General features: G+C 45.3%; 1 protein-coding gene across 3 annotated transcripts; it reads left to right on the forward strand.

Annotated features, from left to right (window-relative positions):
• The first annotated feature begins 233,789 nt into the window (after positions 1-233,789).
• CBLC (Cbl proto-oncogene C) lies at positions 233,790-933,108 on the forward strand. Of its 3 annotated transcripts, XM_069640994.1 has the most exons (13): positions 233,793-234,175; positions 491,500-491,646; positions 514,449-514,605; positions 552,860-552,981; positions 562,453-562,590; positions 565,116-565,203; positions 612,471-612,602; positions 636,862-637,074; positions 655,658-655,783; positions 691,424-691,735; positions 795,542-795,639; positions 888,309-888,367; positions 932,113-933,108. In XM_069640994.1, exons 1-13 carry the CDS (start codon positions 233,850-233,852, stop codon positions 932,283-932,285), a joined length of 2,091 nt encoding a protein of 696 aa, XP_069497095.1. In that variant the 5' UTR covers positions 233,793-233,849; the 3' UTR covers positions 932,286-933,108. The 3 variants fall into 3 exon arrangements, with proteins under 3 accessions (XP_069497097.1, XP_069497096.1, XP_069497095.1); XM_069640995.1 differs by lacking the exon at positions 888,309-888,367 and having other exon boundaries at positions 233,792-234,175; positions 932,113-932,234; XM_069640996.1 differs by lacking the exons at positions 552,860-552,981; positions 562,453-562,590; positions 565,116-565,203 and having other exon boundaries at positions 233,790-234,175; positions 932,113-932,435.
• The last annotated feature ends 220,325 nt before the right edge of the window (positions 933,109-1,153,433 follow it).

Raw genomic sequence — 1,153,433 nt, forward strand, 5'->3', positions numbered from 1 at the left:
ATTCTGGACCTGTCTTTGGATCGAACTGCCCAGCCGGGCAGTCCCACTGCATTTCTGGCACACCAATCACCATACGTCCCCAGTCTCTCCAGCTGAGGATGCCCTGGCTGCTTCGTACCTCTGAGCGTCAGCAGCTCTTGCTCCATGGTTTTCCCAATCCTGGCGGGGGACTGTGGGAGCACTACATGGCACAGACCCGGCCCTGCAGGTCCCTGAAAATGCCATAAACCGACCAAACATGAGGTGTTCAGGTACTGGGTCATATTAATACCAGGGGGGGGTGGAGAAGTAGCAAGAAAAACATGCAATATGAGATTTATGTGAAGGCCGACTCTTTCACAGAATTATGGACTGAGACGAGAAAGAAGAGGACGTGGTGGCAATGCATCATTGTGTGGAAATATGTTTCTGATATGTATATAATCTGGCAAGGGACCGAGTAGGGGCCTCTTTGACTCTACCCCAACTTTACAGGCAAAGTATAAAGGCACTTAGTTATATAACCAATGTTGACAGAAGGCCCTGCAAGGCACACTAGTGCACCATTCTTCATATCAGGGACCCATACACTACCAATTTAGCATTATTTTTAAAGCTTACTGCTCATCAAAAGTGCATAGCTTCCAAGTTTCCTATGGCTATGCATGAGAAGGATGTCCAGTCCTGTGTTACTTTGAATTCTGGAACTTGTAGGTTTCCTTAATTGCTAATGTAAAAACCTACATGTCTCAGGAAGCAGATGAAATGGGACTGCAAGGCCTGCTCACGCATGGCCAGGGGGATCTTGTAATCTCAGGGTGGTGGTGTATGTATTTTTGATCCTGCTTTTTTCACTACTCTAAATTATCTGTGGAATGAGGAGGCTTTGAGGATTGGACTTGCAGAAATACTTGCCTCTTATCTGGAGCATGAACAAAGGACCTGTATTTTAACAAGAACTTCCAAAGTCTGAAGACTCTGGCCTACAGTTAATAAAGCAACTATCACCAGCTGCTGAATGGTGCTATAGTGCTACAGTGATGCTAATATCACGCTTTGGCTCGAGCGGCTGAGATTTGGCCTCACGGCGTGTGCTTGCTTTCTTTTTGTATACATTAGCTCCCTGTACATACACCCAGTCCAGACTTCAGTGATTCTTTTAGGGCGCTCTTCTCACTGATGCACTGAGGTACATTCACGCCTGCCTTTGTTGTGCCCCTACCTCCCTTTGCACCCCAGGCAGCCACCCAATCGGCCCGGCCCTAGAAATGGGCCTGGATCTGTCTGTGGATCTGGGCGCTGGAGCCACAGATCCCTTTGAGCAGGAATGCACAACTTTAAATTAAGGCTGGAACCTAGAAAAGAGACAACAATGGGAGGCCTATAACTTTGGCCCCTGTGAATGGAGCTGCCTGATAAATATATATTGAAAGTTGTGATATCATTCATGGGTTGATACCTTACACATTTCCAGTTCTATGAACGTCGCTCACAGAAGAGCGAGGTTTTGGAAGACAGACATAGGAAGGCCACTTTCCTGCAAGGTTGAACTCCGGGTTCCTTTGCCATTTTCAGGGGTGGGAGGGTCGGTCTCCCACCCGTACACCCTGTTTCCAGGGTGTGGTGCTCATGCTCTTAAATAAAGAAGAAAGTCACATGGAAGAGCCCTCGCCATCCCAGGCCAGTCCACATTCTTTGGACTCGCAGCTACAGCTGTCCAGGACTCAGGAACAGTGTGCGCAGTCTCTTGCTAAAAATGAACACATATTCATTTAATAGAAGCAGGCTGCCCTAAAGCACGGTCGACATCAGCACATCTGTGGGAGACCTGTAATATAATAGGGAAAGATCATTTGTCTAGCCAATAATCCCAGGTCGAGGTGCCAGAACACTCTTCCAAAAAAAGAAAAAACAAACTCTGCCGCTGTCGAACCTACACCTTTCCGAACAGAAGAGCTCTATGCTGCGCCCGCCAGCACTCGTGTGCTAAAGGAATGAAGACATGTGTCCCTCAGGACAGCATGCGCTTCCCCTCAGGAGGGGACTAATGGCCCATATTTGGGAATGTCATTTGTTTATTTATTTACTATTTCTACATACATTTCACTATGAGACTCAGGATTGGCTCATATTTACTTGTAGGTGGCTCTCTCACTGCCTGTCACACCTGGGCCCCTTCTTTCTAGCAGCCTCTCTCTGGAGCAAGGGAACTCATGTGTGAGACCCCAGGCACCACTAGAATCGCTTCAAGTGCTGATGTGTGGCTCTGGTCTGGCTAGTCCATCCTCACAGTTTGTCCTCACTATGGTTGTCTCGCCCTAACTGTACCCCCGATGTAGAATTCATTAGCCTACCTGCTCTTGACCTAATGGGAGTGGAGGCATTATGACGTTGATGGCTGGCCAAGAGTGTTCCCCCATAATTGAGGTCCCTCCCTTTCTCTCTGTAGATTTAATCCGGATTCAAATCTCCGCAGTAGGCAGCGGATCAGACAGACACTGACAGTCCTTCAGGACTATCATTCCTTGCTTCCCTTAAAAGAGCAGCATCTCCAAAGGCCCCCGCTTCAGTGGAAGTGATAGACTGTATTTTGGTGTTGGTGAGAGCCTGGTTTCCCCAATCCATGTGGTCTCGGCACCCCAGATATAAGGGCTATTTACTTTAAAGGGGCCTCCCAAGTTGGCACCATGTAAGTGTACCATGCTTTGAGATGGGGCCTAAGTGGGGGTCACCAAAGGATCCTCCTCGTACCACCCAAGGCCCATCATCTCTTAGTTTGGGAGGCCCCACTAGATTTCCCCAGAACAAGGCATCCAACTTTTTCAGAGTAATGAGATCCCTAGCCAATTTTCTGTCTGAGACATGCATGAATCCTTGTGTTTGTCATAGTCATTATCTTCTTGTGTGTTTGGCAATAAAGCATTTTACCTGGATGTGGATGGGGGGGGGCAAAGATGAAGAACTGGTCCACTCCTCCTGGTTAAAAATTATGTAGTCATCAGCCAGGTAGGGTCTATGCAGGAGGAGAGGGAGGTGAAAAAATTAAGCTCACTGGAGGGTGAGGGGGGGCATGTGAGGGAAGGGAATACTCCTTGGCCAGGGATTATGGAAGATGGTGATTATTTGGTGCATGCAGAGGTTTGTATTTATTTGAGTATTTGTAAGGTGCCTATACATCACATTCCAAGTGCCACAAAGCCAAAAGGGGGAAGGGAACAGGGGAATAATACAACAATACACGGTCGTATTAGGCCTTGTGACATTCAGAATGTGCAAGTGCAGTAGAGGGCATTACAAAGAGAAAAAGGAGGGGTCAGGTGGTGCCGGAACTTCACACTATACAGAGGGGAGGGAAAGGGGGCACAGGGGCTGGGAAGTGCTGCGGAGAGCTTAGGGGGGGGGTAAGTGCCAGGAATGCCGGAGATGTGCTCACTGACTAAGTGCGAGGACGGGGAGGACCAGACTCCAGAGGGAAGCTGGTCAGGGAGGGGGCCCGGGAGGGCAGTGCTTGAGGGGGAGGGGTTTCTGGTAATGACTGGTCAGAGAGGGCCTGGTAGCCTATAAGACTACTAAGGGACCAGGCCTGCAGTCGCTGAGGCAGAAATAGAATTAGCAGGGAAGGGAGAGGGGCAAAGAGGTAGAGAAGAGCAGGGCCTTGAGAAGTTTCCAGAACTTAAGGAGGTCCGGCTCAAGTCAGAGTGGGGCCAGGAAGCTATTCAAGAGGGAGGCACCTGACAAAGAGAGGGATCTACCCCACTCTCTGTTTGGAGAAATGTCTGACTTGCAGAGATTTGGAGCTATAGGACCGAAGGGCTATAGCAGGGAGGTATTTAGGGAGAGAGAGTTGGATAAAGTGGGGTCGCAGGCACCAGAACGCTTTGTGGTTGATGCAGACGGTCTTGAATTTGATCTTTGCAGCAACCGGGACCCAGTGGAGAGATTTTAGGGCTGGAGAGATGCGGTCCTGGACTTGAGGTGAAGGATAAGTCTTGCAGTCCTGTTCTGGATTCGTTGAAGGGGGCGAAGAGAGGAAAGAGGCAGATTGAGAAAGAGGCTGTTGCAGTAGTCCAGCCTAGAGAGGGGTATTGGAAAAATGGTGACCCACACACTGCCAAAAATAATGTTGATGGAAGGATTGACATTTTGAAAATTCAGATACTAAATTACAGGTCAGTTTTTATTCTGTCTCCGATCAGCCGACACATGTTTCGACCACACATTTCAATCCTCTCATCAACATTCTTTTTGGCACTGCGTGAGTCACAATTTTTCCAATACAATTGGATCATATTACTAAATCAGGGCCCTGTTAGGGTGGGCTTTGTGGAAGGGTGAACGCTGTAGGCCACCACTTCAACTACTCCATAGGTGGATAATTAAGTGCACAGGTATACTTGTCGAACCCTCTACCCAAATAACGCCAACCTAGAGAGGACCAGAGTACTAGAGACATTGAGCTGTGGCTGTCATGGAATATAAGGAGGAGGAGGATGTGGTAGATGTACCCACAGTCCAAAGGTTTCTGTATATATGTAGCAGTTTGTAGAGTTTCAAAGGAGGTGGTGGTGGTGGTGGTATCCCACCAGCAGGGACAGTCATCAACAGAGGGGCAGAGAGGCACTGGGGAAAGGGAGCACGTAGTTGTAGTGGTACAGCAGGACATTGAAGAGCTCCAGGTGGAGGGCCTCATACAAGCCTGGCGGTACAGAAATAAGGGTGCCAGTAGCAGCATACCAGCACCCTTTGCGGACTGCAAGTATGCCTGCAGGGGCTGTTGGTCCCAGCACATCTGACCTGCCGTGGGCACCGGCCCCTGCAGCCATGGTTTCCACAGAAGAACCGGCACCATTAGCAACGGTGCCAGTGCTTCTTTGCTCTTATTGCAGTGGAGTCTTATGGGACTCCACAGGAATGGGGACTTGCACTTTCCGCTATCTGACATCCTGGTCAACCTGTGGCACTGGGATGTCAGGCGGCGGAATGGTGTTACAAGTTCGGGTTTACCACCAAACATGTAATAAGGACCATAGACTACCAGCAGGTACATTAGGAGGAAACCGGGGCTACTGAATCATTGCCTGCCCATGCAGATGGATCAACGGAAGCCCTGTCTTGCCTAGATACATTTTACTCCAGTCAGTAGTCTACCCCAGCTTTTGGGCAGCCCATCTAGCCATGGGCCTAGGATTTCTTCAGCTTGCCCGAGTAAAAGACTGTCGGAAGATGGGGTGCATCGTATAATAGTATGCAACCTCTTTCAAAAGTCAGTCAAGAGTGGCAACCCAAATAAAAGTGCCTTGGGCTTTACAGCAACGAATACGCACTGTAATATGTGGCACAAGAGAGCACAAGTCACCTTTCTCTGACCCCACTTCTTCAGCACCTTGAGGCAATGATGGTGTGTAAATATCAGATAATTCACCAGTCAGTTCCAAGCAACCCTCATCCTCCAACACTCTGTGTCAGAAAAAAGCATCCCAACCCTCCATGCCTGGCCACGCTCTGTTTTCAACAGTGGCATTATCCATTATCAGGGCTATTCGGTCACTACCAGCATGCCAGTATCCTGGTGGTGGTAGTGGAGTTGAAGATGTGATGCCATCTGTGCAGGCGAGTAGTGTATGGGTACAGGAGTAGATGCGGGACACAAAGGAGGCATGCTTGTTGGTACGCTTGTTGTTGGCACAAACCTTTATTTAATAGAACATGAGGAAGAACCCTATTTGTTCCTATAAATAAGAAGGGTTTCCCTGCCTCAAACAAAACTAAGGATGGTGTCAGAATGTCAGTCAAAGCCAAATAGTCCACTGTCCTATGTCCCAAACGTATTTCCGTCCCTTACACTTCAAAAGGAAACTATAAAGTAGGCTGTACCCTGACTCCAAAAGGTTGGCTCCCTCCTTTGGGATGATTTTTAGGCAGTTTGTGAATGTCCTTCTTCCCCTGGACATCACTAGGCTTTTCTGTATTGTTCCACACAGATGAGGAGGAGGTTTCTCCTCCCCAGACCTTCTAAGGCGGTTCGCTTATTGTTCCAAAAACATGTTTGGGAAGGTGTCTCCCTTCCCCAAGCTTCCTCTGGTCTTCTCACAACGTGTGCCAAATAATCTCTTTCTATTCCCCTGGTCTTCTCCTGACAGTGGGTAGATAATCTTTCTCTCCTCATTTGTTCTTCTTTTCACTTTTGCCAAAGGATACCTTTCTTACCCCTCGCTCTTCTCTTATCGGTTTGTGGGTCAGAGGTCTCCTTCTCAGCTGTGTAATGTCTCTTACTTAAGCCCGGTTCACTATCCTGAGAGGCATTATCTCGCGAGGCAGCAAAAATGGAAAAGCAGTCTGACACTGGAAAAGAGAGTGCTTCCAATACCACCTCTGCAGATGGGCGGGGATGGATTTACTGTTCTTTCTTCCTAAAGCCTCCTCTTGGGACAGAAGGTAGAAAATTAGGACATGTTTTTGCTTGCTACTCTAGATAAATACCCTGTGCTAGAGACTTTCCATTTACTTAAGGTGGAATAAATGAATGTGTAAAAATGTCTACATTTATTTATTTATTCTGTGTTTATAATTCTCTATACACAATGAGGCGTAACCTCAAACTTCGATGAGATAAAGTAAGGTAGAAGAAAAATCAAGAAGTCCCAAATTGAGTTGGCTAAAATGTTGTATCTAGTTTCGGCATGTTTCATTCTGCCATTCTCCTCAAACGCCCTCAAACCGGAGATGTAATTACCTTCCAGAATGGGTGTTCAGTAACCTAATCTCTCTATTCCCTATTTTACATAAGCGAAGTGCAAAAATATTACCCTGGAAGCAACTGGGATTGGTGCATTTCTTTTTTTTGGGGGGGCAGAGTGGGCAGGGTGAAATGTGAGCATTAGAGGGTACTGTGAAACTTGAGATACGGTAAGAAAATACACTGCTGTGAAATAAGTCTTCCTAATTAATCAGCCTTCTGCATGCATGAATGAAAGGTTATTTCCTTTCTAATGTGTTTTTTAAAATGTATTTACACATTTTACCCCTGACCGCTGACTACAATTTAAGATGAAATCCCTTTTTATTCTGGTTGTTTGCAACTAGAAGTGCACTTGAAAGCAGAACCTGGCCACAGTGGGTTGCTTTCCTTATGGCGACACTGGGTGTACATACTGCAGATCTATGATGTTTTACTTGCAGCCCTTTTTAATCAAATTCCATATCCAGGCATTTTGTTTTTTGAATACTGCAAAAATCCATGTGGTGTCGATGACCCCCAAACCCTACCTCACCTTTCCACCCAGGCCAACCCCCATTTACATTGTTGCAGTAAAATGTAAAAATAATGGTGGGAACATGGAATTCATGGAAAATGCCAAGCGAGAAAATAAGGAAATATCCATATTCCAAGGACGACCTTTTACAGTGGTCAGGAAAGACACTGAAGTCCACCCATTCAAGATCGGTAGCAGAGAAGTAAGACTCAGGAAGGGTGTGATGGTGGTCTAGAGCTACAATAACAAACATCTCTAATAATTCTTAATAAATAAAATATACAATGATTTATTAGGCCTTTAAAATACACACAAAGCATTTAAACCTTCAGCTAAGTATTATCACACAACTTCAATGGAATTCTTATATACACACACACACACATCCACAATTGTTGGTATGGACAAGACTTTCAATAACTGCATGCAGTAAAGTGTGTGAAGGGAGAAAACCTGTTGATTCAAAATCAGGTAAGTAATCAGATTAGGAAAATGGAGATAAAAGCACATGAGCAACCTAGAATTAGCTCCCTAACTGTTACGAAGTCCAGCCCTGAGAGCCAATGGGAGCCTAATGCCCTAGAGTCACCTGTTAACCAAATGATGTACTGTTCAGGTTGATTTTAATAGTGAATTGAGCAATCCCAGTGGTTTTGATGGTGTGCCAAAATATTAGGAAATTTAGGTAAGTATATTTCTCAAACCCACCCCATTTGGGAAGGTACGGGGAGGATCCTTGACAAGACAACCACTGATCTACGTCAGGAAAACTTCAGATGAGGACAAGACTTATGGTGGCGGGGATGAGAGGGAGCTGGAATGGGCTGCGTGTGACCCCAGCCCTCCAATAAGAACACTTTGCAACATTAAAACCTGCAGGTGGCTGTCTAATAGTGGACAGACAACTTCCTAGAAACTGCCCAGCAACATCCAAGGCCCAAGGCCCTGGACTAATGTGGATTGAGGGCAGACTGCTGCCTTCCCCATTAGAACACAAAACGGGGAGCCCTTTCGGTTTCTTGCAAGAAGCCCGCCAAGCTGCATGAAGAAAGGGGGCCCTTCCACACTTGGCAAGGTGGAAAGCCAGTGAAGGACAGGCAATCTTGAACAGGACTTAAAACGAGAGGAGAAGCCCTTTTGAGTATATGGTCCCCTTAAGTAAATCATCAAGCTTGGCATTATGCATCCAGAAAAAGGCTACTAGGAAGAAAGGGAAGTGGTAACAGTGTCTTTGCAGCCGTCCATGTAAGGTGGCTTGTGCTACAAACAGTAAAACACCCCTCTCGTACTGTTTAGGGACAAACCAGTGAACCCAAAATGGCACTGCAAAAGAGAACCTATCAGCACACTGTTAGAATGGATTTTTAAACTCTAGCTTGATGGACAGATGTTTAGGCGACCATCCTTGTTAGATGAAGAGGGGACACTTCTGGGAAGATAGCCCAACCAATTCATGGTAGCATGGAGAGCATCCTAGGCTAAATCTCAGGAGGAGTGAGGGTGATCAGAAGTCTCCATTGAGCACACAGTGAAACTCCAATAATTAAAATTAGACAGTATCATACATATACTATTTATTATATGCCCAATAACAAGACAAATGAATACTGAAATGCAATAGCAAACACAACACAAGCAACACACTATGTAATATGGATAGACTCACTGAAGTCAGTGTGAGAAAATTAGTAACTCCACCAATACCTGCAAAGGAAAAGGGTGAATGACTTTCATAGCCCCAGCAGTCTTTAGAGATGGCAACCCTAACTGCATAAGCCCAGCCCTAAGATGAATGGAACCTTGTGCTCAATGTTCTGTCAAAGAGGCAGATGAATACTTAATTCATAGTGTCATCCCCTCCCCACCTATATACCATAGGAATTAAAGGATAATTTGTGGTGTCTGTCCCCTCTCTGCCGCCATACTGCAAGTATGAAAAATGGTACTCACTAAGACAACCCTACCAACCTTTTCCCAGAGCGAGCAAAGAAGATATTAATCTGAAAATCTAGCAGACATGAACATGCTGTAACCGAAGTTGACGAGAGTAAGTGACATCATTGCCGAAAACTGACACACGTAGACGCATTAGAAACAAAGCAGATATGCACTCACCATTAAGTTACGCAGACACTAGGTTAAACTGCATTTAAACATGAAGAATATTAAATGCATTCAATATTATTATTGTATTTATATATTATTGTTATTATGGTATTTATTAAACCTGGACCTAGCTTCGAGAAACAACGGTGTGCTTTACAGAGGTATACACCACTACAGATACTTAACAGATTGCTTTACAGAGGTGTACAACATTACAAATACATAACGAAGCGCTTTTCAGTGGGAAAAATAGAACAGAAATAGAGTGGGGGTAGAATAGGGAAGGGCACAGAGGAGGGGTACAGCAGTACCGGGTGGCAGGCAGGAGAGCAGCGAGCAGTGTCAGGTGGCATGAGGGGCGACATGATGGCAGTGGTGTTGAGGAAGAGAGACTCCTTGAAGAGGTGGGTCTTGAGTCCTCTACTGAATTGTAGGAGCGTGGGGCCAAATCCGATTCCAACAGGGAGAAGGTTCCATAGTCTTGGGGCATAGCGTCAATAGACATAGAAGACATATACTCAGTGTATACGTTGAAACGCAAGATGCATAAGAATACAAACAAAGTTTGCTTAACGTGGAAATGCAACAGTAACAAGCAGACATTTTGTATATAATGGACGGCTCAGCCATGTTTCAGTGAATGTGAAGCATCAACAAAGCCTCAAAGCTGGAGGAAGAGTAAACTTGCTGAATCAGCTGAAAATACAGATTCGAGCAGACCAGACAGTAGCTGCACAACTGCCAAAATTACCGTAGAAAAGGGAGGTTTGGACTAGCAGTGAGGAGAACAGAAGAAAACAAGTCCCAATCATAAAGGCACATTTCTCTTAGACTAGGCAAAAAAACAGCCCTTGAAGACCAGGTGCTCATTAATTAAGGCTTAATATTGGAAGAAAAGTAGCTCAAACAAGTCTCCAATGGCCAGGAAGGGTAAAGACACCCATATTAAAATGAGCTAAAACCATAGTCAAAGCCGAGTAGAATTTAAACGTGGTCTCCTCACACGTAACTTGTAGTTGGAATACAGTCGCAATTCATTAACTCCAGATACAGATAGACAAAGGCCTTCACTGCCCTCTAATTCTCAGAACAAGGATACAAGAGAAAGCCAAGTTCAAAGCTAAACGTCCTGGCTCGTGGTCGAGGAAATCAGAGATGGTGTGTTATAATTGGGAAAAGCAGCACCTTGATGCTGCTCGCCCTACCAGTATTGTTGCTTATGTGCTGATCACCTGCCAAGCAGTCATGGTTAGTGAAACTGTTGCCAACCAATTACTGTTCTCAAATAACACCCATTTGCAACTGTTGCCTTAACCAATCAAGCAGCGAAGAGACGACATGTATTCACCATTATCAATTTAGAGGCAATCTCAGTTGAAGCCACCAGATTAAGCCTAACCAGGGAGAGAACTAACCCTTATAGACTCTATATGTAAGGAAATCTCTCATCAAATGCCACCGTCCCATAGGTTTTTGTAATCAAGTGTGTAATGTCAGATCAGTTGTGACGTATCTCTTGCTTTTAAACTGTTGTCAAGCTCGAGGATGTTGAGAGCATCAAGATGTTTGTATGTTCATTGCTGTCCCTGTTTTATCATGATTGTTACTAAAACTGGCCTTCCATTTTTTATGCGCAGAAATCTCCAGCCTTTCTGTTCCGCTCAGTGCTGGGACTTTCCACCCCACCATTACAGTTAAATGCACACATAAAAGCAGCCGGTTGTGGGTAAAGTTCACAAAGTACTTGTTAAGGAGCAGGAAAAGTGTTAGGGAAAGGATTCTGAAGGGGTGAAACTGGTTCCAAGAGTCAGGAGAGGATCTGCTATGATGAACAAATCTCTTCCTGTCCTTTGGAAGGCTTTAGGAAACAAATACTACCCAAGCCAGAGAGAAGGCCAAAATAACCTTCAATACGTAAATGCGTTTAGATGAACAAAGGCCCACAAGTAAGTGACTTCACTACTCACCGCCCTTAGCTCGGTTATGGTCCTGACTTGGCGGGTCTAGAAGGGGTCATTAGAGGTTCAATTTTATGCCCTCAGTACGGCTTCCAGATGCAGAGGCACTGTGGATGCAGATACAGGTCCGGTTTGGGACAGAAGATGTAACTCTTGATTTGGATGAAGAACGAAGAAGACACTGACGCAGCAGGTCTTGGGGTACAGGATGGAATGCAGGAAAAGTGCTGTCAGTGACTGTCACAGTTGCACAGTGCCACAGGGACACCCAAATATCGCAGTGTGATGCAGCCTCTCATTTCTCAACCCAAAGGTACTGGTTTCATGAAATTCAGAAAAAGAATACTTTGTTGAAAAAGCTGGAATTACCCAATGTCTCAGGTAGAAACTCAAAATGGCAACGCTTCTGCATGGCAACCAAGAATTAAGCTGGACATTTCACTGGATGGTCCAGGGACACTTCTGGAAACGCTGCAAGTGAGCCTGTTCAGGAGACATTGAGAGTGATTGTTCCCACCATCCAACAGTACGAAGCATGCACACTAGCAGTGCTCCAATGAGGGGCTACTGGTGTTCACGTGCTCTCATGCACACCAGACACTGTCGTCTGGATTGGGACAAGACAGTCCCAGCCCACTTCCTGAGTACCTACAAATGTGACCTGCAGGGACTGTGAAAGATGCAGCTTTTTCAGGCAACTGGAAGGGCAGGGGGAAGACCAAGGGACAAAATAGCCAAAGGAACAGACAAAAGACCTTGTGGCATGGCCATGCTAGACACTAGCCACAGTCATGAGCCAAATGTGATAAAAGGGGTATGGATAAGTACAAAGTTACACCAATACTAGAAAAAGCTACTGCTAACTCCAGTCTGTTCCAAGGTTTATTGCACAATCACCAAAAATTCCTTAGAAGGTGTCTAGGGCAATAAAACACAAAGAACACATTGGCCCTCATTACGACCCTGGCGGAAATCGAAAAACGATGGCGGAAATGCAATACCGCCATCGAATAGCGCTCGGTGCGACTATGACCCGTCACCGCAAAGTACGAAGCCATTAGCGACACCGTAGTGAACGCCAACGCTAACTGCACCAAGCACGCGCGCGCGCGCCATGCCAAACCGCAAACACCACCATGGTGCAACGGTACGCCAATTCCGACCCTAGCGGACATGTACCTAACGCCATCAGGCATGGCGTAATGTACCATTCCGCCATGGCGAGAAGTACGGCATCGCGAATCAACCGTAAACGACCCCACTGAGTGCCTGTACACCGCTCCCTGCCCACAAAGTACAACTCCCCGTAGGTGCAATGAAGCCACAATGCAACCATTGAAATGTACAAGTCACCCATGCATGCCAACGAACAAAAGAAACACAACAGGGGCCAATGGGAGCTGCAGGGCACAGATGGCACGAATACAGAAGCCATCCCAATGGACATGACCACAGTCCCCCACCAAGAAACGCACGCAAACACAGGCACCTGTGACCAGCAATATTCCGAAAATCACATCATTCCACCAGTCCACCTGGCTGACCGGCATCTGTCACACAAAACCCAATCCCCCGCCCCTGAGCATGACAACATTCAAACTGTCATATTGCCAGCCCCCATCCCTGACCTCACTGGGCTTCGTAGGCAAACGCGGCCAGTACAGTACCACGCAACTAAACCCCGAAGCCGGAACCCGATGCAGATCTCCTCACAATACATCGCCCCCCAAATTGGCATATGCCACATCACTTGCAAAGAAAAACGCTACACGGGCCAAATCCGAATAGAAATTTAATGCACATCAAAATGACCAAGCCCATACAGCCATCAGGCCATGAACTCCAAAACACCAATCACCATTGTGGGCTGCTTCTGCAAGAAATGACCAGCCACTACCTGTGTGTCGCCCTGTTCCCCCATGGTACACAGAGCCACAATCACGTACGAAAAGGCAACATGGAAGCGCACAGAACCGCATGCCCGTCCCAATGGGGAGGCACTAGTCCAGCTGAAAGGCCGAAATGTTGCTCCGAGCCACCAGTACTGCGTAAGGGCATGTGGGCCATTGGCGATCGTCCCATAAGATCATAATGCTGCTCCACTGATTAACACGAAGCAGCAGGTGTCGGGAGTAAAATCCATCAGCAGGAGTGGCATACAGATGGCAGTGGCAAAAGGGGAGGAGATACCTGTCAACCAAAAGAAAAGAAAAAGAACAGAATGGCCATCAGAACTACATTCCAACTACTCACTTCAATGATCACACGAAATCCACAGCCATATGCATGCTAGCCCAACCAAAAGGATCATCACCACCCCAAAACCACTTGCGACTCATAGCCATCTATATCGAGGTGCAAACACCATCACAAACGAGTGTACCTGTGCATGCGTCTGTCAAAACAGATTCCATCAGATGGGAATGTTAACGTGCATGGACACAAGTGTCTGAGGGCGCCTCGAGACAGGGAGGGCTCAACAAGGCCAGATGGACGATGGTCCCACAATGGCAGCCCTGCATCACATAGCGTAGGGGAGGCGGATAGATCCCAAGAAGCCCTGTACATGGCAAACTCTGTATCAAATCACCTGCCCATGCATCCATCCATCATTCCCTCATCCCGGGATCAAAATGCCTGAATAATTACTCACATAACATTAGAAACATCCATTGAGTCCGTGCGTTATGCAGCCTGCTAAATCCACAGTGCCCCAGCCCGTAATTCCAGTGTTGTGAAGTAACATGTTTTTGGGAACGGACGGCCTCATCGCCCACGTAGCTATTGCGCATCCCAAACTATTCATATCAATCATTGCTCCCTTGCCATGGGCCCTGTCTCAAGGACATAGAACAATAGAACGTTACATTTGCAGTCAGACCTGTGGGCATCTCCTCGCCGCTAGCTGGAAACCGAAAGCGCCGCCCCTCGAATTCCTCATTTGCAACATCACGTCGAAAAGGCAACTGTGGCCGTTTGAAATCACTAATTATTCCATCGAGTGCGGCTGTGTGTGAAAATGGACACTGCCTTCACCCACGAATGGGACGCCCCGCCCGTCGTTGAACCTCGGTGCAGTGATGCATGAGGGTCCACCGTTACTCGAGTACTACGTTCCACTGACCCCTCACAAGTCAGTTCGCGACTGCACAGATAGTATGGGAAACAATGGGACCACAGCAGAATGAACATATCAACCAATCTTACACGGCCATCGGGTACAAATACATGGTTGCAATAGCAAGATACAATTCCCCGATTTGCAGCGTTGTGCGCGGGACGTGCTCGGCCAAAGGGGAGAGCAGTTTGCACAGGTGGAATCAATCACCACAGGTGGAGGCCATACAGCCTGAAAACACATAAATTGCACAGCCAGTCTCCTCCCACAACCACACCGAAATGCTACCGGCAGGACTCGCGATGTTGGCCCTGGGGGACCTGATAGCACTGCAAGCGCTCCGACTCCAAGAAGAAGACGAACACCAACTACAACCAGCCGCACGGAGGAGACGCAGGAGGAGGAGGAGGCCAAGGCAGGGCCAGCAAGGGCTGCCAGCACAGCCACTACCACCACGCAGGCAGCCCGCAATCCCACGCCTCCGAGCACATCCGTTCAACCTCACTGATGAGCAGATCCACACCCTCTACCGTCTGGACCGGGACACCATAACCGCCATTGTGGACATGACACAGGCTGACCTTGTCAGCATGATAGATAGCCCAACCGCCATCCCACCCCTACTGAAGGTGGTGTCTGTACTCCACTTCCTGGCCACAGGCACCTACCAGCACACAGTCGGACAGTTGCATGGCATTTCTCAGCCACTGTTCTCACGGACACTATTGCAAGTGCTCGATGCCCTCCTGAAGCACGCAGACGACTACATCTCTCTACCACGCTCGGAGCAGGAAATAACCAACACAAAAGTGGGATTCCATGCACTTGCCGGCATACCGGGTTGCATTGGTGCCATCGACTGCACCCATGTTGAATTGGTCGTCCCACATGCCATGGAGGCCCAGTACCGCAACCGAAAACAATTTCATTCCCTGAATGTACAGATGGTGTGTGACTCCAACAGGATCATTACACATTGTTGTGCCCGATTCCCTGGATCAACCCATGATTCGATGGTCTTGAGGAACTCTACAATACCACGCTACATGGAGCGACACGCAGGGAACAGATCCTGGCTACTCGGTGAGTCTCATTACATGCATGATGATGTGGGGTATGTGAATTGGCATTGACCTGCCAGGAAGGGGGGGGGGGGTGTGCGTACGTATCAATGGCATTCCACATCATACGTTTCTCGTCCACATACAGGTGATGCTGGATATCCACTGAAGAGATGGCTCCTCACACCAGTCCGGAACCCACGGGACCAGCATGAGGAGGACTACAACCATGCCCACTCACGTACCCGTGTAGTCATTGAACAGGCATTCGGCCTACTGAAGACCCGTTTCCGCTGCCTCAGCAGGTCTGGCGGGGCACTCCTGTACCGCCATGAGAAGGTTGCAAAGATGGTGATGGCATGTGTCATGCTCCACAACATGTGCGTACGTAGAAATGTGCCCATGCCCCCTGACGCAGAACTGCAAGCACCTGATGATGGTCATGATGAGGGTGGGGATGTGGCAGCACCTCATGGAGTCTGCGAGGCACCGGAGGCCCGTGACATTCGTCAGCATCTCATTGATGTATGCTTCTAGCACTCACGCCTGGTGGCTGATACATGGACACGGGACTCGTGGCACTGCGTGTGTCTGGGACATGCACAATATGGACTGTACGCCTATGATGGCCTAGTACACAAAGATCAATGTCCACACTTCTCATTGGTTGATCGTGCACTTTTTATGGCATATGTGATATCATGTTAAACACCCTATCGACCCGCCACCCAAGTGAGCCCAACACACCCCCTCCACCCTCCTACCTCCCCCCCGAACACCAGTGTCCAAAGATGCTCATTGTAAGTGGGCTGTCGCTATTGCATGCCCCCTCTGCGGGTATCAGGGGCACCCCTGCCTGTGGAGCGCAGGTTCCTCCCAGATCTACGTTGGGGGCTGCCCTGGACGGAACTTGCAACGGATGATGTGTCTGCCTGCTCACGTCCATGCATGTCCCTAAGGGTTTGCGAGAGCTCAGTGAGCACACGGCGCACTGCGGCAAGTTCGGCACATACGTCTTTGGACGTCGCATGCAGTTCCCCCCTCAGGCTCTCGGTGCTTCTCTCAATTTGTGCCCTTAGCGTCTCTGTACCTCTCGCCATTTCTGCCCTAAGTGTCTCAGTTGATGTTTCTATGTCTGCCTTAGTGCCCCCACATTCATCGGCATGGTCCTTGAGGAGTGTGGCCAGTTGCTGCTGTTGTTCGATCAACTGGTCGAGGGACTGTTGCCTCTGCTGGGCCATGGCCATTTGCGGGGGTGTCACAGAGGGGCTGTTGTCCTCATGTTGCCTTGCCACAGGGCTTGTGGGGGATGGCCAGTCGTCGTCTGGTGGGTGCCCCTGCGTGGTATCCTCATGTTGTACGGGATGGAACAGACAGGGGGATTGGGACAGGTCATGGATGGATCTGACTTCGGCATCCCCGTTTTCTGTGTCCGAGCATGCTGCCATCAATGGGGTGTCACCTATGGTGCTGCTGCCACCAGAGGCAGTGCCTTCTGTGGCATCCATTGGGGGGACCTGTGGTGGTGGTGTTGTGGGCATGCTGGCTGCTGGGGTGCCTGTTGATGTTCCCTCCTCTGTGCTGCCACCTGATTTGTGCTGCTGCCGTGTCTTGATGCGTGCAGCTGAGGTGGAGGATCTCTGGCCGTTGGTCTTGGCCCTCTTTGCAGGTGTGCTGGTAGGGGTGTCCTGTAGCTCGTCGTTTGGATCGGACCCTGTGGTGGAGTAAAGGAGGGCGAGGGTTATTGATGGGTCTGTGGGAATTGGAATGGCATTGTATCACATGCATTGGGGTGGTACCTGAGGGTGATTTGGGTCGGGGCCTTGGAGGTGCTTTGATTTGTGTGTGGAGTGAGGGTGCAGTTGTCTGGCAGCCTGCAGTTAGGGTGTGCCTGCTGCACGTGTAGTGCGTGTATTAGGGGTTTTTAATTATTTATGTATTTATTGTGGGTTTTAACGTGCGCTTGCAGGCCGATGTGTGTGGACGTTCTCCTGGACATGTGTTTCTGTTGCACTATGTGGACGCATGGTACTTCACATGGATGGACTGTGTGGATTTGGCATTGTTTTATCTGGCCCACCTACCTGAATCTTCGGATGTCTGCACTCCTTTCTCCATCCCTCCGACTCCCTCTATGCTCTCCATTCCGATGGTGGAGGCACAGATTTCTTCCCAAGGGGTCAACTTGATGGGTGATTCAGGACCTCCCCCGGTGGCTGTGGCAATGTTGCGGTTGGCAGAGAGTATGCTGCGGACGCGTATCCGCAGGTCGTCCCATCGCTTGCGGCATTGCTGTGGGGTGCGGGGTGCGGTCCCCACCGCACTTACCCGCTGTGCCACCGGAGCCCATATGGCCTTCTTGTTTGCAAGTGCCGTCCTGGTCATTTGCGTGCAGAAGACGACGGCAGCATTCTCCTGGAGGGTCTCTGTTAGCACGGTGAGTTCCTCACGGGAGAAGTGGACCTGCCGCTTGCGGTCGCACGCTTTCTTCGCTACTTTTCCCATTTTTCTTGGTTTCGCTAGGGTGGTTGACGGGTTGGGGTGTGTTTCAGGGTAGTGATTTTAGTGGTTGTGTGGTTTTAGTGTATTTATAGGTGTACGCCGGGATGTTTCCCGTTCCGGGCCCATGTTTTCACTTCCGTTTCCGTATATTTCCGGCCACCGTACTTTCCGGTAGGCGCACACTGCGGTGACCGCTAAGAGGGGTGGCGGTATTGCACCTAGGGCGCCGTACGGCGGCGGTGTGGGCCGTTTTGGGGTCATTTCCGCCATCGCGGACTTTGCACTTCCGCCATGCCGTGGTGCTCGTGCCCGATGGGTCTGAATGGGCCGCACTTTGCTCCTTCGTGCAATGGCGGAAACGCTATTTACGCTGTGGCGCTCCGGTCAGTCGCTTTCCGCCAGGGTCGTAATGAGGGCCATTGTGTGGTACTATAAGGTAATGATAAGATGTTACCAACAACTGGCAAAAAAGACTAAAGACTAAGAGAAACAACGTTTATCAGTACTGACTGCCTGAAGGACTTGTCAGTTTCCCCCTAACAATGATGGAAAGCCCAGCAGAGTGCAGCTGAAAGCTGTACTCCACTGTAAAAAGTCAGGTTAGGACGCAGAAACAAATGTAAAACGTTTGGGGGGAGTCTATGGACTGGAGGAAAAGTTGTTTTTAGAGAAATCGTTTCTAACACACCCCATAAGGTGGGGGTGCTGACATTGGAAGGCATGGAAGCCAAAACAAAGGGGGAAGTTCTCCCCACACTGGAAGCTTAAAAGAGGGGTCCAGTGTTCCCAAAACAAAGGTAAATACCAGAGTTGAGAGATGTCTCACTCAATCAAAAGTGTATTTTGGATTGCAATCCATACAATAGCATACAATGATATAAACAGCAAGAACAGTATTTAAAAAACTGAGAGAACACACCATATCTCAATTAACACAAAAAGATGCTTGACAAGTAAAAAATTAAGTGAGCTAAGGATCCAAACCAAAGCTCTACCCCGGCCACTGCATTCCGCCTATATGGCCAGATAAGGGTCTAAAAATGCAGCAATGGCAGGATATGGCTGAAAATCCTTGGGCAGGTAAGCATAACTGCTTATCCTCCACAAATCCAGCAGCTCTGAGCTAAAGAACAGGGTTTCCCATATATATTCCTTCACTCACAAGGGGCTCCGCTAGCACACGAATCCAAATAGGGGATTTAAAACAAAGAAATTGGCGGCTAGCCAATCAGGTTGACCTCAAAATCAAGCAAACACTCAGGGCCAATGCTCACCACTGAACCCATTTGGCAAAAACTGCAATTTTAATGCATGCCTCACGGTTGCCCGAACAAAGGTAGCCTCCCAAACAAAAGTCGGACTCAAAAAGACCCATTAGTACCCCCATACCTACCATAAAGGAACATTAGGCTACAAATGTGGTAAATCGACTTCAACCCTGGTGAAACCACAACTAAATATTGGCTGCAACCAGCCTACCACCTAAAACCAATGTTGGTAGATAAAATAACCCTATGGCAGAGATAGGGTGCCTGGGAGGCAACCATGCTACTGGGCACTTTATGGGCAACCTAATACCATATACCAAGTATAGGACAAAGGGATGTAGTGGCAGGGGGACTATGACCACCAAAGTAAAAAAAGAGGGGAAAAAGCACAAAAAAAGAAAGAGTAGGGGCCCCATAAAGTGAGACTGCAGAACCCCAAAAATTGAATTCTGCCCTAACATCATATCTCAATTAACAATAAAACCGGTTTGACAAGTAAAAATATAATGCCTCCTAAAATGGAATGTGCAAATAGAACTTGCTGGCTCAACCCTTACTCTCCAGTAGTCTGCCTTTTCTTGGCCATTGACGCATTGGTTGACGCTAATAAAAACATAGCCGGTTGCGAACGTCTCAAACCTGATTCCGTAGTTATGCCCACTAGAAACATTTTCCTGAAGTCAATTTACAGAAGGCAGAATGAAACAAGATGTATAAGAACATCTACTTCCCCACAAAGACAACTACTATTAAGAGCATCAAGTGACCGCTTTTCACAGGCAGAATCTTGCCCTTGTAAGAAAGAATCTGTGTTGGCTAAAATACTTGTCAAAGATATACTGCAGGTCCCCTCACAGAGGATAGCTTGGGATACTCTCTCTAGTGAGGTTTCAGGAGCATATCTTCTCTAATGACCTCCAGGGAGTGCAGAGCCTTCAGTTTTAACTCTGTTTTGGAAATGCTCCTCATCCTCTCAGGATTCTTAAAAAGAGGGGCCATGTCAAAATTGTTTAAAAATATCTTTATTTGTGAAAGCCAGCCCACTTTGAGACCCATCTAGAGAGATGATGTTCTCTATCTGCTCTTAGGAAGGACAACAATGTACCCTTACTAAAGAGGCTTTCCAATCTAACAAGGGTATCTAGTAGCTGTTTCTACATGCATCAAGTAAACTGAGGTTGAGGAGGGTACCATTAGTAGGCGTGACAACAAATAATTTCCCACTTTCTGGAAGGCCCTGCTAAGGCTTCTCATACCCCTACATTTCACACCTGTAGCTCCCTGTGCAAATTGCTTTGGCCTTGTAAATCATGAGCATATGTTCCACTGTGCGATGATTGAGTATCCTGGCAAATCTAAACATGCCACTGATGGCACTTTAATTGTTGGATGGCACGCGTCTTCGTTCCTGAAAACAAGGAAAAGTGTGATTTTTGATGTCAACAACACAGAGGTGTGCCTCTGTGAAATCACAATGAAAGTTTTTATTTTGCTCATTTCTTGGAAGTCTTGTCTTTTATTACTGGGCCGGGGCAGATACAAGTGTGAAATGGAGAATGCGAACGGCCCCTTTGCCTGAGCAGCTCACTGAGAAAGAGCCAACAGCATTCCAAAGCCCCTCAATTCTCTGTATACTCCACAGTAAACGCCTGCACCACATAAGCCTGATCTTTTTCTAGCTAGTCTGTGATATGCCTAAATTGACATGAACACAGTGAGGTAATCATGCATACACACTGCTACATTTTATTCAGAAGATGCTTGTGTGAAACAATCATGTGACGGAAGACAAGTAGGGCAGTACACAGAGATGTCTGGTTCTCTTGTGCAGGTTATAAAATTTCAAGCATCAGGGTGTTGTAATTGTTCTACGAACTCCTTGATTTCGGAAGTAAGGGGTGTTAGAAATGAATGTTGAAAACAAGGAAAGGGGGTGTTTTGGTGTTTTAAAAAATTGGAGACGAGCATGGGTACAACTTTAGACAGAGTGCCACCACCGGGTGAGCGCCCCTCTATCCACCATAGTCAACTGGGAGCGTGAATTTGAAAAATGGGCACCTGACATGCATGTGGTTACCTTTGTGGGAGACAAGGACATCATAGCCATCATCCAAGAGAACGAGTATTCCTTCGAAGATAAAGCCGTCTGTGGCTGAAAGAAGGTCTCCCGGATGAGGTGAAACTGAAGATTGCATGTGTGTGCACATTGTTCCGGGAAACCTCTTCTTGCACAGCAGGGTCAGACACTAGACGGGAGCTGGAACAAGCGGGGGTTAAGGGGCAATCTAAACGGATGAGTGGGCATGAAATAATATCCTGTTTGTATAAAGGTGTTCAATGCAATGGATCGGCTATTGTGCAGTCACTAACCTTTCAGCGGTTACCGCTATCGTTTGACGCCATCTGCTTGGCCGTGAAGTACTAAGGATGGATTCCCGACGCTTATTGTTTGTTTCGCTGTTATTTCATGTGGGGTTGGGAGAAAACTGGGGTTTGGCAGGAGTATGTTTGTGGGAGGAACAATGAAGGGTGTGGGACATCAGTCTTGAGAAAGGTGCTATGCCTGGGTGGGTCCTTCTCAATGAAACTGAGTTGTACCATTTACCACAGTACTCGTCGTTGGTGCGTCATTCTCAGATGTCGTGTTCATCTCCCCAGTGTCCCCTTAAACTGATTAGATCTCTGTTAACCTCTTTGGCCTGTGGCTCACTTGAAGACTCTTAATTCTGCAGCCCAGGTCGGCAGTTTATGGGTGATATATACATAGGGCCTGATATAATGGTGCAATCCCATTGGAAAACGTTCAGTGAAATCGGCCCATAGTGCTAACAGGTTTCCTTGCTTTGAGAAATGCCAGGAAAAGGAAGGAAAAATTGGCACAAGCGCTCTATGGTCAACTCCCTTTTGGAAATGGCTACTTGTAGTGTTCGGTCAAGCAGGAGCACACCTGCCCTCTTGCTGTTTTTAACATTAAGGTCACTGTTATCAGAGATGTTTCTTTTTGTAATTTTCCTTCCATTGACTTCAATTGAAGCCTCAGTTAACAACCATGTATGGGACCCTTTGGGTCTCATTGTATAAATAGCAACTACATTATTTCTTTTTATATTTCATAATTGTTAGGTAGTTCTACACAAGTTTCTGTCTATGACTGAACTTTGGAAGAGCCCACCTTAGGTGACAGGGTTGTAACCACTTACGTTTAACCTGAACTAACCAAAGGTTTGGTAGCCAGGCTTAGTCTAGGAGGAATAAGCGCTGGCGTGAGGCACACAGTTCTTAACGCATACAATTGGTTCAAGAAAACACTGACACGCTTGCACTTATATGAAAATAGTCATTTTAAATACACTAAGGTTTTAGAACTGTCACACCGTAATATCACAGTAGAATAAAAGGTAGCACACTTTACATCAAATCTAAAGCAACACAAAGGTTAGAGAAAACCACTGATACCGATAAGCAAATTTAGATCCACTCTTGTAACTTTGGTTAGCCCCCACTTAACCTCTTCAAAAGTCCAACCCTATTCTAAATGAGTCCCATCACGTGGGCACTGGGGCCCAGTGACCATAGGCGTAGGAGGAAAGAGGTAGGTAGACATAAAAAAGAGCAGAGTCTATGAAGATTTCTTCAGGCTTGCAGTTAAGTAATAGTTTTGACAATTTAGAGCCCAATGGGTTGTTCATCGCAATGGGACTCAGGGTGCTCTGAGGGAGGCTGTAGGCAAGTAACAGCTTAACCGCAGCCCTCCAAGAACACCTGAGCAACACAGCAGGACTAAGGTAGGTACCTAGGCTTAACAGTACCTTTTCAACTAAGAACCTGGTGCAGCAGGTTGGTTCCCCAATGAGAAGAGACAGTGTTCCCCGGTTTAGATTATTTGGTGTGGATGGCTGAAGAAGGAACTTTGCTGTGAGCAGATGGATCCATTGAGCAGTGGGATGCCCAGCATGAGATCTTCATGGAATTGGTGCGTTGGAGCCCTTAACAGGCTTTGGGTCAGTGATGGTTGTCGTCAGGGAGACTTTTCTTCAGTTCTCGGTCCACGACTCAGCTGAGGGGATGTCGAGAAGCAGAAAAGTGTCACTGCAGGTCCAGAAGGATGCCCACAAGGTTTTAGTTGGATCTTCACTTCGCATTATGTTGCACCGTAAAATGGCACAGGTCTGAGGGTATTGGTAGTTTGCAGCCCGAAGGGTCACAGCTCTTTGTGGGATGGCACAAAATGCAGGTGGTCTTGAGACTGGCTCGGTCCAGCAGTCCAGGGGAGGAAGCCATCTTCAAGATACCTTCCCCGTCAATTGCAATTTGGTGTCGGATCTTCAGCGGCCACTCAACTGTTCTGGTGGTCACTTGCCTACAAATTCTTGTCCTGCCTACAAATTCCTCCTCAGATCTTCAGTGCAGTGGTCGCCTGAGGTTCAGCTCCAAGACCCTCACCTTTTATGCAAGACGAACTGGCTGAGACCACCAATCACCATTCAAGCCTTTCATGCAAATCTGGAGGGGTGGCTATCCAGGGGGACAGCCAGCCTCGCAGTTCCAACTGATTCCAGGCAGGCACACTGTAGGACAAAGACCAGGGGAGTTATGGTTATCTTGCCAACTTCCTGTCCTTTCACTCATACAAAGAGCCTTAGAAGGCTTTCCAAAAGAAGCACACCAAAAGACCCATCAAGACCTCCCCCACCTTGTAGAACAAGGCTCAAGTAAGAACAAGTCATCATGAACAGGGCTTCCCTTCTGCACATGCAAAGACAGCTTGCAGTAGAAGTCCGGAAAAAGTTGTGCAAAAATGTACACTACCACCAGCCTGTCAGATGAACTTGTAACAGTAAATACAAATTACTGGAATAGTGGGAAAAGGGAGACAATGGTTTCCCCTCAGCACTCCACATAATATGTACATTCCTTTGCACCTGGAAGCTACAAGCCCCAAATAGCAGGTGGGAGGTGGCCTAACACAGCATTGCTTGAAGTACTTGGCCCGGGAAGGTAAGGCCATGTTTTGAAGCTAGCGCTGAGTTCATATGAGACTTAAAGGTTCCTGACTCACCAGATGCCTTTAAAGGGGAGCATAGTTAATTTGGTAGGCACAGGAAGGCAATCAGGGAGATGCAGGCCTTTCCAACCCCATGGATACTCAGACATACCTCCCATTACCCTGACTCACCACCTACAATACTAAAATGAAGCTATCCCCGACAATCAGTTTGGTCTAGCTGCACACATAATTATATACCACTTCGCACACTGCAACAACCTTTAGACTGCAACTATCCCCCACGATAAATTCAGGCTAGCTGCACACAATCTCACATACTAGCACCACCTCCACTAAAATGCAGCTACCCCCACAACAATCGGGCCTAGCTGCATATATACTACCTGTCTCACATTCCCTGCAGATTATTTCCAGCATTAGAATGCAACTATCCACCCTGATCAATTCAGTCTAGCTGCACAAACACAGTTATATACAGAGGGGTAGGATACCCTTAATGTTCATGGTTTGTATTCCATTTAGACGAACAAAATCTAGTTTTAGTCATATATTGTACATATTAGCAACTGCTTAATTGTACCGTGTGTATAATTTTCGCAATCAAAGAGCAAAAATACAGGTACAACATTCAAAATCCTACAGCATTTATTAATTTGCTGTTCTTTTTTTACTTTGTTTTTTGTCTTATGGCATTTTTTCATTTTCTTAATATTTTTCAAAACAATAGATTTCTGCAATACTTTATTATAATGTTTCCTTTTAGACTTGAGTCTTTTCAACCAGATTCATAGACTTGTTAGTGAGCAGTGGTATTTGTGTTGCACCTGCACCTTCAGTGACTTGTGGATGTAAACACTTAAGCATAATCCAATAAGAATCACAATTAAGCAAACTATACAGCTATAGGTGCAATGCCTGGCACAAAAGAAAAGGGTGGCCTAATGCTATGTCAACGTCTGGAATTCAATCAACAGTTCTAGTAAGGGGGACAGTCTATGTACAGACAGTGTTAGGTCCCTGGACGTTTCAGCATTTGAGTTGGTGAGCCTTCTTCTGTGGACAGGAATAGGTCTCCCTAAAGGAGGAACATATAAAAGACTAACATTAGTCGTGTTGTAAGTGTATTTGCATAACATTTTCTATATACATGACAAAAAGATAAAAAAAAGATTAAATCTAAAGACACCTAGGAGTAGTATTTCAACGTAAAGAGTAATAAGGTACTAACCTTAAATGTGTTTCACTAGAACCACTCTCTGTGTTGTTCTAATGGGTTCAGGGCATGGTCCTCTGGATGAAACTCTCCTCTGCGTGTGCACTGTAGGGATGCATGAGGAGGAGTAACTTAGTTGAATTTGAAAACTCAATATGCAGTCAATGGTAGAATGTTATAAGACGGAAGGAAAATTATCTCATTTTGTAATGTTTTAAGCATGAGGTGTGCATTCTGGTCTGGTAGTGTTGGGAAGCGAGAGGTAGGCTCCGTCGGCGCCTAAATCATGCCACCTCTGGGTTAAGCTCTGTTGCTCTGCAATTAGTCAGCACAAGCGTAGTGCTACAAACAAAGGATCGCATGTGAAAAGGTAATTGGATGTGGTACTATATCAAGTTATCTGAACCGATCTCCTGCAAGGGTGTGGGCTTCCCTTAATAGGCAGTATGCAATGTCTGTATGTGTAGAGTCTCTACCTCGGGCACGGGACAGTACGCAGCTTGTTGAGAAGGAGCTGTGTCATTATGTTCCAGTGCACGCACGTCGAAGTAGATAGTGTTCCTCGTGAGCGCATGCGCACTGTAATAGCTTTTCGTTGTCATGGCAATATGAGGAGAAAAGAGCCATGAACGGTCCTCTCGCCTTCTTCAAAGGGGTATTTCACTTGGATATGATGAAATGTGTATACATGGCATAGTACTTAGATGGCTAAAGACTATGTCTATCTAATGCTATTAGAGCCAAGTTGTGGGTTGCTCATAGGGCTAATAATATGTATGGATCTCGAGGTGCTACGTGGTAGTCAAAATTAATAATGTGTATCGAGCTCAAGGAAGTAAAAAGTAGTCCTGTATGAAGCCTAGGTTTTAGCCTCCAAAAACTAGCGTCAAGGATGTAAGAAACAGTGTTTAGGATGTTCTTAAATAAGCATACCTAAAGTGGCTAGAATCATCATGTGGATAGCTAGCAGGGGGCTCAATACATTATGTGTATATAGGCTGGGAGGAGGTACATAGTAGTATTGTGTACATTTATTATTCATCCCATGGTGCCTGTAGTATGCCTGATGTATTAGGTGGTTCAGAAAGTGCTAGATACCTTGTGATCGTGGTGCAGTGTAGGAGGTTAGAGCAGGGGGGTTTCATGGCATGGTGTTTATACATATGGTTCACTGGGCTGAGCCTCATTTATTCCATTCATTATGGAGTTGAGCTTAAACACCCACCATGCCTCCTTATGGTTTAGGGCACTGGTGGTGTTAAATGAGGAGTGCACAGTGTCAACCACCCACCACAGTAAAGCATCCGGGCCGTGTTATAGTTCCACAAAGTGTGGCAGAAGGGGGGCGGTGTGGGTTCTGCACCTGATTCTAGATCTGTGCTCCCCTATTCTTTTATGGACCTTTATTTTTATTTGTCCTACATATCTTAGCACGCACTGGCATTCTATGACTAAATCACATTGGTGGTTTTACAATTTGAGAAATGTCTTAGATGCCAAACCTTATCCTCAATCAAGAATGAGCTCATTTTTTTTGGTGAATCTACAGCAAGTACATGTCCCGCACGGGTGGTGGCGCATGATCTCTCTCATATTCCAGGTAGTAGATCTTGTATTCTTATTGCTCATTCTAGCATTAGTCAGCATGTCCTTCAGGTTCTTCGATCGTTTTAGTGCCATTCTTGGAAATTTCTCCTCTGGAAGACTTAGTTGGACCAAGGGCCAGAATTTTCACACACGCCCTATTTACTGCCCTGACTATCTCACTGACTTGCACTCTGGTCCCCGAGGGCTTTCAATCTACAGCACGTAGAGACCATACCAGTGATGAAAGGCGCTATACAAATGGCCGTTAATATAAAATGTACAACTCTCTCAGTGTTTGGGGGGCATGGGAAAAAGGTAGATCACTGCGCTTGATCTTCTGTCTTTGTGGGGTTCTCCTGCAGCTGGTGATTGGGTTTGAAGTGGGAGAATGGAACAAAAGGCTCCCACCAATCCACTCACACCCCTGGCCTAGAGGATCACGGCCCAGGCACCCGCCACGAGAGGAGTTTGCCCATCTACCAGACGACCAAATACCCTGGTACAGGAACATACGGATGTGCCCACCCGCCTGCCCACCAGCCTGCCCTGCCCATGTCGACACCTGCGGCATGGATGAACTCGACTGAACCATCCAACACTAAATCAACACATCGTTAGAGATGCCATGACGACCTAGCCAACGGTCAGCACACCCGTGCAAACATGCACACTGGACACTCCCACACCAATCCACACGAAGAACATATTCAGTGCTATGACGTAGGTGATGGACACACCCACTGACGCGCATCTTTATTATTTTTCACATAGGCTTTTCAAAATGCAGAAACGCAAGACGCACAATGAACTCATCTAAAATGCTTGCTCACGCTTCTCCTAAACCCATGCATTACAATGAGAAATATAACGAAGACATGATACTGGGGATAAAGCAATATGATACCATAACCCAAAGCGCTGTGTATCAAACGTTTCCACCTATGCACCAGGCCCAAGTAGGCCGCAAGCAAGAGCTTCCATGAACATTGAATGAGCAAGAGTACAGTTGCTGACCCTGCAGAATGAGCCCGGCGAGAGCAGACAGTCAAGGGCACAATGTTGCAAACTCGCATGCCGCAAGCCGACGCCAAGGTCACCTGCAAATTAAGCCAGGCACACAGTGGAAAATGCAATATTAATTGTGCAGAATTCTGCCTCAACCACGGTCTCACCTCACGTGACCAAGCGGAACCTGACAGGGTGCGAGGCCCAGGAGGAGGGAGGCGCCTGGATCCCACGTTTCAAGACACAGGCAGATACAATTAAGCGACTCACTGGACATCTGCGACGGTGGGAGTAGTCTGCCTTCCAGCATATGAATAAATCCTCACATTGTCTGCACATACCCATAGTGATACATTGTTGCAAATGACAGGTGCACCGCGATGGTCCCAGACTGGGGGGCTCGCGAGTGGACCAATCAGAACATGGGGCTCTTATCACTGACGCCATTAACATTAGCCAATCCTCAGGGGCCTTCATGTAACAATTTTCATGTATCAAATTGAAGGGACAACCCAAGTATACCACCTGACTGACCCTCAACCACTAATAACGCTCTCTGTACGTATGCTATACTAACCCTACCACTCGAGGAACCAATCCAGAGTGGCGATTGGTTTTTTGCTAACTTTCCCAGGTGACGCAAGTAGCGCGTCATACTAAGGTAAAAAGGGCCTGCGAGCCCCACGATTGGAGAGAGAGTGTCAGGACGGACGCGTACGATCCTTGACCCATCCCTGCCGGTTTGTTTAATAAACAGCAGAATCACCTTGCTTCTTGCGTGTGTCTCATACTCATTTTTTGGGATATACAGGAGGAGTTGGGGCCTCCCTGCCCGGGTGTCCGCGGACGGCCCAGCCGACCCCGGGAGAATTTCCTCCCGACAAGTTGGAGGCACCGCTGAGATCTGTTTGAGGTCTGCTTTTATTTTATTTTTCCGAGTACTCCCGTTGCGAGGAGGCCCGGCGGCGCGGCCCCCCCTGCCGCTGCCCCCTTTTGAGGACTACAGGACCATCGCGGAACTGCGAGAAGACCGGACAGTGCAATCCGGATATTGGCCTTCGGGAGCCGGTTGAGAAGTATCCCGCCCGCGGTTGGCGAGTGTCCAGACGTGGTCCAGACGAGGGGAGGTGGCGAGCCGCTTGGAGGGGTGCACGCAGTCGAGCGGCCCCGCATCAAGAGAACTTGGTGAGTATGCCACGCACAACAAGCAATGTGAAATTGTGAGGGAGGGGGGAGGAATTGAATTAGGGAGGCGGGAGGTGTTACACAGGTGTGCGGCAAAGGTTTGATAAATTAGTGTTGACGGTGCAATGAATGGTAGCTGGACAAGTGCGAGAGCAGTCCACTACGTTACGGAAGAGAAGGGGGCGGAGCACGAAAACATCACGTGCGGCCGCTCGTAGACACTGATTGGCCTAGGTCGCGACCACGTGTAAGAGTGTGTGTGTGTGTGCGGTTTCCTACGATTTGGTAATTATTGATCAATGAGTAGATGAGGATCCCTATTGATCGAGCAGGAAACTCGATAGATAGATGACGTTTCCCTGTAGGCGGTAGCAAGCTGGTTGCCTAATACGGAAGATAATTGGCTGGTTAAGCCCTCCTGTCGAGGGGCGTATCACACGCGAGGCGACGCAGCGTGCGCAGTCCGATTATATTGTTGATTACCTTGTTCCAGGCGTGACAGGAAGACAGCTGTGGGGTTAACGGGGGTAGATTGCAAGCGTATTTTGAACTTTTAAAAACATATGAAGAACTTACCAGTAGTTTGAAGAGATAGGTGACGTCACCAGTAGGGCTTTCATAGGATATCTCGAACACAAGGCATTTTTCTTTCTGAGAGTGATGGGGAAGAGAATTATGGTAAGGGAGTGGAGACGGAGGTAAACAGTAACGAGTTGATCGGGGGGAAGGTGAAAAGGGGGACGTGGCTGCGCACGGAGAATGCCGGCCATGGCAAGTGAAGAAAGAGGAGGAGGGGTAAGAGAAAGTGGGACGGCTGTATAAGAACGTCACACGGGGCACACAGCCGCAGGGGGCTACGTGCGCCTCGGCCGCAGGGGGCCGTAAAGGTGTTCGGTAAAGGAAGAAGAGCAAGAAAAGAATATATAGATGCAAATGCCATATTTTACTATTTTTCCTTAGCGGACAATCGCAAGTCCCCAAAATTACGGGGCCAGGTAAAGATCTAAGACTGTATAGTGTACACTGTTAGCAAGATAACCACTACCAAATAGGGGAAGGATAACAAGTGAAGCGCTACTATGTCATACGGGACAGGATCGGGAGGGTGGGGGAACACCCTCACTACCCCGCAACAGTACATATGTAAAACACTGTCACCCCATAGGGAGAAACTGATCAAGTATAGCATAGAATGGACACAGGGGACGGACAACAAAATGACGACACCATGGCCGCCTAATGGCAGTTTCGACCCATATACCCAACACTCGCTATTAACCCATCTGCATAACACATACAAGGGGAAGAAGTTGATAAACCACGTGGAGGTGTTTAACTTATGGAGGATGTTCCAAGGGCCCCGACCAGGACCAAACGGAATGTTCACTATGGGGGAAACAACGGAAGAGGAGAAGATTAAGGAGGAAGGAAAGAATGGGGAAAAAGAGATTGAAGGCACACAGAACACGGGGAACGGAGAAGAGGGAGGAGAGAGGAGTAACAACATAAACGAAAAGGAAATAAAGAAGGAACAGAGCGACGATATACCCCTAGCGAAGGTAGTGAAAAAGGAGGAAGGGGGGTTATATCCTTTAACAGAACTACGAGACATGGTTCAATTAAGGGCGGCCGAGGGGTACTCGAACCCGGCATACAGCCCGCCACCATATACAGCCACAGGTAGCCACACAGGAAGGGAGCAAAGTAGCACGACGGGATCAGCTCGCACGAAAATGCCCGCAGGGGAAGGGGGGATTGGCGAAGAGCAGATCGCAGGAATAGGACAGGATGAGTGGGTAGCTGCGCAGGTATTATTAAAATTACGAGGTTCATTAACAGAAGAAGAGGAGGAGGTAGTAAGGAAAATGGACGAGGACAACACCAGGAAGAGTGAAAGGAAAGGGGAAAAGAAAGGGGGAAGAGCTGTTACAACAGAAGGAAGAGATTTTGGAAGAACGATTAGCAGAATTAAGGGATGAGCAGAATGCACTGATCAAGCAGCTCGAGAGAGAGGAAAGAGAGAGAGCACGGGAAAGGAAAGAAAGCAAGAATGAGTTGGACAAAATGAGGGAAGGAACTGAGGAGCAAAAGAGAGAAGCAGAAAGGGTGAAGGCATTAGCAGAAAGGGTATCCAGGGCAGCACTGCGTGACAAGAAAAGGGAGGAAGAAGAGAAAGAAAAGGAAATGGAAATATGGAGAAGGAGATTACTATCAGAAACGACAAGGAAATACGAAGAAGGGAGGATGATAGAGGGTATATTAGAGCGGGAAAGAGCCAGATGGGAAAGGAAGAAAGAAGAAGAAAGGATAATGGAAAAGATGAGTATTGAAGTAATGGGGGAATTTAAAAAGAAAAGAGAGGAAATTGGTAGAGAAATAGCGGAGAAAAAGGGGAAAGAGAAGATAGGAGAGGGGGGAGTGAAGTAAGGAGGTATTTATACAGAGACACAGAAGTAGCAACAACATCAGCACAAAGGGGAGCAATTGGCAAAGAAGACAAGGGAGGAACAGATCTAATAGACTTAAAAACAGTAAAGATTAGGGGGAAAAGGACAGATTGGGGGTTGCCATTAATGGAGGACTTTTGCAGTGAGGAAGGAGAAGGAATGGAGAAGGAAGGGAGAGACAGTGAAAGGGAAGCTTAGATATATTATACATCACCCGGACAAATGGAGAATCACCATGGATCTGCAGGAGAAAGGGAGAACTGGAGGGAAGTGAGGAGGAAGAGCAAGGAATAGCGGAAAGGCAGACACGTGCAGCCACACCCTCACCATCCTGTCCCACATGCTCCACTACCTCACGCTCATTACGTGCAACATGCCCATCTAAACTCGCGCCCTTCCCCCACAAACTGACACCCTATGCAGGCAGGCTTAGAGACCTCCCTGGACGCAGGCAGGGAGAACAAATACACACGCCCACATTAAATATAGGAAATGATAAAAGAAAGGGTAGAGATGGAGGAGAAACAGTTACGAGCAGGGGAAATATGGACCCCATTGACGATGTAGAAGACAGGGAAGAAGAGGAGGGGTGTACGGATTCGATTGTGTGGGACCCAAGGGGCCAACCAGGACACAACTTAATGCCACTTCTGGAGAGGGGAGGGGTTAGACCACAATACGTCCCCTGGAAGCATGCAGACAAGGAAAATATAAAGTGCAGGCTCCCATCATTAAGTGGAGGTGCAGGAAAATGGATATACGAAATGGAAAAACACACCGCAGGACAGAAACTGGCAGTGGGGGATGTAAAGGGCCTTCTAATATCAATATTGGGGGATGCAGCAGATGACATCTGGAAGAGAGCAGGCTTCCCCGGGGTCACAATAACAAACACATCACACGACGGGGCACCCTTCGCAAACTGCAGACATGCATTATGGCAAGCGCTGAGGGTACAGTACCCAGACACATCAGACATAGGAGCAATTACCTCACGCAAGATGCGTGAGAACGAAGATCCTGTTGATTATATCCAGGAAATTCAAGAGAAGTGGCGTATGGAAACTAGAGAACAATGGGACAAGACACCAGCAATATTCTATCATATACTAGTACAAGGGCTCCCAGAAGCAGTTCAGAAACAACTGAAGAAAGTAGTGGGGATGGAAGCAAAAGCATGGCCAGAAATACAACTGACGATAGTGCATCATTGTAGGACATGGCAAGAAAAAATGAAACAAAAGGAAGAGGATAGAAAAACGGAAGAGGCTAAATTAGTACAGAAAAAACGTACTAAATACATGATGGAAGGGGCACTAATAACTACACCTGCAACAATGACTCAAAGCCCCACACAAGTAGTGGCTGCACAAGATCCCTCCCAAATACAATCATCACAGACTGTAACACAACAGCTGCCGCCACTCCAACCATACACGACTAACATGGGAGGAGGATAGTCAATGCCAGGAGCTGGGTATTATAATTACAACAGGGGAAGGGGAGGAATGATGAGGGGAGAGGATACGGATATAACACACAACAGTAGGGGGGAGGATTTAGAAATTTCTACCCCACCGGGCAACCAGTATACTAGGACAACCCAGGAAGCTTTCCATGGCAGAACAGGGAACCACCGGTGTGTTGGATTTGTGGATTAGTAGGGCACATGTCACGCACGTGTAGAGTGAGACCAGGCACACCATCATGGGGTGAACAGGGACAACAAGGGCCCACACAGGAACAGCAGGGCATCCAGCAACAGCAGGCATTGCAACAGGGAAATGGGAAGCAACAACTAGTAACACAACAACAGCCACAGACATATTCACTGCCACAACAACAGGTAGCGATAACACAACAACCCCAAGTACAGCAAGTACAGCAACCTGCCCAAATCCAAGACCATAACATAACCTCTACCAATACACAACTACAGCAAACACAACTGGGAAGGGTGACGGTCCTGGGACACAACCCTTACACAGGAAGTGGTCAATCATTATACCCTCAATAGGACAGCCCACAGACGGCCTTGGTGTGTCCCATCCTGTCGGTAACACCTAATAGTGCGGAGGAACCACGCATAGAGGTAACGATAGGTGACAAAAAATTATCATTCCTTGTTGACACCGGGGCGACCCGGTCTTGCATAAGGGAAGGTAAATTTAAGATGTCAGGTGAAGCCATGAACACCCAAGGATTCTCTGGGGCTAGGGGGTTGGTTCCCTTTACTGATAACATTCCCTTATCAATAGGGGATTATGACATGTCAGTCCCGCTTTTATATTCTAGGGCCTCACCAGTAAATATACTGGGGAGAGACATAATGAGCAGGTTGAATATGACGATCTCCTTTACGGAGGACGGCATAATTTGCTCCACTCCAGGAATTAACATGCTCACTGCACGACAAATTATGCAAGCATACTGTGGACAGACAGTGATTAGGGCTGAGCCAGTAGATGGTGAACTGTTCCAGTTGGGGACAGACATGGCATTTGCATGGATGCCAGGAATAGAAGGAAAGATCTGGAGGAGGCCAGCAGCCTATTTGTTTAGACCAGAAACACCAGCCAATGAACCAGAAGGAAAGGTGATTTCAGTGAACATAGAGAGCATTATAGCAACTGCTGATTACATCGCAGTACATGCCCAAGACAGAGAAGGAAGAGCATGGAGGGCAGTGATAGCACTAGCAGAGGGATGTAGACTCACCCAGGTGTCAGATGAGGAGTTCTTCTCAGAAGAAAAGGAAGAAGGTGAAATGGTGTTTATGATGAGTGTAGAAATATGGCTAAGAGTGACGTACAAACAAGTGGCACAGAAAATTGCAATGGCACTTGAAGCACCCACATCCACCCCAGTTCCCTTCTTTGAGGAGGATATGGCAAAGGTACCAACATCATTATGGACTACTAGTCCTTATAATGTGGGGTGCATAAAAAGTATAGGGGGAGTAAGAATAAAATTGAAAAAAGGTGCAATACTCCCCAGAGTGAAGCAGTACCCACTATCAAAAGAGGCAGATGAGGGCATATATGAAACAATAACGGCCCTTATAAATAATGGCATATTGGCACCATCAGAATCACCATGTAACACAGCTGTATACCCAGTGCGCAAAGCTAAAGGGGGGTCTTGGCGCTTCATACAGGACCTCAGGCCCTTGAACAACATAGTGGAAGCAAAATATCCCATAGCAGCAAACCCGGCCACAATATTGTGCGGCATTCCAACAGAGGCATCACGATTTACAGTGATAGACCTCAAAAATGCCTTTTTCTCAATACCCCTGCACCCAGACTCACAAGATCTGACAAGCTTCACGTACAGAAACACAAAATGGAAACACACCAGATTGCCACAAGGGTACTGCAAGTCACCCTCAATCTTCAACAGAGTAATACAGATGGACTTGGGTAACATTGAAGTGGAAAGCACAGTGTTGCAGTATGTTGATGACATAATAATTTGCAGCACAAATGAAAGAAGATGCAGAGAGGACTCATTGAAGATGCTGACAATATTGGCTGAAAAGGGTTACAAGGTAGACAAGGAAAGGTTACAGTACTGTCAGGAACAGGTACTTTACATTGGTCAGCTCATATCCCAATACGGAAGAAAGATTGCACCACAAAGAGCACATGCCATTTCAAAAACGCAGCTGCCCCAAACAGTGAGGGAACTGCAGCAGTTCCTGGGACTGTGCAACTACTGTAGAGCCTGGGCATTTGATTACAGCTCATACATAGGACCCCTACTCAAGGCGTTAAAAGAAGCTAACAAGGGGGAGAAAAAGTTGGGTTGGACAATGGAAATGAAAGAGGCCTTTGATGAACTGAAAGATGCGATATCAACTGCTCCGGTACTGGCTACCCCAGATTATGAACGTCAATTCTTTATATTTTCACATTGCGACTCAGCAGTAATGAAAGCAGTGTTGGCTCAAAAAACAAGCATGGGTTACAAACCAGTAGCATTTTACAGCGGCCACTTGGATCCTGTGATGTTAGGTCATTTCCCTTGCGAACAAGGTCTCGCCGCAGCTGCCTTTGCGGTAGAGAAAGCATCATCAATAACAATGGGGTGTCCAACCACACTATTTGTGGAACATGCACTATTTGCAATATTGAACAAGCCTAAGTCCACACTAACCACGCAGAGGGCGTCAGGTTATGAGATCATCTTATCTAGACTAGAACTATCAATTGTTAGATGCAGCACGGTTAACCCTGCAAGGTTTATAGCAGAAGTAATTGAGGAAGGAGACTATGCACACGATTGTACGCAGACTACCGAAATGTACTCATGTACTAGAAAAGTTGAAGAGAACGCACTAGATGGAGGTGAGCTCTTGTTCATTGATGGGTCATCAACAATAGACCAAAGTGATGGGATAAGGAAAACTGGGGCAGCAGTGGTAAAAATGACAGAGGAACCGGTGTGTGTGGCGATGAAATGCGTACAATTACCACAGCATTACTCTGCTCAAGCAGCTGAATTGGTTGCACTGATCTTGGCATTGAAGGAAAGCTTTGACAAAAGAGTGACTATATATTCTGACAGCGCATATGTCACGTCTACTGTCCACTCAGGATTGTCCAAATGGAGGAGAAGAGGGTTTAGGAGAGCTGACGGCACCCCAGTACAACATGCTCTCTTGTTAGCTGAACTAATTGAAGTAATAAATTACCCCCAAGAATTAGCTTTGGTCAAATGTACCGCACACACTAATGGAGAAGATCATATCTCAAAAGGGAATTCAGCAGCAGACGCACATGCGAAGTATGCTGCATATTTTGGTGAGATATGGAACCCCCCAGAGTTAGAGAGAGGGAGAGGGAGGGGGATAGCTAAGGAGATGTTGATAAGAGAAGGGTACACCCATCTCCCAGCCACACAGATAATGGAGCTACAAGCAGCTGCACCAATGGCAGAAAAAGAAATATGGGTAAAAAGAGGATGTGCAATGTCACCAACTGATGCACTATGGCGCCAGGGTAACACTGGAAAGATGGTAATGCCATTGGCACTATTGAACACCGCCCTGAGCCAACTCCACCACCCAGCCCACACAGGCAAGGAAGTTATTGCAGCGCGAATTAGGGAAGATTGGTTCTGTCCCGAGTTAAATTCCCATGTGACAAATTTTATCAGCAATTGTCTCACATGTCAACAGTTCACGGCCGGTCACACGCTGAAGGTGATAAAAGGTACTATACCCCAGCCAGAGGGACCCTTCCTGCACATCCATATTGACTATGTTGATATGATCAACGTATGTCAAGGAAATAGGTATATGATTGTGGTAGTATGCCCATTCTCCAGGTGGATTGAGGCAGGACCCTGCTCACACCCAGATGCATTCAGAGCAGCTAAATTTCTAGTGAGGGAGGTTTTCCCCAGGTGGGGAGTGTGCGAGGTACTGCGGTCAGATAATGGCCCGCATTTCGCTAATGAAATGTTCCAGCACATCACATCCTTACTGAACATCAAGCATACATTTCCATGTGCATATCACCCGCAGGCCAACAGTGTATGCGAACGCCTGAATGGCCTACTGAAGGAGGCAATTGCAAAGATACAGCAAACAACAAAGAAGAGTTGGTTGTATTGCCTTCCGCTAGCCCTATTTGAGCTAAGGAATAGACCAGGCTCCGATCACCACCTCACCCCTCACGAGGTGGTGACCGGACGTCAAATGCACCTTCCTCTAACGCCAACATCAAGAGCATTTACAGATTATGAAAACACTGCAACTGTTCTTGGTGATGAAATGTACCAATATGTGTCTTCTTTGATCACTAGTGTAGTGTTTGTGTCTCAACAGCTCGAGCGCACGCGGGGCAGGTCTAAGAGTGATCAAGAAGAAGATGCGGATAAAGAATTGGAAAAGGGAAAACTGTGCAAAATTGCTAAAGGTGACCACGTACTACTCCGCAATTTCAACAGAAAGTGGAACAGCCCACGCTTCACTGGCCCCACCTGGTAGAGGAAGTATCCACGAGAGCAGTAAAGTTACAGGACAAACGTGCTTGGAATCACCTACACGACATAAAGATCTGCAAACTTCAGACCCGCCCTAGCGTCACCGACAGGGCCATTGGAAGAACAGCAACAGCGTCACCCACGGAGGAAGAGACTTCTACCACAGCTGACGACCTAAGTGTCTCCATACCCTACCACCCCCCAGATTCCCCAGAGACAGCTACTGAAATAGAGAAGGGTAATTCCCATACCGCCCACCCCATGGTCACACGATCAAAGAGTAAAGAGACTTCCGCCAGTTGAGCTCTAAACCCTCTGCCTATCGATCTCCTACCCACTGCAGTAATCACCCAACTGAACATTATCTTGCACATATACACATGTGCACACTTGAATGTTCTCTTTTTTTCTTTCTCGCACATGCAGGTGCCGCGTATTATTGTACTGCTAAGAAAACAGATAACTAACAAAGTTCATTGCCCAGGAGTAGATGCTACCCTCAGACGATAACTACCCTGAAGAGCTATCACACCAATTTGTCTATCACATAAAAAGGCCAAAGTACCTGAAAAGAAGGAGGGTACGTGTCTACTACACAGCATTTCTCTTGGCCATAGAACAATCAATGCCCCATCTTCACCAATACTTGCCTGTCCTAAGAGATAGATCGCTTAGATTGGTGTGGGAACAGCTCTTCGCCTGGGCACTGAACGACTACTTGATAGGGAGAGCTTGAAAACAACAACTAACACTAATAACAACCATATTGAGAATTTTCAGGCGGGCAACTTTAACGTCGCAAGAATTAGCTGCCGGATTGCAGCAAGGTAAGAGCAAAATGCCGGTAAGACTAGCCTCTGTAATAAAGATGATAGGGATTTTGATGATCACCGGGTTCTTGGCTGCCTCTGTATGGCAGAAAGGTTATGCTATCAATATTTTGGTTGTACCCAAACCTAATATACCCCCACCCACGGCTGCAACAGGTGTTACGTCAGGTGGTACTAGCAAAATTCCACACAAGGGAAATAGAGTTAAACGCAGCACATACTCAGATAATAAAGGTATTGACAACTACATACAAGATTCAGCTCACGTCTCGAACAACATGTAGTACCAACACATGACCCAAGCAGACAACAGAAGACAGCTGCTACGTTTGCTCATTGATCCCATACGCCATGAGCACTTCTCGAACTTTCGTTGCCACGGAAATAGATGAAAAGACAGCACGATGTATAGTATACTTGGCACTGTTCTAAACGAAAGGGAGATTTCAAGGGACGACGGTGCACCTGGTATGGAAAACACGAGACACATATCCATACGAAAACAACTTCCTCAAGACTTATTTGAGTTACCAGAAGACAAGTTTGCATGCTGAAGCATTCAGATACATGACAAGTGGCCCTGAAAAAGGATAAACAAAGAAAGTAACACTACAATACCTACCATGTGACTGGTACGCCACTGAAGTTCCTGGTAAACAAGGATGTTGGGAAAGACCACTGATAATAATAACAGGGAAGGTGTACGTGGACAACAAATGGGACATAGGAGTGGTTGGCAGCAACATGGTAACGAGAGAGGATACTAGAACTATTGCTGAACACAACGACAGATGTTGGACGACTTGGGTCAAGTACGTACCCATGCTAGCGTGGATAGAGAAGGATGAAGACCCAATAAGCATACTGCCGCTGTCTGCACCTAAGATATGCTACCAACATAGAGGAGAAGTGGACGTGGGATACAACACCAACTGTGCAAGCGTGATGGAGTTACCTGAGGGGGGAGCAGAAACAGCAGTATTAATGGACCATTACTGGGCCTGCGGAGACAAGGCATACCACACACTGCCCCCTCTGTGGAATGGTATATGCACAATGGTACACGTTAATGTACCATCACTAGTGGTGCCCCAGGAACATGTGAACGTGGCGAACTTCCCTAAAATGGATGAAGGAAACAAGATGAAGAAGAGATCTGTACAACCTCAGAAGGGGCCAGAGAACCAAAACAACGACAACAACACTGTCCTGAATAGAAAGAAAAGACAAGGAGAACCTCTGACAGGAAATTACCTATGGGGAAGGTCGGAAACAGCACTCACTTCAATCCCACCAGAACACAGACTATTCAGCAGAGCGGCAATGTTCTTCTCCTCAATAATACATCCGGGACTACAAGCTTACGTAAACGCAAAATGGCTCCAGATAACTCGATGGGAACTAATGATGACAATTAATTCTACAGTAAATGGATTCAATGCAATAAAAGAGGAACTGCGAGCAGTGAGGATGGTAGCACTACAGAACAGATATGTACTGGACCTCCTCACAGCAATGGAAGGAGGAGTTTGCGCAAAGATAGGACAATCATGCTGCACTTTCATTCCTGCTAACGATGCTGACAATGGTACACTGACAGAAGCAGTATCACAATTGGCCCAGATGCACTCCAATGGATGATGGATGAAAGTAAAGGTGTGAAAAGGGATGACAGCTGGTTTTCGCTATTATGGTCATGGATGCCATCTTGGCTGTCGGACGGACTGAAGATTATAGTTGGATGCATTATTTTGGCTGGAGCTGCACTGATCATAATAAGATTTTGGAAGGCCCGGAAGGCACGCACCACAGACGAAATGATCGAAATGGTTGGTATGCACCCCTTGATGCCGGCAGATGATGGCCAACACACAGGCACAATAATAAAAGAGAGAGAGAAATTGCGCAACCAGCTCATCACCAACCACCTGGACCCACCATCTGTGAAGCTCGAAAACCCAAGAAACCCAAGGAGCTACATAGGGAAATGGGTATACTGCACACCTGGAGGAACCTGTGTATATATGTATTGGTCATTTGAAGACCATGTCAACCACTATGGACATTTGGGAGGAGAAACTAAAATATGGAGAGTGAGAGGAGATAAGGAAAAGGATATGTTTGTGGTCGACAAGTCGACCAGAGGGGGGACTGAAGTGGGAGAATGGAACAAAAGGCTCCCACCAATCCCCTCACACCCCTGGCCTAGAGGATCACGGCCCAGGCACCCGCCACGAGAGGAGTTTGCCCATCTACCAGACGACCAAATACCCTGGTACAGGAACATACGGATGTGCCCACCCACCTGCCCACCAGCCTGCCCTGCCCATGCCGACACCTGCGGCATGGATGAACTCGACTGAACCATCCAACACTAAATCAACACATCGTTAGAGATGCCATGACGACCCAGCCAACGGTCAGCATACCCGTGCAAACATGCACACTGGACACTCCCACACCAATCCACACGAAGAACATATTCAGTGCTATGACGTAGGTGACGGACACACCCACTGACGCGCATCTTTATTATTTTTCACATTGGCTTTTCAAAATGCAGAAACGCAAGACGCACAATGAACTCATCTAAAATGCTTGCTCACGCTTCTCCTAAACCCATGCATTACAATGAGAAATATAACGAAGACATGATACTTGGGATAAAGCAATATGATACCATAACCCAAAGCGCTGTGTATCAAACGTTTCCACCTATGCACCATGCCCAAGTAGGCCGCAAGCAAGAGCTTCCATGAACATTGAATGAGCAAGAGTACAGTTGCTGACCCTGCAGAATGAGCCCGGCGAGAGCAGACAGTCAAGGGCACAATGTTGCAAACTCGCATGCCGCAAGCCGACGCCAAGGTCACACCTGCAAATTAAGCCTGAGAATAAATATAGCACCAAAATTGGTTTTTCAAGACTGATTTATGATAACAATTACATATTGATCAAACCCAGCGCTAAGGTGAACAGGGTTCATTCTCACATTCTACAACTCTCTCAGCTTGTCAGTATTCGGGTCCCAGACCTCCTTCTTAGGTTTATAGTTTCTTAAGATCAAGCCCAGTTCACTATCCTGCCAGACATTCCCTTGAATATACATTCACCACGTTTCTCAATATTCAGGTCCCATACCTCCTCTTAGGTTTATAGTCTCTTTTAATCAGGCCCGGTTCACCATCCTGCTAGGCCTCTGTCTGGGTCTCTCTGGAGTGTTCTCTCACCCAATATGTCCTTATTTCATCTCTCTGCTTCGTCCCACTGGAACGAGGAAGATGGTTATGCACTCCCTCCCAACCACAGCATGTAGGATCTGCTAGTGCCTTCCTGGTCCCCCTTTCTGTACCTTCCTGCTTGGTCCACAAGGGTTCTGGTCCTCAGCAACACTGGTGGGTTTCACTGGCTTCCCCATGGCTCTCGTGGTCTGCTCTCAGTGGCTCTACCACGCTGGTTTCTCCCCACACGTCAGTTCCCTCCTGGACCACTCGGATGGCTACCTTTCTGCCACTGGACATCGGGTTCCGCAGCCTTCAGGTATGTTTTGGCTCTTCTCTGCCTTCTTGGTCCCCCATTCCACTCTAGGCATACAGATCTGCATGGCATGCTGTCTGTGCGGCTTCACTTCCCAGCTTGATGATCGACTGGGCAGGATTGACACTGAGGAGAGTCCTTCACCAGTTTTGTGCTATGTTATGTTAAAGGTTCTTATACAGCACACTGTTGCCACCTACATGGTGTCTTGGCACTTTGGCAGATCTGTAAAGCAAGGGGGGTGAGTTAGTAGGATTGAGTGGGAGAAAATAGCAAGAGAACTGTGATGTGTGGTTGGATGTTTCAGTTCAGTTGACACCATTCAATGAGCGTAGGGGTGTTTTTCAGTTGGTAGCCACCATGTGCTGTTGGGTGAGACTATTTATGGTTTATTTTGTTGTTGGGGTGTAGTGAAGTGCATGTGGTGTGTTGTGCTGTAGAGGTATGGTTGTGTTTAGGTCAGAGTTTGAGAGGTGTATGCAGAAGTATGAGTTCTTTAGTATGGTTGGTTAGTGGCAATACCCTTTCCTACCCCGCTGTTTTGATTAACTACGGCCCATATCCCTTCCCCTGTTGAACATTCTGGTGTGCTACAATTACCACTCCTATGTTGGGTGCAGAGGAGTGTGTTTTCATTACGGTTATTTAGTGCTGCTCATATCCCTTCCCCTTTAGTATATGTTGATGTGCAGTAAATATCACCCCCACTGGTTCTTCCAGGGGGTTGTGTTCACTGTGCCCTTTGGTCCATCTGTTCCAAAATTGGGAAACCTCTCTCTCCCCTTTTTCTATGTAAGGTCCTCCATCAGTGGTCCAATTAAGTCAGACCCATCTCACTCCCCCATTTCTCCTTTGTCCCCTATAGGGAAGGGTACACCTATCTCCCAGATCCACCCCTCCCATTAAGACGCCTCTCTCCTTCCCTGCACTCCACTACGGTCCGGCATTCTCCCCAGATTGAGTCTTGGATAGCTAGCATGGTTGTCTTGGTTCTGTACAGGGCTGTTCATTGCCTGCTCTTCCTAATATCAGTACCTTGGGAGCCATCCATACTCACTCTTCTCTCATTCTTCTCTCATTCTTCCTCATCACAGTATTGTCTGTCTGATAGACAGGGTTGCTATGTCTGAGGTAATTAGCAGAAGAAAGAGAAAACAGTGGGTGGGGGTGTGTGGGCCCTATCCATGTAATTTGGTGAGCAGTGACTGGCAGCATGGTGGTTAACATACCACATTGTCCCCTAATAGTCTTCCATTATCCCCAGGATGGGGTCTGCTCCCATGGGATCCTTCTGCTGAGTGCCAACCTAGGAGGGCGATTGGGTAGCAGCCTCACCTTCCTGGCCCCATGGGAAGTGTCCCCCTCGTAGGGAGAAGTGACGACACCAAAGTATTCATCACAGAAGAGGCAGAGGGTTTATGCATGTAGGCATATTTTGCCTGCTGTCTGGAAATTGGGGGAGTTGGATCACATGGCAGTGGTTGAAGCCATGGAGAGGTACATGCTTCATTATGCTCCGACACTATTTTGGGTGATTTGACAAGAGGGTTCAAAAAGGGGAGAAATAGGCAACTTGGAGACCTGAGAAATGCAGGAGTAATAGAACCAAAATAAACTGAGGCAGACCCTTCAGTTTGCAAGTGTGATACAAGGAAAATTATAGTTGCTCAGCTGGTTAGGAAAGCCAATCGAGAAAGGACCTGCAGTTTGTTAGTATAATGCTAGGTGGAGGAGAGTGGCTGTGCTAGCTGGTAGAGCCATACAAATTGAGGCAGAAAATCAAGTTTTTGTGTGTGTTTCAGGAGTATGAGAGTGGATCCACCGTTTGGTAGAGCCAAATAAATGAGGATCATAGAACACCTAAACATTTACTTTTGCAATGCACTCAACACTACTCTTGGATGATTCAAAGTCAACACAACCTTTACCCATGCTGCACATTCCAGTGACTGTTGGTGGCTTATCCACAAAAAGGCATTAACCTCCCTCTGATTAGCTGGCAAGACTGAGCTTTGCATGATCAAGGACGATTGCAAGGAACGGTTATGCAAGGCTGCTCCTACTGGTTGGTAGATGTCAGTGTTTGCATGGAGATAAATTGTGGTGATATAGCAAATGTGGAATAGAACAATGAATTAATATTTGCAAATGTGTGTTTCTAAATGAATCTGATGCTCTGATTGTGACAGGAATTCAGATGATCTTTCTATGAATAATTCCATATCAAGTCATCAAGTGTCATTTGGGCAGCTGCGGTATTTTCAAATGGTTTCTTGACACAAGTCTTGCTAGAATTATTCCATAGTTCTAGTTATTTGAGACACTGAAACATTGTTGATTCTTACATTTGCAGATTCGCAGTAGAAACCAGCATTCAATTATGTAACTACTGTGACAAAGTCATGGAGCCAATACTGCATCCAGGACCTAGTCTGACTTGGAGTAGCACTGACAGTGCCAGCTCTCAACGAATCGCAACCTCCCTGATAGAGAAATTCTTTAGGAACTACCAGGTCCCAAAGAAACAGGGTATTCTTTACTGCATATTCCAAGATGCATCAGGTTTAGAAATCCAGATTCAGGAATGTATTCAAAGGATTCAGAAAAAGATATACGTGGAGAAATGTGAGCATATCAACAAAGACCCCTTAGTCTTCATGTGCGATCCTTGAAGGAAAAAAAAACGTTTTTTACACCTTCTTTGCTTGTGAAAGAGAACGTTTTTGTGCTCTAGCACCTTGAAGCGTCTTTTGTGTTAGATGGAATTACAAATAAAGATATCAGACCAAATAACTGGACAGACTTAAGGAATATGGCAATGTACTACTTTATTCTCATTTAATAAAGCAGGGAGAACTGACAGGCATCGGAATGATGCATGCACACTCACACCTCAACTTGATTACACAGAGGTTGTATACCTCAATATGTGTCATCTATGACATCATCCTACATGGCAAATCATAAACCTATCAAAGGAAGGGATTGGTTAAGGGAACATATCTACATATAGAATACATATGGGTTAGTACACAGTTATTACATAGTTATTTGTGGTGCCAGAGAATCGCTCTGAGCCTGTATGTAATATATGCTAGTCAATAAGTTATATGACAGAAATTATCTATACAAAATGTGATTAGACAATTGTGAAAATATCAGAAATTCATTCTTCATTGATCACTCTGTTTCAGATTTATTCTCATGTCTCAGCCGGCACGTGTTTCGACACTGGGTCGTTTTCAAGGCTGATAGACTGTAAATCAAAATCATACATATTAGTACATTTGCAAAATTAAAATATTTTCAAGACAACACAAAATAAAGTAAAGTTACATACCCAATTCATAATAAGTGGGCAGGAAAGTGTATCATGAAGAAAGACAAACAATAACACATGTCATTCATAACTTGGTCTTATTGATAATGGCACTTTGTGCAGTAGTATATTAGTATTAGGGTTGTGTGGTGCACCACGCTTCCCGTGGTCGATTCAGAACTACATGCTAGCTGTTAGGTGCTCGTAATTGTCAAATTCACATGTGTGTACCTTTTATTTCCATTAAAGAGATTGTGTGCACCTTACTGTGTGTCAGTATTGGTAAAGGGGTCACCTGATTAGTGGATTCTGCATTAACCCGTTGTCGTGTATCATGTGGGGTTTTAAATAAAAACTCACCAATAATTTTCCTTTTTTACTGATTTTTAAGAATTAAGATGGAATAATGCAGGTTAACTCCCTGAGCTCTGTCCATTGCTGTACTTATCTGGATGTACCACTTTCTCTATTTTGGACTCTTACCCGTTAGTCTCATACTCTCTTTTCCTTTTATGGTTCACATCCTGGTTATTCTTCCAATTAATACACCTCCATGAGGTTGCTAGAAGTAAATAATGTGCATTGAGCTAAGTGTCAGCAGGGCCGCTGTAACTAAATGGTATGGATATACAATGGATTTATCCCATGGCTTACCTTCTTAATGCCTTCGATCTGTAAGTTCTCCTAATGTTCTGTAAATTCTATAGTTTGGTCTTATTCCTATTGGATTGGTCCTATGAGAAGCAAAGACATTTTTTTGTATATAAAAAACAGTAGGTTTAGCAATGCCATGTGATTGGCATTAAATTATATCTCTAATAGTGAGGCTTAATCACAGTGCTACATGTGCACCAGTGCCAAGTCAAAGCAATCATTATCAGAATAGGGGTTATGCAAATATCGAGCAGTCATTGCCCCCCCCCCCTTTCTCCTTCATAAAATATGTCACTTTCAGCGTTCCCCGTGAGACCGCAGAGCTCCTTTCACCTCCAGGGTATAGCTCTAATATTATAAATGAATGCAGGCACTCTGCCCGATCTGTCACCTTTAAGTAGTAGTTCCTTAGTAATCGTGCTCTATCCTGGGTGCTGTGTGCGTGTATTGCACGCCCGCACAATGTTGGTTCTATGCTTATAGTTAGTTGTGTGCATGTGACGTCATACGTCTAGTGCGCATGATGTCACTGCCACGTTCCCACTGTCATCACAATGTATTCTGGAGTGCCTGTGGCGGCTCCCCCAAGCAGTATAAATGAATGCGGTCTCTGCCCAATCTCTCGCCATTAGATAATAGTTCCTCAGTAATCTGGCTCTATCCCATGTGCCGTGCGCATGTAACGCACGCCTGCTCCATGTCAGTTCTTTGTTAATAGTTGCGTACAGTGTCATACGCCTAGTGCACGTGACGTCACTGCTACGTTTGCACTGTCATTACAATGTAATCTGGAGTGCCTACGACGGCTCCTCCAAAAAAGGGCATTGATGAAGTTAACATTAGATAACCACTTTCTTCTTGTCACAAGCAGTGTAGACATATTCCGAAATGAATGAATCCGGCCACGTTAATATGCATGCTTCGCCCAACCCTTCTGGTTATACCAATCATGTATCCACATGCATTGCTGATATGAGAGTTCATAATCACAGAGTGTCGGGTGGTGGTTAGGATTTCCATGGGTCTGATATGGTCACCATTGTTGGTTGTTTAAACTCAGATTGTTACAATATGCCATAGGGCCTTCACTATGCACTTCCACATATATAATCCTTCTCGTAATTTAAAATTAAAAACATTTGCTGTGATTTGTGATAATAATATTTCTTTCATCACATGTTGTGAACTAGTTATGTTATGTTATGTTATGTTAAATGTTCTTATAAAGCGCACGTACCCCCTAGGGCATCTTGGCGCTGAGCAGAGGCGGATGGCCCAGAACAACAGATCAAGGAGAACCACAGAAGCAAAGGGTCTTCAGGGCCCACCCGAAGGCCAGATGGTTGGAGGTCGCACGCAGTGCCCAGGGCAGTTGGTTCAATGCAGTGGCGCCAGCCACAGAGAAGGCACGGCTGCCAGTCCTGGTCCATCTGATACGGGGGATAATAGGCAGCCTGGGACTGGAGGGGGCGAGCAGGAACATAGTGGACACATTTCTCTTGAAGGTATTCAGCTCCTAACCTGTAAAAAGGCACGATGCACCAGGCACATGGATTTGAACAATATTCGTTTTTCAATTGGAAGCCAGTGCAGTTGTTTCAGGAGCGGTGACATATGCGTACGTGCCGGGGGCAAAGAATTGTTCTGGATGCCGCATTCTGAAGCATTTGGATACGGTTAATCAGGTAGCATGGTTGGCCAAGGTATAGTGAGTTGCAGTAGTCAGCGGTGCTAAGAACCAATGCTGCTACCACCGTAGGGTGCGCAACTTAAAGGAATGGTTCGGTCAAAATGTTTTATTGCCCCAATGGGTCGGCCATGTGTTTTTAAGCCTAAGTCGCTCGATTTTAGAAAAATTTCCTATGGACCTTACCTGAGTTTTCGTCCATTAAACGCACGCGAAAGCAGGCACCAGGGAGCTGCCATTTTGTGATAATCCTATCATTTCCCCCATCGCCCTGGCTGACCTGTTTTTGCGGCACTAAATCATATCCCCCGCCCCTGAGCCTGACATTATCAAAACATTCATATTCCCCGCCTCTCTCCGTGACGTTACTGTGCTGCGTAGGCAAACGCGCCCAGTCGTCTTCTACGCGACTTCACACAGAACACGGAAACCAACGCAGATCAGCTCACAACACAGCGCGCCACAATTCGGAATATGAAACTGTACTTTAAAATCAAACAGCAACACGGTAAATTTGGTAAAGTACATTTATTTGACAGTAAATGTTTATAGAATATTCAGCAATTGCCATATGAACTCCGAAAGTCATTTATTTTCTTTTATCTCTATCCGTAAATCTGTAAAATTTTATCGTGAGTCACGCGCTGTTCCTTTATGGTACACAGGGTGTTGGTTTTCGTTCAAAGAAGCACTTTTGTCGCACGTTGAACCCCAAGGCTGTTCCATCAAGTAGGCACTAGGCCAGCGTAAAGGTTGATATGTTGCTTCTAGCCGCTAATACCGCGTAAGCGCATATGGGCCCTTGGCGATCGTCCCATAAGATCATCAGAATGGTGCAGTTGTTTACATTAAGCTGCAGCTGGCGGCTGAAGAAACCGTCTGCCGGTGTCTGAAACTGGTGGCAGTGGCAAAAGGGGAGTATATACCTGTTTTAAAAACATAAAATCTATAATTAGTCTCGCCAGCCGATCTTTATTAATATTATTCATTTTATTTATTACGGCCGAGTTGAAGCTATTTGCTTTCAAGGATAGTGCAATGGAGTATGTTCGGCTCTAAAATCAATGCGAAAACTAACGAAATAAATCAAGGTTAGTACACAATGAGAAACGACTTTTTGTCTACATGCGTGTCGAATGTGGACCTGCATGCCCATGTGCCCGCTACAAGGACGATCCCACAAACTTTTTCAATGCTCTTCATTCATTCATTTATTCATGCATACATTCATTAATTATTCATTCCGGTATAAAAGCGTCTAAAGAGTTACTTACATTATATTTGCAATTTCCATTGTGTCTCTGCGTAATGCAGTTCGTAAATCCCACTGTGCTCTTGACAACAATTTTTCGTATACTGAACTAACATGAAACTCGGTCTAGTTTAAGAATTTTCTGCCTTATCGTCTCTTACGTTATTGCACCCCAAACCCCTCTTCAAATGAAGTTCTTTCTGCATGGTCCCTGTCTCTCAAGGTCAAAAAACAATAGAACCTTATACTGCCAGTGCGAGTTGTGGGCCTCTTCAGGGCGCGAGTTGAAAATGAAAGCCGCTGACCTTCACTAGAAATGAGCATACATTCTTACTTTGCAACATCCCATAGTAAAGCCATCTGTGAGAACTTGAAGTTTCGAATCCATCTATGTAGTGCGCCTCAATGTGCAAATGGGAACTGGCTTCTCTCCCATCTGCAACAGCTTGCTTGGCGCGTTCTAAGGCCCCCAATTTTGTCCTCGTTGTCTGCAAGCTTTGAAGCCCCAAAGAACATAACTATTGAGACTTTTAATTTTTTGGGGAAGGTCAGGGAAAGTATAAAGTACCCAAGGAGTTGAGTTGAAAGTGAGATTTATTGTTTGTTTGTTTTATTATTTGCAATACGCAAGCCTCCCCTCGGTTAACAGTGCCCAGCATTTATAAGAGATTGCGAAAATTAGTTACATCAACAAAAATATATACATACACATATAGAAAATTTCAGCAATATGAGGTGAATAGAGAGAGAATTCAAAGATGACACCCAGGTAGTTCGGCACCCAGGGTGGTGAAGGTAGGGGTTAGGGTTAGCGTACTTTGTATGCACACTATACAATAACATTTATTTACAAAAAGACAATTGTATTACAATTATTTAAACCGGGATTTGTACTTCACAACCAGCTCTCCTTTTGGTGGACATGGCACAGTGGCAATGTTGGGTGGCAATGGATCAGTGCTCTGCACAGAAACGTTCAAAATTCCATATCTGTGCTTCTCTAATACAGCAACAATAAGGCTTTTGACAAAGTCGAACTCCATTTCCTCATAGATTGGTTTGATCACCCATTGCTTACTTCTTTTTGAAAAGGCCTTAGTGTAGCGAGTCATCCTTACATTACCCTTAGTCCTAGATTGTTCACGGCCGAGATTCTCGTTATGGGCCAAGACGGCAAGTAGAGTCCTATGTCTCATGCCCTGTTTGCTGAAATGCAAGCGCTTTGGCCTGTACTTTAGGCACATATTGTGGAACACCTCCAAACCTCCTGTGTGACAGAATTCTGTCAGTCCCCACAAATCTCTTGATAGAGTTTTATCGAAAACAATCTTCTCAATGGCTTTGTGTGTCGGTGAAGATGGATTCAACCACTTCTTCTTCCGTGCCTCCACTGGGGATAAAGGGCCATGTTCACATTGGTTGAAATGTAGGTTTTCTGACCAGCGGTGCACGTTGGTACAGTGGTGCATCAGTGACCGCCATTTTTCAAGTAGTATTTCCACTGACCCTTCCCAAGTTTTGGAGCTTCACCAAAGATGGTTGCTGATAGACTGGGACCACTCTGAAATACTTTCCAAACCTTTTTTTTCCCTGTAGCCGAGATTTTCTTATTGATTGATTTAGCAAGATGCCATACGTCAAACTGATGTTTAATATGTGGGAACTGCTCTCTCATTGTCTTGGCAATTGAAATGTGTCTGTCCGTGACTATGAGGTCGATGTGCATTCCCCTCAATTGTAGATAGTCCACTGATTTTATAAATCCTAGTTTCTCCATGGCCACTGAGGATGTACATTGTGTTACCTGCACGACCACCAAACTCACAATTTCCTTACTATCCATGTCCTGAAAGTGGTAGGTGCAGTACTTGGCAGAAAATCCAGGGCTGTCGCACTGTCCATCGCCGGCTAGTCTGAATCGTTTGCCTTCGAATGTACTTGCTAGAGACAATTGTTCAATTTTCCAAGCATCACTAATGGCCGGAAACAGATAATCACGTTGGTATTTGTAGTACTGCGTTTTTTAAATGAAATGGAGTCCCAAAAACTGAAAGAAAGACTCTAACTTTCTAAAACTGGAGCCACTAAAAAGTGATGCAGCTGCACACAGTAGATTGCCTGCTGGCAGTTTCCCCAGCATCGGTTGTGCAGACCATGAGAATGTATGATGTAATATACAGGCGGGATGTATTGTGACGTTACTGCCTTGTTTTTGACGAGTCACATGAATCAATGGCTTCCCACATACTTTCCCTCTGACGGAATGCCCACATTTCAGCATACTTATAATATCCATCAAACAACTGTCGAATACTATATATTTGCCCTCTTTCATTAGACTGTCTTCCTGCGTCAAAGTTGTTTCGGCCTGTGACGTTGAGGACATATCACCACATTTGAAAGAAATATCACTGCTATCAAGTTCTGATGCGTCGGTGAATGCTGCTGCTGGTTCATTCTCTGTCATTTCAACATCTGCTACCTCAACATTGATGGGAGAACACAACAATGTCGACAGCTTTTTTGGTGGCAATTTTTTGGCGGGTGTAGATTGTGTGAATTGATCTGCGACTACTTCAGAGCTGTCTTCAATACATCCAGTATCATGTTGTTGCGGCAGTGCGGTCGTACTGTAGCAATGGTCCAATACAACTTTGCTGGATTCTCCGGACACATTCATTTCATGTTCTGGCCATTGGACATGAGCATCCCGAGTCTCAATATGCCGCGTCTGAATTAATAGTTCCTCCATAGTGTAAATGGTCTGGCAAGCAACATCTCTCATTCGCTTCACTGTCTGTGTATGTATAGTTCGTAGACCCACGGGTAACTAGAGGACAGATTGGAAAAGGGATGTTCAATTTAAACACAAGATAAAGTATAGTACAATTCACTGAAAAAAACATAAATAGTCCCCAGCACAAAAAAATGTCTAAAGTTATGAACTGTTTGTAACTAAGCTTATTTTTGTTTCTTTTCTTTGCAACTTTTTTGACTCGACCTTCAACATCTGCACGTTGTTGCTCCAATAGGTATCCGCATGTCTCCCCTTCCTCTTGCGCTGCAACGACTATATTTTCTGTATCCGCATAGACAGCACGGAATGAGGCTCCATCGACTCCCTGAAACATAGTATTTTCATTACTGTGTAGAAAAATATTGTTAGCATAAAACGCACGTGACGACGAACACACATGCACATCTCGATAGCCAAACACGATTTAAACATTGTGTGGAACAATCAACCGACAAGTATTCGAGCTCTGATGACCTAGTTCGATGGAGCTGTCAGTATCCATACCTCTGGCTCTACATGGACTGCCATGAATGATTGTATTGAAGAGGAGGCATCAGCAACTCCCTGAAACACAGTACTTGCGTTAGTATGGTTTTCAATATCGTAAACATAACACACACTTGCAGTCGACGGCACAGGTACATATATAGAAATAACCACAAATGTTGCATTGTCTAAAAGAATCAAGGAATATTTAAAAATGATCAGATTTAATTGACTTATTTCTTCTATTTCTTTACATCTGCATCATCTAAATGGGATTTTGTGATTGTAGTAGAAGCTCCATCATCTCCCTGAAACACAGTACTTGCGTTAATAGGGTAGAAAGTATAGCAAATGGAATCACGTTATATGATCACGCTCGATGGAGCTGTCGGTATCCATACCTCATGCTGCTGAAGAATATCTAGGGCTGTTGTCAATGTGGTGCGCACTTCCGAAAGCTGTTGCGCCGATTCGTATCCGCATGGTCCCACTTCCACCGGAATTACTTGAATGTCAGGCTCTGCATCAAGTGCGTGGGTTGACGATTCAACAACTGCCTGAAACATAGTATTTGCATTAGTAAGGATTAAAATATTGAAAACACAACACATGCTAGGGGTCGACCGCACAGGTATATATCAACAGCTAACCACAAATGACACATGGTGTAGAACAATCAAACGACAAGTGTTCCAGTCCTGATGATCACGGTCAGTTGAGCTGTCAGTATCCATACCTCGGGCTGCTGAAGAACATCTAGGGCTGTTGTCAATGTGGTGGACGCTTCAGCATCTCCCTGAAAGACAGTACTTGCATTAGTATGGATAACACTAATTATAACTGAAAACAAACACCAGAGGACGACAACTAAGGTGTATATCAATTGGAAAGCACTAACCAAACAATTGGTAAAATAATCACACGATACATACAAACTATTACTTGACATGCATAAAACAAGTCTGTAGCGGAATAGCCAAGTATAATTACCTGATACGCGCTAGAAGTGGTTGATAACTGCGAGCACGTGACAGAAGTAGAATATTCTTGCTACAGATTCAAGGGATAGTCAAGAAGTTGTAAAGGTAAATTATTGTTTGATAATGAAATGCCAATATTTAAAATTGCCATGTAAGGAGACAGAATACTTGAGTAATGCGCAATATAGCACAGTTCCCTGTGCCCATATATAGATTTTGTTTGTGGGTTATGAAATCTAAAAATAGTATATTGATAAATGTCATTATTCAAAAAGCTATAAACTCATATCAATGTCGAAAGTATTACAAATTGGAAGCAACACCTAAAATATCAATGAATCCATTCGGCTACCTACACACTTCCGCAAGGCCTAAAGCTAAAAACGGACACTTGCCTCACCAGTGGCGGATTGTGGACGAATAGAGTGGGAATAGCGTTTGCGAGCAATTTTCGTGTCAATCGCCGTTTATTCTTCTTTGTTACCCAAGATGTGGTGGACTTGTTCGAGGGAAAGTGCTGGCTGTAGATGCGGTATCGATCACCCCTCTTGTCCTCAAAGACTTGTTGGACTCTACTTTCCAGCTCATCCAGTGGATATCCACAATGTCTGACCCATTCTCTTATTCGATCAACAGTTTTCGGGAATAACTGCATTGTAGTGCCTTCAGATTTAGCATGGGTCTTCGAAGGGCAACCGCTAATCGAACAGGCAGGCATTGTTGAAATTTCTGAAAAGTAATTATTAAGATTATTATAAAACCCTGATGAATAAAAATTTCATAAAAAAAGTAAATGAACCATACCATGCTCAATGCAAGGTTTGTTTTGGTCGCCGGAGCTATACCAGTTCATCATGTGCGGCTTAGTATTTGCATAAGTTACAGAAATGTTTTAAATTATGTGACTAAACTCTGAACATGTGACTCGTCCCTTGGATGTTCTGTCTTGCACGAAAAGGAACCATGCTTACATTATAGACTGGACCCCCAAAGGATGCAATTCGATGACAATTGACAAAGATGAAAATAAATAGATCAATTGATAGCATAACAATTGAAACTCAAGTCAATAGCAATGAGACCAATGACCATAGCTCTATTGGGTACTGTAATAGCAAATAGATTGAAATGTTAAAATGACCGAAATATGACTAGGATACATGGCCTTAGTTGGATTCAGCAGGCCGAGCAGTATGTTGCAGGAGAACAGGTAGATGGCCACAGGTAGCACACTGGCGAGTTTGCCTGAAGCGGCCACAGATAGCACGGCGACGAGCAGATTAGCATAGATCTCAGTGCTTCTTCTCAGGTAGAAGGTTCAGGAGTTGACTTGCAAAGCACAAAGATGTTCTCATGAGACATATCAAGTTGTTTATAAAGTATTAGAAACAGGGGTGTGTTTGTGAATGAATGACGTGTGTATGTCGTGGTATTATGTTTATTGAAGGGGGCGGCCTGCCTCAGGGGAGGCCTGCCTGGAGACACGGGGTCTGAGGAGGCCATGTGAGCGATAGCCCCTGGGCGTGGGATACTTTTTGAAGTTTACATGCTGTTTGGCGCCTTGGCCATTTGCGCCCGTCACAGCCCGCCATGCCAGCGCTCATCCCCGGGTGCGAACCGCCTTTTGGAGTGCAGGCAAGTGTGTGGGAGCGAGGAGCCATCAGGCCCCTCTCATCCTTTACTTCTCAGTAGAAACTCGTACCAAGTGTCTCCAGTAGTGGGTTCGCCCCTTGCCCTTATGTGATGTTAACTTTGCATGACATTCGCGTAGATGGGAACACTGAGCAGGACACGGGGCATCCATTTTTGTACCCCCTTTCCACTCCATTTTGGTGACCAGTCCTCACTGCGATAGTACAGCGTGCAGAGCACATGGCCCACAGCCTCGTTCCCACTCTGACTGGAAAACTCCAGAGGTATTTGCAACAGCTAATAAATGTAACACATCACTCTCTGAGATCACGGTCCTGCATGTGAACCGGCCTGAACCAAGCACATGGCTCGTTCATCTCCACAAACGTGTCCTTGCCCACGCACCCTCACAAGTGGAAAGTTACTGCCATTCTGACCCTGTGTCCCTGCAAGATATTCTCTTCATGTGCCAGACCACTGACCACGCCATGATGCCCACCTAGCAGATCCCCAACTAACATTGGACCCCTACTGCAGTATATCGTTGCCTATCAATAACAAATGCCACATATCGGAGATTCTTGTGAGCACAGACCCACACTTCAAACAGTGTATTATAGTGGTCAAGAACCTTGACCTAAGGCCTGTATAATCCAATGTTAATTGATAGTATTGATATATCTGCCACTTTTATACAGACATAACCGACTGAAAGACTTTGAACAAGTGTTATTTAGTGCATGCATTATTGATAATATATTATGTTAGCTTAGATAGTGACCACCCCGCTTCCCAGCGACCTGAACTTCACCCATTCCGAGCACAGATGTCTGACGTCCATCCTTGAATGGAGACACACTTGATTGATTTAAAAAATCGAAACAACCGTTGTTAAAATATATGTGGTGTTTTATTTTGTAGCTTATTTTGATGACACAAAAATACAAAACTTTACACATTGTACAGTTCAGGTTGCAGCACAGCGAGAGAAAATCCCCTGTACTGACCGCTGTCACTCGGGAACGTTTCTCTTATGGCACGAAAGGCACAGGGGAGTATCACTCTTCGAACGCGGTGTCCAAGCCTCCCGTGAAGCCACCATGTAAAGGAACGATAGGCCACCAGCCTGTACCACCTGTGAAAAGGAATGAAACAAACTGTTTTTAAATGACCAAGATAAGTTTAATAAACGTTTGTTGTCAATGACAATTCTTGTAACTAATGGCATTCTGCTCGGACAAATGCTATCTAGACACTGCACACTATTGAAAGACTTTGTGCGCTACAATGATATGTATAGGTAATTTTGGATATAGTAGAAGACCATGAAATGGGAGTGGCATGACAAGCAGAGTATACTTACTTGTTACTCGGATTACGAGGACGAACATTTGCGCGAAGTTCGTGCATAAGCACCATCGTTATCCTCAACACGGACCATGTGAGGCAGGCTGCCCTGAAGTCTGGCAGCTTGGTGATGCATTGCGGTCATGGCTCGCCTTCCGAAATGTAGGCCACGCATCCCGAGTTTTCACAGCAGCAGCAGTTCTCGTCCTCGGTTGGCATTAGCTCGCAACGATTGCATGTGCACCAGGTGGAAATACCGTCCATGCGACTTACACAAACTAAAATAATTGAAAGCGGTGGTACTGGTATATGTTCACATGGGCTACAAGCAACGAAGGTAGCTGACCAGAGCACAGAAACGAGTCACAGAATACTCAAAGTAGCACAGAGAGAGGAATGGAATCGGAAATCTGCTGCTGTGTGTGTTGTGAAACGGTCTGTTTATACTTATTGAGGAAAGAGGCGTCCTGGCATTTTCAAGGCGACACGTCATTAGCTGAAGCGCAGCGAATGTTGACACGAGACGTGCTTTGGCGTTGTGAAATGGGCGGTACGTGTCTGATGATGACAGGCTCAGGGGCGGGGGATATGATTTAGTGCCGCAAAAGCAGGTCAGCCAGGGCGATGGGGGAAATGATAGGATTATCACAAAATGGCAGCTCCCTGGTGCCTGTTTTCACGCGCGTTTAATGGACGAAAACCCGGGTTAGGTCCATAGGAAGTTTTTCTAAAATTGAGCGATTTAGGCTTAAAAACACATGGCCGACCCATAGGGGCAATAAAAAAATTTGACCGAACCATTCCTTTAAAGATACCGGATTTGGAGACTGCTCCCACCTGCTCGGTCATGGTCAGGGAGGATGAAAACTTTACCCCCAGATCTCTCACCACAGGGGACTGAGAGGGGAACGGGCCAAAGGAAGTAGGCCAGAAGTCAGGGGTTCAGTAGGTAAGTGGACTGGTTGTTCGTACTGCAAAGACCTTGGTTTTGCTGACATTAAGTTTAAGAGAGTTATTTGCCATCCAGGCCCCCAGATCCTCAAGGCATCTCCTGAGCCGAGTTGCCATCTCAGGGAGAACCAAGATCTGTGTATCGTCCGCATAGGGGTAAAAGCGGAAGCCATGAGACATGATAAGAAGAAGAAGAGTGTGGATGTAGATGTTAAATAGAATAGGTGAAAGAGCAGAGACTTGTGGAGCTCCCACCCCGCCTTGATCAACTAGGCAGGTGAGGTTGTCGGATACAGAGTTCAGAACTGATTCAGTTCCTCTCCCTGGTCTGAAACCAAACTGAAAGGTATCAAAATACCAAGTTGGTTCCATAAAGGATGACAGGAGGGGGGAGACCAGAGCTTCAAGCACCTTCATCAAAGATGGGAGAAGAGAGATGGGACAGAAGTTAGCCAGCACAGCTGGGACCAGAGAAGGCTTCTTCAAGTGCAGAAGCACACAAGCATGCTTCCAGGAGCTGGGAATCAACCCCCCCTTTAAAGGACAAATTAACTGCTGAGGTGATATGAGTAATCAGATCTGTTGAGATGTCTTTGAGCACATCCATTGGAATAGCATCTGCCAGCGACGCAGATTTGAGATCAAAGATTGCTTGGAAAAGACAGGAAAGGAGAGCCATGGGGTTATAGCAATAGGAGGCACAGAGGTGGTCTGCTCGGAGGAGCCCAGGCAGAGTTATCCCTGATGTCCTTACATATCTCAACAATCTTGGAGTGAAAAAAAGATGACAGGGAGTTGCAAAGATCTTATGAGGGCTCAATAGAGACATGTTTCTTAGTCAGTGTGGAAAGAGACTGCACTGACTCAAAGAGTGCTTTAGGACTATTAACCGCGTGCTTGATCTTTTCATTGAAAAAAGATTTTTTGGCCGTCAAAATTGCTTTTTGATAGATTGTTAGGGCATGGCGAAAAGCAGTTCTATAACTAGGTTCCAGCCGGCAACAGTGAGATGTGAACTCCACAAAAAACCCTTACTGGTACAATTACTTATTCTTCTCCATGCATTGTTGATATGAGGATCCATAATCGTAAACATAAAAAGTCATTAATCTCATGGTCAGTAGTAAGTCCTTCCTTAATACAACGTAGCTAACATACATTTAGACTTTTAGTTTCAGCTCTCCTCCTCTCTTGACGCTTTTGACTCTCATGAGTCCTATAAACCTTAAATCATTCTTCTCTGCCAATTGGTGGCATTCATGCCAGTGTACTGCAAGCGGCAGTTTCTGATCTTGGCTCTTAAGACTGGTCAAGTGCTCCCTGATTCTAACTTGTAACTGTCTGATGGTTGCAGTGACAACTCTGTGCGTGTAGTGTGGAATTGACCTCTGTTGTTTTCCGAAATGTCTTAGATTCAATTTTGCCATCCATGACACAAATATGAAGGTTGAGGAAGTTTATATTAGAATGGTCACAGTGCCTTGTTAGTGTGATACCAAAAGTGTTGTCATTCACATATTCCATGTATCTCTCAAAAGCTTGTGGTGAGCCGTGTCTTATGATGAAGATGTCATCAATATAAGGTCTCCATATAATGATCTTATCTACAAAATCTTTATTGTTCAAGGCATGTGTCTGCTCATATTGGGCCATAAAAAGGTTGGCCAGTGACGGCCCATACTTTGCCCCCATAGCCACCCCCTTAGTCTGAACATAATATGTGTTGGCAAACATGAACATTGTTGACAAGAGTAAATCTTAGAAACATTTTTGAGCATCTCAATGTGCAATCGGTAGGATACTGAGAAGTTGCGATAGGTATAATCCACTGCTTCAAGCACCAATTTTTGATCAACACTTGTGTATAGGGCTGTTACATCTGTCGTGGCTAAATAATAGCCCTTCCGCCATTTTATATCTGATAGAAAATGCAAGACTTGAGTATTTTCCCTGATGTAAAATAGCAGTGTTAGTACATGCTCTTTAAGTGCATTGTCAATGTACTGCAATATACTTTTGGTTGCCCAACCTATGCCACTCATAATCGGGCAGACCTCTGGAAGAGTCTGGAATTTCTTGTGTATTTTGGGTAGAAAGTATTTCGTCAACATAGTTGGATCTGTTATGCTTAAGAAATGTTTTTCATCATCTGTCAGATGCCCCATACCATACCACTCTTGTATTAGAGCTTGCAGATCTTGGACAATCTTTTTGGTTGGATTCATATTGAGTGTTCTGTAACAATCTGTTGTTTCTGGTGGTCTGATACACATATTGATATAATCTAGTGTATTGATAACTACAGCATCGCCCCCCCTTGTCTGTCCCTTAAATCACTATGTTTTCATCTCCAACAAGATTCTCTAGTGCCTGTTGCCCTTCCCTACTCAGATTGGCCCTCGTTCTGTTTCTCTTATAGCTGCTCTTGTCTAGGTGTTGATATATTTCATTTGTGACAGATTGATGGAATGTTTCACTCACACTTTCATTTGAAAATTGGAGTAAATTTAGATTTTGGTTTCAATTCCTGTAGCTCCAAATATCTGACATAAACCCCAAGGTCGGAGCATATAGTCTCGTTGTCTCGACCCATCTCTGATTCATGAGAGATCAATAAATGGGTATTCTCAATATCGCCTATGGTGAATGAGCTCAATGGGTCTTGTTGTGACTGCAGAATATATATTTTAACCTGCGTAGCAAAATATTTTATTTACTTCGTTTTTTGACAAACTTGTAAATATCAATCTGAAAATCAAAGGAATTAGTCCCTGAAGTTGGTGCAAATGATAATCCTTTATTCAAGACCTCCTCTTCTACCTTTGTAAGTAGTCTATCTGATAGGTTGACCACCAGATTGCTTTTGGTCATTTCCCTACTTGTTTCTTCGAGCTGAATCTGGTTAATATACCTATGGGTCTCGTGCCCTCATTCAAGCTTCTTCCTGCCCCCCCTCCTGCCCCTAATGTGGTGCTCTGCATTGTGGTATTTTGCAAAAGTGGGTTTTGGAATCTTACTTGCTTGGTATTTTGTTGTATTCCTTTTCTGTATCTTCGTATCTGTTCTAAATAAAAACTGCCCTGTGATTGATGGTGCCTGCTCATATCGATCAGCGTGGTATATTTAATCAAATAAAAAGAAGAATAAAAGGTGGAGTAAGTATAGACAGTTGAAATTGCCTTGTCATTATGGGGGACACACCTCTTTTACACTTATGCAGGACATTGATAAGATAAACAGCACAGCTAAAATAAGGAAATACCATGCAATGTGGGTTCAAGGCACTACCAATAAGACGCTGTGGCCTCAAGAGGGGTTTTTGTCAAAAACAGTATTGCGACATATGATGATGTATTTGCATGCTAAATTTAAGGGAAAGAAGTTAGAGCGAGAAAGAAGATCCATTGTAGAAGGAATGGATGCATAATCAGCATAAAGGGGAGGATGTAACGCCTTTGGCTCTTATTTTCCCTTCTGAAAATAAGAGCGCAAACAATGAAAACAGGGATTTTATCCATTAAAGAAACAGAAAGCAGCAGCCGGGATATAAGACATATTAGTCCCCCGCTTAAAACAGTAAGGACAATATAGAAGAGAGTAAAAACAGAGAACGCAAATATATTACGACACGTGATGAAAGTAAATAGCGTGATGAGACAAAGGACAGGCAGGATAGATAGATGGAGATAGAGGAAGAGGCAAGGAAACAGAAATAAAGGACAACACTACGAGAATAACAATAGTACAGAAATGAAAGGACAAATATCACTTTAGTTGGACAGTAAGGGCATTGATGGGGTTTGAGAAAGAAGAAAGAGAAGAGCAGGAAAAGAAGAAAAAGGAAGAAGAGAGGGCACATAAGGAAGAGAAGGAAAGAGAAAGCAAGTGAAGGGAAGAACGGACAAGGTGCGAGGCAAGGAAAGAAAAAGAGAGACTAGAAGAGAAGAGATTAGAAGAGGTAGAAGCACAAAGAATGAAAGTACGTAGGTTGCAAAGAAGGCGAGAGGAAGATGACTTAAGGGAAATGAGGAGAAGGGGAAGAAATTAACAGAAGTAGGGAACTAATAGATGACAGAGTATCTATATCATAGAAGCATAGTGCCGACTGAAGCACAAGAACGATTTGAGGCAGAGGGATGGTCACAACAGCCCCACAGAGAGTTACAGGAGATGCCAAGAAAATAGACATGGGCGGATGAATAAGACACAGAAGACTTAGGGAAGAGAACTGGAGATGTATATAGTCAAATAAGGGATAAAGAAGGGTATAGAACCCAAGAGAATATAGAAGGATCTATATCGAGGGAAAAGAGAGGAAGGTTGTATGATGTCATAACAGACGAGCGCAGAGCGCTGTCCTTAAGTAGATTAGATCTTGATGATGTGGAAAAGGATAATAGTCCTACAAGCTGGGGCATATTAATATCAGACAAAGAAAGGGATGGAAAAACGAGAGAACATGAAGTAGAGGGCTTGCAGATATTCAAAAGAATTGAATGTAGAGAACTGGGTAAAATGGTCAGATTTAGAGGACCCCAAAGAAAGAACACCAGAACCGGCACCATACAATGAGCGACCACAAGCACGATCGTGCAGTGCATGGGATGAAGCCCTGCCTTATGTATACAGATTAAGGCCACTACCAGGACGGCAACAAACTGACGAGTCTAGCCCACCTAGAAAACAAGAAGTGTGGGCAGGTATGATTTCGGACCAGGATTTTCACCATTTCCATTATTAGAGAAAGGGGGAGGCCGACCACAATAAATACCGTGGCCACAAATGGTTTAAGACAATTTAAAATGTAAATCACTGAGTTTAACTTGCGGTCTGGTAAAATGGATGGCAGCCATTCTAGTGGGGAAGGTTGATGACATTTAGAAGCAAGCAGGATGCACAGGTGCACCTGTACAAAATACGACACATGATGGAGAGCCATTTAATAATTGCAGAGCAGATGTACGCCGGGCGCTCAGAGTACAATATCCCGACACATCAGATATGGGCTTGATTATGACTAGGAAAATAGGGGGAGGATGTTGCTTTTATTCAAGATATTCAAGAGAGATGGCATCTCGAGACTTGTGAGCCATGGGATAAAACAGTGGCATTATTCTACTACATTGTGTGTCAGGCACTGCCCGAGCCAGTGCAACAGCAAATGAAGAAACAGGTGGGAATGGAAGCGAAACCATGGCCAGAAATACAATTGACAATCGTGTATCACTGCTGATTGTTACAGGAGAAGAATAAGAAGAAAGCCAAGAGTGGGAAGCAGGAAGAGAAAAAGTTATCAAAAGTAGCCATAAAGGGAGCAGTATTGACGTATAGTGAAGGTTGGGTGATACAGCAAATGCAACCACTACAGCAAAATAACATAGTAAAGCCCACAGATCAGGGTGGGTATCATTTATGGCCTAGAGGGAGTGGGAATGGGTCAAGAGGAGGAGGAAGAGGTGGATTTCAGACCCTCATGGAGGAAGAAGATTTAATGGCGGACAATCGCAACAATGTTGGAATTGCGGGAGAATAGGGCACATAGCCTGAACATGTAGAAGCATAGGAGGCAGGCAGCAAAATTGGCAAACTCCAAGGATGGGGATGGGCTATGTTCCACAAATAATACAGAACCATAGGACTATTATGCCAAATATCACATGCAGGCTCAGTCACATGCACCGCAATTACAGCAGACACAGAAAGCGCCATTGCAAATGCTATCACCATGAGGGCAACCTCAGCAAGTACCCATGCAATCACAAAAGTTACAAACTCGGTAAGCACAGACACAACAGGCCATGGTACCACAGTGGAATATCAATACAGGAACCCAGCAAACACCTGCACGCAAATTAGGGAGTGTGCCTGTGGTAGAAGGGAATCCTTTCACAGGTATCGGGATTCATTTATATCCACAATAGGACAGCCCACAGAGTGACCTGATGTGTTCAGTACTATCTGTGACACCAGATTCCCAAGAGGAACCAAGGGTCAAGGTGATGACAAGAGGCAAGACATTTTCATTTCTTGTAGATACTAGAGCAACTCATTCCTGTGTCCATGAGGGAAAATATCCAATTGTCATGCATTGCCATGACAGGGATTTATTGGGGCAATGAGTTGAGTTCCTTTTACAGACGAATTACCAATCTCTATAGGAGAAGATGATATGTCAATGCCATTAGCATATTCTAGGCAGACACCAGTTAACAAATTTGGGCGTGACTTGATGACAAACTTAACACGACAATATCTTTTACTGATGAAAAAATAGTGCGAGAGAGTTTATATTAGCCTTTATAGGCCAGAAATTTACCCATGGATGATGAAGAAGGGCAGACTACCCTCTTGGAGTTAGAAGCAGCAGTGGTCAGAGAGCAAAGGGTGGTTCTTCATGGGACAAATGAGTGAGGGAAGAGGATGGAGAATAGTGATAGCTCTCAGTGAAGGGCAAAAGTTTACAGATGAAGAGCTTTTATGGGATGATTATTCCGATGATGAATTAGTTTTTTCATAAGTCTCACTTATTGTCTTAAAGTAGAGAATAGAGAAATGCCACAGAGAATGGCGCTGGTAAAAAAGAAACTGTAATTTTTGCAGGAAGATTTAGAGAAAGTGCCAAATATTTTATGGCCCACAAGTCCATATGATGTGGGTATATTGAGAGGAGTAGGATCAGTTAAAATCAAACTTAAACCAGGAGCCCTTTTGTCACGGTTAAAGCAATACCCCATGTCTAGGGAAGCAGATGAAAGTATATCAGAGACCATTTCCACTTTAATGAAGCAAGGAATATTGGTGCCATACAATTCTTTAAGTAACAGCTTTGTATCTAGTGAAAGAATCAACGGGGGGGTTGGGCAGGGCCATGGAGATTCATACAGGACCTTTGCCACCAAAAACAATATAGTTGAAGCTTAGCTTCCTTTAGTTCCAAAACCTGCAACAATATTGTGGAACATCACATCTAAGGTCAAATATTTCACAGTTATAGATTTGAAAAATGCATTATTTTCAATTCCCCTCCGTGAAGACTCACAAGATTTGACTTCCTTTTTGTATAGAAATATTTGCCTGAAACATACTAGTTTGCCCTACGGATACTGTGAGTCCCCTACAATATCCAAAAGAGTTCACCATTTGGACTGAGGTAATGTTCAGCTTTAAAGTGCAATAATTCAATGGATGGATGACATTCTGGAGTGCAGTGAAACAGAAGAAAGATGCAGAGAATATTCAGTTAAACTTAGGGCTATACTCTCAAGGGGTATAAAGTGGAAAAAAAGTTACAATACTGTCAGAAAGAGGTCTTGTATATAGGACAGTTGATTTCTCATGAAGGAAAGACAGTGACACCTGAGAGAGCAGAAACAAATTATGAAGACTTTAGAACCTAAAACCATTAGAGAAATGCAACAATGTTTAGGCCATGTAACTATTTTAAGGCCTGGCTTTTTGATTATAGTACATATATTCAATACATTTTAAAAGGACTTCTAGAAGCAGAGGTGGATAAGAGTAAAATAACATGGACAGATGAGATGACTGAAGGATTTGAAGAATTTAAAAAGGCAATCATTCCAACTCCTGTGTTAGGAATTCCAGATTATAATGAAGAATTGTATTTATTTTCTCATTCAAATGGAGAAGTTATGACAGCAGTCCTTACACAGAAAACAACGTTAGGACATGGACATAAACCATTAGCTTACTATAGTGGAATTATAGATAAAGTTATGAAAGGGCATTACCCTTGTGAGCAATATTTAGCTTCTGCTGCATTCACGATTGAAAAAGCTTCAAATATAATGATAGGATGTTCATTAACATTATTTGTGGAGCACACATTATTTGCGATTTTAGAGAGACCCATAAGTACATTCACTACACAAAGAGCATCAAGATACAAGGTCATTATTTTGAAAGCTGCAATTAACCAGTAGGGGAGGATGATTGATTACACAACGTATACTGAACATTATGATTATATTCGACAAGCAAGAGAAAATGCTCTTGGGAGGGATGATGGGGGGTTCTCATTATTGACGGTTTACAAAAATTGACCAAACAACTGGTGAAAGGCATACTGAATAAGCAGTAGTGAAGCTGAGCCAAGAGGGTACATTTGAGGCAGTGACAAGCATGAGATTGCCTTCGCATTACTCAGCACAGGCTGTAGAATTAGTGGCCCTTATCACAGTACTTCAGAAATTTGAAGATGAGGAAGTTGTGGTGTACTCTGACTCTGCCCATGTGACGTCAACGGTACACACAGGTTTGTCACGCTAGAAAAGGAGGGGCTTCCTCCGTGCAGACGGCACTCCAGTACAACATGCAGCTCTATCAGATAAGCTTTTTTCAAGCATTAGGACTCCCGTTAATGCTTGCAGTCGTAAAATGTGCAGCACATACTAAAAGGGAAGATGGGAATTCTCACGGAAACAAAGTCAAAGATTTAGAAGCCAAAAAGGCAGCCTACTTCCCAACCATTTTTAATTTTGAAATAGAAGGTGGTAAACAGATGGCAAAGGAGGGCTTTAACATGCTGCCTATTGGCCAGTTAATTGAGATGCAAACTAAGCCCAACAATAAGAAAAGGATTTATGGAGGAAACAGGGATGTTCCTTATCCCCCAAAAAGGGAATTTGGAGGTAGGATAGCACAGGAAAGCCAGTCATGCCTCTAATATTTTGGAGTGTTTTGCTGGAGCAACTGCACTACCCCCTGCATACAACTTGAGAGAGTCTTGCTGCTACAATTGCACAAGATTGATTTTTACCAAACTCACTAGAGCATGTGGCACAGATTATTGTAAATTGCATTGTGTGCTGGAAATGTACTGCAGGGCACACTTTGCGAACAGTGAGAGGAGCAATCCTAGACCCAATAGCCCATTGCAGCACCTACATATAGATTATGTGGATATGTTGTAGACATGAAACAGGTACAGATATCTGCTGGTCAGGGTATGTCCCATTTTCTAGATGGATCGAGGCAGGTGCATGCACCCACCCTGACACCACATGCACCACCAAGTTCCTTGTGTGTGAGGTGTTCCCAAGAAGGGGTGTGTGCATGGTTGTGCAGTCTGACAATGGAACACATTTTGTAAATTAATTGTTTGAACAAACAGTTCTTCTAGTTGGCATTAAGCTTATGTTTTCCTCAGCATATCATCCACAGTCGAATGGCATCTGTGAGAGGTTAAATGAATTGCTAAAATAAAGGATTGCAAAGAGAAAAATTACTTTAAAGCATGGATGGCTATGTTGTCTACGCCTTGTATGCCCTAAGAAACCAGCCAGGCTCAGATCACCGTCTAACTCCTTATTAGTTGGTGACTAGAGGTCACATTAGAATCCCTCTTGCTCCTCCAACTAGGTTAAAAACTAATGTCCATAGTGTATGAAAGGTATTAGGAGATGAGATGCATGATTATCTAACAACAATGACTGCAGGTGTTTCTTTCATGTCTCAACAGGTCAAGCACCAGAGGGAGGGGTCAAAGAGAAGTGACAAAGGTCGCCAATCCACTGAAGATGAAGATTACAGCAACCCATTCTGTATCAAGGGGACCAGGTGCTGGTGAAAAGGTTTGTACATACCTGGAATACGACCCACTTTGAAGGACCCTATGAGGTGGAGAAATCACCCCCACAGTGGGATAAATTAACAAGCAGACCGGCCTGGCTGCACTTGTACTATATCAAACCATATGAAGGAGAAACCCTGCCCCCTTCTACAGCTACTGATCGTGAAGCAAGAGAGGTTCCGCCCATGTAGACTCAAACAATGGCAAAGACAAAGAAAATGAAGAGCACAGAAACACTTTAAAGAGGACCAATATCTGCCAAATTTGATAAGGGAATACATAAACTTGGAGTTATCCTGGAACTTTATTTAGATAGGCCAAAAGGGACAATGTTTTGAAAATACGAGAGCTGAAAGAAGAGAAGCACACTTCCTCTCTTATGCTACCCATTGAAATAACAATGCCCACATTCTTGTATGCTGTGTTTACATATATATTACAGTCTTATCCTGCTTTAGTAAGAAGGCACATGAACAAAAAATGTTTGGCAATCCTAAGAATAATTACATTACCTTCAGAATAATTATAGCAATCATTTTGCAGTTTTGATATAAAGGTGGGATACATAAGTGAATTACAGAGTTATGTATTAAAATGTCTGAGCAAATATGAGGATGTTTCAGAATAAAAGAAGCTCATTGCCATCAAGAAAATCAATGAGTTTCCATGATATAATAATTGCGATATCATTCTGTATTATGATTTGTGTTTTCTTCCTGATTATCACAGTGTTTAGACATGTCATGAAAGGAATACAGATATGGTGGGTGACAATGAAACAATTACCATTGTCCCCAATGAAAGTACAAACAGTGTTCTTTATAATCTTACAAGGTACCTATTTCCATTTAAAAGGGATGTTGAGGAAGATCACGAAGATATAAATACATATCTTGATAATTCAACTCCTTTAAAAATAATTTATGGTATCAGAACATGAAGGAGGTGGGAGAGAGACATCAGATAAAAGCTGCTTTTTCTGTTCCTTCATAATATATATGCCATCAACGCAGCAAGAACATTTATTTCCAAAGAAATGCCTGCACAGGATACAATGGTCTCAGTCACCTATCAGCGTGAACTACCAAACAGCAATTCGAAGGTAAATGGGCAACCTTATGATGGCGATCAAGAGGAACATTTCCATATGAAGACACCCCTGTGAAAACAAGGAGGGTGGAAAGTGGAATGGGGTGGACAAGCAAAAAATGTTGTTTTCTTCCCAGATTGGAGAACAAATAAAACTTCTTGATGAAGAGGATGAAATGCTCAGATATGACTGAAAGGTCAGGAGAACCAAGATGCTGTGAGAGACCTCAGCTATTGGTGTATGGGCGTGTTGCCAGAAGTACAGGATGGGAAGAAGGGCAATTATCTTGCCCTGCAGACTTACTGAAGAAGGAACCACTAAGTATAATGCAAATAGTGAATGACAGATGCCTACAATCATGGGCCAAGTATTCTAAGCTACTAACACGGGTCGACAACGAAGCAGGACCAGTATCTAGAATACCACTAGAGAAGGCAACAACATGCTCAAGAATGAAGGCCTGACTCAAGGTGGAGAAAACAAAGGATGTGGACAGATAATCAAGGTCCCAGGAATGAATGTAGGAACTGTACTAATGGACTGATATCGGTCCAGAGCTTACATGATGTTGCCTAAAAATTTGGGAGGAGTATGCTATATTGTAGCAATACAAGTTCCAGCATTAGTGATTTCTCAATGTAACCTCCATAATGATGAATTTCCGAAAAGGAATGAACACTAGAGGAGAAAGAGTTCGCTCAACCTCCAACGGCTAAAGAGAGTGAACTATTTCTCAAAGGCACATGAAGATATTCCAGATGAGCATAAACTATTCAGCAAGAAAGCAATGATAATGACATGTCTATTTATGCCAGGAATCCAGACTGAAGTAAAAGCCAAATGGCTGCAGATTACAGGATTGGAGCTTTTACATGTGATATATGCAACAATAAAAGGATTTAATGCAATCAGAGAATAATTGAGAGCCATCAGAGTGATGACTCACCAGAACAGGTATGTCCTGGACTTTAATTACAGCAATGGAAGGAGGCCTGTGCACCAAGATTGGGCGTTCTTGCTGTACATTCTCACCACCTCATGATGGAGAAAATTGAACCCTGACAGAAGCAATAACTATGCTTATGATAATCATAGGAATATGGAAGATGACGCTGATGTGACAGCAGAAGATGCCTGGTTATCCTTCACATTATCTTGGATGCCAACCTGGCTGGTGAATGCCTTCAAAATACTTGGAGCAATACTAGTGTTGGTATTGCTAGACAGCCAAGAAAGCTATTGGGTTGAAGATAATGATTGATATAGATGCTGTAACTGGTGGGAAAATACAAAATGAGGAACCTACCTGTGAGAATATAAAGAAAAACTCCCTGCCACCTCCAGGGACAAAGTTCTACTACCCTAAGGATCCTAAAAAATATGTAGGACTTTGGATATTCTGTCCACCATCAGGAAATTATGGTGTGTGGATGAACATATAAAGAATGCAGGTCACCTGACAGGGGTGAAAAAGATATGGATTCCTAAGAAACGGCAGTATGAAGAGAAGATGAAGGAGATTGAAAATTAAGATATGGTTGAGGACTCGACAGGAGAAGAAATGTCGTTGGATGTGTTTATCCTAGCTCTGACCCACTTCCCCGCCATCATGTTTGAACAGCAGGAGAAGAGCCCAAAATGGGACCCCATCTATTGTCCCCATACCGCAACAAGTGTATGAGAGACTATATGCACTCAGACAAGCGTACCAAATGTATCCTCACACTGAAAGAGTGGATGGATGGCATCACGCACCAGTGAACATCATGGAGCACTGAATAAAATCTGATGAGGGCAGAGTGATGTTATGTAAGCAGATATACAAAGACATACTGAAACAATATGAAAATACTTAAGAGTGATAATGTAATTGAAGCAATAAGAGAACATGTATGAAATGATAAAGTAATCATATATGCAAAGAAGCCACAGTAAATTTCTGACCAATAAGTGTAAATATGCAGTAACGCAAGGTAGATGAGAAATATAGAAGCTTGCTATAGAGGAAAACATGACGTGGCTAGGACAGCCATGATAGGAAGATGGATGACGGCTTGTGTCAAATTCAATCCAGCAACCTCAGAGACAGACCAGGACTGCAGAGTCAGGAGACGTAATAAAGAGGAGTCTATGTTGGCCTGGGATCAAGGATGCTATTTTAAGGAATAATTGCAAGGCACAAGGGGAGGCAGATGGACATGCCTTGTACGTAAGACATATTTCTCTCAGATTAAAGAAGACAAAAACATCTGCAAGAGCCAAGTATTGGACAGTTAAACGTGTTTAAAGTCTTTACAAGATGGAGTGAGCAAGTCTCTAGAGGAGGCCAAAAAGAGCAAGATAACCCAGTATAATTAAATCAAATAGCAGTAAATAAGAGGTTGAAATGGACAAATTTGCTGTCTCCTAACACATGATTCAGAAGTTGAAAACAAGGGCTATTCATTAAGCTTTGGATGAAGATAGTGATATGCTTACACTCCCAGGCTACAAGGTCAACTACAGTTGAGAAACCTTGGCTTGTGTTCAGACTGATGAGAGAAGATGGTATAATTGGGAAAGTGGGGAGTAATCTCGAAACCCAGTCATGATATTGCCTCAGTGTTACACTCACTTGGTATCCACGGGGGTACCACACGATACTGGATGGACGTCTAAGTGCTATCCTAGACCCCTCTCTGTTTGGTTACGTACCAGACCTTGGGTAGCGCCTATAATAGGAGAATGGATGGTTAGGATACTGGTTCTGTGATGGGTGGACTCCCACCTCCCTCTGGTCCAAATCCCCGCCCTTGGGGTTATTACTCACCTTAGGTTTTTGTGTGTTGAACTTTCCGTCTTGCATATCTGTGCAGGGGCGCGTGGTCGATGCGGGCGTTCCGTTGACCTAGTTGCTTCACTGGTCCGTATGCCCTTATGTCGGGACCAGGCCGGCTGTGACTCTGACTCTGCTTGCTGTGTTCCAGGTGAGTTATGTCTTTTCAGTCTTTATTCTGTCTCTTCCTTTCCCTTTGTTTTCTCTGTCTTCTTAGTGTCTTTGCTCCACTACGCTGTTCCCAAAAAATGTCTTTTTTTGTTTTCCCAGGGATGATTGCGTTTTTTGGAGTTGCCATGCCAGATGTCAAAAACCACAGTGAGTTATGGATGAGCGGAGTGCTGCGCTGTTTGTTAGTGTTAATTGCTAACCTGTGTTCTCTTCCCTTCTTCGTACAGGTTGCGGCCATGTTTCAGAGTGATGAGCGATCGAAGCGCTGCTTGCGCAGATAAGAATTGTTGTTTATGCTGTCCTTGTTCTTTTACCTTTGCAGGCTGCGGTGAAATCCAGAGATGGACGAGGTAAGCAAAGCGCAGGATGGTTTCAGGACCGGTTACTCACAGGTAAGTGTTCTTGCTCGCTAATGCAGTTCTTGTTCCTTCAGGTTAGAAATGGAATCCGGATCGAGGACTCAAGATCGGGCCACCGGAGAAGCAGATGAGCAGGAGCTGAACATGGTGAGTGTTACGCTGCAGGAGTGCAGAATAACGCCAAGCGTGTTCTGCTGTTTGGGTGTGGTTTAAATAGCCCAGGTAAAGTAGTTCCCGGCCAAGTAGTTCCAGGCCCACCCACACCCAAAACACTAGACCGCATGGCTTGGTTCTAAAGAACTGAGAAGTGTAATAGGCCTCCATGTTGGATTAAGGTCCAAAACTGGTGTTGCTTTATCCCTGATAATGAGCCTGGTGCCAAAGGCTCCAGGACTGACTCCATGTATGTTTCTGATGGAGTTTTAAGGCCCTTGAGGCCAGTGTGAAGGGCCTTAGCCCCACTGCTGCCAGGGGTCTGCTATACCTGAGGGGGTCAGGGCCATGGATCGTGACACTCGGTGAGGGAAGGAGCCCCACTACCAACACTCCAGCTGCAGGAGCAGCACTGCATAAACAACGCTCAGCTACATAGAAGAACGAGTCGGCATTCTGCATCCATGTTCGAATACCAGCCAACATCATATCTGCTGATGCAGGTATCTACAAAGTATCCAGTGTTAACTCCCCTCACAGGCACTTCTCCCTCCCATGGAAACCAAGTGGAGGATCCCGCAAAATCTCCAACAGTTAGTATATTTCAAAATATACCTCCAAATTGGCTGGGGCATCGATGACTCAGCAAACCACGGCCCCATTGTTGATCGGCGTTGCCTAGCAACACATCCCTGAGCTCCATTTCAGCCTATCATGGTCTGCCGGCAGGCGAAAGCTGGCCCCTGTTGTAAGGCCCGTGTTAGAAGGTCACCTGTCTGTGCCCAGTCACAATATCGCCTCGGTGAGGGCAGGTACCGCACTACCAACACTTAAGCTGCAGAAGCAGCGCTGCATACACAACACTCAGCTACATCGAAGAACGAGCCTGCATTCTGCATCAACGTTCGATGACCAGCCAACATCATATCTGCTAATGCATGGATCTACAAACTATCCAGCATTAGACCCCTCTGAGGCACTTCTCCCTGCCAGGGAAGGAACATGCAAAATCTCCACCAGTTAGTTCATTTCAAAATATACCTCCAAAATGTCAGGTGAACAACTGCCCCACTGTTTATCGGCGTTGCCTGGCAATCCATCCCTGAGATCCTTTTCAGCCTATCGTGGTCCGCCGGTAGGCGGAATCGGCCTCTGTTCTAAGGCCCATGTTAGAAGGCCCCCTGTCTGTGCCTGTCTGTACCAGAAGTGCAGAAGGCACAACTCCACTGCGAAACATCATTTGCACCGCACTAAAACCGCTGTGCACGCCACACTCCTAGAACGCTGCGGAGCACTTTAACATTAAACTGTACCACCCGGACACTCATCCGCACGAGCCACTCATCTACCAACTACTCTTCCTGAAAACACAGAGAATTCATGTTCATGAATAAGTCTTTTACCATGTTTGTGCTGATTTGTACGCATTTGATCGTTGATGTTGGAATGTATTTGCTACAATGCCCTCCACTTGCATATTACTCCTCTAGCTGTCAATTTTTTAATGCGTAGGCCTGGGCCTCCACAGCGCCCTAACCGTATTCCTACTTTAGTTTCCCTGTATATGCATATCACTGTGTCCCTTTCTATCTTATATCCGGTGGTTTCCACCTTTAGGCACGGCACTGGGGAATACCTGCTTGTCCATAGGAGCTTGCGTCAAATAATTCTGCCAGCCTCCACCGAGCTTGGATACGCTAACGTCCCCTCCGATTGCATTAACCTTTCCAATCCTCGTCATCTTGCACCAACCGTGACTGCCCTATTCACAACAGCCTGCCCGGCCACACCGACTTGCACCTGCAAGGATAACAGCATTGTTAAAGCACCCACAAGCACAAATTCAACTGTGTGTTAAGTTGTGCATCCCGTGGATGATGCGTACCTGTTTCTCCAGGAGTCTTGCGTACTGGGGTAGCCAGGTCGTGATAGGCATTGGCAGATAGCAGGCGATGAAATCCACTTAGCGAAGAAATGTGGTGCAAAGAACCGACCCCAGATCCGTCCTGACAACACAGGATTGAACAGGGACCTGCTCCTGACACCACGGATGACTCTTCCCTTATATTAATGTAGCGCCAGAACAGTGCAAGCACTGATAGGGAAGGTCATAGATGTTAACTGGCAGATGGTGGTAAAGTGTTCCAAGACAGCAATGCAGGTAAGTAGAAGGTCCAGGTTAGCAAGGCAGGCAGATGGTAAGGGGTTCTTCACAGCAGCAGGTGGGTGAGAACCAGGACCACAGGTACCCAAGCAGAAATCTGGCAAGCACAGACAAGACTTTAAGGGAACTAGGGCAGAGGAAGCAACTGGAAAGGGAACCAAGGGAACACAGACTGAGCAGGAACAAGGGCAAGGAATAGAGGAAGGAAGGCAGGGAGGAAAGGAATGGAACAGGACCCAGCACAAGGTAAGGCAAGCAAGAACCTAACCACAGGACCAGGCACCCAACAGGGAACTAAGGCAACAAGGTAGTGGGTGAGCGCAGCGGAAGGGAACCAAACCGCGTTGAAATGTGGTGAGTAACAGAACTGGATCACTTAAATAGTGATCCGGCAAAAAGCAAGGCTTAGAACGCAATGCGGAAGCACATGCACGAACGGGTGCCGTCGCAAGAACGAGGCTTGGAACACAAGCTTGTTCAACCTGGTTGCACGGATAGCACCCGTGCACGGGTCTGGACAGAAGAACTCTGCCAAGAAAGTGAGCCCAGAAAGGTGCGCCGTCTCCACAACCTAAGGCGGGGGTACAACCGCCATGGACGAGCCCGCCCCCTTGAACCCCACTGTCCTGCACAGGTAGGTGTATTAACACTATGCTCCCCTCCAGAAAGAAAATTGTGTACAAAAAATGGGGGTGTCCTGACTGGAAAGGTCTAAGCCGACTGCCACTTATTGTTTGCAGCCTAGGTTTATCGACAATGTGTTATCCTTGGGTATCACCATTTGTGTATTTACCAAGGATAACTGTACATAAGAGAACCATATTAATCCACTTGTGCTTTTATTAAGTGGCTGTCCTTGTTCTTTTACATATTTTTTGTAAAGAAATTATAAGTATAAAATATACAAGTGTACATTTTTTCACCAAAAGTCACACATACAAAATATAAACAAATGTAAAACATAGAAAAGAAAGAAAAAAGACATGTAGCGAAAGATAGGACAAAGTCATACATGTGCATGCTGACAGAAGTATAACGTCATTCTGTTGCTGCTACTACATTTCATTTTTCTAGTTGTAGAAAGTTATCCTCGAAGGTAAAAGTCCTTGGATAGGTCTAACTAAGCCAGGCTAAAGGGTGACCAAGAATTATAATTGATCGACGTCCCTGAAGTGAATCTCTACTTGGATCTAGGGGGGACCCCACCGCACCGCAAGGGTAAGGGAGTCCCAGGACGTTTCGGCCTTAATGGGTCACAGCCTTCTTCATGGAACCAAGGAATCGAGTCCCCTATGGAAAATTAAGGGAACTTGGGTTACTTGAAACAAGTAACAAAACATTTTTTGAAGGACACATAATGGTAAAAACGGGAAATATGTACATAAAAATTGTCATTGTCACAAGAAAACAAGACCCTATAATTTAAACTTGAAAAATACATGTCTAGTAATACTCGACATGGTGTACCAGAGCTGGCCTCACATCGGCCTTGATTTCTAAAATGATGGTCAAAGCTAAATTGGAAAATATAATAAAATACAACAAATCCTCCTTTGGAAAGTGAAATCAAAATTTGAAGGGGCCTACTGCCCTAGTGCATTAGATAGAGGGGATGTGCAATGGAGAGGTTATAGTACCGCATTGTTTCAACCACCCCAATCCAAAATATGTAAAGAGAGTACCAAATGGAAAGGAGAGGAAGTACCTTTAGATGGTGCTGCGGCGCAGACACATGGAATTCTGTGGCTGCTAAGCAGTACAATGGCCACAAGACAAGGATATGGCGTGCTGGACGCTGCTACTGAAGTTGAAACGAGCAGCAAGCGGCTGTCTAAGCAAAGAAAAAGGTAGAAGTTTAGACAGGAGGAAAAGGGGGGGCAAGACTAGTGCCTGGTATGGAAGATAGAAGGTCAGACACTAACAGACCATCAAGGCACTAATTTACCTTACAGGCGAGAGCCAGTCACCAATACGGAGCTTCGACTGTCTGTATCAATTTGGAAGGAAGCTGTGCAACATTGCAGGGCTGAGCAATGCTGCGCATGCTCCTTATTACGTACACTGCTCCTGCGCACATGCGTTGAGGGGCTTAGCCAGGTCGGCGTCTCGGTAGCCAGGGTTGAACAGTGCTGAGCATGCACCTAATATCGTACACTAATCCTGCGCGCATGCGCTCTGGGGTATTGCCAGGTCGGCGTCTAAGTAGCCTGGCAACCTGTTATGCGGAAATATACCGTTATTCGCCCGAGTTCTAAACTCGGCTGCTTATATAGTGAACAATTCCACAAATGCAGCTCCAAAATTTAATAGTGAACTACAAATAACAGTCCTAATCAAAGGAGTTTAAGCCCAACCTTCGTTTGATTGTAGCGCAGGGCTAAGCGCCTATGAATCATGGTGGACGGAGCAGTGGCGGGTAAGGAGCGGGAAGGGGGGGGGGGAGAAAGGGGGGGTTTGCGGGGGTATAAAATTCCTCACAAATAGGCTATGCTGTGAACATGCCTGTATTGGAATGACTGTCAACTATCCTCCATAAGTAACAGATGAAATTGAGAATGTGTAAACTCCTATGAATGGACGGGAAGGAGACTGAATAAATGCCCACATTGAATACTGGGCGTAGTGGTTTGATGTTTTATAATTGACTCTGGGGCTGTGCTTCATTCAGGCCTTTTGTAATGGCCTGAAGTTTATACATCCACCACGATTCTTTAAAGTTCAGGGAGTTGGTGATGTTGCTGGTGTTGTATACTTTGTCTGCAACCCACCATGTAAAGCTGTCCGGGTTGTGTTGGTATTCAAGGAAGTGTGGTACCAGGGGTGCTGTGATATTTTTGCACCCTCCAGAAAGACCCAGGGCACCCGGTTTCCAGGGATTCCTAAGAAAAAACACCCCTATCAGATGAGGAGCATGTACATTCCCACAGGGTTCCCAAGTACGATCACAAGTGGGGTAACCCTTCCAGTCTAACAAAAACTGGAGTCTACCCTGAAAGAAACGGGAGTCACAGATCTCTTGCACCTCGAATTCCGGAGTACCCCCAACATCAATAGCCGCAGGTCGGGAATGCGAACGACCATACGGATCGGACCGGAATGGTTTAAATAGGGATACATGAAAAACGGGGTGAATCCGCCAAGACTGAGGTAGATCCAATTTGAATGCCACAGCAGTAATTCGTCTGATCACCCGGAAAGGCCCAAGAAAACGAGGTGCAAGCTTAGTAGGGAGATTGTGTACCAGCAAATTCTTGGAGGAAAGCGATACCATATCCCCAAGCTGGAATGTAGGCTCACGACTCCTTCTCTTATCAGCCTGTGATTTCATACTCTCACATGCTTTAGCAAGGGCACCAGTGATCTGGACCCTATTCTTCTGGATGTCTGCAACCATCTGATCCACAGAAGGAACTGTGCTGGAAGGAACCGGATGAAATGGAATCAACTTGGGATGAAGGCTTGAGGAACAAAAGAAAGGACTCTTTCCGGTGGCAGAGTGTACTGAGTTGTTATAGGCCACCTCCGCTAGGTCCAAATGTTCCGCCCAGTTGGACTGAGAAGCATTGGAAAAGCACCGTAAATATTGTTCCAAAGTCTGATTAGTTTGTTATGTCAGGCCGTTGGATTGTGGATGATAGCCAGAACTGAGAGCACGCTGAATTCCCAAGTGACGCAAAGTTGCTATCAAAAGGCAGAAATGAACTGGGATCCGCGGTCAGAAATGTTCTTCTCAGGAAATCCATGTAAGCGATAAATTGAATGTAGATAAGCATGGGCCATGCAACCAGCTGAGGGAATTTTCTGGAATGGAATGAAGTGGGCCAACTTAGAAAAACAGTCAATGACCACCATGATGCAAGTATATCCTTCAGAAGGAGGAAGCTCCACTATAAAATCAGTGGCAATAGTATGCCAAGGATAGGGTGGTGTCTCGGTGGGTTGTAGGAGCCCAAGAGGTTTTCTTCATGGAATCTTGATCTGGGCACACACAGGGCAACATTCCACATACTCCCTCTTCTGCTTCGCCCATCCTGGCCACCAAAACTGTCGAGAAATCAGTTCCTGGGTAGATCAAATGCCACGATGTTCCCCAATCTTCGAATCATGTAGACCTTGCAGGACAGCAGTTCGAAGTACCTCAGTAGGAAGGTACACCCGGTCGTGAAAAAAGAGCAGGCCGCCGTTCTCCCTTATTTGAGGACGTTGCAGTAACAAGGAATGGTTGGGATCTTCTAAAGTGTCCTGTAAAATGGTATCCAGGCACTGAGATGTAACCAACAGGAAATGTTTAGAAGAAAGTAAAGGCTGGTCTTGGCGATCCTGTTCAATGTTGTTCTCTAAAGAGCGAAAAAGAGCATCAGCCTTTAAGTTACGTGATTGAGGAATGTAGGAAATGGTGAAATCATACTGGGAGAAAAACAAAGCCCAGCGAGCCAAACGAGAAGTACAACACTGTAAAGAACGCAGATATTGTAAGTTCCGGTGATCAGTGCGTACCTCCACAGAAAAACTTCCTCCCAGTAGATGGTGGCGCCATTCCTCGAATGCAGCCTTTATGGCCAAGAGCTCCTTTTCAATGATGGCATAGTTTCATTCACTGGATGTTAGCTTCAGAGAGTAATAGGCAACAGGAAATTCCAACTTAGACTGCGGATCTTCTTGAAGTAGAACACCCCCAATGGCGAAGTCGGACGCATCTACATCCACAATAAATGGCCTGTTCTCATCAGGATGATGTAAAATCGGGGAAGTGCTGTAAACCTCCTTGAGTTGTTTGAAAGCATTGGTCGCTGCTGGGTTCCATAGAAATGGGGTCTTACTGCTAGTGGTTGGACAAAGGAGTAGTTAACTCTGAAAAGCTGGGTATGAAGCGTCGGTAAAAGTTAGCGAATCCTAAGAAACGCTGAAGAGACTTCAAATCATGTGGCTGTCTCCACTCCTGGATGGCCCGTATCTTGGCTGGATCCATGTGTATTCCGGACTCACTGATGACATACCCAAGAAATTCAATGCTCCCCTGATGAAAAAGACATTTTTCGGCCTTGGCATATAAATGGTTTTGATGTAATCGACCAAGAACCTCCTTCACATGACGTATATGCTCCTCTCTCTCCTTGGAAATTATCAATATATCATCAAGATATACCCATACAAATACTCCAATCACATCCGAGAAAATGTCGTCCATGAAGCGTTGGAAAATGGACGGGGCATTGCACAGCCCAAACGGCATTATACGGTATTCAAAGTGCCCTGCTGGAGTCTTAAAGGCTGTCTTCCATTCGTCACCGGTTTTAATCCATACCAAATGGTATGCCCCTCGTAGATCCAATTTCAAAAATATACGGGCATTACACAAAGATTCCATGATGTTACGTATCAAGGGCAGCGGATATCAATCCTTCCGTGTGATGTCATTCAGTTGCCTATAATCCACACAAGGCCGTAAGGTGCCCTCCTTCCTTTTCACGAAGAATAATGTGAATCCCGCAGGTGACTTGGAGGGTGTTATATATCCTTTACGGTGACAGTCGTCCAGTTATTCCTGCAAAACCTCTCTTTCGTGAGGAGATAAAGAATACAATTTGCCATGAAAAATTACTGCATCCGGTTATTCCTGCAAAACCTCTCTTTCGTGAGGAGATAAAGAATACAATTTGCCATGAAAAGTTTCTGCATCCGGCAGTAGTTCTATGGCACAATCGAAGGCTCTGTGAGGTGGCAAGGGGATGGTACCAGGTTCAGAAAAGACCTCATGGTAATCGTCGTAGTCGGAAGGCACAGAAGACAAAGAACATACTCGGAGAGTACAGATTAGTGTTTTGGGATATTTGTCGGTACAACCTCTCCTGTTGGCGACCTAGATTGGTTTAATTCAGCTTTTCAGCCGTGTCGCATCCTATGTGGCACTTGTTGGAGGAACCAGTCCCCTACCTCCTTGGTTACTCATATGAATGAATAATCTGCCACTCAAGAATTGCGCCAGAACTGTTCGAGGCCGACGCAAGGAGACGGATTGTTACTAAGAAGAAGGGAATTACCCGGGACTTATGGAATAAGACGGAATATGATGTGTACCCTATCAAGCCCTGTTTTGTTTTGAGAAAGGCTCTTGAGTAGCCGAAGCACGTGTTAACAAGAATTAAAGGGCAAATAAGGAATAAAGGATGTTCTTTTGAGTTTTTGAACTGACAAGTGTGGCGCAATTCTTGAGTGGCAGATTATTCATTCATACTCAGAGAGTACCCACTCCTTCCGTCTGAGTAGCAATGGTAGAGAATCTAGTACTAGTCCGGAGGCACAACACTCCTGACCACAACGATCAGAAGTGAAAGTCAGGGTACGGGACGCCCAATTGACAATGGAATTGTGATGTAACAGCCATGGTAACCCCAAGATTATTGGGTATGAAGGTGATTTAATCACATCAAGAGAAATCACTTCATGGTGTCCTGCAATCAGAAGCTGTAGGATCCCAGTATGTTGACGAACCTGACCGGAGGCGAAAGGAGTTCCATCGATTACTTACACCAGAGTAGCACTACCCTTATCAAACAAGGGTATCCCATTCCTACTGGTAAATTCGAAGTCTACATACTTACCTGAGGCTCCACAATCCAAAAGACCCAACACAGTAACTGATTTGCCTTGCCAGGTAACCACGATCTGTAGGGCCATGAGGGCTACCGGTTGCATGGGTGGATGAGTCGTCACAGGACCTGGAAGGACTGAAAAGGATGAAGGGCATGTCACTGCCTTCCCCAAACATGACAGGCCTATTAGTTTTCTGACTTCCTGAGTGGTCGCAAAGGACTGGTACCGAGAAAATGTCCAGCGGCACCACAATGCAAACAAACACGAAGATCTCTCCTGCGTTTCTTCTCGGCCTCCGATAATGGTCCTCTAAGTGCCCCTAACTGCATAGGTTCAGGACCCACCTCCGGGCTGCTTGATACTCCACCTGTCTGAGGAAGAGATCTGGGAAAGACCCTCTCCAGCCGATGTCTCTCGCCTCTTCGTTCAGCCAAACGATGATCAATGCGTAATGAACAAAATCTTTTGAGTTACTTTGGGCCATTGTGAATCAGTTGCCAATTGACGGTATCGGCTGATATAAGTGATAATATCACTATATCCTTGTTTTAAGTCCACCTACTGATTTTGTGCAGTGGCCGCCAAATTGGGGGACTGAAACACCTCCAAAAATTACTTTTCAAAGGCCACAAAATCACTTAGAATGGGACTGTTAGCAGATACCAAAGGAGCAGCCCATGCCAGAGCGTTCCCAGTTAAGTTTCCTAAGATGTAGCCAATCTTAGCCTTTTCTTGAGTGAAATGCAATGACCGGAACAAGAAATGTATCCTACAATGGTTACAAAATTCAGCCACTCGTCTAGGATCTCCATCAAACTTCATGGGTACAGTATGTGACATGGGTGTCTCACCTTGTGGATTGGTAGTGGTCCCTTGCACAACCATCTGACGGAGATTAAGATTCTCCTGCCGTAATGTCGCCGTCTCAGCTCTTAATGCTCTGATCTCTAAACGGAGATCCTGAGATTCCTCCATCTCAGTATCGGAACTGGAAGTAAGGCGTCTCAATCTGTTAAATTGTGCGTCCCCTGGACGATGCGTACCTGTTTCTCCAGGAGTCTTGCGTACTGGGGTAGCCAGGTCATGATAGGCATTGGCAGATAGCAGGCGATGAAATCCACTTAGCGAAGAAATGTGGTGCAAATAACCGATCCCGGATCCATCCTGAAAACACAGGATTGAACAGGGGCCTGCTCCTGATGCCACGGATGACTCTTCCCTTATATTAACGTGGCGCCAGAACAGTGCAAGCACTGATAGGGAAGGTCGTAGATGTTAACTGGCAGACAGTGGGAAAGTGTTCCAAGGCAGCAATGCAGGTAAGTAGAAGGTCCAAGGTAGCAAGGCAGGCAGATGATAAGGGGTTATTCACAGCAGCAGGCGGGTGAGAACCAGGACCACACGTACCCAAGCAGAAAGCAGGCAAGCAGAGTCAAGACTGGAAGGGAACTAGGGCAGAGGAAGCAACTGGAAAGGGAACCAAGGGAACACAGACTGAGCAGGAACAAGGGCAAGGAACAGAGGAAGGAAGGCAGGGAGGAAGGGAATGGAACATGACCCAGCACAAGGTAAGGCAAGCAAGAACCTAACCCCAGGACCAGGCACCCAACAGGGAACTAAGGCAACAAGGTAGTGGGTGAGCGCAGCGAAAGGGAACAAACAGTGTTGAGACGCGGTGAGTAACAGAACTGGATCGCTTAAATAGCGATCCGGCATGAAAGCGAGGCTTGGAACACAATGCGGAAGGGCATGCACGAATGGGTGCTGTCGGGAGAACGAGGCTTGGAACACAAGCTCGGTCACCCTGGTTGCGTGGATGGCACCCGTGCCCTGCACGGGTCTGGACAGAAGAACTCCGCCGAGAAAGTGAGCCCAGAAAGTGAGCAGTCTCCACAACCTAAGGCGGGGGTACAACCGCAGGGTTCAAGGGGGCGGATGAGCCCGCCCCCTTGGTCCCTGCTGTCCTGCACAGGTAGGCGTATTAACACTGTGTTGCACACCTGCATATTCTGCCCATATCCTGGTCTCTGCTAACCCTTCACCATGCCCCACTCCAAATCAGCAATACCGTCCACTGGCAAATGACACACTAACATGCTTACCATGTCCTCCCAACTTGGCTGACATCCACCTACACGCTTTCTTCCCACCTTCATTAGTCCCCGCACTAATACACACTTTCAGCTACCAACCTCTGACGCTCCCCACTATGAACATCTAGCCCGCAGACTAGCCATGCTTCGGTGCTGCACAAAACCATTGTATTACCCAGTATACCCAAAGCCCACAGATCACAGAAACAATCTCCTCGGCTGCCGATCCTCTCGGACCACAGTCTCACTGAACACAAATAGCTCTACCACCAAACATACGTCGCACAACGCCTCTCATACGGACTCCCCCGTCTGTCAGCTCTACCCAGTTCTCCAACCTCCCCATCCCTGCCACACTGCCCATATTGGCTAAGCAGCCACTCTCCACCCGCCGATCCAGGCCCACATGGACTACAAACAGCCTCACACTAAGTCACCTTCGCCCATTATCCCCAGCCACGAAGTCGCCACCACACCAACGGAGGCTAACATCACCAGAACCAGGTCACATCAAGGCACACCTTCTACTAACAGCCTGCCCTCTATCCCCCTCCATTGTGCCCTTATCAACGCTCGTTCCCTCCCAGCTCATGCCACTGAGATACGGGACCTACTCACCAACCACAACTTAGACCTCCTAGTCATTAGAGAAAGCTGGCTTCACGAGGTGGTGGGCCCCTCTATCACTATAGCCCTCCCGGAAGGACACAGCATCTACAGGCAAGACCACCTGCATATGAAAGGGGGGGTGTAGCTCTTATAGCCAATGACTCCTTTGCCCTCAGACGAACAAACTCCTCATTGCAAGGCAACATGGATTCCATCGCCCTCAAACTCTCCCGGTCAACTAATTGCACTATCGCTATTCATGTAATTTACCGGCCCCAGGCCCATCCTCAGACTTCCAGGAAAACCTACTCCACCTACTGGGAGAGAACCTAAAATCAACTACCAAAACAATAGTACTCAGCGACCTAAACCTAGACCTTAATGATTCAAAAGACAAACAGCCAAATCGCTTGCTAAATCCCTAAACAACATGGGATTCCTCAACGAATAACAGAACTGACCCACTCAAAAACTTGCATCCTCGACAGGATTGCAGACCTCAACTGCTCTGTCTCAGTCAGTGACAATACCCCTCACACATAGATAGACCACCATCTCATTTTCTTCTCGATACCTACTTCTAACAAAGACATAAAGTCAACTATTCCTCTACCACCAGCCCTGGCCAGGAGCTCCCAGTAACAAACCAAGGAAAGGGAGAGCAATGTGGGTTTTCTCAGAACAGGCAAGCGCAGCACCTACCACCATTCACTGCAGAGTTCCAAGGGCTCCTGCACCTCACCCGCCGTTTACAATATATTTTCATCATCAAACAAGTTTATTCGGAAATATAAAAACTTCCATTAAACGACACAAGAAAAAATATCGGTTACACAATTCCAACAATACAGAAGCGCCGTTTATATAAAAGACAGATAAAAATAGATGCCAGAAATTACGAGACACAATCAACAATGATAAAAATAACTTGCACTTGCTTGCCAGTCAGGAGGGCATATTTTAAAATTATACATTATGATCAGACATAAAACAGGACTCAACCACTTTTCCCCAAACATAATTCATTATTAAAATTGGTGGCACTAACTGCCCCTGCCTATAATATATTTTACAAACGTCTCTTTGACAAACTGGACACATTCGGTGTCAGGGCTGGGCAGGTTAGCAGCACTTCTTGTAGTAAACATATGTTCTCCAATCATCAAAACCCTGTGAATCATGTGGTAAAACCTTATACGCAGTATGTCAGCAGGATTTTCCATCCATGTTGCAGGCTAAGTATGCAGGGACTCAGAATCCTAAAGAGACGACTACATTTCCCAGCAGGCCATGTGCTTCACAGGCCTGCCGGGAGAAGAAGAACCAGATGCGAGCCGCGCCCAATGAACTGCGCATGCGCGAACCGCGCCCACGCTTCTTCGCTTGCTATCCCGGCTTCGTCGGAGATCGGACGTGTTTCCCAGTGCTCCGCCCAGGGCCAGTCTATGCGGGGCATTCTGCCCGCCTGAACTCATCACAGGCCCCGCACCAGCATACAGATAAGTGCTTTGGATAATATTGTGTGCGTAGAGAAAGACTAAACTAACGAAGCGATTGAGGTCGCAGACCTGATAGACATATTTGGCGGCTCAGTCCGCAACGCATGCTAGAACATTAACCCGCATGCAGAGTGCATAGAGGAGATTGTGTGTGTGCTCAAGTACATTTCCAGGTGAGGCAACCTGGAACGTGAACTTCTGGTGATCCAGTGGGGCAGGGCAGGAGGCGCGGGGTGCAGAGCTTCAGGTGAAGACAACTCGACTCTAGCACACAAGCGGGTCATGTTGGCCCATTGTTTTGGGGGCACAAACATAGTTTAAGAAGGTATAGTAGACCCAGCACACGCTTATTGTGTTTTTTGGTATTTTCAGCGGAGCTTCCTACGTATCCCTTGGGACATCCTTGTGTCGAAGCTAAGGAGAACAAGACTATACACCTCAGCTAAGTACATTTCTGGTCCTTTGCTAATGTGCTCTGTAATGTCACAAGGTGCTATTTAATGACAAGGATGCAGTGTAGCAGTGCACGTTAGCACGAGTCCTTAAACTGCATGAAGCTAATGCAGTGGGGTAAAAAGGCTCATGCTAACGCATTGTTTAGGTGCAATGTATCATGGTTGAGGGCTCCAAGCAAAAGCTCTAGTAGTGGTTTCAGGCTCCACAACAAAGTCCCCCAGTTACTGATCAACGGTGTGAATGAGTGTAGCATGAGTGGGCGGAGAACTCACCACAAGAATAACCAGTGGATGGGGCGGCAGGAGCGGAGGAGCATCTTTCCCTGGTTTCCCCCATTCCCTTCCTAAACCACTCCCTAATCCTTTTCCCGGTGACCCTACTACCCAGTACCCATCCACTCAACAGACCCTAACCCTCTTTCCCCGACGGGTTGCGGTATCCTGAGTTTGCCATCGGGTCCAGGTGCCAAGACCTTACAGGGAGGCAGGTGTTCGTGCTGCCTCTGTGCCAGACAAAACTGAAGCTTCCCCGACAGAATAGCAAGCCCACGTATATTTAGGCACCCGGGCAGCATGACCAACCATGGCTGAGATGGTAGTCTTTTTACAGGAGCTCAAGCAGGAGCTTGCAGCAACCAGGCAAGAGTACCAGACTCTAGCAGGGTAGGTCCATGCCCTAACAGTTCAAAGTTAAGCCCAGGCAACCCCATTACCCCGAGAACCCCCAACCCCCATCCAAGTACAGGTGTCAATCGTACTTGAGCGGGGATGCGGCTTCATGGGTGACACCATTGGTTCATAAGGATGATGCCCTTTTGTATTCTTGGGAAGACTTCCTAGTGGAATTTGGTCAGATTTTCAATCGATGTTCAGCCGCCCTGCAAAAAGACAGGGAGTTGTTGACCCTATACCAAGGAAGCAAGGAACTGGTCACCTATGTAACTTCATTCAATAGATTGGCCGTAGAAACGGACTGGCCCCAAGAGAATAGAATGGTGCTCTTCTATCAAGGCCTACGAGAAGACCTCAAAGACCTGATTGCACAAGTAGATCCGCAGCCAACTACCTGCTCAGGGATGATCGACCTAGCATTACGCCTAGATCAACGCCAAAGCGATCGGCGCCAAGACAGAAGGAAGTGGGATGCAAAGACAATGGTACGTTTAGATCAGCAAAGACCCAGTAAACCCTCTGAAAAAGGTACAGGCTCAGTGGAGCCTATGCAAATCGGGATGGTCCGGGGACCGTTGTCCAAAGAGGAGAAGGACAAGAGAAGGCGAGACAAGCTTTGTTTATACTGCGGAAAAGCAGGGCATTTTGTGAGAGAGTGTCCCACAAAACCGAAAGGCAGTTCACCGGGAAACGCCACCGCTTGCCAGTGAGGGTGGCCCAGGCAAGCTTAGTAGAAGACACCCCGAAGAGCTTGGCTAACACTTATCGCAGCCAGGGAGCCCATGTGCTGCTGAAAGGGCAGTTGCGTTGGCAGGACAATCAGGTGCCAATAATGCTCATGGTCGATTCAGGTGCTAGGGGCAATTTTGTTGATGCGCAATTAGCACAGAAACTTGGACTTCGTCTAGTAAAGAAAAGACTGAATGAAGAAGTGAAGGCAGTGGATGGATCTCCGTTGTCCTCAGGGTTTATAATGCACCAGACACAAGATCTGCAATTGACATGCAGGCATCATCAGTAAGAGCAGTTACAGTTCGACGTCATAGCAGCTCCATATTTTGGATTCATACTAGGTTTACCTTGGTTACGAATGCATAATCCTGGAATAAACTGGAAGGTAAGTTCAGTCCAGTTTGCATCAAGCTATTGTGGGGAACACTGTTTGGAACCACGTAACACACAAATCATTGGAAGTACGAACATGGCGCTACCCGAAGAATATGCTGAGTATAGGGATATCTTCAGTAGGGCCGCGGCAGAGACTCTACCACCTCATAGACCATTCGACTGCCACATTGATTTGGAAGCAGGAGCCGTGCTCCCATGCAGCAGAATTTAGGCACTCACAGAGGCAGAAAATGAGCACCTCAAGGCTTATATAGAGACCAACCTAGAAAACGGATTTATCAGACATTCAACATCACCAGTCTCTCCCCCTTTATTCTTCGTCCCTAAAAAGACAGGAGATTTACACACTTGCATCGACTATAGAGCAATAAATCGGATAACTGTCAAAAACCGTTACCCGTTACCGCTGATACCAGTGTTGTTAGATCAAGTGAGAGGATCCACAATATATACAAAATTGGACTTACGTGGAGCATACCATCTAGTCCGCGTAAGAGAAGGAGACAAGTGGAAGACGGCATTTAGGACCAAATTCGGTCTATACGAATATCAAGTAATGCCGTTTGGACTCTGCAACGCCCCGGCAGCGTTCCAACACTTTCTGGATGAAGTCCTACAGGGTTACCTAGATGTTTTTGCAGTTGTGTATATAGACGATAAATTAATATATTCGCAAAATGTGGAGGAACATCGAAAGCATGTACGAGCTGTTTTGCAAAGGTTAAGAGAACACCAACTATATGCAAAGCTTGAGAAATGCGAATTCCATCGGTCAACTGTAGAATTCGTAGGATTTATCCTATCGCCGCAGGGAGTCACCATGGACTAGAGAAAGGTACAAGCCATAGCAGATTGGCCATCTCCCAGCTCTGTTAAGGAAGTCCAAACCATATTAGGATTCGCCAACTTTTATAGGCGTTTTATAGATGGATTTGCTCAAAAGGTGCTTCCAATCACCTGTCTGCTCAAGAAGGGAGTGTTGTTCCGTTGTGATTCGGCAGCCGAGGAAAGTTTCCAGGCACTAAAGAAGGCTTTCATCACAGCTCCAGTGCTTTTGCACCCAGATCCTGCTAAACCCTTTGTCGTAGAAACCGACGCATCAAGTTATGCTATCGGGGCTGTTTTGTCGCAGCGTGATGATCATGGACAACTACATCCCGTAGCGTATTATTCAAGAACCTTGCTACCAGCTGAACAAAACTACGTAATAGCTAACCGGGAACTATTGGCCATCAAGGCTGCATTCAGTGAATGGCGACACTATTTGATGGGAGCCAGGCATACCATCACAATCTATACAGATCACCGGAAATTGCAATTTCTAAAGTCAGCGAAAGCATAAGTCCAAGACAATTAAGATGGGCAATGTATTTTGCTGAATTCGACTTCGTAGTCACATATCGGCCTGGCGCAGAAAATAAAAAGGCTGACATCATGTCCAGATATCTAGACTCCTCATCGGCCCTGGCAGAAAATCCAATTGAAACAAAACCCATAGTGGATCCAGTACGGGTAATCGGGAGCGTTACTGTGGATGATATGTTCCAAGATATCAGAAGGGCGATGACCGCTCAAGAACTAGCACAATGGAAAATACAGGATGCAGACCGAACTGTAAAAGAAGGATTACCATTCTACAAAGGCTGTCTTTACCTACCCACTAATCAACTACGAAAAAAGGCTCTTCAGTGGTGTCATGATTCGCCATTCGTGGGACATCCAGGGGTGACCAAAATGCTCAAACTACTCTGCAGGGACTTCTGGTGGCCTCACATGATCCGAGATGTTCAAATATATTTGAATCAGTGTGAACATTTTCTACGTAATAAGGCTGATCATCAATGACCCGCAGGCTTGCTCCAACCTTTACCAACACCACCGAGGCCTTGGCATACGATTTCAATGGACCTCATTTTTGAACTACCTAAAAGTTTGGGCTTCACATCTATTTTGGTGGTTACAGACTACTTAACTAAAATGGGACGCTTTATACCATGTGCAGGGACGCCCTCTGCTAGCAACCTCGCCGAGTTATTTTTGAAGAACATAGTATGATTTCATGGTATACCTTAGGGAATTGTTTCAGACAGAGGCCCGCAATTCACCTCCCATTTCTGGAATGCCTTCCGTAAAGCAATAGGTATAGAAATGCGTATGTCTACAAGTTATCATCCCGAGACGGACGGTCAGACCGAATGCCTAAATCAGACATTAGAGCAGTATTTAAGATGTATGATTCACAGTCAAGGAAAATCTTGGGCGGAGGTAATTTGGCTAGCTGAATTTGCCTATAATAATGCTGTCCACACATCCACTAAAGTGACTCAATTTTTTGGCACAAACGGGTTTCACCTGAGATTTCAACCAGTACCCGACCTCGCGCCTTTGGCACCAGCTGTGGAAGAACACAGGAAAGAACTTGTAGGCACTTGGCAAGCCATGCAAAACAATCTGTCCTCAGCAAAGCAAAACTATGAAAAATATGCTGACAAAAAGCGCAGACCAAGCCCACCTTACCACATTGGGGACATAGTCTAGCTATCCACGCGGAATTTACAGCTCCAAGGTCCAAGGAAACTCCAACCAAGATTCATTGGCCCATACCCGATAGAAAAGGTGATAAGCCCGGTGGCAGTACGGTTGACACTACCAAAGCACATGCAAATACATCCAGTCTTTCACGTATCCCTGCTAAAAGCAGCACTCCTGTTCCTAAAACCCAAGAAACTCCCGCCCCTTATTATCAATGACAATCCCAAGTTTGAGATCAAAGCTATTTTGGACTCACGTGTTAAGCACAATAAGCTTTAGTACCTAATAGATTGGAAAGGGTATGGCCCGGAAGAACAATCCTGGGAACCGACTTCTAACCTGCATGCTCCTCGGCTCCTCCGTCAGTTTCATCATAAGAACCCTTCTAAACCCGGGCCTGTAAGAGGGAGGGGGAGTACTGTCAGGGCTGGGCAGGTTAGCAGCACTTCTTGTAGTAAACATAGGTTCTTCAATCATCAAAACCCTGTGAATCATGTGGTAAAACCTTATACGCAGTATGTCAGCAGGATTTTCCATCCATGTTGCAGGTTAAGGGACTCAGAATCCTAAAGAGACTACATTTCCCAGCAGGCCGTGTGCTTCACAGGTCTGCCAGGAGAAGAAGAACCACACGTGAGCCGCGCCCAAAGAACTGCGCATGCGTGAACCGCGCCCACGCTTCTTCGCTTGCTATTCCGGCTTCTGAGGAGATCGGACGTGTTTCCCAGCGCTCCGCCCAGGGCCAGTCTACGCGGGGCATTCCGCCCACCTGAACTCATCACAGGCCCCGCACCAGCATGCAGATAAGTGCTTTGGATAATATCGTGTGCGGAGAGAAAGACTAAACTAACGAAGCGATCGAGGTTGCAGACCTGGTAGACATATTTGGCGACTCAGTCCGCAACGCATGCTAGAACATTAACCTGCATGCAGAATGCATAGAGGAGACTCTGTGTGTGCTCAAGTACATTTCCAGGTGAGGCAACCTGGAACATGCACTTCTGGTGATCCAGCAGGGCAGTGTAGGAGGCGCGGGGTGCGGAGCTTCGGGTGAAGACAACCCGACTCTAGCACACAAGCGGGTCATGTTGGCCCATTGTTTTGGGGGCACAAACATAGTGTAAGAACGTACAGTAGACCCAGCACACGCTTATTGTGTTTTTTGGTATTTTCAGCTGAGCTTCCTATGTATCCCTTGGGACATCCGTGTGTCGAAGCCAAGGAGAACAAGACTATGAACCGCAGCTAAGTACATTTCTGGTCCTTTGCTAATGTGCTCTGTAATGTCACAAGGTGCTCTGTAATGACAAGGATGCAGTGTAGCAGTGCACGTTAGCACGAGTCCTTAAACTGCATGAAGCTAATGCAGTGGGGTAAAAAGGCTCATGCTAACGCAGTGTTTGGGTGCAATGTATTATGGTTGAGGGCTCCAAGCAAAAGCTCTAGTAGTGGTTTCAGGCTCCACAACAAAGGCCCCCAGTTACTGGTCAACGGTGTGAATGAGTGTAGCATGAGTGGGTGGAGAACTCACCAGAAGAATAACCAGTGGATGGGGCGGCAGGAGCCGAGGAGCATCTTTCCCTGATTTCCCCCATTCCCATCCTAAACCACTCCCTAATCCTTTTCCCGGTGACCCTACTACCCCATACCCATCCACTCAACGGACCCTAACCCTCTTTCCCCGACGGGTTGCGGTATCCTGAGTTTCCCATCGGGTCCAGGTGCTAAGACCTTATGGGGAGGCAGGTGTTCGTGCTCCCTCTGCGCCAGACAAAACTGAAGATTCCCCGACATTCGGCACAGCATACACAAACTATGCCAATGACACTCAGGTCCTCCTCCCTCTCTCGGGCTCTTATGAAAAGGAGGCCAAAACACTTCACAATACTTTTGCCACCATACAAGCGCTTTGCCTTAATGTGGAGAAAACTGAAATCCTCTTAGTTAGCCCCAAGGAATCTCTCAACAAACTCGATAAGCAATACAGCTTCTTCACCATTGACAACGCAAAGATACCGGTCTCAACTTCTGTAAAAACACTGGGGGTGCATCTGCACCCAACTCAATCCATGTCTCGCCAAGTTAGCGCCACTGCCTCCTCAGCCTCACACACTACTAAGCTTATTAATGCAGTCAAACCTTACCTATCCACCCAAAATGTTCTCTCAATACCAGAGCCACTATAGGGGCTAAACTAGACTACTGCAACGTACTCTTTGCCGGCACCTCAGCAAAAAATATAAACAGACTACAAACAATTCAAAATAACACGCTCAGAGCAGCCCTTAACATACCGAAGAAGGAGCACATATCCATGCTAGACGCATTGCAAACTGGCTCCCATTCAAAGAACGCATCCTCTTTAACCCCTTAGCCATCACCCACAAATGTCTTGCCCTCACAGCCCCCTCTTATCTCTCTGGGAAACTGGTCAGTCAGCTCCTCCAGGACTACTAGATCACACTACTCCAACCTGCTGAACATCCCCTATGTCAAACAGGCCATAGCTGGCGGCGCCAGCTTCCAATTAATAGCTCCAAGACAATGGAATGCTCTCTCTACTGCCCTAAGGAATAACACCTCACACCTTGCCTTCCGCAAAGCCCTTAAAACGAGGCTCTTCACCTAGACCACACATCACCCATGGTGGTCCCCCTTGGCCACTGCAGTCTTCCTGAATGTAATATTCACCTGTATCCCTCTGAACCATAGATTCTCCCTATCCTCTGTTACAGTATACTTTGTACCACTATCTATTCTGTCTTATTAGGTTCTCTGTAACCCACAAACCTCAAACAGACTGTCACTCATTTGTAAACAAGCAAGTCTTCATGTAAAAGAACCAAGATGTCCAAGGGCTGGTTTGTTGCTTTATAAATGTAAGAAAATAATAATAATAATCTGACATGACTCAAACACTTAGGTTTCGTTTCACTTACATGCTAATTGCGAGCCGGAACGTCCAAGGTTGGGTGAGAATGCCAACCAATTCAGAGGGTGTATGGGGTAACCTGCTATACAATGTTGCATAGACCAACCAGCTGCCATTTTCTTTGCAATAATCAGTATAATACGTATTTAGGGGTAGTTGGAGGTGTGCCTTACAGAAAAGAAGCAGCCAATGAATTACTAAGCCTTATACATACTATAGCTACATATGTTCCCTTAACCAATCCCTCCCTTCAATAGGTTTGATGGTTTGCCACGTAGCATGATGTCATAGATTACACATATTGAGATATAAAGACCCTGTATAATCACGTTTGTGTGTGAGTGTGAGAGCATCAGTCCGATGTCTGCCAGTTTGCCCTGCTTTATTAGATGAGAATAAAGTAGCATTTTGCCATATTCCTGGAGTCTGTCCAGTTATTTGGTCTGTGATCTTTATTGGTAATCCCATCTAGCACAAGAGACACTTCAAGGTGCTGGAGACAAAATGGACATCTTGGCAGCAAAAGAACCTTCGAGTTAATCCTGTGACGCATCTGTACTATTCATCCATCTTTGAAGCTCCCTTTGAAGCTACGGAGGGGAGCCAGGTGTCTGCAAAAGTGGGACTTTACTGGGTGGGACTACCCTTTAAGGGACAAGGACTCCCATTCCTATGAGGATCTCCCTATCAAGAATACATGGTCTGCATATATGGGAACCGAAAAGACTGATGTTACTTCTGTTTTGGATTAAAAGAATAGTGACATTACTTCAGTCTCTTTGGCTCGAGGTAATGCCGTTTTCCCCCTGAGCTCAACAGTCAAAGGAGGAACGACACACCCCTTTCATTTGAAGTGGCAAACAAAAAAAGATGAGGAACCTTGAGTGGAGAAGAGGGATTCCTACAGAGAGGCGAGCATCTTGCGGGCAGACGTCCTGAAGGGGCGGAGCCATGTGAGACCACGGAGACAACGGTAGCGTGGGGAGTGAGCTGATCATATGGGAGATGGCAGAAGGCTGGTGTCCCAAGAGGCCACAAAGCCTATGCAGAAAACTGTTTGGGACGCTAGAACGACCAATGCCTGGTGGCATGACCACACATTGTGCCTAGGGCCCGTTAAAGGATGCTGAGACAAGATCGTAGTGGAGAGATCGGATCACCTACATCCGCATGAGAAGTGAGACAGCTGCCAAACAGGGCGGGTAAAGGGAAGCAAACACACCTGAGAAGGTAACAGCAGGAAAGGTGCAATCTGTTCTGTCCCTGAGTGCCAGAGAAGCAAAGAGTGTTATGGGAGCCTGGAGAATTTGAGCACTGGATACAGGCAGAAGCCCCAGACAAATCCTGCTGATGTAAGCACATCATAATATCGGAGGGCTTTGGGGAGCCCTAGAACACAACTCAATATTATTATAACCAGCTGGGGAAGCCAAAAGGGTTACAGGAGCCAAAAATAAAAACCTGAGCATTGGATACAGGCGGATGGCAGTGAGAGACTCTTAAGTTAAACACATCAGAGGGCCAGAGGGATTTGGGGAGCCCTAGAAATACAAATAGTAGTGATCAAAACTGGGAACAGAGAGAACCTAGAGGGTTTCATTGATCAAACTAGCCCTAAGAACAATATCAAAGACCAAGTTTAAAGTCCTGAAATTAGAGTAAGAAAATCCTTTTTCTCATTAAAGAACAGAAAATAATGGGTGTGTGTGAAGACTTAAGACTTGTCATTCAGAACCTGAAAAGAGGAGGGAAAAGTGTATTGTGAACAAATGACAAACCTTGACCCTTTTTAATGAACATTATCCAGGAGGAGTCCAACAATTTTGGCCAGGTGAAGTCCAAGTGGAAAGGCTACTGCTTTGGTCTATTTTTGTTATGGTTTTACTGAAGTGGTAGCGGTAGATAGCAAGTAGGTTTTGGAGTGAGGACTATTTTGTTTTGGGCATTTGACAAGCACCCTTAGTTTAATTTTGTAGGTAGGGGATTACCCTCATAGTAAAAGGGTTAGATAGGCATGTTCTCTTTAATTAAATTAATTCACATTGAACATGCTAAATCCTAGTCGGACTCCTTATTCTGGTTCACCACAGTACGTTTTAAGTTTTTCTGGCCTAGACAATCAGCTCAGCCAACATAGCCAGGTGTGTCACTATGAAGAGTGTGGCTCGTACTGCAGAATATATTCATCACCTGCAGAGTACTGAGCCCATGGACATCCTCTGCATAGACTTCCTCAGAGTTGGGCAAGCAAGATGTGCAGAACATCCTGGTCATGAGAGTCCCTATTACTTGGTACGAGTAGGCGTTCCCCCACAAGGATCAGTGTGCCAATACAGATGCCGGCGTCCTGTGGGAGAAGTATCTTGTGCACTACGGTTGGCTGGCGAGGATTCATTCGGACCAGGAAACAGACTATTAGTTGACACTCACTGATTGATATGTTATTCATAATGCACCTATACACAATGTGTTTCAAGCCACAAACAGGCATGGGTGGGGGAACAAGGGAGGATAAGACAAACGATCTTACTAGGCCTAGTATCATTTAAACTGTGCAAGTGCACAGAAAGGAAGTGCAGGGGAGAGGGGGCAGGGCAAAGTACACCCAGAGCAGCAGGCCCTGAGTTAAGTTAAAGGAAGGCTGGGACTCAAGTGGAATCCCAACCTGGAAGTGCAAGGGAGGCCAGTCGGCAGTGCACGAAGGCCAGCAGGCAAGTGAAGGGGGACTGTACATGGAGGTGGGATTGTGGGGGGTAGGGGGTCACTGGAGTCCTGCAAGACTCAGAAGAACACCAAGCAGCCAGTCAGCGGAAAGGTACAGGCACAATGGGGAGAAAGAGAGAAAGAAGAGGAGAAAGGAAGGTCTTGAGGAGCTTTCAAAACTTAAGGAGATCCAGCTGAAGGCGGAGAGAGGCAGGGAGGTTGTTCCAGAGGGATGCACCTGCAAAAGAGAGATATCTACCCCCAACCACCAATCTCTTCTTGGAGTAGCGACTCACACTGAGAGAATTAGAAGTAGACGAGCAGAGGTTTCTAGTGGGAAGGCACTTAGGAAGAGAGAGTTGCAGATAGCATGGGTCCCAGCCCCAGAAAGCCTTGTGGACAATGCAGAGGGTCTGGAACATGATTTATGCAGCCACAGGGAGCCAGTGGACAGATTTCATGGCCTTGAGGCCAAGGATAAGTCTTGCGGCCCTGTTCCGGATGAGTTGTAGAGGGCGAAGAGAAGAGTTAGGCAGATTGAGAAAAGAGGCTGTTGCAGTAGTCCAGCCTAGAGAGAACCAGTACGCTGGAGACAGTGAGCTTCTGTGGGTAGGTGAGAAAAGGGAGAATACCTCTAAGGAGGTGCAGCTGGACATTGGCCATTTGGGAAAGGTACATAATGTGAGAAGAGAAGGAGGGAGTGGAGTCGAAGATGACCCCAAGGTTATTTGCCACACAAGAGGGTGAGGACAGAGGGCCCAGGGAGGCTTGGCAGAGTGAGAGAGGGAAAGCAGGTGCAGGGGCCCCAATGAGAATGATCTCAGTCTTACTAGCATTAAGGCAGAGATCATTAGAAGTTCAGCATGCCTGAATAGTGGATAGACAGTCAGGGATGAGCGAGGAGGAGGAGGCAGAGGGTAGCCTGGAAGTGAGCTTCATGTCATCTGCATAACACTGAAAGTTAGAGGAAAAGGTATAGATCAGGTGGGCCAAAGGAGCCAGGTATACCTTGAAAAACCTGGTGAGAGGACGGAGCCCTGGGGAACAATACATGTGGAGAGAGATGTGGTGGAGAGGAAGGACCCAAGTTGAACCTGGGAAGGTCTGTCAAAGAGGACAACCACACCAGACCATGATCCGTAATGCCCAGGGTATCACGGAAATAGGTGATCTGGATGTTGTGGTTGACCGTGTCAAAAGCGGAGGATAAGTCAAGGAGAATGAGGACAGAGGGAGAGCTAGAGTCAAGGATAGAAAGCAGATCTTCTTGGGTGTTCAGGAGAGCAATTTATGTGCCTCTGGCTGCTCTGAAGCCAGATTGATTGTCATCTAGACTACCAACAGCTTTGGTGTGGTGGGTTAGCTGAGAGATAGCCAACTTCTCCAGGAGTTGGCTCAGGAAAGGAATGATCGAGATCGGGTGATAGTTTTCCAGAATGGGGGGTGGCAGAAGGCTTATTTTCTAGGGGATGCACAAGGGAATGCTTGAAAGGGGAAAACTCCAGTGTTGAAAGTGTGATTACAGAAATCGTCGAATGCTGGATCAATAGAATCCATGTTGTCCTTAATGGTTCTGGAGGAGCAGGGGGTCACCTGTTTGGATGAGACTTTCATAAACTGGACATATCTGGAAACTTCATCAGGTGGGACAGGTGAGAGGGAAGAGAGACGGAGAGGAGTGGGAGGCGGACAAGGAGGGCCTGAGAGAGATAGAGGGTGAGAGAGGAGAAGAGGCAGGGGTGTGGACAAGATATCCTGGGTTTTAGTGGTGAAATGAGAGGCCAGGGGTGTGCAGAGCGCCTGGGTAGGTGTAGAAGAGAAAATACTAGAGTATGATTGGCCAGCTCCTTGCAGATTTTGAATAGTTTGGCCGTGTTGTTGGATGCCAGAGAGAGGCAGGCTTAAATATGGAACCTCTTTTTAGAGAACTTGGAAACTCTGTATTGCCTTTGGAGAAGGCGGCAGGCCAGTTTGTCAGAGGGTTCACCCGAAGCTACCCATTTCCATTCAGCTACTCTGAACTTGCGTTTTAGAGCTGCCATATCAGAGTCGTACCAAGAGTTATACCTTTTGGCAGGCTTCATGCAGATCCTCATGACAGGGGCAAGGATGTCCAGAATTTTAGAGCTAGAAAGGAGAAGTTTGGAAAGGGCTGTTTCAGGATGTGAGTCAGACGCATGGAGCAGAGTCATCTACTGACACTCGCGTCATAGGACGAATGACCGCAAAGGAACAGAATTAAACAGATGCTGGAGCTGGTTTGCATCAAGAAGACCTGTATGACTCTGTACATACTTCAGAGGAATGCGCAAGTGGAGATATTCAATTGCAATCTACTACCGATGCTGGGGCGCTGTACCTCTTTTTCTATGTATATTTCTTATGACCTCATGTTTCTTCTTAGGGGTTTGGGAATCTGTATACATATTCAGAGGTGTAGCCAGAATTGACTAAAAAGTGGGGCCTGAAACTAACGTAGTTGGGCCCACCGCAGTGGCATTAACGCCTGTAAATGCCCGCACAGCTCTGCTGAGTGGGCATTTACAGATGTTTGGTCGGTCTTCGCTGCTCAGGCCCTGCCCTGTCTATGCATCTGTATATATTGCCTTTCCTGAACACATCCTTTCCCTACAGCGGCATACCCAGCGTGATTCAGAAAGTCAGGTAAGCTGGGGTTGCCTGAGACCGTAAGTGTCAGGGTAAGCATTTTAAAGTAAGAGAAAGGGTATTGTAGTGCCCAACTACACATTTCTCGTTGGATCCATCCCCCTCTACAGAAGACTGGGAGACTGAGTGTAGAAGGAGGGAAGAGACCAGGAGAGAACTGGAGGGAAGATACAGGAGAAGGCAGAGATAGCAACAAGACCAGGAGACAGAGTGGGAAGCCATAGAGAGAGAGAGAGAGAGAGAGAGAGAGAGAGAGAGAGAGAGAGAGTACAGTGTAGAAGAAAGGAGAAAGAGAAGAGAGAAAAAGGTGGAGAGATTCTCATCTAAAAGGTAAAAAGGCACCAGGACAATCAATTGCCCTAATAGGCCATGCAGAAAGTTCCTGGGTGAGTCAGAGAGATAAGGCCACAGCCTTAGGCCCTGTAAGGAACTCATGATGGCAACAGTAAAGACAGACACAAGTGATCACAGTTCAAGGGTGTTTATTAAACTAAATGTAGGGTGGAAGAACACCTAATCTAAATCTAAGATGGGAGCCAGTGTCGACCATCAAATGAAAATTAAGGCAGTCCTTGTGATGTTGTGTCAAAGTAAAAAGGCCTACACTAAAAAAAGAAAAAAAAGAAAGGATTGCCAAATCCTTACAATTAATTACAGAAAGCGTGTGGGATAGGGTTTTGAATAAAGGATATTTTTTTCACAAATAATAAGTCAGGATGTGATTGCCAGGGGTCTCCCTTCACAGCAATTTGAGCACGGGACAAGGTGGATCTCCTGAGCACAGCACACACTCGAGCTTTCCCAGCACGAGTCGACAGTTCTGTTCCAGCTATCAGGTTCTTTGATGGTTAAGTCTCTTTTAACAAAAGTCGTGTGCCTTCGAGGGCTTGATATTTTCAACAAAGTTCGGTTCCATATATGGCTTTGGGTGATGGCTTCACACCTTGGTCCCCCTCTTCTGGAAGTTGTATTCAACAAATCAATTCAACAGTTCCTTTCTCAATTAACTTTGGGTGATGACTTTCCCCCACTGGATCTCCCTCTTTCGGTTTTGAACCCCTTTTCAAACCCAAGCCTTCCTCCTTCGGGGTCAGAATGGCTTTTCTTGCATTGACAAGTCTTAATGTCTTTTCAAACAATTCACTGTGGACACACAATCACCTTTCGGTCAAAGACGTTTGGTGGTACATAGGATTTTACAAGACCCCGTATTACTACTTTGACCTCTCTTTGAATCTTCCCAAGGCCTTCTGTTTAGGTACTTTCTACCAATCGATAATCGCCCAGAGTTTCCTGTGTGAGCACCCACAGGGTGCCAGACGTCTCTGTTGCTGGTTTTCCCCCTCTTTCATCAATAGTTTCTTTGAACCTTTCAAAGTTCAAATTAGCCGTTTGCTACTTTTTGTTCACAGTTTGGTTTCTTATCCGGTCACTGGCTGCGATGAACCACTTGGCTTTCCTTTTCTTTGGAGTCAAGGTTGTTACCACTGAGACAAGAGACTCTCTCTGGCTTGGTAATCAGTGGAGGAGGGTCTTGCGTACCATGCACATCTGCTGCAACACACACTGTTTTTTGTTCACAGCCTTATGTTTACATCTGCAGAGGTTTCACAGACCTTAATCAAAGAGGGCAAGGTCATTTCTCTACCTGTCACTCTCTCAGCATTCGCGGTTTTACGCCTCCTCTTGAACTGCTGTGCTGAGTTAGCTTTCACATTGTGCGGTCTGCCTTGCTCGTCCTGTGCTCTCATGCTCCATGTTTTATCCAAGTGGCGAAGGGAAAGGGCCATCAGGTATGTGTGATTCTGGTTAATTGCCTAACTTTGCATGACCCTTGTGTTCGGACACGTCAGGTAAGCGGCTATGGTGTAAGTCTGATGTCTTTCATGTTGTGCGAAAGAGTTTGTGTTGGAAAAGGGGGGGGCAGTGTCTTGGAATATCCTACGTGGTAGTATGGAGAAAAGGTGTTGAAATAAGGGGGATACAGTGCTCACCAGTCAGTGTCCCAATCCCTAAGGACCCCCTCTCCCCCTCCAGGTGATCGTCCCTCACTGTCCACCCACTGGAACCGGATCCAATAGCGATGACCGTGTCCTGACCACCTGGATGACAGATCAAAAGGGACTAGCTAGGGAGACACCTTCAGGTTTCTCTCAGCCCCCTTTAGGACCGGGATATACTAGACAGCAGGTGTACCCTGTCCTTTATTGAACTGGCACTGCATTACAACCTGCTTGAGTAGGGGTGAAGGGCTATGGAGGTGGGAGCCCCACATATGTGTATGGGAATGTAAACAGTGATCCCACCTAGACTGAAAACCCTAATTGACTATTTCTGTTACATTATTTTAATAATAAAAACTGAAAATGTTCTGATTAACTTGACTCATTAGGCATCTTGTCATATAGCCCACTCTCTTCCTGTATCCAACTGTTCCACTTTGGATTCTTCCTGATCATTCTCTCTTGCTCATAATTTAATTTTTTGTATCACTATTTTATGCCGCCTTTTTTCTCACTCATTTGTTTTACTTCCTTGCTCTCCTTTCTTGATTCAATCAAATCCAATGATGCTCAGTTGGCACAACTTGTAAATAGACTCGTATTGCCAAACCGTTCAACAAAACTCACTTTGTCAAACAGATATACTGCTGCTTTTTCTGCCAGAATTTGAATATTTTTTTCTAATCTTCGATGAAGAGAGCTTCCTCCTGTCTCACACAAGGTATGAGGAAGTGGTTTACATTTTCCACGAGGCACAAAAAAAGCACGCCTGGCACAGATCCAGGATTGCTCTACTTTTGAAGTCTACTGCTGCCTGGGAACCAGCCTAAGAGCGCAGAGACAGTGCTTAGGGCATCATTACGCGTTTGGGAGTCATTTTGCAGTATTTATTTGAAATTACCACCAAACCCATTTACAGTTATCATCACTCGGTGCATCAAAAATACTGCTGTATATAACTTGTGCTATGGTACTTTAAATCCCCAAATTGGGAGTCAATAGGACTCCATGGAAATGTTTTTTTAAGATTTATTGCGAGCAGTAATCCCACCACTGAAAATCCTTCGATGTTTGGCCTTAAAGTGGAGGATTGACTGCCTGTATCTTGCGAGGGGTAAACACACTTCAAAATGAACATTTGGGATTCGACGTTGTGGTAAATGTGGCTGCAATTCCCATACCATCAAAAAGTGGCAGCAACAGAATTACCATAATTCTTAGATTGCACCACCAAGCTTGTAATGAGGCCCTTAAAGATTACCTGAATAAATATGTTGGCGGCTTATGCGCTTACTTCCCATAAGAGGCATGCCTGCATTTTTAAAGTTCAAATACTGCCAGGGCTGATTTAGTCTTCGAGAAGCACAGCACCAATGACTCCAGGACAACTGATTCATGGTATGATAAAAGGTTGCTTAATTTCAAGTCTCATCCATTTACATATTGTCTTATAGCATGAGAATTTTCTTTCCTCATTTCAATATGTCATTTCCTATCCCTTATCTAAGAGTGCAGAAGGAAAAGACCGTTATAAAGGTGGCATGGTGATTGATATAAACTTGTTTTGTTCCAGAAAACAAAGAGAAAACCAAACTTAACCCATCTCTAAGAGAGGCTTCCCAGCCTCAACTAAAATACTAAGTATGTCATCAGAATGTCTATGTAAATCAATAGTCCACATACTGTGTCAAAACTCTACTTGTGTCCCTAAACGAGAAATAAAGTAGCCCTTCTTCGTCCAGAAGAATGACTTCCTTGCTTTGGACTGGGAATACAAGTTCACTTGCAGGTTTTGGTTTCTTCTTGGGGAAATGGCTCCCTCCCAGAGTCAAAACTGTGTGCCAACAGTAAAAGCAAAGTTCAAACACGTCTCCTGTGGAGACACACTGCTTATTACTTGAATGCTCTGTATCAGCAGAAAGTCTTTACAAATGTTGTTTACCAGGAGAATGACTCCCTTCTCCTGGTATATAGGCATCAGCGTTCGATTCAAATGGTGGAATGACTCCATTTCCCTGGTCACTTTCCACTTAGTTACACAGTTTAACAACACCAGGGGGATTGACTCCCTTCCCCTGCCCTTGCCATTGATTCACAGTTCAGCAATACCAGGGGGAATAACTCCCTTCCCCAGGCAACTCTCTTCCCCTAGCTTTTCCTGTGCCATTAGGCTTCTCAGGAATGCAGTTCGTACAAGGTAAGACACTTGACCCATGATTCCCCATTGTGGCCCACTTGGTTCACTACCCTGCCAAGTACTGCCAGTGGGTCTATTTTCGTTACTGTAATGAGGGACTCTCCCTCTCAGGATTACAGCTTGTTGATTGGGGCCCTTGACCCTTCCCTGGTTGTCAGTTGCTTTGATCTGACCACTGTGACGAGGAACTCTCCATCTGTGAATCTCTTGTTGCTGGTAGGGGTCCTTCACCCTTTTACTGGTGGCCAGTGAATTTGGCCTGGCAACTGTGATGAGGAGGAGGGAATAGTCTTTCCATCCCTGGGGTGACACCCTAGCAACTGCACTGCATAGGATTCCAGGGAGAGCAGCCTGTGCCAGCTCAAAGGGACCTTCCGCTTCCCCTCCCGATCTACCTTGCCACCCTTTACCTCTCCCAGGGGATTTGGCATGTCCCCAGGGCTTATAGGTACGGCAAACTATCAGCTGGGATTCCCCAGCATCTGGTTTCTGCAGCATGGGTGGCACAGCATTCCTTACTGTAGTCTGCATCTGCTCCCCTCTTCACCAACCCTCTGTGCAAGTCCACACCTGTGAAACCTCTGGTACGGACGCGTGGCCGAATGCCAGCGTCTTCTGAGCTCCTTCACTTGTCACGAATGCAAGTTTGCAACTCACATGTTTGGTGCACCATGCACCTGCAATCACTTGCAGCTGCCTCCCTCGTTGTCAGTAGTCCATTATTGTTTTTTTATATATTGTTGCCAGCCGTGTCTGGTCTGGCTGTGCAAGTTCTTTGTCAGTTTCTTAAGTTCTCCAGGAAACCGCAGGGCCTACTCGTCCCAATATCTGAGTGGTTAACACTCCTGTTGCTCTTCCTCATCTCACTGACGCCTCCTTGGCAAGAATACATAGAGGTAGAAGGAGAGGAGAAAGACGGGGATACAGACTGCATAGATGTATTGAGGTGTACATGGTAGGGAAGGCCAAGAGGTGTTGGATGGAGTGGTCATACCATGTTCTCCCGAGATGTTCTCCCTGATCCCAAGAAGGGCATTCTCTCCCCACAAGATCCTCCCACTGAGCACCATCCCCAGGGGGACTATCGGGTAGCAGCCTCACCTCCCTGGACTCATGGGCACGGGTACCCCCTCAGGGAGAAGTGACGACATCTCATGATTCGTCACACCTCCCACCTCACCTACAAAACACTCCCTAATTGCATGTTCTTCTGTTTGCCAGTTGTTATATCCCAGCCTAATTAGTTTCTCCCTGTACTTGTCCCATTCCACCCTTCCCTTGGCCAATCCATATTCCCTTTGCTCCATTCCTTGTGTAGCTTACCTTCCAGCTTCTTTCGCAGTTTTACCACAATTTAACAACCACCAAGCTGTCCATAACTCTTTGTTAATTCCTTCCTAGCCCTGCTAATAAAAGAGCCGCTGGTTTATTTGCCCCCTTGACACTTTTGGTGGAAGTAACCCGGTCCATGTGCCTTTTGAGACTTTGGCCATAAACATATTATCACAGTCCTTCTTCATGAATGTTATTATTTCTTGACCTGTCTATTGAACCAGATAATTCTCTCGCAGGTGAAGTATAATGCCGGCTTCCTTTCGCTCCGACCCCAAGATCCAATAGCATCTGTAGTAGTTGACCTCATGTCATGTCTCTGATCAACCACCATCCCAATTCCACCTTGCTGTACAGATGCTCCAGCTGGTGTCCAGTCAACTCGTCGAAAAAAAACTGGTCGACTGCAATTTGGTCGACGCAATTTGGTCGAAAACCATTTCGTCGAAATTTTTTTTTTATTTATATATTTATTTTTTGGGTTTTCGTTTTGTTAAAAAATGGGTTTTTAGAGAAAAAAAGGGGGTTGGGGGGGGACCCCCCCAAAAAAAAAAAAAAAAGGGTTAAAATAGAAAGAAAAAAAATTCGACTAAATGGTTTTCGACCAATTTGATTCGACCATTTGTCTGGTCGACCAATTTTTTTCGACGAATTGACTGGCAACCCTCCAGCTGACTCCTGTACATCTTCTTTCCTGCATGTTTTCCAGACCATTTCACATTATAGTGGTTGCATATCCATATCCCTTTCAAACGGTGCAATCCTAAAACCAGCAACATCGGGTTAGCCATTGCCATCTGAAGTGGGAGAATGGAAGAACAGGCTCCCGCCCTTCCCCTCTCGCGCTTGGCCTAGAGGATCACGGCCTAGACACCCGCCACGAGAGGAGTTTGCCTATCTACCAGACGACCAAATACCCTGGTACAAGAACATACGGATGTGCCCACCTACCTGCTCAGCAGCCCGCCCTCTCCATGCCGACACCTGCGGCATGGATCAACTCGACTAAACCTACATGTCGTTAGAGATGCCATGACGACCTGGCCAACGGTCAGCACACCTGTGCACACATGCACACCGGACACTCCCACACCAATCCACACGAAGAACATACTCAGTGCTATGACGTAGGCGACAGACATACCCACGGACGTGCATCTTTATTATTTTCCACATAGGCTCTCAAAATGCAGAAACGCAAGACACATAATGAACTTATCTAAAAAGGCTTGCTCACGCTTCTTCTAAGAACCATGTACCATAATGAAGAATATAACGGAGACACGATACTGAGGATAGAGCAATATGATACCATTACCTAAAGCGCTCTGCATCAAACGGTTCCACCTATGCACCAGGCCCAAGTAGGCCGCAAGCAAAAGCTTCCATGAACATTGAATGAGCAAGAGCTCGGTTGCTGACCCTGCAGAATGAGCCCGGCGAAAGCACACCGCCAAGGGCACGATGTTGCAATCTCGCACGCTGCAAGCCGACGCCAAGGTCGCACCTGCAAGATAAACCAGGCACACAGTGGGAAAAACAATATTAATTGTGCTGAATTTTGCCTCAAACACAGTCCCACCTCACGTGAAAAAGCCAAACCTGACAGGATGCCAAGCCCAGGAGGAAGGAGACGCCTGAATCCCACGTTTTAAGACACAGTCAGATACAATTAAAAGACTCACTGGACATCTGCAGCAGTGGGAGTAGTCGACCTCCCAACATATGAATAAATCCTCACATTGTTTACAGCTACCCATAGTAAAACATTGTTGCAAATGACAGGTGCACCACGAGCTTGGAACAGCGATAGTCCCAGACTGGGAGGCTCACGAGCGGACCAATCAGAACATGGGGCTCTTATCACTGACGCCATTAACATTGACCAATCCTCAGAGGTCTTCATGTAACAATTTTCATGTATCAAATTGAAGGGACAGCCCAAGTATACCACCTGACTAACCCTCAACCACTAACACCGTTCTCTATATGTATGCTATACTAACCCTACCACTCGAGTAACCAATCCAGAGTGGAAATAGGTTCTTTGCTAAACTTTCTAAGGTGACGCAAGTAGCGCGTCATACTAAGGTAAAAAGGGCCTGCGAGCCCCACGATTGTGTGTGTGTCAGGACGGACGCGTACGATCCTTGACCCATCCCTGCCGTTTTGTCTAATAAACAGCAGAGTCACCTTGCTTCTTGCGTGTGTCTCATACTGTATCTCTTTTGGGATATACGGAAGGAGTTGGGGCCTCCCTGCCCGGAGGTCTATGGACGGCCCGGCCGACCCCGGCAGAATTTCCCCCCGACAAGTTGGAGGCACTGCTGAGATCTGTTTAAGATCTGCTTTTTTATTTTTATTTTTTCCAGGTACTACTGTTGCGAGGAGGCCCGGCGGCGCGGCCCCCTCTGCCGTTGCCCCCTTCTGAGGACTACAGGACCATCGCGGAACTGCGAGAAGACCGGACAGCGCAATCCGGATATTGGCCTTCGGGAGCCGGTTGAGAAGTATCCCACCCGCGGTTGGCGAGTGTCCAGACGTGGTCCAGACGAGGGGAGGTGGCGAGCCGCTTGGAGGGGTGCACGCAGTCGAGCGGCCCCGCATCAAGAGAATTTGGTGAGCATGCCACGCACAACAAGCAATGTGAAATTGTGAGGGGGGGGGAGGAATTAAATACGGGAGGTGGGAGGTGTTGCACAGGTGCGCTGCGAAGGTTTGACAATTTAGTGTTGGCAATGAAATTAATGGTAGCCGAACGAGTGCGAGAGCAGTCGGCTACTTTACGCGATAGAGGGAGGTGGAGCACGAAAACATCACGTGCGGCCGCTCGTAGACACTGATTGGCCTAGGTCGCGTGTAAGGGTGTGTGTGTGGTTTCCTACGATTTGGCATTTATTGATCAATGAGTAGATGAGGATCCCTATTATTCGAGCAAGAAACTCGATAGGTAGATGACGTTTCCCTGTAGGCGGTAGCTAGTTAGTTGCCCAATACGGAAGATAATTGGTTGGTTAAGCCCTCCTGTCAAGGGGCGTATCACACGCGAGGCGACCCAGTGGGCGCAGTCCGATTATATTATTGATTACCTTGTTCCAGGAGTGACAGGAAGACAGCTGTGAGGTTAACGGGGGTAGATTGCAAGTGTATTTTGGACTTTAAGAATATATGAAGAACTTACCAGTAGCTCGAAGAGATCGGTGACGTCACCAGTAGGGCTTTCATAGGATATCCCGAGCACAAGGCATCTTTCTTTCTGAGAGTGGTGGGGAAGAGAACTGTGGTAAGGGAGTGGAAATGGAGATAAACGGTAATGAGTTGATCGGGGAAAGGCGAAACGGGGGATGTGGCTGCGCACGGAGAACGCCGGCCACGGCAAGTGTAGAAGAAGGAGGAGGAGCAAAGGAAAATAGGACGACTGTATAAGAACGTCACAAGGGGTACGCAGCCGCAGGGGGCTACGTGCGCCTCGGCCGCAGGGGGCCGTAAGGGTGTTGTGTAAAGGAAGAAAGAAAGAAGAAAGTATACAAATGTAAATACTATATTTTAATAATTTTCCTTAGCGGACTATCGCAAGTCCCCAAATTTACGGGGCCAGGTAAAGGTATAAGGCTGTGTATTGTAAGTGTTAGTAAGATAATAGCTACCAAATAGGGGAAGGATAACAAGTGAAGCGCTACTATGTCATACGGGACAGGATCGGGAGGGTGGGGGAACACCCTCACTACCCCACTACAACACATATGTACAACACTGTCACCCCATAGGGAGAAACTGATCAAGTATAGCATAGAATGGACACAGGGGACGGACAACAAAATGATAACACCATGGTAGCTTCGATCCATATACCCAACATTCACTATTAAACCATCTGCATAATACATACAAAGGGAAGAAGTTGATACACCACGTGGAGGTGTTTAACTTATGGAGGATGTTCCAAGGGTCCTGACCAGGACCAAATGGAATGTTCACTGTGGGGGAAATACCGGAAGAAAAAGAGATTAAGGAGGAAGGAGAGAATGGGAAAAAGGGGAGTGAAGACCCAAAGAACACAGGGAACGGACAAGAGGGAGGAGAAAAGAATAATAATTCAAAAGAAAGTGAAATAAAAAAGGAACAGAGCAACGATATACCCCTAGCAAAGGTAGTGAAAACAGAGGGAGGGGGGTTGTACCCTTTAAGAGAATTAGGAGAAATAGAAAGAGGACAGTTAAGGGCGGCTGAGGGGTACTCGAACCCGGCATACAGCCCGCCACCATATGTGGCTCATAGGAAGATGCCAGCAGGGGAGGGGAGGACTGGAGAAGAACAAACTGTGGAAATAGGACATGATGAGCGGGTAGCTGCGCAGATACTATTAAAATTACGAGGTTCATTAACAGGAGAAGAGAAGGAGGTAGTAAGGAAAATAGACAAGGATAATACCAGGGAGAGTGGAATGAGAGGGGAAGAGCTGTTACGACAAAAGGAAGAGATTTTGGAGGAACGACTAGCAGAGTTAAGGGATGAGCAGAATGAACTGATCAAACAGCTCGAGAGGGAGGAAAGAGAGAGAGCGAGGGAAAGGAAAGAAGGTAAGAACGAATTGGAAAAAATAAGGGAACGAACTGAGGAGCAAAGGAGAGAAGATGAAAGGGTAAAAGCAGCAGCAGAAAGGGTATCAAGAGCAGTGCTATGAGAGAGGAAAAGGGAAGAAGAAGAGAAAGAAAAAGAAATGGCAATGTGGAAGAAGAGATTACTATCAGAAACGACTAAGAAATACGAAGAAGGGAGGGTGATAGAGAGTATATTAGAAAGGGAGAGGGTGAGATGGGAAAGGAAGAAAGAGGATGAAAGGATATTGGAAAAGGTGAGTAGCGAAGTAATGGAGGAATTAAAAAGGAAGAGGGAGGAAATTGGTAGAGAGATGGAGGAGAGAAATGAAGGGGAAAGAGAAGATAGGAGAAGGGAGAGTGAAGTAAGGGGGTATGTGTATAGAGACGCAGAAGTAGCAACAACATCAGCGCAAAGGGGAGCGGTTGGTAAAGGAGAAAAGGGAGAACCGGACCTAATAGACTTAAAAACAGTAACAATCAAGGGGAAAAAGACAGAGTGGGGGCTGCCGTTTGTGAATGACTTTTGTAGTGAGGAAGAAGAAGGAATGGAGAAGGAAGGAAGAAACAGTGAAAGGGAAAGTCTAGATAAACTATACACCACCCGGACCAATACAGACTCACCATGGATCTGTAGGGGAAAGGATGAACTGGAGAGAAGTGAGGAGGAAGAGCAAGGGATAGCGGAAAGACAGACACATGAAGCCACACCGTCACCATCACACCCTCTCCCATCCCACCCCACATGCTCAACCCCCTCACGCTCATTACGCACAATCAAACTTGCGCCCTTCACAAACGAATTGACACCCTATGCAGGTCGGCTTAGAGACCTCCCTAGACGCAGGCAGGAAGGACGAATACACACGCCCACATTAAATACAGGAAATGATGGAAGAAGGGGAAAAGATGGAGAAGAAAGAGTTATGAGTAGGGGAAATACAGACGAAATTGACGATGTAGGAGAGAGGGAAGAAGAGGAGGGGTGTGAGGACTCGATTTTATGGAACCCAAGGGGTAAAACGAGACACAACTTAATGCCACTTCTGGAGAGGGGAGGGGTTAGACCACAGTACGTCCCTTGGAAGCATACAGACAAAGAAAATATAAAGTGCAGGCTCCCATCATTAAGTGGAGGTGCGGGTAAATGGATATATGAAATGGAAAAACACTCCGCAGGACAGAAACTGGCAGTGGGAGATGTAAAGGGCCTTCTAATATCGATATTAGGGGATGCAGCGGATGACATTTGGAAGAGAGCGGGATTCCCTGGGGTAACAATAGCAAACACATCGCACGATGGGGCACCATTCGCAAACTGCAGACATGCACTATGGCAGGCACTGAGGGTACAGTACCCAGACACATCAGACATAGGAGCAATTACCTCACGCAAGATGCGTGAGAACGAAGATTCTGTTGATTATATCCAGGAAATCCAAGAGAAGTGGCGCATGGAAACTAGAGAACAATGGGACAAAACACCAGCAATATTTTATCATATACTAGTACAAGGGCTCCCAGAAGGAGTTCAGAAACAACTGAAGAAAGTAGTGGGAATGGAAGCAAAAGCATGGCCAGAAATACAACTGACAATAGTGCATCATTGCAGGACATGGCAAGGAAAAATGAAACAAAAGGAAGAGGACAGGAAAACGGAAGAGGCTAAACTAGTACAGAAAAAACGTACTAAATACACAATGGAAGGGGCACTAATAACTACACCTACAACAATGACCCAAAGCCCCACACAAGTAGTGGCTGCACAAGATCCCTCCCAAATACCACCCTCACAGACTATAACACAACAGGTGCCGCCACTCCAACCATACACGACCAACATGGGAGGAGGATACTCAATGCCAGGAGCTGGGTATTATAATTACAACAGGGGAAGAGGAGGAATTATGAGAGGGAGAGGATACGGATATAACACACAACAGCAGGTGGGAGGACTTAGAAATTCCTACCCCACCGGGCAACCAGTATACCAGGACAACACTGGAAGCTTTCCATGGCAGAATAGGGAACCACCGGTGTGTTGGAGTTGTGGATTGATAGGGCACATGTCACGCACGTGTAGAGTAAGACCAGGAACACCATCATGGAGCAAACAAGGACAACCAAGGCCCACACAGGAACGGCAGGGCATACAGCAACAGCAGACGTTGCAACAGGGAAATGAACAGCAACAACTAATAACACAACAACAGCCACAGACATATTCACTGCCACAACAACAGGTAGCGATAACACAGCAACCCCTACCACAACAAACACAACTGGGCAGGGTGACGGTCCTGGGACACAACCCTTACACAGGAAATGGTCAATCGTTGTACCCTCAATAGGACAGCCCACAGACGGCCTTGGTGTGTCCCATCCTGTCGGTAACACCTAATAGTGCGGAGGAACCACGCATAGAGGTAACGATAGGTGACAACAAATTATCATTCCTTGTTGACACCGGGGCGACCCGGTCTTGCATAAGGGAAGGTAAATTTAAGATGTCGGGCGAAGCCATGAACACCCAAGGATTCTCTGGGGCTAGAGGGTTGGTTCCTTTTACTGATAACATTCCCTTATCTATAGGAGATTATGACATGTCAGTCCCACTTTTATATTATAGTGCCTCACCAGTAAATATACTGGGGAGAGACATCATGAACAGGTTGAATATGACAATCTCCTTTACAGAGGACGGCATAATTTGCTCTACTCCAGGAATTAACATGCTCACAGCACGACAGATTATGCAAGCATACTGCGGACAGACAGCGATTAGGGCTGAGCCAGTAGATGGCGAATTATTCCAGTACGGGACAGACATGGCATTTGCATGGATGCCAGGGATAGAGGGAAAGATCTGGAGGAGGCCAGCAGCCTATTTGTTCAGACCAGAAACACCAGTCAATGAACCAGAAGGAAAGGTGGTTCCAGTGGACATTGAGAGCATTATAGCAACAGCTGATTACATTGCTGTACAGGCCCAAGACAGAGAAGGAAGAGCATGGAGGGCAGTGATAGCACTAGCAGAAGGATGTAGACTCACCCAGGTGTCAGATGAGGAGCTGTTCTCAGAAGAAAAGGAGGAAGGTGAAATGGTGTTTATGATGAGTGTGGAAATATGGCTAAGAGTGGCGTACAAACAAGTGGCGCAGAAAATTGCAATGGCACTTGAGGCACCCACATCCACCCCAGTTCCCTTCTTTGAGGAGGATATGACAAAAGTACCCACATCATTATGGACTACTAGCCCCTATAACGTGGGGTGCATAAAAAGTATAGGGGGAGTAAGGATACAATTGAAAAAAGGTGCAATACTCCCCAGAGTGAAACAGTACCCACTATCAAAAGTGGCAGATGAGGGCATATATGAAACCATAACGGCCCTTATAGATAATGGCATATTGGTCCCCTCAGAATCACCATGTAACACGGCTGTATACCCAATGCGCAAGGCTAGAGGGGGGTCTTGGCGCTTCATGCAAGATCTCAGGCCCTTGAACAACATAGTAGAAGCAGAATACCCCATAGCCGCAAACCCGGCCACAATATTGTGTGGCATTCCAGCAGAAGCATCACGATTTACAGTGATCGATCTTAAAAATGCTTTTTTCTCAATACCATTGCACCCAGACTCACAAGATCTGACAAGCTTCACTTACAGAAACACAAAGTGGAAACACACCAGATTGCCACAAGGGTACTGCGAATCACCCTCAATTTTCAACAGAGTAATACAGATGGATTTGGGTAACATTGAAGTGGAAAGCACAGTGTTACAGTATGTCGACGACATAATAATTTGCAGTACAAACGAAAGAACATGCAGGGAGGACTCATTAAAAATGCTGACAATATTGGCTGAAAAAGGTTACAAGGTAGACATGGAAAAGTTACAGTACTGTCAAGAACAGGTACTTTACATTGGTCAGCTGATATCCCAACATGGAAGAAAGATTGCACCACAAAGAGCACAGGCCATTTCAAAAACGCAACTGCCACAAACAGTGAGGGAACTGCAGCAGTTCCTGGGTCTGTGCAACTACTGTAGAGCATGGGTATTTGATTACAGCTCATACATAGGACCCCTGCTTTAGGCATTAAAGGAAGCTAATAAAGGGGAGAAAAAGTTGGGGTGGACAATGGAAATGAAAGAGGCTTTTGATGAACTGAAAGATGCGATATCAACTGCTCCGGTACTGGCAACCCCAGACTATGAGCGACAATTCTTTATATTTTCACATTGCGACTCAGCAGTAATGAAAGCGGTGTTGACTCAAAAAACAAGCATGGGCTACAAACCAGTAGCATTTTACAGCGGCCACTTAGATCCTGTGATGTTAGGTCATTTCCCTTGCGAACAAGGTCTCGCCGCAGCTGCTTTTGCGGTAGAGAAAGCATCAGCAATCACCATGGGGTGCCCAACTACACTGTTTGTGGAACATGCACTATTTGCAATATTGAATAAACCTAAGTCCACCCTAACCACGCAAAGGGCATCAGGTTATGAGATCATCTTATCCAGAGCTGAACTATCAATTGTTAGATGTAGCACGGTCAACCCTGCAAGGTTCCTAGCAGAAGTAATTGAGGAAGGAGATTATGCCCACGACTGTACTCAAATAACTGAAATGTACTCATGTACTAGAAAGATTGAAGAGAACGCACTAGAAGGAGGTGAGCTCCTGTTCATTGATGGGTCATCAACTATCGACCAAAGGGATGGTATACGGAGGACTGGGGCAGCAGTGGTAAAAATGATGGAGGTACCGGTGTGTGTGGCGATGAAATGTGTACAACTACCACAGCATTATTCCGCTCAAGCAGCAGAATTAATTGCACTAATCTTGGCGTTGAAGGAAAGCTTTGACAAACGAGTGACCATATATTCCGACAGCGCATATGTTACGTCCACTGTCCACTCACGGCTGTCGAAATGGAGAAGAAGAGGGTCTAGGAGAGCTGATGGCACTCCAGTGCAACATGCCCTCCTATTGGCTGAACTAATTGAAGCAATAAATGACCCCCAAGAATTAGCTTTGGTCAAATGCACCGCACACACCAATGGTGAAGACCACATTTCAAAAGGGAATGCAGCAGCAGACGCACATGCGAAGTATGCTGCATATTTTGGTGAGATATGGAACCCCCCAGAGTCAGAGAGAGAGGGAGAGGGAGGGGAATGGCTAAGGAGATGTTGATAAGAGAAGGGTACACCCATCTCCCAGCCACACAGATAATGGAGCTACAAGCTGCTGCACCAATGGCAGAAAAAGAAATATGGGTAAAATGAGGATGCACAATGTCACCAACTGACGCACTATGGCACCAGGGTGACACTGGGAAGGTTGTAATGCCACTGGCACTATTGAACACAGCCCTGAGTCAACTACACCACCCAGCCCACACAGGCAAGGAAGTAATTGCAGCACGAATTAGGGAAGACTGGTTCTGCCCCGAGTTAAATTCTCATGTGTCAAATTTTATCAGCAATTGTCTCACATGTCAACAGTTTACGGCCGGTCACACTCTGAAGGTGATAAGAGGTACTATACCGCAGCCAGAGGGACCCTTCTGACATCTCCATATTGACTATGTTGATATGATCAACGTATGTCAAGGAAATAGATATATGATTGTAGTAGTATGCCCATTCTCGAGGTGGATTGAAGCAGGGCCCTGTTCACACCCAGATGCATTCAGAGCAGCTAAATTCCTAGTGAGGGAGGTCTTCCCCAAGTGGGGAGTGTGCGAGGTACTGCGGTCAGATAATGGCCCACATTTCGCAAACGAAATGTTCCAGCACATCACATGCTTACTGAACATCAAGCATAAATTTGCATGTGCATACCACCCACAGGCCAACGGTATAAGTGAACGCCTGAATGGCCTATTAAAGGAGGCAATTGCAAAAATAAAGCAAACAACAAAGAAGAGTTGGTTGTATTGCCTTCCACTAGCCCTATTTGAGCTAAGGAATAGACCAGGTTCCGACCACCACCTCACCCCTCACGAGGTGGTTACCGGACGTCAAATGCGCCTTCCCCTAACGCCAACATCAAGAGCATTTACCGACCACGAGAGTACTGCAAATGTCCTTGGCGATGAAATGTACCAATATGTGTCTTCTTTGATTACTAGTGTAGTGTTTGCGTCTCAACAGCTCGAGCGCACGCGGGGCGGGTCTAACAGCGATCAACAAGAAGACGCGGATAAAGAATTGGAAAAGGAAAGACTGTGCAAAGTTGCTAAAGGTGACCACGTACTACTTCGCAATTTCAACAGAAAGTGGAACAGCCCACGCTTCACTGGCCCCCATCTGGTAGAGGAGGTATCAACGAGAGCAGTAAAGCTACAGGACAAACGTGCCTGGAACCACCTACACGACGTAAAGATCTACAAACTCCAGACCCGCCCCAGCGCCACCGACAGGGCCACTGGAAGAACAACAACAGCGTCACCAACGGAGGAAGGGAATTCTACCACAACTAACGGCCTAAGTGTCCCCATACCCTGCCACCCCTTAGATTGTCCAGAGACAACTACTAGAAAAGAAAGGGGTGATCCCCATACCGCCCACCCCATGGTTACACGATTAAAGAGTAAAGAGACTTCCGCCAGTTGAGCCCCCAAACCCTCTGCCCGTTGACCCCCTACCCATTGTAGTAATAACTGAACTGAAGGACATTGTCTCGCACATATACACATGTAAACACCTGAATGTTCTCTTTCTTTTCTCTCGCACATGCAGGTACAGCGTATTATTGTACTACTAAGAAAGTAGATAACTAACCAATTCACTGCCCAGGAGTAGATGGTACCCTCAGACGATAATTACCTGGAAGAATTGTCACACCAATTTGTATATGAAATAAAAAGGCCAACGTACCTGAAAAGAAGGAGGGTACGTGTCTATTACACAGCATTCCTCTTGGCCATAGAACATTTAATGCCCCACATCCAACCATACTTGCCTGCCCTAAGAGATAGATCGCTTAGATTGGCGTGGGAACAGCTCTTCGCCTGGGCACTGAATGACTACTTGATAGGGAGAGCTTAAAAAACGATAACTAACACTAATAACAAGCATATTAAGAATTTTCAGGCGGGCAACTGTAACGTCGCAAGAATAAGCTGCCGGACTGCAGCAAGGTAAGAGCAAAATGCCGGTGAAATTAGCATTTGTAATAAAATTGATAGGGATTTTAATGATCACCGGATTCTTGGCTGCCTCTGTATGGCAGTACAGCTATGCTATCAATATTATTGCTGTACCCAAACCTAATACACCCCCACCCCCAGCTGCAACAGGTGTTACGTCAGGTGGTACTAGTAAAATCCCACGCAAGGAAAATAGAGTTAAACGCAGCACATACTCAGATAATAAAGGTATTGACAACTACATACAAGATTCAGCACACATCTCAAACAACATATGGTACCAACACATGACCCACATAGGTAAGCAGACAACAGAAGACAGCTGCTACGTTTGCTCATTAATCCCATACGCTATGAGCGCTTCTCGAACATTTGTTGCCACGGAGATAGATGAAAAAATAGCACGATGTATAATATACCTGGCACTGTTCCAGACGAAAGGTAGATTTCAAGGGACAGTGGTGCAACTGGTGTGGAAAACACGAGATACATATCCATATGAAAACAACTTCCTCAAGACTTATTTGAGTTACCACAAGAGCAGTTTACATGCTGAAGCATTCAGATACATAACAAATGGCCCTGAAAAAGGAGAAACAAAGAAAGTAACACTACAGTACCTACCATGTGATTGGTACGCCACTGAAGTCCCTGGTAAAAACGGATGTTGGGAAACACCACTGGTGATAATAACAAGAGAAAATATTTCAACTATTGATGGACACAACCATAGATGTTGGACGACTTGGGTCAAGTACGTACCCATGCTCACGTGGATGGAGAAGGATGAAGACCCAATAACAATACTGCCGCTAACTGCGCCTAAGGTATGCTACCAACATAAAGGGGAAGTGGACGTAGGATACAACACCAACTGTGAAAGCGTGATGGAGTTACCTGAGGGGGGAGCAGGAACAGCAGTAGTAATGGACCATTACTGGGCCTGTGGAGAAAAAGCATACCACACACTGCCCCCTCTGTGGAATGGTATATGCACAATGGTGCACGTTAATGTACCATCACTAGTGGTACCCCAGAAACATGTCAAGATGGCGAACTTCCCCAAAATGGATGAAGGGAACAAGAGGAAGAAGAGATCTGTACAACCTCAGAAGGGGCCAGAGAGCAAAACCGACGGCAATAATACTGTCCTGAATAGAAAGAAAAGACCTCTGACAGGAAATTACCTATGGGGAAGGTCGGAAACAGCACTCACTTCAATTCCACCAGAACACAGACTATTCAGCAGAGCAGCAATGTTCTTCTCCTCGATAATACATCCAGGACTACAGTCTTACGCAAACGCAAAATGGCTCCAGATAACTCGATGGGAACTAATGATGACTATTAATTCTACGGTAAATGGATTCAACGCAATAAAAGAGGAACTGCGAGCTGTGAGGATGGTAGCACTTCAGAACAGATATGTACTGGACCTCCTCACAGCAATGGAAGGAGGAGTTTGCGCTAAGATAGGACAATCATGCTGCACATTCATCCCTGCCAACGATGCTGACAATGGTACACTGACAAAAGCAGTTTTACAATTGGCCCAGATGCACTCAAAAATGATGGATGAAAGTAAAGGTGTGAAAAAGGATGAGAGCTGGTTTTCAATATTATGGTCATGGATGCCATCTTGGCTGTCAGATGGACTGAAGATTATAGTTGGATGTACTATTTTGGCTGGAGCTACACTGATCATAATAAGATTTTGGAAGGCCCGGAAGGCACGCACCACAGACGAGATGATCGAAATGGTTGGTATGCACCTCTTGATGCCAACAGATGACGGCAAACACACAGGCACAATCATAAAAGAGAGAGAGAAGTTGCGCAACCAGATCATCACCAACCACCTGGACCCACCATCTGTGAAGCTCGAGAACCCAAGAAACCCAAGGAGCTACATAGGGAAATGGGTATACTGCACTCCTGGAGGAACCTGTGCATATATGTATTGGTCATTTGAAGACCATGTTAACCACTATGGACATTTGGGAGGAATAACTAAAATATGGAGAGTAAGAGGAGATAAAGAAAAGGATTTGTTTGTGGTCGACAAGTCGACCAGAGGGGGGACTGAAGTGGGAGAATGGAAGAACATGCTCCCGCCCTTCCCCTCTCGCGCTTGGCCTAGAGGATCACGGCTTAGACACCCGCCACGAGAGGAGTTTGCCTATCTACCAGACGACCAAATACCCTGGTACAGGAACATACGGATGTGCCCACCTACCTGCCCAGCAGCCCGCCCTGTCCATGCCGACACCTGCGGCATGGATCAACTCGACTAAACCTACATGTCGTTAGAGATGCCATGACGACCTGGCCAACGGTCAGCACACCTGTGCACACATGCACACCGGACACTCCCACACCAATCCACACGAAGAACATGCTCAGTGCTATGACGTAGGCGACAGACATACCCACGGACGTGCATCTTTATTATTTTCCACATACGCTCTCAAAATGCAGAAACGCAAGACGCATAATGAACTTATCTAAAAAGGCTTGCTCAAGCTTCTTCTAAGAACCATGTACCATAATGAAGAATATAACGGAGACACGATACTGAGGATAGAGCAATATGATACCGTAACCTAAAGCGCTCTGCATCAAACGGTTCCACCTATGCACCAGGCCCAAGTAGGCCGCAAGCAAAAGCTTCCATGAACATTGAATGAGCAAGAGCTCGGTTGCTGACCCTGCAGAATGAGCCCAGCGAAAGCACACCGCCAAGGGAACGATGTTGCAATCTCGCACGCTGCAAGCCGACGCCAAGGTCGCACCTGCAAGATAAACCAGGCACACAGTGGGAAAAACAATATTAATTGTGCTGAATTTTGCCTCAAACACGGTCCCACCTCACGTGACAAAGCCAAACCTGACAGGATGCCAAGCCCAGGAGGAAGGAGACGCCTGAATCCCACGCTTTAAGACACAGGCAGATACAATTAAAAGACTCACTGGACATCTGCAGCAGTGGGAGTAGTCAACCTCCCAACATATGAATAAATCCTCACATTGTTTACACCTACCCATAGTAAAACATTGTTGCAAATGACAGGTGCACTGCGAGCTGGGAACCAGACTGGGAGGCTCGCGAGCGGACCAATCAGAACATGGGACTCTTATCACTGACGCCATTAACATTGACCAATCCTCAGAGGTCTTCATGTAACAATTTTCATGTATCAAATTGAAGGGACAGCCCAAGTATACCACCTGACTAACCCTCAACCACTAACACCGTTCTCTATATGTATGCTATACTAACCCTACCACTCGAGTAACCAATCCAGAGTGGAAATAGGTTTTTTGCTAAACTTTCTAAGGTGACGCAAGTAGCGCGTCATACTAAGGTAAAAAGGGTCTGCGAGCCCCACGATTGTGTGTGTGTCAGGACGGACGCGTATGATCCTTGACCCATCCCTGCCGTTTTGTCTAATAAACAGCAGAGTCACCTTGCTTCTTGCGTGTGTCTCATACTGTATCTCTTTTGGGATATACGGAAGGAGTTGGGGCCTCCCTGCCCGGAGGTCTATGGACGGCCCGGCCGACCCCGGCAGAATTTCCCCCCGACACATCTATTCCTCTTCATACCAGCTTCCCCACAGATCACCAATACATTGCTATCCTCCATCTGGAGAGTGCCTTCAATTCTACCCCAGACCAGTCTAATGAAGAATGGGTGCACGCCAAATTATGTAGGGTTCTTCTCGATTGCCCATAGACATTTCTGGAATGTTGCATGCACCACTTTTCCACTCAGCCCTGTCCAATCTCCATGCACAAAATATTGCCCTTTCACCTCCTTTTTTCAGATCTCCCAATAGCTCTCCACAACATTAACTTGGTACTTTTGACCTAACCAAAATCACCACTGCAGCGGCGGCTGGTGCATTTTTTTTATTGGATGGGCTTAATTATTTGCTGCCAATATGCACTGAGCCCAAACCATCCAAGCAGGTTGCAAGACGAATCTTCCTCCCCAACCCCAAGAACGTTTTTTGAATAATGGCTTATAATGGGGCATTAGATGGCACACTTTCTGTGAAAAACTGGGTACAAATTCAGACAGTTTGCAATCGGTTTTGTTGGCCAACTCATGAAAAAATCCAATAGTTGCAAGTCACCAAGGGGTGTTTCCCAATGCATTTTCATGATGCGCTTCCCCACAATATATGCCAGTATAAAATCTCTTTCACAGAGTCTCTGCCCATACATTTCCATATTGATTGCACCAATATATTCCTGGATCATAAGAAAATATTCATGTATGCTTTGTGCATAGTGCCAGCAATGATACTATAAGAAAACACGCCTAAACTGACTCTTCCAATATATACCGGAATGCCCGTATATACTCTGGTTGGCTTTGCCACTAAAAATGTCATGCCACAATAAGGAAGCATGTCCAAACTGGCAGCAGCAGTCTATGCAAGTTTAGACAAATAATATCACTTACCATGTTTACTTTATCATATATGTCCAATGACAAATGTCAGGCCACAGTAAGAAAAGGCTAGACTGGCAGCACAAATATGCCAATCTAGCCACGCAATATCACTTATCAGGCTTGCCCAGAAAAGAAATGTGGCGCCAAAATCAGTGTCCCGGACCAGCAAACACCAGCGCACACAGACATACCCACACAAAAGTCACTTGCTCATTCTCATATCCATTCATCAAACAAACATTCACTCTGATTAAAACAAAAACTCACTTGCAAGCATTCCCCATGTATACACTTGCACAATCAGCAGCATTCATTCACTCTCACCCTTACCAGAATGGATGCTGGGGTGTAGGAGTGAATGAATGCACTCACACCTTTCCCATTCGTACACTCACGTAATCAGCATCATTAATTCACTTGCACATTTAGAAATCACCTGCACTATCTCATTCACACATTCAAAATGATTATCCCTTCACTCACACATATATGCAAACACGTACATACATGCATAGATACACACCTTTTTAAAAATGTTTATCTGTCCGTCAGCTCAGCTCCAGGCTTCTGCTCACTACACAACTGCTCTGGAGGCCCTCCCCACAAACCATGAAGGCAGGAAGCAGGGAGAGCAGTCACTCAAGCACCCTCCCACTGCTTCCTGGGGCATGCAGAGCAAGGTGGAATGGTATGGACTGGTCACATCATGTCTTGCTAATCCACAGGGAGGCACTGGTCAATGGGCTACGGAAGGCTGGGGACGCAAAACACCAGCCTTTCATAGCTCATTGCCATGCATAGCTGGCTTACTGCAGCCAAGGGGGAAACTGTGTTTGCCTACAACATAGCCAACACAGGATCACTCGCTCCACTGCATTATGTAGCTGATAGAGCACTCAGTTTTTCACTGGGCTCTGGCTTCAGCTCCTCCTGCCAAAGCCCCAAAAATCATAACAGAGAACAATGCCTGGGGCATCACCTCATTCTCTTAGGTGACTTTAACCTTCCCTCTCCAAGCACTTCTCGGATATCTGTACTTCAACCTTTTCTCAGTGACCATGCTCTTCACTCTAACCATAGCCTGTTTACCCACACCGGGAGTACCTCTTTGAATCTCTTATTCATCTCCGCCCATCTCTCAGTCTCCAACACTTCTGTCACACAATCCCTATCTGATCACTCAATTTATTTCCATGAACATCTACTTTCCACCCCCAACTTTCCTCACCCCTTGCCTCACACATTACTAATATAAATGTAAACCGTCTGCCATTCCTCCCTTTCTCTCGGACCTACAGTTCTCACTCATCTTTCACACCTGATGCCTCCTCCTCTAACACTTCCTTCTTCAGATTCCAATCCTTACTATAGGACGCATTCTCCTCTCACTTCCCACTCCTAATTTTCAGCCCTAAGTTTCAGCATCCTCAACCAGGGGTCACCACATTCAATTGCTGTCTCTGCACAGGCATACATGGGCTGCAGCCTACATGGAGGCACACCCACTTGCATTAGGACCTGCAACTCTATCTCTCTTCCCTGAACTCTCTCAATCCCTCACTTCATATAGCAAAAACTGAAATCTACCTCACCCTAATTGACTTTCACTCCAACCATCCTGGACGGATACCAGGGCCCTAATTCCGGGTTTGGAGGCATCGTCTACCGCAACAGGCTATTCTGACCAACCAGACCGCTATTAACGGCATCGTAAGTTACGATGCTGTAAATAGCGGTCTGGGCGCGTGCACTTGACACACCATGCCGGCATTAGCGGCATGCCGTAAACCAGAGAAGATCACAAGTGAGGCGGACATGCAAATAACGGCCTCATGAAAGCAGAAAAAGTGCATACCGGCATGGCGTAAATACCGGCATTGCCGACCAGGCGTAAAGAGCCCTGAGCAGTGTTTCCAAGTGCCACAGGTGCACACAATCAGCACAGGTGGAGCCAATGGAGTCAGGGCCAATACAAAAGGAGCACATCCACACACCACACCCCCTCCCACACATGATACCAATAGTAGAAGCATTACTGAAGATGGAGGCCCTGCTTGCAATGCCTCAACATCAATAACAACCGCCGCCACCACAGAGGAGACACAGGAGGAGAAGGAGGGTGAGACAGGCCCAGCATGCCCCACCAGTGCAGCCACCATTACCACCCTGGCAGCCCACAATCCCTCGCATCAGAGCCAGTCCATTCAATCTAACCCCTGAGCAGATCCACACCCTGTACCGGCTTGACCGGGACACCATCACCAGCATAGTGGACCTAATACACGACGACATAGTGAGCCTCATAGAAATATGCACCGGCATCCCCCTCTACTGAAGGTAGTGTCTGTGCTCCACTTCCTAGCCACAGGCACCTACCAGCACACAGTGGGGCACATGCATGGCATATCACAACCCTTATTTTCCCGGATTCTGAACCAAGTGCTGGATGCCCTCCTCAAGCACACAATGGACTATATACATATGGACTCCCAAGGAGATATATGATAGAAAAGTTGCCTTCCATGCACTTGCAGGCATGCCAAATTGTGTAGGTGCCCTCGACTGCTCCCACGTGGAATTGTTGGTCCCGCATGCCATGGAGGTGGTGTATCGCAACCGCAAGCAATACCACTCCATCAATGTGCAGATGGTATGCGACGCCAGCAAGATCATCTCACATTGCTGTGCCCGATATCCCTATTCAACTTATGACTCATTGGTCCTGTGGAACTCCATGCTACCACGCTTCATGGAGCGACATGCTGAATGTCGTGCCTGGCTGCTTGGTGTGTTGCCTGACTGGGCCATGGCAGTGCATCGGAGTTGTGAGGTGGGTGAATGAATACTCCACCTGGGTGGTAAGGGGGGATGCATACTCCACCTGGGTGGGAAGGGGGGCTGCATACTCCACCTGGGTGGGAAGCGGGGGATGCATACTCCACCTGGGTGGGAATGTTGATGTCAGTGCACACCATGAATCATCTTGAAGATGCAACCCACACCATTAGTCCATTGCACAGGACACATAGCGGGACCTGAAATGGGGTCAATGCATCCAGGGACATGTGCATGTGGGCACAAATTACCTGCAGCCATGTGAGACTAGTACAGTTGTCCAACATGAATGTGTGAACATTTACCTTCATTCCCCTCTCATGCAGGTGATGTGGCAATCCCTTGAAGCTGTGGCTCCTGACCCTGTCCGAAACCCACCGAACAGGCACGAGGAGGACTACAATCGTTCCCATACCCGTACATGTGTGGTAATTGAGCAGACCTTTGGCCTGTTGAAGGCATGATTTTGCTGCCTCACGCGGTCGGGTGGGGCACTCCTCTACAGCCATGAGAAGGTGGGCAAGATCACCATGGCATGTGTAATGCTGCACAATATGTGCATCCGCCGGAACGTGCCCCTGCCCACTGACATGGAACTGCTACCACCTGATGATGAAGGGGAGGAGGAAGATGTGGCAGGTCATCATCACAGTGCCGATGCACAGGAGGGACATGCTGTGCGGCAGTCAGTGATCGCACAATATTTCTGACACACATGTCAGCAGAGGGTGACATAATGTTTGGACATAGGGCACTGGGTTGGGGATACATGTACACTATGGAGTGTGCAAGATTAAATGACACATGCGCAATTATGAATGTCCACTCTGGTTCTTTTTTTTGTAACACAACCAGTGTATTGAAAGTAATAATATTAACGTGAATAACAAACCCTCCACCACCCTTACCCCCTTTCCCTCCCCCCACAACTCCCCAACACAACATCCCCCCCACAGCTCCCCCACACACCCTCACCCCCATCCCTTTCGCCCCACAACTCCCCCACACACCCTCACCACCCTCCACCTCTCCCCACAACTCCCCCACACAAGTCCCATAGGGTTCACGGAGCCACATGAGGCTGCCAGTACAGTCACTCAGTGCTTCTGGAGCCAGGGGGAGGCATGTCCCGTCGGCGCAGCACACGGAGCGACTGGCGGAGCGGGCTGGTGTCATGATCTCTGCTTCCAAAAGGTCAGGGTTTTCCCAACTCCCTTGGAAGCAGATCCATAACCCAGGTACCGAGTGCCAACCAGTCCCAATTGTGACCTTTTGGACCCAGTCCTGGCGCCAGTGGCACCAGGCTCATAAATATGCCCAGTCCCAGCGCTGGAAGCGCCGGGCTCATAATGCTTGGGTGGATTTACCTGCAGCAGACCATGCTGCTTACTTGCCTGCCAGTTGAGCCTCTGATCCTCTTCTGTTTGGAACTACTTTTCCTGTTGGGTGGGGCTGGAGCCACTCCCTAGAATTAGAACACTGGAACTCTTCTGGAAGGCAGGAACTCTTTTCTTACCAGGAACTCTTTTCTTACTTAGGCGTGGCTGTGGAAGGAGACACCTAAGCACTACAGGAGGCTATTTAAAGCACACCCGGTGGATGAATCTTGCTTTGCCTTATTCTGCACCCTCTGCAGCAGGACGCTCATCGTGTCTTCTGCATCCAGTCCTGGGCCTAAGGAAAAAGGCTTACCATCCTGAATCCAGTCTTCAGCAACACCTATAAAGACAAGAAAGAACAGGTTAGCATTCCGGCATCTGAAAGGCAAAGGCTTACCTACTCTTCGTGCGCTCCGGAGGTCTTCACACTGCATTCCGGCATCTGAAAGGCAAAGGCTTACCTACTCTTCGTGCGCTCCGGAGGTCTTCATACTGCATTCCGGCATCTGAAAGACAAAAGCCTACCAACTCTTCGCACACTCCGGAGGCCTTCGGCGCTGCATCCGCATCTGAAAGACAAAACAAGGTGCGTTTAAAGACATTGGGGAACTTTAATACTCACGTGCCATTACTCCTTTCCACCTCTAATCCAGTGGGTATTCCGGCACCCTGCAGCTGCTCCGGACTCGTACCTGCAAAATAAAAAGACAGTTATAGCGCATCGTGAAGCAGGCAACAAGCGCTTACTCACGTGCTTCCAGGCGCTTCTATTCATCACACGGGCTCCATCTTCAACTCACTTCAGCCCGTCATCCGCCATCGCCGGAACCCTGCAAAACAAGAGACATCATTACTAAAGACTTTAAAAAGACATTTGAATGACTCGAAACTTACCGTTCGTGCAGTAAACGACGGACAGCAGTCCTCTGAAGTCAAGAGGCCTGCGCTACCTATCCAGTGCAGAAACTGGCTACAGCACCCTGCCCCGAGGCAGATGGAGAGCTCGGCATTCACTTACCTAAGGTGAGAGCGTTAACCTTTGGGGGTCTACAGGAGAGGAGAAGAGGAAAGAGATAGGGACACCCCAATAACCCCAGTTCATTAACCCCATATTTTCTATCTGCAGACATCTTACTCTACACGTCAGGCATACAGTGCACAGAGGTCCAGCCCAAAGAGCCAACCGGGTGCTACACATCACCTTTGAAGATACGGTAGTCGCCCAGTCAAGACCGGCGCCTCTGCGAGAATCAGGTGAGCGTTACAGAACGCAAATCCTACGGCAAAACTCTCGCCCAGGCGCTATGGAAACCTCGGATACTGACCCCCTAGCCCGGTTACTTGGGGAACTAAGGGCAGAAGTGCATGCAACTCGTCAGGAAACGAATGCTCTAAGAAGGGAACTAATTATTTCCAAGGAGAGAACAGACAATCTTGCTAGACAAGTGCTACAGTCACAAGCCGGACAGACCCCGTTACCCGCATCAGGGGCAAATCTTCCTTCAACATCCTCTATGAATCCAGTGCAGATCAACCTACCTGGGAAGGTACCTCTGGCTCCGCCCGAGCGATTTTCTGGTGACCCAAAGAGGTTTGCAGTATTTATCAATCAGTGCCGGTTGCACTTCTTATGCCGGCCAGCAGCCTTTCCAACTGATCAAGCTAAAGTAGCTTTTGTACTTTCGTACCTTAGTGGCAATGCGGCAGACTGGTCGATCCCTCTAGTTCATCAAGATGATCCGGTTCTCCATGATTTTCAAGCCTTTCAGCTTAGTATGGAAAAACTGCTCGCAAGACATTCACAGGGGCAGGCCTTGGACAATGAGCTTCTTTCGTTGCGACAGGGTAATCAAGACCTTTTGGCTTATATTGCATCTTTCAATAGACTAATAGTGGAAACTCAATGGCCTGAGGACAAAAGGATTACGCTGTTTTATAGAGGTCTACGTGGAGAGCTCAAAGACGTTTTAGCCCAAGTAGTGAATCCCCCACAAGACTGTTCGGATTACATAGACTTGGTCGTTCAAATAGATCACAGGCTGCAGAACAGGAAGGCCGATCGTTCCAAGTTTGATGCTCGAGTATTTTCCAAACCGCCAACTCCTTCCAAAGGAGTAGACTCCGGGGAACCCATGCAAATAGGGGGTCTGAAAGGTCCTCTAACACAATGGGAGCGGGAAAGGAGGAAACAGTTGCAATTATGCGTATATTGCGGAAACTCAGGGCACTTTCTTCGAGACTGTCCGGTGAAACCTGCCAAGAAGGCAGTAGGAGCTGCAGTTACCAAAGTTACAAACTCTGAGCAGGGAAACGACCTCGCCCGACAAGAATAGAGGTCCTCTTGCCGAGCGTAAAAACCAGTTCAGTGACCTCGCATTTCGTGATACCTATGGTCCTCATTAGCCCTGATAATCCGGATCGATTACATGCAATTGAAGCTTACGTCGACAGCGGTGCCATCGGCAATTATGTGGATCATGAAATGGTTTTGAGGATGAATCTAACTCTTTGTCCCAAGGCTGTAAAGGACGTCATTACTACGGTGGATGGTACGGAGATAGCCTCCGGGCCAGTAACGCATACCACTCAAGAAGTGACGCTAGTAAGTCAAGATGGACACCATGAGAAGATCGTGTTCGATGTGATCAAGGCCCCTCAGTTTCAGATTATTCTAGGAATACCTTGGTTAGAGAAACACAATCCTCTGATTGATTGGCGAGCAAGAACGGTCCAGTTTCCAGAATGTGTCTCTACTTGTCACCCTCCACCTGGTGTTGCACTGGCCGCAATTTCTTCAGAGACTCCCCAGTTACCTCCCGAATACCTAGAATACCAAGATGTTTTCCGGAAGGATCGGGCTAACTCTCTACCTCCTCATAGGTCTTATGACTGCCAGATAGACCTGATACCTGGATCTACTCCTCCTTGTAGTAGAATTTATGCCCTCACCGAGCCTGAGAACCTTCACCTTCGACAATACCTGGATCAATACCTGGCAAATGGGTTTATTCGTCCTTCCAAGTCCCCTGCTTCTTCAGCTTTGTTCTTCGTTCCAAAAAAGGAAGGAGACCTTAGAACTTGTATCGATTATCGCTCCCTGAACCAGATCACCGTTAAGAATAGATATCCGTTACCTTTGATCCCTGAACTCCTGGACCAAGTCAGAAAAGCATGCATATATACAAAGCTGGATCTTAGAGGAGCTTACCACTTGGTACGAGTAAAAGAGGGCGATGAATGGAAGACGGCCTTCCGCACCAAGTATGGGCTATTTGAATATCAGGTCATGCCCTCGGACTTTGCAATGCCCCGGCCGCCTTTCAATATTTTATGAACGATGTCCTCAGAGAGCTCATAGATGTATGTGTTGTTGTTTACATTGACGACATCCTCGTTTATTCTTCATCGGAATCTGAACATCGGAAACACGTGAAAATGGTCCTCGAAAGATTGCGTCAACACAAACTTTTCGCTAAGTTGGAAAAATGTGTTTTCAACGTGACTGAAGTTGAATTCTTGGGATTCATATTATCACCTGGCGGAGTGCGTATGGATTCAAAGAAAGTCGATGCAGTTCTCAAATGGCCATCACCATCCTCCGTAAAAGGTGTGCAAAGCATGTTAGGCTTCGCTAACTTTTACCGCAGGTTTATCCCCGAGTTCTCTCGAATAGTCCAGCCCATCACTGCCTTGTTAAAGAAAAACAAACGTTTTGAATGGTCTACCGAGGCAGAACAAGCTTTCCAGGATTTGAAGACTAAATTTATCTCTGCACCAATCTTAAAACACCCTCGCCCCGAACTCCCCTACATCGTGGAAACTGATGCTTCAAGCCTTGCCATGGGGGCAGTTCTATCACAAAAGGACCCGGTAACCAATCAGTTGCATCCCGTGGCATTTTGGTCCCGCAAATTCTCGCCTCCTGAAGTCAATTACACGATTACTGACAAGGAACTTCTAGCTATCAAGTCTGCCTTTAAGGCTTGGCGGCATTATCTGCTGGGGGCCCGACACACCGTTACTGTGATTACGGATCACCGAAACCTGCAATATTTGAAAACCGCAAAAGCTCAATCCTCTAGACAACTCCGTTGGGCATTATTCTTTGCCGAGTTTGACTTCATAATTACCTATCGACCTGGTACAAAGAGGGTAAAGCCGATGCCCTTTCTCGGATGGGAGTGGAAGAACACTTGATCAACCCTAAACCTGTACCAATCATTCCCGAACAAAGAATTCTGGGTGTAATCGCCACAGAATCCATAGAGGAAGTTAAGGATAAAGCCAGGCAACTTGTTACTCCAGCAGATATACAGAATTGGCATCTGCAGGGAAAGGACTTTGCAGCAAAGGACAACTTATTGTATTTCCAAGAACGATTATACCTACCCAGCACTGATTTACAGAAAAAAGTAATCTCTTGTTATCACGACTCTTTAATGGAAGGTCATCCCGGTATAGCCAAGACCTCAGAAAAGATCAAGCGCTACTTCTGGTGGCCGTCTTGGAAAAAAGATATCAGAGACTTTATAATGTCCTGTGGAGTATGCGCCCAAAACAAGAGTCAAAAGGAAAGACCAGCAGGCCTCTTACGCCCTATTGACATCCCACCTCGCCCTTGGCATACGCTTTCTATGGACTTCATCACCGATCTACCTCCATGCTCCGGATACAATACGATTCTAGTAATCGTGGACTTATTCTCCAAGATGGCGCATTTCATTCCACTCAAAGGCTTGCCAACAGCAGCAACTCTGGCCCGAGAATTTCTCGAAAACATCGTCCGACTGCACAGTTTTCCTTCAGTTCTAATTTCGGATCGAGGTTGTCAATTTATTTCTCATTTTTGGCGAAGTTGCTGTCGGTCGGCTCAAATTGATGTGAGACTATCGACCAGTCACCACCCTCAGACCGACGGACAAACCGAGAGGACCAATCAAACTCTGGAACAGTATTTACGCTGCATGCTGCAACAAACTGAAAAAACTTGGAAAGATATCCTTTGGATAGCCGAGTATGCCTACAATAACTCTGTCCATTCGGGAACTGGGAAAACCCCGTTTTTTCTTTTGTACGGCAGTCACCCTCGAACCTCGGAGTTGGATCCCCTCCAAGATCTTGAAACACCAGCAGTAGACTACCTGCATTCTACAATCACCCAAGCCTTTAAGGAAGCTGTTTCTCACCTTCAAAGGGCTAAAGAACAATACAAGAAAGGAGCAGATCAACATCGGAAGGAAGCCCCTCACTATCAAGTAGGGGATCAAGTCTGGTTATCCACCAAATATCTATCTCTAAAAGGGCCACGCACATTCAACCCAAGATACCTTGGTCCCTATTCCATCACTACCATAGTAAACCCAGTAGCAGTCAAGTTGGACTTGCCCCCGCACATGAAGATACATCCGGTCTTCCACGTCTCCCTATTAAAACCCGTGCAACCTCAAACCCGACTAACCAAATCTCCAAAACCTATCCTAGTGGATGGAGAACTCGAGTTTGAAGTCAAAAGCATTCTGGACTCCAAGATCTCCAAATCTAAACTATTCTACCTAATTGACTGGAAAGGCTACGGCCCCCAAGAGAGATCCTGGGAACCTGCTGAATATGTCCAGGCTCCTCGCCTAATCAAAAGATTTCACCGAACATTTCCTGACAAGCCAAAACCCCCGGAGAAGCCCGGTTTGGGAGGGGCCTTGAGGGGGGGTACTGTCATGATCTCTGCTTCCAAAAGGTCAGGGTTTTCCCAACTCCCTTGGAAGCAGATCCATAACCCAGGTTCCGAGTGCCAACCAGTCCCAATTGGGACCTTTTGGACCCAGTCCTGGCGCCAGTGGCACCAGGCTCATAAATATGCCCAGTCCCAGCACTGGAAGCGCCGGGCTAATAATGCTTGGGTGGACTTACCTGCAGCAGACCATGCTGCTTACTTGCCTGCCAGTTGAGCCTCTGATCCTCTTCTGTTTGGAACTACTTTTCCTGTTGGGTGGGGCTGGAGCCACTCCCTAGAATTAGAACACTGGAACTCTTCTGGAAGGCAGGAACTCTTTTCTTAACAGGAACTCTTTTCTTACTTAGGCGTGGCTGTGGAAGGAGACACCTAAGCACTACAGGAGGCTATTTAAACCACACCCGGTGGATGAATCTTGCTTTGCCTTATTCTGCACCCTCTGCAGCAGGACGCTCATCGTGTCTTCTGCATCCAGTCCTGGGCCTAAGGAAAAAGGCTTACCATCCTGAATCCAGTCTTCAGCAACACCTATAAAGACAAGAAAGAACAGGTTAGCATTCCGGCATCTGAAAGGCAAAGGCTTACCTACTCTTCGTGCGCTCCGGAGGTCTTCACACTGCATTCCGGCATCTGAAAGGCAAAGGCTTACCTACTCTTCGTGCGCTCCGGAGGTCTTCATACTGCATTCCGGCATCTGAAAGACAAAAGCCTACCAACTCTTCGCACGCTCCGGAGGCCTTCGGCGCTGCATCCGCATCTGAAAGACAAAACAAGGTGCGTTTAAAGACATTGGGGAACTTTAATACTCACGTGCCATTACTCCTTTCCACATCTAATCCAGTGGGTATTCCGGCACCCTGCAGCCGCTCCGGACTCGTACCTGCAAAATAAAAAGACAGTTAGAGCGCATCGTGAAGCAGGCAACAAGCGCTTACTCACGTGCTTCCAGGCGCTTCTATTCATCACACGGGCTCCATCTTCAACTCACTTCAGCCCGTCATCCGCCATCGCCGGAACCCTGCAAAACAAGAGACATCATTACTAAAGACTTTAAAAAGACATTTGAATGACTCGAAACTTACCGTTCGTGCAGTAAACGACGGACAGCAGTCCTCTGAAGTCAAGAGGCCTGCGCTACCTATCCAGTGCAGAAACTGGCTACAGCACCCTGCCCCGAGGCAGATGTAGAGCTCGGCATTCACTTACCTAAGGTGAGAGCGTTAACCTTTGGGGGTCTACAGGAGAGGAGAAGAGGAAAGAGATAGGGACACCCAAATAACACCATCTGCAGACATCTTACTCTACACGTCACGCATACAGTGCACAGAGGTCCAGCCCAAAGAGCCAACCGGGTGCTACACATCACCTTTGAAGATACGGTAGTCGCCCAGTCAAGACCGGCGCCTCTGCGAGAATCAGGTGAGCGTTACAGCTGGTCTGTGTAGAATTGCTTGTGGATGGTGTGTCCTCATGCTGAGGTTGTTGGTCGGGAAGAGCTGCCTCCAAAGCATCAGCTATGCAGCCGAGCACCTCGCAGAGGCGGTTTGTGTTTTCAGTGATGGACTGGCCCAGTGCCCTCAAATCCACGCGCCACTCCTCCCTGACCTGCCGATTGTCCTGCACAAATTCCAATATTAGGGCAGAGAGCTGGTCAGCCCACTGTGCTCCTGCGGCTGCACCAATGGCCCTGCTGGGAATCTGGCTGGCATGCCCAGCCTGCTCATCCTCGCCGGGACTGTTTACGGGACTGATATGTCCCTGGGTCTGTTCTTGCCCAGACTGCTCTGGTGTGTTGGTATTTACAGTGTCACTCATGGATACCTGGGGGGATGCCAATTGTGCTGGGGTGTGTACAACATCCACTAAGTTGTCCTCAATGGTTCCCCGGATGTCATCGGGGCTGTCTTCAACTGCCAGGGGGGCCGTGGCTGCCACCTCCCCAGCCACACTGGACTCCTCCGAATGTGGCGTTGGACAGGTGTCTGCAGGTGGTGCAGTGAGGGGTGGGGGTGGTGGGCCCTCCACGGGCCTTGTTGTTGCTGGTGGCATGTGTCCCTGTGTTGGCTTCCTTGCTGTGACCCGGCGCCCCCTGGCTTGGCCCCTGGATGTGGAAGGACGGTTGCTGTCCTGTGCAGGGGTGGTGTCCTCCTCCTCACTGTCATGCTCACTGCCTGTGGGGGTGAAAGAGAGGGACGGCATGAGTAATGTTTAGATAGGCATCATACATACATTGGTACAATTGCACATCCACACATTTGTGGGTAATAGGCATTTGGGTTGGGAACGGCACGTCATTCCATACATGGGTGGTAAATGCAGCCATATGTCGGTCTCACTCATGTTGGCCAGGTACTGTACTGTCTGAACATGCTCACAATTTAGGTCATGCACGGTGTGTGCCTCATGGGATTTCCTAGTTTGTGTGGTATGTGTCATGTGCGTTACGGCCTTGCACCAGGCATCGGCATGCGTCTCACTTGCTTCGGCATACTTTACAGGGAGTGTGTGTGTGGCCGACCATGGCATCACTCTTAGGACAGACATTTGCATTGACCTTGATCACATTTGGCTTAGTAGTTTTTACTTTGGACACTCACCTCCATCAGCAGAAGATGTGGCGCCACACTCCATCTCTCCTACGCCTTCTATGGATTCTGGGCTATCATGCTCGCACATGTTTCCTCCCATGGTGTGAGCATAATTGGAGAACTTGGTCCTACTGTGGTCTCCAAGGCCTGGGCACGGTTTGCCGAAAGAATGTTCCGCACCCTCAACCGCAGGACATCCCACCTTTTGCGGCAATCCTTGACCGTGCGGGGGGTGTTGCCCACTGCACTGACCTTCTGCCCGACTAGTGGCCAAATTTCCTTTTTCCGCAACACTGCCTCCTCCTCATGTTGCTATTGAACACTGTCCCTGTGTGCTCATGCAGGGTGTCTACGAGCATTTGTAGCTCATCCGGGCTGAAGCGCTCCTTTCGGTGGCGGACAGATCCCTTCTTGGGTGCTTTAGGCATTGTTGGAAGGTAGGATGCGCTTTTTGGAAGTTCACCAGAGTCCCAGGGGTCTTGTGTGGTGAGGATGGCAATGGATTGTGTTTTTAAAGATGGCCGCCGTGCTCCTTCCCGTTCCTCTGCGATGACACTATTTCCGTTTCCGCTATTTAACGGTGACCGTAAATATCGGTGACCGCTAATTACAGTCACTGCTATTTATGGTCACCGCTAATGCCACTTTGGACTATGGTGGTAGTGTTATCTACAGTGCGCTTCATGTGGTAAGGGCTTTTTGGGGCCCTTTTGCGGCATGGCGCTGGGTACCTTACTAGCATGGCACAAAGCTGGTGCCCGCAAAGTCGTAATAGCCCGCTATTAGCGGGTTGCTGCCAGCTTGGACACGCTATTTGTGCCATGCTGGTAAGGGACGGTACTTACCTCCAAACTCGGAATGAGGGCCCAGGTGTCGTAAACTCATGCCTCACTCCTCCTAAATCCAGGACCATCTACTACATCTAATGACCTAGCTGAATAACTTGCTGCAAAATTACCAAAATTAGAGTTGCTCTACTGACTTTCCTCACATTACCTCCTCCTCCTACATTTTACATTACACCTACTCTACCATCATCCTCTGCCTCTATCTCCCACTTTACTCACACTAATACTGAAGAAGTCCTGTTTCTACTGATGAAGGCTAACCCCTTCTGTGCCCCATCAGACCCACTTGCTCCTCCTCAGCTAGTCAAACCATTTGCACCTTTAGGATCCTCTCCCCTTGTTAGACTTTTCAACATGTGCTTCAACTTCATTTGCTTTCCCTCCATTTTCAAAATGGCCGCGGTCATCCCTCTCCTAAAAAAAGCAAGGGTCTGACCTGAAACTACCTGCAAACTTTCGCCCTCTCTCTCCTTCTACACTACTTTAAAGGGCTCGAAATGTTCTGTTCAAATGTCTTACAAATTTCTTAACCCCCCACAACATTCGAAATATCATACAAGCAGGTTTCCACTCCAGTCACTCCACATAAACCATTTTCATGCATTTCTCCAAATTGATCACCCAACCTATCATCTATCCTAATTCTCCTCAAGTTGTCCTCTGGCTTTGACACTGTCGATTACTCGGATAACCTTGATACTCTTTTATTGGGGATTTGCAACCAAGCTCTTGACTGGATTGAATCCTACCTGGAAACGCACCAATTCTCTCTATCCTGGAGCAACAAAATCTTTCAACTCACTCCTATAACTGTTTGTGTTCCACAAGGCTCTGTCTTGGGTACCGTCCTCTTACACCTCTGTCTTAGGGCACTAATTTCATCCTTTGGGTTCTCATACCAACTCTTCACAGACAACACCCAAATCTCCTTCTTTTTTCCTGAACTATCCTCTGATCTCTTTATCACAATTTCCAACCGTCTCTCTGCTATTAAATAAGGATCATAGTATCTGATGTTAAACTCTTCCAAAACTGAAGTGCTCGTCTTTCCTGACAATACTCTCTTTCATCTCCCCTGCCTATCCAGTTCCCACCTGAAACTCTCCCCTTCTCTTCATCAACTGGGAACCTCAACTTCAATTATGACCCTTCCCACATCTTCTCTATTTTCATCTCCAAAACTGCAAAGGTGGCTCGCCTGAACGTCCTAAATACTAGGCAAATCATGCACTTTGTTTCTTTCAACACAGCCAAGCATCTCTTAACCACTCTTGTCTTCTCAAAACTGAACTACTGTTCCAGCATCCTCATTGGTCCCCCCAACTATGTTTTCTGTCCTCTCGACAAGATCATTGACTTTGCAACTAGGACTCTATTTGAACTCCCTCACTTCACACCTACTTCCTTGTACTGTCACAAGGCTAGATGCCGACGATGAAAAACAGAGCCTGATCTAAATGTCTTCTACCAGATCACAAATCTATCCACAGTAAGACACCACTGTATGTATCCTTCTCTATCCAACTCGACAAGCCTTCTCGTAATAACTGCTCCGCCTCCATGACTATCCTTGTGGCACTTTGCCCTCCCTGTGCTTCCTCTCGCTTCTGCTCTGTCCCTCTTCTTTCTCGACTTACATGGCACTCTCTTATCCCGGAACTCCGAGAAACAGTCCACACCATTTTATTCAAAAGCACACTAAAAGCCTACCTCTGAGATCCCCTCTTCTCTCCTCTGCCTTCTAACTAACTTTTTTCCCCTCGCCTCTAACCTTCCTCTGTCCCGCTCTTTGTCAGCCTGCACAGTAGCACTTCATCCATCATGGTCACATCCCTAACACAGCCGAGTGTACCACCTACCTGCACTTAGAAATGTGTAATGTCGGTTTTCCTTAATATATGTATGTCCACCCATGTATTGTGCCCGATGACCATTCCATTTACTCCCCTTCACAACCTGGTCAGAATGTCACTCAAACGCAACCCATTGTATGAACCTCACTGCTTCCCGTCAAACCGGATTTCTTTTCTAGTGTTTGTTCTTTTGTGATCAAAATAGCATTGCTCCTTCCTGTATGGAAATACAATCTGACAGCACTCCTCGCCTGAATAGTACATGACTCGTCCCAATCGTTCCCTAAGGATCCCACCCCCTCGAAGTCGACTGCACAAGTGCTTCAGTGATCCCCACTGCCTGCCCCAACCTTTCATCATCTCCTTCCCCATTTTCTTGCCAGCAGCTCATAGCTCCAATGCCACATCCTTTAGAACACTATCTCAGCCAATTTCGCAGTTATCATCACTGGTGATCTACTTCTCACATAAAATGAAAAAATGTATTTCACAACATTGTCACTTCTCAATTCCCAAACCCTCTACCCCAATCCAAAGGTAGCCCATGTACCACTTTCCTAAAAATCTGTGGATGCTGTGCTGTTGGACAGCAGTGTGGCATAGGCCAGTGACTCCTCTACCAGCGTCAGCACTTTCACATTGCTAGTGCCCACATCTCCAGCGGTACCTACATTGGCCACCATTCTGCCACCAGAGCCAGCCCACTGAATCGTGTAAACTGTCAATGCTACAACGTGCTCATCAATGCTTTTATCATCCCCAGCTGGAATATTTCTAGCTCTAAGAACAACATTCCATTGTAAGCATAGAAGCACCATCCACCGCATTAATATCAAAGCCCATTTGTCTCGGCTAGATTGCCTGTTCAAGATGGCAACCACACAACTACACTTCACGTCCCTGTTTTCCCATTTCTTAACCCACAGCTGAAGGCCATCAGAACTGGAAAGAATTCAGAAAGGTGATGCTGTGTCATCACGCTTGCCATTGCTGTAGCACCTCACAGCACACTACCTGCCAGTCCAATAGATCCCCAGCTCTACAGACCCTGCAGTATCCATGAATATCTCCACTGCCCAGAGCACTGCATCCACTGGAATCCACAATGATGCTACATTCTAATCTTCCAAAAAGCCCCGACAAACTACCAGGTCATCCTTGATTTGCCCCATCAGCCTGATCACGTGGTGCAGCATCTTACCCTCAAGGACTGCCAATGCCAGCTGCCTGCAGAAAACTCTGTGTGCACAGCCAAGGTTCCCCAACAGCAGTTGTCTCACCCAACAATCCCTTCTGCTCCCTTCTACCCCAACTTTTCTGCTGTGAGCTATGATTCCATGTTTGTGGAATCCACTTCCATTCCCAGGAATGTGAACGCCACTGCGAGGCACTCCATCGTTTCATGAGCCCGGGGTGTGCCAAGTCACCTGCCAATCGCTGAAAAGCCTACAGCTACCTCGTCCATTCCCTTGCTCTGTGCACCTGCCCACCATGAGAAAGCCATCCAAAGAATGTAGTGTCCAGTTCGAGGCCGCCTATTTTCTAAAATACCATCAGACAGAAAAATGTACTAAAGCATTCTAAAAGGGCACAGGCCACGGAGCAGCCTATGGGCAATGCCTTATGTAGATAAGAGAAGCCTTAAAGTTGTATCCCTGCAATGGTAAATCATCCAGGCGCACTGGTAGGAGTGTGAGGGCCGAATTGATGTCGCACTTAGCCATTCCAGCCCCCCTCTCTGCAGCTCCTTAACAGTGAAAGTGCCTCATCTACATTGCAATATGGCACTTCAGAGAGCTTTGGGTCGATGTTATCATTGACCAATTCCCCCTCCACCCATAACAAATGATGGATCAAGCTGAACTCCCCATTTCTTTCTTGGGCACTAACCCATTTTGTGAGATCAGTAAATCAGATATCAAGATCTGTGTGCGCTGCCCTGCCCTGCCATCCTACCCTCGGCCACTACCTTCCCCACATCTTCTCATTAGTAGCCCACAGTAAGTGGTCCCCCAGTGGCTTTGTCGTCCTCATGGTAGATAATTGACATATTTGGGTAACGCTTATCATCCCCGGCACCTTTGTTCACCTGCATTGCATGTGGGATGTTCACACATTTTAACTCCTTGTCCCCAGCGTGGGTTTCCTTTGACACCCTTATTGTGTAAATTGACGAATTGCCTCCCCACTAAAACAATGCCTTCTGTTACTCCGCTTTACCCTCCTGCCTGGTCATGTACCCAACTCTTCATTTCCCTCCTTACCTTTCCATTCGTCCCCTGCTTCCTTCTTCCTTCCTCGTTCACAAACATATCCCACAATGTCTCCATGCCTTTCTGTCCCATTGCCACATTTACGCATGCTCGTTTCCCAAACCAGTTTTCCATGCCATGTCCATTCATCATCACACTCCAATTACTATAGCTCCCTTCACGCTTCCCTCAAAACACATTGTTACTCGCTGTCCTATGTCCAATGGGGGCTCCTTTGGGGAACCTCGGCAGAGAACAACTATCCTTCCCCCCTCACAAATGTGCTCCCGGTGGCAAAATACTAACTTGTTTTGGCTGAGACCTCCCTTTGGACCCAGTACCATTTCCCAGAGCATCCCGCCATGCCCTCTTCACCCACTGGACTTCCGGCGGCTGCACCGGGGAACCTATGCGCCTCCATTCTCTGTCCCGCCTCACCTCACCCACTGCACTGTTGCATAGCACCTTTAATCCCGTTAAACTAAACATGTCACTCTCCTCATCCGAGTACTCTCGGAAATGTTCCTTTGGAGTTTCTCCCACCAGACACTCATTGGCTCCCAGTCACATGCCAGGGCTCCTTTGGAGTGCCCTGCACTCCTCCTGCCCCTACACCTCCTCAATGTTTCCTTGTAGTTCTAGCACACAAGGCCCCTGTTTTTGGCCATTCTGAACACATTGTTGTACAGGGCATTGACTTTCTGGACACCCACTGCCTTTGCAGTCTGTGTGTTTCTCCCCCCAAGCCCCACCTCACCATCCGTTGATGGCTAAACCAAATGCAGGCCTACCACACTTGCCCTAAGCAACCTTTTTGTCATCCCTTCCACCATCAACATCACTTGCTCTCGCTCTTCTTCTGCTGCACCACCCTCTTCCTTGCCCCCTCCCCATCTACACTCCCTTGTGTCCTTCTGCCCCTCCCAACAACCAGCTCTTGCACCAGTCTCTTAATCTTCCTTGCATAACTGCACCCTCCCCGCTATCACCCCTCTCTCCCCCAAACATTGCAGGGGGGTGGGTGCTGGGACCTCCTCCCTCGTACCCCCCTCGGAATTCATGCCCTTACCCCACTGAGCTTAACCCCAGATCCTGCCAAGCAGGCACAAGTGCTGGCTCTTCAGACACCCCTCACTAGTCCTTCATTGCCCCAAAACTCCACCTCTCGACCCTTCTGCTACTCTCCACCCAGAAGCATCTTTCTCCCTAAATTTCAGCCCCTTCATTCCTGTGCCCCCCCTGGCTAACCAACGAGCAATCACTACTGCCTGTACCTCAACTTCAAGGATTACTATATCTCATGGCGTTCTCAATTGTGCAAGGGCAGCTCCTTCCCAAAAATAGCGTTGCAGTGCATGCCACCATCTCTATTGGTGGTGCCGGTGGGAAGAGATCATCTCCACTCTTGCGCACTTTGACAGAGGCGCTGGCCCCACTGACCAAACCGGCCAGGCCAGGCCAGACTCTCTTGGTCCTTACCTTTTGTCCTGCCATCACCCTCACAGCATCCCAGTGAGAGGAAGCAGAGGCCTCTCCCTCTATATTAGGGGGAGCACCATCTGGCCCTGGGCCCCCAAGGGCCCATTCCTGCTTAGGGTTCAAGAACTGTTTGGGGTGAGCTAACCGCTAGCTGATCCCTTTATTATGAGATGCGCTTCAATCACATCTGCAATCATGCCACATTCATGACTGGACATCAAGGAGAGGATGCACGTGATTATTTCGAATATGAACATTTTGAAGACGAAAAGGTTGTGTTCAAAATAAGCACCCCATAGCTAAATCCCCTTTGTAAACCCCGCTCCCCCCACCCCTGCTTACCTTTTGGCTGCACACTTCGCTGTATGGGAACTGGTGCAGAAGGGTTCTTTTAAAAAAAATAAAAACCTTTGTTTTAGATGCAGGGGACACTCTTGCCACCCCCGATTCCGTTATAGCGAACAAGGGTGCGGGGGACACCCTCGCAACCCCTGCTTCCCTTGTTCGCTATAATGAAAACCAAATGGTTAAAATGTTCAGCATTTTTAGCTGTATGTAATTTTGGGACAGCTGAAATCCGATCATTTCAACCACTCGATTTTTTATATACTGTATTTTCTTGTAATACCCAAGGAGACACATTTACAGCCCTGAGGTGTTGCAGCACGTGACAATGTATTCAATAAGAATAAAGAAGCATCAGCAACTAGAAGAAGCACCAAGGAATGCTCTCCACACCACTGACCAATACACCAATTGCATCGACATAGCAAGTCCATTGTCCACCCACAAATTAACCAAGCTATCAATTCTCAAGTACTGGGGACGGTGTGCCAGAGTACCTTCACAGCATATCTCCAAGGCTAAAATCAGGGTTGTGGACTGTGACGAATCATGGGATCATGTCACTTCTCCCCATGGGGAGTCCTTCCCTGTGAGGCTAGACTGCTACCCGATATTGCCCCTAGGGGTGGTAAAAAGCTTGAGGACCTCACAGCAAAGGACTTACCTCATGGGGATGGTGACTCACGTTCCACAGTGTAACTCCCTAACCATCCTATCTTTGAGTCCCCCAGGATCTGGAAGAAAAGCTGCACATAGTACCAAAGTATGTTAATGTGGCACTCCTCCCTTTCTTCCTATAACACCTAATTCATTGTCTTATGGCAATTCTCTGAAGAAGATAATAGGAGTTCTACAAACTACTCTTTCACATGACTGCCAAAGTACTGAGAAGAGATGGCCCATAGGAGGCCTGAAGAGTATATTGTGGCTACAGACAAGGGACTATGACATTGCGTTAGGGAGGGCCCAGCTACTGACAATAAAAACTGGCAATGGACTGCCCTAAAGTGAACCAGGGAAACCAGAGAAAAGGCTGCGTGAAGACGCACCTGCCTGAGAAGTTCAAACCCATCAATTAAGATGTGAGACAGAGAAGCAAGTCCTTGGGCGAGAGGACATGGTTCTAAGGTCAGAGGAAGCCTCTGGTACTAGAAGGAGGCCCGACCAATGCATAAGAGAGGATATGGCTAATGGTGGTGTGACCTCAGCAATGTGGACGGGTTGGTCCCTTTACAAAGTCGATACTGGTGAAACGAAGGCCCTGCAGAACCGAAGCATGGTAGAGCGATGTGAGGAAAGAGTGGCAATAAATGCAGAAGAGCAGCCTCAACATACCAAGAAGAACCAGCGATCCAAGAATCAGGAGTAATCTCCATCATGTCAGTAACTGCTGCAAAGCTAGCCAAAGCATCAGGAGTAATCGCCCTCATGTCAGTAACTGCTGCAAAGCTAGCCAAAGCATCAGGAGTAATGGCCCTCATGTCAGTAACTGCTGCAAAGCTAGCCAAAGCATCAGGAGTAATCGCCCTCATGTCAGTAACTGCTGCAAAGCTAGCCAAAGCATCAGGAGTAATCGCCCTCATGTCAGTAACTGCTGCAAAGCTAGCCAAAGCATCAGGAGTAATCGCCCTCATGTCAGTAACTGCTGCAAAGCTAGCCAAAGCATCAGGAGTAATCGCCCTCATGTCAGTAACTGCTGCAAAGCTAGCCAAAGCATCAGGAGTAATCGCCCTCATGTCAGTAACTGCTGCAAAGCTAGCCAAAGCATCAGGAGTAATCGCCCTCATGTCAGTAACTGCTGCAAAGCTAGCCAAAGCATCAGGAGTAATCGCCCTCATGTCAGTAACTGCTGCAAAGCTAGCCAAAGCATCAGGAGTAATCGCCCTCATGTCAGTAACTGCTGCAAAGCTAGCCAAAGCATCAGGAGTAATCGCCCTCATGTCAGTAACTGCTGCAAAGCTAGCCAAAGCATCAGGAGTAATCGCCCTCATGTCAGTAACTGCTGCAAAGCTAGCCAAAGCATCAGGAGTAATCGCCCTCATGTCAGTAACTGCTGCAAAGCTAGCCAAAGCATCAGGAGTAATCGCCCTCATGTCAGTAACTGCTGCAAAGCTAGCCAAAGCATCAGGAGTAATCGCCCTCATGTCAGTAACTGCTGCAAAGCTAGCCAAAGCATCAGGAGTAATGGCCCTCATGTCAGTAACTGCTGCAAAGCTAGCCAAAGCATCAGGAGTAATGGCCCTCATGTCAGTAACTGCTGCAAAGCTAGCCAAAGCATCAGGAGTAATGGCCCTCATGTCAGTAACTGCTGCAAAGCTAGCCAAAGCATCAGGAGTAATCGCCCTCATGTCAGTAACTGCTGCAAAGCTAGCCAAAGCATCAGGAGTAATCGCCCTCATGTCAGTAACTGCTGCAAAGCTAGCCAAAGCATCAGGAGTAATCGCCCTCATGTCAGTAACTGCTGCAAAGCTAGCCAAAGCATCAGGAGTAATGGCCCTCATGTCAGTCATTTTTGTGAAGTTGACCAAAGCAGAGGGAATGATCTCACATGTCACAGAATTTATTGTAAGAGGAAGAAAAACGGAATAAGCATCAGAATGATTCCCTTTGCCTCGAAAAGTGTTACAAAGCTGACCAATGCCTCAGGAGCGATCTCAGTAATTGGTACAAAGACTACCAAAGCCTCAGGAGTGACCTCCCTCATCTCAGTGATTCTGGTAAAGATAACCAAGGCCTCAGGAGTAGTCTCCCCCCAATGATACTTAAGGTTACAGTAAACAAAATAAGAACACTTAAATCAACTCTGGAGAAAACCTGGAGAGATGTACAAAGCTTAAAGGGAACAGTTAAGAAATATTGTCATCAAAAGTCAAGTGAACCAGGAGAAGGGAGTCAATCTTCTGGTATTCTGTGTCTTTGGGGAACATTGCTTCTTAGTTTTGTTGATTCGGATACTAGGACAAAGGTTGCCAAAGATATTGTCAAATACACTGATTTATTGGACCAGGAGGAGGGAATCATTCGCCTGGAATTCTGCATCTTTGTGGAACATTAATTCTTAGTTAAGCTTTTGCTTAAAGCGGCTGTTAACTTAAACAATAAAATAACTGCATGGGATATGGACAATAGGTTCACTTACTTGGCTAGTAAGAAGATGTACATTATGTACTGCCTGCAAAGTTGAGGAGTCACCGGCCTTGCTCCTATTTAATGAAACTAACCTCTATTACACTCAAAGGGTCATCAAACACCTACATTCTGGTATTCTGCCTAGTCAGGAGCATATTGGAAGATGGGCTAAGAAACCACACACTGATAAATGATGTTGGTTATGTGCTCTGTCAGTAGAGTCTTCCTGACATATAGTAGCTAGCTGCTCTAAACTAAAAATAATGTAGTGGAAGGGTAATAAAGAGGTCACCTCTAATGTTGATCTTATTGAGACAGAACGGTTCTGTAGTAATTTGTATGGTGCAGAATAAGTCGCTTTTACTGCTGCTTCCTTTTTTGTTTGGAAGGATGCCCAACAACCTTTGTTACAATGACTTACAGAATGTTTTATATATGAAATTGTAAAGTGTGGATTTTATGTATGTATTTCTATGAGCTATATTTTTTGTAGACATTTAGCTATACATTGGCTGTTTAAATTAGTTTTACTGTCAAGATTGTTGGTGTTTTAATGTGTGCTGAAAGGTTTTTCATTTAACCAAATGCACAATAAAAAGGAAATAAAAAGTTCTTAGTTAAGACTTTTACACACAATCCTCAAGGTGGATACCAATGAACTAGGAGAAAGGAGCCATCTCCTGGTGTTCTTTATGTTGTTTGAATATGTTGTGGTAGGGCTAGAGTTAGGTAGTTTTGGACAGAGGACAGAGCTTTTTTATTTGGACAACCATCCTGAAAAAGAGCACCCGAGTTTCCCTAAGTTAGGTAGGGAATACCCTTTAGAATAGGCAGGGTTAGGCCTTTTTGCATATTGTTTAATAAAGAAGCGTTCATACCATGCCACCCCTTTGTCTGACTCCTTCCTCCAGCATGCCACAGGACCAATACCAGCACAGCTCTCCAGAGTTGGTTGGCACAACCCCTTGCCATCAAGCGAGGGAGAGTTCCTTTCAGCACAGCCCCTAATCCCCCATCCATGCATTCTGTACAGAACGGCTCCGGGTGCCAACCAAGTACCTTGGAGGAAGTTATGTCCCTCCCATTGGAGCATACTGTAGGAGCCAAACAGACCAAGCTTTGGTGACATTACACAAATTGAAGGGATTGGGGGGGCTCATGGTTAGATCGACCTGGAAATACGTGTTGACTCAATCCTCCTGGACGCTGTGTTCGGAAGTAGCAGATAAGAACCATAACCAAACAAAACCGGGTCTATTACATTACTCTTGATCATGAGGTAGCACAGGCTTGGGCTTCAGAAGTGCAAGATGGCAATAGGTGGCAGCGAAAACCCTTAAAAACTTCAGACTACATGCTGCACGACGATTTTCATTAGTACTACTAAAAGAAGCGTACATGCATGACATTGGTTAAACATACTTCCTCGTATAGTTATCTTAACAGTTTTGTTAAAGCGTTTTATAAGTCATCTCAAAACTGTGATTCGAGTATATGACAGAACCAGAGGTTCTTTGGCTCAGGTACCTTAGCAACTTGAGAACTATCAAAATACAATGAATTAGAAAGGCCGCGCTCAAACATTCGATATTGATTACACAAGACAGTACCATTAGTCACTTGTTCCCAGAGACTGCAACTTTATTTATTTTCACATTTATAAAGCGCACTAAGCCAAAGGTATCAAGGCACTGTTACATACATTTTACTCTCATGGCTTTAAAGGGAGAGAAGGGAGGGGGACATCAGCAGTATACAAGAAAAAAAAGTTACACTGACAGCCAAGTTTTAAGGGCTCTCCAGATTATTATCTCATGTGGAGTAAAACTGATTTTGTTACTAAAGCATTTCTGACACTGACTGACAAGCTTTTTCTCTTTTGTGCGTTTTCTTTCATTTTGAGTTTGGTTGACTTTCTGATATACAAAGCACCGAAGGTTTTTCTGCTGCTTGGATCCTCATGGTTAGTTGCTTCATTTCTGGTTGATGCTTCTCTGACATGCAGTGGATTTCTCCGACAGGTTCTATTCTCTTTAGTTTCTCACAGAGTGAATTAAATATAATTTATGACTGATTTTGTTTCTAACAATCAGCGTACTGGTACGGTTCTTTTACTGCATGAGTTATTCTTGTTAAATCAAGGTTGTCTTCTTGGCTAAACACTTTTCTGTCATTCGGTGCACGAGGTAGTGTCTTCTGTGTGGGTTTTCACATGTAGCATTAAATAACGTGTACAAGATAAGCTTTTCACATTCGGTGCACTGAGGAGGTGTTGATCTTTTGTGCATTTTCTCTCGTGGTGAACGAGGCGGGCTATCTGAATGAAACTATTCTGACATGCAGTGCAGTGGTGTAGATCTGCTCCTGTATGTTTTTTTTTGTTTTTTTTTATCATGTTGAGATCAGTTGCTTTTCCAAATAAGGCTATTTTCTGATATTCAGATCAGTGTGTGGCTTCCAACTTAGCCAGGTTGCTTTTCTGGCTGAAGCTTTCCGGACATCCAGGGCACTGATAAAGACTTTCTAATATGTGGGACTCCACATGTAGAACTGAAGAGAATCTAAAATGTATACTATAAATGGAGTCATAATCTGTGACAATTCTTGGTAGTAGCTGAACGGAATGACCTATAACCACACCAAAAAGAAGGTGTAATTCCCATGTTGAATTGCAGGAATATTAATTCCATCCTTACAAAATCCATATATACATCATCCCTGTAAGGATCATAATATTTTCTTACTTATTTAACCACCTGTGATTGACAGTAATTCATCTATGGGAGAACATGTCCATGTGGAACATTCTATGTCGGTGAGACCAATAGAAAAGTGAAAACAAGATGGAACGAGCATCATTCATGCATAAGATTAAGAAACCTTGTCTCTCCTGTAGCACATTTTGTCAAAAACAAACATAATTTATCACAATTTCACATATTTGACCTCCGTGTCCCTATCACAATTTCAAGTGTGTATTTTAGAGGTGGTACTGAAGAGAAAGAGAGGAGGTGATTATGACAACTGTTATCCCAGAGGGAGGCCTTTTGGATTTATTATTTAGACATGCTCACTCCTAACGGTCTTAATGATCATAACAAACTGCAACACTTCTTATGATCAAATCGAAGTGCCATCCTATGTTTCCACAAGACATGCAGATATAACTATTTAAAGTTATGACACCATAGAGGTTTCTACACTGATAATAATTGGAGTGGTACCGACTTTGGGTTATTTGTAGGTATGTATTTTCACAACCATCATTCATCCAAAACGTTTAATAATGTGAGGACTTTAATATGGTCAATGAATTGAAATTGAGAAGTTTACGAGAAATTGATTTTAAAAAATGGGCATGGTTAGCCATGTCCATACCCATTTCAATATGTTGTAACATCCTCCAATGTGGATACTGTATCTGATGAGATAACAGTTTGTTTATTTATTTGTATGGCGCACCCGACCGAAGGGTATCTGGGCGCCTTTACATGGAGGTGAGATAAAGAATACTTTCAACTTAGTTACAGCATACACATGGAATGGAATGACAGTGATATACAAAGCGAAGGTAGAAAAATACAGTGAACACATGGAGCATAATATGATGTGACAGTGATATACAGAAGTGTAGGTGGACGAGTACAATAGACAAATATGAATGAGTACACATATCTATAGGATGCGATATGAGACTTCCTAGGCAACTTGTGGATTGATTAGATAGTAGGAGTGTTTTCTTTTATGTGCCCCCGTTTGAGTTATTCAATTTACTAGGTTTGTACTGCATATCATCCTGCCTTACAATTGTATATTAGAAGACTGCATTACATAGACATACGTGTTTATTACTAGGAGATGATATCTTTGTTTTTTTAGGGCTATTCCATGTCAGAAACATCTTGACTTCATTATTTAAACATTTCGCTTAACATACTATCGCAATAGGTGTATTCTTAAACATTTTAACATATGACGGTACCGCTTTAGATGCTATGACATCACACACCATGATTCCTCCACTGTTTAGGTTGCAGCTCCCCGCAAGGATTTTTCACGCACAGGAATCATTCCGATCATCATGATGGTCCTGACAGTGAATTAGCAGGAATGCATTAATAGATCAGGCACATGTAAGAGTTGACAAGCGATGTTAACCCATATTCTTCAGTGACTTTGGTCAAATCAATTACTAAGATGTTCTAGTTATTGGACAATGATACAGGTTATTAAGACTGGAAGTCCCTTGCTGGTAAAAGACTTGTCAATGCGGTAAACCTTAATTTATATCACATGGTGTGTAAATATGAGATGGCTGATCACAATTTGGCTGCTCAATTCTCTTGTCTCCTTTTCCAGCAGGGTACCGCACAGATTTTCTAACAGATTTGTTAATTCTTGAAAACAGAATTTTGAAATATTAGCAATGTAGGGGTGTTGTTTTATGACCAAATACTATATACATTGTTTTCTTCATTACATTAAGAATATCCTTCACTTTCTAACAGATTTGTTAATTCTTGAAAACAGAATTTTGAAATATTAGCAATCTAGGGTGTTGTTTTATGACCAAATACTATATACATTGTTTTCTTCATTACATTAAGAATATCCTTCACTTTCATACTTTGGTCCATCGACCAAAACATGTCAAGTGCAAGCACCCTCACAGGTAGCTCATTAGAGGAAACTTGGAATATTGTGTAATATGACAAATTTGCTTTAAATGCTATTTGTTTGGACAACACTTCATTTGTAATATATGTTTAAACTCCTTATAGAATGGCACAATCTTTCTAATGATGTGATAATTTCGATATTACAATTGAATATTAAATGTTGAATCCAAAGTTGATATTATATAAATATTGAGAATTGAGCATCAATGGTCTCTAAAACGATCTACGAGCCAATGTAAGATAAGCTATAAAAATACACCACATTGCACCACACTGAGCTGCGACACTCAGCTGATCTTTGGCCAGCCTGTAAAATATGCTTCCTCTAGTTGACTGCATGGACAGATTATTTGGGAGATTCCAGCTAGAAAGGAATGAGATGCATATCAAAATCGAAAGATGAAAACAAATGCAGATCACAGGGGTCAAGCCAATCCTTCACAATTGGACATTATTGACACTCCCTTGAAAAAACAAACTACTTCTCAAACAGCTGTTCTGATGTTCAACCATCGAACTTTAGCTGTTGTAGGAATATGATATGATATTTTATTTATATCACGCTCATACACAGGTGTGTCAGAGTGCAACCAGAAGAAGGGAGGGGAACAGGGGAAAATAAAAACAAGGATTTTACGTCAATGATCATGGTTAAGAGAAGAGACAAGAATATGTTGCAGGCCAACAGAAAACACGTAATGGAAAAGAAACATTTTATGGATTAACATGATTGAGATAATTCCCACAAGACTGTATCCCCTCTCAGTAATTATCTTTGTTTCTGTCTCTTGCTTTGGTTGTGTTGTGGGATTGTACTCCTACTCACAGCATTTCACTCATGTTCCTTCTCTAACTTTAGTTAGTCTTTGAGATTGTACTTGGTTGCCCAAGGGGCAGCATCTTCTCAGTTTCCTACTTTTCCTGTGACAAAAGGCTGGGATTGTTCCACATTTCCCCACTGTGGCTGATTGGTGTTCAAAATACAAGGGCATCTTAATGGCATTCTCTATTATTTTCAAGACAAGGTTTTTTGCATATAGTTATGTTTCTCCTTACACTGTCAGGAATACTCATTTTTTAACTGAGTCTGCTCCTTCACCTCTTCACTCTCTTTGATACTGCCATCCTCTAGTTGGTTTCTCAATATCTTTCTCCTGATCTAGGCATCTTTCAGCATTCTCAGCACTCTACTAAGGCCCTAGTCTCTTTTTTACAGCTCATCATCCCTCTCATGCTCTGACCACTTTCAAAATGTTAATCACCCTCTCTATTCCTAGTCATATTTCAGGGTTAACAGTACCTTCTTCCTGCATTGCCTTCTCCAGTTGGCAAGGGAGACAGTTACTGTTGGCTTTGGTAGATTTAGGATGGTTGCAGGACCTTTCTGGAGCCTGGGAAGCAATACCCTCCAAACCCAAAAGGAAAGTTCTCACTGGCTGGGGGTGCTACCTAGTGGGATAGATCCCCAAGGGGGTAGTTTTATGGGACACACATCCTCAGATCCGATGAGATGGATTTAGGAGCTATAGCAGGAAAAGGAATAACAAGGATTTTAAGGTGTCAACAGAGTCTATAGAATCATGAGGGTCAGGAGAGTACATTGAGAAAGACAAGCCTCTAGCATGAGAGGGTCTGCTCCAGATGTCCACTACTGAGCTCAAGGAGGATTAGTAAGTAGTAGAATGGGCATGTTATGTAGCAGCATGAAAGAAGTACAGGTCAGGGATTCATACTAATTACCTAATAGAGACAATAAAGGGGTGCCCTGAAGTAAAGGTTCCCCAAAATGGTGAAAGCAACATAGTCCATTACAAGAACATCTTCTGGACTCACCTCACCTTATATTGTAGGGTGAAGGGGGGGTCCGAACAGCGGCAATGCAGTCAAGGAATGGACCTCTCCACATGGTTACATATAACTTGACACCGTAACACAGAGGAAATTATCTAATCCATGTATAATCTTCAGGTTCGGCATGGATTCTTCCTTCTCCCTCTTAACCAGTGGGAATGAAGGGAACCCAGTCTTAAGGGGCTGCAGCAGGTTTGCAAAAAAGACCCTGACCATGGGGTAGGTCTGTAAAGACCAGGGAGGGAGAGCCTAAGAGAGCGCACCCTCCTAACACCCCGCCCCCTGGGAAAATCTGATAGGCCCAAAGGACCAGGTTTCAATAGAAGGAACCCAAGAACCCTCCTCGATGCCATAACTTTTCCAATAAATCAGATTTGCAAAACCTGTCTATGATATCGATAATCAATAATGATTTGGATCTCATATTCTTCTTGCGGTCTCATTGCCGGGAGAGATTGGATCAGAGTTCTTGGACAAGCCACCGACCTTAGAACTGTTTTCGAGAGGGATAAATGGAATACTTGGTGGATGTTAAAGTGGGCCAGTAGTTTCAACTTCATGGCTGCAGGTTTGTTGATGCACGATGTTAGGAAAGATTTCATGATTGTAGGTAATTTTCCTTCCATGTGGCAACCCCCAAACTTTTTGCTGTTGTTTTACACCCTGATCTAGACTTTGCCGGAGAAGCGCAGCCTTCCGCCGCACTCCTCTGGGCTTTCCCTCCATTCTTACGGGGAAACTGACATGCCCTTAAGACAGTCGGTACCGGGAGACTTTGTTTCTCTTAGTCCTTTCCTCATGTTGCAGCTTTTGAGCAACATGAAACAAGAGTGCACCTTAACTTACATTACCGTGCTCTTGGCTCTCTAGTCATTCCAATGACCCTAGAAAGTCTCGCTGGACTTATCATGAAATGTGCAAGTGTGTCACGGACGGGACTGGTGGCAGCTATCATTTCTTTGTATTTTGAACCCCTTTTTGCCATGTTAACCCCGCTTCACGCATTTGGCCCAAATGGGTGGCCTGGCCTCCAAAATGGCCATGCCACGAGGTTCTTTGTCCTGTCTGCTGACCGTTTTGCCCCTTCACCTTCCCCCAGATTGAGCCAACCTGGGGAAGTCCTTATTTGGTCATGCACTTTCCCTCAAAACACAACGCTTTTGCGGGCTTCTGCATTCCTTGTGTGTGCCTCAAGGATGTGGGCTGGGATGTCTGTTCCCAATACACATCCTGGGTGCCAGAGAGTCTAGAGTGTCTTGAATGCCTGGGACCACGGTTGTCCGTGATAGGTCCACGTATGATGTGAGTGTTTTGTGAGCAGATCTCCCATTGGGGCTCTCTGTTTTGGCGCGAAGGGAACTCTGGATGAGAGGAGGCTGAAAACATCACTACCATGTCGATCTCCTGAGTTCACACGAACAAAGGATAAGGAGCCAAGTATCCTGCAACTTAGAAGCTGAGTCGAGGAGTTGCTGGTGACCCGCTGAAGGTTTGGCACCCTGCACTGCTGTCGTCCTGTGAGACCCCTCTGCCTCTGATCGAACGAGAAGGCCTGTACTGGCGCTTCGACCCTTTAGAATAGTGGGAACAACTATTCTCAGCATCTTCACCAAATCCTGTACCTAAGCCTTCGGAAGCGTCCCTGGGCAATCCAGTGGACTGACCAGCCTACACAGGAACCTTGCTCTGTCACCACTGTCTGGCTTACTGCTAATCCCGTGTCCTCGGCACTCTCATACCATTCGTACACTTGGCATTCCCAGGTCTGAAGTGAGACGTGTGCTTTGGGACCGGAATACATGCGGTTGCCGAGTTGCCCTGCTGTGGTAACAAACCTGTGCATGTTCGCTGCATTTGGGACGCCCTCGACCCTGACTCCTGCTGTCGCGGAATCTACACGGCGTTGAGACATCCTGCTGATCGCATCTGAACCTGCCAGTACCGAAACGTAACCGGAGAAGCCTGGGTCTGCCTGTATCGGGGACCGGTGAGTAGTCAATACCCTAACCGGTCGCCCTCCGGCAGGAGCCTGTAGCTCTCCACCGCTGTCGTAAACAGCAACCCTTTACCGCACTTGCGCCCTGTTTCTGCCCACAAGTGGAGGCTGCGCTTTAGTAGCAGGGAGCTGTTCATCATCATTTTGTTCACCTCTCTGAACTGCCTGATCTCCCTGAAGAGACTCTCCTTTGCCCGTTGGCACCCGCGTGTGCAGGTACTTTTGAGCACAAGGCTCCACTCTTTGTATGGCTCGGACTTCCTTCTAGTTAGGTGGCCTCTGATGTCGAACTGGGTCTAACGATTACTTGCACTGCCTGTTTTCCTCCTCATCTAGGTGGTCTGCATATTTCGTGCTTCTAACTCTTTAGACCCCTTGGTCTTGTATATATATTGTATTGCTTGTGATGTGTTGGTTTATTGGAGTTTTACCGTGATTCTTTACTATGGTCGATGTTACAAAGGCCTTGTAATAAATGTGTCTATATTTTTAATATAAAACCTGTCTGGAGTAATTTGTAAGCGTCCTTGCTTTGTGTGCTCATTGCAGGCTTTCAGTCACCCTCACCTCTCTTGAGACCCAGGGCCTCATTACACGGATGGCGGAGGACCAAGGTGCTACTAGCACCTTGGTCCATGCCGGTAAAATACCGGCACCGCCTTGGTGGAAATGGGAATTACAGCCCTATTCCAAGGTTGGTGGGGCGATAATTCCCCCTTCCCCCATTGCCCTTCCCCATTCCCATTTTTGCCCCATATGGCTCTATGGGAATGGGGAATGCGCTAATTACGGTACCGCAAATTGCGGTACCGTAATTAGCTCCCTGGTCCCTTTGCAGGTTGGTTTTTAACGCCTGCAAAAAGCAGGCGTTAAATTCCCCAACCCGCAAAGGGACCTGTAGTAAAATACCGGTACCGGTAAACCCTTACCGCCTACCGTGTAATGAGGCCCCTAGTCTTGACCGCCGCCATCGCTACCCTGATTGGTCTGGCTTGTCCAGAGGTTACCCTGTTCCAAGAAACTAGGCTGGCCTTCCAAACCTCTACCCCTCCAGGACAGAGTTCACAAATCCATCTTAACAAATTGGTGTACAGCGGTGGGATACGACTGAGGGTATCCAGTGTTGTGCACGAGCGAGGGCATTTCAAGTTATTCCTAACAGGACATGTAGTGAATTGTCGTAGTATAACTCTTTAAAGGCCATAGTCCTATCAAACAGTATGGAAACAGGTACCTTGTTAACTTTAAATGGTTCTAAATCCGAAACATTGAAAAAGATATGTGCTGAAAGATGTGTCTCCTCGCAAGGCACAAAAATGGAAATGATCCAAATAATCATGGCGTCGCAAGAAGCTCAGCTTGACGCTATAGCTTCTGAGGACAATGCAGAAGGAGGTGGGGCTGCTCTCACTGGTAGAACTGACAGTTCTGCCGCTGCACTGGTCCAACGCGACCATGAAGACAGAGAGGATGAAATGTCCAATGTTTCCTCTGCCAGTGCTGATGGGGAGGCCATGCTTGAATTCAAGAAGCAAGAGCTGCTGTTTAGGCAGAAGGAGCTTGAGTTCAATATGGCCAATCTCCAGGAAGAGCTTGAGTTCAATAGGGCCAAGCTAAAGATCGAACAGGCAGAAAAACAGAAGGACAGGGATCACCAGTTGGAACTGGCCAAGCTTCAAGTTGCCAATGGATCCAAGGGTCCTGGACATGGGTCTGGGGCCTCCTCTCATCCACGGTTTCCAAAAGATCTACTCAGTGTGTATGAGGAAAATAATGACATTATGGACTGGCTGAATACATTTGAGTATGCATGTGGAGTTCAACAAGTTGACAATGCTATTAAAATTGCCTGGTTACTCAACAGACTGCCCCATTCTGGCTGCAGTGCCATTATGGAAATATCGAAGGCTGAGCGAGCAGATTTTGCAATGTTGAAGCAAACTCTCATTTTAAAGTTTGGAAAGACTCCTGCCCAATATTTAAAACGATTCCGAGAGTATAAGAAAAAAGAAGGTGATACTTGGGTATCTTATGTAACCGAATCCTTAAAAAACTTAACTGGCTAGGTCGAAGGTTATAAGGTTTCTACCTTTGAAGGTATGATACGTCTTGTCATGCTGGAACGTATTTTTGCATCTTCTTCCCCCGAGCTTAAGCCGCATTTGGCAGATTCTAAGGAGATAGATCCAAAGAAGCTCGCCATTGCAGCAGATTTGTGGGTGTCACATCGAGTGTCCCATAAGGACAAGACTCAGACTGGTAAGCAGGCGGAAGGGAAAAACTCCAAAGATAAGGAGGGTGGAGAAACTGATAAATCTTCTTCTCAAAAGGGCCACAAAAAGAAAAATAAGGGTAAGACACAAGAGAACTCACAGGGTAGTGGAGGTCAGCCTCCGAAACAGAACTCTGGTTATAATAAGTCTCCATATGTAAACAGACCCAATGGATTGTGTTTTGCTTGTGGAGCAACTGACCACGTGAAGGGGGATCCCCGGTGTAAGGTTAAACCTTTGGGAGTCCACTCTGCTAATCTGGCCTTCTCCTCCTACGAGGAAGAAGAGATTACAGGAGCATCCTTCTCCTCAGACTCCTTCCCCAGTAGGAAAGAAGCTGAGGTAGTTTTAGTTTCCCTGGGTTCCTGGGAGCCTAAAGTCACAGCGGCTTATGCTAGGATTCCAGATAATTCCAAGCACTACTTTAAAGACAGTGTGCTGATCAATGGAGTAGATACTCCAGCTCTTAGGGATAGTGGGTGCAGTCAAACTGTAGTGGATTCTACCTTGGTAGACTCAGAGGAAGTTGCAAGAGCTACTCTGATGCCCACTAAGTTGGCTGACGGCCCACCTTGCATGTTTCCAGTAATACCTGTAAATCTTACTATCAATGGTACAGCAGTCAGGATTCCAGTGAGCATTCAGAGGAACGTCCCAGGAAAGGTCTTGTTGGGCAACGATCTCCGAGCGTTAGGGCTCGTGGGAGACACTGCCGACAGACCCTGTACAATGTCTCAAACCAGTGCAGCACTGACCAAGCTCAGTGAGCTGCCCCAGCCAAAGGGGAAACCCAAGGCTAAAGGAGTCAGAAAACCAAAACGAGGGAAAGAAAATATTCCCCCAAACTCACCTACCACTGCAGTGGAGGAAGTTGGTCAATCGCCCGGACCTGACGAGGAGGCGGCGATACCTGAAGTATTCAACCCTAATGACCATCCTGAACTAAACGACTTGTTAGTAGAAGGTAGTCCTGACAGGGAAGAATTCAGTAAAGGCCAACCTGAGTGCCCATCTCTGGAAGGCCTAAGGAGACAGGCCTGCTCCCAGCTTGAGGGTGAACCTCCTGGGAAGCATCAGATTTATTGGGAAGGTGGACTCCTGTATAGTGAGCCCACAGAGTCTCCCGAAGGAGACCATGGGAGGTTGGTGGTCCCCTTGCTGTAAGACCCTTCCTCCTGCAGTTGGCGCATGAAGTGCCCCTTGCTGGTCACCTTGGTATGAAGAGGACCAAGCAAAGTTTATCCATGCACTTCTACTGGCCCAAGATGGGCTGCAGGAGTTGTGCCTCTTGCCAGTTATCTGGTAAGAGTGGCTCAACAATCCAAGCTCCATTGGTACCACTCCCAGTTGTGGGAATAGCATTCGAAAGGGTAGGGATCGACATTGTTGGTCCCCTTGACCCGCAAACATCCTCAGGCAATAGGTTTATCCTGGTGCTGGTCGACCATGCTAACAGGTATCCTGAGGCCATCCCATTAAAAACTGTAACTGCCAAGTCAGTTGCAAAAGCGTTACTTGGCATCTTTACTAGGTTTGGCTTCCCTAAAGAAGTTGTGTCTGACCAAGGTAGCAACTTTATGTCGAAGTATATGCAGGCTATGTGGAAAGAATGTGGGGTCACCTACAAGTTCTCGGCATCTTCACCAAATCCTGTACGTAAGCCTTTCGAAGCGTCCCTGGGCCATCCAGTGGACTTACCAGCCTACACAGGAACCTTGCTCTGTCACCGCCGTCTGGCTTACTGCTAATCCCGTGTCCTCGGCACTCTCACACGATTCGTACACTTGGCATTCCCAGGCCTGAAGTGAGACGTGTGCTTTGGGACCAGAATACATGCGGTTGCCGAGTTGCCCTGCTGTGGTAACAAACCTGTGCGTGTTCGCTGCATTTGGGACGCCCTTGACCCTGACTCTTGCTGTCGCAGAATCTACATGGCATCGAGACATCCTGCTGATCGCATCTGAACCTGCCAGTATCGAAACAGAACTGGAGAAGCCTGGGTCTGCCTGCATCGGGGACTGGTGAGTAGTCAATACCCGAACCGGTCGCCCTCCCACCTTTGGCTCTCCGCCGCTGTCGTAAACAGCAACCCTTTTCCGCACTCGTGCCCTGCTTCTGCCCACAAGTGGAGGCCGCGCTTGAGTAGCGGGGGACTCTTCATCATCATTTTGTTCACCTCTCTGAACTGCCTGATCTCCCTGAAGAGACTCTCCTTTGCCCGTTGGCACCCGCGTGTGCAGGTACTTTTGAGCACAAGGCTCCACTCTTTGTATGGCTCGGACTTCTTTCTAGTTAGGTGGCCTCTGATGTCGAACTGGGTCTAACGATTACTTGCACTGCCTGTTTTCCTCCCCATCTAGGTGGTCTGCATATTTCGTGCTTCTAACTCTGTAGACCCCTTGGTCTTGTATATATATTGTATTGCTTGTGATGTGTTGGTTTATTGGAGTTTTACTGTGATTCTTTACTATGGTCGTTGTTACAAAGGCCTTGTAATAAATGTGTCTATATTTTTAATATAAGACCTGTCTGGAGTAATTTGTAAGCGTCCTTGCTTTGTGTGCTCATTGCGGGCTTTCAGTCACCCTCACCCCTCTTGAGACCTAGTCTTGACCGCTGCCATTGCTACCCTGATTGGTCTGGCTTGTCCAGAGGTTACCCTGTTCCAAGAAACTAGGCTGGCCTTCTGAACCTCTGCCCCTCCAGGACAGAGTTCAGAAATCCATCTTAACACATGAATTCAGAACATTTCCTATATAACAGGTTTCAGCTTCTTGCGGCACAATGGGATCTTAATACTGGCTTTGTATAACCAAACAGAGTCCCGGACCATGTAAAAGGGAGCTGGTGATCTCTTCCAATTCACAAAGCTGCATGCCTGGTCTTGTGCCTTCTGGGGTTGCTTTTTGGCAACAATGAGACAATTCCCATCGTGCCACACATTCTGTTGCAGCAGGCACCAGAATTCCTAATGTTGTAAACGCCAGAATGGAACAGGGATGTACCCCATGAGGAAGGTGAAAGAGTATTCCTTGTGGAATAATGATCTGAATCATTAAATGAAAATTCAGCGAGAGGCAGTAAGGGGATCCTGACCTGGCGGGTTTAACACCGCCCGCCTGCAGGCGGCCGAGGAAACACCGGCAGCATTACGAGATGCTGCCGGTGTTTCCATGATCCCCATTCCCATCGAGTCCCATTGGACTCGATGGGAATGGGGATTAACACCATTCCGCCTCCGTGATTCCCGGAAAACCGGGGTTATAATGCCACGGTAATTCCGGGAATCACGGAGGCGGAATGGTAATATGAGTCCGGCGGTAACCAGGCGGTATTACCACCGCAGTTACCACCGGACTCGTAATGAGGCCCATTGTTTCCCCTTGCTCCATGTTTATGGTCTTGGGAATCCTATGGAGTTGAAATCAAGCTAAAACTGGTGCCAAGGGTACGTCTTTTAACGCAGTACAATGTGTAATTTTGGTGAAAGAATCAATGATGGTTAGAATAGCTGTGTGCCCATCATCATTGGAAGATACGTGATGAACTCCACGGAGCACAGTTGTGAAGTCTTTCAGGGATGGGCAGAGGATGAGGAACCCCAATTGGTTTCCATCTAATGAAATTGGATCAGGCACAAACTTCACATCCTTGGAAATAAGCTGCTGTGTTCTTTCTAATAGGTGTCGGGCAGGTGTACTGTTGCATCTTTTCCAAGGTCTTCTTAATTCTAAAGTAGCCAGATTCAGGAAGATCATGACGCCAATTACAAAGAGTATGTTACCTCTCCTTTGAAGGTAACCACAATCACTTTCATGGAATAACAAGCCGTGTTCTTCTTTGTTGGCTGTATCCATTTATAGAAAGGACTGTCTCATCAGCTACACGCAGGGTCTTTCTCATGAGGTCTTCATAGGAACAGATTGCATGAAAAACAGCATAAGTAACTTCTCAGAGGGTACAAAGGGGATTCCTTAGTCTTCTTCTTCCTCGCAGTTGTAAGCTCCTAATACAGCATCCACTTTGGTGTTCAGATTCCTGGGTTTAAATTTGAGTAGGAAGTCAAACTTGCAAAATAAGTGCATCCATCGGTTTTGTCTTTGATTCATGGCTTGAGGAAGCCCAAAATCACGATGGGCCGTACAAAAGGTAATGAGGTGTTGTGCCCCCTTGAGTAGATGTCTTGAATTGATAAGAGTCAATGATACCTAAAAGTACCTTATAAAACATGCTGCAATTTTCAATAGGCTTTTGGGAGCGAGTCTTTGTAGTAAGGAACCCTTTGGTGCAGTAGAGCCCCTCGAGCATGATTGGAAGCATCTGTCTGTAGAACGTATGGTAAGTTGAAGTCTAGTAGCCGGAGAAGAGAAGCCGAAGTAAACCATGTTTTCTGGTAGAAAAGGCTTTTTCTGTTGCAGGGATCCATTCAAAAATAATTCCTTTAATCAAAGACCTACTTAAAGGCAAAGGCAGCATGATCCTAGAGTAATCAGGAATACATTGCCTATAAAAATGAGAAAACACTAAGAAATGTTGTATTTCCTTGAAGCATTGGGATTTGGCCATACAGAATGGCAGGGGTTTTACTGGGATATTTCAATGCCCACAGGTGTTAAAATATATCCCAAATTATGACATGTGTTTACTGTAAAACTCCCATTTGGAGATTTTGGTATGAAGACAAGTTCTTCTGAGTGATTGTAGGACTTCTTGGAATAAAAGGAGGAAAACATGAGTGTATCATCTAGACAGATGACCGCAAAGATATTCAATATGTCCCAGAACATATTGTTGAAAAAGTGATGGAAGACAGCAGGGGTATTGTGTGTCTATTTTGACAGGTGTTGCCTTATTCAATAAAGACAGGTGTGCTGTCAATTTTTAACAAAATACAGGATACCTTGGCTTGGTCTGATGCATACAGCTGAGGCTTGTTTGGATAACAAATGTAGCATTGTGTCATAAAAGTTTTTAATTCTTGAGGATCCCCTCCATGTTTCAAAGGCATTGAAAGGGGGTGGGGGGCATAGCTATAACAGGAATTTTTCCTGTAATTTGGAGGGTAGCGTGGGGTCAGGATGGAACAAGAGTCTCATCAGGAGGTAGTTCCTTTGGCACTTGCATCTGAACGAGTGCCTGTCCCAGTGTCCCAAGGATTACCATGTAGGGAAGGCTTTTTGGCCTATTGATCTACAGCCCAATGTAAAGCGGACATAACTCCCGGGGAGGGTGAGCTACGTGAACACACCTCGTTAGAACAAGACGAGTTGGTTTCAGGAGCTGCATCAGGAAAATTAACAATAAGTATTATAAGGCGGCAACAAAGAGTCTGTACAATAGGATGGCCAGGAGAGATGGTCTTCCTTTGAGAAATATAATCACGTAGCATGTTATAATCTGCTACAGATGTCCACTACTGAAGTTGTGGAGTATTAGTAAGTAGTAGAATGGTGTAGTTTGCAGGAAGCGCAGGCCAAAGGCTCAGACTGCTTACCTAATAGAGGCAAGGAAGTGTTGATCTCAAGTACAGTTTTCCTGAAATGGTGAAAGCAACATAGACATCTTCCTCTGGACTTGCCTCTCTTTATATTGTGGGATAAAAGAGGACATTCTGGCTGCGGCAATGCAGTATGTGCTTGACGGTTTAGTGGAATGGACCTCCCCATGTGGTTGCTTACAGTGTGTCTCTGTAACAGAGGAAAGGGTCTGGCCCATGTACTATCTCTGGTTTCGGCATGGATTCTGTGTTCTCCCTCCGTACCGGCAAGTATAAAGGGAACCCAATGTCTAGGAGCTGTGGTAAGTTTGCAAAAAAGACCCCAAACACAGAGTAGGTCTGCATGGACCAGGGATCATAGGTCTAACAGGTACAGGAAGTAAGAGGCTGTCTCCATCAACATCTGAATACAGCAGCTTAATGTTTCTTCCCCCTATTCCAAAAGACCATTCACTCTCCTTAGCAATCCTACTCTTTTTATACCCATCCCCTTGCACACCGATTGGGAGGGAGCTTTCTCCCCATATATTTCAAATTCCATTTGCTCTGGGAGTTTTAGCTCTGTTCCATTTCCCATTAGAGTCTGCTTTGTGCCTCCTATTACAGGAGAGGTTCTTGTCAGGTGATATAAAAACTCATCAACCATCAAAGATTGTGTGAGTAAATATTTCTGCGTGCTTTCATGCACCAGCACATGGAAAAAAAATGTGTGGGATGAAATGGTTGCATAAATGCTGAAACTCAGTATTTGCTCTGTGGATATGGGGGGTTTGTCAAACATGAATACATTGTTGTACTCCTGTTGCTGTTTTTCTCTTAACTCCTGGAGTCTCTTCCTGGACTACACCTTTCTTTGGTATTGCCTTCTCACAGGATTTGGTTTCAGTTACTGGTTTCATACTCTCAAGCAGTCTCATCGGCTCTTCACCATATGTAATGCCTGCTACAAGCTACTAACTGTCAGATCTCCTCACCGACTCTGCGTCCTCAGTGTTTGGTCTCTCACACATGCCTCACATTCATGGAGCTTCACACTGGCTCAGTTTCTTTTGAATGTCTGATGCCTGGAACGCTTCTGTGTCCCAATATCTGGCCTCCTTATGGACTCCATGTTCGTCCATTGTTCCAGTCCATTGCGGAAGCCTCTTGCTCTGTGCTCTTCTTCTGGGCTCTCTTCCATGCCAGTGTCTGGCAATTGTGCTGATTCCCTCCTACTCACTTGCTACCTCCAGGTTGGGCACCCATCAACAGGCAGTTTTGACATTCCTGTTTTGGAAGTCCTGTGCCTCACACTCTTACTGACTCTCTGACAAACCACTTTTCTCTGGCTGGCTCTATTGCTGTAGTAGGACTCCTAGGTGTTCAAAGACTGGTACCTCACAATTCCTCACATGGAGTTATCTTTTGTCATTTTGACACCACTCCAGTTAATTGCAGCCTCTACACAAAGACCATTACAAGAACGTCCACACATTTGAGAAAGTAGCCTCCTTTTCCTGTTCGATGTACAAAACCGATGCAAATGTTATTAATTTATCTTCTGAACAGACTGTCGATTCAGTGTCAGAAATGGACAATTCTGGAGCTTCCCTTTTGGACTTTCAGACAATAAGTCAGATATGTTCTCAGGGTAGTAGTCCTAGACCTGAGAGATTGAGAACATTGATTTTATAGTAATACTTTCAATTATGGTGCAATGTTAAGACTACTCAAGATATTTTATGGTCTGTGATGCTGTGCAACATGAAGTGGAGGGGGATATGTTTTGTCAGAAACGGAAAAAAAAATCATGTTGAACAGGCATGCACTAACTGTGATGATGTGAGAAAATACAAATTATTTAAATACTGAAACCGTGTCTTGGTTTAATTTAAATATAGAAGAAAATGCCACAAAAACGGCTACCCACCTACACACGTGCTAGGTGTGTCTAGTTGCAACAAGTGCTATCTTTCATGTCGATTGTTTGATAACGACAGAAACAATAGAGATATACATCTTTTAATTTATGAATACATAACACTAAAAAAAGTATATTAAAAAAGACGAAAAATGCATTTTGTTTACACATAACATCACATAAAAGACATTTAATGAAAGTCAATATTTTCAACCAACCAAAACTATTTCTTTGAACTTGACACAATCATCATATATTAGCGATGTTGTGAGGTTAGTAAGGATGTGAGGTGAACATCGTGTTATTTCATAGAACCTCAAATTGTAATTAACTTGACCTTGACTCTGTCGACACCGAGAAGTGTGTTTCTGGGTACTAGCAATAATTATTAAAAGAAAAAACACTCTGTAGCCAGCTAAAGATGCAATAAATTGTGTGCTGGACCCGTCTTCAGGACTGTGTATAATAACACCCAAAGTTGGATGTCAAAGATAGTTCATTGGTTGATGCCCTTCACTTATGGCAATCTAAAAACCAAAACGAAAAAAGCCGTGTTGGTGACATGATAAAAACCAAATAGGAGTGTTGTATCTCTATTAGTGTGCAAATGCAACAGTTTCCACTAACCTTTCAATTACTTGGTTGACGTGTGTGGCCTCAAATTAAGTGAAAATGTGGACGAAATTCAGTTGTCCGGACTGTGAATCTTCACAACTATTAGAACTAGAAGAGAATTTGAATAATAAATGAACTTTACATGTTCATGTTTGCAATTTCTTTAAGCTTTTAACACGACTTAGTTCGTTGTATACAAAAATTCAATCCTCAATCTGTGACATCATAACAGAGGAAACCCTCTGTATATTTTTTAAAAACCGAGGGGTTCTTTGTCAACATTTTTGAATGTCACAGTGAAACTGTTTTAATGCTGCCCAAGATACATTTTGCCTAAAGCTGCACACCTGCTGTTCGGGACTAGAAGTAATGTTTATATAAGAAGCATTCAATCTACAATGTTTTAAATAAATTAGTACCTTCAGATGAAAGGAAGGATGTTCTTTCATTGACTTCGACAGCCGCAAGTGTATTTTTCGCGTCTCTTGTCCGATGGTACCGTAATCTGGTACTCGCCCAATATGTCGGTGTAAATGCTGAAGTTTAGCGGCCAGTGATTATCAAAAAAGCCTGTGTGTAAATATTTCTTGGGCGCAATAGTTTGTGCATTTACCTTTGTAACGTGTTTTTAATTGTAGCTCTCTCGCTTCAACGCTGCCGATTCCTCACGGCGACCTCAACCTGTGGCTGCCGTATGTTGCCACACTTGCATGCAAAAAGCTGAACCTTAACTGCAATTGCAACCTGGTTAATTGCATTCGCCATCTTGGAATAAAAAATGGCTGACGCAGCTAGTAAATGGCATGTTGAAAACACAGGGAAACCAACGTTTTAACGGTTTTCAACAATTCATGTTACCATCTGCAATTTGTTTTATTTTTATTTTAACATATTTGTATTTTTCATATATACAAATGTTTTGGTATACATGATGAAAAAATGGAAAGAATTCAGAACAATGGTAATTGGATACGTTTTTTCCTTACTGGGATAAAAATCAGGTCGCCTGTTTGAAATAATATGGCGAAATTTGAATGTGGCAGAGGAAACACATTTGGAAAACAGCAGATAAGGAGTGACTTCAAACAGATACACCAAGTTTTCATTTTGTAACGCTGGACATGTAATAACCGAATTTACATATTTTTCATTTTGGACATGCATCTTTTGTTTATGCCACGAATGTTTGGTATACGGTTTTTCTGTCATCTTTGGGCAGTATAGTGAGATGAATAATTTGGTTCCAACAACAAGAGACCAGAGTATGGTAACATGTAGAAAGTCATTTATGACTCACTTATGCAAAAACAAACTCCATTCAATTCCAGTATTGAGACCAGGTAGGACAGTATTGAGATTATAAATCCATTTCTGTTCGAGTTGTCTCAGCTTGCGATCTCGATCCCCTCCTCGGGGGTGAGCTGGCACTGTTTGAATGATGAACCGTTCAATATCTCCAGCAGTGTGTTTTGCTTTGGCAAAATGGGCTACTAATGGTTTATCAGGCACTAAGTTTTTGACACACGAGCGGTGTTCACAGATCCTCTGCTTAATGGGTCTCTTTGTCTTGCCGATATATATTAGCCCACATGGACATATGATGGCATAAATTGCCCATGGTGTATTGCAATTAGTGAAGCCCTTTAGATGCCAAGATAAGCCTTTGAGGTTGACGGTTTTCACATTCTTTGTCAAATGACATACTGAACAGTTCCTGCATTTAAAATGACCACTAACTGGTGGGAGATGACACAATGTTGTTTGTTGCAAAGCAGAAGGTGTTTTCAACACTTTGTAAGTGTGTACCAATTTGTCGCGTAAGTTTGGCATACGCTTGAATGCGAAATGCGGTTTTTGCAAGGCAAAATCCTCAGTTTGAATCAGGGGCCAGTTCTTCAGAATACAATTCCGAAAGTCGTTGCTAATCGGGGAATAAGTAGAAACACATGTGATTTTATCCTCTTGGACTCTGCATCGTTTCTCCAAGCATTGGTCTCTATTGGTGTTACGTGCCCTTTTCATTGATCGTTGAAGGATATGTGGTGGATATCCCCGTTCTTTAAGTCTTTGTGACAAATTTTTGCTGTGAATGTCGAAATCTTCCTTTGTTGAACAATTGCGTCGAATATGCAAAAATTGACCAAAGTGAAGATCTTTGCACAATGATTGAGGATGGAAACTTTTAAACGACAGCAATGTGTTTTTGTCCATTGGCTTCTTATATAGATTAGTGCTTAATGTGCCTGAAGATGTTTTATGAATCTCTAGATCTAAGAAGGCTATTTTTTAATGGTCTTGATTCATAGTAAACTTTATGCATGGATCTTGTAAGTTTAACCACGCAAGAAATTCTGTCAGAGTTGTTTCACTGCCATGCCATAAAAGGACCACATCATCTATATAATGATGGCAGGCTTTGATTTGCATTTTGAAGAGATTATTTTCATGGTACACAGATTTTAATTCTAAATTGTCCATGAATAAATTTGCTAGTAATGCAGGTGGGGCAAGACTGCAGAGGAAGAGTCTGCAGTGCACAGCCAAGCACTTGTCAAGTACAATGCATGTGAAAGACACAGTGGAATGCGGGGCAGAAGGGCATCAGAATGAGGAGTGGCGGGAACCTAGGGCACATCCTGCAGCATTAGGTGGCCTGCTCTTGCTCTGATCGCCAGGACAGTAGGAAGAAGAGGGGGTTCTTTGGTGGCAACAAATGTTGTAGAAAACAAATCAATGTGCGTTTGGCACTAATACCATTTCTTGCCACAGGCATCTGTGCCATCTGCTCCAGAACAACGCTTTCTCTCTCTTTAAGCTGTAGCAATGTTTTGGTCATATGGATGTGCTAGCACCATGAAATATACAAAACCCCAAACTAATGCATCAATACTCTGCAGATCCGGCTTACATTACCATGGGCGAAGTGAAACATGTGAATTTTGTAAAACAATTTGCTTTGCCTTTTTGCTGAAAAATATTGATTCTCCCCACTTAAATATAGACTTTTCACCAATGCCTTTGCCTAAAACTCAGCATTCTATCCAAATCTCTTGGGCACAGAGCAACAAAACCATGCGTGGTGTGTATACACTCTATAAATAGTCTTATTAATGTATATGCATGGCAGGCTACCCACTAATTCCACCATCAGCTTTTTTGGGCAATTTTACCCATCCCTAGTACTCCAGCCTTGGCGAAGAGGTGCGGGTTAATGGGTGGGGCTCAAAAAGGTCTCTTTGGCATTGTTCAATGGCCAGAACACATAAATCCCTAGAAATGGCTAATTGGAGGGAATTACATCTGTCAAAGATGCTCAATAGATGCAAATTATCTAAGGTTTCATTGATTCAGACCAATGTAAGGCAAACTTATCCTTCAGAGCATACTCCATTATTATCTCCCTTCAGCAAGCCAGATGAAATGACATTTACAGTTTGTCTCATTCTCAAAAAACAAAAAGGTGGAGAAGCAAAGGACTGCAAAGCTGCAGGATCTAAACAGCCTACACTTTAATAGATAAAGGAACACGTGGTATGGTTCTTGAATAAGATGGGAAGTTATAGTACGACATCCCAAATTCCTATATTTCACTTCAAATTATGCATGAGATACATCTACCTGGAGAGCTGCAAGAGGCAGGGAATTGCTTGGAGGGAGAGTCAGTGCAGTCCCCATCATTTTATTAGGAATATTGGGCAGAGAAAGACATTAGGGTTTAACTAAGATCACCATCCTACCATGCCAAGAGACAGGCATGGACAATCCCCTGTAGAAATTATCTGACTATATATAGCCGTTTTTATTAAACAATGTGCATATTGAATGCCTTAACATCTTTAGATTATGTTAAGTCATGTTTGCATAAAACAAGTAGCATTAGACAGGGCAGAAATGAATAGTCCAAAATACACTCTACCTTAGTTCACAATAGCAAATTTATAAGCTGCATGAATCTCACGTGAGACTTATAGGCTGATTCATGGAATTAATGTGTGCCGAAAAAACGGCGCACGCGTGCGAAAACGTGCGATTCGCAGTGAAATAGCGCAAATCGCAGTGCAAGTGCGATTATCGCACAGAAAACATCTCACATCAATTCATGGAAGTCCGTCCTCGCGCAAAATGTGGGATGTGCGCTGAAAAAGTGCGCGGCGCACGCTGGCGCACAGGTCATCGAACGCCGTGCGATAAGGCCACAGCGAATTCGCACATAGCGCGGCGCACATAACAAAAGTAGGCGTAACACGGGGCGTCACACGCAGAATGGGGAACAACTCGTGAAAATGTGGGCGTCACGGGGGAAGTACAGGAGGCAAGGGCGCAGAACGCCCACACGCTCGCCTGCAACACGTATTCATGGAATCGAATAGGGAAAAACAGCGCACGGCCAAAGACGCGCACAGGCCCATACATGTCCGCCACACGAAAGCAGGCGGTAGCATCCCTGCGCAGGAAAAAAATGTGCACCAGAGAAGGCCCACACGCGATCGGGCCTGGGGGAGCGTGTGCGTGTATTCCAGAGGTGCGCGAGAAGTTTCTCACACGCGATTGGCCTGGGCGCGTGTATTTCAGGGGTGCGCGAGAAGTACCACACGCGATTGGCCTGGGCGCATGTATTTCAGAGGTGCGCGAGAAGTTCCACACGCGATTGGCCTGGGCGCGTGTCTTTCAGAGGTGCGCGAGAAGTTCCACACGCGATTTGCCTGGGCGCGTGTATTTCAGGGGTGCGCGAGAAGTTTCACACGTGATTGGCCTGGGCGCGTGTATTTCAGAGGTGCGCGAGAAGTCCCACACGCGATTGGCCTGGGCGCGTGTATTTCAGAGGTGCGCGAGAAGTTTCACACGCGAATGGCCTGGGCGCGTGTATTTCAGGGGCTCGCGGGGGTTTACACATGCGATCGTGCCTGGGGGAGCGTGTGCGTGTATCTCAGAGGTGCGCGAGAAATTTCACACACGATTGGCCTGGGCGCGTGTATTCCAGGGGTGTGCGAGAAGTTCCACACGCGATTGGCCTGGGCGCGTGTATTTCAGAGGTGCGCGAGAAGTTCCACACGCGATTTGCCTGGGCGCGTGTATTCCAGGGGTGCGCGAGAAGTTTCACACGCGAATGGCCTGGGCGCGTGTATTTCAGGGGCTCGCGGGTGTTTACACACGCGATCGTGCCTGGGGGAGCGTGTGCGTGTATCTCAGAGGTGCGTAAGAACTTTCACACGCGATCGGGCCTGGGCGAGCGTGTGCGTGTATTCCAGAGGTGCGCGAGAAGTTCCACACGCGATTGGCCTGTGTACGCGATTCCATTGGACCAAAGGCCCTGACAGCGCAGGCGCGTCTGTGACGTGACACGCACGGGCGTGTCCCTGTACCCGGGGGAATGTTACAAGACCAAAAACTGCACGTCCGAGTGTCAGCCCGCGTAATTGGAGGATAGTCAGTGCGTATACGCGGAAGTGACGTTGGACGTGTGTTGCGGTTTAAAAGGTTTGTGTAGTACGTCATTTCCTTGTACGTGCTTCCCGTGGAGAGCGAGTGGGTGAAATCTGTACTTCTTGTCGGTTCACACGCGATTTACTTCACAGCGTTTCTAGTTCGTACTCCCTGTTACCTCTGTCAGTATTTTTCTGATTTTCTCTTCGACCTGTTTCCTCAAACAGCGTTGACTTCTCCTTTTGTCCTGTCTCCTCAGACAGTGTACAATTCTTCTTTTGGCGGGGGTGTTGCCGACACGCACACGCGCGTATTTTTCACGCTCTTTTCCCAGGCAGACGGTGAGTCGCGCACGTATTTACCAACTGTGCTAGCCCCGTGTGTAGCGTACCCCTTCAGAGGTCATTGTAGGCTGCGTGTGACACGCATACGTTCATTTTTGTGTTTCTGGGTGCTACAGCGTAGTGCAGGTTCCTTTTCCCACGCACGTGGTCTACGAGGGGTCGCTTGCACGTCATTTTCTGTTTTAGGGGTGCCTGTGCGTTGCGTGACCCGTCATCTTTCCCCAGGGGTTCCATACAGCCTTGCTAGAGCACTTGGGTACGAATTCCATCTAGTACCCTACCCCTTTGACCCCCAATTGCCCAGGACAATTGTCCACTGCAACTCCCATACGCACAACTCCATCAGTGCCATGGCTGGGAGGCGAGCAAGTGGTAAGGGTGGCAAAGGTGGCTGAGCCTCAAGAGGTGGGCGTGGTGGGCGCGGTAGGGGACGTGGCCAGGATTTGCAGACTCCCCCTAGCCCCCCACGTGTGGAGGACCAGTCAGGGACACACATCCCCTCTCACCCCCCATGGTTGAGGGAAACATGGCTGACACCATCCCTGCTCAGTCCTTGTTGGACCGGCCCGTTGTGGCACCTGACCTAGCACAGGGTGACTCCCAGGCTGACTTCCAGGTCGCCAAGTCTAGGCCACGGGTGGCGGCGCAAGCCAGTGTCACCAGGCCACGTGGTACAGGGGCAGCCATGTCATCTGCTGCCCCGAGTAGGCGGGGTGGGGAGGCTGCAGGGGCAGCTGCAGCTCCGTCCACCCCAGCTCTGACACTCCCAGCAAGGACAGTGTTGGTCCCGGTACATCAGACTGAGGTTCCCCCTGCCATCATCACACTTCAGCTAATGCCTGCAGAAAGTCATGTGGTCAGTGTGCCAACACACACTACTACTACACAGTCCACCGGTGCTCCTGCCTCTAGTGTCCAGAGCGGCGTAGGGCACTCCGGATCCCCACCACCCACAAAAAGAAAGAGGAAGAGTGCTCGTCCAGTACAGGCTGATGACCCCGACACGGCTACACGGTCCGGCACGCCAAGGAAGCCTAGATTCAATGATGCCGAACTGGATGCACTTGTGCAGTATGTGTCCGAACATGACGCTGAAATTTTGGTCACTTCAGGGTGTAGGATTACACCTGCTCGACGTCAGGCACACTGGCAGTCCATCACGGACAGCATAAGTGCCCTTGGGTTTATGAGGCGCACAGCTGGTGAGTGCTACAAGCGCTGGAACGACCTTAAGCTTTAAGAAAAAGCTGGCCTCAAGTCATGCACAACTCTGGTGAATGGAGGTGGGTCTCCACAAGAGGACATAGAACTCACTCTGCATGAGCATGTTGCTGGGACCTACATCACAGAGGAGCAGATCCAAGGTGTGGGAGAACTGCCAGATTACAAGGCATTGTCCGGTGAGTGCACATGCATGTGTGTGTGATCGATGTGTATGTTGTTTGTGGGAGGGGTTCTGGTTGAGTGCCAGGTCAGGGTGTGTGTGCCTGAGTGTTTTGGCCCACCCATGTGCTTCATCCAATGCATTCGGTGCCCCGGGATTTGGGTATTACAGTATCCCTTCTGGCCACAGTAGGCGTTTTGCACTACATCGCGCCAGTTGCCCTTGAAGTGGCATCTTGCTACAACATTGTTCCGTATTTAGCTGTGTTCATTCAGGATGATTGTAGGAATTCACCTGGTTCTACTGCGCATCACTCTGCCCTATTGTCACATATATGACATGCCTATGGTACATGCCATCTGTGTGATGGCATGTGTCATGTATGTGTATTGGACATGCCACTCACAGGCCAATGTGTGATGGCACTGCTAGCCAGCATGCAGCTGATGTGTTGCTCTCCCATCTTGGTGTCATCAGTGTCTGATATGTTCCTCCCCTTCCAACTCATGGACAGTGCATGCATGGGAGGGTTCTAGTCATGTGGGACATGTGTAAATCAAGTACTGGTACTGTAGCTTGTCTGGCCTAATAGCGTGCCATGGTGCTAATGCCTGTTTCCATTTTTTGTCTTTCATGTTTTTGCAGAGGATGACGCACCTGATGCTGTTCAGGGAGAGGAGATGGTGCAGGCCCAGGAGGGATCTGAAGCACGACCAGGCACCAGTGGGGGACGTGGTTTGGTGGTGGGGGAGAACCCTCTCTTGCTGCAGGCCATACTGTACAGGGGTGTCCCTGGCTGCACCTCCCCAGAACTCTTTTCAGGTGTTGATTCGGATGAGGCCTATGTGGATTCGCAGGTATGTGTTCATGGAACGGATACTGTTCTGTCCGACCCACCTGCACCAGGGGTAGAGCCCACTATGGGGATGTCAGTGTTGGTAGGTGCGCCTGTGGTGGTTACGGATGCAGGGCCACACTCCACAACATCTGATCCTGTTCCTGGGCCAGCAGTTCAGAGGGGAAATGCAGTCCTGCAGCCTAAGGCAGTGCCGACACAGCAAGGCGCAGTTCGCCTTGCCCCAGACAGGTGTGGTGCCCACCAACGTGGTGGCCGTCCCCCACCAGGCAATACCGCATGGGAGCAATACATTTACGGTATGGCCAACCAACAGGCAGCATCATCAGAAATGATTGCTCAAGCCATGGAGAGGGTGGCCACTTCCATTGTCCCCGCAGAAAAGCAGATGGAACTACTACAGCAGGCAACAGACTCCATTTGCCAATCAGTCAGGGAGGACATGTTGGCGTCCAACAGGGACAGGCAGGCGGCCTTGGACAATCTGAGGGAATCAATTTCTATAGATGCCCAGGGGCAGAGGGAAGCCCTGAGGGGAGAGGTCCGGCACCTCAGGCAGACTCTTGTGGACCTTGAGGCTTCCACTGTCACCAGGACGGAACAGCTGCTGGAGCGCGTCACCCGTACGCTCTCAGCAGAGATGCAGGCAACTCGGGCGGAGGTCCGGGCAACACGTCGGGTGTTGCATGGGGATCTCCGCACCATATCCCTCCAGAAAGAGGCCTTCCAGACCCGCATGCTTGCTGCCATGGAGGACCAAACTAGGGCTTCGCGTGGGCTGCCTCCCATAGCACCACCACCTCCTGTGGCAGCAGCAGCAGAGGTTGAGGAGAGCGAATCCAGCAGTGCATCTCCCACTATTTAGTAGCCTTGCAGGCCATGAGCCCATGGAGGTGTTTTTTTTTTGCAACATTCACGCAGGTTGCTGTTGGTGGGCACCCTGTCCTCGTACCTCCTGGGTGGCCTCCCCCATCCTCCCTCGCCCACACATGGCCATTTTTGATTTTTGATTTTTTGTTGCAGTGTGTTGCCTTGTGTGGCTGCCGTGGGCATCCACTGTATTCCGGCTGGGCACATGCAGGCTTGTCCTGAGTTTGGGTTAGATGCTTGGGTTTGTGAGACACACACCCCTCCTGCTTCCCGTTTCCATGGGCTTGCAAAGGGGGTGACCAAGTGACAGTGAATTACACAGTGACGTTGGAATCCCATGAGCTGTGTGGGCAGTCGTAGTCAATACTGTGTATACATTCCTAGTGCATATTGTTGTTGTATTGTGCACTGCATGGTGTATTGATGTGTGCTTGTGCATCAATGTCTTCCTCCTAATTTGCAGGTTCATTCCTCATGTCTTCACAAGGCCGTCCACTTTGGAGATGGAGCTCATGTTGTGAGCAGTGGACTTCCAGATGTGCGTGGCAACAACACTGTACAGTTGGAGGTGGTGGATGTGCTGGCATTCTCATGTTGTAAGACTATGTATCCTTTGCCTTAGTACTGTCATGTTTATGCTATGTCGATTGTATTGTGGTAAGTATTTGGTCATGTGTGTTGATGTTTCTACATTTATGTGGGCATATTGTGTGTGGCCAGTTTCCATTAGGGACACTGTACTTTGTGACACGTGTCATGTTTGGGGGATGACTTTGTTTGCTCTCACATGGCATGTCATGCCATGGTGTGTTGGGTGGAGGTGCCGGGGAGGGGTTGGTTGACATGGCACTGTTGTCATGTTGTGTCTTGCAAGGGGGTAATGATTTTAGCAGCATAGAAGTGTGTCTTTTGAACACAGCATTGGTGGTGTTTGTGTAGGTAGGGAAGCACACAATGGAACACTTCCAGATGTACAATCTCAGGCTGGTATGGTTGTGACAGTTGACTGTCCATTGACACATCATAATTGTCAGTTACAATCATCATTGATTGTCAGCTGGTATGTGCCAGGGCTGTGTGCACTCCACAGGGGTGTGATTTTATGTGAAGTAATTAGCCACGAGCTGCGTACGGGCTGCCTCACCCCGTGCCCTTTCCCCTCCCATGCGCAGTGGGCATGCATGTGGTTGGGGATGTGGGGGCACCACCATGTCCACGGCCAGGCCCCGGCGTGTTGCAACGTTGTGCAGGACACATGCTGCCACTATGATCCTGCACACTACTGGGGGAGCGTATAACAGCTGCCCGCCAGAACGGTCAAGGGAGCGGAAGCGTGACTTGAGCACTCCGAATGTGCGCTCCACGATGCCCCGGGTTGCAATGTGGGCTGTGTTGTATCTTACCTGGGGTGGCGTGGTGGGGTTCCGAATTGGCGTCATCATGTGGGTGCTGAGAGGGTAGGCACTGTCCCCTGGGGAGGTGGTGATGGGTATCATCAGTGGGGTTGTGACATTACTCAGTATCTGACATGCATGCATGCATGCGCAGTGGCATTTATACTCACCGAGCAGCCATGTGTCGCCATGCCGCCCAGCTTCTATGTCCCGGTTGGGTGGAGCCCGGATAGTTGGCGTATACTGAGGTGATGTTTCCCTTGGCATCACATACTACCTGGGCGTTGATGGAATGCCAGTGCTTGCGGTTTCTATAGATGTGCTCAGTTGCCCTCGGGGGACGTAGAGCCACATGGGTGCAATCAATGGCACCTAGCACTTTGGGGAATTGTGCCACCCTGTAGAAATCCTGGGCAACAGCCTGCCTTTTTGCAGGTGTTCTGGGCAGGTATATGTGCCTGCGGACTGATGGGCGTGCAGTGATGATGGCCAAGACCTGATGTAGGCAGCGTGACTGCGTGGCCTGTGACACCCCCCCCCCACTATGGCACTTGTCCGCTGAAATGATCCAGTGGCCAGGAAGTGCAGTACATTGAGGACCTTCTCCAGGGGGCTGAGTCCTTGGGAGCACAGGGTGGTTGATGTGAGGTCATGCTCCCACTCACTGACCAGGTCGAGTATTATGTGAGGTGGAAACCTGTACCTCCCATACACATGGTCATCAGGCATCCCAAAAAGGCTGGTTCTGGGTGTAAAAATTCTGGCCCGGACTATCCCCCTCCTCCTCCTGCGGTATCCCACGGCCACTGCTGCTAGGAACGGTATGTTCATCCTGGCGTCTGAGCTTGTTTGTTGTTTGCGTGCACTTTTATGCTGTGCGGGTGGACGTACGCCTACTTCCTGCTGGCGTACGTGTTTCTGGATTGGCCACGTTCGTTTCCATGAATACGTGTTGTAGGCGAGCGTGTAAAACTTCCCGCGCAGCCCTGGAATACCCGCACCCAGCCCAATCGCGTGTGGAACTTCTCAAACACCCCTGAAATACACATACCCCGCTCCCCCAGGCCCGATCGCGTGTAAAACCACCCGCGAGCCCCTGAAATACACGTACCCCGCTCCCCCAGGCCCGATCGCGTGTGGAACTTCTAGCGCACCTCTGAAATACACGCGCCCAGGCCAATCGCGTGTGGAACTTCTCGCGCACCCCTGAAATACACGCACACGCTCCCCCAGGCCCGATCGCGTGTGGAACTTCTCGCGCACCCCTGAAATACACGCACACGCTCCCCCAGGCCCGATTGTGTGTGGAACTTCTCGCGCACCCCTGAAATACACGTACCCCGCTCCCCCAGGCCCGATCGCGTGTAAAACCACCCGCGAGCCCCTGAAATACACGTACCCCGCTCCCCCAGGCTCGATCGCGTGTGGAACTTCTCGCGCACCCCTGAAATACACGCACATGCTCCCCCAGGCCCGATCGCGTGTGGAACTTCTCGCGCCCCCCTGAAATACACGTACCCGCTCCCCCAGGCCCGATCGCATGTAAAACCACCCGCGAGCCCCTGAAATACACGTACCCCGCTCCCCCAGGCCCGATCGCGTGTGGAACTTCTCGCGCACCTCTGAAATACACGCACACGCTCCCCCAGGCCCGATCGCGTGTGGAACTTCTCGCGCACCCCTGAAATACACGCACACGTTCCCCCAGGCCAGATCGCGTATGAAACTTCTAGCGCACGCGTGTTCCCGAAACCCATAATACGCGTTCCCCGCTTTGCGTTTGCTGTTTGCCAGTCCGGTAAACTGGTACAGGGTTGGCACGGCCCTTTGCGATGGTTTTGCGATCTTGATGGCTTTTCCTTGCGCAAGGGCGTTCTTGGGGGCGTAACTGGCGCTGCTGCAGGGTCGCTGCGCCACTCTGTGCCACGTCTGCTTTTGGAGGCGAGAATCCATGAATACGCTGTGCGTAGAAATTGATTTTATCGCACGATGCTGGCGCAGACATTCGCACGGGCACGCTGTGCGCCAGCCGCGTGCGACACTTTTGTGAGGAATTCCATGAATCGGCCTGTAAGTTTCCATTAACAATATAATACAATTTGGAAATGCTATTTGCGCTTACCAGTCAACTATTTTACATTGACACAAATGATATTTTACATTTTTCATTCAAATGTACAAAACAATTCATAAAAATGTTTTGATAGCGTGTCCAAAAATATTTCGGACATGAAGTTTTGAAAAAACAGGTGTTGCCTTATTCAATAAAGATTTCTGTTGAGTTAATGTATCTGTGTTTCATTCTTTAGCTAAAATTCTAAACATTATGAGTTCCACTTCCATATAGGTTTCATGTTTGATTGATCCAATCATCTGCTGAATCCCTACACATGTTCATTAAATGATCTTATTCAGTATTAAGACATAACCAGGTTTGTGGGCAGGTGGACAGACTGAAAGTAAGTGCATATTTGGCAGATATGCCTTGAGCTGATGCTTGTACCTGTACTGCGCGTTTACAAGACAAACCAAAAGGGACTAAAATAACCCCAGAGCATTGAGGTAAATGTCCCATGAATTAATAAAATCCCAGGTAGCAATTGAAATTATTCTGGAGCAAACCTGTTTGCAAGATTTATCACCATATTGGAGGAAAAGCCTTTAAATTACACTTGGTGGAGGTATAGTTAAAGTATATGGTCCTAGAATCACAAATTGCTCTGGAGACATTTTTGTCTCTGACAGTAAAAACATTATCAATTAATTAATTTCCTGGGTTTCGCTGGAGCAAACTAAATCAGGGTCTGTGACCACGGTGTGAAACATGACTCACATATTTTGAATGATTGATACACTTCTTGGCCAGTGAAAACTGTAGTTTACATAAAATAAACATCCTCGGTAGAGTTTTCTACGCCTCAATCTGCAACAGGGAGTAGGTCACATCCTCTCCTATATCCCCAAGAAAATAATGAAATTGAAAAAGAAATTGAAAAAATCAACATCATTTTTCCAAATAACATTGGGCAGACGTAGAATGATTCTGCTTTAAGTGAGGCTATTGATTACGTTTCTATTTCAAGTTTATAATATCAAGCTTGTGGGTCCCTTTACAACATCAAGATATTTGTACCTTCAAATAAAAGTGCCCACCCCAAAAACCAAGTCTTTAGAATAAGTGTATCAAAGTCAAGCTTAGCAATCATTTGTGAACCGATATTCAAGCTAGAATCAGGTGTCTAATATTTTATAGTTGAATCAGCCCTAGAAAAATATTTTTTTCTGATGCCCCAAAAAGTTGGTTTCAGAGAAAAATAAGTTAATTGTATTGTTTAAAATTATTTCTAATAAATGTGTTTGTCCTTTTGAATTGGACAACCAATGACAATTGGCCTCATTACAATCAATTTTGGCGGCTTCCTGCCGGTGCTACCATCAGGTTGCCGCCAATCTCAAAACAATCTGCTGCCTGAATTCCCATTGTCACCGGGACATTACAAGTCCCGGCAGGCAAGGGATTCGGTAAGATCTCATTCCCGGAATGGGGACTCAGAAGCACTGGTACTAACGGTGCCAGTGCTTCCAAGACAACTCTGACTACCGGGGCTGCTGTGCCTGGCAGGGACAGTCCTGCCGAGCGTGACTGCCCCGACAGACAGACTTGTTGTGTGGCAGTCCAGAAACAAGGCTGCTGGTAAGCTTAATGGCACCCTTGTTTCTTGTATTTTGATCTCGGTAAATAGCACATTGCATCACTAGGCATTGTATTAGAATGGAATCTTTCGTGGTCTATGTTTGCAAGCATGTTTCCTTTTGATGCTTGAAAGTTCATTCAATGGACAAGTAACATGTTACGATTTGCGGTATATCAATCAATTGTGTTAGAAAGTGATTGCTGTTTTCATTTGTCTGGGTTACACAGGTATTCTTTAAGTAAAATATATATTGCAGACAAAGCCCTCTTATAATTCCTTCAATCACATGCGTACAGGATTTTTTATGATTTATATATTTTTATACATATCTTACAGACTTTTCAAGAATGCCTTCATTTATCATTTTCGGTTGCCCTTTTGTGAGCCATGCCAAAAGTCTGGCGACAGTCCTGCATACATTCCCGAAGGGTATTGATTTAATAAGAAGATGGATTATAAATTGCGGTTTTCCAGTGGATGAGATTGAAAATAGAGCACAGGCTGTCTTGGAAGATGTGAGGGCCAATTGATTCCGTCTCTGCAGCCTGCACTTTACAGACTACATGTACTAACAATCAAAGTACACAAAAAAGTGTTGACCCAGAATTCTTTGTAAATTGCTTCCAAATGCAATTCCAACTCAATTTCGACACATGCTGGCTCAGTGAGTCCTGGACAATGAATTAGTTATGTTTGTTGGTATGTAGGATGATGGTCTGCAAAAATAAGTATTCTCTATATCATCTCGATTTAATTAAGGTGGTTTATTGAAAAGGTAACTTCATGACCGTGTTAGAGCTTTCGTTGTATATTTACTTAAAATTTGTCTGACTAAAGTTTCTATAGTTACCAGATTCTATTGAATTTTAAAATGTTTTACTATACTATACTACATCTGTCCCTGCTTTCTGTAGCCTCTAATATATCAGTGATTTGTGACCATTAGTAAACAATGCAATAGTGCCCTTTAAAAGTCGCACAATGTTTTCAAAATCTGTTGCTTGACATATCCCTTTTTTTCGTAGAGCACACTGAGGGAAGCTCAGACCTGCACAAGTGACAACACCACCGACACGTCTAGTATCCCAATGGTGAGCCCTACCAACATGCACAAAGGGATATTTTCGAGCACTGCATGTGCCTACATATCTAATACTACTTTACCTTTTCCCTTGTACTACTTTCTAACAATGTACTGAAAATGAAGTAGCAAGATTTGCATCAATTATTTTTCCGGAGTCAACATCAAGCTCACTCGCCTATCAAGTAATTATATTGTACTGCTCCTTTACGAGAATGTGTTATGCTTGGAATTTTAACAAAATTGAAAATGTTTATGTATAGTATTGGTTATTTACACTAGGTGGCATGTATGGATGTCTCTCTATATATACCATCATCTGCATCTTATTTTTTCAGTTCCATTACGCTGTTTTCATCCGTACTAAAACAAGTACTGTGTTATAGGGGGATGCTGGAACTTCTACAACAATCACTTCCTCCTTTGCAACAGGTCCAGAGTATGAGGTATGCATACTTACAGTTCCTTTAGGCTATTATTTGAGACTGATAGGCATTTAACCTTGCACCATTTCCAACTTTTCTGATTTTGGTTCTAATGTTATATTAAAAAAACAAACATTGCAAAGCAAACTACTTTTGAAGCTGACATTACAATCAGTATGTTTTGCATGGTGATCTCAGATCAAGTACATGTGTTATCTCGGAAGGTTATCAGGTGAAATCGGAAATATATATTATGACCAAATCACATACACTGTTGTTGAACGTATATTCATGAGAATATTCTATTTGTGCTGCGACAACAAACCTTAGAGTATATGGTTAGTGATCATTTCATACTACATTGTCTGTAGATGTTCTGTGCAATGAAATATTTTAATTTCCAGTACGATTGACTTTTTTTAATGAATATTCTATTCAATGAATGTACCCAAGGTGCGGAATTAGAAGCTGAGTGTTATGACACAAAAGCTCAGTATAGTAGTGGTGGCTTGACACGTCGTGCTGCAATTTAGTCTTTCTGACAATATACCCCTCAAGAGTACAAAAGGAAAGATTGAGGTGAGTATTGCCCGAAAATATGGTACACCCTGGATCTCCAAAAGCTGGCTGCAAGACAAATTAACCAGATATTAACATGTGGGTTAAGGCAATGGACTCTCCAAAGCAAGATACTGAACTGATACTCACAAACAAGAAAATCAGACTGCGACTGAATAGTTTCAAGTTAGACTGGTGAGTACCTTGAAAACAAGGAAAATCACTGTTACCAAGAATACAGAAATAACAAGAAAGTAAGAAACAAATAGTCTTGGGCTTACCAAATGAGTGCCCTGGATAGGTGTTGCAGAAGAGTTGGAAATGGAGCGACAGTCCGGGAAACACAATGTTTTGTTTTCGTATACATTACAAGTCCCGGCAGGCAAGGGATTCGGTAAGATCTCATTCCCGGAATGGGGACTCAGAAGCACTGGTACTAACGGTGCCAGTGCTTCCAAGACAACTCTGACTACCGGGGCTGCTGTGCCTGGCAGGGACAGTCCTGCCGAGCGTGACTGCCCCGACAGACAGACTTGTTGTGTGGCAGTCCAGAAACAAGGCTGCTGGTAAGCTTAATGGCACCCTTGTTTCTTGTATTTTGATCTCGGTAAATAGCACATTGCATCACTAGGCATTGTATTAGAATGGAATCTTTCGTGGTCTATGTTTGCAAGCATGTTTCCTTTTGATGCTTGAAAGTTCATTCAATGGACAAGTAACATGTTACGATTTGCGGTATATCAATCAATTGTGTTAGAAAGTGATTGCTGTTTTCATTTGTCTGGGTTACACAGGTATTCTTTAAGTAAAATATATATTGCAGACAAAGCCCTCTTATAATTCCTTCAATCACATGCGTACAGGATTTTTTATGATTTATATATTTTTATACATATCTTACAGACTTTTCAAGAATGCCTTCATTTATCATTTTCGGTTGCCCTTTTGTGAGCCATGCCAAAAGTCTGGCGACAGTCCTGCATACATTCCCGAAGGGTATTGATTTAATAAGAAGATGGATTATAAATTGCGGTTTTCCAGTGGATGAGATTGAAAATAGAGCACAGGCTGTCTTGGAAGATGTGAGGGCCAATTGATTCCGTCTCTGCAGCCTGCACTTTACCGACTACATGTACTAACAATCAAAGTACACAAAAAAGTGTTGACCCAGAATTCTTTGTAAATTGCTTCCAAATGCAATTCCAACTCAATTTCGACACATGCTGGCTCAGTGAGTCCTGGACAATGAATTAGTTATGTTTGTTGGTATGTAGGATGATGGTCTGCAAAAATAAGTATTCTCTATATCATCTCGATTTAATTAAGGTGGTTTATTGAAAAGGTAACTTCATGACCGTGTTAGAGCTTTCGTTGTATATTTACTTAAAATTTGTCTGACTAAAGTTTCTATAGTTACCAGATTCTATTGAATTTTAAAATGTTTTACTATACTATACTACATCTGTCCCTGCTTTCTGTAGCCTCTAATATATCAGTGAATTGTGACCATTAGTAAACAATGCAATAGTGCCCTTTAAAAGTCGCACAATGTTTTCAAAATCTGTTGCTTGACATATCCCTTTTTTTCGTAGAGCACACTGAGGGAAGCTCAGACCTGCACAAGTGACAACACCACCGACACGTCTAGTATCCCAATGGTGACCCCTACCAACATGCACAAAGGGATATTTTCGAGCACTGCATGTGCCTACATATCTAATACTACTTTACCTTTTCCCTTGTACTACTTTCTAACAATGTACTGAAAATGAAGTAGCAAGATTTGCATCAATTACTTTTCCGGAGTCAACATCAAGCTCACTCGCCTATCAAGTAATTATATTGTACTGCTCCTTTACGAGAATGTGTTATGCTTGGAATTTTAACAAAATTGAAAATGTTTATGTATAGTATTGGTTATTTACACTAGGTGGCATGTATGGATGTCTCTCTATATATACCATCATCTGCATCTTATTTTTTCAGTTCCATTATGCTGTTTTCATCCGTACTAAAACAAGTACTGTGTTATAGGGGGATGCTGGAACTTCTACAACAATCACTTCCTCCTTTGCAACAGGTCCAGAGTATGAGGTATGCATACTTACCGTTCCTTTAGGCTATTATTTGAGACTGATAGGCATTTAACCTTGCACCATTTCCAACTTTTCTGATTTTGGTTCTAATGTTATATTAAAAAAACAACTGTTTTGTTTTCGTATACCCGCCAGCACGAGGATGCCTAAAGAGTTAATTGTTCCGGGTGCCATTGCGCTGGTGTCCTTTGATCCTTGCGCTGATGCGCCAATGTCCTTTGGTCCTTGCGCCGATGTGCAACAGTCCTGAATGCTCCAAAAGTGTCTTTGACAGTTCTAGAAAGAAGATATGACACAGGCGAGACTCACAAGATGAGATGTATGCCATCCGTGGGTTTTCCGATTGTAACGACGAGCAGGTAAGACTTGTGAAATGAGATAACTGCAGTTCGTGGACGTTCTGGTTCTGGTATGAGCAGGTAAGACTTGAGGGATTAGACGAATGCAGTCCATGGGCGTTCCAGGTCTGGTATGAGCAGGTAAGACTTGAGGGATTAGACGAATATAGTTCGTGGATGTTCCGGGTCTGATATGAGCAGGTAAAACATGACGGATTAGACGAGAGCAGTCCGTGGACATTCCGGGTCTGATACGAGCAGGTAAGACGTGAGAGATTAGACGAGAGCAGTCTGTGGATGTTCCGGGTCAGGTTTGAGCAGTTAAGACTTGAGAGCAATGAAAAGAGGGAAGCAAGGATGGTCACAAGACGGGCCGGGGATTCAAGGAGCCAAGAAGAGAAGGTACAAGGTACGTAGCTTTGAAAACAGACAAATTCAGAAGCGCCGCCATGCGTGGGGGCGCGGCTTATGTACTGGTCACCTGACTGTACGCACAAGACGGTGCCGTAGGCCTGAGTACCTACACGAATACCATGGCCGCCAGCGTTTCCATGGCAACCCATAGCGTTCTGTAAAAGGACGTGCCAGAAATGATGCAGCACGGTTCTGAGGCTTAGCAGACCACCTCGATTTGGAACCAAAAACGTTTGCTCCCCTGGGTTTACTAGGTAGATTGTTATTGCGCAAGCTCCATCTATGTTTATCCAACAAGGCATTCAATGGAACCCTAACACTGAGGGGTTGTCACGACCCTCGCCCAAAAACCCTCTGGCAAACCCATTGGCCAGGTGGAGTCAGGACTCGGGCCTCTAGAGCCTGGCATCCTCTTCAAAAGACCTCATGGGGCCAGTCCTGGGAACTACTTTATTGTATTGTCAGCTAACATGGAGGCATCCACATAGCTTGGTTCCTAAGAACCAAGCTATGCCATCTAGTGTTTTGGGTGTGGTAGCCTAGGGACTACTTTACCTGGACTATTTTGTTGGGGCTATTTAAACCACACCCGAGCAAGACAACACGCTTTGCGTTACTTTGCAGCTTGCAACGTGATGCTCACCGTGTCCAGCTATTCCCTCGAACCTCGGAGAAGCAGAACCTGCAAGGAGACAAAAGGAACATCATTAGCAGCAGCATCTTACCTGCAGTGTCATCTTTAGACACTCGCAGCTACTGAGAACAGCTTCCTCGAATCTGCACGCCTCCCGGACAGAACAACCTGAAAGAAGAAGATAGAGGCAACATTAAAGAAAGCAGTAGAGACATTTACACATTACGAACTGCTCAAAAGGCTTACCTGGCTGGTCGCCTCTCGGCTGGCACCACTCCAGACATTCCACTCACGCTGAAGAACACCGCGACCTGCAAGGAAGGAAAACACAGTTTAGCAAAGGCAAGACTTCGCAGAGCTGCGCATAGCGCTTACTTACCGCATCATTGCGCTCTTAATGCGCCATCATTTACAAGCGCAGCGCAACCAAGCCAGTGCGCCGCGCTGAAGCTCTGCATACCTAAGGGAGAAAAAATAGACATTTTAAACAAGAAAGGCCTTCAGGATAGCAACAAAACTAAAGAACAGCAATAAGACCTACCTGAACAATATCAAACGGGCCGGCGTCAGTGAAGTCACTGGACCGCACTCGCCCATGAAAGACAACGCGTCCCTGCAAAGAAGGCAGGACGGAGAGCACGCCTAATTCTACCACAAGGTGAGGAGAGGGCGTCAGAGGGACTGAATCATATGGGGGTGGAGGGAGGATACTTACACCAGTCGGTCAGTCTTGAACACAGTCCTCCTGTATTTTCAGGCAGAACCTTCCCCGCAGACCACATTAGGGCAAAGCTGAGAAGCATACCAGAGAGTAACCCATCTGGGTGGCGTCCCCGTGGATACCAGGTGAGTGTAACAGGCACATGAACCAGAGGTGAACATAACCTAATATTGAATACAATTGGACATCACATTGCATTTGGAATACATTTTTATGTTGTAATGTTTGCAAGTCACTGAAGTTGGTTTTGTTTGTAGATATGTACATATGTTTGTTTGCATGCAAATGCAATTTGCTTTATTTAAACCTTATAAAACACTATTATTTTCAGCTTGATGGTGTGGTGGGCAAAGAGAAGCCCATGGCTTAGAAGCAAATTAAGAAAACAAGTGCAAAGAATGAACAAGTTTGTTTTGGAGAAGTTTTTAAGCAGATGTTTTATTCATATTTGTTTTTTAGTTTTAACATGGTATCTGCTGTATGTGTGCTATACATTGAGCATGCTTTTCTACACATCTGTTAGATGTCCAGAAGGAAGAGAAGTATAAAGACTCAGACAACAAATGAAACCAAAGATGTCACTTGCCAAACAGATTTCACAATGGATCAACTACTATTTGAGGCGAAGCGTGGTACAGTCAATAAGCAGACTCATGAGGCATATGTCCAGTGGCCGAAAAATGAATGGAATCTCACCTGCGAACCGTACAAAGTTACCATAGACCATTGCTACTATGTGCCAACTCAACAAGAATGAAGACGCATCGCAAATGCTCCCAGACCCCTTGATACAATCTACACCCTCTAAAATATTTCCACCCAAGAAGCATTTAATGTTGCTTGTTCCTGAAATTCATGTGCAAATATCACAACCTGAGCTAACAGAGGCTGAAGCCTCAATGCAATTGACTGAGGAATTTGCGCAAGATCTCGACTTCAGTTTGCCTACTTTGGGGGAATCGTCCACCACTGTCGTGTCACAAAACACATTCATGCCAGACGATTGGCTATTAAATGAGCAAAAATACATTGTATTTGATGGCTGCCTGCTAGAGATTGCACATGCTGAAATGTGTCTATACATTAAGAGGGAACATATGCGGGGATCCATTGGTGAATGTGTCTCATGTATTACAAGGCACTAACCTGAAAATCCATGCCAACTGTGTCCACCTCCATAATACATTTTCATTGACCGCTCAACCGATTCTGGACAAAGTGCCTTCTGGAAATATGCTATGTTCGGCAGCCTTACTTTTCAGTGGGTCGACTTTTGGTAAGATCTCCAGTTTCTGTCAATTTGTGGGAGTTGAGTTCCTTTCTAAAAACCAGTACTACAAATTTCAAAGGGAAATATTATTCCCTGCTATTAGTCAAGCCTGACAAATCAAACAGATGTTAATGGAAAGTACATTCTCTGGCAAACGTTTCAGGCTAGCTGGCGACAGACAGTGTGACAGTCTTGGATTTTCCACAAAGTACTGCACATACCACTTTCAAGACATGGAAAGTAAAACAATTGTGAGTCCGGTGATCACATGCAGGTGTCTGAATGTACATCTTCTGTGGCCATGGAGAAACATGGTTTCATCAAATCCGTCAAACATCTTGAAATCAAGGGGAATGCAAATAGATCTGATAGCCACTGAAAGGCACGTTTCAATAGCCAATGCCTTGCAAGAGCAGTTTCCACACATTTGGCATCAATTTGATGTATGGCACATTGCCATATCAGTCAATAAGAAAATGACAGCTGCTAGTAAATAAAAAAAAAGGTTTGGAAAATATTTCAAAGTGGTGTCAGTCTATCAACAACCATCTTTGGTGGAGCTCCAAAACTTGTGATGGATCTGAAAGGCGTTCATTGATGCACCATTGTTCCAATGTACGCTCATGGACAGAAAAGCCACTATTCCACAAATGTACACATGGACCTTTATCGAAGGAACAAGAATGCAAGAAGAAGTGGTTGGTGCCATATTCCCCTCCACACAAAGCACTTGAGAAGATCATGTATGATAAAATGCTTTCAAGAGACCTGAAGGAACTCACAGAATTCTGTCATACCAGAGATTTGGAGGTGTTCCATAATATGTGCCTGAAGTACAGGCCGAAAAATGTTGCATTTTGGCATAGACGGTATGGAGGCCAGAACAAGATTAGCTGTACTCGCGCACAACAAGAACATTGGGGGGAACAAGTGAAAACTTCAGGAACCTTCGGGATGCTTCATTACCTCATGGCCTTTACAAAACGAGGCAAACAATGGGTGGCCAAGCCAATATACCAGGAAATGGAATTCGAATTTATGAAAAGAACTGACATTGACTGTGTTGGCCATGCATACTCATGGAACCGATCCGGATTTTGTTCCTAGGACACATACAATGCCACAAAACATTGCTAACAAGACCTGTACACCTAAAGTGGAACTTGCTGAAAGGTTGACTTCCAGATTTAAATGATTGGTAGTTGTCTTCATAATCTGGTCACAATGACATTTTCAATATATTCCCCAAAGTTTGGACATTGTACGGAAACAATTGAATCCTATTGCACTCACAATTTCAATGCTATAAAAAGTATTAAAAAGTATTTAATTATGCAGATTTAATCGGGTCTATGATTCATTAATGTATATCTTTGACCTTCCCTTCATTTACATTACTGGTCATCTATCGAGAAGACACATGTCTGTGGTTGCTATTAGTACTATATTTCAGAAGAGAATTGCCCTAGCACATCAGTGCTGCACTGCCCATTTGGGTGGCAGAAATACTGATATGCAAATGGATATTTGACCTTAAGTCAAAAGGTACACTGAGGCTTGGTGTCTGTCATACCCTCTGCTAGACCCAAAACACATACACACATGCAGTGCATGGGACTGGCGTTTATGCCCTATGGTAGGTATGATTTTCATAGTAATGATAAATCGCCTGACCTGTGTCAACCCCATAACTTCCAGAACGTTTTGCTTTACTGGTGCACCTATGTGAGTGGGCACCCTTTTACACACTCACACAGTATTTTAGTCTTTTGATGGGTGTGAGTTGTTGGGCTCTCCATAGCGTCCATATTGTCTTTTCAAATGTATCCTCTTTGGCAATTTTTGGGCAATAAGAGCTTGTTGTTGATACGTTGCTCTAGATGCACCACTTTTAATTTTCAATGGCTAACCTTGACAGAACTACAGTTCATGAAGGGTAGAACGCATATTTTGATCCCTTTTGGTGATAGTTAGTAACCCCTTTCTCATTTTAAATAAATGTAACCTTTAAGTTACACGCACAAACCTACCATTAATGGCAGGTGGGAGTAATTTGTTGAACAATCCAAATGATGTGAAAGGCCCACCAAGTCTTCAGTAGAGGATTCAAACTGTCCTCACATCACAAGAAATCATGATCCCACCTTTCTGCTAAGTATATGCAGGTTTAGTTTAGTTACCTTTGAAATGTTATGCTATTCTTGAAAGTATATAACATGTTTTATTTTGCTCAACTGTGAATTTATTGTGCCTCTTCCACAAATGTAATGTTGTTGGTTTGAGTTTATTACTCCATTAAGAATAATTGAATAACAGGGTTTTGCTTCACCACACATGCTGTTAGCCTGTAAAGATAAAGTCTACCTTGGGTTTTGCAGACATAACTTTGGGTCATTCATACAGTGTACTACTGGGTTTTGCTTTGCATGGTCTGTTTTAGACAGACACAAAAAGAATCTTATGTTGCACCTGCCTTTCAGTTGCTTATTTTATTGGTTTTGCTTACTTTGAGTGTAACTGTGTTATCCTATAATAAGCTGGAGTAATTGTGTCCCCTAGTCTGTGAACCAAAAAGCAACTGGAATTGATTATTACACCCCAAGGTCCAACTCCCCTAGAATGACTGTTATCCAGATTAAAAGTTATAGGTTTAAACTGTGCCTTGTATAGGAGCATCACTAGCTCAGAAAAATGTATTGTCCAGTTCATTACACTATGTGATTTCTTGAGCGTCACGGTACAAAAGATATAGTCTACTATCCATGTTATTACTCAAATTATATGATAGAGGCAGGGAGGCTGTTCCAGAGAGAGTCCCCAGCTAAAGAAAGATCATCCACCAACTTGTTGCTTGGAGAAGTGACTGACCCTGAGGGAGTTGTGGGGGAGGAGCGAAGAGCTTAAGTAAGAAGATTAAAAAAAACTGTCCTCCCTCAGCAGATGCAATAAGTCGTTACAGTAAAGATCTGTTTTATATATGTACGAGGTGGTGGTACCAACAGTCGACAATAATTGTGATTAAAAAGTAATTGAAAGGGGTAAAAAGCATGTTCTCGCAGACAAAAAATCTATCCCATGGCTCCATTCGGCTCCATGGATCAAGACCTTGCATCACTTGACCGTTTTGGACCAGCACAACTGATACCTTTGATGCATGGATATCCCATAAAGGTATTCGATGTTGGCTGGATTAGCCTGCGCTCCCCAGCTATTCTCACCTTTTGAAAACTAATCTGCTGCCGAGGGCACATCCTACTCGAATAGTGGGAACCAATTATTCATCACCTCAGGCCCCTTCCTGACTTGCTATGGGCTTCCCCAACTGCTTTTTGCGTCACCAGCGCGATTGTGCGCTATCACGCACTACTGCAATGTTGAGCACAAGGCTACCCACTTCTCATGGCCGCACTAGAAAGTTTGGGAACGACTTCGAAAAATTGTCTAATGTCTATTGTCTAAAAATTGTCTAATGCTCCACCTTGCTTACCCTATGCACTTGCACGGCCGATTGGCACAAGGCCTAGTCAGAGGATTAATGCAGCTTACATGGTATGAGCACGCAATGTCACCTGTCTCGCATGAAGGTAGAGATGGCTGCATCAGGTGCGATAGATAGTCTGAACGGACATGCATGAATTATAGTAGGCGGCGTGCAATTGAAGACTGTCCCCTATTACGCCCATTTTCAGAGGCCACAGCATCAGTAATGACATCACATGTAGGGTCATAACCCGCAATAGTGATTGGTAAGACATGATCAGGATTCATTGGTGGATGCCAGCCTACAATTAATTTATTTATCAGGCGTATTATGAATTCCACATGGGTCAGCTGGGCTCATCTCTCCATGGAGTGATGGTCAGGTCGTGGGAATGGAAGAAATTAATCAAGTCACACTGACGTGTCTGGTCCGGTCTGTTTTATTATTGTGGCATTCATTCACAAAATTGAAACCTACCAGTCTCTGGCGTCAATCACTGAAAACAAACTGCTGTTGTTATTTGGTGAAAGTCAGCAACCGTTAGGCTAGAAGGACACAAGGTGTTGAATACCCTCGAAAATGAACGTGGACATTGGAAAATTTAGTTTCAATTTCTGCAATCTGTTGTTCGGAGCGGCTACTCTGCATGAGACCAAGAAAATTGAACTTCCTAACATTCTGTAAGTTCAACTATACATAGTATCTTTGCAATTAAAAATGGCATGTGTGCTGTTTGCATATTGGATAATTCAGCTACATGCAAATGTGTGATTTGCCGAAAAAAATGGACACAATAGGTTATGTTGATTTATATTTATACTGTGCCATATTTAAAAAACCGAGTGCGTAACTTGTGGTTTATTTATAAGTCTAGGAATAATTGTTATTTGTGTATAGTTTAAAGAGGAATGAATAGAGGTTTGATTTTTTGGGCAGTATTGCTTACTGGCCTTCTTATGGGTTGTTATCTGGAGCATATTGTGACGATTATTCATCTATGACCCGCAACCACAACCTGTATGCAGGCTAGAGATATCTAAACCAATTTGTCCGGTGGAATATCCGAGTGTGCTGTCAACGTTGCATTATTGTGCACCATAAAGTAGGTGTGGGGTGGAAGTGCCAGAGGCTGAACATTTTCTGAGGGAACTTGGTTCATTTTTCCACCAATAATATTCCCAGGTCCGTTATAATGCCAACTGTCTGTGGTTCTCCATATCCATATGGTACTCTATCCCATTGGGAGCTATACCTACTTCACAGCGCTAAACTTTCATGCACGTCGTGGTCTCAAATACTCCCTCATGTTCTCATGAGGGTGTTCATTATGTGTGGTTTGTGTTCATGATTAGGTTTCATCCAGTGCAGAATTATACTGTAAATGGTTATATTTGATTAAAGAACGGCTACTAAAATCTATTTGTATTCTGTTATCTGCACAGATATATTGTACCGTTATGCGAATGCCATAGTTTCCAGCTACCGTCAGATGGATTCTTCAATCATCAATGGCAGATTAGCCTAAACAGAGCTTATTGCATTACCGTGATTTGGGACGACAGACAGGGACCGATCTGCCCTTTGGTGGTAACAGAGACAAGGAACAATGTCACGTCCACCCGGGTGCACACTGATGCAAGGAACAACCCGCAGTCACTCGCAACCCAACAGAACCTCAAACACTCACATGCTCACACACGATTCCACAGGCAAAGGCAACGGTTCCCTACCAGTACGTTTGGTAGTTCAGGCGTTTACCGACCTTCCCTCCTCTGGCAACTGAAATGGAGGTACCCTTTCCTCTGGCGCTGCTATCGGCGCAATCGTCACGGCAAGACGGACTAGTTGTCACGTGATCAGCAGCCAGTATCACGTGACTCTCCTGCACGTCGACTGTGGCTTTGTGGATCTGTCATGTGACTGCTGCTGTTTTGCTTAAAGCCCGCTGAGAACTTGGAAACGGTGCTTCTCAGCTGCTTATTCAAGTACTGTGTGGCGCTTTGACTTCTACTGGATTTTCGGAACCTACGACTACGGACCTCTTTTGGATTTGTTTCTGGACTCTGCCCCCTGAACTGTTACGTTGCCTTGGACTTTTCGATTGCCTTCCTCCTACTGACCTCGGACTTTGCTTTATGGTTTTCCCTATGGATTTTGCTTCAACAGATACCACGTGGATTGACTCCCGTTGATCCTGGTGTGTGTGTTTCCCATGGTTCGCCAATTTATTGGCTCCTACCAGACTGCAACATAACACCTGTCCGCTGGTTGTCATTTAAGACCCCCTTCCATATTTTCCTACCTGGTGCCAAGTCCCCTCTACTCCTTCATTGCCAGTTCATACGCATCCTTAGGTAAGCAGTGTTTATATCACCTGTATATTCAGTTTGCCATTTTTTGCACTGCTTGATTACTTGCCTATTGCCTTTCAGCGTTCAAGGGGTCTCTTCGGCAGTTCCTGGTTCCACCTTGTTGACCTACCACTCACCTGTGGCCGCAAAGACTTCACAGGCAGTGATTACATTCTGCCTGTGAGGTACTTGGGGACGGAGGTATCACATAATCTGCACGACCATCAAGGTTTCAGAACAAGCAACCTGTCATTGTTTCCTATGTAGCAAGATGCTGATTCGAAAGCGTTGTGATTGAAAGTGCATAGAATCCATATCTTCTGATGAAAGGAACACCATTTGTGTCATTAGAAAGTGTTGCTGGTGTAACATAAGGACACACAACAATTCGAGCACTGGGATTAATCTATCGTTGATAGCAATCAGTGTATCATGAGGAAGTTATAAAAAACATTCGAAGCATGCAATGTTCGCTAGATATAACGTGTATGGCAAAAACATATAGCTCATTTTGTGGACTTAATATAGTTTTGGGAGCTTTCTTTGATAAATAAAAGCACTTGCTAGATTTCAGACTAATGATGTTTTCTTTAAAAATATTGCTTTCCTATCCGATTTGGGACACACTGTGAGAAGATGTGTGTGTTTATCTTCCTGGTTCTGCATTAACTGACGTTATGGCGTGGGTGATGACTGGGCACATTTGGCTAATCTGGACACTAATGTCATGAAACTAGGTGGAGCATATGATTTGGAATAGTGATGTCAGCTTCAAGGGTGGGTGATCTGTGTTCTTGCTGCGGGCACACTTTGTGCGATGCCTCGAGGGATAAGATTAGCACACGATGGCTGCACCCAACCCTGTTGTTTTTTCGCATGTGTAAAAGTGAGGAAAAATAAGGCAAGATGCATAAGAAATCTTTTTAAGATCAATTACAGCGGCTTAAAAATATATGCCCAAACGATCGGGACAATACACATTTTGAGCGCACTTAACCTTGTCATTTTCGTCGAGCGTAAAGGGGAACGGTTTTCTTCTCATCTTTGAGGAAGGAAAGGTTAAGGCAGTGATCTGAAAGGGCGGGACTCTTGGCAGAATCTTGTGTTAACCGATCAGCAGAGGGTAATATTGGTGCTGACAGAAGATGAATGGGGTTTGGCTCGATGAACCAGCCATAGATTCTAGGGTGTGTAGAGTAATTCTCTCCTTAGGCAGGGGTTTTCCCGGCTATTCGATGTTTGGATAGAGAAGAAGATCATAAACTATCCCGGTGCGCCAACCCTTTTTTGGCCCCACTCTTGTACTTTTCGGGGTCAATAAGATAACCCCCTTGTATGGAATTTCAGGGATTTGGGACCTCGGCTTTACAGAAAATGCATCTTCTCAATTGCTGAGGTAGGTGTTCTCAGTTCATGCTATTCGCTGTTCTCCCTTGTTGCCTTAAGTTTCATGGAATATTTTAAGAGTCTCCTAAACAGCTTTGAACTTTTGGCACTTTATAGGTAGCATATCATGCAGTAGGTGGGATTCAGAGTAACTCTTCCACCAAATAATCAAGCCAACTCAGGAAGACAGCAAAGTGTGTTTACTGTTTTATTATCAATTATCTAAAACAGGTACTTATAACGGACATCAACGGACCTCACACAGCATTTCATAAAAAATGATACCTTTATAGCAAAAACCCATCATACGTGACGTCATACTACGTGGCAAATAGGAAAAACCTACGGGGAGTTGTGGTTGGCTCAAGGGGAATATCTAAGTATATTTTCTGTAAGGGATCAGGTTGTAATTGGGTCTCTACAGTCAGGTGGACAAATCATGCCCACCCCTAGTGCAAGTCATCTTCATTAGTAATTAGATACACAGTTCATCATTGTCTATCAAACTATAAGGCTCTTCGAAATAGGACCTTCTACAATTGGTTGGCACATTCATGCCCTTCTGGAACATTCGGCTCACTAGCAGCATGTAGGCTTATACACCAGGTGTCAGGGGGTGGGCTTGACCATGTCTCCCCACACAATTAGCCCAACATCTCTCTTCATCCATGCTTTCTGCCATGCAGATTGTCTTTGAACTTGACCTTGTAAAGTATCCCTGTTCCTGAGAATATATGGGAGTTTAGCACATGCTATCTTGGTTCTGGACTGCATGCCAAACTTATATTTCCATCTTTAGCTCACGTGACAGGAGACCGTAATTTGGCCCTTTTCCTAGCATTTAATTGGATTAAATGAATAAACTTGGCATGCATGCCATTCTTCCTTTGCCCCTTAACAAGGGATGATTCAGCGTCTCACGCTCACTGTTCTTCAAGGATAGATAACCAGTTCTTGGCTGCTTCAGTCTTGACACCAGGCCAGGCAGCTCTTCCAGGCCTTTCCTCGATCTCAACTACTTGTCTGCTGCAACACAGCTTCAGCCTTTATCCATGGCTTTGAACTTACTAAATTGTGACACCAATGTCCAGCTTCTATATAATGGGGGTACCGCCTGCAGTCTATTCACTATGTATAGGTCGCCTTTAAGATTTCTTAGTCTACTTGCGCTGCTGCAGCTATACATTTATTAACAATTTGCATTTTATGCAGTGCTCTTCACACGTGCGAACCTTGTCTCGTATACAAATGTTTACGTGATTCTTTACTCCGTCATTAGGTTCTATAAGGTCCATACATTCTCTTCATCAGCCAATCTTCTTAGTACATCACGCTTGTTTTTTGTGACATCATCAACTTCTCTTTCTCTCAATGTCATATTCCTTCGTGGACCTCTTCCAAGAGACTGTCATCTCTACGAGGATATATCTGATAGGGATTTCTTAGTAGATACCTTTTCTCAAAGGCTCTCCGCAGAATAGTCATAATCACTGGTGTCGTGCATGACGTGTTTTCTGGCTTCCAGCATATAGGAAAGAGGGGGGCAGGACTTCTTGCAGAGTCATTTGGCTGCTCCTCTACACTCCCACCTCTGGTTGATTCAATCGGCCACACCTTCATTAATCTCCACATTTTGATTTCTTTTCTTGATTCATTAATCTCCACATTTTTATTTCTTTTCCTGAAGAAGTGCTTCTTCGGGGTCCAAATCTTCACTACTCCCTTCAGGGATCCTGCTGATTTGACATGGTCATCTACGCTCCAGGTCATGTAGCAGCACTGTCCATTTGGATTACAATATACCCATTGTCCTACATACTTCCTATGATTTTTCGAATGCAGGAACTTCATTCCTTCAGGCGCTATGATGCTGACCTCTATATATTTTCTGATATCTTCATCTGTCGACTCCTTGTGTCCAAACCCTGATTCGACATCAATCATGAATTTCATTCCAACTGCCTTCTTCGCTGTCTTCTTACACTGTGTGATTATTATCTTGATCACACAGAATCCAAACATCGCCATGACCAATACTGCTCCAAGAAACTTGAAAATGTTCGCCATCCATTGTGGAACTCATGTGAAAACAGACGTAAACCAACTGTCATCTGCAATGGCCTCTGTCTGGTCTTCCATCTGGTTGTGAAGTTTTGTTAGCAACGTTATGGCCTCTGTCAAGCTCCCATTCTTGCCATTTTGAGAAGGTAATAATGTGCAACACGATGGCCCGATATTGACATAACTCCTCCATCCATTGCTGTGATTATGTCAAGGACATATCTATTCTGTAGGGTCATCAGTTTTATGTCCCTCAATTCTTCTTTGATAGCATTGAATCCTTTGATGGTGGTGTTGATCGTCTGAAGGAGCTCCCCTATGGTTATTTGTAACCATTTAGCACTCGCCATTGTCTGGATACCTGGTATAATTACAGTCATGATACTGCAGCAGTCTGGCTAAACATACCTGTGCTCATATGGAATAGCATCAAAAGCTTCTATTGATTTTGCTGAGAAATAGTTTTCACTCTTTGTTCGGTTGAGAAATTTGAGTGCTCTTCTTCTTAAATGGGCATCTGCTTTTGGAAATTCATCAATGTTCAAGTCACTCTGCGGAATCACTAATGCTGGAATATGGATGAGCACTAAAGAACACATCCCTTCCCAGTCCTTGGACAACTTCATGTAGGCTCTGGACCCACAAGCCCATTAATGATCCATCAAGACAGCTGTCCCTTCCTTCATTCCTGGTACATCGAAAATTTGGCCACACTGTTGATTCTCTCCAACTTTCCTCATGCCATTATGTCTGAAACGTAAGGAACACTCTTTAGAGGTAGTATCTGCAATAGTCCTCCCTCCTTGTCGACCCATGTCAACAATTTTGCAATATTCGGCCATCGACACTTGCATTATTTTTCTGAATTTAACACATCTTCCCACTGACCGGTTAATGCTGCTGATTTGCACACAACCAATCTTTCAGCCTATCATTCGTCAGTCAACACTGTTCCTTTAATTAATTGTTCTCTTTCCCAACACATCCATATCTCTTCTTCATTCTTGCCTCGGCAATTCAACATCTTGTTTTCTTCGATCCCGATTCCTGTTCTGTTTATTCTAGGCCGTTCATATTTTATTATGTGATGCCTTGTTTCTGGCTTCTCTCTTGTCTTTAAATCTTGTACATAATTATCTTCTCTTTCAGATGTTGCATTATTCATCCACACTATGGATACTGTTCGGCTCTGGAACTGTCCACTTCTCAGAGAAAGTGCAAGATGCGTCAGGCAATGGGCTTTTGTCACTGGTAATTCTATAGCTATGAATATTATGGAGGTTCCCGCGGCATAAGATATTAGAGAACACATGTAGCAACTCTCCTTAGATATTCTCTCTTCACCTTTCTCACATGCTGATACCAAATATTATTTATTGTCCAAGTGTACTGAATTATCTAGATAAGTGTTTATCCCTCCATTATCTTCTTCTGCATTTCTCTTGTATCTCCTCTATGCACGGTTTGTGTATTACTCATAAAGCCGATCAAAAAGAGTTCTCATTGAGGGGAGAACCATACCTCTACCTCAGTTGAAGTCAGAAAATCAAAATCGGTCCCTGTAGTAGGGGAAATCATTATGGACTCCATCAACAGGATATTGCTCCACGAAATCAATTTAATTTTCACCATGTAACAGTTGAGGAGGTTTGTGTATTGATGAAGAATTTGAATCCAACTAATGATTGCCTATTTCCCTTGCCAGCGGCAGTAGACAGATGCATGGCAGTGGAAATTTCCCCTTTTGTTACGTTATTTGTTAATAAATCATTAGATCAAGGAGCAATACCATCAATGCTTAAATACACCACACTGACACCTCTTTTGAAAAATCGAGTTTGGATCCTGATGTCCTTCAAAATTATCGCCCCATTGCGGGTATCTCTTGGCTGGGGAAAATACTGGAAAAGGTGGTGACTACTCAACTACAGGTATTTGTTGAAGAGGAATCACTCCTGGATCCCTTGCAGTCAGGGTTCCACTCTAAATTTGGCATGGAGACAGCGCTGCTGTTAGTTTATGATGAGCTGTTGATGGTGGCTGAGCAGGTGTTATGGACTTGATGGTCGTGCAGAGTATAAATACCTCCGTCCCCAAGTACCCCACAGACAACACCAGAAATACTGCCTGTGCGGTCTTTGAGGCCACAGGTGGAAGTCCGTCGAGCCGATTTGGGAACAGCCGGAAGAACCCCTTGAACGCTGTAAAGCAAAAGGTTAGGCAGTTATGCACAGAACAGGAAGGACAACTAAAGACACAGGTAAGTTGGTGCTGCTTACCTAGGTGGCCCAGAGATGTGAGAAAGGGCTGAACCCCGGAGCAGGAGTTGCTGGAGGCTAGGAAGGCGGATAGGTAAACACCTAGAGTGGAGGCCGGAGGCCAGGTTACCAAGCAGACAGACGTGATCCGTAGAGTATCCAGAGACGAAGCCGAGGTCAAGTAAACAAGAGGACCAAAGTTCGAACAGGAGGGCGAGGCAGAAGCAGTCCGTGGAGCAAAGCGTGGTTCGGTAACTGAAGATCCAAAGTAGAAGGGCAATGCGAGGCAGTCCGTGAAACAAAGCGTGGTCGAGGAAAGAACAATCCGTAAGTTCAAAAGCGTCACGTGATCCAGGAGGAAAACAGCTGTGAAGCAACGCTCCTTGTTTCCGGAAGTCTTTTATATCCTTTCAGGGGTCACGTGATACGTGACACGGGAGCGTTGCTGCGTGAAGGGCAATCACGTGATCCGTGCCGCGCGGGTCTCCGTGGGCAACGCTTTGCGTTGTAGCGAGATGTCAATCTCCAGTTCAGTTGCCAAGAACGGGAGGGGCGATAAACGCCGGGTCTGCCATACAGTGTTCTAACAGGATGGTTGAGGGTCGATGGGTTACGTGGACCCAGGTAAGTGTGTGGGGTAGTGGGAGACGTAACAGAGTCCCCCCTCAAAGGCCCACGACCCCGTGGGCAGGCAGGGCAGTCCCTATGAAAACGGGCGACAAGAAGCGGGGCATGGACATCATTGGAGGAAACCCAAGAGCGGTCCTCGGGACCGTAACCCACCCAGTCGACGAGATATTGAAGGCGACCCCTGTGAAAACGGGAACCCAAGATAGCACTGACCTCGAAAACATCCGGAGAGGACACCGAGACAGAGGGTGGCGGAGCAGTGACACGGGTAGGGGCCAGACAAGGCTTGAGGAGAGAGGTATGAAAAACCGGGTGGACTCGCCAAGAAGGAGGGACAGCAAGGCGGAAGGCCACAGGGTTCAAGATCCCAGTGATTTTATAGGGACCCACAAAGCGGGGCAACAGTTTGCGACACCCAGGTATACGCAAGTGTCGGGTTGACAACCACACCCGATCCCCTACGCGATAAGCAGGGGCCACCGACCGTCTCCGGTCAGCCTTTGATTTCATCAAGGTTTTGGCCTCACAGAGATGGACAAGTGTCTGAGCATGGACGTCCGCAAGGTCGCGAACACAGGCGTTGGCAGCAGGGGTGTCGGAGGAGAGATCCGGAAGCGGAAGGGTGCGTGGATGTTGACCATACATAGAATAGAAAGGAGAGAAACCAGTAGCTGAGTGTTGTGAGTTGTTATAGGCGAATTCAGCGAGGTGGAGCAGATCGTACCAGGAGTCTTGGTATTGAAGGGTCAGGCACCGCAAATATTGTTCCATGGCTTGATTTACCCTCTCAGTCTGCCCATCGCTTTCTGGGTGATAGGCAGAGGAGAAACGAGCATCAATTCCCAGTAGCTTGGTAAGGGCACGCCAGAAACAGGAAGTAAACTGCGACCCGCGGTCCGATATGATGACCTGTGGAAGACCAAAGAGACAAAAGACTGTCCTGAAGAACAAGCGGGCTAGCGTTGGGGCCGAAGGTATGCCGGTGCAGGGAATGAAGCGTGCCATCTTAGTGTAGGAGTCCACGATAACCCAGATGGCATCATAACCTTGTCGGCGTGGCAGATCCGTGACAAGGTCCATGGAGATAGTATGCCACGGTCGGAGGGGTATGGGCAATGGATGGAGTAGGCCTAGGGGGCGTCCTCTACGTGACTTGCATTGGGCACATATTGAACAGGTGTTCACGTAGTTCTCTACATCCCTTCTCATGGACGGCCACCAGCACCACCGGTGTAACAGATCCAGGGTGCGTTGCTGCCCGGGGTGACCGTTTATGGCAGCATCGTGAGACCAGGCCAGCGCTTGGTTGCGCACATCGCATGTGGGAAGGAACAACTTGCCCTGAACAAACGGCAACCCCTCTCGTAGTACAATATCCCATTCTGTGAGTGTATGCGGATGTTCGGAGACCCATTGTCTAATAGAGGTAAGCAGTGGCTGGGATGGGGTACACAAACAAACAACATGACCCTTCCCCAACAATGTGTCTGGAAATGAAGACAGTGGTTCCCCCCCAGGTGAACGGGATAGGGCATCAGCCTTACCATGAACAAGACCTGGCCTGTGCTTAACCACGAAATCAAAAGCAGCGAAGAACAAATGCCAACGCACTTGTCTGCTGTTCACGCATTTAAGAGAGGCCAGATCCTGTAGATTCTTGTGATCTGTGTATACTATGGTTTGGTGTTTCGCCCCCATGAGGTGGTGACGCCATGATTGGAGGGCGTCCTTGATGGCCAACAGCTCTTTCTCGGTCACTGTATAGTGTGACTCGGCTACAGTGAACTTCCGTGAGTGATAAGCTACCGGATGCAAACTACCCGTGGTTGGACATGGTTGTGACAGTATGGCACCCAGAGCAAACGAGGAAGCATCAGCCTCTATTACAAACGCAAGGTCCGGGTCAGGGTGCTGCAAAACGGGGGCAGAAAAAAATCTGGATTTAAGTGCCTCAAAAGCCTCCTGGTGTACGGAGGACCAGACGAAAGGGACGAGAGGGCTGGTCAGCGCAGTCAGGGGAGATACAATGGAAGAAAAACCGGCAATGAAACGCCGATAAAAATTAGCAAAGCCGAGAAAAGACTGGAGCTGTTTGAGGCTGACCGGGACTGGCCATTCCGTGACAGCACGGACTTTTGACTCATTCATAGACAACCCTCCAGGGGTGATGTGAAACCCCAGAAACTCCACCTCCCTTGTATGAAACAGACATTTCTCGGGTTTGGCAAACAGGGCGTTCTTCTTGAGACGGGAGAGTACCTCTCTAACATGAGCAATATGTTCTTTCAAGGAGGATGAATAGATCAAAATGTCGTCCAGATAGACCACCACGTACGTATCCAAGATGTCCGAGAATACATCGTTGACGAAACGCTGGAACGTTGCAGGTGCATTACAGAGTCCGAAAGGCATCACTGTATATTCAAATAAACCCTGTCTGGAGCAAAATGCCGTTTTCCATTCGTCCCCACGCCGCATGCGGATTAGGTTGTATGCCCCTCTCAGGTCTAATTTGGTAAACAGGGACGCCTTTGTCAACCTGTCCAGTAGCGTGGAGATGAGCGGAATGGGGTACCTGTTCTTCACGGTGATAGCGTTTAACCGTCTATAGTCTACGCATGGGCGCAGATCACCTTCCTTTTTCGGGACAAAAAAAATAGGGCTGGCAGCTGGAGAACAGGAAGGACGGATATGACCCAAACGCAAGGCTTGCTGAATGTATTCTTTCAAAGCCCGTTCTTCCGACTGTGATAACGAGTAGATCCTACCCCTTGGTATAGGAGCATCCGGGAGAAGATCAATAGGACAGTCATAAGGTCTGTGTGGAGGTAGACCTTCCGCTGTGACTTTGTCAAAGACCATATGATAATCATGGTAGTCCACGGGAATACCTGCCATAACGGCTCCCACCGTGTGTGTTGACGTGGCGTCAGTGGCTATTACCCTGATACTGGAGGAAGCCAAGGCGCCGAGGATTCTGGCGGGAGAGGAGAGTGATTCTGGTTCTGTTAGGCAGAAGTGCTGGCATTCTTCTGACTCGAACGTTACCTGTCCCGTTCCCCAATTAATCAAAGGGTTGTGGTGCCTTAACCAGGGGATACCCAAAATAACCCCGAATTGTGGCGTGGTGATGAGGTCAAATGACAGGCTCTCCTTATGAGTGCTCTGTATCACCACTTCCAAAGGAGCAGTTTGGTGCTTAATCGGACCAGAGGCCAAGGACGTGCCATCGACCGCTTGCACTGGTTCCGGGTGTTCTTTTTTGATCAAAGGCAGATTGAGACGATGGGCTAATGTGATGTCTATAAAACAACCCGTGGCCCCGGAGTCGATCACGATCTGAACGGCATGGACGATCTCCTGGGTAGGTTTCAACAGGGCCTGGACCACAACCGGTCTGATAGGACCGAAGGTGGGTTCAGCGGGGGTCGTGGATAGGCTCGCCGGTGCCCCCTGTATCATGGGCGAGCCTTCTGAAAACCCGGTGCCTTGTTCTTTGGTCGTCGGGGGCATTCCCTTACGTAGTGTCCATTTAACCCGCAGTAAAAACAGGCGTTGTCGGTTCTCCGACGTTCCCGTTCAGACTGCGTTATTGGGCTTCGGATCCCACCTATTTGCATGGGTTCAGTACTGGCGGGGGAAGGAACAGGGGTTGACTGGCCAGCAAACGTGGTTTCTGCCTTCCGTTCGGACCTCCGGGCGTCCACCTGTAGTGCAAGGTCTACAAGATCCGTAAACACAGAGGGAAGAGCAGGAACCACTGATAGAGCGTCCTTCAAGGAGTTGCATAACCCACGGTAGAACACGATCGCCTTTTTCTCCTCTGGCCAGGAGGTCTCAGCGGCGAGTTGATTATAACGGGTGATGTACTCGATAAGTGATTGCTTTCCCTGTGAGAGATCTAGTAATTCCAGGTCCCTTGACTAGGCCTTGTAGCGGGTGTCAAACACTTTAGCCATTTCCGTTATGAGGAGCTCAAAGTCATATAAAGCAGGATGGTCGTTTTCTAACATTGGGTTTGCCCAGGTAGCCGCTACACCAGAAAGATGGGACAAAAGGAATGAAGCTTTTGTGATAGAATCGGGGAAGGCTTGGGGTCTGCACAAGAAGTGGAGTTTGCATTGGTTTATGAAGGTGCGGTATTTCCGCGGGTCACCCTGATAGCGTTCTGGGGCGGCAAGCGGGAAAGAGGTTGGAAGCAAAACAGGTGTGGGTGCGGAGGCCGGGGCCGGGACAGGCAGTACTGGAGGGGCAGGGTCTCCAAACTCGGCGTCTGCAGGCAAAGGATAACGTGTGCTTTGCAAGGCGTCTAAGCGATGGTGAATGGCGGTCATAGCTGCCGCCATGTCGGTCCTAAGGGCCGCTACGGCCTGCATTAGAGCGGTCACTGGGTCCCCGGCGGAGGGATTCATACTCTGAACGGCCAGAGGCTTCACAGTCTGTTATGGACTTGATGGTCGTGCAGAGTATAAATACCTCCGTCCCCAAGTACCCCACAGACAACACCAGAAATACTGCCTGTGCGGTCTTTGAGGCCACAGGTGGAAGTCCGTCGAGCCGATTTGGGAACAGCCGGAAGAACCCCTTGAACGCTGTAAAGCAAAAGGTTAGGCAGTTATGCACAGAACAGGAAGGACAACTAAAGACACAGGTAAGTTGGTGCTGCTTACCTAGGTGGCCCAGAGATGTGAGAAAGGGCTGAACCCCGGAGCAGGAGTTGCTGGAGGCTAGGAAGGCGGATAGGTAAACACCTAGAGTGGAGGCCGGAGGCCAGGTTACCAAGCAGACAGACGTGATCCGTAGAGTATCCAGAGACGAAGCCGAGGTCAAGTAAACAAGAGGACCAAAGTTCGAACAGGAGGGCGAGGCAGAAGCAGTCCGTGGAGCAAAGCGTGGTTCGGTAACTGAAGATCCAAAGTAGAAGGGCAATGCGAGGCAGTCCGTGAAACAAAGCGTGGTCGAGGAAAGAACAATCCGTAAGTTCAAAAGCGTCACGTGATCCAGGAGGAAAACAGCTGTGAAGCAACGCTCCTTGTTTCCGGAAGTCTTTTATATCCTTTCAGGGGTCACGTGATACGTGACACGGGAGCGTTGCTGCGTGAAGGGCAATCACGTGATCCGTGCCGCGCGGGTCTCCGTGGGCAACGCTTTGCGTTGTAGCGAGATGTCAATCTCCAGTTCAGTTGCCAAGAACGGGAGGGGCGATAAACGCCGGGTCTGCCATACAGTGTTCTAACAGGATGGTTGAGGGTGGATGGGTTACGTGGACCCAGGTAAGTGTGTGGGGTAGTGGGAGACGTAACAGCAGGGCAAGCTTTCACTTTTAGTGATGCTTGACCTGTCAGTCGCCCTTGACACGGTCATCCACGAGATCCTCTTGGAAAGATCAAGGACGATTGGAAAAGTTTCAGAGCAGGCCATTCAGTGGTTTAGGTCTTTTTTGGAGTGACGTTAACAGTGTGTTAAACTGGGTGCCTTCACCTAGGTTCCTAGTATGGTGGATTGTGGGGTCCCACAGGGTTCTTCACTGTCGCCACTTTTGTTTAACTTGTATCTTCGATTAGTTATGGAAATCTTGAGACGTCATGGAATTAGCTTCCAGTCTTACGCCGACGATACTCAGATTTTCATTACAATCGATAAGGTTAAAGAAACCATTATTAAAATCAGTGAATGCCTTCATGAAATCAGTGAATGGATGGCTTCTAATCAACTGCAACTGAATGCTTCCAAGACAGAAGTGATTCTGTTCGGTCCGGAACACCTCATGACCACAATAAAAACTCAACCTCTTCCCAAGCTGTTAGGATTCCAACTTACATTCTCCACAAAGGTGAAAAACCTTAGCTATATCTGGCAAGATAATTTGGGTAGCGAAAGCCAGGTTGGAGCCAAAGTGAAAGCCATTTTTTATTCGCTGCAGCTTCTACGGCAAAGACTTCCCTATATTCCATAGGAAGATTATGCACAGGTAGTGGGAGCACTTACGAATGCTTACCTAGACTACTGCAATAGTCAACTGGCTGGCATTCCAAAAAACAGATCAGCAGACTGCAAAGAGCGCAGAATGCAGTGGTCAGGTTGATCTATGGGCTTAAGAAAACGGCTCATGTTTCATCTGTTCACCATCAACTCCATTGGCGATCAGTTGAAGACCGCATAAAATTCAAAATACCCTGCTTGAATTTTAAATGTTTGAATATATGGCACCGGATTATCTTAAGGATATGCTTAGACACTATCAACCATCACGATGCCTATGCTCAAGTGACGAAGAACTGTTAACTATCCCCCATCTACATTTATTTCTGGAGGGGAATAGAAGATTCTCGGTGTATGGTCCCAGACTTTGGAACAGTCTACCTAGGGAAATGCGGAATTTAGACTCTCTGCTTAATTTTCGGAAGGCCCTAAAGACCTTTTTTGTCCAAACAAATTCTGGTCATTGGGTCATAATTAGAGTTCCATCTCATTCGAATATACTTATGAATACATTTTGTGCTAGCTTCCTTGAGCAAGAAATACCATCTGTGCCAATATATGGTTAGGTCCGTTCTGAGCGCGTTATAAATTCCTCAAAAATCAAATCAAATCAGGAGCATTAATATAATAGGGGATGCTAACCTGGAGAAACAGAAAAACATACGTATATCAAGAACCAACATATTAACCCATACCATTTGTGGCATTCTGGAATTGTTTGGGCTTGGTCATTCCCTAAAAAGGACTAGCTTCAACATTCCTCATATTTACTTCGATCATTTAAGGAAAAAACCCTTTAACTCCTGCAACTCTAATGTCTCCTCTATTATTGCTAGGAGCAGTCTTCTGATTACAAGGCCATTCTTAGGATCCTGTAAAAAAGTGTGAATATCAACATTTCTTCTGACAAGAGCAAGATAAGCTTGAAGGATAAATACAAAAACAACAAGTATAAGTCGGTGGACATCCACGTCTGTTAAGACCATAGAGCTATCTAAATAGATACTCATTGAGAAAAGAGTCAGGATATTGTACTCACTTCCAGTCTTCAAGTTCGAAGTCTAGCTCAGGCATATTTGTGACACATCTATACTTCGCTAAAGTTCATTTTTCAAGATTCCTGTGACTCTCTACAAGGGTTGCACGGCTGCTATAATATTTATAAGGAGTGTCGTCCAAACGAGTCACTGTCCAAATGCAAATTCTGCATCCATTAACCGGTTGCCTTATCGAGCTTCATCTTTAATTGAGTCCGCACACACTGAAATTCTTCTTCTTGCTTTGCTTCTGGATCAGCAGCTGTGGGTGGTGCGGGCTTGCTGGTGTACAATTTCACACAGTTCAAATGAAGCCAAGCTTGTCTGCCTTGGACTTTTATTGCTGAGGGAGTGACATTTTCAACACAAAAGGGGCCTTTACATTGTGGCTCATGCCACTTTCTGGTAAAATCTGTGATTAATACTGTCTCACCAACAAATCATTTAGGTGCCCAATAATAGTTCAGGAGATCCGGTTGCTGAATGGTTTTCATCTGTGTTCTGAGACCGAGCCCCCTGGGGCATGAGTTGATCTGAAATGAGAGAGATGCTAGAGGTCGTACATGTCAAATAATTATGCAGCTCATCACCTAGCAGTTTTGCAGCACTCTGGGAATCACTTCTACTCCTTGATGGAGGTGTGAAAGGCGTTCTCATTCGCTTCCCTGTTACTAGATCGTGCAGGGTGAGATGGTGGTCCGAACCAGGCGGATTCCTTAGAGCATATAAAGCTAAGGGCAGGCAATATAGTCATCCCTTTTTCAACATTAGCTTGAGCTTGGTAAAACTTTCTTGAAGGTGGCTGTTGAGTCTTTCACACATTCGGTTGACTTGCGGGTGATAAGCAGAAGAAAACGTATGTTTAATGCTCAACAATAGTCCTATTTGTTCAAATGCTTAATTGACAAAATATGGCCCATTATTGGATCTCAGCACTTCACACACAGCCCATCTTGGAAAGACTTCTTGTATTAAAAACTATGCTGCACCAGTGGCATCATGGTGTGTACACGGACCTGCTTCAATCCACCTAGGGAAGGGACACAACACCACAATCAGATACCTGTGTCCACTACACACCTGCAGCATATCAGCATTGTCAATATGTAAATGCTGAAAAGGACAATTTGGTTGAGGAATAACTCCTCTAATCATTCTTAGTGTATGCCCAGCGGTAGACTTTTGACACACGATGAAATTCACTACAAATAATGCAACATGTTCTAACAAATTTGGAACAAAGCAGTCCTCCACAATCATTACAGCAAGACTTTCCCTAGTCAATTGTGCGGGTTAATGCAGCTGTTCTAGCACGACATTGAATAATGTAAGAGTAAGAAGATAAAAAACTGTCCTAACAGCCTCCCCATAGCATAAGCAATAAGTCGTTTCATGAAGGTATCCGTTTTATATATGTACGAGGTGGTGGTGCGACCCGTCGACAATAAGTGTGATCAAAGGGTAATTGAAAGGGGTAAAAAGCATGTCCTCACAGACATAAATATATCCCATGACACCATTTGGCTACATGGATGAAGACCATGCATGATTTGACAGTTTTGGACTGGCATTACTGGCTTTCCAGTGCTATCCTGTAGTCATAATGCTTCTGTGTGGGATAAAGAACACATCCTTCATGTCCATAACTCTTGTTCTTCCTGTGGTGCACTGCCTTGGATCTCCATTAATTGGGTTTTTGGCAAATGATTAAACCCTTCTCGTATTACCATAATCGTGACTACCTTCTCTTTGACATTTGGAGTATCAAAACTATCCGGTGAATACACAATGCTTTTAGCTTCTATGTGTCAGGGTTCCCTGGGTCTTATTATGTGATGGTGGTTGATTTAGGGTGTGATTAGTTAAGGATTGCTATGCATTCTTTCATTATGTGCTGGTTGGGCCTTAACTCTATCATTTAGAGTGTTGATAGAATCCCAAGTCAAGATGGAGGGTCACAGCAGTGATCTGATTGGCTGAGAATTCCTTGTGTTCAGCAATGATCTGATTGGCTGAGAATTCCTTTTGTTCAGCTGGAAGAAGTGCTAAACTGCCTTTCATTGTCTACCATCAGCTGAGCAAGTCAAGTGCTTTAGAAGATCCAGTGGAGGGCCCTGTTTGCCTGGGCCTGCCCTAGCTTGAGAGAGCTAAGAAGAATGTTTTGGTGTTTTACTGGAGAAAACAGGAATGAACTGTGAGCTGTGGACGCTTGAAGTTAAAGAGATAAGTGCCTGGCTGACTTTTACCTCATCAGTTAATGAACCGTTGTTCTGAATCATAAAACTGACTGATACAAGTAAATAAGTGTTTATAATCAGATATTATAATCTGTGAGACTCTATGCAGTAAAGCAGGTTTTCTTTTTTGTCACGTGCGCACATGACTTTCTTTTATCTGAGCCAGCGCTATGAAGAAAGTTAATTATTTCCTAAAAAGAATCGTGATTTAATTTAAATATTCTTTAAGAAATATACGCAGTGTTTTAGGCTAGCGTAATGTTAAATACTTCAGCATGCCCATGAATTACAACCCCGGCGGCCGCTGAGGGAATTACATTTTAAAAGTTGATAAGTGATAACATGACAAAAGCGTTAGTTTATAGTTATTAAACAGGTATGCAGCTTAGGTGGAGTTAGTAAATAATTAAACAGTGGTTAAGGTTATAGAGGCAGAGTTAAAGGATGTGTGATAATTTAAAGACTTTGAAGATCGCGGTGACTTTTTATCCATCAGTGGAGACAGGAGCGCAGAAGACTTAGTATTCTGTTTGCATCCAGGTCCATAAAAGCAATTTGTTTGAACAAGAAGTTTAAAGGAAAGAGGTTGAAAAGACAGAGCTTAAAGAGCAACCATTTTTCTGTGCATATCTTTATTTTTTGGAGTAAAGACAGACTGATGTTTTTGTGAACACAGTTTTTCAGCCACTCTAGGGAAAGCTGTATTACCTTTATTTTGGTGAAGCTTTAATATTTCCATCCTCTGGTTAGGTAGCAGAGGATTAACAGGTACAAGAGTTATTCAGCAGCTCATTATACCTTGAAGCCAAAGTTAAAGTTGATTTTGTTTGTTGACTAAATAATCTTTGCTTCCTTCCTTGCTGCAGATATCCTGAAAGTCCAGAGGTCTGGAAGGAGTCTGTTTGTTGTTTTTTCCACATCCCCCCCCCGAGGTGTGGATAATTTAGCTGTGGAAATTATTGGCTGAGTGTTTCACACCTTAGAGGGTCTGTTGGGGTTCAGTAGCTTCCGCAGATCATCAGACAAGACTCAGCCTGACACTATGTCTGAGGCTTTGCTCCCACAAGAAATACAATGTGTTTGCTATGGCTACTGGCAGTTGTAGTGCCTTAATAGGCCTGTTCAATAAGGATGCGTGATGCACTGGAGTGAAGTCAGCTCAGAGGTAGCCATCACATTTTCCAATGTGTTAACACTGCGTGTATTGTTGACATCACATAGGCGTGGTCACTGTACACCTTCACTTCCGGTCCTTCGTGTTTCTGAAGCACTTAAATAACCGCTACCAATTCTGGCACTTGTGCTGAAAAGTGAGACAGTAGTCTAGCATTTGCTACAATTTCAATTTTGCCTCACTACAGCTCCTCCACTTGTTTGATCAATTTTCAAAGAACCATCAATAAAGAGAATGTATTTGTTTATTTATTTGTAAAGCACAAATCAGCCCCTTAGGCATCGTGGTGCTGTTACAGTAAACATGTGTGGTTACATCGGGCATAACAATTACAGGGGGCATAAAAGTTACAGAGGTGTACAATGACATTATTTAGTACAAAGCAGTCTGTCGTGTTACAAGCTTAGTTACAGAGAATCCGTGTGTAGGTGTATGTGATATGGGTGAAGTGTCAGTTGAATAGTGCAGTTTTGATGCTTTCGTGGAATGTAGTGAGGGTGGTCTCAAAGCTGGCGTGCAGGGTGCTATAGAGGCTTTCATTGTGAAGAAGGTTGTGGATCTGTTACACATATCAAGCTGTGTCGCGGGCTCAGTGGGGTAGATAGTGCTTATAGGTAGAATGGGATTAAAAGCGACAGAGTACAGTGCGCTTAACCCTGGTTCAGGGAGAGTGGGCTAGGGGTGATCTGTGGTGAGGATTGCAGCGTGGGCTAACAGCAGATTACAATAGATAAAGCAACATGGGCTAACTGCGGTTTTACTAAAACATTGCAGAAAAGCCTAAAAACAAATTGTATAGAGCAATGCTGCGTGGGCTATGAACAGTTTATATTGAGTAGGGTTCTGCTCAGTGCGGAGTGCACGTAACTTGCTATGCAGCATGGAGGTGCGAGTTGTAGTCCTTAGGGACGTTTGTCTGGTAGCGGAAGCAGTTTGTCGCCTCTGGTGATCACAGGGGCAACAGGCTAGAAAAGGGTGATGGGAGGTGAACCTGCTGACTTTGATGTAGGCGAGGTGGCCACAGACAAACTTGGACAGACTCAGACAGACACACAGCCTTGAATACCAGGCCTTGGAAGCACCAGACCGGCCAGCGCCATCCGACGATACCGGAAACACAGATATGTTGCGAGTGGGCCAATCAGGGCCTACCAGTCACCGTGGCCTGTAGCTAGGCAACGGGTAAACAAGCTGTTGTAGCAGTCATTTTAGGGTCAGCTGAGTGAAGACGAAAAACAGCGCAGGCACATCAATGAATATTATTGTATGCAGATTTTCTCCTCCTGACAAAGCATTCTCTTTTATGCAAGGTTTATCATCATAAAATTCAACATAATTTGCAGTTATGCACATAGTCGCCCTCTGCAACTGGCTCAGCTACAAATGGCAAGATTCACTATTTTACATCTGACAATTTTGATTGTTGGATTTGAAATCATACTTCGTAAACAGAAGCTCTCTGGGATGTCAGTGTGCCCTTAGGTTTCTCTTAAATTTGAAACAAAGCCATGTTCCACAAAACGTGTCATAGAGCATCCAATTATACTTGTAGATTTCTCAATTGTGAACGTGTCGGCTGCCAATGACGGTTTGCAAGGAAAGTGTCCTCTTGTAACTGGGTCCAAAATCCCTTTTTAATATGCTAGTAGTTTCTAACCTAATGTAGTCATCTGTGTAAGCACTGCTGTCATGATTGTCCCATGTGTGTGCGAAAATAAAAAATACGCCTCAGAATAATTGGGGAATTCCCAAAACACAAGCTGTGCAAATCGCTATTTTCAACTCCTCAAACCCTTCCTCCATCTCCTCAGCCCATTCTTTGTAACTTCATTCACCTGTGCTTTCTTTAACAGCTGCAATAGGGGTTTTGTGCACGGTCTTGTGTACGAACGGTAATCAAATACCCAGGCTCTAACATAATTGCATAGTCCCAAAATTGTTACATCTGTGTCATTGTGTGCGGTTTTGAAGTTTTCATGATCACCTCAACCCTTTCAAGTGTCACCTTTTTTCCCTCATGTGAAATCAACTGTTCTATGCATTAACACCTCTTCTTGACAATACTGTAGCTTCTCTTTGTCTACTTTGTATCCCTTGTCTTCTAGGGTAGTCATTAAATAAAATTGAGTCTTGCCTGCGCTCATCTTCTGTAGTGCTACAAACTAAAATGTCATCTACGTATTTTATCACCACACTTTTCAAAACAACATTGCCCAAGTCCATCTGGAGGACTCTGTTAAAGATAGATGAAGACATACAGTACCCTTAAGGCAGCTTAGTGTGCTTCAGATGAGTCTGGCGGAAAGTAAATTAAGTCAAGTCTTGCGAGTCCTTGTGCAACGGGATTGAGAAAAATGCATTTTTCAAAATCAATCACTGTGGCACCAAAATACCTTGTTTCATCAGTGCTGAGATGGTCTTAAATATACCCTCATTGGGCTCTCGAGACATGGGGTATTGTCTTGCTCGAGGTACAAATACCCCCTGGCTTCAGTTATATTTTGATTTCCCCTAATCCCTTCAACAAGCCTATTTCATAAGGGCCTGTAGTCCATAGGATGCTGAGCACCTTCTCCAAGTCTTCCTCAAAGAATTCTGGACGTTGCCATATTATTGCCATTCACGGTGGGATTTCCCTCTTCTCTATTCTTATCCAGTATGTGATTCACATAAAGAAGACTACTTCATCATCTGTTGGGTTGTCGCTAAACATATCATCATCAGTATGTCAGTCAACCTGTATCCTTCTTTGAGAGCTATTACTGTTCTCCATGGTCTACCCTCATCATCTGTTCCTTCAACCATTGCCATTTCCCCATCGTACTATGGCTGCTTCTAATTCTAGGGGATAGTCTGCCCCCCCTCTTCAACTATTGATATCTGCTGTCTAAGAAATAATTTGTCAGGTATCCTCATAGTTCATCCCACTAAGCTAGGCAGCCATGTCAATAGAATGCTCACCCCATAAAGATAAATGTCTGGTTCTACTGGAACACCTTGCAGAGCCACTTGCCCTGTGAACGCCAGTATAAACTCGTCCACATTTAAGTAGTGTAACACACTATCCTTTCGTCTGTCAATGAAATTGTCATGCTAAGTTTTTTCATCATTTCTCATCCCAAAATGTTAACTGGCATCTGTCGTGAATACAACAATGGAACAGACATGTCACACTCTCCTATAGAGACTGGTAATTCATCAACAAAAGGGACTTGACTCGTAGCTCCAGAAAATCCTTGAGCATTCATGGCAGTTCCCGACATAGGATATTTTCCCTCTCATATACATGAACGAGTAGCCCCAGTGTCTACTAGAAAAGAAAAAGATTTGCCTTCTATCGTCACATCAACCCTTGGTTCCTCTTGGGGTTCTGGTATCACCGATAGTACTGAACACAAGTCATTCTGTGAGCTGTGCTATTGTGGAGACATGCTGTACAAGTGAAAGGATTTCCTCCACCACAGTGACACACCCCTATTCTAGCTGTCAGTAATTGTCCTGTGTTTGCATACTACTGTGTCTGCATGGGGGCGTGCTGTGACTGCCCTTGAAGTGGATTCATTTGCCCTTGCTGTGCATATTGCATTTGTGATGCTTGTGTCCGATACACTGTCTGATCTTGGGCAAACCCTTCCATAGTTTGTGGGCTATATAGTGGAAGATAATCTGTCCCCCCGCTGTCATCCTACAAATCCAACATACAGGAGGAGCCTGTCTGACTAGTCCCCCTTGGTTGAATCCTTCTTGCACATTCTGATTTTCATATTGTGCATTTCATTTTGAAACCCACCTTGATTGTTAAGGAATCCACCCCTTCCTCTATATCCCATGCCTCGTGGCATGAACTCATTCACTCCTTGGTCCATCGAGCACCGATTATTCGCCTGCAATGTACCCACTGTTTGCTGCATTCCCAATCTTTCTCCGCTTGTCAATACTGCCCTTCTATGGAAAATTTTGAAAAAATGTTCTGAATTAACTTGTCGTGCACTGTCGTCAGCTGTCTTTCAGCCCATGGTTTTTCTCCCACTTGCTTTGTCATCTGCCTATGTACTTGCTCGGGTAATCCTGGGCATAAAATGAGGTCAAATAATGCCACCGTTTTTTTCCCACGGCTCCCTTGTTTCAAGAGGACAACGCTCTTGAATATCCTGAATGTAAGCAATAGGGTCTTCATCTTCCTTCATCTTGCGTGTTATAATTGCACCCATATCTGATGTGTCAGGATACTGCACCCTAAGAGCCCTCCAAAGGTCTGCTCTGCAATTATTAAATGGTGCTCCATTGTGCCCTGTCTTCTGTGCTGTCACACTTGAATAGCCTGCTCTCCTCCATATATCATCAGCTCTTTCCCCAAGAATGGCTGCCAAGAGACACTTAATGTCTTCTATGTCCAGGTTTTTTCCTCCTGTAATTTTTTTCTAATTCATATATCCATTTTCCCATACTTGACATCAAACTCGGGAGTTTGCATCTTAACTTATCCTTATCCATCTGTGGCCATGGAATATACTGCGGCCTTGCTCCCCCTTTTTCTAATAAGGGAAACTGCGTAAAACCTAACCCACAGTCAGCTCCCATCATCTGCCTATCCATGGCAGGGACAATTGCCCCTGTCAGTATCTTTGTCGGTAATAACCTTAACCTGCTCACATATGGCAGTGATTATCCCTCCTCACTATACAATCGTCCTCTGGGATGTGCTGGATATGCCATAGGATCTGGTGTGCTATCCTTAGGTTGTGCTAGATCGGACCATCTTACTCCTTTGTCCGTCTGTAGGCTTCCCTCAGGTGCACACACACCTCCACCCTCTTCCCCACGGGAGGATTCTCACTCTTCATTTGACATGGCTAGTCCCCAACTAGTGTGACTTTCATCTCCTTCTCCTTTGTCTAAGTTCAATCTGCTTAAGGATAAGGCTCTGTGTTCGAGGCTGAACGGATTTTCTCCTTCATCTCATAATTGAAACACTAGGGATTAATCGCCCCTTCCTCATTTGCTACTTTCCTTTAATTCTTGATAGGCTTTATCGATTCTGTCTCCGATACTTCCTATATCAAAGTCTTCTTCATCAGATGCCCCTGATGTTGCTCCCTTTAATGGAAGGAACTCTTCCATTCTATCTCATTGTATTGCTGAGGTAAGTCCTATTGGCTCCTTTCGAATTAGGCTAATATCAGGTTCCCGTTGTCTCCTATTATGTTCTAACTCTTCATCTAATTCTCTTTGTTTTCTCGCCTCTCTCCTAATTCTTTCCTCCTCTTGTCTTTGTTCTTCTCTCCTTGCTCCCACTCTCCTTGCTTCCTCTTCTTTTCATCTATGTATTCTTTTATCCCTTAATTTCTGCACTTCCTCCTCATCTGTATTCCTTTCTTGTTTGTCTCCATCATCTATTGCTCTCTGTCTGTTGTCATACATTCTTTGCTCCTCTGCCGGTTCTACTTTTTTCTCGTGCTCCTACTCATACATCTATTCTCATAGCTTCCTGCTCTTTCTTTTATGCTCATCTTCCTTCAGTCTCTTTTCTCGTTACCTGTCTTTCCTATCCTGTTTGTCCTGATCTTCTCTTTACCTTACTTCCTCGATGCTTTTCCCATCTATCTTGAGTAATATGTGTAGCTTGAGTCATATCTGTCCTCCCATCGATTCGTTGTACATGAGTGTTACTTCATCAACTTTTTCCTTCCTCCCTTTCCATCCCTTAATCTCTCGTTCTATTTCTCACTTTTCTCTTCCTTGTTTTGTATGATTTTAAAGATCTCCTCTTTTCTCTTACTCTCCCCTGGACTATCGTCACTGCTATACACGGGCGGTTGGTATATTGGATTACTATACGTTGTTGCCGCTTTCAGTTCCTTTAAAGGATACAACCCTGCTTCTTCCATACTAGCACCTTTTACTTCGGGGAGGTAAGAGGAACTGAGTGCTCAATTCCTTCCTCCTTATGCTGACTAAGCATCCACTCCTCAGGTGGCGGATCTTCCCTCTCCTTCTCCACCTGGTACATTTTCCAGAGCTCTAGAATCACAAATCTTTTCTCAAATTTCTTCCCCGTATACGCAGCGTGCAACTAAGTGGTCATGTGTTGCAATACCGCTTTTGACAATGATCCCCCTTGTGGCCATGGCATGAACATATTATCTGCTGTGCCTTTCAGCCATTCCGCACTATACAGTTTGCACTTAGGTATTTGCTTTGGCAATGTCTTACATAAATGCATCAGAGGATGGTCACCCATTGTGACGAGTCTCAATTGACTGTCAATACTTACCAAACTTTATAAAAATGCCTTCACTAAAAACAACAAATGTAAGCGAGCTACCACAATTGCCGCTCAACCATCTTTTTATTTCTGGATTGGTACCAACCCGTTCCTTAGATACTCCCTTTAGCTCCTAAATTTTGTTTCAATTCTTTCACAATTTGTGTCACTTTTTGACACCTTAACTTAACACACAACACAGACAAACTAGTTGACTTTTCATATTTACTTTATAAAAAAAAAATCTGTGATCTGGTTTTTTCTCGGCCCTTAATCAATACCCTGTCACAGGATTTTTGACTCCTTATGTAAACCTGTTTATAAGTAGCCTAGAGACTCCGATTGGAGTACGAGATCATGTCTTCTGTACCCCCTTCGGTCCGGATTCTCATGCGCAATCTCTCTCTCTATACAACATTTCCTGTTATTCCCATTACTTTATAATTACTACAATCCCATTCCCTTTTTTTGCCATTCTGCCAGTCTACTCACAATTTAGTCATTTGACTCAAGGCCCTCAGTATCGTCTCTTCCTCCAACCAACCACTTTCGTCCTTCCATCAGCAAAGTGCCTGTGGAAACCAGGTAGGGATTTCGGCAAAGAGGGACCCTGCCCACCTTCTTGGTTTTCTTGCAAGTTTTCTATTTGGCCGCTCTCCACAGGAAACCCTGCAATCATCCGGCTGGAGGCAGAGGATGTCTGATCGTCTGAAATACTGGAACTAACTTAATCGATGGGTCAGAACCATCCTACCACTGCTACCAAGTGAACCTATGGCCTTTTATAGGTAGCATATCGTGCAGTAGGTGGGATCCAGAATAACTTTTACACCAAATTATCAAACCAACTCAGTAAGACAGCAAAGTGAGTTTACTGTTTTAATATCAATTATCTAAAACAGGGAGTTACAACGGACATAAATAGATGTCGCACAGCATATCTCTCAAAGCATTTCATAATAATTATACCTTTATAGCAAAAACTCATCATAGGTGATGTCATACTACGTGGCAAATAAGAAAAACCTATGGGGAGTTGTGGTTGGCTCAAGGGGAACATCTAAGTATACTTTCTATAGGGATCAGGTTGTGATTGGGTCTCTACAGTCAGGTGGGCAACTCATGCCCACCCCTAGTGCAAGTCATCTTCATTAGTAAATAGATACACAGTTCATCACTGGCTATCAAACTATAAGGCTCTTTGCTATATGGCCTTCTACAATTGGTTGGCACAGTCGTGCCCTTCTGGAACATTTGGCCCACTAGCAGCACATACGCTTGTACACCAGGTTTCATAGGGTGGACTTGACCATGTTTCCCCACCCAATTAGCCCAACATCTCTCATCATCGATGCCTTCTGCCATGCAGATTGTCTTTGAACTTGGCCTTGCAAAGAATTCCTGTTCCTGAAAATATATGGGAGTGTGAGCACGTGCTATCTGGTTCTGGATTGATTGCCCAACTTTTATTTCAATTCTTAGCTCACGTGACAGGAGACCACAATTCAGCCCTTTTCCTAGCATTTAATTGTATTAAATTAATAAACTTGGCATGCACTGCGTTCTTCCTTTGCACCTTAACAAGGGATGATTGAGCATCTCACGCTCACTGTTCTTCAAGGATAGATTTCTTGGCTGCTTCTGTTTTGACTAATACAAAGAAGGTAGTACTGCTACTGCGGAAGGCTCAATTTGATTACTTGTCAATGAATAAAGCAAGACTAATTTATGAAGTCAAGGAACCTTAGCTGGTTTTACTAATGGAATATATCCTAAACAATTAATTAACCCAAAGAAAACGTCCAGAAGGAAAAACCCACATACACACGAGGGGCTTGAAAAATTGATTACCTTGTATTGAAAACATATATTTACAGATATATACAAAGCAATTTCTTCATTAATTACAAACAAAAACGAATCATAATGTTTTCAAAAGAACCAAAAAACACAATAATACAACTTAGACAAGGTGTTGTGTGAAGAAATTCAAAAGTTTAAACATACAACAAGAAAAAAAGCAAGAAAGTGTTTGGAATGTGCAAGTCATGTAACACATATCTATATTAACAACAAGAAAAAAAGCAAGAAAGTGTTTGGAATGTGCAAGTCATGTAACACATATCTATATTAAACAGCAACTTGTGTTCTTGGGAATATTGGTGTGAAAAAGAATTCCTCAGTGGTTCCCGTAATCTTGGAACTGTCTAATAAAGTGGGTTCTATCTAATTCCCAACGTTTGAATGTCTATTCTGGTCAGTTTTATTGGGACAAGATGATCCCAATTTGTTGTGTGCCAACGTCGCTGGGGGAATCTTGGTGGAAGTTCCACATCAAAGGGAAACAATCCACATGCAGTATTGTCTCACTTAACCACAATAATTTGGTTCATAGGTCCCCCTTGCTTGGAAAAATGACGTTTCGGCATCCATGGCGTCCATCTTGTAACCAAATTAGAGGGACGTGGGAGCCACCTTCTTCAGGGCAATTGAGAGACCCCTGTAGAGGAAAGACCAAGAGAAAAACATGGGTCAGTTGTTCTCTTGGTGTAGTGGTGTTTCCCTGCTGGACTTTTCAGGGTAGATTAGTAAAAAAATAGGTGAATAAATCAGAACCTAAAGGAAAAATGGTTGCCTATTATTAAATGCTAAAAAAAGGAAAGCGTGGAGGACTTGATATAAGAGACAGAGTAAACATATCAACTCCTATCTGTAATAGGCTGTGGTGGGCGTATAGAAAAAATGTCTCACCACAGGTACCTTGTGGCCACTCTCTTGGTCGTGCAGGCTTTCCCGACAAGGCGTAGCAGGAAACAGGACTGGTTGCTGTGCTTGTCGGGAGGGGGAGGGGAGAACAATGTGGACCCTGTTAGGCTGGAGTGTGCTGTTTGCACTCCAGCGGTTGGTAATGGAACTCGGTTAATGGAACGTGAAATAACAGAGATACTAATGAGGTTGAGATGCATGAATTGTTTGGAACTGTTGGCAACTGTGCCTGTTATGAATTTGTATTGGATGTTATCTATAGGTAAATGAATAAATAAATAAAAACATGGTACCTCGGTGTGGAAATTAGTGAAGGAATCTGTGTGTTCCTCTATGTTGCAGAGCCTGAAATGGCGAGGTTCATTTAGAATCCTGCGTCATGCGGTACTATGACGAGAAAGGGCTGCAGAATAAAGAAAAGAAATGCCAAATGTATTTAAAAGAACTGGCAACTTGTGTGTCTGTTAGAGGTTAAGTCATACTGTGGTGTGGAGAGCGCAAATTCCAATGGCCCCTTCTGCAAAGAGGTTGTGTGGTGATTTGTATTTCAGATTACCTTGGTTCCTTCTTCGCCGTGTGCAGAGTTAATTCTGTACTTGCAGCTAGCTGCCTGAAGACGTGCGTTTCAGCGTCTGTGGAGCTGCTGAAGTGAATGTAGGCGAGGGCAGGGGCGGTGGGGGGTGTGTGAGTCTGGCAGCCAATCAGAATGCTGAAAGACTTCAGAATCCTGATTCGCTGAGTTGTGTGCAATGCGGAAGTCGTGCCTCCATACTCAGCAGAGTATGAAGAATTAAGTCGGACGTGCAGCCACAAACATTTTGAAGGAGGCAATGCGGAGGTAATGTGAGGACTAGAGGGAAGTATGTGCGCGACTGCTTCCGTTTTGACACCAGGCCAGGCAGCTCTTCCAGGTTTTTCCTCGATCTCAACTACTTGTTTGCTGTGACGCAGCTTCGGCCTTTTATCCATCGGTTTGAACTTACTAAATTGTGACGCCAATATCCAGCTTCTATATAATGGCTGCATCGCCTACAGTCTATTCACTACGTATAGCTAGCCTCTAAGATTACTTAGTCTACTTGCGTTGCTGCATCTGTACAGTTATTGAACAATTTGCATTTTCTGCAGTGCTTTCACACGGGCAATCCTTGCCTCATATACGAAGGTTTACTTGATTCTTTACTCCGTCATCAGGTTCTATAAGGTCCATACATTCTCTTTGTCAGCCAGTCTTCTTAGTGCCTCACACTTGCTTTTTGTGACATCATCAACTTCTCTTTCTCTCATGGTCATATTCCTTTTGCGGACCCCTTCCAAGAGACTCATCTCTATGACGATGCATCAGATAGGGTTTTCTTAGTGGATACCTTGTCTCAAAGGCTCTCCATGGGATAGTCTTAACCACTGGTGTTGTGATATGATATGATCGTTTATTTATATAGCGCTTATACACAATGTGTTTCAAAGCGCTTCAAGGCAAGGATGGGAACAAGGGAAAATACAACAACATTCTTACAGGCCATGAACAGTAAGGATGTGAAAATAACTATCGTACTCGGCCTGACGACATTTCAGACAGTGCAAGTGCTAAGACAAAGATAAGGAAAGGAGGGGGAGAGTGGGAAGGAAATGGAAACAGACAGGCGACTACCGTACTAGGCCTGACAACATTTCTGGTAGAGCCGGAGGAAAACAAAAGGTGAGGGAGAGGGGTGCAGAAAGGGAGGGGAGGAACAAAACAAGTGACTATCGTACTAGGCCTGACAACGTTTCAGATAGTGCTGGAGGGAGGGGGGGGGCAACAGTAAGGGGATAGGGGAGCGACAGACGAGTTTGCTATCATTGTAGGTCCAGGGACAATTCTGATAGAGTAAGTGCATAGAAGAAAGTAAGGGGAGGAGGGGAGGAGATGGGAAAAGGGAGACGGGAGGGGAGGAGAGAACAGAGAGTAAGCAGTCAAAAAGAGTGGAGAAGCAAGAGAGGAGAGCAAATACAATAGCAGAGGTCAGTAGTAACACATAATGTTGCAAGCCAGGATACAAGATGAAGATGGAACAGCATGATTCAGGGCCACCTCGAGTACAAGATGCAAAGGAAGTCCAGCATGAGAGTGAGTTCAGAAAGGGTGACACAACGTTAATTAATGAAGTCCATAAAAGTAAAATCCAGCATTGGCCACAAGACAGTGATGGTGAAACCAGATTGTATCAGGACAGACTCCACAAGGGAACAACACGGGGGGACCAGAGAGGGTGAGGGTGTAAACACATGTTGGTGCATGGTGCATTTTATGGCTTCCAACATAAAGGAAGGAGGGGGGTGAGGCTTCCTGAAGAGGCATTCAGCTGCTCCTCTACAGCATGTCCTTTGCCTCCCAGACTTTCATTAACTACTGTTACCTGTATTGGGGTTGATATTGCTTCAACTGGTAGATAGGGTTTCAGACGATGGTCAATCACCTTCTCCCAGCTCATGTCAGGGTTTGCTTTCTTGGGCCCTGTAGAGCTGGCTGTCAGCAAGTGAACCATGGACTCAACCTTCCATCCCTCTAGAGAAAGTCCATTCACCACCTCGCTGGATACCGTTCAGGTTTGTGTATGCAGCTCTGCGAACAGACAAGGTTAGCGGTTTCAGCGAAGTTGTAGGACCACCGGTCCACCCACTACAGGACACGCCATCACAACTCAATCTCTGTCATTCTGTAGGGCCGACTGGTACGATGATTTCCCTGCTTCTTACGAACAATGTACTTCTGGTCAACCGGGGCATTCTGCCACTCCTTCTCATGTTTGGCTTGCCTCTCACCCACAGCCCACCAGCTTTCAGTGGTATAACGTTTGGCGTTCTGCCTTGATGTGGGACGCCTATTCCAATCTTCATTTCTGCTTTCTCCATGGCCAACACTCCACCGGCCTGCGAGACATCCTTGTGCCTTCGCTTGAACACCACCCTCCAGGTCTCTTACTCAAGCTGCTTTGGCCTGCCTTTGGGTGTTTGCTCAGCTTCAATACCTCTCTGATTTTTGATTTCTCTCTCCACCTCGACTGCTCTCTCTGGTTCCCTTTCTCTAGCACTTTCTCCGGGATTCCTCCGACTTCATTTTCTGATGTCCTGATATAGTAGGGTCCGCCCTGGCGTAATGCCCTTTCCCTTGACTACAGTCATTCTGGTATTCTTCCCGCTCACTTGTAGTGTTCTCTGGAATTTGTCCATCTCAGTACCTAAACCATCAGGGAAGTTTGATGTCTCAAAGTAACACATGGTTTTAAACAGGAGTTTAGACCTATTTGGTTCAGGGACTACCGTCAGCCTAACAGGTTCGGGTTTAAAGGTGCTGTGCCTCCCAATTGCATCTTTATCCCCAGGAGAGGAGTCCCTCGCTATGAGATCCCCCACATATTACCACCCCTAGAAGAACTATTGGTTAGCTGCCTCATCTCCCTAGCATAATGGAGAAGGGTTCCCTGTTGGGAGAAGTGGCACCATCTGAAGGATAATCACACTTCCCAGCATTGGAAGGTAGAGGACCGCCTGTAATGTTGAGTTATTATTCTAGTAAAGCAGAATTTTCAGATTAAAATCAGTCTGTTTCTTGTACCAGATTGTAGGGTACGATTGATGTGGTGGGGGTATATGATCAGTGATATTTATCTGTAAAAAGAATCAAATGTGAGTCATGTAGATATATCCCATAGACAGAAGTCACTACACTCTTAACACAGGTCAGCCACGTCAACGCTCTATAGCCCAGGACCGGACCATAGGTGGCTAAAGTGTCTGCACCCTAAGAGTTCCCTTGAAAGGGGCCCGCTGAGGAATGTGGTCATGTCTGAGAACACTAGGGTTGAACCGAATGGGAGTTACAGAATGCATGGAATTTCTAGAGGAGCTGAAGTTTTTTCTCAAATAAGTGTATTCAGTAATATGTTATTTTTTTGCCATTATGCTTAAGCTGAGTAATCATTCTTACTCACTCTGCATTGTTTAGTTTCAGGCACTATAAGTTGCAGTGGATCTCAAATGTGTTTAGCAATTGCAGCCAGTTTTTTGGACAAGTAAATCGGACCTCCAGAAAAAGTAGGCAGCTCCTCAGTATCTTGATTGGGAGGGAATGGGTGAGCTACAGCGGGAGATTTAAGGCAAAGCACCTTAAAGGAAAGTCTGACAGTGGTCATGAAGTCAGAGCTTAAGGTGGTTTAAATGAATGGTGTTCATGAGTGGGACAATGATGAATTTTAAGGACGCATTTTTCATGTGTTTTAAGTTGTTCTTTCTAGTTTTGGCTAAATCACCACCTATAGGCCAAATCTAATGCATTGGAGGAGAGCTAGGGAGAGATTGCATGTGAGGAGGTACACAATGCTCTTAGGAGTTGTTTGGTTATTTAGCCACCCATTGACTGTCCATTGCCATGCTAATCCCTATGGCAATTCACACACTGTTCCTGCCCCTCCCTGCCCAAAACACACCCTCCTCGGCTCTCTTTTTATCTTTTTAGCTAATTTTGTCAAGCCTCAAAATCAAACTTTGCACTCAATGTTCCTGCCAGGGTTTTCCCAAAGCAGTAAACATGCTACTTACACAATAAACATGTCTTAACCAGGCCTAGCTTTAGACACTTGACTTATAAGCACTATGTGTGTCCTTCACGGAAGTCCTGTTTAAAACAAGCATTAGCAAAGCCAATAGTTTTGGCTTGTGTACAGATACTACATAGACATCTGCCAGGCACTGCTATCATATCACCATTTTCCAGTTGCAACCATTAATGGCAAATACCTTTCGGATAGCTACACAAAAGCCAAACCTGTTGCCATTGCCAATGCCCATTTACTATTGGTGTTTGAGGGGTTTATTTCCTGGTGGAACAGCTTGAGCCTATCACAAGGTATTGCTGACAAAGTGGTTTTTCAAGGATCACTCAATGTGTTCAAGTGGGAAGCCCACTCTCCCCTTCCATCCACTCATTCCTTATTGTTCCAGCAGCTCTTGCCACCCAGGCTCACACGCTCACACCTTTTATTTCCAACATCTTTCACTCTCCCCTCTACCTTCCTTCACCCTACATCAGCAATCTCGAAACATAGGGAAGGGATAGAGTTTACCAGGTGGTAAACGGGGGGCAGGGCTAGACTTGCTGGCTCAATCTGCATTTGCCCCTTTATCACTATATACATCTGCCTCTAGTGAGATGGCCGTTATGTACTGAAAGTGACCCAACACTTCTCTAATCCCTCACAGAATTCACACATTTTCCCTCACAACTCCCATAGATCCCAGATGCCATAGCAACAGGTACATAGATACATTATTGAATTGGCTCATGGTAAGCAAGCACTTTTAACTTCATATCAAAGAGAAATAGTAAAAGACTATGAACTTAGGCAGGTTTCTTGGCATCCTTTGCGAACAATTCCAATGACCAATGAAAGGAAAGAGGAAATGGGGCGTGAAGGGGAGAGTGATTTGGAATTTGTAAAAGCGGGATCAGAAGAGCAGGATGCAAGGGGTCACAGAAAACAAAGTAAGGAGTGGCAGGGGGAAGAGTGTGTGAAAAGAATCAAGAGGGAGAAGTGAATTAAGTGATGGAGAAAATAAAGGAAGATGTGGGAAGGAAACCATTCAGTTATGCAACATTCTGGACATCAAACATTAATCTTTACTGAAAAACTGTGATCAGTGCACACACGCTACGTGGAACAGAAATCCATGCAAGGGGTGCAGATTACTTTAAAAAGGGCCATCACTGCTTTGCAAGCCAGGACTAGCCAAGGCTTTTACTAGTCCATAAACTAGAGATACATAAGAAAAGGGCAAACCTGATAAATATTATGAACTTCCAATCAACAGTGAGGATGGGGTAGCTACTGCACCATTCCAAGCAATCTAGATGCCTGGTGGGGAGTTGGTGGGCTGGGGAACAGGGGACCTTGTGGGACAACCAGCAATACAATGGGCAAAGAAGAACCAATGGGGTAAAACTCTACCAAATGAAAACCATTCATAATAAAGCAAGGTAACAGGTGACAATGTGCAGGGGATATTCTCTATAAAGAAGCAACTAACTGTACAAATGAAATACTGTACACTTTAATTTCAACAGGAACACACAATCACCTTTGGTTGGTAAAACCACACAGGATGAGCAATGGTCACAAAGTGCCACTGTTTATAATAAACTGCTTTGTTTATTTAAAATGAGGAAATCACAGCTTCAAAATACATGTACTCATGAAAAGTTATGATGGGAATGTGATTAACTTCATACTCATTTTTCAAAACGAACAGGGATCAAGTTATCCCCCCTGAATAACCTCTTATTATTCACCTACAACTTGAATGTTGATGCTCAGCAACTGGAGAATATGTCTAACAACTTAACCTATTTGCACTCCAAGGCATGACATAAACAGTGTCACATAGCAATTTGCTATGCACTTTTGTAGGTTTGCTAATTAAATTAACACTTGTGTAGCCAAGCTAGCTATTTAAGTTACCATGTTCAATGCAAGCACAGCTTGCCCTGCATTCCACTCTTGCCCTTAGGGCTCTCTCCACCTTTTTTTCTCTGGTCACTGCCAGTTCCATAGGGCTAATGGAGAGAGAGAGTGCAGCAGTAATCATCTCTTCCACTCTAACTGCCAAAGGCCTGTGTGGGAGTGCTAGGCAAGAATTTCTTTTTTCAAATAATTGAAAACCAGAAGTAACCAGATGATACTTTTATTAAGCTGACTATATCATATCTGGCAAAGACCAGTATGTGCTAACTTCATTTTTTTTCTTTTTTAAACAGTTCTGCAATTCTATTCCTAAAATTTGAAGTTGTTAAATAATGCACAATTACAGCATTGCTACTGTACAACATTGCATTGTCTCCATGCTTTACAGTAAAGTTTAGGTAAAGTCACATATCTTCTCAGTTGCTCCTCTCTGGTTTTCGGGCTTTGGACAGTGGTCGAAGTGGGCTGGAGCAGTGCTCCTCTACTTTTTATTATTAAGTTTGACGGTTGCAATACTTTTCTTTTTTTTATAAAACCGTTCTGGAATGGTTTCATTTTTTAAAAAACATTGTAGGAAGAAGTTAAAACTTGTACTTTCAGTGCATTGCACTGAAAGTTCCCTTAAACAGCAGGTGCATGTGTTTGAGGGTTTGGATTGCATGTGGGTGTGGAAATGGGGTTTGTGGGGAGCGGGGGCAGGTAATCTAGTTCCACTACTTTTTTTCATACACTTTGACCACGGGCTTGGAGCTCGAGTAGCTCACAGGTGTACTAAAGCACAACAGGGGACAAAGCTATCTCAGCTCAGTCCCTACAACAATCATCAGGGCTGGGTGCATGCTAGGACAGGGCACAGGCAGAGCTACAAGGCCTCCAGGCAAGGCCTCATTAGGAACAACTGGATTCAAACCAGGCTGCCTGGAAAAGGGTCTGTTTTTTGCTAAAATTAAGTAAAGCAAGTAAAACAGCCACACATCAGGTGCACCTAAAGGACTGTATGAAGTCAGAGCGGTGGGCAACCTGCTTCAGGTGCCAGGATGTCTGAGAAACAACTTAATGTAAAGCATATGAGAACTACAAGTGGCAGGAAGAATTTTGCAGCATGAGGGTTCCATATGTGTTGATAAACAAGCAAACTCAGGGCAAAGGTGAAAGCCATGGAGACTTGGTGACTCCAAAATGCTTCAGAGTTCTGAGCTGGGGAAAGTTCCAGCTCTGCCGAGTCATTGTCCAAAGATTCACTTTGCTGCCCATTCCTATACATGGCTGCCTACATAGTGCAATGTAAATTTAAAGCAGATGACTTCTCAAGATTCCGCAAATGTGAAAACACAGCCGTTGCTACCCACATAAATGGTTTCTTTGTCACAGGCTATTTAAGGCATGCCTTGACTGAGTTTTAGAATATCCATACAGGCACACCATAGTATGACCAGCTTGTCTGAGTCTATGGGTCACAGACCACTGCCTCTCTTCTGCAGAGGTACTCTTCGCACCACCTGTATTTTGCAGGGGGATACAAATGCATAGCACACATCCATATCAAAATCATTCAGCTTGGTGCACCTCTTAAGCCAACCAGGGTCACAAATAATTTGAAATGGGTACTGTTGACTTGGTTAGTTTTTTTAGATGTCTTTGCCCCTAGCAAATGTCTGGAGTTCACTAGTTTTTCTGCTTTAGAATACGTGCATGAGTGACATTACTGTATAATGGTTTGGATTATTTTAGGACTATGTTTATATGTGACACTTTCCCCAACACAGAGGGGAGGAAAATGGCAATAGTGTGTAAATGTTCGATAGACAGGTGACCTTACTACACAATTTCTTGTATTGTGTGATTTAAAGTGTTAAAAGTAGAGTGGTGTAAAATAGGACACATTTGACTTGCATTATTTTACATTCTGGGACTTGATTTTTTTCTATTCAGGATGTGCAAATAAAACCACAATTATATTTTTGGCTTAACATGTTAAATAGGGAATTACACTTTTATGGGTTGCTTTACTATGTGATTTGTGTGTTTTGCAAGTAATCACTAGACAACATTATTTCTTTAGTCCTTGGCCTCAATGGCCATTCAGCAAGTCAAAGACTGCAATATAGCAGAATGACTATGGTGGAACCAAAGTTAATTTCCTGCCCTGTTGCTGCCAATCACTGATGTTGCTTGGGCCGTTGCCGTCCAGAGTACTGTCCCACAGGTGAATGAGTGAAACTCTTTGATATGCTCAGTTATGTTATCAATCAGTTCTTGGAGCTTCATGATTTGCAAGAGGTGGGGTAGGGGACTAACACAGAAATGGGGGCGCAGGGCACGTTTGTCTTGTTGGAAAATTCCTATGAGCAGATTTGAAAATATAGGGATTTCTATGGTGTATAAGCTTAAGATATTGTTTGAGATGTATGGAACAGTGGTTAATATATGTTCCAGTTTGCCAACATACATTGTTTCTATGGTTGTCTGTGGTGTGTGTCAGAGTTTGGAAAGTTGTGTTGGTCTACCTGTAGTGATTTAGTGTGGTGTATGGAGACGTTTATTGTCAATGTGCATCTTCGGGTGGTGTATATTCCATTGTGTAACCTTAGTTGCTTTGGTGCTTGGGTGGTGTGACTAGATGTGTGGTCTGTTAGGGTAGGAATTTGATGTTTTGAGGTGGGTATTGTTATCATGTATTCCCCAAAAACTGGGGATAACTTCTTTCACTTCAGAAACATCACAATTGGCATCATTTATTTGTTTATAACCATGTAAAACATTTCCCTCTGGCCTGTATGCCTTACGCAGTCTTATTATTATGCTATATAATAGGAGGTTAGGCTAAGTGATACTACGTCAGATTACCCTTTCATGTCACACATTCAGGGCCAACAGTTTCAATTTATTTGGCCGGACCTCCTTTCTGACTGCTCACTGACAGTTTAAAGAGGTATTGTACAAAAATGTCGCCCTCGTCTGTGCGCTGCCGCAGTCACTGCGACTTTGGAGGGGCACAAAAGGAGAGTGACATTTATTGCGCTGAAGCAGAGTGGGGGTTGCGGGGGTGTCCCCCGCTTACCATTTCGGAAAGCGGGGGACACTTAAGAAAAAAAAAGCAAAAAAAAAAAAGCACCCTGCAGCGTCAGCTCTATCCCACGTTAGTAGGAAGAGCTGATGCTGCAGGGATCGCAGGGGGCAGGTGGCACACTTCTGCATGTGCTGCCCTAAAGGTGAGTGGAGTGGGGGGGTTGGGAGGGGTAATGTAGGCCGGGTGAAGCAAGCACAGTGATCCATGTGATCACTGCGCCGCGCCGTAACTGGTGTCGGCATTTTCGGCCGTCGCAGTTACGGGGGCGCAGTGATCACATAGATCCCTTAAAGACTTATGGATATGGACCATGACCTAGCAATTCACAAAGCCACCATTTGAAGAGTTAGTCCACCCTGATCCCCAAGCGTCAGTGTAGTTGGGTTTCTGACAGAAAACATGGGAAACAATTCAAAGGTTGTCTTTTCTGCTCAGGAATCTCAGAACTCATTAAGTGTTACGGAAGATTGTTTGATGTACAAATGTTGTGCACATGATTCATAGCTTTGTCAAATGATAAATGGTTTCTAATTCTTGAACCCACTCAGAAGTACTGGATAGTTTAAGGAGACCTCCAATTTTACAATGTCAGGTTTGGAATAATTATGCATTTTGGGCTTTTAGGGTTAAACTAAAAAGTGTAGGTTTAATTTGGGTGTTTGAATACGTGTTTGCATGAATGTGTTAATGTATATGTGTCCGGGGCAAAGGCACAGTTTGTGAGTACATCAGAGCGACATGATGCAGAACTGGGGTCAGTGTGGGCATATACTGAGACAGAATGCAGAATTTAGTTTGGGCACTAGTAGCATGAAAGATGGATTGTTGAGAGAGGCCTTTTTGGAGGGTGTCACTGGTAGCATGGAAACATGCTTTATAGGGGCACTGCTTGCATGCATTGTGGAGACAGCCTCATTACCTTCCTTGGACAAAAAAAAAGCATAAATGGGGGACAGACCTCATGATCAAATTTGAGGAAATACTGACATATTGTTGTGCGACGCCCCTGTTTTTTTTCTTTGCGGACAGTCAGCATCACCATCTATAACTAAATGTTCCCATTTGCTTTGGTCAGCTGGCATTTTTTACCAATTATTATTATTTTTTTGTACATTCTTTTTATTGATTTACAACAAGCTTGGATGGGCATTCCCATCCCTCAAACAACAACCATTGAATAATTGGATAACACTGAAAAGGGAAGTAGGTCGATCAAAGAGGAAGCGAGGAGCAGTTGGGTGCAACCTTCTACAGTTCAGGTCATCATAGAGTGCATGTGTTCCACCATTGGGTTACACAGTTCCTGATAGGAAAGAGCAGGAGTGGTTCCCCGAGGGGGTGTGGAGGAGGGCAATGGGGTTAGTGCTTATGCCCAAGTAGTGCTCTGGGTGTAACCAGGTTATGTGGTGCCAGTCCATTTACCCCATACCTTCAACAAGAATTTACCAGGGCAGCCCTGGGCAGAGTATGTACGTTTCTCCAGGGATGCACATCTGTCCTTCTCATTAGTCCATCTAATCAGTGTGGGTCCATCAGGCGCATCCTAGTGGTGGCTATGAGTCTTTTAGTGAGGCCCAGCGTGTTGGCAAGGAATGTTTTTTTCCGCTCGTGTGCTCACCACCCTCCCCAAGCCCCCAGCAGCGGGGCCTTAGGTTCCAGCTGTGCTGGCGTATCGAGGACCGTAATTAATTTCATGAATACATTCACCCCAGCATCCGTGTACAACCTCGCATTCCCACAGCATGTGGTAAAAAGGTGCCCGTCACCCTACGGCATTTAGGACAATCAGCGTCTTCCACTAGCCCCCATTTAGTCATCGCCGCCCGTGAGTGATAGACCTAGTGAAGTATTTTGTTTTGTATGAGCCTTAGTTGGCATCTATGTCTATTTCGTGAGGGAACATTAGTTCCTCCACCCACTCCTCCAACAGGGGACCTACCAACATTTCCCATCTCTCCTGCAAACAGGTTAAGTCCTGCGCCCGAAATGAAGTGATCACTTGGTACAGCGTGGATGTAGGTTTCACCAGAATTCTTGCGTGTAGGATGTTCACCAACAGGGGAGAGCTTTTGGGGATGTTTGAGAGTACAGGGAATTGGGTGTGTAGGGCGTGTCTGAGTTGTATATATCTGTAAATGTCACCCGGCAAGAGGCCGAACTCATCTCGTAGGGCCTCAAATGGCTTCAAATGTCCATCCAGTAGGACCTCTGTTAAGGTCAGTATCCCTCGGTCCTCCCAGCTAGGAAAGCGGCCCATTGTCATGACCTCTGGGATATACTCATTTACCCCCAAAGGTTGGCCCATTGTCGCCCGCCTCCCCATCCGATGTGTTGGAGGGCCTCGTTCCACACATACTGTATTTGTAGTATCATCACTGGAAGGTCAGCTAGCGCTGTGTCTGTTCCATATATAACCCTGAGGGGCTTTCTCTCGCCCATGCATCTGATCTCGTTCCCGACGAGTGGAAGAGCCGAGTCTGCATGGAGCCAATCATTCAAGATGCTCATCTGTGATCTGTGAATCCCAGTAGTAAGCTTTAAGACAGGGTATGCCCAGCCCCCCCTCCCAAACTGACCACTGCAGCATGGTCAAGGCGATACAGGATTGTTTCACCACCCCCATAGTAGTTTCCAGAAAGTAGGGTCTATGGAAGCGAAGGTCTTGCGTGGAATGTGAACAGTCGTGTTCTGCAAGACATAGAGCAATCTCGGGAGGGAAAGCATTTTGAAAAGGGCGGCCCTCCCCAGCATGCACAGACAGGGGAAGGGATCGCCAGTAGTTGACATCCGTTTCAAGCCGGCTCACCACTGGTTGAAGATTAAGCCCAAGAAAATGGTCAGGATGTGGGGTCACCCGAATGCCGAGGTAGATGAAACTCTGGATAGAGACTGAGTAAGGACAGTGCAGCAGAATTGCATCGGCCCCACCCTGAAACGGGAAAAAGATTGTCTTCTGCTTGTTAACTTTAAGCTCACAAAACTCCGGCTATTCGTAGAGGATTCTGGTGATCTCGGGCACGAGACCCTGGGGTTGCTAATGTAAATGAGCAGGTTGTCCGCATAGAGGGAAACCCGGTCCTCCCCACCCCAGGGCCATGCAAACCCCTACCAACCCGGGGACGTACTGAGCCAAATTGCGAAGGGCTACCTGGCCAGTATAAAAAGAAGGGGGCAGAAGGGGCAGCTCTGCCTGGTTCCCCTACCCAAAAGGTAAGGGTCTAGAGGATATCCCGTTCACCCGCACCACTGCCTCAGGGGCCGTACGTATATAGTAGTTTGACCCACGCCATGAACTTCGGCACAAACCTCATGCGGCACACAATATCCGATAGGGCGGTCCATCCAAACGAATCAAAGGCTTTTTCGAAGTCTACTGCGAGTAGAGCCAGAGGGTCCTTGATGGTGGAACCTTGGCTAATTGTGAAGTGGACCCTTTGCAGATTCATCCTAGTGGATTTAGCCAACATGAACCCACATTGGCCCAGGTGGACTAGGAAGCGGATGTCCCCTAACATTCTGTTGGCCAGGACCCGGGTTAGGATTTTAGCCTAGTGGTTAATGAGTGAAATGGGTCTATACGAAGTGCAGAGGTCTGGGGGTTTCCCAGGTTTGGGAATTAATATGGTGGTCTGCCTGAGGTTGTGTGGGAGCATTCCGTCGGTGTGGGAGCGTAGCAGCATACGGTGCATATGACCCATCACCGAGTCCCCAACTCGCTGCCAAGTGTCAGCTGGGAAGCCATTCGGGCCTGTGGTCTTCCCAGCTTGGAGCTGGGCCAAAGCCGCAGCGACCTCCTCTTCGTTGACCTCCACTTCCATCTTTGCAGTCTGAGCCGCGGAGAGGATGGGGAGCTCGATGGATTCCAGGCAGTGCGGGGTTGCCCCTGCAGGTGTGGTTTCCCTGGAGGCATAGAGGCTTTCATAAAAGGTTACAAAGGCATAGGTAATGTCTACGTCCTCAAGGAGCAGGTCCCCTTCAGCCCCTTCGATGGCCCTGACATGCCCACGTGTATTCCCCTGCTGTTCCAGCCAGGCCAAGGCCTTGCCGGCTTTGTCCCCAGTGGCGTAAATCTGTCTGTGCATGGTCGAATGAGCAGTCCTAGCATTGTCTAATGACAGGTTCTTAAAGATTTCTTGGGCCGTGATCATCGCCTCTTTGGACTCCGGTGTGCCGGAAGTTAGGAAGTCTTCCTCAGCCCTAGCATCGACCTGCTCCTTTTCAGAGATTTCTAGGGTTTGACGCCGACAATGTGTTGTAACCAGAGAAAGGGCCTCGCCCCGGAGCACCGCCTTATATCCCTCCCAGAGTGTTATGTGGATGGCTACCGAGCCTTTGTTGAGGGAGAAGTTGAGGGAGAAGTATTCAGTGTTTTTTTTTGCACGAGGCCCCGACACACCTCGGGAACACCTAGGTAGTATGCATTAGGTCTCCAGGAGGATTGGAGTTTATTTTGAACTTGTTTCATAGTAAGCATAAGGGGGGAGTGGTCAGAGATGCCCCTGGCTAGATAGGTGGTGGTTTGCAGAGTATGTGACATGTCCTGGGGGTCAAAGATATAATCATAACATGGAGTAATGGGTGTTGGAAAAGAAGGAGTACCCAGGTTCTGTGGGGTGAAGATTGCACCACGCATCCACCCACTCTAGTGCAGTGGCAAAGGAGTGCAGCTTGGTGTGTGTATTGGGATTCCTATTACCCAAGTGTGTTCTATCCTTATGCACGTCCATCACTTCATTAAAGTTGCCGCCCAGTAACCAGTTGTCTGCCCATTGCCCCATCATTACCTCCTGGAGGTCGCTAAGGAATTTGTGCGTTAGTGGCAGGGGGGGATATAAGCTGCCAGAATACCACAGGAGGCCTTCCCAATATCACCAGGGACCACCACAAAGCGCCCCCTCCGGTATGCATGGAGCCCTTTCAGTTGGAATTGGACCCTCTTGTGAAAAAAAATCATGGTGCCCCGGGAACCAGTGGAGAACCCAGTGTGAAAGGTGGTTGCATAGTTGGACTTCCTAAAGCATTCTGTGCCCATAAACTCTGTCTCGGTCAGGAGGGCTATATCCGGCGAGTGTCTGTTTAGTTGTTGGAGAACTAACCGCCTCTTCACCCCAGAGCCCAGCCCATTTACATTCCACGTGAGGAGTGTCACGTGGTTATCATGCGCCATTAGTGTGTGTGTGGTGGTTGCATTCGCCAAGGGGGAAGTCCCCTTCTTAGAGCCTGTTTGTGGCCCCATGTTGCCCAGAGGGCCAAGATCACCCACATCAGCCCCCTCCCAGTCCTCACAACATTGTGACATGACCCCAATGGTCCTGGCCTCTGCCCTTCCTTGAGCAAAGAAAGTAATTGCTTCGGAAAAAAACATCTCCTCCCATCCCGTAACCCCCCCCCCAACCAGAAGCACCTGTAACCCAAATATTTTCCGGCCTTGGCTTCTGTCAACTTGTTCCCTGAGGTGCCATGCACGATTCACACTCCAAGCGCCATTTTGAAGTACCAGGAACATAAAAGCCGAAATATGTGACATTTGATGAGCAAATCAACCAGCAGAGAGTCACAGTTGGGCTCTGTCCAGTACCTATCAGACCAACAGCACATATTGAAGTATCGACACCTAAGAAAACCTGGACAGTAAGATATCCATTGAGAAAACTATATCGACAAGTGAGACAGAATGACGATTGTCAGAATGTAATACCTGAAGAAGCAAAAAAGATGCTGAAGGAAGACGAATGGTGACTCACATATGGAAGGTATAATGACCTGAGAATAATGATAAAAAGAGACGAAATACCATGGATAAGTGACATCCTGAGCCTAAAGTGATTGTCAAGGTGTCAGAAAACTTATGCTATATGCTCGATGAAGATATTCTGTTAGTTTACACGTGTACATATGCAAAGTAACCCCAAGAAGCACAAAAATTGTAAGGCTTGCTTATGCTTAAGTAGTAATATAAATTGCAGCAAGTGCAAAAAGTGTAGTACATATCTACCTAAAAAAAACACTTTATATAAGTATACTTCCACTACGCAGAATCACCCAAAGGTTATTGAAGGTCTCAAGAGGAGAGTTTTGCAGCAAACAATCGAGAATTAAAGACGGAGAGAAACTCAGACGAGGGTAACCATGCCAAGAAGCCAAGGTCGTATCGGCTGGAATAGGCCGACAGTGGATACAATTAAGCAAAAGAAGAACAGAGTATCCTGTTCAGAAAGTTCACGATAAGCCACAGATGGCAGACGACTAGCAGAATTAAATCAAATACATGAAATTGCATGAAGGAAAGGCCGATTTCACGGTGTTGGAATCACGTGACCAGGCAAGCTGAAGGGATGAAACTGTCACACCTACGCATGGACCTTAGCTATACTCATGCGCCTTAACTCTCCCAGACCAAGAAGCAGACTCGAGGTCAACTACAAAGAAATAATTGACACATGACTACTGAAGTGATGATTGATTGTAACAATTATTGGAAGGAAGCTGGGGGTGCAGGCAAACTCCCTCCACCTGGCCGACCATTCTGCACGCTGCTAAGAGCAAGTGGAAAAGCATGAGTGGGGTTGATGCCAACCCAATCATAGTGGACCTTGTAATCTAGGGTCCTATAGTTAGTATAACCAATGAGACGTCGTACTTTTTGTGACGTTTACAGTAGCCATTTTGAAGGCAGGGCTTAGTTGCCCCACTTGACATTGATTATCCAATTCCCTCTCCCCATTACCATATACAGATATAGTACCTATAGTCAAGTTACCTTCCTAGAACCAATCAAGTTGCATGCTAATTTTTAAGAGTTATACATCAGTATGACGAGTTTTTGGTATAAATGTTATGTTTTTTCTTAAATTAATTGGATTTGAAGCGAGAATGAAGATCGAGTGACTGCTGATATTCATTGAACTACCTGTTTTTTGTACTTGTCATTAAACGGACTCCCTTTGCCAAACCATTGAGTTGTCGTTATTGATTTGATGCAAGAGTATGAATCTGCATCCCCATTTATCTCGAGGGTGCTGCTAATCATGTTAAAGTGCCGTTTGGAAACCCCCAGCTCTAATGGGCCGGGTGGGGTCCATCGTGCACAAGGTGTATAAAACAGGTGGGTCGTCCCATCATGGTGAACATTCAAAAGTGCTGGGAAAAAGAGTGTGTATTTGATAGACAGTGATTGCAGTTTTTTCTTCACAGAATCAAAGGACTGGCAGGGCTTCTGGACCGCCTTGGTATAGTCTGGGTAAAACCCAATGCAGTATTGATTATAGGTGACGGAGCCAGTGGCGCAGGCCATCTGGAGGATGGCGTCCCTGTCCCAGAGGTTTAGGAGACGTGCAATGACGGTCTGTGGTGGGGCTCCCGGGACAGGACGTCCGGTGTGGGCCCTTTGCACCTTTTCAATAGATAAGAACTTAGAGAGCTTTTTGGGGACAAAAAAATGGGTGGCCACTCCTCAAGGAGGAGTTCAACACTAGGGTTCCTCGTCTTTCTCCGGTATCCCGAGGATCCTCAGGTTGTTTCGTCACACCCTTCCTTCACTGTCTTCTGCACGGTATTCAAGTTGGTTAACCTTTTTGGAGATTGCAGCTAGTTGCTTTTCCATTTGTCGGAGCGTGTCCTCCATGTCTGATATTCTTTGCTCTGACTCCCCTACTCTAGAAGCTAAGTTGTGGAGGTCCTGGTTCTAGAGATGCCCTCAAGTCTCCAATCGCCTTCATGACGTCCGTGAGGGAGATAGAGTCTTGAGTTCCATCACTTGGTCCTTCACTACCAAGGGTTTGCAGTGTGGATCTAGTGGAAACGCCAACCGTGAAGAAGTCCATTTTGCTTTGCAGGGCCTGTCTTTTAGTCTTGTCCTTAACCATTGTGTTTGTTGCGCAGTCGGGAAGGGTGTTGGGCTCGGGTGCCTGTTTTAGTCCCTAGCTCCGTGCCGAGTGATGCCCTCTCACTGTGGTATGGGACGCTAGTAAGAGGTGGCACTGGTCCTTCCTGTCTGTCCGGTCCAGGACCGTGTGAGATACCAAGTATTGGGGAGATGCTATTGGTGTCGTGGAGAGTTGCACCACTAGTTGTAGAGTGATGCGTAGGCCAATCCTTTGTCCCAAAAGCTTCCAAAGCTTCCTGGGCGTCCCTTGGGGTCCGCATTGTCAAGACAACTGGTGTCTCTTATGTGGGCCCCTTCTCCTTTGGTGGGCGTGAGCCAGAGGCGAGTTATTCAGGTTAATATGGAGTGATGGCACCCCTGACTTAGGTGCTGCCACCAACAGGGGGGGCGCAGTTGTAGCTGGAGGTCCCTTACCGCCTCCGAGTGTGCTGCGGTGCGTTGTGCACTGGGGAATTATGTATTACCAGGGGTCCAGCAGATGAGGCCTCTTCAGATAAAGTAGGGCGGGTGCCCAGGAGATTAGTGACGTGGGCATGGGTGGCAGCAAGGTGGCAGAGTGGAAATGCCTGGGGGGAGAGAAGGATACCTAGTAGGCTGTCGGCTCCTTGAGTTTATGTTGTGGGAGCACCACGGGTTCCTTGGCAGCACAAGTTAGCACTGGACAGTTCGTGAAGCTGGCTGGGCAATGGTCGGTGTTCCACCTGGATTGATGGGGTGAGGGAGGCCGGCCTCTTGGGCGAGTAGGTACTGGGGGCGAGCCCCTCTCCCTGGCCCTCGGCAGTGTCTTTTATGTCTGGGGTCTGACTGCTATGACGGCCCGTTGTTCCTCATGCTGGGTGAAGGGAGGGGTAGAGCAGTCCTGAGGCCTGGTCCATGAGTCTTTTGTTCACCCCCTTGTTGCCCGCTTCGTTTGTTGCTCTTTATACAGGAGTCTTCAGTATGGGGGCACCTGCCGGCCTGATGAGCTTGAGGCCCGGGGCACTGGAGGTCTGGGGGTCCACTGTGTGTGCTTGGGGGGCACTGTCTGTCTCTTTGGCTTTGCAGGTGTCTGGGGGAGGGTTCTAGGCATGCAGGGTGCCTCACCTCTGGTCTGACGTTGCTATGTGCTCGGGGGGGCGCCCCAATTGTGGGCTAGTGTGTGGGCTAGTGCTGCCGGTGTTGCATGCTGCGCAGGCTCTGCAAGGCGCTTCAGGGCGAGTGTGTCACCCCTGAAGCCGGTCTGTGAGCCTTTTGTTCATCCCCTGTTGCCCGCTACAGTTTATTGCAGTTTGTGCAGGAGTCTTCAGAGTGGGGGTCGGGGGGGGGGGGCGCCTGCTGGCCGCCGAGCCTGGAGCCGTGGAGACCTGGTGGTCCGCTGTGTGTGCTTGGGGAGCACTGTATGTCTCCTTGGCGTTGAGGGTGTCCAGGAGAGGTATCTGGGCATGCGGAGTGCCTCACCTTTGGTCTGGCATTGCTCTCTGCTTGGGGTCAGCGCGGTGAGTGGCCTCCAGGGCTTAAAGGCTACTGTAGCCGCTGTTGCATGCCGCGTAGGCTTCAGAAGGCGCTTCTGTTTGGTTTAGAGGAGGGGTTACAGACGGTTCCCAGAGCCGCCACGAGCACCGTATGCAGGTGCCTCCACCTACCGTGTCTGATCCCTCAGCAGTTTGTTTCTCCTGGTCCATGGCACCCGGTTCCTGGGTCTCGTCTTATAGGATCTGCGGGCGCTTGGAGCATATATGCAGGCAGGATGCCTATCGCCTTAAGTGCTGCACCAAGATGGTGTCGTCCTCTACACCAACGGTCGTCAGCCCAATTTTCACTTTCCGTGCCCCGATTTCAATCGGGTTTGAAGCAGGCGATGCCCAAGGAGTTCCGCCACAATATCATATTGTTTCCCTTCCGAAACAAACGCCGGGGATGAGGATATGTAAGGATGTTTTCCGCGGCCACCGAGAGCAAGCTCTTCTAGTCGTGGCTCGCGCATGCGCAGTCTCTTGTTAACCAATTATTTTTAACAATTGTTAAGGGAAGTACCCGTCAAAACCTTACTGGATTACTTTGGGTGCACACTCAGTTCAGGGAAAACAATGAATTCCCTCCATTTTACAAATTCATCAGATGCAACAGCTTTAAGACTGTAGTGCCATTGTCCGAGTTGCTGCGTTCTTTGATCAGGACTTTTTCCATGGTTCACACCCACCACTGCTGTTGGATACCCCCCATGGTATGTGAAGGCATTATTGGGGCTTTCGAGGATTCAGTTAGCATACGGTGGCAGCCCAGACACAGTTGCATTTTACCCTGGTTCTTTTATGTTGCTTTTTTCACGTCCCAATCGTTTCGAGATTCTCTAGACCACTCACCTGTCCCTCTCCGTCTTCCTCACCCAGAAGACTCAGCTCAGTGAGCTTAGACCGCAGTGCGGAGGTCGCTGTATAACTCGTCACGCCGACTTTCACGCTTTATAGGTGAAAAAAAAAATAATTATTTGCACTTGAATGCCCAACTATTTTAGAAACACCGCGAGTTTCATTTTGTGCTGTATAAAAGTATGCCATAATGCCTATTATTTCTTCTTCGCCCCAGTGGCCGCTCCTGTCATTAGACGCGCTCTGCCCTGTCCGCCTTCTCTTCTATTTCACCCGTGGCTTTTGTTATCCTCTCTTACCCCCCCCTTTCTACGTTCCTTCTCCTTCATGTCTTTCGCTGATCCCTCGCCACTTTTCTTTCATGTACCACGCTCGTCTCCCGACTCTTTCCAGCTGGTTCCCTTGTCTCGCTTTTACTCCACGCCCTCTCCTCCTCCCCCTGCGTGGAATGGCCTCACCCACCTGTTTGTGAGCTGCCTTTGTAATCAGGAAGTCCCTGCTCCGTGTCGGCTCTTGGAGTTGCGATGGCTTCGGCGGGGCCTCACCTATTCACTGCAGTCACCTTGGACAGGAAAACGCTGGACAAGGCTCTGAAGGAGGTCGAGAGGCTGACCAGGCTTTGCGGCAGCCCCCGCCTGCAGCTCAAGAACAGCCCGCCCTACCTTTTGGAGATCCTGCCGGAAACATTTCAGGTGCTGCGACAACTGCAAAAAGTAAACCACTTCATCTGTCTTTGGGAGAACGCCTACATCAGGGTCTACCTGGGCAACCTGCTGAGCAAGCTCAAGCAGGCCACTGGACTCTTCAAGGAGGCCAAGGACAAGATCTACGATGAAACCTCCATCTACAGGTGAGAGCACCAGACCGTCACGTGATCATCCATTTAAATGGCCAGGGGGCAGCAAGAGATCGTGGAGTCTGCAGCACGTGATGGTGTCAAAGGGGCAGAGATGAGTTAAATAGGGTCAGGTAATGGAAAGTGGTGAAGCAGGACAGCACCTACCCCACTTAAGTTGAGCCTTCCACCATCAAATAATATGAAGACTAGCTATGGAGAGAAACCACGGGTTGAGCAGAAACCTAGGGTTCTATGGCAAGTGAAGGTGGCCGAGAGCTGGAAGCTAGGTGTGAATTATAGAAGCAGTATAGGGGCAAGATACAAGAAGACCATGCACAGGTGGGACTTCCACAACACCTACAAGTGAGGCTACCACCTAGAAACAGTGGCATCCAACTCTGGTACCAGGGAGCGGATAGACTCTGGGGAGGGGCGCTGTGTCAGGTGGGAGTACCTGGGGATACACAGGAGGTAAATGGGGGGTATGTCAAGGTAGGAGGAAGTCTCAAGACTTCCTATAGTTCATCACTATTAGGAGAAGGCAACCTCCATCCACAGATAAAGAGGATCCCCCACCTTCAGATACCATGAACCATCAACGACAGATATACTTTTAGGGGAACCCCTTATTGAGAGGGCCTCCATGCAACACACATACCAACATTATCCATTCCATTCGCAAGACAGAAGTCCAGTCATGGTTTTAAGTTTGCATTCTGGGAGTTGTATTCCTGGATTTACAATAGGGACATTCAGCACTACAAGTCCCAGAATGCAAAGTTAAAACCAGAACTGATCTAGCATCTCCCGTATGGAATGTATAATGTTGACATGTATGAGGTACACTGAGAGTCCGCTTCATGTACAGTGGGAAATACACTTTAGGTGCAGGGAGGTCTTCAGCCTGAAAGCAGACCATGGAGCCTGTAGAACAATGACACAGAGGACAGGAATTGATAATGTAAGTGACTGGAGTGAAGTGAAGAGATAAGCGCATCCACAGTGAGGCCTCCACTTTCATGTAAAGGGATCCGCCATCACCACCTTGCTTTTTATACCCAGGGCTCAAGTCGAGGGTACATGCAGCCCCCCCAGGGTATTTTAGAGCTTGAGTGTAAAATGAGCAAATGTGACTGTCTTCTTTGAATGTGTGCTGCCCTGGACCACAGTCGCCAGGTTCAGAGGCCAGACACTTCACCACTGCACCATATAACCTGATGAAACTATAGTAAAAAATAAAGTTGAAATGACATATTTTGGGACTGAATATTCCAGGACAAACATTGGTATTAATTTTTGCAGGTTAAAACATACACACCTTTTAACATGTTGAATACTCTGTTCGTTTTTGGTGGGTGTTGATTTTATGAAAGGCAAATGACATTCATAATGTGCATTTTGTATGATTATGGAAAGCCAGTTGAATGAAATTTGCATATGGCACCTTGATATGCTAATTTCCGATGATGTCACATCCCAGTACATATGTTAAAGAGTCCTCCAAATTACATTTTTAGGACTTGATCCCTGCATATACCCTTTACTTGCAGGTGGAGGGGAGATGTAGGAACCTGAGGCCCTAAGACGATGTTGAGGGATTGAACTCGGGTGACAAGGCGCCTGAGAGGGCCTGTAGGGAATCGAACATAAGACCTCCATGCTTTAAAACCCCTATGTTAACCTGAAGGCAATGGGACTTCTTTAAACCATTTCACCCTGAATGTCAATTGGGAACAGAAAAATAATAAGTGCTTTATGCCAAACTCTACTAGCTACTAAGCGCTGTAATAACAAGTTATTAATTAATTAATATCAACACATTGATAATTTTCCTTGATTTAGCAACCTCCAAAAGATGAAAGGCTAAGTAGGCTTTGCCGGGGATTCGAACTTGTGAAGTGCAGGCTTCTTTCATGTCAAGAGATCAATGCCTTACTTGTGTAACTATCCTACCTTAGGAGGGTGCAGCACATGAATGGGACAGGATGGGACATGGCCAGGGGCACCGAGAGTGCAGGTGCTCCGGTGGCCGGGCACCCCCTGCTAAAAGCAATCTGATTAAATGTTCCTATCCTTTCAATGGAAAGTCTCTCAAATCTGGCCAGGGGCACCCACTGGGAAATTTGCATATTGCGAAGTAGCCCAGAAAAAGTATATCTCTGTGTTTGAAGGTGACAACATCAACAGACTAAACCATTAAAAACTATTAAGCTGTTACCTTTATGGGAAGTTTGATCATATTGCCAGACGAGAGCCAAAAGTAAACCAGGACCCTGTTTTACCGATAGCTTCAAAAATCAATGAAGGGGGAGCTTTGGGAAGCCCCCCCCCCACTCCCTTCCAGCACTATCTGAAATGTCATCGGCCTAGTACGATGGTCGCTTGTTTTGCTCCTCCCCTCCCTTTCTTCACCCCTCTCCCTCACCTTTTGTTTTCTCCGGCTCTACCAGAAATGTCGTCAGGCCTAGTACTGTAGTCACCTGCCTGTTTCCATTTCCTTCCCACTCTCCACCTCCCTTCGTTATCTATGTCTTAACTCTTGCACTATCTGAAATGTCGTCAGGCCGAGTACAATAGTTAATTTCACATCCTTACTGTTCATGGCCTCTGAGAATGTCATTGTATTTTCCCTTGTTCCCTCCCTTGTCTTGAAGCGCTTTGAAACACATTGTGTCTAGGTGCTATATAAATAAACTATCATATCATATAATAACATGTGGGCTCTGTTAAGAGAACTTACCTGGACTGAGTTAATGGGGTATTTCCGCTCCTCCACTCCCAGAACCTCTGGTCCAATGGTAGCAGGACTGCCTAATGATCAAACGCACTAACCCACCGTTCCATCGGTATGAAGATTTAAGTTCCCCTATGCGCATATGCGACGAGTACACGGGGCAAATGGGGTAGCTGCCCCCGTTCTCTTTGAACAGCAGGGGCGGGTTTGTCATTTTGCCACTGTGTACATTATGCATGTATTTGCATGGGGGATCTGTGTAAGTACAACCAAAACCGAAAATAACAAAACATCCAGATCAAGCGAAGGCAGTCACAAAAGACAAGCGAGTTGTGACTGTCTACAGCCTCACTGGGCACGGCACGGCTTCTGGCTCCCCTCCTGATGTACTCAGTGTTGGGGAAGTGTTAGCACGCATCGCTTCTGGCTCCTCCTGATGTTCTCAGTGTTGGTGAAGTGTTGGCACGCATCGCTTCTGGCTCCTCTCCTGATGTGCCCAGTGTTGGGGAAGTGTTGGCACGCATCGCTTCTGGCTCCTCTCCTGATGTGCCCAGTGTTGGGGAAGTGTTAGCACGCATCGCTTCTGGCTCCCCTCCTGATGTGCTCAGTGTTGGGGAAGTGTTAGCACGCATCGCTTCTGGCTCCTCTTCTGATGTGCCCAGTGTTGGGGAAGTGTTAGCACGCATCGCTTCTGGCTCCTCTCCTGATGTGCCCAGTGTTGGGGAAGTGTTAGCACGCATCGCTTCTTGCTCCCCTCCTGATGTGCTCAGTGTTGGTGAAGTGTTAGCACGCATCGCTTCTGGCTCCTCTCCTGATGTGCTCAGTGTTGGTGAAGTGTTAGCATGCATCGCTTCTGGCTCCCCTCCTGATGTGGTGAAGTGTTAGCATGCATCGCTTCTGGCTCCCCTCCTGATGTGCCCAGTGTTGGGGAAGTGTTAGCACGCATCGCTTCTGGCTCCTCTCCTGATGTGCCCAGTGTTGGGGAAGTGTTAGCACGCATCGCTTCTGGCTCCCCTCCTGATGTGCTCAGTGTTGGTGAAGTGTTAGCACGCATCGCTTCTGGCTCCCCTCCTGATGTGCTCAGTGTTGGCGAAGTGTTAGCACGCATCGCTTCTGGCTTCTCTCCTGATGTGCTCAGTGTTGGTGAAGTGTTAGCATGCATCGCTTCTGGCTCCCCTCCTGATGTGGTGAAGTGTTAGCATGCATCGCTTCTGGCTCCCCTCCTGATGTGCCCAGTGTTGGGGAAGTGTTAGCACGCATCGCTTCTGGCTCCTCTCCTGATGTGCCCAGTGTTGGGGAAGTGTTAGCACGCATCGCTTCTGGCTCCCCTCCTGATGTGCGCAGTGTTGGTGAAGTGTTAGCATGCATCACTTCTGGCTCCTCTGCTGATGTGCTCAGTGTTGGTGAAGTGTTAGCATGCATCGCTTCTGGCTCCCCTCCTGATGTGGTGAAGTGTTAGCATGCATCGCTTCTGGCTCCCCTCCTGATGTGCCCAGTGTTTGGGAAGTGTTAGCACGCATCGCTTATGGCTCCTCTCCTGATGTGCTCAGTCTTGGTGAAGTGTTGGCACGCATTGCTTCTGGCTCCTCTCCTGATGTGCCCAGTGTTGGGGAAGTGTTAGCACGCATCGCTTCTGGCTCCTCTCCTGATGTGCCCAGTGTTGGGGAAGTGTTAGCACACATCGCTTCTGGCTCCCCTCCTGATGTGCTCAGTTTTGGTGAAGTGTTAGCATGCATCGTTCTGGCTTCTCTCCTGATGTGCTCAGTCTTGGTGAAGTGTTAGCACGCATCGCTTCTGGCTCCTGTCCTGATGTGCCCAGTGTTGGGGAAGTGTTAGCACGCATCGCTTCTGGCTCCACTCCTGATCTGCTCAGTATTGGTGAAGTGTTAGCACACATCGCTTCTGGCTCCTCTCCCGATGTGCCCAGTGTTGGGGAAGTGTTAGCACGCATTGCTTCTGGCTCCTCTCCTGATGTGCCCAGTGTTGGGGAAGTGTTAGCACGTATCGCTTCTGGCTCCACTCCTGATTTGCTCAGTGTTGGTGAAGTGTTAGCACACATTGCTTCTGGCTCCTCTCCTGATGTGCTCAGTGTTGGTGAAGTGTTAGAACCCATCTTGCAAAATTATCCAGTGCTGCAACTGCAAAGTGGGAAGGCCGCCTCATCATCACCTTAACACTGATTATGGGGGCAGTGGACACACCTCACTCGTTGTTGTCCTTTTGCTATTCCTTACTTTTTTCTCTTTCATTTACTTAATTTTTCTTGCCTAGATTTAGCATTTACCTTTATTTCCATTTTTTCTTTCCTGACTTTCTCCTTCGTTCTAAGTTTTTTCCCCATGTATCTCACCTGTCAACCCCACCCCTTTCCTCTGCAACTCATCCCCTCACCCAATTATTTTGTTTCTGTCTCCCTCTCTCTCGTAAGTGGTGAATCAGTCACAACCCACTCTCGGGTCGCATGTCCATGGCTGTTTTAAACCGGAGGCCACCGATTCACACTAAATAAGATAGCTCAGCATGTTAATGCACCTGCTGAGGAACGCTGTGTGCAGCCAGTGTGTCCAGCTGTTAAGAGACTAGCAGAGAGGAATGGAAAAGGGAGCACTAAGGAAAGAAGGAGGGGAAGAAAGGTAAGAGGGAGGAAGGAAGTTGAAGACATGGAAGGAAAGAGGAAGGGCGAGAAAGGCAGGGAGTGAACTAGAGATTGAAATGTGGAGCGTTAAGGAGGGAGGGTAGTGTGGCAGATGAGGAAGTGCATAGGTAACTGGGTTTGGGAAGGGGCGAGCAAAGACGAAAGAACGAGGGAGGGATCAGGGAGTAAAATGAGTGAAGTGGGGATGGGAGGGAGACTTGGGGAGTGTGAGTTGGAGAGATGGAAGGAACAAAGGGAAAAAAGCATTTGAGGATGGAGTAAGAGAGGGGCAGAAGATGAAGTGACCAATGGGAAAAGATAAAGGGAGAGTGGGTAGAGGGTAGGCGGTGGGAGGATGAAGGGATATTGGAAGGATGAGTGAGATGCGAGAGGGTATGGGAATGCAAGTGTGGAGGGACAGATAGAGGGATTGTGTAGCTACACAAAGTGGCCCTTCATGGTACAGGATCCTCCACACGCACCCAGGCATCTACACACAGACACAAACCCGGAGAAACAAAAGGTACAACACAGAAAAATAATCAATAGGCTTTGCATCACACACGCCACAGGTTGCCTTTGCTGGTGCCTTTAGGCCATCACCTCTCTCAGGCCTCTTGCAGTATCCAGCAATCTTCTTATCACCTTGCTGCATTTACTCTGGTTTCCACTACATTAGCACCCTGCTGTCAAACAGTGATTAATAGCTTTTCAATGGACTTTAAGTATTTCAACTCACTGCTGGCCGCCTGTCCATGATAATCTGCAGCTATTAAACTCCTTGCTTTATTCTTTTGACTGCAATAAAATTTAAGTGGACTGCTTTTTCCATCTGTAGGTAAGGGGCCTCCAAAACATCTTTTTGAAATGGGGCCCCCACCATCCCTAATACATTTTCAGACTCCCAGCAGTTTCTTATTGCTTTGTATTCACTTCTCCTAAACGTCCGGCTCTTACACCCCATGGCCACTGGTTTTACTCTAATTTATGCAGGTATCGATCAGAATTCAGGAATGGCTCCCATTCGTGACACAAGTTTCCATTGTCAGCGGGTAGGCCCGTGCTTTATATTGTATCCCAGCACATTTGTGGAGAGTGGAACCTCATTGTTTGCTGTCTTAGCTGGGAGGCCCTGGTCTGAATGGCCACACAGTATGGCCTAACTCACTCCTCTCTTTTGGGCAGATTTTGGGTTGTTAGCATTTCTTGATTTAAAATTGTCTTTGTGATATACTAGACCTTTAGGAGATGGTAACCATTATGGATGAATTTATGAGACGGCAACTGTACTTGAAAACACATTTGCATGGAAAGATTGCCTGTAATAGTGCTAACTTCAATAACCTGTGTTTTATATTCAGAATGCTTTGGTTGTACTAGTCCCTTGAATGAAACGCAATGCATTATGACATGTGCGTTTAGACACCTTACAACAGAATCCCATGTTTTAACCAACTTTTTTAAGCTGCCAACAGCTTGTTGGTGCACATTCTGATAGCAGCATTAGAGGTGGATTCGGTAATTGCAAAGTAAAAAAAAATGTCGTCCCTGTAATGAAAATCTACAGTCGCCACCCAGGCCTATGCGGGCTGCTCAAACCCCTTTTGCCTTCACTGGTTTTTCATACGAAGAACTCTGCTTCTAGAGAATCCCTTTTGGGACCCGCGCCTGCTCATGCCGTCCTGCTTACCAGGGCAGCTTCCTTCCCCTGGCTGACCTGCAGTGAGAGGGTGCATGCATTTACCCTAGAGTCTGTCCAACATCCGGTGGTGAGAGACTTGCCCTGAGCCCCTGCACTGCATTTACCATTCTGCCTGACGTCAAAATGGCCGACAGGCAATTTAAGCCTTCTGTGTTTGCTCACAGAGGGCAAATTAATCTCCTTTGCAGGCATTAGAAAAATGATCAGGCACAACAGGTGAACCTCAGGGGGAGGCGGGGAAAAGAGGGAACAGCCAGTCCGACTCTTTTTATCCAGTGTTTTGCACGTTTCTCAATCAGGTTTATTAGTGAATAATCCCAGTCATCAAGAGCACTGTAATGGTGTCCAGAGCTTGCTGTCAGTGTGGCAGGCCAGAGCAGAGCCTGGGGAATTAAGGATTACTCATTGCAGTAGGAAGCGCTGGCTAAGAACGGACTTTTCATCTGCCCAGTTTCCCACGCTTGCATGGGGTTGTAAGAGGGTGCAGGAAAGACATTTTATGGCCAGATAGAGATGAGAAAGAGATTGCCGAGAGATATACCAAAGACACTGTAAAAAACAAGGGGGTGGGGAGTGGAGACTGTGGAAGTGTGGCACTGATTGACTGAAGGATTTGCTCAGAGCTAGCCCTGAGAGAGTGGGAGGGAGCAGGCGAAAAGACTGCCCCAAGAGGGTGAGATTATCTGATGCATGGAAGAGAAGATCAAGAGGCTTAGGACTCCAGCCTGTCGTTGATGAGTAACCTCATCATAGTCGGACAAAAGCCATAAGGAAGGGGACAGAAGTAGTTGGTGGTCAGAAGGGGTTGATGAATTTTCTGTGGCCTCTGGCTAGAGGACTGAATATCCTTGCTAGTAGGGATGATCAAGAAGCAACTTTATCCCTGGGCTCACAGTTCCCAAAAAAGGAGTAGGGGTCTATAGCACTAGGCCCGGGATGGCAAGAAACGACTGGCTGCTATATCCCGACACTGTAAAATGGACGAAATAAGCTTACTTCTGAGAAAAGGCTATTGCCCTCCTTAGGACCCTGTGACACTTTGGGATAATCCCTGAGAGGGATATCCTGTTCTGGGGTACAAAACTTCTTTAACCTAGTAGGCCTTTATCGCAAACCCATTCTGACACAGTTACTAAACCTGGTTTGAGCTTCCCATCTGACTCGTGTGCTCTCTGTCGATCCTACTTCAAAGTTGCACAGTCATTTTCAATGCATTCCTTCCTGTTAGGCAGGCATGCACGGTATTTACTCCGCTTGTAACATGGCGTCAAAATCCCAGAAGTGAAAATGTAACCTGCACATTTACCTTTTTTCTTTCTGATAACCCTTTCCCCGAGCATTTTTGGAACATCAAGCAAACAGAGTGTGTAATTTCTGTATGTTCAGCGTGGCTGACCGCATCCTTGCTGAAGTGAAGGGCGGAAGGGGAAGAGTGGGGTGTAGTGGCGTGCCTGCAGGCTCTCTGTGTGATTATCTGCACATTGGCGTCTTGCTGTGATGTTCAAATATACCAGCACTTAGTTTGAAATAATTGAAACAGGAATGTGGAACAGCAGATTTCCTGTCCTTACTGTCCATTCACCTTTTCCAGTTACTGTCTGTATCCTTGCCCCTGTTCTGTGAGAGCTCTTTACCCGTTTTACTGAGAAAGCGTCTGCAGTGAGCATCTTCACAGAGATCATGCTAACATGTATTCTAAAATAAGGCAAATACTTAAAATAGGTGAAAAACTACACGATCATTTCCCTAGTAAACTCCTGTTGTAAGATTTGTGTAGCGACCTTGGTGTCCCGAATGGATGATGTGAGTCCGTTATTAGTCAGTCCAGACCAGGCTGGGTTTGTCAGAGAAAGGTAGGAACCCCCCAATACAAGATCGGTTTTCGGACATCCTGTGGGTGATTGAGTATGCCTTGGAGAGATGCTCTTGATTGACTTTGGATGCAGGGAAAGCCTTTGGCATGGTTAATTGTCAGTTTCTGGAGGAGGCCTTAAAATGACCTGCATGAGGTCCAATGCTTCTATCTTTGTTTCATCGCCTGTACTCTGAAAGGTGTGACAAATCGACTTCTGGGGCGCCTGTGGTGCAGGGATGAATATCAGTTTCTAAACCATCCATCAGTCCCACACCTCTAGTACACACCTGAACTGATCCGAACAGATTGGAAACACAAGCAAATTATAAACTTCCCTGTTCAATTTTGTTAACGTGGATGGAACAGCAGGTTTATCTTCGAAGAGTTGTGGATCATTGGTTAGTTGCAACGCAGTGAAAATAAAATGAATACCCAACGATAAAAGGGACTGTCCAGTCAAGGTTGTACAAACATATCTACTTTATTATTATCATAACAGACAGTTCTAGCACACTACAAAATGCAACCCACCCTGTAAAGGAATGCAGAGGACAGACCGTTTCAAAGAAGGAAAAGGGATGCACTCTAGATACTAACAGGGAGGGTGGTCGGTATAGTAATTAATCGCAATAGTTCAAGGATACTTGGTTTCAACACAAAGGGAGTAATGGATCATAAAATGACACTAGGACCTTCAGAGTTCTTGGTGCTCAACGGAGTCGAGTCGGTTTCAGGGTGCTTTGCAGCTTCTGCAACAGAGTTCAAGAAGGCAGATTGCTGTGGGTTTCAGGCGACAGGCAGTTCGGCGAGCGAAGCTGGATGGGCGGATGCAGGTTGGCCTACACGGTGGCTCATGGTCAGCAATCGTCTCAGTGCTGGTCGGTGGTTCTGAAGCACTGATCGAGGTGTCTCAGGTGGCTTTAGCTATTGCAGCATTACATCAGTCAGCGGAGCAGTCGGTTGCAGCTCAAGGCGCTTGACTGCCTCGAAAATGTCCTTTAAGGCAGATGTCGGAAGATGCTTGTCGATGCACTCCTAACTTCTTCACTGGGCTTGTGTCGTCCTTTAAGGTGGACAGCCCAAAGCTGAGGAGAGTGTTGTAGGCAGATGCATTGTCCTTGGTTTGGTTCAGAGACTCTTTGGCACTTCCCACCTAGGAAGCTTGCTGCAGAGCCTAGCAGGGCACGCTGTGTGCTGGCTGGGCACTGGTTCTGGAACTGCTGGGGGGGTGGTCCTCTGGATTCAGTATCTCTCTCTGTTCCCTGGAAGATGTTTAGGCGAGGGATCTCGCTTTCTTTTTGGAGGTCCTGGCCTTCCTTCACGGGTGGAAGATGTAAGGGAGACTGTTCTTCCTTCTGCTTCTGGTGAAGCCTTCTGATGATCTGCCAAAAGAAGGCCTCTTTTATAGCCAAATGGACCACAGGGATTTGTCTAGGCTAAGCCTACCTTAATGAACCAATCCTGGGTTAGCACCAACAATTTCCTGTATGCATGAGTTCATAACCAGAGTGTTGTGCAACAGGCAATGTAAAGGGGTGAAACCATGTACTACTAAGTCCGACCTATCTTCCTGTCTGTTGTGGATCAAAGGGTCTCTCTGGTTAATGGAGCTCTCTGTGGTTCCTGATTAAAGTGACAGGTCTCCCTTGAAGCTGCAGAGCGACCAGACCTTCTGGCCCCGCAAAACCACATACTAGTACCTTTTGAATGGGGGCCCCCTGCGGGGATGACTACTGTAAACCTGCAGTCTCAGGCATGATATTTCACTGTCAATCGATTCTGAGGGCAGGAGTTGGCATCAGGTTGACAAAGTTGCATATGAAAGATTGTTGGGGTTTCCTTTCTCCTTTGTTAGTCTCTGCAGCCAGGCCCCGTGTATGCCTGTCTGAATTAAACTCTGATTAGTATGTGCATGCTGCCACCAGCTACAGGGCTCAACAAAAGGACATGATAGATCAAAGGAGCCTTTGTTATTTAATTAGGGTGGCCATTCTGGTCCTCGACCAGGCCTTCTGGAGATGCATTGTGTACTCCACCTGTCAGATTATAACTAAATATGACAGGGAGGACTGCTCCTGTAGGCTGTCCATCCAGAGTACATGGGTTTATGCGTATGTTATGTGGTGAGCATAGGAAAATGTGTGCAGATTAGCCCCACCCATTTTCCGGAGGCTGGTCTACCATCATTCAATTTCATTTGAAATTTAAGAAATTTAGCTTTCTGTAAGGCAATCAAAACTAGGCTTTTTGTCTGATACATTTGCTTAAACCTGTTTTGACTACCACAGCACCTGTAACCATACAACGGTGTCACCTGTATGTTGTATCTAATCCTCTGTGGGCAGTATTCATGTAACCCAGAATCAAGCCCATCTGAGTACGTTGTAACTAACATTTACCATGTCTAAGAATTTTCCATGGGCGGCATTCATGTAACCCAGAATTAAGCCTTCCTATTCTCATTTTAGCGCCTCGATGCCCATGGGCTGCAGTGCGCTTTACAAATCTAAATAAATAAATATAATAAAAGCCCAGGCGAGTGCACACCCACCATGCGTATGGTCGAATTCCTCACAAAAGGCACTCCTTTTCTTAGATGCTGAATTGTACCTTGTTTATTCTTTGCAGAGTTGCACGGTATGGGAAGGTCTGCTCCCAACACTCCCTTTATTTTTGGTTCGGAATCCTGTTTAGGACATTTCATCACTTGTGGACATCTCTGGCATCTGAGTTGGGGGTTTGAAAGGTAAAGTTTCAGCATGTGCTGATTATATAATGTTGCATTTGCAGAATCCCAAATCAGTGATAGTGCATCCACTGGACCGAACTGAAAATTACTCCAGAATGTCTTGTTACAAGCTATACATGGATGAATCTAAGTTTAAGCCACTTGTACCGAATTGTGCGTAGTGTGTCAGTGCAGTTTGGCAGGAGAGGGCAAGTTGCTTGTGTCACTTTAGAAGCCTGTATACAGTCTCTATCACAGAGGCGTGGCTTTGGACTGCAGGCCTTGAAATACAACTTATAGGCGTATAGCACGCGCAGTGGTGTGCGTAGTGTCACATCACCAGTGCAGTTTGGCAGTTTCGGTAAGTGAGGTGTTGCGGAGACCTGATTCTCTTTAGCTTTCTTCCTGTGAGGGACTGGTGCTGTCCTGTTGGACTCTCAGAGCATAAGGTTAGAGGGTACCCTTGTCATTGTTGGGGGTCCACACTCACGATCTGATAAGTAGGAAGAAAGCACACACATCGCTGGAGTTGGAACTCTGGAACTAATTTACAACTAGCAATTGGCTTACCCTTGCCCACCTCCTTCTATCATCGGGGAAGGACCCCTCCACCATAGGGGTCATTGAGGAAAATGAGATGAGCCATCAGTCAGAGCTGATGGTAATAAAGCACTTTACCTGTACAGGGAAAAATAAATAAGAATAATACAATTCTAGAAAGCTGTCAGCCATGCTAAGGCAGGTAGACAACCAGGAACAGGTTTAGCCTTGGACGGGCAACCAAGTTCTTTGTGCTCTTGTGAACCTTTATGAAGGTCTTAAAATGGAATCAATAAATCACACGTCCTTACTTGAAACTTTATTGTTTCAATTTAACCACGTGGGAGTGCATAACAAGTTAAAATACTTTTTGAGTAATAATACTATCACAAATCTTGTTAAATCTAATGAGGGAAAAAACGACACATTTGGATGCAAGAAATGAAACTGGTGGCTTGGACGGGCTTACAGAAGCGGGATACTACAGTGGCACAAGCGGTGATTGCAGAAATATCAGGGGGGGGTGGGTGACGTTACTTTGCTAGGTCGAATGAAGCTTAACAAGACGCAAAAGAGGTTGTCTGCACCAATGATGGGCATAAGGCAATCGAGATCTTGAGTGTGCAGAATCCCTATTTGGGGAATCCCTCTTTGGCGAGAGCTTGGATAATTCAGATGCAGAGCAGAGAGGCAAGCTGGTTGTGGAAGGCTCTGGAAAGGCTGTAAATGTCGCTGTGGAAAAAGAGCCCCAAGTCGTGGCGCTGCCTCAGAAGAACCACACGGGGGTAAAACAGACTGGGAAAGCAAAACTAAATGGGGCAAGGAGAAAAGGCACACCAAAAAGCCAAAGGGCAAGCAATTTCATTACTCAACTCGCAAGTTTTTGTGCACCTGGATGAGCCAGCCTACAGTCATTACTGCGTTTAGAAATGTTCCACCAAAAAATGCAGTCAGAGGAAGTCTGGTATAGCAACATTAAAAGAGGATAATGGGGAGGAGGTTCTGAGTGGCCCTCTGCGTCATCCGCAGACGGATAAGGTAACTGTCTGACTCGGTCCAAACAGAGGACTCGTGACCTGCCCTGCCGGTGTTGAGGCAAGTGGCTGTTATCTATCAAAAGTGAGAGAAGGAGGCCTAGGTGAAACGTCCAGATTAATCAGATTCGAGTTACTGACAGATCAAGAAGTGGGTACGTCTTCCAAGTCTCGGGATCGGGATGCAGAACCAATGGAGCTCTTTTACGGGCTTGGTGTTTAATACACTCAAGGAGAACCAGTCAGCAGGGTCCCAAAAATGGCTCCTTCGTGAAGATGGCCAGTAACAGCCAATCAAAGGTCTATAGTAAATTAAAGAGCCTAAAAGGCCCAGGATATGTCAACGGAAGGGGGCATGGTCGATGCAGCAGAACCTCATTGGAGATTTTACAAATGGGAGAAAGGAAATCCTGATGCAACTCCTACCCAGCGTACCATTCACAAGTCTAGCTTGACAGTTTATTATCGGAGAAGAGAGACTTTGTTCTAAATTGTTCTAATATCTAGTGTTTGCTGAGAGAAATTCCGTACTTAAGCCCTGTCCTCTAGAGATCTGAAAGTGGATTTGATTGACTTACACAGAACAGACCGCTCTGTTATGTTTTCCATTTTGTACCAAGGGGTACAGCCCATTTTACGCCAGAAGGCAACTTGGCGCTACAAAGACTTACAGAACAGACCGCAGTAGCCCGACACAAACTATCAAAAAAGCAGGGTTTGTAAGGTACGGTGGAACTGCAGTGAAACCACAGTGGACCGCAGAGCAATAGGTAGGGCATTCCATAAGTTGTACACCACCAGTGAAAAGGATTGGCCACCCATTTTAACATATCGAAATCTAGGAACAGACATAAGAAATCGGTCTCTAGAGCAAAGAAAATGGTACGGTACATAGGGGAAGAACTTTAGCTGTAAATATTCTGGCCCCACAGCATGGAAAGCCCTGTGTACCAGGCACAAACATTTAAAGTGCACCCTCTTGGCTAATTGCAAATCTATGCGACTCAAGACTGAAGCTGCAACAACCGGGGCACGTAGGTGTTGAGGAATAAACTGCAAAACCTTTCTAAGAATCTTCAGCTGGAAGTGGCCCCCCTGACAGACTGAACCAATCTGAGCGGCCATGGAAACGGATGCAGAAAGTTAACACCTAGATTTAACAGTTGACACAGGTGCAGACAAAGGGCTAATAGACGGATGCCAGAACGAGGGAGTCCACAGAGAGGTTGATGGGGAGTGACCCACCACCATCACCTCTGACTTGCCACCTTCAATTTGAGCCATAGCTCCTCTCATGCCTCCTGCATGGGAGAGATGGAGCAGATCAAGGTGAACTATGATCGGAGTGTCATCCGTGTACGAATAACAGCAGAAGCCGTGGAAGCGGATGAGAACAAGAGGCTGAATGTAAATATTGAACACGGTAGGGGAGAGATCAGATCCTTGTGGAACACCACAGACTAAAGAAGAGAGTGCAGAGCAGAAAGGCTGAACAGATCGAGACTGAGAGCGATTTGAGCGAATAGAACGAAAACAAGACAAGATCACACCAGAAATCCCAGCTGCAGCGAGTCGACTGAGCAGGATGGAGTGGTCCACAGTGTCAAAAGCAGCTGAAATATCTAAAAGAATCATAGCTGCCACTCCACCCTCATCAGAAATAAGTGCCAGAACAGACACCCGTACAGTTTCAGTGCCCCGCCCTGTTTGAAACCCTGATTGAAATGCATCAAAAAGACCTGTATCTTCACAGAACCTACTAAGCAGAAGAGCACCCAGCGACTCCAACCACTTCATAAAAGGAGCGATAGCGGGTGAAAATGTGCTGTAGTTAAGGGCTCAAGAGATGGCCTGTTAAGTAAAGGAATGACCAGGGTGTGTTTCAGGCCAGAGGGAATCTCGCCCATAGAGCAGGCACGACATGGGTAACAATGGGCAGCAACTTTCTTTCACAATGTTCAAAGAAATAACATCAATTGGCGAGGCAGATTTCATTTTATCCATGGCCGAGACAATCTCCATAGGTGAGAAGGAAGGGAAGGAATCCCAAAAGGATTCCGAAGCAGCTTAAGGCAAGGAGTTTAACAGAGGAACCGAGATGGGTGGTGGAACCACACACTCTATAGTCCCAGACTGACCAATATGCTTATGAATACCCACAGGTCTTGGGAGGGAGGAATGGAGTCAGATGAGGACACATTTGAAGATAGCGGACCTCATTAAACAATTCTATACGTTGATTTATTGCATTCACAATGTGAAAGGTAAAAAAAAATTGCATTTGGCCTCACTAATGGCTCGGTGATAGCTGACAGTAATAGCACACACAAATGCCATATCACAGGGGGCATAAGCTCCTCATTAAACCAGGGCTCCAGGGCCAACCACAGAAGCAGGGTTTACACATCAGCTGTGGTGGAAAATATCTGGATTAAAGAACAGAGATCAAGAGTTTGATATGAGAGGGAATCAAAGAGTGGTCAATGGACCGCCAGTTGGGCTTCCACATATTTTGATTACAAGAGATAGTTCTATATTCAATAAACTTATACGTACAATGATCGTTGCAAGGATTGCTGCAGTCTTTCCACAGTGGAGTAGGAGCCCAATACAAAACCCCTTGCCTCTCGCGGAGCCAGCATGGAGTGAGGCAGGAGTGTTTTTGGTCAAAGGAGTCTGGAGGAGAAAGGAGGCTATTAAAAGGTAAGCTTTGAATTGTGAATGACGTAGCCCAATCTCATTACGATCACTAGGTGAGACTGTGGCATATGAGTGCACTTCCGCTCCCAAACTGATACACCTGCCATAAATTGCTTGGATACAGGGTCAGGGAGTTGGCACACATTGTCTTGAATTTAAGCCACCATGCCAGGTAAAAGCAGAGCACCTGCCAATAACTACAACCTGAGGAAACCCGCATACCCCCAGCAAAAGTGCAGGCTGCCACTAACACACGGGTGAGGGCAAAGGAAAACAAGAACGCACAAATAACTAGCTCGCCATGTAAAGCACGAGGGGAGCAGGGAGAGGGGCAGCATTGCTGGCTACTTCCTGAAGGGCCCTGTTAGGCGCTATGAAGATGCCCCACAGACCATAAACACTATCAGTTCGCAAAATGAAGGGGGAGCGAATACAAACAAGATCAATTTGTCAGACCACTCTTTTTCTGCGATAGAGAACAATAATTCATTACTTGCCCTATGCTATACCCTGAGAGACACTTTGAAAGCAGGACATTCTAGGAACAAAGATGCTACTATCGAACGCAGGAGCAGGGAGCAAGACATCATGGACACAAATGAAACAGGACCCCTACAACTGCTCCCAGCAAGAAAGAAGGTAGACAGAGGCTATCTCTAACTTCTAATTTATGCCGCGCGACAAACATGGAATCGGACACTGCGAGTGGCATAACCCACAGCCGAAACGACGGAAGCAATTTATGCAGACGTCCAGACACAGTTATCAGAATTACAGTTTGCAATGAAAGTTCTCCTGCGTATGAATGGAAAAATCTTGGAGGAAGTGGGACGGGAGGCTAAGAACAGAATCATACACCCGGGAACAGGTAGCGATGAAGACCTGGATGCCCTCATCTCAGTGATGGAACAAGATCGGGCTAACGCACTGATGCAACAAGCAACCTCGCCCCCCAACCCCCAAAGATGAGGACATGGAAGAAGGAGACTGGTTAACTGAGGGGCTTGAGAATGCCATCGAGGAAACCTCCATCATACACTTAACCAGGAAAAAGCGCAGGCAGAAAAGGTGCAAAAAAGCTACATAAGGCAAGAAAAGCCCCTACAATAAATCAGCAGCGGAACAAAGGGAGACATGGGGCCCAAAACCCAGATCCACAAGCAAAGGGAATTAAAAGGGAAGTTAACAAAAAAAGAAAGAAAAAATGAGCCCCCTTGGGAACTCTTACAAGCTGGCTTCTTAATGAACAAAGCATGAATGATGACGCTGCGAACGATTCTGTCAATTCCTGCATGTCATTTGTGGAAGATATTTCAACAGTGAGGGTGCAAGTTGTATCACCGGTAAGAACGACAACTGGAGAAAGGTGTGGGCACAGCATGCCCACAGTGACGATACAGGAGCCTAGCAAAGAACCCTTGATCGTCATAAAGGGCATCGACCGGATAGCCACAAAAACTCACGCATTAACAAATCAGAATTTTTAAAATTGACAAACATCCTCCCATTAAGAATCCTGGACACATCTGACTTTGAGTTCATTGAGCCCATAAAAAACACGAGGGAGCAGTGCAGCAGAGTACACTGCCCTTCCATTGAAACGGTGGATCCAGTAAGACGGTTCAAACCTCAATACTTGGAACTGGGTTATAATCTGGATGCTGAAATTGAATCTATGCAAACCTTCACGACGAAGAAGTCAGCGGAGGAAAACTATTGGAAATGTTAAAGAAGATCCCGGATAACAAGACCAAACAGAATGGCATGAACACTTTGCAAGAAAACCTAATGAATGCGTTGACCTGGGTGGTTCAGAAAAGCACAACAAAGCCTGTGGAAGCGAATTGAAATGGGGTCATCAGGACTTGGAACACTAGAGGTTTTACTAATATGTTATCTGACACGGGCTCACGTGTCTTACTGGAAAAGCATGACATATTTGTATTGCAGCAATGGAGTCAGGAATACTTATCGATGAGCACATATTACACCCAAAAATGATATGCCCAATGTGCTAGCTGTAAGAATTAAACTCCCTAACGAGGGAACCCATATGACCGTTATCAATGTTTCTGACCCCCAACCCCTGGGTATGACTTATACCCTTGAGATTATTGAGTTAGTAGAAGATATTATATGTAACTCAACAATGCCCAATGGAAAGGGCAAGATCTTTCTATGTGGGGACATAAAGGCCTGTTGCACTTGTAACATGGCCTTGATTGAAACGCATTTTGTGCCCAGCAGGGCAGACATGGGGAAATAGGAAATGCAATCCGAAGGGGAAATCATGGGTAGATTCTTTGGGGGACTCGGAATGCTCCATGCTGAATGGCTGTGTGGCTGGTGACAAACCCACTCAAGATACATGGAAAAGCAGACGAAAGACCGCCAGGCTTGACTATTTCTTCTGTAATGAAGAATGATACATCCAGGCACATCATAGGGAAGTCACAGCGAACGAATTTAGTGACCCTGCTTTTGTTACTTTGGTTCTAAGGGGTGCCCCTAGAAAGGAAGAGGTCGGCATGCTTAAAGACCTGGGGATAAATAGGAGGGATAATAGGATCTAGTGAAAGTAAAACAGTTCTGCACCAGACACTTCTCCTCCATCTCCTGCTCACTAGAACACCTCACGGCAGATGAGATCGAGAACTGAATTAGAGATTACATGAGGTAATTAGCTACCCAGAAGGGCTCTTAGGCCATGTTAACTAAACCTAGTTCACACTACCACCATGATAAAACCCATCAGGCCAAAGAAAATTGTCACGAGGAAAGAAATAAGAGACATAGGGAAACTGGGCTTGCCCTCTCTGGCCAGCATTAAAAAGACAAGAAAAAAATAAGTACAGAAACTGGGTCAGGAGGTGGTTGCAGGGGGGACGGAATTCCCAATGGCAATATCTGCTGATGGTGATTAAGAGCAACAATGCCAGAAAAATGTGCCAGCTGATGAGGTCTTTTAATCCCTCAAAGGCTAACAAAAAGTCATATGTGGCATAGGGGAGATAGTTTGGCAAGAATACATCGCTGAGAAATTCAGTGTCCCTGAGTCATCGTCTAAACAGATAATGCAGTCTCCCACAAAATATAACCTAGACGTTGATCTCGGAGATATTAAAACAAAAATAGGAAGGCTAAAAGAATCCAGGGCTCTCAGCCCTAGCAAACTCTCTAATGCAGTCCTAAAGGTGGCGGCCTGAATTCTGGTTAAATCTAATGAATATTCTGTTCACAAAAGTATGCTAGGAAGCTATAATACCCCAATCTGGCGTAAAGCAATATTAGTACCCATCTACAAGAAGGGTTGCAGATCAGTACCGGCCAACCACCCACTACTGGCAATGTTGAATTTCTCGGGCAAGATTTTCGCTTCTCTTATCTTAGATGAGCTGGAAAAATTTAGCAATTCCAGAAATCCGCCTGGCACATTCCAAATGGGCTTTAGAAGGGGATTGTGCACAGTGCAATGCTTACGTCTCATGGATCCCATGACAGGAAAGCAAAGACAAAAGGTAATCCCTGCCTCTATGCGGCCATGATTGACTTTGAAGCAGCCTTTGATACTGTAGACAGGGGGAAGCTTTGGGCAAAGAAGGAAGATTGCGGCTGTCCGGAACCACTATTATCCACGGTGCATGGGCTGTATGAGGGAATCACCGTCCAAGTAAAATTGGGAAGCAGAGGTACGGCTACACAGCCCAGTAAAACACACAGGGCCCTATTCTCATCCAGTCGTTAAGTACCGAATAGGACGTTAAAAGGCTTAACGACCTAAGACCTATTCTGAAGGTGGCCCATTCTTCCGAAGTCAGAAGGAATGTGCCACTTTCGGAACACATGTGGTGGTTGCTTGGATGGTTTGGAAACCAACCTAGCAACCACCACATTCGTTAACTGGCTTTTTGGAAGCCTATTCTTGTGGCACTCCTCCAGTTTAATATGTGCGCTAAACTAGCGCATATATATGGTACCGTTTTGGTGCCGGTAAACTGGAGGAGTGCCACAAGAAGCCTTGTGTGGTGTAATTGGAAGTGTCCATACACCCGTGTTGTATATGTACACTTTCATGTACACCAAAACAAGCAGCTTCTACGTTGCTGCAACGTTGAAGCTGATTGCTTTGGTGAATAGGAACTGTGTTCTCGGCAGCATTTTTGTAAAATAACAAATATGTCGGTATTTTACAAAAATGCTTCTGAGATTGGATTGCGCCGTAACACCTTAGAACAGGCGCAATCCACACAGAGCACTGCCGTGCTCTACGAGGACGCATAGGCCCACTTGAGAATAGGAGTGGAGCCTGGGCATCCTCTTTTGGCGCAGTGAATCGTGCTATTTGGCACCTTCACTGTGCCAAGTTGAGAATGGGCCCCACAGAGTGGTAAAACAAGGCTGCGTGTTATCCCATTAGAGCATGTACTTCGCTGACCTACCAATCTGTCTGAGCAAACTGAACACCTGTCCCCCTAGAGTGGGCAGTGAAAAAGTCAATTGCGTAGCATATGCAGATGACTTGGTTGTCTGTGATCGCACACATGCAGGCTTTAAAAAAATCATTGAATTTGGTAGAGGAGTATGTTAAAACAAATGTCTTAAATATAAACAATGAGAAAACGAAATTGATGCTTTTCATAAGCAAAAAGGTAGCTAAACTACCTATGGTAATTGCAACTCGAATATGTAGAGCAGTTCACATATTTGGGATGCGAATTATCCCGTAATTTAATTACGAGGCAGCCATTCTGGATAAAAAATGGAAAGCTGTCGCCTGCACACTTATTTATTTATTTTTTTCAATTTATAAAGCGCACTGAACCCGTAGGCATCTGGGCGCTGTTCTTGACAGTGGTTAATACAGTAGTTGGAAAGTAACACATTGGCAAGTTCACAAATTAATACAAAGTTATATAGTTCCATGTATGCGAGCCAGATAGTACACTAATGCGATCTAGATTGTAACGCAATCTTGGAGGTTACAAATATAGCAAAGGTTACTACCTAGTGATCATGAGTTAGATCTGTCATTCTTGAGTAGAAGCCAAGATTTCAGTTGTTTTCGGGAGGTCCAGAAGGAATCTTTGGACCTTAGTTTGACTGGTAGTGAGTTCCAGAGTCTGGCTGCTATTGCAGGGAATCTACTGCCTCCTGCTTTCTGTAATCGGAATCTCGGTGTGGAAAGTAGGTGCATATGTGCTGAGCGCATGTACCTGTTGGATTGCGATCTAGAGACTTTGTCTACTAAGTAAGTAGGAGCTGAATTGTGGAGACATTTGTGTGTCATGGTGAGTGTTTTGAAGGATATACGCTCTTACAGTGGGCATTCCTTCTTGACGCAGAGATATGGGATTTTTTAGGTATGTTAAGCGCTGCTCTGAGTGCATTATTTTGTACACCTGTAGTTTGTTGACATTGTGGTTGCTGGTGCCTGCGTAGACAGTGTTACAGTAGTCCAGTCTGGACAGAATGAGAGCTCTGGCTAATGTGATGCAGCTGTCAGAGGAAACGATCTACAGGTGTATATCAGCTTGGATTTGTAAACTGTTGCTGAAGCTGTGACATTGACTTGCTTAGTTAATGCGAGGGCTGAGACAAGGTGGGTTTTTACTTCTTTAGACACCTTTTATGATGTTACTGTCAATATTGAAGGTCTTGAAACTGCGTCAAAGTTGTTGAGGCACAGTGGTGACCCTAAGAGGAGAAGTTCCGTCTTTTCATCGTTCAAGCATAAACCATGGTGGGCCATCCAGGTTTGGATAGTTTGGTAGATGGGTGACATTGAGAGAGGCCGAGATGTCATGAGAGCCAGTGATATCGGAATGAGGATTTGGGTGTCATCTGCATAGTTAGTGTAGGTGATACCGAAGACATCCAGGCGGTCGAATAATGGTTTTCCAAATATATTTTAGAGTCGGTAAGACACAGGAGCCTTGTGGTAAACCGCAGGTGACCGGGCTTTGCTGTGCTGCTTCTGTTGTTGAGAAAACTCATTGATCTCTCTGAGCGGAAGGATTGTATCCATTGAATGGCTTTCGGTGAGAAGTGGTCCGCTGAGGAAAGATGTTTGCAGAGTATGATATGATTGACCAGATCAAATTCTGCGGAAAGGTCGAGTAGGAGGAGCAGAGATAGTTTATCTTTGTCTTTGAGCTTATCCATTTGAATTTTCAGATCCAGAAGGGCTGTTACTGTCCCCTATCATGATCCGGAAATGTGTCAACCAAGACGCTGGACATAGCTTACATGGAATACTGACACTATACAAACAAAGCTTTTGCCCAACCATCCTTAATGGACTCAAGGTTTTATGTATGGTGTATTTAAACTAGCTGAAAATAGTAGAAGGTACAATTTGGAGAAGCATCCTATCCCTGAGCATGAGTACTCCTGTAGAAATAATAAGACTGGGGCTAGGCCTTAAGTCTCTATCATCTATGCTAATAAGAAGGCGATGCTTATTATACATCAAGTCGCTAACCAACCCAGTATGCCTGCTATTAAAACCTCAGGCTAAGGAGATGTAGCACGCTCGGATGGGGAAAACGAGGTCGCACAGGACTCATGATGCCTTTTTCACCTCCGAACAAAGTTCTATATATGCAAACTGCTTCCTTTCTGTACACAGGATAGTGTATATTCTACTGAATAGTAATGTAACTCCGCGACTGCAACCATTCTTGTGTGCAACATATAAACCTAAAATTAAGTATGTATTATTGTAACTCTGTGACTGTAATTGTTCTTTTGGACAACATGTACGTGCCCAGATACCTACCGGTTTTGTGCGCTTTATAATTAAACAAACAAACTTGTTCATAATTCATTCAACGAAATCGATTGGAAGCCCGATTGGAAGGATGATCAACATGAAATAATAAAAGCAATTCTGTGTAAAAATGAAAGGTGGGATTGGTGTGAAAACTTTACCCACATGTCCAAACTAAAAAGCTCCAGAATTGTGATGCCTCATCTGACCGACACATACAAAGCCCCTCAAAGTTATCTAAAAATATGTCCTTCCCCTGCCCTTTGGCGATTCCTTTTACTATTGAAAATAAATACATTCCCAGTTGTTGAAGTCATCTCCCTCGCATTAAAGATCACAAAGGAAAACCGAGGGTGTTGATTATGTAGCATTTGGGGAAAAAGAGAAACTGCACTGCATGTTTTAAATGAATGCAGAGCTTATTGAGCACTCTATGGGCCTCATTACGAAGTTGGCAGTAAGGGGTTAACGGCGCCGGTAAGGATGCCGGTGCCGTTAACCCCTTACCGGCACATTACAAGGTCCTTTAGCGGGTCCCGCTAAGGGCGGCTGGTTTTACCAGGCGCCCTTAGTGGGAGTCGCTTAAGCCTCAGGGAGCTAATAACCGGCCCGTTATTAACGGGCCCGTTATTTGCTCCCTCCCCATTCCCATTAAGCCCTATGGGGGCTCGAATGGGAATGGGGAAGGGTACTTTGAATGAGGAATTACCGGGTCCTCATTCAAGGAACCCGGACCTGGTATGCGGTATGGGGGTAACCATGGCGCTAATAGCACCATGGCTACCTCCATACTCGTAATGAGGCCCTATATGTGTTGGTAGATTTGTTACTAACATTGACAGCATAAAACAGCTACCTTTTGCCGCTACTGCCTGAATACAAACAATGAACAATTGCAAATAGTGGTGTACAGGGTCTGAAAAGAAGTGAATGAATTCTGGAAACTGAACAGAACATAGCCTAGCTAAGAATGGGTGACAGTGAAAGAACCTCCCACTGGTATTACAACGTAACAAAATGAAAAACTGGAAATTCATGAGTCTAATGAAGGCAAATTGACACTGAAATACTAGCGGAATGTACGTATAAATGGAATAATGGCACACGTTTTGTGATTGATTGATTGATTGCAATGAATTCTACTTTAACATTTTTTATAGCTATGGTAGCATTAATTAATTCACTGAATCAAATTAAGTTAATATTTTTCCTACTTTTTTATTTCTTATTTGATTGTTTTAACTTTACTAAATAGCTATGCAAAAGTTCTTATGAGCTGTATACATAATGCATACAATAAATACATGATCGGACCAAGTAACTCTCTGTCATGTTCTTAAGCTCACAGATTGTCTTGGACAAACATTTTATGGAATTACAATCACTGAGACTATTGGGCTTTGACTTGACAATGTATGAGTCTAGGAAACCTTTGAAGAACCTGGCAAGCTTGGACAATGTCCCCGGATTACTACCTAGTGAAATACGTGTATCCCTTGATGCTAGAGATGCGGAAAGAAGAGTGATTCACATGGCTAAGAAAACCACTAGGTGTGAAACAAACCTAAAGGACAGGGCATGGCTGTCTGGGGACCTCCATCAGGGATTGAAAAAGAATACGTAGCTTGCCTGTAAACATAGTATCACTTATTTCGTGGAATACTAGGGGCCACTACAATCTTTTTCTAACGTGAGTTAGGTAAATTCTTAAAAGCATATAATTTTACTTTCTTGATGGAAACGTGATTGCGGGAGTGCCCTTTCTTTGATAGGTATACCTGGCACTATCAGTCGGCTTGGAAAGGTCCACTCGGTCACCCCTCGCATGGTTTAGTGACCCTTCTTAGGTTGGTAGTCGGCCTGGTATGGTGTCCTCCTACAATGTGTGTAAGGGGATTTTAGCCGTACATGTTAAATTGGCTGTAGAGTGGTGTAAGATGGATCTGCTACTTGTCAATGTGTATTTACATGGTGGAGTCTGTGAGCAGGGGTGGCCATAGACTCCCTTTGGACGTACACAAATGATTGGTGCAGTAGAGTAAGATGGGGGCAGCCGATCATTGCTGCGGCCCTAAATGGAGCCTGCATTGAAATGGAAATGAAGACCTCTATAACTGCTTGCGGGCTGGCACCGGCTGAAGAACTTCCAGGGCATGGGCATCATGATGTTAAATGGGGCGGTGAAAGGAAATGTGCCCAGTCACACTGCATGGCAGAACTGAAACTTGGTCTCCACCCTGGACTACATTTTTGTAGGGGATTGGCTGCTTAACCAATGTGTTTTCTTGGAGATAAAACACACAGTACTATGCGATCATTGCATGTTCATTTCTGTATTCAGGTTGAAAATGGGCTTGGGTGTTGCTGAGGGTCCTGCGGATGTATCAGGAAACCAGGTCCGTAACAGAATTATGAATTTAGTAAATGATGTCTTAGTAGACTGTGGCAACTTGACACATTCACAGTAAATTCGTTTTAACCTTTTGTGGATGACTTATTAAAGTCATCTCTCCAACGTCAGAGGGTTGTTCCTCCCAACAAGATACGAAACACATGCATATTTATGATCACACCCTTGTGCAGAAGAAAAGCTTTATGAGATCCCAGATTAAAGTACTAAAAGTAAGGGAGGATCTGAGCTCGGAAGCCGGAGTCACCCACATTAAGAAGATTATAAACATTGGGAGAGGGGAACCAAATTGTGTATGTGTCAAAGAGATGCTGGGGCTATTTTAGGAGTCTTAAAACATAAACATGCTCAGCAATTTTGACAACCTATTCATGAAAATGGAATGCCCATGGTTTCTGACCATATTAATGCAGTGCCGGAGGTAGAGTGGGCAAGGCATTATGAAGCGGCCTTTGCTGAAAAACCACTTGTTGACTTAGAATGGTCCTTAGATACGAGTATGGATGACATGGGCTGTAGTTTATGCATTGATCAAGAGGTGATTGAGGGAACACTGAAGGGGGTCAGTTCCTCAAGGGCTCTGGGTCCAAACAAACATTCCAGTGCCTTCTTTAAGAGTAGTCCAGAAATGTGGTCCCTTGTGCTAAAAAGTAGCTGCGACTAACTCCTTCCCAGAGTCATGGAGAGTCGCATATCATCCCCATTTACAAAAAAAGGCGAGACATCTGAGCCACAACATAACAGACCAATTGCTATATTAGATGCGGATAGAAAAGTTTTTGCATCCTTTTTGCTGAGCATTTGGAGAAATGGGCCAATGAAACCAGAGTTTTAAAGAAATTGTATGCCGGGTTTAGGAAACGCATGTCGACCACACTGAATGACTTAAGGCTGAAAAGCGTTCAGTCCCTAGCCTGGTCTAAAAAATATGAGTCAGTTTATATTACCACAATAGGCCTTACTGCATCATTCGATGCAGTCAATCGAAATCTTCTGTGGTTGAAGTTGCAGCATTGGGGAATTCTGCAGGGACTGACCCCCTGAACGCATTACCACATCACTTTGCTGCATTTGTGCAAGACACAGCAAAATAGCTGCGCTGGCTCCTGTGTGCACCAGGACCTCAAAACTGTATTTTGGCAGCAACAGATAAATGGCTGCACCATCTTGCCTCACACACTTCAGGCAAAACGGAACAAGGGTACACACTGAAAAAGTATGCCAGTGTGTTCTGAGACATATATGTGGAATCAAGGGAACCTGCAGCACTGCATTGCTGCAAAGGCCAAAAATTCCCCTTCAGAATGAAACTTTTATTCACCCTTTCAAAATGCTGTGTTATGCTATTTCCTTTTGTGCATTCTGAAACCACTGTGAGGAAAAAAGCCCAGTCAAACCAACTCTCAGAGAAATCAAAAGCAACTTCATTTTTCCCTCGCACAGGAACATGCATTTATTTCTTGACAAAATGTATCCAGGCGCAGCAGTTCAAAGAAACTTTTTACTCTCTGAGCCAGGTAAGAGTCCTGCTGCAAGGACAATGACTACAGCTGCCAAGACAGTGGCAATCTGAGGAGCTGCAAACCGAATGAAAGATAGAACTGATAGCAGTTTTTAACACATGTGGAAAAATGGGCTGTGCTGACTGAAGAGAAACAAATGACCTGTTTTAAACTCAATTGTTAAGGAAAGCCTGCTTACTTAGCAATGTAAAGGAATTATGTTGGGGTGACAATACACACATAGGATATCTTCGGTTATAGGTTGGTTTAATTCAAGACCCAAAGTAAGATATTAAACAGTTTAAAACACATAGGCTGGAGTTACAAGCTCTCAGAAAAAACCTGTTATTCCAGTTGCCAGCTATGGAATCTCTCCAAGGAAGGGAGATACACCTTAAATCCAGGACACGTATGTGCGAAGTGCCAGCTTGAAAAACTTTAAATGGGATAGGACAATGAAAGTTCACATGCTCATCAGACATTGGTCTATGCTTCTGGCTGGGACAATAGCAGTCCTGGGACACTCACCTGTGAAGTGTGAAAGGGCCATTAAACCTTCAATTAAGATTGGAAACCCCCCTGCCTGGAAGGAAATGACAGCTGCTTGCAGTTGAAGGAAGAAAAAAAAACAGGATCAAGTAACAAAGGGACTGCCCTTTGGTGCCAGAGACTATGTTATAAAGAAACTTTAGAGACTCTTATATCTGTAGCAAGAATTAGCAGACATTTAAAGGTTTGCAGTGTTAGATCTAATTTTGTGGGCCATCTTTTAAAACTCATTGCTGCATGAGGAACCAAAGTTACGAAATATGACAGATTCCCAGGGAAGTATTAATGTGGCAAACATAAGATTTTGTACATACATCCCTGGGGACAATTCGCATTTGTGTATAAAATGGTGGAATTTTAGGCCAAATCTTTAATGTGTAAAATTACCAAAATCTGTCGGAAAGGCGAAACAAGGTCAGACAGACTGGAGGGTTGGACTAATATGTGCTGCACATCATATGTAACCTGCAGGTATAATTTACCAAGAGATTGCAAGTGTATAAATGTATGTTTTTGGCAAAATCAGATTTTCAGTAAATTAGAAATGGGAGGACATTGTAAACCTCACCTCATAAACCTGACATCATTCCCTTAGAAATCCAACCAGCAGAGAGCAAGGCAGAGATTACTACCCTTGCCCAATCCTAGTGTTACGGGCATGTGTAGTAAAGCCTGCCCCTGTCATATACTGTGATGATGTCACCTGGCTTGGCATTATAAATAAGAGTCCCTGACAACACACAGGGACACACTGATTCCTGATTGCTATGCCAGCGTCCTGTTCCTGTCTGTTCCTGTCTCCATCTTGCATTTATCCATCTAAACTCAAGATCCCAACCAAAAGGCCAAGCACTGCTAATTGTGCTTCAGCTAGGCCTCAATTCTAAAATAATCCCCATAACCAAGGGAAACACTGTGGTGTTTTGGGAAGCATCCTGAATTAGCCTGGGTTGCCACCCACGATATGCTGCTGCCATCCTGCTCTCCTGATGCCCGATAGTATCCAATAACCAGAATTGCCAGTCCAGAAGAACTATCCTTTGGTATCCAGTCCCTGTTCAGCTGACCCTGTCCCGCTGATTTTGTCTGGCTGCCCTGTGTTAGACCAGATCCGTGTGGTGACCAGAACCACTGACTGTCCAAAATCCAAACTAAAAGTTGACTGTGAGTATCAATAGAAACCAGAGAACTATAGTATACCTTGTCTTGCCTTGTCCTTAGTTCCACTCTCTAAGTCTTCCTATCATTATCCTGATAACTGTAATATTTTCAAAATCATTCTTGCTACCCTGCTTTGATTCCTTGTGCTAGCACCAACATCTTTTATAATTTTGTCTTGTAAAATCCTGAGCTATTAATCCTGTTTGGAGTGATCATACTGGGTCCGCCAGGGCGGGTGCGGAGGTGCTATGGTTGAACTTGCGAGTCAACCCCGGAGCTTACTGTTTCTCATACTGGTAGCCTAGCCTGAATGCCCTAGTGTAGAGTAAAACTGTCTTGTCAAAATTGATTTCTGCCTTTTTCGTGCCTTCATTTTCTCAAAAACATACCTCACTAGATTTTAACAGCTAGAAACCTCATTTCACTTTCATATTGTACCTAGGATCCATAGCTACACCTCAACACATATTTCACCCGTTTTTATTCAAAACCGTTTTTTGGGAAATTCAGGCGTGAATTGCAAAAGTGTGATAATTTTACAACATTTCATTTTGATTATAAACTGTTTTCAATCTTCCATTCCATTTTGAATTGTATGCTTTTGCTCAATCCATTACTTGTGATTGCTAGTATCTTTCCACTGTTGCTCCAGTAAAGAATATTTTTGTTTCAAGAGTTATACACATTCATTCATTTTATTCATCCATTTCCGAGTGTCATTTTAGCATTGCCAGGGGTAAATCTGTTTGTCTCTCTTGTTTGGGAGGGAAAGTTGGATTTCTATTCTGTTTCTTATTTGTCTTTCCTGATTACCTGCTGATTCTGTTTATCCACTTAAAATTGATTAATTGTGGGTTGAGGGAACACTGCAGGGAGAAATTCTAACTCAAGTGCTAAATTACCGAAAATCAAAAAATGCTCCTATTCCCTGGCGTTTTGTAGTTGTATCAATAGAAGGTTAAACTAAGTGTATTGCTTACATTCATATTTTTATTATCCCCCCATTGGTGATTGCAGCCCCATATATTAAGTGTGTGATTTTCTTGAATTTCTAAATAAATAAATATTACATTTTATCAACCGGTCTGGTTCATGGTCCATTGGGATTTTTAAGAGAATTTGCAACTATTTCACATCCTTGTTGAATCGTATGGGGTTGCGGGAAGATTACCTCATTAGAAATCATTTGGGGTTTATGAAAATAATATATGATGAGGATTGGATTCAGATTCTAGAGAGAATTTCATGGTTATGAGTCACTGGTGCACCTTAGGAATTAACAGAAAAGACTGTGTACTGTAGCAGCTTTTCTACAATCTATTTGAAAAGAATAATAAGAAGGAAGTTCGTGAAATGTAGGCAGAATCTGCTTCCAACCAATCAAATCAAGCAGAGGTATGGTCTCATTCAAAGTGAGAGTATTCAGTGTAGATTCTGTGTGACTTCAGGTTCTGTGGAATCCCTAAAACATTTACTGATTTCATGTCCCACCTTTGGCGTAAAACAACTGTGTTAATTGAGCAAATGTGCACATTTCGATTACCCAAAGTGGGAGGCACATTTCTGGAATTATTGTTTAGCTTGTAGAACTTCCTCATGTATGTCAGCAATGGTGGCTTTTGTAAAAAGCTTGCACCTTGAACATGCTGTTATTCCCGAATCAAAGCCTGTCTTGAATAGACATTGTGATGAAAGGGGAGTGTAATATGATATGACTACTTGTTGGACGTATTTTTCATTTTTTAATATTGACTTGTTTAAAGTATTTTTCTCTTTTTAATATTGACTGGTTTTATAATGGTATGAATTAAATTTGCAAAGAGATAAATCTAAAGAATCTTGTTTTAACTGTTTACATGAATGGTATGAAATGTATTTTAATGTGTATGATTGCAATTTTATTTTGTTAAAGGTTACTTGATTAACCATAAAAAAAAGGTTGAGACATCCATGAAGAGGTTTGGTCTAGACTAGGCCCTGACACACATCAAATAGTTGGGCATACCTTTACTATGCAGCCGTTGTCTATACCGGAGGCCTTTTTTAAGTCATCAGATGTGATGTTGTGGACATTCTTCTGGTAGTGTAGGGTCCCTGGGATTTAGCAGACGTAATTACAGTGTGGCAAACAAAAGAGGTGTCAACTTCCCCAATGCTCAGCTGCACCACAGTGAATGACGAGCCAAACTCACTCTCAAATGATTTGCTCAGGTTGCAAATCGTAAAAACCTCCTTTCGGCCATTGTGGATGAACAATTGGCATTCCATTCCACATTTCTGATCCTGTGAGCTGGGATACCTGGTGTTCTTGTTGTAGGTGTCCTACTAATACATTTGTAAAGGAAGTCCTGGGGTATCTATTCCAAAGTCTGGGAATCCCCCATCCACTGCCCCACCTCTACCTTCGGTGCATGACCGGTGCTCAATTCGTCATAATGTACTTATTAAGATTGGTAGGTCCTCTGTATGTTGGCAGAGATGGTTTGGCCAGGGGATACAAAATGTTGAGGCATCATTAAATTGGGTCTGTCATTTCCATTCTCCACAATAGCGAATAGCGAATAGGGTTGGCTTGGAATCTGGGGATTTTCTAAGGTGTATTCAAGTCCCTAGTAAGGTAGTGGTGGTCCCTTCTTCTACAAGCTATACCCCTACTATATGACCCCCACTCGTATGGAGGAACTAAAGCGTTGCAGAGCTGTGAATTTGTACAAGGAGTTCTGAGAGGATGATTTGATTTCCATCCTATAAAATGTAGATATGAAGCTGCCTGGAAGAGGACTGGGGGTCCTCTCTGAAAATCGAAAAGTAGGAAAGGATTTGGTCTAGCGTGCATGGTGCAACCATGCCTGCTAGTGGGGGGGCAGTGTTGGTTCGTATTCTTCATAGAGCTCCTCTAGTGCCTGTAAAATGTGCTAAAATTGACCCTGAAGAGGGAGTGTGTGGCCATTGATTGCTGGACCTGCAGATTGGAGAATCTTGTCTTTGAATGCACGGATGTCAGGAAGCTCTAGTCGAGAATAATGGCTATTATAAAGGGTATTTTTGTTTTGTAAAGAAGCACCACCTCCCCAGGATCTATGATTGATTCACAGTGTGGATGATTTTCGCTGTTGGTAACTTTGGTATTTCAGGTTGATTTATGGCACTGGTTGAATGCAGCATTTAAAATGCACTGTTTGTGAAAGCGTGTTGCAGAAGATCTCTTGAGTTGCGACCAACATAATGACAAATGGTCGCTATTTGTAAGCCATCTATCTAACAAGGCCATCAAAGTATAGAAGCCACCTTAGACAATACCAATGTTCATCCTGTGTTGAAGCTGGAATAACCTAATCAGCTTTATGATAAAAGGTAACACAGCTCACGTTTGCGCTTACCCCAATCTCCTTTCTTCCTTTTTTATAATATTTGCAGGGTTTTGTAAACTAAGAAAATTATCCTTTGCATCAGTTTGGTTCTCATGTCACGAGGATTGTGAGCCTGAGTCACACATCATTTTTCAATTCGAAAAGCCTATTGAAAAACTCTTTATGAATCAGGTGTGTACCGTCATATAAAGGGTATTTTTCAATGTTTTTATACAGGTTGATGCAGATGCTTTAGGTATTTAGAAACACAACCAGAGTGTGAATAGTGATATTTGGTATATTTTTGGTTGAACTGTTTGATAATGCATTTATAAAATTGGTTCTGAATTTGTCTCCAGTAGTGGATTGTTAAAGCAATAGAACATGAGGGGGGATTAATACACAGGGGCATCAGTTATAACTTAAGCCCTTGGGCAGTATCAGACCGGTAATGCCCGCCCTCCGAGGGTTCTTTTGCTATTAGTACCCTGGCATGTTGTACCGGGGTAATAATAGTATTTTTTCTCGAGTTGCAAAACGGTGTGAAAGCCGTTCAATTTAAGGGAGAAAAAAGCAAAGAAAATGTCCACCATGAATCGGTGAGAAGGGACTACACATAGTCCTTTCTCTCTTTCCACAGAAGCCATTAAAAAATGCTTTAAAAAAAAGTAAACAAAGAAAATGGCCACCAGGGCACGGGTAGAAGGGATTACACATGGCCGCAAATCACACGGCAGATATTTGCCGGGAACAGTATTGTTTCCAGCACAAGCGAGGGATAGAGCAGCTCAGATAAGTGGGGTTGAGGTGGGGTAGGGATGGGAGTGGATATGTGAAAAAGGGGTTTGGGGGAAGGTGCGCGGGATGTGGGGAGCGCAATTACCTTTGTTCCTGCCACAGCAAATGGCAGCCTGTTACTCTGCGGAAGCTCAGAGCAAGGTCTTTCCTTCTGTCGTAAAGACCCCGTTCCTAGCATCCTCATTGTTTGGGGCGCCGTGATTTCCCCCTTGCCGGGTACTCATTTCCATTAATACACCTGCAGTTTTCAATGGGATCTGGGTTTGATTGACTGACTGGATATTTTGTCTGTCATCATAGGACTTGTCACTTATAACTCAATACGCAAAGCTATCCTCTCTTGTTCTACCAAAACCTGTCTAATTGTTATTTTTTATAATTGACAAACTCTTTAGAACAATGGATATGTTTTTAATCCTAATAAAAGTACTCCATATCTGCCAAGGGGCTCCCTATCGTTTGCGAAATCTTATGCCAGTCCCAACTTGCCAGACAACCGCAATGTGCATTCTGGGGCTTGTATTTTATTATTTCTTTTTTTTTTGCCCTAACACATATGGGACTACAAGTCGGGCATGCAATGTGATGTTGCTGTTGGCATTGAGGACATGAATACATGAAGGTGACATGCATGACATGGAGCTCTTGGCAACAATGGGGCTCATCTTGATAAAAGTGAGTGATAGGTTTTGTAGTGAACACAATAATTCACAGGAGGCAGCAGCTTAATGTCAAGAGTTCTTTTGTACACTCTTCTGTGATGCTCTCTCCCCTACCTTTCCTCTTCAAGTCTCCTGCTGCCTTATTATCATCATGGGGTACAGTGCTGGCTGATGTTTGCTTTTTCCTGAGAGTTTGGATTTAATAATCTTCCTCAAATATGTGACAGCAACCGAGCGTTTTGAGGGAATCCAATATGAACCTAGAGGGTACTCCCATGAGAAAAAGTAAATAATTGTGTTGTTTGTAGCAAATATTTAGATACAATTGTGTCAAAGCTGTAAAATTCACAGTTGGATTTTATAGGGTAACACGTGAGAAAAGTCAGTAGATGCCAAGTCCCCAACAGTACATCTGAGCGTATTACAAAATATTTTTTATGATGGCTGCGCACATAATAAATGCCAGTAATGCCACTGTAATTCACCCAAGTAGACACAGATATTCTGGGCTTTCTCGATGGTGGCAATCCAGTCGTTCAATTCCATATTTTTTTTTACTCTCTGTGGATTGTGTCTAAGATCCTCCTCTGAACATGTCACCTCGTTCAGTATGTCTTTTTGACGTGCGACCCATGCTTGCAGGCCCTTATATTTTTCGCTCCTCAGTTCTTCTGCGATGATGATTTAGATAGGTAAAGAATCTGCTACTAGAATTTTCTGATACAGTAGTATCGCATTCTGTTCAACTAGGCTTGCCAAGGAAACTAGCCCTAGTTCCCGTCTGATTGCTGCCATTTGTGTAGATTTTGGTAGTCCCAAAACAGCCTTCCAGATGTACCCCTCGCGTTTGTTCCAAATAGTTCGAGGCATGTTAACAGAAGCGTCCATCCCATAGATTAATGCTGGTACAACTTTTGTTCTGTAAAATTGGATTGCTGGTAGAAGTGAAAATTTACCATATTTGTTGTTGACTAACTTGGTCTGAGATGTCAGCCGCATCGTTTTCTCCCACAGCGAGTCTTGCATTTAACTTTCTTTGGCCGAACTGTCGAATGTTACTCCTAAGTATTTTAAGTTTCTTACTACTTCCACTTTTTATTTTGTCCAGATACTAGTTTTGTTTTTTTTGTACTTTTTTGCCCTGTTTGGCTAATGCAAGGATTTTCGTTTTTGTTTTGTTCATTTCTAGATTATTTTCTTCCATGTATCTGGACAGGTTGTCCAATTTTCTTTAGAGCCCAATTTGAGTTTGATCTATCAATATCAAGTCGTCAGCGTACATCAATCTTGAGATGGGTGTTAGCCCTATTTTCGGGGGGAACACCCTTGCTTTAGTTTCCCATTGTTGGTAATCGCCAAAAAAGGAGATAAAAAGCACTGGCGCCAAGGGGCATCCCTGTTTGACTCCCTGTACACCGGGATTTCATCTGAAAGGGTACCTTGTCTGTTAAGTTTCACCCTGATTTGCGTGTCCACATGGAGGGCGATGATTGGTTCCAAGATCTCTTTTTAAAGTCTATGTTCAATAGATCTGAAATGGTTACACACGCCACCTTCTCTGTGGCACAAAACAAATCTTCCCCACAAAATGAACTTTTCCTTTTCGTAATAAACAAGCAAATATGACTTGTTAAAATTTAGAGTGAAAATAAAGCACAGTTTTGATTCTAAAACAAGTTACACATCGTACATTCGGTCTTTTGTTTGATTTCCTGCACACTTGAAAATGCTTGCAGTTTTGAAAACACAGATTTGTAAAAAAAAATGTGGCAAATAGCACCCCATTTCCTTTTCACCCAAAAGCAATGCAAAATCGTTCTGCTCTCAGGGTTACTTACTCACTCTCAGGACAGAGTCTACATTGTTCGATGGAATTTACACTAGTTTCACTTTGCAAAGTAACTCTCCCTGCAGCACCAAACACCCAGGCATCAGTGATACGCAGCATCACCCTCTGTAAAGGCCAGGTCTAGATAGCGGAGGCAGTTTAGGAATTTTGTCTGTGTCCACGGGCACTCCTTTGTTTAAATACAGTGTTTAAGTAGTGCTGACAATTGGGAATTTTGTTTTGTGGCGAAAAAAACCTTTCATTGAAAGGCAGGGATTTGGGAAGTGGTATCAGTTGGGAATTTTGCTTTGTGACCAGCACTTTTCTGTTTCAAAGGCAAGCTTTGGGAAGGATGTCAGTTGGGAATTTCACTTTGTAGCTAGGACACCCGTGTTCATTAGAGAAATCTAGGGTGGGCAGGAAAAATTAAGACGCCAACTTACATTACGTAACTATAACATAAGTCCTGCTAAGAAACAGGGTGGACGTTTCAAACTCATGCAAGCTCCCCCCTGCAGCAATCTATTTGTGAGATAATTAAATATAATACTCAGTCAAATATGCTAAAGGTCTACACAATGTGCCCCCTACCCACAATGAAGGGAAGATAGTAAGGCAGACGGATCCCCCGCACACTTGGTTTCAAATGGTTCAATTCTACTTACATTGGACCTCTGTTTGGGGTGCTCAAGTAAGACAGCTAGGCTCCTCTGGGGAATCGGCTCATGTCTGGTCACAGGCTACTGACAAGGATAGTCCCAGCATCCATCCCATAGTTGGTTCTCCTTAAGGGCCGGGGCCCTGTCAGCTGTTGGTTTCCCAGTTTCTCTTCCAGGCAAGGTTTAAGTCCTCTCAGTGTTAAGGCCTCTTCACCCAAGATTGTTTTAGGTAGCTGTCACTGGATTCACCGAAGTGGATTATAGGCATGTCCTCGAAGATGTTTAGCAGCTCTCCCATTTCATTTCTCCTTCTCTCAATTTTCTTGTCTGTCTTTGTCCATAGACGAAGTCCTTTTTAGCCCTAAGTCCCTCTAACAAAATATTCAGATCAGGATGTGTCAATTTATTAGCCTTGAATTCTCAATGGACCTGTGCAGTTATCTACCCTTCCCAAGGTTCCACGCCTGTCTGCCTATAGGCTCTGGCAGTTCAATGATTGAGGTGAAAGGGAGAGGTACATACCTTCTCCCATTGAAATTTTTTAAGCTCTCAGCTTTTCCACTCATAAAATCACAACATGGCAAATGTTTACAATCTACACATACACATTATAAAATAGATATATTTGTGTCCACCTAATCATGATGAATTGGTAGAGCTTGCTTTCAATTCGGCACGTTATTGCACAGGTGCACTATGGTTTTGTAGCTTTTTATTTGAAAACGAACATAGTTGGGAATATGAAACTTAAATAATAAAATAACTTACATGCCATTAGCTCCCCAACTTTCAGATTTCTAATATTTTGGGGGATGTCAGGAACACCTTTTGTGTTGTAACTAAAATTCCCCAAATCGCAATTGAAAGAAATTCACATTACAACATTGCCTGAAAATTAGCTTTAAAATGAAATCTGCCACAACTCTGTAAGCATTAAGATCTCAAAGTTATTGAATAAGTGACATTGTAATGTAAGTTAATGACCATATACACTTGAAACACTTTTGTATAGGCGCATTATAAATTACATATATCATATCATATGTTTATACAGATAAGTAACAATTTTGTTTTTGGTTCTGGGTCTCATTTGCCTGAAAACACATAGTTTGAAGCCTCTCCCATCTCTGGGCTGAATGCTGATTTAAGGCTAGGGTAAAAGCATTAGCCTTTTGTTCTTTGAGAGCTGATGGGCATAGGAGATTATTATCCTGTCTGCCATTTTTTCCTTGTAATCTTGACTTGACCCCAATTCAGATCTAGTATATATTTTTAAACATGTTCACTCACCCAGGACTGCCCTGTGTGAAGATGGCCCATTGTAAATACCTAGCATGCAAGAGCTTCAAAGAGATCTCCCTTCCAGATAAGGATCACACCAGATCTGCCATGGGGGAAGATGCTTGTGAATTCTGCCCAGTAACTATAAACATTTGTATGTCTTGGGCTCATAAGAGATTTAAATGTGCATTTACAAGAAAAGAGACCTTTCACTTGGTTACTTTAATTTTTCAGGTGAAACAATAACTTGCATCTCGCCATCATTGTTCACATTATCATCCTGATATGTCCATTCTTAACAACATTTGTCCTTTTTTTGTGAAATGGACATGGGTCTGGACATTGCAGTTTCATTGTTAGATAACTCTGCTTTTCAGGTAACATCAATTTCTTTATTTTTTCTTTGGCCTTTTAAGTACATGCAAGGCCCTTTTGAATCAATGTCTTCCTTTTTGTACAGCAGTAGTTTATCAATGGGACAGCAGAAATGAAACCCTGCTGTTCATTTTTATCATCTATCATGTGTTTTTTCATTTAAAATGAAGTCAATATCTGTGTTGAAAAGTGGGCCTTGTACGCTTATTCCTCATGATGCGCAGCATTTTTTGGTGTAATAATTTCTATCAAAAATGCAGCTTTATGTCTCTCAGCCAGCACTGTGATGTGCCTTTCCCTTCCGCAATTTGATTTTACTTTTCAGCATATGTTGTGTTTCAACTGCAGAAATGCTAGTATTTGGATTTTCTATGCACATTTAGCAGTTCTTAAGGTTTAAGGCAGGCTTTTCATTCACCAGGGTGCCTTGTCATACAAACTATGCATAAAGTAAAAACAAAGGGTTGATGGCTGGAAGGTTTAGAATTAATCTTAACCTCTGGCATTGCTCCCGGCAACCCACCAGACCATCGTTCCTCACCTGACAAACCATTACAGAAGCAAAGACCAATTGCAAATCAGGCTTGGTCCGATCCCAAAAGCGGCAGTCCAGTCCGAACTGCTAGGTCACATCCCTTCTGCACAATACCGCAGGCAGCCCCAACATGTTTCAGCCTTGTTGGGCTTCATCAGTGAGGAGTAGCTTGGGCCCCTAGGTTCAGCAAGCACGGGGCCCACGTCTGGGCATACACTTCCCACTCAGGGTGACAAAGCAAAAACAAAGAGGTGATGGGTGGAAGGTTTAGCATGAATTGTAACCTCTGGCATTGCTCTGGGCAACCACCTAGACCATCATTCTGCACCTACTGAGCCATTAGAGAAGGGGAAAGACAATATGCAAAGCTGGTTTGGTCCCACCCCAAAAGGGGCAATCCAGCCCAAACTGCTAGGTCAGATCCCTTCTGCACAAGACCACAAGCAGCCCCAACATGTTTCAGCCTTGTTAGGCTTCATCAGTGAGGAGTAGCTTGGGCCCCTAGGTTCAGCAGGCACGGGACACACATCTGGGCATACACTTCCCACTCAGGGTGACAAAGCAAAAACAAAGAGGTGATGGCTGGAAGGTTTAGAATGAATCATAACCTCTGGCATTGCTCTGGGCAACCACCCAGACCATCATTCTGCACCTACTGAGCCATTAGAGAAGGGGAAAGACAATATGCAAAGCTAGTTTGGTCCCACCCCAAAAGGGGCAATCCAGCCCAAACTGCTAGGTCAGATCCCTTCTGCACAAGACCACAAGCACCCTCAAACAAGTTTCAGCCTTGTTGGGCCTCATCGGTGAAGAGTAGCTTGGTCCTCTAGGCCCAGCAGGCAAGGGACCCACGTCTGGACATACCCATCAACCTCGGGGTGACAAAGCAAAAACAAAGAGGTGATATATTTCAGCTTAGAGGCCTAACCTGGCCTTTTATTTCAGGTGCTGGGGCTATCACTAAACCCCACACATATGACGCTCGTACATAGGCATATACAACTTTGACTATCAGGCCAATCAGGACACAATAGCAAATAATAGATCCAGTGAATCCTTTGACAGATGAGCTTCCCTCCATAGGGCAGCAACCAAAGCAGTGCTTCTGTTTGGATTCCTACCTGGTGTGGCTAGGAACGGATACAAGTAATGCAATGGGGACACCCTCCTTCCTCCAACATAGGAACCCAACACCAGAGAGTAAGACTTTCACCAGTGCCTGGGGAGATGTCCACCAAAAAAGTCAATTTCCCCATCTAGAGGATAATTTCTCCATTGCAAATGTGTTCACTGGGGTAAGAGCCAGAACTATGTCTTGGGTGCAGAACAGTCATGTGCTTTCTTCTGGACTTGCCTGTAAACGGTGGAAATGCACTAGACTGTCCACAGTTAGTCATCCTCGACACAAACTGAATGACATGCCAGGATGTGGAATGATGTGCCTATGAACGGAAACCGCAGGGTTCCAGGCCTGCATACCTGCCTTTGCTCCTAATCATTCCTTGAGTCTTCATAGTTCATACACCAAAGATAAATTGAACAGCAAGCAAGCATGCACGACAAAGGGACCATCAAATAGAGAAGATTCTTCCAGTGCAGGTCTAACATGGCACCTCCCCCAGATTGGTGGTAGCTGGTAAGAGATCAATCAAAATGCTGGACTAACAGCATTTTCATTCTTTTACCCATGGCACAGGTCTAGCTTGAACGTGCACTCTTGCAAAGTTTAAGACCTCTGGCACAGTTTCCCACTTGGTTCTCCAAGATATTGTAAGAACGTCAGCGCGTTGTGGTCCATCTGCATGATGAAGAATATTGTATACAGGTGCAAGAGCAACATACTTAGTACCCAGACATTTCCCAGGCATTCACTTTTATCGACTGACTGTTTGTGCTCGAGAGGCTGAAGCATCCCAGAAGGATACACTATGGGTACATCTGTATCCAACCTTCATTTTTGTGGCTGTGTATCCCTCCTCTTTCAACATCAAATCATCTTTCTAACAATGAAGGGATTACCTGAATCCGGACTGTCTAGTACAGGGGCACATCTCAGAGCCCTCTCCGGAGAGTTAAATTGGCTTGGCAATCCGCAATCTTCAACAACTTCTTGGGCATTGTCCCCTTCATCAGCCTTGTGAATGAAGCTGACACTTTGCCAACATTAGAAATTAAGCCATAGTATTATCCTGAAAGGCCCATAACAGCTTCCTTCTATTTTTGGTGTTATTGGCACCAGCCATGCAGGAACGCCCCCACCTTAGTTTGAACCAGCTCCAGGTGGCTTCTCTGCAACCTTTCTGCGCAAGGCACTCCATAGCACTCGAGGCAAATGTGCACTTCTATGCTTTCACATTTATCACTGTGACTTTGAGTCACACAATGACAATCTGACATTGCTTCAGAAGATGGCAATATCATCCATATATGCTGGTGTAAATGGCTCCAGCCTGACCAGCACTTGATTCATCTGGTATTTGAAAGTGTCCTGAACATTCTCCTTCCAAGAAATCATGGCATTGTACTCAGTCCCATGGGACAGGTGAAAGCTGACGAGACCTGTGCTCAGTCTCAACATTTTGCCTGCCATGAACTTGCATCCATGTGTTAAGTGTATGCTACTGGTGGTGATTTACTGAGGTGTCCCAGTGTCCAGGATCTCATCGATCTGGAGCATCAGGAATGCACGGGTGTCTCTGCGCATGGTTAGACCCCAATAGTTCAACTAATACTGATTACATGCATCCTGTTTTGGTAGCAGAGCTACTGGGCTTGCCAGTCATCACTACATGACTTGATGAATCCCAATTTCAACATCTTCTCTACTTCCTTCTTAATGTCTAAAAGGCCAGATGTTGAGGCCCTGTAGAGACCTGAGAACAGCTGTACAGCATCACCTGTGTTCCAGGGCATTCACCATTCCAGGCTTTCTATCACTTTTTGCAACTCCTCTGTCTGGATGTTGCCTAACTCCCAGCGTTTCAGAACAACACAGGTGGAGGCACTCTTGGAGCTCTCCCAGAGGTGTGAGCATTTCTCTCCTGCTCCTTCGGATCTTCCTGAGTACTACAAAAAGCCACACCAGCATGCCAGTGGTACAGTTTGACCATGGCCTTGTGACATTTGACGTGACTCTTTGATTTGGATCTCACTGCACCACCTAACCGATGTTGCTGGCCTTCCCGATTGACATGCTTGGTGGCATCCATGCAGCAGGACCTGATCATGAGGAACTGGAAGTGGAGCAAATGGAAGTGCCTGCCCCTCTTCCTAGGAGCTGACACAGGTCTTACACTCTTAGCACCTCTTTGGGGCTTCTTTCCACAATAGAGAGAAGCTCTTGGAGGTGTTCAATCATATTCAGGAGACCATGGCCTCTGCCCCAATCATGTGTCCTCCCTCACAAAACTCTCCTCCAACCTTGAAGAGGAACACACACAAGCCACTGCTTGAGGTGACTGGGCCTCAGTTACCCTGTTCCGAGTACCTTGTGGTGTGGTCTACAGCAACAGGGAAAAACTTTTGCCACTGCTTTTGGAAGAATCCAGGGAACCAACAATGTTCATTTCCACCCCTTACCCCCATCATATTTATTGGCACTCCATTGACGAGAGCACAAATGAAAAAAGCAGAATAATTCACACTGTGTCCTGATTTGCGTAGCTTGACCTACACATTTTCTCCTGGCCAGCTTTGCTTATGGGCCAAATGAAGCTGTTGATGTCCCCAACACACGTTTTAGAAAAGCTCAGAAGTCTGGCTGATGGGAGCTCATGTCTGCTCTGAGGACATTTTATCTAACGAGAGGAACCACCACCGTGCACTGTAATCCAATCAAGGACTGACCCATGGCTCAGTGTAAAGCAGACAGAAATGGCTCAATGTAAAGCAACACTTCTTCCCAGTAAAACATGCACTTTGGAGAAAGGTCTCCCTGCACACATGCCAGCTGCCTCTGCACTACTTACATCATCTGCTGCTTCTCCTGCTTCATGGCCAGCTGAATTTCAGGGAGTTGTGTAATGGATCCAGCCATATATGTGCATGCAGAGGTGGGAGCATTTGCCTCCTGCTTGTTGGTGGGTCCAGGACAAAGGCCCAAATTAGTAGTTCCTTCCTCTGGGCTCCTGGGTTGAAGTGGGGCCTCTTTCATCTTTGGTCTCCGTGTTGGGAGCCAATCACCATGGCAGGCTTTGCAGTGGGCCGTCCTTTCCTGGACTTCACAGCAGCTTGCTGGGCCTGCTAGGGCATGGTGCTTGGAAGGTCTTCCCAAGATCCAGGTGCAACCGGCTTCACTGTGGGTCTTGGTAACTGTTCTGGGAAGAAGCTGTGTGCCATGACATCTCACTATCATGTTCTGGCTCTGTGTCCACTGCACTGTAGTGCCAGGGTAACACTAGCCAGTTTGTGATTCACCCCTAGTCCTTATTGGTGTCCCCAACATTTCCTTAGATCAATGGGGGACTGTAGAGGCCAAACCCTGACCCAAGGCTGTGCTGGAAAGATTGCAGATTGCTTGGATAATGTTTTCTATCATGCTCTGTCTCTGCCAACCTCCTCCACTGTGCTATCCATTATGCTCAGACATAGAGGTCCATCTTAGAGAGATAAGCCTTGATCGCAGCAGACCCTTGAAAGTATGGGAAGACAAGTTTGCCACCCAGATGGGTTCCTCTGTTCCACTGCACTGTTGCCGGCTGTGATGCAATGCCCGTTAGAAATGGCTTGATGACCACCAACACCCCTTCACCAGGCTTTCCGGGGATGATCTTTCCAGGACTGCCTCCAAACAAAAGTCCCATGCCCGCTCTGTGAGGATTGTACTGTGGCACATTTTGAAAAGTATTAGTATTTTAAAATGTGTATACAGTGCCAGTTCAACAGGATAGCAGTCTCAAAGCATGCAGCTTTGTCTGAGTCAAGAGGAATTGTGTCCCACCTACGGATTGCAAAGCCTTTAGACTGTGGCAAAGAATTGACCGGGAATAGTGTGATATAAAAGAGAAGATCTGAAGGCGGTGTAGGAGGGACTAGTGGGGGTTTGAAGGGGGAGTAGAGAGTGAAAGAAGAGTTGGAGTTGAAGTATAGTAAATGTATATGCATAGTCTGGGTGTGCAAGGAGCCTTGAGATGGGCTCAGGCTTGCCGAAGTATTCTGCAGGCAAGGGTGACCGATTAAGGAGGCAGCACCTAGGCATACAAGGCTCTTGGTTGCATAGGGTGGCTGTATCTCAGACCATGAGCGTGTGCTTATGCATCAGCCAATACCTGGAAGCACCTGGCATATGAGGTTGCACACGCCATAAAATGGCAATATATGGACATGCGTAACTATATCTGGGATACAATGTGTGTACCTTGGAATTTAATATTGGGTTTTTATACAAAATGTGTTACACTTAACATTTCTGTATCCAATTTGTGTTCCCCAGCGATTACTTTTTTTTTTTTTAAACGATTTTGTTATTAACCATAGAAGGATGGAATGCACAGCCAATGCTGCTTGGGTGCAAACCTACGACCTCCAGATAATAACACACGATGCACCTCTGCATAGGAACGCCAGAGCTGGGCCGACTGTATCGGGCATTTCATGGCCCAGCATAAGAAGCTGAATTTGGGGCATGTGAGCTTTTACTAACCATGTGATACTCCGTAATGCCAAAATGCTTGGAAGCATAGTGTTACGCATAAAGGAAGGAACACCGAAGAAGAACTCTTTGTTCACATCCTCGGTGGAGAGCACTCCAAGGGAAATGCAGCAGCTACACGAATGACGATTTATTTGCTTTCTGATAGTGCTCTTAAACGTTGGATAAGAAAATTACTATCCACGCGGAGCCAACAAATGACACAAGCTTTTAATGTTCAAGCCACTATTACACGGTTTGGATTAGAAACATACCATCTGAGCCTGCCTAGAATAACAATAACTAGGGGCAGATATTTCACGGTCATTAGAGCCCATCTAAGGAGTATAGCTGAGTCCAGATCCGAGCACGGCTTTCAGTACAAGAGATGCAATGTGATATCATTGGCATGTATACTGCAGGCGCTACCTTCATAGTGGCGAATCCTAAACTCAGTGCATTAATTATCCCAGGCGCTTGATGGCTGAAACTGGCATAGGATAGTTGCATCTGGCGTATGATCCCTAGCACGATGCCTCTGGGCACATCAGTCTGTACCTAGGTGTATGTGTCTGCATCCGGTGCATAGCTTTTTACCTGAAACTATGATGGCTCTACTATGGAGGTGCCTGGGACTATTAGCATGTACCCACAGTCTGATGGTGTTCCTGGTCATGTGATGGCAGTTTTTCACTGTCAAGTACAGCCTCGCATGCACGTGTGTTGAAACCACGGGCCACCTGTAGCATAGTTCGGTGATTTACTGCCACCATATGACCCGGAACACCATCAGACTGTGGGTACATGCTAATATTTCCAGGCTCCTCCATAGTAGAGCCATCATACTTTCAGAAATCTTTGAAAATAAAATGTGTTCAAATTTGTTTTAATTATGCGGGCGGTGGGGAGGCTCGTGCCTCCCCCTAACTTATCTTATAAGTTAGGGGAAAGCGGGGGTGGGGGGGTCACTGCCTTATCCTACCCCCTTACTCCACGCGATCCATGTTTTACAATGTACCCACTTACCCAACCAAATTCGAAGAATTTTTTTTCTCCAAAGGTTTCACATTAGGTTGACATGGATTCGGTGGAAGGCATGGATACGGTACTTGACCGATTGTTTAACTGGCTATCTGAGGAATCCTCTTTTATATGATGGAAGTACCTAGGCTTATGAGGGTATGTCTGGCGTTTGAAAGTATAACCTAGGAATGTGAGGCTGTGCCTAGCACATGCCATCACTGCAAAATGATGTCTGTCATTGGCGTATGTTATGTTAGATTCAAATATTGTCAGAACCTCAAAGATCTTGCGCTTAGGATAAATGTAAGCTTGTGCTGTTGAAACCTCTGATTGTTGTGACTGCTGCTTGGGGATACTAGACATTCTACTCCGTATCCACTAAGTCTATGAAAAATGTGTAACAATATATCAAATGGCGCTCTCACAACTGGAATGTGTTCTATGCCATTCAAAGATGGACTTTGCCAAATTCATGAAATCATTAAATTCAGTAATTGAGGTATATGCAACACGAGGTCTATTACAAACCACGTAAACATATAGTAAGTCGTTGCAAAGCATGAATTTATTCATTTTGCCAAACATTTGATTGAGGTTGACATGCTATGTTACTTGATATTTGTATAGTGCCTCACTGCCATTGAAGCACTGTGCAATGTGTGCCTGTTTAGCAGACCGTAGTTTGAGCATAAATGGAATGCTGCTTGCATTCAGGCATATAATCCATAACTACATGTGACTGTTCAGTTTATTAGCAGAGATGCGTAGCATAGTGGCATAGTATCCAAAATATGTTGAGTGTTCATGCACATTGTGAAATGCTATGCCAATGAACATGTGAGAACTGAACCAAATTTTCCATGGACCTCAGCCATATTCTATGGGGTGCAGCACTAATGTGGAGAGGTGGTAATTAAAAGTGAAACTTTCACTCCCAAGAGCAACTGACTACAGTTGAGGGCTCTGCAATACTTTGCATTCACACCACATGCACACACAAATTACATGTGATCACAGTTACATTGGATGAATATTTGGTAGAAATGTCAATGATACATTGCAATGAATGGCGACTTGACAAATGGCCAGTCCCAACAAACTGTCCAAAACCTTCAGATGAATTCAGTAGACATGATACACTTTCATATGAATGCCATTTTTACAAGACCACAGATTCATGTGCACACCATGCTTTGTCATATGATGATGGACCATGGTATGCAAAAATAACAGGAAACTTGCGAGTGCAGTCTGGAATGATCAGAACATTGTGTGAAAGTGTCCATTACAGTGTGATAGCTGAACTAAGTGCGTGCTAGCCCTACTTATGTGTATGAGGCTCTACGTGGGTTTACGCATCTCTGTTTGGTCATACTAGGTTGTATCTTGATATGCAAAGCTGTGCCCAGGGATTCAAGTGTGTACCGAATCAGAAGAATCTGTACCCATGTTGTGAAGGATCTAGCCTGGTACAGGAAGCTACACTTAGCATATGATATCAGGACCTGGGTATTTGCGGCTTCCAGTGGTATATGGCATATATATGGGGATGTGAGGAATATTCTTGCATATAATGGCTGAACCCGGGAATATCATGCCATTACATTGGTGTATGATGGCTCTACCTAGCAGATGATGCCAGTAACTACCTATATGGGGCAACAATGGTAGTAAGTGAGTATGAGAGGGTTTATGTGGACATACAGTGGCTATAATTAATAATCATGTGGCACTAGACACATGATGGTTAGAGGTGGGCAAATGGTGGTTGTATTATGAATATGTGTCTGTTCTTCTGCATATGAGGTCCACCCACATGCCACAATAGAAACTAGGCTGTGCAAAGCTGTACATGGCCGTGCAGGCGGGAGTTTGTCATGTCGGCCTGTACTCAACATATGCTTGCTATGTTTTTGAATATATATAGGTGTATTTTTCATGTGATGGCTACACCTGTAAATAGGAGTCTTTAGCTGGAAACAGAGTGTATACCTTATTATATGAGGTGGTATTTAGCATATAAGGCTGCTGATGGCATTTGGTGGCTGTGTGCCTTGGTCTCTGAGGTTGCACCTTGCGGTTGATGTCTTTGTATCCTCTTATGATGCTATAGGCGGCATGTGGAGGATTTGAAGGTGCTTATGAGGCTTTGTGGCATGCTATGAACACACCTGAGCATTGTATACCTCAACTATTGTCTTGTGGCTGCATGTGCCACTAAATATTTGTACCTCCTGCGTTTGAGGCTGTACTCTGGGTTCTGAGGCTGTACTTTGTATACAAAGACTGTCATTCTGTATGTTCATCGATACATAGTTTTTGTAATCTGCCTGCACATCAACCTTTGGTCAGCTCTGGGAATGCAAAGGTACAGAGGTTAAATCTATGAACAATTAATGAGAACAGTTGTAGCCACAAATGATACGAGAAGGCATCCCTTATCCATGGTGATAGATCACCCACCATGGAGACCGATCCTTAATCAAAGACCAAAGTGAAAAACTCAGTCTCTTGAAGGTCCCTGAGAAGAAGCTATTTTTTGCTGTATCCCTGATGTGGGTTCCACACACTGCATAGGTCGAGCTCACAGAAGATTTCCACATGTGTTCTCTGGCACATGACAGTGGAATGAATGATCATTCTTGGCTGGATGGTTGTCGGGAGAGCGGTTCTGCAAATGCCAGATCTTTCCATCTTCAGCCTTTGTGCATTATGCTAAGGGTCTTAAATGTGATCCTGAGAGCAAGGAAAGAATGTTACATGCTGAGTGCACATGTTTTGAGGACTGCAAAATGAGCCATGTTCTCGTGGTCTGGTATGTAAGGCTGTGCATAGCCTACAATGGCTGTAGCCGGGCTTCCCATGGGTGAAACGAGGTTAAATGTGGTATCAAATATCAGTACAGGTACTTGGCATCGGAGACTACACTTTGCATATAAAGTGTATGCCGTCTCATCTTAGGATGCAGCGGTCATGTGATAGTTAGAAATTGAGAAGCAAAGCAGCGCCTGTGCATGCAAGGCTATTGAGCATATGAAGCTGTACCCGTCATATGATGGCCTTGGTTGTGCCAACTGCCATATGGGCGCAGTACCAAGTGAGGCAATGCCGTTCCTGGCATATGATAGTTATGCTATGATATGATGAGTCATTTTATAATGCGCCTGTACACAAGTGTTCCTAGGCATGTTACTGGGCACAGATGGCTATGATGGCTGCACCTGGGCATAGAGGGGCTATGCATTAGGCTGTCCCTGTATTCATAGGATTGTGCTTTTGCAGGTACAATCGTGAGTTCACATTTGATATGATGTATGCAAAGGCTTTATTTCGTGCTACTTGCATAACACGTTGAATTAGGTGGCCAAGAGTGGAAGAGTGGTGGGAGGCAAAGGGAAAGGTAACGATACAGGAGGAAGAGTAGGAGCAAAGATGTTCAATTGTGTTGATCTTGGCATATGAATGCATCATCTGGCCATATAAGGCTGCAGCAGGCATAACATGGCTGTGTCTGGCCTGGGGGTTCACTTTAGGCTAGTGGCAGGTTCTGGGGGAGTCTGGCTGTGTGCGATAGCTCATCTGCAAAACTGCCATGACATTGTCCGCGGGAACTTGATCAGAGCCTGTTGCTCTCCTCTGAGTTACATTAGCTGAAAGTGTCCGCGGAAAACAGATCAGAGCCTGTTGCTCTCCTCTGAGTTACATTAGCTGCCATGACTGTGTCCGCGGGAAACCGATCAGAGCCTGTTGCTCTCCTCTGAGATACATTAGCTGAAAGTGTCCGCGGAAACCCGATCAGAGCCTGTTGCTCTCCTCTGAGTTACATTAGCTGCCATAACAGTGTCTGCGGGAGCTTGATCAGAGCCTGTTGCTCTCCTCTGAGTTACATTAGCTGCCATGACGGTGTCCGCGGGAAACCTGATCAGAGCCTGTTGCTCTCCTCTGAGTTACATTAGCTGTCATGACGGTGTCCGCGGGAAAACCGATCGGAGCCTGTTGCTCTCCTCTGAGTTACATTAGCTGCATGACAGTGTCCGCAGGAGCCTGATCATAGGCAGGGACGTCATTTAGGGGTCGCCAGAGGTCGCAACTGCAACCTCTGACGTCTCCCTTCCTACCCCTGTGGTATCCCTTGCTACCCCTAAAATAAAGGGGAAAAAAAGGTCTTTTTTTTTTTAAATGCAAGCTCCTGGGCTGTGGCCAGCACCATGTGGCTCTTTACTTCTGGAGTGTCTGACTTTATTGTTCAGGTCTCTTTAAAAAAAACTAAAAAAAACAGGGACCCCACACGTCTAACACTTTCAGCACTGACCCTAAATAGGAAAGAATCGGAATACCAAATAAGGTGTCTTTGCGGAATTCTATGCAATAATTGATAGACTCATTAAAGGTTTATTTCAGTCACACTGAAGCGGTGAGTCACTGATTAAGTCTGTTCCTTAGCACCTCAACTCAGCCTTTCATCCTTCTGAGGTCGATAAATTAGTACCAACACAGGTTGGGTGATATTGGTTGTATTTTTTCTATATAAAGTGCTTAAGCGTAAGTGCTATATAATAACACATCATTATCATTTGGCCATGGGTGTCTGCTTGCATTCACAGTAATTTGGTAATATGGCTCTATACACACTCATCCTAACCATATATATGGTGATCCATTCTTGTATGAAATGTACATCACATTATAGTGATATCATAGCCATATTTTTCGTAGTGTACTTAGAAACAATGCTATGTGATTCCACTTCCTGGTTTGTCAAGGGGAGAAAGGTCCTGTTCCATCGCTTCCTGCGATATAACTTCAGGGTGGAGTCAAATGACATCACCACTTCCTGTGATGTCATCAGAGGTCAAGGGTCGTGTGATGTCACTTCCGCTACCCCTGGCATTTTAGTGAAATGACGTCCCTGATCAGAGCCTGTTGCTCTCCTCTGAGTTACATTGGTTTCTATCTGTTTTGGTTCTGATGCAATTAGCAGCTTTGTATGCCAGTCGTTGTCTGCCAAACGGACTTCTATTAATGGAACATTTATCTTTAGTAACTTTTTTTTAGGTAAAAAATGCTAAACGTTCCCGAAGTGCTAACGTTCCGGTTGTCAACACAGATTTTCAAAGCCCACTCCTACGAGAGCCTGGAGTTAATGATATAAAATATGAACTAACTACGTTTAAATCTTAACAAAGAGAAGGTAATTCTTTTGCAGAACCGATCCTATTAGTAACCTTTCTGGCTATATCGCCCACAGGAGAGTTTACAGACTTAGCAGGTTGTCCAAGGTGCACTGTGAGAAGCACCTCCTGCCATGGCTTCTGTTCTTGCAGTCTGCCCCTTGCAGCCCCACGTGGTTAATGGAATAGAAACACAAGAAGTTTAAGAATGCAGAGAAGCACGCAGGGTGCACCAATCCGGAATGACACGGCGCACAGTTTGATCTCTTGGCCTATCACATTGCTGCACGTGGAGCGGCGCTCTGCCTTACTAACGAATACTACACGGTGTCCAGGTTCTCCAGTGTCCCCTGTGTGCAGCCAATTGCAGTCCAATGTTTCTTTTTTCTTTGCAACCCGGAACCTACACTTCTCAATGTGCAATGGAAAAAAAAAACATAACGTACGGGTACAAGAATGCAGAGAAACACGCAAGACCGGAGTAACCACTTATGTCTGACAGGTTGTGAGAGAATATCTATCCAGCTTTCTTGGTCATCAGTTAGAGGTAGGAAAACAGCTGCCAAATGACCCATCTAAGCCTTTTAGCCAATAGCGCTTTGTTTTTAGGGATTGTGTTTCCAAATGTACGGGAAAAGGAAGCCAACATGTCCCAGAACTCAGACTGCTCCTGACTGAACACCCAGGGCTTGATGATGTATAATGGCGTGTCGTGGGATCACTTTGCTCATACAAGGCTTTCCGTATTGCTATAGATCTCTCAGCCTATGTCAGGTCAGGTGTTGATCGCCCGCCAGTACTGATCCCCACTCCCGTATCCCACTGGATATCTGCTGTTGGAGTCCACGGTTCTTCTATGAAACTTATGTATTGGACAAGGAGAGAACACAACAACTTGGAACCAACATGGGCGAACACAGGTGCGCTATTCGTGAATAGGTTTTGAGACGTTTAGGGAGTGACGTTAGATAGGATACGTGGGCTCAAGCTGGTCAGAATTACTTGCTTTATTGGCCTTAAAAAGCGATTAACCCAGAAGTCACTTTGCTCCCTGAATGCTATTATGTTAATACAAGTTTCAAGTTACACTATTGCCTTGCCTTACTTGTTGGGAATCTCATAATTGCAACCCCTTTTCTTTCTGGATTTAGGGCTAATTCCTCTCCAGCTCTGTGTGTCTTCCCTGGCAGACTTGTGACCACTTCAATGTGCATGTCTCTGCATTGTGTGTAAGGTCTCCACCTTCCAAATCTGTACGCACTTTCATCAGCATGTTTTTGTGCTCCGATTCTGACGAACCAAAGACCAGTTTGTCCTGGCTGTAATTCAAAGTTGGGTATGTTCCTTATTATGCTGCCGAGAGACCTCTGCAGCAGAGGCTCGCCCACCAGGGAGACTTTTGTAGGGAAATAGATGATTGTGAGCGTAAGAATGTGCAATGTACCTGGAGGCTTCTTCTAGTTCCAGCTCATGGTACTAAGGCCCAACTTGGAGACTACGATCGCCCCGTTGAGTAGGTGAATCAGGTTGTCTATATTCAGGCTCTGTGCTTCTCTTTCAAAATCAATGTGCATGTAAGGACTTTATATGCCAAGTGCTTTTTTGATTGGTATACCCTGGAGTGCGGCCACTAAACAGCTCTGAGATCCTGGTTGAGGAGTGCTTGACTTTCTTCCTCCGCTTGTTTCTGTATGTTAAAAGGATTTAATTTGTACTGGTGTTTGACCTGACCTGTTGGATTGCTACATTGATGTGAACAGAGATAGGACTTCAATGTTTATGGCACGTTGCAGTCAGCACTGAGCAAAGATATCAGTGACCGGTTAAGTACATGAATGATTCTCAGTTGAAAAGCTAACTTGAAACTCGGGGTACATTCACTATAAGGTTGACTGCTGATGATGTCAAATTCAAATGTTCTTGATTTGCTTTGTTTGGTACTTGCACGAAAACGTCCTTTACAAGGCAGAGGCTTGTCCGACCCAAAGGATAGATCAGTCTACTTCCCAGTGTCACATGGAAGTTATATCGTGTTTTTTTGTTCTTCATCATCATGTTGACAGTTGCCCGGGTGTCGTTCATGAAGTTGATATTGCGACGTGTGAGTTGCAAGTACATTCATGTTTGTTAATGGTCTAAACATATCCATCATGGGACAGTGAGTGGACGGTGACTTTTCATACTGCTTGCACCCCTTGTAACATCCAAATTGTGGATTATCTTTCTGTTTTTACCAATCTCGTTCTGGAATGACAGTCCTTGAACTGGCCCTTGACTCGAGCAAGCATGAAGTGCTGGTCTTCCTTACCAGATCTTATCACTGCTTTGAAATGATTTGCACAACCACATTTGTGGTGTGATCTACTAACGAACATTCATTGTAAGGAGGGTACACGTGTCCCCATCTGTAACACTTTTTACCCACAGTTTTGGTCAAAGCTAAATCCTTCACTCTGTTTGCTTTGTCAATGAGGATGGCTTGCATGTCAGTGGTAAGTCCTGATCTGGCAAGTCCAGAATCTCATCAAGGGTGCAGGGCTTCTGGACCAATTTATATCGGAATGAGGATGACTCACAACTAGTTATTGCTTGCAATTTGAGCACCTTTTCATTGAAGCAGCTGTCAACATCAGCCATCTTTGCAGATTTTCGGTGGTGTCACAGAATTGTTCATTTTCTCACCAGGCTTTTGAATTGTGGAGTGAACAAGTAGCTCTCATACGCCTGTTTTGTTATTGGGAATAACGAACATGTTCCAATTGGGTATAAGGGTTCCAAACGGGTCTCTGTGATCAGCTTGAAATTCAAAAATAATATCCCTTTTGTCTGGCTCCAAATGATGGATGAGGACTCTCTCATCTTCAGGCTCTTCCATTTGATGCAAATGTCAAGTTCTTTCATTCATCTAGGTCCTATATACCTTAACTATGACACATCAAAGTGAAGCGTTGTGTCACGATTTATTGGGCGGTCACTCTCAACTCCGGGAGTTACTTTCCCCGCAGGCCAGGTGGCGAACAACGAAATGCTTTGCAGATTCAACTTTATTGCCGACTCCAACCTATATAATACCACCAATAAGCTCGGAGCCAGGCCGGTGTATGGTAAAAATAGATATTTGTTTAAGTTTTTACAAAGAATAATAGAACAGTCACCAAAACATCAACCACCAATGCCGTAGCACTACACAATGTCACAATTTAAAATTGCTTGCACCAATTGACTGAATTTTATCTCTTATGGACTTTCATATACTACAGCACACAGGTGAGGTGGGCAGTCATCACTTTACGTCAGATTTCTTGCAATTGAACCCATAGAGACATGTAAAACACAGTGATTGCTTAGTTTGCTACCATGCTCTCTTCTCCCAGCAACCCCCACCCTCTAGGCATCAAGCGGATATGACTCCTTTGTTGTGAAGGCAAGGTACAGGTAGTGGGAGTGCAATGGGAAAATCGTTTTGACTTTATTTGAAAGGCAAGGTTGGGAATGAACTCTCTGAAGAAAGATCGTTTTTTAAGACACAATAAAGTAAAAGCAAGGTTTTGGAGATTCTGGTTTGAGGCTGAATGGGAAATTTCATTTTACACAACTTATCCAAGGGAAATGTAATGCTTTGGGATTCTTGTTTCAAATGAATGGGAGCATTTGTTTTAACACACTCTACATTCACTTGAAAGGAATAGTGTTAGGATTACTTATTTTTGGGATTGAGGAACACCCCCTTCTGTACAGAAGTCAGCGGTTTCAGAAAAATAGCCACCCAAGTACTTATTGTCTATACCGGCTCTAACACACTGGGCATGAACATTGTTCGTTTCAAACTCTAACAACACTCATGCCGTGATTTAACTATATGCGAATTAATTGATGTAACTTTAATTATATATGCTAAGGGTCTACACAGTTTCACCACCTCCCCCACAATTTAATGGAATGTATTAAGGCAGGAAGTTCCCAACAAAATTCAATTTAAATGGATAGGTTGGTTTTCTATGGGGAAATGAATTTGAGTTATATTTAATAACATGTGCCAAGGGTCTACCCAGTTCCACCCCACTGCCTACTATGTGAGATGGATCCCAAGGCTGTCAGATTCTCACCACACATTTGTTGGCATTTTGATCTACTTACATGTGAGACCTCGGTTATGGGGCATCCAGGGAAGTAGCAGGGCTCTGAGGACAGCACAGATCTGGTCAAAAACCTCAGTCAAGGATAGTCCCCAGCACCCAGTCCTCCTCTGGCTCCTCCTATGGCAGGCCCAGATAGCTTCTAGATTTCCCAGTCTGTCTCCCATGCAAGGCTCCAGGCCTTTCCAGGTAAACAATTTTCCTCCTGGCACGGTTTACCCTGATGGCCTTGGTAGCTCTCCTTGCCTCTCTGCAAGATTCCAGAAGTAGACTACCTCCAGGAATAGAGTGGACAATCTCCAGGTAAAGTCCCTGTCAGATTGAAAATTGATCTCTTATAGTGCAGATGACACTCAGATAATTCCCACAATACGGATTGGCTAGGTCTCTCCTTCTCCCTCCCACCATATACCCCCACTGCCTGCTGATTTGACATGGAGTTGGGAGGTGTGGATGATGGAGGCTGAGGGAGGAGAAAGATTCATGGAGGAGAAAGATTCATTGTCACGAAAAGACAAATGGGTTTACCTTTTCAGTGTTCTTAAAATCTCACAACATGGCAGCTACCTTAATTATTTAGATAAATACAGGCACATCTATATTTTGGAGTTCTATATGTTATGGCGAGTTGGAAAATACTAATCTTATTTCGGCACGCCCTTCCTGGGAGGAGCTATCATTTTTTATGATTTGTGCCTGAGCTGAAATTAAAAATCTGACGCCTCAAGAGTCAAACATTTTGTTTCACAACCTAGCACCCCACCAACTTTCCATTTCCTCAGAATTATGAGCAGGCTGGAATCATAGTGTTCTTCAAATTGTATAGATCACACTGAATTCATTATTACATGGTATGGACAGGATTGTTATTCCCTTTAATGTGAGTCTGGGATGAGCTCACTGGAACATACAGTGCTCTTTTTATTAATACTATGTTAATCGGCTAGTGCTTCTCATATGAGTTCATAGTTACATATGTAGGCCCACCTATTTTTAAAGTTACATTTCTCTTCCGTGATGTGACACAAACCTCTGTTTATCAGCAGGGTCTGTTCCTACACAGTGTTTGAAGATCCATTAGTGGCTCTGAAGGCCATTTCTTGAGCTCGAGACGGCCCTAAAAGGTCATTTCTGTGGCCCACCAATGCACAGTTAATAGGGAGGCCTGGCCTTGAAGGTAATTTCTGCTGACCGGATTATCTGAACCTTAAATCTTCTATTTCTTTTACATTTAACTGAACCCAGGCCTGTTTTCTTCTAGAGGGCCTCAGCCCAAAGGCCTTAAGGCCACAGTTTCATTTCAAAGGAAGGCACAAGTTGCATCCATAATTCTGAAAGTAAAGCTTTTAAATTGAAAAGATGTGTTTACATGTCACATTTAGTATTGCATCTGGGCATGTTGTTTACAATTCAATCTTTCTTTACATGCTGTTTGAACAGATATAAGTTCCCTTTTGATATTATTCACATATAGGCCACAGTTACATAGAAACCAGTGTTCATTCTTACACAAAACGAAATAGGCCTTTCCCTTTACAGGTTTTCCTTTTATATGATGGAAAAAAGTATTTTTATTATTAACAAATGCAAAAATGCTTGGCTTCAATTTGAATTTCTGGATCACCGTCATTTGCTGTAAAGAAGTCAATGTCCCATGCTGATATCTGTCTCTTTAAGTTGCAATGGTAACTTTTCATATTTTAGTCAAAAACAGCATTTCCACCCACACATTCCTTTTCCCATATCCAGCAGTTTTAAGCTCTTAGGTAGATTCCCTTTCACTTGAGCACCTGTCCATTTTAGTAGAGTTGAAATAGGCCCATTTCTTTTCATTTCATTAGGTAGGCCTTATGTCAGATATTACTGTTAAGTACTGGCTGTTATATTTCAATGGGGCGCTGCATTAGCCAGCTTCACTCTCACAATAGGGGCCTAGCATGGCCTCTGAATCTCTGTGAATCTGGGGCTCTATTTTCACCCCACAGTTGGGTTTAGTGAGAGTGCATCAGCCCTGTGACTGGTTTGGGGACATGATTTTGAGGTAGCCATTTTGTCTGTCTGCATCTCAAATTCCTCTTGCTCTCATCAACTGAAGATGGCATGAGCTGCTGAAAGTAACAATGACCAGCCTGGCTCGAGTTCAAGAAAGATGGCAGTTGGTTGCCTTATGGCACGGAACCCAGCAATTACACACTGATAAATACGATGTCAAACGTAATGGGCCAAATTTCTAAATCGATAAACTGGATACAGTGTCTTCTGGGCATGCTCCATTACTCCTATGGCATCATGCAACATGATGTAAACACAGCATCATGTCCTTTTTACCTGGTACACTGAAATGAAGGAAGTGACAATACTACATCCAGTTTCGCTGAGCTCTCCAAAGCATCTATCCGATGGCATGTTAGTGCTATATGACACGCTGGAGCAAAGATAGCCTGGAGAGTAATAGCCTGGAGGGTAATTCTCTCCTATCCCATTAATGACATTGCAAAGATTTGTCTTACTTTCCACAATATCTGCATCACTGATTACAACATTATGGATTTGCAGTCCAGTTGGATCGGGATGGTGGACAACATAAAATGAACAAACTAGCAGCCAAATACAGTAAGCAGGGAATATCGGAGTGAAGTGAGTGAAGTGCTCAAAATCCCAAGTCATACTAATGATGTCATCAAAGCCATAAACTCAGATGAAAGGGTGAACGAAGCGCTCTGAGAAATCCTCGGGTCAGAAATGTGACATACGTTCTAAATTGTCCTCAGCATATGATTTGATAAAACAGTAATCAAACTCCATCACATTTGAAATGTACCCCATTTTCTCTGCATGTGTTGCAAAGTTAGTTTGCCCGCTAGTGTTGTGATTACGCCATGCTCTTGCTGTAGACGAGAGCCAGTAGCAGATATAAACTAAAGGGCCCGTAGCTAAGAATGGCAAAGGCCCATCAAGATGGTTTGGGTGTGGAGGTTGCAGAGATAATTGGGGTGAGGACTTCGGCGTTGCCCGAGTTTGGCAGAGTCGTTCTTGCAGCAATAGTGCACTTTAGGGGTATAGATCTAAACTTGTTTTTTCTGACAAGTACTTCTTTTTTGTTTACTCGTGGAGTTGGAGTTTTGACAAGTTTGTTTGAAAACGACTTGGCATGGCTGGAACTGCGTGCCCATTAGCCCTAAACGTTCCACAAATAATAATATAATAATAGCAAAATAGGTTCCAGGGTTCATAATGTAAGCATGTTAATGAAACTTTGGGCAACAATCCAATCCTGAGTACAAACATGCCAAAATGCAAACAATTCACTTGATTCGGCATAGATGGGTGACTGATAAATCTTACTCGTTGAAGATATAAACATGTGACCCTATTTATTTCACTCTTTCATTGATCACATTGAAGTGTGCAGTTGAAAATGCCCCTCCTTCTGGAACTATAAAGGCTATTTTTAATCCAAATATGCCCCTTTTTGCAACCCGTAGCTGGCAATGCGAAAACATCAACATCGACTCTTTCAGCCATGCATTGGCAGAGATACCAGGCCGGTGCCCTGAATCGCTGAAAGACCAAGCCATGGGGGAGGAGGGCCACATCCCTTTGCTTCACTGGCCCAATTTATCCTCCTGGTGATTTTCAGTGTGTGGTGTCTTTTGCATTTCACATTGCATATATCCAAAACAATATGATTGGCAAGCTCTGGTCCTGAAATACCGCCCATGGGCCAAAACTCTGCAGCCACAATAGGCGGCACTAATGTGTCATCTTTGAACCAAAATTAAATCTGGTGCTAAAAAACTTTATTTTAGTTTATTTGTGAAGCGCAACCATAAACCCTTGGGCGTGAGGGCGCAGACAGAGACGAACAAGCCAAGCAACGGAGAAAATAGAGCCAAGACGCAGGATCAGTAAGAGGAAAATCAGTGTTCTATGGAAGGAAAGGCCAAGGCCCTCCTTCCTAATAACACCAATAGCAGTGCCAAACACCCTTTATTGGCCATAACTATCTAACTTTTTAAATGGCCCAAAACGAATTGTGAGATTATATCACCACCTATGATCAGAAACTAATTGTGATACTAATAATAATGTATTTCTTATATAGCGTTACACACACATAGTTCTCAGAGCACTGAAACAACAGAAGACAACATTATTATCCCACTGAGTGGTACTCAATATATCGACCTCGGAATGATGAAAGGCTGAGTTGACCCTGTCGGTATTCGCACCTGCCATAGCTGGCTGGGCACAAATATCAGGGATGAGCGCTTAGCTCACTATGCTATTGGACCAGCCAACAACATACAACAATGAGCCCCAACTAACTGCTTCACAAAAAAGTCAGCTGTGACCTACAACTGATTTTGTCACAAAACCCCAATTATGAGCCAAAACGTATTTGACGCTAAAGCACCATCTGTATAAATCAACACTAATTGTGTCTATAAAGTGCCAACTAGGAGTCCAAACAAATTGCTAAAGGGCCATGTGTGAATCAAAGCTAATGGTCCTGCTAAAGGACCATATATTATCAAAACACCACCTCGGAGTTAAACATATTGTGGCTCTATCACCTATGATCAAAACATATTGGGGCACTAAAGCCATCTATGATCCAAAATAATGTCTCTAAAGTGCCACCTACGAGTCCAAACTAGGTACCCACTCTGTAGGTCAAAACTAACTAATGTTTTACAAAAAGCAACTCCTGTGAGGCAAAACTAAATGTGTCTCTAAAGTGATGTCTATGAACCAAAATGTAATCGTGCTGCTAAGGTTCTACTGACAGCCAGATTTGTTGGCAGCTGGGAGCAAAGTAATGGTGCCAGCATGTACAGAAATTATTTGTGGTGCTAAGGCACCACATACTGGGCTTTGTGCTTGTCCTAAAGGGGCCAGGAACAGTCCTTTATTGCATGTAAATGATGACGCCTGGCACTGTGTCATTTCCACTGGCAACTCAAACAGTGCCCAGTCGTACAACACCGCTCTAGCGCTCATTCTGTAGCCGACTATGTCGCGGCAGACACATCACGGGATCAGTACAATACATATCACCCGTACTAAATACAAACCCAAATATTTGATACAGAAGGACACCTGATGCCCCAGCATATGGTCATTCCATTTTCTGCACGTGGGTCTCCTTGTTTAGATTTTTGGATGTTGCAACATTTTCTCGCCGATATTTTTCAATTCTAATGGGTCACCCAACATATCAATTCCAACAATTTCTCCCTCATTTCATCCATTCATTTGCAGAATATTCCAATCTACCATTCTAAATTTGAATCCAGATCTAAACCTCTCTTTAGCCCATCCTCCACTCTCACAATTCCGTTGGAATTCCATATATTTCCATCTTATAACGTTCCAGAAACGGTAAGGTTGTGCGTAAATGTGCAGGACTTTCGTCACAAAATAGCAAGCGTGTCCAGTTTTGGATGTCCGGGACTGAGGATTTTATTTCTTACATTTGCTTTGCTTGGGACACACTTTAGTCATCAAAGTCTTCATGTCCACCTGACAAATCGCATTATTTTCTAGTCAGGAAGGCATCACTTCTATATAATGCCCTCGCATCAAGACAAAATGTATTGCACTCTCCTTTGGCGAATGGCACAAACTAAATTTGGGGACTCTTCAAAAACACTTTTTACTCTGTTGTGTAAACTGTTCGTGTTGTGGATTAATTTTTCGGGCTTGCATTGTAACACGGAGTCTGAACGCATATAGAGCATGCTTGCAAAGATGTTTGTGTCTCTTGAACAAAACTGCACACAGTTGTCGGTCACCCATTGTTTTGAAATGCGCTCTCTCACTCCCTAAATATGAGCCTAAAAAATGGAAACACCCTTTTCAATGTTGTCAAACTCCAAATACGGCCCCCTTTTCATTGAGATGGTAAATGGGCCAAAACGGTTAATACGCATGAAGATACACTCTTTGCAAGTTGATCTGCCTTTCGGGGCACCTTTGGTTAGTTTCCCTAGAGAGAGGGGGCACAGAACGGCAAATTCACACAACAAATTCCCCTACTCCATGTAGGTAATCTGACGGTGCATCTGCCTGCAACAGATTTTGATGCGGGCAAGCGGCTGCAATCCTTATGGTCTCCTCTCTACATTTTGCATCTGAAAAAAGGGGGTGCAACCCATATCGATCCGTCTGAAAATGCCCTGCTTTTTTTACGTTATAAAAAAGATCCTTGATTGAAGTCCATTTTCCACCTCAGGTCCATTTGTGCACAAAATGGACAATTAAATCCATCTGAGCAGAACACTGACATGGGGACACACTACAGTCACCTCAGCAGGGATCACCAGCGACAACACTGCCAGATAATCAGGTCTTCGGTTAACATATTAAAACGACCTATAATGTCCATTGGCAGCTTGCTCTGCACGTGTTCTGGAATCTTTACAGGAATTTAAAACTGTTAATGCATCTTCCTAGTCTTACCATCCATGATACACTGCAAGCAAATATTCATAGTATGGGATGTCTTAACCCACTCATCCAAGCCCTGCAACATCACTAGGCATTGCTGGCAGCAGAAACATCAGAATGGTCACGGGAAAGCATGCTGCGTGCCAGAAATCACCAGAAAATGCACAGTGAAAACCTGAAAAATAGGCTGCCATCCACTTTTGCCTATATTAGTGAGCACAGGAGATCAATGCCTAAAACCACCATTGGGCCTTCTACAAAGCAGCCTGAAACCACTTGGAAAAAGCAATGCTGATTGCCAAAAGCAACACAGAGCTGTTTGGGAATTCATTTTCTTGATTGTCAAAATGTGCTAAAATCATGGCTCACAAATCACCAAAAAGATCCAATCTTCTTGTTGGGTGTTCCACATTATTCTACTGCAAGAATAAACATCAACTCAATGTCAGCAAGAATCATATGCTATCAAGCTAAATCCCATTTTAAAGATACTGATGTAAAGACAGCTGTCAAAAAATGGGTTCAATACCGGTACTCACCACTACCAGAAGCCAGCATTTTAAAACCATATTATTTGAAAAACTGAACAACTGAACCCAAACTATGCCAAAGAAGAGTATTCTATCAAAATGCCATATAGAGTGCCACACAGTGATTTCATTGTTGAAAAAGACTTGATTTAAAGATATGTTGCTTATTGTGAGTTTATAAATGTATTTTTTTTTACAAGGAACTAAGTTGCAATTGATCAGAAAGTAACCTGATGCAGTCAAAAGTTCAAAAGGCTTGCTGTCCCTGGGAACCCTTCACACCTTGTCCTTCCTACCAACAGGAGAGGATATCGCATGGACATGTTGATTAGAACTGTTATGAGAGGAGGAGATTTGCCCTGCTGGCAGGAAAAAGAGACCATAGATTCCTTGACTGAATAGAATATGCTAAATTTGGGTGTGACTGGCCAACAACTGCTCTGGGAGAGACAGACCATGTGACCTCTGAGGCAGGCAAACTTCTGGGGGCGGAGACAAACCGTAGTGTGTATTGAATTGAAAGCAAATGTATGTTTTATGAAATTGCTTATAACAAATTTTACCAAGCTGACAGAAATGTCAAACTTTGAGATTCTTAAAATAACAAATTCACTCACAGTTCAAGACTAAACTGGACGCCGTGTGATGTTCTGAGACCAAACTCTGGGATTTATTAATAATGCAGCTGTAGTGTTTTTGCTATGAACATAAGAACTTACAGTCATATGCCCAGGGAGGATCTGCATGCATGTATCAAATTTGGTGCAGAACCAATATTGTGAAACCCACCAAAAGCGAATAAGTTGTAATTTCTGAACCCAAGCACGTAGGAACATGGGACTTGAACAGAGACATGCCTTGAGTAATCTGTGATGTGTGTATGTATTATGAACAAGTTGTGCACCTTGGAAATATGTTTGTTATGAAAAAATGATTTTCTATGAAAAAGCAGAGAGGAGGGATTTCAGCTAAGCCATATACACAGCATCATGATGACACCTCATGACATGCTGATCATTTTCTCCAGACTGGGGACAGGAGATTCTCTGACCTATCATATCCTTAGGGGGTTGGGCATAGAAAGTCAGCCTTCACACCCACTTTGAAAACACATAAAAAGAGACTGCTTAGGACAGATAGGACATTCTTTCCACTCTTCAACCGATTTCTTGGCACAGCACCCTGACGGAAGACTCCAGAATCCAGATAGATCCAGAGACCAGAACTTGGAATCCAGACTCCAGAACTTTGAAGCAGAGGCCTATTTCACAAGCTGGACCCTTCTCAGCAGGCCTTCAGAATCTTTTGCAACCTGATTCTAACCCCTAAACTCTCCAAGGGCTCTCACCTTTAACAGCCGGGCTGAGCTGTTCTACTCTAGCTAAGAACCCTGTGCTAGAACCCAGATCCAGACCCAGAAAGCAGTGCTGTAATCCAAGACCCGTCAGATCCAGTTCAAGAGGCCGCAGACCGCCGTGCAGTGCTGAACGCAGAACCCAGAGGGCCTGACCTGTCCGGTGGCGAGAGAACCGCAGCCCAATCCCTTGACCAGATCTTTATGGGGCCCATTTCTGTTCCATTCCAAAACTAGGAGTGGGTATCTAGTCTAGAACTGTACAGACCAATCTCTTAGTTTAAAGTAATCCTCTTCCATTCATTTCGACCTATCCAGAATTGCATTATAGAATCCTGTGTCCATCCTGTTGATTTCAAATCTGTAATACGCATCTGTCATTTCTGAAATCTTTATTTCTGAAAATCTACCATCACAAAAACATCTGTATCTTTTGAACCGCACGTCAATGTCATTTTAAGGCTAAGATCATAAGCTTTCCAACAAACCCAAAACGACATTCCAATTCAATATAGTTTTTCCGTAATCGGGATTTACCCACGCGGAAAAAATGGCCGTGAATTGCAATTTAGCACCATTTCAACACTTGTAAAAATAGCTGCTTCTTGCTTTCCACTGCTATATTTCGTTTTCAATTTGATAATCATTCATGAATCATTGCTAGTGTTGACCTGAACCAATCTAAAGTAACTATCACTCATCCTGAATCTCTTTAGTGAATTAAAATCAATTCAGCATATTTTCCCATCCATTGCAATCACATTCAAAAGCATTTTGACCTGTGTTTTAAAATCATTCCTGTGTCTCTCTAAGCTTGCCTGGGAAACTGGAATTGAACTGCATTCTTGTTTGTATTCCTGAAACCTGTGTGCCCTCATTTCCATCTCTTCATATTGCATAGGGGGGAGTGAGCAGTCACAGGAGGAAAGTGACCATATTATCTTTTGATTGAAATCATATCAAGTCTATTTCTGTGTCATTCTTTCCCATTATTGCATTTCCTTGAATCTCATAAAGTATTCTCTGCTATAGTATCCTTCATATCCACACTCCATAAGTGATTAAAGAGATTGTTACTTTTGTTATATTATCCATTGTTGATTACCGTCCATATTCATAAGTGTGCTATTTAAATATTATTTAATTCAAAAAAGTGTAATCTATATATTTTTTAATTCTTCAAATACATCTTTTTATTTGCAAAACAAACCTACTTCTTGGCTCAGTGAGTTCAGGGGGATTCAAAGAGAGGAGCGTTATGCAAGGGTTCATCATCCAGATTTAAAGAACTTTGACATAGCAATATATAAAAAAGGGCTTCCATTGGGCATCCCATCCTAAGCATTGACTTAGTTGGATTGCTGGATTGAAGTCACTTACAATAGTAGTTTCCACATCTGACCACACCCGGCCACAATAGTGTTCCCATAGCTGTCTCATGCTTAAGCTGCAGCCAAGTTCCCTCTTCAAAGTTCCATGTTGAGTAATCTTAATCTTAGTCCAACATATGGGACTGCCCTGTCCCCTCACAATTCCCCAGTTACTCGGACTGCCCTGACTCCTCACGATTCCCCAGTTACTCTTTGATAGTGTATGCTTTTCATATAGATAGTTGAGCAATGGATCAATCACGTCCTTCTATCCTAGAAACTTGTGTACAGGCGCATTATAACCAACATGTTATATCATATTGTATCATATAATTCTGCAACCCCTATCTAACTTGGCTAACCTCATTGTCTTTAACTGCACAACAGCCATTCTTCCACGTCCAGAGTCACCAAAGCCAATGCTTCCCTTTTTTTATTTCTTCAGTGTATTTCAACACTTTGATGCCAAAAGTGACAGAAACTTACTGGCCATTCTGCATCCATGCCCTCCTCACTTGCATTGATTGTAAACATGGTCTTCGGCCAGTGGCAAATGCCCCTGAGGTGGGCGCTTTATCGACTGCTCTATTTCGGATCACATATACACTCTGGCCCTAACCAGAACACTAGGAACTCCCCTTTTTGCATATAGAGTATTGTTTTTGGCAAAAGAAAATGGTGCAAACTTTGTGTTACATACTATTAGAACACAAAACAATATCAGTTGGCCTTTGCTGCTCACCACCTCTGTTTTGTGCATTATGTCCACCAGTTCTTGCTGGGGTCCAATGCGATCAGCACACACAGTATAACCTACGCACGCCACTAATCTGCCATCACCCGATACGTCGTTTTTAAAGGCGTTTAAAACGTCATGCACACTCTTGTTGTGTTATTTACTCTGTTGGGCTTCAAGATCTTCAAGATTTTTATTTGCATTCGGCTATTGGCCTTTGTGAGAAAAGGGAATCTGGGAATCTGGCAACTTAAAGACAGGGCATGAGCTTATGCAGTTAAGGTAACGTTCAATAGACGTCAACATGTGCAATTAAATTCCGAATGGACAATGGTATTCAGCAGGTAACAGAAAGTTCATGATAAATAACACATCTCTGCATGAGCCTCAACAATGAGTGTTGGGGAATAGAATGTGTGATGGGGACAAGGGTTAACACTGTGAGCGCATTTTGGCATGGGAAAGCATTTAGCATCAGGATGGTTCTACTTGGAGAAATGTCAGCATAAAAATTAGTTTCAAAGTAGGCAACAGTCCCAGGCATAGAGAATCTCCTTCTGCACCAACCGCGAAGCTGCTGACCCTTGGATGTTCATGCAAACTCTGCACGCGGATGTTGAAACCTCCTAGCCGTAGGATTCAATGTCCCCTTTGCAGAAGGGATTCCATTTGTGAGGCGATGCAGCACCAGCTGGGGTGGAAATGTAGGAGCTGCGGCAAGCCCTGCATATGGATGGAGACGCCAGTAAGGGGTATGGATAGTGAGGCGGTGCATACAAGTTAGGGTTTGAACACTATCACACTAGGCAGTCCTAGTGAAAAGAATTCCATTCATTGTGGTGAACGGAAGTCATTATACTATGTTTTTGCTTAAAGTTATATTGTGCAAGCACTAACCTGTACTTATTTTTTTAGCATTCAAAGGTATTACTTGGTATATGGTCTTGAGGATTTCCATCTGGCAAGGATGCAATGCCCTGGCTTTGTTTGATTTGTATTAGTACATACAATGATGCGGGTGATTTCCTCCAAAGAGTTAATTGACAAACCAGATCCCTCTTTGTCCCAACTCCATGCTAAAAGCCTTGCGTACTTGTGCCCTGCTACATCAGTTGCATGATCCACTGCACCCACTTTGCTCGTGGCGCAGAACAGGTTAAAAGGTCACAAGATGCCCACTTGACCACTGCAGCGACCGCAAATTCACTGCATCCCAGGGATGACATTTAAGATATGCCTCCTGTACACACACTTTGATATTCATGAGTAGATCATGCTGGTGGCAGGCAATCTCTAAGATTAAGCTATGTCTGAGTTTAGGTATAGTGCATGGCACTACGTATGATCATGGCTGCCATATCCTCATTGATATTGCACATGTGTCCACTTCTGTGAGTCAGCTCTGCTTCAGAAGGGAACGTGTATTAGGGTGAGATCACCTGACACTGCCATGTGACAGGACAGGTAGCAAGAGGACATAGCCTCTCTTTGATTCTTTTTTAGAGGGCCGGTAACTCTCTCCCCCAGAGACAGCCGCACAGCAGACAGCTGTCCTGGGCCCAGGTATCAAAAGAGCACATCCATTCAGGAGGAGTAGCCTCACACTGGGATGCTGCATCTTCAGAGGCCTTTGCTGTCAGAAGGTGGGAAGTGGTGGGAGTAGGATAAGCAGGAGGGCTCTCGACACTGGAAGAAGTCTTCTACCATCTTGTTTCTCACCATCTTTCCCTTTCCCGTCTCCTCCACTTGCTCTGGAGGAAGCTATTTTAGGTGTGATATCAAAATGGCAAAGCCCACTTCAGACAGGCTCAGGGATTAGTCCCCTAAAGCAGACTAGCTTTAGAGCAATCACTTGAGGACTTGTGCCTTTAAAGGAAGAGGTTTTGCACCCCTTCAGCAGAATTCCCAAAGTTTCTGAAGGATCATTTAAGGCCAAGGACATGTTCTGAATATTCTCATTGGACTTCATTTGGCACAGTTGCACTCTCCAAAGCCTTTAGCCTGAGTTGAAGGGGCCATCCAAGACAGAAGGAACATCTGTCCCCTAAACACTCCCAGGGCACATCGGGAGTGACCAGTGCTGTGGACCAGGACCAACCATTCTGCACCGAATCTCCTAAGCTGGAAGAGCAGACTCTGAATGGAAGTATGCTGTCCTGGAGTCCTTTGCGGGGCCACACACAGCAACCACAGGGCCAGACAGCTGAAGTTCCCTGTTCTCTCGCACCGAACCAGTCGCTCCATGTTCCCTACATCCTGAACAATAGGGAAGGTGCTGGCACTGGTGTCTGTGTTCCAACCAGCCAAACTATTTGCCTGCATCTAAACCCGCTCGACACTGCATCGGGTCCTAGCGAAGCATGTCACCTGCTAGGCCTGAAGCGACTGCTCAGTGCAGGAACCCATACAGAACCTTTGGAGAGTCACTTGCTGCCTCTAGTAGACCCACGGCTCGGCCCAGCTAACCCAAGTACTGGCACCTCATTGATGCACCCTGCATCACCACTTCGATGGCTGTCGCCTGACGACTCGAACCGCTGGAGTGCACTCACTGACCCCTCCCAGCATCTAAAGCCCGACTTGGCCTGGCCAACTGCGAAGCGTTCTTGGGACTGCCCCGACCTGCATCTTTGCAGAACTGCGCTTCTACCACACAGAGAACCTGCATTCACCCTGACTCGATGCCCGCCTGCTGCCAGGGCCTCCACGATCCTAAGTGGGTGAATTTAGCATGACTAGCTTGCATCATCATTCAAACTCTGGTCTGATGTGTCAGCCCACCAAGAACTGAATCTAGGTACTGTGATAATGAACTGCCCCCATGGTCCACTTGGACCCTAGGGACTGGCTAGGTCACGATCACTCCTGTTTTCAATACAATATCCTTTTCATGATAGTACATTACCTACCCCTGGAAATATGAGTTCTTCTTTCTCCAGTCTATTGCCACTTCTCTGTTCTTACCTTTGTGGTGGGTTTTTGTATAGTAATCTCTTTTCGTTTTATGTGCAGATGGTGTGTTTTATTAAAGTGTTTATATTTTCATAGAACCTTGATTGGACTTTCCCTTTATTTTGGACTGTGATACTGTGTTGTTTGGGTCATTACTGGTTCACCTTCACACCCTCTTCAGAGTATAGCCTTACCTTGGCCCACATTACCACAGTAGGTGAAGGAGGTTTATCTCTTGATTGTCCCAGTTTTACCTTTATGATTGCATTGTGTTTTGGTGTATAGAAGTGTGAAGACTGGTGGCAGTGGTGGGATTTGAAACAGACTGTGCCTAAACTCAGCATGCCAGAATAAGTATTTGCAGTTAACATTAGTTTTTACTGCCAGGGTATTTTTACGACCTTGGAACTTAACATGAGTACATACCTTGAAAGAAAGTGTCTTACTCCACCGTTGTCGAGAGAGGGCTCTCTCTCATGGAGGTATGGTTAAGCGAACTGCTAAAAAGCTTCCAAGCTTTCAAGGAAGCTAGGTGGTTGGAGTTCTACCCGGGAACCAGCAGCAAGATGGATCCCCTAGCCCCATTGCCCAGACATCTGGGGGTGCAGAAACTGATTAGGAGAGCGACACTGATAGCACTTCACAGCATTCTTCCCATGTGGCTGGCAATCCGGTATCCCATGCGTCGCAAACCTCCCGCGGTCGCACTCATCGGGTAGATCCGGAACTTCAGCCAGGCCATGACAGACTGTCGCAGAACTTTATGCTGACATACTCTACCTGTTAGAGGAGAGGAGGATGGCCCCGGAAAAACAGAAACAATCAGTAAGGCTATTGCCCTCATTACAAGTGTGGCAGTCTGGAAACAACGTGCTTGTAATTCGGATTACCAACACTAATTCTGGACCGCAGCACCAAGAGATAGAATGGCAGCATCAACAGTGCCGGTAACAGCATACACTGCTACCATTGGCGGTAGCACAGGTAACTGAAACTGCGGGACCCTCGTGAATCAGTGCCGGTATACAGGAGGGCGGAGTGACCTCTGACAGGCCCATAGGATCAGAGCTCACCCTCGAGTACTTTAAGACGAGATAGCTGCACCTTGAGGTGGATGGGGTGTGGGATTCTCTTACTACAACAACAATCAATAAGGACAACTCAATTTGTTTGGCAAAGGGAAGTCAGTTTAATGACAAGTACAAAAAACCGGGAAACATGGAAATCAACAGTGATGCGATCGCCCGTCTCACTTCAACTTCCAACAATTTTCAATTAACAACAATAGTTATAGCAAAAATTCATCATCATTGACATGTAACACTCATAAGTTTGTCATGCACTTCTATTGGTTGGAAAAGGTAACTTAAGTATAGGTGCTATATCTGTATAGTCTAACAGAGTGTGAGGATTGGATAACTCTTATTGGGTAGGCGTCTACGCCCTTCCCTCTACATTACTCATGGAAAATGTCACTAAAAGTATGACGTCTCATTGTTTCTACTATCTATAGGACCCTAGATTATTTGGTCCATTGTGATTGGGTCAGTTACACCCCTAGGCATAAATCTCCACTTTAATTAGCAGCATGCAGAATGTTCACCCAGTTTCAGTGTGCCCCAAGATACACCCTGCCTCCCTTCCATCAATCAGTACTTTACTTTTAGGGCTATATGTCAATTAGTTGGCTCAGGTTGGCCTCGATGTAAACAAATAAATGGACCCTTACTAGTGAACAATCCTCAAGGCAATTGTTTGGTTGGATAGACACAGGGGCTTAAGCCTGTCCACAAGTTTAATACAAAGGTTGGTCTGCTAAGTAGCAGATCCAAGCATGGGGTCAAAATGTACAAAACTGCTCACTGTGTTAGAGAATACAAGGATTAGAAAGCAATGATTTATTTGCTAATAATACAAACAAACATATAGTGCATAACATTTGAGAAAATGCTGGGAACATACATATGCGAAAATAATAACCATAAACAATAACATCAAATAACAAAAGAGAGGTGTAGTATATACAACAGAATGAACATAGAATACTGTATGATTGATATACAGATACATCTCAATAGTTATTTCATTATTCTATGACAATATACATGCTAATGTGAACACATGGGTATTTCGTAATAAATCCAAAGAAAAAATGGAAGCAAGGGGGGCTATAAAATCGCCCATATTTCAAAGGTGTCCTAATTAGTGGATGATTTCCTATTTATGTTTAGTATTCCTTCTAATTATAACAATAAATGTTATAGGTAAAACAAGATATCTTTTTAGCCAACGTGACAGAGACTGAATGAACAGAGTCTGGTACAACAGGGAACCGTTAAAAATGGGTGTTCCCAGTTCGTATCACGTTTCGGCGGATTTTCAATAAATTGCATCCGCCTTCATCAGGGCTCAGTGGGGGCAACCATGCCTGTGCTATGTATCCAAAGTTCTCGGTTTTCATTCACTAAGAGGCCAGTGGCTGAGCATAGGAGGTCCTCAGGTTGGGTCCTGCTGAAATATGTGCGAACCCGGACAGTAGTAGTGATCTACACGATGGTTCTGCTGGTCGTGTGGTTATGATTCACTGGGTGGTGGGTGGGTTTAAATTACAGTGTTTTTCTTCTAATCAGCTGACTATTTGCTGAAGCGGATCCTGGAGAGGTCAGGATCACTGGTCGGAAGGCTGAAATGGTCCGTCTTGTGCACAGAGAACGTGCTGGCCGACTGGCATTGAACGCATCTAAGGTTGGCCTCGAAACTGTAGCTTCTTGTCAGGAAAAGTTATGGTATCTTCTGCTTTTGGGTGACATCAGACGTTGGTACCTCTTCGTGCTCGGCTGGTCACGTGTTAGTACACCGTGAATCTGCTTCTTTTCCTTCTATTTGTGCATTTAATTCTCATTTTCGGCCGCCACCTGCCTGGGCCTCCTTATCTCGACCTTCACGGGGCAGGCTGTTCTTCTTTCAAGTTTCGATTCCCCGAGGTTACTGTCTGCCTCCCTCACTTGGTTTGACCTCGACTTCCCAGGCACAAGCTGCATCTTGCTGAGTTTTGATTCCGCTCTTTCTTCTGGCTTTCTGCTAGTATATGAATCCTGGCCTGTTTGACCCCTAGCAAGCTGGGTTAATTCTGCTTTTGTATAAAGTGGATTTGAACTTATATAATGTGCTTCATTGAGGTAGTATATAGTTGGCGCTTGCCGCTCTATTTTCCTACTAAGCATAGCAAGCCGCACTGCTTTCATAGCTTCTTGCGTTCCAAGCCTATTTACAGGCATTAGCTAGTTGCATATTTCCATCCTGCTTTATGGTTACGTTTCTTTATATTTCAACATCGTCTCTTCTTCTAAGTCCATTACATCATTATTCATAACATTTCGCCTTGGTTTATCACAATTTTGGTTGTCGTTTCTTTCATCTGTGAGTCTGTCCGGGCCCTTATATCATCACCATTCGCCTTCAAGTAAAGCCCTTTGGGTCTCTTCTGGGACAGTTTGTAAGTAGTCTCCATTTCTTGTCAGCTGCTGATACGGTTGTCTCAATGGATATCTCACTGCCTATGGTTTTCTGGTTATTGGCACTTCAATAGGCATTGCTCTTCTGATGGGCACTGAGCAGAGCCCAAGTGGGGCTCTCTGCTGGTTTATTTGCTCATCATATGTCACACATCTCGGTGTGTACTTTCCTGGTACTTCAAAATGGGTGGCTGGAGTGCAGGTCATATCTGGGACCTCCTCTACGCTCCCCCCTCCTGTCGGTTCATGGACCACTTCTGCTTCCTCCTTTGGATTCGTCCTACTTGGTTCTTCTTTATCCATTTCTTCGTCTTCTGGGTTTGTACATGATGGTGTGAAGGAGTGTGTCTTTGGAGTCCATATTTTTATCACTCCTTTCAAACTTTCTGCTGTTTTTACATGTTTGTCTTTGTTCCAGGTCATTAGCTGACATTGTCCATTTGGGCTGTAATAGATCCATTTTCCTTCATACTTTCTTCGATTCCTGGGATACACCAGCTTTGTTCCTTCTGGCGCATATTTGCTGGCCTTCACAAAGTCTCTTATTTCATCATGAGTCAGGTCTCTGGTCTTGTATCCTGGCTTGACATCGATCATGATCTTCATCCCTATGGCTTTTTTTTGCAGTTTTCTGGCATTGCGAGGTGATTATCTTAATGACACAAAATCCTAGTAGTATCATCAATAGCAGGGTTCCCAGAAACTTGAATATGTCTGCCATCCATTGTGGAACCCATGAGAATAGTGTTCCAAACCAGCTGTCATCATCTACTTCATCAGTTTCATGGATCATCTGGTTCTGTAGGTATTTCCGCATACCTATGGCTTCTGTTAAAGTTCTATTTTCTTCGTCATGTGAAGGTATAAATGTACAACATGATTCTCCAAATTTTGCATAAACTCCTCCATCCATCGCTGTGATCATGTCAAGTATATATCTGTTCTGGAGAGTCATCAGTCGGATGGCTCTTAACTCTTCCTTGATTGCATTGAATCCTTTAATGGTTGTGTTGATGGTCTGCAATAATTCCCATCTGGATATTTGCAACCATTTGATATTTACTCCAACTTGGATTCTTGGCATGAAGATTGTTGTGAATACTGATGAGGTGAGGCTGAACAGCCTGTGTTCATATGGAATTGGATGGAATGCTTCTTCTGATTTGGCAGAGAAATAATTCTCTCTCTTTATTCGGAATACCAGCTCCACAGATCTACTTTTCCTCAGGTGAGCATCTGCTTTCGGGAAACTGTCAATATTCAGGTCGCTCTTCGGGATCACTAATGCTGGAATGTGGACGTTCACTATTGTGCATATGCCTCCCCAGTTTCTCGGCAGTCTTATGTATGCCTTGGATCCACACACCCAATAATGATCCATAATTACTGCAGTTCCTTGAGTCATTCCTAGAGCTTCAAAAATTCATCCGCAGTTCTGATTCTCTCCCATCTTCCTTGTGCCATTGTTCCTGAAGCACAATTTTGAGTTTTCCAGTGGCACTATCTGTAAGGGCCCTCCTCTGTCTTCGACCCATGTCAGTAATTTTGTGAGTTTTGGCCATAGAGGTTTGCACAACCTCTGTGAGTTTTCTATTGCTTCTTTTCAGTTTCCAAGGACCATACATGCTCGGCAGATCACCAATCCTTCATCCGTCTGGCGAGAGTACTGTTCCCCAAATCTGCATTTGGCCTCTGTTCTTCCAAATTTGAGCCTCTTCTGGAGTTTTTCCTTGGACGTTCATTTTCAGGTTTCTTTCCCATCTTATTCCTGCCCCTTTAACTTCATGCTTCTCATACCTGATCACGTGATTCCTAGTATGAGCTCTATTTCTCGTCTTAATGGCCTGAACATAGTCACCTTCATCGGGGTAATCTGTTTCAGTTGCCCATATCAATGAGGCATCCCTCCCCATGAACTGGCCTCTGGTGTTGCACATTGCTACGTGTGACAGACAGTGTGCCGTTGGGACATCAATTTCCACAGCCACAAAGATCTTACATTTCCCCATGCTGTATGGTAGAAGTGCACAAACGAAACATTCTCCTTCTGAAGTGCGCCTTCCAACTTCTTTAATGTGTTGGTACCAGATGTTGTTCCCTAGATGCGCTGTACTGTCCAGGTAATCGTTCAGCTCATTGTTCTCTTCATGTGGGCTTCTCTTGAGCCTTAGTGTCTTCCTGTAGTTTGCTATAACTACATCCCTAAAAGCGTCTGTATGGATTTTCACTGCTGGAGGACTCTCGGGCATTCTGGTCCAAGGTGAAGGTTTCTTTATCTGTATCGATGGGGTAGATGGAGGTTTTGCTGTTCACTTCTTCTCATCTTGCATCCTTTTCCTGCCATCGGTATGTGTCTTTATCAACCACCAGCTTGTCACTGGCCCAGTGTATGGCGGTATCGTGGGTCTGGTACTTGTCCCTTGTGTTGGAACTTGTGTGCTTGACAATACAGTCTCTGTGGCTTTATTTTTCAGTTCCTCATGCCGTTTCTTCGCTCTAGCTATAAACGGGAATAAATTACCTATTAACATGTGTGTCTTTGCAGTGAATTCTCCTGCAGCCGCTTCTGTCTTCTTAAGGGCTTTTGTTATGTCTGCTTTTGTTGGCCTTTCTCTTGATTCTTCTCGGTCTCTCTCATTATTTTATGGGACTGGTTGTTCGGTAGGCAGTCTCGTGCTCTTTGTTGCCTTTGCTTGAGGTTCTGTGGCCGTTGACACTTGTCCTGGTTCGTGTGCATTCAGTGTGTGTGTGCGTGTAGTTCTCAGTGCTATGTTTTCATTCATTCCGTGCTGATCCTGTCTCCAGCTTTTCTCTTCATTTGTTACCTCAAGTGTGTATGTACCATTGCTGATTACATTAATTTTCAGTTCATTTACTTTACCATCAGATTTTCTCGGGACTGGAATAACTATATATGGTCTGGGTGCTTTTGTTGGTTTCATGAGTACATCATCAGGTGGGTGTACTGAAATTGGAATGCTTTGTGCACCAATAAAAATAATGATAAAACACAATCCATAAATACATAATAGTGCAGTAAGTAAGAAGGCAGCATTTCCTTCTAGAGAAGCAAGGGCGCCCCTCTGCTTGTGGGAGGACCAGGTTACTGTTCTGGGCCCCCATCTCGATCATTTACACAATGTCAATGTTATTGTTTTCCCTCACTTAATATCGTTCTTTGTACAGTTTGTGCCATAAACTGTCTGCTGCTTCACAAGTGTCCGCCCTCTTGCGGGTGACGATTGTCTCTAGATACAGGATACAGTCCTCTTGCTAGAATATGGAAAAAATAGATTAGACTAACACTTCGGTGAGTCACTTTTACTGTGCATGCTCAAAGTAGGTGAGTTCCTAGTCCACCCCCCGAATCTGCGTCAGTCCTGAGGACATGCTGGATACTGGTCACTGTGAAGAAATGGGAAAATTGTCAACAATTACAACAAAAAGGTTTTTGGTTCTGCTTCCTCGATCTGTCCCTCAGCAGAGAGTTTCTCTAGAACCTCCTTAGATACTCTCTCTGAAAGTTAGAAAGCTGCACTTACAGCATTATTCCATGGAGGAGCATTCCCATATGTGCGATATTAGTTCGATCTCTGATGAAGGTGACGACGTCAACCTCGATAGGTCTCCCCACCATCTCTTGGAAGTCAGTGACTAGGCGAAAAAGGACATGATGTGCCAGCCTGCTGTCTTCGGGTGACAGTGATATTTGCCCTGTCTTGCTGGGTTCACGATTGTAGGTTCTTCTCTTGATGGGAACAATGCTTGCACTGTCCGGCTGTGTGGAGTACGACTAAATAGCTAATTTTGTTCAGCAATTGGGTCAAATGTTCAACGTTTGCTGGATCTCGAATGAAGGTCAGAGTGTCAGTTGTTCTCCCGGCAATAGCTGGACAGTCTTCGATTATGCGAAAGAAAAGCGTATTGATGAGTTCATCTAGTATCGTCTGTGGTGGAAGCATTTGTGTTCTTTTCACTGTACTCCGGGAGTAAAACAAAGGCTTCCGAGATGACAGTAAGCAGTTGCCATATTACTTTCTTGTTGGCAGGATCGTGTATAAAGTCTGTGACACTGGTGACCCTCCCTACCAGCGACGGATATGATACCAATACTAAATCGAAGTAGTTAAGCACGTCCTTTGTGATGTCTCTACTGGGGGACACCATGAGTGCTGCCGAACAAAGTCTTGGTACTGGATGATTCAGGATACTGTATTTTGCTCTCAATGTAAACGTCCTAGATCAATGTTTGTTATAGTCTTTTCCTCACAAGGCTTAAGTGTGACTTGGTTCAAAAGTTTGTGTCAACAACCGTGCTGTGGCTTACATGCGCAATTTTCTTCTTCACCCTGCAACTAGGATGCACAGAGTATCTGCTTTTATGTCCTTATCCTCTTTTTCTTGCTCAGAGGAAATGTCAATTTAAGCCACAATTTGCAAAATAGTTTTCGAAGGGATTGGTTCCTCCAACGTATTCCACATCTATGACAGGTAATCACCACAGCTGGTGACAAGCGCACCGGATGTTATAAGTAGGATGCACGATGCCCGTAGCCTCAGTTCCGTTTTTTCTGTGAAAGTGTTCGCTTCGGAGATCTCGGTGCACCTCGGTTCTTCTGTTACTTCTATCGGTTCTTTGAACTTGGTGTTTTGTGAAAAGATATCCTGTCTTCGGCTTCTTCTACCCCGCGGTCAGGATTCATGAAGTGTCGGGACTGTGGTTCCAAGGTGCCACTTACGGACCCGCACGACGTCCGCCTCTGGTGCCTCGGCGAGGACCACGCCACCGATGACTGTGACGATTGCCAGTCGTTAACGTGAAAGGCCTTGTGGGAGCGGAAGAAGGAGCTGACTGTAGGTAGGGATTCCAAACCCCAAAAGTCGAAACTGCTGGGCTTTCGACCGACGACTCTCTGAGACGTCGGCGTAAGTCCAGGGGGTCTCGGTCCCAGAGTGGGTCCCGCTATTCCTCTGCCTCTTCGAGGCACTCGTGGAAGCACTGTCACCGGTCGCCTTCCCCGTCCTCGTCCGAGGACTCCGCCAGACGGCGGGTTGCATGTCCCAACAAGCATTCCTCTCCTGTGGAATGGGATGTATTTCGTACAGAGATGATGGCAATTTTCCAATCGCAGGGCTCCGTTCCGTCCACGCCTTTGATAGAAGCCAGCAGGGAACGAGCTAGGGCCATTGCTCGCACTCCTTCAGGCTCGTGCGGTTGGCGCGACCACGGGAGCCTTCTAGGTCCTGATCGGAAAAAGGTGGATCGCTCTAGCCATGCCCGCTCCAGGTCCCGGTCCTCGACGCCCTCGAGACCAGCGGAACCTGTGAGGTCTTTTAAGAAGACATCGACGCCATCGGCGCCATGTCTGTCGAAGGACACTCTCTAGGCTCCGCCTCTGAGGAAGTCATCGACGCCATCGGCGCCGAGGCTGTCAAAGGACATGCTCGGGGCACCGCCCTCAACGCCTGTGTCAAAGCCATCGCCACCACGCTCGACGTTGACGCCAATTCTGTCGAAGCCCTCAACGCCTTTTATGGAGGCTTTACCGGAGGTACCCCGTGCATCGGTGGAAACTCTGAGGAAGGCCCTGAAGAAATCAGTGAGGCCTGTATTTGAACCTTTTTCTGTGCCTTCATCCAGGGATTTATTCTAGCCTCTGGATTACATCTCTGAGGTGGATGAAGGGTCTGATGAAGGTTTGGTTCTGTCATGATCACTGCTTCCAAGGAGCCAGGACCAGCCCAACGTCCTTGGAAGCAGGCCCCTAACCCTAATCCTAGGCACCAGCCGGTCCCCACTGGGACCTTTTGGACCTTGTCCTGGCGCCGGTGGCACCAGGCTCATCAAAACCATTGGTCCCGGCACTGGAAGCGCCGGGCTCATAATAGGTGTGAGGATGCTTGGGTGGACTTACCTGCAGCAGACCATGCTGCTTACTTACCAGCCACTTAGAAGCTATCTAAGAACAGGAACTACTTTCTTACCTGGGTGGGGCAGCTCCACTCCCTGGATACAGCACTGGAACTCTTCTGGAAACTGGAACTCTTTTCTTACCTAGGCGGGGCCGTGGAAGAAGACGCCTCATCACTCCAAGGCTATTTAAACCACACCCGATAGATGAAGCGTGCTTCGCGTTATTCTGCATCTGCAGCAGAACACTCACCGAGTCTGCTCCGGCTTTTCTTCTTCTGATCCTGGACCTGCAAGAATCCTACTTACCATTTCAGTATCCAGACATCATCAGCACCTGCAAAGAACAGAAACAACAGGTTAGCAAGGCGAACTTTACACGCAGTACTTACTCACCTGATCCATCGGCTGCGGCCGCTTCTTCACGCCACATCTCCACCTGCAAAGGCAAAAGCATTGCCATACTTACCGGCACGCTGTGAATTCCGGATTTCTTTGTTCTGCATCGCCGCCTGTAAAGACAAAGTATCGTTAACAACTTACTGGCATTCCGCGGACTCCGGCGTTGCAAACCAACATCTGAAAGGCAAAAGAAAAGACATTAAGCAGGTATTTACTTACGTCCATCACGCTCGTCGCAATAAAACGCCTGCAAATACTCCGGCGTCTCTTTAACACGAACTAAGCTGCAAGGAAAGAGACAGTTAGAGCGCTTGCCATACTTACGAACTTCCAGGCGCTTCACTTCATCTTCCATCTCAAGAGCCCTGCAATACATAAGGGAAAAGCATTATATAGAGTCTGCATATAAACGTGCCACGCATTTAAAGACTATAAAGACAAAAGGTGCCCAGAAACTCACCGCTCGTGCAGATAACGACGGTAACCATCCTCTGAATTCAAGAGGCCTATGTTTCACCAGTGAAGGAACTGGCAACGGCACCCTGCACCAGACGCAGATGGAGAGCCCAGCATTCACCTATATAAGGTGAGCACGTTGACCTGGGGGCTCTACGAAAAAGCTGGGAAGAGAGAGAGAGAGAGGGACATTCAACTACCCAGACCATTAACCCCCATATTCTTTCACCTGCAGAAACCTCACTCTTCGAGTCCGACACACAGTGCGAAGAGGTTCGACCCCAGAAGCCAATCGAGTCCTGCACATCACTTTTCGAGTCACAGACAGCTTCCTGCCAAGACCCGCGCCTCCGTGGGAATCAGGTGAGCGTTACAGGTTCCTGATGAGGTTCCTGACAAACTCTTGTCTGGTCATAGCCAGTTGGAAGACCTGTGTCAGTCTTTGCACAACGCGAGTGGTCTGGACACCTCTCCGGAAGTTGAGTTTGTTAGGCCAGAGCCTGGCACGCACGCTGAGTCTTGATACCGGCGTCTCATGTCGAGGGTGACGGAGTACTTGGGGTGGTCTGCGCCACCAGTGGATTTTCTGCAGGATGACCTGACGGATATCCTTGACCAAGTTCCACCCACTGACCCAGTGCTGCCATTTCATATGGCTTTACAGAGAAGGGTGGCGGCGGCTTGAACTGCTCCGGAGAGTCTCCCGGCAGTGAGCAAGTCATTGCTGAAAAATACTGTCCAGCCAGTAGCGACCCCTGCTACTTGACGACGCACCCCACTCCGGAGAGTTTGGTGGTGCAGGCGGCAACGGCCCCGGCAAAGCAGGAGTTGTACCCTACCAGTCCTCCTGATAGGGATGACAAATGTTTTGATGGCTGGGCGAAGAAAGTGTTTTCTTCAGTGGGTATGGCTTTACAGGCAGCCAACTGTGTGTGTGCCTTAGCACGTTTCACTCACACTCTGTGGAATTGTGTGTCTTTGGCAGCTGAACATATTCCCCAAGGGGAGGAACGGGATGGTTTTCTTTCCCTCATTCAGGATGGCAAGGATGCCATGTGTGAATCAGTTCAGTCAGGTCTGGACATGTCAGACTGTGTCAGCAGGTCCATGGCGGCGAGCACCGTGATGTGCAGATTTGCGTGGTTGTGGAAGTCAGGGTTTGCTTCTCAACATGTACATCTTTTTGGCAGCAAGGCTGACGAGAGCCTTGAGAGGTTGCCAACCTCAAAGGCTTCAGCGAAGTCGTTGAGCGCTGCAGTCCACCAACCTCCGCCTTTTCATCCTAGGGGACAGCAATGGAGGGGAGGTTCCTTTCGATACTACTAGTCTTTTGATAGATCGAGGGGTGCGGCCAGTCAAAGGGGCCAACGTAGGAGTACCAGAGGTGGAAAACAGGGTACTCGAGGTGCCAAGGCCGCTCGAGCAGTTGCTTCTTTGCCCTCAGGCACTGCCGCAGCCGCTTCAGCTCAGTCATGAGGCCATGTCCCATGGTTCGCCGGTTGGGTGAAGGCTGGCGCAGCATCTTGTAGAATGACGTGCCATTACTTCAGATGTGTGGGTTCTGGATATCATAGCCCACGGCTACTGTCTTCCTTTCCGGCAGAGGCCTCAAGACAATCCAGCAGGGAATCTCTCTTTGAAGAGTCCGGATCCGCTCCTAGCGCAGGAAATCAAATCCTTGCTGGAGAAAGGCGCCATACAACTGGTGCCTGTAGCGGAGAGGAAAAAGGTATGGTATTCCCCATATTGTTTGATCCCGAAAAAAGACGGGGGATTGAGACCCATCATGGACTTGCGTGGTTTGAACAAGCTCAAGGTGGTTACTCTCTCTCAAGTCCTCCAGGCACTTATACTTCAGGACTGGTTGATTTCTATCGACCTCAAGGACGCTTACTTTCATATACCGATTCATCCCAAGCACAAGAAGTATCGCACTTTCAGTTTTGGTTCCTGCCGTTGGGATTGACCTCCGCCCCGAGGGTCTTCGCCAAGCTCATGATGGTGGTGGCAGCGTATCTCAGGAAAGGGGGGATTCACGTCTACCCCTACCTGGACGATTGGTTGATCAGGTAGCGCTCTCCCGAGCAAGTCCTGGATCATTTGTCAGTCACCTGCCACTCCCTTCACAAGCTCGGCTTCTCCCTCAACTTAAAGAAGTCCCACTTTACACCTACCTAGCGGCTCCAGTACATCAGCGCAGTGCTCGACACATCCCTGGGGCTGTGTTTTCCTCCCCAGGTGAGGGCTCATCACATTCTGCAGATGGTGAACAAGTTTCAACATGCCCAGAGTCTCCCAGTGTTCAAGTTCTTGAGGTTTCTCGGCCTCATGGCGTCCTGCATTCTCTTGGTGCCAGAGGCCAGGCTGTGGATGAGATCTCTGCAGTGGGCTCTAAAGATGCAGTGGTCACAGTCTTCCGGCAGGATGTCGGATCCCGTTCAGGTGCCCCCCTCAGTTGCCCAGGTCTTCTGTGGTGGGCCGTCAAAGGCAATCTGATGAAGGGGGTTTATTTTGGCTACCCTGGCTGGAGGTGACGATCGTGACGGGCGCTTCCCTCACGGGATGGGGAGCTCATGCCAACAAGTTGACAGTCAAAGGTCGTTGGTTTCCGTCGGAGTCCAGACTCCATATCAATCTGTTGGAGCTGAGGGCCGTCAATATAGCCCTGAAGGATTTCCTGCCGTCTGTGCGGGGGAAGAATGTCCTGATTCTGACGGACAATACGGTGGCCATGCACTACCTCAACAAAAAGGGGGGCAGGGTCTCTCCCTCTGTGCAGAGAGGCGATGCAGCTCTGGTTCTGGGCCATCCAGCAGGAAATTTCGATCTCGGCAGTTCATCTGGCCAGAGACGAAAATGCGGCAGCGGACGCTCTGAGCAGGCAGAGCACGGTCTCTCACGAGTGGGAGCTGGCTCAGGAGATTCTCCTGGAGATCTTCGCCCTTTAAGGGACCCCACAAGTGGATCTCTTCACCAGCAGTGTCAACCGGAACTGCGAAAGATTCTGCTCGCAGGAATTTCCTCCAAGGGGAGCCTTAGGGGATGCTTTCATGGTGGAGTGGTCCTTCCCACTACTGTACGCGTTTCCTCCAGGCCCCGTCATTCCGCAAGTGCCGCAGAGGTTACGGAGGTTCGGTTCCCGAATGATCCTCATTGCTCCGGCATGGGCCGGGAGAGCGTGGTACCCGGACCTTCTCGACATGTCCATCTGTCCTCCATGCAGTCTTCCCTACCGAGACGATCTGCTCTCATGGGAGGGGGGTCAGGTTCTCTATCCAGAGGTCAAATCCCTCAACCTTCATGCTTGGCTTCGGAAAGGTTGAGGTATAAGGATTGGGACCTCCCTGAAGACGTGATGGAGGTGTTGCTTTCGGCCAGAAGGCCTGCAACGAAGTCCCTGTAACGTTGCCGTTGGAGAAAGTTCTGCGACTGGTGCAGGGTTAACAATGTGGATCCTTTTTCATGTGCCATTCCTGTGGTTCTGTCTTTTTTGCTTTTGTTAGCCTACAAGGGCCTACAAGTGTGTACCATTAAAGGTTACCTGGCGGCACTGTCCATCTTTAAGCGCTCGTCTGAGGAGTATTCTTATTTTAAAATTCCTTTGATTTCTCAGTTTCTGAAAGGGCTCACTAATGTGTTCCCACCGTCACCTTTCCAGATGCCCGGTTGGGATTTTAACCTGGATCTAAAATTCCTAATGGGAGCTCTGTTTAAGCCTTTACATTCTTGTTCTTTGAGACTGTTGACCTTGAAAACTGTATTTTTAGTTGCGGTCACTTCCGCTTGCAGAGTGAGTGAGTTGCAGGCACTTTCCATTAAGCCACCCTTCATGGTGTTCCATAAGGACAGGGTTGTCCTTAGGGTTTGTCCTTCTTTTCTTCCGAAAGTTGTGTTGAAATTTCATTTAAGCCAGAAGGTCATTCTTCTGGCGTTCTATCCTCCTCCGCATCCTGGTAAGGAAGAGGAGAGGCCCCATAAATTGGATCCTCAGTGAGCTTTAAGTTTCTACATCTCACACATGTCCCGGGTCAGAGTGGATGATCAGCTCTTTGTTGGATACGATGGAAGGTGTTTGGGACAAGCTGTTACTAAACAGACTTTGTCTAGATGGATAATCTTGACAATTTCAGAATGTTACCACTTGGCGGGTAAGGACCCTCTGGTAGGTTTACGGGCCCATTCTACTAGGGGTGTGGCTTCCTCTACTGCCCTGCAGAGGGGTGTTCCCATTCGTAACATTTGTGAAACAGCCACATGGGCCGCTGTCCATACTTTTGTCAAACGTTACTCCTTGGATTCTATCCATGGGCAAGATTTGGCCTTTGGCAAGTTGGTCCTCTATTCTGCAATTTAACTGGGCATTCTAAAATTCTAAATTCTTTTCCCACCTCCTTACATTGGTACTGCTTTGGGAGTCTGTCATAGATGTGGAATACATCAGAGGAACCAATCCCTTCGAAGAACAAGTTACTTTCTTACCTGGTAACATTCTTTCGATGGGATGTTCCGATGACATATTCCACATCGAACCCTCCCAACCTGCCCCTCTACAGAATTTCATATGCGATTGCAGCTTCCGTTTCTGTAAGGCTTTCTGTAGTCATACTGGCAGAAGATTGGTGCCACACGTTCTGGGAAAAAACTACAACTGAGGCTACGGGCATCGCGCGTCCTACTTACAGAATGCGGTGATGTTGGCTCGACGGAGGCCCTCGAGGACAGCATATCGAGGTCATTGACGCAAGACGCACGCAGACGCCAAAAATTTTCCGAAGCAGCACAGCTGTGGTGATTACCTGTCATAGATATGGAATACGTCGTCGGAACATCCCATCGAAAGACGTTACCAGGTAAGAAAGTAACTTGTTCTTCTGTCTTGCTTTACTGCTCATGTGTCCTTTTTCCTCGTTATGGATCTCGTCTGCACGTGCTGTGGTTCTTCCCCGTCGTCTGTAGTTTCTTCGTGGTGTGGTGCAGCTAGAGGGCATTCTACGATATAGGGCTTAATGTCATTGAGAAAAATCCATGCTCTCCTGCCCTGCAGCTTCAAGGCTGATGGCGTGCAGTCCTCCATGATGAAAGGACCATTGAATCTTGGCTCATCCCACCTCTTCCTTGTGTGGTTTTTTACCAGCACAGCATCTCCAGGGAAGATGAGTGGAACACGTAGACCTTGAACTGGTTCTGTTGCAGTGTCTCCTGCTGTGTTTTGTGCTGCGCTGCACCCTTTTCGTCATCGTTGCAGTTGGTCTGAAATTACAGTGAGACTGGATGTCATGCAGTTCAGGTACTTTTGCATTTCAGATCCCAGGACCTCTTAGATTGACTGGGCATTACATCTAGCTCTGTCTCGAGGGCTTAGGGGAGTATTCATTCTCCTACTCTGACTATCTCGTGCAGCGTTGATGGTCGGAGCCTGGTTGGTTTCGAAGAGCATACAATGCCAATGGAAGGCAGTGCAACCATCCCTTCTTTAGAGTAAGCTTCAACTTGGCTATCCTTTCCTTTAACAAGCCGTTGAGCCTCTCACAAACCCCATTACCTTCCGGGTGATACGCCGACGAGAACTTGTGCCTTATACAGAGCAACAAGCTAATCTGCTCAAAGACTGCATTTACAAAATGAGCCCCATTATCTGATGTCCTTACTTCACACACCCCCCAGGAACCCTTCCCTTACTAGGAATTTGGCCGCACAGGTAGAGTCTGGGTGTGTACATGGACCTGCTTCTATCCATCTAGAGAATGGACACACCACGACAATTAAGTATCTGTACCCGTTACACACTTGAATCATGTCGACATAGTCGATATGTAAGTGCTGAAAAGGCCCATTTGGCCGGGGGATGACTCCTCTCACTATTTTAATGTGTGCCCAGTGGTGAATTGCTGGCAGATTATGCAGTTCACCATAAAGAATGCAACATGCATATCTAGATTCAGTATAAACCAGTCTTCCGCGAGCGTTGCTGCTAGATTTTCTTTTGACATCGGGTAGTGTAGCTGTTCTAACGCTATTTTTACTAGGGCTACAGGCATTACTGGTTTACAAGTGCTGTCTTGCTGCCACAATCCGTCAGATTGGTTTAAGGAACACCCTCGACGTTTCCAAAGGTTTTTCTCATCCTGTGGTGTCTCCGCTTGAAGCTCCATTAGTTGTGTCTGCCCCAGATTGCTAATGGCTTCAGGTATGGTTCGTGCCACCATCATTCTCTCATGGGTGCACTCCACTTCCACTTCCATAATCGTCTCACTTTTGGATGCCATACGCTTGGCTTCTGTGTCTGCTGAGTGGTTTCCGCGTGACAGAAAATCTGTCCCCTTTGTGTGGGCAGCACATTTCACTACCGCAATGCCCACTGGTAGGTGCAGTGCCTTAATCAGCCTGTCCAATAAGGCTGGGTGCTGCACTGGCGTGCCGTCCGCTCAGAGGTAACCCCTCCTTTTCCTTTTGCGCTAGTCCTGCATGCACTGTGGACGTCACATAGGCAGAGTCACTGTACACCGTTACTTCCTGGTCTGCGTGATTCTCAATGGCGAGTACCAACACCAATAATTCTGCAGCCTGAATAATGAGTTGGTATTCGTGCACTCACGAGTACTTGAAATTCTCCATTTGCTATGTGTTTCATCACAGCGATGCCTGTATATCTTTGTCCGTCTTCTTGATCGATTCATGAAGAACCGTCAATAAAAACAATCTCCCCTCCCGCCAGGGCATTTTCTTTCACCCTGGGGATTTCATCATAGAATTATTCATAGTTTGCACAGTCATCTATCGGCTCTCCTTCAGTGACTGGCTCAGCTATGAACGTGGCTGGGTTCACTGTTTTACATCAAACTATTTTGATCGATGAATTAGATATGATCACCTCATAAGCAGAAGCTCTCTGAGATGTCAATGTGCCTTTTGGTTTCTCTAAAATGGCAAATAATGAGTGCTCGACGTATATCATCATGGAACATCCCATTACAATGGTTGTCGCCTTCTCTATGGCAAACGCTACGGCAGCTAAGCTTTGCTCCCATGGAAAGTGGCCCTTCATCACTGGGTCCAGGTTCCCACTGTAATATGCCAGGGGCTTGTACCTCAATGAGGTTTTTTAACCGAGTACTGCCGTCATAAAGCTGCCGTCTGTGTGCAAAAACAGGTAGAATTCCTCTGTATAATTAGGAATTCTGAGAACTGGAGACTTACAAATCACTCTCTTGAGTTCGGCAAACCCTTTTCCCATTGCCTCAGTCCATTCAATCTTTTCCTTTGTCACCTGGGCCTTCTTTAGGGTTGGGAGCAATGCCTTGGTATACGAGCTATAATCGAAAACCCATGCTCTAACATATTTGCACAGGCCTAGAAAGCTCTGCATTTGCTTTATCGTGTGTGGCTTAGCCGTGTTCAAGATGGCTTCAGCTCTTTCTGGGGTTACCTTCTTACCTTCATGTGAGATTAGTTGGTCTATGTATAGCACCTCTTGTTGACAATATTGTAACTTTTCCTTGTCAACCTTATATCCTTTCTCAGCCAGCATAGTCAATGGCTGAACAGAATCGCGCCTACATTGCTCCTCTGTGGTGTTCCAGATTAAGATGTCGTCCACATACTGCAAGACAACACTTTCTAATGCAATGTTGCTTGGGTCCATCTGTAGGACTCTGTTGAAAATAGATGGGGACTCACAGTACCCCTGTGGCAGCCTTGTGCTTTTCAGACGCATTTGTCTGAACGTGAATGACATCAGATCTTGTGAGTCACGCTGCACCGGGATTGAGAAAAAGGCATTTTTCAAGTCAATCACCGTGAAGTATTTTGGCTTGATGGGTATATTACATAGGATTGAATTGGGGACGAGAGGGAACTCGGCATCAACAATATCGTTTAATGCTCATAAATCCTGGATTAAACGCCAAGACCCTCCCTTTGATTTTTTTGTCCGGATAAATCACCATATTACATGGTGACTCTGATGTCACTAAGATGCCCTGATCCATCATGGCGGAAATTGTCTTCGTGATCCCTTCATCCGCCTCTCTGGACATGGGATATTGTCGGGCTCTCGGTAAAATTGCTCCTGGCTTCAGTTTAATTTTCACTTTTCCCACCCCCTTCAGGATACCTACGACATAGCGTCCTGTAGTCCATACGGAGACAGGCACCTGGGCCATGTCGTCCTCAAAATATTCTGTACGTATCAGTGCCAACAACATTCTCTGAGGCACTTCTCTCCTGATCATTTTTCCACAAAATATGAGACTCACTTCCACCCTCGTCTCTTCTGAGTCTGGTTGCTCTTCAAACAGATCATCAGCGGTGACATCAGTCACTCGATATCCTTCTTCAATGGCGATAATCGCGCACCATTGCCTGCCTTCATCATCGTACCCTTCAACCAATGCTACTTTCCCCCGTACTGCGGCTGCGTGCATCATCAAGGGAAATACTTGTCCCTCATCCTCATGCATAGGTATCCTTGGTCTGAATAGGAACTCATCAGTGGTTCTCATGGTTTTGTTTGCAAGGCCTGGCAATCCCGCCATAAGTACACGCATGCCATATGTGAAAACCTCTGGCTCTAATGGTGCGGCTCTCATGGAAATGTGTCCTACGTTTGCTCTGAATCATTTCACATACGTTTGAGTATTGCATTCCCGGAGAGGAGCATATTATGCTCTCTTCCGTGAAGAAAACCGTCATGTTCAATTTTGTCATTAAGTCTCAACCCAAGATATTCACTGGAGTCTGACGTGAATACAACAAAGGTAGATTCATTTTTCACTCTCCTAAGGAGACTGGGAGTGCGTCTGTAAAGGGAACTCGACTGTGAGCTCCTGTAAAACTCTGAGTATCTATGGCCTCGCCGGACAAGGAAAACTTTCCTTCTCATATGCACGAGTGTGTCGCATCGGTGTCAACTAGGAAGGAATATTCTTTACCCCCTATAACGACATTCACCCTACGTTCCCTATTAGGGTCTGGTGTCACTGATAGGATAGAGCACATCAGAGTCTCCCGTGAGCTGTCCTAATTTATATATAAGTTTGGCCCACTGTACACTTGTGGATTTTCTCCATTCCCAGGATTGCCCCCCCTTCTGGAGTTTGTGCCATGAAAAGTTTGCGGCAGTGCCAGTTGGGAATGCCCTTGTGGCAAATTTACCATGTTCGGTGGTTGAACCCCTTGTTCGCACCTTGCTGCATGCCTGGCGCTTGCTGCTGCACCGTGTGATTCTGTGCACTGCCCTGTTGTGAGACTGCAGGTGTATGCGCTGTGCCTGCTCCCATTCCTTAGCTATTTTGACACGCGCCTTGACCTCTGCATGTGCGCGCCAAATGCCCTGTCATCCCACACAGCCAACATACTGGCAGTGGTCGGATTATTTGTCCATTTAACATATCTGGGTTGCCCATTTGCACATTTTGAAAGCCTCCTCGATTACTGTGGAAACCTCCTTGATTGTGCTGCCATCCTCTTCCTCTAAATCCTCTTCCCCTCGGGTAAAGTCGTACATTACCCTCGTTGTTCTGCTGTGGATTAGCCACTTGTTGCATGTTCTGTTCGGCTGGGTTAGTTAGCATGGCTCCTTCAAGAGCATACTTTGAAAATTTCTTTTGCACCAGCTTCGCTTCCTCACCCTTTCGAGTTGCCTCCTTTTTTTGATTCTTTTCTTGCAATAATCTGCAATAATCTGCGATAGTTAACCGGATTTTCAGTCCAGGGTTTAGCCTCAACTGCTTCCAATTTCTTGAGCTGTTTCTGCACTGGTTCTGGCAACCCTTGGCACAATATGTGGTAACACACTGGTATAGATTTCGTCCAAGATTCATGCGTTTCGAGCACCCACGCGTCTTGGAAATTATGGATATAAATCAACGGATCTTCTGACTCCTTCATTTTTTGAGTCATTGTAGCTCCCATATCGGAAGTGTCTGGGTAAAGCATTCGTAGTGCTTTCCATACTGCTGCTCTGCAATTGTTAAATGGTGCTCCGTCGTGTGCAGTGTTAATTGTGGTTACACCATGGTACCCTGTCCGTGTCCACACATAGACTGCCCTCTCACCAAGTATGGCGATCAGGAGACCTTTAATGTCCCCTATAGCTAGTGTAACTCCCCCCGTCATTTTTTTCTAACTCATGTATTCAATGCCCGGCTCCCAATCATTGGAAGCTTGTTTTTTAGGTTTTCTCGATCCATGTGTGGCCATGGAATATATTGCGTTCTTGCTCCCCCTTTTCTAGTAGCGGAAATTGGAATATGCAGCCTTCTTTCTCTTCTCTCATAGCTCCCCTGTCTATCGCCGGGGTGATATTCCCACCTCGCTGTTTTCCTAGCAATGTCCTCCATCTGTCTACATTGGCGAGTGCTGACACCACCCTCTGACCATGGGGTGATCCTTCATGCCGGTCAGACTGTGCGGCAGACTCTGATGTTCCCAAGGCATACTCGCTAGCATCTGACTATCATACCCCTTTGTCCCATGGGAGCCGCTTTTTGCGCTGTTTCCTTCTTCATTTGCCTCGAGCTCCGTCTCCTCTCCGGAGTCAGACATTGATTGTTCCCAATTTTCATAACTCCTTGTGTCATCACCGTTTTTACTGATTTCTAATCTGTCTAAGGACAGCTTCCTACTCCCACTACTTCGGGTGACATCCTCAGTGTCGTACAGCTGAGTGCTTTCCAAGCTCTCGTCTTCCCCCTCTACTTGGGATATTTGTTCTAGCCCCATTTCATCATATATTTTATCGATCGTTTCCCTGATGCTTCTAGTGTCGAAGTCATCTTGAATATTTGCCCTAGCCATTCCTGGTACTGAGTCATACGCAGGAAAGAATTCTTCATTGTCTTCCCAGTCTACAACTGGATCAAAGGTTTTTAACTTCCCTCTCCAAACATTCGAGATCGCGTGTCCTCTGTCTACGCTTACGTTCAATATGATCATCAAGTTCTTTGCATTTCCTCGCCTCTTCTCTGACCTTATCTTCTTTCCGTCTCCTTTCATTTCTACATTCATCTGCCCTTTGAACTTCCTCATCTCTTCGTCTCCTTACCCTTTTTTCACGTACCCTTTGCTCTTCTTCCAACCTTTGATGTTTCTGTCTGTCTTGGTCTTAGGCTGCTCTCTGTTTGCGATTGAGCTTCTTTTCTTGCTCTTCGCGATATAACTGTTCTCGCCTCAGCCTATCTTTCCTTCTTATCCTTTCATCCCTTAACTCCTTCTCTTTCTCTCTTCTCTGTGTCTCATCTAACCTCTCTTTAGGTCTCACACCATCACTTCCTTTTCCATCGAGTTTCAATAATATTTGTCCTTCCATCCATTCATCTTTTGTGAATGCTATCTCATCAGTTATGCTTTCACTTCCTTTCCACTTCTTTCCCTCTGTCTCCTTATCGAGAGATGCACGTGTCTGTGCCTGATCCTTTCTTTCATCATCGCGTCTCTACTTGTCCTTCGGGACTGCGGAGATGAGATTCTTGTCCTTATCCTTCCCTTGATTTTCTTCACTACTGTAAGTAGGTGACTCATATGCAGGGTTGCTATACCCTATGGCTGCTTTAAGCTCTCTCAATGGGTAAAGTCCCTCAGGCTTACTTCCCTTGGATTCTGTTTCAGCCGGGGCAGGTGGCACGGTAGGCGTCTCACCACCCTCTGTGCATACATTTAATATCCAGTCTGCAGGTAGCTCTTCCTCCTTCGACTGTTCGAACATTTTCAAATGTTCTAGAACACTGAGGCGTCTTTCTAGCTTCTTGCCTGTATATGTGGCATGTAACTAAGTTGTCATATGTTGTAAGATGGCTTAAGATAAGGACCCATTTTGTGGCCACGGCATAAACATCTTGTGGGCGGTTCACTTAACCCACTCGGTGCTTTATTTCTTAAGCTTGGGTGCATGTTTCGGCAGTTGCTTACATAAGTGTGCCAATGGAGTAATTTCTTCCATGCTTAAATCTGTTCTAGTTTCCTCTTATACAACACTTTTCAATGCTTTCATGCAACTTTAACACTGTCAACAATATGAGCGAGCACCAAACCCTGCAAGCTCCAATTCGATTTTTCCCGCCAAAACTTATTTGTAACACCAATTTACTCACAAACATCAATTTGTGTGTGATTCCCTCTCAACTATATAATCACGTGAAATCCCAATCAGTTCTAAACAACAAACAACAAAAAATCCTTACATGTGACACACAACAGAACATGTACGACAGACACTTGACAGACTAGACAGACACCAGCTGGACACAAATATCTCTGCCTCTAATTTGTACCCCGACATGGAGTTTAAACAAACCCTGTTCATGACATCTTTAAAAGTGATGGTAGCCTAGTTGTCCCCTAGTATTTGGGGCTCTGAGTTCACGTTTCTTCTGGCCGCTATATTAAAGCGCAGGAATAAGGCGTATCCTCTCTCTTTCTTAGGTGTCCACCCTGGTATCCTCTCTCTTCTCTGGTGTCTGCCCCGGTATCCTCTCTCTTCTCGGGTGTCTACCCCAGTAACCGCTATTTATTCAATTATTCTCGAGTCATTATCCCCTTATATATATATATATATATACAGTCTTCTCTACTTCTGATTATTTTGTTTTTCCACCTCCCTCGGTTACCTTTTCCCTTACTTGTTCTAAAGCCTATGACATTTGCCAAAACATTCAATTTTTGTTTCACTCACCATTCGCATCGCTCCTCTCTGGACCCTCAGGGTCACTGCCTCCGTTACCACCTCCTTCAGTCTTTTGCCTGATCCGCTGCCCGTAGGAATGGGGAGGGTTATGTTTTTAAAACGGGTCCCTTCGGGCCCACTGCAGTTGTGGATCAATTTATACTACCATTGTCCATGGGAAGCTTCACAGTCTACTCAGCCGAACGGCGAAGGACTCGTGATATTGCCAAAGACCTAGAGTTACTTCGTGTTGACGGTCAATAGCTGTCTTTATTTTAATCAATAATTGATGTTCATAACCATCCTCTCCGCTACCAAGTGTACAGCAGGGTGAAGTGACCTCTGACGGGCCCATAGGATCAGAGCTCACCCTCGAATACTTTATGACGAAACAGCTGTACCTTGAGGTGGATGGGGTGCGGGATTCTCTTACTCCAACACCAATCAATAAGGACAAATCAATGGTTTGGCAAAGGGAAGTCCGTTTAGTGACTGTTAGGGAGAAGTCTCTGTTAAAGCTAATTTCCCAAACCTAGTGAGTCCCCCAGAAGCTTTGCTGGATTTTGGGGGTTTATTATTTTCTACTGCTAAGAGTGAGACTCTTTTTCTCCCACTCATAGGCATGATTTGAGAATGTCCTTTGACTGTGAATGTGTTTTATGGGCTATGGGGCCTTTTACTCCATAGGGCTTCATGTGTTTTTGGTATGTGTGTTACACAGCACCCTCAGTGCAGTAACACAGGGGTGTCATAGTGACCCCCAAATATAGACTCCATACCCTGGCACTGACTACTGTCTCCCAGGGCATGTAAAGTCACCATTGGCTTTACTAGTCTCAAATTGTGAACAGAACCAGTACAAACCATCATATTGTGGAAGTACTGGTAGGGGTAATTTGATTGCCCCTGGGTCTGTTTTCCAAGGGGGCACTGTCCAGTCCCCCCTTGTCGAGTTTCTGGCTGGTGGCAGTGGATACCACGCAAACTATTCCACCGGAATATTTCTTATGGGATTTTCCCATTGATTTTAAACGCACCACTTTTTGGTGCAATGTTAAAGATACCGCTGGGTTACTTATTTAATACTAATTCCCCGGTTGGGTCTTTTTGCCAGGACTCAGCTTTAAAATGGCGTTTGTGTTCGCCTCTGAAACGCTAACCCAAGTTGAGCCCTTTGTTCCACTTTTTGGCGGGCTTCTGCACAGAAGCCCTCCGAATGGTGCCACTCTGTCTGGGGTCTACAGGATGTGTGGGAGGGGGGATTAGGCACCCTGGACTGAGTTTCCTTGGCAACTCAAGTCGCACTCTTGTGTGATTGGCCCAGTGGTGAGCCGCCTCACCACTTAGCATGTTTGAGTGACAGCTAGGCTGTTGAATGGGGGTTTTTCTGCATAAAAGCAGGGCTTTGGGGACTGGAACTTCAGAAGTTGCCACAGGACCTAAAGAATCCGAAGAGGGGAGAAGCTGAGCCATCTACAACGACGACACCACTGGTGGAGCCCTGCTGTATGAACTCACCACTTCCCCGACGACAGAGGAGATCTTCCAGGAGAGTCTTCTTCCTTTTGAGCTGGTGGGACCAACCAGCTCGCCTTTTTCGCCTTCCTGGATGTCTCGTGGTCGAATCGCCCGTGCCAAGCACCCCGGTGGCCGGATAGCCACGCTTCACCACTGACCATGAATAAAAGGGTTGTACCTTTTAATCAGGAACTCCGCGGCTGGTCTCATCCCTGGCAGTACAACGACCTCCAGCTTTCTTCCTCATCGAGATCATCTCTTCCTCTGGTCGAAGCCATGACTTGCACCCGCTGCCAGGAACAACTGCCACCGCTGGAGCTTTCTCACCATTTCAGGTACTGAGTCCTGCCTGGTCTCCCTTGCGACGGATTGTCCAAGGTGTCCCGTAAATCCTTGACTTTCCAACTGGGTTGACCTCAGACCCGCTAACTTTGCCTTTCTGAACTGATCCAACCTCTTTTGACATTTTTCTGCAAAGACTTTGAGTGCATTTTCACTGTGTGATCTTGGGCACATTCTGCCTTGCTCTCTCCAAGAGTGGGCCTGGCCTATGAACTTTGGCTCTACAGTAGACCCTGCCTTTCTTGACTTGCTGTGGTTTCTTAAAAGTGTTGGTACTGTGTTATTTCCATAATCTGCCTTTTCTCTCCCTTTTTTAACGAATTATTGGAATGCCATCTAAGGTTACATGCTCACCTCTGTTTTGCTAATAAGTGGTGTCTTAACCTAGACTTGTCGAATAATTAACTAGGGAGGTGTATATACTTATAGTGACTGTGTTTGAACTTGCTTGATATATTAGTGCCAGTGTATTTTCATAAGTATGTTTTTAAATAAATAATGATATACTTTTAATACCAAAGCTCTGGTCAGTGTTTGTTTGTTCCACTATATTTTTAGCCCTATTGTGTATACTCTATATACTGACTATCTCTTCTTGAGAGAAGTCTGACTACTCAGCCACAGCTACCAGGTAAATCTGGGTGGTGCAGACTGCTACCAATTGGGTTTACTGCTTACTCCTGTGGTCTTAAACTTTTTGCAGTGGTCCCTAAAGGAACTGCACAGGTTTCTGCCTAACACTTGTGTACGGCGGTGGGATTTGTATGGAGTATACATTTTAGTGTGCTGTTAAATACCTTAGGGCAACTAACCACAAAGCTTAGCACTAAAAAGTTTATTTTCTAAACCTGTCAACTATGGAAAGTTATAGTCAAGAGTCCCTTGCTACAAAAACGGTTGATTGTTTAATAGTTCTCTGTAAGCATAAGACTCTCCTGACTAAAGGCAAGAAAATGGAGCTAATAGAAAGATTGTTAGCAAACAAAGTCTGGGTAGTGGTTCAGAGGAGCCTATTCTCCCAGCAAATGTAGATAACAGTGATGATATTGATCAAAGTATTGATAATCTTGAGGCAGAGTCAGAAGAGGAGAGTGAGGCTGTTGTAGTTGTCCCCCCTGGGCCTCTGTCTGCTCTACCAGCTGTACCTACTGGACCATTGCCAGGTCCCACATTTAGTCCTTAATGTATTGAACTAGAGAAAATGAAGCTTGAATTGGAGTTTAAAAGACTTAATGCTCAAACAGAACAACAGCACCAAGAACTAAGGCTCAGAGAAATGGAGCTCAAGCATGAGCTACAGATGAAGAAATTGTCTGTTGAAAATGCTTCTCTCTCCGGATCCTCTAGGAGTTCCAGTCCCAAAAGACCCTGGATGCCTAAACAGATTGTGGGTATGTATGAGCCTAAGTTGGATGTGTTAGATTGGTTGGGTATGTTTGAGTATAATCATGGGCTCCATGACATCACTGGGAATGAGTTACTTCCTTGGTTGTTCTCTAGGCCCCCCCTGTTGCATCTGATGTGGTAATGGAGTTGGGGGAGGTGGATAGAAGGGATTATGAATGTGTGAAGCTAGCTTTAATAGCTAGATTTGGGAAGACCCCTTCCCAGTACCTTAAGAGGTTTAGGACCCTCAAAAAGAATGATGGTACCCCTTGGGCTACCTGGGTGAATGAGTGTTGGAAAAACTTAGAGGGATGGATTAAGGGTTACAGGGTGAACACCTAAGAGGGAATGCAGAATCTTGTTATGTTGGAGTCAATTTATTTATGATGCCTGCTCTCCTGAGCTCAGACAGCACTTGGCTGATTCAAAGGAATTAGATTCCAGGAAGCTAGCTAAGGCTGCTGACTTGTGGGTTGCCAACAGGGCTACTCACAAGGACTCCAGGGCAACTCAGAAAAAGGATGAGGGGAAGCAGCCACCAAAAGGGAACCCAGAGACTTCTAATACCTCCCAACCCAAAGAGGGCCCCAAACAACAAAATAACCAGGGTAAGCCCCAAGGTAAACCTAATAGGGCTAGTGAGTCCTCTGGTGTCCAACCAGAAAGAGGTCAGCAGAAGCCCCCATTCCAGAGAGCATTTGGAACATGCTATCTCAGTGGAGCAACTGACCATATCAAAGGAGATCCAAAATGTAAGGGTAAACCTACAGTCTCCTTAGCCTTCACTCCTGAGGAGGAAGTCCAAATGGCTAGTGCTCACTTTGAAGTCTTTGCTGAAGAACCTTTGGGTCTTGAAGCAAGTGTATCATTAGGGTCCATGGGTCTGGTTAGTAATCCGAATAGGAGTGTGTATGACTCATACCAGAAAACTCACATGGACAGTGTTCCTGTCAATGGCCAGGATACTCCTGCCAGGTGAGACTCTGGGGCCAGCAGAACAGTAGTGGATGAAAGCTTTTTCAGGGCTAAGGATGTTGCTAAGGCACCCAAAGGTTCCACAACATTTTCTGGAGGTCCTGTCCAAATGGTTCCAATTCTGCCAGCCCTCATACAGTGTAACAACATGACAGTTATGATCCCTGTCAGTGTTCAGACTGAGGTGCCTGGGAGAGTCCTGTTGGGGAATGATCTAAGAACTCTGGGAGTAGTATCCAGTACCCCCAGGCCTCCCAGTAAGGATACCCAGAACCAAACCAAATTGGCTAGAGAGGCCACCTTAAGGAACCACTCTAAGCCTGTGGAAACCTCTACAGAGAACCCAACTACAAGCCATGGTGTTGGTAAGTTGACCTATGACCCAGGCAAATTTCAGGCTCAAATGTTAGGGAAATGGGAGCCTGAACCAAGCTCCATCATTATTACCCCAGTTTTAGAGTCTCTGACTCCCCCTGCTTCTGAGGAAGAGGATGATAGACCAACTGGACCCCTACCTAGGCCTAAGAGAACTGGTAATTCTCAGTGCTGGTGGAAAACCAGAAAAGAGAAGTCTAAGGCCAAAAACCTTCAGACTGTTAGATCGTCTACTGAAGACTCCAACTCCATTCCTAGTCTTGGGAGTGAAGCTCCTAAAGTAGGTAAGGTTAGATCTAAGAGGAAGGAGAAACATGTACCTTGCTTATCTCCGCCCCTCCATCCAAGAGGCCTAAGACCCAACCTTCTCCCAACAGAGAGGTGGTGAGGACTTCTGGAGGCCGCTCTAGATTTAAGGGAATCCTTTATAAGGGCCCCTTGAAAAAGCCTAACACAGGTTCAGAAGTTGTACCAACTTCTGAGGGACTGGTCAACCAGATCCCCTATAGTTTTAAAAAGACTGTTGTTCCTCAAAGGGTTTGTAGGTCATATAGCTTGCAAAGAAAAACGTTTCACTCTACCATTGAACACAGGTCAGGGTGCCACCACCAAAATTCTGATGGTCTCTCTAGGATGTATGTCATCGACTAGAGGTATGAGATTCATCCAGGAGTGGATTAAATCCTCCTGTCCCTTAGTCTGGAGGGGGGGGTGGGAGGGGTGAGTGTTAGGGAGAATTCTCTGTTAAGGCTAATTTCCCAAACCTAGTGAGTTCCCCAGCAGCTTTGATGGATTTTTGGGGTTTATTTTTTTCTCCTGCTAAGAGTGAGACTCTTTTTCTCCCACTCATAGGCATGATTTGAGAATGTCCTTTGACTGTGAATGTGTTTTATGGGCTATGGGGTCTTTTACTCCATAGGGCTTCATGTGTTTTTGGTATGTGTGCTACACAGCACCCTCAGTGCAGTAACAAAGGGGTGTCATAGTGACCCCCAAACATAGACTCCATACCCTTGGACTGACTACTGTCTCCCAGGGCATGTAAAGTCACCATTGGCTTTACTAGTCTCAAATTGTGAACAGAACCAGTACAAACCATCATATTGTGGAAGTACTGGTAGGGGTAATTCAATTGCCCCTTGGTCTGTTTTCCAAGGGGGCACTTTCCAGTCCCCCCTTGTCGAGTTTCTGGCTGGTGGCAGTGGATACCATGCAAAATATTCCACCGGAATATTTCTTGTGGGATTTTCCCATTGATTTTAAACGCACCACTTTTTGGTGCAATGTTAAAGATACCGCTGGGTTATTTATTTAATATTAATTCCCGGTTGGGTCTTTTTGCCAGGACTCGGTTTTAAAATGGCGTTTGTGTTCGCCTCTGAAACTCTAACCCAAGTTGAGCCCTTTGTTCCACTTTTTGGCGGGCGTCTGCACAGAAGCCCTCCAAATGGTGCCACTCTGTCTGGGGTCTACAGGATGTGTGGGAGGGGGATTAGGCACCCTGGATTGAGTTGCCTTAGCAACTCAAGTCACACTCTTGTGTGATTGGCCCAGTCGTGAGCCGCCCGGCTCACCACTTAGCATGTTTGAGTGACCGCTAGACTGTTGAATGGGGGTTTTTCTGCATAAAAGCAGGGCTTTGGGGACTGGAACTTCAGAAGTTGCCACAGGACCTAAAGAATCCGAAGAGGGGAGAAGCTGAGCCATCTACAACGACGACACCACCGGTGGAGCCCTGCTGTATGAACTCACCACTTCCCCGACGACAGAGGAGATCTTCCAGGAGAGTCTTCTTCCCTTTGAGCTGGTGGGACCAACCAGCTCGCCTTTTTCGCCTTCCTGGATGTCTTGTGGTCGAATCGCCCGTGCTGAGCTGTCACGACTCGCTCCCTTCGCTCCCATTCCCACCACTTGGGGGCATGATTTGGGGTTTATTCCCTAATGGATTTTTCCTCCAAACCTTATGCTACAGTGCTGTGATGAATTGGGAGCGCTAAAACCTTATTTTCCAAGTTACTTCCCTTCCGGATCCATTCCAGTTTTTTGGCAGCCAGCATGCTACTTTGATCAAATGACTATGCTTCCCAGAATGCCTGGCTCACTGCTTCACCTCCTCCCTTGCAGGACAAGGTTGGGTGGAGGATAGGCAACACCTGTGGCTGCAGGTGCAGCAGGCGGCACACCTGATGGGTGTGCTCGTTAAGCAGCTTTAAAAGCCTCAGTCTACTTCAGTCCAGCGCTGGTCATCGTTGGAGTGTTCCTGTTGTGACTAGTCCCTAGTCCCTTGTTCCTTGTTCCTTGCCTTTGTGCCTAGTTCCTAGTTCCTGTTTCTTGTTCCTCCGCCCTGGATTTCGGATTCATGTGCTAAATTGATTTCTGCTCCCTAGATTCCCTTTCTGTTTTCCTCTGTTTGCAGGCAGCATTCTCAGTGCTTTCCCCTTTTAGAAGCAGCCCAGTTTGTCTGTGTTCTATATTTCTTTGACTTTGTCCTTTGCTGCTGTAAACCTTTATGCCTTAGCCTTCCTCTTAGATTAGCTTTCTGTCTTTTCCTTGGAGGAGTGGGGGAAGTTTGCCTTGGTAATTTCGTTTTTCCCTGCTCCTGATCCTTACTTTCTATTGGGATCCATTCCATGTTTTCCATTGCACTTCTGCATTTATTTCCCATTTGATTATTAGGTGTGGTGTGCTGTTGTAGCTAGCTCCTGTGTGAATGCCTATGTTTTCCTCACTATTCTGTAATCACTATTCCAACTTAGGTATTTAGTTATCCTCCCATTGCTGTTATAGCCTTTTTGGGTCCCAGTTTGATCAACAGGGTTCGTGGGCTTGCTGACATTCAAGAGGGTTTTCTCGTCCTCGCGAGTACTGTTTTTTAGTTTCCTTATTTAATACCATCAAGAGTGTTAGTTCACAGATCCTGTCATTGCTTACCCTCTATGTGGGTTTAGCGCTGTCAGTACCTGTAACAGCAATTGGGGGTAAGGCACTTGCCGACTTTCCTCGCGGTCAGGTGCTTACCCCACATCCCTTTTCATATATCGGTTTTGTTGTCACACTCTATTTGCACTCCTGGGTTTTAGCATACATGAGTCTTGGTTCCTGTGTGCATGTAGTTTAATTCAAGGCTATTCACTGTGTGATTTAGTGTACATTTCCCTTGCCATATTCGCTGCCTTTGTACTCGCCTGACTAATCCTGACAGAATGACCAGCCCAAAATTCCCATTGAATATGGCAAGTTTAAGAAAGAAAGGCAGCAAGGCCTCTAACAAGTTTGTACAGAAAGCTTCCCCTACATTTACCTGTGACAATCAAATCACTAGTCCTGACTTAAATGAACTCCTTGTCACGAATGGGCATATACGTGCAAAGTATTTTTCCCACAGGATGGCACATCCTACATTGCCTGATCCTAGTTCTGTCTTTTATTTTGATCCAGATTCTATGTCAGCGCAAGCCTTAGCCGCAGAAAACAACACACTGTTAGATTTATTATACAAGAGTACCTCTGTTGTTGAACCCCATGATTCCAGTTGTGCTTCACCTCAGAATGAACAGTTTCATGGTACAAACATAAAGAATGGAGGGGTTCCTTGCATAACTTCTGTTTTCTATCCTCAGTCCAAAGCATACTCCTTTGCACAAGTACATACTGTAGTCCCTAATGCCAAGAGGTCTAATGTCAATAGTTTGCTTAAGGGAAACACAGACCAAGTTGGTAAGAGAAAGTATAAATCACAGAACCTGCAAGCAGTAGAGGACAATGTACAATCGGTGCACATCCAGATTGCTAGTGCAGGATCGAGCCCTGATGCCACTATGCCTCCCCTTGTGCCTACTGATAGTGATGTACAGTTAATGCAGGGCATGCTAAGAGCTAAGCTTGAGGAGTTAAGACAAGAATTAATTTCTTTACAAGAGGAGAATAAAACCTTGCACTCTTTACTGAATACACCTCAGACTTTATCTGTTGATGTTGAGGAAGTGAACACTGTTCAGCCCCTGAGTGCAGAGACTTTGGTAAACCATGATATTTGTCAATATGTTAGATCTATTGGGAGTGAAGGTCTTTCTTCTAGCACAGCGCTTAATCTGGGCACAGTTTCTAACAATTGTTCTGCTGTTTGTCAGGGATTGCAGTTAGCTGAAGATTTACAAGCCACTCCTTTACCTAAAATTTCCTGTGTAGCAGTTTGTCATAATTCTGAGCTAGCACACATACAAGCTTCTGATTTCCAAACACAATCCACAATGGTGGCATACACAGATTCAGTCACTACAGTAGGCTTAGGCCCTGCTCTTGATACAGCTGCTGAGACTGAAGTAGATGTTAAAGCTGTTGTGGAAAACGATGTTACCTCTGGGTTCACTCTTCCTTCTGCCAATTCTGATCAACACGAACAGTCAGAGACAGTACAGATTTCATGTTCTGATGGACTCATTCCACAGTATACAGAACCAAAAAACCGGCAGGCGATTCCTGAACTGTTGATTGTTAATCTGCCTCTTTCAGAAGCTAAGACAGAGGAATGGACAATTGACGAAATCCTGATTAACAGAGACTTTACTATGGTGATTCCAATGGTGGATTTTGACTTCTACAAAGAAAGAGACTCTGTGTCACCCACTAAAGAAAGGGACTGCAAGGGTACAGCTCAGTCTTTGGTTACTGGTGCCAAGGAGTCTACTGCCCTAAAGGTGCCCTCCATTCCTGAGCCACCAATGTGTCTGTCAACTTCTGAGACTTCTGTCTGTCCTCCTACAACCATTGACTCTTCTATGATCCAATCCACTGCCCTGCAGTCATCTTTGGCACACGTGTCTTCAATCAATGAACCGCTGCCATGTCTGCCATTTACTCAAGAGCCAGTCCCAAAGACCTGGACATGTTTGTATTCAGCAACCGAGATTGCTCCAGCTTGCATGCCTTCAGCCTCAAGGTTTCCTCTGGCCTGCCTGTCTTCAGCTACAGTGACTCATCCTGCAGATCATCCTTCAGCCATAGAGCCTCCGGCAGTCCATCATAAGTGCATGTCTTCAGTCCCGGAGTATACTGATTATTTGCCTTCAGTTCATGAGACGCCTGTATCCTGCTTAGCCTCGCTGCCAATATCAGAGGTATACCTGTCTACACCATCAGATCCTGCTGTATTTTCTTCTGCTCCAGCGATTCCTCCTGAATCCCAACCTTTGACTGCCGATGAACGTCTAGCCTGCCTTTCTTATGCTTCAGGGGGATCATCAGAATGCCTGCCTTTTACACAAGACGATTCTCCCAACTGCTTCACTTTAGCATCAGAGCCTCCTAAATATGCAGCATCAGAGTTTGAGACTTTTGCCAGCTCCCGCTTCAGAGTCATCAAGCTGGACCAAGTGATGGGTCAGAACCACTCACCTGGGTGTGCACAGGGGGTGGTGCAGACCGGCGTATTACCTACAGGACTTGTGCAACAGAATTCCGCCAAGAAGCACCAGTTGGGTGCTAGTAGCCAAAGGAAGGGAATGACTGCTGCAGTTCAAAATGTGTCTGTTATTGCTCCTTCTCCGAGTGTGCCTGAAGTACCAAGTACTGCGTCTATCACTCCTATCAATATGCCAAACGTCCCTGCTGTTGTATCCAACGTGCAACAAAGTGGCTACACGGCTGTCACCAGGAGTACCAGCCTCGTACAACCCATTGGACTTCCAGGTCTCCAAGGCGTAGAACATGTGCAGTCAAACCTTAGTCATTTTCAACCACAAGCCTTTTCCCAGATGGATGACAGAAGAAAATCCGAACCTCTACCTCAGCCGCCACCTTCTCTAATGGCTGAACATAAACATTTCCTGAAGCCAGCAATTTCCTCACCTCCCGCATGTCCGCTCTCGGCAGAAAGGCTAACAGAACTTCTACCATTGTCCAATGCATGTTGCACTAGCCTGCCTCCCCCCCAAAGACGTATAAGTGTCCACTCCCAGTGACTGAGTTTCCTGGGCCTTCCAACTCAGCTTCAGATCCTGCAAGTCCTTCATGCCTTTCTTCGACCCATGAGTATCTTCCTCACCAGACACCTGCCTACGACTCTTCTAGACTGCAACCTGATTCTATGCATTCCAGTCCATCTGCCTTTGCCCACAGGCCACCATTTCCATCAGTGCCACCTCCAAAGAAAAAGCACTCCCATCATGGAAAGAAGATGTCTCGTGCGGGTGGCGGGCACCAGAAGACGGCCGTGGGAGGGGGTATACTGTCACGACTCGCTCCCTTCGCTCCCATTCCCACCACTTGGGGGCATGATTTGGGGTTTATTCCCTACTGGATTTTTCCTCCGAACCTTATGCTACAGTGCTGTGATGAATTGGGAGCGCTAAAACCTTATTTTCCAAGTTACTTCCCTTCCGGATCCATTCCAGGTTTTTGGCAGCCAGCATGCTACTTTGATCAAATGACTATGCTTCCCAGAATGCCTGGCTCACTGCTTCACCTCCTCCCTTGCAGGACAAGGTTGGGTGGAGGATAGGCAACACCTGTTGCTGCAGGGGCAGCAGGCGGCACACCTGATGGGTGTGCTCGTTAAGCAGCTTTAAATGCCTCAGTCTACTTCAGTCCAGCGCTGGTCATCGTTGCAGTGTTCCTGTTGTGACTAGTCCCTTGTTCCTTGCCTTTGTGCCTAGTTCCTAGTTCCTGTTTCTTGTTCCTCCGCCCTGGATTTCGGATTCATGTGCTAAATTGATTTCTGCTCCCTAGATTCCCTTTCTGTTTTCCTCTGTTTGCAGGCAACATTCTCAGTGCTTTCCCCTTTTAGAAGCAGCCCAGTTTGTCTGTGTTCTATATTTCTTTGACTTTGTCCTTTGCTGCTGTAAACCTTTATGCCTTAGCCTTCCTCTTAGATTAGCTTTCTGTCTTTTCCTTGGAGGAGTGGGGGAAGTTTGCTTTGGTAATTTCGTTTTTCCCTGCTCCTGATCCTTACGTTCTATTGGGATCCATTCCATGTTTTCCATTGCACTTCTGCATTTATTTCCCATTTGATTATTAGGTGTGGTGTGCTGTTGTAGCTAGCTCCTGTGTGAATGCCTATGTTTTCCTCACTATTCTGTAATCACTATTCCAACTTAGGTATTTAGTTATCCTCCCATTGCTGTTATAGCCTTTCTGGGTCCCAGTTTGATCAACAGGGTTCGTGGGCTTGCTGACATTCAAGAGGGTTTTCTCGTCCTCGTGAGTACTGTTTTTTAGTTTCCTTATTTAATACCATCAAGAGTGTTAGGTCACAGATCCTGTCATTGCTTACCCTCTATGTGGGTTTAGCGCTGTCAGTACCTGTAACAGCAATTGGGGGTAAGGCACTTGCCGACTTTCCTCGCGGTCAGGTGCTTACCCCACATCCCTTTTCATATATCGGTTTTGTTGTCACACTCTATTTGCACTCCTGGGTTTTAGCATATATGAGTCTTGGTTCCTGTGTGCACGTAGTTTAATTCAAGGCTATTCACTGTGTGATTTAGTGTACATTTCCCTTGCCATATTCGCTGCCTTTGTACTCGCCTGACTAATCCTGACATAAGCACCCCAGCAGCCGGATGGCCACGCTTCACCACTGACCGCGAATAAAATGGTTGTACCTTTTAATTGGGAACTCCGCGGCTGGTCTCATCCCTGGCAGTGCAACGACCTCCAGCTTTCTTCCCTGTCGAGATCATCTCTTCCTCTGGTCGAAGCCATGACTTGCACCCGTTGCCAGGAACAACTGCCACCGCTGGAGCTTTCTCACCATTTCAGGTACTGTGTCCCGCCTGGTCTCCCTTGCGACGGATTGTCCAAAGTGTCCCGTAAATCCTTGACTTTCCAACTGGGTTGACCTCAGACCTGCTAACTTTGCCTTTCTGAACTGATCCAACCTCTTTTGACATTTTTCTGCAAAGACTTTGAGTGCATTTCCACTGTGTGATCTTGGGCACATTCCGCCTTGCTCTCTCCAAGAGTGGGCCTGGCCTATGAACTTTGGCTCTACAGTAGACCCTGCCTTTCTTGACTTGCTGTGGTTTCTTAAAAGTGTTGGTACTGTGATATTTCCATACTCTGCCTTTTCTCTACCTTTTTTAACAAATTATTGGAGTGCCATCTAAGGTTACACGCTCACCTCTGTTTTGCTAATATGTGGTGTCTTAACCTAGATTTGTCGAATATTAACTATGGAGGTGTATATACTTATAGTGACTGTGTTTGAACTTGCTTGATATATTAGTGCCAGTGTATTTTCATAAGTGTGTTTTTAAATAAATAATTATATACTTTTACAAAGCTCTGGTCAGTGTTTGCTTGTTCTACTGTATTTAGCCCTATTGTGTATACTCTATATACTGCCTAACTCTTCTTGAGAGAAGTCTGACTGCTCAGCCACAGCTACCAGGTAAATCTGGGTGGTGCAGACTGCTACCAATTGGGTTTACTGCTTACTCCTGTGGTCTTAAACTTTTTGCAGTGGTCCCTAAGGGAACTGCACAGGTTTCTGCCTAACAATGACGAGTACAAAAAACGGGGAAACATGCAAATCAACAGTGATGCGATCGCCCGTCTCGCTTCAACTTCCAACAATCTTCATTCAACAGCAATAGTTATAGCAAAAAATCATCATCATTGACGTGTAACACTCATAAGTTTGCCATGCAATTCTATTGGTTGGAAAAGGTAACTTAAGCATAGATGCTATATCTGTATATGGTAACGGTGTGTGAGGATTGGATAACTCTTATCGGGTAGGCGTCTATGCCTTTCCCTCTACATTACTCATGGAAAACGTCACTAAAAGTACGACGTCTCATTGGGTCTACTAATCTATAGGATACTAGATTATTTGGTCCATTGTGATTGGGTCAGTTACACCCCTAGGCATAAATATCCACTTTAATTAGCAGCATGCAGAATGTTCACCCAGATGCAGTGTGCCCCAAGATTCACCCTCCCTCCCTTCTATCAATCAGTACTTTTAGGGCTATGTGTCAATTAGTTGGCTGAGGTTGGCCTCAAAACTGTAGCTTCTTGTCAGGAAAAGTTATGGTATCTTCTGCTTTTGGGTGATGTCAGACGTTGGTACCACTTCACACTCAGCTGTTCACGTGTTAGTACACCGTGAATCTGCTTCTTTCCCTTCTGTTTGTGCATTTAATTCTCATTTTTGGCCGCCACCTGCCTGGGCCTCCTTATCTCGACCTTCATGGGGCAGGCTGTTCTTCTCTCAAGTTTCAATTCTCCGAGGTTACTGTCCGCCTCCCTCACTTGGTTTGATCTCGACTTCCCAGGCACAAGCTGCCTCTTGCTGAGTTTCGATTCCGCTCTTTCGTCTGGCTTTGTGCTAGTATATGAATCCTGGCCTGTTTGAACCCTAGCAACCTGGGTTAATTCTGCTTTTGTATAAAGTGTATTTGCCCTTATATAATGTGCTTCATTGAGGTAGATATATAGTTGGCCTTTGCCGCTCTATTTTCCTACTAAGCATAGCAAGCCGCACTGTTTTCTTAGCTTCTTGCGTTCCAAGCCTATTTACAGGTGTTAGCTAGTTGCATATTTCCATCCTGCTTTATGTTTGTTTCTTTATATTTCAACATCGTCTCTTCTTCTAAGTCTATTACATCATTATTCATAACATTTTGTCTTGGTTTATCACCCTTTTGGTTGTTGTTTCTTTCATCTGTGAGTCTGTCCGGGCCCTTGTGCAGTCACTATTCACCTTCAAGTAAGGCCCTTTGGGTCTCTTCTGGGACAGTTTGTAGGTAGACTCCATTTCGTGTCATCTGCTGATACGGTTGTCTCAATGGATACCTTACTGCCCATGGTTGTCTGGTTATTGGCACTTCAATTGGCATTGCTCTTCTGATGGGCACTGGGCAGAGCCCTAGTGCGGCTCTCTGCTGGTTTATTTGCTCATCATACGTTACATATCTCGGTGTGTACGTTCCTGGTACTTCACATGGGTGGCTGGAGGGCAGGTCATATCTGGGACCTCCTCTACACCGGAAACTCCGGCACCAAGGAAGAAGGCAGCATTACAACAATGGATTTCCCGGAAAACTGGCACAAAAATGCCAGGGCCACCAGGAAAACCATGCCGGAAACACTGGCACCGCGAAGCAGGTGGTACCTAGGCCTGGGTTTGGAGGCCAGTGGACTCAGCTGCACACAATGAACACAGGGACTACTGAAAAGGACCACACCCACACACGCTACACACACCTTGCAACACAACCATGCTCCCACTTGTAGCAGCAGTCATGCACATGGAGAGTGCATCTCTTTGAGCAGGAGGTGCAACAGAGGCAACAGGCAGACAGACGGTGGAGGAGGAGGATGATGAGGAGGAGGAGAATGCAGAGGAACAATGTTCAGCCAGTTGTGCCCCGCAGGCATGCACCTATACCTCACACAAGGGCCACATCCAGGTCCCTGACGGACAGGCAGATCCAGTCACTTTACCACCTGACCAAAGAGACCATCCTTGCAATAGTGGACCTAATCCAGGATGACATCCAGAGTGTCATTGGCATCCGGACTGCCATACCCCTCCCTGTTAAAGGTGGTGTCTGTGTTGAATTTTCTGGCCATGGGCACATCTCCCAGCCAGCATTTTCAATTCTGTTTGTGCAGGTACTGGATGCCCTCCTGCATCATGTGTCCCAAGGTCCGCTTCCATGCCCTTGTGGGCATTCCTAATGTAATAGGAGCAGTGAACTGCACGGACATAGAGCTTGTGGCTGTCCATGCTACAGTGGTGGTGTATCGGAACAGAAAGCTGTACCACTCAATGAAGGTGCAGGTCATCTGTGATGCAGACCTGACGATCACACACTGCTGTGCATGCTTCCTGGGATCAACTGTCACATTCATTGTCTGAAAATGCCTCTGCCGACTCCTCACCTGTGTCGGCTGGGCTATTGGTGGGATTCCGTCTTTTTCTGTAATCTTTCTTTTTATGAAGATATGGTCTTCCATGGTGTGGTCGCCACCGTGAGTAATTGTGGGACAAGTAGTGCAGTGGCGAATCTCCCGGTATAGCCTACAAGGGCAAAAAGCCAATCGGGCATAAAAAACCCATGATGATGCTCGTAGTGACCATGGACTGATGTACTCCAAAAGAATAACTCCAGTAGGCAAGCTGACCAGAAGAATCTGTAGCAAGGTCCAGTAGGGAGAACGTACTATCCAGGTAAAAGTCCCAGAAGGTGAGTGGAAAAACCAGGTACGGAACCTCCAGGGAATCAGGAGGTAAGCACAGCTGACCGAGCAAAAATGGGTCAATGGAGGAAGCAACAAGGCGGAAAAGAGAACAGAAAACTTGATGTGAGACCAGCAGAAGCAGGGCTGAAAAAAGAAGAGCGAAGAACAGAACAGGGCATAAAAAAAGGAAGGTGCCAGGAAGAATGAAGAGAGAGGGCAGGAGGAAGAGCCGGGCAGACCGCAAAGAAGATGGAGCGGAATGCAGCAAAGGCAAAAACACACACAGAGCGTGGAAACAAGCGAGGGCAAAAGAAAACGAAAGCGGACACACAAAACGAAGCGTAGAACAGAAAAGCAGGGCTCACCTGAGCCAAGAGAAAACTGGCAGCGTAGAAACCAAAGCACAGAGGAATGATGGGGGTTGAAACGCGCTGATCGCTGGTTCGCACTGGCTAAGTACTGAGCTAGCGTCAGCCATGTCGGAAAGCAGCTAGACCGCTAACTACGTTTAGGAGAGGTACGTAGTGTGTCAATAATGGCGCCCGAAGCGCCATCTGTTCTATACTCGCCAGGGCCGGCGAAGCATGACAGTATGCTCCCTTTTAACCCCCAGAAGGCCTGGTTTGCCTGGGTGAGCACGATGAAACTTCCAGACAAGGATAGGTGCATGTAAATAAGTACAGTGTTCCCATGAGTCTTCAGAAATAGGGTACCCATTCCAGTGAACCAAATACTCTACTCGGCCTTTGCGTTATCTGGAATCCCGTATCTGAGAAACCTCATATTCCTCTACATCGTCCATCTGGACCCGAGGTTTAGAATGTTTCGGCCAAGGAGGAGTTCTGCCTTCTGCCAAGCGAAGTAAGGATGAATGAAACACTGGGTGTATCCGGCTGAGGCTGGGTGGCAAATTGAGACGGTAAGCAACTGGGTTAATCCGTGCAGTTATCTTGTAAGGACCTTATGTATCTGGGAGAAAGTTTAGATGGGTGAACCCATCTGGGTAGGTACTTCGTGGATAGCCATACCCTGCTGCCTTCCATCAAAGGTTGTCCAGGAGAACGTATGTGATCAGCCTGTTTCTTAATAGTACATTAGGTGTCTTGTAGGTTGTTCTGGGCCAGGCGATGAGCCTCCATGATGGTAGTTAAGTGTCTCCAGACACAGGATTTTAGAAGGGTTAGAGAACAACATCAATAGACTGCGAAGGACTCATACCTATAGCATTATGAATGGAGTTATTGTAGGAGAACTCTGCTGTCGGAAGTAGGGCTACCCAATTGTCTTGTTGGGAATTGACATAACATCGCGGATATTGTTCAAGTGTACCATTGAGACGTTCCATCTGTCCATTTGTTTCGGGGTGAAAACCAGACGATAACGCTCTTTCAATCCCCAACCGGGCATACAGAGCAGACCAAAATCGGGAAGTAAATTGGCTACCCCCGTCGGATACCACCTTGTCTGGTAAACCGTGTAGGTGATATATGTCTTGTACAAAGACCATGGCTGTTTCAGAGGCTGATGTTAGACTTACCAACGGGGGAAAATGGGCTAATTTAGAAAAGTAGTCGACCATGATCATTATGCAAGAACAACCTTCAGATATTGGCAGTTCGACTATAAAATCTGTGGAAATATGACTCCACGGTCTGGAGGGTGGTGTTGCTTGCTCCAAAAGCCTGATGGGCCATTGGGTACTGTTCTTGCTTCAGGCACACACTGCACAACTGTCGATGTATCTTCTTATGTCAGTGGCCATGCTGGGCCAAAAAAAAGAGGGAGATACCAACTCTAAGGTGCCTTTAAACCCCCTATGGCCAGCTGAAATGTGATCATGACACCAGGAGATTACTTTGGACTGGAGTTTAAGGTCGGGAAGAAAAAGTTTCTGTTTGATAAATATCAAACCCCTTCTTTCCTTAGTGTCAGGAAGCAATCGACTGGGAATAGAGTCTTTGAAGCGAACCGTGGCTTCTTCCACTTCTTTGATGAAAGAAGATACGAAAAATATGATCCTATTCCTGGGAAATAAAGGATCTGGAAGATTCTCTGATGTAGAATCTGGAGTATCTCTTTGAGAAAGAGCATCCGCAAGGATATTCTGAGAACCAGGTAAATACGTAATCTCAAAAGAATACTGGGAAAAGAAATGTGCCCACCTGGCTTGTCTAGAATTAATACAGTCCATCCGCTGCAAGGTCTTCAGATTCTTGTGATCTGTGCGTATAACAAACGGGTAAGAACTGCCTTGGAGGAGATGCCTCCATTCCTCACAAGCCCTCTTCATTGCTAAGAGCTCTCTTTCAATAACCGAATAGTTGACAAATAGCCGATGGGGTGTTCTTTTCCTTCAAATTCCTGTAACAAGACTGCCCCGATGGCCCTGGCAGAAGCATCAGCTTCAATGATGAATACTTTAGTCTGGTGCGGTTGGCGGAGTATAGGAGCGGAAGAAAACATCTCTTTAAGGTGTACAAATGCCTTGTCGGCCTCGCTGTACCAACTGAAGTGACCGCTAGACTTCTTCAACAACCCAGTCAATGGCAACATGATTTCTGAGAAATGAGGTATGAACTTACGATAAAAGTTAGCAAAACCCAGAAATCTCTGCACATCCTTGACTGAGGAAGGTGCCGGCCATCCCGTGACTGCTTCTATTTTTTGAGGCTCCATCATAATGGCATCTCCCGAAAGTATGAAACCCAAGTAGGGGACTGATGAGACAGCAAATAGGCATTTCTCTGGCTTGAGAAATAGCTGCTTCTTCTGTAGGCATGTTAGAACCGCACAGAGATTACCTGGGTGTTCGTGATCAGAGGCAGAAAAGACCAAAATATCATCTAAATACACGATGACAGAGTGAAATAATAGGTCAGAAAACATGCGATCCATGAAACGTTGGAAAATGGATGGGGCATTGACAAGCCCAAACAGCATCACCCGATACTCGTAATGACTGAAAGGTGTGCGGAAGGCCATCTTCCATTCATCACCCTCCTTAATTCGTAGCAAATGGTATGCACGCCTTAAGTCTAGTTTGGAAAAAATGTTCGCTTCCTGCACCGCCTCAAGGATGTCAGAAATGAGGGGCATAGGATAGCGATCCCTGATGGTGACTTTATTGAGCCCTCTGTAATCAATACACGGTTGCAGATCGTTGGAATCCCTCTTTGGTACAAAAAACAAAGAGCCCCCTGCAGGAGATCGAGAAGACTGAATAAGACCGTTCTCCAGATGAGCATCAAAGTGTCTTCGTAGAGCATCCTTCTCCACCAAAGACAGAGAGAACATCCTACCAAACGGAACCAGGGCGTTTGGAACTAAATCTATAGAACAGCCTTCCGGGCGGCGAGGAGGTAGATCCAATATTTCTGTGTCAATGAACACTCATTGAAAGTCCTTCATCTCCGGGGGTAAACAATGTATGGTGCGTGATGAAGTACTAGCCATGGTGGTAACCCTCTGATGGCTCAGCTCTGGCAAGCAATGCTGTTTACAGAACATAGACTGAAAATCAAGCACATTGTTGGACCAATTAATCGAAGGATTATGCTTCCATAACCACAAAATTCCGGGGATAATTGGAAATGCGCAGCTCTGATAATGTCAAAAGTTATACTCTCAGTATGTTGCAGGATTTTAATCTGTAGCGATGTTGTTGTGTGGGTAATGGGTCCGGAACTAAGTGGAGTGCCATCAACACCTTCTACTTTCTGATCTTCCTTCTTCTCCACTCGCTGAATACCAACCCTGTCGGCCCATATGGTGTCCATAAAGTTATTGGCAGTTCCATAATCAATCAAGGCCAACGTGTCAATCTGTCTGTCTTTGAGCTGTATCTGCAAGGCCACAACCATGACGTGCGTGTCTTCTCTTTCTTCTGGAATGGTTACTGTAACTGAAACATAGGGACTGTTTGAAAAACCTCATATACCCGTCCCTTCTAGGACCGAGGCTGTCCATTTCCCTGACATCTCGGGGAACCTCAGGACAATCCCTAAACAAGTGAGTAGAGGAACCGCAGTACAGACATAAGCCTCCATCTCTTCTTCTCTTGCATTCCTCTGGAGTAAGGGGTGCTCTTGTTGTCCCAATCTGCATTGGCTCATCCTTAGGAGGCTTAGTTCCGGAAGTGGAGGAAGGACTGGGGGGATTGGGAAAAGAAAAGAAGGTCTTGCTCTTCTTTCTTTCCGTCTTTCTTTCCCCTATACGAAAGTCGATCTGCAGCACTGTTGAGAACAAATGTGAGAGAGTAGAAGGACAGGGTATCCGTGCCAATTCGTCCTTCAGATCCTCTCATAACCCACTTCGGAAGATAGTGAACTGGGCTTGTTCAGGCCAATTTGCCTCCGTAGCTAGACGTTTGAACAGAGTGATGTAAGAAAGTAGATCCGAGGATCCTTGCTGAATGTCCAGGAGGTCTTCACAAGCGCTGAAACTTATCTCAGGCTGTTCAAAAGTCTGTTTCATCAATGTTAGAAAGGCGCCATAGTCCTGTAACACAGGGTCATTCCGTGTTACGAATGGTGTAGCCCATGCCAAGGCATTACCTGAAAGATTAGACACCAGAAAACCTACTCGAGCATGTCCGGAAGAGTAGGTTTGGGGTCAGAATGCAAAGTGAACTGAGCATGCTTCCAAGAATTCCTTCAGTTTCTTGGGTGCCCCGTCATATTTACCTGAGGAAAGAGGTATGGGTGGTAATTTGCTGTTGCCAATTGGCCGAAGTTGTTGAATTCGGATTTCATATTCTGCACTTCTAGAGTCAAGTTCTGAACAGCGGCCACCACCTCTTGTAATTGTTCCAATGTGGCCATGTTGATCGCGGGAGAATCTGGGCATTTCAAACTGTCACATTCATCGTCTGAAAATGCCTCCCCCAACTCCTCAACTGTGTCGGCGGGGCTAATGGTGGGATTCCGTCTTCTTCTGTAATCTTTCTTTTTATGAAGATATGGTCTACCACGGGGGGTCGCCACCGTGAGTACTTATGGGACAAGTAGTCCAGTGGCGAATCTCCCGGGATAGCCTACAAGGGGAAAAAGCCAATCAGGCATAAAAAAAACCCTGATGATGTTCGTAGTGACCACGGTCTGATGTACTCCAAAAGATTAACTCCAATAGGCAAGCCGACCAAAAGAATCTGTAGCAAGGTCCAGTAGGGAGAACGTACTATCCAGGTGAAAGTCCCAGAAGGTGAGTGGAAAAACCAGGTACAGAACCTCCAGGGAATCAGGAGGTAAGCAGAGCTGACCGAGCAAAAAAGGGCCAGTGGAGGAAGCAACAAGGCAGATAAGAGAACAGAAAACTTGATGTGAGACTAGCAGGAGCAAGGCTGAAAAGAGAAGGGCGAAGAACAGAACAGGGCATAGAAAAAGGAAGGGACCGAGGAAGAAAGAAGAGAGAGGGCAGAAGGAGGAGCCGGGCGGACTGCACGCAAGATGGAGCAGAATGCAGCAAAGGCAAAAACACACACTGAGCATGGAAACAAGCGAGAAAACGAAAGCGGGCACACAAAAGAAGCATAGGACAGAAAAGCAGGGCTCACCTGAGCCAAGAGAAAACTGGCAGCATAGAACCCAAAGCACAGAGGAATGATAGGGGTTGAAACACGCCGATCGCTGTTTCATACTGGCTAAGTACTGAGCTAGCGGCGGCCATGTCGGAAAGCAGCTAGACCGCTATGTTTAGGAGAGGTACGTAGTGTGTCAATAATGGCGCCCGAAGCACCATCTGTTCCATACTCGCCAGGGGCGGGGAAGCATGACATCAACACATTACTCCATGGTCCTGCGCAATAGCATGCTGCCTGGGTACATGGCACGTTAAGTTGGACAGCGGACCTGGCTATTGGGTGAGTCAAAGGATCAAAACACACCACATTGCATGTGCACCAGGGAATTGGGGGGATTTTAACAGTCACCAGTGCATGGCCCACAGGCACCATGCACATGCAGAGACACATTCTGCATGCAAAAGTGGGTGGCCATGACTGGCATGTACTGCATGAGTCTACAGAAGGACACACCAGCATAATCTGGGCACGGATGGATGTGCACATGTAATGCACCATGGGTACCAGAATGCAGCAGGCCCATGTCACAGAGCACAGCATATCCTCACTATGTCCCAACCACCACCACCAACCCATCCTTCGGAGTCTGGTCCTACACATGTCCTGACCAGCATTACTTGCGACAGGGTGCAGCAAGGTGATTGAAGGCCCGCAAGAGCACAGGGACAGATCCATGTGTCACACATCCACATCCCAACATGCATGTACAGCCCAGTCACCTCAATAATGTGGCCCTCGCTGTGTCTCTTTCCATGCAGGTGACTCCAGCTACCCCTTACTACCATGGCTGATGACCCTTGTGAGACATCCACAACAGAGCCACCAGTAGACAGTGTACAATCATGTGCGCATCAGACCAAGGGTGGCAATTGAGCAGACCTTCAGACTGCTGAAGGCACAGTTTTGTTGCCTTCACTGCTCTGGTGGGGCACTGACATACAGGACGGTAAAAGTGGGGAAAATAGTCCTGGCCTGTGCCATGTTGCGCAATATGTGCATCCGGAGGAACATTCCCCTGCCCAGGGACTTGGACATTCCTCTTGCGGGCGATGATGATGACAGTGACGTGGATGCAGCTGCAAATATGCAAATACACCATCACAGGGATAATGGGGATGGGCATGGAGCCCACCAGGAACTCATACAGAACTACTTCTGAGCACACCACAGCTGTGCATGACCCATGGCACACACTGCATGCGATGCAGCAAAAAAATAAAGCACTCCACTACTACACACATTAAATGTCCAGATGTGAATTCATATCCAGAACCATGTGTATTAACCATCCCCTCCCTAACTAGCCCCCCACATAACAACCCCCCAACTAACCCTCCCAAACACACCGTCCCAAAAACACTCCCTAGGTAGCATCCGTGTCACTTGATGTCTGCCACTGGCTCACTTCATCGCTTCCTGACAATGGACCTGCCTTTCTGTGATGAGCCCGACAGGCACAGGGACCTATGTCTAGGGATGCTCTGTTGGGAGCTGGCAGGTGTGGTGATGGTTGATGATGGGTCTCACCCTGGCCAGTGCCGCCTGCAGGGAAAGGGTGAGAGACTTTGCTAGTGCAGAGATTGCCTTGTTCCCCTCCTGGACCCTCTGTGCGAACAGGACCGTTGCACATTTTCAGTAGCCCAGGGTACGTGCACAGCACTGGCGGGTGGCCTGCACACTCTCCCACATCAACATGGTCTCCTCCTGCATCAACCTGGACTCCTCCAGGTGCTGATGCAGACGTCTCACCATCTGTTCATGCCATTCCTCGATGCACCGTAAGTGTGCATCCATGGCTCTGGTGCTGGGGAAGGGTTGTGGTGCTGGGGTGTGGAAATTGGAGGGGCTGAATGAGGGACAATGCTAGGGGGAGTGTGTCAGGTGTCCCCTCGGTTGTGTCCCTGCCCTCCTGCTCAGCATTGTCATCTGTAGAAGAGCCGATGTAACTGGAAGGCCGGTGTGGGGAGGAGGAATCGCCATCCTGTTAGTGCACAATGCTGTTCGTCAGGGGCTGCTGGCAGTGCTTCCATTGGGGCAGCAGGTGTATCTGCAGGGGCTGCTGGCTGTATCTGCGTTTGGACAGCAGGTGTATCTGCAGGGGCTGCTGGCTGTATCTTCACTGGGGCAGCAGGTGTAGCTGCAGGAGCAGCCAGCATGCTCAGTGGCCCTGTGACTTGCGTGGCTGGCACTGGAGTTGCTTGGCAGCGGTTTTCCATGGCGTGGCTCTCCTCGTCTGAGTGGGTGCCCGTAAGGTGCTTGGTCCTCCTTGGTCACTGTCAGATGATGTGCTTGTGGCGGTGGGATGGGCATGCCGTTAGTCACCTCTGTACCGTCGTATAGCTTTGAAACATGCAGAATAAAACAGTGTGTGACATGATGACTGTGCATGGTGTTTACCGTTCACGCATTGCAATATTGAATTGTGCATTTTCACAAGTGTTTCCAGTCGCCACAAGCAAGATGATGGTGGACAAAATGGAAAATTCGGCCATGCTGGGTTCAGATCAGCCACAGTGCAAGTGTAGGGTTCAATGTCGTACAGGGGAGGGAGGCGTGAGGGTTCAGGGATGGTAGGGGCATGGTCCCAGGGACTGAGGCCTAGGTGGATTCATGCAGCACTATTCTGGATCCGTTTGAGGGGGCGAAGGGAGGTAAGGGGTAGATTGCTGGAGATGCTGTTGCTGTTGTCAAGCGGAGAGGAAATGGTGCTCAGGTGACATTGGGCTTCTGGGGGTGGTAGAGATAAGGCGGGTGCCCCTGAGATGGAGGTGCTGTAAGTTGGACAACTTGCCATGGTCTGTGCTGTGTGTGGAGGTGAGATGTGGGATAAGTCAAAGGTGAAGTCAATGACCTCTCAGGGGGGTATGGGGAGTGTGCACATGGAGGGTGGCCAGGGAGTGGGTGGGTAACAGGCACAGGCATCACGATGAGGGTCCTTCTCTGTCTCAGTGGCATTCATGCAGGGATCGTCAGCAAAACATGTACCATGATTAGCAGTCAGGCACTCATGTATGAGAGAGGATGGAGAGGAAGTACAGGATGTGAGATTGAAGTTCAGTCGTGTGTCATCAGCATAACACTGGGTGTGGGGTGCAATGATGGTGGTCTAGTGGGAAAGAGGGGCAAGTTAGCTGTTGGGGAGCCATGGCGATTGAATGGTGCCCTGAAGGACCCCATAGGTGGGTAGTGAGGTGGAGGTGAGGGAAGGGCACTATTGCACTTGGGGGTGTTGGTCTGACAGGTAGGTGATCAACCATGCCAGTGCCAGGTACGTCAGGGCATTTTGGATGCATGCATGCATGCAGGTGAGTATGTCACAGGGGCAAATTGCTTGTGGTACATGCATGCTGCCTTACAGGGTGTGTGCCACGTGTATGTAATGCTTCTTATGTTGTCAATGGCTGGACATGACCAGTATTCATGTGGGCATAGGTGTGGTTGGAAGTATGGGGGGCATTTTGTGTGCACCCTTGGCTAACTGCCATGGTTAGTTGGCTACTGTATGGGTTGGATGTGGTCTGTTGTGCAGTTGGACATGTGTCTGTATGTTGTGTGCTACATTTGCATTCCTGCTGTTTTGTTGTTGTTGCATATTGTACTCCTTGCAGTCTCCAGGTGTCTCTGTGCCAGCCTCTGCCACTCCCACTCCCTCTATCCCTTCAGGGTCTAGCACACTGCAAAATGTCTCCTACCATGGTATTCGCTTGATTGGTGAGGTGGTCCCACCGCCAGTGGTCAGGCATTCCTTGTGGTGGGCCGTCTGCAGATTGCAAACCCTTAGGCTGAGGTTATCCCACCTCTTGTGGCAGTCACCTTCTGCACCAGCTCCTCCCAAATGGCATTTCATCTGAACTGTGTACTGCATTGGTGGTCTGTGGCAAACAGCTCTGTAGCATGCTCTACAATGCTGTCTGTTAGAATGGTTAGTTCCTACTCGGAAAAGCATGGCTTCCACTGGTGTCTTTCTGGCATCCTAGTTGCCATGCCTGCTGGTGAAATGCCAGTGCCACTGTATCCGGATGGCTACAGGAACTGGGTGATTTTAGGTGGATTTTGTTTTCCAAAACGGCTGCCGATGAACTTTCAGTTCGGGCGGTGATGTTGTTTCCGGTGCCGGTGTTTCCGTGACTGACATGCAGAAAACGGTGTGACCAGCATTGATGCTGGTGGTGCCACCGATTTCGCAAGTCGATGGCAGTGTTTCCGTCATGCCAGTTGCACCGTGTACAACATCCCGGAATGCACGCTCCTGCAATGTTGCAATGTGCCGGTGATTCTGTGGTTACGGTTGCTGGAAATGGTTGCACCAGATACATGGAATCACCGGTAAAATACCGGAAAACTTTAAATGAGGGCCAATGTGATGTTGCGCAAGCTGGAGCTGAAAGCACTGAAGGAGGCCAGCAAGTCTACTATAGGAGAAGGACATATCTCCAGAGGTGGCTCCCAAGGAAAGCCTAGGTGCCACCTCCCCAAGGACTTCATACAATGATATGAGGAGAGGAAGGACATAAGAAGGGAGACCTGTCTGCAAGAGAAGACCAAAGTCGGCCATAGTTAATGCTACGCTCATGGAAGAAGTAGACGAGCAAATAGTCAATGTGGGCATCTTAGATGATGAATTTCCATTTGGCCTGTGGTTGGCCGAATGCACCCTGATATTCCAGAGTGAGAAAGGTATTGGGTCTCCCACTGAGGTCCGGATTCCTGCTAACAGAGATCACTTTGGACCATGAATTCATTAACTGTAGCAAAGCCCCAACACTTTGTGATAGTGCAGCGAGTATCACCGCTGTCCGACAACAGTGGGTGCAGGAGAACCAGATCAACCCTGGTCCTGCCAGACTAGTCAGGGGATTAGATGGTCTCACCTGATGCTCAGTGGCTTTCACCAAGATCAGTTGAAGGGGGAAACCTCTCAATTCCACAGCGCTGTAAAAGATACCATTCCGTTAGATTGTAGACCTGATGCCATAATTATCACCATTGTCACACAATTGAGGGCCAAGGAAGCTGCTTGGTTTGAAGCCCAGGCTACCACGGTTTCAGGGGCTCTTCCAGCTGATGAGGGCATAAGACTGGTTCCGCCGGTACTACCAAGTCCAGCTCCTGAGTCCACAGAGACGGAGAGGGTCTAGTGGCCACTGAAGGGCCTTCTGCGGCAGCACCAGACTCCATAAACTCAGGGTTGCCTATAGGCATAGAACCCGAACCTGAGGTGGAGGACATGGTAGATTCAGACTTCACAGGTCTCTGCGAGCTAAGTGACTTGTCCTTAACTGGGGGCCTAAACCAGGCTGATGTCTGCTAGGCGCAGCACGACTGTCCAACATTGGCAGATCTGCATGACCAGGCAGAGAAGGAAGCCCAGGGAGAAGCCCCTGGGATGTTCAAGGTATACTGAGATAGATGACTCCTGTACAGTGAGCCCAAGACTTCTGGGGCATGGGCCAGCTGGCATTTGTTGGTTCCCCAGTGCCACAGAAGATTTCTGTTGGACTCGCTCACAACATTCCGTTGGCAGGTTACCTCAGGATGAAGAAAACAGCGACCAGCTGTCGGCCCATTTCTACCGTCCCCAGATGGGGTCAAAGATAAAAGCATTTGTCTGTACCTGCCACACTTGCCAAGCATCTGGAAAGGCGTGCAGAGCCAACAAGGCCCTGCTAATTTCATGGCCGTGCTTGGGCAGGCTCATGAGAGAATAGGTATGCACATTGTGGGTCCTTTGGATCCTCCAACCTCCTCAGTAAACCAATGTATCTTTTTTGTGGTTTATCGTGCCACCCGGTACCCCAAGGCTGTCCCCCTGAGGAGCATCAAGGCCCATGTGGTTGTGTAGGCTCTCATTGGGATCGTGTCTAATGTTGGATTCATGAAGGAGGTCATTTCTGAAAAGGTATCCAACTTCATATCCGCATATGTGAAAGCAATGTTTGATGAGTGTGGAGTTATCTATAGGTTCTCCATGCCTTTCACCCGCACACTAATGGGCTTGTTGAGCTGTTCGACAGCATGATGGGTGGCTTGGAAGAGCTGCTCAGGAGAAAATGGGATATTCTCCTGCCATGCCTCCTGTTCTCTTACTGGGAGGTGCCAAAGAGTGGTGTCTAGTCCACTCCCTTCGAGCTCCTGTTTGGCCATCCCGTCAAGGATCCGCTAAGCCGGGTCTGGGAAGGGTGTAAGAGAAATTTCCAAAATCATTTCCATTACATAGTGGACTGTGTGCTCAGCCTCTGATCCAGGTTGGCCAAGTACCGGGAACAGAGTACCCAGAACCTGAAGGCCAGCCAGGAGCTCATGAAGCACTGTCATGACTAAAAGACGACCATGACGGAGTACACACCAGGCCATTTGGTTTGAATCATTGAGCCTGTCAAGCCCAGTGCCTTGCACAACAAGTTCACTGGGCCCTACGTGGTGCTGTAAAGAATCAGTGGGGTCAACTACCTCATTGATACAAAGACCCGAAGCTGACTCACCAGGTCCTTCATGCCAACTGGCTAAAACCCCATTACAGCCAGGATGACTTGGTTACGGCTCTGATCATAAATGACGAGATGGAGGAGGAGACGGATCTCAACCCGACTTATTACATGCAGAACCCACCAACAGGTCTCTCGCAGAAGTTCAACTATCCCCACACCTCACCATAGAGCAAAGGCGAGACTGCCAACAGTTGTTGGACCAGTATGCAGGTCTGTTCTCCCTGACTCCAGGGAAAATCCATTGGTGCATCCATGACGTTGTCCAAATGGCAGATAGCACAGGGACCTGTAACTTACCTAGGACACCAAGTTGGCGGGGGTATGAAACAGCCTTGCCATGCCTCAGTCCAGTCGTTTATGGTCTGGCATGTCCTCACCACCCAGACTCAAGAGAGGGCCTTCCTGTACATCACAGGTTATTACTGGCTTTTCATTAAGGGGTGCAGGACTCTTTCCCTTCCCCTGAACAATGTAACCTTAAAGAAGCTGCTGAAAATGGTTACTTGGAGCCCTGTCAGTCATTCTTGAATGATGGCCTGTGCCAGCTGGTATCCCTACAAAATATCCCCACTGAAAATATTGCTGTACAGTGATACGGTGATATTTTTGGGGGGGATATTTTGTGGGAGCAGGGGTTGCGGGGGTGTCCCCCGCACATTTAAAAATAAAGTGAGGGCTTCGGTGGTGTCCCCGCAGGGTCCATGGGTCGATATTTTTGCTGGATATTAACACATGGAACCTGCCAGCCACCCCCCACATTCTGATGATTTCAGCCAAGAGTGTATCATACAGACAGGCGCTTGACAATTTGGCATTGGTGCAGTGTTACTTCAAATGAAATCTGAAAGGGTAGAAAAACCTTGTGCGTACCTAAGTAGGCACTTGACCAAGCGAGAATGCAACTGGGCTACCATTGAAAAGGATGGTTGCGGTAGCTTGGGCGGTATGGAAGCTGAAACTCTACTTCTTTGGGTACCACTTCACTATCCACACCGACCATGGGCCTCTGAGGTGGCTTATGGCTGTGCAGGGAGAGAACCCCAAGTTACTGCATTGGGCCATATCAATGCACGTATTGGACATGGACATCCAACAAAACGTGGGTGCAGCACTCCAGTGCAGATGACTGCAGCATGTACTTTCACTAGGAGGATGAGCCAGGCCCTTAGAAGGGTGCCTTTTTGGCTGGGGGGCGTGTGAGGAATTGCCATCTGGCAAGGGTGCAAAGCCCAGACTTTTTTAATTTGTATTAGTACATAAAATGATGCGGGTGATTCCTTCTGCAAAGGGGTAATCTGCGAACCAGATCCCCCTTTGTTTCAATTCCATGCCAAGAGCCTAGTTTACTTGTACCCAGTTGCAGCAGTAGCCTGATTCACATCACCCTTCTGCTCGTGGTGCAGAACAGATTCACAGGTCACAAGATGACCAGTTGACCGCTGCAGCGAACCCAACGTCACTGTAGCACAGGAGTGACATTTAAGATATGCCCCATGTACCCAAACCACGATGATCACGAGTAAGCCATGCTGAAAACTGTTTTTTGTTCTTTGTCCCAATCTCTTCTGCTTCCTACCCAAGCTTCCCCCTTCACTGTTGCGTAACACTCTCTCTTTTTTTTTTTCCTTTTTCTATTCCCTTCTTTATATTGGCTCCTCCTTTGTCTCTTCCACGCTGTTCTGTGTAGCCTCCTTTCCATCCTCTCCTCTTTCTCTTCTCTAGGATACTCCATATTTACAAACCAATCATCTCCTCTTGTCACTTCCCTACCCTGCGTTCCTCACTCTGGCTCTTTTATCCTTCTCCATCCACGGGTCTCTGTGAATCTCTTTTCCATGGGGTGTAACTTGCATGATTTATTGCCCTTGCATACCACCAGTCGCTGTGTTTCCGCTTCTCGGCCAGTAGTTGATGCCGCTATTTTGTTATGTCATAGCCATTGTCTGCCTATAGGTGTCCATCTTGTAGCCATGTGGCACTGATTGTGCAGCCTCTTCACTTCCTTTTGGACTCGGGTCATGGACCACACTCTAATTCCTTTCCTGTGCATTTCCTCTCCCCTTTTTACTCTTTGACTGGGTCACCTGTTCCTGGGGGCCAGTGGCCCCACACTGTCTCTTCACCTCACTGCTTCCCACAACGCCAGCCAGCGACTAGGTGGGCCCCTTGTTTCTGGACAAGAATGCTAAAGCCATGCTCCTTTTGCCGCACCTCTGATACTTTTATGTGATATTTGCGACCCCTGTGCCACAGTTGATCCCTCGCCGTCAGAAGTATGACTTTGTCACAAATGCCAGTTCTGCTTTCAGCATTTTATGCAGTATAATGCAGGTTATTGTGGCTCTACCATATAGTGAAAGCAGATGTAATATACATGCGTGTAACATCGGTTACTATTAATCACCATCAGTATTACATTGCCCGGCCAAACCTAATTCTCCAAATCAGGTAGCACTCAAGCACGTTTGTAAGAAACGCTTCCAGCTGGACTCGCTACCATAGAAAACTCGCATCAAGATATTGCCAGATCAAAGTGGCACTTTCAAATCTCTGCAAACGTCGCCTAGAATAATTGTTCGTTAGCCACGCAGGAATTGGGGTTAGCACTGCAATGATGGGTCTTCTAACGAGATTTTTGAACCCCCATAACACAAGTGAGAACGGCTTATCAAAATAAACCCCTGTGTCCAAAAAGAAAAGTTCGAGACAAAAACTACAAAGCATGACACATGCTGTACTCAACCTTCAAAGGAGCTCTGTCAAGGGATGCAAACCTTCCCTATAGATGTATAGGTATTGTTAATAGGATTAGAATACAGACTGCTGCAGCACACTCCTAGGATGCATTCTGATGCCGCAGAGGTAAGTGAGAACTTCCACCAGGATTTGAGTTGGTGGTGGTCATGATAGTAGCCGAGCCAGGTCATGGGCGTAGGACATGGGGAGCGACAAGGGGGACACATCCCCCCACAATTTTAAGCAGGGTGATACATTGGCAACTATCCCCCCACAATCTCTTGCTGAAACCGAGCTGGACCGGACATAGTATTTGTATTCACCACTGCTTGCTTGCAGTCGTGTCACACACAGTAAATAGTACAGCGCTACCTACTACTACTTTAACTAAGTTTGGTCCGACTTTGGTGTGGTGTGGTGGTGACGTGCTCCTGTGTGAAACTCACGTGATGTGCCCATGCCAACCGTTACATGATGCACGCAGCGTGCCTGCATATTGTACTTGGGGCACCGCCCTGGAAAAAACTCTACATACGGCCTTCTCGCATCATGCGCAATGCGTTGAAAAAGGGAGCGAGCAGGCAGTGACGCGTGCTAGACTGTGGGTGGCTGTCACCGGGTGTTGTTTTCCAATTCCGCCCAACATATCTGCAAAGGTCGCCCAGCCCTGGCTGCTGCACTCCTAATCAGCTGGTCGCCGCCATCATCAGTTACACAGGTATGCTTCGCTTGGTTGAAATAAAATGCTTACTTTTAGTTTAATGGCCCTCTCCATATGTTATCTGTGTATCTGCGGTTTATATCCACTGCCTGGTTTAATTTTATTTATGCCATGTGTGCAGAGCGTAGAAGGGGCAACAGAGCGCTTCCTGACGCAATCGGGGTTACCCATTGAGTAATTTTAGGATAGAAAATACTTACCATGTTATGCATCATCACGCCCGGTGGTTTAAATAGGTGGCAAGGTGAAAGTTGAGAATCCTGGTAGTTAGTTTGCATCACATAGTCCAAAGGGTAAAAGAGACCAAGCCACCGACTGACAGGATCAAGGGCTAAAATCAAGAATAATTTAAAAGAGCTCTTTTTGTGGGGGAAGAAATCTTCGAGTAAGTTACTTTACCATGCTCCACTGCATGCAATTAATGGACCTTTGAAGGAAGAAACACTGGTCCGGCCTGCAGAGTAACCACAGGTCTATGCAGCAGGTGCATAAACCCAATGAACTGTCATCCCAACTTAATGACCAACACCTTTGTTGTGATTTGCCTCCTTGCGCTTTATGTAACGAAAATATTCTTCTTTCTGCCGTTTCCAAGCATTTTATAACCCTGCAGTATGCAACGCCTCAAAAAGGCAAGCTTGATACCAGTCACAGTTAAACAAAGCACTCGCCCCAAAGCTCTGTGCTGCTGGGGCCACAAGGGCAAGCCCTCGTAGAAAGGTGTGACACTGGCGCTCCGGCTTCACCTCTGCCATCAGCGACGGCCCAGTCAGCCTCCGTCCTCAGAGGCCAACTCTCAGGGGAACTGTCTGGCATCCACACTACGGCTCTGCTGTGCTCTGGGTAAACCCAACTCACCATCCCTCATTTCCACGCCATGCCCCTGCCCCCACCGGATTTCTGCGGCATTCTTGCCTTTCTGTGTCACTCTATCCCCACAATCTTTTCTGCTCCCCTTTTCATAGTATTTGCCCATAGGCAGGGCAGTCCATGTGGGTGTCCTATGCTTGCCCCTATGGGTTTGCACCCCCTGGTGTAATTTTGCCCATTGGAGGAACAACGCAACGCTGTATTTTAACTCCGTCATATTTAATCCTCCTAGGCCCTTTAAATTCCCTGGTGAAGTCGACCCATCTGGACACCTGAGTGCATCCTGAATTCTTTTCCTGGGGTCAACAGTGATTGTAAGCCCAAGGAAACTAGCTCCCACAGGAGGGTTCCCTTGAGCATATCTGCCAGAGCACTGATAGTCATATGAGATTATCACTCGGAAAATGACTCAAGAAAACGCCCTTACAAATAGCAACCCAATATATTTATTTTGTTTTATTGTTCATTTATAACGCGCTTAATACCAGCGAGCGGTTTCTAAGCACGGGATCAGGATTCAAACCTGTGTTGCGCCGCATTGTCTTGCTTCCAAGACAAGTGTGTTGCCCTTGAGTTATTCCTCCTTCTCTATTATAACCCACCTTCCTAGCGCGTTACTCCATCCATGCGTTGCCCCCAACATTCCAGAAAGAACTCCCATTCCTAGGTCTCCTCGCAATATACTCAAAGCTCTGGTGGGGCCACAAAATCCCACCCACTCCTTAAATCATAGGGATCTACAGGGTCAGCAGAGCTATGCTACCCCTTACATTATAGAGGCCAGCTGAGCCATCCCTCAAGCTTTGAACATTTACAGGCTGGTCAGAGCTAGCCCTTACACTATAGAGATATACAGACTGAACTGCCACACCGAGTCACAAATACGAGATCTGTAAAAGTTAATGCTCAAACAACTTGTACATGTAATTGCATTACACTTACTTGTGCAGGTCTCTAATTGCTGTCAGATGTGGCCTGAACAAAAGAACCAAGGACTTTACTACACAAGATGGACAGGCCAAGCATCATGTGACCAAAAGGTTTTTCAGAAATCTGTCACTTTTAGGACAGTCATTCCAAGTGGTGCTACATAAAAAGGGCCCTGCGCCCTTTTCTGTAATTCACAATGAGCCCCGCCTAACCGAACACAATTCCAAGAGCGAAACACTTAATTTGTATGGCAGTGGTCAACATTCCACATTTTTAAAGTATAGATTTCTGCACCGGGATATCGAATCCCAGAGGCAGATGCAGACTGGTTGTCTTCCAAAATATAGTGCAGTCTTTGCTATTCGACCTAGGAAATTTGGTAGGGGAAACCGAGGGTCCCACAGACAAGGGGCAGAGCCATGGAACACCTGCACATTTTAGAGGATGCTTGGAGTTCTTATGAGGGTTGCAAACTTGATCACCCGTGTGGGTTCCATCAACCTAGTGGTTAATTTGTGCTAGTGTGCCTCAGGGCTGGGGACCAGGGCCTATTTTGCAGCAATGTACTTCTTAGCTCGATGCCATATTCATGAACAGAATCTGCTTTTTGCATTTCCCTGGCAACTTTACTCAATTCGTTTTATTTTCAATGTCAGTGAGAATGTGTGTGTGTGTGGTCGCTGCTGTAGCACAGCATTCTCAATGGCTGAAGGAAGAATGACTCCAAAGTCTCTGGTTGATTGTTATTCATTCTATGAAACTCGTGCCCCGGGGTAGCACAATGCATGAGTAGTGTTGGCACAAATCATTCATTTTCTATGAATGCATTGATGATGACGTCTATGCTGGCCATGATTGCATGCTGCCACAGCCACACTGCATCATTCATCTTGCTTTTGTAGTGTAGTTGCTATTTTAAAACAACCAGCACCCAGGGGTGCTCTATGCATGCAACATGGTGCAGACAGAATAAGTGTCACTGTTAGCTCAATGTGCAGTGCCTGAGTAAGCCCTTTCTCTTCCCCATTCTCCAGCATGCTGTGGACTGAATCTTGCCAGAGCACAGGCTCAATGAGTGTTCAACATACCTCAGCATGTGCTTGCATTCACAAAGCTGACACCATTTGCAGTCCTGTGTGGAGAGAGGACAAGGTTGCAGAACCTTTACTTAAGTGGACGTCTTTTTCTCCTCTACTTTACATGCACTATGCTTGTTGTAGCTACTTAGTGTGGGCCACGTGTCCATTTGTTAGATTGTCTTAGTATTGCCTATCCAGAGTGCTGAGCTGTGATTTACATAGATGGAATGTCACATCCCGGCGAGGGAGCACACCTTCTGTCATACTTTAAAGCCAGAGGTACATATGAGGAGAGGCGCAAAGCTTGTTTGTTTTTTTTGCCCACCCATTAACTACCCTATGGCCATTCATTCTGACCCAGTTCCTGCCCACATCACCTTCTCATGGGAACTCTTGTGATCGCTTTAAACAAACCTTACCATCAAACTTTGCACTCAATTGCCTGTCATTGTTTTTTCAAAGCAGATGCAAAACCGCTACGGGTGTAAAAAAATGCTCTAACTGGTCTGCCTTCAGCCACTCGATTTATAAGCACTATGCGCATCCTTCACTGAAGTCCTCTTAAAAATAAGCATTGGCAAAGCCAACAATTTAAGCTTGTGTATCAATATGTTAGGCATTCACAAGTAGTGCTATTAGATACCCAGGTGGTACTTCCACATTTTTGCAGCTGCCAGCTTCTACAATCCATTTAATGCCGCCACAGCAGATGGCAGTGTCTGGCAAATGCCTTTCCCATACCTGCACAACAGCCCAAACTGTTGACATTGCCAATGCCCATTTAAGAATGCCTTTTATCTGTGTGTGTTTCCCAGCACAGGAATAGGATGAAATGGGTTAGGGATGCATGTTGCCTGGGCGCCTTGCTTTTTTCACACATACATGTTCTTGTATAGCTCAAACTACTAATGAAATCGCTTCTTGACACTTCAGTTATTTTCACATAGCTGGTTCACCAGTGTTATGTGCATGCTTATTTTAAGTTTCTACATATTTCCAGATTGATGAATGGCAATATTCAAAATATGTTATGAAAAACGGTGCTTTCAGAGGTAAGTTACTTCTGTAATCCCCTGTGATGTCATTTCCTGTGTTTTCAACCTATAAACATTAGATGGGTCCAACACTTGAAGTGCTGCACTTAGCCCCAGAAAACATTGTGAGACACAGAAACAAAATATTTCTGGCAAGCCACTCGTACATATAACACAAACACATACTGACATATACTATAGATTTATCGCACTAAAAGAAATGGATCAACCCCTCAGTGTTTATTGGCGAGTGGATGTTTTTATTCTATTTCTGCTTTTAGTAGGCAGAAGCTCGGAAAATGTTGTGAAGTACCCAGAAATCGAATATTTCCTCCTTTCTGCACAATTGAAAACGTTCTCAAGCATCCATAAGTATTCTTCCATCTCAGAATTGGTAGACCTCTTTCGATGGATGCCCCCTGGAGAAAGCTACTGCGGATTCTCCTAACTGTTCTAGCATCTTCCTGTAAGGATAAGAGGAGCTTTAGTGATTTCTGACAACTGAAAACGTGGCTGCATACAACTATGACTCAAAAAAGACTCAATCATGTTTGTGTGTGCAATAGACACATAGATATAATGAATCTGGTTGACATAGAAACTATGGCAACAGAATTTGTCATACGTACCGAACGCCACACAAAATGTTTTTTTTTTTAACAAATCTGCTTGATCATCACGCACTACAAAACATTGGCCAATTGTACTCTGTGGTTTGTGTCTGTAGCAAAGTCCCCAAGGTGTCCTCTGTCCCCTCCAGATTTTATGGGTCTCCTACGGCCCTGAGCCAGGTCCAGCGGCCCTTGGACCCGCAAACAAACCGTGCCATGATAATCCATGCCGTCACATGTCAGGATCTAGAAATCATCTACCAATATCCAGCCTCCACTTCCTTGTGATGCTGCTGGAACACATTCATAAGTGCACACTTTCACTGGTTCCCAGATCAGAAAGATTGATTCTAAGCAGGGGGGTTTTGGGCACCGGCCCATGAGTACACAGTATAAATGACTCGCAAAAAATGAAGAATATTGAAAATCAGGAAAGCAAAAATAACCTGATTCTTATTAACAAATATTTCTGTAAAAAAATCAATCAAAGTAAAAAAAAAACACTTCTGGCTAAGAACAACATGGTTTGGAGCAATTATGGAAGGCAGAGGAGGATAGAAAGTATAGAGGAGGTAATGTTTTTTTTTAAAATAATACCTTTGTGGATATCAATGTGCAAACAAATAGGCAATAGGTTAAGACAGAAAGAGAAGGCAACATGGGATGGATTAACAAACCAATCGCGCATTTTCTCAACAAACTACATACATTTGGGCATCAGCTCCATTTTCGATTAAACATATACACATAAAGTTATGTTCACTTTCTTCATTCAAAATGTATTTTTACTGCTTTAATTGATTCCATTGTAAAATGTGTTACTTTTGACCCTTCTTTTTCACCTTTTCATGATACTTTATTTTTTTGCTTTGTTGGTATTACAGCCACTCTATAGCATTTGAAACAACCATGGCACATGTGCAGCAACAGCTGTTAAAACATATGAACAAAGTTCAATGGCATGCCTTATATGAAGTCTAATGGTTGGCTTTGATTTAATAACAAATAATAATAATAATAATCTAATCCTAAATTGTTAGACCAGTGATTTGTTTGCCATTCTGGGCAGTGATGTCATTTGAGCATTGCCAGATGTACCTGTGGGTACTCATGCCTTTATTTGGCACCCCCAGTGCTGCGCTTGTAACCCTTAGGTCAGAGATCACAAAGCCAGCACCAAGAACAGAATGAAAACATGGTTTGTGCTGACCGCCATGCTTGCTTTCTTTTCTTCTCACTTATTGTCCCTCCTCTTGGTTCCATATGTTAATATCCCAGCAAAAATATCAAAATACAAAAATATTGCCATATTTTTGCAGCGATATTGAACCATGGACCCTGCGGGGGACACCCCCGCAATCCCTGCATTATTTTAAAATGTGCAGTGGACACCCCCTGCAACCACCGCTCCCACAAAATATACTCCCCAAAAATATTGCCTATGGCGAGACAAACGGCCATATGTATGGCAATATTTTTGGTGGGGATATTTTGTAGGGATACCCTCCTCTTCAATCACAAAATCTTCCAGGAAGTTGCTGCAATAAGGGTGGGGCAAGACACGGGAACACCTCCCCTTTAACTGCCCTTCATCTCACAGCTGCTTCCTATTGAAGGAGAGGCCATGGAACAGGGGTGAGATCTTTTCCTTCCTCCTCACAAAGCAGAGGAAGGGAAAGTTTGGTATTTTATGGAAGGCCTGTGGGCTAGGAAGCGAGTAGCCACTACTGTTAATGCAATGTTCATGGCGGAGGATAATTTACCACAGTGGATCACGCAGCTACGTAAAGGTGAGAGGAGGATTCAAGGATTCTTTGAGCTGACAGTGTGGTGTGTCTCATCTCTCATCCTTTGCTCCATGTGGGGGCACGAGGAAGAGGTGCCTTGTCCTCTTTAGCAGGAGGTGGGAGAGCAGGGTAGGGGCTGCTTAGTCAAAACAGCACTGCTTTCTTTCTCTGTCCAGATTGTTGAGAGGGGATGCACTTGCCTTATCTTGCTAGCACATAAACATGTGTACCTCTCCCGTGGAGCTTTACCTAGCATATGATGGCAGTACTGGGGCATTTGAGACTTCAATGGGCATATAATGGCCGATGTGGGCCAATGCCTCTATTTGGAGGCTTTACCTGTAATATGGTGGCAGTACTGGTGCTTTGAGGCTGCACATGATAACACCAGGATGTGTAGGTCTGTAAGTGGCATTGTAGGCTTTACTTGGCATAAGAAAGCACGCAATACTGGGGCATTTGAGGCTTCCCCTGGCATATGTTGGCCACATCTGAACAATGGGCTATACCTCGCTTAGGAGCTTTGCTTGGCAGAGGAAAGCAGCACTAGGATTTTTGAGGATGTACTTGACCAAAGAGGAGGCCCTTTGGTGTGTGCCTAAGATTCCATGTGGTAATTTCTTAAAAACAATCTTTCTCAATTATGATTTATCAATGTATTCTTTCTGAATAATATTGCTTTTCTGTATTATGTATTGTATGTACAGTAGCATTTTTGAATAATTACTGTTCAATCGTATTTTTCCTTCTCCTGAATGTATATTTATGTGCTTTGTCGGTGTGTTTGATTTTCTTCTGTTTTCATTCAACATTCCCAGGGGCGACACTCTTCACCCCTCCACCGCCTCTGAGTCTGTCAGCTTTCCTAAGCTGATGCTGCTTTGCTTCAAAGCAAGAAAATGGCCGGCCCATTCCTCTAAATGGTCTTCTAAGTTTGACTCCTTTATCAGGCAACATGGCCTGAGGAGGCTGGCCCCTTCCTCATTTTCAAGCTAAGCAGAGTCTGTCCTGGTTACTGCATGAATGGGAGACCAGGATGGCATTTGAGTCACTGGCCATGGCCTAGTGATTTTTCATCCCCAACATCACTATGGTTATAAAAATATCTTTACTTTTTTTTTTTTTTACGGTAACCGTGGGCACTGAACTACACATACCTGCATTTATCTGTAGTCCCTGTAACCTCGGATATTGCCACGAATATCAGCAAAACATCCAGAAATAAAATGCTTCCCTGCCCCCCAACCCATCAACAAATGCCTCCCTCATCTGTACCAGCTCCTCCCCTAACCCCCAGAGAGAGTTCTCACCTCCCCTGCCCTCTACCTTTCACCATAGAGCACACACTGCTTCTGTGATGCAGTTTGCTTTCATATGTCAGCTATTCATGGCCATAGCCAAGGCTACAGAAAGCTTTGTGTTGCAAACTCGGTCCCTGGACTCTCTCCAACTCCCAAATTTCACTCTGTGCTTTCTAGTCATCCCCCCACCTCTACCCTGATGGCATTTGAATGGTTTTTGACCTGCAAATAGTTTTTTAACTGAGTTTCATTTTCCCATAACCTCAGCTATAGCCTTGAATATCTCTTGCATCGAGAGTCAAACAAGATGGGGGATGTGCCATTTCTGTAAACCATGATCTTGCAATGCACCCCTTCTCCATAAAATATTAAAATAACCACAGCATGGAATAACCCCAAACCATTCATGGATGGCGAGTCATTGCTTTGTGCCCATGTTGTTTGGCCTTGGTCCAAATCCGTCTAGCAATTTGGGCAGTGCGCTTTGGCAAAAATTGACCTTTCTTGTCAATGGGAAAATGAATGGGAAGTAGGCCGCACATTTGGAGAAAAAAAATTGTTTTGACGCTTAATAACATTTTGATTTTTTAACAAACCTTTACGAAATTTTGCAGTCTTGGGGGTGAGGGGGGGTGGGTAGCATAAACAGAGTTTTAATCACTTTCAAATATTCGGCCAAATCCGTTTCTCAAATCATAAGTTATTAACAATAGAATTTTGAGGGGTTCCTATGTGTCTCCGACTCGCCTTAACTATAGGGCTGCTGTTGCTGCCCTATAATAAGTGCTAGTATCATCATTGTCTGCTCCTTATCTGGCAAGCAGGCCTTGAACAACCTCTTACTACATAAAATACTGATAATAGTATAACAACAGTATCGGATAGGCTTCTGCAACAATATATGGTCCCCATTTATGTTTGTCTCATTGCATAACGTCTCTCATACCTTCGATGTGGTATTGGGTTGATGCTACGTGTCATGCACAGTGTTCTCTTGCTGTTCTTCCAATATGACAGAGGTGAGGCGGTGGGCTCTATAGATGACATTTTCATCTGCCTCTCTACGTTCCCCCCTCTGGTAAAGTCCTCAACCACCTCCTCAACTGTTTTCACCTTTTCTTCACATTGTGGTTTCTTCGGAATCCATATCTTTGTCACCTCCTCAGGTCACCTGCATTCTTTGTGTTCATCCACACTCTCGGTCATATGGCAACATTCCCCAGTCGGTGAACATAACACCCAATGCTCCAGAGAGTTCTTATGGTCCTTAGGAAGCTAAAATGTGTTCATGGGGGTGCCATGGTACTTCCTTTCAGGTGCTCACAAATGGTGTTTTCAGTCTGTGTGTGCTCATCAACCACCACATTCACATCAATCATTATCTTCAACCCTATAGCCTTCTTCGCTGTCTTCTTGCATTGTCCTATGATTATTCTTTTAAGACAAAATCCTGGCAATGCCAACACTAGTATTGCTCGTAAACATTTTGAAGGCATTTGCCATCCAGGTTGGAACCCATGAAAACAGAGACGAAAACCCATCTTTATCTTTGGTCTCATCTACTTCTTCAACCATTTTCATATACAGGGTTAACAACATAGATATTGCTACTCTCAGGGTCCCATTTTCTCCATCATGAGCTGGATTGTATGTACAGCAAGAAGGCCCAATCTTTGTGGAAACGCCTCCTTCGATTGCTGTAATTAAGTCCAGGACATATGTTCTGGAGGGTCATAGGGCAAATGCCCTCAATTCTTCTTTAATTGCATTGAATCCTTTTATTGTTGTATTTATCGTTGGTAGCAGCTTCCATCTGGTGATTTGTAGCCACTTGGCATTCACTGTGGCCTGAAGTCCTGGCAGGAATATAGCTGTAAATATCACTGCTGTCCTACCGAACAATTTGTGCTCACCTGGGATGTCATGATAAGCTTCTATTGATTTTGCTGAAAAATAGTTCTCTTTCTTCTATTGGATGAGGTTAAGCAACATATCACTTTTGCTTTTGTTAGGGATAAAAACAACCGTGTCCTTGTTGGATACTGCTTCTATTGTAAAACATAATTTCACAACGTGTTATAAGAATAAGGAAATAGAGAATACACATTGTACAAAACATGGCTACAAGAAATATTGAAAAATAATTCATGCACTGTAATGTATCCTCCTTGCTAGCAAGTTGTATTTTATGAATTGGAAGATCCCCATTCTCTTTTAATTAACGTTTTGTTCTGGTTCTTTATAACAACCACATGTCTTTATTGCAGACATTGTAATAATATTGCATTGATGATCCTTTTAATAATAAGGATTGTCTTAGGATTTACAAAACAGATGACCATATCAACGTTTCGTCTCACTACAGCTGGATAGGATTGACGTATATAAGTGACAACTGCATACAAGCATTTGTGCAACTAAACAGGCAGCATAAAGCGTTGTGTGTGTTCTTCCTTTTCTGTTGTTAATGCACTGGGCCTCATTACAAGTAGGGCGCAAAGGGATACCGGGCACCGGTAATGACACTGGTGCCGGTAATCCCTTTGTGCTCTAATACAAGTTCCCTTTGCGGGTCCTTCCTTAACTCCTGCTTTTAGCAGGCGTTAAGGACGGGACCCGCAAACGGACACCTGGGTCAATAAGGGTACCGTAATTTACGGTACCGTTATTTGCGCCTTCCCATTGAGCCCTATGGGGCTCAAATGGGAATGGGGAATGGCCCTGGTGAATGTGGAATTACCGGTCCCTCCGACCTCAGAATGGACCGGTAATTACTCCATTCACCAGGCCAGAGTCGGAACAATTTTGGAGGCAGCCATGCCGCAAATAGCGGCGTGGTTACCTCCAAAGTCGGAATGAGGCCCATTGTCTCTTTAACCTAGCAGAAATAGTTCTGTGAACACTGCAAAGTTTATTTGTTTCCCTTTAAACTTGGGAATAATCGAAAGTTCAAATTGTTTTGATTTAATCTGTTCTTGTTGGCTATTAGTAGCCGATCAAGTCTGCATTTGCATAACTTCTTCTCTTGCTTCACTGTAAATGGGTGCCAGAGGGGAAATGGTCTCTCCTTTATAAGGCTTTATGTCATTCAGGAGCAGCAAAGCTTGTCTTCCTTGGATCTTCACAGCAGTGGGAGTGACCACCTCTAGTAGGTGCGGTCCTTCAAAACGGGGCTTATTCCAAGTGTGGACAAAACTCTTTAAAAACACTTGCTCACCTGGACACAAACCAGGTGGCTTCAACAGTTCAATTGGTCTAATTGTTTGGCTGGTGTCTTCATCAGTCTTCTTCGACCCCTCCCTCCGAATTTTGATCTGTTGAGAAATAAATGAAACACTAGCCATTATAAGTGTCAAATAATCATGCATCTGGTCCCCTTATATGTGTTACTACACTATGGGCATCAGTTTCTATTTGAGTGGATGGAGCAAGTGGTACTCTCGTGCAGCGTTCAGTCACCAACTCACAAGGAATCGAGTGGAGATCCTAGCCAAACTGATTGCTCGATGCGAAAGGGCAAGAGATAGGCAATATATCCATGCCTTCTTCAAAGTCATCTTTATTTTAGCAATTCTTTCTTTAAGGAGTCCATTTAAATGCTGACAAATACCATTTGCCTGTGGGTCATAAGCTGATGAAAAGGTATGCTGTATGTCTAATAGAAGAGTTATCTGTTTGAGCATTTCATTTACAAAATGCAGCCCAGTATCAGACCGCAGTACTTTGGATACAACCCATCTAGGAAACCCCTCACGTACGAGAAACTTGACTGCACATGTGGCATTGGTGTGAGTGCATGGACCTGTCTCAATCCATCGGTAAAAGCGACATACTACTACTAACATATATCTGTAGTCATTGCATGCCTGTAATATAGCCACATAATCTATATGTAGATGCTAAACAGGACCTTTGGGGCAGGGTATTGCTCCTCTCACTTTTTGCAAGGTATTCCCTGGTGTGAATTTCTGACAGATGGTGCAGTTCACAATAAACCGTGCAACGTGTTCTAATAAATGTGGAGAAAGCCAGTCTTCTGCAATCATGGCAGAAAGATTCTCTCTAGTTGTATGCACAGGATAGTGAAGCTGATCCAGCGCAACTCTCAATAATGCTAGAGGCATAACTGGCTTTCCAGTACTATCGTGTCTCTCCATATAGTTTCTGTGGGGGATAAAGAACACCCCTCTCTTTTCCATAAATCCTGTTCTTCTTGTGGAGCTCGACCTTGCAGCTCAATTAACTGTACAATGGATAACATATTGAATCTGTCTTTCATCAGCATGTAACATTCGGATATTTGCGTAACACTTTCTCATAAAAAAATTGAAATATTTGGAAAATATTCTGCTCTTTTTGCTTCTGCAGCTTCGTTACAGCGAGAAATCATGTCTGCCCTCTTGGTATGGGCTGCGCATTTCACCACAGTGATAGCCAATGGGCACTTTAGTACCTTAATAAGCTGGTCCAATGGTGGCGCATGTTGCACTGGTGTGCCGTCTGCGTGGAGGAAGCCCTTCCTTTTCCAGAGTAACAACCCTGCGTGTATGGTTGATGTCACATAGGTGGAGACAGAGTATACTGTCACTTCCTCATATCTCTGAAGTGCAGCGATAAGCGCCACTAATTCTGCAGCCTGTGCTGAACAATGTGAAGGCAATCTTGCACTTGTCACTAATTCAAATTCACCATTCTGTTTTAACTTCAGTACTGCTGATCCTGTATGCCTTTCTCGTCTCGTATGATCAATTTGTGAAGAACTATCAATGAATAAAATGTCCCCCTTCCTAAATCGTTTTCTTTAACATGGGGAATAAAACTCAGTATACGTTGTGCAATCATGTACATAATCCTCCTGCTCTTCTGGTTCTGCTATGAATGTTGCTGGATTCACTACTCTAAAGAACACCCCATACTCCTACGTCCCATCCCATTTCCTCCATACTTGTGGGACATTCTGTCCTTCGGGACGGGACCGGAGCACGTTTTAATAGGATAAAAATGTTTACTTGTTTATCCTTTTTTTTTTACGCAGGGCCATTGCATATGACCGCAGCCCTGCCCTTGTGAGCTCTGCCCCACGCATCCCCCTTCAGTCATTTTTCTTCGCGCAGTCGGGGTCAAACACTCCGGTTCCACAGTCCTCATTCTTCCTGGAGCATCTGGTATTTGTGTCCTGTTCATCGTGCGGATATAATTTTGCAAGGGCTGATCCCCACTCTTTGCCTGGAGTGCTTAGGCCCAGAACAATGGTGGGACTCATGAGTCTATTGCGACTCCCTCTCCATCCAGGCACTCCGTCTGCTTGTCTGGTTTGGAGGAGTTGGTCCAGCGGATTCCTCCATCACATTTACAGCAGTTCGTTGAAGAAAAAAGGAAGCAACTGGTAAGTTTGTTCCTTTTTAGGGCACCCCGGCCAGGGCACTCCTTCCTGCAGTTTTTGGGGTCCAGGAGGGGCTCAAGCAGCTCTGTTACCAGGGATCTCCCTGAGGTGTCCCTAAAGAGATCTAATCAGCACTCGAGTTCCCTCCAAGGTCTCCTGCAAAAGGGCTATCAGGACTGGATCTTCATCCGAGGTTCCCCTTTTGCGGGCTAAAGCTAGGCCCAGTTTTTCTGGAGCCATTTTCACCGGGTTAAGTCCGAGGTTTCCATATCTGGAACTAAGTTAACAGAGTATCGGCTTGAGCTGATAAGGTGACTAAACGTACCGGGTTACCCCGAGGTTCCCCATCTTGGGGCTATATTTAAGACCAGCAAGCTTGAGAGGCCCCCTTCGAGGGCTCTGCTACAGGGGGTGACTCTAAGCCTTCCCACGCTCAGGCTTTGGTCAATTCGATCCTGCTGAGGGGGCAAAGAAGCCGGTTAAACACCTTAAGTCTTTGAGTACCGGGTCCACCGAGGTTCCCTCATTTGGGGCTAATTCATCAGCAGTCTCTAAGGGGTCACAGTAGCACTCTAGGTCTGCTAGCACTGGCTCTGCCAAGGTTCCTTGTCACAAGGCTAAAGTGGAACATAAGTCCCCTGAATCCCCTGTGGTGACCACAGCCTCACTGGTACCTGTGATGCAGTTTACCTCAAGCATTAACAAAATGGCGGTCCAACCCATCGTCCATGGTGGCCATTTTGTCTACCTCTCTCACACCAACGTTCACAACGGCTGGTACTGAGGGGCCTGTCTTTGGGGCTGAGCATCCTTTTCCACGTTTTGTTGATAACAAAACCAGTTCCACCCTCCAATGAATTGGCATACTCGGACTCTGCTGCCGCACACAGTCTCGCTCCCTCCTACGTCTGCTCCTTTGGCTTACGTAGATCCATTTGCTGGAGGACCAATCTGGAAACCATTTTCTTTGCGATTCTGGGGGTATGCCCCTGCCAAGCAGCCTCTGCCCACTCCAGTGCCCAGACCTTCTTCTGAGAATGTTTTTTTTGGCAAGTTTCATTCTGACCCCATGAAGGTGTACTTTAAGAATTTATTTAAGGAAATCTATCCTAAGCCTGCTGAACCGGCCCCTGCTCCAGCACTCCCTCTACAGGCCCCGGTAGTGCTACCTCCTCCACGACTTCTTGTGGGGGCCTCCACTGCCTCCTTTGCCTCCACTTTCTCCTGTAGAAAAGACTCCCGTTCCGCAGTTAACCAGGCCTTCGGGGCCCTGAGACGCCACGTGTGGTGGATCAGTTTTCTGCTCCAGCCTCACTGGATAAGGATCAAGCGTATCAGGACAGCAATGACCCGCCCCACTCCATTAGAGCCTTTCACGACTGTGTTGTGGCTATGCTGGCGTTGCTAGACATCCCAATACCTGAGCCTGTGGCTCCACAAGAAGGGGTACTTTCTGGAGCCTTTACTCTATCGTATCGACACAGGAGCGCACTGACCTGTTCCTTCAAACGGATGCCCTGGCCGAAGCCTGCAAGGTCTGGGAAAAACCTAATTCCTGGCAGCACCTATACAAGTAAATTGACACTTGCTACAAGCTACACGCGTCTAAGGACATAGCCTTGTCTGCATGCCCACTCCCTTAATCGATCCTTTCCAAAGAGAACAAGCTTCTTGACGCCATTGGGAAAATTATTTTTTGCAATTCGTCTCTTCAGCTGCGTCAGGCTAATACCGAACGTATCCGGGCGGCTGCTAATGTCAAGCTGTGGAAGAAGCTTGCCGAGTTTCAGGAATGTATTCCTCCTGATAGGCTTGAAGATTTTAAGGGTGGCTTATCCGATGCCAGAGTTCTGGCACAGGATCAACTTGAGGCTGCGGCCAATCATGTAGACACTTCAGCTCGAGGCCTTATGGTCAGAGTAGATATCTTCCGCCAAGAATGCCTGCATGCTACGAAGTTTTCGAAGGAATTTCAGGACAAGGTGCTTGATCTCCCCATCAAGGATAAAGAACTGTTCGACTCGTCCATGGATGAGGAACTCACAAAGACCAAAGCAAGCACTCAAACTGCCAAGTCATTGTCGGTCCTTGTGAAAACCCCAGCAAAGGCACCTTATATTCAGAGGTCGGGGTCTCAAACGAGGTCCTTCTCGGGTTTCTGAGGCTTTCAGGACCATTGTGCATGCCGCGCAGAACCTCCCGCTGGTGGACCTTGCTGTAAACAGCAAAGGCAAGGTGGCTGGTTTTTCTATTGCTCAAAAACCTCCTGTTCAACAACAGATGGTCACCCCGCTGATAAAACATCTACATGATATTTTCCATTGGTCGCATGAGACTCCGATGGGAGAACACATTTTGTCTCATCTGGAGGCGTGCCAGACCATCAGAGAAGACTGATGGGTTGCCCCTCTTCTTTACCCCACCCTCTCACCCTCCTCTCCAGCAGACGGATCACCCTGCCATAGAGCTGAGGTACAGAAACTTATAGACCTCAGAACAATGGAACCTGTTCCATTCCTGGAGGAAGGGGAGGTCTATTACTCATGTCTATTTACAGTTCCCAGTCCCAACCAGGCTGGCCTGCTCACGATTCTCAACCTCTCCAAGTTAAATCTCTTTCTACCCCAAAAGAAATTCAACATGATTACGCCCTGCCAGATAAAGTCATCTCTCCGGAAGGGCGATTGACCTTCAGGATGCCCACATGCATATTGTGATCTGGAGCCCATATCGAATGTTTCTGGGGTTCGGTGTGGGAACGGAATACTTCTAGTATCGCGTGCTTCCATTTTGTCTCAGCTCGGCACGTATCTTTACAAAGATGATGGTAGTCATTACAGCATTCCTCAGACTGCAGGGAGTTCATGTATATGAGTGTGGAGAACGGATGAGTGTAGAGGGCAGATGAGTGTGGAGAACGGATGAGTGCGAAGAACAGATGAGTCTGGAAAACGGATTAGTGTGGAGAGCTGATGAGTGTGGACGAATGTAGAGGATTAATGCGGTTGGCAGATGAATATGGAGAGCCAATGAGTATGAAGGGCGGATGAGTGTAGAGAACCGACGAGTACGGAGAGCGAATGAGTGGGGAGGGCGGACGAGTATAGAGAATGGTTGAATGTGGAGAGCAGCTGAGTATGGAGAGCAGAGGGGTGTGGGGAAATGATGAGTGAAGAGAACGGAAGAGAGTAAGAGAGTGGAGAACGGAGGAGCCTGCAGAGCGGAAGAGAGTGCAGAGGGGAAGAACGAGCAGAGCGGCTGAGTGTGGAGAGAGGCTGAGTGTGGAGAGAGGCTGAGTGTGGAGAGAGGCTGAGTGTGGAGAGAGGCGCTGAGTGTGGAGAGAGGCGCTGAGTGTGGAGAGAGACGCTGAGTGTGGAGAGGCGCTGAGTGTGGAGAGGCGCTGAGTGTGGATGCATAGCTCTTATCACACCTCACGCTTACTCTCTCCTTACACCACCATTCAACTAGAACACAGAGATACTATGACACCATTCGGTATAACTGTTCTCATATCAACATCTGCCGCTCACTCCCCATCACTCTAAGTAAACATTGCTGGTCTCACACCCCCAGCCAAGCGCTCTCCTCAGGCCTAACGCTGCCACTCTCGGTCTGGATAATTCCGGCCAGATCGAACACATACTCCTGATCTATCAGCCACCACACCTACCGCTAGGAAGCAGCTGCCACAGGAATTCCGCACCAGCTGCACACATACCTGGTGCACACACGCACCTTTGGACTCTCTCTACTCCCTCTACTGACCAGGACTTCGGTTCCCAAGGGCGTTCAACCTACCAGCGCCTTCAGACCATACCAATGGTATATAAGGCGCTATATAAGTGCAAAATAACATAACATAACATAACATATATCCATACTTGGACGATTGGCTCCTGTGCAGTCTTTGCCCACAGGCCGCTATGGGCAATCTTCAGTCACTCCTTCAGCTCCTGTTCCATCTTGAGCTGTCGGTGAACTGGCTTAATCGTCAATGATGGTTGCTCAAGACCTGATCTTTCTGGGTGTCCACGTGCCAACTCTTTCTACGGTCCCCCAACATGTAACCCTGGTGGTTCCAGAGACTCCTAGGCATCATGGCCTCTTGCGTGTTAGCTCTATCTCTTGCATGCCTGAAAATGACTGGCACTCAGCTAGCTCTTCGCAGCTGCTGGTCCCAAGCTACGGATTTGGATTGCAAGATGATGCCAGTCCCATCCTGCATGACGGCAGATCTTCAATGGTGGTCATCTGCCAGCAACCTTTCAGTGGGGACATCCTTCCAGGAGCCCTGACCACAATTAACGGTTATTACAGACTCCTCCCTTCTGGGGTGGGGAGCAACACTGCATCACTTCCAGGTGTATGATTTGTGGATGCCTCAGGACAGGTGGTTCCCTATCAATTACCTGGAGCTCCTGCCAGTTTTTCTGGTGATCAAGGCTTTTCAACCCTCTAGCACCAACAGTGTGGTTCGAATTCGCACAGACAATTCCATAGCAATGTCCTACATCAACAAACAGGGGGGACACAAAGTCTTCTCCTCTGGTGGACCTTGATATCCAAATTTAGAATTGGCTGTCCAACACAATGTCTGGCTTAAAGATGTGCCCCTTCTAGGTCAGATCAATGTGGCTGCAGACTCCCTCAGCCACCAATCTGCAGAGAGTTATGAGTGGGAGATGAACACTAATGTTCTTACCAAGTTCTTCCAGCAATGGGGTTCTCCAGTAGTGGACCTCTTTGCAGCATCATCAAACCAGAAACGTCCTCTTTATGATTCTAGGGACGGGCTCAGAGTGTCTTCCTTGGGGGATGCTTTCGAGATCTCATGGGGCAACATGAAAATGTACACTTTTCCTCATTTGCCACTGATTCATCGGTCGCACTAGAAACTCAGGAGTGCATCAAACTGCACTCTCCTCTTCATAGCTCCTTGGTGGCCAGCCAAGTTCTGGTTTTGAGAAATACAGCACCTGTTGGTGTGCTCCCCAATCAGGTTGCTGGAGATTCACAACCTTCACCAGAGCAATCACCAGTTGTGGCACCCCTCCCCACAATCGTTCAGCTTGGCAGCCTGGTGCCTGAGTTCTGATCATTAGCACAGTTCAACCTCTCTGAGGACATGTGTATAATTCAAGCTGCATGAAAGCCCTCTATGAGAGTTCAAACAGGAGCAAGTTGCTCAGTTTTTGTCATTGGTGTCTAGCCAAAGAGCTTGATCCCAGACAGGCTTCTATTGACTGTGTCTTGTCTTTTGTATCTGATTTTGAAGCCTCTGGCATCTATGTCTTATCATGCAGGACATACTTATCCGACATTGCGGCTTATCTGTCTACAGACAGTTGCTATTTTGCACTGGCAAACCCAGTCATCAAGAGACATTTTGCAAGTCTTCTCCATCTTTTCCCGCCAGTTCGGGCCCCTCATCCCAAATGGGATCTGAATGTGGTCCTCACTTCTTTATGTCATAAGCCTTTTGCACGCATGGATACTACCAAGCTAAATTGCCTTTCGTGGAAGATGCCCTTTTAGATTGTGGTGACATCTGCAAGTCGTATAAGCGAGCTTCAAGCTCTCTCTGTTGAACATCGGTTCCTAACTTTCCACAAGGATAAGGTTGTGCTTCGCACTCACCCTTCTTTCCATCCCCAAGTGGTTTCTGAATTCCATTTAAACCAGTTAATATCTTTAACAGTATTCTTCCCGAACCGGTCTCTGATGGTGAGAGGGTTTTACACAATCTAGATGCCAGAAGTGCTCTGAAGTTCTACTTCATCAGACCAAGTGAATGTAGAAGTTCTTCACAACTCTTTGTTACGTTTGGTGACCCGAAAGGGAAACCAGCCTCAAAAATGTCCATCTCTCAGTGGATAACTTCATTTATTTCCGAGGCCTACAAAATTCAAGGCCTTCAGCCCCCAAAGGGCATTCATGCACATCTGGTTCGTGGCAAAGCAGCTGCAGTTGCCTTCCAAAAACACATCCCTTGGTAGTCCATAGCCAAGGCTGATATGTTGGCTTCGCAATCAGCTTTTTGCAGACATTACTGTCTTGACCTGAGCTCCGGGCTGATGCCCAATTTGGCCAGTTAGTTCTTAAAAATGTATTCCAATAATGGATTTTCCATCCACCTGTAGTTCCTATGGTCAGTGCTTGGGAATATCCCACAAGTATGGAGGAAAGGGGACGGGACATAAGAGTATGACAAAGTTACTCACCGTAGTGACAACCTTACTCCTAGTCCATAGTCCCCTTTCCTCCATATGCCTGCCCACCGTCCCCTCTAATAAGTATCCTCTATTGTTGCTAAATGTTGCTGGACCTGGCGATAGAAAAGGACTGATCGGTGATGCGTGGGGTGGAGCTCACAAAGGCGGGGCTGCGGTCACGTGTGGTGGCCCAGCTTAAAAAAAAGGACAAAAGTGAATTTTTTGATGCTATTAAAAAGTGCTGCGGTCCTGTCCCAAAGGATGGAATGTCCCACAAGTATGGAGGAAAGGGGACTATGCACTAGGAGCAAGGTAGTCACTATGGTGAGTAACTTTGTCTTTGTAATTCTCGCAGCTTTCTCAATTGCAAAAGCAGCAGCAGCTAATGCCTGTTCACAAGGGTAATGCCCTCTCATTACTGGGTCTAGAATTCCACTGTAATAAACCAATGGTTTATGTCAGTGTCCTAATGTTGTTTTCTGCATAAAGACTGCTGTCATAAGCACTCCATTTGAATGCAATTATAAATAAAACTCTTCTTTATAGTCTGGAATTCCTGACACAGGAGCTGTACAAATCACTCTTTTTAGTTCTTCCAATACTTCTATCATCTCATCTGTCCATACTATCTCATCTTTACTTGTCAGTGCTTATTTAAGTCCTTTCAAAAGTGGTCTAATATATGTACTGTAATCAAAAACCCAGGCCTTACAATAATTGCATAGTCCTAAACAATTGCTGCATTTCTCTCACTGTCATAGGTTTTAGAGTTTTCATGATTGTTTTGGTTCTCTCATGTGTCACATTTCTCCCCTCTTGAGAGATTAGCTGTCCTATGTACAGGACTTCTTCCTGGCAATACTGTCGTTTCTCTTGGTCCACTTTATATCCTTTTCCTGCCAATACTGTCATTAACTGGACTAAGTCTTCTCTGCATTTTTCTAATGTCTCACTGCACATAGTATATCATCTAGGTACTGAGTGTTTGCTCTTGCAAGTTGTATGTTGTGTATGTCCATCTGAAGAACCCTATTAAAAATTGATGCAAATTCACAGTACCCTTGTGGTAATCTTGTATGTTTCCACCGCTGATTTCTACATGAAAAGGATGTCAAGTCCTCATGAAGGTGAATTGAAAAGAGCGGGTTTTTTAATCTACTACTGTAAAATATTTAGATGTAGCTGGGATGTTACATAATATAGTAGCTGTATTCAGAACTGGAGGAAACTCTGCTTCGACAATATTGTTTAGGGGGCATAGATCCTAAATAAATCTGCAAGACCCACCCACCCCCCGTTGATTTCTTTACTGGGTACACAGCTGTGTTACATGTGGAGTCTGATGGTACTAATATTCCCTGCTGTACTAAAGCAGAAATAGTTATAATAGAATATACCTTCATCTGCTTCTCTGGACATGGGGTACTGTTTTGCTTGTAGTAAAGTTGCTCCTGGTTTAAGGCTCATGCTCCACTCAAATAGACACACGTCATATGGACTATTGGGCCATAAGATGCTTGGTACTTTTTCTAAATCTTCCTGGAAAAATGGTGGTTTCTTTCTTACCAATGCCATTCTCTGTGGTATTTCCCTATTCTCAACTTTAGTCCAATAAGTGAGACTTATGAAAAGTACTAATTCATGGTCTGAATTCTCATCTCTGAACACCTCCTCGTCTGTTAGTGTGTATTCTTTGTCATGAGCTAATACTGTTCTCCATCCTCCACCTTCACCATCCGTACCATGAATAACCACCCTTTCCTCTCTTACCACTGTTGCCTCCAGTTCTATGAGAATAACCTGTGCTTTCTCATCGTCCATGAGATTTTTTGGGCCTAAACAAAAATTTGTCAGGTATCCTCAGCAATTTACTTATCAATCCAGGAAGCCATGTCAACAAAACCTTTACTCCATACAAAAATACTTGACGGTTTAAAGGAACTCCTTGTGAAAGTTTTTTGGCCTGTAAATGCTAGTATACATTCTTGTACATTAATGTAATGTATCCCTGCATTGAAACATATTATCCCCTTGTCAGTAAATGATATCATCATGTTAAGGTTTGTCATTAAATCGCCCCGTAATATGTTAACTGGTGTCTGTCGGAATATAATAGTGGCATAGACACGCCATGTTCTCCTATTGAAATTGATAATTCGTCAGTAAAAGGAACTAAACTCATAGCCCCAGAGAATCCTTGTGTATTTATGGCAATACCAGACATTGGATACTTTACCTTTCGAACACAGGAACAAGTCGCTCCCATGGCCACAAGATACACAAATGTCTTGAGTCCTATTATTATCCTGACCCTCGGTTCCTCTTGGGGGTCTGGTGTCACTGATAGTACTGAACACATCGGGTAGCTCTGTGGGCTTTCCTATTGTGGAGATAAATTCATCCCTATAACCGTGAAAGGATTTCCTCCCACCACTGTCACACTGCCTATCCTGGGTATAGGTGTTTGTGGGGATCCTGTATTTGCATTCCATTGTGGTACCGTCTGTTGTGTCGGGGTGTAGTGTGGATCTGGACTTGTTGTGTTTGCATAGGTACCTGCTGTGGTTGCCCTTGTGGTGTCTGTGATTGCAGCAGAATCTGCTGCGTTTACTGTATTTGTGGCGCATGTGTCTGATACTGTGTGTGATCTTGGGCATAATACTCCAGTGGTTCTGTACTGTACTCTGAAAAATAGCCCATCCCCTCTCTTGAAGCTTGCCAGTTTTGCTGCATGCCCCCTTTACTTCTCCATGAGGCAGACCATATGTCCCATTCTCTCACAATTCCAGTATTGTTGCGACTGTCCTCCAATAAATCCATCCCTCGCTTTGAGGGTTTCAAAATCCACCTCCTAGTCTTCTGGTGCATTCCATCTACCATGTGCCCAAAAATATTACCCACCCTGATCTACTGGGTACCCTACAATGAATGGCTATATAGGCTGTGAACCTTGTGTAACCACTCCTTCACCACTTGTCAGTACGGCTCCTTCTATAGCGAATTTGGACAACTTTTTCTGAACTAACTTTGCTTCCTCAAGCTTCCTATTCTCGGCTTTTATTCTTATTCTTCTCTTGTAACAATTGACAATGATGTGCAGTGGTCAACTGCATTTCTGGCCATGGCTTCGGTTCCATCCCTACCTGTTTTTTCATCTGCCTTTGCATGGCCCGGGCAGTCCCTGACATAAAATATGATTGAATAATGCTATTGTTTTATCCCACAGTTTCGTTGTCTCAAGATGCCAATGTTCTTAAAGCTCCTGAATATAAGCAACAGGATCTTTGTTCATACCTATTTTCCTTGTCATAATCGCGCCCACGTCTGACTTATCAGGATACTGTACTCTAAGTGCTCTCCATATGTATGCTCTACAATTATTAAATGGTGCTCCATTGTTCGTCATGTTTTGTGCTGTCACACGCGCATATCCCGCTCATCTCCAAATGTCATCACCTCTCTCCCCTAGGATAGCTGCTAGTAAGCCTTTTACGTCACCCACTTCTAATGTCATTCCTGCTGTTATTTCTTCTAACTCATAAATCCAAACTAGGTAATTGCATTTCAATTGATCTTTATTCCTGTCTCCCCTTGGTATATATTGTGTTCATCCTCACCCTTTCTCTAATAAAAGGAATTGTGTGAACCCTGTTCTACAATTGTATCCACCTATACTTCTTATGTCCAGGCATAGCTTGTTTCGCCCGCTCGTCTTCATGCTGGCAATGACCTCAATCTACTAAAATATGGTGGGGAAATGTCCCCTATACTATGCGACCATCCTTGTGGTCATTCAGGATATGATTAGGTTCTGGTGTTTTTGCTTCCAGCTCTCCTAAATCGGACCACTTTAGCCCTTTTCCAATGTCTGGATCTATCGAAGAGCCACATGCACCCTCTTCTCGTGCTCTCGTTTTCTTCCCTTTCTTCATCTGACATCATTGTGCCTCAACTTGCTTAGGGAAAGCGTTCTATGCTTGTCTATCATTACATCATCCGATCTACCTCTTGTTTCTCTCGGTGGAGATGCTTCAATACTCACTCTAGTCTCATAGCCGTCTTTTTTCCTCATCTGTCTCTATAATTCCCTACTCCTTTTCCCTATACCTTCTGCCTCATGCTCATCAGCCTATGTTGGTACTCTAGGTATCTTGTGCAGCTCTCTGCGGGGCTGTTGTGACCTTCTCTACTCCTCCAATTGGTTTTGTTCTTCAACTGGTTTTACACATCTAGTAACAATGTGATGTATTTCATCCTCCCTTTGTCCCCTTCTCCTTCTAATTTCCTTCTCTTATTGCTCTTCCCATCTGTTTGTTTCCCTCTTTTCTTCATCCTCTCGCCTTCTCTGAAAACCTCTTTCCTGTTCAATCTCTGTGTTTCTATTTCCTCACGTATCTTCTTTTACCCATCTTCACTAGGTTTGTCTTTATTTCCTGTTTGTCTCTTGGTCTCTTTGTCCATCGCTATCCGTTTGTCCCTTCTCTCATTACATTCCTCACATTTCTACTGCGTCTGGACATGTATTCGAGTTCTTTCGTTCTTTAGTCTAAATTTCATCTGTGCTATCTTCACTACTGTAAGCGGGGGGTGCAAATATCGGATTAATATACCCTGATTCTACTTTTAACTCCTTTAGAGGATAGAATCACTATGTCTCAGTGACTGCATGATTGTCTTCAGAAGGTGAAAGAGGAGCTGATTGCGCTTCGCCCTCCCCTTCATGCTGATGAAGCATCCACTCCTTTTCAGGCGGGTATTCTCTCTTGCTCTGATACATTTTTCATAGCTCTAGAAGAGCTAACCTTTTTTGTAACTTCTTCCCTCTGTACACAGCATGCAAGTATGTTGTCATTTTTTGCAATACTGTTCTTGATAGGGAACCCTCCTGAGGCCAATACGTGAACATTTTGTCAGCCGTGCATCTTACCCAGTCAGCATGATATTTCCTAATCTTTAAGAAACCTTTAATTCCGCTATTACTTTAATTAATTATATCACAACAATCAGCCTGGGCAAGCACCATCAATGGCTGCCCATTTCCCAAAAACATATTTTCAAACAATTTTCAACAATTTGTTTTCCTCCTTTGTTACAGTTCTATCGATTCTCACTGTCTTGCTGTTTTATTATCGACAATTTAAAGAATTACATTTTGCGCTATTTTTTACACAACATTTACCCTTCTATGATTGGTCACAATCACTTGTTTTTAGGGCCTGATAAGCAGCCAAATTATTACAATGTTTCTATATTTTATGTTTACAACTTATTTTATCACAACTACATTAACATATTCATAACAGCAACCAATTTTGCACAACAGATTCTACGATTGTCTTTACTTTCTCTAGTAAAAGTATCTCATCTCCATTGAACCCAATTTTGGATTGTGACACGCATCCGTCATATCGGCCTTGCCTCGGGAATCCCTTAACAATAGCCCTTCAGTATCGACTCTTCCCCAATCGACCAGTTCACCTTCAGTGCGCTGGGTGCCCGTGGGAACCGGACAGGAATTACTTCTTCTCGTCTTATACTTGTGTTTTCTCCGCTCTCCACAGGAAACTATGCGTTTTTTTGGCTAATGGTGGAAGATGTCAAAAATCAGAGATTCTGGATCTGAACCATCCACACCACTACCAAACAGTGCAATAGCACCTGGAGCAATCCCAGTACCAAATGGGATTACCAAATAAATGGTTTTAGGACCAAATAACCGACAGACTCAAAGAAGATGGCAAAAACTACTTTATTATCTGTGCAATAAAGTAGGTAAACATGGAAAATAAACAGATTGCAGTTCACACACTCTCAACACATTTCCATTACGCAAAAGGCTTTGCACCTCGATGTATGTCAGCTATGACATCATCCTATGTGGCAAACAGTAAAAACCTATCGGGTGGAGGGATTGGTTAAGGGAACATGTATACCTATATTTCATATAAAAGTGTTAGTATCATAATTGGCTGCCCCTTATCTGGTAGGCATGCCTGAAAAACCTCTAACTACATTACATATTGATAATAGCATAAAAATAGCAACAGATAGGCTTCGTGAACAATGCATGCTCTGCCATTACTTAGACCCTCATGATTGGTTGGCACTCTCTTCCAACCTTGGACATTCTGCTCGTTAGCAGCACGCAAGCAACTAACCCCAGGTGCAAGAGAACAATGTCTAATTAGCCTACCATCTCTCATAAGTTAGGCCCTAAATCAAGGCTTCTTCTCTGTGACTGTTCTTTTCCTATGAACCTTAAAGGGAATGGCGGTACATTGCTATCTTCGTCTGGAATGTTAAGAATAGGCCTTGTCTTCTGGTCTTGTGCAATATCTGAGGAGAGCATTATTTTGTCCATTCTGTCCTTCTATTTAGTTCTAATTGATTCAATTATATTGGGTGCTATTACTCTCCTCAGTCTCTGGAGAATTAGTTGCTTTGTCTTGCATACACTTTCTGCATCTTTGATTGTTCAATACTTTGCAATCACAATTTTTCACACCTTTACTTAATCTAAGTGAAATACGTCTTATGCACATGACTTATCCTCTGTGACTCCTTTACTGCCCTGAAGCTGCTTCTTGCTGTGGCATACCTTGATCCTGAGTCAAACAAATTCCCTTTGTTCTGCACAAATCTGTATTCCAAAGACTGTCAGCTCTGTAGCCTTGCTCTTTCTCCTTGATGCTTCTCGCTTACTATTTATGATGCTGACGTCCATTTTCTCAACATGACTGCTTACTCACGTTATATTTCCTACTTTAGCAATCTTCTCCATCATTTTATTTGCCTTGCGTTTCTACATATATGCATCTACTGCATCTCTTGTTACTCATCTTCATAGTTTATATGTTTTTCTCCATCTTCACATATGTTTACTTCAGTCACATCTTCATTCTCTGGATATTCGTACAACAGGTTTAGTGTGCCCTTCTCTTCTTCACCACGTCACGTCACTTCACACCAATCAGGCTTTACTTATAGTTCTTCTATGTCCAGTGATGTCTGCAGGCTCATGTCTACCACATCAGTTTGAGGGCACATTCGATAAGGTTGTCTCAGTGCATAATGTCACTCCTGCCTTCAATGTGGTATTGGGATGATACCAGGTGTCATGCACAGTGTTCTCTTGCTGTTCTTCCAATATGACAGAGGTGAGTAGTGGGGTCTATAGATGATGTGTTCATCTGCCTCTCTACACTTAAATAGATCAAGTATACTTTCTTTGTTGGCTATGATCCCATCGCTAAGAGTCGTCAAATCAAATGACATAGGCTGGGTCCAAATACTTGACACCAATATACATAATTGTTCAATTGTACATTGTAAATCGACATGCATGATCAGTTATATCATGTCTTTCATAGCGGATTTCCTGCACATGGTATACGATTTGTACTTGCAAGAAAATGAAAGTATAAATGAATTTAGTGTACTATATAAAATGAAGTTTGTATGTGGTCCGAAGGGCAGGAAAGTCATCGGTGCTGAGACTGAAAAGGGTAGCACTAACAATTCTAATGCTAAAAACAACTGAGAATGGTTGCCCGGGAGTCTCCAGCCTTTGACATCTAAGTGCCCCTAACAGGGGGACACATGGCTTGATAATTATGTCCTGGAACACAAAGGGGTTTAAACATTTGTTGAAAAACAGAAAGAATAATTCATTATTGCCTTCGTATTTCACAAATGTTGGCTCACGTTTGATGGAAACACAATGGAAAGGCGTGTAAAGGGATATTGGGGTGACCGTTGCGCAGGCTTTTGATTGGAGTCTCGTGTATATTAGAGAGTGAAGAAATTGTGATTTCCTAATGCCCACGTATGTAATGGCGATGCTTACTGCTTTAGACATGAAGCAATCCTTACTGTTGTTCAATATTTATAATACCTCCTGCTGGGAAATCTACCAAAGAAATAATGAGTTATATTGATGAAATGTTGACCACATTAACCGATGGGCTACCAGAGATATGATATGATATGATAAGATATGGCATTTATAACACAGCTGATATACATGTGTTTCAAGGCGAAATGAGGCAAGGAAGGGGGAACAAAGGGAAGACAGAGACAGCGATATTACTAGGCCAGGTGACATTGAGATCAGGCAAGTGCAGGGGATGGGGGAAAGGGTAAGTGCGGGGGTGAGGGGTATGGGGCAGCAGTACATAGGATCAACAGTAAAAACTAAATAGATAAAATACATAAAACAATAGGTAAAAGTGTGGCCAGATAGTGTCAAGTGCAGGAGTAAGTGCAGACATCCAGTGTCAAGAACTGTTGGGGACTGTAGGGATACAGAAACAGCCCCCAGGTGCAAGGGTTGCCCGGGAGGCAGTGCAGGTGTGCAACTGGTGGGGTAGGGGACCTGGGCCCGAGATCAGATGGTAGCCAGGTGACCAGTGCAGTTTAGTCAGGAGTTCAGCAGGGGAGAGGAGAGAAAGCAGAAGCAAAGAGGAAGGTCCTGAGGTGCTTCCGGAACAGAGATGATTCTCTTCAAGTTTCAGGGAGGCTGTTCCAGAGGGAGGCCCCAGATAACAATGATTGTGAGTGATGATTTCAATGCCCACTGTTGCGAACTGTATGACAATAAACAATTAAAACTTGTGTTTCCATCTGTAATAGTTGGCATTACACTTGCAGTAACAGGCAAGGAATTAAATGGCTGACATATATTGCTAGTAACATGCTATGCATTTAATACAGCCAAAATCAGGGTGATACAACTGGGAAATATACATGGAAATCAGGCGGGAAGGTCACTCTGTATTAATTCTTTATAGGAATCGAGGACCACGGAAGAGTAAGGCATAAGAGAATTGAGCACGTTGACCAGAGTTATCACGCTCTCCTGCATTAAAATGTAAGCATGGCATTTGTAAGCTGAGCGAGAGAGAAGGGTAGGAGAGCTTGCTATTAATAATACAGGAAATAGGATCAACTGCACCCAAAGAAATATTATAGATGTCAATGAACGCATTACTTATGCTGGTAGTGAAATAGCAGACACACTCTCCCGGAAATCTGTCGAAGACCTATCAAAATGGCTATATAACATTACTAATCAGTATGGACCATACAGAGAGTTACAATCAATAGTAACGAGCAGAGAATAGGATTTGTATACAGCACAACACTATTAGACTATTGATGAAATATATGAGTCTGACGAAAGGTAGTTTGCGGCTGAAATCAGGAAAATCAAAGGCACATATATAGGAACTTGCTAAAGATGTATAGCGTCCGTACAACACGCCACGTGGTAGATTATGATGTGCACGTTAGCAACTAATGATACAAGACAATGTGGGTATTTCTTCTCTAAGAATGTGGATGCAAACTTAAACACACCTACTAACAGTCTAGATGAGGAAAGGCGGTGTACACATCTCCAACAGCTTTCACAGGGCAAAAGAAAGTTCAGTACTGACGAGGATGATATGAATAATTATATTGGGAAGTTAAAAAGCTCATGTGCCCCTGGTATGGATGGATTGGCAAATGTGTTTCTGAAAGCTAACCACATCGTGTGGCTGAGATTGCTCTACCAATATTTCATGAAGATCATTGAACATAACAAAATACCGAATTCCTGTAAATACCCATCATTATTCCTAGCTTTTATAAAAAGGAATAGGGCGGAAGCCTATTGGCAATTCTGGATATCCCTAACAAATTATCTGCCAGCATATTGTTGAAAGAACTACGCAACTGGGCCAAGAACAATACATTGCATCCTTTCCAGACAAGATTTGGAGGGAGATATAGTACAATATATTATATTTTAATTTTAAAAAATTTAGCAAGACATGCTATATGAGCGAATGCCGCCCCAGTTATATGTAGCCTGTAATGACCATAGTGTGGCCTTATATAATGTCAGTAGAATGTCACTCTGGATTAAGCTAATTAATTGTGATATACCAACAGCACTATTAAATATGCTCAGACATATATGAAGTGATACTACTGTTGCTGTCAGACCAAACAATGACAGGAAATTAAATTAAATGATTAAAAGTAATCAAGAGCTATAAATGGGGGTGTACTAGCCCCTAAACTGCTTAAATATATATATAGGCAATATGATTAGATGATTACTAACAATAATGTTCCTATTACATTGGGAAATGGTCATGGCTGCTGGATGAGTTATGGAGGTGATAAATGGGCTTGAAGAGATCGCTTAACGCTTTTGTGGAATGGTCTAAAGGTAATGGTTTGACATAAATGAAGATAAAACCAAGATAATGTATATAGGAAGGAAGAGGAAATGCCCTTGTACCAATTGGCCTTGTAAGTATCATAATCTGGAGGAACTGGAGTCCTATGTTTACCTTTTATTATTATTCACAACATCACCTACTGGTAAAGGCACACGGAGAGACTCTGCTTTCAAGCCATGGAAAAAGTATCTCTGATAAAGTATTTTGTGAGAAATTAGGGAGGCTATAATCTAAAAAGCCTTGACTAGGTATATAATCAAAATATAGTGCCTACGATTCTATATGGCTACGGGGCATGCTTGACACACACTGATACCTGGCTGGATAAATTGGGAGCTAACATATGGTGATGTGTGATTGGTATTGCTAATTCATGCCAGTACAGTTCATCAGGCTTTATCTGGGTCTGTCCTCCATTAGCACACATGCATTAATACATAGAGGCGTGTTCTAGCTAAAAATATGCCAAAAGACTGGTAATCCCACCTTTGCTCTCATCAATAATACCATGAGTAGTCGGAAATGTGAACCATTGAACTATAATAATCATGTAGATTATTTTTTTAAGTCAATTGATATGATGATAGATTGGAACTTAGACCATGTGACATTAAGAACAATATTGATTTTTTTAAAAAGCCACATTTGAGGTTATATTCAACATGTAGAAGCTAGGTGGAAAGGGCATACAGGAACTGATTCTATATGCTCACAGCCCACATATCCACCATTACCATTTATTAAAATGTACATCGCCTAAAAATAGAATGCTGCTTTTTTCCTAATATTGAAACAACTTCCATCCATGACAATAATTGGCCCACATATAGGCTTAATTATTGAAATAAAGTATTACTGCATATGCAAAAAACATGAACAACTGGAACAGTAAGGCATCCATTTATGGACTGTGAACAAATTACTGTAGCTAATATGAAAAAATATGAATCTTAATAAATTCGTGCTTAAGCCAGACAGACGATTTCTGGGTGGGATTCTTAGCATGTAAATAAACCATTGTCACTTGTCTTAGCTATAGTTACACTATGAACTGTGGTTGAGGGTAAACTAAAGTCATTTAAATAGTTATTGTATTTTACAATGTTAATGAGGAATTATTACTAATTGCACATGTACAGAAAGTGGAATGTTGATGAAATATGTGAACATGTTGTGACTCAAAAGGATCTGTTTGTAAAGTTTCTTAGGAAAAACTGTATCACACATTTATAATACAAAATTCACATGGCAGTACTGGGGTATTTGAGACTGCTTGGCATATGAATGCAGAACCTTGGAAAGTATATATGTGTATACCTTTTGAGGTCTGTCTTATTTGGTGTACGATGGCAATATTGGGGTTTTGAGTCTTCGCTTGACATATGATGGCCACCTCTCACGTAGGAGACTTTGGGCCTCATTACACGGAAGGCGGTAAGGGTTAACGGTCACCGGTAATGCTAACGGTGACCGTTAACCCTTACCGCCTTACTACGAGTTCCCTTTGTGGGACCCGACTTTAACGGCTGGTTTGACCAGCCGTTAAAGTAGGGTGCCGCAAAGGGACCATGGTGCTAATTACGGTACCGCAATTTGCGGTACAGTAATTAGCGCCTTCCCCATTCCCATTATGCCCTATGGGGGCAAAAATGGGAATGGGGAAGTGCCTTGGTGAACGGGGAATTACCCCCCCGCTCACCTTGGGGTAGGGCGGTAATTCCGCCATCCACCAAGGCGGACACGGTAAAATACCTGCGGCAACCATGGCGCTAGTAGCGCCATGGTTACCGCCTACCGAGTAATGAGGCCCTTTATCTGTAATGTGATAGATAATTGTACTAGTTTGTTGAATCTGCACCTGACAAAGGCCTCTATACTTGCCAATAGGGTGTGACTCTGTGTACTAATTGTTGGCACACAGCCCCATGATATGTAACATGTTGAGGCGAAAACAGCTGTTGGTGTGCCAGACTGGACATGGTCAACTTGGCTGGGTGGGTACATTTCAAGGAACCTGAACTGTAGATTTGAGGAAAGCCTTGTCCTAAAGTAAGAAAACACATGCTGGAGTTATGGAGAGATTGGAAAATGTCATCCTATCCATGATGCTGGGAAAATCCAGAAAGGCCAACCCAGTTTAAGTCAACAGAACTTACTTTGGCAGGTGACTGGAGCCAAAAGGCAGAATGGGAAGGGGGGATGGACATGGCCCTTCGACTGGTGATGAGGCTGATCCAAAAGAAGCAAACTGTCTTCTGTGCACCTTTTTCATTAAACATTTCCCAGATGCTCTTCTGAGAGCCTTGAAAGACCATCCTTGGGTATGAGTCTGGGCATGACATGTGTAAAGTGCTCTATTGTTTATGGCACATTGGTGCTGACTGGGAGGCACAGAGTAGGCAAGCTATCTGGTAAACAGAAAGATGTGCATTGTTTGGTAGAACTGAAGGCAGGCAGTTCTCAATGACTCTAATATTGGAGGGGAGTGTCTTCCATTCAGCAGGGAAAAGCTCTCCCACCTTTACGGGACAGCAGAAATAAAGTAGTTTTTCTTTTTTTCAATTTGTTTATTACATTTTCAATATAAAAGAAACAACAATAATAGAAATCCCATCAAACAACATAACCAGTAGAACATCAAGAACAAAACATTAACAACTGTAAGCTAAATATTTTTACATATAGAGGAAGAAAAGAAAAAATGAAAGGAGGAGAGGAGGAAAAACATGGAAAGGGAGGTGGGAATTGTAAGTGTGCATCCCATTAAAAAGGTCCCAAATGTCTTTTTATTCACCTACGTTTATCATGACCTGGTAAATTACTCTTTCCCTACATGAAAGAATCGACAAGTCATGTAACCAGTGGTTTGCAGAAGGTGTAAGGTCACTCTTCCAGCATTTCAAAATCTGCTTCTTGCCCACCAATAGTGATGTATTCCACTAGATTAAAGCAAGCAACCAGGAACACATGTTCTGATTTTGGGAATAATAATAGGAGGACCAGTACCATGAACGGTATAATGAACAAAACAGTGAGCTTTACATAAAACTCTATCAAGTACTGTCAGACAATTAAGTGTGGCCAGACAGGTGATGGTGCAGGCACCAAAGAGGGCCTCGAGAGCAAGATAGGTTGTAGCATTCTGGATGATCTGATATTGAATGAGAAAGTACACTGACAGTCTGAGATGAAAGTTAATTCCCATTGTACAGGCAAGGAAATACCAGGGCAGATGCAGTGTATGCTCTGGTGCACTGGGGTATGAAGTATCAGTTAAAGCCATCCCAGGAGCATTCCCTCAGCTGCTTTCTACATGGAGCACTCAGAGAATTCAGTGGGCTGGTTGTTGTCCTCCATAACGTGTGGCGGGTCATTCCCCCGTCACCCATTTTGAACAAGATGCCAGTGCTTGTTTCCAACATTCTAAATCAAATTCTTATGTTTCTCTGGAACCTCACAGGTTTTAAGTGTGGGTAACTCGGACTTAAACAATCTTAGAAGGCAGACTGATACCGTACCTTGAAAGAGATCACAAAATAGCTGTAAAAAGAATCCTTGCTTCTCCTTCATTGGATTGCATCAAAGAAGTATTGGCACAACACAGTGCCCGATGTAGGCACACACTGGAAATGGTTCACAACAGAGGAGCCTAACTACCTTCAAATGTATGTTGGCACCAAGAAGACTTGGGTGCATTTCAAGGTGTTATGACTAATAGTTGAAGTCCCTATAACCTAGGTTCCACACAAAAACAAAACTGATCTACCAAACACAACCCCAACAAGACTTTAAAATCTCTGTTCGGATATCCCCTGGTGGTCCCCATTGGAAGAAAGTGGGAAGGGTAGATGATATGATATGGTATTTGTAACGCGCCTATACACAAGTGTTTCAAGGCGCGAAGAGGCAGGGAGGGGGGTACAAGGGGAGACAGCAAACGATCCTACTAGGCCAGGTGTCATTCAGATCGCGCAAGTGCAGGGGTAGGGGAGGGGAAAAGTGCAAGGGGAAGGGGAGGGGGGGAAGTGCAGTACAAGGTAGAGGCGTACGTAATAAATAAATAAATAGGGCCAGCTGGTGGCAAGTGTGAGGTAAGTGCAGAACAAGTGCTGGGGGAGGGGGGGCTGTAGGGATACAGAGACAGACCCGCAGTGCAAAGGGGTTCCAGGGCATCAGTGCAAGTGGAGAGTGGCAGGGCCCAGGACCGAGGCCGTTTAGAGTGGTCCAATTGCAGTATCAGTGCAGCTTCAGTGAAAATTAATTAGCCGCTCAGCAGGGGAGAGGGAGAGGGAAAGCAGAAGCAAAGAGGAAGGTTTTGAGGTGCTTCCGGAACCGGAGATGGTTCTCCTCAAGTTTCAGGGAGGCAGGAAGGCTGTTCCAGAGGGAGGCCCCTGCCGCGGAGAGAGATCTACCCCCAGCTCGTTGCTTCGAGAAGCGGCTAACCCTGAGGGAGTTGGAGGCGGATGAGCGAAGGGCTCGGGAAGGAAGATATTTGGGAAGAGAGAGTTGAAGGTATTTAGGACCCAGGCCCCAGAAGGCCTTGTGGACAATGCAGAGGGTTTTGAACTTTATCCTCGCAGCCACTGGGAGCCAGTGTAGAGATTTCAGTCCTGGAGAGATACGGTCCCTGGGCTTGAGGCCAAGGACAAGTCTCGCAGTTCTGTTCTGGATGAGTTGCAGAGGGCGGAGAGTGGAGGCAGGCAGATTACAGGCAGATGCACTATAATACATGTATTTAGGGAGCTGGGAAAAAATGTCCCCTATTGCTATCTAGACTGAGTCAAACAATCAATAGAAGTTCTCTTTTTCAACCACTTTTTAACTACTTTCTCTTCCATTTACCACTTTGCCGGCAGCAGAATGGACACTGAAGCGAATCAGTTGGCATTGTGCGACCAGGAATTGAATTGTAAACGTTTAACCCAAAATCGAAAAAGCAAGTTAGAAAGACCTATTCTGATAGCAATACTGAAAGCAAGGGCTGAACTCTACAGAAGGCTTTTTGGTGGGCACAGATTATCTCATGGCAAATGGATGCAATCTCAATAAATTAATAGGGAATTGGCATTCTGTTTATAAAAGAAATAGTGTGAAAGCCTGTGTACACGGGCCAAAGTGCGTGAGGAGATGAAAGGGATTTGGCAGTCTCTTTATGAAAGCACTAGTGTGAAAGCCTGTGTACAGAGGCCAAAGTGGGTGAGGAGAAACATTTTCAGAGCGTTAAACATAATTCCTAAGGCAAATTAAATGTATATTTCCTGAGGCAACAGCTCCCTTTAGCGGTGATAACAGGTGAAGCATGCATTCTCTACTGCACATGACTGCATCGGACACACATATATCTGGCCTTTTATTATATTGTATATGATGATAATATTGTAATCACCAAATAATATCATACACTTCGACTTCAGCAAAACAAACAGTAACAAAAGCAAAGAAGACAAGCTATCCATTCTTAAAATAATTGGAATAATATGTTTAGAATATTAAGCACAGATTTATTAATCCAGCTTTCCACTCAAAATCAGATGTGAGTTATTTACCATGAACTCTTTAAGCAATAACCCTACCTCATGAAATACTCAATAGCTGATAGAGAGAGAGAGAGAGAGAGAGAGATTCCTAATGGCAGCCAATGTTCAGTTCTGTGTACTATGACTGCATGCCAGGTTGTCACTTTTTTTTACGACAGGGTGAACTCACAGCCAGGAGAGAAATAACTACAATCTGATAGACGGTCTTAAGGGTTATGCAGCATGTTCAGAGGCGTTTTTAGTGGGGGCTGAGGGGGGTTATAACCCCGGGTCTTTTGGTTGTAGCCCCGGATAGAAGCTCAGGGACTACACCCAAAAGGCTATAGCTAGCCCCCATTCCCACCAGTCCCGACATAAGCTCCAGCCCCTGATCTATTCAGGACCTAGCAACACCCCTGAGCATGTTTATGTTTTTTCTACCCTGTAGTTAATGGGCCACAAGGGAGGTACATAAAAAGAGCGACAGGCATGAATTTTACCCAAAAGACTGCCTAGTTCTTTCTCCTCAGGATACAGATAGTTCTCACGGAAGTAGAACCACAACGTTCAATTTAACTGGTATCTGCTGTAGGCCATCGCACATGGAAAGGATTGTGATTCATAAGTAGTGTTTCTGATAATTCTGGATTGGTGCTGTGTAGCTCCAATTCTTACACTGTTTGACAGTATCCAGACTGCAGACTCTTGGTCCTAGTCAACATTTATTGCCCAGTATAGGGCTCTACATTGTTTTACCAAAGCCAATTACTTTGTTGTAATTTACTACAACAACATTACTTCCTTTTTTTTCGATAGTGTGGTTCCTCTCCCCACACCCCTTGCCCCTTCCATGTCACTATTCCCCCACCTCCGAAAATCCCCAGTTCTCTCCATACCACCAAACCATCCAAACACATATAATAATGTACTTCCCCATGGCTTGGCACTGTTGACGTAAATTACAGCCATTTACTTTGGCAAAACCATGGTATTTGCAGGTCAGATGGGCTGTCATAGACAAAGAAGCATCAATTGACAGAAGAGCCTAGCCTTAGAGCAAACGGGCAACAATTTAGTTTCAGGGAAACATGTCCACGAGCAGTTATAATTCCTACCTATTTAATTGGAATGTTCGTTATCCCAGCACTGGAAGGACTGTTCCCCACATATGGTTAAGCAGAGAAGAATAGCATCTGGAAATCTGCAAGTCTCTCAATTTGCAGAAAAAGGCTGCCCTTTTTTATAACGCAAAGAGGTGCTACTATCACACTGGTAAACAGCCAATGAACTCATAGCTGCTTCGCAAGGAAACATTACATTATAAACATTTTCATCCAAAAGGGAACGATCCCAACCACAGAAGCTGTCTTCATATGTCATCGCTAGCGGATTCTCCACCTGAACACCCCAAAGAAAATCTGTCAAGCAGCCCTTTCTGTTTAGAAGCCATCTGCAGAACCCCTCTTCAGTTTTAGCCTCAGGGTTTCATCTAACACTTTTCACCACTGTGACCTTTTGTGACTTTATAAGTGCCAAAAGTACCCCTCCCCCCCCAGAGCCTCATAGGAAAGTCTGGAGAGGGAAATAACAGTAGAAGAGGTGGAAAAGGCGATAAAGAACATCCATAATAAGTCAACAGGACCAGATGGCTATACCGTTTTTTTGTTATAAGGCATTCTGCAATTAGCTAAAAAGCTCCATTACAAAACATTACAATTCATTTTGAAACAGAGAAGGTGTGACGTGCTCTATGACAGAGGCAAAGGTTGTACTGTTTGAAAAGCCAAATAAGGACCCCACAAGCTGTGGGTCGTACAGGCCTATCGCACTATTGAATGTAGACGCTAAAATATATACCGGGATCCTTGCGGAAAGAGTAAATGGGGTTCTCCCAGGGATTACAGGGCAGGATCAATTGGTTTTCATAGCAGGAAGGCAAACATGGGACAAGACCAGAAGGGTGATCCACCTATTACAAAAACTGGATGTAAAACAAATACCAGCCACTCTAATCTCTTAGAACGAGAGACTAGGCAGGGATGTCCTTTATCCCTGGACCTATATGCTATTTATCTAGAACCCCTGCTGGCAGCAATAAGACAGAATCAAGATATTATGGGGGTCCCATTTGGGGGGAATGCATAAAATGGCAGTTTATGCCAACGATATGCTGCTAACACTAGTGGAACCCGTGATATCCATCCCGGCCCTAATGGGTATTGTTAAAGACCAAGAGGGATTGTTGGGATTGAAAATAAAATGGGGAAATCAGAAATGTTGGAAGTGGGACTTCCTAAAGAAATGACTACACAGGTACAGAGATGCTCCCCTTGTTGCTCTACTAAGGGAAGCCTAACCTATTTAGGGATCAAATTGACCAGTAAGTTCTCAGGGCTATGTAAAGCTAATTTTCTGGATCTAATTAAAAAACACAAATAGATTTCGTAAAGTGGACCTTGATGTGGATATCGTGGCTCAGGTAAATAAATACTGTGAAGATGGTGACCCTCCTGCGAGTATGATATGGGTTTCAGACTCTGCCGATAGTGGCCCCGGGGACTTGAATACACTAATTTCCAGATTTGTTTGGCAGAACAAACACCCAAGAGCAGGGTTAGACCTTCTGATGACCCCAAGGTAAAGAGGAGGAATAGGGCTACTCAACCTGTACAGTTATTATAAAGCGGCCCATTTAAGATTAGTGCGTGAAAGGTTTTCATCCAATAAAGACAAAATATGGGCACGAATGGATAGAGCTGTGGCGGGTTGTGCGCTAGACAGTTTACTTTGGCTCCACGGCAAGGAAAGGCCCCAGAGCGCTAGTCGCAGCAGTGTACTACATGTGACATGTGACATATGAGATAGGTTGATTAAGAAGGGACATCTCTTTTCCATTCCGTTGCTCTTTACCCACATGTTTGATAACCCGCATTCACCCCAGGAACCTTCAAGGGCTTATTTACACGGTGGAAAGAAAGAGGATGTCTAAACACTAGAGATATGCTGTGGGAGGTGGAAATAGCTTCATTCGAGGATTTCAAAAAACATGCAGGAGTGACGGAAGGGGGCAGATTTGAATATACTTAACAGAGGCACTGGTTATGACGGAAGGAGATCCGGCAAGCATCAATAAGGCTGCTGACAAAATTTGAGACATATGTCACCTCCCACATCGGGGACAAACATTTAGTGGCAAACATATCTGGGATACTACAAGACTGTTTAGACCAAAAGGTCTGGCTGTACCAAATAGCATGGATAGCCTTGCTGAGGGGTAGGTGGGGTTTCTGCCAGGCACTGGGAAGAGTTATGTAAGAATATCCCGAAACTGACCAGGTCCCTACAGCTATGGGATCCTGGTATAAAAGGATTTTACAGTGGCATTATACCCCTAGTAAACTACACAACATGTATAGCTCGGCTTCAGCAGAGTGCTGGAGGACATGCAAGGGGATTGGTGATTGGATACATATTTGGTGAGGGTGCCCCAGAGACCCTGCCACTCTCACTAGCAGAGAGCCTAGGTGGACTGTTAGAACATGAGCAATATACCATCTTAAAGCCACAGAAAAGAGCATTGGTGATCCTACTAATAGTGGCCTGGACGGTAATCGCAAAAGAATGGAAACAAAAAAAACCCTGCCCACAGTGGCAATATGGCTCCATATATTCTGGGACATTGTAGCGATGGAGGGGATCACGTATAAGATCGGGATTTAGGGAGATTTCAGAAGGAATGGGGAGAGACTATCTGTTTTTTTTTTAAATGACTACGTACAACAATGGTGTCCACAAAATATGCATGTGTTGGGCATTTAGTGAATGGGTTAGCATCCAATGTGCCCAAGTGATAACATACTTGATGCTCCTGAAGGTGTACAGATCCGACATGTGGTCCCTCAATGGGGGTGGGGTAGGTGGAGGGGTGTAGTTTGTTAAAAAAATGTTGAACAAATTCCAATAAAGAAAATACAATTTAAAAAAGGGGTCGGCAACCCAGGGGTGTTGCTATCTGGAAAAGATCTGGGGCTGCGCTAATGTTGGGACTCAGGGCTAGCTAGCGTTTGGGTTGTAGCTCCTGACCTTCTATCCGGGGCTACAACCAATTGAACCGGTGCTATAGCCTACTCAGCCCCCTACCCTAGTGACTTCTGTGCTGCAACCTGTGGCTCTTCAGATGTTTTGGACACTGACTCCCAGTATTCCTTGCCATTTACAGTGCTAGTTAGGACTGGCAGGGGTGAACTGGGAACCAAAAGAGGCCCTGGATTTTTATTTAAGGTGGCCCCATATTACACATTTTCGGCAAGCCCAGCCCTTTTCCTACGAGAAAATATGAAAATAAAATTGATTACCATAGTGCAGAGGCCTACCGGGAAATCTTCAGGGATGGCTATAAGCCAATCCACCACTGATCGATGGTGGTAGTTGTACTCCGAAACATCTGGAGAGCCAAAGATTTCATAGCTCTTGTCTACGAGCTAAGACAGTGCTGGGCAACATGTGTCCATCCAGATGTTTTGGCCTACAAGTCCCATCCGACCCGGCCATAGTCGGTATTGTAGAGGAGCAGATGTACATATCAGCAGGAGATCCTACGCCCCCTACCTCCCATGTTTTGGTGTCATGAGACCATGACCTGTCTAACACCAGCTGTTGTACCAATACCACAGCGAGTATATGAAATACGGTATCCATTAAAACAACCATATCGAATGTACCCTCGAGTTGATGATAGCCTAGAGTGCACAATGCTAGGTGCCTCAGCCTCACACAGAACTGGTCCAGCGACTCCTCTTCTTGCTGCTTTTCTGCACACATGACAAATCTGTCAAAGTCTACATTTGCCATGGGCAGAAAATGATCTCGGAGGGCCTGCTTCACGGCATCATACGTGACTACCGGGATATTGAGAGAGTCATAAATTCAGTGGACCTCTGTGCCCACAGAGTACACCATGATGGAAATTTACGCGTTGTCATCCTCCTCCCCAGAGGCCCTGAAAAACATTTAAAGTTTCTTGACCCACAGGAGCCATTTCAGCCCCAATTTGGATGGTGGACCAGTAGTGTCAAATTCGGGCACGGGGGCTAATGTGCTGTGCATCCTGCGTGGGATGGGCGCAGAGGCACCCTCTCCTTCTCCTTCCTCACCCATGATGAAGGCCAGGCAGAGAACTCACAGATTGTTGCTTCTTGAATGTGGAGGATGACCCAGGCACCAGATGAGATAGTGGGAGTCCAACACCAATGGATACGCACGGAAAACCCTGTGGGTCTAGGCATGGAAAGTTCTAGGCACACCTTTTTATTCTTCGTGTCTTCTACAGTGTTTTTTTTTTTGTTGATGCCACATCCCTGCAGTGAGCTAGGGCTGTGGAAAGTTCCAAAAATTTGCTTATCAGGCAATGGGGATCGCAACCGGCGCACGAGCACCCGCCTGGGCCGCAACCGCTGTGATGCTCGATGGAATCAAAATGGCCGCCGGCCATAGGCGCAAGTCCGTGTCGACACGCAGCAACGCTTCCGTCTCGGATGCCTTCGGAGCGGTGATGTAATGCTCCGGAGTCGTCCTCGTCGCCAGTATTATATGGTGGGGGCTGCCCAGGGCCCCCACCGGCACTCACACGCAGGCACGCATGCACACGCTAGGGACCACACAGGACGCGTGTGTTCTGCTCGGGGCCCCGTCTATGACTACCGGCAGACCGTCTTTATTATCACAGCGCATGCGCGAGCCCCTTTGCCGCTCGCGCATGCGTAGCAATGCGTATACACTACACAACACGTGTGCTCTTCGCTGTGCCTTCCGCTAGCCTTCTTTGAGCAAAGGTAGCTCCTGCAGTTAAAATGCACAGGGATCTATTGGGGCGGGAAGGCTCTTCTCATAGACTGTTGGGGGATTATTTTTCTTTTGGGAAAATGTGTATTGAAAACGCGCTACCCACATTAAAGTGTGGATTGCTGTATACAGAACACATACAACACTTGCAGTGGTAATTATTATACGGAAGAGGTCGTTTTCTGGGATGCTCATGAAAGGCCAACGCTTGCTTTTATTTTCAACGACTCTGATTTCCCAAATTTGAAGGAGAAATGTCATGAAGTTGGAGGATTGCGTAATTTCTACTCCTGCACATATGTGCAAATGAATTACAATTTGCAACAGTTTTGAAAGGTCAGAAGTTTATTATTTTTTTAAAAGATGTGACCATTAGATCTTAAATAACATGTACATTTAAACATCAATTCCAACACCTTTTTCATAACTTTTAAAATGTTGTCTTGATGAAATAACTAGCATACCTTTTTGCATCAGTCTAGTACTTTCTAAAAGATATTTTATTTTGTTGAAACAATAGGCAAACTTTATTTCTGAAGCAGATTTTCCTGCAGACTTGAGCTTCCATTGCATTTGTTTGGCCTTTCTTCTCTGTGACATTAGGTTCCCTTGTTTGCTCTTTCCCCACCTCACGCATGCACTCGTAGGCAACAGTGCTTTACATATAATAAAGATATGCTACAATGGTGAAAAATCTGAAGCAGAAATATGTACATTGTTCTCTTTGTGAAATGGAGTATGGAGCAAGCATTCCCCCGCCCGATCCATTTCTCAATGTTTATTAGCACACAGGGTGGCGGCGCAGCCAATCAGGTTCTGTGGATCGCAGGCTGAAACCTCTAATCTCAGCCCACGTTCCATGGAACCCACTGGCTCCCCACAGCAGCATCCCCCATTTCGTTTTTGTTTCCCAACCCTCCTCCCATTCCCCACTTTCCTGAGTGTTGTGGCGACAGTACCCGCCGCTGCTACACCGCCTCTCGCTTTTCCAGGCTGCCTTGATAATGGAAGAGGGGCTCCGTACGGACCAATGGCAGCCATCTTAACACAGGATTTTCATTCATTGAATGGGATGCGCGTAGCATCCCTTTCAATGAATGAAAATCCTTTAATTTATTAACACCCCCTGGGTTACTGATTTGGTAACCTGGGGTGCTATTGGCATTAGCACCCCGTTCGAAGGGCTGGAACGAGGGCCAACGCCCCGATACCCTCATTATAGGTCCGAATGAAACTCGGGTTGCCATGCTGTTACCCAACGTTCCAGCCCTTGGAACATGGTGCTAACGCCATATTACAACAGGGAAGAATAGAGCAATCAGATTCTATAGTTTGTTTGCAACCTGGTGCGGCAAACCCCACACTACAGCTCTGACTCTTTTTGGCTCTGCGTCCCATGCAATACAGTTGAGTCTCACAAAAAATGTGGTCCAATTGTACACATGGCTCCTCCACCTTTTCTTTCTCATGCTTTTCTGAGCCTTTTATCTATTCTCTACCCTCATCCCAACTATCTATCTGACTTTGCTCCTCCCTTAAACCACTGTATGCTTTATCATACTCCTCATTTGCCTCTCTGACAGCAAAAGCACTTTGATGCTATTACCTATGTCAGGAATCGCTATAAAAATGCAAGATAACATAATTTAAATTTTTAAGAAAAGGAGGAAAATTAGTTTGGTTTGTACGAAGATAGCCATCCTTTGATGGACACATTCTGCTCAAACACTTTCCACTTAGCTTACCCGCATTGCCAAATTCTCCTGGGTGCCTGCCTCTGGCTGTGGGGTGTCTTCCGGCCTGCAGACCTACCACAGGCAGGGGAACAGACTGCAGCCAGATGGTTACCAAAAGCATGCAGAAGATCTCTAATCTGTGTCCCGAGTGGGGATCGCAATGGGAGAATCCCCTGGACAGTGACCTTGCATGTACGTTTGACATGCTTTCTCTCTCATTCCTTATAAGATGGACGACTTTCCATCGTCATCAACTGTCTCTCCGGCATGAATCTCAGACGGATGTAAACGCTCAATCGTAAATATAGGAGAGATCAGAGCACCACAGTAAGGACACCATCCACCCCATTGGCTACTGCTGAAATCTTACCAGGCCCTTCTCCCCAAGACTTTGACCATCCCTAGTCCAACTGCCACCCCACCGGCGGGGGACATGTAAACTGGAGACCATTCTCACCCCTTCAATACAGGGAGTCTTCGAAAACGCCCTGACAAAGGCAAATTGAAGTAAGCATTACTTGCCGAAACATGCCAGATTGGGCCTGTCTCAGAATCCATCGAGACATCCCGAGCAAAGATCTTTTCCCTTGATACAACCATCACATTGGCAGACCAACACCTCAGAAAATGGAGTCGACGAAACTGAAGCCTTCACCTTAGGCAGACTCTAACAAAGGCGAACCACAATTTGATTATAAGCATTCTCGAAGTTTGGAGATTCCCAGATTTAGCTGTTTATTCATGCATTTGTTTTAAACATTTCACGTAAAAGCTTGTTCTTTCACTGTTTTGCATGTATTTTATATAATGTATAGTTTTTCTATGTGTTTTCACGTAACACAATGACTCCATTCAAAGCCATGTCCAAAACATGTACTGGATTCTGTATGTGCGTATTAACTGTTGTCACATGTTGTAAAATCCACATACCTTATCTGTTTGGTCCGTTTTGGCTTTTTTGACCAGAATAAATATTGGTCTTTCTTTCACCTTTTTGAATCCACAATTTTGTTCACAGCATCAGTCTTTTGGATCACCACAACCGGGGTATTTCTAGGGATATCTGGCAGGGATACCCACACCTATGAACTTTAAATCATATAAAAAGTGACCTTGAATAAGGTCGCACGGTGGAAGTAATATCTATGCATGCTAGTATTTAACCCCAGCCAACCGTGGAAATGGGAGTTACCCTAGCAGTAGCCAGAGCAGCAGCCACCCCATTCCTAAGAGGGTTCCGGGGGGTCACATCTTTTACTTTTGAAGCTACATATTTTGCTCTGTCCATTATTATGTATACAACAAAAACAGTTTTAAATCAATTTTCTGTGAATTCTTTTTGTTACCCTTTTGAAACATCTATGTAAAAAGGACCAGTCTATATTTCCGGCAAAACCAGTTGGACCCATTCTCTCTCATGCAGGCAGGAGTATCTGTGCAAAGCACTTTGCTCCTTTTTTGAAATATTTATCGTAAAAAATAGTTGATCAAAATCTCATTTCATCAAACTCTGTTATGCAGGCGTGAAAAATGTTACAAAATAAATGTGCTTAATTTTATGAAGCGGTGCAAGTTACTGTATCATGGCCCCGGGTGGAACCTTTTACACACATTCTTAGTATTTTCTAAACCTGTTTGCAATGAAACAGGTGGAATTTGGGCGGGGCGGTAAAAGACCAGCAAAACATCACCCTGAGCATAGTGATGCTGGCAGGTGAATAAGATCTATTCGAAATATGTGTTTTAACCACTGTGATGGACAGAGCCAGCTTGTTCTGAGGTGGCTGCACCGGTACCTCACAAAAATCATTTGTGGAAAGGCCATAGTGAAGCTATTGATCTATGAAGGGAAGGCAGATCCTCTTTCACAGCAGGTGGAAAGTCACATTATTCATGGACAGGGGTGGAGCCAGCCTCAAACTTTTTTTTTTTGGGGGGGGGTTTGGATAACAGTTTTGAAAGCTGGTTATGAGTAGGGCTAACGCCCCTATAGCGTTGTCTTACTCCCTTGCATCCACTGGGGGAGCTGTCCCCGGTTAGCAGTCTTCTGAAACATACTGATAACGTGCAGCAATTGTATTTAAAATGTTGGTTTTATTGTGTATGATTTAAAAAAAATAAAACATTTACAATTCATCAATTTGAGTAAAAAAAATACATTTCAAATGAAAAAGAAGAAAAAAAATCTAGATCATTGTCATCATTACACCTGTGAATAGAACATTTCCATATACTGAATTCTGTCACATTTCATCAATAATAAACATTCGTCTAAAAACCACAATGCATCACACAATGTTTAAAGAAGATAAAAGGGATCAACACCACATAAAGTGCAATCGCCTAGTAAACCTACACAGTACCTAAATTCAGGAAATGTATAAAGGAAGCTACTGCTATCCCATCCATTGTTATCCATTGTAAGATTTTCTTTATCAGCCCAGTTTATAGAAAATAACAATTTCTTGACATATGTCCCTCTTCTCACTCTTATCGCCGTAAGTGCCGGACACTCCACCAATAGGTGCCTTGTTTTTTCTATACCTTCTTTGGCCTTACAAAATCGACAAAAGAAATACCCAGCATCTATCATTTTTCTTTTTAACAACACTTCTTTATTTTGCAGAAAATTCCGTCTAAGGTGCATTCAAATTGATCTGTAAAAACGGTTAGGGAACAGAAGCAAATACGCAGCCATGGCACCTCTTTTTCTGTGTCCGTGAGGTGCCGTGAGGCAAAGGCGATAGCGACGGACAGTTATGGAGCGCGTCTATTGCGTCACTCCAATCCCCATTATACGGTGCAGCTTTTACTTTGGCGGGATTAATAATCAGGGTTTCTACATCCTTATCGAGGGCATTCCACACGGTTTCACATCGTTCTCTCAGCTTTTCAATGAACTCCCGGGACACTCCCTGAACCTTCTTCAGTTCAATGCAGCTTTTTATGTCAATATATGAAGAGCCGCTTGTCGTGATGTTTATTTTACGAAACAGACACAAGTCGCTACTGGACAATCACCTTCATTGATACTGTACCTATTGCTGTGATCGGATGGCATTAGGTACCTTGAATACACACCTCCACATTGCTGCTTCAATCTTGTCCATCCAGCAATAGACTGCCTTAGGGCCGAAGTTCCATCCCGTAAATCAACTTCGGGAAAACTTTGCCTTCATAAAAATCAATGGCTGGCTTTATTGAGAAGCGGCCAAACTTGCTGTCTATTTCCAACAATTGATTGGACAGAGAGGCTGCATTCTGGATTAATGTAGAGCGGATTTTCAATAATGTCCGCTGCGCTGAGATGTGAAAGCCCAGATATGTACACTGGGAGTAGATGTTAGCATAGTGTTCTCAAAGAACCATTTTGACGGGTTGCGCTACTTACCCTTTGAGAACTGGAGGATTTGTGATTTACTGGGATTGTTCAAGAGGCTGTTTTTTGGTGTATTTGGAGAATGCTAACAGGAGCAACATTCTTCAACGCGTGTATTATTGAAGAATAGAACTTTGTTGGCGTAAGAAATCCATGGTATTTTGAGGGAACCAATTCTAGCAGAGATGAAGGCTGAGGAGGTGAAATGCAAATTTCGAATACATATAAATTAAAGAGGCTGGGAGCCAAAGCACACCCCGTCCTCAAACCAGAATTAGTCATAATTCGACGAGAAAAGGCCCCTTCTTTGTTCAATCTCACCTTAATTCTAGACCTGTCATGGAGGCCCTTAATCAAACCCAAGAGACTTCTCCGGAGCCCCTACTTAGCCAACTTCGACCAAAGTCTACCTCGGTCTACTCTGTCAAATGTTGCAGAGAGGTCGATCGAGGCAACGTAAGTACAACGAGACTTATCCGCCCATGCATGCTCCTGAATGACTCTTACTGCCACACTATTTACATTTGTAGAATGGCCTTTTTGAAAGCTTGTTTGCAATCTGTTTCGTCTACCTGTGGTGCGTGCCCAATCCTCCAGATAACGCAACAAGATGGATGCAAAGACTTTGCTGTCTGCATCGATCAGGTAAGTAATCGGGCAGTAGTTTTTGGTGTCCATCTTCGAGCCCCTCTTATAAATTGGAACTGCAAATGGTGTCTGCCACGAGACTGGAAAATAACTCCTGTTAAAAATACCCTGGAATAATATGGTCAGCACTGTAGCCCACTGTAGCCCAGGTCAAGGGGTCGTCTTGATATGATATGGCTTTTATAACGCGCCTGTACACAAGTGTTTCTAGGCGCAACAATATGTCTTTCAAGATGTTGTTGGTAGGCCGTTGGGCCCTGGGGCCCTGGAGCGTTTACCTGATTTTATAACTTCCAGTACCTACTCTGTATCTACGGAAAGAGTCCAGTCCTCCCCTTCTTTATTTTTGGGCACAGCAATAGCCGTCCTCATACTGCTGGGACCCAATGCATAGAGATCCCCAAAGTGCTTAAACCAAGAGACCTCAGGTAGCGCATTAAGCTGTTTGATAGAGTCTAAAGTGTCATGTGCATTTATTAAGTCCCAAAAGGAGCCTGTGTCCCTCTTAATGAGAGTTTGTAGCATTGCTTCAGTGCCCCTCTTGACAACTTTGCGCGGTGGCATTTACAAAAGGTCTTGTAACTTTGTTTTAGTTTCTTGCACTTAGCCACCTTTGTGTCAACAGGGCGACCAGAATTATTACCTCCCATTATAGCCTTCCTCAGATCTCTTTTGTTGACTGCTAGTAGTTCATTGCAAGTGTGCAGGTCAGGTATTTCTTCACATTACTCTGAGTAACTGCTTTTTTACCCATTGCGTTACGGACGAAATCGTCTAACAATGTGTCGAAGTTATCAACACTAAAAACTGCAAGCTTCCATTCAAGCTCAGTTTTTTCCATAACCTCTAGTAGGCTATTGTTTATATTCCTGATCTTATTGGGTGGCTAGCAAACTGTTATTCCCTCCATTCAGAGTCTGATTCGTTGGACCACCAAGCGTTATGCTACCGAGTAGTTCATTGAAGTCTACACGCACCATGCAGTGATCACTCTGTATTTTGTGTAATCTGCATCTCAACACAGCTTCTAAAGAGATATTGGTCAACAAAAACATAGTCCAAGGTGGAGTGATTAACGCTGTGATGCCATTTTGGCTGACTCGGCCAATCCCCATTCAACTTGCCATTCAGCATCTGGAGGCCCACGGACGATGGAGCTACACACCATTTCCTACCTGTCTGCGCTTTATTACCAGAAGCCACCAGGTCAGCAGTTATATCCCAGGCTATGTCTTCCGTACAAAGTTCCACAGAGGTTGAGTTTAAATCACCCTCCAGTAGGACGTGTCCCCTCGTTATCCTGCATTGCTAGGTTACAATAAAATCACAAATAATTCTTAAAACTTCATCCAAGTTGGCTGGTCTCCTGTGCCAATAGATGTTTATTAGCAAGAATGGAGTCCACTGACTGTAATAGCTCCACTGCTAACTCCACAAACAGACCTCTCTAGATGTTAGCCCTTGGTCTAAGTGGGTTGCTGTTATCAAGTCTCCGAAGGTTTGGCCACTGTGAAGGATTCTAACCGGGCGTCACACACTGGATCAGGACTCTTGCCCTTAGCCTAGGATTTAGTGCTCAATTAGAAAACGTTTTCTTTATTTTCAACTAATTCAAATTGAGCCGATATCCGACCTTCCCTCACAATATAAGAGGCAATGGCCTAAAATGACACTCTGATTTCAACAAATAATTAATTATATGTGTAATTAAATAATGATGTACATATGTTTTATGACAGTCTCAGGGATGTCATATCCCTAGCAACTATAAGGTAAGGTATCACAAAGCATACAGTTCACAAAGCAGGTAAACATTGAAAACACAGTGCAGTCAGACCACGCATGGAAAACTTAAATTTTTCTCTTTTTCAGCTTTAAATGTCAAAAACGGTTAAAAATAAAACGGGTGAAAAACACAGAATCGGAATGCGGTTTTTGGGCTGGCTGATAGATGCACATCACAGGGACAATATAGAAGTGAAAGGGTGACTATGGCTGACGAATTGAATGAGATTTTCAAGGTGCAATGAGGTTTGATTTTAGAAAAATAAAGCAGTGAAAAAGCTAAAATAGGTTTTGAAAGAAAGGAAAGGTTTTACTTAAATGAGATTAGTGGCTAGAAAAGAGGAACGCCACCCGTGAATATAAAAGTTACGCTGCAGTTGTAACCCTTCACACAGTGTACCCCTTTTCTTTAGGGAAAATGTAGTCATTTAATCAAAATATTGCAAAGCACTCATGATCTATGCAAATGAAGAAATGAGAGAAAAGTGGCACTTACGCTTGGAGATCAAGGACAAGGTGCACAGAGAATTCTAACAGTTTTAACAAGGTATCAGGGGTATGGATAGGATTACCAAAAAAGTAGGACAAAGGCAAAGTATCAAGATGGGTAGACTATGGGCCTCATTACGACCCAGGCGGTAAGTTACCGCCTGGGCCGTGACTTTACCACCATGGCGTAAACTACGTTTACGCCATGGTGGTTGGCGGACTTACCGCCCCATTCCGACCTTGGCGGGGCGGTAAGTCCCCAATCCCCATTTACCCTTCCCCATTCCCATTTTTGCCCCATAGGGCATAATGGGAGTGGGGAAGGCGTTAATTACGCCACCGTAAATTACGGTGGCGTAATTAACTCCATGGTCCCTTAGCGCCATGGATTTTAACACCTGCTAAAAGCAGGTGTTAAAAGCGCCATGGCGCTAGGGGACCTCGTAATTGGCGGTAAGGGGTCGGCGCAGCTAACGCTGGCGTAAACCCCTTACCGCCAGGGTGGTAATGAGGCCCTATGTGTAGCTATGGGATGGGGAAATACTCACAATCAGCACTGGAGTTTGGAATTTGGGACAGCCAACCGGGTTCTGGACTCAAAAGATTCTGGTCACAGGATAGCGGGTGCCCCTTACAGCAAACAGCTAGACAAATTTGTTAACTGGATGATGGCACAGGTACAGTGGGCATGCAGGTGGTGGGTAACAAGCCGGTGTGGTCACAGGATGCTCCCAAAAGTACCACAGCATTTCTCTTTGGTTATTGGGATTTTAGTGGGGTTTTCTGGATCAATGGCCTTGCCAGGATAGGGTCAGCAATGCTTTGGCCTTGCTGGTATACGATCAGCTATGCTTTGGACTTGCAGTAGAGTCAGGAATATTGGAAAGGTGGATCCAGAATGTCAGGATACGCAGGCGCTGGAAATTCGGGCGAGAGTGTCCTGTCCCTGTGAGCTCCCACCACTTATATAAAGCGGGTGACATCATCGGGTTTATCGTTGGGCAGAATTAAACTAGACCTACCCCCAAGCACCGGATAGGTCAGCCAATGTTGGTTGCCTCCTCTAGGAGGGGATTCAATGTAGGGGGTTGTGTTTTATGAGGTGCAAAGTCTTCCCACAGTCCTTTTTGCCAAAAATCATTCTTAACATCAATTATACATTTTTACAGTTGTGGGACTTTGACAAATTACATAAGCAGATTACATATTTTATACAGAGCATGGTGTTCCCACTCCCAGGTCTGTACGTCATTGTTTCGCCCTTCTAATAGTTTTTCACGATTTTAGTAAGAACTGCTTCACCCAAAATCCTACAATTTTAGGTGTGTATGCATATTATCATAGGGCATATTCCTATAAATTTTTAACGTTCCACCATACGTACTTTCCCCATGATTTACATTCTCCTGGCATTTGTGTCCCATACAAGCTATGGACGGCCACGATATCTTGTTTAGAAGTAATTAAAATCACATTTGAACTGTAAAACTTTTACATTTCTGCGCTGTCCGGTTACAAAATGAATAGTCTTACAAGTGTATTCATCAAATAGTATTTTGAGACAGATGGTCAGTCCTTCAACTGGGACCATTTTTCTCTTTAGCTACCACCAACTGTCAGTTTCAGGCCAGGGTGGCCATGGGGGTTTCCCAGTTTGATTGACTGTTTATTGCCATTCCCCCCACTTCACACATAGGTGTCCCAGATCTATCGTCTCAAGCTGAAGCAAAGACAAAAGTCTGACAAGTGCGCAATCTTTCTTTGTCTTGGTCCATTCAAAGTTTCCAAAGCTAGCAATTAACATGAATATGTCCCAGAATTGTTATGGTGGCTCCTCTTGGGGGAAGGCCTCAGTTTAGCCAGCAGAAAAACCTGTTCTGGAGCTTCCTCAGTCAAACCAATGCATTTATTTCTTTATTTTATTTTATTTTGTTCTGAATCAGAAGCAAGCCTATTGAAATAAAACATCCCATATATGTTTCCCGGCAAAAAACCCTTTACATTGGTAGGCCAGGACAGGCCCTTATCCAACATACACTTTTAAATCCGGTATTTTTCTTATTTTGCAAAAGCACATTTTGGTGAAGTCTGCTGATATGCCCCTTTCAAAGGGTTTTCTCTCCCATCTGAATTTCCCACATGGTTTTGCAGCACTAGTCAGTTTCTCTCACACAGCAATCTGTTTAAGACACAGATCCACTGAAATTGACATAGGCCCTTAGAGCTAGGGTTTCTTTTGAAGCAGTGATTTGTGACATTTTGTAGCCCAAAAGTCAAGCGTTTTTCCGTGCAGCTGAAATGAAGTTTCTGTTGATTTCCCAGATTTGGTCTGATGCGGCCTGTCATTCAGGAACAATGCCTTCTCCTGCTGGGGCACAATCTGAATATGGATGGGTATGGCAGGGCCTTACTGATAAAAGCAGAGTAATGTAGAACATATGTAAAGAGCATCAGAGCGGCATCATTTTAAATGTAAAATATTTCCCTTTTTCACTGGGAAACTTTGGGCTAGCAGCAAAGCAGCACAGCTTTTCACTTAGCTTCTTTAGTACACACAAAACACACCCTGGCAGCCGTTCTCGGGGTGCTCCCTGTTCCAACTTGCCTAATGGTGCTTGGCAAAACAGTGCAGTCATCCTTTTGCAGCTGCAAACACAGATATGAGGCAAGGCCCTGGTGCTCAAAGGAGCCAGCGCAGCCATTTTGCTGGTTCTGCTGAAGTGCAGCTTGGTGATGTGGGTAAATACTGCTGAGTGGGTAAATATATCCCACACCAACAGTACTAGGTTTAGCCGCTTGAATGAATACCTGGTATCCATCTATTGCTGGTTGTCTTTTTGCAGGAGATATTGCCTACTGCACACATTTACATTCCTTCAAAAGGGGCACGGCTTCCACATTGGACAGCAAGTGTAGGCTCTTGCGTGATTTCAATGGCATACATGTAATTCCTTCTGTGCTGCTAAAAAGGCTGCTCTGCATGTACAGCTCTTGTAGTACTCTTTTTCCCCTAGGTTGACATTATCCCTGACCAATCTACTTGCGGAAAACCTTCTATTTTCTGTATGGTTGACTGCCTCCAGATTCCGAGTACCGTTTACATTCATAGTAACCACGAGGCTGCCTAGTCCACTCTTCCCTCTTTGCTCCACCTTACGGTCTACCTAACAATCATTACTGAAAACCAGTTGACTCAGCTTCTGACTTTCTAAAAGAAATAGATCCATAACAATACGTGAGCCAAAGTGAAGGATGCAGCTATCCGTTTTTACTCTGTCTGGGAATTCTACTCTTTCATTGTCCATGGAGGACAAGGATCACAGCCTTACAATTTCAAAAAATATCTGCAAAACATTATTTCTATTCAGGCAAACGGGGATATTTTGATCAAGCATGCTGGTTAGGCATAGTTTGTTACCCACGAAGTGCCCTTGATGGATGTTTTTACAGGGACAATTTGCTGAGTTAAGGTAAAATTCTCTATAGGCCATATTGTCCTCCTGACCCTCTCATCCGAACTCCTTGCACACTTTAAGATGCTAAACGAGATGTTAACTCTACCCTCAGTATTCTGACAATCTTTCAGGGGTCTAGGCTCCTTCCCATTGCTCCCCTTAAAAACCTTTGAGCCCTGCTTCTTCCCCTGTAAATCATTGATTTGCGGCATAGTATTGCGTGGACAGCCATTATTTTTTGTGCCATTCGCTGGTTTGGTCCAGTACAGTTTCCCAAGAGCCTCATTACTTCTGTATTAATCACAAGCTTTGTTTTTTCCATCGCCTCTTTTAAATTGGGCCGTGACTCTGGGAGGTCCCAGACCCAATTCCATCTGTCTGGGATACCGCCTTGAACGTTACTCGACTTTCGCCTCTAATCTCTGGATCAGTGTACACATCACCATTTTGTGGGATAACAATTTCTCCCACATAGTTCTCATCTGTTCCGCCCTCTTGGATACACATTTACGCCCTGCTTTCCTTTAAACGTTCTTCAATGTTGTCCAACATTTGAATTATGGGCCGAGCAGGCTCTTTTTTACTGCCTCGTACATGCTGCCTGTCCAAAGACTCAGCAATGGTTACGTTTCTTAAGAACTTTCAAGACAAAGTATGCCTATTTTTGGTTGTTTTTGCATTTTACTTTTTACCCCTCCTGACATTCCTGCATGCCCCTGGGTACCCAGTGTGTCATGACCTTCCGACACCTTATCTCCACCCACCCTTAAATTACCTCTTTCTTCCATGATGTGCGAAGGAGCTACTCTCTTCCCCCGGTTGTCAACTGATGTGCTACTTCAACATCACTCTCGTCTATATTGGTTATAGAGATGTGATGACCGGTACCCTCCCCTTCATCCATTTCATCCCTTATTTCTATTGGGGTGGTATTGAGAGGAGTTTGCACTGCGTTCAAGGCCCCCAGAGAATAGAGGGGCTAAGGGGTGTTTCCTAACTAATCCACTTTAAAGCTATTCACACTCAAGAGTAAGCTGTGCGCTTTCACCATATCACAAATGTTATCACATAGTTCAATGAATGAACTCAGCACCATGTTCAGAGCAGAAACAGTAGGCGAGGTAATTCTTATTCTCTCATCAGCTTCCCACAGGGTGTGTTGCATGGAAACTCCTGCCCGAAAGTCCTCTTCCCCTGTGACTCCTGAAAAGTTCTCAGCCCACGGGTCCATCAGATTGGTTAGTTCTGTTGGAGACCCAATGACTGAAGCATCTCAGGTTTGCTGTACACAGCTAATGGAAGGGCAAGGTTCTTCAGCTTCCAGCAGTACCAATTCAGCAAACTCGATCATACTCAGATCGTTCATATGTGAATGGTCAATGATGTCAGTTGCCCTTACAGGATTGATCAACCTGATTTCCATACTTGAACCGGTTAATTTGTGACCCGCTGTAGGGAAAAGTGCAGAATGTGGAAGGTTAGCATGAGAATTGAGTTGGGATTAGAGTGTTCTTCCCACATTAGGCTTATATACTCGTTGTACTGTGGATCCATCTGTATATGTTCTAATGTCACCCAAATTATGCATCAGTACTGCCAAAACCTCATCTTCTATGTGCATCGTGCAAATTCCATTAACCCCTACTTCATTCCGATTTTCCATCACAGCTTCGGGTATGCAGACATTAACTGTTAGAGAAGCCCCATTTTGGCTTCTCAGCCCTGTGCGGCACGCCATAATTGCGATGGAACATTCCCAAAGGGGATAGACACAATATCACTGTATCAATGTGGTGTAGCCGACTTGCCGATGGGGCTGAGTGTCTAGATCACACAGTGCCACTGCCGGCTGGTGATGATGAAGTGGCTTACAGATATCTTATAGATACCTGGTTTATAGATAACTTATTTAAGCTTCAGGTACACCAGCCCTCCTCCAGACCACAATTGGCCTCTCCGCACCAGTCCCGCCCCACGGGGGACTGCAGATTATAAGGAAGGTTTCTCATGGTCAGGTCACTGGGTTCCGCCTCACTCAATAGAGGCTGAGAAAAAGACTCCACACTTCACACTTTTCCTGCTGATGAAGTAATAGTGGTCACTTCTTACTGTGCTCACAATCACTGTCAAAAAGACTGGTCCGGAGCAGGCCCACACCCCCACGGACAACCAGTCTATAGGACACGCGAGGGGGGCACACTTCTCTGTATACAGCAGCCTCTGCTTTCCCTTTCTCCGCTGAGTGGAGAACACTAGAGAACGCTGTTACAAGGTGTCAGATCGTTTGTGTCAGTTTCACAAAGATCAACTGCTTTCACCCTACTTGTGGTGTGTTCAGAAGTTAGTTACAGAGTCCAGCACACTGGCAATGAATACTCCCCCACACTAACGTGAGAGGAGGTTTAGATATTATTAAATACACAGAGGCGATTATTCTGCATGCCATTCTTTACTACTAACACCACAGCAGCAAATAAAACAAAACTTTAACAGGAAAATCAAGTTTTGTGTTAAAAGAAAATGGTGGACAGCTCATGCCCCAGCCGCAACCAATAAGCATGCAGCTCCCACCATAAAAGTCCCTTCCTTCATGATGACGTCCTCTAGTGCAGCTGCTTTACGGACAACACCATTCTGAACACCAAACACAGTGCACAGGAACTGAACCAGAAAATGAAAATATAGGCCTGCATGACCAATGGTAATCCTCGAAAATCCCTGGCCCCTTGACTGGAATGCATCTCACCCAGAAGCTGCATGAAAACAGAAAAAAGAAAGGATGGGTGGGAGGGATAATAATCGCCTCTGTGTATTTCAATAGAATCTAAACCCCCTCTCACATTATTGATGGGGAATATTAATTCTATTTCAAGACAGGAGGCTTCATATTATGCAAGTTTAAAGCCCTTGCATAAAGTCAACAGCAACATGCTCAATACATTTATGATAAAAGGTCTTGAACATGGACTCTTTGGACCAATCAGCTGCCTTTTAAATGTGTTGTTAACTTCCCCCAGGAAAGCAGCCTTAGAGGCCATGGTGCCCCTTTAATGAATGTGCCCCGAACATTCGCCCCCAGACAGCCTTGCATCATCCACAAGGCTGTCTGGAGCCTGGGAAATCTCCACATCCAGATTTCTCTCCCTAAATTCCTCCCTGGTAGAGTTCTTTGGTCCTCTAGCTCTAACTCTTTGCTGGTCAGACGCTCCTCCAAGCAGAGACTGGGAGGTAGACCCCTTTCCTAAGCAGGAGCCTTCCTCTGGAATGGCCTCCCTGTCCCCGTCAGACTCGAGATGGATCTTCATAAGTTCTGGAAACTCCTCAAGACTTTCCTTTTCTCCTCCTACTTCCTTCTCCCCCTCCCGTGCAAATGTCCTCTGCTGCTGTGACTGGTGTCTAGTCCCTTTATCAGTCTTCAGTGACCAGGCCTTCCTCGACTATTCCCCCTACCAGCATCCCTAACCAGCACTTGCCCTCTGCCTCCCTTCCCGGGCTAGCCTGAATCTGGTCCACCATGTCCATCACACTTTTCTCTTTCCCACTTCCACTGTACTTGATCTCAGTGGCTCCCGCCAGCACTTCCTCAGTCACCCTGGGATCCCCACTCTGCACTTCACCCCCTCACTCCAACACACTGCCCCTTCCTCAGCCTTGCCCCCTATTTTCCACCCTCCCCTGCACTTTGTCTCCGCACTGGCACAGTAAGAATGTCACAAGGCCTAGTAGGACCGTTCCTGTTTGTTTTTTATCCTATGGTCCCCCTCCTTTTTTTGTCTTGTGGCACATGGAAATAATTGTGTATAGGTGGCCTACAAATGACCAATAAACAAATGTAGGGGTTTTGATACCTGCCTCCCTCATGTCTCACCATATCCACCTTGCTAAAGTGGCTGGAGACACAGTTTTATGAGGCTTACCGTAAGAAATGAACAGCTTGGAGGAACCCAGAGCTCTGAGCCCCATAGTCTTCTCTTCAAAACATTTTAAACATTGAACCACACACAGTGTGTGATGACCCGGAAAAGAGGGATAAGCAACTGAGGAGATCGACATTTAGTTTTCCTAGAAACAAAGAATGTTACCACTTGAGGGGAATACATTTTATCCACATCCAATGTCCTGATATCTGACACCCTCTTAATATAAATGAGGCATAACAACATAGCAAGCTTGGAAAATAGATGTTGTAAAGTTAACCCCTCGTTGTCAGGCCAAGAGTGAAACAACCTTAACACTACATTAACATCCTACAAGACCGAATATCTAGCCGTAGGCGGGACCGTGATGCGAATGGACTTGACACAGAAGAAATTCCCTCACCTCCCCCTTAGTGTCTGCCATTTGCCCTAAAGCACCAGTATTATAAATAAAAAATGGAAGAAATGTGCTTATGAAGGAGAAAACCGCCATAATGTGGACAAAAAGCAGGCTGCGAAGCCTGGTGCACCGAGCAGGTGTTCGGGTGAGCAGGCAATACAGCCCACACTGGAGCGCTTCCCGCAAGTAACAGCGGTGAAGGAGGGAGGGTGGAGGTGGCCGTGGGAGGCCCATGGCATGCTTACTTAGTCTCCGGTAACTGGAGAAAGGCGTTACTACAAAGTGAGACGGCTTGCCACCTACCGGGCCTCTGAAGTAAAAGTGGGACACCTTCAGAGCTCAAATGCTCGCAACCGCCAGAGGCAGCGGTTCTACAGCATGCAAACAGACCGATAACAATTGAGAAACAGGCTTTATCGTGTTCATGAGAGGAAAAGTAACCAAATAACTACACCCACTACCTACCAAATAGAGTTTAGCACACTACTAAAAGGAGGTGACTTAACTCGTCAGCAGCAAAGAAGAGTCATTGTTAAGGAAGAGACTTTTGTGGTGGGGGCTGTGTGCCTATTGGTTGCTGCTGGGGCCTGACCTGTCCACCATCTTTGATTGGGATCTTCTCCATGGACTTATGTTGATACATTAAGTTTTCTGTTAAAAACAAAAGTTTTAAAGTTTTGTTGTCTTTGTTGCTGTGGTTTTAGTAGTTAATAATGAAATGCATAATATGAAGCCTCCTTTCTTGAACTAGAATCCCTGACAGGTGAACAAACAGACACAAAAACGTTTAGTCTCTGCTTTCTCCGCACTTGGATGAAAATATAATTCTAGACTGAGGGGGAGTCATCGCACTACACTGGTGCCTCAGACTGTTTTTACTAACTGTAAGGCAAGGAGGCCCTCCAAACTTCATAAAGGAATGGGCCCCTGCCAGCCCTTACACATCTTCAGCCGGCCCTGACCCTATTTACCCTTCAGTTCCCTTGACTCCAGGAGGCTGAATAGCTATTTCACCTTTCTTTTGCCCGTTAGTTGCATGTTCTGAACCAATTTTGAAGGGATTTACTTTCGCAAAGGCAGGCTAATCATTGTAGGCGTGGGCCATCTAAATGCCGAGCTCAGCAGTTAAGACTTTGGCCACGTCATAGGGGGTTATTAATATCGCCTGGCAGGCTTTTGTCTTCTGCACATTTAGTGCTGCTGTACGTTAATTAGCCAACGCTCAGATGGCAACAGGAAGAGCCTGTTGCTATCTGACGCCATCTGACGCACGGGCTGGACGTCACATCAGAAAGATGCCTTCTCCTCTGCCTCCAAGTGAGACGGCTTAAGCTCTCCCTAGCCAGGGGCTGGTGCCGCCCATGTAAATCTTTGAGGGCTCAAAATAAAGTACACACCACAGACGGGGAAGGTCTTCAAACTCCGACTCTGCAGTAGTATTATTAAGGTCCCCTTGATCTTCATCAATTCCTTGAACATACATTGTGGGTGAGGTCGCCCAGCAATGACAGAATTTATTTCAGAAAAGTCCAATGATGTCTGAATTGATGGTGAGAAAACTTGGCTAAAACTGTGTTCATTTTATAAATAAGCATGCTGGGTTTTGGCGACTGAGGGGATGCAAAAAGCCACCACGGAAATGTAGGCATTTGGTAGGAACCGATGTTCAGCGGTTCTCTACCATTTATCTTGGGGAGTATGGCAGCCGAGAAATGTTGCCAAAATGGGGTGCAGGTGTTCTATTTTTTCCCTTACATTGATAAGTACAACTAAACCCTTCTTGGCGAGTGTAGCAAGCAATTAAATTAGGCTTTTCCAAGATAAAAGTGTTGACTTTTATATTCTGAGGTGTAAGAGGATTCAATTCAGCACTACAGCCAAGTTAACGCCTAGTCTAGAATACTGAATGAAAACCCTTATTGATATATCTTTAGGTCCAGTTCATGCGTCCTGGATGACTACCCTTGTATAACACCCCTCTCTTGGAATCCCCCTGACCCCACTGAGCCAAGAAGTAGTTCTGTTTTGCAAGTTTAAAAGGTTTATTTGATAAATTAAAATATATATATCACACTTTATAATAAATTAATAATTGAATATCACACTTAATCTGATATGGTAAATATTAACAACGGAGAATCTGGCACTAGCACACTTCTTTATAATGACTAATGAGTTGACCTGAAATGGATAAGGTAACACACTGGTAAATAGGAACAAAAGTATAATGTGGTAAAGGATGCTTTATGTAAGCTCAGTTGGATGCAATATTCAATGAATGCAGTACAGAAAATACGCAATATGATTCAACCAGACAATGTAATCACTTTTCTCGGGCTATTCCCTCCCCCCCTCTTTATGCAATGCAAGGAAATGGAAGGAAAACACACAGTCCTCAGAAATGCAATCAACTGTAATTCAGTTCAATCCCAGCAAGCTTACAGAAAACAGATAGGAGTTTTGAAAACACAGGCAATGCTTGGATATGTGCTGGCAATGAATGAGAAATATGCTAAATTTGCTTTTAATTCCCTTATAGAGGTTCAGGGTGAGTGGTATCTAGTTAATATTAGTCCAGGCTCACACTAGCAATGATGCAGGGATAGTTAGCAGGTTAAACGAATTTCTGGCCAATGGAAAGCAAACAGCAGCAGTTTTTACATGTGAAGAAATTGCAAATCGCGGTAAAATTCGCGGATGCGCCGAGCGCTATTACAAAGGAACCGCAAGGACTATCTCTACCGTTTTGGGGTCCTAGAAAAGCCTGGGATCTCAGCTTCCAAATGAAAGTTATTGCAAGTCTCTAGCCCAAACGGTTGCGGAGATATGAGTAATTTAGTAAAGGTCGTTTTTGGTTTTGTAAATTTTAAACGCACACTTTTTCAAAATGACAAGTGACAAATTTTTGCAGCTAGAATGACAGGTGACAGCTAGGAGGCAGTTCTACTTAGGTTAAATAGATTGAATTAGATGAATTTAAACTAAGAGATGTGTTCTGAGTTTTGCTAAGTACTCACAAGAGATTTTGAACAGGAAAGCGACTTGGTCACGGACTTCAGTCTGGTCAGGTCTTTCCGGGTTCTGCTCACAGCGCCTGGCCTCTGGAACTGCTCACAGGGGTCTGGTCTCTGCTAGGCACCGGTTCTTTGGGTCTCTCTGCTCTGGATAGATTGAAGTCTCTAGTTTGGCTTTCTGGAGTTTGATGGAGGTAAGTATGGATTTTTCCGGCAGAGCTTTCAGCGGCAGATGAAAAATGAATGTCCCTATCTGTCCTGTCTGTCTGCTTTTATGTGTTTAGAATGTGGGTGTGTTCTAGCATCACTGACCCTACCTCTCTCTCAGCTTCTAATTGGTCAAACTTCCATTTCTTACTTGATTGGGGGAATGAAATGAAGTGTCATCAGGATGAGGTCTGTTTATGATACAGAGAACCCACCCCTGTCAACTTTACACACAATCTATATCTGACCTAAAAACATATTTGCACAGGTACACATTTGTTTAAAATTACATATACATGGTGTGGCTGAATTTAGCCATGTCTATGTCCAAATCTGCTCATTCTCGGAGCTTGCATTCAAAGAGTGTACATAATTGACTTTTTAACTGCTTTTCCAATTTCCGACATGGACCCAACTTTACATACATGTGTGCAGGGGGTAGGGACATTAACTGATGAAGTTTCAGATTTTTAACATGCACACAGTTAGAGTAATATCCACTTTTCCGCTAAAACCCCCCTGAACATACCACCGGTTCCTACCACGTCTTAAACTGTGGGCAGAAAAATCACAAGAATTATGGTATCATTTATAAAATTTTCACATGTCCGCTCTATGAATTATCCCCCTTTTTATAAAACCATATCCTTGCTGCAGGGGTGTGTCTTTTCAGGTCACATGGTACAGAAACCAGTCTTTCCAGTTTCTGCCAAGCCAGCTTGCTTCTCACAGGCAGTGCTCCTCCCAGCTTCTCCAGGAGGAAGCCACTTTTTACGACGTCTGTAATAAAAAACCTTTGCCTGAGTGGAGAGGGCTTTGTTCACTCTCTGGCAGAGCACAGGAAATTCAATTATCAGATAGATGGCATATCCTTAGCCTGGGCAGCAAAAGGAAGGTTGGCCTGGGAACACAGTGGTGACTCAAGTTTCACTGCTGATGGGTAGTTGCTAGGCAAAATCAAGTTCCTTAAGCCAGACCTTCAGCTAACTTTTTGTTGCTTTTAAAATAACTTGTAATTTTACACATGCAGCTAGAATGCTGATTCTAAGCGCAAAACTATGACATTTCAACAGTTACAAAGGCATGTGACACCAAACATAGGTCACTCATTTAATTTAACATTTTCGATTTTGGTGGTTTTAAATCCAGTTGTAGTTAGGCTTAAGCTGCTGACTCCATAGCATTTTTGTTATAAGCATTGTTTTTGGGCTCTTCATTTCCCAGATTTTGTAGGCACACAAAACTCCATTCTGCCAAATGTCTGCTGGTGTTCAGTGAATATTTTGCACATGTTGCAAGGTTTGAAATAGGCATTTTGCTTGCCTTCAGAAAAACACACAGAGTGGTTTTAAAACGCCGGCTTTTGGATAGTGGTGAGTACTGGTACTGCACCCATTTTTGGGATTTAAGAAATGAATTCCCCACAATTCTAGGTTGCATTTGGCAATCAGCATTGCCATTCCCAATGGTTTCAGACTACTGTGCGGGTAGTCCAATGGTGGTTTTAAAGCGCTTTGAAGCTAACCGGCGCTACTGTTTTTCCTTTGGCAACCCATTTCCCTCATGGCAACCCGGCCTTTCATTCTCGCACTGGTGGGTGGCAAGTGAGGCAACCATTTTGGTGGGCGCACAAACTGCGCAGCTTTCCTGGATTTCGGCGCACATGTGGGTTTTCCGCCATCTTGAATTTCCTAAACCCACAGCACCAAATGTTGTAGCAGGATAGCTTAAACGTGGGTCAGGACACCCAACAAGTCCCCCCCACGCGACTGCACTTTGAATTTGAGTCGATGGGGAGTCGCGTGCACCAGGGTTTTGACCCATGCACCGGTCTGTCCGCATAATCTTCTTCCTCTTCTGTAGATGACACAGTTCAGCGTTTTCTTCTCCATCCGGTACTGATCGATCGGTTCTCCTCGCCGGTCCTGATGGGAAGATTGGGCGGTACCCCGGGCCCGTTGCGTCTCTGCTCCCGGTCTCCGGATCGTTCTTCTTGGTCATCCTTCATGGTTTCATCTCTCCTAGGATGATAAAGCAAAAGCGGCAATATCTACTCATAGACGTTTTTCCACCACTGTTGAGGTAGTGGGGCAGCATATGCATTTTATCATAACGAAACATTACATTCTTATTTTGAGAAAAAAAAAACAGTATAACTAAGAGACAGTTTCATGCAAATCACAATATTTTAGAGACTAGATGTGGTATGTTTTATGGTTGGAACTGAATTAGTCTGAGACAGTGCCTGCTAGGATTCCAGAGGATTCCTCCAGTTGTTGCAGAGTGTGCCTGGGATGGCAACATTTCAACTGGTTTATGTGGACCCACTTGTCTTCCCCCTCTGCCGAACCGCCTTTGGGGATGCGGATCTTGTAGGCCACAGGGGAGATCTTATCGACGATCTCAAAGGGTCCCTTCCATGTAGGCAAAAATTTGCGCTGCTTGGCCTGGTTCCTTTGGAAGTTGTATAGATAGACCCGGTCTCCCACCTGATATTCCTTCCTGGAAGTTTTCAGGTCATAATGGGTCTTCATGCTATCAGCCGATCTTTCTAGATTCCGCTGAGCATAAGCAAAAGCATGTTGAAGGTGTTTCCTTAAATTCTCTACATACTCATGAGTAGTGGAGGCATTTATCAGTGTCTGCTCTTGGGTCCTATAGAGCAAATGCTGAGGAAGCACCATCTTGCGCCCCGTCATCAACTCAAATGGTGACATTTTGGTTGCAGATGAAGGGGTAGATCTGATAGCCATTAGGACCAGAGGTAATCGGATATCCCAACTTGGCCCAGAATCTGCCACAAACTTCTTTAATATGCTCACAATTGTCCGGTTATATCTCTCTACTGCCCCAGAAGAAGCTGGTCTATAAGCAATATGCAGCTTTCTCTTGACCCCCAGTATCTCCCACATCTTTGTCATTACTTCACTGGTGAAGTGGCTACCTCTGTCTGACTCAATCCTTTGAGGTAGACCAAAACGGGAAAAGATGTGGTTAATCATCAAGGCAGCTGCAGTTTCTGCCTTGCAGTTTGGGGCTGGGAGACATTCCACCCACTTGGTAAACAAGCATGTCACAGTCAACATGTACTTATTCCCCCTAGCCGAGCGAATCACAGGGCCTACAAAGTCGATTTGTAAATCTGACCATGGCAGGGTCATTCCCCTCTTTTGTAAAGGCGCCCGGTGCGTGAGGGATGATGGCTGAAATTGTGCACACACAAGACACCCCTTCAAGTATTGGTCGAGGTCCTGCCCCATGTGTGGCCAGTATGCAACCTCTCTTAAGATTTCCAATGTTGTGTGAAACCCCCTATGACCGGCGGTGGCCGCATCATGGGCGTGACTTAACATCAGGCTTCGGAATGAGGTAGGAACCACCCACTGATCGTGGCCAGCTTTGGATTTCCTTACCAGCAAACCGTCTTGGATTCGGAACATTTTTGGACATTTCATCAACACTCTTAGGTCCTCTTTCCCAATGTAATCGGTATCCGTCAGGGGAAAGTTCTCAGGATCCCCCTTCTGAGCAGTAATCAAATCAGCATCAGGGGTCTCCTTACTCCATTGTGCAATTGAAAGGTCGTTGTTAGCATTTGTCTGGGACCTAGTGATAGCAGTGACCTGGAATTCCCCCAACAGGGACTCAATCTCAATTAGATCCCCTTGGATGGCCCCGGTTTTGGCCAGCTGATCAGCTAAGTCATTTCCAGTTTTGTCTGGTCCCTCTACTTTGGAATGACCCTTGATCTTCTTCCAATAGATGGTCATCCCATTCGAGGTGACCAGATCATCAATGTTTTGGATCAACTTCCCATGTTTCAAGGGTTTGTTGTTAGCACATAACATGCCTCTGGTTTTCCAATTAACCAGGTGCTCCACGAACCCGTTCCGTACATAATCCGAATCTGTGATTATGACCAGTTCGTGGAGTTGATGTTGGACAGCAGTGAGGATGGCCTGATGCACAGCCATCAATTCTGCCACCTGACTACTTCGGGGACCAATTTTGAATCCGGCGGAGGGTTCTGGGGACTCATTCACCCATGCATTCCCTACGCCGGCCACTAGTTCTTTCTCCCCGTTGTAGTCAACGTGGTAAGAGCATCCATCCACATAGACAGTGGGCATTCCCTCACACTTGTCTTCTTCAAAGACTTTGTGTGGGGAATTAAGGTATGCCTCCATGTTGTCCTTTATTTTTAGACTTTCGTCCTCGAGACAGTTTTCTCTGGCACAATCATGCAAGTCAGCCAGACCTTGCGCGAGGGGACTCTTCTTGTTTTGGCCATATCTGACCTCCACAGGAAAGCCTTGCATTGACAGAATCCAGGAAGTAATTCGGGAATTACTCACATTTCCGGCCCGGATTCTGTCACTTTGGAGATATTGCAGAGGCTGGTGTGGAGTCTCCACTATGATGTGTTCCCCCTGGATAAACGGGCGGTAATTCTTCAATGCCCACACCGTTGCCAGGAGTGCCTTCTCACAATCGTTGAATTTTTCCTCCACAGAGGATAAAGTTTTGCTCGCATAGGAGATTACTTTATTGACCTTGTCATGCTTTTGATATAATACTGCCGTCAAGCACGTATTAGAGAACCCTGTCTCCAGGAAGAACTCCTTGTTTCTGACAGGGTAAGCTAGGCAAGGCGCTTGTGAGAGGCTTCTTTTGAGTTGTTTTACTGCCTCGGCTTGTTCTGGACCCCATTCCCACTTGACCCCCCCCTTCAGGAGATGAATCAGGGGTCTGGTGATCTCTGCGTAGCCCTCAATGAACTTTCTGCTGTAATTAGTCAGTCCAAGGATGCTCCTTAGTTCCCGCAGAGTTGTGGGGTCTTTCAGTTTCTGAAGTGCTTCCACTTTCTTTTCCTGGGGACAGAGACCCTGAGGAGTAATCTCATGCCCCAAGAAATTAACACGGGTTCTACACCACTGTGCTTTCTGAAAGGAAAGTTTTGCTCCGGCGGCCCTCAACTGTGTCAGAACATAACGGATCTCTGCTATGTGTTCCTCCACAGATGAACTTTTGATGAGGACATCATCTACATAAGCCAGGTTACCCCTCGTACCCAGGTCGGGCATGGCCTTATGTAGGAAAATATTGAACTCATTACCGGAGTTGAGGTATCCGAAGGGAGTCCGGGTCCATGTGTACTGCTGGCCCCCAAAGGTAAAAGCCAGCTTGTATTGGTCCTCCCTACTGACAGGCACGGTCCAGTATCCATTGGTCAGGTCTATTGCAGTGAATACCTGTGACCCCTGGATCTGGGCCAGCCCTTGGTCAATGTAGGGAAGAGGCCATCGGGAAGTATGGACCCGTTTGTTGAGCTCCCTGAGGTCGGCACAGAGTCTCCACTGGCCGTTTGGCTTCAATATTCCCAGCACCGGATTATTGAAGGTGCTGTGGACGGGACGGATTATTCCCCGGGACTCAAGGTTCTTAATTATTTCAGTAAGGGACTCCATTGATGCGAGAGGCAAGCGATATTGCTTCACAAACACTGGAGTCATGCCAGGGTCCGTGGGGATTGTTGTGGTGTGGATGTCGGTGCGACCACAGTCATATGAGTCTACCGCAAAGAGATCTTGGAAATCCAAGAAAACTTGTTTCAACTTTTGCTTTTGTTCCAGAGTCACACAGGCATCAGCTAGGTTGACTCTCTCTTCCACCATCTGCCTGAAGCCTGGAAAGACTTCTGGTTTGGCTATCTCCGCGGCCTCCTCCAGCTGGGTGGAGAAGTCCCTGGTCAGAGTGCTGATTTGGACCGGAGGCTTCAGGTGGGAAAGGCAGCCCTCATGGACCTGGAAAATCACCTCATCCCTCCTGAAGTCACAGGTCACATCTTCCTTACCATAGGGGCAGGAAGTGTACACCAGGAAGTTCCCCCCATGCCGGGTAAAAATCCTGTCTGGTGTTGCGTTGTCATCACTGTCACTGTCAAAACAGTCCTTGGGGATGGGTCCTAACAGTTCATTTACAAGATCAATGGAGAAATGTCGGTCATCAACCGCCATTCCAATAATGGTGCCTGCGGCTAGAGTAATACTCTTTAAGTCGCTGTTATCCACCTCTATTAGAATGGGGTCATGTTCTATGTTGACTAATGGAGTCGGGTTTACCCCCAACCCTTGCTGTTGGAGAGAAGCATTTAGATGTATGTAAGCATCAGGGTTTTTCAACTCTTGTCCCCTTTTAACTTTCACTTCCAGGGAGAATTGTCGGGTCCTTTCTGGGATGGTGACTTCCTCTTTAACCTGAATTTCAACTGCATAAGGTAGCAATTGAGCTGACCTAAATGCTTTTTCTGGATCATCAAAGCCCATGGGATTATCCGCTAATCGGGACCAAGCTTTGAAGTTTATTAGGTCCAAACTAATGGCAAAGCGATTGAGAATGTCACTGCCTAAGTAAAAGGCGGCAGGGACGTCTCGCACGACCCAACAATTATGGACTATGCTCTTGTTGCCAATGGAGATTTTGAGCATACACCTGCTTGGCAGGAGATGTTTGGAATTAGGTACTTCCAGGTCCATTTCCCATTTGTCTATCAGTTTGAAGGTGGGAATGGCTGGTTCTTTTGGGAGTTGGCGAAACATGGCTTCGCTGATGAAGCTCTTACCGTTGTTCACACACACTCGAGCGAGAACAGAGTCCTTCCCATCATTTAACTGAACAGGGATGAACAACTGCTCTCCAATTTGCTGAATATCAGCCAGGCTCTGAGCTGATTTCACATCTTTCTGGACTATAGGAGTGGGAGTTTCAGATTGTGGATTGGTATAGAATTTCAGAGTGTTTCCTTCCAGCGTGGAGTACCACTTTAGACTGGAAGGAAGGTTGATTTTCAGAAATAGAGAGGACCCCCCATCACCAGTCTGTTGTCCTACTGCTATTACCGTCACGTCTGGAATTTGGTTGTTCTGGAAGTGAAATTCTACTTGGTCAGATTTTTGTTCAACCATGTGGCATGTGCCGTTTAAACTAACATGGTTGACACTCTGTTTTAATTTTATGGGTCGGCTAGTCTGAGTCCAGAGGACCTTGTTTACGCAATCTATTAGGGGTGACAACCTTCTCAGGAGGTCATTCCCTAGTAAACAAGGGGTGCCCTCTGGGGTCACAACTATGACCGGGTGTTTCAACTTATGTCGCCCGATCTTAATGTCCAAGTCTGCCGTCCCCTCGACGGGAATTTCCTTCCCGTCAAAGTTCTGCAGTTGTCCAGGAAGAAAGGTGAGAGGAATTTGGTAATTCTCTCCCCTTCCTGCATTCAGTTCGTCAAAGGCCCTTCTGGACAGAAGGGTAGCTTGAGATCCAGTGTCCACCAGTGCTGAGATTGTACCCTGCCCCTGTACTTGTACCGGGGCATAATATCTTCCCTCCTTCTCCTCAAGGGGGCACAGATAATGTACATTTTTGGACAACTGGTGGGCTAATTTTCTGGTTTTGGACATCGCTAGCGAGGAGATTTGGGCAGAATTCTGTGGAGAGTCTTGGGAATCTGAAAGAAAAAATTTGCAACTGGAGATCAGAGCCATTGTGGGTTCCCCTGGCTCCGTTTCTGGGCCGCCCCCCCTTTTTTGGAGGCAGTCGCCAGGATGGGTTTGAACCAGGGGATTTTCTTGCTGTTGGTTCTGGGATGAGATGGTGGGCGGCGGTAGCTCAGTCTCCACATCTCCCCAGTCTGGATTTGCATCCCTAGGGACCCATTTTTCTTTGGGAGGAGTTCCCCCCTCTCTGAAGGAGAAGATCCTTTTCCCAGGATCCTCTGAGGATCCCTCTCCCTCAAATTGGAAGATCTGTACCTCCTCCTCAGACTGAGTCTGTTTGGGTCTTTTGTTTCTCCTACCCCCCCTCTGCTCCTTAGGAGGCAGACTTTCAGGGGCAAGAGATTTTGTTTCCGGTTCCTGGGTGTCCAGGGGCTGTTTACAAGTGAGGAAGGAAGCTTCCTCCAAGGCTTTACACCCCCCTTCCCTTTGTGCCTCTTCCCTGGGAACCGGTGATTTATCGGGGTGCTGCCCCCGTCATTGTTCTGGAGCACCAGGTCCAGAGTTGGGTGCGTTCTGCGCCGGCATGCTGTTCTGAGGGTTCTGCTGTGCCCTCAGTATATGACCCATATCCCGCGCCATGTTTTGAACCTGGCGCTCTAACTGGGAAACCCGCTCAGGCTGATACGGGGCCCTGTTTTCTCCCCTGGGCTGATCCCGGGAAGGGTAGCTATCCCTTCTTTGGTAGTACCCCTGGTTGGGAAGATTTGGGTACCCCTCCACCCTTGGCCTCCCCTCTCCCGGATTCAGTGGTCTGGGCTCAGGGAATTGGGGAAAGAAGGATGTATGGTTTTGGGGCTGAAAGTCGGGAGGATATCTGGGGAAAAAGTTCTGCCCAGGGTTTGATAAATTTCTGCCCTCCTGTGGGAAGTTTGGAGGGAAGTTCCCTGGGTTAGGTGCTTGGCTGGATCCCCCCCCTTGGGCTGGAGGAGTCCACACATAACCCAGGATGGGTCTGTTACCTTTGTAGCGAGGACTTACATAGTCAGGAGAGCGAGGGACCCCATTTGTGGGGCTGCCTCCCTGGCTCCCTGTCTGCGACTGGCCCGAGGACCTCCTGGGCCTAGCATTATTAGGTGCAGGTAGGTTTTTAGGCCCCCCCATCTCCAAATCCAAAACGGGGGTGACCTTTACCTCTGCCACCTTGACAGCAGCAGGGGTGCTGTTGGCTTTGGGGTTTTTTTGGGCATTGCTTTTATTTTCTATGGGCTTCTGCACCTCATAGATCCGGGTAGCCTGTTCAATGACCCAGTCTAAAGATCTTTTCTCATGAAAATCCCTCACGAGCTGGGTCATTATATATTTGGGCAAGGCATGGAAAAATGTATTGACAAACTCTCTACTATCTGTGCGCACCCTTCTGGTGGTTTGCGCAAAAGCACGCTTTAACTCCTGCACAAATTCTCGTGGGGCCTGATCCTCCCCACATTGCAAATTGTAGGCCGCCTTGCGAGCCTCTTGAGGATTTCTGTGAACAGAAAAATGTTTCAGGATGGCCGCCTTATATGTGGACCATCTTAAATGATTTTGGTCCTCCAGCCCCGCAAAGAAACTGGAGTATTCCGGGGAGAATGTCCACTTTACATATTGAATACAGCTTTGGCTGTCCTTCAAATGGAAAGTCTCCATCATTTGTTCAAACAACTCTAAGTGCTCCCAAACAGAATACTTAGCGTTCTTATGGTAAGGCGTGATGACGCTCCTGATCGCCTTAATCTGCTTTAAGGGGTCCTTAAGCAAGGCCCTTTTTGCCTTATTGGCCTTTTTGGTTCGGGTAACCCTTGTCCATTCTTCCTCGGACTCAGAGGCACTGCTCCCAGAGGTTCCCGTCTGTTCTTCCAGGTTTTCCCGGATTCTGCCAGCCTGGGAATGGCTGGCAGAATGTGGGGACCTGGTCTCCTGTGTCCTGCGCAGTTCAGAGGAGTCTTCAGATTCCTCCTTGCTGCCAGGATTTGATGGGTACCCCCTCCACTGACCTAACTGGGCAGAGGTTTTCAGGATGCCCTTAATGGGCCTACTCTCCTGGGGTTCCCCATTGAACTGTACTGTACTTGGGTGCCCATACCCGGATGCCCACCCCTCCATTCCTGGATGGTACTGGCCTATGAGCCCCATGCTTCTGGCTGGATAGTAATCTGCCATCCCTGTGGCCCTGTGCTCATGTGCGCCAGGGGACATGGGGGTGGCAGAGTCCAGGGACTGAGAGGTATGAGGGCCTCTGGTACTAGGGCTCCTGAGGTTATGCTCCGGAGTTTCCATTTCCCAGCGAACCTCATCTCTATCCGCCCCTGCTCCCTGTTGCAATGCAAGAGCCTGCATTTGTGCCTTCAGTTCCTCAGTTAAGGCCTTACTCGACTCTATCAGTCTCTCCTGCATCGCTACCTGCTGTTGGAGCCTATCATTGTGTTGACAGAGGGCCTCATTTTCCCTCTGTGCTTCCTGGTTGGTCCTGGAGAACTGGGCCAGTCTTTGCTGCAGGAGGGTTACCTCCTGAGCTGTGTCCCTATTGGCCTGCTCCTTTCTTGCTAGAGCATCTTCCACCCTTCTGGTGTGCTCTACCAAGTTCTGGTTTTCTTTTTGGAGATCACCCAGCCCCTGGTGGGCCAGGTGATTTTCTTCCATTTTTCTTTTTAAATGGCAGACTTCCTGGCCTAAGGCGTCTCTTTCCTGACTAAGAGCCTGCATTTGTGCCGCCAGGTCGTCCCTTTGCCTTTGGAAGGCACCAGCTTTCTGGCGCTCCTCATCAAACTCTGCCTGGGTATCCAGGTCTTTCAGGATCAGTTTATTGCTCTCCTCTTTCACTCTATCTAGATGACTTTGCAGGGTGGCTACCTGCTCCGTGCATGCCCTGTTAAAGTCTAATTGTTGCTCCAGCTTTTTCTGGCTCTGCAGTAAGGAGTCCAAACTGTCTTGGTGCTCCTTCTGCAGGGCCAGAAATCGGGTATCCTGGTCTGTCTTTTCCTGTTGTAGGATGCCCATATCCTCTTTTATTTTAATGATATATTGCCTACTATTATTTTCTGCCTCCTGGCTCCTCTGCAGCCTCTGCTCAGAAGAGTCCAGATCAGATTGGGCCTTCTGTAATGCCATCTGTTGCCTATTTGCCAGATTTTGGCTTTCAGCACATCTATCCTGCATGTCTCCCATATATAGGTACAGGTATGCTGCTATCCTGGCAATCTTATTGTGTTCCTCTTTGGCTTTAGGAGCCATATATAGTTCACTCAGGGCCACATGTAAGGGACCCTGATCTCTATATATATCTGACCCTGTTTCAGTGACCTGTTGTGTGATGGCCTGCAACCACACATCCTGGCCCTGTTCGGTCCATTCACCTCTCACAAATAGCTTATGCAAGAGGTGCTCTCTGGCTATTTTCATGTCTACTAAGGTCGTCATTCTAGAGATTGGTCTCTGTCCTGACTTACAGAAGTTTGTATTTTATTTTTGCAGAACAGAACTTTTCTTGGAGTGTCCCTTTTGAGGAATGCTTCACAGCGTAATGCAGCGTGGTGATCCGACTGGATGTATGTATCCCGTCAGTTAGCACACTGTATTAATCTGCACAAATGGTAAATCTAACCCAACGTCTCGGCTCGAGCCCCCACTTTGTAAGAGGATTCAATTCAGCACTACAGCCAAGTTAACGCCTAGTCTAGAATACTGAATGAAAACCCTTATTGATATATCTTTAGGTCCAGTTCATGCGTCCTGGATGACTACCCTTGTATAACACCCCTCTCTTGGAATCCCCCTGACCCCACTGAGCCAAGAAGTAGTTCTGTTTTGCAAGTTTAAAAGGTTTATTTGATAAATTAAAATATATATATCACACTTTATAATAAATTAATAATTGAATATCACACTTAATCTGATATGGTAAATATTAACAACGGAGAATCTGGCACTAGCACACTTCTTTATAATGACTAATGAGTTGACCTGAAATGGATAAGGTAACACACTGGTAAATAGGAACAAAAGTATAATGTGGTAAAGGATGCTTTATGTAAGCTCAGTTGGATGCAATATTCAATGAATGCAGTACAGAAAATACGCAATATGATTCAACCAGACAATGTAATCACTTTTCTCGGGCTATTCCCTCCCCCCCTCTTTATGCAATGCAAGGAAATGGAAGGAAAACACACAGTCCTCAGAAATGCAATCAACTGTAATTCAGTTCAATCCCAGCAAGCTTACAGAAAACAGATAGGAGTTTTGAAAACACAGGCAATGCTTGGATATGTGCTGGCAATGAATGAGAAATATGCTAAATTTGCTTTTAATTCCCTTATAGAGGTTCAGGGTGAGTGGTATCTAGTTAATATTAGTCCAGGCTCACACTAGCAATGATGCAGGGATAGTTAGCAGGTTAAACGAATTTCTGGCCAATGGAAAGCAAACAGCAGCAGTTTTTACATGTGAAGAAATTGCAAATCGCGGTAAAATTCGCGGATGCGCCGAGCGCTATTACAAAGGAACCGCAAGGACTATCTCTACCGTTTTGGGGTCCTAGAAAAGCCTGGGATCTCAGCTTCCAAATGAAAGTTATTGCAAGTCTCTAGCCCAAACGGTTGCGGAGATATGAGTAATTTAGTAAAGGTCGTTTTTGGTTTTGTAAATTTTAAACGCACACTTTTTCAAAATGACAAGTGACAAATTTTTGCAGCTAGAATGACAGGTGACAGCTAGGAGGCAGTTCTACTTAGGTTAAATAGATTGAATTAGATGAATTTAAACTAAGAGATGTGTTCTGAGTTTTGCTAAGTACTCACAAGAGATTTTGAACAGGAAAGCGACTTGGTCACGGACTTCAGTCTGGTCAGGTCTTTCCGGGTTCTGCTCACAGCGCCTGGCCTCTGGAACTGCTCACAGGGGTCTGGTCTCTGCTAGGCACCGGTTCTTTGGGTCTCTCTGCTCTGGATAGATTGAAGTCTCTAGTTTGGCTTTCTGGAGTTTGATGGAGGTAAGTATGGATTTTTCCGGCAGAGCTTTCAGCGGCAGATGAAAAATGAATGTCCCTATCTGTCCTGTCTGTCTGCTTTTATGTGTTTAGAATGTGGGTGTGTTCTAGCATCACTGACCCTACCTCTCTCTCAGCTTCTAATTGGTCAAACTTCCATTTCTTACTTGATTGGGGGAATGAAATGAAGTGTCATCAGGATGAGGTCTGTTTATGATACAGAGAACCCACCCCTGTCAACTTTACACACAATCTATATCTGACCTAAAAACATATTTGCACAGGTACACATTTGTTTAAAATTACATATACATGGTGTGGCTGAATTTAGCCATGTCTATGTCCAAATCTGCTCATTCTCGGAGCTTGCATTCAAAGAGTGTACATAATTGACTTTTTAACTGCTTTTCCAATTTCCGACATGGACCCAACTTTACATACATGTGTGCAGGGGGTAGGGACATTAACTGATGAAGTTTCAGATTTTTAACATGCACACAGTTAGAGTAATATCCACTTTTCCGCTAAAACCCCCCTGAACATACCACCGGTTCCTACCACGTCTTAAACTGTGGGCAGAAAAATCACAAGAATTATGGTATCATTTATAAAATTTTCACATGTCCGCTCTATGAATTATCCCCCTTTTTATAAAACCATATCCTTGCTGCAGGGGTGTGTCTTTTCAGGTCACATGGTACAGAAACCAGTCTTTCCAGTTTCTGCCAAGCCAGCTTGCTTCTCACAGGCAGTGCTCCTCCCAGCTTCTCCAGGAGGAAGCCACTTTTTACGACGTCTGTAATAAAAAACCTTTGCCTGAGTGGAGAGGGCTTTGTTCACTCTCTGGCAGAGCACAGGAAATTCAATTATCAGATAGATGGCATATCCTTAGCCTGGGCAGCAAAAGGAAGGTTGGCCTGGGAACACAGTGGTGACTCAAGTTTCACTGCTGATGGGTAGTTGCTAGGCAAAATCAAGTTCCTTAAGCCAGACCTTCAGCTAACTTTTTGTTGCTTTTAAAATAACTTGTAATTTTACACATGCAGCTAGAATGCTGATTCTAAGCGCAAAACTATGACATTTCAACAGTTACAAAGGCATGTGACACCAAACATAGGTCACTCATTTAATTTAACATTTTCGATTTTGGTGGTTTTAAATCCAGTTGTAGTTAGGCTTAAGCTGCTGACTCCATAGCATTTTTGTTATAAGCATTGTTTTTGGGCTCTTCATTTCCCAGATTTTGTAGGCACACAAAACTCCATTCTGCCAAATGTCTGCTGGTGTTCAGTGAATATTTTGCACATGTTGCAAGGTTTGAAATAGGCATTTTGCTTGCCTTCAGAAAAACACACAGAGTGGTTTTAAAACGCCGGCTTTTGGATAGTGGTGAGTACTGGTACTGCACCCATTTTTGGGATTTAAGAAATGAATTCCCCACAATTCTAGGTTGCATTTGGCAATCAGCATTGCCATTCCCAATGGTTTCAGACTACTGTGCGGGTAGTCCAATGGTGGTTTTAAAGCGCTTTGAAGCTAACCGGCGCTACTGTTTTTCCTTTGGCAACCCATTTCCCTCATGGCAACCCGGCCTTTCATTCTCGCACTGGTGGGTGGCAAGTGAGGCAACCATTTTGGTGGGCGCACAAACTGCGCAGCTTTCCTGGATTTCGGCGCACATGTGGGTTTTCCGCCATCTTGAATTTCCTAAGCCCACAGCACCAAATGTTGTAGCAGGATAGCTTAAACGTGGGTCAGGACACCCAACAGAGGACATGTTTTGCTTTTCAGAAATTCTGATGAGGCGCGCCTTATGGAGTGCAGATGTTGGCAACAACACAGGCAACGTCCTTTGTTTTTTTTGGAGATGCAATGCAAGTGTTTCGTCCATCCGGAATGATTCCTCTGTGGTTTCTAGCACTCCCCCCACTCCCTCCCCCCATCCACTCCTCTGTTCCACCTGCCCCTCAATTTGAAGACCACCGATTTAGACTAAAGGAAGCATGGAAACATTGAATGAGAGTATACGACAGAATAGTAAATTTAATCTAGGCAAAAGCCCACAGTGTGTCGGTCAAAGGAGAGAAAACACAAAACCAAGCATTGACAAAGCCAACTGTTTTGGATTTTGTGTAGGCATGCTATATGCATTTCCTCGAGCCCCTTACCATTTTGTCGTCCATCGATGTCACAGTCCTATTTCAATGCTTACGATCTGTGATGAGGAAAACTAAGACTTAGTGTAATGAAGATACCTCTGGGCCATAGTCCACACTTTCATCTTGACTGTTGGTACATCTGCTATCACCCCCTCCTCTTCTCTTGTGCCCACCTTCTCCTCTGATGATACCTTATCCTCCTCTGTTGTTACTGCCAACTCCTCCTCTGATGCTACCACCTCCTCCTCTGATACTGTGACTTCCTCCTCTATTATCTCCGGCTCTTTGCTCCAGCACCTCCTAATTGCTCCTTATAATACACTCCAACCCTGTCGTACTGCTCACCTGAAACTTCCCCAATAACCCTCACTGCTTAACGGAGGTTGGATGTTATAGTGTGCCCCCCCCCCCCCCCGCCACTCCCCTCGGGTGGATCTTTTAGTGAGGGCATGTGCCTGTGGTTATTATTCTCCCGGAGTGCACTTGAAACTGTTTTGTGCTCCAATGGCTGCGTCCAGCCTATAATTAGCCTGTCTACCATTTTGGGGTTTCAGTTTTTCTCACCTCACACTCCTGGGTGCGGCCTGTTGTGTGCTGATCTCTCTGTTGCTTCTAGTGTGTGGGAATACATGGGGTAAGCTTGGGAACATTGTGCAGGAAATGGTAAGCGTGCATCTCCAGCATGTGAATCTCTTGCTGGGGAATGTTTCTTCCACCCTGAACTCTCCCGCTGCGCTTTGGGGAAGTCATGTCTGGCAAGGCAGACTTCCCTGTGGCTCTTGCACACTCTGAAAAGAGTCCTTTATTGTGGCAGGTGATGCTGCAACATATCCACATACTCGCAACAAGTTCTCTTAAAAGGAAAACTTATTTTCCATGTTCTACTTTCCCACCTGCTCCTGGAGAGTTTCATGCTCCTTCTTTTAGGATGGAGGGTGCACTAGTATAATCTTGCCAGGTCTCACAAGGGGTTTTGCCAGGGCCAGTCATCTCCAGACTGACCTAACCTCTGGGGAGGGGGTAGTTGGAGGGGGTGGCAGTGGGGTGGGGACAATCTGAACTCCCAATACTGGCCTACAGGGTGGCACTGTGATTGCCTCTGACATGTGATGGGGACAAAGGTGGGTGATCAGGTGTCCGGTGGCACCGGACCCCCTGAGTCACCGTCTTGATGGTCCCTAGAACCCATTAGGGGACTTCTTCACAGTGACTAAGGATGGTTAGGGTTGTTCAAGGTAATCAGAGGATTATGAACAAATATGATAAACGAGATTGTCATATAGCTATAGTGTTGTGATTTATTTGCATAAGAAATATAGAGGAGGCTAAACATCACTTTGGGGAGACTGGACTGTGTCATGCTGTGACAGCATGTACAGAACGCTCTGACAACGAGTCCACATGCCCATGGTGAAGTGAACCTTTCTTTTCCACCAACTCTCATAGTGCCCGCCCCAGTCTAGCCATTACCCTGTTGTAAAGATTCTGGTACTGCTTTGGGGGAGACTAAACATTGCCCAGGAATTTGCCAGTGGCGATTGGCTTGTCCCATAAGCCACTGGAATGGAGGGGTTTCCGCAATAGTAGGGCATGTTGTCTATTGTGAACATTATAACCAAGTTAACATGAAGCAGGCACTGTCTGTTATGGGTGCTGTGATATGTTTGGATACGCTCAAACTCTTTCACAATACTTGCCTGAAGAAAAGGGGTATCACTAGTATGCGCCACAGGGCTGCAGGGGGTAGAGCCTGCTGTCCCATTGTCAACCACTCAAACAGCTGCAGTATGTTCAGGGAGCTTATTCAGTAGACTAGTGGAGGTATGCTGCCTATCTGATATCATGGGGAAGGATGCACCTGAGCTCTTATGACCTCTGTCCATGTCTGTGAACCCTGCTGCTCCATATGGGACGTCATAGATTTTGGTGCACAAGTTGATTCCTACCTTCTCACAACACTTAAATTCCTGTACCAGTGCGCAAGTGGACAGATTCTATTGCTGTTTGGTATATTCGGAGATAAGTACTGCCACACTTTTCTCTTTCGTTGTGCCAGTGTCGCATTTGGATGAAGTGGCGATTGTTGGTCAGTGCCATGTCTGGACTGCATTGGCAATACTGTCGAGGCCAGATCTGGATAGAGTTAAGAATACTGGCCTACTTCACATATAGACAGGATCTTTCGAAGTCGTGCCTGTGCCAAATTTGGATATAGCTGTGAATATTGATAGGCGTCATATATGGTAGGGATTATGAATATCAGCCAGGTCGGGATCTAGATAGAGACGCAGAGATATTCACACGCCACATCTAGAGGGAACGTGGAAATTTAGCACATCACTTCTAGACAGCGTTGCCAATAACTAACCCACTAACAATTTCACCCCTCAAACTCTAACCAAACACAACCACAACCCTATAGCACAACAAACCGCACAAACCTCACTACACCCAACAACAAAACAAACCACACATAGGGCCTCATTACGACCCTGGCGCTAATGGTTTAACGGCGCCGTAAAGAGCGTCGGCGCCGTTAAACCATTAGCGCCTGATTACAAGGGGCCTTAGCGGGTTGGAGGCTTTAACGCCTGCTTTTTGCAGGTGTTAAAATCCAGCCTGCTAAGGGACCTTGGAGCTAATTACGGCAACCGTAGTTTGCGGTGCCGTAATTAGCGCCTTCCCCATCCCCATTATGCCCTATGGGGCAAAATGGGAATGGGGAAGGGCAAATGGTGAATGGGGAATTACCGCCCTCGCCAACCTTGTGATGGGGCGGTAATTCCGCCATCCACCATGCCGGAGACCGGCATGGACCATGGTGCTAATAGCACCATGGTCCAGCGCCTGGGTCGTAATGAGGCCCTTAGACTCGCACAACAGCACAAGACGGCTACGAACTGGAAAACACCTTAAGCCCAGCGAACTGTGTTAACCGGGCTGAGGCTGCCAATGGCACATCACTGCTCTCTTGCACTTTTCCTGCCCGTTCCCACTAACTCACCCCCTCCCCTTTTCTGAGCCGCCACAGTGCCACGGGACCACTCCGGTGGTGATAGTGCGCGGCACAAATATTCTTTAAAATTAACATTTAGCACACAGGCTGGGCACATTTGAGAATTATGAGGCTGGTGATAGTGCTGTTTTTTCTGTAAGAAAGGTTATTTCTCAAAACAACAAAGAGGTGGGATGAGCTTTTCAAAATGCTACGGGCCTCTGCATCTGTGGTGTCTTTCTCATTCTTGGTAGCCGTGCTTTCCAGCAGCACCACTTGTCCCCATCTGGACTTTGGTGCATCATAATCTTGGTCATCAGCCATCTCATCATCATTAGACTCTGGCTTAGTGGTAGATAGCGCACGCACGCACGCACGCACGCACACACACACACACACACACACACACACACTCTCTCTCTCTCTCTCTCTCTCTCTCTCTCTCTCTCTCTCTCTCTCTCTCTCTCTCTCTCTCTCTCTCTCTCTCTCTCTCTCTCTCTTCATGCAACACTCTGACTGGGTCCACAGACACTCTTAATCTTGCCTTACCCAACTATTCTAAATGCCTTCCATTTTACTACTCTTTGTCTACATTTCCTATGTTTGGCTCCAGCAATGACCTCCTGCCTCTCTGAAAGCTGCCTGAAACTTAATAGGAGCTTTAGCTGTATCGTCGAGCCGCATGCTGGAAAGTTCTTCCACGCCTGTTGTCAACCTCTTTTCATTGTTCCTAACTGAGACAATGTGTGTCAATATTTCTTTTTTTCCATTCATTTCTCTACAGTCAATGTAATGCTATGGAAAGCGGAGCAAGATTTCTTTTTTAATACAGGGACCAGATTAGTGATATAAGCGACAACATATTTAGTGTTGAAACGCTGTAGGAGTATAGGTGTGTCAGGGCAGGGTTCATTTTCAGCCCTATGCCTGATCTTTATTTATCCAGTGCACACCCGTGTGATAACCCTGTCGGCGCTAGAAGCTGGCAAGAAGGCAGGGTGAGCACAGGGCCAGTGCTGCAGGAACAAGATGCAGAGGTTAGGCAGTCCAGAAAAGAAAAAGGGTCACATTGGCCAGTCACAAATTGAGCTCTGACTGCAAGGTTAACTGGTACTGCTCTGGTCGCACAAACGTTCACCGGCTGGACACTCGGAAATGACTTGGCCTTGGTATTACAGCACCACTTTTGGCATGGCTCCGCAGGTTGTGGGAAGGGAGAAGAGTGGTTTTGAGCTGTCTGGGTAATTCTGCATGCATGCCTGAGTGGCCACGTTTTTGGCTTTTTCTGTCTTGTTGCTTTATTTTTTTTTTATTTTGACATATAACATTTAAATCAGTTATGTTTTTTTTTTCTGGAACACTGATTTAGGGCGTTCCTGGAAGACTTTTCTGTACTACCCAATAAGGTGTTATTATTTGACTGGGCAGACAAACATGTTTATCTAATGTAATAGATTCAGATAGATTGTCCACCTTGTGCAAACATATATGAAGTTCAGAGATAAGATGTGATTCCTCGGACTGTTTTAGGAATTCAGATTACCATAGAGCTAAGCATTGGTTGCCATTTGTCTAGGGTAGCCCTCAGTTGATTACCGTCCGCATTTTCTTCAGCTTCATTTAAGCAATAACCCCAACGAGCGGGAGCATTACTGGGTCAGGTAATGCCCCAGAGCCGAGTTAATTAATGTTAGCACAGGGGCATTACCAGACCCGGCAATGCCCCCACCTGGAGCGTTTTATTGCTATTAGCATCCTGAAATGCGTTTTCCCGGATGCTAATAGTTTTTTTCTCAAGTTGCAAAAAAATAAAAACCAAGATGCCCACCAAGGACAAGGCAGAAGGGAACTACACGTAGTTTGTTCTCCCTTTCAACGGCAGCCATTGCCGCATCAGGGATGCAAAGGGAGCACCAATTGTTCCCGGCACCAGTGAGGGACAAGGAAGCACAAGATAAGTGGGGCGGAGGGATGTGGATATTGGGGCTGGGGGAAGGGGATTTGGGGGTGGACTTATCTTTGTCCCGGCAGGGAAGATGGTAGCCTCCTGCTTTCGAGGAGTCTCGGAGCAGGGATTTACCTATTCTGAGCCTCCTGATTGGCTGGGATGCCTCCACAGTCCCCCGCCAGGGTGTTAATCAAATGTCCAAATCCCTAGTGCTCGTCTGGTTCTTCTCATGGTCTAGCTGTATTTGTTTATATTACTCAAAGCCTGCACTGGGGATTGAGCCAGCACCAACTAGCTAACATTGCTTATGCAGATCTCCATTCTTGAAATGTTCCTTCCTCTGGCTCCGGTTTAAATATAGGGTTGCAAGAGGAATAGCTTGTGAATGACCCCTTTTAGGCTTTCCCTAGTCAAGTTGCTGAAGAGTAATGAATCCAATCGTAACCACTGGCATTTGCTATATACAGCCTAACAAACTGTGTTTCAGCCCGCTACATAATGGGAAATCCATTCCGCGAATCGGGCTTTCTCCCACCCCAAAAGCTGCATTCCAGACTGAACTGCCCATCACTCTGCCATCCTAATTGCTCTCTCTGCTGCCCTTGGCACTCTGGCTCACCACTGCCCCCACTCAAAACGATCCTCTCAGACTTTAAGGACATCATACTTCACTCAATAGCCTCCCTTCTCTCCATCATGTCATAGAACTCCATCTTCCCCTCTCCCAGCCAGTCTCCTTAAAGTGGGCACCCCCCCCAAATTTCAGTCCTGGCCCCACTCCTCTTGATCCTATAGAGCTCCTTCGCAGGTAAGATGCCATCATTTGTCTTTCGCTACCACACACAGATTGTCTCCTTTCCCTCCTTCATCCCTGATTGCTCTGAGCACATCACTCACTGCCTCTCCACCATCTGTCACTGGATGGCTCTATACCTGAGGATAAACTTCTCAAAGACAAAAATCATCTCTCCCTCTCTCCATCACCAGTGCCAACCCCACTCTACCATCCCCTGTTTCCTTTCTCCCAAGCTCCTCACTTCACCACCCAAGGCTTGTAACCTTGGCATCCTCTTCGACAGCAAAGTTAAATTCAATCACTGCATCACTCTCACTGCCACTGCACACAGGATTAGGCCTCTTGATCGCAGGAAAATCTGCTTGCAACTCACCCACCACCCCACTCTGCCAAAAGTCTAATTTGCACGCTAGTCTTCAGCAAAATAGACCACTGCTGTAGCCTACTCCTGGGAGGTTCCCTCAATGTTTCACTTCCCTCAAAAAAGTACTTAATTGTGATTCATGCACCATCTGCAGTCTGCTAAGGTACTCTCCCACCTCGACATGCCGTCGCCTCTCAATTCAAATCTATCCATGGCCTAACCACCCATTTCTTTGCAAATTTAATTTCTCTCTTCTCTCCTTCACTATCTCCGTGCTTTGTAACTCTCAACAACCTATCAGTCCCCTGCCCCTTGCATGACTTCCTGCTTCTTTTCTCTGTTGGCTTTCTATTACTGGAACGCTCTCCCCCCGCCCTCAACCCCCTTCATCTGAGCACCATGGAACTATTCAGGATCAGGCTCTACCTGCTAGCCAGGAACCGGGCACCCGGATGCCCACACCGCTGTACCCTACGCCTTGCTTTCCAAGATGTGAAACAAATGTACCTATGTAATTTGCATTCATGTAAATACGGACCATAGCCTGATTGCGTTCCATAGTTAAGTATGTCTCCTCATAACCAAATCCCCCTCGTCTATGTGTAAACTCATCACCCCTTCACTGCCCATCTCACCCCTACCAATGTATCTATGTAAAGGCACCCTGCTTAGAGACTTGCTCTGTTATATGTATATTTTGACCTACGTATGGCACGTCCAGAAGAGGTGCCTGACCAGCCTACCAAATAAATACAACTGGTACATCGCGTGCCTTGTCCATCAGAGTGCAAGCAACGCATCACACAGATATCATCCTTTTTGTGTGTCATCCGTGAGATGCAGTTTAGCACAGAACACTTGGAAACCATCACTGCACATACCCATGACACTTGGGGTGACATAGGCCTCAGTTAAATAGCTTTACCCTCGTTCACCCTTTAGTGTTGTAAAGGTGCTCTGAGTGTCGTGGATGTGCTCCAACGTGCGTCCTGGCGTTGCAGTGCCTAGAGTCTGAAGCCACACATCCCTGATGAAGCGCAGTGAGGTTGAAACATGTTTAGTTTGATTCTACACCCATGTAGATGCGATGTGTTGTTGCCATTGAGGCTGGATTACTACTTTTGGGCAAGCTTGGATTGGCCTATAGGGTAATAGGGCAATGCCCAAACCAAAAACGCAAAATGGTAGTGTGGGCCAGTTTTTTATGGTCCGTGTGGGCCACTTTTTTGGGCCCTGTGGGCTGGTTTGTTAAGTTACTTCACCAGCGGCTAGTAGTATTGAACGGGATTGCACGCAAAGATTGTATCTAAAATTTGAACTGCACATTAAGAGCGCATTCGGCATAGTCAATAAGATCTAAGCCCATAATCCCGAACAGGGGCGCTAATGGTCTCTGTGATTTTGTAATTTGGTCTTTTGGGATACGTTCTTGTAACGTACGACCGTTTGGATCAGTGTTACTGAATGCATATTCTTTAAAATGCACAATTTGCATCAAATCTTTTTAAAACTTCCTGTGTATTGCTCAGACAATCACACAGTGAATGAATTACCATTTGTAACTGTGGTCCACTTTTTCATTAGTGCCTGAGCTAATTTTATGTCCCAGTCCAACACTGCTTTTGGGGTAGGAAACGGTCTGTTTTGCATTTGGTTTCCTCCATCCATTCTGTAGTACTGCAGCGGCTCAAATGGGATGAATTGCTTTCTTGAATAGAATCAAAAGGGTCAACGAAAGCTGTTTGATGGCTTGTATGTCTAACATTTAGTGGACTTTAAATGAGCAGACTTGGATCTCTTGGTTGTGTGTCTATGTAGCCCCGTGCATTTCCATCCATTGTGATAAAGTTGGTTAGGGCGGTGTGCTTGCTTAGAAATGTGGATAGGGGTTCCCTTGTTTTCTTGACCTCAGTTTGGCTATTCATAGTGTCAAGCCCTCTTTATTATCGTCCTGACTCCTTTATATGGAGCTGCTTATCTGTACTTTGCCAGCTGGTTTTGGGGTTAGGCATACATAGTTTAACAGCTCGGATTTTGTGTATGATGGAAACCATGACCAGGTCAGGGCACAAGCACTCACCAGCTGACGGGGTCACCCGACATGAAGTATCGGAGTCTTCCACTAAATGAAGTATTCCACTTGTTTTCCAACATTGTGTTTACGGAAAAGGGCCTCGTATGGACACTCCCTGCAAATAGGTTATTAGCCGTCATTGATCTTGGCCATTAATAGTTTCTTCAGCCACTCTTTGAATGGAAGACAGCATCCCCTGGGCTACTGGTAGGGGCTTATGTATACCTGTTGGTATGGATCACTTTCGAGCTTTTGATTTAATGGAGAATGTGGAAAGCTTTCTATTTGATATGATATGATAGGTTATTTATAACGCACTTAGTACCCAGAGGATTTTAAGCACGGACTCGGGGATCGAACCTGTGTTGCTTCTTGTCGTCTTGCTTCCAAGGCGAGCACGTTGCCGCTGAGCTATCCTCCCCAGACATTTAATCGTTATAATCTAAGATCTTTTTGCTGTGGGCATGTCTCAATGGGTGAACCTCCAGATCACTCCAGCGGGAAACCCCTGGAGTGCCCTGGTTATCCTTCCAGTTGTGTTACATGTGTATGAAGCTGTTAAGAGGTCTAAGGTGTTCTTACCCTATCTCCACCCATCAGTAAGTCAATTAACTCTGTCATATCTCAAGGTGTTGTGACGAATCAGAAGATTTCGTCCCCCTGATAACAAAGGAAAGATTACTCTCATCCTGAAACCAAAAAAGGGTGTACACATTCCCACAAGTAAATCTGAGATACACTATGGCTATATGTGCTTTTGTAATGTGCAATTGTAATTGTAATTGTTTATTCATAAAGTGCTTAAACACAAGTGAAGTGTTTCAAAGTTGGAAGGGAACAAGGGAGTACAGTCGTCATTCTTAGGCCCTGAAGTTTCCGAATGATCTAACAGAAAATAGCATACTAGGCCTGAGGCATTTATACTAGTGCAAGCACGCAGACAGGAAGTGGGAGGGAGGGGGAGAGAGACATGTGCGCCCAGTTCAGCAGGGGCCAGCGTTAAGTGCAGAGAGGTTTCCACTCTCATGGAACATATTCCGAGTGCAGTAGTGCAAGCAGAGTGCAGCGGCCCAGAGGCATGTGACTGGCTGCAGAGCTTGGGACATATGAGGCTCTGGAGGTGCACCAGGTGACCAGTCAGCGAAACTGAGCAAGTTGGGGAGGAGAGAGGAGGAGGGAAGCAGCAGAGAAGAGAAAAAAGGTTAGCAAGGGAGAGGGAGAGATAAAGCGGAGGAGAAGATGAACGTCTTGAGGAGTTTTCAGAATTTAAGGAGGTCCAGCTCAAGCCAGAGAGAGGCAGGGAGGTTGTTCCAGAGGGAGGCACCTACAGAGGATAAATATCTACCGCCAAATCCCTGTTTGGCGGCTCACCTGCAGAGAGTTGGAGGAGGCCGAGTGAAGGGCTCTGGAAGGAGAGTATTTAGGAGGAGAGCATTGTAGATAGTGCAATGTGATGCTCACCGCCGCCTGGACCAGCTACTTACCTCGTGATCCTGCAACACCAGCATCCTTACCTGGACCCTGGCTCGCATCTCCCAGCATCTCTCCATCTTCTTGGCCGATCCCGAATCGACACCGCAGCACCTGCACTCTCTGTCCCACAAAGCCGAAGTCCTGAAACGAGAAAAGAAGACGAGACAAGGTTATAACTCCCGAAAACACCCAACCCAGGCTTGCGCCGCATTTAAAACCCAATGTGCACCCTAAGGCACCAATAAAGGCTACTTACCAGCTGTTGGACCACCTCAGCCCTGCTCCTCCGTACCGCCGGCTCCGCTTCTTCTACCGCAGCTACCGCCGGCACCGCTACACCACCTGCAAGGCGAGAGAGCAGAGAAAAGAGACATTAAATACAAAGGACAGAGAATTAACTTTACAAATACAATTACAACAGTCGGAAGACAAGCGGGCAAGTGGAAACAAGGGAAACAATTACCTACAAGAGAAGTGGACTAGTTGCAGCCTGCCTGGGCTTCCACGACAAGGGACCAGTGAAGGAACTTGGTTCCCTTCAACAAGCGCCCATGCCAGAAGCAGCAGGATGGAGAGCTCATCATCATCATTCAGCAGTTGAGCCTCAAGAGTAGTGCAACCCCAAGGAAGCCACATCCAAGGAGAAGAGGTCTGGAGAAGGGGTCTGGGACCACAGACTGCATACTCATACAACCACCCCCCCTTTATTCACGCAGGAACAGCATTGCTCATCACCGCAGTTCCCCACACAGATGCAGAAGGAGGAACAGACAAGAGGAGTCTCATCCCTGGGAGGGCTGCGACCGTGCCCCAATGCCTCTGCAGAGACCAGGTGATTGGAACACCCATAGCCAAATGTCTTCCCTTGGTCAGCTTGCACAGGGGTTGCCATGACTTACCCTTTTGAAGTCCTCCAGTTTGAATGGAAGGGAACTCACACTTTTTTGTGAAGTGCTAATTCCCCTCAGTCCATTGTCCCTTGCTGGGGAAATGCCGGCGAGTCTGTCGAGGTTGGGAATTTCCACACCTTGGCCTTTCACATTTGTAAAAGGGTTTCCTTTCCCAAGGGGGCTGGATACCCTTGTAGTGCCTGCCTTGCCAAACTGGTTCTGGAGACTTCAAACATTTTATTTGTTTTTCCTTTTTCTCGCTTTCTTCCCCAGAACCCAAGTCTTTTTGTAAAGAAAATTAATATACAATTAAACCACCCCAGCCCCCACATATAATACTGTTTCGGTGCGAATATTGGGATGATTTCACTTTTCGCTTTAAAAAGAGCAGTTTTCTTGCTTTTGCAAAAGCAGATTTCACACGTGTGTTTATTTCAGTTCATTTTGAGATCCTCAATGCGGTTTCTGTAGCACACATTTTCTTTGGCATTAACTTTCTGAAAGCTTCTCACAGCTCTGGTCAGTTTCTGTACAAAAGGATATACTCATCAGATGGGTTCTTTGAAACTAACACCTAGCAAGTGAGAGAGAGAGCTTCTTTTGAAGTACTTCATGTGAGTTAACTTGTTTCCAAAAGTAAATTTAAACTGTGTTTCTATAGAAGTACAAATTCATGGCCTTTCAAGTGGTTTCCCAGCACATCAGCTGCTCTGGGAATGCTTCTGCCTCATCTCTTGCTACTCAGTAGAAATGAAACATGTCAGGAGGGGTTTCCTTGAAGGGCACACATTTTTGAGGAAAATGAATCAAGAGCACATTTCCAAGCTGTCTTGGGAGTCATGTGAGCATTTTTAGTGTGAGCAGTTTTAGTATTCAACATGACAGAACTGAAAAAGGTGATGCCGTACTGAGCAGAGGTCATTTTCTGCTGGATTTAGGTGAAAGAAGCAAAGGTGCAACAGGTGACCAGTCAGCGAAACTGAGCAAGTTGGGGTGGAGAGAGGAGGAGGGAAGCAGCAGAGAAGAGAAAGGAGGTTAGAGAGGGAGAGGGAGAAGGAGAGAGAAAGAGAAAGAGAAAGAGGAGGAGTAGATGAAAGTCTTGAGGAGTTTTCAGAATTTAAGGAGATCCAGCTCAAGACAGTGAGAGGCAGGGAGGCTGTTCCAGAGGGAGGAACCTGCAGAGGATAAATATCTACCCCCAAATCTCTGTTTGGCAGCTCACCTGCAGAGAGTTGGAGGAGGCCGAGTGAAGGGCTCTGGTAGGAGAGTATTTAGGAAGAGAGCATTTTAGATGGTGCAGGCACTGACCCCAGAAAGCCTTGTGGACTATGCAGAGGGACTTGAGCTTGACGCTTGCAGCCACAGGAAGCCAGTGGAGGGATTTCAGCACCGGAGAGAAGCAGTCCCTGGGCTTGAGGCCAAGGATACGTCTTGCGGTTCTGTTCTGGATAAGTTGAAGAGGTCGGAGAGCAGAAGTAGGAAGATCCCGCTGGAAAGAATTAAACTACTGCCACGAAGAAGCCGCCCATAGAGGGAAAGGGAGTAAGATACTCCTTTCAATGTGTTATTCCCTTTTCTGTGACTGATAAAGGAATCAACCATAAAGGAAAAGGACTATTGCCATGTGGTTGGTGGAGTAGTAATGAGCAAAGTAGTAGAGGATATGGAAATGTTGAAGCAGGAGAGACTCAAGTATGGAATAGTGTCGGGAAAGGAGGAACTCTGAAGTTCTCAACTGACAAGTTCCCAGCAAAATTATTGGAGAAAGACAACAATAAAAGGGTAGAAGCATAACCCTTTTTGGAGTGGGGTAAATTACATATAGATAGACAACCGCAACCCAGGAGGTTGAGAGATGCGAGTCCCTGCGTGTTACAAACAGTGGGAAGGAATAATAATAGAGGCGGCTCACCCACATATATGAATGATCCATCCAAGGGGCAGACAGTCCCTGCAGAGCGAAGAAAGCTGTTGGCCAGAGTGGGGCTGTGAGAACCACATAAGAGCGTGCACAGCACTCAGAGGGGGAGAGAAGGGGAGTTGACTTGAGCTAAGCCACCGGCACTTTTTGTTACGTGTCAGAATTTACCTCCGGTCTGTGTTCACCCACCAGTTAGGCTATCATATTTCAACTGGCATAATCAGTAGGTACGAGTGGGCTTTGGGCACTGTCTTAAGCTGTCCTTAAGCTCTATACCCATCTTCTTTAAGAGAAGGGCCCTAGTACGTTTTAATAAGCTTTGAGATGTTTTGATGGCCTTGGATTTATATGGCTGACATTTTCCACACTACCTTTAGTTAACGTCTATGCAGCAAAACATACTTTGTAGCCAGAAAAAGGATGCAACATTACATTGCAGATCTAAATTAAAGCAGGTGCCATCTTGGATCAGGATAGTCTCTCCACCTGCATGCCTCCATCTTCACAGAGTGTTTGAAGAACTTGTGCCTGGAAGCCGTTGTAGTGGAGTGGGTCTAAATAAAACATAATTTCTTGATGAAAGGCTGCTCAATTCAAGACAAGACCGCTTTTACAATTAACACATTAATCTCAAACACTATCACCCTTTGTCCCTTACAGTCTGTTGTCACCTAAATGTTCTTCTCCCTGCTTGTTTTCCTTACATCCTCTTTCTTAAACTTGTGTCCTTTTTGCTTTCCCTGCTGGTTTGCCCCCAAACCTCTCCTTGTACTCTTTCCTTTCTTTATGGTGCCACTTCTTTTTCTCCTTTCTTTTCTCCAAAGTACTTGCCAGCTCTAGGACTGTTCTCTAACTGCAAAGTTTCCCAGTTCCATGCATGACCTTGAGCCAGTCATGCTTTTTGCTTCCAATTGCATGCTGGCACTTGTAGTTTTGTTTTTCCCATTGCAAGGGTTGGCGTACAAGTCCCAGCATTCAGTGCAAGAAAAAGAAATACAGGACTAGCTCAAAGATTCTGCATGGAACTGGGAAACGTGGCAGCTATGTTGTTATTCACTTTTCTCTTTGCTTTAACCAAATTCAGCTATTCTATTTTGTAGTATTTAATTTCAAATGATGCCTTTGCAATACATTATCATCCTGAACAGACACATGGGGCTCAATATGAGTTTGCCGGTATGCAGTAAGAGTGTCAGCAATACCGATTACCTACACTTTTACTGGTCCGTCCAAGTACAAGTTTGCCAGAATTCAGTTGCCGGAATTACTGAGGCCTCTGTCGCCTCATCCGGAATTACCAGCGCTGGGAATATCAGCAACAAAAACACATGATGGCCTGGAAGCCTGCACCAGTAATACCGGCACAATGGTATCACGTGCATATCACGAGATTGGATTTGTCGGTTATACTGGATGATATTTGCCAGTAATACCAGCAAAACCAAGGTGGAGATCAGCACCTCAGAGCAGCTAGTAAATAGACACAGGTGAAAGAAATAAGGTCATAGGTGCACACAATCCACCCAAATGCACCCAATGCTGAAGAAGAGTACAAAAGAAACACACCTTCCTCAAAAACCCCTTTCAACACAACCATGCTGTCAGTCATTGTTGCACACATGGAGCTTGAGGTGCTGCATACCAATCTACAGCTGCAGGGGCTGGAGTACCAGCAGAGGCAAAAGGAGGACAGGGAAAGGAGGAAGAGGTGGATGAGGATGATGGGGATGCAGATGTCGAGGAAGAGGCATGCAGTGATCTCTCGCACAAGGGCAACATTCTGGGCCCTCACTGACCAGCAGATAGTAACCCTGTATCGCCTAAACTGGGACACCATACGTGACTTCCTGACCTGCATCCAGGTTGACATTGGTAGCAGAATCAGCATCATGTCAGCCATACCATTGCTGGTAAAGCTGGTGTCGGTCCTGCACTTCCTGGCCAGTAGCATGTTCCAGCACTCTGTGAGCTAGCTGCCCGGCATTTCACAGCCTGCCTTCTGCATAGTGCTGGTGCAGGTGCTGGAGGCCCTCCTGTGCCATGTCTGCACAGCACAGACCACTAAGTCCTGCTTCCATGTAATTGCAGGCATGGCCAATGCGGTGAAAGCATTGGACTGCATGCATGTGGAGCTGGTGCCTCCCCCATGCCTCAGAGGATGTGTACTGGAACCAGTTCTATTCTCTGAATGTCCAGGTCTCCTGTTATGCTGACCAGACCATCACGCACTACTGTGCCCGATTCCCAGGATCTACCCATGAAACAATGGCTCTGCAGAATAGCCTGCTGCTGGCCTACTTGGAGAATCACCGAGGACAAAGGACCTGGATGTTGGATGCAACTACAATCCCATCTACCTTGTAGCATGAGTGATGGGCAAAGGGGCGGGGGAGGGAGGTCAACAATGTTACAAAGGCATGTTCAGAATGGTCGCTGTACATTCAGGGCCCACCAGCGCACTCATCAAATGACAGGTCACAACACGCAGGAGTAGGACATGACTGGGGATGCACCAGTCACTGACTGGGCCTGTCCAACCCCAAAAGGACAACCACAGACAATGCACTACAGGTAGCAGAATGCAACCCCCTCACCCATGCAATGACACTGAACAGGTTGACATGGGCACCTAGGAGAATCAAATGTGCATCCAGGGGCACCCCCAAGAGCCTGGTCTATGTAGAGTCACAGGAAACAACAGATTACAGTGCTGCACAATTATCTGTGCATATCCAATGACATGCACATGACCCGAACAGGCTGCCCAGGCCCTCACACACCTGGCGTAAGCTTTGGGGTACAGGGCAAGACCAGGTGCAGATTCCAGGAACAACAATGTTGCCCATGGCAACGCCGTAAGTTGTGCCACCAAATGACACCACATGACACCCATATACATTGGATGAGCCACTACCAAACAACTACAGAGGGCCACTACCCTGCCATCAGACCGGGCATGCACTTCATTCACAAGTAATGACAACACACTATCATGGATGCCACACAGACCACCTTCACATTTGACCCAGACTCTCATTAGGTACCACGCATGGTGGCAATTATCAGTCCCAGACTACCCGCCCATGGAATGGCACCCTCAGTTGGATACCAAAATGCAATGTATGTTGGCCTTGCGCTTTGTGCAAGTATTTCCATGTAAGATTGGACAAGCCCCTTGGAATTGCAATACACATGCAAGGACTGGAACGTGAAACAGTGTGGCACAATGTGAAATGGGACATGGAGGCACAGATTAACTATTTAGATGCTTCATGATAGGAAATACCACTGTCTGGCCTCCTGAGTCACACCTGTGTCTTTGCCCCTTGTAGGTGACTCTGGATACCCACTGCTTTCTTGGTTGGTGATCCCTCTGAGGAATCCCTAGACGCTGCAGGAAATGCATATAACGGGGCCCATATGAGGACCAGGGTGGCCATTGAGATTACCTTTGTCACTTGTAGCCTGATTCAGATGCCTACACAAGTCTGGGTGCACTGATGTACAGGACAGACAAGGCTGGACAGATAGCCCTGCCATATGCATTGTTGCCTATGCATTGTTGCATAACATCTGCATCAAGCACACCATACCCCCGCCCCCAGATTTGGACACGCCTTCCACAGACGATAAATATGCAGCGCCAGTCGGTCCTATGAATGTACACACTGAGTGCATAAAGGCCAGAGATGGGTGCATGGCCCGGCAAGAACTGCTTGAGAACTTTTTCTTTGTGTTCCCTCCACTCTGTACACCCCTTGCACCTGTGTACATATCATTAACCATCACAGTAAAGACTTGTTTGAAAAAAGGAATGTCCTGTCATTGCTTCAAATGAAATGTTTTGTATTGTAACGTGAATAGTGGCCACCCGGAGCAGTCTTCATCCCTCTTCCCTCCCCACACACCACTCCTCCTGCTGTCCTCCACGCCCCCCCCCTCAGACTGTGGCCTGGTCAGGCCTGCCAGAGGTGGCTCTTGGGGCTGGTGTGTATCCCTGCTGACCGGCCACTGACGCACATGCACCACTGATGTGTCACTTGCAGCGGTGGGTGGTGATGGTGAGGCAGCTGATGCAGCTGATGTGGTGGGGCTGACGCAGGCGTCGTTGTGCTGATGGCCCTGCCCTTCTGCCTGGCCCTGCTGGAGGGGTGTGTGGACTTGCACGTTAGCTGCAGATGTCGAAGGTCCAGATTGTCACTGTCTATGGACTGTGTGCCTTGTTAGGAAGAGATAAGCATGCTGTTAGTCATCCGGGAGCAATGTCTGTGGGCTTGCATTACACCCATGCAACAATCTTTCTCTCCTGCTCTATTCATGTGGCTTCTTTGGGGTCTTGGGCCTAATGTGTGCTACATGTAGGCGGTGGGAGGACAGATTGCCTGTTGGCATGCCAAGGTGGCATTTTGTTTTGTGTGCAGTAGGCCAACGATTCATGTCATGGACTTCCTTGGCACTCATGGGCGCTTCTCATGTGTCCATGTGTGGGGCTGTACATTTTTGCTACAGTGCTTGTGCATGGTTAAATGTGTGTGTGTGTGTTGTGTGTGTGTGTGTGTGTGTGTGAGAGAGAGAGAGAGAGAGAGAGAAAGAGAAGAGAGAGAGAGAGAGAGAGAGAGAGAGAGAGAGAGAGAGAGAGAGAGAGAGAGAGAGAGAGAGAGAGATCTTCCCAATTGCTGTGACTGACTGTGTTGGGCCAGTTCACTTGCACATTAGGTGGTTCAGTGCTTGGGGATTGCATGTGTTTCGACACAATATTTGCATTTACAACGGGCTTGTTGAACTTAACCACATTTGCCTTTGGTCCCTCTGCCGTCCCAACCCCCTCAATGTCCTCCATGTGCAGCATTGAGTTGCATATCTCCTCCCATGGCATGAGGTGAAGGGGTGCAACTGTCCCTCCTCCTTTGGCAGCTGTCTCCATCCTGTGCTGGGAGATGAGATTCCAGACCCTCAGGCATAGATCATCCCAACACTTCCGGTAGTCCCTATTTGTGCGGTGGACAGTCCCCACAGTCATCACCCTCTCCACCACCTCCTGCCATACGGCAGTTTTTCTTTGCTGGGTAGGTAGTCTTTCTGTGGCCAGCCCCAAAGAGTGCCTCTGAGTGCTGCAACAGTGTCCATCCACTAGGGCAGTCAGCTTGGCCTCAGAGAATTTGGGTTTGCACAGGAGGATATCCGGGACTCGTGTCTTTTGGCTTCCCAACATGTTTGGCACCTCCTGTGGCAGTGAATGGCATTTGGAAGTCGGGGATTCAAAGTGCATAGAGTTTTAAAGATGGCCACCAGCGAGCTTCCCATTCCTGCGGTGACGCCATTTATGGCGCTAGTAATTCTGTCAGTTTGGGTGCTGGTTTTGGCATTACTGGTCCAAATCTGCCGATAATACCACCGTATGGCTGCTGACGCTGGTAATTGCGGCTTACCGGTATTACCATTTCTGGCAGGGACGGGGGTGCACGTGCCCAAGGACTTGTAATTCTCCAGTAATTCCAGTAGTCGCCCCGCCGGAGACACTAATACCGGCACGCCGGAATTTACCGGCAAACTCGTAATGAGCCCATTGTACATTCGACAACTAAATGGACCCTGCCATGCATCCAACGACTCATAATGTAGCGTGTTCTCGTTTTTTCCTGTTCCCCTTACAAAATCTCAAGGCAGGTGAGTTGGCCATTGTTGTCTCTTCTGCGCCTCAGCCCTGAGAAGGGGTAGCCTAACTTATCTGCATGACTTTTATAGTAATGCCAACCCACCAGCCAATCCTTGCAGGTCGGCTTTGTGCATCATTGTGCTTTCTACTTCCATCCCCCGCAACATTCCTATTGGTGGGATTGTTACTTTCCCATCCATGGGACACTCCATGCTACTGAGATGAAAGGGAAATGTGAAATGCATTCCCAGATGTGCAGTCCCCCTGACATATAAGTCATTGCATAACTCTATGTTCCATCTGAGATCATGGCTTGATGTCCGGCTACTATGGGTATCAGAAGCCAGAACCATGTGCATCCTCGCATGCTTCTTGGAAGCAGCCTCACTTCCTGGCACACATCTTCCAGCAGAAGAGCGCAGCATCTAGGTGCAGTCCTCTTCAGACCCCTCTGGGTTGCTTACCCTTTGGCTCTCCAGGTGTTTTGTGATACAAATCCCAGCAGCGCTAGTCAGCATAATCAATGGATAGGGATCATGGGAGTTGTAGTCCACATCTGCTTGCCAGCCTTGCTCAAGAGATGCTGCGCTGCTACTAAAGGAAGTGACTGTAAAATAAACCCAGACCACATGGCAGCACCAGGCATGCCACAGTATAATTGTGCTGCTCCTGCCTGCATTGGGTGTGAGGCTCTTATTTAGACAAAGTGAACATGTTGTTGAACATGTATTTGTACTTGATATCTAGGGTTTTCTCTGGCACGCCTAGAGAGAGAAAGTGACTGAGGGAGTATGCCTCTTTAGCCTCTTTAATGTAAGGGTATTTGCAGAACACTGTTTTGTGTATATAGTCCTCTATACCCGTATGTGCACCTTGGAGTGCGTTGACGTATATATACATCAATGCTGTGATGTATTTATTGTTCTCAGTCTCTCCCTTCTCCTTCACTGTTCCCTTTCTTCTAACCCCCCAATCTGCCTCTTACCTCTTACACTATCATTGGGTGTTCCTGCACCTCTCTCCCACCTTGTAGCTCTTTACTTCTCTCAAAATTTGCACACATTCTCTCCCGCTCACCCTTTTTCTCTCTTCCTCTTCCTGTCTGTGTTTCTTTCTCTCTCTTTTGCTCTCTCTCTCTCTCTCTTCCTCTATTTTTCGCTCTCTCCTCCTATCCTGCTGTTCTCTGCATCTGGAAAATGGCCTCATGGGTTTTTTTATGTACTTGGCATACTTCGTTATTAGGATTTTTACTGCACAAAGCTGCCAATTGCATTGTCTCCAGGTGCTCAAAGATGTCATCACTGTCACAGCTATACATATCCAAAATACTGTACATATGGTATCCAAACACATAATATGATTGCACCATTGCTGCATTTAAGGCTGCAATTGGCATATGATGGCTGCACATGCAGATGTGAGGCTGTATTCTGCATAAGGCGGCCATCTGCCCAGGTACTATTCTATGGTCAAGTGTTGTCATCATTTCTCCAGGTACTGACCCCATCTGGAGTACAGAGTTGTTGCAACCTATAGTCTCTTCCAGAGAAACCTCACATAGCAAATGCTCTGACGTGACTGTATTGCCTGGCCTTAAGATGGCAACAGCTGGCAAATGGCAATAATTAAGTCCAAACTGATGACGTTGCCGATGCTTGATTAGTATTTAGTTTGTCAGTGATGTATTGCATCACATTTGTTCTTATCACAGTGTTTTATCTGTCTTTGGAAAAATACCTAAAAATAATATCTAACAAGTAAATAACCTCCAATTTGCCCAGGCGGTAAGGGATTACCAGTACTGGTAAGGGCACCGGTGCCGGTAATCCCTTACCACCCTATTCCGAGGTCCCTTTGCGGGTCCTCCCTTAAAGGTTGGTAAAACCAACCGTTAAGGACGGGACCCGCAAAGGGACTTTAGAGGTAATAACGGTACCACAATTTGCGGTACCGTTATTACTGCCTTCCCCATTCCCATTGAGCCCTATGGGGGCTAGAATGGGAATGGGGAAGGGCCCTAGTGAATGGGGAATTACCGCCCCCGCCAACCTTGGAATGGGGCGGTAATTGCTCCTTTCACCATGGCGGAATCGGTAAGGTTTTGGAGGCAACCATGGCGCTAATAGCGCCATGGTTACCTCCAGGGTTGTAATGAGGCCCCGTGACATGAGGCCAGACCTTCCACTATATGTCTGGTAACCTGTAGGTAAGCTGCAGTTTTGCCAGTGCTCAGATAGTCCTGTTCAAAACATCCACATTAAAAGAAGATGCTTCATAGGGCGACAGTTGGATGGAGAGTAGGTCAGAAGGACCTGGTGGCTTTCTCCCCCTCCACTTCCTCCTCTGCGGCTATGATGGGGAGGCTCAGCATGTGCGGCATTTCTCGTCATAACATCCCTCATACAGTACAACTAAACGTAACAAACTATGAGCATAAAAGCAGTCTGCACAGCTTACTTCTCAGTTTCCACGAGACCCAGCTCCTGAAGGCATCAAGCTCGGGGATCCCGTGATGCGTACACACAGCATTGCAGAATCCGAACGAGTTTCAAAGGACAAAAGATGCAGTTTGAGCTGGTAGCCGGCGGACCCTCTTTACAACCCTTCTTCTCTTATCCACTATATGTATAACCTATTATTAAAAGTATGTTGACCCTTTTACTTCTGTGGTCTCCGTACCTCACCCACTACAATAATCAACCATTAATCCATTACATGATAGTCTTTGAATTTAGTGGGGTTCACACTCTCGTCTCTCCGGGGATAGGCAGATAGGAGTGCAATCCTCTTGCCCTTCCTGCGGTACTTCACCCAGGGCCTCCTGCATCCTCAATGCGTTTTCTTGTTCCAAGTCAGTGGTCTGCAGTGGTGCCTGGTTCTGGGAATGTGTCCCTTTCTCGTCCCTTTCATCTCTTGGGTCTGATTCTGAATTTTTGGCTTTGGCTCGTCCTGGCTTCCGAACCCAGCTGCAGTTGCTGGTGACACGTGTGTCGTGCCTTTAACCGTGAACATAGATCCTTTTTTTCTGCCATTTTCCAGGTGAGGAGACTTGAATGGTTCACTCGGCTTGTGTCTCGGCATCGATTCCTGGTGAGTATAGGAGTCCCCTTCTTCGAATGTCTGCTCTGGCATTCTACGTCTGGAACTCTTTTGTATTGTTCTCCAATTGCCTTGGGTGAGCCTCCCCTCTGCCTTGATTCATGTTCAGGAATCACTGACTTCATCCGGGGCTACTTGTCAGGGGGTGAGAAGTTGCCCGATGGGCCATGACAAATCTGGTGAGTGGTGATTGCAGAGGTATCCCTTTTTCATGTGCAACAGAAAAGCCTCATTGATGGTCCTCATGAAACGCTCAATATCCCTGTTGTCCTGGGGCCAAACCGGGGGTTATCCTGTAATGAATGTTCCGATAACTTATAGAAAGTTCCAACAGTCCTTGCTCTCAAAGGGTGTACCATTGCCAGACCAGAGTGAGTGCGGGAGACCATGTGTAGCAAACACGTCCTCCACAATGGGGATGACTATCTCAGCTGACAGTGATTGTAAGAATGTTACTTCAGGTACTGGGAAAATGTGCCCTGTACAATAAGAAAATACTGATAATTCAGTGCTGTGTCACTATCCAAACTAAGCGCCTGCCACAGGACTTTACTTGTCTGTTGATAGTCAATCAGAGGGCGACAACGAGTCATTGCGGAAACAGCTTCGAAGAAACAAGTCCACTGCTTTTTCAAGGTTTGGTAACCAAACCTTTTTCTCTCAACCTTACTTTCGTCTTAGTTGTCCCCTGGTGAGCAACGTAAGCCAGTTCTATTACCCACTGGATGACATTGGGGGAGAAGGGTATTACCATTCTTGAGTCGAGAAGTACCACAGCATCGGGACCTGCCAACATCTTGTCTTTCATCCTCCAGAGGCCTTGTAGGAATGCTTGGGCTTCGGCCAAGCAGTGCATATGTTCTCCCAGTAAGATTTTCCACAGCCCAGGCTGCAGTTGTGATGCCACAATTCACAAGTATTTGTGAAGCTGTGAGGACCTTGATCAACCAGTGAGATTTGAGTGGGTGTCTAGATAAGTAGTCCAATGGGTTGTCTGCACCTGCTCAGAATTTGTGTGTGACAAATGGACTTGTGCCCTGCAGAAGTACAAGGATGAGCAGAGGCTAAAAAATCTGCTCAGCCCTTACACTTCTACAAACCAAGAGCGAACAAAATCATAAAGTTAAAATAGGCACAGTTAAGAGAAATGCCTCCTTTGCATGTTGTGGTAACGTGGGCCGAGGGAAGGCTATACTCTGAAGAGGGTTGTGACTGAGGTACAATAGCAACACAAACAGCAAAGCATAACAGTCCAAAATAAAGGAATGTTCAATCAAGGTGCCATGAAAATAGATTAAGTTTAATTAAACACACAATGTACAATAATAACTAAATAGAAGACACTGCAAAACCCCACTCCTGTAGAAAGCACACAAAATATGCACAATTACCAGATACAGCACTCTGGGTAATGAGACAGGGGAGAGAAGGCAATATAAACCACAATATTCAAAAGGACTGATTCTTGATGTTGCAAAAAGAAATTAATGTGACCTAGCCAGCCTCTTGGGCCCACAATCGACTGGGTACAGTTTCAAGCCAATAGTACCTTTTTGCAATTTCTTGGTGGTTTGACTATGGTGAACCAGGCTTCTCAGTGCTGTTTGGTAGTTTAAGTCAGTTTGAGATGTGGCAGTCACAATCGTCGAGTGGCAAGAAGGTGTCAAAGCTGGATTCAACTTGAAGAAGACTGCGGTTTGAAGTGGATCGAGTGGTGCAGATCATAGCTGTGACCAGGTTCAGATCAACGGTCAAGGTTCGGTGGTGGGTGTTCTGATGACTGGATGCACAGCCAAGGTGGTTTGATTCGGTTCGGGAACAACTCCCATGGAGGGTCGGTCGTTGACTCATTTGGCGATGAAGAAGCTAGTAGTGTGAATGGCGGTTAGAGCAATGCAGATGCAGCAGCGCTTCTCTCTTCAAGCGAAGGCAATAACTTGCTTCGGCTGGCGTGGCAGCAAACTTAATAGGACCAGCAGACTGTTTTTCGAAATGTGATAAGGACTAAGATAGCTTCAGAGTGTCCTAGTGGCTTGAAATGGGTCAAACATGCTCGAATTAAGGCTTGCAGTGCTTCAGCGGAAAAATAGCAGGATTCCTGGCACTTGGGCATGTTACAGAAACCTGTGCAGTTCCCTGGCCCCAGAGTATCGCCTGGCAGGAGTATCCTGGCCATTGACAAGAACACTGTCCATATAATAAACTTTAGAGTTTTCTGGTATGGAGTTGTACACACTCCTATTCTGATTACTAACCAGACCCATGGACTCTACTTTTACACTTGCTTGAAGACCCAAAGGTTCTTCAGCAAAGACTTCAAAGTGAGCACTAGCCATTTGGACTTCCTTCTCAGGAGTGAAGGCTAAGGAGACTGTGCTGATCCCTGTAGGTTTACCCTTACATCTGGGATCTCCTTTGATGTGGTCAGTTGCCCCACAGAAATAGCATGTTCCAAATGCTCTCTGGAAGGGTGGCTTGATCTGACCTCCTTCTGGTTTGTGACCAGAGGGTACACTAGCCTGTTGTCGTATACCCTGGGGTTTACCCTGGTTATTTTGTTGTTTGGGGCCCTCTTTGGGTTGGGAGGTATTAGAAGTCTCCTGGTTCCCTTTTGGTGGCTGCTTTCCCTCATCCTTTTTCTGAGTGACCCCTGAATCCTTGTGAGTAGCCCTGTTGGCAACCCACAAGTCAGCAGCCTTTGCTAGCTTCCTGGAATCTAATTCCTTTGAATCAGCCAAGTACTGTCTGAGTTCAGGAGAGCAGGCATCATAAATTGACTCCAACATTACAAGATTTCTCATTCCCTCATAAGTGTTCACCTTGTAACCCTTAATCCATCCCGCTAAGTTTTTCAAACACTCTTTCACCCAGGTAGCCCAAGGGGTACCATCATTCTTTTTGAGGGTCCTAAACCTCTTAAGGTACTGGGAAGGGGTCTTCCCAAATCTAGCTATTAAAGCTAGCTTCACACATTCATAGTCCCTTCTATCCACCTCCCCCAACTCCATGACCACATCAGATGCAATAGGGGGGAGCCTAGAGAACAACCAGGGAAGTAACTCATTCCCTGAGATGTCCTGGAGCCCATGATTATACTCAAACATAGCCAACCAATCCAACACATCCAACTTAGGCTCATACATACCCACAATCTCTTTAGGCATCCAGGGTCTTTTGGGACTGGTACTCCTAGAGGATCCGGAGAGAGAAGTATTTTCAACAGACAATTTCTTCATCTGTAGCTCATGCTTGAGCTCCATTTATCTGAGCCTTAGTTCTTGATGTCTTTGTTCTGCTTGAGCATTAAGTCTCTTAAACTCCAATTCAAGTTTCATTTTCTCTAGTTCAAGACATTGAGGACTAAGTGTGGGACGTGGTAAACGTCCAGTAGGTACAGCTGGTAGAGCAGACAGAGGGCCTCATCACGACATTGGCGGTAACCCTCAAATCCGGCGGTCGCGCTATTACTGCCGGATTTAAGGGTCCGCCAAATCAGAACTTTGGCGGATTTCGCTCCAGCTCTTAGCTGGGGGGAAATCTGCCGAAAATTCGTGCTATTACCGCCGGCGGAAAATCAGCCGGCGGTAAGAGCGCAAATTTTCCCCTTTGAGCCCAGTGGGGAATAGGGCTTTCCCGAATGGGCTCAATGGGGAATGGGGAATTACATTACCGCCAAACTCAGGATCCGGTGCTATTAGCGCCGGGGAGTTCGGCGGTAGGGCTAATACCTCCGGCGGTAATACCGCCAGCATTACCGCCAAAGTCGTGATCAGGCCCAGAGGCCCAGGGGGAACAGTCACAGCAGCCTCACCCTCCTCTTCTGACTCTGCCTCAAGATTTTCAATACTTTGATCAATATCAATATCATCACTGTTATCTACATTTTCTGGGAGAGGGGATTCCTCTGAACCATCACCCAGACTTTGGTTTGCTAACAATCTTTCTATTAGCTCCATTTTCTTGCCTTTAGTCAGGAGATTCTTATGCTTACAGAGAACTCTTAAACAATCAGCAGTTTTTGTAGCAAGGGACTCTTGACTATAACTTTCCATAGTTGACAGGTTAGAAAATAAACTTTTTAGTGCTAAGCTTTGTGGTTAGTTGCACTAAGGTATCAAAAAGCACACTAAAATGTATACTCAATACAAATCCCACCGCTGTACCCCAGTGTTAGGCAGAAACCTGTGCAGTTCCCTTAGGGACCACTGCAAAAAGTTTAGGACTACAGGTGTTAGCAGTAAACCCAATTGGTAGCAGTCTGTACCACCCAGATTTACCCGGTAGCTGTGGCTGAGCAGTCAGACTTCTCTCAAGAAGAGTTAGGCAGTATATAGAGTATACACAATAGGGCTAAAAATACACTAGTACAAGCAAACACTGACCAGAGCTTTGGTATAAAAGTATATAATTATTTATTTAAAAACACAGTTGTAACAATACACTGGCACTAATATGTCAAGCAAGTTCAAACACAGTCACTAGAAATGTATACACCTCCCTAATTAATTATTTGGCAAGTCTAGGTTAATACACCACTTATTTAGCAAAACAGAGGTGAGTGTGTAAACATAGATGGCACTCCAATAATTATTTAAAAAGGGAGAGAAAAGGCAGAAATAGGAAAAACACACAATAACAACACTTTTAAAGAACCACAGCAAGTCAAGAAAGGCAGGGTCTACTGTAGAGCAAAATGTTCATAGGCCAGGCCCACTCTTGGAGAGAGCAAGGCGGAATGTGCCCAAGATCACACAGTGGAAATGACCTAAAAGTATTTGCAGGAAAGTCAAAAAGAGGTTGGATCAAGTTAGAAAGGTAATGTTAACAGGTCCGAGGTCACCCCAGGATAGAGAGTCAAGGATTTACGGGACACCTTGGACACTCTGTTGCAAGGGAGACCAGGCGGGACACAGTACCTGAAATGGTGAGAAAGCTCCATCGGGGGCAGTTGTTCCTGGCAGCGGGTGCAAGTTGGCGCTTCGTGCAGGGGAAGAGATGATCTCAACGTGGAGGAAAGCTGGAGATCATTGCACTGCCAGGGTAGAAACCAGCCGCGGAGTTTCCCGTTTAAAAGGTACTACCCTTTTATTCGCTGTAGTTGTGAAGCGTGGCTATCCGGCCGCCGGGGTGCTTGGCATGGGCGATTCGATCACGAGACACTCCACGAAGGTGAAAAAGGCGAACTGGTTGGTCCCACCAGCTCAAAGGGAAGAAGACTCTCCTGGAAGAAGATCTTCTCTGTCGTCGGGAAAGTGGTGAGTTTCATACAGCAGGGCTCCACCGGTGGTGTCGTCTTTGTAGATGGCTCAGCTTCTCCCCTCTTTGGATTCTTTAGGTCCTGTGGCGACTTCTGAAGTTCCAGTCCCCAAAGCCCTGCTTTTATGCAGCAAAACCCCCATTCATCAGCCTAGCTGTCAATCAAACATGCTAAGTGGTGAGCTGGGCGGCTCACCACTGGGCCAATCACACAAGAGTGCGACTTGAGTTGCCAAGGCAACTCAGTCCAGGGTGCCTATTCCCCCCTCCCACACATCCTGTAGACCCAGACAGAGTGGCACCACTTTTGGAGGCTTCTGTGTAGAAGCCCGCCAAAAGTGGAACAAAGGGCTCCACTTGGGTTGGAGTTACAGAGGTGAACACAAACGCCATTTTAAAACCGAGTCCTGACAAAAAGACCCAACCGGGGAATACATATTAAATAAATAACCCAGCGGTATCTTTAATGGGAAAATCCCATAGGAAATATTCCGGTGGAATATTTTGCGTAGTAACCACTGCCACCAGCCAGAAACTCGACAAGGGGGGGACTGGACAATGACCCCTTGAAAAACAGACCCAGGGGCAATCGAGTTACCCCTACCAGTACTTCCACAATATGATGGTTTTTACTGGTTCTGTTCACAATTTAAGACTAGTAAAGTCAATGGTGACTTTACATGCCCTGAGAGACAGTAGTCAGTCCCAGGGTATGGAGTCTATGTTTGGGGGTCACTATGACACCCCTGTGTTACTGCACTGAAGGTGCTGTGTAACACACTTACCAAAAACACACGGAGCCCTATGGAGTAAAAGACCCCTTAGCCCATAAAACACATTACAAAGTCAAAGGACATTCTCAAATCATGCCTAAGAGTGGGAGAAAAAGAGTCTCACTCTTAGCAGGAGAGAAAAATTAAACCCCAAAAATCCAGCAAACCTGCTGGGGGACTCACTAGGTTTGGGAAATTAGCCTTTACAGAGAATTCTCCCTAACAGGGCACAGGACTAATCCTTTTCTCGAGCTCCCAAACATGGGCGCGATTGGCACACACCTCCCAGACATCGCTCAACACAGTGAGGTCCTGGGCAGCTAGGAGGGTGGCAGAGTTGCAGGTCGTGTTCCAGCAGCAGGCTTACCCCCAATGGTCCCTACAGATATTTAGGGGACAGTGCTTGCCTGTGCCTTGGAACACCTGTCTTCACCTCACAACTGGAGGACCTTGGAAAGGTTTACTCCCCCTACAGGGTCCAACAAAATCTTCTTGAAAGTTTGAAGTCCAGATATGATTGAAAGAAGTGGTGGCAGACCTCTTTTATAGGCAAAACCACCAGGTGATTGGACTAAAGCTAGCCTGCTTTAGGTGTCCAAACCTGGTACTAGGAACAAGTGGACCTTGCCCTCTAACATTATACCAAAAGTGCTTTGTGCTACAAGAAGTGGGGAGGGCAGGAAGGAAAGATAGAGGCAGAGAGAAACAAGATGGCGGAAACTTCCTCCAACTGTAAAGAGCTCCCTCTGTCTGCACTAATCCCACCCCGTTCCCTTCTCAAAATAATCAAGCATATTTAGATATGCTGCACCAAGGTGTGAGGCCAAACCTTTTGTGAATGGGTGTGTCCTTGATTCCCGCTTTCAGGCCAGCTTCTTTAGGGGTGGCTGACTCTTTGGGGAGGGCATTACCTATCCTCATAAAAAGGAACAGAGATAGGCAATCTCCCAAGACTACAGTCCAGCCAGCCGTGGCAGGGGCAGCCTTATATGGGAAGAAAACACATAATCCCTTCACAGCTGAGCTGTGCTCAGAAGGCAGGCATGTGGGATGTCAAATTGCTGTTACTGTAATAATTATGCAAAGTACCATTCACTGTAGCATGACTCGGGTATGGCTTATATTTAAAGATGTATCTGCCACAAGAAACTATCCTTTTATCTGTAAAGTTTTTATGTAGGGTCTATGTCTTGAATGCAACCATACTTTGCAGAGACTTGGCTGTCACTACAGCGGTCAAATGGACACTTGTGACCTCTGACCCTGCTCTGTCCCACTGGTTGAGCAGGTGCAGCAGATAAGGATACTGATGCAGCAGCGCACAGATACACACTATGTATTTAGCATTGAGTGCATGAAAAGGGAATCTGATCAGCAGATTTCCATTTCACAGATGGAATTACCCACATGATTTTATTCATTAATCAAAATCAAAAAATATGGGTCTTCTACACCCTTGACAGATGGTAATTCTTCAGTGTATCTCTCCCATTATCCTGAAGGTAATGTAGCAACCTCTCCAGACTGATGGGGGGTGGGGCTGTGACGCTGTACAAAGCATAATAAGTAGGCAAGGTTTGTGGTCTGTGACTACTGTTATTGGGTGTCCACATATATGAAGGTGAAAGTGCTGACAACCCCAAAGAACTGCCAAGGTTTCTCTATATTTTCTAATGCCGTTGTTCGGTGGGGGTACTGGCTTTTCTTGCAAAAGCTATAGTCCACCTCCCAACCACCTGATATGGTTGCTTGACTACCGTCCCTACCCCTACACACCGGGCATTGATGTGCATTTCAGACTGCCTGTTGGGATCAAATAATGACATTGTCCTCTCTGCTATGAGGGTGGCTCTTGTGCAGTAAAAAAGAAAACACTGCTCATTGTGTCCCCAGGACTATGTGCAGGCCTTTATGCTCAGTGCCCTGAGAAGCTATGTAAGCATCATTAAATTGATGAAGCGTCCACAAAAATTCACCACCCTTAGGAAACTTTCCATCTCAGAAGATGTTGTGGGTGATTTAGCGGAATTAGTGTTTTCACTTTTTAAGGATCAACTGAAATGACTTGGATTGCAAATACCAAAATATCAACTTGTTCTGGTGGAATGTACATGTATCTTTGTCGAGGGTGGAATGTACATTTATCTTTGTTGAGGGTCAGCCACGTTGCTGGAGCCATTGAGAAACTGCTGCTAATCGGCCTCAAATATTTTCTCTCTGACGATGAGTAAATCAGAACATCCGGGCACTCCACCACCATGCCCCATATGGTATGTTGGTATACCTCAGCTGCTGACGAGTCCCCAAAGCTTAGCCACTTGAATTGAAAAATGCTCACATGCGAAGAAGATGTGGTTATTTGTCTGGATTCTTTGTCAAGAGGTGTCTGCTGATGACCTAACTTCAAGTCAGTCATGGTGAATGCTGTAGATACCTGCAGGTCTGCTACAATTTAATGTGTGCGTGGGATGCTCCTTCCGTCATATGGCCCTGTTCAGTAATCCTGCATCGATGCAGATTCTCACTTTCTTGGCTTGCTTGGGCTTCTGGGCCATGACAATCAGGGAAACACAGTGAGTGTGACCTATAGTGGGTTGGAAGAAGGAGTCGGACATGTTAGGGACATTCTGACTTTCTTTTAATGAACTTTTAAGAATGGTGCTTGTTTGTTGTCAGGAAGTCTCAAAGAAAAAATGTCCTACATCCAAATCTAATTCTACCTGAGACTACTACTAATATAACCAACTTAAACGAGGCCAGGAGAATGGCTTAATTCCCCTGGTATTCCATTATCTTCTGGTAGTCTCTTTATATCAATGTCTCTTTCCTGTGTTTGTTTCCTAACCCAATCTTCTATGATGGTCTCTTGATATCTCTTTGATTAATTCTTTTAGCTCTTCCACAATATTCTTAGGTCTTGTACTCTCTTTAGTGATGGGTCTGTGACAACTTTCCTTGTGATATTTTCTCATACTCTTGTCTGAAATTGGTATCGACCGTCTCCTGGGTTCTCTTTCTTGTTTACTTGATAGTCTTATCTCCTCTCCTTTATAACAGAGTGTTATGCTATGTGTCCTCCAATCTTCACCTTTGAACTCATAGGGATTTTTCCTTTATTTCACTTGTCTTTGATTGCACTCTACATGTACCTCCCACACATGGTTGTTGGTTCTTCTCTTTATCTTCTTTTCACAGTTCCAGTTAAACAGTTTTATATCCAGTATCTCATTGTAATAACTGGGACAAGTTTTTATCTCCACATAATGTTGTCCAGTAGACCTCCCGCTCTTCCTGTTCTCCCTGTTGCCTATCAGTAGGCAGGTGAATGGTGCAGGGCATGACATTTGCTCGGGTATTCCTATAACTTATTGGGGAGGACTGTGCCTGCCCCCCACCCCCAGACCTGGTGTGGGGCATGTGTGAATCCTAAGGGTATTCTCACTCCTATTCATATGGGTCCTCTGCGCAGGTGGCCAGGGAAAGGCCATTGCTTTTGGATGTTGACCCTGGGGGTTGATGAGCGAGGGAGGATCACCTGGTCTGAGAGTTTTTGGGGACTGGACGTGGGATGCCCTTGGGAGAGACATGATATCCCCATTTCCCTACTGACAACCAACCCAACCCTTCCCCCACCTTCATGGGTTATTGTGAGTTCAATTCCCTGACTTCTCCATATGTGACCACTGACGGTACTGGGACGAAGAAGAGACGATCTAGAGTAATTAAGACTGGGTGCTTTTGCCACTCTGGTACTGGGACGAAGAAGAGATATAAAAAGCCTAATCAAATGAAGTCACAAGGGAAGAGCAGTGGCTATGATGGTGGAGTAGCAGCGGAGAGGCCAAGAGAAGCATTGGGAGCTGCAGGTGTGCAGCATGCCTACAGTTCAAAGGATTGCAGCTTGGGATCTGGGGCTCTGTGGAATCGAACAAACACTATAAGGGGAGCAGTGCCAGGAGGCTACCCCTTTTCCTGCCATTTGCAGTGTACATGCCCCTGGGGTCAGAAGCTGACCAAAGATTGCCTGAGGGGCAGGAGGTGGAGCCCTGAGGTGGAGAAAACAAGGCCAAGAGATCTGTGCTATGGGAACCGTGAAAAATCAACTAGTGCATTTCTATAACAGAAGAAACCCGGTGTGCGAGTGTCTGAACTTACGCCGAGGATTACATTGGATCGGAGTGATCGCGTGCATGATAAAACACATTTTCGAAGGTCTGCAATCTGAATCCTCATTAACTATTGAACAATCAAGAAATACTTTGCAGCAGAGTGGTTGCGTGTACATGAAGACACATTTTCGAAATTCTCTGAGTGCTGGGCACGTTACAAAGACAATTTAGAAAGACTTGTACTAACAAAATGAACTGAATGAAGCCTTTTACAATTATTGTGAGAGTCACTTAGTGCTGGGCATGCATTAAAGGCATTCCAAAAAAAATAATTTAACAACAAGGTGAATTGCATGAATGAAAAGCTTGCTAAACATATCTTGATTGAATACCGAACTGAAATAAAACTGTTACCTATGAAGATTGTAATTAATATGGAACTTTCAAATTCAAATAAAGCCATCATGTGCCAAGCTCCATGAAACATTAAATGCAGACCTAATTCTTACATGTTGAACCTACAAGTTAGCAAAGCTTTGAACCAAAGAAGCCAATACATATTGGATCTTAAAGTGAATCGATCTTCAGCAAAGTGAACCCAATATATATTGGACTCCATATGAATAGAACTTTGGAGATTACCTTTAACTAGAGAATGAACTGAAACTTTCATTCAAGACACTTTTGTACAAAGTCCAACCATATATAGAGGGCACAGGATTGGTGCAGAACTCGATATTCTTTATAACATTGAAAACAAACCTTGAGGAAGGGAACCCTGGGGTTTGAGGTGTGAACTAACTATTGACTTGAGGACGGAGCCTAAAGATATTTTATGTTTGGAACTGTGTTTTGAAACTTGGGAATGGGAGCCCTAACTGTTGGTTAACTTTGTATCATTTTGAATTTAAGGCAATCCTGAGACTTCTGTTGGAACTACTTTATATTTGGGGAAGGGAGCTGAAAGAAACTGCGAGGTGGGCAGGGTTTCCGAACTTTCTGTTGGACACTGTTTTGTTGTTTGCTGACATCTTTACACATTGTATAGATTAGTTGTGAGGGCAAGTATAGGTTTTGGACTTTGACTTTCTTTTGTGTTGGTTTGGTAGGGAAAATCCCTCATTGTGTAGGGCAAGATAGGAGTTTATCCATCCTGATTTTTAAGTTAATAACGTTTTATTGCTAATTTAGAATGTGCTGTCTGTGTTTTACTCCACGATGACTTCACACAGGGCCCCCACTACACCAGTGCCCAGGAGCTTCCATTTTAAAAAACTACTTTGTTTTAATACAGGGGTAGCAAGGGAGGCCACAGGTGTTGCGGCTGCAACCCCTGGACTTCCACAAATGACGTCCCTGCTTCTTAACCTGTTTCATGTTGGACATGTCAGCATTACTTTCAGCCAAGTATGCAGACGTCACATTGTTCTGTATGGCAGATAGTCCCATATATGCTACTATGGTGTGTGGCTTGGGGAGTTACGAACAGGAACAGGAGTCCTAATCCCCTAAACAGGGAGTCTCTACCAGTGAGGTTCCACTTGCCAAACCCCTTCGGAAGGTCTTGTGTAGCAGGCTCACCTCCCTAGCCTCAAAGAGGCAGGCCCCCCCTGAGGAGAAGGGACAAAAAACCTATGATTCATCACATACTACTTACCTTTTGGATTATGTTGGCCTCCTCTAGCTGTCTCAGCTCTGCTTCCACTTTCCAACTTTTGTGGAAAGGCATTCTCTGGTGGCGATACACAACTGGTTGTAACCAGTTGTGTATCGCTACCGGAGAATGTATAATGTATGTGCACTACATGGTATATGTGCTAGCAAACCTCCATCTCTTTGAGGCACCCTATCTCCTGTAAGACGCTTTGGTACATTCAGAGTTGAACCTTAATTTCTTCTGATAGACGCTGGATATGAAGTGGGCTAGTCCCATTTTCTTCAGCCATATAACCGCTCGGTAGTGTTTCCTTGGGCCCTGGTCTTACATAGAATGTTTTGGGAACAGATTGTCCATCATGTGCTGTCTGTGCATGAAATACTCTATCAGGCAGGAGTGGGCTCTTGCCGCAAATGTAAGAATACATATTTTGGGTGTTGGGAGATTCAGTAAAGGGCTGAGAAGCTGAAATTGGGTGATTATTATGAAATTCACTAATACCCCTATGTCCACTAAGAATGGTACTTGTTATGACAGTATTTCCATGGAGCATCTCGGCTTTCCACACTTTTTTGACTTTACTCAACAAATCACTGAAACAAAAAACAACTCCAATATCATCATTCACATTCTGCTCAGATGCTTAATCGTCACTGTCGGTTACAGCCACTGTAGATGGTTTTGGCCGGTTTGTCATTGTTGTCTGTGTCTGGGAGGGTGTTGGCCATGAAGTCCTGCACATCGTTGTGAAATGATTGTGCTTGCTGCAAAGGTGGCAGGTTTGACTGTCAGTTTATCATATGAGGAAGTGGTCCCCCGAATACGTTGCATCTAGTGCTTGATGGGTATACTGGGTATACTGACTTAGACATCTGACCTTGGACATTACCCGTTCCTCTACCTCGTTACCAGGTGTTTCTTCATAGTGGTTTCTCCAATATGCCTTGGTGTGGGTGTCGGCAAGTAGATCGCACAAGCACCTTCTGAGGGCCACTTGTCTCCGACAGATGTTTTACAATCTCTGAAATCGCAGCAGAAGCATGGAGAATATGCACTCCGAGCAGATGGGGTCAGGCCGGTATCGACCAGTGTGCCTCACCCACACCTCCTCCCCGCCATTCTGTGCACCCACCCTGCAGGGACCTAGTATATCAATAGTAGGCCAGAGGACCTGCTGGAAGGACTATGCATGAACAGGAATAGTTTAGAAGAGTGAATCCACCCAGAAGGGTGGGTTCTATTTATTAACTAGCCTTTGGGCTGCTATGACTGGGGATGCTCTGCATGCAGTGAGTTTCTTGTTATAGCACTTTCTACATCGCTGCCACATTAGTCAAGAGATGATCCTATGCAAAGTGTTTGCTCTGGCAACAGCCGATAAACATTACTTTCACAAGATTCTTGGGTTCACTTCAGGTAATTACCAATGCAGTCAGCAACCTGCCAAGATAAATAAGATCTAACCTCCTGTGAGTGGGTATTGTGATGAATCTAGTGACTTCATCCCTTCTTCCCTGGGGGAGAAGCCCCCTTTGAGGCTAGGGAGGTGATCCTGCTAAGCACAACACTCCCTAGGGTTTTCCAAAATCATATCATCACTGGGAGTTCATCCCCTTCAGGCGACAAGGTCTACCATTCTCCCTGTAGTCCAGATAGTATGCCTACATGGAAGTCATTAATACTGATAATACATCTGTGTGTAGCTCAAAATAATATGGACAATACCTCTCTGTGCTTGACTCAAGGTACTGATGAACCTTCCACCTGTGTGACAACCCGTGTTGAACGTTACGCCCTCTCTCATTACAGGAGCGAGAATAAAGGGACAACGACCTTTGAGTGGTGGAGGAGAATTCACACATACGTGTGAGGTTCCAAAATGTGTACATTGGCATGGGGTGGAGCCATGCTGCACAGTGGAGCCGGCTGTGGCTCGGAGTGAGGCGAATGCCAACCGGAGCAAGGCAAATGCCTAAGGGAGAGAGTTGAAAGCCAAAGGGATAAGCCACTATCCTGATAGGCATACTGGGGCTGAGAAGCCCAAACCAACCAAAGCTAAACTTACCTGAAGGCATAACCACACTGAGGAGGTGGTGGGCCCAGTGCCCGTGAATGATTGCTGAAGCCAAGAACCGAAGGAGGACTGATTACGCCGCTCACACCGAGAGAGCAGACGGGCAAGAGAACGCCACAATGAGCAGAGTACAAAGACCACTTGTGTCCAGTCCAAAAAAACAGCAGGTGAGGAGGAGTGCTGCTGCTGCCAAAGAGGCACACCTTTACTGGAGCGAACCCTGCAAAGTGGAAGGTACGCAGGTTGCCAAGATCGAGGGGGAACAGGGAGATCTAAGTGAAATACAAGGTCACAGAGGCTGTAAGAAAAACACTGAACAAGATAACAAGAAGGGTTATAAAAGCCCCAGAAACACAATGGGGTTAATCCTCCAGTAGGGTCACTAAAACCCATAACAGCTGAACAAAAGATTAATAGAAGAGAGGGGTTACCGATAACCCAGAGAGTCGGCTGAAGTAGTGAGACAAAGAATCTCAAGGGAGTCAGAGAAGCCTATTAATGAAAGCAAATAACAGACATTAAATTGGCTTGGGACACCCAAACCCTTTATCTAGTGCAGAGAGAGCACCATAAGTGCTGGAGGGAGATCAGGGAAATATCCCTCTGTCTAAGGAACTTTGGACATTTTCTTTCTCTGGAACTTAGGTTTTGTTGAGGAACTTTGATAAACTTCCAGAAACTGTCAAAATAGGAGAAATGTTACTTGGAAGAACCCTGAAACCAGGAGAGATTCCTGGAACCCCTTGACAATATTCGGTATCAGGTAATATTATCCCCATATATATGGTCGCCGTAAATAATATCGCCGGGAAAAGGTTGCGGCGATATTATATGGGTGACCATATATATGGGGACAGGGGCAAAAAAAAAAGAAAGAAAAAGACAAGTTTGTGGGTTGCGGGGGTGTCCCCTGCATGTTCCATGCAATAATGTTGCCACAAAAAACTGCCATTTTTCGGCGATATTTTTGCATGGCGAGATTTTTGTGGCGACATTATGACATGGAACCCAATATTTTAGTATCTAAGCTTGAGTGCAGGGCAGTCCACCCACATTTCTTTTATTCTTCACAAAGTGGTAGGTCCAGTTTAGGATATAGGTTTGGATGGAGGGCTATTTTTCTTTTGACTATTGATGAGCACCTTAGTTTAGTTTGATAGGAAGGGATCTCCCCTTTTAGCTATAGGGTTCGTGAGGTGGTTTTCCTTTTAAGTTGAATAAAGACCCTAGAAGTGTATGTCCTCGAGTCCAAGTCCTTCTTCTGGCTTGCCACAGTAGGCTTTGGTTTGTGTTACTACACGATAATCCCTCAACGGAACCCCTGTATTTAACGTAGCATTCGTTCTTGTTGAAGGGTTTCCTGGTGAAATCGTTTAATATGAGCCACCACTCCTCATTTCCATAGCCAAGTGTGTTTAGAAACCTGTTAAATAATCTTGGTAGCACCATGAAATTACAGCTGACTGACGTATCTGAGAGAGGTGGAGAAAGGGCATTTGTATCCAGCTGCCAATATCTGGGATTTATGACACATTGAGCAAACCCACCAATGGCAAGGTACCATAAGCCTCACTGCGAAATGCATGCATGAAACAGGGTTTCAAAATTATGTGGGACTCCAGGACCCAGGGAATGCTTCATTCCTCGGCCACACTTCATTTCCAACTTGATAGACAAGAGCAAGTTTCCTTATATAATCTCCATACATCCTATAACTTATTTCATCAATTTGGATATATTTTCTTACAGTGCTGTGGCATATTTTACTGGCTTCAAAGTGAAAGCAGACCTGATGAGAATTATCACGTGGCTAGAATGGCCTGCACTACTGTGGCATGGCATTTACATTACTGGGTGTCAAGAGTAATGCAAACATAAGAGTTATTACGTTGCTAGACTGGCTTACATTTGTTCAGACAGTCTCGAGATATTTTCTTATGTTGGAATGGAATGTAAGCAAGCATGACCAGTGTTATTGCAAGGCTGGACGGGCCTGCATGGTTGCAGCCAGTCTGGCTATATTTTCTTATGGTGGCATGCATTTTTACTGACAAAGCCAACAAGACGGCAGGCATCATTCCAAATGTGGCAGCCCTGAAAAAAGGGTGCCGGTAAGCTTACTGGCACCCCTATTTCCAGGCCGACACACTACAAGTCTGGCTTTAGGGGCCGTCGAACCAGGCGCAACAGCCCTGGTAGGCAGAGTTGTCACTGAATCACCAGCACCATTAGGAACGGTGCCGGTGCTTCCGAGTCCCCATTCCCATGGAGTCCTATGGGAATGGGAACTTACCAAATCAGACACCTGACTTCCCGTGCTACCAGGACTTGTAATGTCCTGGTGGCACCGGGAAGTCAGGCACCGGAAAACAGTATTTTCGTGGTCGGTGGCAACCAGCCAGTGGCACGCCAGGTTACCGCCGACCTCGTAATGAGGCTCTATGTTCTTATATGTTAATGCTGGGATATAGTGGTGCAGTCTGCATGAACAGGTATGAACACACCCAGCAGACACGTTTTTTATACTTTATTATAGGAAAAGGCATCTGTTTCATTTTTTTTCATGCACCTCCATGCAAAACCGATTGCAAACTGTGTAACATTTTACCCAATTTTTTCACAAAGTTCCCCATCAAATCCACCATTTTAATCCATTGTTTGAAAACATTTCTTGGGAGGAAGGGGACATCCCAAACTGTGCCAGCTCTCCTTGGTTGGTTCGGGCTTCTGAATATTGGGCATACACATGTACTCCCATTCTATTAACAATTATCACCAGCCACCACCACAGCATGAAGTCACTATATTTAGTTTCTCTCTCAATACTTGTGCCTGTATTTAAACAGATGCAGTTATAGCGAAAGTCACTGAATAAACCTTTCCACCAAGAAGGTTTTCCTCAATCAAAATAGTTGTGATCTTTTATGTCGCAGAGAGAACCGCATTACAGTTAAATTATACTGAGTCTGTCAGTTCTTTCCCAGATAGTAAAGGTTTCAGTAACTCCCTTAGTTTCGCCATTAGATCGTTTGCGTGAATACAACAGATTGTACCTAATTTTGTGTTGAACCACCAAAACCTAACAATTAGCAAGTTGATAGTCTTCTGTCTTCCAATATGTCTTGTTGACAGACTACTGTGTGTCCATTGTAGTTCTTTAGTTAATTATTTTTTTTTTACCATATTATTGAGAGTTACCCCCAGTATGTTTTACCAATTCTGTACTCAACCATCGAAACTGAAGAATGATCTAGTCTATCATACCATTGAGAATTATCCTCAATATATTTAGTGCACTCCGTTCTTATTTATTTGCAAGCCTTTTTGCGGCAAAGGTGCTTCTTTAGCATAAACATACCAGTCTAATGTTTGGTCCAAAGAAAGTATTGCTGAGGAGCAACACTATTAATCACCCATGCCTTTGGTTGTGGTGCAGTATCTTTTTTTCCAGTACTTTGGGTCGCGCCTAAAATCCAACTGGCAGGTCTTTTGTTTACTCTTTTCACTTTCTACATACTCCAAACTAAAATGATTGACTGATTCAGTAACCCTTAGGCTTGGGTTAAAAAAAAAAAAAAACTCCTGCCAGTGGCAATAGGCTTATTTTAAAGCCAGGAACTGTGTTTAAACGTTTGTACAGAATGCATTATGTAGCTCTTAGTTTATTTTAATAAGTAATAAAACATGTGCATGTTGTATTACAAAAAAGCTTTAGCAGATATCACAACCTATATCATCCATGTAGTTATGAAGAACTGTAGGAGCACGACTTAAACCAAAAGACACGGGGCCTCATTACGAGTATGGAGGCAGCCATGACCTTAATAAGGGCATGGCCGCCTCCATACCGGGTTCCTCCAATGAGAATTTACCGGGCTATTCCAACCTTGGAGGACCCAGTAAATCCTCATTGTAAAAACCCATCCCCATTCCCATTTGAACCCTCGCGGGACCTGCTAAGGACGCCTGGTTTTTAACCTTCATTACGGGAGCGCCAGCCTCCTAATGAGGCCCATGGCCTCTTATTCAAAATGCCCCATGTATTCCCATGCTCAAAGCCATCTCCTGTTCACCTCTTGCATACATTCTAATGATAGATCAGAATGGTCTGCCACTCAAAGATTGCGCCACACGTAAGTTCTTTCAAAAACATAAAAGCCCTTTATTCCTGGTTTACATGTGTTTCGGCTGCTGAAGAGCCTTTCTCAAAACAAATAGGGCATTGACAAAAGACCAATTATATTCCGTCTTTTTTCCTCTTATTAGCCCCGGGTAAATCCCTCGAGCGCTTTAGTTCCAGTCTCCTCGCGTCGGCCTTGCACAGTACATTCTAATGATGTTGCATGCACAATTCAAATCCAGTTAAGAAATGCATCCACCAGTTCACCTATTGACTTTCTGGAAAAGCGTTTTTTTTGTTTCTACCGTAATTGTACTCAATCCTTGGTAATGGGCACATGGGCACCGATGACTTATTTGTGGGATTGAAAAAGATGCCCCTGCTGATACTGGATACGTTTTGGATATAAATATGTCTCTGTAAACTTTCTTAATGAGAAGCATATCAAATGAGCACTCGTATGTCTCAGTCGTATTTTGTCCAATCAATGCTGGGACGAACGCGCCAGCACACAACTTGCTGTACCATGAGACGGGTATCAACGGACTGCACCTTTGGTTTTTGAACAAACGTCAAACTTTCACAATTTGAATTGAATTTTGATTAGATTTTTCAACACTATTTCGTTGAATTGATCCATCATGTCCACATGTTGCTTTTTGTGGTATTTTTAAGAGTAACATCAATCTACAAGTAGCAGCCACGACATGGACATGTTCCGATCCTAATGGATCATCAGGGGCTCCTCATGTGCAACACATCAGCTCGCTTCTCTGTAAACTTCCTTAGCTATTGGTTCCCAACCACCAATGCTTTTAACAGTGCATATATTGCTCTTGGTATCTGGTATGGCCGTGGTAAGCTTAATATCAGTGCAGTGTTTATTTTGCCTCTGATGTGGTGAGGAATCTGCTTCCTTAGGCCTGCATACATCTCACATGTCTGATACTCTGCAGGTATCTATATTGTTGCTGCACTGACATTCAAGACATCCTCCGCATAATTTCTTGCCATGCTGTAAACCTCAAAGCTTGGGCCTGCTCTCCTACCCTTTATATATATTGCATTTCGCATTGGTCATTTGGTATTGTTTTTGGAGGTTGTGGTCTTTTTTTTTCTTGCATCTTTAATGAACATTTTCTATATTCGAAACAAGAAAGCACTGAACTGCCTTAAGACAGGATCATTGTTGTTTGAAGGGTGATCAAGGGCGATTCCTAAAACTTTTCAGGTTAGAAATAGGAATCGGGGTCACGTGTTGACTGCAGTTTTATTGAAGTCAAAACAGATTTGTTGGGAGGTGTGTGATTATCAGGTTCACCAGACTTGGGTTTTCTGTAATGAGATCTATAGGACAGTGGTTTTACCTTTAACATTATTTTCAGGTTGTGAAGGTGTTTTATGGACATCATAACTGTGCTTTAAAAAGACCTTGCAACTCACAATAGATGTGTTCAGTTTTCCAAACACATTGTGGTGTAGCAGAGGTTGCAGCTGAGCAGAGTTTGTGTATTTTCCCATTGATTAGTAGTATGCTGATGGATACTGCAGTATCGTCTCCAAGTACTGTGGCAGTCAGGATGCTGATTTTAGTTTAAAAAGCCACACTCCATGTCTTTATTTAACAATGTTAAACTTAGTTGAAGTCCTTGCTCCTTTTATGATTTTTAGGCAGTTTTTGAGCAAATGCTAGACTTTTTTCACCCAGGGGTTGACGCTCTGAGTGGCAACATAATAGAACGAGTAAAGCCAGTTCCAATTTCAGAACTAGGAAATCTGACTAATGCCCCCCCACAAATGCTAGTGTCCTGCCCCTCCTCTCCTCTGTTCTCAACCACTTTTCTCACAGAGAAAGGTCTGTGTCAGACTCGTAATTCAACTAGGTGATCTTAACTGACACTAACCATCCCCACCAGACTCCTACTTCTCTATTCACTGCCTGGCCTAGTATCAATACAAGGTTATGTTTGTGTTATGGGCAAGGAAGAGGGGATATGGTAGGAGAGATGGAGTAGAAGAGGGAAGGAGACAACATATTCTTATGATGGCTGCTTGTATAGGGCGTTATACTGTTGTCATCTTGATGACAGTTAAACTAAACAAGTGGGAAGGAAGTGCCAATGCATCCATAAGTCTACGCAGACGTTTCCGGGACCTGACAATTTGCTTTGCACACCTTTGCAAGCCCAGTACTGTAGGAGTGGTACTTGGGTGACCCTGAAGATGCACTCAGTTGAGGGTGGGGAATACAGTCTTATCTGCTGTCCCAAATGTATACCGTTTTTACAAAGTTTGTATTTAGCTGTTTTATGCTCGTGAATAAATTGGCCACAGGGCGATATTGTTCATATAAAATTAAATGATCATTACATTTTCCAAGCCATGAAGCTATACACTTTTCTGATCCATTCCAAATACATTGGCGTTGGCAAGCATAACAGCAACAACCAACGCTTGGAAGACTGGGCCAAGTATTTTTCAAATGGATGCTTGAAAAACATATAGACAATGATTGCCGAATGGAGAAAATCATGTATTTTGGAAAGATCCAATTAATCATGTTTGGAAAATCTAGTGACTATTTGGAAACATCAAAAGAATGCAAATACATATTTGAATCAAGGAATGCAAATAAATCAAGTTGGAGTGTGCAGGTTCTATGACTTTCTGCCGATCTTTCATGTGTTGTTTTGCCATAAATGTTTTTTCATTGTTCGTTGGGTTTCTGGTAGATACTCTGGGAGGTATCCCCAATCTCGCAGGATCCTGATTGCAACAAGAAATTCATATTACCTGCACTTCCTGAAAAGACTGTTTATTACTGTGTTTCAGGATGCACGTCTTAGTGCATGTATTCTGTTACTTATTAACTATTTTAATTTTTTATTTGTTTTATTAACTATGCAAATTACTTTTATCAGCACAAGTCTGTGTTTCAGACACTTGGACTTTGTGCATTGGGGAATTGAGGAGTGCAGCTGCCTGCCTCGTGGCCAAGTACACTGGCCCCAGTCCAGAAGCGCACTACGATATATAAACTTACCCACCACTCCTGTGTCTCCATGTCCTGCCTCATCAATCACTTGATGGACCCTTCTTGAGCTCTCTGCTTGGTTGAAGCCCTTCCGACTGTGAACACATTTAGGAAGAGCCAATCGGCAGGGCCATGAGTTCTCTGCCAGATTCCTTTACACAATGCACTCTATTCAGGACATCAAGACCTGGCTCTCCTGGCTTCCATGATCACTAAGCTCATGAGCACTTAGCACTAGAAAGGAGCATGGAAAAGACACAAAGCTAAGAGTCCTTTGGGTGATAGCCACACTTATTACATCACACATCACTTAGAAGCCACATCTATCCCCCTTTGATATGTAAACCTATTATGTTGCATACATGGGACATATATTCTGGGATTATTGTAGTAGGTGCACTCTTCCTTTCATATACAGGTATCTTCCGGTACATAATTGTAAACCTGACAGCAGCTAATACCTGTTTTTTCTGGTGTCTGTATTCAACATCAAAAAGTGAGTGATAATGAAGCCTCATTTAGGGCTGGTTGATCTTCAAAGATGACCCCTCTGATTTAGTACTTGTTTAGATCCATCTCTGAAAAGGTTATTGCTCATAGTGATAAGATACTACAACAAATATCATATCCACCATCAATGCCATGACCTATGAAAGATCAAAATGTGGCCTGTGGGAGGAATTCATCCTTCGACTTCTCACACTAAGTATGAAGGCACTTCAAACTGCGCTATCTGGCAACAGCTAGTACTAGGAAGCCGGTGTTAAGCCGCCTGTCTTCTGCTATCTGTTGAATGCTCAAATATTACGCATAATCTACTTTCCTGAACCTTACTGTTCACATGGGCTGGGGCCACTGGCATTAGCTTGGCTCAATTGCCATGATACAAGGCAGCAACTTGCCTCGAAACATCAAGCATTTGCTGGCATGCCACAGGCCCAGTGGTCCTCAATTATCAGAATGGCATACTTTAGAACAACTAAGCAAGCTCGTGGAAGCCCATTCTCACATAATGCCTGTATGCCCCATGACTTATTAGCTCCGTTCAAAAACATTGTTTGATGCTGAGCCTCTGGCAGCTGTTATGTGCTGCTTTTTTCCTTCTTTCAGGGCACACTGATATAGATTGGATGTATATTTGCATTTCTGTGTGCCCTGTGACTGACCTGGATAACGTCCCGGTTATCTGTGTGTGTCTTGTTATAAGCTTTAGCCGAAGGATTTGATCTGTGAACCATACGTATAGTAAAGCTAAAATGTAATTATTTGGTTGTTATGATTCCATGTTTCTGTTGCAAGTTCATTGAGTTGTTCTTGTTTTGTATAATGTACACCAGACCTCAACATCTGCAATCACCTCTAGACAATGGCTAGTGATGAACGACAGTGAGTTAGACATGGTGTGCTGTGTGCATGTGGACAATGCAGGCGGCAAGTGACTTTTTATGCCTGACTACTACTAGCTTGCAACTTGAAATGTGTACCCCTGGTGTACACTGGGAAATTGCTTGCCTCTAGGCACTTTGTGGACACCATATTCATCTATAATATAAGGGGTTTCCTCATATAGTGTATTCAGATGCACAAACCTGCTCAGTTGGATGACATGATTTTGAGTTGTGTCCCTGAGGAGGAGAGCAAGGAAGCCTCCCCCTTCAACTAATGTATGTGCGTGTGCTTAAAGCTGTGGTCTCTCTTGACTGAGCAGCTTGTTTTTGCTTTTTGTGGGTTGTAGGTTTGGATGAGCACTAAGTGTTGTCTGGCCGGATTCTTATTTTGGCCCAGTTGTAACTGCTTATGGTCTTGTCCTTTCAGAAAGATCTCTCCTGGGGGTGATTCTGTGTTGCCCACCAGAATGTTAATGCCCACTTTAATGGGGAGTCATCGTGTTAGAGTGGCCTGGAAGGTGGAGAGAATCAGACAGTAGACGTGCAAGTTATCCAGGGATGACCGTCTGACTTTATGCAAGAGGAGTGGGGGGAGGGTGGTAAATTATACATATTGCCTTTGCCCATAATGTATCATGTAGTCGCTTATGTGTAGCTTATTAACTTTCTATTTGTTGTGGCAATGCCATAAAACAACACGCAAAAATACTTCAACAATGGCAAACACAGAACACAAATATTATCCTCTCACGTTTGACAATATTCTGATTCTATCAGCAATAAAATACATTATCCCCTGATAGATATATGGGTACACAGAACTCATGGATTCCAATGAGGAAGTGTTATGCGCTGCTTGAAATACATATATACCATCTCATAAGAATTAGTAACATTAACATGAGCTGAAACGTATATGATCTGTAAACTAAAATCAAGTTCATCAATCAGAACCGCGGTGGTATGGCATTGATACAGTGGTGAAGTACATTAACATTGGCATCATTGTGAACAAAGAAGACATGAATACAGGTACATTTTGGCAGCGTAGCAAGGGGAGCTAAGGGGTCAGCCGGTTCCAGGTGATCTTGGACTCCTGGCGAGGCTATGGGAAGAGTTGTGTTATCTATTTTAAGCCACTATCCATGGTTCATAGTGATAATATCGAAGTAAAAAATCTCGAAAACAAAAATGTCGAATACAAAAGGCCGAAAAAAAAAATATCGAATTTTTTTTTCAATGTGTTTTTTTTTCAAAATGGGGGGGTCCCCCCCCCCAACCCCCCTTTTTTTATTTTTTTTTATTTTACCCCTTTTTTTTTACTTACCTGACCCCAAAAACATATATAAATAAATAAATAAAAAATTCGATATTTTTTTTTTCGATATTTTGGTTTCGGGCTTTTTGTCATTCGAGATTTTGTTTTCGAGATTTTGACTGTCCACCTAAATAAATACATAAATGATGCGTACGATCTCTAAAATAAATATTTAACATGTGTATCATAGTCTGTTCTGCCTTCTGCTACGCGCATGTTGTCGTAGCACATGTCCAGTAAAGATGAGCACATAAAAACAGCCATATTCTTTGCTGCCAAAAGTAAAATGGTTCAAGGATTAAAATGGAGCACGTGGTACCTCAGTTCAATATATTAATGTAGCTTATATGCGCCACTATACTGAGGCGTGTCATTCTTTTGAAAGGTGTGTTAAATGAGGACAGGGTCGTTGGCAGATGTAGGGATGGGGAAGAATTAGATTACAGCTAGAGTACAAATTAGAATCATTTTAAATTAATGTTCACATTTTCGTAGTCAATCACACACGATTTCTCTGACGGGACTGCAGGCCCCATAGCTTGAGTGAAATGAATTGCATGTGTTAAAACTGATGACAAACATCCATTGTTAGAATTCCCTCTTTTGGGGTTTTTGTTCTTACCTTTTCCATTGCTGGTTGTAGCAACACATCCTTGCTAGGTGTCGTACTTCAGAAGGTCCTTGGCCATTCTGGTTAACCTGATAGTCTATTGTGCACAACGCTCACTTATATTAACCCTGGTAAAGATTTCACTTCACTTCCTCGTCTAGACCTGAGTATTTCAGGCCTCGGTCCAGTGTGTAAACACAATTTACCAAAAATAGGCGAGTACGCCATTGCTTCATTACACGCAATTAGAGTATGTGTTGTTTGAAAAAAAAAGTGAACTCTCTTTAGGATATACAAATCCTGATTTCTTTCCAAGGATTTATTGTTTTAACATTTTTTGTTCTCATTTGTGCTGGGTTCACACATGATGTGCTGGAAAAGTGTAAGATGTGAAGGCTCAGTGCTGCAGGTCTGATGTTTCAATAGTTTTTCATTACTGTGCACATTTTAGGAATGTATTTCCATTTCTAGTCTAAATAAACTGCATATATATGTATGTATTGCAGAAAAGAAATGTTGTTAGTGGGATGTTATGGTAAAGTTGCACTAGAAACATTGAGGGATGAAATGTTCAGTTGCGGGACGGGGGACATGCAGGGACAAGAGAATGGGATAAGGAGGAACGGGTGTGTGGGGTAGGAGTGGTGGACAAGTTATCACTTATTTTGGTGATTTTAGAGGAAAAGTAGAAGGCACGATTGTCAGGGGACAGAAGAAGACCTTGAGTGTTACTTTGGGGGACAAAGCACTATCTGCAGTGCCATGGATAGTTTACATGGGTGTGATCAGGCAAAATAAATCAGGTTAATGTGGTAAGACGATTTAGCTGAATTGTCTGCATTTGTAATGGTGACAAGAGTGTGTGTAGACTGACAGCTGAGCTGGGGATTCAGTGGCATAAACAGTGAGGTTTGGTTGTACTGACCAGTTGGGTGCTTGAGGAGATTCAAAGTGGTGGTCAGAGGTGAGGGGGCAAAGGCGCAGGCAGGGTAGTGATCACCATATGCGCTGGACAGTGTAAAGTTGAATTATTTTAATGTGAGTTCACTGGAGTGCCCAAGTGTAGCTAGGGGAACTGGGAGTTGGGGAGTAGTGAGACTACCGAGTGGCGGGGGGGGGGGTTGATTGTGAGAGCCGAGGACACTAGGGTGCAAGATAGGAATATGCGATTTAAGGAGTTGCCTTGGGCATGGGCAGGGTGGTTATGCAGGTTGGCCAGTAAGTTGTCTGAGAGTACAGTTGCATTTGAACTGACAGGCCTTGAAAAGAGATGAGACACGTTAAGGTCACCCGAAATGAAGGCAGGCACACATGCTGAGTGTTTCTGGTGATAGGTCAAGATCAGACTAGAAGAGGCTAAGAGTGCCTGGTGGGCGAGGAGGGGCGGGCACAAGGCTTTGGACACAGAAATGCGAGAAGAAACAATGAGTGAAGCCAGAAGGGGAAAGGGGAGAGAAATGGTGAGTCTGAATTCAACATCAGTGCCTTTTTGAAGAAACATGGGGCGTGAGAGAACCTTAGCCATATCTGTTTGGGGGCTTGACAGTGTGGCTCTGTCTTTAGGGGGAGCAAGGTTGCATTGATTCCCATCACAGAGACTTTCTGGTGCGAGTCAAACTGATTGGCGGGCAGTGCTTCTCTTATTCTGGAGTGGGGCAAAGGTTAGAGGATAAGATGTTGGACTAGGTGTAGAAAGACAGTTGAGGTAGACAGGGTTACAGTGGCTATGGAAGAGGAGTGGGAGGAAGGAGCGGCCAGAGTGTCAGTTGGCAGGAAAATTAAGGAGACGGGGAAGAAGGACAGGTCAGGTATTGTTATGAGACGGGGTGGGTGGAGTACATGGGAGAGAGAGAGAATGTACAGTAAGGAGGAGGAATAGGGTTGTTGGGGGCATGGTGGGGCAGGTGATGTGCTGCTGGTTATACAGTAGCATGGCTAGCTAGGGATGTGCTCCTGGCGTCTTTCCCACTAGATAAAACATCAGGGTTTGTAGTTGCAAATGGTTCTGCTGTGGCAGCTTGGATTTGGCCTATACATGTATACGCTTTCCATTCAAAGGACTCTGCTGGGTTTTAATACTTTGGGCGGGAGGTTTAAAACGTTGTGTTTCCACACTGTGGAGGGTTAGGAAGGAACCCAGGCCACAATGACTCTTCCATCCTTCTAGATTGCAATCACGCGGTATAGGTTCCCAGAGTACGGAAGTTGCAAACCTTGATCAGTGCCACTGTGACGAATTGGTGCGAATGTGCCATTAACTAAATCAGTCTTCCCTTTCTACATGCATTTCACATACGCTGTGGAGTCACAGCAGTTGAACGCGAGCTTCCTAGTGAAAGGTGAAGGTGTGGCATCCAAGCAGGTTGGGGTAGAAGGAGAAATATGTAAAAATGGTGCCTACCCGTGAGACATGCACACGCAGAGATGCTGGGATGCAAGATTAATGGAGGAGCCAGCAGGTAATGTCTGCTGAGGACCGCCATGCACCCTGCTCTGAGCTTTCTTGGAGAGGCCTGCTGCTATGGCACACAGTTGCATGGCCCACGAAGACGAGCAGGGCATCCCACATAGAGAACTGCTCTGTGCGTGTGAAGCTGGTAGAAAGCCGAACTCCGTTGGAGTGCAATGGATGAACACATGGAGGATTGAACAAGGCACTTTGCAGGAAATATCTACCGGTGATAGCGAGTAGTGCACAACTGAAGAAGGTAGGAAAGGTTATTAACAGGTGACTCTCAAGATGTCCATTCTGTGATCCTGAACAGAAGAGGACCGGGACCCTGAGCCCAGTAGCAAAATAAGAAACTCAAAGGGTGAACACAGTGGAAAGCAGTGAGATGCAGTGATATTTGAGGGATTGCCGGCCATGGATGAAACCTTTATACAGTGGTGAAGAGGTGCATTGCAGTGATATCAAATAGAGTGAGAATACATGTTGCAAATTCAACTACCCTCTTATGAAGTAAGTGGATGGCAGACTGCTACAGTGCTTTGAAAGCAATCAATTGAGCATAGCGGAGGCAACCCTCACTGGCCTGCCGCAAGGAGGCAACCCTCACTGGCCTGCCGCAAGGAGGCAACCCTCACTGGCCTGCCGCAAGGAGGCAACCCTCACTGGCCTGCCGCAAGGTCAAGTGACAACTAATACCACTCATCCTGTGTATCTTTCTTAACCCTTGTCTCTCCACCCCCTGCCCCAAAAAAGCCAAAAACACAGACAAGCGAGTGGTGTGTAAGAAGAGAAATGCCTGTGGCGTGCTTTATTAGGCAGGAATTGGCTTACTGGTGCTCTGCCGTCACAGTGTCGGGATTCTATGCTGAACTGACGTCCTGGCTGTGCCTGTGAGTAAGTCCTTAGACCTTATCCAGTCACCTGGGCAACTGACCCAAGGTCGGGCGCCTGAACAGTCCTTTCGGAGGAAGTGGATTTTTTTGCAGGAGCCACTGACTGACCCCCTCCCTCACTGAAATCTCTAGCTCAAAAACCCATTTTTTTCCCACCTCTTTCCCCTTTGCATGAATATGTTCACTGTTGGTTATCAGCTTGGCCCCACCGCCCAATTACTCCCCCCACACATTCCCCTGCCCTATTGTATACATCGTAGCCTTGACTAAGGTATTGTACCTGTGGGTGCCGTGATCTAACTCTTGGCTGTGCTGGCCCCTTGTGGTCTCAAGCAGCACTTTTTAAGTGGGTGCACCCATAACTCCACCACAGGGGAGCTGAAAAATTAAAACAAAAACACATTAATAGCAGAAAGCAACTACAGTATGAGAGGGTGGGGGGGGTCTTGCTGCTTCCAGATCATTTGCTGACTGTTGGCTGGAGGGCCCGTGAACCTACGTATCCGTGTGGAGTGAGACACACCGCTCACACTTCTCGCCCCACAAAAGGTTGATCCTAACTTCTTGCCTCCCACCAACCCTGGATCAAAGAAAGCCCCACCCTTTCCCCACCCTTTCCCCTTCCTCCTGTCTCACCGTGGTCCACCCATCCATAAATAGCCCACCTTACCTCCCCCACCCTATCTCTATCCAAAACAAGACCCTTTCTCAAGGCAGTGGCTACCACCTCTAGGGGCAGTGCCTACCAAAAACATCCCACCTAGTTGCTGCAGGACCTGGCATAGTGGCAGCAACACACACCAGCCTGCCGCAAGGTCAAGAAATGTCTAATACCACCCATCATGTGTATCTATCCAACCCTCGTCTCACGTCTCATCACACCCCAAACCAGACATAAACACGGATTCTACGCTGGACGGGCATCTTGGTTGTGCCTGTGAGGAAGTCATTAGCATCATCATCTGGTCACCTGGGACACAGCCCTAAGGTCATTTGCTCGAGCACTCCATTCGAAGGGACTGGAACTCCCCGCAGGAGCCGCTGACCAAGCAGTTCCCTCACTGAAGTCTCTGAACACCCTCCCTTTACCCATCCTCACCCTTTTCCTTTTTCCCTTTTGGCTTGGCCCTCGCACATTTTCATGAATATGTTCAGTGTTGGTTGCCATCCTGGTCCCATGGCCAGAAACTGTCTTTCATTACTGTTCCCAACTTCCCCGCTCCCCCAATTGCATGCCCTGTAGCCTCGACAAAGGTATTGTACCCCCGGATGCAGTGATCGGAGTCTTGGCTATGCTGGACCCTTGTGGTCTCGGCCACCACTTTTTAAGTGGATGCAACCAGTAACTTAGCGATGACTCCGAGTTGGCTGCCGACATCGAAGAGTGTCCTCCGCGATCCGCTCTTCCCACACACCACTAGCTTGGGCGAACAGCCCTATGATGGATACTATTAATTTAAAGGGTTTGTATTCAGAGACAACAAGCTTCATTGTCACAAAGAACAAAAGAACACCCATAGCTTACCAACATATCACAAATGCATATGTCCTTCTGCGAAGTAACCTGGGGTCCTGAGGTGTTCCCCCGCCCCCGCAATTCTGCTGAGGGATAATCTCAGACCATGCACCATTTAAAACAGTGCCCAGGTGAACCCACAACCTCTGCATCTTCTGAAGAAGAGTCTTTTGGTCATTGCCACCCAAATGCGTTCCGGAGCACACCCCTTGATGATTCCCCCCCACGCATACCCCTTTACCCATCCAATGGATCCTGGTCCTTTGCACAAGTTGCAATTCATAGGTGATGCTCTGGTTCCTTTGGCTGGCACATGCAAAGAAAGAAAGACCTGTGACCTGGACCACACGCTGACCTGAAAAGAATGCCATAGGATGAGCAATAGGAAAACACTCAAGTCCCCGAGTTGCCATTAGGATGGAAAACACACACCCCCAACCCCAGACACACTTGCATCACTAGCCTCATCGGAGGCCGTTGACTCACTTCCCCTATACCCAGGAAGGGAGTCATCTCGAGTAATTACCAGAAGCAGACTTTTGTCATCGGTAAAACACTATTGGATGGACACAATAAGGCCCACCAACCAAAAAATCTCAAGCTCCGTTTGGCCCCTCAGCTTTTCTAAACCATCATATCCATCTGGAATCTCCTTAAATCCCCAACAAATTGTCTCTAACTCATAAATAAGGAGACAACTTCTGACCTGGTGACAGATTGTTGGTATAACGTTGCCGTACAGACCAATAGAAACCAAACCCACCATGCCCACATCCTCCTTTGGGCCCTTGACTTTACTTTATGCTATCGTCAAACGCTCACACAGGGGAAATTCCACCACGTTTGATAAAAATAGCTGCAGGCCACCACGATTTAAAAAGAAAGTGTTTTAAAACAAGCCTAGCATGCCACATTGCTGCTGTGACACCCTGTTGAGCCACACACACACAAAGGAACCCGCGGTTGACCCAATCTAGTTAGAGCCCCTGACCAAAACATGATGGAAGACGTCAACCCCAGGTGGATCGTGGGAAGCCTTTCCACTATCGGGACTCAAATTTGTGCAATAAAGTTGGAGTGAGATTAACTAATATTCCCAAGATTACACAATTGGCTAAATGGTGAAGCAGGGAGTAACCCACTACAATTAAGGACTAGGCCAAACACCCTCTGGGTTTTACTCAGTAACTGCTTAAGTATTAATAATAAATAGCGAGGGGCTAGAACCCGCCGCAGCAGGTGATCTAGTTTGCACCATTTCTTGCGTGTGTACAGCATACAAACAGCTGCGTGGGGGGCCTTTAATCTGCTATTCAAATTAGTTATGTGTACTCCTCTGGCTGATATGCCCTTGTGAGGTAGTTTCTGAGAGCTGACTTGCTTGAGCAATGCCTCACAGCTAGCTAATGATACTGTGATATCACCGATCATCTATATCAATGCATCAGCCTTTGGTTGGAATTTATTCATAAAACACTTGCAGCTGATACGGAAAGAACCCTGTCAAAAGAGTTCTTAAACGGGAAAGAAAACTCACACGAAACTCTATTAATTCTGGTGCCCAATGGTGCGCGGCCAGAGCCTACTGGACTAAATAAGGTCTATGCATAACATCAAAACAACTCCCTGGCCGATGACCAGAGGGCCCATGAACCTATGTGTCCATGTCGAATCGGACACGTACCGCACGCGTCTCACTCCACTCAGGTCGATCCTAACTTCCTGCATCCTGACAGGCCCTGGAACCAAGCAAGCCCCACCCTTTCACCTTCCTCCAATCTGACCATGGTCCAGCCCCGAAACCCAACTAGTTAACCTTGCCTCCCCCATCCTACCACTACTCAAAATAAGGTCTATGCTAATGGCTACTAAGGGGTGTGCCCATCAAAACTCTCCCGCCTGGTTGGCATGGCCCGGCATAAATGTTGCAGGCCCAAAATGCCCTGTTTTGAAGTATTCATGAGCAGAACCACGAAAGAATATTGAGAGAACAATGAGAAACACAATTGCAAATCTTTGCCGCGAAGTGTAGGGTGATGGCTGTGTACTGTTGAAATGCTTGATGAATTGAAAATGAGAAGTGATAGTTACAAACGGTCTACCCGCTGCAAATTGTGTCAACTGGAATCAAGATAGATATAGAGACTAAGAAGCAAGAGAAACTATTTTCGCCAGATGCGTAACCCAGTAAGACTCAAGCAACAGCAAAACATCATGAGCAACAGAAACTGTGCATCCTGGGAAATGTAGGCGCTGAGAAGAACATGCACTCTGGTAAAAGTAGCTCCAAAGCACTGCAAAGACTGATAACCTCAGATATTGCATCCTGCTATGGCCAGAAAGACACTGAACTGTGATGTCAGAATCCATAGCCATCCATAATGCACCTAAACATACTGACCGTTATTAGTTGTTTTGATACAACCTTTCAACCTTACATTATGTGTCCACAGTCTGATTGAGAGTGCCACAGTAATCTGCTCCATCTCTGTTCAGACGAGTGTTTTGACTCTGCCATGTGGAGGCTTGTTACCTTGCTACTTTTCAGGCCGGATAGGGGCCTCTTCCATGGCACACTTGGCATTCTTCTGGTTATGGTCCATAGGTTGAGGAGTGTTCAATTTGCCATTTTTTTTGCACCAAGAAAGATAGAGGAGACTTCATGCCGCTTAATCCTCACACATTTGATCGAATGCTCTTATCCTCTTCATAGACCAAACCTTTCCTTGTACATAGCTGCAATGTTGGATTAGCCTTTTGTGGTCTACTGTATTAAGAATTGCAGATGTGTTGTTAGAGATGGGCTATGATTGTTGTCGCTGCAGCCAAGCACGTAGTTTGGGGTATTTCACGAGGGAGTTGTGAGTGACAGACATGTGTGGTCCCTTGGGTAGACCTATTAGCAAAGCATGCAGTATTTTCAGCATCTTGCTTGATGAATAAGTTCCGGCACTGCTTATTTCAGATTGATTAGGGAAAGGCCTCCGTTGAATAGGTTGTCAAGTTTGTCATGGGTGTCTGCCAATTAGATCACCTATGGCTCCTTGCCTTCAAAAAACTGCTCTTTTGTCCTTGCAGTGCCACTCACTCAGCCTCTGCATTTGTCCTCTTTTCTTTAATTCCTCACATGCTCACCCCTCCCTGTTTCTCGCTATCCTCCTTGTTTCTCTCTATCCTTACTCATGCTCAGCTTTTCTTTCCTCATATCTTTGTTTTCAGTGTTATTCACTAGAAGTCATTCATTTAATATGCAACAAAAGTGTTGTATGCTAGCAGAGCGCGTGATGATTCTATTTTCGAATGTCATCACGTGCAAGGGCTTATGATGTGACAGTTGGTACACGCGTCACTGGTGCTAAGGGGAGCACAGCCGAGGTCCTTCTTATGGATAATAAACTATAAGTTGATAACTTATTTATGGTACAGTTATCATTATTACCACATTTATTTGGAGATGAGGAAGTGCGGTGAAGGAACTCGCACCCATGCCCGCCCCTCACCAGGCGGTGATCGGTCATCCGGAGGCAGACGCGTGGGCCCTAACACGCGAAGAGAAGTGGCACTAGTTAAGTTCGGATCAGCCGAGGTGTGTAGTGGAAGACTGTTGCGAGTGGGATAATGACTGCAGTGCTGACAGGTAGCGCACTGGGGGCTGACGAATGGCACAGCGGCACAGAGTTTGTGGTCAGGTGGAACAGTGGCCCGGAACTGGTGGCGTGCTCAGCGCATTGGAAGAGGTGAGCTGGCTATGCCGGGGACACTGATTTAAATTCTGACTTTTAGCACCTACCTCATGTGGTTGATCTCTGGCTGAGCTCAGCATGGCGTTGACAGGTGGCACATCGAGGGACCGACAGGTGGCACAGTGGCCTGGTGCTATCAGGAGTTTGGAGCAAGGCTGTGTCATGTTGTGAGCGCATCATAGGAGGTGAGCTGGCTATCCCCGAAACACTGACTTAAATATAAATTGAGGTACATCTGTGCAGGTGGTCCAGTATAACATGCTATTTTAGAGGATTGCTGGTGGTCGCTTGCACGTCATGAAGGTGTGACTAGAGGAGCTGCCGTGTAGTTTCGTTGGAGTTCCCTGAACGTAAGGGCTTGTACGAAGGTCCCTGATCATAAGGGCATGTACAGACTTCTTGATATCAGGCTGGAGTGCTGGTGCGCCGTGGAGCTTATGCGGCTGCCATCATAAGGTCAGTCATTATCCAACCATTGCAGGCTCTTATATAGCACACGCCTGGGTGCAGAGGTGGCAGGATGTTTAGTGGCGTATCAACAGTGTTCAAAGAAAGCTGTGGACTGGTGGCTATAGCCGGAGGAGATCTACCCTTAGAATATTTCTAGTGAGAAAACTCATTTTAATCTGAGAAAGGAGAATAAGTCAAGTGGCTGGAAAGAACCAGATCAGCAAGTTGCCAAGGTGTGCAAAATGCAAAGTTTGGATCTGCCTCAAGTTCTTGGCTACTCCACGAGAGCGGTCCTTTCCATGGAGGACTGGAAGGACTGTTCAAGTTTTATTGCACAGCATCTGGTGGTGACTGATTCTCTGATGAAAGGAACCATTCAACCTTAATGTTGTTTGGGGGCAGAGGCAGTTAGAATGATAAAGATATTACCTGATAGGAAGGAGGGGGCTGACGGAGGGGAAGATGGTAGAGGTCAGGGGGGCAGATTATATGGAAAGGCAATGAGTAAGTTGGGCGCTCAGGATGGGAAACAGATAAATGTGGTCTTAGAAAGATGTATAGAGTGTGGGGAATCAGTGGATGCATTCATAGCAGAGTTAAGGCGGGTGTTGACATTGTGTTAATCCACGAGGAAGGAGGATGAATACAGTCGAGATGAATTGATGATGCACATGTCAAACCCCAAGATTCAAGAAAGACTGTGGCAAGCGAAAAATTCACCAGTACAAGAAGCATTTTCATTTGCCAAGGGGATGGAATTAACTATCAAACTTTTGAAGGAAGTTCCTGCCAAAGGGAATAAGGATAATGTACAAGTTGTGAGGGAGGTGGAAGGTGATAAAGAATCAGTTGGGGGAGGAGGTGGAGGTATGTGTCAAAGATGGGCAAGCGCAGTACCAAGAGGTGCGCAAAGGACATTGCGCGTGATCTGGTACTGAAAAGCATGCCATGAATGCTAAGTCGTGTCCTGCCATGAGGATCAAGTGTGGGACATGTGATATAATGGGCTATGTTGCTAGGTTGTGTAAAACCAATAGAAAGTTGAAACATGACAAAGGAATACAATATGTTGGGGAGGAGAAAGTGGAATGGTCGAGCAGAGTAGTTCACATTGTTGGGGATGTGGGGGAGGATGAGGTGGGTGAATATGTACCCCCAGAGGTGGATAAAGTGGTGGCAGGGTGTACTGTGAGAGCACTGGCTGATTCAGGTTCTCCTTACACTATTGTGCCTGAATAAAAGTACAAGAAGATCTGGGGTGCAGAGGGATGGGGAGGTGAAGAAACACCCTATGCACAATAGTGACTTAAAGACAGAGGCTTATGGGGGTGGTAAGATTGGTGTGATAGGTTTTGTGTGGGACATAAATATGTATGGTAATAAGCATATCTGAGCCAGTGTATGTGGCATCCAAGGGCGATTGTTTGCTAAGGTGGAAACACCAGGGTAGGTTGGCGTTAGAGCTTCATCCAGGAAAAAAGTTGCAAGTGAAATGTGTTGTTGTGAACAGAATGGAATAATTTGTGCAAGAAATAGCTACACGATTTTGTCAAGTGTTTCGGAAAGGCATTGGTAAATTGAGAGGTTATTGTCATAAAATAGAATGGTCAGAGCAAGTTGTGCTGTGTGTGCCCAAGTTCAGAAATCTACCTTTAAAGTTGAGCTAGAAGGTGAGAAAAGAATTGCGAGTTATATGTAAAGAGGGGTTAATTGAGCCCGTAGTGAGCAGTGAGTGGTTGTCTCCTATTGTTGTCATGCAGTGTCCTGATGGTCGTATCGGACTGTGTGGATTTGCAAGATTTGAACCAAAATATTTGTGTCAACAAGTACCCATTACATCAGGTTAATAAATTGCTATCCACAATGGAGGATGCGGGATGGTACAGCGCTTTAGACCTATTGTCAGCTTACCACCAGGTAGAGTGACATCCCTTATCACAGCCTTTGATTGCTGTTGTCAGTCCTATGGGGCATACCAATTCAAGAGGATGCCATTTGGTTAGGCATCAGCGTCAGCCATTTTCAGAAGGTTATGGAGGATCAATTCCGTGACATTCCTGGAGTAAAGTGCTCACATGATGACATTCTAGTGGGAGCAAAGACTGAAAGCGAGCATGATGCGAGATTGTATAAGGTATTGCGGAGATTGGAGAAAGAGGGTTTGACAGTCAAAAAAGAAAAATGTCAGTTTAAGGTACACCATATGTTGATTAAAGATGGCTTGGAAACACGACCAGAGATGGTGGATGCTATAACACCCAAAAATAAGGATACATTCAGATCATTCTTAGGGTTAATCGAATATTATGCAATGTTTGCTCAGAATGTTTCAGTATAAAGCCCAGTCTTGTGGGATCTGTTGAAAGTAAGGAAGGATTTTATTTGGGGTGTTGAAAAGGAGAGGGCTTTCAGGAAATTGAATGTGGAGGTAGCTGATACTTCTACTTTATATCGTTCTGGTACGGCAGACAAGACATTTCCAACAGTTGACGCCTGTGCATATGGTTTGGGGACTGTTCTCAGTCAGGTTCGGAAGGGTGAAGAAGTACCGATTGCTTTGGCTTCCCGTGCTTTGACAGCGACCGAGGCAAGGTATTATACTATAGAACGTGAACGTTTGGCATGCTACTGGGAATTGTGAGGCGATGGACATAATCGACAGACACACGGTGGTAGTTTGCTCAGTTAATTTTATTCAAATAATATAATGGGCTTTGGAAAACTGCCTCACTAGTCCTAACACAATGAGGGATTTCCCTGCCTCAGCAAAACTATTCGATCACTTGTTGCGAGGATGTCCAAAATAAAGCTCTCCATCCTGTGTCCAAAACCTATTTTGACCCTCACACTCTTAATGCTACAAAACCTAAAAATAAAGTGTCTATTGGCTACTTTCCTGCAGCCTTCCTTAGCTGTTTTGCCCAAAGTTCCAATGTGGAAGAAAAACGCAAAAAAGTGTTCCAAAAGAAGGGTCCACACTTTCCAAGTAAGAGTCTCCCAGTTGTTGATTCACTCGCAGTTAGAGGAAGTGACTTCCTTCCCCTAAACAGAGTGCAGCTATGCCAGGCGGGACAATACACTTCCCCTGCTCTTTCCACCTACCAACTAGAGGGCAATTGCTCACCCATTGTTTCCCCGGCCTTTGACAAAACCTGATGTATTCTCCTGCCAAGTAGTGCTAATGTTATTGCTCAGAACTACTGGGACAGAGAAGAGCAGAGTAAACTTTCAATATGTCAGTTTATTCTTTATTTTGACTTTCTCCCTACTGTCTACGCTTTGGTTTCACTAACGCAACACAAACTTATTTACTAAAGTGCTTTTGGGGGCTTGGTTATTAGACAATCTTGGGGTGGGTAACTCCCAACCTTCCATAATCTATCATGCCTCTGTTAGACTGTCCAACTGCCCCCTTTTCCACCATTTGGTACCTGTTCAGTCGAGTCCCGGGTGCGGTTGTGTTCAACAGGATTTCTCTCTCCCTTCAGCATGTGGTTTCTCTTTTCTCTGCTCCATGCCGCAGGGACCCACTCTCCAAGAAATGTGTTTTCTTGGAAGTTTATATGCCTTTCCCAGACCGTCTTGATGTTACCTATCACTTTTGGGTTATCTGCACTATGGCTGGAGGCTGTACCCAGTTCCCATATTTGAACGTTCTTTGTTTTCAGATGTGGGACTTGCTGCTTCCTGCAAGGTGGTGGTTTATTCTCTTTCCAAATGCCACCTGCATCCGGATACCGCCACGCACACCATCAGTCAAGCCTCGCCTGAAGTGAGGGACGCTGTCAGCATTCAAGTACCAGCCTTCAGTCTTTTCCATGTGTTGCTGGCTGCTTAGGACATGAATGCTGTTTGCATTCAGGTGTAAGGCTCTTGTCTTTCGCTGGTATCGCAGGCCAGTTGAAAGCTTTCACTTTAATGTACTTCTGGTTCTTCCTTTCTTGTTCACCTCCAGCAGCCTCTCAATACCCCTACATTTCTGCCACGTCACAACTTCACACTGCCATGACTGGTGCTACTACAACTACAACTTCTACTACTTTGAATGGTTTTACCTTGTTTCTCTTTGCTTTTTATTGGATGGTTCTTCTCAGTCATCAGGCAACAACTAGCACGATGGTAGCAGTTCTGTGCATCCTTGTGTGGCCTCCTTGTCACAGTGGAATTGTATGTCTTATCCAGGATTCTTCTTAAGTGTAACACTATATAACTCCTGTGAATTAATTAACTTCTACTGATATTTCCTGGTTGGTCTAGTATTTGTGTTTTAACAATAGGGCAAGCTGTAAGAAGCTTTTGTCTTTGATGTGATTTAGTTCCTGGAGCAACGTTTCCTTGGGGAGTAGAAGGGATGTGACCCCTGGGTTCGTCACAGCATCCAGATATTTTAGAACCTATGTTTGGGGGATTCCATACACAATCAGGAGTGACCATAAAGGAGTGACCATAAAGCATTGATACACATATTCGCACGGAGAGAATCGGGTCTGGTTACCCAGAGAATTGCAAGGTAGTTGGTGGCTTTGCAAGGATACAATTGTGTAGTGGAGCATATTCCTGGAAGGTGTAACCCTGTGGCAGATTGGTTGTCTGTGGCGCATCTAGATTCTGTAAATCAGGAAGTTGGTGTATGTGAGGAATGGATTGTGCAGGTAGAGGAAACTGTGACCAACAAAGGTTGGTTTGGATTGACGAGTTGAGAGGTGATGAGTTGAGGAAAGCCATGCTGAATACAGAACTTGGGTGGAGGATGAGGAAGGGAGGTTTTTTCTCTATTTCAGAGAAAGAGAGGAACTGAGCAGTTCCGTGTTTGGTTTAGCAAGGGGAGAATGGTTAATACCTCCCTTATCTCTGAGGAAGGAACTTACTAGGGTGCTCATAGTGGTCATTTGGGGAAAAGCTTGACCAAGTGAAGACTGGGGTCCATGTTTTGGGGGCCAGGGATGGATGTCATGGTCGATGAGTAGGTAGGGGCATGCGTACCTTGACAGACTGATAAGATGTTAAATTCACAAACCATTGCAATAGGCAAGGTGGACATTCCAGGTTGTGCTTGGTAAAATGTGGTAGTTGATTTCTCCATGAAATCAATTGCCACATTTTCCCAAGCACAATCTGGAATGTCCACCTTGCCCATTCCAATGTTCTGGGCATTTAACATCTCATGAGTTACCTGGGCCAGGAAAGCTGATTTGCCATTGTTGTAGTGTATTATGATGGTTTGAGGTGGAATTTGTAGAGAACATTTCAACAAGGTTTGTGATAGATTATTTGGAAAGATTTTTTTGCCCGGCAAGGTTCTCCAAAGATCATCATATCAGACAATGGTGTGCAACTTGTTTCAAGGGAAATGCGGACATACCTAGGATCCCATGGCATTGAAAATCACCGGACAGCATTGTGTATCCTGAGGGCAAATGGCCTGGTGGAACATGTAAATGGTATAATTAAGGACACAATTCAACTGGCTCACTAGCTTGTGCTAATACTATGAAATGGAGGGAGTGTGTGCATGAGATAATGGCATAAAGACACTCCACATGTGGCAACAGACATGTCACCTTTTCTGATGATGAGAGGGAGGGATATTGTATCTATGGCTTATCCTCATTGGTGAACAGGAAGCACAATTAGGGTGGTTAATGGAAGGAAGGATAAGGAGTGTGCTGTCAAGGTGGGCAATATCATAAGATTGAAGAATACTTTTGGTGTACCTAATGGGTGCTCGAGGTAGTATGAGCGCATTGAAGTAGTGAAAGCAGGCAGGAGACATGTGGTGGCACTCGATGGGAGAAGGTGGAGTGTGGGTCCGGTGGCTATCTTGAGGAATCTGAAGCAATAAACCTTGGAGGAGGATGTTGTAAATAATATGACTGTGAGTGGAGATGTCTACTATAACATGGGCATGAGGAGGGCAGAATTGTGTGTACGAGCGGAAGTATGAGTACCAGCAAACAGGGAAGTGAACAAGTTGGTGGGATTCAATCCCTCTGGGATGATGCGAGGAGAGGGAAAGTAATGGCCTTGAAGGGGTTCTCGAGGGGAATAATGGTGTTGATGATAAACGTCAAGAGGAGGTTTCTGCTCGGGCGAGAAGAAGACATGTGAAGTATGATTATGAAGTGCATGCTTAAGAATACAGATGCTAATGGAGCTCATGATTTTATATCAAATGATATCATGACTGTTTACTTTCATCTGAGAAATTAATTTGGCACTTATGTTCCACTGTGTATCCTCATCTGCATAGGTTTATTGGGTCAAGAGTTTATGTATTAGAGCTTTCTATGTCTATCTTACTGCAGATGAATATATGTGGCAACAGGTATGTTCTGTTATTAACGTAATTTTTCATGCACAATATAAGGAGAACCATATGTTGTATGCTAGCAGAGCGCATGATGACTTTGAGCATTCTATTTTCGTATGTCGTCATGCCCAAGAGCTAATGATGTGACAGTTAGTACAGGCACCACTGGTGCTAAGACTAACACAGCTGAGGTCCTTCATATAGACAATAAACTATGGGATGATCACTTATTTATGATTCTGTTATTATTACCACACACGCGTAAGGATTCATGTTTCTTTTTAAGATCTACACACTTTTTAAAAAGTCTGATAATTGTGCCTGTCACGTGCATATGCTATTAACTGCTTGGACCCTGCCCCTCAGCTTACTTTCAAGGAAGGAAGTAGTTTCTTTATCAGCTCACCCACCTTCTTGCCACAAGCGTTTTGAGCATAGGGCAGGGTCTCCTTTCCTGTCCTGCCATATGTAATTATGTTTGTATCCCTCTTCCCACTGCAGGAGACACCTCACCAAGCTCTCACTCATCTTCAGCCACCTGCTGGCAGAGCTGAAGGTCATGTTTAAGGATGGCATATACCAGGGCAACAACTATCGTGTCACTAAGGTGGAAGCGGCACAGTTCTGGACACAGGCTTTTGGCAACAGGTAACAAACTAAAAGTGGTTCAATGTTTGTGTAAATTCAGAGTCTTGTGGTGCTCTGGATGTGACCCACACGAAAAGACCCCTGCTGGCTAATCTCAAAATGAGGGATCAGCAGGGTCTGAGCTAGAGTAGAAGGCGTGGGACCCAGATGCAAAGATGTTACTCTACGGAAGGAGATCAAATGAATAGTTCCCGGGAAACCCTCTACTGAAACTCTTTCTGAGTTAGAGAGGAGAGTGCTCCCAAAATGACTAAAAATATCCTAAAATCTGGGAGGGAGAGCAAAACGATGTTTGGTTTGAAGAGGAGGGAGGACACTCTCACACAGTGGGACTCTTGCAGTGGGTAGTTGCAATATTTCCCAATACTGGAATTTTTAGGCATTCAATTCTGGCATCTATTATCAGAGCTCACCATTTAGTTTTCTTTGATATCAGCTCCATACCATTAATTACCATGTGATATAGGATCCACCAATGCAAGAGTGCCAGATGGCCTTTTCCAACTCATATACTCAAATGCATATGCTGTCTTAATGCTACTTGGCGTATCTGTGTTATTTAAACCCCTGGTTCAGAAGATCCACTTCACCAGTTCTAGGCAGTGGAAAACATGACTAACCACTGATTCTCCTTGTTTGGACCTTCTTGCATAATTGATGTATGAAATTCTCCCTGGTTGGTTTCTCTGAACCCAGGTCTATCACTTTGGTGGAGTGCCTCAAGCCTCTCTCTGCCCCTCTTTGCCACCTACATAAAGTCTGAAGAGGTGTATGCATAACTCAGAAGACCCAGAAAAGTATCCAGATAATTCCCTCAACATTCTTGTGTCATGAATATCACCCAGAATTAGATAAATGTTATGTTAATAAATAGGTTTAAATTCACTGCTGCGAAACTGTTACGAGGAACAGACTACGGAACAAATAGCTTCATGGAACATTCCTCATGGCCTGTTGACTATGATTAGACTGCTACTTGATGACACCAGTGTGAGGGGGAGGCTAGATGTTGAGGGGAGAGTCTCATGCTCTTTCCCCACGGGTAGGGGAGCGAAGCAGGGATGTGTTCTGGCCTCTACCCTCTTGATTTATATTTGACAGATCTGGTAGAGGTCTTAAATCATGCAGTCCAGTGAAGAATGGAGTGTTAAAAGTAGGTTGGCTTGGATATGCTGACCTTCTTTTACTGGACCACATCCATAAAGGCCTTCAATGTATGCTTGCTGCATTAGGTGAATATGCTAAAGTCAATGGGCTACACATTAATATTGAAAAAAGAAAGAACTTGGCTTTCAGCGGGAAACCTAATAATGAAACCAGTTCACATATCATTTGGATGCTTAATCAGAAAGTAGTGGAGACAGTAGGATGTTATACATATCTGGGTGTACTGAATGATAATAAATTTAAATGGGTGCCTCAGTGGGAGGAAAATAAGGCTAACTGCATGAGAATCACACAATCACTGAGCCTGTTCATTAGTAGACAAGGTGTATGTTCCATTAAGATGATATTGCTTCTATACACATCCAAAATTGTACTCAGTTTCTTATATGGTGTTGGAGTATGGGGTACAAGGGATAGTCACATTTGAAGGCAAAATTCTTTGAATATTATTTTGAATGCCAAGGTCGCTCCCAATTGAATATATACTCCTGGAATTGATATCAAGTGAATATCAACAAAGATCAACCGTAGAATTACCCTGGACTACGAGAATTTACTGAACCTAGACAATGGAACACTTATGGTTGAGGTGTTTCAGGCCTATAAAAGAATATGAGCATGATAGATTTGGAACGCTTGGACTTTTGTTGCCTAAACACAAAATCTGGCAGGCCATGAATGCCAGATTGAGGGGTGAATGCGAAAAGGGCTGAACAGATGGGTAAAAGAAAAAACGTACCAGGGTGGGAGGAATGATGATTTTGTACGATTATCATAAACTGTTAATGGTGGGTCATTTATCCGGTACTGGTTGGAACGTAGTGCTGTGCCAAAATATATTGATGCCTACACTAATAGTGCCATAATCGGGCAGTATCTCCTGCTTAAATTTAACAGCACTAAGGTATTGGAAATGGAGTGAGCAAAAAGGGGAATACCCCGGTTTGAGCGCTTGTGTCGACTCTGTGGGGAAATGGTCATCGAATCTGCACAACACATAATGTGCCATTGTGTTAGCTTAGATGCTATCAGGAGTACATACACGAAAGCCTATTGTAATAAGATACATTGTTATGATGCAACCTTGCTGCTACAGGGTAATGATGTTAATCTCATATATCACATGCTTAAATTTTATGTTGGATGTATAGAGCTTTTAGGAGACTTGTCTCAAGGGATTTTTTAAGTATTACAGGAAGTTCAATTTGAGGTGGAAATGACGCCTCTTTTTATGTTTTATGTATTGAGTGAAATTGCATATGCATTGTACATACAAAGCCATTAAATGGAAAACCGAAAACAAAAATTAACCACCTTAGGTAAGGGCATTAGGCTCTTGAAGAATGCTAGGTGGTACTCTGTAAAGCAAAGGGAAACAGGAAAATATTTCTGAAGAGAAGGAGAGTTGAGAGGAGCAGAAGTTCTGTCTGAATCCTAAGGCATTATTTCTGTATTTGCTAAGGTGGTTGAATCCCTCCTGTAGACCTTCTGGCCTTTACCTTGTCTTCAACTGGGTTTTCTTGCTGAATGGTAGCCTGAAAGGGGCAGAGATGGCAGTAGATATGGTCCCATCCCTTTGCGATGTCAATACCTGAGCAGTAGTGTCTTTACTTTGTCTGTATCCTCTCTATACGATAGGGGCGGACACTCGCACAGGATTTCTATGGGAGAAGGCAAATTAAAGGATAGCAGGAGCACAGTCCTTTCAGTAGGGGGTGGCCAGCAATGGAAGGATCTTTCTGAAAAACCACAAGTGGAAGAGCCAGAAGGAGGTAGCAGCAAGAGTTTGGGGGAGCCAATGATAAATGTGAATCGGGAAGGAACCACATGTATTTGCAGAGTGTTTAGGTTCATCCATGTTTTACTACAGTTTCCTTTCAACCACTAGAGACCCTTTCTTTCCTCAGTGGTGGATATTTACCTCCTAAGTGTGCAAATGAAACGCGTTAGCCAATACATCAACCCAGGGGTGTTTTGAATAAATAAAAAAAGATGCAAAACAAGGATGATACCGTTGCGAGACCACAAGTGGGGTTGGGGTGGTTGGGGGTCACCAGAAGGAGGAAGTGCAAGGAGGAGAGAAAATAGAGAACACAAGAAATGACTCTGTCCATTTTTGGAGAGCTAGGTGACCAAGTTGAAATGCCCACTGTTGTTGAAGTCCACTGTTAGCGCAGATCTGAAGACACACTGGGACAAATAGCTTACGGCATAGATTCACTTTTATTGTATCTTTAGACCATCTCAAGGATACTTTCAAATTCTTTGGCTTGTGAGGGATAGGGCCAGTTCCTCACACTTTTCATTCTCGTCTCTCATGTTCTTGGTCCCTGTAAGTCGATAGTAGGCCCAGCTGTAGCCTTTCACAGTTTCCCCAATGGAAGTCTGTAATGGAATAGAGAACAGGAATGCAAGACAAAGTAGAGGCTCTCTGTTAGCCCACTGTTGGTGGCTTCCAGTAGGTTCAGCCCTACTGAAACCTTCATCCATCCTAATAGGATTTGAGAGTTCCAGATGGTTACTGGTGCTACTTGGGAGTAAGCAAGTCTTCCCATCATAGTGTTGCCACCCGAACATACCTGAGGGCATAAGACAGTCCTATCTCTATAAATCAGGAGCCACATTGGAAGGAACACTTTCCTTTTCTGTGTGTGGCCACAACCTCTATCTGGACCCTAAATTCCATGTGGCTATGTTGGCGGAGCTCTTGCACCTTAGTCACAATCATTGGGCTTGGATCCATGTAGGGGATCCCAGTTCTGCCTTTTTTCCCCTTTGTGGATGCCCCACGGGATTTGCACCCCGTTCCTGCTCATTTCCTGTGGGGAGTGTTAGGCCCTTTAACACTCTTCCACACCCAGCCACTGGCATGTTGGCTGACAGAGCAATACCTAATCTCGTGGGATTTCTGTGCTTGGTCTGTCGCTAGCAATCCAATGAGTGCCACCAATAGTTTGGAATAGGATCTGAGTCACAACATCACTGCCCTTGAGCACTCTCCCCGTGTCATCCAACAGAGCTATTTTGATGAACTTGCCGCCTCGACCAAGGAGAAAGACTGCTTCCTGGTTGTTTAGGCATTTAGTCAATTCCGTAAAGATAACAATTTGCCAAGCCTCGCTCAGTTTAGTTGGGGCAGGAAGGAGGAAGATGGATGAGAATGTGGGGGCAGAAGAATGGTCAATGGAGGGTTTCTTAAAAAGAGAAGTGTGACTTGCTTTCTTGAAATTCCAAGTCAATGAACAAAGCCCAGGATAATGGTTATGATCCTGGCTCTGTTACAGAATGCTGTGTGGGGACACGAAACTTTGATTCTTGACGAGTTTGGTTTGAGAGGGGAGTCAGATTTGAAACCAGAGATACATTTGCCAGGTAAATCAAGCATACAATTTTGAAAACGAGAGCTTTTTGGATCATGTATGGTGTACATAATTGTGCTAGTTTTGAGACTTATCAGGTAGGAAGATTCTATGTTTTGTCAGATGTTGTCAATCATATCTCGAAAACTTGTTTGTATAAGTTGAGAGATGCGGGCACCTGTGAGTTGATGGTTGATAACAATATACGGTCCTTGTTAATTTTGAAGATGCTTCTAGACTTCATGATATGGTCTGGATTATAGTTTTCTTCCATCTTCTAAATAACTACTTATTGATGCACTGAGGCAGAGTGCACATAGCGGCCGTGCCCTAGACATGGAACTGTGTTCTCTTTGAGAGTTACAGCAGGACTTAACTTGAGCCTGCTCTTGAAAGAATCGTAAGGATTATGTTCTTGTTTGGTCGTAGATGAATAACAATATTTTGTGTTTGAATGTCAAAAGAAAGAATCTCTGACTATGAGCTTCCCAGAACACGTACTACGTCTTACTGAGTCTGATCTCGCATCACAGGTGGAGACAATTCAACTTTGCCCTTAACCTTTTAACCGCTGTAGGGTATTTTTGTGGAGATTTGGGCCTGACGGTATTTTATTACCGCCGAAAAATAACTTAGCAATAATCACTCTTTGTATTCAGATTTGGCCATGTGCAACAATAATACAATGGACATGCATTATTTCAGCACCCAGACCTGCATATTTGGTATACGTGGTTGGTGGTATTTTGGTGAGCATAATTCCCTTGTTTTATTTGTGGCCCCAATGTCCAGAATCCCTTATCTTTGCTTAGATTTTTCGTGTGATCACTAGAGAGACCTCAGACCTACATTTTAGGAATACCACATTTTCAGTGATAGTGTTGGTGTGCCACCATGGGCGAACTCACTGACTTATTTACGACAGAGAGCTATATATGGTAGTCTTGTGGTAATTTCCACTACCTTATATACGGTAGGGAGCTATGTTCAGAGAGTCTCTCTTCCCGTTGGCTCATGTACCTCCAACAAGCTATGCTACAGTCACTCACAATTATTCATACTGATTCTGACATGCACACATCTGTCTTAAAATGACTATTGCACTGTTTAAAAATCTCCCCACATCATCGGCATTGTAATGGTAAATAGTCAATACACCACCCGTCTGTTTTCAAATATTTTTCTGTATTATAAAAGTTGCATTTAAACACGATCTCATTCTTTACAGAAATAAATAAAATGGTACAGTAAAAGCATTGTCTATGACACACTGCAAAGAGAGTGGCAGAGAACAGAACCCAAATTGCAACATTAGCATTTGATTAAGGCATGCACAGGAATCCTACACTGACTGCATATTACCGTACACACTCAGCTCCCACACTTCTCATTACCTTATCTTTTTAGTTGTTCTCTTTGGCTGTTCTCTTTGTGAATGTGGCTCCCTTGGATTAACTCCAGCAAAAAGGAACGCTTGCCTTCTCAAACCGGGGTCATTGCCTGGAATTCTCAGCTTTTGCAGATAGGAACGCCTCAGCCAGTGGAAAGGTCCTTCTTTCAGCTTTCCCCAATCTCGACTGCCAAATCTTGACTATAGCAGGACGCAGGGATCTGCATTCAGTCAGGAGTCCCACAGCCAGGTCTTCTCCCCAGTAGTGCAGAAAAATGTCTGCCTGTCTTTTTCCCCGTTACTGCCCACTAAAACTTTCCTCTCAGCCCTCTGTATGACGTGTCCCAATGAAATCCATCATCTCTCATCCTCCTACTCTTCAACAATAGCTTCGCTTATACATTTGCAATTGTTGCAAATCTGACTTCCTTCTTCCTGCAGTTACTGTGCACAAAAACACGGAGAAAAAAAAATCTGCACACACATTTAAATGGCTTTCAGAGTATGCCTAATTCTGCAGTGGAGAACACATTTTATTAGTGGGTTATGTTAAATAAGGTTTTATTAGTCAGGTTAATGGTTAATAGGTTAGCTGTTAATTTTCAAATGTGTCTCTAGCAATTTAGGCAGAGTATGCATTTTTAATGTAAAAATGTGTGCTTTTACAATGAGGAACTGGATTTGCATTTTATATTTAAAATCGTTTTTGACTGAATAGCCTGTCTTTCCTTGTTAATCTGGTGACCCATATAGCAATGCACCGCATCCTTGTGGTGGTGCTGCAAAAAAAATGTGCTACTTGTGCAGTAGTGCTGTACTCTGTGCTGTTTGCTACCTGTGTAGTAGTGCTGTACTCTGTGCTGTTTGCTACCTGTGCAGTAGTGCTGTACTCTGTGCTGTAACATGCCAAATATCCTTACATATACCCTCCTTTTGTTTTTAGAACTTGGCTATAATCCAAGCCAATTCCTAAAAACAACTTGTTCTTTTTTTTTTTTTTTTTTTACAATATAGCAATCCAACAAAATGAATATTCATGTGCATCAATGAAAATTTGCAATCAATATTTCATCTGAGTCCATCAGTCCATAAAATGTTCCACATTTGCCTTCTCAGTGGAAGTGGCATTACTTTAAGTTTAAATTTTCCAAGTCAATTAAAAACAACGAAATAAAACTACTAACTAAAACAAATAATTAATATAACAAATTAAAATAAATAATTAAAATAATAAATACGTGGAACTTCATATGCCGGAACTTCTGTTTTGTCTCTTTTGGTATGTCCCGACCAGCGATGTTATTCGGTTCATTCGAGTATTCTTTCATCTTGGCAATCTTGAATCCACAGCATTCATCTCTTTTGGCATTCCGGTTATTTTGTCTTCACCTCCACCTGGAGGCAGGCATCTTTTGGTCTTCATCCAGGGGACTCCAGGACTCCATCGTCTCTCCCGTGGGCTCTGATCTCGAAACCTCCGATCAGATAATGTTAATTGTCTAAATCAAAATAGAAAATAAACAAATTAAGTACATAGCATAATACTAACTTCATCCTTTTGCCAAAAATAAAACATGCTTGGTAAAAATATTTCATTTTTTTTTTTCTGAAATTAAACACAAGTTAAAAGAAAACAAGCAGATATTCAATATTTAACACACTTTCTCTCTGCACACCAACCATGAGCTTCCATTATATGTGCATTTATTTATTTATTTATTTATTTATTTATTTATTTATTTATATTATATATTTTTACATATATTACAGTGTTTATGTGCCATCATAACAATCAACTTTTTTTTTAACTTCTTTGTCACTGCCTCCTGACTACACCCACTTATTTTCTCCTTTTTTGTTCAAGGGACTTTATCTGTCTCTACATGCTCAAGCTGCCTGATCTCATGTCTGGGATGGCATGGTTTGATTTGATTTACATGGACAAACTGCTCTATTGCTGTTTCACCTTCATTTTTCAAAATTTTATACACTACAGGAGAGATCTTATCTATAATCCGAAATGGCCCCTGCCAGGCTGCTAGAAATTTAGAATTTTTCTGTTTACTTTTTCCAAAATGAAACTTGTACACCTGATCCCCTACACTGTATTCCTTTGCTGATGTCTTTTTATCATAATATGACTTTGCACTGTCAGCAGCTCTTTCCAGATTTCTCTGCACAAAAGCAAATGCATGTTGCAAATGCCTCCTCAGTTCATCAATATATTCATGAACTGTGGATGCACTCACTAGAGTTTGCTCATGTGTTCTGTATAGTAGGTGTTGTGGTAACACCATTTTCCTACCTGTCAAGACCTCATGGGGGCTAACACCTGTTGCTTTGGCAGGAGTCGACCTGATTGCCATCAGAACCAACGGTAAACGTAAATCCCAGCTGGAACCTGCTTCTGCCACAAATTTCTTTAAAATATCCACAACAGACCTATTGCTTCTTTCAACTGTACCTGAAGACGCCGCCCGATATGCGATATGTAGTTTCCTTTTTACACCTAGTATTTGCCATACCTTACTCATTAGAGTACTTGTGAAATGACTTCCTCTGTCTGACTCAATTCTTTGTGGCAACCCAAACCTTGAGAACACATGGTTCACCAGCAATGTGGCTGCTGTTTGCGCACTACAATCTGGTGCAGGAATGCATTCAATCCACTTTGACATCAAACATACCACACTCAAAATATAACGGTGTCCCCTGCTCGACCTTTTTAAAGGACCTATATAGTCTATTTGCAAATCTGACCATGGGAGAGTTAGGCCTCTTTTCATCAATGGTGCTCTATGCATTGGTGAAGCAGGTTTAAATTGGGCGCATACTAGACATCCTCTAGTATATAATTCCACATCTTGGGACATATGTGGCCAGTAAGCATAATCTTTTAGTATTTCTAATGTTTTTTGTGAACCTCTATGGCCTGCAGTTATGGCATCATGTGCATGGTGTAGCATTAGTCCTCTGAATGAAAGGGGTACTACCCACTGTATTTGCCCTGTTATGGACTCTCTAATCATGAGTCCATCCTGTAATCTAATTCGTGTTTTGTTCTTTAATAACACCCTCAACTCTTCTTTTCCCATACAGTCTTTTTCTGTTAAAGGATTTTGTTCAGGATCTATCAAATGATTATAATAGATTCCCAAAATTTGATCATTCTTTTGTGCCTCAATCAAATCTTGGTCTGGCGTGTCATGACTCCACTGCACCACCGGTTGATCTACCTCCTTTGGTGCTTTAGAACGTGTCACTGCATCAATTTGTATTTCACCCATTAAATAATCAATATGTAGCAATTCTCCCATCACAGCCCCAATCTTAGCCAGATGGTCTGCCTTATCATTTCCCTCCTTATCCTCTCCTGGTGTTTTTAAATGCCCATGAATTTTTCTCCAGTATATTGTTAAATTATTTTCTGACACCAATTTGTCTATGGCTTGTATCATTTTTCCATGTTTAAGTGGCTTTTTGTTGTATGTAACCATGCCTCTTGCTTTCCAACCAGGCAAATACTCCACAAAGCTATTCCGTGCATAGTCAGAATCAGTCACCAGGACAATTTCACTGAACTTTTTATCAACTGCAGTAGCAATTGCTTTATAAATGGCTGCCAATTCCGCCACCTGACTGCTCCTATCTCCAATCCTCATCCCTATACTGGGAACGCCTCCACATTTCAACCAGACATTTCCTATTCCTGCCACTAATTGTTTATTACTGTCATTTTCAATGTGAAAAGCACAACCATCCACATATACAGTTGGCAAATCCTTGCATGTTTTTTCATCAAAAGCTTTGTGTGATGATTGTTCAAATTCCTGCAAACTAGTTTCCACTTCCATTTCATTTGGTATTTGTTCAGCTGCACAGTCATGTAAGTCAGCTAACCCTTGAGCAATTGGGCTCTTTTTATTTTGTCCATATCTCACTTCTACGGGAAAACCTTGTAATGCCAGCGTCCATGAAGTGATTCTGGATTGCGCTAGATTGCCTGATCTAATTCTTTTACTCTCTAAAAATTGCAAAGGTTGATGATTTGTTTCAATAATCACCTTTTCTCCCTGAACAATGGGGCGGAAATGTTGTAGCGCCCACACAGTGGTTAATAGGGCCTTTTCACATTCATTAAATTTCATTTCAACTTGGGAAAATGCCTTACTTGCATATGCAATGGTTTTGTGATTCAAATCGTGTTTTTGTGATAATACTGCTGACATACAATGTTCAGAAAAACCTATTTCTATAAAGAAATCCCTGTCCTTTATGGGGTATGCTAAACATGGTGCCTTTACAAGACATTCCTTCAATCTAGCCACTGCATCAGACTGCTCTCTTTCCCATCTCCAGGGAGTATTTAGTTTAAGCAGTTTAGTCAATGGTTGAGTGATTTCTGCATAATTCTCAATGAACTTTCTGTTATAGCCTGTCATCCCTAATAAACTTTTTACTCCTTTCACATCTTTAGGATCTTTTAATCTTTGTATGGCCTCTATTTTCTTCCTTTGTGGATTTAGCCCACGTTCAGTCACTTCATGCCCTAGAAAGTTCACTTTTTTCGTGCACCATTGTGCTTTTTGCAAAGATACTTTGGCGCCTGCTTTCTGCAATTGGCCAAGTACATGTCTTATTTCATCAAAATGGCTTTTCAGGCTTTCATTTTTTATCAGGACATCATCCACATAAACTATTGTTCCTCTTTCCGCTGCATCCGGCATGGCCTTTCTCAAAAATATGCCAAATTCACTCCCACTATTGATGTACCCGAACGGAGCTCTAAGCCAGGCATATTGAGTCCTGTCAAATGTAAAGGAAAATAAGTGTTGTATCTCCTCTGCCAATGGCACACACCAATATCCAGATGTGAGATCTAATGTGGTAAATACATTTGAACCATGTATCTGAGCTAGGCCCTGATCAATGAATGGTAGTGGCCATCTAGATACTGGTACTCTTTTATTTAACTCTCTTAAGTCTGCACACAGCCGCCATTGACCATTTGGCTTTAACACACCTAAAATAGGCGTATTGGATGTGCTATGAATGGGCCTGATTATTCCCCATGATTCCAAATTTTTAATAATCTCTGCCAATGATTCTAAACATGCCAGCGGTAGTCTATACTGGCGTACAAACACTGGATTTCTGCTACAACCTTCTGGTAGTGTGGCCACATGTAAATCAGTTAAACCACAATCATAAGCATCTTTTGCAAATACATCCTTAAACTCCATAAATATTTCCCTCAGATTGTTTCGATCCTCATCGCTGTCACATGCATCCTCTAAGGAGATCTGCTCTTCTACTATTCTGGAAAATTCTGGAAACTCTTCTGGTAAAGGAATCTCAGCGCTTTCCTCTAACTGTGTGGCTGTGTCTTTTTGTAGAGCTGCCACTTTTAAATATTTTGGCATATCAGCTTCCACTTCAATGGGCTGATTTCCTGTTTCATTTTCATTTAAATTAAATATTATGCAATCCTCTTGATGGCAGCACACTGTCTCATTTGAATCATAAGGATACACAGAATGAATTTTAAATATTCCTTTGGGCTGAGAGTCCAGGTGTTCTGGCAACTCGCCCTTGGCATCTACATATTTTTCAGGAATATTCCCAATCACCATGTTATTTAAATCTGCCGTATAATGTGATTTTTGTATGGCCATTCCTAATGGGGAGTTTTCCTCTAAATGAATATCCTGACAACCTTTATTATTTACCATGATTTTTACAGATCCCTCACCAATGTCTACCAATGGAATGTATTCATAATCCAGGCCTTGCTGTTTTATGGATTCATTCAGGCATACAAATGCATCAGAGCCTTTCATCTGCTGTCCATTTTTGCATTTCAGTGTTATTGTAAACTGTTTTGTAAATGCAGGAATAATAGTATTTTTCCTCATTTGTAATTCGACTGCATAAGGAACCAGTTGTGCACAATGATAAACCCTTCTTTTGTCTTCAAATTCAGGTGCCGGACCACCTAGGCGTGACCATATTTTTTGATTAAGTAAATCTAACACCATACACATTCTGTGCATGATGTCATTGCCCATGTAAAATTCATTTTGTGCTCCACTCACTATCCATACATTATGGTAAATTGTTTTCTGCCCAATGCTAATTTTAAGCATGCATCTGCCTGCAATTCGGTTTTCAAAGTCTGGACTGTCCAACCCAGAAACATATTGGTTTTAATCCTAAATTTCGGGATTTCTTCCCTCTCCATAATGTTTTGCAACAATTTCTCATTAATGAAACTCCTTTCATGTTCAAGTGCTAAAGTGGCTTTTATTGTTTTAAGATAATCATTTATACCAACATGAACCCATGGTTGCTCATCTTCCATGTGTATTTCTGCCAGAGTGGTAATGTGTTTTTTCTGAATCTGTTTTAGGAATAATATTCTGTTTGCATGTTTTCTCTTTTAAATAGAAACGTAATGTGTGCTCATCTATGGCAGTCTGCCAATCTTTCCTTGGGTCCAAGTATATTTGTACAGGTAGTTTTTCATTGTCGCTCTGCATTTTGTCTTGACACATTAATATAACAGTGACACTAGGTATGCAGCTATTCTGGAGATATACCTCCACAGCATCATTTGTTTTGGCAACGGTGTGACATTCATTTATATTGCTGTTTTGTGATTTTAGTTTCTTAGGCCTCAATGGTTTTTTGGTTAAGGACCACAGCACTCCATTCACCCCATCTATGAGAGGAGACAATCTTTTCAGGCAATCTGTCCCCATCAGAAATGGAATTTCACAAATAGATGTGATCAATACCTCTTGTTTCATTCTGTGCTTTCCTATTTTTATGTCAACCTCAGTTACACCTATGATGGGCACCTCCTCCCCATTAAAGTTATGCACTGGGCCTTGATTTTCCTTCACTGTGATCTGACTCTGTGGAGGCCTCCCTTCATTGATACTCTTTACCAGCTCCTTGGACATAATTGTGGCCTGTGCGCCAGTGTCAATCATAGCGAAGGTGTGGCATTTTTCTTCTACAGTGATGGGTGCATAATATCTGTCCTCAACTTCCTCTAATACACATAAGAAATGTGAATTCTTACTGATTTCAGGGCTCACCTTTCTCAGATCTTTTTCACTTTTGGCTAAGCACATTGGTAAATGAAAAGACATTTTTCCCTCCTTTTTACCCATTTCTGTGTGAGATATTTTATTCATTTCTCCATGTTCAGAGGTTTTTTGGAGTGTGGCCACTGTTCGCCCATCCATCTGGGTAACATCAGAGACCACATTACAACCTTCCAACTGAACATGTGTAACAACATCATTCAGCAATTTGTCATTTTTTAATTCTGTGCATTTGTGATCATTTAGTGTAATACCAGCCCTTTCAACCTCTTCAAAAATATGTGGCTCAAAGAATTCTTCAGGTGATTGACTTGTACCCTCCTTGTGAGTATTTCCTTTTTCTGTCTGTGTTTGGTCATTGTTTTGCTTGCCCAGGGAAGGAGCTATGGCATCCCCACTTACTCCCTGTTCACTGGTATTCCCCATGCATGAGTCATTTTTCTTAAATCTGTTCCTTTGTTCTTTTGGAATTCCTAATGTTTCTTTTTCATTTGTGCAAATCTTTACTGTTTTATTTAGCTCTAAGTTAAACCGTACCTCTTTTTTAGAAGTATTTGCACTTTCTATCACAATTTCATTTACTGGTACTTTCATTTTTAATCCATTAGGCATCTCAGAGTCGTTATGCAAAATTATATCAGAGCAATCTATCATTTTGGCACTGCGATTATCATGAGTACTTAGTCACTTTTCGGAAGCCCCCCGGTCATTGCTATGGCCATCAGCCCCCTCTTTGGAAGGTTGTTTTTGCGCTGTATAGAGCTTTCCTATTTGCTCAGCTAACATTTTCACTTGGGCCTCAAGGCACTGGAACCTTTCCATCTCTCTAGGATCCTCTTTCTGTGGCCTAGGTCGATATTGGTTGTTTTCCCCCTGATTGGATCTATTCTGATACCTCTCAGGTGATTGATGTCGGTTGGGATGGTTTCTGAACTCTTGATTCATTTGTGGAGGGGAGCGGGTTGCACCCATCCTTTGATTATAGTCCCTTGGTGGGGAATCATTGTACTGGCGTGGACTGTAGTTCACGTTTTGCCTCATGTCCTGTCTCTCAGATTGTGGGTACTGGCCCCTATGTTGATTTCCATTATCAGTAAATCGATCCACATATCGGGGCCTATCCTGATTACCATATATCATGGTGTTGGGATCAAACCTACTCTGTGTCCCCAATGACTGGTAGGGACCATCATTTCTTTGATCTTGATTTTGTCTCTGGTTATTGTTCATACCTGCCATATCAGGCCGATATCCTACCCGGGGTCTATCCCCTAAATATCTAGGGCTGATGTAGCTCTCTCTATTACTAGGATCATGTGTTTGGAACATTGGTACAGGAAATGGCGATCTTTGTTGATTACCCCTTTGTTCAGGTGTCACATTATTTTTACCTTGGCTTTGAGCAGACTCAAGGGACATTTTGGCTGACCTGATTTCCATTACTGTGGCTGAGGGTTCTTTAGATTTAGGCCTGGTATCTTTCATTTTATCACTTTCTCTACCCTGACAATAGAGTACCTCATATAGCTTTGTGCTTTGATGTACAATCCATTCAAGGGACTTGTCACGGTCAAATTCACGGACCAATTGGGATATGATGTCTTTCTGTAGCCCATAGAAGTATGCGGTTTTAAACTCATTGGAATTTGAGTCAAAAGATACATCAAAGCGAGAGAATGCTCTTTTTAAGTCTTGTAAAAATTGGCGAGGGGATGTATTAGGTCCAGCAGTAATTGTGTACGCGACTTTCTTTGCCTCCTGCAATGACTGAAAAGGAGAAAAATGACGCCTAATTTCTTTTTCAAACTCCAGCCATGTCATATTCTGCTGTTCATTTAATCCCCTTATGATGCTGGCCGTCGGGGCATCTAAAGTTAAATGAAAATATTGTCTGTACTGTTCCCTAGGTATCTGGAGTGCTTTAAAAATGTCATGCACCGCTTCTAAGTGATCCTCAATGCAGCATTCTCCTCCCTTTTTAAATGGTTTGATCAGGGCTTTAATTGATTTCATTATTTTTATGGGGCTACTTGTTGCAATGCATGGAATCGCACTATTTTGTGATTCAATCCTGTTTTCAGGTGTATGAGATTGGTGGCTGCCCCCAATGGGAGTATCAAATCCCCCAAGGGCGCTGCAACCAAGTTCAGTCACCGGCCCAGTCACTGGGGCACTAGCTCTTTGGGCAGAGCTAGAATTCACCTCCACTCCATTGAATGTGGTACCCTGCCGCCTCTCCTGGGACCTGGGAATGCACATTTGCTGTTCTAAGTCCTTACACTTTTTAAGGAGTCTGTTGGCTTCATCTTGCAAATAATTATTTTCATCATTCATTTTATTAATCACCTCCTGCATATCGCACATTTGCATTTGGCATTCATTGAACTCTTTATTTCTCTTGTCTCTTTCTTGAATCATTTTAATCATTTCTTGTTCTGCACTCTGGAGATCACCTTCTTTTTCGCAATGTTCTTTTTGTAAAATCTGCATTTCTGAAACAACCTCATCTTTATCCTGCCTAATGTGATCCACTAATGCTTTTAAGTGTGCCAATTCTTGCTCACTATCTTCAAATTGTTTCTTGCTTTTGGATAACTGAGTATCAAAGTCTCTGCATTTTAATTGCATGTCTTTTTGGCATACATCCAGCTCTGCTCTCAACATTTCCTGATTTTTACTTGCCCCCTCTAATTCAGTCTTTAACCTGTTAATTAGCTGAGTATCATTCTCTTGCATTCGCAGGGACTTGTTTAAAATAAACCATATTTTGCCGCATAGCCGTATTAAACAGTCTTTCTCTGCACTTTTATCGGCTGCATTCAATAATCTTGTAAGGCAGACCTGAATTATGCTGCCTTCTGCAAAAATATTGTCTAGTTTTTCTTTCTGCACCTCACCCTGAATGCGGTTACTCCATTCTAACGTGCTATTCGAAGACCAATTCCCATGTGCAAATAACTTTGCCTCTAAATATTGCACTAGATCTGAGAATGTGGTTTCCCTTTGTGACATTCTGAAATTCGTTTTTAGTGGCACACCGCTATTATAAAATGGGTTCCCTTTAATGTGCAAATGGCAGTGTGAGACACGCTTGCCACGCCCAGTAGGTACTCTATGATCACTTTCCCGGCCAACGCACCATAAATATGTAGGGTATTTTTGTGGAGATTTGGGGCCTGACGGTATTTTATTACCGCCGAAAAATAACTTAGCAATAATCACTCTTTGTATTCAGATTTGGCCATGTGCAACAATAATACAATGGACATGCATTATTTCAGCACCCAGACCTGCATATTTGGTATACGTGGTTGGTGGTATTTTGGTGAGCATAATTCCCTTGTTTTATTTGTGGCCCCAATGTCCAGAATCCCTTATCTTTGCTTAGATTTTTCATGTGATCACTAGAGAGACCTCAGACCTACATTTTAGGAATACCACATTTTCAGTGATAGTGTTGGTGTGCCACCATGGGCGAACTCACTGACTTATTTACGACAGAGAGCTATATATGGTAGTCTTGTGGTAATTTCCACTACCTTATATACGGTAGGGAGCTATGTTCAGAGAGTCTCTCTTCCCGTTGGCTCATGTACCTCCAACAAGCTATGCTACAGTCACTCACAATTATTCATACTGATTCTGACATGCACACATCTGTCTTAAAATGACCATTGCACTGTTTAAAAATCTCCCCACATCATCGGCATTGTAATGGTAAATAGTCAATACACCACCCGTCTGTTTTCAAATATTTTTCTGTATTATAAAAGTTGCATTTAAACACGATCTCATTCTTTACAGAAATAAATAAAATGGTACAGTAAAAGCATTGTCTATGACACACTGCAAAGAGAGTGGCGGAGAACAGAACCCAAATTGCAACATTAGCATTTGATTAAGGCATGCACAGGAATCCTACACTGACTGCATATTACCGTACACACTCAGCTCCCACACTTCTCATTACCTTATCTTTTTAGTTGTTCTCTTTGGCTGTTCTCTTTGTGAATGTGGCTCCCTTGGATTAACTCCAGCAAAAAGGAACGCTTGCCTTCTCAAACCGGGGTCATTGCCTGGAATTCTCAGCTTTTGCAGATAGGAACGCCTCAGCCAGTGGAAAGGTCCTTCTTTCAGCTCTCCCCAATCTCGACTGCCAAATCTTGACTATAGCAGGATGCAGGAATCTGCATTCAGTCAGGAGTCCCACAGCCAGGTCTTCTCCCCAGTAGTGCAGAAAAATGTCTGCCTGTCTTTTTCCCCGTTACTGCCCACTAAAACTTTCCTCTCAGCCCTCTGTATGACGTGTCCCAATGAAATCCATCATCTCTCATCCTCCTACTCTTCAACAATAGCTTCGCTTATACATTTGCAATTGTTGCAAATCTGACTTCCTTCTTCCTGCAGTTACTGTGCACAAAAACACGGAGAAAAAAAATCTGCACGCACATTTAAATGGCTTTCAGAGTATGCCTAATTCTGCAGTGGAGAACACATTTTATTAGTGGGTTATGTTAAATAAGGTTTTATTAGTCAGGTTAATGGTTAATAGGTTAGCTGTTAATTTTCAAATGTGTCTCTAGCAATATAGGCAGAGTATGCATTTTTAATGTAAAAATGTGTGCTTTCACAATGAGGAACTGGATTTGCATTTTATATTTAAAATCGTTTTTGACTGAATAGCCTGTCTTTCCTTGTTAATCTGGTGACCCATATAGCAATGCACCGCATCCTTGTGGTGGTGCTGCAAAAAAAATGTGCTACTTGTGCAGTAGTGCTGTACTCTGTGCTGTTTGCTACCTGTGTAGTAGTGCTGTACTCTGTGCTGTTTGCTACCTGTGCAGTAGTGCTGTACTCTGTGCTGTAACATGCCAAATATCCTTACACCGCCATGCCCCCCGCCCCTCGTGCCGAGGCCTTTTTGGGTGATTTTGGTATTTCGCCTTTCAATGCCTTCTGACGTTTTCTCTTTCATTAACCCCTTAAGTGCCAAGGAGGAGGTATCTCGTCCTTGGCAACTGGGAGGTAATCCCAAGGACGAGATACCTCGCCCTTGGCACTTAAGGATGTACCAATAATAAAAAATAAAAGAAATGCTGCCACCAGAGACAGGAAATCAATCTCCCAGACACACAGTCAAGACCCCCCAAATTGCACAACCGCAACCCTCTCCTAGAAGGCATGAACACTTTCCCATAAGCTTTCACAATGAAGCGGCATCAACCAGAATGACCCCTACCGCATAAGGCCTCACTCAGTTACATGCCTTTAATTACACATTTTATGTAGAATGTGCTTATACTTTTATCTATTATTTTTGGATGGTGGTCCCTAAAAACCCACCCCAACCGTTTCCCCACAAGATGTAACCCTTTACCTCACACCCACATACGTGTTCATTGTGTTTTGTCATTGTAAAAGGTTCGGTATATGTGCATGTCTCTAACATTTTTGTTATGAACACTGTATACCGCCTCACTCGTCCTCAGTCAAATATTTGCTGTTCAAGGAACCTTCCTCTGTAATTACTATCCCAAGGGCTTAGATGCATCCATGGAGTACTGCGTGCACAACGCAGCACAAAACGTGTCTCTTTGAGAAAGTGTTTGCATTGTTCAAACTATTCTTTTTCTGGCTAACTAGTTGGATGCCTTGAGGCACCTACATGTGTTTGCTGTACAAAGATTAAGTGCCAGTGACGCAGAACGGGAAAAATCTGGATATAGTCTTTTATTCAACACCAATGTTCATCCATGCCATGGAATGTAATCGGGATCCCCGCCTTCTCAATAACATTCTGCTCTTCTTGAATTGAGACACAACATTACCTGATTAAAGTGTGGGAGTCTGTAGTGTTCAGGGGTCAACATTTCACTTTGACGAGCTATTAGCCAGGCATAAAAGTTGAATATTGTGCATCATTTCATGCTCACCAAAAATGAATTATCAATAGGTGTTGTATAGTGGTGCGAGCAACTTTTGTTGCCTGTGGTGTGCATGCAGAACTACCCACAATGAGAAGGTCACTTCTACGAAACCGCATGACTAGAATGTTCAGTGGGCACTAGGCAAACAATGATGAAATTAGACCAGCTCTAAGACAATGCCACTGTCCTGTGCTCTGCCACTGGAAAGGTTTCAGAAGGACTTGTATAACACACAGCCTACTAGTCAACTCCCCATCAATACCTTACGAAATGACTGAACAATGACATCAACTTAAGATCTGCCATCACAGGAGGAGATTATATGTCCAGGATAGTCAAAGGCCACACCGTATTCTGGAAATGACTCTAATTCTTCAAGAAGAGCACCTGGAATTCAGACAGGCTACAAAAACTAAACATCTCCTAGAAGCCTCCCGGCATAAGGACCCCCTTGTTTTTTGCCTCCCAGCATAAGCACAGGTCCCAGAATACCCATTGAGATTATACCTGGAGGGCAACATGTGGGTCTCTTGTTATCTGTTGTAAATCTGAAATCTGACGGCAGTGCATGGACAGATACGTTTTCCCATATGCCTGTGTTCTTTAGCCCTATCCTTGACCATCCTCCCTTTTCTTGTCCTACTCCCTCGTCCCTCCTACCCTCTTGGAGCTCTAAATTAGAGTAAGCTTCACTGCAGAGCCCTCTAGAACACCAAGGTAGGAGGTAGAACACTCAGGAAAGCTAGATCACTGCACTGGTCGAGGTAGTTTAGATAGTGAAGCCTGCTGCCGGTTGGTGGTTTCTTAAGGGACATTGCTCCGTGTCCCAGGTAGTGATGGCCAAAAGGGTTTGTAAGAACCACATATACTCAGGTGCTGGATATTGAGAACATTTTTGGGGGTTGTTGTCCAATAAGGTTGATAGGAGGTAGAGCGCAAAATAAGAAGTCTTGTCACTTTGGTTTGGTTTGAGTGATGTTTGATTGGCATACAGGGTGGCGACATGTGTTTCGACCCAACATGGGTCTTTATCAAGGCTCTGGTGATTCAGAAGTAGTGCAGTGTACATTGCAGTGTACATTGTTGCATAGTGTGTGAGATAGCGTGTTTTTTTTTTGATGGTTATTCTTTTTTTTTTCTTTTTTTTATTTGTTTTAGTTGAAATTAATTAACCTTTCAAATATAAATACAATTACATACACATGTAAAAATTGGTAAACAATTATACTTGAAAATGAAAAGGAAACAAGAATATAACAAAGGATGACAGAAATACATGAATAATCAGGAAGAATTAAATAATAATCAATAAACTCCATAAAATGGTTGAGTGGCAAATCATTCACTTCACTTGGGCTCTAAGCTTAGACTTAAAAGGAAGTTTACAGTGGCAATCTGCAATGGCAGATACCCTGAGCCCAAAATAAGAAACCAGGACAGGTCTTGAGTTGCGAGCTGTAGATAATTACAATGTCGCACAAAATGTATTTCGCGCAATGGGCGAAGTACTGAGCATTCTGTAATGAGATGCCTCATGGTTTCACAACAGTTTAATGATGTGCAAAAGCGGCAAGAATTTTCCGAATGGCTCAACAATTTCCTTTTGCAAAGCAACTCTCTAGTGCTCCATAGATTGAAGCGTAATTTCAAAATGTGGTGGCGATAATTTGGAGATGGACAGCGTACCAAGTATGATGGCAAGGTACGCATTTTTTTGTGTGGAAATCGATTAGCATCAGCATCATGATATGCAAGACATCCATGTCGAGTAGCTATCCAGTCTGTATAATATACTTTTGATTTTGCTTTGTCTGGATTTTGTATCAGTAAATCTATTGATACCTTTGCTTTGATTAGTATGCAATCAACAGACATTAGCCACAATTTGATGCATGGATGTTTACTTGAAAAAATATATGATGAAATATATTTTAGGAGGATTTGCGAAGTGGTAGATATCAAGCATTTCCTAAAGAAGGCGCATTTGTGCCAATTAAAAAGAGCCTGTAATGAGATCAAACCAAGCTCATACCTTAACCAGGCCACTGGGGTGCAATTTGGAAGATGCAAAATACGACGCCAATATATTGCCTCCCATTTTACCAACTGCAAAGATGGGATGTCTTGAAAAGTTTCTAGGCCATAAAGTAACGCTGGAACTGTTTTTGCAGTCCAAAAATGCCATGCAGGTAGTACTGAAAATTTGCCATATTTATGCATTAAAATGCTGGCTTGTGATGTAAAGGATGTTAGTCTTGTTTCCAGACGTACAAGATGGCCTGTTGGATGTTTCACATTCTCAAACATGATGCCTAGCGTGGTTTTTTTTGTTTTGGTGAGTTATGACAAATGTGTCATTGTGATGGAGACACATGTGTAACTTGACATGGGTGCCTGACTACATGTGGTTCTTACAAACCCTTTTCCCTGTAGAACACCAACAAATAAATGAAATCATTTAAGAGTGAGGAGATTGATTCAGCTCCTAACTTCTACCATTGTCACCTATGGACAATGACCATAAAGCAGAGTCTTGGGCCAGATGCCCTCAGAATTGGCTATAGACATCCTTGGTGTGAACTCTGTCTCTGATTAAATACTTTTAGGTTAAGGGATGCTATGAGCAGTACATCAAGATTGTGGACTTCGTCATTGGAATAACAGTGATTCTGTTTTCAAAAGTGTAATCCAAACAATTTGCAGATGTTAATGCAGCTGACCAAGAGCAGCACGTTCAATGTGATTGCCTTCAGCAACATGCACATGTGTGCTGTTGGAGCAGGGAAGGAAGGGCAAAGCATCCGGAAAAGCCAATACATGTGCCTGTCCCCCGTAGCCCACTAACACATTAAACTCTTCCACGATTGATTGAAACAAGCAGGTTATGGACTCAATGCCTGTGGGAAACTACTGCAATTGGCAATGGTTGTGGAACCTGATAAGGGGCTGGGAGGGAGTTCTGGCAGATATGTGGTCTGAGACTTGGACCTCATTCCGAGATTGGAGGCAGCCATGGCGCTATTTGCGCCATGGCTGCCTCCAATACGGATCTGGCACCGGTCTCGTTCAATGGGGATTTACCAGTCCATTCCGACCTTGGAGGGACCGGTAAGCTCCCATTGAACAAACCATTCCCTACAGGGCTCAATGGGAATGGGGAGGGCGCTAATAACGGGCTCGCGAATGGCAAGCCCGTTATTAGCGCCTGGGACCCGTAAAGGATGTGCGGTCCAACCACATGTCCCTTACGGTTCCCGCTAAGGGACCTCGGAATTGGGCAGTAGGGGATTACCGGCACGGGTCTCCTTACCGGTGCCAGTAATCCCTTACTGCCCAACTCATAATTACCCCCTTGGACTTTGCTGGTAAACCGCAGATAGTTGTGGGTATGCCCTAATAAGGTTCCCCATAGTATTATCTTGGAGACAGCCTAATTCACCCTCAAACTAAAATCAAAACAAAGATTTTCCTTGCTCGCTTTTTGGTATCAAGGCCGAACTTTCAGTCAGGACTCTTCATAAGGAATTTGTGTGTGCTCTTTTTATAGTTTATCACATAGGTGCAAACTCACCAAATAAATTGGGTCCTAATTCTTATTAAAATATAACTTTATATTCACTCACATACAATCACTCTATTTTGACATGTGCACTCATGGATTCTGCTCAGGGAATTGTGGTTGATACTTGTTTCTGAGCCCTTCAGTCCACACTCGGCGTCTAGCCAAGCTAGAGACCAGAAATCTCTGTTCTGATCATATTTGCTTCTTTGTCACAGTCCTTCTTTTTTGTGAGCCGATGGGAGATCCTTTGTGTTTGTGACCTTGGGTTTGTTCTCTGCTTCACAGGAGCATTGTTTACTGGGTCGAATTCAAGGAGAAACTGGACGTGGTTCACAAGGTTGAAAATGGTGCCATGGCCGTGGCCTTGAAGTCGACCATTGACCTGACCTGTAACGATCACATCTCCATCTTCGAATTTGACATCTTCACACGTCTTTTTCAGGTGAGAAATGATTGAAATAAAAAAAGAACACCAGAGGAACAGCCAAGATAGGTCAGGGCAGGTTATTGGAAACTGCTGTATGTATATCACATGGGAGAGCACGTGCACCAGATGGCGGAAGGTGATGCCAAATGCAACATCACAAAAGATCAATGGATGTCGGTGATGCTGCAAAGGTGGCGTCAGTTCCAAGCACATAGCACCATGTGCATCTGCTAGCCAGTGCTCCCCCATCACCAGAATACTAAGTGGGAGGTCCCCACCACAACTGTAGTGGTCTGAGCTCGGCCTGCCGCTGGCAGGTCATGGCCTAGTATTATATTGGTGCATTCTTTCATTCCATTATCTGGGCATGTCATACAGTGACCAGTGGCTGACTTGGAGCAAGTCCTTTCCCCCCACAATGTGTACCTGGCACTAGAGGAAGGGTACTCATGCGGTCACTGCAGTGTGTTGATGCATGAACTCTTGGTCTTTGCCTTAGCTGCAGTGTGACGTCTTGGGGGGGGTGTGGACAGTGATGAAGATGATGGCCCTGATGTGTCTACTTTGTCCCATCTGTAACTTCAGGCTGCCATGCCCTGCTCCAACAATCATGTCACCTCGACCCCCATGTCATATGTTAGTTTGCTCGTGAATGCGGACCATGACCCTTTCAGCTGCTAGCGGTGCAACGGAATTAGAAAGAGTCTTTGGATGCATAACGTGCTGTATTGGAGCTCTACCCACGGACGTGCAAACTGATTGATATGGGGCAAGAATGTTCTGTGACAAACCTATAGGGACACATCCTGAGGAAGACTGGCCTTTATCTCCATCCTGGACCACAGTCTATCTAAGGAACTGCCATTGTCCCACCCGCCATATGGCGCAAGAGCTACAAACCCTCAGGGTACAGGGGAACTCCACAACCACGTGTGAAGACTTCTCTGCAGCCCGTGAGCAAAGACTATGCTTTCCAGCAACTAGCAATTGTGACTATTGTGGGGCATTCCCCTCCACACCACGGAAAAGACCTGACGAGAGGCCAGGCATGCATCCGGTGTGGGACGCGCACTGCTGCGAATCCGCACAAATGACCTAATACAAAAAACCGAATGAAAAATTACCTACTTTGACTAAAAATAGTAGGTAGTTTGCATATGTATGGTAAATAATAGGTGGGGGTGGGGTAAGGGTATAAGTTGGGGTAGGGATTAGAGGGGTGCGCGTAGACTCGCATTATAAAAACAACAAGTTAAAAAAGCAAAAATTAATTTTCGTTTTTCAGGCAAAAAAATTAGGTCATTTGTGAATGTTCTTTTCTTGAACATATCACGGATATCCCAGCTGCTATGTCAGAGTGCGCAGACTTCAGAGTCACTCGGTTACAAACGTACTAGCACCTACTTCAGGGAGCGGAATGTATCAAGACTGCCTTAATAATTAGTGGGGTCTCAGAGAGTGTACAATGGTTTTCATTCTTAAATTCCAGAAAATGTGCAGATTATTCAGTGTTACAATGTTCAGGTTGTTCATTGTTATGCAAAGCAGATGTTTAATGTAACGCACCTTCCTGGAGAAGGGGGTGGGAGAATATGCCGGGCTTTGCCTCCCTAAGGCCCTGGTTTCCCCACTAGCGATTGGTAACCAGTGGTCATAGTGGCGGGAGCGGTGCTCCTCTACTTTAAAAAAAATAGTTTTACTGTACCCATACTTTTATTTAAAAAAGAAACTGTTCCGAAATTATTTAGTTTTAAAATAAACTTGTAGGAAGAAGTTGAAACTTGCCCTTCAGTGCACTGCACTGACCATTCCCTTAATATAGTAGTTGTGTTTGTTTGGGGGTTTGGATTGCGCGTGGGAGGGGGCGTGGTGATGAGGCTTGTGGGGAGCGGGGGAAGGACAGCAGGGAACTTAGTTCCACTACTTCTTTTCATGCACTTCTACCACTGTTGGTAACACTATCTATGGCTAGCTGGTGGTGAGTGCCTAGAAGCTACAGCCGTATCTATCTGGCTCCCTCTGGGGATTTTCTAGAGCATCCCCAGTGGGTCTTCATGGGAAAAGTGCCAACCTCAGATGATCTGGGTCAGTCTCAGCCTCAGTCGCTCCCTTTCACTCCTCTCCCTGATCTTACTACTTCCTTCCTTTCTTCCATTGTTTCCTCGCCTTACTCCCTCTGGTCTTCTTACTCCATCTCTCTTTCTCCATCTCTGACCTTTCTCCCTCCCCCCTCTACTTGCTTGCCACTGTGTCACTCTCTTCACCTCTCACTACACCCTTCTCCTCTCCTCACACTATGTGCAATAGCAGAGGGTTAGTGTAGATTTTATCGCTGTCCTATCCTATCTACTGGATGAGTCGTTTGGATATGTCTCTCCGGCAGCTGGCATTATTCCTCCACCAGAGGAGATATTTGCTGCACATGGCATCAGGGTAGTTCCGTTCTGGCAACGCTCCCCTTTTTTAGGGGAAAGATTTTCAAGATTATCTGGGGAGTGTGAACCTTTCTTGTATATGCAAAACACCCCAGGAAAGCCGAAAGCCAGTAGGGATGTAGAAGGATTTCTGTAAATACCAGTATCAGGTAATATTATCCCAACCAATATTATCGCCATATATATGGCCGTGGGGCAAGGCCATAGGCGATATTATTAGTGGGGATAATTTATGGGGTTTTTGGGACCGGGGGATACAGGGGTGTCCCCCACAGTTTCCATGGCTTAATATCGCCACAAAAATGTGGCAATATTCTTGTATGGCGATATTTCTGCGGGGATATTAACACATGGAACCTAAATACCAACCAAGGCTTTCTGCATTTCTCTCTGCAAAAGCAGGTCAGAGAAGTGGCTGGGTACATGCTACTGTAATATGCCCCCTTCATCGAGATGAGTGGCCCTGGCAATATCTGTCTAGTGCTGCCCTTACATCCTTCAAGGTGCTTGATGGGGTAGTGGTGGGGAACAATCTACTCAAAGCGAATATCAAAGAAAACAATTAACTAGTAACTCACACTGTGCTATAGACTACCCAGTGGGAACAAAAAAGGTTCTCCCCACTCACAATCCGGGTATGCCATTCGAAATGAGACGGGCACAGTGATGTCAATGAAAGGCCCCATGACCAAGTCCATGATGCACGAACGAATGTAACAAGAAATTCGAGTTTTTGCAAGAGACTGGGTGAGGAGCCCCCACAAGAAGAGGAGGGAACTCCACTGTATCCAGACGCTGGGGAAGAGGAGAATGGAGACCGGCGCACGCCGGGACCAGTGAACATGATCCAGGGACAGAGATGCAGAGAGCTTATCCTGAAAAGGCACCCGAAGAAAGGGGCTCGGCCAAGTGGTCCAGTGGTGCAGGACGCATTCAGATAAACATTGTGATATGCCCAGGGCTTTAAGTGGGCCGGGGCCTGCCGGGGCTGAGCCCCGGCAGGCTCTGAAATTTCGTTTTGAGGCGGGGCCCTGCTGGGGCCCAGTAATCTCCCCTGACAGCCCCGGCCACTACACGAAAAGGCATTTTTTTCTACAGCCTGAAGCTCTCGCTCGTGTGCGAGAGCTTCAGGCTACAGAAAAAAATGCCTTTCAGCCATAATGGTGGCGCCGCACCTGCGAGGCATCCATTTAATCAAGAGATTCCCGTCGTCCGGCACCACCATTATGGAGAAACATGAGGCCGCTGGAAGCAGAGGCCTTGCTTTCTAAATACTGAAGCTCCTGCGGATTCGCGGGAGCTTCAGTATTTAGGAAAAAGGCCTCTGCTTCCAGTGGCCTCACCCTTTCAGCCTTAATGGTGACGCTGCCCCTCCCCAGCTGGCGAGGGGCAGCACCACCATTAAGGCTGAATAGGCAGGCCCTGTCCCCTGCCAGGCAAGCCTATACAAAATAAATGCAGAGATCAGCACCCTCTCACCCATAGGTGAGAGGGTGCTAATCTCTACAAAGGCTGCCTGGCAGGGGTGCCAGTAGCCCATTGAGCCGGGGCTCGTCAAGGGGGCGTGGCCTAACGGGCCATCGAGACCCCCGCTGTTAGGCCACGCCCCCTCGATGAGCCCCGGCTCGATTTGTAGTGCCACTTAAGGCACTGGATATGCCATGTACCGTTAGTTCTATTGAGAATATTCCATTTGAGGTGTTTGCTTAGGGAAGGATGTTGTGTAAAGATTGCGAGTGCGCACGCGTGCACCCACTCGGGTGTGAGGGGTCGAAGAGCATCTTTGCGCAGGGTACATAAAGACGACGGAGACTCATGGGCGGCGTCTGTTGGCGGCACAGAGGACTGTAACTGCGTCCTAATGCAAGCACCCGTGCTATCCGCTGCATCATCGCCAGGGTACTACGTAGATGCTCCCGCAAGAGAACCCGCAGAAGGTAGGAAGGGCCAAGAAGAGAGCGGGCCAGATAAGGAAGGGGGCTGGAGCTACTCGCGGAATGGAATGGAAGCGAAGCGCGCATGTGCGAAAAGCATGCAGTGGAGTCTGTAATAGAACAGGACCTCCTGCAGGAAGAGAACTGGGCAAGTCAACATGGGCAAAACAGTAAGAGCAGGACCTGCTGAAGGGAAGGGAGAGGCCTATATGGGGAGGACACCAGGCAGTAAAGATGGAGTTTAGAGTTGACTACAGGAACTGATGAACAAGGAGAACATGGAGAGCAGGAACTGCTTGAGAGTGGGGGAGGTGGAAAGAGCCGAATACTTGGGCACGCAGGGCAGGGTGAGAGCTTTTTCTGTCACCCCAGGTGAGGTGACACTGTGCTCCGGCCTCCCGTCACCTGTTATGAGGCGTTGGCTCTCATCCTTTTGCTGTCAATAATTTAGATCTGATGGCCGCTTATTGACACCGCCTTAATGTCTGTGATCTAGATAGGACTTCATGTAATAATGTTCAACTCAAGCTGCTTTTTCAATCGACTATTGATAGCAAAGGCATTTTTTTAGTTGCAGAGAGGGCTGCTATAATGTTCCAGGTAGTGCTATGTCACGTTGTAACTTTGTCAATCGTGTCTAGCATTTTTAGGAAGAATAACACACAATTGCCCTTAGTTGTTTCTTTATTTTGTTACGTATTTATTTTTTTATTTACTGTTTATATCGACAGCTAAACTGCAAGCAGAGTCTCTTCACAGCATCCCTAATAAAGGGAGAGGGCATTTGAAGGAACGAGGTGTCTGACTCTTCATAGTCTAAGAATATTCCAGAACAGTTACATGGAGTGGGGTAGCGAGAAGGGCACCAAGCTAAGAACAGTAGCACAGGAGTTCAAATAGTGTAGTGGCAAATCTCTTTCAAGAGGTGCAGCCCACTAGAAGGACCACAGATTTCGTGAAGGTTAAACATTATTCCCAGCTCTGTCCAGCAGTGGGCAGTGGGCCTATCACTTGTTCAGGAGAGCTTGAAAAGTACCGCATTTAGCATTTTCGTACACCATAAGTGACAGTTCAGTTATATCTCAGAGCACTGGAGAGATTCTTCTGTAAGGAAGCCCCCGAAATGTTCAGCAGTCGCCCCCAAATGCCTTCCTCCTGAATCTCAAGTGCAAAGACTCGTGCTGATCTTGAGACCGTGGGAGGGCAGTACTTGGTGCCATTCTGTTGGATGCAGCCAGGCCAAACACTGCTGTAGGCTTCGTGAATGGCGCATAAGATTGTGAAGGTGATGTGCCTGTCTATTGCGAGCCAATGCAGGGATTTGAGAGCTGGTGTGACGTGGCCCACTGGGTTTCAGGTGCAGGATCCGCCTGGCTGCCTTATTCTCCCTGACTCGTAAATGACGATGCACGCCTCTGGGGTAGCAGTGGCACCAGGTAAAGACTGCTAGAGTAATCACTGCAAGAGAGCAGTAAGGGTCTGATCACCCCCACCTCACGTGACACATTAAGGAAAGGCAAAATGCGGTTTAGCATTCTGGGGTGTGATTTCCTGGGTGATGTCTTGGATCCGAGGGACATAGGAGAGCAAACCAACAAACATAATACCCAGGTTTGTTGTCTACATAGCGGGTGGAGGGCAGAATAGTGTTGTGCCATGTGAAAGGAAGGGCACATGGGAGCAAAGACGTCTTTATGGAAGGTTAAAAGGGGCACTTGCCCCGGGCAACCCCCTTCTTGGAGGGGGGGCCACAAGGTTGCCTAATATAAAGAAGTCAGTTACCATTGTTTACAAAACTTAAATAGCACGTCAGGATATGTTATGGCATACTGCTGAGGCTCTGAAAGTATTCCCTGTCTGTTGACAAATAAATTCTGCTCTCATCAATTCACCTTGTAATTCTTTCTGTGTTCACTGTCCTACGCATAGTTTGTGCGTTCACTATAACTCCTGTAGCATTCTCACCTTTCTATGGGAATTATATTGATCATGTGCACTAGCTAACGCTGAAATGCATACTGGTAAATGTGAGTGATGCGCTGGTTCAGAAGATAGCTCAGTGTTTTCAGCACTAATTGCAGAGATCTGTGTTCATTTGCAAGATTATAATACTAAATTCCAGCAAGGCCAACTCAGCCTTTCCTATGTTACAAGTTGATAAATGTGCATGCATGTGTACTTTGTTTTGTATCCGCATTGCACCTATACCAGATAGTGGTTGCTATAAAAAACGAACATAGCGTAAGTATGGTGAAGGTCGAGAAATTGGTTTCTTCAGATGACTTGTAAAACCTAGGCAGCAGCCCCCAATGAAGTCTATAAAGTGTTAGTCTGAGAGGTGATTAGGTATGCAAATTCAAGACTGTGGAACCAAAGCGTGCATGCTTCTTTCCTAGCTTTGCCAGCAGACGATACAGCGATCCTGGACAAATCCTACTATTTCACTGACATTACTGCACTGTCGTCCTTGAAAAGGTTGGCTTCTCACATGCTGGGGGTATTGTTTAGCCCATTTGTTACCTGATCTGACATTTTATGTAGGCCATTTCAGTGGAAGAGTTCCTAGACAGAAGCAAGCGGATCAGATATTTCAGGCCTCTGGAAAGCATATTTGAAGGTCTGCTCATTTAGCACAAAAAACGGTTTGCTTTTTTGTACAATTGAAATGTGTTTGTGCATTGTTATGAATAACAATCTCACAAGTCTGTGTTTTGAGCCAATTTAAAGCTTTAAAATACAAAGGAGAAACCCACATGTAATCTTTTAGGATCGCATCAATTAGTATTTTGGTACTTACATACTTCCCCTGATGATGGAGGCAATGAAGCTAAAATCATTCCCATTTTGCATAGTATGCTTCGATAAAATTTTGTTTTTAAAATTGCCATGTCAGGTTATGTGATTTGTCTACTTTCCAAGTCAGATCTATAAAATGGGATTATTTTAGTTCATGGTACACACTAGAAAAGCAAGTGGTAAAGTTCAGCAATTGCAGAGTGGGTGCAAATCCCAGCTTCACCTTTTAACCAATGTGTAATCCTGTGCATCTCATTTAATCTTACATTGCCTAATATGTCCACATTGCAAAATCCCTAAACCATTCTCAATTGTCGCCCTTCGGAGTGATTTTGTTCTCAGGCGATGATCTTCAAACCGGCTGCACTCGGGGGTCCCTGGCTATAGTGTTGCTTCCTTTATAATAATAGTGAGCATTGATGTATTGCACCCACAGCCACTTGTTTCATTGCTCTCTAATGGCAACTCTTCTTGAAATCCATGTCCCTCTTCTAATCTCGTTCTGTCTGGATACACACACCTTCTTGGTAGCTTCTAATCTTCATCCACTATCTATGCAATGGTACGTGTATCTTTCTCCTTGCTTCCAATTGGTCTCCTGTATCCATGCTTGAGCATTTTTGCATTCTGTGAGGGAGCTAATCTGAGTCATCTGTCTGGTCTAGATTCTGTGGACCTTTTACATAAGATCTGTTTTCTGAATGTATACTATGACTGCTGTTACTTCCTCGTGGCTGCTAATGATGAAGATTGTCCTGTACCTAAGCAAGAAAGCAAGTTGCCTTGTCGTGGACTGCTGATGTTGGCCTTGAAATGCTACTTATTTATCGTTCTTATTACAGCAAGAATAGAGAGGGTAAGGGGTCTGAAATGGAGTACTGTTAGCTATTTTAATCACTGTGAGGTAACATGTCATGTATTGTGATCCTGATGAGGGGGGCACAACCAGATATTCTGTATCCCTTAATTTCTTTGGTTCAATGGAAGGGAGCTCCAAAGGTGTCTTTGCTCCAGGCCCCAAAAGTGCCTAAGCTGGCCCTGCATGGGAGATCCAACATAAATGATTTGTCTTAGTCGTCTTTAGGCAGAGTATGTTGTGAATCATTTAATCATTGTTGGATAAGCATTGTCCAGTTTGAAGGCAGCCCATGTTGTATTAGGTTTAGTTTGAATTTAGGCAGAGAAGGGAGCTATGAAGTATCCCAGGGGATAGAGATGAGCATGGGAGAGGCAGGTTGAGAGTACTGAGCCTTGTGGAATTCTGCACTCTGGGAGAGTTGACTCGGAGAGGAAGGGGTCTGACCTTGCTTGCAACTCCCTTGAAAACATGTGGTTATCAATCAAAGACCAGGCTACAGATGCACCCCTGAGATGATTAAGATGGATGCTGTCGAAACCTGTCAACAGATTAAGTTGGATGAGGCAAGTAGGAGTGTTGTGGTTCAAGAAGTTCATCCCTCATATGAAGCAAGGCTGCCTCAGTTTGGTTCCATGTAATAATGTCGCCACAAAAATCTCGCCATGCAAAAAAATCGGCGAAAAATGGCAGTTTTTTGTGGCGACATTATTGCATGGAACATGCGGGGGACACCCCCGCATCCCCCAAACTTTTATTTTTTTCTTATTATATGGTCACCCAAATAATATCGCCACAACCTTTTCCCGGCGATATTATTAACGGTGACCATATATATGGGGATAATATTACCTGATACCCTCAGTTTCTCTCGAATGCTTAAAGCCTGACTGATGGTCGGGAAGTAGTGCTTTTTCAGTTCACAATTAGAGTCTGTTGGATGGCTACTTTCTACACAATTTTCCCAAGGAACAGTGTCTTGCTAATCTGGTGGTAGTTAGCTGTATTGGTAATGTTATTGGATGGTTTCTTCAGAAGCGGAATGGGGGTGATAGCCAGGTTTTCTTCAGTGGCCTACAAAAGCACCAGAATTGGGAGAGCTGGTGTCTGGACAGGTTTGTTGATCTCCAGTGGATAAATCTTGCTATAGATGTTGAATAGATTTAGTGAGGGGGACAGGGTCTCAGAAACGATATTGGCTGGCAATATTGGATTGAATCAGCCTCACTGTTTCTTGCAAAAAGGAGGAGGATTGTCAGCCAAGGCTTGAGGCCAGTGTGGCCAAGGATCTTTAGAGTGGAAGAACAGTTAATTACAGATTTTAAACTCTTCCGTCAGCATGTTGGATGCATGAAAAGTACATTTAGGAAAGCAGTCCTTCTTTTTTTAGATGTATTGAGGCAGGGTAGCATTGTCATGCCTGAAGCATGCAAATTGATCTTCCAGGATCAGGTTCTCTACCATATGCTTTTTTAGGCTATTTACTTTTTCTTTAAAAAAAATACCTTTTCCTTTTGCAGATTGTGTGGGGAAGTAGGTCAACGGTTCTGGTGATTTCGTTTTATGGATTTGATTGAATAACCTCATGGTTGTACGTGGAGATGGCTGCAGCATCAAAGGTCTCCATGAAGAGGGTTGTAGTCAAAGGTTTTATGGCTCAAACTTGAATAAGCTCTGTTGTCTGTTGCTGGTGGTTCCTGGAATTGTTGCCAGTCTGGCTGAGCGAATGTGATAGGATGACCATGGTAAAGGATTGACACAACTATTCACAGTGGCAGAACCCCTTACGTCACACAATAGCATCCAAGATGCGGCCCACTATGTGGGATGCAGCAGAAGGCCACATTGTTAGGGCTATGGAGTCAGACACATTATGCGTAGTGGCGAGGGGTTAGGTGAGCAGTTCTACCACATTTTGAAATTCCTCACAATGATGAAGTTGTAGCCTATTGTCTGTAGGTTTGCCTTGCAGTCAGAGTTTTCATTGAGCAAGCAAGTGACGTCGCATACCAGACTTGTGAAGGTTGTTTCCTATCTCATGGATCTGGAGGCAAACGCTGGTATGGTAAGACCAATCCCACTTCCAGTTCTTTTCTGTCTATTTTTGACTTGGATTTTGCAGCTGCCACCATTTTTATAGCGCACCACAGTTCTGGAGCTGAACTATATGGGGTTTGCATTGGCTTAGCTCCATTTTGGCAGCTGCATCCTTTGGATGCCAATGCTTGTAATGTGACCATATAACCATACATGAAAGAAAGGTATTGCATATTTCATATCTAGAAACATTTAGTAGTGTTGCATGCAGTACGTTTCAGGGACTTGCACACAAACTGCAACTGGTCTTGCACTTTACTTTTTATGCATGTCTATGTGGTCAGCTCTACGTGGCTTACAAAATAAGTAGAAACACAGTGCATCTTTTCTGCCAGGGCCTCAATCTGTGCATGTAATGTAATGGGTTATTTATAACGCGCTTAATACCGAAAGTTTTCTAAGCATGGATCCGGGGATCAAACCTGTGTTGCTCCGCGCTGTATTGCTCCCAAGACAAACACACTGCCCCTGAGCTATCCTCCCAAGCCAATCATCTACTCTAATTACAACAGTTAGTTAGGCTCTAAACAATGAATTATACATGTCAGTTCTGATTCCTACACATTTTAGCACATCTTGTCCTGAAAATAGGCTATTATATTTTGATGCGGTGTCTACATTCTTACCGCCCTGTTCAATGCAATATCCTGACAATAACAGAGTTTAGAAAGTGGCCGAGTTGTGTCTCATACTAGCTATATCCCTGACAGTCTGGAACAGAATTGTCTGAGACTTTGCATCACATTATTCCATTTCCAAAACCTATGCCCAGAGTTCCCATGCCAGCCAGTCCCTGGTGCATTCCCTGAAAATGCTGGGGAGATTGGGGACCATCATCCACCAAGGCGGTCCAAGTAATCTTGTGTCTTTTACTGCACACATGCAATGAATTCCTGGAACGATCAGAATCTTGGGTAGAGTCATGCGAGCATCCATCAGCCACACTCCTTATCTTCTGTGGGGTAAAAAGACAGCTCCAGAGCGACAGAGATGGAGAGGCCATGCTAGGCCCCTATTGTGAGAGCAAAGCTGGCTTGTGTAACACCCATTGGAATATGCAGGCCAGTCCAAAGCACTTCTTTTCCATCATGAGGCCTAGTGAATAAGCGAGAATGGGCCTCCCCCACTTTGTTAAAATGTACAGGCACTCAGCTGAAGAAGAGTGCGACTCAGAACGTACAGGCACTCAGATGAAGAAGAGTGCGACTCAGAACTGTAACATTACTAACATTGTCCAATGTATTAAAAAAAACATGTGGCATTACAGATGATGACGTGTCAAAAGGGAAAATGTACACTTGGACAGATTCAAAACTACAATAGTGCACATGGAAAGAAAAGATACATTTAAACATTGGCCATTTGAAAAATAAAAAGGAAGAATGATGCCTGATATTTAACAAATAAATTCAAGTGACAGATTGCGGTTATCAGGAATAAAGAGACGCATTTTCCTCATACAAAAGGACAGCGTGTAAAGAGAGAGGCCTATTTCGTTTTTGCATAAATGAACACTGGTTCTCTGTTAACTGTGGCCTATCTGTCTGCATGGAACCAAGAAGGAATCTACCTATGTTCTAATATAGTAGAAAAGAAAGGTTGTCCTTATGAAAAACAGGCCTAAGTGTATGGTGGTTACTACAAAGTAGTGCAATCGACACCAGAGCAGGCGTGAAGGATCCGCCTGAGTAGAGGGCAGTGTTGATGTGCCAGGGTGGGAAAAGCTAATGGAATTATACAAATGTCTAATCAGAAACATTGTAGACATCCCTTTGAAACGCTCCAAATGCAGAATGTCTGGTTCTCTCCCTCAAAGCTATTTCTAGTGCCCAAGAGTCCTCCAGTGCCAGCAGCAAAGTCTCAGATGTAGAACCATAGGCGAGGCTTGGGCTGGCTGGGCAAAAACTACCAGCACAGCTTGACTCAGGTTTTAATAGAGTCTCTGCTTGACTTCCTGTCCCACCCCTTGCTCTTTACATAACACATGATTTGCTGGGGCAGGTCAGAGCGTTTACTCAACAACCTTCAGTCAACTGCTGAGAGAGGCTGATGCACTTTTTGCATCAGTTCTGATCATTATCTGCTGAATTGTGCTTGTCGATTGCCGATGAAGTACCACTGGCTGAAACTATTCAGGTGAGCGAATGTGGTCTCGGCATCGCCCCCACCACACTCTCTCCCACTCCATGATCTTAACAATGCCCGTGTAATCGGGCTTCACTATCGCTGCCTGGTCCTCACACCAATGCTGATATTTGCCCTGTGCCTGTACCTGCCCCATTTCCTCTGCCGAAGGATACCCTGACCCCTTTCATTTCCAGTCACAATCTCTTCATCCACCATGCCCAAGAGTGATACTGTGAATTCACGTATTTGAATGAAGCAATGGTCAGGCTTGTTTCTCCATCACTGTCTGCCCCTTAAAACAACTCTTCTTTTTTTTGTAGTTCCTCCACCCCCTCCAGAACCATACTACCGTGACACACCCCTTCATGCGTTTGCATGAAGTTAGTTTGTCTGATTCCCCATGCATTTCCCCTCTGATATTTGAATCCAGGTCAGGGCAGGTGGGCTGCTCAAGTGGAAATGTTTCTTTGGAATGGGGAGACAAAGCATCAGGTAAAAGCCTGGTATGGTGGAGTTTGAGTGGGTGGGGAAGCAGGATGCGGGGTAAGGGAGTCTTATGTTATGGTGTTGCAGTGGGTGTGGAGTCAGGCTGCCGGGTTTCATGTGGTGGGGTTGCGAAAGTAGGGTGCCAGGTAGGGGGATTTTGTGGTTGGAGTCTTGGGGTTTGGTGAGGCAGATGCCAGATGGGTGTATCCCCCAATTCCCCCTGGTATATGACTAGCAGCGAAGTCTCTAAATCGCCCTCAATGCAATGAAGGACCTGATATAACCCGGGTTCAGTGTCGGTGTAGCTTAAAATATGGTACCTGGTTGGAAAAGGGAACAAGTTGACAAATACAATGTTATAACTACTTAAAAGATTGTGCCTCCATCTACAATGGTAAATAACATTTAAGAAATGGGGGTCTTAAGTCCCCATATGCACCACCCATGTAAGCATAACTAAATAAATAGAGACATAAACACCAGGGTAAGTGCAAAATCAAAACAATCTGTTAAACTGGCTGATTTAAATTTAGATATGCCCATAACTGTGCACATGTTAATATAATACAATAAAGGGTGTCGTCGTGTTAAGTATAATTGGAGACCTTCCACCAATTTCATTAGGAGGGCAGTGTTCAGGGAGTACATGCAGTAGTGGAAACAATAAAGTTGTAGGATTAAGCAGTAATCGCCACCCACTTCTGAGGATTACCACTTTTCAGTCTATTGCAGAGCATATCAATAACCCCCATATTCCAAGCCACAAGCCGTTATGGGTATGGTCTCAATCTTCTAAGTGTGGATTGCATCAATGCCCACTCTAGGCATATACAAAATATGTGCTCTGCATGGGCACCAGGTTACTTAAATCATTGCCACCATCCTCACTGTAGCGTCGGTACAGCACTCATAAGCTCCTAAAGTTACCTTAGGGAAGAACACCACCATTACTTAATTAGCATCTGTTTATTATGTTTCAAAGGTAGCACCATCTTCCTATCAGAAGCACCTGTAACGGCATTGTGGAATGCCAGGCATGTTGAATGGTTAAAAAACGGGCACAATTGCAATAAAGTTGGAGTATGTAAGAATCACATGAAAATGGAAATAAAGCACAAAATGTTCATATGACAAAGCCCCTGCTTGACTCTAGTGACCACTATGGAAGTGACTGGAGGGGCCCGGGTGTCTCCTTAAGCCAGTGGATAGGCCTGGCGATGGAATGGGTAGGATCCCTGGACTGCCTCCATCTGCAGTTGCATCTTGCAGCAGGGGATGGTCACATTTCCACCAAAGCCCCATCTATATCCATGGAAAATGCTCAGGGGGATTCGGAGTCCACAAACCTAATTTGTGAAAGCCCTGCAAGATTTGCAGACCCATCCACGAAACCACCCACAAAGTCCACAGATGTGCAAATTCACTTAGCAAACAGACCATAGAGGGAACTGTGACGATTCACAGGATCTAGTCACTTCTCCCTAGGGTTAGCCCTTTCCTGTGAGGCTTGGGAGGTGAGGCTGCTTCCCAATAGTCCCCCTAGGGGTGTTGGAAAGCAGGACTTCACAGAGAGAGACTCCCCTCATTGGGATAAGGACTCCCGTTCCGTGAAGGAACTCCCTAACACCTTTTTCCTTGGCACCAAGTCCTTATCAGAAATTACTGATAACACTACTGTCTGTTATGGTAATGTCTCTTCCATCTTTCATTCACAAATTAATATAACCCAGATGAAGGACAAGCCAATGAAACCTGCACAGTAAGAACTGGTTGCCTTACCATAGTACTGAGAAGAGTTGGCCCCAAGGAGGCATAAAGATTATCTCAACAACAGTAAAGAAGGACTTTGATTTTACGGTGGGGAGGATCCAGCCACATGAACGATTAGTGCCATCTGACGGCAGAGCGTATCATGGCTCATGCCTGGAAATGCATTGGATTATCCAATTTATGCATAGATTATAACATATGATGCGCGGCGCATGACAATGTATCAATGACAACAATCAATTGCAAACAAATGAAGGGGAGGCTGAATGGCAATGATTGGTGGCGGAGGCACGTCTGATATGCTCCGTACAGCTTAGACATATAGTGGAGTTTCAGTCCTTTGCGCGGTGTAGTTGTAGGTAGTTTATTGTTGGTAGACATGAAGGATATTCTTATGACAAACAGAGCTAGAGGACTGATGCACATATACCTTTTGCTGAGCAGAAAACCGCAAGACGCATAAGAATAGATATGAACGGCTTGCTGATGCTTAACGCAACTAACCAGTACAGACATGCAAATACAAATGGATGCCACATATATATTGGAGTGAATGGGAGAAGCTTGAAGAACTTGAGACAAAGAGAAGGCTGACAGGCTGATCCAGTTGAAGCTGGCAGGACAGGCTTCCAGCGCGGCTACAATCTACAGACAACCAAGAACACAGAGAGAAGGAAAGTTTCCAGATGAGCAGGAAGGATAGGGCACCTGAAGGGAACCCAAGCTGAAAATTATCATAATTACAGGCAAGACAATTCAATTTCATGGTCCCTACACATGTGACCTGAACCTGCCAGACAGTGCCTATTAATTCAAGCCATATAGAGAGAGCTGTTCCCATCGAACTGAAGACAGTATGTAACACAGGTTTAAAGATGAATGTTCTGCATCACGGCCTAGGAGATCGGAGAAGGTAACTTATTGGGAACATGCAGCACATTTCGGGTCGTTCCCACTACCTTAAGTGGTTGCACTTGGCCTCGTACCTGTCAAAGGTTCCAAGGCTGAGAAGACCCTTTCTCTGCAATCCCTGTTCACCGTCCACCATAAGCTCACACTATGTTACATTGGCCAACCACCTTTCACTAAGCTGTAACTTTGTATTTGATGCTTTTGGTGGTGCTCTCAGGAAGAGCCACCAGATATGGTGTACCCAATGAATATCCTAATCCCTTATAGGAAACATACGTAGTTCACCTCACTAGCCAATCCCTTTCCCTGTTAGATTTTTGTGATATAACCACATTTTGTGATGTCACGTACTAACAAAACCAGCTGACAACTGCCTAGACACTGAGAGGGTGTGGAGAATATTACTTTGTTCATGCTGCAATCCCTGTCATTTCAACAACTTGTAGTAAAGACAGTAACCTTTGTCCTATGGCTGGCTCGTTTGCTCTTGGTGCATGGGATTTCCAGTGCCCAGTTTCTCTTGTATGTAGATGGGGAGGCTGTTGATGGACCCGTGCCACTATTACAGGTGGTAGCAGAGGATGGTTGCTAAGACTTCTCGATGATAAAGCCACCTTGTCCTGTTGCGTGCCCGAAGACCTGCGTTGCGAACCATGAGGACCGGACCAAAAACCATGTGTGGATACTGGGATGTCGTCAGGAGCCGCCATGGGGAAATTCCTGCACGCTCCCCGTGGGACACCAAGCAGACTGGACAGAAGAGAGGCAGATTAGGGGGAAGTCGGTGGCCGAGGGCTTCAGCAGACCCACAGAGTGTAAGTATAGACTCCGCCATATCGCAAACATTTGGAAGGGGAAGTTGTTGTATGGTGGTTGTTTGTATGTTGGTTGTGTTGTGTTGTTGTGAAGAATACCTGTTTCTGTACGTTTAGCCTAAGGTTACGGATGAAAAAAAGAAAAGGAAAAGACCAGAACAGGTATACCTGTACTCAAGGCTGTTAGAAAGTTTTCTGCTGAGACATATTATGGTTTTGGGAAAGCCGATTGAAAATCTATCGTAATTGTGAAATGTACAAATTGATAAAGTGTTAAAATGGGTCAAAATTTCGACTTGAGGTCAAGCAAGGGTCGGCAGTCAGAAAGTGACATGCCACCACGGTGGGCACATTTCTTAATCATTTGTGCAAGTCACTTCCATGGTATCAAGACAAAATATGCAAGTATAGCACGGAATGGACTTGTGATACAGAGGGCAAAATGGCGAAATGGGTAGTCTTTCAAAATATGTGCTGCAATACATGACCATGTATTTACATGCCGCCTATAAAGGAATACAAAATGGAGTAAGCGATTATCTATATTGGAGGTCTGGAAAATGTTTGAGGACAAAGAAGAGGACCCATCCAAGAAGGAGTGGATTCTAAGCCAGCATGATGCAGGGGGTGAAGCATCCACGGCTCCTCCTCAAACCACAGACTCCTAAACAGAAAGTTAGGGATTTTACCCGTTGGAGGAGCTAAAAGCAGCAGGAGGGTATACCAATCCCATTTATGCACCACCCGCGTATAGCAGCGAGGAAACGCTTAGTGGTGTGAAGCAAGAGAATTTACTCTAGAGGCGATGAACACAAAGAGCGCAGTGGCCTGCAAGCAAAATTGATTAAGAATGATAAAGGGGCTTCAGAAAACAATGGGGATAGCAAGGTAATGATGCCATAGAATGGGGTGGATAGTGGGACAGATATTGCTCAAACTAGACATGAGAAATACAGGTGAACATACGAGCGCAGAAGAGGAAGCTCAAAGACGGAAGAAGGAAGAAGAAGACAGGGAATGTGCAGCGATAATGGAGGAAGTAGAGAGAAGAAAGAGGGGAACAAGAGTGACTGAGAAGGGAAAACGAGAAAGCTGAAGAGAAGGAAAGGGAGGAAAGAGAGAGGAAAAGACAGAAAGAGATAGAGGAATAAGCGAGGAGAAAGGCGGAAGAAGTAAAGGAAAGGCAAATACACATGAAGAGAGAGAAAAGAAAGTTAGAGATCAAGAGGCTTGTTAAAGAACATTGGCATAGAGAAGAAGGGGACAGGAGACAGGGACGGGAATGGAAGATAAGCAGACGCCTCAAGGAGGTTGCAGACATTATGACAGGACCAGCACAGTGAAATGATGAGGAAGAGGAGATAGAGAGAAGAATAGGGATAAGGTATAGGAGCAGGATGGATTGCGCCCATGCCCCAAAACCAAGTAAGAGTATAGCGGGGTCTCCATTGAGGGGGGAGAGTAACTCACTGGACAGAATAACAGGGGAAACACCTGTTAAGGAGACTTCATTTTGAAGATGAGGGCGAATAGGACAGCAATGATAGTGGGGGAACCATGGGGTTGGATGAGGACATAGTGGAAAGTGATGATGATGAAGGGAGGAGGCCATGCCGCTCTCTCAGAGAAGTAAGGCCAGAGCGAGAGACATTATGGGGTGGAGAGGAAAACATCGGGTAGAGCAAACTAGGACACGACGGACACCTTCAGCATCCCAACGAAAGATCATATAGCCCAGACAAAGTTACTACTCGTACACAGAAGCTGAGAGCCTTACCAGGATGGAACAGAGCAAGTATGACGAGAGCATTCACTACCACCAAAGATGTATTACACAGTTCCCGTTGCCCGAAAAGGGTAGCGGACTACCAAAATATATACCGTGGCAACAGATGGATAAAGATAATTTGAGGTGCAAGTTGCCCTCGCTGACAACAGGAGCAGGGAAATTGATATGAGTTAGAAAGACTGACGGCAGGGATGACACTAGGAGTGGGCGATGAAGAGCTTACTTTCAGCCATCCTTGGGGAGGTAGCTGACGATGTGTGGAAACGGGCAGGGTACCCCAAAATGACTGCATAGAATACAGCGCACAATGGCGTGCTGTTTAACAACTGCATAGTGGCCGTATGGTAGGCTCTGAGAGTACAGTACCCAGACACCTCTGACCTAAGCGCAATTATGACATGCCAAATGCGCAAGGACAAAGACCCACTTAAGTATATAGAGGAGATACAAGAGTGTTGGCGTCTTGAGAAGAGGGAACCATGGGATAAAACGTTGGGATTTTTTTTATCATATATTGAGCCAAAGACTACCAGAGCAGGTGCAGAAGTAATTTAAGAAGTTAGTGGGGATGGAAGCGAAACCATGGTCAGAAATTCAGTTGACTATAGTGCATTACTGCTGGTTAATGCAAGGAAATGTGAGGAAAGGAAACAAGAAGATGCACAATTAATACAGAATAAGCTGTCAACATATACAATGGAAGGGTCTATGTTGATGAGTGGAGAGGGAGCAGTTACTCAAAGCACACAGAACCGACCACAGATGGCAGCGGGAGGTTTTGCAGGAAGAGGAGATACAAGTCATTAGCCGCAGGGAAGAGGGTTGCCCCGGGGAAGAGGGTTCAGATATCCAACACAGCAGAGTGGAGATAGGTTTAGCGGGGGACAGCCAAGATCTATGGGGGGTCCACCACATTGCTGGACGTGAGGAAGAGCAGGTCAGATAGCAAGACAGTGTAGAAATGGAGGTGGAAATCAGCAGAATGGGGGACATACCTGACTGAACAGCCTGACTACACTGCCCAAGATCACACTCAGACATATGTGCCGCAAATGGCAACAGCACAGCAGTCACTGGGACAGTCACAACAGCCCATGGGTTACATACCGCAGACACAGGAGTACACACAGCCACGGCAGACAACCCAGCAGGCACATGTACATTAGAATGCCATAGCCACAAGACACACATATTCTACACTGCAGACTCCCATAAGGAAACTAGGTGGAACAACTGTAGTAGGGGGCAACCCCTTCACAGGGCCAGGGATAACCATGTACCCATTATAGGACAGTCCACAGATGGTCCTGATGTATTCAATCCTATCTGTTATACCTGACCCGCACGAGGAGCAATGTATGGGGGTGACCATAGGTTACAAAATGTTCTCTTTTCTCATAGATACAGGGATGACTCTATCCTGTATTAGGGAGGAGAGATACCCAATGTCAGACATTGCCATGAATGCTCAGGGATTATCTGGGGCTACAGATTTGGTTCCTTTCACTGACAAACTCCTGATTTCTATAGGAGAACATGACCTTACCATGCTACTATTATATTTTCGGTATAATGGGTAGGGACATGATGAGATGACTCAACCTGACCATTTCATTCACTGATTAGGATATAGTATGCTCAACTCCAGGAATTCACTACAAGAATGCATGAGAATTCATTCAGTCTTTTTGCGGTCAGACTATACAGAGAGGGGTGCCTGTGAACCCAAAGTTATTTCAACATGGAGTGAAAGTAGCATTAGCATGGTGTAACGCTCACCTGATAGCCACGGGGACACCACTCAGCCTGACTGGACCACTTGCAATCTCGAACCCCTCCCTTGCACTCTGTTCGCCAGAGGATCGGGCCTGAAATACAGGAATTTCGGGTTTAATCTTACTGTCTCTTGTTGCTTGGATCCCACCTCCCTTGTGGACCCAACTTTCCCCTTAGTTCTCTTCTCACCTTGCTTTCTTGTATGATGCGCTCTCCGTCCTGCCTCTCTGTGCAGGGGTGCGTTGTTGGTGTGGGCGCGCTGCGACCTAGTTGCTTCACTGGTGCGGGCCCTAGGAGTCCAGACTTGCTGTGACTCCTGTTCGTCAAGGTAAGTTTGCTGTTTTTTTGTAGTTTGTCCTTTTCTTTCCAATTGCCCCTGTTATTGTCTCTCCTTCTTACTCTAGGTGCAGGAAGAGCTCGTTAGTCATGTCGTGCTGCTTGGTGGCTAAACACGCGATGGTAAGTGAAAGTGCGATGCGGGGCGCTATCTGCCTTTCTTGTGCTGACCTGTCTTTCTCTCTTTCTTGCAGGCTGCTGCAATGTCCCAGAATGGATGCTGGCTGAGAAAATAGTGAGCGATGAGTAATGCGTAGCACGCGACGCCTTCTTGACCTTTCCTGTGCTAATCTGTGTTTCCTCTCTTTTGCAGGTCGTTGTTATGGCCCGGAATGGATGTTGCCCAAGAGCGACTCAAACCCAGGTAAGCGTGCAATTTTTTTAACTATTTTCGAAATTGGAATAGAAACGCTTACCAATGCTGTTTCGTTCTCTTCTTCTCAGGTTGCGGCGTTTTCTAAGATTGAGGGGACGTCGCCAAGATGCTGTGTTCTCTGGACCAAAAGAGTGGTGGATGGCGAGCAGGATTCACTCACAGGTAAGTATTATACTGATGGTGTTCTTGTTCTATCAGGTACGCGGCTCCGGGAAGGCAGGCGAAGATCCAAGCAGAACGTGGTGAGCATCACGCTGCAGAGCGCAGAGTAATGCGAAGCGTGTTTCTCTGCCCAGGCATGGTTTATGTAGCCCCCAGGTATACCAGGTATCCCTAAACCTGACCACACCTAAAACACTAGACCGCATAGCACGGTTCATTGAACTGAGCTATGCGGGGGTATCCATGTTGTACAAAGTCCATTTCCAAATCCAGTCCTCAAGTTTTCCTCACTTTATATATGAGCCAGGTGCCAAAAGTGCCAGGACTGACTCCAGGAGAGTCTTGGATGAGATGGCAAGGCCTTTAAGGACATGATGGAGAGTCATAGCTTAGCCCCAATGCCTTGCCTATTAGGGCCAGGGGCAGGGGTCATGACAGCACTCGCCCCCGAATGCCATCCTCAGGGTAGTTCTTCTGTCTGGTCCTGGCATGGTGGGATGATTTTGATGGAACCGCGTTATCAAACGTGGTGCATGGATATAATCGCAAGGTTCCCATGTTCTGTCCTGCGGGCCATACCCTTTCCAGTCTACTCGATAATATAGTTTAGATCTGACATACTTTGAGTCCAGAATGTCCTTAACCTCAAATTCCGGTTCTCCATGGATCATTACTGGTTTGGGTCGTGTTGTAAAACGAGTTCCAGGTTGGACAGGTTTCAGAAGAGATACGTGGAACACTGGGTGGATCTGCATGTTGGATGGTGAGGCCAGTTTAACTGCTACTGGATTTATTATAGATTCGATGGTAAAAGGACCTAAATATTGTGGGCGAAATGTCTGGGTTCCTTTTATAGGCACATGTTTCGATGCCAACCAGACTTCATCTCAAACCTGGTAATTGGGAGCCTTTCTACGACGCTGGTCAGCGTACTTCTTTTGACAGTTCTTGGCTTGGTGTAAATGTTCGACTGCCTTTTCAAAGGTCTGAGAGATAATTGTATGTATGGTCTTAATAGCTGGCATTTCCAGGGTTGTAGGAACATCTAGTTCGGAAGTGTCTGGCTGTCTGCCGTATATTGTATGAAAAGGAGTCTGCCCCGTACCGGTCTGTAAAGAATTATTATAGGCGTATTCAGATATCCACAGCAAGTCCTTCCAACTTTCTTCCACTTGATGTAGCATACAGTGTAGGTATTGCTCGAGGGTTTGGTTTGTTGTTTCTGTTTGGTCATCCGTTTGGCGATGGTGGCTAGTGGATACTCTGATATCGATTCGGGCCATTGAACAGCATTTCCTCCAGAAGTTGGACATGAATTGGGTACCTCGGTCTGAGTTCAGTACCGAAGGAAACCCATGAAGCCGTACGATATGTTTGAGAAATACCTTTGCCAGGCTAGATGCATTTGGGAGACCTTTAAACGGCAGGAAGTGTGCCATTTTTTAAAATCTGTCTATGACCACAAGAATGGTATTGAATCCTTGACTGGGTGGTAAATTGGTCATGAAGTCGAGAGGTAATGTATGCCAGGGCACTGGCGTAATCTACAATGGTCTAAGGAGTCCAGCTGGTTTCTGCTTTGATTACTTATTTTGTGCACACACACCGCAGGATAGGATGAATTGAATAACGTCCTTACGCCACATGGGCCACCAGTAGCTTCGTTTTACCTTGGCTAGAGTCTTAGCAATTCCAGGGTTACCCTCAATTAAAGAGTTGTGATACCCAGAGATGACCTGTTCCTGTAGTTCCTTTTTGGGCAAGAATAAACAGTTCCTGAAATATGGTAGTGGTCCTTAATTGTATAGTGTTCTCCTCGTGCATTCCACTCTTGTAACAGCTCAGGACTCATCAAGCGTTGGATCTCTTCTTGTAGTTCATTCCGAGTCATTGATGTCGTAATGCCCAGGAGCTTGTCACTCGGAACAATTGCCACTGGATCGGGGGTCGTGTATACCTGTTCATGAATACCCATACGGGAAAGGGCATCAGCCTTTCCGTTTTTTACCCTTGGTCGAAACGTGATCACGTAATCATACTCTGCGGTGAAAAGGGCCCAGCGTAGTTGCCGTGAGGACTGAGCCTTTGCTGTTTTTAGGTATTGTAGATTTCGATGGTCAGTTATTACGGTGATTGGATGCCTGCCACCTGGGAGATAATGTCGCCAGGCCTTAAAAGCTGACTTGATGGCTAGAAGCTCTTTATCCGTGATAACGTAATTGAGTTCAGGTGGTGAGAATGTACGTGACCAGAAGGCTACAGGGTGCAATTGACTGGTTTTTGGGTCCCTTTGCGAGAGAACAGCTCCCATTGCCATGCTTGAGGCGTCCGTTTCTACCACGTAAGGAAGATCTGGGTGAGGACGACGTAGGATCGGGGCGGAAGTGAACCTCACCTTGAGTTCTTGGAAGGCCTTTTCTGCTTCTTCTGTCCATTGGAATTTCTTTTAATACTGATGTGATCGGATGCACTATTTGAGAAAACCCTGGGATGAATCGGCAGTAGAAGTTTGCAAAACCCAACATGCTCTGGATTCCTTTGAACAAATTTGGCGATGGGCAGTTTAGAATGGCTTCGATTTTTGCACATCCATTCGGATTCCTTTTGGGGTAACGACGAAACTGAGGAACTACACTTCGGTGACATGAAATGAGCATTTCTCGAGTTTGGCATAGAGTTGATTTTGGCAGAGTTTTGTAAGAACGGAGCAGACATGCTTGATGTGGTCCTGTTCTGAAGCTGAATATACTAGGATATTGTCAATATAGACTAGGGCACAGACGTCAATTAGTTCTCTGAAGACATCGTTCATGAAGTACTGAAATGCAGCAGGAGCGTTGCAAAGCCCAAAGGGCATTCCCTGGTATTCGTATAGGCCATATTTGGTACGAAAGGCGGTCTTCCATTTGTCACCCTTTTTCACTCGAACGAGATGGTATGCTCCTCTACGGTCCAATTTAGTATAGATTTGGGTGTCTTTGACTTGATCTAACAGTTCCGGAATAAGCGGTAGGGAGTAGCGATTTTTTATGGTAATTTAGTTTAATGCGCGGTAGTCGATGCAAGTCCTCAAATCACCTTACTTCTTCGGCACGAAGAATAGAGGAGATGCTGCTGGTTACTTCGAAGGGCGGATTAAACGATTTGCCAGGTATTGATCTAAATAGGACTTCAAATGTTAGTTTTCTGGTTCTGTGAGTGCATAGATTCGACCACAAGGGATTTGTGCACCGGGTACCAGGTCGATCTGGCAATCATATGGCATGTGCAGCGGTAAGGTATTAGCTTGTTCTTTCTGAAACACATCTTGAAAGTCCTGGTATTCACTTGGTAGGGTACCGGTCACACCCAGAGTTATTGCCGCTGTTCCATGGGCAGATGTACTTGTATTTGTTGGCTGTTTTTCTTTGTGGTAACAAGTGTGAGTACAACTTTCGGAAAAGGTCAACTCCTTTGCACGCCAATCTATTCGAGGATTGTTAGCTACCAACCACGGCATCCCTAAGATCAACCTAAACTGGGACGCCTTGATGAGGTCAAAAGCAATAGATTCCCGGTGTCCATCCTAGCATAGAAGGGTTATAACTGCTGTGCATTGGGATACTGGACCGTAAGCTATTTGGTGACTGTTTCAGGGGTCGACTTAAGGCATAGAGGAAGCCCCATCTTTGATGCAAGATCCTGGTCCATATAATTCCCCACTGCACCGCTGTCTATGTATGCTTCTACGGTTGCTGGTGGTTGATCAGGATCACAGGCAACGCAAAATGGGAGGTCTGTAGTTCAACTTCTTCGCTCGACAAATGGACCCCTACATTAGCCGGGCTTGGTAGTTTTCCGACTCCTCGTTCGTATCTTCTTTGTCAGTGGCTCCTACGGTTCTCCTCGGCGGCTTCACTGGACACTCTTTAAGGAAATGACCTGACTTTCCGCAGTATAAGCATAACTGCTTCTGCCTTCTCTTGTCCCTTTCAGTCTTGGTTAAAAGGGCACTTACCCCTCCTATTTGCATTGGTTCCACCAAAGTTTCTGTTGGTCGTGGGGCAATGTCCTTTGATCGTACGTACATAGGGTGGGTGTCCAGTCTACCCCGATCTGCTCTTCGGTCTTGCAATCTATGATCTAGCTGAGCAACAAGATTAATGAACTCTGCACAGTCTTTTGGTGGATCGACAACTTGGGCAAGAACATATTTTAGCTCCCCGGTAGGCCCCGGTGGAATAACGTAGTTCTCTTCTCCGGCCACCCTGCTTCGAACACGAGCCTGTTGAAAGTTGCTATATATGTTAATAAGTCTTGGTTTCCTTCGACGAAGGGACAAATGTTCGTTGTCTAGTGCCTGTCCATGGGTACGACGAGTGAAGAGCTTTTCCATCTCCTGCTGAAAACTCCTGAAGTCATGTAGCAGAGGATCATCCTGACTAACAAAGGGTACAGTCCAGTCCGCAGCACAGCCACTCAAATAAGATAGCACGAAAGCAACCCGTGACTGGTCGTTAGGGAAGGCCCCAGGCCTACAAAGGAAATGGAGGCGACATTGGTTCATAAATGTTGCATACTTCTTGGGGTCTCCAGTGAAGCGCTCAGGTGGGGCCAAAGGAATTGCTCCAGGAAGGGTTATCTGTACCAGATTGGCTGATGGTGTTGGCACTGATGAGACGTTCCCAGGTAATGGAGCTTGGCCTGCCTGTGACTGGAGGAGTTGCCTACTCAGGTTGTCTGTATGTTCCTTAGCAACTATCAATTCCCTGCGCAGGGTGTTGGTCTCCTGTCTGGCTGAATGCACCTCAGCACATAACTGTCCCAGCATTTGAGCTAACTGGTCGGTTTCTGACATTTCCATGACGCCCAGGTGGATTACGTTTTTTTAAGGCTTCTCGTTCTGTAACGCTGACCTGATATCCACGGGGACGACACTCAGCCTGACTGGACCACTTGCGATCTCAAACCCCTCCCTTGTACTCTGTTCGGCCGAGGATTGGGCCTGAAATACAGGAATTTCGGGTTTAATCTTACTGTCTCTTGTTGCTTGGATCCCACCTCCCTTGTGGACCCAACTATCCCCTTAGTTCTCTACTCACCTTGCTTTCTTGTATGATGCACTCTCCGTCCTACCTCTTGGTGCAGGGGTGCGTTGTTGGTGTGGGCGCGCCATGACCTAGTTGCTTCACTGGTGTGGGCCCTAAGAGTCCAGACCTGCTGTGACTCCTGTTCATCAAGTTAAGTTTGCTGTTTTTTGTAGTTTGTTCTTTACTTTCCAATTGCCCCTGTTAATGTCTCTCCTTCTTCCTCTAGGTGCAGGAAGAGCTCATTAGTGATGTCGTGCTGCTTAGAGGCTAAACACGAGATGGAAAGTGAAAGCGTGATGCGCGGCACTGTCTGCCTTTTCTTGTGCTGACCTGTCTTTCTCTCTTTCTTGTAGGCCGCTGCAATGTCCCAGAATGGATGCTGGCTGAGAAAATAGTGAGCGGCGAGTAATGCGTAGCACTCAGCGCCTTCTTGACTTTTTGTGTGCTAATCTGTGTTTCCTCTCTTTTGCAGGTCGTTGTTATAGCCCGGAATGGATGTTGCCCAAGAGCGACTCGAACCCAGGTAAGCGTGCATTTGTTTTAGCTATTTTTTCGGATTGGAATAGAAACGCTTAATAATGCTGTTTCGTTCTCTTCTTCTCAGGTTGCAGCGTTTTCGAAGATCGAGAGGACGTCGCCAAGATGCTGTGTTCTCTGGACCAAAAGAGCAGTGGGTGGCGAGCAGGATTCACTCACAGGTAAGTATTCTACTGATGGTGTTCTTGTTCTTTCAGGTACTCGGCTCCGGGAAGGCAGGCGAAGATACAAGCAGAACATGGTGAGCGTCACGCTGCAAAGCGCAGAGTAACGTGAAACGTGTTTCTCTGCCCGGGCGTGGTTTATATAGCCCCCAGGTATCCCTAGGCCTGACCACACCTAAAACACTAGACTGCATAGCACGGTTCATTGAACTGAGCTATGCGGGGGCATCCATGTCGTCCAAAGTCCATTACCAAATCTAGTCCTCAAGTTTTCCTCACTTTATATATGAGCCTGGCGCCAAATGCACCAGGACTGACTCCAGAAGAGTCTTGGATGAGATGGCAAGGCCTTTAAGGCCATGATGGAGGGTCGTAGCTTAGCCCCAATGCCTTGCCTATTAGAGCCAGAGGCAGGGGTCATGACACATGGCTTCCAGGATACAAGCCAAATTGCTCTGCATACCCAATGAGTTCCTATTCAGACCAGGGATCTCTTTAGACAAGGAGGAGGGACAAATATTCTCACTTGAACTAGAGACGTCTGTAGTGAGAGACGAGAGTGTATTACTACATAGGACGGGCATGGAGAACAGTAATCGTGATAAGAGAAGGGCACAGACTGACTGACTTGAAAGATGAGTAATTGTTCCAAAACAAGTATTCGGACCTCGAGACAGTGTTCTATATGAACATCCCCTAGTGGGTGAGAATCCATTAGAGGGAGGTACCACATAGAATGGCCCTATTTGAAAAAGGCACCAGCACCATTTCTTGAGGAAGATTTAGCACGAATGCCAAGTTTTTTATGGACCAACATCCCGTACAATGTGGGCCTGTTTAAGGGAGTGGGAGCTGTTAAAATCAGGCTCAAGCCAGGGCAATCTTACCAAGGGCAAAACAATACCCTTTGTCCAGGGAAGCAGACAAAGGCATTTTTCAGACAATCTCTAGTGCAGCAAGACATTTTGGTGCCATCAGAATAACATTGTAACACAGTGGTGTACTGTAATCAACTCATTGTGGCAACAGTAAAGACAAACACAAGTGATCACAGTTCAAGGGTGTTTATTAAACTCTATAAATGGGTTGGAAAAATGCCTAATCTAAACCTAAATCTAAAATGAAAGCAAGCAATGCCCATCAAATAATAATAAGGCAGTCCTGGTGGCGTCTTGTCAAATAAAAGGGCCTATACTAAAAGAAACTATTGCCAATCCTTACAGCTAACTTCATAAAGAGTGTGGGATAATGTTCACAAAAAAAGAAAGAAGTGTTCACAAATGATAAGTCAGGATGTTAATGCCGGGAGTCTCCGTTCCCCACGTTTTTAGCACAGGATAAGGCAGAACCTTTCAGCGCAGCACACTCCTGGGCTGCGCCAGCACAAGGTTACAGTTCCTTTCAATAATGCCAGGACTTTCTGGGGCCAAGTCTCTGTCCGGCAAAGTATCTTTCCTTATAAGGCCTGCTGAATCATAAACAATAAACAAAACAAAAGTTTCTTTGGTAATCTTTCATGCTGGCGATTGCTCTCCACCCTTTGGATCCCCCTCTGACGGGCTCCGATCCTTCTTGCAACGTTGGCCTCCCTCAATCGAGTTGACTATGACCTTTCACTCAAAACGTAACACACGACAGTCTCATTGTCTTTTCCAACATTCGTTGCAGGCATCCCTCAGCCAGGTTCACACTTGTCGCCACAATGTTCAACGAGTATATCACTGTATACTCCCAATTTGCAGACATCCCTCTGTCGGGTTCACATTTGCAAATTTCACAGTTCACTCAGTTTTATCACAATGCAGGATTTACTTCTCTTAGCTTTTCCCTTGGCATCCCTCCATCGGGTTCACATAGCCATTTTAGCACAGTTCAGTTTTCCTCTGTGTCTAAGACTTTCGAGTGTATGAGGGGTTTTACTCTACCCTCGTAGGACCACTTTGACACTTCACACCAGCATCTCCTATGGCCCTTGTAGTTTCCACCAAACAATACAACCCAAAAGTGCTTCAGTCAGAGTCCTTCAAGGACGGCACCACGGCAACAATCGCATCTCCCCGCTTTGACTATCAGCACGGGAGGGCCTTGTATGCTGCTGACACCAGTCACACCACACACCAGCTGGACTGCCCGGTCTTATGCTTTCCCTTTTGGAGGCTTGGCAGATTTGAGTTGCAGAGGGCAATGGCAATTCCCTCTTGATCGTCCCTCTAGGTCTCTCTGCTTTTCTCCTCCACTTGAACTGCCAGTCCAGAATGGCTGCTTCCTCGTGCTTCAGCTTTGCTCGAAGTGTGCTTTCGTGCTCCTCCTTTTATCCCTGTGGGAAGGGAAAGGGCAGACAGGTGTACATAATTATTTTTAATTGTCTGACTCTGCCTGACCCTTGTGTTGGGACATGTCAGGTAAACAGCCCTGGTGTTGGACCATTGTCTGTCTCGATGTAGGAAAGAATTTCTGTTGGAAAAAGGGGGCTGGGGGTGCAACTTCTGAGCATCCTACGAGGTAAGATCGGGAAAAAGTATTATACAAAAGGGGTTCCATGTCTCACCTCTCTGTGTCCCACTGCCGCTCCATGGGGACACCTCATCCAGGTGATCCTCTTTGACTGGTCCACTCCCAGGAACTGGATCCAATAGAGGTGGCTGTGTCCTGGCCACCTGGATGGCAGATCCCCAGGGACTAGTCAGGGAGACCCTGTCAGGTTTCACACAGTACCCGGTGAAGAAGATGACAGGGGGATCATGGTGTTTTGTCCATGATTTGCACCCTTTGAACAATAGTGTCAAAGCAGAATTCCTGCTAGTTCCCAATCCAGCGACAATACTATGTAGCATTACCCCGGAAGCCACCCACTTCACAAGGATAGATTTGAAGAACGCTTTCTTATCTATCCCACTTCATGAGAAGCCACAAGACCTGACATCTTTCCTATATAGAAACACCAAGCGAAAACAGGCGACACTTCCTCAAGGGCACTGTTAATCACCCTCCCTCTTTATTGGGGTGCTCCAAATGGACCTGGAAAACAAACATTTGGACAGCACGATTACCCAGTATGTAGATATTTTTTTGTTTTTTTAGCAAGTCAGAAGAACAATGCAGGAACGACTGCAATTTTTGACTGTGTTAGCAGAAAAGGGTGAGAATGTGGACAAGGCAAAGCTGCAATATTGCCAAATCAAGGTTTTGTGCATTGGAAAGCTATCATCATCATCACAGGAAGGTGCGAAGTAACCCCAGAAAGAGCAGAAGCAATCATCAGAACGTAAGCACCATGGACTGTAAGGGAAATGCAGCAATTCTTGGGCTTCTGTAATTAATGCAGGGCCTGGGTGTTTGACTACAGCACATACACAAGACCCCTTTTAAGTGAGCTCTGGGAGGCTCAGAGGGGGGTTGGTAACCTGACATGGACACAAGAGATGACTGAAGCATTTGATGAACTAAAAGGGGCAATATGCACGGCCCCAGTGTTAGGAATTCCCAATTTTTGTGAGGAGTTGTACTTGTTCTCACACTCCAACTGCAGTGCTCAGAAAGAAGACGACCTTAGGGCACAAACCAATAACCTATTACAATGGGCGATTAGACCCAATAATGATAGGACGCTATCTGTGTGAACAAGCATTGGCTGCTGCTACATTTGCAGTAGTGAAGTCAGCAAGCGTCACAATGGGCTGTAGTACCATGCTATACGTGGAGCATGCCCTTTTCGCCATTCTCGAGAAGCCCAACAGTGCAATGACTACACAGAGAGCATCAGAGAACGAGGTGATTGTCAAATCTGACAATAAAGGTAGTGAGATGCAGAATTGTAAACCCAGCGACATTCATAGCAGAACCAATAGAGGAGAGAGACTATGTATACGACTGTGCCATATATATGGTACCCTATGACGACATCCCTAGAGTAGGAGACTATACACTCAAAGGAGGAGAGGTACTTTTTATTGACAGGTCTTCAACCATAGACCCGACGACAGGAGAAAGACCTACTGGGATGGCAGTTGTGAAAATAAAACCAAGCGGAACTGTAAAACTTGTAGTAGCGTGAGATTGCCTTCAAATTTTTCTGCGCAAGCGACAGAACAAGTGGCTCTCATCATGGCATTAGAAGCGCATACGGAGCAGGAGATCACTGTGTACTCCAACTACACCTACGTGATGTCAACTGTGCGTTCAGGACCTTCATGTTGGAAGAGGAGGGGTTATCTTCACATTGGAAGAGGATAGGCAATCGACGTGCTGACCGCGCATCAGTGCAGCATGTGCCCCTATTGGCCAGACTTATAGATGCACTACAACTCCCATCCACAATAGCAGTTGTGAAGTGCCAGGCACACACAAGGGAGAAGGATGCGATCTCCTGTGGCAATGAAGCCGCAGATACAGAAGCAAAGCAAGTAGTATATTTTACCGAAGTAAACTAATTTGAAACACCACCAAACACAAGTAAACGTACACTTAACATGATATTTCGTAATCAGTACTGCTGATTACCTGTTACCCAGCTAGTAGAGTTTCAGGGATGAGCACCAATAGAAGAGAAAGAGTTGTGGGTGATGAGAGGATGTTCGATATCCCCTAGAGATGCATTGTGGAGACTGGGAAGCTGCTGATTCCTGCGGCATTGCTGCAGTATGAGCTCACGCAGCTAGACTACCCCACTCACCTTAGTAAGGATGTTCTTGCTGCACATATAGGGGAAGATAGGTTCTGTCCCAATCTGGAGGAACTTGTTACCACTTTTATGGATTCTTGTATAGTATGCCAGAAATTTAACGTGGGTCACACATTGTGCATAGTGCGATGAGTAATACCACACCCTAATGAGCCATTCCAAAATCTCCATATAGATTATGTGGATATGATCCAAACATGCCAAGGGTATAGGTAATTGATAGTTGTGGTATGCCCTTTCTCTTGCTGGATCCAAGTCCATGCTCACACCCCGATGCCATGAGTGTGGTGAAATTCCCCGTCATAGAGGTATTCCCACAATGAGGGGTGTGCAAAGTCTTGCATTCAGACATTGGACCTCACTTCGTAAATGAAGTGTTTGAGCACATCACAGCCCTGCTGGGGATTAAGCATTGGTTTTCCTGCGCTTATCACCCGCCTTACAAACAGGATTTGTGAACGCCTCAATGGCTTGCTCAAAGAGAAAATAGCAAAAATAAAAGCAACATTAAAAAAGGAATGGCTGCATTGCCTGCCGTTAGCAATGTTCGCTTTGCGCAATCAACCTGGATCTGACCACCATGTAATCCCTCATGAGGTGATGACAGGACGACGCATGTGACTCTCACTTGCTCCTCCCACTAGAGCAGTGACAGATGCCCAGAAAACATCCACTGTCTTTTGTGATGAAAAGCGCAATTATGGTGCTTTAATGATGGCTAGGGCTTCTTTTATCTATCAACCACTTCAATCATCTTGGTGGGGGAGGTCAAAGTAGGATGAGGAAGATAATGCACCAGTAAAATACTCTGATCTGGTTAAACAACCCATTCTTTATCCAGGAGATAGAGAATTCTTGTGGAACTTTGTTCGCTCCTGTTTTGAGCGCCCTTTCTTGGTAGGGCAGGCAATTGACAAAGCAGTAAAGCTTGCTGGAAAAAGGACTGGATCTATATTGGAGACGTCAAGCCCTGCAGAGGTGAGACCTCCTTGGCGCAACTTGTAGATGATCAGATGCAAGAAGAAGAAGAAACACTGCAACATATGCAAATGAGGTTGCAGACTAGAGTTAGGCAAGAGCAAAATGAAAAGTTAGAATAGGCACACTATTATTTCCTCACAGTAGGTATTCGTCGTGAAAGCTTGGACTGACTTCTGGCAAATAATGTTATACCTGCACACATTTGAAGACACAATTTCCTAAACTTGTCCCTAAATTTGGACCAATGATACCACCTAAAGTGTTCTTTTATGCTTTCCTTCTTTACTTGGCAGACACCATGCGTTTACATGAGTTGATACGCCTGTCATTGCACTGCTCAGTAGTACGAAGATCCGATTTATTTGGGAATGATGGTTTATTGCTGCATTGGCACAGTACTACCGCAGGAGAGCTTGATTAATATAACACAGCACTAATAATGTATTTCAAAGACTTTTTAAAATGGTTTCATGGACTTTATGGACAATATAAAATAAATACAACAGTACAAAACTCAGAAGCTGATGCAAGGTTTATTGTGCTGATATGTTCTGCCTTCTGCTGTCTCCTACCTCTTTATCCTCACAGCACTACAAAAGATTGTGTTGTCTGATGCAAATGCTTTGACACCTGCTAACACAACCACTATCACTGCTCTTAGAGAACCCATATCTGGTCAGATGACTAGCAGTGCCAGAGAAGTAAAAAGGCTCAGATGAAGCGCAGATATAGATTTTGAACACGTAAATGTATACCTTGCTGATTCAGCCCACGTATCTAAAGGTACTGGTCTAAAATACTGAATAAAAAATGCTGAATGCGTGTTTTTGTTGCATTCGGCATAGGTACAAAATGCTGAATCCAAAAATACCGAACTAGGTGAGTAGGGGTTTTGGGGGTGTCCCTACATGCATGAAAGGGAAAGCGGGGGACAATTGCACAAATTCCGAAAAGCTTAAATTGCAAAATGAAACAGTGATCCTCATTGTTTTGTAGTTTGAGCTTTTCGGAATGCAATGTGATAGCATAGATCCTATCTAAGAACGTGTGGTATCAGCACATGACCAAGGTGGGGAGAGAGACAACGAGGGGGAGCTGTCATTTGTGCTCTCTCATCCCCTATGCTCTGAGCGCTTCTAGAACATTCATAGCACGAGAAATTCCAACAGCCAGGGCACAATGCCTTATGCACCTATAGCTCTGCACTACAAGAGGATGATTTCAAGGAAGGTGAGCCACACTAAGATGGATGTTCCAAAAGATGTTCCCACATTAAGATAGTGACATCAAGACCCAAGAAATGGTAAACGACTATTGGGACACTGACAAGACAGTAGAGTACATTCCTGATGGACCAAACAAAGGTGAAATTAGAATAGTGACACAAAAGGAGTTACAATGCTCAAAGACAGGACAAAGGGAGTTAGGGGGAATGCCAGGATGCTGGGAGAGAACTCAGCTGTTAGTATATGGGCAAATATTCACAGGAGAAGGATGGAAAGAGGGAATGGTAGGCAACAAAGCACGCACAGCCCTGACAGTTCCAGTTGAAGTGTTGCAGAGAGGAAATGATGATTGCCTCAAAGAATTGGTCGCAATTGTAAAACTGTTCACCTGGGTGCAGAATGAAGCGTGTCCTATGTCCATCATACCACTTGAGATGTGTCCTTATGTTTCCAGAATGATAGTCAACTGAAGGTTGTAGAAAATCGAGGGTCTAAGCGAATATTGAAGATACCAGGCATGAAAGTCAGTACTGCAGTACTAATTGATCCCTACTGCACCTGTGGATCCAAAGCATACATGCAACTACTGCCAAACTGGGGTGGGATATGCTCTGTAGTACAACTGATCAGACCAGTATAAGTAGGGCCTCGGAAAGACATACAAATTGATGGATTCCCTAAAATGGAAGCACACCAGAGGAAGAAATGGTCTGCAGAACTGACAAGAGTGAAGAATGGAAACTACATTTCGACTAAGTTGGAAGAATCATTTGACGCATTACCAGCAGAGCACAGACTGTTCAGCAGGACTGAAATGTTCTTTGTGTCAGTGATTCCAGGTATTCATGCCAGCTCGAAAGCCATATGGTTCCAGATAATGAGATGGGAACTGTTGCAGACAATAAACTCGGCCATCAAGGGGTTCAACGCTATCAAGGAGGAGTTGAGAGCTGCAGACTGATGACACTTCAGAACAGATATGCCCTGGATCTTCTCATAGCAATGGAGGGAGGTGTTTGCACAAGGATCCAGCCTTCCTGTTGCATGTACGTGCCTTTCCACGATGGAGAGAATGGTACACTTACCAAGGCGATCATGCAATTATCAGACCTGCACGCTAAGATGGGGGCAGTGATGCACCCTATAGAACAAGATGGAGACTGGCTGTCCTACATCTTTTCCTGGATACTATAATGGATGGCCAATACGCTCAAAGTGCTGATTAGCAGTATACGTACTAGTTTTATACGCTTTCTGTTTTATCAGAGTAGCTATAGCACAATGCACGAAGACTACTGAAAAGACAATAGGGATGAAAATATAATTGGCCGTAGATATGAAAGCGGACAGAGAATCACAGACCCTTCATGTATTGCAATCACACTTGAAGCAGTGTCCTCTGTATCCACCAGGTACATGGTTCTCCTTACCCCGAGATCCACGCAACTATTGGGGAGAATGGGTGTGGTGCCAACCCGATGGAGATTGCTGCTACATGACCTGGAGTTTAGACGAACAAGTGAGGCATGCAGGGCACTCAGGAGGAGTGGCGAAAGAATGGATTCCGAAGCCGTACTTGACTAGGGAAAATAGATTGGGGAGCATGGTCGACCTGTCAGCCAGAGGGGGGATTGAAGAGGGAGACCGAAATATAACCCTTGTTGCACCCATCCTGTGCTCAGCTCAACAACAGAGAAACAAGAGATCTGAATCGTTTGTTGAGCCTCTCCTCATGACATCATGACTGACACCATGGCATAGATACGTTAGACATGAAGCGCATATGCATCCCTGCATGAAGCTACGGCGTCATTTTAGTTTATTGCTGGTAGACACAAAGGATATACTATGACTCACAGAGCTAACACACGTATACCTTTTGCTGAGCAGATAACCACGGGACACATAAGAATACATATGAAAGGCTTGCTTAACTCAACTAACAGGGACGGCCAAGCGAATAAAGATGGATGCCACATGTACATTGTAGTGAATAGGAGAGGTTTGGACACCTCGAGACACAGAGAAGGCAGACAGGCTGATCCGGTCGAAGCTGGCAGTACAGGCTTCCAGCACAGTTACCGTGCGCAGACAACCAAGGACACAGAGAGAAGGAAAGTTTCCAGATAAGCAGGAAGGATAGGGCACCTGCAGGGAACCCAAGCCGAAAAATCCTCATAATTACAGGCTAGAGAAATCTATTTTGTGGTCCCTACACACGTGACCTGAACCTTCCAGACAGTGCCTATTAATTCAAGCCAGATAGAGATAGCTGTTCCCATCGAACTGAAGCAGGGGGATACAAATGTAACACAGGTTCAAAGACGAATGTTCTGTCTCACAGCCTAGGCGATCGGAGAAGGTAACTTATTGGGACATGCAGCACCTTTCGGGTCATTCCCACTACCTCGAGTTGTTGCACCTGGCCTGGTACCTGTCCAAGGCTCCAAGGATGAGAAGACCCTTTCTGTCCAATCCCTGTTCACCGTCCATGACCACCTTTCACTAACCTGTAACTTTGTATTTGATACTTTTGGAGGTGGTCTCCGGAGGAGCCACCAGATATGGTTTACCCAATGATTATACTAAATCCCTTATAGAAAACACATGTAGTTCACCTCTCTAACCAATCCCTTCCCCTGTTAGGTTTTTGGGGTGTAACCACATTTTGTGATGTCACATACTAACGAAACCAGCGCTGCCTAGACACTGAGAGCATGTGGAGAATATTATGTTTTCATGCTGCAATCCCTGTCATTTGAATTTGGCAGTGAACATTTGTCCTATGGCTGGGTCTTCCGTTCATGGTGCAGGGGATTTCCAGGGCCCATCTCCACTTCCATGTAGATGGGGAGGCTTTTGATAATCGCCTGGTCACTATTTACAGGAAGATAGGAGGAGACTGGGTTCTATCAAAGCTGGTAGAAGAGGTGGGAGTAGACACAAGACGCAGACAGCTCTAACCTCCTTCCAAGGGGCAAGGGCTGCAAGAGTTTATAACGGTCTCAGGTGGGTGCCACTCCTACGAGTCCTCCCCCCGTTACATTGATGGTACAAGCAGCGTTGCCCACAGCTGCAAAGAACGTGCCATGCCAATGAAAGGGCATGGGTGTCACGGCTCAACAAGGATGGAAGGAAATTTAACTCATTGGTCTCCAGCAGCAGCTCCAAGGGAAAATATATGTGTGCACAGGATGAACAAAAGTGGCAGCTAACACCAAATTTGAGCACTGAATTGGATTGGGGTTTCATGTTGCTGAGGTGGATGGATAAGCGGAGGTAGGATGCTTGGTAGGGGGTCTGTGGAGGGCTGGTGTGTGGAGACAGGATGCCAGGCAGGGGCTTTGTATTTTGGGATGTGGGTACGCAGGAAACAGTACTGGTACCATGCTGGCTCTGCTCTTTTTTTTAAATGTTATATTGCAATGCTGATCCTGTATCTTCACTGTGGATCAGCTCTACCCATAAAATATGTAGCTTCCCCATCTCTAAGCCTGAGGGAGAGCTGAAGCTACTGAGGGGTAAAACAGGGAGAACATTGCCAGCTGGACTTCCAAAAGATATGGGGGGAGAGGGTTCTGTAAAATTTTGTAAATTCTGTGATTGCTCAGTGGACAGGTTACATACGTACAAGTGGGAAAGCAGCAACTGCTACGAAAGACAGAGGTCATGGGGGAAGGCTTGAAGAGAAGGCGTGGTTAGTGAAGATGGGTTAACAAGCATCATCCAATGAATTGCCAACTTTTCAGAACAGTACCAGAAACCGGAAAGAGTAGTCTAAATGAATTGCCTGAATTGCGAGGCATTACGAAGGCCATAATCTGCACTGGTAACATGGCATGATCATGCAATCAGTAACCGAGGAACATGGGACGGCTGTCAGCAGAGTTGTTGTCAAAATGTGAGCATTCAAGATAGTTTCAGGGTAAGAGAAATTGAGCATGAGCAGGCCGCTGGTGTGAGGATGGCCGGGCAACAGCCATCAGTTTTCAAGTAGACAGAAGAGCAGGTAACTGGGAGGCAGAAGGGAGGAGTTAGGCTAACAGAACAGTGGGCAGAAGGTTACAAGGGAAAGCAGTTAGTTGTTGTCAGCAGGGTGGCAGGAGGACCACCAGCAGCGTGTTTGATTGCAGCATGAGAAGAGGCAGTAGGTGGCATGGAGAACATACAGAATGCATTTGGTTTTAGGGTGACAGTGGGAGAGCAAGGAATTAGTGTTATTGAGAAAGAGCATCCAACATGGGAACAGGGGAGAAGCAGGCAGCTGGTACCATTAATCAGAAAACGATCTGACGTGATGCGATGGGGAGATATGGAGCAGTTTCGGGGAACTAGGAGGTGAACAAGCAGAAAGTGTTGGGGATACAGGACAGAAGGTAGCAGGTGTTTTTGTTTTTCCTACATGTCTCACACTGGCCTCCCCGATTCCTCCATGATTCATCCTTATTCCAGCTGGCGTCATCTTCCTTGCCGCAAAATTTCCCCACGGTTGCTAAAGCTCTCGCCTCATCCCTACATGTTTCCGAATTAAGCCTGCCTACTCCTGATAGAAGGATAGCACGAGTGTGGCCGTAGGGATGTGATGCGCATTGCCATTCCAGCTACCTATGCAGGACCTAGCACAAGTCACTTTTGAGCTGAATAAAACAGCAACAGCCATTCCTAAATCTAGGACTTAGACTTTAGGAATGCAGGCATCCTGGGTTTGTTTAATTGTTCCTGCCTTGTCACAATCTCACTGCATGCAGTCTCTCTTACGGGTTATTTCTTTTAAAGGAGCTGTTCTTCCTCCCAAGACACTGCTAAGGTGAAGAGAACCCCTCCCATCCCACTGTTCCATTCTCTCTTTCCAACCCGTGTCCTCCCTCACGATTTTCTTTTCTTCCAGCCTGATAAGTCATTGCATGTGGTGAAGTTTCAATGTTGACCTTTCTTCTCCATCAGCCTTGGGAAACATTACTCCAGAACTGGACGAGCCTGGCAGTGACACACCCTGGCTACATGGCTTTCCTAACCTATGATGAAGTGAAAGCGCGTCTCCAGTGTTACATCAACAAACCCGGCAGGTACGGACTGATAAAGGGGGGGCTACTGGTCTGGCGGGGAACTGGAGGAAAATCGTGGGAATGCAAAAAAAGGCTATTGTTGGGTCTGAAGAACTAAAGATTCGAACTGAAGGCTAGGTGGAGAGCTGGGAGTCTCCACTGTGGTTGAGGAACTAGAGGATGTTGTTGTTTAAGAAATGGGGTAGTAATATTCTGATGAGGAGTCATATATCACTGGTGAGGTATGCCGAGTTAATAGCTGAATATTGTGGTGCAATGACTCGAAACTGCTGCTGGTGGGGAAAATGGGAGCTTGATGTTGGGTTATGTGGAATGGTGACTTGTAATAAAGGTGGATGGTATTGAAATGGAGGTTCTTGGTTTGACTATGATGACGGAGGGTGTTCTAAGTACATGGTAAAACCCTCTGAAGGACTCTTCTAAGTAAGGGGGAAGATGATTGTTGACAGGACAGGTGGAACCTGGCCTTCCCCTGCACTTGTGCGTTCTCAATGTCACTGGGCCTACTAAGATCGTGGTTTTTGTCCCCCCTTGTTCCACTCCCGTGCCTTGTCGCGCTCTGAAACACTTGTGTATGAGCACGATACTAATAAAATATCATATATCATATCATATATCATATCTGTGTCTTTGCTTCTTTGTGTTCCTGGTCCAGAACACTCTTCCTGCAACGTATGCTGCTCTGAGGCCTATGCCTGGTGAGGCCAGCCCATCTGGTTTGAAACCATAGTGCCAGTGTCTCATTCACCCTTGTTCATGGCTTCTACCATCACACAGTGCTTGCCTAGTGTCCTCCAAAGAGTGATACATGGGAGCACAAGGTGCGTTTGTGACTGTCCTCCACCTGCCTAAGCACCTCAGGTATTGCCTCTAACACCCTGAATTGGAAAAAGGGTGAGTGGGAGTACATAAAGATTAATTCTTGCCAAAGATGACTCTGCCATAGAGGGATGTACTAGTGACTTCTTTAATAAAGTTCAGATACATTACATCAAGTACATCAGGTCAGGTTCATATAAGTTAAGGGCAACATGCACCAGCATCCTCTCCCAGGGGGTCTACATCTCCAACTGACTCTTCCAGAACACATTCATACATCAACATTCTTTCAGGCTGCATTCTCTGTCACTCACTCCAAGATTCCATGCACTCTACTAGGAATCCAGGGGAAACTTAGTCACTACATATCTCCCCCCCTTAATAATAACAAAATAACACCCACAAGCAAAAGACATAAACACAACCACACACCATCCTTTTTGCATGTGCATCTTATATCTAAAACTGGAACACACTACTTGCACACATAAACCCTGAGACTGTCCTCAACCTGTGGGACAATACTTCTCCAATCAATGCCTCTCCCCTTTTCTACATATTAAGGAACAGACACCATCAACATCAACAAAGATACCCTTCCAACTTCTCAACATCAGGCATACGAAGCCCTCTACACGTTTGCTATCACACAACGCACAACATCAACATTAACGACTCGACTACCTCACAACCAATCTATACACTGCACACTCAATATATTCCTTTGAACCAGGCTGAGTATTCCAACTACTCGGGTGGCCAACACTCAAAGTCACCCAAAGTGCTAGTGTCACCACCCTCACATGTCACCTGTGTCCCAAGGACCACCTTCCACAACCAAAACACTTTTTGTGAGGAAGCTCCAAATATCACACTCACTAACACACTCCTACCTCATTAGACACTCACTGTATCACAACTTATTGTAATAACAATTTAAATAACTTTGCATTAATGGCGACATTGAGTTCAACCTTTAAGCTTCTAAATTCTCAAAACTGAATAACAAGTGCCACCTGCAAAAGCAAAAGTTAGTGTGGCACATTTCATAAATTCACTTTTTTTAAATCTATTCTAACCCTAACCAGTCCACATTAACTATAAATTCTCCAGGTCCATCTGTGGGAAAAGAAAACTGTTAGCTGAAACTGTTCATATCAAATCTCCTTTAACATTTAATTCACTAATATGCCTTATCTACACACAACACCCAAACTCATTCAGTGCACACCACATCAGTTGCACTGAAACATCTCATCACACTCATACTGGAACATCCACAGGCCTCACATCACTACTACTGATTGCCTAAACATTAATCTCATCAAAACACCCTAGAATGATGTTTCTGACTAACATCTAATAAACATAACCAGGGCCATCAAACGATTTATCTTACAGCTGCTACTAACGTCAGCACCAGCCCCCAAGCCCCCACAGTACTTCTGGGGACACGGCCCCTCTTCTCCCTCTGGTCGATTGACCAACATTCGAAAGCTCACTGTCAGCGCTCCTCTGTAAGCACCAGTGATGCAGTTGCTTGCCGGCATTTCCTCCTTTACCAGCCATACTGCAGCCATACGCTGCCTCCTCTGCTTTGCTGGCAGCATTCGCCCGCATTCACCAGATGCCGGCTTCCGCGTTCGCCAGATGCCAGTTCCTCGCTCCTCTCCATTAATCTGATTCAGTGTCATCATGACAGGATTAATCCATTCTGCGTCATCATGATAGGACACACGCTATCCCCATGTTATGATATTTCAGCCTTCTGGAAAATAAATGTCTTCCAAAATGTCTTCCACGACCTTAAAACGTCACACCGCTGCCACACACTGCAAGGTTCTTCACTCCTTGCAGTTCCTTTTCAGCTCTGAATCAACAGACCTCTCCATGGTGATGACTCCAACGTGCCGGGACAATCGCCATCCCCCTCAGGCATTTGAACGTGACATCATCACTTCTTGTGAGCCGCCGAAGAGAGCAGAGCTCTGTGAACCAACAGTCACTGCTGCTTGGAAGCACCAGCATCTAGAATGCCAGAATCCACTTGGTTCACCTCCGCTCCATTGCCGTCCAAATGTTCTAGGCTCCCCCACACAATGCCTACAGCAGCTGACGGCACATTCCACTGGCACAGCAACACAATAACTTCACCTCACGATGGAGCCCCCTCTGAACGCTCTCCTCATCTCAGGATCCCTTCCAACAGCCCAGACCTCTGCGCTTCTTCTGCATCAGCTGTGTCAACAATGGGTAGGTGCTTTTACTAGACGCGCAGACCTTCTGCCTTCACTGCAGTCTGTTAACTGCCTTCTGTAGCGCTGCTCTATCCGCCCTTTGAGCATACACCCTCCGCATAACAGAGCCTCCTACACAGTATCAGACGCTCTCTGCGCTGCTTCCCAATTCAGACTGGCACCCATATTACACATGCCTCACACAGTTTAATTAAAGCAGCTTCCCAGGCCATTTCCTAGGCTTTTGCCTCACCACAACAGGTAATAACAGCAACTTCCTTCACAGCGTTTTGACTCCTTGGCAAAGTAATTTGAGCTCCCAAGCCCCTCCAACGCGCTGCAATGGGCTCCAAGTCCCTCCATTCCTCTATTAATGGGCTCCAAGACCCTCCATTGTTGCAACGGGCTCCAAACCCCTTCAAAGCGCAGCAATGGGCTCCAAGCCCCTTCATGTAATGGGCCCTGAGCCCCACCAAATTTCACTTTGCCCTGTAGCTTCTTGGCACCCACTGTCCTAGGCAGCCTGCTGGCAGAACCGCTGGTCCCGTGCCTTGGCACTGCCCTCTACATCCTGTGCCTCTGTACCCATCGCTGGGCTCCTGTGTGCTTGATGATAATCAGCGCTGCCCCTAAATGAGAGAAGATCTTCTTCTTTGGTTAAGGGGTGGTGCATGTCCCTTCCTTTGTGCTGTCCCCCCAGTATAGCCAGCATCCTCGTCGCCATTTGTAAAGATTAGTTCTTGGTAAAGATGCCTCTGCCATCGAGGGATGTACTAGTGACTTCTTTAATAAAGTTCAGATACATTACATCAAGTACATCTGGTCAGGTTCATATAAGTTAAGGGCAGCATGCACCGGCATCCACTCCCAGGTGATCTACATCTCCAACTCAACATTCTCTCAGGCTGCATTCTCTGTCACTAACTCCAAGATTCTGTGCACTCTACTAGGAGTCCCGGGGAAGCTTAGTCACTGCAGAGTACACCCCCATTGATTGTGAATGGCCTGGTGCAGGAATAGTTGATTTAACATGGTGGAAGCCCACCCCGGTGTGTGCGTGTGCTCATCCTTATGCCCCATTGACAGTTTGATAACACCACATGCTGGGACATGCTCTGTTGCCTAGCAACTCAGCAAGCATCATGCAGGCAGGGTGACAGCAGACCGTGGAGCTACCACTGAGTCTAGAAATGTATGTGAATGCTGTAAAATGGCAAGATTGCAAATGTCTATATCTTTCTTATCCTGTGCAATACAATAATATGGAACTGTGAATGGTAATGGAGTCTGCAGGGGAATCTTTTTGTCATCTGGAGAAAGACTGCGATTGAGGCCATGGCCCTTAAACAATAAAAGGGCCAGATCTTTGAACTACCATTTGTGAATTAATAGCTGCTGGCTGCCTGCCTACTGCCCTTGAATGCCTCCAATAGTTGAACCCACCATAGTTTTTTCTTATCATCAAATAATTTGTCAGAGCATCACTTAATAAAAGCATCGATAAAGTCTAAAACCAATACCTCCTAAATCACAATTACAAAAAAGTACACTTAATTAAAATGTACAAAAATAAAATCGTGCATATAGTCTTGTCTTTCACCTGAAGTGCCACACTATACAAAAACTCTAAAATCTTAAACTTTTGAGGGCTGTATTTGGACACCTCTTCCATGCACCAAGTGGAAGCAGCACTGACATTTCTGAAACCTCAAGGAGAATCTCCTCTGCCTTGGAAGCAGTGGAAGCTGTACTTTCTGACTTACCTGGATGCTGTGGAACCTAAAAACTATATGGAATCCAAGAAACATTTGCCGTAACTCCATGGCCTAAACTCTGGAGGAAAAGGCAAGCTTTGCACTGTCTCTGCCATACTGGCTGGAACATAACAAAGAGAGGAGCAAAGCAAGAGTACTGAGCTGCCCAAGGAACCCCAACGGGAGCCCAAAGTGAAAGAGCAAGATTCGCATGTGGATGGTGGGATGTTCATGACCATCAATCTAGTGGAGAAATGTGTCTACTCTCCCAAGGACCAGATCCACATTGCTGGCGTACACACAGAGTCTTCGTTGACTCTGGCTCGCAGTTCACTGTTTTGGAGAAGTCACTCTACAAGAATGGGATTCAGCATCTGCTGGGCCACCTGAAACCACCTGACTATAACCCAGGAAGGTGCTCAGGGCACAGTATCTGTATCCATGGATGATTTAATGCATAAATGGCCTGCAAGCAACAACGATCGATTGGCCTATGTGGTATAGAGTGGTGGCATCAGGTAGCACTGTGAAGTGACAATCATAATGAAGTGACGATCCTTCAGGTCACCCAAGATGAACCTATGAGTGAGATTAGTTCAATTGTGGAGAAATTCCCAGATGCATTCTCTGTCAAATTGTGTTGTTTGAGGAACCTCCAACACCAAATACATGTTAAGAGTTGAACCTGTTTCTGTGAGGCGCAAAGTGCGCCCTGTTCCATCCTCAAACATGAACAGTACAAGGCAGGTTTTCAGATCTTGGCAGAGGGGAGGGGTAATAGAAGAGGTCAAAGCATCAGAGTGGGTTTCTTAAACAGTTCTAGCTCAAAAGTAAGATGGCAGTCTGCACATGTGGGTCAACCTCCACAGCCTCAGTTCAAACATTGTAGTGGATGCACAACCACTCTCCATAACATCGGGGCTGCTGAGTCTGATGGGTGGAGCCACTGCATGTTCCACATAAGATCTGAGGTCGGCTTACCACTAAATTCCCAAGCATCCTGACTTCATGGTTTACACCAACTTTGTCATACTTGGTGAGGAGGGTTCCTTAAAAAGTCTGCTGCATACCTACTGAGCTAGCATCTATTTTGCAGTGAGTCATGCGTGGGCCCTGGAGGAGGTTGCTGGGTAGCCCGCTTCAGTTACCATGGCGATATCTATGCCACATTTGGGGAACCATGTCCATAAGGAAGCCAGTGTTGACCATCCTACAGGAGAGCGTCATCACCATAAAGCGAGAAAACATTTTTCAGTTGGGAAGTTGATTACCTTTGTATCAGTATCTCCACCCAAGAGGAAAACTGTATGAGAATCTAGTATGATCCTGATCTTAGAACCAGGAGCAGATCGGATCATTTGTTGGAGATTGAGTCCTGTTCCAGGTTCGTAATAACTGTTGCCACTCTCAAGAAAGCAATCTCTGTACTGTTGCAGAAGGGTACAACGACTGTGTGGGGAAAGGAGCAGAAATGTATATTTAAGGAAGTGAAATGTGAAATGGCTTCAACATTCCTGTTCCACCATTTTGACACCCTGGGTCCCAGTTTGCCATTGTTGATGCTAGTGACTACTGATTGGGGTCGGAGTTTTCACATCAGTGAAAAGGGATTGAGAACAATGTAGACTATGCCTCTGGCCTCCTGAATGCAGCTGAAATTAACTACTCCGTGAGAGAAAAAAGAAGCCTTGGCATGTGCTTGGGCCTCAAAGTTTTGCCATTGTCTGTGGGACTTAAGAGTCCAAATTGCCATCTTACCATCATCCCCTCATTGGCCTGCTTTCGAATTCTGCCAATGAGAAGTTGTCTCTGAGGCTAATGGGGTTAGTGTCCCATTCCTCACAGAGAGGGAAAACTGTCCTAGCAGACCGCTTTTCACATCTGCCGATGTGTGCGAACCCACTGGTGATGCAGGGTTCTACCTTACCTGTAGAGCACTGTCAACGAGGCGGCTTTGCTTGGGTGCAATTCTCTCAAAACGAGTCGATGTGAGAAGAAGTGGCCAATCGCTTAGCCGAGGCCTCAGATTCTGAACTTGGCTGTTACCAGAAAATACATACAAAGACATTTCAGGGAGGACTAGTGTACAGGGGAGAGAACGTCCCCCCGACCCCATCAGCTGTCCCTGAAAATTAACCTCAATGGGCCATTCCTGGCACTCGTGATCTCAGCTTCATAGACTCATGAGGGCGTAGTAGTGGTGGTGGAGGATGAACCGTATATTGTGCTTCTTGGTACAGGATTGAACAGTGTGTTCTTGGAGCACGAAAGGACTTAAGGGTAGGGTCTCCTACATGGTGCATTGGAACTGTCATGTGCCATTTGGAACAAGTTTAGACTTGATTGTGTAGGGCTTACTAGGTGACTCCCACCAGGGAAACATATTTCCATTGTCACCGTCAGCTATATCAGCATGTGCTCTGTGATGGGTTTTATAGATATACCCACCACCGCCAAAGTGATTGCCTTCCTACGGGCAGTATTTCGAAAGGTAGGATGTCCAGATATACAAGTTAGCAACAATGGTCTACATTTCTGCCCGAAGAGATGTCCACTTTCCTTGGGCAGTGTGGGCTTTATCCAGCTACGACTCCATCGTAAGACATTATTTTATCATCAGGCTGGCAATGGAGACGTTGGGAGGTTCAATAGAGACCTGAATGACTCTCCAGTCTGCCGCAGCAGTGGGGGTATTTGGGAGATGACCATCTAAGAAATGTTGTGGAGCCACAGGACAGTTTCAAATTCAGTCACCCGGAGCCCCTTCTAATGGAATGCGGTGAAGGGGTCATGGAGTGAGGAGATGCCACATGGTAGATCGTGAGGCCATTCAGAAGAGGGATGACCAAAGTCAAGCCAACGTTAAGGTTTACCATCATGTGAGGAGGGACGCCATTCACAGAGCTGTGCAACTGCGATACTGGGTAAGATCACACTTCTGTGGTATATGTGGCCTGGGAAGCCAGGAAGTACACTGATGCAGGTGCAGGCTGTCGAGTTCAATGCTGGTTAGTGGTAGCCACCCTTGGAAATGTGGAACGTGGGGACGGCCACCAAGGGAAGACTCAATCAGCCACTACTGACAGCCCACCTGATGGTGGGTGTCTTAATGTGGGGCCGTCCGCGAAAACAATCAAACTCAAGGAAGGACGTGCGTCCATCGAGTCTACTGCTGTGCTTACCCATGTCCCCCCTAGTGTACCTAATTGAAGTTGGAAGAAGGAGACGTTGGGTATCCTGAGCTCTGCACTGCCAACTCTGTTAACTATTTGTTGTGCACTAATAACATCAGTGTATATTCTTCTCCTGGCTCCATACTGTGTGCTTCTGAGGTTTCCCTGTTGTCAGTGCCCAGGGAGTGCTCAGGTTAGAGGTTGTACTTCTTTCTCTCTGATGAATTAAGTAATTACCTCCATTCCTTGTTTCGCCATTTCACAGGCTCACATTGCTTTTTTCACACCACTTCTGGGATTCCTCCCCATATGTATGGAAGCAAGTCGTTTTTCCTGGGACCTTCTTCTGACAGGTCCCCATCCATTTCAATGCCATGTCCTGTGTTTTCATGGCTGTGTTTACGCTCAAACGGAAATGACGGAGTTAACACATCCAAGACTTATACCCTCGGCACCCTGAAAGCATTTGGGGGCTGTTTCATATGATTATCTGTATACACCCAAGATGGAGATTATGTGACAAATTTCGCTAACAAATCATATGCCAGCATTGAAGATGGTTCTTCCAAGTATTATTTCGCATTAAAAGAACACAAGTGAAAGCCAACCCTTTACATGGGTGGACAATGCTATAAGGTCACACACCAACCAAACCCATATCCCCTTGTGGGCATCAATGCACAATTTTAGCCACCTCAATATGAATGTATTAGAACATCTAGAACTGGCATCAAGTCCATTAATAGGCATATTTTTATTTTCACACCTTACCACATGTACCTCCTACGAATGAAAGTGCCACACACCAATGGTTGGCTGTAACTTGTCTAGTTTGGCACATGTTGGAAAATACTTCCTTGGCGCTGAAGGACATCACATTGCAGGTAGTGTTTTAAACGCATTGAAGACAATTCTATTCAAGATACATTTCCGTGCCAGTTCAGTGCATTAATATTGGAACATGTCACAGGATTGTTGTTTTAACCAAAGGAAGCACCAAGGCTCGGTTAATATACTCAGATTTTGGTGCCAAGCTGTAACACTGCACCAAAGACCCCCGTCCCCCAAATAAAGTCCAACCTGAGCCCCGAACTTTATCCCTAATGATGGTGCCTTGTGAGCATTCCAGTCTAAGGCGGTGTCTCGATGGTATTGCACACACAGTGGCCTTGCACATCTCACAAAGACACTGGAAACAGGAAAAGGACTAAGGGTGGTGGGTTTGGATTGTGTTTTATGCTGACGTTTTTAGTCATGTTCATTCTCTTTCTCCTCCTCCCACTTCGTTACCCGTTGCCTAAAATCCCCCCTTTCTTTCTTGCCCCACTCCGATCCCTCCAATTTGTGTCAGATTTTTTTTCTATTTCATTTCTCTCTTGTGACTGATTTCTTGTATTCTCGTTTTCCCACGCCCTCCTGATTTCTCTCCTTTCTTCCCCTTCCTCTGATTCACGTTTACTTTCTCTAACCCTTTCCCTCCCATGTCAGTTATATTTTCAGACAGAGCTGCACGAGGCTGGGACAGTGGGCCATCGGCTATGTGACCCAGGACGGCAACATCCTGCAGACCATCCCTCAGAACAAGCCCCTCTTCCAGGCCTTGATGGAGGGTGAAAAGGAGAGATTGTAAGTAGTAAATCACAAGCAGCGACCCCCAAGACCAACCTCCATTGATCCTGAGAAGGCGTAGCCTCTGGACTGCTTCTGATTGGCCGCTCTTTGCCTCGCTTTTAGGGTACAATTTAGGACACAATTCTCTATGTACCAAGGTAGATTGATGGGAGACTAAAGCTCCTGGCCCTGTAGTCCTCGCACAGTGTGCTCCCGAGTGTATTGTAACTACATAGTGTACATGCGCCTGGGTTTATAGACACTCTCCAGTCCCTTCCTAAGTGTCCAGACTGCTTCAATTTTCAAAGATTCCATATAGATTTTTCCTGGGTGTCTAGTGCTAGAATTTCCAGAACCCGACTTTGTAGGCACCAGTGTGCTCTCCCTTTCAGTTCAATTCAAGTGTGCTGTTGATTCACTGTGATAGGTTGTTGGTAGACTGTTTCTGTATAACAGAGTGAGCCATTGGGTGGTTCTGATACATGACGTCTGTTTTTATTAACCATTTATTAATGCATATGGTACACTGTTTTCTAATGTTTTGTCTGACCTTAAAACCATATTCTTATGTACAGTTTTGCTTGTGCTTTCGTAGAAACAAATTTGTAAGTAGCGATTTGGTCGACCTTATTTTGGTAGGTAATCTTTTTTCTTTTAATTGGGTGGTCTACCCTTGGCACACTTCCACAGCCCTCCCTGCCTCCAAACACACACCCCTTCATGTTGCAAATTAAATATATACATATGTCTTTATATTAAATTAGCAAAAGGTACCCGTACTCCGCACAGGTTCTGTAGACCGACATAACACTCTCTGCACTGTTGAAAGTCAATGGTTCTGTAGATCCCTGTTGTGAGTTGCTTCTGAAAGTCAATGATCCTATTGGTCCTTGTTGTGCGTCACTTATGAAAGTCAATGATCCTATAGGTCCCTGTTGTGCGTCACTTATGAAAGTCAGTGGTCCTGTAGGTGCCTGTTCTGAGTCGCTTATCGTTTGATGTGCTTTGTACTCTGAATTCGACTGCACTGAGAATGGATGCATGTGGCTGGCTTACATTCCCCAGAGCAGATATGGAGGAGTGGTGATAGCTGGTGTGCTGTGGCATAATGGGACCTTCTAGGGGCTCTCCACACATGTCGCCTCACCTTGCCGCAGTGCAAATATCTCTGAAACGCTGCATCCTATGGCTTTGAACCATGGTTTTCTGGGTCCCACAACGATTTTTGAGTTTTGTTTCTGGCTTCAAGACGCTTAAAATTAGGTTTGTGGGGTCCTTCTGTGAGCACATTGATGTTTCGTGCATTGCAGTGCAAATTTCTCAGAAACGGTGCATCCTAGCTCTTTGAAATCTGGTTTTCAAATAGGTACCTTAGAGTTTTGCATCTCGCATCCAGATGGTTGCAATGAGCTCTATATGCTCCTTCTGTGACCACCTTGAGGTTTCTCCACTTCCAGCCAACCGTCTCATGTGTGCAGGGGCTGAAATCCAGGGAACGGGTTGTGGTGCCCACATGTAATGTAGCCAGTGCTGTCCCGAGCATCTTAACAGGTAACTGTACAAAATGTGGTGCAGATTGGTGGAACAGTGTGGAATTGTATGAGGAACAAACAAACACACAAGCCACAAACAAACAATTTATTTTAGGTCAAACCACCAATATTAGGTCAACCAAAATGATAATTATTTTGTTTCTCTGAGTCCATCTTATACTGTAGTGCTGTTGGTTGATGTTTAGATTATGGGTCACTGGCGAGTTTGTGTGCCTGGTTGTGATGTATTGGTGTTAAGTTTCTTAGACATATTGTATAGCCAGGAAAAAGCTGTTTATTGACCTCTTAGATATATTGTATAGCCAGGAAAAAGCTGTTTGTTGACCTTGGGAGAATAAGAGTAACATTACACTCTGTAATATTCACACTTGTATAATTATTTGTATAGAATGGATCCATGTGTTTGAATGACATAGTAGTTCATACAATGGCTTGACAGTCAAGTTATTTGTATATTTGTTTTGCTATAGTGAATCGTTAGTTATGATTAAACTCAGTTATTGGTTGCTTAATCTTTATGAAGTGAGGGGATTAACTGATTATTGTTCATATTGAGGGGTAATAATGAGTCATTTGTTAGTTTGCTACATAGAATTTTATATTTGTTCATAATGATAAACACTCATTGGCTTCTTGTGATATAGTTAATCTAAGTTTGGTGGACTGATATTGCTAAATATGTATTTATTTATTTTATTGTTTTTTTATAATGCACCTAATACCGTACCAGAGTTCGGTTTCTAAGCGCGGATCCGGGATTCAAACCTCTGTTACTCTGCATGGTCTTTCTTCCAAGACCATCGTGTTGCCCCTGTGCTATCGTCCATTCAATAGTAGGTCTTTGGTGGGTTTTGATCCGCAGAAGCGGTCATTTGTTGGATTGTCCAAGTTATTGATTTGTTCTTATTTTTAAGGTCTGCTAATCTTAGGTTTTGTTGAGTTTGAGAGATGTAATAATCCACTTATGTTCCTTTCTTCCCTTTCCAGCTACCTCTATCCTGATGGACGAAACATCAACCCCGACCTCACACACCTGTGTGAACCTGCCAGCCAGACCTGCATTGAAGTGACCAGCGTTAGTAGCCATCCTTTACTCTCTGCTGGGGGTTTGGGGGTTTCTCCTGCTTACAGCAAAACATTCTCGTAGTGTTCTTCTTCCTCACTTTGATCTACCATAGCTGCGACTGAAACCCCAACTCAGAACGTCGATGTCAGAGGTGTTGTGTGTCTGTTCGTGGCTCCACCTCAGAAGCTGCATCAATCCTTAGACCACCTAAACCCTGGGGTGCCACCACTGTTGCGTTACGCTAGGGATGTTCGAGTCCCGAAAGAGAAATGTATTGTGAAAAAATAATAAACTCCCTTAGTTGCTTCCAAATCACAGCCTTAATAAAGACACAGAATAAGAGTGGACTTGCACACGCAGATTGTGTCAGGTGACTATAACTAATTGCATCCTACCTTGCAGCTTTGAGTTGGTTGCCCAGCAACGATCATTCTAAACTGTTGGCTGGTAACTAACACACTGCGTACAGTTACATGCTTCACAACACCCTCACCAGGCATTTTTAAGTCGTCTTGAGCAATGCCCATATTCAGGAGCACCAACTATTCTGCCATCAAACAAATGCAATTTTAATCACTGACCACCTAATTACTAGAGTTATGGTATGCTATGTAATAACACACATTCAAAAAGACCTGCATCATCCCCGAACAGGTAAGCACACATATCCTGATGCGACTGGCAGCGATCACAGGAACCAAACCTTTTGGTGCGAAGGTTTACATTTTTATACATGATCAGAAACAGAAAAAAATCAAAAACAAATGTCGGCACATGCTAACAAAAATTCTCTATGCACACTTAGGGCCTCATCACAAGTTGGGCAGAGTGGTAACAATGCAGCGCTACATTACTGCTCTGCCAAAATATGATTTGGGCGGAAAGTTGCGGATTCACCTTTCAGCTTTGAGCTAGCGTTAAATCTGCCGACCTTCTTCACATTTTGGTTAACAAAAGGGGGTCTGTTCTGACGTGTAGCGTTTTTTTGGGGAGGCTACTTATTGATTGTAGTAGACCTAAGTAATTTCTATTGTGTCAAAGAGGTACAAAAACACTTTAAATGTGAAGATGTACAAAAAGGAGTTCAGACAAAAATAGATATCAATCTGACAGCTTTTAAATTTATTTTGCTGTGAGGTGCATTAGGTAGTCATGCATCAGTAGTATTTTTTGAGAGGTATTTGTAGAAAAGACAATCAGAAATACAACAAATTCATTCATAAATACAGAGTGTGCAAGGAGGTTAATTCATAGTCTTAGCCTAGTCCTCACACAATTGTTGTAACAAGATAAATTGCAGAAATGCAATGATAAAACAAAGTAGTGCTTGAAAGAGCACTGTGTAATCACCACCTATAGTGACAAGTGATTAACAAGTATTAAATACAAGGCAACCAAAGAAAAGCAGTAAATGAGGAAACTCTTGGTTGCCTGTAGCCAGGCTGGAGGGTGACCTAATATTTGGTCGACGTCTAGATATAGATCAAAAAGATGTAGGGACCAGGAGAAGTATATGAATGATGGTCCTGAAGATGTTTCGGCTAAGTGCCTTCATCTTGGGCCTGGAGTAGGTCTCCCTAGGATAGAGATATATGGACACTATTAGTGTCTGAATTAAGAGTTAAAAACTGTTTATTAAAAAACACAAGACATGATCTGTTCCAAGAGTATGGTACACCACTGTAAAATTGGGGGCGGGGGAGACACAAGACTGACCTTGGGGGCTGCAATGCTGCATGAATCTGGAGATTGCTTGTGACACCTGCGTGGCGTGAGGTGTAGGATAGTATAGGCTTCTAGGGTCTAACAGCAGGCTGTGAAAAGCTACAGGAGTCAAAAAAGCACATACAGTTCTAGGTCAATGTACAGTTGTTGGTGGTCAAAACTGGAGTTTTAGTGACCTAGGTGCATAGAAATAGCAAGTGCTCACCTTGCTAGTTCGCTTATGTGTGGAAAATCACAGGAAAGGCGTGGGGTGCCGGTTGAGTGGCATCTGAGCACAAGACTTCGGGCCAGCGGGTAATGGTTTGGTGTAGCCCAAGTCGATTTCTAGTCTGTAGCAGTTCTGTTTAAAAACGAGATGTGTGAACCCGTTTCATTAGATGGTATAAATGAGGACTACAATCAATGCTGGGATTAGGGGTTGAGATTACCTGAGATTCTTGACCTGAGCTTGATGCAGGCTGGCGTGTGGAGTCGCGTTTTCAACTTGTGACTGGGGCGCCACGTACACCGAAGGAAAATCCCCAAGGAAAGAAAAGACTGAGCTGTTTACGGCTATGCTGGGTGCGCATGCGCGCCGGGGGTAGTTTTTTTTACTACCCGGCGTGTGCGCATGCGCATACCAGCGTTGCTGTAGCGTTTCAGAGCGGGACTGCCTGAACAAAACGCTAGTCACTAGCACATGCACCTTAGGGAACGAAGTGCCGCATTCTTATTGAGCATGGAGTGGAAAGTTAATGTAAATGTAAATTCCCCGTGACTTGTGCGGACTGTGTCGAAGTCTGGAGGCCAAGTACATTAGGCAGCTGGCATTAGGAGTGGCAATATACAAATGAACGTTGTCCTGCAGGCATGTGTAGGAGAGCAAGTAAACGGTTGTATCCCTGTTGAATTGGAGTATAGTAGTAGGTGCCCTGATGGACAAAATGCGGCTCCTACAGGGTAGCAGATGAGCTGGAAATGAAATGTGGTAGGACCTTGTGGGGAAGGGAAGGAATAGATACGGATCTAGTTTAATGCCATCTATGGTGGCGTCTACATGTGGCAGGAGAGGTGAAGGGTATCTCAGGAGGTGGAAAGTATGGCTCCTAATTATATAGTTATCTGCAGAAGCGCGTGGGGTCTATTTCATTTAGCCCGTTGGTAGTGCTTTTAAGTTTAAAAATCCACCACGCCTCTTTATGGTTGAGTGAGTTGGTGGCTTTGCTTGTATTAGGTACTGAATCTATTATCCACGACAGAATATCGTCTGGTCCATGATGGTCTCTTCAATTAGGCAGCAGCACAGCAACATATTGCTTCCACAGCCTCAGGAGACGTTCTATTAAATCTAAAGAAAAAATGCTTCCGGACGGAAGTACATGCACATTTTCTTAGGGAATACCTAAGAGTAAACCTTGTACCAATGGGATTGCTGGTCAGAAATGAACCAGCATTATTCCTTGAGGACAAGGAATATATGCTGGGTTTCAGTAAGATCTCGACAAAATGCAGCAAGGACTTAATGGCCCTTACCATAACGACAGCACAACGCATCCATACCAAAATACAACAAGATCTAAAAGAAGAAGAAACCAAATTTCTAAATGATGACAGTCTGTCCAACGCCAGAGAGAAGTTGAAAGAAATTGACAAAGCCTTTGACCAATTCACTTCTATCACATTGGAGAAAAAACATAAAAAATTGGCAAAGGATATTAGCAATTTCAAAATAGAACTAGTTTACCCATATCTCTCAGCAGAATATAAGGACAAGAAGGAAAAGGAGAGACTGGCCAATCAAACCTCAGCCACCAGAAATAGACGTAAATGGGTCTCTTTTTCCGACACTTCGAGTTATGATTCGTCATCAGGAGATTCCAACCCAAACAGATACAAAAACAGGCAACAGGGACAATATCAACCTCCAAACCAGATGCCTTTTTTAGGACAAATGGCCCCCAGAGGCGCATACTGGGGGCCGCCTCCGCATCCACAGGCAATGCAGTTTTTCAACTATCCCCATTGGGGACAACGCAGCCAGAGGAGGAAAACGAATCGCAGGTTCTAACAGGAATACCAATTTTCAACTTATCAGGACATGTGCTTTCCAAAGAAGAAACTTCCATCCTCACCAAAGGATTATCGTTTGTACCCACAGAACATACAGACTGGTTCAAACTGGATATTGAACTATCCAATCTTTTCAGAAGTATCAGAAGGAAAGTGTACTTCAGGGACAAAGACCTTCACCCAGAACAAGATGACACAGGACTAAAGATTAAATCTACATTCAATCCAATGGAAAACGAGATACCCAGTTCCTTGCTTACTTTTGAAAAATACATAACAAAAGAAATAAGAAAACTCCAAACCAATCCCCAACAGTTAAAACAGAACTTGACCATAGGTGAACGCAAGGCTTTAACAACCTTAGCAGACAACAAGAATTTGATCATAAAAACAGCTGACAAAGGTGGTGGCATTGTGATTCAGAATATCACGCAATATAAAGGAATGGTGATGCAATTACTAAATGAAGAAGGCAACTACAAAAAACTAAGAAAAGACCCCTCAGCTGCTATAAAACACAAAATCCAGGAAACAACTAGATTTGCACTAGAGCAAGAGTGGATCACAGAGCGGGAGAAAATGTTCCTTAATACTTCAGAAAACAGAATACCGGCTTTCTATGCTCTTCCAAAACTCCACAAAAACAGCCAAAACCCTCCAGGCAGACCAATTGTGTCAGGGTGTGGTTCAATTCTTGAACCAATCTGTAAATTCATAGACCATTTTCTAAAGCCCCTAAGCCAACAAACACCCACGTACCTAAGAGATACCATGTCAACTATCTCCAAATTTGAAGGCCGCCAATTCAACAGCGAACAGGAAATCCTAGTCACCATGGACGTAGTTAGCCTCTATACTAATATCCCACAAGAAGCAGCGGTAGAGTGCATTCTACATCATCTAACTCACTTTATGACCCAGAGAAGAGTTCCCACCAACTTTATAGTGGAACTGCTTGAACTTGCGTTAACTAACAACTTCTTCACTTTTGATGACAAATATTATCTTCAAACCAGCGGAACAGCGATGGGAGCAGCATTTGCCCCAAGCTTGGCAATAATTTTCATGGCAGAATTTGAAAAGCAACATGTCATTGACACATCCAACCCTTTCCAAGATAAAATCTCCTCATGGTATAGATATATCGACTACGTCATCCTGATATGGAATGGGAATGAAAACAGCCTCACCGTATTTTTTGAGTGGATCAATACCCAGACCCAAGAGGCAAGATTCACCATGCAAAACAGCAACACTGCCATTAACTTTTTGGACCTCACCATCTTAGTCAAGAATGGCCAACTGCAATGCAACCTTTTCACAAAAGAGACTGAGAGAAACACCCTACTTCACTACAACAGCCATCACCCAAGGAATTTAAGGGACAACCTCCCATATGGCTAATTCCTGAGACTGAGGCGTAACTGTACAGAGATGGCCAAATTTCAAGAACATGCCAAAAAACTACAAAGTAAGCTACAAGAAAGAGGGTACCCCAAATAACTCGTCAGGCGGACCATAAAAAGAGCAAAATACACGCCTAGAGAAAGCTTGCTAACACCAAGAATGAAAAATCAGTATCAAGAAAATACTCTCACATTTGTCTCTACTTTTGGCCCAGACACAACCAAACTAAAAGGAATATTGAAAAAATGTTGGCCTCTGGTACAATTAAGCTTGCCAGAAGAAAAAACACCCAGAATGGCACTCAAAAGATCCAAGAATCTGAAGGACATGCTATCACATGCCAGACTAGAGAAGAAGTCACAAAGATCGACGCTCTGGAACATGCGGGAAATAAGGGGGCACCACCCCTGTGGCACCTGCACAGTATGTCGCTTTACCAGGAAAATGTCTTCATTCAGAATAGGCGAAAAAGACTGGCAACTCAGACAATTTACAAATTGCAAAACAGCAAATGTAATTTACATTATTGAATGTCCCTGTGGTCTTCGCTACGTGGGGCAAACAACTCGTCAGATCCACAAAAGGATAGGAGAACATAGATCTCGCATCAGATGTAAAACTGCCAATGCCCCAATGGTACAACATTTCATCGAAAACCATCATGGACCAGACGATATTCTGTGGTGGATAGCAGATTCAGTACCTAATACAAGCAACGCCACCAACTCACTCAACCATAAAGAGGCGTGGTGGATTTTTAAACTCAAAAGCACTACCAACGTGCTAAATGAAATAGACCCCAAGCGCTTCTGCAGATAACTATATAATTAGGAGCCATACTTTCCACCTCCTGAGATACCCTTCACCTGTCCTGCCATATGTAGACACCACCATAGATGGCATTAAACTAGATCCGTATCTATTCCTTCCCTTCCCCACAAGGTCCTACCACATTTCATTTCCAGCTCATCTGCTACCCTGTTGGAGCCGCATTTTGTCCATCAGGGCACCTACTACTATACTCCAATTCAACAGGGATACAACCATGTACTTGCTCTCCTACACATGCCTGCAGGACAACGTTCATTGTGTATATTGCCACTCCTAATGCCAGCTGTCTAATGTACTTGGCCTCCAGACTTCGACACAGTCCGCACAAGTCACGGGGAATTTACATTTACATTAACTTTCCACTCCATGCTCAATAAGAATGTGGCACTTCGTTCCCTAAGGTGCATGCGCTAGTGACTAGCGTTTTGTTCAGGCAGTCCCGCTCTGAAACGCTACAGCAACGCTGGTATGCGCATGCGCACACGCTGGGTAGTAAAAAACACTACCCCTGGCGCGCATGCGCACCCAGCATAGCCGTAAACAGCTCAGTCTTTTCTTTCTTTGGGTATTTTCCTTCGGTGTACGTGGCGCCCCAGTCGCAAGTTGAAAACGCGACTCCACACGCCAGCCTGCATCAAGCCCAGGTCAAGAATCTCAGGTAATCTCAACCCCTAATCCCAGCATTGATTGTAGTCCTCATTTATACCATCTAATGAAACGGGTTCACACATCTCGTTTTTAAACAGAACTGCTACAGACTAGAAATCGACTTGGGCTACACCAAACCATTACCCGCTGGCCCGAAGTCTTGTGCTCAGATGCCACTCAACCGGCACCCCGCGCCTTTCCTGTGATTTTCCACACATAAGCGAACTAGCAAGGTGAGCGCTTGCTATTTCTATGCACCTAGGTCACTAAAACCCAGGTTTTGACCACCAACAACTGTACATTGACCTAGAACTGTATGTGCTTTTTTGACTCCTGTAGCTTTTCACAGCCTGCTGCTAGACCCTAGAAGCCTATACTATCCTGCACCTCACGCCACGCAGGTGTCACAAGCAATCTCCAGATTCATGCAGCATTGCAGCCCCCAAGGTCAGTCGTGTCTCCCCCGCCCCCAATTTTACAGTGGTGTACCATACTCTTGGAACAGATCATGTCTTGTGTTTTTTAATAAACAGTTTTTAACTCTTAATTCAGACACTAATAGTGTCCATATATCTCTATCCTAGGGAGACCTACTCCAGGCCCAAGATGAAGGCACTTAGCCGAAACGTCTTCAGGACCAACATTCATATACTTCTCCTGGTCCCTACATCTTTTTGATCTATATCTAGACGTCGACCACATATTAGGTCACCCTCCAGCCTGGCTACAGACAACAAAGAGTTTCCTTATTTACTGCTTTTCTTTGGTTGCCTTGTATTTAATACTTGTTAATCACTTGTCACTATAGGTGGTGATTACACAGTGCTCTTTCAAGCACTACTTTGTTTTATCATTGCATTTCTGCAATTTATCTTGTTACAACAATTGTGTGAGGACTAGGCTAAGACTATGAATTAACCTCCTTGCACACTCTGTATTTATGAATGAATTTGTTGTATTTCTGATTGTCTTTTCTACAAATACCTCTCAAAAAATACTACTGATGCATGACTACCTAATGCACCTCACAGCAAAATAAATTTAAAAGCTGTCAGATTGATATCTATTTTTGTCTGAACTCCTTTTTGTACATCTTCACATTTAAAGTATTTTTGTACCTCTTTGACACAATAGAAATTACTTAGGTCTACTACAATCAATAAGTAGCCTCCCCAAAAAAACGCTACACGTCAGAACAGACCCCCTTTTGTTAACCAAGTTTTGCCAGCCCATTGTTCTGCCGTAATTGGGCCATCCCTCCAGTTACCAGACCTTCTTCACATTTACAGCCCAAAATAGCGTTGCAGTAATTGCCCCGAAAATGCTCCATTGGGTTCAATGGACCCAATATAAATGTGGTCTTACTGCTGTACCACAACTCGCGCAAAATAGCGCTAGACCAAGTTGCGGTAATGCTATTTGCATTGGGCGGAATCCCGGTGGATCTACTGCCGGGATCCTGCCCACTCGTGATGAGGCCCTTTAGCCAAATAATTGCATATTATTAGCACATGAAAAATGCACAAACAATGAATATTAACGTATACATAAATAAAAGAATTGCTAATCATACTACATTACCAATGGCTTCTACACATAGCCATCCCTCAAATATTGACGCATGGATATACCAGCAATCAGCGCCTTGGTGTAAAGCACTCTATAAATAAATCAATCAATCAATCAATAAAACCAGGCTTTGCACATTGGTAAACATACTGCTATTTAACTAATACTGAGTAAAAACCAAAACCTAAAGCAAAATCTGTACAAAGCGGAAAGAAAATGTAATAGATATAGTTTAAATAATAACATGAGACAGTCGCAATGTAATTGCGTGACAGAATGCCATCTCAGAGGTTGTGCAATCCAGTACTTTTTGGATACTTACTATGTAAAATTATGGTGTTTTTTCCCTCTCCGAAAGAACAAAACAGTTCCCTTTTAATGATCCATGCTGAATGTTATAGTGGACACGACTACTCTACTAACAGCTGCAATGTGAATAGGCAACATGACAGCCATCGAGTAGCATGTGGCTGCCTAAAACAGCCTGCTGAGTCAAAGGAACTCCTTCAGCCATGAGCTGCCTTTAACAGTACTGTCTCCCATGTCCAAAATACCTTTAACTGCATAGCCACATTTGTCTGGAGAAAGAGTGTTGGCTGAATATAAATGTAAGACTATACTTGGTTAGATGTAATAGCATATCAGAAAATGTAATATAGTTAAAATTGCCAAATCCCTATTTGACGTTATTTATATTATCCACTTGGTTTCAATTTGACCTAGAGCTGCAGGGTCTTTTGTTAATAATGTCTCCTCTTTGACCCACGACAGATGGTGACTTGCCCGCAAAACCCTTTGTTCACTGAAGGGAAGATGTGACACCTTTCGCAGGAGATCCGTACTTACCTCCTCTATGGGCTGGGTGAGAGCTTGGAGCTTCATAGGGGCTTCTGCAAAATAATGGGGATGTAACTCCCAGGACATAATTAATATAGGCGGAGAGGGAGTGGAGGAAGTACAGTGTTATTGAGAGATGACCTGTACAGTTTAGAAGGGCCAGTCATCTTGGATATGCGAGAACCCCACTTCCTTCCTGAGACACTCCTTAATTTCCTGCAGACTAGGCACTTTGGGGGCTGACATCACAAGGAATACCCTTTGTCACCACAGTGAGCATGGACCCCCCTTACAGAAGGCTTGTTGTGGACCGATCCGCTGTGACAAAGTGTACCTGTAGTGGGTGAGGCCCCCTCTTAATTGAATCACATTTGGAATCCATCCTGTAAAGCGTAGTTAAGGATCACCTTGAAGAATCATCTTGAAGCCATCCTTGAACAACTTGAAGGGGATGTTTACTACTTCTGGTGAACATTTAAAGCAAGCTAGTGGAATAAAAGCCTGATTGTTGCTGGGCACCAAGGACTCTGCCTGCTGAAGTGGCAAGCCCTGCAAGTGCCTCTGCCAGCCTTCCTGGCTAGAAAGGGCAAATGATGGACTCACTTTTCCTCAGGGACCCAGGGAAGGGCCCCACAGCACTGTGGAATCAGAAACAAAATACAATATTACGGCTGTTACACCAAGCAAAGGAAAATACACCGACACGGGTTTATAAAGATTCCCAGAATCTTTATTACAAAACTGAACAGTATTCAACAAAGTACACAAATAGCTATTTGGCCGTCAATACATCACAGAGACCACCAGCAGGGTTCAATGTGAGCAGTGACAGAATTTCCTAGCTTGACATCGACGCATTTATAAAACTTGTAAAATGATGTCCAGCCCTCTTACAGGTTAATCATACACTGGGCTAGGGTCGCGCCAGGTTCACTTTCCTAATTTACATATCTCGTGCATGCGGTTTACTTTTCAATACATTTACTAACACACTCCATTATTCTTTAATTTAACATTTACATTCTTTGCATATTGTTTTAATACAGACTAAACAAATGTTTCGCATATTATATTCGGATAGCATTACTGTTCTTGTATACTTGTAGTTTAACATTGCTGATTCCAGTAATCCCCTGCTCCCGAGGTCAACAAAGGGCAAGGTCTACATGACCCTAACATATAGCCTGAGGGCAGGTTGGACGTTAACTCCCCTACAGAGGTTGGAGAGGTTAAAGCAAGAACAAAGACACACGAGACGGCCATTTTAGATTACAGGGTGACTTTGTATAAAACCCCAAAATGGCGGTTTCTAACCTAAAATGGAGGCTTGATTCAAGATGGCGGCTTACATCAATTTCTAAGGTCAAGACCTTGCCGTAGAGAGTTATTCGTGTACAATTTTAAGCAACTTGGCGTAGGCCAATATACATACAAATCGTTTGTAACAAGAAGCATAATTTAATATCCGGTTTGACAAACCCTCCTTTTGGCCTATGCCAAGTGCTAATACTACTTCTGATTTGCTTGCAAGTAACTCCATACGTCATCGTCCATACACCCCGAATCATTGTCGGACATATCTATTGCATTAGGTCTGATACCAGAGTTTCTTTCAATACATACTCTTTGGAGAGCTCCTTTGGGGTGTATATTTTATTCCCTAATACACTCGATGCTTGCGCGCAACATCCCCCTAATACTGAGCATATACCAGGGAGACACTGTATACAACAACAAAGAAACAGAAAACTTCCCAAGATAATCAGTACGGCCGAGAACAACTTCCATCCCCATGACCGTAGGAGGTCCCAAAACCATGTACCAAGTTCCCAATTTCCCTCAGGAACATGTACTTCTGAACTAAGAACATGTAGATTTTGTATCGCCCTAAAGATCGTTGGAGAGGAGTCTGGTATGTAAACGCAGCAAGCGGACCCCACTAATTTACATACTCCTCCACACTCAGCCAGAATGACATCTAATGCCATCCGGTTCTGAAGAGCTACTAATCTTATCGCTTTCTGTTCTAACGTCATATTATAGAGTATGTCAGTGGTCTGATTGATGGTTCTCTCCAATACTCTCGCTAGTCCCCTAATATCTTCTGAATTCGTAATTTGCCCAACAAATGGCACAAAAGATTTCATAATATCTCCTAGAGTTTGCGCTGGAGTATCCCCTTTTACACCTCGTCGTGAACGAGTCTTTGCAATTTCTGTAGTACTGGCAATAAATACCCCAGGTAATAGAATCCCTAAATAACAGGTTCCTTGCCAATCCCTGGGCAACCACGGAAATGCCACATTACCGCAAACAAAATAGACAGGTTCGCCTACGTACAGAGGTCTGTTTTCACTAGTCAAATTCGCAACGTTGGCGCACTTTCTAAAATTACCCATTGACCGTGTTCCATTCCTCTGTATGCAGAAGGATACTGAATCGGGGCTATGATTAACAGAATAAGATGGAGGCATGGCATCCTTATTGCCTATAGGAGCCATTTTGAAAGAGATTAAAGACTGAAAAGGACGAGACAATCTATCAGAGGGCCTAATAGAAGCAACGTTTGTCTTACTTCTATTTGCAAAAAGCGAGCATCCCAGGGGCATCAAAACATTTTTTTCAAAACTATTTAAATTTGTACCATCAAAGTTCCCTGAGATGCTGTCATTCCATCGACCAAAAAATAGTGCTCTAAGAGAAGCGTAACAGTCAGTTGTCAGAGGCAAAGGGTAAATATACCAACCTAGCCCCTTATCCCCATGTTGCGGTAGATGTGTACAGATCCAGAAGTTGGTCTTATTAAAAATTGCATGAGTGGCATTCATTATTAACAAAAGGGTATTATTCTGATAATTCTGTCTATGCAAAGAATCTCTAGGCGACAAAGTATGCAATTGCACAGAAGGAGTGGGAACCACAGATACATTTTCAATAGGTAAAAAAGTCCTCTAACGGATATGCTTCTTCCAGATACCGTAACCCAAACCCAAAAATCATTATAAATCCAGTAATTAGTACGAGAAGGCAACAATACACTTTGGGGGTCCCCTTACATACTTGATCATTGTCCCTGCTAGTCACATTTTTATCTAAAAGTTTAGTACGAGCGGTAGCGGGTGCAGGTATCGTAGTCTTCAATCGAAAAACACCAATTGTTTGTTTGCTGGCGACTCCAGTCGCGCCTCTTCTTAATGTCTTTCCCACAACCCTTAGCCAACAGAATCTTTCCGTACAATCGGGCCAAAAAGACAAGCCCTCAAATGATTTTCTCAGTCGCACAGTCAGACCATGCTGTACATTTACTTCCTTGGGCGCAAATTATATTTTGCAGTTTCTGGCGGGAACAAAGTGGCGTCACTTCCCCCTGGAAGTGGCGAGCGGACGGAAATGGGATCAAGAAAGGATTGATCCGGAAGTTCCACTGTTGGGGAGTGCGGAGACAAGATCTGCGGATTCTGAAGCGGTCTCCGATTCTCCCTTGTTGGTTGTTGCTGTTTCAGGCACACTAGTTACAGCAGTGGGAAGGGATTCTGTGTCTTCTGTATCGTGAGGCACGGGCTGTGGGATCCGCTTGGTGTGCGTCGCATGGATCCAGTGTTTACGACCTGCTACCCGCACGGCAGTCTGAGTAACCAGCAGGACTTGGTAGGGACCCCTCCACCGAGGTGCAAGGCAAGACAACCTCTCAAAAACCTTCGTGAGGATCCAGTCCCCCGGTCGTAGACTGTGACCGGGACCCTCGTAGTGCACAGGTAATGCCTCTCGCACCTGGTGATAAATTGAAAACAGATTTTTATTCAACTGGTTACAGTAGTCTGAAAGAAGCACATTTTCTATATCCCGTAATGAGCGACTTTTTGGCATACCCCAAATATTAGCAGGTCTCCCCATTACCACCTCAAAGGGAGAGAGCCCAGTCTTAGTTTTAGGGGTTGTTCTCATCGATAGTAACACGATCGGTAAGGCGTCTGGCCATTTTAGCTTGGTGCCAGCACACGTCTTAGCGAGTTTGTTCTTTATAATGCTGTTGTGCCTTTCCACTAATCCGGCACTCTGGGCATGTCTAGCTGAATGGAACCACTTGTCAATCTGTAATCCTTTGCAAATTTGTAGGATTACATTGGCAATAAAGAGTGGCCCATTGTCTGACCAGATGACTCTCGGCAGCCCGAACCTAGGAAAAAACTCTTTCAACAGAGTCTTTGCCCTGGTTATGGCCATTGCATCTCTAACCGGGAAGGCCTCAACCCACTTACTAAAGGGGCAAATAACAACCAATACATATTTAAGATTGTTACACCGTTCCATTTCGATAAAATCAAAGTGAATAACCTCAAACGGGACAGAAGGTGGAGCAAAACTTCCTCTAGGAGTCGAGGTACCTTTCCCTACATTGTGCTGCAAGCAAACCATGCAGTTCTGGACAAAACGCTGCACAGTTTTAAAAATCTTATCATTGGCCCATACGCTGTGTAGCATTTTTGTTATTTTCCGTGCACACACATGTGTCGGACCATGAGCCATAATAACCATCATTGTAATGTAGGCGTCAGGGTGTAACCATTTCCCTTCAACATTGTCAACCCAACACCCATCATCATCCAATCTCCCTGCACCCTCGATCCATCTCTTAGTTTCCTCTATGGTAGCATCTGCTTGAATATCTTTTACAACATCGATACTTTCTCCCAAAGTGCAAACATTTACAATTTCTTTTACAGCTTACTTTTCTGAACTGAAATCAGTGGCAGTCTTTTTAGCTATCTGATCGGCGAAGGCATTCCCTTTTCCTACATCATCTGTAACTTTTTGATGTGCTGAACATTTTATGATAGCTAACTGAACAGGGAGTGCAAGTAATGAAAGCAATCGCACTATTAAAGTGCCGTGCTGAATTTTCGTTCCGTGCGAGGTCAAGAAAACTCGTTCTTTCTAAAGTCTACCGAAATTGTGGGCCACCCCAAAGGCATACTGACTGTCAGTATATATATTCACTGTACGCCCTTCAGAAAGCTCACATGCTCGAGTTAACGCTATAATTTCTGCGGCCTGCGCAGAGTTATGCATAATTCTTTTAGTTTCCACAACCGTGCTTAAAGTAGTGACAGCATAAGCAGCCGTGGATGTACCGTCTGGAAGTTTAAAACAAGAGCCATCACAAAATAGCTCTCCTTGAGGGCTATTCAAAGGCGTGTCTTTCAAATCGATTCTGCCTTTAGTCTCTTGTTCTGTCATATAAAGGCAATCGTGTGACGTATCGTCATCATCAACAGTATTTTGTGAGACAGGTAAAAGTTTAGCCGGATTTAATACGCAACACCTCCGAATTTGAATGTGAGGGGCAAACAAGATTAGTTCATATCTTGTCAATCGTGCAGAAGTGAGGTGTTGCGTTTGAGTTCTATTCAATAGAATATCTACAGAGTGAGGTACCATTAGGGTTAACGCATGACCCAGGACCATTCCCTCACTCTGTTTTACAGACGCAGCAGCAGTAGCAACAGCGCGAAAACATCTTGGCAAAGCGCATGCTACTGGATCAAGGGCGGAGGAATCGTACCCGCACGGGTTATTCTTCCCTCCATGTTCCTGCGTTAACACAGCCAAAGCACATCCATCACGTTCATGCACAAACAATACAAAGGCCTTATCATAATTCGGAGTTCCTAAAACCGGCGCTGAACACAGCGCGGATTTGAGCAAATCGAATGCTGTCTGGTGTTCCAAGGTCCATGGCAATGGCAAGGAAATGCCCTTCTTTGTCAAAGCCAGCATTGGTTTAATCGTTAACGAAAAATTTGGGATCCACAATCTACAATAAGAAGCCATACCTATCAAGGCTCTAACTTCCTTTTGCGTATTTGGGACAGACATACCGGAAATGGTCTTTATTCGTTCAGGTGTCAACCGTCTTCCCTCCTTTGACAGGAGATAGCCTAAATAGGTGGCAACAATATTGGAATTTCTTAAGTGAAGCTTTGTGGCCATGTTTTGCTAGATGACAAAGCAACAACACGGTGCCTTCTTTACAGGCACTCTCAGAATCAGCAGCCCAGAGGAGGTCATCTACATACTGCAGTAACGTGCAAGTAGTAGGCAACTCGAGGGTATCAAGCTGCTCTTTCAATGCCCTACTATAAATACTTGGACTCTCCGTGTACCCTTGTGGTGCACGAGTGAATGTAAAAGAGCGTCCACCTAGGGTAAACACAAACAAATACCTGCTATCCTTGTGTATGGGAATACTGAAAAACACATTTTTAAGATCAACAACGCTAAAATGAGTGGCAGAAGCCGGAATCATGGTTAATATCGTCGTAACATCAGGTACAATAGGAAATTGAGGAGCCTCAATTTTGTTAATAGCGCGTAAATCAATTATAAAACGAAAGGGAATCGCATTATCACCTTTTTTGTATACTGGCAAAATGGGGCTGTTACATATGCTACCCGTAATCTCTTCAATTACTCCACGATGTACAAAATCAGAAACTATACATTTCGAAGCCTGTTCGCCTTCAACTGAGATCTTATATTGCGGCATGCGAGGCAATTTTACTCCATGTTTCAAAATAATTTTAACAGGTTCAATTTGGAGAATGCCCACATCATTATCATCAATTGCCCATAAGCATTCAGGAACATTACTAAATTCTGGCGGTAAAGGTCGAGTCAAAAACTGAGAGGCGTGTGATTGCTGAGGTGAAATTGTTAGCCGAATTCCATCCGGAGAACAATGAATTACTGCATGTAATGCCTTCAACAAATTTAGCCCCAGCAAGTTCTCCCCACAGTTTGTGGTAAGTACAAATGGACACTGTTCCTTGAAGGGACCCAGTGTTATCGATACCGGCAAAGAGACCGGACAAACTACAGGTGTGCCTGAGAACCCTACGGAAACGTAGGATTGCCCTGACAGGGGAATATTTGGAACCCGCGAATGATCAATGGAACATTTATGTGCTCCCGTATCTACTAAAAATAGATGCTTCCTATTTCCCACCGCCATCTCAACGTAGGCGCCTTTCTGATGAACGGGAATAGGCGTAGGTTCAAAATCCTGCTTCGGGCAATCCTAACGGAACAGAATATTATCAAAAGAAGCTCTTCGGAGAGGTACGCGGCAGAAGGGTGATCAAAAATGTTTCTATTATCCACATTCAAAACTTGCTTATCTTGTGAAGGAGGTTGCTGTGATTCTGGTGTAAACTGACCTCTGCCAGGGCCCCCTGCACCTGGGCGACCTCTGGATCGTCTACTCATGTTCCCAAATGACCTTTGCTGTAAGGTCGGACATTGTGCGCGTCAGTGGCCTTCCTGCTGGCAATAGGCACACTGGTTAATGGTTACCGGAGCCAAGGGCGCACTTCCCTGTAGAAAGTACTGACCTCTAAATTGATTACCCCCTCTAGGGTTTCTAACAATCTGCTGCAATAAAACTTTAGTTTTCAAGTCACCCTTTTTTTTCTCAAGTTTCTCTTTTTCAGTATTTACACGATTTTCATAATACTGAGCCATATGCAATACTTCTGATTGGGACTTCGCCTGCCAAGCGCTTTCAGAGGACATAATCTGTAACTGGATGTCAGGCAGCAATCCACGTACAAATTTGTCGACAAACAACCTTTTCCCTGACTCTGTGCCCAAGTCTTGTCCACTGAAATCTTAGAATACCTGCTCGAACCGATTGAAAAAATCGTTAGCACCCTCAGACTTTCCTTGCACACAAGCTGTAAGCTTGTCCCAAATGATTCTTTTTTCTGGAACCATAGTTTTCAATTTTACAATAATTCTATCAGACAAGGTTAATATCACTTGAGGTGGTCGTTCGCCAGCTGGTCTTTCTCTGTCTAGCCTAGTCATGTTATCCCATGTATCTCCCAACCCAGGTATCTCATCTATAGTCCTAATCTGCTTCCACAAATCAACTGGCAGGAGTACGGGAAATAATAGGTCAATATCACTTAAAGTGAATACCGATGACTGTAAGACCGACTCTATTTCTTTATAGAATCCGGTCGGATTTTTTCTTATATCAGGAATAGATTGCTTTATGGTGTTCACTTCCTGTCTTGAAAACGGGACGTGAACAAACAGTAAAACGTAATGTGCAGGAATTTCTCCGGCTACTATACCTCCTGCAGCATCAGCCGCAATCTCAACTTTCAGGACAAATGTCAGAGGGACCTCTCTCATAGGCAACTGAGAAGTAGGCAGCCCCGAACGCTTACTAAGCAACAGAGCCAAGTCAAGCGCTAAGGCAGTCGAAGAAATATCAATCGAAAAAGCTCTCTTATAAACACTCAACAATTCTGCGGGACAACAAATCTTTCTTCTTACACACTCATTCTGCAGGTGCTCTACCATCACCTGTATCACTTTCTTTTGCATTTCTAATGTCTACTGACTATATGTGTCATATACTTCATCTGGAGTTATCGACATATCCGAAATCTATCTTATCGCGTCCTTTGTACAAATTCGTGCTTCCTCACCTTTTAATTCTCGATGAGGAGAAAACCGTTTCTGTAAGCACATAATACCTAAACTATCACCATCTACTTCCTCGTTCTGTAACTCTTCCAACTCCTTCCTATACTCAAAAATCCTCTCGACATGCTCATATACCTTCTCCGCAGTTTCTCTGGACAACGCTAAGGCGTTCAAATCCCGTAACTCTTTTGGGAAATCTACATCATTTAGTCTATTCCACATTATACTTAAATGAGTCCCTAATCCTTCAATAAAAACATTTTTCTCAGGCATATCTTTTAAATTTTCGAGTGTGGAAAAAACATCAACTTGTTCACCCTTCTCCATACAATGTTTAGCCCAAGCAGTCAAATCACTCCTCTTGTCTGGGGACACAGTATTACGAGTCACAATCCTTGGTCTTGTTCCCTGGTCTACTACAAGCGATGCAGGATCACTTGGAAGAGGAAGAGTAGGCACATTCTGAATAACAACAGGTGAAGGCAAGGGGGCAGGCAAAGGAGCGACGGCTGGAAAAACAACCGGAAGAACAACAGGGAGGACCGGAGGAACTATAGGAGGGGGAACTACAACAGGAAGGGGCAAAGCGCCATAAGGAGGGACATATGGAGGTGGCGCGGAGGCATCGGGCCTTCGTTCATGCAAAAGTTTATTAATCAATTTGTCTAACGTATGAAAATCTTTTGAAGGGTAGATTTTCTGAATGCCTAATTGAAATGCCCTGTCCGTGTTCCTAACTAACTCCAATTGTTTATTTTGATCATATAACCGTTCCTTTTCGACACTCGTCATATGTCGACGCATATGTTTCTCTCTACTCTTTTGTTGCTGAAAAGCTTCTGTTTTCCAACTGTGCAACGCGTCAAATGCTGCAGGTCTAGCCTTTTTCTTTACTAATACAGACTCTAAATATTCTATACGAGGGATTTCAAAACTACCATTGGTTGGCCACCGGAGATTAGAATTATGTCTGGTTTGTCTGTGCCAAATATCATTAAATGCTATACTACCAAAGCCTTTCGTACAGTACATAGTACATGCCGGCGACCCCTCCTGTGGTGCGGGATGGCTATCTTCAAAATATTGTCTGTCGCTGCGGAAAAAAGCCCTAAAGCAGGCAGACAATTTCCCAGGCATGTCAAAGTTCTGGTGTTACCTGGTTAAATAATTGTGCTCGCAAGTACAATGCTCCAAATTCAAATTTGTCAGGGTTAGATTAAGAATTGGGACATGATTCACCTGACCAAAGGACTGGAAGGCCCGATCGGGTTACTAAGGACAATGCAAAGGACCCACGTGTCTGGTGATTTTCGGCAAATTTACCCACCTCAAATATATGGACCCTCGTCAAGACGTCGTCTCGGGCTACAGCTCACCGTCCAGGGATCGGATCGTGCAGTTTTGTTGAGGAATTCACTTCTCGTCTTTGAGTGGCCGTTCTGTTGGCACCGTCCGAATCCGGTCCGATAGCCGAGCCAACCTTCAACGAGACAAAGTCAATCTTGAGGGTCCCTATTCGGGCGCCATCTGTGGAATCGGAAAAAAAATACAATATTACGCATGTTACACCAAGCAAAGGAAAATACACCGACACAGGCTTTTAAAGATTCCCAGAATCTTTATTACAAAACTGAACAGTATTCAACAAAGTACACAAATAGCTATTTGTACGTCAATACATCACAGAGACCACCAGCAGGGTTCAATGTGAGCAGTGACAGAATTTCCCAGCTAGACATCGACGCATTTATACAATTTGTAAAATGATGTCCAGCCCTCTTACAGGTTAATCATACACTGGGCTAGGGTCGCGCCAGGTTCACTTTCCTAATTTACATATCTCGTGCATGCGGTTTACTTTTCAATACATTTACTAACACACTCCATTATTCTTTAATTTAACATTTACATTCTTTGCATATTGTTTTAATACAGACTAAACAATTGTTTTGCATATTATATTTGGATAGCATTACTGTTCTTGTATACTTGTAGTTTAACATTGCTGATTCAAGTAATCCCCTGCTCCGGAGGTCAACAAAGGGCAAGGTCTACATGACCCTAGCATATAGCCTGAGGGCAGGTTGGACGTTAACTCCCCTACAGAGGTTGGAGAGGTTAAGGCAAGAACAAAGACACACGAGACGGCCATTTTAGATTACAGGGTGACTTTGTATAAAACCCCAAAATGGCGGTTTCTAACCTAAAATGGAGGCTTGATTCAAGATGGCGGCTTACATCAATTTCTAATGTGAAGACCTTGCCGTAGAGAGTTATTCGCGTACAATTTTAAGCAACTTGGCGTAGGCCAATATACATACAAATCGTTTGTAATAAGAAGCATAATTTAATATCCGGTTTTGACAGCACCCCAGAGACCAAAGGGAGGTGTCTTTGGCTTGCTCTCTGCAAGCTTTCATCAGCTTTGTGTTCTCCAAACTCCTATAAACTACTGCATAGACCCAATGGCGCTGTCTTTGACACTCTCCCATCCTCAAGCCACTTTGAACGCCTTAGAGCTACACCAAACTGAACATCGTTTGCCTGTCCCAAGCTTCTTCAAGCTACAAACCTTTGCCGCTTGTTGAACTGCACCACTTTGTTGGCTCCAGACATGCCAGCTGCTGAAGTCAAATCTCTGCCTTCCTCACATTGACAACTTGTTGGACCTTTGAGCCACTCCAACAACTTGACATTGCCTGCGTCTGCCAAGCTGCCTAAAGCCGATGCCACTTGTCAAACTGCACCACTTTGTTGAAACCCACCTTAGCCAGCTTACCATCTGGAACCCACCTAAATGCACTGGAAAGCTCCCAGAATTCTGGTGCGTAACTGTTGAGATCCTGAACGAAAATAAAAAGGTATAAATAAATAGTTCTGCTCTATGGGCCATAGTGCCCGTCAAGCCTCAATTTAATGCCTTAAATACATTAATTAACTTTTCTACAAAACTGTTCACCTGCAGACCCCTGTTCCTTCATACTCTGTGTGCTTTTCAGCCAACATCTGCATTCTCTGTTTCTGGTTTAACCATGTTGTCCTTTCATTTGGGACATGACGTTGTGTATCCTTTCGTGGTTTGCATTTGTCTTTGAGCGTAGCAAGTTCTTCTTGGGAGTGGGATTGCCCGTTTTGCGCCAATGGTGGTTGCTAGTGGGGTATTGGTTTTCTAATAAACTGTGTAAATAATGCTGATTGCAAGAGGGAAATGTTTACGATTATTTTTCTGGTTGTTTGGGTCTGCATGGGTTCTGAGGAATGGTCCTAGCTAAACAATGGTCCCAAATGAGACGCTGAGCCACAGTGTTCAATTAACCACACAACCTTAGTTGACATTCTCCTCACAAAAAGTTGTAAGATCCAGGTGTGCAACAGAACCAACCATGCTGGAGGGTTATCTGCTGTTTAATGCATCTCCCTTGCCCTGGTGCTGTGTGAATGCAAGCTGAATGGAAGGCCTGGTGGAATGCTAATGTGTGGAATGTTGCTGTGTGAGTGCCCTGAATGTTCCATGGCTGTCAGTTGGTGGCTGAGACCCAGTGATAGTGGGAGCCAGTGGATGGTTACCTTACCTTCCTTTGTACTTACCTTGTGACTTACCTGCTTGTAATTGCCTTGTCAACTGAACCTTAGTAAAAGAGTTCCTTTCTCTATTTGGTATCTCTGAGGTCTTCAGTAAGAGCTCATCTTTACAGCAGCTTTAATCATTCCTATACCACCCTCTCAAATCTCTGCACTACTACTACTAACTTAGAAAGATTATAAATGTGTTATTGACCCAAACACCCGTATCACCTTTGTAACAATCTACCGTCCATGTGATTATGCACTTTGATGACGAATGGTCCGATTTCATTGACAACTTGCAAACTACTTTTAATAGGGTTATGTTCCTGGACAACTTCAATATTTGGCTGGACTGTCCCTCCAATAGACATAACTTGGTTTACTTGTACAATTTACTGGCCCTCAACATTTGGTCTTGTTCTACCTCCACACCTGTTGGAGGACATACTCTAGACACACATTGTATTCAATATCTGCTCTTTTGTCCAACTGTGTGGTTAGTCCTATTTTCTGCTCAAGCTGTTATCTCATAGCAATTCAGCTTGCCAAAGACTGTTCTCTGCGTCTTGCCCTGCATGTTGAATTGGGATCCATCCTACTTGCGCCCATGAGACATGAATCTTTAATCTACAAACCCTTTCACCGTTCATTTGTTTGTACTGGTCTGCCCGATTCCATCCATGCAAGCATATCTCAAGAATACATTAGACCCCTGGAAACCTTCACACCAGTCAAAACAAGAAAATCAAGTCTCTTGCAAAAACTAGTCTTTGGTTTGACTTGGAAATAGCCATTTGTAAAATAAAAAGTGCTCAAGAACATGATGGTATAAAACCAAGAATCCTGAACACAAAAAACCTTGCCCAAGTGGACATGAAGCAGTTATTCTATGCAGGAAGAAATCCCTCTCCTGACAGCATTGCCTTGTCTTTAAATACCTATGCTGAATTTTTTAGAATGTATAAAGAACTCTGATCAACAACAACATTTTCTTCCTTCCCCACAGTCTTGCAAACATTTGCAAATTCCTTGACATCTTTCTTTGCCAACAAGATAGAAGCAATTCAAAGGATTATCTTTGGCCTAATTAGATCATATGCTCCTGCAGTCCTGGATTCCTGGATCCTAGGAATGCTGCCACTTTCTCTGCCTTGAAGTCAATGTCTGCATTACATCTAACTACACCTGTTAAAACATGAGGGCATCCTTGCAGCAAGTAGACGTTTGCCCTGCCAAATCCATCAAAGGCAAATCACTACTCTTGCTTCAGCTCTGTTTACGGTGCCCTTGAATTCTTTTTACTTTGCCGATGATGATCCTAACATCCCTCCAGGCTATTGCCCCATTTCCAAAGCCCCTAATATAGGAAAGGCCATTGCAGAGGCGACCTCAAAGAAACTATGTGATCACTCTGAGACTTGCAGCCTTTTGCAGAACCATCAATCTGGTTCCCCATGAACCCGAGGCCCAGAATCTGCATTTCTATTCCTCAGAAATAAAATCTTGTGGTCCTTATAAACCAACATACTTTCCATCCTCATCCTCTTAAACCACTCAAACATCACTGACACAGTCAGTCATGGTACCCTTCTCATCTGTTCAAGACATGCTACATATTATCAGGTTATATACTTATATTCATCAGGTCTTTTCTCTTTACTAGACAAATGCAGGTCAGATCTGGTGCCTTCCTCACTGAACTTACCAATCTGCTCTCTGGATCCAGCCCCCAGGGACCTATTTTTTGCCCATGTCGCTTTTATGCTTATGTGAAACTCCTTGCTGACATTATGACTCACAGAGCTTTCATTGTTCAGACCTATGCTGATGACACATCAAATTGACTTCTGAATCCAGTGGCCCCTTTATGACGGTCAACATATTTGAGATTGCCTTCTTCAGATCCCGGACTTGATGACGGACAACCACCTCATTCTAAATGTCACTTAGACACAGACCATTTTCTTTGGGAATATTATCCTTAATCCTCATCCTCAATTGTACATTCCACCATCCATACCACTTGCCTTTGTATTCTGCAATGCTATCTTTTACCATGAAGGCATAAAGACCCCCAACCTGTATTTTACACACTCTTTCCTGAATGTGGGACCCCTTTCTGCCTGTGCCAGTGTGATTTGACCATCCACACTTTTTACACTGACAGATATTTTCTTCACTGATCACTCTTAACCTGCTCTATCTATAGGTTTCTTTTCTGCCCATTTAACCTTGACTCCAAATTCAAAACTCATCAGAAATTCCAAGACCCAATAGTCCTAAAATACATTCAACCTAGAAGATGGGGATACTTAAGGTAGCTGCCCAAAGGCTATTCTATGTGGGACTCCCGACCACAATTGCAAGCAAAATCCCTACCAACGCATCTTTGCTGTATGGAGAAACAAAAGGGGAAACCTATATGTAGAAGGTGGCTGGATCTACATGCACTTGATGCTACACGGGTCTATATGTACTTAACTTGTCTCTTATGTGACTCCAGCAGCCCCTGCATACCTTAGCTCCTGGATAATCCTTGGCGCGCCGTTCTAGGTAAAGGTGCTTGGTCAGGAAAGGCAAATGGTGTAGGAATTCCCTCAAACCCCTAGGAAGAAACAGTAGGTACGAGCAACTGGACTGCCATAGGAAGGGGACAAAGGAATGCGGGTGTACAGTATTTTAGTTATGGGTTGTAATCTTTATATACCTCGAATCAGGCAAGTACCCCAACAGGTTTCTGTTTGTCTATAAAAAGAGGGTAACACATGACACACTTTAACACTGTATACATATTATTCCTAAGCAGCTGCAAGCTAAAGAGTCCTTATAAAAAATATACAAAGTCCTTATAAAGCGCACTTTGTATTATTAAAATTATATACACAATCCTCACTTGAGAAACAGTCTGGCCAGGACTGTCTTAAAGTCGATTGTACTGCAGATGGTCCTATGGGGAGCTCCTGGGTCGTTAGATGGTGCAGGGTGGGCGCAGCAGTAGGTGGTGGAATCCCAAAATGACTCTTATCTGGCACAAGTATGTCAGATGCAATCCAGCATTTGAGCAGCAATGTGCGTGCCCCGGGCTAGTCTTTTAACCCTTTATGCTAGCAGAAGCCGTTCAGAGTGGGCCCACTGCAATAGTCATTCAGTAGTCCCCTGCCATACTGCGGAGTGCTGCATGGTTTATTCAGGCACCCCATAGGTGGCATTGATGGTATGAACTCCCCGCCAAGCGGTGAGCACGAGCTCTGGCAGTGAAGGTGTGTGCTAACCCTTCCCATGGGGAGCACCAGTCAGTGAGCTGGCCCATAGCCATGATGGAAGTTAGGGTGCCTCCTCTGGCAAGGGGGTGCCATTTGAAATAAGTCTGGGGTCTCAGCAGTGAGTAAAAATGCAGCACCCCTGCCAAAGCGGCACTGCATAACTCCAGGCAGCATCAACCAGGTACTTCATTTTGTTTGGATGGCACTGAGCGGCACACCCAGCTCGACCCTCCAGAGTGAGAGTCAGGCACACACCAATTGACGCTCAGATCGTGTCATTTACATGTTCATTGTTTTGTTTAGGTTTGAAGAGTCCTCCATGCAACATGGGTGAAGGGGGATCCTTGAATAAGAAATGTGCCTTGCCGTACACTTTAGGGTCAGGGTGGCTAAATATAGCCACCTTAAGTCGACAATGGAGCTAACGCCAAAACCCCTGGACAGACCATGTGAAACCAAACCTACGGGCGGCTTTGTCTGTTCATTCGAAATCTATTATTAATAGTCAACTGGTTGCTGTGACTCAAGCTGAAGAAAATGATACTTCTACTACCTCCAAAAGGCCTGCTCTTATGCCCTCAGAAACTGTCATGAACAGACTCCAAACGAGGAGAACTGGTTTTCAGAACGCATGGAAAGCTTCTGAAAGGCAATGGCCCTTTGCAGCCACTTATCCGATGGATCGCTGTTCTCAGTCCCTGTGGCCAGAACAATATCAAATGAAACACTTAGTTTGAGCAGAGAAATCATGTGCTTCTTGCGCCTACTCATGTTTCTGGTCCCAAGCTCACTGCATGCGAGCTGGCGGACAAGAGACTAGTATGAGGAAGTGAACGATCACTCACCTTCAGTACTCTGGGAAAGGTAGCCGCAATGAAGCAGTCTGAACTGCGGATGCCAAATGATGGTTCCAAGATTGTATTCCCCTGCTTTGAAACGCCTGATATCAATCCAGGTTGTAGTATGCACAGCCATTGGAAACAGCTGGTGGTTCCCTTCAGTGAGTTAGAGCATCCACACATCACACAATGACAACAAAAGACATTTATGCAATCACAATTGGGATCCAGGCTTTGGGAGATGTGTTTGAGTTGAAAGGTGGGGGCATTGAGAGCAAGGTACTGCATGGCAGTGCAGCGAGGAGGCGAGAGAAGGAGAGGAGGGTCAAAGAACTAGAAGGAGGTGTCAGATAGAAGGCAGTAGTGAAATCTTAGGACAGTAGAGAGGAAGCAAATTGTGTGAGGAGGTGGTAACAACCGAGGACCAGGGGTAAAGAAGGGGGAGAAGACCTATAAGGAGGCGAATGAGGTAAGAGATAATGGATCGAGAGAAATAATAAGCTGGAGTCAAGAGTTCTAAAGAGAAAGAGAGGGGGGGATGTGTGGTGAAATCTTGGTTGCGCAAGGAGCAGTCAAGAGGTGGAAAGTCTAGCATGGTGGAAGAAAATAAGAATAGAAGATGGTGAGACAAAGAACAGGAAAGAGCCACATGCGGTAGAGGAAGTACCTACGATAAAGGGAAATCCCCTGGTGGTGGGTGGCTGAGAACCAAGTGCTTGGAGAGACTGTGTCAGGGTCTGCAAAAAGCACCAGCTGTATTATGTCTGACAAACCCCATGTACGCACTGTGGTCTAGGCTAAGATCCTTAAGATTCTGATGCCCGGCTCACATAAAGACAACCAAGAGCACCAGTGCTGGTGGTGTTGGATCCTCAACACGAAAAGGACATCCTGTCGGCATCTACGAAAACCAAGCATCCAACCTTAAGAGCCAAGAAAGACATTCTGGCACACTTAAACCCTAAAGTTTTGTGCATTACTTTCTTTGACTAGGTGCCATAAGCGATAGAGTGAAGCACTATTGGACTATGACTCATAGGAAAGCCTGGATTATTTGCATTCTTTGCATTCCCACAACATTGCCAGAGTTCTCCTTGGTCCTTAATGTGAGGGGTCAGAAATGTGAGGTGGACACCATTTGTGAATGCTTTTCAAAAGATGCCATTTTTTATTAAATTAAAAAGGTTGAATAAATGCCTCACTATCCCTACCCTGACGAGGATGTCCCTGCCTAAAATAAGCTAAAGGAAAACACTGTAACAATAAGGTTTATGTCCCTCACTCTCATATACACAATAAATCAATAAGGAAATATATGGAAGTTCACCAACAACTATAACTGTATAAAACACACCACAATAATTGTTTCTTCTGATAACCTGGCTCAACTTCCCTTCGCCAGATTTAAACAGGTTTTTCTTTAAATGTTCCAAAAGGATAAGGACATCCTGTTTCTTAATAAAAAGTTGCATTTCAGTTCTCTTTCTAATCCAATTGAAAACACAAAGTTCCAACTTGGATTCCAATGACGATTCACAATTGTTCAACAAAGCTTTCCTCCTTCCACTTGTAGTTGAGGTTTTGAGACAGTGTCTTTGTAACAATAATGAATTATTTAAAACATCATTAACATCAAAACAAATGTCTTTGTCAGGATATGTTGGCACCACTTTTACATCAGTACTGCTTCAGCAAATAAGCATCATTAAGAATCTTTCAAAACTTAACTATCTTCAAACCCAATGTCTTTGTAAAGATATGTTGGCACCACTTTGTCATAAACTTTACCCCACCAAAGTACTTTGAGTTTCCACCTGGTTTACTCTCATGCCAGGTTTACCACCTTTACAATACTCTGGTCTGGTGTATTCCTGCCAGAACAGAACCAATGATTAAAAAATGTTCTTGGTCTGGTATACTCTCTTGCCAGCCGAGATAACCTACTGCAAGTTCACTGTGTCAGTATACTCTCATGCCTGAACAGAACCAATTGTCACAAAGTACTAGGACCGGGTATACTCCTTCAGCAGGCCCAACTACTCCCTCTAAGTACTCTGAGGGGTCAGTAATACGAGGCGGACAACTGCTTGTAGTTTTCTCAGTATTTGACATTTTATTATTGGTAGAAATGCAAAAAAAACGAACTAAGCCAACTCTACCAGAGAACCCCTTACCTAGTCTAGATTCTAAGGGAAAATCTCTTAGTATACACAAAACTGTCCCTCACACTGAACAAAACAACAATCAAAATAAATTATAAACAAAATAAAAAAATTATTACCAAACAACCAGTGACTTGGATAACTTCCACTTGTCCTGGGTAGATCCCTTTCCCGGGAATGTTCAAAGTCAATCTCTCCAAATGTCCACAAAGACAAATACAGTCTTGAATCAAGTTGTGCAAGTTCCAAAAGAAACAAAATTTCATCCAAACAAAACGTACACTGGTAACAGTACTTTATCTGTCCGTAGAAAAGTTCCACTTCCAATTCCAATAAAGAAAATAGCCAATGCTAATCCTGGATATCCTCTCTCCAGGATAGACTGGATACAGTTCAAAGACAAAAGTACCGCTTCTGCTTCAACAACTGTCCATATGTTTGTAACGCCTGCAGCATCCTTATTTTAACATGTCAGGCGGCTTCTTCTCTACTCTCGACAACCCCCTTCGGCTGCTATATCTATGGAAGCAGGTTCCTTTGCCCGACAATGTTCTAATGCTCCAGCACCTTCCAATATAAAGTTCTCTGACAATATTAAAGACAACCACAGTTCTGTTAGCTATGCTTCAACTAGGTAGTTAATGATTGTTAGGCAACTTAAATACCAGACTCTTCGACCTGCCCAGATAGGCAAGGTGACCTTCTTTCCTATGTTATCAGGAAAGGGCAGCCTCTTTGCTTGTTATGTCTGTCTTGCCTTGGCTTCCAGACTGCTTCTCTCTCAGCTTCAGCAGTCTCAGCTTTACAGATTGTTGATTGGATCTTTTAACAAGGACCCAGCTCCCTCCCCCAGCTTCATGTACACCTTCTTGGTTCCAGCAGCTACGCCAAAGCTTTATTGCCACTCTTCCAGCCTTGGATAACATTGTCACCCTTGTATCAGAGGGATACTGGACCTTCAACACTTTGGCAACTTCATAATGTAGGTGGTTAGATTTTAGTAGGGCTGGTTTTACTGTAGAAAGGATTTGTCTCCTGGCAATACTTGCTCTTCTTTTTACTTCAACAAGTTCTACAATTAAAAATATATTTGTTCCAGATGTTACAAGATTCAGGTTTCGCAATAAAAACAGATTTAGGTGCACACAACCATTCTTTGATATACATTTTCATTTTTTTAATCTTTATTGTTTACAGAAGAAAGTATAAAAAATGCATCAATGAACATCTCAAACAATGTAATCCTAAAGTTATAAACCCCCTTTAAAAGATGTTTAACTTCAAAGAACTGTAAAGACTTGCGTTCCCTTCCCTTCATACACAGTTATACTTTTACACTGTTCAGGAATCAGAATTACTCAAACGCGACCTCGCTTTGATATAATTGTTCTTGTGATAATTCATGAAAGTTAGGTTCAACCTTCTGAGTGATTAAAAACAGTGTTGTCCCTCTTAATTGGAGAACCATGACCACTCTGGTAAAGTTATTTAGTTCAGCAAAGGAACATTAAAAGCATTTTGTTTATGCAGGCACTTTGTCATGTATTAAACATGCGTGTGATACATTTTATTTGTTGTTAAGACTTCTCACAGTAACAAACAACTTCTACTCACTCCTACACTTCTACACAAGTTATATTAGAGCTGGTTACAGTAACCAGCAAGTGTTGTTCTGTGAATTGGAGTGCAAAGCTTCACTCTCCAGCTCCAAAATCACTGCGGTTGTTGGCGGCTTCCACTTCCTGACTTTTTTTCTTGCTGGTCTCGACCACGTGGAGTCTCCTTCACTCCTCTGCCCCTCGGCTTGCTTCTGCAAATGGGCCTCGGGTTGCAGCATAACCTCAACTATGCAGTCATGACTACTAGGCGCACCTGGGGAAACCTTTACCTTTGCCAAGTCTCTCTTAGTGCAGCCACAGTCAGACTGGGTCTGTGAACACCGGACCAACTCAGAACCTGCAGTTGGAATCTGTGCTTCTCTCATCCTGGCATCCCTTATCACACTTCCTCATGACCTGCCAGCCTCGTATTCTTCTCCTTATGCTTGTACTGCCAGCCTTGCAGTTCCTGCCCCAGCTCCTTCCTGCTGCAGCCTTTTAAGCCTCTCATGTGGGGCAATTAAGTTCAGGTGCAGGCCCTTAGTGTTAATTGCCTGACCTTGGCAAAAGTTATTGGGCCTATTTGCCTGTCTTATACTTCCACATGCCACCTGATCCCTCTTCTTTGTTCCTGTGGTATTGTGGGACAGGTAGTTCATTTTAAGGAAATTAGGTTTGATTGGGGGTTTTATTCTTATAAGAGACAGATGGTAGGGAAAAAACCACATTTTCAACACTCTCTTTGGTATACCTTTGGTATGGAGGAAGACATGAATGGATACAGAAAGCATGTTCTTTTAATATAATATGGTGCACGATCACAACCGTGTAGAGGAGGGTCCCATCACCCTCTCTCCTGGGCATTGGCAGCTCTGGGCAAAGAACACGCTATGGAGCAAAGAAGGACATTCAGACTGGTTTCAAAAAGTCATCAGGTTTATTTCTTCCAGCAGGCACATCATAGAGCTTACAGGACATCTCTGGGACTCTGCTCAAATCTCTGAGTAAGACCCTGCCTTTTATACATGTCTTGGTTGGCTCAGTTCCCTATTTATGATGCAGAACACTCTCATTGGTTCAGGCACTCCTAGACAAGCCCCTTCCTCCTCTAGGGTTGGCTGACTGGGCTGCCAATTCACAAAAGCTCCCATGTCATGCTTACATCTGTAACTGATTAAAATTGTCTCTGCTGTACTTGACCTTTGAAATGGGAACATTACTGACATCAGTCCTAAAATACTTCTAGCAACTGCATCATGGTTTCCTGTCCCAGAGGCCCAAATATAGGCATCAGCTGCATCCTCTCTGTTAATTGAACCAGCTGAATGCAACACCCACTATCTTCCCTTGACTGCTACCTCGCTCCCACGGCTCATCACTGTCAATATTAGAGATAGGAAACCCAGATACCATGTCCTTGGCTACTGAACTCTCACTGAACAACCATGAGGTAATTATTTTATTCGTTCAGCATGGTTCTACAGAAATTCACTTATTGGTATGCCCAGCATCCATCTTAGAATGCCTGACTTTGTCTTGAACCCCAAAATGGCTGACCAATTAATAAATGCCTGACCAACCTATGTTTACTGAAAACTTGGTACATGCACCGATTTGAATCTAGTTTCTTTGATAATGTATCATAACATATAGTTCCTCACACATTCTCTACTGCACATGACATTTTGACTCCAAAAAACAGATCGTCTTCCAATGCGCTTTCCTGTAAGGCACTACATTTCTGATTTATACAACATTTAGAGTCATTGATCACCTCAACAAGTTATCTACGTTCGCTTTGAGGGGGAGTTGGACTATCTTCATTACATTCAGTTTTAGAGGGTGGGGGGACTCATTCCTTTACAAACTTGAAGTTCACCATTTCAGTCTTACTGTGAGTTAGTGATATATAAACATGACCAAGTCAAAACCTCCTCTGACACCTTGGTACGTGTATCTCTTCCAGAGAGAAAATACTGTGCCTCATCCCGCAGAATCTCTGATTACCCTGGCCCTTATCTCCACCCAGGTGATCCTCCTGCATACACCACCCACAGGATTGGGATCAGGAAGCTTCTACCCTCTCCTGGCCACTTGGTAGGAGACATTAGGCAGGGTGTGGGTGAGAGATCCGCAGGATTCCCCACAGTATTTCTGTGGAAAGGTTCAACTTCAAAGATTTTAGAACTTGTCATCTGCTTCACACCATTAGATTTGAGAATGTCTTCAAAGGGAACAAGAATCACACTGGTGCTATTTGTTACACCTAAGTGGTTGCCACCTCCAGAACTTCTTTTATCAGAAGGGCAGCCCTCCTGCCAATCTTATTCCCTCATTGTATTTGGTGACCAAATGTTGATAATACCTCTTTCTCTTCTTCACACTTCTTTGGCTTTGGCAATGGAGGTTTGAAACATTCTCTACACCTGGGCAATATTCTTTACACACAGTATTAGGCTCAATGATTTCATTTTGGCTTAGGCAACCTTGAGTGTTTACCAATTGCCTGGATGTGAGCCCTTTTTGGCTTTGCCAATGATGGTTCAAGCTCCCTTTGCATATATGGACCCTTTGTGTGGTTGGCTTTTACAATAACCCACTACACAGCAGTCACCTCCTTCAGGGGGAATCTTGGCAGTCTGTTTAATGCCAACAACTTAGGTTTTTATCAGCTTGGTATGCGTTACAATCATCAACTTGTTTGATATCAGTATTCAAAAGGTAAACTGTATTCAAGCAACGGATCATCACAGAGCGCTCCGGGGTCACAATAGCATGATAAACTCACTGGGTTTGTTCTGCTCGTCCGCTTAAGCGCTCCTACGTGGTCTGGCCTCCTCATCTGCACGGCTTCCCGCATCCCGCGCTGGCTGCTTTCAGAGCACTTGCGACTTCCCCAGCAATCCAGTGCTCGCCTGCCACCTCTGACCGCTTCACTATGGGGGAAGTCACAGGAAGGTACACTTTCCGCTGTGTGACCACTTAAGTTAAAACTTCCCCATCTATCTAGTGCTCTCCTGCCACCGCTGTCGCATAAAGGTGCGCTTTCTGCTGCGCGACCACTGCAGCTGAAATCTCAAGCCGACTCAAGCCTCTCAGGACCGGCATCAGTTTCTCTTGTCACTCTGCTCCCAGTGTACTGGGTCTTCCATGATGTCTTCTTCTTATTCTGCTTTATGGAGACGCCTATACTTCTCCAGGCACTGCTACTACTACTGCTCCTCTGCTGATGCTTCTGCCTTGGCTGCCTCGACTTCTTGCACCTTGATCTAATGGCCTGCACCTGAGGGGGCTTTGTATACCTCTCGGCCATCGTCGGGTATGGGTCATTAACCTTGATGGACTGCACTCCGTTACTATGTGCCTCTGCAGCCCTCTTCTTTGTCCCAGTAATCTGGGAATTCGGGGACCTGTAGTCCCTAACACAAAAGTCAGTTTTCTCAATAATTTCCCCAGCACATTCCTTTTTCTCCTTACACATATTCCTTAAAGGAATATCACAAGGATAAAAAGATATACTTGGTTTCACAGAGGAAGTTTCATATTGGTTGTTTTCAAAGACCTCTCTGCATGCTTTTCCTGAGACCTACAGGCTTCCCTATCTCTGGCAGTGTTATAATTTTTGTAAGAGCTTTTCTCACCCTTAATACATGACCGGTTATAATTGTCTTCAGTCACATTGTTATTTTTAACTTCAAGGAGTACTTGTTCTTTTTGAAAACATGCCATTACATGTGCTGGCATTCATGATATTCCCTTCCTGGAGGTAGACAATTACAGCGTCTCAAACCACGAGGCCCACCTGTTTCCCTGGGGCCCTTCTCCTCCCAGGTGATCTTCCCTGCTAATACCACCCACAGGGTCATGATCAGGAAGAGTCGGCTTTTCCCTGGCCACCAGGGAGGAGACTTTAGGTAGGGTTTTCCTGAGGACTCCATAGGACTCATCACATTAAGCATTTGCTTGGTTCAATAAAAAAAACCTTGAATCTTGAGACCTAGATATTGAGTTATCTGTGGAGCTCATGGGCGTGACATTCCATATACAGAAAGTTACCAAGATTATAGCTTTTTCGTGGCACTCAACCTCCAATGGTTGCATCTTGCAAGTGGAACACTTTATATCAAACTCTGTGAAATGCGACATCAGGCTTCAGTTTACCACTGCATGTATACATCGCAACCGCACCGCTTGAGGCTGTCTGGTCTAATGTGGAGTCGCTTGCTCACACACCTCTCCAATCATATGTGCACCTTCACACATCCAAACAGACCATTTCCTACTGCCCGGCTCCTTCAACATGCTCCCATCCACGAACCTATGCAAACCTTCTAGCAGGCAAATCTTCTCACTTGCATCAAATGTCAGTTTAGACATTCCCACCACACATTCACTTCAAGAGACCCTTCCTCAAAGCCAATCATCCCTCATTTTATCAGTGTTGACACCTCCCATCAGTGCGTGTGACTGGTGAAGATTTCTGCTATGCATTTCAGCAAGCTGTTCATCGTGTGCCACACAGCAGTATCCACTTCAAAGGTTCCTTCATGCTGTGTTAGACGGCCTCCTTTCCACCAACCTTGGTCGCCAGTGTTGTAAGATAGTGTACAATAAGGTAAATTGGGCCTCAACTGACACCAAAGCAATGGCCAAACGTGGTATGCCATATCCCTGAAGATTCCCTGAAGAGGGATTGCTGTGGGGAGTGGGGGGATAACCCTGGTCTTTTGATTGTAGCCCCAAATAGACACCAAATGGATAGCTAGCCCCAAGTCCTGACAGTCCCAACATTTGCGTAGTCCCGGATCTTTTCCAGACCTAGCAACACCCCTGATTCCCTGCAAAATGCTGAACCCTCAAAGCTTCATATTCCATGTCAACATAGCATCACATAAGAAACGGAAAGCATTACAACAGTGTGTAATCTCAAACAATGCGGTTCAAACTGGAAAAATTATCAAAGGCCCACATCTGTTTTTGCTAATGATTATCACCTCCGTTTTTCCCCCTCGCCAAGACGTGGCTTTCTTTCTGACTCATGTGTGTCTCCATGTCGCCACTGGCTCCACACACCTGTCCATAAAGACTATTCTCATTCCCATTGTTCTCACTCTAGTCCACCTCACTTCCTCCCTCTCTGTGTAGCATTGAGTGACCCGTTGTGGCCCTTGCCAAGTCGCTAGCTTGAGCTTGACTTGAGGTTTAAGCACGAGCTGAGCCTGTCTGCCGGTAGAAAAAGAAAGTGAAAATCACCTCACTGTTACCGCTGCAGTCATCATGGCGGCGGGGTTTCATGCATAGCTTGCACGCAAATTCTTTTCACATGCATTCTTATTAGCAGTGCATTCCAATGATAAGCTCTGCATGCCAGCAGAAGGTGTCAAAGACACGCGATGTCAGACTGTTAGCTGGATAGCTGCATTTTTGCCTTAACACCACCCTCTTGCCCCTAGTACAGCTACAATGGGAATCTTCCAAGACATTAGAACCGAATCCCATAGCAAACAACCCACTTTTTAAAATGCCTAGTTTATTTTCTCGATGTCTCCTATTTTGACACTGCAGATCAGGTATAGGATTTGTGTTGTGGGGGTGTGTGCATGCAGGATGGTATGTAAGGATCTTGTGTTTTGGGGTGGCATGGTGACAGCTATGGCCTTCCCCATCTAGCTGTGCCTAGTTCTGTCACTTCTCCAGTGGTAGGAGTGTAGCCAGAAAGTAGTGGGACTGTGCCCCCAGCGAGGTATGGGGTAAGCGGGTGCATGGTGCAACACATGTGGCAAGGGGTTGCAGGTGGATCTGATTGACAGCCAATGGACTGGGCCATTGGGGGAGGATCCCATGCATTGCTTCCTTTTTTGTCTTTCGTTCGATGGAAAATGTATAAATCGACTGTGTGAAATGAATCGGCTCTAATTGCTGAGCTTTACTACGCTGCATCCTATACCTAACACCTTCCCAAAAAGTTGCCGTTTCAAAAGGGGCCCAAAACGAGAAAAACATGTGCTGTCATGTACAAAATGTAGTTATGTATTGTAAAGCCTAGGACCCCAGACTGAAAGTCTTTTAGCTCCTCTGATCTGACGGAGTGTCCAAGGGAGGAATAATCAGACATCCTCCGTCGACCAAAGGTTCCCTCCTGGGATATACTGTTTGATACCACCCTTTGGGTAGATAGGAGCAGCCCCCTGGATGCATTTGAAGATGGCGTATAGAATCTGAAGCATACTTTTCTCCTCTAATGAAAGCGACAGCAGGTTCCTGCGAGCAGTTTGGGCATGATCATTTTTTCTTCTACCAGAAACCAATAAGTTTTAGCCGCCTGAAATCTTCTAATAACTTTCATTTAAATACCCTCACACCCTAAAGAAAGCATGTCCATACTCAAAGCAATTAGTCACTAAGGCATCCACTACAACTGCACTGTTCCCTAGTGGCATAAAGAAACAAATCCCGCATAGCCACATGATGTTAAAATAGTATCCCTGGCAAATGGCCCGGACCTGTATCGCCCAATTGGTTTAAGCTTTTAACCTGAGATAACTATGTGGCATGTTTACCAAAAACCGCGGGACATGGGGTGCGAGGAGGGATAATATCGGCAGGACCTCCTCCATCTTGCCCTGGATAAGATAAAGCCATCTCGAACCCATCCAGGATAAAATGGTATCTAGGCTTCGTGAATGTGTGGTCAAACAGATTTCAGTTTAGCTGTAACTGCTGTAGGGCAGTAAAATAAGGTTGTATGTTTTAACAGGAGAGTTCCAGAATGTTGAAAATATTTGTAAAAAGTAGTGGAACTCATTGCTGATAATTCCTCCTCCCTTCGCTATATGCATCTTTCGGTCTGTATCTCTCTCTCAATCGCTCAGCTTGTCACAGATCCCTCTTTCTCTCTGGCTCTCTGCAAGCAGCCATTCCATAAGGATCCTTGCTCAATTATTTTGAGATAAATGAAGATTCCACAGAAAACATTATTGTGGGGCGATAGAACATGTGTCTTCCTCAAATTGTGGACATTTGCACACCTATGCATACTAAAACGTGATGGGCAAACTCCAGGGACATAAATGGTATGCTATCAACCTTTTTTCAAAAAATGTTTCATTTGGAGAGACAAAAGCACAAGCCGCTTGGGGCTAAAAGAGGCAATTGTACACAGAGGGTTCTTCTGCCAACTCCACTCACAAATAATGTAATATATTGCAAGGGTTATGTACACCCTGTTCCGCTGTTATGCATCTTTCTCACACTGTAGCTTGATAAAATAAATTACAGGCTTATTTCTGGGATATAATCAGCATAATTTAAATAAGTAATTAAACCCCAGTTAATGCTTCTGTTAATGTATATTTACTGGAAAGGTTGGAGCAGTAATACAGTTTTGGCTCTCCCGGAAACATTTGAGGTCAAACCTTTATCACCTGATGACACCATGTCTATTACCTTGGGCTTGAAGTCAACAAAATGTAGGGATGACCCCTGCCTATCCTCAGTCATGAAAGACTGTGTGGATATTTTAAATCCACTGGTTACTGCATTTATTAACACCTCTTTTTGGGAGGGAACTGTCATAGATGTCATTAAACAGGAATGTGTCAAACCGTTACTTTAGACATCCACCATGGACTCTATGAATGTGCTAATTATACTCCTATAACCCATGTTCTATTGTATTTGAAAGTTATTGATAAAGCTACATCTATCCAATTGCAAATGATCTAATAAGGGATATAAAATCAGGGTTCATCCCTGTAGAGGAACGAGGGTGCCCTTGTGAAGGTTTCTGGATCTCTCCATTATCCGTCGCTGCTTTCAGGAGATAATCAGGGCATCTGAGACAACCATCTTGAGGCTATCCTTCTTTTTGAGTGATAGAATATCTAGAGTCAAAGTGGGTGAATGTGCCTCTGACCTAGAAGCAGCTCAGTTGGGGGGGTAGCCCAAGGAGCCTATTTTTCCCTCATTTTATTCAATATATATATATATATATATTACATGGCCACGTAGTTATGGTTAAGTTGCTGTTTCCATAGGAAGAGCACTTTTTGAGCGGCTTATAACTTCGCTCTCCCTGGACGGATCCTCACCAAACTTGGCAAAAAAAGTAGTTGGGTCACTCTGAATCTTTTTGCAAAGTTTGGTGAGGATTCGTCCAGGGGGGGGAAAGTTATAGGGGGGGTCCCAAAACGTTTTTTTTCCCATAGACTGAATGGGAAAAAACTTTGCGCACGGCTACAGCCCGAACCGCTGGACGGATTTACACCAAATTTGCGGCAGGAGCGGCGGCCTGGTCCCAAAAGCGTGCTTTTGTAAATTTGGTGTAAATCTGTCCAGTAGTTTTTTTAAAAATGACCAAAATGTAAGGCAAAACAATTAGTGATATCTGCGTTCGCTTCGCGGACGGACTTCCCTGTTCGCTCCGCGGACAGCACCCCGATTGGCCCATGGGCTTGCGTCATGTCCGTGGACATGCGACGTGTTCGCTGATTGGACGGCGAGGGGCGTGGAGCGCATCAGATTTTCTGTGGCACCCGCCATCTTGTATTCGCAGTCGACCGCGTACAGCGCAGTGAAACATGGATAAAAAATTGTATTTAGTGCCGTGTGTTGGTGTGTAAGAGTGTTTGGGGAGGGTGAGGGAGTACGAGATAGGTTCAATGTTTTGTTTTTTATGTGCTAGACCTTTTTGTTGCGTTCAATTTGTCCGCGGAGAACACGGCTGTTCTGACATTTTGTAAATAAACTAAATGGTGGGGTGTTTAGAGGACGGAGTATGTGTCATATTTGTTCGCAAGGAAGGTAAAAATTAGCTATGAACACTCGCGGTGTACTTAATTGTTCGTAAATACACAAACTGGGGGTGTCCTCAGGACGCTGTCCGTATTGTAATCTGTCTAGTTGAATGTGTTCTAAGAACACTCGCAGTGTCCCGAAATGGTTGCAATTACACAAAATGGGGGTGTTCTGAGAACATTGTTTGTATTGTTCGTTGTCAGGGTGAAAGTCTTTTAAGAGCACTCCTTTTGTTCGCTAATAGTACAATTTCCTAGGGGCGGCAACCGACTTTTTGTCCACTAAAGAAACGATAAATCCGGCTGGTGTGCGCCGACATCATGTGATAATCCTATGACTGGCGCTATTGACCTGGCTGACTTGCTTTTGCGACACTAAATCATATCTCCCGCCCCTAAGCCTGATATTGTCAAAGCATTCATATTCCCGCCTCTCTCCGTGACGTTACAGGGTGCGTCATCAAACGCGCCCAGTCGTCTCCAGTACTACGCGACTTTACACAGAACCCGGAAGACAACACACATTATGTCACAACACAGCGCGCCACAATTCGGAATATGAAACTGTGATTTAAAAGCAAAGAGCAAAATTGTAAATGTTGTAAAGTACATTTATTTGACATCAAATGTTTAGAGAATATTCAGCAATTTGCATTTGTCTTTGTTGTCGATCCGCAAAAGTTAATGTTGAGACACGCGATGTTCCTTTGCGGTACAGAGAGTGTTAGATCAGCTTACAACTCAGTGTGCCACAATTCAGAATATGAAACTGTGGTTTAAAAGTAAACAGCAGGATTGTACATTTGGTAAAGTACATTTATTTCACATGAAATGTTTAATGAATATTCAGCGATTTGCTATTGTCTCTGCTGTCGATCAGCAAAAGTTTATTTGGAGCCACGCGTTGTTCCTTTGTGGTAGATAGGCTGTTGGTTTATGATAAAAGAAGTAAATGGTCGCTCTGATAATCGGAAGGTTGCTCCAACAACGAGCCATTAGACCACCCTATTGGTTGGTATGTTGTTTGTAGCCGCTAGTACTGCGTAAGGGCATATTGGTCCTTGGCTATTGTCCCATAAAATGGTGAGGGTCATGAAGTTGCATATTTGGACTTGCACCTGGCAGTTGAAGACCCCATCCGCTGGAGTCTGTAAATCGTGACATAGACAAAATGGGGCCACGTACCTGTTTTAAAAAAACATAAATTAGTCTCACCAGCCGATCTTCATTAAAAATCATCATTTTATTTATTAGGGCGTGAAACTATTTGCTATCGAAGATAGTGCAACAGAGTATGTTAATAATAAAATAACAATATTTTCCCATTCATATAGCGCTAAAAACCGTGAGGTATCTAAGCGGTGCTTATTATTAACCACGGTGTGTGGTGCTCATTTATCGACCACGGAAGGATGAAAGGCTGAGTTTGGCTTTGCCGTGATTCAAACTTGCGTTAGGAAGCTGTGCACGGATGTCAAAGCGAGCGCTGTACTCGCTGTGCCACTTGACAGGCTACAGTGAAGTGGCACAGCGAGTAGAGCGCTTGACCGCCTATAGACCGGTTAAATTATTTCTATTAACCCACCCTGTGTCGTCTGCCTTTTTCAGAGCCCTCTAAACGACAGGGGATCAATTCGGCGGTGATAGTGCGCGGTAGAAAACATTATGCCACTTTCAACTAACAAGTTCAACTTGAGCATCTTTAATGCTACGCTATTGTAATTATATTTGGTATAAAGTAATCTAAAGGGTTACTTACAGTACAATTGCAATTTCCATTGTCTACGAGTGGTGCAGTCCCAAAATACGACTCCGCGTGTGCCAACGATCTTTCGTATAGTGATATAATATATAAAAGTGGTTTCGTTTCAGAAATTTCATCTTTATCTTCTCTTACGTTTTAGCAACACTCCTTCAAGAGAAGTCTTTCATCACAATCTCTGTCTGTCAGGGTCAAAACACAATACAACCTTATAGTCCGCTTCGTGAGCCTCTCCGGGCCGAGAAAAAAATGGAAGCAGCTGACCTTCACTGTGAACGAGCATAAATTCTTACTTTGCAACATTCTGTGTAAAGCCATCTGTAGAAGTTGTGGAAGCAGCTGACCTTCACTGTGAACGAGCATAAATTCTTACTTTGCAACATTCTGTGTAAAGCCATCTGTAGAAGTTGGTTTTTGCACGCCATGTTTGTATATTGTTTGCGTGATATTAAAAAAAGTTTGTTTAAAGGACGTTATGCTTCTAAGTACAGCCGAAAGACCCCTGAAGATTGCAAGTTATGGTAAGCTTTGAAAAATAACTGGCGCCACCACTGTGCGCTGCTAAGACTAACACCCAGGACATCAAAGATGACATCGCAAATGTCATTGATGAAATCACTGATGACATCACGTGTGTATGTACTTTTCATGGAATTTGTGTACTAGGGATTTTTAGTATAATGTTGCGAAAAAAGTGTCAAGGATATTGCAATAAATATCATACCGTTGTTAGTGCTTTGAACGATGCATTGATATAAATAGCATTGTATTATGGGATTTTATCTAGTATACTGAGCTACTAATGGAGAAACATAGCATTGTGTGCAGAGTACAAGATGAAAGTATAATATGTGTAATGTTAATATGTTGAATAATGAAATAATAATTGTCCTGAAATGTTCGAAAAATCACAAAATGGGGTTGTTCTGAGGACGTTATTCGTATAGTGTGATTGCTTAGCTGTATGCAATGAGGGAATGGCACAGAGAGTAAAGTGGACGCCGTCCGCGGACACCGCGGCTGTTCGTGGACAGGGCGTGCTACATCCGGGTTTTTCCAGGAAATCCAACATGGAAAGAAGACTGTACGGATCAGCCAATCAGATGTCAAGGTTGTGGATTTGTGTTGAAAGAGACTGTGTGTGGTGAAGAGGGCAGAAGTGGAGAAAGTCAGGATGTTGGTACTCGGAGATATGTTTGTGCATGGTTTACAGCAGTACGCTGAATGCAGGCATGTTGCAAAGAACTTTGATGTGAAAGGAGTGGAGGTGGTGTGGAGCAGTGTGCCTGATTGCAATGTACAGGGAATTGTACAAGTTTGTGAGGATATGGCCACGATGAACAGTCCGCATGTGGTAGTTTTGCACTATGGTGCTTTCCATTTGGGCAACGTCAGTGCCCCTACTTTGTTGGCTGATTTGGAACGCTTGGTTCAAGCAGTTATGAAGATCCTTCCAAATGCAAAAGTAATTTTTTCTGGATTACTACCTAGGGCAATTTGGGACAATAGTTCAGTTTTTTGTCCTCAGCAAAATATTGCTAGGTGTGTCATCAACCGAGGCATGTGTGCCTTCATGCTTAGAGCTGGTATGTTCTTCTGTAACAATGAGAATATTGATGCCAGTAATGCTGTTAATTTTAAAGAAGATGGCATTTCTTTATCTTTTACGGGAAATGCCTTTCTATTTTGCAACGTAAGGGTTGCTTTGGAGAAGGTTATGTGAAGATTTTAGGAGTAAAGTAAGAAAAAAAAACAAGAAAAAAAATACAAAATAACAGGTGTCTGTCAAGCATCTGTAAAAAAAACAAAAAAAAAACGGCTCTTTTCAGAGCCAACTTCGAAGGGGAAATGGGGCACACTATTTAAATTTACATTCACCACGCTCATATTTTCGATATGTCCGCGGACATGGCGGTAGTTCGCGGACATCGGGAGTTACATCCGGGGATTTTTGAGTTCAGAAGTCATGCAAATGAGAATAAGCACTGAAATGGATTGGTCAGGAAAGTTTGGTGGGTGTGTTGTGCCAGGAGAGATTTTCTCAGATACTCTTTTTGCTGAGAGAACAAAAGATAGCTATGGCTGTGTGTTTCAGAAAACAGATTGTTTGGATTTTAGGAGATTCGTGGATACATTGGTTGAAGGTGCATGCAGAAAGTTGTGGAGTAGCTGTAAATCTTGGATTCCCACATGTGGAAGTACACTGGCATTGAGTACGTGGAATGAAGTGGTTGTACTTGTTACCTCTCTCTGCTACTTTGGAGACAGAGCAACATCCAGACATAATTGTAATTCATTGTGGAGGGAACAGTTTAGGACATGTGACTGGAATTTTTTTGCAGTTTGCTATGAAAGAAGGATTTAGGAAGGTTATGGACATGTTTCCTAATTCTCAAGTGATATTTTCACGGATTGCGCAGAGACAAATGTGGCTTCGTTCTTCTTCATTTGGTCCACAAATGTCTTCTTTTCACAATGAAAATATTATGTTTTGTAGTACATACATTTTTCGCAGAGATGGAGTCCATCTTACTTATGCTGGCAATCAGATTTTTCTGAGAAATGTACAAAATGCATTGCGACCTTTTTTGGAATTAAAACAACGATTTTGAAGTAGATGTTAAGCATTTACAATTTTTGACTTACAAACACCATCCAAAGGCTCTTTTCAGAGCCACCACTTCTTTCCAGAGAAAATTACAATGTTTGTTATGGAGTAGCAACCCCATTTTTTTAATGTTCGCGAACTGTCCGCGGACTTCTAAAAAATACAAAGAGCCCTGCTTCATTTATTTTTACTTCTATTTTTTAACTGGGAAAGGCGGCTCTGAAAAGAGCCTTATTTTTTTTGATTTTTGTAATTTTGTATTTTTTTTGGTTTTTCAGACACGACACACTAGGAGAGGAGGGTAAAGGAGGGTAAAGGGGGGGACACCAACCATAGGGATAAGAAAGGGCGAGCTGAGAGAGGAAGATGTAGAGTGGGTTTTATTTGGGTAGTGAGCAGGTCTTCTCGTGCTCTGAGACGATAGTCTCAAAAGCACTACGAAGTCGCTCCCCCCTGCAGAGTACTGTGTCACAGTACATACATACAACTGTGACCCTCGAAAGGTGAGGGTCATCAGCATTCTGTATGGCCTGTGAGGCAGGTTGAGAAAGACGCTGTCCCACAGAGGTGGTCCTTGTGGTGACAGGATCAGAAACAGAGGATGAAGTAGAGGAAATCAACCTGCTACGTTCTTCGCAAGGTACAACCCTGCGAATAGCCCCAGAGTGAAATGACCTCAGGTGTCGCTTCATAGTAGTGGTCCCAAAGCTGTAGTTACCGTGCTTCCCGCGACTGAGTATCATTTTGCACTCATTGCAGGTAACATGGTTCGCACGAGCCTAAGGACCATTCCCATGAATGGTAAATAACCGCCACACCCAAGACTCACGCCTAGTGCGGGTAGTAGGGATTTCCTCTACCTCATTCTCATCATCCTCTTCTTCCTCCTCCGCATCCTCAGTCCTGTTCCCCTCTTCAGGCCCTTGGGGAGGTGGTGGAGGGGGTGGTGGTGGTGCTGAAGCAGGTGCAGCACCAAGTGGCGAGCAGCCAAGGATGCCATCTCGATGATGGTGTACTCTGCAGGTGGCAGCAAAAATCACTGTGTTCTGAAGAATAGCCAGAAACACAATGGGAATAAGCTCTTGGGCGTGGTCTTTTATAGGGGTGCTTGTGCGCGGTCCGCGGACATGCGCACTGTGCGCAGACAGAACGAACACAAAAAAAGGATCGGAAAGTTTCAAAAGGTATATAGAAACTCAAGATTGCTATGTGGGACTTGTGGCATGGTGAGATTTAATTGAAAAATATTATGGATTAACTGAAAATGTACTTTTAAATTGTTCGGGGACACGAACAGTGTCCGCATTTCAGGACACACGATGAGCGTGGGCGCGGTCATATGATCTGTTTGCGAACTAGTCTGCGAAGGAAGCGCCTGTCCGCAGGACACGAAGTGCACGGATATTGGTTAGCGCATGCGCATTGATGTCCTACGGACACTGTTCGGGTTCTGAAGTAATTAAAAGTGCATCACACGTGAAACGAACATTTCAGGACACCGCGTGTGTTCTTAGAACAGTTTCAATTGGGTAGCGAACAATACACAGGTATAGTGTTCTTCAGGACACCTCCATTTTCGTTTACGTACGAACATTTCAGGACACCAATAGGGTTCTTAGAACAGTTTCAATTGGGTAGCGAACACTGCGCACAGGTATAGTGTTCTTCAGGACACATCATTTTCGTTTATTTACGAACATTTCAGGACACCAATTGTGTTCTTAGGACAGTTTTAAGTTGATAGCGAACATTACGGACAGATATAGTGTTCTTTAGAACACTTTAATTTTTGTTTCTTTACGAACATTTCAGGACACCACGTGTGTTCTTAGAACAGTTTCAACTTGCTAGCGAACAGTACGAACAGGTGTGGTGTTGTTCAGGACACCTCCATTTTCATTTATGTACGAACATTTCAGAACACGCGCACTGTCCGCAGACACTTTTATTGTTTTTAAAAAAAAAAAACGGAAACTATTCACAATACAATATAAAAATTTAACTTTATTTAACGTATATTAATAATTTATGACAGAGAAGGTGAGGCAGAAACAGAAACAAAAACAGGAGAATTTGGGGTTTCAACATCATTGGTATTAGGTGAAGAAGGGATGGAAATCTCATCAAAACGTTTTGAATTATGGAGAGGGTTTGGGGATGATTGACTGGGATATGGTGAGGAGGGACAAGTACATGTGGGGCAATGATATGACGTTTTTGTTTTAAAATGATCTTCAACAAAAGTTTTCAAATTATTAAAATTGGTCAACAGTAAATCAGTTTTTTCTTTTATGTTGTCAAGCGTGTTTTCCATAACAGCTTCTTCAGAGGTAGTTTCTATTTTGTTATGCTCTGTACAAAAAAAATATATATATGTTAAATGTATACAAAATAATAATATTTAAATGGTTTATATTATAAAGTGTTTTCCATTAGTTTCACTATCTTGTGACATTTCTTCATGTGGGAAATTGTCCTCTAGCCATTCCAGAGTACTAGACATTTCTGTGAGAAAAAAAAAAAAAAATATAATATATTTTTTAATCTAATACAGAAAGTTTATAAATATATGAGTAAAATGAAGTACACTTACTATTTCTGGTAAGATAAGTCCTATGTATTCAGTGGGTCGGGTCTTGTTCTCAGTTCTGTTGTGTCTGTGAGGTAATTATGTTGGAAGCCAATTTATCTTCTTGTGGTATATTCCATTTCAGAACATATTGTATTTAAATGAATGGTTAGTGTGTTACATATATGGGTTACATTTCTTATGTATTACTATATATAATGTGTTTGTGTGCTGCTTTTTGAATTTGTTAAATGTTCCTATATTATGATATAACAATCAAACATACCCCACCACCCCCCCCCCACAGTTTTTAGGTAGTGGTACTGTTCTCCGAACATGTCCGCGAACATTAAATAAGTTCGCGGACATCAAGTTCATAAGAAGAGATCTAGTCAGTTCCACATGATATGTATATAAAGTCAAAGTCATTATTGTTAAATTGTGCTACTAAAAAACTATGAAATTCAGTGAAAAAACTTTGTTAAAGGGACGTTATGGTTAAGTTGCGCTACTAAAAACCTATGAAATTCAGTGAAAAAAACTTTGTTAAAGGGACGTTATGGTTATGTTGCGCTACTAAAAATCTATGAAATTCAGTGAAAAAACTTTGTTAAAGGGACGTTATGGTTCCAAGTAAAACCGAAAAACCCTTGAAATTCGGCAGTTATGGTAAGCTAAGCAAACATAACTCGCGCCGCCACCGTACACTGCTAAGACTAACACCCAGGACATCAAAGATGACATCACAAATGTCATTGATGACATCACTGATGACATCACATGTTTATGTACTTCTCATGAAATATTTGTAGAAGGGATTCTTATTATGTTGCGAAAAAAGTGTCAAGAATCATTGCTAGAAATATACCCTAATAAGTGCATTGAACGATGCATTGATATAAATAACATCCTATTATGGGGTTCTATCTAGTATACTAAGCTACTCATATAGAAACATAACATTGTGTGCAGCGTACAAGATGAAGGTATGATATCCGTAATGTTAATATGTTGAATAATGAAATGATAATTGTTTTCTTAACAGATTTTTGTGTACTGTGAAATATGTAATAAGTAGCTAATAAAACCCATGTATTTCATAATTGCATTACTATAGACAAAACACAAAGACACAAGAACACATACCAATATGGGTATATACAGGGAAAGTGAAGTTAGCAAAAAAGCACAAGTAGTAGCAGAAACAATTCATAACTTAACTGATTAGTTTCATGCAAATAAATGATTGCTCTGTTTCAAAGCTGCTATTTACCCTATGTATATGTATCACTTGATGTGATTGGACCCTAAGGAAAGTAGTGTGAGTACAATGTATACAAATATGACCATATACAGGGAAAGTACAGCCATAAAATAAACAGAACTATCAGAAAGTGCTCATAAGTCTAGTGATTATCTTTATGCACAAAAAGGATTGCTGTCTTTCAAGCTTGTGTTTTCCCATATGTATATGTTTCATATGATGTGACTGTACTCTAAGGGAATTACTGTAAGAACCTACTAGAAGGATATGTCTACAAATAAAATAAAATTCTTAGTTTCTCACTGTTACTGAAGAAAACCATGTGGCCTAGATATGTCAGCAAAAGATAAAATAGTGAGCCAGACATGTGATGTCATCAGTGATGTCATCAATGACATTTGTGATGTCATCTTTGATGTCCTGGGTGTTAGTCTTAGCAGTGCACGGTGGCGGCGCGAGTTATGGTTGCTTAGCTTACCATAACTGCCGAATTTCAAGAGTTTTTCGGTTTTACTTGGAACCATAACGTCCCTTTAACAAAGTTTTTTCACTGAATTTCATAGGTTTTTAGTAGCGCAACTTAACCATAACGTCCCTTTAACAAAGTTTTTTTCACTGATATATATATATATATATATATATATATATATATATATATATATATATATATATATATATATATATATATATATGATCTTTAAAAAAAATTAGGATTAGAATTCCAGAATTATGCAGATGATATACAGATTATCTTTGATCTTCACAGAGATGTTAAACTTAATAAAAATTCAATCTGTCTTTCAAGCTGTTGAGCACTGGTTGTGTTCTTCTCCTGTATGAGGAACAAACCCAAACACTCGTACTGTAGAGTTTCCTCATACCTGTGCTACAATATTAAACCCCAATTTACAGATATCAAAATAACATGTTGACACACCGCGTTTCGGCTTTGTTGGATTTACAGATTATTACTCTGCCCGAGAATGACCTTCGACCTTCATCAGGACAGACCTACGTCAGGACAGACACATTAAGTTGAATGCATTATTTCCCATTGTACTCGCTCCTGTGATGATTCTGAATTACTTCCCGATGTAACTCACGAATATTCACTAGATTCTGGAGGGGGTTAAGAGAGAGGTAGGGTAGCCTGTTCTGTTGGTTCCAGGTAGAATGAATGCTTCTGATCATTGACACAATCCCATTGAGTTTGCTCATCTTGTATGTTTTTAGTGGGATGGGAGAATGCATCATCCCTATAAACTCCTCCTCCTCTCCCCATTGTAGGAGCAGTACCAACTCTACTGTGTGATGGGCACCACGTTTCAGCTCTGCAAGATCTGTACAGAGAACGACAAGAATGTGAAGATAGAGCCGTGCGGGCACCTGATTTGCAGCGCCTGCCTGACCGCGTGGCAGGTAAGAAACAGACCCGAAATGCAACTTCATAGCAGGAGTAGCAGCCTAATCCATTTTTTTGTGTAAATATGCAGGCACACCTTTTATTTGTACTTTTACTATTAGATGAAATCACATGAAGATTGGCTACAGCAGGTATGTGGGTTGAATGTATTTTTCTCCATTGTGCCCTGTCCTTTGTCCACATCGTTTTGTTAACACATGGAAGCAACAGAACACCATTACAGGTAACTAAAACCATACAAAGCAGCAGCATCCTGCCCATAGCTCCATATTTAATCTTGCAGTAAAGAACTCCACCATATTAAAACTGTCAGCATGCCTTAAAAATGCATATGGATAACACCAAGATGATGAAATGGAAAAGACCGGGTAAGATGGAAGATGGGGACAAAAGGCCTGAAGCATTTGCTACAATATTGCAATACTACAATTCTATTCACACTCCACCTATCAGAGAAGCAGAAAATATAGAGAACTTCAACAGGTACAGATGTGTATCACTCCTGACCACCTCGCCCAAGAGTACCAGGCGCCACACTGTCCAACAAGGTTTGCGACTCTGCAACCCTTCACAACACGCAACACAAATGTTTCCCCTCAATACACCACCCTCAGTTAGGCAGGTTGATGAGCAGAGGATTCTGTTCCTGATTCAGCAATTTTGTTTCTTGATCCATGTAGTCCTAAGGGGCATTGATAAATGCTCAGGAAAAAGAGTGTCCTATCACCCCATGTGGCTGAAACCTCCTTCTGGCTGCAGCACCCAAATTCTCTTCCCTGGCCCTGGGGAGGCGCAACACAAAATAATTCCACTCTGATTCCCCATCTCAACCCTGCTTCGTGCATGCAATCTATAAGCCTTGTTCAAAGCTGCACTGAATCCGCTGGCTAAAACGACTTGGAGTTCGTACATCACTGAGCCTCCGAGGTCAGTCCTTCTTGTACTGTTCCGAGAACTGTTCCGGGAACAAGAGAATACAGAGATGTGCTGCTGCATTCTCCTACATTCACCTACGAGGTTTCCAGAGCGTCAATCCTTGCCCTCAGTGCCCTCGTGCTTCGTCTCCACATTGTCTAATGCGTCTTTGAAGTAGGCCATGTTCGCATTCTGCGCTTCAGTGATTGTTGACTTCCCTGTGACAGTGCTCCTACCCTCAAATATTTCACTATAGTTGGACAAGGGGTGCGAGTTTGCAAGTATTACTCTCCACCTTACTGCGGCTTATGGAAGTTTCTCTGCTAGAAGAGTAAGTTGTAGCTTAAGGGCCTTTAGATCTTAGACTGTCGTGGAGTGTGGTGGAATGTGTTTGGTGTGGCTGAACTGGCAGTCTTTTCGCTACCTCTACTATCAGTTGCTCCTGCTCACTCCCTAAAACCATAGCCCACCCGCACAGTGCGTCGCAGAGTGTGTTTGCTGTGTTTGGCGTGTTGCATGCCTTGTGCCCAGGTCTACTGAACTGAACCACTACTGAACTTCTGGAGGACTGTGGACTTGGTTCCTCTTACAGGATGAGCACTTCCTACTGTTCTGTTGTCCTTTGCACTCTTGCTGTACTTTGCCCAACTGTCTGCTTGCCGCTCGCTGACTGTTGTTGTTTCTAATACTGCATTTCAATACGGAAGTTGCCATCGCCGTTGTCACCATTACTGCTACCCTTCGCTATCACCTTCATGTTGCACCACGTGTGGGAGAGCGTAGTGGATGAATTTGATTTGGGGGTTCACTTGCTGTTGTTATGGGGTCCCGGAGTGCTACCGCAGCTGCTGCCATCTCTTTACTTAATCTTTCCCCCGCTGCCCAGTCTTCCTCTGCTGACGGCCCTCAACTCGATCCTGGGCATCACATAGTCGATGACAGGAATGCAGTAGATTTTGGAGTCATTTTGGGGACAATAGTATTGAAGGGGTCAAAACATTGTGTACTGTTATGAGTCCCTTACCTCGCTTAGACGAGTCTCCTTCCTTCGCTTGTGTCCCGGCTCCAGTCACAGAGCTTGCGTTCCTGCCTCTGCCCCCGGAATTCGTAATTAAGTCCTGTCCACAAAAAACTTTCTGCGTTGCAGCCAGCAAAACAAAAAAATCTACAAAATCTCCTCCTCGTCTCCCAAAATCAGCAATTACTACCTAAAGTTAATGGCTCCTCCTGCTTCAATTCTGGCTGTTGACTATACATCGTTTTTGGCATATTTACCCCCACCCCCTGCAAATCAGCTAGCCAGTGTGAAGCAGAGTTATCTGCATCTGTTCTGTGTCTGCGCTCTAATCTTATCAAGTCTGTTTCAACTGTATTGGAGGTCGGCAATGGGTCCCGTCGAGATTCTGGACCCAACCTTCCTCCTTCCTCTTCTATTACAATCTTGCCTATTGCAGGGGCATATGATGATGAAGTAGATATGGAATTTGTTTCTGGCGGTGCAGCACAGGATTTTACAGCACGATCCATTGTCCCCCTGGGTGGATCTGGTGGACTTGCTGTCTCTGCCACTACTACCAATATTCTACTTTGGATGCTAGCACATACAGTAAGGTGGTGGTTTCTGTGGTTGTTCACCCCTCCACCGCCATGTCGGATTTAAATCTGTCTTTTCCACCGGATGATTCCACCATTGATTCTGCCGAGCCATCTAGTATACAGGAGGAAATGTCTTCAGATGACCTGTCTGCTAATCCTCATACTACTTCAATCCCCTCACAGCCGATCAGAAATAGCACGAGTAGCTGCGACTCAGCGTCAATGTTTACTGCACTGGAAAATCTGCTGTCCACTCTTCTCACAGGATCAGATGAACCCTGTCTTATCTTGCGTCTCAGGACCTTGCTATGACTGCTCATGCTTCTGCCCTCAAATCATTGGTTCATGCAGTCCTGGCACGTACTGGTCTTGTAAAAACTATCAGTGAACAGTCTGACCTTGTAACCCTGACCTCAACCGCCTCTGTCAACTCAGGTCACCCATCCGGGCCATATTGCAACAACGTTCCATCTTGTGGCACCTAAGGGGACTATTGAAGCTGCAAAAGTCACCAAAGCTAACATTGGGCCCTCCAAGAAAAAAAGGAAAGTTATATGTCAAGCAATGAAATATGCAAACAAAAGACCTACCACGTCAAAGTCGGGACCAAGCCAAGTTCCTAGCTGTACCATCAGCACTTTGGCTAGCAAGACTTCTCTGCCACCCACGGACGTTGCCTTTTTTGACACTAAGTTTTCTTGGACGAAACATCATACCGATTAATTTGGATTCCAGATCATGTCATGTCAAATGCTTGGGTAGGAAACTTTTTGCTGTTCAGGCATCTTTCTTTATCTCGGATCTGAACTCCTCACAGAAGACCCTTCCTGTAGTGCCTGCCACTGTTAGTAAGGTAGTCCAAAAGCCTCTCGTGGACTGCATCTTTGCCCGTCTTACCTAATGATGGCACTCAGAAATGGGGTGGGGCTCTAAATCCTTCCAAGGATGGAGGGAGGAAAAAAAGACAATGTTTGGTGAAGGACTTCATCCCTGTATATAATTTAAAACATCTGTTTGCTGCTCCTATATGCACACCTCTTTCCAATGTTTCTGCTGGTTCTGTGAAAGAACCCTCAGTGCCATCTACTAGGATTGAAATGGAGCATAATACTGTGAGCATCCCCACGGGACCCACCGAAAGGGCACTGCTAATTAGGAGCCTCTTTCACAGAGATCAATCAGATTATTTGAATCAGGCCCAAATACTGGAGCTGTTTCACTCAATTATCCCGCTCTGCTCTATCTGCAGTAATGACATCAACTGGTTATGAATGTATCTCCTTGGGTTGTAATATTCTTCCATCATTGATGTATGGTGGTGGTCCGGTGGCTGGGCTTAAACACATAATCAGTAAATGCACAATTGAAGCTGTGCCTTTTCTTCCAGTGGGTGTTCCATCTGTCCCAGCAATACTCATCCCTGCCACAACTAATATTCTAACGGGTGGTGGGATGCCCAACATGGAAACGGGGGAGGCATCCACTGGTACTGCCAACAAAGACACCCACTGGGAGTGGCTTGCAGGGATGGGCTGACAGAGAAATCTGAGGCATCCCTAACCACTCATCTTTCCTTATCAGCTGGAAACCAGGGGGCATAAACATCTGTTTGAAGATGAGGGATTGTTTGGGCACGTGAATTGCTTTAGTGTCCTGTCTCTGCAGGAAACCTGGATGGTCGACCCGCTGGTGCTTGATGGGTGGGCAATGAGCCATAAATCGTCAGTGAATGGGAATCTAGGTAGGCCTAAGGGTGGTTTGATTTTGGGTGCCAAAAAACCACTGTGTCTGACTGAGGTCCAATGTGATTCACCAACTATTGTGATTGGTAGACTGTCTGTAATTAACTCACCTGGGGGACAGGACATTCTACTTGTCAATATATATGATCCCCCATATGCTGTCCCCCACAGTGCCATAATGAAAAATCTGGTGTGGTGGCTTGATTCTGAGGTCCATAGCCTAACTATTATCTTGGTTGGGGATTTCAACTCTGGGATTCCAAGTAATCAAGACTCAGAGACTGGGCTGATGGAAATACCTGATACTGGCCCGAGGTGTGAGTCTAGACTCGACCGCAGCTGTTCCAGGGGTTTGTGCTAGGCATTGCTCCTCTATTCACGAGACAGTGTTAATGTGAATTGGATGCGCCCCTCAGACTGTCCACCACAGTTCATGAGGTGCTCGCCTTCTAGCTCTAGCATCATTGGCTTGTCTTTGTGGCCATTGATGCATCTGTTGTAATTGATATGGGCATCAAACATCGTTTGGAGAGTGATCATTTTCCTGTCATGCTATCTCTAGACTTGATGTGCCCTAGCTATGGCGACCGTAATAGAGGGTCTGTAAACATCAATAGATCAATGGCCAGAGTGAGCTGGAACTCTACTAGAATTGAGGCAGTGTTGGTATCTGCACGCAGGGCCTTCTTGGCTTTTCTATCTTTATGGCTTGTCTCTACCCTGGGGGAAGATGCAGCTGTCGCTCTGGCGATAATCACAAAGTTCGAGTGCCTTATTGCACAGGTCTTTGATGGTGTCCCATTGCACAACAAGGGGAATAATCGGAGGGCCACCGGCACTCTGCCGTCACATAGATACTGTGCAAGCTGTCAAAGGAGGTTGCTGATCCAGTGCCCCACACTGTAGGAAGGAGGGAGTTAAATATCTCCTACTGAACATGTATTTAAGAGAATGCCAAAAGTGGTGCGATGTAGTGTGTACTACAGTTAACAACGAAATGAGAACATTCTAGCAGATTGTTAATGGCCAAGGCTCATCCTTGTTAGATCTCAAGGGCGTTCCTGAGTCTGAATGGATCACCTACATTACATCTACCCTGGGACATTTCTAGCTGAGACAGTCCTTTGTCCCCATGGAAATAGGGTACTGGATATTTGGGAAAAACATACAGGAATTTTCTGAGTTCATTGGTGCTAGAAGTCCTCCAGAGCTGCGGGGCCGGATGGCCACTGCAACTTAATCATCAAGGCCGATCTCCCACTCTCTGCAAGGGTTCTCCGTCACCTTTTTAGCTGTATTGCTATTAACCAGGTCCTCCCTTGCTCTTGGCATGACTACATCCTGGTGCCGGTGTATAAGAAGGGTGCACAAACTGATCCGTGCAATTATCGCCTTTTGGCCATGTTGGACGTTTCATCTAAAGTCCTCACGCGGATCTTGTTGGACAAGCTGACCACTTGGGCAGAAAATAATAACATCATTCCCTGGAACCAGACTGGTTTCGGAAAGGGCTGTTCAACATTTGTCAATTTACTGACACTCACGACCATTGTCGAACAGGCACAGATGATTCACAAGAGATGCATATATGCTGCATTAGTGCTGCTTTCGACACAATTGACCTTGCCAGGCTATGGGGGAAGTTAGATGGTTGGGGGATTCCACCTGGCCTATTAAGGATGACTATGTTGCTACATGCTGAGACCGATGTTAAAATAAGGTTGGAGGGTGATGGGTGAACCTCGGCTTGGATGCAAACGGATGTTGGCCTGATGCAGGGTTGCCTCCTGCCCCCCATACTCTTCAACTTATATCTCTCTGACATGGGGCTTGCTCTGGCTGACCAGAAGTACATCCTATCCAAAGCTTGGTGATGTGGTGGTGCTATGGCTGGGGTATGCAGACAACATTGTCGTCTTGGACCTCACGCCAGGTGGCCTCCAAACCTCCTGGGATAACCTCACCTCCTACTCGGTCCTAAACTCTTTGAGGGTAAATATTGCCAAAACTAAGATCATCGTTTTATAAACCTGCTGCAGACGTGCAGTCAGAGTGGGTTGGAACCGATGGATATTCATATTGAGGTTGTGAACCAGTATGTTTATCTGGACATTGTTCTTGAAGCAAGTCCCAGAGGTATGTCTCATTTGAGTGGACTCAAGGTGCGCGTGGCACAAATTCTGGGGGCCGTTTGTTCATTTGCATGCCGGGGTGGAGGCTACTCAGTGGGAATATTGCTCAAATAGTTCACTGCAAAAATTGTCCATATCCTCTGCTATGTAGCAGAAATTTGGGGTTTGGGAATATTGGGAGTCCTAAGATTGAAATCAAGCTCCCTAGGCGTCTTCTGAGATTACCTTTATATGTCCCAGCTGAGATAATTGCCTTGGAGTTTGATCTCACTATGATCCATGAGCGTACTGTATTAAGCAGCCTGATGCTCTATTGGAGACTTGCACACGCCCAGAGTAACACCCTGATGGTCCCATCATATCTCTGAAGGTTCTTGGGTAATCATATTGTGTGGGACTATGTCCGCCTTAAATTTACTAGAGTGAACACATTTGAAATTGTTGCTCGGTAGTCTAAAATTCCCAGGGGGGACAGATATTGTCGGTTCTGTGGTAACAATGAGGTGGGAACAGTACAACATCTGCTGCCACACTGTGATGCACTGGTTGAGCTGTGTGGGAGGGCCAATAGGGCAACAAGGTTTGAATTTTCCCTCCCCCCGGCTGCACTGTGGGATCTTTTCATGTCTAGCTCCCATGAGGGACTTATTTATTTTTTTCACCAAAATGTGGAAAGAGGTGTATGGCATAATTCAAATGCTTGAAGAGTGAATGCACCTATGTTCCATTATTCTCTTGGCCTCTCCAATTAATGGGATTTGCTTTACATGAGAAATGCATTCTTTTTCGTGTGTTATTTATGTGTCTAATTTCTGATTATGATGATATGTATTAAAAGTTATTAATTTAACTGTATTATATAAAAAATACATAAATAAAAAGATCTTGAGTGTAAAATCCCTTCAGCCTTCATCAGCCTGTCAGGGCACCAGCGGGTACCAGCTACTCTGGCACACTTCCACCCCACCACTGCTCAGGCTCCTTGACCTCACCATGGTCCGTGGGGTGCTGGGAATGCTTCATTCAGTGCTGGAAGCAGCACTTTCATGTCTCCTCTGCATCTCCCTCCATTGCATCGGTCCTCGGGCAGATTGGGCCCTGCTGTATTGCAGCGTTGACGGATGAGCCGCACTGCTATCTTGACCACCTTCATTTGGGCTGGGAGAACAGGATCACTGTATGTTGTCCATCAGCGAGCTGCACCCGTGCATCACCAGGTCATCCTCCAGAAAAACTGCACCTTTCTCGCTCTGCTGTCTACTTGCCATGTTTTCAAGCTCCCTCCCCAGTATTCATAACATGCTAGATGCTACATGAATGGATTGGCTGCGGCCAGGGTTATCAGTTTCCTGATCTGGGAGGTGGTTGGCGAATCCACCCCCCTCAAAAGGCCCTCTTTAAGGGTCCGGCACAACCCCTGTCTAGACCTGTCTAGGTGCTTCCTATGTATTCCACATCTGTTCCCCCGTATTTTCTGAATGCACCCCTCTGCATCATGAGGGCTCCAACCGATGCGACATCTGCCACCATGCTAACCATGTCACTGTAAGGTAAGAAGGAGGGCATTACCTCTACCTCGCCTGCCTTCATGACTGCTGCCTGCTCGTACTTGCGCGTACTTGATATCTTACTCTTGCCTATATTGCAGCACAATGCTGCCTGTTTACTGCCAACCCACAGCTACATCTATCACACTGTGATGACTGTTCCTCTCCCTCTACCCTAGTGCCCACCAAGGCTCTGCCTGATGCACTCCTTCCAAAGACACGTTACATCACGTATGGTACAGCCACATTTGCATTAGCGATTTTCTTCACTGCATTTTCGCACCAATGTTTGCTGCAATTGTTGTAGCCCCCTGTCTCTTGGGGTTTACTCGGAATGATCCTTGGTTTTATCCTCCTCCTCCCTTGTCGGAATACTTGTACATGGCATGCAGAGTTTGTAACAAAAGTCTCTCACCTGTAAATTCTAGATGCCCGTTTGTCTAAACTGCTGTCTTTTCACCTCCCTTGTTACTGTCTCTGACCTATGCAAACTGTTAACTTGTATCCATGTAACAACTTCTTTGTCCGCTGTACCATGAAGCAAGGCTTTTTTCAGATGGTATGTGTCTCGTGCTCTAGTTTGCGCTCTGAAGTAGTCCCCTGTACCTTGAGGCGAGAGTTTTCCAGAAAGTTTACTGACACCAATTATGTCTCCTATGCTTGTTTGCACCCTGAAGTAGCCCCCTGTACCATGAGGTGAGGCTTTTCCAGAATGTTTACTCACACCAATTATGTCTCGTGCTCTAGTTTGCATCCTGAAGTAGCCCCCGCACCATGAGGCAAGGCTTTTCCAGAGTGTTTACTCACATCAATTATATTTCCTATGCTTGTTTACACTCTGAAGTAGCCCCCGTACCATGAGGTGAGCCTTTTCCAGAATGTTTACTGACACCAATTATGTCTCCTATGCTTATTTGCACCCGGAGGTAGCCCCCGTACCATGAGATGAGGCTTTTCTAGAATGTTTACTCACATGATATATAGTTCCTATGCTTGTTCGCACCCTGAGGTAACCCCAGTACCATGGGGTGAGACATTTCCAGAATGTTTACTCGCACCAATTATATCTCATGCTCTAGTTTGCACCCTGAAGTAGTCCTCTGTACCTTTTGGCAAGACTTTTCCAGAATGTTTACTCACACCAATTATGTTTCCTATGCTTGTTTGTACCTGGAAGTAGCCCCTGTACCATGAGGCAAGGCTTTTCCAGAATGTTTACTCACATCAATTATATTTCCTATGCTTGTTTACACTCTGAAGTATCCACGTACCAGGAGGTGAGCCTTTTCCAGAATGTTAACAGTAACCAACTGTGTTTTTTCATGCTGGTTGCACACCTGAAGCCCCTTGTACCATGTGCTTAGGCTTGTAAAGTGTGCTCCCACCACCAACTGTTATGCTGTAACCCATATGAGCACCCTTGCACTTCATGAACTGCACTATGCACTTTCTGTAACTAGCGCCTGGATGCCTCAGGCCTTTGTGCACTGAAATAAATGGAAAACTAAATAAAAAATAAATAAAACCGCATTGCCCAGGCTGAATCACCATCATTGCGCATCTGTGTGGGTTCAAGGCCGTTTTGAATTCTGCCATCCCCACCTGACTTACCTTTTTCTATTGCTGTATCTAGGCAAACCCAAAAGAAACCGAGTAGAGGGTGTATATCATTAAATTGGGGGTCTTGTTTAATTATTAGGTAACAAAGCATGTAGAGTATGGTAGTATGCTACAGGTGCATCAAACTCCATTAGGCAAGTTGGACCTGAGCAAGACCAACGACTACTTCATTGTAATAAGTTATACAACGAGGAGGCAGTGAAAATTTGTATTTGGAGGGTATATATATCAGTGTTTAGTTGTCCCTGAGAACAGCTGTTAAATCCTCACCATCACGTAATGGAAAGAGACTTATTCAGGCCTAAATAGCCCATTGTGCTTTAATAAGTAGTCCCAATCCTTGGTGACCAAATGACTAATTCTGAGTCACTTTCAAGAGAAAAGGAGCGTGGCACGCATCATAGACACAGCTTTTAGCCAGATCTGAATTTGCAATGTTCACAGCTTAGTCTTGTTTATTTATTTATTTATGCATTTGTAAAGTGCACTAAACCCACAGGCATCAAGGCGCTCGTTAAAGATTAATCAAAAAGTCTGGAGAAAAAAAAAGAGTCCAAAAAAGTTAGGGTTCGCCGATCAGTTGGATGATCAGCCCTGGGAGAATAGCAGTGTCTTAAGCTGTTTCCGAAAAGGTCCAGTAGGAATGTTCTGCTCCCAGGTTAATAAATTTGACATGCAAACTACCCATAATATAACTAACCCTAATAACATAATACATATTCCCATTCCCTACTAAATGACCTAGCAGCCTCTACCTCTGTGATCTTGGACATGGCATTTAACCTTTTCCCCTTCACCATGACCCAAAAGTCCTCATCCTTTTTTGTCTTGCTAGGCTAATGTTCCTGGTATTTAGTTTTCGCAAGGGGAGTTTGACAAATATCATTTTCCCACTGTTAGATTTTGCCACACCCATATTCTACCGTTGTGAAGTTACCCGAGATGTGCGTTACCTCTTTGAATCTTCCACTATGATATTTGCCACACTTGCATTTTGCCTCTTGCAGTTTCCTCAATTTAAGCTTTGGCACTTTGAACCCTGCTGCTGTGATATGTGTCACACTTGCAATTTTCCACTTTGGCTTTCCCTGTGTAAGCTTTGACACTTGGGAAATCGTTACTGTGATACTTCGCCTCACTTGTGTATTACCTCTTTGAGTTTCCCAATGTAAGTTTATGCCACTTTGAATCTATTTACCACACTTGCATTTCTCCTCTTTCTGTTTCCCAACCTATGTTTCACCATTCTGAACCTTGCCACAGTGATATTTGCCACATGAGCACCTTCCCACCCCTGACACTCCCCAAGATTTGGAAGTGGGAATATTTTAATCCCTATTTTTTTATTTATTTTTTAAGTTGGGAGTTAAATGATTTTTTAGTGAGTAAAAATGTAAGTCCAATTCCCAATGTGTTATTTTTTTATTATAAGCAAGTAAAAATATATTTTAACTGTAAAAACGGGTATATTATTATAATAATTATTTCTGTGCACCTAGTTATTGATGCCCATTAAAAGAGACCTGTTTACTTCTTCTGATCAGCCAGTAATAATAGTAGTTTCTTTCTGTGGTACTACGTGCACTACTGGTCCAAACATTCCCATGGAGCTGTGTGGTGAACGCGGGGACACAATGTTCTATGTGTATGCTTCCTATTTTTTGTTGGGAGTACTTTCAATCTCCATTTTTATTTTTTGGGAGCATTTGCCTATTTTTGGAGAGTAAAAGTGGCTGATACACACCTTATCTTTAGGGTTGGGTGCTGGATTCATATGCAGTATGTGAGAACAAGATACTTGGCATTGAGTCTTGGAGGACCTGTCATGCAGAGCTGAGTCTCAGAGCACTGGCCAAGCTTCAGAATCATAATAATAAATAATAATAATAACAATAATTTAGCATTTATATAGCGCTACAAACCGTCAGGCATCTGAGCGTGGCTTATTATTACCCACGGTGTGTGGTGCTCATTTATTGACCTCTGTAAGATGAATGGCTGAGTTTGGCCCTGCCGGGATTCGAACCTGCATCTGCAGGCTCTGCACAGATGTCAAAGCGAGCGCTCATGCAGAACAAAATCACATTTCAAGGCAAAGGGCCCATGCATGAGCCACATTATATAACCAGGTCATGGGTGCAGGTGTTGTGAATCAGGATGATGTTTTGGCATATTGGTGCAGCTCCCGTGGTTTGTGCTGCAGACTCAAACAAAGTAACTCCTGTGATGTCTCAAGGGAGCAGAGCAACCGCGGAAAACCTGTACGTGCCGGTGAGTCTGTGATTCCCAAAAGACCCAGAGATTGCATTGCATTGATTTAGTCCTAGCCTGTGTTTAATGTCCCTTCTCAAGAAGCCAGGCCTTCTGTTTCTAAAAAGCCAGTTTGGTTTCCAAAGGGTGTTAACAAAATATCGTCCTTGCAGATTTCACATCCACAAGGGTGGTCGTTTGTTCTGAGATCTCTCCCAGACCGTTTCAGGGGTATCTACGGCCACCAACCACCCCTACCCACTTACCTCTTCCTGGTTTGTCTCTAGGATGTGCCCCATACAGACCTACATACAGGAGGTGGTCTTATTAATGCAGCGTTTCGTAAGTAGGCCTTTAGGGGAGGTGATTTACAGAAAGCAAATGTAAAAGCCATCAGTGGTGCTCATTGAATTTAGAGACTATATTCAGGTGGCCACTTCGAGGTTGTTTTGTTATCAAAATTAAGGATATTTCAGGAAAAATACAGCTCGGGCACTTGTCATGAATCACAGGGTTTCATCACTTCTCTGCAGAGGGGAGCCTTTTCTAGTGAGGATAGGGAGGCGAGTGTGCTATGCAACATTCCCCCTAGGGGTGGCAGTGTGCGAGCCCTCAAAGGGAAAGAATCCCCTTTCGGGGACAAGGACGCCCGTTCTGTCAAGGAACTCCCTGAAAAAATGTCTTGTGAGCCGGCAATAATCAGCTGGAGTAACCAGGAGGCACGGATTAAGCAGACAGTCGAGCCGTGCAGTGAAAGGAAGCCCAGAGAGATGGAAAAGGACCTGGTGATGCTAACACGTTATAAAGGAGGCAACAAAAGACCCTGGAAGGGATACTGCGATCCAGAGTACACAGAGTCTACTCGTCCCAGTGCATGGACAAATATCCATGAGATTGAGAATAACTACGGTACTAAGTATATTTGTCCCAGTGAAAGGACACGTGTCCACAAGAGTGAGAACAACTACGGGACTCCATTTACTCATCCCTGTACATGGAGAAGTATCCATAAGAGTGAGAATAACTACGGGACTAAGCCCACTCATCCCAGTGTATGGAAAAGTATCTGTAAGAGAGAACATAACTCAGTTTACTCATCTCAGTGAAAGGATTAACATATGAGAGGAGGAGAATCACAGTGGGACCTGTCTTACTCACAACAACAAGACAGGGACGGAACAAGGTAAGCTGTCATACTCATCCCAAAGAGAATTATCAAACCAAGAGAAAGTTGCAATGAAACATGTTGTTCAAGAGGAGGTAAGGCACGAGAGGGATACAGAGAACCAAGATCAAGCAAAGAGTAATTGCAATTCCCCTAAAATATTGGAGAAATGGAACTTCAAAGAGACACTTCAAGAAATCAAAGTACGAATGGATCAAAACCCAAAACCAGTGTGGAGACGAAGTTTCTCTACAGAAGGATTTGGGGCAACAAAAAGGTGGCAAAGTCCCCAAGAGAAAATTAACAACTTAATTCAAGAAATAGCCAAGAACTATTAAAAAATCATCTACTAGGGCTATAAAAGCCTAGCCAGGATAAGGGAGTCTTTCTCCTGGACCTTGGGGTTTCTCTTAGTAGTAGGGCCAGTTTAGATCAGCTTTGAGATGGAGGACAAACTGTTTAATGTTTGGAATTCTCTACTGACAATGAGAACCCTAGTTAGTTTTGTTAGATGGGTAGATCCATAGAATAGGGATAGAAAGGCTATTGTCTTATACTTTAAATAAATCATCTGTTGAACATGCTAAGATTGGTCTGTCTCATCTGATCTGCCACACACACTATTGTGAGTGTTGGATCTCGGGCGATGGCACATTCCTGCTGTGCATAGTATAATATATAGATTTTTCCATCAACCGGACAATGACCCATCTGGCCCTCTGATGGCCTTCCGGTACTTGTAGTTTCTCTCATATGGGGCTCGACCAGAATCTCTTGAGTTAGCACCCATGTGGTGCCGCCTTCCCTCTGCAACTGGTCTCCCCTTCACACTTTTAACAGTTAATTCAACGTTAATCTGCTTTGTTTCAAAAGTTGCCACTTTGCGATTTTCACTCAGCCCAGTTCTTATCAGTCTCCCCTCGATTCACTGACTGTGATGAACTGCATGGCTTTTGGCTTCTCTGGAGTTAAGGCTGGTACCATGGGCACAGGAGCTTTCCTCGCTCCTGCTTATCAGCATAGGTTTGAAGTGTACCGTTGACATATGCTGCAGGACACTTGTGCTATTGTTTGCAGTCTTAGGCTCTCTTCCACGATGATTCCACTGGTCTGAGATGAAAAGGGCAAGGTCACTTCTCTCCTCACCACCCTCTCGATTCCTGCCGCCTTTCTCCTTCTTTTAACTGCCGCGCAGTAGCCATCTATTCGGGCTGTCTACTGTACTTGCCTTGCACGTACTGTGCTCTCGGGCTCCACCGTTTATCTCTGTGGGGAAGGGAAAGGGGCATCAGGTGTGTGTGATTCTGATCAATTACCTGACTTTGCCTGTGCTTTGAATTGGGACATGTCAGGTAAAGAACTCTGGTGTTAGTCTGTTGTCCTTTGTGTTGTGCAAAAGTGTTAAAGGGGGAGGGTAGTAGTTTGGAATGTTCTCTGTGAAAGGAAGGGGAAAAGGTGTAAAAGGAAGGGGGATACCGCGTCTCATGTCAGTGTCCCACTCCCACTCCTCGAGTACCCCCCATCCAGGTGATCCACCCTCACTGGTCCACCCCCAGGAACTGGATCCAATTGCGATGGCCATGTCCTGGCCACCTGGATGGCAGCTCCCGGGGACTAGCTAGGGAGGCACCTTCAGGTTTCTCACAGGGGGAACAGATAAATGGCAATTGGCTATTATGGTGTTGGGTATCAAGGGGTCTTCCTCATGGTTAAACGGGGATACCATGCCTCATCCAATGAAATCATGTCTCACTGGTAGTTGACTCCTCCCATGTGATCCTCCCTCACACAGCCGCCCCCAGGGTCATGATCAGGTAGCGGATGGTAGGTCACTGCCGGGGAATCCGTGATGACTCCATTGGATTCATCTCAATGGGGACATGCCACAGAGTGAATTGGTGGAATATAATGCACCTTTTCATGAAGTTCTACAATTGTCTGCATTGCACTCCCGCAACAGGAATCAGATGTGTTACTTATTCATCTTTGTTGCTTTTAGAATATACTGTCCCTATTTATGGGGACTCCCCTTAGGCATGCAAATGATGCACCAGCTCTCTAAAAGGGGACATAATATCAAAAGCCACCGTGGGTGATTCATTCCAATGGCAGTAGACGCTATACAGATGCCATGTAACAGAACATAACATTAGAACCCAAAATGAATGACTTCCTGATTACTGCACTGGGGGCACCTGCACTTCAAACCCTGGCTTGAATCAATATTCTTCCACACCAAGACATTACACTAAACCAAACTACATTAAGCAAAGTTCAACAGGTCTTGTGTTTTTTTTTTTTTTTTGTGTGGGTGTTGTTGGTTTACATTAAACCGTAAACAATGATTATAACAATACAATACAATAAACATCTCCAAAAAAAACAAAAACAAAACTAAAAACCTCTTCATATCAGAACCAATGTATCAATAGCAAGTTATACAATTCATAGTTAATATACATATTCACAAGACCATTTAAAAAAAAAAGTTATAAAACCACATTAACCATTTCATAATCATAAAATCATTAATTAGTATACATGCAGATCGGTCCAGCGTTCACAACCTTTTACCTCCAGAGATTCCAATTTAAAAAAGATCACTTTTAGTAGTGTCCATAAGGTAATTATCAGTAAGATCTGGTTCCCATTCATTAACTTGTCCCACAAGCTCACTGCAACTACAGCAGAGGTTAAGTGGACACATCTAAATACAAAATGCTATATTGCAGGTCTGTCGGACATTCCATTACTAAGTGATAGAGAGACTCCACATAGTTCATTGTACAGAGTCTAGACAGGCGGTTATATCTGTGCAGACCCATCCTTGGCCCAATGACTTCCAGGGCGTTCAAGCAATTCTAGCGAAACCTCATATACCACCCACGCACGTGTTGGGAGGGAAACCTCTTCACATGGTCTAATTTCTTTAGTATTAGTACACCACCAGGATCCATTAATATATAGTTTTAGCCTATTCAGGTCATTATAATTTGCAATGTTATCACACGATTCCATCTTCTCCATGTAACCTTTACAAATGTTGCAACATTTTACCAGAAATTCATTAGAATTCTCTTTCTGTAGCATTCTAATTCATCACATAGTTGTGTACTATTCCCCACCATCATTCTTTTTATACAGCCCAGTTTGCTCCCTTTGGATATAGACCACCAGGATTGTAGTCCAAATTCTAGTCTTACAATGCTTATTGGTGTGGAGCACAGCACTGTACCTCCATCCAGATCTGCTCTCAAGCATATCGAGACTTTTTGTATTTACCAGGGACAGTAGTTCCACCCCATAGAGCACAGCAGGTGTTCATTTAGCCCTATAAAAATCTATTAAGGGACATAATGAAAAGGCACATAACTTAACTCTCACCGGGATGCTTGTGCTTTGTTTCTTATCTTCCCCTTAAGTCTTGGTACTGTGTTCCTGTTAGTAAAGAGGAATCCCAGGTATATACATGTTTTTGGGAGGGGTTGTGCTTACTTTTACACTGTAAATTGTCAGCTTTTTTTAATTAGAAGAATAAGGATAGGGAGAACATTAAAAACAACATAAACAGTCCCTCCCCCCTTTAAAAGTTAAATACATTGGCAGTTCCCTTTACTGCCATGACTGCCACAAAAACACAGTCATCATTTTAAATGGGGTGGTGCTTCATAGCATGCTGACACCCACTAGCCAGTCGAACCTCTTCCAAAAACTCTTCATGGTTAGCAATATGCCCAGAGACTAGACATCAAGCCTGGGCAATTATATCTGTGCTCTCTGAAACAGGCACTCTGGAACACACACACACCCTCAGATGATGAATGGAGTGGATATGGGCCATTTTTGTGAGTGTTCCAAACCATTGCTATGGCAACAGGACTAATTACGTGGAGGGATAAACTTTCACTGACGTTGGCGATCATATACTTACCCTTGCCAGTGCCGCAGGTGATTCAGGAGTGCTGTCATACCCCTTGAATGAACGGTTGAGATCTTACCCTTCCTGGCGGCCCCCTGGCACAGTGTCATTCAGTGGTTTTAGCCTTGGCTGGTAACCCCCCTCTCGGACACCTTAAAATAATCACAGGCACTGGAGCATCGTCCGTGTACATCCGTAGGGACTCCTCAGCCTTCCCTGATCCCTTATTGGGATTAAGGATCCCTCCTCCTGACACTTATCCTATTGGTTGTATTGCTCTTTCCTACACAGCCCCCTGTTCACTGCCATGCTCCTCCTCATTTTCTTCCTGTACCACCTCTCCTGCCTCACCCTCCTCCAGGACCATTCACTTACCTGTTCCACTTCCTTCTCCCTCTTCCCTCCACCGGTCATCATCACCATCCTTCCCACCATCAATAGACGCAGCAGCATCATCACCAGTGCCACCACCTGTCCTATTATAAACCCGGGTAGCAGCAGGCGAGGCACATTGTCAGTTTCAATCACCAGGCTAAGTAGAACTGTGCCTCCCTGCTTCAGATTCTAGCTAGGAAGACAACAGTTGCACCTGGATCCCATATCAAGCTGTGCTCACTGATATCATGGAATCATCTTGTCTCCCAACCTTCCATTTTCTTCACATAATCACACAACAAAAGGTGTCCCTAACAAACGTTTCCCCTTGAAAAATAGAAGAAAACAAATGTGTCCCAAAACAAACTGCTATCGCAAACCAAACTGGCTCTACAAATCAAAATGGCTTCCCAACGGCGAGTGTTTGGACATTTGAAGGCAAAACCTAGCAAATTACGTGATTATATTTGCAAGTTATACCAGTACCTGGGCAATGGTGTGGAAATTAGGGAAATGATGGCAATGCCTGGCAAATGGTATGAACACCTCAGCAAATTATAGCAATGCATTTCAAATGACGTGAGTACCTTGGTATTTTCTGTCTGAACCTGCTATTTGGTGTGCGTTGATGGAAAAACCATGGCAAAAACTGGCCTGTGGGGCACTTGATAGAACAACTTGTAAAATGGTGCAAACAATTGGTGAGCTGATAGAATACCTGTTAATGCCAGAATAATTGGAAGATCATGTGGGTACATGACCGTCTGTCAGTACTTGGCATCTGCTGGCAATACGGGCGTATGATTAGGTTACCAGGGAATGTAATTACATTTCCTGACCTATGAGGCACGGCCTGGCACATTGTGGTGCATGACATCTTGATGATAAAACCGGACACGTGGTTTACATACGTGGACATATCACGCCTACACCTGGCCTGCTATGTGGGTGGCAAGCAGCAAGCTCTGTCGCCGCGGAGGCCTAAGAAATTCGCAATATTTAAATTGGGTGTAAACAGCAGGCCATATCATAAGTACACTAGCATTGATGTGAACAAATAGGCATGTTATGGCAATACCTAGCACATGATTGCAGTGCTTGCAATATCATGTATCTACCAGGAGAATATTATGGAAATACCTGCATAGTCCTGTTTTGATATGATATATGATGGCAATAGCTGCCAAATGGTGTCAGGGGAATGGCTGAAGGCACCAACATGAAAATGGAGTGGGGCTCTGACCATTTAACGTTTAATGGCAAACGCGGCAACACACACAAATATTCACCACACAAAACCAAACACAATTGGCTTTGTCAGTGCTCGTGTGTGAAAAGTTGGGGAAAATAAAATAAATTGAATAAAAATAACAAAGAAAGGGGAAGAAGGTGAAAAAGGTTTAAAAGGTGTAAGTAACAAATGATATATAGAGAAACGTAATAATATAGGCTCCCTCACATGCATACTCTTGCCATTACTTGCATGCTGGTGCCTGAATCTCCCCCTGCCATTTTCTCCAGTAATTCCTCTGTGATCACACAGCTGCATTCCATGTGCACAGGGGTGCCCAGTAGGGGGGGTTCTCCAAGACAATGGTGCACTGGAGCCTCCTGTTGACCTCACTCGCTACTGTAAGCCGGTGCCTGAAGTACCACCAACACCTTCCCTTCTTCCGCCTGTTAATGTGTGTGTACTAACCGAGTGCAGCGTATGCCAGAGCACTGAAATGAAAAGTCCCCCTGTTGTCACCATCAGCCTTCTCCATGCCATCATGCTATAAACCACTTGGCCACATTCGCCAGGATTCCTTCCGTGCATCCCCTCCCCCTACTCTCTGCCACGCGAACAGGTGCGCACAGGAAAGGGCTCCTTTTGGAGCTCAGCACGCAGCGGCCTCCTGATGTTTTCGCCAGGCTGTACTGTTCCATGCCCTTGTACATGCATATCCTGGCTGCTGGTGCCCGAGGCCCTGTGGTCATCTTCTCCAGGACACCCCACCCCTGTGTGTATCCAGATAAAGGGGTGGGTCTTCCATTTTGCTGCACCCATGCAGGGCACACGAGCACATTTGCAAAAGGCGCTCAAGTAATTACCAAGCATGCTGGGACTGAGGTTCCTTTCAGCTCCTCCTCAGCACCCCGAAGGGAAAGTCGCGCTCTGGCACTGTCTACCTCAACTGGTGAGGGGTCCCTGTGCCGCTCTGACAGGGTCATATTAATGACACTGTCACAGCTCTCCTTTTCTTCTCTTTATGATTTCCTGGTTTCTGACTTGACTGAACAACCGTCCTTCTCGTGTGTTTGCTCCTTTTCTACATTTATTCTTTTCCAGCTTCCATTCTGAATCACCGGTTTTCAGACAGCTCTTCCAACTGCTCATCACCCTCCACTGGGACTCACTCACACCCTTCCATGACCCCTTACCCGTCATCTACTGCACGATCCTTAATATGATGTGACCTCTGAAATTCCAAAGTTCCCTCTTTTATTTCAGATGTGCACTGTTCCCCTAAATCACTGGCCAGCCTCTTCCTTCATCATTCTGGCTCCTCCTTGGTTCACTTGTTCTCTGCCATTACCTCCCTCTCTATACCTGCTTGTCCTGTGTCCTCTATTGTAAACCCCTTGGGTAACACCTTCCCTGAAATCCACTTGCATCTCTCTGCAGAAAACCGAAAGACCCTGCAAACAGTCCCTTACCCCTGGACCTCTCACCATTCTGCCTATGATCACCCTTACTTGATGCTAAACACCTGTGCTACCAGACCCACCTCTTTTGTCTTCTCAGACATGTCATCTTGCCACTTCTCAATCATCTCTTATCACCTCAAGCTCCTGATACTAGTCTCAACTCCATGATCTTTGTCTCTGATTGTGCTCCATTTGGATATTTTGCTCCTTTTCGTTTTGCCCCTATCTTCATCTTCATTTACCTCTTCTTCCCCTCTTGCTAATCTTTCTCCTCCTTCCCCCCTTATCTAGAAAGACTTAGTCTACTGCTTAATGTGCATTCTTATTTTGCCCTTCTAGTTCCATTCCCACCCCCATGTACATCCCTGGTATGCTCCCGCCCACTTCCTCTGTTCTCATTTCCCTTGAACTCTTCTCTCTCCAGCAGGATATCTCCCCCACTCTTTTAAGTGTGCTACTATCCAACCTCTTGCTATAAAACCATGTAGTCCATATTAACTGACCATCATGTTTTTTTTATGTAAATGTCTTGAGCATGAGGTCTACCCTCACACTGTTTTCTCCTATTTTCCTTTACTCCCTCTCAATCCAGTATATGCCCTGCTTTCTCTCCTTCACATCACAAACATCCTCGCCCTCCTCACTTCAAAATGTCACCCCTTTCTATACGTTAGGCTTCCATGCTCCAATCCAATGAATCTTCAACTCTGGAATTAATCTTTTAGAACGTCATCCTGCTCTCGGAGTTCCGCCTCCTGTGCTTCCATGACTTGCTTCCATCTTCTGCTGTGCTCTAATGTTGCTACTTGATTAAGTATATGAATATAGCTATGGTCTCTACCCTCCCTATCTTTCTTCCCATTTTACTTTTTACACTCCTTCTCATCCTCTTCAACTCACACTGGACCTGGTCAATCTCTCAAACTACCAGCCAAACATCAGCCTACCGTTCAGAGGCAAAATCGTTGTGACGGTAGTAGTCAACCAATTCTGGGACGGGCTTGCTTTAAAAAGGTTATGCCATTTCTACCAGTCTGGTTTCAGACCCAACTATAGGACAGAAACTGCACCCCTACAGGTTACTGACAATGCTCTCCAAATAATGGAAAAAGAGGACTCTTGCCTCATAGCGCTACAAATCCTCAACACTCCATTCAACATCATTACAAATAGGCATATCAGATCAGACCACCACCTGATCTCGTGATGGGGTCCCCCAGGGCTCCACCCTCTCCCTGTAATCCTCTACCTACAGGGGTGGGCTGGGAAGCAAAAGAAGTGCTGGATTTGTTTTTCAAAGTTGTCCCAAATTACACATGTTCAGCAAGCCCAACCCTTTTCCTATGAGAGAATTTGGAAATAAAATAGATTACCACAAAAAAAAGGCTCAGGGTGCAGAGGCCCACTGGAAAATATCCTGAGTTCACTATAGGCCCGTCCACCCCAGTCCACCTATACAAAAATGTACTATGATCACGCCTCATTTACCCAGGCATACCATCACTTGATGCAAAACAGTGCACAAGACATCTCACCCCAGGGACTGTCCCGCTGCCATCCAAACTTGGATGACCAGCGCCTACCTGAATCTAAACCCAGTGAAAACTGTGTTTGTCTCTCTAGACCACCCTTCAAAACATAAAGCCATGAACATAAGGGTTCTTGACTCAAATGGCACCATTAGCAAAGTCTGTTGGGTTCATCATTGAGAGGGATCTATGCTTGCAGGAACATATTGTGGACAAATCCCAAACTACCTGGTTCCAGCTTACTCTGCTCCAGAAGATCAAACCTTTTGTCCCTCAATTGGACTTCTGGACCATGGTTCATGTATTGTGATTTCACACCTGACACTGGCAAAGGCATCCATGCACGAATCACTACCTCACACCTTCTCATCCTAAAGGTAGTCCAGCATTCCACAGTGTACTTAATCACTGGAACTAAAATATGTGACAGTACCGCTCCAATCTTAGAACAATTACCTTGGCTGCCAATTATGTCCAGAATACTATTCAGATAGAATCCATGTAAGGAAGTCAACACACAGATCACACCATATCTCTCTGCAAAGCTCCAATTTTTTACACCATCTGCAGGCTTCAGACTTAGCCTGCAAAGGGAAAACAAGGACACAAGCATTTTCATCCCTGGATAATTGGCATACCATCCACATTTCAATTGGAACAGGCATGGAATTCCTTCCCTTCAGATAAGGACAGAGCAAAAGACTTTGATCCTGAAGGAATACCTAGGAGACATCACAAAAACATAGCTCTCACCTCGGGATATCCGTACACTGCCAACGTCACAGTCCAGGGCTGCCTCACCGGTTCTAGGTTAAAGTTTCGAAAACAAAAGGTTCCAATGTCTTTTTTTTCGACAGTAAAAGGACCGAAAAAAAGGATCACATTTATTTTTTTTTTTGTTTTTTGGGGGGGTTCTCCCCTAGCCCCCTGTTTTCTTTTTATGAAAAAGTTTTTTATACATGCTAAACTAAAAAAATAAATAAATAAATAAATTAAAAAATTCGATTCTTTTTTCATTCCTTTTGTTTTCGATCAAAAGTTCATTCGATCCTTTTTTTTCAAACATTTGACCGGACACCTGCCTCACCCACATAGAGTTGGGATTGAGACATGCTCATAGCACTGAGTCTACATTGCTCGATTTAAAAACCAATATATTTCGGATCATGAAAAGTAGACATCCTGCTGTGCTTGTGCTACTGGATCTCTCCTCCGCGTTTGATCTGGTCGATCATACCATCCTGGTGGAGAGACTCCGTAGCAGAGCGCACTTCTCCTCAGCAGCAGCCGAATAAGTGAAATCATTTTTGGCTGAACGTAGGGCTAGCGTCTTCTTTAAAGATGCCCGGGCGGATGAGTTCAGTCATGTGTGAGGTCCTGCAGAGCTTGTGCATGTCACACACACTTTTTAATATTTTTACACTCCCTATGTTTGAACAACTAGACAGGGTAGGCATCATAAATGTGAATTACGCTGATGACATGCAGTGCCTTGTCCCCCTCTCTGGGAACTACATCACTGATTCCACTATGTTGAGTTCCACCTATGAGCACTTCAAGACATGGACAGAAGCTAATAAGCTTGCTCTGACTATTTCTAAAACAGAACTCCTGCAACTGTGTTGTGGTACCCAAGACCATAAGCTTACCTTTCAAAATTGAAGATTGCAGTATTCCCACCCAGTCCAAGGTCAAGACATTTGGGCTTATATTAGACCAAGAGCTGACTTTGAAAGGACAAGTCAACAGTCTTCCATCCAATTCCTGTTATCACCTGAAACTACTGGCTCAGCAGCGCCCCTTTCTTTCCCCTGCGAATTGTGCCCCTATTGCATGGCCAATTGTAGGAGTTAAACTGGACTATTGTTCCAGTCTATTTCTTGGCATCACTAAACACGATCTTACTCACTTACAGGTTGCACAAAACAACGCTGTACGCATCGTTGAGAGCCTACACAGAACTAACCACATTTCCGTGGCTAGGAGAGGTCTACATTGGCTTCCCGTTTGCAGTAGAATTATTTTTCGTGTCTTATGCATTATACATAAATGCGTTTTTGGGCAGGCACCCAAGTATTTATCTACCTGTATTTCGCCACTGCCAGCTCGCAGAGCTTTGAAATCTAACAATACCAGCCTTCTGGAGGTACCCAGAAGCAGACTTTCTTATGTGGCTCATAGCTCCTTCATGCAAGCAGCCCCACAGATCTGGAATGCTCTCCCACTAGAACTGAGAGCATGTGCCTCACTCGCACTTTTTTTTCAACACAGAAATTTGATTGCCTCACTTGCACTTTTTAAGCAAAGGCTGGACCCCGTTCTATTTGCTTAAATTCCCGTTGACTCCTCTTCCCTGATTGAGATCCTGACTCACTTTGTTATGTGTTCTATGTCCTGTCTCAGCGCTCCTATGCCTCCAGGCATGCGTCTTCTCACTCTATCAATAAATAGATAAAATAAATAAATCCCATAGAAAGACGGAGTGAGCCCTTCAAATGGTGATGATGTGATCATGATATGGCAGTTGTAAATCGCCTGCTCGTTTCAAGATGCACTGATAGATATATGTAAACTAAAACCGAGGGGGACAATGTTTTTGAGAAATACAGAATATGCTTTGAAACTGTCATTATTGTCTGAAAAGTAAGAGTCCAGAAAATTGGCATTCATAGGACTGAAGGAGCGATTAATCTGAGCAGTCACAGTATGAAATGCCTTTCGCTCGTTTAGGTGAATTTTTCTATTTTGTTCTCCTTCCTATTCCCTACAACCAGCAATCCGATGGTCAGACCTGCCCCTTCTGCCGCTGCGAGATTAAAGGCCACGAGGAAATAATCATCGATCCCATGGCCTTTACAAAGCCAAAGCCATCAGCCTTGGTGAATGAAGAGGTGTGGTCCACGCTGGCGCTGGATGAGAATGAGGATGAAGAAGAGGGAGCCGCAGCCCCACTGCCCCCCAGGAGGAATCGGCAACAAATAATGCAGGTAACTTTGCAGATCACCTCCATTTTGGGTATTTTACCACAGAGCGTCCCAGTCTTGGAGCACCCATTTTTCTGCAAGTACTCCATCTCAGGGAAGCTCTATGTTTGAGAGAACATTGTCAGGGTAAATCTCTGTTATTGACCAGTTTCCAGGAACACTGATTATCCAATATGCAATCAATCTTGGTTCACCTACATATATGACTCATCAGACTGCTCAGTGAGTGATGCACCAATGAATGGGCAGAACTGTACCAGGGATTTCTCAATTATTGAACAGCCTCTGATGGGTTACATTTGAAAGTCACTGTCTCGGGTCAGTAATGTCTCAGAAGGATAAGTCTCAGGTCATTCAAAGACAAGCTCCAATAAGATATATGTGCGATGAACCCTTATCGGGTCAGTTGTATAGCTGAATTACCAGATTTTATTTTACTTTTTATTTTATTTGGATTTATTTTTATTTATTTTAGTTTATTGTTTAAAGCACAGACGTAACTGGAGAGCAGCAGAGCACTGTACAGAGTGTGGGTAGCTAGCATTTGGCCTGGCATCGTTTGACATTGAGTTTACCGTCTGTGCGTCGATGTGTGCTTCCATTGGAATTAGTCCTTGGTCAGGAGTTGTTGAAAGACCAATGTTTTGAGAGATTTGCGAATTTGGAAAATTGTGAAGGCATTCCGAGCTGACATGGGATCGAGTTTTAGTTTTGTTTCTTGTAAAGTGCCCACTTCATAATTGTTAGCAGATGCTAGCAGCAAAAGATTGAAAAGAGTTTTATGAGTAGAGGAGAGATGTGAGCGAGTGAAGCCAGACCCAGTTCAAGAATTTACAGACTAAAGGAATCGCTGGTTGAAGGATGAATCAAGTTTACATCGAGCAGGCAGGATCAAAAGTGAAGATGATATGCGGGCAGCATAAAATGGGTAGAAAGTGTGGGAATAGGGAACAGCGTGGGAGGGGTTGGAACTCGAGGTGAGCGAGAAGGGGCAGAAGCAAAGATAGAAATAGAGCATGTCCGCTAAATCAGCCGACAACGGTCATCAAGATAATTTGCAACCAGTATAATCAAGCTAGAGTGACAGCCTGAAAAGTAGATGTGAAGCATGAGGAGAACGAGTCCAGATCAGGGAAGCAAACCATGATGAAAGAGATACTGGAGTCCAGGAGGAGGGATGGAGAGTCCAGGTTCGGAGGAGTGGTGCCTGGAATACATCAGGAGAGTGGAGTCTAATAGCCAGGGAGTCCAGTAAGATGATTTGTGAGGTACAAACTATTCGAAGAGGTCTGCTGTGGAGTAGAGGTCATGCTTCTCTCCTAGATAGCGATAATGGGTCTCATTACAAGCTCAGCAGTGTGGCTAAAAAGGTGGCAGTAATTCCATTACAGTGACTTTTTTTGTAGGTAACATAACTACTGCCATTTATCCCAACCTCCATATTATAATATTGGTCTTGAAGTTGATTTACCCGAAGCAAAATGGGGAAGGAATGTATTCATTTTGAGGCCAACATTTGGCAGATTTACTGCAGCGGAATAACTGCTTGCATTAATTCCACAAAATTCCCCATGGAGTCCTCCAGACTCCAAAAATAGGGACGTACATCCCTGCTAGCCGGCTCATAATTTTGCCGAAAATATCCATGACTGGGTGACAGTAATCAAGTTTGGTGGTAATACCACAGAAATAACACAAAATTACTGCTAAACTTTCAACAAAAAACAATGTCCCTTACAGGTGTCTACTTCAGAACATTCTGGAGACTTTGCAACTGTAGAGAAACCCCTCAACGCTCACACCAGAAAAAATACAGCCCACTAGGGAAAACAGCACAGCACACATCTTTGAAGGAGAACAACGTTTTATTTACACAAAAAAAGAAATGCGCCAGCAAAGTACTCTGCTGTCACGAAACGTTCAGGCAAAATTAGTGCAAACAGCACTTTGTAAATGCAGACCGCATCATCAGTGATGTAAATTACATACTGTACAAATCCAAATGGCTGGATGGCAAGTCCCTATACAGGGGCTACCTGCTCCGTAAGGGATGCCAGGCCATTGGTCCCAGCCCCGTCTTTCCGTCTTCTTCCACTTGGGCTCCTCCTTGCGCGCCATCAGGCACAAAGCTACAATTTGATTGGTGATCAAGCAAAGAAAAAATAATCATGCTCTATCTCTAACCTACTGTGCACCTGCTACTGCAGACAAGGGCTAAGAGGATACTTAAAGCTCATTGCATCTAACAGACTACAACTCCATTCCAGACATGTTGGGGCCCATCCAAAGCTCCCCACCCTCATTTTATTTTTATTATTTTAACCCTCCCAGCACCTCGCAGATGAAATCACGTCATCCATCATGAATGCAAGTGGTCCCTGCTTTCTGATGTTTTCTGGTTTATGGGGTTTAACAGTTTCATGATCGGTGGCCTGGGATTGAATACTACCTTGGAATGCTGGGGGTCTTGGGATGGGGGCATCTAGGTGATATTACTTAGAACTAGAACAAGGAAGATCGGAAACCCCTGCCCTCCTTCTCATTGGATTGTTTTTCACAGAGAGATCTCAACGCCTGTGTGGCCTTGCAGGACACATTCCTTCTGGGATACGAATACTGGCAACATGAGACAATGGAGGGTCTATGAATCTCGCCAGCTCTGGCATTTCTCACCGCTGCCCAGGCTACAACCTATTCTCGCATGCATAAACTTATTTCTAAGTGTGTGTCCTAGGCCTGCGGCCCTGGCTGCAGCGCATGCCTAGGCCTCAATTCCAATATGGCTGCTACTGTCAAAAAATGGTGTATGATTTCCCATGTACACTAGAACATAAACATCCCCCATCCTCCCCACACTATGGCTCTTTTCACCACCCCCTTCCCCATGTCCCCTCCCCAAGTCCCTACTGCACACTTCCAGGTCTCTGCCTCATCCGAAATCACTGGGGGGCCTGTGACGTTCGTCCCCCCTTCTCAACACAACCAGCCCAGAGGAGGGCCCAAGGTCATATCAGTAATGGAAGCAAATGCCGGGCTCTAGAGACTGGAGAGCAGCCTCACTTGTGCAATTGATCTGCATCTATTAAGCACAGTAGAGATCATCTGGTCCCCAAATGGCTGCATCACTGTCCTCAAGGGTGGTATATGGATGATGGTGGGAGCTGCAAAGGAATGCCCAAACATCAGGTTTATATGTGCAGCAGTAGCATAACAAAGGTAGAGTGGTCCGGGGTGCAGTGCAGCAGAGCCAAAGAGGCCTCTTTTCAACATGCAACTGCAGTGGAGAAAGGTTCCAAGTCTTCGGGGAAGGTGAGATATAAGCTGTGGTCCAGAGAGCGCCGCAAAACGGTGCACTTTACTGATCATCAGGGCAGACCCGGTGAAGAAAGGCACTGCGGAGGGGGGGGGGGACTGACGCTTGGAAGGCACAGTAAAAACAGGAGGATAGGAAACGAGGAGAGGAACAGGGTGGATTCTACGTCACTGCCATCTTGTTTCAATGTCTGCATTGTCTCTGTGAGTGAGTGCTGTCCCAGTCTCAAGTCGGTGCTTTCTCCATTTGGGACCAATTACTAGCCATGCATATTAATAAGTGCTGGGTCTCGGCCTAGCCATAGCTCTGTGGAACAAGTTCCAGGTCATATATGCAACTGTGAGTGACATTCCCAGGTCAGTCATATCTTGGGAGAGACACTTCCCAGTCAGTTATTTTACCAAACTCTGCTGAAGGTGTTGTTTTAGTCTCAAGTCAGAGGATTCTAAATTAGTAACCATCCTCCAATTGGTTATGTGTCTGTGAGCAGTTAGCCTCAGGCCACTAATAGCTCTGCGAGCGACACTCTCAGGTAATGTATACCCCTGAAGGACCTGTCCCATGGGGTCTGGTATTTCTCTGCAACTTTCGGTTCCCTTCCCTCTGTCAGGATCAGTTATGTCTGAGTGACAAGTCACACGTTGTTTGTTTCTAACTTTCTGAGTGATGGCCTCATCTCAGTGACACTTCTCTTTGTGAAGCAAGTCGCCTTCTTACAATTGGGTGTACCAGTCACGGGTCAGTGACATCTGGAAGATGTCCATCCCCAGTTAATTTTAACTCAATGAGTGCCTATTTACAGTGACTGGTACTTCTTAGTGCGTGATCTGATATTTATTTGAGTGACCTCCTTCCATAGTCAGTGATAGGCTAGCATGATGATTCTTTAAGGCTAATGGGTTTTGAGTGATTGGCCAGTTGTGTCAATTAATACTGTGGTCCATCATTAATGGTTTTTGTGGAGCACAGTCAGTGACTTCCGTGTGGTGCATTGCCAGTATGGACAGCCAGCCATTTGTCTGGCTGTCTTCATGCAACCATTGCGACCTGGGGCCATGGAGAAGTCACACTTGCAGAGACATGGTTGACGGCTGAGACTTCTGCATTATGAGTTCTGTTTTCTGATTCCATGGAAACCATTGACTATGAAACTGAGGCCAATCGGAGAAATAACAGACGGAGAAGACCGGGCGAGCCCCAAAGAAGTGACTGGCTCTCATGCACTCTGAAAGAAATCACTACATTTAGACCTGGGGAGGGTGTTCCACGTTTAGAGGTCTACCAACAAAATGAAAACACTAAAGGTGGACTGCCCACAGGATAATTGTCAATTTGCATTGCACAGTAGTTATAACTAGGACCCAGGAAGACTGCATCGGCCCCTTTGGAGTGCGATCAGGATGGGTCCCTTAAACCATGACACAGTGCATCACTGTGTGCAGCAATAGCAGCTGCGCCATTCCAGCATTACAGAATGTTGATCATTAGGATGCCGGTGGATGGCTTTGCTTCTTGCTCCTCAATATAAGGGGACCACCATGTGTAATCACACTTTTCGTAGACAGCCCATGGGCTCCAAAATTACTGCCTTTGAAACTATGTGGCACACACTAATTTAGTCTGGTGGGGCCTGATCTTTTATTTCATAATTCCTTTTTAGAAGGATATGTTTACCACAACCTCTTCTGATTAATTGATCCTTCCAATTTTGGAAAATCTGGCAATTATTTTAATTTCTGTGCTGCGTTTGTCATTTAATCTCACATAGACCTCTGGAGCTACTGGACTACTCTTTATCCATAGGGGTGGACCCAATCGGGTGTTCCCTCCTAAGGTCATTCTTTGTGACTGGGTGAGTGGATCAACCATTATATCCAGTCTATGATAAGGAAAGGACCATTACCAATCTATTCAATTTGACATCAGGTATTAGTGCATTACCTTGCCGGTACCAGAAATTGATGGGAATCTTCTTCCCAAGGAAGAAATTATGATCTTTCAGCTAGATGACGTTTTAGTCACAATTTCATGCAAGGTTGGGTGGGATTTCCTCTGTCTTCTCCAAGGCATGACTAGATCGCTGGGGACCACTTTTGTTACTTGCTTGGAACTCTATTACCAAATCTGTCTGTGTCCTTCCATCTTGAAAGTAGGCCGTCACTTTCCCCATATTTAAAAATTGGGAGAGGGCCCTGCCAGTGTCCTGTAGACCAGTTTCCAGATTTGACGTTATGGCACATCTGTTTGGAAAAGTGTTACTATCAGTGTTGATACCCAATGTGGGTTTTGTGTGGGGTGTTGCCTTGCTGATCACATTACGTGTCATTTTCATCATGTTGCATATCTAGATAAGAGAGTAGAGGTTCTATGCCCATGAGCTGCTTGAGCACCTGTGTCAGCATTTGCAAATTAGTCATATCTTCGGTTGCACTTGCCTGAGTGTTTTGAATGGCATCTCAAACAGACCGCCCTATGACAGTGGTGGAGAGAGGTGGCTGACTGCCCACAGAAAGTGTAGACATGTTCTAACTGAGATCCCAATCTTCTCGGTCTGCCATCAAAGCCTGTGACTCGCCCATTGAATCAAGACTATTGTATCTTATCCTAAGGCAATAAGGTAAATAGCTCATCGGGATCGCTGGGGCTGCCGGGGACTGTTTTCTCTTTGTAACTGTAGCTGTTTATTTATTTATTTGTTTGCTTGTTAGGGGCTTATACAGGAAGTAAATAATGTAGCGCCCATAGGGCAACAGGGCGGGGACAAGGGGAATTTCAAATAGTAAACAATGAATACAATTAAATACATAAAGAAATATTAAATACAGTGGGGGGGGGCAAACCTACTAAGCCTTGTGAGTGTTCAGAACGTGCAAGTGCAGAAGGTAGGGAAAATGGGATAGGTGTTGTGGTGCTCATGGGTGAGCAACACGTGAAGTGCAGTGGAGGGTAAGTGCTAGACTCGTGGGCAGAGGGTGAGCCGAGGCAAGTGCTGACGATAGAAAGAAGCTGGGGGTGGTTCAGTGTTGGAGGTCAGCGCACCGAGGTTGCATAAGAGCCCTGCACACCAACAAGCAACTGTGAGATTAAGCAGAGGAGAGTGGTGGGGGGGGGAGGATAAAGAGGAAAATCTTAAGGAGCTTCCTGAATTTAAGAAAGTCCTGCCTGAGATGAAGAGAAAGGGGCAGGCTGTTCCAAAGAAGGGAGCCAGCTGAGGAAAGCGAAAAGGTCTCCTGCCCTCTTTTTCGTGAAACACTTTACAAACCAAGAGTTGGTGCTAGAGGAGTGTATGGGTCTGCAGGGGAATATTTGGTGAGAGAGAGTTGCAGATAGTGTGATCCCTGGCCCCAGACTGCCTTGTGGGAGTTACAGAGGGATTTGAATTTAATCTGTGCAGCAACCGTGAGCCAGTGAAGACTTTTTAGGACAGGAGAGATGCCGCCCCCTGGGCTTGAGGCCAAGGATAAGTCTTGCTGCCCTATTCTGGATTAGCTGGAGAGGTTGCAGATAATAATAATTACAGTTTCTTGACACAACGCTGGATAGCCCTGAGAAGCCTTAAGAGCGCATGTGTTTTCGAGGCCTACAATAACAGCTATATATCCATATTGTGAGACCCCCACCTCTAATTGCATCATAGCTTTAGAGCCGCTCGTAGACATATGCCTATTTAGCACACAGACCCATTCAAACTGCAGGGATGCTATCAAAGTTGTATTTTTATATCAAGCCCATTGGGGTTCTTATCAAATTTATGTCTAACTTATCAAATTTATGTCCAATTTATATAAAGTTATATTAAATAAAGGTGGTGGCCATCAAATTTATTGGGGTTCAATTAAATGTATAGGGTTTTAGATAATCTATATCACATGTTTATATCAAACATTCTTATAAACTTTATATAAAATTCATTTAAGATATATATTTTTTGTGTGGAGTCATTACATTTATTTTGGTCAACACCGTGTATCAACAGTTTATCCTGGAAGAAAATTCCAGGAAGCAGTTGGTCGTATTAAAGCAAATAGAGCTGGTTTTCCACGGCATTGGGACCATTGTTTAATATGGTCAATATATAGGCCCTGTAGGCATACATATCATCACTGTGTTATTATTTGATTGCCCCGCCCACCCCAGGTTTTATTCTCTCTTTCTTGGCTGCAGGTGTTTCAGCTTATAGGTGCCCAGGATCCACCCATCCCTAGTGTCACCAAAGCACAATTCACTATGTTGCACACATGTTTTAAGCTGCTCTTTGTTTAGTAGAGGTCTTCCCAATTAAGAACTAGCATGGACCATCAATTTGTCTCCAACCTGATATCATGAAGCTCACAGCTATGCTGAAGTCACAGCACAAAGTCTATCTATAGATATGCCCACTATCTCAACATATCAGCAGCCCAATTCATCAAAAGAAGAATGTTGTGTGGACAAAAACCTCTTCAGAATGTGTAATCGAACTGTGTGGGATGTGGACACCATTGTAAATGTTCCAAAATGACGGAAAAGGGTTTGTTGAGTGTGAACGCAAGAGATTATGCCCCTATTGATTTCTCCTTGGGACTGGGTACTGGGAAGCTTGCACAACATTGGGTAAATTTACTCTTTCTCCCTAGATGCTCCTATAAATAATAAATAAATAAATAGTTCCAGTGTTTGACCTGCTGAGTGCTTCCGGATCTTTCAGATTTTATCCTAATTTCAGGCTGGGAGAGCCCAGTCCTGCAATGGAAGGAACCTGCAATGCTCAGATAGCGGAGGACAGCCAAGTACCCAGCAACAAGACATGACTATGGTGGGAACGTGAATTTGGGCGAAACTGTCTTTCTCCCCATTTCCAACCAGTTCAGTGCACACAAATCACTGACCAGGCTTCCTTTGCAAAAAGCACACAAGTGCAAAATCCTATATGACCCTTTTCGATCTGAGAGGGCAACAAAGGATATACTGCAAAAACAAGGGTTCAAGCACAAAAAACAGCCACTTTGAGCACATGATAACTCAAAAGGCATCATTGTGACAAACGTTATTGTACACACTACTGTGCTGTTAACCATTCTTTTTTTATACCTTTTTAGTGCAACCAACCTGCACAGCAATTAGTAACAGAAATTGAGCTTTCAGCAAAGAGGGGGGAAATAATATGAGAATATCTCCCTGCAGTGGTTACCTTAGGGCTGACCAGTGCACCTCGAAGATGTCAGTTGAGCAGATGATTTAGCCCTCACCGCTCCCAAAAATTGAACAAGGGTTCAAATAAGTACATATGCTGGGGATTCAATTGATGTCAATGAGGAAAAAATGCAAAAAGAAAAAAAGGGTTCATAACATAAGAGGCTCAAAAGGAACAAAATCTTTGGCCAGTACATTGCACATTAGGAAGGGAAAAGTGTGGAAGGCAATCTATTTTCTTTTTGGGCCTACCCAAATCAGAAGGATCAGACATGGTTATGGAGTAAAAAAGAAAGAGTGAGGAGACGTTTTAACTGTGTCAGTATCCACTGCACCCCGAAATGTGGCCTATGAAACCTAAGAGAGGCCATGATCTGATTTTTATCAACTTCTACAAGTAGTCACCTATGGCCACAAACACAAAAAAACTCAAAATGAAGTCTTAGCTGATTACTTTGTAAAATTGAACAATAGAATTATGTATCTGTACAAACACCAACGTAGGACATCATGTGATAAGAAGAATAAATATGAAGATGGCCTTCATGGGTGGTACCAAAGGTCACTCCTTAATTGGCACAGAGAAAATGGCCCAACAGGAGATGGAAAGTCTAAAATAAAAAATAAAAACATATTTTTATTTGGCTACGTGTAGCAAGAGAGACAGCAGGGGTCACCAGCGTTACGTACACCTGGTTGTACATTGTGGCTATGGGGTATGGGATCGTAGCCACTTGTGTGCCAGCCATGTGGTTGATTCCGTGGTCATTTGTCATTTTATAAGTTAGATGCAGCAATGTGTCGTTCAAATCCAGATGCATGTTGGTTGACCCCGATACAAAGAATTCTATGGGGGCTAGTGGCAATAGCACTGCCAGAGGTGATACCTTCATGAAAAAACTGTTCTCAAAGCTTTTGGGTTAGTGGTACACTGAAGAGATCAACCTCCAATTTCACACAACACCCTGGAGGAACCATGCAAGAAGGCCATTGTTCTTTCAAAGATATCCCTGCCCTTCAATATTTTAGGGTTAACGCTCTCCTTCTTAGTTTGATGTGTGCACCATGCCCTTGAACTTCATCTCCTGATGGGTTTCGGAGGGCTGCATAGATGTGATGTGACCCTCTTCTAATAAACGCTTGCCTGATCCATCCTGCCCCTCCTTTTTGTTTGGTGAGACAGTTGGAAACTTGTGTTTTCACACTCCCCATGACGTCTTTTTCAATAATGGTGTTGGCTGCTTTTATGTGTGGTTTAGCTAATTTTAACCCGTGGCATAGGATGGCCTTTGCACTAAACAGACTTCTGAAGATACTGCTGAGCCCCGCTCCATACATTATGAGGCTTCAACTAAAGTATGGCTGATCACTGTAGCTGGCCTGGGTTCTGTAATATTCCTTATGGGCCTTGGGGTCTCCTAGGTCTTCACCATGGGTGTTGTAACACTGTTTTATTAGTCTTTGAGCCACAGAGGTCAGAAATGCAACCACAACCAGATTTTTCCATATTTAAAGGATAAGAACTGCCCTTGATTGTCTCTTATCTGAAAGTTGATGGTGTTGAGATGGTTTTTCCCCATGGGGATGTCATCGGGTTTGCTGTATTGAATGTTCACGATATCATTGTTGTTACTTCTGATCTGCATGGCTCTAAGTTATGGTGCTTAGCTATCCCTCACCCTTTGATACTCCAATATATTGCTTTAAATCAGTAAACTGTAACCTCCCCCCTCAATATCAGCTTGGGCATTGTCCCTCGGTTCTCTACTTCCAACGTGTTACACGGTTACCAGTATGTTACGCAGTCTCTCCGTTGTTGAAAACCTGATAGACCCATCCAGCTACTGGACAAAACCTTTCCTCTTGTGCGGTTCTAGATATAACACAGTCAACATACTCTGGTATAGATGATATGACTCTGACAAGATCCTGTATATTTGAGAAGTACACCTCGGTCAACTTTCCCGGTATAAGCCTCACAGAGTTTGTTTTATGATTAACGTGATGTCCCCGCTGCCTAGAGTATCCCACAAAAAGACGTATTGAACTTCTGAGAGCACCATACTCCACTGTCCTTCCAAATGTACAGGTTTGGCCAGCTTCACAATGAAGTTGGATATTTTGTTTGATGGGGATGTATATGCATAGACGTTGTAAATGTGTAAGCTTCATCACTTTTCTTCTATACAGCGGTGGTCTCTAGAGAGCTACCGTCCACCCAACTGTTCAACTTCACAGGCCACCCCACCCATTTCACTAGATATTGTTTCCTAGTGCCTCGTCCTCTACTAGTCAGGGCTTTTTCTATTCTATAAACTATGTTGGTTTTTACTGACTTTTTGGTTCTCCTGGCTATAAAAACACCTTGAACAGCTTCCTCTAAGTAATCAATTAGTTGGTATAAGTAGTAGGGTGGGATACATTTCATCGAGCATTTCAAGTGACTAGTGGTCCCACCCCTTTAGCATGCCCCTGAACCCCTATACATTTAATGAACCCACAACAAAAATGGTATATAAATGTTATATAAACACGATAAGAACCCCGCTGTAGTGTATATAACATTTGATAGAGATGTATCTAAACCCTTATACATTTAATTGAAACCCAATAAATTGTAATGACACCTCAAAGAAAATATACATTTTATGATGTTTATATAAATGTGATAAGAATTCCAATGAGTTGGATATAAAAATGTTATATAGATTTACCCGAACCCCTATACATTTAATTGAACCCCAGTAAATGTGATGACCCCCAAAACTTTAGGGCTGGATACAAGTTATACACACTTATCATGGTTTTATAAAATGTATATAAACTGTTTTGGGGGGTCATTACAATTATAGGAGTTCAATCAAACAGATGTTTCTGTTAAACAAAATCTACCTCACCATCCAAGCACGGATGGCACAAAATGACCAATGTCTCCGCAATGAAAAAAACAAATTACTCATCATTGGTAGCCAATCTAAACTGAACAAACTACCCCAAACTTACAAATTGTTCAACCTCAACGGCAACATCATAACGGTAACCAAAGAGGTAAAAACTTTAGGTTGACGCTTCACTCACCCTAACCAAGCAAGTCAACGCTATTGTCTCCTCAGCAGCCTACAGTTCAAACTAAACAGAGCCAGCATACCCTTTTTATCCACAGACCTCATCACCCTAGCCAGAGCACTTATCCTCTCTAGATTTGATTACTGTAACTCCCTTTTTGCCGGTTCTAATGCCTGAAACATTTATAAACTACAAATTGTGCAAAATAATGCCATTAGAGCAGCCCTTAACATACCCAAACACTAACACATCTCCTGAGCCAGACGCAACATACACTGGTTCCTGATCCGCGACTGGATCAAATTCAAAACCTTCTCAGTGACGCACAAATGCCTCTCCAATATCTCCCCGGCCTACTTGATAAGTCAAGACTCGAAAACCCAGTCCAATAGACCCACTCACTCTCCCTGCGCTGGTCTTGTCGCTATCCCCAGCTTCAGACGTCAAAAAACGGGCAGCTCCAGCTTCCCAACGATTGCGGCCAAACTGTGGAACTCCATGCCGTTGGCACTAAGGACAGACCACTCACTATGGTCCTTCCGCAATGGTTTAAAAACCTGGCTTTTCGCCCAAGATCTCTTCTAAAACTAAGGTGTCTGGGCTCGTAGACACCCAACAGTTGTACCATATTCATGCCTTCTGTATCTTCCACAATCTACAAGTTAATCTTTTCAAGTCAGGCGGTGTTTTTAACTAATAACTGCTTCAAATGTCCAGTAACTAACTTAAGATAATGCTGTACTTTTTAAGCTGGTACCACTGTGATCTTCTCATGTCATGATTGTAACATTTTGCTATACATATGCACTGTAACCAAATTCTTAAGTTAAAAGTGCCTAGATGCCTGTGGGTTATGTGCACTATATAAATGACTAAATAAATAAATGAAATGTATAGGGGTTCAAGGGAGTGCTAAAGGGGCAGGGCCAGCTGTCACTTTAAATGCTCGATGAACGGTATCACAGCCTACTACTGGTTTAATGTATATATTAACCCTTCAGGTAGCTTTTTAAATCCAACCAACAAAGATGACCCACGAGTAGGCAGGCAACATCTTTCTATTCTATATTATGCAGATGATCCTATTTTGATATGATATGATAGGTTATTTATACGCGCCTAATACCCAGACGTTTCTAAACGTGGACCCGGGGATCAAACCTGTGTTGCTTCTTGTCCTCTTGCTTCCAAGGCGAGCACGTTGCTGCTGAGCTATCCTCCCAAGACATGGCAAGGACCTATCACGCATTGAAACGCCTGGATAGTTGCCAAGAAGATATGTCTAAAAGTATTAATTTTGCAAAATCGAAGGGCATGGTTATTGGGGATTTTTTTTTTTTTACCTTCATCATACAGGGGGACAATTCGAACAGTTCAAACATTTTGCACACTAAAATCCAGATTGCGGACTAGACCCCATATATCTGCAGGCAATCACTTTTAATAATCCAGGTGCCTAGTGTTGCTTTTAAAGTTTACAAAGGTAAAGTTTGTGCTATGACGACATGTGGGTTCAGCGGTTTGTGGTTGCAGCGACTGTTCTATGTTCCGAATAGTGGAAAATCGGTATCAGGTAATATTATCCCCATATATATGGTCGCCTTACATAATATCACCGGGAAAAGGTTGTGGCGATATTACCTGAGTGACCATATATATGTGGATAGGGGCAGCCAAAAAGAAAAGGGTTTGGGGGTTGCGGGGTGTCCCCCGCATGTTCCATGCAATAATGCCTCCACGAAAAACTGCCATTTTTTGATATTTTTGCATGGCGATATTTTTGTGGGGACATTATTACATGGAACCGGAAAATCGCATCTCAGGCATCAGTGGTAGCTCCAGTTTTTCCACTACATGAAGATGCTGCTTATTGTTCAATGCTCAAAGATGTGGACCAGTGACATTTTGTGTTTAACTAAAAGCAAAATTAAGCCGTTTCTACCAAGTGGCATACTAAATTTGATTCCCCGGTTGGCCGATGTCAAATCAGGTTTATCCACTATGAGAGTTGGTTCAACAGTTCTCATCTACTTCCATGTAATGGTAAACTAGTAATTTGTAAACGTACGATCACCTCATTGAACTGTTTTCGTGAGAGCAGAGACTTTTGAAACCGAGTTTTCAGGCATAACATTTCCATGTCCTGACCAGCTAAGTATCCGATTCGGATACCAAGGCTATATACGTTTTCTGGTTACTAAACTGAGATCTGATGGCCTCCCTGTTGCTACGGAAACGAGAAGGCACGCATGAGTGGATTTTATAAGTGCTGCCGCCCATTCTGTCCAGATGCAATTTTAACTATAATGAATTTTCTCCTCATTTGCCATTGTTACAATAGCCTGAGGAAAAAACGACTAAGTAAATGTAAGGATTTGTTTTTCGCTGCTCATGTTGGCCAGTTCTGTTCCTCATTTACTTGTTAAATTGTTATTGTCTAAAGCTCGAGAGCAGCGGGGCACCACACAGGATGTGGGGAGGCAGTGTTTGGGCTGGCATCTTTTAAGAGTAGTGCAGTTTTACTTGCATCAGTGGAGGCAGTTTCCTGGGTCTTACATTCCTTTTTTGCTTATTGTCCTGGGCATTAAGAACATTACAGCAGCCTTCTTTCATGGAGCAGACACTTTGGTGCAATACTCTGTAATTGTGCACTGCGTTAAGGTACATTGCTTTGTCAAACAGGGCCTAAACTGATCATAAGTGTACAGGTTGCCTTTCATGTGAGCACATCCTTTTCACAGAACCTCGGAAAAATTTGTATTTTGTGAGAGATGCTCCATTGTATCTTGCTTAGTTAAAAAGAAATCACAAGTTCGAGCTGTGATACTTTTTATTGGCCTAACTTAAAATATTGTTCGGTGTGTAATGCTGCATGAGCTTTCCAAGCCACAGCGACTTTCTTCATGGGATAGCAAAAAGCAAAATGGAGGGGAAAGAAACAATGTATAGAGTTTTACATCCAGGGCTGGCATGCAAGGAATGTGGTGCTGCAATAGTCTTATCTAGCAGTGGTACAGCTCTACTGTGGAGCAGGTAACTTGCAGTCAGTGAAGTGCAGTTAGCAATATGTCACCGTTCGAAAAGGGTTCGTTTTACATAGCTAAAGCAGTCCAGATTTGTGTGTGTTTCTAAACATGTGAGAAATGGTTTTTCATGGTAAAAAAAATGGCTAGGAGGATTAAAAAGGCAGGATAGCACAGGGGCAACGCGCTGGTCTAGGAAGCAAGACCACACAGAGCAATAGAGGTTCGAATTCCGGATCTGACCTTAGAAAGCGAACTCGGGTACAGTATTAGGTGTGTTATAAAAATAAAATAAAATAAATAAGAAGCATGTGCGGGAGGAGGGTAATATTGCATTGCTCAAATCATCTGCACCAAAAATGAAAATGTTTAGATCCTGTCAGCTTATTCTGGGTCCAATACTGACAGATTGAAGTGGCTGCCACACTTAACAATACTTTGCAAACACACTTTAGACTGCTGTGCATAACAATCTGTCAGCTTTTTTTTAAGTAAGGGCAAATGATGTGTAACTTCTATGTGTTGGCAAATGAGTAGATTTGCTAGCACTTGCAGCAATGAAGGGTACATTAGCACGGTTCACGTTGTATGCTGAGTGATGGGTGAGACTTTAAAATTCACCATCGTGATACATCAAACCTAAATGTCTCTTCCCGTGTTCTACTGTGCTTTTTATTTGGGAGATCTCCTTTCAGTACCACACAGGTCTTTAGTGGGTGTCCATTTTGCGTGACGTGGTGACCTAATGGTATTTATTTTATTGTTCCAGATTCTACATCTGCGTATTTTAATTCTTTGGTAAAGCTTCTGGTAAATATTTCCCATTAATTAATCTTTTATAACGCACTTAATACTGGAGAGCATTCTCTAAGCACAGGACCAGGATTCGAACCTGTGTTGCTCTGCGTTGTCTTGTTTCCAAGACAAAGGCATGACTCCTGAGCTACCTTCCAGACCCCATTTCTGACAAATCGTTCCTATGTGCTTGCTTTGTGGGCATTTATTTCTTTTGATGCAGTGCACAGTGTTGGATGATTTGCAGTAAAATCCGGTGAATCTGTATTGGTCACTTCTGTAGAGTTGTTACAGCAGATTCAGTGCACAGTGTTGGATGATTTGCAGTAAAATCCGGTGAATCTGTATTGGTCACTTCTGTAGAGTTGTTACAGCAGATTCAGTGCACAGTGTTGGATGATTTGCAGTAAAATCCGGTGAATCTGTATTGGTCACTTCTGTAGAGTTGTTACAGCAGATTCAGTGCACAGTGTTGGATGATTTGCAGTAAAATCCGGTGAATCTGTATTGGTCACTTCTGTAGAGTTGTTACAGCAGATTCAGTGCACAGTGCTGGATGGTTTGCAGTAAAATCCGGTGAATCTGTATTGGTCACTTCTGTAGAGTTGTTACAGCAGATTCAGTGCACAGTGCTGGATGATTTGCAGTAAAATCCGGTGAATCTGTATTGGTCACTTCTGTAGAGTTGTTACAGCAGATTCAGTGCACAGTGCTGGATGATTTGCAGTAAAATCCGGTGAATCTGTATTGGTCACTTCTGTAGAGTTGTTACAGCAGATTCAGTGCACATGTGTTGGCGTGTTTTTGCATCTTCTTGTTTCACATTGGTATGTTCCAAGTAATTTGTTCTTGAGCCATTGGAAATGCACTTCATGTCAGAGAGTGAGCTAGATTATTTTGGTTGCTTATGCAATCAAGGGAGGTTGGGCGATTCACTGAAAATAAATTGCCAGTTTTCTGGACCTGTATTGTCTCTAAAATCATTTGACATCTAGCTCTAGCATCATCTGACTGCAGCTTCAGGAACCACAGCTGCCATATTGGAGTTCCTATTTCCCTCTTGTTCCTTAGTTTGCTGCCATTAGGGACTGGCTGACTGTCTGTGGGATAACCTGGCCGCCCTGATATCTTTCTTAGGATGGCATCTGAGCATACAGGCACTGCCGGCTCTGCAGGAGGGATGGTCTTCCATTTTGTTAAGGGGCCAGAGTAGCAACAGTTTCTGTGCGAAGCCCCTGCCTTCTGCCTGTGGCATGGTGGTGGTGGTGGCAATAGGTTCTTCAATATTCCACCCCTTGGCCGAACATCACATTGTTTGTGGCGCAACTGGGAGCCTTGATAACCCCAACATCCACCTACGTGATCAAGCAGGACACGCTGTCACATCATTCTGTTCAGTTGTGTTACGGCTGGGTAATAAATGGCAAGCAAGAGTACTTAATCTGTAGTTCTACTTTCTATGGGTTGTTGCAGATTCTCTGCTGGAATTGTCAATATACGATCAATCCCCCTGTGTGTTTGTTTGGCTGAGTGTCCCTCAGGAATTGGGCGAGTAGCTTGACCCTTGCTCTTGTATTGGGGCATACGTGTAATGCCCGATTATCGGCCGGTAATTGTATACACTGTCGGATGAATGGCACTACGCGTACTAATTTCTGTGGTGCTATGGGTATTAATATTTAAAGATCTAGATCACACTATAGGCTCTATTGTTCACCCTAAACCGTATTCATTTGCAAATTTTAGATTATATTATCATCTTGTATTACTGTCTAGTATTTGTATGCATTTTTTAGTATTTCTGCTATTTTGGGGCATTTTGCCAACTAAGGTCTGTTTTAAATGGAGGGTACCTTTATGGGATTTTATTCTGAAGTAAAAGTTATGATTGAGTGATGTTACATTTCTACCATTACCTAATTATTGACTAAAAATCGATCATTGTAAAATGTGTGCTATAGAAAATGGCACGCTTTTAAAATATGTTTCCTTTTTGCCTCGCACTTAAGTTTTAGAATTAGTCCATTGTACTAGATTGAAATGTACTCGATTTCAACAAATTCCTTTTAACAAAAAGGTCACTTTAGTGAAACCTGGTGTAGTTAATTGGGACATCTGTGATGAACAATGAAAACAGTTTAGGGCCTGCCTTCTTTCATGAGTCTTCCCTCTGCCCCCAGTCCCTCCGAATATATACAGTAAATTGTCTTCTAAATCTTTGGACTCCAAAACAGATGGGAGTGCAGCTGGAACACTCTAACCCTCAAGAGTCTGAGATTACAGGAACAGGTTGACATTGTGAGGTGTAGATTTGCAGGTAAGGAGCCGGGGTGTGGATACCTCGGGTGCAACGGGTTTGTCTTGGAAGCAAGGCAACGTACACCACGCAGTTTCAAATCCTGGTCCCACGCTTAGAAACTGGTTTTCAGTGTTAAGCACGTAAACAAGATTAATTCAGTCGACCAAAGGCAGTCTGTTTTTGATTAATTGCAAGGGCCCCACTGATTACATCGTCACAATCACTGATGTCGCAGAAAGAGGTCCGTCTCCAGTTGTTGGCTTCTCTGTGAGGTTCCTATCTTAACAGTCATTCCACTCTCTAGAAGTTGCCAGACAATGGGGGGGGGTGTCTTTTTAATTCTGCCGGAGCAACCACACTGTGCGTTAATGTTCTCCACATGGTGTTAATTCACCAGGCAATGTTGGATTTTGTTTTTGGATTGGGGACACGGATTAAACTTCATCCGCTAAATGAAACAAAGCTGACAGCATTCCTGCCCACATCTGACATTGATGAGGCCGGAAATACTTTTGATTCCTGTGGAATCCCCTTGCTTTTCTGCACCTACAAAGAGCATGAAGATGTCATAGGAATCCAATTAAATGCCTCCTGGCCTTAAGTCATGGCAGGCAACATGTACAATAGTTTGCTAATCAGGTGGACACATTAGCGTAAACCCTGGACCACATGGATTTTCGTTCTTGATGTAAACATGCAACGTTCAGTATTGTACAATGAGAAATGAAATTCTACACAATAGTGGTTCTACCTGTTTAATGTCTGGGCTTGATCAAAATGGGCGCCATAGTGAATTCTCTGCCTTTGCCCCATCCCAGCAGCCATTGACTACAAGAGTACGTGAAGCTTCCCTCTATTCAGCCGAGTGAAGTTTGCTAGTGTTGTGCTACATTTTTGATCTTCCTGTCGTTACTACAGATGGACGAAGCGACACTTGCACTGGAGCCTCCATGTTTTCCTCCACCCGTGCCTCCCCGCCAGGACCTGCTCCACCAGCGCCCTCCTGTTGTCCAGGGAAGTGTCAGACCCAGCGCGCCACCAGAGGTTAGTGACGCAAACCACTGTTAGTAACGTCTATAAGAACCATTTTGGAGGACGCAATGGCATGTGCTTCACTATGCCAACGGCTTATTTCTGTTTCACTGTCACATGCATCACTTTAATGTCATACATATGTCTGTCTCATTACGTCAAGGCCATCAGTGTGAGTGTATGTTTCATAATGTCATCTTCTCGCTCTAATATGCAAAGATTTATGACAGTGCCTCCCTGCACCTCTAGCAACGTATGAACCAGTTAATGTGTGCAATATGTCAATAACACACGCCCTTGTGTCCCTGTGGTATACACCATGAAACATGTTTCAGTATATCCCAATCCTTCGTTGTCTCACTATCCTGTGCACCTTGTATGTGCGCCCCAATTTCCACAATTTCCTGTGTCTCACTGATCTCTGCACCAGTGTGCATTTATCACTGCCATCGGTGCCTCGTGTGTCACTGTCTCATACACAGACCTATGGCACTGCCAGATCTGCTCGTGAACGGCTACTATATGCGCCAACATGTTTAGACGCGCTATTGCAAAAGTGTCAAATTACTCATTTATTTATTTTGTGTTTACGTCCTTTGGTAGAAGAAACTGCCATTACAACCACGTGACAGAGGCATTAGATCCATTTCAGTAACAGAATATATTATACACGGGTAAGATAGCTTTGCAGGGGGCTGGAAGGAAGGGTGGGGGTTCAGGTTCGGACTGGCCTATAAGGCAATGCACAACCAAAAACACAACATGCTGGTGTGGGCCAGTTTGCTGGTCAAAGTGGGCCACTATTTTGGCCCACCTGGGCCAGTTTGATAAGTTACTTCAACATGCCCCTAGTCGTTTAGACCAGTGTTACTGAATAAATATTCTTTAAAATGCGCAATTTGCAGCACATTTTATCAAAAACCTCCCCCTTGTGTATTATTCAAGAAGGCTGTCACAAAAGGAATAATTGTCATTTGCAACTGTGGACCACCTTTTCATTGGTGCCCGAGACAATTGTGTGCCCCAGTCCGACCCTGTGGGGGATACAGGGGTACGGGGTACAACATTGTTACAGTTATAAAGGGAACCAACAATTGCTGAAGTTTTAATGAAGAGCGGCATTGTATGTTGTTGCTTGCTACTTCTCTCTGGGGAAAAGTTAATGCACTAGGTCAAGGTGGAATATGCTTTGTGTAAGTCTAGTAAAAATATTTGAATACAAAAGAAAGTCTTGCAAAGGAGCCTACGTTTTCCTATGTGTCACAATATCGTGTCTAGAGAGTAGGCATGGGTCGGACAGTTTTGTCACGATATGCCATGCAGCGCCAGCAAGTCAACGATCTCGCCCCGTGCAATGAAGGTGGCGCACACGATAATACTTATTATTATTGCAACCAAACTCTTTTAAAGAGGCCTCCAACCCGTCTCACACCGAACCTCCACCAGCACCCTTTGTACCAATAGACCAGGAACCAGGCCGGTGTCTATCAATAAGATATCTATTAATTTATTATTTAATGAAAAAGGAAAATCATCCAATTACACAGCCACAATGTTGTGGCAACACAAAATGCAATAATCTCTACAAAACAACCAGGCTAAGATATAGTATTACAGTTAATTGTGTTGCTTTAATGGCAGAACAGAAAAAGAACAATTTACCACAAAGTGATTGCACCTACAGTTAAGCATTCCCCTGCAACACTCAACCCCAAAAATCAATTAAACTTTATTCCTTTGAATGGAAGCAGTGGAAAGGAGTAGGAATATAGGCGGGAATTCGGATTTGGCTGAAGCCCACCATCACAAGATGGGAAGCCAGCAAAGAAATGGAAAACCTGTTTTTGGAGCAAAATGGAAGAATGGGGTTTTCATTATTTCTCACAACTGCTAGGGGACAGAATAGAAGAACATTTGTATTACTTACACGAAGGAGATAGGCAAAGTTTTAGAGAATACTAATCAGCACAGCAGGGCAAAATAGAAATGAAGTAGGAAAATCGTTTTTTGGGAGAAAGCAAATGCAAGGGGAAAATACAGTGGCAAATGGAAATTTGTTTATACTGAGGTTTACAATGACAGGCAGCTCATGGAATGGGTTTAGCTTACAATTGAAAAATAGGTTTTCAGTGACAATGACAAAGGCACATGACAGGTAGACCTCTAGACAAAGGGATTTCTCACACTAATGTAACAAGTTGGGGTTTAAATTGACAGATATAAATAGGGATCTGTTTGGTAATGCACACAATACACTGACAAATTTGTTTTCAGCTCACAATGGGAATAATTATTTTGGGGCAATAACAATTAAATAAAAACACTGTCAAATGTATTTGGGAGTCCTGGGCTCCAGAGGTGGCGGCACCGGGGTAATACATGCCCCTACTCAGGAGAGCCGCAATGTTGGATTTCCCCCTTCCCTCCAATTGGGGATTTACACTGTGTAATTGGAGGGTGAGTTGGTTCATGGCTTCTTGAATTGACTACATCAACCAGAATTCCCTGAGGCCATAATTGTTACTAACCATTAACACTCGAACAGACTGCCTCCCTGAAGATTGCAAGAGGCATGAAAGTGCCTGGAGGAGTAGATCTACTGGACTGTGGAAAGGTACACCAAACTGGGAACCAGAGTGCACCCCTCACCCACTTTCTGTCAAATATATATTTATATATATATTCTTCATCCCGGTTCCAATTCCTTACCTTTACTCCTCGGAGGATACCTGGGTTCTACCCTCACTGGGTTCTTCAATCAGTAGCAAGTTCTGCCTGGGATTACAGCACTTCATTGATTGATGTGCACCCATTTCTCTTCTGTTTGTTCTCCTTTGGGGATGCAGATCTTATAGGTGACAGGTGAGATGTTGTCTATAATTTCAAAGGGGCCGTGCCAGGAGGTAAGGAATTTCCACTCCATGGTCTGGTTCCTCTGAAAATTGTCCAAGTAGACCCTGTCTCCTACTGGAAATTCTTTTTTAGTGGTCTTTAAATCGTACCGGTTTCCATCCCTTCTGTCGCTTTTTCCAGATTCCGTTGAGTGTACGCAAAGCATACTGAAGGTGTTTTCTCAGATTCTCAATATATTCATGTGTCGTGGATGCGTTAATCAGAGTCTGCTCTTGCATTCTTTGAAACCCCGAGAGGTCACAACCAAGGGACATTAAAGTGTGTGCATTACTTACCCTAACGGTGTGTCTTCCGTTATTACAGACTTCTCAGTGGCACGCCACAAAGGGTGCTGTGTGTCACAATGCAAAAAGCCGATGCCTGTGGAGTTTTCCAGACTCCATTGAAAAGTAAGAAACACAAAGATCCTAGTCAGAAAAAACACATGAGAGTGAGAAAAAAGCCCCACTCATTCAGGAGTTAAAATTAAAAAGCCCAGAGTCCAGCAAAAGAGCGGGGGGTCTCTAAGATTAAAGGGAACTGGCACAGAAATGAAAATTCTCCCTAACAGCCATTTATTTGGAGAGACATAGGAGCCTCCTCTTGAAGATCGATAACACATTGGGGGACCTAGCAGTTGAAGTTGAAGGAGCACAAGGGCTACACTTTATAGAAGGTTTCATCAAAGAGATGAATACGTTTGTGGGGACCTTTACCACCATAAGCAAAGTTTTCCCCTGTAGAGTTTTTTTGAGGGACCGGCCGTCAGAGGGTTAGTTCGTCCAGTCACTTTAATTCCCAAATAAGACCCCAGGGGCCTAGAGCACAGTATTGGGAGATGAGAGAGCATCCTGGGAGGATAGCTCAGCAGCAATGTGCGCGCCTTGGAAGCAAGATGACACGAAGCAACGCAGGTTCGATCCCCGGGTACGCGCTTAGAAACCTCTGGCTATTAAGCGTGTTATAAATACGCAACTAAGACAAAACTTAATTGAATCTGAACTAGGTAACTAACTAAGGCAGAGGCTCCAAAGGACATAGATGCAGAGGTTACTCCTGACAGCAAGGTGTACCCGCAGGTGAGCAAAAGGAGCACACAATACCCACCAGGAGGGAGCAGGACAGAGCAGTTTGTAGAAAATTGGTGCAACTGATCAAGTGATGCATGGGTGCTTCAGACAGTGACATGGTTTTGCCTAGAACTTGTAGAGACAACCAATCAAGCGCAACCCTCCCGCAGATGGAGACCTTGCAGGAGAAAGCTCAACTGTTAGACACAGAATTGCACAATTAGAGCTATTGGTGCTGAAGCAGGTGATAGAGCAAGCAGAACCCCTAATGCAGGGCTTCCACTGCAATATGTTACTAGTCCATCGCTAAGACAAGGCGCGATCATTCATAAATCTCAAAGAGCTCAACAGCTGGTTAGTTTACAGGTATTTCAATATGGCAGGGATCCACCTCCTAGGGGATATCCCCAGGAAATGCAACAGGTTAGCGAAACTAGACCTGAAGGATGTGTACTTCACTGTGCCAGAAGCAGTGGACTGCCATTCCCTTTTTGAGGTTTACTTGGAGAGGAAAGTCCTGGCAGTTCAGGAGCCTTCCGTTTGGCCTCTTCTCAGCCCCCTGGGCTTTCACCAAATTGATTCGGCCGTTAGCTGCACTGCGCAGGGAGAAAGAAGGGAGGATGATCATATATTTGGACAACATCGTGCTCATGGCGGAAGACAGGGAGGACCTGTGAGCGCAAGTGCAGTGGGTGATCTCCATACTGACCAACCTAGGCAAAACCATGTCACTGTCTCGGGAGGATAGCACAGCGGCAGCGTGCGCGTCTTGGAAGCAAGACGACACGGAGCAACAACAGGTTCGATCCCCGGGTCCGCGCTTAGAAACCTCTGAGTGTTTAAGCGCGTTATAAATACGTAACTAAGACAAAAAAAAAATAACCACAATTACGCAACTAAGAAAAATAAACAATTCCTGTAACAGCGCCTCGATACCTGCGGGCTGTGTGAGCGCTTTATAAATGTAAAATAAAAATAGTTTTCCTAGTAAACAAAGAGATGTCTGTGCTCAACCCCAGCAAGAGAACAGAGTTTCTATGCTTTGTATTGGACACCAGCAAAGCAATTGTGGAGCTGCCAACTCACAAAATGAGGGCAATAAAGGAAGTTCTCAGGAAATCCGTTATATTGCTTCAGAGTCTAGCGAGAGTAGTGGGTCTGCTAGCGGCTTCTATCCAATTGCTTATTCCCGGCATGCTCCACTACAGGGCCCTGCAGAGGCTAAAGATCAGGCATCTCCAGGGAGGAATGTATTGCACCAATTAGTCCCACTAGAGGAGGAAAGCAGAGTGGAGTTGCATTGGTAGCTCCACATTATGGAGCCGTGGAGTAGTCAAGCAATATTCAGAGACATTCCAGCGCTCATCATAGAGTCTGATGCCAGCAGATCAGGCTGGGGCGCCAGATGCAGGCAGATGCAAACAGGAGGAAAATGATCTCCAGCAGTGCTGGAATTACACATCAACTGTCTAGAGCTGCTGGTGGGCTCATATGCAGTAAATGCTTTCACCAGGGGAACACACACTGTTGCATCCTGCTGTGGATAGAAATCATTTCCATGGTGTGCTATATCAACAAGCTAGGGGAACAAGGTCCAGGATGCTAGTGGAGCTAGCAAAGGATTGCTGGCACTTTTGGAATTCGAGCGATTGGAAGTTACACAGAGCAGTGTTTGAGAAGTTACAGGGCGACTGGGGCCCGTTCAGTACAAACCTCTTTGCTTCCAGGCTGAACACTCAACTACCAAAATGCATCATTGGCCATGTGGTGTTCTGTATACGTTTACACCCTTCGCGATGCTAGCAAGAGTACTAGCAAAGATTTGCAGAGACACAGCTGAGGTAGTGATTGTGGTGCCAGAATGGAGTATGCAAGCAGGTTTTCCAGTTCTGGTGGAACTTTCCTCAGATTTCTCGTGGAGGATTCCGCATTAGGCAGACCAGCTGATGGATCTGGCAGGAGTAGTACACCCCTGTGTACAAGCGCCTAGGCTTATGCGGGGTGTGTGCAGGGTTTCAGGCACAAGTGGCATATGTTAGGGCTTTCGAAAAAGTCTTTTAAGTTCATCAAAGTTCCTTGGCTCCCATCCACTACCACGAGCTGTAGTGCTGCATGGCAAACCTCGGAGAGGTGGTGTGGGCAGAAGAGTATTCATCCTGTTTCTGCCCCTGTGGTGCAGGTGATTAATTTCTTGGCAGGTTTACCCAGACAGGGGAGAGCATTTAGGACAGTGGGAGTGCACAGATATGACATTTCAGCTTGTAGATGGTGCACTGATCGGTGAGCATCCAGCGTCGTTAGGTGGATCAAAGGGGTGAAAGTTAGCAAAGCCCCCTTTACCAAAGTATTCCTCTTTGGGAGATGGCAACGTGGTACTCTAGCTATTCAATCAGTGGCCTTGTAACTAATTTTTGTCAGTGCTGCAGCTGTCCAGCAAATTAGCCAGCCTCCTATGTTTAGTGTCTTGTAGACGAGTGTCAGACGTGAAGGCTCTAGAGGTGGATAGAAAGGTACCTGAAAGCAGTCACGTTTAACATAGCGTGACGTACCAAGAACAATTCCACAGTCATTTCTTACCCATACTTTCGCCAAAATGGCAAGTTATGCGTAGCACAGTACATCAAGTGATACAAGGCCGCTATTGCAGAGCTCAGGCCACACGGCATACTGCAGCTTTTAATTGCACGCAGGAAACCTTTTCATGCCATGGCATCCGCTAGCATAGTGAGATCGGTTAGAGAGGTGGTGGCCCTAGCGGGGATCAATGTTTTCAGAGCACATTCTGTGTGGGTAGCCATGGCTTCCAAGGCTTCTGCGGCAGGCATACCTTTAGATGATATCATGAGAGCTGCAGATTGGTTTAAGACATTTAAGACCTTTACCGGCCATCTCAGTGCCAGTAGTGGAGAGCTTTGAACAAGCATAATATTCGCCTCTGGTCTTGACATTGGGCCTCATCACGAGTTGGGCAGTATCTGAGTGTAATTACCGCTGTGTGGTATTGCTGTTAATGCCAGGAGTTGTGGCGCAAACAACGCCCTATCACAAGTTGGCAAACACATGCACACGGCCCCAGCTTTAACGCTAATACCACTCAGCAGTTATAGAGGCTGGAAACCTGACAACCCCATGAACATAGTGCTAGCATCGGGGGCACCCCGTAACGCACGCTAATACCGCCATAGGAAATACATCACAGCCGGAATGGGAAACAAAGCAGCAGCCATTTTGGAAATCACAATACATCGAAAATCAGAGCCCCTGGAAGCCATCCACTGAAAAAGACTACTGATAATATCCCATGAGCGTGTGAGGGGCAAGTCTGGCCTGGGTAGGCTGTGCAAGCCCAAGTTCTCAGACAGCACAATGGCAATACTTGTGAAGGAGGTGATTGTGCACCAGGATGAACTATATGGGCTCCATCAAAAGAAGACAGGGTCCACGCGGCGTAACAGGATCTGGTCACTGTAGCGGGCCATGTCCCCAGGGATGGCGAGGACTGCCGCAAAAGATTTGACGACCTGCGAGTCCATGTCCGGGACCTCCTGGCACAGCATAGGAACGAGAGCATGGCGACCGGGGGAGGAAGCAGGACCACCAAGACGTGTGCCCAGCCACACCTCCACCAGCACCACCACATAGACAAAGGGCCTGGTAGGACACACCAAGGCAGAGGACCCACTCCACCAGTGTCACACCACTACAGCACTCCCAAGCCACTAGGGCCTCATCACCATGGCACTCCCAAGCCACCAGGGCCTCGCCACCGCAGTGCACACAAGCCACCATGGCCTCAATGCCATGGCGCTCACAAGCCAGCAGGGCCTCACCACCAAGTTGGTCTATAGCCACCTGGGCCTCACCACCAAGCTAGTCCCAAGCCACCTGGGCATCACCTCCAAGCCAGTCCCAAGCCACCAGGGCTTTGCCACCAAGCTGGTCCCAAGCCACCAGGGCCTCACCACCAAGCCATTCCCAAGCCACCAGGGCTGACCAGGATGATGTAGTGGAAGTGGTCACACGTACAACCACCCCGGAGGAGGGAGCCTCAACCAGCGATGAGCAGCAGGCTGCATCAGCCCTGACACATGTACATATGGTGCAGCAAATGGGCACTCCAGAAGGGACCCATGACCATGGGGAGACGCACAGCCAAAGTCCACAGGGCCGGTCACGCAGCCCTCGTGCACGCACACCAGTGGCAGATGAGGACACTCCATTGTATGCCTCATCTGCTGGCAGCCCCTCCATCCACAGCAGCCCCATCAGACAGCCCAGCCCCACAACACAGCACAGCCCTGCCCAGGCCACAGCAACAGGTCCCGCAAGCACTGTCATGTCTCAGCTGGACATCATAGAGGCACGCCAGAGGAAGATCGAGGGCATGGGCAGCGCACACAGCCGGCAAATCAAGTCCATCGGCCGTGCAATTAGGGGTGTGGCCAGGTTCATGGTGCGTGACAATGCACACACGCATACGGTCATGGAGGCATGCACTGCAGCCCTCAGAGGGTTTGGACAGCGAGAGTGGGAATTGTGTAAGGGAGAATCTGTACATGCAGAACAGATGCAGGAGTCTAACAATCTGCTCTGCCAGTAGATGCAGTTGGCTGCATCTGTGCAATCTACCTCCACCACCCCCACAGAGAGGTCCAAACAGGGGTCACTCAGGCGGAGGTCACAGCATCAGTTGCAATGCCAGTCACTAGATGCCGGTGCGTGTGCAAAGCGTCCACGTCCCCATTAGATGGACACTGCACTGTTGGCCTGAGGGCCGGACACATAGACCCATTGGCACTGGGTGGGGGCAAGGGGTTCTGTGTGCTGGGGAGTTGAGGGAGGGGAGTTGGTGGGGGAAGCAGGAGGGGACTGTAGAGAAGGAGCCTCAACCAGCTCGCCCATATTGCCTAGTATTTCGATGAAGACACAGCAAAAAGTGTAGTTGCATTATGGACAACAGGCCCCTATGACGTAGGCCTATTAAAGGGAGTTGGAGAGGTAAAGATTAAATTGAAACCAGGAGCAATCTTACCTCAAGAAGAACAGTATCCCATGTCTGGAGAGGCAGATGAAAGTATTTTCAAGACAATACCAGCCATGATGGAAGAGGGCATCTTAGTGTCATCAGAGTCAATGTGTTAATGCCAGTGTATCCGGTCAAAAAAAGTAAAGGGCAGTTATGGTGTGTAATTCAAGATCTTCACCTGATTAACCAGATTGTAGAGGCCAAGTTCCCTCTAGTTCCTAATCCTGTGACAATCTTATGTAGTATCCCTGTTAAAGCATGTTATTTCACTGTGATTGATTTGAAAAATGTGTTTTTCTCTATTCCATTGCATAAAGGCTCACAGGATCTGACGTCATTTATTTTCTGTCAAACTCGACTGAAAAGTAATCGCTTACCCCAGGGGTAATGTGAGTCTCCATCAATTTTCAATGGAGTCCTGCAGATGGCCTTAAGCAATATTGATGAGGAAGTGTTGTGTTTCAATACGTAGATGACATATTGGTCTGTAGCACCTCAGAGGAAGAGTGCAGATGCGATTCAGTTCAACTGATGATTATTCTTGCAGAAAAAGGATATAAAGTAGACAAAGAAAAATTGCAGTATTGTCAAGAAGAAGTGTCATACATAGGTCAGTTAATTTCGGGTCAAGGAAAAAAGGTTACTCCTGAGAGAGATGAGGCCATCTTGAAAACAGTAAAGACACATACGATAAAGCGGTTGCAAAGATTTCTGGGACTGTGTAATTATGTGAGAGCATGGGTCTTTGCTTATAGTTCATACATAAGGCCTGTGTTGCAAGCTCTGAAGAAGCACAGGCAACTCAGGACAAAAGTGTCTGGACTGCGCAGATGGAAGAAGGGTTTGCGTTGAAAAAGGCAATTTTCGGGGGGCGCTGCTGAGCAGCCGACAAGATGGCTGCCTAGCTTACTGGCCCTGTGCACTGCCGCTCTTCATCCGTGCACATCAGCGGTCAGCCACTTCTACACACCTTTATACTTGTCCCCCTGCCTTCCTGACACTTGGGGCTACATGTGTAACGCTCACCTGATTCTCGCAGAGGCGCCGGTCTTGACTGGGCGACTACCGTATCTTCAAAGGTGATGTGTAGCACCCGGTTGGCTCTTTGGGCTGGACCTCTGTGCACTGTATGCCTGACGTGTAGAGTAAGATGTCTGCAGATAGAAAATATGGGGTTAATGAACTGGGGTTATTGGGGTGTCCCTATCTCTTTCCTCTTCCCCTCTCCTGTAGACCCCCAAAGGTTAACGCTCTCACCTTAGGTACGTGAATGCCGAGCTCTCCATCTGCCTCGGGGCAGGGTGCTGTAACCAGTTTCTTCACTGGATAGGTAGCGCAGGCCTCTTGACTTCAGAGGACTGCTGTCCGTCGTTTACTGCACGAACGGTAAGTTTCGAGTCATTCAAATGTCTTTAAAGTCTTTAGTAATGATGTCTCTTGTTTTGCAGGGTTCCGGCGATGGCGGATGACGGGCTGAAGTGAGTTGAAGATGGAGCCCGTGTGATGAATAGAAGCGCATGGAAGCACGTAAGTAAGCGCTTGTTGCCTGCTTCACGATGCGCTCTAACTGTCTTTTTATTTTGCAGGTACGAGTTCGGAGCGGCTGCAGGGTGCCGGAATACCCACTGGATTAGATGTGGAAAGGAGTAATGGCACGTGAGTATTAAAGTTCCCCAATGTCTTTAAACGCACCTTGTTTTGTCTTTCAGATGCGGGATGCAGCGCCGAAGGTCTCCGGAGCGTGCGAAGAGTTGGTAAGCTTTTGTCTTTCAGATGCCGGAATGCAGTGTGAAGACCTCCGGAGCGCACAAAGAGTAGGTAAGCCTTTGCCTTTCAGATGCCGGAATGCTAACCTGTTCTTTCTTGTCTTTATAGGTGTTGCTGAAGACTGGATTCAGAATGGTAAGCCTTTGCCTTTCAGATGCCGGAATGCTAACCTGTTCTTTCTTGTCTTTATAGGTGTTGCTGAAGACTGGATTCAGGATGGTAAGCCTTTTTCCTTAGGCCCAGGACCGGATGCAGAAGACACGATGAGCGTCCTGCTGCAGAGGTTGCAGAATAACGCAAAGCAAGATTCATCCACCGGGTGTGGTTTAAATAGCCTCCTGTAGTGCTTAGGTGTCTCCTTCCACAGCCACGCCTAGGTAAGAAAAGAGTTCCTGGTAAGAAAAGAGTTCCTGCCTTCCAGAAGAGTTCCAGTGTTCTGAATCTAGGGAGTGGATCCAGCCCCACCCAACAGGAAAAGTAGTTCCAAACAGAAGAGGATCAGAGGCTCAACTGGCAGGCAAGTAAGCAGCATGGTCTGCTGCAGGTAAGTCCACCCAAGCATTATGAGCCCGGCGCTTCCAGCGCTGGGACTGGGCATATTTATGAGCCTGGTGCCACTGGCGCCAGGACTGGGTCCAAAAGGTCCCAATTGGGACTGGTTGGCACTCGTAACCTGGGTTATGGATCTGCTTCCAAGGGAGTTGGGAAAACCCTGACCTTTTGGAAGCAGAGATCATGACAACATGTTGGTGAAACTTTGCCCTGAATCGGACTTCTGAAATCGGCATTCGGCCTGTTTGCCTTGCCTCTGTGTTGGGCCTGGCGGGCCCTGGTGGCGGCAAGGACGCGGGGCGGCTCCTGAGGGCGACTGCTGTCGTTGGTGCCCCCGCGCCTGTGTGACATGTGCAGCCTACCTGTCTGGCCTCTCTGAAGCCGCTGTCGAGCCTACTGCCCGAGGACCTGGACTGCGTGTGGTCCGCACGGTCCGCCTGGGATGTTGGAGTTGCAGTGGCCGGGACGAGCCTCTGAGCTGGGCCGGCACTCGGGTTTGGTGCTGCCGGCTGTCTCCCTCTAAACTGAACTGCACGGCGCAGTGCCCGGCCCTTCCTCTGACTGAACTTGAGGACTGGAGGGGCCCCTGTGACACTGTGCCCGCGCCGCAGCCCCCGGCCCCGGCTCGTGGGGCCGTGTTCGCTGTCCACTCGCCGCAGGTGGCTCCTGCGCTCCAGGTGAGGTGTTGGGGGGTCTGCTGCATGCCTATTCCCACCAGCACTCCCCTGGCCTGCCTCGCACTCCCACGCGGGGGCTGCTCTTGGTGACCCAGAGGCCCCGAGACTCTGCCGGCACATAATCACTTTGGGATCACCATTCCTACAAACAGGAGGCACCGTCCATATGTGTCGCCCCAGCGGGCCTTCACTCGTTTCCTCATGTGCTGCCTCCTCTGATCTCGGACTGTGGGCTGCACCAACACTCGCTGTATGGATCTTTGCTCAATAGTTATATGATTGGCAAGGGAGCCGCTCCTGTGAATGTGCGCCCCAGTTGTTGTGTTCTCTCCCTTATATTCACTCAGCTCAACATTTCTAAATGAATGTGGCCTTGGGGGGTCGCTTAACGCTGCTTTCATCGCATGTTTGGGTGATCCTCCATCAAGTCAACCCTCAGATGGAGAGCCGCTCATGGCTCGAGAGGCGTGATTAGCTGCTCCCCTGAATAAACCTTTGGGCTGGTGCAGACAGTCTGTTCCCTGAATAGACTCTGCAGACTCCACGCTCCTTCTGCCTTCCTTATTGGGGGCAGTGTGGCTGGAAACTGCTCGGGTTTTGGCTCCATTCACCTCGGTGGAACTGTACCAGCGAAATATCCACACCCCTCTGGGGCTTGCGGCTTTGCCGCCCTTCTCTAAATTATCCACACAATCGCTGCTGTTATTGACCTTTCTCTACTAATTTCTTCTCCCTCACTGGGGTGCTTGCAGTAGAACTACACCACAACTAATATCATGAGGCAACTGCTGCTCCCTGAACAAGCTTCTCTGACCTTGCGCTCTTAATGCCCATCCTATTGGATGCATTGAATCTGTGGCCTTCCTGTGGCCTGGCTGCATTCACCTTGGTGGAACCACTCTGGCAATATACCCACACCCCCCTGACACCCGTTGCCTTGCCACCCCCGTCTAAGGCTGCCTATGCGAATGCTAAGACCACTGATCCGCTCCACCAACTCTCGTCTCCCCAACTGAGGTGCTTGTGGTTGATCTTCTTCCTTCCCTCTACGTCACACTACCTCCTGGTTAAATATACTCACATGTATACCCCTCCCTGAGCACTGAGCGCTCAGCCACCACCATTCTCCACGATGTCCAACAGATCCAGGAACACTAATAAAACTAGAGCCATGGACAAATTTGCTAAAGCCGCCCCAAGGCCCGACTCGGCCCATACATCAGGCGATCAAGTGGACGACATGCCCCCCACTGAGGCACCCGCCACAGACCTGATGGTTATAATGGAATCAATGGCTAAGAACTTTGCAGCCTTCCATGAAAAGCTGGACGACATCAACGCTAATGTGTCGTCCCTCAGAGCCAAGCTAGACCAGCAGGGAACGAGAATCACGGAAGCTGAAAACAGGATCGGAACTATCGAGGACAATATTGCTGTACTACAGAGAACTATGTCCACTCTGGTCGCTGATATGAAGTCGGTCAAGACCAAATGTGATGATCTCGAATCCAGATCACGGAGAAACAATATACGCATTGTTGGTGTCCCGGCTCGAACTGGCTGTTGAGAACCTTCTGAAAGAACTACTGGGCAATCCTGACATGTTCCCCTTTTTCACCATTGAAAGGGCCCACAGAGCGCTGTCGCCATGCCCCAAACCAGGTGACTTCACAAGGCCCATCACTGCGAAGGTTCTAAGCTTTAAAGACCGTGACAAGATTCTCGGTCTTGCACGTGAAAAGGGAGAGCTCAGAATGGAATCGCAAGTGATCAGAATTTTTCCCGACTTTTCAACTGGAGTACAGCAGGCGCGTCGCCAATTTCTCTGAGTTAAAAAGCTCCTCGTAGAAAGGAACATCCCTTACGCCATATTGTTCCCCGCACGCTTGAAGTTCACATTTAACAACAAACTGTATTTCTTTACGGTGCCATCTGAAGCAGTGAAATTCATAGAAGCACACATTCCCCTGCAATCTCCCGCTGACGACCTCATGGACAATGATTGAACTCTAAACTTGCCCGTATCCTCTACATGTCATACCTATATGTGAATCAAGAATATTACCAGTCATTGGTCTCACCTACAGTTAACCCCGCTTCCTTACTTGCCCTGCCACACAGCTCCGCTGTACACCTCTCACCTGGTATCATGGGGATGCACACTACTGAACCAATGTAATACTGATCTGTTTATCCTTTCACATTCATTGCTTATTGTTGCCTAAAACGCAATGGCCTAATGTTTTGTCGACAGGCCCCCCTCTCCCACTTAAAGATGCAGGGGCATGTACTGCACGACAGCTAACACTGTTCATTTTGTAACAGAACCATTCGGTTCCAAGCGTACTAGTGCACGGGAACGGCGCACCCCACTGCGATTGCACTGTTCTTAGATACACCTCTGTTGTGGGTTAGCCCCAGTTGGGCTCTCGGACAGGTTGGGCCAAGTTGGGGTAGGCTCAGCTGTCTGCAGTTAAGGGTGTGTGATGTTCACACTGCTAATCTTGGGTTGGTGGTGAGGGAGGTGGGTGGGAATGGGGTGTTATTTTAAAAAAGGAACACAAGGTTGCACGGCACGCGCATTGAAGGGCCATGATCGCACCTTCAACTCCGACTTTGGGAGCTCACATTATTGCTGGATCTGGGATGTCCACTAAAACATGTATTACAGGATTAGATATCTGTCACTGAAATGTCTACCGTTATAATGTCCTGGCACATCCGGGGATTAAGCAATCATACCAAGGCCCGTAAAATCATGGCCTATGCTAATAGGCATAGTTGTAAGGTACTATTTCTACAAGAGACACACTCTAATGGCCACATGCCAAGGACCATAGCCCCGCCATAGGGGCCCCGCTAGATTCTTCACTTCCTATTCCACCCAATCCAGGAGCGTTGTAACGATGATCCACAAATCAATTACATTTATATTACATAAAAGCTACACAGACCCTGAAGGACGCTATGTTATACTACACTGCACACTGGTTAACAAAGAATACCTACTTGTTAACACCTACTGCCCCAACGTAGACTCTGCTGAGTTCTTTGACACTATAACCACCATACTGCTGGGCTACGTAGGGATTCAGATTATATGGGGAGGAGACTTGAATCTTATTTTAGATACTGTTCTGGACAGAACTGGTACTGCTGCCAGAGCCCTGTCCAGTGCTGCACGCAGGTTACGTGGCCATATTAAGACACTTAACATCTGTGATGTCTGGAGGACGCTACACCCCCAGCTGCGGGAGTATGCCTACTACTCATCTGTGCACAACAGCTCATCCAGGATAGACCTGTTCTTTGTGTCAGGGGAAATCATGGGCAGAGTGGAGGGGTCCCTGATCCTACCCCGCACACTGTCAGACCATGCTCCAATTACTCTATCTGTGGGGCTGGGAATACCCACTCGATATTCAGCACCTGGCGTTTTAAATCTGAGGCCCTCAGGGATATTGTGTTCAAGGATGAAATACTGGCTGACATTGAATCTTTCTTTGAGAACAACTTTCTTCAGGGCATATCAGCTGCGGTTAGGTGGGATGCCTTCAAAGTGTATATTAGGGGAATGTCCATCTCCTGGGAAACCAGGGTACTGAAAGCAATCAGAGCCGCCCTTGGTCGCTCTGAAGCCAAACTGAAGCAATTAGAGCTGCAGTGCTCCACTGGTGCTGACCCCGCCACACTCGCCCAAATCAGTGATGAACTCCAGACATATAACGCACTTGCCACCAACAAAGTCCAATACTTTAGCCACCCACAGGCCACCAGGAAATATGGTGAGGGGGACAGACCGGGGAAAACATTAGCTGCATTAGTGAGAAGGGAATCTGGCCGAATTCAGATTGCCTCCATCAAAGATGAGAATGGGAATGCACAGTGGGCTGATCAACAGATTTTAGATATGTTTGCCGAATTTTACAGGTCCCTCTACTCCCAGCCTGCCGAACACACTGAACAACACATGCATGAGCTTCTTGACCAGATCCCCACTACAGTAATCTCCCCTCTTACCCGGGACCAGCTGGACTCCCCAATCCCACTGGACGAGATAGTAATGGCCATTTCAGACTTAACCAAAGGTAAAGCACCGGGCCCTGACGGGCTCACCACCGAATTTTACCAAGAGCACATCGCCATATTAGCCCCCAGGCTGCTTGAAGTATGGGACAAATCACTCCGGGTTTCTACCCCCCCCCCCTTCCATGCGTGAAGCTGTCATCACAGTACTGCTCAAGCCTGGTAAACCCGACAACGAGTGTGGGTCTCATAGACCTCTCTCCCTCATGAACCTTGATACAAAAATCTTTGCTAAAATCATAGCGAATCGCTTTCTGCCCATCATGTCATATCTAGTCCATGAAGACCAAGCAGGCTTCGTCCCTGGGAGATCAACCTCCCACAAAATCAGAAGATTTTTTAATGTTATGTCCCGTATAGACCAGGACGTGCAGGCTGTGGCGTTCACGCTGGATGCTCAGAAGGCCTTTGACATGGTCTCTTGGAGCTATATGTGGCTGGTCCTGGAGATAATGGGCATCGGCCCAAACATGATTGGGTTAATCAAATGACTATACACTTCACCTGTGGCGCGAGTAAGAGCTAATACATTGACATCTGACCTGTTCACACTCTTCAGGGGTACCCGTCAGGGATGCCCCTTCACCCCGATCCTTTTTGCTCTAGCAATAGAGCCGATGGCGGACTATGTCCGTGCACACCACGCCCGCAAGGGAATAAGACTGAAAGATAACCCCGAAATGATATCCCTATATGCGGACAATGTCCTACTATACAATAGAGATCCCACAGCCCATCTTGACCCTATACTGAGAGATATCACTCGTATTGGCACCCACTCCGGATTCACAATTAACTACTCAAAGTCGGAGATCTTCCCGCTTACTAAATCTACCCAACAACCCACCACCGAATACCCCCTTCGCTGGTCCCCGGACGGTGTCAAATATCTGGGTGTCCAGATATCCCTAGCCAAATCCACCTTGCTTGCCGATAATTATTCGGTGGTAGCACAAACAGTCGAGACTAAAATCTCACGGTGGCGCACTCTTCCATTATCCTTTTCTGGTCGGCTTTCCCTTATTAAAATGATTCTACTTCCCAAGCTTCTTTACACTTTCAGTAACGTACCCTTATGGCCCGGAAGGGAATACTTCACCAAACTGCACACACTATGTGCACAGTTCCTCTGGCACACTGGCGCGGTGCGCAAGAAGTGGACTGACATGACGCTTCCATACAAGCATGGGGGACTCACGCTCCGGATATGATGCTCTACTGGACTGCGGCTCAGGCCCAACACGCCACTCATTGGTACCCTGCCTCTCCAGCTCATCCGCATGTCAAATTGGAGCGACTGGCAGCACCTGGCATCAACATAATGTCCCTCATACTGCATCAGCATTACACACCTGACTCTCCTATAGATCCAATCAGTACGACCCTTCATGCCTGGACACGCTTGCTATATCCGACAACAGAGTCCTCCCCATAATATAAATTGCTCCCTGTGTGGGCCTTCCCCGGCCTGAAACCCACATATGACACCGCTCTGGCCCGACACTGGGGAGCGCTGGGATACCAGGCACTGTCTGACTTTTACCCCAAAGGCAGGTTCATTGACCCCCAAACATGGAAACAAGGGCACACCAGATCCGCCTTAGAGACCCTCCAATATTATAGACTTCGGGCCGCGTTTCGCACTAAATGGTCCTCATTCCCAGATGAGCCCTCAGATAATCCGACGATTGCATATATTGCTAACTCTGGCGGCGCCCGAGGCATCGTATCCTCACTATATAAGATCCTGCAGGACACTACCCCGATTCAAGCTCTCAGGGCACGCGATGAATGGGCAACTGAACTAGGCCTAGAAATATCCGACAGGCTCTGGGGGGAAAGGTGCCTACACACAAAAAAAGTCTCACTCAATTTCCGTCACCGCGCCATGCAATACAAACTTCTAAATAGGTTTTATTATACTCCATATAGGACTTCGAGGTTCACCCACGCCACTGTGCACCCCTGCCCCCATTGCGGGGTGGAAGAAGCTGATCACTTACATATGTTCTGGACCTGTAATAGACTGTCTGTATTTTGGGAATGCATTTTAGAAACACTCACTGTAATTACTGAAACTGTGGTTGATGCTGATCCTTTAGCAGTTTTGTTTGGAGCTTGGAGAATGGATGACCCTAGGCGTCTGGCTAAATTTCTGAACATAAGTTGTATGATTGCCAAGAAATGCATACTCTAGAGCTGGAAAAGCTCCTCCCCCCGGTCTTTCAGAAATGGCTGCGATTATTCACTTGGTCACGGAACTGTGAGGAAGAATACCTGACCATGCTTCCCCCCCACTCCCGCACTAAGAACATCTGGGTTGAATTCAATACGTATCTTAACAAACAAAGTGAAGTTACATCAGAGTCCGGATTGTCCCCTGCCCCATCAGGCACTACTCCTACATCATGAACTCTTATTTCCCCTTTTCTCATGTGACACTTTGTTGACATTGCTATGATGAATGTATTGTGATCAATGTGTTGCTCCACATTATATCTGTTATACATATTGGTTGCCCTCATGTATGCGCCTACTGTAAACCTCTGCCATCAAAAAAAACAAAAAAACAAAAAAAAAAGAAAAAGGCAATTTTCACAGCTCCAGTTTTAGGGATTCCCAATTATGCTATGGAATTCTTTTTGTTTTCGCACACGAATGGCAATGTTATGACAGCAGTACTCATGCAGAGAACCACGTTGGGGTACAAGCCCCTTGCATATGGATTCTGGAGCCAGTAATGAGGGGTCCCTTTCCTTGTGAACAATCTTTGGCAGCTGCCGCAATCGCAATTGAAAAAGCTGCAAGCATAGTCATGGGGTGTTCCATGTTGAACATGCTTTGCTTGCCATCTTGGAAAAACCTAAAGTCACGTTTACTTCTCTTAGGGCTTCTGCCTATGAGGTAGTCATATTGAATCCAGCAATTAAAATAGTTTGTTGCAGAATAGTGAACACTGCCATGTTTATAGCAGAACCACTGGCAGAAGACGAGCATGCACATGATTGCTCGAATTATGAAGAATTCTATGATGAACTCCAGAGGGTGAAGGAAAATGTGTTGCAGCTGGAGAGATTTGCTTTGATGGTTCTTCTAGAATCGATCAAAATGATGGACGAAGATATACAGGTGCCACTGTGGTAAAGCACAGGGCCAATGGGGAGTTTGAAGTATTAATAAGTGCACGACTACCGTCTCACTTTTCATCACAGGCTGCAGAATTAGTTGCACTGATTGTCATGCTCGAGAATCATGCAGACCAGGAAATAACCGTGTACAGTGACTCTGCCTATGTGATGTCAACAGTGCACGCAGGGCTAGCATGTTGGAAAAGGAGGGGCTACAGCCAAGCTGACAGCACTCCAGTGCAACATGCCACCTTATTGGACAAACGTATTAAAGCACTACAACTCCCAGTAGCCATTGCAGTCATTTAGTGCACAACTCACACTAAAAGGCCAGATTTTATCTCACATGGATATCAAGCAGCAGACGAGGAAGCAAAACGTGTGGCATATTCAGAGAGCATCATGAAGTTTGACACGCCTGATGTGAATGAAAGCATGGTGGTTATGATGAGTGTGCCTGATTGTTATAATGATCTGTCTAAGACACAGTAGAACTTCAAGGGGAAGCCCCTCAGGATGAGAAAGACCCATGGACACGAGGGGGGTGTTCTTTAAGTCCTTCTGAAGCATTGCGGTGACAAGAAAGCATTAGTAAACTGGTGATGTTTGTAGCCTTATTAAGGGTAGCGTTCGAACAGCTACACTACCCTGCGCATGTTACTGGAGAGAGCCTCGCCACAACATTAGTGGAGGACTGGTTTGTGCCAAATTTAGTAGAACACGCATATAGTAAACTGCCTCATATGTCAAAGGTTTACTGCTGGGCACACACTGCGCACAGTTACAGGAGTTATCCCAAGAACTAATGGTCCTTTCCAGCATTTAAACATCGACTATGTTGACATGCTGCAAGTCTGTAATGGATACAGATATATGATTGTAGTGGTATGTCCTATTTCAAGGTGGATTGAGGATGGTCCATGTACATATCCAGATTCCCCCTGTGCAGCTAATTTTTAGTATGAGAAGTGTTTCCTAGATGGGGAATATGTGAAGTATTAAGATCAGATAATGGCACTCATTTTGTCAATGAAGTATTTAAACAGATAAGCTTGTTGCTTAGTATAGAGCACACATTTTCATCGGCTTATCACCTCAAGCAAATGGAATCTGTGAGAGACTGAATGGCCTGATTAAAGAAAGAATAGCCAAATTGAAGTTTATACTGAAGAAAGGATGGTTGCATTGCCTAACACTGGCATTATATGCGTTGAGAAATAAGCCAGGTTCCTACCACCATCTTACCCCCCATGAAATAGTGACAAGGAGGCGGATGAGGACACCCCTCACACTTCCATCTAGAACTAGAGTCGACAGCAGCATTGTTAGAAAAGGCGTTACGTTATTACTTAACTTGCATGACAACAAGTATCTGTGTCATTTCAGATCCGCTCAAACGGAAGGGGTGTAGGGCACAGAACACAGCAACTGGAGTTGAAGAACTACGTCTTCCCAAACTGTTCCCCGGTGATCAGATCTTGATCAGGAACTTTACTAGGAGATGGCATGAGCCACGCTTTAATGGGCCTTTCATCGTAGAAGACGTAACACTGTCTGTAAAAGTAGATGTAGCTTGCATTATAATCGCAGTTTCTGAAAATGCCATCTTGGCTGCATTGCTCTCATTACTGAGTTTGCATTCTACCCACAGTGAACACTCATAAATTCACCGCTTTGGAAGCTTCCCTAAAGCATGCCCCCACACAGGAACATCAATATCACTGAGCACTCTGAACTCTGCAACAGAGAACCTTGAAGCACTGGCACAAATGTAGCTAATCTGTAAATTAGGTGCCATTTTGTCTTCTTTGACTGTCTTGTTTTTCCCAGCTAATTGAGAACATGCAACCATAAAATTAAAGCGAATCACGATTTACAGCATACTCTGTTTCTAAGATGAACAAACTTCTGAGTAGACATACAGACTGACCTTTTAGCTTAGCACAAACATAGATAATGTAGCACGAGGATTGTTACCTTGTACTGAAGAGCACAATATCCTCCGACATCCTTTCTGCTTTGCTTCCCATACAGTAAATAGTCTGCAGGGTGACATGGAGTGTTCGACCACATGTTGCCATAGTAAATTCACCACGTTCATGGGTCTTTGAGTCACAAGCAATTATCAAGTGGTGAGCTAACCCGAGTTCATCATGGTATTTTAATACTGCATAAAAAAAAAACCTATGCCCTCACTTTTCCTATGCTGGTATGCCATGCATTTGTAAAAGTCAGTCCGCTCTCGAGTGTGAAGAAACTGTTTATACCTTTGTTCCTCGTGACTGGTGTGTCTTCATTGTTTTACAGTAGCCTCCTATTTTTGGACTAACACGTCAGCAGTGAAAGTGCAAGGCAGACGTGCGTGGATATTTTTCGGAGACGTAAAGATGTATGCTGGAGAACCCCTTTTACTCCTGTCGAAAGCAAGCATCGCGGAAGAACCTGAGAATGTGCAGACTGGGTCTGGGTCCATGAAGAGGAAGAAGGATGCAGAAGCTGGAGTAGACAAAGAGTACATAGGACTGTGGCTTGTTTCGGCACACTCTTTTGAGTCACTAAAAAAGGAGTTAAGAGAGGCTATTAGTTCTTGAGCCAAAGGGGTTTGTTGACATTGGACTGAGATATGTTTAAGTCTTGATCGAGAAGGAAAGCATGCCAGATTTGTAGTTCCTTTTCGACGAATGGAAGAGGATGCAGTTCCCTGATTCCTTTCTCCTTCATCAGATCATCCTTGCTGCTGTTTTTATCTTCATTCTTCGTTCTTGCCCTGTGCTGGTGGGGAGAACCTTTAACGTTCATCATTTTCTGCAAGATCCTAAGTCTGGTCCAATCATGAGGAGATTGCTCGCAGCCATAATAGAGCAAGTTCTTCAGCTTCCTCATTAAAGTGGGGAAAACACAAATGCCCCTATCGGATGACAATGCACATAGACTGGTTGGCATGGTCTTCTATTACCTGACTGAGGAACGGCCACATCTTGTTGGAAAACAAACTGATGTTCACACCTTCTTGAGAGATCCAAGGAATAACGTGGCACTTAATGGCACGAGATATAATTGGACAAGTCAACCTGTATTCTGAGAGAATATTGAGGACATCTGAATGAGACTTTTGAGGGAAGAAAGCCAAAAGTCTACTGTTTAAAATATTTTATTTCTTCCCGGGAGAGCATCTGCATTTCGTTTGGTAAAAGGAAGTTTCCTTTGTCTTCAGTGGGAACTTTTTTAAATTGTCCAGCAGTAGCCAGCTTATCAAAGAACTCATGGAGACATTTCAGCAGCTTCCAGAGTATTCATGTTGCCCGATTAAAATGTGATTTTTCCTTCCTTAAAAAAGATAAAAAATGGGAAGTGTCAATATCAACAATGTAATGGCAGACAACGAAAGATGTCCACACTGTGGAAGAAGCCATTGTTGTAAGAAATGGGCTTACCTGTACGTCATTTACAAATGCATTTTGTTTATAGTAATACTTCTTTCACTTACAGTGCGCACTGCTTACTATTTTGATCCAAATAGAGCTAAGATTACTGTGTATCTGCCTATGTAGAAGGAGGGTACAGATGTGGCAGCTACTAGACAGCCAAGACTACCTTATGTAATTGTCCCTTCTTCAGTAATCCATGTCTCAGGTTTGATAGCAACTATATTATCAACCTCCAAGTCACCCACCTCCTCCGCCTCCTCACCTGTGGATTCTTCGTCTGAGGAACTTCCGGAGGAAATCTGTCATCTTTCTCGCCAGGAGTTGTTAGGCTTTTCTTTGCAGATTTTAGGGTATGCTCCTCTGGAAGCCACACTGCCTATTAGCGATAAGCTGGCAGTAGGGGCTCCCAGGGAGTCCACCCCACTTCAGGGAAAAGCCTTTGCCAAAAAACCCTGATGTAGATCCTCGGATGGTAAATAATGGAATGACCGGGTAAATACTCTTCTTTAACTGTTTGGTACAACTTGAGAGCGTAGATCTTGAGAGCGTAGAACTTGAGAGCGTAGATACTACGATACCCAGAAAGCACCGGACTCGGGAGAAAGAAAGAACCAGTTGCCGGTGAAACTTCAGGTATGAACAGGGAAAGCCGTGGATAAGGTAGGAAATACTCAGAGGCAAAAGGGCGGAAGCGGAGAGGAGGAAACCAGGAGACCGGCACCGAACCACCGACGTGACGGCAGCAGAAATGCCAGAGGAGCGTTAATAGTAACGCAGAAGGAAAAAAAAAACAAAGGCGAAAAGCCTAGATAGGAAAGTACAACTGAAGGCAAAAAGCGGAACACTCGAGCAGCGTGTAAACCCGACGGAGAATGCAGGGTTGCAACGCGCCGAGTGCTAGCTTCGACGCATCTTAAATCACGTCATTACGAAGTCAGGGTGAAACACTAGAACGTTACACCGACTTCACCAGAAGCGTGCTCAACTCATTTCCTCCTCCATCGTTCCCACAGCTTCCAGGGGGCTCGAATCATGACAGTATGACCCCTTTTCAATGGCGTCCCTCCTGGTTTTCCGGTGTGCTGTCTATGAAAAAGACGTAGGAGTCGAGGAGCCTTAAGATTCCTGGCTGGTTCCCATGTCCTTTCTGACCAGGGATATCCTTTCCATAGTATCAGGTACTGCAATGTTCCATTCTTGTATCTGGAATCAAGAATACGGGATACTTCATATTCTTGTGGAAGGATTGTCTTTGTGATTTCCTTTTTGTACCTCCTTTGATGGGGATCAGATATATATTCTTTAAGTAGTGATGAGTGGAATACAGGATGAATCCTTCGTAATGACTGAGGCAACAACAGCTTGAACGCTACTGGATTGATGCATTCTGTGATGGTAAATGGACCTATGCATCTTGGGGCAAATTTCCCGGGATGAATCCACCTAGGTAGAAACTTGGTAGAAAGCCAAACCTTGGTTCCAATCTGCCATTGTGGATTAGGTCTTCTTCCTGGATCGGCCCACCTTTTGTATTTTTGTCGACTATGTCTCAGAGCCTCTTGGGCCTTTTTATGGGTATCTTTCAGGATGCCTAAATCTTGATCAAGTGTGGGTGTTTTGGTAGGTTGGAATACGGAAAAAGGTAAGTGTCTGGGGTTGTACCCATAGGTACAATGGAACGGGCTCATACCAATGGCTGAGTGAAAGGTGTTGTTGTATGAAAATTCAGCAACTGACACAAGTTGAAACCAGTTATCTTGTGCTTGATTACAGAAACACCTTAGGTACTGTTCCAGGGTACCGTTGAGACGTTCTGTTTGACCGTTACTCTCTGGGTGAAATCCAGAGGACATGGCCCGCTGGATGTGGAGTTGCTTACAAAGAGAAGCCCAGAACTTGGAGGTGAATTGTGTTCCTCTGTCGGACACAATAGTAACAGGGACTCCATGGAGTCGGACTAGTTCTCGAAGGACTACTTCTGCCGTTATGGAGGCAGAGGGTGTTCCTTTTAAGGCGGCAAAGTGAGCCAATTTACTGAATGAATCCACTACCACCATAATGGCCGTATGACCCATAGAATCAGGTAATTCCACTATGAAGTCCATGGATATGTGTTGCCAAGGTCCGGTTGGAGGTTCTTCCTGTTGTAGAAGGCCCAATGGTTTGGCTGTGCTGCATTTGTTCTGAGCACATGTGGGACAAGAGGAAACATAACCTTTGACGTCACTGACGACAGTAGGCCACCAAAAGTGTCTTCTGATTAGCTCAAGAGAGGCTGCTTGACCCTTGTGTCCTGTCGTAGGTGTATCATGACACCATGATAAGGCCCTAGATTGAAGTTCTTGAGTCGGTAGGTACAATTGGTTCTCCTTCAACCAGTATTTTCCTTTCTTGTTTAATGATTCCTCAAGGGGAATGGGGTTGTCTTTTTGGGCATCGTACACCTGTTGTAGAAACAGGTTAACGGCGCACACAAATCTCTTTCCTGATAACAAAAGCTCTTGTCCAATGTACTTTCCGGACTCTTCCCCATAACTTCTGGATAGAGAGTCTGCTAATTGATTGTCCTTCCCAGGTACATAGGTGAGTTCAAAATCGAACTGAGAAAAATAATAAGCCCACCTTGCGTGACGTGAATTCCGACATTCCATTTGTTGTAGTATACTTAGGTTTCGGTGATCTGTACGTACACAAAAGGGATGTTGAGCCCCTTGTAACAGATGCCTCCATTCCTCGCAGGCTCTTTTGATAGCGAGTAAGTCTTTTTCAAGTACTGAATAGTTTCTTTCACTGGAGGTTAATGTCTTCGAATAGTAGGCTATGGGGTGTTCCAATTGATCTTCCTTCTTCTGTAAAAGGACAGCACCTATAGCTCCTTGGGAGGCGTCGGTTTCCAGAATGAAAGGTAATGACTGGTCCGGTTGTCTGAGTACGGGTGCTGAAGTAAAGGCTCTCTTCAATTGACTTTATGCCAAATCAGCCTCTGGGCTCCATGTAAACTTCACTCCCTTCTTTAATAACGCAGTGATGGGTAAAACCATTTCTGAAAACCTGCCGATAAACTTTCTATAAAAGTTTGCTAGTCCCAAAAAACGTTGAACATCCTTGACTGACTCAGGTATAGGCCATTTGTTTATGGCTTCCGTCTTGTGTGGGTCCATATCTATTAGATTAGCGCTTAGGATAAAGCCTAAATATGGGACAGTGGTACCTTTCGAATATGCATTTTTCTGGTTTGGCAAGAAGGTTGTTTTGACAAAGTCTTTGTAACACTTCTCTGACATGTTGACAATGGGTTTCCAGGGTGTTTGAAAAGATCAGTATATCGTCTAAGTGTACAATAACTGATGTGAAGAGTAAATCCGCAAAGATCTTGTCCATAAATTGTTGGAACTGAGCAGGAGCGTTGACCAAACCGAAAGGCATAACACAATACTCATAATGCCCCAGAGGTGTTCTGAATGCCGTCTTCCACTCATCCCCTTTCTTTATTCTGAGCAGGTGATAGGCGCCTCTCAGATCCAATTTGGTGAACCATTTGGCCCCCTGAACTGCTTCCATGATATCCTTGATAAGAGGCATGGGATATCTATCTCTGATTGTATAGCTATTTAGACCTCTGTAATCTATGCATGGCCTAAGTTCTGTGGTCCCTTTCTTTGAAATGAAGAACAGTGATGCTCCCGCAGAGGAAGTGGATGTCTGAATTAATCCATTCTGAAGGTTTGTATTTAGGTATTCCCTCAAAGCTTCCTTTTCTGGGAGGGATAACGGGAACATACGCCCGAATGGCACCACCGCCCCTGGCAATAAGTCAATCTTGCAATCTTCTGGCCTGTGAGGAGGTAAAGGTCGGGGTTGCACGTCCAAAAAGATATCCGTGTAATCTTTGTATTGTGGAGGCACAATGTTCAAACTAAGTATAGGGACTGGTCTTTCTTGAGTTATGGTCTTTTTCGTTTGTGCAAAACACAAACCAGAACAATATTCGGATTGGAATTCCACTGTATTAGCCTTCCAGTCAATACACGGATTATGTTTTCTGAGCGAAGGTATACCCAGTATAACTGGAAAATGTGCAGCCTTTATGAGATCGAAACCTAGTTGTTCTTGGTGGAAATGCATCTGTACCGACAATTCCTGAGTTTCTTCAATGATGGGTCCTGACGTCAAGGGAGTGCCGTCTACACATTCAACTGGAATGGGCAGGGTTTTTACCTTCCTCGGTATGGACTGACTTCTGGCCCATTGATCGTCCATAAAGTTACCTGCAGCTCCACAGTCTAACATGGCAAGATACTCCACACCAGGGTGGTTCACCCATCTGAGAAATATTTTAAACACCATTAAATGATGGGATGCATCCAAAGTTACTGAAGGGGTAGGAAGACAGGGATTGGCAGTTTGAACCCCTTCCTTGTCCCTGTTCAGGGTCGGGGTCTGTCGTTTCCTGCTTTTCTGGGAGGAACTTCAGGGCAGTCTCTGAGTAAGTGCCTCTCCGAACCACAGTACAAACAGAGATTCAGGTCTTTCCTTCGCTTTCTTTCTGCTGCTGTTAATGGTCCTCTGGCTGATCCGATCTGCATAGGTTCTTCGGAACAGGATGTTACGGATGTCTTCTCAGAAAGGATCGGGAGGTTAAGAGGTAACGGAAGGGTAAGACTTGGGTCTTTTCCTTTCTGCTCGCCTTTCTGACAGGCGAAACTCAATCTGTAGAGCTAGTGTGACCAAATCCTGAAATGTGGATGGTCTGGCCACTCTGGCCAGTTCGTCTTTAATTTACTCTTGTAATCCTCTCCAGAATAAGGTTTGTTTAGCAGTATCCGGTAAGTCGGTTTCTTGCGCCAGTCTTTGAAATGTGGATACATAAGATTGTACATCCGAAGTCCCTTGTTTGGTATCCAACAAGTTCTCATAGGAAGAATACTGTACTTCGGGTCTCTCAAAACGGGTACGGAACAGCTGAACAAACTGACCGCAGTCATTCAACACAGGATGTGAACCTGTCACCAATGGGGTGGCCCATGCTAGAGCATTACCCACCATATTAGATATAAGAAAGCCAACCTTGGCCTTATCCAGTTCAAATGCCTTAGGGCGAAATGTAAAGTATATCAAACATGCAGCCAAGTACTCCTTGACCTTCTTTGGGTTTCCGTCATATTTGCCACATGACAGTGGTAACGGGGGGAGATCTCCTCTTACTTCCTCCCTCTGAAGTAACTGTTGTCTCATGGCGGTATTATCAGCTCTGAGAGCAGCATTATCAGTCTTGAGGTTCTGTACCTCAACATTGATCCCTTGGATAGCGTTCACCAACTCCTGGTATTGTTCAAGACTAGCCATCTTTTGGCGTTGCAAACTCTCAGGTTTGATAGCAACTATATTCTCAACCTCCAAGTCACCCACCTCCTCTGCCTCCTCGCCTGTGGATTCTTCGTCTGAGGAACTTCCGGAGGAAATCTGTCGTCTTTCTCGCCAGGAGTTGTTAGGCTTTTCTTTGCAGATTTTAGGGTATGCTCCTCTGGAAGCCACACTGCCTATTAGCGATAAGCTGGCAGTAGGGGCTCCCAGGGAGTCCACTCCACTTCAGGGAAAAGCCTTTGCCGAAAAACCCTGATGTAGATCCTCGGATGGTAAATAATGGAATGACCGGGTAAATACTCTTCTTTAACTGTTTGGTAGAACTTGAGAGCGTAGATCTTGAGAGCGTAGAACTTGGGAGCGTAGATACTACGATACCCAGAAAGCACCGGACTTGGGAGAAAGAAAGAACCAGTTGCCGGTGAAACTTCAGGTATGAACAGGGAAAGCCGTGGATAAGGTAGGAAATACTCAGAGGCAAAAGGGCGGAAGAGGAGAGGAGGAAACCAGGAGACCGGCACCGAACCACCAACGTGACGGCGGCAGAAATGCCAGAGGAGCGTTAATAGTAACGCAGAAGGAAAAAAAAACAAAGGCGAAAAGCCTAGATAGGAAAGTACAACTGAAGGCAAAAAGCGGAACACTCGAGCAGCGTGTAAACCCGACGGAGAATGCAGGGTTGCAACGCGCCGAGTGCTAGCTTCGACGCATCTTAAATCACGTCATCGCGAAGTCAGGGTGAAACACTAGAACGTTACACCGACTTCGCCAGAAGCGTGCTCAACTCATTTCCTCCTCCATCATTCCCACAGCTTCCAGGGGGCTCGAATCATGACACCATGTTGGAGTACCTGGGTCTGTTACAAATGTCACCAGACATCTTTCCTTAGAAAAAGGTGTTATAGAGATTTTTCTTGAGCACCAGAAATTGGCTTGAAAGGAAAGACACAGAAAGAGATTGTCTATGAACAAACCTAAATAGGTAGCACATGTAAAAACTCCAAGACTACTGACAAATGTTTCTATGATTGGTCCAGTAAGAAGGAATTATGCTGACATACTTCATGAGATGATTATAGAAGCTCGGAAGAAAGGAATGAGACCTAAGAGAAGTGCTAGGGAGGATGATCATGAGTTAAATGATTACCTGGATAGTACAGCACACTTGGGCAATAACACATGGTAACAGCATATGAAAGAAGTGGGAAGAAGGACCTTGAAGGAGGAATGCTTTGTATGTGCACTCCTACCTTATAGCATGGGGAAGTCTAAAATCTTCATAGCTATTGATATAGATGTCCAGACAGCACATTGTCTATCACACATAGCACTCTGCCTTACAAGAGGCCAGTTCACAGGTCGAGATGCCTATCTCAAATGGGCAACTGAATGGTCAGAGCCGGGTGAAAATGACTATGTCCAAGACACAAAAACAAGAAACAAGATGCATACCAAGAATCATGTGATCAGATACGAAAAGCCTGGATTGAAAGGAGCTGAGATCAGATGGGAAGTAAACAGAATACTTGAGAGTCCAGGTAAATCTCCAGAAGAAATTTGTAGATGGAAGAATAGAGGCCAGATGCAAATTTGGGGATCAGTACTATCACCAGATGGATGGGAAGAAGGAGTGGTCATCTGCAGAGCCTGGGTGGTCATTGGTTGTTATCAGCCACTCATTGGCATAGTACAGAATGGATGTAAGCCTCTATGGCCAAACCTTGCTAAACTACTGACCTGGGTCGAAGATAGAGGAGGACCATTGCAGATGGTGCCTCTGGAAAGTGCAGAATTGTTCTTCAGAAACAATGGCACGAGAAAAGTCGGAGAGAACCAGAATTGTGGTCAAATATTTGATGTTCCAGGAATGAAACTCGAAACAACAGTAATTATGGCTCATTACTGGGCTTGTGGATCCAGAGCGTATATGAAGCTACCCAAGGTTTGGGGAGGACGATGCTCACTAGTAAATGTCCATGTTCCAGCATTGGTGATTTCTAAAAGTCACTTGAGCCTTGACAGCTTTCCTAAAGCAGATGCTCACCTGAGGAATAAGAGATCTGTGCAACTCATAAATTGAATGAAGAGAGATAACTATTTCTCAGCCAAGTCAATAGGAGCTTTTGATGCCATTCCATATGAACATAGACTGTTCAGCCAGACATCGATATTCACGTTGATCTTTATGCCGAGTATCCAGGTTGGAGCAAATACTAAGTGGTTGCAGATTACCAGATGGGAGTTATTGCAGACAGTAAATACTACCATAAAGGGATGCAATGCATTCAGAGAAGACCTGACAGACTGATGACTCTTCAGAACAGATACGTCCTAGATATTATTACAGCTGTGGATGGAGGTGTTTGTGAAAAGATTGGGGAATCATGTTGCACGTTCAGACCTTCTCATGATGATGAGAATGGGACATTAACGGAGGCCATAGAGATGCTGACAAAGCTACACATCCAGATGATAGAGGAAGTGGAAGACATTGCTGATGATAGCTGGTTTGGAGCTCTCTTTTCTTGGGTTCCACAATGGATGGCAGACATGTTGAAGTTCCTTGTATCCCTGATTGTGATGGTGTTGCTTGGATTCTGTGTGATTAGGATACTAATCTCACAATGCAACAAGACTGCAAAGAAAGCTATAGGGATGAAAATCATGATCAATGTCGAATCGGGATGGATGGCCAGAGATCTGACAGATGAAGACCAGTATCCATGCAACTGAGGGAACGAAGTTCTTGTATCCAAAGAACCATAAGAAGTAGGTGGGAAAATTGATCTAGTGCATCTCATGTGGACAGTACATGGCCATGACATGGAACAATGATGAGCCTGTGAAATCAGCTGGATGCTTGAAAGGAGTTATAAAAATATGGATCCCAAGAAACATTTCTTTAAAAGAGGATGTCTGGATATGAAAGATGATGGGAGAGTTGTCGATGAATCGCCCAGAGGGGGAAGTGTAGAGAAGGAGCTAAGTACCCACACCTCAACCAGCTCAACCATATTGTCTATATGTTGGACACCAGAAAGTAAGACACATGCACTACCATTGAAAATACTGATACCAAGGTGACTTCTGGAAGTAAGGTTCCCATTAAAAAAGCCATACCTGCATACACAACAGTATGATGGCCACCTGAATGAAATCCCAGAAGAAGCAGGAACTGAACAGGAAGAATGGTGATGTCACACGAAGCAAGCCTGATGTACATTGAAAAGATGCAGAGACAAGAGAATGCAGATATTCTAGAAGGCATCAAGAAAGTATCGAAGATAAGTTGCATCTTGGGCTCAAGATGAAGAAACTTACGCTACAGAAACAATGAAGATAACAAGTCATTTTACACATGTACATATGCAAAGAAACACAAGAAGACAAAGTATTCTTAAGGCTAGCTAAGAAGTGAATAGATGGTGGCATGCGCCAACGGATAAATATATAGGATTAAGTACAAGCTGGATGATTCCACTACATGTTATAGCAGAGCTGGACCAGAGAAGGAAGGCCTCTTTTCCAGTGTGTCGCAGTTGAAGAAGCAATTGAATTACAGTAGCAGAGGATGGATGAGCACCAAGAAGCCAAGGTCGTATTATACGGGGATGAACAGAAAATAGTTACAAATCGTGTGAAAAAATGAAACTCCTGTTCAGAAGACATGGACAAAAACAAGGAAGACGTCAGAGGTCTATTAATAATAGTATTTTAAATGCACCAGAGCTCAAATTTGTGGTCTTCAGTCACGTGGAAGGATGAAGTTGGACAAACATGATGAACCACACCTACGCATGAAGGCAGAGCGTGCCTTCACTCCCCTGAATTCTCCAGAGCAAAGAACATTTCCAAGGACAAGTTCAAAGCCTTAATTGACAGCAGACGACTGAGGTGATGATAGATATGCTTATTGGTGGGAAGCTATGGTTATGACCAGCTCACCAGCACCTGGAAGTCCAACCTGCGTGCTGCTAACATAGGTGGAAAAGTATTGACGGATGTAAGAGTGCCAACCAATTGTAGGGGGCCGCTTAATTAAGGGCCCTAGAGTTTATGTAGTCAATGGGACGTTGTGTATTTAGTGACATTCATAGTGACTGGTATGATGGGAGGGCTTAGTTGACCCACCTGATGTTAAGGATCCTATCATTTACTTAGACCAGTATGGAACGTATACTTAGATGTTCTCTTAGAACCGATCACTCTCTTCAATAGATTTTTGTAGTTTGCCATGTAGGATGACGTTAGTAAATACGTAGGTTCACGTCATCAATGACGAGTTTTTACTATAAGTAAGATGTTTTTTATGAAAATTGGAGCGATCATGCTGTGAGACGTCCAGAGATATCCGTTGTACTCCCTGCTTTAGATAATTGATATTAAAACAGTTAACCTTTTTGCCAACTACCTGAGTCATTTAGAATATTGATGTTTGAGTAACTTCTGCATCCCCATTCATCTCATAGTATTGCTACCTTGTCTTAAAGGGCTGGGGCGAATCCCCCAGTTCAGGACTATGTGCTGGGGAGTTTGTGGGAGGATGAGGAGGGGGTCTAAATGCTGGTGAGTTGGTGGGTGCAGGGAGTTAGTTTCACATTCAATACAGCCTGTTGAAACCTGAGATGATCTGAGGACAATCATGTTTGTGTACAAGTGCCCTTTATTTTACATGTGCAGGTTGTGGTATGTGCGCATTCACTATGCTAAAAATAATGGTCTATCAGTGCCTGTCTGGCCAACCTCCCCTCCCTCACCTCATACCTCTGTGCAAGTGCCTCCGTCCCAGCCACATGCTCATCATCACTATCATCCCCTGGGAGTCGCCCGTCTGCGTCAGGGGGTAGTGGCTCATTCCCCCGGCAGCAGATGTTATGCAGCATGGCACAAGTGAGGACAATCTTCCCGACTTTGTGAGCTGCGGGTATCCTGAGTCAACTGCATGAGATGAAATGAGTACATCAGGCCTACGTCCCTTGAATGGGTATGCAGTGACAAAGCATTATTACACTATGCACTGTGGTCCTCCTTGTGTGCAACAGGTACATGCAATGTGATTGGGTGATTGGTGTACACCCATCATGTTTCATGCCATGCATCCTCTAACCTGTACATGCACACTGTGTGGTTGAGTGGGCTGTCCTGTGGTGGCTGACAGCTGCATGCACATGGGATGACTGCTGTGGCGCGGGTGGATGCTGCACTATGTGAATGGGGGTGTATGCTCTACTCCTACTCATCATGTACGGTCATGTTACCACTTCAACTTGCAATGGGGTGTAGTCATCTTCCATGGGTTTGCTTTGCAAGGGGCGCCATGGCCCTTGTGGCCCAGGTTCCAACTGCACCGCTTTCTGTGTGTGATTGGCACAGTGGTGCATGGAGCCCCTCAGGATGGGGCTATCGTCATGACTGGCTGTTCAGGGAGAGTGGTCATTTGTATTTGGAGGTGGCTGTATCAGTAGATAGTGGATAATTAGCATCATGGCCATAATTTGTATTTTGTTTTTCATACATGTTAATGTGCACTCATGGGTCACTCTCTCTGGGATGTTGTTGTCCATGTTTGCTACTAATCATCAACAGTGCTTTAGGGGATGGGGAGTGTGTTTGTCTCACTTTGATTTCTTATGTGGTGCCCTGGGTGGAGTTGCTCTTGGATGGCAGGGTGTAAAGCAGCACTGTAGCACAGACTAGGTGCATTCTGGTTGTTGTGGTTCCAGGTGTTATGGTGTTTGGAGCAGTGTGTGCCCATCACCTTGTGTGGGTCCAGGCGTGTGGCCATGTGCAGGTGCCTTTGGGCGCCCCCATACATCGTACTGGTACTCTGCTGGTGCTGGCTGTCGTTCCTGGCGGCATGCAAGGCTTTTTGTGGCTATGCCCCCCTTTCATTTCTTTTGCGTTGACATGCATTTCTGGCAGGGTGTGTACTCGCCCACTATCCATGTGTGTTATCCCCTATGCTTCTCCATGTAGGCAGTGTGCTGTTGCGCAGCACCATGGAGTCGCGGGTGGATCCAGGGTAGCCGGCGCACCAATGGCTAATGATGAGGCCAGGCCCACTGGTCATCTGGACATTTATTGAATGGACATGTTTTTGATTCCTGTATGCTGTCTCGTGGGCCTGTGGCACAATCACTGCAACGTGTACAGGGCTGCAATTATGTTGGGCACTTGTGCCATCCCATAGAATTGTGCCTTCAGTTCATTCACCTGTGCCTGGGTGGTGGGCAGTGCCATATGCTGGTTCACGTGACACAGCAGTGCATCCAGCACCTGGCCCAGGACTGCACTAAATGTGGACTAGGCCATGCCATGCATCATTGCTACTGAGTGCTGAAAGGTGCCCAACCCCAGGTACTGCAGGACTGCCGTCAGCTTGACGAATGGGGGAACAGCGGTGCAGATGGCAATCCTGCTTCCAATGTCCCCTTCAATTGTGCAAAACAAAGGAGGTGATGGCTGGAAGGTTTGGAATTAATCCTAACCTCTGGCATTGCTCTGGGCAACCCTCCAGACTATTGTTCTTCGCCTGGCAAGCCATTACAAAAGGGGAAAGACCATATGCAAACCGGGCTTGGTCCCACCACAAGAAGGGCAGTCCAGCCCGAACTGCATGGTCACATCCCTTCTGCACAAGACCACAAGCATCCCCAAACATGTTTCGGCCTTGTTGGGCCTCATCAGTGAGGAGTAGCTTGGGTCTCAAGGACCAGAGACACAAGATCCACGTCTGGGCGTACCCATCCCATTCGGGGTGGCTTGCACCAAAAAAAGAGGTGATGGCTGGAATGTTTGGATTGAATCCTAACCTCTGGCATTGCTCTGGCAAACCCTCCAGACCATCGGTCTTCGCCTGCCAAGCATTAAAAAGGGGAACGACCATATGCAAATCAGGCTTGGTCCAGTGGTCGAAGTGAGCGGGAGAGGGTGGGAGCGGTGCTCCTCTACTTTTTTAAATCAAGTTTTACCGTTCCTATGCTTTTATTTTGAAAAGAAACCGTTCCGGAATGGTTTCGTTTTAAAATAAAAGTGTAGGAAGAAGTTTGAACTTGCACTTTCACTGCACGTTTCCTTAAACAGCATGCACATGTGTTTGAGGGCTTGTATTGTGTGTGGGAGGGTCCCAGCGATGGGTTTTGTGGGGAGTGGGGCAGGCCAGTAGGGAACATAGTTCCACTACTTCTTTTTCTACACTTCGACCACTGGCTTGGTCCCACCCCAAAAAGGGGGATTGCAGCCCAAACTGCTTGGTAACATCCGGTCTGCACGTGCCTGCTGGGCCTAGAGACCCATTCTACTCCTCACTTAACCCTTTTAAAGTTAAATGAAAATGATAAGTCAAAACTCTCTTGATAGTTATGTGAGGATTGTATTAATGGTTTAAATTATGTATGTTGTAGTCTGTGATCTAAACATATATGTATATATATATATATATATATATATATATATATGCCAAACCAACACAAGAATTTGCAAATGGTATTAACTATACAGGCCAGGCACAAGTACCGATTGCGTGCCCGATAACCTTGGTAATTAGAATGTAAAATAAACTGGCAAACAGTGCAATATATTGAGAGAAAGAGTTGCATACTGGAATTGCACCAGACCTTTCAGCAGGACCTCAGATGCTCCTCTTTCCTTGTCTCCCCACAGGTTCTTCCACATGCTGAATATTCAAACCGAGTGCCCAGCCAGCAGCTGGATCGTTGGCTTCTAAACCGCCCACTGCCCGGAGTGCCTGGGGATTCCCCCTCAGCAGTAACCTCCACTGTGATGTGGGATGCCCCAGGGGTGGGAGCTTCTACTGCATTGCTAAATGGGCAGCCACGGGGACATGACAGAGAGAGACTGAGAGCCCTGGATCTTATCAATGGGACCGCGCGTCCGTTTGTGCCCACCACCATTTCCAGGACACTAGGAATCACTGACCCTCCAAGTTCAGAGCCTTCTGCCAACAACACTGTGGTGAGTGCAGAGGAAGTAGTCTTTTACTGTCGGTGAGGGTGGGAGCCAGTGGTTGAGGGAGGGCCAGGTTAGCCATTCGAGCACTAGGTAAGGCTGTTTAGAGTTTGAAAGACCTATCCTTACACCGCATCTGTCATCAAGTTACACTGCGTTGGGTTGTGATGTGCTATTTTGCACCAAGGTAGGTGATCTTGAGGGTTTGAGGGTGATGTAGTGATGTAGTACTGCATGCTGATAGACACTTCTTCACGAGATCTTTCCCCTGCTTGTTGAACTCTGAACTTGTAGGTTATCCAGCTTGCAAGTGGGCGGTCTTCAAAAATACCCTGTGCTCAAAGCGATTCCTTTCTGATGCATGTTTCAGTCAATGTTCCACGGATACCTCTCTTATGACGGTGAAGGATCTTACTCCAGATGGAGACTTTATTTATTCTGGCAGTGTTAGCTTATTTGTGTCTATTGAGCCCAATATGTCCGCTGTTTCTTTCGGACTTTGTTTTTTTAATAATTTGGTTGCTCTGTTGCTGGTTGATCACACCGTCATAATTGTATGTTTTGCAGTAGGAGTCAGAGTATTATCAGGGCAAATTGTTCATTATTCACCTTTTCTTTTCCTCACAATGGCAGAACTGCCTTTTTTTGAAGCATTGTGGCCCAACCACGGGCAGTGTATGACAGTAGACTGGGACATTCTGGGCAGTAAATGCTCCAACTCTCTGCTGTAAAATTGGCAAAAATCAGCAGAATTATTACCTCGACAGTTCTGCCTAAAAAAGGCCCATAAAGGCCTATTGACTCATTAGAAAAATGGGGATTTACATGCCACTTGTAATTCAGCGGTAATTCCGTCAGACCAAGTGGCAGTAACAGTAATTCATTCGGCCAGAATACCGCCCAACTCGTAATGAGGCCCATTGTCCCTAGGGGTTTAGGTGTAAGCTCAGCATCACTCCTCCCCCGATTTCACATGTTGGAGAAATACCCTGGTAGAGTACTGGTACCTTAACTTCTCCTCTCCCAAACGAAATCCAATGCCAAAGGCTACTGGGTTCGCTTGCCATCGCATATTAGGGAACATTGATGGGGGGAACACCCTCACCACTCCTCCTTGCCTCTGCCCCTTGTGCTAATAGGTCTACTTTCCAAATAGTTTCTGAACCAGATATCACGTTTTGTCTTGCTCATCCTACTGCTCCCCCTGGCTATTCCCTCTCCTCGTCTCTGATTCCTATTGTCTACCCTTGCCTTGTAAATTAGCTCACTTCTCTCTTTAATCTCTTGCTTTCTTCATCCACTTTTCTCATCCTTCAAGCATGCCTCCATTCTCCTTACTCTTACTAAACTCTCACTTGACCCCTCTCTCTGCTCTAACTTTTGCCCTATCTCTCTTCTTCCTTTCCTTTGTAAGCTGACTTGTTTACACAAGTCTCTTTCTTTGTTAACCTTCACTCACTCCTCCCTTCCCTTCAATCTGGATTCAGGTCCTCTCGCTCCATCAAGACTGCACTTCTTACTTTAACTCAATCTCGTTTTTCTGCTTCATACCAGAAGCTTTCCTCTTTTCTTGTGCTCCTTGATCTTGCGTCCGTCTTCGATACTGTTGACGTCTCTATTCTTTCCTCTCTTTTTCGCCTTCGTTTTTTTTGTGACTCTGTATGGGATTGGTTCCAGTCTTTTCCCACCAACCGCACCGTCTCAGTTTCATGGTGTTTGCAGTCCTCTTCAGTTTTCCCTCTTCTACACAGTGTGCCCCAAGTTTCTGTGATTGGTCCTCTTCTCTTCTCTCTCAATACTTCTCCTCTTGGGGCTGTCATCTCTGTATAGGCGTTTTCATAGCACTTGTATGCTAACTCTTCTCTTTTGGCCGTCTTCTCCCCATCCACTCCTGGATGTCCTCACTTCTTACATCTGAATTCTTCTAAAACAGAGGTCCTGTTCTTCCCTGCTTCTACTGTTCGACCTTCCCTTCCCACTCCCCCATTTCCCTTCCCCCTGCTTCCGTCTCTCTAGCCACCTCTGTTGGATGTCTAGTTCATTTCGACACCTCACTGTCTTACTGCTCCCACATTTCATCCATCTCTCACTCCTATCACTTCCAGCTTTTTAACATTGAGAGGGCTCTCTGTGTCTTACTTTTCATGCCTCTAAACTCCTGGTCACTTCTTTAGTCTTTTCTCAGCTTTTCTATTGCTCCTCTCTACTCCTGTATCCCCCAGGGTATCGTTTTACCTCTCCTTGCACTATTTGTTCATCCATTTGTACTCTTTTTTTCTCTCTCTCCCAGGGACTCCATCTCCACTGCCCTGCACCACCTTCAGTTGTTGTCTTTCGCCACGTGCCTTATTTTTAATTTCCTATGTCTTGTCTTTAAATGCCTTCATGGACTAGCTCCTCCCTATCTCTGCTCACTTGTCTCTAAATATTCTACTCCGCAGGCTCTTTGCTCACAACCCATCTTTGTCCTCACTATTCCTCGCTCATGTGCTCATTCGCATTTCCATCTTTTCTCCCTCCTTGCCCCTAAGCACTGCAACGCTCTTGCTCTGTCTCATCGGTCTCCTCCTTTTTAATCCAGACTCTAAGACCACCTTCTTTCTCTGTCATTTTCTGTCCTCGATTTTGCTTGATTTTGATTTGACTGTGTTTCGCATATGTCTACCGTTTGATTCTACATAAAGTGCTTAGGCGTTAGGTGCTATATAAATAAACATAAAATACAAAATACAGGCTGCAATGGGGCAGAATCAGAATTATCAATCTGGTGGATGCAAGAGGTTCTCGGGAGCCTGAGTAATTAAGGAGATCCCAACAACGTAAATGCATTCCTTCTGCTATACACAAATGGCCAACTGAAGTAGCATGAAATGAGGTTTGGGAACCATTTTCAAGTGAGAAACACTGAAAACAGCTGGGAAGACTCAAAGTTACCATTCTCTTTCCAAAGTGGGGGGACGGGGAGGGGTCCCAGTGTGGTAGTCAAAAGTAGATTGCACGGTAGTTGGGGAATGGCAGAACACAATGGTGACCCACCAAACTCCCAGACACACTCCAGACCCCTCCCACACAAGAACCCCCATTTACGAAAGGGTCACAGGGACAAAGACGAGGGACTGATCCAGGGTTACCAGCTTAAACATGGTTTTGGAGCATCTTCAGCTAAAACAGCCTGCACTGCGTTTCCAGAATGTGCCTCTGTTACTTGTATCATTGGTCCCTCGTCTGCTCTGCACCAGATCCGAAGTGTAGAGATCCCCAGTGTGGAGTTCACCAATTGCCCATGGTCCTCACTCCTCCAGCAGACTCCTGTCCAGCCATGCCCTAGAATAAGCTGTACAGTGGCTGTCTCTTCCAAACAAGGGCACAACTTGGCCAATTGCTTACCAGCAAACCCAGATACCAAGGTTGTGGTTGGTGACAGGATGGAGAGCTGCACACTGCTCTGCACCCTTTCAAATGACCTCAAAATAGTGGATTGAGGTTTTAAGCTCAGGGTGTGTGTGTGTGTGTGTGTGCGTGTGTGTGTAATTCAGGGGTCAAGTACTAAAAAAATAAAGTGAGGGGGCTCATTAACATAAGCAATGGGATGCAATGTCACCAGAAATTAGCTTATCAAGGTGAACTATGCAAACGTCTTTCAATTAGCTTTGCAAACCCATACAAATTGGAGAGGACGATTGGCATTTGATTTCATAAATTCAACACACACAAAAAACAAGAGAGGATATTTTCTTCTAATTGTGTTTTGAAAACGTTAAACGGTGTGCATGTTTTAAACTCCAAAAATCAACAGCAATGTTTTCCCTGCAACATGCAGTCCTAGAATACGTCCAATTACCTTTAGTTGTTTATTTTTTCATCAGCCTATCTGGTGCAGTGGTAAAGTGCTGGACTGCGAACTGGGCGACTGTGGTCTGAGGTCTGAGGATGGCAGTAAATTCAGAATTTTAAAAAAAAGACAGTCACTGTTTCTCATTTTACACATGGCCTCTTAAATACCCAGAGGGTCTGAATAAAGAGGGTGGACAGCGTGTACCCCACGATTTGAGCCTTGGTGAAATTCCTGCTCGTAACTTATCCTCCAACTCCGGGTAACCAAGTCATAGTCTTAAAAGCTCTAGCTGGTAAGTGTTGGTGATTTCAAGGGGCCTAAGAAGGTGACCTGCAGCTCCAGAGGGGATCATTTCTGGACCAAATGCAATCGACATTGAAGCCGGGTAGGAGCTTTAGCCCTGAGACTCTGACTACATTAAATGAGTGAGCTGAGTGCTACAAGCCGGTGCAGTGTGTGATAAGCAAGGGGTCCAGTCAGCAACTACCCCAGTTCCTTTAGAACGGACCAGGTTACATTTCATAACGTTTTCTGCTTAAGCTGCATCAGACTTTGGTTATGTGCTATGGCCCTGAATTTGGACAGACAGCACAAAATGGCTGAACTTTGTCTAAAAAATCAGAGATACCAGAACTAGGGAACTTCACACCGCTTTATTCAATCCCACCCCAAAAAGCAGCTGTTGCCCTTCAGCATGGGAGAAGTGCTCCTGGAGCGATCAGTCAGGGCTATTTTTGATACTTTGTAATAGAAGCCCTGGGATCATTGTGATGCCTAATTAACATATTTCTAGGACTTTGTTGATGTTTTCCAAGATGCAACTGTTTATAACTTAAATGCTTTAAAACAAAATGATAAATTGCAGTGCCTCTTGAAGCAATATGAAAAGTGTTCCCAAATCACAGTAAATCGCTCCTCTGAATAGCACGCACTGGATACCCTCTTTTTAGATGCCCGATTCTCAGAAATGCTCTGATCAGTTTATTCTCAACGGTAACTTGCTCATTTCTTTGGGACTGAAAGACCTTGTGGAATACCCCTGAGGCTGAGACTTGAGTACATGTAGTGTATTTAGTAATGGTATGATTTGGTAGTTCTGTTCCTGAAGGACACGTGCACCCATGCATGGGAAATTTGGTGCTAAGGAGCAACCAAAGCAGGCCGAAGCCAGAGATAGTTTAAGACAAAGTAAACAACAGGCTTTAGGTAGACGGCAGAGCATGAGCATCTAAGGGATAGCACGTTCCAAAGAGGAGGAGTCGAGGTGCAGAAAGGTCTTCTGCACTTATTGCCTGGGACTTTAAATGCAGGGAGGCAGAAGAACCGAGAAATCTAGAAGAATGATCGTGAAAAATAAGAGACCAGAGAAAAACAAGACCAGTATCATAGAAAAAATGATGCACAATGCTAAGAACTTTGAACCAGATACAAAAAGTAACAGGCAACCCGTGCAGGGAACTAAGCACTGGAGAAAAGTGGGAGCAAGGTCTAGTAGTGGCAGAGGCATAGCCTGGATTGTCTAACAAGTGGGGCCTGAAGCTAATGTAGTTGGGCCCACCACAGTAACATTAACCTCTGTAAATGCCCACACAGCGCTGCTGAGCCTGCAATTGGTGCATCTGCTGATCATGCACGCAGACCCAAATTGTTGGCACTGCAATGGTCTAGGGGAGGTTGGACAGTAGCAGTGAATACTGAAACCCAGCAAGATTGTGTAAGATACAGGAAATTCTGTTTAAGGATCCAAAGCTCGAAGAAACAAGATTTGGTAATCTGCTTAAATTTAGGCCTGAGAATAAATGTTACTCAAGTAGACAATCAAGATGTTCTCCTGTGCAGAGGTTGCTAGGACACAGGCCCAATGAAGATGCACCGAGTTGTAGATTATATAGGACGTCATCCAACAGGAGATCGCAGTCATGCAAGGTTGGCATTTAGAAGAGGCCCAGTCCATATCTTCATCCAGGCAATGAAGAGCTGAGTATATCAGCATACGCAAAACTAAAATCAAAATAGAGTAAATGAGTTTGGCAAGAATATGGACATGAATATTAAATGTGCCTGTCAAGTTGAAATGTACAGAAACAAGCATTTACATACATGTTTGAAGATTTGAAATGCAGGTTGGACCGCAGTGATTAATACTACTGCTGTTCTGGTTTAAAAGAAATTCAAAGAGGGGATCCATCATGACCCTTCTGCCTGTTCCAAAAAGGTTTAGGGAGGAGGATGCATAGCCTTTCCTTGCACACAATCGGCTCTCCTGTTTCTGGATTGGAATCAGCTTATCTCTGTGGGGAAAGCCATGTATTAGCCCTGAATCTGTAGAATTGAAATCAAAGTAGATGTGAACTCAGCATTTAACTGACCGTTTCTATTTGTGATTGTAGAAAATGAGAAGAGCCTACAAATTCTGCTTCTTCTTTCGAGAGATGAACATCTGTTGTGTGACCTAACATTTAGTAAATGCTTTAAATTTGAGGAGGTCTTTTGGCTTCAGAAAACATCTGTAGCTGTCACTGTAATAAACCAGGGATTTTCCTTTGGCGTATCACTGTCAACCTCATGTATTTGGTTTACATTAACAATCTGGTAATTGGATTGCTTTAGATGTTGCAATATTTGTACAGCATGGTCCCATATCCCAGATTAAAAACAATAGATACAATTAATGTTATATTGGTAACCACAGTTCATGGTATTTTGGTTATCACAGTTCATGGTATATTGGTAGCCACATTGCATGGTATATTGGTTGCCACATTCTTAACCACAGCCTGCAAAACTTGCAAAGAGGGCCACTTTATTGTGTGCTGCTGTCTGAAGTATATCGTTAACTGTGGTTGAAACCTTTTTCCGAAAGATTGGAAAAGGCATGGTTCTGCCCAAGTAAAATGTAAAAGCATTGTGTGCTGTACATTTCCCCTTCGATAAAATGTGCCCTGACATATCCTCTCAACTGTAAAGGTTTTTGCCCTTCAGGGGGTGCTTATGGGGACAGCGTCTTCATCTTTACCTCTTTCAATGAACGTATTGCAGATTCTTACGCTTCTCCTCCCACAAGTGGACGTTCGAGCCATGCACTCTTCGGTGGTCAATCTCTGGATTATCTCCAATGTTTCTTAATCTGTTTGGAAAAGTAGTCACTAGAATTTGTCACAGGGCCCCTGGTGCGACCAGGTGCCGCTCCTAACTAGTGTGCCCCTATGTCATCTCTGTCCTCTGGCCAACTAACTCCTTTACCAGGAGCCCTCCCTTTCCTTGGAGCCCTCTGCTTCTTCTGCCTCAGCCTGTCCTGATTACATGCATTCCCCACCCTCCATGTCAGTATCTGTACTCCACCACCATCCCACCCTTTGCTGGTAGACCCTGAACGACTTTAAGTACCACCCAAACTGTCAATCAAACAAGCATCTGTGGACCCACATGATGTCCAGGATAAAAGTAGTACTCATTTGCACCAGTGCAGGTGGAAACAAACAGTAAAAATGTATTAAAATTCTGCATTTTAGATAAAGAGCCTGAGAAACTCAGTGCTGACACTTGGCGATAAGAGGATTGCAGATGTTCACTTTTTGAAACACAGTAGGCTCCCTTGTGCCAGCTCTTGTTAGCCATGATTTGCATTTGCCTAATACTGCCACTGTGGGTTCCACTGTGCCAGAGCCTGTTAGTCTTGATTTGCATTTGCCTAATACTGCCACTGTTGGTTCCCCTACGTCAGTTGCTGTTAACCTTCAGGATCCCAGGAATGCCATACCACGTCAACCACTACCCATAGGCCCTCACCTAATGCCCCCTTCAAGTGTGCCCTTAATGTACGCTCCCTCCCAGCCCATGCCTCGGGCGTTCATAACCTCATCATCAGTGGTAACATTGGCCTACTGATGCTTAGTGAAACTTGGCTGAACAAAAAATCTGGCCCAGCCCTTGCCCTCGCCATCCCAGTAGGCTACATTATGATTAGGCAAGACCGTACCCTCCAGAGAGGTGGAGGGGTAGCTCTTATTGCCAAAGAGACTATGTCAATCAGAAGAGTGGAAGGGGAACGTGGTTGGAACGGAGACTATCTTCTTCTTAAAGTTAACCCCTCACCTAACTGTACCATTACCCTCCATGTCTTCTATCGGCCACCTGGGTCAGCCTCAGACTTCCAAGAAGCCCTGATTCACGCTCTCTCAGATAAGTTGAAAACAACTACCAAATCCATGTTCTTGGGAGATCTTAACTTAGGCCTGAATGACACTAATGACACCCAAGCTGCTGCCCTTAATAAAGCCTTATCCACCCTAGGGTTCACTCAAGCTATTTCCGAGCCGACCCACATTAAAGGCTGCACCCTTGACTGGGCGGCCCGCCATAACTGCTCTGTTTTGGTCACAAAGATTTCTCCTATTCCATGGTCTGATCACCATTCCGTTCTATTTGACCGTAATACGACTAAAGGGTCCCCCAAGCAAGTGACTCTGCTCCCTGCGACACTCACCAGAAGCTCTCGTCAGCTTACTAAGGAAAAGCTCACTCCCTACCTTATGGTGCCTGTCCTTCAGCCTCCGTTTTCCAGGGACCCGGAAACTCTCGCGAGTGCGTTCAAATCTGTCATCACCCAAGCGGTGGACGCCATTGCTCCACTCACGCTAAGGAAAGCTAAGCGATCCAAGCATTCCAATGCCTGGTTCTCTCAGGAGCTTCTGGAACTACGTTCCAAGAAGAGGACATCACTCTCCTCCTGGAAAGCAAACCCAAATGACACCTCTAAGGTAACTTTAAAGACTATCTCTAAAGAATATAAGAATACAAGGTTGAGGTGTGCCGTCTTTCTAAGGCACTGGGATTAACAAAAATTCCAAACTAGGACAAAATCCAGTGAATGAGACCTTACAGAATAATTAAACAAGGGTTGCAGCACGTATGAGGGACTTGCTGATACCTCAAAACTGCTGGTTAATTTGAAAAGAAGACTCAAAAGGTGTCACCTCAGAGTCGTTGCGCAGCCCTAATTCAGTTGAATGGAGCACATTTAAACTGTGTTGTATAACAAATAAACAAGCACAATGTGACAAGTGTAAGTCCAAAAAGTACATCAGCCAAAGTGCCAATTAGAAAAAAACTTTTATGAAATGAATGCATAGAACAGAACTGCCAAAACAAGTTTCGACCCTACACAACGGGTCCTTTTCAAGGCAAAACTGTAATCATAACAAACACAAATATGTTGATATTGCACAATATCATAAGATCATGTGGAAGGAAGATAGTATTGAAATATGGATATATGGAGAACAAAATTAATCAAAGAACAGAAGGGATGGGGGCCAGTACCCATCGAGAGAAAGGCAAAACAAACAGCAAATAAGCATTGCGTGTAAATGCACATGAAATCATAAAAAACAGTAAGTGTAATCATAATTGCATGTAGATGAAATGGATAAATTAGATTTGTTACCATATGTAGTCGAGCATTCATAGGTCAAAGTCCCAGAAAGCTAATCCATATAATTGTAACCATAAATTGGAGACAGAAAATATAAAAAACACAATGAGCTACGTCCCTTGTCAACAGACACATATTGCAACAAAACACTAATTGTGCCAAGTATTGTTGGATGGTGCATGTTAAATATAGTGTCTCTCTTTTAAGGAAGGAAAGAGTGCTGAGCCAGTATCCAAACAGTTCATCCCTTATACACCTAAAGTATTTCTATGTAGTGAACAAGGAATTGGTATTTTGTGACTGCCATCATGCCACCATGAAATGGATTAGTTGGTAATTATATGCCAAATATGTTACTGTAAGTAGGTCGATCTAGATATGCATGTGCTGCGCTCTTCGTGAAAAAAGTGCCCAGCTCAGATGATACGTATGCTACAATTGCTGAAAGAAATATGCAAACACATAGACATTTGTATATGTGCACAAGGAGTGCATAGATGTGAGTAAACATTAGCAGTTACAAGTGAGTTGACAATAATATAAAAAATACCTCGTCCATCATCGGTACTTTTGTACAGTAGTGCTGGAAAATTCCCGACCAAGATTCAAATGCTACAAAAGCACTACTGTACACAAGTACCGATGATGGACGAGGTATATTTTATATTATTGTCAACTCACTTGTATCTGCTAACGTTTACTCACATCTATGCACTCCTTGTGCACATATACACATGTCTATGTGTTTGCATATTTCTTTCAGCAATTACCAACTAATCCACTTCAGGGTGGCATGATGGCAGTCACAAAATACCAATTCCTTGTTCACTACATAGAAATACTTTAGGTGTATAAGGGATGAACTGTTTGGAGACTGGCTCGCCACTCTTTCTTTCCTTAAAAGAGAGACACTATATTTAACATGCACCATCCAACAATACTTGGCACAATTAGTGTTTTGTTCCAATATGTGTCTGTTGACAAGGGACCTAGCTCATTGTGTTTTTTATATTTTCTGTCTCCAATTTATGGTTACAATTATATGGATTTCGTTTCTGGGACTTTGACCTATGAATGCTCGACTACCCATGGTAACAAATCTAATTTATCCATTTTATGTACATGTAATTATGATTACACTTACGGTTTTTTATGATTTCATGTGCATTTACATGCAATGCTTATTTGCTGTTTGTTTTGCCTTTCTCTCGATGGGTACTGGCCCCCATCCCTTCCGTTCTTTGATTAATTTTGTTCCCCATATATCCATATTTCAATACTATCTTCCTTCCACATGATCTTATGATATTATGCAATATCAACATATTTGTGTTTGTTATGATTACAGTTTTGCCTTGAAAAGGACCCGTTGTGTAGGGTCGAAACACGTGTCGGCAGTTCTGTTCTATGTTTCATTTCATAAAAATGGTTCTAATTGGCACTTTGGCTGATGAACTTTTTGGACTTAACCACTTGTCACATTGTGCTTGTTTATTTGTTATACAACACAGTTTAAATGTGCTCCATTCAACTGAATTAGGGCTACGCAACGACTCTGAGGTGACACCTTTTGAGTCTTCTTTTCTAAAGAATATAAAGCTGCCATAATCAAAGCCAAAGCCACATCCTTCAATACTACGATAGCAAAGGCAAAATCGGGGACTAAAGACATTTTTAACATGTTCAGAGAGTTGGAAACTCCTACCACCTCACCCTCGATTCTCCTTAAAGATGAAAATTGGTGTAATAATATTCAATCTGCTATGCTTGACAAACTTAATACTCTGAAAACTAAAACCCTCGCCCATCAACAGGCACTCAGCCACCAAATAGCTAACCTACACAATAGCACGTCTGCTGAAACTGAATCTGGTGAATACCCGCAATTCGACTTCAAGGAAATTAGTCAACCTGAAGTCATTGCCCTCCTTAAATCCATTAAACCGTCATACTGTAAAGGGGGATGCCTGTCCGGCTCATCTAATCAAAGACTGTGCCCCTACCCTGGCACCTTTCCCCACAGCCTTCATTAATGCATCCTTCCAGTCTGGCCATGTCTCAACTGGTCTTAAGGAAGCTTGGGTACGCCTTCTCCTTAAGAAACCTACCCTTGACCCAACGGTCCCAGGGGAACTACAGACCTATCACTGCTGTCCCATTTTTATAAAAAATCCTGGACAAGGTAAGTTATCTGCAAGTCGAAAAATTCCTTCAAGCAAACCGTGTCGGCCTCCGGCAGTCTGTTTTCCGTCTAGTACACGGTACTGCAACTGCATTGTTAGACCTTAAAAATCAAATGGACGACCTTAGAGACGTAGGCAAACCTGCGCTCCTTCTGCTCCTTGATTTATCCACAGCGTTTGACCTGGTGGATCATAAGACACTCTGCCACCATCTCTCCTCTGCGGTGAACATCTCCCCTAAGGCCTGTGCTTGGATCACCTCGTTTCTTCAGGAAAGGGTTATGAAAGTCTTCTCTGACTCAGCCTGTGCCCATCCAATTGACATAAAATGAGGAGTCCCACATGGCTCCTGCATCTCGCCTACCCTATATAACCTATTTATGAGGCCACTGTTCAACATTCTGGACGCACTGCGCATCTCATACATCAATTATGCTGATGTCATGCAGGTGCTTATCCCCCTTACTGTTGATTACAAGTCAGACATGAACACCCTCAAATCCATATACACAACTATCCAAACCTGGATGGCAGAAAACTGGTTGTGCCTCAATGGCTAGAAAACCGAACTTCTATTAATTGGATCCCCTGCCACGTTTAGAGAATTGGACAACAATACAGCTCCTTCATGATTGACAACATAGCGATCACTGTATCCCAGGCCGTCAAGACCGTGGGTGTTTATTTGGACTCTAACCTCACTATGAACAGACAGGTCAATGCCATTGCCTCCACCTCAGCATACCATTCCAAACTGCTCAATGCAGCCAGACCCTTTCTGTCTGAACAGAACTGCTGCACCATTGCAAGAGCAATAATTGGATCTAGATTGGACTACTGCAATGCCCTCTTTGTAGGGACTTCTGGCAAAAATATCTCCAAACTTCAAATGGTACAAAACAATGCCCTTAGGTCTGCCACCGGTACCTCCAAGAGGGACCAAATCTCTGAGACCAGGAAGCAGGTTCACTGGCCGTTAAAGAGTGGATTGTCTTTAAAAACCTCACCCTTACCCATAAATGTGTCCATAACCTGGCACCTCCTACCTAGTTCAAAGAATAGCCAAGCCAATCTCAGCCATACCCACCAGATCGGCCTACAACTACACCAACAGAATTGCCATTCCTAAGACCCAGAGAGTTTGCGCAGGAGTTAATAGCTTCCCTACCATGGCTGCGACCCATTGGAACACTCTACCCCCCCCACATTAGAAGGATTGATTCGCACATAGCCTTCGGCAAAGCGATAAAAACGATGCTATTAATATAACATAATACTTCTTGTATTGTCTTCTAACCTCTGGCCCTATTTAGGCTGTATGATATTACTATCTATTATGAAACCCTCACTGACTGTATGATACTCTAAACTTGTAACCACCTATGTATGTATTTTACCTTATTCACTGTTAGGTTAAACATACATTGTAACTATGAGCTATGCTTTCCTCTTCAACCACTTGCATATGTAACCAAAGAAATTCCTATTGTTGGGCTGCACTTTCAATGTAACCCTGAGCCAAGCCTTCTTACAATCTCATGCAATAGCGCCTCAATGCCTTTGGGCTGTAGCGTGCTCTACAAATCTAAAAAATTAAATGAAAAATACAGTCCTCAGCTGCAGCAAATATCAAGTAGCTAAAGATGTGCCCAGTGTTTTCACTAATCTGGCTTTGCTCATGCATAATGTGTGGTGGGTTAGCGCCCCATCGCCCATTATGGATGAGCTGCCCCTGCAAGACACCAAAGCTTTGTAGGACCTTTATTGACTCCCTCCACATTTTGGTATGCAATTCCAGACACTGTGCATCACACAGAAAGCCTTCCGATCTCAGACCCCTGCTGCTTTAGGAATGTGTACAAATAAATGGACCCAAAAACCCTATGATCGAGCTCAAATATTAGGCCCTTCCTCCCCTCCCCTCTTCAAGATTAAAAAACAATTGCTAAAACTAGATTGGTGATCTCAGGTCAAGAAGGCTGGAACCCACACCCCTTTACACTTTAGAACCTAACCATCTGGCAGTTGTGAAATCCCACCCCCAACCTCCTGAGTTAGAGATTGCCAACTCCTCAACCCTTACTGTTCCTGGACCACTGTGTCCTGGCTACCAATATGTATGACTACTACTATAACCTGCTAGGTGTTCCAGGCCAATGTATTAATAGTGTGATTTTCTGCCTTTATTGTTAGAAGGTTGTTACAAAGGTTAGCTTGTCCTGACAGGTTGTTTTATGATTACGCTTTGCAATGGTTTTGTTCAAGGTGTTGTTCTTTTCTCCCCTCAAAACCTCAAGCCTGGGTCCTGCTCTCCCTCCTCCCCCTTAAAATCTGCCTTACCACCCACCCCTCCTCCTTTCTTCCTTTTACCTATGCCCTAAAGTGAGGTATGCTAAGGTAAAGTGGTCCTGGAAAGAGCTCTTCTGCCAATAACAATATTGTTGGCCTCAATGCACTTTGATCTGTAAAAAAGGGTTTATGAAAGGTTGGGAGCCCCTCTACCAAAAACGAACGCCTCCAAAAGCCTGTTCTATGGAATGTATTTCACCCAGGAGGGTCTATAGCCATGTTTAAGCTCACTCCAGCCTTAACAAAGGAAAAACATCCATCTGAAGCAATTCTCTAAAAAAAGGGGCTTATATTAGTAGGATAGTTGAAAAGGCTATTTTCAAATGGATTGTGTCCTCCAACGTAATCCACATCTCTGACATGAATGTCCTTAGCTGTGCACTTGGGAAACTTTTTTGGCAGAGGGCGTCCTGCGTCGATGGCATCGGGTCGATGTCCCTCGAAGGCCTCCGTCGAGGGCGACGTCACCGGATGTTATAAATAGGACGCACAGCACCCATATCCTCAGTTCTGTTTTTCTCCGCAAACGTGTTTGCTTCAAGTACTCGGTGTGCCTTGTGTAACATGTCTTCTTTGACCTCTCTGACTCTGCGGTCTGGCTTCAAGACTTTCCGGGACTGCAAGTCTAAAATGTCCATCACCGACCTGCATCACAGGTGTTTGTGGTGCTTGGGCGAGTGTCACGACACCGACGACTGCTCCAAATGCCAGTCGCTGACTGCTAAGGCATTGCGGAAGGGAAAGCTTCAGATAGGTAGGGGTTCTAAACCCAGTAAGTCCCACAAAACTTCTAAGGGGATGTCCACTGACGATTCGACATGCGGCTCTCTGCATCGGAAGGAATCCTGGGGATCTCGGTCCCGGAATGGTTCCCGCCATTCATCTTCCTCGTCTCAGCATTCTAGGAAGTGCCGTCACTGGTCGTCTTCCCCGTCCTCTTTGGAGGATGGTGCCACAAGGAAAGTGGCATGTCCAACGAAGTCCTCAACTCCGGAGGAATGGGCTGCCTTTAGGGAGCAGATGTTGGCGATGTTTCAATCGCAGGGCACTTCTCTGTCCGCACCTTCTGGTGAAGCTGGCATGAAACGGTCTCGTACCGTGGCTGACACGCCTTCCGGCTCGGGTCCTTGACACAACTCATCAGGAACCTTCGCGGTCCCGTTCAGACAAGGCTCAGGATAGGCGCAAGAGACATGCTTCCAGGTCTTGGTCCTCGTCCCTGTGTGACAGCAGAAACCTGCTAAGGGCTTGAGGTCGGCGTCGACTCAGTTGGCGCGGTGTCCGTCAGATTTGGACGTCGAAGCTTTGCCTTCTTACCAGCCCTCGGCACCATCGGCACCATTGTCGATGTCAACGCCAAAGCCATCTACGCTCTCGATGCCAAAACCGTCGGTGCCCTCGGCGCCTTCGGGGCATTTTGCCCAAAACATGCCGTTGGAGATCCCTGATACTGCGGATCCCCCAAGGAAGGCTACTTCTAAGTCTGTGAGGCCTGTGGTGGACTCCAGACCCTCTTCTGTCCCGAGGCAGAGCTTTTACCTCCCTCTGAATGACATAGATGAGGAGGAGGAAAGGTCTGACTTTGATATGGACCCTGTTGAGCCTGATGCGGCTCCTGTCTTTTCTGGAGACAGTCAATTGGAGGAGTTGAGGCAAACTCTTCATGATGCCAGTGGTTTGGAAACTTCTCCGGAAGTGGAATTTGGCAGGCCTGAGCCTGGGGCTCATGCTGAGTCGTCCTACAGGAGGCTCATGGCTAGGGTCACAGAGTATCTGGGCTGGTCTAGTCCTCCTGAAGCTTTTGTGCAAGATGATCTAATGGACATTTAGATCAAGGTCCGTCCTCTGATCCAGTGTTACCTATTCATCTCACGTTACAGAAACTGGTGGCGGCTGCTTGGTAGTCACTGGAATCTCTTCCGGCTGTTATCAAATCGTTAACGAAGAAATACCGCCTTTCCAGTAGTGACCCCAGCTATCTATCCACTCACCCCACTCCACAGAGTTTGGTGGTTCAGGCGGCTACGGCCACCTCGAGGCAGGCAGCCTATCCTACCATCCCTCATGATAGCGATGACAAACGTTTCGACGGTTGGGCTTGCAAGGTGTTTTCTGCTGGGAGTATGGTGTTGAAATCAGCCAACTCCACTTGTGCCTTAGCAAGGTTTTCACACACTCTGTGGAACTGTGTTTCTGTAGTGGCTGAACATATTCAAGAGGGGGGAAGAAAGGGATGGGTTCCTTGCTCTCATGCAGGATGGCAAGGATGCCATGTGTGAATCCCTTCAGTCGGGTTTGGACACGACTGACACTGTTAGCCGGTCCATGGCTGTGAGCACTGTTATACACAGGTTTGCGTGGTTGCAGAAGTCGGGTTTTGCTCCGGATGTGCAAGCCTGTCTTTTGAAAATGCCCTTTGATGGCGCCCATTTGTTTGGTAGCAAGGCTGAAGAGAGCCTTGAGAGGTTGCAGACCTCGAAAGCTTTGGCAAAATCTTCAGCGCCGCAGTGCGTCAACCTCTGCATTTTCATCCTACGGGAAAGCAGTGGAGGGGAGGTTCTTTTAGTTTCTACTACTCCTTTGGTTGAACGAGAGAAGCCACCAGTCAAAGGGGTCAGCGTAAAAGAACCCGTGGTGGTCGGGGAAATAGAGGTGCCAAAGCCGCTGAGGCAGCTGCCTCTCTGCCTTGAGGCACTGCCGCAGCTGCTAATAGACAAGCATGAGGCCATGTCCCACTGTTCGCCGGTTGGGGCAGACTGTGTCAGCATCTCGAAGAATGGTGAGCCATTACTTCAAATGCTTGGGTTCTGGATAAAATAGTCCACAGCTACTGCCTTCCCTTCCTACAGCAGTCTCGTGACAATCCACCGGGGAATCTCTTTGAAGCTTCCAGATCCGCTCCTTGTGCAGGGAATCCTAACCCTGCTGGAGAAAGGCGCCATAGAACTGGTGCCTGTGGCCTAGAGGAACAAGGGTTGGTATTCTCCATATTTTTTGATTCCAAAGAAAGACGGGGGATTGAGACCCATCCTGGATTTGCGTTGGTTGAACAAACTTCTCAGGAAGGAAAAGTTCAAGATGGTCACTCTTTCTCAAGTCCTCCAGGCGCTTCAACTTCAGGATTGGTTGGTGTCTCTGGACCTACAGACGCTTACTTTCATGTGCCGATTCATCCCAAGCACAGAAAGTAATTGAGGTTTGCGGCTGGCGACTCTCAATTTCAGTTTCGGGTCCTGCCATTCAGATTGAACTCCATCCCGAGGGTCTTCACCAAGCTGATGGTGGTGGTGGTAGCGTATCTCAGGCGTGAGGGGATTCACATCTACCCCTGCCTGGACGACTGACTGATTTGTGCACGTTCTCCCGAACAAGTATTGGATCACCTCGGTGTCACCTGCCGCTGCCTCCACCGGCTGGGCTTCTCCCTCAATTTCAAGAAGTCACATCTGACAGCTTCCCACCAGTTCCAGAACATTGGAGCTGTGTTGGACACGTCCTTGGGGAAGTGCTTGCCACCCAAGGTTAGGGCTCATCACATTGTGCAGATGGTGGACAAGTTTCAACATGCCCAGAATCTCAGGGCTTTCGAATTCTTAAGGTTGCGCGGCCTCATGGCGTCCTGCATTTTTCTGGTGCCAGAGGCCAGACTGTGTATGAGATCTCTGCAATGGGTTCTCAAGATGCAGTGGTCGCAGTTATCAGGCAAGATGTCGGATCCCATTCAGATTCCACTCTCTGCCTCATGGGATCTGCTGTGGTGGGCCAACGAGGGGGACCTGATAAAAGGGGAGCCATTTGGCAACCATGACCGGAGGTGACTGCAGTGACGAACGCTTCACTCACAGTATTGGGTGCTCATGCCAAGGACTTGACCGCCAGCGTTCGTTGGTCTCCATCGGAGTCCAAACTCCACATCAACCTGTTAGAGCTAAGGCCATCAGGTGGGCCCTGAAGGCTTTTCTACCATCTGTGCGGGGGAAGAGTGTCCTAATAATGATGGACAACACAGTGGCCATGTATTACCTCAACAGAAAAGGGGGGTAGGGTCACTCCCGTTGTGCAGAGAGGCAATGCAGCTCTTGTTCTGGGCAATCCAGCAGGGAATTTCCCTCTCGACAGTTCATCTGGCCGGAGAGGAAAATGCAGCGGCGGACGCTCTGAGCAGGCAGATCACCGTCTCTCACGAGTGGGAGTTGGCTCCGGAAGTCCTTCTGGAGATCTTCGCCCTTTGGTAAACCCCACAAGTGTATCTCTTCACCACCAGTGCCAACCTTGAAACACTTGTGTTTAGGCGTGTTATAAATGCCATATCATATCATACCATATCAACCGAAAGTGTGAGAGATTCTGCTCGAGGGAATTTCCTCCGAGAGGAGCCTTAGGAGACGCATTCGTAGTGGATTGGTCATTCCCACTGCTGTACGCATTTCCTCCAGTCCCCGTCATTCCTCAAGTGCTAAGGAGATTACGGAGGTTCAGATCCCATATAATCCTCATTGCTCTGGATTGGGCCAGGAGAGCGTGATACCCGGACCTGCTAGAAATGTCCATCTGCCCTCCACGCCGTCTTCCCTACCGAGAGGATCTGCTCTTGCGCGAGGGGGGATCAGGTTCTCCATCCAGCGGTCAGGACTCTCAACCTTCATGCTTGGTATCTGAAAGGATGAGGTATAAGAATTGGGACCCCCTGGATGAGGTGATGGAGGTGTTGCTTTCGGCTAGGAGGCCGGCAACAAAATCCCTGTACCGTTGCCATTGGCGTAGGTTTTGCGACTGGTGCAGTGGACAAAATGTTGATCCTTTTCAGTGTTCCATTCCCATGGTTCTATCATTCTTGCTTTCTTTGGCCCACAGGGGCCTTCAAGTAGGTACCATTAAAGGTTACCTGGCAGAGCTATCTATCTTCAAATGCTCGTCTGAAGAATGTTCTTACTCTAAGATTCCTTTGATTTCTCAATTTCTTAAAGGACTCACTAATGTGTGCCTGCCGTCCCCTTTCCAGGTGCCGGTTTGCGATCTGAATTTGGTTTCGAAATTTCTCATGAGTGCTCCGTTTGAACCTTTGCACTCTTGTCCTTTGAGAATATTGTCCTTCAAGACAGTGTTCTTGGTTACGATGACTGCCGCTCGAAGAGTGATCGAATTGCAGGCACTTTCATCTAAGCTACCCTTTACTGTGTTCCACAAGGATCAAGTTGTACTGAGGGTACGTCCTTCCTTTCTACCTAAGGTAGTTTTGGAATTTCATTTGAGCCAGAAAGTGGCCCTGTCTTCGTTCTGTCCTCCTCCTCCTCCTCCTGGTAAGGAAGAGGAGCAACTCCATAGGTTGGACCCTGGGAGAGCTCTGAGCTTCTATATTTCTAGGATGTCCAGGGTCAGAGTGGACGATCAACTCTGTGTGGGGTATGCTGGTCACCAATTGGCCAAGCTGTTACAAAACAGACCTGTCCAGGTGGATTATCCTCACCATTACTGAATGTTACCGTTTGGCGGGCAAGGACCCTCCTGAAGGGTTGCAAGCTCATTCCACTAGGGGAGTGGCTACTTCCACAGCCCTGCAGCGGGGAGCTCCTATAAGGAATATTTGTGATGCAGACAGATGGGCTTCTATCCAAACCTTTGTAAAACATTACTCCCTGGATACCATCCATGGTCATGATATGGCCTTTGGTAAGGCAGTTCTTTATTCTGCCATCTGATTGGGTACTCTAAATTCTTTCCCTCCTCCATTTTCTGGTACTGCTTTGGGAGTCTGTCAAAGATGTGGAATACGTTGGAGGACACAATCCATTCGAAGACAATGTTACTTACCAACTGGTAATGTTCTTTCGATTAGATGTTCCTCCAACGTATTCCACATCGCCCTCCCAGCCTGCCCCTCTGGAGAATTTCCTATGCGATTGCAGCTTACGTTTCTGCAAGGCTATGTGCAGTCCAGCAAGCATTGCTGTCACACATTATGAAGGAAAAAACATAAACTGAGGCTACGGGCGCTGTGCGTCCTATTTATAACATCCAGTGATGTCGCCCTAGATGGAGGTCTTCGAGGGATAATCAACTCAACACCATCGACGCAGGACGCCTTCTACCGAAAAAGTTTCCAAAGTGCACAGCTGAGGAAATTACATGTCAAAGATATGGAATGCGTTGGAGGAACATCTAATCGAAAGAACGTTACCAGTTGGTAAGTAACTTGTTCGTCTGGCGATTGCAGGTCAGAAGCACTCATTACCTGTGTGCTTGAGTATGGATTCTGCTAAACAGAGGGTAGGTGGTTGATTGCTTTCCTCAGTTAGCTCCCTCCCATGGAACAGCCTCCCCCTGCCTCTGTGCCTTGAGTATGACTTCCTTAAATTCCAGATTCTCCTCAAGACTTTCCTCTTTACCTCCTCCTTCCCTTCTTCTCTTCTCTGCTTATCCCATAGTTGCTGTGATTGGTGTCCGGGTCCCTTATGCATACTCTGGGCACCTGACCTCCCACACCAAATTCAGATCAACTCCTGTCTACCCTCAGCACTTGCCTTGGTACACCATTCACCCTGGAGGTTCCCACTTATTCCTTTGTGACCCCGGCTGTGTAGCACTTAATTAACCCAAGAACTTCAGCAGTGGTTCACCCATTCACCCATGAGCCATCTCCCCAGCATTATCGCCCTTTTCCCTGCTGCACTTCCATGTTCTGAATACTCACAAGGCATAGTAGGTTTGTCCTTCCTTCCTCTTGCCCTCCCATTGTTCTTATTAATTATCATGCTTTGTAATGTATTCACTCCCTTGATCCATCCCCTCACCCTGTGGACACTTTAAAACTGTATTTTACTTGCTGTATAAGCACCTAACAAGCAAACAATAAATACATTTAAAAAAAAAATACTGTGTTAGTGTGGGGGCGGTGCTCTGGGGTTTGTTAGTCGTATGTGCGATAAAATTATATGTATTGCAGCGGTTGTATACGAATTGTTCGTATTACAATTGTCCGAATGACAATTGACCTTCTGCACAATTGACCGAATATAAACGGTCAATTAGGATATATATGCGGGGGGGAAAACCCCTGCAACCCCCCTCCCAATCCACCCCCCAAATCCCGCACCCAATCCCCTTATATTATTATTACCCCATCCCAACCCATTATATATATATAAATGACCATACGGTCAATTGTGCAGAACGTCAATTTGGACCACTGTAAAACAGTCAATTGTGTCATTCGAGCAATTGTACTCGAACAATTCAGGTAATACCATTGCAGCATATGTTTTTTTGACTAGAAGATGTGAGAGAGCAAGGGTGTAAGAGATCTAGGTTTGAGAAAGAGGTAGAGTATGGGAGGCTGCAAGAGTGCCAGGTTATCATTATTTGCACTTTGTGTATGTTTTCTATCCTGTCTATTTAATAGAAAGAGTCACAAATGTCCCCAGGTTGACAGAACAGTGTTTTGTGATTCTTTATTTTATCTGACGTGCGATCCTATTTAATAATATTAACTTCATTGTTGTTATTTGTAATGGAGAAAATACTACCCTTTTAAGTTTTTCAATCCCCCAAAAATGCACACCGCTCACACTCAGCCACATCCCTCTCACTCACCAATTCTCCATCACAGCTTACACTCCCAAATCTCTCACTCTGCCAGCAATGCACAAACTCACTAGTTCTATCTGTCTGCCAAGTCACACCTCACAATCCCCATTCCCTGCTACTCTCCAAACCGGGCTATCAACTCACGCCTTCTGCTCGGCATTCTCTCTTGCAGTCTCCAGTCCTTCATTCTCTGTCGCAGGAGGATAGTTCAGCGGCAACATGCTCGACTTGGAAGCAAGGCGACATAAAGCAACATAGGTTCGATCCCCGGGACCGCACTTAGAAACCTATTGGGGTTTAAGGACGTTATAAATACGCATCTAAGACACAAAAAACCAAAGAATTACGCAACTAAAAAAATAAACTATTCCTGTAACAGTGCCTCGATGCCCGCGTGGGCTGTGTGAGCGCTTTAAAAATGCAAAAAATAAAAATAAATTCTTTCTCAGGATCTCTTGCCCCAGACGCCCTGCTTTTCCTCCTTTCCTCGCTCTTTGTGTACCTCGCATCCTTTCTCCCAGTCAATCGTGTTCTTCCCCCATAATTTCTCTCAGTCTCCTGCTTACCTATTCTTTCCCCTCAGTAACTCCATATCTGGCCCACTGATCCCTCTCTGCGTTCTAATCCATTGCTCCCCCGTTGGCCTACTTTTCTCCTCCGGCTTGCTGCTCCCCCTCTAGCCCATTGCTCCTTGTCTGTCTTGCTGCCACCCCTCTGGCCTACCATTGCCTCTCTGCTTTAACGCCCATTGCTCCAACTCTGCCCTTCTGCCCCCCAAAATGACTATTTTTTTTCAATGCAGATTTTTTTTTAAATTGCAGTTTTTGTAAAAATTGTCAGTTTTGTAGGTGTGTTTGCAAAAATGGTAATTTTTGCATTTTTTAAGAAAAATAGCTAATTTTGTGGTATTTTAGAGGCTACGAAATTGCGACACGCTGGAGGTTCTGTACAGTTTGTTAGACCATGTGGGTCATCTCCTGAGACAGTGGTTGCGGTGTGAAAGTCGTTAGATTTTGCAGTGATTAATTAGTGAGTGATGCGCAGGTGGGAAGGAGGAGAGAGATCCCTGTTTGGTGATTTCTTAGGAGTATTCATGACTTGTTTGCTTTTGTTTCCGCAGACTCAACTCTCTATTCAGGATTATGTTGACTTGTACGTTTGTGAGTCCATAAGCTTCAAGTAGAGGTGTGTGGAAGACAGTGATCAACTTGTTGTGTATCTGGTTAACTTTAGCTGAAAAGCTATGTTTGAGTTGTTTCCTGAATGTCTCATGGTTTGCTTCCATGTGGAAGTATGAGTGAGGGAATTCCAAAGTGTGTTAGCTAATATTGAGAAAGACTAGGCTCCTTGCCTTTTTCTCTTGCTGACTGGACAGAAACTAGAGCAGAATTACATGGTCTGCACGTCCTGGTGGGTGGGTAGTGCTGTGAAATCCTTATGAAGCTGGCGGGGCCCATTCCATGGTAAGCGTGGTGGGCAAAGCACAGGGTTTTGAAGTGTAACCTTTTTTTGTTATTGGGAGCCAAGGCATCCTAAGTGCAGGGGTGATGTGTTCAAACCTTTTCGTCCAAAGGAATAGTCTTGTTGCCGCATTTTGTGCCCTTTGTAACTCTTCTATGAGGTCATGTGGGAGACCTACATTACAGATAATTCAGTTTCGTTCGGAAAAGCAATGTAACCCGCATGGTCCCCTGGTTGAACGAAAGGGATGGGAGTATGCTTTGTGGTGGACATTTTAATTTCATATTGAGTATTTGGTATCTGTGCAAATCTAGACCAAGGAATAGGTGTACAAAATAATTTCTCACAGCTAGGGCATCTGTAACATGTGTTGGGGTACATGGAACTGTAAAGAGTGCTGGTAAGCCCCAGTACAAACGAACAGACAGGCCAGGAAATCCTGCACCCAATAACAGAAATAGTCAAAGTAAATGACAAAGCCTGATTTATTATCAATCCACATAAAGAAGGAACAGCTCTCAAATGTTTCAATACAGAACAACAAATTATAAATGAAAAACAAGTCATACCGGACGTAATACTACAAAGTTTCAAAAATCTACCGGTTTGGGGGATTGGTTAGGGGAATTGTATAAATATATAAAATAAAAGAGTTGGTCTTTTCATTGGGTCTAGCTATCTGATGGCCTCACCTTAGACCATCCCTAAATTGATTAAGGTAAAAAGACATCATCTTAGCAATAGCAACATATACTGGGCAGCATCACATTGACAGGGTAATTCATAGAAATTCGCACAAAAGTGGCGCACGCGGCTGGCGCACAGTGTCCCCGTGCGATACATTGCGCCAGCCGCGTGCGAAAAAATCCTTTTCATCGCACAGCGTATTCATGGATTTTAGCCTCCGAAACCAGCCGTGGCGCAGAGTGGCGCAGCGACCCTGCAGCAGCACCAGTTACGCCCCCAAGAACGCCCTAGCGCAAGGAAAAGCCTTCAAAATTCCCAAATCATCGCAAAGGGCTGCGCTAACCCTGGACCAGTTCACAGGGCTGCCAAACAGCAAACGCCAAGCGGGGAAGTAACACACGCGATTCCATCAGGGTACGTGTATTCCAGGGGTGCGCAGGAAGTATCACACGCGATTCCATCAGGGTACGTGTATTCCAGGGGTGCGCGGGAAGTATCACACGCAAAAGCAGCAGGGCATGTGTATTTCAGGGGTGTGCAGGAAGTATCACACGCAATTCCATCAGGGTACGTGTATTCCAGGGGTGCGCGGGGAGCACCACACGTGAATTGTACGTGTGGGTCCACCCAGGTGTTCCCTCTACACCCTCCACGGCCCCTGCAGGCGGCCCACAATACAGGGGCCTACCCTGCACATGTCCCGCAGGCAGCCCATCCACCATGCCCATGCCCCCCAGCCAACCCACATGTCACCTTGCACTACTGCCCACCAACGCATGTTCCCCTGCACCCCCAGCCCCAGGGGCACCCTCCACCAGGCCCCCACTCATGTCTCCCACCACCCCCACCCCCCAGCAGTGCAGGGGCAGCCTCCACCAGGCCCCCACTCATGTCTCCCATCACCCCCACCCCCCAGCATCCAGGGGCACCCTCCACCAGGCCCCCACTCATGTCTCTCACCACCCCCACCCCCCAGCAGTGCAGGGGCAGCCTCCACCAGGCCCCCACTCATGTCTCCCATCACCCCCAACCGCCAGCAGTGCAGGGCACCCTCCACCAGGCCCCCACTCATGTCTCCCACCACCCCCAACCCCCAGCAGTGCAGGGGCAGCCTCCACCAGGCCCCACTCACGTCTCCCATCACCCCCACCCCCCAGCAGTGCAGGGGCACCCTCCACCAGGCCCCCACTCATGTCCCCCAGCCAACATGTCATCACAATCTAGATCCCTGGCCCTTATGGTCAGCCTCCAAATGCCAAACACCCACCCGAGTATTGCATCCACCCACTTAGAAATGGCAATAACATGATACAACCCCAATTGCAATTTTGGAAATGAACACATGTCCCTCACATACACCCAATGGGCGTCAGTGAATGTCAAAACCCATATCATGATATGCATGAAACCAATGAGATGATACTACACAATGAATTTTGAAAAAAAAATATGTATTAAAAGCAACATAAATTGAATCAAAACTAAACAAACAATAATGGAAATTAAAAAAATAAACCAGCATGTCCGTGAAATAATGCAAAACCACAAATCATAATCCAAAGGAAAGGTGTCAAAAGTCACAGTCCACAAAAGTAAATCCAATGGAAAATTAAAATCGAAAACCATTGCTCCATGGGTAAATAAAAAAAAAATGAAAATCCAAAAGTCAACTATATACAGATAAACAATCCAGGGTCCATGATCCCAACAGAAGAAATGAAACCTATCTAATAACACTACCTAAAAAAAAAAAAATATATACAAAAATGTGGCCCATTGTCCAAAAGGTCCAAAAAAAATGCAAAACCAAAGGAAACCTAACACTAACTACAGAACTATTTACAAGGGCAGCGGGCTAGTCCGACGGCTCACTTCGGGATGTTCCGGGCCAGGGCATCATCAAACTCCTGCTCAATGTCCCGTAGGCGGTCCTCCTTCATGGCCCCGAGGGTCCGCAGGGCCGTCGACATGTTCACCCCCAACTGCCTGCGGATTGCCTCGAGGCACTCGGCCCGCCTCAGGGCCCTCTGCATGGAGTTCTCCGCCCTGACCATCGTGAGCCGTGCCTCTTCCGCCCGCTGCCGCTCTGCATCTATGGCGTGGCCCAACCGCTGCCACACGGAAGACACTTCCCGTCCTGGGTCCTCCTGCCCTCTGGCCGATGCCTGCCCCTCCGATGTCGAAGGCCCCAAGCCATCATGGCTCCCACCACTTTGCTGCTGCTGCTGTGCCTCTGCCCGTGCACTGCCTCCTGCTGCCTGCACATCCTCCGCTGGCTGGGGTGCAGTCGTTGATGTGGCCACCCCTGCTGGACGTCCGACTCCCGACTGTGGCATGGATGCCTCCTCCACCAGCCTGGCCGCACCGTCAGAGGCAGCTCCACACGGCACCCAGGTGACTAATGGGTGGGAAGATGGCACGTAGGACGACTGGTGCATAGTGGGTTCAGTTGAGGAGGGGGCCTGAGCAAGCCCCATCAAACGGAGGAATCCGGCCTGGGTGACCTGTCCCAGTAGGCCGACGCAGTCAATGAGCCATTCGAGATGACGTGCAGCCTCCTCATGAAAAGACTGCAGGTCACCTCGCATGGCTCGTTGACGCAACGCCACACCAGTCAGGACAGGCTCAACCTGGACCCGGATAGCCACGTCCGCAGGCAGAGGAAGGCCAGTTGTCGTGAGCTCATCCCCTGCCTGAAAACGGGTCTGGATGTAGGCATCCCTGCTGGTGCAAGATGATGCAGTGACAGGGTCAGGGACAGGATTGCACACAGGCACCTCCACGGCGACCTGTGTTGCCTCCTGTCCCTGGTCCTGCACTGCACCACTAGCACCAGTGGAATCCCCACATCCAGACCCCGTCTCTGTTACTTGCACGGCCTCCTCCTCCACCAAACCCCCCACCAACCTGGATGACTCCGTGCCATCTTCCCCCGTTGGGCCCTGTGGGGTCCCAGCTGCCCCTTCTGCTGCCGAGGAGTCCAACTCCGACCTCCGCCTCTTGGACCTCCCCCCGGCAGCTGCGGCCTGGGACGCGGCACCGGACTCCTCACTCCCCGACGAGATCACAACCTGGGAGGGGAGCCGGGCCTTGCGTCTCCGGCTGGCGGTGCGATCCCCGCCGCTGTGCTCCACAGCACCTTCTCCGCCCTCTTCATCAGTTGACGCTGCAGACAGGGAGAAATAAAACACAGGCATCAGGGCACGGTACAATGGACACATACACACATGACAGTTGCACATGAGTGGCATTGGCAAACCTCAGACATGGCATCACAATTGGCAACACACATGTCATTTCAACTTGCACACATGAGCCATACCACAGCCATATTGCAACTGCCAGCACCATCCATACACATACAACAGCATGAGCAGGCAAAGGTGAGCCAGACATCACATGCAACACAGGGAGTGCACTACACATGCACGCACACCACCACACTTGCATGCATGTGTACACCTCAGCCAACTGTCAGTGTTCAGATGGGCATCCATGTCACATCTGCCAATCAGGCTTCCACATCCCGCTGTCACATGCATCCATGTTGCATCGCTGTTGCACCCTTGTCAAATACACACACATGCACATGTACACAGTGCTGATGCATGCAGCTGAAAACAACATACATGCGTGACATCACGAACATGCCTACTTACATACACATTCATCCAAACATGTGTGCCCACACAACTGCATTTGGCATGCAAGCCTACACACACAAGCACCATCCATGTCTCACACATGACAGCCCTCGCATGTGTTAGCCTCACGGCCCTGTACACCCCCACCCATACTCAGCCCCATACAAACAGATGTGCAACCTGCACACTACTGGCACATCACCACACGCACAGCTTACAATCATGATGCATGTACACTTACCGCTCGACTCCAGACGGGTCTGCCTCTCAAGGACCTGGACGTGGAGCGCTGGGGATATGCGTTCCAGGACCCTCATCTGATCTTCCGACAAGTGGCCCCGGCGCCCCTTAGCATCCGCTGCCTTCAAGAGGCGCCGGGCCTTGTTGAGGGTCCTGGACCTGAAGTCCTCCTAGCGCTTCTTGACATGATGGAATAGTCGGACTGCCACCCCCTCCGCGTTGATGGCAGTCACGATGTCTGTCCAGATCCGAGTCCGTCCTTCCTTGTCGGCGCGCACACTTCCGAAGAGGGCATCATACTGCCCCAGGACTTGCTCCAGCAGGACACCAACTTCCCTGGCACTGAAGATGGTGCCCCTCTGCCTCTCTGGCCGGGGGTTGTCAGTGGTGCCAGATGTTGCAGTGCTCGACATGACAACCCCAGAGGCAGGAGTGGGTGGGCAACTGGGTCCTGGGGCTGGGCTGTGGAGCGATGGAATCCCAGTCGGGAGTCTTCGGTTCCAGCAGGGGTGGTCACAGCAACAGCACCCCTGGCTGATGTGCAGGCAGCAAATGGCAGGGCACGTGGGCAGCAGGCAGTGAGGCAGCAGCAGATGGCAGGTGGCAGCGTGCTCGGGGCTCTGGTGGGCAGTAAATTGGCTTTCTGGGCAGGAGCGTGGTCTTCCGTGTGCTTACGCGTGGCCAGCTTGATACGGAGTGATTTGGCACGTGAAAATCCTGCACGTCTGCGTGTAATTCGAGGAAAGGCCCTTAGCGCGTAAGCGCGTCTGCACGCATACGCGATTTCATTGGCCCAAAGGCCCCCATGCGCAGCTATGACGTCACGCGCATGGCCGTAGAGAATGGCGCGTGTAAAAAAAAATATACACGTCCGAGTGTCAAAGCGTGTAATTGGTGGAAATGGCCTCATCGCGTATGCGCGTCTGTGACGTGTGTATAAAAGGTACGTGTAGAACGCCATTCCCTTGTACGTGCTTTTCGTGGAGAGCGAGTGGGTGAAATCTGTACTTCTTGTCGGTTCACACGCGATTTACTTCACGCGTTTCAAGTTCGTACTCCCTGTTACCTCGGACAGCTTTTTCTCTTTTCCTCTTTTTCCTGGGCATGTTTCCTCAAACAGCGTTCCCTTCTACTGTTGTCCTGTCTCCTCAGACAGCGTACAATTCTTCTTTTGGTGTGGGTGTTGCCAACACCGCACTCGCGCATATTTTTCACGCTTTTGTTCCTGGCAGATGGTGAGTCGCGCACGTATTTAACATCTGTGTTTGCCCCGTGTGTCGCATACCCCTTCAGAGGTCATTCGAGGCTGCGTTTGACACGCATACGTTCATTCTTGTGTTTCTGGGTGCCACAGCATAGTGCAGGTTTATTTTTCAACAAACGTGGTCTAGGAGGGGTTGCGTGCACCTTACTTCCCTTTTTTGGGGTGCCTGTGCGTTGCGTGACCCGTCATCTTTCCCCTGGGGTGACATACAGCCTTGCTAGAGCACTAGGGTACGATTACCATCTGGTACCCAACCCCTTTGACCCCCAATTGCCCAGGACAATAGTTCTCAGCGACTCCCATACGCACAATAACATCAGTGCCATGGCTGGGAGGTGAACAAGCCGTAAGGGTGGCAAAGGTGGCCGAGCCCCAAGTGGTGGCCGTGGTGGATCCGGTAGGGGACGTGGCCGTGACTTGCAGGGTGCCCCTAGCCCCCATGTGTGGAGGAGCAGTCAGGGACACCCATCCCCCAACCCCTGGTTGAGGGTAATGTGGCTGACACCATCCATGCTCAGCCATTGTTGGACCAGCACACTGTGGAACCAGAGCTGGCACAGGGTGACTCCATGGCTGACTTCCAGGTCAGCAGGTCTAGGCCACGTGCGCCGGTGCACATTGGTGTCATCAGGCCACGTGGATCAGGGGCCGCTAGGTCATCTGCTGCCCCGCGTAGGCAGGCTGGGGAGGCTGCAAGGGCAGCTGCGGCTCCATCCACCCCACCTCTCACACACCCAGCCAAGACAGTGTCGGTCCAAGTCCATCCTGCTGACATTCCCCCTGACACCATCACACTTGAGCTAATGCCTGCACCAACTCCCATGCTGAGTGTGCAATCCCACACCCCTAGTACAGAGTCCACCAGGCCTCCTGCCCCTAGTGTCCAGAGTGGCGTAGGAAACTCAGGATCCCCACCACCTTCCAAGCGGAAGAGGAAGAGTGCTCGTCCAGTACAGGCTGATGCCCCAGACACGGCTATACAGTCCGGCCCGTCAAGGAAGCCCAGCTTCAATGAGGCCAAACTGAATGCACTTGTAGAGTATGTGTCTGCACATGACCGCGAAATGGTGATTGTTGCAGGATCCAAGACCACACCTGCACAATGTCAGGCAAACTGGCAGACCATCGCGGACATCATAAGTGCCCTTGGAATCGTGAGGCGCACAGCTACTGAATGCTACAAGCGCTGGAATGACCTGAAGCGCAGGGCAAAGAATAAGCTGGCCTCAAGTCATGCCACTACTCTAGTGACTGGAGGTGGGTCTCCAGCAGAGGACATAGAACTCACTCCACATGAGCAGGTTGCTGGGACCTACGTCACGGAGGAACAGATCCAAGGCGTGGGAGAACTGGCAGATTACGAGGCATTGTCCGGTGAGTGCACATGCATGTGTGTGTCATCCATGTGCATGGTGTGTGTGTGAGGGCTTCTGTTTGGGTGCCAGGTGAGGGTGTGTGTGCCTGAGTGGTTTGGGTCACCCATGTTCCTCATCCAATACATTCTGCGCACCAGCATTTGGGTATAGCAGTATCCCTTCTGCCAACATTAGACATCCAGCCCAACACCACGCCAGTTGCCCTTGAAGTGTCATTTTGCCACAACATTGTTGCTTATTTTCCTCTGTTTATTCAGGCAGATTGTTTGCATACCACCACTTTTACTAGGCATTTCTCAGTCCTATTGTCACATGTCTGACATGGCTATGGTACAGTGGACTGGCTTTGTTTCCTGGGCATGATTTGTTTAGACATGTCCCTGTGCTATAGGACCATTTTGGACTGGCAGCTCCAGGTTAAACTTTTCAACCATTTCAATGAAAAAATCAATTTCATGAGCAAACTAGACTGAATGAACAATTGGTGCCCTCCTCTCCCTCTTCACTTTATGGCTAGGGTACATGCCATCTGTGTGATGGCATGTGTATTTGACCTGCCAATCACAGGCCAATGTGTGATGCCACTGCTAGGCAGCATGCAGCAAATGTGTTCATCTTCCATCTTGGTGTCATCAATGTGTGCCATCTGCCTCCCCTTCACACGCAGTGACGGTGCATGCATGGGAGGGTTTTAGTCATGTGGTACATGTGTCAATCAAGTACTGGTTCTGTAGCTTCTCAGCCCTAATTGTGTGCCATAGTGCTAATGCCTGTTTCCATTTGGTTTCTTTTATGTCTTTGCAGGGGATGACGCACTTGATACTGCTGGGGTTGTGGAGGTGGTGCAGACCCAGGAGGGCTCTCAGGTCCGACCGACCACCAGTGAGGGACGTGGTGTGGTGGTGGGTGAGAACCCACAACTGCTGCAGGTCGTGCTCTCAAGGGGTGTCTCTGGCTGCACCTCCCCCGAGCTGTATTCAGGTGTCGATTCGGATGATGAGACCTATGTGCCGTTGCAGGTGAGTGTTCCAGGGAGGGATTCTGTTCTGTCCGACCCACCTGCACCAGGGTTAGAACCCTCAATGGGGATATCAGTGTTGGCAGGTACGCCTTTGGTGGTTACGGATGCAGGGTCACACTCCGCAACATCTGATCCTGTTCCTGGGCCAGCAGATCAGAGGGGGAATGTAGTCCTGCAGCCTCAGGCAGTGCCGGCACAGCAAGGCACAGTTCGCCTTGCCCCAGACAGGTGTGGTGCCCGCCGACGTGGTGTCCGTACGTCACCTGGCAATACCGCATGGGAGCAATCCATATACGGTATGGCAAACCAACAGGCAGCATCATCAGAGATGATGGCTCAGGCCATGGATAGGGTGGCCACTTCCATTGTCCCCCCGAAAGGCTGATGGAGCGACTACAGCAGGCAGCAGACTCCATCTGCCAGTCACACAGGGAGGACATGTTGGCGTCCGACAGGGACAGGCGGGCGGCACTGGTGACTCTGCGGGAAGCCATTTCCATGGAGTCCCAGGGCTACAGGGAAGCCCTGAGCGTGGAACTCCTTCACCTCAGGACGACTCTTGTTGAGCTTGAGGCTTCAACAAACAGAAGGACAGAACAGCAGCTGGAGCGTCTCACACGTACGCTCTCGGCTGAGATGCAGGCAACTAGGGCGGAGGTCCGGGCATCCCGTGAGTTGTTGCATGGGGACCTACGCACAATTATCCTCCAGAACGAGACCTTCCACACCCGCATGCTTGCTGCCATGGAGGACCAGACTAGGGCTTTGCGTGGGCTACCTCCCATAGTGCCACCACCTCCTGATGCAGCTGCAGAGGGTGAGGAGAGCGACAGCAGTGATTCTCTCACAATTGGGTAGCCGTGCAGGCCATGAGCCCATGGAGGTGTTTTGTTTCGCAAGATCCACACAGGTGGGTTTTGGTGTGCACCCTGTCCTCGGACCTCCTGGGTGGCCTCCCCCACCACCCGGGCCCATTAATGGCCATTTTTTATTTGTTTTTTTATTTTTTTAAAAAAATGTTGTTTTTTGGACAGTGTGTTGCCTTGTGTGGCACATACGCTGTATTGTGGCTGGGCACATGCAGGCTTGTCACGATTTTGGTTCAGATGCTTGGGTTTGTGTGACACACACCCCTCCTGCTTCCCGTTTCCATGGGCTTGCAAAGTGTGTGCCCAAGTGACATTGACGTACATGGTGACGTTAGACTCCCATTTGATGTGTGGGCAGTCTGTAGTCAATGCTGTGTATACATTCATAGTGCATATTGTTGTTGTATTGTACACTGCATGGTGTATTTATATGTGCCTCTGCATCCATCTCATCCTCCTCATTTGCAGGTCAATTTCTCATGTCTTCACAAGGCGATCTACCTTGGAACTGGAGTCCATGTTGTAAGCAGTGCACCTACACTCTTGCGTGGTGCTAACACTGTATACTTGGAAGTGTTCGAAGTGCTGGCATTATCAGGTAGTGAGGCTACCAATATTTTTAGTCTGTAATGTCATGTTTAAGGTAGGTTGGAGGTTGTGTAGGTGATTGGTATTCTTGGTAAGTATTTGGTAATGTGTGTTGTAGGTCCTGCATTACTGTGAGCATTTCATGTGTGGCCATGTTTCCATTAGGGACACTGTAGTTGGTGACACTTGGGGCATGTTGTGGGGATTAATTTGTTTGCTCTCACATTGCATGACATGCCATGGTGTGTTGTGTGGCCGTGCCGGGGAGGGGTTGGGTGACATGGCACTGTTCTCATGTAGTATTTTGCAAGTGGGTATTCATTTCTGCAGCATGGAAGTGTCTCTTTTGATGACACTGCATTGGTGGTGTTTGTGTAGGTAGGGATGCACACATTGTGACACTTCCACATGAACAATCTCAGGCTGCTATGGTTCTGACAGTTGACTGTCCCTTTGTTCATCATAATTGTCAGGTCGAATCATCATTGCTTATCAGATGGTATGTGCCAGGGCTGTGTGCACTCCACAGGGGTGTGATTTCTTTTGTGAAGCAATTAGCTACCAGCTGCGTACGGGCTGCCTCACCCCATGCCCTTTCCCCTCCCATGCGCAGCGGACTTGCATGTGGTTGGGGATGTGGGGGCACCACCATGTCCACGGCCAGGCCCCGGCATGTTGCAACATTGTGCAGGACACATGCTGCCACTATGATCCTGCACATTACTGTAGGCGCATATAACAGCTGTCCGCCAGAACAGTCACGGGAGCGAAAGCGTGACTTGAGCACTCCGAATGTGCGCTCCACTATGCCCCGGGTTGCAATATGGGCTGTGTTGTATCTTACCTCAGGAGGCGTGATGGGGTTCCGAATTGGCGTCATCATGTGGGTGCTCAGAGGGTAGGCACTGTCCCCTGGTGAGGAGGTGATGGGTATCATTAGTGTGGTAGTGACATAACTCTGCATCTGACATGCATGCATGTGCAGTGGCATTCATACTCACCAAGCAGCCATGTATCGCCAAGCCGCCCAGCTTCTAGGTCCCGGCTTAGGATAGACATTCGGTAAATGAAGCTGTCGTGGGTGGACCCTGGATAGTTGGCATATACAGAGGTGATGATTCCCTTGGCATTACATACTACCTGCACGTTGATGGAATGCCAGTTCTTGCGGTTCCTATAGATGTGCTCAGATGCCCTGGGGGGACGTAGTGCCACATGGGTGCAGTCAATGGCACCTAGCACTTTGGGGAATTGTGCCACACCGTAGAAATCCAGGGCGGCAGCCTGCCTTTCTGCAGGTGTCCTGGGCAGGTATATGTGCCTGCGGACTGATGGGCGTGCAGTGATGATGTTCAAGACCTGGTGTAGGCAGCGTGACTGCGTGGCCTGTGACACCCCACCCCCTATGGCACTTGTCCGCTGAAATGATCCAGTGGCCAAGAAGTGCAGTACATTAAGGACCTTCTCCAGGGGGCTGAGTGCTTGGGAGCACAGGGTGGGTGATGTGAGGTCATCCTCCCACTCACTGACCAGGTCCAGTATTATGTGTGGTGGAAACCTGTACCTCTCATACACCTGGTCATCAGGCAGCCCAAAAAAGCTGGTTCTGGGAGTGAAAATTCGGGCCCTCACTATCCTCCTCCTCCTCCTTTGGTAACCCACGGCCACTGCTGCTAGGAACGGTATATTCATCCTGGCGTCTGAGCTTGTTTGTTACTTGCGCGCACTTTTATGCTGCGCGGGTCGACGTACGCCTGCTTCATGCTGGCGTACGTGTTACAGGATTGGACCATTTATTTTTTCGGCGCGTTGTAGGCGACTGTGTGAATCTTCCTGCCCACCCCAGGAATACACGTAACACGCTCTCCCAGGCCCAGTCACGAGTAAATATTCCCGCCCACCCCAGGAATACACGTAACACGCTCTCCCAGGCCCAGTCGCGTGTGGAAGTTCACGCGCACACCGAAATACACGTACCCTGCAAAATCGCGTGTGAAACTTCACACGCACCCCGAAATACACGTACCCAGCGCAATCGTGTGTGGTACTCCCCGCGAACCCCGTGATACACGTAGCCTGCTGGTATCGCGTGTGGAAATTCACGCGGACCCATAATACACGTACCCTGATGGTATCGCATGGGAGACTACCCGCGCACCCCAGGAATACACGTACCCAGGCAAATCGCACGGCTGGGGGGTGGGGGTGCTGGGAGACATGTGTGGGGGCCTGGTGAAGGGTGCCCTGCACTGCTGGGGGGTGGGGGTGATGGGAGACATGAGTGGGGGCCTGGTGGAGGGTGCCCCTGGATGCTGGTGGGTGGGGGTGCAGGGGGACATGAGTGGGGGGCTGGTGGAGGGTGCCCTGCACTGCTGGGGGGTGGGGGTTCAGGGGGACATGAGTGGGGGCCTGGTGGAGGGTGCCCTGCACTGCTTGGGGGTGGGGGTGCTGGGAGACGTGTGGGGGCCTGGTGGAGGGTGCCCTGCACTGCTGGGGGGTGGGGGTGCAGGGGGACATGAGTGGGGGCCTGGTGGAGGGTGCCCTGCACTGCTGGGGGGTGGGGGTGATGGGAGACATGAGTGGAGGCCTGGTGGAGGGTGCCCCTGGATGCTGGGGGGTGGGGGTGATGGGAGACATGAGTGGGGGCCTGATGGAGGGAGCCCCTGGATGCTGCGGGGTGGGGGTGATGGGAGACATGAGTGGGGGCCTGGTGGAGGGTGCCCCTGGATGCTGGTGGGTGGGGGTGATGGGACACATGAGTTGGACATGAGTGGGGGCCTGGTGGAGGGTGCCCCTGGATGCTGGGGTGATGGGAGACAAGAGTGGGGGCCTGGTGGAGGGTGCCCTGCACTACTGGGGGGTGGGGGTGCTGGGAGACATGTGTGGGGGCCTTTTGGAGGGTGCCCTGCACTGCTGGGGGGTGGGGGTCCAGGGGGACATGAGTGGGGGCCTGGTGGAGGGTGCCCCTGGATGCTGGGGGGTGGGGGTGATGGGACACATGAGTTGGACAGGAGTGTGGGCCTGGTGCAGGGTGCCCCTGGATGCTTGTGGGTGGGGGTGCAGGGGGACATGAGTGGGGGCCTGGTGGAGGGTGCCCCTGCACTGCTGGGGGGTGGGGGTGCTGGGAGACATGAGTGGGGGCTTGGTGGACGGTGCCCCTGGATGCTTGTGGGTGGGGGTGCAGGGGGACATGAGTGGGGGCCTGGTGGAGGGTGTCCTGCACTGCTGGGGGGTGGGGGTGATGGGAGACATGAGTGGGGGCCTGGTGGAGGGTGCCCCTGGATGCTGGGGGGTGGGGGTGCTGGGAGACATGAGTGGGGGCCTGGCGGAGGGTGCCCCTGCATTGCTGGGGGGTGGGGGTGCTGGGAGACATGAGTGGGGGCCTGGTGGAGGGTGCCCCTGGATGCTTGTGAGTGGGGGTGCAGGGGGACATGAGTGGGGGCCTGGTGGAGGGTGCCCTGCACTGCTGGGGGTGGGGGTGATGGGACACATGAGTTGGACATGAGTGGGGGGCTGGTGGAGGGTGCCCTGCACTGCTGGAGGGTGGGGGTGATGGGAGACATGAGTGGGGGCCTGGTGGAGGGTGCCCCTGGATGCTGGTGTGTGGGGGTGCAGGGGGACATGAGTGGGGGGCTGGTGGAGGGTGCCCTGCACTGCTGGGGGGTGGGGGTGCAGGGGGACATGAGTGGGGGCCTGGTGGAGGGTGCCCTGCACTGCTGGGGGGTGGGGGTGCTGAGAGACATGTGTGCGGGCCTGGTGGAGGGTGCCCTGCTGGGGGGTGGGGGTGCAGGGGGACATGAGTGGGGGCCTGGTGGAGGGTGCCCTGCACTGCTGGGGGGGTGGGGGTGATGGGAGACATGAGTGGGGGGCTGGTGGAGGGTGGCCCTGGATGCTGGTGGGTGGGGGTGATGGGACACATGAGTTGGACATGAGTGGGGGCCTGGTGGAGGGTGCCCCTGGATGCTGGGGGTGGGGGTGGTGGGAGACATGAGTGGGGGCCTGGTGGAGGGTGCCCTGCACTGCTGGGGGGTGGGGGTGCTGGGAGACATGTGTGGGGGCCTGGTAGAGGGTACCCCTGTATGCTGGGGGGTGGGGGTGGTGGGAGACATGAGTGGGGGCCTGGTGGAGGGTGCCCTGCACTGCTGGGGGGTGGGGGTGCTGGGAGACATGTGTGGGGGCCTGGTGGAGGGTGCCTTGCACTGTTGGGGGGTGGGGGTGCAGGGGGACATGAGTGGGGGCCTGGTGGAGGGTGCCCTGCACTGCTGGGGGTGGGGGTGATGGGAGACATGAGTTGGACATGAGTGGGGGCCTGGTGAAGGGTGCCCCTGGATGCTGGGGGGTGGGGGTGATGGGAGACATGAGTGGGGGCCTGGTGGAGGCTGCCCCTGGATGCTGGGGCGTGGGGTGATGGGAGACATGAGTGGGGGCCTGGTGGAGGGTGCCCTGCACTGCTGGGGGGTGGGGGTGATGGGAGACATGAGTTGGACATGAGTGGGGGCCCTGTTGGAGGGTGCCCTGCACTGCTGGGGGGTGGGGGTGCTGGGAGACATGAGTGGGGCCTGGTGGATGGTGCCCCTGGATGCTGGGGGGTGGGGGTGCTGGGAGACATGTGTTGGTGATCATTAGTGCAAGGTGTCATGTGGGTTGGCAGGGGGGCATGGCCATGGTGGATGGGTTGCCTGTGGGACATGAGCAGGGGTGCAGGGTAGTCCCCTGTGGTGTGGGCTGCCTGCAGGGGCCATGGAGGGTGTAGAGTGAACACCTGGGAGGACCCACACGGCCAAATCACGTGTAGCATTCCCCAGCACCACCGAAATACACGCACCCTGCTGAAATTGCGTGTGAATCTTCCCGCGCACCTCGGAATACACGTACCCTGCTGAAATCGCGTGTGGGACTTCCTGAGCACCCAGAAGTACACGTACCCAGGCCAATCGCGTGTGGAACTTCCTGCGCATCCCGAAACACACGTACCCAGACCAATCGCGTGTGGAACTTCCTGCACACCCGAAGTACACGTACCCAGGCCAATCGCGTGTGGAACTTCCCGCGCATCCCAAAGTACACGTACCCAGGCCAATCACGTGTGGAACTTCCCGTGCACCCCGAAACACACGTACCCAGGCTAATCGCGTGTGGGACTTCCCGCGCACCCCGAAGTACACGTACCCAGGCTAATCGCGTGTGGATCTTCCCGGCACCCCGAAGTACACGTACCCAGGCCAATTGCGTGTGGAACTTCCCGCGCACCCCGAAGTACACGTACCCAGGCCAATCACGTGTGAAACTTCCCGCGCTCCCCAAAACACACGTACCCAGGCTAATCGCGTGTGGAACTTCACGCGCACCCCGAAGTACACGTACCCAGGTTAATCGCGTGTGGAACTTCCCGCGCACCCCGAAGTACACGTACCCAGGCCAATCGCATGTGGAACTTCCCGTGCACCCAGAAACACACGCACACGCTATTTTTCACACAGCGGGTGTCCGTGTTTGTCGGTACCCCTTTGCACCTCATTTGTCCTAGAGGGCCACTGTATGGACCATTCATCATGGCTGTATATGGGTGCTTTTTGTTAGTGCACATTTTGGCGCATATTTATTTCAGGCGCAGGGACGCTACTGCCTGCTTTCTTGTGGCGTACTTGTTTGGCCCTGTGCGCGTCTTTCACCGTGTGCTGGTTTGTCCTATTGGATTCCATGAATATGGGTTGTAGGCGAGCGTGTGGGCGTTCCGCGCACTTGCCTCCTGTACTTCCCCCGTGACGCCCATATTTTCACGCCTTGTTCCCCATTCTGAGTGTTACGCCCCGTGTTCCGCCTACTTTTGTGATGTGCGCCGCGCTATGTGCGATTTCGCAGTGGCCGTGGCGCACGCTGTTGGATGACCTGTGCGCCGGCGTGCGCGGCGCACTTTTTCAGCGCACATACAATGTTTTTCTCACGCACGGACTTCCATGAATCGATGTGCGCTGGTTTCCCTGTGATTTTCGCACTTGCACTGCGATTTTCGCACTTTTACTGCGAATCGCACGTTTTGGCACCTCTGCGCGGGAATTTTCGGCACACATTAATTCCATGAATCGATCCCTGAGAGTTTTGATTGGTTGGCATCTATCTTACCAACCTTGAGCACTTGGCAGGTCATCAGCACATGAGAAAAAATAGGAGGAGGGCTGTGAAATCCAGGAACTGCTTCTAATTAAATAAGACCCCATCCCTTGTTTCCTAGTCCACAAGCCAGGTCATCTAGCTTTGTACATGGCTTTGTCGGATGCCTCTGTTGTGGGAATTTGTGGGGAGTTAGCCAGTGAGCTTCTATCTGGGGCTAAAACCAAAAGACCTGGTACTATAGCACCCTCAGCCGCCCCTAACAACTACTCTCATTAGCGGCTCACTGAAAAGGTATCTCGTGATTTTCTAGGTAGTGTGGGTGACCATTCCTTCTCCTGTCATTGAGAATTTGATTTGCTAGTCATTGAGGCTGGTCCCCAAATAGGAGCACAGACAATATATATATATATATATATATATATATATATATATGATGCTATCGACCCGAGTGTTTGCTCTGTTAGGTACACCACTTTGAATCAGACATTTGAGAAATTGTGGCCACTGAGTCAGGGGGCTCTGATAGAAAAGACCAATAAGACCCAGAGTTTATTGCTGCTGCAGTCTGATAATTATTGATTATTTGACTTTCATTAAAAAATAAAGCATTATTATGACAAGTGTATGCTGATTGGTTGCTCATTGTCCCATGCGTACTTCAAGAAAATGAGTACATTCCATGAATGGGTGACAAAGAGGGATTCTGTGTGTCAGCAGATTCTCAATCACCTGGATGATTTTACTCTTATGCTCCGTCATGTCTAAAGAATTCCAACAGGTGTCACAGCATTTTGTTCTGGTGATGGGTGAGTTGGGGCTGCTCTTAGTGTGTGTGAAGAGAGAGGGTACAAACAGATATGAGGGGCCAGAAATGTGAGGCGGACAACTTTGTAAGGTTTTCTCAACAAATGCCATTTTATTGATTTATAAGTTTTGATAAATGCCTAACTATCCCTACCCTAACGAGGATTTCCCTGCCCAGAATAACTAAAGGAAACACTCTAATAAAGAATATCTGTCCCTCACACTTACACATACAACCAATAAATGAGGAAATGCATGCCAGTTCAAAACAATAGTAATTAAGTTTGCATTGCAACAACAGTCTCTTCTTAGAATCTGGGTAAATTCCCCTTCTAAACATAATTCTGCTTCACAGTTCAAGAAAAGAAAATAAGGAAATCCTGGTCTGCAACAAAGTTCTAACAGTTCTTTGCAAGTTCAACTGTTCAACAGAATGTTTCAATGCTCAGATGATTCAACAAAGAAAGTAGAAGACCCTTCCTCTTCCTTATACAACTGATCCTCCTTAGATAATGGACAACTTAGTGCAGCAGGACCAACAATACTTGTCAATACTTGTCAATACTGTCAGTCAGGGTGATTTTCCACCACTGATAGGTTCTAAAGAAACTGAGTTTATGACCCTTAGGAATGTGCATATGGAATGGATGGGATCACACCAAGGTAATTTGGAGTCCAAATAATGGAACCAACTCAGGAAGATGGCAAAGTACTGTTTTCTTAATAATTATCTAAAACAGGGAGCTTACAACTAACCTCAGCAGACATACGCTCAGTCCCTCAATGATCTCCACACAAAATATGACTTTTATACACAAAATGCATCAGAGTGACGTCCTACTACGTGACAATAGTGAACAACCTATTAGGGGTCAGGATTGGTTAAGGGAGACATCTAAGTATACTTTTCTATCGGAGTTAGGATTGTTATTGGCTGTCCGTTATCAGGTGGACAACTTATACCTATCTCTAAAAAAGCATGCCATTTCAGAAACATTAGATACACAGTTTCTCATTGGCTTTCAAACTATAAGGTCCTTCATTATGTGGACTGATATAATTGGTTGGCACACGTGTGCCATGTCTGGAACATTTGGTTCAGTTATCAGCATGTAAGCCCAGATCCGGGTGCAAGGAGATAAGGCGTGTAACTACCTCACCACCCAATTAGCCCAGCATCTCTTATCACCCATGCCCTCTGCCATTAAATTGTCTTTGTACTTGGCCTTGCAGAACATCCTTGTTTTTGAGAATGTGCAGGAGTGCGGGCACTCGCTATCGTGTCTGGAACTCCAAGTACAAACTCTGATTCCATCCTTGGCTCACGTGACCACAATTTGGTCCCTTTTTCAGCTTTTTAATGCTCTAAATGAATGAAAGTTTGGCATCCTTTCTGTTCTATCTTGCACCTTGATGCGAGAAGGGTTATCCTCTGCATACTCATTCTTCTTCAGAATAGATAGCTGACCATGGTTGTTTCAGTCTTGACTTCCGGCCAGACAGCCTTGCCATGCAGCTCCATGAGCCTACTATTCTTGATGCAACACAGTTTTCCATTCCCGCTTCATGGGTTCTGGCTTACTAAATTCATGATACCAATGTCCAGTTTTCTGTGCAATGGCACCTTCGCCTGCATTATATTTGCTACTCAAAGCTAGCTTCTATGGTGACTTAATCTACCTTGTGTTTCAGCGTCTGTACATTTGTTGAACGGCTGTTTTTCTGCAGCACTTTGTGCTCGTGTAATCGTCTTTCTTTACATTGGAAAGCTCACTCGATTCTTCACTTCGTCATTAGTTTCTTCAGGATCTATACATCATCTTGAACCGGTTTCTCAGAACATCGTGTACACTTCCTTATGACATCATCAATTCATTGGTTGGCTTCTATTCATACTCGTTCAGCATTTTCCTCCTGGAGGTTATCATCACATCGATGGCATATTCACTAGGGTTGTATCAATGGGTATCTTCTTTCAAACACCTGCAGCAATATTGGTATTATGGTTGGTGTTAGTCACAACATGATCTCATGTCTCCAATACATGGGAGGTAGGGGGGAGGGATCTCCTGCAGATGCACACAGCTGCTCCTCTACAAAACACAACTTCTTGGTAGCTTTCTTCAGAACACAAGAACATCATTGTCTCTGCCAGGACCATTGTGTAGCACTTCTTCGACTTCAACCTGGTTTTCTCCCATGTCAGGCCTACTACCTCAGTTCACACCTGTTCTAGGCCCATGCCGGGCCTACTCATTCAAAGGTTTGCCATTCGGGTATACGCCCCTGCCCATACAGCGTTTCACAACAAGAAGTGCTCTTATGGTTAAGGTCCGCTAACCAGAGGTTCACAACAGCTTCACAGTATTCAACAATTTGCAGCTTCAACACTTTAACCAACTCTTTAAGGAAACAGGATTCACAATGACTCTTTAATACTCTTCTGTAAATAATGTTCCTCTATTTCTGAGTCTCTTTTTGCAGAAGGGCAGTCTTTTTGTCACTCACTTATAAGCAAAGGGTCTCACTCTGCCTCTCTCTTGGCGTTGGCAATGTGAGTTTACAACAGCGTTTACCCCAGTGGATAAAGTGTGGGCCATAAACTTCAAAATTTAAGGACTGTTTATTAGCCCCCTTCTGGCCGTTGACAACATTGGTTGTATTGTGTTTGCTTTGATTTTAGTTGCCTTTGGCTTGGGCAATGCTTGTGGGTATTAATTCTTAACATTATCACCCCACTTGAATAGCCTCCCTGCCGCCCTGTGCCTTGAGCCGGATCTCCTTAAATTCCGGAAACTCCTCAAGATCTTCCTCTTCTCCTCTTCCTTCTCTCTCTCTCTACCCTGCTAACCTAGTTCTCTGTTATTTCCCACTCTCCCTCCTCTTCCTACAGCATGCTGACTGACCGGCTGGTGTACCTCAGAAACTCGCACCACTGCCAGTCCTCTCTCGCACTTGCCTAGGGGCCCTACACTCCACCGACACTCAATACACAGAGAAATTAACCCAAGAGAGTAGCTCTCTCTGCACGGTTCTATGTTATTTCGCCGCGGTATTTTTCATCGCAGGTTTTTTCGTTTTTTTCTCTAAAAACTCCATCGTTTTTTTTTATTTTTTTTATTGGGGTTTACCCCCAAACACCCCCTTTTTTTTATTCCCCTATACCCACAACCATATATTACATTTTTTAACCCCCCCCAAGAGTTTTTTTTGGAAATAAAAACGGCGATGAAAAAACATGCGATGAAAAATACCACAGTGAAATGCGTGTATACCCTCTGCACTTCCCCCAGTCTCAACCGACCGGGTGCATTTGATTCACCCCCTTCCCTTTGACCCTCTGTGCACTTGCTTGATCCGTACGCACCGCGCCTGAAGATCGTCTTGTCTGTTCTCACTTGTCTTCACCCCTTCAATGAATGTTAAAACTGCAAAATCGCCTTCACGCCTATTTGCTGTATCCCATACTGTTAAATGTATTTTTTACGCACTTATTCAGCCTGTGCAGACTATTATTGTCTCAGAATTTCAAGGGCTCTGAGCGACTGTTGTTTTTCCCCATGTTCCCACCCTCCTTGAGTGCTTTGAAAAACTTGCCTGTGTATAGGCGTTATATAAATAAACAATAACATACGATACCATCAGATTGATGGGTTCTCCAGGGACTCATACATTCACAGTTACAGTCATTTGCTTTTGTTATACAAGACCTTTGCTCAGGGTCAGACTGGCCTATAGGGCAATAGGCCCATGGCCCAACAAAAAACACAAAATGCTGGTATGGGCCTGTTTTTTTTTATCAAAGCGGGCCCCTTTTTGGCCAATGTGGGGCATTTTGATGAGTTACTTCAGTATGCAGCTAATAGTTTTGACCAGTGTCGCTGAATGCATATTCATTAAAATGCACAATTTGCATCGCATTTTATCGAAAAAGTCCCCCTTAGGTAGTATTCAAACAGTGTCGCAAAAGGAATGAGTAGCCATTTGCCACTGTAGGCCACTTTTTCAATGGTTCCCGAGACAATTTTTTTTGGCCCAGTCCAACCCTGCTTTTGCTGCTGCTTAACAGTTTGATATTCAGATTTGCTTTTAGAACCACTTACACTCATACATGAGTGCTGCACTCCTGCTGAATGCCTCCCTTGAACACACAAGCGGGTACGGAGCACTCCGGGGTCACTACCAACATTTTGACTCACCGGGTAAAACGTGTGTCTCCTGTTTGCTCGCTGCTCACAGGGCTTCTGTTTCTGTTGCTCCTTGCGACCGAGCAAATTACTTCTTGTTGGTCTGCCTTTACTCATGCCACCTGCTCCTGGAGCTCCTTTGCTCCTGGGGCCCGCTGATGCATGCCAGCCACCAGAGACAGCCTTGGGGCCCTCAGATGTACAACAGCCACCTGCGGCGGCCTCTTGGGAACAAAAGCTTCCCTCGCCTTTACTTCCCACTGCACAGATTCTGCAGTCCGGGGTTTGAGAGACGCAGACCCTCTCAGGACCGGCAGCTGATTTCTGCCACACAGAGGTCCCAGCATCCTTGCTCTCTTCCAACTTTCTGTCTGGGCTGCCTGCACACACCACACTGCTTCTGCTTGTTGCAGCAACACAGGTTCCCAAGCTTCTCTTGTTTCTCCTGCTTCTCTATGACTTGCACCTGAGGGGGCCTTTTCAAGCCTTTCTGTCTCCCTCAAGTGTGGGCTATTTGCATGAATAATCTGAGAGCTCCTGCAACATTGTACCTTTGTAGTCCTCTTTCTCGTCCCTGTACTTAGGGAATTATGGGACTTGAAGTCCCAAATGACAAAGTCAGGTTTTCGAGTTTGATTTTTAATTTTAGCCCCAAGTCCATTCTTTATAACATTCTTAAAAGGAATATCATGAAGATTAGTTACCAGGCCTGAATGAAAAGAGGAAGGCAGCTCTTTTAGGTCTTTATTATTCACACAATTCCATTCCCTATATCTTTTGGTTGTTAGGGAGGTTATTAGCTTTACAAGTCTCTAGAATTTTGGACGACTTTTTATTCCTCTCACAGCCTAGAAGTTTGTGATTGTTTTCCCCCCTATTTTTCTGTATGTCTTGTGGAACGAAAGGTTAATTATTACAAGTTATTACATATTTTTGCATTGAGGAAACATCCAACCTAGAGGAATACAAATACTGCATTTCATCCCATGGAGTCCTCTCATTCTCCTGGGCCTTTTCTCCTCGCAGGTGATCCTCGCGCAGAACACCACCCCCAAGGTCAGGATCAGGCAGCATCTGTGTTAGTTAAGAATTGGTGTAGTAACACTTGGCTGCTTGGTATTAGGTAACCCACCTTTTGGTATAGGTCTGTACTACACAAGTTGATAGTGTGACCGAGCAGCCAGGCCTATCTGAAGAGGGGTAAAAGTGAGCTGTAGCAATGACATTCATAAATACAGGTAACAAAGTAACACTTACACTCAAGGTTTCGGTTATAAATATTTATTTATTTAGTTAACATCCATTTTTAAGTAAGCATTCGTTAAAAAGGCACTTTATGTAACAAGGTAAATATACTTTAAACTGCTTTTCAGGATCAGCACAAGTTTAGTGGATACTCTTTTCGATTTGCTTTTTACACACTTCCTAGACCCTGAGGTGACTTCATTCACAAGGACAGTAATGGCATTTATATATCACACTGAATACACTTTGCTGATTCTGAGGTTGCCGAAAGGAAAGGTTTAAGGAACGAAAAAGGTTAAACAGGTTGTCAGTATAGGTGAGGACACTTAAATCTTCCAATGAGATCTAGACACGCCTTTCCCAGCAATAACAGTCTAAAACAAGTTACCACGTATGAGGGACAGAAATATCAAAGTCAATGGACTAGAAGAGTATGCAGGGAGCCCGGACTGCCAAAGTCAATTGGAGCACATTCTATGAAGCTGAGGCACTTCTTAAATAAAAAGTCTTGCACAAAGTTAGAGAGTTTGTAGACGTCACTTGTAGGGTCACCAGCTGTGAAGCCTGTGAAAAGCAGAGTAGAAATCAACTCTAAGGTAAGCTAATGCAATTCCCAACTCAGAAGAACAGAGCTAAAAAGACACTGAGGTAAGTACCCAATTCTAAACAGTACCTCTGGTAAGAGGAAGAGTGGTCCAGCTGGAATCTGTCCTTTTGCATCGATGCAGACCCTGGGTTCCTGTGCCTCAGTCATGGGGGCAAGAGGGAGGACGTCTGGAGTGCTCCTGCAATGGAAAATTGGAGGTCATCGGCAGCTATGGGCTCTTTTCGGTTCAGCTGCACTTCACGGTTTCAGCGCTCGGTAAATAGCACCGTTGCGGATCTCTAATACCGGTTGGGCTTCCTTCACTCCTTGGATCCTGCACTCTGCTTATGGGACTCGAGCTCGGGTCGTCCTGCTTCTGGAGTGTCCTTAGAAGACTCCTGGAGCTTCTGGCCGGATTTCAGACGTTGCACTTGGTTACGGATTTCTCGACCCCTGGCATTCGGTTCTTGCAGCAGCTAAGAAGTTCAGCCAATAAGGGAAAATGGTCCAGTGGAGTTTGTCTCGGGGTTAGTTGGTCCCGCTAACCCAAGGGAAGAAGTAGTCCCTTCCGCAGCTTCTCTGTCAAATTGAAAAAGGAGTTTCAGCACAGCAGCAGGGCTTCACCGAACAATTCAAAGGTCCAGGAGGATGGAGCAAGCTTCGTTCATGGTTTATTCGTCAGATGTTTCTCCCAGTGGTCGACTCTGCCTCTAGTCCAGGAACCCTTGCCTTTTAAGCAGGTTTCTCCCATACATACACAGCTTGGCTGTCACACAGCAAGGTTGCTTTCCTAAAAGGCCAGCCAGCCAATCAGGACTGGTTGCATTCATGCACTCCTAGAATCAAAGGACAGGGGAGTTTCAGGAACCTCCCTCATATCCTGCCTTTCCTGACACACTGGATCCAGAGGCAGGCTTCAGGGCTGAAGCCCACCAAAGGCAAAATGAACACAGGGCTCAAACCTAACTAAACGCACAGAGTAAAACCCGTGAAAAACCTCACAAACAGAAAGTGTTGAAAAAAGAAGACCGGCGTCATTTTGACAAAATGGTCACACATGGGTGCTGTACTGCAGCTGAGGATTCGGCCTGTGGTAGAAAAGCACAATGGTAGGAACATTAAATCACTGCCACCAGCCATTTAAAGTATTGAGGGTAACACTGAAAATTGTACATGAGGATGTAGGATAAGGGGCTAGGTAACCCCCCAGCACTCCACATAAGATGATGTGTGCTGAACCTACAAAGAGAAAAGTTAAGTAAAGTCAATTTCACTTTACTTTTCTTGGGAACAGTAGTTCACACACAAAACGGTATTTAAACCTTATGAGAAAACTAAAAGGATTTCTCTGGGACACTGCAGGTGCTGTGTGTCACTATATAAAAAGTAGATGCCTATGGAGTTTGGCAGACTTCAAAAATAGTTAAAACAGATAATCCAAATCAGGTCAAAACATATGAGAGAGTGAGAATAAAGGTCTCACTCAATCCAGGGTTAAAATTTTAAACTCCTAAAGTCCAGCAAAAGAGCTTAGGGGTTTCTAAGGTTGAAGGGAATTAGCACAGACATGACAGTCTGCCTTCCCTGGCCACATGGGAGGAGTCTTTAGGCAGGGGGTTAGTGAGGACTACATATGATTCATCACACAGTAAACTACTATTTCTAGGTATTAAATGGGTTCATTTGTATGGGTGAGTAGGTTCCTTAAAGATTAAATATCCGTATTTCAGGAGTCAATAGAACAGTGTACATCTGCAAATCACAGGTCCTGGTGGGGCAGTTTAATTTCATGCTGTGGATAATACTTATTGGTCAGCCATGTTCAAGGTTGGTTGCAAGAGTGATGTTTGGTCTGAAAGCAAAGCATATCAGGACCCGTCTGTCAGATGAAGTTGAAGGGGACCAGTGGATTTGGGCAGATTTTCTAATGGGTTTTAGTGTATCCTTAGTATGGCAATTCAAATCAGGTAGGGAGTTTAGCTTTTTCACTAATGCAGCAAGAAGCTTGGGGTTTGGTGCAATAACATGGCCTAAGAGGTGCATGTAGGTATAGGAAAGGAAGAGTTCCACTTTGATGCAGAATGTTATGTTTCTTGAATAATTTCCTATTGTGGTGTCACTGACGATGTGGAAGGAATGATTTTCCAACAGTGCAGTAATTTGTTTTGGTTGGACAGTATAGTAGTGCAGCCGATCAAAAACTAGAGGCCATTCTGCGAGATGGGGTTGAGGTTGCTGAAACAATTGGTCTTGATCAGCTTCAGAGCGAATTCTTTAAAGCAAAACATGACCCCAGCATGAAGAATAATGTTGTGGATACAGGGGATTTCACCTAGCATCAGAGGAATGCATGATGGCTTTCTTTATGAATCTGCGGAAGCTTTGTGCCCAGCAATCCCGGGGTCGATAGTCACCATTGGCAACAAAGGCAAAGCATGCCTATTTGTGTGCTGAGGGCATCCTCATATCTACTCTCCTTAGGTCTTCATCTCAGGTGGCAAGGGAAGGGCCATCTCTTTTGGATACCGACCCTGGGGTGGATATGCAAGAGAGGATCACCTGAGTGGAGGGACCTTGGGGAGTGCAGGAAAGATGCCTTTAAGTGAGGCATGGTATCCCCTTTCACTTGTCAGAATACACCCTCGCCCCTCCCTGCCTTTGTAGGTTATTACCAGTCTACCCCATTGTAAACACGCCAACTGTCCCACATTCCTATCCCTTTAAGACTGGGATGAGGAAGAGGCAACTAGGAATAATGCACACTTCCATCTGAGCACACCACTTAGGTACTGGGACAGGAAGAGGACTGTGGAACACCACTAAAATGGTCAGGCAAGTCCCATTGCCAAAAACAGTTATGGTCAGGCAAAGTCAAAGAACTTGCACCGGAAGCCAATTGAGGGGCTAAAGGGGCATATAAGGCGAAACCAGTGACTGGGGAAGACAGACCCGCTTGGGTAGAAGGAGGTGTCAATCATATGTGGAGCAGGCTGGGGAGGGGCTGGCAAAAAGGACGCTGAGTGATGCAGGAAAGTGGGAAAGATGCCAGGCCAGAACGGACCATGAGAGGGTTGAGAGCACTGCAGATACCTGAGCCGTGTGTCCTCCAGCTGGGGGGACACAGAAGTCTCCAATACGCTGCATACCGCAGCAAGAAGGTCTGGAAGAGATGAGCGCTGCTCGCGGGAACTCCCAATGTGAGAGAGAGAGAGAGAGAGAGAGATAGAGGGGGAGCGAGTGAGAGCTGGAGAGGAAAGTAAAGCCACAGAGAGGAGCGGCCACACAACAGTGAGTGACATAGAGGGAACACTGGTGCCGGGGCACTCAAGGGGCGTGGTGTGGGCAATACAGTGAAAACTTATCATGAATGGGTCTGGAGACCAAATGCAAAATATTGAATACCGAACAAGCTGCAAACTATTTAATAAGTTGTTGAATACTGAACTAAGGAAAAGATAGTGTGAAAGCAAGGTGGTGACAAGGAACAAAGACCACGAAGTGAGTAGTGTGGAAGTCATGTGTTGGCTGACTTAAGAGAGAAACAGTAGTACATGTGAATTAATGAGACAAAGGCAGATAGGAAGTCTGTGTTGGCAAGGAAGTCCAATGAGAATCAATGAACATTACAAAGTGCCAAGGATTATCGGTTGCGTGACATGTGATGGGTGGACCGTGTGCTCCGCCAACTATGCCTAGACGGAGTGACCCCTACTTGGAGTGAACCAAGGAAAGTTAAGAGACTGAAGCTGATGTGCCCAACTAGTGTTACATTGACTGAAATGAAAATCAAGCTTAAAGAATTGTTGCAAAGCCTGAAAGATTGCAAATTGAAGTTGGAATCCATATTGAAAGCTAATAAAAAATAAATTGATTGGGAATTTGAAACCAGGAGAGCTGCCTTCTTGGAGAAGGGAACCCTGAAATTTTGGAACTGTGTTGAACATGTGGAAGGGAACCCTGAGGCGTTTTGGAACTGTGTTGAACTTGGTCTTTTTGTGGAACGGTTCTGAACTTGGGGAAGAGGAAGCTGAAAAGCAAGCCAGGAGCTGGAAGAAGATAAGAACTTTATGTTGAACAATGTTTCTTTGGTTGCTGATATCCCTACACACTGTATATCTTTAGTTGTGAGGGCAATTATAGGTTTTGGACACAGAAGGACTTTTGAGTTGGACATTATGAAACAGACTATCCTTAGTTCTTTAGGTATGGAAATCCCACCTTAGCATATGGCAAGTTTGGCCTTACTCTATCCTGACATTTGAGAAAGGAAGAGAGGGTCCCTGGAATGGCCCCCATGTCCCCAATATGCATAACAGCCTGAAGACTAAGAAACAAGAGATGCCAGTTGCTGTTTGGCCAGCCCCCAGGAGGGCCAGTACATCCTACATATGTGAGCAAATATTCTCTTAACCAATCAAACCCTATCCAGCTGATGTCTTCGCAGATACAGGTGCCACATCCCTGGACCAAGTTGACTAATGATAAATCTCCAGCCATGCGGATGTCATTAGTGACACCATGACATAGTAACGTTAGTCAAGAAGCAAACTTGCATCCTTACACAAAGTTACACAGACATGCACGTGCACACATCAAGAACATGCATAAACAGTTCTGTAGACCGAGAACAGATACATGCACATACTGTTAGAAGCTTTTTCCACTTTCACTAGCAAAATGCAGAAATGCAAGAAATCAAGAGTCACACAAGAGCAAGCTTGCAAACGCTTATTGCAACTAATCATATGGAACTTCAGGAACGTATATGGAACCTGGAGAGCCAAATAGTACTTCCCTCTAAGGAGAATACCACAATATATATATGTAGGGAAACCATAGAATGACTGTAGTGAATGCACATGAAACCACAGGCCTCAGCATAAGGAACAAAGAGATGCAGATTCTGCAGGTCGAAGCAAAGGGCCAGTGCTAACAACCAAGGACAAGGGCGGGTGAAACATTCCTGGCTCTCAGGGCAGGGAGCCACCTGCAAAATGACAGAATAAATCCTTACTAATTGCAGACCCAAAAGCTCAGTTTTGCGGTCCTCACCCACGTGACTTAGCCAAGCCGATCAATAGCCCTTTGCCCATGGTGGGAAAAGAAGCTGTTCCCAGCGAAGAAAGATGGAATTTTTACATACGTTTCCCAACGAACATTGCCACCTGCAGGCACTCTCCCAGTCTAGGTAACTATACCAGTGGCAACAATTGTGACACAGTCTGTCTCATTACCGTGAGAAGGTACGCTGAGTGCTGTGAACAGAGCAGCCTACTGGGCCTGGGGGGACCAACTTCAGCCAATCAAGGAGCCCAAATCCTGGGGTGGTGTGTATTGGACAAGGGACAATGGCCACCCTGCAACCGTGCAACAAGGGAATAGATTGTTTTTGGGGAAGTCTCAGGCATACCCACCTGACATGGAAGGACCAGTGAGACCAATAATATAGGGAACACCCATAGGTAATAGTACCCGAGCTACCCAATAGAACAAGCTCTTAGGTTTTTGGGAAGGGTTAGTAATTGTGGTTTCATAATACAATACAACCTTGTGACACAGGCTCAGGAGCTGTGATTGCGGGTGCATTTTGTTTTTCCTGTATGATGCCTGTCTGATTTGGAAAATAAAGGACATTTCTAGCTTGCCCTTAGCTGAGTCCTCCGTCATTGCCGCGGATGGTTCGTTGGGCCCTGGGCACTCTGCTGAGTGGTGAATGTGCAGAGTGAATCCCGTCCTCTGGTATACCCTTTACAGAAATAAAACATATATCTTAGAAATGTGAATCTGTTGTTGATGCTTTTACAGTGCATTTAGATTACTTTGCCTATTTTGTGTTAATGGGGAGAAGTATTCCCCGTTCTCACTTGTGGCAACAATGGCCTATGCTCGGCATTTGCATGGGGAAGGAAGGCAGTGTCATGCGTGGAAAGATACTTAGCAGATATCATGTGTTTAGATAAATTGAGTGAGGAAAGATCATGGGGCAGTAACTTCTGGGCTCTAAAGTCATTAATAGGTGGGGGAGAAGCACCAGGATACAACCTGATGGCAAGAAAGGAGCGTAGCACAGGGGCAACGTGCTGTTCTTGGAAGCAAGACCACACAGATGAACAGAATATCGAATCCCGGATTTGTGATTTGAAACCGAATTCAGGTATTAAGAGTGTTATAAAAAACAGTTTAAATTACATTTTGATTAAATTAAGAGTCCATTGGATGTACGGAAACTGCAGGAGATTGTTGGGTATGTGGAAAATGTATGTCGGCATGTCGGGGAGGTTGTTTTGTTGAAAGCTGCCTTCATATTGGTGTTTCATGCTGTATTCGGAATTGGGGATTTGGTCCAGAGATGTAAATTAGACACTATAAAAGGTACCCTGTGGGAGGATTGGAGATTTGATAGGGGGGTGCCGGACAGTAGTGAGAATATGGTTGGATAAGGCAAAGGCAGAGTTTGAAGGAAGGGGATTTTGAATTACCATGTGCCAGGCTCCAGGACACACATGCCAGTGAGAATTCCTAACAGTACAATGCGGCAGACCTTTCATCTTCTGATTCATTGGTAAACATCACCATTGACACAATTCCAATGCACGTTTTTCGTTTTGCATGGCTCTATAGTCAGCGAGCATTGAAAAATAGGGGTAATCCTCACAATCATTCTGAGTAGTGGCAGCAACTTCTGCTGCCAGCATAGCATGGGGGGTAAGAGCAGGTCAAGAGGATTGTGCATTGGCTGTTCAATGGGTACTAGATTTAGTGTAGGACGATTGCCAAAGGTCTACGTATGAATTGCTGACAATGTGTTACGATATGACTAAGTCCTTGTCGCTTGTCATTAGTTGCAAAATATGTGGTAATTTGGATCATCAGCCATTCCTTCCTGAAGAAGGTCCAGTACTGATACAGGAGCGGGATACCAGGGAGACAAGACCCATAAAGGTCGCTTGCCTGTGTTCAATTGGCACAGGGAGGTATGCGCCTTCCTCAGCTACGGGAATAGTAGATTCCCAGCAACAGATTTGATTATCATGCACGTTTGAGAGTGGTGGCCTTTTTGGTGCAACTGAGGTGGTGGCAAGTGCACAAGACGTCGATTGGGGAACTGCCATGAATAAAAAGAACATTAGAAAGAACATTGCAATGGGCTATTGTGTCATGGTCACTTATGATCACAAGGAGGTGTTGGGCTAAAGGGTTGGCTGTAAGACAATTCACCTTCTCTGCAAACAAGTTGAAAATGGAGGATCCCAGCTGACATCCTGTTGTGGGCATTTGAGGTGTGTCCACTGTTGACTATATACGGGCAACGTGTTTGCCATTAGGATGGGGTGCATCTGTCTGTTGAGGGTCTGGACATTTTCTTCAAAATATTGATTGCATTTCCAGGAGATAAATGTCTAGGACAATGTAATGTGCATCCATGTGGAGTGTGGGGAGTGTGCCCCTGACCAATATAGTATGGTGTACTGCAGTGGTGTGTCTACCATAATACATGGAAATGCTCAGAACTCTCCTGGCCCCACACAACATCCACATCCACCAATAAACAAATGACACAAAGCTCTACCAAAAAATATCCTCCATGGCAGACACCCACAGGCTCATGACCTACCTCACAGTGATACAGTTGTGGATGTCCAGTGCTTACCTGATGCTCAACCCCTCCAAGACTAAACTCCTAGTGCTAACCAACAACACAGAACATCCTGACATCCAGACATGGCTCTTTGCTATGGACCTTGAGGGCTGCACACCCTAGCTGACCACCTGTGCAAAACCCCTTTGGTTTCACATCAACAGATACCCCTCGCTCAAGGGGCACATAGCAATGAAGACACTTTCTGATTGGTACCAACGTTAACATGTGAGGGGAAACAGAAACTTCATTCCAGAAAACAACATCAGGTCTGTTCTCCAAGCTTTCGTCCTCTCCCACCTGTACAGTGGCAATGCCCTTCTGGAAGGCCTTCTGGCAGATTATCCTGGGACCCCTGAGATGTGGCCTACATGCTGCAGCTTGACTCATCAAAGGACTCATCAGTTCAACGTCAAGCAAGCACTCATCAAACTTCACTGGCTCCTGCTGCAACCACCTATCACCTTCAAATCCTGCTGCATCATCTACAAGGCTGTTGACCTCAAGTGAAGCTACTGTGCTCAGAAGCTGAGCATTGCCCGATGCCTGTGATCTACCAGAAATATGGATAATGTAATGGTGCAGCATTAGCCGGAGTAAAAAATGTGGCATGCTTGTTGGTATTGCCTTTTATTGACATGAAAATAAGGACGCACCCTACCTGTCCCTATGTCTAAGGGGGGTTTCCCTGCCTCAACCTAAACTAAGGAAAACGTCACAAGTATAAATTCCACTGTCCTGTGTCTGAAACCTACCACCATCCTTTACACTTCAACAGAAAACCTATAAACGACATTCTGCTTAGAATAGGATGACTCCCTTCTTCTGGATGTTTTTAGGCAGTTCAAAGTTCCAAGTTCCAAAACAGTAATGGGAAGGCTTCTCCTTTCCCCTAGTGTTCCTCAGGTTCTCTTAATAGTCTCTTTATCACAGTTCTGTCTTCTGCCAAAGAATTTCACTCCCTTCCTCTGATTTGTGCCAAAAGGGTCTTTTTTTTCTCCCTTGTGCTTTTTGTAACTTGTGCCAAAGGGTCTGTTCCCTTTGACTTCTTGCAACACGCGCCGAAGTTTCTTTGCTACTGGTCTAGGTTATGTCAAAGGTTCTCTTCCCCTGAACTTCTCGTGATTTATGCTAAAGGGTCTCTTCCCCTGAACTTCTCGTGATTTATGCTAAAGGGTCTCTTCCCTGGACTTCTCATCCTTTGTGCTAAAGGGTCTCTTCCCCTGGACTTCTAGTACTTTATGCCAATGTTTCTCCTACCCTGGACTTCTCGTGCTCTGTTCCAAAGATTGTCTCCCCCTGGACTTCTCGTCTCGTTCTGTGGGTCCCAGGCCACTTGTTCAACTGTGTAATATCTAGGCCCAGTTCGCTAACATGCCATGCCTCTCTATCAGTCTCTTTTGGGCGCTCTTTCACACCTTTGTTCTCAACTGGTGTTGCTCAATGTTTGGGTCTGTGACCCCTCTTTCAGCTCTGCAATATCTTTTAACCAGGCCAGGTTCACGATCCTGCCAGACGTCCCTTTTGGGTGCTCTTTCACCCCCTCCATTCTCAACTTGTGTCTTTCTTCAATCGCACTGGGATGAGGAAAATGGATCTGCACTTCCTCCCAACCACAAACTCTTGTGTATCCCTGTGCCTTCCAGGTCCCCCTCCATGTACCTGTGTGCTTGTTATGCGAGGGTTCCAGTTCTCGCCAACACCTGACAGCATCTGCAGCTTCCCCTGGGCTCTTGCAGTCTTTGTTCAGTGTTTTCGTGGCTATAACACACCGGTTTCTCACTGCATGTCAGGTTTTGCCTGGACCAGTTGCAGGACTTTGCTTCTGACACCGAGATGCCTGATTTCACAACCAGGTAAATTGTGGTGTTTCGCTGCCTTGGCGTTTTCCACCTCTGCATTCCAGTTGGTTAGGTCTGCCGCAGGACCTCTCCTCAGCATTTCTGCTCCCTGGCGGGAATCTGCTCTGGAGCAGGAAATATTTCGAGGGGAGTCCCTTGTCATATTTTACGTCCTGACTGCTTTCTAGCTTCCAATAACTTTTATGTTCGAATTGGTCATGTGTAAGGCTATGCATTACCCTGCTCTTCCTCATGACAGTATTTTTAGTTATTCATATTCACTCTTCTTTGTCATAATGTAATTTGCCTGATAAACACAATTAGTGTATATAACGAAAATAGTGAAAGCAAGAGAAGAAAGAGATAATGGGGGTATCTGAGTACTATTTATAGGGCTGGATGCCTCATGTCTAACAACATGATGGTGTGTATACTGTGTTCTCCCTCGACAGTCCTCACTTCTCCAAGACAGGGGCTCCCCACCTATGGCATCCTCCCACTGAGTATCACCCCCACAGGGACTTTCAGGTAGCAGCCCCACCTCCCTCGCCCCATGGGGAGAAGTGACGACATGGAGGGATTTGTCACAGTATAAACAAACTTGAAGTCCGGTGCAGGAATGAAAGAACCAGAAGACAGGCCACCTAAGTCTACGCTTGCAGACTCTGGAATCTCCTTCCCGTCAACACCAGACTCAACATCTCTCGTCTCTATTTTAAGAAGGCGCACAAGACCGTCTTCATCAAGGAATGGCTAGGTCCATGCCCTCTCCACTCCCCACCTGACCTGAAACTGAGCGATTTGCTACCCCTGTTTGCAACCTTGGTTGGTTGTAGATCCCTGGCTGCCAAATTGTCCACCATCCTTCTTCCTGCTGTTAGCTCCTTGCTCCCTTGTATTTTGCCCTTGCAATCTTATTCCCTTGCCGTATACTTCCCCTATAGCTTGGACAGCACTCCATTGCCTCCCGAAGCTAGGTCTGCACTTAAATATTACCCTAATAATGATAATAATCGTTTTATTATTGTTAACATAAATGTTAATATTATAGGCTGGAAGGATTTTGATACAGAATCATTGGCTCATAGTGGCGACCTGGGGTTCAAGGCGGCCAAGTGAAGTTGCCATACAGACTATTGAAAGCCGGTGGCAATCCGGTGCGTTCGCCGGAGCGAGGCAAGCATAACTGGAGTATCAGTTCACGATCGGTCTCCTGTTTTCTCTCCCAGTATCATTTCGCGGGCCGAAGGGAGGACCGTTGTGGCACCCCCTCTCTTCACAGCCCAATGTGGAGTATTCCCCTCCAACCCCCAGGAAACTGGCGTCTGCAGGTTTGTGGAATTTTAGATGTGCGGTGAGTACAAAATGCAGTACAGGCTAGTGTGGAATGTAATTTTTGAACTGTTACGTTGCTCTAATAAATGCAGCAAAATGCCTACCATAGAACCTGTGTCGGTGTCAGTCCCTTTGGGGCCTTACCCCATCTCAGCAAGCCTTGGCAGAATGCTGAGGCGGGCCTGTTGGTGGAAGAGTGAGATGGAGGGTTCCTGGAATGGATGTGTTGCGGCATGGGGCTGCATGATGCCCACTTCTTGCTCCGGCATCAGAAGTGGTGGGCCTTGCGGGTGCAGGGCATACCGAGGTCAGATAGAGATCAAAAGGGGAGAGAACAGGTCTCCTCCACTATTTGTTCTCGTGCACCTTGTCACTGACCCCACCCCTCAAAGTTGCTGATGCCACGCTCATACATGCCAATGTTATCCATTCCATTTGAAAGATGCTAGTCCAGTTCTAGTTTTAACTGCATTCAGGGGCTTTTTGTCCTGGATTGCCCCATTATTAACCCATGACTACAAGTCCCACAATGCAAAGTTACAAGATGAAATGTACCCAATTGAATTGAAAATGCTGGAATGTGTACATATGTGGTGGGCAATAACTGCCATTGTGACTATCATAATTGTTATTATTGAAGGCTGGACTCCAGAAATGTCTGGTTTTCTCTTGTAAGAAATGCAGCAACATGTCTTCCATATCAAGAACTGTCAATGTCGATCCTTTTGGGGACTTGCCCGCTAGCCTTCCAACACATATTGTGGATAAAAATGTGTTTTTAATATTGGAACTCAGGTCTGCAGGTGGCAATGTCCGCAACATCTGCTCCCAGAATTTGGAAATGAGGGAGCCAGCTAGTAACTCTGCAACATCGCTTAGGATAGCAGCAGTTTTTCCTTTCACCACAAGGTGGCACATAGTTCCCAATGATTTGTAACGGAAGCACAATAGATTATCACTCTGTATGTTCGAACAGGTCAGTAACTATCTATATATATTATATATATAAACACTTTGTTAAACGGACGTCACGGTTAAGTTGCAGTAATAAAAACCTATGAAATTCACTGATAAAACTTTGTTAAAGGGATGTTATGGTTACAAGTAAAACCGAAAAAAACACAGAAATTCCACAGTTATGGTAAGCTAAGCAACCATAACTCGCTCCACCACCGTGCACTGCTAAGACTAACACTGAGGACATCAAAGATGGCATCTCAAATGTCATTGATGACATCACTGATCACATCACATTTCTAGGCCACTTGTTTTTGTTCACTCTCAGTGAGAATATGAAAATTGAAAAGGTGCTATATATCTAGATGTTGACCTTAACATATGTTCTTAAACTACTTTTCTTAGGGTTTGGTCTCAGCTCATGTTGCACATAGACGGGGCAATAAACAGGCCTCAAATACACAATTAATTTGTATAAATTGCCGGTAAGATAGCTCAGCGGGTTGAGCGCTCGATGCTGTGATCTGGACATGATCTGCAAGTCACAGGTTTGAATCCCAGCAAGGCCAACATCAGCCTTTCATCCTTCTGAGGTCGATAAATGAGTATCAATTTTGGTTGGGTGATATTGTATGTAAATATGTGCTCTGTAAAGCGCTTCAGATAAAGGCACTATATATATAAATAGCACATCATTATCATTATGATGATGAACTTTAATATTGACCCCGGAGGTCAAGGGTGCTACTGGTGTGCTCCTGCAAAGCCATTTGCAGCAGTTTCCTCTTCTGTACCTCCTCGTCATCTGGCCACGTCTCCTCTGCTGTAAAGGACCTGGAGCCACCGGCAGGATGAAGCCCACGGGTCAAGGGTGTGGGTGTTGTGCTCCCGCAGAGTGTTTGGCTCTTGGTGGGTGAAAGAGCACCCTGTTAACCCCCATTCCTGCTGTGCCCAGTGGAGGAGTGAAAACTCCTCAGACTATTCCTCATTTGGCAGGTGAAAAATCGCGATGGGAGGAGGAGGGCCATGCTGGACTCTGATCTGACCCGAATTGCTAATTTCCAATTGCTTTCAAGTTATCCAAAATTGCTTATTTCAGATTGCGACCACTTCCCTAACTTAAAGCTGGTATGGCAGAGTGCCGGCTTTCACGGTGGAGGTTGGTTTATTTCATGCCCCACCAGGTAGTTTCCCCATGTTTGGAAAAGCAGGTAGGAAAATAGTGAAAGTCAAACGCAAAATAGCAATGCTGCCTCTGAAAGCAGGCACCCAGGTGATCTATGCAAAACCAACGCGCAGTCTCATACTCCCACCAAGTTTAGTGGTGAGGCCTATAAAGTCTGTCAACCTAACATCGATAAAGCAGAGGCTGATCTATGTGAAAGACCAAAGAAATATCGAGGCTTAGTACCACAAAATGAAATACGACAAGCACGGGTCAAAAGATACAAGTATCTTTATTTCTGTACAGATTCAAAGGCAAAATCAGATAGCTATCTGGGCTTCCAATATCTTGCAGTGTGTACCAGAAGACACTGTGAGAGGAGTGAGTGCTGGACATCCCAAAGCATGCTCTATTTATACACCATGCCGGTCATTGTCCAGCCCTTCTCCAAACTAATAAGTTACATACAAGGGTTTTTGCCCTGTTTACCTGACAAATATGACAATATTGTTTAACACATTTAACATGTTTACTTGTCCATGAAGATTCAATGGTGATGTTGGTTCTCCAGCTTAGAGTAAATCCAGTTTCAAGAATGAACACAAAGAGTTTCTGCCAAAGCACATGGTTTTTGTTGTTTTGCATTCTGTTCCGTTGTTTGAATGAGGATGAGGCTGTGGGCGCAGGCAAAACTTAGATTGCAGTTCATTTTGGTTGGAAGGTCTCTTTGCACAGAACAAAAATTCTGCTCTCAGCAGCTTTAATGTTAACATAGCTCAAAGTGCACTCTGCTCAGCTGCAGCCAAAAACACAGCCCATCATTTTAGGATAGAAAGCAGGAGTTAGAATCAAAATGTCGGATGTTTCTAAGATGGCGGCTTTAGTGAATTCTATTCAGGGCATTTTAGGCGTGGTTTTCTGTACAATGCGAATGTGCTTAGGCCAATGTTCATAATCAGACAGCATTAAGCGAATATGGTTTAACATATAAAGCAATGACATTGCAGCCGTCATAGACGGCAGCGGAGAGTTCGCTGGCAGAGTCCGCCTGCAGCCTATCGAGCAGAAACCCACAGAGCCCACTGAGCAAAGGGTCAAATAACTGTGCTTCCAACGTTAATATTAGTCATGCTATACCTGAGGATTGGTCACATCAGAGGCAGTACGTCCATGAGGTAACAAATCAATGGTTCCCCTTTCTTACTGCAACACCGCCAAAGAGTTATGTTGAAAATTAGACTGTGGCGAAATGCATCAATGGCCCTAAAATAGTCTCTGTGCCTGCCGCACTTATTTCAGATCTGGGTGAAGAAAATACAGTAGAAAATGAAGCAGGGAGCAGTGCTGTCACGGGGGAGTAGCACTTTGCCACCATTTAGAGATGTTAGAGGTGGGAGATGGTTATGCACCCTGAAAACAAGTTATAGACGTACATTAATCTTGTCTGTATTTATGCCCCTATGGGAATATTTATTAGTACTAACACCGACGGAGCTGCCAAGGGATCATCATCAGGATGCAAATGCAATTTAGTCCTAGCAGATCTAGCAGTTTTAAAGAAGCTGCTTCTGCTTATTCTAGAAGATCGAATAGGGGGCTTTTGGAAGATTGCACATCCAGGACAGAGGACAACCCAAAGGCATCCAAGCTGCCACCTCAAAATGTCCACAGTAGTCAGAATCCCACACCGAAACTGCCCAACACCCCTAGCAAAATCGTAACAAATATAAAAGTGTCACTTGAGATGGAGCGTAGGTTATCAGTCGACCAAGGTTCTCGAACGCAAACTCCAAGTCACCAACCCAAAACTGTTCAGACTGTACAGCAGGCCTACGGGGGGCCTAGTTCTACACACTTAGGTGGTAAGCAAGGTGGAGGGACAGCCCACATAGAACCCAACTCCTCTCTGATGAATCCAACAACTGAGGGTACAAACTGCAGCATGGGCTACGTGTGAAATATGGAAACAAGGGAGGTTTACACAAATGGGGACTTTTATTTTTGCATAGAACACCCCAAAGTTAACCCTGCCCACCGAGAGTACCGGCAATTGCTAATTAATAAGTCTACCCACTGGCTTAGAGCGGTATATGATTGTTCATCCCTAACTCTTGATGATATTACAAACTGTGTAAGATTACCTTATGATGAGGGGACTACCTTTGATTCCATATGTATCAAACTGAGGGAAAAAGATTGGCCAATGGTATCCTGGGTATTGGAAAAAATAGTGGTACACCACCTGGTAGCATGATTGCACTTAGTGCTTTTCCCCATCATAACTATGCCCACCCCATGGGAAGTAGGCCACAGTATTTACTGCTCTCTGGACACAATGCAATATCATTGGAGAAAAACTCGGGGGTATTACTAACGGCTGAGAAAAGCCCGCCCAATAGGTCAATTGACCGGCATCAGTTGAATAACTGGTTGCTGACATCATCAAAGTCCACAGAGTTGAATTTATGATTTGCTTTATTCTGGAAAGGCCAGATGAAAAAATTAGCCATTGTATATGTTTTGTAATATGCTGTATTTTGATGGCTTTATGGGCGAATAAAGTTTTGGACTTCACTTTTTGTCATTTTCTGGTGATGGTGTGTCATTCTTACATACTGTAGTTTCCCTGTATGTCTCTCTGATGTTTATCCATTGCGAGTTTTTATATGTATTGTTTGTACTAACACAAATGTGTGCTAAATCTTGAATTTTTAGGTATTTATTCCATGTTTAACAATAGTCAAATTTCTGATAGGGTTGGATTTATTATTTTACTGGCCAATATTACCATATTAAACATGCTGTACTTCTATGGTGCATCCTGCAGCCATTGCCTGTGTGTATGTATTATTAGGTTCCTGTATTAACAACAAGACTCCAATATAATGTTTTGTTTAGATAGGTATGTGTTTTAATACATTAAGTAGTTCATGAGAAGTCTTCCGATAATCCCTGACATCTTGTTACCAACATTGTAAACACAACCCCTTCTATGGATTTTTATCAAAAATATACTCTGTGAAAGTCTTAGCAGTGCACTGTAATGGAGTGAGTTATGGTTGCTTAGCTTACCATAACTGGCACATTTCTGGGGGGTATTGGTTTTACTTGTAACCGTATCGTCCCTTTAATAATGTTTTTTCACTGAATTTCATAGGTTTTTACTAGTGCAACTTAACAATAATGTTGCTTTAACAAGGTTTTTTCACTCAATTTCATAGGTTATTACAAGTGCACCCTTAATTTGATACAAGTTCCTTATATTATACTCACCCCCAATGTAGCAGCTCTAGAGTCTGTGGACAAAACGAAAGTCTGTGGACAGCAGGTAGCATCAAAAGAACCCAGAAGCACAAGGGACAACAGACAATTTTGTACACTTCAACCAACATAAACATATGCATAAAACAACAGTACTTATATTTACTACGCCCAAATATACCTTTTTGTACAATTCAACATTTAAATATGTAAAAACTATTTTTTCATTTAGCAGACAATATTATTAATGCACCAAGCACAATCCATAAATGTACACCTCAAATTATCAGTTCTGAACAACTCTTCATACAGACTGATATACACGAGCAGCTCAATGCAAAACGAGCTCTCACCAAATAATAAGTGCAGTCTATTTATTTCTATATTATTGCCATTCATTATATAAATGTTTCCCATAAGCAAATATCACCATTTATTTTATTTTGACAGAAATGGCAAACACGCTTGAGTGGCTAGAAGAACACTTTCCCAAAGAAGAAATGAGTGATGATGAAATCTCTAATGGTAAACAATGCATCTCTTAATATAAACAAATAACGTAATGGATGAAGAAAGTACACCACAAATTAACCATGGAGAAACCAAACAATCTGAAAAACAACCCAATCCCTAAATGTACATAATGAAATCATGATTGTGTCTGCAAAATTGTATGAACATTAAGGAACTTTAACAGTTGTAAAAAAATGGTGTGTTTAAAAATGTTGATTATCACTGTCCTACTTGCACCTGTTCCCCCTTGCCCTCAGCAATCACCCCAATCAAATTCACAAAATATAAATGAGAGACGGTTTGATAAAACCTTTCTCCCTCCTTGCCCCGATAATGACTTTCCAGAAATTCCAAATTCTCGCATTTGTTTCCCATTCTGATGCCCCATCCCTTTGATAAATAAATGTATTTTCTCTACTATAAATATCTTGTATATTGTTCTGGGATAAATTCTTTATTTTTTAAACCCCAATTAAAAGTACATGGACTATTAGTCTGTCCGTGGTGTCCGTTTATGAAATGGGGCATCTGCGGATATCGTGGCATGTCCAGGGTCAGACTCAGACAAGAAATAAGCCTGGTCTCCCAAAAAAAAGTGGCCCACCCCTCGTCTCAAAAAAGTGGCCAACCCCTTGCCTCACGACCCTTGACCTCTGATGACATCACCAGAAGTGATATCATTTGACTCCACCCCAAAGTGACATCCCGCAAAGCGATGAAACACGACCCTTCACCCCTTGACAAAACAGGAAGTGGCATCAAATAGTATTGTTCCTAAGTACACTAAATTACTGTGAATTCAAGCAGACGTCCAAGGCCAAATGATAGTATGTTATTGTATAGCACTTAGGCTTAAGCTATTTTTTATAGAACAAATATGCATAAAATATCACCCAACCTGTGTTGGTACTCATTTATCGACCTAAGAAGGATGAAACGCTTTTTTAAGAAAAAATGAAAAAATAATTTGTAAAAAATGTATATTTTTTCCATTTTATTTTCTTCCAAACCAGCCCAGGCATGGCTAGAAACTGGCCCTCACTCCCCAGGGATGATTTCGGCCCAGCCACGGGCCGAAAGGCAGAGGGGCCAATCCAACCCAGGGCATGTCCAGACTTGTCCGGTCCCGCATGACTCACTTTCAATTATTCTGCAGTCAGCATGCTCATTTGTGGACATCCCTGTGCATTCCCCCCAGGTGTCTCGCGCCTGCTGATGTCCGCGGACACGCGTCAACACCACAGACGCTACCCGGACATCATCATGTGACCGCAACCATGCAGCATGACGGCCTGTCTGCGGATGTATTCCGTGACTGCAGACAGTTTGAAACGGCATTTTTTGGCAATATGGGATGTTTCAAGTTGAAACTGTAACCTTGCACAGCTCCTAGACCCATACTTAGTTGATCTATCTACTTTTTACAACTTTCCAAGGCCTATTTCCGACTCAGTAGTCCACAGACAGTTGTGCGGTCCACGGACCGTTCCTCTGAACGACCCACTTATAACTTTTACTTATTCTCAATCTGGCTATTGTAAGGCAGGCATGGTATTACAAGTGAAGGAAGACACAAGAGACATACTGTTCAAGGGTGTTTATTGAGCTCCTGTCTGGCCCTATCTCTAAAAATGGGAGCACGCTCTACCATCAAATAATAAATGAAACAGTCCTAGTCATGTCAGTCAAAACAAAATGTCCTCTACTAAATAAATCCATTGCTATACTATTACAATAAATGGGTGCATGGGAAAAGGTGTATGTAAAGGGATAACAGCGTTCTAGCATAAAAGATCAAGATGTCTGAATCAGCTCTCCTCCCCACATTGGACAGAACAGGGTAAGGCAGTCCCAGGATGACACACTCTGGCTCAGCTTCTCAAAACAAAAGCAGTTCAAAGCGTGGATCGAGGCCGCTACGCCTTCCACGATAATTTCTATCTTTCCAGCTTTCAAACACAGTTCACCAAAAAATTCATGTTGGTCTCCCTTAATCTGGCTCAATCCTTTCAAACAGCACCTGAGGGGTTCCCTTCCCCAAAATAAATTCACATCATTTACGATTCCCCTTCCCATAACTTATCACATGCATGGTCTCCCTCAGCTGGTCTCTGACCTTTTCTTGATGTCGAAGAGTTTCTAATGTGCATGGCTTTTATGATCGACCTCCGCAAGACCACTCTGACTCGTCCCTTTTAACTCACACTCTTATATCATTATAACAAACACATTTCACCTCTCACAGAAACGTTTGAATGGGCATTTTCCATTTGCTGGTCTTGTATGTCGCTCGCCAACTCACTGGCTGCGTGCATTCCCTTCTTGTCCTCTCAAGGGGTCTCCATCAGTTGGGCTCAGACCCCTCCCAAAGTTCACTGATGTTTGTCCCTCAGTCTGGCTCTGAACCCTCTTAAAGGTCACAAAATAAATGTCTTTGGACTTCCAATCCCAGAATGCACTTTTCCTATTTTGCTCCCACTTCGCAAGCTCCCCAAAAATGGCTTTCTCATGTTTTGGGAGCAGCAAGAGCACAATGGGGGTGTTTGTTGAGGACAGGGCCCTAACACCTGCCCCTTAAATGCTTGGACTATCCTGCTTTGCCCAGGGGAGGAGCTCTGATATGGGCAATGCCAGGAAACCACCAGCTGCCCCTGGTTTTAGCTCCCTGGAGTTGGCACTCCCTCGCCACACTGCAGCCTCCCCTGTTCTCACAGGACCAGCATTTAGGCAGTCTTTGGTTCTCCGGGCCTTCCAGGGTCTCTCCAGCTCGAAAATTCCTCCTGGCCTCTGTGCTCCATCCAGCATCCCCAGCTCGCCCATAGTATGCCTGTGTGCTCTGTCTTTTATACACTCTGGGAGGCTCAATGGGTTTCAGGTGGGCATGATTGTGGAGGGAGGCCTGACCTTGCCTGACCTCATTATCGGGACAAAATGGCGACTGCCCATAGGGATCCCTAGTGTATTTGTTCCAAAGGGAAATCTTCATTGCTTCCTTTTTCCTCTTCTTCTTAGTGTTTTGGTCTTCTAGGATAGAAATGGAATTTCGAGAGTGTAAGTAGGAATTGTGGGAGTTGTAGTTTTTTTGAGTGGTGTTAGAAAAAGCTTCCTTGTCAGAAGAAGGGGAACACTTTTGTTGTTGTGAAATATGGGGTGCTGTATTTATTCTCCTATGCCTCGCTTGATGTGGGTGCCTGTTGGAATTTGGGTGGTGGTAACAGGGCAGGATTTACAGCAACCTACAAAGGGGGAGGAGGGTAAGGGTGTGTCATAAAGGGGGGAATAATACGTCTTTCCTGAGGGCACTCCAGCTGTCCCCAAGGAACCCCTGCCCAGGTGATCCTCCCACACTGTTCCACCCCCAGGGTCTGGTTCCAAAGGTGATGGCCATGCCCTGGCCACCTGAACAAAGAATCCCCAGGGTTTATAAGTGAAAATGCTCTCAGGTTTCTCACACTATCTAAGAGAGAGCACTTGGAGAAGACTTGCTTTGCAGACTTTTGAAAACCTGCTCCAATGACATCTGTAATGGCCATCCCTCCTTCCCAGGGGCCACCACAACGACAACCACCTGGAGACCCTGGAGAGGGGAACAGCCTAGGTGATGCAGAGGAGGATGACGATGAAGAGGAAGAAGAGGTAGAGGAAGTGCCTGCATCCAGCGCCCAGAAAGAGTCACTGCCGACCTACCTTAAATGTATGGCTAGCCCAACATCTTCCCCAGTCCACTTTCCCCTCTATCTGTGGATGGTGCCTCCTCCCTTCCTTCCCTCCCCCACCTTACCTTGCCTCTCCTACAAAAAACAAAATCCAAAGAAATATAAAAGATAAAATGACACATAAAAGTCCCTTCCTTTCACACTTAAAAAAAATAGAACTAAAAAGAAAAATGACAGCACCTTTTGCAACCTGCTGAGTCTGCGGACAGTACGAAAGACCACAGATATCCAGGAAATTCCAGGCGTGTGGTGGGGTAACGAAAATCAATGAACTTGTTTTTCATTCAAAAAGAACGTTTTTTATTGTCTTTCTGGCTTTTATATTTTTTTGGGGTTCTTTGTTTTTTTTACTGAACTAACAAATGTTCTACTGAACTTAACTATTTTTTCTAACTTTCACAAAAATGGCTTGTCATTTTTTTCAGGTTTTTTTTTTCTTTTTGTTTACTTTAACTACTAAACAATTATTCAATCCATATTTTATATCTTCTCAAACAGTTTCAATGCATTTTGAATATTTTTGAGAAAAATCTGATTGCCAACATCAGTCAACTGCACCCCATCTCTTCGAAAAATGTTGACAATATCAAATTTGATATTTTCATTGTGAAAATGTCATGCCAACATCCTGCAAAAAAGCCATACCGTTTTGTTTACATTGTGCCTTGCTTTCTCAATTTGTGGACAATATAAATTAGAACGCTTCCACATTTGTCTTTGTGCTATCTGAGAAAAAACAATTTTGGAATGTGGGTACAGTTCCATCAACTTTCGAAATGCATCCTTCATGGAAAACTGTAAGGAAATTCTGGTGACAAAGCCCAAGCTGTTGCCTCCACAGTGAACAACAATGATGTCCGGATGCTTGAAAGTAACCGTACTCTCATGAAATGGGAGCATTTCTGCCCACTTCGTTTCTCAAACTCCATACCAGGAAACTTCAAATTCTTGAAATCCAAGATTCCCACATAATCCATAATACTCACAATACACCTTAAGCCAATGGACCCAAGAATAGCCCACCAACCAGACACTCTGCTTCCTCAAATCCATAGTTATGTCCATCTTCACTGTACACGACAAACCTAACTCTTGTTGCCCAGTCTTCCTGTACACCACACCCACGAAACCTGATTGGCTGATCCCCCCGATGTCTGCAGACATCCCCAACTGTCCGCAGTCATTGCAATCCCCTTTCCATACCAGGCATACTTACAGGACCCAGATGCCACATGCGTTGTCCGTGGACTACTGCGGTGTCCAAGGAAAGCATAGCAAGGGCAGCCCTTCTACCCTTTTTACTTGTATGATTGTACCATTCCCTTATTGGCTGCTTTCAAACAGTCACACACCCATTGACCAATCACATCCCAAAACTCTACATGCAACCCTGTCACCTCAGTTCAACACTTCAGATGTGAACGCTCAAAGTACACATCTCCTGCTACTCACAGCTACCTGTGTCAAAAGCTACTGTAAAACTCTCCAAAATGTATGTTTGCATATTCAACAATATCTACATCCCAAAACTCTACATGCAACCCTGTCACCTCAGTTCAACACTTCAGATGTGAACGCTCAAAGTACACGTCTCCTGCTACTCACAGCTACCTGTATCAAAAGCTTCTGTAAAACTCTCCAAAATGTATGTTTGCATATTCAACAATATCTACATATACATCTAACAAGACATAGTACAGGTATGCTTATATTTTGAAGAGAAAACACATTCACACCTTAATAAATATATATGCTGGGTTGCTGCTACTTACCATGCAATTAGATTCTCATTAAGCATATTCTCTTTTGTAACCACTCTATATCAAATTCCATGTATTGCAGCATTCAGCACCTGCTGACATCAAGTGGCAGTTAATTTCAATGCATTGCGTTTAAAAATGTTTCTGTTTACAAACATTGTGATTAAAGTAAACAAAAATGAATATGTGCCTTTTATAGCAGCACTGTCTGTAGCTTTTTTCTAAAAGAAAAAAAAAGCAGATGCAAATGATGTTTAGAACATGTGTAAGTGCCACTTGGTGTGTGGAAGTTTAATCAATTGGCACTACATGCATACTTGCTAACATAACCAATTGTAATCCAGTCCTGTTTTTTTTTCTGCATTGCGGGACTTGTAGTCCAAGTTTTATAATGGGGAAATTGGACTAAAGGTTTCTAAATGCAAAGAAACAAACTAGGATTGGATAAGCACCTACAGATTGGATAATACATGCATATACATTCCACTACTTTCAAACCCAAACTTTATTTTCCCACCAGGCAGAAAAGAATGCCTACTAAATACCAACTCCATAGAAAATAAAGAGGAAATGGAGCAGATAAAAATAAAAGCAAGCCATATACTCATCCACTTCTAAAATAATGTATGTAAAACATTAAAACAAAACAGCTAGTAACCTCACTGAACAAAACTAAACCAGCCACCACTATAAAAGTAAGGCCCCTCTTGCAAAAACTAAACGTATAAAAACAGATACAAATAAAAGCAGACTTACTAATGAACCTAACACTACACCTACCAATGTTAACGTGGCCACACCAAAGTATTCAAAATAAATAATTTGACAAACAATTTTCTACCGTAGAGTTGTTCACAATCCTATAAAGACAGCTGAAAACTCATAATCTACCCTTAAAAATGAACGCAGAAGACTAATCCTTGAAGCTCTAATTGACAGCACATTTCTAATAAACAGAATGTTTTTTTATATTAATATTAAACAGAATGAAATCACTAACTAAATGAATCAATAAATTACAAAAGTACTTCTAAACATGAGCAATATCAATATAGATACCTTTTTAAACTTCTGTGAAGGTGAATGGATTCACACAAGCAGCACAGAACCATATTTCAATGAAGAAGCCGTAATGCACGGGCAAATCCTCCTGAGCTTCCTCTTCACCTGTGTCTTCTGTTGGGCTGTCGTGGATCTCCGACTTCTTCTTGTGGCAAGGTTTCCTTGCTTCTTTCACCTTCTCCTCCTTTTCATGGAGACCTTTTCATGGTCCACCTCGGAGACCACCTTGACCCACAGGGTTTGCCCAAGCCAAAGGGGACTCCGAGGAGCTAGCCCCCAAAAACAGGGAAAAAGCCGCTTGGCACAAAAAACCTTGTAGGAGATGACGTGCCTTGGATGGACTGAACTGAAGAAAAAAGTCCCACTGTGCAAATCCCTCTGAGGGTAGAGGATCTGTGAGGAAACTGTGAGTAGATGGAACTTCAACCCAGAGTAAGTCCTCCGAGTATCCTGGTAATGGAATCACCGAGTATCTGTAATTCCCCTTTTGATCCAGGCTGATGGATGGAATGAGTAGCCTGGACTGTAGCAATGCAGAATCCTCAAAGTAGGGACTGGTTGTGTACTCCAACCAGTATAAAACAACAGAAAAGAATGAAAGACAGTGAAAGGAGCCCTGCGAGCGTGAGGGAAAGGATAAAGTAGAAAGCCTGACAAAGTAAACACGCAACATACAGGTAAGTGGGAAGTTGCTGCTTGGAAGCAGCGGAATGCCAGAGAACACGAAAACCCAGATGAAGAGCGGGTTCAGCTTGAAGGAAAGTGAGAAGCCCGACAGAAAATAACAGGCGGAATGTACACCAAGAGAAAAGGCTTTGGCAAGCCGGCCGACACGGGGAGAAAAATGTGAGCGGAAAGTATGATATGATATGGCATTTATAACGCGCATATACACAAGTGTTTCAAGGCGCGACAAGGCAGGGAACGACAGTAGAGAACGACGGTTGAAGTACCGTAGATAAAAGGAATGAGAGCGGGCACGGTGAGGAAACCCAGACAGCACAGGGCTCTGGCTGGGAACCGGAGGGGAATTAACCTACAGGTTAATTAGCTGGTACTCGAGAAAGTTGGAAGAAACAACCGAGTGTATTCCTAGAAAGGGACAGATACAACGCACCTGACCACTGCTTCTGTCCAGGGATATAAATGCAGTGGCCATTGTGGGAGAAGCCTAGACCGCACACCAGGAATCAAGTGGAATGAGAACAACTTCAATGCAACTTCCACTTCTACCAGCATTTCCAGGGACGCAGCATGACAGAAGCTTATGAACAAGAAAAGAAAAACTCAATTGCCGTAGACCATAATGGCCGAGGGTATGAAATAGTAGGGAAGGCCATTATGGCAAAAGAAACCCTTAAAGAAAAAACATGACCAACAAACTTTCACCAAATGTTCCCTTCGCCCAAACTGTCCAGTGTACACATGGGCATGCAGCTAAAGATGTAACGTACGCCAACAATCCTTCAAATCTTTAAGACAATTCCTCAATCGCTATGTGAAACAAAAAGACAAAAGTAGAATGAAAACAATACAAACCATGGACTCCTGTCCAGTGCACAGCCACACGTCACTGCAAAGACGGTCAAGTGGCACATCGAGTAGAGCGCTCGCTTTGACATCCGTGCAGAGCTTGCTAACGCAGGTTGAAATCCCGGCGGGGCCAAACTCAGCCTTTCATCCTTCCGAGGTCGATAAATGAGCACCACACACCATGGGTAATAATAAGCAGCGCTCAGATACCTGAGGGTTCGTAGCGCTATATAAGTGCCAAAATTATTATTATTTTATTATTATTATTATTAAGACATTAATTAGCCTGCATTTTGGGAACTGCTGGCAAAAGCACCTTCCACCACATCAAAATGTTAGCAACACACCATTCCACTCTAAGAAATCTTTTGCATAGACTGTACTATGTAAACACTCCTGCTCTAGAACTGCAACATTTAAATAATATTCTCCTACAGGGAACAGCCAAAAAACTCCTTCTAGAAATAGAACACAACCAAAGTAAATATTTTGGAACTTCAGAAACATTAGCGAAAACCTCACAAACACTAACCTCCTAACAAACACATACAAAAAAGTAATAGCTAAGTTTCAAAACACATCTGCTGAAATACCAGATCAAGAATGTGTCTGTTGTTGCAGAACATTTTATAAAAAGAGCACTAAAATAGTGGCTATGGCCTACAAAATAGAGGACAATGAGGAATCCCAATGTTTACAATTACTTTTAGATTCAACAACAGAAAATAAATGCAACATAACTGACACCTCAATAGTTTGCTTATACTGCAACACAAAGTTTGACAATAACCAAATGTCATCACGTACTATCATTAATAACTTAGAAATATGACCACTTCCAAATGCTCTCCAACAACTTTACTTGTATAAGAGCATTATAAAACAAACAGTACACCCATTTCAAGCTATAATACACCTTCAACTGAAAATATTCCAATTGCCTCCATCTTAGTTTCTAAAAGACATTTGTTGCAAAGTAGTGTATTTGCCATTAGATCTTAAAGAAAATTTAGAAACTCTAGAAGTACAACAGCCAATAGACCAATCTTTGAGTGTACCAACAAAAGACAAAACATTCAGCAACAACTAGTGAACTTAAATAAAGTTACACAAGCCCTACAATATCTCAGAGAAAACAATGAATACAACAAAGATATACCATAGAGAAACCACCCAAAGAATTCACGATTCACCACAAACGGACTAATTTGAACGTGTAGATCCTGTTGCAGCAGCCAACATTTTAGACCAGTATACTATTCACCCACCACAACACTCCAAAGCCACCATCGAAGATGCATTAACAAAATATCACATTTGTCAAGACAAGGGATCCCCAATGAGCATATGGAGAGAAGTGTAGAAGCATGTTCTTTTCCTCTCATTCCTATAGGAAAAGGAGGTAGATGATGAAAGATCCAAACAAATTACTGCATCAGTGAACTAGCAACTCTCTGTTATGGAGTTGCACACACATTAAACACAGGCTCTAATTGTTTAAACACACAAACAAATTGTTTGTTTGTTCACTTCCCAACAGCTTCAAAAGGTAAAAGACAAAGATGAAGTTTTGCAGTCAAGTATCACAAATCACTTGACAAACAGGTGGTGCAAAAGAATACTGGTTCCGGCGTCACGCTGATGTGCGGTGTATGCTAAGGAACCTAGGCATACCCACATGGTTTGTTACTTTGTTATGCAGAATATATATATATGGGTTGACTTGCACGACTTCTTTCACACTGCAAACCAAAATAAAGAGTAAATGGATATAAAACCACCAGGAGAACTCTGTTATCTTGACCACAACAATGTTTCAAGGTAATTTCACCATTGCTTCATTGCCATGCTGTACTTCATCTACAATAAAACTAACCCTCCACTCGGAGAAGTGTAACACTTATTTTGGAGAAATGAATGTCAATCCAGAGGAGCACCACACATTCACATGCTTTTATGGATAAATGTTGTTCCCAAATGTGGCCATGACAGTGATACCACTGTTTTACAGTTTATTGAAAAATGCACTACCTGTGACATCCCTTCAGAAACCACACATAGTGACCTACCTACACAAATCTTACATTTCCAAAGACATAAGTGTGGCAAATACTGCTGACGTAAATATAAAAACAAAGTTAAATACTATACAACATGTTGCTTAGGGTTCCCTAGACCAGTTTGCGCAAAAGGACAAGTAAAAAGCTTGATGTCTTCTGTTAGACACAGTGTAAAATTCAAATCCCCAAAAAACACATACAACATTAAAAGGGATGAAGCATCCAAGTACATCAATGATTACAATGTAATCATTGCTCTCTTGTGGAATGCAAATATAGGCATACAAAACATTGCAGGCAATTCCACTACAGTTTCAAGATCTGTCACAGTCTATGTAAATGTTAAAGGTATTTGTACCGCGCACTGTCACCAATGAATTGGTCCCCAGGCACTCTGGCAAATCTGCAAACAAAAAGGCAGGGTGTGGTTGATAGGGTGAAGAGGGAGTAGGAAAGTGAGAAAGGTGGTATCCTGTTTGCAGTTTCAGTTCGGTTTTCACCGTGCACTGAGCTTGGGAGTGAATATTGAATCGATGTGAGTCTTTGTGCGCTGTTGGTGCGACTTATGTGTCGGTTGTTTGTTGTTGCAGTGTTGTGAAGTGCGTGCGGTTTGCTGTGTGGGAAGGTGGTTGTGTGGATTTTTGTGTGAGTTAAGTATGCAGAAATTGGAGCTTTTGGGTTAGTGGGTTATATGTCTCTTAGTCCTTATAATTAATAGAAAGTATATAAGTTACTTTACTAGCTCTGAACTGTGCTCTACAAAGTAATATCTGTTACAAGGTGTACTTGTAACTGGGTCGGTTTATCAAGCGATTCCCGTAACCAAGTGTCACTGCATGTCCGACAGGGTCCACCCCCTTGAACCACAGACTGCATTCCAAAAGTATACATATCCTGCCTCCACTGCCCAAGGACAGCTCACTGCCATTCAGCATGTGCTGCAGACCCGACTAATCCTGAATGCCTTATGGTTATACTTACAGGTTATACTATGGGGAGCGACCCACAAGTGCTGAGTTCGTTCCCACGATTGTGCCTACATGAGATGCTATAGCACTTACTCACCCAACCTCCATCCCGGGCCACCTGTATTCAAGCAAACCCTTTGCTTCAACAATACACAGTGCCCCTGCGTTCCCCGGTCCAAATACACGCCACAACCCCCCTGTACCAAGCCACAGACCCCCATCCCTCCCAAGATGCTCCCGGGCGCTCCGTCTATGCCACCAAATGTTCCCATGTGCCACAGCCCCACTTCAAGAGTTGCCCCATGCACTGCCCCAGATGTATGGCTCTCTGAAGCCCTATTAGGACTTTAGAAAAAAATAAAAACCTTAGTATCAAAGGCCTGCGTGGGAGTGCCAGGCAAGAAAAGTTCCCTCCTTCCAAATAATTTCAAACCAGAAATAATAATAATAATAATAATAATAATAATAATAATAATTATTATTATTATTATTATTATTATTTAGCATTAATATAGCGCTACAAACCCTCAGATATCTGAGCGCTGCTTAATACCCACAGTGTGTGGTGCTCATTTATCGACCTCGGAAGCATGAAAGGCTGAGTTTGGCCCTGCCGGAATTTGAACCTGCATCGGCAGGCTCTGCACAGATGTCAAAGCGAGCACTCTACTCGCTGTGCTATCGGACCGGCGAGTAGATTAATATATTAAGAAAGACCACTATGTATTTTCTTAATTTTGTAGACAACACTCCTGCAATTCCATTCCCAAAATCTAAGATGATATTTAATTCTTAAGTACAGCATTGTATTGCATAGTATTGTATTGTATTTGGTTATTTATATAGCGCTCTTTCCCCACTTGTGTGGCATCCAGGTGCATTTTCGGTTGGAACGCCCTCTGTGGCCGTAATCCATGTGCTGGAAAATTCTAAGAGTTTTGCTTAGAAGATGCATGTGTGCATTTTGCCGGTCTAGGACTTGGGTGGCTGGCTAGGCTCGACTAAGCATCCCAAAGAGAGGCCAGGCACGTGGGCGGATGCTTTAGGTGGTTTGGGATAGATTGCTATTGTTGGGAGAGTCGGTGTGTTGCCAGCTATACCGAGTTCCTTTCGGTTGATAGTTGCTGTATGCTAGTGGCAGAGGTGTTTCAGTCTGGACGGCTATGTGCGATGCTAGCCCGGAGGAGCGTAACCATAGAAGCATTCTACGGTGCATGGGTGTATGGAAGCTTGGCCATACCTGTGGCTTGTGTCCACACTGTTGGTTTGAGATATATGTACCATAGGCTTCAAATTTGTTCGTCTGGATCAATCTCTGTCCAGTGCCTCAGAGGAGACAGGCCTAGATTTGAGAGCCCTGTACCGAATGGGAGACCTCGTTTTCGAATAAATTGGGTTTTACAGTATAAAGGCAGTTATTGGTGGGTTTGATTAGATTGGGAACCAGTATATTGGGTTTCATGTTACACTTGGGTAAGGGAGGGACACACGTAGACTTGGGGGTCCTGTATAGTAGGCGTGAGGCCTATATCTATAATGCAGTGGGTATCAGTGGTACAATAGGGAGATATGAGGACACATCTAGATTAGAGAGTCCTTTATAGCGGGAGAGAAGCCCAGGTGTTGCAATATAGTGGGTTTCACAATGTATTAGGCAGAGATAAAGGCTACAACTAGATTGGGTGTCCTGTACAGTGTGAGAGAGGCCCAGGTCTCAGAGTACAGAGGGTTTCACAGAATGATAGGCAGAAATGGTCTAGGTTTCACAGTGCAATGGGTTTCAGCAATAAATACGCAGAGATGGAGGACATACCTAGATGAGAGTCCTGCGTAGAGGGATGGGGGCCTAGGTTTACAGTACAGTAGGCTTCACAACATAACAGGAAGAGATAGAGGCTACACCTAGATTTGGGAGTCCTGTATAGTGGGAGAGAGACCTAGATTTCATAATACAGTAGGTTTTACAATATAAAAGCCAAAGATGGAGGCTACACCTAGATTGAGAGCCTTGTATAGTGGGGGATAGTCCTAGGTTTCATAATAAAGTAGGTTTCACAATATAATAGGCAGAGATAGAGGCTACACCTACATTCACCAAAGCTGAGAAAACAGAGCCAAAGGACCTCTGGGATGACATATCATCTGACAAAACACTGTCACAAATGTGTTACAGCTTTGGTATAAAAATTCTCTCACATAGAGAATGCCAGTGCTAAGAAGTTGCAGACCATTTGACGGGTACAGCCTTATATGGATAATCTGAAAACATTGTCTGGCTAAACCTTGGTCCAGTTTCATCCCAGAAAAGAGTACTAAAATCCTACCAAGAGATATAAACAATAGCTACAAATTATCCCAACAGTCAGGAAATTAAAAAAAAACATTAATGGACACATACTACCCAGACAGAAGTACTGCTTTGGAAAACATGTGCCTATACGACATAGCCCAAAACTACTCCTACAAAAACAATGTCATGCCGGATGAGAGCGCTCTCAAATATTCCATCTCAACTTGTGAAGGAATCCTAGTAAAACTTACCAAGCCCAATCTAATTAATCTTGTAAAGTTATCCTTTAATTCTCCACAACATAGAGAACTTAATTGCATGGCCCTACTGCAACTTTTAAAACCTTGGATAAAAGAAGAATTATTAGGTGACCATGACTCATTTGAAGCTGCATTCAAGGCAAATGAAAGCAGTACAGCAAATGTCAATTTCAAACAATACAAACAAATGTTGGACAATAAATGCCAACATGAAGAACACATTGAAGCTCTACTAGATAAAGACACTTCTGAGGGGAGTCAGCCTTCTCTTAGAGGAAGCCAATAACCACTTGTAGAACCACTCATTCTAAATGAAGCAGAAATAGCCACGAGTGAGGTACAAAATACCATGTATCGACCAAAACAATCAGAAGAAGACTTGTCAGTGTTCAAATCGCAGCTAAATGATGAACAACTCATGATTTATCTGGAAGTCAATGAAGAAATTAAAACAATAAACTAAAAATTATGTAAAAATAATAAACCTCTGCTCTGGTATGTAAGTGGTGAGGCTGGTTATGGCTAAGCATTCTCAATTAACATAATCAGCAATTGTATACAAGGCTTAAGAAACAACCACCTTTCCGCTGTTGCAACAGCCTCCACAGGTTTAACTGCCAAAAACGTGTGAGGTGTAACTTTACACTGACTACTGCTCCTCCCAGTAGAACACCAAAACAAATTAGAATACTACAAATTATCAGCAGAAGCTGCTACTGAAGTACGCAGAATTCTGAAACAAAAGAGTGCTCCTGATAGATGAAGTAAGCATGGTTTCCAACCTCATGTTGGCTTTAATTCATCTGAGAATGCAAGAAGTCATAAAAAAACAACTACAAAAACTGTTTAGAGGAAAACATGTTTTCTGAGACCTCCTACATGTAACACAAGTACAAGGTCTACCTATTTTCAAAACATTAGGACACAAACAATGCTGTAAAACACTTGGTAGCATTGGAAATGTAAATATCTGGCAACATTTTCACTAAAGAGAACTAACTCACAACATGTGTCAGTCTGCATATCTCACCTATGCTACCATTTAATAAAGCTTTAGAACTGGTCTGCTTAGTATAGATGCAAAGTCCATCTTAAAAACTAGACTAATCCATGAGCTATATGGAAAAAACACATATGCCCCTGATGTCATGAAAAGAATGTACTCAACAAAATATAAAATGCATGTCCTTAATGCAAACCCTTGCAACACATTCTGCATATCAGCTCCAAAGACAAAAATGTGCACAACATGACACTCCTTATGTGTCCACAAGCAACAGCACGACTAAATAGCTTCAAAAAATGTATCTCCAACACAGCGGGATTAGAAAAAGTATTAACTCTGTGTCTAAACTGCAGAGTAATCCTAAAATGTAACCTTGATGTAGAACAAGGTTTAGTTAATGGAGCAATCAGTACACTTTGACAAACTTGCTGAAGTAAAAAAATAGGTTGCACAATAAACATCTCTCTATCGCTTGCATATGCTGTCACTATTAACAAATCACAAGGTCTAACCCTAGATCATGCATTGATTGACATTGGCAGCACAGTCGGCAAAGAACGTATGAGTTACGTAGTACTATCATGTCTCTGTACACTCAATGGTCTATTCCTAGTTCACTTTGATGCAAAGTCTACGCTGATATTCCTTGCATTGTAAAATACAACAGGCTATGTGCACTGTACACCCCTCATCTAGGTATGCACCCTACACCTAATAAAATTGTTTTTAAACGAAAACGAATACAAACAGAACCTATAGCAGATCTCCAAGCAATAATGCTAAAAAAACAAATAACAACTTGTACTCCATCAAATGATACAAACACCAAACTCTCTAGTCCAAAAACAACTGCATGTCCATCAGAAGACAAAGAGACAAATGTCTCTTCTCAAAAAACAACTGCAGGCCCATCAAAGGATACAGACGCACAACTCTCTGGTCCATTTAGAATTCAGCAACACAAATGGAGTAAATTGCTATGCAAATGTAGCAATCAATCTTCTCTTCCAATTACCACCAATTGTTCACAACATTTACTTAAATGGCTCAAACCAGTTGTGCTTGCAAATGCTCATCCTTCATAGAAATGCTACTTAGTGTCTCAGGTATAAGGCAAGAATTGGGCCACTGCGCAAGAATGGTAAAATTCACCATAATCACACAGGAGGATCCAAAAGAATTCCTAATGTACTTACTACAAGTACTAGAAACCAAAAATATCCCTATGAATGAAATCTTCCAGATGGCATACACGCTCAAACATATATGCACTCTCTGTAATCATGTTTCACAAGAGCACATGCCTAATGAACAATTTTTAGATCTATCCATACCAAATTGTGAATCCATTACATTTGACCAGGTTCTGTATAATGCAAATCATGGCATATTATGCCCATTTTGCAATGAACACAAATGCTCCACCATGCAAATAAACTCACATTGCCAATTTGTGATACTAGTGCTTCTAAGGTACAATGCAGATGGTACCAAAGGAAAACTGTAAACTCACTAGCTTTACACACAGCCAAGTTTCTCTTGGCAAGAAAACCTTCACAACAGTAGGCATAATATACCACACTGGCGCCACAACCACTTCAGGCCACTATACTGCATATGTCAAGAGAAGAAGTGGTTGGTTTTAATGTAACAACATTTCCATTACTCCAAAGCATAGGTTAGCAGCAAATCTAACAAATGCCTAACTAATATTCCTTCAACCCAAATGTATTCACTAAAGTATAGTAGAATACAAAGTTAGAATATGCCAACGGGTATCTGACTACATCCATAATACCTTTCATTGTAATACACTTCAAATATGCCATCACATTTATTGTTACTACAAAATGTCTTGTAAACTCCAATGTAGCTAGACTACACCAACGGGTATCTAACTAATTTAAACTTACCCTTAATTACAACACACTTCAAACAATCATCCTATCGCACTTACACTCACATAATATATGAATGCCACCACACACAAGTATTCTGTAACATGTCCACTCTTTAAAACTATATAATGCAAAAAACTATATATTTACAGTCGTTTTTTTCTAAATCTACTATGGATTTTCTTTTTCTCCTAATGGCCCAATGATTATTTCATGTCAGTACAACAACAGTGTACCAGACACTAATGTTGTACCAAACATAGTACATTGGGGGTCATTACAAGGTTGGCGGTAAGGGGTTAACAGCACCGGTAAAGGTGCCGGACCCATCAACCACTTACCGCTCCATTATGAGTCTGCTCGCGGGACCAGGCTGCTAACATCGGGCCCGTTATTAACGGCCCCATAATTAGCACCCTCCCCATTCCCATTGATCCCTATGGGGGCTCGAATAGGGATGGGTTCCTTGAATGAGGAATAACTGGGCCCTCCAAGGTCGGAATGGCCTGGTAATTCCTCATTCAAGGAATCCAGACCCGGTACCCGGTAAGGGGGTAGCCATGCCGCAAATAGCTGCATGGTTACCTCCTACATCAGAATGAGGCCCATAGACTCTACTATTTATGAGGGACAAACAAGTGAATCTATATGTACAATTATATGCAATTAAAGCTTGATCATAAATACCATATATACTTCAATGATATCAGTCCACCACCATTTCCAGGCCCTCTTCCGGCCACAAAATAACCCCAAATGGAATTTCCAGACTTTGTTCACTGCGCTGCCCATGGACAGTTAAAATTGCCACTGACTCAGCAGCACCAACACTGCTTTTTTTACATATGAAAGCAGCTCCCTATCAACTTCTTTCTACTCCCCCAACCTTTCCAGGCCTTCTTTCAGCCAGAAAATAACTCCAAATGCAATTTCCAGACTTTTTGCACACTTAGCTTCCCACGGACCACAGCTGCTACCTACGGATCCAACATGACGACAGTTCAAAAAATCTGGCTCACCTCACGTTTTTCAACATCCAATCAGCGAGGGTCTTTGAGGTCCGTGGACACCAACCCACCCTCTGATTGAGCCAGAGGTGTCCAGAGACTCCGAATCAGGAAATGAGTCTGCGGACTGGTCCCAGATTTCACTAATTTAGTTTTACCTACTTTTTGGCCATTTAAAAAAACACAAATGGGTGGATGTACACCAAATTTGCAAAAGCACACTTTCGGGACCAAGCTGCCGCTCCTTGCGCAGGTTTTTGGGTGAAAATTCGTACACCGGTTTGGCCTGTAGGAGCAAACAAAATTATTTTTCCATTGCGTCTATGAGGATTTCAAAAATGTTGGGACCCCCTATATTTTTGCCCCCCGACAAAACCATACAAAACTTCAAAATATCACATATATTTGAGACCCACAAGCCTAATGAGTTGATAATATGTGGTCACTCTGTGTCAATTGCTAGCTGCAGGAATGATGGCGCAGACCTTGTGGTAGTATGACACTAGTAATGAGTGCGCTTTGAAACAGGTTATACACCTCTCACTACTCTGGCAAACGCAGCAAAAATGTGACAGAAAAAGTAAAAACAAAAAGGAGAAATAAACGGCCTATTGTAAAGTTGGCATCAACAAGTGAAAATGTACAAGCGCCAATTACCACAGACCACTCAAAGTGAGTGGGCCTCATTATGATACTGGCGGTAGCCGTGCCGGTAAAACCGGCATGGCTGCCGCCGGTATCATTTTTTTCCAGTGCCCGCGAATGGGCATTTACCGGGTAATTACGACCTTGCTGGACTCAATAATTGCCCACTTGCGGGTGCCAAAAAAAAAAGGCCCCCTATTCCCTTTGAACCCCATAAGGGAATGGGGAGGTTGGATGCACGAGCACCGTTCGTGAATGCTGCCGGTGCATCCGACATGCTCTGCTCGCGGGCGGTGGTACGCCCGCCAGGTCAGACCTAGCAGGCGGGAAGGTACATGCGAGCACAACTCGTAGTTTGTCGGTCCAGTAACAACGGTACCGGTAGCTTACCGGTACCGTTGTTACAAGACCGGCAAACGTATGATGAGGCCCAGTGTCTGTGGGCATCCCGTTCTTATGGCAAAACATAGCAAGATCCGTGATTGTGAAGAGGTTAATGTTATGAAATAAATATATAAACAATAACGGCCGTGAGGGGGCGTCTTCTCATAACCCCTCCTCTCAGAGAGATTGACTCCTTATTTGATGCTACCTATGCACAGAGTGGGGGGAGCCAGGGATGTTTACTGGGTTCTGACGTGAATATAATAAGGGTACAAACATTTTGCGCTCTCCCACGGAGACTAGGAGTGCGTCTGTAAAGGGAACTCTACTGTGTGCTCCCGTGAAACTCTGAGTATCTGTGGCTTCGCCAGACAAGGAAAACTTGCCTTCTCGTATGCACGAGCGCGTCGCACCCGTGTCAACTAAGAAGGAATATTTTTTACCCCCTATGACGACATTCACCCTAGGTTCCCTATTAGGGTCTGGTGTCACTGATAGGATAGAACACATCAGAGTCCCCCGTGAGATGTCCTATTTCATATATAAATTCAGTCCGCTGTATACTTGCTGATTTCCCCCATTCCCAGGGTTGACTCCCCCTCCGGAGCCAGTGCCCTGTTACATTTGCGGTGGTGCCTGCTGGGATTTTCCCTGCGGTACGTTCCCCATGTGCAGGAGTTGAACCGCTTGCTGTGCACCCTGCTGCAAGCCTGGCGCTTGCTGCTGCACTGTGTGATTTTGTGCACTGCCCTGTTGTGGAAAGGCTGACTGATTCACCATGCCTGTCCCCACTCCTTGTCCGTTTTGCCACATGCCTTGGCTTCGGCACATGTCCTGTCATTCCACACAGCCAACACACTGGCAGTGGTCGGGCCATCTGTCCATCTGGCGTAGCTGGACTGCCCATCTGTACGTTCTGAAAGCCTGAAGCGCTTTCCACACTGCTGCCCTACAATTATTGAATGGCGCTCCATCATGGGAGGTGTTAATTAGGGTTAGCCTAGGGTAGCCTGCCCATTTCCATACATCGTCTGCTCTTTCACCAATGTAGAGGAGCTCCCAGACATGGCCTGCACCCCTGCTCCACATTTCGAGATGCCAGCAAAGTACTCGCAAAGATATGTGACGTACGAGGAGCAGCTGAACCAACAGAGAGCTGCAGTGGGCCTCTGCCATGTGTACATTAGAAGATCAGTACCTGTTGAAGTGCCCATAACCAGACAGCCCTGGGCTGCACGGTACCCAATAGACAACCGTACCTGCCATTGGTACGAAACGACGAGTATTTACGGACTGTCCATGAGGAAACCCCAAAGGCCTTAATGGAAGGCCAATGGAAATAGACTAAGGGCCTAGGCAGCCCGAGAACAACCAGAAGTGGCTACTGAAAGCAAGCATGTCCGTACCAGTGATTGCTAGAATAAATGTAATGGACAGAGAGGAGAAATAAAGTTAAAACATAAGGAAATGTTGCTAAAGACAAGATGGAAGCAACTGCCCTATCAAATGTGTGTAAATAAGCTTGAAACGCAAGATGCTCGGAAATCGATACTGCCTGCAATGCTTAGTAGAAGAATAGAGCGGCAAGCGCCAACCATATATCTCCCTCAATACAGCACAATGTATACGTGCGGCTGGATTTTGTGAAAGCAGAAGTGTAGCGAGGCGACCAGAGGCCTAACAAGCCGAGTTTCGAAACCTAACAGAGGCCAGGGAAGAAGCTGGATCAAAACTTAGCAAAGAGAGGCTCATGCCGGGGAAATCGAGGTCAACCAGAGAAGGGCGGTGAGCATGAGCACATGAGACTCCAGCTTCAGAGCATGCCAGCCCGCCTGTGAAGGTCAAGATAAGAGAGGCCCATGCAGGTGGCCAAGTAAACACAGAATTAAATACACAAAAAGATGAAAAACTAAAGCAGATTCACAGTGAATTAGCACGTGACCAGCCAGGCACGAAGATGTACCACCACCTGATGTCATCCCGGCCCCGAAAATGCCATAACGTTTCCTGATAAGAGACTACAGATCCGAGGCCATACCAAGCTAATTGACACATAGCCCTAAAACACTGATTGATGGAAAGGAGGAAGGGTGAATCTTGGGACACTAGGCACCTGGGTGTCTATTCTGCATGCTGCTAATTGAAGTGAAGATTTATGTTTAGGGGTGTAACTTGCCCAATCATGATAGACCATGTAATCTAGGGTCCTATAGACACTGTAACCAATGAGAGGTTGTACTTGTAGTGACGTCAATCACGTGTGTTGTAGAGGGGTGGGCATAGACGCCCACCCGATAAGAGTTATCCAATCCAAAGGCTTTATTTCCAAATACAGATATAACACCTATACTTAAGTTACCTTTCCTAACCAATTTTGCTGCATGATGATTTTCTATGGAAGTAGACTTCAATGATGATGAAGTTTGCCCATAAAAGATGCTGTTGTACTGAAGTTTGGGGAAGTCGGGGTGAGGGAGGTGTTTGTGATGCTGCTGATCTCCATATGCTGATGTATGTATCATTAAACAGACTTCCCTTTGCCAATTTACTGAGTCCTGATTATTGAACCTTGCTGGAGTATGTGAATCCCGCACTCTGTCCTCGCATGGTGCAGCTATCTTGTATTACTAGTTTTCGAGGGTGAGTACTGACCAATGGGCCCGTCAGTAATTTCCTCTCCTCGTCAAAACACTAAGTATGGCAATTAGGAGGCCCATAATGTCCCCTATAGCTAAGGTGACACCCCCCCATCATTTTCTCTAACTCATGTATCCACTTCCCGGCTCCCGATGTCAGCATTGGAAGCTTATTTTTTAGGTTCTCTCGGTCCATGTGTGGCCATGGAATATATTGTGGTCTTTCTCCCTCTTTTTCTAGCAGTGGGAATTGGAATGTGCAGTCTTCCTTTTCGTTCCCCATAGCTCTCTGATCTATCACTGAGGTGGCATTTCCGCCTTGCCGTCTCCCTGTTAATGCCCTTAATCAATCTGCATAGGCAGGTGTTGATGCCCCCCTCTGACCGTGGGGTGTTCCTTCATGTGGGCCGGACTGCGCGGCAGACTTCAGTGTCCTACTCGCGGACTCGGTAGCATCTGACCATCGTACCCTTTGGTCCCCTGGGAGCTGTCTTTCACACCGTATCCCTTCCTTGTGTGACTCATCCTACATTTCCCCACCTGAGTCAAATTCTGAATGCTCCCAGTTTACACAACTCCTTGCATCTTCTTCATCCTGCCCAATCTCCAGTCTGTCTAGGGACAGTCCCCTATTCCCACTACTTCGGGTGACATCCTCTGTGCCATATAGCTGAGTGCTCTCCAGGCGCTCATCTTCCCTTCCCCCATGGGATCTCTGTTCTAGCCGCATTTTATCGTATATCTTATCAATCGTTTCCCCGATGCTTCTGGTGTCGAGTCATTCTCAATATTTGTCCCACTCGTACCTGGTACCAAGTCATGTGCAGGAAAGAATTCTTCTGTGTCTTCCCATTCTACAACAGGATTGGGTTTTTTAACTTCCCGCTCTAAATATTCAAGATCTTGTGCCCTCTGTCTGCGCTTACGTTCTGCTTCCTCATCTATTCCCTTGTGCTTTCTCGCTTCTTCTCTTGCCTCGTCTACTTCCCTCATCCTTTCATTTCTACGTTCCTTTGCCCTTCTAATTTCCTCATCTTCTCTTCTCTTCATTCTCTTCTCTCGCACCCTTTGCTCTTCTTCCAACCTTTGCTTATTTTGTTTGTACTGGTCAGAGGTTGCCTTCTGGCTGCGATCAAGCTGTTTTTCTTGCTCTTCGCGATATAGTTGTTCTCACTTCAGCCTATCCTTCCTTCTTGTCCTTTCATCCCCTATTTCCTTTTCCTTTTCTCTCTCTCTCCTTGGCATCTCATCAGACCTCTCTCTTTGCCTTTCATCATCACTTCCTATTCCATCTAGTTTTAGCAATATCTGCCCTGCCATCCATTCGTCTTTTGCGACTGCTATCTCATCAGTTCTACCTTTGTTTCCCTTTCGTTCCTTTCCCTCTCTCTCCTTAACGAGAGATGCACAACTTTGTGCCTGATCCTTTCCTTCGTCATTGCATCTCTCCTTGTCCCTCAGGACTGCGGAGGCAAGATTATATTCCTGGTCTTTTTCTTTATTGTTATCTTTACTATACGTAGATGACTCATATGCGGGGTTGCTATACCCCGTGGCTGCCTCTAGTTCTCTTAACGGGTAGAGCCCCTCTGTCTTACTACCCTCGATGGCTGGCTCAGGCAGGGCCGGTGGCGTGGTAGGCGTCTCACCCCCCTCCATGCATATGTTTAATATCCGTTCTGCAGGAGGCTCTTCCTCCTTCACCTGCTCAAACATCTTCCATAGCTCTAGAACAGCAAGACGTTTCTCTAGCTTCTTGCCAGCGTATGTGGCATGCAGATAAGTCGTCATATGCTGTAAGACGGCTTTTGATAGGGACCCGTTCTGTGGCCAAGGCATAAACATCTTGTGGGCGGTACCCTTAACCCACTCTGTGCTATCCTTTTTTAATTTAGGTAGTTGCTTGCATAGATGCACAAGTGGGGTGACCTCTTCCATTTCAATTCCGTTCCCAACAATATTTGTTATCCTTCTATTAGTATGAGCAAGCACCAGATATGCAAGCTCCAATCCAATCTTTTCCCGCCAAAATGTATACTATCAATTAACTCAAAACCTTCAATTCATTGGCGATTCCCTCTTCTTCACAGAATCGCGTAAACTCAAATTTCATCTCACACAATCAACGATACAGTTCTCTTTACATTCAGCATACAACAGAACACATAGGACAGACACTTGACAGACTAGATGGACACTAGCTGGTCATCCATATACCTTCCTTCTAATCAATACCCTGTCATGGAGTTTAAACAAACTCCTTTACGTTTTTCTCTCGGGTGCCACCCCGGTATCCTTACATTTTTCCCTTTTATAGTCACGTTATTAACCCCTTATATATATATACATTCTTCTCTACTTCTGACTATTTTATTTTTTCGCCGCCACCCTCCGTTACCTTTCCCTTGCTTGTTCTAATGCCTACAAGACATTTGCCAAAGTAACGAGTTTGTTGTTTCACTTACCGACCGCATCTTTTCCTCTTTGGAGCTTCAGAATCACCGCCCCTTCCTCTTCAGACTTTTGCAGTTTTTTGTCCGATTGGCTGCCCGTGCGAATGAGAAGGGTTATGCTTGGAAAGGCGGGTTCCTTCAGACTCACTGCAGATTTTTATGGGCTTACTCTATCAATGTCCACGGGAAGCTTCTCAGCCTACTCAGCCGGAATGGCGAAAGGACTCATGATATTGCCGAAGGCCTAGAGTTGCTTTGTGCCGTTGGTATATAGGTGTTTTATAACTATATTAATCAATAATCCATAATTGATGGCCGAAACAGTGTACAGGATGGCAAGATGACCACCAATGGGCCCATTGGTCGGTGCTCACACTCTAGTACTTGTAAGACAAGATAGCTGCACCATGTGAGGGATGGGGGTGCAGGATTCACTTACTCCAACATGACTCAATAATAATGGTTTGGCAAAGGGAATTCCATTTAATGACAAGTACATCAAACAGGGAAGCAGTTGTGAATCAGCATTGTTGCGACCACCTGTCTCGCTCCGACTTCTTCGAACTTCAGTTGAACAGCAATTCTTATAGGCAATATTCGTGATCATTGACGTCTAATTCTACAAAACCCGTCATGCAATATAATTGGTTAGGAAAGGTAACTTAAGTATAGGTGCTATATCTGTATATGATAATGGAACATGTGGATTGGATAACTCTTATCGGGTGGGCGTCTACACCCCTCCCTCTACATCACACGTGATAGACGTCACTGCAAGTACGACGTCTCATTGGTTCTACGATATATAGGACCCCAGATAACTTGGTCCATTGTGATTGGGCAGGTTACACCCCTAAACATACATTTCGACTTTTAATTAGCAGCGTGCAGAATGGACACCCAGGTGCCTGGTGTCCCAAGTTTCACCCTTCCTCCCTTCCATCAATCAGTATCTTGGGCTATGTGTCAATTAGTTGGCTGGGTATGGCCTCGAAACTGTAGCCTCTTATCAGGAAAAGTTATGGCATCCTCGGGTTCTGGGTGATATCAGGCGGTGGTACCTCTTCACGCCTGGCTGATCACGTGCTAGTTCACCATGAATCTGCTTCAGTTTCCAGATTTTAGTGTATTCAATTCTGTTACGGTCTTGCCACCTGCATGGGCCCCCTTATCTTGACTTTCATGGGGCAGGCTGGTACGCTCTGAAGTTTGAGTCGTGTTAGCTCCTCCCTTTCTCTGGATGACCTCGATTTCGTAGGCATGAGCCGCTCTTTGTTGAGTTTCGATTCCGCTCCTTCACTTGCCTCTGGCTGGGTTACAAGACTTGGCCTGTCAGGCCTCTGGCAGCCTGGGTACATTTCTGCTTTTACAAAATGGAGTCGCACTTGTGTAATGTGTCTTATTGAGGTAGATATATGGTTGGCGCTTGCCGCTCTAATCTTCTATTAAGCATTGCAAGCAGTATCGTTTTCTTTAGCCTCTTGCGTTCCAAGCCTATTTACACACGTTTAACTGGTCATTTGTACCATCTTGTCTCGTAGCAATGTTTCCTTATGTTTTAACATTGTCTCTTCTCTGTGTCCATTACATTTATTTTCGTAGCTACTCGCGCTGGCGTGCTTGTCTTCGATAGCTCTCTTCATGAACCGTCTGTAGGTACTCTTTGTTTCGTATCGGCGGCTGATACGGCTGTCTGATAGGGTACCGTGCTGCCCAGGGTTGTCTGGTTATGGGCGCTTCAACAGGTATGGATCTTCTGATGTACACTGGGCAGAGCCCCAGTGCAGCTCTTTGTTGGTTCATTTGTTCGTCATACGTCACATACCTTGGTGAGTACTCTCCTGGTACCACAAAATGAGGGGTAGGGGTGCAGGCCATGTCTGGGACCTCCTCTACAGGACGCTTTATCTAATATTTTGAGGAGGAAAGGGACGGTGGTTATGGGACGGTAGTTATTAGGCTGTGCAGGGTGTAATGAAGTTTTTTTTTAGGTGATGGGTACGCCACCCATGCTTCTTTGAGACTTGCAGGGATGATACTTGTTTTGAAGGTCGTCTGGTGGGGGCGAGGGAATCGGCACAGTCCTTGATGACTTTGGGCGGGCAGATGTCCCCTTTACACACTGAGGGTTTAAGGTGCTTGAGAATATTGATGACTTCTGGCTCAGTGATATCTCGGAAGGAGAATAAGGGGATGAGAGGGTTTGTTAGAGAGGGAACTGTTTGAGGAGGCATGTGCTGAAATGGAAGGACTTTGTAGTGTACCTGAATTCTTTTTTGTAGGAGCTCAATTTTGTTCAGCATGGCAGATTGTATACTGGCACACCAGGCCTCGCCTTTGATGATCTCGTCTGGGCTAGTAGGGGGAGAGATGAGTTTGTTAAAGATGCCAAAGATTTCCATAGATTGAGAATTTGCGTTGGTGATACGAACATTGAAGGAGTTGGATTTGGCTTTGGTGATTGCTTCTTTATATTTTTGTGAAATCTGATTAAAGCTCTTCTTGGTAAGGTCGCTTGGGTTGCCCTGCCAGTTGTTGAGGGCCTTCCATTTTCTGGAGCGAAGGGCTTGTAGTTCTTCGGTGATCCAAGAGTTGGAGTGCTGTGCCTTTTCGTATTTTTTACATTCGAGTGGGGCTATAGAATTGATAGCTTTAGTGAGGGTATCCCTGTATGTATATGCTAGTACGTTAGGGTCATTAGAGAAGGGGGTTGATAGTTCTGGGACATCCAAGTACGGGAGGAGGTTCTCCTTACTGAGCTTTGGACAATCACGTTCAAATTTGAATATATATATATATTTGTGATGGATCCTTTAAAATGTTTTGCATTTTTCGTGCTTATTACAATCTTGTGAGTTTATTAAACACATATAGTACAAACTTAAGTATATTGCAACTTGTGGGGTGGGCATTTTATACGTGTGGCTGGGGCATTCTATTTATTAGATCTTCAGGTTTTTCATTTTGGAATGTAGACAGTTATGGGTGGGGCCCGTGGCATCTGGGCGTACCGGCCCCCAAACAAGGGTCTGGCTGGACCCCCGTTGGAGCCTGGGCCGACCCGGGCCTTGCCAGGCTCGCTCAGCACAACCTATGCAAAAGTCGCCCAAGTTATTTTTAAACCCCACACACGTGAAGCGGGGAAAGGGAAACGTTCACGAACTGGGGCAAATAATGACAGGTCTGTTATTCTCGAAGGCATACTGTATTTGTTTGATACTACTCCCCCTTCAACATCAATAGGCGATGCGGATGCCCCTCCTGTTGTGGTTCCCACTAAGTGTCATTGCAAAATGGGAAACCTAACATCTTTATGTTAAAGGTACCACCACATGTTCTAAGCATTAGTGACCTGTCTCTTATCGATTCTGCAGATATAATGTAAATTAGGGCAAGTGCAGAAACATTGGGTCTTATCAGTTGTGGATTGGGGGGAGGGCAATGTACGGGGGTAGTGCGTCCCTGGCTCCAACCTGGTGCTCATTGCCCCCTCCCCAGGCCCCCTCTAGGCTGGTGGCAGCGCTCCACTAGGACTCTGAGCGTCCACCGTGATGAACTGGATGAAGTTCAATCAATCATCTAAAAAAAAAAGAAAATGGTGGGCACTCTGCCGGCGCCACACGTGCTTCACTGACTGCACACACTGCGCTCTGATCTCAGCCCTGGCTGTGAATCTTCCCTCGGGGTATTGCGGTGCAAAACATGGTGGGGGAGGGGAGGAATCACGGGAGTGTTGAACGCCACTGAGCAACTGCACATACAACGTGGAACGTAGAAGGACTTGGCGAGGAGTGCGCCAGGAAGGGGAAGCCAGCTTTAATGCACTTGGTTTTCTGGGAAGAGAGCACACGAGGTCCGCACTGTCCCGTGCATTCTGGTACTTGTTTAGTCATAAAGTTAACAGGAGAATAATGCATAAAAGCCAGCATTTGACCATCTCTAGAGCGTGACGTGCCGCAGAAAGAGGGAGTGCTGTATTTGCCCTCTAGGTTGCATTTCCAGGGCATGACTCATTTGAGAGATGGACAATCTCGATAGTCACTTCTTCCTCCACAGTGGAGAGCTGGTAAGTTGTTCTTACTAACTGGCTTTTCGTGATCCACTTGTATTGCTTGTACTATTTCCTAGTTCTTATTGTAAGGGGAGTCCAGCATGGGTGAGCTACTCGCACCTGATGTGGGCATCTTCATACACTGCATTCAGTTCAAATGTGTTTTACTGTCAGCAAAATGGTTCTTCTGGAACATGAGGTGAGGTCTTAAGAGTGGGAAGGGTGGGTGGCTCTGAAATAATACTGGAAGCCTGACTGGAATTTGTCTTTTATGAGTAAGGGGGCGACTGGCAAGTGCATGGATGGTTCACAGCAGGAGCCGGGTGGGTTGACAAGAAGAGAAAAAAAAGCTCCAAAAGTTCTACTCCTCTCCTTCTCGTGTCCCTCATAGGAGCAGTTCTCGTGTGAGATAAGTGACAGAGATAATAGTGGGCGAGTTGGGGGTGATGGCCAACGAAGAAGCTAATGGGCCCTGGCCCAGACAATGTAGAACCGGTACTGGCGGGCAGGCAGGCACGCAGGGCAAGTTTGCTATTATGTAGTAAATTATCCATCCGCAGCCCAGAAACAAGCGGCTGCCTGCCCGCCGCAGCACCCTTGGGACCAGTTTGTTACATGTGCATATGTGTGTGCATGCTGAGTGAGAGCCACCCACGGACGAACCCACCACAATGCCTTTCCTGCCCACAGTTCTGCCAGCTGCCCTCTGACAGTCAGACCCTGTCCCTGGCCTGTCGGCCTCCCTGCCCATGTCTGTGTGCACCGTGGCGCAAACCGGTGTCCTGCCTTGCCCATGGCTGCAGGCTGGCTGCATCTAGTCGTACGGACACTGAGAAGAAAAAAGTGAGGATTGGCTGACTGCAAGGAGAGAGAGCAGAGCAGGGGACCCGTGTGTGTGTAAATGTAGCACACCTATATACCAGTACAGAGAAAGCTGTAGATCCTGGGCAATTGACCCCTTATCTGGCCTGAAACATGCACCTAAATCACAGTACTGAGAGATGCACAAACTTCTCAGAAGAACCCTCTGTGTACAAATAACTGTGTATATAATCATGTATATTGTCATCCTTTGCTGTTGATGCATCCTGTAACTACTTGGAATATGTAACTGTAACTTGTAAGCTCAAAGTTCAACCCGGATACCTTCGAGTCTGGCGCGCGCTATAAGTAAATAAACAAACAAACAAACAAACCCACTTTCCTGAATTGTCATGTGCACTCATTTCTTAAATTGAATCTTCCATAGTGCTTTCACAATTCTCTTCTGACTTGCAATGTGTATTCGTTTCTCAGTACCCGGACATTGACAATCCTATTGAAAAGACGTCTGGGTCAAAGTAATTAATTGGGAAGTTGAAGCACAACACTCTTTCTGGTAAGGTAGGTCAGGGGTTCAATGCACATGCTGCAGAGATCTGAGTAACCTGGATGTTCACGTGATCGATTGCTGAATTGGGTAGCTTCAGGTCCATCTTAAGCAATTTTGCGGGTCTGGACACAGACATCTTTGGGGACCCCTCCACCAAACCAACAGAATTAAGGGATCAAGAATATCTGCCCCATCCCCCTGCTGCAATCACAACCCATCGGTTGATGTGCTGCCTCACAGCTTAAAAATAAGCATATTTACTCTCTTTAAGTCCCCATACCCTCTTCATTCATGTTCTAATCAGAATGATAAACAAGTACCATTTGAAGGCCAACATTATCAGTCTACTTCTGTTCTACCATAGATACAGGAGACTTTTTATCAACAGCATCCAGGAAGGTGTGAAGCCTGTAGTATTAATGCAGGACTGTATGTAAAAGGTGCATGTAACCCAGAATAGACAGAGAACTCACATTTTCTGCCTCACAGAACGCAAACGGGCTCAAGCATGGATAGAGGAGACCAATTGGGAGGAAGGAGAAAGCTACACATATCATAGCATGGATAGTGGATGCAGATAAGACGCTAGCTAGAAGGTGTCTGTATCCAGACCGACTGTGATTATAAAAAGGGGCATGGTTTTCAAATAGCATTGCCATTAGAGATCAAAAGAATAAGTGCCTGTGGTGTGCAATTTATCATTGCTCACTATTATAGTGGATGGAACACTATAGCCAGTGAAACCATGAGTGAGGCTGTTTTGAAGATCATAGCACCATGGCTACCGCCATACTCGTAATGAGGCCCTATGTATCTGGACTCTGGTGCCCACATCAACAGATTATGAGACTACAGTACATGCAGCCTTGTACGTTTAGGCAAGCAATAGATGTTCTGAGTGCTTGTGTCCTACATGAATGCATTGCTTGTCATATTAACCACATCATTGTATAGTATGTGGTAACGTGGCAGCAAGCTGCATTCCCTATAAAAGTCTATTCCCCTCCCATTTTAGAATTATTATCAAAACCGACCATTTGACCAGGACACCCACCGGTAGAAATATTTATTTTGGTGTACAGCCACCTCATCCTATTTATGCTCTTACACGCTGCCAGCAGCTCTATAGAACTGCCTATACTCTCTTGCCAGAAGCTATCAGCTGCTTTGCAGGCTCTTACCTCTTCTCCTAAATTTCTCCTTACAACTCCCAGACAGTCACAGCAAATGTTTCACTCATCCTCAGTCGATCTAGATAGGTGCATTACAACTTAGCCCTCTGGTGTTGGGCAAATACTGTTTATTTACATTAATGAGTAATTTGCAATGTCATTTATACATTTTAAATGTACCATTTTGTTGTGAAAATACAGCCCCAGAGGGACAGAGATGGAGATGCTATGCTTGTCCCTTATTATGAGAGTGTAGCTGGCTAATATGGAGTCCCATTGATATATAAAAGCCAGTACAAAACATTGATTTTTTACATAAGGCCCACTGAAATCAAAAGAAATGGGCTTAGTGCAATTGTACTAAAATGGACAGGTGTGGAAGTGAAAAGGAATGTACCTTAGAGCTTAAAACTGCTGGATATACCCAATGAATGGAAAATGACCTGTGGTGCTGCAGATGCTGACTTTGTGTAAACTGGGAAAACCTTTTGACAGATTCAAAACAGCAGCAGTACACATGGTAAAAGACACATTGAAATGCTATGCATGTGAAAAATACCAAGGAGGAATTGTGCTTTACATCTAAAAAGTGAAGCCAAGTGATACATTTCGGAGAAAGACACTTACCTTTCACAAATAAACTGACATTTAAATGGAAAGGTTTACTTGTTGGAGAAGTGAAAAAGAATGTTCTATGTAACTATGGCCTATGTGTGAATAATACCAAAAGTTATCTTATATCAGTCCAAACTGTATGTAAAGAAAGAGGGTATAGTATTATAAACAACAGGTCCAGATATAATGCTAAATTTTACATGTAAGAACATTGTGTCGATTCTAAAACTGTATTTTCTGAAGTATGGATGTAGCTGGTGTTTTCCCCACTGAACTGAAGGGTCTGTGCTTTTGAAACTTTGAACTCAAGATCTGTGGGCTGCACCCCCCCCCCACCCCAGTAAAAGCAGCCCTGGTCCAGTTAGAAATCCAAAGAAAAAACAGAATTAGATAAACATTGTGGGAGTTGTAGATAACGCAGCCAGCAGAAATAACCTGTAAGGTCAGGTTGGACCATTAACTCTGCATTAGTGGTCAGCAGAAGTGACCGTTTCAGGGCTAACTCAACCTCAAGAAATGGCTTCAGAGCCACTAATGGATATTCAAACACTGTCTAAGAGACAGACCCTGCTGATGAGCAGATGTTCGTATCAGGTTACAAGAACAGAAATTAATCTTAAAAAAGGGTGGGGCTATGGTGGAGCTGAGGGGAACATGTGATGCCCTGCCATGTGATTCACTTTGGGACACCTTTTCTTTAATTGAATCGTGTGTTGCAGTGAGCTCATCCAAGACTCACAATAAAAGGGATAAGAAGCCTGTCGGTATCATGTTAATATGAATCCTGTGTGATGTATATAAGTTGAGTTATGAAGGCAATTATGATTCCAACCTTCTCATAATTCCAAGGAAATGCACAGTTGTTGTGGTGATAGGTTATGGAAGTAAGATTTGAATCTCCAGGGGTCACATTTGTGACTGTTTCGGCTCAGAAGTAAATCAATAAAAATGGTAGATCCTCCCAGGAACGGTGTGCCGAGATATGATTAGTATTTTCACCATAAAACATGAAACTCAAATATGTTCCTGCAGTTACCTGAAAGGGTAAGATAGCAGCCATGTTGTTTTTAGGACAATTAAAAAGTTAAACCCACTCGTCATTTTGGGATGATGAATATTTCTCCTTCCTCAGCTGCCATCATCCACACTCCCAAACTCCTTGTCCTATCAGCAAACAGTGGGTTTATTGGGGTTGTGGGAGGCAGAGACCTGGCCAATCCATAGCATGGTAATTATGATAATTATGGAGTGTCACCAGCCCTACTAGAGATCAGTTTTCAAATCTGAGAGGGACTTCCTTGGACTTTATGACTTTTTGCCTTTCTTGGACTTTTGACATTTCCCTTGACTTTTCTACTGCATTGCTGGAGGTAGTCTACTCTGGACTCTTGCTAGGAACAATGCAACTAGCAGAGAGACGGAGAGAGCTACCAAGGCCTTAAACATTGCATGGCAGACAGAGACTGGGAAATCTAGAAGCTAGCTGGGCCTGCCATATGAGGAACCAGATGAAGTGTGTGTGCTGGGGATTACCCTTGACCGAAACCTTTGACCAGATCTGTGCTGTCCTCAGAGGAGCCCTGCTGTTTCCCTGGATGCCCCAGAACCAAGGCCTCCCATGTAAGTAGATTTATCAAAATGCCAACAAAGGTGTGGGGGGAATCTGCTAGCCTTAATCTCTATCTTGCATAGCGGGTAGGGGGTGGAACTGGAGAGACCTTTCCCTTGGCACATTTTATTAAATCTAACTCAAATTAATTCCACTATAGAAACTCACCCTATCCTTTTAAATTGAATTGTGTTGGTAACTGCCTGCCTTAATCCTTTCTATTAAATTGTGGGGAAGGGGTGAAACTGTGTAGACCCTGAATTAAAGTTAAATTAATTAAATCCCATATAGAAAATCATGGGATGAGTGTTGTTAGAGTTTGAAACTAACAAAGTTCATGCACAGTGTGCTAGAGCCGGTATACACAATAAAGTACTTGAGTGACTCTACCTTTCTGAAACCCCTCTCTTCTGTACAGAAAGTAACCCTAAAGCTCTGCCTTTCAAGTGAATGTGGCGTGTGCGAAACAACATTTCCCATTTATTTACTTGCATCCCAAATCAGAATCTCAAGGCCCTGCATTTTATGCAAATAAAAAGCCCAAATGATTTTCCCATTGAGTTCTTTTTCTATCTTTGCCTTTCAAATAAAAAGCCCGAGACGATTTTGCCAATGAGTTCCTTTCCTAACTTTGCCTTTCAAATAAAAAGCCCAAAACATTTTTTTCCATTGTGTCTATTACCCAAACCCTGCCTTTAAAAAAAAAAGAGTCAAAACAAATTGTTACTGTATTCTCACTCTGTGTACCATGGATTCAAATTAAGGGGTCATATATAACTGATTCCACTGGAGTGTGGGGTTGCTGGGATTGAAGAGCATTGTGATAACCTAAGCAATCACTGGGGTTTTTTTTTAAATTTCCTAATTGTTAATGTGCAAGAAATCCTCTGTGTGTTTTGATGTAAAGACTTTAAATTCAACCATGGTAGTAAATGAAAGCCCATCAGAAATATAGGTCAGTCAATTCGTTCAAGTAATATGAAATTGTGATATTGCGTAGTGCCAGAGCGTTGGTGGCTGATGTTTTGGTTGTTGTACTATTATTCTTTGTCAAAACTTAAATAAATATATATTCTTACTATACACCGGCCTAGTTCCTAGCTCATTGGTGGTAAGGAGGGTTTTTGTTGGATGGTGCGATATAGGATGGAGGCCTCACTAAAGTTCAATCTGCAAAGCGCTTTGTGTGCCACCTCGCTTGGGGGGAAAGGAACTCCCTGAGATGAGTGACCGCCTAAAAAATCGTGACACCATATGATTTGCCCTCACTTGCCTTTTCTCCTTTAGTAGCCTTGTGACCATGCCTCACTGTGCTGCAAACATACTCACTTACCCCCATAAGCTCTTCTTGCAAACCTCCGCCCTGTTATGCACAAGCTAACTGTTTGTCTATCACCCAACAGACATGTACACCAATGTACAACAATGTATATGCTTCTCAATCCAGCCATAACCTTTGGCTTGCTACAGCCCTTCCAGACCCTCTGCTTCTTTGCAGTCCCTACAGAATATTGAATTTTAGTGCAGTCTTGTGATCCATGGCAAACAATATTTAGTTTGATCACCAATTTTTTACATGAATGTGCAGCTTTCCATTATAACGATAATCAATTGTTTATATGGTGTTTTCGGGCAAGGAGCTGTACATAGAACATATTTACAGACAATTATTATTCCAAACGAAGTTGGTTCTCACTTATCGACATCGAAAAGAGGAAAGGCTGACCTGGCCTTGCCAGGATTCAAACCTGCAACCTGCAGATCACGCATACATCGCAGCAGCAAGCACTCAACCAACTGAGTACAACCTTAAGTTACATGTAATTATCTAAACTGTTACGGCCCAAATTTAACCAAATTAAAACAAAAATCTACAATCTTATTCCCCTTTATGCTTCTTTTACCATTGTATTATTATTATTATTATTATTATTATTATTATTATTATTATTATTATTATTATTATTATTATTATTATTATTATTATTTTTAAAGTGACCATTTTGATGAGAGCCCACACCTAATATGTTTGCCACCTTGGCTCTTATATCTGCAGCAGTTGTGCATATATTTTGCCCCCATCAGCTTTTCTGCAGCAACAGCCCTGAATAGAGCCCAACTGTGCCCAGAACAGCAGGTTGTGCCCTGTGGAAAGTAGGGTGAACCTTTCCCTCAAGGGCACAGCCTTGTCCTTCAGGCCAGTGGTCGATGTGATAAAAAAATAGCAATGAAAAGGATGTCATGGAAATGAACTTTGCACATTTAAGAATTTTAAGTATCAGGTGTTATTCAGTGTGATTGTTATTCTTTGGAAGTGCTAACAGTTTGATAGAGTAACTGAGGGCTTCTGTGTGGCATTCAGATTCTGATGTACCTATCTCCCCTCTGAACCCCAAAATATTCCACAATCTCTGCTGTGCTTGCTACTATCATTGGCTTATTATTAAGTGCTCAATGCAAAGCAAGGGACAGTTAGTGTCAGGCTGCCAGCCCTGGCCCAAACGAGCCAGGCAGTATGTGGCATTTATAAAGCGCAAACCTACATGGGATGCAGTAGAGCATACTGTTTTAAAACTGATCTCTTACGAGCGCGATTAAAGGGCCGGTGGGCTGTCCATGGGGGTAAGGGAGTATTGTTAAATAGTTGTACTTCTTCCAGCTCCCTAACTAATTTAAATGCAAAGGCTCACCTGAATTCCTGGTAACTTTTCATACCTTTTTCCCGTGAAAAGTAGGCAACGCTTAGAAATCTAAGATAGCGCTACTACTTCGAAAAAGAGCCACATGTAGCAATAACCATTCACTGAACACCTGTGGGACATTGTGTCTCTTTACATGGCAGTGGTTTATACCCTCTGCTCAATGCTCACCTCCAGCTGGCCGGGCCACTCCTGATAACATTTTAGGAAATGCTAGTGACCCCGACCCCTCTCTGACCTGAACGACGCAGTGCCCCCTGAGGAGCACTTCGCCCCCCTGGAATCAAAACATAGCTCCGCGACTGGGGTGCAGTCACACCTTGGCACACTCTAGGAAAATAAAGATACAAGGCCTTTTACTTAGACCTGATGTTTTTATACTGAACCGATCTTCCTTCCTGGATCTGTGCACCTGAGTTCCAGAGCTACGTGTTATTTCTTCCCAGGATATTAAACTGGTTGAAATCCAAGATAACTCTGATTTGGCTACTATACATGTAAATTTCTACTGTGATACTGTCAATTCTATTAAAAATCATGAAGTTTCTACAGACTGGGATACTCTTGTAGCATTTTTTCTGCTCCAGTGATGGAGGATCGGGGTAACCGGAATAATTTAAATAACCATCAGAGACCTGGGGAGGTGGGGTCATTTGCGTGGCCTGGGGCCACTGACCCACTGCAAACCATCCGGATTGCTAATGGCAAGGGGGATGTGCAATTAAATAACGATACAAACACTGGTCCTGGCACAGGTTTGGAGGACTCGTCTTGGTTATCTTCCTTCCTGCCTGGCAATTATGACAAACATCCCTAACAATGGCCTTAAACTGCTTTCATGTAACACCTGGAGATGTTCTCACTTGGCTATGGGCAATGCTCTCTTCAACACTTGGTCACTTTTCACCATAAGAGCCTCACAAGAAAGGTGGTTCTGCGGGAACGTTATTTCAGAAAGTAGGACCACTGTCCAAAGGAGCCCGAATAAAGGGCTGGTGTGCTGGCCACGGTGGGTATTGTTAATTAGTTGTACTTCTGCCTGCTCCCTCACTAATTTAAACGTACCTTCGGACTACATATTAGCAGGCATTCTAACCTGTGACATAACTGGTGATTGCCCCTTGAAGTGTATTATCATTAACGTTTACTATCCCCGGGGACCAAACATACGGCAGCCATTTGCAAGTAGGTAGGGTCCTTGATAACTACCTGTTAGGCCCTTAACTGGGCCTCCCTATGGGCCTCATAGAAACAACGCAGAAGCCGCATCCCCACGTAACCTTCTCTTTATTCCTCCTTCCACTTATGGTCCTCTTCCCCCCGCCGCCGTCCCCTCCCCTTCTCTCCCGTTGTCTTGGGTCCCTCCCCTTAAAGGGGCTTGTCTTCTTTCCCTGGTAACCCCACCCATTATACTTCGTGTTTAGTTCCACGTATGGGGGACTTTAACCCAAAAATGTTGCCCAATGAATTTGACTCAGACACTCTCCCAATGTCGGTGCTTTAGTAAAGAACTTCTGACAAGAAGGCAAGGGCTGGATCCAGTTATTGAGCTTTTTGGATATATGGAGATGTAGGGCTGATTATCCGGGTGACTTCACCTAGATCCGTTAGCACCATTGACTATGTGTTCATGTCGTCCTCGCTCTAACAGAGAGTTGCTGACGTATTGATGCTGCCAAGAGACGAGACTGATCATTTCCCTCTGTGTGTATTGTTGAATTGTGACATTCCCCCCTTGGAGTAGGATCATGGGTTCCCCTTGCCGTTGAATTAGGGTAGTAATAGAATTGTTTGGAATGCCATAATTCTCACTAAAGCAAATTGGGTAACCCAGCAAATACAGTCATGTGATTTTTGTAGGTCACCTTATTTGCTCACAGGGCAAGACAGGCATAAGCAGTTATGTTATCTCATTACTGTGGACTACAGGTTGCTCCTGACCAGTATCTTGGAACAAGTGCAACCCACCAATCTCTGTCCTTTCCAATCTGCTGCCCCTTTTAAGGTGCGCTCTGATAAAACGACGAAAAAATGACAGCTCCGTAAGGATTTGAGATGTATTGTTGCAAAACAGATGGATAGTGCGTTTGTTGCAATGAGGATTAAAATGTGTACGCAGCAATATCGCAAATGGCTGAAATGATATCGGAAGAAACAGAAACTTAAGCGCTTTAACATGCTAAATACTTCTATATTGACTATCGGCTGGAAACAATTCTGGGATTTAGTTTGAGACGAAGGGCAAAGGTCACTCTGCATTGCCAAAGTGGGTAAAGCTGAGTGGGAATCTTATTTGGGGGATGATATTGGAAGGCGCTCCAGTGCTTCCTTTGGCCGGGATCTTTCTTCTGCTACTTGGACATTTGATTTTATGCCCCAAGACATTAGTCGTATTATTGTCCCTCTGAAGACGTCCTGGGCTCCTGGGCCTGATGGCCTCAGTAATGCCTTGTTAAAATTAAACCCGGATTGGTGGGATGGGCTATTGAATTCACCTTTCAAATATATCTCCATCACAAATGTATTCCAGGACAAGAGTGCTTACTGCATGGGCGATAGACTAATGTCATCCCTAAATGTAATACAGGTTTAGTAAAAGTACTTAGAAACGTATTAACCTTGTTCAACCTGGTTCAATATTCCTGGATGGTACTGAATTCTAATGTTCATGCCGTTTATGCGGATTTCGGTGTGACATGTCACACTGTGTGCTGGCAAACCCATTGGAAAAGAATCGTTCTTTGGGGCATTCTGCCAGGATTAGTAAGACTGCTTGTTGCCCTGTACACTAACAATACTGTCGAGGTGAGACTGAACAATATGGGTCCAACAACTGATTCTATAAATACCCACGTAGGCCCAAAACAAGGTTCTATTTCTGCACCAATATTGTTTAACCTCTACGAGTGGTCTTCCGGCTGCCCTAACTACTAATACCTCTGCAGCACCTAGGTTAGGAGTGACTACAATCCCTTTGCTCGGCTATGCCGATGACCTGGTTCTGTTGGATTTATCTCCCTGAGGGCTGCAGAGTAATTTGGATTGCTAGAATCATTAAAGGTTTATTTTAGGCACGCTTCAGGGGGTGACTCACTGATTTAGTCTGATTTAGTCTGTTCTTAAACACCTAAAATTCACAATGCAGACAAACACTATAGGTATTTTGCTTTTTGCAAGTTGCAGTTATATCATGTTTTTTTCTGCAGTAGTCTCAGTTACAATCATCACAAGACATTCCATCTCGGTGTCCTCGGATTCTTGACAAAATCCTTGTGCCTAAAAGCTTGTGTGCCGTGTAGAAATGTTTGACCACAGCACATCAAGTGGCCCTTGATTTCATTGTGCCACAATTAATGCTTTGTTGTAATGTGTCTATCTTTCCTATCTAAATGGCATGCAGTTCAGGATGGTTGTTTGCATGAAAGAGGTAACATGTGCCCAGAGCACTGGATGCCGTGTGAGTGCTCTGCTTTCCCTGCGCTAATCTAAATTCTTTAATACACAGTTATTAACCCTCCCAATGGTATGCAACCACTGAAGTCTGGAAAGTAGATCCACTCAGACTTGACATGTGGCTCAAATGATCAGGCCTGCTGTTAAATCTCCGTTACAAGTTTTTTGGTATCCACTACAGAGTGTAATTTGCTTTCTGACTTTGAGAACATTTAGAAATGTAATTGCTCATTTTACTACAGCTGGTAAGATAGATCAGTGGGTTGAACACTCGCTGCTGCAATGTGTGTGAGATCTGCAGGTTGCAGGTTCGAATACCGGCAAGACCAACTTGGCATTTCATCCTTTTGAGGTCTCTAAATGAGTACCAACACAGGTTGGGTGATATTGTATGTGTATCTGTTCAATATATAAAGCACTTGAGAATAAGTGCTATATGATAACACATCATTATCATTTACCCATGGCGGTCTGCCTGCTATCACAGTACTCTGGTGATATGGGCCTATAGACAAGGATATTGATGATACATATGGTGATTCATTCTGGTATGAAATGTATATTACATTACGTAACCATATTTATCGTAGTGTACTTAGGAACAATGCAATTGGATGCCACTTCCTATTTTGGCAAGGGGTGAAAGATTGTGTTCCATCGCTTCCTGTGATGTCACTTTGGGGTGGGGATCAAATTGCATCACTTCCTGTGATGTCATCAGAAGTCAAGGGACGCGTGATGCCACTTCCGCTAGCCCTGGCATTTTGGTGAAATGACGTCCCTGCTATTAACATTGGTAAAACTAAATCTATGTTATATAGGCCGAAAGAACTAAAATACAAGTGTAAACCCTGTCTTGATCTTACATTGGGGCTCTTGCCAATGGAACAAGTACAATGGTGCAAATATTTAGGCCTCATTTTTTATTGCCCTCTATCCTTGGAGCTCCACCTAGACCGTATTCAGGGATGACTGGTATCTATTTAGCCGTGTTGACAATTTACTTTGATGTATGGTCATCTCAAGAGGATAGCTCACGGTGAACGTGCTCGCTTTGGAAGCAAGACGGCATGGAAAAATGCAGGTTCGATCCCCATGTCCAAGCTTAGAAACCTTTGGGTATTAAGCGCCTTATAAATAACCAATTACAATCACATTCTTTAATTAGTCTGATGAATTTGGATAGGTCTAAAGTAAGGCTGATTTCCTTGTACGGTGCTGAAATTTGAGCACATAAAATGCTTCACAGGGTAAGATCAAGAGACATAGTTTAAAAATTCTCCTTAATTTTCCCACTTTTGCACCGTTTGAATATATTTTACCTGAGAGCAGGTTACTCACGTTTGATTGTGCTTTAAGAATAAGCAAAATCAATGTATGTTTAATAAACATCCATTCTTGAGCGGCTACTCTGCTTCGTGATCATGGTCTAGTTTTAAACTCTGGCTTCTTAGTCTGTGTAAAGCTTTCATTCTGTAAACAATTGAAAGAAGCCAGAGTTTGGATGCATAGGATGGGGATGTGACAAGTACCTGGTTGCGAAGCTTGATGAGCCTACCTCACCCCGCAGCACTCGAGCACTTCTGTCCCTGGTCTAACTCTTTATGTTCTCTCTTCCTCTCTCTCCCATTTACAGCCTTTGCTTTAGCCTCTAGGCTCCTCTATACGCTGGAGTAACTTGGTGTGAATTGCTTTGCTATGTCACTAGTTGTATCACTGTAAGTAAGACTGCTCCCCGGGGGGGGGGGGACATGTTATGCCTGCCTGTAACCACCTTCTTGTAACTATGCGCCCAGATGCCCGAGGGCAAGGATGCGCTTTACAAATCAAATAAATAGAAATCGTATCATGTCAACCTAAAGTTGCACACACTTTAACCTAAAGGGAGCAGTAGGCGTGTTCGATAATTGCCAGGGCACACCGAGAAGACTGCGTGGCTGCAGGCTCTGTGGCACTCTGGAACCGGAGCATTTTAAACATGCTATGACTGAGGGCAAAGCTTTGGCACCCTTGGGCGCAACCTGTGTCTTGCCATTGGTGCAGACAGGGGGCCTGATTTACAAAGCCTTTTTCAATACCGTTTTCCAATTCAAAAGTGTTCTTGTAAATCTGGCCCATGGAGCGCATTTGATTTCATGATTTGTGGCGAGGCTATATCGATGGAAATTATCTATCGCTTACCCAAATTATGAGCAAATGTGATTGCCATCCTCAAGCTGCTTTTGTAAATCCTTATTAGTATATTAAGTCAGTTTGAACTATGGGCTTTTGGGTGCTGATTTTTAAATGCACTTCTTTCTGTGTCTATGAGCAATGTGAAGAATGTGTTGGCAAGTCTGTTTTTTTACTAATTCGCTGCAGACCTTTCATTCCCAGCACTTTAGAATTGGTTGGCGTCTGCCAACTGTTTTCTTCGTTGTAATCATGTTAGAGCTGGGTGGTATGTATAATAAGAATACGACGGTATAAAAACCTAATCGGTAGTATTACACAAACAAAATGAAATTAAAAAAAATATAACTGTAAACGCTGCATGCTAGGATGGTAGGCCGTGTTGAATTGTAATTGCTGCCTACCATGCGAGCCGCATATTCAGCATTCAATTGCACACGTATAATGCCATGCAAGCATTTCATTCACATTATGCCACTCATTAAAATGGGCTCATCCTATTATGTTATCTTCGACTTTCCAGCTTCATTCCCCTGCAATTCTCTTCTCTTTTTCTTGAGAGTTAATGATTTTTTTTTATTTTTCATACAAAAACAGTACATTCAAAACAGATCTACCATGGAACTCTTCTTTTTCGCTATATTCTTCTCTTCTCCTCGCCTTTTAGTTTTGCCTTCCTTCGCCCCACCCCCTCCACCCCCCCCCACACACGTCCTTGTCTCTCTCCCTTCCTCTCCTACCCTCGTCCTCTTTCTCACTAGCATGCACACTCCCTCACTCACTGCCTCTCCCTCTCTCTCCCTCTACAGCTGCCGAGCGCCTCCCAGCAGAATGCATCGGGCCCGGACAGCAGCCATGGCACCCCATCCGGCCCTCTCCAGAACGGCGGCAGCGCTCTGATCTCGGGGTGAGTAAATGCACCAGAGGCAGGGGCGCCCCATCCGTCACTGTCTGGGGGGAAGCTGGGCCCTCCACTGCCTGTATTAAATTCACTCTCAGCAGCGAATGCAAGCGAGTCAACTCCTTACTATCTGAAACTGCCGTAAGAAGATATGGTAAGCTTTAATAAATGAAGCTTGATAAACCATCACAAATACAGTCCGATATTCTGATGCAGCTGTCCCTGATATCGATCTGTGTGCTTTGCCAAATGTAGCATCTCCGTTCATGCACGCGTTCCACTTTTGCATAATCTTTTCAAACTATATGACTGCTTCTCGGTCGCTAAATCATACTTCTGAACCGACGCAGGGCCGGCCCCAGTCATGGGCAGTCTGTGCGGCTGGCCAGGGCCCCGCGGCCATAGGGGCGCAACGTGTCACCTCTCGAGGCAAAATGCCCCCTCCCAGCTGCCCACTGGATGCTGCAGGCCTCCTAAGCATTGCTCATCACTTTCTTTCTTAAAGCAGAGCATTTAAAGCATGTGTTATTGACTAGTGATGGCCTATTTAAAAGACCATTGTTTTGGGCAAGACATTCTTAACGTTTCCGTGTTAAGAACTCCAAAGGGGCATTTTTATTTTGAAATTAATAGCAAAGCGACGGAAGGTTGTGTAAAATCTGCGCTCTGTCGCCGCTCCCACCCCCAGGACAATTGAGCATATCTCACAAAACTGTTTTCAACTATCTGCCTTATTTTCACTGTTAATTTTGCTAACATTTGAAGACCTGAAACATTGCTTACTTCCCTGCCTCAAACCCTCCCAGGTAAATGGGCTCTATCGCCAGGGCTCAAGTCGATGGTACATGCGGGTGGAGGGAGTCCATGCACTTTTTTCTTATGACTGACGCTGGACGCGGTGTGTAAAATGAGAAACATTGGCTGTCTTCTTTTGAACTTATGAATTTACGCTGTCAGCGGCTGGTTCACTTCACGGTCCTGCAACTTCACCACTGCACCAGATAAACTGATGAAAAATAGCAAACAACTAAAGGTGAAACGTCACATTTTGGGATTGCACGTTCCAGGGAAAACATTACAGGGGTCAAGTGCTGAAATTTAAAGCGGGGGACTCATCAACAAATGCAATGGGATGTGACGTCGCCAGAAATGGGCATATGAAGGTGAAATATTCACTTTTCATCAAATTGGCTTTGCGTAACCACCCAAATTGCACAGCACGAATGGCATTCGCCTCTCATAAAATCACACACACACACAAAACCAAGAGAGGTTATTTTCTTCTAATAGTATTTTTGAAAACTAAAAAGGTGTGCATGTTTTAAACTCCAAGAACCAATACACATGTTTTCCCTGGGACTTGTAGTACCGAAATGGGACAGCTTACCTTTAGTTGTTTGTTATTCCTCAACAGGTTCTATAATGCAGTGGTGAAGTGTCTGACCTGAAACCCCAATGACTGTGCTTCAGTCCCCGAGGTCGGATTTAATTCATAAGTCAAAGAGGACATTCATTGTTTCTCATTTTAGCTGGGGAGGGACTGAGTCCACCCACGTGTACCCTCGACTTGAGCCCTGATTGTTGGAATTTACAACATGCACACTTTTAACGTTTTCAAAACACTATTAGAAGAAAATAACCTCTCTTGGGTGTGTGTGCGTTTGTTTTATGAATGGCAAAAGTTGTGCGTCCTGTGCAATTTGTATGGTTATGCAAAGCCAATTGAATGAAATGTGCATATTCCACCTTGATATGCTAATTTCTGGTGATGTCACTACCATTGTGTTTGTTAATGAGTCCCCCCACTTTTCTTTTTAGGATTTGACCCCTGTCTATCGCACTATAAGCAATCCTGCAGTAGATGCAACCTGCCAATCCCTGCCCTGACATCCTTGGAACCTGCTCGGAGTTTATTTCTTTTGACAGCCAAAATAATCCTTATCTGGAGCTTTTGAAATGAAAGCATCTTGCTAGTCTGGACAGTATCTCCAATTATGCACACAATAATAATAAAAACAATGGTGAAAAGCCTGCAAAAACAGCAGTTAACCTCAGTTAGCAAAACACAATCACCATATTTCTGCAATGCCTTCCATAGTCAGGTGGTGTTTTCAAACATTTAAAAAAAATACGTTTTACAAACAATATTTCTACCAATTTCATCTGAGAAGACATATGTTCAAGTTCCTGAATTGCAGACTGGTTCCAAATCCCAGCTTCTACACCCAAAGTGTGTGCTGCCGGCCAAATCCTTTTATCTCACTATGCCTTCTCTGCCAAAATTAAAAGTCTCTGGGCCTCATTACACGGAAGGCGGTAAGGGTTAACGGTCACCGGTAATGGTACCGGTGACCGTTAACCCTTACCGCTTTACTACGAGGTCCCTTTGCGGGTTGGTATTTTAACGCCTGCTTTTTAGCTGGCGTTAAAAACCAACCCGCAAAGGGACCAGGGTGCTAATTACAGTACCGCAATTTGCGGTACCGTAATTAGCACCTTTCCCATTCCCATAGAGCCCTATGGGGCAAAAATGGGAATGGGGAAGGGCAATGGGGTAAGGGGGAATTACCACCCTGCCAACCTTGGAATAGGGCGGTAATTCCCCTTTCCTCCAAGGCGGTGCCGGTATTTTACCGGCATGGACCAAGGTGCTAATAGCACCTTGGTCCACCGCCTACCGTGTAATGAGGCCCTATATAAGGTATTCAGCACACACTGTCTGATACTTCATAAAGCCTCACTCCTGATATTGCTAAATAGGTCAATATTAATAATGACTGGACACCAGTTTATTTGTCTCCTGCCTTAGTCATGACAACGTCTTTGTAATGCAACTTTCCATTATACCGTTGTGCATTTATAATATGATTTTCTGTAATATCACTTATATCACTATTTATGCAGATAAGGGCCCTGCAAATCCTAGTTCCGGCCCTGACCCCATGTCATGAAGAAGTGCAGAAAAATAATAGTGTGCCCCCATTTTCCCGAGATTACAATCTCCTTCAAGTTAAGCAAAATTGAAGGCTGAGAACACCTCCAATGTTAGCTGGTAGGTTAGCTGTCGTTGTTAATGCACCTGCTGCTATCTTCTTTTTGTACCCTGAATCCTTTTAGCCTTCGAAGCAGGGAAGGAATTGGGTCGGAACAAGATGGAGCTGCATCCTGCCAAAAACTGTGTTGCCGGAGCACCGTTCTGTGTAGACCTGAGGCCCAACCCACATCTCCCCTCCCCTGCCCAAGTTGAGGAAGCTCTCGGCCCCTTGCTGCAGCAGTCTCCTGAACACTGTGCTGTTCAATGTCTCAATGTGTCCAGCGAGCAGCAACATGCAAAAACCTCAAACTGTATCTGAAAGGCTTTCTCACCAGGTCAAGTCAAACTCGAACAATGAAACCGTCCAAAGCTTATGTCAGATATGTTTCATGCTTTGCACACATTTTTCTGTCATGGTGCCTATTATGACAGATGAAAAGAGCATCATACCAAGTGTGCTTTGCCTGCTCAGAAGCAATGCACATTTTAATTACAATCACAGGCATGTTTGATACATGTATAATTATTCTAATGTTCCCAGAATGCACTTTGTTTTTATGCAAAGCAGCCAGTATTCGATCTATATGCAGGTTCTGCCTGCATAGATAATTGACTCCCCAAAATAATGTAGAGTGCTGATGTTGGCTGTAGTCCAAAACCTCTGGCTAGAGTTGCAGAACCCTGATATATAGAAGATGTCCAGGTGTGGACCTTATGTTTGTTTTATACGATTTGCCACAGAATTAGAATTATTGTTAAGGATACAGGGACCATTCGTTTTTAAGTGTTGATTTTTGTGAGATTGTTTGGGTGCATATTTATGAATTCTTTCAACCTATTTATTTATTTATTTGGTTGTTTATAGTTCACAGAACGTATACAACGTATCCAAGCAGTAATTAAAAATACACATAAAACTATACAGTACATGTCATTAATTACAGAGCAACTTACTGTAAATAAATACAACTTTTCACGTATTGTTTACGAGCACATAATACAAGGGTATTTTTATTGTACAGTTTGTGGTCCTTGTGGAAAATAAAATACACATTGTTGGATACTAATATTCACTGAGAACTCGTTTTGAATATAAGTAGCAACAGTCTTCTTTGGGGATTGTATATTGTATTGCCCAATGTTCCCAGCAAACCGAGGATGAGCCTGGTGCACTAAATGAAAGGTTTCACCAAATAACTAGTGACCTGTTTTTGTTTTTTCACTGAAACAACAAATATGTACAGCACTCCATTTAACATGTGTTCCGAGGAACATATTCACAGTCTATGGGTATGTTAAAGTCGACATATATTATGACAGATTATTGGAGAGCATCTTAGTCTTCTTCAGGGCACAGTTTATATAATTTAAAAAAAAAAATATTGAGTTATTATAATGGGCCTCATTACGACCCTGGCGCTAAGTGAAAAACGATGGCGGTAAAAGATTACCGCCATCGTTTTCCGCTAGGTCCGATTATGACCCCTGACCGTTAACTACGAGCCATTAGCGGCATCGTAGTTAACGCTGCCGCTAACTGCACCAAGGACGCGCGCACACGGCATCCCACACCGTAATCACCGCCATGGCGGAAAGGTACGCGAATGCCGACCCAAGCGGACATGCACCTAACGCCATCACCCAGCCCGTAAAGTACCTTACCGCCATGGCGCTAGTAACGCCATCGCGAACCAACCGTAAAGGGCCTTGTGCAGTGAATCCAGCTGCCACAGGTGCACAGAATCAGCACAGGTGGAGGCAATACAGACTCAGGAAGTAGTAAAAGAGCACACCCAACCCCTTCCCAGACCCAGTCACACTCCACAATGATACCAATAGGACTAGCAATGTTGGGGCAGGAGGACCTGATAGCAATGCAAGTGCTACAACTTCAACAACAACAACAACAACAGGCTGCACAGAGGAGACGCAGGAGGAGAAGGAGGGCAAGGCAGGGCCAGCAAGCCCCACCAGCACAGCCAGTGCCACCACAGAGGCAGCCCCCAATCCCACGCATCCGAGCCAGTCCATTCAACCTCACCGCTGAGCAGATCCACACCCTGTACCGACTGGACCGGGACACCATCACCACCATTGTGGACATGATACACAACGACATTGTCAGCATGATTGAAACACCCACCGCCATCCCCCCCTACTGAAGATAGTGTCTGTGCTCCACTTCCTGGCCACAGGCACCTACCAGCACACAGTGGGGCACTTGCATGGCATATCACAACCATTATTCTCACGTGCACTGATCCAAGTGCTCGATGCCCTCCACAAGCACACAGACGACCACATCTCATTGCCGCGGTCTGCCCAGGAGATTGCTAACACCAAAGTGGGTTTCCATGCACTAGCTGGCATACCTGGTTGCATTGGTGCCATCGACTGCACCCATGTGGAATTGGTGGTCCCACATGCCATGGAGGTACCGTACCGCAACCGTAAACTATCTAACCAATCAACGTGCAAATGCTCTGTGACTCCAACAGGATCTTCACACATTGTTGTGCCCGATTCCCCGGATCAACCCATGATTCAATGGTCCTGAGGAACTCCACAATACCATGCTACATGGAGCGACATGCAGGCCCAAGATCCTGGCTACTCGGTGAGTCTAATGTCATGAGCATGGAAATGCGAAGTGGGTAGGTGATCGACGTACCAATGCATACTTCACCTGGCAGAAAGGGGGGGGATGATGCATACTTCACCTGGCTGCGGCTAGCAGTAGCCAGACCATACCCTGAGGCAGCACTTACGTCATCTGACAACTGTATACATGATGCCTGACCTAAGCAGCCCTAACATGGGAATGAAGGTGTGTCCCAACCATGACACAACCATCTGCAAGTGTATTGTACAAAATGTGACAACATTGACTCCAACGAATAGCAGCTACATGCACGTCACCAAACACCATCTACTGATAGGCCTGTCCCCCATAACTGCGCACAAAGGAGGCACATGACGGACAGGAACATCAATACACCACAACTCAGACAGCAAGGCCCACAAACTGTCCACATTGACATCAGTATTGTTCACTGGGGTCATAATGTGCCAGACATCCATGTTGCAATCATGTGAGCGTTGACCTCACAGGACACGTGCCAGGTCACCTGAAATACGGCCTGAACGGACACAGTGGATGTGCACTCACAAGGCACTTGTCACCCCTTCATTGTGACTTGGGATGCAAAACAGTACATGAGAGCCATGAACATATACCGGTTGCATAGTGTGAATCCATTAGTGCGACTAAAAGTGGTGCAAAGTAACAGTCTAATGCAAGGCATGGCGTCACGTCATGTTCAGTAATCATTCTCATCCCTGACACATACATTGTTGTCCACTTACAGGTGATGCAGGCTATCCCCTGAAGAGGTGGCTCCTTACACCAGTCCGGAACCTACAGAACCAGCATGAGGAGGACTTCAACCGTGCCCATGCACGTACCCGTGTGGTGATTGAGCAGGCATTCGGCCTACTGAAGGCACGTTTCCGCTGCCTCTGCAGGTCTGGCGGGGCACTCCTGTACCGCTATGAGAAGGTTTGCGAAGATTGTGATGGCATGTGTCATGCTACACAATATGTGTCATGATCTCTGCTTCCAAAAGATCAGGACTTGCCCGACTCCCTTGGAAGCAGACCCATAACCCCGGTTCCGAGTGCCAGCCAGTCCCAATTGGGACCTTTTGGACCCTGTCCTGGCGCCAGTGGCACCAGGCTCATAAAGATGCCCAGTCCCAGCGCTGGAAGCGCCGGGCTCATAATGCTTGGGTGGACTTACCTGCAGCAAACCATGCTGCTTACTTACCTGCCAGTTGAACCCCTGATCCTCTTCTGTTTGGGACTACTTTTCCTGTTGGGTGGGGCAGGAGCCACTCCCTAGGTTCAGAACACTGGAACTCTTCTGGAAAGCAGGAACTCTTTTCTTAGGCGTGGCTGTGGAAGGAGACTACTAAGCACTACAGGAGGCTATTTAAACCACACCCGATGGATGAATCTTGCTTTGCGTTATTCTGCATTCTCTGCAGCAGAACGCTCATCGTGTCTTCTGCTTCTGATCCTGGGCCTAAGGGAACAAAGGCTTACCATCCTGGAATCCAGTCTTCAGCAGCACCCGTAAAGACAAAGAAAGAACAGGTTAGCACTACGGTCTTCAGTGGCAGCGCATCTCTTACCTGGTCCATCGGCTGTCACCAACGCCTCGCGCTGCATTCCGGCATCTGAAAGACAAAGGCTTACCTACTCTTCGCATGCTCCGGAGGTCTTCGCACTGCATTCCGGCATCTGAAAGACAAAAGCTTACCAGCTCTTCGCACACTCCGGAGGCCTTCGGCGCTGCATCCCGCATCTGAAAGACAAAAGAAGGTGCGTTTAAAGACATTGGGCAACTTTATTACTCACGTGCCATTACTCCTTCCCACGCCGAATCCAGTGGGTATTCCAGCACCCTTCAGCTTCTCTAAAGCTCCGAACTTGTACCTGCAAGATAAAAGGGACAGTTAGTGCGCATCGTGAAGCAGGCTACAAGCGCTTACTTACGTGCTTCCAGGCGCTTCTATTCCTCACGCGGGTTCGATCCTCAACTCTCATCAGCCCGCCATCCGCCATCGCCGGAACCCTGCAAAACAAGAGATATCATTACAAAAGACTTTTAAGACATTTGAAGTGCCCAGAACTTACCGTTCGTGCAGTTAACGACGGACAGCAGTCCTCTGAGGTCAAGAGGCCTGCACCCTTATCCAGTGAAGAAGCTGGTTACGGCACCCTGCCCCGAGGCAGATGGAGAGCTCGGCGTTCACTTACCTAAGGTGAGGGTGTTAACCTTTGGGGTTCTACAGGAGAAGAGAAAGGGAAGAGGAGAGAGGCACCCAATAACCCCAGTTCATTAATCCCATATTTTCTATCTGCAGACATCTTACTCTTCGAGTCAGACATACAGTGCACAGAGGTCCAGCCCAAAGAGCCAACCGTGTGTTACACATCACCTTTGAAGATACGGCATTCACCCAGTCAAGACAGGCGCCTCTGCGGGAATCAGGTGAGCGTTACAGAACGCAAAGCCTATCGCAAAACTCCCACCCAGGCGCTATGGAAACCTCGGATACCGACCAGCTAGCCCAGTTACTTGGGGAACTAAGAGCAGAAGTGCATGCAGCCCGTCGGGAAACGAATGCTCTAAGAAGGGAACTGATTATTTCCAAGGAGCGAACAGACGATCTCGCTAGACAATTGCTACAGTCACAAGCCGGACAAACTCCGTTACCCGCATCAGGGGCAAATATTCCTTCAACATCCTCTACGAACCCAGTGCAGATCAACCTACCTGGGAATGTACCTCTGGCTCCGCCCGAACGATTTTCTGGTGACCCAAAGAGGTTTGCAGTATTTATTAATCAGTGCCGGTTGCACTTCTTATGCCGGCCAGCAGCCTTTCCAACTGATCAAGCTAAGGTAGCTTTCGTGCTTTCGTACCTTAGTGGCAATGCGGCAGACTGGTCGATCCCTCTAGTTAATCAAGATGATCCGGTTCTCCATGATTTTCGAGCTTTTCAGCTCAGTATGGAAAAACTGTTTGCAAGACATTCACAGGGGCAGGCCTTGGACAATGAGCTCCTTTCACTGCGACAGGGTAATCAAGACCTTTTGGCTTATATTGCGTCTTTCAACAGACTGATAGTGGAAACCCGATGGCCTGAGGACAAAAGGATTACGCTGTTTTATAGAGGTCTACGTGGAGAGCTCAAAGATGTGTTAGCCCAAGTAGTGAATCCCCCGCAAGACTGTTCGGACTATATTGACTTAGTCGTTCAAATTGACCACAGACTGCAGAACAGGAAGGCCGATCGTTCCAAGTTTGATGCTCGAGTATTTTCCAAACCACCAACTCCTACCAAAGGAGTAGACTCCGGGGAACCCATGCAAATAGGGGGCCTGAAAGGACCACTAACACAAAAGGAGCTTGAAAGGAGAAAACAGCTGAAATTATGCCTCTATTGCGGAAACCCGGGGCACTTTCTTCGAGACTGTCCGGTGAAACCAGCCAAGAAGGCAGTAGGAGCTGCAGTTACCAGGGTCACAAACTCTGAGCAGGGAAACGACCTCGCCCGACAAGAATAGAGGTCCTCTTGCCGAGCGTTAAAACCAGTTCCGTGACCTCGCATTTCGTGATACCTATGGTCCTCATTAGCCCTGAACATCCGGATCGATTACATGCGATTGAAGCTTACGTCGACAGCGGTGCCATCGGCAATTATGTGGATCATGAAATGGTTTTGAGGATGAATCTGACTCTTTGTCCAAAGGCTGTAAAGGACGTCATTACTACGGTGGATGGTACGGAGATAGCCTCCGGACCAGTAACGCATACCACCCAAGAAGTGACGCTAGTAAGTCAAGATGGACACCATGAGAAGATCGTGTTCGATGTGATCAAGGCCCCCCAGTTCCAGATTATTCTAGGAATTCCTTGGTTAGAGAAGCACAATCCTCAGATCGATTGGCGAGCAAGAACGGTTCAGTTTCCAGAATGTGTCTCCACTTGTCACCCTCGACCTGGTGTTTCACTGGCAGCAATTTCCTTGGAGGCTCCTCAGTTAACTCCTGAATACCTAGAATTCCAAGATGTTTTCCGGAAGGATCAGGCTAACTCTCTACCTCCTCATAGGTCTTATGACTGCCAGATAGACCTGATACCTGGATCTACTCCTCCTTGTAGTAGAATTTATGCCCTCACCGAGCCTGAGAATCTTCACCTCCGACAATACCTGGATCAATACCTAGCGAATGGGTTTATTCGTCCTTCCAAGTCCCCTGCTTCCTCAGCTTTGTTCTTCGTTCCAAAAAAAGAAGGGGACCTTAGAACTTGTATAGATTATCGCGCCCTGAACCAGATCACCGTTAAGAATAGATATCCGTTACCTTTGATCCCTGAACTCCTGGACCAAGTCAGAAAAGCATGCATATATACAAAGCTGGATCTTAGAGGAGCCTACCACTTGGTACGAGTAAAAGAGGGCGATGAATGGAAGACGGCCTTCCGCACCAAGTATGGGCTATTTGAATATCAGGTCATGCCCTTCGGACTTTGCAATGCCCCGGCCGCCTTTCAATATTTTATGAACGATGTCCTCAGAGAGCTCATAGATGTGTGTGTTGTTGTTTACATTGACAACATCCTCGTTTATTCTTCATCGGAAACTGAACATCGGAAACACGTGAAAATGGTCCTCGAGAGATTGCGTCAACACAAACTTTTCGCTAAGTTGGAAAAATGTGTTTTCAACGTGACTGAAGTTGAATTCTTGGGATTCATATTATCACCTAGCGGAGTGCGTATGGATTCAAAGAAGGTCGATGCAATTCTCAAATGGCCATCGCCATCCTCCGTAAAAGGTGTTCAAAGCATGTTAGGCTTCGCTAACTTTTACCGCAGGTTTATCCCCGAATTCTCTCGAATAGTCCAGCCCATCACCGCCTTGTTAAAGAAAAACAAACGTTTTGAATGGTCTACCGAGGCGGAACAAGCTTTCCAGAATTTGAAGACTAGATTTATCTCTGCACCGATCTTAAAACATCCTCGCCCAGAACTCCCCTACATCGTTGAAACTGATGCTTCGAGCCTTGCCATGGGGGCAGTTCTATCACAAAAGGACCCAGTAACCAATCAGTTGCATCCCGTGGCATTTTGGTCCCGCAAATTCTCGCCTCCTGAAATCAATTACACTATTACTGATAAGGAACTTCTAGCTATCAAGTCCACCTTTAAGGCTTGGCGGCATTATCTTCTGGGGGCCCGACACACCGTTACTGTGATTACAGATCACCGAAACCTGCAATATTTGAAAACCGCAAAAGCTCAATCCTCTAGGCAACTCCGTTGGGCACTAGTCTTTGCCGAGTTTGACTTCATAATTACCTATCGACCTGGTACAAAAAACAGTAAAGCTGATGCCCTTTCTCAGATGGGAGTGGAAGAACATTTGATCAATCCTAAACCTGTACCTATCATTCCCGAACAAAGAATTCTAGGTGTAATCGCCACACAATCCATAGAGGAAGTTAAGGATAAAGCCAGGCTACTGGTAACTCCAGCAGACATACAGAATTGGCATCTGCAGGGAAAGGACTTTACGGTGAAGGACAACCTATTATATTTCCAAGAACGGTTATACCTGCCCAGCACAGATTTACAGAAAAAGGTAATCTCTTGTTATCACGATTCTTTAATGGAAGGACATCCCGGTATGACCAAGACCTCGGAAAAGATCAAGCGCTACTTCTGGTGGCCGTCTTGGAAAAAAGATATCAGAAACTTTATAATGTCCTGTGGAGTATGCGCCCAAAACAAGAGTCAAAAGGAAAAACCAGCCAGCCTCTTACGCCCTATTGACATCCCGCCTCGCCCTTGGCATATGCTTTCTATGGACTTCATCACCGATCTACCTCCATGCTCCGGATACAATACGATCCTAGTAATCGTGGACCTATTCTCCAAGATGGCGCATTTCATTCCACTCAAAGGCTTACCAACAGCAGCAACTCTGGCCCGAGAATTTCTCGAAAACATCGTCCGACTGCACGGTTTTCCTTCAGTTCTAATTTCGGATCGAGGTAGTCAATTTATTTCTCATTTTTGGCGAAGTTGCTGTCGGTCGGCTCAAATTGATGTGAGACTTTCGACCAGCCACCACCCTCAAACCGACGGACAAACCGAGAGGACCAATCAAACTCTGGAACAGTATTTGCGCTGCATGCTACAACAAACTGAAAAAACTTGGAAAGATATCCTTTGGATAGCCGAATATGCCTACAATAACTCTGTCCACTCGGGAACTGGGAAGACCCCGTTTTTTCTTTTATACGGTAGTCACCCTCGAACCTCGGAGTTGGATCCACTCCAAGATCTTGGAACACCAGCAGTAGACCACCTGCATTCTACAATCACCCAAGCCTTTAAGGAAGCCGTTTCTCACCTTCAAAGGGCTAAAGAACAATACAAGAAAGGAGCAGACCAACATCGGAAGGAAGCCCCCCAATATCAAGTAGGAGATCAAGTCTGGTTATCCACCAAATATCTACCTCTAAAAGGACCACGCACATTCAACCCAAGATACCTTGGTCCCTATTCCATCACTACCATAGTAAATCCAGTAGCGGTCAAGTTGGACTTGCCCCCTCACATGAAGATACATCCGGTCTTCCACGTCTCTCTATTAAAACCCGTGCAACCTCAAACCCGACTAACTACATCTCCAAAACCTATTCTAGTTGATGGAGAACTCGAGTTTGAAGTCAAAAGCATCCTGGATTCCAAGATCTCAAAATCTAAACTATTTTACCTGATTGACTGGAAAGGCTACGGTCCCCAAGAAAGATCCTGGGAACCTGCAGAATATGTCCACGCGCCTCGTCTAATCAAAAGATTTCATCGAACATTTCCTAACAAGCCCAAACCCCCGGAGAAGCCCGGTTTGGGAGGGGCCTTGAGGGGGGGTGCTGTCATGATCTCTGCTTCCAAAAGATCAGGACTTGCCCGACTCCCTTGGAAGCAGACCCATAACCCCGGTTCCGAGTGCCAGCCAGTCCCAATTGGGACCTTTTGGACCCTGTCCTGGCGCCAGTGGCACCAGGCTCATAAAGATGCCCAGTCCCAGCGCTGGAAGCGCCGGGCTCATAATGCTTGGGTGGACTTACCTGCAGCAGACCATGCTGCTTACTTACCTGCCAGTTGAACCCCTGATCCTCTTCTGTTTGGGACTACTTTTCCTGTTGGGCGGGGCAGGAGCCACTCCCTAGGTTCAGAACACTGGAACTCTTCTGGAAAGCAGGAACTCTTTTCTTAGGCGTGGCTGTGGAAGGAGACAACTAAGCACTACAGGAGGCTATTTAGACCACACCCGATGGATGTATCTTGCTTTGCGTTATTCTGCATTCTCTGCAGCAGAACGCTCATCGTGTCTTCTGCTTCTGATCCTGGGCCTAAGGGAACAAAGGCTTACCATCCTGGAATCCAGTCTTCAGCAGCACCTGTAAAGACAAAGAAAGAACAGGTTAGCACTACGGTCTTCAGTGGCAGCGCATCTCTTACCTGGTCCATCGGCTGTCACCAACGCCTCGCGCTGCATTCCGGCATCTGAAAGACAAAGGCTTACCTACTCTTCGCATGCTCCGGAGGTCTTCGCACTGCATTCCGGCATCTGAAAGACAAAAGCTTACCAACTCTTCGCACGCTCCGGAGGCCTTCGGCGCTGCATCCCGCATCTGAAAGACAAAAGAAGGTGCGTTTAAAGACATTGGGCAACTTTATTACTCACGTGCCATTACTCCTTCCCACGCCGAATCCAGTGGGTATTCCAGCACCCTTCAGCTTCTCTAAAGCTCCGAACTTGTACCTGCAAGATAAAAGGGACAGTTAGTGCGCATCGTGAAGCAGGCTACAAGCGCTTACTTACGTGCTTCCAGGTGCTTCTATTCCTCACGCGGGTTCGATCCTCAACTCTCATCAGCCCGCCATCCGCCATCGCCGGAACCCTGCAAAACAAGAGATATCATTACAAAAGACTTTTAAGACATTTGAAGTGCCCAGAACTTACCGTTCGTGCAGTTAACGACGGACAGCAGTCCTCTGAGGTCAAGAGGCCTGCACCCTTATCCAGTGAAGAAGCTGGTTACGGCACCCTGCCCCGAGGCAGATGGAGAGCTCGGCGTTCACTTACCTAAGGTGAGGGTGTTAACCCTGTGTGGTTCTACAGGAGAAGAGAAAGGGAAGAGGAGAGAGGCACCCAATAACCCCAGTTCATTAATCCCATATTTTCTATCTGCAGACATCTTACTCTTCGAGTCAGACATACAGTGCACAGAGGTCCAGCCCAAAGAGCCAACCGTGTGTTACACATCACCTTTGAAGTTACGGCATTCACCCAGTCAAGACCGGCGCCTCTGCGGGAATCAGGTGAGCGTTACAATATGTGCGTCAGACGAAATGTGCTCCTGCCCCCTGACGCAGACCTGCAACCACCTGGCGATGAGGATGATGAGGGTGGGGATGGTGCAGCACCTCAAGGAGGCAGCGATGCACAGGAGGGGCGTGAAATGCGTCAGAATCTCATTGACCAATGCTTCTAGCACACACGTCGTGTGCGTGTGACATGGAGAGGGCACTCGGGCCAATGTGTGTGTCTTGAAAATGCACACTGCGGACTATTCAACAATAAAGCACACATACGCAATGAGCAATGTCCACACATATGATTTGTGCAAAACGAAAAAGTGTATTGTGATTTCAAAAAGGAATGACACACCCCCTCCACCCTCCCACCTCCCCCCTGAACACCCCAACACACCCCCTCCACCCTCCCACCTCCTCCCTGAACACCCCAACACACCCCCTCCACCCTCCCACCTCCCCCCTGAACACACCCCCTCCACCCTCCCACCATCCCCCTGAACACCCCAACACACCCCCTCCACCCTCCCACCTCCCCCCTAAACATCCCAACACACCCCCTCCACCCTCCCACCACCCCCCTGGAATCCCTATGAAGGTGTGGTACTGTCTGTGCAGCAGTGTGTGAAGGAGTCCTGCTCAACTGTCCAGCCACTACTGACAGTCCCCTCCCCTGACCCCCGGGGCACCCCTGCCCGTGCTGCGCAGATTCCTCCCAGATCTGCGGATGGGGCTGCTCTGTGCCGAGCTGGTTGATGAGGAGGGTCCTGGCTGCACGATTGGACGCGTGTCCATAATGGCCTGTACTAGTTCTGTGGGGACGTGCCGCACAGCAGCGAGCTCTGTACAGATGTCCTTTGTGGAGGACTCAATGGCATCCGTGACTCGGTCCGCACTTCTCTCCATGGCAACACTTGCACCCCCACACTCTGCTACGTGTTCATTAAGGAGGGTGGATAGCTGCTGCTGGCGGGTGACTATCTCTTGCAGGGTCTGCTGGTTGCGCTGGCTCATGCCCAGTGGCATTGCCATGTCCATTGGGCTGCTCGCCTCAGGCTGCGGGGATGGGGTGGCTGGCCAATCCTCGGCCTCCGAATGCCCCTGTGTGGCATCTGCCTGCAGGGGGCTTAGGGATGTGTGGGGGGAATGTGGGTGGGCAGTGGGGCTTCCATCATCGATGTCCTCGATGCTCCCTGCCTCACTGTCTGAGGATGCTGCTATGGCAGCAATTTCCCCCAGGGTGCTGCTCGTAGCGGAGCCTGTCCTTTCGGTGGGCACAATTGTTGACGTGTGCGGTGCTGCTGCTGCGTCTCCGATGACTGTTGTGGTGGCTGTCACTGGCCTGGCCTCTTCCCCTGGCAGGGTTTGTGGCTGCTGGTGTTTTTTTCCAGGGACGGCTGAGGTGGAGGCTTGCGGCCTTGCCACTGTTGTCCTGGCCCTCTTGGTGGATCTGGAGGCAGTGGTGTCCTCATCTTGGAGGTCTGAATCAGAGCCTGTGGTGGAGCAAAGGTGGGATACTGTTATTGAAGGGTCTGCGGACATTGGCCGTGCATTGTGACGAGTGACATCTTAACAGTAGGTACATGCAGAACATTTCCGGCAGGGGCATACAGGTTTTGTGCCTTTTGTGTGGAAGTTGCATGGTGGTATGTTGGTGCCAGCAGTTAGGGTGTGCATGCTGCATGTGTGCAGGGTGTATTCCGGATGTGTCTGTGGGCATTCTCCTGCCGATGTGTTGCATATGCACTATGGGTCAACATGGTACTTCACATGATTGAACTTTGTTGCTTTTAGCATGGCTTGATTTGGTCACCTACCTGCATCTCCAGATGTCGGGACTCCTCTCTCCATCCCTCCGACTCCTTCGATGCTCTCCATCCCAATGGTGGAGGCACATATTTCTTCCCATGCCTGAAGCTTGATGGGGGATTCTGATCCACCCCCGGTTGCCGTCCCCAGGTTCCGGTTTGCTGAGAGTATGCTCCGGACCTGTAGCCTCAGATCGTCCCAGCGCTTCCTGCACTGCTGTGCAGTGCGGGGTATGGCCCCCACCGCACTGACACGCTGTGCCACCAAGGCCCATATGGCCTTCTTTTGGACTATTGCCGGCCTGGTCATCTGCGTGGAAAATACTACTGCAGCATTGTCCTGCAGTGTCTCGGCAAGCATGGTGAGCTCCTCACGTGTAAAGCGGTCCTGGCGCTGCCGGTCGCATGCCTTCTTCACAACTTTCAGCATTTTTGGGTGGGTAGTAGGGTGGGTGATGGGTTTGGAAAGGTTTCAGGGTCGGATCTGGTATGGTTGGGGAGGATGGCAATGGATTGTGTTTTTAAAGATGGCCGCCGTGCTCCTTCCCGTTCCGCCGCGATGACGCTACTTCCGCTTCCGCTTAATTGCGGTCACCGGTAATTACGGTCACCGCTAATTGCGGTCACCGCTATGATGGGTGGCGGTAGTGCACCATGCGCAGCGTACGATGCCGGTAGGGGCCATTTTGGGGTCTTTTACGGCATCGCGTTCTTTGCATTACCGCCATGGCGTAATGCTCGTGCGCGATGGGTCGGAATGTGCCGCACTTTACAGCATCCGGCCATGGCGTAAACGTTAATTACGCCATGGCGGTAATGTTCGGTACTTAGCACCAGGGTTGTAATGAGGCCCAATGTGTCTATACATTACGTGTTTTAAGGTGCAAGAAGACAAGGGGGGAACAGGGATGACAAAAAAGAATGGTCCTATTAGCCATTGTGACATTCGGATTGTGCAAGTGCAGTAATAGAAGTGCTTGGGGCATGGGTGGGGAAGTGACGGGGGTTAAGCGAGTGGACAGGTGGACAGAGGCTAAGGGGGTGCAGGCTCAGCCAGGTAAGTGCAGGGGGAGGGATCGGAGGAGGGCAAGTGCAGGTTGGGGTGGTCAGAGGAGACGAAGTGCAGGGGTAGACTGGTAGGGGAGGGCCTGATGCCCTGTGAGAATCTGACGGAACCAGGCAGATGCACAAGAGGCAGAGGGGGGAAAGATTATCAGGGGAAGCGGAGAGGGAAGGAGGAAGAGAAAAGAAGGTCTTGAGATGCTTGCAGAATTTAAGGAGATCCGGCTCAAGTCTGAGAGGGGCAGGGAGGTAATTCCAGAGGGAGGCACCTGCGAAGAAAAGAGATCTACGCCCCATTCTCTGCTTGGAGAAGCAACCGGTCTGCAGAGAGTTGGAGCTAGAAGACCAAAGGGCTGTAGCAGGGAGGTATTTAGGGAGGGAAGGTTCGATGTAGTGGAGGGCCAGGCCCCAGAAATCCTTGTGGAAGATGCAGAGGGTTTTGAATTTGATCCTTGCAACAACCGGGGGGGCAGTAGTGTGATTTTAAGGCTGGAGAGGTGCTGTCCCTCTCCCTTGAGGCCAAGGATAAGTCTTGCAGTCTTATTCTTGATTAGTTGGGGGTGGAGGGGGCAAAGAGAGGAGTTGGGTAGGAAGAGGCTGTTACAGTAGTCCAGCCTGGAGAGGACCAGAGCGCTGGAGACATTGAGATTCTGGGGGAAGGTGAGGAAAGGAAGAATGCATCTGAGGAGGTGAAGCTTAAAGTGAGCCTTCTTGGCAAGGTCTGTGATGTGAAGAGAGAAGGAGATAGAAGAGTTGAAGATGGCACCTAGGTGTTTTGCCTCATAGGCACAATTGTTCCCATAAAGGTTTATTCCCATTCTCTATTGTTATACATGCTTTTAAACTGATTGGTCTCTGAAGTCTGCACAGTTTCCAAGAGCGAGAAGAAATGTGCACTTCTCAAAGTTCTCAACATCATAACCATGACAAAGATGTGCTATTTATTGTGGCTCAAGTTCACTAACATTTATAACAATTGTGTGTGCTCCAATCCATTACTTCCTGTATCGATATATCATTCTTCTGAAGCAAAAAAAACATGCCTCCCAGGACCCTTAGCACGTAATGGTTTGTGTCCCCAAACCACCAACTACCCTCAGCTGCAATTCCCCAATTCTTGTTGTCGAGTACAATGCACAAATATGAAAACGATGGAGAGACAGGGAGTAAGAGAAGGCGAGAGACAGGTAGATGGATGGACACAGAGTTTGATGATGGCAAAGTAAGAAAGTGAAACTGGGACCTGTTCTTCGGAGGCCAGTTGTAGGAATGAGTGGAGGCAGTCATGTGGCTTGTTAAGCCTTTTCATACCTTGCAAGGCTGTGTCGTGTCTTTTCCTGTCTTGCCATGCTATGCCAGATGTGGCATCTTGTTTCCTTGTGCCCCAATATTGCTCACCCTTCTACTTTTCATCTTCTCTTGCACACATCAACTTGCAGATCTGTGAAAGAGTTGTGAACCTTTAACAATTGTCTAATTGTAATTATAATGTCCTCATAACCTTTTCTTGATTTTAATTCTTCTTCTGCTTCTTCCTTCTCTATCCTTTTCTGCTACTTCTTTTTATTGAGTGCTGGCCTAGCTTCAGGAAGCAATGGAGCGCAAAGATACAAAGGAGCCGGGAGCTAACAATGGGGGAGGGAGGGCAGGCAATTTGGCAGCTAGGGATCTACAAGCAACCAGGGGAGGCAAAACGTGGGGGAGTGGGGTAGATCACCAAGTCTCGGTTGTGTAAGGATTTGAGGATTGCAGACCTAGGTGTTAGGGAGGAGCCATTCATTAAAGAGGATGGTCTTGAGCCCCTTCATGAAATGTACGCGGGTGGGGGGGATGAGGGGTAGAGTCTGGTGTTGATATAGAGAAAGTTCCAGAGTTTTCGGCTGTAAACAGTTAAGGCCTGTCTTCTGGTTCTTTCCTTCCTGCACTGGCAGAGTTTAAGTCAGCACATGATGGATCGTAAGTTCCCAGAGATGCTGAGTTTTGTCAGTGATGTAGCTTGGGTACTTCAGGGTGACAGCCTTGTAGATTATGCAGTAGGATTTGAAGATGTGCGTTTGCAGCAGGAACCAATGCACATCAATGAGGGTCAGGTTGATGTGGTTGAATTTGAAGAGTCAGTTGATGAGTCATGCTACAGCTTGCAGGACACATCTCTGTGCTGACAGGGTGTTCATCAGAAGGTCTTCCAAAAGGGCATTGCCACCATCCTGGTGGGAGAGGACAAATGCTTGGACAGCAGATCTGATTTTTTTTTTCTGTGATGAAACACTTCATTTTCAGCAGGAGCGAAAGTCAGTACCTAACTGTTTGTGTCTTCCTTGCTATGTGCTGTCTGAAGTAGAGGTGTGTATCAATGTTGAACCTAAAGGGTTTGGTGCAGGTGGCCACCTGTGGTGTGATGCCCTTGAGGTTCATGGCAGAGAGCCAGGTCTGAGTGTCGGGGTGTTTGGTGTTGTTGCGCAGTAGTAAGAATTTGGTTTTGGAGTTGTTGAGCTTCAGGTAAGCACTGGTCATCCAATACTGGATCAATGTGGGGCAGACCTTGAGCTTATATTCAATAGAGGATATATTGAGGTGCAGCTGGGTATCATCTGCGTTTTGGTGAATGTGGATGTTGTGGAGCCAGGAGGTTTCCAAGTGGTTCCACGTGAAGATTGAAGACCACTGGAGAGAGGATGGATCCTTCCTGGACTCCATAGATGATGGGTAAAGGTGGCGATCTGGATGAATACATTTGTACAAAGTAGTGGTGATTAGCAAGGTAGAATTTAAACCTAATGAAGACGATCTCACTGATCCTCATTCAGGAGTGTATAATGCAATTGAGTGTCTGGTGGTCAAATGCTGATGATTAGGTTAAGGGAGTTTTCCTAAAGTCCCACTTGGAGGTACTACTCAAGGACATTGGTAGAGTGGCACAGCAGTCAGGTTTATCCTAAGAGGAAGATGTGAGCTGTAGGTAAGTGCACTGAACCCAATTAACAAAGCACACTAAAAGAAACACTTACACATACATCTATATACAAATATATATTTATTATATATACACCAACAACACTTGATATACTTCATACATTTACACTAGAACACTTCTCAATACTTTCAGATACTTTTCCAAGGTCACTTTCTTATATGTGTATGCAGAGTACATGTCTTACTGTATTTCTACTGAGAACAGTGAGTGCGCTTAGTTACCGATAATACGATAGCATTGTCTTTTCATTTTCTAATGTTTCAACAAATGTAACCGCGAACAATCCTCTGACCTCAACCATACCTATGTCTAACATTTCAGCTGAGCTAGTTCTAGAGATAGAAAAAATGAAAATGCATTTTGAATTTAGAAAACTGGTGAGTCAGTCAAAACTAAGAGATACATTCCATTACCCCTTTCTTGGGCAAACTCCTTGAAAAGCTGGCCATCTCTCAGCTAAACCTTCATTCTGATTCTGTTGGCTGTCTCCATGACCATTAGTCTGGCTTCAGATCTGGCAGAAGCATGGAAACTGCTCTCCTGAACATCCTTGAAGATCTGCTTTCCAACCTTGACTCTAGCATTCTCCCCTGTTCTCATCCTACTCGAGCTCTTCTCTGCCTTCGACACAGTCAACCATACCATCCTGCTCAACCATCTCCGGGATAACTTGGGCATCACCGATCAGGCTCTGACCTGACTGACCTCTTTCCTCTCTGATTGACCCTCTCAGGTCCAACTTGGGTCCATCCTATCATCTTTATTCCTCTCCACATGTGGTGTTCCCCAGGGGTCTAACCTCTCGCCCTGGCTTTTCAACCAATAACTGGCAACTCTTGCCCGATGTATTGCTATTTTCTGCTCAAACTTCCAGTGCTACGCGGATGACACTCAACTCATTTTCAGGCTGCCCTCGGCCACCTCCTCCACCTCTCTCATCACTGATTGCCTAACTGCCATTCAAGATTGGTGTGCTGCCAACGATCTTTGTCTTAATGCTAGCAAGAAGGAAATCCTCCTCATTGGCACACCATCACCTTCCTTTCCCCTCACTCTTTGGCAGGCCTCCCTTGGCCCTACTCCTATCGCCACCTGCGAGGCCAAGAACCTTGGTGTCACTTTTGATTCCACACTCTCCTTCTCCGCCCATATTGCTGATGTATCAAAAAAGTCAAACTTCCTACTGCACCTCTTCAGAGGTATTCTTCCTTTCCTCTCATTCCCCCAGAAGCTCACTGTCTCCCAAGCTCTGGTTCTCTCTAAGTTGGACTATTGCAACAGCCTCTTTCTTAATCTACCTGCCTCTACTCTCTGCCCTTTACATCTTATCCAGAACAGGACTGCGAGACTTGTCCTTGGCCTCAAGCCCTGGGATCGTATCTCTCCAGCTCTGAAATCTCTCCATTGGCTCCCAGTGGATGCAAGGATTAAATTAAAAACCCTCTGCATTGTCACAAAGCTTTCAGGGGCATGGGTCCAACATACCTTCAGCTATCCCTCTAGAAATACCTGCCATCTTGAGCACTCTGCTCCTTTACCTCTAACTCCCACATGGTCAGTCGTTTGTCAAAGAAATGAGCTGGGGGTAGATCTCTGTCTTCGGCTGGGGTCTCCCTCTGGAACAGCCACCCGGCCACCCTAAAACTTGAGGAGAACCATCTCTGGTTCCGGAAGCCCCTCAAAACCTTCCTCTTTGCTTCTGCCTTCTCCCCTCCTCTCCCCTGCTGATTCTTCTCTCCCTCGGCACCATGCACCTGGCCACCCTCTGTCCTACAGGCCCAAGTACCTGCTCATCTTGCCACCCTCACACACTGCCTCCGGGCCACCCCTTGCACTGGGGTCTGTATCTGTACCCATACAGCCTTCCGCTTTTCTTCCTGGACTTTCAGACCTACCCGGCCTGCTGCCATAAACCCAGCACTTGCCACTTGCTGGCTGCACTCCCATTGTATGTTGCCTTTTTATTTATTATTTTATTCTTATTGTTGGTTTTTCCTCCTCGCTCCGTACTCTCCTTTTGTTCCCCCTTCCATGCACTTCTCCCCCTCCCCCTCTACCCTGCACTTGCTCGTTCTCAATGTCACTGGGCCTAGTAAGATCGTTGTTTTTGTTCTCCCCTGTTCCCCTTCCCTTGCCGCGCTCAAACACTTGTGTATGAGCGCGATAGAAATAAAATATCAATATCAATAAATGGTGAAGGAACTGCAACTCAGGGAAAAAGAGATGCAGCATGTGCTAGAGATGAAATGGGTGTCCCTTGATTGCACTTCTGTTTGAAGTCCTCTTTGCCAGACCACTCTAAAACAGGAAGCCTCGTCTCTCCAAATATTTGGTGAGTTTGTGTGATGGGAAACTGATATTCTTGATTGGCTGAGTTCTTTTGAATTTGCATGTAAAGTACAAGGTATATGTGAGAGTGAGTGTGTTCCATGGGTAATCTCAAGGCTCCCCCAGAATAGCTGTGATGCTGAAATGGAATTGAATGTGACTGATAGACAAGATTAGCAGTTGGTAAAAATTGCTCTCAAAGCCAGGTTTGGGTTTAGGAACCACTAGAAGAGACGTGGTAACTTGTGGCCCACTTGGGCGTGTGAACACCTAAAAAACGTAGATGGGTGTATTAAGGGCTACAAAGTGAGCTCTTATGAAGGCATGGGGTGTCTCTTCGGCTAGAAACTATTTTTAATGCCTGTTCCCCAGAGTTAAGACAGCACCTTGCTGACTCAAGGGAACTGTACCCCAAGAAGCTAGCACTTGCTGCTAACTTGTGGGTGGCCAACAGGGCTACTCACAAGGATTCTGGGGCTCCTCACAGGAAAGAGGATGGGAAAACCCATAAGAAGGATGATAAGCATCATTCTAAAAATCCCCCCACCAAAACAGTGCCATAAACTCAACAAGGGTAAATACAACGCTAATTAACCTTACAGGGCCAGTGGAACCTCTGGACCCAAACCAGAGGGAAGTTATCAGAAACTCCCATTCAAAAAGACATTTGGGAAATGTGTGGTTTGTGGGTCTGGTGACCATGTGAAAGGAGATCCCAGATGTAAGGGTAAACCTTCAGGGATCCCCTCTGTCAGCTTAGCATTCACACATCCTCTCTGATCGTCCCTTCCAGGTTCAACTTCGGTCCTTCCTCTCTTCTATCTCTATCTCTACCTGTGGTGTTCCCCAGGGGTCTAACCTCTCTCCCTGGCTTTTCAACCTATACCTGGCTCTTCTTGCCAACTGCAATGCTGCGCTCTGCCCCAACTTCCAGTGCTATGCGGATGACACTCAGCTCATTTTCAGGCTACCCTCAGCCACCACTTCTCCCTCTCTCATCTATGACTGTCTGTCCGCTATCCAGGAGTGGTGTGCCGCCAATAATCTCTGCCTCAATGCCAGTAAGACTGAGATTCTCCTCATCGGCATACCCACTCCCTCTTTTCCTGTCTTTCTCTGGCTGGGCTCCCTTACTCCCCCACCCCCCTGCTCCCGCCTGTGAGGCCAAAAACCTCGGGGTCATCTTCGACCCCACACTCTCCTTCTCTCCTCACATCTCTGACATCTCTAAGAAGTCACACTACCAGCTGCACCTCCTCAGAGATGATATTCCCTTCCTCTCCTTCCCCCAGAAGCTCAATGTCTGCAGAGCTCTGATTCGCTCTAGGCCGGAATATTGCAGCAGCCTCTTTCTAAACCTGCCTGCTTCTACTCTCCGCACTCTGCAATTTATCCAGAATAGGACTGCAAGACTTGTCCTTGGCCTCAAGCCCAGGGATCGTATCTCTCCAGAACGGAAATCTCTCCATTGGCTCCCAGTGGCTGCGAGGATTAAGCTAGAAAAAACCTCTGCATTGTCCACAAGGCCTTCTGGGCCTGGGGCCTCAGTACCTCCAACTCTCTTCCTAAATACCTGGCTTCTCGAGCTCTTTGCTCATCCGCCTCCAACTCCCTCAGGGTCAGTCGCTTCTCCAAGCAACGAGTTGGTGGTAGATCTCTTTCTTCGGTCGGGGCCTCCCTCTGGAACAGCCTCCCTGCCTCTCTGAAACATGAGGAGAACCATTTCTGGTTCCAGAAACACCTCAAACCCTTTCTCTTTGCTTCTGCTTTTTCTCCTCCTCTTCCCTGTTGACTTGCTTGCTTAAATTGCACTGGTTATTTGGCCACCCCCTGATCTCAGGCCAGGTCCAATCCCCATGCCAGTTCGCACACCTGCACTGCCTTTCTGGCAACCCCCGCTCTTGGGGAATGTCTCTGTATCCCTAAAGTCCCACTACCAGCACTCAACACCTGATGTCTGCACTTACCTTTGCACTTGCCACCTGTCTCCGTATTCTGTTTTGCGTATTTATTCTAATATCCCTTGTACAGCACTGTCCTCTTCCCCCATAGCCACCGCCCTTTCTCATTTTTCCCCCTTCCCATGCACTTGTGCGATCTGAATGACACCTGGCCTAGTATGATCGTTATCTGTCTTCCCTCTGTTCCCCATCCCTTGCCTCGTCACGCCTTGAAACACTTGTGTAAGTATGGCTGCGTTATAAATGCCTTATCATATCATATCATACCATATCATATCACATGGTGTAGATAGCCCAATGACAAGAGACAGCATTCACCCTCAAGTTCAGGCTGAAGAACCCATTGGTGTTCAGGCAAGAGTTTCTTTAGTATCTCTGGGACTGTGGGAACAACAAAACATTGAAGTCTATAATTCCATTCCTGATTATACTAAAGAGTATTATAAAGACAGTGTACTTGTAAATGTTCAGGACACCCCTTGCCGTCAGAGACAATGGGGCCAGAATAACTGTGGTAGATGAACATTTCTTTCAACCTGAGGAAGTTGCTAAGGCTCCCAAAAGGCTTACCAAGTTAGCAGGAGTTCCAGTCCAAATGTGTCCCATACTGCCAACTATCATTAAATGTAATGACATGACTGTTAAGACCAGTGTGAATTTTCAGTCTGAAGTGCCAGGTAGGATACTCTTGGGCGCTGACTTAACAGCCCTGGGTGTAGTTTCTAGCACCCCAAAGCCCCTTCTAAAAAGTGGAGAGAGCTCACCAGGAAAGCAAGGGAGGCAACCTAGAAAACCTTGTACAGGTGCCTTATAAATGCCATATCATATCATAACCTCCAACTGAGACCAAGGGGAAACCTAGAGTCTCCAAAGGAAAGGAGGGCCCCAAGCGGAAAACTTCCACAATGAAAAAGGTTCCTGTAGAAAACCTAGAGGTCACCCCTGTGACCCTACCACCAGCAGAGGCTGAGTTGGTGCCAAAAGAATCCCCAGAAGAACCATCTTCTGGTGAGTCAGAGAAGGAGGAGGAGATCAACCCTGTCTGGAAGATCCGGATCCATGAAACCATCCTGAGCTGCAAACTTTGCCTGCAAAAGGTGGACCATCAAGGACAGATTGCAGTAAGGGACAAAGAGAGGATCCCTCTCTAGAAGGTCTGCGCCAGCAAGCAGCTTCCCAGAGTAAAGCGCAATACTGCGGGAAGCATAGGCTATACTGGGAAGATGCACTCCTCTATAGTGAGGCCATGGAATCGATAGCAGGGTACCTCAGGAGACTGGTTCTACCCCAAGAATTGAAATCCAAATTCCTACAGTTGCCACATGAAGTCCCCCTGGCTTGTCACTTAAGTTTTAAGAGGACCAAGGAGAGGATATCATTGTACTTTTACTAGCCCAAGATGTCGTAGAAATTGAGAAACACTGTAGGAGTTGCAACACTTGAGAATGTGGCACCTTTAGTGCCTCTCCCAGTTGTGGGAGTCCCTTTTGAGAGGGTGGGGATTGACATAGTTAGTCCCCTAGACCCTCCAAATTCTTCAGGCAACCAATTTATGTTAGTTGTAGAGGATCATGTCACTAGATACTCATGAGCTATTCCAATGAGAATGGTTACTGCTCAGGCAGTAGCTAAGGCCCTACTTGGTATTTTTACCAGAGTAGGATTTCCTAAGAAGGTTGTATCCGACAAGCAGTCCCATTTTATGTCCCACTACTTGCAGGTCATGTAGACAACCTGTGGAGTCACCTACAAGTTCTCCACTACCAAATGGTTTGGTAGTGAGGGTTCATAGAACAATGAAGAGCATGATTGGAGCTTTAAAGCAACCACTTAGAAGAAAGTGGGACCTTCTTCTGCCATTCTTTCTATTTGCCTTTAGAAACGATCTTCAGGCTGGAGTGGGATTTAGCCCATTTCAGTTACTTTTTTGGTCATACTGTCAAAGGCCACTTGGCCCTTATTAAGGAGGGTCTGGGGAGTGGTCCTTTCCTCAAGCCAGTAAGGATTACTGACTATGTGCTAGGCCACAGATGATGACAGAAGCTACTGAGAATCTGAAAGCTCGTCAAGCTCGGGTCAAACATTGGCATGACCAGAAGGCAAACATGGTGGAGTTTATTCCAGATCAACAAGTTATCATCATGGTTCCAGTAATACAGAGGGTCTCACAGGACAAATGGACAGGACCCTTCAAAGTTGTGGGAAAACCTGGAGAGGTCAATTATTTGCTAGACTTGGGCAACCGCAAGGAGGTCCCTAGGGTCTTTCATACCAATCGTCTGAAGGTCTATGTTTCCAGACCAGAAATATGAGCTTTGCTCTTAGCTTCTGATCAAGAAGAGGAGAGTGAGCCTCTCCCAGATCTTCTTAGGTGATACCCTTCAGGCGGATCAGTAGAAGAGGTAAAACCCTATACTAATCTGACAATTCAGCAACAGCAGGAGTGCAAAGATTTGTTAACACACTTTGCACATCTGTTCTCACTTAAGCCAGGCTTGACCCCTTGGGGCCAACATCACATTGACACTTGTGATAGTGTACTTGTTAAAAGCAGGGGCTACAGGATGTCAGATTATGTGAGGAATCACATAAAAGAAGAGGTCAATAAGATGCTTGACCTTGGAGTGATTGAACATTCCGCAAGCCCAGTGGTGTTAGTATCAAAGGAAGGAACTAATAAACTTGGATTCTGTGTGGACTGTAGGGCATTAAATGCAGTTACCAAGACTGAAGCCAATCCTTGCCAAGGATCAATGAACTAATGGATAAGCTGGGCTCAGCAGAATTCCTCAGTACTTTTGACCTTACAAGTGGTTATTGGCAGATTGCCATGACTGACCATCCAAGGAGAAGACCACAATCTCCACTCCAAAAGGCTTGTATCAGTTTAGGTTCATGCCCTTTGTCTTAAAGAATGCACCTGTCACATCCCAGAGAATGGTTAACTATGTTCTGAATGGGTTAGAGAACATTTGCATGGCATACTTGGATGGCCTTGCAGTGCTTCATGACCACCTGGGACATGTGTTGGATGCTCTTCAATAGGCTATTTTGACCATCAAAGCAAGTACATCCTAAATTGGTCACAGTAAAATGGTCTACCTTTGTTAGGAGGAGGATAGGTCAAGCCCTTACCCAGCAAAGTACAGGCTGTACAATACTGGGCCACTCCAAATACTCGCACTCAAGTAAGAACCTTCTTAGGACATACTGGTTACTACAGAAACTTCATTGAGAAATATGGGTCCAGGGCTTTTCCTCTGAATACTGTAACCTCTCCCAAGTACCCTAAAAAATGACAAGTGGAATGAGGACTGTGCAAAATCCCCCCAGTGGCTGAAAGCTGACCTCTGTAAAGCTCCAGTGCTGAGAGCTACAGATTATACTCGGGCCTTCTTAGTCCAGACTGATGCTTCCAACAAAGGGATGGAGCAGTCTTGAGTAAATTTGATAGGAAAGGCAGGGAGCATCCCATCTGCTTTCTTAGTAGAAAATGAAAAGATAGGGAAACGAGGTGGGCAACCATTGAACGTGAATGTTTTTATATTGTGTGGGCCCTGAAGAAATTCAAACCATACCTCTATGGAACTACTTTCAGGATTCAAAGTGACCACCAAACCTTAAGTTGGCTGATGCTGATGAAGGGAGAAAACCCAAAGTTGCTCAGGTGGTCCATTAGCCTACAAAGCTTTAATGTCGCTATTAAGTAAAGGTCAGGTACCCAACATAAGAATGTTGATGATCTCTCCAGAAAGTATGACGGACTGGATCAAGAGAGCCATCCAGGAGTGGATTAGATCCTCCTGTCTCTAGTCTGGGTTGGACAAGTGTTAGGGAGATGTAGTATTTTGATGGCTTCACTGCCTCGCCTAGTGGGACCCCCAGCACTTTTTTCTGGACCCTTTTCTTTAATCCTGAATGAGTGGAGCTTTTTTCCACTCATTTATTCTTATGGGGTCTGTGTTTTGGAACTCTATTATTTGTATTTTACCATGCTATGGAGTCTATTTTCCTCCATAACTTTTAAAGGCATCTGTATTTTACTATTGCAGCACACAGCTCCTAATGGGCAGGATTAAAGAAAAGGGTTCAGAAGTCCAGAAAAAAAAGTGCTGGGGGTCTTACTAGGAGAGGGGATGAAGCATACAAATAATACATCTCCCTAACAGAGAGATCAATGAGAACCACGAGGCAAAGATGGTCATCATAGAGGATTTTAAGGGGATTGTTGATCACCTGGATTGTATATTAGCTGCTTAGGTGCTGCATCTGGGTCTGAGGCCAGATTGGCAGGACTGAAGAAGGTTTGTGTCTTTGATGTTTTGGAGGAGTAGCATTGTTATGGCTTTCTCAAGGATCTTACCTATGAAGGGAAGATGGGTAATGGGGCCATCATTGCTGAGCTCACCAGGGTCCAGTGTTGGTTTCTTGAGAAGCAGGAGGATTTGCCTGATCTTGAGGGCTGATAGGAAGGTGCCTTGAGTTATAAAGCTGTTCATGATTGTCAGGTGAGGGAGGAGAGCTTCATTCAGAAGGTTCTTGAGTACAGAGGCAGGGAGCATTCCGTCCGTGCATGATGTGGCCTTGAGGATTGCAAGGGTGTCAATGAGGTAGTAAGTGTCTTTAACGTTGTTCAGGTAGTTGCAGTTTTGCGAGTTTGGATGTGTAGTGTACTGTCAGTTTTGGTGTTGTTGCCTATGTGTTGGCAGATAATGCTAATCTTGTTGATGAAGAAAGAGTTGATGAATCCAGATTTTTCAGTGGATGCTGGACAGGTGGGGTGGGCAGATGGTTGATGGATGTAAAGTGGGCTCTGCATTCATTGTTGACCTTGGGTAAGGTGTTTTGGTAGAAGTTGGCCACGGAAGTGGTGACCAGAGATTTACGGATCACACAGAGTTCCCTTACACAGGGTGAGGTCATATGTGCTGCAGGATGTCTTTTCTTGTGTTCTAATGGTTCACTTGTTGAAGTTGAGTTCTTGCGTGTACCGGGTCGAAAACAGTTTAGGCTTGAGTGTGTTGTTTCACTGGGTCATCGTGGTTGATGGTAGTTGCGAGTCCTGCTTCATCTGAGGTAGAACACCCTACACATAGAAGTGTGCCAAGATTCAAAATAATAGACGTATACATCCTGACCTTACCTTTGGAATTCTACTTATTATGTGTGATACACATCTTGCATGAGAATAATATACTATTCCATATGATATTTTGTTTAGAATTGACGAGAGGACACATAAACCCCCCTTTTTTGTTCACTTTGGTAGAACAGTTTAAGAGGATCTCATTGACAAAAAGATGCATACGTTTTGAAGTCGAACAAGGTGATACATTTACACATACAGACACATTTAATTTAATAGAATCATTTTTGGAGACTTAAAACTTACTTGAACATTTGGTTTACTTTGTAGTTGAGAACTGAAGATTGATACAAGCATACAAATTGTATGAATATTATGCTCCTGATGAAGGGATTGTGTTTCCCAAAACACCGTGAGCTCTTTTAATCAAATATTTTTTGTTATCATTATTGTGGAAATCTATGAATAACATATCACAACCCTACATTTATTGTACTAGTTATGGATGACCAGTTTGTCCATAATTAACAAATTCAAAGTATTTTTGACGAATTATAGTAAGATTTACCAGACTATAGAGTTAGTACACTAGGTGTGCAGGGGACAGGAGTCTCCACTAATAGAGGACACTTCTTTTTTCGTGATCATGTGAGGTAGATCAACACATGTAAGGTGGAGGTTGGCAAGGTCTTCCGTAAGAGCATGAGAAACTCCACTGGGAAGTTGTTGAATGAGCTGAAGGCTTGTTTTTCTGGGTATCCGATGGTTGTGCCTGACTGGGGTGGTGTGACTAATGTCAAAGGGAAATATCAGTTTGTCAGATCAGTCATGCCTGATTTGAGAGCTGGTGTGGCGGGTGGGCAGGGCAGCGATGATGAGGTTGAGGATATTTCCTGTGAGTTGGGTCTTTTCTGTGCTTTGTGAGATCCTTTTCTCTTCTTTGTTTATTTCGGAATGAACCATCAAACATTTGCATTGCATTAAAAGAAACATTTTAAAAAAGCAAATCGAGTTCAATAATTAATTCACAACAATTAAAACATGACGTATCGAGGGAAAAAAAAGTGATTAAAGATCATAATCAACATATAGATTTAGTGTCATGAGTACCAATTTGAATACAGTAACCTGCCTCTCTCCATTCCATATAAAACCTCAGTACTCCAATGGGGAGGCAATCATTGCTAGGTTATATTTAGGGTTTCCGGGGAATACTACAAAATTTGGTTATTGACCCCTGAGATTGATGTTTCCTTTAAGGGGGGAGGGGCACCTGCGCCATGTGTGTGTGAAACCGTGCCGGTCTGTGTTTTCTTGTTTGAAAGACAAAGGCATTGCTGCTGACCTATCCTCCCAGCCTTGCCTGTTTATTTGTATTGCCACCTTTATGAATGCATGATTTTATTTTTACCGGCCACTAGATGGCACTGTTGAATTTATTTGGTAACTGTAACACGTTTGTTTGTATACTTTTCTGAGGGGAGAAAAACAGCTTAGTAGTGGTGGAAGCGTGTGTGTGGGGCCAGCGTATATTGTATTATACAGCTGCGCACGGATCATGGCGCCAGGTACTGATGATATAATCATGTCCAGATCTGTAAGTGTACATCACCGCATTCGCATGCAACAATGGCATAAGCGGGTACGGTAGATGTAACCATATACTGATGCTGATTGCCTTAGGGTCACTTTCAACGAGAAGTGGATTGGAAATAAATGGCTATAGAAATGTTATCAACATGTTTCCCCATCCGCCTCATTTTGATAAATGTATATGGTGGAATTGGAGAGCCGGGCAGACATACCATGCCCCCCCTCCATTTCCCACTCTGTCTTACAAATGCGGATGCCTACCCAGCAACAAGTATGCTTACCGACAAAGGCCTCGACAGGCAACAGCTCTACCAAGTCAAGCACACAGGCTTCACAAGACCTTGCAAAATGACTGGCATTCTAAACTTCAGTAGAGGGTGTAGTAAGTCCAGGGTAAATGCAATCCGAGATCTGAGCTGACGCCATGAGTAAGCTTCAATCACACTCGCAGCAAAGAGTTTCAAAAGAGCAAAAACAAATCTACATTGCATTTTTTTTGTAGCACTCCTTGTGGTGATCCAAAGATACTCAAGGCTGAGAACACACTCTGATACACAAATTCCCCTCATAGCTGTCCACTGGCACATGGAGACAAAAGGTCCCTGTAACAAGATCAGGAAAGATAATGGCTTGCCTCGAAATCGCTAACACCAGAGACTACATAAGAGTAGGGCCAAATCGGCAAGCTCGTGTCACATGACATGCCGGAAGCACTGTTAAGTGTGTGATGAGCCTGCGTTCATAGGGTTCCCCAAACACTGCAGCCCTGCCGACAAACTCCTCATTACAGGCATTCCGCTACATTATTGCCAGTCGCATCAGCATGATTTCATATAACGTGCAGCTGTATTTGAATTCACCATGGGAACTAGACTCAGCTGCCACACCCATCATTCATGTTGCGATCAGTCTGGGGTAAGGGGCGTTGCTGTTGTTATGTCTTCTACAAATGTGCGCATGCGCGAGCCTCGTTCTGGCCACGCATGCGCGTTTGAAATAAAGACGGTCCGTGTGGCAGATGCTGCCGGGACCCTGGAACGTACGGACGCGTGTGCATGAGTCTTATTGCATGCATGCGTGTGGATGCCAGTACACGGTGGCCCGAGGCATGGGAAGCCCCATCACATTGGCAACGAGGCGGGACACGGGGAGAGAAACGCTCGGCACGTGTAAACGTGTCGTTATGGGTGTTTCTTCCTCACGTGTATTACGAATCTCACACGAGTGATGGTGGCCATTTTGTTTTGGTGTTGAAGGCGGTTGCGGCCCGCAAGGGTGCTTGTGCGCTGCCTAAACACCGAGGTAAACAATCCCTCAATTTTTGGACACCCTGCAATTTTCCTCAAGAGGGAGGATTGCACTTCTACCTGAGCTAACAGGTTGTGGGAGAGGAGCAAACCTCTCATATCATCACAGCAACTCTGCCCAAGAGGTCAGGTACATCGAATCTGAGTGCAGCCAGGTTTGCGGCCTCTAACACGGACTGAGGTGCCTGTGCGACCTGTGAACATGACGGACAGCGATGGAGACGCTCCTGCGGCGGCGAGAGTGGTGAGAAGGCAGCATGGATCCTTACAACCAATGCAAGAATTTGACATTCAAACTGGGTCTGAGATGGCTTCTATGGATCAAGAAACTTGATATGTTTTTCGCTGCCACTAGGGAGACGGACGATGATGCCAAAGTGGCCACGCTGCTATACTCAGCGGGCACAGAGGTACTACGCATTTACAAATCTCTCTCCTTACCCGTAGTGAACTATGATGCTGTCAAAACCGTGCTGAAGGATCATTTCATCCCCTTATCCAACGTTGACTTTGATAGGTTTGTCATGTGTGGGGAGAAGCAGCATGAGGACGAGTCGTTAGATCAGTTTTGTGCACGTTTGAGACAGCTAGCCACCACGTGCAGATGGACGGATGCGGAGTTAATGATCCGCCATCAACTGATTCAAAGTTGCAACTCAGGTAAGCTGAGGAGGCAGGTCCTGACGGAGCCAGGCATGTCGCTGGCGCAGATTTTGGACAGTTGAAGGGTGTACGAACTCGCCGAAAGTAGAGGAGCTAAGATGGATGCGGCCACACGCCCAGGCAAGCATGAGGACACTTTTGCTGTCGGGAAACAACTCCAGGCAAAGCCCAGGTGGAGCCAGAAAAGGCAGGAATCAACAATACCGCAAGGTAGCCCTTCCATTTGCCAGTATTGTGGGTATGACTTGCCGCATTCAGAAGACTGTCCAGCTAAAACGAGAGTCTGCGGAAGATGCAACACGCCAGGGCACTATGCCAGGATGTGCAGTGCTGCTGCTCCGGTTACCACGCAGAGAGGGCCCGCTAGGCTAAGCAGCGGGTTTAGGAGACAATGCAGTGTCGCTGCCGTCAAACAGGAGGTCCAAAGACTTAACATCGCAGAAGAGGAGGAGGAGGACGAAGAAGTCTTTTTCATCTCAAACTTGGCTACCGGGACCAAGAAACGCAGACAACCAACGTGCGTTGTAGACATTCAAGGGGTCCCTGCACAGGTACTAATAGACACAGGAGCCTCGGTGTGCATGCTGGCCACTGAACATTATGAGGCCATACCAGGCCCCCCTCCACTGGACAAATCAAGAGCCAAAATGTTCACATTCGGTGGTGATGATCCCCTACCCATCAAAGGGGTGTTTGTAGCTCCTGTAGCCCGAGGGGACAAGGTGATAAAGGCAAGGTTTTTAGTCACTGATGTCAGCCCACGGTCACTGTTGAGTTGTGCGGCCTCGGAAGCATTGGACCTGGTTCACTTTGCACTTGTGGTCTACTAAGGGGATGTTGAGTCACTTCTGGAGGGGTTTGAGAGTACCTTTCAGGGGATTGGCCAACTGAAAGCGGAGCCAGTGCGACTACACATAGATGAGACGATCACCTTAGGTCCCAGGTTGAAGATGTGCTCAAAGCACTAATCAGTATGGACATTATTGAAAGGGTGGAGGGGCCGACTCCTTGGGTCTCGCCAATCGTGGTGGCGCCCAAACCTAAACAACCGGGCAAGGTACGCATCTGTGTGGACATGCGGTTGCCCAATGCAGCCATTAAACGTGAACGCCACCTGACCCCCACTATAGACGACATCATCAGCGAACTGCAGAGGGCCAGGATATTCTCCAAACTGGATCTAAGGGCAGGGTATCACCAACTAGAACTGCATGCAGACTCGAGGTACATTACCACCTTTACCACGCACGAGGGTCTGTACCAATTCAAACACCTCAGCTTTGGGATGTCCTCTGCCGCAGAGGTCTTTCAAAATGCCATCAGGGGCGCTCTGGCGGGTCTAAGGGGAGTAATCAATGTGAGTGACGATATTCTAGTTTTCGCCACATCACATGCCGAGCACATGAAGTGTCTAGAGGCAACCTTGCAGAGACTCAAAGACCTTGGACTCACCTTGCATCGTGAAAAATGCGAGTTCTTCAAGGATCGCATTGGGTTCTTTGGGTTTGTGTTTCACGAGAACGGTGTATCCCCGGATCTGGAGAAAGTCAGAGACATCTGCGAGGCCGTAAACCCCCAGTCGCTGACAGAAGTCCGCAGCTTTCTGGGGATGGTTAATTATTGCTTCCGATTCATCAAGGGGCTAGCATCCCTCTCTGAACCCCTGCGGGCTCTCACGAAAAATGACACTGCCTGGGTCTGGGGCACAAGAGAACAAGAAGCGTTCAACTCCATCAAGAAGGCGCTGTCCGATCAGGACACAGTGGCGTACTTTGGCCCCTCAGCCGAATCTGAGATCGTCGTGGATGCAAGTCCCGTAGGCCTAGGGGCTGTTCTAATGCAAGAAGACGCAAGAGGCGAAATGTTACCCATCGCATATGCAAGCAAAGCCCTCACAGAAACTGAAAGACGCTACTCACAGATTGAGAGGGAAGCCCTGGCTTTTAGATTGTATATTCTTGGGAAACCCGTAACTGTCATAACGGATCACAAGCCACTTCTTCCCATCCTTGCGGGTGTGTCTTCTAAACCACCTCCCAGAATTTCGCGGTGGATGCTCGCACTCATTGAATATGGGGTCAACTTAGTGTACCCGCAAGGAACAAACAATCCTGCAGACTATTTGTCCCACCACCCCAACAAGAAAAGGGAACATGGCCAGGGAGAGGTAGTAGAATGCCAAGATTTTATCCACAACATTGTGGAATGTGGCATGCCGGTGGCGTTGGACAGAATTGTAGTGGCACAAGAGTCGGCGAACGACGAGGTGTTCAAGATCATCCGAACTGCAATTCGGAGCGGGGAATGGAGAGACATCCAGCAAAACAATACAAGGAGGGAAAACAGAGCCCAGAAGGACCTTCAGGCGTTATGGAAGGTTTGTGATGAACTCTCCATCTCGGAGGATGGTTTGCTGTTAAGAGGGCGACAAATTGTAGTACCTCAGTCGCTGAGGCCTCAAGTCCTGGAGCTGGCACACACCGGACATCAGGGCGTGGCAAAGACAAAGGCGAGGCTGCGACCAAAAGTATGGTTCTCTGATCTGGAGGGCATCATTGAGTTACATGTGAAAGGATGTTTGTCGTGCCAAGCAGCAAGCCCCCTAGAAAGGGCACCGCCGATTAACTCAATGGAACGGAGTGAGAAGCCGTGGGGTACAGTCCACGCAGATTTTGGATCCACCGGAAGGGGTAAGTACTTTTTAGTGGTAGTGGATCAGTGGTCGAGGTACCCAGAGGTAGAGCTCGTGGACTCAACAGCCAGCGACCATGCCATCCTGGCCTTAGAAAAGATGTTTGCCACGCATGGCCTCCCTGAAATCCTCTACTCGGACAATGGGCCGCCCTTCACTGGGAACCAATTTGCTCAATATCTGAGAGAAAAGGGAATACAGCACCGGAAAGTGTCGCCACTCTGGCCCCGGGCAAATGGAGAGGCCGAAAGGCTCATGAGGACGCTCAACAAGGTATTCCACATAGCGGCGAACAGTGGAGGGGAACTTAAGAGGACTCTTTTCGAGTTTCTCAGAGAGTACCGAACGACACCCCACCAGTCCACCGGAGTGGCTCCAGCAGAGGCTCTGTTTGGGCGCTGCCTGAGAGGGCTCCTCCCCGAAGTGGAAGGGCGTGAGCCGGGTGTTATAGACAATGACAGAGTGAGGAAAGATCGAGAAGCACACAACGCTAAGGAGACCGAAAGGAGAAGAATGCAAGACAAGGACATAGTGGTGGGAGACTCGGTGCTGGTACGCAACTGCAGGCCAGAAGGAAAGCTGTCATTGCCCTACGAACCACAACCGTGGGTCGTCATCCATGTTAAGGGGTCTATGATTACCGCGGCGAATGCAAGAGGAACTATCACCCGCAACCAATCCTTTTTCAAAAAAATTGACAACCGTCCCCGTAATGTTGACCCAGCAGCACCTGCACGACCAGAGGATGATGATGAAGTCCCTGAAGATGACCCGCCCATGGATCAGATACTGGCAATCGGGACCCCACCACCTATCCCGCATGTGGAATGGCGGTATCCTGTGCGACAAGGCCGCGCTATACCTGTTTGACTCAAGGACTACGTCCTGGACTCTGGAGACTGAACAGGTGACTGTTCCAGGCTAATGATCCACTGTTAAAACGTTAATGTCATTTTCTGAGTATGGTTCAGTTGTAAGTTATTGCACTATTTTGTTAAAGAAAAAAAAGGGATGTTAAGTCTTCGACGGATGTGCACATGCGCGAGCCTCGTTCTGGCCATGTATGCGCGTTTGAAATAAAGGTGGTCCGTGTGGCAGATGCCGCCGGGACCCTGGAATGTACGGACGCGTGTGTATGAGTCTTATTGCATGCATGCGTGCCGATGCCAGTACAGGGCGGCCCGAGGCATGGGAAGCCCCATCACAGCTGTGAGCATAGACCAGCAACATCTTAAATATCCCACAGGATTGGAAAACGGCACAGGCTGACACCCACATCCGAAAGGCTGGTGACGCAGGAGTAAAACGTTCCAAGAGACGAGGTGTGCGGATAATAACAGGGTCTTCTGGGCATTCCAGCAAAGGTGATACACAGTAAGAGGCACGCCAGTCACATCCTGGACATCGCACACCGGGCAGCACCACGACAGGCAAGCTGAGATGAAAACTAGCTTAAGTAAAATGCTGCAGTCAGGCACAGGCAGCAAAGCAGAGTAGCTGCACTAAGAGGCTGTCTGGCACCGCAGGGAAAAATATCTTTGTTTAGGGGCAGTGGTAGCCACTCGGTCATCCCCCAGCACAAAATCAGGGCCATTTGTCACTCAGGTTAAGTAATAGGAAGCTGAGGACTCGGGAGATTACATCTACCGTTACATGGCATTAGGGTAACTTTCCAGGAGAAGTGGATTGGAAACAAATGGCCGTAAAAGCGTTTACCAACATTTTTCCCCATCCGCCTCATTTTGGTAAATTTGTAAAGCGGCATTGGGGAGCAGGGCAGACAAAACATGCCCGCCCCTCCATTTCCCACTTGCTGCTACGCCTTACAAAGGCGGATGCCTAACCAGCAACATGTATGTTCAGGCTTGGAGTAATGAATGCATTCCTATTGGATCCTCCTGAAATTACCTCATGTTAAAAGCATGAAGATTCCACAGGAATATTACCACCTAGAAAATCGCATATTTATTTATAACCCTCAAGTCCCGCTTTGCCGCGGACGCTTTTGCGCAGCTCCTGGAGACGCTGGAAATCTGTTTGGAAAGACGCTTTGGTGCCGCTTTACTTCCTTCTGTGCATCTGGACTTCATCTCCCATAAGGTGAAACGAGCTCTGGAATACCAAGACAGTATTTACTACCGAACTAAACATTCAAACACCTAAACACTGTTGTTTGTTAATTTTTGTTTAGGCTCTGCATACGAGGAGGTGGACTCTATTTAACCTGGAATGCGCTTCTCACCCTGAGGCCCGTGATATCCTTGTTTCCACTGTTAGTGACCCATTGATTGCTAATCCACTGTTGAATCCAGCTGTTCAGGATATACCTGTTATTGACCTAGATACTATTGTCTCTATTGAGTCATGTCAAGCATCTTCGGCTAACTTGTCTAAATCTCCTGTGCTTTTTACAAACGTCAGTGCTTCAAACTCAGTTGCAAATCTGTCCTTTATAGCTCCGACTCCCAGAAAAATGGTTGGAAAAAGCCCTGCTACTACTGGTGGTCCTGACTCCCAGACTGTCAGTACTAGCATAGCACTTACATCGATGAACAATGCTATTTTAGCTCTTGCTAAACTGTTCGAAGTTTTAGTCGTAAAGGCAGAAACACACTCAAATCAGTTTGATCTGTTACTTGATAATCAATTTGCCCTGTTTAATAGACTTGAGAGCCTGGGCCAGCCGGATGCTGTTTTAAATGGTAAGAAGTCTGTATCTTTACAGACATCTTACTTGGACGAACCCAAGGATCAAGTTTATCAACCTATACCATTCATACCTGAACCTATAGTTGACACTATGGAAAATGCAGTCGTGACAAAAACTGACTTGCAGAAGAGACCCATCTATTCCCTTTTTGAGACCAAACCTGTTGTGCTTGATCCTCAGAATCCTGAGAAACATCTGTCTAAAAAGACTCGATTGTCAAATCAGGAAAAAAAATCGAAAAATATCAAATCTGTATCATCTCATACCTCCCAAATTAAAGCTTTTATTAATAAACTTTCACCTCCAGCATCTGCTTCTGCTTTGGCATCTAAAGCCATTATAAGAAAATACTCGCAACAATTGCAAGCAAAAAAAGCTAAGTTACAGCCAGCTCCCACTGTCTCTTCTGTGGCACACAGCCCCTTAAGTGAATTGATTAGTGTGGCCGAGCAGATGTCTCATAAAACCCATATTAAACCAACGCTGGGCAACTGCAATTGCGAAGGGGCTAGTGTATCCAACCTAACCGCAAATAGTCTTATGGGTAATACTTTTGCGGCGCAGAAATCAGATCATGGGGTAATGGGGAGAGAGATACGAAGAGCAGTGGACGAATACTTATCCTCTAAAATAGTCCCCAAACATGTAACATTTGCGCCGCCTATCTCGGCCACTTTGTCTGAATCATTGCCTGTGGTAGCCCCAATCCTGAAAAAATCCAGTCCCCCTGTCTTTGTGGATGTACCAACTTCTGGCACTCCTGTGCCTATATGCCTGGGCGGAACTGGCAAGGCTAAAACAGACTCACTTGGTGATATGGAACGAATTTTACAATCCACTTTCACTAAGTTTTTGGAAACCTCTTTCGCCCCTCAAACAGTTCAACAACCTAAAATAGGGTTTAGTCCCTGCATAAACCCCAATGAGTTACTGTTACCACCCAAACAAAAACTAACAACTATACGCTCGAAGCCTCCGGCAATTCATTGTCTGACCCTTAGTTGCCAGCCACTGCCGGCTAAACAGTATAATTTAAATCGGGCCTCTGTCCTCTCGATATTCCGTGAGATCCCAGAACTTGATGACATTAGCTCCATAGATATAGATTTGGTGGAGTTCCCAGATTCTTCTAATCAGTCTGTTGTAAATTTATGGATTAACTCAAGGGTGGTTCTTAATACCATCTGGGCCGTGAAGTCACAAATCGCTGATCTTGGCTTCACGGTGCTCCCTATCCCTGATGCCCCAGATAGATCGACCATGCGTGTAGATACCCCTCAAATCAAACCTTCCACTATCCCTCAAGCTTGCCCCCGAAAACCCTGCATTTGTCAACATCAGAGCAAGCAATATTAGCATTCATCTACTTTCACATCAGAGTTATTCTTTGCTAGCTGGAATTCCAGAGGGAATCGGCACTTACTGAATAATCATTCCCTCCATCTGTTGAAGTATGATGTCATATTGCTCCAAGAAACATGGTTGGTTACATCACCGTCTTGGAATAACTATGATGTATGTTTATTACCTGCTGTGAAGCTCCAAATGGGTCGCCCAACCTCTGGCCTGTTAACAGCTGTTAAACAGTCGTCTGGTTTAAAAATCTTTCCGTGGTTCTGTCCAAATGATTTTATACAAATGTCCAGAATTGTATGTGAAAGCTACACATGTGCTATAATTAACATCTACTGGAACCCCCTTGGCATTTCTGACGATTCCTTCATGGAAGCAATATCTAAGGCTTTTGACATACTCACGCTGGATGGAGCTGTAGATATGATCTATCTAGCGGGTGATTTGAACCTACATTGTTTGGGTCCCTTTCTCAAATCCGAACAAAAACGCCTGGATAAGTGGCTACTATTCACTAAATCACGGAATCTTTATATGTTGAACGGTGCACATTCACAGGACATACCACCTAGAGCTACATGGCATCGCGCATGTAGTCACGGGATTATTGACTTTACTTATGTTAACATGTATATGTCAAACATGGTCACATCCTTTCAAATATTAGAATCAGAGATGAGTGACCATAATATCCTGTGTACTACTCTCTGCTTGAACATGTTTGTCTCTAAACCACACTCTTCCTTTCTTAAGGGAACGTATGAGATAAACCCTGCCAGAAACCGACTAAAGTGGTCTGAACATTCTTTGAAGGCCTTTATGATATGTTACCATGGCGAATTAAACAATAATGACGTAGAGCAATCGCCGTCAGACACGGTTTTTTATGATCTTATGCAGCTTTTCCAACCAAATTCTATCATTCATAAATATAAACAAACATCGCATTTGCACATCCCCAACCATGAAATGAGACTCAAAAAATCCAGGGTTCGAGCGGAAAAAAGGCAAGCGCTAAAATTACCGTTAGATCTACGTGGGGCTGCTCTGCAACGTATACAAACTAGCTACAGAAACTGGGCTAGGGGAATAAAAGCTAAACTTTACCAAACAGATGGGAGAAATATGCTAGTATCTCTAGCATCTAAAAATTCTGCTCAGTCGTGGTATATTATAAATCAATCTACATCAGGCCATCAGGTTGCCTGCCAAACAAATGACGTAACAGAGGATGTGTGGGTACGCTATTATTCGGACCTATTTGCAACACCGCGACCTCAATCCTTTGCTCCTGAGCTAAAGTCTAATCATTTGTTTTATCTACACTTCGATAAAGAAGATATCTTGTATTATATCAACCATGCAAGCAACTCGCGAGCACCTGGCCCCGATGGCCTATCAAATGCACACCTTAAACAATTTCCTAACATATGGGCAGATATATTATCCATCATGTTTGAATCAATTAACACCTCACAAAAAATTCCGACATCATGGAGACGATCTATTGTTATCCCAATATACAAGAAGGGTGATCGTGCCAATCCGTCTAGTTATAGACCCATTTCGTTACTTGATGTCTCGGGGAAGATCTATACCCGTTTCATATTGCGAGAACTTAATGATTGGACAAAGAAGCACTTCAAAAGGGATCCGTATCGATCTGGCTTTGTTAGCGGACTGGGGACGATCCCCAACATTATTACTATTAATATGCTGAAGTCTCAATATGCATCGAGGAAACAAACTTTATACTTTGCGTTTATTGATTTTAGCTCTGCCTTTGATTCCATAAACAGAAACCTTCTTTTTAACAAACTAAAAGATCTTGGCTGTCCTTCCTCGCTTTTGGCTCTAATTATTCAATTATACACAGATACTACCATGAGAGTTCGGCTTACAATGCAAGGACTCCTGTCTGCTCCTATTCCTACTTGTATCGGTCTAAAGCAAGGATGCACATTGGCGGCGTCATTGTTCAATCTTTTTATTCTTGATTTAGGCCTATCATTTCGTGGAATTATAGCGGACGCTCCGGAGTTAGGGGGCCAACGTATCCCTTGGTTGCTTTATGCAGACGATTTGGTATTGATATCCCAGACTCCTATAGGTCTGCAAAATCTTTTAGCTGCATTAGCAACCTATGTGGAGGCTAATGCCCTAATAGTAAACCTAACCAAATCCCAGATTATGGTCTGCAGTCCTACTACTAGATGCAAATCTTACAAGGGATTTTGGTCTTTCCAACAACAAACTATGGATATCGTCCCGGAGTATAAGTATCTTGGTGTTTTTATTCAAAACACGGTTAGTGATGGGAAACTGCTACATATGTTAGACTCGAAATTGCTAAATCTGATATACCAAGCGAAAATCCTCCTTTACAAATTCGGGAAATTTACGCTGAAACATATCTTGATGTACTATGAACAAAAGGTTGTCCCTATTTTACTCTATGGTGTTGAATCCAAACTGTATTCCAGGGATAGCATATGGAACAGACTTGAGGCCACCTTTTGGAAAAAGGTTTTGCGTCTTCCGAATTGCACACCGCTTCCAATACTACGGTTCGAACTGGGTTTGAACTCTCTCCATAGCAAAGTTAAATGGAGAATGTGCGCCTTTGTCCGTAAAACTCTTCTCGGCCTGACCGATAATAATATCTTGAGTACGGTCGCTCGTCACCTATCTGGGTCTTCATCTGTTTTCTCGCTAAAATGGAGAAATATTGTTTTGGACACTTTAGTTGGAGCAAATATCTCCTTACAATTTCTCATCGATTATCCGGCACGTGCAAAAAGAAAGCTCCTTAATTGGGACTGGATTACAAATTATGATCTTTGTGTAAAATATAGAGATTTTGATCCTAATCACTTCGGTACTAAATGTCTAGGCCAAGCGGCAGGCTATCTTATGAAATGCCCATCTGCAAACATTCGCAATAAATTCCTGCGGATAAGGTTAAATTTATGGCTGACGAGAGAAATTCTGGCTAGACGTAAACTTATTCCAGCGGATCTCAACTTCTGCCGATTCTGTGAGAAACAAAATGTAAAGGAAACCCTCCAACACATAATTGTGTCCTGCCCAAACTTAACAGCCATTCGTGATAAACATTGTAACAAGTTATTGAGTTTGTATATGGAGAAGAATGATAACGAGATATGGAGTATTTTATTTAAGAATGTTAGATTTTCAGTAATGAAGGCCATCATTCACTTTTTAGAAGCAGTTTTACCTGACGAAATAATGATTTAATTAGCCTTCTTGTGAGTATTTATTTTATATACTCGCGAATTATTATTATTATAATTATTACTATTAACATGGCTCCGATTCTCTATAGATCTAACTGCATTTTCCTAATGAATTTAAATCTCAATTTATAGGTCTATTTTTAACTATGTTTCTTTTGGTCATTCTTCTCCATCATGTTGCCTTTTGATATTGTATGTATGTCTATATTGTTTTTTTTCAATTTTATGTGTAACTACTTTTGATTGATTATGATTGATTTTGAAAAGTTGATGTCTTCAGCTATATCAAAATAAAAAAAAATTAAAAAAATGTATTTATTCTTGTTGGGTGCTTATACAGCAAGTAAAATACAGTTTTAATGCACCCAGCAGGCCAGGGGGTGGGACAAGGGAGTGAAATACATTACATAACACAATAATTAATAAGAGGACTGGAGAGAAAAGGAAGAAAGGACAAACCTACTATGCCTTGCGAGTCTTCATAACGCGCAAGCGCAGCAAGGAAAAGGACAGAGAGAGAGTAAGTGCTGGGGGGGACTGGGCTCATGGGTGAGCCACATATGAAGTGCTTGGTTGTTGGGTGCTACATGGCCAATCATTAATTGTAAGAGGCATTTACACTTTTCCAACAATACAGTGGAAATGTGAAGAGCAAAGCAATGTCACTAGTGTTTTACTCCTCACTTTTCGACCATGCTGTGAAAGGAGAAAAACTGCAGAGAAGGCCCATTTAAAAATGCAAATGGATGTAGCCCCATCTGTGCAATTAATGTGGCGAACGAAAATGACTCCCAGAGAAATCAAAGCATGTACTGACAGAATTAACACGCAAACAATTTTCTATATGTTTAACCTTGTACTGATGGAATAACCCTGTAGTGACGCCATTGTAGTGATAAGGGTATGTTCTGATGCCTTTGTCATGTACCAATGGATCTATGTTACAAAGACATAATTATATACTGATGTTATGTTATATCATGTCATGTCATGTAATTGGGTTTTATAGAGCAGATTGCTGTTGGCATGAACAACTAGCAGTGGATACCTTCCACACCATAACAGTGAATACCAGCTTCACTCATTCAAGCGTCCATTGAAAGCAGAGTTGTTGACTATGATCTGATCGCGCATTTAGATTGATACATTGATTCAGGAAATGGCAGGAAACTGTTTTGTCGCCATGATTTCTTTGAACACTGTGAACCAAAACAAGAGGAAAGGAATAAACTATTACTGATCTGCCTGGGTTTGTACAGCGCGTGCAATAGCTTTGAGGCAATAGAGGAAATGCAAGGGGGTGAAGTGCACTCAGAAATATTCCTTATCCTCCAACAAATATGTGCAGGAGAAAGCAGGGCGCTGTGAAGATCATGTTCTGAGCCGAGGGCGTCATCAGAAGACTCCTATTGAGTGGAGTGACAGTCGCCCAATGGAGTGCAGTGTAAGTACCCAATAGAGCACAATGTCAGTGGCCCGTTTGGGGTGCACAGCTAGTGGCACTGTGTCAGGGATATGATAGAGCACGGTGTCAGTGGATTAGTGAAGGACAGTGTGAATGTCCCTGTGATGCCCCAGTGATGTGCAGTGCCAGTGATATGATAGAGCACACTACCAGTGGCTCAATGCAGTGCAGTCAGTGACACAATGGAGCACAGTGTAAGTGTACCATAGGAGTGTTTTGTGAGTGACATAATGAAGCACACCATCAGTGATTCAAAGTGTGTGATCATTTGCAAATAATATAATCTCGCTGCACATTGACTAAAAGAATTGTGAGTTCTCCAAGCCTGTCATCTTTTATACCTAACAATAATACTGGATTTCGAGGTTAACCTCTCAAACATGTGCATATGTTATTATTGCAGCAGGCCATGAGAGATATTACCCTACTTATGCACACAATGAAACAATAAAATAATATTGGTGTGTTTATACTAGACTAAACAGTTATTGCCGATTTCTTTTTAAGGGGACAGATGGGAAAACACTGATGAACACATTCTGAACATTTTTGAAAACACTGGAAAAACACCCCCAGAAGTAAAAAAAAAAAAGAAAAGAAAAAGAAACCCTTAAAACAGGAAACCCTAGTTATATTATAGAGCACTAGAATGTAGAGATGATCAGCGCTGTGATCTCTACATTCTAGTGCCATATCAACCCCCGTTCTTACCCTTACAATAAGATCAATGCAGCTAAACATCACTTTCTCAAAATCAAAATGGCGGAACTTGTACTATCAAGAAACAACAATAATAAATAATTATTCACACCATGAGGATCAACCGAACACGAGTTCAAACCCACACCAACCGCACCAGAAATTGGTAAAACTTGAGAGAATCAGCACCAAGGAAATAAATAAACGTTGGGAGAGATTTATTTGTTTGTTTGTTTTATTACTTCTAATGTGCACCAGACCCAGAGGTATCAGGGTGTGAGGGCATCAAGAGGGTTGTTAAGCTTATGTTACATTATTACGCAGAGTTAAAATACAGCTTTGGTTACAATGCTGTGCACATCATCAGCAAAAAGCAAGCAATGCGAGAGTTATACAGTTATACAGAAGGTAGATATGCATTGCAGGTAAATGAACAGAGAGCAAGCAGTGAGAATATTGTGAAACAGATATATACAATAAGTACAATGAAGGCTGGGATATAGCATGTAACATGAGTTCAGATGTCGTGTTCCTTGAGCCAATGGATGAGATTGGATCTGAATTGTAAGTATGGTAGGTCTTCCCTTAGAGAGGGAGGGAGGGAGTTCCAGTATTGTGCTGCTTTGACAGGAAAGCTACTCCCACCAGACTTAATACGTTTAAATCTGGGCACTAATAGGAAGTTGGAGTTGGCCTTTCTCAGAGGACGGGTAGCTACTTGTCTAGTATATCTAGCTGTAAGGTAAAATTACCTTGAACAAGACAAAGTACCGAGAGGACTGAGGATAATCATCTTCCATAACTTCAACAATCCAGAGGATGCCGACTTTGCTGGCAAATGGGAGGACAATTTAGACACTGGATCCAAAGTAATGCTGCAACCATTGATCGAACACTGGGACTGTGAACATAAGAGAGTCATCATGCTAATCAATACCATCAAAGATGAAATAGAAGCCTTCAAAGTGCCTACAATCACTAAAGACAAAAATGACAAAACAATGTATGAGATCTTAAGAACACACCAGGTCCAACTAAGGAAATCAAGGAAATTCTCAGGAGATGAGAGAGATTACAGAGATGATAGGGTGTTTAACTTCCAACCGAAATTTGACGATCACTACAAAAGCTCATCAAGGGAAATCACACCTAACACGTCTCCAGTCAGCTCTTGACATCGACAGTGAACCTGAACCCAGTATTGAAACCCAGGCAACTTTCATATTGAGTAGATGGATGCATGAACAGGCCCCTAACATGATTGACAGAGCTTCACCCACATCTTTTTCAGACCAGATAAAATGCTACAAGAAAGGAAATTCCAATCACGTGAAAAAAGTAAGCTTCCTGGACTCACTAGAAGAAGATATCTCGACATGCAGAGGAAGACCAGAAGCAATAGAGGAGGGTTCACTAAGAACAGACACAGAATCCAAAGTAATTCTAAGATTAACAAGGTCAAGATCGCACTTACAACAGAAGGACCAAAGGCACTAAGTCTTGTACTCAACCTGTCCAAATACGAAGTCTCACCATTTGTAGAATCAATGCTGAACAAGGGATTATCCTTCTCTTCAACAAGCACAGTGAACCCGAATGCTACACACATAGACCTCTCCAAATACACAAGGAAACTGCTAAGAAATTACCATTGAGAACAACAACTGGCAAACCTCCAATCAGCGATATCACCTTAGAGAACTTGAAGCACACACATCTAGTCAACATGGAAGAAGAAGACCAAAATACTCACTCTAAATGAGACATTGTGTTAGCCTAGACATTGACAAACAAAATATGGACATATGAGAACTAAAAAACAAATCCAAGTTCACAACCAACCAATAGGGTGATAACGCTATCGACATCTTTCATAAAGCAGTAACACTAGAACTACATACACTAGAAGACTGGACAAGAACAACCAGGAATAGATGCTATAAAAATATTAATAAGGCCGAATTACAAGCCCTCAACAATCTGAAAATAAACATAGTTATCCTAAATAGAGATGACTATATTAAGATGGCATTGATGCATTTGGAAATACCAAGTTGCTTTGAACAAATAGCTTCCAAACCTTCAACCACCACCATGACAAAAGCTATGGAACTGGTCAACAAATGGCACAGACATGGTCTACTGACAGATGAGGAACATAACTTCCTGAGATTAGACCACCCCTGCATGTCTACCGTTTACTTTCTGCCCAAAGTGCATACGAATTTGCACTCATTGCAGAGGGAAGACCAATTCTGAGCAGGATTGGTTAGGTGTCTGAACCCATTACTAAATATATCAATATATCAATAGCCTCATTGAATCAGAGGTGCCTAAGATCCCGACAAATCTCAGGGACACTATGCACACTCTCCTGATAATACCAGACACAGATTGACAATGTGGATACCTACTTGTTACACTAGATGTGAAAGCTTTCTATACTTCTATCAAACATGCACTAGCCCTACCAGCAATAGACTGCACCCATGCCAAACATCAGCTTCTTTCTCACACCTTGAGATGACTAAGGAATGTTTTGAGTTCCCCCTCACCAACAATTTCTTTTGTTCAATGGCACATACTACCACCAGAAAAAGAGAGGCATTGCAATGGGTGCAACCTACGCACTGGCAGTGGCCAACTTATTCATGAATTTATTTGAACAAACTTTTGCATTTGCTAACCAAGACTTCAACTGCCATATCAACAAATGGTACAGATGCATAGATGGTAAATACACTCAGGGACTGTGGGTGGGTGAGTAACCTGGATTAAAAAAAAAAAACTAACATAATCACACAACTGCAGAGGTATGTTTGACTAGTTATAATTCAACCTTGTCATCTTGTACAACCTAAATTACCCTCCACCCATGCTAACTGTACCCTTCTGTGGTGTCTTATCCCTAGGTGTCGGTAGAGTACTTATAGGACACTTTGCGCTGGTCCCCACAGTGATAGAGATCATACAGGAAACACAGATACTTTAATTTGAAACACAGATACTTTAATTTCCCTGTTTATTTTACGTTGAATGTGGTAAAAATGTATGCTTAAAACAAAGCTAAGAAACTGAAAGAGCTATGTGCAGACTTGGAATATGCACAAGTGTTCTTAAAAAGGGGGTAGCCCTAGGTTAATGAGAAATCCCATCAACAAACAATGTCCAACCAGTTTTAGTGGTATGTGGAACTGCAACCACTTTCTTCAGGGCTTCGGATGCCAGTGGCAACACCAGAACAATACATGCTGGGTAGGAAGCAGAGTCAGTACCTACAGTGGGAGAGAAACAGGATAAGGGACATGGGGAGAGAGAAGCATGGATAGTGTCATTACTAAACCCTTATGCTCTGCTGGAATAGATTGCTGTGTCATACCGCCAAGGCACCAAATGTGCCATATGTGATTCCTTACCCCAGTCTGCAGACCCAGGTTCTACCTCAGCCTGCTCGTTGAATGTGGCCTATTCAAAAATGCAATAATGAGTAATCCAGAAACCTATTTGCAATAGAGGTGACTGCATTTAGGGTTTTGTGGAGGGTGAGCATCATTGGTTCAACATTATTCTTAATGCAAAGGGAGAAAACCTTTTTGCTTTTAACTTTTTTTTTTTGTCTGTGTTACCTTGGCAGGGAACCCATTGGGGACCCATGCTATTAAAAGTGGGCTCCTCTCACGGGTCCTGCTGAGAATCCTAGTTCTCACCTTATCCGTGCACGGATGAGAAGGATCTGTGTGTTGCTGCCTAAAGCTAGCGTTGTCACTTCCGAGATCTTCCTCCATCCGTGCATGCAGAAGGTGAACACAGGGTGACATCATTGAATTATGACTAGTCAATCATACCTGTGTAGTCGTTATGGAAGCATAGATGACATATTGATGATCTGATCTTGCACTATAAATCAGCTCACTGACTTCAAATAATATCTCAACAATAACTCATTTGTGATCCAACTAACAGACAGTCACAGCTATGATAGTATTGATTTTCTGAACATCAGAATCATGGTTGATCAGGAAGGACTACACACAAGGACCTACAGGAACCCGTCAGAGGTAAACTTGGTCCTCTTCGCCACTAGTTGTCACAGGAACTCTATCATATACAACATCCCAAACAGGGAATTCATACATGCAACAAGAAACTGAAGCAAAGAACTTGCATACCATTCGGAATGTACTTTGTTAATAATGAGATTTGCAAACAGAGGTTGCATAGAAGAAACCATGGATAATGCAATGAGGACAGCTACAAGCATCACTAGTAAGTCACTCATTAACCCTAAAATAAAACAAAAAGAAAGGTATAACACAATAGTATATGTTACCCAATACAGCCAGGATAGCCGCAAACTTCAGAAAAAACATAAATAAACACTGGATACATCCACAAATGGATATCAGACATACCCCAATTCTCATTCACGAAAGCATCACGCCTGAGAAATATTCTAAGCCCCTCATACTTAACACCAATATCTGATGCACCACAAAACTGTCTCACCAAGATGAAAACGGTGGACTTCCACAAATGTGGTACATGCTCCATGTGCCCATATGCCCAAGCACTAAGTGACTTTCAATCGAAACCAATTTGCAAATCCAACTATACTGTGTATTGCATCATCTGTGTTTGTAAGTCTATGTGCATTGGAAGCACCATCAGAGAACTCAGGATAAGAATATGTGAACCTCAGCATGCTCTGCTCTCAGGACGCAAGATACTATTGGCCAAACACTGGCAAGACAAGCACCACCTATAAAACCAAAAAACATCCAAGTCATTGGACTGGAAACAGTTCAATGTGACACAAGATGAGGGGATAGGGAGTTAAGACTGCATCAGAGAGAAGCCAGACTGATTTGTAAATATAGATGTGCAAACAATGGTTTGAATACTGAACATGAACTCAATGTATTTTTGTTAATGTTAATGTTAATGTTAAAGGTCATTTGACCACGCACTATCACCACCGGAGTGGTCCCCTGGCGCTCTGGCGGCTCTGAAAGAGGGAGGGAGAGGTGGGTTAGTGGGTGGAGGCTGGAAAAGTGCAAGATTGCAGTGATGTGCTGTTGGCAGCCTCAGCCCGGTGGTTCCATCGGCTGGGCCTTGGGTGTATGCGGCCGGTAGTCGTCGTGTGCTGATGTGCGAGTCTATGTGTGTTTTTTTGTTTTGTTGTTGCAGTGTAGTGAAGTTCGTGCGGTTTGCTGTGCTGGAGGTTTGTGGTTGTATTTGGTTTGGAGTTTGAGAGGTGTATGGAGAGAAGGAAATTGTTAGTGGTATTGGTTAGTTGGTATCTCTATCCTGGATTGAACCGGTTGGGCTCGTGTAATCTTACACGACGGGATGCTTGTACACCCTGTGCCTCAGGAGGTACGTGCCCGTTTTTTGCATTCAAGGCAGCTAACTAGTGAAAACAACTAAGAAAAATATCTTGAATCACAACTAGCTTCCTAACTATGCCTCAGAGTGATGCCTCATTATGACGATTTCCCGCTTTTAAGAATACATTTGTACATATTTCCGTACACTCACTCTCACACACCCATGAGGCACCACCTAAGCCCGTACTTGCCCCTCCGTATATATGCCTGGACATGCCCGGCCTAAGTGGCAATGGCAGTGACTTGAAGCAATTGACACCGCACGGCTCACATGGCTAGAGCCATCTAACCACCCATTGACTTCACTACAAGCCAAGGGTAGACCTTTTCAGTATAACCAGATCTACTTCAGGTCTCAACATCCCGCCTCTCTATACCCATTGACATGAACCATGTCACCAACCACCGGAAAACCAGAGGTGACCCAAATGAGCAGACCTGCCACCTCCTGCCGTCACCAGGCACAAACGCAGCACACCTCACATAGCAACTCATTAACTATGGACTACATACCACACAGCGCTGTCTCACACAAGAAACCCTACTGTGCCTGGCCTAACTATGTACTTCAAGCCCCCCCTTGCCTTTCCATTTAACATCATAATCTGAACAAACCCCCAATAAATACTTGACTATCCTAATTGAGGATCGTATGATCTTTGCTTGAAAACTTAGTTTCCAACTTGTAACTATTGCATGGACCAGCACGGGCCCTTTTAAATGAAATTTCTAATTAGGTTTCAGATGTAACATCTATAATAATATTTCTGAGGCTTTTGGAATCTGCTTAGATGACATGCTGTGCATAGGCCGACATCTAGTGGAAGCTGCAGAGTATTACAGTTTGTTTTTCGAAACTCGAAAATGGGCGTCGACATAGGGCGTGCCAGTAATACTATCGCTAGTGCGACGTCCACTGTACCCATGATCCCTCACGCGTGTAGGATCCTCAGATTTTTTTTTCCGCCATACTTGTGGGAAGCATTGTGCGGCGGTCCCTGGCTTTCAGCCATTTTACAAAAAATCATATATATATTTCCCCGTTCTTTCACTCCCACGTCGAGATCCGAAGATCGACGCCGGTCCGAAGAACAAACAACCGTCGAGACTGCACAACAGACTTCGGGCCTCGGAAGGCCTCCGGCCTCGGCCCAGGCATCGGAAGGCCTCTGGCCTCGGCCCTGCTAGTAGGGAGAGTGGGGGTGGAAACATACTCACACTCACTATTATTTCCTACATACACTAGCCCGCTGCCATAAAGTGACATATGGAGTGTACTCCATTTAAATTTTGTACCAAGTGCAACCGCAAGTACCCTTGGGTTGACAAACACGCCACCTGTAATTTCTGTTTGCCTAGGGACCACCCCGAAGCTAACTGCAGAGCCTGTAGACTTTTTAAGGCTAAAACACTAAAGGAACCGCTCCACTAAACGTTGGGCGCACCACGCCAGGCAGCTCGAAACTCGAAAATGGGCGTCGACATAGGGCGTGCCAGTAATACTATCGCTACTGTGACGTCCACTGTACCCATGATCCCTCACGCATGGAGGATCCTCATATTGTTTTTTTCCGCCATACTTGTCGGAAGCATTGTGCGGAGTTCCCTGGCTTTCAGCCATTTTACAAAAAATCATATATATGTGTCCCCGTTCTTTCACTCCCACGTCGAGATCCGAAGATCAATGCCCATCCGAAGAACAAACAACCGTCGAGACTGCACGACGGACTTTGGGCCTCGGAAGGCCTCTGGCCTCGGCCCAGGCTTCGGAAGGCCTCTGGCCTCGTCCCTGCAAGTAGGGAGAGTGGGGGTGGAAACATACTCACACTCGCTATTATTTCCTACATACACTAGCCCGCTGCCATAAGGTGACATATGGAGAGTACTCCATTTACATTTTGTCCCAAGTGCAACCGCAAGTACCCTTGGGTTGACAAACACGCCACCTTTAATCTCTGTTTGCCTAGGGACCACCGCAAAGCTAACTGCAGAGCTTGTAGCCTTTTTAAGGCTAAAACACTAAAGGAACCGCTCCACTAAACGTTGGGTGCACCACGCCAGGCAGCTCGAGGCCATGGAAGCGGTGGGTGCCTTCAGTGATGGCAGCAACGCCACCCTTTCAGACGGCGAGGGCACAGGGGCATCGAAAGACACCCAAGCGCTAGTACCCGACCTCGGAGGATTGTCCGGCAGGGCAGTTATGGGGACGACACCCGGCGACACGAGTGCTACCCTAACTACTACACCTAAACACACTAATCCCACTAATCCCAACCGGGACTCTACACGCGTATCGAGTTCTCGGAAAAAGGAGGCATGTAGAGAGCAGTCCACGGAATCGGTGTCCTCTGGGCGTTCCAGGTCGAGATCACCTCACGACACAAGGCAACCGTCCTCAGTTGCGAAGAGTGCCTTGCTCCCCAAAGTCATGGAGGTATGGTCGTCCGATGACGAATCCGACCTCCACCCCCAAGCTGCACACTTAGAGTCGGCTCCGGCAGCCCGTTCGGCATCTGCCTCCGAAGGTCGACATGCACACTCGAAAGATTCAGAGAGTACCCTACACACCCCTAGGCGTCGAAAGGTGCAGAGAAGGTGAAAACATCAGGAAAACACTCTTCTACTCAAGGGGAAGGAGACAAACAGCAGAAAAAATCATCACACTCTACTTCTGCAACCCAGGTACACAAGGACATTCACAAAGCTTCAGATAAGGATACATCCAAGACCCCTGTCCCTGTCACTAAACCTAAACTTATCCCTTCCACTCTAAAGGATATGGGAATAGGAGAGAAACCTCAGCAGGAGGTGGTCATCGCCAGCTCCAGGGAATGGAGCTCTGACGACATCGACAGGGTGAGAAGAATGTCTTTTATGGCTGATTTCTACAAAAAAAAAACGTATTATTTTCTTAGTTATCAAAGTGCCCCTGACAACTCTACTCCTTCAGGATCCAGGGACCCCGATGGTCCTAATAAGAGACCTTGGTTTGAGACTCCAACTCAGGGCCTGATTTCAGACCCTTACTACATCCAACCTTACCAGCAGTATGGTGAGGATCCAGACATAGAAATATTGGACGAACAAACAGGAGCCGATGATTATGGAGTTGACGAGAGCCAAGGTGAGGAGAAGGAAGACGAGGCAGAAGTCTACAATATAGACTCTCCTGTTCGCAAAGAACCACAGGTTACTGACTCCTCAGTAGATAACCAGCCCCTTCTAAATGAGGTCTTAGCTAGAGCTGCAGAGCACTTCCACATAGACACCGGAGGGGCACAAGAAGCGAGGGACTTTGCAGAGGAGATCATGGGGGACAAGAAACCCATTGCCCAATCCATCCCAATTCTGAAGTCCATCCATTGCAGAATTGATCCTTCCATCCTCACCCCTAATCTCACCAGGGCTGTAAATCCCAGAATTGAGAAGATGATCAGAGCCGCCCAGTCAGACCCACTTTACATAAGGAGTCAACTTAAGCCCGACTCATTAGTAGTCACTAACACCAGGAAAAGGGCGGGGACTCCTCTATCAGCATCTGAGGCTCCCCCAGACAAGGAGAGCAAAAGAATGTATGGGTTTTGAAAGAAAGTGGCCTCCACTTCCGCTTACCAGGCAAGAATCGCCAATACCACCACTCTGCTGTCAAGCTATAATTGCCACCAGTAGGAGCAGGTAGCTGCTCTCATTGACTCCGCACCGGAACCACTAAAGGGCCAGTTAGCCCAAATCACGTCGGAGGGTAGAGCCGTGTCCGGATGCATGCTAAAGACGACCTTTGATTTGCAGGTAATGCAGGCTGGCTCATAGCAAAGAGAACAGTCATTAAGAGGCACGCTTGGTTTAGACAATCAGGGTTTAAGCCTGACCCAAGCTACCCTTATCGACATGCCGGTGGAACCGAATGTCTTGTTTGGCAAAGCAATTGAGGAGGCATTCAAAACTGCCAAAGACGAGTACGATACCCTTAAATCCCTGGGACAATTGACTAATAAGCCCATGAACCAAAGAGGGGAATAGTAATTTTCGTCGCTCACATGGCCGAAATTCCCAGATGGGCTCCAATTACGCACAGGGGCAGGGTACATCATGGGGTGGCAACCAACAGACTACCCAGAGTTACGGCAGAGGTAATAAAAGGAGCCATGGTAGAGGAAGAGGCAGCCAGCCAGGGGCGGTACGCCTGCTGGCAAACAGTGACGTTCCGTTCAGGGTCCCTTCCCATGCATCCCCAGTAGGGGGGTGCATTTACAACTTCACCCAGGCATGGGAAGGGATCACATCGGACAGATGGGTGCTGTTTACAGTGTCCACAAGATACGGCATCGAACTACTGGAGCGTCCCCGCAACCACCCTCCAAGACAAAAGATACATTCCCTGGACCACCAAAAGATTCTCCTCGAGGAAATCGTCAATCTTCTCGCAAAGGAGGCGATAGAACTCGTCCCGGGCAACCAAGTAAACAAGGGTATTTATTCAACTTACTTCCTTGTGCCAAAAAAAGATTTGACAATGTGCCCAGTATGAGACTTACGCCCTGCAAACAAGTACGTCAAGCCCCAAACATTTTGCATGACTACTCTCCAAGAGGTAATCCCCCTCCTAAAGAGAGGGGATTACATGGCAACATTGGACATGAAAGATGCCTATTTTCATATTTCCATGTTCCCAGCGCAAAGAAGATTCTTGCGCTTCAAGGTGGACAGTCAGCACTACCAGTTCAAGGTGCTGCCCTTCGATATAGCCTCAGCTCCAAGGGTATTCACCAAGGTACTGGCGGTGGCGGCAGCACACCTACGTAGGGAGGCAATCCCAGTGTACCCTTACCTGGACGACTGGCTCATCACGGGGGAAACCCCAGTAATTTTCAGATCCAACATCCAAAGAACCATCAACCTCCTCTTCGAATTGGGTTTCTCTATCAACGAGAAAAAATCAAGCCTGGTGCCAAGCACCTCCAAACAGTTCCTAGGAGCTGTCCTAAACACTAAAGAGCGGTTGGCTTTTCCATCAGAGGAAAGAATTAGGAATCTACTACTGCAAATTCCTCAATATCAGCCCGGTCGTCAGATAAGGGTGCACAAAGCAGCGATGCGTTTGCTAGGCATGATGGCGTCATGTATTTACCTGGTTCCCCACATGCACCTGCGCATGCGACCCATGCAGGAATGGTTGGCGAAACAATGGTCTCAGGCAAGTGGTCAGTGGGACGATCTAGTGGTTGTTTCGCCAACACTTGTACAAAATCTTCACTGGTGGACGAGAGAGAACCTGTTAAAGGGGAAACCCTTTTTCGATCCGGAGATACAGGCTGTATTCACTACAGACGCGTCCCTATCGGGGTGGGGAGCACACCTCCTTCACCACACAGCGCACGGTCTCTGGTCTCACACAGTGGCCAAGAATCACATCAATCTGCTAGAGCTTCTGGCAGTCTTCAGAGCACTTCGAGCGTTCGAACCCCACCTGATGAACCTGTCAGTGCAGATCTTAACAGACAGCACGACAGCTATGTTTTGCATAAACAAGCAGGGAGGGACTCGTTCGCCAAATCTGTCCAGGCCTGCCCAGAAAATGTGGACATGGGCACGCAGACGGAACATTTACCTGTCATCTCAATATGTTCCAGGGGATCTCAATTCACTGGCAGATGCTTTGAACAGAGATCCCCTCCCAAAAAGAACAGGAATGGTGTCTGCACAGAGAAGTCGTAGAAGACCTCTTCTCACAGTGGGGTTTCCCCACTATAGACCTATTTGCCACAAGCAAAAACAGACAATGCCCAGGATTTGCATCCAGGTACCCCCAACCAGACTCCAGGGGGAACGCCCTGTGGATGAACTGGTCAGAAATGTTTGCCTACGCTTTTCCACCAACTCCTCTCATGAGGAAGGTGGTCAACAAGATGCACAGAGAATCGATGAGGCTCATCCTAGTTGCTCCCATGTGGGCGAGACAACCGTGGTTTCCACACCTGCGCAGACTAGCAGTGTGCGAACCCATCAGACTGCCGTGCTGGCACAGCCTACTATCCAATCACCAAGGTCAAACAGTGCATCCTCAACCCAGCTCAATGAACTTGGCAGCATGGCTCCTGAAGTCATAGAGTTTGGACATCTCAATCTGCCACAGAGATGTATGGATATACTAAAAGAATCTAGGAAACCAAACACGAGACACTGTTACTTTGATAAATGGAAAAGATTTGTTATCTGGTGCCAGAATAAACAAATAAACCCGGTTGATTGCACTCCTTCCAATATTGTCACCCACATGCTCCACCTGCTAGACGCAGGGTTGGTATTTAATTCACTCAAGGTACACCTGGCGGCGCTGTCAGCCTACACCACCTCCCATAACAAAGTGTTGTGGTGGAAAGTACCAGTGGTTAAAGCCTTCGTGGAAGGGGTAAAGAGACTCCACCCTCCAATTTCAAACCCACCACCAGGATAGGACCGTAATGTGGTGCTTGCTAAACTCATGGGTGCACCCTTTGAACCCATGCATAAGGCTAGTCTCAAAAACCTGACCTATAAAACTGCCTTCTTAGTAGCCATTACATCCATAAGAAGGGTCAGTGAAATTCAGGCTCTGTCAGTGCAGGATCCTTTCTTTACTATTCATAAGGATAAACTGGTTCTACAAACACACCCTAGGTTCTCACCTAAATTAATTTCAAAATTCCACGTTAACCAGTCCATTGAGCTACCGGCCTTCTTCCAAGAACCAAAAAGCTCTGCTGAGGTGAAACTACACACGCTAGATGTGCGAAGAGCGGTCCTCTGCTATGTAGACAAGACCAGACCGCTGAGAAAGACAGACCAACTATTCGTCTCCGTAGCTACAGGCAGAGAGGGAGATCGAGTCTCTAAAGGTGCCATCTCAAAATGGATAGTAAACTGTATCCAGTTGTGCTACTCCCTTTCTGAGAAAACCCTGCCGTTTACGCCAAGAGCCCACTCTACAAGAGGCACTGGGGCCACTTTGGCTTTCATTGCAATTGTATTACACACTAGCGATAGTATTACTGGCACGCCCTATGTCGACGCCCATTTTCAAGTTTCGAAAAACAAACTGTAATACTCTGCAGCTTCCACTAAATGTCGGCCTATGCACAGCATGTGAATCTAAGCAGATACAAGCATCAGAAATACGATTACGGTGAGTAATGTATCCCATATATTAATGATAAAAATAGCATTTGTTCAACTCCCCTCAGTATGGGGTCTCGTGCTGCTTTCCACTTAATAGTGATGGTGCACCCATTTTGAGCAGATCACTTGCTACATACTGATTTTGCATAAACAGTAGCACTCTAGATAGACGCAATTATCCGTAATAGACGGGGGCGTGGCTTGATGGCTACGTGAGAGGACGTTCCTTGGAGGAGCTCCCGATGGTCCGATCCGGATCCTGGGAAAAAAGTGATGGTTTTTGGCGGACTTTCGAGCCCACGGTGCATCTAAAGGCGTATGAAAGTGGGGGGCATACGGTGCGTGCCCTCCCCAATGGCGAGACTGCATAGTCACAGAACTAGACCCAGAAGAAGTTGGCGGTCACGCAAAGGAAGGGGAGCACCCAAGATGGCCGCCTGTGGACAAAGGGCCATAAAAGGTCCGACGAGCTGAGGAAGACAAGGTTGGTCGGAACGTGGGCGAGTCCAACCAGATAGACGGGTCGCATGCGCCTTGGGCTGAAAGTCAGAACATAAGGGCGAGCCCCTACTGCAGAGGCCAGGGGTTGTGGCGGGCTAGCAGAGTGAACCCGCGAGGATACAGCTGGGCGCGTGGGCCCAATCGACGCAACAGGATGTCTTCCAAGGTGGTGCGACCCCGGATCAAGCAGCCTACGATGGAGACCTATGCTAGGTTGCCCTTGGGCGCGGAAGGGGGCAAGAGCAAAGAAACCCCTGCGGCGGCGATGGACCCACCGGGTACCATCCAGGAGGTGCTGGCAGCAAATGCTGACCTGAAGGTGCCCTGGGAGACGAAGCTGGGCCTGGCCATGAAAGAGTTGCAAGAGGGCCTAGACCTCAAGATAGGAGCGGTCCGAGAAGAAGTGAACCTGTTGCGCCAGGATGTGCGAACGATCGCAGAGCGCACTGGGGAACTGGAGCAGGAGTTGGCCCCGACCGTGGAGGCGTGCAATACACACGCCAAGGAACTTCATGCCCTCGTGCAGCGAGTGGGCAATTTGGAAGACAGAGCAGAGCAGGCGGAGGGGCGCGCCAGGCGCAACAACATTCGCATAGTGGGGGTACCGGAGGGAATGGAAGGATCGAACCCCACGGATTTTGTTGAAACCATGCTTTTGCAGGAGATTACAGGCGGAGATCTGACCCAGGGGTTCGCGGTCAAAAGGGCGCACAGGGCCCTGACCAGGAGACCGGCCCCAGGAGCCCCCCCGCGGCCATTGATTGCAAAGATCTTGAACTATCGTGACCGCGAGAAGATTCTCGAATTTTTCCGGAAAGGGGGTACGATAGAAAGGGGGTCAGCGAATTTAACAGCGTATCCGGATTACACGCTGCTTGTACAACGGAGACGAATGAACTTCGGAACGGTGAAGAGGAGGCTCAGAGAGGCAGGCCACCGCTACATGTTGCTTTACCCCGCTAGGTTAAAGGTGATACATAAGAACAGATCCCTCTTCTTTGAGACGCCGAGCGACGCGATGGAATGGCTGGATATGCAAGGTCGACCACAGGATTCGGATGCCCAGACAGAAGCGGATGGAGATAAGTAGCACGCTGCAGAGGCACCCGTGAGGCCATAGCTATGACATTGGGACTAGAATATAGTCTAATATTGTGCTTGTGTGGGGGAAGTCACGGCATCTGCCGGCGGGTCCCGTTGAATTCACTTCTCCTAAATAGATGACTGGGAGCTCCTGGGGAGCAACCTCTGCACCCGATAGTAGTATACTTAGTTAGGTCACTGTTATATTGGTGACACCCCGCGGGGTCCTTGTTCTTGGTCACGAGACAGGTCCAGACGTGGGTAGGCCTGAGATCCAGGGATGGAGCTGGGCTATTGTTGGGGGTTGGTGGGGAGGGGGGGGGAGTTGTGTGCAGTGGTGTGAGGTTGGAGAAGGGGGTAGGGGGGCACGGTTCGTTAATAAAAGGGAAGGAGCCAGGAAACAACCCTACATGGGGAACATTATGGGGAGGGATGGGACGGAGATAGACCGACTAGATGGCATCGGGTAATCTCAGAATTGTGACCTGGAATGTACGGGGCCTCAACAGCTACCTTAAACGCAACAAAGTGATGATGTATTTAAAGAGGATGCGCGTAGACATAGCCCTGCTGCAAGAGACCCACCTCACTAGGGAAAGGCTGGAGGTGGTCGGGAGGAAATGGAAGGGCACCGTTGTGGGGGCGGCGTACTCAGCGTATGCCAGAGGGGTCGTCACTTGGGTGGCGCCCCACGTGCCGTTTCGAGTGCTTGATTCTACGGTGGACCCGGAGGGTAGAATGGTGGTGGTAACGGGTCTCTTGGAAAACAGAGAAATACACATCATAAACTTGTACGCCCCCAATAACGATACAGCGGCTTACTTTAGGACCCTGTACGGTAAACTTGGCCCCCTGGCGGGGGGTACGGTATTGTGGGGGGGGGACTTTAACTGTACCGTAGACCCTAGTATGGATAGGTCCAAGGATAGGACAGGAAAAACGGCACCGGCGGCTAAAGAGCTGAGTACCCTACTGAAAGACCTAAGCCTAGAGGATGCGTGGAGGAGGCTGCATCCCACGGATAGACAGTACTCACACTACACAGCACCACATGATTTGTACACAAGGTAAGACTACATGTTTGTAACAGCCAGGATAGTGAGAGAAATAGAAGGAGCAGAATACAAGGCCCGAGTGCTGTCGGACCACTCGCCCTTGGTGGTAGACTGGAGACACCAGCCCCCACGCCCACAGATCCCTACATGGAGACTTAGGACCGAGGCTCTGCAGGATGAGGGGTTTTGGGAGGGCCTGAGGGACGCCATTGAAGAATATTTTGATAAAAACAAGTTAAAGGGCTACAGGGGGGGGTTGAAAGGGAGCTCCGGGAGGCGGAAAGAGAGCTAGAGGAACTCACGCGTTGCGTGAGCACCGCTCATGATAACAGAACCAAAGTAGAGGAGCTACAGTTGTCCTGTAGTGTACTCTGGGATATACTGTGCAGATTCAGCTACAGGAAATATACGGAGTGGATACACGCAGGGGGCGATAAGCCGGGCAGATTGCTGGCTTGGCTGTACAAGAGTGAGACCCCCCGCTCGGTGATTAGTGAGATTCAGGGCGAAGGAGGTAGCATATGCAACACCCAGAAAGAGGTAAATGAGAAATTCCTTAAGTTTTATAGACACTTGTATGAGGACACGGGGGAGGATATGGGTCAAGACATACTAGACACATTGGGGGACATTGAGCTGCCCACCTTAGATGATCTAGAACGCTCTGAGTTGGACGCACCCGTCACCTCGGATGAGCTGGAGGTAGTGATTCGGAACTTGCCCACTTGCAGACCGTTGTCCATGCTCAACCAGGACAGCAAAATACTCACGGCGGTGCTGGCTAATAGACTGAAAAGGGTGATTAAGAAACTGATACACCCAGATCAGACGGGATATGTTCCGGGCAGGAACATCACCGACAACCACCGGAGGCTACACCATGTCATGGACCAAACTGAGGAGGACACGGGCGAGCTGGCCATAGTGTCGTTAGACGCGGTCAAGGCCTTCGACTCGGTACGATGGCCCTGGCTGAAAGCGGTCCTGAAGGGGTATGGAGTGGGACCCGGATACCTTAGATGGGTACAGTTGTTTTACAGCACCCCGATGGCGAGGGTCAAGACAGGGTCCACAGTCTCAGATTCTTGGCAACTGGGCAGGGGGACCAGACAGGGATGTCCCTGGTCACCGATGCTATATATACTGGCATTGGAGCCGCTGGCAATATGCCTGCGTCAACAATATGGGGAGGTGGGCATAAACACGGCTAGTGGAGAGCATTTGATATCATTATATGCGGATGATATGCTCCTTTATTTACGCTATCCAGAAGGAAACCTACATTACGTCCTAGAGGTGATAGAACGGTACGCCATCCTCTCCGGTATATCGGTGAACCCTGGAAAGTCCAGCCTGTTCCCTTTGGGTAGATATAGGAATGTCTCGATGCAGAGGCTGCCTGTTCTGCCGATACCATGGCAGCCCGTAACATTTAGGTATCTGGGAATAAACATTTACCACAAGATCGAGACAGAACACAAGCACAACACGGAAAAGGCGATAGAGGGGATTAGGAACAGTATGGTATTTTGGTCCAGACTGCCCCTGACCATGATGGGGAGGGCGGCCTTGCTCAAGATGGTGGTCCTGCCTAGACTCTTGCACTTTTTTACAAACGTCCCGTTTCTGATACCCAGAAGCCTATTCGCGAAACTTCACAGCGTGTGTAGGGGTTTTGTGTGGGGCAGCTCTAGGAATAGGGTGGCTCTGTGGAAGCTCCAGAACCCGTGCGACAGGGGGGGGATAGGCCTGCCTAACTTCGAACTCTACTACCTGGCGGGGCAGCTGCAGTTTGTGGCCAGGTGGCTTTCGACTGAAGATTCGGCGGAAGCCAGGCTCCTGCGCGAAGATACAGCACCATACTTTCTGATGGAAGTGGTGTGGTTGGGCAGAGATAAACTGGTGGGCAAGGGGCGGTTACTGAGGTTGGGCTGGGAGATCTGGCACAGGACATGGAAGATTGGGGGGGACTCGGAACCATACTCCCAGCAGGCCCCTTTGGCGGCTCTGTGTGGGAGCGACTCCCAACTACTTGAATCGGTCCGCAGATACTGGGAAGAGGTAGGCCTAGCCACCCTCGGGGACATATGGCAGGAAGGGGAGGCGGTGGACTTTCAGCGGCTGCAGGAAGAGACGGGAGTACATGTGGCCAATATATAACCTACACTAGGCTGGTGAAAAAGACTAGAGAAAGATGACCGGAGACAGTGCTCGCGGGAGATCCAGACGCCTCCCTGGAAACCATGTACGATGTATCGGAAGGCGGGCATGAAATATCGAGGATATATGAGCTCCTGCGGGCAAGGGCAGGGAAGGAGTTGCTCCAATTGAGACAAGATTGGGAGGAGGAGGTGGGAGGACCCATTACGGATGGGCAGTGGGAACAGGCCCAGAGGTACCATAAAAAGGTGTCCCGTAACGCAAGATTCCAACAGCTTCAGTTGTATGTTACCCACAGGGCTTATTTAACCCCCGGGAAGATTGCAAAGTTTGGGGGATCAGCTATACAGCAATGCCCCAGGTGTGGGGAGGTGAACGCGGGACTGCTACACATGTTTTGGGCTTGCCCGGAGGTGCATAGATTTTGGAATGAGGTCAAGACGAAACTGGCTGGCGGGGGGGTAGTGCTGGATGTGGAATCGGCCTGGTCACGCTTGCTTGGACTATTCCCTAGACCCCGGCATTTGAAACACATAAGCAAGATGAAGGACCTGGCCTATGTCTTGGCCAAACGTAGGATCGCCATGGGCTGGAAGGCGGCCCATAGACCCAGGGTGGAGTTGTGGTGGACAGACCTCTTGAGATGGGCGGAAGCTGAATCCGTAGTCTGGTTTGAAGCGGTCACCAGGGGGGCGAAGAAGAAGTAGGGCCCTTGTTGGCCTGGCGGCAATTGGTGGCCTCGTTGGCAAACCCTCACCAGGGTGACAACGAAACAGAGGACCCGGTTGATGGCAATCTAGGTAGTGTGCCACCCAGTGATGTTCCCATAAATGATATGTGAGAACTGGCTCTAGTTTAAAGGGGGAGGGGGGAGTTGGGGAGTTTGAAAATGTGCTGAAATATGATGCTTTCTATGTTTGAAACGGTTGTAGTGTGTTTTTTTTACCTTAAAATAAAATAAAAATATATTTAAAAAAAAAAAAAACTATCCGTGATAGACATCCACTCTAACCAATATGATTGGCACTTTCCAAAGTCCATTTAGGAGAGACGACCTTGAAAATTCAAATGAGACCACAAGATGGCAGCCGGCATCAACAGATCACGCGTGACCACTCCTCTCGAGACAGAGGCACCCTAGCCTAAAAGATAAGTCCTTCCGCACATGCCTCCATTTCAGCCCTTCAGCCCATCTCTTAGCACCAATCCACCCTGCATATGTGTAGCTGGACCCGACAACACATGCGCTCAACTCTCACCCTTTAAAACCAGTTCAGTGGCCTTTGCCTTTTACTACCCGTTCCAAGCCACAAGCTCTGTCTAACCCTATATATTTAGTCCCGCTACACCCATGCCTCACCCTGGTCCCTTTCCAAAATGTCACGTCTGGTGGCGGCTCCCAACCACGAGACATGCCTCCTAAAGCCTGAATGCATCACTACCTCAATCAACCCTTTTATCCAACCACTGTTCACCTAATTCACTATATGCCCTTGACTAGTCTTGTCTAGTAGCCCCTGGCAATGTGATAAACCTGAGGGTATTCTCCCAAGTAGGCCTCGAGAATCCATTATTCAGGTGGCCATGGGAGGGCTGGTGCCCTCAGATCCCAACCATGGGGGTGGTCGAGCAAGGATAACCTGGGTAGGGGAACCCAGGGATATGCTCGAGGGGATGCCCCAGGTGACACGTGGTATTACATCAAGGGAGAAGACGAGGAAGACAAAGCCCCTGAGGCTTTTGTAGGCTGTTTCAAATCAACCGCCCTTCCACCTAATGAATCTCCCTTACCAGAAGCCAACAACCCCTCTGCCTATGGAAAACCCTTTAGGAACCCAAACCCCAATGCCGTGGGAAGCTACATCTCCCAGGATCCCTGTTTTTCCGTTGTCTACCTGAGTACTCCCAATCATTCTACTCCACGTCCCTCTGATTATTATTTCCTGAACTCCCAATCTACTTTGACAAAACACTGATGTTCTCACAATTGTCCCCCTGCACCCCATACTGACACAAACACTGTCTCACACCGTGACAGACAACTGACTAAAACCAGAGCGGTTTACCCGACATGTCCCAACACAAAGATCAGGCAGATTCAGGCAATTGACAATAACTACACACACCTGATGGCCCTTTCCCCTCCCCACAGGGATAAAAGGCAGAGCACGAGAGCACACTTTGAGCAAGGCAAACTGCATGAGGAAGCAACTATTCCAGGACGGCAGTTCAAAAGGAGGAGAAAGGTGGCGAGATCTAAAAGGTCGACAGGATGGACGTGCCCTTGCTCTTTTTGACGCAGACCCGCGAAACCTCCATGAAAGGAATCAGAAGACCGGTAACTACAGCTAGCGTGTAGTGTCACAGATGTCAACGGTGCACGGGACCCTCCTACACTGATAACCAAGGTGGGGAGAGATGCTTGGTATTGTGGTACCGTCCTTAACTCTGGAGAAAAATGCCAAGTGGTTCAGCACAGCCGGTGAGTCGGAGGGAGAAACAATTGTAAACTGAACTGTGTTGAGCGAAGGTTGCAAGCAGCAACAAGATATGAATTGAGAGAACCTACAAACAAAGAACTTGTGTGTTGTGGAACTTTTAAAGCATGAGGAAAGACCAGCTGCAGAGTGGTCCGGCAGTATGTGGGGGCTCATTCAAAAGACTCAGACTGGTCCCCCTGTTGTTGAAGCTACTGATACCAGAGGGCCCTTGGAGAGCCTGACGTAAGAGGTCAAAGTGGTCATACACGGGTCGAGTGAAAAGCCCTTTTACAATCGAAAGGCTTTGGCCTGCTGAGGAAACAAAGTGAACGTTGGTTACTGGGGGCAAATGTGAACCGGACCGAGGGATGCCTACGAATTAGGTTTTCCAGTAACAACCCCGAGAACAGTGTGTGAATAGAAGTATGTGAAGCCTGACTGGGGGCTGAGACCCAGACGTAGGTAAAAAAAGAACCTAAGGGGTCTAGTGAACTGTGGCAAGTGTGAACCTGACAGAGGGATGCCTAAAGAAAGCTTGGGGAAGGGAACCTCTGCTTTCTGATAAAAGTGTGAAATTGCAAACTGAGGCAAGTGTAAACCCAATGAAGGCATGCCAAAAGAAAGCTAGGGGAAGGGAACCCTGCTTTTCTGATCAGAGGATAGAATTATGAACTGTGTTAGTACGGCTATGTGAACCCGATGGAGGGATGCCAAGGGAAAAGCTAAGGGGAGTGAATCCACCCATTGGGTTAAAGCAAAGTGAACTGTCTATCTGGCAAATGTGAACTGGGATGAAGGATGCCTGCAAGTTGGGGTGAAGCATAATAACCCACTGAACATTGTGTTGACAAGAGTGAACCCGGCTGAGGTATGTCCACAGTGAAAGGTTGTTTAAAAAGACAGTGAGACTCGTGAAAATCTACCGATGAAGATATTTTGAGTAAAAGGCCATAGTGAGCGCGACGGGGGGAGGCTAACATTCAAGAAGGATCGGAGCCCGGTTGAGGGGGATCCATGGGTGAAGAGTCATCACCCAACTTATATTATTGCAGAAAGTAACTTTTGTTTTGTTATTGTTTAAACATCAGGCCCTCTGAGGCAAGAGACTGTGTATGAAAGAGACTTTTCCACAGAAGGTCCTGATATCGCTGAAAAGAACTGTAACCTTCTGCTGGAGAAGCCCAGTTGTATATGATGCTCAGAAGTCCTGCTTTGTCCCGTGTTAAAAAAACATGGGGAAGGGAGACCCCAACTATACCATCCTGACTTATTATTTTGTGAACACCTCTTACTTTTCTGGTGAACATTATCCCACACTATTTTGTAACTTAGCAGTAGGTATTGGCAATAGGTTTTGTTTTAATATAGGTCCATTTTATTTGACTAGACGTCACTAGGACTGCCTTATTATTATTTGATTGTCGTAGCTTGCTCAAATCATAGATTTAGGTTTAGATTAGGTGTTTTTCTCACCCATTCATTCAGTTTAATAAACACCCTTGAACTGTGATCATCTGTGCTGTCTTTACTGTTGCCACCATGAGTACCCTACAGCAAGCACACCTTCTTCACCACATGGAGCACCCACCTTTTACTTAACCAATGAAGCACCTCAAACCAGACATACTTAGCATGCTCACCTCAACCCCATCACTTCAACCTCCTGCGCCGCCACCGTAATAACAGGACAGGCTCTCGCACTTGCAATGCCCAAGCTTGCCCATTACCTTTTGAGGTCACTATTGGGCAATCCTGCACCTTGCTCTCATGTTCCACTAATACCCAGGTAGAAAACGCAGGGGCATCCATCCCATGACACCACCCAGAGACTACTCACCCAATTTTCGTAGCTAACCCGCAGATGTTATACTAGCTGCCTTGCTCACCACACATCCATGATCTCCAGATCCTCGTTCCATTCATTGCTGTTCAGACTGACCATACCATTCTGACAGATTCCTTAGTTCCTTAGTTGAGGCAGGCAAACCCCTCTTAGAGTTAGGTAGAGATAGGTTTCCTTTATATTTTGAGCAAATAAATGTATATGCCAACAATCATGCCACCCTCGTGTCGGTCTCCTCCTTCTGTCACCCTTCTTTCGCCATGCTGAAACTGGCTGTCCAGGGAAAGAGAAGAGGGCATCCTGTTTGAAGGAGGCCGCACCCAGAGAGCCAGTGGCCACATCTAGACAATTTCATCAAATCTTTGGTTTCTGCCACATATAAAAATGCCAAAACCAACTGCTTGATGGAGTCATTGAAAGCAGGCAGGTTAAAAAAGCATCAGCAGCACGATTGAGGGTTCCAGTGTGGCTTGTTTTAAGATCATTTTATTAGCATTTTCTTTTAATAAACACGTTTTATTGCTTACTGTTGCCCGTGTGTTCATTGGGTAAATGCAAAGCATAAACATAGACCCAAAATGATTGAATAATAATTGATATAATGACAATCATTCCCACAGAAGGTAGCACCAAAGCATATTGATAATGCTCGATGGGATGGGGAAAAGAGGGTACTGAAAAAGGGCTGTAATTAGTCAACCCTGCCTGATGTGGTATGGTATTCTGATAGGAAAAGGTGACTGCGAAAACAATATTAATCATGGTATGGTATGGTAATGGAACTTGTATAGCGCAAACTCTTATGCAAGGATATCCTGGCGCTGAGCAAGTAGACAGAACAGAAAGTGGAAGCAACCAAAAGAGAATAGAAATAAGCAGCAGAGAAGTTATTCACAGGATGGAAATAAAACGTTTTAAGTGACTTCCTAAAACTAAGATGATATTCCATTACTCGAAGGGACAGCGGAAGACTGCTCCAAAGCTTTGATGCTCTTATTTGGTACAATTCGGCAGAATGGAGAGCATGCAAGGGTTTATATTTACAGAGCCTTTCCTTGAGGTACACAGCCCCTTTGCCACAGAAGCCCCGATGTACGAGGCCAAGAGTTTTAAATTTGACTCTATGGTCAACGGGGAGCCAGTGAAACTTCCTAAGAAGCCGATTTGGGTAAGTCAGCTACAAGCCTCACAGTGGAATTCTGCAAGACTTGCAAACATTTAATATGCTACATGGGCTGAGCTAATAAAGTAGCATTACCATAATCTTTTACTCCAGAGATATAGGCCGAGATCAAGGGGGAATGTAATTCATAAGGTAAGAATAGAAGGATCTTGCAGAAAGTTTTACATTTCAGATTGCCATCACAACATCTGCCACTGATCTGAAGTGTAGGAGACAGACTCAGCGATTTGATAGCAGGCCAGTAACCTGGGGTCCAGAGATGTTTAGCCGAGGGAGGGCTGATGGCCAAAACCTCAGTCTTATCCGGATTTAACTTAAACCAATTCTGGTTCATCCATTGGCTAATTGCAGATAGGCCGTTTCTGAGACATGAGGCTGACTCAGTAGGATCCCGATCCAATACGAAAGATCAACTGTGTATCGCCTGCATAGGAGTAGAAGAAGCAGTCTAGGGGTATTGTCCGCTACACCTAGAAGGGCAGGGCAACTATTTGAACCCCGATGGCCCCAAGTGCGTTCACTGGTAACCCGAAGAGTAATGTGCAAGAGAAAGTAATGATACCTGAATAAAAAGCAAATAATGCTAGTGGCAAACACATTAAAAGTAAGAATCACTGTCTAGGATAATAGTGTCTGCCACTGCAATGTACTCCATATGTGTTTGCTGATAGCAAGCTCATGGTGAATAGCACACAAGTAAAGCACTGGTGCCCGACAGGTATGGTATGGTATTGTTTATTTATATAGTGCATATACACAGGCAAGTGTTTCAAAGTGCTCAAGGAGGGTGGGGACATGGGGAAAAAACAAACAGTCACCCACACCCCTTGAAATTCTGAGACAATACTAGTCTGCACAGGCAGAGTAAGTGAGTAAAAAATACATTTAACAGTTTGGGAGACAGCAAATAGGCCTGGCGGCGATTCTGTAGTTTTAACAGTGCATTTAGGGGGTGAGGACAAGGGAGAGCAGACATACAGGAGAGTGGGCTAACTTTGCAAGTCTGAATACCACAGCAGGGCTTCCTTAGCCTTTCAGCCTTCTGAGGGCCATAAACACAGTTCTATACAACGGGCTCATCAGAACCGTTGTTACTACAATTCTTGAGAGCTGGAGAAATTCAGGATGAAGCGCTTTACAAGTACACACGGCATTGCCGATGCTGCTGAAGGCAGCAGATGAAGATCAGCGTAATAAATGTTGCTGATTAAGGTCCTTAGTTTAGCTGAACCCTATCACTTGATTATGAACAGACAAGGGGACAGGGCGGGCCTAGGATCTGAGCCTTGAACATGGGATTGTCTTGCTTTAAATTTTAGAGAGCCAAGTATGGTCCGGGAAAATCCTGATCCTTATCAGGACCCTCAAATGGGTGTCTGTAGTAGCTGTCATCTATACCACCATGTCTTACCCAGCATTGTTACTAGGAAAGCAAAAGGCCAATATGATTCTACCTTGGCATGAGGCTTTTGTGATGGTGGCTGGTGATATAAATGCCAATATTGGTAGAGGGAGGGGATGATGAGGATTTTGACTTTGGGTAGGAGGACATTTGGAATATATATAAAAGACAAACAATATACCTATTGACCCTGAAGGGAAATAAATATTGACCATTCTTGAGCATTATTGGTCGTGCCCCGTGTAATAGGGATTAAGAAACTGAAAGCCTGGCGTATGGGCATGAGCGAAGTGAGGCAGCGTAATGAGGGATCTTAACAATCAGTATTGTCCAAGGGGGGTCAGGCCTAACAGGGATATTATCACCCAGACACAGGACTGGGTGCTAGCTTTTTGCAGGCAAAAAATCTAATTGTGGCTATTCTGTGATGGCCACTGAGCTATAGAGGCCCTACGGCCTACAGGCGCAAGTCCCTTTTACTGTCAGCACTTGGACAGACAGCTGGGAAGAGGTAGCGGAAGCTGAAGGTACTGGAGTGGGTGAGGAAGGAAACCTGAGGTGGGCAGGTTAGGAAAGACAGGGGTGGCGAGGAGGAAAGAGAAAAAGTGAGTAAAGTTAGTAACCACCACCCAGCAAGATGCATAGAAACCTGCACCCCAACATCCTCCAGGTCTTTGCTGATGAACAGTGCCAGGAGGCCGGGATCCTGAATGGCTCCCAGGATTCCAGGATGTGTTCCAGAATGCTTATATTAGGGAATGGAAGGGTTCTTAATGGAAGGGTTCTTAATGGTTGCCCTAGCTCGAGTAGGCCAGAGGTTTGAACGTGTGCAGTAGGCACTGGCCTTGTTTATTGAATACTGCATTTTGCCTGTCTGTAGAGGACTGCAGACCTAAAACTAGTGGAGAGAATTGAAAGTGATCGTAATCTTCTTGAATTTGAGATAAAATTATCCACGGCCATACAGAACTCTAATGTGATAGAAGCTTTCTGTGGGATGACTCCCATCTTTTGCCGGACTAAACTATGGTGGGAAAGGATCAACCCCCAAGAAATACAAGGGGTTGTTTTGACAAAGGACATGAGCCTAATGAGTGTGTGACTCCATGGGAACGCATCCAACACAAGAAATAGTTCTCGCCACAAGAAATAGTTCTCGCCACTAAAGGAAGCAAAAATTGGAGGCCCAGGCCTGGGCCAAATTGAAAACAACCATGCCATATAAAGACTCCACGAGACAATAGATCAAATGCGGCACAAAGTACTCCTATTTTTCCTTATGAGTGGGTCAATAATTGCACTTCTTACACACGACTGAACCCCAGGATAAAGAGAGGGAATGAAAGCATAGGATTATGATTCCTGGATTCTAATCTGAGGAATATTGCAGAAGGGCTAATGATGCAACAGTGGTAACAATGGGGCATTAATTCTCCTGGCCCAGATGTTAGCCCTAAGGATCTATTAAAATACAATACAATCTAGAGTTGGGGAGCCCTATTATTGAAACAGGCAGTGTGGGTAATTGGGAGCTCCTGAATGCTTGCTGAGGCATGGTCACATGCCATCATAATGCTGATTGCCAAAAAGATCATCGATCAGGGTAATTTTGTTAAATGCCCATTTTGCTAATAGGTAGCACTGCAAACTTGTCTGGTGGGCTGAATAATCGAAAATAATAATCTCTCCTTTGCCCAGTATGTTTTCTTTAAAGGAATGAGTGCGTTGGAGCAGTGTCTGAACCACCACCTGGTTCAAGGTAGGTAACGGAAACATGTATATAGCCATCGTGAGCACAGCCTTCGACTGGTGTTTCGATCTTGTGGGCTGGTTGCTCGATCTTTTGGGCTTTCCCAATAAAGGCATCAGTATGTTATAGTATTAATGGGGACCAGGCTGATCATTTTCAGACGGACACCTGAGTGTCCCCAGGTTGCGTCTTTGGGCTGCTCGGGGCTTTAAGTGGGCCAGGCCTAGCCGGGGCCAAGCAACGGCAGTATGCCAAAACTCTGGTCGAGCCAGGACCTTGCTGGGGTTCCCTCCCCACCAGCAAGAAGATTTGAACCCACAGCCTGCAGGTATCAAGCCAGTGTCACAGCCACTCTGCTATTTCAGAGTTGCTGGAATCTCTTTTGTTTTATTTAATAGACTGCTTGATGTGGTGGGCTTCATGTTACAAACAGTCTATTGAATGAAACAAAAAAGGTTCCAGCACCTACGAAATAGCACAGGGCCTTTTTGTAGGTTCTGAATGTCTTTTGTTTCATCTAAGACTGCTTGACACATGAAGCCTGTAACTGGCTTTTTACAATGCATTTTTAGAATAAAGCTACATTTAATTGAATTGATATAAAACCTCATTGTTGACTGGCACAATTAGGCCTTAACCGGTATCACATCATACTTTCACTGCACCATACTGAACATAAGGGCCTTAATCAGTAACATGTCATGCATGGATGGGATGCAGAGTAACTCTTACACCAAATAATCAGACCGACTCAGGAAGTTGGCAAAAGGTTCATCCAACTGTTTTAATATTTATTGTCTAAAACAGGGAGTAACAATGCACATCAACGGATGTTCGCTCGAGCTCTCAATGCAAATCACATAAAAATACACTTAAGTAATGAAAATTAGTTATAAGTGATGTCATACTATGTGGCAAATAAGAGAAACCTACGGGGTGCTGTGGTTGGGTCAAGGGGAACATCCAAGTATACTTTCTATATAGGTACAGGTTACAATTGGGTCCCTACAGTCAGGTGGACAACGTATGGCCACCCCTAGTGCAAGTCATCTTCAACACTTATTAAGTACACAGAATACTTTTGGCTCTTAAACCATAATGCCCTTGGTTATATGGCCCTCTATAACTGGTTGGCACTCTCGTGGCATGTCTGGAACATTTGGATCCTTAGCAGCACGTAAGCTCATACCCAGGTGCCGAGAGTTGGGCATGACTTTTGCTTCCCACCCAATTAGCCCCTCATTTCTCATCGCCCATTCCTTCTGCCATGCTGACTGTCTTTGAACGTGGTCTTGCAGTAGATTCTCTTCTCTTGGGATTAAAAGGAGTACAGGCACACGCTTATCACAGTTCTGGTCTGTATGCCCGATTTCAATTTCCATCCTTGGCTCATGCGACAGGAGACCTTATTTTGGCCTAGTTTGCAGAATTAAATTGTCTTTAATTCATAAACTTGCCACTCATGGTGTTCCTTCTTTGCACCTTAACACAAGGTGATTCAACATTTCACGGTTTCTGTTCTTCATGGAAAGATAACCTTTTTGTGGCTGCTTCAGCTTTGAATCCAGGCCAAACAGCTTCACCCTTCAAGTCTGTGATCTCCTGTGAATTCCTTGCTGCAACACACACAGCTCTCGATGCTTCTTTCTCTGTGGGTTTGAACTTACTAAAATGTGTGGCACTGATGTCGAGACACTATATAATGGCGCCTTCGCCTGCAATCTATTCACTACGTATTGCTAGCTTCTAAGATTACTCAGTCCACTTGCCTTGCTGCATCTGTACAGTTATTAAATGGCTTGCATTTTCTACAGTGCTCTTTACACGTGCAATCTTCATTTCTGCATAAGGATGTTCACTCGATTCCTTATTTAATCATCAGTTTCTATAAGGTCCATACATCCTCTTCTTCAGCCACTCTTCTCAGTGCGTCACACTGATTTCGTGTGACGCAATCAGCTTCTCTTTCTTTTGTCTTCATATTCCTTCTTGGATTTCTTCCAAGAGATTGTCATCTCTATGGGGATACATCAGGTATGGCTTTCTTAATGGGTATCTTTTCTCGAACACTCTACACGGTATTGTCACAAATACGGGTGTCAAATATGGTGCAGTTTCAGCCTTCCAAACATACAGGCAGTAAGGGAGCAGGACTTCCTGCAGAGTCATTCGGATGCTCCTTTACACTATGTTTTAGTAATGATAATATATGATATTGCCCCATGTCCTTTGGATTTGCGGGTTCTTTTAATAAGCCTGATTTGCATATGGCCATTCACCTTTTGTAATGGCTTGGCAGGCAAAGAACGATTGTCTGGTGGTTGCCCAGAGCAATGCAGGAGGTTAAGATTAATTCTAAACCTTCCAGCCATCAACTGTTTTGTTTTGCTATTGCCACAATATGGATGCCATTGGTTATGCTAGGCCTGAAGTAATCTCAGATGTTAACAATGAAAGTGGCGAGTTTCTGTTCAACAGAGCATTGGCACCTAGTACAGGGGGCAAAAGGGGCAACTTCTCCCTTACTTCTGGAGCAATGGGGGCAGGAACCACACTCTGTCCCAGTAGACATGTTTTTGCGTTTCCGCTGTCCACTGTACTTACAAAATAAGACTGTCAATGCTGCAGGAGATAAAGCACAATTGAATTTTGAAGCCGTGCACATGGACTGCACTGTTGCTAACGCAGCAATTTTGAACAGTACCAGTGATTTACATGGAATACTGAATTCTTTTAAGTTGAGTGGCGGCCCCCAAAACAGAAAGCTGCAAGGTAGCACACCAGGTTAGGTGACTGTTGCTGAGATTATATTTTGAGTACAACCTATAAATCCTTTTTTTTAATTCTTCCTGCGAAAATGTGCTCTGAAATGCAATTTTTCCATCTGGGAAGGGGGTCGAGCTAGGTTGCTTGCTCATATTCATAGAGATCTGGGGGAAGAGAGGTTTTTTGCACCTTGATGCAAATGAAATAGAGGCAACCATTCAGCAGAACACACTGTACTCCAGAGAAACTAACTTCACTTTATTCACAAAAAGCAAAAACGCCCAGGTGAGCCGCCCTCCTAGATCACACAGAAGATCAGGGGAAAAAATCGGGGTAAAAGAGAAAGGAGGTGGTTTAGCCTTGAATCGTAATTGGAAGGCAGGGTCCTGGAAAGTTGGCACTCGGGCGTATCCAGATCCCTCTTGCCAAATGTTCACCATTTGTCGTGCAAAGTGAACAAACAAGACAGTGTTTCATTTTACTTGTGAACCCTGCTTGCCATGAGAGCATGGTAAACCGCATTCACAGTTAAAAATAAACGCTGCCTGACATGCGAGCATGTCAAGCAGTATTTAATTGTGATTGTACATGTTGTCTGCCATGTGATCATGGCAGGCAGCGTGTACAATTGATCTCTATGGGTTCCGCCTGCTTTATGGCATTGCATAAAGCAGGCGGACCCCATAGGGATCGCCTGCATTTGCGCTGCCGGTGCAAATGCTGGAGCAATTTTATGGCAGAGAGAAGGGAAGGCGGTGGAAACACAAGTTGTGTTGTGCGAATGAATGGCGTAAAAGTCATTCACGTTATGCCACAATGGAAAATGAGCTCCAGAGAACTCAGCAGTGGAAAGAAAGGAAGAGGGTAGCATCTGAAATACATGCAGTGGTTGTGTTGCACAAATGACCGATTGATAGAGGGAGGAGAATGGCGGGAGGGTAAAGTGCAGCCAAACAAGAGCAGCAAATAATCAGCAGAAAGAAAGAGGAGAATTTGGGCGTGTGAGGGAAATTGGGAAATTGGTGAAATCGAGGATAAGTACTATTTTGTTTTGTGTGTTAACATTGGTTCCAGTGCTCACATATGTGCAAATGGCCTATTGCCCAAAACACGGTATAATAACCACTCTTTAACAGAACATTACATCATGTAACGTAGCCCCTTGCTGTCCTATGAATTTCCTGTGCTCTGCAGGGCAAGCCCACCCAGATGTCCAGGATTTCAGCCCTCCTCCCATACGAACATAACCTTAAGTGGAGGTCTGCACCAAACAATGGGTACCGTTGAGGTCCCACCCCTACCCCCCTCCCCAATGTCCATAGGCATGCGGACAGCCAACATCATTATTAGGCCGATATAAGCTGCCAGAATGAGGTGACTTGGTGCATAAGTGACAGGTATCCATGTGGGCAATTACACAAGTGCCTCGTCTTGACTTTATCCTTGACAATGTATATTGATTTCCTGCCTCCAAAGACGTCCTCCAGCAATAGAATTCCCACTTCAGTGTCAGGCAGAAGACTCCCTGTCAACACAGTTGCTGCTCCTTCCCTCCCTGCTATACAGCTGCATAAAGTGTGTGTCCATCAAGCAGCCGGAAGCAGTTACGAGAAGAGGAAGAAGAATCCAACTGAACCTGTCGTCAAGCCTGATGGCATTCGCCCCAGGGCACGGGGCCATAGGGGAACAGGTCAGTCACATGTGGTCCCGCTTAGTCGGCCAGTATTGGCTGGTATGATAATGAGCTCTGCCGCTAGACCTTTATATCGATATTACCGGTTCAATGTGCTTTAAAAATGCACAATTTGCCATAGTTACCAATAATGCTTTCCCTGGTACCACTGAACCAGTTTGTCAAGAACATTCTTTATTCACACTTCTTGAACGTGGGCTTCTTTTGCTTTTCTTTTAGGTTTCTGTTGGGGGTCGCCTGCCATGTCCATCCGGCAGGCGCCCCCGGGGTGCTGCTTCCTCACAGCACCAAACAGGCCCAGCGCCTGTGGGAGTTTGGGGCCTGCCATGTCCATCCGGCAGGCCCCGTGGCACTAGGGGACACCAGCGCCATCGGGGTGGGGGCACAGCCTGCCAGGGTCCTGACCATGCGGACCTCGGCCACCGTCCTGGCCCGAGGGTCCCATGGCAACAGGGCCTGCAGGCCTGTACCTCCCACAGGTAGGCCTTCGGCCTATATACTTAATGAGACACGGACTCAGACCAACCTTCCACGGAGTCTGCAGCCGTTCTGTCTCACGTGCCTGCAGGGGCTCCTTTTATTAGCTTGGGCCATGACACAGTCATGGCCCATCTTAAAAGGGTGATGCACATACAGAGAAACACATCCCCTTAAAGGGGCAACGCAGACACGAGGGTCCCACCTAACACTTTCTGTCCCAGTCCGGCCGTCCATCCCTGCTCGGGAAGACCACGCGAGTGCTTAGTATCTATCCAGTGCTAATGGTATCCCTTCGGATTTTCACAGGTTCTGCTCCCCTCGCCCAGAGGTGGATTGGGAACCAAAGGAGGCCCTGGATACTGTGATGTCGTGCCATACGCTGCAACAGCACACGTGATGAGGTGGCACAGGGAATTAAGAAAGGTCCTGTGACCGCCATTGATGAGGGTGAGACTGAAATCATTAAATGGCAATAGCTTGCCAGATGTTGAACTGCGTGGTCGGCTTTTCTTGGTGTCCCATGTCAACAAGTGAATGAGGCCTGCTGAGAGGGGACACTACACTAGAGACGAGGCGGAGTCCGCGTAAGCCTGGGTGATGCTTGCTACTGACTACAAGCCAAAGCACTAGACCGAGTGCTGAGCTCATCATCGGAGTGTTTCCCTGGCCAGCGGCTCAGCAGGGAACCCACACACCACCAATCACCAGACTGCGCATGACAGCGCTGCCTGGACCACAGTTCACAAGTAAGGCGTGTGCCTCCTCCGCCCCAGCATGGAGGAATACAAACTGTGCCTGCTGCGCCGCATCCAGACTGCGCATTCACAGCCCTGTGCCCTATCCACAGGCTCCCCGCCACTCCGTTCCACACATTGGTGTATGCCAACAGGACCCAGGCCATATAGTTTTCATGAGAGTGTGCGCACATGAGGGAAAGAACCTCCAGGCCATCAATTTCACAAAAGGGTGCAGCTGTGTGCAGGGCAGTGCTGCTGGAAAAGATAAAGTGAGATAAATTGATACATGAGGAGACCTATAAACGAAAATGGCAGGAAACTAAATGTGCAGAGATGGTATGTGCATTACAGGGGAAGTGAATGCCCATATCTCACTCCCACTAGCCCTAACATTGCACAATAATAACAAATCAGCTGCAGGACACTGAGCATGACAGTCTGCCACACCACAGCCACCCAGAAGTGGCCTGAGGGAACACTGCTGCCTATCACTCGCCTACGGTAGGGTCTAGTGGACAGGCACTGCTAACCGGCCAATGGCCAAGAAACACCCACTAGCAAGGGAGACCAAGATCCGGCTCCAGGCCAAGCACCCATTGCACAACAGGTGAGGGACTCCTTGCCAGTGCTCACGCTATTCCCTTTTGACACAATCGAAGCACAAGTTGGTCCAGACGGATCAAGGAGTTCGATATATACGTAGCCGCAATTGGCCCACAAGATGACAAATGAATTACAGGCTTGCTCACCCTCACAGCAGGTCGTGAAGTCAGAGACATTATATTTGAATTACCCGAAGACGTCGAATACACATACACCGACTTGAAACTTATCTTGGGTGAACACTTCACCATTCACAAAAACATTGACTATGAACGTCATGTGTTCTACACCACCAGCCAACTGCCCGGAGAGACTATGGACAAATTTGTGATGCGACTGAGAGAAAAAGTGAAACATTGCGAATTCCACCAGTACTCTAACGAGGAAGACATCAAGTCACAGATGATAGCGGGATGTGAGTCTGTGACCCTCAAGAAGAAACACTACTACTGGCCCGAACGACCACGGCCTTGGACTCCAAGTTTCAACCGTGACTAACCTTCACATCAACCCGTCTGTCACCATCCAGGAAGAGATGGCACGAAAGGTTGTGACACATGCCGCCATGCAAAAGAAGGACAAGAATCACTGCTTCTGGTGCACATATGAGTTCCCACACGAGGCCACATGCCCAGCCAATAGGGCAGGAATGCTGCACGTGCGGAGGGGAAGCTCACTTTAAGGCCGTGTGCTGCACTCCACAAGCACCCCATTCAGGGCACAGAGAACACAGGATACCACGATACAGGTCCCCATGTCGTCGTCCGAGGAATGACAGACACAACGACAGTACCATAACAGAGACAGGTACAGTACAAGAGCCCGCCGCTAACCATCACCGGAAGCGAGGTGCAAAGGAAGGAGGCACGTACCCCATCTGGGCACAGCCTCTCCTTCGACAAGTGAGTCGGAGTCACCATCCATCTCGGAAAGGAGGGGGAGAGGATACCTCTACGCCTTAGGCAACCCTAACGTGGCAGAAGACAGCCCAACACTATCACTCACAGTGAGAGGAAAAGTCTTTGACTTCCTAATATTCTCAGGTGTGACCGTAAACGTGATGCCTGAAGGCGAATTCCGAAGGATAGCACAGCCAATCCACCTCAAGAAGACTCAAGTGGACATAAACCCATACAACGCAAAACAACCGCTGCCCTGCATCGGAGCATTCACAACCACCTGCACTTGCAAAGGAAAACAACACTGCATCACCATCCATGTTATTGCTATCGAAGCTGAAGGTGGCTGTATCCTCCGCTTCAGATCAGCAATCCAAAAGGTGCTCATCCATATCCTCTACAACCTCATGTCCAGCAAATACATCTCACAGGTTGCCAAAATCGAAGCAGCCTTCCGAGTGCTGAGTAAATGTATTCAAAAACTGAAAGGGAAGAAGTTCGAGCTTCATATAGACTCCTCCATAAAACAAACCACGCATCACTACCGAGGCATACCATACAATATTCATCGCCAAGTGGAGAAGGAACTGCAATCACTCCTTGGTGCTGATATCATTGAACCCACATTCGGCCCCATCCCGTGGATCTCATTGGTGGTGCCAGTACCCAAGAAAGGACCAGAGGGTCAGATAAGACTCTGTGTTGACGAGCGTGTCCCCAACCAAGCCATACGACGAGAACGCCATCAATCCCCACGCATCACAGACATGATGCACCTATTAAATGGAGCCAGTCTTTTCCAGGGTCAACCTCAACAATGGATACCAACAGGTCGAGATCATTCAGAAGTCACGCTACATCGCCACATTCACTACCCACCTCAGCCTATTCCGTTATAAACAAATAAACTTCGGTATATCATCTGCAGCCGAAATTTTTCAGCAAGAGATCTGGAAAGTCATTTGCCACATACCGGACAGCATCAACTACAGCAATGATATCCTCATATCTGGCCGATCACAAGATTGTCATGACGTCACATTACTGAAAAGTCTGCAAGGCGCTCAATGAAGTGAGCCTCACGCTGAACAAAGAGAAATGCGTGTTCAACAAAACAACACTAAAATTCTGCAAACACATATTTCCAGACAAAGGTATTGAACCAGATCTTGACAAGATTAAAGCCCTAACCGAAGCCACACACCCATCAAATGTTGCACAAGTCCATTAATTTCTAGGGCTGGCAAGATACTGCACACGCTACCTCCCACACTTTGCATCCACTATTGCCCCGCTCCGGACACTTACCACGAATGACAGCAAGTTCACATGGACACAACCTCATCAAGAGTTAATCGACCATATTAGAAGAGAAATTGCTTCATCAGTGTGCATGTCATACTTTGACCACAACCGGCACACAGAGGTAACAGTGGATACCAGCCCTGTAGGTCTCAGAGCCATCCTGGCTTAACACACAGGCACGTGACCATGACCCCAGGAGGATGTTATCATGTGCCATTAAGATTATGACAGACACCGAACAACACTATTCGCAAGCGGAAAAGGATATTCTCGCCGTTGTGTGGGCGTGCAAGCACCTCCACCTGTTCTGTACAGAAAACCATTACCGTTATCATAGATCCTTAAGCGCTTGTCACCATATATGGCAATCAGACAGACGAAATGCCACCCTGCATGGCCTGGTGGGGCCTATGTCTACAAGAATACTGACACATCGTCCACAAACCAGGGCAGAAGCCAACCCAGCGAACTTCCCATCCAGACACCCCCTAACATGTACCAAGCCATCAGTCGACCAAGCAGATGGCTACATAACTATGTAGTACATCACGTGATACCACCTACCATCTTCCTGACTGAACTGCAGCGGATGACGGCTGAAGACCCCACACTGGATTTAGCAGCATCTTGTATTTGTGATGGAAGGTGGAAGTCAATAGAACATGCAGGAAAATCCAACCCTGCCGTTGACCACAAACTCTAGAAGACGCTCACGAAGGTGAAGGACGAGCTATCCATCACTGTCAAACTTGTTACTAAAAGGGGACAGAATGTTTTCAGCATACGGCATCCCAAAGGTGGTGAAGTCAGATAACGGGCCCCCCTTTACCAGCTCCCAATTCAGAGAGTTTGCCCAGTACATGGACTTCTACCATAGGTCACCCCTCTGTTGCCCCAGGCCAACGGCACAGTTGAACGCTTCATGGCGAACATTAAGGGTGTCCAACATCACGAATAGACCACTGGAGCAGGAACTCTAGCAGCTCTTGTGGGACTATCGCAACACCCCACATAACTCCACAGGGGTATGACCCGCCGAATTGATGTTTGGCCGTCCTGTCCGCAAACGACTTCCTCACGACTCAGGCCACCGAACCTCAAATAGACAAGAACGCAAATGAATGGCAAGAGATGACAGAGCAAGGGAAAAATGAAGGAATACGCTGATGTCCGATGGAAGGCACGAACATTGGACCTCCAACTGGGGGAAAGCGTCATTGTGAAACAGATGGTCACTCACAAAGATATGCCACCTTTTTACCTGAGACGACTAATAATCCCTGACCGGAATGGATCTATGATGAAAGCAGCTTGAACCGACAAGAGAGTGACTGGGAATGCTTCCTCCATCAGAAGATCAAGTGGGGGCTCTCTCGAAGAACCAGAAGCATTGAGAGATAAGGAAGGAGAAGAGAGAGAAGAGCCAGGATATAGCGGACATGAAGAGTCCGCAGCAGAAGGGGGAATTGAATGCAACAATGAACCCCAGAATGCCGATGTATGACCCTGACGATGGATTGAAGAAATGGGATAAGACATTGTTATTTTGTGGGGGGGTGTGATGCTGTGCCATAGGCAGTGACAGCACACGTGATGAGACGGCACAGGGAATTAAGAAAGGTCATGTGACCACCATTGATGAGGATGTGACTGAAATCATTATACAGCAGTAACGTGCGAGATGTTAAACTGTGTGGTCGTCGTTACTTGGCGTCCCGAATCAGCGGGTGAAGGAGGCCTGCTGAGCTGGGACACTACAGATATCATTTTCAAAGTGGCCCCATATCACAGATTTTGAGCAAGCCCAACCCCTTTCTCATAAGAAAATGTGGAAATAAAATAGAACATAAGAGGCCCGGGATGCTTAGGTATCTGTTCATTGCATCCAAACCGTTGAATACCATACCATAGAAAAAAATGCATAAAAAAAAACATTGAATGCATTTTTTTAAATGGTAAAGGGTTTAGTTTAATTATAATGGGTTTTAAAGGTTAGCAAAGGGGGGTTGGGTTTTTATTTTTTTAAATGCATTCAATGCTTTTTTTCGATGGATTTTTTTCTATGGGATGGGATTCGACGGTTTGGCATTCGATGCAATGACTAGCAACCAATGCACAGACCCACCGGGAAATCTCCAGAGATCCATGTAGGCCAGTCCACCTCTGCCCCCGACTCTCTTTAATTGACATTTTCTTAGCAAGGAGACCAAGGCCGGCTGGGCATCCCGCCCTTTAACAGCTGGTAACAGCGGAAGAAGTCCACATGTAATTGCCTATTTATGGTATCACTAGAATGTAATGCGTATTTTCATAGTAGCATCGTTGTTAAAGTAACATTAAAGCTAAAACCCCGAAACAGAGCGTTAACACGTTAACATGTTCACGGGATAGCCCTGACTTGCTCCGTCGTGCTTTAAGAGATTCATTTAAAAACTCGAATCTTGGGCCCGTTTATTGAAATATTTCCCGGTGCTTTGGTGGGGTGCACAGTTTTCCTCACGATGTTGTCTTATCAGAGACCACGACCTTCGCATTCCACACGTGTACCGATGATTTAAAGGCCCTTGTGGAGCTGAGAAATTGGCATGGGAGCAGTGTAAAGAATAGCGGTTGCCATGGTGATTTTGAAACTTTGTTGTGTGGATGTTGCCTGTGCATGAACAACTCCAAAATCGAAGTACTTTTCATATGAAAGCAACCCATGTGTTTCCAGTCAGCAGTATTAGGGCCTTGTGCCTCGGCTTAACGAGGGTGGCAACCTGAGCCCACTCAGCCACCGCAGGGCTCTGCCCCCTCAGTGTACCCTTCCACCAGCGACTCTTCAGGGTTGCGTGACCCACCGAGTCAGGGAGACCGGCTGACGACGCAACACAAAGTCATGGAGCCCACCAAAACTACCGACAGGGGTGCGCTGGGAACCAAAAGAGGCCCATACGGCACACTTTCAGCAACTCCAAGCCTTTTTGCCTATGAGAAAATGTGGAAATAAAATGCATACTTGCCAACATTCTGTGACCAAAAAGATGTAGGATTTTTCAAGTTTAATAAATAATAATCACATAACAATGACATCACAGGAAAATACAAAACGTACATTGTTGGCACCATTGAAGCATTCTAAAAAACGCAACCCATCAAACAGCACAACATGGAAAGATGTTCAAATGTTAAAAATGTATAATTCTGAATGGTAAGTTAACACCAAATTCAATTACACAGAAGGTAATCACAGAGAGCTGGTAGGCTATGTTTACCACTGCTCAGTAGCAGCAGCCTGGCGAATACATATGTATTCCTGCAGTGCAAGTTGAACACTGAATCACATGGAGACGGATACTCCCCTCAGTCTGATAAGCAGATGCTGTGTGATGGTGGTACGCCAGGGTTGTACTTGCAAGAGTGCAGGACATAGTCGCGCAGCTTTCAGGTCAGTGGATTGGTGTGAGTGCAATCAAAGTAATCACCTACCCGCCCACTGTACAGACAGACTAACTAATGTGTTGCATACTTTGTTCTGCAGCCTGCCTTAAAGTCACATAAATTACCTAAAAGCAGTAGGATCTGTCACTCAAATCTGTAGGCGGTAGGACTGCTTAAAAAGCAGTAGCCTACTGCTTAAATCTGTAGGGTTGGCAAGTATGAAAATGGTTTACCACACAATAGAGGTCCATTGTGCAGAGGCCTACGTGGGAAATCCCAGAGTTCCCTATGGGCCAGTCCACCCCTGTCTACTGACATTGTGGCCGTGAATGGAGGAGGGCACAGTGTGATGTGCCAACCAGTCTTGCGAGCGTACAGGCCAGTATGGACCTAGGAAAAGTTACCCACAACCAAAGCCAGCCAGATTTCCCTCAATGCTGCATGCCATGAGCATGCTTGCTTGAAACCCTCTCACTATGGTGCAATTTGGGAGAGGGTAAAACATTAATGCAAGATCAGTCTATCACAATGTCAAGTTGTTCCTATGCTCATGATGTTAATATATTATGCATTGCGTGATGTCACTCTGCGTCTTTCGGTGAAGGTTAGCGGCTAGGATGCCTTCTGATGTGCTGTTGTGACTGATCTGCATGTTGGCCTTTTTTAGGACTCGTTGTGCCTTGCTGGGCTATATTATGCAATGCTAGACTCTGTCATCTTATGCAATGCAGGTGCACCAACTGAGGGCCTGGAGTTTGCAGTGGTCTTTCTTTCGACTGCCCACTGAAACCTTACCTGCTTTTCAAGTGTAGGCCCGCTCAACCTTACTTTGGGAGAAAAAGCAATGCATCCGGGCCTCGGCAACTACACATCGCACAGCAAGTGTGTATTTAACATGTTGTGTGCACTGGTAAGGGAGAGGTATGTCCTTTATGCTCATGTTGTGTACTGTTGCCACCAGGATGGCATCTTAGGACTGTCTACCGAAGACCTGACTGTAATTCACTTCACCAGTATGGTTTAGAAGAGGGAGTTTGAAGGGAAAAGGAAAGTTTGAGGTTGTTCCTAAAAGGGGGTCAGGTTGTTGATAGATCTTAATCTGAAGAGAAGCGCATTCTACTGTTTAGGTGCTAGTACCACAAGGAGCGACATGCTTGTCTATGTCCCCTATAGCTGGGCGCGTGAGCTAGCATTGCAGAAGATGAGCGTGCAGCGTCTTGAAGGGCCTTCTGTGCAGTGGTGGAGGCAGCCAATGCTTTGGGAGGCCTTTGCCCCTCCTAAACGGGTGAACTTGAAGGCAGTGCCCAGGTGCCTGTTGCTTAAATAATCATTAACCGGCAGCAGCAGCAAGAAACATACAGGGTCAGAGGACAGAAGCCTGACTATTTCAAAATGCTCCCATGATGAAACCAAAGACTACATTGCTCTGCCCAGTGTTTAGGTGGCTCTCACCTCTGATGATTCCCATCTCTTTTTGAACCTGAACATTCTCTGAATTGGGGTGAAAGGTGCATCTATTTGGCCAAGGGACGGTGCAATTGATATTAGGCCTCCTGAGCTCAGAGATATGGGGAGGGAAAATCCACAGCCCGATAGGTTAATGCACCAACTTCAGGGATCTAAGTGTAACCTGCATGCCTCGCATGCAATTCCTGGTGGGACACTAATGCAAGTTTGCTGGTGTGCCTGGGCCTGTAGTTAAAGTGCCTCACCTCCGGAAATTGCCCTGTTTGATTCCCAGCACAAGTAGCTTGTCAACACTGACCTCTATGCTTCACGTTTTTCTCTCCATTTTCTACGGCTGTTGGGAGGAAGAGAGTCCGCTTATATATGTCGAGGGTTGCAAAGGTCAAAGTGCACAATGTAAAGGCACAACTGATAACGTGCATACAGGCACTTGGACGGGTCATTGTATATTGGGTGATCAGTCAAGGCCACACTCGCTTTTTAAAACTGTCCTCCAGCCCCACTGCCCCTAAATGTTGAGGTTTGTGCCACCTCTGCTTATGGGCCATATACTTAGCATTGAAGTCCATCTTAGTCCTTGCTTTCCACTATGGCAAGGCACATATAGCCAGAGAAAGGCAGTTATGTAGCCCTGGTATCATGCATGTTGCTGCGCTTTGCAGTAACGCTCCCAATAAAACTCTCAAGTTAATCACAATATCTGCCGAGCCGCCTCCCAAGCTTTTGATGAGGCCCGGTGGCAACTGGCTGAGATTCAAGTGGAGCACCAACCAGCAGGATCTCGGATTTTGCTGGGTTTGAAAATGTTCTCCCATCCAATTTTCTATGGTGAAGGAGTTATCCTGCAAAGTTTGTGCGCCTCACGCCGTTGTCTGATGACAGCTTGAGCATCATCTGTCATCAACATAACTTTACTTTGTTATCAGGGGATAATATATACAAGTGGCGAATGTAATGAGCCCTGGAGAACTCCACCGCTCAATGGCAGAGGCTGAGATTCAAAAGGGTTGAGAAACTGTGGTTTCTGTAGGTTTTTTGGCTCATGTTGTTGAAGGTGGCCGACTGGTCCAAGTGAATTAAAGCTTTGACACCCCCCCTGTCTCCACCTGAGATTGTCCAACAGAGAAAACTAATGAGACTGTTTCCTGTTGAGGGTGGAAAGCAGTTTATGCGGGGCCTGGGAGATAACTCAGTTCAACAAAATCCCACAGTTGCTCTGTTGCCACTTTTTCCTCAGAATTTTGCCCAAAGGAAGGACATTTACAATGGATCTGAAATAGGTCAAGTCTGCAGAGGCCGTCTGTGGCTTTTGCAACAGCTGAGTTGTGTAAAGCCATTTTACAGTGAGAAGGACTCGGCCTGTGCATAGGCAGCAGTTCACAGCGTATCTTATGGAGGAAGCTTGCCCAGTGCCTTGGAATTCTTGGGCGGGCAACGAATCAGGCTCAGCTGGTGAGTTTGACTGTTTCCTAGACCCATGCATAATCTTCTCATGCCAACATCTTCATCGTGGTGAACGGAACCTTGATGGCATGACTACCATGCGTCCTCACCAAGACTTATAAAGGTTTCGGTTGAAAAATGAGAAATTAAATCTTGATGTATTTTGTCATTAAAGAACTGTGCTCAGGCTGCTCTATGCTGTTGATTGTTATGCTCTGGACCGTCATCGTGAATGCACGCATTGCCATGTGGTAGCTACTCTGTTCTCATGAATGTACCATCTGTGCTTATCTTGTTATTTCCTCTTCGGGTGAAGAATTCTCATGTCCTAACCTGGATATCACTGTATCACTGGTCTTCACAGGGGCACCACTGCTCCTAACCTCACTGATGCCTGTCCTTATTTATTTGATGTATTCATAATGCACCAGTAGCCCGCCGGCCCACGCGCAAATATAGACACAGTTGGCCTAAACATTTTACAACGAGGCAGGCAGAGTTAGAAGATTTCGGAGGATGCAAGAATCAGTCAATTGAAGAGGAGAGTTTTCAAAGTTCTCCTGAAGGATTTAAGATCTGGTTCAAGCCTGACCGCGGGCAGACGGGAATTCCAGAAACAGGCTGCCTTTGCGGAAAAGGATCTACCAAGGCCCTTGGTTTGTTTAGCTGGGTTGTATGTCATTTCATCGCCATATATTTCAACGCCTGGCACTTAAACGTGTACATTATAATGAAAATGTTCCTCTTCCACCACCTATTCACTACCCACCCAAACCCTTATCTGCCCTTCCCAGCCCTAAAGAATTTGATGGACATTTTCGTTATAATGTGCACGTTTAAATGCCAGACTTTGAAATATACGGCGATGAAAGGACGTTGTACCGTTTAGCTGTCAGGCCCTATATCAGCCCTAAACTGGAAGAGCAAAGGGATCTCATGGGTTGGTATAGAGTACCCAAAGGTTTTAGGTATTCGGGTATTCTGCCAGAGAGGCCCCTGTGGACCAGGGTGCCTGCCTACTTTGAAACCGTTCCGTTCCTGGAGGGGTAAGCAGTGCAGTTTCCTTCTGTGATCTGAAATGTGTGTTCTTCTATGGGTGTTAGTCACAATTCGAACCGTGTCATTCTGGATTGCCTGACATCGCTTAAGGTTGGATAGAGAAGCTCCGCTGAGTAAGGAGTTACATTAATCTAATCTGGTCAAAATAGTGGCTTGTGCGATGGTGGCACCGTTTCTCTCAGAGATATAGGGGCGGAGATTTTCTTGAGTAGGTGTAGGTGGTAGTTGCATGTCTGTTTCACGTAAGTAATGTGAGCATCTGCTTTTAGGGAGGTCTCCAGCTCTACCCCTAAGATTTGTACCTTCTGTTGGGTCTTTATTACATTATCTTTTAATGGGAAGATGCTATAGTCTGTACTCAGTTTCTTCCGGGCCTGATTGGATCCAAAAATCATCAGCTCTGTCTTACTGCCGTTCAAGCACAGCCAGTTCTCTGACATCCAGCTGTTGATGTGATCATAGATGTTAGACAGGGTTCTGGAGTCTGTGGCGTATTTCCCAGTAAGTTCCAGGACGAACTGGGTGTTGTTGGCGTACTCTGTAAAAGTGACCCCCAGCTTGTCGAGAAGTGCACATGGGGATCTGATGTATAGGTTGAAAAACACCAGAGAGATGGACGTGCCCTGTGGCACTCGACAGCAGATGAAGGCGGAGCAGGAAAAAGCAGATCCCTACTGTATTCTGGATTCCCGACATGAGAGAAATGAGTGGAGCCAGACCACAGCTTCCTTTGAACACTGGCCTAGGTCTTTTAGGCAGGTAAGAAGATGCTCGTGGTTAATGAGCCCAAAAGCCACAGAGAGGTCCAATAGGATCAACATCCCGGCCTTCCCTCTGTCCATGATCTCTAGCATTTGAGTCTGAAGATCGACGACATCCTCAGTGTTGAATGAAGGTCGAAAAACCATATTGTCGGTTGTGTGGAATGCTATTGAACTCAACAAAAGATTGAAGCTGGGAGGTGGCAAATTTGTCAAGGATTTTTAAAAGAAATTGGCAATTGGTAATTGGCCTCAGATTGCTAGGCTCTCTAGGATCAATATTAGGTTTCTTTGGAATTGGAGTGACTGTAACTCTTTTGGTACTATTGGGTAGATACTTTTCCCTAAATGATGCATTAACTAGATGTCTTATGTAGGCTGCCCTCTACCCAAACCATTTCCAGATTGTCCTTGCGGCGTCGTCTCTTGTGCTATCTTAACACTTGCTTGTCTGCCCTGAAGCACCTTCTTCCTTTAGGCCGATGTTAACCTAGTTGCTCCCTGACCTACCCTAGCTACCACCTGACCTGACTGCAAATTGTTACTGCATTGCCCCCATGATGCTCCTCACACAGACACCTCCTGGCCATCTATGTGCCGTTCTTCTCAGAGAGACACCACTTCTCCTACCCAGGGATACTATGTATCCAGGCCATTGCCTGTCCTGGTGGAAGAGTGTTATGTTATGTTGTTTTTGTTAGGACATGGTAAAACATTGTATTAGGTATCGGTGTGCTTATACAAAACCTCAGATGCACACACATTTCAAACAAATGCGAACAAATAAAATGTCTGTTAATAATCAGACTAAACAACTTCTGATATTGTCAATTAACAAACAGAGCACTAATTACATTTTATTGTACAGCACACATATTCACTTCATTGTCATTCCACAAAGTAATTGAAGCATTTCGCCCATCACAACCCTACTGGCCTTGCAGCGCCAAGGCTTGTGTGGATATTGGCATATTCTGCACCCAACCAGTGGAGCCGGACATACGAAGGTTCCCCTGGTACTCACACAGACACTGCATAATCCTCACAGAAGTACCTTTGTTGCCCTGGCACTAACTTGATGATAATTGTGGGAACCTTTTTCTCTACACCCCATTTTTGCCAAGGTTGTGACCGCGGGATGAGGAGTTTAGGAAAGATCTTGAAAAGAGGCTTTGAAAGTACCCACATTATATTGGTCATAGTCCTACTTTCATGAATGCAAGCTACTCATCACTGCATTTTATACCTACTCATAAATCCACTCATCCATCAACCCTATCACCACATATATCTGCCCATTGGCCAATGCTAAATAACCAAACATCCACTCATCTTCCAGTGACTCGTCCATCCTCTCTCTGGCCTTCCCACTACAATCCTCCATCTTGAAACTCATGCATCCTGTGATCTTTCACCAAGCAATAATCCATTCACTGACGTACCCACGTACACACCCATACATCCTTCCACCACTCAATCTGCACGCGCCATGCCTGGTTATTCCTATTGAAAGTGTTATTACAATTTTTATAAAGAATTAACTTGATATGTTTTTTATTAAATTATTTACATTATCAATTTTCTTGCACTTTGGAACGTCTTGAGAAACGCTCTGGGCCATCATAGCAAATCCCTGGAAGACCTCAGCACAGAATTGCAAGCACAGCAAGGGCCAATGGCCGTAGCGATGTGCCGTGTCATACAGCCGTATCTGCGTCCAAAACTAATCAATCATAGTGCTGAGAGGTGGCCGGCTTGATCAAGCGCTCATTTTCAGGACATATATTTCATAGTACCTTACAGCTGGAGAAGTGTTGCCATCAGGCTACCCATTGGCTAGTTAGATACATGTATCCCTTTTTAGGTTAAATACAGTCTGTTTAGCTCTGGGCTAAGATGAGTCATATTAGCTTTGAACAGCTAGGTGTGTGGGGCTGACATCCAGAAGTAAGGGTCAGCTATCACTCTGCTGATGTCTTCTCAGGGAAAACTTCTTACCCATGATCTGCCATGCAGGGCCTTAAAGCGCAGCATACCTGTGGGCGTGGCATATGGGGGGTATAGAAGAGGCCAACTCAATGGATCGGCCCAGCTGCAGGTGATAACATTATGCAGGAGGGTCTGAGAGAAAGGCGTTGTGGAAATGGGCAGTGAAATGGGTCACATCAGAATAGTAGGTTTCCCAGGGCAGATGGAGGGTAAGTCAAGTGTAGTGGTCATGTCTTTGTTGGCTGGACCACCTATCCAGCCGTGCAGGAATTGATTTGCAACATCAATCATTTGGGTGAGTGGAATACCGGGAGACAAGGTTGTGTATGTATGGAATCTTAGGTCTTACACATCAGATGTTTCTTAAATGGTAGAATTGCCTGGTCTTCCTGAAAATGAGGAACCATTCAAGTGGCAGGTAATTCCAAAATCTTGAAGCTCAACCCAAGAGACGTTCTTAGAGTTTGACCTCTGGTGAAGGGTTGGGTGTCTAGGTGTAGCTCCTCCTTCGTCTTTAGTGTGCAGTATCCTTAGTGTGAATTTGTCCGCAATTGACCGCAAGGCATATGCTCTGTGTAGGTATTTGGTTTTATAGCTCATGGAGGCTGTCTTCAACATGCATCGGGTTTTCCATTGGTAACCAATACAGCGAGATCAAGACTACTGGTGTGATCTGATGAGAGTGATCGGAGGGGCTGCTGCACACTGTGCTGCTTTTATCTGAACCAGATTTTTTGGGTTAGGCTGGTCAGATGGGCACTACTGAAACCCCTTGTAGACCAGACCTAGGGCTTGCACCACCATCCAAAGTCCTGCTCTGGCTAAACATTGTTGGACAGTTCATTATTCGTGTCTGGAGTGGAGTTCGTTTTGCGCTGTTATTCACATGTGGGTTAGTGCAGTTGGGCTGCCCATGATGAACCCTTCTGTTTTTGCAGCAGAGACGAGAGTTGGCGCTTCTCCTACAGTCTGGGGCGGAGCCAACACGCTCTGTTCATGATTTTTCGTGGGGGATGGGGCCAGATTATCAAAACATTGCCCTCGTGGAAAAATTCCTAGCAAATGAATTGGATGATGTGGAATGCGGGGAGCCTGTTTGGCCCCGATCCATAGCATCTAAACATGTTATTACTGGGGCAAAAATGAAGAAGCTTGTTTGATTATGTCTAACATGAAAATAAATGTACGAAACACATTTCTTTTTATGTTATGTAGTAAACAGTCCAAAAAAAGGAAAACCTATGTGACAAAACGTATTTGCTCCCTTCCGTATTATCTATTATTAAGGGAGGGGGGTTAAGAAATATTTAAATAATTACTGATTATGTATTTACTACCTTGTTGGAACCGAATTTTCATACAAATTTTTTCACATTTTATTCTTATGTTTTAAAGGTTGGGTTTCCCTGAAATTAATGCACTCTTAAATCACGCGCCGTGCTTCTTTTTGATACGAATTTTGAAAGTTATGCGTTGTTTTTATGATGTTGTGTACTTCGTGCCGAAAATGGTGATACGTGACATAGATTATCTACGCATTGGAGAATGTTTCGCCCAGGTGCACCTTTCTATTATCTAGCCAGTGCTGGTCATTGGGCCGGCTCTCGGCGGATCCGAGATCCAGCACCAGATGTGAAGCCGGATCTTGGGATCCGGCCAGAGTCAGCCGTCCAAGCCCATGAACCACGCTGGAAAAAGTAAAACAAAAAAAAAACGCCGGCGACGGCATCATTGCCTTTTACGTGGCTCTGGCACTGGTGTGTAAAACACAATGTTCGCTTCATGTACAACTGATTCCTTTCCGTTGTACATGTAGAGAGCATTGTGCATTACACACCAGTGCCAGATCCGTGGTAAAAGGTAATGTTGCCGGCGCGGGCGCTTTATTTTTATTTGTTTTTATTTAATTTTTTTAAAGTATTCCAGCATTGCTGGATGTCCACGACGTGCCCCGCACCCTCTAGACCACGCCCCTCCCGGCCCCGACCCCTACCCCAACTCCTCCCCCACCCCGGCCCTTGTGCTGTGGCATCCCCAACCACATTTTTTCCACTTCCACCACTGTATCTAGCCAATGAGTGGGCGCATCGTACATGCACCCATCCAGATGAACTTTCCCACCTCCTGTGCGCAGATAAGTGGCACTGTCTGTGCATTTCGGTGCAAATCTCCAATTCAGAGAGGGGTGCGCTTTGAAGTGTGCAGAAATGAAAACCTTCCGCCTGCGCCAGTTTCGACTACGCGCAGATGTGTGCACAGTGCATCACAGTGACACTCTGACTCTCTTGTGTTTTTCATGAAGTGGAACCGCTGTGGCCTGGCCCGCTTTTTGTTCCACTTACATTTCTATCCTTCAAACAGAGAAATACATACTTATTTCTTTCTTAATTTTACATATACCCTTTAAAGACCCGTTCTTGCGACATGCAGTCCCTGCACCCCATGGGTGTTAGTTAGGAACCTGCCATTTATTAATGCCAGGGGCGCGCTCCCGACAATATGTGCGCTGCTGGCGGGCCCACTGAAATGCGCAGGTCAGCTTTAGAAAAAGAAAACCTGCACGTTTCTCAAAATTGCGCAAATAAAAAAAAGTCATCCTTTTTGCTTTAAAAAAAAAAATAATTCGTGCCAGCTTCTGAGAATCTTGCGTTTTGCCTATGAACCTTACAAGGACGGGCACCTCACATCATGAACCTGGCAGTGCCTGTATTAAGGTGATAGGTCACCGAGACATACCTCAGGAGTGATGCGTACAGCCAGTCTCTAAGAGGCATTGCGCATCTCTCAGAGTTAGTTTTTGTTATAGCCCCATGTGTTATTTTTGTATTTAGGACCAATCAGAGCGGACAGGAATCCCAGTCATCTGCTTCGGTCACTAGCCAGGGATGGCTCTGCCCATTAGCCGAGTAATCACAGAGTCGCAGCGGCCCACAGTGGCCTGCCATTAGTGCTCGACACTCTGTCATTGCCTTGCCTCTCTCTCGGTTCAGTGTATTCTATATTGATGTATGGACAGAACTTTCTGTTTTTTACGACGACTCCACTATGGTCAGATTTGTGAAGGTGGGGCTGGTTGCTAACCTGTTGCCTTTCTTTCAGGGATGCGAACCGGTATGCAGAGGCGGAGGAGAACCCCTATTCACAAGACTCTGGACCAGGTGTGTAGACATATGATCGCCTTCACGTCATCTTACTCGCCCACCTCCCCACCCCCACCGCCCTTACTAAGCATGCGGTCAGGCCATCTCTCGAAGTAGCTCTTCTGGTGCTCAAATAATAATCAAAGTCCAAATGATCCTAGGGCCCTCTGTCCTTCCTCTGGAGGAGCTAGACGCAGTCTCTACCCCAAGTTGCCTCCTGGTGTTTTGTCTGCCTCTTCAGCCATCCTTTGATATCTGGGTTTCCAAGGTCCCTGCTGGCGAGACATTTCCTTTGTTTTCAATAGGTGTCCCCCTTACTTCTTTCAGGGAGATGTGGTCCATGATGTTGCAAGGGCATAATAAGATGCCTACATGACGGCATGTGGTTGCCAGGTTTGGGCACAAGCTTCATCTATGAGGGCACGCGGTTTCAGATGTTAACAGGTGATGCAGGGAACATACCAGCAGTAGGTGACGATAGTCAGCAAACCAGGCACAAAGGGTGCCTGCTAAAGGACAGGCATCGGCCAATCCAGAACTGGGGAGGCCATCACAATGGGAAAGAAACAGTTGGCAGCCATGTTAAGACGAGGTTAGCTTGGTTTGTTTGTGCTTTCTGTACCACTGACGTGCCTCCTTCCGACCATATCGGGCTTCAGATAGCTCCAGTATAGAGAACAGCATTAGTTGACCAAGGCAAGGGCCTGTCGTAGACACTGGGCCCTGGAGCTTTCTGGCCCGAATACACGGCTGCACGTGGGACATTGGTCAGGAGACAACTTGAGTAGGACTGGTGGTGCCTCCATGAGGACAGGCAGAAGCCAGGTTATGACAGAAGAGGTTTTCTCGAAGACAGATTGAAGGGGGGTTAGCACGGATTGAGTTGTCACAAGCACATATGAAAGCAAGGTTTTGATTGGTGGTGCTTCCACAATGACAGGCTGTAGCCACTTAGGGCAGGAGGAACCTCAGTGAGGCCAGGTAGTAATTGTGATAGGAGTAGACATGATGTTTCTTTTCCCTCACTGCTTGTAGCCCCCTCCCCTGTTTGTCTACTTCCCTCAACTAACCAATTCCCTTCTTAACTCTTACCACCTTACACTACACATCCACACCCCCCATGGATGACCACCACAGACCTATTGAAATACCACATGCACATTATCGAGCTACGACTGAGCTCCCCTGTTTAGTCCTATACTGCTACGCATTCTTCAGTAAAATTACCCAAAGCACATTTAGCCTCTCAGTCCTTCTGGTTAACATATCCGCAAGGTTATTGATCCAGCCCTTTGTAGCATACCATCACAAAGGCCCGTGTGCTTCTGAACTTCACCCACGAACACTACAGTTTTCACATCTGCCTCTCCCACTATCCCACTAACAACCCCTCCCTCTTTTCTTACAGAGCCTTGTGCTTCGAAGCCAGCAAAGCATGGCAGAAGAGCGCTATACAAGAACACTTTACTTACTTTTTTTACACTAGGAAAAGAGCCACCTGCGTGAGAAGAGATGTGGACTAGGTAAGGAAATGTAGTGTCTTCATGAGAAGAGGGCGTTTGCAGTTGGTTTGCTGCGAGCCCGGAAGCGCATTCTACAAAAGGTTCCACACAGAAGTGCAACCTCCTGTACGTGGTGCTTCCAGGTTCCCGGCTAATAGATTGTGAGCGGAGGCCACCGGAAGGAATCACAGGTAAGTGGAGGGGGCTGGTGGGATAGGGTAGTGGTGTGGCAGCGCAGCGGAAGTGGATTGTGGTGAAACGGGCAGGATCCTCCCAAAATGTAGCGATTGGACCGCGTAGAAAAGGCCAACACTACGTGAGCGGCCCTCATGGTCTTAATTATGCAAAGTCGGTCTTGTGTTCAGTGTTTACACCCCCAAACCGGTGAGGCTTCATGAGGTGCGGCAGTTGCTGGGTTATATAATGCACATTTCTCCTAAATCGATAGGAATCTGGTCAGTCAGAGCAAACAGTGCCTTCTTCAGGAAAGGCAGGTTCTAGAAATTGCTCTGAAGGGGACATTCCATTGATAATAGGCTGCCTGATTAAGCAATATGCCCCGAGCTGCTGGGGTATTACCGAGTCAGGTAATGCCCCGAGTCCCATAGTTATAACGAGGGATTCCCGGCCGGTTAAAGCCCCGGCGAGGGCCAATCAGTATGGTTCTTAGATTCGGATTCACCCTCGCCGGAGTTCTAATACGTAATCTACAACGGCCAATTCAGGATTATTTACCTGCTTCCAGTTCAGCGTCACACCAGCGGTTCACAACATTTCATAGGCCATGGTGCATATAAACCATGATGATGACAGAAAAGGATGTGATCCCCCAAGAATGACATGACCTCAATTAATTAGATTTGACTAAATGTATTTCCAAGATGTGTCCCATCATTAAAGCCGAATCCGAATTTCCTCACACTCTTCAGCTGGACTGTATTTTAGCTAATTTCAATCGCCAAGATGGATACCCATTGTAAAGTACCGGTGGGGGGCGTCTGTACTTCCGCTCTCTTTATGGTTGAGGAGAGGTACAGAGGACCCCAGCCAAGATTCTCTATTATGGTAACGTAGTCGAGCAATCAAGGCCTAGCTTCTCAGGAGGTGATGCAAGCTGGTTTTTAAGTACAGTGCAGTCCCCAAGCACCCACAAAGGAATGTCCACACACTGTATCGGTTACAACACAGTCTTTATATAATTAATGTTCAAAGGTATATACAATATCACGATAACTCACTTTGTACTCCGAAAATCAGCAATGGTAAATATGTACAATTCTAAAGTGGTACCACTAACGTTACTCAATCTTATTAAAGTGCATACGGTCAGAATGACACACAGATCAAAAACAAAGAGGAAACCAGCAGTAGAGAGAGGAAGGAAAGCAAGGTGATTGAACAATTGGCAGAATACTGGTAACTACCATTAAACACAGCTCTGTGTGGAGATCCCCCCACCTGGGCAACCTGTAGAAGAAAGATACAAGCCCAGTCCATATATTATTCACCCTTAGACTTCCCAATAGTTCTGCAACCCCAAAGTACCTTGGTGTTGTAGCGCTCCGCATCAGGGAAATCTCAACCCTTCTTGAGTGTCCTCCCTTTCAGGCACGAGTCACGGGTCGTCGAATGTCCAATGGAGAACAGGTCGAGCTATGACATTGAAGTGGCCGCGTCGCTCCTAGCGGTGCTCGTTGATGGGGAAGCGTAAACGTCCTGCAAGCAAGAGGCGTACGGGGCACCTCGGTGTCGATAGTTCTGGACCGCAAAGAGTTGAGGAACTGTAAGGGCGTAGAGTCGCCGGCGTCTCTGTGGTCTTTGGGTGGCAGGAAACCCACCGGTGGATGCTCCTCGCCGCGTCGACAGTCAGGCCTTCCCCAGCAGGATACAGCGGCGACGATGCGGACGAGAGCATCCTTGGATCAATGAAGTTTCTTAGGCAATGGGAGCACGGAGGCTACAGTCGGCGACGGCAGTCGGCGACAGTGGCGGACAACAGTCCGGGCGCTTCTCCTTGAAGTTCCGCAGCAATCCCCGTATCGGGTTGGCAGCCTGTCGAAGGTCTGTCTACCAGGGAGCTTAGGCAAAGATCAGCTGTGCACGATAGTCCCTCGTAGCTCGGGAAGAGGGCGCCTTACTAGGTCCTCTCTGTGTCAGTTCTTGAAGCACAGCAGCTTTCCGATTGCGAAGGAGAGCAACAGCAATCCTTCTCGTCCAGCCGGGCTCAAGGTTAAGCTAGTGGACTTCAGCTTCTGAACACGATTCCTAGCAGTGAGAGGTCCCCAGATATACTGTTGATCTCCCATTCATTCCGCTGGGTCGCACTGAAGCATCCAATCACGACCACGTGCATTCATGCAGGCAGTCAACCAATCAGGTACATGAGGTATTCAGGCCATTCACTTCTCTCCAGACACTCACAACAAGTTATGTGTATTGGGAGAAGTACCGAGCCATTCAACACTCCAAGCTGCATTCATACCGGTTTGGGCAGGGCTGTCTCAACCATTGTGTCAAACACCAGATACTAGACAGCCACAACATTGAATGCATATTCATCACACACTTCACCCAGGCCCCACCCACAGGCGTACCCACAACATACGGTCGTTGAGAAGGCTCCAGCAAGTCTGGTCAGCACTTCCCCACACTACCATATGCGGAACTTCCACCCAACAGCCAGTCAGGGGGAAGGGACAGAGGCAGGGCTTCCCGGGACTTCGGGAAGTTCAGGGTAACAGGTGATGAAAGGCAAGAGGCCATGGGGGCCATTTTGTCTCCATCAGGAATCTACCGATTCCAATGACAGGGCCTGGGCATCCCGAAATGGAGGACGCTCAGGGCACTAGTCATTTCAGCACAGAGTTGCCACCAGCCCGTACCCTGGTCTGTGGGTCACACACAGGTGCCCAAACACATACACTAGGGGCACAGGGTTGTACCCCTGCCCATGGGTGCTGTAAGGTTATCCCATGGGTCTGTTCACCAAACCAAAAGAGAGAGAGCTGCACCACCAGGAGTCCCAAATTAACTCCTGCGCGGAAAACACGGCAGAACACACGATAAAAAGTGGTAAAGGACAAGGATACGGAGACCCTGTCCCTCCAATGCATTTCCAGCATCACACCCATGCCAGACATCCATTAGACAAGAAGTTAGACTTGACGCTCAAGGAATCCTATGCGGACTGAAACCTTCACAATGTAGCCGCCTTTATGCTGAACAGTCTCTCCTGTCAGAGTCTTGGCGCTTTAAGGCAAGTGTCCTAAAGGACAATGACAGTGCTGTATATACAGAAAATATAGTTTTACACAATAAGTTCACGTCACCCCTTATATCTTTTCACATTTTTCCCAAACTGTGCATACAACATATTTCTTATGTTCATTGTGTTATATTTATCTTGACTGGAGTCAACCATTCTCCAGATATAATCAATCATGCAGCTGTAAGCAGTGTGAACGTCTCTTCCAAAACAACTTGAGTCTATATCCAATATGCTCAGAAGTAATACGGGTCAGTGATCCATTACATTTGTTTTAATAACAGACCATGTTTGTAGCCAACTTGACCCATATATCATCAGAGGTAGTTAATGGATGAATTGTTTCTGGCAGACTAACTGCAGAAAGTCAAGCCCTTTATCTGAGCAAACAACTCCAGAGCGGCAGTCCAAGCCCTGGTCATCTGCTACCTGGATGGTGGCAGTGCCCTTCTGGAAGACCTACCACTTACCACCCTTTCACTCCTGAGATGAGCCCTACATGCTGTTGCATGACTCATTAAAGGACTCTGCAAACTCAGCCCCATCACCCGACCTCCATCAAACTAGACTGGCTAGTGCTGTAACTATTTATCACCTTGAAAATCTGCCTTATCAGCTACAAGGCCATCGCCCTGTAGTCCCCAAAGCTACCTCACTAAGACACTCCCAATTTCCTGATCCCTACTATCCACCAGAAGCAAAGACATGTGCCGATTTGAACTCCACATATGCAGGAAGGATAGAACTAGAAGACAGACCTTCTCCGTCTACTCCTCCAGAATCTAGACCCTGTTCCTCATAAAACTAGACTCTCATGATTGCTTTTACATTTCAGGAAGGAGCCTAGGTCACTCCTCTTCAAGGAATGCCTCCTCCCTAACTCCTGCGCCCAAATAACCTCCACTCACGACCCAACCCGAGACAGGTGATCTGCTCCCCCTGTTTCCTCCACTAGATGCTTGTAGATCCCTTGCTGCCAATTCCCCCCTCCCTCTCTGGTTATTAGCTCTCCGCTTCCTGTATCTCTGCTTTCATCAATGTGTACAGTTCTGCATGTAAGTAAGAGATTTTACAAGATCCCTTTCAACTATAGGAGTGTGGAGTTTATTTAACCATTGAGATGACAACCACTGCCTATGGCTGGGGATCGTGAATGTGATGATCACGGGGGATGGGTGCTGCTATCAACTGTGTGATGCTAAGCCTAATGAGGTGCACAGGAGATTCCACGGACCACCCCACCGTGCCGCAGGTGAAAGGCAGAGGACTGTCCCACACGTCACGCTATCCCTACCACCTCCCATTTAAGGAGATATCATATGTAAAGAATATGTGGGGAGGGAGGGGTGGAAATGGCAGCAAGCGATGTACAAGCATCTAGGGGAGGAAACAGGGAGGGAGCAGATCACCTGTCTCACGTTGGGTCAGGAGTGGAGGTTAACATTAACTGAAACTGGCTCATATAAATCTGGTCACTGCTTGTATGCAGTCCTGGTTAGAGGGCATGGGGGGTTGATATGACTGATACTGTACCTAGGTTTTGGACAGATCACTACCATAGGGTCTTTCTTATTAAGTCAACCAGACATGAAAGCTGTGCTTCCGTATCTATTGGTGCCAAACCAGCCCACATGAAAAAGGAGCTGGATAGTATGCCTGCTATTCGGGAAGGGGAGGCATGGAGCCGCTGTGCTTCATCTCAAGGATGCGATTATTTTTTTGAGCAGGGTGCCCAAATAATGTATACCATCTGTGCTAAATATGCCCCTCTGAGGTCTGGTACATTACACAGCTCTGTGAGCTTAAAACAGAATATAAACATCACGAGAATACATGGTACTCTTCAAAATTGCCTGAACACACCTTATCAGCGAAAATAGCTCTGACTAATTATAAAAAAGCTATTTTCAGAACAAAATCAAATTTCTTAGCTGGAAGAATTACAGCTGCAGCAAATCATCATCAAGAGTTATTTAAAGTTATTGCACATTTTGTTAATCCTGGTATGACTGCTCCAGTGAAGGACCTATCTGTAGACTACTTAAATGGGCTGAGTACTTTCTTCATGGATGAAATCTTGAATGTTCAGGATAGTATTAATCCCAAATGGAGCCAGATAGTAAGACCCCTTGAATGTTATGAATGAGACCACTGATCTAATGGAAGACGTAACTATCAGGACTGCCCCTGTAAGTGATTTCAATCCGGCACATCACCTATGTCAATGCCTAGCGAGTGATGCACAACTGAAACCTTGAATTATTTATTTGAGTCTATAAGCTATTTTATTCTGAACAATGTACCACTTATATCACATCCCTCTCTTTGAACACCCCCTGTCACACTGAACCAGGAATCAGGCTGGTTTGCAAAGTTAAAATATTTATTGAGGTCTTTCACCATAGAATCACACTATTTTTAACGGGAATACAATGTCCCCAATGGGGTGATGTCACACTAAAAAATCTCCTTAATCATAAGGAGTAATAATGAGCAAAAACAATGCAGCACAGAAATAATACTTTTGGGTGTATATTCAAAAGAAGTAGCAGTGTGAATATTATTTCCCCCTGCACACCCCTCAACCCCCCAATATGCAATGTAGAGATATAGGCAGAGAGAGAATAGGTTTCAGGAATGCAGAATTCAAGCAAATATATCAATCCCAATTTCCCCCCAGCAAACTCAAGAGAGAAACAGGACTAATTGGCAAACTGTCAAAATTGGCTTTGAATGGAATAGTGAAAACACTAAATATGGGCTTAAATCACTGAAATTGTTGAAATTCTTATGGGAGCCGCTGTATCTGGTTATTTTACACGTTATAGATTCTGCCAAAATGAAAAATTTGGGGCAAACTTTTCTGCGATCGCGGGCGAACTATAAGGATTTGAGATGCGGGTTTGGGTTCTATAGAAAGCTTAGGATGTTAGCTGCAAGCAGACAGTTACATTTCATTTCTAGCATGAAAAATAGAAGATATGAACGTTTTCGTGGAGGTCTTTTTTTCAGATAGAGGCAAATTGTAAAACAAGGATGCACTTTTGAAAAGACAAACAGGATTTCTTTACACTAGGGATGGACTTTGAAGAAGCAAACTACACGACAGCACAGCCACCAGCCCAGGACATCTCTAGATCAGGTTTGTGCCTGCTGAGAAGCAGGCTGCTTAAGAAAAAATATATAACGGCGCAAAGGTCGGTTTAACACTACTAGTACAGAAGGAGATAATGGGGATGAGATAGAGAGTTCAGGTAGTCCAAAAATATTCTAACAATGCAGTTATGAATATCATAGAGGATGGGTTTGGATAGGGATGACTATGGACAGTACATAGGCTAGTGGCAGTCCTATACTAAGGATACTCACTATAGAGGTTTGAACAGAACTGGGCACACCGGACTGGACAGCAAGGCACTCTGGTCTGCAATCAGCAAGGCACTCTGCTCACTGCACGGTATGAATGGACTGGATCTGCAATTGCTCTGGTTCACAGCTATCTGGTCTCAGCACGGCTCTACTGGGTGGGGTCTTTGGATTCTGGCAATAATTCTTAGCAGGAAAGCAGTACAGCACAGCCAGGCTGTTCTTTGGTTCCCCTTAGATGTCTGGGGTGAATTCTGGTTTCTGGAATTTTAAGGCCAAGATGAGAAGGGTTCAGCTTTAGAATGGGCCTTTCTGCTTGCCAAGTGTCTGGAGTCTGGAGTCTGGAATATGGATAGTTCTCTTGCAAAGTGCTCCATCAGCGATCGGTTGGTGGGTGAATGTGTGCCTGTTTCTAAGCCCTGAGCTGTCTCTATTTATGCATTTGATAAAGGGGTGTGTATGCTGGATCATCCTAAGCGTGCCCCATTGGTTGGCTATAGGCTAGAATATTTCCGCTCCCTTGATTGGAGGAGAAAACAGTGTGTCACCATGATGATGTGGTTTTATGAGGCAGGGAATCCTCCCCTTGGGTTTTGAACATGAAATCTACTTTTCATCTAATACATATTTAGAATTTTAGAAACTTGATAACAATAGCATATCTAGATCACATATTTTGTGGAGCTAATATTCTTCCAAACCCCGTCTCTGTAGGATCTTGGGTCTGGATTTGACAGAATTTTACACTTTTTGTCCAGGACACTATCTCTAATTTGTCCAAAATGTGTACACATGTGCGCGTTGTATATGGGCATCAGCGTGTGAATTTTCATGCTTCTGACATCAATACATTTGCTATAAAACCACAATTTGTACAGTTATGTCCCAGAACATAGCACATAGTTCTGGCTCCTCTTAAAATGTGCAGCAGAAATTTAGGGTCAGAAGTCCACGGTTTATATATTTTTTTACAATTGTCCACAGTAAACTATCAGTCTTATTAGAAATCTGCTTTTTGTCCATTGTGAATCAACAATATTGTCTGTCCCCGCCTCCTTCTCCTTCTTGCAGCTTCAGCAGCCATCTCCGCCCACTTCCATCGGGCAGAGACCCTTCACAATCCTTCCTGATTATCATCTCCATGCCTGGGAGGAAGCTCATTGTGCTCTTCCCAGAGCAGCCCCAGTGCCCCTACCCTCTTATTCAACACCTGGATGTGAGTTCCTGGCCCAGAGAACAGAATGGAGGTGCCTTGCCGAGTGGGGGAAGTTGTTTTGTAGTTTTGGCTTGAATCAGGCTTACTTTAAAAGTTACTTTGTTACATGTTTCTTTGTTGAAAATAAACTTGCAATTTTAAAACAAACATCTAGAACACTGATTCCAGACTCTAAACCATGAAGTTTAAATAGTTGCACCTAGGTTACTCTTGATAACAGGTCACTTAGATTTTAGACATCAGATCTTAATGGTACAAGGTTACAGTTTTAAAACAGGCTTTTGAAATAGTTCTTCAGGCAGCCGCTGGTACTGCGCCCAGATTTTGACAGCTTTCACAGGCAGGCAAACTGGCTGTGGATATTTTTGTGACCAATTCAGCTTTCCAGGATATTGCAATTCCACAATGCTTTCTTGACTGCAGTAACATGTGACACCCCGCAAGAAGTTTGGATGTTTGTGGGTGTTTAGGACCAGCATTTCGTATTTTCAGCAAGCAAGGAAAGATTTAACTGCAAGATTTCGGATTTCTTTCAGAAACACTGCTTTTCATCTCTGCTCCATTTTTACATGTTGGACAGCCCAATGACATGTTTCAGAAGCCCGGTCTCCATTCCACCACTGACAACATGCATGGTAGATTTGGCAGCCATATTTTTGTGCTTGGTAGAGCGCAATTTCCTTAGGTTTTGGCGCGCATGAGGTTTTTGCGGCCATTTTGCTGATTCTGGTACCACCAGCACACAGTGATGCTGCAGGGCAGTGCAGAGTGGGTTAAAACATCCCACACCCTGTTTACTTTTAAGCAGGTATCAGAGGAGGATATTCTCAGCCTCCTTTTGAAACTCAAACCCCTGAACAATTTACTTTTTCCAGTTACTGCACTCGTTGCTGAGCGGATGTCATCATTTTATGATGAAGTTTGTTAAGGCATCATTTAAGCAGGGGGTCGTCCGAGACCTCCTGAAATTGTCAGTCATCTCCCTGATTCTAAAGAAGGCCAGTCTCGACCCTGCGGACTATCAGAATGATTGCCCTATTGCCCTATCGCTGGACTTCCATGGCCATGAAAAATCCTGGAAATGTGGCCACAAGCCAGTTCCAGAAATATGTTGAAGACAAGAGTCTTCTTCATCTTCTACAATCTGGTTTCCGACCCAAATTTGGACAGAGACAGTATTGGTGGCTGTATGGGATGAGCTGTTGCAGGCAGGGGATGAAGGTAAACTCTCCCTGCTTGTGATGCTCGACCTATCCGCTGCATTTGATACAGTGGACCATGGCATTTTGTTAGAACGCCTAAAAAACATAGGGAATGTGGACACACAGGCCCTTTATTGGTTTGCTTAATTTTTGGCAGGGTGCAAACAAAGCGTACAGGTGGAAGGTTTCATATCTGAAATCCTTGCACAATGTTGTGGTGTACCACAGGGCTCTGCACTCTCTCCCATCGTATTTAACATCTATATTCACCCACTAATCGACATTTTGGAGAAACATCATCTCAGGTTCCACTCATATACTGATGATACGCAGCTGTATATCGGACTTGATAACATGGATAATGCCCTTGTCAAGGTAGGTAGATGCCTGGAAGAAATAGGGGTAAGGATGGCACAAAACTGGCTACAGCTCAACCCCAGGAAAACAGGTGATCCTTTTTGGACCAAAACATTTATTGGAGGGGACCAGTAGTCCGCCTCCACCTCCGTCTCTGGGTTCCACACTTAAATATGCCTCAAGGGGTAAAAAACCTGGGATGTATATAGCAGAGTGACCTGCGCTGTGCTGGCCAGGTTTCAGCTAAAGTCCAGTCTTTTATAATATTCAGTTGCTGCAGCAAGCACTCCTTTGTGTACCTGAGACTGACCATGCGGTGGTTGCAGGAGCTCTAGTCAATTTGAAATTGGACTGTTACAATGGGCTCCTTGTGGAGTCCCGGCTAAACAGATCCATTGCCTACAAAAGGCACAAAATGCAGGAGTCAGAATAGTGTTTGGTGCACCTAAAAACACCCTAACTTCAGGCCTCCGCCGCTCCCTCCATTGGTTAGCGGTGGCGGATCATTTAAAATACAAGATCGGCTGTTGGTGTTTAAATTCATCAATGGCCTTGCACCAAGCTACCAAAGGGATAAGCTTAACTTCCATCCCGCCCGGGCCTTAAGGTCGGAAGATGCATTTCTGTTTACTAATCCAAGAACAAAATGTGTCTCATGGGGAGATTGCAGATTCCCAGTTGCTGGGCCCAGATTGTGGAATAGCCTTCCTTTAAACCTAAGGAAGGCCAATGCCTTTTTGGCATTCCGAGCAGGCCTAAAGACACATTTTTTCAAATAATTTTTCTCAATGATACCACCATCAGGTGACTGATTCTTATACTCGGCTTTCTTTTCATCTGCGCCAGGATTCGATTTATTTCTGTGTGTGCACCTTTATAAATGATCCAAATCAAATAAAAAAAATCAAATAAAAAATAAGCTTCTGTGCTTGTGACTCTTGGGTTAGGATCCAACTACATGTCAGCAGAGATGAAGAGACACAGCAAGAAGCCATTCTGATGTGGAAAAACCATGCATTGTCTTTCCTGAGGTGTCTGGAGAAGTGCTGGCCTGACCTCTGCTAATCTGCACCGAGGTGCGCATGGTCTGCCCACTCGGCAGAAGTCCAAGATGGCGGACGATCCTAAAGAAGTCTTGTTCTGCTTTGATGCACAGCACAACATTAATTATACACAGGTGAGTTAGGCTTCTGGTGGAGTGTATACCAATCTGTATGACCTATTAATAACAGCCCACAGGTGCAAAAAATCCTGCATTGAACCATGATCACGGGCTAATAAAAGTCACAGCCATTCACCATTCTGGGAGCAGGTTTAGCTTGTGAGGGATTAGTCAGCAAGAGAATTCAGTCACTTTAGAAGAAGAGAGTTGGTGAAAGAGTGTCTGGGGAAGGCAGGAGGGATGACTGGAGTGAGAGGTAGAGATGCATTGGAAAGAAGGTTGGTGGAGTGGCTAAGGGATATGGAGAAGACATCAGAGTGGAGAAGGCAAGACGAGAATCAGCAAAGGCGACATTAGTAACACTGAGGATGTTGTAGGAAACAAGAAAGAGGAGGATTCAGGTAACATCCAGGAGAAAGTTGCTGAGGAGATAGATGGAGGAAGAAACGGGACGAGGCACAAGTATGTTGGTTGGAAAGAATGAGAAAGTGCAGGCTGGCGGAAGTACTCAGAAAAAGGGAGATAATACACCCATAGAGGAAAGTAGAAGATACAGGGAGGAGGGCGGTCTTGAGGTTCACAAGGCAATATGGAGTCAGTAGGAGGTGAAACCAACAAAAGTCAAGGGAGACACTGGGAGGGGAAGAGGTAAAACGCTTGTGACAGAGCAGAAGAAAAAGAGATGAAGGAAGATAACTAGAGGTGCAGGAGATTTTTCTTAGGCCTGAGACAGTTGCAACCCTTCTGGGACTTGGGGGCTGGGGTGTAGCCAGGGCACTAAAACAAGGCAGTGGCAGGAAAAAAATGGTGTAAGTCAACTTAGTTTTCTACCCCTGTAATGGATGCTCTGGGGCTTTGCCAGATACTATTGATCTCCAGGGTCTTCCCGCCCTCATGTCTAGTTGGCTGGCTCATGTGGACCCCAAGACCTAGAAGCCCGTCAGTTATCCCAGAGATAAAGATGAGAATAAGCATACCAAAGAAAATGAAGCCAGGAAACAAGGAAGAAGTGCAGGGACAGTCAAAACCCCACAACTTGAGTGACCGTAAGTTAAGCATCTAGTCGGGTGCAACCCTAGATTGGGAATGGCAAGTGTGGTGAGTCTCCCTGCTACCTCTGAGGTCCCCAAACCCCACGGGAGCCAGGGCAACAGGCCCACATAGTATCAAGCTCCATCCATCCAAATCTAAACTGGTGACAGGAGAAGTTAACTCCTTCCACCTAAGGGAAAGGAGTTTCAAACTGTAAACAATCCAAACAATGGTTTACGTACATTTATCCCTCTGGCAAAGCTGTATTAGGAATCATTTACAAGTTTACGGGACCCACAAAGTTCATGGGATCCCTATTTTATATATTGTTAGAGGTTTGGAACATGAGCAATAGAAAAATACCAATACACATCTCTGGCACAAGTGTAGAGATAAGCAAGCATTGTGCTCTGTGAGAAACCTGAGGGTATTCTCCCAAGTAGATCCTGTGAATCCCTTATTCAGGTGGCCAGGTAAGGGCTGGCACTCTCAGATCCCAACTCTGGGGTGAATGAGCGAAGGAGGATTGAGTGGGTAGGAGAACCTGGGTTTATGCTCTGGGGAATGCCACAGGTAAATTGCAGTATTACACCGGGGAAAGAGGTCGAGGAGGAGGAAGTCCATAAGGCTTTTATCGGCCGTTTCATATCAACCTCCCTTCCACCCAATGAATCTCCCTTACCAGAATCCAACAACCTCTCCACATCTGGTAAACCTGTTAGAAACCCAAACCCCGTTGGAGTGGTAAACTACATCTCCCAGAATTCCTACTTTGCGATTGCTTATCCGAGTACTTCCTTTCATTCTGCTCCCTGTCCCTCTGATTATTATTTCTCAAACTCCCAATATGCTTTGACAAAACACTACAGTTTCCACAATACCCCCTACTCATTTTACAAATCCTACAAAACTCACTGTTCCAATTTTATCAACCCCACAAGGACGAGGGATATAATTCCTTATGATACATTTTCCCCATCCTACCCTGAGAAACTCCCCCCACCCTTTTCTGACTCACAGCATGAAAGACAACAAACTAACACCAGAGTCATTTACCTGGCATGTCCCAACACAAAGCACAGGCAGAGTTAGGCAATTGACAATAACTACACACACCTGACTGCCCTTTGTTTTCCCCACAGGGATAAAAGGCAGAGCACGAGAGCATACTTTGAGCAAGGCCGAATGTACAAGAAAGCAGCTATTCCGGGACGGCAGTTCAATTGAAGGAGAAAGGTGGAGGGAACCGAAAGGACAACAAGGAGGGGATTGCCCTTGCCCTTTTTAACCCATGCCCGCAAAGCCTTCGATAAAAGGAACAGTAAGACCGGGAATTGCAGCTCACGATTGGTGTGGCAGATGCCAACGGTACACAAGGCCCTCCCGCACTTATAGCCCGGGTGTGCAAAATAACTTGCCGCCGTGGTACCTTCCTTGACTCCAGTGGAAGAAAAACCAATGAGTTAAGCACAGCCGTTGAGTCGGAAGAATCTGATAGGGAACCAGACAGTGTTAAAACTCAAGGTTGCAGTGGCATCGTTTTCAGTAAAGAAAAGAACATAATAGATAAAAGTCTTTTGTGAACTAATGAGGTATCACTGTTAAGAGTGGTCCGGAGTCACATGGGTCCTCATTTGAAAGACTCTGACGTTCCTGAACAAGGAGAATATGGTGAATTGAGAGAAAGGTGTGAAATGTCAAAGTGGTTACACAGGGTCAAGCCAAAACCACTTGTACAGTCGAAACTCTTTCACACATTGTGAAGTGAACTGTGTTACTGAGCGGAACACCGCATAGATTATGATAAAGTGAAACCTGCACTTACCATAGAACATGGAGTGACCCAGTGAGACGTGCTTGTCCTTCGGAAGTCTCTGTGTAAAGTGAACATTTTTTTGGAAAGCAGATAAAGGAGGTTTGAGCCCGTACGAGGGGGGGAGGGGTTAAGTAAAGAGGACACCAGTAACCCAATAAATTGTTTTAAAAAAAGACATTGAGATTCTTGAATATTGCAAGACGATGATGAATTGAAAAACTAAGTGAACTGCATTGTGGTGACAAACGTGAACCTGACTGAGGTATGTCCACAGTGAGTTGTTGGTCTGAGCCTGATTGAGGGAGGCTGACGTTCTGAAAGAGATCGGAACCTGGCTGAGGGGGATCCTCGGGTGAGGAGTATTCTTCTGACTTGAAAATAAATAGAAGGAATTTTTGTTTGTTGTTTGTGATGTATCAGAAGCAAGAGACTTTGCATAAAGAGACTTGGGCACAAAAGGCCCTGATATCTGAAAAGGAACTGTATACTCAGCCCGCAGAAGCCCAGAAGTGTGCTGTGCTCAAGAGTCCTGCCTTGTCCCGTGCTTTAAACCTAGGGAAGGGAGACCCTGACCATGACATCCTGACTTATCATTTGAAAATACTTCTTTCTTTGTGAACATTATTCCACACTGTTCAGTAGCATAGCGGTAAGAATTGGCAATAGGGTTTTTCTAAGTACAGGCCCTTTTGATTTGACTAGACTCCACTAGGACTGTATTATTATTATTTGATGGTCGTAGCTTGCTCCCATGTTAGATTTAGATTTGGCTTTTATCTCACCCATTTTTACAGTTTAATAAACACCCTTGAACTGTGATCACTCGTGTCTGTCTTGCTTTGATACCATGCTTTCCTTACATCTCCCGCTCCAAAAAGCTTTGCAGCATATTGTATGCAAGACGCACTTGCTGAACAAACAATCCCTTCTGCAGGTTTAGAGAACTCACACATTTTTCAGCTCCAGTCTAAAATAAAAAATAGTGGCTGGCCTTGGTATAGCCTCAGGCCAGCCACTGTAGAGACCACATGACTCTGAGAACATGACCCAACCATAGGGCAGCCCGTCCCCCGGCACATTTAATGTTATTAGGTCCACTTAGGAGGCAGTGAGATCAGCCTTTAAAAGGCAGCCAGCTGGGTCAATCTTGTCAATCATTGGGAGTGGTTGCAAGGAGAGCAGCAGATCCCAGGAGATCCCAGTCATGGAGACCCTGTGCCAGCAGATGGTGATGCCAGGGAACAGGCAGGAAGAGATACTGGTGCGTGTTAAGGGGGAAGAAGTGTGGTATAGCGAGGAGGGAGAGATTGGGTATGTTTATGATGCTAGAGGGGGGAGTGATGGTGAGCAGAGCGAAGAAGAGGAGGAGAGGAGTATTGTGTGGGAGAAACTTTAGTTGGAAGGCGACAGTGGGGAAGAGTGGTGTGTTGAAGGAAGAGGGGATGGAGGAAGATATTTGTGGATTAGAAGACTGACAGGAGAGGGAATTATTATGGATTGGTATGCAGCATTCCTCAACCCTACATTTAAAGGCGTGAGCGGATGGCCGGCGGCACGTCTACTGACCTTTGTGAAGCTGGGAATTGGGATTATCATAACGGACATTGTAAGCCCCATTCCCTTTTTACAATTGGTGACCCTATCCATACGGAAGGAAGAGTCTGAGGCTTTGGAAGTGTTTCTAATTATCAACATCTATTGGAACCCCCTGAAACTCACTATGGAAGCCTTTCTGAGCATAATGATGGACTCTATTGACGATCTCTTGCTGACTCAGAATCCCCACTTTATCATTGTGGGAGGAGACTTTAATTGCCATTGTTTGTGATCTATAGAGTCCAAGAACTTGGCAACTATGGTGGGGCCCTTGCTGGGTTCCAGGAAGTCTGAAAGACTATGTGAATTCATGGATGACAAGGATCTGCATATCTTGAATGGTCAAACTTGTGTAGACATCCCAGCAAAGCCTAAAACCTGTATACTGGATTATGTCTTCGTCTCTAAGGCTGTGATACATCGAGTCTCTGACTTTGAGGCGATTTGTAGAGATACAAGTGACCATGCCCTTCTGCACATCACATGGAATTGCCCTCGCCAAGATGTGGGTGAAAAAGTGTTACTGAATATTGAGACCACTCATGGTGGTACCCGCCTGAGACTGACAAATCAAGATTTTCTCTCTTTAAATGCTAGTTTTGCTGAGCACTTGAAAAAGGGGGGCAATTCCAACTATGCTCCTTTTCTTCATGAATTCATGTTTATGCCTAGAAAGAACAAAACAACTTAATTTCTCCATAGACACTCCTTTGATGCAGCAGTAAAGAGGAACAGAACAGAAAATCGTTCTTCACAGACATAAACCTTAGGAGAATTGCATATGCAGCCCTTGACCATCGACGGAGTTTGATCAAGAAAAGATGGCAGATCTATAAGAACTGGTTAAAGAGGGAAAGGCTTCTTTATTACAATCTGACGCAGAGATGATGATGACATCGAACTTGAAGAAAAATTCTAGAACAATTTGGCAACTTATTAATGAGACAGGTCATCTGAGCTCGATGTCGTTGGCAAATGTTGTTCCGGAAGAAATCTGAATTGAGTTCTTTGGCAGGCTATTCGAAGCAAAATATAATATCCCTCCACAAGAACTTTAAGTTGAGGTCCCGTCCTGGCCCGTTTCTTTGGATTATCAAGATTTGGAGATTCTTATTAAAAAAGCAAATTTTTCGAGCACTCCAGGCCCAGATGGGATCACTAACAGCATGATGAAGCAAACTCCAGAGGTATGGATCCTGTTAATCCTAGATCTTGTCCACCAAATCTTCAAATCTAGACACATTCCGGAATCTTGGAAGAAAGCGATCATCATCCCAATTTATAAAAAAAGCCAACAGGAGGGATCCGTTCAACTATCCAATTGAGTTATTGAACACTCTGAGTAAATTGTTCTCTGCTTTTCTTCTAAAGAAATTACAACTCAGGATTCAATTGTCAAATAGATCCGACCCTAGACAAACACGTTTTTTGAAAGAAACAGGGACGGAATTAAACCTTCTCTTGCTTAACATACTGAAGGGAAAGCCTTGTAATGGAAGAACTAAAATATACCTAACCTTTGTGGATTGAACCAAAGCCTTCGATAGTGTGGACCGTCAGCTTCTTTGGAGATAGATTGAGCTGTGGAACTGTCCCCCTCACCTGTTGGCTGCAATTAAATCCCTCTACGACTCCACGTTTATTCCAGTCCGGTTGAATGCTGAGGGATTATTGATTAGACCTATTCCTACGTTCAGGGGCCTAAAGCAGGGAAGTCTGCTAGCTCCAACTCTATTCAGTCTTTTTTTATTATCGGACATGAGTGACCACTTAAAGATAGCAAAATCTTTTCCTCCATTTATTGGGGTGTGGAATTGTCCAGGCTCCTTTACGTGGATGACATCGTACTGATTGGCCTCAGAGATCGCTTGTAGCACTAAACTTCTTACAGCAAAATGGCCTCTCCATGAATTTATCAAAAACCAGTATAATGACGTTAGGACCACAAAGAGCTAACGGAAAAGCAGACTTCAAATGGCACGTTGAAGGCCACAGACTAGGAATGACTTCAGAGATCACTTATCTTGGAACCCTGGTTAGTAACAACATTTGTGACCAGCCACAACAACTGCATCTTAAATTCAGACTCAAAATCGTGATCGGTCAGGGGAGAAGGATCCATAAAAAGTACAGAAAGTTTTCTATCCATCCGATACTATCATTTTATGGTCTAAAGGTAGTTCCTTCTTTGACCTTTGGAGCAGAGGTATTTCAACTAACCCCTTGGGAACTTTGGGCCTCCTTGGAAGGATCCATCTGGAGGAAAATCCTAAACCTTCGCGGGGTTTGTTACAATGGCCTTGATCAGATATGAATTGGGCCATATTTCATTAAGAGGTCATGTGACATGGAAATCTTTGTCATTTTATCGGAAAACCTTAATTCCCACACCGGCAGTTCCATATGAAATCCTGAAATCCAAGCAAGAGAGATCAGATGATGTCTTAATGATGCAGTGGTTTGACTAGTGATCTGAATAACCTCAGCCCTTTAAGATGATTAGCAATTACCCTGGAGATAGATGGGGATGCAGAGTGTATTCATACATCAATGATCGAAACAACACAGGTAGTTGGCAAAAAGGATAACTGTTTTACTGTCAATTATCTAAAAAGGGAGTACAACGAACATCAAGGAATTCGCTCCACCCTCTTACTCAACGAGTTTCATAAAAAACCGAGCTTTTATATCCAAAACTTGTCATCATTGATGTTGACCTACATCACTACCAACGTCATCCTACGTGGCAAACTACAAAAACCAAGTGGCAACTGTAATAGGCTCTTAGTGAACATCTAAGTATATGTTCTATATTAGTATCGGACAGTAAGTGATTGTAATTGGTCTCTTAACATCAGGTGAGGCAACTACGCACAGCCTTCAAAATAGCCACTATGAACGTCACTAAATACACAATGTCCCATTGGCTACACAAACTATAGGACCCTTAATTACGTGGTCCTCTACAATTGGTTGGCACTCTAACCTCCGTCAGTACTTTTCCACCTACGTCTAGCAGCATGCAGACTGGACTTCCAGGTGCTGGTGAGCTCATCTAAAACAGAGCTTCCCACCAATTAGCATATCAATCCATCATCACCTCAGTGGTCTGCTGGCAATTAAGACTTTGAACTCATTCTTGGAAGTGTTCTTAGCTCTGGGGAATACAGGGGAGTGAAGGCATGCTCTGCCCTCATGCGTAGGTGTGAGCATCTTGCTTGTCCAACTTCATCCTTACACGTGACTGAAGACCATGATTTTGAGCTTTCACTGTCTTTAAAATACTATTTTCTAATAGACCTCTGACGTCTTCCATGTTTGTTTGTGTCTTTTGAACAGACGCTTTGTTCTTTGCCATGATTTGTATCCGATGCTAGTCGACTTCAGCCTGATGGCTTCTTGGCTTGACTTCATGGCTCATCCAGCCTCACTTTTTAGAGAATTCACTTTTAATCCATGTATTTTGTTACTGTGACACACTGGGAAGAGGCCTTTCTTTTTTAGTACAACTCTGCTATGTCACGTAGTGGAAACATCAATTTTTTACTCCTTATGCATATATGTATATATATATATTGGTGCACGCCACAATCTATTCATTATAAAGCTAGCCTCAGGATTATATATAATGGTTGTGTTGAGCTATCCCTTGATAGTGCGCCAAAAAATAATGGAATGGCAAGTAGTGATGATTAATCAATTCCTGTTTATTTTTGTGATGTTAGAGCCTTTGTGGATGACACGTGTTTCGGCAGAGCTGCCTTTATCGAATCCAGGCTTATTAAATGAAAAGAAAATGAAAAGAAAATGCCATAAGGGAATTTGAAAACACACTAAGAAGAAAAAATATATACATATGTACGTATAGTCATCTGGCTGAGAAATACTACATACAGAAATATCTAAATTGAAATAGTGTAAAACATTGCTGAATTTATTGAAGAGACCCACTGCCTTTACAGGAGTATAATCACCTATTGCACCATTTGTAAAACGAATAAAAGAAGAAATTAACAGAAGGAAAATAAGCGTAAGCGATGAGTCTTGTGGTACATTATGTGAAAAGTTCAAAGCGAAAAAAGAGGGAGTTTAAGATCAGATAGTGCCCGAAGGGGACATAGGTCTACCTCTAAATGTGAGAGGAGTGAACAGGTTGGGAAAGAGTAGATAAACATGCACATGGCAGCTATTTAGTGACAGTGCAGGCGCTTTTTCTTACCTATATAGATAGCTCATAAGTCACTGCATAATGCATAAAGGTGCTGAAGTTCACAGGGATGAATCCCTCCTAAGTATAAAACATATAAACAAGTTGTTGGAAATGGATTCCAGGGATGTAGTGGCAACTTATTTGAACAAGTGTTTAAGTTTAAGTAAAAAAAAAAAAAAAAAAAAAAAAACCCTACGTAGTGCGCAGGCACGCAATATGTAAGAGTAAAACTAGGTCAGTCATATGTTATGTTTCAACAATATACATAATAGCTAACTGATGGTTCATAAAAACAACCCGTGGTGACATAAATTGTAACGGCTTCAAAATGCTAACCGTGAAAAAAAAAAAAAAAAAAAAAAAAAAAAAAAAAAAAAACGAACGAAAATACATAGTTCGGGAACACGTGCATTTTGGTAAAGCACACATGTGAGGTTTAAGGAAAGCATCAAGTCTCAGAGGGAAGCCCCTGTGCTTGCCCACACAAAAGAAAGGGTCCTACCTGATACAAAGAAGTCCTCCGTATGTCCGAGTGTCCTGTGTTTACCCCATTGGGTGTAATGAATAAAAGGCAGAAAAGTCCTATGTCTGTTACTATTACTGGCGGCCATATTTTGGGAATGGGAAGCGTACTTGGGCTGCGCATAGTGGTTTATGTCCCATTTTGTGATGGGGTTGCTGCATTTTGAACTTGGAAACATATACTTAAGGTGTGGGATTAAGCATGAATATAGTCCTATAGGTGCCTATATTGATGTTAGAGAAATACATACAGAACACGAATTTGGTGCAAGTACAATATATTGGATGTAGCATGATGAGATGAATTCGTGGCTGATCAAAACGAAAATGGGGTATTATGGGAAACGTAGTGTGCAACTGTTGGTGGTGTTTCCCGCATGAGAAAACTCCAACAACAGTTGCACACTACGTTTCCCATAATACCCTATTTCGTTTTGATCAGTCACGTATTCGCCCATGATTCTTCAATTCTAAACATTGAAGTCTGACTACATCTCCCATAATCCCCCTTTTCTCATGCGGGAAACACCACCAACAGTTGCACACTACGTTTCCCATAATACCCCATTTTCGTTTTGATCAGCCACGAATTCATCTCATCATGCTACATCCAATATATTGTACTTGCACCAAATTCGTGTTCTGTATGTATTTCTCTAACATCAATATAGGCACCTATAGGACTATATTCATGCTTAATCCCACACCTTAAGTATATGTTTCCAAGTTCAAAATGCAGCAACCCCATCACAAAATGGGACATAAACCACTATGCGCAGCCCAAGTACGCTTCCCATTCCCAAAATATGGCCGCCAGTAATAGTAACAGACATAGGACTTTTCTGCCTTTTATTCATTACACCCAATGTGGTAAACACAGGACACTCGGACATACGGAGGACTTCTTTGTATCAGGTAGGACCCTTTCTTTTGTGTGGGCAAGCACAGGGGCTTCCCTCTGAGACTTGATGCTTTCCTTAAACCTCACATGTGTGCTTTACCAAAATGCACGTGTTCCCGAACTATGTATTTTCGTTCGTTTTTTTTTTTTTTTTTTTTTTTTTTTTTTTTCACGGTTAGCATTTTGAAGCCGTTACAATTTATGTCACCACGGGTTGTTTTTATGAACCATCAGTTAGCTATTATGTATATTGTTGAAACATAACATATGACTGACCTAGTTTTACTCTTACATATTGCGTGCCTGCGCACTACGTAGGGTTTTTTTTTTTTTTTTTTTTTTTTTTTTTTTACTTAAACTTAAACACTTGTTCAAATAAGTTGCCACTACATCCCTGGAATCCATTTCCAACAACTTGTTTATATGTTTTATACTTAGGAGGGATTCATCCCTGTGAACTTCAGCACCTTTATGCATTATGCAGTGACTTATGAGCTATCTATATAGGTAAGAAAAAGCGCCTGCACTGTCACTAAATAGCTGCCATGTGCATGTTTATCTACTCTTTCCCAACTTGTTCACTCCTCTCACATTTAGAGGTAGACCTATGTCCCCTTCGGGCACTATCTGATCTTAAACTCCCTCTTTTTTCGCTTTGAACTTTTCACATAATGTACCACAAGACTCATCGCTTACGCTTATTTTCCTTCTGTTAATTTCTTCTTTTATTCGTTTTACAAATGGTGCAATAGGTGATTATACTCCTGTAAAGGCAGTGGGTCTCTTCAATAAATTCAGCAATGTTTTACACTATTTCAATTTAGATATTTCTGTATGTAGTATTTCTCAGCCAGATGACTATACGTACATATGTATATATTTTTTCTTCTTAGTGTGTTTTCAAATTCCCTTATGGCATTTTCTTTTCATTTAATAAGCCTGGATTCGATAAAGGCAGCTCTGCCGAAACACGTGTCATCCACAAAGGCTCTAACATCACAAAAATAAACAGGAATTGATTAATCATCACTACTTGCCATTCCATTATTTTTCGGCGCACTATCAAGGGATAGCTCAACACAACCATTATATATTGTCACAAACGGAGTGGAGGGACTCTAAGTCTCCGTAGTAGCTAAACCTGGTGCGACGCAAGATCTTTAACATCACCTCAACTCTCATGGACAAACCCTTTTAATTTAACGGGGCGCGTAGGTACTGCAGCAGGTGTCATCACAAACAGTCCCTCACCAAAAATGCAATACTTGTCCTTGTGACATCACTGTACCACGCAAGACCCTCAAGCTAATTCTATCTAAGCCAACAATGGCGGAATACCTAGAAAATCGAGAACAAGAAGCAGATACCCTTTTCACCCCACGGGGTAATAATACACATGCATTTACCTCTACTACCCCTAAAAGAGAAGATCTCAGATCTAAATTCATTAGATTAGAAAGGGTATCTCGCCGCGAAATCGACAAATTTTGGGAGATTGTCTCGCTAAAAAACTATCTTTCTAAAGATCAAATACCGAGAGGTTTACGTATTCTCATTTTTCCTGATTTCAATAAAGATGAAGACCATGACCTAGCCAATAACTGGGAAACTAATCTTAACCATTGCTCCAAACAAATGCTCCAGATGCTTATTGAACATGCTGAAAGAGAACAAGCAAGATCTATAGCTCAAATAGATTCTATTAAGAAAGAAATACATGAAGCCAAAGCTCTTGAGGTTACAAAGGAAAAAAACTTTCTCAAAATGTATGAAATACTAAAAGAATATCAGGATGATATAAAACTGCGAAAACTAAGAAAATTTTATAGGGACGACCGGGATTATAGTGAAGACAGAGTGTACACTTTCCAGGAGAAATATAACAAATTCACGAAACCAATATCCAAGGAGACAACTCCCAATACTTCCTCAGCTAGTTCAGAAGCTGAAGAAGAAGCTGAATCTAATGAACCAAGTACTTCAATCATTACCAAGAAACAGGGACATGGTTTCCTTAATCAGATTAGACGCTACAAAAAAGGCAATAGAAACATGCCTGTGAAACAGGTCCGTTTTCAATTACCGAAAATACCGGATACTTCCCAACTTTCAGTCGGAAAAGAGGGAGACGAGGATCAGGAGGATCAAGAAAATCCAGACAATCTAGACGCATACCGATGACTAACGAGGGCAGCAGCAAGGGAAGCAGCCAAGAAACCAAAGTGAATAACCTTGTCATGAATCTATCAGACCATATTCTTACTAAAGATGAAATTACACTCCTCAATAGAGGCTTGTCTTTTGCCCCTACTGCATTCTGCGAACCATTTCAACTCCATGTAGATCTATTCAAATTCATTCGTAAACTTAAGTTGAAAAAATTCTTTGCTACTCAAGTGGAACAGCGTAGAAAACTGAATACTAGACCTACAATTAGTGATATCACAATAGAGGAACTAGGAAACATTCATTTGTTAAGATCGCTGGAAGAAAGACAAGATTATCCAATACATGCAACTATGCAAGAATTAGAGATTCATCCAGTAGAACTAACAACCAAAGAATTCAAACCAAAATCTAAATTCTTGCCACAGTTTGGACCAGACAATATGATAGATGCCTTCTATAAAGCTGTAACCCAAGACTTATATCACAGTTTCAACAGATTCTCCCGTACAAAGTGGATAAAAGGAGCACATAACCTTACCAAACAAGAAATATCTGCCCTATCAGACCTACAGTCCAACACAGAACTTGTTATAAAGGAAGCTGATAAGGGAGGCAACATCATTGTAATGAACAGGTCAGATTACATCAAAATGGCCCACAATCATCTTTCAATCCCAAATTGCTATGCACAACTAACCAGTAATCCTACCAAGGCAATTATACAAGATTTGAGGAGCCAGATCAACAACTGGCATAGGCAAGGACTGATTACTGATGATGAGAAAACCCATTTGTTCATACCAAAACCAACGATACCTACCATTTACTTTCTACCAAAGGTACATAAACCCTTTCAAACAATCCCAGAAGGGAGACCAATCGTCAGTGGCATCGGATGGGCCACTGAACCAATTGCTGAATATATTGACAACATACTCAAACCTAAGGTGGTTCAGGTACAAGCATACTTAAAAGACAGTACTTCCATTATTAATACACTGGCTCAAATTGAATGGCAAGAACACTTCCTCCTGGCAACATGGGATGTTAAAGCTCTCTATACCTCAATTGGATACGACTTAGCACTACAAACTATAGATTACGTTTTCCAGGAGGAATCCTCATCACACTTTAACTACGTTTGCATGCTTAAAGAAATGCTACTCACTACGTTGGAAAACAATATTTTCATTTTTGATCATCATTTTTACAAGCAGACTTGTGGAGTTGCAATGGGCGTTAAATTTGCCCCAGCCCTTGCCAACTTGGTAATGGGCATGTTTGAAGACCTCTTTATCTACAAATTACCGGCCTACAACAATCACATTGTCAAATGGACGCGCTATATAGATGATGTTTTTTTGATTTGGAACGGACCAGAAACTGCTCTTATGGACTTTCTAGTACAAGCCAACAACAATACTTTTGGTTTTCAATTTACAGGTAAATCCAGTGATTTCGAGATTGACTTTTTAGACCTCACAATTTCTGTCTCCGGAAATAAACTAATAACCAAAACCTACAGAAAAGAAACAGAGGTAAACTCAACTCTCTACGCCACAAGTTGTCACTACAAACCAGTTATCAAAAATATTCCGAAAGGAGAATTCATCAGGGCAAAAAGGAACTGTACTAATACCACATCTTTTCAAGCAGAATGTGAACTTCTATCTACAAGATTCATTGCCAGAGGGTACCCTAAAAAAGACATCAACAAGGCCAGAACCAAGGCCATGCAAATGACTAGAACAATGACACTAACTCCAAAATCAAAACCACAACAACACCAAGAAGTGGTACAATTCATCACCACTTATTGTGAAAATAACAAAGAAATCAGAAGAGCACTAAAGAAAAACTGGCATCTCCTCAAACTTGATCCCCATATTTCAGAAAATCTCAAAGATACTCCTACTCTCATCTTTAAAAAGGCCAAAACTTTAAAAATGTGTGTCAGCCCTTCTTTCTTACCAGAACAAGAACAAATTACCCAAGAAACATGGCTTAAACAACCAACTGGGTTTAGAAAATGTGGCTTCTGCAACATGTGTAAACATGCTCACTCACCAACAACTGTATTTACAGATGCAAAAGGGATAAAAACTTTGATCAAACAGCAAATTAATTGCCGATCTAAATCTGTTGTATACGCAATTCAATGCACATGTCAATTGATATACATTGGTTCCACCATTCGTGAACTAAGAACTCGGATAAGAGAGCATCTTTCAGTAATCGGAAGTCAAGACAGCAATTTGCCATTATCACAACACTGGCAATCAAAGCATCAAATGGACAATAAATTGGACATTCAGTTTATTGGTCTACAAAAAATCAAGACTACCACAAGAGGAGGCAACCAGGAACTCTTTCTCAGAAGAGCCGAAGCAAGACTGATTTGGCATCATCGAGCAGTGGAGTGGGGTTTAAACTCCGACAATGAAATGATACATTTTCTATAAAATTATGCAACTTGTTATATTTGCTATATGCATTACTTTATAATTACTTCTGACATACTATGATATGTAATTTACTTTGTTGTGTTAATCATGTAACTTGATACGCCTTTGATTTCTCACTTATTTCTCTTGTTAAAACTGCCTTCCTTTCTCCCACTATCCTTCAATTTAAATATTGAAGTCTGACTACATTTCCCATAATCCCCTTTTTTTTTTTTTTTTTTTTTTTTCATGCAGAAAACTCCAACAACAGTTGCACACTACGTTTCCCATAATACCCTATTTCGTTTTGATCAGTCACGTATTCGCCCATGATTCTTCAATTCTAAACATTGAAGTCTGACTACATCTCCCATAATCCCCCTTTTCTCATGCGGGAAACACCACCAACAGTTGCACACTACGTTTCCCATAATACCCCATTTTCGTTTTGATCAGCCACGAATTCATCTCATCATGCTACATCCAATATATTGTACTTGCACCAAATTCGTGTTCTGTATGTATTTCTCTAACATCAATATAGGCACCTATAGGACTATATTCATGCTTAATCCCACACCTTAAGTATATGTTTCCAAGTTCAAAATGCAGCAACCCCATCACAAAATGGGACATAAACCACTATGCGCAGCCCAAGTAAGCTTCCCATTCCCAAAATATGGCCGCCAGTAATAGTAACAGACATAGGACTTTTCTGCCTTTTATTCATTACACCCAATGTGGTAAACACAGGACACTCGGACATACGGAGGACTTCTTTGTATCAGGTAGGACCCTTTCTTTTGTGTGGGCAAGCACAGGGGCTTCCCTCTGAGACTTGATGCTTTCCTTAAACCTCACATGTGTGCTTTACCAAAATGCACGTGTTCCCGAACTATGTATTTTCGTTGGTTTTTTTTTTTTTTTTTTTTTTTTTTCACGGTTAGCATTTTGAAGCCGTTACAATTTATGTCACCACGGGTTGTTTTTATGAACCATCAGTTAGCTATTATGTATATTGTTGAAACATAACATATGACTGACCTAGTTTTACTCTTACATATTGCGTGCCTGCGCACTACGTAGGGTTTTTTTTTTTTTTTTTTTTTACTTAAACTTAAACACTTGTTCAAATAAGTTGCCACTACATCCCTGGAATCCATTTCCAACAACTTGTTTATATGTTTTATACTTAGGAGGGATTCATCCCTGTGAACTTCAGCACCTTTATGCATTATGCAGTGACTTATGAGCTATCTATATAGGTAAGAAAAAGCGCCTGCACTGTCACTAAATAGCTGCCATGTGCATGTTTATCTATTCTTTCCCAACCTGTTCACTCCTCTCACATTTAGAGGTAGACCTATGTCCCCTTCGGGCACTATCTGATCTTAAACTCCCTCTTTTTTCGCTTTGAACTTTTCACATAATGTACCACAAGACTCATCGCTTACGCTTATTTTCCTTCTGTTAATTTCTTCTTTTATTCGTTTTACAAATGGTGCAATAGGTGATTATACTCCTGTAAAGGCAGTGGGTCTCTTCAATAAATTCAGCAATGTTTTACACTATTTCAATTTAGATATTTCTGTATGTAGTATTTCTCAGCCAGATGACTATACGTACATATGTATATATTTTTTCTTCTTAGTGTGTTTTCAAATTCCCTTATGGCATTTTCTTTTCATTTTCTTTTCATTTAATAAGCCTGGATTCGATAAAGGCAGCTCTGCCGAAACACGTGTCATCCACAAAGGCTCTAACATCACAAAAATAAACAGGAATTGATTAATCATCACTACTTGCCATTCCATTATTTTTCGGCGCACTATCAAGGGATAGCTCAACACAACCATTATATATTGTCACAAACGGAGTGGAGGGACTCTAAGTCTCCGTAGTAGCTAAACCTGGTGCGACGCAAGATCTTTAACATCACCTCAACTCTCATGGACAAACCCTTTTAATTTAACGGGGCGCGTAGGTACTGCAGCAGGTGTCATCACAAACAGTCCCTCACCAAGAATGCAATAGCCTCAGGATTACTTTGTTTGCTTGTTTCTTTTGCATCTGTACACGTGTAACCTGACTTGATATCTCTACCAGTTCTGTGGCATAAGCTTCTTCACCTTGATCCCAAGATGTCAATTATCCTTGATACTTTCTTGATGCCTCATAGAATATCTGCATTCTCTAGTCTCTGCATCTTTTCTAGGCACGTCAGCTCAGCTCTGTGTGATGTCACCATTCGTCTTGACCATTCATTTGCTCTGCTTCTTCCGGGATTTCATTCAAACGTCCATCATATTTTCTTGTATGCAGGTCAAAATCCAGCTTTGGTGTAATGATTGAATTAAGACCCTGGAGGAAAGAAATTCACACCACCTTATGGACTCTCTAAATGAAGACATGAAACAATATGGAGTCCTCCCGAAATACCTAGCCAAAGCTCTTAAGGGCTGGTATAGAGATTGATTCCTTTGTTTCTTTTTCTGCTTTAACTCTATAGCCAAAGCTCTTAAGGGCTGGTATAGAGATAGATTCCTTTGTTTCTTTTTCTGCTTTAACTTTATAGCCAAATCTCCTAATGGTTGCTATAGAGATTGATTCCTTTGTTTCTTTTTCTGCTTTAACTCTATAGCCAAAGCTCTTAATGGTTGGTATAGAGATAGATTCCTTTGTTTCTTTTTCTGCTTTAACTCTATAGCCAAAGCTCTTAATGGTTGGTATAGAGATAGATTCCTTTGTTTCTTTTTCTGCTTTAACTCTATAGCCAAAGCTCTTAATGGCTGGTATAGAGATAGATTCCTTTGTTTCTTTTTCTGCTTTAACTTTATAGCCAAATCTCCTAATGGTTGCTATAGAGATTGATTCCTTTGTTTCTTTTTCTGCTTTAACTCTATAGCCAAAGCTCTTAATGGTTGGTATAGAGATAGATTCCTTTGTTTCTTTTTCTGCTTTAACTCTATATCCAAAGCTCTTAATGGTTGGTATAGAGATAGATTCCTTTGTTTCTTTTTCTGCTTTAACTCTATAGCCAAAGCTCTTAATGGCTGGTATAGAGATAGATTCCTTTGTTTCTTTTTCTGCTTTAACTCTATAGCCAAAGCTCTTAACGGCTGGTATAGAGCTAGATTACTTTGTTTCAGACTTCAACTTTTAAAAATCTATGGGAAAGCTGTTACGAAGGGATGTAGATTTTATCAGTAGGAAGAAACAATGGAATCATTAAACCATGTGTCATTATTTTGCCACGGTCTGACGGATCTAAGAACTAGACACTTGATTACAATTTCGGATTCATACACAACACTGGAGGAGAGTGAGCTTTGGTCTTTTTTGTAGAGAGGAGAGAGTGTGTCGGCTTCCATTTCCCTGTTGCATTTCTTAAAGGATGTATTGATCTGATCAACTAACCCTCTCGGATTTCCTCATTTGTATTGGACCCTACCCTACATTGCTGAGTAGCAACTTAACTCTTTTTTATTCTCTTTTCCATTTGGGAGGCTTCCCTTTTGTAAATGTAAGGTATGAATGTTTGACAAAGGTTTACTTTAAACCACAAATCAATAGTAAAAAAAAATGTTTTAAAAAGATATTTTCCCTTAACCAATCCCTCCCGTCAATAGGTTTTACAGTTTGCCACGTAGGTTGGTGTGATGGATGATGCATATTGGGGTATAAAACCTCTGTGTAATCAATTTTATTTGTGAGTGTGCAAGCATGAGTCCCATGTCTGCCAGTTTGCCCTGCTTTATTAAATTGAGAATAAAGTAGTACTTTGCCATATTCTTTGAGTCTATCCGGTTATTTAGTCTGAGATATTTATTGGTAATTACATCTAGCACAGGAGACACTTTAAGGTGCTAGAACACAACGTCTGCGACTGCTTGTGATCTCCCCCATCTTAGCACTACACCTCGGGTGTCCTCACTGTTTTACTGCTCATAACTTGCCACACCCTGAATCTCCTGGTCCATGCACTGAATGTTGAATCTCTTACTGTTGGAACCCATTTCACATTGATCTCTGCCTTGTCAGTGATTTCTTCCTGCTCCTGTGCTGCCTTATTCTATTTTCCTCAACCTGGTTTGTAGGTTCAGTCCCTTCCCCTCTTCCTCCAGCCAGTCTAACTTCAGCTTGTCCTTGTGTTGTGTCCTCATAGCTTCCAAACATGTTTGCTTATGCTTTGTTGTGCCTGGAGCCTAGTGCCCCTGCTCATTATGGCGTGTCCCTGCATTCTCCTGCCTCAGACCCTTATGTTGTATTCCTGGACTCTGCAATCCCTATTCCTTTTACTGTATTCTTGCAGTTACCACCCCTGCTCTGCTCTTTTCCTGCTTTAACTCTATATTGTCTTAAGCCTTACCCTGTATAGTCAGTGTCCTTTAGGTTGCTGCTGTTGCTCCTTTCCCCTTAGGTCAAGTTCAGAGTCCCACATTCCCGTCTGTTATCTCTTTTGTGTTCTAGTTGAGTGTTACAGCTTGCTCCAGTTACCCAGTTACGCCTCTCGCTACAGACTGCTATTTGCCTGGTTTCCCAACCCTTTCTATGGATGTCTCATTTGTATCCCTTGCTGCATTTGCCTCCTTTTAGTGCCCTGCTATAGTTCCCTAGTTCTGGTGTCTTCCTCCAGGATTCCTTGATGCAAGCTCCTGTGTCCCTGCTCTGCATTCTTGTTACCTTGAACTTTAATTCTCTCCATCACTTGTCTCAAATTCCTCTGGCCCTCAGTGTCTGTAGTTTCCTCACATGAACCTTGGCGTATTCATTTGTGCAGAGATTGGCTCCTATTCCATTGGAGGTAGTCTCTTCACCTTCCTTTGTCTTGTCCTACCTATGGTCCATATTATGTCTGCTGTAATAGTGTGTTGATTTCAGTTTAAGAGAAGTCATCCACTGTTATTTCTGGCTTTATCCATATAGGCGTGCCTTGTGTAAGTAAGCTCATTGTTGGTTCCTTAGGGTACAGAAACAGAAGCCGCTTTTGCTTTCCCTCTTCTATACGCTTGCTGGGTATCTGTAAGAGTAACCTCCACAGAGATATTTAGATTTCCTTTGTTTTGAGTCTAACTTTCGTACAACCCTACTGGGATTATCAGACATTTTTGTCTAGTGCATGGTTTGCACCCCTTCTTATTCACAATCTTGGGCCCACTTTTCCTCCACATTCCTTGCTCCTGTATGCCTTCCCTATTCTTACTTCTTGTTTTCACACCTGCTGTATATGCTTTGCTTGTCCCTTTCTAATATTATTATTATTATTATTATTATATTTATTGAGCTCAGACCTAGCTTTGAGAAGCAACATAGTGTTTAACAGAGCTATACACCAATACAGATACACAAGGGAGCGCTTTTCAGAGGTAACAACATAACAGATATACAGTCGGGGGTAGGATACAGAGGAGTACAGGGGAGGGATACAGCTGGACAGGGTGGTGGGGAGGAGAAGGGCGGACGGCGTCTAGCGACACAGGTGGTGCGGGGGTCGACGTTATGGCTTAGGTGTTGAGATGGAGACTCCTCGAAGAGGTGGGTCTTGAGTTCTTTTCTGAATTGTAAGAGCCCGGGGGTGAGTTTGATGCTGACAGGAAGGGGGTTCTGTAGTCTTGGGGCGTAGGCAGAGAAGACTTGTTTTCTGGTCCTTTCCTTTTGCAGCAGCCAGAATTTCATCGGCAATCGGTCCTTTAAGAAGTGAAAGATGTAAGACAGATGAGACACTGAAATTCTGGGGGGACAAAGAACAGCATGCAGAGGGAAAATTGCAAACCAGCATTTTCAGGGATTTTCTTTATTAAAGAAAACAATTTCAGTCTGTTGGGGAATGTCAAATCGTATTTCCTAATCTAGTAACTCCAATTGGGTTGGGAAGGTTTATACATATGTACTGTGTCTTTCTTATGTAACGGCAATGTGAAGAAGTCCTTTTAGCTTGCTATTTTTTGCCAACCAAACGGCTCTAGTTTGTATCATAGGATAAACTGTTTTCTTCCTCACTGAAGTAATTTGATTGTGACTTGGACCACCATCAAAAGCCAGTGCAGTGTCTTTCCTTCGGTTATTTTCCACATCAATTTGCCACAAAACACAGCCATAATTGGACCCTTATTGCCAGTTTTTGCAGATAGTCCAAGCTATGATTGAATGGGGATGGAGTCCGAGATTCCCACTTACTCACTTGGGCAAATTGTTTTTCCTTTTTTTTCTTTCTCATTTTGATTTGGATTAAATTAGAAATGTTTGTATCGATAAAGAACCATGGTAGTACAGCCTGACATAATCATACCGAGTTTTGCTTACATAGGTAATTAAACATGAGCATATGTCATATATTCCCTTGATGTCAGAGTCCCTCACTGAACTCTTTGTATGTGGGAACCCAACTCCATTTCCTCCTGATATATCCAGAGTGTCTGGATTAGGGTCCTCGGCTGTAATCGCATTCTTGCAAAACATCACTCCAGAGTGCACACGTGCTCCCTTGCCTCTCTGAGAACATACAGCCTGTAAATCCTCGAGCTGGCTTTAATCTGCCATCATGTTAAGCAGTCAAGCTATAAATACCCCTGGTGGGGAATTGGAAAAAAGGGCATGAACTAGGAGAGGAAAACACGAGTAAAGCATAAGCGTGAACCTAAGAACCAAGAAACGTTGCAACCTATACAAACTCTTCAGGACGACAAGCTGTGTTTAAGGCACGCCTTAAAAGTGTTATGGGTTCAGAATCAATAAAGGCAACCTAATGGGACTACATTGGAAGGCAGTATCCTGTCTAGTACTAGTCGGTGGCCTACTCTGGCATCTCAGCGGCAACGTGTTCACTTTGGAAGCAAGACGACACGAAGCAACACAGGTTCGATCCCCGGGTCTGCCCTTAAAAACCTCAGGGTATTTAAGCAGTGTTATAAATACGCAACTAAAAAAAAAACATTCCTGTAACAGCGCCTCGATACCCGCAGGCTGTGTGAGCAATAATAATAATACAAATAATAAAGTTGTCAGAAAGTCTGACACCTTATCCCTTGTCCTGTAAATGATCCATTCAAATGATGCACCTTTAGTCATCTCCTCTTCCTTCTTCTCTGCCAGTGGTGGTTCTACATGACCTTAGAATGACCTGCTTTGCTACTAATAGGGCTGTGTTTAGCCCATTTTTATCAAGAACTGGAGATGTTTGGCTGGCTGCATGTATCAGTTTAGGGTCTTTCAGTAGGGCCCTTCCTAATGTGTCCTGGGCCTCCTCCAAAATGTCTATCCAGAATGTCTATACTTTGGGGCAGAACCATAGGATGTGGTAGGTGTCCCCTACTGCCGAATGGCACCTCCACCACTGTGCACCGTTTGAAACTTTAGCCGACTCATGTTTTTTCCGGGTTCCAGTACAATCCCTGGAGTATTTTATAGTGTGTTAGTTTAAGTTTCGCATCTTTGGCTCCCTGATCATAGTTGTAGAACATGCTTTGCATGTCCTCTTCGATTAACTGTTACCCCAGTAGTCTTTGCCATCTATCTGTGATGTCTGCCTTGGCCTGTGCAGTATATGACATGTATTTCAGTATGGCGAAGAGTGCTCTCACTCGGCCATTGACGCTTTTCCATATATTGAGCAGTCCATCGATTGGGGAGTTTCTCAACGGGGGTTTGTGTGCCCTTTAAGTGGTGCGTGAGTTGCCTGTGTCTCTACGCTTCACTATTTTCCCATCCAAACCGGGATTTGGTCTCACTAAAACTCATTAGTCATATCTTTTTTTGTGAACAAGGAGAAAACACAGGAATCTTACCTTCTAACTCAAATATTGCCAACAAGCCCGGTACCATTACACTATTAGCCACTGCACTTGATATGTTTTCCTTGCATGCAAACCTTATTTAGTAGTGAATTCAGAGCAATTTGAAAGGTTTACTTTCTCCAAAGAAGCCTGTTAGGCTGTGCAGGGTCAGTCTCATGTCAGACTATGCCTGACATGAGACCACAAAGGAAAAGTGAAGAGGCGCGGAAATCATTCTGCGTCCTCTGTGCTCTTTATCATATCATTTGCCTTACAGTGCTTTTAGGAGATCATTGAGGAGTTGTAATTAAGAGTGAAATTTGCTGAAGCTCAACATCTTTAAAATGCTCCCGCACACCAGTGATCGAAGTGAGCGGGAACGGTTGGGAGCAGAGTTCCACTACTTTTATTTTTTACAACAGTTCCACTACTTTTTGCGACCATTTTCACCATTCCGGAACAGTTCTTTGTGAAGTTACAGCACATTTCTCCACTTTACCACCCAATAGCAGTTACAGCTCAATTGCTGTCAAGCAGCATGGCGGCTACCCTTGAAAATTGTGTTTCACGTTGCTCCCCACCCGGGTCACAGTTACATTACTTTTTTTGGTACACTTCTACCACTGCCACACATAAAATCTAGACAAATGCCACACACATAAAATCTAGACAAATGCCGATAGAGCTGCTGGATCTGCTGAGGGCATATTAAACAGCACAGGCACAGTTCGAATCCAACTAACACACACCATGATAGTTAATCCAGTGGCAGTCGTTTTTGTAGTGTGCCGTTGTTGGCTGTATAATCATCTGTCACGCACCCAATCCAGACTTTTAAGAAGCAGCGCCACGCTGAAACAAAAGGTAGCTCGCAGGGATAGTCCCAGCTGCGAAGGTGGGAGGCGCCGCTCCCCTCTGCTCTTACTTCTGCCCAAGCACATTGCTTGCACACTGCTTGCACACTGCTTGCACACTGCTTGTGCTGAAAATGCTGCAGCAATTGCTTGTCTTTCTGATATGCCGACTTGGAAAAGCATCTCTTGCGGCCCATGCTTCCCATGCATGCTAGGAGGGTCTGGCACGGCCTGACGTCCTGACGTACCCTGACAACGTATTACATTTGTATGAAATGTGTAGCTACTATAGAATGTGACATGCTAATTCTAGAAAACAGAAAAATTATTTTGTATAGAAAGTGAAGGACGAGCGCGGGGTTCACCCTTAAAATCATTGGGGATTCTAACCACATACGTAAGTTGAACTCAAGAACCTTTAAGTAACTATTGTTTGTCCCTTGACAATATTTGGAGTGTGCAAGGGACGCGACAACACTCTTTTCCTTTGTACAAATTTCCAAAATTATCCTCCCAGGCGTGTTTATCTTACAACGAGATGCTGCCAAAGAACATTATTTTATCACCATAACTCAGAATTTCCACACCTGCCCTTAAGACACCATCTTGTGCTTTAGCATCCATTTTGTATCCAGTCACACTCACAATGCAGGATCTAAAAGCCTGCATTCTATGCTTCTCATTTGTTCTTCTCTCAGCTCTCTAGCCAATCAGCAAGCTTGGAATCGAAGCTATAACCATCTGGAAAGGTTACATTCCAAGATTTCTTTTGTGATGTGTACACACTTGGCACTGGTCAATGAATCATGGAGAAGCTGTGGCAAAGAAAGCCACAGCTGAACAAGCCTTCTTTCATTTGCACAAGTTCTATTAGCATTAGAACCCTTCCCATTGGTTTTTATTGTGTGTTATATGAGGGGTCAGCACTGAGATGTGGACACAGGGTGTTCATGTTTTCAAACAAAGACATTTATTTAATGAAGAGGTTGGGTAAATGCCTTTCTAGCTCTATTCTAAAGTGGAATTTCCCAACCTACAAAGCAAAACTATGGATCTGTCTGCGTCGTGAAGTCCGTACGTAATAATCTGTCCTTGTGTCCAAAATGTAATATCCTGGACCTCACGCTACAAATCAAGAAAGTGTGAAAGGAAATGTCTTTGACTTGATGATGGCAAAACGTGTTCAAAACCAAAAGGTTTAGTCATAAATCCAACGTGAATTGTTTTCCAAGGCAAGAGATCCTCGGATGTAGGGGAGGTTTGCCTTCCCCTAGATTCTTCAAACAGGATTTCAAAAGTGTCCTTTTAAGTAATATCTCCCTTAGAGCTGCTTTAGACTCACAACGATCTTGTAGAAATCACATGTTTTGCAACAGTCTTTATATAAGGTTTTCTTTTACTTTGCAGATTGCCTGGTGTACTCCCCTGCCAGGAATCTTCATTTACTGCTTTGAACTCACAAAGTTTGTGTTGAAATCACATGTTTTGTAACAATCATTCTGTAGGATTTTGTTTACTTTACTCGCCTGCCAGGAATCTGCATTTCCTGTTTGTTTACCTGGAATTATCTCCTGTCAGGGATCTTTACCTAACTTTAACTGCCTGGTTTACTCACCTGCCAGGACTTCTCTTGATTGATTCAAAGTTCTATGTTTATATCAAAATTACCTATACCATGAGGTACTTCGTATATTGGCTTATGGCAATCCTGTGGTAAGCCCGTGGGATGAAGTGGCAGTAACAGTAAATTATTTTGTTGGTAATTCATCAGATTTACTGCCGAATTACTGCAAAGCTCATAATGAGGCCCATACATATCTTGTGATTTTATGTGTGATGTCTGCCAAGTACAACCAATGTGTGGAGCAGTTTAATTTAAGTCTGCATTTTAGCGGACCTCTCCATTGAAAAGATGAAGGCTGCATTATTTGAGACTATGGGGTAGGGGAACGCTGCCTTGAACCATGCAGTGGGATCACTCTTCCCCTTAATGTTCTATAAAGAAAAGAGTAAGGGCTTCATATGGACCTTGGATATCAGGGTCCATAAATGGCCTAGATTCTGATCCTCTAAGATTCTGGGTTGAACTAATTCCCACTGCTGACCTTGGTCCAAAATGCATTGGCCATGTTGGCATCTGCTAATTATTAACTTTCATTAATTGTTCACTTTGCTTTTTCAATCAATGTGGACGTTTCGTAGTGTCATGATCAGCTTGTTCTACCATTAATTAACTAATTTAGGCTCCTTGGGATGCGTAGCCCTCACAACAGGCTTTCTAGCCTTGGCCCTTCTTCCCATTTTTATTTCAGGTGTCCTGTGCGGAGACACTATTAGAGGGTTTGCACCCCACTCACATTATCACTAGCTTGATTATGAGTGAACATTAACAGTTATTAACAGAAGCTGTGACAGAAAGTTGGTTCTTGCCACAACTTCAAGGGTGACCTGCCTTTGATCAGGAACCACAGAAAGCTCAATTAACCAGAGAGACTCTTGGATCCACAACAGACAGGACATGTTTTCACCACTTTACCTTTCCTGTTGCAAAGCACTCTGGTTATGACCTCAAATATAACAGAAGATTGTTGGTGGGGTCCCAGCATTGATTCTTTAAGGTAGGCTTAGCCTACACCAATCACTACGGCTCATTTGGCTTTAAAATAGGGTTGAGCCTCTCCTTTGGCATATCATCTGAAGGCTTCACAAGGGGTAACAAGAATAACTAATTTGGACCCTGGCTGAAGGTACAGTCTGCCTTACAACTTCCACCAGTGAAGGAAGCCATATTTCCAAGAGGAAAGCAAGTGGCAGTACTCACCAAGGAACAGGTGAATGGACCCAATGTTCCCTCCGGTGATTTTGAAAACCCAAACAAAAGATTGGGTCTCCTCAATGAGGGTGACTTTCCGCTTGATACACACGTCTGTTGATTTATTGAATACAAACCGAGGTGAGGATGAAATGAAAGAGCAAAGATACCACCAGGCACACACCAAGCTGTGCGAATAAGAATAGGGCTCAGTACTGATTCAATGATGTATATATGCAACATAAGAAAATAGTTCAGAACGGACCTGGTGAAGCCTGGTGTTAGCCGTGACTCTGGGTTTCCTTTGTGTGTTAGAAGGACTTGGTTTTCACTCTATGTAGACAAGGGAGTGAGGAAACATGAAATGACTTAGAGGTACAAAGAATATAAGAATATAAATTCCCTAAGGTTGTGTGCCCTACCTATGTTTGCAAAGAAAGGAGAATGAAATGGTGAAATTACCAAAAGAAACATTCCAGGGAAAAGAACGAAAGCGGAGAGGAAGGCAAGGTAAGTAAGGTTAGTAAGGGACTCTTCCTGGTCGGCACAAGGATGCACTAACAACGGGATGGTACACAATGAATCAGCAGAGAATCCAAAGTTCAGTGCACAACACGGCTCAAGAAGTTCCAGCAGAAAATCAAGATCCACCAATCCATAGAATAATAGAAACTATTACAACCAGGGATAATCCAAAAAAACAGTCCAAAGCACACAGGAACGCCCCCAACAACCATTGATATGCACTGTATCAACCTGAAGCCAGCTCCCACCCCTCAGTATCAAGGACAGTGAAGTGTCATGTCTGGTACATGTGTTTACAGTAGGCTACCCGCACAGAGGGGACCCTATTCAGAGGGTTGGAGTATGTGATTTGATGGACACAGAAAGTCTGTTCTTGCCACAACTTCAAGGGAGACCTGCCTTTAATCGGGAACCACAGAGAACTCAAATAACCAGTGTAAAGGACCAGAGGGGGGGTGTCTGTACTTCTGCTCTCTATGTGGTACAGGAGAGGAGGCACAGAGGACCCCAGCCAAGATTCTCTATTATTGGTATGTGGTTGAGCAATCAAGGCCTAGCTTTTCAGGAGGTGATGCAGGCTGGTTCTTAAGTACAGTGTAGTCCCCAAGCCCCCACAAAGGAATGTCCACACGCTGTATCAGTTAAAACAAAGTATTTATATAATTAATATTCAAGGTTATGTACACTATAACAATAACTCACTTTGTGCTCAGAAAATCAACAATGGTAAATATATACAGTTCTACAGAGGTACCACAACTATCATCAGATCTCATTAAAGTGCATCAACTATACTGTCGAAATGTCACACAGATCAATAAAGAGGAAACCAGCAGTAGAGAGAGGAAGGAAAGCAAGATGGTTGAACAATTGGCAGAATACTGGTTGCTACCATTAAACACCGCTCTATGTGGAGATCCCCCCACCTGGGCAACCTGTAAAGCAAAGATGTATCACAAGCCCAGTCCATTTATTGTTCTACGTGTCTTATTTCCCTCTACAATAGTTCTACAGCCCCAATGTACCTGGAATTGTAACGTTTGTCATCAGGGAATCGACGGCCCTTCTTGAGTGCCCTCCCTTTAAGGCAGGAGTCACGGGTCATCAAACGTCCGACAGAGGACAGGGTGAACTACGGCGGTGAAGTGGCAGCTCCTAGCAGTACTCGTTGACGGGGAAGCGTAAACATCATGCAAGGAAAAGGCATGCGGGGCACCTCAGTGTCGATAGTTCTGGACCGCAAAGAGTTTGAATAACTGTGGCCCAGCAAGGGCGTCAAGTCGTCGGCGTCTCTGTGGTCTTTGGGTGGCGGGAAACCGACCGGCGGATGCTCCTCAGTGTGTCGACGGTCAGGCCTTCTCCATCAGGATACAGCGGCGACCATGCAGACGAGAGCGTCCTTGAATCTGAAAGTTCTTAGGCAAACGGGAGCACGCCGGCTCCAGTCGGCGATGACGGTCGTCGACGGTGACGGACAACAGCCTGGCCGCTTCTTCTTGTGATTCTGCAGTGGTCCCCGTCTCGGGTCGGCAACCTGTTGAAGGTTTGTCTGCCAGGGAGCTTTGGCAAAGATCAGCTGGTGCCCGATGGTGCCTCGTAGCTCGGGAAGAGGGCGCCTTACCAGGTCCTCTCTGGGTCAGTTCTTGGAGACATAGCAGCTTTCAGATTGTGAAGGAGAGAAACAGCAATTCTTCTCTTCCAGCAGGGCTTCAAGGTCAAGCTTCAGTTACTCCAGTTACTCGTTTTAGTGGACTTCAGCTTCTGAACATGATTCCTAGCAGTGAGAGGTCCCCAGATATACTGTTGATCTCCCATTCATTCTGCTGGGTCATACTACAGCATCCAATCACGACTAAGGGCATTCATGCAGGCAGGCAGCCAGCCAATCAGGCACACAGTGCATTCAGGCCATTCACTTCTCTCCAGACACTCACAACAAGTTATGTGTATTGGGACAAGTACTCAGCCATTCAACACTCCACACTGCATTCATACCGGTTTCGAGCAGGGCTGTCTCAGTCATTGTGTCAAACAGCAGATACTAGACACCCAAAACATAGAATGCGCATTCGTCACACACTCCATTCACCCAGGTCCCACCCACAGGCATACCCACAACATACGGTCGTTGGGAATGCTCCAGCCAGTCTGGTCAGCACTTCCCCACACTACCATATATGGAACTTCCACCCAACAGCCAGTCAGGGGTAAGGGACAGAGTCAGGGCTTCCCGGGACTTTGCGAAGATCAAGGTAACAGGCGATGGAAGGCAAGAGGCCATGGGGGCCATTTTGTCTCCATCAAGAATCTACTGATTCCAATGACAGGGCCTGGGCATCCCAAAATGGAGGACGCTCAGGGAACCAGTCAATTCAGCACGGAGCTGCCACCAGCCCGTACCCTGCTCTGTGGGTCACACACAGGCGTCCAAAAACTTACACTAGGGGCACAGGGTTGCACCCCTACCCATGGGTGCCATAAGGGTATCCCATGGGTCTGTTCACCAAAACCAAAGGAGAGAGCTGCACCACCAGGCGTCCCACATGAACTCCTGCACGGAAAACACAACAGAACACACAATAAAAGCAGTAAAGGACAATGATATGGAGGCCCTGTCCCTCTGATGCATTTCCAGCATCACAACCAGAAAGACCCTTTGCTCCACATCAGACAGGAAGATGGTGGGACTTAGTAGTACATGTTTTCACTCCTTTACCTTTCCTGTTGCAAAGAACTCTGGTTATGACCTCACACATAACAGAAGATTGTTGGTGGGGACCCAGGATTTGTTCATTAAGGTAGGCTTAGCATACACCAATAACTGGGGCCCATTTTGCTTTAAAAGAGGGTTGAGTCCCTCTTTTGGCAGATCTGAAGGCTTCACAAGGAGTAACGAGAAGAACTCATTTGGACCCTGGTGAAGATAGAGTCTGCCTTACAGCTTCCGCCAGTGAATGAAGGCCAGGATTTCCAAGAGGGAAGCAAGATCCCTCCCCTAAATATCTCCTAGGTAACAGAGGGAGATACTGAATCCAGAGGACCCTCCAAGCAGCTCCAGAACCAGTACCCAGCCAGAACACAGCATGCCCTGCTAGGCTCTGTAACAAGCTTCCTGGGTGGGAAGTTCCAGAGAGTCTCTAAACCGAACCAAGGACAAAGCCGGTTCCTGCAACATTCTCCTCAGCTTTGGGCCAATCCGCCTTAAAGGACAACGCAAGCCCAGTGAAGAAGCTAGGAGGAGTGCATCGACAAGCATTAACCATCGTCTGTCTTCAAGGACATTTTTGAGCCAGGCAAGCCCCTTGCGCTGCAACTGACTGCACCGCTGACTGTTGTCATGCCTGTCGCAACCGCCAACCAGCAGTGACACGATTCCTGATATCGTGCTGCCGTGTAGGCCAGCCTGCATCCATTCATCCAGCCTCGCTCGCCGAACTGCCTACCGCCTGATACCCACAGCTGACTCCCGTCTTGAACTCTGTCACAGAAGCTGCATAGTGCCCTGAACCCGACTCTGCACTGTCGAACAAAATAACTTCTACAAGCACAAGGTACATTGTGGTTCTGTCCCCTGGTCTCTCTCTGAAGGCCCCTAGTGACATTTTACGACCCACTGCTCCATTTGTGCTGGAACCAAGTATCCTTGAACTATTACAATTGATTAATTACTTTACCAACTACCCTCCTTTCGGTATCCAGAGTGCACCCCCCTTTCCTTCTTGAAACTGTCTGTCCTCTGCATTCCTTTACAGGGTGGGTTGTATTTTCTGGTTTGCTAGAACTGTCTGTTGTGATAATAACCAAGTAGATATGTTTATACAACCTTGACTGGACAGTCCCTTTTATCATTGGGTAATCATTGTATTTTCACTGTGTTGCAACTTACCAATTATCCACGACCTTGCAGAGAAAAGCCTGCCATTCCATCCACATTACCAATATTGCACAAGAAGGCTAATCATTTGCTTGTGTTTCCAATCTGTTTGGATCCCTTCTGGTGTTCTAGAGGTGTGGGGTTGATTGATGGTCTAGAAACCGATATTCATCACTGGACCACTGGTGGCCCGAAAGTTGATTTGTCACACGTCCTTCACCAGTAAATTCATAAATACTGCCCACAACTTCGTAAAATGCTCCTGCTATATGAAGATTCTCTTCTCATGACAGTAAGATACACACATTTTAAAGTGTCATAACATTTTAAAACAACCTTCGGTTTGCAACTATATTTTTCATGTATTTTACTGGATTTTTCAAGTGCTGCTTCGTTACAATACATTTTTTATTTCACCTTTTTAAATTTTAACCAGTCCTGAATTATTTTGTAGTTTTTTTTTCTTTGTATTTCAAATACGATTTGGCTGTCCTGTCTGGCCCTTAATGAGTTTGCTAGATAAGCCACTTGGCTTCCTTGCCCAGACCTGGCAACACATTTGATTCCTTACAGTAATTATGCATTTGCCTTTAAAGTCTCTAGGGATGGTGTCTGAGTTGGGATATCCCAGGTGCCTGGAAGGACGTAACATGAGAATTTCACATATAATTTGCATGTATGTTATACATTTTCAAGACATAAGAGGTTTTCATATTTTTGATTTTCGAATGCTTAATACAACATTTCCCACAATTTTCAAATGGTTTTTCATAAAAAGAAGCTTTTATTCGGGAGACATAGGCATTCTTAAGTTGTCCAATGCATTTCGGTATTGGTGACTATCTTCAGGGACCAAGTTCTGCCTGTGATGTCATCACGTATACATACGCTTCATCTTCTTTTAAGGGCTCTAGGTAGGTGGGCTTTCTATAGGTCTACTGTTTAGACCTGGACATTTCTTCTGTGACCTTGAATGTTCAAGGTGTTCCTCCAAAATAGTTTCCTTCTCTGGTGAGCTTGATTGTCTGCAACGCCTGATCAGGACATCAGGATCGCTCTGTCAAGTCTAACACATTTTCTTGGTTTCATTCGCCTGTCATTCTGTTTCTGATTCCTGGCCTAGTAAGCACTTTTTAGTAAATACATGTCTTTTTATTTTAATTTAGGTGATGGTGCCATTGAACAGCCTTCTTGTGAGCTCTTCTCAGACCGACTCTTTTACCAGCTCCTCTACGAAGGTTATGAAGAGGGTAATATCCGCAGAGCCCTGTCTATTGCACGGGATGACATTGACCTGGCACGTGACATACTAATATCCCTTGAAACAGCCGCACTCTGAGTGGTGAGACTTATGTGGAGAGCTGCCTTTCTCTCTGGAGACAGTAAGAATAACAAGAAGATTGGGGCTATGCCCCCACACTCTGCCATTCAACAGCACAAGAGATAGCCTTCAGCTCTCACCTTGCAAAGGAACTCACTGGGACTTGTTCAACATGCATTGGAGGTTGGAATTGACCACTCATTCATTGCAAGGCCATCTCATCCATGAACATGATTGCGGTCCAACATAGACTTAAATATACTCTTGAAACGCAAACGTCATCTGCATTCTGCAACCTAATGCCCCCCTCCATGTGGATCCCGCATCATTGGCAGCAATCCTAGTGTGGAAACCACCTTCAGATAGGCCATCTCAGAAGAGTGTTTGGCCTTCATTTGCATGCTCTATTGATGTTCAGGGTTTTAGTATGATCTAGGGTAAAGGTATCCATTTTGACTGTGGAGCATCATGGCAATTTTCAGTCTGATTTGGGGCTCGGGATCAGGGAAACTGCAAATGAATCAGGGAGACAGCTGTCCATGGAAAGAGATTCCGGCGGCTATGACGTTATTGCACGAAAATATCGAGCACAAACACGGCAAGGCAGAAAACGACACGTTTTTTTATTCGAATGTACACACATTTCCTCGAACAAATAGAGGGGGGGTTGGGTTGGGGTAATATTTAAACTAGGATGTGAGGAGGGGGCTGCGTGGGGTCTCCCCTCGGATATTTGTTTCAAGGAAATGTGAGAAAATTCGAAAAATAAACCGATGTTTTGGAATTCGCAAATAAAAGATACGTTGTTACAACGTGGATCTGCTATGTCGAGAGGACATGAGAGACTGAGTTCCTTTCTAGCACTTTAAGGCAGGACCCACATCCCTCTGTTATTGCCCACTGCTCATAGCTGACTTTGGAATTGAAACCTGTTGACTCCTGATCTGTGCGGCCAGAGAGGCTATCAAAATCACTTATTTTTTCATGCCAATTGTTCATCCCAATTCATCATTTGTAGCATAATTAATTCAACCTGTGGGTATTACTTTCTGATTGGATAATACGGTGCCAAATGACACAGACAGTGTTCTCGTTTATTTTGTAGTGTGTGTTCTGCAGCTACAGTGGAATTTACTAACACAGTCTAATGTTTCATTATTTCTCCGGGGAGAATTGAGAGCCAGTGAGGACGTTCAGCTTGGATGACTAGATAGCTTCTTCTTTGCAAGGAAAATGGGGCACGGTGTGGATTATTAGGTACCTGGTGCTACATGGTGCTACAAACTGTATAGCCTGCGAGCTCGATTTAAGAACAGAAAGAGATACTCCTGGAAAAAAAGAGTGTAGTATAAGATGTCCCCCTGGATTAAGGCACAGAAAATGCCATGTGCTGAGTGAACATAAGATCAAGAATTGTCCTCAATAGAGCGGTGTCTAGAGGGTATTCGTCTTCATCAAGGCAATGCCTGCTGAATAGACCATCCTCTGCCAGGAGTGCTTGGACTATACAATGTGCTGGGACTTGTCTGTATACAAGGACATCCTCTGGGAGGAGCCTCTAGGATACACCATTTTCTTAGAGAGGTTTATGCAAGATACCACTTTTGGGAGATGTTTGTAGACTGTCATATTTCTATTATTTGGTGGGCTAAGAAAAGGTGTGACAACAAAGGGATGTATTTCTTGGGCCAGAAGAGCGAGAAATCCCCAAGAGATGCACAGATGAATCAATAGCAATGTTCCTGCTAAGAAAGTGGGAAGGCAATAAGGATGCTTAATTCTAGTAGCTATGTACATATGTGTGGATGGCATGTTAAAGCACACACCTGGCTGCAAAGCAGTTTGTAAGGGACACATCCATGGTTAAAAATGGTGTGTGGGGTAATGGTGGATGCTGAGATGGGTCTAAGTGCCGGGGAGATGGGGAGCTATAGGATGGAGTGGAGGGGGATCTTTCAGTGACTGGCAAGGTGTTCTTCGCTGGAGTGGTTCATTCTGATCTGCCCTGTTAATTCCATTGTTAGTCCCTGACAAGGGTGTTTCCTAGATTGTTCCATCTCTTAGTTCTTCTTTTTCCAGGCTGGCAATGCCTTGTCTTCTGGTGGTGTGTGGTGCCCTTCTGAGATGGTGGGTTTCTTGGCCAGGTGTTTTGGTTGTGACTGCTTTGCAGGCGATGCAGTCTCTCTTGAATAGGACGTGTGCTTGAAGGGCTTGCCAGTACAGTTCCTTGAGCATGGGAGTGATGTGGCAGGCTGGCTGGCATTCAGTGGGCCCAAGAGGGCAACAGGGACACCTGTGAGCAGGGTGTTGACATCTTCTAAGTATCGTTATGTGAGAGAAGAGGTGGCACTTACTCACGTGGGTGCCAGGGGGCAAGTAGAAGGGTCCTCCTCAGTCTCAAAAAGATCAGACCATCATGGAAAGTGTCTCATGTTATGAAGCTAGCTTTAGAGTTGACTTTCTCTGATTACTGAGGTCTTTCCTGCGTCCACCGGGACCTACTTTCCCTTATATCCTTCTCTCTTATCCCTCACGGCGCAATTACTTCTTTGTGGATAACAGCTGCCCTTTTAACCATTTCAATATTTCAACACCCCGCACCTCACTCTGAATCATGTTCTTTCCCTGCTGGAGCAACAACGACACAACCTGTATTCACATTTTCATCAGGAGAATGTTCAATATCCTTTTTCCGATCTAAGTCTCCCTCCATCATTGGGTGGAACATCCTTAGGAAATGCCACCTGAGTAGGACACTCAGTGTAAAGTATTGAAAAGGACAATACTTCTGGCTTATTCTTTTTTAGTACTCATCGTATCATGTGCTTAGTACACACAACCACATTGCAATGTGTGCATTAGGTGTTTAGTGTATGAAACACAAACTCTGTAAGCATTACTCTGTTTATGCCATGTGCAAGTTTCGACCATGCAGATAGACAGAACAAACTTTGCACTGTTTGTATCTTGTGAGTAGTGTGTGATGACAGATAGGGTCCATTATAAGTTTGTTGATAACTGTTAAATAGGCGGCCTTTCCAAACATTGGGCCTCATTACGAGTTGGGCGCAAAGGGATACCGGGCACCGGTAAGGACACCGGTGCCGGTAATCCCTTTGCGCCCTATTCTGAGTTCCCTTAGCGGGTCCCTTCCTTAACGGCTGGTTTTACCAGGTGTTAAGGATGGGACCCGTTAAGGGACTTTAGAGCTAATAATGGTACCGCAGTTTGCGTTACCGTTATTAGTGCCTTCCCATTGAGCCCTATGGGGGCTGAAATGGGAATGGGGAATGGCTTTTTCAGTGGGGACTTACCGGTCCTGCAAAGGCCGGAATAGACCGGTAAGTCCCCATTGAACCTGGGCGGACTCGGTACCGTTATTGGAGGTAGTCATGGCGCAAATAGCGCCATGATTACCTCCAAACTCGGAATGAGGGCCATTGCCTTTTTTTTACTGTACTGCCTGATTATGGGTTTGGAGACCCTCCCATACCTCCAACATGTTCCTGCTCATGAGTGGGGGTATGTTCTCCAATCGTGGTGGCGGTACTGCTTGCAGTGGTATTACCAGCTGTGTTAATAGAGAAACTCAACGATAGAGCCCTATGCAACCCGGAATGGGGAGTAACCAAACCAGGATGAGGAGTAAGCAAAACCCCAAATTAGGTAGAGTATTAGTGTCAAGTTGTGTTGTAATGGTAATCCAGTTTGGTGATACCAGCATTTGTAGTCTGTCAAACTGGTAATGAGGCCCATAGACTGTAAACTGTATACATTGCAATGTTTGTTGCATGTGTTTGGTGTAGGCAACACACACACTGTAAACAATGCACTGTTTGAACCCGGTGCCTGGTGTAGACAAACACACTGACACTGTACACATTGCATTGCCTTGTGTGTTTAGCGCAGGCAGACATTTAAAACAGTGCACTGTTTGCATCATGCGCTTTGTATGTCCCTTGGTAAACATGTCTTTTTACTACTTCCAAGTGATTTTAAGGGAATCCGTTCCTGAAAAAATGTTTTTTGCTCATTTCTTGAAGTGCTTGGATACAATTCCAAACTATTCTAAATCCATCTTGGAACGGGTCCCATTAGTGTCCAAAGAATTCGGTTGCCGTCACTTAGCATTTTTATTAAACCAGTAAAATGACCTTTGTTTTTCCCTGCTTTGCTTTGGTCTATTGTCCAAACCCCTGTGTGTTAAAACTGTTTTCGTTGAAGCAGGAATTTCTACTGGGACTGTGGGTAGTGCAGATAGAAATACTGTGACCCCTGCATAATCTGTGCATCATGTAGCCACATTGCCACACAGGGGACATTCTCTCTCGAGACATAGGGCCCTCTATGAATCCCACTCTACCATTTGGGTGTCCTTTGGACTTCTACGTACACCCTAAAGCAATTGTCCAATTTTAACCACAGACATGCATCTGCACATACGTCAAACTTTGCGGAGGATGAAGTTCTGCATCCCCACTTCCATGTCCCGGGGCCGCATGGGCAAACCAGGCACATCCCCTGTTCTGGCTCAGTGGCCAGCTAGTGAGTTCATGGCACTGTCTTCTTGGGATCTATGCGATTACTGTCACCCCCAGAAGTCAGCCGAAAATGCTGAAAAATCGGAATTTTCGGCAGTCGGAATTCTGGGGGTGACATTTTGGTATATTTCCATTCTTTCCATGCACTGATTTTTCCACCACTTCAACAGTTTGATGTTTAGTTCTTTAGTTCTTTTTGCCAAATAGTCTTGCACGGTAAGCCTGGAAAAGTATATTTTCCTCTATTACAATATTTTGGGATACAGACCACTGTGGTGGGAGCCAGACATGATTGGGGGTTTCGATAACTGGAGACCGTATCATTGATAGCTTGCCTGGTGAACGGCAGGGACTTTCGAAGTGAGCAGGGCTCATTGCACCCATCTCCAATGCATAATTCTCCACAAAATGACAATATTGTACATACATTTAAATTTTAAAGAGAATATATTTACCGCCGTGTACATATGTATGTTGATCCTAATTTTGTTGGCCATCCAAGTAAATAAATTAATTTTATGGAACATGAAAGCCGTCTTGCAGTGCCCAGTTTTTCTCTCGTCTTGTGTCTTTCTCTGGCTGTGGTCATACATTCTCCTTCCTCCCCTGCCCTCTCCTGGAGCCTTTCTCCGCTCTGTCCCATCCTTCAGCCTGGGCAGCAGACGTCAATCAGAATCCACTCAATGTAAATGCCTCATTTGCATAAATCAATAGCGTAATCGCCGCCTGGCTGCGCTGGGAGGGTTCCAGAATGCGAGCACGGGTCAGAGGTCATCTTGGGAACTGCGTCTCTTCAAAGCGTTCGCGCTCATGCCGTATTGATATTGTCGCTTTGCAAATCCTACATTAAAATGCACTCTCATGCCTTGTTATTTCTGTGTTATTTCTGTCATAAACTCCAAAACATGACGATCGCTTTCACACGCTAAAAATACTTTATTGCAATCTATTTGACTTTTTGAAAATGCAGGCGTCTCCGGCGGTGGGTGTGTGTGTGTGGGGGGCGGTGAGGGGGGGGGGGGTGGGGGGCGCGGGGTGCATTTCAAAATGATGGTTGGGGGCCTCACGTTAGCTGATATGGGTGACGTCCCATGTTATAATATCTCAACCAACCACCATAAACAGAAAAAAAATAATACGTCAACCCTTGACCTTAACAACCCTCTCTTATTCGAGCACAAAGTCCCAGAACCTCCCAGTGGGCTTTTGCTCTGGGCAACGTGGGTAGCGGGAAGGTGATCCTTCTTGCATGGTCCACCATCCATTCTCCTCCTCCCCTGATTCGCCTGTGCAAACCTCTCTTCTTCAGGTACTGGCCATCCACTGTGGGCCGCCCTCCTTCATCGTTCCCTTGGTAGTGTAGAAACCAGCTTCAGTTCCTGGTGAGTGACTCCAGAGATCTCACTGCAGTGATCATGGAACCCTACCTGCTGGCAACCTTGTAGGGGCTGGTGTTTTGAGGTGTACTCAACTTGTATTGCGGCTTTCGCGTACGCCACAATACTGAATCCCCTACATCCATAGCATATACATCCAGCCATCATCTGGCACTTTCTCTGGCATTTGCTCTCTTCTGGGCTTCTCTTATCCTCACAGGATATGGCACTTCAGGACATCTAGACTTGTGTTCTGGGATGAGGGGCTGCACCTTGCGACCTAGGAAAGCTTCTGCGGGTGCAATGCCAGTGGAAGAGTGTGGTGTTGTCCTCTATGTCATCAGGAACGAGGTCAAAACCTGCTCCAGAGGCTGCTCTTTATCTACCGCGATGCGGAACACCTTGTTCAGCGTCTGAATAAACCTCTCCATGTCTTCATTTGCCCATGGCCAGCAGGGCGTAATGTGCCGGGGTGACACTCCTTAAAATCGCATAAACTGCTTAGACTCGTCACTTTGAAAGGATGGCCAGTTTTCTGATCAGAAGGACTGTGGGATTCTGTGGGCTGCTAACAGCTACTTGAGTATCAGGATTACAGCTCTGGCCACCACAGACTTGATGAACCGCACCAACGGGTACTGCAAAAATGTGTCCAGGACGAGAAGGAAATGCTTTGATAGTAGCACTGTTCAGAAATCCATGCTGAGCGCCCACCACGGCACCGTAGCCCTCTCTAGAGAGGCAATGGAGGGTTATTTTGCTTGTGGCGTGGCCGCCTGGCATCACACACAGTGCACAAGTGCCTCCTCCACCTTGGCCTCAAGATCAGAGAACCACACCTTTTCGCAGGGATGTGCCTTGGCTTTTCTGGCCCCTTGGTGGCCGACATGGGCAAGATCCAGGATCCATCCCTACAGTTCGAGTGTTATGATCAGCTGGGTACCACGTAAGAGTATTCTGCCGTGGCCCACCAAGAGTTCTCTCTTCACCTTCCAGAGACCCTGGATAATTGATTGGGCTTCAGGAGTCCTGTGTCGCGTCACCAAAAAGAACAATTTCCACTGGGCAGACTGTAGCTGTGTCACGACTTCTTGGAGCCCCTCGTCCCTGTGGGTAGCTTCATCAATGCCCTACAGAGACATGAACTTTAGGATGGCAGCCCGGGTCACCATGGTAATGAACCCCGCTGTGTTCTCATCAGCCTCCTCAGCTCAGCTCCATTCTCCTTTCCCGCTGCATGCCTCGACAGGTGGGCAGGGTTGTGAGCCCCTGCCCTGAACAGCAGCGTGATGCCATATTCTTGGCGTTGCAGCAGCCAGTGCTATAGCCTGATGGGCAGATGAGGTGCTGACCCTACCATGTTGGGGATGAGCGTCTTGTTGTCAGTAAAGACGGTCACCAGGTGACCATAGATGTAAATATGAAAATATTAGCAGCCCTACAGAACTGCTAGCGCTTCCCTATCAATCTGCTAGTAGCGGCACTTCGTTCTCATTAGGGCTATGCTGGTGTAGGTAACTGGTCTTCTGTCCCCTCGGCTATCAACCTATAATATGACAGCACCTAGCCCCATCGGACTGGAATCAACCATTAGTTCTGTTGCATTGATAGGACCAAAGCGGGCCATCAACGTCTTGGCTACAAGTGCAGCCTTGGTGGTTGCAAACGTGTCTCGCTCCAGTTGGCTCCCTCACCAGTCTTGATCCTTTTTGGTAAGAACCCTTAGTGGCTCAGTCAGCAATGCGAGGTTGGGGATAAAGCGGCCACAGAAATTCCCTGTCCCCAGGAAACTTCTCACCTCGGAGGGAGACCCTGGGAGGGTGGCGTCCTTAATGTCACAGAGCTTGCAGGGATCAGGGGACAGCCCATGTTTGTGAAACACAAACCCAGAGAAATCAACCCGGGACTGTAGGAAACAACACTTCTGTCTGTTGAGAGTCAGACTGTGCTGAGCGATCCTGGAAAGTACAGCACAGCTGAGAGCCTGGACTTGTGGTCTTTTGGTGAAGCCGACAAAAAAAGCTCATCGTTGCTCACATTGAGAACCATTGGGAAGCCCCACCAGCACTCCCCTGATGGTGTGCTGAAAAACCTCAGCTGCGGAGGAAACCATGAAGCTCAGCCTCTTGTAGCAGAATAGCCCACATGCAAGGAGAATATCAGAATCGGTTTGGAGTCCACATGCAGAGGGACCTGGTGGAAGCCAGCCTTGAGGTCCAGTGTCGAGAACACTTTTGCACCCTCAAGGTCTATCACGTATCATCTAGCATGGATATTGGGTGGCACTCCCTGTGAATATTGATGTCCACACAAATCCTGACCTCTAAAAAAAAATCAAAAATAAAACTAAAACAAATCCTAACCTCCTATGGACACTTGGGTTTGTTGGCCACCATGATTGAGAACACCCAGGTCATGGGGCCATCCACCTGCTCGATGATGTCCGCTTGTTCAAGTTTGGCAAGTTCTTCTTTGACTTTCTGGCATGAAGTGAAACTGGATCCTGCGATGAAGCAGTGCCACCGGTGGAACTGACCTGTCAATGTGCAGGTGCACCTCCTGGCCTTTGAGGCATCCCACCCCTTCAAACAGATGCTGGAACTCCTCCAGAAGCCCACCGATATCCATCTGATAGACCTAGAATGCAAACTGCACCAGCCCCAAGTCCTTTGCAGTGGAACAGCTTAACAAAGTGTCCCTGGCCATGCAGAATGTGGCGTTGTTTTTCTCTTTGTCATGAGATACCTTGGTTTGGAAAGCTCTACCCTGTGGCAGTGGTGATGAGCCTCCATATGTGAAGAATAGGATCCCTAGAATTCTTTCAGGATTTGGTGCCGTAGCGCAGAGTATGCGCAGTGCTGAATGATTTGCTCCCTGGTTTCATCCATCCCATCATAGACAAGACATGCATACGAGTCCAGTGAATTAGCCGGGTCTTGGTGCGCCTGACGCAGACAAAACCGTTCGTAGTTCCTGTTGACAAGGAGGTGTAATTATGTGTGCAGGGCACCTTTCGTCTCTTCAGGCTAATTGTCTTTGGGTTGCAGGGTTTTGAATATTTCATGCACCTCGGTTCCCCATAGAATACCAACGTGGTCTGTTGCCCCTCTCTCGGGTCATGTCAAAAACATTTTGAGACTTTTAGCCTACATATTCCCCCGTTGGGCCCAACGTCACCACAGCCATGGTGACGTCAAATTCAAGCACATGGTTTTCCAACAAATCCCCCATGATGGCCTCCATGTGGGGCTTCTGCCACTATATGGAGGTGTAGGGAGGATGGAACCACCACAACATCTTCATAGAGTGCAAAACAGTCTGAGGCACCCATAGGGTGCACATATTGTAATGGAAATACAGCTGAGGTTAATAGCTGGCGATTATCAGGAGATAGGCCAGCCAGCAGTGAGCCTAAACACTAAATACCCACTGAAAAGCTATAAATCCTTCTTTGTCAGTACGCGGCTGATGTGGAGGAACCTGAGGTGATACAGTTCTGCAGACCCTGAGAGAAGTGACAGCCTGAAGGACTCTGCAAACACAGCTCTTAAAATGAGCGCTACAAAGCGCACATTTAAAGCCCCAAAACGAAAGGAATATAGAACTGAATTTATTGCCGTATTAGCACCCGGGGTTGGGGGAGCAGCCGATCAGGTTCAGTGGATGACAGTCTTAAACTGCTCATCTCAGCCCTCGTTCCATGGAACCTACAGGTTGCTTCCCCCGCCCACCATCTTCTCCCCGCCCTCCCTGACCTTCTTTTTAAAAAATATCCCAAACCCAACTCTCCAGCCCTACTTTAACTGATTGTTTCAGCAGCGATGTCCGCCTCAGCTTCTCTCCATCTCCCTTTGCTGGCCACCACAGAAATGGAAGAGGGGCTCTGTCAGGAGCCCTGCCTTCCATCTCTGTGGCAGCCATCTTGGAACAGTAGTTTCTATAAATGAACAGGACCCTGCCAGGTGTCCGAGTCATTCATATAAAAGACTCCGCTATCAGCACCTCGGGTAACCGGATTGGCAACCTGGGGTGCTAATGGCGTTAGTAACCTGTTACTTCGCTTGCACATTTAACTCGGGCTGCCGGGGTGTTAGCCTCCGGTATAGCCTGCGAAACGTGTTACTAACACCATATTATAAAACTGCTGACAGGCAACATGGGTGCAGTTGCTGTGGGCCCCTCGGATGCTCGATGCCCCTTTCAAATGAAAAAGTTGAAACGCCCTGACACCATCCCTGTGAGAATGCAGCACAGCCGCCATCTGTGGAATTGTTGCTCTAGTCACTTATGGAATGCACTTATGGGCTCATTCTCTTTGCCCTGGAGAATCCAAGGGAAAGAGAATAGCTACCACAGGGTTGTGCACATTCATCCAGAATCCAGGTTCTCCTGCATGCAGTGGTAAAAGGCTCGGGAGCCCAGGAATATCCCAGGGTATGAAGATTTTCTTCCCTGCATGTGGGGAATCGAGTGTGATCCTATGCGCAGCTCGAAGGCCAGCGATGGCGGGCTTCATTGCACCCATCATTGCACCATGAATTCCTATGCGCTGCTCTTGCTTCTGCCTGGCACAAAAGAAGCTGCAGAGTCCACAGGAATCCAGCCACTTTGTGCACAGAAGAATACTGATCCCAATGTATGGTGGCAAACGGTCCCTTATTTTGCAGGAATATCCTAAATTGACAGGTTGTGTCCTGACACACCCTCTCCGGGATGGGTTCCAGTTCTGAGATTGCTTTGGGCGAGATCAAAGCCCTTGCAGCTCTTAATCATACTTTCGTGTGAAATTTGGAGCTCAGGGAATTAGAGCGTCTGTACCAAGGACATGTGAGACACCGTAACACGTTGCTCTGGATCAGCGTCGCATTGAAATGGGAGCGATTACACATTGGTGGGAGGGAAGGGGACTAATAGCAGGGACTTTTGACCCTTAAGAAATGTGAATAGCAGGTGATGGAAATGGGAAGGGGGCATCTTGTGTATAGGCGCGTTATATATGCCTTATCATATCATGTAACATGCTGTGTAAAATAAAGACAATGGGCCTCATTACGACCCTGGCGCTTACGGGTTAACGGCACCGTAAAAGGCTGCGGCGCCGTTAACCCATTAGCGCCTTTCTACGAGGTCCCTTTGCAGGACCCGACCTTAACGGCTGGTCTAGATCAGCTGTTAAAGTAGGGACCTTGGTGCTAAGTATGGTACCGCAATTTGCGGTACCGTACTTAGCGCCTTCCCCAGTCCCATTGAGCCCTATGGGGCAAAAATGGGAATGGCGAAGGGCCAATATTCAATGAGGAATTACCGCCCCGCCAACCTTGGAATGGGTGGTAATTCCCCATTGAACATTGGCGGACTCGTTACGATACCGGCACCAACCATGGGTCTAATAGCGCCATGGTTTAGCGCCAGTATCGTATGGTTTTAAAATCCTAGGGAGATTTGTTTAGGCTTAAATATCTTTGCATGGTGCTGCTGTGACTGTCCATGCAGGATGGGAAAAAGAAAGCAAAAGCCATACTCTTTTTGCTCAGCATGTTTCAATGTCGATGTATATAGTGCCAGGTTCGTTTTTTAATGAAATGATAGTTCATAATGTATGTGTTTACTTATCAAGGGATTGTATTGTTTAAGCACACGAAACCCAAACCGAATCTTTAATAAATATGTATATCAACTAAACCTACGAAGATATGTGTTCAAGTGTTGAAAGTGCCCAGATCCTGGTTTCACCACTTAACTAAAGCGTGTGATCCTGGGCAAATCACTTAATCTCACATTGTCTTACTTAGAGTCCCTGTAACTGATTATTTTAATAGGTTGTCATTATATTATGACGTTACTCTATGCTGGTATAAAAAAGAACACTTCAGTCATGATTTACTTGACTATAGGGTTGCTCTATATTCAAAACCATAACTAATGGATGGATGTGCTATGCAAATATCAGTTCATCTGGATGTACTACAAAGCAAGTGTCCCCACTATCCAGACTCAGGGAGCAAAATAGTATCAACTGAAGAAGAGTCTAGAGAAGATTAATCAAGTCAAAGCATTTTAATAACTATGCAGAATCATGCACTAGTTCTGAATATATCACAATTACAGTATTTGACAATAAAAGAGAAGAATGTAGAATGACAAAGGATACAGTTCATATTCATAGAATCAATCAAATATTCCACATCACATAATTTCATACACACACACACACACACACACACACTCAATACACACATATAACAACACTAAGCATCTAAAAATGATGCATGACTGTGATGAACATTCAATTGAAAATGTGCAATGCGTACATAATTCAAACGTGTGACCCAAAATAAAGATGGTGACTCAATTCATGTTTCCATCTTCGGGCTGCTGCGAAAACCAGTGACTGTTTTCGACGGTATAAATAATTTATCAACGTCGTCATTGGGGCAACACATCAGAGCAAAGGACAGCCCGGAAACAAATTGGTGGCCTGTATAGACAAGAGATCATAAGTCTGGAACAAGTTGGTGACAGCCAACAGTAGAGACATAACAAGGTTGTGAAAGAATATAGTGTGACGAGTCACTAGGTCGGTGTCACTTCTCCCCAAGGGGGAAACGTGTCCCATGAGTCTAGGGGGGTGAGGCCACTACCCTATGGTCCCCCTATGGGTGGTTTATTGTGAGAGAACCTCATGGGAGGAACTCCCTCCTTTGGAGAAAAGGACGACCACCTAGGGTGCAGCTCTGTAAATCACAACACCGCTAATCTAACCCCCAAAAGACCTCTACGAGCTCCTCAAAACCCACCCCCCCTGCCTAGTACATACACGTGCTATTTTCAATCTGTACATATTGCCCATGATAAGAAGAAGAAGAAGAAGATAGAGAACAGAGAGGAGGCACTTGTATCAAGTCTTGGGAGGATAGCTCAGTGGCAACGTGCTCACCTTGGAAGCAAGACAACACAGAGCAACACAGGTTCGATCCCCGAGTCTGCACTTAAAAACCTCTGGTTATTAAGCGTGTTATAAATAACCTATCATATCATATCATACTGACACAATGAGGATATGCAGAGATGTGAAGAAGGCTCCATGGAACCAAAAGCAACCTTCTAGCCTTCCCTGGAGGACTGTTCAACTTGGATACACTAAAAGCCAAGATGGACTAAGCTTAAAAAGAAGGAGAAGCCGGCATGAACATGGGCAAACCTGGAAACCCAAATCTAGGAGAGACAGAGCTGCTGCAGCAGGTTCACCGGAGAAGGGGACAAGCTGAGTTCTCTCCCGACAAGGTACTCAATGGTGAAGCAGCAGACGCGAGAAGGATCCGGAGGGAGGTTGCAGGTGAAGGGATCACTGAGAGCAGAGCAGACCTGGAAAGACGCAGAACGTGGAAAACCAAGTCTTGCAGGGCCATCTGGGAGCCACTGGAAAGGAAGCCAAGTGGCACAAGAGCTGGAGGAACCGGCTGCAGCCGATGCCCCAGGAAGAACAGACAACATGGGACCTCCCTTGAGACGGGAAGAGTGCCCATGGTAGACTCAGTAGGGAGTTGGAAACTCATGGCTGCATCAGAAGGGATCTCTCTTGTACCAGTGGCAAGCCAAAGGCCATTGGTGGTAAAGAAGTCGAGTTGTGTCGGGAGTCATCTCCCTGATGAGTGAAGAGCTAAAAAAGACCTGTTGTGCATCAGGGGTAATACCCCCAGGTCAACACTTGGCAGGAGAGTAAACCAAGTCGCCAAAGTAAAGGAAGAGAACCAAGGGGGGTTTGAGAACCTAAGCAAAGTGAATCAAACCGTCAAAGAGAAGCTTCTCATTTCAGTGACCATAGGAGGGTCACTGAACGAATGAGGAGTATGTGGGACACTGTAAAAGGCTGGGAAGAGGAACCAGATGGAATACTGCCCTATCAAGACGTAAGAGAAGGATATCCACCATACAGGTAACCAGGGAAAGGGAGCCATTCGTCCTGGCCAAAACTTTGTGGACATTGTGAGAGAATCACAGATACTAGGAGAAGGCAGGCATTCTCCTGGTAGGGAAGAGACAGACTGGCGGTAATAAAACCTCAGGATAAGGGAGTCATTCCCCCTGGCAGTAACTAGGACATTGAAGTTTGGTGAAAACAGTATCCAGGGGAAGGGAGTCATTCCCCCTGGAACCAGATTGGACACTGTAAGAAAAGTCAGAGGAAGGGAGGCATTCCTCCCAGCCTTGTTTTTGGAACTGTGTGTGTGATAATCAGTATCCAGGGGAAGAGAGCCATACCCCCTGGAACCGGGTTGAAAATTGCAAGAAGAAGCAAGAGGAAGTGAGACATTCCTACTGGCCTGGCTTGAAGTCGTATAATCACCAAAACCAAGGAAACTGAGTCATTCCCCCTGGTATCTGAGGATACTTTCATTTTAAGACAGCAGGAGAAGGGAGCCATTCTCCTGGGAGAATTTGTTGTTTGTGGTTGGTACGGACCGGTGGGGGGTTAGCCGTATGGACAGCCATCAGATTGTGAAATGCAAAATTGGACACAATGGCTGTTGGTAGAAGATGGTTAAGGTCTGAGTCTGGTAAGTACTGGAGACTTGGTCGGCATTCTGAAAGAGTGTGGCTAGTGTAAGGATACAAGATTACAGTAGTGAGGAGTTAGTTGAGAGATGAGAAGGGATGAGGTGAGGGAAAGGTGTTCGCTGTTGCTTCCGGTCTGTTGACTGTAGATTTAACTGAGATTCAGGTGTGAATCAGTGTCATGCAGCAGAGCATCAATCAAATTGGTTTTCCGCAGATGGTAGTGAGAAGAGGTTCACAATTGCTCATCTTGAAGTAGTCCAAGTCTCTGGTGTACAGTTTTTAATCAGTTGCTATTATCTTTCATTTATTTTATAGTGGATGACCGAAAAGCCAAGCATTGAGTTGTTTCCTGAAAGTCAGATTCACTTCCAGGTGTGGAGATTTGGGTAAGGTGTTCCACGGTTTGCTGGACAGAACTGAAAAAAGAGGATCCTGTTTGCCATTTCTTGTTGGAGTCGGGGACTAGTAATATTGCAGGATTGATGGACCTAAGTGTTCTAGAGGGAGTGTAGTGCCAAACGTACTTCTGAAGGAGGAAGTGTCCCCTCCATGGTATGAATGACAGACGCTGCACGATGGTTTGAAACGGACCCTTTTTCTATGGGTAGCCAGCGTAGAATATGTAATGCTGGCTTGATGTGTTCAAATCACTGCCATTCTGATAAGCAGAATTGCCGCTGCATTTTGAACTCTTTGAAGATGAGGTTATCTGGTAGTCTGCAATAGAGGCTGCTGGAATAGTCTAGTTTGGATAGTATTGGAGGAATTATGGCTATGGCCTTGTGGATGAATGGTAAGTAAGGTAAAATGTGGAATAGCATGCACAGTTAATAGAAACAGCTTCTGACGATGTCTCTAATCTGCAGATCAAGAGTGGTTGTGTCGTCCATTCTGGCTCCATGATTCCTTATTGTGGTTGATGGGATCGGGGAAGCGACCAATCTCGCCAGGCCGAGGGATTGTGGTGGACTTAGACCCTGCAAGATTGCAGAGCATCAGTTCTGTTTGGCCAGGGTTAGTTTTAGTCTGTTTGCTGTCATCCATGCATCCACTTGGGCAAGGCAGTTTTTAATGTCTGGAGCATTTGGTAACTTTGTAGAACATTTGTGCGTCGTTCGTGTAGTAGTAGCAGGAGATGCCAGATCTATTTATGATGTCTAGTAGGGGTGTCATGTAGATGTTCAAAAGTAGAAGTGAGAGCGAGAATACTTGAGGTACTCCTCAGGTATGTGGGTGAGGCTGGGAATTGTAGGGACCCAAAATAGTGGTTTCTGTTCTATCTATGACAAAGGAGGTGATGCGGTGTAATACCAATATCTTCTAGTCTGATGTAGGAAAAAATAGAAATAGCACTGGATGTCACTGGCCCTCATTACGACCCAGGCGGTAAGGGGTTTACGCCGGCGTAAACTTCGCCGACCCTTACCGCCTGAGTACGAGTTCCCGTAGCGCCATGGTGATTTTAACGCCTGCTTTTTGCAGGCGTTAAAATCCATGGCGCTAAGGGACCTTGTTGTTAATTACGCCACCGTAATTTACGGTGGCGTAATTAACGCCTTCCCCACTCCCATTATGCCCTATGGGGCAAAAATGGGAATGGGGAAGGGTAAATGGGGATTGGGGACTTACCGCCCCGCCAAGGTCGGAATGGGGCGGTAAGTCCGCCAACCACCATGGCGGAGTTGGCAACTTAGCGCCATGGACCATGGTGCTAATAGCACCATGGTTCTCCGCCAAGGTCGTAATGAGGGCCACTGTGTGGTGGAGATGGCTCAAAGAGATTCAGGAAGGTGTTTTTTGGGCAGGGAGCAGGTGGGAATGGCCATAGAGATTAGATTGGCTGTGGGTGGTCAATGGGTAGGTATAGAGCCACACATACACAAGCTTCACATCCCATCTCCGTCTTAGCTATACTCCAATGTAATGGTTTCAGGTGATAGGTGCTGGTAAAACATCAATAGCCACAACTAAAAAGGCTCCTCTCATGGCCCTCCATTGGCGTTTTTCCATTCTATACAATAACCATGATTTCCTAGCTTAGAAGCAGAAAAGCAGGCAAAACCGCCTGCAAGCAGTGCTTTGTTTTCAACATAATGTGAAGGGCTCCTGATATCTTTGATCAGTGCTGTCACCTTTAGCAAGGTGAGTGTCTGTGGCTGCTTCCCCATTTGTACACGGTTGCACTGCAAGCCTAACACATGAATTCTCCCGGATGGAGTGAGCAAGCCTAAAACTACTGCGGTCTTCCCAGGTTTTTGCTCGATTCTTCTAGAGAACTCCCAAGTACCCACTGTGTCTGATTTTCTTCGGGTTTAATTTTACATATGGTGAGGGGTCATTAATGCTTGTAGATTTCTCAAAATATGCTATTGTATTAAATGTAATATTTTGAAACAAATCCTTACTTGTCCTACTCTATTAAGGAATTCCCTGCCTAGTCCATACACTAAGGGGACATTCTCTAGATGGCAAAATGGCCCTCACACTAAACAGTACACACATAAAGGAAATATATGGCAACACAATATAATAAACAATAAACATACTATCTGAATGGCCTTCTCCTTGCATAGGTAAGATCCCTTACCCAGGATTCAAAACTCAAAGTGTTCATCAAAAGAAAAGAAAGGTTTTGAACCAGCTCTTAATAGTTTCAAATCAAATAAAACGTTCATCACACCAAAAATCCACTGTTAACAACGCTTTGTTCCTGGATGAAAAGATCCCCTTCCAACTTCCAGAAAACGAAATAGCACCAGTGATAATCCTGGTTATGGTAGATTGTCTCTTCTTGTCAATAGTTTGTCACAGTTCAAAATAAGGTGTAATATTCTTCAATGTCAAAAATACACAGTTCTTTAGGACATCTTTAGTTACAACTTCACATTGGTATATTTGTCAGGATGCTTCTTTGTGCTGCTGCTTCTTTTTTCAACAACCACACTTTTACTGTTGGCACTAAGAGAACAGTCAACTTTGTCTGACAGTACGTTTCTGCATCAAACCACTTCTGTGTTACATCTGCTGACAACTTAGTATGCCAACCTAGTTGAAGTACTACCACCACTGCTCAGTGCTCTGAATTGTTATGTAGGCTTTGACAAGATACACTTCACCCTCTTCAGGGGCAGTCTCTTTACCTCTCCCGTCTTCTGCCACAAGAACAACCTGCATCTGCAATCAGATCACCTTCCCCAGCTTTACTCACAACCTTCTGCCAGTTATCAGCCCAAATATTTACCCAGAAGCCTTGGTGCAACTCTCTCAGCTTCAGGTAACAAAGAAACCCTGGTATTGTAGGCCACTTGACTGTTAACTTCACTGTGTAGTTGGATGGCTCTATAATCCTTGGCAAAACTGGTTACACTATGAAAAGGGGATGCCTTTTGGCTTGGGTAATGCCTGTTCTTCTAGTAGTTTAGGCTCGTTAGTTCTTTAAAACTGAAAGAATATTAACTCTGGATACAGTATAGGATTCTGTATTTCAAGTAAAAAACACAATTGAGTACACACAACCTCTATTTAAAGTGACTTTCAAGGTTTAAGGTTGAACAAAGAATTGTATTTGCATGTAACGGCAAAGGATGATATTCTGATTTCTTTGGGAATTACAATTAGATACACACGACCTGGTTTTTATGTAGTTTATTACTCTTGTATCTCTTAATTCAGTTATTGTAAAGGTTAAATATTCGGGAATGGTTCAGAAAGCGTTCCCTCTTTTAATTAGGGACACACGTCCACTCCGTTATACAGCAACAGTCTATCAGTTCAACAATGTTTTTCAATGTGCTTTAACTTCTCATGCGAGAAGTAAGACTTCAGATATAACTAACAGCTTTCACTTGCTTAAAGCAATATGCAAGTCACTTAGGAGGTGGCTACAGTTACTGGCAAGGCTCGTGCAGTGTATCTGAATGCTGTGATTCACTCTTTGACTTCAGTGACACTGGTTTTGTTGGTTGCACTGCTTACCTGACTTTCTACACCACTTCTACTGGCTCACTGGGGACCAACACCCTTCTCCAGCATGGGTGTCTTCAATCCGGCCACTTGTTTGGGAGTTCCTGTTCCTCCTGAGACCCTCGGCTTGCCTTCTGCTTCTGGCCTTCATCTCCTTCACGTTCACAGCTCAGAACAGGACTCTCTCAGAACTTGCAGGTGAAATCTACTGTCTCCACGTTCCGGTGTCCCTTCTGTGCTCCCACTTCCTCGTGATTTGCCACCCTTGTACCTCTCCTCTGCTTCTACTGCTACAGCAAACCTTCCAGCTCACATTCCAGCTCCTTCTTTTCCAGTGTGGCTCAAGTGGAATTAAAAAAGCAGGGGTTGGATCGAGGGAAATCCCCCATGCACAAGAAATGGAGGAGCTTTATTAATCCATGCAGGGATACACACACGGATTATAAAGCTCCAAATGCTCTCAGCTCATTACAGGTGGGCAACGAGGTTTTAAACTACTGTGACCTCACAACCAAAAGTTACATTCCTAGCTGTGGGTGAAATGGGATTGGGTGAACAGAATAGGCATAATTACAGTCTATAGGGGACAAATAATGTGATCGGCCTAGCTAGATCTTGTAGCTCCATCTGGCATCACCCCCAGGAGGTCAGTGCAAGCCTTGTCAGTTTAGGAAATTTACCAGCATGTGAGCAAAAAGTGATGGGTGGAGAAGGTTATCACAGAGCACTGCCTGTGTCCCATTAATGTCACCACTTCCAACTTCTCAAACCCAGAGCAAGGAAATGTTTTCCATCTGCTGTCTTCAGTTTGATGGGAACAACGTTATCTGTCTGCCTCAGATGAATGGGCCTTGCTCCCCAGCTCCAGGTCACGTGTTCGGGGACAATAAAAATTATTTTCTCTGCTGGAATTTATGCCCTTGCAAGAACTGCATCTTTTCTGCTAACTCGGACATTCTCTTCCAGCGTCCTTGGCAGGACTGGACATGCTGCCAGATCTGATTTGCGTTTCTCAGGAAAATCAGTGTGTCAGGTCTCACTCTGTGTTTTAAGCTTTCCCATTTAATTTCAATGCAGCTGTGGTTTCCGTTTTGCTTTTCATGGCTGTTCATGGAAATTGCTTTAGGTGTCAGCAAGCAGTTCATGTGTGTTATTTTGTACTCAGCTAGTTAATGTCTCTATGTGAATTCAACCATGTGCCCTCTTCATGATTACTTTGATAATATCATCCAGCTATGGTCTGTGGGGCTGCTTCAATGGGTGGATTCCATCATCTTGGGGGTATGCTGTGGAAGTTGTGGGGTTTTCAGACCCCCTCAACAGTCCTACTATGGTCCAGCCCGACTGGACCACATACTCAAAGCCCCTTCCCACTGATGGGTGTCTTGTTGTCTCACGCCATCGTTACCCCCTTCCTTTCGCATCAGCTCCTTCTCGGTTGGTTTGTGTTCCAGGTCATCTCCTCTTTTTTATCCTGCTCAGCTTCAGCGCCCTCTTCTTTCTCCACTGTGTGTCATGTTCAGGGCATCAATTCACTTCTGTGTCTTTCTGGGACACCATCAAGGCTGGTGTGCTCAATGGCAACATGGTACATTTTCTTATCAATTTGGGTGGCACCTGCATGTGAGCCTCAGGCCCAGTGTTGGTCTGCGGATATTGTTGCCTCCTCTCATGCTATGTACCCTTGAAATGCGGCCTATTTACTGAATCTTCATTTTGGCAACATAACAGAGGACTGCCTTGTTTCCTACCCATGTAAGCAGCTTGAACTTCTCGCACTACTCCTTGGTGTACTCATTACCTTCTCTCTGGACCATCTCCACTGGAACTGCCAGGAGCACTTGTTTTCTGCATCCTTGCAGCCTTTGACCCGTTCTTCTCTTGCAAACTCTTGTCCACAATCAGGTGGCTGGTGTTTCTTGCAACATTCTGGCCATCCTTCCACCTCTCTTCTTCTGCTCTCGAGGCACTGCAGCTCTCTTTGGGTTACAATTCCTTTGATTGGGCCTCTTGGTATCTATTGTATCAGGTCACCTTCATTCAAGAAATCCTCTATCATTGTCCACACTGTCATGTAACTATCCTCATGGGGTTATTTCTCATGTGTCTTTCATTTTAGTGTAGCTTGCTTCCGTTGGAACCGCTATAGAAATCTTGTAGTTGTTCATGGCCTGGGAAGTGGGAGAGTTTGTGTGGCAGCCCTTGCCTGAAGCCTTCCTCCCCACATTGGTCACGTTCTGGGCTGCCTGAAGCCTCCCTCCCCACATTGGTCACGTTCTGGTACTATATATCGTTGGTGTTGTGGGCCAAATTGGTCATACAAACACTCATATATATTTTGTTCTTAATTTGTCTTTTAAACCAACAATAATGTTCTATTAAAGATGCTTCATTTCTTCATGTCACTAGTAAGGGGTAAGGTCACTACTTTTCATTCAAATACACAAAATAAGTAGGTTAACGTTTTCTTGTTGCAGTCCCTAGATGGGACAGAATTAGAGACAGCAGAGTACAAAACCATCAGAGCCACAATCCTTTCCAGCGGTGCAATTACACAGGCTGCAAATGTGTATTTTCCCAGCTACCCATAATCCTACCGACTCCATGCACATGGGTGACCTTTGCCACCACGAGCAGGGGAGGCCACTTAAGTGACACTCCAGTATACCTAGTGGAACCGTCATTCTTTCTGTAACAAAAAACAGGTAACCTTTTTTTTCTTTTAGCAGTTGCCCTCCCCAAATCACCTTCTTTTCAACTTAAAGTCCTTTCTCTTGTTGTGTATGACACCCTGCTCCATGTCCAGAAACCTTGTGCTAAAATACCAGGTAGTGAGACATCCACTGCATGGGCACAACTTTAATGATGGGAGGGACCACAGTGGTTGGGGGGGCACTCATTCAGAGGGCTTTTCTTATGTCGCAGCTTGTGACATCTGGGCATTAGGCTGTCTCTCCCAGACCCTCCTTGTGTTAGGCCTTCTTGCGTTGCTCATGGGCTCAGTTGACTGGGTCATCTGCTGTGCCCTCCTTTTACCTGAAACACAGAGAAAACCAGGTTTCTCGAAATGCATATACATTTTCTTTATTACCTCCTATAATTGCCTAAATGCTTACAACTACTTCCTTTTAATGATCTAATCCTTTCATCTCCTTCACACGTTATATGCCTGCTACCCGCCCCACTTATACTTCAGAAGTCATTTACTATATTGGTGCTCTCCTAATTTCTCTGAAGCATTCACTGTCCCATTTGTCCCTTCTTTACTGTGTGATGGAGAGAGACGCACAAAACACAAAACGACAATAACATAGTCTTTTTCCAATCCTTGCCACTTCTGCTCTTCTTCTCCTGGGTGTGTCCTTCAGTTGAATTAAGCTGTCCTGTAGAAACCAAATGAGGCCAAATAGTAATAATAGAGTAATGGACAGAACGGTACTCTCCTTTTGATGAGCTTGCTCTTTTCTCTTGCGCGTGGTGCTTTGGCCTTGCTGCTATTTGATTACTTCATCTGATGAGCTAGCGATTTCTTTGCCACGGGCCAATATGATGGTGAGTTTTCCTTCCTGAAATGTCCAAGATGCTTTCCTTTTTTCCTTAATGCTGGACTTGTCTTTGGGATTGCTGTTTGTTGGCAGACTTGCATGAGATGTCTCTTTCTTGGCATTTCTCCCCTTGTCCATCTTCCTTGAGCGTTGCCATTCCTGCAACCTTTGCTGCTATCGCCCTAACCTTTCTTGATGCTGAATTAGGCGCGGGAGAAGGGTGAGTGTATGCAGGTCTGAGGTATGTGTACACATGTTTGCCTACCATCTCTTGCACATGCATTTCTGATTCCTTTCAATATAAGGTTACACAACGCATATAAACATTACATTTCAAATCAGAGAAAACGTTATCCCTGTATAAACATTTACTCATTTACATTGTGTACACCTCATAAAAATGACACTTTTCTTCTTGTTGAGGGCCACCTTCTAAGTGCCATACTTCATCTGTGTCTCGTGTCCTGTACAAAAATATGCTTTCCACTGAAAACCTTTCTACAGCTCCTTCACCTTCTACCTGTTATTACCTGTGCCACCTCCTCCTCCCCTAGAGATCAATATGGGGACTCCCACACTCCTTTAACCTCCCTACTACTTACCTGCCATCTCTATCTACTTACTCTTCCCTTTCACAAGTAGCTACTCCAAGTGTTGCTCCTTCTCTTTGCATAGCTACTTTCCCCTAATGATGTCATCCTTATACCCATTAAAGCATTACAAATGAATTAATAAAATACAAAATGTGCTACCTATCTTAATACGCTGATTCCTTACTAGTTGGGCATTCCTATTTTGCACATTGTGCTTCCCTTTGTAACACTTCCTTCCTGTCCTGTATCCTGTGCCCAGTTAAACACCTTATTTCCTTTACATAATATCTTATTATGCTCTTGTTGCCATAATATTGTCTGAAATGGTTGCACCCTTTGCCTCCCAGCCAAACAGAAAACATGACAGGAACAAACCCCATGAAACACTTCTTTAGTTCCCTTTAATGTTTAACTATTGTGTCTGCTCGAAGCATTATTCATTTTAATCCTTCCATTCTCTGGTTTTGGTTGTATCTTAAATAATAATTGCCCTGTTATAAACACACCCCCAGCTATCTAATGTGTCTACCTGATGCTTCATCAAGAGCTGTCTCTCTTCTCCCCTTCATCCCTTCAGCCTTATCTCGTGTGAGTAAAGTGAGCATATGGCCCTTTGGATAGTGTGAATGCAGTGGATGGTGATGCAGAATAACTCTGACACCAAATAATCGAACCAACTCAGGAAGATAGCAAAGGTTGCTGTTTTATTAACAATTATCCAAAACAGGGAGTTACAACGGACATCAACGGACGTTCGCTCGAGCTCTCAGTGAATTTATCATAAAAACACATTTATATACCAAATAGTCGTCATAACAGATGTCATACTACGTGGCAAATGAGAACAACCTACGAGGGATTGTGATAGGATCAAGGGGTACATCTAAGTACACTTTCTGTAGGGACTGGGATTGTGATTGGATATCTACTGTCAGGTGGACAATGTATGCTACCTTCAATAAATGTCATCTTCAACAATATTAGGTACACAGTATATCATTGGTCTTGGAACTATAAGACCCTTTGTTATATGGCCCTCTATAATTGGTTGGCATGCTTGTGCCATGTCTGGAACATTCAGTTCACTCAGCAGCATGCAAGCTCAGACCCAGGTGCCAGGAGGTGGACTTGACTTTACCTCCCCACCCAATTAGCACAACATCTCTTATCACCCATCCTTCTGCCATGAAGATAGGACCTCCCACGTATATCACATATATCATACAAGATTGTCTTTGAACTTGGCTTTGCAGAGTATTCTTGTCTCTGGAATATAAGGGAGTGCAAGCATGCACTGCACTATTGTTCTAGAACTCCATGCTCAACTCTATTTCCATCCTTGCATCACGTGACAGGAGACCACATTTTGGTCCATTTTGCAGCATTTAAATGTCTTAAATGAATAAAACTTGGCACGCTTGGTGTTCTTTCTTTGCACCTTCACAAGGGATGATTCAGCTTCTCACGTTCACCGCCTTCAAGAATAGATAACTGGCCTTGGCTGCTTCAGCTTTGGTACCAGGCCAGACAGTCTCGCCATTCTTATCCTCGATCTCAGCTAATTCTTGCTGCGTCCAGTTCTCGAATTGTCTGCCATGGGTCCGGGCTTACTAAATTCAAGACACCGATGTCCAGCTTCTGTACAATGGCAGCTTCGCCTGCAGTCTATTCACTACGTATAGTCAGCTTCTAAGATTACTTAAACTATTTGTGTTACAGAATCTGTACAGTTATTGAACGTCTTGTATTTTCTGCAGTGTGTCACATACATATGATCTTCTTTCGCATATGAAAATTTACTTGCGTCTTAACTTTGTCATCAGTTTCTATAAGGTCCATGCATTCTCTTCAGCCAGTATTCTTAGGGAGCCACACTCGTCTTCCGTGATGTCACCAGCTCCTCTTTCGCTCTTTTTCTTATTCCGTCAGGGAGTTCCTCCCTAAGATTATTGTCTCATCAGGGATACATTTAATAGGGTTTATTCAGAGGGTACCTCCTCTCGAATATGCACCGTGGTATGGTCACAACTGCTGGTGTCAAGCATGGCACAATCTCAGGCTTCCAACATATAGGAGGTAGGGGGCGGGATTTCCTGCAGAGGCATGCAGCTGCTCCTCTACAGAAGTAATTTGCCCCCCCACCATCACACGTCTGAAGCTCGCTTGTAGCTGTTTGTCAATGTATCCCTTTTTGTATCCCTTTTTGTGTGTGCCCTTCCTTTGAAGAAAACTGCTGTTAGTATCGTGACAATGCGCCCTTGATTTCTGCCAATCATATTTGCTGTGTGTGCTTCATGTGGAATCACTTCCCATTGTAATGGAGTGCTCTTGTGTCTATTCTAGCTATAAAATGCTAACATAAAGGATGTAAATAAAAATGATCATGCACCCTTAAAATGGGTCCCCCTCGATGTGATACCCCCCCACCGTCATATGTGTGTTTATCTGCATTGCCTTTGTACCTGCAGTGGCTGTATTGGTCTGCGATATGTGTTACATTTGTGGCTCATGCGTCAGATACTGTGGGGTCGGGCCTACTGTTCATGTGGTTATGCACTGTACTGGGAAGGGTGTGTCCCCCCGGCTAGGTCTTGCCAACTTCCCCTTGTCTTGTGTGGTTTTTCCCTTCTTGCATGCTTGAAAAATGTGTCATAATCTTCCTTTCACCTTTCCCTCCTGTGCACAGCTAAAGTATGTCCGTTTTATATCTGTGACTTCCTAGTTCCCATAATTATTCCTGTATCATCGCAGCCCTTTCTTACCCCTTGAAAATTCCTGCCTCACTTTGTGTGTGTGTGGAAACATTATCTTGCCAGCTCATGGTCGCGAAATGCATTTGAAACTTCCAGTGTTATCCCTCCCCATAAATCACTAAGCGTTACTCCCTTTTACTTTGTGTGCCTGTCTTGTATACCTTAAAGTATTCAGGTTTTTGCTAATTAAAAGCACTTGCAAGAACTAAATAATAAATTCAAAATATATCCCCCTACCGTGTTTCTATGCAGTGCCTGAAAACATGCTTTAAAAACCTCTGGCATGGTGTTAACCTTAAAACAGCAGAGCTGCTGAGGAAACCACTCCCATTGTCAAAACAACATTCTTACCTATATATTTTGTAAATTATTTAATAAAAATAACCAATCCAATGTGTTCTGGCTTTGAACAATACTCAAAATAATTTGTCTTCAAAAACATGTAATCACAACTATTAAGTATATACATTTTCATCACCTATGCTCATGCCGACAGAACTGGTGCTCACCATTAAGTGGGCCAAAAAACACTGAATAAAGTCAATGTTTAAACCTCCAATACAAAACGAATGCCTTGCCAACACAGTCTGTAAGGAAGAGTTTTACAAATGCAATGGTTGCACTAATAAATTGTTCAAAAAAGATAAAAAACATAAAACCTGTGTTAAAATATGTGTTATTTATTATCCCAATATAAATGTGCAATCTCGTTTATTATGCGCCTCAAATCCCAATCCTTTTTACTCACTCCACAACCTCTGTTTCTTCTGCTGCCCACATCACATATCATAAGCCCCCCACCCCCACACTCTGTCTTAGCCATCCAAAATCCCAAATTTACCAAACGTTCCCCTCTCTGCACCTCTCCTCCACTTCTCTAGTTACCTCCCAATCCCTGCAAGCTAACGGTGTCTCTATTACTTTGCGCTTTGCAATGCCTTAATTCCATGCACTTTTTCCTCCAATGTACAAAGTCATATTGCCCTTGTTCAATATGTTATGAAAGGTGGCATTCACAGTTTCTTCCTATGTTAAAATTCTTACGGGCTTCTTGGGGTGCTGGCCCATCACACTTCATTTGCCCAACATGATGCTCAATACACCTTCTTTCTGCTTACCTAATTTTATTTCATGTTGTCCAAAACATATATTAACAAATCAGCTGTGTGTGCCATCGCCTTCTGTGCTACATAAGCTTGCTTTGCCTACTTGGGGCCCCCCTCTCCCATAATTGTTGATCTTTTGCCAATGCCTGTTGGCATGAGTATAACCTTCAAAACGCTTAAAAAGTAAAGTATTCTATGGGGGAGTTTTCTACCGTTCCATAGATGGCGCAAGCTGAGCTGTCCACTTAAAGACAGAAAACAACATATCTTAAGCTACCGCAGCAAAAGAGGGTTGTAGGTGACTTGTTCGAAATACAAAGGATCAAATGCCTTTTTTTTCGACACAAAACGTGCCGGAAAAAAAAGTTTCAATTGCTTTTTTTTATTTTTATTTTTATAGGGGGGTTCCACCAAACCCCCGTTTGCTGTTTTAAAAAAACTTTTTTATGCATACTAAACAACAAATATATATATAAATAAATAAAGCATTCACATTTTTTTTCTCAGTCCTTTTGGTTTTGAAAAAAAGGGCATTCAATCCTTTTTTTTTTAAAACTATGATGGACACCGTAAAAGAGAGAAAGTGAGAAGGAAAGAAAAAAAAACAATGCACGCAGTTACAATATTTCTAAACCCATGAAACACACCATTTTGTGCATTCCTCGCCAAACACTACATATTCAACTGCACCAAAAACACACCACTGTTCTCATACAGTCGAACACATGGCAAATACAATAAACACAGACCACTTGTTCAAATACCCTCAGAGCACACACACCACAAGCCACTTTCGCTTTACCCTCCACCCTAGCATCATTATTCCACATGCTTTTCAAACTCATCCCAATAATGTCACTCTTTTTTATTAATTTTTCATTTCTTTTCATTTTTTTCTCATTTTGCAAAACTTGAAGACCGCAATACGTTGTCCACCAAGTCTGTGCTTCTCTATGTATCACAATGCATTTCTCACTTAGCATAAACATTAATCCACTTCTCCCAGAATAACAACAAGCCCTCCTATCTCTCCACCGCCCTCTTTGTGTTCTCTGCCCCCAACGGTCAATATGCAATTCTGTCATGTGCTCCTCGAGGCAATTCAAGCGCCAATCCACCAAAATACACTATCTCACCATGTAAGCGCTTTAAATACTATTTAATAACCTCATGTGTGACATCACAAGCCCTACAACAAGGCAACAAACATAGCCAACAGCTTCCCCTTCAGTACAAATTAAATACTCCTGTAACACATTGGCAAACTGAACAATACATAAATAACAATCAGTGGTCTCCTTCCCGTCTACCTAACAGGGAACGCCAATAATTCTCCAATAATCCTTGTGGTCTTCTTTTATCTACTGCATCTCTTGTAGTGGTCTTCCTTCGCATGGTCAAAGCCTCTGTGAGGAAACAACCAAGGAACTTGTATTCCATGATACGATGTAGCTACTTCTGCCAACCCTACTCACAGGTAAACCTCATCCATGAAGCACGCTAAAACACCTATCCCACAGGTAACCCAATAATCCGATATTTACATACATTTTGTCACCTGTACTCTGTTAATCGTCTAAACTGACTGCCGAAACTGATCACGGAAGACCAAATGTTCTCTAACCAAAACATTAAAAAAATTCCATATAAAACCAAAACCTTAACTCAAACATGAAGAAGACCCTTTCTTTACCCTCCCCTGTTTGCTATATAGCTTACTTACATGCCATAATCTTCTGACAAAACATTTAACAGAAACATTGCTGTTCCCTCAGTCCCGCCCCTGTATTTGTCAGATTCCTGGACTCATACTTACACCAGATCTGCTGGTCTACTGCAGCTCTCAGACTCGCTGTCACTCGCACTGCCTCCCACCCCACATTGTGATCTCTGGATCAGACAGGGACGCAGGAGTGATGGCATGTTGCCGAAGGCACGAGCAAACCATCATCTGCTACCACTTGAAGTGGAATTAAAAAAAACAGGGCTTGGCTCAAGGGAAACTCCCCATGCCCAAGAAACAGAGGAGGCCAGAAATGTAACAAGTTCCGGCTTTATTAATCCATACAGGGATACACACATGGATTTTATAGCTCCATATGCACTCTCAGCTCATTACAGGCAGGCAGTGAGGTTTTAAACTACTGTGGCTTCACAACCAAAAGATACATTCCTAGATCTGGGCGAAATGGGATTCAGTGAACAGTATAGGCATAATTACAGTCTATAGGGGACAAATAATCTAATTGGTCCAGCCATATCTGATAGCTCCACCTGGCACAACCCCCAGGAGGTCAGTGAAAGCCTTGTCAGTTTAGGAAATTTACCAGCATGTGAGCACAAAATGATGGGTGGGGAAGGTGATCTAAGAGCACTCCCTGTGTCCCATTAATGTTACCACTTTCAACTTCTCAAGCTCAGAGCATAGACATTATTCCATCTTCTGTCTTCCGTTTGATGGGAACAACATTAGCTGTCTGCCTCAGAATGGGCCTTTCTCCCAAGCTCCAGGTCACGTGTTCAGGGGCCTTAAAAATGATTTTCTCTGCTGCCATTTATGAGGGATTTTAGCCTTCTGTCCTTGCAGGAGCCGTATCTTTTCTGCTAACTCAAACATTCTCTCCCAGCATCCTTGGCAGGGCTGGACATGCTGCCAGATCTGTTTTGCGTTTCTCAGGAAAATTAGTGTGTCAGGTCTCACTGTGTGTTTTAAGCTTTCCAAATTCATTTCAGTGCAGCTGTGGTTTCCATTTTGCTTTCTTGGCTGTTCATGGTAATTGCTTTAGGTGTCAGCAAGCAGTTCATGTGTGTTCTTAACACTCAGCTAATGTCTCTACATGAATTTAACCATGTTGCCTCTTCATTATTACTTTGATGATGTCATCCGGTTATGGTCTGCGGAGCTGCTTCATCTTGGGGATATGCTGAATGGTGGTTTGATACCCCTTCAACATGGCCTTTTATGCTGCACAGGTTCAATGATTGTCTTCAGGTGTGGTAAATTAGCCTTAATTTCCTGACTACCGTACTTGCTATTGGACTCAATTGCTTGACTGCTACATCTGCATGCTTCTTCAACTCTCTACCTCATCTCAGTAACTTTAGGATTCTGGGACATGTAGTTTCTTCCAACAAAGTTAGGCTTTCCAACTTCTACAGTTTAGCGCAAAGCCATCTGAGGGGTAGAATAATGGGGAACCTTAATAAGGGGTTCACCCCAGTCTTCCTGGTCTGGTTCCTCCCCCCATGTGATCCTCCCGCAGTACACCACCCCCAGGGTCGGTATTAGGAAGCGTCTGCCTTAACCTGGCCACATGAGGAGGGTTCCAGACCAGGTTTCTGGGGCGAATCCTCTCTCACTCTTCACAAAATGCTGTAATAAAATATTAAAACTTGGGGACGGATACATAAAGAGAGTAGTGTTATGCACAGGCGTGTTCTGCTGTTTGCATATCTCTTTATTCACTGTTACGTATGTTTAATGAAAAGATGCACATTGAAAGCTACCATGCCTCGCAACCCTGGGTGCAGGTGGACTCTCCTTAGATGCACACTAAAATGGCTAACACAATAGGTTTCTCCTTAGTCGTTCCAAAGCTTAAAGAGGTCATCCTTGGTAGTGCTGCAGGCATCTATCCCAAAAAGATATGATGGTAAAGGATTGTCTCAGCAAAAGGCATGCAAGATTGGGATTATGCCACGAGTAGGGATGAACAGAAAATGAGGTCAAGCAGATTTTTGTAGGAATTACTCATTCTGTAGTTCAAGAGTCTGAAAGTAACCCAGGATAATTAAAGCAATTAAATCTATGTGATCACTGCACCGCCCGTAATTCCGCAGACAAAATTGTTGATGACCATTGCGGCGCAGTGATCAGATAGATCGTTGTGGCCCGCATCCCCCTACCGTGCTCCCCCCGGCCACTTACCTTAACGGCTGCACACAAATGTGTGCCACCAACTTCCCTTTATCCCTGTAGCTGCAGTTCTCACCCACTAACTTGGGTCAGCACTGGTGCCGCTGGGTCCTTTTTTCTTTTTTTCTTAAAACTTTCTGTTCCCCCTCTCTCCATTTAATGGAAGCGGGGGACAACCCCGCAACCCTTGACCTCCATTTTCATGACAAAGAGGAGCAGGGGACACCCCCACACCGCTAGTTTCCCTTAGTCACAGTAATGGGGGCCGTCACTTTTTTTACTGCGCAAAGGCGCAGTTTCGTACAAGGTGACATTGTGTTGTCGCAGTAATGATACAATTCCAAGCAATTTATTTAAAACATTTTTATTGTGATATAGTTTGTTAAATCTTTTCACAAATTAACAAATTAAAATAGTACATTAACCATACAATATAAAATCAATCCATATACATTCATCAATCAAATTTGAAAATGACCAGGTCAATAGATCAATTACATAAAGTATAACTTCTCAGGGTCCAACATTATATGCTAATTGTCAAATTCAATTCTTTCTCAAAAAGCTAATCAAACATATTAATCAATAACTGTTGATCTGGGGGGCACTACCACTTCAGGTAATACCTCGGGGCCCATAGTTACAGGCCTCAGCAAAGCGAGGGCCTTAACACAGGCCCTGGGACATTACCTGAAGCAGTAATATCCGATCAATGAGGTGCTTATTGCTATTAGTAACCCGGCCCATTAGACCAGGCGACTAATGGTGTATTTTTCCAATTGTCAAATGCTTCCGCATTTAGCAACTGATAATAATAATAAAGATGGCTACCATCAAAGGGGATACTTAGTCCATTCTCCCTTTCCATGGCGGTCATTCAAAAGTGGAGAATAAAAAGCAAACAAAGAAGATGGCTGCCATGGAACGGGGATAAGGAACTACACGTAATCCCTTCTCCCTTTCAATGGTGGCCATTTGAAAATGTGCTGTGCATAGAAAGGCTTTTATGGGCTTGTACTGACTCACTGATGGCCAAGGAGATTGCTTGTTACAAGCGCATTGTCCCTCGCTGGGTACTAATTCAGTATATGCGGCCACTCCCCCCAAGCTTCAGTTTTCCCCAAGAAGCCCACCCACTATGCAAAGTGGACTCTGCAGGTGGTACATGAAGAAGCCACCCAGGGCCTCTCACCTATTTCCATCCTTCTCACTCGGTCCACCTACATCCATCCAACCTAATTACAACTGAAGAGGAGGCCCTGGAATGGCCCTCATGTCCCCTCTGTGAATGTCAGCCCAAAGGGTGAGAAACTAACGGTGCAACTCACTGTTCAGCCAATCACCAGGCGCACAAGTGTATCCCACATATACAAAGAGATATTCCCTCAGAGGACCGTTTAAACTATACCCAGTTGATGGTTTTGAAGAGACAGGTGCCTCATTGACAGATCAGGCTGACTGATGACAAGATCCAGCCGTGATGATGTCACTAGGGACAACACAACATAGCAGCGTTAGTCACAAAGCAAATTGGCACTCCTGCATGAAGATACGCAGACACACACACACACACACACACACACACACACACGAGGGACATGCTTACACCGTCTATAGATAGAGGACAGATACATGTACATACTGTCAAGAGCTTTTTCCTATGGGAACCTTAAGAGTTCTAACACAACTAACCTCTGAGAAGATATTTGAATGCACAGGGAAATCATAGTGAAGAGAGGGTCCCCGAAATGGCCCTCATGTCCCCTATGTGCATGTCAACCTGAAGGATGAGAAACAAGAGATGCCACTTGCTGTTTGGCCAACCTCCAGGTGAACTAAGTCATTCCACGTATGGGAACAGATTCAAACCCTATCCAGCTGATGTCTTTTTGCGGATACAGGGGCCTCATCACTGGATCAGGTTGACTGATAATAATAACCAGCCATGCTGACGTCATTACTGACAACACCACACAGCAACATAATCCACAAAGTAAACTTGCATCCATTCACAAAGTCACGCAGATGAATATAAGCACGTGAAGAACATTCTTACACCATTCTGTAGATAGATGACAGATACATATACATACTGTCAAAAGCTTTTTCTTTTTATTATCCAAACGCAGAAACGCAAGAGTACAAAGCACACATGGAGCTAGCTTGCAACTCCTTCATCAAATCTAACCATGAGGAACAATGGAGATGTATGAAAAACCTGTAAGGTGCTGATCATTACTAATCTATAAGGAACATATTAGAACACATGGGGAAACCAGAGAATGACTGTAGTGAATCCGTGGGAAACCATTGGCCTCAGAATATGGAAGAAGAGATGCAGACTCTGCAGTGTGAAGCACAGAGCCAGTGTTCGCAGCCAAGGACAAAAGCAAGGGAAGATTCCTGACTCCCGGGGCAGGGTGCCACCTGCCAAATAACAGAATAAAATCCTCACTTATTGCAGACCGAAAAGCTCTGTTTTGTGGTCCTAACACATGTGACTACGCCAAGCCGAACAATGGCTATCTACCCATGGTGGAAAGAGGAGCTGTTCCCTGTGAAGCAGACAAGATTGATACATGCGTTGTCCACCGAACATAGCAACCTGCAGGCACTCTCCCAGGCTAGGTGGCTTTATCAGTAGCAACAATGGGGACAGACAGTCTTTCTCATCACCTTGAGAAGCTACACTGAGAGCTGTGAACAGAACAGGGTCACAGCCCTAGGGAGACCCTCTCCAGCCAATTCAGATGCTCAGATCGTGGGGTGGAGCATAATGTTGCAAGGGCTAATGGTCATCATGCGACCCTGTAACAAAGTAATAGATAGTTTTGGGGAAGTCTCAGGCAAACACACCTGACATGGAAAGACCAATGGTGCAACTAATATTGTGTTTTGAGGCGATGCATGGAAGGTGCATGCGCAAGATTAGTGGGTGTGCCTGAGAAGGTGGAGAGTTCTAGAAGGGCGGTACGTGGAGAAATCCCAAGATATTGGTTGAGAGCCAGAGAGGCTTGTGATCTTGTGGATTGAACTGTTATTTGAATATTCGAGGTTAACATAAAGTGCCGAAAGCCCCAACATGGGGTCAAGTAAGTATTAAAGTAATATATTGTGGAAGCAATGTGGGGCAAACACCACTACAGCAAATGTGCAGGTCCCTTCTGTGATATAAGGACAACATTTGTAAATATAGCGTTGAATGGACACGAAGCACAGAGAGTAAACTGCCTAAGCCATGGCCAAAAGGTGGGAGCTTCTCCAAATGTGTGCAACCACCATTACACGGGCATATACATGAGGTCTACAAGGGGAAAAAATGGAATAACCAATTAACTATATTTGATCTGTGGAAAATGTTCCAGGACAATGGAGGTGATGTGACCAGTATCACTAGACGCAGAAACAACAGGATGGTGCAGATGAAAAATCCTAGGTGCCTACCCCTCTTCCTCCTGAACATGATAATCAAGGTGCAACCGCGGGGGCCCAGGGATTATATTCAGAGAGGGAATTAAGTGCAGCAGTGGGGTATACAAATCCGATATTCGCATTTCAGCATACAGCAAGAGGCAAGAGCAGGATGAGACCGGACAAGTGGTTGAAAGAGCTGAAAGTGCAGGAGGCGAAAGGAGAGAGCGAAACAAGATCCTGGCATGCATAAAAGAGAGCAACATGTGGATGGAAGGGAGACTGGGAGGACCAGAGAATATAGTCCCAAACGAGTGGGTAGGCACGCAAATATTGCTCAAACTAGACGCGAAGGCAGAGGGAGAAGGGGCAGGTCCTCATAAGGAAGTAATGGGTTCTAAGGACACGAGTGAAGTGAGGGAATAGGCAAAGATCATGGAAGTAGAGAGAGGAGAGAAGGAGGAAAAGGAGGAGCGTGAAAGAGCATGAAGGGAAAGGCAGAAGGCAGAAGCATGAGAGCGCGAACAGCGAGAGACGTAGAGTCAGAGAGAGCTTGAAGTTATGGCAAGGAAAGAAAAGAAGAAGAAAGGGAAAATCAAGTACAGATAAAGAAGGAGAAGAGGAAGTTGGAAGTAGGGTGGCCGCACAGGGAAGAGGATAAGCGCGCTGTGCAGGATGTGTGAGTACAGTTGGGTTTAGCACATTTTTGCAACAACATTGAGAGATAGGAGAAAGCAGAGCGTGGCCGGGACAGGAGATACAGCAGGGCAGCCATGCTGTCAGACAGAGACAATATCGGGTCAACTACAAGGAGATGATGACCCCGTACAGCACCATCTGGTGCCAATTTCTGAGGAGGGGGACACTCGAGGTGGCAGCCCAGGTGAGCTATCGGACGAAGAAGGTACAACCGACCAGACTGAAGGTGAGCAGGATGGGGGATGTGAACCAGATATAATGCTGCGCCCGCGGCTCTATAGATATTGTCAGAGTGATTCCCATAAAGCCCCAGGTAGGCTGCAAGGCTATGAGTGGTGAAGGCCACAAAGACTGGTTGAGTTTTCTTTTTGTTCTTTGGAAGCAAGGGGAGTGCCTCGCCTTCATTGGACTTGAGTATGCAGGGGAAGCCCCCATGGTTGTCCACTGCTATTGTTAAAATTCTGTTTATTTAAAATAAAGGAGGAACCCTTTATTACCCCGGCGCAGGGATATAACACCTGTCTCAGTCCATGTTTAACTGCATAATTGGTCATTTTTTTGCTTGTATTTTGGGTCTCTGGATCTGCCTGCTTGTCCCTTTCTACGCAGGCTCAGCTGAGCACTATTTGCCAAGCTGGTCACTTCCATCTAAAGGATCTTTGTAAGGTTCTACCATTCCTTTCCTCACACCTTCATGCCCCGGTGGTTGCTTTACTTATTTTGAATTCTCTCTTCCTAGCCCAACCTTTGTATCGTATCACTACTACATGCAACTTCTTCGGAACCTTGCAGCTAGAGTTGTTACTGGCACTCCCTACGGCTCTTACGTCTCTCCTGTGCTGCAGTCTTTGCATTGGCTTCCCGTTTCTAAATGGATTGAGTTCAAGTCCCTGTGTATAGTCCACTGGGCTTTCTATGGCCAGGGTGCTTACTAATTGCAACTTAAGTTCTGCCCCTATATCCAAGGGAATTTCTTGCACTCTCAGGATGATTGCCTCATTTGAGTCCTGCGCTTTAAGCTATCGGGGACTGGGGTTCGGGCCTTCCCTGTGGCTGCGGCTAAGCTCTGTAACTCACTGTCGCTTTCTATTAAGGCCACAAAGAACCATATACAGTTAAGGTGCTCTTTAAAAACCCTTCTTTCCAAGATGTTATGGCTTTGTTTCTAGGTTGTATCTGTTGTGTTCACAGCAACAAGATGTCCTCAGGTGGGCATGTGCTATACAAATGCACATAACATAACATTTTTCTCTGTGCCTCCATCTGAAATTCCCAGTGGGGTTTAGAGAATGTTACCACCCAATTAGATGGGAGATAAAGAGAATCCTTTTCTAGGGTTTCAGCCTTACCCACGTATCAAGCATTTCTTTCATCCCATTGAATCCATATGGCTTTAAAGAGAAAGGTATCCATTTAATCTTTACTCATATGAGCCCAAATGTTTCTGCATCCTCTTTTTGTGTCTCGCAGTGTATAGGTATGCCAGAGAGGCATGGGGTTCACACTATGCAGTCACCGTTCAGAGCACCCAGGCTGCAACAAACCCTCCCTGGCATACAAAAGGAGGACTCAGCCAAGGGTAAGTTAGAACTATCCTTTATTTTCCATAACAGACAGCGATCATACAGTAAAGACAGAATTCTCCCACAATCACAGCTCCTGAGCCCATCTCAGGGGATTTTGTTACGGTCAATAGAGGTTATCTGACTTGACCTCGCATGTCAGGTGACTTGCCTAAACCTTCCCCAGAAACTAGATATTACTTTGTTGCAGGGTTGCAGGATTACCATTGGTCCTTGCCCTCTGCCATCCACCCCTGAATTTATGTTCCCTGATTGCCTGGAGCTGATCTCTCCAGGCCTGGGACCCAGCTCTGTTCTCAGTACTCCATGCACCTTCTCAAGGTGATGAGAAAGACAGTGTGTCCCCATTGTTACCGTCCGTATTACCACTTTGCCTTTGAGAGTGCCTGCAGGGTTGCAACATTGTAAAAACATGTATTGCGTTGTGTCTGTTTTGCTGCTAACTGCTCCTCTTCCCACCATGTGTAAATGGCCATTGTTCGGCTTGGCTGCACCACGTGGGTGAAGACTGTAAAATTTAGCTTTCTGGTCTGCAATTAGTGACAATTTATTCTGCTTTTCTGCGGGTGGCTTCTTGTCTCTAAGGCTTAGGAATGTTCTGCTTGTCTCTGACCTTGGGTGAGAGCACTGGGCTGGTGCTTCGGGCAGCCTAATTCTGCTTTGCTTCGTCACTCGTTCTGAGGCCTGTGGCTTCATGTAATTCTACTATAATGTGCTATAATTTCTATAAGTTTAAACCATGCTTTTCTTCTTATAGGTTAGTAATATTCTGGCCCTTTCAGGTCCCTCATACGATTATGTAGTTCCATATGGTTAGTTGCAATACGCATCTGAAAGCTTGCTCTGCTTCTCTTGTTGCCTTTCGTTTCTGCATTTGGCTAATGAGGGAAAATAATAAAGGCTTTTGACAGTTTGTATATGCATCTGTCCTGTAGCTACATAACTGTGTAAGCATGTTCTTCATGTGTGCATGTGTTTGTCGCTGTAACTTCCTGCATGGTTGTGAGTTTGCTTCATGGCTAACGTTACTATGTTGTGGTGTCTCTTATGACGTCAGCACAGTTAGATATTTGTCATTAGTCGATCAGGTCGAGTGAGGCAACTGGGTCCATGATCAGTGTTGGAGCACCTGTATCCATGATGACATTAGCTGGATAAGGTTTGAATTGTTGTCTGAAAGAATATCTGTTCACATATGTATTTGTCACTGGTCCTCCTGTGGGCTGTCCAAACAGTGACTAGCATTGTTTCCCTTTGTTAGGCAGTACTTGCCCGTTCCAAAATGGCTGCCTTCTCCTTTAGGCACCGGAGTGCCTGGGCCCGCCTTCCTGGCCCACACTAAAGTATCACTGAGAATTCTTCCTGCCTGTAGAATCATTAAGGAATTCTTGGTCCCATTATCAACCCTTCTCACAAGCCGCGCTGTGCGCCTCACCAACCGGATAATTTTTTCAATTTCAAGCAAAGAAAAGCTGCAGAATTAGTTTAATTGTAAAAGCAAAACGCTCACACTGCATGATCCGGTGCTGGGTGATCTGGTTCGCTTTGTTTGGCAGTACTTGCCCCTTCCCAACATGGCTGCCTTCTCCTTTAGGCACCGGAGTCCCTGGGTCACTGGAATGGCCTTATTGTGATTGGTCCCCCCCTTCATGATAACACCCAATCAGGTCAAGCCGGCAGGCAAATGCCGGCCCCCCTTCCTGGCCCAAACTAAAGTATCACTGAGAAATTGTCCTGCCTGCAGCTTCATCAAGGAATCCGGCCAGCACGGGCCTATCTTGCTACATGAGGCAGGGGCACATGCACACCGGCAGGACACCAAGGTAAGTCCTTCTTGGGCCCATCACCAATCCTTCTTACAAGCCGTGCTGTGCGCCTCACCAACCACTTCATTTTTTCAATTGCAAGCAAAGAAATGCAGCAGAATCTGTTTTATTGTAAAAGGAAAATGCTTCCCTGCTTTTTCGGTTACTGGGTGATCTGTTGCCCTTTGTTAGGCAGAACTTGCTCCCTTCCAACATGGCTGCCTTCTCCTTTAGACACTGGAGTACCTCGGTCCCTGTGATGGCCTCATGGTGATTGGACCTCTGTTGGACCAGAAACTACTCTATAGTATGTATAATATGTTGGCCAGAAACCAATCGCATCATGTGACAAACATCGCAATCGCCATTGTAACCAGAGGGCGTCCATTTTGTGAAATGTCGGCCATTTGCTTTTTTCTTTTCTGTCAAAATGCTTTGCAAATGTATTTTATGCTTCGAACTCACACACAGTGCGAGGCCACGGCCTGAATGCTGAAATACTAACACAGACGGGAATGTCAAACTATGCAGAAATACATTGTTTTTCTCTCTCACTAAGTCCTTGAAGATGAGCAGAAGCCGCATCTAATCAGTAGTCCAGGTGCCGGCCTGTCTTGCAAACGCTGTAGTAAAAGGCAGTTAAACCATGAATTATATTCTCCTAGCGGTGCTCCTTCGCGGAGAGTGGCATTTCCTGCTTCAGAACTGTCTGACCCCTAGCTCATGAACCGAGACACACAGATAACGTGTTAAGGAATGTTTCTTTGCTAAGAACATGATATCTTTGCCGAGCTAAGAGCTATATGTTCCCTATAACAGAAAGCTGTCTCTGCTGCCATTGCTAGAATAACTATGTGTAGACTGAATGAAGACTTGTCATAACGTGTCATAATTGTCATGATTGTCAATCACCGAACCCTAGCCTGAATGGCAAGTTTGTGGGCGGATTGAATTGCCTTCGTAAAGATTATATGTAATGTATATATATTGCTGCTTGAGCGTTGCTCGCTCTCTCGCATCTCACGAGGTCTGGGAACATACGTCATGAGGTGTTGAGACCCAGTCGGCCGACTGAGAATACTTTGAAATAAACCAGACTTTTTTGGAAATCGAACCTCGTGTCTGACGTGTCACTATAGTATATGGTTATTGTGCCTTAGTTTCCATATGTGGTCTTTATGGCCTAGCAAATATGGCGCCCGAATAGGGACCCTCCCACTTATGCATAATCGTATACGTTGAAGTTTGAAGAAGGAATAAATGAGTCCAGGACGAAGCTGTCGAGCCCGGATCGGAAGGTGTTGGGGCGCCCCTGTAGAAGTGATGAGAGAATCCTCAGCAGATCTGTACACAGCCAATCCCTGATCGACGAGCAGCGAAGCGAGGATCCTGGAACGAGGCAGATTAAGCCAGACACGCAGTCACGACGATTCTTGGTTGCGTCTGTATACGGATGAATTGCGTCCTGAGTGACAAATTGGTTGATCAGGTGAGTCATTCCCCGATTCTTAAACGTCCTGATATTGGTTGAGTGTTGCTCTTGCAAGATCAAATGCCCAGGGTAAGAAAAGGGTAAAAATTAACCATGCCCTGGAAATTGTCCTCCTGTTTAGTAAGGTTTTTTCACTGCGGCAGACAATCTTTGGAAACTGTCCAGGTCACGCCACCCAAGGGGTCGCCGGCAAGTGAAATGTATATTAAGTACGGTATAGGGGCAATAGTGTTTAATGCAATTTGGCATAGGCAGACCAGACGTGTATCAGACCTTCAGTGGCCTAATAATGGGAGCTTTGAAATAGCACGAATAGAACACTTAGAATCAGTATTGTGACACAAAAAGGCCCGACCAGCAGCGTTCAACGTTGTGAGAGACTGGAGGAAGCAAGCTAATCTCTGCTTGAGAAGTAGAGAGAAACACGTGCGCAGACATAAAACGAATGTAGAGAAAGCGCTAGAGCATGATCAGCATCAACAGACAGAAGCCATTAGGAACATGGACAGGGCTTTCCAATTAGATGTACAGAAAATATATCCTCAGCAAGATTTGCATACATCAGATGAACTAATAAACAAAATATTGAATGAGCGAAGAAATTAACATCAAAGTACTGGCCCAGTTGCACCTCCTCCTTATTTACGTCCCATTCCCGTTATTCCATCTACACCAGCAGTAAGCAGTTGCTCTCCCCCTGTGCCTGTGACATCATTTCCTCCACCGCTGCCAGAGCATAAGTTAGCCACTTTAGTAGGCAGTTCTAGAGAGATGGGGCCTGCGCAAGGAAGCAGTAGACAGACTCGTAGTACGGTTAGCAAAGTAAGGAAAGAAGAACTGAGAGATTGGGCAGAAACGTATATTGATGGTGATGATGAAGCAGCTGTGCAAAGTTCCATATGTGACCATAAAGGCCTTGGTGAACAGCAAGTATTGTTAGAATGCATGGGGAATTATCTTGTGAAAATGTGGAGTGATTTGACTGATAGAGTGGTACCTCAGGAGTTGTGTGATTTGGTTGTCCTTTCAACTTTGCGAGATAATGCTACGAAAGTTCGAGAACATGTAGGCCGAATATTTGTGTTTAAGCGAGAACTTTATCAATTGCATAAAGAATTATTGAAAAAAGATAAACCGCATATGTTGTATGTCCAGCAACGTTTTTTTCCGCCGTTGAAACCTGTTAGTGAAGTGACGAGAATTTGTACGCGAGATGCGCTTTGATGGATTACAAATGCTGCCATTTCCCCAATGGAAGTGCATGATACGTTTAGTCAGTATACACCAGAAATGCAGAGAAAGGTATTACAGGTCATGGTAGAGTATTTGCAGGATGAATGTATGAAGAATGAGATATGTTGTCCCGCTGATTTAATGACAATTTACAAAATAGCATTTTCGCTTGAAACTGGAACGACTGCTTTTTCTCTTGATTTAGCTTTGTTGCTTAGTAGACGAACCAATGTAGAATCGCCTAGTTTGCAATTACCCATGAGGAAAGTGCCTCCGATGTTTGTCCCGAAGGTAGAGGTTGCTGCCACTGGAGGAACTCCAGCATGAACAATAGAAACCCATTATATTGCACAGTTTGTACATATCCCTTTTTCGAGGCAAGAGTTAAATACTATAAAGCAGAGGATCCCTGATATTAGGAAGAACCCATCAGGATTTTATAAAGAAATTGAATTGTCTGTTTTTACACTGAGTGACATTGATTTATTGTTTCCCGTTATTCTTCCTGTAGACATATGGAAACAGGTTAGAAATATAAGTGACGCGCCGATATTAGGTGATACATGGGAGAATTTGACTAGAATTGATAGTTAGAGAAAGGCTGGAGAGAAGCCACCGCAAGTTATGTTGGCTTTACCATCGCAAATATTAGAGAAATTGAAAACTTTGGTACCCGAAAAGAGAATAGTTTGGGATAAATTGACTGCTTGTTTACAGGGCAAAGTGGAAGGAGCGACGGATTATTTTAATCAATTTCAGAAGTATTTGCAGATTTAAGTGGTCAAGACTTAAGTACTGAACCTGGGAAAAGATTGTTTGTTAGGTTTGTGCGAGAGTTGCTACCGAAAATCCAAAGTTTAATAATGACATCTGAAAGTGCTTGTCAAGCAAAAACACAAAGTGAAATATTACATATGGCCCAGTATTATGAAAACAGAGTAAATTCAGAAAAGGACAAGGAACTGAGGGAAAAAGGGAACCTGAAAACAAGAGTATTGTTGCAGCAAGTGGCAAACAATAATAGAAGTGGTGGGAACGCACCATCCAGAGTCCAATTTTCATTAGCGTCCAACATGCAAGGTGGTCCAATAGGGATTAATCAATGTGCATATTGTAGACAAGAAGGCCATTGGTGAACACAGTGCCCGCATATACAGAATCGAAATGGGACTTTACCGAGAAGACAGAATAGAGGCCAGAGAGCACAACAATTTCAGAATAACCAGGCTAATCAGAACCATTATCAGAACCAACAGCGAAACAGTACAAGTGATGGGAATATTTTTGACAATCAGTCCAATGCATATTACTCTGCCGACTTTACATCTGACGATGTACTGTTCTACTAGGACAGCCCGAGACAGGGGTTGGAACCAGTATCTATTCCCGTAGACCAGAACGGGCCCTACGTAGATATTAAGGCTGGGAATATGGAGAACTTTTTTTTAGTGGACACGGGTGCACAAATATGTTCGATTGACCATCAGCGGGTTCCAGATATACCAGTTCAGGGAATAAAAATGTCTCAGTAGGGTTCTCAGGTACACCCGTAATTAGTCCAGTGTCACAACCAGTACATATAACACTAGGTCCATTCACTGAATCTTGGCCATTTCTTTTGACGAAAAATTGCGGCGAAAATTTGTTGGGATTAAATTTGTTGAAGAAACTGAATGCAGTCTTTTATTGTTCTCCTTATGGAGTGTATTTGACAATATTGCCACAAAAGACTCATGTATCACAATTTTTATCTAAGACATTACAGACTGAATTGAGTAAAGTACCAGCTTGTATATGGGCAGTGAACGATAATGATGTTGGATGTTTGAAAGTAGAGCCAGTGAAAATCGTTTTGAAAGAAGGTATTACATTGCAGTGTATTCCGCAATATAAAATTTCGGCCAAAGGGGAGAAAGCATTGAAATGCATTGTATCAGATTTTATTAAAAGAAACATAATTGAAACTTCTAGTAGCACTTGCAATAGTCCAATTCTTCCGGTTTTCAAGAAAGGACGTAATGACATACCGTACCGTTTTATAATTGATTTGTGCGGAGTGAATAAAGTTGTTGATCCGCAATTTCCATTAGTCCAGATGTGTCTACGATTTTGACTATGATTCCAGTTTCTGCATTGTATTTTAGTGTTGTAGATTTGAAGAATGCGTTTTTAGTATCCCAGTGCACACAGATAGCAGATATTTATTTGCTTTTATTCTAAGAGGACGTTCATTTACATTCACACAAATTCTGCAGGGTTACACTGAGAGTCTAAGTATTTACAGTAGAGTTTTCAAAGAACAACTTGATATGCTAGAACTAAGAGCAGGCTGTGTTTTATTACATTATATAGACAATTTATTGATAGCAGCAGACATAGAAGAAATTTGTAAAGAGAGTGCAGTTGCACTATTGACACATTTAGCAGCACATGGACACAAAGCTTTGCTAAAGAAATTCCATCATTTTCGAAAGGAAGTGGCCTACTTGGGCTACCTCCTTTCGAAGGAGGGAAGAAGATTGACACCAGAAAGAATACAAAGCATCTCTGATATGCTTATTCCAAATACACAGAAAGAAGTGGATTGTTAATGTTCCTATGATCGTGAAAACAATAGTGGCATTGACAAGGAAGGATGTTACCTTACCTTTTCCATGGAACATGGAATGTCAAGAAGCATTTGACCTGCTCAAAGCTACATTGTGTTCAGCTCCAGTTTTGGGCATGCCAAACTATGAAAAGAAATTTAAGTTTTTTGTGCATGAAAATAATGGATGTGCTTTGGCTGTTTTGACTCAGGAACAAGGAGGTAGAAAAATACCATGCAGTGACTTCTCTTCCATGTTGGATCCTGTTGCATGTGCTTTGCCGCGCTGCTTGCGAGCTGTTGCTGCAGCCGCTGTGTCAGTAAAACAAACCGAGGGGATGGTGTTAGGTCACACTTTAACCGCCACTCAGTGGACGTTCTTTTAAATAGAACGCAGACACAACACCTTACATCAGCCAGATTAACAAGGTATGAAATAGTTCTATTTGCACCACATATCCAAATTATGAGGTGTAGCGCTTTAAATCTGGCCAACATAATGCCCCCTCCCAATGACAAAGGGGGTAAAAATGAATTCCCCCATGACTGTTTAATGGTTACTGAACAAGAGACAAAAGGAAGAATTGATCTAATTTATACCCCACAGAAAGCGCCAGATAGAGAACTGTTTTGCGACGGTTCTTGTTTTAAATTACCCGATGGTACATCAACTGCTGCTTATACCATCACTACACTGAAAAGTACAGTATAAAGCAAAATAGTCCCATATAACTCAGCACAAGCTGCAGCGATAATAGCTTTAACAAGAGCATGTGAAATTTCTGCAAACCTCAATGTAAACATATACACCGACAGTCAGTATGCCTTTGGGGTAGTTCACAATTTTGGTCGATTATGGGCTGAAAGAGGTTTCCTGACATTACACGGAACCAAAATCCAACATGGCACTTTGATAGTGAGACTGTTGTCAGCACTTGTGCTTCCCAAACGATTAGCCATAATGAAATGTGAAGCACATAAAAAAGTAACATATAATGTTGGAAAGGGAAACGCATTTGCAGACATAATTGCGAAACAAACTGCCACTGATTTTCACACAATAATGTATGTCGAAAAAATAGAAGAAGTACCCTGAATGATAGAGAATTGCATTGCCACAGTTAGGGAAATGCAAGCAGAAGCTACTGTAGATGAAATAAAAAACTGGTCTGAGGGTCCAGCAGAATTAGATTCTGAAGGTTGTTGGGTGGACAAACAGAATAACAGATGGATGTTGCCAACCGCCTATGTGATGGCAATGGTCACCATGGCCCACAGTCCAACACACATATGTGCTAGGAAAATGATTCAACATCTGGATTCTGTATGGCAGAATCCACACATTAGAAAAACTGCTGAAAGATTGGTTCAAAATTGTATGACTTGTTTACAACATAACATTGGAAAGGAAACAGCAACTCCAGTAGGATGTTTTGGCCCACCATCTATGCCATTTGAAGTGATCCATTTTGATTTCATAGAAATGGAAAGGTGCCAAAACTATAAATATGTCCTCGTGGTGGTCTGGGTATTCAGTAAATGGGTAGAGGCCTACCCCCTGAAAGATTGTACAGCTATGTCCACAGCTAAAGTCATGCTAAAAGAATACTTTTACCGTTTTGGGCTACCACGAGTCATATGGTCAGACAACGGCCCGCACTTTATTGCAGCCGTGATCGGCCAGACACCCAATGAGTGCCGGTTTGGTGGAACATCAGAATGGTATCATGAAAAATAAAATAAGCACAATCTGTGCGGGGAGCAATTTGAAATGGCCCAATGCATTACCGCTAGCTTTGCTATGCATGAGATACAGGCGGGGACTGGTCACTCCCCTTATAATATTGTGATGGGGAGACCAGCGAATGTTTGGAATGCTCCTCAGCCAAAGCGGCTGAGGGATATAGAATACCCGTTGCTTATTAATTATTGCAAACAGTTGACTCAAAGCATGCGTTTAATTTATCAGCGGGTGCAGGAGGCTCTTCCTTTCAGATATACCGTACCAGTACATTGTCTGCAGCCTTTGGACTGGACGTTAATTAAGAATTTTGAAAGAAAGTCTTCACTCGGACCACGATGGAAGGGGCCCTTCCTGGTATTACTGGCTACGCAGACTGCAGTCCGAGTAGATGGATGCAGACACTGGATCCACACAACACACACAAAAGGAGTTCCGTTTTCTTTGCCACATGAGAAAGAGCTTGATCCTAACATTGAAAGAAATACAGCTGCACTTGATCACAAAGATATCATCACCAGTTCTCTGCCAGAAGTGCTTCCTAAGCCTGAGAAAGGGCCTGGGGAGATAGCAAAGAAGATAGAAAGGCCAAAGGTGCCTCAACCTTGTCCGACCGCTGCCTCATCATCATGCATTGCATCGCAAGCTGGCACTGATCCTGCATCTGGAAAAGAGAGTGCATTGTTCATCGATCATATTATACCTAGAGCTGTGAGGTACAATCTACGTTAACAAAATAAGAAGTGATCAGCGTTTTGTTTTGCCTTTGTTCCCAGCATGGATGAAGTGGGAACGGAGGCCTAGGGAAAAGGAGCATATGAGCTGTATCAAACTGCATCAAATTGAAAGCTCTGACACACAGTTTCCCAGTGCTACCATTGAAAAGTGAAGGACCATTGCAACCTAGCACGAACAAACGGGGGCAATTGGTACCGACACTATCGAATTGATACTTGCTCCTTCCTTTTTGGAGCTCTTTGCAAATTCACATCAGCTTGCTGTCATTTGTTAAGCAGGCTGGCCTGAACTGGCCTGAACGCTTTGCTGCTAACGTGTGTTGCTGTGGAGAACTTTCCCTGACGGACACTGAAAACTTTTCCTGAATTAACATTGCAAGACAATGCCTATATTCGCTCCTGCTCCCTCCTGCACCAATGATGTTGATGATATAGAAATAGAGGCTAACCATGGTCCTAGAAAGACTTGGTTCAAAAAGAATAATATGCTAATGATTATGATACTGCTTTGCATTTTGATTATGCTGGTCCCAATATTTTGGTATCTAGAAATGGTGCATCCTTTGAATGCTCTTTTGACTGCTACCAATGCTCCTACTATGAGCAGCCCATTACATGTGCTCTCTTATACTCTCCCCTCACAAGAAGTGAAACATAGCAAAGGTTATGACAATAATACACTGTTACAGATTATGAATATGATCCATGCTATCTTGAATAGGTCCAATTGTTGGGTTTGTTCCCATTTACCAAAGCATGGTGAAAGAGGAATTGGTTGGTATGTACATCCTTTGGCACTTAATACCGCCTGTTATGCATCATTAAAAGCGCTTTTTTCAGAGAATTGAATATAGTGTTACTGGTCAGTTTGATGGAACAAACATAAATGAATTTGAAAGATTAGTATTGGAACTGTTGGGTTGTTCCGTATTTACAAGCAGAGGCAAAATAAACACGGTATCAACAAGTCCAGTAGACATGCTCTCTAGGCCTTACAAGTCCCTAATTACTTTTAAAATGGCTCCAGTGGGAAACAAAGATGCTGTTCCTACTCCTATACTATTAACCACAGTCCACGTTCTGTCCCATTTTGCTTACGGAAAAAGGGTTCCTATCCAGTGGGAACGTTTACTAGATGCATGAATATTGCTGTACTTGAGCAAGAAGAAAAACCATTATCTATAGGAGGTTCTGTCTATTTTGTATGGGGAAATCAGGCCTATCCATGGTTACCTAGAACTTGAGAAGGGACCTGTTATTTAGGTATACTTTTACCTGGTGTATTTCTTTCCAAAACCTCTGAAATATCAAAGCTATCTAGACCTCTTCCACAACAAGATGATACCGCAGGACAGATCATAAGGGATATAGCAAAGTCATTCATACCATTTTGGGGACAAGCAATACATTCATGGAATATAAGGAAACTGTCCAGGGTGTTAGAAAAAACAATAAATGGAACTACAGATATACTCTACAATATGACACTGGACCAAAAAGCAATCAGATTAGTTGCACTTCAAAATAGAATGGTGCTTGATATAATTTTGGCTGATCGTGGAGGGGTATGCAAATTGGTGGGGTCAGCTTGCTGTGTATTCGTAAGTGACGACTCCCCCACGATATTTGAAGCGATCAAGAAATTGCATGTCCTAAGTTCTGAAAATCATGTTCCTACAGGCGGCTGGAATCTGAATATAAGTTCATGGTTTTGGGAACTTCTGTGATAATGGGGATGAAAACTAATTGCAATTTTGTTTATGATATTTGGAATCCTCATGTTCTGCTGTTGTTGCATACAATGCCTGCCAGTCCTCTGCTCCCAAATTGCAAATGAGTGTGTACATGTGATCAAAACGAAACCTCCTCACATGATAAGTGAAGGTGCATAACACGAAAATGAAATAATTAAAGATTTTATGGCAATTAATAGTACTGATGGCGATTACAGCAGTATGGGTAGTTCGGAATTGGACACGTGGTCTGATGAAGACGCGATGTATGGATGATGCTCTTGGCTTATAACCAAAAGGAGGGTTTGTTAGACCAGAAACGACCCTATAGTATGCATAATATGTTGGCCAGAAGCCGATCGCATCATGTGACAAACATCGCAATCCTAGAATTGCCATTGTAACCAGAGGGCGTCCATTTTTTGAAATGTCAGCCATTTGCTTTTTTCTTTTCTGTCAAAATGCTTTGCAAATGTATTTTATGCTTCAAACCCACATACAGTGCAAGGCCATGGCCTGAATGCTGCAATACATTGTTTTTCTCTCTCACTAGTCCTTGAAGCCGAGCAGAAGCCGCATCTAATCAGTAGTCCAGGTGCAGGCCTGTCTTGAAAATGCTGTAGTAAAAGGCAGTTAAACCATGAATTATATTCTCATAGCGGTGCTCCTTCACGGAGAGTGGTATTTTCTGCTTCAGAACTGTCTGACCCTTATCTTATGAACTGAGACACACAGATAACGTACTAAGGAATGTTTCTCTGCTAAGAACATGATATCTTTGCCAAGCTAAGAGCTCTATGTTCCCCATAACATAAAACTGTCTCTGCTGCCATTGATAGAATAACTATGTTTAGACTGAATGAAGACTTGTCATAATGTGTCATAATGTGTCATAATTGTCATGATTGTCAATCACCGAACCCTAGCCCGAATTACATGTTTGTGGGCGGATTGAATTGCCTTCGGAAAGATTATATGTAATGTATATATATATATATATTGCTGCTTGGGTGTTGCTCGCTCTCTCGCATATCACGAGGTCTGGGAGCACACGTCGTGAGGCTTTGAGACCCAGTCGGCCGACTGAGAATACTTTGAAATAAACCAGACTTGTTTGGAAATCGAACCTCGTGTCTGACGTGTCACTATAGTATATGGTTATTGTGTCATAGTTTCCATATGCGGTCTTTATGGCCTAGCACCCCCCCCCCCTTTATAATAAAACCCAATCAGGTCAAGCCGGCAGGCAAATGCCGGCCCGCCTCCCTGGCACACACTAAAGTATCACTGCGAAATCTTCCTGCCTGCAGCTTCATCAAGGAATCCGGCCAGCACGTGCGTCTCCTACTCCACAGGGCAGGGGAACACACACACCGGCAGGACACCAAGGTAAGCCCTTCTTGGGCCCATTACCAACCCTTCTCACAAGCCGCGCTGTGCGCCTCACCAACTGCATCATTTTTTCAATTTCAAGCAAAGAAAAGCAGCTGAATTTGTTTCATTGCAAAAGGAAAACACTCACACCGTGTTTGCGGAGGCTGGATGATCTGTTTCCCTTTGTTAAGCAGTACTTGCCCCCTTCCAATATGGCCACCTTCTCCTTTAGGCACCAGAGTGCCTGGGTCCCTGGGATGGCCTCATTGTGATTGGCCCCCACTTTTTTATAACACCCAATCAGGTCAAGCCAAAAGGCGAATGCCGCTTTGCCTCCTAAGGCTCCTGTTTTTTCCTGTCCATAGCTGGGCAGCCGTAGCCCTACATCTCTAATGATGATCCATCCTCTGGACAAGTTACTGGACTGGTTTCTCTGAGACTGCACCAAAAGACTGTCACGACCCCTGCTGCCATGAAAGTGAGGCCGACTGACTTCCATCACTAACTCTCCTGAGGCTTCTTCTGTTGCTCCATCCTCGCCTTTTTAATTTCATTCCTCTCCGCATTTTCTACTTTTATTGTGTACTTGTGTACCATCTGCTTTGCACTGTTTGCTGCCTCCTTTTAAAATCCGAAATGTGGGTGTTTTAGCATTCCCTGTGTACCATCTGTTTTGCACTGTTTGCTGCCTACTTTTAAAATTTGAATTTGTGTGTTTTAGCATTCCCTGTGTACCATCTGCTTTGTACTGTTTGCTGCCTCCATTACAAAATCGAATTGGGTGTGTACAGTTTATTCAATTCTCTGTACCACCCACCAAATGTAATTCCACTTCATCTGGGTTGCTCTTACTCTCTCCAACCTCATTATACTGGCCCCCCTAGTGAGTTCAGCCAGAACTGTGCAGTTCTGACACTCCTCCCTCTTTCCTTGGCTAATCCTCTGCCTTCCTATGGCTCTCTCCATCTCTCCTATATACTCTAACTGCTACACTATTACCTATCCTCCTTCTCTCCCCATGTCCGGCAGGAAGAAGCACAAAAAAGACATCCTGCGTGCAAACCCTGGACTTCCCATTGCAGACACCTATGCCAGTGCCTCCTCTAGAGAGACTTTCACTGATTTCCTTTTCTCTGCCCCTTCTCATGAAGTCTGGACCCCATATCATCTCTACTCTCGCTCCCTTCTCAAATTCCTCTATTAATGGCGGCACCAAGTGGGAAGTCGTCTTGGCTGGCTTTGCATCCTCTCATTGCTTTGTTAATATCTATCACACTGGCACCATTCTGGTTCAGGGTCCACAATCCAACCGCCTTCTTGACGACATCTTGCCTTCCCTAATTAACTTCCTTCCTTCGCCTGCATCACCCCTTCTCACTCTCTCCTTCCTCTGAATGGCGTACCACACCCCTGTACCCCACCTCAGAAAACCCTCAAAAGCAATGACCTCCTCCACCTGGAGACTCTTAACGCCCGCTCAGCCAACAAACACTCCTGTGACATCTGTCTCCGTCTTCAAGACATTCACCTCAACATTCTTGCTCTTACAGAGACCTGGTTCAATGCCAGCTCAGTCACTCCTTTTGACTCCCTCCTCCCTGATGGCTTTAAGATCATCTCCAAGCCTCAACCTCCCTGCACTGGCGGGGGGGATGCCTTAATCTTCCCTGAGTGGGTTTCTACTTCCATCTTATGTACTCAGACCTACTTCTTTTTTGAAAGCCTGGTTTGCAAGTTTGTCACTTCTACCACCACCACCCTGACTATTTGCTACCATCTATCGGCCTCTAGGTGCCACCTCTCATTTCCACTCTGAATGGGCTAACTTCTGCTCTTCTTTACTTTCCTCCACCTCTAACCTTCTCCTCCTGGGTGACTTCAACATTCAACTAGACTCCTCTGGCTCTGCATCCACTCTATTCACGGACCTCTGCTCTTCACTTTCTCTCTCCATTCTCCCTTTGGAGCCAACCCATACAGCTTGATGCACCTTGGATGCCCTCATTCACTCTAACCTCTCTCTCTCCTATCCACACTCTCCTGGTCAGACCACTCTCTCCCCTCCTCCCATCTGGGTCTCATTAGCCCCATGACTGCCCCCCAAATGTTTCACCAGCCTCATTCACTAACACCTGCCTGATGAAACAAGTGACTGTGGCTGTCTTCGACTCCACCTCCCCTCTCACCCCCACTTCTGCCCTCAGCAACCTCCACCTTTCAATCACCAACACTCTTGACATTCTTGCCACAGTCATGAGGACCAATCTCAAACCTGCCTCAAAGCGTAATATTTGGTACGACACTGAACTTGCAGCCCTAAAACAAAAGTGCAGGTCAGCAGAACGGAAGTGGCAAACCTCTGGCTCATCCTCTGACAAACTGGCCTGCCGCCTGCTCCAAAGGCAATACAGACTCGCCATCCAGGCAAAGAAAAGGGCCCACATTCAGGCATGAGTCTGTGGCGCATCCAATAACACGGCTGAACTTTTCCAAATCTGCAGGGAACTAGCCAACCCCTCAGCAATCTCCTCCTCCCTTTCTCCCTCCCAGGCCCTCTGCAATGCACTGTCCTCACACTTTGCCACCAACACTCAGGACATTCTGACCACCCTTTTTAGTGTCCCTCAGGGCACCATACTCTTCCCCTGGCTCTTCAACATCTACTTTGCTCTCCTTGCACGTCTCATCTCCTCTTTCTCCTCCAACTTCCAGTGTTATGCAGATGACACACAGCTCTTCTTCAGACTTCCTGCTAACCCTCTTGCACCCTCCATCATCTGTGACTGCCTCTCTGCCATCCAGTCCTGGTGCACCTCCAATGATCTCTGCCTCAACGCCTGTAAAACTGAGATCCTTACCATTGGGACCCCTGCTCCCATCTTCTTCCCGTCACTCTGGCCTTCATCCTTGGGCTCTCCCCCTGTGCCTTCAACTAAAGCTAGAAACCTTGGAGTTATCTTCGACTCCTCTCTTTATTTCCTCCCTCACACTCAGGACATTGCCAAGAAGATGAACTATTAGCTCTTCCTTCTCAAAGGAATTCTACCTTTTCTCACTTTCCCTCAGAGGCTCAATGTGACTCAAGCCCTTTTTCTCTCTATACTGGACTACTGTAACAGCTCCTGAACCTTCCTTCTTGAACTCTGCGAACCCTCCAGCTTATCCAGAATAGGGCAGCGAAACTTATCCTTCGCCTTAAACCCAGGGACCGCATCTCTCCTGCACTAAAAAGTCTTCAATGGCTCCCGGTTGCTGCACGTATTAAATTCAAATCCCTTTGCATCATCCACAAGGCTGTCTGGGCCCGGGGGATACACTATCTTCAACTTTATCTCTCTAAATATTCTCCCCCAGACCGCTTTGCTCCTCTGGCACACACTCCTTGTGTGTCAAGCATTTTGCTAAGCAGAGGGCAGGAGTCCTCTCACTTTCCTGTGTGGGCTCCCTCCTTTGGAATAGGCTCCCATCACTCTGAGCCTTGACCAGGATTCGGGAATCTCCTTAAGACTTTCCTCTTTTCCCCCCTCCTTCCCCCTTCTCTTCTCTGCTAATCTCACAGTTGCTGAATCAGTGTCCTTGGCACTTATGCATCTTTGGGGCCTTAACCTCCACACCAATTTTTCCCAACTCCTTTTTTTCCACAGCGCTTTGCATCTGCACACCGGACGCTCTGAAGACTCGCACTTACACCTCTTGTGGGCCAGGCCGTGTAGCACTCTCATTCTAGCACTTCCTCCATGGCTCACTCACAGGCTCGGACTCCTCAGCACTTATCCCCTTTTCCCTCTTCCTTTCAGCACTTGCACGTTCTGAATTCTCACAAGGCATAGTAGGTTCTCCCCTCTTCCTCTTCCCCCTCTGCTCCGAAATATTGTGTTGTAATGTTGTAATTGTACTTCCCATCCTCTCTCCCTGCCCTGTTAGCACCTTGAAAACAGTATATTCTTATTGTATAAGCGCCAAACAAGCAAACAATACATGAATAAATAAATCTTGCATCTCTGGCTCTTGGGGCTGCCATATTTATGGGAAACAAGAGGCTAATTCCAGAGACCATTTCTTCAGTAGCAAAGGGTTTCTCTCCAGGTATGCCTTGTGTGAATTATCTGTTGCATCTATGTGAACCTTAAATGTCCATTTTCAGAACAGTAAATGCTTCTTGGAGGTACCCAATGACTTACAGGTGGGCTCATATTGAGGGATCTGGATAACGTTAGAGCAGGCCCTTTTTTTCTTGAAGGGCGTTCGTGGCATTTGACAACATGGTCTACCTTCAAAGCTCCATCCATGGGTGACATGACAAAGACCCTTGCATTCTACTTGGCTGCGTCTTTGCCATCCTTCATCCTCTAGACTCTCCCTATGGGAGCTCTCCACCCATCTTATCAATCATAGGTGCACTGCCCTCTCAGGGAACTTCCCTACCACCCTCCAAACCATAGAATTCATCTGCTGCTTAATAAAAACAACACCTGACCCTAAATATTAAGGCATCATTGCCCACATTTTCCTTTCCTAAGCACGATCCTTGAAAGAGCCATAGCCATCCAACGTCAATCAGGCTTCAAAAAAGATGCAGTGCAGAGACAGCCACCGCCCAAGTGCTGGATGATGCACTCTGCATCCTCAAGGATGGACACACCAGCCTGCTGGTACTTCTCCATCCCCCTGCAGCCTCCCACAGTGTAAATAATCAAGGCCTCATTTTGCAGAAGGGCAGGAGCATTGGCGAAAATGCCCTCCACTAGCTCGTATCAAGAAGAGTGTCATTGGTATATTCTTTTGGATACCTTTAGATCACCACCTCTACCCTGCACCTGCAGTGTCCCACATCCTCTCACTGATGGCCTTCAGCCTCAACGCGGATCTCCCATAAACACTCCTCTCCAGCCCAATGTCCATATCCACCAATACACAGACAGAACATATAATCTACTGAAGATAGCTACAGTCTCTGGGACTGCCCCGCTCTGATCCAGACCTGGATATCCAGTGCCTATCTCAAAATTAACTCCACAAAGAAGCAATTCCTGCTGCTGACCAAATTCAGACTCTGCTGCCCACCATGAACCGAGAGGGCTTCTCCTTGCAGTGAACACCCTGCATCAAGTTTCTGGGATTCCATGTAGACAGCCACCTCTTCTGCAAAACACACATGACACAGAAAACTCATCCATCACAGCAGCAACTATGCCTTCTCCTGAGAATTAAGCCCTCACTTCAAGACACCAGTTTTAGATACTCCTGGGTTTATATCGCCAGCCTGGAGGAAAGGCTCTGCTCACTGGCACATGCACCCCTACCTCTGCCACTACGAGAAGCATCCTCCACACTGCTGCCGACTAACCCACACTAATCAAACTGCAGAGGCTACCCCTTCAAGCATGCTTTACCTTCAAATGCAGCTGCATCATATGCAATCCTGCACTGCCCTCCTACTTGGCAGACAAGGTCACAAACTGTGGCAGTCAGTGCATCACCATAAGCCAGGCCCTGGCAAAAGTAGTGCAGCAGAAATGCAAAAAAGAATGAACCAGGAAACAAGCTTGATCGCTATACACCCCAAGACTGTGGAACCTCATACCCATTAATAATAGATAATAACAATAATAATAATAATAATAATAATTATTATTATTATTATTATTATTATTATTATTATAGTCGTTATTGTGATTTAGTTCCTATTGAACTTTACACAAAAACTCTTCTTAAATCAATTCACACAGGTCATATCAATCAATCAAATTCATCTGCAAGTTTGTCAGGCTTCACTACCTTCCTTGACTCCTGTCAATCATGCAACAAGTCATCAAATAATGACCTGATAACCTGGTACATGAAGAGAACATAAATACAATTCATAAAAACATAAAAATATACACACTTGTATGTTTAACACTCAAATAGTTCAATTTAGGATAAATTTGGCGAATGGGTACCCCTGCCAATTGGCTCTAACAATTCATGCGGGACACAATTCATACATAGTCTACCAGTAGCAATGCTTCAACCTCGGCTCCCCATGACATTTCTCACCAGCTCGGTTGGGTGACCAGCAATATCAGTATATCAACCTCGCCCCACCAGGACAAGATTGTTCCATATATCCAGTGCGCTAATGAGACCACAGCTGTTTCGCCTTTAGGCAATAATCCCAGAAGGACTCAATTATAATTGCCTCATACCTGCTACCAAAATCCGCATATATATATATATATTGGCCCCATAGCTGCGCACTGGGTCAAGACATGCCTTGCAGTCTCCTTCTTAGCTGGGTTTTTGCAGATATGGAAAAAACGTGCCTCCGTGGCTACCTGCTGGCATGGTGCCCCTCACAACAATACAGGAAGTTGGTTGGTTCAGAGCTGTAGAAGGAACGGTCTTACTTCCCTGTCTGGGCATAATAATAAATACGGCTGTGTTTTCCTGTATCTATGCAATGATTACAGAAAGAAGCAGGACGACTCTGTACTCTGGACCAGAGTATTAAGAAGTGTCCAGAGAGCAAAATATTATTAAACACAAGAGTGTATCAAATTTTATTCGCCATGATACAAAAGATTCTAAAAGTCTGTTAATGACATGTTAATAGCATTACATTATTATATCACATAATAAGACAGCATAGATATACATAAAAACTGGCTAAAATTAGTCCATCACAACAAACATTCATAGTGCAGCATTCAGACCATACACAACACTCCGTGACATTCAACCGTACAACAATTGCTAAAAGACATAACAAAATTGATTAACCGTAGGAGGTGGGGTAAACTTTCCTCAAGTCCCATCTGATTATTTTAATATTTAAAGTTTTTTTACAGAAGCAGCAATATTAATAATTAAAAACAATCTATCACGAGGGTGGATCTAAGAAGGAGTGTATTATGTAGATCACATCCCTGGAAAATAGGCTCAACCGGTTTCGACGTAGAATGTACTTTGGACAATGTCTTCATCAGGAGAAAGATGTCATAAAAAGCTCATATGTATGAGCGTTAATGACCAAGTTGGAAAGAAAGTGGATTGGCTGCTGTCCGTCCCCCAAGGGGCCACTGAAATCTGCACCTGGGGTCTCACTGCTGAGGGCGGCACCCTTCTGTAGTAAATATGTAAGGGTATCCTCCTTAGAGGATTGTGCAACAGGGCAAAGCGTAGCAGCAAGAAAGGGTTTGGTACAATGAATGCCAGTGCGTATGCAGCGCGAGCAGGAATCCCAAAGGCACGATCATTTGTCGTGGAGAGCAATGATGGGAAGCTCGCACCACATTTACCAAAGCCTCATAGCCCTTTAATGTAGATAGGTGGGAGTTGTAGTCCCACCTATCTACATTAAAGTCCCATCTATTAAACCTCCTTATGAAAACCTCCTTCATTACCACATAAGATGATCCCATGTCAAAATTAGGGGCCCAGTCAATAGCACCAAATATTTCAAGGTTCAAGGTCATAAGATTGCTGACCCTGTGGACCACCTCCCTTCCACAACTATCGCCTATGCGAGCCAGAATTTCCCATTTTGGCCTAGCCCTAGACTTTATATAAAAGCAACCTATCGGGCATGAAGGGCTAAGACCCATGACTGTGCACCAAAAGAAGCCCAATAACTTATTTAACCAAGAAAATCCTGTATGGACAGAGCTTCAAGACCATATAAGAGGGCAGGGCAAAGGCATTGTGTATACAACTTAACAATGCCCATGATTGACTAGCCAGCATGTTCATTGGCAAACGTAAGCATTTGGAAAGTCAGCTGTTTAGCCCTCGTAGTTTTACTCTTTATAATTTGTTCATACCCAGACAGGACGTTTAGTTCCAAACCCATATATGGGTAGGAAAGAACATTGTTTTTGTCGCCCAGCGAAGTTTCCATCGTTCTTCTATGTGCCTTCTTCCTTGATATCAACATAATATTAGCCTTGTGCAGGTTAATAGCCAGGTCCTACTTACTGCCATATATCTCTAGTGCGTTAAGCAAGTTCTAGATGCCAGTAAAAGTCTGTTCACAGATAACCAAATCGTTGGCATAAAACATAACAACAACGGGCATGCCCGAATCCTCAGGGGACAGTTTGCTTTCCCCAACAGCCATGGCAGAAGATGAGAAATATACAAAAAAAACAACAGGGAAGCCAAGGCAAAACCCTGCTTGACTCCCATGTTTAAGCTTGTAAAAACCATCACCGTGCCTCCATTGTCCAGCCTAACACTTACCCAATGTTTGCTATGTAATTGCATTAGTATCTGCAGAAACCAGGCCGACCAATCCTGTTTAGCAAGTTTGGTCCACAAGATCGTCCTATTTACTAGATCAAAAGCGGATTTAAATTCCACTTAGACCTCATAAAATGCAGCGGTACTATTACTGCGAATAGTTTGAATTATGGAGTCCAAAGCCCAGATGTTGTGACTCTTCCCAACCTGGGCGAAATCCTGTCTGGAACCAGTGGAGTATTTTATTCTCATCCACCCATTTCTGCAACTCCTTCAGAACCAAAGTAGCAAACAGCTTGCCTGTAACGTCCAACATGGACAGGAGCCTGCAGTTGTTAACATTGGTTTGCTCCCCTTTGTATAGATGGGAATGAAAACAGACTGCTGCCATGAGGTCGGTATCCTTCGCTCCCCACAGACATGAGCAAACAGAATGAGCATAACATGTGTCCAGTTCACCGGGTCGTTCATCAAGACCACATTCACCGGACCATTCGGCCCAAGTGCTCCTTCACAATCATAGACTTGTAATGCTTTATCCGCGAACGATAATTGTTTTTGATTCGTGTGACTTCACCTGGCCTAGCCACTGAATGCACGTCCTGGTTGTCTCTGGATCTGAGGTCACGGGTGGCCATATACATGGCACGCTTGCAGTCGCGGATCTTTATGTCAAAGACTAGAATGGTCCGATTGTAACAAACCAACAAAGGGGCTTTATTGCAACCTCCCGCTTCATGTGCCACAAGTGAAACGCATCCTTCTATGTTGTTGGCACTTTTGTCTTTAAAACTTCTCCAATCCAAACAACTCAGAGGAAAGACCATGGCACCAAGTTTCTCTATTCTAGTCTCGGACCAACAGAGCCGATTTCCTGCATGGTTTGGTTTGGTTCAATGTTACCAGACCTAAGAATGTCGTTCTCACTAGAACTCTTCCAGTGACAGTATAGCGTGATCGCTATGTACATTAGGGATATGTGTGAGGGTATTAACCAGCTAAAACAGGCGATTATTTCCTGCAACATAGTTCAACATGGCCTTTTTTCCCGCAAACCAGGTAGAACCGCCTGGGCTGTCCCCTTTCACCCACCCGTTCAGCAAGAACAAGTTCCATTCCTGCAGGTAGCTGCAACCCCCTACCGTTGTTCCATGACACTGTGTTCAGCCACGTTCATATCTGCCGGACCACTGGTCCTATCCACACATCTGTCATTCCAGTCTCTGCATATGATTACGGGAGGATGGACGGCCAGCTCTCCCCAATGCACCAGGATATGATCTAAACTGTCAAACACTTCTTCACCAACAGACTCCCCCGGTGAGTTATAGACATTTACAACCCACATTCACTCCTTCCCATCGCCCACATTCTTGCCGATCTCCACCGCCAGGACATTTGCCCTACCTCTCCAACAGATACTCGGGAGGAGTTTAGGCAATTCCTACAACCAATCAAATGCCCTCCTGTTGGGCAACCCACTTTCCCTTTGGTGGCCTTTGATTGGTAAATGGCATACCCATCGATCTCAACATCAAACGTTAGCCAGGGCTCTCGTAACACAAAAATGTCATGTTCAAGCAAGGCCCTCCTGGACCCACCCTTATGCAGCCAGTGTGAAAACCCATGGGTGTTCCAGCTTAGAATTGTACAACTTCATTGGTTATTCCTGCTTTTAGGGAGGACTCTCTGCAACCATTCTCAACCCCTGACATCGTCGAACTGAACCCCAGGGTCGGCTACAGCCTTAGCACTCGAGGTTTAGGGGGCATTACTGCCAGCTTGTTGGTCTTTGCATTGTGGACAGCTTTTCAGTGGCTGCGTTGTGGCCACCTTTTTGTCCAGTACAAAACCCAGGTAGGTCAAGGATGCATGGTGTTTCACGCAAACAGCAATGTATCCTTGTCATCTTCCCAACCAAGGCGATGAGGTGTAGGATGAAGTCAAAATCTCCAGAGTTCAAAAGTCCGAGAGGGGGGACTTTATTCAAAAGGGCCATAAGGGCCGAACAATTTAAGTTCTGACTCCCCTTTGCGTCCTTCACTAGCCCGATTGTGAGAACTTGTGGTCCAGCACACTGACCTGGCATTCCTCACAAATAGATATATTAAGTGAGGCTCCGTTCAAAGACAGCGAAACCTCATCAGCCACTTGGATTTCTTCAGTAGTAGCCCTCTTTGCCTGCCTACCGGGAGCTCTTTTGATAGGCAAGGGAAGCACTGGGTTAGCTGTTAGGGTTGGCCCATCTTCCTTCATCAACCAGCTAGTCAGGTTGCCCACACTTTGGGTGGATATCCTCTTCTGGCGGGTCGCACGTTTCCTTGCCTTTTTGTAATGTATTATAATGTCAGATCTCACGGTAGAGTTCAGAGGCTGAGATTCAATAATAACCACCTGTGTAGGTTGCCCCTTTTTCAGCTTAAGCTCCCTATTTTGTTGGCACTTTGCCAACCGTTGCTGTTTCCGGGAGGGAAAGTTTGTCTGCGAGGTATTGCTCGCTTATTACTTGCATCGGGTAGACCGTGGTGCACAATAACTGAATATTAATGTGAAGGCTCGTTGATGTTATCGGTCTGCAGCATGGGAAGGCTGTTGGTCTTTGTTTTCTCACTAAACAAGTCGTATCGTTGTGCAATCAGGTCTCCCTGGATTTTCAGGTCTTCGTGCATCACCCCACATAGTTTCAATAGAATTTTGACAGCAAATTTCAAGACACCAAGTCCAAGGCTGCTCCTGAGGTCGCCCCCAGTATTGGCATCCAAGCTGGTTGTATTCGATCTTTACGGAGTAATACTAACAGTATTCGTGTCATAAGTAATTTTGAGGCTGCCAGACAGTCTCCCCTGTGGGTCCGCTATGTGTGAGGCATTTAACTCATCGCCACAGTCATCAGCTGGTGGAGCTTCTTTGCTCGCGCAATTGTTATCACACTCCTCCCCGACTAGCGTATTTTTGAGACTTGCTGCTCCAGTTGAGACATTTTGCGAATATCCTTGCAGGTTATAGCACAGCCGCAATAGTGAGTTATTGTCAATGTCTTCTGCCGAGTTGCTCGTACTCTCCTGCAGCAAACTTAATACCTCATCCACAGTAGTCCGCTTCGGAGGCCCTTGCACCCCCATAAGCTTAGTAGGATAATATGCAGTAGTTGTCATTCTCCCATCTTTTGGGGGCACTGATGTTAAGTTTAAAGGAGCTATGTTTCCCAATGTATTTATTCCTAGGGGTGCTATCAGCCTTCCCTGAAACTGGGTCGGGAATCATCTTTTCAGCTCTGAGGTCGTACATAGTGGAATTTTGTGCGGCTCTGCGCTTTGTCTTGCATAATGCAAAAATAGTCGGCAGAAGTAAAACTAAATTCCCCAGCCATTCGAAAATAAATCAATTGATAATGTCAAAGTTGCGCATTGATAACGCCCCGTCCTTCCACCCCAGGAAGAAGGGTGCGGGGGCTCCTCTGCTCCACCGTCTCCCAAACGGACCACAAACAGACCACTTTCTTCAACCACTTCCTCACTATGCTCTGCTCTGGGTTTTATGGAAACGGTGTTGGGACATTGTGTAGCTCCTCCCGGTAGTTGCAGCAACTGCTGAAAGACTCGCACGGTGTCAACTCAGGACACAAACAGACAAATTCCTGCAACCACTTCCTCACACCATGCCACCCTCCACGCTGTGCCGCAGGTTTTTTGGTAACAGTGTTGTGACCCTCTGTAGCTCCTCCTAGTTGTAGCAGCAACTGTGGATAGACTCGCAGCGTGTCAACTAAGGACCACAAACAGACCACTTTCTCCAACCACTTCCTCACACCGTGCCACGCTCCATGCTGTGTCATGGGTTTTACGGAAACAGTGTTGGGACAGTCTGTAGCTCCTCCCAGTAGAAGAAGCAACAGAGGATAGACTTGCAGGGTGTCAACTCAGGACCACAAATGGATCACTTTCTCAAACCACTTCCTCAAACCACACTGCGCTCCACGCAGTGTCGTGGGTTTTATTGAAATGGTACTGGTTTATTCTGTAGCACCTACGAGGAGTAGCAGCAACTTCTGAAAGACTCGCAGGGTGTCAACTAAGGACCACAAACAGACCACTTTCTCCATCCACTTCCTCACACCATACCCGTTTATATCAAACTCTCTAACACCCTTATCCAATTCAGACTAGAGATCAAGCACCTGCTGTTGAAGGGACCACGTCTTCAAAGCTCGCAAGCTGCACACCTGAAACAACCCTGCCCGGTGTGCTCCCTGATTACCACCCTCTACAGCCCACCCCCTGTTATACCATCGCACCCTCTCACTCCATTGTTACATGCTCAATAAGTATGCGATCTATCGAATGGAATGCCAGTAATAGTGTGTTGGGGTTCAGTGGGGAGCCGTGCCCCAAATAAACTTCTAATGCATGCCTTCTAATGCTCTGCTTCCTGAAGCTAGGTCCACACTCAATAAATAACCAAAACAAAATCAATACAATGTGAAGTTTCATGGGGCCCTAAAAATTATGTATAATGATATCTGTAAAATAAATAATGTTACTTTTGCATTAGGCTTTTTTTCTGGAAAAATAAATAGGGTTGGTGTTCTCACTGTTTAGTGAATACAAACTGCAGAAACGTTGTTAAGTGGCTGAGCTGAGCTTTCTTGTAAATCGTGTGTCTAAAAAAACAGTGTCTTTGAGGCCAGATCTCTCAGTGAAGTGTATTCCTCTTATGCCCACCAGGTGTCGCTATGGTCACACACAGTTTAGCATTCCAACTGGAACTGGAAAGGTTCCAACAAAGTAGGAACAACTGTAGCCCTGAAGAGATACAAATTACACTCGTCCATTATGTCATGTTATTGTAAGAAGACTGACAGCTGGATCCCGATGACGGGCGCAGGGCCCAAGATTATACGAGGGGCCACCCACCGGCTCTTAAATTGTCATACTATGCATTCAGACTGGCCATGTAAAATGCATATTCAATACAACACACTTCCATTCCTGCATTTGTGCTTTATATAGAAGAAAACTCTTCCTTTAACAGGGGCAAAATGTGAAACTCTTTCAATCAGTCTTTCTCCGTCCCACATAGTGGTCGCGAGATGTGGGTGACGCAGGTCAAAAACCACGAGAATGTACGTGACAGAAGCAGGGCCCGGGAAGAACCGCTGCCAAGATGCCCCATGGGCTGGGCGGCTGTGGCGGATTAAGGCCTGCACAGGCCGATCGTTGTTGTCCTGCCAGCTGTGGACAGCATGCCACGCGAGGCAGCATGCCAGGCAGGGGGGTGGGGGGTGGTGGGGGGGGCGGGCTCTGGGCTCCAGGCAGCTGAGGGATCTCAGTCTGCTAATGCTTGTGGGGGAGTAGGAGTTGGTGGGAGGAGGGATAGAAGGAAGGAATAGAAGTTGGGACTCACCCGTGGACACCGTGGACAAGGTGATGGGAGGCTGGGTCGCAGAAGCCAAATTATCACATTTTGTTGCTTGTAGATCCCCTGCTGACAATCGCCCACCCTCGCCCATGGTTATCTCCCCACTCCATGTTCCTCTGCTCCTCTCACTGTGTTCTTCCCCCTATGATTGTAAAGAGAGTTGCTTCATAACGCTAGGCCCACACTCAATAAATACCCGAATAATAAAAATAATAGCATAAGAAACAAATGAAAGAGGGAGGGGGAGATGAGAGAGAACCGTGAGCCAGCTTGGACTGGCCTATAATGTGATGCCCGAATTACAGACCAAGGGGGTCATTACGACCCGGGTGCAAAGGAATACCGGGCACCGGTAATGACACTGGGGCCGGTTATCCCTTTGCGCTCTATTCCGAGGTACCTTTGCGGGTCCCTCCCTTAACGCCTGGTTTTAGCAGGTGTTAAGGGCGGGACCCGCAAAGGGATACCGGGGTCAATAACAGTACCGCAATTTGCGGTACCGTTATTGCCGCCTTCCCATTGAGCCCTATGGGGCTCAAATGGGAACGGGGAATGGCATTTCAAATGGGGATTTACCGGTCCCGCAAAGGGCGAAATGGACCAGTAAGTCCCCATACCACCACGTCGGTGGCGGTACCGGTATTGGTGCTAGTCATGGTGCTAATAGCACCATGACTAGCACCAACCTCGGAATGAGGGCCCAATAATTCTAGTTTGTGCCGTTTTTTTCAGTCAAAGCTGGCCAGTATTTTGGCCATAGTGGGTCAGTTTGACGAGTTACTTTATTGCGCAGCTGGTAGTTTAGACTAGAGCTACTGAAGAAACATTCTTCAATATTCAATATTTGCAAGACATGTTACCAAAAACGGAACGGTCTATCACATAAGGAACGCATTGTCATTTGTGACTGTGGGACACTTTTTCATTGGTGCCCAGGTCAATTGTGTTCCTGAGGGGGAGTGAACGGTAGAATAATAGTCTGGGGAAGAATAGAGGAACGGGGGTACAGGGGAAGAAACTGGGATGGGAGGCAGAGCGATGCAAGGCCGGTATTGATAAAGTGAGCCACACAGAGATCAGTCTGCAAGGGGTCCGAAATCAAGGTGTCCCGGGAGGATAGCTCAGGGGCAATGTGCTCACCTTGGAATCAAGACGACACGAAGCAACACAGGTTCGATCCCAAGGTCCACGCTTAGAAACATCCGGATATTAAGCACGTTACAGATACGCAACTAAGAGACATATTCCTGTAACAGCACCTCGATGCCCCCCACCCCACACCCCTCCGGTGACAAGCTTCAGTCCCCTGGTCGTAAGCAGAATGCACCTGCTCTCCAAGTAACTTTCATAGCCAAGTGTAAGTGGAATGCAACAGCGCCCTGATGCCCTCAGGCTTAGGCGCTTTACAAATTGAATTTTAGCTCAGCTAGAGGTACGTGGGCTAGGTGTAGGGGTAGGTTTGGCAGTTTGGCGGCTAAGTTCAGAGCAAGGTTTGGATTGATGGGGGGGTTGGAGTAGGGGAGCAAAGGCCGCAAAGGGACCTGAGAGAGTTTTTTTGTGGTCAGAAGGTTCTGCGTTTGGGGAGAGGTTTTGGAGGTAAGGGCGCTGAGTTTAGGATGCAGTTTGGGGGGCAAGAGCTGTCTGAAGGTTGGAGGGTTCTGAGTAAGGAGAAATAGGTAAGTGTTTTAGGAATATCGTGCTTTTTGGAGGTCAGAGTAGTGATCTTTATGGCGGTTGGTGGTTTATGAGTAGGGAGATGTTTAAAGGTCAGAGATAGGGAGCTATTTGAAGGTTGCAGGGTTCTGAGTAAGGAGATATTAGAAGGGCAGGGGTTTATGAGTAAGGAGCTGTTTGGTGGTCAGGTGGTTGCGAGTAGGGAAACATGTGGAGGTCAGGGAGTTATGGGTGCAGGGAGACATGTAACTGTAAAGAGACTTGTTGGGGGTTCAGCGGCTTTGAGTGTAGAGGCTTATGGATACAGAGAAGTGTATAAGTCAAGGCGCTATGCATGTAGGAAGTGGTGCGTGGCAAGGGTCTTAGTGCAGGGAGATGTTTGAAGATTCAGGTTTATGAGTGCAGATAGAGACTGGAGGTCAGGGGATTAAGAATAGGAACATATTTGGAGGTCAGGGGGTGACGCGTATAGTGAGTGGTTTGAGTTAAGGGCCTGAGTCAGGAAGAGTTTGTAGAGGCCAGGGGGCTGAGTGCAGGCAGAGGTACGAGTTTAAGCTCTTAGTGCAGGGAGATGTTTGAAGATTCGAGTTTTATGAGTGCAGGTCGAGGTTCGGAGGCCAGGGGGCTGAGTGCAGGGAGGGTTTTGTCATTTAAGGGACTGGGGGCAGAGAGAAGCTAGGTGGGCGCCAGAGGGAGGCTGGTTACTGATTTATAGGCTGTCCTAGACGCAGAGTAGTAGCGGCCCGTGTTGATGATCTCTCGGATTCCCCGCATTCCTGCCTTCAGAAGTCTTGCGTGAATGTCTCGGGAGGAGGCAGTGGGGGAGGAGGCTTATCGGCGCTGTCTGCACTCACGCTCGCAGAGGAGAAGCAGATCGAGCGCCCCGGGTGTGGAGGGCTGACTGTGCCTACACCCACTGAGAATGCAATGTAACGCAACGCAAAGTGATATTTCGAGTGGGACTGACGCTCCCACCCCTCCGACTGCTTCTCCATGCAGACATAACACTATGGCACTGCCCTGAGTATCAAAAGTTCAAAACGGTAGTGAGCCGGGCAAAGTGTGAACTATCAGCCTCTGGTGTGTGGGAGGCTCTCACACATCAGAGTTCCCCTCCCCCTCTCTCTCTCACACACACGCACATGTATAAGCAGGCTCTTATTTGGGGGGGGGGTTCATCTCACATAAGTGCCCAACCACGATGGTTTCGAACATATTAGGGACTCTTTCATATGTATGAGAACCTCGTGCATTGCATTGGGGCTTTCTCCCACGTTTAAGGGTCCCTCTTTGACAGGTGCTCTCTGTTGCAAACAAGGGTTCCCGCCACGCTCGCTTCTCGCGCATGCGGACCACGAGACAGCGCCCTCCATCCAGATCAATTGCACTCAGCGCTGCCGGAGCTTGTCTCGTGGGCAGAGGCGCTCTCTCACAGGCCCCGTCCTACCCGGGGCGATGCGGGAGCAACTCCCACGTCAGTGGGAGGCGCGGGCATACCGTTGGAAGTGTCACATGCTTCCAGCAGGCAGCCCATGGTCACATACCAGAGCACACCACTCCTGAGAATTGCCAGGTGTTGAAACAAGTGCCTGCTTGCCTCGAGTGCTCCCGTTCATAGATCACTGCCGTGAGCCCACAACAAGGTCGCACGGTCTGCCCGCCCCGCCCACTCATCCCCCACTTCCTGGATGTGAACACACTAAAATCTAGTAAATAAAATCTACAATTGACCTAAAGTTACCCCGAAGAGATCCACGGCTAACTTAAGTTACCTTGGTTCCTTGTACACTTGCACACACACACAGGCTGATTCACAAAGACGTTGCCAGGAGTTAGTCTAGCATAGTGACTATTCAGTTATACAGGCAGTCTGACTTCCCGCAGTATGCCAGGAGTACATCGGAGTTACTCCTGGTAACGTCTTTGTGATTCGAATAGTCTGGCTCTCTAGGAGTAAGCAAAGACTGTGCCGGACATACTGCCAGGACCCTCTTTGTGAATCAGCGGCAGGGGTCAGGTTTTAGGCATGGTCCCCAGCAGGGGAGCACGACTGCAGAGGGTCAGTTTCAAGGACAAATCAGGGGGTGATCGGTAGACGAAGACGGGGTCAGTTAGAACTATGGGGCTGCTGTGGGGAACTCACTGGCCGGATCCGGGTGGGAGAAGAAATTGAGGTTTAATTAACACGCTGAGTTTAAAGTACAGAGATTATATCGGCAGAATAATACACCACGGAGAGAAGAAAGACTGAAATGTTAGCAAATATAGAGACCCTCTCACAAACAACACCATGAGCAGCTATGATCGTCATTGTGAGAAAACCAAGAGACAAAACCCGTAACACCCAATGAATAACTGATTCCCCCAGAATCATCTCTTTATGTGAGCAGACATGAAACAGTCCACATCTAAAGATATAAGAGCTTCTCTTGCCCCTACTCTTGCAATGGGCATATTACTGATACCCCCTCACGCCAACAAACTTAAAAGAAATAATATTGCTCCTAAACATTACAAAACGAGCATTGGGAAAGTACATTGTTTTGGCTGTTGTTTAGTGAACACGTGTTTTGTTCTGCCAGGTACTGGCATCATATACCATTGTATTGTAATGTATTCATCATTTATAGTTATGTATTTGTTTATTTATTTGTTCATTTGTAGAGCGCACCTAACCCGAAGGTATCTGGGCGCATTGAGTAATTTAGTCATTGTGGCACGCATGAGTGACATTACATTTCATTGAGCGCCCTTTCCCCATTTAAATGGCCTCAATGCGCTTTGTGGTTGGAACGCCCTCTGTGACCACAGTCCATGTGCAGGAGGTTCTAAGAGTTTAAATTTATAGATGCCTGTGTGCATTTTTGCCAGGTTAGGACTTAGGTGGGCTGGCTAGGCTCCAGTAAGAAGTCTGGAGGTCCAGCATGTGGGGTGGGGGGGTCTGTTGTTGGTCTAGGATAGAGTTCTAGTCCTGAAGATTCGATGTGTGCCTAGCTAGACTGAATTGTGTTTTAGTTGGTTGTCGCTGGATACTAATGCAGCAGTGTTGAGGTACGTCAGGGCTTTCAGTGTGGATTAGTATGTGTGCTGCTAGACCGGATTAGCATAGCCATAGCTGCATTCTAGGGTGCATGGATGGGTGGCCGTGCCTGGGGCCTGTGTCCACAGACGTGGTGTGAGGTATATGCACTGTATGCCTGGATGGAATTCTACTGCAGTGTTCTGTTTTTCTTGCTCCAATGCATTTTGGCTGGTCTCGCTGTTTGTGGTCTCTCTGGAACGAAAGTCTGAACAGTGGGAGAGGGGCCCGCTGGGTTTATTGGGCAGGGGTAAAGGGAGGACAGTAGTTTGTTACGGTGTGTCTCTGTGGATGCTGCCGGCAACCGTGAAGTATTGGTGGGTGGGAGTGTTGTATTTGGGGAGGAGGAATTTTTTACGGTGTGCCACTGCGAAAGCTGGCGGCATCCGTGTGGTATTGGTGTATAGGAGTGTTGATTGTTGTGTTTGCGTCAGCGCCTAACGACAGTGTAGAGTGGGGGGGATCAAGAAGAGGGAGAAAATAGCCAGGTTTTTTTCGGACCTTTATGAATACCATCTGATAGGCAATATTGCAAATGGGCAGGGGTGGGGAGTTCCAGAAGATCAGCGCTTGGATGCAGAAAGAGGATCCACCCAGTCTGGAGGAGTTGTAATGTGGGACCACTAGGAGAGATGCTGCACGAGATCTGAGAGTCCTTGAGGAATGGTAGCGGGTGACATTGTCGCAAAGAAATTCCAACCCTGTGTTGTGGATGGCCCAGTGGGTGATGCGCATGGCTTTAAAAGTAGTGTGTCACCAATAGGGAGCCAATGCGGACTCTCAGTGTAGGGCTGATGTGTTCTCTGGGAGGTAGGTTGTTGAGCAGGCGGGCCGCAACATTTTGGATTCTTTGCAGTTCCCTTAGCTGAAATGCTGGTGCGCCTAGGTAAAGGCATTTTGCGTTTTCACCGAAGTGGAGGTTGCCGGTGGTGGGCCTAGGGATTGCATCCATGGAAAAGGTTGGGGGAGGAGCAATGTTTTCCCGCAGACTAGGATTTCAGTTTTCAAAGGATTGGGGATAAGGTGGTTGGTCATCATGCAGTGGTAAATATCCAAGAAGGAATGATGACAGATCTGGTCTGTTGGGTCTGGCAATGTTGGAATTTTCCACAAGTTCTGAGTGTCATCTGCATAGATGTAGCAGGTAAGATTGTGGGAGTGGATGAGTGCATGCAGAGGGATTAGATTGAGGTTGAAGAGCAGGGGCGATAGGGATGCTCCTTGTGGGACCACTTTTGTTACTGGTCGTGAGGTGGAGGTGAAAGGGTGGAGGAGTATGATTTATGAGCAATTATAGATGAAAGCGGAGATCGAAGACAGGGCTGTGTCTTTGATTCCTAATGAGTATAGCCTGTCTAGATGGATCGGTAAAAGAGAGTTAGGGTGGTTGGGGCAACACAAAAGAGGGTCTGGGTTTGGGGTAAGCACAAGCGGATCAGGCTGCTGCAGTAAGCAAAAAAGAGGGCTGGGCTTGTGAAAACAAAATCAAAATATCGAGGCTGACTACCCCAAAAGGATTTCCAAAACACATATTCTTTGGAAGTTCCTTTGTAACCCGTGTTCGGTTTATTTAAACCGAACACGGGTTACAAAGGAACTTACAAAGTACTTTATTTTATACTGAATCCAGTTACAAAAAACAAAGCAAAATCAGATAGCTAGCGGCCCTCCGTACAACACAACGAACTCCAGCGTGGTTCAGTGTGTTCAGTGAGCGACGTTGTACATTAGAATGCATTCGCTTTTTATACATTTGGTAGGCACGAAGTCCAGCCCCACTTCGGTTTAATATTCCTTTTAATACATCACCGATCTAAGGCTTGTGCCAAGTCTCAAACAATCGCATATAACTGTTTTGCCTTTAATACATGTATCAACAAGCCTATGCAATAACTGTGTATTCTAGGATTTTCCATGCAGGCCTTCTCAAACATTAATACAATGTAGTCAAACAGGTGTTCTACGTTCAGTATTTGAATACATTGTCTCAACATATGCTCGTGGATTAGTTTCATTGCACGAGTAATTCTTCTACACATAGGTCAACGAAGGACAAGGTCTCAGTTCACTACCTCAACAAGTGGCCTGCAGGCAAGTTACACATTAGCTATGTACAGAGGTCAAGATGGCCATGTTGTATTCTGGAATGACATTGTCTACCATTTTAACTCACAGGGTGACTTTTACAAAGCGAAGCCTAAAATGGCGGTTTGACCTAAAGTGGCGGCTTACATGGATTTAAGGTCAGGACCTTGCAACACGGATTTCTTTCGCAAGCAACTTTCGAGCAGCTTGGCATAGGCCAATATTAATATATTTATTACAATAGGAGGCACAATATACTTTCTCTTTCGACAAACCCTCCTTTTGGCCTATGCCAAGTGCTACAAAACTACTTTGGATTTCCTTGCAAATAACTCCATGCATCATCGTCCATACACACTGAATCACTATTGGCAATATCTATTGCCATTAGGTCATTTGCTACAATATCTTTCAACACATATTCTTTGGAAGTTTTATCCGGGGCATACACTTTATGTCCTATCGAACCTATCGCTTGTGCGCAACATCCCCCTAGCATCGAACACATACCAGGTAGACACTGAATACAACAACAAAGAAACAACAGGATTCCCAAAATAATTAGTAAGACTGAAAGTACCTTCCAACCCCAAGATCGCAAGAGTCCCAGAACCAAACGCTTAGATCCTAGTTTCCCCGGGAAACATGCACTTCGGAACTTAGGATGTGCAGATTCTGTATTGCCTTGAAGATAGTTGGGGAGGAATCTGGTACGAAAACACAGCAAGCGGACCCCACTAATTTGCACACTCCACCACGCTCAGCTAGAATGACATCTAATGCCATTCGGTTTTTAAGTGCTACTAATCATATCGCCTTTTGTTCTAATGTCATATTATAGAGTATGTCCGTGGTCCGGTTGATGGTTCTCTCCAGTACTCTTGCTAGTTTTCTGATATCTTCTGAATTCGCTATCTGCCCCCAAAATGGCACAACTGATTTAGCTATATCTCCAAAGATTTGTGCTGGGGTGTCACCATTCTCGTCCTGCCGTAGATGAGCCTTCGAAACTTCTTTTGTACTAGCTATAAACACCCCAGGTAGCAGGATCCCTAAATAACAGGTTCCCTGCCAATCCCTGGGCAACCATGGGAATGCTACATTACCGCAGACAAAGTAAACAGGTTCGCCTACATACAAAGGTCTGTTTTCCCCAGTCAAATTTGCAACGTTGGCACAACCTAGAAAATTTCCCATTGACTGAGTTCCATTGCTCTGTATGCAAAAAGAAACTGAATCGGGGCTATGGTTAACAGTGTAAGAAGGAGGAATGGCATCCTTATTGCCTATTGGAGCCATTTTAAAGGAAATCAAGGATTGGAAAGGACGAGACAGTTTATCAGAAGCCCTAATTGAAACAACATTCGGTTTACTCCTATTTGCAAAAAGCGAGCATCCCAGTGGAGTCAAAACACATTTCTCAAAACTGTTCAAATTGGTGCCACCAAAGTTCCCTGAGATGCTATCATGCCATCGGCCAAAGAAGAGTGCTCTACGAGAAGCATAGCAAGCAGTTGTCAATGGTAAAGGATGAATATACCAACCTACCCCCTTATCCCCGTGTTGCGGTAAATGTGAGCAGACCCAACAGTTAGATTTATTAAAAATGGCATGTGTAGAATTCATGATAAGCAGTAAAGTGTTATTGTGGTACCTTTGTCTGTGCTGAGAATCCCTAGTGGATAGAGTATGCAAATGTACAAAGGGAATAGGAACAATGGGTGCACTTTCAGTAGGCAACAAAAGTTCTAAAGAGTGAGGTTCCTCGAGGTACCACAATCGTAAGGCAGCAACTATTAAAAACCCAAATATCATTATAAAATACAGCAATACATTTTCGGGGCCCAGGCATTTTGTCCATTGTCCCGGTTGGTCACCCCCTTATTTAAAAGTCCCATACGAGCAGTAGCGGTGGCGGGCATCGTAGTCTTCAAACGGATACTCCAAAATTTGTTGCTGGCGACCTCCCGGTCGAGCGACTTCTTAGTCCTTCCACAACCCTAGCCAACAGAATCCCCTTTCTCAAATTTGGGCAAAAGCAAGCCCTCGATGGCTCTTTTCCTTCTCCGAATGCACAGCCGAACCGTGCCATAAGCCTATCAGATGCACAGCAAAACCGTGCTGTAAGTCTATCAAATGCACAGCAAAACCGTGCCGTAAGTCTATCTTCGTGGTCGTAGGCTATATCTTACTTTTCCCAGTACTGATTGATCCGGAAACAAGATGTCGTCACTTCCTGCTGGAAGCAATGTGTCGGAAGCAAGCGAAGGTGCTGAATTCGAAATAGCAGTTTCCGGATGCAAAATTTGTGGAGAGTGTGGAGACAAAATGGCAGCTTCCCCAAGCCTCACGGGCTCAGAGAAATTCTCTGACACACTCTCAGTGACACTTACTGCTTTCGGATCATTGTTTGCAGTGTCAGCGAAGGCTTCTGTTTCTTCTGTAACGTGTGGAACAGGGTGAGGAAGTTTCTTGATGTGGGACACGTGTATCCAGTTCTTTCTCCCAGCGACCCGCACCGCTGTCTGGGTGACCAACAGGACTTGGAATGGCCCACGCCAACGAGGCGCAAGGCAAGAGGAGCGTTCAAACGATTTGACGAGCACCCAACTTCCAGGCCGTATGCTGTGGCCCGGGCCCTCGTATCGCACAGGTAAAGCTTCTCGTTCCTGGTGGTAAATCAAATACAGGTTTTTAGTCAATTGGCTACAATAATCTGAAAGTAGTACATTTTCAACATTTCTTAACGAGTTACATTTAGGAAGGTTCCAAATATTGGCAGGTCTCCCCATTACCACCTCAAATGGAGAGAGCCCAGTCTTAGTTTGAGGGGTTCTGCGCATAGATAACAACACGGCGTCTGGCCATTTTAGTTTGGTGCCGGCACACGTCTTAGCGAGCTTGTTCTTGATGATACCGTTGTGTCTTTCTACTAGTCCGGCGCTCTGAGCATGTCTGGCCGAATGGAACCGTTTGTCAATTCGTAATGCTGTACATATCTGCAGAATTACAGCGGCGACAAAATGGGGACCATTGTCCAACCAGATAACTCTTGGCAAACCGAACCGTGGGAAGTATTCTTTTAACATGATTTTTGCAGTAGTCATAGCTGTAGCATCTTTAACAGGGAAAGCCTCAACCCATTTACTGAAAGCACAGATAACCACCAGTACATATTTCTTATCATCTCATCGTTCCATTTCAATGAAATCAAAGTGGATCACTTCAGAGGGGACAGAGGGTGGCCCAAAACTACCCCCTGGAGTTACAGTCCCCTTTCCCACGTTGTGTTTCAGGCAAATCACACACTCCCGGACGTAGCGCTGGGCAATTTTCTAAATTTACCCACACTTTCTCTAACATTTTTGTCATTTTCTGGGCACATACATGCGTAGGACCATGGGCCATGATGACCATCATCCTGACATACGCGTCAGGGAGTAGCCATTTCCCTTCTGCTATGTCCACCCAACACCCGTCATCATCAAGTTTCCCCAAGCCTTCAGCCCACCTTTTGGATTCTTCTAACGTGGCATCAGCTTGGATATCCCGTACAGACCCAACACCCTCATCTATTGCATAAGCATCTACAGATTCCCTTGAAACATAAATCTCCGTAAGGAGATCGGTAGCAGCTTGCCTAGCTATCTGATCAGCGAAAGCATTCCCTTTCCCTATATCATCTGTAATCTTTCGAAGTGCTGCACATTTCATAACTGCTAACTGAGTAGGGAGCGCAAGCACTGAGAGTAGTTGTACTATTAGGGAGCCATGTTGAATTTCGGTGCCATGCGAAGTTAGGAACCCTCTCTCTGACCAAAGTCTCCCAAAGTTGTGGACCACCCCAAAGGCATACTGACTATCAGTATATATATTTACTGCAAGCCCTTCGGAAAGTTCACAAGCTCGGGTCAATGCTATATCATCTGCGGCCTGCGCAGAATTATGCGTGATTCTCTTAGTTTCCACAACCGTGCTCAATGTAGTGATCGCATAAGCAGCTGTGGATGTACCATCCGGAAGTTTGAAGCAGGAGCCATCACAAAGCAGCTCTCCTTGCGGATTATCCAAGGAGTATCCTTCAAATCAATTCTACCCTTTGTCTCTTGTTCGGTCGTATACAAACAATCATGTGGCACTTCATCGCCGTAAGTAATATCTTGCGGGAAAGGTAGGAGTTCAGCCGGATTAAGAACACAACACCTCTTAATTTGAATGTGAGGAGCAAACAAGATCAATTCATATCTTGTCAACGTGCAGAAGTGAGGTGTTGCGTTTGAGTCCGGTTCAGTAGAACATCTACAGAGTGAGGCACCATCAGGGTTAGATCATGGCCTAGGACCATTCCCTCACTCTGTTTTACAGACGCAGCAGCAGCAGCGACAGCTCTCAAACATCTTGGCAAAGCGCATGCTACAGGATCAAGGGCGGAAGAAAAGTAACCACACGGCCTATTCTTCCCTCCATGTTCCTGCGTTAATACAGCCAAAGCACATCCATCACACTCATGCACAAACAACACAAAGGCCTTTTCAGAGAGCATAATGCAGTCTTAAGCAAGTCAAACGACTGCTGGTGTACCGCGTTCCATGGCAATGGTGAAGAAATGCCCTTCTTCACCAAAGCCAACATCGGTTTGATAACTAGTGAAAAATTTGGGATCCACAACCTACAGTAAGAAGTCATACCTATCAAGGCCCTAACTTCCTTCTGTGTATTTGGGACAGACATGCCAGAAATGTGTTTTATTCTTTCAGGTGTCAATCTTCTTCCCTCCTTTGACAGGAGATAGCCTAAATAGGCGACCTCCTGACAACAATATTGACATTTTTTAAGCAAAGCTTTGTGACCATGTTTAGCTAGATGGATAAGTAATAACACAGTGCCCTCCTTACAGGCACTCTCAGAGTCAGCAGCTAGAAGCAAATCATCAACGTACTGAAGCAAAGTACAGGTAGGCGGTAATTCAAGCTCTTCTTTGAAAGCCCTACTGTAAATGCTAGGACTCTCTTTGTACCCTTGAGGTGCACGAGTAAATGTGAACGAGCGTCCCCCTAAGGTGAACGCGAACAAATATCTACTATCCTTGTGTATAGGAATACTAAAGAAAGCATTCTTCAGGTCCACAACACTAAAGTAAGTAGCTGTAGCTGGAATCATGGTTAGGATTGTCGTTACATCAGGCACAATTGGACATTGTGGTGCGACAACTTTATTAATTGCATGTAAATCAATTATGAAACGGAATGGAATTGCATTATCGCCTTTCTTGTACACGGGTAAAATCGGACTGTTACACAAACTTCCTGAAATTTCTTCAATCACCCCACGATGCACAAAATCGGAAACAATACATTTCAAAGCTCGCTCGCCCTCAACCGAAATCTTATACTGGGGAATGCGTGGCAGCTCAATTCCATGTTTCAACACTATTTTGACAGGCGCAATCTGTAAAACACCAACATCATTGTCGTCGACAGCCCACAAGCTCTCTGGTGCATTAATGAATTCTGGAGGCAAAGGTCTAGTCAAGAATTGCGAGGCAGAAAATTGCTGTGGTGAAATCATCAAGCGCACTCCATCAGAAGAACAATAAATCACTGCATTTAATTATTTTAACAGATTCAACCCCAGCAAGTTCTCTCCGCAATCTGAAGTCAACAGAAATGGACAACAGTCCGTAAAGGGACCCAAAGAAATAGGTACCGGCATAGAAACCGGACAAACAACTGGTGTACCAGAAAACCCTACAGAAACATTGGTTTGCCCTGACAGCGGAATGTTTGGAACCCGTGAATGATCAATGGAACACTTCTGTGCTCCAGTGTCTATCAAAAACTGATGTTTCCTATTTCCCACCACCATTTCAACGTAGGGTCCTTTCTGATTGACGGGAATAGGTGTAGGTTCCAAACCCTGCTTCGGGCAATCCTAACGAAACACAATATCATCAAAAGGGAGCTCTTCAGATAAATATGCAGCGGAAGGATGATCAAATATGTTCCTGGTGTCCACACTCGAAGCCTGATTGTCCTGCGAGAAAGGTTGCTGAGGGTCCTGTGTAAACTGACCTCTACCAGGGCCCCCTACGCCCGGGCGCCCTCTGGATCGCCTACCCATATTACCAAATGTATTATTTGACCTTTGTTGAAGGACGGGGCATTTCGCTCGCCAATGACCCACTCGACGACAATAAGCGCACTGGTTAATGTTCACAGGACCCAAGGGCACATTCCCCTGCAGGACATACTGACCTCTAACCTGAGAACTACCCCCTCTGGGGCCCCTAACAATTTGCTGCATTAGCTCTTTGGTTTTTAAATCGCCTTTCCGTTTTTCATTCCTATCTTTTTCATTATTGACATGGTTCTCGTAGTACTGAGCCATGTGCAGTACTTCTGATTGTGATTTCATCTGCCAAGCGCTCTCAGAAGACATAATTTGTGACTGGATGTCAGGCAGCAATCCACGTACAAATTTTTCCACAAATAATCTTTTCCCAGACTCTGTGCCTAAGTCTTGTCCACTGAAATCCGAGAATACCTGTTCGAACCGATTAAAGAACTCGGTAGCACCCTCAGTCTTTCCTTGGACACAGGCCTTAACCTTGTCCCAAATAATTCTCTTTTCGGGAATTATGGTTTTTAATTTAGCAGCGATTCTGTCAGGCAAAGTTAATATCACCTGAGGCAGTCTTTCACCAGCTGGCCTTTCCCCATCGAGTCTAATTATATTCACCCATGTATCTCCCAACCCGGGTACGTTGTCAATAGTTCTAACTTGTTTCCATAAATCTACGGGCAGGAGTACAGGAAACAACAAATCAATGTGTACCTAGGGTGAACACTGAGGACTGCAGAACGGACTCTATCTCTTTATAGAACCCTGTCAGATTTTTCCTAATATCAGGAATAGATTGCCTAATAGTATTCACTTCCTGTCTTGAGAACAGGACCTGAACGAACTGTGATACATAATGCGCAGGAATGTCCACAGCGACTATATTCCAGGCAACATTGGCTGCAATCTCAACCTTCGGGACAAATGTCGAGGAACCTCTCTCATAGGCAACTGAGAAGTAGGTGACTCCAAACGCTTACTAAGCAACAGAGCCAAGTCGAGCGCTAAAGCAGTCGAAGAAGTGTCAAGTGAAAAATCTCTCTTATAAATGCTCAATAACTCTGTGGGACAACTAATCTTCCTTTTTACACACTCATCCTGCAGGTACTCTACCATTACCTGTATCACTTTCTTCTGCATTTCTAGCGTATATTGACTATATGTGTCATATACCTCAACTGGAGTTATCGATATGTCTGAAATCCATCTAATCGCGTCTTTCTTATAAATTCGCTTTTCTTCCGATATCGATTTATGACACAGAAGGAACCGTTTCTGTACATACATATTTTCCTCCTCATCATCCTCGTTCTGTAACTTTTCTAACTCCTTTCTATACCCAAATAACCTCTTGACATGCTCATTCACCTTCTCCACGGTGTCTCTAGAAAGCGCTAGAGTATTTAGATCCCTTAACCCTTGCGGAAGATCTGCATTATTTAATCTTACCCACATTATACATAATTGAATCCCTAAACCTTCAATAAAAACATTTTTCTCAGGAAAATTATCCGTAGTACAAAGTGTGGCAAAAATGCTAGCTTGATCATCCTTCTCCATACAATGCTAAGCCCATGCAATTAACTCACGTTTCTACTCCGGCGGTACAGTATTGCGAGTGACAACCTTTGTTCCTGCACCTCGATCGATTACAAGCGGCTCAAGACCACTTGCAAGAGAGGGAGCAGGCATATTTGATGGAGGTACTATAACTGGTGCGATAAAAAGAGGTGGGGGAGCTGGAGGAAGGGGAACATTAGGCGGAGCAAGAACAACGGGAACAACAACAGGTGGAGCAGGAATAACAGGAGGAAGAGGCAAAGCGGCAGGAAGAGGAAAATACAGAGGTGGCGCAGGGGCACCAGGCCTTCGTTCATTTAATATTTTGTCAATAAACGCATCAGAAATATGAAGATCTTTAGAAGGATAGATTTTCTGAATACCGAGTGAGAAAGCCCTATCCATATTTTTAGTCGCCTCAGACTGTTTGTTCTGATCATATAACAATGCTTTTTCAGCGTTCGTTTTATGATGGCGTGCATGTTTCTCTCTACCTTTAAGTTGTTGCAACGCTTCTTTTTTCCAATTCTGCAAAACATCAAATGCTGCAGGTCTGGCCTTTTTCTTTAATAGAATTTACTCTAAATACTCAATATGAGGGATTTCAAAACTACCATTGATTGGCCACTGAAGCTTGGAGGCATATCTGGTTTGTCTGTGCCAAATGTCATTAAATACTATACTTCCAATGCCATGCTTATAGTACATAGTACATGCCGGCGTCCCCGCTTGTGGTGCGGGACGGCTAAATTCCAATGATTGTCTATCACTGCGGAATAATGCCCTAAAGCAGGTAGACAATTTCCCAGGCATATCTCAAATTATTGGTGTTACCTGGTCAATAATTGTGTCTGCAGATACAATGCGCCAAAATTCAAATTGTCAGGGTTAAATTAAGAATCGGGTCACGACTCACCTGACCAAACCTAAAGCGGGCCGATCGGATTTCAAAGAATCTTACCTAACTAATCTTACCTCGTGTATGGTGATTTCGGCAAATCTGCCCGCCTCGATAAGTGGACCCTCATCAAGATGCCGTCTCGGACCACACGCTTATCGTCCAAGAATCGGGTCGTGCAGCGCTGCTGAGGTGTCGCGTCTCGTTCAGGGGGCCCCTTTTGTCGCACCGTCCGATCCTGGTCCGATAGCGTGCGTCAACCTTCAACAATCCCGCATCAATCTTGAGGGTCCCTATTCGGGTGCCAACTGTGAAAACAAAATCAAAATATCGAGGCTGAGTACCCCAAAAGGAAATACACCGAACACGGGTTACAAAGGAACATACAAAGTACTTTATTTTATACTGAATCCAGTTACAAAAAACAGAGCAAAATCAGATAGCTATCCGCCCTCAGCACAACACAACAAACTCCAGCGTGGTTCAGTATGTTCAGTGAGAGACGTTGTACATTAGAATGCATTCGCTTTTTATACATTTGGTGGGCACGATGTCCAGCCCCACTTCGGGTTAATATTCCTTTTAATACATCACCGATCTAGGGTTCGTGCCAAGTCTCAAACAACTGCGTATAACTGGTTTGCCTTTAATATATGTATCAACAAGCCTATAGAATAACTGTGTATTCTAGGTGTTCAGGTGCATGCTTCAGGAGGGCATCGAGTACCTGGTTCAGCGTGCGTGAGAATACTGGTTGTGAGATGCCATGCATCTGCCCCACTGTATGCTGGTAGGTGCCTGTGGCCAGGAAGTGGAGCACAGTCACCACCTTGAGTAGAGGGGGGATGGCAGTTCGGATGTCTATGAGGCTGACAATGTCGTCATGTATCATGTCCACAATGTTGGTGATGGTATCCCGGTCCAGACGGTACAAGGTGTGTATCTGCTCAGGGGTTAGGTTAAATGGACTGGCACTGATCCTGGGGATTGGTGGCTGTCTCTGTGGTGGTGCTTGCTGCGCCTGTCTTGCCCTCCTCCTCCTCCTCCTCCTCCTCCTGCGTATCCTCTGTGCTGCCTGTTGTTGTTGGTGCTGCACTGCAATCATGTCCTCCAGCCCATGTAATGCTGCTAGTATTGGAACCATCTTGGTGTGGGAAGGGGTGTGTGAAGGGGTGTGGTGTGCTCCTTTTGTGCTGCCACAGTGTCCATTGCCTCCACCTGTGCTGATTGCGTCCACCTGTGGCAGGTGGGAACACTGCGCAGTTCTATTAACGGGTGGTTTGCAATGCCGGTATTAGCGCCATGGCAGTAAGGGGTTTTGGGGGCTTTACCATGCCGCTATTAGCATGTCCGCTTGGCTTGTGATGGTGTGCTATTAGCGGCATGGCGTTATTTACGGGATGGAGGGTCGCGCGCACGCGGACTAGCCGCTATTAGTGGCACCGTAGTTAGCGGTGCCGCTAATAGCGGTGAGCCTGGTCGTAATTGGCATGGGGATTTAGCGATACCGGTATTCCCTTACCGGTAACGTTAAATCCCTACCGCACAACGTGTAATAAGGCCCATTGTCTCAACATATGCTCGTGGATTAGTTTCATTGCACAAGTAATCCTTCTACACATAGGTCAACGAAGGACAAGGTCTCAGTTCACGACCTGAACAAGTGGCCTGCAGGCAAGTTACACATTAGCTATGTACAGAGGTCAAGACGGCCATGTTGTATTCTGGAATGACATCGTCCACCATTTTAACTCACAAGGTGACTTTTACAAAACAAAGCCTAAAATGGCGGTTTGAGCTAAAATGGCAGCTTACATGGATTTAAGGTCAGGACTTTCGAGCGACTTTCGAGCAGCTTGGCATAGGCCAATATTAATATATTTATTACAATAGGAGGCACAATATACTTTCTCTTTCGACAGGCTGTACCTAGGTATCATGAAATTCTTAGGTACAGCCATTGTGATATATTGCCATCATGTGCACAGCTACTGATGCCACTTGGTATCGCAATTCTATGTTCAGGCTTACACACCATATGGCAGTCTAGTTCACACGCCCAGCTATCCACACTATTTACCATGTATTGCTGTGACTTTCCCAGGTACACTCAACATTTGAAAGGAATTCTGATCAAATGCTCGTGTGCAATGTATAGGAGCAGCTGTATACATCTGCAAGAGATCCCGCCGCCCTACCTCCCTGTATTGGAGACATGAGCAAGTGCCTTGCTTTACACCAGTTATCGTACCAATACCGCGGCAAGTATTTAGAAGAAGATGCCAATTGAGACAACCTTATCGAATGTACCCTCGAAGTGACGACAACCTGCAGGACGAACCCCACGACAACCTGCAGGAAGAACTCCCTGAAGGAATATGAGAAGGAGCTAAGTAAAATTAACTGATGACATCATAAGGAAGTGTGCACGAGATCCTGAGATATTGAATGACGACAATGTATGAATCCTAAAGGACAAATGATGAAGTAAGGTATCGAGTGAAATCTCATGTGTAAAAGAAGAAGATTACACATTAACAAAGTGCTGCAGAAAACAAAAGTTCAATAAAGGTACAGATGCTGAAATGCAAGGTAGATCAAGTCATCATAGATGCTTGCTATGAGTAGTGAATAAATGCAGCTGCCATTGCACAGAAACTTGACATTGGTATCATGAATTAAGTAAGCCAGAAGTCATAAAGTGGGAATGCAAAAACTCTGTTGCAGCAGAATAATAGGCTCATGGAGCTGCGTGGCAAGGCTGGCTGGCCTTTAGTCAAGATCCTAGAAATCAAGGTCAGCTATCTACTCTGAAGAAGAACAAGTGTGCAGTGGATGAATCCTCTAACATTAAGGTGCAAGAAAGAACACAAAGGATGCAACAATTTAATTCAATTAGAGCATTTAAATGCTGCAAAATGGACCGAATCATGGTCTCATGTCACGTGAGCCAAGGATGGAAATAGATTTTGAACTTTCCAAACACGGTAGCGAGTGCCCTCACTGCTGTGCATTCCCAAGACGAGAGTACTCTGCAAGGCCAAGTACAAGGACAATTTCATGGCAGAAGGCATGGCTGATGAGAGATGCTGGGCTACTTGGGTGGTGAGGTAGCTTCATGTCCTATCTCCCTGCACCTGGGTCTAGGCTTACGTGCTGCTAAATGAACCAAATGTTCCTGACCTGACACAAGCGTGCCAACCAATTGTATTAGTCTGTAAAATGAAGGACCTTAGAGCATGTAAGACCAATGAGAAACTGTGTATCTAATGTTTATGAAATTACATGTTTTGAGAGGAAGGTATAAGTTGTCCACCTGATTTCGGACAGCCAATAACAATGTTAGCTCTTATATAAATATACATCTAGATGTTTCCCTTAACCATTCCCGAGCCTTGATAGGTTTTCCACTGTTTGCAGGTAGTATGACGACATTCTGATGCATTATTGAGTACAAGAAATGTATTTTTTGTGGAGATCATTGAGAGACTGAAAATACGTCCATTGATGTTCGTTGTAACCTCCCTGTTTTAGATAATTGTTAATAAAACAGTAATTGCCATCTTCTTGAGTTTGTCCGGTTATTTGGACTCAGAATGATTCTGGTGTTATCCCATCCATTATCATGTGCATGCTCCAAAGGGCCAAAAGCTCATGTGGTTGCAGTGCGGATGGTTTCAGATTCAAACGAGTTTGGCTCCAGAGTTTTGGATGATCGGGCATCCTTCACCATTAGCTGGAAAATCGTGGAGTTTTCTGTGGAGAGCAGCTTATACAAAATACACCTGCAAGAAGAATCAAGACGGTGGGCAGGTCCCGCTTCGAAGAAATCCCTGATCAGTTTCCATGGGCGCTCTGCGGACGGAAGGCAAAGTGGTCGGATTGGAGGAGGAGTCGATACCGAAGGGCTCGAGTTGATTAACAGATGTAAGTAGACTAAGGGAAATGGCAATATAAATGAGCGGGATTGTGATATCTTGAGTAACGGGAAATTTTGGGGAGATAATGGAACGCCTAAGTAATCCTATTTTAAGGGAGATGAAGTCTCAAATTCCTATCGGAATATTAAGAGAGAGATTACGCACAGTCAGGACCGTGAAAGGTGACGTCTTAAGCCCTGTATAGGGTTATATAATTGAGGGCATGAGAAGTGTACCTCTTATTATAAACGGTTATTAAAAAAAAAAAAACAGAAGATGATCACAGGGGTTGTTAATGTGTATTGTGTCATTATTTTGAGTATCTTTTGTTGTGTGAAGTTTTGAGAGATAATACGTTGTGAAGGTTAGAAGCGACGTTGTTTGAAGTAAAGGTGTACTAAAAGATTTGTGCCAATCAGAAGACAGATAGGTTGTTGAAACAAAAGAGAATTGAGCAGCGCTTGATGGTGCTTGCTTATATTTGTTGTATTGAGATTAAAAGTGGTGGCGATTTGCCTTGAGAGAGTTTATTAACGATCTGGTAAGTATCGACAGTTAATTGCGACTTGTCATTATGGAGGATACTCCTCTTATGCACCTTTGCAAAACACTACCAAGACATATGCACAAGCTCAAACAGTACAGTGCAGAATGGGTAAAGGGCACAGCAGATAACATTTTCATGTCATGGCTCAAGGGCTCAAGGGGGATCATTGACAAAGGCAGTATTACAACATATGACCACTGATGTGAATGCTGCGTACAAAGGGAAGAAATTAGAGAAAAGAATTTTGGAAAATCTACCAAGAAGAGAAAGGGGACCCGCCACCGGAGGAGTGGATGCTTAATCAGCATAAAGGGGAGGGCGTTGAGACTCGACTCCTCTTACTTTGTCCAAGAATAATAGCATAGATGCAGAAGTGATAGGAGTTTATCCTTTAAAGGAATTAAAAGCAGCTGCAGGGTATAGTAACCTGACCTATGAACCCCCACTTACACTAGTGATGACAGTCCAGTAGAGAGGCAAAAGCAAGGAAGATGCCTATACGTCTCTATGAGATAAGGAAGAAAGAGGCGAGAAATTGAATATATCTACAGGCATAGACCGAGAAATCAAAATATGGTAGAAAAGGATAGGGCTGATGAGGTAACGCTCATACAGAATGAATGGATGGGAGGACAGATATTACTCAAGTTAGATGGGAAAAGCATTGAGGAGGTTAGGCAGAGAAAATTAGGACGAGCAAGACAAGAAAGACAGGGAACAAGAAAATAGACTAGTGGAAGATAAGCAAGGAAGAAAAAGCAGGGAAAGGCGGGAACAGATATATCAACAAGAACAAGAGAAAGACGAAAAGCAGGCAGAGGAACAAAGGAAGTATGACATTAGGAAGAAAGATAGAAGAAAGAGACAAGAGATAAAGGAATAAAGAGGAAGAAGAGGCACAAACGGTGAAGGACAAAAGATTACAGAGAAGGAGAGAAGCAGAAGAGGGATGAGGAGGAAAACACATTTAGTGATGAACACAGAGCACTGTCTTTGTGCAGATTACATTTAGATAGAAAGGAGGAGGATGATAGTCGCACTAGTTTGGGTCTAGCAATGTCAGTGAGGAAAGAGAGTCAGGTCGTGAGGCAGATCGAGAGGGTGCGTGCGACCCCTTGGGGAGTCAACAGATGGATAAAGAGATAAGATGGTCAGATCTGGAACACCCCAAGAAAACAACTTCAGATCCAATAACATATCCTTAGCTTTGCCGAAGACGATCATGTAGTGAGAGAGGAGACTCTCCACCTTATGTGAGTAGGCTTAGGTTGTTATCAGCACGAAGATGAATATGAATGATTACCCCTGCATTAGGCAAATGAAAAGTGGGGTCCAACTACATGGATTTCACAGTTCCCCTTGTCAGATAAAGGGGGAGCAAGGCCTCAAAATATTACATGGCCTCAGAAGGATATGGATAACTTAAAATGCAAGCTCCATAGTTTGACTTCTGGTTCGGAAATGTATATATTAATTAGAAAAGATGACAGGAGGAAATATGCTGGCCATAGGAGACATCAAGGTCTATTAGCTGCTTTTCTTGGCACGAGAGCTGATGACATTTGGAGATGAGTGGGATATGCAGGTGTGACAGCACAAAACACAGCGCATGATGGAGCGCCATTTAATAATTGCAGGGCAGATGTTTGGAGGGCTCCCAGAGTACATTATCCTGAAACATCAGATATGAGTGCAATTATGACACGTAAAATGAAGGAAGATGAAGACCCTATTGCTTATATTCAGGGTATTCAAGAGAAATGGCAGCTTGAAATGGTGAGCCGTGGAAAAAAACACCAGCATATTTTTTTCATATTTTTTGTCAGGGATTGCCAGAGCTGCTACAGAGACAAATGAAAAAAACAAGTAGGGATGGAAGCAAAGCGCTTCCATCGGCAGAGATACAATTAACTATTGTGCATCATTGTCGGTTATTACAAGAGAAGAATAAAAAGAAAGATGAGAATAGAAAGATTGAGGAAGCCAAGTTAGTTCAGAAGAAACTGTTAAAGGTTGCTATAGAAGGGGCAGTATTGACAAGTGGAGAAGGAGTGGGAATGCAAGAAATAAGGAGTATGTCACAAGTAAATAATGCATGCCCAGTGGATCAAAGAGGGTATGGGTTTTGGCCACAAGGTAGAGGTGTAGATTCCAGGGGAAGAGGAGGTAAATTTCAGAATGCCCAAAGTGGATTTCTGAATGCCCAGGGTGGATTTCAAAATGCTCAGAATGGCAGTCAGAATTCTGAAGGAGGGTTTGCCAGGAATTGTGGGATGACAGGGCATATTATGCATTTATGTAGAAGCTGAGGAAACACGCAACAAAATGGATAGCTTTCAAGAGGGGGCAGCTTATCCACCACCATACAGTACACAAACATGAGAGGGATTTGCCCAGGATCACCCATCCTATCAGGCACGGGCACCACAAGTACAGCAGGTACAACAATAGGGGCCGCTGCACATGCACCCACCACAAGGGCAGTCACAACAAGCACCTATGCAAACACAACAGAATGTGAATACAGGGCAACTATTAACACCTATGATAGCGGGGGTAGATTTGTACCCTCAATAGGACAGCTCACAGGGTGATTTGATGTTTTTAGTACTATCCGTGACACCGGACCCGCAAGAGGAACCAAGGGTCGATGTGACTATAGGAGGCAAATCCTTTTCTTTTCTTGTAGACACTGGGGCAACTCGCTCTTGTATACGGGAGGGAAAATATCCAATTTTAGGTATTGCCATGAATGCTCAAGGGTTCTCTAGAGCTACGCATTTAGTTCCTTTTACTAAATAAATTACCTATTTCTATAGGGGAATGTGACATGTCTGTCCCCTCGCTATTTTCAAGACAGATGCCAGTTAACATCATGGGAAGAGATTTAATGACAAAACATAACATGACAATTTAATTCACTGATTAGGGAATAGTGTGCTCCACTCCAAGAATATACTATTTAAATGGTGAGAGTTTATACTGGCATTCACAGGGCAAGTGGCTCTACTAGGAGTCCTGGTAGATCTGAAAGTCTTCATGTATGGGATGAGCATTTTATTGACATGGCTACCTGAATTAGTTGGGAAGAGTGTGAGGATACCTCATTAGTTCCAATTCAGACCACAAGTACCTATGGATGAATAAGAATAACAGACTATTCCTAGAGAAATGATAGCAGTTATACTATGAGGAGAAATAGCAATGCTTGATGGAGCAGAAGATGAAGGAAGAGCATGGAGGATAGCGATAGCTCTTGAAGAGGGATACAGATTGACTGACATAGCAGACAAAGATATGTTCAGCGATGAATGTATCGATGATAGCTAGTGTTTTTTACAAGCATTACATACTGGATAAAGATTGAGAAAAGAGAAGTCCCACAGCGAATGGCAAAAATGCAGCAACAACCATCATTCTTTCAGGAAGACCTAGAAAAGGTGCTAAGTGTCCTTTGGACTATGGGTCCATATGATGTAGGCCTATTAAAGGGAATAGGAGAGTTTAAAATAAAACTAAATCCAGGAGAAATCTCACCACAAGCAAAACCGTACCCTATGTCCCAAGAAGCTGATGAAGGCATATTCAAGACTATTTCCACACTGATGAATCAGGGAATCCTAGTGACATTGGAATCCCTGTGCAATCCTGCAGTGTATATGATAAAAAATATATAAAGCGTGGTCGAGGACTTCAATCCAGGATGTGTGCCCTCTTAATCAGATTGTAGAGGCTGAGTTTCCATTAGTTCCTAATCCTGCGACAATGTTGTGCAGTTTCCCAGTTAAGGGCCTCATTACACGGATGGCGGTAAGGGTTTACCGGTACGGGTAAGGGTACCAGTGCTGGTAAACCCTTACCGCCTTACTACAAGGTCCCTTTGTGGGACCCTACCTTAACGGTTTGTTTTACCAGCCATTAAGGATGGGAGCCGCAAAGGGACATTGGAGGTAATTACGATAACGCAATTTGCGGTACCGTAATTACCACCTTCCCCATTCCCATTGAGCCCCATGGGGGCTAAAATGGGAATGGGGAAGGGCCATGGTGAATGGGGAATTATCGCCCCCACACACCTTGGAATAGGGCGGTAATGCTGCCATTCACCATGGCAGACTCGGTAAAATACCAGCAGCAACCATGGCGCCAATAGTGCCATGGTTACCGCCATCCGTGTAATGAGGCCCTAAGTCTTTAATGGTGATCGATTTGAAAAATGTATTTTTTTCTCGATCCCATTGCACAAGGACTCAAAAGACCTTACTTCCTTCTACGTTCAGGCAAAAGAGACTAAAACATACTTGTTTACCTCAAGGGTATTGTGAGTTCCCATCAATCTTCAACAGGATCCTACAGATGGATCTAGGTAACATTGAACTCAAGAGTGTGGTAATTCAGTACATAGATGACATATTATCTGCAGTGGAACATAGGATGAGTGTAGGCAAGACTCTGTTCAGTTAAGGACTATATTGCCAGACAAAGGATACAAGGTAGATAAGGAGAATTGCAGTATTGTAGGGAAGAGGTGTTGTACATAGGTCAGTTAATTTCACATGAAGCAAAGTAGGTGACACCTGAATAAGCTGAGGCCTTCACAAAGACACCAAAGCCAAGCACAGTGAGGCAGATGCAGCAGTTTCTGGGCTTATGCAATTATTTCAGAGCCTGGGTGTTCGATTACAGCACGTACACCAAACCACTTTTGCAAGCACTAAAGAAAGCACAAATTGGAAAAGAAAAGCTAGAATGGACTGAAGAAATGGAGAAAGGATTTTAGGAATTAAAAAGAGCAATCTATACAGCTCCATTTTTAAGGATTCCCAACTATAGCGAGGAATGTTATTTGTTTTCACACACAAATGGGTCAGTAATGACAGCGGTATGCCTACAGTGGGATTTTAGATCCAGTTATGAGAGGACCTTTTCCATGCAAACAATCTTTAAGTGATGCCGCATTTGCAATTGAGAAGGCCAGAAGTATTACCATTGCCTGTTCCAAGACTCTCTATGTGGAGCATGCTTGCCATTTTAGAGAAACCCCAGGGTACATTGACATCACAAAGCGCTTCAGTAAGGATTTCTAATCCAGCAATTAAGGTAGTGAGGTACATAATAGGGAACCCAGCGATGTTTGTAGCTAAACCAGTAGAAGACGTTAATCATGTGCATGATTGTTAAAATTATGTCAAATTCTATGATTATATACACTGTGTGAAAGAAAATGCTGTAGCAGAAGGGAAGATTCTCTTTATTAATGGTTCTTGGTAAATTGACCAGACTAGTGGGGAGAGGCATTCAGGCTCTGCAGTTGTAAGATGCAGATTAAATGGTGAATTTGAGGTAGTGGCCAGTGCAAGACTACCGTCTCACTTCTCAGCAGATGTGGCTTAATTAGTAGCACTTATTGTTGTGCTCCAGAAACACAAAGGGCAGGAAGTGATGGTGTACAGTGACTCTGCCTATGTGACATCAACCGTACATGCAGGGCTTTCACGCTGGAAGAGGGGTGGTTATCTCTGAGCAGATGGCACTCCAGTGCAACATGCATAATTATTGGACAGGCTCATTAAGGCACCACAACTCCCAGTAGCCACAGCGGTCATAAAATGCGCAGGGCAGACAAAACAATTAGACTTTATCTCTCGCTGAAACAAAGCCGCTGATGTAGAAGCATATTCTTCAGAAATGTCCAGTTTTGCTACTGAAGATACTAAAGACATTTCAAATAGATTCATGCTAGTACGAGAAGGATTTGATATGCTGTCAATTATGTAACTATTAGAGATTCAGGGTATAGCCCCACAAGAAGAGCAAGAGGTATGGAAACGAAGGGGGTTTTCTTTATTCCCCACAGAAGCATTATGGAGACAGGAAAGTACTGGAAAGCCAGTAATGCCAGCTGCATTGTTGAAAGTCGCACTTGAGCAGCTGCATTATCCCGTGCATATAACCAGAGAAAATCTTGCTGCAACAATTGCAGAAGACTGTTTTATTTCCAGTCTATTAGAACAGAGCACACAGTTCATGGTGAAGTGCATCATGTGTCAAAGGTTTACTGCTGGGCATGCACTGATAACAATCAGAGGAGTAATACCTCGACAGAATGGTCTGTTTCAACATCTACATATTGATTATATCAATATGCTTCAGACATGAAATGGAAATAGGTATCTATTAGTGGTGGTGTGTCCCTTTTCTTGGTTGATTGAAGCCAGTCCCTGTACACAGCCTGATGCCACTTGCAAAGTGACATTTTTAGTTTGTGAAGTCTTTCCAAGATGGGGTTGTGTCAAGTAATAAGGCCCGATAATGGGCACCCTTTTGCTATTGATCTATTTGAACAAATAGGACTTCTATTGAGTAGAAAGCAGACATTTTCTTCTGCTTATCATCCATAAGCACGCAGAAAATGTGAGAGACTCAATGGTCTCCTCAAGGAGTGAATAGCCAAGATCATATTAACTCTAAGGAAGGGATGGCTATATTGCCTACCCCTAGTCTTATATGCCCTTCAAAATCAGCCAGGTTCTGATCACCACCTAACTTCCCGTGAGTTAGTGACAGGGCAAAGCATGAGAACGCCTCTTACACCTCCATCTAGAGTCAGGAGTGACGCCCAGAGTGTAGCAAAAGCTCTAGGTGATTACATGCATGATTAGTTCACATGTATGACTACCAGTGTTTCTTTCATTGCAGATCAAGTCAAGCATTCGAGCAGGGATGGGTTAAGGAACACAGAAGAGGACAGTCCAGTAACGAATCCAAGTGAACTATTACCACACCAAATTTATATGTTGATATTAATCCTCATTAAAAACTTCACCTTCAGATGGCATGAGCCTAAGTTTAATGGCCCTTTAGTGTTGAGGAAGTCTCCCCTTTGGCAGTTAAGGTATTGGAAAGAAGAGCTTGGTTGCATCTAGGACAACTAAAAATCTACAAAGTCGAGACCCTCCCTCCAGCGTTCACTGACCAAGAAGCAAGACAAGAAAAAGAATTTCTGTGTGTGCAGACTCAATCGATGATCAGGAAGAAGGACGATAAAACAGAGAGCGGTTAGCACATATTTCTTTTGGACTGGAATTCAGTGGACACTCCTTGAAGCATTTTAGCAGGAAGTGCATGGACTTGCTGAGATTTCCAGATGATGAATACGTACTTTCTAGAATGTATTTAAAGGAATAAAAATTGCATCAGTACTATGTCTTAACGTCAGTTCCTGATTAGAAATTGGAAAAGAGATCAATATCCAGATTCACTTTTAGGACAATATCTGTTTCAATGATACATATATGATACCTGTCGACAGTGACACACATCGGCTTGTAGTTGCTATTTTTGTGTTTATACATCAGTCCTACCCTGCTCTTGTTAGGAGAGATGTCAATATTCATACCTTTATACATGACCCTATGAATGGTCCCGTGATAAGGAGACTGTTAATAGCGATAATTGAGCAGATTGTGCAACTACGAATGTGAAATTGAATATTTGCATTAAAAATGATTTGTGAAGAGGATAATGTGATTATAGCGAGAACACGCGTTCAACAAGTATTGAGATGGCAAACCAAAGGTTTTTCCACACTTCTATGCCTGATATACATATGCATGTGTATTCTCTTTTTCTTTCTGTGCCTTACATTTCAAAATCTCTATTATCCCAATGTTCCTATTGAAAAACCGACAACTATGATTTTTCCTAGTATGAGTACAAATGATGATCATTTCTTTAATCTCAGTGGGCATGTCAGATGACATATGAGGGTTGTCGAAGAAGATAATCAGGGAATAAATACCCATCTTGATAATGCAGCTCACCTGGGGAATACTATGTGGTACCAGCACATGAAAAAGGTGGGGGAGAGAGCATCTGATAAGAATTGCTATGTCTGCTCTCTCATACCCTATGCCATGAATACAGTAAAAAACTTAATTTCAAAGGAGACGACAGTGCATGATGCAAAATGTCTCAGTCATCTAGCAGCATGTACTACTAGAGGACAGTTACAAGGGAGCTGGGAAACCTTGCAATGGAGATCAAGACAGTTGTTTCCACATCAGGGTGAAAACATCAAGACAACACACATGGAGAAAGAGCCTGGATGGACAGACAGGATGCTTGTGTATCCTGCTGCAGGACAAGACAAGGTAATTGTTGAAGAAATTAAAATAATTAACTGTTCTGACATGACGGAGAAGACTGGAATGCAGGGATGATGGGAATGTTCACAACTGATGATCCATGGACGAGTGAGTACAAACAATGGATGGGAAGATGGAATGATGTCCTATGCAGCTCATCTGCTGAAGAAGGAAGCAGTGCAAGGAGTACAGAAGGTGAATGATGAGTGTCTGAAGACTTGGATCAAGTACTCAAACAGCTGACATGGGTGGAGGACGAAGCAGATCCAGTGTCTGTAGTCCCACTGATTAATGCAACAATGTGCTTTTAAAGCAAAGGAAAACATTATGTTGGACATAATAAGGGGTGCAAGAACAAAATTGAAATTCCAGGAATGACGAGAGGGACAGCTGTCTTTGTCATGCCGCGGCGGGGATGGTGGAAGTGGAACCGCTGGCGGTTCTGTCCGCCGTAGCATTCCCCTCCTCGTCTTCTGCTTACCGCTCTAGTCATTGTACGCGTTCGTGACCCGGAAGTATAAATCACTTCACTTCCGGGTCGCATACGCGTTGCAACGTTTCCGGATTCCCTCCTGAGTTGCTGCCGCTCCCGTACCTGGTGATATTCCTGCCTTCTGCCTTTCAATTTCGCTGTTTCCACACGGCGGTGTTCCACCCTTGTTCTCAGCCTTGTGCATTGCCTCGTCCTTGCCTAGCCATCTCCTCTACTTAGTTCCTTTTCTTATTGCTTCAGCTTACCCCTGCCTCATCCCTTCCCTGTTTCCCTTCTTCCTTCTTTTTCTTCCTTTTTTCTCTCTATTGGATCCTCCTCCTGCCCGACCTGTGCCTGCCTATTGGACTGCCTGTGTATTACCCCTTGTGTCTATATTGGATCTACCTCCTGCCAGACCTGTGCCTGCCCATCGGACTGCCTGTGTATTATCCCTTGTGCCTATTTTGGATCTACCTCCTGCCAGACCTGTGCCTGTTTACCGGATTGCCTTTTGTTCAATCCTTGGTTCCATTATTGGTATCTCTGCTTACCAGATTCTGTGCCTGCTTTTCGGATTGCTCTCCCATCAGCGAACTCACCTCCTGTGATCAACCACCTGAAATACTACATCTAGGGGTTTTTGTGCCTTCAGGCTTTTTTCCCCCTGTGAGGCGTTCTCGGTAGGATAACCCCTGTTGCCCCTATTTAGTGGCACGGTGGCATCCTATCGAGGGCGTCCTTATCTTCACAAGAAAAAAGAGAAGCCTCCACGACATAAGGACGGAAAGATCAAGCAGAAAGAGGAAGGTGAGGAGTTGGGGGAAGGGGGAGAACTCGACTTTTCATCAGAAGAAGAAAACATAACAGACATTAGTGACAGTCTTAATGGATCGGTAAAGGGCCTGCGGATCTAGGGCATATATGAAACTGCCCAGGAATTGGGGTTGAGTGTCTTCTTGGTGTATATCCATGTTCCAGCATTGGTGATTCCACAAAGTGACCTGAAGATTGAGGATTTTCCAAAGGTGGACGATCACCAGAGAAGAAAAGGTCAATAGAACTCCGGTGGATGAAGAGATTTAATTATTTCTCACAAAATCACTAACAGCTTATGAAAAGATTCCTGATGAGCACAAATAGTTCAGCAGAACTGCAGTGATGTTCACATCTATGTTCATGCCTGTAATCAAAACAGCAGTGAATGCCAAATGGCTACATATCACCAGATGGGAGCTGCTACAATCAATCAATGCCACGATAAAGGGATTTAATGCCATAAAAGAAGAATTGAGGGCGATAGGACTGATGCCCCTCCAGAATATATATGTCCTTGACATGATTACATCAATGGAAGAAGGTGTTTGCACCAAGATCGAACCTTGATGGTGGCCATATTTATGCTGACAGATCTACATGTGAAAATGGTGGATGAGACAGAGGCCATAGCAGATGACAGTTGGTTCGCGCTCCTGTTCTCATGGATCCCTTATTGCATGGCAAACTTATTCAAGTTCCTTGTAGCAATATTGGTGATAATCATGATTGGAATATGTATGATTAGAATAATAATTAGACAAAATAAGAAAATGGCAAAGAAAGCAATGGGAATGAAGATCATGATGATGCAAAGGACAGACCGGAAAACAAGGTGCTGACCGATGATGCCATTAGAGACTACATAAAAGCTACTATTGTGGCACCTGAAGGAACGAAATTTAGGTGTCCAAATGATCATAAGAATTACGTGGGATGATAGGTCTACTGTACCTCGAATGGAGAATGCAGCTACATGACCTGGAGTGTGGATGAACATGTAAAAACGGCAGGCACCCTGAGGTCGGGGTCACGAAGATATGGACACCCAAGACACATTTTCAGGAGAAAATACAAAGGAGCAGAAAAACTTTAGGAGGTTTGTTTGTTTGTTTGTTTATTTATTTGTATCGCGCACCTTACCCAGGGGCAACAGGGCGCAGGCAAAAGATAATTCGAAGCTTACAATGTTGCATAAATATACACTTTGAGGTAGTGATAAAGATAATCAGAATTACAGGAATAAGAAATGTACAAATCTTCATGCATACAAAGTCAATATCTATGCAGGGGTAAATATACAAATATGTACAGGGCTGTTAAAGGCGGGTACTCCTGAGAAAAATATTCAGGATTACAGGAATAAGAGGTATACAAATCTTCATACATAAGAGGTCAATATCGATACAGGAGGTAAATGTACAGATGTGTGCTGTAAGGACTGTTAGAGGCGAGGGCGAAGTCGCGAGCAAGGTATCACTATCTATGCCTAGGTATAGAGAGTGCAGCTACATACAAAGGTTATTGGAGTTAAGGTGACTGATGAGGTGTCTTCTAAAGTGTAAATATGGTTGGTCAGCTCTTAGGTTGTGTGGCAGAGAATTCCAGAGTATGGCAGCTTTCACCAGGAAACTGTTCCCACCAATGGTGGAGAGTTTGAATCTGGGAATTATCAGGCGGTTGGAATTGATAGTTCTTGTTTGTCGGATGGAGGACTTTCTCTTTACCTTGTCCATCAGGTAGCTGGGGGCGGCATTGTTGAGGGCTTTATGGGTTAGGGAGGCCAACTTTAGTTTGATTTTGCTGTCTGTGGAGAGCCATTTCTGTTGGCGTCTGGTGGTTGAGATATGATCTCTCTTATTAATGCCGAGGGCAGCTCTCAAGGCATTGTTTTGTAGGATTTGAAGCCTGTGGATAATGGCTTTGTTAGCGCCACTATAGAGGGCATTACAATAATCGAGCCTGGATAGTATGAGTGCTCTTGCCAGAATCAAGCAGCTGTCATTGGATAGGAATGGTCTGCCTGCCCTTATTAATTTGCAGGTGTACGCAGTGGTAGATGCTAGTGAGTTGACCTGTTTAGTGAATGACATAGTGGCATCTAGATAAAAGCCGAGGGTTTTTACTTCCCTGGATACTCAGATGAGATTGCCATCTATGTTGAATTCGGCATATTCAAGGCCTAGTTTGTTGATATTAGCGGGGGAACCTAAGATGATGAGGTGGTCAAGGACTTGACCAGAGGTGGGAATGTAGCAGCTGTATACATCAGCAGGAGATCCCACCCCCCTACATCCCCTGTATTGGAGACATGAGACCATGCCTTGCCTTACACCAGCTATCATACCGATACTGCAGCGAGTATTTGGAAGGAGATACCCGTTGAGACAACCTTATTGAATGTACCCTTGAAGTGACGACAACCTACAGGAAGAACTCCCAGACGGAATATGAGACAGAGCTAAGTAAAATGAATTGATGATGTCATAAGAAAGTGTGCACGACATCCTGAGATATTGACTGACGACAATGTATGGACCCTAAAGGACAAATGACGAAGTGAGGGATCGAGTGAACTCTCACGTGTAAAAGAAGAAGATTGCATGTTAACAAAGTGCTGCAGAAAACAAAGGTTCAGTAAATGTACAGATAATGAAATGCAAGGTAGATAAAGTTATCATAGAGGCCAGCTGTGAGTTGTGAGTAGAATGCAGGCAAAGCCGCCATTGTACAGAAACTGGACATTGGTTTTAGGTATTAAGCAAGCCAGAAAACATGAAGCGGGAATGGAAAAACCGTGTCGCAGCAGAATAATAGGCTCATGGAGCTGTGTGGCAAGGATATAAGGCCTTAAATCAAGATCCTAGAAATCGAGGTTAGCTATCTAATCTGAAGAAGAATGAGTGTGCCAAGGATGAATCTTCTCACATTAAGGTGCAAGAAAGAACACAAAGGATGCCAAGTTATAATTCATTTAGAGCATTTAAATGCTGCAAAATGGACCAGATCGTGGTCTTCAGTCACATGAGCCAAGGATGGAAATAGAGTTTAAACTTGGAGTTCCAGGCAAGATAGCGAGTGCCCTCACTCCTGTGCATTCCCAAGATGAGAATACTCTGCAAGGCCAAGTATAAAATCAATTTCAGGCCAGAAGGCATGGGTGATGAGAGATGCTAGGCTAATTGGGTGGTAAGTTAGCTTCATGTCCTATCTCCCTGCACCTGGGTCTGGGCTTACGTGCTTCTAAATTAACCAAATATTCCAGACATGGCACAAGCGTGCCAACCAATTGTATTAGTCTGTATAACAAAGGATCTTATAGCTTGTAAGACCAATGAGAAACTGTGTATCTAATGTTTCTGAAATTACATGTTTTGAGAGGAAGGCATAAGATGTCCACCTTATATCGGACAGCCAATAACAATCCTACCTCTTATATAAATGTATATCTACATGTTTCCCTTAACCAATGCAGACCCTTGATAGGTTTTTCACTATTGCCACATAGTATGATGTCATTCTGATGCATTATTGAGTATAAGGCAGTTGTCTCACTGTCCTCGCAATGAGTTTGGCCACCAGGGTAGGCATGACACAAGGTGGTAGGCTTGTTCCAATGTGTCTGCGTCTTGTTTCAGCAGGGGAGGGTTGATGATCTGCGAGAGTCCAAGGTTATGGACATTTGGTTAGATTTGAATAGTTTTTTGTATACAGTGAATATTTCCTTGGATTTGTTGCTTGCAGAACGAACTTGATGGTTTGCAAAATGCGTAATTTTCCATTGGATAGTATATATCTATAGTGTGTGGCATGATGGAGGCACTTGATCTTGTCCACGTGTTGCCATTATCAAGTCTGGCATCACATTTAAGAGCTACTTGCCACGTATACCAAATAATAAAAAAAATACATGGAAATGAAAAATTTGCTGAATTCCGTTACAAACAAAAAGACATCTAATTTAGTTACAAGATCGCAAGATCACAATTGGGAAGAGGGAATTAAAGGAAAATCACAAGGGCGTAACAGGATTAGGTTTAGATGCTGGGCCTCATTACGACTGAGGCGGAACGGGTTAATGGGCTCCGCTAAAGGGGGCGGACCCGTTAAACCCATTCCGCCTCATTACAAGCTCCCCTCGCGGGACCCAGTAAGTAACGCCTGGTCAAACCAGGCGTCCTTACCGGGTCCCGCGAGGGGAAGAGGGAGCAAACAACGGGTGGCTCGTAATCGGCCCGTTGTTTGCTTCCTCTCCATTCAAATTTGAGCCCTATAGGGCCTCAAATGGGAATGGGGAAGGTCTGGGCCCGGGTTCCTGGAGGGAGGAATTACCGGGCCCTCCAAACTCGGAATGGCCTGGTAATTCACCATTCAGGGAACCCGGACCTGGACCCGATTTTGGTGGCAGCCATGCCGCCAATAGCGGCATGGCTACCGCCAAGTTCGTAATGAGGCCTGCTGTGAGTGAAGAAGTGGAAATACTGACATTGGTGTTTGTGGGGAAGCACCCGCATAAAAGCAAATGAAAGATGTACATCAAATACAGAAATTCAAGTTTACCTTTCGGAAAAATGCATTTGGCAACAAAACACATATCCTAGCAAACCGATATTGCTCAACACATATCTGCATTCTACAAATAACATGACATGGCATAACATAACATAGTGTAGCATACCAAACCTAAAAGAACACAGCATTTAAAAGCTGGGCATATTATTGCAACGATAGCATAGGGCAGCATAGTTCAGCCACATTGCAAAAGCATACCAAACAAATAATAATGTATCCCAGCATAACAGCACCCAAATATAGCATGTCCTAAATAATGTATTAGGGAGCATGAAACATGCACATGTGCACACACTCTCTCTTGCTCTTTCTCTCCTCTCTCTCTTTTTCTCTCCTCCTCTTTCTTTCTCCCATGTATTTTCCTCTCAATCACCCTTTTCCTCTCCCCTACAGGAACTGTGCTGTTTTCTCTACAGGCCTGAAAGTCTCTAACCAATGAAGGTATTCATGTAAATGTTATCTCAGGATACCTAGGTTTGAATCATAAACCCTTAAGATTGCCACATTGTGTAATCTGCCATACATTGCTTTACTCATTTGCACTGCTATGACTATCTGCTTACACTTGAAGATTGTAGAGACTGGAAAATAACAGTATGGGCAAAGGAAAGAAATTGCATTTAATAGAACCAGAGTGTCTTCATGTTGGACCTCCTTCCTCAATGATTGTCCCTCCCAAGTTATCCTGGGCTCTTTCTTCTTTCCCTCCTCTATCTCTACCTGTGGCCTTCAACAGGGCTCCAACATTTCTCTCTGGCTCTTTAACATCTATCTTAAACATCCTGATCTCCACTTCCTCCCCTTGCTTTCAGTGTTATGCAGATGACACACAACTCTTCTTTAAACTACCCTCTTATCCTCTCCTTACTTCCACCATCATTCTTGACTCCCTTTTTCTTCCCCTTACTCTGACCACCCTCTATGGTCTCCCCCTTCTCCTTTATCTGAAACCAGAAACCTTGGAGTCATCGTCGACTCCTCCCTTTCGTCCCTCACATCCAGGACCTTGCCAAGAAGGCCCACTTTCAACTGTGCCTCCTCAAAGGAATCCTTCCTTTCCTCACTTTCTCCCAGAGGCTCAATGTCTCCAGAGATCTGGTGCTCTCTGGGCTGGACTACTGCAAAAGCCTCTTCCTCAATCTGCTCTCTTCCTCTCTATGTCCTCTCCAGCTTATCCAGAATAGGGCTGTGAGACTTATCCTTGGCCTCAAGCCCAGGGGCTGCATCTCTCCAGCCCTAACATCTCTCCATTGGCTCCCAGATGTTGCAACTTTCAAATTATAATCCCTCTCATCATCCATAAGGCTGTCTGGGGCCAGGGACCACTCTGTCTACAACTGGCTCTCACCAAACACTCTCCCTCCAGATCTTTAGACTCCTCCAGCGCCAACTACCTGTGTGTCAAGCGTTTCGTTAAACAGCTAGCTGGTGGCCAATCTCTTTCCTCAGGTGGCTCCCTCCTCTGGAACAGCCTCCCCCTTCCTCTCTGTCTTGAGCCGGATCTCCTCAAATTCTGGAGGTTCACCTCCTCCTTGCCCCTCTCCCTCCCATTCTAAATCCCACAGTCACTACGATTGGGGACCAGGGTCCTTATGTGTCCCTCTGGGTCCTGCCTCCACCCACCAATAGTCTTGAGCCTACGCACACCCCTAGCACTTTCCATTTGGCTCCAACTGGCCTGTGCTATCTCACAGGCCTGCACTTATTGTTTTTACCAGTTGACCACTCTTACCAACTGATCTCTGCCAGGCACTTGTAGCTCCCTACGTGGCACTCCTAGCACTTACTCTCCCCTTCCTCACACCCCCTCTCTCTCTGTACTTGCACGCTCTCAATGCTCACACTGCCTGGTTTGACTGCCTCTCTCTTTCTTCATTGTTATGATAATTGCTTCTCATTCTTATGTACCCTCTCCAATGCCCTGTGGGTGATTTTAAACACAATTTACTTGATGTATAAGCACCTTACAAATGAACAAAAAATATAATAAATTGGAGCCACAACCATTGCACGTTCTATATCACAGTATGATTGCAAGAGATAGATATGACGTAACCCAGATCCTTTATGCTTCATTCATATAGAACATTCTGGTTCTTCATGGGAGAACAATACAAATCACATACATGTGTGCTCAGGTTCTAATTTTCGCGTCCTCAATTAACTACAACATATGACCATGTGCAGGTTAATGTATCTCCCTTTTCCCCAATGCCCCTACTGTGTGCACAAAAATGGAGTGCCAAATTTAGGAGTTGAATTCTGTGAATGCATCACTGAAAGTGAACATTTACATGGACATTCCACACGCGTGTTAATGACGAACTCTGACATCTTGAGAAGTGCTTCCTTCTAACAAGAAACAAATCCTAAAATAAATCCAGTTATGAGCAGATGAACTCCTCCAACTAAAATGGTATACATTTTAAGTGTGAGTGCATGCTTGCATATACTAAGGCAGCAGCATTTTGTGTTACGTTCCTGCTGTGACCTTTAGCTTTAGCCATTGCTGGATTACCCTGTGTTCCAGTTGTGATGTTTGCTGCATTGTTTCGGTCACACAGTGCTATAAGTGACTGAGATCATGTGAAAACAGAAATAAAATATCGAGGCTGAGTACCCCAAAAGGAAATACACAAAACACAGGTTTCAAAGGAACATACAAAGCACTTTATTCTCTATCGAATACAATTACAAAACAGTGCAAATTCAGATAGCTATCGGCCCTCAATACAACACAACGAACTCCAGCGTGGTTCAGTGTGTTCAGTGAGAGACTGTACATTACAATGCATTCGCTTTTTATACATTTTGTGAGCGCTATGGCCAACCCTTCTTCGGGTTAATATTCTACTTTATACATCACCAATTCTAGGGTTCGTTGCCGAGTCTCAAATAACTGCATCTAACTGGTTTGTTCTTCATTACATGTAACAATAAGGGTATGCATTAACTGTGTATTCTAAGTTTCGTATTGCAGGTCTTCTTAAACATTAATACAATATAGTAAAACAGATGTTCTTTGTCCAATGTGTAAATACATTATCATAATACATACTCGTGGATTGGTTTACTTGCGCAAGTAATCCTTTTACACATAGCGCAACGTAGGACGAGGTCTCAGTTCATGACCTCAACAAGTAGCCTGCAGGCAGATTACACATTAGCGCTGTGCGGAGGTCAAGACGGCCATGTTGTATTTTGCAATGACATCGTCCACCATTTTAGCTCACAGGGTGACTTTTCCACATAAATCCTAAAATGGCGGTTTGACCTAAAATGGCGGCCTACTTGGATTAAAGGTCAGGATCTTGCAACAGAGATCTCGCAAATGACTTTCGAGCAGCTTGGCATAGGCCAATATTAATATATTTATTACAATAGGAGGCACGATATACTTTTTATTCCGACAATGACATGACTACAACCTGGCAGGAGCACAGGGATGAGTAGTGGTTTTTAGACTCATTCTCTGACTCCCACAACGATTAGAACAGAAGTGCTCCCAAGCATAAAGGTGAAACAGACAGAACTTGAATGGTGTATCTCCGTCACCTCTTAAGATACCATGGGCCAAAAGCCAGGGTGTGCGCCAGTATGGGAGCATACAAAGAACAATAGCACAATACTTACCAACATAAAGGACATGTCTAATCAAGGCTCTCTAAAAATCATACTTTAATTAAACTAAAAGGACATACAAACTAATACAAATACTAACAACCCAACCCTATAATGTGATGCACAGAGAAAGCAGACTTTTGAAGAAAAGGGTGCTCTGAATATAAAGGAGCAGGGCTTTGCACAGGTAAATGGTTCTGTAAAAAAGTTAAACAAGTTGGAGAATATTTCTTAAAGGCACGATGTCAGGCCTTTAATGTTACTAGAGCCTATAGAACAAGGTCAGGGCACAGCCCACGGATACATGGCTTATTATCTTCTTTCAGGATTGTAGCATAATATCAAGAGACCACCCTTAACCTGGGGAGTCCCCCCCCAACACGGAGCCTGACCATTTTGCATAAATTTTCTTCTTTAGTGATGGCTGTAGTAAAGACTGATATAGAGCCACACAAATTCCCCCCTCCCCCCGTGCCCACAGTGAGCCAAGAACTAGGATGAGGGTATAGAAAGGATATATATTTATTTTAATAATCAGCTCAATGAATAATAATTTTGTTCAATCACAGCCAGCTTCGTAGTGGCAGAAAACACAGCCTCGATTACAAAAGACACACTTTTAGATTTACTTTTATTTCACAAACATGAACACAGGCCACAAAATCTGTCAAAACTCCTTTCCCATGAATGCCTTTGTAAGTCGATTTTCAAAAATAATAATATGGTACTATGCTACAACATTATCTTCAAGACTACTGGCTCAGAGGTTCAGTCTCAAAACATAAGCACCATTTTCATTTTGTGGAAACTAGTTCACCTTCAAGGCCCGCTTTATGGAGTGCCCTGTGCACTCAAAATGCTAGCAGTTTAAATCACACATTTTTAAAATGCATATGGCAAATAGGACTTCACCAGAATTTAGCTTAGGAATAGACACAGGGCTCCGTTAAAAACAAGACATACATCACACGTTCAGTGTTGGATACATGAAGTCTCACTTTAGCAAAGCACTTCTCCACCCGGCTCCAAAAAACCCAGCATCAAATGATATGCAGCACCGTTCTCTTCAAAGGCCAGATTGAGGGAGTGGGGACAGTTTAGAAATTTGGTTTCACAGACCCCGCCCACTTAAAGGCCCCTGTTGGGGATGTTGGACAGTAAAATAGGGACGATTCTGAATTTCGTTTTTTCAGACCCCTCGCCCCCTCCTTCACTTGAAGGCCTGTTTTCAGGAAGTTGGACAGTTTACAAGTTTCTTTTGTGGGGCCAAGTGCACCCCTTGGTTAAATACAATGCTGAAAGAGTGGCGACAATTGGGAATTTCGTTTTTAAGATAAGAATACCTTTCATTTAAAAGCAAGTTTTGGGACTGTTTTTCAGTTGGGAATTTTCATTTTAGGGACCAGTATCTTTTGGTTTGAAAGACATGGTTTGGGGATTGTGACACTTATCAATTTCGTTTTGGTTGCAGGTATATTGTTTGCTTAAAAACGAGTTTGGTAAGGGGTTCCGTTGGAAATGTTCGTTTTACAAAGGGACATCCCTTCTCATTACAGAAGTCAGCGGTGAAGAGGAAAATCAAGGCAGCCCAATTACTTTAAATGACTATCTTGTGTCTTCCCACTAGTAGGGAGATTGAACGTTTTGAATTCTTCCAAGCTCCCACCTGAGTCAATCTATTTGGTAGTTAATTAAATTAATATGCAGTCAAATATTCTAAGGGTCTAACACAATTCCCCCTCCCACTAATGGAAGAGAACCCACTATCAAAGGGCATGGTGAATTAGATAGATCCCCAAACTGATATTTTGCTGCATAATCTACCTACTTTTGGATATCTCTCGGCTCTGGGCTCTGCACTCATGGAAACTGAGCAGGACTTTGCTTTTTGGGAAAAACAGAATTCTAGCCAGCACAACAGTCAATGGAATTACACAGCAAGTCTCCCTCTATGATTCCAGGGAAGCCTCACAGCCACAGTGCTCTAGTCTCCCCAGCAATAGACAGTTCCAGCCTTCTTCCAAGCTCCACCGAGATGCAATTTTAGCAGATCTCCTTTGGTGATTTTTGGCAGATATCAGCTCTCTCCTTCTCCACAGTGCATGACCTTTTTATTCTCTAAGCCCCTCCCATGGAGGATCAACATTAGATGGTGCTATTTTATGATCTCAGAACTTGGATTAGAAACTTATATTTCTCTTCACCCCCAAGTCCAGCCTCTCACTAAGGATCGGTTCAGGAGTCTAGAAAAAAAATGGCAACTCCCCTTTGAGATTCACCTTTTGTTCAATGTGCAATTTTATCCAAAAAGTAGCTACTTGGCTTAATGTTGTCATTTACCAATAATTGCCATGATATATTAATATATTAATATTCCTCTCCTCATGACGGATCAGTGAAGCTTACTTTTGTTTCAGCACATTATCGCCCTGTCATATGACACTTCTCATTGTTTACACTAAAAGTATCATAATTATAATTATGCGATTTAATGTCCAAATAAATAATGTAATATGTCAGTCACCCACCAACTTTCAGATTCAGAATATTTTTTGGGACAGATAGAATCACATTTTCAGTAATCACATAATTCTCAAAAATCGCAGGTGGCTGATGTTCACATTACAATAACCGGCTCGTCAGTAGCTTTTCTGATGACATGGTTACGGATGCAGTGCTGAGAAAATCACTATTCAAGAAAGTCCCTTTAAACTAATGGGAAATCTTCACATGTATGCAAATCTGAGTTCTCATTTCTCCAGGCCAGCTTCATTTCTTGGCAAGCATGTGACCAGAGCCTTCTGGACTGAATGTTGTTGTTAAGGTCGGGGAAAAAGCCATTAGCCTCTTTGTTGTTTGAAGTTGGTGGACTGAGGAGATCCTTATCATACAGCAGCCAATTCACATGTGCACAGTGATGCCGTAAGGCCATGCTGGCATCTGGCACTTTGTCCTTTTATCTGAAGTTGATCACAATTTGGAACTCTACGTCACTTTATTACAGTTATAAATAATTGGTATGCACGAGCTACAAAGGGGTCCCCTTTTCAGATCAGGAGCCCTGTAGGCCTGCAGTGGGGAAGTCCTTTGTGAATTCTGCCCAACAACAATCAAAAGGGTCTGCCTCAGGCCTAAATGAGTTTTACGTGTGACCCATGGACACAAAGTGGCTTTTTCTTTTCAATTGTTGCCTGTATTTTTCATGTGAAGCATAATGCATATTTTAATACATTGCATCTTGTGAACACACACCAAGTCTTTTCCCTGATATCTTTATTTTAGCAGGGGAACATTTTTCTTATGTCTTGCTTTAAAACTGCAAACACACATGCAAAGCCATTTTGTTTGAAAACCCTGCTTTTCATGTAAAAGGGACCATTGCATTTCTTCCGCAACTGCAAATTAAAGACTGTTTTTCCTTTTGACCTGTGCTTTTCTAATAAAGATAGGCCTTCTGATTTCCAATGCTTGGCCATTCAGATAGCCCTTCCTCGTGTTACTTCCAGAAACAGATACTATCTGCATTAATCCATTTTCAGTGTGGATGGTTTTGAAGGCTGGCAGGTCATTTTTTCCAATGGGCCTTTCAGTTATGTTTGCTTGGATCTTTGATTAAACCCCACAGGATCACCACATTGTTGAGCAGAGATTCTGTGTGCTTTCCAGTACTTATACCCAGGTTTGATTTGACAAACTGGCATGACCATATACAACAACGTGATACGATTCAACAAGTGGCAATGGCTTGTTGTTTAAAAAAGCTTGGGACAGAAAGGTGATGTGAGGAAAGCACAGCTAGAGATTCAGATTCAGCAGTGACTGGGTTGTCTTGAGCCAACAAATGAGTCAACAAGTCATCAAACAAGCTTGGAATAGGTGGCAGTGGTCATGTTGGCAAAGATTGAAGGCACTGAAAGCATCTCAAAGTTAAGAGAGTGTCCAAAGCAACTTGCTGAGTCTTTGCAGCAGCTCAAAGGTGATTCAAGCGTTCACAAGGGCTGAAACTCGGAGAGAGAGAGAGAGAGAGAGAGAGAGAGAGAGAGAGAGAGAGAGAGAGAAATTCACACCTAGTGAAAGGCCATTGGCCAATCAGATGGCTCGAATGGTGGGCAAGAATATACATTATCTGCCTGCTGTTCCAACATCCCGAGGACCTTCCCTGGGTAGTGCCATTTTATTCCATTTTATGTGGGGAGCAAACACAGAGCCTCTCCCTGTTGCCTCCCACACCTCCACAACAAACAATCCCCCGTCCCCACCCCTACCCGTCCTGACTTAATTGCAGGCTTGGAGCTTTGAGCTACAGTCCCTGCTCTCCTACCGATCCCAGCCACCACCATAGAAATAAAAAAGCGACCCAGTCCCTTTTCCCTATGGCAGCGGCCATCTTTTAAAACATTTTTACATTCCGCCTAGGGACTTTCGGTGCACAATCTGACAGGAGAGCCAATCTTCTGTCCTTCTAGCCAGGAGCTTTCCTGGGACACTTGCAGGGCTGTCACCTCAGCAGGCACAGTCCTGGTTACCAATGTTCCAGCAGCAGTCAGGCTTCCCTTTACCAAGTTTTGCTAGTGTACAGATATCTTCCTTAGCCACACTATACTTGCTCAATCTCCCATCTGCCTGAGTTAAAAAATAATCTCCAGTAATTATAGCCCTGGTGTGTGTTGCAGAGATCTCCTTGAAGCAGAAATCACCCATCCTAGCCCCAGAGTATGTGTTCTGTCCTCCTGGGAAGGTGTCAAGCCTTCCCAGCATAGAACAAAGAGGCATCCACGGCTGGGCCCAACACTTGTTGTGGGTGAAACTCCTAGCCTCGACAGCAACACACAATGGCCTCTGACAGCTGCAGAAGGCACAGGAACACAGTTGTTAATACAATTACCGTAGAAAGAGTTTGGCTGTCATAATTCTATTTTCAAGCATTATATAAAACTATGTATAGTTGTATACTTATATTTACTCAACTTTCTGCTACCAAGTCATTTGTAAAGGTAGGTAAATATAGTTTGAATTAATGGTGCCCAGTGTTAAAAGCAGCCCATTGCTATTGGATTCAAGCAGGCATTTCTTTTAGGAATGCACGTGTTACTCTGTAGTTGCAATGTTGCCAAATCTTATTGCAGCTGTTGGTAGGCCAGTAGACAGGGCCCGGAAATGTCAGAACATTATGAACTTGTAATGGATGGCAGGTCAGCACCCTGACACACAATATGGACGAGTTGCCGTTGGTTTGTGTTGTCATAGCCAAAGCATCAACAAATACACAGAAAAGCGGTTTCAAGCTTTATAGCCATATTATGTCCTTCATAAAAGGAAACAGAGGGAGAGGGAATAGAGTCTTACACAGCTTGAGCCTACACCTAGCGCTTAATATTCTTCAGGATTGTAGCTGGAAGGAACAAGGCTCACTGTACCAAAGTCTGACATGTGCAAAAAGGATCATGTGAAGATAGTATAGCAACCTTCTCTTAATGAGCTAATAACCAAGCAAGATAATGTGTACTGCCCTGGAGTAGGACCGAAGACAGGATTCCTACATAAAATAAAGCAAAGAGATGGAGTGAATCATGTTCATCACAAAGTGTGTCCTGTCTGGCTCACCATCAAAGTAGAATTATACGCCCTCCTCTGAGAAAACATGGGAAAAGACATTGGGGGTCATTCCGAGTCCGGCGTTAAGGGAAAAACGAGGCCGGTAAAGGAATAACGACTTCCTTTACCATTATGGTCTATTCTGACCCGCCACACCGTTATTTACGCCACCGTAAACTACGATTGCGTAAATAGCGGACCAGTGTCACGCGCCCGACACACCATCCCGTAAATAACGGGAAGGCGTAAACCATCTCCGATTCCAAGCAAAGCGAACACGGAAATAACGACCTCCACATGGGCGCAAAGTACCTTACCGCCATGGCGTTAATACCGGCATCGCGGGGAAGGTGTTAACAACCCTTATCAGTGTTTGGAAGAGGAACAGGTGCACCCAATCAGCACAGGTGGAGGCAATAGAGTCTGGCACAGCACAAAAGGAGCACACCCACACACCACACCCCCACCCCCACCAAGATGATACCAATTGTAGCAGCATTCCTGGAGCTGGAGGCCCTGCTTGCAAGGCAGCAACTACGGCAACAACAGCAACCACAGCAACCACCACAGAGGATACACAGGAGGAGAAGGAGGGTGAGACAGGGCCAGCATGCCCTACCAGTGCAGCCACCATTACCACGCCGGCAGCCCCCAATACCCCGCATCAGAGCCACCCCCCTCAACCTCACACCAGAGCAGATCCACACCCTGTACCGGCTTGACTGGGACACCATAACCACCATAGTGGCCCTGATACATACCGACATAGTGAGCCTCATAGAAATCAGCACTGCCATCCCCCCTCTACTAAAGGTAGTGTCTGTGCTCCACTTCCTTGCCACAGGCACCTACCAGCATACAGTGGGGCACATGCATGGCATTTCACAGCCAATATTTTCCCGGATACTCAACCAAGTGCTGGATGCCCTCCTCAAGCACAGAAGGGACTACATATGCCTCCCCCGGACTCCACAGGAGATATATGACACCAAAGCTGCCTTACATGCACTTGCAGGCATGCCAAATTGCATAGGTGCCCTCGACTGCACCCACGTAGAATTGGTGGTTCCCCATGTCATGGAGGTGCCGTATCGCAACCGCAAGCAATACCACTCCATCAACGTCCAGATGGTGTGCAATACAAGTAAAGCCATCACACAATGCAATGCTCGGTACCCCGGATCAACTCATGACTCCTTGGTCCTGCGGAACTCAACACTACCACGCTACATGGGCCGACATGCCGGACAACGTACCTGGCTGCTTGGTGAGTAACCATAATGGGCCATGGCAGTGCATTGGGTCTCTGAGTAGGTTGCCAGCATACCCCGTTGTGAAAGGGGGTGGGGGAGATGCATACTCCACCCGGGAGGGAAAGGGGGGGGATGCATACTACACCCGGGAGGGAAAGGGGGTAGGGGGATGCATACTCCACCCGGGAGGGAATGACAATGCTATTGTACGTTGTGCACCTCACAGAACACTGTGCCCCATGACAAGTGGCACGCCACATTACCACCTGACCACACAGTAGTGAATACGAGCCAACACCTAATGGTACCTGACAAACAGTTACCCTGGCCTAAGACCACGACACATGCACCACACATTGGTGGACCTTACACACTGTAAGGCCATCGTGCACCATGCAGTGCAATAGCACCATGTCGCTGACTCCTGCATCTCAACACAAAGGACAGTCATCCATGGGAGTGCATGGAGGTTAGTCTGACAGGGATCCTACTGCGTGTGACTGGTTTGGCACCTCCATAGGATAGCTGCCAATCACCATGATAGGGATCAGTGCTGAATGAAGGCTATGCTACCAACTACTACCAACACACCCTTACAGCAGGTCTCATGCAAGTCATCAATTAATGCAGTCCAACACTGCTGCATGCATAAACGATGCACATGCAACAAGACATGAGTGCGCACCATGACCCATCAGGGAGAAGCTACCCCCTCCATCATTCCATTGGCCAGCACACATGGCCGGACCAGTAATGGGTTGATTGCATCCAGGGACATGTGTGCATGGCCAGTCATCACCCGCTGCAATGTAAGACTAGCACAGTTCTCCACCATGAATGTACCAACACTTACCTTCATTCCACTCTCATGCAGGTGATGCTGGCTACCCTTTGAAACCGTGGCTCATGACCCCGGTCTGCAACCCCCAAAACAGGCACGAGGAGGACTATAATAGATCTCATACCCGTACACGGGTGGTCATAGAGCAGGCCTTCGGCCTTCTGAAGGCACGATTCCGTTGCCTCAGCCGGTCAGGTGGGGCCCTCATCTACAGCCACGAGAAGGTGTCCAAGATCACCATGGCATGTGTAATGCTGCACAACATGTGCATCCGTCGGAACGTGCCACTGCCCCCTGATGTGGGACTGCTACCACCGGATGAGGAGGAGGAGGAGGAGGTGGAGGAAGGAATGGCAGAACATCAACATGGTGCCGATGCACGGGAGGGACGTACCGTGCGACACACATTGATCGAGCAATATTTCTGACTCACAAGTCAGCTAAGGGGGTGAGGATGACAGGGCATTGGGCACTGGGTGTGGGGATACATGTACTACATGCACTGTGAGAAATTAAAAGACACATGCACAATAATGAATGTCCACTCTGTATTGTAGGATAGACCAAACTGTGTATTGCATGATGATGTCCAAACGTGTACAACAGATCCTTCACCCTCAACCCCCCCCCCCAACTCCCACACACACCCTCACCCCTTCCCCCTCCCCCCCAACTCCCACACACACCCTCAACCCCCTCCCCCTCCCCCCCAACTCCCACACACACCCTCAACCCCCTCCCCCTCCCCCCCAACTCCCACACACACCCTCAACCCCCTCCCCCTCCCCCCACAACAGCCCCACAATGTTCCCATCAGTGCAGCATTGGCCACATGTGTGTGGCTGCACGGTCAATGGGCACTGCCAGAGCCTGGGGCATCCCTTCCATTCCGGCGCGTCATGCGCAGTGACCTATAGACCGGGCTGGTCTGCGTGGAGGAGCTCTGGGAGGGTGGCTCCTCCTGCTGGGGCTGTGGTCTGGGGGGTGCTGCCTCCAGGGCATCAGCAATCCTGCCAAGCATCTCACAGATGCGGTTTGTGCTGGTACTGATGACCTCGCCCAGGGCCTGAAGGTCATTATGTAGCAGCGACCCTGATTCCCAGTTGTCCCGGAGGAACTCCTCTATCATGCCCGTGAGGTGCTGGCAGCGCACTGTTTCTGCAGCCGATGTGGGCGATGTGGTTGGCAGGCTCCGTGTTGTCGTGCCTGCAGGACTTACAGGACTTCCTGCAGGGGAAGTGGGCACATGACAGACAGGTGTATCCGCTTCGCATGTGAGCCCTGGGCCGTCATTCGACCCAGGGTCGCTATGGGCAACCTGGCTGTACGAGGGAGTGTCTGGGCTCTGTACATAGACATTGGGCTCCTCCACGTTGTCGATGATGTTTGGTGATGTGCTGCCTGGCACATCGAGGATGCACATGGCAGCATTCTCCCCTGACGCACACGATTCCTCATGGTGCAACGTGGGGCATGTGTCCCGCAGAACTGCAGGCATGTCCAGGGCCGCGGATGTGGGTTGTGTACCCTCCATGGGGGTTGCTGGGGCAGGTGGTGTGGCATGTGCCTTCTTCCTGCTTGCAGGGGTGTGCTGTCCCCTGCCTGTGCCCCGGGAGGTACTTGTCCGGGGGCCTTCCTGGTCCTCACTTTCATGACTGGTGCCTCTGGGGGGCAAGAGAGAGACAGCATGAGCAATGATCTGGGGGTCAGAATTACTTCCAGACAATGGTATTACGATGGGATAGCAGCGTTTTGGTGACATTTGGGTGCTGAGTGGGACTGTGAGCTTTGCTTGGATGGGAAAAGCATACTGTTGGCAGGGTCACTCATGTTGGAGGAGTACTGTGGTGACTGACATTGACCAGCTTTTTGTGTGGCATGCCCAATATGGGTGTCAGCCTTGCACCTGACATCATCCTGAGTCCCAGTTGTCACGGCATCATTGCGGGGGGGGGGGGTTTACCCATACATGATGTGACTGCTTGACCTGCCCTTGGCGATGACTTGCATTAGGGATGCATGTACTGTTTACACTCATGGCACTCACCTGCGTCAGCTGATGAAGGGTCACCGCAATCCATATCGCCAACGCCTTCGATGGCTTCTGTGCCCATCATCTCTGCACAAGTTTCCTCCCAGGGCATCATTTTTATGGGTGAGCCTGGGCCTCCTCCTCTCTCTAGGGCCAGATTGCGGTTTGCTGAGAGGATGGCCGGCACCCTCAGACGGAGGTCATCCCAGCGTTTGCGGCAATGCGTCGTGCTGCGGGGGGTGTTTCCAACAGCGCTCACCCTCTGCGAGACCAGCTCCCATATCTCCTTCTTCCTGAGGATGGTGGGCCTGCGCATGTCGCTGCTGAATACAATCTCTGCATGTTCATGCAGAGTATCGACAAGTACCTGGAGCTCATCCTGGGAGAATTTCTCCTTCCTGATGCGCGCAGCACCCTTTTTTAATGCTTTTGGCATGATGCTGGTCTCAGGAGTCTATTTTGCCTATCACAATATGCCCACGAGTCCTGTATGGGGAGGATTGCAATGGATTGTGATTTTAAAGATGGCAGCCATGATGCTTCCCGTTCCTGTTCGATGACGTAATTTCCGTTTGCGGTTTTTACCGGTGCCCGTAATTTACGGTCATCGTTAATTACGGCCACCGCTATTTACGCACTAGGTGGAGGGCGATGGTGTTAGTTACGTCTCGGTTGTTGTCGGTAAGGGGTTTGACGCGCACTTTACCGGTATGGCGCTAGGGGGTTTACCGGCATGGCGGAAAGCTCGCACCCGCGAGGTCGGAATGTGGTGCTATTTACGCCCGCTACCAACGCGGATACGGTATTTCCGCCATGCCGGTAAAGTCAGTGATTTAACGCGAACCTCGGAATGAGGCCCCTTGTGATCGGGGCAGCAGAAGCCATAGACATGTTGAGTATCACAATACTATCAAAAAATATGATAGAAAGAGGTTAAGGCTTTGTGTGGACCATCACAGTTTCAACTCTAATGTAGTGGGTTGTAGGGAAATCCAAACCGAAGAAAAGAATGCAAAGAAAGAAAAATGGCACTTTAAAAGCAAAGATGTGAGCTGCAGCCTGTGCATAGCATCTGAGAAATGACACGTACAAGGGAAGGTGCAATGTTTGCAGCCCATCTATAATAAGTGTATATTTCCAAAGTAACTGATAAAGCCAAGAAAATAAGAAATTCCAGTTACCAGACATTATCCAGCAACTTTTATGAAAATGGGAAAAAAGTCCAATCTCGGATGAAAAGTGCAGTGGTTCCTGTGAGATTCAAAACTGAATGCCGGCCTTGCATTCTGTGTATGTTCCTTTTAAAGGACTGAAAATACGCTTTATAGAAAGAAACCTAGAGATATCAAAAATAGGTTGTGACAGGAGTTTAGTTACAAAGAGAAAGTTATAATGTTGCTGTCTTTTGTGGAAATGTGAAAGCAAAAAGAAAAGAAAATGTGTCTTTAAAGGCTGCAATTGTGAATGTAACCAAACTCAATAAAACTAGGCCAGAACTACTAAATGGTATTCCTTACATTCAGAGTCTTGGGACGATAGCTCAGGGTCAAAGACGACATGGAGTAACTCAGGTTCGATCCCCGGGTCCGCACTTAGAAAACTCTGGGTATTAAGCGTGTTATAAATAACCTATCATATATCATAAGATTTTATGGTGATAGAAAGGGATAGCCAGATCCTGGAATCATTCAATGGAGGTGGAACCTGAAGTCACAAAGGGCCCTGCCAGCCTAAACCCAAAGAACATTTGCCATGAAGACTAGCACTCAATGGGTTCTAAATGAGCTCAAAGGAACTGACACCATTTGGATGTGCCAGCCAGTAACTTGTATGCCATTTCAGATTGTGATTCATCCCATTATAATACATAATGCACCATGTGAAATCTACATTGGGTACAAGTTTATTGCTTGAACCTTCTGAATGGAATGGAAAGCCCTAGATAGTTCAATGTTTTTAAATAACATTCAGGGTGAAAAGCTCTATCAGCTGAATGTGACATTATGTTCATTATGTAAGATTAGGCAAATCTATAAATACTTGCACATAAACAGTACATGTTAGTAATTCATATAGCCTTGCGTCCATGACAGGGTAACCTGTTAGTCTTAGATGGAAACATAATTTTTGTGTAAAAGTATCAGTGTGTAAAAAGACACAGTATGTAAATCATCCACCACAATTCGTGCTGAGGCAAGAATTGTATCATTTGATTCTCCTAAGTGAGAGCAATGTGATGATCTGCTTATTAAAATATTCACATGTGAGAAATGTGGTGTTTTAGACAGTAAAACTGTTTTTATGTAGAAACCCCCAAGATGACATCACATGAAATGGAAGGGATACTCGGTTTGGAACACTCCCATCAGACTGCCCTCTTCATTATGCTGTCCAATGAATATAGTGGGGGTGGTTTATTGTGTTCTCATTTTTGGAACACTGTCCAATTATATACATTAACCGAGACAGAAGAATTGAAAACAAAAGAAAGGAGAATGGAATAGAATACTTACATTTGGACCCACTATTGGATTACCATTGCAAGAGTGGCCTACCTTGATGTAAAGTCCGAGGCCTCCTTCCATGTAAAGACAGCAGACACATACAGAAACAATGGAACCCGATTGTGGAGGGAAACTGATACCATCTTGCTGAATGATGGCCACTTGTCGCATAGATGAGACATTAAACCAGTACTAAAGAGGGTGCCCACCTGTCTGTGAACCTACCAAAAGAAACCTATATTAAAGTATAATGTTAAGAGGAAACAATCTCAAGAGGAGTGATACTCTACAGGGCAATAGATTACATCTCAGCCCTTTTATTTGTGAACTAGTGTACAGGCCCGTGTACACGGGCCAAGCACAGGTTTTCATTGACACAGTAGGACCACAATATATCTGAAGCCAACAGCCCTGTCTAGCGGTGACAACAGGTGAAGCTATGTGAATTGGCATTGTCTCTATGTTTCCTAAGGCAACAGCTCGCTCTAAAAGGCGAAGCTATGACTGCATCGGACAAACATACAGGGACAGACATACAGCTGGCATTTTATTATATTGTTAAATGTACTGGGGGTTATGCTGTGATTTTAATGAAAACAAAAATAATGAATTAAATAACGAAAACATGCAAATAAATATATATACAGCGAATGAGGGTACAGGGTTAAAAGGTGTGGGAGGGTTCAGGGTGAGGATGGAAGCATGAGGAAACAAGTTATTTTTGTTAATTGAAATGTAATTCTTTCTTAATTCATTTGTTGAAATCATATGTAACCATACTGGGGTGGTGGTATATAAATTGACTAGAAATCCTGAGAATGTGATAGACTAGACCCCTGACGGCGTGTGTACTGGAAGGTCCCTGTCTTTTTCTATGTGCAATGGCCAAGTGCAGACTATGAGCTCAATGACATCTCACTTGCACATGTCTAGAAGATTCATAAAACTGAAGTCCTTTGCTGGTTACATCAGCAAGCAGTGTTCTGTTACTGACGCTGATCCATTGAAGACAAAGGGTAAAAAGCAGGGCTTGTTAAACCTTCTCACCCACTCGCATAGGCATGCGGTGAAGAATAAAACAAGTACTGGCTTGAGGACTCCTGCATGGAACTGGGAAACTTGACACCTATGAACTACTGAGCAGTGCCCTCTGTGTGCCCGGGGGGAGCCCTAAGCCCTGCAAAGCTCTAATGTGTTTAGTGGTTTCCTGCCCTTTCAAGGCCCCGCAGCCCCACCAACCCACCTGGATGCTGGGTGTTGTCTTCTGGGGCCAAACAGGAGGTTGTCAGGAGGCCAAGGACCCGGCCCACCCAGCAGGCCCATTGATAAAGCTGTATTGAGCCATGGCTGAGCTCCTGGATGGCCGGGGGTGCTGCCCCACCCTTGGGTGCCTATCTCGACCCAATGTTCCTGTGTGCCACGGCAGGGTCCTCATCCCTCCCTGGAAGGAAAAGCCATATTGCACCTGCCCAGAGCTTCAGAATGGCAGGCATGCCGTCCCCTCCTTTGCATGTAGGCCAAACACCCTACTGACATGTTATGACTGAACGCCTCTAAGTCAGAATCCCCCCAAATGTAACGATACTGCGGTGCTGTAGAGGCTTGGTTGGCCTAGAATAGCCGGTCTTTGGGCCGATATGTAGAGTCTCTTGCCTCAGAACTCGGTTGTGGACAGAAGGGGGCCACCTCTCATGCCCGTAGTGTACTGCATGTTTGTGGGGAACCTGGTGCTAAGTCATTTATAGACTACCTGATTCTGGGTCAGGGTTTTGTAAATAGCAGAACAGCTACCTCGCTGTGATCTATTGAAAGTCATCCTCAGAGCCAAGCTTTTGTCAAAGGTGCTGCCGCTTTGGTGGTGCCACAAGGTTCTCTGTCCTTTTTCCCCTGCTGTGCAGTGGGGTGCACGGGAAGTTCCCACCCACCCTGGTTGCACCTATCGGGGTGTGGGCTGGACGGGGAGTACTCTTCTTCCTTTCCGGTCATCCTAGCAGACAAGATGGCGCAGCCGACAGCAGAGTGGCAAGCCCCAGCCTGTTGGCGGGCAGTGAAGAGAGGCTGGGCTCTGAAAAGGGCTATTAACTGTTACCCAATTTCTTGCCTTGAATTGGCCCATTGAAAATGATAAATGTACACTTTTACACCGTAATTCAGTAGAAACACCACTGAAGGGAATTTAGAACACCTATAAAATAAACACATTTTCCTTTTGCAAGCAATTTACATGCAGGAGTGTTAAGTAGCCAACCCTTTAAATAGAATTTCTGGAATTAATTTTAAGACACTCACATGTCTATTGGGTAGAGGGGAGATCTTTATGTTTATTCCAAATGAATAGAGAGTTTTATATAGACAGGGATATTATGATTTAATTGAATTTTTAACATAAAAAAGCATTATCCTGGATTCTCACTCAAACATGGCGAATGTTTTGTCAGGATAAATCAAATGTCCATATGGTGTTGTATGTGCATTCAGAGTTTACTTTCATGTAAATGCAGTTTTGACCATTGAAGCTGGGATTTCATATATGCATAATTTTCTTATATTAAAATGTCTTTAATTATTTATATTTTATTAATAAATAGGCCTTCTGTGCAACCCTGTGTGTTTCTTGTGCTGAAAGGCCTAGGGGGATATTGGGAAATATTATTAAATTGGAGATCCCAGGTTCATAATAAGAGCTTCATTTCATAAATAATAATTGTAATTGCCTGGTTTGGGGGGGAGGCAGAGTGGATAATTCCCCTGAATTGGATGTCACCCAACCCCTTACTCACATTGCAAATCTAATTCTTCAATGGAACAAAGCCACACAATTTACCAAATGATATCTCATGAATTCACACCACCAGATATTTGAGCAACCTTATTCCAAATAGCTCACAGCACTGGCGACTCCCAAAGGTACCTTTCCGCTCACTCTTTTGCCTGTTTGGTCGGCCTTCAGCTGCATCCATTTCCAATGGAGGATGTCCCACTCACTATGCAACATTGCCTAGCTTTCCTATTTCTAGACTCCCCTGTTGGTGAACCCAGGACACCCAGGTGGAACATGACCAGATACTGGTTAGAGTGCTCAGAGGAAGCAGCAAAAGCAGACTCACTCTACACTGGATTCTCCACCAAAGTATCCCACTGAGTGAACTTGATATTGTATCTTCTCTGTGTATTCAACCATTTGTTACCCAAGAATGCACTATACTCATGGTGGATGCTCGCACATTGAGAGCAGTACTTCTCCAAAAAAACAATGAGCCAGAGTCAGTAATAGCTTTTGGCTCAAAGTCTCTCTCAGCCTCTGAATCCAACTACTCTGTCACTAAGAGAGAACTGTTGGCCTGTGCCTGGGCCACTCAACATTTTCAGAGGTACATCTGGGGTCACTGTTTCATCCTCCGCACCCACCACCAGCCTACGGTGCATTTCCTCAGTGGCTGATCGAGAGGGTGAAATATTACCGCCCTTCTCCCTCTGGGAATTGATGGCAATGGACAAAATGAACTTTGGGTAATCCGCGACCCACTTCGCGGGGGCATTGGGAGGGAACTTCAGAGTTTCAGAGTGATGTGGGTGGGGCTGTTGGGTGGCGCTAGGTGGGGAATGCCCTCAATGTCAATGTTGTCTGCTTTGCATAAAATCAAACTGCATTTTGGGAACATAACATGCCTATCGATTTGACACATATGTCTGTGATAATAATTCAGGCAAGGAATCCTGCTGAGCATGTAATGCACATTTGGTGTGGTGCTCATTTCATCTGTCAGAATACTCAACCCAATGGCAAAATGTCTGCAAAATATGAGTCATATATAAAGCTATGGACGATCTCACCTTTTGAGCTTGAACAGTCCTGGTGAGCAGTCCTTTTCAATGCAGCTTGTGAACCAAGTGTACATCACAAAGAGAATACAATGCAGGCAGGGACAGGGGGCTATGATGTGTGATCCTCCCATGTGTATTATTACCCTTTTAAGGGGATGTGTCCCTCCCACAAGTATTGCCCTTTTAAGATGGGCCATGACTGTGCCATGGCCCAAGCTAATAAACAGAGCCCCTGCAGGCACGTGCAGGAGAACGGCTGCAGACTCCAACTATCGAACTCCTGTTGCCTCTGTCTCTCATTGTGGGCCTGCAGGCCTACAACGTGTGATCACAGTCCTGCTGCCCTAGTCTGCAGGCCCCACGGCATTTGACCATGGACCTGCAGGTCCCTGCTGGTATGGCCCCCCAGACCAGCCTGGTGCCCTGGGTCCGGCCTTGGCACCCACCATCCAGGATGTTACCGGCATCCACAATGTTCCAACACCTAGGCTGTGCCCCTCAGCCTCACAGGGCCCTGCTCTGCAACTACCTATAAATCTGGTTGACCCCAACACACCAGCACAGTGCTTAGCCCCCCCCAGCATGAGGGAGGCGGGCCGCATGACCGCCGCCAGCCTCACAATAATGGTGATGAGGGAGTGGAACCCCCGCGATGTCACACGCTCTATTCCTGTCCTTCAATTTATTAATTTTTTGGTCTCTTTGGTTGAAGAATATGGAGGGAGAAAGGAGGAGGAGAGGCAGTCCATCGCTATGGTGAAGTGCGGAGATGCCCTTGCATGCTTCCCTCCGACCGTGGGCCTCATTCATGAGGGTGCTCGTGCGGGTGGGATCGGAGCGTGCCCACACCCCCTGCGATGTCCACAGCCCCCCTGCGGCATCCGATGCTGTGAGGGAAGAAGAAATGAAGCGGCGGCAGCCACGAGAAACGAGACACCTCCTGCTTGGGTCGAGAGAGTTGTGCCGCCCCCCAGTGGAAAGAGAAGAGAAGTGGTGGTCTGTCACGTTTCAGAGGAGGAGCCCTGCCGGTGGATCCTTCTTAGCCACGGCCCTCTGCGAGGAGGGTTCTTGTGCGGCCAGGGAGGGAGCCAGCCTGCAAACCCCTGCAGCGTCTGCCGCACTAATGAAGGAAGGAGTTGTACCCCGACGGTGAGCCGAAGCAGCCAGGGCAAAGAAGAAGGAAAGCGGCATCACAGCCAATGACAGGAGGTGAGGGCCATCCCAACCACCGCAAGTGGCAGCATCATCCTGGGTAGTGCCACGATGCTGCCTGGGCCCCCAGTGAGATCCAGGCCCTGCGGTCAGTGAAATGAAGGTCCGGGTTTGGAGCGGGGAAAGTGGAAGTGCCCGTGCAAAAACCCGCTACTGGCGGTGAGTGCTAAGGTGCTCCGGCAGGGGAAAATAGAAAAAAATTAAGCGCTCCATGTCGGCGTTCCCCGCAGGTCCCCAGGAAGGCCAGCATGAGCCGCAGCACTCTGCCAAGGACTTGGAAATATCCCAGGCTGATGACTACAAGTCAGAGCAAAGGAGTTATCCCAACGCTCCATGCCGGCACACTTACTATGCACCCAGAAGGCAGTGATTTCTTTTTGCTGTGCTCTACGTCGAAGCACATGTGAAAAATGTATATGGCCCCCTGCAAATCCCAGGCTGCACAGCGCTGATATTTAAAGAGCTCTGTGGGAGCTGAATGAGGAGGGTGGCCCCAACATCCTGCCACCATTGACACCCTGCCACCAGCGACACCCTACCACTGGTGTGCGCGTTCCTGCATAGGGGATTGAACCATGCGTCAAGTGGCCTCAGTGCCCTGGTACTGGTGTCGCCCTGCCTGTCCTGCAAGTGCCACCAACATGCTGCACTAAAGTCACACTACCTGCCCTACAAGTGGCCTCGCTGCCGTGCCACCCCGACACCCCAGGCCATGGGGTGTGATCCCTAATACCATGCCACTAGCGTCACCCTGCTCCAGTGTCACCCTACCAATGATGTGCATGCTCCTGCCTGGGCGAGATAACTATGTGGCAAGTGGCCTCATTGAGCTGCGACTGGTGTCACCCTCACGGCCCTGCAGGTGGCCCCAGCATCCTGCCACTGACGTGTGCCCTGCCGGGTCTCCCATCCATGAGCCAGGCTGATGTGGCCCTGGTGGCGATTCCTGCCACCAGCAAACGGAACCTCACCGGCCCTATCATCCTGCCTGAAAGAAGGGATTATGGGACTGGCCAGGACTGCTGTAGCCCGATCTTGAGCAGGCTTCCTGCCGGGAGTAGAAGTGGCGCGGCTCAGACGCCCTATCACCCGTGTCTGGCCAAACAACACAGGCGGCCCTGACACTGCCGCCAAGAAGCATTGCAATGGGCAAGGTAAGGGTTGCAACACCTTACAAGTGCTTATGCACCTTCCTGTGCCCCTGGAGAAAAGTGACATTCCTGACTGGGAGAGCATGGCTGAAAAGGGGGGTGAGTGTTATCCTGTCACCACATGCCCTGTCAACATCATGTGGCGCAGCCAAGCCACCCCAGGATCAAAGGGACTGACTGTGAACCTGACCGTGGCGCAGCCTGTATGCCCTGCTACCTGGGTCTCGCTTCCTGCCCCTACATCACGGGACTAAGCCGATGTGGCCCCTGGTACTCACCAGGTGTGGCTTTGCCGGCCTTGAACTGTAACATCAATGGAACTGGACCCGTGGAAGTGACTCCTGAACGCACACTGATGGAAAGTGAACTGGTCTCCTGCAGTCCTGCAATTGCTTAAAGAGGACTCAGTAAACATGTGTTTTGATGTTGTGAACCTGCATATTAGCTAAATGCTTAAAGTGGTCTCAGTAAAGAACAGTGATGTGAAGCTGTGATCCTGCAGTTAGTAGATGTGCTCTATATGGAGCCAGCAGCTAACAATGGTGTCATTCAGTGGTTGCAGTTCCGTACCCCAGGTTAATAAAGGGTCTTGTAAAATGTGGCAGAACTGCCACCATTGTACCGGCAGTTCACCCACCATGACTGTTACCCGCTGAGTATGTTTAGAATGTGTTAGTATGTGCTATGACTGTAACTATCTGAGTAGCTATGTATGTGTCAGTGGCATATACTACTATCTGTCTACCCCACAATTCCCAAGTGATAAGTATTGTCATTCTGTAACGGGGGGAATGATGCATGCCTCAGCAATGTTTGTTCATTATGAAAAAGGAGGAGTGTGATGTGTGTCCCTCCCATGTGTATTACCCTTTTAAGGGGATGTGTCCCTCCCACGTGTATTGCCCGTTTAAGAAGCTAACAAGAAGAGTCCCTGCAGGCATGTGCAGTAGAACAGCTGCAGACTCCAACTATGGAACTCCTGTTGTCTCCGACTCTCATTGTGGGCCTGCAGGCCTACACCGTGTGATCATGGTCCTGCGGCCCTGACCTGCAGGCCCCACGACACATGACCACGGCCCTGTAGGTCTCTGCTGGTCTGCCCCCCCCATTCCAGCCTGGTGCCCTAGATCCAGCCCAGGCACCAACCATCCAGGATGTTGCCAGAATCCATGGTGTTCCGGCACCGAGGCTGTGCCCCACAGCCTCATAGGGCCCCGCAACTACCTATAAATCCCGGTGACCCGGCACACCAACATGGTGCTGGGCCCCCCAGCACTAGTGAGGCCAGCAGCGTCACCACCGCCGGCCCCACAATAGGGGCTTCATGGGGAGGTTTGGGCCTCAGGCCTCAACTGACCAGTGGTTCAACAAGATCATTTTTGCCAAAGCACTGCTCCGTCAAATTCCGCTCCAATTCCTGTCCTGCCCATGTATATATTCACAATGACAACACCATTCTAGGACACATACGAGCCATTAATATTGGTAGGCCGAGTTCACGTGTCACGTTTGCCCATTTGTCTCTGGGCTTCAGTACATAGATGTCACTCTCAAATCAATTATTGGGTGAGATCACTGTCTCTGTACGTGCCCGAGCATACAGCAGGGCTCTACTTAAAGTGATTTAAACACAATTTCACGAGTTGAAGAATGGACTGGCATAGCAGGAGTCCCTGTGTTCGGCTGCCTCTTTGCTTCCCCCTCGGATGCAGCGCTCCTTCATCCGCTCTGGGCGTGCTGCTGACAGATCTCTCTGGAATGCCCTCTGCAGCTCTCTAGCCCGGGGTGCTTGGCAGACAGAAGCCAGTTGCTCGCAGGGTGGAGTTAGTACTGAAGTTTGAATCATAGCAATTCCTCCTTGAAATGAGAGAAGCTCCAAAACCTCAGAGCACGATCAGCGCCTGCTGCGGGGACCTAGCGGGGGCAGTGCTGGATTGCTAGTGAGGCTATGCCTGGCAGGGCTGTGATTTGAAATTTGTAAAGGGTAATGCATAAATCATTTGCTGTTCGGTCTGTTTTCAGTGACATGGATGTTTCAAGTCACTTAAGGCTAAACAAATCCCCATGTTTGCCCTGACCAGCACCTATCGAAGGCGATGACCCCAACTCTGTGTAGCGTCTGTGTTTAGCAGGATGACTGCTGTCCATGAGTATTTCAGCAAAACAAAAACTCCAAATGTTGTGTTACTATGTTTCAATGCATATCACCAAACCGCCCCCATCTCAGGTCTCCTCAAAGGCTTCAAATCTCAATCTTAATTATTTATTTAGGTTATGCCATCCATGGCCATTTTGTTGTACAGATACATATGCTCTAAGTTGGGGAATTCTACAGCATAAGTTAGATGAAGTGTCTTGCATTGAACATGGAGGGGTAGGTGATTTCCAATGGAGGGCGTGCTAGCAGTAATTGTGTTTACAGGGTAAATCGGAGAGGGTGGGCTCCTAGGGAGTAGAGTAAGTGAAGGCTAGTAGGGCAGTTTATCGGGGCTAAGCAGGGAAAGCTGGTAGCTAGAATCTATCTTGGGCATGGGGCTAGGCCCATGTCATGCATCCACCACGTGCTATGTCCTAAAATGCCAGCTCACAACCATACAGCCTTGCCTGAACAGTTGAATGCTACAGTCTTCTGAAGACACAGGTTTCTGCCTGCTATCAGGGATGGGCTAAGAGCACCTGCACGCAGGAGACCCCATTGTGCCTGCCCACATGCTTTTACTACTGGGACCAGTGGCGGCTGGTGAATTTTTTAACTGTAGGGTTAAAAAATGGCTGAGCGACCGAGCGTAGCGAGGGAGCCCACACCACTCAAAGGGGGACCTGGAGGTTCTCCCCCAAGAAAATATTGGATGAAAATGGTGCATTTTCGAGCACACTTTTTAGAAACATTTGGTAAAAAGCCAAACAGTTTGCAATTGGGTTTTGTAGGGTAACTCATTAATAAATGCAAGTCACTAACAGTGCACAGGAGCATTTCTCCAACACATTTTCACGATGCCTTTTCCCATATATGTATAAAACATTTTCACACTGGCTGTGCCCACACATTTCCATGCTGACTGCAAACCCTATTATACCCGTAAAAGGACATACTCAAGTTTGCTTTGTGCATAATGCCAGTAATGATACCATAAGAAAACATGCCCATGTGTGTTCTGCCAATATATGGCAGTATCCCCACATAGGAAAATACTCAATTTGGCTTTACCATTAAAAATACATGCCAAAGTATGAAAACGTCTAAACTTACTGTACTAAAATGCCAGTCCAGCTGCATAATAAAACTCATCATGTTTTCTTTTTAAAAGATGCCCCATACAAAATGTCATATTGCAATAAGAAAAGGCTAGACGAAGTGCATACAAGTGATGGTCTTGCTTCATAATAACACTTATCATGCTTGCTTTACCAATGCTGCCCAATACACAATGCCATACCACAGTACAAAATGGCTGAACTGGCTGCATTGGAATGCCAGTCTAGCTACATAATAACATTTATGCTTGTTTTACCAAAGTTGCCTAATATAAAATGTCATGCCACAGTAAGAATAATACCACTGATCCTGCTTGCTTCATCAAAGATGTCCAATACAAAATGGCATGCCTCAGTAAGAAATGGCTAGACTGGTAGCATACAAAAATGCCAGTCATGCATCATAATAACACGTATCATGCTTGCTTTGTCAAAGATGTCCAATCAATGTCATACTACAATAAGACATTACTAGAGTGGCTGCATTGGAATGCCAGTATAGCTACACAATAACACTTGTGCCTGTTTTACCAAATATGCCTGATAAGAAATGTCATGCCACAGTAGGAGTAATACCACTGATGCTGGTTTCTTTATCAAAGATGCCCAATACAAAATGTCATGCCTCAGTAAGAAATGGCTAGACTGGTTGCATAAAAAATGGCAGTCTTGCTTCATAATAAGTTATCATGCTTGCTTTACCAAAAATACACAATGCAACACGTCATACCACAATAGGAAATGGCAAGACTGGCTGCATTAAAATACAAGTCTAGCTACATAATAACACTTATCATGCTTGCTTTATCAAATCTGCACAGTAAAAAATGCCATTCCTGCTCCATGGTGTGCCAGCGCCTTGCAGTCAGACATAATCAAAATAATGATGAATGTGATTGTATGATTGCGAGGTGCTGGGGGCACTGGGCTAAGGCATGTTTTATTTTACTGGCCATCTATCAGAGATTCCCAGTAATAAAAATGACACGCCTGTCCCCTGGGTCCCGAGCTCCTCACACATGCAGTCCTGAGCTCCTCACACATGCACACAATCAATGGCATTATGTGTTTATGCCAGGCACTGGGGGACCAGGAGGCGGGGATGGTATTTTTTACTGGACATCTATCCAGTAAAAAAATACCATGCCTGACCCTGGGCCTCACAGTGCCAAACACACACACACAATCAAAGTGATTGTGTAAGTGAAAACATAGTTTTCACTGGACCGAAAAAGAAAAAGATCGATTTAGAATGACTGCTCTGTGACTGCACAGAGCAGTCTTTCTAAATCGATCTGTCAGCCCCTGCCGCACACAAGTGCATGCAGGTGCTGGGGTGGGGGGAAGGGCCATCCTTGGGGGTCTGGGAGGGGGATAAGATATGATATTGCTGCATTTAAAAGCCAACACAAAAACAGGCAATTTTTTATTTGGTCTTTTAAATGTGATAATATCACCCAGCACCAATTATGTGTGTATGCAAGGCACTGGGGTCGTAGGGGGGCATGTATAGTATTTTTTACTAGACATCTATCATAGATGTCTAGTACAAAAATAACATGCCTGACCCCTGGGCCTCACAGCGCCAAACACACACACACAATCAAAGTGAATATGTGTGTATGCAAGGCGCTGAGGGTACAGGGGGGGAAGGTATGGTATGTTTCACTTGACATCTATCATAGATGTCCAGTAACACAAATACAATGCCTGGCCCCTGTGCCTCACAGCACCAAACACACACACACACAATCAAAGTGATTATGTGTGTGCACACAAGCACCTGTCATGCACTCACTCAAAACAAAAGCATACATGCATCCATACGCATATTTAAAAAATATATATACAAACACACACATGTGCACAACATACACAGAGCAAGCACTCTTTAATTCACACAAACATCCATCATGCACTCACTCAAAACACAAGCATATACGCATCGATATAGATATTTAAATAAATGAACATACAAACACACACATTTAGACAACATACAAACTGCAAGCACTCTTTCATTCACACGAACACCCATCATGCACTCTAATAACACAAGCATAAACGCATCCATACACATACATGCATCCATACACATACTTAAATAATAAATAAATGAGCATATAAACACACAATACACAACCCACACGCAGCAAACACGCTTTCATTTATACAAGCATCCATCATGCACTCACTCATATAACACAAGAATACACACATCCATTGTAACGCTCACCTGATTCCCACGGAGGCGCTGGTCTTGGCAGGAAGGTGTCTGCGACTCGAAAAGTGATGTGCAGGACTCAATTGGCTTCTGGGGTCGAACCTCTTCTCACTGTGTGTCGAACTCGAAGGGTGAGGTTTCTGCAGGTGAAAGAATATGGGGGTTAAGGGTCTGGGTTGCTGAATGTCCCTCTCTCTCTCCCTCTCTTCCTAGCTTCTCCGTAGAGCCCCCAGGTCAACGTGCTCACCTTAGATAGGTGAATGCTGGACTCTCCATCTGCGTCTGGTGCAGGGTGCCGTTGCCAGTTCCTTCACTGGTGAAACATAGGCCTCTTGAACTCAGAGGATTGTTACCGTCGTTAACTGCACGAGCGGTGAGTTTCCGGACACCTTTTTAGTCTTTATAGTCTTTAGGTGCGTGGCACGTTAATATTGAACAGGACTCTGTATAATGCTTTTCCCTTTTTGTCTTGCAGGACTCTGGAGATGGAAGATGGAGTGAAGCGCCTGGAAATGAGTAAGTAAATGCAAGTGCTCAAACTGTCTTTTTCCCTTGCTGCTTAGTTTGTGCTGAAGAGACGCCGGAGTATTTGCAGGCATTCTATTGTGACGAGCGCGATGGGCGTAAGTAAATACATGTCTAATGTCTCTTCTTTTGTTTTCACAGGCGGCGATGCAGCGTGAAGAAATCCGGAATTCGCGGAGTGCCGGTAAGTAATAACAATGCTTTTGTCTTCACAGGCAGAGGTGCAGCGTGAAGAAATCCGGAATTCGCGGAGTGCCGGTAAGTAATAACAATGCTTTTGTCTTCACAGGCGGAGGTGCAGCGTGAAGAAATCCGGAATTCGCGGAGTGCCGGTAAGTAATAACAATGCTTTTGTCTTCACAGGCGGAGGTGCAGCGTGAAGAAATGGCCGCAGCCGATGGATCAGGTGAGTAAGCACTGCGTGTAAAGGTTGCCTTGCTAACCTGTTGTTTCTTGTCTTTGCAGGTGCTGTTGTTGACTGGATACAGGAATGGTAAGTATAATTCTTGCAGGTTCAGGATCGAAAGAAGAAAGGCTGGAACAGACTCGGTGAGCGTTCTGCTGCAGATGCAGAATAACGCAAAGCACGTTTCATCTATCGGGTGTGGTTTAAATAGCCTTGGAGTGATGAGGCATCTTCCTCCACGGCCCCGCCTAGGTAAGAAAAGAGTTCCAGTTCCAGAAGAGTTCCAGTGCTGTATCCAGGGAGTGGAGCTTGCCCCACACAGGTAAAAAAAGTAGTTCCTGTTCACAGAGGACTTCTAAGTGGCTGGTAAGTAAGCAGCATGGTCTGCTGCAGGTAAGTCCACCCAAGCATCTTCATACATAATATGAGCCCGGCGCTTCCAGTGCCGGGACCGATGACTTTGATGAGCCTGGTGCCACCGGCGCCAGGACAAGGTCCAAAAGGTCCCAGTGGGGACCGGCTGGTGCCTAAGATAACGGTTAGGGGCCTGCTTCCAAGGATGTTGGGCTGTTCCTGACTCCTTGGAAGCAGTGATCATGACATCCATACACATATTTAAATACTAAATAAACAAACATACACATATAGAAATGTTGTGCTGTGGGTCAGAAGGTTCCAGTGCTCCAGCCCCAAGCAAGGATGAACAGGAATCAGGAAGTTTACTGGTTCCTGCACATGCGTGTAAGGGGCCTGAGCATGGGTCTGGAGACGCCCCACTCCAGCATGATCTGTTTGTATGTGTGAGGAGGTGCAGGAGCACCCCGTTGCACATACAGACATGCAGTTCCCCAGCCAGCATTTCCAATGAGCCATGCGAGGTTGGGGAAGCACACGCCCCCAGCCTTGCACGGCTCATTGAGCTTGCCTGGCTGGGGAAATTTTACTGCAAAAAACAGCTGAGGGAGTGCTCGTATTTTACTGGGCTGGCTCCTCCATAATGGATGAGAGGGGGCCAAGACCCTATGGGTCGGCACCCCCTCTCCCATTATGGACGAACCACCCCTGACTGGAACTTTAGTTGGTGGATTTAATCTAGCAATAATCACCTGTTGCATGGGCTGGAAAGGGTGGTAACAGCCCGGGGCCAGAGTTATAGGCCTGAACATTGTGAGGGCCTTTAACAAGGGTCGCCAGTGCCATTACCACCTGTTCAAGCCTGTGGAATGGGTGATTATTGCTCTTAGAACCCTCGGTTGCCAATCCGGTAACGCGGGGGTGCTGATAGTTATGTCTTTTGGTTGAATGAATGGGAGGCCTTGGGGCATCGTGTTTATTCATTCAAAAGACATTTTCAAAATGGCCGCCATGGAGCTGGAATACAGGGCTTAAAGTGGAGTCCCTCTTCCATTTCCAGGGCAGCCAGAGGAAGACGGAGTTTCAGCAGCCGTGGCGGTGTTGGGGGTTCCGGCACCATTGAAGCCATCAGTTAAGTGGGGGTGGAAGGGACAAGGACATTAAGGGGAAGGGAAGGGAGGATCTGGGGAATGTGATAGGGCCGGGGAAGCAGCCGTCACATTGCTTGGAACATCTTCTTGGTTTGTGGGATTCAGCTTGCGATCCTAGCAACCTGATTGTTTGCTCCCCTGCCCTGGGTGCTAATTTGTATTTTCTGTCTGAAGCTCCATAACTGGCTTCTAAGTGGGATAGCTTCTGTAGATGTGCTGGTTGCTATCCTCCGGTGGGTCTTGCACATGGGGCAGAGAATTGTGACATTGATCATGGATTCCCAATGATCCAGTGTGTAAGGAAAATGTCAGATGATCACGCTTTTTGAGATGAAAGAAATGAGATGAGATGAGATGAAAGAATACAGGCTGCTTATCGGCCTTTTGGGGAGAGCAGTAGTTGGATTTTTGATATGATTTATACATCCTGTATTTACCATCACCTGCTCCTTCATCTTCCCCTCCTTTCATTTTCTTCCTCATCTTGTCTTCCATTGTCCACTTCTACTCATAACCTCGGCGTCATGCTTGCTTCTTCACTACTTTTTTCATTATTTATCTCTCATGCTTGCTGTGCTTCTCACTTTTTTCTTGTATAATATCCCAAAAAGCAATTACTTCTATTATCTTCTGTCACCTGGAACTACTGCTCCGCGTGACTCTTCATTTTGGCCTCCCATCATATACTCTTGCTACTCTTCACTTGATCTTTAATTCGGCTATTGGCCTTCTATTTCACCTGCCATCTTGGACCCCTATTTAGTAATCTCTTGCCACTCTACATTGGCTTCCATTTTATTCGTGCACTGTCTTTATGGCCTGGTCGCTCCCAACTCTCTACTTTTTTTTATTATTATTTATTTATTTATTTACAATATATACAAAATACATATAATATACAGAAATATATATAACCAATCAATAAGCAAAACTGCAGAAAGAATGTGTGAAAGGAAAAGCAACTAAAAGAAATCATTAAACACATTCCAGATCTTCTCCTATGAGAACAATTTACCTTTCAGTTTGTATATCAACTTTTCTGTCCTTGACAGGCAATGCATCTCCTGAATCCACTCCTCGAAGGAAGGAGGAACCTGGCCTTTCCACCCACGAAGAATCAGCCTCTTGGCCACAATGAATGCACGAAAAATCCACTTTTTGTGGGCGGAGCTGACACCGTCCAACCCAGAATCATCACCCAGAATTACCGTCCTAAAATCCAGGACAGGCCCTCCTCCAACAATCTTGACACACACATCACACACCTCACTCCAAAAATCTCTGACCCTCACACAGCCCCACAACATGTGTTCCAATGACCCTACTGCCTGAACGCATCCCCAACAGTCAGTACTGTCTGACATGCCTCTCCAATGAAGTGTTTCTGGACACCAGTATACACGATTCTGGATCGTGATTTGTCGAGATCGTTCACCTAGATTCAGTGAACACATAGAGACATTACCAGACATATTCCGCCAGGCATCTAAGTCAATGTCAGACCCAATCCTCTCACTCCAAACTCTCCGTAAATTGTCATTACTCCGATAATGCGAAACGATTAACTTGTACAGTCTACTGGCCAAGCCACCTCCCTTCTCATCTGATTCAGTCAGGAAAGCCCTCACATCCCAAGAGTCTGACCAGTCTACCTCACCTACAGCCTTCTTCAGGCGTCTATAAGCCGAGTCAGAAATACCATCAAAATGCCATCGCTCTTTCAGCTCAGCAGCAGTTAACCACCGTTCTTGATTCCCCAAATCAGAGACCAGTTTAATATCCATCAAAAACCATTCAGGCCAGAAAATTGTCCTAGAATTATCCCTAATCCTCGGATTCAACCAGATAGAGGCACTCCTGCACGTAAATGCATCACGACCTAACAATGACAAGACTTCAATCCATGAATTGCGCAAAAATGACGTTGTCAACAGACTGCAACCAGGAATCTTTGTATTAGTGGTCAACAAGGCTTCCGGGCCCAGCGGCCCGTAGGCACTTGACTCCGCCACTGCCCAGCTGTCCAAATCATCTGACAAAAACGGCACAAAAGAATGAGCGGAAAAGGCCAAATGGTAGGCCCTAAAATTCGGAACACCTAAACCACCCAAATGGACTGGAAGCTGTAACTTCCACAGACGAAGCCTCGGAGGTTTTCGGTCCCATAAAAATTCCTGAACAAGACGATCCAGATCACTCCAGTAACAGTTTTTAATTTTCAACGGAAGCATGCTAGATACAAAGTTAATTCTAGGTGTCAAATTCATTTTCAGGGCATTTACTTTACCCCACAGGGAAAGATTAAGTAGCGACCATCTTTCCAAATCCGTTTTACAATCCCGAATAACAGCACTCATGTTTTCATCCACCATACGGGAGATCGGATACGTTAGCCACACCCCCAAATAGCGCAACCTCACATCACACCAGGTAAAACCCAGTCCCGTAACCAGAGTTTTATCACACCGGTTGGACAGGGGCAACACTTTGGACTTCAAGTGGTTAATCTTGTATCCTGAACAATCGTGATAATCCGACGAAATCCTCATCAGACAGGGCAGGGACTCTCCCAAATTCTGCAACACCAACAAGAGATCATCCGCATAAAGACAAGCCTTTTGTACTGCCTCTCAGTTTCTCTCGTCAGCCCCTCGATCCCTTTTCGTCCAATCTCGGCTATGATCTTTTTCACTCCTGGCTTCCAAACACTGGGACTCTTTACCCTTCAATGTTTGTTCTATTTTTTCTCTTGCAGTATTCCACTCTTTACCCACAGAATAAAAATATCTTCTGCCTCATCTTCTCAATCTTTATTATTATCTTTAGTGTTATAGATTAAAAGTTGTACTATATGTTTGTTGATGAAATATTGTTATGGTTAAACGACAATTTAGCCAGTAAACAATTACAAATCCCCAAAATGTTATCGACTAGTCACTCATTTAACTTATATTCTACCTTATATGTTATAAATCACTTAAACAAAAGCGATTTATAGAGCCATTCATGTAAATACAAATGTATTCTTGTAAAGAGCACTTCTACAACTTCAAAGGGACATCTTGCTGCTGGGAGAAATTTACAAGAGGGGTCTTCATTAAACACAATGAATGAAAACAATGAAAAACAAGATACTGAGCACCTGAAGATGGTCAATGATAAACAGGATGGGCGAAATACAACAACCTAGCAGGGGACGAAGAGACAGTCACATGAACATAGCAGGGTTGGGGGTAGGGGTTTGGGTTGGGATTGGGAAACGAACTTGCTCTCTGCAGGAATGGGTAACTATTCTGATGGTGCCTCATGCCCATAACGGCACAATTACACTACTACTACTCAACGGGTGGCCTGCTTGGCCATTTGACAGGGGCTCAATGGTCTAACCCACAGAATGTTTGGTGCTGGCCTGTTGCTAGCACAACACTACTCGCACACAATGGCCCGGATTGGTCACAGCAGTGCGGGTGCACCCGAGCAATGCCAGAATGGGGTAACAGCTGGGTGCAGTTGTTCAGTTTTGTTTACTGTTTGGATTGTTTTTAAGTCTCTGTTTAAAATAATGGTTGTAGGTAAGCAGACATATGCAGAGATGGTGTGTGGGAGCTGGCCTGAGAAATCAGAATATGGTGAGCTTCGGGCGGCAACAATGCAGTGGGTGCAAAGGGTGGATGAGAGGGGGTCAGGAGGAACAATAACGTGGTCATGGCAGCAAATATCATGGTGCTGACGTGGATCATAAGAGGTATGGGCACCTATTTATGCAGGAACCGAGTCAAATCCTTTCTTAACAGAAAAAAAGTGTCTATGGCCCTACTACAAGAAACCCACCTCACAGACGACGCTATGTTATATGTAAAATAACACTGGGGTGGAGAAGGTTATGGGGCAGCATTCTCTAAATATGCATGGGGTGTATTCACTTGGATAGATCCCAGGGTTTCCTTCCGGCTATCAGGGATGGAGGTGGACAAGGGCGGTAGATACTTGATACTGTGGGGCAGCATTGAACAAATGGAAATATGCATTGTCAACTCCTACTTCCCCACCAGGGCATCCCTTCACACCTTGATGTGCTGTGCGTCAGAATGACCCAACACCGGTGGTGTCTCTTTATCTGGCGGGGTGATTTTAACAGTTTAAGAGACCCAGCTTTTGACATGTCCGAACCCCCCATACAACGGGCGACATTAGCACCAATGGCACTAAACGCAACCATTGACCATCCGGACTTAGCCGATGTATGGAGAGAGCTTCACCCCACAGACAGAGGTTACCCCTATTTCTCCCCATGGCTTGTACACCAGAATTGATTACATATTTATTGGCAAAACCCACCTGTCACAGGTAGAGTCCGCACAATATCTGGGCAGCTCGATCTCAGACCGCTCGCCACTACTAATGAAATGGTCAATGCAATGCCCAAGGCCACCCATACCGCTATGGCATATGCCAGACGAAGCCCTGACAGACCAGGCCTTCAGAGAGGACATCTGGAATAACCTAAACGAGTAAATGGGAAACAATGTGGGTAGTGTGGAACATTGGGGTACGGTGTAGGAAGCACTGAATGTAGTGGTGCGGGGGGAGGTAATTTCAGTCAGAGGGGGTATCAGGAGAACACTAAGGGTGGAATTGGAAATGTGGGAGAGGGAAATTGAGCAGATGAAAGCCAACACCCGGGAACCAGTGAGGAAGAAGTGAAACTGGGCAAAGAAAGACGCAATTGTCAAGACACCTGGGGGAGAATATCCAAGTTAGATTACATAACAAGAACCACCAAAGCACACAATGAGGGGGACAAACCAAGTAGGCTATTGTCGTGGCTGTGTAAAAGGGAACACCCGAGAAACTTAACAACAGCACTTAAGGATGACGCGGGCACCACCCAAAAAACACAACAATCAATTAATGATGCCTTCGCTGCATACTACTCCCACGTATATGCCCAGGACACATTATAACCCCAAGAAGACATGCAGGACAACCTTGAGGAGATAGGGTTACCCAAACTGAATAGAACAGAGAGTGAGGCGTTGGATAGGGACATATCTGCTGAGGACGTAAGTGAGGCTATTAAATCCCTAACTACTAGTAAAACCCCTGAAACAGTTGGGCTCCCACAGAGTTCTACACGGTGTATGAGTCAACCCTGACACCAATACTACAGGAGGTGTTCAGGGAAGTGTACATGGTGGGAGGACTTCCGGAAAGCATGAGGGAGATACAGGTAGTTCCAAAATCCAAGCTAGGGAAGCCCACAGACAAATGTGACTCCTATCGCCTGTTGGGAATGCTGAACTACGATGTAAAGATACTGACTACTATACTGGCCACCAGGCTATCCAGGGTGATTTTATACTTGGTTGCAACACAGCCGCAAACCTGCGTAGACTACAGCATGTAATGGCACAAACTGCAGACGCATGAGCACAATACGCGATAATATCTCTGGACGCTGTTAAAGCGTTTGACTCCATATACTAGAAGTGGCTGCTGGCAGTGCTAAAGGAATTTGGGTTTGGTGAAAAATGTATTAGATGGATCAAAGTACTGTACACTGCACCAGTGGCACGGGTGACATCTGGTAGAACACTATCATTACCCTGGGTTATCCAAAGGGGCACCAGACAGGGATGTCCATTGTCACCCATGCTATACATTCTGGGGCTAGAACCAATAGCAATCTACTTTAGGACCCGTTTTTTTTTTTATGCTGGTATCCGTGTGGGTGGTGTTGAACACATAATCTCACTATACGGGGACGATGTCTTGCTGCACCTGAGGGACGCACACCTTAATGCACCAGTGATGCTAGAAGTACTGGACAATTGTGCAAAAGTGTCTGGGATACAATTTAGCAGACGAAAGTCCTGCATATTCCTGCTTGCAGGTCTGAGGGGAAAAAGCATTGAGGACCTACCAAACGTGGGTTTGCAATGGCAACTGGAAGTATTTTAGTACCTTGTAGTGAACATACGACATACACCCGAACTAATGCACGAGGGCAACACTGCTACAGTAATAAAGGGCCTGTGGTCATCCATGAAGTTCTAGCCTAAACTGCCTCTCTCGATGATGGGCAGAGTGGCAATTACTAAAATGAACATACTGCCCAGATTTTTATAATATTTCCACAACGTACATCACTACATCAATGCCTCCTTTTTCCACCTACTAAAAATCCTGTTGAGGGAGTTCCTATGGGGCACGCCCAACGTAAATTGTCTTTGGCCACTCTGGACCTACCCTACAGGGAAGGAGGCATACAACTCCCAGATCTCGAGAAGTACTACTTGGCAGCACCACTCAGCTTTGTTACTAAATGGATCTCGGACGAGACCCCATCTGAAACCGAACTACTACAACTACTAGTGGCTCTGGCCAGATTAAAAGAAATGTTGTGGGTCCCCCTGAGCTGCTTGGGGTGCACTTCCATAATCGTTACACTTGGTAGACAGGAGTGGAACAGGACTAAAGCTCTGCTTCACCTTAAACATCCCTACTCACCCGAGACCCCGATAGTCGCCGATATATGCAAAGCAGAAACAGATCTAACAATGGTAAAACAATGGGAAAGATGGGGCATATACACATGGGGGGATGTGTATGAAGAAAAAGTCTTCAGGGAGTTTAACTTGTTGCACGAGAAGGAGGGGCTCCCCAGAGGACAGTTCTTATGGTATCAGAGGACCAGGCACGTGGCCAGGGGGACATGGGAGAAATGGCCAGAAGAGCTGAGAGCGAACCCTCTATTGATGTTAATGCATAGTCTGATTGACGACTGGAAAGCAGTGTCCAGACTGTATAGCCAGCTGGCAGACAAGCCTAACCGCAGGAGCACAGTGCTAAAAGCAAACTGGGAGGTGGATCTGGGAGCAGATATAGCTGAGAAAGAGTGGGAAAAATACTGACCACTATACTGACCACCAGACTATCCAGAGTGGTGGCAGGGCTGGTACACAATGACCAAAATAGTTTTATACCTGGCTGCAACACGGCCACAAACTTGTGTAGAGTACAGCATGCACAAACTGCAGACGCACAAGCACAATACGCGATAATATCTCTGGACGCTATTAAATCATTTGACTCCATATACTGGGAGTGGCTGTTGGCAGTGCTAAAGGAATTTGGGTTTGGTGAAAAATGTATTAGATGGATCAAAGTACTGTACACAGCGCCAGTGGCACCGTTGAAATCTGGTAGGACACTATAATTACTCTGGGTTATCCAAAGGGGCAGCAGACAGGGATGTCCATTGTCTCCCATGCTATACATTCTGGGGCTCGAACCAATTGCAATCTACTTTTGGACCAGTTTTTTGATGCTGGCATCTGTGTGGGTGGTGTCGACCACATAATCTCACTAAACGCGGACAATGTCTTGCTGTACCTGAGGGACCCACACCTTAACGCACCAGTGATGCTAGAAATACTGGACATTATGCAAGAGTGTCCGGGATACAATTTAGCAGACGAAAGTCCTGCATATTCCTGCTTGCAGGTCTGACAGGAAAAAGCATTGAGGACCTACCAAACGTGGGTATACAATGGCAACTGGAATTGTTTTAGTACCTTGTAGTGAACATACAACATACACCAGAAGGAATGCACGAGGGCAACACTGCTGCAGTAATAAAGGGCCTGCGGTCATCCATGAAGTTCTGGTCTAAACTGCCCATCTTGATGATTGGCAGAGTGGCAAGTACTAAAATGATCCTACTGCCCAGATTTGTATACTATTTCCACAACGTACATCTCTACATCAATGCCTCCTATTCCGCCTACTAGAAGTCCTGTTGAGGGAGTTCCTATAGAGCACGCCCAACGCAAATTGTCTTTGGAAAATCTGAACCTACCCTACAAGAAAGGAGGCATACAACTTCCAGACCTCGAGAAGTACTACTTGGCAGCACCACTCAGCTTTGTTACTAAATGGATCTCGGACGAGACCACCTCTGAAACCAAACTACTACAACAACTAGTGGCTCCGGCCAGATTAAAATAAAGTTTGTGGGTCCCCTTGAGATGCTTCGGTTGCACTCCCATGGTCGTTACACTGGGTAGACAGGAGTGGAGCAGGGCTAAAGCTCTGCTCCACCTTAAACATCCCTACTCACCCGAGACCCCGATAGACACCGATATATGCAAAGCAGGAACAGATCTAACAATGGTAAGACACTGGGAAAGATGGGTCATATACACATGGGGGTGTGTGTATGAGGAAGAAGTCTTCAGGGAGTTTAACTTGTTGCATGAGAAGGAGGGGCTCCCCAGAGGACAGTTGTTATGGTATCAGAGGACCAGGCAAGTGGCCAGAGGGACATGGGAGAAATGGCCAGAAGAGCTGACAGCGAAACCTCTATTGATGCTAATGCATAGCCCGAGTGACGACTGGAAACCAGTTTCCAGATTGTATAGCCAGCTGGCAGACACGCCTAACCCCAGGAGCACAGTGCTAAAAGCAAAATGGGAGGTGGATCTTGGAGCAGTTATATCTGAGAAACAGTGGAAAAATACTGACTACTATGCTGGCCACCAGGCTCTCCAGAGAGTAGGATTCCATGTATCCTACTGCCCAGATCCTACTGCCCAGATTTGCAGGTCTGAGAGGAAAAAGCATTGAGGACCTACCAAACGTGGGTATCCAATGGCAACTGGAATTGTTTTAGTACCTTGTAGTGAACATACAACATACACCAGAACTAATGCACAAGGGCAACACTGCTGCAGTAATAAAGGGCCTGCGGTCAACCATGAAGTTCTGGTCTCAACTGCCCTCTTGATGATGGGCAGAGTGGCAATTACTAAAATGATCCTACTGCCCAGATGTGTATACTATTTCCACAACGTACATCACTACATGAATGCCTCCTTCTTCCGCCTACTAGAAGTCCTGTTGAGGGAGATCCTATGGGGCCCACCCAACGCAAATTGTCTTTTGCCACGCTGAACCTACCCTAGAGTGAAGGAGGCATACAACTCCCAGACCTCGAGAAGTACTACTTGGCAGCACCACTCAGCTTTGTTACTAAATGGATCTCGGACGAGACCAGGTCTGAAACCAAACTACCACAGCAACTAGTGGCTGGTATACAACAACCAAAATGGTTTTATACCTGGCTGCAACACGCCCGCAAACCTACGTAGACTACAGCATGTAATGGCACAAACTGCAGAACACAAGCACAATAGGCGATAATATCTCTGGACGCTATTAAAGCGTTTGACTCCATATACTGGGAGTGGCTGCTGGCAGTGCTAAAGGAATTTGGGTTTGGTGAAAAATGTATTAGATGGATCAAAGTACTGTACACTGCGCTAGTGGTACGGGTGAAATCTGGTAGGACACTATCATTACCCTGGGTTATCCAAAGGGGCACCAGACAAGGATGTCCATTGTCTCCCATGCTATACATTCTGGGGCTCGAACCAATTGCAATCTACTTTAGGACAGTTTTTTGATGCTGGCATCCGTGTTTGTGGTGTTGACCACTTAATCTCACTATACGCGGACAATGTCTTGCTGTACCTGAGGGACCCACACCTTAACGCACCAGTGATGCTAGAAGTACTGGACAATTATGCGTGAGTGTCCGGGATACAATTTAGCAGACAAAAGTCCTGCATATTCCTGCTTGCAGGTCTGAGAGGAAAAAAGATTGGGGACCTACCAAACGTGGGTATCCAATGGCAAATGGAATTGTTTCAGTACCTTGTAGTGAACATACAACAGAACTAATGCACGAGCGCAACACTGCTGCAGTAATGAAGGGCCTGCGGTCAACCATGTAGTTCTGGTCTAAACTGCCCTCTTGATGATGGGCAAAGTGGCAATTACTAAAATGATCCTACTGCCCAGATTTGTATACTATTTCCACAACGTACATCTCTACATCAATGCCTCCTATTCCGCCTACTAGAAGTCCTGTTGAGGGAGTTCCTATAGGGCACGCCCAACACAAATTGTCTTTGGAAAATCTGAACCTACCCTACAAGAAAGGAGGCATACAACTTCCAGACCTCGTGAAGTACTACTTGGCAGCACCACTCAGCTTTGTTACTAAATGGATCTCGGACGAGACCACGTCTGAAACCAAACTACCACAACAACTAGTGGCTCCGGCCAGATTAGAAGAAATTTTGTGGGTCCCCTTGAGCTGCTTGGGGTGCACTCCCATGATCGTTACACTAGGTAGACAGGAGTGGAACAGGGCTAAAGCTCTGCTCCACCTTAAACATCCCTACTCACCCGAGACCCCGATAGCCACCGATATATGCAAAGCAGGAACAGATCTAAGAATGGTAAGACACTGGGAAAGATGGGGCATATACACATGGGGGGATGTGTATGAGGAAGAAGTCTTCAGGGAGTTTAACTTGTTGCACGAGAAGGCGGGGCTCCCCAGAGGATAGTTGTTATGGTATCAGAGGACCAGGCACATAGCCAGGGGGACATGGGAGAAATGGCCGGAAGATCCGACAGCGGACCCTCTATTGATGCTAGTGATAACTGGAAAGGAAACCAGTGTCCAGATTGTATAGCCAGCTGGCAGACAAGCCTCACCCCAGGAGCGCAGTGCTAAAAGCAAAATTGAAGGTGGATCTGGGAGCAGATATATCTGAGAAAGAGTGTGAAAAAATACTAGCGTACCCCCGCAAAGTGTCCACAAAGTGTCAAGGATTGCTAGATTCCGACTAATACGGTTAAATGTTCTTTACCGTACTTACATTACTCCGCACAGGGTGGCTGGTTTCAACAGACATGCAAGATCAACATGCCCTTGGTGTGATACGGGGGAGGCAGGACTGATGCACATGTTCTGGGGATGTGTGAAGGTACAACGGTTCTGGGCCCGGATAGAACAGGCTTGCAGGAAAGCCAGGATAGTGAGGTACAACTGGTCCCCAAAGGAATGTCTCCTGGGCTCATATCCCAGAATAAGCAAGTTTAAACATGTAGTTAAACTTATGGACATGGTATGTATTCTAGCTAAAAGAGCTATTGCAATGGCATGGAAGTCGGCAGGGGACCCACAATACGCAATGTGGAACAGGCAGTTGGAGAGCTGGGCAGAGGCAGAGACCAGGATATGGGGCGCAGGCATGTCTAGGTTAGCAGATAATGTGAGTGCATCGTATGAAGCCTAGAAAATGTTGGTTTGGTACATGTTCCACTCTTCGGATGATAAACCCCCTTGAATACACTAGACCTACCACACAATGCTATGGCACCATAGCGGAACAGAAACAGAGGACGGCTCGCCCTACTAATCATCCCACGATTGAGAACGCCGTTTCCCACAGACAATAGTTTTGCACCACTTTGGCCACATGGACAATGGAAACAGTTTGCTAAGCATCTACAGAGACAGTTATGTTGTTTATGGATGTGTTCTGTTACTTGTTTTAATCGGAGATAAGTATGCTAAGAAATGTGATAAGCAAATCATTGCATAAATGTGTACTTGCAAAAACCAATACATTTTTTTTTTAAAGCAAAAAAATCAAAAAATATGTAATGTGTCAGTGCTATCGACCTGATTTTTCAAAGCTTGATATCTTTGGTGTACACACTCTGTTTATGTTGACGGGTTTTATATGAGTGAACGGGAGCGAGACTGTTGGTGAAAACTACTACGACATAAGGATACTTCCATCAGTTATCTGCTGGCCAACTCCCTGGTTTCTCACAGAGACATTATTCAGTTCAAGTTTAGGGCCTATTCATTGTGCAAAGATCTTACATGATTAAGCATTTACAAGGTTTTGTCATTGGAGTGTTTCCTGTGACACAAATGCCAATGTCTCTGAAGGCTCTTACTGACATGCCAGTCTTGGAACCTGATGGGAAAAGATTTGCAAAAGGTATCGATTTCCTTGCTGATGCATTCCCTTATTGATACCATGGTATGCTGTACACTGATTGGCTTCTGCAGCTGTTACCTCAATGGATCTTAGCTTTATAGCATGGGAAGTACATGGTTACGGTTATATGTTTATTTGCCTTGGTGTGTCTTGTCTGTGGTCAAATGGAGGATTAGGCTATTAGGGCACTGTTGGTGTGATACTAGTTATCTAGTTTGGAGGGGTTCTGACCGTGGGTTGGTCCTTCTCCATTATGGCAATATGTCTGTTGTGTCAGGAGGCATTTATTTTGATGGGTGGGGGTCGGGGGTGGTATAATTTTATAAGTTACTGCATTGCTGTAGATTAACCTTGTTCATATATTTTTATGTATAGATTGATGGAAATGCTGCGCATTGGCAGTCTTAAAATGGGAGTCATTGATTGGGCCTTAATTGCTATTAGGGTTGGTTGTTTTAGGACAAGGGCATATTAGCTTATTGTAGGATGGAAGTTGAAGTTTACTATATCTTTGAAGTGGGGTGTCTCTAGGACTAATGTTTAGTAAGAGAGGCTGTCCTGGTATATGTATATATTATAGGGCATAGGAATCTGAAGTTACAGTTGTAGTAGAGGTCAGTGTGTTAGACCTTATGAATTTGGCCAAGTCATTGGACTATTTTAGTCTATATGGGTTGTTGATGTTGTCATGTGTTGTGTCTTTGTACGTCATGTGTCTTGCGTGTGGGGTGTGATTTTACAAATCTACACCATTATTTCTTTGATCTTTTTGGGTACTACCTTTGGTATGGGCACTTGGAATTAATCCTTTGGTTGTATGAAATGGGATTCCTGAGATTTGTAAGATGGAATGTTAAAGGACTAAACTGCCCTAAGAAGGCAAAAAATATATGGTGAGGTTAAGGCGACAGAAAGCTGATGTTATTTTTCTGCAGGAAACACACTTGACAGAGCATGCAGATACTTTTGAGGGTGCTTCTAGACTCATGAAAGTGTTGTGAAGTGTTACTCAGGGATATCGAGAGGGGTAGGATTATTGATTCATAAAAGATTAGGTATGGTGGTGGAGAATGTACTCATGGACGATGAAGGCCGATTTATCTGAGTGGATGTTAAACATGAAGGTAAATTGATGACGTTGGGTACTTTCTATGGTCCGTGCACCAATGGTGTCAATTCTTTCAGAGATTTGACGGATTCCCTGAAAGGTATGCAGGGTAGTTGCATTGTTCTTGGGGGCGATTTTAACTGTATTTTAGATGCCGCTCGGGATACATTATCAACTTGTAGATTCACGGGCCATACACTGAGTTGTGCCTTTAGAGAGTTTCTTGACACATTGCCTTAGTAGATAGTTGGAGAGCACTACATCCTACTGAGAAGGAATTCTCCTTTTATTCTCAAGTCCACGACTCTCATTCGAGGTTAGAGTGCTTACTGATTTCTGATGAATTGGTGGATGTGATATCCACTGTTGAAATTGGGGAAAGTTGCCTTTCTGACAATTCCTTGGTTAAATTAAGTATGTGCAGGAGTCAAAACAGAATGACAGGTATTAAATGGAGACTTAAAACATTCATACTACGAGATGAGGAAATATGTGAAGCTATTAGAGGCTCCATTGATCATTTTTTTATTGGAAAATATGGGTTCCACAGATAGCTTGTGCAGCGTGTTCACTAAGCCCCTGTTTGATGATCTCGATGGTTTGGGTATCACCTACACTAACTATGCTGATGATACCCAAATCTTCATCCCGTTGACGGGAGACTACAACACGGATTTGGCCTTGGTGAACAAGGTGTACCTCTTCATCCAGGCATGGATGGCCTCCCATAGTCTATGCCTGAATTATGACAAGACCGAACTCATCATCCTGGGATCAGCCACGAACCTAAACAAACTGGACCTCAACTACTCCAGCTTCACCATTGACAGCAACCCTATAAAGGTAGCTAAGGAAGTGAGAACCCTTGGCATCTATCTTGATTCCACCCTCTCCTTCCATAAACAGGTCAGCTCCATGGCATCCACTACAGCCTACACATGCAAGCTTATTTCCTCTGCCAAACCCTTCCTCTCCACCCAAAGCTGCATTACTCTAGCCAGAGCTCTCACACTATCTAAACTGGACTATTGTAACTCCCTCTATGTAGGCGCCAACAAACAGACTACCAATAAAATCCAGATCCTACAGAACAATGCCCTTAGAGCAGCGCTTAACATCCCTAAAAGAGAACACATCTCGAATACTAGGAGAACCCACAACTGGCTCACTACCTTGGACAAAATTCTGCTTAAGGTAGCCTCCCTCACCTACAAATGCCTTAACAACGCAGCTCCCCGTTATCTCTCAGAGAGAATAACCAGATACATGCCCAACAGACTCACCAGAAATAGCAATGCTAACCTGTTCCCAGATTTAAGCTCATGAAAATGGGCGGCAACAGCTTCCAGGTAAAAGCAGCCCAACATTGGAACTCTCTATCACCCTGCGTCAGAGCACCTCAAACCTACCACGAATTTAGGCGTAACTACCTCCAGTGGCTTAAGAACAAAGACCAATAATGACAGCCAATAATGACACCCGCAACTACTACACATTTGTTCAACTTGTAACTATGTTGCAATGTCACTCTGCATCCATGTTACTGTTTCTACTCACTGTAACTGCATCTACCCACTATGCATAATAATGTAAATATTGTAAAGTATTGTAACTAAGTTGAGAATATTCTTGTAATGCTTGCGCCCTCATACCTTCTGGTCCGGTGCGCCATATAAATAAATAAACAAACAAACAAATAAACAAACAAGCTTGAATGTGTTAGATGCTTTTAAGGCAACTATACAAGGGGAATTGATTAATTGGACGCCGAGAGCAAGGAAAGTAGGGGAGGCAAAAGTTCAAGATTTAGAATTGGAACTTAAAACTCTGCAACAGAATTATGCTCTGACTAATAAGAGGGCAGATACGTTGAAGATGGATTGTGCAAAGGATAAACTGAGGGACGCCTTAAGTGAGCAAGCAGAACAAGGCTTTTATTTTATGAAGCAAAAGTATTGGGATGAGGGGGGTTGTCTTCTGGAGAACAAGATGAAGAGCCTATCGGAAAGAAAATGTATTCAGAAAATTGAGGATGGGGCAGTGGTTGTTAGGGTTAAGAGCAAAGATATTTGTGAATGCTTGAGGTCATTCTATGCCACTCTGTATTCAGTTGCCTCGCAAATTGATGAAGAAAAGTTGGCCAACTTTTTTGCCAGAATAGAAATTCTGTGTTTGTCTGATAAAGGGAGGGATGCATAAGATGCACAGATTTCTGAGGTTGAAGTTGGGGAGGCTATTTGTCAACTTAGTACAGGCAAATCTCTGGGTTTGGATGGTTTGCCTGTAGAATTTAACAAATCCTTTAGTGCGGCTCTGGTGCCTATATTGTGTGCTTTATGAAATCGGTTTCTTTCGGATGGGGTATTATGTCCCTCGATGCGCGAAGCAGTCTTTACTCTGATTCCTATGCCAGGAAAGGACCTTTCTAGCTGTAGTAATTACAGACCTATTTCTCTGTTGAACGTTGATGTTAAAAAATGTGTGAAAATCATGGCTATTGAATAAGTGTATAGGAGAGCTAATTGGTTCTTCCCAAGTGGGATTTATGAATAATGGGTTTGGCTATGACAATTTTTGGACTTTGCTTAACATAATAGATCTTTCCAAAACTATGACAGAAGAAATAGTACTCATTTTTTTAATGCTGAGTAGGCGTTTGACTGTGTAAATCGGTAATTTTTGAATTATACCTCCCTCCGAATGGGGTTTGGTCCACAATTTCTGAATGCTATTGGTGCTTTACAATGCAATATTTCTGCTAAATTATAGGTCAATGATGTTTTTTCTTTGGCATTCAGGCCTGTTTAGAGGTACAAGACAGGGATGCCCGCTCTCACCTCTTTTGTTCAATTTGGTTCTTGAACACTTGCTGGCATTTATTCGGCAGGAGCAGAATCTTTGCGGCTGGAACGTAGGGAGGGATGAGGTGAAAGTTTTGACTTATGCTTATGATCTGACGGTAGTGTTAACAAATCCAATGGATGGAGGACCTCTGCTTAAGAATATGTTACAGGAAATGGGCACATTTTCGGGCTATAGGTTAAATTGGGGGAAAACAGTGAATTTCTTGCTTAATGTGAGACCAATAAGTAGAAGGTTAATAGATTGGGAATGCCAATGGGCTGATGTTTTGGTAAACTATCTAGGTATTTATTTGGTACGTGATATTAAACGGACGGTGGAGTTTAATGTGTCAATGGAGTTCTCGGGAGGATAGCTCAGCGGCAACGTGCTTGCCTTGGAAGGAAGACAACACAAAGCAACACAGGTTCGATCCCCGGGTCCGCGCTTAGAAACCTCTGGGTATTAAGCGCGTTATAAATAACCTATCATATCATATCATAAATTGAAGGAAATTTTGTTAAAAGATATACGTAAGTGGGACAGGTTAATTTTTTCTTTTGTTTTAAGTATTTGTATTGGCATTTCTTTAAACATAAACATGGGGACTCAACAGTGTCCCGTATCAACCCCCATCCCTCCCCCTGCACTGGCCGCGTCGTTCTTCGGTGTCCCACTGAGTCTCTTTTCCCGCTTCAGAGTTATCCTGTGAACAAGTCCAGTATTCAGAGTTTATGTGGACACCATTGTATATTGTATGTGATTCTTTCCATTGCCACATATGTCCATATCCTGTGCAGCCATTCTTGACTGGTTGGAGGTGAATTTCGTTTCCAGTTTTGAGCTATCACTAGCCATGCTGCTATGAGGAATCCCATAAAGTTTATTTTTTGTGTCTTTGTGAGAGACCTGTCTCGAGGGTCCCACATGCCGCACATCCAGATTTCCTCTCCTAGGTTTGCCGTCTCTTTGAAGAGATTCTGCATTTGTGATTTCACTTCTGACCAGAATGGTTGCAGTTCAGTGCAGTCCCACCATATATGTCTCCATGACCCTACTGTGTCGCATCCCCTCCAGCATTTTGGTTGCATGGCGGGATACATTTTGTAGCGTCTTTCCGGGGTCTGGTGCCATTGTATCATTATTTTCGTCCAGGCTTCTGTCATCTGGATCGACCTAGTCCACTTGGGGATTATTTGCCACATGTAAATCCATTGTTCCCTCGTTAGTTGTTTCCCTAGGGTCTTTTCCCATTTCTTCATGTATTGCCACGTCATGGCTTCCGTCTGGGCGTTCAGGACCTTATATAGGGTGGAGACAAATTTCCTTTTGCCGGTTTGGGACATTATATACGTTTCGAACGGTGTCAGTGTTCTTGTCAATGCCTGTGTTATTCTTGGAGTTGTGAGCCAGTGGTTCAGTTGTTCGTACTGATATCTGTCCTTCTCCGTGAGGCCCAGTAAGTCTTGACATTCTTTGAATGTTCTGATTCGTTGTCCGTTCAGCATGTCTCCTACTTTTGTGCAGTCGAGGTCTCGCCATTTCTGGAATGCTCCCTTTCCAATCCCTGGGGGGAAGTCTGGATTGTCTAGGATTGGAATGAAAGGGGCTGGATCTATTGTGAGGATTCCTTTCTTGGTCGATCTGTCCCATACGTTCATTACGGAGCTCATGATCTCACCTATCTTGATGTTCTGGTGTCTGTGCTCGGGATTACTCCATAGTAGGTGTCGCAGATCAGACCTCGCTACAGCTCTATCCTGCACATCCCACCACTTGTCCGACGTGTTGGTGATCCATTCGTTCAGCACCCATAGTTGGGCGGCCTCGTAATATTTCTTGAAGTGAGGGAGTGCCATGCCCCCGTCTAGTTTCTGTGCCGTGAGCGCCTGTTGTGACAGTCTAGGTGTTTTGTTTTGCCAGATATATTTCGTGACTATTTTGGCTAGGGTCTTGAAGAATGTCGGCGGTATCCGAATCGGGAGTGCTTGAAAGTAGTAGAGACGTCTTGGGAGTATTGTCATTTTGATAACTGTTATTCTGCCCCACCAAGAGACTGCTAAGGGATTCCATCTGTTTAGGTCTCTTTTCACTTTTTCTATGAGCTCCGTGTAATTTCCTGAATAGAGGTTCTTTACTGTGTCCGTTAGGGTGATTCCCAATTATTTCACCCCGTCTTCTGCTGTCTGCAGGTGGAGATCCTTCATCTTTTTGTAGATTGCTCGTTTGTCTCCTGCCAGAGCCATCACTGATGATTTCTGTCTGTTTATTTTTATGCCTGAGGTTGCGCCGTATTCCTCGATTTGTTGGATGAGGAGAGGGAGTGTATTGATTGGGTCTTTTAGGGTCATCATCATATCATCTGCGTATGCCGCTGTCTTGTGGGTCTGTCCGCCCATTTCCATGCCCTTTATCGTGGGTGTCTCTCTGATCTTTGCCAGTAGTGGTTCAAGGAAGACTGCGTAGAGCAGGGGTGATAGAGGACAACCCTGTTTGGTACCTCTTCCAATTCGGATCGGGTCCGAAAGTTCTCCATTCACTGCTATCCTGGCCATTGGTGAACTGTAATTGGCCCGAACCATATTTATGTATGAGTTGCCCATGCCCATTTTCTTCAGTGTCGCGAAGATCATTTTCCATTCTACCCGGTCAAAGGCCTTTTCCGCATCAACTGATAGTATTGCTGAGGGGATATTTGTGATTCCGGCTTTCTCTATAAGATGAATTATTTGTCTAATGTTATCATGGGTTTTCATATTCGGGATGAATCCTGCTTGTTCTTGATGAATTAACGTCGGGAGTACGGGTGAGAGTCTATTGGCGAGCACTTTAGTGTAGAGTTTCGCATCGATGTTGATCAGGGCTATTGGGCGATAGGAGCTCGGGTTTTCTGGGTCTTTCCCTTTCTTGTGGAAGACTAAAATCTTTGCTTCGTTCATGGAGGGAGCGATGTTGGCTGTGTCTTCGAAGGTGTTGAAGAGAGCCGACAAGATAGGTGTCAATGTTCCCACATATGTTTTGTAAAAGGCAGCTGTAAAACCATCCGGTCCTGGAGATTTATTCCTGGGAAGGTCTCTGATTGCCTTCGCGACCGCTTCTGGTGTTATTGATTCATCCAGTGCTGTTTTTTCATCTGCTGTTATGGTTGGGAGCGTGACTTCCATTAGAAAGTCTGCCTGTTCTTGTTCGTTCGGGTTCTGTGATGTGTAGAGTTCCTGGTAATAGTCTCTAAATATTTCTTTGATATCTTTTGATTGCGTTCTTATTGACCCCTGCCAGTCTTTCAGTGTTTGCACCGTTTGGTTTTGCTGTTTGCCCTTTAATTGTCTCGCCAGTAGTTTGTCTGCTTTATTTGATTTCATCGCATACCAGTGCTTTGTGTTGAGAAGTTGTGCTTCCGCTCTTTTAGTTCTGAGTGTGTCAATCTGGCTCTGGACATGTCGGTATGCTCTCTTTATTTTCTGGGATGTGTTCTTGGACATCTCTTCTCTTGTCTCTTCCAGTTTTTTTTCTAATTTGCTTTCCCATTTGTAGAGTTGTTTGTCTTTTTGAGCTTTTAGTGCTATGATTTGACCTCTTATCACCACTTTAAAAGCTTCCCAAATTGTACTTGGTGATATATCTGGAGTGTCGTTGTGTTTGAAGTAGTCCACTATCTTTTCCCTTATTGTTTCCTTCAGGGCCGGGTCTTGTAGAGTATCTCTGGGGAGTGTCCAGCGCCAGAGACCTGACCGTTTACGTATTTTGGGGAGTGTGATCCATAATGGGGCGTGGTCTGACAGGGATATATGTCCTTTCTCTATATCTTGGATCTCGCCCATCAAGCTACCCGAGGCCCATATGTAATCTATTCTGGAACTTGTTTTGTGTACATGCGAGTGGTACGTGTATCCACTGGTCGTTCCTCTGAGTCTCCGCCAAACGTCTTCTAGTGCCATCCTGTTCATGATCTGTTTTAGTGCTGATGAAGGGGTCCCTTGATGGGTGTGTTTGGGGTCTGATCGGTCTACCAGGTGATTCCATGCAATGTTAAAGTCCCCTGTTAGTATCACATCACCTTTTGCGAAATTTTCTAATTTGTTAATTGTTTCTTTGATGAATCCATCCTGGCACGTGTTTGGGACGTATATGGTTGCTATGGTTAGTAGTCTATTTTCCAACTGGGCCACTGTGAACAGGTATCTACCATTTTTGTCCGCCATTGTCTCTTTGATTTGTGAGTTGAGGTGGTTGGCGAATGCTATCGAGACTCCTTTTTTTTCCGTGTTGTTGGATTGGAGTATTTGATTGAAGCCTCTTATGCGGGTTAGGGTCTTCCTGTTTTTTGGTATGTGTGTTTCTTGGAACGTTATTATATCAAACTTTTCTCTGTGCAGGAAGTTTTCAATTTTTTACCTTTTTACTGGCGTGTTCAGGCCTCTGATGTTATACGTCAGGATTTTTAACCCCATCTTTTCTTTTGGGATTGGTTCTGCAGGTGGGGCTCTTCTCGTTGGTTGCGGTGTTGCGCTTTAGTTCTGGTGATTGAGTCTATCTCCCTCTGAACTTCCCCGACAACTCCCCCCCTCCCTCCCTCCCTTTCCCCCCCCAACTTTTTCCCTGAGGAGGGCTCTGGGCCCTATGGTAGCTCGGGCTTTGACCCATGCCCTCTAGCATCTCAGGTGTACTGTTCCGCAGGGGTCCTAAACCCTGCTTGAGTTGTGGATTCCAAGGGTGTCCCCCTGCTCGGCTGCGTCCTTAAGTGGGCTCCTGCCCAGGCAGAGGATTATTTCCTTTTCATCGCTCTTTTCCTTGAGGCCCCCTCCATTTTTACTTAAGTATGTCATCCTTGTCCGAGCCCGTGTCCATTTCCCTCTTATCTGCAGGATTGGAGTCTTGTCTTTCTTTTCTCCGTCTGCCATCCCTTCGGTTCTCTCCTTCTTCTATTTGTTTCTCCATTGTTTGGGGGATCTGGCTCATGTTCTTGACATCCTATGATCTTGAGGCCTTCCTCGCAAGTTATGATGCAGTGTTGACGCTCCGCCCATGTAAATAGTAGGCCGAACGGGAAGGTCCACTTGTATCGTATCTTTTTTTCTGTTAGGAGTTTTGTTATTGGGAGCATTTCTCTTCTCTTTCTGAGTGTGGATTGTGCCAGGTCTTGATATAGCTGGACTTCTTTGCCGTTCATTCTTATGTGTTCTATTGACGTAGCCTTCCTGAGGATTTGTTCCTTTTGCACATATTGTGTCATTGCCACTAGAACATCTCTCGGGCGGGTTCCGGGTTCGCCCGTTCTTTTGGGGCCCACTCTGTGTATCCTGTCTATCTGGATTTCTTCCCCGGTGTCATCTGCGAGTATTTCTTTGAACACCTATTGTGTTGCAGTGCGAAGGTCCTTGTCCTCCACCATTTCTGGCATATTCTTAACCCTTATATTCGACCTCCGGGATCTATTTTCCAGGTCTTCACATTGTGCTTCTAGTTCCTGTGCCAGTCGCGCTACTCTGTCTTGCGCTTCTGCGTGTTGGAGAGTTTCCTCGTCTATGTTTTGTACTGCCCTTTCCAAAGTGTCCGTTCTCTCCTCCAGGTTTTCTATGTCCCTCTTTAATTCTTGGACCGCTTGTTTCATTTCCCCCTTCATGTTCTCAAATTGTGCCTGGGTTGTGGATATGAATTGCTCCTGAAATTCCTTGAACCAGGTTTTCATATCGTCCTTCGAGGCCATGCCTGCTTTCCCTTCTTGGTCTGGCGTGCTTTCCCCCTTGTTTCTTAGTTTGTCGGTTTGTATTGGCGCTATTTTTCCTGCACCCCAGATTTGGATCAGGTCCTGTTTGGTTCTGTTATTGCTTGTTAAAGCTGCCTGAGCTCCGTGTCTGGTCCTGACTTTTGACATGTATGTGTTTTAGGGGACCTTTGGCTGTTTGTTTTGTGTATGTTTCGTGTTGATTTGAATTGCAGCTAGGCCGCACCGGTCCGCGTGTATTTCCTTTGCGGTTGTGGGGGTGTCTGCTTCTGCGACCCTTTATCCTGTATTACGCGTGATTTGTGTGGGGTTTTCGATGGCCTCGGTGCACGTTTGTTATTTGTGTGGGGGGGTTCTTTATTGTTTTCGAGAGCTCTCTGGGGTGTCAGTGTGGGCCCTCGCCAATCTGCTTCTCGATGCTGCCCCTTCTATTTGGAGATTTTGTGCGTATGTTCTGTCCTTCTCGTTATCCCTTAATTTATTCAACGTTTTTACCCCCTCGTTTGGCGAAGTGGAGGGCCAGCACCCCCCGATGCTTTCGGCGGGGTATGAGTCTCGAGGGGGGGATGGGTTGGCGCTCCGTGGCCTAGCAGTGTTACGTTACTGGCGCGGGGGTAGGCCCCGGCCTGCCGCTGCGCGTAGTTTGATCAGTTATATTTAGGGCCTTGCTCTCCCCTCTTCGTGGCGCCGGGGTCGTTTGCTACTTGGATCTCCTGCCCGCTGTGGTACCCTGGAGCGTTTCGGTATTTTCTGGGGGGGGGTGGTCTGCCGATGTTAGGCTCTCCCCCCCACCTCGTACCTGAGTGTCCGTGGGTCCGGCGCTTGTTGCCGCGGCCGGATCCCCCTCGCTCCTCCGATCGGGGTCGTCTGAGAGCAGGTTTTCTCCTGCTTCTACTATGGCGGCCTCGTCTTTCCGGGTCCCGGCTTCGCCTGGATTTCTGCGTCGTCCGCGGCTGGGCTCTCTGTGTCGGGCTGGCGCCCTCCCCGTTTGTGGTTGGGAGTTCTCCGGAGCCGCTCGTGGGTCTTCTAAGACGGACCTCTTTGTCTAGTCTCCGCTCCTTCCTTTCGTCGATCGGCCCTTCTCTCCTTGCTGCAGGCGGGGGGTGGAGGGGCTCTGTCGGCGGTTGGCAAAGCTCGCAATTCGTGCGAGGTCCTTGCCACTCGGGACTTCTCTTCTCGCCTGAATTTGGAGGGAGGCAGTACTCCGCTGGGCACAGTGAGCGCTTATGTGTGGTGCTTTATTGTTGCAGCCCGAGCTGAGGGACGGAGCTCCGCTCAGGCATGTCCACTCGGGTCGGCCGCCATCTTGGAATCCGGGACAGGTTAATTTTAAGTCTTTGGGACAAGGTCAATGCCATAAAAAATGTCTTTTTACCGAAAGTATTGTATTATATTCAGTTGCTTCCTCTTAAGTTTACCAAGAAGGTATTCAAGCGTATTGATAGGATTTGTTTGTTTTTTTGTGGGGAGTAGGCAACAAGCCGAGAATTCCTTGGTTTATCATGGTTCGTAAAGTTAAAGAAGGGGATTTTGGCTATCCGGTTTTGGAGAACTATTATAAGGGTTTTTATTAAAAAAGGCTTCCTACTATTTTAAGGAAGAGGGGGATCCAGATCCTTCAGGCTTTTGATCTAAAGAAATAAACTGGCCCCTTTTTTGAATTGTTTATACTCATATGGGAGGCTTCCAAATTCGAGGGTTACATTGGAACCTCTGGTGGTTAGAAAATCTTCTTTGAGTTCATGGATTCATGGTTGTGGGCAAAGTTAGTTTTTATGATTCGGCTTCCATTTGGTTGAATCCTGGATTGCAGATTGATAACAAAATGCTTAATTGGTGGGGATGGGTTAGCAAAAGGGCATCTTGAAGCTCGGGATGTGTGGAAGGAGGTGGATGATTCCGTTTATCACATTACCTGATCAATTTGGGTTGAGTTACAGGCAGCTTGAGAGGTATAGATCCTAAACACAGTTGATGGCTGAAGGCAACGAATGCTGAGTGGGCCAATACACAGTAGACCTCAAATTTGTGAGTTGTTTTGTTTTCCTCCAGGAGCATGCTCTGCATACATTAATTTGATGCCTCTGTAAGAATTTATGTGGGGTTTTTGGGAAAGATTGAGATTGGAGTGTGTGTCGGAACGCAACAGAGACTTGTGTGAGAGAGTATGGGATGACGCATGGAAAGTGACGGTGAAAGCCAAAATGGATTTGTTCCTGCGGTATATCCACCAGCGAATTATTGATTGTATCTATTGGACACCAGTGAGAATGAATCTAAGAGGGTTGGCTGATTCTGACTTGTGTTGGGGTTGTAATCATTCACGGGGGTCCTATCGGCATATGCTTTGGAATTTTGAGATAGTGTTAGAATTTTGGAAGGATGTTTTGAATCGAATTGATCTGGTGGTGGGCACTTCATTTCCTCGTAATTTTATATCTGTTGTCTTCCTCTCAACTGAATATAGATGTGAGAAGATGTGTGATTCGTCAGATTGGATCGATAGGGCGTTGTTGATGGCAATAAAACATATCATGAAAGTGTGGAAGTCTAGAAATAAAATGCACCTGGATAATTGGTTGGCTGACATGCGTAGACTTTCGTGCTATGAGATGTCCCGAGCATCTATGATTCATCGAGAAACAGAGTATAGTGAGTGAGATGTGGGAGTCCTCTGATGATCCTTCGGATAAGGTGTGGATTGGTATTCATACTTACAATTAGGTAGAGATTGAGGGGGCGGGTGGGGGGTTGATGTGTTGTTGATGTAATATGTTTGTTGTGTCTTGTGTTTTCTTGGGAGGTGGGGGTGGGAGGATTTTGTGCTGTTTCTAGATATTTTATTTAGCTTGCTAAATTATTACTTATATATATAGTTATTTTATTGTTTTTCGTTCACTTGATTGTTATATTTGTGATTTTAGAAAATGTATGGTTAAATAAAGATGTAAAAAAAAGGTGCATCTAAGCAAAGGGCCTTAACAGCCGCAGTACTGCTGGAACCACTGACAGGCCACCAGAGCAGTAAACATTGCACGTGCAGTGTGTGCTTTAACTAAGACAAACACATTCTCGCTGGGTCACCGTGACATTTAGTTGTCATCATTTATAAACTGTGACAATGCTTGTGTGATTTGTCAACATGTAACCATGCAAATTACTGTATATTCGGAAGACCTTAAGAAAACCTAAGAGCAGAATCATGGATATGTTATGCAATTGTGTGATATGGTATGCTACTGGGATTTCTAACACACATTGCTGCCATTTGCATGGTATCAGGCACTATAATGGATCTGAAAGAGGGGGGATGAGTTAGGTTATTGGGAGCCAGATGACTGAAGTAGGACGTTGTTGTAAAGCCAAATAGGTGAGTTTTTGGCATAGCTCAATGAATGAAGTTGTTGTAGCTAATATGCCTATGGGGGTAGCAGGACCGCCCTCCCGCATCCTCAGCAGTGTATGGGGTCCCACTGCCACATGTCCTGGAGGGGTCCCTTCCGACTTAAAAAATAAATGTGTTCTTTTGAAGTCATAATGACTTCAGAAAGATATAATTTCGGTTACAGGTTGGTTCCGTAATGAAAATATTTTGTTTCTGAATTCAGAGTGCCATTCAAAAGAAAGCGTTTTTTTTTTTTAAGTCAGAGGAACCTCCTGACTGGTCACAGACCTCTGGCTTGTCTGCTCTACGCATGACAGGAAAGGCTTACTTGCAGAGGAAATCCTCAGTTCGAAAAAAGGTAAGACATTTTTCTTTTATTTTAAAATGTGTTTGTGTGTGTTTGTGTGTCTGTGTGCATGCAAGGGTGTGTGTGTGTATAGGTATATTATGTATTGTGTGTGAATGCAAGATGTACGGGTGTCTGGGTGTGCATGTGTGCGAGTGAATGGTGAATGGTGTGTTCAGGATGAGAGGAATTCACTGACGGGCCCATAGGTCAGCGCTCACCCTCTAGAACTTGTGAGACAAGATAGCTGCACCATGTGAGGACAGGGGGTGCAGGATTCACTTACTCCAACACGACTCAATAATGAGGACTCAGTAAATTGGCAAAGGGAAGTCAGTTTAATGACAAGTACATCAAACAGAGAAACAAATGGAAATCAGCAGCATTGTGATCACCTGTCTCGCTCCAACTTCCTCGAACTTCAGTTGAACAGCAATAGTTATAGGCAAAACTCGTCATCACTGACGTCTAATTCTAAAAAACTCGACAAGCAATACAATTGGTTAGGAAATGTAACTTAAGTACAGGTGATATATCTGTATATGATAATAGGGCACGCGGATTGGATAACTCATATTGGGTGGGCGTCTATGCCCATCCCACTACATCACACATGATTGATGTCACTACAAGTACAACGTCTTATTGGTTCTACTATCTATAGGACTCCAGATAACTTGGTCCATTGTGTGTGGGCAGGTTACACCCCTAGACATAAATCCCCATTTTAATTAGCGGCATGCAGAATGGACACCCATGTGCCTGGTGTCCAAGTTTCACCCTGTCTCCCTTCCATCAATCAGTATCTTAGGGCTGCGTGTCAATTAGTTGGCTGGGTATGGCCTCGAAACTGTAGCCTCTTATCGGGAAAAGTTATGGCATCCTCGGGTCCTGGATGACATCAGGCGGTGGTACTTCTTCGCACCTGGCTGATCACGTGTTAGTTCACCATGAATCTGCTTCAGTTTCCAGCTTTTAGTGCATTTAATTCTGTTTCAGCCTTGCCACCTGCATGGGCTCCCCTTATCTTGACTTTCATGGGGCAGGCTGGTATGCTCTGAAGTTTGAGTCTTGTTAGCTGAAGCTCTCCTCCCTTTCTCTGGTTGACCTCGATTTCCTAGGCATGAGCCGCTCTTTGTTGAGTTTCGATTCCGCTCCTTTTCTTGCCTTTGGCTGGGTTACGAAACTTGGCCCGTCAGGCCTCTGGCAGCCTGGGTACATTTCTGCTTTTACAAAATGGAGTCGCACTTGTATAATATACCTTATTGAGGTAGATATATGGTTGGCACTTGCCGCTCTAATCTTCTACTAAGCATTGCAAGCAGTATCGTTTCTTTTGCCTCTTGCGTTCCAAGCCTATTTACACACGTTTGACAGGTCGGTTGTTTCCATCTTGTCTCGTAGCAACGTTTCCTCACGTTTTAACATCGTCTCTTCTCTGTGTCCATTACATTTATTTTCGTAGTTCCTCGCACTGGCGTGCTATCTTTAATAGCCACGTTTGTTCTTTCACGAGTCTGTTCAGGCCCTTGTGTCATTTCCACTGGCCTTCCATTAGGGCTCTTTGGGTCTCTTCATGGACCATCTGTAGGTACTCTTCGTTTCGTATCAGCGGCTGGCACGGCTGTCTGATCGGGTACCGTGCTGCCCAGGGTTGTCTGGTTATGGGCGCTTCAACAGGTATGGATCTTCTGATGTATACTGGGCAGAGTCCCAGTGCAGCTCTTTGTTGGTTCATTTGCTCCTCATACGTCACATAACTTGGCGAGTGTGCTCCTGGTACCTCCAAATGAGGGGAAGGGGTTCAGGCCATGTCTGGGACCTCCTCTACACTCCCCACTCTGGTCGGTTCATCGACCACTTCTGCAACCTGTTTTGCATTTATTTCTTTTGATACTTCGGTGTCATGTTCATCGTCTTCAGGGTTTGTACATGATGGTGTGAGTGTGTGAGCCTTTGGAGTCCATATGTTTATCACTCCTTTCAAACTCCCTGCTGTTTTCACATGTTCGTCTTTGTTCCATGTCATTAGCTGGCATTGTCCATTTGGGCTACAGTAGATCCATTTTCCTTCATACCTTCTTCGTTTCTTAGGGTATGTGAACCTTATTCCTTCTGGCACATATTTGCTGGCCTTCACAAAGTCTCTTATTTCTTCATCAGTCAGGTCTCTGGGCTTCCACCCTGGTTCAAGAGCAACCATTATTTTCATCCCTATGACTTTCTTCGCAGTTTTCTGGCACTGTGTAATGATTATCTTGATAACACAGAATCCTAGCAATACCATTGCTAGAAGAGCTCCCAGAAACTTGAATATATCTGCCATCCATTGTGGGACCCGCGAGAATAGGTCTCCAAACCAGCTGTCATCATCCACTTCATCGCTTATATCGATCATCTGGTTTTCCAAGTTTGTCAACATACTTCTGGCCTCTGTGAGGGTTCCGTTTTCTTCATCGTGTGATGGTCCAAATGTGCAACATGATTCTCTGGTATTTGCACAAACATCTCCATCCATTGCTGTGATCATGTCATGCACATATCTGTTTTGGAGGGTTATCAGTCTGATTGCTCTCAGCTCTTCTTTGATCGCGGTGAATCCTTTTATAGTGGTATTGATGGTCTGCAATAACTCCCATCTGGTTATCTGCAACCATTTAGCATTCACTCCAATTTGGATGTGGGGCAGGAGTAGTGTTGTGAATATGGTTGAGGTAAGGCTGAACAGCTTATGTTCGTACGGGATTGCATGAAATGCCTCTTCTGATTCCTGCATGCCAGTTCCACAGATCTCCTTCGTTTTAGATGAGCATCTGCTTTCGTGAAACTGTCCAACTTCAGGTCATTCTTAGGGATCACTAGCGCGGGACTAGTGTGCATATGCCTCCCCAGTTTTTCGGCAGCCTTATGTATGCCTTGGATCCACACGCCCAGTAATGGTCCATAATAACTGTGGTTCCTTGTGTCATTCCTGGAGCTTCAAAGATTTGTCCGCAGTGCCATTGTTTCTGAAGCATAGTTGCAGGCTCTCCAGTGGCACTATCTGCAGGGGTCCCCCTCTATCTTCGACCCATGTTAGTAACTTTACTAGCTTTGGTCATAGGGGTTTGCACAGTTTTTGAGAGTTTTCTATTGCTTCTTTGCAGGCTCCAAGGACCATCCAAGCTCGGCAGATCACTACTCCTTCTTCCCATCCATTTGGGGAAACCACTGTTCCCCAGATCTGCATTTGGCCTCTGTTCTTCCAGATTTGTGCCTCTTCTGCAGTTTTTCCTAGACCGTTCAGTCTCAGGTTTGTCACCCAGCGTGTTCCTGATCCTTTGACGTCAGGATTCTCGTATCGGATCACGTGATTCCTGGTGTGCGCCCTGTTTCTTGTTTTAATGTCCTGGACGCAGCCATCTTTGTCTGGGTAGTCCTTTTCGGTGGCCCGTATCAGTGAAGCGTCTCTTCGCATAAATTGTCCTCTGGTGTTGCACATTGCTACGTGTGACATACAGCATGCTATGGGGACATCAATATCTACAGCCACAAAGATTTTGGATTTGGCCATGCTGTACAGCAGGAGAGCACAGACGAAGCATTCTCCTTCTGACTGCCTTCGTCCTACTTCCTTCATGTGCTGGTACCATATGTTGTTTCCGAGATGGGCTGTGCTGTCCAGGTAATCATTGAGCTCATTGTCACCTTTGTACAGGCTTCTCTTGATTCTCAGTGTTTTTCTATAGTCTATATATGTCTCTAAATGCATCTGTGCTACTTTTCCACTCTGTGTGTCTTGGTGGAGCATGGTCCTTTTGCAGCATTGCTGTGGTAGGAAAAGGTTTTTCGTTTCTCTTCCTCTCCTCTTGTAGTTTTTCATCGAGGTTCTCTGGCCGCCATTGACTCACCATCTCTCCAACGTATGGCCGTGTCGTATATATGGTGCTTGTTAGCAGTGTTCGAGCTGGCATGCTTGTTATTACAGTCTCTGTAGTTCTATTTTTCAGCTCCTCATGCAGATTTTTTGCTCTGACTATGAATGGGAACAAATATTCTATCAGAGCTTGTGTTTTCTCTGTGAGTTCCTTTGTGGCTACTTCTGTTCTTTCGAGGGATTTTTCTCTCTTGGGTTTCTCACTTGACTTCTCTTGGTTACTTCCACTATTTTCTGGAACCGATTGCTCGGCAGGCTGTCTCCCCTTTCTGCAGCCTTCGTTGGAGTCCCTGTAGCCATTGACACTTGCCCTTGTCTGTGTGCATCCTGTGTGTGGGTGCGTGCAGTGGTCAGTGCAGCATTTTCATTCATTCCGTGCTGACCCTGTCTCCAGCTTTTCTCTTCATTTGTTACCTCAAATGTGTCTAAATTACTGCTAATTACATTTAATTTTAGTTTGTTACTTTTATCATCAGGTTTTCTTGGGACTGGAATGACTATATAGGGTCTGGGTGCTTTCGTAGGCCCCAGACGTTCATTATCTGGTGGGTGCACTGAGATTGGGACACTTCGTGCACCAATAAAGAAAGCAGTTTTGATTGTTAATGACAGAAAAACAATAATAATAACTATACATATACACATAATCGTTCGGAACGACAATTTACAGCATTTTCTTCCAGGGAAGTGGGGCGCCCTTCTGTTGGGGGTAAAACCAAGTTACTGTTCTGGGCCCCCATTTCGAATGAGTTCATAGTCAGTTATTTATTCCTCTCTTGCTCTGGTCTCGTAGTTCGAGAGTTCATTACGATTAAGTGATGAGTGCTTTCCAAATGTCCCCCTTCATGTGAGTGACGACGGTAGTCTCTGGGTATTCAGTACAGTTCCTGTGCTAGACTATGGAAAAGGGTTAGGGTAGCAACTTTGGTACATCACATTCATTATGCATATCTATAATAGGTAAGGTCCCAGTGCACTCCTCGGATTTGCTTTGGTCCTGAGGACATGCTGGAACTTGCTCAATGCGAAGGAATGAAGAGATGGAACTGCTAAAAATCACACAAAAATCAAATGTTGTAAAAACAAAAATAAAAGTGAACATGAAAAATGGAAATAAAAATAAAAAATAAAAATAAGGAAGAGTAGAGGGAAAGTACTAAAACACAAAAATAGGATGGTGCAGTACTTGTCTATGCTCTCCTCGATCTGTCCTGCGTCTGAGAGGTTGAAGAACTGTGTCTCTATCCTCGATCTGTCCCACAGCAAAAGTCTTACTGGAATCTCCTAAGGTATTTCCGCTGGAAGTTGGATAGCTCCACCTGGAGCATTATGCCGTGGAGGAGTGTGCCCATGTGTGGGGCGTTGGCCGGATCTCTAAGGAAGGTGATGACTTCAACATCTGCAGGCATCCCCACCATTTCCGGATAGTCTGTGATTAGTCTAAGCAGGACATTGTGCGCCAGCTGGGTGTCCTCGGGGGATAGGGACATTTGTCCTGTTTGGCTGGGTCCTGCTCATGGGCTTTTCTTTTGATTTGCACAGTCTCTGCACCTTCCTGTTGCGTGGACTACCACGAGGTGATTTAGTTTAGTCCACAGCTGGTTCAACTTAGCTAGATTTCTTGGGTCTCTGATGAAAGTGTGTGTGTCAATTGTTCTCCCGACAAGTCCTGGGAATTTCTCGATTACTTGAAAGAACAAATTAAATGTGAGTTCATCAATGTCTACTGGCGGTGGAAGCATTTGTGTCCTCCTCGCTGTGCTCGGGTAGCTCGGCGAAGGCTTCCGTGATGACAGTCAGTAGTCGCCCGATCACTTTTTTGTTAGCTGGATTTTGAATAAAGTCTGGACACTGGCTTCCCCCCCTATGAGTGATGGATAAGATAACACCACAAGTTGAAAATAGGTGAGTACATCCCACGTGAGACTTCTTCTGGAATGTACCAAAGATTCTGTGAACAAAGTCTCAATACTGGTTGCTTCAGGATACTGTGTTACACTCTCAGAAAGTATTTTACTTGCAGTCTATCAGAGTCTTGATTTTTCGTACTAATTAGGCATGATGTGGTTTCAAAAGTTTGTTTTTATCAATGTTGATGTGGCTTTAGATGTGCTTCTCTTTACCCTGCAACTGGGGTGCACAGAGTGTTCATTTTATGTCCTTTATTATCTTTCACTGGTTTGAGAAAATGTCTTGTTTATAAGCCAGAATTTAAATCAGTGTTCCTTTTGCCTTTATTATGCTGCTCATGCTTCCTTCTTCCTCGCCATGGATCTTGTCTGCACGTGCTGAGGTTCTTCCCCGTTGTCTGTGGTTACTTTGCAGTTGGATGCAGCAGGAGGGCTCTCCCGTATATACGGTTTAATGTCATTTCTGAAGATCCATGCCCTTCTGCCCTGGAGCTTGACGGCGGAGGGGGTGCAGTCCTCTATGATGAAAGGGCCATTGAATCGTGGCTCATCCCACCTCTTCCTGGCAAAGTTCTTCACAAGCACTCTGTCACCAGGGAAGACGAGGGGCGCATGTAGACCTTGTGTGGGGTCAGCTTCAGCACTTCCTGATGTGTTTTGTGCTGCACTGCCCCCTTTTTGCCGTTGCTGCAGCTGGCCTGAAATGAGGTGCTGGATGTCATACAGTTAAGGTACTCCTGCATCTATGTTCCCAGCACCTCTCTAGTCAGCTGGACATCACATCTAGCTCTATCTTGGGGTGAGAGGGGTCCTCATCCTTCTGCCTGTAACTATCTTCTGTGGCGTAAGATGATGGTCAGAGCCGGGTTGGTTCCGAAGTGCATACAATGCCAGTGGTAGACAGTGCTGCCATCCCTTTTTTAATGTGAGCTTCAACTTGGCTATCCTCTCCTTTAACGGGCCGTTGAGCCGCTCACATATCCCATTCCCCTCCGGGTGATATGCCGATGAAAACTTGTGCTTTATACCAAGCAACAAGCTGATCTGTTTGAACACTGCATTAACAAAGTGAGCCCCGTTGTCTGGTCTCATTACTTTGCACACCCCCCATCTAGGGAACACTTCCCTCACTAGAAATTTGGCAGCACAGGTAGCGTCTGGGTGTGTACAGGGACCTGCTTCTATCCATGTAGAGAATGGACACACCACCACAATTAACCCTAGAAGTGCCACTGGGCCAATATAATCGGCCTTTGCTGAAACTGACAAAGCTCCGGCCGATCCTATCGGCCGAGAGCCCCACCCATGTAAAGGAGGAGAATTCTGTAGCTTCCACCTAATTTAAACCAATCAGAGATGTTTATTCTAATAGTAACCACACCCTCATTCATTACGTACGTGTGTGAGTTTGGGAGTGGGGCCTGGGGGGTTGAACAATAAGCTTTTTGAGCCCGCCCCACTTGGGCAGCTTCTTCCGTGAAAGGGAATCAATCCAATGGCTGTGAAGTGTGTAGTGGTTTTTCTTATTATATTTTGTGGCTTTTCAACATTATTTACTACTTTATCCCAGCTCTATTGAACTCCATCCTGCACACGAATGCTTGGTGCTTTCATTTGTAATGGAAATAAATGTTGGAAAAATGTGCACCCCTTCGCTTGGGCCAGTTCATTATTTTGTCGGCCTCTGATTCATTTCCAGACTTAGCCCGCCTCTGCAGTCAATCAACTTCCTCCCCACCACACCCCCATGAGCGCTAAACCCCACCCCTCTTCTTATACTTTCTCGGGCTGCAAGTGCGGAGTGCAGCTGGATCAGCCACGAACGCCCTGGTAATGTACCTCTTATTCTGCCTCATATCCATATTCACCTAATGCAATTTCCATATAAACAAACCCAATATCATAATGTCAGCACATTATGGATTTCAGACTTGCAGTCTGCTGAGTTTCCACCCCTACTATGGACCTTTTCTCGCCATCTACCCAGCAACGTGCGAACGTACATTTGCAAGGTACGACGAATTTGCAGAAGGGATTATAGAAACGTGCAGCTTTGGGTAGAGTCTTTTCCAGATCTATGTTCCACCTCTATCTCTACTGCTGTTTCCAGAACCTCTCCTCTGCCTAGATAACCTCTGCTCGGCCCCGGTTTGCTGGCATGCACTTCGATGTGCTCGAAAGCTCCCTCTTTCACTTTTCACTGTTTTGTGCTCTGTATTTTACAACTGCCATCTGCAAAGTATTTATTTTCATATTTCTTTTTTAAGAAACTTCGTGCACTGGGGTGTAAATGCAAACACATACACGTGTAACGTCACTTTTACATGTTTTCATTTCTAAACCGGTGCACTTCATAACAACTAATAAACCTGGCATGGCTGCAGGAGTGCTCAACTGGCTGCTTCCAAATAACATGAAAATAACTACTTTGCAGACGTTAACGCGTGAGCGGGAAGGCAGCAGTTTTGTTGATAGGGGCCTGGAAGGGGAGCTTTTCACGACATTTTGCTGCAAACAGAGCTCTGCATAATCCTGTTGCGGGAGATTATGGATACACTCGTCTATTTTGCCCCGTGACTATACATTATGGGTGGACCCGCCCATGCCCTGCAGGTGCTAGAAACCTTGCTGACTGAGGGATGGCACAAGCAAGTCTCAGGAGGCGTTGCATGGCACGAGCAAAGCTCGGGAGTCATTGCATTTGAACGAGGCAGCAGGGGCAGCAGTTGAGATTCATCTAGGCCAGTTTTAGTTTTGTTAAAGTCAGCGTATTTAAAACAAATCTAAGAAATGGAGAGCAGAACAGATTTGACTCAAAATTGAAAGGGACGAAAACGGAACATAAGGTAATTGCATTAAAGGGCACATGCGTGTTTAATCCATGCTGTTTTGTAATTGTGATAACGTTTCACGCAAACAATAAATGTCACATCTTTTATGTTTCCCCAGATGTGTTTTTTGTTTTTCAGTTTTGTACTTTGTAAATTGGCAATTTTTTGCACAGTTCTCTTGGGCAAAAAAACTGCAGAAAGCCTTTGTCCAAGTACCCTGTCTTGCCTAGCTTTTCCTTAATCGCGTTGCTCCCTATTATCCTCACTTTGCTGCAGGCGCTAGTGGACATGGTTCTTCTAAATCACAGAGCATTACAACCTGCAGAAAAACCACCCAATTCGGGTCCCTTCCAACTATAGAAACGTCATTGATGTTTAACTTTCTGCTTCTCTGATCACTTTTTTCCTCTCACCCGTGTGATTCTCCTTATCTGCCCATTTTTCTGATATGTACGGACCCTTACATTGCACTCCTACAAACACACTCACATTTGCAGAAATGCAAAATAGACTGTCCATTAACTTGAGAAAAGGCTCTTTGTTTTTTTCACGCTGTAGTTTATCATTTATGGACGTATTTCCTACTTCAAAGGTCTGAAACCTGTAGCTCAAAACATGTGTAGAGCCTCAGCTTGCAGACCTGCTTAGCTTCCTTTTGCATTTCATATTTTTTACTGATGAGTGTCTAGCCTGCATTTCGAATCCAATAGTTAGCTGAATTGCATTTGGAAATAAGCTTTTTGTGCTGCCCACATTCTTTCTTTATTGATTGAAAGCCTAGGTTCTGTTTTCCTGTTTCTGTGAAGGTCTCTTGGAGTGTGCAGTATGTCATGTGGAGTCTGTTGGGGTGTGGGTTTGAGGACATGGATATTTGAGTGACTGGTAGAGAGTGAGTAGCTGTTCTACTGATGGGGGTGTCTGTAGGAGTGTAGGCGAGTCTGTTGTGGTTGGTGAAATGCATATTATGATGTGGGTGTGTCTAACGGGGAAGTGGGGGAGAAGTGTGATTTTGAGTGTCTGGCTGTGTGTCTAATGGGGGTGTGAGAGTTTGATCTGGAGATATTTTGGGCACTTCATTATATTTGTGTGTCTGATATGGTGTCTGTCAGTGTGTATTTCTGTGCTTGGGTTGTCTGATGGTGTCTATATAGTGTAATGCAAAGTAATTATGTTTAGCATGCCTCTGCCGTTTTGGTGCCCTCATTGTGAATTAACCTGCATGTAAATTGGGGGCAGTGGGTTGAGGGGATATTGTTAGTTACTTATAGAAGAGATATGTGCATACTAATGTGTTGATGAATGTAGCCTGGAAGTTCCATAGTCCTGCGTGTGTTATGACTAAGTGGTTGGAGGTGGAGGGGTTGGATGGAGGGATTGGTGTAAGTGTAAAATGGAAAAAACGTGTACACTTACTGAATGTGAGAACAAGCGAAGCATGCTCTTCTTATGCTTATATCATGATAAAAAGTGTATGACAATAAAGCTGAATCCTAATGCAAAGAACATACGTCGCTTTGGTTGAAATGCAGTGTGACATAAAGGGCTTGCATAAAAGGAAAAGCACATGGCTGTGCTTTATTTGGGAGGTCAGAGCTAACAGAAGAAGCATGACTTGAATCACATGTGTGATAAATTCGAATCTCATGCTTTGCTTGGTCCATTCATTTTGGCAGTCGTGAAGCATGTCATCATTGCACTTGCACACATTTCTGTAAATGCGCTGTTGGAAGTATTTTACATGTCAAATTTAGCACAGCATCACACATGTTTCTTGCCACAGTGCCACTATTTTGGGCAGATATTTTGCAATGTGAAACTCAGGAATTCACCTCAACCTTACTTATGAGTTATACATGCAACTTTCCAATGCATGGTGTCACATTATCTTTTCTATTTGCCACAGAGGTATATTTATTTGCCACCAATTGATCGGGGAAGATAAATATAGCTCCTGGTAGCTGTTGGCAGCAAGCTAGCCAGGCACTCTAGGGTTCAAGCAGGAGCCAAATAGTCACTAGCTCCTGGCAAATTCAAATGGTGTGGTGCCTTTTAGAGTGCTGTTGAATGGGTTTGTGCAGAATTTGGAGAGTGTGGAGCTTATGCCGAGGCAAGGAGGAAGCCCCTTCTGCTTGTGTTCCCTACCTTCTCACCCATGTCACCATCCCCTCCTACCTGTCACCTGCCCCTTCTTCTCCATTCTCCTATCACCTGTTCCTTCTCCTCCTGTGTCGCAGCTTCTGCCCCAGCCATTTGTCCCTTCTCCCTAATGACTTTAACCTCTTCTTCCCCTGTACCTTTCCCCCATGTTACATGCATTCTTCATCCATGTCAACAGCCTTTCCCTCATCTGTGTCATCAGCCCTACAAAGTCATGTGCCCATTCCCTGTGTCACCATTCCCTTCTCCCTGCACTCCTGCTCCTCAATTCTCTGTCACCCCATATAACCTCCCCTCCTTCCCCCCTTGTGCCATCTTCTCCGTCTCACCCCATGTAATCAGCTTCTTGGAAACACATGGCAGTCCTGGTGGTTAGGGGATGGGGGGCATTCAGCGGTTCCATACATGCCACTCACCTTTGTCCTGTCCCCCCGCGCAGTGGACAGGGCTTCCCCTTATCACAGTCCAAAACTGGAGGAGTGGAGCACCCTGGGCAGGAGCCACGTCCAGCACCTCAGTGACCTTGAGAAGACCCCTCTGGACCTGCAGTCCAAGAACAGCAAGGTAAGAGAGCGACCCTATGGCCCAGTGTGGTGACTGCAGTGTGACATGAAGTGTGTGGTGGAAGGTGGCAGCAGAGGCCTGCAGTGGGTGGGGGATGCACCAGGCAGGATGGTGTGTGCATCTGGAGGATTGCGGGTGGGGATACTGTGCTTTTGGATATCATTCCCTGAACCACCTTCCCCCTGGGGTGTCTATGCGCATGTGACATGTGTTTGTGCATGTTTCACCATGTCTCTAAGCCACTGACCTTTGCCTGTCTCTGCCCCCGCAGTGAACACAGCTTCTCCTTATCACAGTCCACAGTTGGAGGAGTGGAGCACCATGAGCCGGAGCAACTTCCAGCATCTCCTCGTCGGCATCGAGAACATCCCTATGGCCCAGGAGTCCAAGTACAGCCAGGTAAGAGAGAGTCCCCTACGGTCATGCCATTGAGTCTGGGGTGTGAGAGTGCAGTGGGAAAAGGTGTTAGCAGAGGCCTGCAGTGGTTGGTTCATGCATTCAGAGGTTTGGGGTGCAGGCATTGTGCTTTTGGATATCATTAGATGGCACCCACCCATGTTTTCATTTGGGGGAGTGGGCAATTCCACAAGGTTTGTTTGGGTTTTTATTTTAATAGAGTTAAATGACACTGGCCTACATGGAGTGTTTCACTTCCAAGAACCGGGGCTTGTCTGGGTCGGTTTAAATTCCAGCATTCACAGTTTGTTTTCTCATGTATTTAGGAGGCACTCAGTGTCACCAGTGCATGAGTGCAGTGCTGTGGGCATGCTTTGTGGAGGTTGTAAGAATGACTTGACCTCCACACTTTCTAACCTGCATCAAGGCTAGTCCTCTCACTCCACCCACACCCACACCCACTCTCATTACTCGGCTGGACTGTGATGTATGAGATATGTTAGTGTCTGAGGTCAATCAGTATGTATGCATAATATTACCAATTGATGGGTAGCCTGTAGCTCTCTACAGTGCAAGGTAATTGGAGATTTGAAACTGGGTCAGTTGGTTGGGGAGAAGTGGGGATTTGGAAATAGTGAGGGCTCTTCTGGTGCGCCTTTGTAATAGGTTGACAGAAAATCTTCTATAGCCGTATTTCTCTTGCAGGTGGACAAGGGCATCTCTTCATCGAACACAAAAGACCAGGGCTCATCACTAGATAGGCCCATGCAGTTTGTCTATCCAACCTGCCCATCGGAGCGCTTGATGGGGCAGTGAGTTCTCCCCCTTTGTGCTGCCCTTGGCAGCTGGTTGATGGCAAAATCTCGGCAGCCATTTTTCTCTTGCAGGTGGACCCGGGTATTGTTTCCTCTACATTCAACACCACACACCATTGGTGGGTGAATCTGGGTCTCTGCGGCAGTGCTTGGATGAACATGGGTCTCTGCAGGTGTGCTTTATGTGTTTGTCTACTTCAGTGGAAGGGGCATATGGCTGCAGGTAGGTGTCTATTGAGGTGTATTAAAGATGGCGTGGGTGTTTTTTGTGATTGTCTTCAAGAGAATGAGTATGTGCTCGCTTGACCTCTACTCTTTCTTCGCAGATGGTGCCCGTTGCTGTTGCTGTCAACATACCTTTCTTGTTCCCACTATTGTTAACATTTTCACAGTACCTATGTGTGGTCCAAGTACCCCAGACATGGACTGCTATTGTTATCTTTGAAATGAGAATTGTTTATTATACTAACAGGGTGCAAAGTTTGCACTCACCACTAGCCCTTGGCTAGTGATATTTGACTCTTGGAAAGTATGCCATGGTGTGCTTTGTGAATGTATATACCATTGAAGTGCCAATTGACTTTTTTATGGCTGGCTAGCATCTTGCAACCTGAATGCTGGCATCCTGTTACTAAATTAAGCGGGGGGACCAGAGCACCTTCTGGGAATACCCATGCTTTATTTGATAAATACATGGCATGCTACGGGTCATTGGATATTTCTATTTTTGTTGCATGTATGTTGCGGTTCTAAGAAGGGGGAATGTGCCTAGGTCTTAAAATACTTTAAGATGGTCCTGGCTTAATACCTGTGCCAAGGCTACTCCTCTCACTCTCTTCACACCCATTCTCATTACTGGATTGGTCTTAAAGTGTCGGTTATTAGACTGTGAATATCTTACAGGGTACAGTTGTTTTGATGTCTGACGTCAATCGGTGTATATACACTTTGCATACAATAACATATATGGTGCTACTTTTGGACTACCAGCCCCAGAAAGTGTATGTTGTTTTTTTCACTTGATTATTAAAGCTATAGGTATCCAAGGGAACCTCTTGCGCACCCCATATTCCGCTGTCTTCCATCAAATGTATACTTGACCACCAACTAGACTTCTCCAAGCTAGATCTGTCAAATTGAATCGGGTACTGTAAGGCATAAAATAGCCAAGTGAAAATTGGTCTTTAGCTGTGTGTAATGTAAGGCAATAGAAGATTTATAGATGAGTTATTTGGTTGGGGAGAAGTGAGGGTTTGGGAATAGTGAGGACTCCTGCTGGTGTCTTTGTATTTGGTTGAACTATTACCCTACTGAGACATGGCAACTGGACAACTGAAATCAGCTGTAGTGGGTGTGGGGAGGGATTGTGCCTCTTTTGTATGACTGACTTCTTTTCTTTCAGTATGTTTTTGGAACTAAACTACTGAGAACGGTGGCTGCGGATGTCTACGCACACTACCAGATCAATGTGCAGGCAAGTGTTGCAGATCATTGAAATCAACTTCCAGGTAAGTCGGTGACTAGTTGGGTATACCTACGCGCTGGGCACCATGTGGTGACATTTCAAGCAGCATGGTATACTTACTAGGAATCGGAGCTTATTACCAGCATTCTTCTTGCTCTGTGAATGTAAATACTTTTCTGAGGTTTGTCTCCTCAATGTAAAATGATAATTTAGGCGAGGGCACACCTCTAGATTAGGCCATGCAGCTTGCGTCAATCCAACCTGCCCATCAGAGTGCCTGAAGGGCAGAAAGTTCTCCCAGCTTGCGCTCCCCTGGGCAGCTGGTTGACGGCAAAATCTCTGCATCCGTCTTTTTTTTGCAGGTGGACTCTGGTATCGTCTTCTCTACACCCAACACAGTAGACCAGGGATTGCCACTAGATTAGGCCCATGCATTTTGTGTCTATCCAACCTCCCCATCGGAGTGCCTGAAGGGCAGAAAGTTCTCTCAGCTTGCGCTCCCCTGGGCAGCTGGTTGACGGCAAAATCTCTGCATCCGTCTTTTTTTTCCAGGTGGACTCGGGCATCGTCTTCTCTACACCCAACACAGTAGACCAGGGATTGCCACTAGATTAGGCCCATGCAGTTTGCGTCTATCCAACCTGCCCATCGGAGTGCCTGACTTTTTTCCCTAATGTTTGTGACAGAAAATGTAGGTCTATTTGTTGGTTTATAAGTGCTTTTTGGTGAAGATAAATTATAATTTTACCACACACTTTACAGTGATATATTGTATGGACTGTTCATGAAAAAGGCTCCAAACATTTTCTGACAAGACAGTCACACACAACCTGTTCAACTCATTTTTCTCTCTTCTCTTAGAAAGTACTGATATACTTCAATAAAATAACCAAATCCACCCACAGTCCCCAAATTTGACCAAAGTATAATAAATGTCAAGTTTTCTCAGAAAGTCTCCTCAGTGGGTTCAAGTGTATTACAAAAGTTAGATATGGGGCATGGCCAAGCAGCAGGTGGTGCTACAGTGCCCAAACATGGTCACTGTGAGTGACCTTTGCTAATAAAGTTCCACCTTGCAGCAGTGAAAGGGGAAAACAAAGGTAAATGTAGTCTCTGACTGACTGGAATCTCTCTTTGTGGGCTTTGTGTGTGAAGGGGAGAGGTTGTGTTTTTACTGCTCGTGTGAATCCATTTCTTTGTCAAGGAGATTGATTTCAAAGGTGAATTTGGACATTTTGGTTAACTAGGTGATTGTGAACCTTTACTGGGAAGGAGATTTTATTTTTTATTAACCCTTCCTGAGTCTTTCTAGGACACAGGATACCATCCAACTCCATCCCCTTTAGTTTGCAAGGTATTACGGTCACATCTAGTGATGGTTTAGTCCGTAGGTATGGCGAGGGATAGAAGAGGTCCGGAGGCTTCATGGAGCCAAGTCTCTGATATGGCAATGAAATCAAGGTCTTGAGTCTTAATAATGTCTGCAATGTCCAAAGCATGGTCAGGGAGGGACCTTGCATTGATAAGAGTGCCCTTAATCAGCGTATCTTTGGGAGTGTGGGGTTGGATGTTAGCATTAGGCTTAGTGTAGGATGTAGAAGGCTCAATATGGCTATGACTTGGGGTGAATGATTTAGTCAGGGTGGAAGGCTTCTGCGTGCGGCTGAGCATGTGGAATTCTGGAACCCAGTCTGTTGTTTCTTAGTACAAAGCACAAGGTTGATTGGGCGTAGGATCTTGGCGAAGTGTTCTAGCCATAAGGCAGGTGAATTTAGATAAGGATTAGTAGATAAGGGTGCATCGCTAGGTAATGTGTCCTTTAACTGTGGCCATCCCATGGTATGGCTATGGGAAGGACGTGGTGGCTGATTCAGAATGACACTATTAGCTAAGTTTGTTATCATGCCAGTGGATAAGTTAGGTGTGAAGGACCTCGAGAGCTGTGGGTAGGCAGTGAGCATAGGTGCCCGGGCTAGAATGGTTAGAAGTCTGAGTAACATCTGCGAGGGTAACGCTAGATGGCCCAGGTTACTTAAAGTGTGCATACTCCTCTAGTGACTAGAACAACATATGCAGTCACTCACTGGTCTTCCAATGTGCTGTGGTTAAGCTTCGTAAAAGGATTTTGCCCTACTTTCACCCCCATTTGGACATCGCGATCTTCTATTGATAAGTTTGTGGCGGAGTATTTTAGTCTTATTGTGGTGACAACCAATTCTTTGTGTGTTTTCTTTGTCTCTTATGCTTGTCTGCATGCCGGATGCAGCCCCCCCATATCATGAGGTGAGGATTCCCAGACTGCTCACACACACACACACACACCGATATTTGTCTCTTATGCTTGTTAGCATGCCGGATGCAGCCCATTGTAACATGAGGTAGGCGAGGCTTTCCCTGTTTATGCTTACACACGATTTTGACTGCAACCATTATATACGCTCTTGCACTTCACTATTGTTCTATGCACTTTCTGTAACAAGTGCCTAGATGCCTGAGGGTTTTGTGCGCTGTAATAAATTCAAAATAAAAAATAAAAACACTTCCGGCAGCATTGTATTTCTTAAAGTGGGCCATGTAGACAAGTTTGTGGTGGAGTATTTTAGTCTTATTGTGGTGACAACCAATTCTTTGTGTGTTTTCTTTTCAGAATGGGAGTGAGCACTGCACCAACCAGCTCCACCCCCCATTTCTGCCTGAGCCGCCTGGTTGCCGTGTGTGATATATTATCACGCATGCTGTGCTCTCAGGTTGAAAGTCACCCCGTTTTAGGAGTCTTTACACTGTGCTAGATTGAGCGGCCTGACATGTTGCAACACTATTGATCTTGCTTCTCTATTGCCCTTGTTTTTTTTGTAGGTAAATGAATATATATATATATATATATATATATATATATATATATATATATATATATATATATATATATATATATATATATATATATATGTATATATATATATATATAGCTAGGGGGTGAGGGGCGCACTCTGGTTCACAGCTTAGTATACCTTCCACAGTCCAGTTGATCTTCTCCTCCATGCGCTTTCATGTCTCTTGCAATCTTCAGGGAGGCAGTCTGTTCAGGTGTTGCTATTTTATACCAAATGTGGTCTCAGGGAATATGTTGAATAAGAAGTGCATACCTTTTATTCAGGTTTACATTTTCTGTGTGCAAAATGTGCTTAATGATCTTCCCAACATGTTCAGTCTTAGTGCTGGACAAAGACAGATGCCATAAGATGCTTTTCCTGTGTGTTTTTTTGTTTTTTATTGGCTGAAGTCTCATTGTCTCCATCCTGTCATTAGACTTTTTTTCCTGAGCGGGTTAAAAGATTATGAAAAGGATCAATTAATTCAGAAAACATTTTGACAGGATATTTTAGGGGAAAGAAATGGCAGCCAAAAGATTTAGAATTGACAATCAAGATACTTTATTTGATCTGATGGCAGAGGCAGCAGACATTAGCTCAGAAGTGGAGAGTGATATTGAGTTTGAGCCTGAGGGGTTGCCAGAGACCAGCAGTGGAGAGGATAGTCCCTCTGAGGATGAGTGCAATGATGACTCTGGGGAGGAGGGACTGTCACAGGAAGATGTTTGTGAAGCCTATTGGTATGAGGTTTTGCCTGACGCAGATCCATACAGCAATGGAGTGAAATTCAGTGTCAGGAACCCAGGGGGTCGCAGTCTTCCACTCAGAAATTCCCCTCCTATTGTATATTTTAACTTGTTCCTCACAATGGAACTGCTAATTCACATAGTGAGGGAGACAAACAAATATGCAAGGTATCTACTAGCAGCAAAGGCAGAGTGGATCCAAATTTATCCTCATTCACGGCTGCGCCAGTGGATGAATGGAGGGCTGACTGTGGCACTTCTAAAAAAATGGATTGGCCTTTCTATAAATATGGGGATTATTCGCAGGCCACACTTTTCTTTGGTCAAGTCATGCCGTTGTGGCAATATCTCATTGTCACACGGATGATCCACTTAAATGACAACGCCACTGCAAAGGCACGGGGAGAGGAAGTGTTTGATCCCTGGCATAAGGTGCGTCCAGTTTTGGACACCCTGAACCGTGCATTTAAAAAATACTATGTGCCACGGCAGGTGCTCTCCATTGATGAGTCTATGATTGGCATGAAGAATCGGGTTGCCTATATTCAGTACATGCCCAACAAAAGACATGCCAGATTTGAGATAAAAAAAATGTGAGATCTGTGACAGCAGCAACAGCTATATTTTGCACGTGGACCTGTATGCAGGCAGGGATAAAAACAACCGGGTGTAAAAAGGGATTTGTATATAACAAGGTCATGAGCCTCTTAAAGTCTTGTGACTTACTTAATAAGGGATATCACTTAATGACCGACAATTATTACACCAGTGTCGGCCTTGCTGAGGATCTCTTATTGACCACAACCCTTCTAACAGGCACACTGAGGGTCAACTCAAAGGGTTTGCCACCCGAGAGAACCAAGGCCAAGTTACAGCCGGGTGGATCAAAATATTTGAGAAAAGGTGGGTTGTTGGCATGTGCTTTTAGAGAAAAAAAAGCCATTGCAAGCCTGTGCTGTTGCTGTCCACTGCCAGTCTGGCATGTGATGTACCCGTGAATACTAGATGTGGCCAGTCAGCCATCAAGCCCCAAATCATTCTTGACTATAACAAAGGAATGGGTGGGGTTGATGTAAGTGACCGAAAAATATAAGAGTTTGCTGCAGAGAGACCAACTCATAGATATTGGTCGAAGATATGGTGTAACCTCATAGACATTTCCATAATGAACGCCTATGAGCTTTACAAATTAATACTGAACACAGCAAACTCCTATGCAGGCACAGCTTTGTAGTTGATATCATAGAGGCTCTCTGCTTGTCTCAGGAGGGAACGTCCTCTGAACGCTCACCAGCAACCCCACTGCTCGCCTCATCATCAAAGGAGCACGGTTTTGCCATTTTGCCGGCAAAGAAAGAAAGGGACTGTGCCATATGTTCTGACAGAAGTAAGCCTGGTGGAAGAAAAAGATCACGCCACTGGTGCCCAGGCTGCAATGTTGGCATCCATGAAAGATGCTACCCACTTCTTGTCCAAAACACCGCATGCAACACAGACCTGGATGATTCAAGTGTAGGGTGATACATATGACAGACACTGCAAGGGGATAGATTAGGCAGTTTGGGAGCTTCTTTTTTTTAAATGATCAAAAAGGTTTCACTCGGAAAACAATTAACAAATGCCCAAAAAATATAAAGTGAAAAAATATGTTTACAATTTTTTTTTTCTTTTCAAATAGTTTCCTCTCCCTATTTTAATGAATATATTTCATTATAAATATATTCTGGAGAAACATACATGTTATAAAATGAACACTAACAACCCTTCAAAAAGTTGCCAGCCCCTAGAAATAATGTACACTTAAAATTATTAAGGAATGGGCATTTCGATGACACAAATTGGATTCTGACCCATCTCCATTCCATTTCCCTGCTGATCTGTCTGCTTCGGCAGCGGGTACCTGGTTACCCTCTGATTTTCGGGCCCAGGTCCCTGCCCACCCTGCCATACACCTGCACTGCCTCCTGGAAACCCTTGCACTTGGGTCTGTATCTGAAAGCCTACAGTCCCCCTACCTGCTCTTATCAGACACCCCTTGTCTGCGCTTTAACCTTGCACTTGCCACATTGCTAGCTGCACTATCAGGATCACTGACTAGGGATGGACCACCCGCATCCATAGACCCTCAAGAAATGGCGCCTGAGAATCATTCAGAGGTTGTTAACGAGCTCTGGTGTTCTCAACGAGAGGTTTGGTGTCCTAAGGTTGTATGCCCCTGAGCTAGATGAACAGCTACCAGTATCAAGGGGAAGCTAGTCTGACAGAGCTGATTATTTATTTACCACTTGTAAATGGGTTTGCTCTCAAGTGATCCCACTGACAGAATTGAATATTTATTTACCAACTGTGAAGGAGCTTGTTCTCAGGTTATCACACTGATCTAATTGTGTATTTATTCACCACATGTGTATGTGCTTGTTCTCAGGTGACTCCACTGACGCAATAGATTATTTATTTACCAAATGTGAATGTGTTTGCTCTCAGGGGATCCCACCAATATAATTGAGTTTTTATTTACTATATGTGAATGGACTTGTTCTCAGGTGACCCCCCAAGACCTACTTCAATATTATTGCAGCAAATGTGTATTTAATGTTATTGAAAGTGATGAAATAAGAACTGTAAATAATTGTTTATTTCATGTACTCCTCTGCTAGGAGCACCTCTGCTAGGAGCACAATGGTGTAATATTTTTCCACTGCATGCGGGATTGGTTTAATTTAACCAGAGGCACCATTACAGCTGTCAGTCCTCGGGGCTGACCTACTCTAGGCCCTCACGAGGCCCCCCGTTTCACCCTCCACCCCCCTACCCCGGGGCTTTACATTTTTGTTGCACATGTGTGCAGTAAGGTGTTATACTCCTAGTCTCAGTTCTCCTACAGGTAGCTAGCTACTCACTCATTCCTACAGACAAAAAGGGGATAAACACCTAACACTTTTGGAGGCACCCCTGAGATCACAAGGGAAGGGGGGGGAGAGTCTCTCCCAACCAGGCTGTTTAAAAAAAAATAATACATCACACATAGTCAAAATGGTGCATGAATATGTGCTACAATGGATATGAGCTGAAGGACTTAGCCCCGGGGCTTGTTTCATCAGTGGGGAGGTCCCTTTACACATGACAACAGATTAGCCATGACTGGTCCCTTAGAATCAATCACTGGTAAAGTGAAAAGTGAAAAGAGTGGGCCACATACCAGGGCATGATAGCAAATGTTATATGCTATGTTATGATGGAGTTTCACTTGCAGGAAAAACCTTGCCTACAGAAATTCAGGGCGGGGAACCTGTGTTTACCTGCCATGTGTTGCATTTAGATAATTGGCCCGGGATACCTCTCCACCCAGAAGCTACGACCCCCACCAAGGATGCCATTGTTATTGCTGCTGCGGTGGCTGAAGCAGTTAGAGTAACTATGGAGCGACAATCAATCACTATTGCCCTTGATGAAAGAACATGGAGCATACACCCGTTTGCGCCCCTTTTCAGGCAAAGAAACTGGTGCCCAAAGGAGAAGAGGGGTATGAAGTGTGGGCTGACCTCACTCAACTTACGCTACATGATTGTACAATCTCAGATCAAGATAAAAGGAGGCGTGTGATAGAGGCATTGCGAGAACCTGCACTACAGACGGTACAGTCCCTGCGCACACTCATCCGACTTCCCTGCAAGTAATGGATGTACTGGAAGGAGTGTTCAGCACTACTGAACCCGGGGAAGATATGATGATGAGTTACCATGCCACCTGACTGAAGCAGGGAGAGAAAGTATCTGAATTCCTGGTGAGGATTGAGCACATTCTGCACCTGGCACACCAGAGAGGAGGAATAGAGAGTTCCCAATTGAATCTGTGTCATTTGAAGCAGATACTAAAAAGGGCCAAAGACGCTGACATACCCATCCTCCAACTAAGACTGCGTGTAAAACTGGACACATCTCCATCTTATGAAGATCTACTTAGGTCAATAAGAGCTTTGGAAGAAGAAACTGGCAATGTCAATGCCCAGAGTCATCCTGTCCAAAGCAAGATCCCAGCTCCCAACTATGCCCTCTCTCAGCGGAAACAAATTGAGGAGCTGCAACAACTGGTGAGGAAAATACAGATCTAGCTTCTACCCAAGGAAAATCCGAATGTAACTCAACAACGAGGCAGAGACTTTTTTCACTCACACATGAAAGAGAACATCAAGTATTTATACTAGCTCAAGAGTCTCGAGAATATGTTACACAATCATCAGCTCCTTTACCCCCATGGAGATTTTGCTATCGATGTGGCGATGACAGCAACTCAAGTCATCTGTGCGACCAAAACTGTGCTCGAGTAGCTGCTCGATTTACTGCATTTTAACCAACTCCAGCACGAACATTGCCGGGAAACGCACAGGTGGTTGTAGCTGAGGAGCAGCTAGAACCTCGAGTACAGGAGTAAGCCCCACTGGCAATAACTCCCATACATCCGTACAGGCACAACATTCGACGTACTACCAAGCACCAAATTACGGCTCAGGAGGTTCCCACACCTGACCATCTTCATTTAGTCCATGAGCTCTGCAACTCCAAGAAAATGTCACCAGCGACATGCTACAGACTACGAACTCAGACCAATTTTTCCAGAACGATTCCTGAGGGCTTGATTGGGCCACCTATGGCAATCCCAGTTGAGATTGAAGGGCAAAGGACTACAGCACTACTGGACAGTGGCTCCCAGATCAATATTGTTTATGAGCCCTATTATCGCAAACATATGTCAGAACCGCTGTAGGGATTAAATCTGATGGGAGTCGGCGATGCCGCTTGCCGATATCTGGGGTACATCTGCGTAAAGATCCATCTAAATCAAGAGGTGGCTGGAGTAAGCATCAAGTTGACCGCCCGAGCATTAGTATGCACCACCAAGAACCAGTATCCAGAGATAAACCTGGTCATGGTGACCAACTCCACCCTGCTTTGTACCTTAGCCAGAAAGTGTATGGAGATGGCAGGTCGGCAGTACGCACATTCTCTGATAATGCACCCAGCATGCCAAGAAAAGTATGGAGAACGTGGTGCACCCTGACAGTCCTGTGGGAGAAGTGAACACCACTAACCACAGTCAGCTTGACATACCGCCTGGTCAGACAATCATGGTGCCTTGCCGTGTACGACTCCAAAGTCAACACTGCTCCAGGAGATTGGTGATGGATGCTCCTGAAGGTGAAGAACTGCCTGGAGGCCTGATGGAGAACCAAGATGTGCAGCTGTGCATCGACTACCGGCGGCTACACAGCAGAACTGTACCAGATCAATTTATCACCTCCCGAATGAATGATGCCCTGGACTGTCTGGTTGGGAGCAATTGGTTTTCTGTCTTAGATCTCCAGAGTGGGTATTACAGATTCCCATGTTACCAAAAGGAGAAGACAGCCTTCATCTGCCCGTTAGGATTTTACCAGTTTACCCGAATGCCACTGGGGATAACGGGAACGCCAGCCACATTTCAACGCTTGATGGAACGAACAGTGGGGAGACATGAACTTACTTGAGGTGCTGGTTTATCTAGACAATGTGATTGTGTTTGGGAGGACCCTGTAAAAACATCACCAAATGTTGCTGAAGGTTTTGGATCATCTTCAACAGCAAGGGCTGAAAGTATCCCTAGATAAATGCCAGTTTTGCCACACCAGTGTGAAGTATATTAGCCTTGTGGTGTCCACTGAGAGAGTGAGTGTGGACTCCACCAAGATGGATGCCATCAAGACTTGGCCCCGCCTACAGAACCGGGCGAGAGATGAGAAGTTTCCTAGGATTCTGCAATTATTACTGAAGGTTCGTGCCAGGTTTCAACAACATAGCCCGACTGCTCACGGAATTGACTAAGGGTTATCCAGCCCCACAGATGAAGACGGCTGGCTGGGGGAAGCAGTCCATGGCCCTGTATCATCCTAAAGAGGAATTTGTTCTGCGCTGGAGACATAAGTGTGAACAAGCCTTTGCCCAGTTAAAAAAAAAAAAACTCTCCCTGAAGCACCGGTACTGGCAAACACTGATCTGCACTTGCCCTATATCGTACATGTGAAGCCAGTTCTGATGGCTTGGGTGCCATACTCTATCTAGAGCAACAGGGACCTGTCAGGCACGTTGCATACGCCAGCCGCCGGCTGAACCCCTCTGAATTGAATTACCCCACCCATAGGCTGGAGTTTTTGGCCCTGAAGTGGGCTGTGTCTGAGAAACTGTATGGCTACTTGTATGGGGCTACTTTCACAGTAAGAACAGACAACAACCCACTCACATACATCCTCAAGTATGCCAAATTGGATGAGCAACAGAAGAAAAAGAGGTATGATAATAAGGTCTGGTTCCCCAACCTGCAACCCGGGGATCGCGTGCTCATCAGGAATTTAGGGAAGAGAGGGCAAAACAAGCCGGGCAATCGCTGGGACTCGCAGCCTTATCTGATTGGGCAACAGCTGACATGGTTGCCTGTGTTCAGACTGAGAAGGGAATGGCCTCCGAGGGATGTGAAGACCCTCCACAGAAACCATCTCCTGCCCATATGGGGAGGGTGTGGAAATGGATCTGACTGTTGCTGAAGTTCCTTTTTCCCCCATCGTAAGGAGCACCAGAAGTCTTCAACAGGAGCCCATGCATGGAGAAATCCTTCAACCCGCAGGCCCATGTATTGTACCATCTGTAGCCTCCAAGTCAAGAGAGAAGAGAGATGCCGAAGATATAGAGCTTCCAACCACTGAAGTAGCCCCAAGGCCCTCAGACATTTCGGCCAGTACCGAGGACAAGGAAGGGGATGAAAGTGCTGAAGTTTTAGCCTTTGGCTACTGGTATGGAAGCGAGGAAACAAATACAGGTCCCGCCGAACAATCTGGGATAAGGAGCGAAATATCAAGGTTTGGGGACGCCGATACGGGGCTCCCAAACCCAAGAGGAAAACCTGCCAAGGTCAGACTCGGTGACTAGGGATGGACCACCCACATCCATAGACCCTCAAGATACAGCACCTGAGGATCATTCAGAGGTTGTTAACGAGCTCTGGTGTTCTCAACGAGAGGTTTGGTGTCCTAAGGTTGTACACCCCTCGAGCTAGGTAAACAGCTACCAGTATCGAGGGGACGCTAGTCTGACAGAATCGATTATTTATTTACCAAATGTGAATGCATTTGTTTTCAGGTGATCACAATGATAGAATTGATTATTTACTGAATGTAAATGTGTTTGTTCTCAGGTGACCCCACTGACAGAATGGATTATTTATTTACCAACTGTGAAGGCGCTTGTTCTCAGGTGATCACTGATCTAATTGAGTATTTATTCACCACATGTGTAAGCACTTGTTCTCAGGCGACCCCACTGACACAATTGAGTATTTATCTACCACATGTGCAAGAGCTTGTTTTCAGCTGATCCCAAAGATATCATTGATTATTTATTTACCAAATGTGAATGTTTGTTCTCAGGTGATCTTACTGATGTAATTGAGTATTTATTCATCACATGTGTAAGCACTTGTTCTCAGGCGACCCCACTGACACAATTGAGTATTTAGCTACCACATGTGCAAGAGCTTGTTTTTAGGTGAACCCAAAGATATAATTGATTATTTATTTACCAAATGTGAATGTTTGTTCTCAGGTGATCTTACTGATCTAATTGAGTATTTATTCACCACATGTGAAAGCGCTTGTTCTTAGGCGACCCCACTGACACAATTGATTATTTACTTGCCAAATGGGAATGCGTTTGTTCTCAGGTGAGCCCACTGATGTAATTGAGTATTTACTAAATGTGAATGCACTTGATCTCAGGTGACCCCCCCAAGACCAACTTCAATACTATTGCAGCAAATGTGTATTTAATGTTATTGAAAGCGATGAAATGAGAACTGTAAAGAATTGTTTCTTTGACGTACTAGCAGAGAGCACCTCTGGTAGGAGCTCAATCGTGTAATATTTTTCCAATGTATGCGGGATTGGTTTAACAGATTTCATTACATAAATGAAAGCAGCTCACGCTTGACAAAGATATAAGACTCTGTTTATTTAGCCAGATATACCTGTACAGCTGTCAGTCCTCTGGGCTGACCTACTCTAGGCCCTCATGAGGGCCCCCTTATTTCACCCGCTGGGCTTTCTGTTTTTTTTGCACATGTGTGCAGTAAGGTGTTTTTCTCCTCAGCTCAGGTCTTCTACAGGTAGCTACTCACTCATGCCTACCGACAAAAAGGGGAGAAACACCTAAAACATGCATTCTAGTTCCAACCTCCAGTTTTTTCTAAGAGACCAAATTCCTTGTTTTTTCCTCTATGATTTTATTAGGAGACTAATGCTAAATGGCTAGTCATGCTTTTTGCTGGCTCTCCCATTTCCATGAAAGAGGTTAAAGTTAATGTTCTCCAAGCCACCTTACTTCCATGCTCCCCTGTCCTCCGGTCAACGTTTCCTCCCCTCCACACCCTCTTAACCCAATCAGCGTATTCTTTTAGCTTCAGCACAACTGCCACCACCATTCCAGCCTCCATCCTGGGCCACCGTGGAAATGGAAGAGGGGCACAGCATGGAGCCACACCTTCCATCTCCACGGCCCCCATCTTAGGTTAATATTTTGTTTGAATAGGAAACATCCCATTTATTCCAACAAAATAAATTGTTATTAGCACCCTCGGTTTCCAGATTAAAAACCTGAGACACTACTGGCAATAACACACGATCCGGCAAGCCGGATCAGGGGGATAATGCCACCTGGGCCTGTCTCTGAGGGCCTTGCTGCACTCAGGCCAATATTGTGGGCTCAGGGCCATCGCCACACAATCTGACCTGCTGGGTCAGGTGTTATTGCCATATTACAGTCACATGTCTGTAATGTATGTCTGGTCTGTAATTTTTGAACAAAACAAAAAAAGCACTTTCAGTTAGTGATTTTTAGGTCAAATGGCAAAACATCTCAAAATAGCTGTACCTTTTAATAGGAAAGTATGTACCATGGCCCTCATTACGACCCTGGCGGAGAACCATGGTGCAATTTGCACCATGGTCCATGGCGCTAAGCTGCCAATTCCGCCATGGTGGTTGGCGGACTTACCGCCCCATCCCGACCTTGGCGGGGCGGTAAGTCCCCAATCCCCATTTTGCCCTTCCCCATTCCCATTCTTGCCCCATAGGGCATAATGGGAGTGGGGAAGGCGTTAATTACGCCACCGTAAATTACGGTGGCGTAATTAACAACAAGTCCCGTAGCGCCATGGATTTTTCCGCCTGCAAAAAGCAGGCGTAAAAATCACCATGGCGCTACGGGAACTCGTAGTCAGGCGGAAAGGTACGCCATGCTTTACGCCGGCGTAAAGCCCTTTCCGCCAGGGTCCTAATGAGGGCCCATGACTTTTAGATAACATCACGCTTGTCTGTACCGGTTCCACGGTTTAAAAAAAATGCCACAAACACATTAAGAATGACCGTTCTACGGTCAAAGGTCAACAATAATTGCCACTTGACTCAGATATCCAAATCTCATGGCTTCCCATTTCTATAAATCTGCTCAAGAGTTGTGAAAATATAACCAAAAATTATATTTAGAATATTGTGAGATCAAAGGTCAAATTAAATTGCCACTCTGGCTAGCTACAACATTTATGAGATAGCACGCCCCAAAACCTTTGCAGTAATACCCCACACATTGAAATCAAATAAATGGTTGCTGAAATTACAAAAAACAGTTTGAAATGCTAATTTTAAGGTCAAAGGTCACATTTCCTACCACCCCATGCCCTACTTGACGCATAGAAGACAAAGTACATGGCCATTCTAACACCTCATGTGTAAACGTTGTACATCGTAGCCAAACAAAAACGTTAAGTTGAATGATTTAGAGGTCAAAGGTCAAATCCCAAAGCATCTCAAACTATCTGTACCTTTTTTTATGAAAGAATGTACCATGGGTTTGAGATGACACCACATTTGTCTATCGAACCCAGTTCCAAAGCAATAGCAAAACACGCATTGAGAATAATTGTTCTAAGGGTCAAAGGTCAAAGATAATTTCAACTTGACTTATATATCCAATAGATGTGATTGTACATACCAATACATTATTGCTGGCTTCACCCTTTTTCTAAAACTGTTCAAGAATTGTCAAAATATAACAAATACATCATATTTACAATCCTTTTTTCTGAGGTCAAAGGTCACACAAAAAGGCCACTTTGACTATCTGCCCCATTGATGAGTAGCACATACCATTTCCATTACAGTGATACCCCACGCATCTAAATCAAATTAATGGTTGCTGAGAAATTACAAAAACACTTTGGAAGTGCTCGTTCTAAGGTCAAAGCTCAAATGTCATACCACCTACACTCCACTTGATGCCTCCAAGTCAAAGTTCCCAACATGACTGTTCCAATAACACCTCTTTTACATAAATGTGCTAAATGGTAGCAGAACAACAACAAAAAAACACTTTTGGGAGGGAGATTCTAAGGGCAGAGGTCAAATAACAAAACCAGTGGCCTTATCTGATCCATAAATTAAAAAGCACAAATCAGGACTTTCGAAAAGACACCTCATTTGTCAAAATCGGTCCCACGGTTGTATAACAATTAACAAAAAAGCACTTTGTACTTGATTATTGTGAGGTCAAAGGTCAAATGTCATAACCTCTCTACATATTAGACAATGGATTATGGAAAACATGTCATTAACTTTCAAAAGACCCCGCAATTAAGACAAACAGATCTAGGGTTACAAAGATATGATGACAAAAACATTGAATGTAGTGCATTTTAAGGTCAAAGGTCAGATACGAAGACTATGTGACCCATTGGCTCACATACAGATATAACACGTTCGAAAATTGTCTGCTGACTAAACATACATAACAGAAAAAATAATTTACTAGACTTTATTGAGTTCCAGTTCTGAAATAGAGATTCTTGCAGGGAAAACAGCAAGGGAAATAAACAATGTCGGCCATTTTGAAATGTATGTAAGACTACCCAGAACCTCTGAGAATATTTATTTTCCTTTGCATCATATTGCTACTAAGTAAAACATGATTTCCCTAATGATGCTTTTAAATTATTGGTCTTTTCCTTTCACTTTTTTCATTATATTTGTGGTTTGGAAATAAAGTTCACATTTGACACTCATAGGATGCACTTACGCTAAGCTCCAAAAAATAAATAAATAAAATAGAACATGAAACTTCAGTTTTTTGTCTGAGCAGCAAACATAATATACTTGAAATTTGCCCATCTACCTACTGAAAAAAATAGTTTTCTGAAAGTGCTACCTTTGTCGTCAGTGATATATACTCTTTACAGTGACATGTGTCCACCATATTGAATTATGTCATATGATCTCAGGGTGTGACACAAACGTGTGCTTTTGGCTCATTTTATAAAGCAAAATATACTGAAACAAAAAATGTATGGTTATCCTATAGTATTATCGATTTCTAGTGAGCTACAGCAATTTGAGATGAAATAGCTAAGAATCAGAAAAAATAGCATGGCACTGAGTGTTTTCCAATGGGCACTAATAGGGCTAAATACCTGTACCCGTTGCAAGTGCTGGAATGGTCCATTCGGCCGGGGGATAACTCTTATCACTACTTTTAATGTATGCCCAGCGGTGAACTGTTGGCCGATAATGCAGTTCACAATGAAAAATGCAACATGCTGTGATGAATTCGGTGTGAACCAGTCTTCTGCGAGAGTTGCATCTAGATTTTCTTTTGACATATGGATGGGGTAGTGTAGTTGTTCTAATGCTACATTTAGCAGGGCGACAGGCATCACTGGTTTACCAGTGCTGTCTTGCCAACACAACCCATCAGAGGGGTTTAAAGAACACCCTCGACGCTTCCACAAATTCTTCTCCTCCTGTGGCGCCTCCCTCTGGAGCTCCATTAGCTGTTTCTGCCCCATGTTACTATAGGCTTCAGGTGTGGCTCGCGCTACCACCATCCTCCCATGGGTACGTGCCACCTCCACGTCCATGATTGTTTAAGTTTTGGATGCCATGCGCTTGGCTTCTGTGTCCGGTTCATGGTTTCCAGGTGACACGAAATCTGTCCCCTTGGTGTGGGCGGCACATTTCACGACCGCTATGCCCACTGGGAGCTGTAGTGCTTTTATCAACCTGTCCAATAAGGCTGCGTGTTGCACTGGCGTGCCGTCTGCTTGGAGGTAGCCCCTCCTTTTCCAACGCGCTAGACCTGCATGTACTGTGGACGTCACATAGGCGGAGTCACTGTACACAGTTACTTCCTGGTCTACATGATTCTCAATGGCGAGTATCAGCGCCAATAGTTCTGCAGCTTGCGCAGAATAGTGAGAGGGTATTTGCGCACTGGCGAGTACTTGGAACTCTCCATTCACTAGGTGTTTTACCACAGCCACGCCTGTATATCTTTGTTCGTCTTCTTGATCGATTCTTGAATAACCATCAATGAACATGATTTCGCCACCTGCCAGGGCATTTTCCTTTACCCTTGGGATTCCATCATAGAATTCCTCATAATTCGCACAGTCATGTATAGGTTCTGCTTCTGTGACTGGCTCAGCTATGAATGTAGCAGGGTTCACAGTTTTACATCAAACTATTTTGATCGATGCGTTGGAGATAATCACCTCATAGGCAGATGCTCTCTGTGATGTCAGCGTGCCCTTTGGCTTCTCTAGTATGGCGAGTAACGAGTGCTCGACGTACAATGTCATGGAGCACCCCATCACAATAGATGACGGCTTCTCAATGGCGAATGGCAGCAGCTAGATTTTGTTTGCATGGGAAGAGGCCCCTCATGACCGGGTCCAGACTCCTGCTGTAATATGCTAGGGGCTTGTACCCCAGCGAGTTTCGCTGCACGAGCACTGCCGTCATAAAATTACAATCAGAGTGTGAGAACAGGTAGAATTCCTCTGCATAATTAGGAATTCAAAGAACTGGGGCCTTACAAATTGCCCCCTTAAGTTCTGCAAACCCCTTCTCCATTGCCTCAGTCCATTCAATGTTTCGTTTTGTTGCCTGGGCTTTCTTCAAAGCCTGAAGCATGGGCTTGGTATACGAGCTGCAGTTGAAAACCCATGCTCTGACATAATTGCACAGGCCTAAGAAGCTTTGCATTTGTTTTATCGTGAGTGGTTTAGCCGTGTTCATGATAGCTTCAGCCCTTTCTGGGGTTACCTTTTTACCTTCGTGTGAAATTAGCTGGCCTATGTACAGCACCTCTCGCTGACAGTATTGTAACATTTCCTTATCAACTTTGTATCCTTTCTCAGCCAGGATTGTCTGTAGCTGGACAGAGTCGCGCCTGCATTGTTCCTCAGTGATGCTGCAGATCAGAATGTCATCTACATACTGCAAAACAACACTGTCTACTGCAATATTGTTTAGGTCCATCTGCAGGACTCTGTTGAAAATGGATGGAGACTCACAGTACCCCTGTGGCAACCTCGTGCTTTTCAGGCCCATTTGTCTGAAAGTAAATAACATCAGATCTTGAGAGTCATGGTGCAGCGGGATTGAGAAAAACGCATTTTTCAGGTCAATCACTGTGAAATATTTTGCTTTATTTGGTATGTTGCACAGAATTGTAGATGGATTAGGGACTAGAGGAAATTCGGCTTCAACTATATCGTTTAATGCTCGTAAATCTTGGATTAAACGCCAAGACCCTGCCTTTGATTTCTTGACAGGGTAAATAACCGTGTTGCAAGGTGATTCTGACGTCACTAGGATGCCCTGCTCCATCATGGCGGAAATTGTTTTCGCGATCCCCTCATCTGCCTCTCTGGACATGGGATATTGTCACGCTCGTGGTAAGATTGCTCCTGGTTTCAGTTCAATTTTTACTTCACCTGCCCCCTTCAGGAGGCCTACGTCATAGGGCCATGTAGTCCATACCGCGGCAGGCACTTGGGCCATGTCGTCATCAAAGTATTCTGGACGTATCAGCGCCAACATCATTCTCTGTGGCACCTTTGGTTTTATCATTTTGACCCAAAATGTGTGACTAACTTCCACCCTTGTCTCTTCCAGGTCAGGGTGTTCTTCGAACAGATCGTCATCGGTGACGTCAGTCTTTCAATACCCTTCTTCGATGGCGATAATAGCACACCATTGTCTGCCTTCGTAATCATATACTTCAACCAATACTACTTTCCCTCGCACTGCGGCAGATTGTATCTTTAAGGGAAATACTTGTCCCTCCTCTTCGTGCCTAGGTATCTGGGTCTGAATAAAAATTCATCAGGTGTCCTCATAGATCTATCTGAGGAAGCAGCTATTCCAGGATGGCTGTTCAAATGGAGGAGCAAAGCGGTGAGACCTAAAAGGATGACGAGGGGGGGGTTACCCTTGCCCTTTTCAACCCAGACCTGCGAAGCCTCCGAGAAGGGAAACGTAAGACCCGGAATTTCAGCTGGCAAATGGTGAGAATGATGTCAGCGGTACATGGGACCCTCCCACACTGATAGCCAGTGCGGGGAGAAGCGGTTGCCTTCGTAGTACTGTCCTTGAGTCCAGAGGCAGGAGATGCCAACGGAGTTCGGCACAGCCCGTGAGTTGGAAAGAGCAGTTAATAGACCGGACTGTGGTGGGCTCAAGGTTGCGAAGAGCAACATTGTATGAAGAAAGAAGACTAAAGCACAAAGGTCTTTTGTGAGTGAAATTGGCATCAGAGTTAGAGTGGTCTGGCGCCACATAGGGACTCTGACTGGTGGCCCGCTCCTGAACAAGGAGAATGTGTTGAACTGAGAAATCAAAGTGGTCCTGCAGCAGGTTATGTTAAATCCTGTGCATAGTCGAAACTCTTGAAAGGTTGTTGTAGAAACTACAAGTACCAAGAGGCCTCAGGGGAGGCTGGCATAAGGTGTCAAAGTGGTCTTACGAGGATCAAACCAAACCCCTTGTACAGTCAAAAGAATATTGCACATTGTGGAAGCAAATGTGAACCCAACTTAAGGAAGCCTGTGAATTAATGTGAGCAGTAATACACCCGTGAACATTGTGATGACAAGTGTGAACCAGACTGAGGGATGTCCACAGTGAGTGGTTGGTCTGAACCCGACTGAGGGAGGCTAACATTGAGAGTGGTTGGTCTGAGCACGACTGAGGGAGGCTAACGTTGAGAGAAAGATCGGAGCCCGGGGGATCCAAGGGTGAAGAGTAATCAGCCAACGTGAAGATTAGCAGAAGGAACTTTTGTTTAGTTGTGAATGTCATATCAGGCCCTCTGAAGCATGAGACTTTTCATGAAAGAGACTTGGACACAGAAGGGCCTGATATTGAGAAATGGAACTGTAACCTTGTGTCGGGAAGCCCAGGAGTGTGCTGTGCTCAAGGGTCCTGCCTTGTCCTGTGCTCAAAATGTGGTGTAGAGGAGCAGCTGCATGCCTCTTCAGGAAACCCTACCCTCCTACCCCCATATGTTGGAGAGCTGAGATTGTGCCCTGTCTGACACCAGCAGTTGTGCCAATAACGCAGCATGTGTTCGAAAGAAGATACCCATTGAGACAACCTTATCGACTGTATACTCAGAGGGATGACAACCTAAGGGAGGATCTCCTTGAAGGAATATCAAAAAGAGCAAGGTATTAGCAAGCTAATGACATCACAAGAGACATAAAGTGATGTCCTGAGATACTAGCTGAAGAGGCTATATGGATCCTACAGAAACTAATGATGAAGTAAAGAATCAAGTGAACATTTAAATACGAACAAGAAGATTACTTGTGCACGAAGTGCTGCAGAGAATCGACTGCTCAATAATTGTACAGATGCCGAAACGCAAGGTGGACTAAGACATCATAGAAGCTGGCTATACATAGTAAATATAATGCAGGTAAAGCTGTCATTATATAGGGGCTGGACATCGGTGTCCTGAATTTAGTAAGCCAAGACCCATGAAGAGGAAAGGGAAAATTGTGACGTAGCAAGAATAAGCAGAATCATTGCACTGCATGGCGAGGTTGTCTGCTCTGAATTCAAGATTGAAGCAGCCAAGATTAGCTATCTATTAAGGAAAAGAGCGAACGTGCAAAGGATGAATCATCCCTTGTTGAGGTGCAAATAAAGAACAACAAGAGTGCCAAGCTTTATTCATTTAGAGCATTTAAAACCTTCAAAATGGATCAAATCGTGGTCTCCTTTCACGTGGGCCCAGGATGGAAATAGAGTTCGAACTTGGAGTCCCAGAACATAATAGTGAGTGCTCGCACTCCCCTGTATTCTGAAGACAAGGATACTTTTGCAAGGCCAAGTTCAAAGACAATCTTCATGGCAGAAGGCATGGGGTTTTAGAGATGTTGGGCTAATTGGGTGGGGAGGTAGTGTCAGGCCCATCTCCTTGCACCTGGGTCTGGGCTTACGTGCTGCTAAGTGAACCTTATGTTCCAGACATGGCACAAGAGTGCCAACCAATTGTAGTGGTCCATATAATGAAGGACCTTATAGTTTGAAGGCCACTGAGAAACCATGTATCTAATGTTTCTGAAGATGACATGTTTTAGAGGTAGGCATATGTTGTCCACCTGACAATGGGCAGCCAATCACAATCCTAGTTCCTATAGAATGTGTACTTAGATGTTCCCCTTAAGCCTATCTGGACCCTTAGTGGGTTTTTCATTATTTGCCACATACTATGACATGACCTCTGATGTATTTTTGATATATAAACTTTGTTCCGTGAAAAGATTGCAGCGAGAAATCGAGCGTACGTCTCTTGCTGTTCGGTGTAACTCCCTGTTCTAGATGATTGTTAAAAAACAGTACTTTGCCATCTTCCTGAGTTGGTTCGGTTATTTGGAGTCAGAGTAATTCTGTGTGAACCCATCCATTGCATGCAAGTTCCTAAAGGGCTCACATGGTAGTGGTGCAGATGGTTCAAAAAGATCCAAAATTGTTCAGCTCCAGTATTTCGAGTGATCGGCATCCTCCGCCACTAGCTGGAAGACCACTGAGTTTCCTGGTGAGAGCAGCCAAATTGAAATAAACTTGCAAGAAGAACCGAGATGGTGGGCAGGTCCCCCTTTGAAGAAATCCCTGCCCTGTTTCCAGGGGCACTCTACAGACCGAAGGCGAAGTGGTCGTCTTGAAGGAGGAGATGATATCTAAGACCTCAAGTCGATTGACGAATGGTAAGTAGACTAAGGGGAATTGCAAATAAAGGGACAGGATTGCAATAATTTTTGAGTAACTGGAAATAATTGTAGAGATAAGAGAGACCACCTAAAGATCCCTAATTCATGGGAATTAGAAGGAGACATTTCAAACCCCAAAGGGGGTAGGGTGAAACATACAATGTGTTGTCAGGACTGCTTAAGGTAATTTCTCAAACCCTATACAGGGTAAAAAAACTAAAGGCGAGGGAAGAGATGATCATGATGTTTATAATGTGTAATGTCTGACTAGTCTAAATGTTGTTTGTTGAGTAAAAAAAATCAAAGAGCGATAGAGATTGTGAAGAATTTAAAAAGTAAAAGTGAATAAAGATTAAGTGTAGAAAAACAATTGGCACCAATCAAGAGAATAGATAGGCCATAGATACAAGAGGATTGAGCAGTGATTGATGGTGCTTGCTCATATTTGTTTTAAAACATTGAAAAGTGGTGATTTAAGCCAAGATATAAGGTTTATTTAACATTCTGGTAAGTATCGACAGTCGATTGAGACTTGTCATTATGGGGGATACTCCTCTCATGCACCTATGCAAGCCACTGCCAAAACAAATGCCCAAGCTCAAACAGTATGGTGCGGGATGGGTTAAGGACACAGCAGATAAAATGTTCATGCCATGGCCACAAGAGCGGTCATTGTCAAGAGCGGTATTACACATGACCACATACTTGCACACAGTGTACACAGGGAAGAAATTAGAGACAAGATTAGCAATTTTAGATTTTTTGAAGATGTTTCAAGAGGGAAGAGAAGACCTGCCACCTGAGGAGTGTATGCTTAATCAGCATAAGGGGGAGGGCGTTGAGCCCTCATCTCCCCTTACCTTGCCTGAAGCAAAGAGTGTTGCTATGGAAGAGATAGGAGTGTATCATTTAAAGGACCTGTGAGCAGCAACGGGGTACAGTAATCTGATATATGAACCCCCCTCTTACAGTGACAACGATAGTCTGGAGGAGAATAAAAGAAAGGAAGAGATTTATAAGATCATACAAGACAAGGAAGAGGAAAGTGAGTGGTCAAATTTGTCGACAGAAATAGACAGGGAGATTAAGAGAAGGAAAGGCAAAAAAGATAAGGCTGACGAGGCAGCGCTCATACAAAACAAATGGATGGGAGGATAGATATTATTTAAAATACATGGGAAAAGCATTGAGGAAGTTAGGCAAAGAGAAGATAAGGACGAACAAGAAAGGAAAGATAAGGAACGAGAGAAGACATTAAAAGAAGATGAGCAGAAAGGGAAAAGCAGGGACCGATGAGAGCAGATATATCAGGAGGAGCAAGCAAAAAAACAAGAACAGGCAGAAGAACAAAGAAAGTATGACAATAGTCAGAGAGCGATAGAAGATAGGGACAGAAGAGAAAGGAAAAGAGAAGAGGAGGAAGTGCAAAGACTAAGCGACAAACAATTACAGAGACGATGGGTAGAAGAGGAAAGAAGGAAAGGAGTAAGGAAAGAAGAAAAAAGGCAAGAGGAAGAAAGAATTAGAAGGGATGTGAGAAGGGGAAGAGAACTAGATGAACAAATAGAACAAAGAAGAAGACAGCGGGGTCTTGATACCAGTCTCATTCGTAAGGAACCAGTAGGGCCAAGCCCAGAAATATAATGGGATAGAATAGAAACGTTCCTTGCAATAAAGGAAGTAATGCCAGGGGCATCTAGGGTTGCTTTAGACAAAGAAAGTTTTGATGCGGAAAGCATTGGAGAAAAGATCGATAAGGCATATCAAGAATTAAAGGAAGGCAGTAGGAAGTATGCAATTCAAGGGAAGAGGGATGAATCCATAGCATTTCAATCACAAAATGAAGAAGAAATTCTGTTCAGTCATGGACGTAGAGCATTGTCCTTCAGCAGACTGAACTTAGACAAAGGTGAGGAAGACAATAGTCTCACTAGTTGGGGACTAGACATGTAAGACAAGGAAAGAGAACCCAGTCTTGTGGCAGAAGGAGGGAGCGCGTGTGCCCCTGAAGGAAGCCCGGAAATGGATAAAGAAGTAAGATGCTCGGATCTGCAACAGCCTAAGGATAGAACACCAGATCCCATAGCATATCCACAGTGTCGCCGAGTATGATTGTATAGTGAGAATGGAGAATCGCTGCTATATGTGAGCAGTTTAAGGTAATTACCAACAAGGAGACAGACAGGGTTGGGGTTCACCCAGTTTCCCTTATTGGAAAAAGGGGGCACAAGACCACAGCATATCCCATTGCTGCAGATGGACAAGGATAATATAAGGTGTAAGTTCCTGAGTTTGACTTTGGATGCTGGGAAATGGATATATGAATTAGAAAAAATGACAGGAGGAAACACGCTGGCCATAGGGGACATAAAAGGTCTCCTGGCAGCTATTCTTGGGGATAGGGCTGATGACATATGGAGGAGAGCAGGATATTCAAGTGTGACAGCAACAAAACACAGCACATGACGGAGCACAGTTTAATAATTGTAGAGCAGACCTGTGGAGGGCTCTCAGGGTACAGAATCCTGATACATCAGATATGGGTGCAATTATGACACATAAAATGAAGGTAGATGAAGACCCTATTGCTTACATTCAGAACATTCAGGAGAAATGGCAACTTGAAACTCGCGAGGCATGGGAAAATACGGTGGCATTATTTTACCACATTTTATGCAAGGGGTTGCCCGAGCCAGTGCAGAGGCAGATGAAGAAACAAGTGGGCATGGAAGCAAACCCTTGGGCTGAGATACAGCTGATGATAGTATTCCATTGTCGGTTATTACAAGAGAAAAATAAGAAGAAAGATGAGATTAGAAAAATCGAAGAAGCCAAATTAGTTCAAAATAAATTGTCTACATTTTCCATAGAAGGGGCGCTATTGACAAGTGGAGAAGGTTTGGGAATGCAGGAAGGAATGGGTGCATTGCAAGCGAGTAATCAGCACCTGATGGATCAAGATGGATATGGTTTCATGCCACGAGGCAGAGGTATGGGCTATAGAGGAAGAGGAGGTGGATTCCAAAATAATCAAGGTGGGTTTCAGAATACACAGAATGAGAATCAGAGTATGCAGGGATCATATAACCAAGGGGGGCTTGTCAGACGGCACCCCCAGTATGTTGGACTTGTGGGATGGCAGGACATATTGCATGCGTGTGTGGAAGCCAAGGGAATGTACAAAATGGCCAGTTTTCAAGAGGGAGATGGTTTATCCTCCACCATATAGTACACAAAATAGAGAAGGTTTTGCCCAAGATCACACATTTTATCAGACACAAGTGCCGCAAGTATAGCAGGAACAGCAACAAGAGTGAGTGCAAATGAATCCACCACAAGGGCTGTCGCAACAAGCCCCTATGCAGACACAGCAGTATGCAACCACAGGGCAAGTGCTGACACCCAGACTAGGGGTTCTCAGAGTGGTAGGAGGAAATCCTTTCACAGGCATGAGCCTGTACCCACAATAGGACAACTCAAAGGGTGATTTGATGTGTTAAGTACTATCTGTGACACTAGACCCCCAAGAGGAACCAAGTGCCGATGGGACGATAGGAGGCAAATGCTTTTCTTTTCTAGTAGACCCTGGAGCTACTCGGTCATGTATATGAGAGGGAAAATATCCAATGACGGGAATTGCCATGAATGCTCAAGGGTTCTCTGAAGCTACTAGTTCAGTTCCTTTTACTCATGAACTGGAAATCTCTATAGGAGAGTGTGACATGTCTGTTCCTTTGTTATATTCACGACAGACACCGGATAACATTTTGGGGAGAGATTTGATGACAAAACTTAACATGAGTATTTCATTTACTGATCAAGGAATAGTGTGCTCCACTCAAGAAATACACTATTTAAACATAGGCAAATGTATACTGGCAATCACAGGGCAAGTGGTGCTGCGAAGCATTCCAGTAGATCCAGAGTTTTCTTTATTGAGTGAGCATTCTACTGACATGGCTACCCGGTTTAGTAGGAAAAATTGTGAGAATACCTGATGAGTTTTTGTTTAGACCACAAATACCTATGGTCGAAGAGGAGGGACAGCGTATCCCTATAGAATTAGAAGCAGCCATAGTATGAAGGGAAATGGCAATGCTTGAAGGAGTAGATGATGTCATGATCTCTGCTTCCAAAAGGTCAGGGTTTTCCCAACTCCCTTGGAAGCAGATCCATAACCCAGGTTCCGAGTGCCAACCAGTCCCAATTGGGACCTTTTGGACCCAGTCCTGGCGCCAGTGGCACCAGGCTCATAAATATGCCCAGTCCCAGCGCTGGAAGCGCCAGGCTCATAATGCTTGGGTAGACTTACCTTCAGCAGACCATGCTGCTTACTTGCCTGCCAGTTGAGCCTCTGATCCTCTTCTGTTTGGAACTACTTTTCCTGTTGGGTGGGGCTGGAGCCACGCCCTAGATTCAGAACACTGGAACTCTTCTGGAAGGCAGGAACTCTTTTCTTACCAGGAACTCTTTTCTTACTTAGGCGTGGCTGTGGAAGGAGACACCTAAGCACTACAGGAGGCTATTTAAACCACACCCGGTGGATGAATCTTGCTTTGCGTTATTCTGCAACCTCTGCAGCAGAACGCTCATCGTGTCTTCTGCATCCGGTCCTGGGCCTAAGGAAAAAGGCTTACCATCCTGAATCCAGTCTTCAGCAACACCTATAAAGACAAGAAAGAACAGGTTAGCATTCCGGCATCTGAAAGGCAAAGGCTTACCATCCTGAATCCAGTCTTCAGCAACACCTATAAAGACAAGAAAGAACAGGTTAGCATTCCGGCATCTGAAAGGCAAGTTTACCAACTCTTCGCACGCTCCGGAGGCCTTCGGCGCTGCATCCCGCATCTGAAAGACAAAACAAGGTGCGTTTAAAGACATTGGGGAACTTTAATACTGACGTGCCATTACTCCTTTCCACATCTAATCCAGTGGGTATTCCGGCACCCTGCAGCCGCTCCGAACTCGTACCTGCAAAATAAAAAGACAGTTAGAGCGCATAGTGAAGCAGGCAACAAGCGCTTACTTACGTGCTTCCAGGCGCTTCTATTCATCACACGGGCTCCATCTTCAACTCACTTCAGCCCGTCATCCGCCATCGCCGGAACCCTGCAAAACAAGAGACATCATTACTAAAGACTTTAAAGACATTTGAATGACTCGAAACTTACCGTTCGTGCAGTAAACGACGGACAGCAGTCCTCTGAAGTCAAGAGGCCTGCGCTACCTATCCAGTGAAGAAACTGGTTACAGCACCCTGCCCCGAGGCAGATGGAGAGCTCGGCATTCACTTACCTAAGGTGAGAGCGTTAACCTTTGGGGGTCTACAGGAGAGGAGAAGAGGAAAGAGATAGGGACACCCCAATAACCCCAGTTCATTAACCCCATATTTTCTATCTGCAGACATCTTACTCTACACGTCAGGCATACAGTGCACAGAGGTCCAGCCCAAAGAGCCAACCGGGTGCTACACATCACCTTTGAAGATACGGTAGTCGCCCAGTCAAGACCGGCGCCTCTGCGAGAATCAGGTGAGCGTTACAGAACGCAAAGCCTACCGCAAAACTCTCGCCCAGGCGCTATGGAAACCTCGGATACTGACCCCCTAGCCCGGTTACTTGGGGAACTAAGGGAAGAAGTGCATGCAGCTCGTCAGGAAACGAATGCTCTAAGAAGGGAACTAATTATTTCCAAGGAGAGAACAGACAATCTTGCTAGACAAGTGCTACAGTCACAAGCCGGACAGACCCCGTTACCCGCATCAGGGGCAAATCTTCCTTCAACATCCTCTATGAATCCAGTGCAGATCAACCTACCTGGGAATGTACCTCTGGCTCCGCCCGAACGATTTTCTGGTGACCCAAAGAGGTTTGCAGTATTTATCAATCAGTGCCGGTTGCACTTCTTATGCCGGCCAGCAGCCTTTCCAACTGATCAAGCAAAAGTAGCTTTTGTACTTTCGTACCTTAGTGGCAATGCGGCAGACTGGTCGATCCCTCTAGTTAATCAAGATGATCCGGTTCTCCATGATTTTCAAGCCTTTCAGCTTAGTATGGAAAAACTGTTCGCAAGACATTCACAGGGGCAGGCCTTGGACAATGAGCTTCTTTCGTTGCAACAGGGTAATCAAGACCTTTTGGCTTATATTGCATCTTTCAATAGACTAATAGTGGAAACTCAATGGCCTGAGGACAAAAGGATTACGCTGTTTTATAGAGGTCTACGTGGAGAGCTCAAAGACGTTTTAGCCCAAGTAGTGAATCCCCCACAAGACTGTTCGGATTATATAGACTTGGTCGTTCAAATAGATCACAGGCTGCAGAACAGGAAGGCCGATCGTTCCAAGTTTGATGCTCGAGTATTTTCCAAACCGCCAACTCCTTCCAAAGGAGTAGACTCCGGGGAACCCATGCAAATAGGGGGTCTGAAAGGTCCTCTAACACAAAGGGAGCGGGAAAGGAGGAAACAGTTGCAATTATGCCTATATTGCGGAAACTCAGGGCACTTTCTTCGAGACTGTCCGGTGAAACCTGCCAAGAAGGCAGTAGGAGCTGCAGTTACCAAAGTTACAAACTCTGAGCAGGGAAACGACCTCGCTCGACAAGAATAGAGGTCCTCTTGCCGAGCGTGAAAACCAGTTCCGTGACCTCGCATTTCGTGATACCTATGGTCCTCATTAGCCCTGATAATCCGGATCGATTACATGCAATTGAAGCTTACGTCGACAGCGGTGCCATCGGCAATTATGTGGATCATGAAAGGGTTTTGAGGATGAATCTAACTCTTTGTCCCAAGGCTGTAAAGGACGTCATTACTACGGTGGATGGTACGGAGATAGCCTCCGGGCCAGTAACGCATACCACTCAAGAGGTGACGCTAGTAAGTCAAGATGGACACCATGAGAAGATCGTGTTCGATGTGATCAAGGCCCCTCAGTTTCAGATTATTCTAGGAATACCTTGGTTAGAGAAACACAATCCTCTGATCGATTGGCGAGCAAGAACGGTCCAGTTTCCAGAATATGTCTCTACTTGTCACCCTCCACCTGGTGTTGCACTGGCCGCAATTTCTTCAGAGACTCCCCAGTTACCTCCCGAATACCTAGAATACCAAGATGTTTTCCGGAAGGATCAGGCTAACTCTCTACCTCCTCATAGGTCTTATGACTGCCAGATAGACCTGATACCTGGATCTACTCCTCCTTGTAGTAGAATTTATGCCCTCACCGAGCCTGAGAACCTTCGACAATACCTGGATCAATACCTGGCAAATGGGTTTATTCGTCCTTCCAAGTCCCCTGCTTCTTCAGCTTTGTTCTTCGTTCCAAAAAAGGAAGGAGACCTTAGAACTTGTATCGATTATCGCTCCCTGAACCAGATCACTGTTAAGAATAGATATCCGTTACCTTTGATCCCTGAACTCCTGGACCAAGTCAGAAAAGCATGCATATATACAAAGCTGGATCTTAGAGGAGCTTACCACTTGGTACGAGTAAAAGAGGGCGATGAATGGAAGACGGCCTTCCGCACCAAGTATGGGCTATTTGAATATCAGGTCATGCCCTTCGGACTTTGCAATGCCCCGGCCGCCTTTCAATATTTTATGAACGATGTCCTCAGAGAGCTCATAGATGTATGTGTTGTTGTTTACATTGACGACATCCTCGTTTATTCTTCATCGGAATCTGAACATCGGAAACACGTGAAAATGGTCCTCGAAAGATTGCGTCAACACAAACTTTTCGCTAAGTTGGAAAAATGTGTTTTCAACGTGACTGAAGTTGAATTCTTGGGGTTCATATTATCACCTGGCGGAGTGCGTATGGATTCAAAGAAGGTCGATGCAGTTCTCAAATGGCCATCACCATCCTCCGTAAAAGGTGTGCAAAGCATGTTAGGCTTCGCTAACATTTACCGCAGGTTTATCCCCGAATTCTCTCGAATAGTCCAGCCCATCACTGCCTTGTTAAAGAAAAACAAACGTTTTGAATGGTCTACCGAGGCGGAACAAGCTTTCCAGGATTTGAAGACTAAATTTATCTCTGCACCAATCTTAAAACACCCTCGCCCCGAACTCCCCTACATCGTGGAAACTGATGCTTCAAGCCTTGCCATGGGGGCAGTTCTATCACAAAAGGACCCGGTAACCAATCAGTTGCATCCCGTGGCATTTTGGTCCCGCAAATTCTCGCCTCCTGAAATCAATTACTCAATTACTGACAAGGAACTTCTGGCTATCAAGTCTGCCTTTAAGGCTTGGCGGCATTATCTGTTGGGGGCCCGACACACCGTTACTGTGATTACGGATCACCGAAACCTGCAATATTTGAAGACCGCAAAAGCCCAATCCTCTAGACAACTCCGTTGGGCATTATTCTTTGCCGAGTTTGACTTCATAATTACCTATCGACCTGGTACAAAGAACGGTAAAGCCGATGCCCTTTCTCGGATGGGAGTGGAAGAACACTTGGTCAACCCTAAACCTGTACCAATCATTCCCGAACAAAGAATTCTGGGTGTAATCGCCACAGAATCCATAGAGGAAGTTAAGGATAAAGCCAGGCAACTTGTAACTCCAGCAGACATACAGAATTGGCATCTGCAGGGAAAGGACTTTGCAGTAAAGGACAACTTATTGTATTTCCAAGAACGATTATACCTACCCAGCACAGATTTACAGAAAAAAGTAATCTCTTGTTATCACGACTCTTTAATGGAAGGTCATCCCGGTATAGCCAAGACCTCAGAAAAGATCAAGCGCTACTTCTGGTGGCCGTCTTGGAAAAAAGATATCAGAGACTTTATAATGTCCTATGGAGTATGCGCCCAAAACAAGAGTCAAAAGGAAAGACCAGCAGGCCTCTTACGCCCTATTGACATCCCACCTCGCCCTTGGCATACGCTTTCTATGGACTTCATCACCGATCTACCTCCATGCTCCGGATACAATACGATTCTAGTAATCGTGGACTTATTCTCCAAGATGGCGCATTTCATTCCGCGCAAAGGCTTGCCAACAGCAGCAACTCTGGCCCGAGAATTTCTCGAAAACATTGTCCGACTGCACGGTTTTCCTTCGGTTCTAATTTCGGATCGAGGTAGTCAATTTATTTCTCATTTTTGGCGAAGTTGCTGTCGGTCGGCTCAAATTGATGTGAGACTATCGACCAGTCACCACCCTCAGACCGACGGACAAACCGAGAGGACCAATCAAACTCTGGAACAGTATTTACGCTGCATGCTGCAACAAACTGAAAAAACTTGGAAAGATATCCTTTGGATAGCCGAGTATGCCTACAATAACTCTGTCCATTCGGGAACTGGGAAAACCCCGTTTTTTCTTTTGTACGGCAGTCACCCTCGAACCTCGGAGTTGGATCCCCTCCAAGATCTTGAAACACCAGCAGTAGACTACCTGCATTCTACAATCACCCAAGCCTTTAAGGAAGCTGTTTCTCACCTTCAAAGGGCTAAAGAACAATACAAGAAAGGAGCAGATCAACATCGGAAGGAAGCCCCTCACTATCAAGTAGGGGATCAAGTCTGGTTATCCACCAAATATCTCTCTCTAAAAGGGCCACGCACATTCAACCCAAGATACCTTGGTCCCTATTCCATCACTACCATAGTAAACCCAGTAGCGGTCAAGTTGGACTTGCCCCCGCACATGAAGATACATCCGGTCTTCCACGTCTCTCTATTAAAACCCGTGCAACCTCAAACCTGACTAACCAAATCTCCAAAACCTATCCTAGTGGATGGAGAACTCGAGTTTGAAGTCAAAAGCATTCTGGACTCCAAGATCTCCAAATCTAAACTATTCTACCTAATTGACTGGAAAGGCTACGGCCCCCAAGAGAGATCCTGGGAACCTGCTGAATATGTCCACGCTCCTCGCCTAATCAAAAGATTTCACCGAACATTTCCTGACAAGCCAAAACCCCCGGAGAAGCCCGGTTTGGGAGGGGCCTTGAGGGGGGGTACTGTCATGATCTCTGCTTCCAAAAGGTCAGGGTTTTCCCAACTCCCTTGGAAGCAGATCCATAACCCAGGTTCCGAGTGCCAACCAGTCCCAATTGGGACCTTTTGGACCCAGTCCTGGCGCCAGTGGCACCAGGCTCATAAATATGCCCAGTCCCAGCGCTGGAAGCGCCGGGCTCATAATGCTTGGGTGGACTTACCTTCAGCAGACCATGCTGCTTACTTGCCTGCCAGTTGAGCCTCTGATCCTCTTCTGTTTGGAACTACTTTTCCTGTTGGGTGGGGCTGGAGCCACGCCCTAGATTCAGAACACTGGAACTCTTCTGGAAGGCAGGAACTCTTTTCTTACCAGGAACTCTTTTCTTACTTAGGCGTGGCTGTGGAAGGAGACACCTAAGCACTACAGGAGGATATTTAAACCACACCCGGTGGATGAATCTTGCTTTGCGTTATTCTGCAACCTCTGCAGCAGAACGCTCATCGTGTCTTCTGCATCCGGTCCTGGGCCTAAGGAAAAAGGCTTACCATCCTGAATCCAGTCTTCAGCAACACCTATAAAGACAAGAAAGAACAGGTTAGCATTCCGGCATCTGAAAAGCAAAGGCTTACCATCCTGAATCCAGTCTTCAGCAACACCTATAAAGACAAGAAAGAACAGGTTAGCATTCCGGCATCTGAAAGGCAAGTTTACCAACTCTTCGCACGCTCCGGAGGCCTTCGGCGCTGCATCCCGCATCTGAAAGACAAAACAAGGTGCGTTTAAAGACATTGGGGAACTTTAATACTCACGTGCCATTACTCCTTTCCACATCTAATCCAGTGGGTATTCCGGCACCCTGCAGCCGCTCCGAACTCGTACCTGCAAAATAAAAAGACAGTTAGAGCGCATAGTGAAGCAGGCAACAAGCGCTTACTTACGTGCTTCCAGGCGCTTCTATTCATCACACGGGCTCCATCTTCAACTCACTTCAGCCCGTCATCCGCCATCGCCGGAACCCTGCAAAACAAGAGACATCATTACTAAAGACTTTAAAGACATTTGAATGACTCGAAATTTACCGTTCGTGCAGTAAACGACGGACAGCAGTCCTCTGAAGTCAAGAGGCCTGCGCTACCTATCCAGTGAAGAAACTGGTTACAGCACCCTGCCCCGAGGCAGATGGAGAGCTCGGCATTCACTTACCTAAGGTGAGAGCGTTAACCTTTGGGGGTCTACAGGAGAGGAGAAGAGGAAAGAGATAGGGACACCCCAATAACCCCAGTTCATTAACCCCATATTTTCTATCTGCAGACATCTTACTCTACACGTCAGGCATACAGTGCACAGAGGTCCAGCCCAAAGAGCCAACCGGGTGCTACACATCACCTTTGAAGATACGGTAGTCGCCCAGTCAAGACCGGCGCCTCTGCGAGAATCAGGTGAGCGTTACAGATGATGAGGGTAGACCTTGGAGGACAGTAATAGCTCTCTATGAATGGTACAGATTGACTGACATAATTGATGATGACATGTTCAGGGAAGACCAAACAGATGATGAATTGGTGTTCTTTATGAGCATCACAGACTGGATACGAATAGAAAAAAGGGAAGTCCCACAGCAAATGGCGATAATGCAGCAGTATGCAGCATTTTTTCAGGAAGATTTGGAGAAGGTGCCAAGCATCCTTTGGAACACAGGCCTGTATGATGTAGGTTTATTAAAAGGAATAGGAGAAGTTAAAACAAAGCAGAAGCCAGGAGTGATTTTACCTCAAGCAAAACAGTACCTCACGTCTCTAGAGGCTGAAAAAGGTATATTGCAGACCCTTTCAGCACTGATAAAACAAGGGATTCTGGCGCCATCAGAATCATTGTTTAATACCACAGTGTATCCGATCAAAAGATGGTCGTGGAGATTTATACAAGATATGAGACCGATTAAACAGATTGTAGATGTGGAGTTTCCTCTAGTTCCTAATCCGGCAACGATACTATACAGTATCCCAGTGGAAGCTTGATATTTCACAGTGATAGATTTTAAAAATGCGTTTTTCTCAATCTCATTGCACAAAGACTCACAAGACTTGACTTCCTTTACGTTCCGCCAAACTCGACTGAAACATACTCGTTTGCCCCAGGGGTACTGTCAGTCCCCATCAGTCTTTAACAGAGTTCTACAGATGGATTTAGGCAGTATTGATTTTAACAGTGAGGTGAAACAATACGTTGATGACATTTTAATTTTTAGCACCACAGAAGATGAGTGCAGACAAGATTCTATTCAGTTGATGACGATCCTAGCAGACAAGGGATATAAGATAGACACAGAGAAGTTAAATACTGCCAAGAAGAGGTGTTGTACATAGGGCAGTTGATTTCAAAGGAAGGAAAGAAGGTGACACCCGAAAGAGCTGAGATCATTATGAAAACCTCAAAGCCAAATACAGTAAAACAGATGCAACAGGTTTTTGGGGTGATGCAACTATGTTAGAGCCTGGGTGTTTGATTACAGTACATACACTAGACCCCTCTTGCAAGCTTTAAAGAAAGCACAAATGGATAAAGTAAAAATAGAATGGACTGAGGAAATGGAGGAAGGGTTTGAGGAACTGGAAAAAGCAATTTGTACAGCCCCTGTTTTAGGAATTCCCAGTTATGCTGAGGAATTGTGTTTGTTTCCGCACACAAATGGGACAGTAACGACAACACTCCTTATGCAGAGAACTACATTGGGGTACAAGCCCTTAGAGTATTACAGTGGGATTTTAGACCCAGTTAGGAGAGGACACTTTCCTTGCGAACAGTGATAGGCTGCTGCCGCTTTCGCAATTGAGAAGTCTACAAGTGTTGTCATGGGCTGCTCTATGACTCTCTCCATGGAGCATGCTCTATTTGCCATTTTAGAGAAACCCAAAGACAAATTAACATCCCAAAGAGCTTCAGCTTGTGAGGTAATGATTTCTAATCCAACGATTAAGATTGTAAGATGGAAAATAGTGAATCCTGACACATTTGTAGCTGAACCAGTTGAAGAAGGCGATCATGTGCATGACTGTGCTAATTATGTTAAATTTTATGATGGTATACCTCGAGTAAAAGAGAATGCTTTGGCGGGAGGGGAAATTCTCTTTATTGATGCTTCTATGAAAATTGATCAGACTAGTGGGGAAAGGCATTCAGGAGCAGCGGTAGTGAGACACTAGTGAGACACAGATTAAATGGATAATTTGAAGTTGTGGCAACTGCAAGGCTACCTTCTCATTTTTCAGCACAAGCAGCAGAATTAGTAGCGCTTATTGTCATGCTTGAGAAGCAAGAGGGACAGGAAGTGATGGTGTACAGTGACTCCGCCTATGTGACGTCAACCGTACACACAGGATTAGCACGTTGGAAAATGAAATGCTACTTCTGTGTGGACGGCGCTCTAGTGCAGCACACATACTTACTGGACATGTTTATTAAAGCACTACAACTCCCAGTGGCCATTGTGGTCGTTAAATGTGCAGCACATACTAAGCAAACAGATTTTATCTCTTGTGGGAATGAAGCTGCAGACGAAGAAGTCAGAAGGGTTGCCTATTCCTCATATATTTCGAGTTTTGATAATGTGAGTATTAAAGAAAAAGTAGTTACAACCATGTTAATGCAAGAAGGGTTTAATAAGTTGTCGATCACTCAACTAATGGAGATTCAAGGAAGTGCACTGCAGGAAGAGCAAGAATTATGGAAGCGAAGGGGGTGTTCTTTATCCCCACTGAAGCATTATGGTGACAAGACAGCACTGGAAAGCCGTTGATGCCAGTAGCATTATTAAAGTTTGTGCTTGAACAGCTGCATTACCCCGTACATGTAACTAGGGAGAGTCTTGCTACTACAATTGCAGAAGACTGGTTCATTCCGGATTTGTTGGCACACGTTGCACTATTTTTGGTAAACTGCATCCTGTGTCCAATTTTTACTGCTGGGCATACACTAAGAACAATTAGAGGGGTAATACCTTGACGAATGGTCCACTTCAACATTTACATATTAACTATGTTGATATGCTGCAAGTACGTAATGGATATAGGTATCTATTAGTGGTGGTGTGTCCCTCCTCTAGTTGGATTGAGGCAGGTCCGTGTACATACCCTGATGCCATTTGCACAGCAAACTTATTAGTGCACAATGTCTTCCCGAGATGGGGTGTGTGTGAAGTGCTGAGATCCGACAATGGGCCACATTTTGTTAATGAACTATTTGAGCAAATATGGCTTCGATTGAATATTAACCATACATTTTCATCTGCTTATCACCCGCAAGTGAACAGAATTTTTGTGAGAGACTCAATGGCCTCCTTAAAGACTGGATTGTGAAGATTAAATTGACTTTGAAGAAGGGATGCCTGTATTGCCTACCCCTAGCTTTATATGCCATTCGGAATCATCAAGGATCAGAACATCATCTCACCTCTCATGAACTATAACAGGGCGGCATATGAGAACGCCCCTCACACCTCCATCTAGAGGTAGAAGTAATGCCCAGAGTGTAGCTAACACTTTAGGTGATGAATTGCGTGACTATTTACATGTATGACCTCTAGCTTCTCTCTCATTTCCGATCAAGTCAAGCGCAAGGGGAGTTGGTCTCAGAACATAGAAGAAAAGACAATGCAACAACCAACCCAGATAAACTACCATTGGCACCTGAATTTTATGTTGAAGACCTAGTTCTCATTAAAAACTTGACTGGAAAGTGGCTTGAGCCAAGATTACATGGTCCCCTTCAGCTGTGAAGGTCCAAGGGAGACGAGCTTGACTTCACTTAGGGGATGTAAAAGCCTATAAAAGTGAGAAACCACCCTCCCACCATCGCTGATCCAGAAGCAAGACAAGAAGAAGAATTGCAGCGTGTGCAGACTCGATCGATGACGAAGAAGGATAATAAATCAACTACCAGTGGATAATGCAGATTTTGTATTTGAACTAAAATTCAGTGGACACTCCTTATAAATATTCTAGCAGGAGTTCAAAGACTTGCCGAGAATTTTAGAACTTTTGAAAATAGACTTTTAGAAACACACTGAAGTATCAAAGCTATGCCTAAATGTAAATTGTTGATCAGAAATTAGAAACAAGATCAGTATCCAGTCTCATTTTGTGGTGAATACCTGTTCTAAGCAGTTAACCATATGGTACTTACTGACAGTGATGTTCATCGGCTTGTGCTTGATGTTTTTGTATTTATACTCCAAGCTTATCCTGCTCTTGTCAGAAGAGGCATTGATATTCCCGCCTTTATACATGATCCTAAACATGGCCCAGTGATAAGAAGGCATCTCATTGCAATAATTGAGCACATTTTACAGTTGCAAGTATAAAAGAATTTGATGATTGTATTAAAGATGAGAAATATAGGAGCCGGCACGGTTCTAGAGAATTAACAAGTATAATAAGTACAAGGATGGCCCGAAAAATGGATGCCTATGTTTTTGTGCATATTTTAAGCCTGTATGATTACTCTCTTTGTCTTTCTGTTCCTCATTTTTCATAGTCTCTATCGTGATAGTACTTCCACTGAGGTAGAGGCCCCTATGATTCTTTCTACTATGGGAGCTTCCTTTGATATATTTCATGAATGGTACAAGGCTTCTAAAAGACACAGGAGAGTTGCAGAGGAAGATAATGAGGGGATAAATACATATATATATATAGTCAATGCAGCACACTTGGGTAATAACATGTGATACCAGCACATGAGGAAATAGGGGAGAGAGTTGCTATGTCTGTTCTCTCATACCCTATGCCGTGAATACAGTGAAAACTTTCATTTTCAGAGACGTCCCAGAACACAATGCCAGATGCCTCATTCACCTTGCAGCATGTATGACCAGAGGACAATTTCAGGGAAGTTTGGCCACTTTGGGGTGGAGATCGAAATGGTTTTTTCCAATCCAGGATGATTATATCAATACTGTACAGCTGGAATAAGAACCTGGATGGAAGAGCAAGATACTTGTGTATCCTGCAGCAGGTCAGAAAGAGGTAGTCATTGAAGACATGGAGAGAATGGATTACCCTCATATAACAGAAATAGCTGGATTGCCTGGATGTTGGGAACAAACTCAGGTATTACTCTATGGACAAATGAAGTCCAAGACAGAATGGGAAGGAGGTCTGATGTCCTGTGCAGCTCATCTACTGAAGCCAGAATATTTACAAGAGGTACAGAGAGTAAATGATGGGTGTTAAAGTCATAGGATAAACGTGCCAAACTACTGACATGGGTAGAAGATGAATCAGGTCCAATGGTTGTGATTCCATTGGTGAAGGCAACACTGTGCTTCCGAAAGAGATGTAAAGAAGCATTTGGGAGATAAGAAAGGCTGCAAAACTACAGTTGATGGTCCAGGATGGGAGCAGGGACAGCCGCCCTGATGGATCGATATTGGGCATGTGGGCCTAATGCCTACATGAATATGCCCAAGGATTGCAGAGGAAGGAACATGCTCCATGGTGCTTATCCAGGTTTCAGCATTAGTGATTACTCAGAGTGACCTAGACATTGGAGAATTTCTGAAATTAGATGCACATTTGAGAAAAAGAAGATTGCTTGAATTTCTCAATCGAACCAGAAGAGCGAATTACTTCTCAGCCAAGTCAATTGAAGCATATGACTCCATTCCTTATGAACACAGGTTGTTCAGCAAGACTGCTTCAATATTTAAGACTATATTCATGCCTGGGATCCAGACAATAGCCAATGCTAAGTGGTTGCAGATTATGAGATGGGAGCTTCTGCAGACAATCAACACCACCATAAAGGGATTCAATGCTATCAAAGAAGAGCTGAGGGCCATATGAGAAATGACCCTGCAGAACAGATATACCCTTGACGTGATCACAGTGATGGAAGGAGGAGTTTGTGCCAGAATCGGGCCATCATGTTGCACATTCAGACCTTCTCACGATGCCGAGAGTGGGACCTTGACAGAGGCCACAACATTGCTAACAAACCTGCATAACATGATGGAAGACGAGACAGAAGCCATTATAGATGACAGTTGGTTTCCTTCCATATACACATGGATTCCGCAGTGGATGGCAAACATTTTCAAGTTTCTTGGGCAATATTGGTGATGGTGATGGTTGGATTCTATGTAATCAGGATAATAATTGCACAATGTAAGAAGACAGCAAAAAAACAGTATGAATGAAGATCATGATTGATGTCGAATCAGGGTTTGGACCCAAGGAATCGACTGATGAAGAGACCAGCATCATAGCACCTGAAGGAACAAAGTTCCTGTATCCAAAGAATCATAAGAAGTACGGGGGAGGATGGGTCTTTTGTTATCCGAATGGACAGTCCAACTACATGACGTGGAGTGTGGATGAACATATAAAATCAGCTGGCACCCTGAGGGGGGTGATGAAGATCTGGACTCTGAAGAAGCACTTCTTCAAAAGAAAATATCAAGATGTGGAGACAGGTGAAGAGGTGCTTGATGACTCGACCAGAGGGAGGAATGTAGAGGAGCAGTTACATGCCTCTGTAGAAAATCCGCCCGACCTCCTATATGTTGAAAGCCTGATAGGGTGCCATCCTTAACATCTGCAGCTGTGACCATACCATGGGGAGTATTCGAAAGAAGGTACCCACTGAGAAAACCCTATCAAATGTATCCTCGAAGAGACGACAACCTGAGGGAGGAACTCCCTGAAGGAATATGAAAAGGAGCAAAAGAAGAGCTGGTGATGTCACGAAAGATGAGCATGACGCCCTGAGAATACTGGCTGAAGAGAATGTATGGACCTTACAGAAACTGATGACAAAGTTAAGAATCGAGTAGACTTTCATATGTGAAAAGAAGATCGCACGTGTGCGAAGCACTGCAGAAAATGCAAGCCGTTCAATAACTGTACAGATGCTGTACCGCAAGTAAATTAAGTAATCTTAGAAGGTTGCTGTATGTAGTGAATAGACTGCAGGTGAACCTGCCATTTTATAGAAGCTGGACATCGGTGTCATGTATTTTAGTAAGCAAGGACCCATGGAGAGGAAAGGCTGATAATTGTAGCACAAATCAGCTGAGATCGTTGAAGAGTCTGGAAGGGCTGTCTGGCCTGTTGTCAGTGCTGAAGCAGCCAAGGTCTGTTATCTATTCTTGAAGGAAGTGATCGTGCAAAGCTGAATCATCCCTTGCTAAGGTGCAAAGAAACAACACCAAACGTGCCAAGTATTATTCATTTAAGACATTTAAATGCTGCAAAATGGTCCAAATCATGGTCTGCTGTCATGTTAGCTGAGTGTGGAAATAGAGTTGAGCGTGGAGTTCTAGAAAAACGATAGTGAAAGCCTATACGCCTATATATTCCCATAGACAGGGATACTTTGCGTGGCCAAGTTCAAAGACAATCTTCATGGCAGAAGGCATGGGTGATGAGAAATGTTGGGCTGATTGGGTGGGGAGGTAAAGTCAAGTCCACCTCCAGGCACCTAGGTCTGATCTTACGTGCTGCTAAGTGAATCGAATGTTCCAGACTGGCACAAGAGTGCCAACCAATTATAGAGGGCGGTATAACTAAGGGCCTTATAGTTTGAGAGCGAGTGATATACTGTGTACTTAATAATGTTAAAAATGACATGTTTTGGAGGTAGGCATGAGTTGTCCACCTGAAAGTAGATAGCCAATCACAATCCAACCCCTTATAAAACGTATACTTAGATGTTTCCCTTGAGCCTATTACAACCCCTCAGAGGTTTTTCTCATTTGCCAAGTAGTATGAGGTCACGACTGATGTATTTTTTGCATAAAAGAATGTTTTTATGATCAATGCATTGAGAGCTCAAGCAAACCTCCATTTATGTCCGTTGTAACTCCCTGTTTTAGATAATTGTTAATAAAACAGCACCTTTGCCATCTTCCTGAGTTGGTTCGATTATTTGGTTTCTGAGTTATTCTGCGTCCCCATCCATTGCATGAACGGTACCCAAAGGGCCATATGGTCACTGGTGTAATCTTCCACTGTTGTTACATAGTCATGAATGTCTACAATACAAAACAAGCATGCATATCAGGACTTTCTTTTAAGCAAATTCAATTTCTTTGGAGTGTACACTTTAGTGTTAGACTTGATTGCTTCAGAGTGCAAGCTCCATCATTATTTGTCAAGCTTACCTTTCTTATTGTTTCTCTTTTTCAATGCACTCGGGTGTCGATGACTGCAGTGCATATCAGCCTTTCACGTTATTCAAAGATCCGTTTCTGATGAATTCTGGCTTGGATGTTAATTTCCTGTTTACCTAGTCACATGGTTCCTGTGCCACTTGCAGGGCTTTGTGGTAACCATATGCTTGCAAGGTCTGATCTACTCACTCGTCTAGATTTACCTGATTAGCATAATGGGTAGAGTCTTGTTGCAATCACTGATACCATGTGATTGCATGCTTTTTGTCCCGCAATGTATAGGTTGTCTCTTGTGTGGCAAAACTTCAAATTATTGGATCACTTAGCTATATTAACAACATAGGGCCTCATTACAGATCCGACGGTAACCCAGCAGATGATACTGGCGGGTTGCCACCAGCCCCGTTATATTTTACTGCTGCCTGACTTCCTGGTGCCACTGGGAGATTAGAACTCCAGAGGCCCGGGAAGTCAGGCACTGGTAAAATGTAAGTCCTCATTCCCATAGAGTCCAATAGGACTCTATGGAGTGGGGAAATGGAAGCACCAGTGCTTCCATTACCGGTCTGCCTACCATGGCAGCTGCGCCCGGCAAGCCCAGACTTGTCTGGAACGGTGGCCATGGCAGGCAGACTCAGAGTTTGCTGATCTGGAAACAAGGGTGCTGGTGAGCCGTCCTTGTTTCCGGACGAGCAAACTCCCAATGAGACCCCAAACGTTAAATATATACCTCTCTTAATCAATCTTCTATGTATTATTTCTACCTTGCATTTCAGTGTATTTACAGTTATTGACCAGAGGGCCACTTTCTTCTTCTTTACATTCACAAATACTGCACCATGGAGTATATGTTTTTCTTTGTACTTCAATTACATCATTATCCACAAGTATTTTTGTATTGTTTCACCATAGAGTCATAGATCTTCTTTTGGACATTCTTTTGCTGTTATTAGACTTTAACATGCATTTATGGTGTGCATCATTGTATTCATGACGGATTTTCTACAACTTGGCAAGGAACATCCTACTTGATAAATTTCCTCCATTGTTTCAACATGAGGCTATCTTCTGAATGGCTGCCTGAGTGCATATCGTTTCTCACACAGCCAACATGGTATGGACATGTCGCATAAACTTGTACATGGCATCCCAATTATAGCTCCTTGTTTGTTACTCCAATAGGGTGGGGGCAAAGGAGCGTTGACTAGGGAGAATGCCTCCACTTGTTCCTCTACATTCCCCCCACTAGTCAAATTCTTGACCAGACTCTTCGCCTCCTCTTCTGCAATTCCTGCTTCATCGTCTTCAATCATTTCATCATATTTTCTTTGAAACCCATATTTTTGTCACCCACTTCAGGTGGCCCGCATTCTTGATGTGTTCATCCACACTCCAGGTCATTAATTGACAATCTCCTGCTGGTGCACAACATATTCATTGTCCTACATATTTTTTATAATCCTGGGTATAATAGAACTTTGTTCCTGGAGGTGCAAGAGAACTCTTCTTTATATTTTCTCGGGTACCTTCTTCTATTTGCATTTCATCTCCAGTATGTTTGCTAATGCCAATCATTATTTTCATTCCAGTTGCTTTTTGGCTGTTTTCTGACATTGTCCCAAAATAATTCTTATGAGACAGAATCCCAACATTATTTTTTTTATTTTTTTATTTTATTCAAACAGATTGTGTGGTTTCCTTATTTGAAACCTTTAACCTGAGCATGTCCGTTCTTTCATCATGATTCTTCGTTTGGTATACAGTATAGTACACTGTAGTATGAGGTGTTTCAGAGATTCTATCTCTCCTTTTTTATTGCACTTTCTGCAGCTTTCCCTGATGTCCAGCCTTTTTCTTCTTTGTAATATTTCTCCTGTTGGTAAAATGTTCAATCTGAATCTCAGTTGGGGAATAAAGTCAGATAGCTCGGGATCTGATTCAGTTTTCGTGGCTGGGCCCAGAAGTCTTCGTAACCTTTATATTTACAGTTATCTTCTTGGGTTTCGATCCAATCTGCCATGTATAGTTTCTTTTTAGTTTTGTCTGGGTTAATCCATAAGTCATCCTCTGACTCGCTGAGGTTCACTAGGATCCCTCGACATGACTTTTGCCAGTCTGTTAGGATTACATCGGATTGATCTTTTAGGGCTTTTTTCAACACCCCAAATCCACCCGTAGTGTTTTCCTCAAGACATTTCCGATAGAAACTTAGTGTTTTCCATACCACTATTGTTTTGAGTGATGTCAGAGCCAGCTCTCTTCTTATCTGCTGTATTGGGGCTGATTTAGGCAGCTGTAAAGCTTTCCTCCAAAACAGACCCTCCAGGATTGACCATGTTTGAGCTTGTAAGGGGATTGGTGATTCTACCCCATATGTTAGTATTGGCACCACTTTCATCCTATAAAAGGCTATTAGAGGTGATAAGGTAAATCTGCAGTATCTTTTACGCAGAATTCTCCCTTGGGCAGCTAGATTGGTTGCTTTTCTTTTTAGCCCAGCTATTCTTGGCGTATTGTTCTTCGTGTTGTCAATACAGACTCCTAAGTACGTGAATGCTTCGACTTCCAGGTTTTTTTTGTTTCTCAGAGACCATCCTAGTTTTTTCCCTCTGGATTTATTACCTCCTGGGCCTAAATTCAGAATTCTTGATTTTTCTGGGTTTATGACCAGGTCATTTGAGTCCACATACGACTGTAATGATGTAAGCTGTCTTCGCAAGCCGATTTCGGTTTGGTCCATCAGGACGATATCGTCTGCGTAAAGCAGTCTCCCAATCGGCGTTCCTGCTATTTTTGGTGGAAAGCAGCGGGTCGACTCAAATGAATCTTCCAGATCTGACGTGAACAGGTTGTACAGTTCCGGTGCCAGCGGGCATCCTTGCTTTAAGCCCATTTTTATCTGAATTTCGTCTGTTAGTGTACCCGCTGTATCCAGTCTGACTCTGATGCTTGTGTCCATGTACAAGTCCTTGATGTTCTCCACCAGTGACTGAGGACATTCCCAGTTTTCCATTTTCTTCCATAGTTTGGCTCTTTTTATGGTGTTGAAAGCTTTCGACAAGTCTACAAACGCGATGTAGATTCCTTGGTTTTTGTTCCTTTGTGTTCTTGCTTTCAATAAGTTAATCAGGAAAATGTTGAGTGCTGTGCCTCTCCCCTTCACAAAACCCGATTGCCAAGGATCACGACGTCCACTTTGCTGTACCCAGTGGTTTAATGCTTTCAATAGTGTGGACGCAAAGACCTTCCCCACCACGTCCAGTAATGCAATCGGTCTGTAGTTGTCTGCTGATGTTCTGAGACCCTTTTTGAAAATGGGTACCACTACTGCCTTTCGCCAGGAACCCGGGATTTTTTCTGTTGTTAATATGTTAATCCCAACATTATACTGTAAATTATATTGCTCCGTATAATTTAAAAGCATTTGCCAACCAAGATGGAATTCATCCAAACAAAGACGAAAACCAATTGTCCCAGACTGTTTCATCAGTTTCATCTTCCATCTTTGTGTTCAGTGTCGTCAGCATCGTCATTGCCTCTGTCAAGGTGCCATTTTCTCCATCATGAGCAGGTGTGAATATAAAGCAAGAATATCCAACCTTGGTGCACACGCCTCCTTCCATTGCTGTAATCAGATCCAGGACATACCTATTCTGGAGAGTCATAAGCATGATAGCTGTCAGTTCTTCCCTTATTGCATTGAATCCTATCATTGTTGCATTGATTGTCTGCAACAGTTCCCAGCAGTTCCCATCTTGTAATCTGGAGCCACTTGGCGTTCACTACTGTTTGAAGTTCTGGTTTGAATATAGATGTCATTATCATAGCAGGTTTGCTGAATAGTTTGCATTCATATTGAATGTCGTCGTAAGCCTTTATGGACTTTGATCAAAATTAATTCTCTCTTTTTAATCGACGAAGATCGAGTGATCTCTTCCTTCTGTTATATTCATTCATTTTCAGGAACTCTTCAATAGGGAGATCACTTTGAGGAATCACTAGTGCTGGGACATGTACATTCACTATGGAACACACTCCTCCCTGTCCTTCGGCAACTGCATGTAGGCGCTGGATCCACAAGCTCAATATCAGTCCATTAGAACTGTAATTCCTCCATTCATTCTGGGTACTTCAATTATTTCCCCACATCCTTTATTTTTTCCCACATATACCTTGTCCTCATTCTTGAAGCAGGTTGTCACATTCTTTATTTGCAATATATGCACTGGTCCTGTTTCGTTCTCAACCCATGTTAGTAATCTTGTGTGCTTGGCCCATGAGTCTAGACATTCATCATTCACCTTATGCACCTTGTGAATTCCTGCTTTCTTCAACAAGTGTGCAGGCATTATATTAAACCATCTTCCTGTTTAGTACTGCTTGCTACACGCCCATTCACCAAAAACTGTGTTCTATCCCAGCATCCTGGTTCTCCTGATTTTTCAGTCATGCCACAGCATTTCATTCTCTTCATATCCATAACTTGTATCTTCTTTCCAAATTGGGATGATTACCTACGTTTTTTGTTTGTCCATCCTAATCCATTCTCCATCAGTTTTGTCTTTACAAATGTATCTTCATAGGGAAATGTTTGTCTTGATCATCATCTTAGAGTTGCCCACTTCCCTTCAAATTGGCCTCTTGTAGTGCAGGCTGCTAAATGACTGAGTCATTTTGTATCATGTGGAGACATTACTCTTACAAAAAATGTTCTTGCTGCATTCATGGCATACAGTATTAAGGAACAGACATAGCAGCTTTCTTCTGATGTTCTCTCTCCTACCTCTTTCATGTGCTGATACCATACTTTATTTTCCAAATGAGCCGTATTTATCTAAATAGGAAATAATACTTTCACTATCTTCTCCAGCATCTCTTTTCATTCAGGAAAAAGTTTTTTTTTAACATGAGAATAAATGGGGTTCTTGGTCTCTTCATCTGGAAAATGGGACTTATGGGGCTGGTAGGGGATGCCTTATTTCCTACTTTCTCACTGCTTGTAATATTTGTAAGTGCCAATGTCATAAGGAGAATGGTAAAATCAGAATTCCACAACAAATTCCACACATTATACTGCTTTTACTATATTTTTTCCTTGGACCTTCACCTCTTGAGCATTTCCATAGTCAACACTTTGTTTTTGTTTAATGTCAGTTTCTATTATTTTATCTGTAAGTTATACATTTATAAAAAGAACTGTAAAATGATTTCCAAAACAATTCTTAAAACAATGAAGCCATTTTTTGGATCCCGAAAAAGGTCACTATAGTCATATCTCTTCTTATTAACACTGGTTAAGACTGAAGTATATACGCGAAAACAGCAGGTAGAAATGTATGGAAAATTGGCAACATAAAAACTCAAATATTGGGTTTCCTATTTGATTATTCCATAGCTTTCTCTTATTCCAGTTCTTAGAGAGGATATGTCAATATTATTGCAATAGAATTAGTCCATAACTCAATTCTAATCTAAAAGTGTTGTGTTTTCTTTACCCAAGTCTTTGGTCATTGATCTTGTTGTCATCCTTTGCTGCCCTTCTCTTGCTTCGTTGTGAGGACTTGCTTCACTGGAAATGCTTGCTTTACTCTGGACACTTGTTTCACTGGAAACGGATGCCGGAGAGGTCAATGTTGCTTCACTTTTATACAATTTGATATCATGGAGGTGGATCCGAGCCCTTCTTCCTTTTAATTTTGCAGAAGTATGGCGTATGTCCTCCACTTCAAGTGGGCCTTTAAATCGAGGGGTACTCCAGGTGCGTACAAATCTGCATACTAACACTTGGTCTCCTATATATACTGGCAGTGCCTTTAATAAATTTCCCAAATTGTTAGGCAAATTGTCCTCTCTGTTTACATTTGACCCCTCCTGTTGATGCTTGATCTGTTGAGAAATAAAAGAAATACTTTGAGTCATCGTTTTTGAATAATCATGCATTTCATTGCCTACAGCCCTTGCTACACTGTGGGCATCTATACTTGCCCTTGTCGAGGGGGGTGAGAGGAGTCCTCATTTGTCATCCAGTTACCAACTCATGGGGCGTTAATTGGTGATCTGAACAAGGTTGATTCCTCAGTGCATATAATGCAAGAGGTAGGCACAGTAGCCACCCTTTCTGTAGTGTTAACTTTAACTTTGCGATCCTTTCCTTCAATAGTCCATTTATTCACTCACATAGCCCGTTCACTTGTGGGTAATAGGCCAAAGCAAACGTATGCTTATTGCCTAATAGTGAAACTATATTTTCAAATAGTTTGTTCACAAATTGTGGTCCATTGTCGGATCGCAATACTTTGCACACCCCCATCTTGGACAAACCTCATGAATCAAGAACTTTGCAGCACATGCAGAATCAGGGTGCATGCAAGGTCCTTCCTCAATCCATCTAGAAAATGGAAAACTACAACTGTCATGTATTGATAGCCATTATATGTCTGCAACATATCCACATAGTCTATGTGCAAATGTTGGAAGGGGCCATTAGGTCTGGGGATTACTCCTCTCACCAATCAAATGGTGTGCCCTGCTGTACATTTTTGGCACACAATACAATTTACAATGAACCATGCCACATACTCATAGAGGTTCGGTAGGTTCGGGGGATAGCTCCGGGGCAACGTGTTTGCTTTGGAAGCAAGACGACACGGAGAAACACAGGTTTGATCCCCGGATCCGCGCTTAGAAACCTGTGGGTAGTAAGCGTGTTACAAATAACCTATCATATCATATAATATCATATCAGTAGTAGCCACACTCTCAAAAGTCACATGTGTAGGATAGTGGAGCTGCTCCAATGCTACTCTCAATAATGCTAGAGGCATCACTGGCTTTCCTGTACATCCTGCCTCCAAATTGCCTCAGTGGGGGATAAAGAACACCCCCGCTTTTTCCATAACTCCTTTTCTTCCTGTGATGCTCGTCCTTGTATCTCAATTAACTGTACAAAGGACATCAAATTAAATACTTCTTTAACCAATATGCATCGCCTTTTCGCTTTCTTTGAATCTTTTAACTTATCTTCGTACATAGTTGAATAATATGTGGCACGTTTGGCCTCTATGACTGCGGCTCCGTTTCCACGAAAGAGTAAGTCTGTTCTTTTTGAATTCACTGTGCATTTCACAATGGCTTTGGCTGCTGGGGAACCTAAGGCTTTAATGAGTTTATCTAACAGCTCTGCATGTTGCACTGGATTGCTATCTGTGTGGAGGAAGCACCTACTCTTTCAACGTGCTAGACCTGCATGTATTGTTGAATAGGTTGCCGGTAATCGTCTGTTCATTAACACTTCAAAGGTGCCCTCTCAGGTCACCCTTACTACTGTAGATCCCGAATGACTCACCCCAGTTTGTTGGTCAATCTTGGATAAACTATCAATGAAAACAACTGCCCCTCTTCCCAGAGTATTTTCTCTAACATGGGGAATATCAGTATAACATTAAGTCAAAGTGACACAGTCATGCACATCATCACCTTCTCCCACTGGTTTAGCTATAAATGTTATATCTTACAATTTTAATCACCGGTTTGAGATCCTTACTTCATACCCTGATGCTCTTTGAGTGGTTAACATGCTCTTCGGCTTCTCTAAAATTGCAAATAATGCATGCTCTGCAAATAGAGTTAAAGAACATTCCATAGTTATACTTGAACCCTTTTCTATGGCATAAGCATCTGCTACCAAAGATTGCTCACGCGGATAGTGTCCTTTCAAAACTGGATCTAAGATCCCACTGTAATAGGCTAATGGTTTGTGACCATGTCACAATGTCATCTTCTGTGTAAGGACTGCTGCCATGAACTCTACATTTGAAGAGGAAAAAAAATAAAATGCTTCACTATAATTTGGAATCCCTAAAAATAGCAGATGTGCTAATAAAATGTTTTAATTCATTCAATAAATCCTTTAATAATGTCATCTGTCCACACCAATTTAATTTTAGCTACCTGTGCTTCTTTAAGCGCTTTTAAAACTGGTTGAATATGCGTACTATAATCAAAAGCCCAAGCCCTTCAGTAATTGCATAGACCTAAACATTTCTGCATTTGTCTCATCATGTTTGGCTGCACGGTTTTATTAATAGCTTCTGCTCGTTCAAGTGTCACTCTTTTCCCCTCATGCAATTTTAACTGCCCTATGTATAATACGTCTTCTTGACAATAATGTAATTTTGCTTTGCCTACTTTGTACCCTTTCTCTGCAAGTATCATCATACGTTTGACAGAGTCTTCTCTGTATCTCTCTTCTATCTCAATACACACTAAAACGTCATCTACGTATTGAATAAGCACACTTTCAAGCTCAACATGTCCTAGGTTTATCTGAAGGCCTCGCAGTACCCTTGAGGTAAACTAGAGCCTTTCAGGTGAATTGCTCTATATGAAAAGAAAGTCAAATCCTGTGAGTCTTCATGTAGGGGAATTGAGAAAAATCAATTTTTCAAATCGACAACCATAAAATACCTAGCTGTTGACGGGATATTGCACAGTATTGTTGCAGCGTTTGGAACTAAAGAAACTTTGCTTCCACTATATGGTGTTGAGGGAAAAGGTCCTGGATAACTCCCCACGACCCCCCCGCCTTTGATTTCTAAATTGGGTACACAGCCTTGTTGCATGGTGAATCTGAAGGTACTAGAATGCCTTGTTTAATTAGCGCGGATATGGTATTGAATATCCCCTAATCTGCTTCTTTGGGCATTGGATACAATTTTGCACGTGGCATAATAGCTCCTGGTTTAAGCTTAATTTTCACTGTTTCTACTCCTTTCAATCGGCCACCGTCATATGGACTTGTGATCGATAAAATACTTGCCACTTTTTCCATGTCATCATGAAAAAATGGCGTCTTAATTTTTATCAACGCAATTCTTCCGGGCTTCTACTTCTTCCTCTCCCTTTTTCACCTCACGCCTCCTTCGCAACTTTCCTTTGTTCACATTCCTTGTCTCTCTCCTGTTTTTATAACCTCTCTTCATCCTTCTCTTTCACGTTTTGATCTTGTTCTTCCCGCTCTTCTCTTTCTCGAACTCCACTAATACCTTTGTCATCTAACTTAAGTAATATTTGTTCTTCCATCCATTCATTCTGTACTGTTGTACCCTTAGCCATACTTGTTTTTCTCCTTTGTTTCTCTGCCTCTTCTTCTATTTCTATCTGTTTATTCCATCTATCCTTTTCATCACGCTGCTTACTTTCATAGCGTGTCTGGATATGTTCTGCATATATTGGCGTTCTCTGCTTTTGCTCTCTTCCTCTGTCTCTTCACTAGTATAGGCAGGGGGTTTGTATGGTGGATTAGCATACCCCGCTGTTTCTTACAATTCCTTTAAAGGGTAAAACCCCTCCTCTTTAATCTCAATGTCTTGTTTCTTAGAAGGGGAAAGAGGAGCTGATGGTGTTACTGTCTTCACCTTTATGTTGACTAAGCATCCACGCCTTACAGACTGGACCTTCCTTCTCATTCTGATACATTTTCCAGAACTCTAATACTTCCAAAAATATGTCATCACATTTCTTAATACTATGTTTGATAATGACCCTCCTAGAGGCCATGGCATAAATGTTTTACTGACCGCCCCCTTAATCCATTCAGAATGGTATTGCATAATCTTGGCTGTATATCTTGGCAATGTCCTGCATAGATGTGTGAGAGGTGTCTCCTCCATTACGACAAGCTGAGTCAGGCAGTCAATACTTACTCAAATTCTTTTCTTATTTCCAAATTAATTAAATATATTGTTTCAATGTTTGTGAGTAGGTATCAGCAATGTCTGACGCTGTGGGTGTATCTGCAGGGTTGTCAGTGATGTGGTCCACCCCACTCAAACCCTGAGAGTCTTTAAATTCCCCTTCCTCCTCACCTGATGATGACGAGAAGTCCAACTTCTTTCCACGAGGTCGACGAGTAAAAGTCCTTCTCTCCTTGTGTAGATAGGGTCGGCCTCGGGAGGAAGCCACCGCGACCCTTTGGGAATGAATTCGCGGGGACTCCCCCCCGCGACAGACAAGTGCGGCAAGGGGAAAAGCCTAACGGCACAAAAACCCCTTTGGAGTATAGGTATCCGATGGTGCGGAACGAGAGGAATATCCAAAGCCAGCTGGAATGCGGATCCCGGGCAAACTGACGGTATGGAGAGGCAAACAAGGTAGAGCAGGGGGGGGGGAGGCCAGAGAGAGCAACTACAACAAGTAAGGAGAGATGGAAGAAGGGAGGAGAGCAACCGTGCCCGAGTCCAAGAAGGAGCACCGGTAGATATAGGAAGGACAACAAGAGGAATAAAGGATAGGAGCGGAACTCCGCTAAGCGAGCGAACTGTGGAGCGCAAGCAACGAAGAAGAATTCAGAAGTTGCAACGCGCCGAACCGCTGAGCCTGAACAGAGAAATACACACAGCGGCGGCCATGTTGGAAAGGACTAGAACGTAAACAGCGCTAGTGAGCACAACGTGGCGGCACAACCTGACGACCGCCATGTTTCCACCTCTTCCATAACCGCCAGAACCCAGCGGTTGTGACAGTATGCCCCCCTCGAAGTCGGGTTCCCCCCGGCTTGCCGGGATGTAATCTGTGAAACTTACGTAGCAAGAGGGGAGTATGTACATGGATCCTAGGTTCCCAGGTATCTTCCGAGGAAGGATACCCCTTCCAATGAATAAGATATTCAAGGTGACCTCTGCGATAACGTGAATCCCGGATATGGGAGACCTCGTATTCTTCAGAGGTGGGAGCAGGTAAAGTAGGGAAACTGGGGGTATTCTGTTTCCTGTTCCCTGAATTGAAGGGACGTAATTGAGAGGCATGAAAGGTCGGATGTATGCGACTAAGATTGTTAGGTAGTTTGAGGCGATAGGCCACTGGATTGATCCTGGATAGAACATCGAAGGGACCAATAAATCGGGGGGATAGTTTAGAAGGGCGTACCCAGCGGGGTAAAAACTTAGTGGATAGCATGACTTTAGATCCTCTTTTCCACTCCGGTACAGGTCTCCGGTGTTTATCCGCTTGTAGTTTGTTACGGGTATTGGCCTTTAGAAGACTTTGATGGGCGGTGTTATGGGCTTCCCTTAAACTGGATAATGAGTTTTCCAAGGATGGTATGGGAGTCTCAGTCCAGAAGGTAGGTACTATGGATTTAGGATGGTACCCATACGTACAAAAGAAAGGGCTGATTCCCAGTGCGCTGTGTACTGAATTGTTATAAGAAAACTCAGCTGTTGGTAAGAGGGAGACCCAGTTGTCCTGTTGTTAGTTGATGAAACACCTCAAATACTGCTCAAGAGTACCGTTAGCCTTTCTGTCTGCCCGTTGGTCTGTGGGTGAAACCCAGAAGATAGAGCCCTTTCGATACCCAGTAGTCTGCACAAGGCTGTCCAGAACTTTGAGGTGTATTGGCTCCGACGGTCAGACACGATCTTATTGGGAAGACCATGTATTCTGAAGACATCTCTCATGAAGACTTCCGCCATAAGGGAGGCCGAAGGTATTCTGGGTAGGGGGGAAAAATGAGCCAACTTCGAGTAGGAGTCCACAGTTACCATAATACAGGTACAGCCCTGGGAATTAGGTAGGTCTACAATGAAATCTGTAGATATGTGCTTCCAGGGTCCTGGAGGAATCGGGTCTTGTTGAAGCAGGCCAAGGGGACTTTGTGTGGAATGCTTGTTTTGCATACAGATGAGACAGGTCTGGATGTATGCCTGAGTGTCGGCTCGCATACCGGGCCAGTAAAAAGATCTCTGCAGTAATTCCAGGGTCCCTCGTAATCCTCTATGTCCGGCTACCCTTGAGTCGTGGCACCACTGGAGAGCTTGTATTCTGAGGTCCTGTGAAGGAAGGAGAAGCCTTCCTCGTGAGAAGTATAGACCGTCCCTAAGATCCACCGGAGTCCCCCCCACTTGTATGAGTGTTTCTTTAGGGGAAAGAGAACTTTCTCTCACTTTTTCCAGGAAAGACGATATGGCGGAAATGATCTTGATATGGGGAAACATGAGTTCTTTCTCGTATCCCAGAGAGGCCTCATCTCTGCGAGATAATGCGTCAGCGACCTGATTTTGGGTTCCGGGTATGTATGTTATATGAAAAAGGAATTGTGCAAAGAAATGTGCCCATCGGGCTTGTCTGGTGTTGTAGCACTCTTGTTGGCGTAGGATCTGTAGATTCTTGTGATCAGTCCGTATCAGGAACGGGTGTAAGCTTCCTTGGAGAAGATGTCTCCATTCAAGACAAGCCAGTTTCATGGCCAAAAGTTCTTTTTCTATCACGGAGTAGTTCTGTTGGCTAGGGTTGAGGGTTTTAGAGTAATAGGCGATGGGATGTTCTCGACCCTGACTTGTTTGTAGAAGAACGGCGCCAACTGCACCCGCCGAGGCGTCAGTCTCCAGAATAAAGGGGAGCAGTTGGTCCGGCTGTCTCAGTATAGGGGCTGAACAGAACCTTTTTTTCAGGCATATGAAACTCTCTTCGGCTTCCCTGGACCATTGAAATGGTCTGGAGGCTTTCTTCAGTAAGGAGGTGATGGGCAGGGTGAGTCGGGAGAATTCGGGAATAAACTTCCGGTAGAAGTTGGCCAGACCCAAAAATCTTTGGATCTCTTTAACCGATGAAGGGGAGGGCCAGTCTAGTATAGCTTCGACCTTCTTGGGATCCATGGCGATTCCCTCGCTGGACAAGATGAAGCCCAAATAGGAGACAGAGGACTTAGCGAAAGCACACTTTTCCGGCTTGACTAGTAGATGATGTTGTTGCAGCCTGCGTAATACTTCTTTCACATGACGGGTATGTTCCTTGGGTTGCCGGGAGTAAACCAGAATATCGTCTAAATAGACAACGGTGTTTTGACCCAAGAGATCTGAAAATATACGGTCCATAAACCTTTGAAAGATTGAGGGAGCGTTGACCAAACCGAACGGCATTACTTGATATTCGAACAGTCCATAGGGAGTGCGGAAAGCCGTCTTCCATTCGTCACCAGTTCTTATGCGGAGCAAATGATAGGCATTCCGTAGGTCGAGTTTGGAAAACACTACCGAACCTTGGACTGCCTCCAAGATCTCAGCGATGATGGGCATAGGGTACCGGTCCTTGATGGTAAGTTTGTTGAGCCCTCGGTAATCGATACAAGGTCTTAGGTCTTTGGAGTCCCTCTTTGGAATGAAGAATAAAGATGCTCCTGCTGGTGATCTGGACGGTCGGATAAGCCCATTGGCTAAGTTGTCATCTAAGTAACGTCTAAGGACTTCTTTTTCCGACATTGAAAGGGGATACATCCTACAAAACGGAACCAGAGCCTGAGGGACTAAGTCTATCCTACAGTCCTCCGGTCTGTGAGGAGGAAGTTCCATAGGTTGTTGGTCTTGGAACACTGTGGCGTACTCCTGGAAACTGTTTGGGATGCAGTGGATCGTGCTCCTTTCTGGGGCACACCCCGTCTTGACACTTTCGAACAAGGGTCCTGGAAGACACTTCTCCTGGCAGAAGGCCGAATGAAAACTTAGGAGATTTGCCGACCAATCGATGGTAGGGTTGTGTCGTCGGAGCCATCCAATCCCCAAGATGACTGGGAAATGAGCTGCTCGGATTATGTCGAAGTACAGTACTTCAGTGTGTTGTTGAATGGATACTCGTACTTCCTCTGTGGTATGGGTGATGAGGCCGGAGCACAGAGGGGTACCATCTACACCCTCTACCTTCTGGTCTACCTTCTTGGCTATCCTACGAAGGCCTATCTTGTCGGCCCATAGGGTGTCCAGGAAGTTACCGGCTGCTCCACAATCCAGCAGGGCCAGGGTCTCTATTTCCTTTCCTCTGAACTGAAGCTGGACGGATAACACCATAAGACGTTGGTCCTCCGAGGGTTGAGCAGAAGTAACAGAAAGTGTTACATAGGAACTGAGAAAAGCCCCTCGGTAGTCCGTCCTACCAACTACCGAGGGCGTTCGTTTCCCGAACGTCTAGGAGGTACATCTGGGCAGTCTCTCAAGAGATGAGTGGAGGAGCCACAGTATAGGCACAGGTTGCCTTCTCTTCTCCTTTTCTTTTCTTCAGCAGTCAAGGGCGATCTGGTTGTTCCTATCTGCATAGGTTCTTCCCGGGTGGATGGACGAGCAGCAGGTGAGGAGGTCGATGGGTGAGTCTCGGGGTAGGAACTGACGTTACGGTTCTTTCTCTTTTCGTTTCTTCTTTCAGACAAGCGGAAGTCGATTCGTACCACTGCTTTTATGAGATCCGAGAACGAATCAGGGCGAGGGATTCTAGCGAGCTCGTCCTTTAGCTCTTCGCGCAAACCCCTCCTGAAGATGGTATATTGAGCCTCTTCTTGCCAGCCGGCTTCAGCAGCTAGTCTTTTGAAGGAGGATATATAAGTGAGTAGGTCAGAGCCACCCTGACGTACATCCAACAGGTCTTCACTAGCCTGGTGAGCGCTTTCAGTGCGAAGAAATGCCTGCTTGAGAAGATCTTTGAATGCTACGTAGTCCTGTAATACTGGGTCGGACCGGGACACCAGAGGGGTAGCCCATGCTAGGGCATTTCCAGTCATGTGAGTGATCATAAACCCCACTTTGGCATGATCAGAGGAAAAAGTGTTCGGTCTGAATGTAAAATGAATATTGCAAGCCTCCAGGAATTCTTTGACTTTTTTCTCAGATCCGTCGAATTTTCCCGACACCAAAGGCAAAGGCGGTAAATCAGTGACTTGCTGTTGGAGAGCGGTATTTGCCGTTTGAAGTGCTTGAACTTCCAGGTTTAAGTTTTGTACTGCCGCGACCAATTCTTGAAGTTGCTGGGGAGTTGCCATGTCTGTATTTTGGCGTTGCAAGCTATCAGCAATGTCTGACGCTGTGGGTGTATCTGCAGGGTTGTCAGTGATGTGGTCCACCCCACTCAAACCCTGAGAGTCTTTAAATTCCCCTTCCTCCTCACCTGATGATGACGAGAAGTCCAACTTCTTTCCACGAGGTCGACGAGTAAAAGTCCTTCTCTCCTTGTGTAGATAGGGTCGGCCTCGGGAGGAAGCCACCGCGACCCTTTGGGAATGAATTCGCGGGGACTCCCCCCCGCGACAGACAAGTGCGGCAAGGGGAAAAGCCTAACGGCACAAAAACCCCTTTGGAGTATAGGTATCCGATGGTGCGGAACGAGAGGAATATCCAAAGCCAGCTGGAATGCGGATCCCGGGCAAACTGACGGTATGGAGAGGCAAACAAGGTAGAGCAGGGGGGGGGGGAGGCCAGAGAGAGCAACTACAACAAGTAAGGAGAGATGGAAGAAGGGAGGAGAGCAACCGTGCCCGAGTCCAAGAAGGAGCACCGGTAGATATAGGAAGGACAACAAGAGGAATAAAGGATAGGAGCGGAACTCCGCTAAGCGAGCGAACTGTGGAGCGCAAGCAACGAAGAAGAATTCAGAAGTTGCAACGCGCCGAACCGCTGAGCCTGAACAGAGAAATACACACAGCGGCGGCCATGTTGGAAAGGACTAGAACGTAAACAGCGATAGTGAGCACAACGTGGCGGCACAACCTGACGACCGCCATGTTTCCACCTCTTCCATAACCGCCAGAACCCAGCGGTTGTGACAGTATGCCCCCCTCGAAGTCGGGTTCCCCCCGGCTTGCCGGGATGTAATCTGTGAAACTTACGTAGCAAGAGGGGAGCATGTACATGGATCCTAGGTTCCCAGGTATCTTCCGAGGAAGGATACCCCTTCCAATGAATAAGATATTCAAGGCGACCTCTG

This window comes from Ambystoma mexicanum, chromosome 1q (genome assembly GCF_040938575.1).
Source record: "Ambystoma mexicanum isolate Mex_15411 chromosome 1q, UKY_AmexF1_1, whole genome shotgun sequence".
Lineage (NCBI taxonomy): Eukaryota > Metazoa > Chordata > Amphibia > Caudata > Ambystomatidae > Ambystoma > Ambystoma mexicanum.

Excerpts from the sequence above, each read along its gene's own strand:
- CBLC (XM_069640994.1), top strand. The coding sequence starts at position 233,850 with ATGGCTTCGGCGGGGCCTCACCTATTCACTGCAGTCACCTTGGACAGG. Across the intron at positions 234,176-491,499 it reads GATGAAACCTCCATCTACAG|GAGACACCTCACCAAGCTCT; the intron begins GTGAGAGCACCA and ends TTCCCACTGCAG. Across the intron at positions 691,736-795,541 it reads CTTCTGCCAACAACACTGTG|CTGCCGAGCGCCTCCCAGCA; the intron begins GTGAGTGCAGAG and ends CTCCCTCTACAG.